At 38.9% G+C, this 1,064,169-nt stretch overlaps 4 protein-coding genes and 4 long non-coding RNA genes across 21 annotated transcripts; 4 read left to right on the top strand and 4 right to left on the bottom strand.

Moving 5' to 3' along the window:
• On the bottom strand, window positions 17,281–104,524 carry TYR (tyrosinase). Its single transcript, NM_001025212.1, has 5 exons — window positions 103,656–104,524; window positions 95,093–95,309; window positions 66,950–67,097; window positions 26,339–26,520; window positions 17,281–17,810 (listed from the first exon to the last, which is right to left on the bottom strand). The coding sequence occupies exons 1-5, from the start codon at window positions 104,472–104,474 to the stop codon at window positions 17,581–17,583; spliced, it is 1,596 nt and encodes a 531-aa protein (NP_001020383.1). The 5' UTR covers window positions 104,475–104,524; the 3' UTR covers window positions 17,281–17,580.
• LOC110255412 lies at window positions 36,836–40,275 on the top strand. Its single transcript, XR_002335570.1, has 2 exons — window positions 36,836–39,454; window positions 39,921–40,275. It is a non-coding gene; the product is annotated as an uncharacterized LOC110255412 (long non-coding RNA).
• On the top strand, window positions 183,371–707,149 carry GRM5 (glutamate metabotropic receptor 5). Of its 6 annotated transcripts, none has more exons than XM_021102328.1 (10): window positions 183,371–183,544; window positions 200,555–201,422; window positions 388,913–389,162; window positions 566,854–567,089; window positions 616,632–616,878; window positions 622,457–622,625; window positions 626,621–626,747; window positions 649,224–650,163; window positions 687,180–687,275; window positions 701,923–707,149. In XM_021102328.1, exons 2-10 carry the CDS (start codon window positions 200,762–200,764, stop codon window positions 702,833–702,835), a joined length of 3,639 nt encoding a protein of 1,212 aa, XP_020957987.1. In that variant the 5' UTR covers window positions 183,371–183,544; window positions 200,555–200,761; the 3' UTR covers window positions 702,836–707,149. The 6 variants fall into 6 exon arrangements, with proteins under 6 accessions (XP_020957987.1, XP_020957986.1, XP_020957991.1 ...); XM_021102327.1 differs by lacking the exon at window positions 183,371–183,544 and adding an exon at window positions 185,314–185,702; XM_021102329.1 differs by lacking the exon at window positions 183,371–183,544 and adding an exon at window positions 185,753–186,098.
• LOC110262218 lies at window positions 489,268–496,593 on the bottom strand. The gene is made up of 2 exons (XR_002346981.1): window positions 493,008–496,593; window positions 489,268–491,559 (listed from the first exon to the last, which is right to left on the bottom strand). It is a non-coding gene; the product is annotated as an uncharacterized LOC110262218 (long non-coding RNA).
• Window positions 500,275–700,987, bottom strand: LOC106504843. The gene is made up of 6 exons (XR_002346980.1): window positions 700,011–700,987; window positions 695,436–695,486; window positions 678,862–678,961; window positions 657,220–657,344; window positions 500,687–501,009; window positions 500,275–500,487 (listed from the first exon to the last, which is right to left on the bottom strand). It is a non-coding gene; the product is annotated as an uncharacterized LOC106504843 (long non-coding RNA).
• Window positions 702,830–859,719, bottom strand: LOC102160855. Of its 8 annotated transcripts, XR_002346978.1 has the most exons (10): window positions 859,037–859,683; window positions 848,487–848,598; window positions 816,998–817,288; window positions 805,499–805,725; window positions 794,136–794,252; window positions 788,606–788,815; window positions 783,828–783,954; window positions 760,318–760,411; window positions 741,058–741,166; window positions 702,830–702,933 (listed from the first exon to the last, which is right to left on the bottom strand). It is a non-coding gene; the product is annotated as an uncharacterized LOC102160855 (long non-coding RNA). The 8 variants fall into 8 exon arrangements; XR_002346979.1 differs by lacking the exons at window positions 702,830–702,933; window positions 741,058–741,166; window positions 760,318–760,411 and adding an exon at window positions 775,440–776,689; XR_002346974.1 differs by lacking the exons at window positions 702,830–702,933; window positions 741,058–741,166; window positions 760,318–760,411 and adding an exon at window positions 777,806–778,071 and having other exon boundaries at window positions 794,136–794,269.
• Window positions 859,775–894,943, top strand: CTSC (cathepsin C). Of its 2 annotated transcripts, XM_003129741.3 has the most exons (7): window positions 859,775–860,340; window positions 861,993–862,138; window positions 879,329–879,495; window positions 882,835–882,990; window positions 886,269–886,384; window positions 891,938–892,069; window positions 894,072–894,943. In XM_003129741.3, exons 1-7 carry the CDS (start codon window positions 860,169–860,171, stop codon window positions 894,572–894,574), a joined length of 1,392 nt encoding a protein of 463 aa, XP_003129789.1. In that variant the 5' UTR covers window positions 859,775–860,168; the 3' UTR covers window positions 894,575–894,943. The 2 variants fall into 2 exon arrangements, with proteins under 2 accessions (XP_003129789.1, XP_013834695.1); XM_013979241.2 differs by lacking the exons at window positions 879,329–879,495; window positions 882,835–882,990; window positions 886,269–886,384; window positions 891,938–892,069; window positions 894,072–894,943 and adding exons at window positions 867,898–867,982; window positions 869,871–872,298.
• Window positions 980,934–1,044,488, top strand: RAB38 (RAB38, member RAS oncogene family). Its single transcript, XM_003482585.3, has 3 exons — window positions 980,934–981,692; window positions 1,009,448–1,009,728; window positions 1,043,613–1,044,488. Exons 1-3 carry the CDS (start codon window positions 981,491–981,493, stop codon window positions 1,043,763–1,043,765), a joined length of 636 nt encoding a protein of 211 aa, XP_003482633.1. The 5' UTR covers window positions 980,934–981,490; the 3' UTR covers window positions 1,043,766–1,044,488.

Genomic DNA, 1,064,169 nt, shown 5'->3' with positions numbered 1-1,064,169 from the left:
TAAATATATGCTCTTTACATTGAATTATTATTCATTGTTTTCTTTCAACTAAAAGCCATTCATAGGTCAAATCAGATGCCACAATGCTCTCATGTATGGAGCTATTAGGAGTGGTAATTTGTATATAGGGTTTATGCAGGTTATTTCCCTATGTGGTACTGCACTTTTTTCAATCAATTCCTACCACATTATAATCCTTCAAGTGATTTGTTTTCAGTGAATCTGCTTTCCTGAGATGGTGTCTTGCCTCCTGTATTTTGCCAAGCTGTCATGCGTTCTGTAATGGGCATTCCAATAGGTCAAGTTCAAATGCATTTAAAAAGCAAGATTAGCAGTTATGTGCTTACATTCCCCATGTGCATTATTTGCTTTGTGTCTCATTGGGGTCATGAGTGCATGTTTAATAGCATTAGTGTTGTAAAATTACTAGGCAGCAGCAGCCAGTGTGGGAAAAATACAAAGGGTAATTGGGAAAAAATGTTTTTTGGGTGTGTGTGTGTGTGTGTGTGGCAAATCAAGGAGACTTTGATGCAAACCTCAATTCTGAAGATTAAAAGTTCCTCTCAAATGCCTTCCCTTATTCATATTGATTACCTTGCTGTCAGGAATGTGTTTGCTAGAGCTTAAAAATATGAAAATGTGGGACAATAAAAGTTTCTCATCAGACTTTTTATTAGGCAGTAAAATATATAAGACATCTTAAGTGACTTGTGTTGCAGAGGTCCTCTTTGCAGCCCCGATAAATATGTCATCATCTGGGAGAAATAACCAGGCATCCAAACATGTTTTGCATTTCAAATGCAGACCTTAAGATATTGTGTAAAAATTCTTTTTGACTTAGAGTGACGGTTAATTGTGAGATTTCCAAGTCACCTTATAGGCACATTGACAAGGTGATTGAATTTCAGTTTTGTTCTGACAAAAGACTTTGGTGGGAGGTTTTGATTAGTCAACAAATTGAGACTTCAAGTTTTGAGAAGAGCTGTCTGTCTACTAGTCTTTTCTTTCATGTGGTGGTGAGGAGTTAATTATTTAAATCTCTAACTGGATACTTGGGGAAACAAGTACATTCTGGTCTCCCAAAGCGGACAGAAATAATATGTCTAGGAATATGTTACAACTCTGTAGGCTTTGTTAAGCTTTGCCTTTGGAGTTGTTACCTGTACCCTTTAGACACTGATCTGTTAGTAAGAAGAAGGGTGTCCTAAATTAGATCAGCTGGCAGACGAGCCCTGGGAATCACAGCCGTACTCTGCAGTTGTCCTGTGACTATAATTTCTTTTTCAGTGATCAGGATAGACTCCTTTCCTCATCTGTTTCCTCGAGCCCAGCTTATTTTTTTCCCCAGAATTCATTCTTTTTTTTTCCAGGATTACATGAAGCTTTATTAAAATGCTTTAAAAAAAAAAAAAAACTATTACAGTATAGTGGATTTACAATGTTCCTTCAGTTTCCAATGTATAGCAAAGTGACCCAGCCACCTATACACACTGGTTTTTTGTTTTTTGTTTTTTCCATCAGGTTCTTACCCAAGAGACTGGATATAGTTCCTTGTGCTGTACCGCAGGACCCCATCGCCCATCTGTTCCAGATGTAACGGTCTGCATCCGCCCATCCCAAACTCCCCGTCAGTCCCCATGTCTCCCCACTGCCGCCCTGGCAAACACAAGTCTGTCTTCTGTGTCCACAAATCCAGCTTTAACCTGAAACTTTATCAGGAATCCTATGTATATATTTTCCCTATTGGTTCCTTGGCTCAGTTATAGACCTTAGAACCTTGAGGTCCTAGTCTATACTTGGTACAGCCTATTTGTGTGAGTCTTTAGAGGAACCCAGGTTTTGCTTCTGTTTCCCGTTCAGCCTCTGAATTAACCTGTTGTTCTTGGTTCTGGGTTTTCCTTTGCCTCAAGGCTTAGGGGAATCATTCATGTGCTGGCCTTCCCCAGCCACAGTCCCTCTGTGCCCATGGTTGCTATCACTGCCCATCACATACCAGCGTACTACAGAAAGGTGTCTTTATGGCAGGCTTCGTGGTAGAGTTTATTTACATAGGAAGTGATGCTGCAGGTACAATTGAGTCTTGTTTCTTCTGGTACTTTTGTTCTATAAAGATCACACGCACACACAGAATTAATGAATATTGAATAGTTGCTCCCAATTAAGGTCTTGGGGGCCTCTGATTACAATATATTTATCAACCAATCAATACAAGACCTTGTCTATGTGTGACTCTATTTAAAGACACCTTATTTAATATATAGGGTCAACTCATTAATGTGAATTCATGGCCAACAGCCCTATAACTCATGCTGAATGAAGCTTGTGATGTATTCTCCAAAAGGCACATCACAGCCATCTCGCACTTAGGGACACTAGATGGGACTTCATGTCACTTGGGGGCATTTAAACAGTGAAATCACCAACAGAAAGCACAAGCATGCAAAAAGCGTGGCCCTACCTAGACCATGAAAAGGATAATTGATTATGGTGGTGAAATCAGGATTAGCAGACACAAACTACTATATATAAAATAGATAAACAACAATGTCCCATTGTATAACAAAGGAAACTATATTCAAATCCTGTAATAAACTATAATGGAAAAGAATATGAAAAATAATATGTGACTTTATGTATATAACACTGAAAGTAACACAACACTGTAAATCCACTATACTTCATTTTACAAAAAAGAAGGCAGAGTGATGTCTGGTTTGACATTAGTTGGGTTCATAAGCCTCAAGTAACCCCAATTTTTTGTCACTCTGTGTCTGCAAATGACTGTGAAAGTACAGTGAGTATGAATTGGAGGTTATCAAAAATTCAGCTTGTAGATGATTCGGGGGAATCTATGAGTAGAGAGGCTCTCTGTATCCATTTTTTCCTGGTTCTGATGACTGGGAAGGAAGATCTGTGCTTTTCAATAGTTTTAGTCTTTATTCTTCCATTACTGGTTTTGAACTCACTTGAAGGAGCATTTCTGTAGGGAGAGAGATGCTTCTCCTCTTGGTCTGCTTCTCTTCTCATCCTTTTCCTTCCACTTCGAGAATAGATAATATTTGATTGGGTAGACTGTGAAATTCTTATTGGCTCACATTTATTATTAGTAGATATGGTTATTTGGTGTAAAATATTTGTGCTCACTTACGGTCAGAAAAAAGTTAACCTACCAGGTCTGAGATTGCTGCTTTTCTTAGGAAGGCCTTCTTGTAGGATTGATCGTTAGTTGGCATCTGGGAACTCAGATGCCCATGAGCATTTCACCACCCTACCTGCTAGGAATGACTCAGGGTAACTAAATGTGCAAACAATAAGTTTTATACTGAGCACCTGCTTTCCTTCTGAGAGTCTGGAATTTTGATGAGTGCTAGGCAGAGGCAGCCTATGTGATCAACCTCCACGAAAACCATGGACACTGGGTCTCTAATGAGCTTCCCTGGTTCATAACATTTCACAAAGTTTGTCACAACTTACTGCTAGAATAAGTCTCTGTGTCTTATATGGCTTTTCTGGAAGAAGACACTTGGAAGCTTGTGCCTGGTCTCTGGATTTCACCCCACACACCTTTTCCCTTTGTGGATTTTGCTTTGTATCCTCTCGCTGTAATAAATCTTAGCTGTGAATACAATTATATGCTGAGTCCTCTGGGTCCTCCAGAAGAACCAGCAAACCTACGTCATACTGAGCACCCCTGACACAACTTGCATGACTTCTAGTACCTCTGTATCCACAGATTTTGCCTCTGAGGATCCAGCTAACCAGATCACTTCAATTCAAGGTTGGCTGAAACTGTGGATGTGAATTCTGCAGACTTGGAGGGCCCACTGCATTTGTTGTGCCGTCCTTGTACATAAGGGACTTGAGCATCTGCAGATTTTGGTATGGATGAGGTTGCTTGAAACCAATCCTCAGTGAATACTGAGGGACCACTGTACCTTTTTCTCTCGCTGTTCATCCAGATGCCCGGGAGGGAAATGGGTGCAGGACTTTATGCCATACTCTCCGATCTCCCTTCCACTTCTTCTACTCCATGCATGCGGCTGATTCCTTCAAGTACCTTGCTGTCTTCTTTGTTGTGTCATTTTTCTCTCTTTGCTTTCTTTTTCCATCTGACAGGCCAAGGTCAGTAAGTGCCCCAGATTTACTAACCGTTGAAGGCTCCATTTGAGACTATTTTTTAAGCCTCATGCACCAACCTAGCTTTACCAGAGAACCCCAGATTGGGGTTAGACACTGGTCTAGTTACTAATACAACTTTCTTTTCTCTTTGAGAATTGCGTATTGTATATACCTCTTATACAATACCTGACACCCCAAAATAAGGAGTACCTGACACAAAACAGGCAGGGCAGGATTCAAACCTTCTTTGATGCCCCTTTTAAAGGATCATTAAAACACTACCCCAAACCCTAATGCTCCTCATTTGTTTTTCTCTTTTTGCTACCCTTGTTCAGCGTACGTATTCCAGTCTTTTCCTTGAGTGGATTGTGGTGAATCTGGTTTACTTTGGTAGATGGAGCTGTTCTCTAAGACATTCCTTTTTCTCTTTCCTGCATTTGCCAGCCCATCACTTTTCATCAAATCGCATAATTACAACCATAACCTACAGAACAGGTTATATTCCCCAGAAAAACAAACTTTACTTCATCAGTCATTCTTTAGAACACTTCTGAAAACCACCACTTACCAGTTTTCCGACGAGTATTTGCTTTATTTCAATACAGAAAGTCACTCTACCTGAGATGCAGTTTTAGATTCAGTATGTGACATAGTGATGCTGATGTGACTGCTTATCAGTTTTTAGTGTTACACTTTATCAAGGAGCCTTTAGATTTCTGTAAAGATGAAGACTGATAATTTGTTTCAGCAGACTTCATAAACTGGCATCTTTCTCAACCTGCAGAATTCCAGCATTGGCCATATAATGCAATAGTTTGAATTTCTTTTGAGACAAAACCCCTGAATTTTAGAGAGGCACTGGTTAAAAGTTAAAATCTTGTCATCACTAACGTGAAGTTATGTTGGGCATTTTTTTTTTTTAAATTTATCAGCTTTACTCTTCTGGTAAAATGAGGGTTAATATATGTGAAGTACTTAGGGGCATAGTGTAAGTACTCATTGCTATTAATGATAATGATAATTTTATTATTTTTTTAAATTTTTTAATTTTTTTGGACTTTTTGCCTTTTCTAGGGCCGCTCCCGTGGCATATGAAGGTTCCCAGGCTAGGGGTCCAGTCAGAGCAATTGCTGCCGGCCTACACCACAGCCACAGCAACATGGGATCCAAGCCACGTCTGCAACCTACACCATAGCTCACAGCAACGCTGGATCCTTATCCCACTGAGCAAGGCCAGGGACCGAACCCGCAACCTCATGGTTCCTAGTCACGACGGGAACTCCAACAATGATAATTTTAATAAATAAAGATAAGTATGAAAGTCAGAAGCAGTATGGTCTAGCAGGTAAGTATGAATTCAAAGTCCCAGTCCTACGCTTTTACTTATTTTGTAATCTTTTTTATTATTTACCTGCGGCATCTGGAAGTTCCCAGGCTAGGGGTCGAATCAGAGCTACAACTGCCGGTCTACATTCACAGCCACAGCAACGGCAGGGTCCAAACCACATCTGCGACCTACACCATAGTTCAGGGCAATGCCAGATCCCTGACCCACTGAGCAAGGCCAGGGACTGAACCCTCATCCTCACGGATTCTAGTCAGATTAGTTTCTGCTGCGCTACAAAGGGAACTCCTTGTTTTGTAATCTTTAGGCAAGTCTCTGTGCTTCAAGTGTTGTCCTCATTAAAATGAAGATAATATATCCACTTTCAGGGTATATGAGAATGAGCAATTATATAAAAATGGTGTTTAGAGTCTTATTTAGCATATATTAGAGAAAGATGTAACTATTATAAGTATTATGGAGAAATTAGGCCAGCCTAAAGGTATCATGTAGTAGATCATGGATAACTCATTACTTTTTCTGTGTTATGAACGTATGAAAATATGTTTTAAAATGTTCTGAGGTGATTGTATTTCCATTACAATTTCATAGTTACTTGTCTGCTGGCCTGTCACTCCACTAATTGTTCATTTCTTCAATGTAATACACAGTTTTAGGTCTTAATCATCTTTATATTCTGGTTCTTAGCAAAACAGCTTATTCTCAATAGGTTCTAGTAACTGTTTGCTAAATTAAGTCTAATTCTAATTGTGCTATTACAGCTAAGGAGCATAACTAATAGAAATATTGGATATTGTTAGAGGTGCTTACAAGCATAGAAAGACTCTTAAAATGATTGCCCTAAAGAAAGATATATAAAGAAAAACTAGAAGGAATAGGGTGAACATTTATACAATCAAAAGATTATTTTTGGTACTTGTATAGTAATGTTTGACTAGCTAGGGAAAAGGTATATATTCAAAACTTGAATATTCATTTTGATTATTTCTCTCTGTTAGTTATACCACCAAGTCCTCTTATTGTTTCCTTTTTAGAATCTCTTGCATCAGTCCTTTCTTCGTCCCAGATCCACCATTCCTAGTTGTAGATACAACCTCCACACAAGCTCATTGATTCACTGGCCAAAGTACAGAATAGCATTAAATTTGAGACTGCTTACATTACATAATAGAAATGACTTTTTCATGTGTATTTGAAAACATGCTATTAAATAAAATCAAAATCTCTATCTCCTGGCCTTCTTTTTTACTTAATACCAGTGACTATACTCAAAATTCTTTTAGGCAGCAACTGAGGATGCATCACAGTGAAAAATTTCACAGAAGGTTCACTCCCTGCCCCCTGATCTCTAGTCACTTGAGGGGCAGGAGAATATTGTTTCTTTTGCCTTGTAGAAAACATCTCTTCTATCAAAGAAAACCAATTCAGTATTTTCAAAGACATGCTTTTCTATCTTGCTTTCAAGCCTTGATCCAAGACATATAGTCATATGAATAACCAGAAAGATTAGCTTAAATGTATTTCCTTCCTTGAACTTTTCTTGATACTACCAAATGCAAACACATACACAGTGTACAATATCACACATGTGGCAATAAGCTATACCAACATGATATGTTAGAAAGTGCATGAACCTGGAGTCAGATGTAGGTTTGGATCCCAACTTTGCATTGGAATTACAATTTGAGCATGCTACTTAGCGTCTTGGCATTCTAGTTTCTTTTTTTAAATTTTTATTTATTTATTTATTTATTTATTTATTTGTTTATTTTAGGGCAGCACATGTGACATATGGAAGTTCCCAGGTTAGGGGTCAAATTGGAGCTGTAGCTGCTGGCCTATGCCACAGCCACAGCAACGCCAGATCCAAGCCATGTCTGCAACCTACACCACAGCTCATGGCAGTGCCAGTTCCTTAACCCACCAGTGAGGCCAGGGATCAAACCCACATCCTCATTGATACTAGTCGGGTTCATTACCGCTGAGCCACAATAGGAACTCCAAGTTTCCTTATCTTTCAAGGAAAGTGAGAATAACACTAAACTCACAGAATTTCAGTGACAGTAGAATGAGATCAAATGCACTAAACACTCAGATTCTGACATGGCACATGACAAAAATTCTCCCTAAATATAAGCCTATAACATCTTTCAACTTTATAATTCTTCTCCATTGACCATAAGCCAAAGCTGCTATATTTTTAGTTTGTGCGTGTAGGTACTTCTTACTTTTCTTCCTGGACTCTAAGCATCTCACGGGCAAAACTTCTGTCTATTCACTTCTGTATCCTCACAAATCCAAGCCTGGATATGCCTAATTCAGCTCATGCTTTCACCATTGCTTTCTACCAGGAGTTGTTCTGAGCTAGACTGTTTTTACAAATCATTCCACTGTTGTTTATCACGAATGGTCTTTTCATCATGATTTATCAAGCTATGGAATATCTAGTGGGAATGTTCACCAGAACACTGTCTTCTAGAGCTGCTAGCAGATTTATCATGTCGTTATGCTTTCAACTTCTGCTGAGGGTTTTTTCTACAAGTATTTCTCTCTTCTCAGGGTCACTATCTTCACCAGCTTTAGCTCTCCATCTTCCCTTATTAGGTTTCCCGAGTTTAACACAAGCTTGACTTTTTCCAGAACTATCAGCAGCCCTTATTTTTTAGAAGTCCTTAATATGCTGAGGTGGAGCTGATCTTACTATTTTCTAAGAGTAAAGTGCATTTATTCTATTTTTATTTTTCTTTATTTGTGAGTTTCACTTTCATTCTACCATTTACTATTCATCACATGCCTACAAGGGTCAGAAATATAATGTCTGAAAACCAATACAGGCCTTGTCTTCATGGAGCGTATAGTTACAGAAAATACTTGAAACTATATGTACACAAATAGTATATAATGAAAGGTATAGTAAATTGTATGAAAAAATATGTAATGAGAGGTTATGAAAGAAAAATATGAGTTGTATTAGGAAGGCTGTTTTGAGAAAGTGCATTTAAGAGGGAGTGGGATGGACTGGGAGTTTGGGGCTAGTTGATACAAACTATTGCACTTAGAGTGGACAAGCAATGAGGTCCTACTGTACAGCACAGGGAACCATATCCAGACTCTCGGGTTAGACCATAATGGAAGATAATATAAGAAAGGGAAGGTATCTATATGTATGACTGGATCACTTTGCTGTACAGCAGAAATTGGCACAACCATTGTAAATCAACTATAACAAAAAAAAAATAGATGAGATCTAAAATATGAGTAGGAATTTGGGGCAAGAGTGAGGTGAAGACAGCGGAGGTCCAAAAATTGTAAGAAGAATCACACTTTTAATGAGCTAAAAAAATATTAAGTGGCTGGAGCACTGCAAGTAAGACGCAGAGAGGTACTTGCTTTGCAAGACTACACACACCTCTTTCAACATTCTGAAATTCTCATCATGGACATCAGACCCATAACTAGGGTCAAGTGGCAATATGATCTGCTTGCGGAACTCCCTAGAGGTCAGTTAAAAGATGGAAGGGTTTAGCTAATACCTACCAGGAAGGTCTGAGGGAATATGGATGGTCTAGATCCTGAGGGAGTTGGTCAAGTGGGAAGAACCACAAAGGTGGATAAAGAAGAACTCATTGAAATGAGAGCATCTCCTATTATAAAGAATTTAACGTCTTTGAAAGAATCCCAGAAGATGGTGGGATCACTTTTGGATGTTTGAGAAATGTGTGGCCCAAACTAAGTAAAAGAGCGATGTCAGATCTTCCATGGTCGATGGAGAAGAAAGGATCAAAGAGCAATTCAGAATGGAAATCATAGACCTGGCTGGGAAAACCACCAGGGAATTTCACTGCTTGGTATGGCTTCAGTAAACCTCTGTTTAGCAAAGTGATAACGAATTGCTGATGAGAAGGCCATCAGTACTTTTGAGAAGCTCAGTGGTGTCTGTGCTCTGTTAGTCCTGGCTAATGGTAGGAGATGTAGTTTTAGAACTGGGACCCCTGATTCTAGTGGGCATCATAGGAGACTAGCATATATGGGAAAGAGGATGGAACAGTGGGCGCATGATCATGGGATCCAACAGTTCACCACCAAGAAGCTACTTATTTGTCCATTTGATGGTAAATGAACAGGTAGAGCATCGGTGGCCTGTGAGTGGCTCAGTGTGTGGAGCGTCTAGTCTTACCACGTGTGATGGCTTTTGCTGCGTCACCTTGGCTAGGATGAACTATAGGTCCCTGAGTTGCCTCTCTGGGTATGCTTCTAGTATGGACCACAAAGAATTTTCTCTCACAAGAATAGGAAGAAGAATTTTATAACACACATACCTTTTCTCCAGTTATTACATCAAAGTGCTGCTGTGATGGGATTTTGCAGATATGAGGAAAGTTTCTAAATCAGTTGATTTTAAGTTAATCAAAAGGGGCATTCTTCTTGGTGGGCCTGACAATAGGTACAAAGATTTTTAGGCAGAATTTTGGCCTTTCCTGAGTAAGGACACTCCCCCTGGGGAACAAGTTTCACCTCATGCTCCTGGGGTTCTAGTTTGCTTATCTTCTCTTCCTAACAGCTTGTCCCAAGACTTCAGATTTATTTCATCAGCCTCCCATAATTGTGTATGACAACTCCTTATAATAAACATACATATATTTATAAATATATCAATTTAATTAATTAACTAATTTTACTTTTTTGCTTTTTAGGACCACAGGTGCAGCATATGGAAGTTCCAAGGATAGGGGTTGAATCGGAGCTATAGCCACCGGCCTATGCTACAGCCATAGTGATGCTGGATCCGAACTGCATCTGTGACCTACCTACACCACAGCTCACAGAAACGCCAGATCCTTAACCCACTGAGGGAGTCCAGGGATCAAACTTGCATCCTCATGGAAACTAGTTGGGTTTGTTTCCGCTGAGCCACTATGGGAACTCCTATTTATGTATTTATGGATGTATGGATGGATGTATTTTCATCTTGGATGCACAGCTCCGTGTAGGGCTGGCTGAGGGCTGGCTCTATGGTATTATGTTTTCTCTTACTTCACACCCTGCTTCTCTCACTCCCTTAGAGGTGTTAATCCTGCAAGTACTCCCGAACATATCTCCTCTCTTTTTTCAAGACAGTTGTGCTAAGTTAATGTGCTCCATGAGAATTTGTTAAATAACATTTACTGGGTACTTATATATACTATTGGAAATGCTTTGTGTTTATTCTTCGGATGATGCTGAGGAAAATGCTATTATTAACTACATTTCAAAGATGTGAAGGAGCTCCCATTGTGGCTCAGAAGGTTAAGAACCCAACATAACCTTGTCCATGAGGATGTGGGTTCAATCTTTAGCCTCGCTTAGTGGGTTAAGGATCTGGCATTGTTGCAAGCTGTGGCATAGGTCACAAATGTGGCTCGGATCCCGTGTTGCTGTGGTTGTGGCATAGGCGTCAGTGCAGCTCCGATTTGACCCTTAGCTTGGAACTTCAATATGGGGCAGGTGCGGCCATAACGAAGAAAAATAAAATAAAATTAAAGATGTGGGAGTTACTGTTGTGGCTCAGCTGGTTAAGATTCCAACTAGTATCCATGAGGATACGGGCTCAATCCCTGGCCTTGCTCAGTGGGTTAAGGATCCAGCTTTGCTGCAAGCTGCAGTGTGGGTCGAGGATGCGGCCGGGATCTGGTATTGCTGTGGCTGTGGCTTAGGCCAGTGGCTATGGCTCCTACTCCACCCCTAGCCTGGGAACCTCCATATGCCTCGGGTATGGCCCTAAAATGACACAAAACAAACAAATAAATGGTTGTTTTTTTTTTTTTTTTTTTTTAAAAAGATGTGAAAACTAAAGAACAGAGAGGCAAAGCGAGGTAAAGTAATTCAGACAAGATCACACAGCTAGTGAGAGATGGAGCCAGGAATCAAATTCATAAAGTCTGACCTTAGATGCCACTCGTGTAAAAGGTTTTTTGGTGTCTTAAACATGCTGAATATCAGTCTGTGCCATGTTAACCCCGAAGGAAGAACAAGCCATCATTTGGCCAATTCTTGTTCATTTGGGGGTCAATACTGTAGGCAGAATAGTGCTTTTGCCGACCCTCCCTCCAATGTCTCCACCCCAACCCCGAGAACCTGTGACTGTTACTTATGTGACAAAAGGGGCTTTTCAGATGTGATTGAAGTGAAAGATTTGAGACGGCTTCCACAAGAGTACCAGGTATGCACAAACAGTTTACACGAACGCCTAAAAGCAGGAAAATTTCCCAGCGGCAGTCAGTCAGAGACTGCGGAATAATGATCAGAGTGATACAACATATCTGGCTTTGAAGACAGAGGAAAGAGGCCTCGAGAAAAGGAATGCAAATAGCTTCTAGAAGCTGAAAAAGGCAAAGAAAGGCTTTCCTGGAGTTTCCACAAAGAACATAGCCTGACTGCTCTCTGGATTTCAGCCTTTTGGGACCCATACCAGATTTCTGTTCTACTGAATTACAGGATAACAAATTTGTGCTGTTTTAAGTTGCTGTGTTTATGGTAATTTACTGCAATAGCAATAGAAAACCTATATAGTCAGCAACAAAATTCTCTGGTATCAAGAGAGGAGAAAAATTTTCATTTTTGTATTTTCTGTTTCCCCCTTTCTCTCTATCCACATACACTTACACACTCAAACAGACACATCTCCTCTTTACAGTTCTTCTGGCAAGAGTGTTTAAAAATGATAGAGTTCCAGGAGTTCCTTCAGGCTCAACGGGTTAAGGATTCTGAGTTGTCACTGCTGTGGCTCTGGTTACAGCTGTGTTGCGATTCTGATCCCCGGCCCAGGGAACTTCCACACGCCATGGGTGCAGACAAAAAAAAAATGACATGATTCCATAAGGAAGACTGACCAAATTCCAGGTAGTGGGTGCAGCCAAAAAAACCCCCAAAAACAAAAACACAATTCCACAAAGAAGGCTGACCAAATTCCAGGCAGGACTGCAGTACTTGCTCAAAAGGTAGTAAAAATAAATTGTTTAAACTCGACATGGACATGGGCTTGGTTTTCAGAGCCTTCCCAGCCTTCTCTGACTCTGACTCTGCTTTGATTCAGACTATTTTGATGCCTATACTTATTCTTCCAAGTGTGGATTTCTGGTTTTGCTGTTTCTAGTCCTGTGTGTTTCTGAAAGGCACTCACATGTTTCTACCTAGCCAAGAAAGACACGTTTCTGAAACTACCTTATTTGGGGACCAATTTACATGCATACTCTTCCCTGTCTTTCTAAGATGGATCCACTCTGTATTTTCTTCTAATTTTAATAAGAGAAGATGCTCATTAAGTAGATATAGTTTGAAAAAGATTTACGAAAGCAATACTTGAAGGGGCATTAAGGGTTCTCGAAGAGAATTATACCTCTTCTCCCTTCTACGTTCTTTACCTTTTCATTTTCTTCATTTCTTTTCATCTGTTTTGTTTAGATTCCACCTCTTTGCATTTTTAAACCTATGCAACCCTTTTCAAAAGCAGTGTGGCAATTCATTACAAAAGCCATGAAAGTATATGCTTTAACCCAGAGATTCTACCCTAGAAAATAATTTAAGTGAAATCAGATGCCAAATGCACCAGGGTATTCATGACTGAACTAAACAGAATTTCAAAACTAGACTAACCTAAATATTCGTAACATGGAAATGGTAAGTTATGATACGTCAACACAATTGAGTAACAATGAAATTTATAACCGTGAGTCATCTAGAAAGAATTGGATTCAAATCCTGGCCAAATTAAGATTATCTAAACTACTAAACAAACATGAAAACAGGCAAGGCACATCACCTATTTAAGCCAGAATCTCCTTATTTAAAATCATTAATAATAGTTATTCTCATATTGATAACATGAAGATTAAATGAATTAACATATAGGATGTGTATAGCACAGTTCTTGGAACATTATAACCTCTCAGTACATTTAATACCTTGGTTATTTATTTTTAAATAAGAAATTAGAAATTGCCATAATAATGATTATGAATATACAAAATTGGCAGATTAACATGAAGTTATAAGAATTTCTTACCCTGCTATTAAGAAAATTCATAAAGTAATTAGATAAACAGGGACTATAGAGAGTTTTTATAAGGCTTTCATTTAAAAGAAAATACTTAAAATATTTCTGTATTGTCATGGTCTGTGCATGTGGGTCAGAAGAAGAATTTCTGGACTTACAGTGAGGTGAAAAGAAAGAAGAGTTTATTGAGAATAGCAACACTGCTAGCCCAGCAGGAAGACTTCCTGGTGAGTAGGGAGAGCCAACTCTGGCTGCCTGGTCGTGTCTAATTTTGTAGCCCAGGGAGAGAGGAGAGGGCTTGCAATACACCTGCTTACCTCCTTATTGGTTGGGGAAAGATGGGGTCTTCTGATACACCTGTTGGTTGCTTGGGGGCATATATTGCCCCTATAGGGGTGGGGTGAGGAGCGGGCCACATGCCTTTCCCGGTAGGGGGCAGGAACGAGTAGGCCAGGTTGCTTAAGGTGGAGGAGTGGGCATTACAACGTTTGGCCAGAGGCTTTGAGTTCTATATCCTTGAGGAGGCCTTGAAATCCCACATACATTGTTTTCAACAGTTGACGGATTCGAAAGCCCTTAAGGCCTCCAGTGGTTATTGAAAGCAATTTTATATTCATTATATTGTACAAGCTGGCAAATGCTTTTGAAAATAAGCAACACGAAGTTAAAAAAAGAAAAAACTCTTTTGACTTGGCATTTTAGCAGCTTTCAGAAGACGTCTAATCAGAAGGCACGTGGACCTTTGTTCTATTGGCATGCCCTCCAAAAGAGCACAAGCTCACAATAGGTGGCCCCAATGAGGCCTTTTTTATGATGACAAAAGAAAACTGTTCCTACAAATCAAAGCCCATATAAACAAGGAAAAGGCTATTTAAAAACATTCACAATCAATGTCAGTTGTCAGCCTGCTAGAGACACTGGCTGAAATGACTTGTACCCACCACATATTTATGTCTACAGATGGAGAGTTATATATTTGACTTGTTGGAAAGGTTGGGTGCTAAAAATACTCTTTTTAAAAAAATAAAACACAGAAAGAGGAACAAAAAAACGGCAGCTGCTTATTTCTTTCTCTGTAACAAAATGTGACTTGTAATGTAGCAATGAAAAACAGCAGAGCAGAAAACAAAGCAGTTTATAAAATCCACACTATAAAACAATGCCTCAGAATATAATGTTGATTAGAATTTAATGAAACCGCCAAGTTTCTTGAAATATCAGTCATGTAATTTTGGTACCTTATTGAGAAAAATTATGGAATCAATGTGGTGGTGGTTTTATCACAGATGTTGCTGCTACGCACACAGATAACTTGGGCCTCTCGAGAAACAAAGTGGTTTCTATATAGAAGTTCAGTGATAAAGGAGGGAATTGCCTTGTGATAAGGAAGAGAACAACTTTGTACAGATCCTTGTCAGTAACAACGAAAATTCCCTGGGTCGACTATTATTCAAGATGCTTTGTAAACGATTTAAAAAATCACCGGGATTGAAATTTTGCCTTCACAGCAAAACTAGCTCAGTAATTGTTTTGCATTCTGAGGTCAGACTAAAGGCAACTACCATCACCGTTACTGCTTTTCCAGAATCTTCCTCAGGCTTTATCCAAATTTATTTCCCACTCCTTGCTCTCTCAGTTTCACTAGTTCCAATTCCAAACTAAATTGAATCCAGTCATCAAATGCCATTGCTAATTTATTTTAAATCTTGTATTTCTGGTTATGTACCAAGTGGAGGATATAATCATTAATATTTGCCCTCTAATCCCATAAATCTTCTCTGTGTTGATAAATATACTATTCCCATCCTTTGTCTGACTTTTCTCCTCTAGACATCAGAAATTTGACAAACCAGCAAATGATGTCTGACAGCTGAAGTGAGTTAGAAGATGAATCTTGTTCTATTATTGAGTTTATTAACTATTAGTAATCTCTGAGACTTGATGACATTACTTCAGCAGGAACTGTAAGTTCTTAGTTGCTCTAGATGAAAATTAGCCAAAATCTACAGCAGAAATTGGCAGAACATTGTAAATCAACTATACTGTAATAAAGAAAAAAATAAAATTAGCCCAAATCATTTGTCCCATATGGGTCAATAGAGTGATTTTGCTTTTCTCTGAAATCCAAATTGGGACTAAACAAAGTATAATCATTTAAAATTATGCGATCTTGGAGTTTCTGTTGTGGTGCAGCAGAAATGAATCTGACTAGTATCCATGAGGACGTGGGTTTGATTCCTGATCTCGCTCAGTGGGTTAAGTATCCGGCATTGCCATGAACTATGGTGTAGGCTGCAGACATGGCTTGGATCTGGCATTGCTATGGCTATGGTGTAGGCTGGCAGCTATAGCTCTGATTAGACCCCTAGCCTGTGAACTTCCATATACCGTGGGTGTGGCCAAAAAAGCAAAAAATGAATAAATAAAATTATGTGATCTTGATTTTAGGCTTTTCTAGATAAAGGCATTTTCAAGAGCTCAAACTTCTTCATGAAAATCATTTCTAAATGCCTTCATCAATAATCTGAACACTACACTGCAGGCCTTATGGGATTGTAGGATATTTTAGTTGAAAGGTTCCATAGAGGTCAGTGGGTCTCCTTGAAGATATCAACTGAGAGATGTAGAGATTTAGGTGCCAGTCTCAGGCAGGTTTCTGGAAGCTTGGATTGGACAAGTCTGTCTTAAAAGTTTGGCCATTTTGAAAGAGTGAAAATACAGTATTTACAGATAAGGCTGGAAATATAAGGTAAGTAGTCAAACTGAGGTACATACTTGAAAATGCTGAACAGAGGAATACAAACTAGACACAGAGACCTAAAGAGACTTGGGGATACCAGGACAGAGTGCTTTGAGTTTGGATGAGAAGGTAGAAGGGAATCTGGTGAAATGCCCTGAAAAACAGTGGCAGGATCACAGGAATTGTTAATAGAGCATATCTGGCCTTGCTTCTGAATGGGGAGTTGTTATAAGCCTGAGTCAATTTAAATAAGTATGACTGTAAACTCAATACTTAAATTTTCTATATAGAATTCCATGTCAAGTTAGCCATCCAACCTATATGTGAAGAATTCTAGTGGTAACCACGTAGTATTCTCCAAGTTTGTCCATTTTGGTTTTGAAACCTCTGAATATTGGTCAGTTTTTCCTTTTATTGTACTTCTTTTTGGATCCTCTATAACTTCGACCCACCGGTGCTCATTGTTTATGCTCTACATAGTTATAATACAAATGGAGTATCAATTGGACTATTCAATAAGCAAAATTGTCTGGACATCCTAATTTGGTCCTTTAGCCAGGAAAAACAGCAATAAGTTATTTTATTAGAACTTCAGACTGGCTGATGGTCACAAAATTGTTCTCTACTGTCAAATGCTTTGCAGCATTTTAAACACTCCTAATAAAATTAAGTTATTCTTAGACGATAAAAAAGCTCTTAATAAAATTATTATCATCATGATCAACATAGTTAATGAGCACGTCTTGAGAAAGGCACTTGGCCAGTTTCGTTGCAGGGGAAGTGCCCTTGTGTTCAGTGACCTTCAAATATGCAGTGGGACCTATGGCAACAAAGAGCTGAAGACTGTATTCTCCTTGAATCCCATAACACACCTTGGAGCAAGAACGTAAAATGTGGAGGAAGTATTATGCTTTCTTAGGAAAATAAAAATGTATTTCTCAAGCTCACAGGCATCATTTCATATAAATTCATCACTAAAATTTTATTAAAATTAAAGAAAGTAGATAATAAATGAAACATGCCATCAAACAATCAGGAGGAAAATAATCAAAATTGTTTCCATATTTTATGAGAGCACTTTCATTCAGAATACAACTAAGAGTTATTCATTACCAAATGGCATCCTTTCTTTGGAAACAGGGGCTTTGAGGAAAACTGCAAAAGGGATGATCAGAATACAAACAAAGCAAGCACAGGTGGGGTCTACCTGAGTTGAAGGAGGAGTCCGCTTTGCCTTTCATTACAGTGCTGATCATCTGCTGTGTTTCTGCTGGGACACCTTCTGGGGACTTGAACACCATTAAGCTAGAGTGAGGTCAGGTCCTCCTCTATGGCCAAAGCCTGTTACAAATGGCTCTGATACAACAAGCTGTCGTAATCCTCCTTTTCCATAAGGAGTGGCTGCTTTTCTTCAGGAAGCCGCTTTCTCTTTCGACGACAACATAACCGCCTTGTGATTCCTCCCAACACCGCAGTGAGGACAGACCCTACCACGGCTGCCCCAAGGAGCCATGGCCAGATCCTACTTGCTTGTTCTAAGTAGGGCTTAATGTAATCTTGAAAAAAGTCCGGTTCTGAAATAGAAAGACATTCCATCGTTTTTACCATCATCATCACCAGCAGCAGCAGCAGCAGCATCCTTGTCTAGTACTTTGGATTCAGATGCTTGGGTATGAATGCCAGCTCTGCCACTTACTAGCTATGAGAGTATGGGAAAGGTACACCTAATACTCCTAAGCTCCCGTTTCTTCATCAGGAAAATAGGAAAACAATACCACCTTGTTGGGATGTTTTCAAGTTTACAGTTAATATGTGATCTGTAAATTGTACAGTGCCTGCCCCCCAAGTCAGCTACTGTAATTCTTTGAGCTATTTATTCTGGTATTTGGCTCCATATTTCTAAATAATAGGCAAATAATACTATCTCTAAATTCATCAAATTTATCTCTGGAATTCCTCATATATAAGCAATGATTTTAGCCCTCTTATAACTTCCCTTTCAATTCCTCAATCTTTTTACTACAATAATAACATGACTTGGGGGCAAAGCCACATCTAGGATATTCATTATTTTTAGGATTTAAATATGATTCACAATTGAACCAAATATTATTCTATGATTACATTTCATTGTTTTCCTCTTGGAGTTAATAATTGATTACATCCATTTGCTTGATTTTAAAGTATTCATCACTATAAGATACTCTAAGACACTCTATATCCATTTTGCAATATAAAAAAAGAAGAGAGTGCATCTTTGGGCTTACCTTGCAGCAAATTATAGCTATGTGATTTCAGTCTTGGGCAAAAGTAATACATGCAGCTTTGGGGCCTTTTCTTAAAAAGAAAAGGTATGCCTTCTTTCCCCTTTTTCCTGCTTAGCTAGAATGTAGATAGTATGTTGGCGAGCCATCTTGGGTCATGCGATCAAGGGAAAACCTAGGTCTTGTAGAACTACAAGGAAGAAGCAGCTCTGGTCTCTGAAATTATGGAGCTTTGCATTTGACAACATACCAGGACTGCTATTCGAGCGATACATAAACTAACTTATTTAAGCCATGGATATTTGAGCCTGTGTCTGCTCCCCATTCACACCTACCCCATCCTTACCTTCCCACTCTTGCTGATGTGGGAACTCTAACATTTTTCATGACCATTTCCTTGGCTACAGTTGATTAGTTCACAGTGAACTGCTGGCTCAAGATGAGCCAATCAGAATCACTACTCAGAATTCACTGTGCTGGAATTGGGAATCAGGTACCTAGGAGCTGATGGCAGCCTTAGCGTAAAGAGAGGGAGGAAGAGAGGAACAGAGGAAGAGAGAGAGGGAGGGAAGGTAGGGGAGAGGGGAGCAGAGCATGAATCTTTAGGCCCATTAGTCCTGGTTCCTGCTGTTCCTCAGTCTCAGGTGCATTTCTCTTTCTCACATTTTGAATGTTAAATCCTTCCTTGGATTTTGTAAACCAAGGCATTTGGAAGTTCCCTGGCCAGGGATCGAATCCAAGCTGGAGCTGGGACCCGCACCACAGCTGCAGCAACTCAATAACTCAAAACGATTAAAGCAGGAGAGTTTGTTAAAAGTTTACTCTATATTAAGCCCAATATTGATTCAAAGAGATAAAAGTGGAGCTTCCCTGGCTTTAGTGGGGCTACAGGGCTAAAACCCTGTTCATTTCTCCTGTGTTTTTCTCCTTTTCTGTCCTTGGCACTGTCCTTTTGCCAGCTGTCACTAAGATACCTCTAAAATTCTTAGGATGCATTAAGCATAATGTGAACAATTTGGCAAATTAATGTTTCTTTTCATTAGGAAGGGACAATGAGCTGCAAAGAATGACATTACAATATAAATTATAAGAAAAAGATTTATAACACAGATTGACATTAATTTAAAATTAATAAATCCAAACAACAAAAGCTAACAAAGCTAAAATAAATTTTTAAATGTGAGTTATTTTCATCAAACATAAAAGTTACTGCTTTTAATACATTTTTAAATTATATTGAAAATGAGACTACAAATGCCTAGTTTACATTGCTATTTGTCACTTCAATATATAGTACATTTTAAATGTCTGACAAAACGCAGAGTACACAGAGGTTACATAATAAATAAGGCTTAATTGCTAAGGCTCAGACGAAGTGCTTTCACAGTTTCAAAATATTATTTCTATGTTTATCCTTCGTTCTCCAACTTCTCTTATTATTTCTTTACTTCAATTGATTTTAAGTGGTCTCAAATTTTACTGTCATGCATGGACTCTTTGAAATGTTCTGTATTTCTCAATGGCTTCAACAAAAAAATTAGATTTTCCTTTCTCAGTTATTTGCTTTTGAACCTCAATAGTGCACCTTTATATTCTTTCTTTCTTTTTTTTTTTGGACTGTGTCCACAGCATGCAGAAGTCCCCAGACCAGGGATCAAACCTGTGCCACAGCAGCGACAAAGCTGGATCCTTAACCCACTGAGCCACAAGAGAATTATTTCTTAATGTCAAAAGTTATCTATCCTCTCTATCTGTGACTCTGCTTCTGTTTTGTAGAGAGGGTCATTTGTGCCATATTTTAAATAGCACAGGGTACTATCTCCAGTCTCTTAGGATAGACCATGATGGAAGATAATACAAGAATAGGAATGCATATATATGTATGACTGGGTCAGTTTGCTGTACAGCAGAAATTGACACAACATTGTAAATCAACATTGTAAATCATTGTATCCTTTAATTTAAAAAAATGTAAAACACGGGAAGTTCCCATCGTGATGCAGTGGAAATGAATCTGACTAGTATCCATGAGGATACGGGTTCGATCCCTGGACTCGCTCAGTGGGTTAAGGATCTGGTACTGCCGTGAGCTGTGGTGTAGGTCACAGATGCGGCTCAGATTTGGCGTTGTTATGGCTATGGTGTAGGCCGGCAGCTATAGCTCTGTTTCGACCCTGGCCTGCGACCTTCCGTATGTCACAGATGTGGCCCTAAATAAATAAATAAATAAATAAATAAAAAGTAAAAAACAAACAATGCTGCAAACACGAAAAAAAAATGTTCCATTATTTTTACCTGCTTAAAATTCCATTTTTCTTGTTGCCCATTCTTTTCAGAATAATTACATAGTTATTTTTTGTGCTCTGTCATTTCCAAAGCTTATTCACATGCCCCCACAATAGACACATGAGGTAGTTAGGAATCACTATCCTAATTTAATGAATTAGCGATCTGTTAACCTAGAAAATTTGCCTGTAATATTTAAACTCTACAATGTACGTATAACCTTTGGTATGATGTGCTTCACATAAAAAGTAACTTATAGCTTTGAATGACTCTTCTTAGTCCACAGTAATTCCATCAATATTTCAAATGAACCAGCTTCCTATAAGAGTTTGTCTCTCTCAAAGCTGCTTTGATCATTGATTCATCTCAGCTTCCTTTACTGGATCCCAGACTCCTTCTTTGCTCCTCCGTGACCTTTGGCACGACGGTCTGTGTGTTGTAATTGCTTATCTGTTGCCTTACTTTTCAGGCTTGATCACAAACCCTTGAGAGTAAGTAGTGTGCCTTATGTATCTCTCATTCTTCTATTCATTCATTTAGTCAGTCAGCAATGTTTGCTGAGATACATTACATGCCAGGCAGCAGCTCAGGTACCACATGTGAAAGGAGGAGTGAGCAGAGCCCCTGGCCTGAGAGAAACAACAACTGGAAGAGGAGGCTGACAGATCAATGAATTATTGTTGCAGTGAAAGCATGTGGTAGAAGAAACAGTGGGATCATGGGGAAAAGATCTCTAGATCTGTCTAGGGAGTTGGGGAAGGCATCCTGGGAGATTATCCTACTGAGTAGAAGAGGGAGTTGGACCTTGAGTGTGGGATGCTGATGGCAACAGTACACACCCATGTATGCACGTAGGCAAGCACAACTGAACAAATCTGTGACTTATAGTCCTCATCGGATCCCATGTGCAGAATGAGACACTCCAGTTCCTGTGAACATGTCTCCTCCTCTTGTTTTTAAAATCAAAAGTCCAGGTCTTTTGAACTATATTGGAAGAAGGACACCCTTAAGAAAGTAGTACCATGTAGAAAGCAGGATTGTATGTACCATCAAAGATGCAACACTTCATGAACAAGGGCTTTTTGGTCTCACCTTTTAATCAGTTATGCAGGCATCAAAATCACCTCCCACTCAATTTTTAAAAGCATCACTAAATTCAATTATAAAAGAAAATGTTTGACTAAGGCAAGAAGAGACATCAGCTGCCCTTTAAAGAAAACACTAAGTAATTATAAACCCGACTACCTAAAGGATGAATAATTAACTGCCTGAACAAAATTACATCAGGAAATTAAAGAATTTTTTAGTAAGCTTAAAGTTTAGCAGTGAACACAGATAACCTGTAAATTCCTTGAGTGTACAACAGAACAAGCAATAATACATCACATAGAAAATAGGCATTGCTATTGCTTGTTTTAAAGTAAAACTTTAAAAGTAGTGGTGTCAATTCACAGCTGTATGAAAAGTACTCTAGAAAGAGAAACCATTGAAAGTAATTTAAAAACTCTGATTTTTTTTTTTGCCTTTTTTTTTTTTGTGCCTTTTGAGGGTCGCTCCCGCACCATATGGAGGTTCCCAGACTAGGGGGCTAATCAGAGCTGTAGCCATCGGCCTACACCAGAGCCACAGCAACACCAGATCCTTAACCCACTGAGCAAGGCCAGGGATCGAACCCGTAACCTCATGGTTCCTAGTCGGATTCGTTAACCACTGTGCCACGACGGCAACTCCTAAAAACTCTGATTTTAAAAAATTTAACTATAGACTTGTTGTCAAGGGGGAGGGGGGAAGAAGTAGGATGGATGGGGAGTTTGGGGTTGATATATGCAAACTCTTATATTTAGAATGGATAAGCAATGAGGTCCTGCTGTACAGGAGACTATATCCAGTCTCTTGGGATAGAACATGATGCAAGATAACATCAGAAAAAGAATCTATATAGATGTATGATTGGGTCACTATGCTGTACAGCAGAAACTGGCACAACACTGTAAATCAACTATACCCTATTAAAATGTTTAAAGGTTAAAAAACTTATCCATAAGGAATAAATACCTTCAAAGGCTAATGTGATTCTTTGAGCCTCCTTTCCCTTTTCTCCTCAGTAAAAAGGACCCATTTGGACATGAGGGAAGGAGCAGTGAGGTGGAACATACATGTACAAGATAGACAGCTATAAAGAGAATCCTCTCTTTTGTGGAGTATTGGAGAAAGAATTCATTTGGGCTTCAGTATTTGCCAGTTACGAGCTCTGTGACTAATTCTAGGTCACTTTATCTTCCTGTTCTCAATCTAATTACCTATAAAATAGAATAAAAGCACTACTATATAAGATCATAAAGATTGGCAAAGATGCTAATTTATATGCTGATGTCTCTCATGTTACTATCTGCACGGCAGAATCTCCTCTGAGATTCTGGCTACCAGCTGCCTCAGAGACTAGACACCCCGATGTCTCATATCACCCCATTCCACTGGGGAACAGATACCGTGGGTAACAGTATACTGGGGAACAGTAACCGTGAGATTCCTCCTTGCCTGGCCCTGCTCCTATTGTTACTATCTCAGTGAATCCCATCACCATTCATCATGTGCACAGTAGAGACAGGTGCATCTCTAAATAAATGTCATTGGGTTAATAGTGGCTTAAGGCCTTTCTCTTTCACTAGGATGCAAGCTCTGTGAAGACAGAGGCTGCATGTTTACCGCTGTATCCACAGTATCTAAGAGAGTGCTTTGTACAAGGTACTTAACATATGTCTATAGAAAGAGTAAATAAACCAGTAAAATCACTAGAAAATACCTAGTGTGATAGAAGACTTGAAATGCGTTAAAATATTTTTAAAATGCCCTGGGCATTAAGAGAAGTGACTTTTTTCTAACAAGCTTTCCTTCTATGTATTGGTAAAGAGACATGATCCTTCATGATGAATTTCACTTGTATACAAGTTAGTTCATTGATTTCACCCCATACCAGATACCCTTTGGTACTCAGACTGGAGTATGGTATCGATTCTGATTTTGCAAGGTATCAGTTCTGATTTTGTAGGGTTCACAGCTTAGGTAAAGAAGGGAGAGGTTCACAAGTAGAAAGATGACTATGTGACTCTAATAAAGAAGTGACTAAACATGACAATGTATATATGTAAAATAAGTTTGTATCTCAAAGTGTGACAGATGGACAGATAGGATCAGAAATTAGCCAGAAAAAATAGTATGATCAAAAGCATGAACCCATGAAAGAGTCTGTTATGTTCTGGAAGTAGAAATTATGAATCCGCAGTGGCGAACCTTTGAAAAACTGTTACCAATATTCTCTTTTCTTTATGTACTGTGGCTCTTTTGGAAGGAAGGGAAAACCTGTTACTTGAGTCTGCCCTTTTGTGGACACACAGGAAGCCCCCCTTGCCACACCCCCGCCCTCTGCAAAACCCTCTGTTCTCAGTGATCTCAGGATTCTCAAAGAACTGATCTCTTCTACCAGACATTTTAGTATTCCTTCCATTGGTTATGATCTTCAGATAAAGCCAAACAGGTCAATCAAACCTGTATCTGTCCAACTAACGATTCCCCAAAGGGCAGGAAAACGTTGATGAAATACAGATTCTCCCTTTGCCCTTAAACTGTGGTTCTGCTTTGCCTCATAGTAGCTGGGTGGCCTGGGACAACTACGTATATTCTTTAAGCCTCTGTTTTCTCATCAGTGATCAGGGAAAAAATAATAGCACCTACTTCATAGGGTCGTTATGAAGGTTAAAGGAAACAATGCATATAGCAAACCTAGAACTCCTGGCGCCTAAAAAGATTCACTATGTGGTAGCTATTATGAAATGACTCAATTTATCTCCTCAGTATACTTTTCCCATTGCTCTTAGTACTCAAACAGGAGATTTTAGCATTCTCCAAATACACAGCATATTTTACACCTCTATTTTTGGTTATTCTATTACTTTAGAATATTCCCTGCCCTTTTCTACCCGCTACCCTTCTGCTCATCCTTCAAAGCCTTGTCTTTCTAGGTTCAACTATTCCAAAATCATTGCTTTCTCCTCTGTGCTCCTGTAGGCTTCTGTTTATGACTCCTTTACTGCACTTAGCACAACCTGATGTCTCACACTTTCTTGCACAATTGTCTGACTTCCACACTGAATTTAGAGGTCCTCAAGGTCGGGAACTATGGTCAGTCAATTATGTGTCACTAAAGTCTAGCACAACAGTAGGAAGCTGGTAACTGACATTCATTAATTTATCTTATTTTACTAATGTGTTTATGTTTCCATGAATTATCAATGCATATAATGAAATGTCAACACTTGTCGAATCCCTCTTATCCACAAGCCACGTGTGGTTTTAACTGTTGTTTAATTGTTGACCATCTTGTGTTACAATGGAGAGGACCCTGTGGTGTTGAAATCTGGCTCTTCCACAATCTGGTGTTTGAGATTGGGAATGTCATTTAAAGTATTTTAGCATCAGCATCCTCACCTCACTCTAGGTATAATAATACATGCCTAACATCTGGTTGATTAATAGTGCATATATGGTACGTAGCAAATTCTCAGAGATGGGGACACATTACTCTCTGTTCCTCATTCATCAAGAAGAAACTGACATAGTTCTACTCAGGTAGATTATATAAAGCCCAGATTGAATTACAGTCCTAGGCTTTTATATTACTACCTTAATCATAGTCATAACAATTATTATTATTATAATAGCTGTTATCATTATTATTAATTGGGTTCAACATCACAATGTTCATGAGTTCTCTTGGTAACCCCAGCAGGAAGTTTCAAAGATGATTCCAAAACTGCTAGATGTTTATCTTGTGCTGACTGCACTAGACTCTTTAACATATCACATTCATTGAATTATTACAACATCTCCTGGGGGTATTCTGATCCTAATATTTTAGGTTAAGAAACTGAGAGTCAGGGAATGGAAGTCAAATTTCCAAAGGTCACACCAAAGTCAGTTTATAGTGTCAGATCTCACACCCGTTTTTTTTTCTGATTTTAATTTTAGTGCTCTTCCCATGGTTGCCATGCACAAAATGCCCTGTATTAAGCAGAATGGACAGGAATTTAAAGACGCTTGCAACCTGGTCCATGTAATAATATTTTTTTATTTTTTATTTTGTCTTTTTGCTATTTCTTTGGGCCACTCCTGTGGCCTATGGAGGTTCCCAGGCTAGGGGTCGAATCGGAGCTGTAGCCACTGGCCTACACCAGAGCCACAGCAACGCAGGATCCGAGCCGCGTCTGCAACCTACACCACAGCTCACGGCAACGCCGGATCGTTAACCCACTGAGCAAGGGCAGGGACCGAACCCGCAACCTCATGGTTCCTAGTCGGATTCGTTAACCACTGCGCCACGACGGGAACTCCTGGTCCATGTAATAATAAATCAGTGATGAGCTAATGGTTGCAATGCACTTCCCCAATTTAGGGAATTTGGGGATAACACTGTAAAAACCTAGGGTTTTGTGCTCTCTCAAAAGAATCTGGTCACATGAGACTCAGCAATTGTGATGAAAGAAACTGAACTTTACCTGAATCTTGTAGGTAGCTGTAGTCATAGCCTAGATCTCTGGATGAAATAAAGAAGTCACCATTTCTGTAGAGAGGTATAAATGGAACCATGTAAGATTCCCGGTTGTGTCCAATGGGTGCATTGGCTTCCGGATACACTTCAAGAAGAGGGTGGTGCTTTCGAAGCCACTGTTCAAAAATACTGCAGAGGAAAGGAATATTCAGAGTCAGAAACGTATTGTTTGTAAAGAAAAAATGTGGACCTCTCAACTTAAAATAACAAGGCATATCTTAATATCTCAAGCCATGTAAAGATGCCAAATATAGTTTTCATGCTTTGAAAATATTTCATAAAGTACCAGTTCATGCTGTCAGGCCCTGACAAAGCTCACTTACTTGAGATACATATTAGAGGATAACTCTGAAAAAAAGAATTTCTTAAAAGATAAATGAAACTTACATGACAAGTTTAGATGCTTCAGAATGCCACAGCACAAGTGTAATAATTATTGGTTGAGTGACAACTGAGACACAGCTGTAAATTAAATATGTTTCTCATCTCAAAGAAAGTTCACCCAAAGAAAGAACATGTAAAACTAAATTGGAATCAGTACTGGAATTTGGCCATTTGGGGGGTTGTGGTAGCTAGCACTCTTTCAATTATTTCAGCCTCCTTGTTATATTTGGTGAAATGTATGCTTAATGAATCTTGTTGGGATAAAGAATTCATCTTCTATGATAGAAGCTAAAAATATTTACACTTGTGGTTTCTCAACTTTCCTGGAAGCTATAGCATGACCACAGGATCAATACCAAGCCAGTCAGGCAAACCTATCTAAGGCTTGGAAACTGGAGAAGCTGACACAAAGGCAACAAAAACCGTTCTAAGAGTGGGCAATGGCAGTTGTGCCACCAACATCCTGTTTTTAAGGGCAGAGAACCAGAGGTATCAGTAAAGGTATTCACTGTCCAAGGGCACCCTGTGTTCGGCAGAGCAGTTTTAGCAAATGATCTGGTTGCTGCCCTCCTTCCTTGTTCCCACCTATTTCTCAACCTACTTCTCCATGATTTCCTGACCTAGCCAATATCATCTCAGCATATTTATTTCCTGTTTAAATCTGCTAGAGTTAGTTTCTGTTGCATGCAATTAAAAACTCTGACTGAACCAAAGCTAAAAAACTAAGGGATCAAAAAGGTCCCATAAGAATGGAAGTGAAACTAGGCTATGGAAGAATCGATAGTGGATAATTAAAAGTGTGACAAAGAGAATGACTTTGTATTATCAGACCTTGTAACAGAGGAAGGAACACTATGTCTGAAATCAGAGAAATCCCCTTGAGTCCTGGCTCTGTGATTTATGAGCTAGATGACTTTCAACAAATCACTGAACCTCTTGAAGGCTTCGCCTTTTCATCCTTAAAATGAAATTAATAATATCTGTCCTATCTGTTTCCAATGAGATAATCTTTATGCAACTGCTAAAAAGATAAGCTATTGTTACTTAGCTCTAGAATTTAAGCTCAGAGGTAAAAAATTAGTGAATGATGTGAGGGGTGGTGTCTAAAAAAGAAAGTGATAATGCTTCAAGCAAACAAAAAAAACCCTTGAAGCACAATAAAAAAGAGAACAAGGAGAGCTCCCTGGTGGCTCAGTGGGTTAAAGATCTAGCATTATCACTGCTGTCGCTGTGGTTACTGCTTAGGCACGGGCTCGATCCCTGACTTGGTAATTTCTGCATGCTATGGGTGTGACCAAAAAAAAAAAAAAGAGGGAGAGAGAGAACAAGGAAGACAGATGGTAGCACTGGTGCTCATTTTTTCCATGATGAAAAACAATTCTATTTGCTTAGAGAATCTGGACTTCAAATACTAGCTGTGGTCAAAGTTGTTTTTAATTGTGAATTAACTGAGGGACTAGCAGGCTGCTGTAGACACTGAAAATCTGGTCCATGAATGCCAAATGCTCCTTAAATAGCTCAAGTATTAAATAAGTTTACTGAGTACTTACATATGTTAAGTTTGGAAGAAACATGAACCTGTGTGAAAAGCTGAGTTCTGTGGGTTGTGACAAGGGTAATTATTAAAATGTATTAACCTGTTTAATATCTTTTATTCATCTGCAGAGTGGATGAATAAAAGATATTGTAAGGACTAATTAAGTAACCTAAATGTCCATCACCTGATGGACAGATAAAGAAGATGTCATATATGTTACTTAGTCATAAAAGAAAATGAAACAATGCCATTTGCAGCAATATGGAAGGACCTAGAGATTATCACGCTAAGTGAAGTAAATCATTCAAAGACAGATACCATATGCTATCACTTATATGTGGAATCTAAAAAATGGTACAAATAAATTTATTAACAGAACAGAAACAGACTCACAGACTTTGTAAACAAACTTATTGGTTACCAAAGGGGAAGAGAGGGGAGGGATAAAATAGGAATTTGGGATTAACAAATACTATATATAAAATATATATTAACAGATACTATATATAAGATAAACAACAAGGACATACTGTATAGCACAGAGAACTGTGTTAAATATCTTGTAATAACCAATAATGGAAAAGAAAGTGAAAAAGAATACAGATAGCCAGCTAACTAGCTAGTCAGCTAGATAGTTAATGTATAAATGAATCACTCTGCTATACACCTGAAATATTGTAAGTTGACTGCACTTCAATTAAAAATTAATTAGGAATTCCCATTGTGGCTCAGCGGGAACAAAGCCGACTAGTACCCATGAGGATGCAGTTTCAATCCCTGACCTCACTCAGTGGGTCAAGGGTCAGGTGTTGTTGCCAGCTCTGGCGTAGATTGCAGACATCCTGCATTGCTGTGTCTGTGGTGTGGGCCAGCAGCGGTAGCTCCGATTCTACACCTAGTCTGGGAACTTCTATATGCTGTACCTGCTGCTCTAAAAAGATAATAATAATAATAAAAACATTTTTAAAAGGATTGATTAAAATAAGTAAGATATATGTCCAAGTGTTGGACAAATGGTAAGCAGAAGTCACCATTATTCCCATAGCACGTCTTTCTTTTTTCTTCTCCTCTTGATTCATGTTCTACTGGAAGAACTTTATAACTGGTGAGAGACATGAGACATGCTGTAATAGAAATGCTGAAGCCATGTGCATTCGAGCTGGGTCTTTAAAAAACGGTATTATTCTTTAAGCAGAAATGTGAAAACTGAGGCTTCAAGAAGCTTGGTTTTTCTATGTGTACCTCTATTTCCTCAACTGAAGAAATTAGGGACTGGCTTACCAAATAAATCCCAAATTCTATTCAAGTCTTGTAATTTTATGATTTAGTCTTTTTATTTTAACGTTTACAGTTTTCTTCTTTTCATGAAAGCATTGCTTGTTTAGGATATACAATTCAGAAAATGTAAATAAGAAAAAGAAGAAAAGAAAAAATTCACACTTAACTGCTCCCTATTTTTGTTAGTTTTTAAAATATGCAAATATAATAATACATGCTATTTTATAAGACATTATATTTGTATTAAATACTTATATGATATTAAATATGTTTAAACAATGTTAATCAGTTTTAAAGTGGTAAGTCTATTTTTTAAGGAGAAGGAGTTCCTATAATAATTGCTCTCCCCCCATTCCTATTAAACTTTGGCTGATTTAGAAACAGCCCAGTAAACAATATGCTACTAGATAAGAGCTTGAGGCAAAACTTGTGCCTTTTATCAACTGAGAAAAATTACTCCGATCGTGCAATTTATAAATAATCTTGTTTCTGCCAAGAAATGAAAAGTCTTTACCTAGGTAGGACAAGGACATCGATACTTAGCACCAAAAGATATAATGGATGAAACTATCCATGTGCTCGCCCACCTTACCAACCTTTTAAAATGAAGGTATTAATCTTGTTTAAATACTTCTTCAGTGGTTCTCATTTTCAGTTAATTTCATCAAACTATGTCTAGAATGGCTCACCTCGGGATACTAAGGTTTAACTTGGATAATCATACTGACATTTGGGGAAGAAAATTATCTTCTCACCAAAGGTTCATTTAAACTGTATCTAGATGGTTTTCTGGAAGTCTAAGCAACAATTAAATGCACACTAGAGCGTTTAGGGAAAGGTTAAGATGATCACAGATGGAAACAAGGAGCGATGTGTTTTATGCATAAAAGTAAACTGGATGTCGGTCAGTCCCATCCTTACAACAAAACAAAGGCAGATAAGTGGAAAGTCAACAACTTTTCTTGGACTCATAAGATAACTGAGGTCACAGGACAAACCCTTCCCCCAAACTGCAGAGGTAATGCATCCAGAGGAATTCTACTTGCTTTGCTATCAGGAGGAGAAGCAGCTGAATCCATAAACTTAAACACTTTGATGAATGGCTGGAGGTGTGTATGGACAATCCTGATGGTAAGTCTTGGGAGCCATCGTCTTGGAGGATTCCCTCACATGTGGGGGTTTTACCTCTAGGAACTCTGCCAGATTTTTCACAATGAAGATCTGAGAAATACCCTTCCTGGCTCTGTTGGGGGAGGGAGAGCATGACCACTGCGAAATACTTCCAGAGTCTTCTCTGTAACAAAGCCTTTAATCCAGGGGAAGTAACTGCTAGAGCCTCATCCCAGTTGGAGGAAGGAATTTCTCTGAGTCCAGCCTCCGTCAGCCTTCCTGTCTCACCTAAGGGAATTAAAGCATAGGCTACATGGGTCAGAGCCCCAAGGAAATACATAGGGAACTGCAACTAAAAAAAGAGTAGAAGACAAAGGGGGAAAGAAACCAAGATCTATCCCATTGGGGGAATGCTCACGAAGGTCACAGCCCCCAAACACTGGCCAACTAAGAGACAAATGTAACCAGAATATTGTGGAACACGTTCCCTCCCCTATACTTTACCATAATACCAACAGAGTCTGGTATAAAAACAGTGGCTTAGAGCTAAATGATCTGAAAGGCACATAGTCTCTGAGAATAGTTTCAACTTGGGTCACAGAATAAATATTGATTATAACCAAAATTATAAAATTAGTATAGGTGAGCCCATACTGATATATTATACATACATAATACATACATACATACATTCAGATATACATGCATACATCTACCATGTGGAAGAATTCAAAATAAGTATGTAGGCATTTTGAGTACGTAAAGCAGCAATATTCAACTCTTTACTCCTTACGTGTGGGCCGTGCACAGAAACTTTCTTCCATGGAGTATAGGATGGAGGGAGGATATAGTCATTTAGGAGTTTGAGAAACCTGACAAATATGACATCTGTCAGGTGGTCAAGGTTAACATCAACCCTGGTAAGTGATGTTGAGAGCATGTACCCTTGATATGACATGAAGAGAATGGTGCTTTGCCTCTGTTGTTTTCCTCCCCCAAACATGCAGCTCCAGTCTACATGAGGAAAACATCAGATAAATTCCAATAGAGGGGCATTCTATAAAATATCTCAGCAGTATTCCTCAAAACTGTCAAGGTTTCCTTTCAAGGAAAGTTTGAAAAACTGTCATGAGGAGCAATTTTTTGAAATTGAAATATAGCCAAGAGGATATATTTCAATATTTTGAAATATTGAAAAACAGGCAAGAGGCGGCTCAGGAGACATGATCACTTAATGTAATACAACATCCTAGATGGAATCTCGAAAAACAAAAAAGACATTAGATCACAACTAAGAAATCTTAATAAAGTATAAATTTTGCTTAATAAAAATATATCCATATTGTTTCATTAATTGTGACAAAACTTCTATACTGATGTAGGTTGCTAAGAACAGGGGAAACTGGATGTGGGGGTATATGTGAACTCTGCAACGTTTGTGTAAACAGAAAATTATTCTTAAAATTTATTTGGAGGAGTTCCCATCATGATGCAGTGGAAACAAATCTGACCAGGAACCATGAGGTTGTGGGTTCGATCCCTGGCCTCACTCTGTGGGTTAAGGATCTGGTGTTGCCGTGAGCTGTGGTGTAATCAAGTAGGTAGGCCTTAATGTAGTCAGATATTAGGGAACTGATTTGCTTTAGTACATCACTGCTACAATTTAGAATGCATAAATATAACAGAATTCGTTTTCATTCATTTATTTAGCCATTTCATAAACAGTTGAACATATATTCAACTAGATAGTATAGATAGATAGATAGATACATAGATAGATACATAGATACATAGATACATAGATAGAGATATATATTATGAGCACCTATAATAAACTGATTCTGTGCCAGATATTGAAGTCCTCTGTCCTCGTCCTCCTTGGAGCTAATGGTGGAAATAAACACCGATAATTTCAGAAATGAATCTATAATTACAGATTAGCAAATACTATAGAAGAAAGCAACATGGCAATACAATTTAATGGGGAGTCCCATTGATTCCACAGGCTTTAGGAAAGTCTGATGATGTTGAAGACTGACTATAAGTATACCGAGTATAAGAGTATGGAAGTGTATAAGAATGTTTCTACAAAGGAGAACAGAATTTGCAAGGGCCTTAAATGAGAGGCCCATAGCAAGTTCAAGGACCTAACAAATGACTGATGAATCTATGGAAAGCACAGTTTAAGGTAAGACTAGAGAAGAATGGGGGCCAAATCCTGAAGGGCAGTTGAGGACATGTGAGAAATATTTGTAATTTTTCCTAAAAGCAATAGGAAGTCACTGTTTCTATCTGTGAAGGTGGAGGTAACAGGATCAGATGACTCTTTAATAAAGAGTGCACAGGTTGCATGCAGGGAAGGGACTGAAGGATAGTCAGAGTTGAGGTGCTAGGAACAAGGGATGAAGAAATCAGTAAAAAATTATACCCAGGTAAAAAAGATGATGTGTATCTAAACAAGAAGTACAACTCAGGGGTGAGGCAGCATAGAAGACTCCACATTTTTCTGGCTGGATAGATATTTTATTCCCAAAGACACAGATGCGTGGAAAAGCATAGCATAAGGAAGGGATGTCGATATCATGATTTTTGAAGATGCTATGTGCTGATCTCGAAGAGGCTTTTGGGACATTCCGATGGGGATGCCAGTTGGGCAGCTGGATATTTGGACCTAGGAGGTCTCAGCAGAGCAAGATTTGCTCTGTAAATATAAATTGAGAACCTCTCAGCCTGTAGATGATAAGAGAAGCTATGGGAGCAGTGAGACAGATAAGAGAATCTGGGATCATTTTTCTCAGATGTCATCTTGCCTGAAGGCCAGAAGAGATAATCACATTGTCTTTGAGAACCATTGTTTGAGATGCCTCTAGCCAACCAGTCAAAAGTCTAGTCAGTCAAAACGCACTGAAGTGCAGCTATGTAACGTCAAGACCAGTGGTTTTCTATCTTTTCACCCTTTTGGATTTTTTTGTTTCCCAGTTTTGAAATAGTTATCAATTGGAAAAAAACCTCATTATTAAATGATAATAAATGTCTTTGTTTAAACATAATTGTGGGGCTTCAAGGCCTCTCCAAGAAGATAAAATTCAAAAAGCTCTGGCCCACCTCAAACAAGAAAAAGCTCAAATAAACAAGCTAACTTTACATCTAAAGCAGCTAGAGAGAGAAGAACAGACAAGACCTAAAGTTGTAGAAGGAAAGAAATCATAAAGATCAGAGCAGAAATCAATGAAATGGAAATGAAGAAAACCATAGAAAAGATCAATGAAAGGAAAAGCCGGTTCTTTGAAAAGATCGACAAAATTGATAAACCCTTAGCTAGACTTATCAAGAAAAAAAGAGAGAAGACTCAATAAAATTAGAAATGAAAAAGGAGACGTAACAACGGACATCACAGAAATACAAAGGATCATAAGAGACTACTATATGCAACTATATGCCAATAAAACAGAAAACCTAGAAGAAATGGACAAATTCTTAGAAAGGTACAATCTTCTAAGACTAAACCAAGATGAAATAGAAAAGATGAATGGACCAATCACAAGACCTGAAATTGAAACTGTGATTAAAAAACTTCCAACAAACAAAACTCCAGGACCAGATGGCTTCACAGGCGAATTCTATCAAACATTTCGAGAAGAGCTAACACCTCTCCTTCTGAAACTATTTCAAAAAATTGCAGAGGAAGGGATGCTCCCAAACTCATTCTGTGAGGCCACCATCGCCCTGATACCAAAACCAGACAAAGATACCACAAAAAAAGAAAACTATAGGCCAATTTCACTGATGAACATTGATGCAACATCCTTAACAAAATACTAGCAAACCGCATCCAATAATACATTAAAAGGATTGTACATCATGATCAAGTAGGATTTATCCCAGGGATGCAAGGGTTCTTCAAAATCTGCAAATCAATTAGTGTGATACACCACATGAACAAACTGAAGAATAAAAACCATATGATCCTCTCAATAGATGCGGAAAAAGCCTTTGACAAAATCCAACACCATTTCTGATAAAAACCCTTCAGAAAGTGGGCATAACGGGAACCTACCTCAACACGATAAAGGCCATATATGACAAACCCACAGCAAACATCCTTCTCAATGGTGAAAGGCTGAAAGAATTCCCGCTGAGATCAGGAACAAGACAAGGATGTCCACTCTCGCCACTACTCTTCAACATAGTTTTGGAAGTCCTAGCCACAGCAATCAGAAAAGTAAAAGAGATAAAAGGAATCCAAATTGGAAAGGAAGAAGTAAAACTATCACTCTTTGAGATGACATGATACTATACCTAGAGAATCCTAAAGACTCTATCAGAAAACTGTTAGAGCTTAATCACAAATTTGGCAAAGTCACAGGATACAAAATTAATACACAGAAATCAATGACATTGCTATACACCAACAATGAAAGATCAGAAAGAGAAATTAGGGAAGCAATCCTGTTTACCATCACATCCAAAGAATAAAATACCTGGGAGTAAACCTACCTAAAGAGACAAAAGACCTCTACTCTGAAAACTATAAGCCATGATGAAAGAAATCAAAGATGACACAAATAGATGGAAAGACATACCATGCTCTTGGATTGGAAGAGTCAATATTATCAAAATGACTATACTACCCAAGGCAATCTACAGATTCAATGCAATCCCTATCAAATTACAAAGGACATTCTTCACACAACTCGAACAAAATATTTTAAAGTTTGTTTGGAAGCACAAAAGACTCAGAATAACCAAAGACATCCTGAAAAAAGAAAAATGGAGCTGGAGGAATCAGGATCCCAGACTTCAGACTATACTACAAAGCAACAGTCATCAAAACCATATGGTACTGGCACAAAGACAGACAGACATAGAGATCAGTGGAACAGGATAGAAAGCCCAGAATTAATCCCACACACCTACAGCCAACTCACCTGTGACAAAGGAGGCAAGAATATACAATGGAGAAAAGACAGCCTGTTCAATAAGTGGTGCTGGGAAAACTGGACAGCCACATAGAAAAGAATGAAATGAGAACACTCCCTAACACCATACACAAAAAATAAACTTAAAATGGATTAAAGACCTAGATATAAGCCCAGACACTATAAAACTCTTAGAGGCCATACACTCTCTGACACAAACAACAGCAACATCTTCTCAGATCCACCTCTAGAGTAATGACAGTAAAAACAAAAATAAACAAATGGGACCTAATTAAACTTAAAAGTTTCTGCACAGCAAAGGGAAGCCTAAACAAAATGAAAAGACAACCCACAGAATGGGAGAAAATCTTTGCAAATGAATCGACTGACAAGGGATTAATCTCCAAAATTTATAAACACCTTCTGTGCTCCATACCAAAAAACCAAACAACCCCATCAAAAAATGGGCAGAAGATCTAAACAGACAGTTCTCCAAAGAAGACATACAGATGGCCAAAAAACACATGGAAAGATGTTCAATATCACTCATGATTAGAGAAATGCAAATCAAAACCACTCTGAGGTACCACCTTTCACCAGCCAGAATGGCCATCATCAAAAAGTCTACAAAAAATAAGTGCTGGAGAGGGTGTGGAGAAAAAGGAACCCTAGTACACTGTTGGTTGGATTGTAAATTGGTGCAACCACTGTGAAAAACAGTATGGAGGTTCCTCAGAAAACTAACATAGAACTACCATTTGATCCAGCAATCCCACTTCTGGGGATCTATCCACAGAAAACCATGACTCAAAAGACACAGGTACTCCAATGCCCATTGCAGCACTATTTGCAATAGCCGAGACATGGAAACAACCTAAAAGTCCATTGACAGAGGAGTGGCTCAAGAAGATGTGGTACATACACACAATGGAATATTACTTAGCCATTAAAAGGAACAAAATACCGGCATTTTTAGCAACATGGATGGACCTAGAAATTATCATGCTAAGGGAAGTCAGTCAGACAATGAAACATCAACCTCAAATGCTATCACTGACATGTGGAATCTGAAAGAAGACAAAATGAACTTCTTTGCAGAACAGATACTTACTGACTCACAAACATTGAAAAACTTACGGTTTCCAAAGGAGACAGTTCGGGGGGTGGGATGTGCTTGGGTTGTGGGATGGAAATCCTATAAAATTGGATTGTGATGATCATTGTACAACTATAAATGTAGTAAATTCTTTGAGTAATTAAAAAAAAAAAAAGCCTCTGGCCAAGCGAAGAGCTACCAGACTCTTATCATTCCACTGCCTCGTTGTAATTGTTACAGACTTCCTGAGCCCCCCCGCCCCCAACCCCTAGAACCTGGCCTACTCCTTCCTGCTTCCTACTAGGAAAAATATGTGCCCCACTCCTCACCCTGCCCCTGGGGGCATTCTACTTCCCCAAGAAACCCACAAGTATGTCATAAGACCCCTCTTCCCCCAACCAATTATGAGGTCAGGTCAGTCAGTCTCTCTCCCCTTTGTCTCTGGGCTACAAAAGCAGACATGATCATGAGCTGGAGTTGGGTCTCCCTGATCATCAGGAAGCCATCCTGCTGCCCTAGCAGTCACTCATCTCAATAAAATTATTTTTCTTTTCACCCCACTATGAGTCTGGAAATTCCTTATTCAACCATCACCTACAGACGACACCAATAATTAGAGAAATCCCTCTAAGCTTCAGTATACTCATGTGTAGAATTGATATGTACTGTGGTACTATCTACTTTGTTGTTATGAGGACAAAAGTGAAATAAGGAGTAAAAAGCTGAATAACATAAAGGGTAAAATGAGACAATATTCATAAAGCACGTGGCCTAGTTCCTGAAAGCAGTATTAGTTCATGTTTTCTTTCCTTCCAAACCCTTTATTTTACAGAGGAAAACACAAATCTAAATGTCACAGCTATTTAATGGCACACTCAAGACTATAATGGAGTGGTCTTGACTGCACTTTGTTACTAATTACAGTAAATGCCCTTACCCTCTGTGGGTGATAGCAGTGCTTCTGCAGTTGTAGAGTCTCTTTAGGTACCTCCTTAGGTACTTTCCTTAGGTACCTCCCTAAGGAAGGGGGTCTTCTTGACCTTCCTCTTGAAATGTAAGCTGTCTATTCAGTAGACACCTGCATTAATTGCACCATAATTACCCTAAGTGTTCCTTTGTTTTCAGGATTCATACAGTTTATACTCAAGGAACAGAAACAAGTACAATACAAAAAGATCAGGAGAGGCTGTAGATTAGCATAGCAAATACAACAAAAGAGATAAAGTGGAATCGTAATCAAGAAGAGAGCAGAAAAAAAAAAAAAGGAAATAGCAAACAAAGTTGGTAAGGCGCTTGGGGTAGGTGTGAACCCAGGTCTTCTGGCTGATATACCTGGGCTTCTTCCTCTGACGCTCCACTCATCCCTGCCTGGAATTCTGTTTTCTCCTTCCTTTTTCTCCCTGAGTAAGTCTGAATTACTTCTGTTACTGTCTGAGGCCTTGCATCTGAGGTCAGGGTTTGTCAACAGGGCTAGAAAGGTACAGAAAAACAGATGCTAGAATATCAGTTAAACACTACACCTACTTCAAAGATTGACATCACCCTGTTTTCTTTCACTGTGGGAGGGACAAATCCAAACTGAGACAGAGACATTGTTTTCAGAGCAGGCACGAGTACATAGGAGAATATCAGTGCTACCTGCTAGCACAGGAACCACATCTTTTTAATCTTCCTTTACTCTGTGCCTAAAACATAGTAGGTGTTCAATATTTACATGAAAATTGGTGCTGATTATGGGACCTCAAGGCCTCTCCAATGAGATAAACTCAAAGAACTTGAGATAAAAAGTACCAGACCCTTATTGCCCTTCTGTCCCACTGCAATTGTTACAAAGTTCTTGAGCTCCTCCTTAGTAACCTGGTCTACTCCTTTCTGCCCCCTTCTAAGAAAGGTATTTGGCCCATTCCTCACCCCTACAGGGGACTTATATAGCCCCAACAAACCAGCAAGTTTATCCAAGACCTCTCCTCTCTCCTTTGTCCTTGGGCTATAAAACAGACAGGACTACAGGCTCAGAGTCTGCTCTCCCTGATTATCAGGAAGTCTCCCAGCTGTGCCAGCAAGCATTTCTTATCTCAATAAACTTATCTTTCTTTTTACCCTGCTCTGTGTCTGGAAATTCTTTTTCCAACCCATGCACGGCCACAACACTGCTCTCTTGAGTTTTAATCTAACCCAGGAGAATGAGTTCATAGTGAAGCAATTTCTGTAACATAACTTCTTGATATAGCTTGCTTATTTATTTAAGACTCAGCCTATCAAGGAGTAACTATTTTACTGATCCCACTTTATAGAAGAGAACATTGAGTCAGAGTTGAAGGTCTGCCAATGCTCACTCAACTAGAATGCAGTAAAAAATCTGGTGTTTCATATCAGATTTATGAGAGCTTTACAATTATAACCAGAGCTAGGGCCAGAGCCCAGGTGTTCCATTCCATTAACAAGCAAAAAACTAGTAATAGGTAATTAAAGCAGAAAGATGCACAAAGCTTTAATGCTTTGTTCCAAGCATTTTAGAGCAATACACTAAAGTGGGACCTAGACAGCCTTTGTCATTTTACTTTAGCTGAGAAATGAACATTTGATTACAAAGCCTCTCAGGAGTGCAGAGATAAATGCACGGTTGTTAAATATTAACATTAACATCTAAAGACTTGTGTTTTTTTTTTCTTTGTGGAACTAAAGCCCTTTTTACTTCCCTCCACAGGCCATGAGCACCAATAGACCAGCACTGGCTTAGTAAGTAACAAAGTGGCAACAGAGAAGGGAGCCAAAGAGAATGGCCTTGACATGAGATAATGGACCTAGGCCTTGACCTATCCATGAGGACTAGCTTAGAATACCTCCTGAGGGAGGCCAGTGAGCACCTTTGAAGTGACTCTGAAAGTGCCGAGTCTTAACTAGACAGCTGACATTCACAGCAAGGAGAGAGAGGCGCTGAGGGAAGAGGTACAGGACATGCTGTGGACACAGGAGAGCCCTGTAGAGTGGGTGAACAGACAAAAGGGCAAACCCCAACTTCATTCTGTTATAAGCAAAATTTATACAAGGAGTCCTAATTTTGATCCTGGTGAGGCAGAATAATAATTCAGGGAGTTAGTGTAGGAACATGGGCTTTGATATATTCTTTAATATGGTCATTAATTAATGTCTGTAACTTAAGGGTTCCATGGAATAACATCCCCACTGGTCTTGTTTACTACAGGGAGTATATCTGTTTTACATCCAGATGAACATTAATCTCTAACCCACCCCTCAACTGATAGAAAAGGAATGAGAGGAATGGTGACTCCCAGCGACTCCCAGTCTAGAGAAAAGAAGAACAAAGAAACCCTAAAGCTTAGGGGGCATGTGCACCTCTAAGACCCCTATTGGTGACAAGGACTGATATAGGTAAGGCCAATGGGAAAAAGAACTGATAGCAGGACCCCATGTTGGAACTCCTGTCTTTAAGAGATTAAAAACCTCCAAAGAATAGAAAGTGGGACTCTTCTTCCCCCTCCCAGTGTCTGTACTGGAAGCTATTTGCTTTCCTGTAATAAAGACTTTTGCTTGCTTGCTACCTGTGTGTTCTCAAAGTTCATTCTTCGGCTTCTGGTAACATCTTTCTAGTAACACTGGGATTTGGGGGTACAAAAAGAAGGCATAAACATAAAATTTCTTCTTGAGAAATCTTGATTCAAATTTCCAGTATTGGTTTTGTGAGAGGATAGGATAATCTCTATAAGCCTCAATTTACTCATCTGTATAATATGGATGATAACAAACTTCAAAGTCCTGTGAGAGAAAACTGCGATGAGGTTTGCAGCACACCTAGAACTGTGCCAACATGCAGTAAGCATCCAACAGTGGTTAACTGCTGCTCTTCTTACACACAGTGGAAAACATCATTTCTGCAATTTAATATGAGGAGCCAATTTTGATTACCTTAGAGGGTTTCAATTTCTGCTCCTTGGGAATTTTGGAGTACGACAAGCAGGGTTGAGTTGTCTTAACAAATAAATATGTCAGTGAATTTTATTTGTCATTTTAAAAAGAAATTATATGAACAGAGTGAATACATGTTAGAGGTTAGCTTCATAGACTCTGAAGCTAGATTGCTTGCATTCACATTGGGGTTGTGACCCTCAATATCTGGGAAAGCTACCTAACTTCTTGTGCGTCAGTCTCCTCCTCAGTATAATGATGACTATGGTATGCTATGGGTTGAATTGTATGCCCCCCTCCTGCTCCAATTCATATGTTGAAGTTCTCAGAAAGTGGTTGTATTTGGAGATAGGGTCTTTAAAGAGTTAAGTTAAAATGAGATCCTTAGAGTGGGTTCTAATCCACTATGACCATGTCCTTATAAAAAGAAGAAATTTGGACACAGGTACAGAGGAAAGACCATGTGAAGACACAGGGAAAAGAGAGTCGTGACGAAACCATGAAGAGAGGGCTCAGAAGAAACCAACTCTGCGAACACCTTGATCTTGAATTTCTATCCTCTGGGATTGCAAGAAAGTAAATTTCTGTTGTTTACGCCATGTAGTCTGTGGTACTATGTTATTGTAGCCCCAACAGACTAATACATAATAGTACTTATCTGAAGAGATTCTTGTAAGTGTTAGTGAATTAAGATATGTAAAATCATTTAGAATAATGTGTAGAATACAGTAAGAATTACTGTTATTAATATTGAGATTAAAATTATAATTACTGCATTTTTGAGTTTTTCTTCCTTAGAATTTCCCTAAACTTTTATTTTCTATTACCTCTTTTGCTTCTTTAAAGCTTAGGTCAAATGCTACCTTCATGAAAACATCAATGAGACTTACTGTCTCCCTCCTTTGATTGTTACATTTGTCCTGCTGTATTGTAATAATGTGATTATGTGTCCAACAGTGTATGGAGAACCCACTAGAGCAATGAAGTTGTCTTATTGATCACTGCACACCCAGTGTCCGTCCATCACAGTGTTTACTCGCTAATGAGAGGGCAGGATATGTACAGTTCAAAATATGTAAAATTTATGAGGACTGTGTAGTCTTCTTGGGAGAGAGGCCAAATTTTTATCCAATTCTCAAACCAAATGTGAATTAAATATTAAAGAACCATTTACTTAGTGGTTAGCTATTAGAACTGAAAGAAGGAAGAATCCAAGAGATGCTATGGTTTCAAGTGGGTGTTAATCTCTGTAGATGGTGTTATTCTCTGATCCACATCAGTTAGCACTGTATCTGCCATGTAATAAGCATTGTTACAGGTGCTGGAAATACAAAGTCAAATGAGGACTTGTCCCTATCTTCAAGAGAGTTGGGGTCTGGTCAGTCACACAGCACAGTATAGAATGAATGACATGGGAGGAGAAGGGCCATTAATAGCTTGCATCTTGGAAGAACAGGGAAAGGAGGGAGGAGTTAACATCTGATTAGGTGGGAGATGGGTAGTGTTTCCCTTAAGAGTTCTCCAGAAAAACAGAACCAGCAGGATGTGTGAGTGTGTGTGTGAGAGAGAGAGACTGTGTACAGTTAGAGTGAAAGAAAAACGAAACAGAGAAAGACAAGAGAAAGAGAGAGAAAAGAGACAGAAGAGACAGAAAGAGGCTCAAACAATTGTGGGTACCTGGCAATTCAAAAATCTGCAGGTTAGGTAAACAGGATGGAGACCCAGGTGAGAGATGCAGTTAAAGTCCAAAGGCCATCTCCTGGCAAAAATCCCTTCTTTCTTAGGGAAATTGGTTTTTTCCTATGAAGGCCTTCAACTGACTGTATGAGGCCTACCCACATGATAGGGGTAATTTACTTTACTCAAAGTCTACTGATTTTAATGTCATATCATCTAAATAATACCTTCATGGAAACATCTAGAATTATAGTTGACCAAATGGTTGGGTGCCATGACCTAGCCAAGTCGACACATAAAATTAACCATACAGGTGGTATCAGGTAAGGTGCCCCACCTCAGGTGACACTTGAACATAAGTTTTGAAACATGAATAGCAGAAGTGGTCAAAATGATAGGTAGGCAATAATAGGAACGTTCTAGGAAGAATAAAGCATAAGCATGAAAAACCAGAGGTATGCTTTGGAGGACTTACAAGCAGTTCAGAAGGGCTGGAAAGAAGAAAGTACGTGGGTACCTACAGCTAAAACAAGATAATGTAAGGCCTTTCTACACATTATGAAAGGTAAAAACTCTGACTATTACTCTGAGTATCTATGGAGGCAGTGAAGGATTTTAAGCGAGGATGTGACATAATCATGTTTAATGAATACATAATTAAATGAACAGCCAATTTGGGGGCCCAAAGGAAGTAGCCAGATTATAGACATACAACCTACTTGTGCTAGAGCCTTTCTCTGAATTTGAAATAAGTGTCCAGGAGTTCTTTACTTCATGTTCCTAGTTAATGATAGAACTCATTTAAGGAGAATTTGGAAATTTTTATTGAAAAGCAATATTGTTAAAAGAAAAGGACACTTTAAGAATATTCGGGAATGAGTAACTACAAATGAGAAGCATGTTAAACAGCTAAGAAATTCAACTGAGAACAACCTTGATTGGCTACAATTTCAAATATATACTATATTCTAACTTCTTAGCTTAGTTGAAGAAAGAGCAAACATGTCCTTGGGGAATGTGTAAGGGAGTGGAAACCAGGTTAAAATCACCTAAGCTCATGATGAAACTTGAAAGAACCTAGTGTGCTAACCAAAATATCAATGATAAGGAACCAAAAAAACCCCAAAGAACCGGAACTCTAAGAATGAGCAAAAGAAGGTATATATGTATGTGTAACTAGGTCACTTTGCTGTACAGTAGAAAATTGACAGAACACTGTAAACCAACTATAATGGAAAAAATAAAAATCATTTATTAAAAAAAAAAAAAGGCAGTTTCAGAGCTTTTTTTTCTTTTCCCATAAACACTTAGGGGTACATTAAGTGGTAAGGCAGCCTGCTATGAACTGCTTCGAGAGGATTCAAAGCCATAGTGCTCCCATGTGATGATAAGGTACACCCAAGATTGAGAGCCATGGCATTAGGCAGAAATTGACTCAAATCAAATGAGCCAGGCTGCACTCACAGGCCACTGCTAGCTACAGTGAATCTGTGGAACAGTATCCTAAAGGGCCAGCCCCTACATGATGTTCAGTGGGAGGTGGGCTATTTATTTGACTCTCAACAGATGTTCCTGACTGACCTTCAAATTCTCGGTACTCTTACCTGGGGAGTGATGATAACAAAGGATAATCAAGCTGACTTTATTCCCTTCACTGAGCTCCCCATTTACTTATTCACGAAATAATCTATCTTGAGCCCTGTACACACCAAATGCTAAGCAGGGATAAGAATGGTCCCTACCCTCATAGATATAACTCCAAATATTGATAAAAAATACAAAAAACTTCAAAGCCATGTAAATGATGCTCTTGGGAGGATGTGTATAAAACCTATGGGATTACAGCAGAAGCAGCTAGCTAACTACTGGAGTCCAGAAAAGCATCACAGAAGGGATGGTGTTTAAGCTGGATGAGTAGATTATGGGGAAACCACTGCACTCAAAGCATAGACTCATAGGGAGCCTGGGCACAGATGCAATTGAAAATGAAAGTGGTTTTTGTATTAAAATGGAATGTAGAGTAGTGCAGGATCAATAGGAAGTGAGACCAGAAAGGTGAGAAGGGTCAGACAGTGAAAGACCACCTGTCCACCAAGGGGACTCTGGTTATGAGGATGGGGAGGGAGTTTGAATTGATCCTCAGAATTAATTCACTATCTAAGTGCATTAGATAAGGAGTGACCATGATTGAATTTCAATTTTAGAAATAAAATTATAGCAGATGTTATATATTAAATTAAATAATAATGTCAACATGTATTACTTCCATCTTTTGGGGATTACAGTGTATCAGCGGACCAAGAGTGAAACATATGCAGATAATATTAGTTTTCTCAAGATGGCCCTGAAGCCTCTCTTCTTTACAAAATTTTTCTTCCCTTAGTTTGAACTTTTTCATCACTTCCTACTATTCATCATTAGAGTGACACTTCTGAGGCTCATAAAATAATGAAAAACAATGAATGAAATCAGTAATTACTAGGTAGTTATGTATCTGGTACTAGGCTGGGGATTTTGACATACATCTTCATATTATTTCTCCACCAACACTGCACAAGAAGGATTAGTACTAGTAGCAGTAGTGAGAGTTAGCTCACTTTATGTCAGGTACTGTTCTAAGTACTCCTCACATAGGAACACATCTCAAAATAATTCAGTGAGGAACGTTCTGTTGTTCTCCCTTATTTTACAGATGAGAAAACTCCAGGATAAAGATGGTTAAGATGCCCAAGTTTACACAGCTAATAAGTGACAAGTGGCAGGATTCAAAACCAGGAAGCCTAATTGCAACACCTTCTCTTAGCCCTAGTAAAAGTATTACCAATGATGGTATTCACATTAAAACATACAAAAAAACCAAGCAAATAGGAAGCGGGTATTTAAATAACTTCTCTCAGTTCATTTAGTTAATAAATGTACCAGCAGGAATCATGGCCAGTTTTGCTGCACTCAGTGCTTTCCATGACAAGTGCTTCCTTTTTTTTTTTTCTTTTTTTTTATTACTCAAATGAATGTATCACATCTGTAGGACAACAAGTGCTTCCAATGGTATGTGTTGTGTGCAAGCGTGCGTGCACGCGCGCGCGCGCACACACACACACACACACACACACACAGAGTAAACCTGCATGACTTGCACATTTTCCAGTTTAGTCAGGAGAGGAAAAGACTGTTTGGAAAAGAGCTTTTAGGTGGAAAAACCTGTGGCATTTTGCATTAGAAAAGAAAGCTCAATGTGTTCACTGCTACATTCATAAAACTTAGAATAGTGCCTCTACACAGCTGGTACTCAATAAATGTTTGATAAATAACTATCCCAGAGGGATTCCATAATATATCTCCTGGGAATAAGGAGAGTATGTTGTATACATTCACTGTCTAGTTATTGAGTATCTCCCTGGGCAGGCAAGTATAGGCAGTACATATGGTAACGTGGGACATAAAAGGTTGCAAAGGGCAGAGCCCTTCCCATAAGCAATATTTAGGGAGGAAAGCCATTTATACCACTTCTATATGTATCTTTGCATCTTTGGTCAAGGTGCTGGGACGAGTATCTGATGTGGAAAAGTATTTTTAGGTGCTTTATTATTTTCTTTTTGTCTTTTTGGTGCTACTCCCACGGCATATGAAGGTTCCCAAGCTAGGGGTCTAATCGGAGCTGTAGCCATTGGCCTACACCACAGCCACAGAAACACCAGATCCGAGCCGTGTCTGCCACCTACACCATAGCTCATGGTAATGCTGGATCCTTAACCCACTGAGCAAGGCCAGCGATCGAACCCACATCCTCATGGACAGTAGTTGGGTTCGTTACTGCTGCACCACCATGGGAACTCCTTTAGGTACTTTATTTATTTATTTAAGGAATGTGGTTTTTTTTTTTTTTTTTTGGTCTTTTTGCTATTTCTTTGGGCCGCTCCTGCGGCATATGGAGGTTCCCAGGCTAGGGGTTGAATCGGAGCCGTAGCCACCGGCCTATGCCAGAGCCACAGCAACACGGGATCCGAGCTGCATCTGCAACCTACACCACAGCTCACAGCAACGCCAGATCCTTAACCCACTGAGCAAGGGCAGGGACCGAACCCGCAACCTCATGGTTCCTAGTCGGATTTGTTAACCACTGCGCCACGATAGGAACTCCCTTTAGGTACTTTAAAGTCATCATTCATGGTAATACAATAAAATAAGTTCAAGGTGAGGATAATCAGTATCAATACCATTTCACGGATCCAACATTCCTGTGATGAGCACCAGACAATACCCTCTGGTTTCCAGTATTCTCTGTACACTATGCTTTTAATACCATATCTCTAAGCCATAAGCATCAACTTTCAATATGATGTTAACAGCTTTACTGCTTTCCCACAGTCATGCTAGAATTCACCTGATTCTGATGGCTACAGTGGAAAGTCCATCATATTTCTATTACCTGTAGATGGAGACCTCTTTTATTTTGGAAGAAAACTCTTGCCTCCAGACAAAAGGATATTACTACCATTTTGGCATACGGCCCTTCAGACAGAGCTCTAACTCTTTCAACCTTGCAAGGAACTGGGAGTTGTTTAATGAGAACTCAGAGAAGTTATGGAATTATTCCTTCACCTAATAACCTACATCACAACTACAGACACCTGCATTCACAGTTCCATCAAGGCTATAATGCCATTAATCATTTTATTTCCCTTGCCAGTAAGAGTCCCTGCTAATAGAAATCACTAAGAACCTCATTTTTCGTCTTGGATTACTAATAGGACATTGGTAAATTTATCAATATCCGTACCTGGCCTGCATATTTTCTGGTTTCCCTCTCTCCTCCAGAACATATAATGAGAAAGATGAAGAGGTTAATTTGGTACATATGGATAAAAAAGGGGGAAGTAGTAAGAAAAGTGAGCATAAAGGAACAAAATAGCAAAAAAACCTGTGGTGTCAGCCTTAGGTGTTTGAATTGATTCCATATGTAATGAGAGTTACTACTGATATTTGAGAAGGTGAATGACATGAAAAAAAAACAAAAACCCCTGTGCATAGATGGTCTTTTTTGAAAGTGTTGCACTTTTTCTACTTAGAGAAATTAGAAGGTTTTTTTTGTTGGAGAGGTTAGAGATAAGGGGCCAAAATTCATTAATGTAATACACCCACAATCTCCTAACAAAAGAGAATAACGGAATTAAGAAATGAGAGTAATTTTTAATTAACATTAGAAGAGATTCAGTATTACCATAGAGGACTATTTCACAACACTTCAATAAAGCTTAAAAAAAAAAAATAGCGGAGTGTATTTTAAGAAGTTCCAAATGTTTCTCTCATCACTCTTTGAAGTTGGATCAGCAGATACTTTGGGAAAGTGATAGAATTACAGTTTGGAAGAAAATATGTAGAATCACAAGTAAAGCAAGTTTGGACACTGCCTTGGTTTTAGGCAGGTAAAACCCTGAGCAGGGAATCCAGGGATTAAAACATGAGCATTCAAAGGGACGTGATGGACTCTGGTTTGACTTTGACCCAAACTGACCCATCTTGAAAATTCATTCCTTGGACTTATTTCTCCAAATCTTTATATGAATGACATTTCCCCCTAAACCTAGCTACATTAGATACTTCAATACAGTACTATTTGGTACTACTTATATGTTTAAAAAAAATGTGTGGAAGGATCTAATTGGGTGTGAGCTCTGAGGGTCAGGGGCACACAGATGCTAAGGTTACAGTTTCAGGTAGTCTGTCTGCTTGACATTTCTTTAGCTGTGACAGAGGTTTAAATAGTGTCAACCTTCTTGGAAAAAGAGGATAAGAAGAGTTAGGCAAGATAAGAGGGTCCGGCCCAAATATCCTTCACAAGGAATTTGATTCTTAGTATGAAAAATGCTAAGCCAGAAAGAAAAGACCAGCTATGCAGAGAAGAGGTTAATAGAATGCTCTATGTCGGTGGATTTCTGTGTTCTTAAAATTCACTTTTGGACACGTCTGTGGTTATGTAAATGTTGCTAATTCTAACCCAGTCATTAGGAGCAAGAACACAGCAGTTCTCAGCCATTAAAATGCTTATGCCCAGGACTCCATATTCATTAAGTAAGAAGCTCTGTGTCTGGAGGCCCGCATCTGGGTATTTTTAAAAAAGGTCTTGTGGATTTGAGCAGCAAGGATTGAGAACAACTTTCATAGTAGATTACCTATTCTGTCAGGTCTGATTTAGAAAATAAATGAGACAGACATTGAGCAGAACATATTAAGTATCTCAAGCTGAGTGCGGCGGCCAAAGCTACTGCCTAATTGGTTTTTTAAAAAGAATCCATTCACATTTCTCATAAAATTAATAATGTGTAATTGCGTTTAGGTGAAAACAAAATCTCAAGAGATCACTCTAATTATTTCCATGGTATTTATTTTTATGTCTTTTAATTATTTTGAGGGTTTTGCATTGTGACAATGGAATGCATATTGATTGCTATGGTGAAAAGTGAAAAATCTTCTCAGATGGAGACACCACCCGAGCATAGACAAGAAAAGTTTTTTTTTTTGTCTTTATTTTACTATTTATAACTTTAGGAATTATGACATCTGATATCTAGAAGGCAATGAAGAGGAAAAATTGTGTTTTCATATTAGCTGTCTGCATCAAATCAAGCACGAATAAAAAGAAAATTGATTTCTTGGCTTGAAGTCTGATGGATACAGTAACCTGTCTCAAAAAGGAAACTAAGGAAAAATTTCCATCACCTATATGCCAACATCCAGCCCAAGGAAAATGTGCAAAATGAAAAAAAAAAAAAACCCACAATAAAATAAGTTGGGGGTTGCTGCTTAGTTGGTGTGAAAAATGAAAAGACTGTAAATACTTTTAAAAAGATTTTAGATACTAAGCTAGAAAAAAATGAGGATTTATGCATCACCTCCTTTGGCACCTTTGATGATGTGCATCACAGACTCTACTGGGGGAAACATTCTCATGAAATTATGTTTGGGATAGCAAATAAATGAATAAATAACTAAACAAAAGCAAAACGTAAGATATTGGAGGGATTTAAGAAATGTTTTTATGGCATACAAAATAATTGTTACAAAGTTAATTGTAAACAGAGTAAATAAGCACTGACCTATTTTTCCAGGCCCCATAAACCCTTTTCACCCACATCTTGCTTTATTTCTCTCCTGGGCTCCGGGTTGTCCCAGTTTTGAGGACTGACCTTGATCTCTATGGGAAGGACTGGCAGATCTCCCCAACATACTTAAGGCTTCCTTGATCATGGACTGACCCTAACCATTTATATCCATTCCAATAACTGTGCTGCTTCTTTTCGGCCAGGTTTCCATGACCTGGCTACTATCTTATTAACTTATTGGTGAAGTTCTTTTAGAATCAAGTCTCTACCTTTAAAAATAAAAGTTCTCTTGACAGTTGGGTGTCTTTCCTCAAGTTAAACCTATTTGAGTAAGCAATTTTTATTTCTAAACAGATTGGAAATCTTTCAGCTGCAGCTAATTGTATGATATCTGGCCATCTTCTGCATAGGATAGAAGCTTAAATCAAGGGTCAGTGTTTGTTAACCCAAAAACTCAAAGTCTCCACTTAAAATTCAGCAAATGTTTCTGCATGGCTACTATAACTCTTGCACATAAAGACCTCAGAAATATTATCTCTGCAAGTAAAAGCACCACAGTCTAGAGGAAGATAGACATGTGACTATGAAGTTCTAATGTATATTAGGACAGAACTAAGCAAAATGAAGTGATCAGCTTTGACTGAAGGGAAGGAAAAAGAGAAGAACAAGGTGTGAGCTGGAGCTCAAAAGGTTGCTAGACGCCTAGGGGGTGAATGAAGACGGAGAAACTGGTTGAGAATTTCAAGGAAGAGATGGCAGTTTGCACTGCACGAAGGCTCCTTGGAGTGGGGAACATGTGCAATGATTCCACTCAGGCATATCTCGATTCTCCAGAGTTGAGGGGTAGATGAGTATACTTTGCCTTCAACTCTCTATGCTTTGAGTTAAGGTATCTACTTTTCATTCTCTTTTCAAAGGATGTATATATACTGCTCTTCTCGGCATTTAGAGGCCTGTAGGCAATAGGAAGAGCTTCTTGATTCAGTGTAACATACCAAAATCTTTTAGGTCTGTCAGTCTAAGAGGGAGTGAAAGACACTTTGGAAAATATCTTACTTGTCTTTCTCCATAGAAAGAATTCTCAGGGGAGGAGTCTCCGAGGGAATTTACACTGGGCGGCGGGGATAGATGCTATAGAGTAAAAGAATTGTATATTAGGAAACTGTGACAGTTGTTAAGCTATTATTTTATAGACCCAAATACACCCTGCCATTTTCAATAATAAGATGGATAAAGTGATACCTTCTGTTGATGTCATTCAGCCTCTTCCCTAAGTTCCAACAATGTTTGCTCAAAAAATCCATGTACGAAGTAGCCGTATTGACAGCAATGGAGGTCAGGCATGTGTTCAATGATATAGTTTTCCTTCTCACAAAGACTGACCTAGTTACCACCGCCATGGAGTGCCAATTCTGCTAATACCGGAGATCGACTATGAGTTTCTGATAAAATAACATCCCTTTCAAGCAGGGGATAATTTACTCACCTAGTACACTGATTATATTGGAGTCCTATCATCATAAAGCATACCTCAATTGCTCTCCCCAGAACAGATGAAAATCTGCATATGGATTTGATTTCTCTGTAATTCTTCTGCCAGTACCATCACCCATGGACCCATGAAATGTTTCTTTATTGTCACATTCTCCTACTTAACATTGCTTCTGACTACTAAACTCACTTTACAGCAAAAGCAATGCAAAAGAACTATTCCTATGGAATTCACTAGTTTTACCACACACTCCACTACCTAAAAGCAACTAGCCTAATAAAACAATGGCCTGGACACTGAAAATTCAGTTAGGGTACCAGTTGGGAGAAAACATCCTAAAGCATTGAGATCTTATAAAAATTGTATATGCTTTGAATTACTGACAAGTATTTCTTCAGCATTCATTCTCTACAGGTGCTAGAAATAAGAGCAGAAATGAGAAAGATTCCTTTCATAATGACATTTTATAACCCATTTACATATTTTTTTCCTGTCACCATAATTTTGAAATTGTCTTGGGTTTGGGTATTATTTTCTAAAATAGAACGACAAGTTTCCCCATGGGTACATAGAAAAACTGAATTGAATTGGAAGTTTAATTGAAGGATATTTTCAATGCTTCATGTCACTGAGCCTATGTATATGAAAGAAGGATATTATGTTGGTTAATTAATATTAGTAATTAATATTGTGCTGAATAATCCTGATTATCAAGATGTATTTGGCTTTCTGCCACACAGTAGTACAGGAAATACTATGTAAGAAATTCAGGGAATTCTCTGGGGAGTTTTTCGTGTTTCCATATTGAATAGCAAAATTTAATGGAAGCCTGTAGCAACCGAAGAATGGCAAAATAACTTAGCATTCAGATCCTCTAGCAATAAAAGTTTGATGCTAGATAGCCAATGGGTGAACTCTGCTAGTTATTAGCTGGTATGGCTCAGTCCTAAAGATTCCTACTCTACTCCACCTTGTGCTACTGGGGCTGAGACTGTGAGCTGCACGTCTCTTGCCAGCTCGATCCCTGACAGACTGGAAGAACAGGGGTTGCTCCCTCTTGCTTATTTCAACAACTGCTCATTACCCTCAGAAAAGCAGTAGAGCTCAGCCTCCAGCATTGCTTTTTTGTTTTGTTTGTTTTGTTTTTTTGGAAGAGCAGCACTGTTTTTAATGAGTTTTAGTCCAGAACACAAATCGAGGTGCCAGTTTTTGCCTCAGCAGTAGAACAATGGTAAACAATGGCTTTTTCTTCCCCATTAAGGTAGTTACAAAAGTGTATCAGATGGACAGGATGAGACATTTGAATCTGTCTTTTGAAAAGCACCCAGAAAGCTAGTCATAGTGTTGCAGTTTAAAAGGCTTTCCATGTACCCTTTGCCCCACACCCACCCTATTTATTGATGCAAACTCTGGAACTTTCTTGATTTTTCTGGCAAAATTTCTCCTTTAAGAGCTTTGGCGTGCAAGGGTCATTTTGGGTTTTTTTTTTTTTTTTTTTTTTTTTTTTTTTTGGTTTTGTTGCTGATGTCCTTGAACTTTCCATCACTGGATGAGTAAGAAAGCCAGCATGATTCTTTATGGCTTCTTCTGAGGAACTTGACGGGTTGCACTTCAGTGTACGCCTGCAGCCCATACTCTCCTAGCTCCCGGCTGCTCCCAGACAGCTTGTAGCCTCCAGCATTTTTATCACACTCCCAGAATCATCACTGTCTTTCCCTCTAAGAAGTTTCAACAAAAGTGGGCTACATTCCCCCCACGGAAGCCTGTATCTAGTTCTGTAAAATCCTGCTGAACATCTGAAATATCAGGACCAGTTGATGAGAGCCCCCTATGTAGAGGTTTGAGTTCCTGCTCCATGAGCCCCCTTTTCTAATATCAAAGTACCAGAAGTACCTATACTAGTTAAACAATATCCGCCCCCACCCCTACCAAAAGTCGGAGTCCACTTCTGTGAATACCCTCCAAATGCAACTGGGTTATGATATCACTAGCAATTTCTTATTCTTCCCCGCCCTAGAGGGGGTACTGCTTCCTCCAGTTCTTATCCCTGCATCTTTCAGTTTCTTTTTTCACTTTTAAACTCTTTTATCTGTTTAACCTATTATTCGCATTACATTATTTATATTAAGATAACTGATACGGTTTCTGTTTTCTCTCACGGAATCCTTATGGCTGATATGAAACACAGACACATACACACACCTCTATAATTTTCAATAGTAAACTACAGAAAATAAAGTTCTTCTAGGATTTTCCTGGTGCCCTGTTAGGGATCCGGTGTTGTCACTGCTGTGGCTCAGGTTTGCTCTCTGGCCCAGCAACCTCTGTGTGTAGTGAGTGCAGCCAAAATAAATAAATAAATAAATAAATAAGAAAAGAAAAGAAAAATCATGGGTTGTTTTTCTGACATAAAATTAAAAAAAAAAAAACTAGTAAATAATTTTAGAGTATACCTTGAAGATGTAAGACAGAGGAAAGTACCAGAAATACTTGAGATGTATTTAGATTTCACACTCTTTACAGTGAAAACATATACATGCACATACTCAAATTGTTCCAAATATGTTTTTCTACAATAGAAGCACACATTCATTTTTTTCTTTGTTTCTTTTTCTTTTCTTTTCTTTCTTTCTTTTTTTCTTTCGCTACGCATGTAGTACATGGAATTTCCCAGGCCAGGGGTCAGAGCTACAGCTGTGACCTACAGCATAGCCACAGCAACACTGGATCTGAGCCACATCTGCAACCTACACTGCAGCTTGTGACAACAAGGGATCCTTAACCACTGAGTGAGGCCAGGGATCAAACCCAAATCCTCATGAATACTATGTCGGTTCTTAACCCACTGAGCTGCAATGGGAACTCTGCACACATCCATTTTCAAATTCACATTAAAAATGACATTCCTGAGTTGCACTAGTAAAATGCTGTGTGCTCAATAGCCAAATTTGCAGACCTAGATCACTAGCTTTCTTACTCTACTGGCCTCTGATGATAGAACAGCCTCTGAATAGAAAGTTTGAGCCATATGTGGCAGTTGCATGATGCCTACGATTAGAATACAAATGACTGCCACTACTTAATGGTATTTCCATTTTTCACCTTTGTTCTGACTTTACATGTGCCCACAACACTGACGGAGGAGGGAAGCTCAGCTCTCCCACTTCGATCCCACAGTGATAACAGTGTACTCAAAGAATTATTCTGGATGGAAGATGGGAGCACAGCAGCGCTGGAGCTTTTTTAAAAATTTCTTTATTTCTGAACTCTGATACTTTCCCAGGAACTTTGATTTTTAGCCTTATACCACTCCAATTCAGCAGTTCCTCTGACATCATGTCTGTCTCAACATCTGAACACATTTGTATGTCTTAGCCATGATTTGCTGCTCTCTTAGGATCCATGCCTCACTCCCTAGTCTTTGCCCCAAGGTTTTTGGTGGATTATGTCTGTCTTGACACTTAGCACTGACACTATTGCCTTCACTTGGTGACTGAAAGGAGAAAATGAATACTTGTCAGCCATCAGTTCTGTTTCTGCATAAGAGGTAAAAGTGTTGCAAAAGAATGTCATCCCCAACTTAACAATAAGAAAAAGGCGTAATTAAAGAAAAACATATTTTTGCCTCATCAAAGAGCTAGAGTCACCCTGAAACCACGCAAACTGATTTCAACTGGTGACGAAACATGTTGAGAAGAGACAAGATATGCGAACTGTCTCAGCTTTGGCAGATTATGAGAGGGAAGGGGAAAAGCTGTAAAACTCAGTAAGAGGGAAACAGCTGGAATTTTGAAGAATTGATAAAATTATAACAAACTGATTAAACTACATGTGGGCTCTGAACAGCTTAGGATTCCTGAGAATCTAAGACACAGACGAACACATGACCACTTCTCAGCTCCTTTCCCCAGGCCTCCACTGGACACCCACGCAAAGACTGGGAGACCTGGCTCAGCCTGAGGGTGAAGGAGGGTGTCCCTGGAGAGGCCCCATTTGTGCTGCTAAGCACAGGATGTTAACTGGCCACTGGTGAAGGAAGGGCAGAAAACCTGCTCAGACCACAGATCTTTCTTGCCCATTTTTTGTTTTTTGTTTTGTCTTTTTAGGGCTGCAGCTGCGGCATGCATAGGTTCCCAGGCTAGGGGCCAAATCCAAGCTGCAGCTGCCAGCCTATGCCACAGCGACAGGGATCTGAGCCATGTCTGTGACCTACACCACAGCTCATGACAACACTGGATCCTTAACCCACTGAGTGAAGCCAGGGAGTGAACCTGCATCCTCGATGGATACTAGCTGGGTCCGTTACTGCTGAACTAAGACAGGAATTTCGACAGATCTTTCTTTTATATGAAGAAAAGATATCAACCACTGGGAAATGGGAGGTGTCGGTCGGTCTGCAAACCACCTCTGGAAATTCCCAGCTCCCTTAACAGAGGGCAGTGAGAGACAGAAGAGAAAGGCAGACCACCTCTGACTGGTAGGTGGGGTTTTAATAAGCTCGGGAATTTATAAGGGAGCGTGTCTTAGGAGGCTGCAAGATGCACAGATCTCTATACCTGGCTCACCAGAATCCTGAAAGTTTATGCAGATGCTTTAGCTGGGTTCAGTCACATAAGCCCTCCTGCTGATCTCAAGAGCATCTCACGCTCTAGCTCTCCAGGTTAGATCCTTGGGGCAACTCCCACTGTGGGAACGAATGGTGGGCAGACTGCACATGCCAAGGACGAGGAAGGGGTGAGGAGCCTGAGTGCCTGGGTCCAGCTCAAAGGTCAAATCAGTGGTCACATCTTCTTGATGACGTCCTCGAACAAGGGGAAGCATTTGCTCCTCCACTCCCATCCCTGCCTTGAGGCCAGACAAAAATGAGGTGCCCCTGGGAGAGGGAAAAGAACTCTGCCATCAAACTCCAGCTGTACTGATAGAAGGCAAAACCCCGCATTATGAATCTGGAAGCTTATTCTGCTTCCCCCCCACCCCGAAATTAAAAGGGCCCTGCTGTTTCTTTGTTCAAGGAAAAGGACTTTTCTTGAAAACCGCTTTTCTTTGGGGAAATATTTATCTTTCTCCCTATGGATTGCTTTGTATAAGGACACAGCTACAGAAAACCCTTTCTCATCACTGCCATTTCGGCTTCGTGAATCTGGTAATTTGTCTTTCCTGAGACTCCAACAGATCCGCATCCTCATTGTTATTTCTAGATTATTGTGACATTTTGTTCTTGACAGTAGTTATCTTGGGCCTTGTTGATTCCAGGGTGGAAATAACACTTGTATTGTACTTTCTCGGTCTACTCTGTTCTCTGCTTTGCCAATCCTACACGCAGAAATTTTGTTTTGATGTTTCCAGAAACCCTCATATCATCTAAATTACTTTAATAAAACAAAGTCATGAGAACAAGACATTTTATGAATAATTTGATAAATGAGGTTCTGGATATAGCATTTCCAATGGATATTTCATACATCAGTTGTCCTTCTTTGATTAGTTATTCCTTTGGGGGACATATGGGCTACTTTCCTCCAGATAATGATCTTCTAGAATTGAAACCATGTATTTTTGTTCTTAGTTTACTTTTCAAAGAATTTCAATGTGCTTCGCTTTTAGTGTTTTTTTCTGTTTCTTAGCAGTTTTCCCTTAAATTATAAATTTAGTCATGCATCTCTGATTGTTAAAAAAAATTTCCAGAAAACCTTTTTTCTTCTTCCCCTCCAACAATTTTCTCTCCTATCTATTTGTTTGTCACACTTTTATTTTTATTTTTTATTTTTAAATTTCTTTTTATTAGAACAGGCACAGCTTCCTTTCCTTCTACTCTTTTCTTTCCTCCCTATAAGGACAAAGAGCTACTTGTTTTTGTTTTATTTTTGTTTGTTTTGTCTGTTTTGTCTGTCTTTTCTAGGGCCGCACCCACGGCAGATGAAGGTTCCCAGGCTAGGGGTCCAATCAGAGCTGTAGCCGTCAGCCCACACCAGAGCCACAGCAACGCCAGATCCGAGCCGCGTCTGTGACCTACACCACAGCTCACATCAATGCCGGATCCTTAACCCACTAAGCAAGGCCATAGATCGAACCTGCAACCTCATGGTTCCTAGTCAGATTCATTAACCACTGAGCCATGACGGGAACTCCTGTTGCCACATTTTTAAAACTCTGGTCTAATTTGACATTTTCAGTTCCTAGACTGTCTTCATTCTACTACTGTTTGATGTCCATCCTCATCACCTGCTACAAGCTGAAACATGCTGTCCCCACCCCAAATTCACATGCCGAGCTTCTAATCCACAGGCCTTAGAATGTAACTATTTGAAGATAGAGTCTTTGAAGAAGTTAATTCAGTTAAAAAGAGGTCATTAGAGTGGTCTTTTATCCAATCTGACTGGTGTCCTTAGAGGAAATTAGGACACAACCATGTACTGAGGGAAGACCACGTGAAAATAGTGGGAGAAGACAGCCATATACAAGCTAAAGAGAGAGAGAAACATATTCTGTAGATATCATAATCTCAAACTTCTAGCCTCCAGAATCATGGTAAAATAAATTTCTGTTGTATCATGTATGGTCCTGGGTATTATGCTACAGCAGCCTTAGCAAAGTAATATACCACCCCACACCCCAGGAAGTGACTACCAGTGATCTCATAATCGGTATAATGATAGAATTGGAAGACAGGGACTTCAAGTAAGACTAGTGAGTTAAAGTCCTATTTCAGTCACTTAATGAGCTCTGAAACTCTGGGTACACATTTCATCTTTCTGAGCTACCATCTTCAAACTTCTAAAAAAGGGGGTAATAAATACTTATTTTAAAGATTAAAAAAGGTAATATATTGAAAATGCCTTGCATAGTACTAAATAGTAATGAAATTCATGATATATTTATTTACTATAGTCTAACCAGAAGGTTTCTTTAACTCAGCAGACTAGTGCTATATTTCATGACATAAATAAAAGGTGATTTATTAGCTAATGTTTTTTCTCAAAACTTCCATAGACTGTTTTCTATTATCCTTCCAGTCGGGCCCTACCCCCCTTAGAGCCAGTGTCCTCTGCTCATATTTCAGCAAGAAAAATAGAAATAATCAGATCAGAATACCTTAATTTTGTCAAAACTACATTTGCAAACACAAACGCATCTACACTCTATCTTTTTTCTCCATCCAGGTATAAAGGAAGGCCCATCTCTCCGAAGGGCTTTGGACCTCAAATCTCAAGAACCTCTGGCAAAATTTCCGTCACTACCATGTCTCTTCCTCTGTCCACTGTCATTCTCAATAGTGTACAAAAGTTCTTTAATATCCTCTAGCTTTTTTTAAAAAAAATTAAAGAGTTCCTATTGCGGCTCAGTGGTAACGAACCTGGCTCGTATCCATGATGATGTGGGTTTGATTCCTGGCTTTGCTCAGTGGGTTAAGGATCTGACGTTGCCGTGAGCTGTGGTGTAGGTTGCAGACGCAGCTTGGATCCAGTGTTGCTGTGGCTGTGGTGTAGGTCGGCAGCTGTAGCTCCGATTCGACCCCTTGCCTGGGAACCTCCATATGCCGCAAGTGAGGCCCTAAAATGCAAAAAAAAAAAAAAAATTTACCTTAAACCATTTAACTTCCCTAGTACTAAGACATATTAATCCAGTAGAAAGTTGGGAGATTCCCCACATTGTAGGAGGACCATTCTTTAGATTATTAGTTATAATACATGACCTCTTTGCCATCTAATCAAGTGCATCACACTTTAGTAAGTATTTAATGCATGTCTCTTTTATGTGCTAAGGTCTTTGTCAGGTGCTTTCATTCTTGTTTAGATGCTACAGATGATCAATTGATCAATGCATAGACCAGGACTTAAAGGAGCTCAAGACTGAGTCAGAGAGACAGACAAACCTACAGATATATTTAGCCAAAGCAGACTGGTATCAAGAGCTAAATCCAGTGATAACAACAACAACAAAATGAGCTGTGAAAGTGTGAATATGTATGATTATAATGGTGTAACTGCTACTTGTTCTAGGGAATTAAATCTAGGGAGTATTTTTAAAGCTGGTCAGAATCCAGCTTTAAATATGAAAAACAAACAAGAGAAGTATAATAGAGAGGCTGGCCTCCTCTAGATACCAGACCGGTTCCCAGATCCAAAGTTCCCTGAGAGAGGCAGGGGGCAATTTCTTCGTGCCTATGGGTTTTCTGAGCTGTACCAGCCTACGCCAGAACCATCGAGGCTCTGCCTACACCAGCTACGGGCATTTACCTGCCTCATTTCTATCGACAACCCTGCGCCACAGGCTCCTCTCTCCCTGTCTTTCTGAGCAAGCTTCAGCCTTGCAATCACCAGCAGGCAGGCAATCTGCTGTTCATTCCTGAAGCTCCAGAGACCTGCCTTCTGCCTGGACTATTTCTGGGCTGCCAAGTTGGCAAGGCATTTGGTCTGCAGGCATGTGGGTCGGGGCAGCCTTCTTAGCAGGATGGCCCAGGGGAGGCTTGGGGAATAGAAGGGAAAGGAAGCCTCAGCAGCAATTACAGCCAAGAAGTCACTCCAAAGAGTGTAATTAATCCATAGCTGCAGAGCGAGGCAGGCCTGCCATCCCTGGAATGTTTTGCCTTAGGTTTGTACCTAACCAGGATTCCCCTGCACCCAAGACACAGGCTATAGGAGAACCAAGGAAATGCTGTTGATCCTGTAGAGTGCTTGCAAAAGAGTGAGTACAGAACAAAAGGATTATGAGGCTTTCTAAAAGTCCCTGATACTCTGCTCTCCTTAAAAGAACTAGTCGTCTGATAACATGTTATAAACCATAAACTCCCATTCCTATGAGAAAAGTAGTGATATTACCACCATTTTGCCAGTGAGGAGGCTGAGGCTGGGAGAGGGTCAGGAACTTTCCTGGAGTCACACAAGTTATCACAAAGCAGAGCCAGGACGTGCTCACAGGCCTTCTGACCCCAGATCTCATGGTTCTTCCACGAGAGGACTTCTCATCCACACTTAAGAGTCTAGGAACTAGATGTGGGCTGCTAGAAGCTGGGTGTTCCTTCTGCCTTCTCCACCTCTGCCTTGCTTAGTTCCTGAGTCAGTACCTGCTCCCCACAGTGAGCCCTGCCCACATCAGAGAAGGGTTTAAGAGGAATAAAGTTGTGCTGTATGTACAATGGGATACCACTCAGCCATACAAGAGAATGAAATAACGAACACTGTTTGCAGCAACATGGATGGACCTAGAGATGATGATACCAAGGGAAGTAAGTTGGACAGAGAAAGACAAATGTGATATCACTTACATGGAGAATCTAAAAAAATGATAAAAAAAAATGATAAAATGAACTTATTTACAAAACAGAAATAGACTCACAGACATATAAAACAAACTTATGGTCACCAAAGGGGAAAGGGGGGTGTAAATTAGGAGTTTGGGATTAAAATATACACACTATTATATATAAAATAGATAGTGAGGAGTTCCTGTCGTGGCTCAGTAGTTAACAAGCCCGACTAGTATCCATGAGGATGCAGGTTCGATTCCTGGCCTTGCTCAGTGGGTTAAGGATCTGGCATTGCTGTGAGCTGTGGTGTAGGTCACAGATTTGTTTCAGATCCCATGTTGCTGTGGCTGTGGTGTAGGCCGGTAGCTACAACTCTGATTTGACCCCTAGCCTGGTAACCTCCATATAGAGTAGGTATGGCCCTAAAAAGATAAAAGAAAAAAAAAAAAAGCAAAAAAACCAAAAAGGGCCTGCTGTATAGCACAGTAACTACACCCAATATCTTGTAATAACCTGTAGTGGAAAATAATCTAAAAAATATATACATATAGATTTAGATAGACAAATTAAGTGAATCACTTTGTCGCACACCTAGAACTAACAAAACATTGTAAATTAACTATATTTCAATAAAAAATTTAAAAATCAGTTAAAACATCTTGTTTAAACTTCTAGGCACTCTAAACGGCAAATCTTACTCCATACTTTTGCCCCGTCTTTGTTCCCCTTCATATCCCCACCCCAGACTGCCTGGCCCCCACTTGCCCCCTGTACGCCCCTTGCCCCCTGCTTAGTTTGAACTTGTTAAATTTTTCACCAGCTTGTTCTCCTTGATCAACTGGCCTTCTGCGGCAGGAACCACGCTGCTTGTCTAGTGTTCAAAATAACTACCCATAGGAGTTCTCTTCTGGCACAGTGGGTTACGGATCCAGCATTGTCACTGCAGCAGCTTGGATCCCTGTCCAGGTAATTTCCACATGCTTCAGGTATGGCCAAAACAAACAAACAAACAAATTAGAGAACCACCTAACCTGTCAGCTCTTGCTCTTGGGTTGGGGTAATGGTATAGTCTCCCTCACACACTCACACACACACACACTCACACTCACACACACATTCATGTCTTCTGTTAATTCTCTCTCTAAATCCTTTATGAAGCAGCGTAAGTACAGGTTAAGAACACTGGTTCTATCCTGTCAGGTTACTATCTCCCCATTTGTCCCTACGATGGGGATGATAGTGGCATTGAATTTAATTGCTGTAACTATCAAACGAGTCAACCCATTGATGCTCTTGGCATTTGGTGCACAGTTAACACTCATACATATGCTGTGGTTTTGATATTTTAGTAGCATTTTAACTATTACCTATTTCCCGGAGTATCTCTTAACCTCACATTTCTGTGCCTTCCTTATTTTGTTCCTCATGAATCGAATGTTTTTACTACCAAACTGCATGAGTCCAAATCCTACTCATTCTTCATAAAGCCACCAGTCATAAAAGAATTCCAAACACTGGAATCTAACAACTATTCATTGACATCCAGTCTGTGCCAGGCCGGATGGTCGGTGGTAGAGATCCAGGGGTCAAAGAGAATCCCCCCCCACCACCGCTGCCCATGGTCCCTGTTTCTTTGATGCTCTTTTCTTCACTGTCACATTCTCTGGCCTATGAAAGCATGGCAGAAGTTACATTTTGTTTTATGTTACTTAGTCTTTTACATATTTGGACCAGGAGGCATTAGGTGAAAAGGAGTAGCACTAGTGACTGCTGCATCCCCATGGCCTTACACAGCACACAGTGCAAAGAGGGGACTTAGCGTTTGTTGGATCAACAGCTGAATGAATGTATGCATGCAGAAGGGTGCTTGCTGTTGTCCACATAAGTCCTCCTTGAGCAATGAGTATCAAGGAAAAGGAAATACTTCTAAAGTCCTCTTTCTGTTGCTCTGACATTTATCCAGAGTGCACTATGCCAACACTCATCTTCCTTCCTAAGGAATCTAAAAGCAAAAAGCTCCTAATTCCACTGCCAAAGCATTAGCTTTGCTTGATGGATGCTGTAGTGTTAGGTTGGTTTAAAAATTTCAAGTGTCTGTCTTTAGCATGCCCCAAATCTGATCTTCTTAGAGAAAAAGAATAAACAGCATTCCAGTCTATCCTTTCTTTTAGGATGATTATTCTTCAATCCTCTCTCCTTGTCAGAAAGTTTTTTACAAATCTGAGAATAGCTTAAAGCCCCTGTCAGACCTTAATCTGAATAGCAGAGGAAAATAATTTATACCATGAATTGGACTTATCTATTTGTCAGTTACCTATTAATCATAACTAAAAGCATGATTAAGCTGTCACTAAGAAGCCCGCTAAAACCCTGTAATTGTACTAATGCATTCTACTGTCATTTCTTCAAAAACACATATCCAAAGGACTGTAAAGTCCAGAAAGAACTATGGAACTTTAGATCAATTCACTCTTTTTGCAGAAAAGAATACTGAGGAACAAAGAGTTAAAGACTCTGAAGCTGTGAACAGAAGATTGAATATAAACGATTATATACAAAGATCATATATTAACATCTGAATACCAAGAAACATACCATTAATATTTAAATGATGATTAACAACTGCAGAAATATGTGTAATGTTTATGGCAAAAGAGCTAACTAAAAAATTATGAAGAGCCTGTACAATTCAATAATAAAAAAGACAAATCTAATAAAAATAGCAAGATTGTAGACAGATATTTTAGAAAAAAATACAATTAATTTATAACATTCACGGGAAACAGAAAAAGACAAATGAATATTTTCCTACTTTTCAGAGTAAAACAAGATGAATAAGTTGGATGATATCTCATGCAAACAAAGGTGTAGGGTGGCTGACACATGCTCATTCTCATCCTCTAGGTGCGGAAATGTAGCTACTAGCACCGTCATGTCTGAAAGGCAGTTTGGAAATTTTAAATGTATTTAACCTCTCATCTTTCAATTCCAATGTGAAAAACTTGTCCTTTAACTGTACTCACCAATGTTCACAGTTTTATACACACACACACACACACACACACACACACACGCACATAAACATTGTTTAACCAAAAACAGAGTAAAAAGAAACAATCAAAATGCCTGTCAGTAAGTGATTAAGTGATTAGAACTATTGGTGAATCCATACAATGCAATTCTTTTAAAAAAAGTATTGATTCACTTAAAGATAAACAAAGCCTATTTTTATTAATATCGATGTTAATAACATTGCATGCTAACAACATCTTAATATTATAATGAAAACAGTGCTGACTTTGTGGAGCCTTTCCAATCTGACTTTTCTTTTTTGACTGCACCTAAGGAATGCAGATGTTCCCAGGCCAGTGAGTGAACCTGTCCCACAGCAGTGACCTTAACCACTAGGCCACCGGGAGTTCCATGAGCTTAGCTTTCTCTAGAAAGCATGTAATTTTCAGGACAGAGGTTAAGTTCTTCCTTCTCTGAATTCATATACTTCTTATACAGACTGTAACACATTGCTATGTTTTCTTGTTCGTTTTGTTTTGTTCCTTTTCTGTCTTTTTTGAAGGACTGTAAGCCTCTGGAGGTCAGGCCTCTTTATTCATATCAATAAATAAAAAGGCATGGTACCTGACATGGTATCTAGAATGTAGTAAGAAAATATGTTTGATGAATGAAATAAGAGCAGTCAGAAGGAAAACTCAAATTTGGACTTTCTAAGAAATTCTCCGTAGCAGTTAAGAACATGGCTCTATATTAAGACTGCAATGTTTTACTCTCAATTCTGCCTTTTACTAGCTCTATAATCTGGAGACAATTACTGAACTTTGCCACGTCTCTTTTTTAATCTAAAATAGGAATATGTTTTGTTGCTCCAAATTAAATGAAATATAACTTGTAAAGAGCTTATAACAGCGCCTAGCACATAGCAAAACTAAATACATATTATCATTCAAAATTTTTGTACTAGATCCATTCTGTCATTTTTCTCTTTTTTAACTTAAAAGCGGTAGAGAACTAAATTGGGTTATGTCTTTATTTACCCAACAATGGTATATTTTGTTGGCTTACTAACTGGCCACTGTAATCTTATCACTTTCTCTGCAAAGAGCCTTGAGGCTTATTTTCCTGTTTTGGAAGCTAAACTTCTTCCATTTTCTTCTTCAGTTCATATTTTCGGTTTGTGCTTGGTTTCAATGAGGTAAGAGTTATGCTCCTGATCCTTGAATATCCATTCTTGTCTTGTAGGCCTGCTGCTCTTCAGGGCTCCGTTCATATATCATCCTTTTTATGTAGCTTTCCAAGAATGTCTTCTATGATTGTGCCTGAATTATAATGTACTATTGTTGTTTAGTTGTTCGTATTTCTCACTAGACTAAGTTTTTCAAGCCAGTGATCTTATCTCATTATTCTGTTTAATCAGTGCCTAGAACAAGGTCTAATATAAAGATGCTATCTCTTAAAACATGTTTATAACATTGAATGATTTGTATTTTATGACTTGCAAAAATGTTTTAGTTAAATGGCTTCTCAGTAGTTTCCTTTGTAGCTGTGATAAATGTAACTTGTTAAGGTTTTTTTCAATCATTTATTTATTTGATAGAAGTTTATTATACATCTACTAATTACATGCTAGACAAATCACTGTGAGAAAAACAAATATAATTCAAGGCATGGGCCCTGCCAGGAAGCAGCTCACGGATTAGTGGTGGAGACAAAGCAGAAGTGAGTAACATAATCAATAAGAACTATATAAATAATGTGTCCAAAATAAGAAGTAGAGAATGTGCTTTGAGTTAATAGATGGGAGCAGCAGTGTGCTGGCCATTATTTTAACAGCCAGCTCTCTGAGAGTAAAGGCCTCACTTTGTAGCATTTGCCAGTTTCCTGGTGTAAACACTCCCACCGATGCTGGTTTCAAGCTACAACTTGAGGTCATTGAATGTAAAGCTGGGAAAATAGGTATGTAATTTGATCTTGCTAGCCACTCTGGGCGGGCCCCAGCACACCCTGGGAGGGGAGAGAGAGTTTTGGATTGGGGCAGGGTCTAGCCATTCTTTATGGAGGAGCTAAAAATGAAAATGAGTCTTGAAGAGTCTAATACAAATTAGATAATTTAAGGAAAATATGTTCCAGATTTGGAAAGCATAGCTGCAGTAATGAATATTCACGGTAATGTACTCAGCACACAGGAAGTGCTCAATAAGTACATTTGCATACTTATTGAGTGAGTATAAGGATAATTGAACATCAGTAAATTGGAGAAATGAGTCTGTGTAAGAAGAGACCTGAAAGAAAGGCTCAGATGCCTCTGTATTTTGTGGCAATCCACAGATCTCTCCTTCTTTATAATGATGCTTTTTCCTCCCTCTCCATCCCCAGAATCTTCGTTAGCTTGGCTATGTGGGCTGAATGAGAAACTATTGGACATTTGCTTATTATTTTTGATTTACTCTGGTCATTATACAGATATCTAATAGTAAGACAGGATTAACAGAGACTTCTGAGAAAAGAGAAATTTTTAATTTTCAAAGGTGGGAAGAGTGGATTCTAATAGCTTTATCTCTGTTAAGAAAAAATGCCTCCAGATCCTGGATTAAATTATAGCATTTTTCTACAGGAGGACTAGCTAAAGATCAACCTTTTTTTCTTACCTGGCATATAAATATGAAATTCTGTGGTTTGGTATGGGTTAGGAAGCTTTTTCAGTAAAGGGCCAGAAACAAAATATTTTCTATTTTGTGGGCCATATGGTCTTGGTTCAGCATTGCCACTGTAGCGTGAAAGCAGCCATAGACTTTATGTAAATGAATGACTGTGGCTCTGTTCCAATAGAACCTTAAGTTCCAAGTAAGGTAGGAGATTTGGCCTATAAGCCACAGTTTGCATATTCCTTGCCTGGAACATCAAAGTATCTAGGAAATCTAGGTTTCTTTAAAGTTCATGGGATGGCACTAAAGATTTTTAAAAAATGCCAAAAATTCACAAGGACCATGTGCTATAAAAACGGCTTAGTAAAAACAGTATAATCTATCTTCTCTAAGATGTTTTTTCCAAACACTCTTCTTCCCTCCTTTATGTATAGGTTTTATGGTTTTGATGTTATATGCTATCATAATTTTGATGCTTATATACTTAAAAACTGATTTGACATGGATATTCCTTAACTCTTACATTAGAATTGCTAGGAAGGCAATAAAAGTCTGCCTAATAAGCTTTCAAGCTAATGCTCACTTACTTATTTGATATTATATTCATGTTCCTGGGAACATGAGTGAGGTGGAGATGGTGACAACTTCATCCATTCACCCACTGACAGACACTTACGTTGTTCCCCGGTCTTGCTCATTAAAATAATGCTGCTATGAACTTGTGTGTGTGGGGGGCGGGGGGGGGCGTCCATTTCAAGTTAGTGTTTTGTTTTCTTTGAATATATTCCCAGAATTGGAATTCCTGGATCATATGGCAGTTTTCCTTTTCATTTTTTGAGAATCCTCCAAATTGTTTTCCTCAGTGGTCACACCAGTTTCCAATCTCCCTGGTGGTGTACAAGGACTCCCTTCTCTCCACGTCCAGGCCAGCATTTATCTCCGGTCTTTTTGATGATGGCCTTTCTAACAGACATGAGGTAGTATCTCATTTTTGGTTTGAATTTGCATTTTCATTATGACTAGTGATGTTGACCCCTTTTTTATGTCCCTGTTGGCTTTTCATATATCTTCTTGACAGTCACTACATGTAAAACCAATAACCACATAATTTATGAAGAAGTGTCAACCAACCTGTCAACAAATGCATGATGAAGAAGGAAAATGGGATCGTTGGCAGAGCCCTGTACCTGGGACATGGTTCCATTCATGTAGATGTGCAGGGCATTGTGCATACTGCTTTGAGAGGCATCTGCTATCCCAGTCAGTGGGCTAGCAAATCCTGTTGGCAAAAAGAAAATTGAAAAAAAAATTAGTTTGTCTTAATGATTGAAAATCTAAGTGATTTTCTCATTTGGTTTACAACTACAATTGAAAGCCTTACTCAAAATAATGAAATCAATGACAACATTCACTCTGTATCGGGATTCTTTACATTCTAGATGCCCAGTAGGTAGTTAATAAATCTTTGTAGAGTTGAACGGTGTTAATCTGATCAAAATAGATTGATTAACAAGATGGAATAGGCTGAGCTAATCTGTGTTCCATTCTGTTGCTTCTGCCTATTATTCCTCCTTTAGATCCTTAAAAGTAATAAGACCTTTTTACAATAATCAGCACAGTCACTCTGGCTTCACTCTGTAACATCACTTGGAAACAAAGATTTCCAGTCTTTATGTGTCCCTTTGCGTTCCATTTCTGGTGGTTACTTTTAATATTTTTCTGGCTCCAGAGAAAGCATAAAATTTGTGACCTTCAACACTACAACTCATTTGCAACAGTCTGGAGGTCATCAGGTAATATGTTTGATTTTGCAAAATACGTATTTCATAAGTTAAGCAGGACTCCATTAAATGACTCCATTCATTGCATTAGGAATAATAATTATAATGAGTTACTACTCTGAATGTTAATCGAGCTATTGCTTTTTACAACATAAGTCCTACAGCCTTTGTTAGTAAGTTTCTTGATTAGAAATTATCCCCTTTGGAAAGAAGAAAATACTGAGGCTCAGAGAAGTTCTGAGTTTCCCAAGCCTACACAGGTAGTGGTAGAGTTGGGATTTTAGCCCATATCAATTAGATTTCAACACCTGAGCTCTTAATGTTTTGTGTTCTTTCCCACTTACTCCCAGGGAAGAGGTAGCATATGATATCATGCTAGAATCCATTCAGGGAAAACATAAAACAGAAGTAGAACTCAGATTTAGAACCAAAGAAGCAGGAGTAACAGAGTTAAAGAGTAAGTAGAAGCCAACTAAAGGGAATACAGCCAAGGCATATTGAATTTCAAAATTCTGAAATATCAAGAAAACAGAAACTGTAAGACTATGATTTTTTTTTTTTTTTTTTTTTTTTAGAAAAAGTAGGATAGAAACAGGGAAGGCATTAGGTCTTGGGCAGTGGAACTCTAGCTTCATTTCACACAATTAGGATTATTTTGTTGTCACCCTCTTCATTTTCAAAGTGCAACCCTTGATTTTCACATTTGATGCTTTAAGCCCTCCCACCACTGCGGCTCACAGTATTTCTGCCCCCTCAGCTGATGATTTTTTCCCTTTTTGAGCTTTTTGCACTCATTCTCAGAGACCAAGCCTGACTCCCTCCAGCATCTTAGCCCAAGGACATACACTTCTCTTGCCTCTGAAACCTCTTGTCTAAGACAACTTTTATGACTGAATATACAAGGCACTTACTATGTGCAGGAATTTTTCTAAAAGTTTAATATGATTAATTTCATATAACCATCAGAATGATTCTACAAATTAGGGAGCCTCATAATCTCCATTATGTAGATTTGGATAAAGGAGTTTAGAGAGCTTAGGTAACCTGTCTAAGATTAAAAAGCAAATAAGAGAAGTTAAGGTTGGAACACAAGTTTTATTCCAGAACTTAAGCTCTTGAATGCACTGGTTTACTGTCTTTCCTATTAGCAATTAATCACATATCATGGAAGGAAAAGTTCGGCAGAGCAATGGTCTGTAAGCTTTTATCCTTGAGCAACACCAAATAAAAGTTTTAAAACCATGCTCTATGTATGCTCTCACATAATTTTAAGTAGATTCTGAATTGCTTTAACCATAATTGTAAACAGTTTCAGAAGATAGAAGTTCAGGGATAGATGCTGCAAATAGCATACATTTTAAAATAAAAATTTAATATCACTTTATAAAAATGCATCCACCATAATGATTTGATAGTCACCATCATCCATATCAAAAGTACCTAAACAAACTTATCTATTATAGTCTGAAGTTTTATAGGCTTTCCTTTTTTCACTTCATCTTATGTTTTTATACTATTTTCCCATAGCATTATATGTAAATGTTATAAAGTTATGCTTGAAATATTTCTTAAAAACGCATCAGTCTTTCAAACCTTTCTGCAACAAAAAAGGTATAAAAATTAAAATTACTTTAAAAAATTTACTGTGGCCATTAATGTTCTGGATTATTATCATTAAAGTTTTTGGTAATATACAACTTATTAAAATGACAAACATTATTTTACAAAATAAGCCATTAAGTATATAAGTAAAATTTTATTGAAAGTTTACTTCTGAACATTTATGAAAGATTATGAATTAAAAAATATTGCATGTATCGATGGATATTATTCATTGATAGAAAGGATAAGGCTTAGCACATTTTCTATTTTAAATTTTAAAAAATAAATTAAGTCCTTAAAGACTTCATTCTCATAAAAAAACTAGATAATGAAAGGATTTAATAGGAATTTCACCTAATTACTTGAACTTTTTTTAGTTATATATGCCAAAAATGACATAACTGATTCAGCATCAAAATAGTCTGATCCATCAATGACAACTCAATCAAGAATTCTTCAATGAAAGCAATCTTATAAATTATGAATCTATTTAAAGCACCTGACTTTCAAGACCTTTTTATCTATTCATTAAATTCATTCACTTCAGTGACACTGGCACTAATATTTTGAGTTCTCCACTTGTTTGGTACTTTGTGAGTTTTTGTTCCTTCTGGGAATGTTCTGTGATAAGAATGGATTCAGTATTGGTCAGAGGTACGCTTTCTTCTGAAAAGTCAAAGGGAGGTTGTGCAAGGGTAGGTGGTAAAGGCAAACCTTCAGGAATCTTCTCATTCAGATTCATTTTAGAAAAGTAGAGTTGGGAGGAAGATCTGGAAATAAGCTTCCTTAAAACTCTGTGCCCTGTACCCTTTAGAAAGTCAGTGAAATTATACTAGTGTGTCTATCCCAATTTGAAGATACGGCTGTAGAGAAGAGATCTTCAGAGCTAAGGAACCTGGGTTTAAATTCTGTGTTATTACAAAAGTAGTACATTTGTCAAGTTATATTTTATGAGCCTCAGTTTCTTCATTGTAAGAGAAAGAATAATTAATGCCCATTATCTACTGTTTTGGTGAGGATTAATTTTGATAGCAGGTATGATGCACCTAGTATAGAATCTGGCACAAAATGAATGCTTCCTGAATGGTAGCTAGCATTTATATAAACTTGTTGCATTTGATAAACATGTGCCTATCACGAGAACTGCCAACCAAGAATATGGGGCATTCCCGTTGCAGAAAAGCCTCTTTTGCCACAAATTTCCACCACCAGGGTCCATCCCAGCCCCATACACCTCTCTCCTCTTGAACTCCACTTCTCTGCAGAAACCTGCCTCAGTCAACATTAGATGCTTATGGTTTATCCTAGAAACTAGGATCGCCGTTCTAAGAGTGTTTTCAGCAAGGCTAGTGTTCCTTTGCTCAACTTCTTTTGCTAACTTGCCAGATGCTGAACTTAGGGAAGTCTCCAATGTTCTTATGAAGGACATCTGAATAAGAAGCACATGGGGTTTGTCAGAATATATTGTGTTCTGTGCTCAGAAACAGTTCAAAGGTTCAGGTTGAACAAATACCCAACCTCTTTGTAATAAGTACAGATTGCTAATACAGACAATCTGAATACATTAACAATTTTAAATGAACTATGTATATCATCTCTTAAAATAGACTGCAAATGTCTCAAAAGTAGAAGTATTTCCTAGTCAAAAACAAAGCATTGCACATCTCTGCATTTAAAAGAAAAGTACACATAAAATACTTCTTGATGTGGTGTGTATACACAAACACACACACATAATGGAATACTACCCAGCTATATACAAGAATGAAATTTAGCCATTTGAAGCAACATGGATGGACTTGGAGGCCATTATGCTAAGTGAAATAAGTCAGACAGAGAAAAACAAATACTGTACAATATCACATATGTGGAATCTAAAAACTCCAACAAACTACTGAATATAGCAAAAAAGAAGCAGACTCACAAATATAGAGAAAAAACTAGTGGTTACCAGTGGGGAGAGGGAAGGAGGGAGGGGAAATATTGAGGGAGGGGAAAAAGCGATACAAACTATTAGGTATAAAATAAGCTACAAGGAGATATTAGGGGAATGTAGTCAATATTTAATGATAACTATAAATGGAATATAACCTTTAAAAATTAGGAATCACTGTGTTGAATACCTGTAAACACATAATATGGTACAGCAACTATACTTCAATAAAAAGAAATATCAGGCTTGAAAAAAAATACTTAATCCTTCACTAATATCCTCCTATGAAGACTGGGAGTAGGAAAGATAACATTTCTCTCCATAAAATCTACAAAGGACCTTTGAAGAGCTCTACTCTGCCACTTGTTAAGTGGCAAAATTGAGAAAATGTCATGGATGTGACAAATATAAAAATGTGAATAAATTATTTGCTATTTTACTTCTTTACACAATTCATTTTTTGGAGGCGGGGCTGGTAAATCACCAAAAAAATAGAAATTACATCAGTAGTTTCTCTTGCTGAGAATTATTTTTCTTTTTTTTTCTTCTTCTTCTTCTTTTTTTTTTTTTTTTATGGCCACCTCTGGAGCATATGGAAGTTCTCATGGATACTATGCTGGGTTCTTAAGCCACTGAGCTACAACGGAAACTCCTACTTCCTGAGATTTATTTCCTTTTGGAAGAGAAAGTCAATGAGGAAATTCTAGGCACAAATAATAATTATTTATACATCGAACTTTTCAAATATCATTCACGTACATAATCTTATTGAATCCCGGGGCTACTTGTGATATGAATATTATCATTGTCCTAATTTTACAGATGAGAAGACTTAAGTTTATACAAGTTAAATAAAAGCACACCTAAATCCACGCTAGAAACAGGCCATCAAGGAATTGAATATAGCTCTGATTTCAAATCCCACACTCTTTTCTGTACCAGAGTAGGGTAGTATTTATACTGACTCGCTGACACACCTTGAAACCCTCTTTTTATCCTGCACTATGAAATGAATTTACTGACTTGCTATTTTCATCCCTTGAATATCAGCAAGGCACAGAATGTGTTATTGCCTCTCTTGTCCAAGGATTCCCCATGGATGGAAAGTCTAATAAGCCAGCAGGGACCTTGTTAGCAGTCACAGATGCCAAAATGGCTCCAAGTTCTTTGTGAAGGGCAATGACAGTTGCCCAAATTACTCTGTGTTATGCCTTCAAGTCTGCGTGCTACATTCCTGTGGGAAATTAATAAACACAGTTTCAGGCTGATGATAACAACAGGAAACTTCAACTTGTCAATCCAGATCTTTTTCTCTTTTGTTTTTCCCCCAATAGCACTCTGGAGAGTTTTTGTGTTTGGTTGGTTGTTGGTTTTTTGGGTTTTTTTTATTATTTTATTTTATTACTATTGATGCCTATCTCTGACCCCTGGAGATTCAGATTTAATTGGTACAGAGTGGGGCTCAGGCATTTGGAATTGTAAAAACACCCCAGGTGATTCTAATATGCAACCAGGGTTGAAATTCACTGATTTAGGCAAAATCTCTCTCTATCCTCTAAACTTGAACTCACACTTTAAAAACTTTACCTCTGAGTAAATTATTTCCTTCACTGAAATATTCTCCTTCTACATTCTGACAGCCTAAAGTGCTTCTTCTTTAAAGTTCCACATCATGAATGTCTGCCATGAAATATTTTTCATACCGATAACTGTTCCAACTATACCCTTAAAAATGATGTTGAACAAAATTGAGCAACTACTACATAGCAGGCACTGGGTAGGCATTTTCACATATGCCATCTTATTTAATTCAGTATGTTCCTTTCTAGGAAGCTGGGCTGCAGATGTTGCACTCTATCACGCTTGTTGGAATTTGAAATGTGAAAAAGTACATAGTTAAATCTTCAGAACAGAGTACATTTATTTTATTCAATTTTAAGTGCATCTCTAACCTCTTATAACATTTCATAGAGCTTCAGAGATATAACTGGAGACCAGAAACCTAAAAAAAGATAGAAAAAGGCACACTCGTGCATCCAAAGATTGAAGTAAAGGGTAAAGGGACACTTAGACCCCCCTGGCTATATTCCCTCTAATTCATTCTCCTAATGTGCAATTTTATTCTAGAACTATGAAATGCATAGCCTCAGAAGGTTACACACAATGATTTTATGAGTTTGTATTTAATGGATGAGTACTTTTAAAAAGCTTTTAATTTAAACTACTTGCAGCAGAAATATGATACTGCAGATCAAAAAAGATCCTTGGGTCTAAGCAAGTCCCTAGCTAGGTATAATGGTAACATTAACTTTCACTCCAATTTCAAGTTTTCTCAAAGTGCTAGCTCCACAGCTATAGATATAATTAATTAGCATTTACATTTATTAGAAAATACTTTTAATTTGACTCAGGACATTTTTGGAGTAACAGTTTCCTTCACATATTTCCTTCTGTATGGAGCACAGAGCAATGAAGCAAAGAGAGTGGTGGATGATTGTTTCGGACCATATAATTTTAGGTGACAGTTAAGGTCGCAAATGCTCCACAAATTCTGTGGTTTTCAAAATATTGTTCCCAGAGCCAGTAGCGGCTTCTATAAATTCGTTAGAAATACAAATACACTAGCCCTACCGAAGAACTACTGAATCAGAAAGTCACTGGGATTCACAGCTTGTCTTAACAAGTCTTCCAGGTAATGGACACTGCAGTTTCCATTAGAGAAACTCTGATGGAATTATACTCATTGTTTTATAAAGACAATGGTGAATCAGTCATAATTACAGTCATCGCCATAAACTCAATAAAAAAGAGCAACAGAATTATTTCATGTTATCACTTTAAATTGTTTATTATTTTAAACATCAGACTAATTTCTCCTCTTGGTAACATCAATGTGTGAGTATATGTGTGTATTATGTATGTTTGTAAAGAAAATGATTACATGTGTGTAATCCAAAGTATATACATGACTTATATCACCCAGTGATTTTTTTCAACATTTCTTAGCTCTTATCTCCAATTTATAAAGATAGCTATAAAGTGATCTTACACATTAAGAATAATGGTCCATTCTTCCTTTAAAATTTATCTGGAAGTTGTTTCAAGGTAAAATTTCACAAAATCTTTCTATATTGTAAGATTAGAGTTGTGTGTTGGGAAGACTCAGGAGTCAGAGCAGAGTCACTGAGCTCACTAAACTGCAGAGACTGAAACAAGCAAAGATCTTTATATACAAAATGTTATTCAAGCTCTCTCTCTTCCCTGTTCTTACTTATGACTGAATTGATAGTCCCTGATGCAAGTGGTATATTTCATTGGTGCAAAAACTTTGATAATATATTAATATTAACGCTAACTATTTTTGAAGGAAAGTAGTCCCTGTTTGCCCCAGACTGTTCTGATTTTAGCACTGAAAGTCCTAGATACAGCCAGCTTCATAAGCATGCAACTGAGTGTTCCCCACCCAGACCTATCCATACTTGGTTTAATGCTTGCTCTTACTATCTTGAAATTTTTAAGTTTTTTTTTTTTTTGGCTGTGCCTGCCAAGGCCAGGAGTCGACATGGCACCACAGCAGTGACATTGCCAGATCCTTAACCCACGGAGCCACCAGGGAAGTCCATTAATTTTTGAACAAGGTGTTTTCATTTTGTGCTGGAAACTGAAAATGATATAGTTCATTCTAATCCTGTGACACCCCATGGTCCTGGGCAAATAAGGATGGTTAGTCAACCTGCAAAAGTTCTAACATCCCTTTATTGGTTTGATTAGACAGGGCATTTCTAGAATACACAAGTCAATTAAATAATTTAAATGTGTCCTACAAGCTCATTTATGCCTTTGCTTTTTAATTAGACAAGATCATTTAATGACATTTTCATATGCAAGTCACAGATGCTCCATCTATAATTTTCCATAGTGAATATTATAACATATTTGCATTACATGCTATAGTTCACAAAACACTTTCCGGCACATTTTCTCATTTGACTTTCTCAGAAGTACACTAGCAACAGATTAATAAGCAGATTTCAGAGGGAAAATATGAATGGTGGTGGAGAATATGTTGATTTGTAGCATCCGTCAGTTTCCACGGTGTAACTATTCCCATGATTGTTAATTTCAGGGTATCTACCTGATGTAATTGAATAAAGAGTTGAGAAAAGATACTGTCAACTCTCACAACAAATATGTCATCACACCTTTGGATGTTATGTAAGGAAGATGAGAGTAAATATCAACATGCTTATATTACAAATGAAGATATGGGGATTGGGAAATCTAGGTGACATATTAAATGTCACGTGTCTTCTTAATGGCTACTGCCAAAACCGTATCAATCATCTCATTCTAAATCCTGTGCTTTTCCCTCTATGTCATTCTGTTTTTCTTATCTCTCATATCTATAAATTTGTGTATCAGGGTTATTGATGTGAATGTATAATGAGGGCATACATATTCATGGATGAAGAAATTAACATAAAGTTAGTTCAGAGAAGTATAATTAATAAAGATTCTACTTATATTAAAATAAGGATAATTATTTTTAAGATGCTTTGATTGAAATCACTTGAAAACATGTTCGAATTTTTCAGAGGTGTGTTTGCATTTATAAACCCTCAATTTCAAATAGGGTCTTTCCTCTGCTAACAAATCACAAAGCCTTATTGTCACAGTTTAATTATAAATGGAAATATGATTCATAAGTTTTCTTATTTCTCTTTATTACTACTTAATCTCCACTTAGCAACAAAAATCACTGCTATTACTATACTTTCAATACCTATGTGGTCAGCATTAGGCTGTTTCATTATATTCATATGGAACATAATTTTCATAGGAACTCTGTAAATAAGATACCATTAAAGCAACTTTCAGGTTGTGAAACTAATGCTCAACAAGGCTAGGTGGTTTATCCAAGGTCGCTCAACAGCTAAGTGGCACAGCCGGGACTTGGACTAATTACCTGACAAATTTCTGCTCTTAATCATTCTGTTACACTCTCTTAGTTGGTGGAGCACTATTAGTTGTACTAAAATATAAAATCATTCAGGTGACAACAGCTCTTTTTTTTCTAGTTTCAAGAGTATCCTTGTTTTAATTCTTTTCATGAAAAAAAAATCGAAAAGAAAAAAAAAAACCTGAGGCATCTTATTCAGCCCAGTTTTCTATAATATGCTCTTTCAGGATAGAGGTGGCCCTATTATGGAGGTTCTCACTCTCCCTCCTCTTTTGCATGAGTGCCTTACAAGCTTCCTATCACAGGACTTCACATGCATGCAGTCAGCAGGATCAATCAGATTGCTGTCATAAAACACAAAGAAGGTTGGAATTCCTTGGTAGTGCCACCAATACTTAAGGCCAGATATTTACATTCTGTTAAATTTAATTCCTTACTGAATTTGAAACATCTGTAGACTATAGATATAATTGCATCTCAAAGGTTGCTTTTAAGAGGCATTCTAAGTAGAAAGTACTATTATTTTGTTATACTTTGGATATTGGCTCCATTTAGAACTAATGCTGTTCTGAAACATCTTGTCCACCAGAGGTCTCAAATACTCATCTACTCCATTATTTAGAATTTGGTTTCTATATGGAGCTTGAAAATTAGACTGCGCATTAGCATGCAAGACAGTGACTTTATTATTTAATGAAACTTTTCCATTACAGAGGCTGTTCTAAGTTAATTACAGATATCTATAAAGATCACGTAATCTTTATAACAATAGGTAGGTATTGTGATTATCCTCACTTTGTAAATGAAGAACCTCAAGTAAAGGTAGGTTAAAGTCACCAAAAGTCAGCTGGTGAGTAGTAACAGAATTTTAACCCAGGTAATCTGATTGTTAACCACCACTCTGTTTCCTCTGAAACTGTCTATTTGGAAGACTTGTTGTGTAACCTCCTCTGTTGATGATGTAATTTTGCTACCTTCTGAGAGGAGTAACTAAGATAGGGTGCAGGAGGTTTTTAGGAACTAAAAAAGTAGGGATATATATATATATATATATATATATATATATGTATGTGTATACACACACACACACATATATATATATATATATTTTTTTTTTGTCTTTTTGGGGCTGCACCCATGGCATATGGAGGTTCCCAGACTAGGGGTCAAACTGGAGCTATAGCCTCTGGCCTACACCATAGCAACAGCAATGGCAGGTCTGAGCCGCATCTGTGACCCTACACCACAGCTCACAGCAACGCTGAATCCTTAACTCACTGAGCAAGACCAAGGATCAAACCTGCGTCCTCTTGGATGCTAGCCAGATTTGTTTATGCTGAGCCATGATGGGAACTCCAGCAGTTGTTTTTAACTACAGAGAGATGTTGAGTTCCTCTGACAATAAACACTTGGCTAGGCCCCTGTATAATTCCCTCTTTTTAATCATTTATTTCCTTTGGATTATAATTACTTACTCATGGTCCAGTGCTTAGTTAGACTGTAAATTCCAAGAGAGAAGGATCTGTATCATATTCATTGGTTATTCCTAGTGTAGCACAAAGTCTGCACACAGTAGGTGCTTTATAAACATATGTTAAATAAACCTATGTGGGATATTTTCTTTTCTTTCTAAAACATGTAACTCCAGTTTGCAATTTTAAAATCAGTTAAACTAAAAAAATTTGGAACATGCCCATAATGTTTCACAGCTTATGACTGAGTGAAATGGATCATGACCCTGAATTTGGCTCTTACGCTTTCATTTAATATGTGATTCTCTCAATATTTTCCTGATGTAATAATTATTTAGAGAGTCCTGGGTGGTTTGTATTAAAAAAAAAAAATAGTTCTGGTATTGCTCAGTATGAAGGGCATGATAACTGACGTTAGGAGAGAAGAGACAGGCAATTCTTCATTCAAACAAAGCATTTTTATAGAAATAATTACCCACAAATTGCAGAATATATTTTCGTAGGTGCCACTGGGAAAGAAGAAGATGGAATGGCTAGGTGAAACAGAATTTCATGGCCTTTTAATATTTGGTGCAAAATGAGATAGAATGGGAAAATTATAGAAAAGGGAGAAAAGAAAATAATGGCAAATGGGAGAAAATCAATTATTTTTCTCTTCAAGAATTGAAGATTCAAAGTGAGGCATCCTAGCCAAAAACTAAGACTCCCAGCAAAGACTGGATCCTAGAGGGGAAAAAACTGAAAAGGCTCAAACAGAAATCCCTAACACACATCCATTTAATATGTTCACAAAACCCGTTCCTCAAATTCCTAATGCACAACCAAACTCATATTTAGATGGGGCCTGGGAATGAACTGTGGAAAATGGAATGTGAGCAGAAGGTAGATAGACGACTTCCAGGCTTGACGCCTATATTACTCCTCTAGAACCCTCCAAACACTCTGCTTATCTCCCAGAAGATGGAGAAGATCCATCAGAAAGCTGGGGGATAGCAGAGTCACTAAAAGGGCCATGTAAAAGGCCACTCACCAACCATGAACATCCAACTGGACATGGTATGAGCCTCACAGTTTTGGAGGCTGCAAGTCAGAAATTAGGGTGTCGGCATGGTCAAATTCTGGGGAGAGCCCTCTTTCAGGTTGCAAACTGCTGACTTCTGGTGGTATCCTCCCATGGTAGAGAGCAGAGAGGGGAGGGAACCTCTGTTGCGACTCTTATAATGGCACTAATCCTATTCATGAGAGCTCCACCCTCATGACCTCATCTAATCATAATTAAATCCCAAAGGCCTAGGTTCTAATATCATCATGTTGGAAAAGAAAAAGGCTTTTAATATATGAGTTTGAAGGGAACACAGTCAGTCTAACTAACATCCTAGCATGACACTCTGATACATCCCAGTTTCCTAAGTTATAAAATAAATGTTCACAAGTTGAATAAGGTGAAAAGTTGGGAATAAAAGAGTATTTCGACACTTCATTTCCCATTACAGAATAAATGTTGTTTTATATGAAACGTATCAGGCAGAATACTAGGGTAAAGGGGTATGACTTTAATTTGCACATTTCAACAAACACTAGGAAAAGGGATGGTGACAAAAACTGCTACTTTCCTCACAAATACCAATTCTCCTCTTTTTCCTGAATACACTAAATGTCAAGCACATGGTTACAACCTAGCGAGAACATTTTCCAAATTCCCTTTAGAGCTAAGTGTGACTGTTAGCTAAGTGTGACACGGCTGTTTGACCATGGGGATAAAATAGAATTGCAGAGAGACGCTTCCAACCTTGGTCTTTAAAGAGGAATAGGCAAGTACTCCCTTCCCCACTTTGTATTCTTCCTATTGATTAAGATGAGGACATGCGAATGAAGAACTGGAGATGGAGGCTGGGCGTTGAGGACCATAGAACTGCACTACCAGTTTACTTCTGCAATGTTTCATGACAGCAAAATAAATATCTATCTTTTAAAAGCCACCTTATTCAGATTTTCATTCTTACAATATCTTAACAGAAGGAGGGAACAGTCTAATTCAGCAATATCCCATGAAACTAATGGCATGTGGAATCTTAGAAGGAATCCTCAGAAACACAGTTGCTTTGGGCGATACTTTGGGTGACGGTTCTTTTCCTGATTCATTACCATATTTCAAGTATTTATGAAAACATCCTTTTTAGCAATACAGTCTCTTCTACTTATCTAAGTACTAAAGTTATCATTCCAAGTTCACAAGTTTTCAAAGCTTCTACCGTTTAAGTCACCGACTGTGAGGTCACTGCCACAAGATTCTAAATTTACTAAAAGGATGACAAAGAAAAAGAAACAGAGTTTGGGTTAAAATTATTGACCAAGGGAGTTCCCGTCGTGGCGCAGTGGTTAACAAATCCGACTAGGAACCATGAGGTTGTGGGTTCGATCCCAGGCGTTGCTCAATGGGTTGAGGATTTGGTGTTGCCTGAGCTGTGGTGTAGGTCGCAGATGCCGCTTGGATCCCGTGTTGCTGTGGATCTGGCGGATGCCAGTGGCTACAGCTCCGATTAGACCCCTAGCCTGGGAACCTCTATATGCCGCGGGAAGTGGCCCTGGAAAGGCAAGAAGACGGAAAAAAAATTATAAATAAGTAAAATTATTGACCAAAGATAACAAAATTCTAATATTTTGAATAAATCCTCAAAAATATTTTCATCTTAATTTAACAGAGGCTGACCACATTGAACAAACATTATCTTATTTGAAATTCACATGAACACTCAGATGTAGACACAACAGAAACGTTATTTCTATGTTACAGAGGAAAAAGACGTGCAGTGTGAGGTTAAATAACTTACGCAGGTCTCAGGTCTCACGTTCAAGGGATCCTGTAATAAGGGCGGGGCGGGGCGGGCGCGCAGCGGTGAGTGCGCAGCGGTGAGTGCGCAGCGGTGAGTGCGCAGCGGTGAGTGCGCAGCGGTGAGTGCGCAGCGGTGAGTGCGCAGCGGTGAGTGCGCAGCGGTGAGTGCGCAGCCGTCAGTGCGCAGCCGTCAGTGCGCAGCCGTCAGTGCGCAGCCGTCAGTGCGCAGCCGTCAGTGCGCAGCCGTCAGTGCGCAGCCGTCCTGCTCGGCCTGCCATGACGGGGCTTAAATTGGTGCCGGAGGTAACCTCCCGTCACAGTCCAGGGACCAGACCTTGGCCCTCTTTTGTGCGCTCGCTCCCTTCACCAGTGCAGTCACCTCAGAGCGTGGCCACCCACAAGGTGGGCACCATGGCTTTTAAGAGCTCTGGGACAGCGGGAGCGCCCCGGTGCTACAGAGAGGAGCCACCACCACCGAGGTGACCTGTGGTAGTGCCGGGCACTAACCGCCCAGCAGGTGAGCCAGAGCCTGGTCTGACACTCCAAGGATACACCCCTTCTCCAGCTGTTACCTTTAAGAGCATTACATTTTTAGATAAAAAATAACAATAATATTTGTCTTGTTGGAGGTTTAGAGGAACATTATGACCTGACTGTGACCTGACCTAGGTGGACAGCTGCAAGAACAAAGGCTCCAACATTAAGAAGTTTGCAACAGGAGTTCCTGTCAAGGCTCAGTGGAAACAAATCTGACTAGCATCCATGAGGACCCAGGTTCGATCCCTGGCCTTGCTCAGTGGGTTAAGGATCCGGTCTTGCCATGAGCTGTGGTGTAAGTCGCAGACCTGGTTCAGATCCTGCGTTGCTCTGGCTACGGTATAGGCCGGTGGCTACAGCTCCGATTCGACCCCTAGCCTGGGAACCTCCATATGCCATGGGTGCAGCCCAAATAAGACAAAAACTTAAGAAGAAAAAGAAGTTCGCAACAACTAACCATGTCCTTTTCTCACCTTGCCTTTACTTTTTAAAATATTTTATTGGAGTGTAGTTGATTTACAATGTGTTAGTTTCAGGTAAGCAGCAATGTGAATCGGTTTTATAGATATCCATTCTTTCGCAAATTCTTTTCCCATATTATGTTATTACAAAATATTGAGTAGATTATCCTATGTAGGTCCTTGTTAGTTATCTCTTTTATATAAGGTACTGTGTATATGTTAAACTTTGACTTTGAAAGGGCTTTGCTGCTGAGTTTTCACCTTGTTACAGTGAGTTAGGAATCAACTGCAGAAGCTCAGGTTGCTGTGGCGGCAGGGGTTCAATCCCTGGCCCAGTAAATGGGTTAAAGGATCCAGTGTTACTGCAGCCCTGGTGTAGGTCGCAGCCCTGGATTGGATGCTGCCTGGCCCCAGAACTTCCATATGGCGCTGGCGGGGCAGGGGCTGGTTTCAAGTCTTGAGCCATCACTCTCCTTGCATGGTCCTGCAATAAAAGCTTCCATACGTATTTACATTGGTAACAATTGCTCTTCAAGGATCATGGTATCCTAACGGTGTTTCTAAACACTTCCTAATGAGATTATGTGCAGTATTTGGTATTGATTTTGGATCCCAGCTTTTATAATATGTGTTGCTGTAAGCAGATGATTTCACCTTTTGACTTTTTTGTTTTAAATCTGTAAGGATAATAAATAGAACTTACTACTTAGGATACCATTGATACAAGTTAGGTAAATTGTGTCCTGAAATACCTAACATTTAGTATCCTCTCAGTAAATGTTAGCTATTAGTTTTTTGTTTTACTTTTTAATAGATTTTATACAGTAAAGATACATCACCGTAGGAAGTACCGTTTACATTACATTTTATGATAATTTTATTCCCTAGAGCACATACAACAAAATTGGATGGTGTTCCCTACAGTTATACCCTGCTGTAAACTTAGCTTTTTTTTTAAAGCACATGAATGGCTTTTATCTTGAGAAAAGTGGTATCTCATCACATACTCAGCATTGGAGATAAGCATCTATTTCACATGTATTCTCTTGGATCTAGCTAAAGCTATAATATAAATTTTTGCTGAAATTGATACCTACATAAATAAATAAATAACCTTGGTCCTCCTAAATTTAACTGTAGAGAAAGAATGAAATATTTATAGTCTCTGGCATGAAATTATTCGCTCAAAAAGATGGAGGTGAGTTAACCCGTAGTGTTTGTAGCTGTGTTTGAAAACCAGATTTTTCGTAAGTAAATTCCTTGAGATTTACAAATCAAGAATTTATTTTTTAAAATTCAGTGAGGTAACATTGGTTTATAACATTATATAAGTGGCATGTGTACATCATTATATTTCAACTTCTGTATACATTATAGCAAAAGTTTTGTCCCATCCTTCACCACACAGCTGAAACCCTTTATCCGTTCTGCCCTCCTTCAACCACTTTCCTTCTCGTAAGCACTAGTCTATGCTCTGTATCTACCTGTTTGTTTTCCTTTGGTTTTGCTTGTTCATTTATTTTATTTTTTATTTGTTTTTAGGAAAATCATTGGGTCTTTGTCTTTCTCTACCTGACATGTCATTTAGTATAATACTCGCAAGGTCCATCCATGTTTTTGCAGATGGCAAAATTTCCTATTTTTTTATGGCTAAGTAGTATTCCTGTGTGTACACGTGTGTGTGTTTATCTCATCTTTATTTCTCATCCACTGATGGACACTTTAGTTGTTTGCTTATCTTGTAAATAATGCGGCAGTGAACATATAGGGGTGCATATATCTTTTCAAATTAATGTTTCATATTCTTTACATAAATACTCAGAAGTGGAATAGCTGAATCATATGATAGCTCTAATTTTTTGAGAAATCTCCTGCTTTCCATAGTGTCTGAACCAATTTACATTCCCACTTGCAGTGTAAAGTGTTCTCTTTTCTCCCCATCTTCTCCAACACTTTTGATTTCTTGCCTTTTTTGATAAGAGATATTCTAAAGGTATGAGATGATAGCTCATTGTGGTTTTGGTCGCCTTTCCCTAATTATTACTGATGTTGAACATCTTTTCATGTGCCTGTTGGCCATCTTTGGAAAAATGTCTATTCAGTTCCTCTGTCCATTTTTAAATTGGGTTCTTTTTCTTATTGTTGTTGAGCTGTATGATTTTTATATACTTTGGATATTAATCCCTTATCAGGCATATAATTTGCAAATATCTTCTCCCATTCAATAGGTTGTCTTTTCATTTTATTGATAGTTTCTTTTACTGTGCAGAAGTTTTTTGGTTTGAGATTTTTTTTTCATTTTTAAAAAATTTTTATTAAAGTATTGTTGATTTACAGTGTTGTGACAATTTCTGCTGTTCAGCAAATCAACTCCATTACATATGTATATTCTTTTTAAAAAATGTATTGGAGTATGGTTGACTTAAAAGTTTGTGTTAGTTTCAGATGTACAGCAAAATATATCAGTTATATATAAATATATCAGATTCTTTCTTCATATAGGTTATGAAGTAGAATTAAGTACATTTCTCTGTGCTATCAGTAGGTTCCTCATTACCTATCTATTTTATATATGGTAATGTGTGTCAGTCCCAACCTCCTAATTAATCCCCCCCCCAACACATTTCCCCTTGGTAACCATAAGTTTTGTTTCAAAATCTTTGAGTCTGTTTCTGTTTGTATACATTCTTTTTTATATTCTTTTCCGTCATGGTCTATCCCAGAGATTGGATATAGTTCCCTGTGCTGTACAGTAGGACCTTGTTATTTACTCATTTTAAATGTAGTAATTTGCATCTACTAATCCCAACGTCCTGAGTCCATTCCCCTCCCCTCCCCCCTTTCCCTTGGCAACCATAAATCTGTTCTCTATATCCATGGGTCCGTTTCTGTTTTGCAGATAGGTTCATTTGTGCCATATGTTAGATTCCACATGAGTGATATATGGTATTTGTCTTTCTCTTTCTGACTTACTTCACTTAGTATGATAGTCTCTAGTGTCACCCATGTTGTGTAAATGGCATTATTTCATTCTTTTTTGTGGGTGATTAGTATTCCATTAATCCATTTCATCTTAATCCATTCATCTGTCAGTGGACAGTTAGGTTGTTTCCGTGTCTTGACTATTGTGAATAGTGCTGCTGTTAACATTGCAGTGCATGTATCTTTTTGAACTATAGTTTTGTCCAGATATATTCCTAGGAGTGGTATTTCTGGATCATATTTTAATTCTACTTTTAGTTTTCTGATATCCTTCATATTGTTTTCCACAGTGATTGCACCAACTTACATTCCCTCCAGCAGTGTAGGAGGGTCCTCTTTTCTCCACACCCTCTCCAGCATTTGTTATTTGCAGATTTTTTAGTGATGGCCATTCCAACCAGTACAAGGTGGTGCCTCATCATAGTTTTGATTTACATTTCTCTAGTAATTAGTGATGTTGAGCATCTTTTCATGTACCTACTGACCATCTGCATGTCTTTGGAGAAATGGCTATTTAATCTTCTGCCTATTTTTCAGTTAGGTTTTTTGTTTTTTTGTTGTTGAGTCACATGAATTGTTGTATATTTTGGAGATTACGCCCTTGTCAGTTGCATCATTTACTTTTTAGTTTGAGATAGTCTCATTTTTAAAAAATTTTTGCTTTTGTTTCATTTAACTGGGGATGTCAAAGAGCAGAAAAGAATAGGGAAAAAATATATCTAATCCACTTTCCCAGAAGTAGAAATCTGTGTACTTTTATTAGTGTATTGACTAAAATTCTTCTGTATTTTTGGCCATCTAAAATATCCATTGTTTTCATGCAAGAATTTCTTCTAAAATTCCTGTATAGAGAGATTATTTCTGGGCCATATAACTGATGCAGGATTGGAAATATATCAGAGATCTAAGTTCTGCTCTGGCAACCTAGCGAAGCTAGAATGGGACACACATATGTAATATTTCTGCTGCATTTTGAAGTGTGATGCTTACCTAGATAAAAAAACATTTGTGCCATTGTTTGTGTTGAGAGCTGAAATAACCATATTCTTCATGGAATGCCATTTTTACCCCTATGCATAAATGAGAAATAAACTATGGTTATTCAGATTTAAGTATTTGGGAGACACTTTTTTGAATGTAAATATGTCACTTTAAAGAACTAATGACACTTTTTGCCAATGAGAAAATTTGAACTTTCAAGCAAAAAATTAAAATTTTGGAACATTTTATTCCATCATAAGTTTGGCAGGCTCTCAGTTTTTAAAGACATTTCTGATGAGATTGTTGATGATATTAATAAATGTGATTTTTAAAAATATTATATAATGATATATTTCAATATCTCTAAGATTTACATATCTCAGTGAACCAGTATTTTTCAAATGACTCATGCTTGATATTATAAATAAATATAGGAACAGTTTATTCCCAGTATAAGATTGATCAATGAATTTTAATATAACAAATACAAAAAGTTTATGAATATGCTTTCAGCTTTGACAGTGCAACTAAACATTTAAGAAATTACCACTAGTCAAGTTTTAATGTTGAAAGAGAAAGAAGATCCAGATTACCAAAAAATATTTTTAAAATACTGATCCTTAGTCTAATTTTATATATGTGTGAAGATGAATTTTCCTCAAGTTCTTCAACCAAACACCAAATCATAATGTATTGAGTATAGAAGCTGACATAGAATCCAGTTTTTTTTGCAAGTATATAAATCAATGCCAAATCATTTATGATTTTCTGGAAATATATTATGATTATGTTATTTATACCGTATGTAATGATTAATTTTCTTATTTTAATGAATCAATAAATATCTTAAAATCTTCTGTTATATCAGTATAACCCACATAAACAAAAGCTCATTGGAGTTCTCCATATATTGTAGGAGTTGTAAACAGATAATATAACAAAAATGTTTTAGATGAACCACTGTAGAGGATTATAAAGCAGTCCTAATCAGTAGTCCTAAATATGAGGTATAACCAAATTGTCTTTGGTTCCTGAAGTCTCTTTACTCATACTTGTTAAATGAATAAATGTGTAAAATAGAATTCTTCTTTTTCTTTGCAGTGTTTATTGCTAATGAGTAGAGGCATTTTCTCCAGGATTTGTCCCAAGGACGTGAAATCTCCATAGACCTAATGCCTGACTCTACATTTACAAAATGTATGTAATTAATTTATTTCTTAAAGATTTTCTAAGACTTTAAGTCAAATTATTCAAAAATGAGATTATCCTTTCACAAACAGCCATTTTCCACAGGAGTGAATTCAAATGATGAAAAACTAAGTGAAAGCTGCCTATTATGAACAAATATATACCATGAAGGCTGATAACCTATGCTAAATTATAGGGAAAGTTGGGATGACTACTGAAGATTGCAGAGAAGAAAGGAGAAAGGGAAAACGGAGACATATCTTGTGTATCTAGTAGGAGCTAGGTATGCATACATCCTCACAATAACCTAAATGTGTAATTATTAAATACATTTTAGTGAGGGAGAAGATGCAAAGTTATAATCGATGCTCAAATATAGCGCTATATGCCTTCAGAATTAATATTTCAATCCACTTTAAAGGGTCCAGTCCCAATATGGGATGTTTTTCTCTCTCTGTCTCCAATGTAGGTTTCTAAAATGGTATTTTCCAATACATAATACCAGCACCTTTTAATTCATAGCACAGAGGACATATGCCTTAAGTAAATTACTTTACTTTCTCAACATTCACGTATGGCAAGAACAGTTTGCATGCCAGTGCAGCTGGTAGAAGAAGGAAGAAGGCAAAAAATCATTTTAAAATGTATAACTATATGGGGACTGACACTCTTTTTTTTTAACAAAAAAACACAAAGGGGTCTAGGCTATATCCTGATCACATTGTTGTTAAAAATTTACTGAATATCAAGCAATAACAGCTCCAAACTTTAAACTCATGCCTGCTTTTAAGGGTTTTTTTTGTTTGTTTTTTTGTTTTTTGTTTTTTTTTTTCTGATAGAAATATAAAACTGTGAGTTTCTATCACCTGGATAGATGAACAATGTTATTGAGTCTTAAAAACTTGTCTGCAAAATTTAAAATGCTACCTAATTCTCAAATGTTCATAGTTTCCAGCAGGATCCCCCTGCACTCTGACCATAGAGTTTCTAAGGGCCAGATAAAATGAATATATTCTGGTCTTACCACCCTTCAGCTTTGGAATGCAAAGCACTGATTAAGAATTTAAAAGGCACTTGTATATCTAGGAATTATGCTTGGCTCATTTCTTGTGAACCTAGTACATTAAGTATTAACTCTTCCTTGAGAGCAGCTTCTGCTGTAGAAATCCTAAAAACATGCTTACATATTCATAAAACCTTCTCCATAATATAGCACTCTGCATTATTTCAGGCTTTTTTTTTTTTTAAGTAACATTATATCCCAGTAAAAGAATCACAATTCAAAGCAAACCCACTTAGAACGTAATATGCAGGATACTTGTTTGAATTTCTTACATGTAAAAAGACGGGTCCTATTTTCCCTGAGAACTTTGGAGTAAAAGAAAAAAGGTTATTCTTCAAGTCAAAGGAGTTGAATCAGCTCATTCAACTGGAAGGAGACAGACTGTCTCCTAAACTCCTTGGAATAACAACTTCACTGAAGATGGTGCTTGAGCTTAATCAGTGAGTATTAAAACATCACAGGACTGTTGTGAGGATTAAGTAACAGAATGTGGAAAATGAGAGTGCCTGGCACATCGGAATTTTTATTATTATTATTATCGGGATTATTACCTGTTCAGAATACTAACAAGGTTGGCAAGGTGGTAATTCTGAGTCAACCCAGGCTCAGAAAGTGTTTCCTGGTATGTATGAACTCTTTCCTCAAAACGTTCACTACAGTCTGAGTCAGTGTACACCATCTATACCAAGCTACTCAGCTTTGTGATTCCCTCAGAATTGCTAAAGAAGATGTGCAGGGGAGGGCTTGAGCCTTCCCATTGCTAGACTCTTTCACCCCCCCCCCCCCCTTAAACAACCTCCTTGGCATTCTGGTCTACACAACGTCTCATTTAATTTATTTATTTATTTTTTTTTGAGTTTATGTGACCATTTTGGGGTATGCCAAGAAAGTCTATTTCTTAGGCAGGGAGACTGGAAACTAGGTCATCCTTTGAGACTTTATCGTGACTGGGCTTTCTCTTCAAGTATACACACGATTGTCTTAAGACTTCCTTCAGATTTTCCAAACCTTCACTGACTTTCTTTAAAGCCCAGAGCTCAGTTGCTATTTCCTAGCCTGTTCCTCAAGAGATTCTAGCAAATGAAGAGGTAAAATACTTCCCAGGGAAATGTTAGGTAGTCGCAATAAAACAGAAAGGGTGGAAGAGCTTCAGGGGGAAAAAAAAAGGTTCTAGAGAATCATAACAGAAGGATCTTTTTAGAAGAGCTGCTACATAAAGATAAACTCAATTTTTCACTGGCATATAGCTTAAGAGGACAAAACAAGGACCAATTATTAAAAGTCAGTGTTAAACATTCCATAATCACTCTCAACAGGATGCTTACCTTTCTGCCTCGTATTTAGTCACCAAGAGTTTCTGATACTCTATGCTCTAGAATACACAACAATTTCCACACTCATCTTCATCTCATGCCCCCTACCTTGAAGAGACCACACCATTTACCATCTTCCCAAAAGTTCATTGATAAGCCTTTCTGCATTCTGCTAAGAGCACTAGCTTCATACCTTTCTGAAATGTAGATAGAATTACATCAATTTCCTGCTTCAAACCCTCCCTTGACCTCCACTATCTATAGTGGTATTTCGCAAAAGTTACTTAGACATGTTGTTGAAGATATGAACATTATATCATGATTTTTAAACATTGTGTTTTCAAACATACCTCTTTTACAGGGACACTATGAATAACTTTTACAAAGAATAAACTTTGATCTCTTAATCCCCTAGGGATCTGTGGACATATTCTTCAGGTCCTTATTTATTTATTTATTTTTTTAACTCCAGAGAAGACTTAGAAACATGGGTATTCAGAGTATTTTCTAAACTCTCTATACCTCTGTTATTTCCCACTACAAACTTAATATTTTATAGAACTTTTCATTTTGTTGTGTCCAATCTTGTACTTTCATGCGTCTATCCCACTGCATATGTTGTTCCCTCTGCTAGAAATGACTTTCCTCCTCTGCTCTTCTTGGTGAGAAAATTATTGATATTTTAAGATATATTTTCTCACCAGCTTGGGAGATATTTCTTGTTTAGCTTTGGGTTCTGACCTCATTTTATAGCGACCCTTGTACTGTGTTTTCCTAATGGGTTCGTGTGAGGTCTTCTCACTATATGGTGAGCTCCTCAAGGTCAGAAAATGTGTAATAGTCATTTTTGCATATCTTTGTACATCCACAATTTCCCGGAGTGTCAGGCTCCTGGAGAGCTCTTTAAACTGAATACAATTAGATTTTTGTCTTACCCTAAAGAATTTCCTGTTCACCCTTGTGAGTGGGTTGATCTCTGTCTTTGAATGGCCACATAGAGATATTATCACAATGGGCATCTCAGCAAAGTGAGGGATGTTGAACTGAATACACTGAGAATTGTCTTCCAACTATCAGATCCATGGGTCTAGGTTGCACTGTGCTTGGGGGTGAGAACATACCATTAAATTAGATTTCTTTCTTATTGTTATTTTCCATTTGGGTAACAGGAGCTGCCTTTGCTCTTGTCTCTTTGCTTCTGGGAATTCTCCCTGGAAAGCAACAGCAGTTATCTCCAGAAATGCTCTCTTTCTGAGGCAATCTCAGAAAATTTTCTTTTCTATCCTTCCTTCTTTTCTCTACACCTAGCACATCATGGTCTGTTTTCTCAGGACTCAAGTCTATATGAAGTTTCTAAGTTAGTCGTCAGAAAAATTAATGACTGATAATTGAGTTGTCAAACACTAATTCCAGTTTAACATAATAATAGCTGTCATTTATTGAGGAAACGTCACATGTTCCTTAAATGTATTGTATTATTTAATCCTTACATGAACCCTATATATTATTATTCTTATCTACACTTTACAGAAGATGAAATTAAGGCCCAGAGAAGGTAAATAGCTTACTCAGGGTAAAAGATCTAAGAAGTGGTAGAGTTTAGATGAAATCCCAGTCAGTTTGATTACCTCGAAGCACATCGCTAAACTGCCAGTCCACTCTTAACACCCCATACACACAGCAGTACTAATTTTGCATTAGCACTATTATAAACTGTGACATACAGGGCACCGTGGGTAGTTAGAGATTTGCATGAGAAGATCCTTCTTTAAATATAATAGCCCATAATACAGGGACCACCTATCTAGCCTAATAAGAAGACTACCTTTTATTTATTTTTTATTTTATTATTATTTTTTGTCTTCTTTGTCTTTTAAGGGCTGCACCCATGGCACACAGAGGTTCCCAGGCTCGGGGTCGAATCAGAGCTGTAGCCGCCGGCCTACACCAGAGCCACAGCAACCCAGGATCCAAGCTGCGTCTGCGACCTACACTACAGCTCATGGCCACACCAGATCCTTAACCCATTGAGCAAGGCCGGGGATCAAACCCACAACCTCAAGTTTCCTAGTCGGATTTGTTTCCGCTGAGCCACGAAGGGAACTCTAAGACTACCTTTTATAATGCATACTGCTTTGCTTTATCTAAGAACATGCATCTCTTTTACTCAGTTCATAAAATTGCACATCTTCGATCTTTACTTCAGTATTTAAATCTAAAAGAAAAGCTGAGGTTATATACATAGCTTCAGCAGACCAAACAGTAACAGTCCCTCTACCCCAGGACTGGTTGTGGGAATTTGTTCTAGATAAAATAGAAAAAGATAAAATAGAAACGGTAAGTGAATCTGGGTAAAAGGAATACATTATATCCTTCTCACAAGACCCAAAAGAAGAAGGGCAGCAGTAGCTGTGAGGTTCGATCAAAGCTGACAATTTAGTTCCACCTGAGCTTGTTGAGAGCAGAGGGCAGTGTTTGCCTGGTGCTCCTGCTTCTCCTGTCCTGCTCTCTTAGCTGCTGTCCTCACTTGAGCACTTCCTGTAGGCCAAGACCTCCCACATCCCCACGCAACCTTCTAGTTTTGAGATAAAACGTGTCTCGAGAGCAAATGTTCTCTCCGTCTTTGTCTCTGTCCCTCCCCACTGAAAGGAACCAATGTTTCTTGGAGATGTGGCTGATTTTAGGCCTTGATCAGTGTAGGTATGAGGTGACTCTAGAATATTTTGTCGTACCAGAAAAAAAGAAAGCTGAAAAATAGGTTAGGGTCATGAAATAGAGACATGAGAACCACCTTGCAGTTTTGCCTAATGATGAATCTGAGACTGTGCTTGTACAGTGGGGAATCTGGACCACACCTGGAAGAGGTGATCAAATTAACATCACCAAAGTGAGACAGATGGTCATCATGTACTTTCAGATGTTATACTCTCTTAGAAGGATGCAAAATGGAGTTCCCATCGTGGCTCAGCAGTAATGAACCCAACTATAACCACGAAGATGTGGATTCGATCCCTGGCCTTGGTCAGTGGGTTAAGTATCTGGTGATGCTGTGAGCTGTGGTGTAGGTTGCAGACATGGCTCCGGCTTGGATCTTACATTGCTGTGGCTGTGGTTTAGGATGGCAGCTGCAGCTCTGACTCGACCCCTAGCCTGAAAACCTCTATATGCCACAGATGCGGCCCCCAAAAAGTGAAAAAAAAATGCAAAATCCCTTCTGTAAAATTTGGCCTAGGAATACATGACCTTATTTGGATCCATTCTATTAAAAATAGGAACATTCTATTAAAGAATGGGGGGACTCTATTTTCCAAAAACGTGAATTTTGTTAAAAATGAAAGGCTGCGGAAATATTTCAGATTAAAGAAGGCTAAAGAAATATGACAGCTAAATGTTCCCTGACCCTAAATTGGATCCTGTTACAGAGGAGAAAACATTGTAAAGGATATTATTAGTCTATTGAAAAAAATTGCAGTAGATATGAACAGTAGATTAGATTAAAGCATTATACCTATATAGAATTCACTGAAGTTGATGACTGTTCTGAGGTTACATAAGAGAATATTCTTGTTCTTAGGAAAAACACACTGAAATATCCTGGGCGAAAGGGTTCTGATCTGTGCAACTTACCTTCAGATGGTTCAGAATGGGAGAATGAGAAGGAAAACAAGATAAAATAGAAACAGTAAGTGAATCTGGGTAAAAGGAATACATACGGTTTTTGTGCAGTTTTTATTGTAATTTTTTTGTAAGCTTAAAATTATTCATAAATAAAAGCTTAAATAAAAGAGTCAATAAATGTCTCTCTAGTTAGGAAAAGCTCTCGTTGATGGTTTAGATCAATGTTTTCTAACATTTTCCTACTGGTAAATAGGTTTCATACAACAGGCAACAGGTATAGACAAACTAAATGTTGGGTTGGGTACAATTGAAAGAGCCCTAGATATTATTTATATGTTTTCAGTTATCAAACATATTGAACATCTATTATGTGCCAGACAATGTGCTATAATGTTTTTTCTCTCCTTCTCAAGAAAGCATACTAGACTATGTGCAAATATGAATACATTACCGGAATAAAGAAGAAAATGATTCACAAACATAACTTATTAGTATTAGTAAATTACTCACAATAAACCTGATGCTCTCTACTGACTTCTGTGCATTAGAAACTCATTTGAGGAGTTCCCGTCGTGGCGCAGTGGTTAACGAATCCGACTAGGAACCATGAGGTTGCGGGTTCGGTCCCTGCCCTTGCTCAGTGGGTTAAGGATCCGGCGTTGCCGTGAGCTGTGGTGTAGGTTGCAGACGCGGTTCGGATCCCGCGTTGCTGTGGCTCTGACGTAGGCCGGGGGCTACAGCTCCGATTGGACCCCTAGCCTGGGAACCTCCATATGCCGCAGGAGCGGCCCAAAGAAATAGCAAAAAAAGAAACTCATTTGAAAGCCACTGGCTGCGATGTCATGGCTCAAGCCACTTTTCTCTTTTGACTTAAGGCTCCGCTACCTTATTTCCATGACCAGCCTGTGACCCTCATGGTCTCTCACTGTTAGAAAATCTGCCTGAGTCACCTGTGATGTACTATAATCCCCTTAAGGATGGAGTCCCACTTTACAGTGTCATTAGGTCAGCAGCTGGAGTCCTGCTGTTAACGCCTGCATAGTCTGACAGGACATCCAATCCTCCCACATGGTGACGGCAACTTGACTGTACACCTTTGTCACAGCCTGTAGGTTCTGAGACTCCTGGGCACTATGCATTGCCTTGTTATATATTGACAGACCAGCCTGATATTGTCCAACTTCAAGAAACTCTTAACCCACTCAAGGTCATCACAGTCTAGAGGAAAAGACTCTTGGATTTTGGCACGCGACAAATCTAGGGGTAGATTTGGCTGAGCCACTTACTGAATGAGTGGTAGCCAAATTATCTAATATCTCAATCCTTATTCCTTTCTTTAAATTAGAAATAATGACACTGTCTTCCTCAGAGGATGGTTGTGAGAATTAAGTGAGATGATACTCTATAGAATCTTTGGTGCATGGTGCCTTGCACATAGTGAATACTTGAAAATGTTAGTTATTTAAGGAAAATGAACATATTTTTAATTTTAACAGCTGCACCAAGGAGCCTCTTTAGGGTGATACTCTCCTTGTTTAAATTGCTTCTGGGGTAGAGCAAGTCCCCAAGGCCTTCTGGATTGGAAAGTCACAGGAAAATTAAAGAAACAGTGAAACTGCTCTGCACAGCTGAGCAACAGCAGTCAGAGGATAAAGCAGGAATCACAATTAACAGGAAAATGGGAAAATAAAGTTAAGGGGGAAGAAATAAGCAAAGAGAAAGTTTCATCTCTGTGGTAGGATGCCAAAGAGTTTTAGGAGGTAGATTGTTGAGTGTTATATTTTGGGTTATCTCCCTTGCCATGAGTTGGCCCCCCTGTGACTTCGCGGAACTCAAATCTGTAACTTGAGGGAATGTTTTTGTTTTTTGTTTGTTTGTAGGTTTGTTTCTATAATGACAATTGAGGTGGAGAAGATGGGTTTCATGACTGGGACAGTGTTGAGCAGAGAACAAGTGCAAGCAAGGTTGAGAAATTTGCAGGCATAAGTAGGACTTGGAGTAAGACCGTGAGAAGGAATTGCTGATGAGGCACGGAGATACCAAGGGATAATGGGATGGGGCCTTAACCTGACATGGGGATTGTATCCTTCTTATAGTTGAGGGGATGGACTTGCCTCAAAGATCCTAGCATCCAGAATATTTTAAACTAGATAAATACTAAAAGTTGGAAAAGTCTGATAGGTCTGCAGTCCAATATTTCCAAAATACAAAAAGGTCTAAAAATTGTTTTGGCAGCAATATTTTTAGTGGCAAACCTGACTTTATTCTCCATTAGGCTGCCTCTTGTCTCTATTTATTGTCATGGTGGGTACATTCTTACATTTGCTCAAGAGTTATTCATGTTTGGGATTCTCTGTGTTGTGCCACCACACTCTTGCTAGGGTTATTGGCTATATATGTATGTATTCCACATGCCCTTACTTAAATCAGAAAAGTCTGAATTCTCAAACACTTCTGGGCACAGGGTTTTGGATAAGCAATTGTAAACACGAATTCAGGAAAAAAAAGTAAAAGAAAAGAAAATTTAAATGATTGAGAAAAAGGGATTACCTTCCAGTGTATTTCTAAAGCTGAAATTGGCAGATTTATCCATGGAACCTGATTCATACTGGGTCAGACTCAGGCAAAATTCCACATCGGCTGAGGAGGGGAGCCTTGGAGTCCTGGATTTGTCGTGGTTTCCAGGATTGCGCAGTAGAGGTCCCTCGGGAGTCCCATTGCATAAAGCCTGACGGCTGTTGTACTCCTCCAGTCGGCTGCAGATGATCTGCACAAAACACCTCTAGGTTAAAGGAATCTTGTCTCCATCACTAAATCAAAGATGAAAGGTAGGGAGGTTTGGGTTCTTGATTTCAGTATATGGATTTCTAACCATCAGTGTTTTATTAAAGTAAATGGTTAAAGGAAGCAGCTTTCTGAGGGTTGCAGAATCAGCCATGAAAGTTAAAATCCAGAACGGAGTTCTAGTCTAGCATCTACCACTTAAGAAAATGAATCCCATAGCCCTCATTGAGCAAAGGAGAATAATGACTTCAAGTAATTGTTGTCAGATATTTATTTGGTGGGGAAATTAATTTGACAAACATCCATTAAATATCCGTTGTGTGACTTCATGAGTTCTGTGCCCATGAAGCTAGCTCTAACTCAAATTTTAGGTCTGTACCCTCTTATTTCTCTATATATCTTCTTCTTTGCCTAGAATAACCAGTTTCATGGCTTTTATTGCAACTACATGATAAGAACTTCCTATCTCTAGTCCAAAAGCACTCTTCTGAACTTTATATGCATCTCCAACTTCATATTTCAATGTTATCTCACAGGCATCTTAAAATTCAAAAATTGGGTCCTCTCCCTATACTTCCTATCAAACCAACTTTCCTGCAACTCAAATCAGAAGCCCATGAATCTTCATTTTTAAGGCAGAGACTGTTGTCCTTTGTATTTTGTTCTCTTTTATCTTTCACACTGAAACCATCAGCTCATCTTGTCAGGTCTACCTCCAAAAGACATCTTAAATCTTTATTTGCTTACAAATTCTGTGATCCAACTGCTAAGGTCAGACTGGCTACTCTTCCTTGGCCATCACCTTTGCTTCTCCATCCTATGCCTTTGTTCATGCCTAAGCACGCCCTCTCCTTGCCATAAATCTGATATTTCATCTACAAGGCCAAGGCAAAATTTTGAAAAATGGAAATGTATCAACTTTGACTTAAAAAGTAATTCCAAAGGGTCCGACTCTAAATATGAAAGAATTTTAGAAATCATTTACCAAATTATTTTGTTGATAGTTGCACATACATGTGGATAGAAGAATAAACTGTGATAAAATATTTGACTAAAAGAATCAATAGGAGCTATTCCAATAAATATAAAATAAAAATGCCAAGTGATTAAAAATATCGCATTTAATGGGCACATTTATTTTTAATTATCAGTGGTATATAAGTTAATTCTTCATCTCAAAATCATTAATGCCCTAGGTTCAATGAGGGTAATTAACCAGGTAGCAAGGTATTCACCCCAAACCAAAACACAACATGCTGGAGAGCCCACCTGCCATCAGTGCCTGTTTGCAACAGGCATTTGGTCCATATGAGGCCTGAGCCCACTGAACAGATAACATTGCTGTTTATCAAACTTGATTCATATAAATTTCCCTTGATAAAAGAGTATCACCTCCTTTTCAAACATGTAATCTCTATGAGAATAACTTTCTTTTTTACGTTATTATTCTTTCTCAGAATCTAGAAGAGTACTCAGTAAATATTTAGTGGGGAAGTCCCCTTGTGGTGCAACAGAGCAAGGACCCAGTATTGCCACAGCTGTGGCACAGGCCACAACTGCTGTGTGGGTTCCATCCCTGGCCCGGGAACTTCCACATGGTTGGAGTGTGGCCAAAAATATAAATAAATAAATATTTAGAGGAAGAATTAAAAAAAATCAAAGGAAAGGAATTCCCTTTGTAGCTACAACTAATACGAACTAATTACAAACCCAACTAATATCCGTGAGGATGTGAGTTCAATCCCTGGCCTCACTCAGTGGGTTAAGAATCCCATGATTGGGATTGACATGTGTTGTGGTGTAGGTTGCAGACACAGCTTGGATCTCTTGTTGCTGTGGCTGAGGTGTAGACCAGCAGCTGCAACTCCAATTCGACCCCTAGCTTGGGAACTTCCATATGCTGCAAGCGTGGCCCTAAAAAGAAAAAAAAAATCAAAGTAAGAACCAGTGAATCTTCAACTACTAACATGTGTCGAATGCTTTTTTTTCCTAGTCCTATTGTCGGAACCATCTTCTGCCCTAGAAGATGGTTCCAAAAATGTATCATTTGTATTAAACATACACTAAGTCCTCACTCTCAATAAGGAAGGTATCTGTATACATTTTTTTAAATTCACATTACTGCCTTGTAGGTTTATGTGATTTTATCCCTATTTTAGTGATGAGGAAACTGAGTCTGCATGTAGAAGAGTATAAAAGGCTAGTAGGATCTAAATCCCTGTATTCTGATTAATGATTTTATGGGCAACAGACAATACATGGAACAATATTTTAAAGGTAAAAAATCTCTTGGTCAACTCGTTGCACCACAATTAAAAACAATCCTGTCAGTCTTCTGCTCCAGTGAGTTGGTGGAGCTATAGGATGTAAAAGCAAATTAACTCAACATCAAATAGAACTGAACGAGCCTTGTCCCTCAGAAATGGCTGCTTCTATATTAAACAATAGGTACTTAGAGAAGGTTTTACGTTTTGGTCACTAAGATATCACTTATGAATTGAAGCATTGAGTGGTGGAAAGGAATTAGGTTCCAAACTCAGGTATGAGCTTCAATTCTGGCTCAGCTCCGTATTAGCAATGTGTGAATGAGTAGGTTGTTTAGGCTTGCTGAGTCTCACTTTCTTCACTGTAATATGAAAAAATAAACACAATATTATGTCAATATATAATTTATATCTATTATTATATTAATAATATAATACAACACAGTTTCTGGCTCAACAAATGTCAATTTCTAGTTTTCTTCATACTTCATGAGATTCCTCAATCCTTCGATCCATGCATAACTGAGAACTTGAATTGTTGGGGACCTGTCGCAGGTCACATGACATTCAGAGCCATGGATAGAACATTAATTCACAGTCCTCCTGATTCCACAGCTATATCCAATACCTTTATTATGCCTGTAAATGGCTTCTGAATGGTTGAGTAAAGCTAAGATAACTTTAGCATTGAATGTAATATATTGGATTCTTTCATAATGTCGGTTAACTAGACATCACAGACAGTATATAGATGAAATCATTTTCATTCCTGTTTGAATAATATACCTTTTCAGGATATTTTCAAAAGATCCGACTGCCTAAAAGACTCCTACAGCAGACTCAGTTAAATTATAGAAGTTTGAATGGAACTATTTTTGCTGAAATGCCAACTGTCAAGTGACTAAATGTTCAGATGACTGAATATATTAGTAAAAAGGAGGAAATCTACCCCAGTTCCAGAAATAATTTGAAAAACTTAATCTCAAATCATTGTTTACATTTGACACAGGAGGGGAGGCCGTCTGTGATAAATTGTTAATGCTGCGGTTATGATCATGGAGATGGCAGTCAGACATGGTTTCCAGTACTGACTCTATTAGCTACCTGACCTTGAGTAAATTACTTAAGCTGTCTGAGTATCAGCGTTTTTCATCTGTAAATGGGAACCATAACAACTTTTTCCGAAGGATCAAATACTTTACCTAAAAAAGGACCTCATATATAATATCAAGTACAGAGTGCTTAATAATGATAGCTATTATATTAATACTGAATACAAGATTATTGGGCAAGCCACCAAGTTGTTAACTCTGGCTCTATAACGCTGGATGAATAGTCATTATCGTAATAACTAGCATGGATATATCATATAAAGATATAATATGATAATATCTTCTATACATGGAATTCAAAGAATATGTCAGAGACTAGTCATTTTACATGAACAGATTTCATTTAATCTTTTCACAATAATGCTTGAAGACGTATTATTCTAATTTTAAAGAAAAAGTTTCAGAATAAGAAGTAACTTATCCAGGATCTTATAGCTTAGGAAGTTACAAAAGCCCACTGAAATCATTTTTTTTTTATGATTCAAAAGACTATATACCCTTTCCACTGCATTGTTCCTCTTTCCATTCCATTTAGCATTTTCAATAACAAAGAAAACACTCATGATAGTAATTGCACCCCGTTTTTTTTCCATTGAGAAAGAACAAATGTGAAACATTCCAAATGATTTGTCCAATATTATCTAGTAAGTAGCAAAAGTCTTGTGATGAGGAATTTGTTCCTTTTCTGTTTCAATGTAGACGACTTGTCATATATTATGGGAGGGTGTGTGGAATCAAGTGTCCCAAGTCAGGTGAAAAAAAAAGAAGATAGAAAGAAGAAACAGTGGTATTAATGGAGAAGGTGAACTTAGACAGTGTCCTCTTAAATTGAAAGAAATAGCAACGAATGACCAGTTATTAAAAGCTTTAGGAGCAAGGATTCTATTATGGTATTAGAGCTTTATCTTAAAAAAATGTAAACCATACGACATTCCACAGAATCTTTTTCATAAAGAAAAAAGAGAAGCTGTTATTTCACTGAGCTGTTGCCATGGTTACCTAAAACCCATGACTCTCTGCTGAAATGTAACTTTTTTTCCTTCCCACCATTTGCTTCCATGTGATGTGCTTTTCACCTGGTGAGTGAATTCTCTGGCCACACTTCATTCATGTCCATCATCTAGGAAATGTCTTTTCTTTTTTTTTTTTTTTGATCTATCATGACAGCTACCCTTGATGTAATTTTTCTTCTGATGGCAAGCTTATCGGATGCTTGCACAACCTTAGATCTAATTGTGTTGAGCGTAGGCATTTGTACTTTAATGTTAGTAAAGAACCCCCACCTCCAAAAATAGTGGAATGCTTTAATTGGTGCAAACATGTTTCTAGTTTAAAATCCCTTGGCATTAAACAAACCAAAAAATAAATTAACAAATATACAAAAAAGTATATGATTTCTGAATATAAGTTCTAATAAAATTATATAAAGTATATAATTTTTAATATTTTTTAATAAAAGGCCTTACCAGTAAATATTATTAATCTCACTTAAATAACACTCAAGTTGGTACTTACTTGATTGTCTCTATTTGTGCTTTTTTTTTTTGCATGCATACAGACACACACAAGCCTAGAGAGAGCTAAACAAAATGTTTTATTCCAGACTATAAGTTACTGCTTATTTTGGCATTCATTATTTTGGCTGAAGCTCAGGGATCCAGGGCTATAAAGTATGGTTTAAGGTTCTAGAAAAAAAAAATCTAGCTATGTCTATGCAGCATTTTATTTTATATGTATGTTAGTGTTGGAGCTAACATTTCTATGATTTTCAATTTTGTTCAACAAACATTGATAAAGCCCACTTCATGTATGTATTATGTTCCTGGGCTCTGTGGATATAAAGATAAATTAGAAATGGCTTCTACACTGGAGCATCTGGCAGTCTGCAAGACAAAGATAGGTTTGAAAACAATTACATGTACTGAAGAGTCATAGGTACAATGATATAAATCTATACAAAGTGCAGTGATGGTGAAAAGGGGTGAAAGTTCTACCTAAATAAGGGATATGGATAAATAAACATCTAATGGAATATGTTTATTTTAACATGAATGAAAAAGACTACATCAGAATATCTGCCCCCATTGTCTGTGCAATTGAATTTTAAGAGCATTAAAATGACTCCAATCAGAATGCATGTCCATAAATCAGTGGCTTATTTGATCCTTTATGAGCCTAAATGGCTCTTTATAAGTAGGAAATAACATGGTTTACTTGAAATAGCATTGGAGTCAGAGGCACTGGGATTTAGTCCTCTGCTGTGTGAGCTTAGACAAATCACCCTACCTTTGGGTGCCTCGCTATCATCTTTTACAAAACGTAGGCGCTGCACCACACACCAGTGAAGGTCTTTCAGCTCAGAGTTAATAAAGCCCATGAATTTCTTAAAAAGGCTGTTATTTATGTCAAGTAAAAGATATCTGAAATCAAGGGTGGGAGGGAGGAGGCTTTGTATCAAAGGGGGTAATAAGTCTTACTAATTTGGAAGGTATTAATAAACTCACCAAGTCTGGAACCTATTTGATCTCATCATTTCACACAAAATAGTGTAGTTCTTGATTAGAGTATTCAATTCAGGCAAAAGCATTTAAACTAGTGGTGTGTTTATTATAGAACCTGAGTTTGTAAAGTGAAAGAGATACCAGGATAATTTCCATATTAATTAAATCAGTGATTCTTAGCGCAGGCTGTACATTACAATTACACTGGCAGGTTTTAAAAATAAAGACCCTCATAGTGGACCCGCAGCATATGATTTTCTGCCAGAAGGTAGGAGCGTGGAGTGCATGTAACTTTTTAAGCTCCCTAAGTGATTTAGATAATTAGAACTGCTGAATTAAATCAATATAAATAACTGATATTAAATTTTAAAGGACTGTGACCAGAGGGGCTGTGCAAAGGAATGAAAACAGCCAACTAGAACTTCACAAATGACACCACTCACAGTAGGTGAACAGAGATGCTCATTCATTTCACCTGCTTATTTAAAGAGTCTTCTACTCATTTTTCTTCATTGATCTTTGTCCACTTTTATGTCCTAATTTTATTTTAAACACCAGTTACTGCACAATAGTTCAATCATAGAACAACTGTTACAAATCTAATGTAACAATTTCAACCTGTGTTTACTTAACTAGACCCAAAAAGTTTTCTTTATAAATAAATTTGGACACCATCATACAGAAAAAAAAAGAGAGAAAAAGTTTTCCACTCAATGATCAATAAATGAATAGAAAAAAAATTACAAACATAATTTGGGTATCACCAAGAAGCCTACATCTCATGTATTAAATATCAATTAGTATTTATCTATTAAGCTTCAGTGTGGCTATTGTAACTTTTTTGATAATTTAGATAATCCTCCAGTTTTTCTGGGTCAAGCAAAGCTGTACAACTAAGGAAAGCATTATAACTGACTGAAAACTCCACATCCAAGCTTGACAGTATTTTCAACATTAACAGAGGATATAAGAGTTAGAGTTTTGCACTTTATAGATTAAGATAGGAGGTCTGAAGCCTTATTGAAATAGATTTTTTTCAAGCACATTTTTTCCAGCTTTTAATGTCCAAATACACTCCTTACTCTTGGTAAATAGCTGACATTAGTGACACCAGATATTATAGTGGCCATTTTTCAGTGAGCTTCAATAGGCTCCATTTGGAAGGTGTATGCACCTAGTGGAGGGGCCAGGTGTGTGGGAAGTCATCCACATTTCAAAATTGCAGAGCGCCAGGTGAGAATGCAAGATTCTTCCCACCTCACTTAAATATAGGGCTTAGTGCCATAAAGCACTGCTGGTCAAAAGATCTGTATTAGAAATGTTTAGAATGTAAGCAGAAACGCGTTCCTTCCACCTTACAGTTTTAAAATGATGAATAATTAAAAGCATGTTTGTTTAGCTACCTATTATCCCTAATCAAGAGTGAAAAAAATCAGAATAGGAGAAATAGAAATTAAATTTCAAAATAGAAATCCCTTATCCTGTACCTGAAGTTTTCACGTATTTAGGGAAAATGCTAAATTCTCCTGTGGTCTAATAAAAAAAAGTGAGACAGGGATGGGTGAGATCCTCCGGCCAAAGACATCGTAGCAGTCGTGTCCTTGGAAATAGTCTAGAGTGGTCATGTGGCCAGGCTATCTGAGAACAAATCTCTGCTACTTCCTTGCTCTGGATCTTGTACAAGTTACCTATTATCTTTATACCTCAGATTTTTTTTTTTTTTAATCTTTAGGATGAGGAAAATTTAATGAGAGTATTGAAAACACAATAGGGCCTCACACATGTTAATTTCTCAATGAATATTAACTATTTTCATTATTTACCTGTTTGAATTCAGGGTCTTCATATAATTTTTTAAAAGAAGATTAAATCTAAGTGATGTGCACTTAGATTACTTTCCTCATATAATAACCATCACAGGCATTTAGCAAATGATGTCTTCCCAGGACCCTGCTGTGAAGGGAGGAATAGATCTGGGATAGATCTGAATGGGTCTGGGATAGGGCCAGAAATTTTGTATTTTTACTTTGTGCCTGCAAGAATTTTATTGTAAGAAAATTTAAGAAACATTGACCTACATTATTTATTTCTTTAATCATCTAAATATGCCTTCAGCCATTTGTTCCACAAACACCTAATGAGCTCTTAGCATTTTTCAGGCACCATCCTAGGTGCTGGGAGATACAGGGATGAACCCAGTACTTTTTATTCATTAGCTTTAGGAATATATAGAGGATATTAGACAAACAACGCCACAAATATTTATGTAACTACAATCGTGAAGTTTACGATAAAGGAGAAGTATAAGGTATATTGAGAGCCCTTAACAGGAGACCTTTCCTGGGCTTGGCAAGGGACAGAGATGAGAAAGGAGGTTGATAAAGACCTGCCAAAAGATGTGATTGTTAAGGGTTCTTTTTTGCCCTGGTATTGTATTTCCAGCGCACCTTACCTGCCAAGAGGAGAAGAAGGATGCTGGGCTGAGTAGATTAGGGTTTGCAGGGTTGCGTCCTCCCATGTACTCATCTGTGCAAATGTCACAATTTTCTGCATCTCGCCAATCCCAGTATGGAATAGTGAAGTTCTCATCCCCTGTCAGCTTCTGGATTTCTTGTTCCCATACCAGCAAGAAGAGTCGATGCCAAGGCAGGAAACCTGGTGCTTCATGAGCAAAATCAATGTCTCTCCAGATTTCAGAGCCCCCAAGTAGTGTGTCCCTAGACACGTAATAATGCATCCAGACAAAGAGGTCATAAATGTTGATGTCACTAAACATGGGTGTTGATCCATTATTCATTTGGCCATAGGTGCCTGTGGGGATGACGAAGTCTGGGCTGGTAGTATGTTTCGCTAAAGTGAGGTAGGCAAGAAATTTGTTCTTCTCTGGCACACTCAAATCAAAGATGTTTCTTCTGACCAAAAGTCGCCTCTCTGTGCAGTTGGGTCCCTGAAAGCCAAACTTACAACTTCCACAGTTAAATCCCATGAAGTTGCCAAAGCACTGGCAGGTCCTGTTGTAAAAGACGGAGGGCCAAGACTCCCGTTCATCCACCCCGGTGAAGGGGAACTGAGGTCCCAGGGGTGCCTTGGACAGAATGATGTCCTGACAGGAACCCCTGCCTGAGAGCTGGCCACAGGGACTCCCATCACCTCCCCAGGGTGGGCAGCATTCCTTCTCCATCAGGTTCTTGGAGGAGGCACAGGCTCGAGGGAAGTGTCCGGCGGAAGTCTGGAAAGTCCAGAGCAGGCAGTACAAAGCAGCCAGGAGCATTCTTCCTCTAGTTCTCACAAGGTCTGTTTGAGCTTGTTAATTGAGCCACACACTTCTCTTTCCAGCTACCCCTTCAGTCACTATCACATGTTTTGGCTAAGACCTATGTAATACCACTCCCACCTCCATCATCAAACACTCTCAGTCTTTATCTTAAGCTTTCATCTTCTGAAATCCACATGACTGACTTTTCTTGGAAGTTGGCATGTATCCCACCAGTGGGATAGGCCTATGTTAAAGTGAGAAACACTATCCACCATTAATAGTTTAATTCTTGTGGTTATAATTAAACCATCATCTGATCTAAATAAACCTTGTTAATTGACTATAAATTAGTGATGATTTGAATTTGAGAATGAAAAGTCGTGTCAGGAATAGAGGTTCTTTTATTAAAGAAGTTCAGGAAATATTAAGAGATTTTGGGTGCAAGATGGTTGTTTCTCAAAGACCATAAATAAGCCACACCATTTATAGAATTCAGTTTTGCAGAAAGAGATACTTTTCAGAGCCTGGAGATTATTTTTTATATATGCAACTTGTTTATTTTATACAAAGTATCAGAAAAAAGATCTTTCTAATACAATTCCTGATTATCTTGATGTTATTTGCTTGTTAGCTGTCTGATCATTCATTTTCTGATTATTACTAAGGATAGGTCATTTTGATAGCTGGGCGGTCTGCTTTATTTGGGGGAACTTTTACTATTTACTATTCCAAAGGAAACTTAAAAAAAAAAATTGAAGGAGTTGCCATGGTGGCTCAGGAGAAACAAACCCGACCTGTATCCATGAGGACATGTGTTTGATACCTGGCCTTGCTCAGTGGGTTAAGGATCCAACATTGCTGTGAGCTGTCGTATAGGTTGCAAACATGGCTCAGATCTGATGTTGCATAGGCCCACAGCTGCAGTTCAGATTTCACCCCTAGTCTGGGAACCTCCATATACCACAGATTTGGCCCTAAAAAGACAAAAAAAAAAAAAAATGAAGTATACTTGATTTTCAATATTATATTAGTTTCTGGTGTACAACATGGTGATTCAGTAATTTTATAGGTTATAGACCACTTAAAATTATTATAAAATATTGACTATATTCCTTGTGCTGCATAACACATCTTTATTTATTTTATATAGAGTGGTTCATACTTTCTTTTATTTTAATGCTGTAGCCATCTTGTTTCACCCATAAATTCTGGAAATCAGGAATTCATCTGAAATTTTGTTGGTGATATGGTCTTGCAGAGGAGTTCTCAGGGTTGTGAGTGAGTGAACAAGGATGAATATATTTCTTCAAAAATATTGATCATACAAATTTTTTCATTTTTTTTCTGTGTGTATAGTAAGCTAGATAAATTGAAATACATGAGTAAAAACATTATTTTACACTATGCTAGTTTTCAAACGAGTAGTACAGAAAATAAGAACACCAGACTTTTCGTGGAAGGACATCTTTGTGAACTGATGTTACTGGAAAGGATATCTTAGTTTTGGATAATAGTATGCAAATTTTATTATGGGGTGCCCCTTGAGTCAAACCAAAGGGTAGATATAAGTTGGAAAGACAAATGAGAATGGAGACAGTACTTCAGGCAGGTCAAACTGTCAAGGGGTGAGAGCTGTGTTTTATCTGCTGATTTAGAGCACTGACTTCAGATAGCCACCCCCCCTTCCCCGCACTATAGGGAATTAAACCTGGGCCCCACCCTTGCAGAGACTTAAAAACTAAGTGGTTTGAGTTAAAGTGTCTTGAAGCACTAGAGGTTGAGCATGATCAAGTCCAAGTTACCTCTGAGAGACTTCCTCCCTTATTCTGCTCCATACTTAAAGCTGGTGGTCCCCTGAACTTGGGGAGCAAGTGAGAGAACGTGTGAGCTCCAAGGAAAGCAGCAGTGTCTGGACTCTCAGTGCAGGGATCCAGGGAAGGTCATTGCTATAGGTGATGCTGGAACGTGAACCTTTCTGCTCTCTTTCCGTTCTGCTGGATTTAGTCTCGTTATTCAGAAAGATCCTTCTGCATAGCACTGGGAACTATATCTAGTCACTTATGATGGAGCATGATGGAGGATAATGTGAGAAAAAGAATGTACATATGTATGTGTGACTGGGTCTCTTTGCTGTGCTGTGGAAAATTGACAGAACACTATAAACCAGCTATAATGGAAAAAATAAAAATCATTAAAAAAAAAAAGAAAAAGAAAAACATCAAGGCTCCTCTCTACAACTCTCTTGACACTCAAAGCAGCCCTTTTAGGTGGAAGGAGCATTGTGTAGGTGAAGAGGAAGAGAAGTTTCCATGGAAATGTGACCTCTGGCTGGGATCAGGAAGTCACCACATGATCTCCACAAGGGGGCTTAATCTTTTTTCTTCCTTCTTTCAGAGGCACAGAGAGATTAACAGAGGGCTTCTTGTCCCTGGGGAGTCTCGGTTCTCTAATACTTACAACCACATGTGGCCTTTTATAATTCTGTACCATCTACTTGCAGGCAGAATTTAACTTCTCATGTTCAATTTAATTAAGAATTTTACTTTATATTTGCCCCCCCCCCCCAAATTCAGGCTTCCCAGTGAATAACTTAGAAAGCCTCCATCACACCATTAGGCTTCTGCGTCTGTTCTGCCAAGTCTATTTTTCATAATATTCAGAGCATGCTTAAGAGGATGCCTAAAATGTACCTTGTCCTATTAATTTCCTTCACCAAGTTTATTTCTTTAAATTGACAGACCTCTTTATTGCTCTCAAATATTGGACACTATCTTCACTGGCCCATTTGTAAGACAGTCTCATGGTTAGTACAGACTTCTTGCATGTCAAACCCCGTTTGGATTCTTCCTCCCTGATGTACATTCTCTAGGTGTCTCTAGTTTACAGAATTTGAAGTTGTTCTTTCCTATCTTGGGAGATTATTGCCTGAGTTAACACCTGAGCTGATGCAAGACTCTATTAGTCAGAATTAGGGCCTCTGTAAATATTCTGCAGGTATTTATGGAGCATCAATTATCAGGCATATGGTAAGAGATAAGAGTGCTCTGGTAGGCACAACAGAGATTTCTACCCTCATGAAGCATATTGCCTATTAAAATGATATTTTAAATTTAGTAATTTAAATAATATTTATAACTATGTGTATTTTAAATCATCTTACATGATTAAATTTACTGTATTTTTTAACCATTTTAAAAATTGAAGTAGTGTTAGTTTACAATGTTGTATTCGTTTCAGGTGTACAGTAAATTGATTCAGTTTTACATATATATGTATACATGTAAAATTTTATATATAAAATTTTTCAGATTCTTTTCCCTCACAGGTTATTATAAGATATTGAATATAGTTTCCTGTGCAATCTATTTTATGTATGATAGTGTTAATCCCAAACTCCTAATTTATCACCCTCCCTTTCCCCTTTGGTAATTATACCTTTGTTTTCTATGTCTATGGGTCTGTTTCTGTTTTGTAAATAAGCTTATTTATAATCACTTTTAGATTCCAGATATTAGTGATATCATACGATATTTGTCTTTGATTTAACTTAATATGATCATCTCTAGGTCCATTTATGTTACTGTAAATGGCATTATTTTGTTCTTTTTTTGTGGCTGAGTAATATTTCATTGTGTATATATCTACTACCTCTTCTTAGTTCATTCATCTGTCAACAGACACTTAGGTTGCTTCCATGTCTTAACTATTATAAATAGTGCTGCTGTGACCATTGGGATGCCTGTATCTCTCAAATTTTACTACACATTTTTAATTTATTAACATCAAACTCCTCGCCAGCAGCATCCTGATTCATGCCTGAATGATGCTTACCTAACATATAATTTCTTTAAGGTGTGTTCCTTGTGGTTAGAAATGCTAGAAACACATAAGCGCCATGCTTGTGGGCAGTTTTGGACCACAAAACCACCAAGAAAAAAGCACAAATGTGGCACTAAATAGATCGTGGAAAGAATATTTGTTTACAGTGTGAGAGGTGAAACAAGAAGGCAATGTGATATCATGCACACTGAGTGACTCTCAATTCTTTGTGGCTCCGGCCATCTATGAATGAGTATAAGAATGTTGTATTGATTTGAGTGTTTCCAATCTTAACAAGTAGGCAAATTTGCTTCTTCAATTGATAGTTTAAAAAATTTTAAACCTATTAAGGAAGATGACAGAGGGACTTATTTCGTTTCATTGAGGCGTAGTTGAGAAATGTTTTCTGGCAGATGTTACATTTCAAGTGACATCTGAAAGATTATTTGAAGTCTGTTTGGTGAAGAAAATAGTGGGAGCATGAGCATTCCAGGCAGAGAGAACACAATATGTAAAGCTTCCAACGTGGAAGCAGCATGGCTTGTTCAAGGGTCCTAGGTAGCTATAGCCTCTGAAGCTATGGAGATTGTGATATAAGTATAGAGGTGTATAGATGCATGAGGTCATAGTCCTTGAAGGGTTGGAAACTGTGTTTTGATATAATCATATGCACATTTAAAATATTTCACTCAAACCACTGAGATGAGAACAGATGTAGGAGTAGGAGCAAGAGTAAATGTAGAAATAATTTTTAGGCGATTATTGCAGTAACCCAGGAAATAATTATGTGGCTTGGACCAGAGTGATGATCCCTGTGATGAATAGAAGTGAATGGATTAAGAGATAGGTAGAGTGAGAGGTGAAGAGAGATATTTGGGGTTGAATTTCTGCCTTGTGCTGATAACTCAAATAAGAAAAAAGAGAGGGTAAAATGTAAGTGGGAATTGAATATAGGCTCAGTTTTAGAATATCGAATTTGAGTTTAAGTTGCAGTCTTCCCACAAACAATTGTCCTTTTTTTCCTGCTGTTTGCACTGATCATTCACCTACCCACGGGTTTTGACCTAGCCAAACTTGCTCTTTTCTCCTACTCTGGTCATTTGTTTTACCCCTTTATTTGATGGGAGTTTGAATCTTCTTCGCCAGCTTTTTTAGCCCCCTTCTCTCGATTTTAACAGTAGCCACCATTTCTTGAGTATCAGCAATGTAATTAGCTCAATTTGAGTAGCTACCATTTTAAAATAAATATAGCTACGGAAATAGTTAAATATACTCAAACTAGGAAAAATAGCATACGGAATTTGCAGTGCCCATCATCAAGCTTCTTCAACCTTTTTCTTTCTCACAGTATTGTTTCTTGAGTTCCACCTACATAAAAAGCAAAAAGTTCTTTAGTATTTTAAAACAAATCTCAGATCTCAATCTTGTCCATAATGTCTCAGTGAAGATAATTAACAATTAAGACCTTAAAAATATAACCATAGTACCAGTACAACATCTCAGACAAAAGTAGGGAATAATAATTCCTTAATATCATCTTATTTCAAGTCTGTGCTCAATTTACTTTAATTATCTTAAAAGTGTTTTTTTCCAAGATCCAAACATGGCTTATATATTGCTTTTGGTTGATATATTTCTTAAGAGGTTTTGTTTTTTTTTAATTCAATGTTTCTTTTCTTTTTTTAAACGTTAATTTACTTAAGGAAGAAAGCAGATTTTGTCCTATAGAATTCCCCGCTTTTCAGAGTTAACTAATTTTATCCTGAGGCATCATTAATGTTTCTTTATCCTATATTTTCTATTATTTCATAATCTCATATTTTTATAATTGGGGAATTATGTACAGAGGTTTGATTAGATTTAGGTTCAGTTTTGCTTTTGTTTTTGTTAAGAATTATTTCATAGGTGTTTCTGTGCCCTACCTATTCAGAGACATCAGAGGAACCTATTGTCTGGCTTTTGCAATATTAGTTTTTAAAATTGATTGATGGTTTGAGGTGACATCAGATCATCTTTTTTATTGTTAAATAGCTCTCTAACAAACTTTTACCTCATGGTTTTATCATTCACTACTAGTTGTTTCCTACATCAATCATTTCAACCTAAGAGTATAAAAATAGTGAATTTTGTGATTCTACCATTCAATTTGCATTTATTAATTGTGATTCTTTTGTAAAGAATAACATTTCTTCATCAACTATTTGGTTATTTTGAAATACTTCCTGTATGAGAAAGGTGGGATAAATTTTAATTCTTATTCTTTATTTTTCAATTTTTAGAATAATGATTTGGCGTCCTAACAACCTCTACACAGAACCTATATGTATTTTTTAAATATCATGAAGACTCAAAGAGTTTTATGTATTTGGTGTGTTTCTTTTGGGGGTAAAAATTAATAAATCTTTGTCCAATTTTCAGCTGATTAGTGGATATTAGCCAAGCTACATTATGGTATTTTAGGCAGGATTATTAAAATTGTGTTTCGGTGTATGCTTGTGTGGAGTTGACGGGGTGGGGGGAATGTAGCCACCAACTTTCTTCAGTTTAAGTTTAAACTCATTAATGTATTCAGTAAATATTGAGCATCTATGTATCTAAGGCCCTGTGCGAAACACCTGAGGGATGCAAAGTTGTATAAGTCACAGGTTTCAGCTGCTCCTGGATTTTATGCCCTGGAATCACACTCCGAATTTTCATCTAAAGTCTATGAATTGTGTGTTCTTAGGCTCCACAGGAAGAGAAAAGGAGGAAAAGAATAAGCACATCCTTAGGACTTGTTCAATAATTTCACTTGCCACAGCCTCAGTGTACTCAGCCATACCACATAGGGCTCTTTTGAGTTTTAAATGATGTAATACATGTTAAACACTCAATACAAGGTCTGACACCTATTAAGTACTCAGTAAATGTCGAAACTGTTATTATTAAAGACCATAGATTGGGTACATGTTGTGTTCATCGTTACAGGTTTCTCATTACTTCAAGGTCTTTTCAGTGTAAAGAACTGGGAAATAGCTATTTTATTAGATATAATTAAACATCTTTGTTATAAATTGGCCCCGTCTTCTCTACCCAGCACCCTCCCTTGCCCTTTTACTCCAATTAAAACCTTATTTTCTAAAATACTGAGATGTCGTGTTTCCTTAGGATTCTGAGCTTAGCATATACTCTTTCCCCTACTAAGAATATTCCCTTTTTTTATTCACTTTCGTAATCTGGGTACACTGTTAGATTCAGCTCAGATATCAAGGAAGCCTTTGCTGATTGACAGGCCTCCTCCAAGGATGAGTTGGAGGACTTTATTTTCTTCATTCTCTCATTGTACCCCAGGTTCGCTTTTGTCATTGCATGCATCACAATGCATTGGAGTGATCTATAAGTTTGCCTTATGCTTCTTTCACATCATGAATCCTTTGTGGGCAAAAACGTGGTTTTACATTAAGTACCTGGCACAGTGCCTGGCACATTAAGTATATTTATATTAGATGGAGATTGGAGGGTATCTTTGGATACTTAGCCATATCCTTGATGGGCTTCTAGAGTATAGATGAGTTTTAGCCAGCCCCTGCTCCAGTTTTAAGGTGGTCTTTTGTGAGAGATTCTCTCCATTAGGTACTAAAGCTCCTCTCAAACTGGTCCTCATAGACTGTTGAGTGTTAAGTAAATTGCGGTCCCCAGGAAGCTGAATGATTCATATTTTCTTTGCTTCAGTTGTACTGTCTATAAATTATCCAAAAGGCAGAGGGTATTAATCTTCTGGGTCCCTATTTCCTAACTGTGCATATGTCCACTATATGCAGAACTAGTTCTTCTATTATTTAATTCCAACCCCACTGGTAATTAAATCTTTCTTAGAAATTACCTAAAAACATTAATGAAGAGCAAAATCTGCATTATAAAAATAAAGGGTATAATTTAAGCCACATTATAAAGAAAATGGGTTAGTAGGAAGACACAACTGTAGGGTGGCTTCTGAGAGACAACACAGTCTCTGGTGACATTAAAGCAGACCCAGCCAATGAACAAAATGCAGAGCTAAAATGCATAGCCTTTGCAAATGGAAAGAAACTTGTTCTAATGTCAGTAAATGGTGTAGATCCTCTAGGAGAAAGTATGTCTCTCATTTTTTATTGAATATAAATAACAAAAACTATTGGTTTCATAATTCTCTTACATAAATGTATATTTCCCTTTTCATAGCAGTGTGTATGTACATTTATAAAATACTAAGCATATATGTTCAAGTGACAGAAACTGCTCATTCCACACATAATGTGGGTTATTTTTGAACATTCAGGATGCTAGTTTCTCACCTGGTTTCTTCAAAGGGCTCTGTAGCTAATGATCTGGGAATCGCAGATATAGAAATATCATCCAACATTGTGGGTAGGCTTTCAAGATTAATGTCCAGGAGGACATTGAAACTTAAAACAAAATGAAGGTTCACTTAAGCAATCCTCAAGTGTTATATCAATAAATGTAATCACCTGTTTTCAAAAAACCTCTCATATATGTGTCAAAAACTATCACAGTAGCCAAGACATGGAAACAACCTAAATGTCCATCAACAGATGATTGGATTAAGAAGATGGGTTATATATATACAATGGAATACTACTCAGCCATAAAAAAGAGCAAAATAATGCCATTTGCAGCAACATGGGTGGAACTAGAGACTCTCATACTGAGTGAAGTAAGTCAGGAAGAGAAAGACAAATGCCATATGATATCGCTTACATCTAGAATCTAATATAAGGCACAAATGAACCTTTCTGCAGAAAAGAAAATCATGGACTTGGAGAACAGACTTGTAGTTGCCAAGGGAGAGGGGGAGGGAATGGGATGGTCTGGGAGTCTGGGGTTAATAGATGCAAACTACTGTGTCTGGAATGGATAAGCAATGAGATCCTGCTGTAAAGCATTAGGAACTATATCTAAGCACTTGTGATGAATCTATACATGTATGTGTAACCGGGTCACCATGCTGTACAGTAGAAAATTGACAGAACACTGTAAACCATATATAATGGAAAAAATAAAAATAATTATTTTAAAAAGTGTCAAAAACTAAATAAAGTCATTATAATGGAAAATTAACATACAGAACTCTAAAAAACAAGAAAGGCTTTGGGAAAAGGGCCTATGGTAAAGTCAAATAAACAACTGGGAAACACTGGCATAGTCATCCTGGTAGGGTGGAGAGTACAGAGCCACACATTAGTTCAAATTAGTTTTGATGTTGCCTGGTTCTGTGTGACTTTGGGCAGAGCACATAACCTTTCTGATTTTAACCTTTCATGCTTATAAAATGAAAGTGATATTTCTTGCCTTATCTACTTCCAAAGGTTGTTAATAATATACTGCTGCTTTATTATAGCTTTAGATAACAAAACCTTGATCTCCTTGTGTCTTAATTTTTAAACTATTTCATCCAAATATGAACCCTCATCACAACCCACAATTTTTGATTGGCTATTTTAAACCAGTTGTCTTCCTGAGCAGCTCCTATTGCTCCTGGGTATCCTATGATCCCAGTGATAAATAGAAAATGTAATTCCCAACATCAGTCTTACCCCCACCAAATTAACATTATTAGCATATCTCTTATAGTGAAGAGAAAAAAAAAACAAAAAAAAAACCTAGTGTTGATGCTTCAGGTGATATCTTTCCAAATGGAGGCACCAGAATAATATTTGGTGCAAGAGGATGCTTGAAAAAATGTTTACCTAAGTGATCTATAGAATGCTTTCCTTCTCAATTCACTTTTCTCCAAATAGTTGCATAGATTACTAAGCTAAGTATGGGTTTATGAACATATTCTAATCTCAACTTTTGTGTCCTCTCTGAAGTTCAATGAGTCCTGACTATCATTTTAAATTAATTTTATATGTTTAAACTGATAGCCTGATTTGACTGTTCCCAAGATTAATGTGCCTAGAAACATCCCTTTTAATCATCTTATGCTCTTATTTCTGGACAAATTCACATTCGTTGAAGCAAATATTTATTAATGTTATCCTGTGTGAAGCCATGTACTCAGAAGAATAAAGGGCAGTGCTTATTTTTAAGGGATGAGAATAATATGCACTCCTTACTTTTTTCATTTAATCAAACAACAAACATTTATTGAGTGTTTGTTTTGCCAAGTAACATATGTGACAATAGACGATAACAGTGATAATCCCATGATCCCTGCTCCAAAGTAGTTCACAGTCTGGCAAGGGATTCAGAGAAATCAAGAGAAAATTATAGAACAATTTGTTAAGTGCATATTGTTAATAATATTGAATGCGGTATCTGTCAGGGCCCTGGCAGGAAACAGCTGACACACTCAAGTTGACTCGAGTTGACTTTTTGAGAAGGGTTTAATAAAGGAACCATTTATAATGTAGCAGCAGGGTTAAAGGAAACGAACATAGGATAATGCAGTACCCTGGGCATTGAGGGCAAGGAAAGGGAACAATTATAGGAACACAGAGAAGGTCACTGTATTGACTGAGCCAGCTGGCAGGTGCCCTGGCCTTGTAGAACGATGCAGGACACCCCTGGCTACATGGCAAAGAAGGACTGGGGAACTAAATCCCCTGACCCTTAACGCCACTTTCCTTCTGTCTTCTGATCTTTCTGGCTGTGAACCCTGTGGATGAAGCCAAACTCAAGCCAGAGAAGCAAGAGACTCATTAATGCAGAGCTTATAAATCAGCTACTAGGGGCCTAGAACAGGGTACAGAAGGCAAAGAATGGCCTGGGAGGCCAAAGGAGTGAAAGCACAAAAGCCTATTCTGTGCTTTCCACATAATGCCATTTATCTTTACATCAAACCTGCATGGAATGGTTGTTCTAATCTTGCAGGTTAAAAAACAAACAAACAAACAAACGAGATTCAGAAGTTATAAATAACTTACGAAAGGGCATGCAACTCATCACTGGTAGATCCAAAGTTTGAACACACCTAGTGTATTTACACTGTTTCTGTTCTTTCAGCAGCAGGTCTACATGTTGGGATTTATGTGCAGGGAAGGAGGGGAACACAGTGGAGACACATAACCCATGCCATCTTGTGAAAAGGCCTGTGGAGTTAAGATTGTCAGAAAGGCTTCCTGGGGAAAGATGATGCCTGACTTGGGCTTTGAAGGAAGATTGGTGTAAGTAAATTGATGAAGGGAAGCAAGTCTAGTGTGGGGAGAGGGAGCAGCAAAATGTGGATGTGCCAAGATATGATTAACCGATTGTGGTTGAAACAGACAAGGCAGAACCATGATAAAATGTGGCTTATATATAAGCAGTGAAAAATTGATTTGATTTAAGATTTAAGGACTTTTAGGTGAGTTAAAGACTGGATGCTCTCACCTCACCGTGTATAGATATTGGGGGCTCATCTGGACAAATGAATAGGGTGAAAATAAGAGAAAATGAGATCTATAGAGAGGTCATTACAAACAATGGTACAACATGTTTCCTCATTATTGAAACCTAACCTTTCACCATTCTTCAATTCATCACCCTCAGGCACCAGGCCATTGTTTTGTAGAAGTTCCACCATAATAAAATTTATAATTCTTATTACTGCACAATGTAATAATTGTGTGCCAGCAATGTGGCTGACATACCTAACTAAACCCATTAAAATGTACGTGTGTTAAAAAAAAAAAAAAACAATCAATAATGTAAGTCTGCAAGGAGATAGTAAGACTTCTGGCCCCAAAATTCTATAGTAGCACATTTGTTATAGCTTGATTCTAACATAATAATGAACTCTATTATTTTTTCAATTATCTGCCTCTTATCCAGTGGCCAATGATAGAGCCTTCCATATAGAATCAACCATGATACATGGCAAAATCCAACAAATAAACAAAATTGACTTTAAAACAAGTGAGTCTATCATCCAAGACCACAGTTTTGTCTTATATAAGCCATTGACCTCATTTTGAGCCTTGGTTTGTTTGCTTGTTTGTTTATGGTAAATAAAGGTTATAAAATCAATTCACAGGATTACTGTGAGAACTTAGTGTCTTTAAGATAGAAGACTTCCACCTCGCAGATCCTAAAATTCTCCAGACCTTTCCCCTTTGTATTTTACACATTTCTTTTCTGGAAGATATGCCATTATTGACTTCAAAAAGACAGATGCATTTTTTAAAATGTAGAATTCATATATATTCATTTTGTTCCTCTTATTAATTCTAAAAGATTGTCAGACAATGAATATGAAAGAATTATACAGAATTTTGAATTATCCACTTCTCTTTCATCTTACATTATCTGGATTTATTAACAACTGAGCTTAGTAATAAATATATCTTTGTGCTACTAAGATTATACATCACATTTTTTATATTTTATATGCTAGAGAATCAGAGCGTTTGAGGGATTAAGAAATGCTTTCTTGATCCTCTGAGTATTTCACAGTTATGACTGAGTTCCCAGGCATAGAATTCCCCATTCTCTCTGAGTGCTTTGCTCCTCAAGTATCTACTATTTGTAAAACCCTTTGATAGCATCACATGCAAACTGCTACTGTTCACAAAGGCGTATTTATATCATATGATCACAAGCAGTGAAACATGGAGAAAACATGCTTTAAGCCACAGGCAAACAATTCTGATGCGGCCTAAACTTTTTGGCCCTCTCTTGGTCTGGAAGAAGCTGGAGATGAGACAAATGCCTCACATCTCATTTATTTTATGAATTACGTCTGAGGAAAGAGGAACTCTGGAGAATCTGCTGGTTTTCCATAGAAGCAGGAACTTCCACTTACAGCATGTTATCCACACTTCATTTCAGGCGTGTCCTCCCAGTGGCTTGACTGTAAAACCAACCTGCCTCCTTTCTTTCACCCTGCGGAGGGATGACAGCTGATTGTAAACTAGGAATGTACAGAGCATTAACAGCTTTTAGGCACACTTTCACACCAACTAAGTCTCAGTTCCACTTTTTTGAGGACTACTAATTAAATGCAAAGCCAAGGGAAGGCCATGCTCTACCAAGGGCGAGCTAAGGACACGAGGGATATTTCAGGATGTCTGAGGAATGGGCAGTTTTCCTTTGATTTGACCGCTTAGGCCCTACCTCAGAGTCAGGCTTCCTTGTCTACTCAGCTATTTAGTGGTTTAGCATCTTTCCAGCCAAAAGCTGGCCTAAAAGGCTTATCTTCGTAGAGAAAGTCATATTATTTTCTTTTAGTATCTAAATTAAATAAGAAAAGACATCAGACATAAACTTTTTGTTGTTAGACTCCTAGGATATGTGTGATTACTTTCCTTTTTCTTTCCAGATTATAAATGTAATATATATTTATAGAAACATGAAGTAAAAAATTGAAGCAGACTCTCAGCTTGCTTTAAAATAAATTTAATTTTTTTTTTTTTTTTTGTCTTTTGTCTTTTTGTCTTTTGTTGTTGTTGTTGTTGTTGCTATTTCTTGGGCCGCTCCTGCGGCATATGGAGGTTCCCAGGCTAGGGGTTGAATCGGAGCTGTAACCACCGGCCTACGCCAGAGGCACAGCAACGCAGGATCCGAGCCGCGTCTGCAACCTACACCACAGCTCACGGCAACGCCGGATCGTTAACCCATTGAGCAAGGGCAGGGACCGAACCCGCAACCTCATGGTTCCTAGTCGGATTCATTAACCACTGTGCCACGACGGGAACTCCTAAATTTAATTTTGAAAAAATATTTAAAAATACATTAATTGGTGGAAGTTAAAGACAGACAGACAGAAAGAAAGAAAGGAGAGTGAGGGAGGAAGGGAGGACGGAATGCAGGGAGGGAAGGAAAGAAGGGAGAGGGAGGAAGGAAAGAGAAAGAAAGAATTGAACGTAGTGTAGGAAACTTCTCCCCTCTTCCTTTTCAGCTTTTTAGGCTGGTCTAATAATTAAATTGATGTGAGACAGATTAACAGGAGAAAAATCTAATTTTGTGCGTATAGAAGCTTATAAAAATCTCAAACTCAAAGAAGGGATGAAAGCAGGCAGCTTTTATACATTTTAGACAAAGAATCATTTGTGAATATTTGACATAAAAAGCTTTGGGCTTGGCGTAGCAAATTAATATAGAAGTAACAGAGTTTGATTACACAGCCTTCTTGGCCTTGAATTTCCTGTCTCTGGTGGTAAGAATGCCTTCTGCCCCTTGGGTGTGGGGAGAGTACCCTCACCTGGGAGACTTATTTCCTGCTTTTAGGGGACAAAGGAAGGTCAGAGTCTCCTTGCATTGGGTATTCCTTAAGTAACTTTAATTCGAAATAATCAACTTGCCCAATTGGCATGTTTTGGGTGGTGCATTTTCTCCCCCTCAGAATGAAAGAAAGAAAAAGAGGAAGGAAGAAAGGATGGATGAAGAGAAGACAGAAAGGGAAACAACTTCTTATATATAAATTCAATGTTATTAATTTCCATTTAATAGCATCTTATTTGTATAATAAAAATTTTAATTGTGTTTTGTGGTGTAATTTTAAATATTTTACAAGTATACACCAACAAGTGTAAATTCTCTATACTTTTATACTCCCCCCATTTATAGAGTGAGCATTGACCAAACTGAACATTGATGTTGAAATATCCAAAATCATAGCCGGGATCTCTCAGAAACTATTATACCAAAGTTCATCATTTTAGTAAAATATGAAACATAGTAATAACTCACCATCGACTAGGCCAAAAACTAAATCTCAACAAACACTGAATAAACAAAATTATATAGCTGTCCTTTGTGATGATACTGTAATAAAAGTGACTAGATACAAAAAGCCAAAAACACATACCAAACATTTATAAATGTTCCAATTATAGAAGAAATCAAAATAGACATTACCACTTATTTGGAATTGAATACACAAGCTTACTATAACAAAATCTGGAGGATGCCAGAAAAAAAATGCTCCTTAGAAGGAAATTTATGGCTCAAAAATGCATATAATTACAATATAGGTAACACTGAGAATTGGTGACTTAAGTGCTCAGTTGAAGTTCTAGAAAGAAAAGGAAGCCAAAGAAACTATAACAAAATAAGATTTCATTAGTGATTTTTAAGACAATGAAATAAGAAAGAGTATCTTTTTTGAGAACTACTAAATTAGTTAAATTTCTCAGAAGATTGATAAGAAACTCAAATGAAAGCACAAGTTAACTCCACCAAATTATAAAGGAAGCGCAACTATAAATGTAGAGACATTAAACAAAATCATAAAAAGAATTCTATATAAATTATGATTAAAAACTTTGTTATAGATGAAATGTATACATTTGGGGAAATATAATAAACAAAATTCATTTTATAAGAAATAGAGAATCTGAATAAACTCTAAAACCATTCAATAAATTTACTCAGTAATAAAATATATATTTCAATAGTGCTTGAAAAAAGCACTATTCCCTAATAGTTTTATAATTGTTTTGTCGAAACATCTAGGAACACATATCTTCCATATTATATTATAGAAATACAAATGGGAAACAATGTTATAATTTATTTTATGAATCCAGTTCTGTTTATTTTAAAACCAATCCAAGACAATATGAGTAAGAAAGACCATAGGGGAATATCACTTATGCAAAATTTTCAATTTTAGCAAGGAAAAATAGCAAGGTAACTAAAAATAACACATTATAACAGACTAAGACTCATCTTCATAATTAGAAGAAAATTTCAAATTATAAATTCATTACTAGGTTTGGTCAATCATATTTAATTTTACTTATTGCTAAAATCATACACAAATAACTGACCAAAGGATTCTTAAATGAATAAATTCACAAGGATATGACTAAAAGAAGATGAGACAGTGACACATCCAGGAAGCGGGGATGTAAAGGATGAATGGTCAAGGCAGCAGACCAACCAACTTGACTCAAGGCAGAAGAAAGGAAATCAACAAAGCTATGGAATGTGGACTAGAAATTCTGAGGGGTTCAGGAATTGACAGCACAGTGCCCCTGGAAGTGGGTGTGGAGGGAAAACTGAAAACAGCATGATTGTTTGGAAGTCACTTGAAGATGCAAATTAATTCCAAGATCTTTAACACTAGTTCTGAGAGACCGTCTCCTCTGCACTGCACTGTCCCTCCTGTAGAAGCCAGATGATGCTTCTCTGAGAAAGGCCTCTGAAGCTCCACAATGAGACATGAAATGCACAGCTGAGGATGGAGTATTGTATTGAAAACAGAGGAAGTGGGAAAAGCCCATCTACATATTGAAAGATGAGCCGCAATTGTCAAGCCTTATCCTCTCCTTGACTCATAGATTTCCAGCAGCTTTTTTTTTTTTTTTTCTTCTAGAGAAGAGATTGGAGAAATTATCTGAAAAATCTGAGCAGCCCTAGAAAACAACCCAGTCTTTCCAAATGAAAAGCTCTTTCATTTACTACCTGTGATTAAGTTTACAGACTACAAGTCCCTCCCATGGACTCATGTTTTCCAATTCATTTTTTTTTTTAATTCAAATTGAGTGCGAGCAAAAATTACACAATACCAAAGAAGTCTTTAGTATTAAAGAGACAAAAGAAAAGAGGTACCAGTAACTATGAACCTGATACAAGATTTTGTCTTCCGGAAACCTTAATGTCGGAAGATTTCTCCATCAGAATATAAAGATGCATAACCACAGACTTCACATATTCGCTTTTACAGAGAAGTGTGAGGGCCACCTCATTTTTATTTCTTTACAGATAACTTATTTCATCTGTTTGGATTCTTACAAGATTTTTTTTTTTTTTTTTTTTGTCTTCACAGCAAGGATCAGAATTTTGTGAAGATTTTGTAAAAGAGGAAAAAAAGAAATATCATTGAGCATTTGCTAGGGGCTCTTTCAGGAAATTCTTATACAGAAGATCATAATGAAATCTTGCAGTGTAATCTCCCTTTTGCTCCCTCTCTAACATAAATAAAGATAGATAATTTTTAAAGATTTTGACATCGGTTTTTATATTTATTTATTTATTTATTTATTTATTTTTCACAGTCACACCTGTGGCATATGGAAGATCCTGGGCTAGGGATCAAATCAGAGTTGCAGCTGCCAGCCTTCACCACAGGCACAGAAACACCACATTCAAGGCACATCTGTGAGCTACGCCACAGCTTGGGGCAACACCGAATCCTTAACCCACTGATCGAGGCCAGGGATCCAACTCGTATTCTCACATATACTATGCTGGGTTTTTAACCCGCTAAGCCACAGTAAGAACTCCAATTTTTAACTATTTTTGATGGAATACCATGTCTCTAAGACTGTTCAAAAACAGTCCCAGTTATATTTGGGTAACAGGGGTAAATAAGTGCCAACAATTTTTAAAAAAAATGTTTCCTTGGAACTGCCATATCTTTATGGGTATTTTCATATTTGGGGGTTATGGGGAGTAGAACGGTAATCTTGCATATCAGACATAGCCTCCAAGAAGAGGTGCCTTCTCATTTTTCCCTGTGGAAAAAAACCTGTGGCTGTAAATGGGAGAATTCTAAATTGACAGGAAAGAGAGAAAAAATAATTACCTCCCTAGCTTCTTTCAAATGAATAGGAGATGATTACGAAGAAGACACTTGATGATATTTGTTTGTGTATTGGTTTATCTTAACTAACTCTATCAGTCTTATAATTAGCAGAAATTCTTAGCTTTTATACTGTTACTGTCCATTTAAATGATCAAATGAATTTTCTTTATCCAGGACCCTACAAGTACTTTGGTGGTAAGTTTAAGAGGCTGTGTCTGGAATTTGCTAGTCAAGTGTCACTTTAAATGAGAAGTCTAAGTCATTGTTTAATAGTATTGGCAATTCCAAATTAAACATTCTAAATTAAACATTTAGCTTCTTACTAAAACTCTCTAACTCTCCAGTGGGAGAAAATGATTTGAAGTATTCATCCATATAACATATTTTTTTTTTATCACGTGTACCAGACTCTGTGTTTGGCCCTAGGGAAATAATTATTAATATGGTATTACTTCACCTCCCAAAGGGACACCAATCTAATTGAAGACAGCCGTATAGCAGATTAAATCCAACACAAGTGGAAGGAGCTATAATAGAGGTCAGCATGGAGCAGCTTCACACACTCCAACTTAGGGAATCAGAAAAGATTTCTTGGAAGCAATAACCAGGGTCAAGCATGGATAGAGCATTCTGAATTCCCATCATGGCTCAGTGTTGCGGTGAGCTGTGGTATGGGTCACAGACACGGCTCAGATCTGGCATTGCTGTGGCTGCGGCATAGGCAAACAGCCACAGCTCTGATTCAGTCCCTAGCTGGGAACCTCCATATGCGGGCATGGCCCTAAAAAGACTATATATATGTGTGTGTGTGTGTGTGTGTGTGTGTGTGTTTTCCTATTAATTTAAAAAAAATTTTATTGGAGCATAATTGATTTACAATGTTGTGTTAGTTTCAGGCATACAGCAAAATGATTCAGTTATACATATACATATATCCATTCTTTTTCCATAAAGGTTATTGCAGAGTATTGAGTAGTATTCCCTGTGCTATACATTTATGCCTTATCAGTTATCTATCTAATATATAGTAGGTGTATTTATGTTGATTCCAAACTCCTGATTTATCCCTCCCCCCACCCCACATTCCCCCTTTGGTAACCACAAATTCATTTTAAAATCTGTGAGTCTATTTCTGTTTTAACTTAACTCATTTAATTTGTAACACCTTTACTGAAATATAATTCATATACCATACAATTTACCTAAAGGGTAGAATGTGTCTGTTTTTAAGATATTCAAAGACATGTGCAACCATCTCTTTAGCCGTGCCCTTTAGCCATTACTCCCCTGTATTCTCCCCTCCACTCTCAGCTGAACACAATCATTAATGTACTTTCTGTCTATAGATTTCCTTATTTTGTACTTTCAAATGAGTGAAATCATACAGTATGTAGTCTTTGTGACTGGTTCCTTTCTTTCACTTAGCATAATGTTTTCATTAAACTGGAGTTACCATGTGACCCAGCAATTTTAATCCTAGGTGTACATCTAAGAGAAATGAAAACATATGTTAACACAGAAATGTGTACAAGAATGTTTATAGCAGCATTATTCATAACAGCCAAAAACTAGAAACAATCCAAGTATGTATTTGTGGACAAATGGATAAACAAAATTTGGTGCAAGCTTACACTGGAATACTATTCAGCCATTAAAAGGAACGATATTCCACCTGCATTCTGAGATAGAGAGGATAAGGATAAGGGATCTAAAACAGGTTAGGACTGCAATCATCACCAACTCCTGTTGACCTAAATTGCATTGTCCACTGGCATACTGTCCCTCCAAAATCTTCGCCCATGTCTCTCAGATCATAGGCGGCCTTCTGAGAAAATATAACGTTATGCAACTGCCTTTGACTCAGAACACTTTGTCATTTAGATGTGTACCAGGTTGAAGAGAAATGTAAAAAAAAAAAAAAAAAAGTGATAATAGGGTAAAAGAAAAGAAATAAGCAACTCCAGGAGATGACATTCAGTTAAATAGAGGAAAGGAACTATTTTTGCTTAAACTTGCTGATCACCAATCCTTCCCACCCCTGGACCATGAAAAGGCCCTGTGGGGATTGTTGGAGGAGGTCATGGAGAGGATGTGACCAGGGTTGACCCTTGAGCTAGACCCGGGCAATCCAAGTGTCCTCATCCCCCTCCCTGGTCCTTGGAATGTGCATTCTGTCTGCCATTCCACAATGAAAGACATTGTCAGGGACAATTTTGAGAGTGCAGCGTGCTGTTGAGATCACGTGGACAGCATGTGACTGATAGTTCATATTAAGGCTTCTGTATCGACATATATATAAACCTGGCAGGTCTATGCAGAAATCTCCTTGTCTTGCATCCACGCAAAACAAGCCTTGTATTTAAGTTCCCTTGCCTATTAAACCTGCCACATACCAGTCTGGAGTGATCAGTCTCTTTCTTCAGCCTTTCATTGACCTCTGTGTACAGGGGCAAACCTTCAAACCAAAAGAGATAGAGAAAAGAAATAAAAACATCAGTCAGTGCAGTTTGAACAACAAATTCCTTCTTGTTGAATTGTCTGCTTCCAGTGTTTCAAGGTTTTCAAGATTTACGTTATGCTCTATCTTGCTTAGTGCCACAGTACAGATTATCCACTACTATGATACTGTCCTACCATACCATTACCATTACAGTATATTATTTTTGTCACAAGATCCAGAGTTGAATTTGATCTCTTTCTCTCTTTGTCTCTGTTCTGGCTCTGTCTCTCTCTCTTCCTCCCCTAGCCCCTCAGTGCCCCTCTTTGTCTCTATGTGTTCTCTCTCTCTCTGAGAAATGTTTATGCCTATTGGGGTTAAAAGAATTGCTTAAGATTTTGGTGTCCATTTTCAAAAGCTTAGTGACGCATTTCTTATTTACCCAAATCTTAGTTTCATGTACTGCATTCAATATAAGTACCAAAAAATTTTGAAGCATAGATTTTTTTTTTGGAATAGTAATGAAACGTAAAGATGTTTTAGTTCCTTTCACTCTTTTGGAACACGAAAATAAGGGCAAAAGAGGTATAATAAAATAGTCAAAAAATTACAGTCAGATAGGAGAGAGCAAGCAACAGAATCCAGGCTTCTTAACCCTTCCTTACTGCTCCTTATACTCTTCATCTCCACCTGTTGTGAGAAACTAGAAAGACTTCAAGACATGAAGCTTCAAAACTGCCTGTCTCCCATATCTGTAAACTGAGAGCTAATTCCCCATGTGCATTTGCTTCTGAGTCACTTCCAGACCCCATGCTATTGTGAGATTTTTCTCCTACCCCCATTGAGTCCTCCTGGTAACCCATAATGATGGTGAACTCAGTACGCCTGCTATGCAGGCAGGCTTTTACCTCTTCCCAGAGACCTCTCTGCTCACAGTCAGATGTTGGTCTGGCAACAATCTGATTCTACGTGCAGTGGCTATGGCATTGCCACTCCCAACAAGTTTGTGAGACCTTAGATTCAATTCAATTCAATATGATTTTAGAGTGATAAAAAATACGGTGTCATTGAATATCAAAGCCTTCCAAATACCCTCTTCCTTCTTAGTTCCTAGCCTCTCACTGGGACTTGCTGGGAAAACATTCTGTTCAAGTTAACATATATTTATTGGATAAAGATATCTGCTAAAAGCTTTGGGAAATAAGAAACATACTGAAGAGGCACTTGATGGGAAGAGAGAGGGAGTAAAAGCCTTTTTTCAAACTAATAGAAAAAAATAACCTTACTTTAGTTCAGTGATGTACGCCTCTTATATCTGAATGCAGACATGACTGCAAGCATGCAGGAGAGTCACCTGCACAGTATGGCAAAATTCAGATTCCCAGGCTCCGATGTTAAAGGCTCCAGGCTCCAGGAAGAAGTCAGAGACTTTATTTTTTAAATCCCAGATGATGCTGATAGGAAGCCAGAGTTGATTTCTCTCAACAATGCTTTGTGGTTTTGAGCATACAAACTTTGCGCATCCTTTTTAACACATGTTCTGTTAGATTTGTTCATAAGAATTTAATGCATTTGGATGTAGCCATAAGTGGTGCCATTTATTTAATTTTAGTTTTTCAAATGCTCATTGCTATTGTATAAATATTCAACAAATTTTCTTTGTGCAGGTTTGAGCTTTTTTGTACATTCAATCTTGTCACTTGTGGAAAAAACAACAGCTTTTATGCCTTTCTTTTCAATTTGTATGTTTTCATCTCTTTTACTTGCAGTGCTGTACTGGCTCTGATTTGTAGTGCAAGCTTGAGTATGAGTGATGAACGTAGATGTCATTGCCTTGTCTCTGATCTTATAGGAAAAGAATGTCTTTAAGAATTGGGAATGGGAGTTCCCGTCGTGGCGCAGTGGTTAACGAATCCGACTAGGAACCATGAGGTTGCGGGTTCGGTCCCTGCCCTTGCTCAGTGGGTTAACGATCCGGCGTTGCCGTGAGCTGTGGTGTAGGTTGCAGACGGATCCCACGTTGCTGTGGCTCTGGTGTAGGCCGGTGGCTGCAGCTCCGATTCAACCCCTAGCCTGGGACCTCCATATGCCGCGGGAGCGGCCCAAGAAATAGCAACAACAACAACAGACAAAAGACAAAAAAAAAAAAAAAAAAAAAAAAGAATTAGGAATGGTTTTACCCATAGGATTTTTGTGGATAATGATTTATCAGTTTGATCAGGTTGTGAAGTTTCCTTCTATTTCTAATTATTTGACAGTTTGGGGAGATTTTAATTTTGTTTTGTTTTGGTCATGAAATGGATGTTGAATTTTGTCACGTATTTACCTTTCTATCTCTTGAGATGGTTACATTTTTTTACATAATTTACCAGTGTGTATGGTGAATTATAATATTTGATTTTGAAAATTTGATTAAACCTTATAGTCCTGGGATAATAAACTCCATTGATCATGGGTATTTTACTATTTATAAATTACTGTGTTTGATATGCTTACATTTTCCTAGGGATTTTTGCATCCCTGTTATATAAATATGATTGTAGAGTTCATAAGTTAAGTCCTGAGCTAAATTCTGACCCAGAATACGAAATATGATTTATTCTAAGCCATTGCTGTTCATCTTAACAATATTAATAAATATCCTTTGCTTTTATCATCCATGTATGCTTTAATATTTCTTTCTTTCACAAGCATTGTTTCATAAGATTGTCATGGTAACTCTGGAAGAATGTGCTTTTTTTCATTTTTCAGATAAAGCAATTGAAATTTGAAAACATAAAGTGATTTGCTCAAGTTCTCGCAGTTTACTAATTCCATTAGTAATTAGGGGACTGTACTTCAATATAGCTAATAGTTTGGAATATGACATTTGTAACTTTGAATCAGTGTTTTTACATTCTCCCACCCTCTTACAAACACTTTGGCTTATACATTTAGCCAGATATGTTGGTTTATTTCCACGCTCCTGGCCACCATGCTCTGTGCCATTCTCTTTTCGTCGCCCACATTTGGTCCTGAAATCCTGGGTATTGAGGGTATACATAATCTATTTACCAAATCCTCCTGACACACCCCAACACATCTTAACCCTCACAACTCTTCGACCTTTCTTTCATAGCATCTTCAAAAACTGTCTTTCACCAAATCTAAGACACTCCTGGTTATTAGATGCTTTATCAGTAGCAGCATTAGTTTGTGTACTACTAGCAGAGAAAATTATTGTTGCAAATTACACTATGAAATAATGCCTTTTTATTATATTCATTATGATCCCAATAGTGGAAATGTTAAAATGGGTAAAAGGCTGCTTCAGTTATCTATTGCTGTGTAATGATCCACTCCCAAATTTAGTGACTTCATATAAAAATTAATTAGTAACTTTTACAGTTCTGTGGGTTGACTGAGTTCAGCTGATATATGCTCTCTTCAGTTCTTCAAGTAACTGCATTTAAATGAGAGCTGTGACTACAGTAATTCAGGGGCATTGCCAGGATAGGTGTCCCAGGTGGCTCACTCACATGGATGGCAGATGAGCCTGACTGTTGGACACGATCTTACCTGGAGTTATTGAGTAGACTACCTAGTCATAAACTCTCCTCATGGCATGTGCTTCTCACAGCCTAGAAACTGGTTTCAAAGAGAATTTCCAGGGAGTTCCATTGTGGCTCAATAGGTTAAGAACCCAACTAGTGTACATGATAATGCGAGTTCAATCCCTCGTCTCTCTCAGTGGGTTAAGGATCCGGTATTGCCACAAGCTGCAGTGTAGGTTGCGGATGCAGCTCGGATCTGGTATTACTGTGGCTGTAGCATATACTGACTGCAGCAGCTCTGATTTGACCCCTAGATTGGGAACTTCCATGTGCCACAGGTTTGGCCCTAAAAAGGAAAAGAAGAACAGGGAGTTCCCATTGTGGCCAACGGTAATGAACCTGACTAGTATCCATGAGGACGCTGGTTAAATCCCTGGCCTCGCTCAGTGGCTTAAGCATCCACTTTGTTTGCTGTGAGCTGTGGTACATACAGGTTGCAAGACTTCCCCACTTCAAGTGAATAGAAAAATAGACTGTCTCGAAGGAGGACTGGCAAGTGCGAATACATGTTAAATATGAATATACCTCTATGATTCAATAAAAATTTGAGAATATACACTGAGCTTGTTAGTTGTGATTGCTGCTAGGTAGAGTATCAGAAGGGTCACTGCCATCTTTATAGAACTAAAATTTAAATGTTGGAATTCTAAAAGATTTTCACTTTTTGTGTTTCCCAAATACATTTAAAAGAGTATTAAACACATTTTGAATTAGTGTTGACTAACTGCCCACCCTCAATTTTGCCATGTCTCTTCAAGGAGTAGAAGTGGATATCACTATGGGAATTATAGTTTGTCTGGATATTCCTCAGTTCTTTGTGTTTTTAAAAAAATTGCTTTAGAACACTGTTGTTGCATTTTTGGCCCCTGCCCTTCCACAGGAATCTACCCCTCAAAGAAGTAAAATGTAGTTCTTTATTTTTCAAAGCCCATTGCCTGTATTTTTGGTAATGGAGTCTTGGAAATATAGGGGGAACCGTTGGAAAAATTAGGGTTAGAAATCTTCACTCTTCATCCTTTGCATTATATGGATTTCCATAATAATGAGAAGATGAAAGAATTGAGGGGGACTTTGGTGGTATTATTTAGCTATTTCAACACATTAACTCTTTGTGAAATCTACTCTTTCTCAATTAGCCTTGGTCTAGGTAAGGCCAGGTATCAAGAAAATACCTAAAATCTTCCACATAAATGGCTTCTACTTTCTCTATATTTTTTTTTCATCTAAGAACGTCCCCTTCCCATTCAAAAGGCAGAATCTAATAGAGAACAAACTAGTGGTTACTGGTGGGGAGAAGGAAGTTGGAGGAGAAGCTTTAGGGAATTAAGAGGTGCAAACTACTGTGTGTGCAGTAAATGAGCTATAAGGATATTTGTACAACACAGAGAATATTGCCAATATTTTATAATACCTTTAAATGGAGTATATAATCTGTTAAAATACTGAATCACTATGTTGTGTAATTGAAACTAATATAATATTTTAAGTCAAGCATACCTCAATTTAAAAAAATAATCAATATTGAGGCATATTTTGGGGCAGCCTGCCCTGGGTCCCAAGAGCACATTTAATTTGAAAACAAGAACTAGGATGAGCTATTAAAAATTGCAGAAAATTGGGGAAATCTGAAAATAGACTGAGTATTAAGGAATTACTGTTCATTTTTCTAGATATGAGAATGATACTAAGAATATTCTCTCTTGGAAAGGATACACTGAAATTGTATTAGAATGCCATAATGTGTTCAACATGTGTTGATTATGCCTTTCTTTCTCAAAGTCATGTTTAAAAAATTTAACAATAAATAGTTGAATTAAAAAAAGATTAATTCTGTAAGCACTATTGGGTCACTATAGGCATCAATATTATTATTAAAACAACTTTAATTCTTCATCTTATTTTTAGTAAAATTTCATCAGGTGAAAGAACTGAGCATTAGAAATGGAGGCTTCTGAAGATTTCAAAATGAAATCTCTGAGAGTTTCAAGATTGACATGCCCTAAATCCATCATAGAGGACCCTGTATATATTTTTTTTCCATTTGCTGTGATGTTTTCCCCTTGGGCCACACTACTTTCTGAACTTCTACTCAAGCATGCTATAGCAGTAGACACTGGAAGCAATGGGAAAAAATTTTTGCAGTATTTACAGTTAATTCACCCTTTCCTGGTTTTCTCCCTCCCTGATCATGAAACCTTAAGAAGTCTACTGATCAGAGTGACATTGAGTAAGGTATAACCAGAGTTTGAGCCTGAATTTGTTTAGACAGGTAATAGATCACTTGAAATTCTTACTGTATTTGAGAAGGTGTCAAAATCACTTTTATGACAAGATGATGACAGGTATTACTTTTCCCTTCAGATGACAGGAACTTTCACACTCACCCCAACTTTAGAATGGTTGCTGAACTAAGGACCCAATTCCAATAAAATTTTTATGATATTTCTTGTCATCTGATTTGTGGTCATGAAGAAGCTGGAGTGCTGAAGGTACTGATATTGGGAATTTTTTCATATCTTTTAATCCATAGAGAAAGCATTGTTATTAATCTCATAACTATTCCCTATCCTTTTTTTATACAAAATCCCTTGATATTATTTAATATTTCTCTCCTAGATTCCCAGAGTGACATCACTAGGAGAAAAAAAAAAATCACAGGCCTGTGACCCTCTAGTCAAATACAAGTTAAATTTGTTCAACATTAGCTGGAACTTCAGCGTGCTTATTCAGCTTTCCTCTAAGTACTCCAAACTTTTTTTTTTTTTTGCACTTTTATTTATTTATTTTTTTGATAGTTATTTCCCATACAATTTTTTTTCTACTTTACAGCATGGTGACCCAGTTACACATACATGTACATGTTCTATTTTCACACATTATCATGCTCCATCACAAGTGATTAGACATAGTTCCCAGTGCTACACAGCAGGATCTCATTGCTTATCCATTCCAAAGGCAATAGTCTGCATCTATTAACCCCAAAGCTCCCCATCCACCCCACTCCCTCCCACTCCCTGTTGGCAACCACAAGTCTATTCTCCAAGTCCATGATTTTCTTTTCTGTGGAAAGGTTCATTTGTGCCTTATATTAGATTCTAGATGTAAGCGATATCATATGGCATTTGTCTTTCTCTTCCTGACTTACTTCACTCAGTATGAGAGTCTCTAGTTCCATCCATGTTGCTGCAAATGGCATTATTTCGTTCTTTTTTATGGCTGAGTAGTATTCCATTATGTATACATACCACATCTTCCTAATCTGGTCATCTGTTGATGTCCAACAACATCCGAATTCTCAACAACAAATTCTCCAAACTTTTTAAAAACACACTTGCATCTTCTTGGAGAGGACCTGATCTTTTACTTTAGCTAGAAAATCCTTCCATTTTGAGAGAAAGAGAACTCTGTGCTTTTCTTCCCATTCTTTGATTTCTCTTATGACCTACACTTTTGTTCTTTTGTACCTCCTCCTTAGCCCTGCTACCCTCACCACATCATAGCCTACCCTAGTCTCTGCATTCTGCTCTGAATCTCATCAACTCTTTCTTCCTTCAGTTATAGAAGAAAACACTTGATGAGGTTCAAAGACAAACTTTAGCTTGCCTCTCTTAGATTGCTTTTCCTGGCCTTCATTTCACAACCTGAGTCTCACTTTCCCGCATCCTCTAATCTGACCGTAGTCCCTTCATGGTGGTAAGAAACATCTCTCACAGGTCACTGGTAGAGCTCTACAGTTGCAACAGTGACTTTTTCTTAGGTCTCATTCTTTGGCATCACTCTGTACATTGACTCTCTTATCTTCCTCCTCTCTATAGAGAATCTCTCTGTTAACAGAGAGGGAGCCCTTCCAGGGCCCAAGAGTGGGCTCTTGTCTGACACTCAGAAATGAATTGTCTGAGGAGACACACAAAATAAAAGTCTTTATTAGAAAGGGGTGCTGGAGTGGAGAGCAATAGGGTAAGGGAACCCATGCCGTCTCATGTTTTATGATAATGGGATTAGCTTTCTGGATTGCTTCTGGCAAATCGTCTTACTTGTGCCCATATTTGGCTTGACACAAGGTATTTCTTGGTGGCACATGCATCTCTCAGACAAGATGGATTCCAGTGGGAAGGTTTCTGGGATATTGGCAGGACCTATTATGGGCTGGCATTTCCTCCTGCCTTTCATCCCTTCCTGAATTCTAGTTAGTTTTCAGAGGCAGCACTGTGTTCCTTTTGGAGAACTCCTGTTGTGAGACACCTCATGTAAACAATTACTATTGTGCCTAACCAAGGGAGGAGGTTTCAGTCAACGGTTCCCTAACATGCCCACTTTGGTTTTCTGTAGTTTCCTCCTCCTCTGATCATTCCACCTACTCCTTTACTTTCTTTTCATCCTCTTATCATCACTTATGTAGAGGTTTCTCAAGGTTCTTTTCTCAACCTTTTCCTTTAATCCATTTATTTTCTCTCCCTGGGGGATACCTCAATTTTTATAGTTTTAAGTACCTGTTCTTTAAAAGATATTTCCAAATCTTTATCTCTTAAATTGTTTCTCTTGTATTTTAGCTTCCTAAGCAAAATATCTTAGAGCTATTTGTAAAACTTTCCACTCTCTCATTCTCTCCATTTAGACCAATAAGCACTGATGAGGAGTAGAAACTGCCACCCCAAAATATGTCTCTGTGCATAAGGATTATCTCAAGCTGGCAATTTTTTTTTGGAAACAGCAGACACAGAAAAGCTCTGAAAACCAAGTAGAAGTTATCCTTTTGTATAGGACACTTACGTTATAAGAGAAATCTCCATTTGTAAGGAGATTCTCTCTCTGTAAAGAAAAGAGAAGGATGATAAATTCTCTAGAAAAATCGTATCAATGATGAAGAAAAATCATATCAATCCTTAAACTATGTAACAACCATACTCATGTTAACTGGATTTTCCTGATAGCTTTCCTTAACTGGCTCTCCTCACCTCCTCAACAGCTTCTTTTTTTGTTTTTGTTTCATTTTGTTTCGGATTTTTTTGGTCACATCTAAGGTATGCAGAAGTTCCTGGGCAGGGATTGAACCCATACCACAGCTGCAACTATAGCCACAGCCGTGATAATGCCAGATCCTTAACCCACTGACCCACAAGGGAACTCCTCAACAGCTTCTTTTATTTTTAGCTAGAGATTTTTTTTTTTTTTTTGGTGTGTGTGTGTTTTTGCCATTTCTAGAGCCACACTTGTGGCATATGGAGGTTCCCAGGCTAGGGGTCTAACTGGAACTGTAGCTGCCAGCCTACACCAGAGCCACAGCAATGCAGGATCCGAGCTGCATCTGCGACCTATACCACAGCTCACGGCAACGCTGGATTGTTAACCCACTGAGCAAGGGCAGGGATCGAACCTGCAACCTCATGGTTCCTAGTCGGATTCGTTAACCACTGCGCCACGACGGGAACTCCTGGAAATTGTTTTTAAGGTGGTAGTTTAGGCCATTTCATTTACTCAGTTTTCATGGGTAGCTCTCAGTATACAGAAAGTATATATGTTCATAAACCACTGCTCATTTTTCTCCTGTTAATCTGTCTTTTTATTATGGGAGGAAGGAGGATCTTAGCCAAGAACCTAGAAGGGTAAAGGGAGAATTGTTTTTCCTCCTCTACAACATCTAATCAAGACTCTAGCTCAAAAATACTCTTCCTTGACTCATTTCTTTCATCCTGAGTACACAGCTCCTGTTTAAAAAGTCATAATCTCTTGTCTGGACATGTGAAACAGTCACCTAACTATTCTCCAACCCGTGCTTTATCATCCCTGCGTATTTCTCTAACAGATACTTTGCTAGAATATTCCATCTAAAAAATGAGTCTAAACATGTCTTTCTTTTGCTCGTAGAATTTTTTGCGATGGCTCTTCGAAGTGTGCCAAAATGTAAACAAATGTAAGATCTATTTATCTTTCAAATTATTATTAGCATGAGATAAATCAATGTCTGCTTATTTTCTCATTTCTCCATGGGAAAAATGAAACTCGAGAGATATAAGCCTGAGGTTCTTCTGAGATTGTAAAATAGGTCAGAAAAATATGATTATAATCCAGATTTCAATTTTTTGTTTATCATGCTGATTGTTTGTACTTATTCAAACTCATAATTTTCTAAATAAGTAAACAAATTAAAAAATAATTAAATGTCCATAGCATCTGTCATGATAAATGGATACTCATTAAATAAGAGGCAGTAATAATTCAAAACAGTTGTTGTCCATCTGGTTGGATGTTAAAAATCACCTAGGGAGTTTTCTTTTAATTGATGTAGAAGCTTCACCAGAATCTCTGAAGGTGGGGTTTCGAGATAAACATACATATATGTGTGTGTGTATATATGTATATATACATTTTTTAAGATCCCCAGTTGATTCTTTTTTTTTTTTTTTTGTCTTTTCTAGGGCCACTCTTATGGCATATGGAGGTTCCCAAACTGGGGGTCCAGTCAGAGTAGTAGCCACCAGCCTACGCCAGAGCCACAGCAACGAGGGATCCGAGCCTCGTCTGTGACCTACACCACAGCTCATGGCAATGCCGGATCCTTAACCCACTGAGCAAGGCCAGGGACCGAACCCGCAACCTCATGGTTCCTAGTCGGATTCATTAACCACTGCGCCACGATGGGAACTCCTGATTCTAATCACAGGCAGGGTTGAACCAACAGTATCCCATGCTCCTTAAAGTGTGATTACATCACCATTTGGTAGTAATGTTATCAAACACAAATTTGTATGCCTGATGCACAGTGAAGCCCAAAGAAACCAAAACATCAGAGTTTGGAGCAGGGGAAAATTTGTTGCTGGACCAAGCAGGGAGAATGGATGGCTTATACACAAAGAAACCTGAATTCCCTGAGAGTTTCCAGGGAGAAGTTTTTAGAGGCAAAATTGGAGTGAGGACTTTCCTGGGATTGGTTGATGGTGAGGTAACAGGATGATGTCCCAGAATCTTATCCCTCAGCCTGAAATTACCATCTTCCAGCCTGGTTGGGGGCCTTAGGTCCTACAGAAGAACTCAAAGATACTGTTATGTCTATTCCTTCAGGAGGAACCAGGATGCTGCCTCATTGCTCTCCTGTTGTTTCTTATCTGCTCCTCTTTTTGTCTGTTTTCCCTCATTTCCCTGATTAGCAACTGCCTGAGTCTGCCCTTTGGAAATCAGGGAAGGTCTAGGAGACTGAATGAGGCCCATTTCCTACAAGCAAGAAATGAGGGTCACTGAAAGGATTTGTACCTGGGAGTCCCCACAGGATCCAGCTTGGTTTAAGTAATAGTATTACTTTTCTTTTGTTTATCATTCATTTACATATATATATTTTTCTACTGTACAGCATGGTGACCCAATTACACTTACGTGTGTACATTATTTTCTCTCACATTACATGTTCCCTCATAAGTGACTAGACAGAGTTCCCAGTGCTACACAGCAGGATCCCATTGCTAATCCATCCCAAAGGCAACATTCTGCATCTCTTTACCCCAAGCTTACTCTCAGAGCTCATTTGAAACGCAAAATCTGGGATATGGTCTCTGATTTCTGAAGCAATTTCTGAAAACGGTCCAGGTGATGTTACAGAGAAACATATTTAAGGAGTATTGAATTTTATAAAGTTAAACAGAACTGTTTAGTGTTTTTAATACGCAAATGTATGAAATGCCTCTCCAAGAAGTGGTATGGTATTCAGAATTGAACAAACTCCCTCATCACAGAACACTGTTATTTTGGGGTTTTGTGTCGTCGTTTTGTTTTTCGTCAAATTTCTTTAGACTAAAATGTTCCACAGAAACACCTTAGCAAATATTGGTATAGCCATATTTCTCATGGAGAACTCCTGGTATTTTGGGCGGCAGAGTTATATTGGCAGTTATTATGAAAGGCCTGTCCTATACATTTCAGGAAGTTTTGCCTCCCAGAGCCCTGTTCACTAAAAGTCTCTGCACTCCCTAATGATTTTGGTAATTTAAAATATCCTGATAAATTACCAGATATTCTCAGAGAGGTGGTATTACCAGGCTGGGAGCTATCTTATTGCTAGTTGGTCATTAGGCACAAAGAACACAGGAAATCACATTTATTAGTTGGGAATGGTTTTCACTGCAAATCTGAGTCTTGTTAACATTGTTCAATATCTTTTTTGTCTTTGTTTGTCCCATTATGTAAAGCATTTGATCCCTGCTAGTGACGTATTTAGATTGGTCAAGCTCTCCTTCAGAGCATTTCTAAGGCTACAGAGGCTTAAAGCTCTCAGAAGGTTTTGTCCTTTGAAAAGATCACAGAACTTCAGAGTTGATGGGGAGAACTGCACCAACAATTCAGATGGGATTACCTGGCCCACGTCACAGTTGTGTTGCAATCACACCTATTTTTGCCTTCCACCCTCAACTTCCACATGTCTACCAGCGGTGTTTTTCCTAAATCATTAGTCAGATTATGTTATTCCTCTACTAAAAATATGTTTTTGGTTTCCCTTTGCTAAGATTAAAATCTGTATTCTTAGTGTGGCACTTTAAAAAAAAAGCATAATGTGTTAATAAATTTCCTTTTGCACATACATTCACACACACACACACACACACACACACTTTCCATTTCTCTCTCTGTCAATTCTAGTAAAATGTGCCTTTTCTGACTGAACTCTTACTATTTGAAAAATGGCCGTACTCTGTATCTCTATGTTTTTGTTCTTGTGACCTGGAATGCACTTTCCAACTTGACTGCCTAATAAAAACCCCACTTAACTTTCAGAACATCTGTGTTAAATGTCACCTCCTCTGCAAAAAATTCTCCAACATTGCTACCTATCAGTCACTTCTTTCTGCTCATGGCTTCGGACTCATACCACTCATGGCAGCAATCCACTTAGAATTATAATGAATGGTGGATATGGTGGTGTTGCCAGAAGGGAGTCCCTTTCTGGAGCCCAAGAGTGGGCTCTTGTCTAACACTCAGAAATGAATTGTCCAAGGAGATACATGTGCTGACAAAGCAAAAGACTTCATTGGAAAGGGGCCCTCTAGTGTAGAGCAGCAGAGTAAGGGAACCCAGGAGAACTGCTCTGCCGTATGGCTTGCAGTCTCAGATTGTGTGGTAATGAGATTAGCTTTCTGGGTTGTCTTTGGCTAATTGCCTTTGTTGTGCCTATATTTGGTCTGACTCAGGGTCTTTCCTGGTGCATCTTTTTGCCAAGATGGATCCCAGTGGGAAGATTCCTGGGAGGTTGGCAAGACCTATTATGGCTTGTGTTTCCTTCCTCCTTTGGCCCTTCAAATTTTGCTGGTTAGTTTTTGGCAGTGGTAGCACCATGTTCCTTATCTGGACCTCCTATTGTGAGACAACTCATGAAAACGCATTATCATGTCTGGCTAAGGCTCTCGGTCTCAGTCACTGATTTGCTAACAGTAGGCAAAAATCTTTTTCCCTTTCCCACATTCCCACTTGGGCTCTTAGAGGAGAGCGCTTCGGTAGATGGTGTGTCCTCTGGCATCATGCTGAGAAGGCAGCTTTCATGTCTGTGAATGGCTTTACTTCTCCCAGCTCAGAAGAGAAGCGGTAGTTTAACTTATGAGACGCTGGCATGAACTGAGCAACACTGTTCTACTAGCTCATAGAAGTACTTTGCATACATATGAGAAAAGACATGTCTTTTTCCTTGCATTGTGTGTCTCAGATGAGAAGGAAGGTCAGTGGAACAACTCTTCCCTTGTTTCCCTCAGGTGGTCAGAACCCTTGTGTCAAGGTCGTAAAACTGCCTTCTAAAGGTAATAACCTCAATCTCTTCCTGTCTTTCTCTCTGCATACCTTTCTCTGTGTGTGTGTATGCCTGTGTGTGTTGTTCCTCTTTGCCTCCTCTTTCTTCTCGCCTGATTGAGTGTGTTCTCCATTTCTATGTCTTCTTCCCTCCTTTCCCCGTAAAGTAACTGGTTAGTGTGGAAGGCCTGAATTATTTGTAGGTGGTAAAGTCAACGCCTCCCATTGTTGGGTGTTCCAGGGTGTAAATATGGGTGGGTTATAAAAGGATGCTATTTGACTTAAACCTAAGCCACCTTTTTCAGTCTACTTTTACCTTGAGAGACTTGTTCTTTGGGGCCATCGGGGACTTGCTTGGCTGATTAAAAGGTTTTCACTTTCTTGAATCTTGTTTCAATTTTCCTGATGGTACTTGTAGAGAAGCCTCCCACTTTTTCTCCAATAGGTTGGAATATTGATAGTTACAGGGAGTGCTAGGAAGGAGGACGACAGTAGCCCTATTGTGGTTATATTGATTCGGATTCTTTGGAAATGCAGAATAAATGAGAAAGCTTGGGTATTCAGAAAGCAACTATTATAAAGGAAACCATGTTCCTTTCATTTCTTTATTTTTGTCTTTTGAGGGCTGCACCCAAGGCATATGGAAGTTCACAGGCTGGGGCTCAAGTCGGGGCTACAGCTGCTGGCCTACACTACAGCTCACAGCAACACCAGATCCTTAACCCACTGAGCGGGGCCAGGGATCAAACCTGTGACCTCAGGATCTTAGTTGGGTTCATTACTGCTGAGCCACAAAGGGAATTCTGCATGTTCTGTTTAAATAAAACATGCCTTGGATGAGACCAAGAAAAATAAAATATTGGTACTAGAAGACATTTGGGCTTGATGTAGGAAGACACTATCGGGCAAAACGAGTAAGAGCTGGTGTCTAAATGTGACACTATTGCAACTTTTTAGGTTTTGAAGGAATATGAGAGCATTTTGGATTCTTCATATGGTTTTCCTTTCCAATTCTCATCTCCCCAAATATCATCTAAATATCTTTGTTATGATTTTTTTCGTAATGATAGACTGACGTCCTAGTTGCTAGGAGCAAAATTTTGCTAAGTATAATTTTTTTAAGTACTATATTGCTTTTTGTAATTTTTAGAGAGGAAAAGCATGTCTAGTTGTAGAGCTGATTATGCGATATTCTTGTGAGTCTTTTTGACTTTTTTTATTCTTTATAGAAATGAAATTTAACAAGGGTCTTAGAGTAGGATTAATATAACTCAAGATGCTGAAGGAGTTATCTCTATGCTGAGGAATCCAGATATTATTTGAGAGAAATCCTTTGAGTTGAGACTGAGCATATTAAGATATTAAGTAGTTGAAAAGTTCTGATTTGAATTTCTTTAAACCAGAAAGAGTGGGTGATTTCATTTTCTGGACTTCAATTTTCTTACCAAGAAGAGACAATTAATAATATTTAAACATCAATTTTTATATTGCAAAAACTGTGTTATTTTGATAATCTTATGCCACCTCATAGCACTCACTGTTCTACATGCCCTGTGAGACCCACTTGACTACATGACAAAGAAAATTTAAGATTGAAAACTAAATTAGAATAAGATGTAATTAATATTCCTTTTTCACCCATTTTAGATTCATCTGAATATAAACACTGAGCTACATGAGACGTATCCTAGGAGAGTAGAGAGGATTCGTGGTAGATGTGATTAGGGAACAACATGATGAATATGAGTGCAGATCAAGCGTGATTTGTTGTCGGTCTTTTTCCCTGATGGACTTAGAAATATCCCTCGTTGACCATAGATATCGATATTGACGATGAGATGAAAGAAGAAAATCTGAATGTCAAAGGAAACCTCCTTTTTTTCTGATATTCTCACTTTACCCCCTCTACAGAAGTGCTCTATGGGAATTTCTGTCTTACTACCCCACCTTTCCTTCTTGCTCATTCTTGCATATATCAAAAAGAACAAGTAATTGGACCAGTGAGAATCTGTCATTCAATAAGCTGTATTTTCCCTTACAAGTTGATGTTCTATTTCCAGAATCACTGCTCTGGTAAGACAGGGTGTCTTGCTTGGATTATACTGGTTCTCAATCATAGTGGGTACTCACGTGCTCTTGTCTTCTCAAATATGTATTGTTTCCATGAAATAAACATGACATCGGATAAGAATAGATCTTTCTCTTGACTTTACAACCCCCCACCCCCGCCTTAGAATCTGGCCAGGCTTTCTGGAACTCCCCACTTTGCAGGAGCAGATAGATACCTGACAAAGTGGATAAAGCTTGTGCTACAGGTCGCCGGTCCCCATCATTGTGCCCCAAGGTTTAGAGTCAAGGAAAGGGTAAGATGGCCCATTATAATACCAATTTAAATCCATGCAGTCTAATCTGGTATTCCAGAAATCCTGCCTTCAAGGACAATTGAGTACCAACTCGACTGTTACTAAATTTATTCTTTGATCTCCATTCAGACTGCCTCTGTGTTTACAGTTTCTATTATGGGGAACATGGATGAACGGAGGGCTGAAGATGGGCTCTTGATGGTCCCTCTGTCTGAAGTGCTTGTGTCCTAGATATTTACATGGCTTACTCCTTTCTTCATTCTGTTCCCTGTTCAAATGTCCCTTTTTCAGAATGTCTTCATTTGACAATCCTCACTAAATTCATGTTTATCTCTCTTTGGCTTCTTTTCTAATTTTCTAACCTTGATTAATTGGTTGATTTTGTATAGCCATGCTGTGGCATTTTTCTTAATTTTTGTTGCATGTTTAATTCTATAAACACATTATATATATATGTATGTATATATAATTATATTAAAATATATAGTTATGTAATACAGAATATCTAAAAAGAAATCATGATTCATATACTTAAACATATATAAATAAACACATACATCCATGTTTAATCAGTTAAGTTTGAATTGAGAACTATGTACAAAGACCTTAAATAGATTATGCATAGGGTTTGAATTGTTAGTAATTACTGACAGCAGTATCTCTAACTTGCAGGAGGTTATATATAATATATATTACACACTTATATATCAGATTCGAATTTATAGTTTGGGAAGTGGTTTGCAATGTAAGTTATGCCCTATTTAAAGTCTTTGTGCATGGTTCTCAATTCAAACCTATTTGTTTGATTGTGTGTGTGTGTGCATGCATGCATATGTAAGCATGTATATATATGTATATATTACATTTTTCTTTTGACATATATAGATAATGTAGTATATTTCTTATTACGCAATGATTTATTATGAATCATATATAATCTATAATTCACCTTACATAAGTCAACCTTCACCATAGGAGTACAATTTTTTTTTTTGGAAACATTGCTAAATATTTTTAAAGTCTATGTCGTTCTCACTCAATTTTCACTTTTTATTTGTCATCTCACTATGAGTCTCAGGCTGGAGTCTTTTTGATTGGGTTGACTTTAACTTTTGGTTTTATGAAAGAATTATAGAATTTCAGAGCTGGAAGGCCTTGCTGAAGATTGAAGGACTAGAGCTGCCTATCTTTGAAGCAGTCAGATATTCTTAGACTTGGCCACAGGCTCTGTCCATCCAGCCTGGCTTGTCTGACCTCGTCATCGGGAAGGTTTTAATTCACTTTTGTGTCCTGCTGGCCTCAGACAACTGTTACTTTGTGTTCTTCAGTAGGAAAACAGAAAGAAAAGTAGAAGAAATAGAATGTGGACTCCCATGTGTTTTGCTGCAATGCAAACTCTCATTATCTCTACTAGCTTGTCTTTGCTTTGATAAATTTGAGCAGGTAATTCCAAGCAGCACCTCACAATTCCTGTATTGCTTGGTCTTAGGAGCAGCAACATGACGGTAGGATGGACCAAGGTGGCCTTAAATCTTCACGTGCATAGAATGCACACAGTTTTTATTTAGATTCTGTAATGCAAATAAACGAAAAGGGTACATACACTTTACAAAAATAACTTTTTTCAGTTTTATTTAAAGTTGAGAAAATGTCCATTGTATTTCTAAATTAGTATTTGGTGTTGTGATTTGTGTGTTTTTGGAGACTACTGTGGGTGCTAAAGCCCTCCTCCACAAACTATTTTTTTGGCACCATCACTAACCAAGCAATTTGACTTCAAATAAATATTTGAAAAAGACCTATTTTTAATGACATTTATTGCAATATCAACTAGCAAAACTTGAAATCCAAGGATAATGAGGAATAATTTTTTAGGAAATTTTTTTTTTTTTGCCTTTTAGGACTGAATGTGTGGCATATGGAAGTACCCAGGTTAGGGGTTGAGTGGCAGCTGCAGCTGCCAGCCTACACCACAGCCATAGCAACAGGATCCAAGCCACATCTGAGACCTACACCACAGCTCACAGCAATGCCAGATCCTTAACCCACTGAGCAAGGCCAGGGGTCAAACCCGCATCTTCGTGGATACCAGTTGGATTCAATCTCACTGCACCACAATGTGAACTCTGTAAGGAAATATTTCGTTCATGGGAAAGTCATCCATTATACCAACAACTCTTCACCCGAAATCCAAGTGTAAATGAATGGACTTCAGCTTATCCAGGAATACCTAAAATTTAAGCAAAATTCCCTTGGACATTCACTTTTCTGTAGAGAAGATCTATAATTCCATAGAACCACACTGGATTCTACTGGTTCATAGGATATTTGTAAAGCTAAATATGAGAGAAATCTAACATTTTAAAACCTTAACATGATGAGAACTTATTTCTCCCTCACCTAAAATTCTGAGCTAATACACTGACTTTACATTCTGAAATGGTCACAGACTCAAGATCTTTCTCATCTTTTGTTCCACCATTCAATCATATTTATTTCCAGATGGTTCATAAGTAGATCAGCATTTCAGCCAATCAAGAGACCCCTTCCCTTTAAAGGCCAACATGAATGTCATACCATGCTTTCAGTGAATACCCTATTAATTAAAAATTAAAATATTCATTCTGGGTTGCTATGCATCTAGCCAAATATCAAGCATTCTATTACCTTACAGGAGGAAGAGAATGGATAGCAGGGAGAATCAAAAGTCTTTGTCACAGGAGTTCCTGTCGTGGCTCAGTGGTTAACTAACCTGATTAGTATCCATGACGACGTGATGCGGGTTCAATCCCTGGCTTTGCTCAGTGGGTTAAGGATCCCATGTTGCCATGAGCTGTGGTGTAGGTCGCAGACACAGCTCAGATTCCATGTTGCCGTGGCTGTGGTCAGCAGCTACAGCTCCAATTTGACCCCTAGCCAGGGAACCATCATATGCCATGGGTGCGGCCCTAAAAAGACAAAAATAAATAAAGTCTGTGTCACAAATGTACATTGTAAAGTACATAGAACAATTTGGTGCATAATAAATGTATAATAAATAAATATTTGCCCTTTTATCCATGGGTTCTTTCAAAGAGCTCTATCTTATAAAGGCTGGAAAGAAAGCATTAGTAGCAGAGGAATCAAGAGAATGTGGTTTGGAAATTAATTACTCCACATAGTATTACCTTCTTCATTTTAAACATAATTTGTTTGCTTTCTGCCTTGATAAGAATTACGTAGTAGAGTAGGATCCATAGCTGTTTCACCCACAGTGTTAAGTATGCAATAAAGGACTTACTGGCTGATAAAATTCCAGAATGCTAACTTTAGCTTGTGATCATTGATAAGAATTCTGTCTAGTGGGAGACTTTTTTTTTGGCGGGAGGCTAGGGGGCGAATCAGAGCTGTAGCTGTAGGCTTACACCACAGCCACAGCCACACCAGATCCGAGCCTCACCCACAAACTACACCACAGCTCACGCCAACAGCAACACTGGATCCTTAACCCACTAAGTGAGGCCAGGGATCGAACTCGAAACCTCATGATTCCTAGTCGGATTCGTTTTTGCTGCGCCATTACGGGAACTCCTGGTGTGAGACTTGAGTCTTACTCATATTTTTCCTCTACTACATGGGAACAGATATTCTATATTTGTACTAAAAAAAAATTGTTATACACTGATTATTTTATGCCACCCACATTGTTCTATTTAATGCAAGAGGCAGGGTTCCTGATATGTTTTTTAAAATTTCTCAGACCAAAGAAATACAGCTTTGTGTATTTCAAAGCAGAGGTCCAAGGTATTATACGTTAATATTTCTAAACTGTTACAGGAAATTATTATCATGTAAGTATTATTATTACCATATTATTATTGATGTTAATTTTTTCTACATGAGGAATTTATAATTAGCGTCTAATCAAGAATAAATTAGCATCTTTGAAGATTCTGAACATCATAAAATCTATTTATGAGCCCCATAAGAAACCAGATCCATTTCTTTCTAAGCATACCACACATTTGGAATCAAATAGCATTACTATTTCCCTTATTTAGTATACTTAGAATTAAACAAAATTTATTATTCCCATCACTATGAAAAACAATGTTATAGTAAACATCGATATTCATTTGATATTTGTTAGAGATATTATCAAAAGCATTCAAGTTTCATATGGGGAATTAGAAGAGGTTTCATTGCTCCTTTTGGCTCCAGAAGCTCATTAACTTGTTATTTTATCAGTTATAAGGCCTTGATTCTAATTCCAGTTCCCCTCCTAACTGTGTGATCCTGGATGAATGACCCGAATTTCCAATTCCCTAAAACCAAATAATCCACTTCTAAAAATCCAAGATTTATAATCTACATTGCATCATTAGGAGTATTAATTTGAAGGAAATAAATTTTAAAGAATGCATTAATGAAAACTTTGTAATTTTATTTGCAAGTAACAGAAACACAATTTTAAATAAATTAATAAAATAGGTAGAAGAGGGATTTATTGGAAGGCAATGGAGGCATTTATCTTTGAACACATTTTATGACCAGATGACCATAATGTCTAGGTTCAGGGGATAAAATGATTGGCAAGTCTTGGGCATATGTCCACCTTTGTGCTTGCAGTCATGTCTTGGTCTCTAACCTGAGAAGAAGAAAGGAAAGAAGAATGTTAGATGCACTGACTTGTGGGTGACCGTCTTCATGGTCACATGGAATTCTCCCTACATACATGTCCCTGTCCCATTTTTTCCTTTTTATAACACCAGTTATATTGGATAAAGTTTCAACCAAGTGACCTCATTCTCACTTGATTACCTCTGTAACTACCCCATCTCCATGTAAGGCACATTCTGAGGTACTGGGAATTAGGGGTTCCAACACATGAATTTTGAGGGACAAGGACACCCATAATAACTAGAATAGGTCTACATTTAAACTTTAGTTACAGATACATCTCTTTTTAGTAGTTCACTTTTTCCTTTACATTTCCTATGTTAGAAGAAAGTGTACTATCCCTTTTAGTGTAGCTTCCTCCCTTGAGTTGCATAGTTTAAGAATTCCATGATTTATTCAGTCCAGGGGGCCAGTCTGCCTGAGGATATTCAGAGCAAGAAACCTAATGATTTTGGTCGGTCTAGTAGTGGCCTTTTTTCCTGCTGCCATTTGTTCTTTCACTGACACACAATGTCACGGCTGTAAGGAGACCCCGGAAAATAAAGATGTTCTCGTTGCCGCAACTCCAGTTTTCTCTACTGGTCAGGCAGGAGTTTCTAAAGTTATGGGACGGGAAAGAAAAGGTTTGTACAAAGTATTATGCTTGGCAGTTGTGGCCATATGGACAGTTTGGGCTGTCAGGTTGACTGTCCTTGAACAGCTCATGTGGATATAGATCCCTTCACAGTCTGAAGTGACTCTTAGCTGGAGAATAGCCAGAATCTCTCTGCCGTTGGGTCTCCAGAATTACTATTTTTTATTTGGCCTTGTATGTTGAGTGACACTTCCCAGAGCACTCCCTCTAGACCAAAGTAACTGGGGTGTCAAGTGTGGGAGCAGAAGGTTTTTTGTCTTATCTACACAGTTTTTGTCTCTGTGATACTCTTTTTCTCCATAAACTTCCGGTCTTGGAAGTGAGCCTGATTCATGTGCCAGCACAATTCCAGGGGCCCTTGGATGACCTTGATGTGCTTTCTGCCAGCCTTCCTTACCTGACTGATTTCAAACCATGGGACCAGAGAGGTTTTAATATAACTGAGCCTTGAAAAGAGGGGGGTTGAATATAAGCTTGAGCCTATGTTTTTCTCTCTTAGGTTCCTTACCTCTATGTAGCTATTTTGACCCACTTGCCAGTGATATGAAATGGATAAATGTTATCAAATAATCACCACAACTTACCAATAATGGTTTAGCCTACTTTTTTTTTTTTGCTGGAGTGATTTTTGCAAGGGCCCCCTTTTCTTTCTGACGTTAGCTGGAGGGGAGCATGCCAGAGATTCTTTCTGGAATAACAGTGACATCAAAAAGGTCCATTCTGTCAAAATGAAAAATTTTAGGTGTTAAAAAATGGTGATTCTTATACAAATATGTATCAAAAAAATGGTGATTCTTATACAAATATGTATCAAACACCTTTCAAACATTTATTTCTTTGAGGGAGCCAGCAGGGTGGTAAAGTTGGTTCCAAGAACATTTGGTTATCTCATAGATACAGAAAACAAATTCGCTGTTGCCAGAGACAGGGGATGCAGGGTGGGCGAAATAAGTGAAAGGGATCAAAAGATACAAACTTCCAGTTATAAAATAACTAAGTCATCGGGCTATAACCTATAGCATAGTGATTGGCTACAGTCAGTAATACTCTATTGCATATTTGAACATTGCTAAGAGAATAGTTCTTAAAAGTTCTAATCCTAAGAAAAAAATGAGCAACCATCTATGGTGACGGATACATTATTGTGATTTGATAAATTATTGTGGTAAATCATTGTGTTGTGCACACGAAACTAATGTAATGTTATATTTCAATTATACCTCACCGAAAAAGGATTTTTACAATGGATTCCTACTCGGCAGTAAGAATAAGCAAACTATGATTATACACACAACTTGGATGAAACTCACGTATTTAATGTTGAATTAAAGCAGGTAGGAAAGAGCACATACTCTATGACTATATATATTAATGATATATATGCTCTAGATAATTTGTCATTACATATAATTTGCACTATATGTATGTATGTATATTAATTATATACATGTATAATGCAAAACTAATCTATGTGAGTAGAAGTCAGGTGGTGTTTATCCTTTTGCGTCTAAGCTGTGATTGGAGGAGCTTCTTGGATGGTAACCACCGTCTGCACCCTCATCTGAGTGCTAGTTACATTTGTTGAGTTTGATTTTTGAAAATTCATTGAACTGACTCTTTTTTTTTTTTTTTGCTGTGCCTGTGGCCTGTGGAAGTTCCTGGTCCAGGGATCGAACCCGTGCCACAGCAGCAACCTGAACCACTGCAGTGACAACACTGGGTCTTTAACCTGCTGTACCACAAGAGAACTCTGTGACTCTTATTCTTAACAACTGCCCCAAAAGAAAACCCCAAAGGACATTTGTAGAACATTTGTTGAACATACTTATTTTCTCTTCAGCCAGAAAAGTGTAAGTACATGTGCTAAGTTAGATACAAATCTGGCTGACTGATACCCTGCATATCAGTAATACTATAATCTTTGGGTTTTTTTTCCTACCAAACAATTATTTTTTTTTAATGGACAAAAAGTATTTTCAGTCTAGGAAATTTCTAATAGTTCAGAAAGTTTACAACTTTATTTTACAGAATCTATGAATAGGGCCCTAATTAAAGTAACTAGTAAGTCAAATACACATTCGCTTAGGAAATAAGATAATCCTGGGGTTTGTGTCTAATTTAGCAGTTACCTCTGCATTATTTTCCTTACTATTTGAGTCTATTTCTCAGACACTCTTTGAATTCTTGGATGAGTCTGTTAGACAGTGCCTGAGTATGACATTAAAAAACGTGAAATCATCTTTTTGTGTATTTCCATTTTTGAATGCTTTTATCTTAGTTACTCTAAAGTTATATGCTGCAAAAATAATAGCCTTAGGAAGGAAATCGATCTTCAAAATGTAAAATTCTTTCACTTAAAGATAATTAAAAAAATTTTTACATCACTAGTTGCTCAGCTATCTGTCAGTTATTATAAACAATCAAGGCCTTAAACTTTCTCAGTATCTCCTTATGTTACTACCTTTTCAGCAGGGTAATGAATTACAAAAAATTAAAAAGTTAGTTTCCTCTAAAACATCTACTGACCATCAAAAATATGCCTATTTATTGTGGTAGAAGATTATTAATCCTTGCAACAATTTGTCAAGGTTGGTATTCGGGTGTCACCAATTCACCCAAATATTTAAGTAATTAGCCCAAGATCACTTGACCTATAAGTAGTGGAACTGAATCATAAGTCCTCAGTCTTTTCCCAATATTATCTCAGAGACAACTTCTCAACAGCTTGCAAGGGGGCTTGTTGGAAGAGGGAAATTTAATGAGGTGATTATCAAGAGTTTAGTTTAAAAGCTCTAATAGGATGAAAGCAATTTTGTTTGAAATGGCTAAGTGAGTGTTAAAGAATGTCAACTATTCTAATTCCACATAATGGAAAACCAATGTCTGCTTCTTTTCTGTCTTGCAGAAAAGATATGTCACATGTCAGATATGATAAATGTGGAAAAAGAAGGACAGAAGGTGATGTTATTAGGATTAGGGTTACAGTCATTGCTATTGGCTTGAACTGATTGATGATCTTTTAAAATCTAGGAAGAGACCTAATGAAACGAGTACAGCCTGAAGATACAGAATAAAGCTGGAGTCCTAGGTTCCAGTCATATCCTACCATCAAATCTGCGTGGCTTGACCAGGTTAATGATCCTCTCTGGGCTTCAGTTCTTTAGTGTATAAATTAAAATAGTAGAGCTAGGTGGTCTCTAAGGTCGATTTAATTTTTTTTTTTTTTTTTTTTTTGGCAAAGCCCATGGCATACAGGAAGTTCTAGGACCAGGGATCAAACCTGAGCCACAGCAATGGCCCGAGCCACAAAACTGACAATGTTGGATCCTTAACCCATTGAGCCACCCGCGAACTCTCCACTTTAGCTTTAATATTCCTTGAACCCATTAAGGAGTCAATACTAGAAGACAAACAATATATACACATTAACATCATTTTCTTGCTTAAAACCTTTCAATGACTTCCCCACTGCAGTATAGCATCGTAGTTAAGAAATTGTTTAATTTCTTTGTGTTCCAGTTTTCTTACTTGGGCTGTTGTGAGGATTTAAGTAAGATTAAGTATGGAAAAAAATACCATCATGCTTAGAAAATGGTAAACTTTCAGTAAGTACTGGCTATTACTATTGATTTCATGATTAAGTTAATTTTTCACCTAACTTACCTAACAAATTTTAATCTGGATTTTGCCACCTCACCAGCATTGTCTCTCACCATTGTCTGCCTTAACCACCCTGTGAGAAACACGAGTCTCTACTTTTCAGTCATTTCCGAAGGATCATTTTGCGGAGTAAAGAATTCTACCTTAGTAGTTTTTAATCTCTCAATACTTTAAATATTTCACTCTACTCTCTTCTTGCTTGCCTTGTTTCTGAGAAGTTAGATGTAACTGTCTTTTTCCTCTGGCTTCTTTTAGGATTTTTTTCTTTATCTTCGATTTCCTGCCATTGAAATGTAATATGCCTAGGTGAAAGTTTTGGGCATTTATTGGGCTTGATGTTCTCTGAGTTCCTGGGTCTGTGATTTGATGTCAGACATTAAATTGAGGGATATTCTCGTTGTGGCTCAGTGGTTAACGAACCCGACTAGCATCCATGAGGACTCGGGTTCGATCCCCGACCTCACTCAGTGGGTTAAGGATCCGGCATTGCCATGAGCTGTGGTGTAGGTTGCAGATGTGGCTCGGATCTAGTGTTACTGTGGCTGTGGCGTAGTCCGGCAGCTACAGCTCTGATTCGACCCCTAGACTGGCAACCTCCATATGCCATGGCTGGGGCCTAAAAAGACCAAGAAAATAAAAAAATAAATTAGGGGAAAATCTCAGTCATTATTGCTTCAAATATTTTTTATGTTCCTTTCTAGTTTCCTTCTCTTTCTGGTATTCCCATTACCAATATCTTGTGCTTTTTTATTTGTCCCACAGTTCTTGGATATTCCAGGGTTTTCTCCCCCAGTCTTTTTTCCTCTTTGCTTTTCAGTTTTGGCAATTTCTACCTAGATGTCCTCTAGGTCAGAGATTCATTCCTCAGGGTCCACTCTCCTAAGAAGCCCATTACAGACATTCTTTAGTTGTTGTTTTCTTTTTTTTAAATCTCCGGTATGTCTTTTTTTATTCTTTCTTAGGCTTTCCATCTCTTTGCTGACAATGCCCCATCTATTTTTGCACACTGTTGTCTTTATCCAACTAGAGTTCTTAACATATTAATCATAGTTGTTTTTAATTCACAGTCTGATCATTCTAACATGACTGCTCTATTGGAGTCTGGTTGTGTTGCTTGCTCTATCTGTTAAACATGATGTATTGAAATGATGCGTTAGGTTAGAGAACTCCTGTAAATAGGACTTTAGTAATGTGGTGGTGAGGCTTCAGGGTATGAGCCTTCTATCACCCTGTGATGGGGTTTTGAACTTTTAGTGAGCCTACGCCTCTGAACTGTACACTTCACGAGTGTTTCTCAGGTCCCCCTGCCCTCAGGTGGGAAAGGATGTCCAGTGTGGGTTGTAGTTGGGTATTTCCTTTCTTCCACAAGGCCAGATAGAAGAATCTGGAGGTAGACATTTCTCTTCTTGTCTGTGGACATCTAGAGCTGGCTGGAGTTGTGAATTTCCCTTTCCCCAGGTCAGTTGAAAACCCCACCACGTTAGTCTCTGGTTAAATAGTTTCTCTGAGGACAGATCATGTTAAGAAAAACAGAGTGCTTTATCATATTTCAAAATGGTAACTTTTCCCCTTCCTCTGCAGAAAGCAGGAGATTTTTCTCTGGCATTTACTCTGAGAACCTGGACCAACTCCTGAGTTAAAACTTATAAAGGTGTAGGGACCTCCCTTCTTCATGACTGGAGCCCCCTGAATTATGGCCTCTCAAACTTGACCACACTGAAACTAATAATTCATCAATTACAGTTTAGGTTTTCCTATCTCAGCGCTTGTTTCCTCAGAGCCTTCTGCTCATAGGTTTCTGCTCTGCTAAGTTGTGATTCTGGGTATGTCCCTGTTTTTCTCTCCAGTTTTGGGGACAATGGTTTTCCCTGTGACTTCACTTTTCTTATGGATATAAAAGGAGTTACTGATTTGTCAGTTCATTCAGCTTTTTACTTATTAGGATGAAGAGAGAATTTCCAGGCTGCGTGCATGCCAGACCAGAAATTGGAAGTTGCCTTAGTGAAATTTGAGAGCATTGCTTTGTACATAAGTCAAGATGTCCATCAGACAACTAAAACTTGACACTGAGAGTTCACAGAAATCTGAATGCTAAAGACATCAATGTGGAGAACGGGATGGGAGTAATATGAAGGGGATGAGTTTTCCCAAGTAAAGGGCATAGAAAAGAGATATGGGATGCTAAAGTCTTGGTAAAATTTTTGACAAGGTAACATAACATTCCTTACAGTGTGTACCCTTTCTGTTTTAAAGCTTTGATCCTGAGGTAGTTTGGAACCTGGTATTAAATAAGATATATAAGGCAAATGCACATGTCATTTTAAGACACCATTTACATGGAAAATCCACAACTCTCAGGTAATAGTTTCATCACACGAGACTTAGAAATCTTCTTGATTTCACTGACACTTTAATTATCAAGTGACATGTCTAGCCCTAAAGTAGGAAGTCTGCATAATCAGTTATTTGACTTCACGCACTCTTACTAATCTTCATACTCTATGTGCCAGTTTAAAAATCTGTCCTCTGCCACGTGAAGAGCTCAGACAAGAAGTTTAATATACTTATCACTTAACATTTTGACTAATTCTTTCCCAGTGAATTTAAAACCTGAGAAATTTTGTCTTATGAGAAAATTTTGTTTGTTTGTTTTACAGTGATGTTGGCCTCTAGGTGTGTTTGACTTTGTCATGTCAGAATAATCAACTGTTTGATTTTATCTCTCATGGTCCTTTAATTTTCTCTTGGAATATTTCTTTCCTTACTGCTATCATTCCATTCCTCTCAGTGATCACTGTTAAATGAGGAAATATTTACCTATTTCCAGTAATGTACGAATACACATTTGCTTTTATTGTTGGTCATTTTGTACCCTATTCTCCTTTCTCTCCCCCCCCCCAAATTTGTGATGTCACTTGTGAGATAATCTATTTAAATATGATTCCTCTGGTCTTGGAAAGAATAAGTACTTCCCCCGACATTGAATAGTAAAAAGAATTTAATGCATGGTTCTTAGACATTGAACAACGAAATAGAAAATATTCAACATCCTATCTAAACAACCTATATCTCTTGCATGACACTTGAGCGGCCAACCAATACTACAGAAGGGAACTCCACATTCTATATTTTCTCTGATCCCTAATGTCTTTCTAAATCGGTCACTCCCTTTTTTAAACATTTTTTTAAAATTTCTGTTTTTGTCTTTTTAGGGCCATACCCATGGCATATGGAGGTTCCCAGGCTAGAGGTCTAATCGCAGCTACAGCTGCCAGCCTACGCCACAGCCACAGCAACGTGGGATCCGAGCTGTGTCTGTGACCTACACCATAGCTCACGGCAACGCCAGATCCTTAACCCACTGAGCAAGGCCAGGGATCGAACCCGCAACCTCATGATTACTAGTCGGGTTTGTCAACCACTGAGCCATGAGGGGAATCTCTGTTAACTCCCCTTTTGCTTGCTAACAACTGAAGAAGCAATTGCATCATCTATCAAAGAATAAGTAAACAGAAGTCATTGTGAGTCATGTGTCCAGACCCTTTACATCTGCACAATCCCCAAAAGAAAATCAATGGGGTCACCACTCCAAATTTCATTTCCACCAAAAAAGCATCAGCCCTGAATTCTCTATGCTAGAAACCCTTGTTGGATAAAAGCTGAACCACTGAAAGCTCTGCAGTGGTGTCAAGAAGGGAACAGAATCCAGGAGAAATTTAAGTACTGACAAGGCCACCTCACCTGAGAAAAGGATTCCTTCTGTGTTAAATGGTTTTACTCTAAAGTAATGACATTACTATGGAGCTATGGAGAATTAACTCCTGAACAGGAATAGGACTGATTTATAATCAAAAAGCTTTCAACATTTTCCCAGAAGGATCCCGCACTTCCAAGAAATAGGACTCCCATGTGCCACTCATGTCACCCTTTTTTGAAAAGAAATGTAAATGTATGTAGAAGTTGTTCTATGCTTATGTTGGATGTATGAGGGCAGATAACTAGTCTCATTAGTTTATAAGACCTCCAATGGAAAGGACCTAAACTTCAGGATTTTAACATATGAACTTATGTCCCAAGATCCTTATTGGCGGAGCCTCCACTGATCCCCACTTCCTTGTACTCAGGTCCTTGTATAGTCCCTACTTACATGATATCACAGATGCTCTGCGTGAGCAATAGAATAAAACAGAAGAGACATTGTGAAACTTCGGAAACTATAGGTCATAAAAGACATTGAATATTCATACCTCTCTCCCTCTCTCTCCCCCCGCCCCTCTTTCTCTTTTTCCCTCTAGGGGAAACCATCTACTATGCTATGAGCTTCGCTATGGAACTGATACTTGAATGAGATTCTCCAGCCCAGGTCAAACCTCCAGATGGTTACAGTTCTACCTGACAGCTTGACTGAAACCTCATGACAGATCCTGAATATAAAATATCCACTTGAGCTGCTCCAGGATCTCTGATCCTCAGAAACTGTGGGGAAACATGTTGATTGAAGTTACTGAGTTTGAGAGTACTTTATTAGCCAAAAGGAGATAATTAATATACCATGTAAGCAAAGCAATGGCCTGAGCATCACCTTGTCTTATCTTTTGTCTCACAAGATAAAAGATACAGCAGGAGATGGTAGAATCCATTATAAGCACAGAACAACAGTGGCATCTAAACATGGCTTTGGTGTATAATTTGCACTCAGTTATTCCTTACAGGACCACAGGAGCCTTACCTGGGTAAGATATACTGTGAATTATTGCCCACCTGCTAAGTCAACTCTGCTTCCATAACTTTCATGTTGCAATCTATACTTTACCTACATAGAATTACTCATTTCCACCCAATGTGTCATATATTTTTGATATCGTTGTGTCGGATTTCCTTTATCCTGTTGTCTTCTTGTGCAACTAACAAACCCCTATCCTTATTCAAATATTTCCTCTTTTATCCTTCTGCAATGCTTTCAAGAAAATTGGCTCATTCCTTTGCCTACTCATGTACCTTGAGTATAATTTTTCCTGATATCTATCACACGACAATATCTCTATATTCCCAGTGCTTCCTGTAGTGCATGCATGGAATAGGTGTTACTATTAAATATTTTCTGCATTAAGGAAAGAATGAACAGATAACTCTCAGGATACCTAATGGATATTAAATTTACAATAAAAACTTAATAAGCTTAAGTTCTAGAATAAAGAGATGTAGTCTGAATCTAGGAAGTGACAATTCTTATTATTCTCTTTCTAAATGTGTTGTTGCCTTAAAAATATAAATATTTAACATATTACAAAGACAGGCTACTTGATTAAATAGAGAATTGGATTTTTATTTTTGCAGGAAAAAGGCTGCATTTTCCTGTATTTGCTGGAAAAAGGCTGTATGGACTAGCTGAACATAGTAGTTATAAACTCTTGTATCCCATTTATATTCCCCGAGGTCATAAATTATGTTTCATGACCAGCATATCTAGCAATGGCGAAAGAGAGGCCAAGCAATTGGACTCAGCCAAATTGAATCCCAGATTCCAACGCACTTTATAAAATAGCAAGCAGCAGGGCCAGGGAGAGGGCTTCCGTTAACTTCTCAGTACACATTTACTAAATATCTTCCATGGGCTTGAGTTTAGTAATGGGTATGGACTCTGCCCATTAGGTTCTTACAACTGAATATGAGAAATTAGGAAATCTGGCAAAGGACTCTAAGAAAATGATAGATAAGATGCCGTAAGAGATGTAACAAATAAACAGAAATTGAAAAGAATAGTAGGCCATGGGATAGATGTATACGTATAACTGATTCACTTTGCTGCACACCTGAAACTAACACAACATTGTCAGTCAACTGTACTCCAATAAAATAAAAAGAATAGTGGACCATGAAGAGCATAATGGAGAACATGGGATCTCAAATAGGTTTTGAAGTATAGACACATCCATATAGTCAGTCATTCATTCAGTGATCACAAGAATCAGTATAGCATGGGATTAGGAGTATTACATCGAGAGCCAGAAAGAACAGATCTAGAATTGTGCTTTTCTTTCTTACTAATTATATGACCTTGGATATATGTTGTTACCTCAATTTTATCTTATGTAAAAAGCAGATAACAACAATTGTCCTTAGAATGTCAGAAGGATTATGTAAGAATGGTCAAAGATGTTCACCCTGTTTTCACTGAACGTTTGAACCATGCCATCAGCATCTTACTACAAGATGGCTTGTTATACGAGAGTCACAGTTCATGACTATTTAGCAAATTTGGTTTTCTTGCATCCCAAACACTCCTGGCTGACCTATTAACCATCCAACAAAGCCCTTCTAGATGATTAAGATGCAGGAGACACTACAAGGCATGATGAATTTGGTAGGTGAACATAGCCCCATTCATTCCAGAAGATAATACTCCAAAGGCTCACCTGATACCAGATTGGGAGTAAAGAGGAAGACTGCCTCCTGGATTCAGACTGCAAGCCGCTCCCTCCCTTTCCATTGTCTCCATGCCTATGACAGAATCTGAGTTTCCTCATTGGTAAAATGGAAATAAATAATAAAGACTCTGAAATCTATTGTGAAGAATAGATACAATAATGTATAGAAATTTTCTTCCATAGTGCCTAGCAATAGCAATCACTCATTAATTGGTAGATAGTTATGTCATTATAGCATTATGTTATCATTTTCAATTCCCCAGTTATTTACTATGTAATGAACTAGTCTTCTTCTTCTTCTTCTTTTTTTTTTTTTTTTGTTTGTTTGTTTGTTTTGCTTTTTAAGGCAGCGCATGTGGCATATGGAAGTTCCCAGGCTAGGGCTTGAATCGGAGCTGCAGCTGCTGGCCTATGCCACAGCCCACGGCAACATGGGATCTGAGCCATGTCTGTGACCTACAACACAGCTCACAACAACAACAGCAGATCCTTAATCCACTGAGGGAAGCCAGGGATCAAACCCACATTCTCATGGATACTAGTTGGGTTCATAACCTGTCGAGCCACAATGGGAACTCCTTGAACTAGTTTTCATATTTGAGGTATTAATGCCCCCTAGAGAGGACTCAAATATTTTATTTATTTTTATGTATGTATGTATGTACATATGTATGTGTGTATGTATGTATATTCTATTTATTTTTGACCCCTCTCTCTTATCCCTAATCCTATCTGCCAACCAGTTAGAGCCCAGCTCAAAGGAAAGTTTATTGAATTGCATATTTCTGGAGTTCCCGTCATGGCGCAGTGGTTAACGAATCCAGCTAGGAACCATGAGATTGGGGGATCAATCTCTGGCCTTACTCAGTGGGTTAACGATCTGGCGTTGCCATTAGCTGTGGTGTAGGTCGCAGATGCAGCTCAGATCCCACGTTGCTGTGGCTCTGGCGTAGGCTGGTGGCTACAGTTCCGGTTAGACCCCTAGCCTGGGAACCTCCATATGCCTCTGGAGTGGCCCTAGAAAAAAAAGTAAAAAGACAAAAAAAAAAAAAATTTCCAAATCACCTTTAGGTATAAAAGCATCATTTTTACATATTTGAGGCTGCTTCCAGGATATAAATGTAAAAAACCCAAGAGTTTTTTGTTAAATAATTCTATCATACTAATTTATCCTTGGAAGTTAAAGTTTCTAAAAGTTAAATAGGAACCTAAGCTTTTCCTTGACATATACATTTAATTCCTAGGTAGAATGAAGAGAAGTTTGTAAACTGTGAGAGAGTTTCATCAGAATAGCTTATTCTTATTATATTTTAAATGGTGTTAATAAGGAAGCATCCCAACTAATGGCTCTATTAGCATATTTCTTGGAAGTCATGTTAGCTCCGTGTGACAGAGTTGAATCTACATTAATGAATAACTTAGAGATAAAAAGTTTTTGCCTTAACTATAATCATATTTGCAAATTCTTGAAATTATGGAGCAGAACAGTTTTTAAGGTCGTAATCACCAGGATCAAAGAGACCTATCTGATCCTATTTGGATTCTGACTATTTCACATGGGATTTTGAGAAAAAAACCATAATATCTCTATGACTCATTATTCATTTTTAAAATGCTAATAATCATTATATTCACTTACTTGAGTTGTAAGAATTGGATAAACTCATGTATAGAAAATGCATTATATAAGACTGACATATAGTAATTGCTCAGTAAATACTGGCAAGTCATACTGTGGATTGCAGGTATAATCTAGACATCAGTTAGACTCTCCTTTTTTCTTAATATTTGGATTGGATTAGCTTCATCAACCCCTCTCCACCTCCCCAGCTGCTGCATACCAAGTTTTTTCTCTGCTATTTCTGAAGTTCCGAGGGAGGTTGATTTTCATCACATTTCACCGTGGACTTCATGTTCGTTGAATATTTCTCTCTGTTATGAATTTCAGGATTTTTCCCTTTACTGATGTTTAGTGTTAACTCAAGCAAAACAAAATACATCCCCCTGATTTTCTTATGCGACAAATTTAGTTCTTACTTAGCCCTACTGCTAACGTCAGCCCTAAATTCTACTTTCGTATAACCATATCATTAAAAACTCATTGATGTGCTGTGCCAAACAACTGGACTGACCAACCACTTGGTTTCCGTGTCTCACCTCCTTATCTAATAATAATTACGTCACTGCCACTTACTTCCCCATCCCCCCTGTACATGTTAGAAAGCAGCAACAACTGTGATTATTTTGTGTTTATTTTTTATATCTTTTCAGCATTTTAAGTAAAGGAAGTACAATTTTATATGTTTCTAATCACCTTATGTATGGGCAGGTTGAGTTGCTGTATGCCCCCATCTAAGACTAGAAGAATTGATCTTATCTTGCAAAGAAAACATATTGGCCTGTTATTAGTTATAATTTGAGCAGCCTGACCTACTTTACGAGGGCCAGGCCATTTGTTTAAGGAAGATAGGACTCACCGTCAAGATTGATATGCTCCTATTCTGGCCTAAGTTTCCTCATCTGCCCGAAGAGAGAATGAGTATTTTTTTTTATCTGTCCAATATGGTGCTTATCATGACTACATCGGAAAATTAGTATTAATGTATTTTATAAATTACAAAACATAATACGTGGGTTACATTGAATTGAAGCATGGCAGAACAGAAAAAACATGGATTCTGCCATCAGTACACCTGGTAAGTGACCTTGAATCAGTCTTTTTGTCTCCCTTGACTTCCCTGTCTTCTAAAAATTAGGCAAATAATAATATCTTTCTACAGATCTGTTATAAAAACTAAGAAAAATAGGAGCTCCCTGGTGGTGCAGCAAGTTTAGGATCTGGCATTGGCACTGCTGTAGCTCAGGTCACAGTTGTGGCACAGGTTTGATTCCTGGCCTGGGAGGAGCTTCTATATGCCATGGACACAACCAAAAAAAAAAAAAAAAAAAAAAAAAAAAAAAAAAAAAAAAACCTAAGAAATTTTATAATGTTTTGACTATTTTTTTTTAATACAGCATGGAAGGAAAAAGCCCAGTGAATTATATTCCTTTTCCTTTTTCATATATTTGGCTCCTGGAATCAAGAGTGTTCTGTTGCTTCTTGCTCAGTATTCCGTTACATCTGGTGCTGAGAGGGATGTTACTAAATCTGCTGCACTGACAGGCGGCAGTGTCCTGGCCATCAGGAGCACAGAGGACAGTATTGACCTTTGGCCGTGTCTGCACAGAGGGTCAAGGGAAGATCATCTGAAGAACATTCTGCTTTCCTCCAATGTGTTTTTAGCTTCATTTGTTCAATGTCCCTGTCAGGTTGCTGCACAGAGAGATCAGCAGATGAGAGGCTTCCTACTTGGTGCTGCTGACAAAGGGGGCATCACATCTGGTCTGCCGAACTTAAGGTAGAAATGACATTTGTCATACCACTGTCCCTTCGGAGAAAGAAGAACTTTAAAAACTGCCACCTGGGTTAATTGCCTTCAATAATGATTTGAAGCCTTGCAGTAAATAACAGTGAGCATCCATAAGGTACCCGGCATTGCGCTAGCTGCTGAGGTTGCAGAGAACTCCATGTGGTGTTCTTGTTCCTGCTGTATGTCGTTCTCAAACAAAGGGAGGATCTGAGACTCCAGTCTTAATTCTGTATATGCTCACCTTAAGCTGGAGACTCAACATGAATAAATGTTTACCACAGAAGGAAAAGGTTTGACTCTTGAGCTCTCTCAGCACACTTAGAAGCCATGTTGTTTTTAATGGGGTGGAATTTAACAAGGGTAGAGCAAATTGGCGCACAGTAGGGGCAGACATGTGTGTCATGGGATCCATGTTATCTAGCAAGAAACTCAATGTTTGTGAGTGGGTTAAGAGAGCTTATGAGAAAAGTGCTTGTGAATTGTCTGATACACTCGGCTCCCCCTTTCTTCCAGGGCATGTGTGATTCCATCCTAGTCCCAGCTCTTACAAATGGTGTCACCGAGGCCAATGCTTTCCCCAGTGGACTCACCTTTTGACTTCAGGCTCCCTTCGAACAGAGCTCCATGGGGGTAAGACATATGCCAGCAGCAGCTTTTACTCTGCAACCCTCTGCTACCCTCTTCTGGTGGGAGTCTATCACTGCAATTAGCCCTTCAAATCCAGGTGAATCTATCCTCTCTAGGTACTTTTGGTAATGGTCAAACTGGGGAAATTGACATGAAGCAGGCCTCACAGCCAGACCCAGCTCCAGGCTTTAGGAGACCAAGTCCCATCCCAGAATTTGACATGTGAAGGCTATGGTAAGAGACTTCAGGCAGTGGGCCCAGGCAAACTGTCCGTATCAGGTGGTGCCCCATTAAATTAGTGGCATGCTCTCCAAAAGAGGGTAGACAGGACACTCACAACAAAAAAATTAAATTTCATTAGGCCACATTAGGAAGCTAAGGTAGCAGGTAGACCAACACCTTCTCATGAAACCTTTCCTGATCATTCTATTTAGAATTATAATTTTCCTACTTCTATCTTCTTTTGCATTCCATTTTTTCTCCATAACCCTTAGTCATCCAACAGCCTACGCTTAATTGTCTAATTTTGTTAATTGTCTGTTTGTACTATTAAAAAAGCAGGAAAGCATGACCTTTTCTTTTTCTGTTGTCACTGCTGTATCCCTAACACTAAAATTAGGACCTGACACCTATTCGTTGCTCTATAAACACTTTCAGAATAAAGAAATATCGGGAGGAATCAGAATCTGGTCACTGAACTGAAGGTTGGCACCAGAATCCTCCATTACAAATACAATGAAGTCCCCCATTTCTGCTGCTAAGAAATGAGAGCCAGGCACAGGGCCATAGATATGAATTGAATAATCAAAATTGGGTTTATTATTAGTCTCACTTTGCTAAGTGGGATAGGTGGATTTGGCAATTGTTCTCAAAGGTTATAAGAATTACCTAGAAAGCTTATTTAAATACAGATTCCTGAATTCCTAGCCCAATCCAGTATGTATGGATTGTGGATCTGGATTTTTTAACAAGCATATCCAAGGTATTCTCATACAGGAAGTCCACTGATGACTCTTTAAGAAAAAAGCAAAACATAAAAATGAGTCCTTCATGATTAAAGATTAAAATTATTCTTAGAGATTGAGGAAGATCCTTCAGGTAGGGATTTTTCTTGTGGAAAACAAGGGTTGCAGAGGTTGCAAACAAATGGAGCCTGAGGGTATCAGAGCATTGATATTAAACCCCATTTCAGCACTTGTTAACATATACTTTCTGCAGTCTTATTTTCAGGGGTTACATTTTAATATACAACAGGTGATTCTGATGTTAGAAACACAAAAGTCATACTTTGAGAAATACTGTCATAAAGGGAAGGGAAGGGGAAATTTAAAAAAAATCTATTATGTGCAGGTGACAGGCTTTACACAGAGGTAAATACTATGACCATTATTTTATACATGAGAAAGATGAAAACCACACACTATGTAAGACCCTGAGGTCACACTGAGCTCTGACTCAGATGAAAGAATTCCTGAATTCACGGCCTATGGTCCTTCTACTGCCCTTAGGTTTATCAAGTATTAACAGTGATCATCTTGTAGTACTTATATAATTTGGCCAGTGGTAGTCATGCTTTTATATAGTCTTTTGTGTCTTGATTACTGTAGCATTACCGTAAACATTTAAATCAGTGAGTCTGAATCCTCTAACTTTGCTCTTTTAAGTATCTGCCCTATTCCAGTTCTTTCACTTGTCCAAATACCTTTCAGATTAAGTTTGTAAGTTTCTTCCCCCCACCCCCAAAAAATGAAGTGGAAAACTAACTGAAAGGTTGATGTAGCTTGAATTTAATCTATGGATCAATTGCAGGAGAATTTGGTTCTTCTAATCATTGAATTCAATTTAAATCTTCATCCATCAACTTAAATCTTCATTAATTTCTCTTAGCAATATTTTACATTTTTAGCATGTAAATTTTGCACATGTTAATTACATTGCTAAGTATTTCAGACTTTTGGTGCTATTATAAACATTATTTTTCTTATTTGAATTTCAGATTGTTTTTTGCTAGTCCCATAACCCTGAAAAATGAGTGCTTTCTTAAATTTTGTACTCTTTTGTCTCACCTTAATATCCCCTGGCTAGTATATAGAAAGATAACTAGATTTCATATATTGAACTATATCATGGTTTTGTTAAACTCGCTTATTGGTTCTAATAATTTTTGGTATATTTGGAGGGGTTTTCTATGTAGACTATAATGTCATATACAAATAGTCATTTCTTCCTTTGCAAGTCATATGCATTGTTTGTCTTAATCTTTTCATATTGCTTTAGTTAGTATCAACCTCCAGTACAATAGTCAATAGATTTAGTAAATGAAGAGAGTTTTTACTTGTTCTTGATTTTTAAGGGAGAATGTATTTAATACTTCACTCTTAGGATTTTTCGCAGATGATTTTTATCAGACTAAGGATATTCCTTTTTGTTTTTATTTTACTGAGTGTTTATTATGAATAAATGCTGAGTTTTTGACAAATATTTGTATATATTCATTGAGATAGTTATAAAGTTTCCTTTTGGGGGGTATTTTGTTCATATGCTGAGTTAAATTATTTTACAGTGCTGACATAATGCTGCATTTATGAGGTAAAACCTATTTATCATGATATGTTATGCTTTTTACTCTATCACCAGATTCAGTTTACTGATACACCAGGAAAATATTAGCCAAATTATAACCTAATTGACTTAAGAATAAGTGACAAAGATGGGCATTATATAATTATAAAGGGTCAATTCAAGAAAAATATCTATTAATCCACAATGGGTATGCGCATAAACACAAAAAGCAAAAACTAATAGAACCAAAAGGAAAAGTAAACAAATCCGCAACTGCAGTTGTAGAGTTCTGTACTCCTCTCATAATAACTGATAAAATAAGTTGACAAATTCTTTTAAGAATTTAGGAGACTAAACTATCGACTAACGTGGCCTAATTTTTTTGAATCGAACACAATAAGCAACAAAACATAAAACACATGTTTTCAAGTGTGCACAGAATTCATCAAGATCGATCATATTCTGGACCCCCCCAAAAAAAAGCCTCAATAAATTTAAAAGGATTGAAATCACATAAAGTATGTCTGTAAACCTCAATGGGATAAAACTGAAAAAAATAGAGTACATTACTGAATATTTGAAAATTAAAAGAACACACTTGTAAATGAAACATGGATAAAGAAGAAATCACTGTGACATTAGAAGACATTTTGAAATAAGTCAAAATAAAACAATATATCAAAATTTATTAGACAGTTTAGAGAGAAATCTATAGCACTAAAAGCAGTAGAAAATAAAAAGCCTCAAATCAATGTTCTGTGACATTGACTTAAGAAACTATTAAAAGAAGATCAAATTAAATTCCAAACAGAGAAAAGGAAATAAGAACTGTAAGGCAAGAAATCAAGGAAGTAGAAATCAATGAAATAGAAATAGAAACCTGAAAAATAATAGAGAAAATTCGATGGAACCAAAAGCTTGTTCTTTGAAAAGATCATTAAAATTGCTTAATCTAGCCAGACTGCAAAAATATAAGCTTGCAATATTAGGAATGAAAAAGACATCGTATTTGTTAAAGAAACAGTAATTTATATGAAAAGGCAAAGGATCTGAACAGCTAATTCTTTTTTTTTTTTTGTCTTTTCGCTATTTCTTTGGGGCCGCTCCCACAGCATATGGAGGTTCCCAGGCTAGGGGTCGAATCGGAGCTGTAGCCACCGGCCTACGCCAGAGCCACAGCAACGCGGGATCCGAGCTGCGTCTGCAACCTACACCACAGCTGACGGCAACACCAGATCCTTAACCCACTGAGCAAGGGCAGGGACCAAACCCGCAACCTCATGGTTCCTAGTCGGATTCGTTAACCACTGCGCCACAACGGGAACTCCTGAACAGCTAATTCTTATTTTATAAATTTTTTACTTTGATAAGAAACAACACAAAATTTACCCTCTTAACCATTTTTTTTGTATTCAGTATAGTAGTGTTAATTATATGCACATTGCTATACAACAGATCTCTAGAACTTTTTCATCTTGCAAAACTGAAAATCTATACCCACTGAAAAATAACTCCCCTTTCTCCTTTTTCCAAGCTTCTGGCAACCACCACTCTACTTTCTGTTCCTATGAGTGTGACGACTTTAGATACCTCATCTAAACAGAACCAAGCTATATTTTTTTTGCAACAGGCTTATTTCACTCACTATAATGTCCTTAAAGTTCATCCATGTTGTAGTATGAGACAGGTTTCCTTTTTGAAATCTGAATATATTCCATTGTATGTGTATATACATATATATATCTCGCATTCTTTATCCATTCATCCTTTGATGGACACTTTGTTTCCATGTCTAGGCTATTTTAAATAATGCTGCAATGTACATAGATACACAAATATCTCTTTAAAAATTTTTTTTTAATTCTTATGGATGGATATCTAAAAGTGGGACTGCTGGATTTTGTGGTTGTTGGTTTTAATTTTTAAATAAATCTCCATAATTTCCAAAGTAGCTGCAACATTACATTCCCATCAACAGTTGCACAAGGGTTCTGATTTCTCCACATCGTCACCAACACTTGTTATTTTACGTTTTTTGTTGTTTTTTTTTTTTTTATAGTGGTCATCCCATTTGGCATGATATATCATTATGGTTTTGATTTGCATTTCTCTGATGATTAGTGATGTTGAGCATTAAAAAAAAAAAATTGATATCTTTCAGCCCAAGGGGGATCTAGTACTCCTTCGGCACTGCAGATTGAATCCCTGACTCTGGTGCCACCTCTGTGGCTCTCCTTACCCCCAGCTCTTCCCCGAGAAATATCTACTTAAATCCTTCTTACCTTCTTCTAGTAACTTGAAGGGATGTTCTTGTCCAACTGATCTATCAAAAAAAAATTCTTAGACAAAATTTCCTCTCTGGAGACCACAAATTAGAAGCACCCATACTGTCTTGCTGGCTTCATAAATATCAGCACTCATCTTGTGTGCAGACTGATTCAGAGCTTTTATACACCTACAGTTCTATGCCAAAAATAAGATGAAATCATTGTTTCCTAGGCAACGATTTCATGGAAAATACACAGTTTTCCTCTGAAGGTGTTTTAAATGGCAAAATTTACTATTTACTATTTCAATGTGTTCACCTTTTAAAGAGACAATCTATAAACCAAATGCTTCAGCATGCATGGATTCTTAAATTAGGCGACTAAACTCAGACCAGGTTCTAACTTGTGCACAAAGAGGGCCAGGTGTTATTTTCTGTGTGAATGCTACACCACAGAAAAAATGGGGCAGGGTGTAAGGATGGAAGAAAGGGTGGAATAAATGAAGGAAATAGGGACTGAGGGAGGAATAATTACTAATGAATACCTATGGGATTGTTTTAAAGATCAAAGCAAAATTCTCTTAATGGTGCTAGGCACCTGTTATAGGCTTAGCAAATGATAACATTATTGTTTTTTATGTTGTTAAACTAAAACCAATTATTTCTGTGTCAAAAACTTAGGCAAGCTCTCAAGGGTAAACGTATCAGGACACATGTTCTGCAGCGTGTCTGAGACATTTTCTTTCTTTCTTTCTTTCTTTCTTTCTTTCTTTCTTTCTTTCTTTCTTTCTTTCTTTCTTCTTCTCCTTCCTTCCTTCCTTCCTTCTTCTCTTTCTTTCTCTTGTCTTTTTAGGGCCACACCCACAGCATATGGAGGTTCCTAGGATAGGGGTCGAATCAGAGCTGTAAGTTGCTAGCCTCTACACCACAGCTATGCCAGATCCAAGCTATATCTGCGACCCACACCACAGCTCATGTCAACGCCAGATCCTTAATCCAGTGAGCGAGGCCAGAGATTGAACCTGCGTCCTCATGGATGCTAATCAGATTTGTTTCTGCTGAGCCAAGACAGGAACTCCTGAGAGAGTATATTTTCATTTATGACATCGATGGAGTTAAGGCATTGATATATTGGGGCAAACAAATCTGTACTTTGTTGACCTAAACAGATGTTAAGATGTAGAGATACGAAGTCAGGGTGAATTTCACCCAATTCTTCCATCTGTTTAGCACCTCATGTCTAGGAGGTTTTATATGAAGAATTTTATATGCAATAAATCTTTAAATTCTAATACCTAGAGAAGAAAGATATCATTGTTAATACTTTAAAGGTATAAAACAGATGCTCAGAGATTTTAGGTGATCAGATCAAGCTTGCATATGCTAGTTAGGTGGTAGGGTCTAGACTCAAGCTCAAGTCAGATCCTTGATGTCCAACTACACACTAATCTAGAGGTCCTCTACTTTGTCCTTTTCCCCAGGGAATGAAGTGTGGCACTTGAATAAAAAAAAAAAGCAGCTAAATAATATTTGACGAAATGTACTAGACAAATCAGGTATGGCTTATCTAGGAGAGTAAGGAGTTAATACTCCTTAATACTCAAGGCTATGAGCAGGACACACTTCAAAATTATAAATTACTTTGGTAGTACTTTCCCACTAGAGATCTTTAAAGCTATGCTAATTATAGAATGATAAATACATTTCATGTAATTCATGGTGTCATTATTTCAAACCTGAAACCTTCCTAGGTTCATACAGATGCCTCAGAAATACAATTACTACAGAATAGATTCATGGCAAACTCTAGGACAGAACTACATCCTGTCCGCTTTTTTCTTCCTTCATCTTAAGTCACTTCAAAAAAGAAACCTCAGAGGAGTTCCCTGGTGGCTCAGCAGGTTAAGGTTCTGGCATTGTCACCACTGTGGTGTGGGTTCAATCCCTGGCCCTGGAACTTCCACGTGCCATAGGTAAGGCCAATGCACTGAAACAAAACATTGATGAAACCGTTAAATGAACTGGCACCCAACCCTCAGCTAGTTTTATAAACTGCAAAATTATTACTTCATTTAGTTTACATTCGATTTTCTTTGATATATTTATATTCGCATACTTTAGAGGAAATAACTTATAGCAATACCAGGTAAGTTGTCTTGATGTATTTTTCAAACTATCAAAACGTAAGTGTTTTTGTCAGGTAAAAACATATTTTCCTCTATCTTTTTTCCAGAGTTGAGTGCAGTCCTCCTGTAGGCTGATGACATTTGGTGTGTTTTCATTTAAGAGCTGCCATGGACAGAGATATTCAGCTGGTTCACCTTTCCCAGCTCTCTCCCTGGGATAATAGCTGAAAATGTCTCCATTTCCTTTGTCAGTTTGGATGCAGACCATTAGTGCCGTGTTGACAAATAAGATGCTCTGGGAAGTTTCAGTTGATTAGGCTCTGAAGCTGAATATGCTTTTGCTGAAAATGAATCAAGCATTTATACACTCTCTTAACCATGTTTTAACCATACTGCCCTGGGTAAGGTATGGGGAGGCCAGCCACAGATCACCAGAGAGAGACTGGAAAGTGTTTTACAATTTTGTCACAGTTCTCTGGGAAGAACCCAGCATGCCACACAGCTCCATTCAGGGGAAGCACCAGAGTCGGTCGTGAGGCAAAAGGAAAGAAGGGAACTGCGGAACAGAGTCTTTATTGTGGTTTCTGTAGGAAAGCAGGTGTAGGATTAGCTACTTCGAATAATTTCAGTGTGCTTTAAGGCATAGGAGCTGCCCCTGGTTGTCTGGTACCTGGTTTGGGGAATATTCGGGTTGGGGTCTAGCGGCCCAAAGAGTGAGAACCTGAAGAGGAAGCTGGTTGGGAGTATGGTCTGAATTGTTTACTTAAGAGGAACTGACTGCCCTCCAGTCAGGACCTCAAAATTGGGTCTAAACAGCATTTTTCAAATTATACCACCAACGGACATAGGAAAGAAGTTAAGGTATGTATCTTATTTGGTGTTGCTTGTTATTGCCTCTCAGATCCTTCACTTTTCTTGTGGGTTAGATGATAAAGTTTCCCTGCCAGGTGTTCGACAACTCATTGCATCTTCCTTCTGGGTGTAAAGGAAGATTATGGCTCACCAACATCCCTTATAATTAAGTTGGTCCATTGGACTTAATTCTGGTGAACAGAGTATGAATAGAATTGGTACCACATTCCAGTTGTATCATACACCCCTCACCTTGGCTTTTCCATTCATAGATATTCGGGTACTGAAAATAAGTGCCACGAGGTGGAAGTTGCTTAGGTCCTACATTAATATGCAGCAGCAGAGACACCATTTCCTGAATCGCAATCCCCGACTGCTCTGCTGTCTCTGGAAACAGGAACAACCCACATGTCTTTTTGAGGGTTAAGGATTTCTCTGTTGCAGGAGAGCTGGGCTTAGTCGTGCTAACAATAATTAACTTGTCTGCGGGTTCTTGGTCTTTTTCAGAGCAATGACACTGTTAGATGGGAAAATTTATAGTTCAAATCTCATAGAGTAGAAATTATGATGCTGGTAACATATGGCACTAACGTTGTAACATTCCGACATAGTACAATGAAAACAATACTTTTCTCAGTAAATTTAGGAAGCTTGTTTTTTTCTCTCTTTACTATTATCCATTAAAATTCCTTGGTTTTGCAGAAATCATGTTGAGATAGGAATTCTTGAGGCACAGGAAAGCTTTTTCCTGGGCTTTAGATTAGGAGCTTCTGGAAGGCAGGGATTTCTTTTTCTTTTTTTTCCTTTTATCCACACTCTATGCCAACTCAATCTCTCTCTAACACACAAACACACTGGTGCATATAGTAGTTTTGTAGTGTATATTTGTGTGTTTAATTTTATGGACACTTTTTTATTGTTGCTCGAGTCATTTAAAGGTCTTTTTTCCATAACTAGCCTGACAAGCATACTTGTGGAAAACACTGCAATGCGTCACCTGTTAGATTTTAAAGTATGAGGCCAGGATGCCCCCATTACATATTTTTGCCATCCAGGGTGCCTATCACTGCTCTTCATGGTTACTTTTAGATTATTAAAAACCTGGAGTTGCCTTGTGACTCAGCGAGTTAAGCTCCAGTATTGCCACTGCAGCAGCTTGGGTCACTGCTGTGGCACGGGTTGAATCCCTGGCCTGGGAACTTCTGCATGCCAAAAAAAAAAAAAGTAGATTATTAAAAAGCTGCTTCCAGGGACTATGCTTATAGTTATAATTGATTGAGCCTGGTAAAGCTAGACAAAAGCCTGAAAAGTATGATAATCGCTTCTCAAGTCTTTGGGTTTTCCTATTACGCAAAGGTTCTGAGAAGCAAAGGAATCCCTGAGAGATTGTAAAACATACTCATTCCCCAGATTTTAAGACAGTTTATGTGTGTTTGTTTTACATGTGGTATATATACTTATGCACACACAATAAAATTAGTTTTCTATGTTTTTTTTATTTATGCTCTCTAGAGTTCCATCTCCATTCTTGTTAGAAATAACACATACTGTGTATTACTGAAGGAACAAAACTGACTAACCCCTAAACATTCCTCACATTTCCTACTATGGCGACTAAGCCAGCCAAACTAATGTCATTTTCATCTGCCTCCAAGAATTCGCTATTTCCTCCCTTGTGCACATGCAATTATTGCTCTGTCCTTTCCAATTCACATGTTGCCACTCCTTCAGCAGGTAAGAGTGTTTTCTGAAAAATGCATCACTCTGGAATATTAATTGGATCTGTAATTTATAAAGCTGTGCTGTTTGGATGCCTCTGCATGTTTCACTGTCCTGAGATGGGAGTCTTGTTCAGAGCAAAATTGTAATGAATGTGCCTTGAATGACTTCAAATCTGCTTCTTAGAAATGTCCTCTGCATGCCTGGTCATGGACATTACAAGGTAAAAACTAACCTGTGTAACTTGCCCCTGACCAGTACCTCAGTCCAGGAGCTTATGGATCATAGACACTTCATTTATTTAGCCTCTGTACTAGATTCTGGAATAGCAACAACAACGTGTTTAAGATATATAAAGCTATATAATAATATATAATATGTACCATAATGTATTAGCTGGAGTCACACTATTTATCCTCATGGCATTTACTCTAGCAGGAGAAGTGAATAAATAACACTACAAAAGCTTATTTAGTTTCTATTGTAAAAAACTAATGACTGGAGTGCACAAGAGTGCATAGTAGGGAGGCTGCCCCTGGCCTGAAGAGTTGTAAATGGTTTCCCCGATGAAGTAACAGTTTAAACTGAGAACTGAAGTGTGAATAGGAGCAAGTCCGTAATTAGTTTTACCTGACTTCAATATTATTCACTGAATTCCTAAATGTGACTTGAATTATTTACTGTCACTTAAATTATTTTTTGTTAGGTAAACCTTTTGGGGCATCAGATAGTTTTTAAATTAAAAATGTGACTCAAGAGTTCCCTTGTGGCACAGTGGGTTAAGGAACTGGCATTATCACTGCAGTGGTTCAGATGATTGCTTTGATGTAGGTACAACCCCTGGCCCAGGAATTTCATGCTATGGGTACGGCCTAAATAAATAAAAATGTGACTCAAGGCTGAAGACTGGACTGCTGCGCAGGAACACAATGTAAGCATTCTAAATTCCTGATTCTTTTCAAAGAACCTCCAACCTAAAGACTACATGTAATTATCCATTTGGTCTGTTTTCTAGTGAATGCAAAAGAATTTGGGGAATGTAGCAAGGTCCCTGTTGGTGCTGCCCTTATGGCTGTGCTATGCTCGCTTGTCTTCATATTAAGTAGATAAATTCCGTTGTTTTTTTGAAAACAAATAGTTAAGAAACAGTTTATTTTTATTGCAGATTATTCAAGTGTGACCATATGCATTGTAATTAGTTACATCATATGTACAAAAATGTACCGCTGTTTACAACAGGCACCCTATATGTCCGACAGGGACTGTTTTGAGATTCAAATAAGAAAATAAATATGAAAGAATCATGAAAAGGATAAACCAAGTAAAGGACACATATTATATTTGTGATTTTTTTCCCCCACTCTTCTGGTTATTTCAATGTACAAACATGAGAATTTAGAATTTATTTTCATGATATTATTTTAATGAAGGATCAATGTTAATAAGAAAAGAGAAAAAAGAAACAACCTCCACAGAAAATAATTTAAAAAAAAATCAGCTATAGATAACTTCAAAGATTACATTAAATTATGAATACAATGATCAAAGTGATTACAAAGCACAAAAATGAAAATATACTTAATGCCAATTAACTTTAAAATGGTTAAAATAATACGTTTTATGTTATATATATTTATTGCAATATAAAAAGTGATTGTATGGTTGATAATATAAAATTTTAAAGTGTTTCACCAAATACAAAATGGTATTGAAGCAAAAATTTTAAATAAAATATTAATAAATAGAATATGACAGAGTAATAAAAGTATAATAAATCCTTATGAGATGAAACTTATTCCAGAATGAATGTTACCTATTTTACCAAGAGTGACAAATCACAAGTAATCTCCAAAAAATGTTATAGAAATTATCTGAATAAGCATCAGTTTTTGATAAAGTAGCAATAGATAAGAGATATATCATGTTTATTAGAAAACATTATTCTCATTAAAACCAGAAACAAAACAAGGCTGCCCTTTATTACCACTCTTATGTAGCTTTATTCGTGAGTTATTGGACAGTGCAATTGGACAAAAGAAGGAAAGAAAGTTATACAAATTAGAAAGGATACAAAATTCTTGTTCTCTGGCGATCATATAATTATTTACTGTGAAAACAATTTTTTTTCTAGAATTTTTAAAAATCACCTTTATTAGGTCTTTACAAAGGATAAGAGAATGTATTAAGCTGAAAGTAAATTTATAAAAACCAAGCCGTTTAAAAGTACATTAAGAAAATATAATGAAAGTAAGAGTCCTATTTCCATAAAAATTTTAAAAAGTAAATTTTATATTTACTTAATTTGTTGAAATATAGTTGATGTACAATATTGTATTAGCTTCAGATATATATCAAAGTGATTTGGATGTGTGTCTGTGTGTGTGTGAATACATGTGTGTGTCTGTGTGTGTGTGAATACATGTATATGTATGTGTGTATCTTCCCTTTTAAAAGTTCTTCTCTATTACAGGTTATTATAAGATATTGAATATCACTATAATATAATGTGCTATACAGTATATCCTTGTTGTTTATATATTTTCTATTTGGTAGTATGTATCTGTTAATCTCATATTCCTAATTTATCCCTGCCCACATTCCCCTTTGGTGACCATAAGTTTGTACTCTATGTCTGTGAGTCTGTTTCTGTTTTGTAAATAAATCATTCATACTACTTTTTAGATTCCAAAATAAATGATATCATATAATATTTGTCTTTCTCTGTCTGACTTATCTCAGTATGGTATTCTCTGGGTCCGTCCATGTTGCTGTGAATGGCAATATTTCCTTATTTCTTATAGCTGAGTACTATTCCACTGTGTGTGTCTCTGTGTGCGTGTGTGCGTGCGTGCGTGCGTGTGTGTGTGTGTGTTCCACATTTTCTTAAACCAGTTATCTGTTAATGGGTGATGGTCATTTGGATTGTTGCCATGTCCTGGTTAGTGCTTCTATGAACACTGGGGTGCATGTATCTTTTGAAATTAAAGTTTTCATCTTTCCTGGATACATGCCCAGGAGTGGGATAGCTGGATCATATGGTAGCTCTACTTTCAGTTTTTTAAAGTAACTTCTGTCCTATTTTCCATAGTGGCTGTATCAATTTACATTCCCACCAACAGTTTAGTAGGGTTCCATTTTCTCCACACCATCTCCAACATTTGTTATTTGTAGACTTTTTGATTATGGCCATTCTGATTGGCTGGAGGTGACACCTCATAGCAGTTTTGATTTGAATTTCCTTAGTAATTAGTGATGTGGAGCATCTTTTCATGAGCCTGTTTTTTATCTGTATGTCTTCTTTGGAGAACTATTTAGGTCTTCTGCCAATTTTTGACTGGTTTTTTTTGTTTGTTTGTTTTGATAAGCTGAGGGTTTTTTTGTTTTTGTTTTTGTTTTTAGCTCGAGTTTATTTGAATTTGGTTTCAGAGTTGTGTAGGGGGTGAGAAGAAAAGTGATTATATATTATCTCTTGTTGGTTACATTGTTTGCAAATATTTTCTCCCAGTCCATAGGTTGTCTTTTTATTTTGCTTATGGTTTCCTCTGTTGTGCAAAAGCTTGATTAGGTTTGATTAGGTTCTATTTGTTTATTTTTGCTTTTATTTCTTTTGCCTTGGGAGACAGACCTAAGAAAATATTGCTACAATTTATGTGAGAGGATGTCTTGCCTGTGTTCTGTTCTAGGAGTTTTATGGTATCATATCTTATATTTAATTCTTTAAGCCATTTTGAGTATTTTTTGTATATGGTGTGAAGGAGTGTTCTAACTTCATTGATGCACATGCCTCTGTCTAGCTTTCCCAACACCTCTTGTTGAGGAGTCTGTCTTCTCTCCAATGTCCACTGGTGCCTCCTTTTTTGAAGATCAACCGACCCTAAGTGTGTGTGTTTATTTTTGGGTTCTCTATTCGGTCCCATGATCTATATGTCTGTTTTTGTGCCAATACCATGCTGTTTTGATTACTGTAGCCTTGCAATATAAAAAGATTTTGTATTTTATAGTTGCTATTTGAAAATAAGTAGGCAGACATCATAGAAATAAATAAGAATCATGTAGGATTTTTTGCCCTGTTTTTATAGACAGTTATTTGTTTGAGTTTTATATGAGTATGTACCTTAATTATTTGATTCTTTGGGGGCCTCTTAATTCATCTTGGAATAAATCTGACCCAGTGTCCAGTATCCCTAGATGACATCCTTTCCCTCTTCCTTTATGTCGTATTAGTCATATAGTATCCACAATGAAGTTTCTTCTGAGGGTTGACTTTTATGAACCTCCAGCACACCTGCCTTTTAATGAAAACTGCATAACCTGGTCCTGACCTTCTGTTGGAGGCATACAAGATGTTTGCTTCTCTTAGAGTTTCAGGAGATCAACAGGAAATAGAATGTGTCCATTTACCTGACTGCAAGTATCATCAGCCACTTGAGTGCTCTGTGTGTGCCTCCGACTGCTTCCTGTCCATCATGATGTACACCCAAACCCACTTCAACTTTGCTGCTCTTCTTTGGTCACTGCAGACAGAGATTCTGGTTGCATTTACTCTTTGAGGCAAGATCTACGATGTGGTCCTATTCCATAGCCTCTGTGAGTTTGCATCTTGGCTGTGAGAATCCCAGTTGGCATAAGAAAGAAACCTAAAAAATACTTGCAGTAGAAGAGGATAAGAAGAACAACCAGGGGAGTGAGGAGGGATTCATTCGTTTATTCTAAAAATATTTTTTGCTTGCCAGCTCAGTGAAAGCCACTGTTTCTATGTTAGAATCATTGAGATGAGCAAGGCCTGGTTGCTATTCTCAAGCACTCAGATATTATTAAAGTACCTTTCATCAATATTATTGCAAATTTTCATAGAAACTGCCAGAGGCTTCATAACAGATGCTTTCATGCATTTTTAAAAACTCATCAATGGCTATGTTGTATTAGTCTAGGTGTCACTTTTTGATGATGCCTCTTTGATATCTCCTGTAAGTAATTTCTGCAGGATCACTTTGATATCATGAACCACAGGTCCACAAGGCACCTTAAAGAAGAGCAAGGGCTGTTTCAAAATACCTGATAGGATATTTGTCATGGCCCTCTTCTGTGATACTGCTTTTGCATCCCAGTTTTATGTATTTGACTTTTAGTATAAGTAATTATGCGTAACTGTAACTTTCTGACATTTGATCACAAGATCTTAAATTTGTTTCTCCCGGATACTTTCAAAGTGCTTGTAATCTGCCTTCAGGTACCAGCTTTACATTGCTCTATCCTGACACTTATCTGACTATATTGTCACTGTTTTCTCCCTCATGTTGCTTATTGGAGCAACACAAGGGTAGTTTGAATATATGGCTTAAAAATAAAATGACCAGAGTCAGTAAAAAATACAAGACACTCATTTAAATTTTAAGTTCAGGAAAATAAAATGTAGTGTAAGTGTGCCCCCATGAAATATTTGAGACATAGTTATATTACAAAAATGAGCCATTAATCTGAAATTAAAATTTAACTTAGCTTCCTGTATTTTGTCTGGCAACTCTACTGCAAAAATATCTTAAAACCTGAAGATCTTGTAATTCTGTTTTAAAATATTATTTAAAAATAAAGGATATGATTTAATCAGAAGCAAGGGGAATTTTAAAAATTACATCAAATATCATATTCTAATATATGTATAATATACACATTGTTTTCAGAAATATTTATACACATATAAATATATATATATATAAAAAATACATATATATGACATGACAACATGGGATCAAGTCTTTACATACAGATGGAAGGATAGCCTTTCGCAGACATAGGCTTTTAGAACGCTGGGCTTAGTGCAACATAAAGTAGCCTGCAGAAACACTAATGTTGCAGGTCTGTTAAACAGTTCAAGACACATCACACACACTGGGTATAAGTCCATTCACTAAAAGAACACTGGGCCAAAATTTTCTTTGATATAGCTATAGGCTTAATATTATAAGATCAGTTTTTTGACCATAGTCTTAATGTGTATTAATTTCAGTTTCTTCATGCATTCACAGCTTACCAAAGTAAATGAAAATCAATTCATGTACTCTTCAGTAAAGATTTGTTAAGCTGCTGAAATGGGACAGTCCTCACCCAAGCAGGGTCCTAACCATTGAGAAGAAAATGAACATTCATAGAAATGAAAATGACCATGTGTTTAGGGAGATAACATTGGATGATCCAAACAATAGCTAATAACTATATTTTGGAATTCTGTGATTATAAAAAAAATTGTGGCACTTTGGGAACAAAATAGGAGGTAAGCTACATACTTCTGAGTGGGGAAGTGGTCAAGCGATAAGAATGAGGTGGAGATACCAAGGTTACATGGGAAAATCTTTAGTTTTTTAAAAATTTCCTATTATTCATATCAAATTCACTGTATTATTTACCTATTTTCAGTTGGTAATTGATTTTTTTTACAACAAAATATATGGGATTGTCAAGTAAAAAAAGAATCAGATTAAGCATTATAACTAACAAGTATGGATACAAAAAAATTGAGAGCTTAAATTTAGATAGAGCATGTTTATCATAGAACATGTCAAGGTTTCTAGGGAAATTTCTTAATTGTATTTGGCATATTATTTGATGCAGGAGAGGCATGTTCAGAATGTTTTAAATTAAAAAACCAGTTATAGGCTATTAACTTTATCCCCCCAAGTTATAGGCTATTAACATTATTCCCCTGAAGCACAGCTTATGCCCTCAATATAGTTCTGTTTCCTCACTTGTCCTTTACTGGTGTTACAGTTTCTATGTTTCCATGGAAGAAGGAAATCTAAATTGATATCCATTTCATTGGAGAAATAAACACGATTGTTGCACTCTATCGTCTCTCTATTTATCTAAAAATTTAGCTTGTAGTGAGTGCTCCACACCTCTTGCTTACTTCTCTTTCTCATACTTTAAAAAAAAATTAAGGTGATAATTTATTACCTAAGTTAAGGGTGTTTAAGTTAAAGACAATCTTCCTTGGGATGCCAGGAGGGAGAAAAGATTCTAAGATTCTGAAAGTAAGTGAAGAGAGAAGATAAATTTTTCTTATTATTTAAAAGACTCATGAAAATGGTCACCATGGAAACCAGACATGAGTCCATGGAACATCAAGAGATCAGAAGAGAGGTCTTGAGCTGAGATTCTAAGTCTTAAATTTGGAATGCTGACATAGATTTTAACCCTAATTTGAGGATAACTTCATAAATTGTGTGATTTATTTTAGCTTACACAGTCTTGGGATTTTTTTTTTTTTTTTTTTGGTAAAGTTCCAATCTGTGCTATTTTCTCTTTTCATTTATCTTTCCCTCATTCTCTTTCTCCCATCCCCTTTTCTCTCCCTATTTATTTTTCTTTCTTCCTCTCTTCATTCATTCTTTTTTCTGTTCTTTCCCCCTCCTTTTCCTTTCTTCTTTTCTTCTTCATCTTCTTCATTTTTGATTAACAAGCTACTGGTGAGATATATGAAAAGAAATAAGATGGGAGAAAATGCCCTTGGATTTTCTACACTTAGAATATTACTAAGAGCTGTGGAAAATAGTACAACATATTAAAATGTGAAATGAGAGTGATACTTGGAAAATATATCGTCTAAATTTTATAACCAAGTGAATATTCTAGCTAGTTCAGAATGAACTCATAATTTTTTAAATGTTGATCTTTTTTTGGAGAGTCTCCTTATATAATAACATATGAATAAAATAGAATGATGTATAGTAAAAAAATCATAAATCAGTATACTTATAGGAAATTGTTTAGAAAACAATCTCAAGTAGAACAACCAAAATACATTTATATTTATGTACAATATAAATGTAACTAGACTTTCAGAATGTTGAGGTTATTGCACTTTGTAACCCCTGTATTTAGTGCAAGGACTGACATGTACAGCTGTTCAATCAATATTTGCTTAAGAAATCTATAGATACATCGAAACACACAATACAGACACACATGCACATAAACACACAAATAATTTTAAGGAGTTGAAAATAAAATGCTGAAAAATTAAAAGCTACTGTATCTCAAAGTTATTGGTCCATAAAAATTTTTTCTTCATCTCTTTTTCATTTATAATATTGAATCAATAATATTGCCATATTTTGAGCACTTATTCCTGAATATTATTTTCATAAAATTAACTGCTAATATGACTTTATTTTTGCTTTCTTTCACTTTCCTAGAAACGAAGTAACAACCTATTTAGTTAAGAGTTTATAATAAAAATATTTTATTCTAGAATATATGAATGAAGTATGCCAATATTTAAAATTTATACAATGTATGTGTCAAAGGGTAGGGGTGTTTATAAGTCAGCATAATATACTGAAAATAACATGTGAGGGGTTTCAGGATGTTATTTTACTTTTCAGACTTGCTATTTTAAATTTGTGTGATAAGGGCAAACTATTTACCTCTGAGTTATACCATCTACTTCCTACAACTGATAAAAAGAATATTTGGAGATGATAGATGTGTTTCTGATTTAAAGTATGCCTTTAAAGTGTTTATAAATGTGAAATGTAAGAGTTCATTTAAAAATAAAAATAAAAGATTCCCATACTCAGAAGAAGCTGAAAGGACCTTAATCTCATAAAAGTTATTTTACTTTCTTGTGGTCAAGTTATGCTTTACTTAATAACATGGGCACCTACATTCTTCCTACATTCTTATTTGAGATCATTTATGCCATGTGAGCTTAAACACAAAAGGTTTGAAATGGACTGGCAGTTGTTCTGAATATTGGCTGCGCACTAGAATCATCCGTGAAGCTCTCTAACAGCGAATGCTTAGGTCCTTGCCTGATACCGATTAAATCAGTGATTTAAAAAGCTGTAGATGATTCTGCTGTGTATCCAAAGTTCAGACTCCGTAAACTAGAAAGTCTACAGATCTGGACTCATTTTAGCTTGCTTTAGAATCTCACTTATGAGAATCTGGATTGATTGATAGAGTGTATTCATTAACTTATGCATTAAATGTATGTCTCTAACCCTGCCTGGCAGGCACAATTCTAGGTATTGGGAATGCTTAAATATATGATGCCTACCCCAAGAATGTGTGCATTAAATCAGAGAAGGTGGGGACCTAAATGAGTAATTATGATGTAATATTGTATATCTTATGCTAGGGATTTTAAGCCAAGTTTAGTGGTGGCACAAAGAAATGATGGGTAGCCCTTCAGGAGGGTCAGGTGTTGTTTCAATGGAGCTAATTTTTTTTTTTTTTTTTTTTTTTTGGTCTTTTTGTTGCTATTTCTTGGGCCGCTCCCACGGCATATGGAGGTTCCCAGGCTAGGGGTTGAATCGGAGCTGTAGCCACCGGCCTACGCGGAGCCACAGCAACGCGGGATCCGAGCCGCGTCTGGAACCTACACCACAGCTCACGGCAACGCCGGATCGTTAACCCACTGAGCAAGGGCAGGGACCGAACCCGCGACCTCATGGTTCCTAGTCGGATTCGTTAACCACTGCGCCACGACGGGAACTCCTAATGGAGCTAATTTTGAAGCATTAGTATGCACTTATTAGGAAACAAGGAGAATTAAAAAAGGAGCCTTTCAAAAAGATTTTTTTTACAAAGTCATGATAAAAACACATACAGTCCTAGGGAATGGCAAGCCAGTTGAGAAGAGATTTAAAAAGAAGATAGAGCCAAACAAGGAGGAGACCCAGGTACTGTGCTTCAGAATTTGAACTCTATCCTATGTGTATTTTAGAAATGAGAGTATAAAGCATTTTTAAAAAAATGAGATTAGTAAGACCTTCTTTCTGAAGGTCCTAACGCTATCGGTTCCGAAATAAAATTTAGAAAGCCCAATGGTTCATGGTTCCTTGGATTACAGGTTTCAATATAATTATAGAAAGCTTTTTAAGCTGAATGATGACTGTATCTAAAATACACACCAACTTATTATATGCTAATAATAGCTAATATTGCTTGATAACTATGAGCAAAGCACTGCTCTAAAGACTTAGCAGTAGTCATCTCCTTCAACATGAGCAATGACCTTGTGAAGTAGTTACCACTGCCCTCCGACTATTTACAAATAAGGAGACTAAGGCAGGGAAAGGGGGCATAATTGGTCCACACACACCTGGTAAGCCACAATCAAGAGTCAAATTCATGAAGACTGGCTTCAGCTGTTGTGCTCTTACTCATGTGGTATACAATGTCTCATCTGTAATAACTACGACTAATGGTATTTCAAATGCTTACCATGTACCAAGCTCTGTGCTTTACAAGTATGACTTACTTAGCCTTCACTGTTAACTTATCGAACCAGTGTTTCCCCCATTGTATAGATAAGGAGGTTAAGCAACAGAATTGAATGCTTTTTTACTTCAACTGTAACACATGGGCTTTTGGTCCACCAGTCAGTGTTCTTGAGAGTTCCACGTGGTTAGCACAATTTAACTTTTCTGCTAAATCTTGAACACATGTAAAAACCAAGTACTTACTGAAAAAAGAAGGTATAGGTTAATCCATTTTCAAGTTTTGGGCATGGCACTGATTCCTACATATCTTCAAATTACCTACTTTAGCTCACTTAGTTACTTCTAAGAAAATGAAACATTGAAAAACAACAGAAATTTCCTAAATCACTACAGTGAATGCAAGAGAGAGCATTAGAGTTCAGGTGATTGAGATAAGATTCCTTATAATTAGATGTGTTAGGAATAGTTGAAACAGCTGTAGGTATACCAGTGAGACTGTAATTGTCTCTTATGTATAAGTGCAAAGTTTCCAGGGATTCCGTTAAGCACTGATTCCAAGGCTCTGTTTTGAAGCATAAAATTCTCTGTATAACCTTATTTGGTCATTTAAATGCAAATCAGGATGCTGCTGCCATTATATTTCATCTATCTTTGATTGTAGATGGAAAAAAAAATCACTGCCTTTGCCAAAAGTATCAATGGAGAATACCACAAGATTTTGCCCTGTAATTTAAACGCACTAACAAAGAGACGAACTCGACTAGACCAGAAGGTGTTTTCAAATTTCCGAGTATCTAACACTAAGAGTAGACCTCAAGTCTTGAGCTTTATGTCTAGTGCCTTGTCTATGCTAATGTATAGGATGTAAATAAGTGGAAATGAAAATAAACTAATCCTCATTCCCATCTTGTCATCACCAAATGTCATGCACTTACCACATTTCAGGGACTCTGCAAGTGCTACACATCCATTATTGGTTATCTTGGCAGCAGGCCCACATATAGATACTATTATTTATGCTTTAGAGACAGAAAATAAGCAAATTCTAGCCAATATGAAAACAAAATTGAGAGGAATTTTCCATTGCTATTTATGATCCTAATAATCCAACACTATTATCAGAATTCTTGCTTCCACATAGTATTGTCCTGGAACAATTCTTTCGATTGTGAGGGAATGTGAGAAAACAAGAACTGTGATTCGCCTAAGATCTAGATAACAAACTGACTGTAGTATATATAACCAAGAGAATTAGGCAATTTTTAAATAATACTTTCCATTTCTTTCCATTTCCAAACATGGAAATGAGGTTTTGCGATTCAATAGCTCGTTCAAGTCCCCTAGTCAAGTAAGAGCCAGAACTAGTTTTCAAATGCCAATCTGTTAGGCTTGAAATCCATTAGGTGAGTCTAGGAACCACACATGGAAATAAAAAATAAATGCAAGAGACAGGTGAATGTGCCGAAGTTGGCAAAAGTGCTGTCACTTAGTAGTCTCACAGACCTCATACATTCATGCGATTATGCTAGCAGGAAAATGAAGGGCAGCATGTAACACGTATATATCTCTATTTTCATAAACACTTTTGTAAACATTCAAATGTATGTATTTAGTGGCTTCTAGGTGCTAGAATTATCTTCTGAGTGTGTGGAATATGTCAGGCAAACAAAGATTCCTTCCTTGGGGAGTTTACATTCTAATGGAAGGGAGGGGAAGAGACAAACAATAACCATAACAAATAAATACATTATATAGCACATGGATATCAAGCACACTGTGATTGTGAGCAAGAACAGTCTACAGTATTAATATTTAATACTGAAGTCTTCATTAGGGAGGTAAGATTTTAGCAAAGATTTGAAGGAGAGGAATTGGCCCAATGATTACTTGAGAAGCAGCGTTCCACGCAGTAGGAAGAGCTAATGCAAAGACCATTACATTGGAGCATGTGAGGTGTGTTTTAAGAAATAACGGTGGAGTCCTGGTGGCTGGAATAGAATGAAAAAGGGGAAAAGTACTAGGAAATGGGGTTAGAAAGGTGATGAAGTGGGGACAGATACTGTAGAGTAATGGTAAAGACTTGGGCTTTGAGTGAAATGGAAAGTTACTGAAGGATTTTGAATTGAACGAACTTCTTAAATTAAACGGACTCTGGCTGCTGCCTTGAATATTAGGCTGTGGTGGAAGAGTGAAGCCGAAGGACCAGTTTGAAAGCTACTGCTGTAACCAGCTAAAAGATGATGGCGGCTTGATTCCACCCCGTTATCTGTGAAGGTGGTTAGAAGTGGTTAAGATTCTGGATATATTTTGAAGGTACAGCCAAAAGGATTTCATGACATATTGTGAGAGAAAGGACTCAAGTTTTAAACTTAAGTATAAATAACTTTTTCATTCTTTTTTTTTTTTTTTTACTATTCTACATAAGAATTACAATATTTTGATTACTAATAGCTCATCCTAAGGCAAAAGTCACATCCTTAAGCAATTCACCATCAGAATTTACTTTGGGGACTTAAAACATTGTTTTGATGCTCCTTTTAATTTTAATTCTTACCTAATTCAGCACTTTACAGTTATGAGGTAAAGTTATATTGTTAAATGCCACCGAGTAATTTAAGATTATATAATACTGTTTTCCTTCTCATCTGAAAATATCACCTTTGTTCAACAGGGGGAATGTCCTTTGGATTTTTAGCTTTTAGAGCATAGGAACTGGATATGTCTTGATAAACTATATAATACATTTATGGAGTGCTTTATCATTTCTGGCATGCTTTGAAATATCTTATCGCGTCTCATCCTCTCCACAACCCTCAGAGAAAGAAGGGCAGGAAATATGTGTAGGAAATGGAAAGAGTTTAAGCGGCTGAGTAACACCGTGAGAACCCCTTCTTACATAGGCCCTGCCTACTCACTTGAGTGCTCTGAGCTGGTTCTTAATGATGAAAACGGATGGGAAACACTGTGGTCCACGTTCATTCAAAGCTAAGTGCCCGCCCCCCTCCCCAAGGATCCAGTCTATGACTTTGCATGGCCTATGCCCCAGCCAATGGACTAACATTTTATACATCAGACTTAATCACATGGCCAGAATCATCTAGTCATTAATGCACCTTAATTTTCCTCACTATTTTTGTATTTTCTCATCTATACCACCTTTCTCATCTTTCTTATGCAAGAGGATCAACCAGAGCTTTGCTGGCCTCTCTACAAAGTCATAAAGCTTGCTTTGTGGATTGCAATGGAAGAATCTCAAAAATGAACAATGCCACCGTCAGAGTACACATGAAAACGGGGAAAAGAAAGATGCCACTGTCAAGATCAACAAGGTGTGATAGATCCGTATCTCTTTCTTGTTGAATATTGAAGCTATCAAAGAACAACTTGCCTTGCTTTCAAGGGTCTTGTGGGAAATCTACATTAGCAATGTATACATTATAAACGACCTCCTGACTTCAGTGTCTTCATCTTTTAACCTTTCACCCAATTGCTGCAAGCACGTGGCTCGGGAAACTCTGGTGGTAATAAACATCATATTGCTGCAAGGCCTTTCCTTTCTTTGCATTAAGCCATACGATTAATTTATACCTTTTTTTTTTTTTTTGAGGAAGTAGAATGGAAGACTGCTTTTGGAATTCAAAGATAATCTCAGCATTTTTTTTTTTTTAAACAATCTCGGTCAGTTTCAGGGGTAGTAGTGAGAAGGGGAGCAAATCCATTTAAGGAAGTAAAAGATTTAATTGCTGCGGGGGGGAAGAAATTTTAATGGATGTAGAAAGACTCATTTGTAAGAGGTGCAGACAAATGCAAAATGGCATTATTAATAAGTAATGCCATTAGAGAGACCGTTCTTTCTAACCACTCACACCTCTGAATCATCTTGGGGTTCCCTGACTTCCCGGTACCTTCTCCCCTCCAGCAGAGACGCCCCTTCTCCCAATCATTGTCAGGGGTTTAAGTGCCACCGTCAGAAAGAAGCTGATTATCTACCTGCTCCCCCAGCTTCTCTCAGAGTGACACGCCACCCACGCCTCCCTGCATAGCTCTTCTCCTTCCGCGGCTCCCAGAGGCTTCCCAAGGAGCTGCAGAGGGAGCCCGAGGCTACCCTCGCCCGAACCCCATGACTACTAGGCTTCAAGACCCTTGTCAACCACTGAGTGCGCGCCCCGATCGTTCTCCCGCCCCCGCCGCGCGCTGCAGGAGCAGGAGCCCGCCCGGCGCTGCGCTGCCAGCTGCGTCTGCCCGAGCGCGGCACGTGCTCCCGGCGCTGGCGCAAGAGCGCGGGCGCCGCCGCCGCCGCCGCCGCCGCGGGCCCGGGAGCCGCTCTGCCTGCTGCCTCCGTTGCCTCCGTCGCCACCACTAGCGCTCTAGCTGCAACCCAGGCCGCTCCGAGAGCGCGGGGAGCCCGCGAGGAGCGAGTGGCTGGGGGCGCCAGGTTCCGGGCGCGCACCTGGTAAGCACCGCGCGTTTTTCTTTCTTTTGGCTCTAGGGTCGCCGCGGAGGTAGGAGACCTCCGGGGCCCCTCCCCCAGCGCAGGGATGGAGAGCAGTCCGGCAAGGGGCGGGAGCTTGGGCTCAGGGACCTAGGAGGGCAGGTGGTGGGCAGGTGGAGAACTGGTGGAGCCAGGGACGCTGTGAGGTCCTGCAAGTTTAGAAAAGTCACCCTACAAGGACGTGTGGTGTGTGAATCAGACATGACTCTTTCGTCGGGAGCCCAGGCTACCGGGGCGTCGCTCCAAGGCGAGGTTTATGAAAATCTTTTTGCTTGTATTTACATAAGTGAGGAATTTAAGTGGGCTCGTTTCCATAGAAAACGAACTAAAAAAATCAGAGGAGAAAAAAAAATCAACATCTGAGCCAAAGGGAACGTTTGGACATCTCTCTCTTTCTCGCATACCGATACATATGCACGAAAGGGTGCATTTACCAAAGGAGGGGAGGGGGCTTCTCCATCTTTGAAGCCATTAGGTGTCGGTTCGGGGCTAATAAGAGCATTTGCTGGTGCTTCGCCCTGAAAAGAGACAGCAAAAGAAGGACCTGGTTGGGTGTAAATGCCAGTGTTCCATTTCCAAAATGACACTTCCATGACTACACTACTGGGAAGGAGAGGTTTTCTAGAACAGGGGCCATTTTAAGGGGGAACACCTGCAACTCTGGCCCTATTAAGCTCAAGTTTATGTACTCCCAGCGGGGTTAGGAAGACATCCTTACTCTAGGTTCCTTTATGGGACTTTGGCAAAAGGTGGGGTCAGAAAGAGGGATACAGAGGGAGCCGGGGTGGAGAAAGGAGCGGAATGTGACCGAATGGGCTGTGTGGGATGGTAGAAGGAGCAGGAGCTTGAAAGTCGGGTTTGGCATCACTGTTTTCATTTAGTATCACCCTGGGTAGTCCCTGGGCTAGCCTCTAGGAAAATATGTGACCTTGAACAAGTCTCTTAACCTCTGTGTACTGGGTTTCTCAGTCTGCAAAATGTAGAGGCTTTTCTGTGTTTTGGGACATTAAGGTCCCACTCAATGTCTGTCTATGATTGTATGGGTTTGAGGATCTGCATACAAGGGAGGAAGAGCACCTCGAAAATCCAGATAAAGGAAGCTTTGGAGCATTCTCCCTCAAAGTAGCAAAGGCATTTGCAAGCTCCTAGCTGTGCTGTTGGTGTAATGCATGCCAAGAGGTCTGTAGAAATGGGTGAGAAGGACACTCAAACACCTAGCCTGTAGCCAAGAGAACCTGGAGTTCTGAGTGCTGTTTGGAGAGGTTCCGATCCACAGAGCCTGAAGTCACATGCTTTTTAAAAGGTAGCAATTAAAGAAGGGGGTTTGGTGGCAAGCCGTGATGCTCTTTGAATGAGGGTTTGGGAAGTCATCTGGAATTGATTCTAGCAGAAGGAAAATGAATGGCATCCCTTAGAGGTTGGGTTCTCAGGATAACTATTGTTGAAGAGTGAGATTTGAGAATACCGTAATCTGAACAGAAGGGTTGGGAGAGGGCAAGAAACATTCTAACCAACACAAGGGTCCCTAGACTCCTAGAAGGCTACCGGCATCTGCTCAGTGTCCTTGACACCTCTGCCACTTGTCTGAAGAGGGAACAGGTGCACATTCCCCCCTCCCACCCCCCAACAAGCTCCTCCTTAGAATTTAAGGATCTGAGTCCTAGGCATGGAGATGAGAAAGCATCCGTGGGAAAACCCAAGCCTTGGGGATGTTTCCCAGTCCCCCCACATGTGAACATCTGGCTGTGGAGCTGCTTTACCCATCCGGATTCCACCCGAAGTCTGTGTTCCTAAAGGAACTCACTGTGCCACTTGGTGGCACCAAAAAGTTGCGCTGAGAACTCTGTTCTCTATAAATACAAACTACCACCCCTCCCTCCTCCGCGCTCTCCCCTTCTCCCCTTCCCCCCTTTCTCAGTAACAGGGAGATTGCTGCACGCGCCGCCGCCCTCAGCTCTGCTGTTCTGCGCAGACTGAGCGCAGAAGATGAGCTTAAGATCATCTTGTGGGGGAGCCCGGGACTGGAGAGGCCAGCTCTGCCCCGCTGATCCGAGGGGCCCAACTTTATGGGGGGCTAGCTAGACCGCACTTCACCGCCCGCTGTGCGGCCAACAGGGGGGTAAGCTTGCTAAGTGTCTGTGTGCCCAAGTGTTCCCGGGAGGGGAAGGATGTGGCAGCTATCAGCTTGTTGGGTAGCTCACTGTCTGGTTTGGAGGAGGGGGACGAGGGTGGAGCGGGGGTGGCCAGAGCCTCGAGGCTGAAGTCTGCTCCATTTGTGGATGGCTTCAGTTAAACCTGTTGGGGAGAAGGATAAGAGCAATGGGATAAAGAAGGGAATGGCCGCAAGGACTGAGAAGGGGATTCTGCATGCCTTCGGATACGAGTTCCCGCTCATTAAGGCCAGGTGCGGGCGTTTAGATTGCAGACTGGCCTCCCGCGAACCACCCGAGGGCTCCGAATTCAGAGGAGCGAAGGTGGAGAGGAAGAGGAAGGAGAACCGCTTCCCGGGAGATCGGTTAGTTGCGGCGACCGGGGCGCCAGCTGCTGGAAGAGGGGGGACAGCGGGTGGTGCTGAAAGCACAGTGCTTTCACTCAGGCTAGCGTACCTCTTTCTGAACCCCAGTCTGCGCCCTCCCGCTCTTTCCTCTCCTGTGTAAGTAGCTTTCCCTTCGGGCACAAAGCCTGCTCATTACCCCGGAGCAGCAGCATGAGCAGCATGTTGGGGAGGGAGCCCAGGGTACAACGACTTGGGGAAAGAACGGGGGGGCAGGTCCACCAGCTAGCCCGTGACCAGAGCCTACGCTGCACTTGGGACCTCGCAGAGAAAATGAAGCGTCTGCCTGGAACTCGGGAACTGGTGCTGGATTTCCAGGTGCCCCCATGTCCCTCCAGAGCAGGTGCTGTGGGGAAGGGAGATTGAGGAGAGGTTAACAGGTGCTGGTGCTTAGTTAGACATTATTTTCGTGCTGTCTCAGCTCAATCGAAAGCTGGAGTAGCCAGCAGATAGATTCTCCCACACTTTACTTTCTGCTAAGAACATGACACAGGCCAGTGGGAAGGCAGTGCCTTTCTTCCACCTTCTCCTTCCCTACATAGTGTTTCATTGTTCTAAGCCCCTTGAGACTGAGTTAGAGCTAATCTGTATCCTTAATGCTAACCACTGGCCTTTTGAGGCAGCCAGGGGAGCATTGCCTTGTGCTATGCAGTCCCTTTCCCTCCCACTCCTCATGCCCCATGGGGCTGGGCTGAGTTTCCCGTAGAATCCTCTTGGTTATACAGTATTCTAGACATTCTCTTGAGTTTTGGAGATTCAGGTATGCAACCTCTTATTAGGTGTATTTTGTGCCCCTCATTTCCCTCATGGAGCCCAGAACATTTTCTCCTATAATTTCTATCTTATATCCATGCAGTGACACATTTAAGAATCTGTTGTAACTATTTTTGTCCTTTACCGATGTCTATTTCTGTTTGAAAGGATCTTTGGTTGGGACTTAAAAATACTGCTTCCTGAACTCATCAGGTTAATGCACATCTCACAAAGTCTCAAGCCTCCTGCAGAAACCTTTTCAGCACTCTGGACAGATCCTACAAGGTTTTTGGAGGTTTTTTTGTTTGGTTTTGAAGAATGTGGATAGAATATAGTCCTTCCTGCATGTAGTACTTTCTCCATAACTGCGTAACTAATTCTTCAAGGGAAAAGCTTTCCCTGGTAATTTAGACTCTGCTTGACAAAAATATATCATTTAGGTATTTTCATTGCACCCCCTAGATCTCTGCTATCCCATGGTCATATTTTGGCTATTGGCTATGCTAAAAAGGAAACCAAATTCTTTAATGTTTATTTGTTAAAGGGCATAATGGAGTTATTTGAGGGAGAGGGGAGGTATTTGAATATCCAAATACCTGCCTAAATCTTTACTTTCTTAGGTATACACAAGGCTCCACCATTACATCATAGTACCCATGATGAATATGATGACAAATGCCAAGGCGAAAACTGAAAAATTCACTCATAAGTAGTATGTTCAGCCAGTACAAAATATACAGACTTTGGGAGTATTTGAGCAACTACATAATATTCTCAGTTTTTATTATGTTGACATTGGTATTTTCCCTACTTCAATAATTTATCTCACTAAACATGTTTACTTTGATGACTAAAGGATTTTACTCATTCTAATTTTTGTACATTCCTAGAAAACACGTTGGGGATGTTCAGTGAAGTCATATTACATTATCTTTTATGGACTTGCCAGAGCATTTTATATAGAAAAGCTAAATTACATGTCAGTGGAAGGTAGGTGAAATTATAGGTAGAAAAAATGAGATAAAGTTAATCATGAAAGATACTGGAGTACCATTCTCTCCCAGGCTTTCTGTCCTCATGAGATGAAGAGACACACCCAACTATTCCTCCTTATCCTTTTTGCTGTTATCTTAGTAGGTACGGTTTAAACTAACTTGATAAATTAATGAAGACCACCTTTTGAAATATATTGATATATGCTAAAGCTGATCCGTTTGGAATATGGATAAATGGAAGGTGTATTACTACAAAGCAGGAACATTGCACAGTTGAGAAATGTGCTATTTTAATATTCAGAGCAATGTTAATCCTCATCCTGAGGCATTATTTAGTCATCATTTTTGTCACTTGGAGTTTGGAGACTAGGAGAGTATAGGAGCATAGAGAAATATATTTTAGTTTATGATGTGCTTATATAACCCAAGAAAAGTGAATTTAAATTTTGATTTTGTATTTTCAACTAGTTGTAACTGAGAACACATTTTCTTGACATTCCTTCATCTCAGTCGGTTAAATGTAGAACTAAAAAACATTATGCCATAGGCTTTCTTTCATTTCCTTTAAATTCTCAAATAGGAGGAAAAATATCTAGATTTTGCCAGTTCTAATCCCATTTGAATTGTATGTGCCTTTAGTCAGAAGGGGAACCCAAGCCAAAGTCTTGGTGCAGGCTCATCTCTGCTTTAATAACTGTCATTTATTGAACATATCAGGCACCACGCCAAGCACTAGATGTGTTATTTAATCCTCATAACAATCATACAAGGCAATGATTTTTCTGTTGTTAAAATTGAGGGTTTTTTCCTTCCACTGTCATGTAACAGGGAAATGGAAAAAATTATATGCATATATAATTTTATACTCTTATACACATACATCTGATTTGTTTGGGACTCAGATTTATCCTGCTTCCATTTTATTAGCTAACTTTGATCTATGGTGTGTCTACACACCGAGGACTTGTTGCATTGTGGTTTCCAGTGAGTTGTGCTACGGTTGGGAATATAGAGCCTTGCACAGGATTGCCGGAGTTTGAATCCCAGCTCTGTGGCTTATTAGCTATGTGACCTTGGGAAAGTTACTTAACATTGCTCTGCCTCTCTTCCTCATTTTAAAAATGAGGAACAGGTTGTAACACAATTAGCCTCATTGAGGGATTATGGTGAATTAATTACACAAATATAAGTAAAGTGCCAGACCCAGAGTGAACTGTACAGAATTGGTCGTTATGGCTATTAATCACATCCAGGCCTTTGAACATCAGACGTTTCCTAGGTTTCCTGTGTTACTGAATTTAATCTTCTCAACAACCCTATGGGTGATGCATAGTTGCTGTTTCAAATAAATTCTCTTGTTTTAGTCAAACTACTCAAGAAATTTAAAGGAAAGAGTTAGATGCAAGAAAATGCTTTTTATCTAGATGTGATTCTGTTGGTTTTGTAAAGCTATGAGGCCTGAGAATAATTCCCTAATCATTAGTTGTCACAATAACTCTAGGTATAGGCCACTGACTTTAAACTTTTGAGCATAAATGTTCTGAGGAATATTAAAAGTTCATGATGACACTAATTGGCACTGTAATAATAATGCTTCCCATTTACATTCATAATATTTTGCAGAAGAATAATTGAAAAATATTTAAAAAATCCATTTGTTTTAATACAAAGTATTATGTAATACAAGTGATGTAGTAAGTAAAATAAGATTTTGAAAAACCATTGGATAAATTACTATATAAAATCATTGTTCTTTATCTTTAAAAAATTTTGATGAACTTTGTATTTCATGTAGCGTTTGAAATGGCAAAGTGTATTATAGGATACTCTTCTCACATTCATTTTTTGTAATTTGTGAATACTCAGAACTATGCTTATTTAATGCAAACAATAGCATTTTTGACTCTCACAGTTTAAGCTGTATTTCTCAAGTTGAAATTGCAAGCTTCAAGACAAGATAACGAAGATAATGCAGCCAGAGACAAGTTTCAATGTAAAGAAAAGGAATAAGGCAGGTCCATTCCAAACTACTCTCCTCAGAATTATTAGGACATTTCAGAAAAAGGCTTTGTGGGACTGACATATCCAGATGGCTCTTAGTTGTCCTCTTTTTTGATGATTTAGACCTTGCCAGGATGAGTTGCATGTAAATCAGCAGTTTTCAGTTGGGAATGACTTTGACCTGCAGGGAACATTTGACTGTGTCTGGAGACATTTTTATTCATCTCAACTGGGGGAGGTGTGTGCTCTTGGCATCTGCAGACCAGGGATGTTGCTAAATATCCTCCAATGCACAGGACCAGAACCCCCCAAAACAAAAAGTTGTATAGCCACAATGTCAACAGGTCTAAAGTTGGAAACTCTGATCTATATGATTCCAGGAAACAGTTATCTATATTTATTTGATTGGTTTGAATGGCTTCTGGATGTAGCTGATTGACGTTACACAAGAATTTAGTGGAAAGGAGAGTCTCCAGAATGTTTTGCAATCAGTGCATAAGGTTTAACTAACCAAGCCATTTGATTTGGTCAGATGGGAAAACAATATCATCTGATTATGTTGAGTGTGGGCTTTGATGCCAGAGAGAATTGGATTTGTGTCATGACTCTGCCATTTATTATATGTATGAGACTTCTGGCAAGATTCTTCACCTCTAAACCTCAATTTCTAGAGATATTTATGTAGGTAGTAATCATATCCACCCCACAGAGTCATTGCGAGACGTACATTAAATTATGCTTATATATTATTTAGCACAAAGTAGGCACTCAATAAATATTAGCTATTAATAAGTAACTAGAGATCGAGTTAGAAATGCAAAACCACATTTTCAAGCACCTGATGATAGGTGATATAATATGCACGATAATGCCTTACAGTCTTTAGAGGTGTGCCATAAATAACAAGAAAGCAGCTGAAGGCTGCAGAATGGGAAGAAGTTTAGAATCCCTATTTGATAATTAAATTGAGACTAGTTAACAGTGGCTTACATCATTTTTATTGCTTTGCTATTGAAGGCTGTTTTGGGTCTTCATGGACTACTAAACCAGTTGTTTAATGGTTTACAATGATTTAGTGAGCTTTATTCTACTGCCAGCGCCTTTTAATTAATGCCTAAAATTACAGATTTCACTTGTGTACAGTGTTATTTTATGGCCCCTTTTTTGCTTTAAGGGGATTTCAATTAAAATACGGCATTTTTGCTCTTGTTGTTCTGGGCTAAAGAGAGGGGCTGTTGGACTTTCTTGTTTACAAGGTCACAGATGTGTGCTTGAGATAGCTACGACAATGGAGCTTTCCTCCGACTATAAAGCTTTCAGTATCACTATACCTTGGAGTGTCTCTTATCTATGGGATGCACTTGTTTTCAGGAAAATATATCAAAGTATCCATAGCATTTGCAATAAATATTGACACCCCTGTTTGTGATGAGGCTATTGCTCACGCAGAAGGAATCATTTTAGTGTCGATGTCCTGAGCTGTGTGATTTGCTTGTGTGGGGATTAAGTTATATAAGAGACATCTGTGCCAGAAAGATGGTCAGCATTTGAGAAGATTGTTGAAAATAAAAGACTATGTGAGCTGTGAATCTGATTACCATGTAAGTTCCCATTTATGGCACATTCAACCCACCATATTTCCTCTTCATATTCATTTAGGGTACATTGTGAGACCATATGATTACCTGAGGCAAAGTACTTTTGTGCATATTAAATATATGTATGTTGTCTTGTATAATGGGGCAGTAATTAATTTTATTATTTTATGAACCCAGGATATAGAATATAAAATATTGAATAAAGCAGCCTAGTGCTTCTGACAACAAGACCCTGGATCAAAATATCATAAAAGTACTATTTATGTAAACTTGTTATCATTTACTACTTTTAACTGAATTAAAGTACCCCATATTTTTAGACCATTGATCTGTAGCATTTTGAAAGCTTTTTAAAATTGTTGTATTAGTTAATTCCTTCTAATTATAGCAAGAATATATATATATGATATATATATTAACATATATATGAATTCATATATATATACGAATATATATATATATATATATATATATATATATATATATCTACCAACCTATAACCCATACCACATCAGAGTTATAACCTAAAGCACATAATTTATTTTCTTGGAGACTTTATTTATTGATATATGAAAAGAGGATAATCAGACTTATTAGCAGTAATTGTGTTTGAGGTTGAAATGGGATTAATAAAGGGAAAGGCTCTGTACACTGAAAATAAAATAATACGGTTTTACTATTCCCCCTACTTTTTTTTTTTTCCTGCCAGGCCCTCGTAAATGAATAAATGACCTCCTGGTGAGATACAGGAGAAATAACTATCTGAACTTGCTATTATGAACTGTGTAGAAGCAGGAGGGAGCAGGTCCTCATGGAAAAAAGCATTGTGTAGTACCTGGAATCCATAAGCTTAAGGAGAAAGGACTGAAAGTGAAGTTAACGCAAATTTTTACAATCTAAATTGATAGATTGTGAAATGTGGAAACATTTATGCCAGCAATGATACTGTCCTATAGAAATACTTTTGAAATAAGTCAAGCACAACATTGTTTATGATAATAGGGGAACACTATTAATAATCTAAATATCCAAACATGGGAGTAATTAAATAAATTTTGGTGCATTCATATAATTGAATATTCTGCAACTATTCAAAAGAAATAATTGTGGCCCTGCTACTCACTTGCTTTGGAATCTTAGCCAAACCATTGTACCTCTCAGAGTCCCAGATCCTTCACATGTAAAATAGTCATAAAATGATCTTATAGTTTTAAAAATAGTTAAGTGATATTTCAAGTGAAATGTTATCATAGTGCCTAGAACATAATAGCTCTGTGTATATTTTAATCATTATCTCCCTCATCAAAATGAACTAATATCAAAAGGTATTTATGATACATTATATAGAAAAGAATAAAAATATATTGCAATATAGATTTCATACTAACATTCCATTTAAATTTTTTTAAAATCTATGTATAAAAGATTATATGCTTAGAAAATTATAGAAGAGAAGACAATAATTTGCAAAATATGATTAAATCTGGATTTTGAGTTGATATTTTGCAGAATTTTGGCCCTAGGCTTGCTAAAGACCATTTATTCTTCATGCATCTCAGTTAAACTGAATCATCTACAGGATTTTTTCTAGTTCTATGATGCTCTTTTCCTTAATATATTGAAGAACCATTGGGAACACTAAAGGTTTCTTCTTCCTACTTTGTCAGTCCCTGCTTCTCTTTTTGATGTCCTCTGTTGCCTGGATCCACTGGACAAAGGGAGTTTCATTATCCATTTTTCAATTTTCCACAGTGGGGCAGGGGGCACTGTTTCTAAAACTCAATTGAGTAGCTGATCAGAAAGCCAAGTGGAGGCAATTCCTTTTATTGACCTGTTCATTCAGCAGGATTTATTGAATATCTGTTTTTGTGCAGGGATTATACCAGGTGTTGTGAATGGCAAACATTTAATCTTTAAAGGGTTTGAAGTCTGTTGGAAGACAAAATGTATCCATAAATAGCTGTAACACTAGCTGAATAATAAGGATATTAAAAAGTATGGACAGAAATGTTACTTGAATTCAGAAAATAGAGCAAATTCTGCAAAATGAGATACCTGGGAAGATTTTATAAAGGGACTATTTAAAATATGAGTTCATTCAATTTTCATTAAAACTCTTTGAGGTAGGTACGATTTTCATTCCAGTTAGGCTCAGAGAAGCTCACAGCCAACAAATAGCAGTGCCAGGATTCAAACCCAGGTCTACTTGACTCCAAGCTCATGCTCTTAAAAATTCTGCCTTCAGGCCATGAAAGAAGAACACATCAGGGGATAGAAGCAGTGTGAATAGAACTGTTGGGGCAAAGGGGAACATGCCCAGAGGAGGCACACATTTGACTTGACTAGCAGACTCCCAGGACGGGCAGGTTGAGGAGACATAAGACCGCAAGAGAGACTGGGGCAGACCTTTAGAAAGTAGGTCCTTCAGTACCACACTTAAAAATTTTTTTTCACAAATAATACAAAGTTTTGATAGTAGAAATTTAGAAAATAATGCAAATAAAGGCACAGAAGAGATTAAAAAGTATACATATTCCTACCACCCCAAGAACATACCAGTAATGTCATGTGCATGTTTCCAGTTTTTGTGTGTGCAAACATACACACTCATCGTCTTTCGTGTGAAAACACAACCCTGTTTATTTATTTATTTTTGCTTACTATAACGTGAGGACTTCACATTTCAACACCCCCTCTCCACCCTGCCACATTCACACTTTACAAGATTAAGTTTCTGTTCAAGAATTTTTTCAGGAATTCCATTGTGGCTTAGTGGTAATGAACCCAACTAGTACCCATGAGGATACGGGTTCGATCCCTGGCCTTGATCGGTGGGTTAAGGATCTCATGTTGCCGTGAGCTGTGGTGAAGGTCACAGATGCAGCTGGGATCTGGCATTGCTGTGGCTGTGGTGTAGGCCAGCAACTGCAGCTCCGAATCAACCCCTAGCCTGGGAACCTCCATGTGGGTGTGGCCCTAAAAATAAAAAAAACAAACAATTTTTCAGTCTTTTTACTGGTTTCCCCTTGTCTCAGGGAGTCAGCATTTAAACACTGGAATTTCCTGGGGCTCAATCCCAGAGCTAGTTTCCTTTCTGTTTCCACTTCCTAGATGATTTCATCCAGTTTCCTGGTTTACGAAAAAGAAATACTGATGCCTCCTCCATTTATATCTCTTATGTAAGACCTCACTCCAGAAATTCAGCCTCTTGCATCCAGGTGCTTATTAAATATTTCTTCTTGAATTTCCAACAAGTTTTAAAAAATTGATATATCAAAATTGGACTTCGGTTATCCCCCTTCAGATCGGTTCCTGCACAGTTTTCTCCACCTCGCTCAACATGATACCATCTTGTATTTGCTCAGACTGAAAATCTTAGCATCCTCATTGATTCTTTTCTTTCCTTCACATCCCAAGTCAGATCTGACAGTAAGCCCTTTCACTCTGTCTTCAAGATTTAGTCAAAATCCTACCAGTTTTCGCCACCTCTGCTACCATCTCCCTAGTCCACTCCTCTGTCATCTCTCCCATCTGAATTATTGCAGGGAGTTTCCTCATTGCCTTTGTCTTTATTCTTGTTGAAAAGTTGGTCCTTCCCTATTGAAAACTTCCAGAAAATCACTCTCACATAATGTTAAAGCCAAAGTCTTTTCAAGTCCAAAAAGATTTAGATCATCTGACTAGCTCTCAAACCTCACTTCTTCCTCTCACCCCATTTTTACTTCACTGCAGTCACACTGGACTCTTTGCTGTTTCTCAACACACTAAGCATAAATATGCCTCAGGGACTTAGCATTTACTTTTTTTTTTTTTTTTTTTTTGGCTTTTTGCCATTTCTTGGGCCACTCCCATGGCATATGGAGGTTCCCAGGCTAGGGGGTCTAGTTGGAGCTGTAGCCGCCAGCCTACGCCAGAGCCACTGCCACATGGGATCCAAGCTGTGTCTGCAACCTACACCCCAGCTCACGGCAACGCCAGATCCTTAACCCACTGAGCAAGGCCACGGACCGAACCTGCAACCTCATGAATTCGTTAACCACTGCGCCACGATGGGAACTCCTTTTTTTTAAAAAAAAAAAAAAAAAAAAAAAAAAAAAAAAACCTGGAGCATTCATGACTCAGTCTTTTACTTATTCTAGGTATTTACCCAAATTTTACTTTTACAGTTTTTACTTCTTTGGCTATCTTATTAACCATTTTTCTACATCTCTGACTTTCTATCTCCCTTCCCTGCTTTATTGTTTCTCTTTAATGTTTTTATGACTGTGTAGCACATAGTATTTTGCTTCCTTATGTTGTTGATGGTCTGACAAACCAGGTTGGATCACAGGCTCCACGAGGGCATGAATGTGTCTGCTGTGTCTGTAATTGAACCCTTAGGGACCAGAAGAGTGCTTAGTACAGAACTGTCACGTAATAAACACTTATTGGACAAATGAGTGATGCTGCTAGAGCTAGGATATACCCTGCCGGTCTGTTTGGCATTTATGCTCTATTAACTTCTTATATTGGGGGAGTACAGGGGATGACTTGTTGTTTAACCTTATAATAAGCTGAGTTGCAGCATGATTCTGTCAAATTTCTAAGTCATACATTATTTCAAAATATTCTTTCCAGGTATCTGAGCTTCTTAGCTAGTGTCAATAAAACATAGCCATTGTGTGCGTTCAAGTCAGATTATGAAGAAGTCATCATTTTTAATCCGGCAGGTCATAATCTAGCAGGGGATGACAAGGCAGTAAAAAAATGCATTTGTGCTAGATAATCATGCATATTTATACCTTCTTTGTGCTGGGCAGCCCCTCCCACTTTCCAGGGACTTTGGAAATACCTCTCTTGAAGGAAGGGGCAGTAAGCTGACAAGGGATGAGGAAGAGCATGTTAGGGAGTCAGTAGGCATAGGCCTGGGTTCTAGTTCTATCACTCTCTAAGTTTTTAACTTATCAAAACACATTATGTCACTAGGAGGAATAGAGTAATAAAATAATACCTACATCTTAAGGTCGTTAGAGATTATTGGCGCACATAATACCGCATGTAGAGAGACGTGCACGCAGACGCCCAATGCACATTGAATATAATATCTTCTGGGGGAATGAAGGGCATGAAAGCCTTGCATATGTATGTAAATAGAAAGTACCCAGGACATTCTGTTTGCTTTCTCTGTTATCACATGTTCTTACTTCCTCTCCTTTTTGAGCTGCCTCTGTTTCCTTAGCTGGCTTTTCCACACTCACCTCTCTGTGGAGCTTACTTTTCAGCTCTGCCTTTTCTGTATATTTGCTCTCTAGATGATGGCATTCATTCCAAAAAGTTTATCTCTTGGTGACCCTCACTTTTCATCTCTAACCCAAAATACTATCCTCAGTCCAGCCGTGCATGTCTGCCTTCCTCTTTGACAGCTATACCTGGATGCTTCCAGAGCATCTCAAATTTAACATGTTCAAAAGAGAATCAGTTAAGTTTTCCTCTGCCTCCATTTCTTTTCCAGTCAATCCTCTCTCTTTTAATGGTACCAAAATACAGCTGTAGTTTATTTATTTATTTATTTATTTATTTATTTGTCTTTTTTGCTATTTCTTGGGCCGCTCCCGCGGCATATGGAGGTTCCCAGGCTAGGGGTCTAATTGGAGCTGTGGCCGCCAGCCTACGCCAGAGCCACAGCAACGCAGGATCCGAGCCGCGTCTGCAACCTACACCACAGCTCACGGCAACGCCGGATCGTTAACCCACTGAGCAAGGGCAGGGACGGAACCTGCAACCTCATGGTTCCTAGTCGGATTCGTTAACCACTGCGCCACGACGGGAACTCCTTATTTTTTTTTTTTTGAACTCGAAACCCATGAGTAGACCCTGATTGATCCCTGCCTTACCCATCTGTAGTCCATCAGCAATCCTGTTGATTATACGTGCAAAATATATTTGATTGTCTCCACTTTTTGTCTTATCCACTGTCACCAATAATAGCCAAGCCACTATCATCTCTTACCTAGAGTCTTATAAGAGTCTTCTTATCAGATTTCCCAAGTCCATTATCCAGTCCAATGAGCAGCTAGGACAATCTTTTCTCCGGTCGAATTGTGCCAGTCATTTGTTTATACCTCCTCAATGGTTTAAGCTACAAATTCTTTTTAAGAGCCTTCGAGATCCTATGTGGTTTGGCCCTTTCTTATCTTTCCAGCCTCATCTTAAACCACAATCACACCCATTCTTTATGCTCTAGCCACACTTTTCACATGAGTAACTTCATTCTTCATTTTATTGTTCTTTGCATTCATCAGGTTCCAGCTCAAGTCACCTTTTCGAGTACTGGTCTTTAAGCCCCGTGAGTATAGGGAGCATGTGTACCCCATTCTCTCTTGAATGTTTGATTCACAGAAGAGAGTCATGGCATAAGCAGGCCATAAATATATGTTCAATGAGATAATGAATAAATGTCTGGTGAACAGTGGGTGCTCAGTGAAAGATGCTGGTAATTATTAACGGACTTCTGTACTGCTTTGTTATATTAATCGCTCTCCTACTCTGTAGTTAATATATAGTTGTTAAATTAGGTAAATACTGTCTTCAGTCTATTATAGGAAGAATATATATATATTCTTCATATATATAATATATATTCTCAATACATGTTGCAAGAAACAAATAAATTGCATGAGATTGATATTTTAGTTTCATAAGTTTGATGAGCCACTTCTAGTCTCCCACATCACTTTGATGGTCTTATGTAATAAAAATGAGTCCTGTTTTGTTACTGATTTACTCACCAATGGTGTGGATTTAGTGAAAATTTGTGGCACCTTTTAGTTCATATTTTTCTTTTTGTTTGCAGTAGAATTCACATGATCATGAGACTAAGCATTGGTCCCCAGGTCTTTGGTCTAAGCAAAGTGAAGGGAAAGCTTGAGAATATTCAGATAATTTCCCAATGAGAAAATAAATATCAATTTTTATTCCCTTCCTCCATCTATGATGCCAACTTCCATACCAAAACTGTTTTTCCCCTAAACATTGCTAAACATCTAGTTATTCTGAAACATCTAGCTATTTGATGAGGTTTTTAAAATTTTTGCTGTTTGGCTCTATACAGAGGGCGACTTTCTCTGTTTCCAAAGGAAACAGTGGAAGGAAACAGTGAAAATGAGGGTGAAAGTGATTAGAAGTGGGATTTAGATAATATGCATTTTGTGTCTGAACTAGCGTTTTTGCAGATCTGATGAGATTTGAAAACCATTAGTATTCTTGAAGAAGCATCATAATTGCATAAATTCCTGAAGAAACATCATCTGTCTTTGAAAGGTGGTGCTTAGGGAGTTAGTCACTTTAAAACAATTTGAGATCCTTGGCTGGCAGAGCTGATAACTTACAAAATAAGTCTCTTAAACAATCCTTTAAATAACCCAAATCACCTGTTTGTCAGTTCTCTTTTATAAATCATGCTGGACTTTACCGTAGGTAACTTGGGACAGAATTTTCTTCTTTCCAGGAGTTTAAACTGAAATAGATGACTGTGTTCATAGCTCTTCTAAGTTTCTGCTTGGAAGTATAGTTCCAAATATGCACCCTTCCAGCCTTTTAAGTCTTCATGATGTAGAAATTTTTCCTGGGTCAGGGATAGAGAACTGATTGCTGTGAATTTTTTTTTTTTTAAATAACTTTTTTTTAATTTTCCCTCTGTACAGCAAGGGGCTCAAGTTATCCTTACATGTATACATTACAATTACGTTTTTTTTCCCCACCCTTTGTTCTGTTGCAACATGAGTATCTAGACAAAGTTCTCAATGCTACTCTGATTGCTGTGAATTATATTACAAGACTCTGTAATTACTTTGAAGACTCCAGAGAACCCATTGGGTTGCCAGGGAGTTTTCTGTCTTCCCCACCTAGCCACAGAATGTCCTTAGAAATTGAATAACAGAAAAAAATCATGCCTTGAATATACAAAACCCTTTTCAGTATACAAAACATTTGCATAATGGATATCTCATATTGATTTCCATAAGGGAAGCCTAGCACATATTATCCCCATTTTTCAGATGACAAAATTCTGGTACTGAGAGGTCACACAATTTACTAATAGTTCTCAAGAGCAGAGCTGGGAATTTGAATCTGAATATCCTTTTCTGCAAAAACTGATACCCTTTCTTACTATGCCTATGTACTGGGGGGCATTTTACTTCCAACCTCTTTCTTCTATCCTACAGCTCGTTTATAGAAATACTCATTTGTCTTTATGAAAACTAGGCACATTATGTATTTATTGGGAAGATTATTCAATTTGCTTTACTGTGCACTTAAGGAGAGGATATGAAGGCTTTTTAAAAAAGTAACTCAATTTTTTAAATTGCATGATCGATACATTCCCAATTCTGGACGTTTGGAAAGAAACAAAAAGCATTTCTAAAACAAACAAACAAAAACAACCATCATTATTGGAGGTCACCAATGTTTAGTATTTTGGGGGTTTTTTGAAGATTTTTGTTCATGGCATACTTCTTTTAGGATGCTTTTCCTCATCTTCATGTTATAGTTCAGCCTGACACACATAAGATTTGACTTTATGTACTCCAGATAAACAAATGAAAAAAAAATTTACCTAAGCAAAGCAGGATCAAGAAGCTGTATCAGGAGTTCCTGTTGTGGCTCAGCAGGTTATGAAACCTGACTAGTATCCATGAGCATGTGGGTTCAATCCCTAGCCTGGCTCAGTGGGCTAAGGATCCATTGTTGCTGTGAGTTGTGGTGTAGGTCACAGATGCAGCCTGGATCTGGCATTACTGCAGCTGTGGTGTAGGCTGGCAGCTGCAGCTCTGATTCGACCCCTAGCCTGGGAACTTGCATATGCTGTGGGTGTGGCCCTGAAAAAGAAAAAATAAAAAAAAAAGAAGCTATATCAGCTGCGTTTATTAGGCCACAAAGGAGACAAAGAAGAGTCTGGAAGATTTTGGATTTTTTTTTCAAATTATCCACATTATAAAGACCTCTCTTTCTCCACTACCATAGATTGTCAGAGGTTCCCAAACTAGTTGCAGTTACATTATTAAACACCTATTCTGCTTTCTTCCCCCAGGTTTTGAAGTTCATGACCACATGGATGTATCTAAGAACTGAAGGATACCTGGGGACATGGTGGTCCTTTAGAGAGCACATCTAAATTGCTGGCTGAGTGTCCAGTTTGCCACTCAACATAGGACATTGTGCGGTTCTGTCTGTCGGGAGGCTCCTGCTAAATTTCCCCCACCATGCTGTCTTTATTAGCTTGAACTCCTTTCCTAAAATGGTCCTTCTGTTGATCCTGTCAGTCCTGCTTTTGAAAGAAGATGTCCGTGGGAGTGCACAGTCCAGCGAGAGGAGGGTGGTGGCCCACATGCCGGGTGACATCATCATTGGGGCTCTCTTTTCCGTCCACCACCAGCCCACGGTGGATAAAGTCCACGAGCGGAAGTGCGGGGCGGTTCGCGAGCAGTATGGCATTCAGAGGGTGGAGGCCATGCTGCACACCCTGGAAAGGATCAACTCAGACCCCACGCTCCTGCCCAACATCACGCTGGGCTGTGAGATAAGGGATTCCTGCTGGCATTCGGCCGTGGCCCTGGAGCAGAGCATTGAATTTATAAGGGACTCGCTCATTTCTTCAGAAGAGGAGGAAGGTTTGGTGCGCTGTGTGGACGGCTCTTCCTCTTCCTTCCGCTCCAAGAAGCCCATAGTTGGGGTCATTGGGCCCGGCTCCAGTTCCGTGGCCATTCAGGTCCAGAACTTGCTCCAGCTTTTCAACATACCTCAAATTGCATACTCGGCAACAAGCATGGATCTGAGCGACAAAACTCTGTTCAAGTACTTCATGAGGGTTGTGCCCTCAGATGCACAGCAAGCCCGGGCCATGGTGGACATCGTGAAGAGGTACAACTGGACCTACGTGTCAGCTGTGCACACGGAAGGTGAGGTTTCTTTAATTTTGTCCTATGCACCTGTTAGCGTCCAGTTAAACTTTCAGGTTTTGGTGGGCTAAAATAGGCCTCCTTATTAGGGATCTTGTGAGCTGCTCAGTTACACCAGTATGTAAGAAAGTACTGGATGACAGCTGTCTAGAGCAACATAGATCTAAGCTAACATGAGTGATGATGTGGCCATCATTTGGCAAAAGTGGAAATGTTTGGGATATGTATTGCATTATTTGTATATCTGCTATAATGATGCTAGAGAGCTTTGAGTTTTGTAGATTTTCATTGAACTCACATTTTTAACATTTTAAGGTTGCTCTGCGTGCCCGTTTTTTTGTTTTTTTTTGTTTGTTTGTTTTTTGTTTTTTTTTTAGTTAAAGGGAGATATGCATAAATACACACCAGGACTGAGGGCAGCCAGTTCTGGCCTGGATATGCTGTAGTAGAAAATTCCCAAACAGTTTAGTCTTACAACTATTTTTCAATAGCATGTATAGTTAAATCTGAAATGCAGATCTGTGTGAATTAGTTCTATCCTTGTATAGGACATACTCAGGAAGCATAAGTTTTAATAATTCAACATTGGTTTGCTTTGAAATGTATGCTTCCTTATGCGCAAAACATAGGAAGGAAAATATGGCTTGAGGTTTTACAGCAGATAGTAATAATATTAGCCCTTATTATTACTGATGGTGCTTTTAAAATACTTTTGTGTACATTATTTGTTAGTTTTCAACCAAGACTGTTGAGCGTAGGTTTGGTTTGACCTACAGAGGTCAAGGTCCCCACACTGTGAGGCTTACTTATTATGCAACACTCTTTCTAGGATAACATATTGCATATACTAAACTCTATAGCATACCAAAGAAAGTACACAATACTTTGTGTAGCTCATTAATCATTGTTAGGACTAGTTGAGATTTTAAAATTCTACAACAACACTGTTCGAAACCATCAAATCTTGGGGGTTGAATTATTAGGAAATTAATGAAGTGACCAGAATCAGACTGCTTCAGAAATTGGGTGCCAATCACCAATTAGACACAGCATACTTTTCATTATCCAGGGGCATAATATGAATTTCACTGCATAGTCACTCTTAATAATTTTCACAGCTGCACAAACATAAAATTTGCTTCTAAACTGGACTGAGACTCCTTTGTCTCTGGAAATTTTCATGCATAAGTTTATAGTTTACTTGGGTGTTGATACAGAAAGATTTGAGCAATGGCTGGGTGAACTGGGAGACCTTTGATATTTTTTTTTCTAATGCTGAGCTCTTTCTTAGAAAACCACTGTTTCACGTGATTCTCACAACAAGCAGTGATATAGCTAATCCAAATATTTTATGCCCATTTTAAAAGACAAATGTTGTAAGAGTTTAAATAGTTCATCCGATAAATACCTGAGGGCAATTTCAGAGGCAGGAGCAGGGCTCCTAACTTCCTAACTTCTGCTAACTTCTAGTTGACTGACTTATTATAATTTAGTGGAACCCAATAGAATCACACCCAGAGGATACATTGTTGTAATACATATTATTAAGCCCAAATATAGAAGAGGCCCTCTGATGTCCTTATGTTTTACACAGCACTACCCTCAGTGGGCATGCAGTCTGGCACAGGAGGTGAATAGATGCACTGATGCTTACATAATGCAAAATTCAAGATGACACAGAGTTACAAATATGTTTCTAAAGTATGGCAGTTCACCAAAAAATTAAAAATAGAATTATCATTTAAAAAAAGTAAATCGAAGCAGAAAAAAAGTCACATCCTGCTCTGTGGTGACAGAGGCCACGGTGGAAATCTTAAAGAAGGAAATGAACGTGACAGTGGAATTTTAACAGGAATAATACTGATAACGGGTGAAAATTAAGGAGGCATGGATTTCTGGTAAAGGGCATGAGGAAATTTGAGAAGGTGAGAAAGTAAAAAAATATGTTAGCAAAAGGCCAAGGATGAAGCTGTGTTTTGGTTTGCCTCAAATCAATCATAAATTTCATTAAGGACTTCCCTCTAGCTTCCGAAGAGTAGGTCCCAGTCCCATTGTAGGAGATGCTAATCCAAGATTGTGTTCAAAGAGAAACTCATCATCATGAATTTTGAGTCTTGCTAATTTCAGCCGTTTTTTTTTCCTTACCTAAATGTACACCAGTAGTGAGTGATATAATAAGATAAATTATAATGCATCTGTACAATGTATTTTCACACAGCTATTAAAAGGAATGGAGCACTCGATATATAGTGAGATCATAATGCTCTCCAAGATCATTTTAAGTGAAAAAAAGGCAAAGCACAGTTCTGTGTATATGGTACGTTATTTGCATATAATGGAGTTGGTGAAAACCATTTGATTGGATATTCATGGAATTGTTCTCGGAGAGAAGCAAAACTGATAATAGTTGCTCCTTCTGGGAAGCAATTCTAAGGAGTTAGGGAATAGGGTGGTATGGAAGAGACTTTTGTGTAATTTTTACATGCAGACGTTGGAAGTTGTGTATTATAAGCATAGGCTACCTATTGCAGCATAACAATTAAAATAGTCTATTTGTGGACCAAAAAATAAGTCGAAAATTTGATTGCTAAATTCAGGCAAATTTAATTATTCTTCCAAAAAAATAGACCAATAGAAATTTTGTTGCCATATTTTGTCAAAATATTTGGAATATACCACCAGGATTCAGGGAGAACAAACTGAATATGGACATTAAGGACTAGAATAAATACTCTTATTGTTTTATGTGGTTTGGTCAAGAGATATTTATATTGCTTGGATCCTAAGCAAGTATGTGGCTAATGAAGTTATGTGGTATTATGTCTTATAGGAGCAGTGTGGTAGGAGTTTTACAAGGTAAAATTTACCTCTAGGATGACAAAAATGCTTGAGTGTAGCAAGATACAGCTCTGTTGGGTACTGTGGAAGTCTCCATGGTAATTGATATGTGGCTTTCTGTCGCCTAGCCCTTCAGGAAGCCCCTGCAGAATTTTCCGTGAAATGACAAAGCCAGTTCTTACGCGAGCTTCCTTCTCTTGGCTGGATTGGGGCAATTCGCTCTAGTCCTCCATCACCCAATCCCGGTATCTCAAACTTACTCCTTTATCTGTTTACTTACCTTCTTTTGCTCAGTTGAGATTCCTCTTTCTTGAAATGTATGGGAATTTCCAGATGCTTTCACCCAAAGCATTGAGGTCTATGAAAAGATGTTTCCTTATTTTCAAAAAATGCCTTTCTCCTCCCCTGTTGCCCATTTATGTTATACTTAAACGTGGAAGTATTTTGTCACTCAGGCCTCTGGGCAGCTGTCACAAGGGGTTCCTTCACGAAGGTGTATAGTATCACAGAATTTCAGAGGAGAACACAGGGGGACCTGGGTTTCAGCTTCAAGGTTAATCTCCTATATTTGTTTTCTTCATTTATGTTTTTGGTAGGCTACGGGACTATGTATTTACAGTGGCTTGTTCTACAGAAATATTGCCCAAGATTTCAACACAAAGAGATTAAATGTATGAAAACAAAGAAAAAAATATATTTTAAAGGCAGACCATACTAGCTCTTCAACTGTATGGAGGAAAGGAACATGCAATGACTGAGGAGAAAAAATTGTACTCCTTTTAAAGGAGTCAGACCAGTTGCCACACAATCTGCTCTAAGAAAACGTTGAGGTCCTTTGCTCTTAATCTTTGGAAACCTTGGTGCTGGTGCCTATGATGGTACAGTCAGTGGTGCTTGCCTGTTTAGGGATGTGGCAGATCAATACCTTTGGCTCTGATGACTTCTATTTTTGACCCGTTTGGTTTGTAACTTGATAATTCCCTTCCACTCTCAGGGAGTACCAGCTTTGTGACTGCTGTGGTCAATAGAATTTGGTGGAAATGAGGACTTTCTTCCTAGTCTGTCTGTCTTGGAACCCTGAAATCGCCATGTGAATGATGAGCATTGCAGGTCTTCCAGATAAGGCTGTCTACAATCACTTGACCTCAGCTGTGTGAGAGCACCCAATGAAGGGCCACCATTGCCTTCTTAACCCTCGGTCAATTTCATTCACATAATAGAGTCCAACTGAAATAGAAACATTACCCACCTAACTGTAAATTCATGTGCAATAATAAACACCTTCAAGATAGAGTCCAGTACAAGCATTTTCATACCAATGACTTTAAACTTGACCCCCCTCCCAAATAGGATACTACTACAGTGTTTAAACTTCAAAATCAAAACAAAACACATGCATTAATATTCTTGGAATAAATGCCATGGGCAAGAAAGAACATTTTAAATGCTTCCCCTATACTTCTTGTTCAAAGCTAGAAATTCAATTATGCCTTTAAAGTTGCAATGCTTTAAATAGTCGGGCACTTGCATGTATTCCATTATTACATGCTTCTACTGATATAGCTCAGTTTCCTTGAGAAAAGTAATTAACAATTGGCTTTTATGCACGAACCATATATATTGTACTTTATGGATGACTTACAGGATGTTCATACTTCACAATTTTTGCTGACTTTAGTTGAAACTTCACTGTACATCCCCAGGGCTTGTCAGAGTGCCTAGCACATAATAGGTACCCAAAGATGGTTTGGTGAGTAGATGTATTTGTGCTAAAATAGTACCTGGTGGAGTTCCCACTGTTGAGCAGTGGAAACAAATCCGCTGGTACCCATGAGGATGCGGGTTCTATCCCTGGCCTCGCTAAGTGGATCGGGGATTCCTTGTGCGGTGAGCTGTGGTGTAGGTCACAGACGCAGCTGCAGCTTGGATCTGGTGTTGCTGTGGCTGTGCCAGCAGCTGTAGCTCTGATTTGACCCCTAGGCTGGGAACCTCCATATGCTATAGGTGTGGCCCTAAAAAGCAGAAAAAAAAATAGTACCCATCTTGCTATTAATAAATATATAGCATGTGGATAAATAGCAGGCACTTGTAATTTTTCACAGTTTTGCTTCTTGATAAAAATGAAGTGCCAGAATGCCTCCCTTGATTAATTGTAAAATGCTATTCACACCCCACTCCTTTTTTTGTTTGCACTCATTCTTGAATTTGTTATTTCCACCTAATGATAAAGGAATGCTAATTTGTTCTAGCCGCAAAAACATCTCCGTGATGCTCTGAGGGAAAGAAATGTACCAGTAAGTTGTATTGGAAATGTGACATCACCAAAACATTATCTTCAGGCTAACTTTCAAATTATGCTATGGTTTTTCCATCAACTATTTAAAAATGTGATAGCAATCAAGCTTTGATTGAAAGACCTTCAGTGTGATTCATAGTCTGTGTGTTTAGTATGCCTTGTAAAAAGTGGGAACACACTCTTCCTATCCTACCTTTTCTACTAATTGTGATTGCATCAAGACCGTAATTTAGTTTGGGAAGACAAGACGTGTCATACATTACTGAGTACTTTTTAAAGGGGGTTTTCATTTTGTTTCTCTAGGGATTGAATAGTGTTGAGAGTTGAGATGAGTGTCGAGATGGTCATGATGATAAATGTGATATAAAAACTGCTCTTAGCTTTATAGAATATTAGCACTGGAAGGGTCATAGGCGAGCATTTAATAACCTCTTTGTCTTATATTAAAAAAAAAAGAGAGAGAAACAATGAGGACAAGTAATTTGACCTTACTTGTACATAAGCGTTAACAGAGTTTTGTCTTGGGTCCAGAATTTTGTTTCCATGTCATTGTTGAGGATCGTTACTCTCCATTGTGCCCTGGTATTAACTCTCCGTTCATTGCTTTATTTCTTTTCCCTTCATCTCCCTGATGCCAATCTGCTGAAAGTTTTAATGCCTATTTTTAAATGGTAGCAGGGACACAAATGAATTAGTTTATATAAAAATTAGCTTGGAGACATAGCCTGGTCTCTTTGCTCTGTTTTTTTTTTTTTAACTTCTTAAATATTTTTATTTTATTTAACAGCATCAACTTTAAGATTATTATTATTTTTTAATAGTTATTTTCCCAATACAATTTTTTTTCTACTGTATAACATGGTGACCCAGTTACACATACATGTATACATTCTTTTTTCTCACATTATCATGCTCCATCATAAGTTACTAGACATAGTTCCCAGTGCTACACAGTAGCATCTCATTGCTAATCCATCCAAAGGCAATAGTTTGCATTTATTAACCCCAAGCTCCCCAACCACCCCACTCCTCCCCCTCCCCCTTGGCAACCACAAGTCATTCTGCAAGTCTGTGATTTTCTTTACTGTGGAAAGGTTCATTTGTGCCAGATATTAGATTCCAGATATAAGTGATATCATATGATATTTGTCTTTCTCTTTCTGACTTACTTCACGCAGTATGACCTGTACGTCAAATGAAGTGCTTCTTTGCCTAGGTCATTGCAGGTTTGCAGAAACCTTGAGTATCTTTCCTTTGCTTCACAAAAATTCTGAAAACAGTCCCCCCAAATCTTATAAATATGAATTGATTGGATAATTATGTTGGTTACTGTGGATCACAATACATAAAAATCAGATGCAGAGACTTCTGGGTAGCATTCTTCATTAAATTATATCATGGATCCATAATCTGGGAGACACAGTGGTAACGCTCATAGTAAAAAGCAGTTTTTCATAGTCATTCATCATTGTAGGAAATTCATTGTTGGTAGTGAAAGAAATACAAGTAGCACCAGGAAGTTGTGTTCAGTGGGGGTGCTACTTCTTATCTTTCCTTCCAGATAGAGGAGCCTGTGGACTCTTAGCTGGCACCCTCTAACCTCGCTCATCTTAGCTGGCACCCTCTAACCTCGCTCATCTTAGCTGGTACCCTCTAACCTCTCTCAGAGATAAAAATGAGATCCATTGACATATCTAGCTGTGGCCAGGGCAGGATCTTCCCTATCTTCAGGATGGTGGTGTTGTTATTAAAGTTCCTACTTAATCTCTGACTTACCTATAAAAGAGCCATGCCTGAGATTACATGCCCGTTTCCACTTTCTCAGGCATTACTGCTGTCTCTTCACTACTGAAAATCCCAGAATTTCCCCATGAATACTCCACACCCAGGACACCTATGGTGAGGGAACTTTGTTTTCAGAGGATGTCACCATACTGCTCCCCCAACACACACAAATAATTGGCTGGGGTGATGTGCAAATGTGGGCACTGCAGTTCCGACTAATCAGGTGCTTCTTTCCATGTGCAGATAATCTCAGAGCAAGTATCCCTGTTGGGTATTTGGGTTGTACCCATTTTAAGGATGGGAACGGCATGAATTGTGTGTTTTTCCTTGGTCTTCCTTATTCCAGGAATCACAGAATGACGTTATTGTCCGAGGTTTAGAATTTCAGTATTCAGAGGTCTGTTCATTCTGTTTATTGAGCTGGTCTGGTGACTCAGTTCTTTGGTCATCATAACCTTATTATTATTTTCTAGGTTTATAATGTTTCATAATGAGTAACAGACATTGCTTTTGACTGAGGAAAGCTGTGGGGTAGGGGGACATGGTGTGAGGTCTTTATGGTGCTAAACAATTTCTGCACAGCAAACTCTACCCTATGTACCTGAAGCAAGCACATTAAAAAAAAAAAGGATAGAGAGCCAAAAAATTCTAGAGAGAGAATCTTTACCCTTCTTTTTCTCTCTTTCTCTCTCTTATTTACCATATTTTCTTCATCTCTTCTTTAGGTACTAGAAGTTTTTATATTTTATGGCAGTTTGGTTATTCTGGTCAAGAATAATAACCTCGTTGCCCCACTAAATTGAAAGTGGATGTATGAAAGATGAGGATAATATTAATAATATCTCAGAAGTGGAAAAATTAAATGACAAGGACAAGTTTTACTAAAAGAAGTACCACTGATATCAGAGCTAGGAGTATTGCATAACTCTGATAAAGTCACTTCAACTCCTTCATTCATTTGTCGCATTAAAAGAATCTAGAAAGGATGATCCTGAATATTCCTTCCAAGTTTTGCCTTCTGTGACTTGCTCTTCTCATGCTTCCGCCAACCACATCTGGGCTAGACTAAATGTTGGGCATCGCATTTAAAATAAACTCAAAGGAGAGTGTCCAGAAGGCTCATGGGATTTGAAATCCTGTCTTCAGAAGATAAATTGAGCAGAGAGATTGTCAGGGACCTGACTCCTACTTTTAGGTATTTGGAAAATTCAGGTGGAAAGAAGCTGGACTCACTCACTATATGACTGGGAGCATTACAACGAGAGCTAATTTCTGAAATGCTGGTTCAATTTTAAAAAGGATATTTTTTGTTCATTAACGGAACCATTCAGTGAAAGAATTGCCTCTCTTAGGAGGTAGTGAGTCAGTTCTTAGGAACTCCTTTGCACAAGCCTGCAGTACATAACCACAGGGAGGGGCTTCAGAAGGATGAGCTTAAACCTCAGTTGCAAGAGGAGGGAGTTGGACTGTATGTCCTTTATGATAACGCCCATTCTGCGCAAATGTCAGTTAATTGAGATTCTATTATTCTGTGAGTTAAAACATGATCACATGTACTGTAACATTGTCATTACTTTCCTAGTTGATGCCTTTCTCCCATAACACAGTCTGATATAAGCTACCGTTTTTTAGGTTAGAGAACAGATATGGAAAGAGGACGTGATTTTTCACATAATATTGCAGCTCCTCAGTGGCAGACCAAGAATTTGGACCCAAGGCCAGCTCTCTTTAATTACACCCCTCCTTTTATACTGGGAGTAATTGAGGCCTCAAGGAAAAGTAGAATGCACATTTACTGATTTTCTCCCCTCCATAGGAAACCAGAAGACACTGTTCATTTCCCTACTTAGAAAATCTTTTGAGCATATTTCGTCTGTCTTTTTATCTGGCTTTGAAAGCAGTGCCTTTCCTTATTCCCATGGAAGGATTTAATGACAGTAAAAAGTAAATAAATTAAGGAGGAGGCATGTGGCAACAAGTTGACCTGATAGAAGACCTTTTAGTGAGTCTGATGATAAGTACAGACTGTACCTGGTTGTTTCTATTTGCATCTCCATTGCAGACGGCACAGCCACAATCCATCCTTCGGATGCCAATTATGAGAGGAAGCCGTATGGTGCGAATTTTTTAAGAGCAGGAAGACATATTGTGAAATGCTCTAGCCTTATGTATGAAAAACTTCTTTGGAATTCATCAGGACTAGGAGTTATGAAATCTCATTTTGGAACATTTGCAAATACTCCAGAAAGACTTCTCAATTTAACCAAATGTTGAATTGAGAAGACTTTTTTGGCAACAGATGTGATATGCTCATCTTAAGGGACTTTGAAACCAGAGATTGTGCCCCAGTGATGCATTTTAGGCATCAGTTTTCACACATACACAAAGGATTTTTACAAGGAGAGAATGGCTAGTTGGTGTTTTGCTTTGTTTTGTTTTTTTTTTCAAAAACTGCATCACGACCCATGAATTAATTGTAAAAACTGATTTAGCGGGCTGAGACCAGCAGTTAAGATAGAGTAGAATAAAATAGGATAGAGTAGAATAAAAATATCAGCATATTATATGACAGTAAGAGTAGGTATTTCTTGTAAATTTTTATTTTAGTTGCACAGGGCTGTATGTGTACTGTGGTTACCATTTACATTGTTTTTCTTACTATGTCTTATAGCTTAAAAGAAAAGCTTAAATAATAGTTCCCATTGTGCCTTAGCGGTAATGAACCTGACTAGTATCCATGAGGATGTGCTAGTTTGATTCCTGTTCTCGCTCAGTGGGTTACAGATCTGGTGTTGCCATGAACTGAGGTGTGGGTTGCAGATGCAGCTCAGATCCTGCATGGCTGTGGCTGTAGCTGGCAGCTGCAGCTCTGATTCAACCCCTACCCTGGGAACTTCTATCTCCTCTAGGTGTGGCCCTAAAAAGCAACAAACAAACAAGCAAACAAAAAACAGAGAAGAAAAAAGAAAAGCTTTCAAGCAACTTTACTTTTCTCCTTAGCATCATTAATAATTTCTTTTGCTAGAGAAATGCAATTCACATACACAGGTTTATTTCTTTGGTTATATAACTTCTTCTGTGACAGTGTCATTTGGTCTGTCTCTCCTGGATGGATGGGGTTTAAGTTTATCATCAGAAACAAGCAAGGATTCCAAGGCACCCATGGTGGGAAATGGTAGAGACTTAGAGCAAAATATAAGTAATTTACATATGGTTAATGATAAAGAGCATAAACAGCAATATGGGACAAGGTCCAAGACATGAGTCCAGGAATTAGAGGCAACGTCCCAGTCCTAGTTTTAATCAGAGAATAAAACAGGCTTGGGGATGTTTTATTCTTTGAACATCCCCAATACAGTATGGGAAGAAATAAGTGCCAGAATATATTAGTAATTTTGGTATTAAAAATTTGCATATAGCACATTAACACATCTGACCCCCTCTAACACAAATGTACACATAAACACATAAAATACAATATGATTCATTTGTGCTATTTATAAGGTGATTCCTTGGGTATATAAAACAAATCATGACACATACATCATGTGATGTATGTAAGGAGGCACAAGTTTAAACCTATAAAGTGACGGTCGTCTTTCAGTTTTCTCCGTGTTTCCAGTGTTTATATGTCTAATCTCATCTGATATATATCAAATCTAATTTTAAGGTCTCTTTAGAATGTGAAGATCAGGCCAAATACCATTAGTAAAATAAAGTGAGGTAAGATGTGAGGGGGCACCTTTAGCAGTAAAAGTTGTACCATGAGATGGGCAAGCTCCAGTGGAGTCATGACCTTAAATTAAATTCAGTGTGTTGCAAAGACATCTCAGGAATCTGTGGTTCTTGACCCTTTGGAAATATTCCAGTAGGAACGTCAGCAGGTTTGAATGAAAATCCTGGTTAATGTTCTTGCTAGCTGGAGGGACTTTGGACAAGTCACTTAATTTAGTTCCCTCCTCATCAAATTGAAATAAAATAATACTTGCCCCATAAGAGTGTTGTGAAAAGTAAATATAAAGCAGTTAATGTTAAGTTTGGCACCAAAACAACGTACTCACTGAGGACTTTCTGAATTAGGCTGCCAAGGACTTGCCTTGCCTTATCTTGGACGTGAATAAAAACCCATCAATAATGTTTTGGTTTGGCTTTGCTGAGATGGAAAATTAGCCAGGAAAGGGACCAGTAAATATAGGGAGTTTTATATTCTTCCTGATTTTCCTTTTGGAAGGTGTGTCTGGAGTTGCATAACATAGGGTACTTAGTGTGTTGGAACAATTATAACTAGATCCCACAACCTCTCCTCCAGTTGCTGAGGCACATTATGGTGTCGTAAAATGAGCAGGGTCTGGAAAGCCCCAGAGCTTTTAGACTGTTTAACACAGTTATCTTTGTGTGTGTGTGTGTGTGTGTGTGTGTGTAGGGGGTGTGGAAACAGGAGATGGAAGGAGGAAAGCTTATGCTGTACTTTAAGTGCTTCTGAATTGTTTTCACTTTTATAAAAAGCATGAATATATTTTGTAGCACAATGCTTATATAACGTCTTTGTAAATTTCAAATTGGACATGCTCAACACCTCTACTAGACAATACCTGCAATGTTGTTCAGGAAAGCTAAGTTATGGCATATCGAGGCATGTCATAGGCTTGAGCATAGAGATAAAAGGCTATCATTTGGACCTTAGGAAATAAAACAGACTGTATTTAACAGCCATGCTAGTTTGGAAAAGAACCTGATGCTCTCTTACACATCATTGTAGCTCAAATATAACAATGACAATGATAATAACTACTGTTTATCAAATATTTAATGTTATAAGAACTCACATTTTTATAATCTATGAAGTGATATCAGGGTATAAATTGTGGTGCTATTATTAGTATGTGATTAATACTGTCTGAAAGTTAGTCCTTCCTCAAAGCCGCAATGAAAAATAGAACATAGAGGAAAAAGAGTGTGTCCTTGTTCCTTTTCTCAAGGACTCTAAAAACAAGTATTTGTAGCCTTTGACAGTTTCTTCATAAACTTCCATTTCTTTGGTTATATAACTTCTTCTCAAATGTTACGTATCTTTTTTTTCCACTAGATTTGGGTTAGAATTTCAAGCCTCAGCTCTCCCTAATGAGTGTAGAGAGCCGTGTATTATTAAGGAAAGCTGCATTATTGCATTGCCATATGATGGCTTTTTATCCTTAAGAGAAGCTGAAGAAATATAAAAGACATCTTGAAGTGTTATGTCAGTTTAATTTCAATTTCATGGAATTTGAAAAAAAGTAAAGTAAAAATGAAGCCGATCATATGTTTTATTGAAGTTAATTGAGAAAAGAGAAAAACTATATCAAGACACTGAGAAAAATTAAAGATGACTATATTATTTGTAATCAAACTTAATTTGATTATTTTCACTACTCGAGTTAGTACACTCATCTCTTTTACATAACCATAATTCTCATTTTTTGTTCAGAGGAAATAAAAATGTATAAACAATCATTAATTTTCCTCACATGTAATGTTAAAACTCTTAGTTTTATTAGAGAATACATGCTGAAGCATCAAAGTAACGAAATTAATTATATAAATTATATTAATATGCACTTGAGAACAGTAAACTGTCATATAATAAAATGAAAAAAATCCCCAAATATTGAGAGTTTGGAGGTAATTTGCTTTCTAAATTTCAAGAAGTTATAAAAATAATTAAAAACTGATAGCACCATTTTTTGATGAATTAAGAAAATATTACACAAAATATATTATAACTTTTGGACACAATGCAGTGTATTTCAGTGCAGCTATACAGTACATAAAAATGTACCTAGTAGCGTTTGAGGTCCATGTGATGCTACAACAAATGAATTAATTTATTTATTACTTTAAAATTATTGGGAATATGTTATGCGCTAGACACTATTGTACACACAATTAAAAAATAAAGTAAAATGGAAGCACTTGTCAGCACGTGACTTTTCTCAGATGCGTTCTAAGCCGTGGTCTCATCCTAATATAAAATTTACTTTCATAGAAAGGGTATAGTTATGTGTAAGCACGACTCATAATGTGACACCTGTGTGGCAAGGGATGTGTGTAATAAGCAGCTAGATTGGAAGAAAGACATCTTTATTAAGTTTAATTTAGAAAATGATGGAGCGCTTAAAGATTTTTTTTTTCCCTAAGAAAACAGTCCTCCCTTGTCAGTCCTTAGCAAATAATACCCCTGAAATATGTGAGCCTAGAAACAGGATATTTACATGACTAAGGTTGAATAGGGATGGATATCTCTGTGGAAGTAAAGAAAATAAGAAAGAAACAATGTACCATCATTTTAACACAATGTGATTTTATATCTGCCTTGTGTTCATTATTCTGGGACTGAAGGGAACCATGCGGAGCACCATGGGTGACCTAGTTACCCAGTACCCCCGATCTAGTATGAAGTTAATAACTATTGTTCCATTCAACATAGGAGGTCAGACTTAGGTGCCATTAATGTATTTTTATATAAAAAGGTAAGATTTTTAATCTTTCTCAATAGTGGATATAGCGGACAACTTCAAACATTAAATTACCAAATACATTATCACTAGTAATTAAGACACTATCTGGCTTAAGAAAATTGAGATGATTTCTTTTTATGAATTTTAGACTTCTGTTAATTATCTATGTATGTGGGACCCTACGAAAACTTAAACATTTTTTCTCCCTTTTAATCATATTGCATTTTTCCTGCTACAAATTTAACATTTTTCACATGTGAAATTATTCACAGTCTCAAGCCTGTCTCTGATTTTGATGTTTCTTGACGTCTGCTTCTTGACATTCTCAAGCCTCTCTCTCTTCTCTGAGTCTCTTCTGAGTCTTAAACTCTCAAATATGTCTCAAGTTCTTTTGAGTAATCAGTAGAATTAATTAATGGTTGTACCGAATTGATTTCACCTACTTGAAAAATGCCTTCGTGGAATGAGGCTATGCTGTTTTGTGACTATAGCGAAGAGTGTTGTCAGGAATGTTCTCTCCCAGCTTCAAGGCCTGTTACATGCTTTTGTTTTATACCTTCATTCTGTCAGAAGATGGCAAATGATTGCGTTGGGTTAGAAGGTTTGGAGAGGCTGAGAAGAGTATTACACTTGTGCCATCAACAGAAAGAAAGAATATCATTTACAAACATGACAAAGAAAAATAAGCTCTCAAGCTTTTCATACACAATACACTAAAGGAGCCACGAGTGGACTTTTCAGAGAGTGTCCACAGTTTCTGATGAAAGGCAGCTGAAATCACAGTCTAAACCATTCCTGAAGAAGAGCAGACACTCACACTGAAGTGACTGAACTTGAATATGGAAAACTTGACCTCTGATCCACGTGGCGCAGTAAAGAATTTGGTTTTGAGGTCAGTAGAGAGAGCATTAATCTTGGAATTATTCTGGAGACCGTTTTTGATTTCCCACTTTGGGATGACCTTGGGCAGTTCATTGAACCTTTCTGAATACGCGGCGCCTCATTCGCAAGATGACAGATGGCTATATCTGTACTCTCTGTGCTCATGTTTTGTTATGATGGTCAATTGAATAATCAGTTAATGCGCTTTGTAAATCTAAAGCTGCCTGATGTATTAATTAAATATTAAATGAGCAGTCGCTGTGTGCCAAGATCTGTCTGCTTGGACTACACTTTTCCAAATATTGAAAATCAGTTGCTTATCAACGACGTCATTAATGATCCCTTCACCGCAACAGTAACAATAACCATACCAATAAGTGTTTAAAAAAAATCTTGGTTGTTGGTATTTTGTGTTCTTTTTTTTCGATCTCTTCATTGTTAGAAGAGAGAAACTCAGGTTTTAGAAAGTTAAACCACAGATCTCCTGGTGCCAGGACACCGACTGGAAAGTAAGCAAAAAATTCAGAGAATTTTAATTTCAGGACACTCAGTTTTACAAGCAATTATCTTTATATTATAATTGAAATATTTATTTATGTACAGCTTTTATTGTCGAGGGAAAGGGCTTCGACTCTTCAGTTAAATAGACCAGAATTTGAACAAGTTACTAAGCCTCTGTAAATCTCAGCTTCATCAGTTGTTCAGTGATGGTTGATGGTGATGGGGATGATGCTGAGCAGTTGCAAGGCCTTCACCATGTGTCCTCGTGCTTATCTGAGTACTTGCACACACATGGATTCATTTAATATATACATTTTATGAGGCAGTACTATTATTATCATCTCGGTTTTTTAGACGAGCACACTGAGTCACAGAAAATGAGAATAATGGTAGATCGACACCAACTATTTGTACAAATTAGATGAGCATTTAAAAATACATAAAACAATTTACGGTGAGCAGTTCACAGTATGTAGTAAATAAGTAAAATTATATATATTATTAATATATATTTAATATTAATATTAATATTAACATATCTTATATATAATTATATATTTTATAATAATAAATATAATCTTTGGATACTAATTTGGTTATTATAATGAATTTTTGGCCTCGTCATGGGTTCAAATGTAACTTCTTGGGTTACATTTGCACTTCAGATTATTCCCCTTCTATCATTGTGGTGTCTAAAAACAACTTAAGTGATATTAAGTAAGAATAAGGATGGCACAAATGATATATTTTGAAACATATGTATTATTCACAAATTTGAAAGTCATATATAGATGTTATGTTTTACTTTGGAAAAGAAAAAAATTAAAAATAATATTGCGACAGAAATAAAACATGTGATATATTATGTACCATTTAATAACTAGTTATAACTAAATTTTAATTTTTGTAACTGTGTTCACATGTTAAAACTTAGCATTGTAAAGAGAATATTTTCCTGTATTTTCCATACCCATTATGAACATTATTAATCATATCCTATCTTTTTTCTACAACATTACAGACTTAGGAGCCTGTAGGCTGTTTTCATTTTTTTACAGTTCTAAAAAGCATGTAAATGAACATATTTTATAGGTTGTTTACCTCTGTATTTAAAAAAATTTCTTTGCTAAATTAACAACAACTATAAAAACCATAAATGAAAAAGAAGGTTAAATTCCTATATTAATTTGAAAGGTAGGAACAATTTTAAGACTTAACATTTATAAGACTTTTAATATTTATATTTAAAACAAATTATGGTTTTCCAATAAATAATTTCTGGCATAGGGAAGTTCAGTGAATAGAAAATGTATATATCTAACTAATAGCTTACTTAGGAAGGAAAACATTCCATTTCTCCCTGCCCATGCATAACCCTATCAGAGCTGTTTTAAAATAAAATCTTTGGTACTGTGAAATCAATTTCAAAGATTTAAATATATAGAGTAAACATGTGCCAAGTATGAGGTAGTTATTGAACTTATGTTAGACCTCATCTCTAGGGTAAGTCATCCTTTAATATTCCTTCCTAAATCCCACTTTTAACCATACATATACATTTTATTGCAACTCTTGTGATACTCATTTTTTTGGTAAAGAACAGTTATATTGAGGTATAACTGGTATATAAAACCCTGCAAATATTCATATTTACTCTGATGCTCTCACACACATACATCTGTGAGACCATCTTTTAAATACGTCTACATTGAATGACCTTCTTCCTCCTGACTACGTTTTCTCCATCTTTGAAGCCATGTTTGCGCCAACTCCTCCATGGGCTACTTAATCAAACCCACATAGAGCATTCTTCTCTATTTTCTCCCCAAACTTTGCAGTGTTTGTCCACATTATTACAATATTTTACTTGTAGTTTGTGTTACTGTCATTATGAAATACAGTAAGGCAAAAAGGCACAGAATTTGGAGTCAGATCTTCCCAATCTAAGAGTCTCAATTTTATACTAACTGTGGACTATCACATAACCCATACTAAGGACTTTGTATATATGTTTTAAAAGAGTTATTCTTTAAATATAAGATTACTTGGTTGGTGGTTGTTGTTGTAGCTAAAACTGAGTACTTTGTTCCAGGAGCTGTAGTTCTCTTTTGCTTATCCTTAATGATGTTGTGAGTTAGGTATAATTATTATTACCATTTAACAGATGAAGAAATGGAAGCATAAAAAGGTGAAATAAAAGAACAGTTTGTCAAAATGCTCCCTGAAATAGTCACTTAGTAGTTATTCATGGTCTTGTGATTATTGGTGCCTCACTTTTTTTTTTTCATTTTGCTTGAGATCTTCCCTAGTATGGATGCATGCTGAGACTTTGGTATTGTAGCAAAGCTTTATGGCCGCCGATGGAGACAGAGACAATGAATTGTATAAAAAAATTTATTCGGGCACTCTTACAAAGTGCAGCTATTCTGAAGACACTTCTGTTGAAAAAGTAACAGAATAGAATAATTAGAAATAAGCCCAAATATCCAAACTTTGCCATTTAGAAAATATATCAGGGTTAGCTGATTAAAATGAGTGAGAAGTCTCATACTTGCACCCATTGTGGTAGTATTATTGGAAAAAGGTGACTTCTGCTTGCTGTATTTTGTGGTATATGTTATGCTCCCTGTGTAATTATTGGTGTCTCTTTTAGACTTTTTTTTTTTTTTCCTTTTTAGGGCTGCACCTACAGCATATGAAAGCTCCTAGGATAGGGGTTGAATGGAAGTTGTAGCTGCCAGCCTTCCCCACAGCCACAGCAATGCAGGATCCAAGCTGCATCTGCAACCTACACCACAGCTCAGGGCAATGCTAGGTCGTTTAACCCACTGAGCGAGGACAGGGATTGAACCCACGTCCTCATGGATCCTAGTCGGGTTCATTACCTCTGAGCCATGAGGGGGAACTCCCTGTTTAGAATTTTTAAAAAAGCCAGTTAAGAGTAATAAGCTATAGATGGCAACTTAATGGGAGTAAAAATTGTCCTATTACATGATAAGATATATACACGGCTTCTGTTGTTCCTTTTCTGTCGACTCTTTACCCCCCTTTTGCCTTCCCTGGAATGCTATCCAGCTTACCACCTTACTGTTATTATTCAATATGGAAATTTTATAGCAAATTCTGTAGGGAATTTTAACTAAACAATGCAGAGGCTCCTTAAAACAAGGCATTTAAGGAAAAAGAAAATGTTTCTGCCTGCACCATCATTACCGTGTACCACCGCGGTGATGTCTACAAAATCTGATTAGGGATGCATCTGGAATAATAAAGTACACATTATTTTGATGATAAGAAAATTAAAAAAAACCCTCAAAGGACTAAATATTTAAATGTTAATTGGTGTACTTTTAACATCAGGGTGTTTGTGCTGGAAGACCAGAAAATTATAAATTTATTGAAATACTTACTTAATATGTATGTCTAGGGAAAAGCAGTTACCACTCAAATACCTCTGGCACAAAAACAGACACATAGGCAGTAGAACAGAATAGGAGCCTAGAAATAAACCCACATATCTATGGTCAGCTACCTATAACAAAGGGGGCAAGAATATACAGTGGAGAAAAGATAGTCTCTTCAGTAAATGGTGCTGGGAAAACTGGACAGCTATATGTAAAACAATTTTGTCATGCCATATACAAAAATAAATTCAGAATTAATTAAAGACCTAAATGTAAGATCTAAAACCGTAAAACTCCTAGAAGCAAACATAGGCAAAACACTCTTTAACATAAATCGTAGCAATATTTTTTTAGCTCTGTCTCCTACAACAGAAGAAATAAAAGCAAAAATAAATAATTAGGACCTAATTAAACTTAAAAGCTTTTGCACAGCAAAGGAAAACACTGAGAACAAAAAGACAATCTACTATATGAGAGAGAATATTTACAAATGATCTGACCAATAAGGGATTGATATTCAAAATATATCAACTGCTCATACAACTCAGTATTAAACAGACAGTCTGATTTTTAAAAAGGACAGAAGACCTCAGTAGACATTTTTCCAAAGAAGACATAACAGATGGCTAACAGGCACATGAAAAGACGCTCATTTAAGTGGAGTTTTGTCCAGATAGATGCCCAAGAGTGGGATTGTGGGTCATATGGAAGTTCTATGTATAGATTTCTAAGGTATCTCCAAACTGTTCTCCATAGTGGCTGTACCAGTTTCCATTCACACCAACAGTGCAGGAGGGTTCCCTTTTCTCCACAGCCCCTCCAGCACTTGCTATTTGTGGATTTATTAATGATGGCCACTCTGACTGGTGTGAGGTGGTATCTCATGGTAGTTTTTTTTTTTTGTCTTTTGTCTTTTTTGTTGTTGTTGTTGTTGTTATTGTTGCTATTTCTTGGGCCGCTCCCACGGCATATGAGGTTCCCAGGCTAGGGGTTGAATCGGAGCTGTAGCCACCGGCCTACGCCAGAGCCACAGCAACGCGGGATCCGAGCCGCGTCTGCAACCTACACCACAGCTCACGGCAACGCCGGATCCTTAACCACTGAGCAAGGGCAGGGACCGAACCCGCAACCTCATGGTTCCTAGTCGGATTCGTTAACCACTGCGCCACGACGGGAACTCCTCATGGTAGTTTTGATTTGCATTTCTCTTATAATCAGCGATGTTGAGCATTTTTTCATGTGTTTGCTGGCCATCTGTATATCTTCCTTGGAGAAATGTCTATTCAGGTCTTTGCCCATTTTTCCATTGATTGATTGGCTTTTTTGCTGTTGGGTTGTATCAGTTGTTTATATATTCTAGAGATTAAGCCCTTGTCGGTTGCATCATTTGAAAGTATTTTCTCCCATTCTGAAAGTTGTCTTTTTGTTTTCTTTTTGGTTTCCTTTGCTGTGCAAAAGCTTTTCAGTTTGATGAGGTTCCATGGGTTTATTTTTGCTCTAATTTCGATTGCTTTGGGAGACTGACCTGAGAAAATATTCATGATGTTGATGTCAGAGAGTGTTTTGCCTATGTTTTCTTCTAGGAGTTTGATGGTGTCCTGTCGTATATTTAAGTCTTTCAGCCATTTTGAGTTTATTTTTGTGCATGGTGTGAGGGTGTGTTCCAGTTTCATTGCTTTGCATGCACCCGCATGTTCATTGCAGCACTATTCACAATAGCCAGGACGTAGAAACAACCCAAATGTCCATCGACAGATGATTGGATTCGGAAGGTGTGGTATATATACACAATGGAATACTACTCAGCCATAAAAAGAATGACATAATGCCATTTGCAGCAATATGGATGGAACTAGAAAATCTCATACTGAGTAAAATGAGCCAGAAAGACAAAGGCAAATACCATATGATATCACTTATAACTGGAATCTAATATCCAGCACAAATGAACATCTCCTCAGAAAAGAAAATCATGGACTTGGAGAAAGACTTGTGGCTGCCTGATGGGAGAGGGAGGGAGTGGGAGGGATCAGGAGCTTGGGTTTATCAGACACAACTTAGAATAGATTTACAAGGAGATCCTGCTAAATAGCATTGAGAACTATGTCTAGATACTCATGTTGCAACAGAAGAAAGGGTGGGGAAAAACTGTAATTGTAATGTATACATGTAAGGATAACTTGATCCCCTTGCTGTACAGTGGGAAAATAAAAATTAAAAAAAAAAGGATGCTCAACACTGCTAGTCATCAGAGAAATGCAAATTGAAACCATACCTAGGTATCACCTCACACCTGTCAGAATGACTATCATCAAAAAGAACACAAATAACAAATGTTGGCAAGGGAACCCTTGGACACTGTTGGTGAAGATGTGAATGGGTGCAACCACCGTGGAAAACAGTATTGGGGTTACTTGAAAAACCAGAACTAGGACTGTCATAAGATTCAGCAAGTCCGCTCCTGAGTATATATCCAAAGAAAATGAAAATACTAATTGGGAAAGATGCATGCACCCCAGTGTTCATAGCAGCATTATTTACAATACCAAGCTATGGAAGCAGCCTAAGTGTCCATCAAAAAGTAATGGATAAAGAAATGTGGTTTATGTACACACACAAACACACCCCCTCAAAGAATATTACTCAGCCATAAAAAAAATGTTCCATTTGCAACAACATGATAGAACTAGAGATGTTATACTCAGTGAAGTAAGTTAGGTAAAGACAAATATGTGTATTATCACTTACATGTGGAATCCAAAAAATAAAACAATTGTAAATAACAATAGAGGAACACACAGATACAGAGAACAAACTAGTGGTTACCAGTAGAAGAGGAAAAGGGATGGAGCAGAACAAGGGTGTGGGATTAAAAGCTATAAACTAATATATATATATGTGTGTGTGTTGTGTGTGTATGTATACACACATATGTAATATATAAATATATATATATTGGGAAAATAAAAAAAATAAAAATAAAAATTATTAAAGGAATTAAGATACCAAGAAAAAATAAATAAGTAAATGGCCTTATGCATTAAAAAAATATATAAATATATAAATTAGGTAAGTAACATGGAATTTTTTATATTTATATACAATTTATATATATATATATACACACACACACATAAAGTTGCACAGCACAGAGAAAAATATAACCATTGTTTTGTAATAACTTTAAGTGGTATATAATATATAAAAATATTGAATTCCTATGTTATACACTCAAAAAAAAAACTATAAAATTAGAACTTGGATTTAGCTTGAGAAAAGTGAATCAAGGAGTTTCCTGGTGGCTAGCAGTTAAGGATTTGGTGTTGTCCCTGCTGTGGTCTGGGTTCAATCCCTGGCCCAGCAACTTCTGCATGCCATGGGCACGGCCGGAAAAAAAAAAAAAAAAAAAAAAAAAAGAGAAAGAATCCAAAACTTCACTGATTTTTCAGGCATATTTATTATTGAAAAGCAATCTGTGTATTTGCATATAATATTCTAAATAAGAACCATCTGCTCATAAGAAAGCTAAGACAAGGCACAGCTCACATAAAACAAAATATCTATTTATTAAAAAATGTTTGCATAAAAATAAATGGTACCTGCCATCAAATGGCACAGAATCTTTGGAAAAAAGTACAATTATTAAGGTAGCCTAAGTTTTCCTTTAATTTTCCCACTTATTATGGATAGGTTTTTTACATGTCACTAATTCTTTCCACATTGTTTGCTTTTTCTTGAATTATTCCTCAGGAAATACAGCATACTGACAGAATAATCTAAAAATATTTTAGTAGTGCTTCTACCAAATAATTTTTAGCTTTCCTTTCCTTGTCAACTCTTTAGGTTTATTTGTGTTATAATTTCTATAATGCTTTGATTAGAAAAAACACCATGAGAGATGTACCAGGGTGCTTTTTAACACATAACATTATGTTATGTGTTTATTTAATGCCACTAAATACTTTCATCATTGCTTATAGACTAAAAAGTGTAGAAGTTCAATTCTGGCATTTGAATTGTTAAAAAATTAAGTAATAATTCTATTGGAGTAAAGTGTTACATAAATATTAATTATAGTTAGTGAGAATAGAAGCTTCTTGCAGTAAAGGATGAAAAATTTCTTTGATGTCTTTCATAGCATTTGTCGTAGTTCTGAGTGTATGCTATCAGGTGAATACATATTGAGTTATATTTCCTCAAAGTTGAATTTAAATATCACCATCTATTCTAATAAGGGCATAAAAATGCTAAATAATGTAGAAAATTTCCCTCTTAGGACCAAGACGTCACAGTATAATTTCATTGCCTAGATTTGACAATTAATTTATGAGAGCTTGACTTGTACCACAACTTTGGGGTTTTTGGTTTCATACCAACATGAAAATCTGAAACTTTGTCAAAGTAATTTTATCTAATACACCAACTGTTCTTGGCTTTCCTTGTTTCAGTAGCCTGTTGGGCACTACAACTTAGTTACTAACTGCTAGACTTTTGGTTAGTTGAATGAGTATCCTGATGTGGTGTGGAACAATTAAGGTTTGCAGGCGCGGCTAGTGAGCAGTCATCCATTATGAAAGAGGAAGTGGAAGGCAAGAGTGAGAGTAAGCTTGTCCCCACCCCTTGAAAGAGGATGACGAAGCCCGTTTCCTTTTGTCCCGTATACAATCACCTAACCATTCTTCATCACTTCTTCTGTATCACATGGGTTACTTACAACATATGGCTTTAATAGTATATAGAATATTGGAAGAATATTTATGGCACTTAAATAGTTGTGAATACTAATTTGCCCACATGACTTGCTGTGCTACTTTGTGGATTTCTTTTTTCTTAAATTATGTTTGATTCACAGGGAGTAAAAATCTACTTCATTTCTTCCAACAGGGACTGAGAATAAGATAAACGATAACGTTTCACACAATGAATGACAGTCATGTGTATATTGTTTCACATGTGTCATCTCGTTTGATCTTCCCCTTGATTTGTGATGCGGGTACAATGATTGTCATTTTATAGGAAACAAGGAAACTAGAGGGAGAACAAATAATATTATATGGTTCCAGTATGGCTGCAACAAAATTTTATTTTAGGCATTTCTGATTCCAGTCTCTTTGCATTATTGTCATGCTATATTTAATGTTCCAAATTCAAATGCTGCAGAAGTGTAAAGTGTACCTATGAAACCCTGACCCGCCAGTTCCACTCATGGAGGTAACTACTGTTGAATGTTTTGTTTGTAATTTTCCACTTCTTCCTTATGGCTTTCCAAAATCAGTTTCTTTTTCTTATTCCCTCTTTTTCTCCATACTTGGTTAAATATATCTTTCACAAAAATTCAGTTCGGTTTACTTTCTTTTGTAGCTTAATCTTGAAAGCAGCAATATGTTGTAGATACCTTTTCAATTTGGTATGATCCATCATTAAGCTGTAAATCACTCCCAGGTCATTGTCCAGGTGCTATTGCGTTGCTCGCTTGTAATTTTATTGACTACATTCTTTATGTCTGTATTACCTGTCTCATATTTTCACAGGTGATAAAGTCCTCAGCATTTGACCTCTGCTTTCCTTTCCGCTGTGTTTCTTGTTGCCATCCTCAGCAACTTCTAGACATAAGTTTGTGTCCATCTGAGTTCACAATTCATCTTCACAGTAGGTCCAAAGTATTATCACTTGAATGACTACATTTTTTCCCCCAGAAGTCAGGGACACAACAGAGATTCACCCTTTAGAACAAGGAAGTATTGCTCATGTTCTTTTTTTCCCATAGCATACTACTCTACATATCTTCACATCATAAGAGGTAGAAGGGAAAATGCAAGCCTGTATAACATAAGCACAACTTTGTGGATACAGTCTCACTATACTTGGATTTCAGGTTTCAGTGTCTCCTTGCCAATGTCTTATAGATTTCTGGCTGAAGAAGGACATCACGAGGAGAGAAATGCATGTTTCTTGGTATAAGACTTGCCTAATCATGGTGTAGAATTGATTTGATTACTTGTCATTTGAGATCATCACCCATGGAACAGCCAGTTCAGATTATTTAGGGTTCTACTATAAAGCAGGACTGGGCCAAGTTGTAGACGATAATTTATAAGTGAGCATTAGAGCCCAATATTAAGTTACAAGGCTTGATTCATGAATTTCAAGCTTATAGGCCAGGATATTAGATTTTTTCATTTCAGTTACACAAATAAAAATTGAAAATAGTCACTAAAGAGATGAACAAAGTAGAACGCATTGTTTTCCAATATTGTCGGCCATGATATGCTGGAATGGAATACAAATATTTTCTGTTATTTTGATTTTGAGATCTTTGAGGCTAAAAAGTGATATGGAAATATGAGTGAACATGTCTGCTGGTATTTTGTGTTTAGTAAGGGCTATATCAATTGAAAAGCAAAATTCTATTATTTGGAACAATTAAAGAAAAATTACTTTAATGCTGAAACAGGCTGCTTTTTATTTATTTATTTCTTTTTATAATGATTTTTATTTTTTTCCATTATAGCTGGTTTAAAGTGTTCTGTCAATTTTCTGCTGTACAGCATGGTGATCCAGTTACACATACCTGTATACATTCTTTTTTCTCACATGATCATGCTCCATCATAAGTGACTAGACATAGTTCACAGTGCTGTATGGCAGGATCTCATTGCTTATCCATTCCAAAAGGCAAAAGTCTGCATCTATTAACCTCAAGCTTCCAATCCATCCCACTCCCTCCTTGGCAAACACAAGTCTATTCTCCAAGTCCATGATTTTCTTTTCTGTAGAAAGGTTCACTTGTGCCGTATATTAGATTCCAGACATGACTGATACCATGTGGCATTGTCTTTCTCTTTTTGACTTACTTCACTCAGTATGAGAGTCTCTAGTTCCATCCATGGTGCTGCAAATGGCATTATTTTGTTCTTTTTTATGGCCAAGTAGTATCCCATTGTGTGTATGTATGTGTATAAATTATATATATACACACACACCACATCTTCCTAATCCAGTCATCTGTTGATGGACATTTGGGTTGTTTCCATGTCTTGGCTATTGTGAATAGAGTGGCAATGAACATGCAGGTGCATATGTCTTTTTTTAAGGAAAGTTTTGTCTGGATAGATATCCAAGAGTGGGATTGCTGGGTCATATGGTATTTCTATGTATAGTTTTCTATGGTACCTCATACTGTTCTCCATAGTGGTTGTACCAGCTTACATTCCCACCAACAGTGCAGGAGGGTTCCCTTTTCTCCATACCCCCTCCAGCATGTTATTTGTGGACTTCTTACTGATGGCCACTCTGACTGGTGTGAGGTGGTATCTCGTTGTAGTTTTGATTTGCATTTCTCTACTAATCAGTGATGTTGAGCATTTTTTCATGTGCTTGTTGGCCATCTGTATATCTTCCTTGGAGAAGTGTCTATTCAGGTCTTTTGTCCATTTTTCAGGTTGGCTTTTTTGCTGTTGATTTGTATAAGTTGTTTGTATATTCTAGAGATTAAGCCCTTGTTGGTTGCATCATTTGAAACTATTTTCTCCCATTCTGTAAGTTGTCTTTTTGTTTTCTTTTTGGTTTCCCTTGCTGTGCAAAATGTCGGCAGTTTGATTAGTTCCCATTGGTTTATTTTTGCTTTTATTTCTGTTGCTTTGGGAGACTAACCTGAGAACACATTTGTAGAGTTGATGTCACAGAATGTTCTGCCTGTGTTCTCTTCCAGGAGTTGGATGGTGTCTTGTCTTATATTTAAGTCTTTAAGCCATTTTGGGTTTATTTTTTGTACATAGTGTGAGGGTGTGTTCTAGTTTCATTGATTTGCATGCAGCTGTCAGGTTTCCCACCAATACTTGCTGAAAAGACTGTCTTTTTCCCATTTTATGTTCTTGCCTCCTTTGTCAAAGATTAATTGACCATAGGTGTCTGGGTTTATTTCTGGGTTCTCTATTCTGTTTCATTGGTCTGTATGTCTCTTTTGGTACCAGTACCACACTGTCTTGATGACTGTGGCTTTGTAATATTGCTTGAAGTCTGGGAGAGTTATGCCTCCTGCTTGGTTTTGTGGTTCCATATAAATTTTTGGATTGTTTGTTCTAGTTTTGTGAAAAATGTAATGGGTAATTTGATAGGGATTGCATTGAATCTGTAGATTGCTTTGGGTAGCATGGCCATTTTTGCAATATTAATTTTTCTAACCCAGGAGCATGGAATATTTTCCATTTCTTTACATCTTTTTAAATTTTCTCAATGTTTTTTAAATTGGTAGAGTATCATAATTATTTGTGATATAAGAATTTTAAAATCAGAGACAGCTGGGGGCCCAATCAGCACACTCCCTCAGCATCTCTAGCATGGCAGGGCTAGCTGCCTGAGTCTTTATTTGTATAATGTTTCAATAAGTATCACTGGTGTAAGAGGAAAGACGTTTTTTATGAGGGGCAACCTTAAGAGTAAGGTAAAGATATATAGATACAGATATAGATATAGATAGATATTTTTTATATTTATATATATTGTTTTTTTAGGGCTGCACCCATGATATATGGAGGTTCCCAGGCTAGGCATCGAATCAGACGTGCAACTGCCAGCCTATGCCACAGCCACAGCAGTGCCAGATTCAAGCCATGTCTGTGACTTCCACCACAGCTCACACAATGCCAGATCCTTAACCCACTGAGTGGGGCAGGGATCAAACCTGCATCCTCATGGATACCAGTCTAGTTCATTACCACTGAGCCATGATGGCAACACCAAGTAAATATTTTAAAATTTATTTAGGAAGCCACCCTAAGGAAAAGAGTACCAAGGAACTGATGGAACATGTGTGACTGGTCAAGGAAAAACCCTGATATGTCTGGGACTGGAGTTCTAAAATAGGCTGTATGACCTTGAGACTGAAGAGTTTCTAATGACCTCAGTGGCTCTTGATCCCAATTTGATAGCAGTATTCTATTAACATTATGATGGGAAGGATGGGTCTGGGAAATAGAAGAAAGCAGAAGGTCCATGTTATATAAAATGGAAAATAGGAACGGGGTAACATTTTTTCCCTAGTAGTATAGTATGGACCATTCTCCAACTTTATTCCAATATTCTGCATCCACCCATGTAATGAAAACACACATACATACCACATATCCCTTACATCTATTTTGTTTATGCCTCTTGGAAGAGCAGGGAGGATGCAGTGACATCACCATGGGATACCATATATCACTCTTTGGGAGAAATAATGGAAGACTTTCATGAGAATCACTTGGTGACTTGTCAGAAATACTCATTCTTGGGCCTCACCCCAGACTTAATGAATCAGAAACTTTGGGGGCGGGAGTCAGTGACCTATGTTTTAAGCATTTTGATGCAGACTGCTTGAGAAATTCTGAATTAAGTTTCTGGGAATTTCATTTTAAATGTCATTGTTGAAAAGCATTTGCTCCTACATTTACATTTTTAAATCTTTCCAGATCCAGTTCAAGACCCACCTCCTCCTTCAAACTTCCTTGAACCCTGTTACAAATGAGCTCGTCTTCCTCTTGACCTACTGAGAGCATTTCATATAAGGATTAAGGAGCCTTCTTAGGCACTGTTTTGTATTACAATTCCGTTTGTTCATCGCTTGCATCTTTAGCTAGACTAATAAGGAGAGCAACTTTGTTTTCCTTACTCTTTTTTTTTTTTTTAATCTGCATCACTCTAGCTTGTGGTGAATCATATTAAATAGTTGCTGAATACTGATTATAGAGTCAAGGTTCTGTAATAATGCTTGCAATTTCAGTTAGCCTGAATAGTGTACACTGAATTCTTGAGGGCAAGGAAACCAGCTTTCACAGGTATAGAAAGAAAATTCATGAAGTGAACTCCTATTGGGAGCCAGGCACGCATTCATTTAAAATTTATGTTGAATAACTGCTACAAGCCAGGCCGCATGTGACATACTGGGGAAAAAATAGATGGCATCTGCCCTTAAGAAATGTACAGCCTATCTTTACTTAACATCTCTCATGTAGCCTTCTCAGTACCACTCCATCCATGCCCGGCCACACCTAATCTAAGTCAACCCTGAAGACACTATCTGTCACCTAACCTTATTTTATTTTCTTAAGAACATTTATCATTATCACAAAATTTAATTGTGGTTTTGTTGTTGTTGTCCTTTTGTCTACCCCTCTCCCAACTCCATTAGAGTAGAGACTTTGCCCAGTATATTCACAGCTGTATCCCCAGTGCCTGAAAAAGGACCTACTACATAATATCCACTCATTAAATATTTTTGAATAGATGAATGACTTCAATGGAGAAAAATGTTGTGAGGAAGATAGTATAACTCCCATTATAGGTAAGGAAACTGAGGCTTCAAGAATTTAGGAGTTCCTGTCATGGTGCAGCGGAAATGAATCCCACTAGGAACCATGAGGCTGCAGATTCGATCCCTGGCCTCACTCAGTGGGTTAAGGATCCGGTGTTGCTGTGAGCTGTGGTGTAGGTCGCAGATGCAGCTCGGATCTGGTGTGGCTATGGCATAGGCCAGCGGCTACAGCTCTGATTGGACCCCTAGCCTGGGAACCTCCATATGCCACAGGTGCGGCTCCAAAAAAGACAAAAGACAAAAAAAAAAAAAAAAAGAATTTAAATGATGTAGAGTTTGGAATTCAAGTGAAATCCTTTCCAATTCAAAAGCATGAATTCCTTGTTTGTACCATTAGTCTCCATGTGATTTTTTCCCCTGGTAGTGTCTCTGTCTTGTTTTTTTCCAAGGGTGCCCAGGAATTTGAGCTCAGTTCGCAATACAGCTTGCCTGTGCTTGAAAACCGTCTGCTCAAAATGTTAGAAAGCTTTAAATTAAGCATTTCTATGAATTAAAATACCTAGGAATGCCACAGTCTTGCAGAGAACTAGTTCTTCCAGTAGTTTTGGTATTTGCAGTCCCAGCTGGTGGAATCTTCCTTGAACTGAATCAAGGAAGAAGAAAGATGGGAATAAGGAAGCAGTTAGCCAGTGTATTTCCAGTCCAGTGAACTGACAGCAGGAACCATGTCCTAGGCTGCTTTTAAAGAGGCCTGTGCAGGTGATGGGGTGACCTTGGTGGTGATGATTTTTTCCCTTTTCCTAAATAGTTTGCTTTCAGTTTATGATATTGAGGGAAGCAGAAGGCTCATGAAGATAGGAAGCTTTTTCTTTTTAATAGAACTTCAAATGTCCATCGACTCTCATTCATTTTAGTTCTTTTATGGTATAGGCATTTATTTTTTTTCTTTTTATGGCCATACCTGCAGCATATGAAAACTCCCAGGCTAGGGTTGAATCAGAGCTACAGCTGCATGCAGTCCATGCCACTGCCACGACATCACCAGATCCAAGTCCCTTCTGTGACTTATGCCACTGCTTGTGGTAATGCCAGGTCCTTAACCTACTGAGTGAGACCAGGGATCAAACATGCATCCTCATGGAGACTACGTGGGGCCTTAACCTGCTGAGCCACAATAGGAACTACAGTATAGGCATATGACCTTTTTCACATTCACTTCAAAATATTGAAATATTGAGTATCAGATTGTTATAAAAAGAAATTCACTTTCTCAATATTACCTTGGTTATTCAGGGTCTTTTTTGTTTCCATACAAATTTTAAAATATTTTATTCTGGTTCTGTGAAGAATATCAGTAACTTAGTAGGGATTGCATTGAATCTGTAGATTGCCTTGGGTAGTATAGTTATTTTGACAGTATTTATTCTTCCAGTCTAAGAGCATAGCATATCTTTCCATCTGTTTTTGTCATCTTTGGTTTCTTTCATCAGTGTCTTAGAGTTTTCAGAGTACAGGTCTTTTGTCTCTTTAGGTAGGTATATTATTCTTTTTGATATAATGGTAAATGAGATTGTTTCCCTATTTTCTCTTTCTGTTCTTTCATTGTTAGTGTGTAGAAATGCCATAGATTTCGGTGTATTAATTTTGTATCCTGCAACTTTACCAAATTCATTAATAAGCTCTAACAGTTTTCTGGTAGTGTCTTTATGATTTTCTATGTATAGTGTCATGTCATCTGCAAATGGTGATAGTTTTACTTCTTCTTTTCCAATTTGGATTCCTTTTATTTATTTTTCCTCTCTATTGCCATGGCTAGGACTTCCAAAACTACATTGAATAACAGCGGTGAAGTGAAAGTGGATATCCTTGTCTTGTTCCTGATCTTAGCAGAAATGCTTTTGGTTTTTCACTGCTGAGAATGATGTTAGCTGTGGGTTTGTCATACATGGCTTTTATTATGTTGAGGTAGGTTCTCTTTATGCCAACTTTCTGGAGAGTTTTTATCAGAAATGGGTGTTGAATTTTGTCAAAAGCTGTTTCTGTATTTATTGAGATCATAATATGGTTTTATTCTTCAGTTGATTGATTTGTGGATACTGAAGAATCCTTGCATCCCTGGGATAAATCCTACTTGATCATGTCATATGATCCTTTTAATCTATTGTTGGGATTTGGTTCACTAACACTTCGTTGAGGATTTTTGCATCTATGTTCATCAGTGATATTGGCCTATAATTTTCTTTTTCTGTGGTGGTATCTTTGTCTGGTTTTGGTATCAGGGTGATGGTGGCCTCATAGAATGAGCTTGGGAGTGTTCTTCTTCTGCAATTTTTTGGGAGAGTTTCAGCAGAATAGGTATTAACTCTCTCTGAAATCAGGTTCCCTGACTGCAGACTATACTGCAGAGCTACAGTAGTCAAAATAGTATGGTACTGGCACAAAAACAGCAATATGGATCAGTGGAACAGGATAGCCCAGAAATAAACGCAAGCACCTATGGTCAACTAATCTATGACAAAGGAGGCAAGAACATACAGTGGAGGAAAGATAGTCTGTTTAATAAGTAGTGCTGGGGAAAACTGACAGCTACATGTCAAAGAATGAAATTAGAACATTCTTAACACTGTACACAAAAAAAATAAACTCAAAATAGATTAAAGATCTAAACATAAGGCTAGATACTATAAAACTCCTAGAGGAAGACATAGGCAGAATATTCTGACATAAATCACAGCACTCTTATTAGATCCACCTCCTAGAGTAATGAAAATAAAAACAAAAATAAACCAGTTGGACCTAATTAAACTTAAAGGCTTTTTCACAGTAAAGGAAACCACAAGATTGGTTTTAAAATCTGTGAGTTCATTTTTGTTTTTAAAATAAGTCCTTTTGTATCATTTTTATTAGATGCCACATATAAGTGATATCATATGATGTTTGTCTTTCTCTGACTTAACTTCACTCAGTATGATAATCTTTAGGTCCATCCATTTTTCTGAAAATGCCATTATTTCATTCTTGATGGCTGAATAATATTCCGTTGTATATTTGTACCACATCTTTATACATTCCTTTGTTGAGGGACATTTAGGTTGCCTCCATGTCTTGGCTGTTGTAAATATTGCTGCAATGAACATTAGGGTACATGTATCTTTTTTAACTAGAGTTTTCTCGGTATAAATGCACAGAAGTGAGATTGATGGGTTGTATGCTAGTTCAATATTTAGTTTTTTAAGGAACTTTCTTACTGTCCTTCATAATGATTGCCCCAATTGAAATTACTACTAACAGTGTTGAAGGGTTCCCTTTTCTCCACACCCTCTCCAGCGTTTACTGTTCATAGACTTTTTGATGATAGGCCTTTTTTTTTTTCCCACTGTACAGCAAGGGGATCAAGTTATCCTTACATGTATACATTACAATTACATTTTTTCCCCCACCCTTTGTTCTGTTGCAACATGAGTGTCTAGACAAAGTTCTCAATGCTATTCAGCAGGATCTCCTTGTAAATCTATTCTAAGTTGTGTCTGATAAACCCAAGCTCCTGATCCCTCCCACTCCCTCCCCCTCTCATCAGGCAGCCACAAGTCTTTTCTCCAAGTCCATGAGCCAGAAAGACAAAGACAAATACCATATGATATCACTTATAACTGGAATCTAATATCCAGCACAAATGAACATCTCCTCAGAAAAGAAATCATGATAGGCCTTCTGACTGGTGTGGTATGATACCTCCTGTCATTTTGACTTACTTTTTGTTTTTTTTTTTTTTAAATAATCAGTGATGTTGAGCATCTTTTCTTTTTTGGCCATCTGTATGTATTTTTTAGAGAAATGTCTATTTAGATATGCTTATTTTTTGATTGGGTTTTTGGTTTTTTTTAATATTAAGATTCATGAGATGTTTGTATATTTTGGAGATTAATCTCTTGTCACTTGCTTTGTTTCTAAGTATTTTCTCCCTTATAGTTACCGTAGGTGAAACCATTGGGGGGAGGGAAGAATTGGGAGGGCGGGAATAACGTATACACAATACTGTATAAAAGAATGATTAACCTGAACATATTGTAAAACATAGGAAAATCTACTCAACAGTTTGTAATAACCTATATGGGAAAAAAGTGATATATTTGTATGTATGACTGATTTACTTTGCTCTACACTCGAAACTAATACATTATGAGTCAACAATTTTTTTTAAAAAATATAAGCCTACTAAAAGTATAAACATTAGTTTCTGATGCATTCCCACATTCACTCATTTTTGACAAATGAGGTTGTACACCGATAACTATGACAGGAAACGTAGATTGTCAAATGAGAATTTCCTCTTCATGGGACTCTCACAGTGTTTTGAGAGGGCATTAGGCTTAATAGGAAGGATGTCCTGGATTTGAGTCCTAGTTCTGCCACCATCAGAAAGCACTCATCCTCACTAAGCCTTAGTTTCTTTTTCAGTCAAATGGGATTCATCAGGTTTACATGGCAGGGATATTTGAGAATCAAGTGAGATAATGATTGTGAAGGTCCTTAGGACTATGGTCAACACATGGTAGGCACTACATAAAGGTACATTCGACTTACTGTTTTAACACAGGGTAATATGTATTGTTATATGTACACTGAGGTGTCTGAAATGACTGGCCAACTGGGACCTGCTGTAGAGTACTAGGAACCCTACCCACTCTCCTGTGATAATCTATGTGGAAAAAGAATCTGAAAAAGAATGAATATGAATATGTGTATAACAATCACTTTGCTGTACAGCAGAAATTATCACAGCATTGTAAGTCAACCATACTTCAATAAAACTTAAAAATGAAAAAAATATGTAGTGAATCATCTCCAGGTACAATGGATCAATAACCCTTCAAAAATCAGGCTAGGGCCTAAAAGCTGGATCTGATGCTCTCTGAAGTTCTATGTCTAGGTCAGGTAGGCTAAATTATCTTGAAATCGTTACAAAGGCTCCCTACTGGTCTAATTGAATGAGGATCATCAGAGCCATGCTTTGGTTTGGTTTCACTCCTCTAGATAGTAGCACTATAGTTGGATTTTTGTAACTCTTAAACCCACTAATCTTTCATAACTCCAAGAGTCTGTCACTAAATTTTGCTCTAGTTCACATTCTTAATACAAACTTTTTTTTTTTTTTTTTGCTTTTTTAGGCCAAACATGTGGCTTATAGAGGTTTCCAGGCTACGGGTCGAAATGGAACTGCAGCTGAGGGCCTATGCCACAGCTGGATCTGAGCAGGATCTGAGCCAGGTCTGTGACCTACACCACAGCTCACTGCAATCCTGGATACTTAACCCACTTAGCAAGGCCAGGGATTGAACCCGCATCCTCATGAATACTGGTCAGATTCGTTACCCCTGAGCCGCAACAGGAACTCTTGAACCTCTTTTATTTTTTTCCACTCACTTTTTTCCTGTGAAAGATGGAGGCTTAGCTTAAGAATGATGGAAATGATATAAAATTGGGTTGTGATGATCATTGTACAACTATAAATGCAATAAATTCATTGAGTAATTTTTTAAAAAAGAATATTTCATTTGGTGAGCATTTTGTACTATTTCTGTGGTGGTAAAAAGAAGGGCGTATATTATTAAAGTTGGGTAAAAAGAAGGGCGTATATTATTAAAGTTGGGTCTTTGCTTTAAATATGTTTTGGCACTCTAAACACGGGATTGGGACTCCCAACACCTGGGTTCTGCCACTTGCTATCTGGTATGATCTGAGACACTACTTTGCTGTAAAATAAGGCCAGTAATGCCTGCCTCTCAAAATTATGTTGGATCAAATTAAATAAGATAATGTATGTTTAACACCTTAAAGTGAAAAATTAACAGTTGTTTATGCTTTTGCTTACCTCCTTCCACAAACCGTGCAAGGCTGAGTGCCACCCCTCTCTCTGCCCAGATTTTGCACTGATGAGATTATGAGGCATGTCCTAAGGATGCTGCAGCCCATAAAACAGAGCCGTGTGTGTGTGTGTGTGTGTGTGTGTGTGTATAAAAATTGTAGTAAGAGGGCCTTCCATAGTCTCATCACTTCTTTGTTAGCAATGCAACATCTTCTGTTAAATCATATGAATACTTAAAGCAAAGGTCACCAATTCATCACTCTATTGAAACTATCTGCAGATTCCAGCACCAGATGTAATGTTCCCACGCTGAAATTTGGGAAATATTTGGGAATTTTTTTAATGTGGCATTTTTCTCTGTACTAAGACCTTATAGTATGAAAATTTGGAAAGAGAGGAACTTTACAGTGAGAAAACATAACAGACACTGCTTCAGCCAGGTGATCAAGTTTAACATAAAAAGTCATAAATCATATTGAGAATATGTTCCCTTCGTATGACATGATGAGAATGGCTCTTTCTCTAATGTGTCTACTAATCTTTTATTCACTGTGCATTGTTTACAGACTAGAGCCCTGGTCATGACCGGGAGTCCAGTAGTTCAACCCTGATGGTCTTGGGAGTCCTTTTAGAACCTGGATGCACTGATGAATTCTTACCTGTCAATAGAGTCAAACACAGGCTTACTCTTAGGCAAAGTCTGTGCTATCGTGATAGAATGTTAAAAGTTGGAAGGGGCTGGAGACCCCTCAGGTTCATTCTCCTTATATCCACCTCTGTGTAGTCATCCACAAGAGAACATGAGTAACTTCTTGGTGTTTATGAATAGTGCTAGTCTTACGATTTATTCCTGGTGGTAAAAACATGTAGCTTCACTTTCTACTAGCAGTTTTAAATACCCTCATTTTATCTCATCAGAAAGCTGATCTGCAGAAGGCTATTATCCAGTTCCATTTCCCTGTGAAAAACTGAGTGGAAGCAATATTTGCTTTAGGATGGTATGTTCAAGACTGTTTTATCCTTTTCCCCGTCTAGAGGTAGAACTTGGTATCCATGTACCAAATCTCCTGAGCTTATATATTCCTCGTTGGCTTGGCCTTTCAAGAGGAATGTGTCTACTGAATTATGTCCAGGTGTATCATGATAATGCCTTTATATCCTATCAGCTGATTGACTATACGAAAATCACTTAGCATCAATAAACGCTGGTTTCTTCCTCTCTAGAAATGGAGATAATAGCATTTACTTTTCAGAGCTATTTAAATGACTATAGAGTATATGTGAAGGACTACACATTGGTCAGCAAATATCATGCCCTCAAAATATTGAAAATTTTTTTCTAATTTCTTTCTATAAGACAGTTATTAGAGATAATATAAATCTTATTCAAAGTTTCATATAAAGGAACATCAGCATGAAAAAATTTTAACCGGAACAAATTTTATAAAATTATGTCTACATGGAAAACCAGTGTTTTTCCAAGCGCATATAAATATATTTATAACAAATATATAAAATAATTGGAACATGGGTGTTATATATTTATTATGTTATATATAAGTACATATGTAAGTATTTAACTATAACATATAAATAATAATGATAGGGAGATGGAAGTTTTTTTCTTTGTACCTAAACTTCCAGGGAGCTCAGTGCTAAAATAAATCTTTAAACATATTATTTTTTTCTTAGGTGACTGATCCCTTTAATTCTCTTTCCTTCCAACTGAATTTTGATTGATCAGTTTTAGACATCTGCCCCTTTTATTGTAAACCACATTAGATCACTTTTAGAAGCAAGGACGACCTGAGTTGTAAACAGGTCATGCCTTTTCTTTCAAGAGAAAAAAATGAAAGCAGTGAGATTAAATGACATTTTCCTTAAATCAAAATCTTAGCTAAAGGCAGACTCAGGGTGAGTATAGTTAGGTGCTGCCTGAGGTTCTTCCAAACTATTCTGTGTAGTCACACTCAAAAGTTTTAGTGAGAGCTCATGAAGCTGTTTTCAATCACATACTTTTATCCAGTCAGGGAAGCTGTTCTTATGGAAAGTTCAGTAAATAGCATCCAAGGTCAATAACACATATACTGGGAAATGGCAGTTAGTGCTAACTGGGCACTTAAAAAATACACAGAAGAAAGTATTGCCCATGTGGTATTTAATAGCTTCAGAGAGAGAGAGAAAAAAAAAAAAAATGAACTGACAATTGCCAGATGCAGAATTAGGCTCTGAGACATCCACATGAGGGCAGACTCATATCCAGAAAACTTTCTGTTTGCTTATGAGCAACTTCCTCTGAATGTGACCCACAGCACACACCTTCTGAATACTGCTGGCTGACCCCCATTGATTTCTTTTCAGTCGTAAGTGGCAGGAAGAAACACAATAAACACATTCCCCCAGGGCTGGCACCAAAATGGTATCATGAGTTTCTCACAGTGAAGGAAAATGAAAGTAGTGAGATATTGGCCTACAAGTTTTAAATTTTATGATCTGATATTACTGACTTCAGTATAATTAAGTTTATGAAATTACATAATACAGCGATTTCATGAAGTGGATTTATGGACTTTTAGAATTGTGCTCATTTAACCAATAAGGAACTTGAGGTTTAGACAAACTAAGTGGCCAATCCAAGTGCAAATAAATATTAAGCTATGGAATGATAGAATGTTATTAAAACCCATGTCTTTTGACATCTAGTCCTCTTCTCTTTCTTTCCTTTTTTGCTATTCATTTGATTTTTAAAAACTTTTTTTGTTTTTTTTTATTATAGTTGATTTACAGTGTTGTGTAAACATTTTTATAATAATCTTTATTTTTTTATTTTTAGACAGTTTTAAAGGTTATACTCCATTTACAGTTATTACAAAATACGGGCTATATTCCCCATGTTTTATGGGACATCCTTGTAGCGTGTCTTACACCCAATAGTTTCTCCCAGTCCCCTACCCCTGTCTTGATCCTTTCCCCTTCACTGGTAACCACTAGTTCATTCTCTATATCTGTGTGTCTGTTTCTTTTTTGTTATATTCACTAGCTGTATTTTTTTTTATTCTAAGTGATACTATACAGTGTTTGTTTTTCTCTGACTTGTTTCACTTAGCATATGCCCTCCAAGTCCATCCATGTTGCCACAAATGGCAAAATTTCATTATTTTTTATGGCTGAGGAGCATTCCATTGTGTATGTTTGTATATGTATGTATATGTATATCACATCTGCTTCATCCATTCACCTGCTGATGGACACTTAGGTTGCTTCCATATCTTGGCAATTGTAAATAATACTGCTATGAACATGGGGGTGTATGCATTTTTTTGAATTAGTGTTTTTGTTTTTAGAGGGTATAGACCCAGGAGTGAAATTGCAGAGTCATATGGTAGTTCTATTCTTAGTTTTTTGAGAAACCGCCATACTGTGTTCTGCAGTGGCTGAACCAATTTACAGGCCCACCAACGGTGTATGAGGGTTTGTTCCCTTTTCTCCACATCCTCACTGAACCATGTTATATTGTGTTTTGTGTGATTCCATTGACTGACATGAGCAGCAAGCTGTGATTGTTACAAGGGACTGGCCACGCCATGAGCCAGCCTTGGTGAAAGATGAAGCTTACGTGAGTGAGCACCTGCAGTGGGCACTCTGCTGGAAAAAAAAAAAAGTTAGCAGAGCCAGAACCAGATGTTCAAGTATAAGTGAAGCAAAGAGGAAGAAGCAGCCCCATCTGCAGGGAAAATGAATTTAGGCAATCACTTCTAAGTCGAGTTAAGATCAGCTTAGCAAACTTCCTTCGTGCTTTTATTATGTGCCAGCATTATTGAGCAGGAACACAAATTACTTTCTATACATGTGTTGTGATACTGTCTCACAGAAACGGTCCATGATCTTTGCCATTTTCTTTCCTTAAGCATGTTAAATTTTTTTATTAAGACATAGCTGTTGAGTTGCTGGCAAAGCAGTTGTGAAATGGTAAGGAAAGATGTCTGTAGTGCTGTGTGTGAGTATATACATGTATTGCTTGTGTGATGCACACAACGCATATGCAGTCCCAGCACGTGTGTGCATGTGGTCAGGGCTGCTATGGGTGACACTGCTGGCAAAAGTCTTCATTAGAAGACCTGATTTGCTAACATTGGCCACTGTGTCTTTTCTGAACTAGAATAAAAATATGTGTAGAGCGTTATAAACTCAAATCTGTCCACACCTTTCACATATAATGTACTTTGTAAGGATGAGAGATCCCACAAATATGTATCATATAACCTCTGCTCACTAGACTTACTCATTCTAGTCATTGAGCAAAAGCACATGCTTGGATAATTTCAATAATCATCCGTTTATGCTAAGTGCTACAAAAGAGTTACAATTGCTGAAGGATCATAGAAGAAGGATATTAGATTTGCACTTGTGGTATAAAACCCATTTCTTAGTAGAAACAACATTTGGCTAAACCCTTAATTTTGAGTAAGTTGTTGCCATGCAATGAGGAGCAGCCTTCACAGCTTACAGCTATTGCTGCCACCAGAAGCCAAAGGAATCCTGCCTAAAAGTAGTGTGGGGGTAATTCTGCCCTTGTAGAGCAAAGATTTGTAAACACTTGAGAATATTTTGAGTTCTTGGGGGGCTGGAGGGGGTTTTTGGTGTCTGATTTTTATTATTCACTCTCTATAAGTATCCCAACCAAAATATGATACCTATAAAGTGCAATTCAGGGAGTTCCTGTTGTGGCTCAGCAGGTTGTGAACCTGGCATAGTGTCTGCGAGAACACAGGTTTGATCCCTGGCCTCACTCAGTGGGTTGAGAATCAGCCATTGCCCCAAGTTGTGGTGTAGGTCTCAGATGCTGCTTGGGTCCAGCGTTGCTGTGACTGTAGTGTAGTCTGGCAGCTGGCAGCTCTGATTTGACCCCTAGCCTAAGAACTTCCACATGCCCTAAAAATAAAAATAAAAAATAAAATAAGGTTAAGATGGTAAATTAAAAAAAAAAAGTAAAGTCAATTCAGAGACCCATAAATCAACTTTATTCAAGCATCACACGGCAGGTTCTACCCTTTCCCCTCTGGTGCTGTTTTTTGGTTTTTTTCTTTTTTTTAAAAGAGGAGTTAGAGACAAATATAGATGTCTCTGTCTTTAAAAATTTTTTTTCTATTTATATATTTATTTGGGTACATCCATGGCATGCAGAAGCTCCTGGGCCAGGAATTGACCCCACGCCATGTCAGTGACAATACCTTAACCCTCTGAGCCACCAGAAAAATCCCTGGAAGCTTCCTTCTTGTATCTCCCAGAATATAGCTGTAACTATGGGTGTTTTATCCCCCATGGGCCAAAGCAGTTACATGGCTGAGGAGAGCCTAAATATTTTCCCCTAAAATAGTTGTTGACAAATATAGAAGAATAAAATGGTTGTTTTACTTTTTATTTTTTTCATTCATCTTCCCACATTTACAAAACTCACATGAGGCAAGCTAACATCATCCCAAAGACTGATCTAATCCAAAGTGGAAAGGGAAATAAAACTGCATGTATCAGTTTGGTCCACGGGGACTTTGATTCAGTGAAATATGGAGAATGGATCATATTACACTTGTAATGATGCAGCTAATGAATAATGAATGTTCTGATGCTATCTTTGGGTAATCATCTGCAAACATATGTTTTTTTTTCAGGACTTCATGGGATGTTGATTTTATGCAAAGTAGAAATTCTCCACCATCTGTAATGGAAAACAAGTTTTCAGTGCTTTGGCTAATAATAGATAGAGCACCAAGTGAATTTATGAAATTATTCACAGTATGGGGTGATTTCTTCAAGTTGTTCTTGAGCATTGCTTTCTAGCTCTTTGACCATTTGGGCTGGCTAGAATACTGATGTGCTGGAGTCTTTTGAATTTTTAATGTTTGGTCTATATAGGGTCTTCCGATTTTTTTCAATTTTGAGTATGCTTTGAGTGCATGTCTCCTACGCATTTCTTTCTTTTTCATCTTAGGGTTTGGGTTGTCAAAAACTTCTCTGCAGTAGTAGCTCTTGCTTCTTTTAATAGACTTGGCCCAAGAGACAGAATTCCATATGTACTCAAGGTAGAATGATAAGGCACTTAGACCTTTCTACGTACCATGGATTGTTCCACATAGGCCTCAATTTGCAAAGAGTAGGAGATAACCAGTTAATTCTTTTAGCATGCTAGGTTATATGATTTACACTTTGCTCGTGGTAATTTGATGCCAGAGCTCATTGGATTGGACCCAAATGCTCTGACCTAAGGAATGTGAACTAGTTTGTTAAATTCCTTCTACCTCACTAGATATTCACTTGCAAGTATATTTGCAGGCATATTGACCTTCTTTTACCCAAAGCTTCATCATAGCAAAAGCCCGCCTTACTACACTCTTTACTTTGCGTCAATTTTTTCTCCTTTGATCATAGATTCCCCACTTTTACAATGAGTACATTGTAAATTTATTATAATCTTCCTTTTTCTTTCTTCCTTCCTTCCTTCCATCTATCTGTCTTTTTAATCAATATGGAAAGTATATTCACTAACTTATGCATTATGCTGTCACACAGGTAACACGGAAGACAAAATGAAATAACTTGGTGATTAATAGAACTAACTTTGAAATCAAAGTAATTTGGGATCACATCCAGATTCTGTTCCTTCCTAGTTATGTGAGAAGGGACAAATCATTTAACCTCCTTAACTGTAACTTTCCTCATCTATAAAAATACCTATGTGGTAGTGCTGTTATGTACGTGTTGACAGGAATAAGAGCATCTATGTAATGGCAATGTCATAAATATTACATAGAATAATGTGTGTGATACATTTAGTATACTGGCTCACAGTAAAATCTCAATTAGTGGTTACGATGCTGTGACTGTCATTGCCAGTCTGGTGGTAGCATTGGTGGTGGTTGTGGGGGTAGTGATGGCAAAGATGGATCTTTGTGCTTTGTCAAGGGAATCGTATCCAATATCCTTTGAAAGTACATTGCAAAGTTGAAGTCATCAGCATTGGGGTGCCATCATGACTAAAAGGACAGGTGTAAAGTTCTGGTTTTCAGCAATGATTTAGGATTAATTTTCACATGTAGGCAAGCTGAAGTATTCTCCAGCAGCTCCCGCCAATATCTTTGTGATTCAGAAATACTCAACTAGGCACCACTGAGCTGATAATGGAGATATCATCTCTCCTATAAGTTATCCCTATAAAAGCTCTAATTGCCTTAGCCTAAAAACCTTGATGGATATAACCATTTTTTAAAAGTGCTTTTTCTTATCCCTCTAGCCTCACAAACCAACATCCTAATTAACACTAAAACATTGAAATAAGGCAAGAAACCTAACTGTAAATTACTGAAAGTTAATGAAGGCTAACAGGAGCTGTAAAATGGGGTTGGGGGAGGACTAATGCATTAGGGAAGCTGAGCAGAGGCAATGCGAACATTAATTACAGCTCACTGAGGTTTTGTTTACTGAGGTTAGCAGGTTCTAAGTCATTGAGTTTTCTTAGAAAATGGCCAGAGGTAGCTTTGCACTGTCATTTCTAAAGCAGAGGATATTGTTTCTTTCTACAGATTGGACCGTGTGAAATTGAACACAGATTTTCTTTTCAGTCTCTTGAAAAACAAAAGAAGGACCAAGAGTCCCTTCAGGATACTTAACACTTTCTCATTTCTATGTGCCATCTTCAGCAGGTACCAGATGAATTTCGCAAACTCATGATGTGGGGTATTCCTTGTGGCCTGTGGTGGGGAGAGAGTTCTTGAATAGGAAGGAGGAGACCTGTGTTCTAATACTGTTCTCCCACTTTCCAGCCGTATGGATCCCTTAGTCCAGCTCTCTGTGCTTCCACTTTCTCATCTATGAAAAAAATTGTTTTATATCACTAGTTCTTAAACATTTTCAAACACACCCCCTCTTGAGAATACCATGGGATCTTAATTTTCATGCCAGAAATACAGAATTTTACAAAAAGATATCTACATGCAGTTTCAATAGTTCTACGCCACCCTCAAGCTCCTCCCATTGCATCGACCTACGCTAATAAGAAGCCTTCCTCTGGATCATTGCTGTTGTCCATCCTAACTCTATAATTCTGCAATCCTTGGGCATTTAAGAATGTTCCCTCAAATAACTTATACCTTTTAGGGTATAGTGTGAAAATGCATGTAAAAAAGCTCTAGTGAAGAGTTCTGAGACTTGGGTATGTCCATTTTGTACTTCCTCTAGCCTTGGATTTACTGTGAGATTTAGGCAAGTTATACATTTCTTTGGGTTGTCTTTATGGGGTAAGATAGTTGTGCAAAAATCTTGGACTTCAGCATCAGATGTCGGTCCACATTGTGGTTACTTCGCATATTCACTCTGCAACCATAAGGGAAAGTACTCCGCGGGCGTATTTTCACTGCATGTTAATCGACCTAATAATTTGTGGTCTTGGGGATTAAAAATATTCTCATTAAAAGACTGTGAGGTGGGGAAGATAAATTAGGAGTTTGGGATTCACAAATACACACCATTTTATATAAAATAGATAAACAACAAGAACCTACTATAGAGCACAGGAAACGTATCAATACCTTGTAATAACCTATAATGGAAAAGAATCTGAAAAAAATATATACACACACACATACAACTGAATCACTTTGCTGTACACGTAAAACTAACACAATGTTGTAAGTTAACTATACTTCAATTAAAAAAATAAAAAATATTTGCCTAGTGTTTACCTCAATCCCTTTCAACCGATTCCATCTTAAATCTGAGAATGTACGACTTCGGATCCTTCACATATCTAATCCCAGTCCTCTCTCAACGTGTTCCACATTATCCTCAGGGCATCACTTTCTATTTTGGAGCCAGGTGTGGACATAGACTGTGAAGTTTCAGATATGAGTAACAACACAGGTCAATGCCATCTTAAGACATTCGTAAGCCCTGGGTATCCTTACATGAAAATTGTTTTCCCAAAGTAACATTCATAGCATACTTTTACATTCCACATTTTAAAAAGTTATACATTACTACAAATGTGTAAGTATTTTTATATTTTATAATTCTGAGGTTTGAGCTTTAAAGTTTTATTTTTTCTGTGGCTTTTTGTGTGTGTGTGTGTGTGTGTGTGTCTTTTTGCCATTTCTTGGGCCGTTCCCGCGGCATATGGAGGTTCCCAGGCTAGGGGCCAAATCGGAGATAAAGCTGCCGGCCTATGCCACAGCCACAGCAATGCCAGATTGTTAACCCACTGAGCAAGGGCAGGGATCGAACCCGCAACCTCATGGTTCCTAGTTGGATTCGTTTACCGCTGTGCCACGACGGGAACTCTACTTTTTCTGTTGCTTTAATACGCACATATGCATAAGTATATATAGGTATGTGTGTGTGTGTGTGTGTGTGTGTGTGTGTGTGTGTGTGTATAGAGAGTGAGTTGTAGCTAATTGCTTGGTGTATGTCGAATTTGCAGATGTTACATTAAAATTGTAAACTTTTTGATTTTACCTTTTATTTTATGGACTAGAAGCAATCACTGTTTTTGTTTAGGTCTTAACCTCTTTCTTTTAATGGCCACACCCATGGCATATGGAAGTTCCTGGTCTAAGGGTCAAATTGGAGTTACAGCTGCAGGCCTGCACCGCAGCCACAGCAACACAGGATCAAATCTGGGACCCGTGTCACTGCTTGCAGCAACACTGGATCCTTAACCCAGTGTGAGAGCCAGGGATCAAACCTGGATTCTCACGGTCACTATGTGGCGTTCTTAACCAGGTGAGTCATGAGAGGAAGTTCAAAACTTAAGCATTTTTGACTGTCTTTACAATTTTATGTGTGTTTTATTGTTTTACCTAATGGATACAATGGCTCTGTTTTTTTTACAGCTTTATTGGAGTAGAATTGACAGTTAAATTATAAGAGATTTGAGGTTTATATCATAATGATTTGATATATATGTATACATTATGAAAGGATTCCTTTGTTCTAGTTGATTAAAACATCTATCACCTCAATATGATGGCTATGGTTTGAGTCCTAGTTTTGCTATTAAGTCAGATAATTTGGGTACATTCTTGCATTTCTCTAAGCTTCAATTTTCTCAACAAGAGTGCTCTTTGTCATTCAAGGAAACTTAGGTTAATTAGTGATTAAAATATAGCTGAATATGATGATCTAATTTTTGCCTGTTCGATTTTTTTTTTCAAAATTAAAATTAGTTCATTCAATTTGAAAAGTCCTAAATATCAAAGAAGGGAAAGAGCTAAGAATCTAATTTACAATTTAGTGTCGTCCATCTGCATATGCTAACATATCAGTTTACCTTTGTGTTGATGAATTAATTCATTTCATAAGCTTGAAGTCATTTTTTTAAACACTGAGATTATCCTCTAAATTTTGGTTTTGTTTGTATTTTGTTTTTGGTTGGAAGATTCAAAGGAAGAAGAGATACGTAAGGGGGATTAGGCATTGACAGTGTCTTTTATATGGTGCTTAAAATAAATGTTAGGGCCAAAGGCAATTTAGACTCTTAGTTACTGATAAGTAGAGAGATTTCCTTCATCAAATGATCATTATACAACTACAGATGTGATAAATTCATTTGAGTAATAAAAATAAATAAAATTTATGTTTAATGTCCTTAATTGGGAAACTAAAGAAGCAATGAAGACAAATGAAAGTACAGGCATTTTAAAGGAAACTGCGCGTTCATCCCTTCTCTTCTCTAAATGTACTTTCTCTTAATTGCTTTTACTGAAACCCTTATTTGTGCATGACCGGCTGGAAATCATAACTCACTGTATCATGTGAAGAAACAAGAGTTGTCTTGAGTTTGAATCAGAAATACTACAAGACATCTTTGAACTTAAACCAGGGAATACAAAAGAGTGGAGTAGACCAAGCTATTTTCTCCAACATCAGAAACTATAATAAAATTTTATACTGTGTGAAGCTAGAGAAGTTAAATTTAGAATGAAAGCAATAACAGCCATAAAACTATGGTGCTTATTGAATTTAATTACCATTGAAAGGACTAGCAATTGCTGAATTATCATGCCTGTTCCAGCCGTATGCGCTATTATCAAAAGCAAATATTTTACAGTCTTGATGACTCTGCAATCATTTAGATGGGGGAATACAGACTGTGTAGTGAAACAGTTTTACAGGAAAATAGTCTTTGTTTATTCACATATAATGGAGAGAAATAACAAGGGAGAAAGAAAAATGTGTAACTTATGATAGAGATCTGAGCATAGTCAAATTTGATTTGACTTGGAACATTTGCATAATTATCCAGCTAACCATAACTCTTAGTAAAATCGATGGTTTACATAGTAAATATTTGTGATTTGTTTGCTTATCAGCACTGAATGAGGCTTTTTTTGTAGCATAGACTTTCAAAGAATAAATTTTGATCCAAAGAGATTTCATCTCTGTGCAGTACAGTTTTTCTACAGATTCCTTTAAATCAGGACTCAACCAAAAGAAAAATGTGATTTATTCCATATCTAACAGCAAAAATAGATATTTTCTGAGTATATAGTTATCATACTAAGTTTTGGAATTCTATTTTCTGGAGAGTCCCAGGACTGCTCTTCTTTTTTTTATTTTTTTCTTTTTTGTTTTTTCGTTTCACACCTGCAGCATGTGGAAGTTCCCAGGCTAGGGGTCGAATTGGAGCTACAGCTGCCGGCCTGAGCCACACCATAGCAACACGGGATCCGAGCCACATCTGCAATATACGCTGCAGCTTATAGCAATGCCGGATCCTTAACCCACTGAGCCAAGCCAGGGATCAAACCCCCCATTCTCATGGATACTAGTCGGGTTTGTAACCCACTGAGCCACAACGAGAACTCCCAGAATTACTTTTCTTTATTTGAAATTAGGGATGCTTTAATATTATGAGTGATGACACAATTAATGAATGAAAGATTGCCACTTTAACCACCCAAGTGCAGGTATTAATGACATAGCAGTGAATTCAAGGAGACTAGAGAATCAGTAGCCCTAGTTCAGTGACTATTTTTATTTCTCACTTTGATTACATAAGAGACTTCTATCTATTGTATATAGGGTAGTGTGTATATGTGTGTGTGTGTGTGTGTACTATACAGCATAATGACTCAGTCTTACATATACACATATGTATATATACATATATACACATAAACACGCACACACATCCTTTTCTCATACTATCTTTCATTGTGTTCTACCCCAAGAGACTGGCTATAGTTCCCTGTGCTATACAGTAGGACCTCATTGCTTATCCATTCTAAGTGCAATAGTTTGCATCTACTAAACCCAAACTCATTGTCCGTACCACTTCCTCCTCTCTTCTCTGTTTGTGTGAATTTGTTTTTGTTCTGTAGATGGGTTCATTTGTGCCATATTTTAGATTCCACCTATAATGGATATTGTATGGTATTTTCTTTCCTTTTCTGACATACTTCCCTTAGTATGAGAACAATGCTTTTCTGCTTTAACCTCTTAACAGCTTCCTCTTATGCGCGTGGATAAATCCCATGTTATGTTGCAAAGCATACAAAATGCTCCATTAGCTGTTCCCTTTCCACTTCCCCAAGCATTATTTTTCCTTTCTCATTGATTCACGTCTGTACTTAATTTATAAAAAATTTTAAACTGTTTAATGTTTAAACATTAAATAACAGCAGAATAGCAGTAACAGTCACAAAAACCACTCCCATTGATCATTACCACCAATGTGATCAATCACTGGATTTGGAGTTTTCGTGTATTCATTCATCCAATCAATACATGCTTCCTGAATGCCTACCATATACTTGCATTATACTTAGCAGAGAGATCCACTGTCAAGCAAAGAACCCTAGTTATACATGTCCAGCAACAGCAAGTACATTCGATGCCCTCCTGGAGTAGCAGTCTGGCAAGGGGCCATGGGTGAGAGGACATTATCCCCCAGGCAAATGCAAAATCTCATTTCAGTTGGGTGTTAAGTCCTGGGAGATTCTATGATGAGGCACATGCCTAATCAGAAAGGATAGGGAAGGTACATTTGATAAAAGAGTTGAAGAGTGACTAGAAATTACACAGGCAAAGTGGGAGATGCAGGAGTGCTCTGTAGAGGTAATACGCAAATACATAGTAGGAGGGGACATAGATGCATGAGAACTGAATGAAGGCCAGAGTGGCTAGACCACGGATTGGAGGAAGGTAAGTCATGAAAGTGACTTTGACAAGGTAGTCAGAGGGCAGATCATGCACAACCAGTAAGCCCATCATTAATAATTGGTGTGTGGGGCAATGGCAAGTCTTTGGGGCTTTTGGATGGAAGTGTAACTTTCTCTGGTGTTTATTTTGAAAGGCCCCTCTGCCTGGTGGAGGATAAGTTAGAAGCACCAATTGGGTGTAGGTGAGGGTTCGAAAAAATGGCCAGAGTCCAACAGAGAGGATGTCAACTTATGCTAGTTTGAAATGGTGAGTTTGAAAAAGAAACATAGGAGTCCCCATTGTGGCTCAGGAGAAACAAATCTGACTAGTATCCATGAGGACGCAGGTTCGATCCCTGGCCTCGCTCAGTGAGTTAAGGATCTGGCGTTGCCATGAGCTGTGGTGTAAGTCACAGACTTGACTCAAATCTGTTGCTGTGGCTGTAGTGTAGGCTGCCAGCTACAGCTCTGATTCTGCCCCTACCCTTGGAACTCCCATGTGCTGTGGGTGTGGCCTTAAAAAGACAAAAATAAATAAATCAATAAATAAGAAACATATATTTCTGGAGTCAAATACCCCATCTCATTTATGCCTCACAACAGTGCTGTGAAGTAGATCTTCTAAAGTCGATTCTATTGATCAATTGAGGCTTAAAGGTGTTACATACATTTACTTAGTCCCATAGAAATATGTGGCATAGGTCCCAGAAACCAGGTCTCTTGATTCTAAATCATGTTCTGTTTCAACTGTGCTGCTCTTTTCCCACTTTCCTCTGTGCGTGGCTTCTCAAAGTGCTATACCTTTTCATTTACTCTTTCTTCAAACTGCAGCCCCTTCCACTTCATGAATTCCTGGAAGTCTTCTCCATCCTTGCCCCTTCATGCTCCCAGTCTCTGTTAATATCTGTCCCTCATGATTTCATAGCACATGTTGCTTCCCTACTGTTGCTCATTTCTTTCTCTAATAGCTTAAAAGCTCTTAGAGAGTAGGACTTTTATTTTTATAGCCCCAATGTCTATCAAGAGGGCAAGTGTCTGGAGGTGAGCAAAAAAGTTTAAAGGAGTGCTCATGATAATCATCTAGATCAAGTGCTCAAATACCCTGTGGCTCCTCTGTTCAACACTCCTGCCAACGAAGGCATGAAAGACACCTGCTGTTACCCTTGCTGATACATTATTGACCACTTCCTAGGTCCCAAGCACAAAACTAGATACTTAGGACATTATCATAGTGAATATTCACAAAGTCTTTAGGAAACACTAGGTATGATTACATTCATAATACAGATAAGGTAACTGAGTAACTTATCTAAGGTCACCAGCTTCAGAATTCAATTCGAATTGCTCTGAATTCAGAGATCTTTGAACTTGCTTATAATGCATCCATTCTCATTATACTTGTTTGGTCTTTTTCAGCTATTCAGTCCAGACGGGCGGGCTATCACACCTTGACTTTCCTGACCCTAGACCCTCGTCTCACAAATTACATATCTTCTCCATGCCAAACAAACCTGATAGAAACAAATGATTCTGACCCCTGTTGTTTCTGCTCTTTCCTTTTTTTTTTCCTACTTCATAGGTTTTTTAATTTTAAATGATTTTTTTTCCCCATTATAGTCGATACTAAAATTGGAGCAATACAGAGAAGATTAGCAGGACCCCTGCACCTTTTTTTTTTTTTTTTTTTTTTTGGCCTCCCCATGGTATATGGAGTTCCTAGGCCAGGGATCAGATATGAGCCCCAGTGGCAACCTGTGTCAGCTGCAGCAACACATTTCTGCTCTTTCCAACTCATTGTACTTATGAAATGTGTAGCCTGCTCTTGGTATAAGTGACATGCCTTCAGCTTCTGTTGAAACAATGAGATATCTTTCAACAAGCTCTGAGAACAACTGTTAGAAAGCCACTCCTTTTAAAAATACATTTTATTTTATTTTTTAATCATTTATTTATATATACATATTTTTTTCCTCCTGTACAGCATGGTGATCCAGTTACACATACATGTATACATTCTTTTTTCTCACATTACATGTTCCATCATAAGTGACAGAGTTTGCAGTACTACACAGCATTGCTGATCTATCCTGAAGGCAACATTCTGCATCTGTTTACCCCAAGCTCCCAGTCCCTCCCTCTCCCTCCCCTTCCCCCTTGGCAACCACAAGTCTGTTCTCCAAGACTCTCATCCTGAGTGAAGTAAGTCAGAAAGAACAAAAGAACAATATAAATGCATTTTAAAAATATGAGACAGGGTAAAATATTTTAAAAACCCATTGCAGAATATCACTCATCAGCATAAGTCTAAAGATAGATTTTACCTGGGTAAAAGTTTTGCTTAATACTGGCCCTGCTCCCAGAGTGTGAAATCCTGCAGTCTGGAAGGAGTAGTGTCCTAAACCCAGAGTAGTCTGGCCTGCCAGAATGTTCCAGTTTGGGACATAGAATTGTTGTGTTCTCAACTGCGTGTAACCCATATAGTCTCTCTCTCCAGGATTAACAGCTCTCTGATTGGACCGAGAAACTGGGCAGAGCTCTGTTTGAAAGACAGATCTCTCTACGATAGGCAACAACAGGCTTCTAGGCTCACAACATGAATTTTGCACCCAAAGTATCGACAAATTGCAGATTTGGAATGGATCTTAAGGTTCATGTAATCAAATTCCTTTTCTCACCAACCTCTTAAGTGATTACCTTGGCAATGCTTTATAGAGGAGGAAAATGATTCCTAGCAAGATAAGTAACTTCCCCAAGTTGCAAATGATTCCAGAGCCTAAGCTTTTAAACATTAAGACTTTGTCCTTAAATGTGCTTTCCTTCAGTATCTTAGAACTGCTCTATTTTTCCTTTGGTTTCAGGTTAAATATCCCCAGACCCTATCAGCTTTCCTTACATGATATATCTTTATTCTGTCCTCACCAGTGGTCCCTAATCCTAGTTAATAACTAAGGGGGGAAAATGATCACCCTCCAACCCAAGTGCAAGAGGTTTTTAAGGATATCAAAAGGATAACTATTACAAACCATGTATTCTTCCTCAGTGAAATGAGAAACCTACCTTGGAAATCTCTCTCGTGATTTAGCATAAAGGGCAGTAGATCATTTGATCCAACCTGCGGCATTTAGGGGAAAACTGCAGTATATTCATTCATAAATATAGCATTTAGAACCTACTCATTTGCCAGGACCTCTGCTATTTTATCTAGCTGTATTCCTCTAGCACCCCAACTCCAGTAAGATTTGGTTCCATCAGGACCTATAACTCATTGACCTCAGTTACCTTTTGATATCCATTATCCTTCTCAGATCCTCACTTGCATCTTATTTAGCCTATATTTCAAGTTCAACTTTAAAAATTAGTTATGGCCAATCTTTATTTTCCCCTATATATCATCCTTGCCACCATACTTGACTGATACAACTCCAGCCTTGGCTAAGCCTGATTTCTCCTTTTTAACACTTGCCCCTGAACTGCTGAACAGGGCTTGAGAAAACACACAATGATACTGATTGGTTTCACTTTAATTTATGATCATAAACCTTATGAGGCCTCAGTTTACTGCCTGTCAGTCATACAACCACATTTTATTAGGCAATTCACTTTCTCACTGTCCTGTGTTACTATTTCACACCTGTTCCTCAATTCTGAAATCTGTAATATTTCTCTTACTCTTTATACTCGAGAATGACCTTGGTTCTTATTTCACTGAGAAAGTGGAGAAAATCAGGGGAAATCTTAATTCATTCACCAACACAACCATCAAGCTCTCTGGAATTCTACCTGTACATTTTTCCTTCTTTCCTATTATAATAGATGAGCAGTTTACATGGCACTAAGGATTATGGTTCTGGGGGTATGGCTTGTCTCCTCATGGAATGTACCAGCTAATGGGGGTGTTAGGTATTAAACACCTGACTGTGCGTGACAGTGTCCAAAGAGTTGGGCAGAAGTTGTTCATATTTCATTAACTAGCTATGTAACTTTGGAAGTAGATAAAAGTAAATCCTTTAAACCACAGTTCCTTGTCTTGTAAAAAAAGAGGCAGCAGTGTCTGTTACCAGTATTATAAGATTTAATGAGATAACAAACATGAATGTGTTTTGTAAATGATGAAATGTATTAGCGTTGTCAGAACCAGTGCTACATGGTCAGTTGCGTAGGCTGTGGCCCACACTAATTGGGTGGAGAGTGAGCAAAGAGGCTTTCACATAGGTTTGAATGTGGCAGCACCAGTTAGACTGGTGCTACATGGCTGCCCTGACGGATCCTTACAAATAACAAGTTGTTTAAATGTTCAAGGAGAGCGTCTCAGCAGCCATCCTTTGCAGCTCTCTCTGGCTTTACAATTTGCAAAGTACTGGCAAAAATGTGTCATTAATTGTTTAAGGCTCAGTTCAAGTATTACTGTTGGAGCCACCCATTCCATCTAGGCAGTCCTTCCTCCATGCTTCAAGAATCCCCATTTTTTGCATTTGTCTCAATGCACACAACATTGTATTGTTTTTCCTTTTATTTTTTCCCTCTCTCTCTTTTTGTACCATTACACAGTAGAGTATTTGATCCCATAACCCTTAAGGATTTTAAGGGCTATGTTGTATTCTGTTGTCTTTATATCCCAGGATTTAGCGAGAAGAAGCCTGGTGCTATAGTGCATGTTGGACTGAAGTACTACAGTGGTCTGTCTGTTTTTAGTACCCTCCAGTCCCTCACTTTTTTTTTCTGTACTAAGAACCATGAGGGCAAATGCTGTGTCAAGCACGTAGCTGCTTCCACTGCTAGTATGATCCTGGGAACATAATGCATATTAAGCAAATGTTGGTGGAAATATGGCACAGCAAAAACAACATAAGTTCTTCCATTTATGTAATGCATTTTTTCAAGCACATTATCTGTGCTTAGGAGAAAAGTATTGAAGGTAGAGCAGTGGGAAAAAAAGCAAATAAAAAGGCCTGTTTTTTAGAGTTTGCATTCCAGTGGTGAAGATGGACAATGAAGAAAACAAATGAACACTGAACTATGTTAACATGGGATAGGCCAGATCAAATGTTAGACACAATTCCTAGGGCAAGCCTCACTGGGAAGAGGTCTTTGGAGCCTTGAGTTCAAGGTGGTGAGGGAGTGAGGATGTGGCTATCCAGGGGAAGAGCATTCTGAGAAGTGGGGATAAGTGCAGAATCCTTGATAGAGATGGGAAACCTTTGGAGGGTTTTAAACAGAAGAGTGAAATTATCTGATTTATGCTAAAAGCCCTATTTATACACATATGCATATGTACAGTTGTATACACATTTATTTAAATGAAACTATAGGAAAGTACATTGATTGTAAAATATACAACTGTTGATTTTATTAAGTACTAATTACTGTTGCTTCTGTGTATTTTACTGATGCAGCGCACCTGCAAAACAAGGTTGCTCTTGTTACGAATAATCTATTTGGTGCATATAGTCACCAAAGAGATTCATCATAGAATTGATGAATTTTAGCTAATGAACTTGAATGAGAAGTTGCAAGCGGATGGTCTACCAGGATTCATTGCATAAGAGGCCTGTCTTTATGTAAGAATCAGAGACAACAAAACCAGTTGTTAGCATCAGCACCTTCTCATTTTTGCAGGAAATAAGGATTCCAGAACAGGATTTTCTGCGTCCTTTACCTAATGTTCTTAAATGGCAAGATCAATGCACATCCGGTTGGCTAAATATATCCACCAGCTCTTTCCCTGATGCAAACAGCTTACACATTTTCATAAAATCCTTCAGTTCCTTCAGTTATGACTTTATGTAAAGTATAATCTTTTGGAATGCTTAATTGTACCTACTTTGGCATCTTACGTTTTTCTTAACCTAAATCCAGTTTTTTTAAAAAAAACCCACAATCCAAAAATAGATAAATTTGACATAGAAGTCAATGCTTTTAAGCCAAGAGGTTTAGCAGACAACGTGCACTCCAGGCACTTGCTTTATGTCCACATGCCCCTTAAAGTGTTATCACCGTATTTCCAGAACTCTCCTAGGGAGGAAGACAGCTCCAGTTCCAAGAAATATAGGTGCTTCCTGTTTTAACATAAGGAAAAATCACACTGAAGTGAGAACATGAAGAGCAAATAGATGTGGCATTTTTGTTTTAATAACGACCGTCTTCCTAAAATACATATTTTGGTTTCATTGGCAGTGTTATGATTCATGTGAGGTTATTTAAAGTTTCGAATGCTTTATTTTGAATAAAGCCAGATGCTGATGGTAGGAGCTTTGTAATATCAACCTTTAATTTTGGAATCATTGCAGACTCACATGCAGTTTGAGAGAAATGTACAGAGAGATCTCAGGTACACTTTACACAGTTTCCTCCAACCGTGACATCTTACAAAACTGCAGTACAAGTCATTAACCAGAATAGTGATATTAAGGCAGTCAAGATACAGTGCCGCTCCGTCAGCACAAAATTTCTCATGTTTCCTTTTTCTAGTGCATCCACTTCCCTTCCCACTTTCACCTCCTGGTCCCTGTAAACCATTAATCTGTAATTGTGTCATTTTGAGAGTGTTATATACATGGAAGCATACATTATATGATCGTTTGGTACTGGCTTTTTCCCCATACTTAATGTAATTCTCTGGAGATTTATATAGGCTGTTGCATGTGTCTGCAGAGTGGTCCTTTTTACTAGTGACAGTATTCCATGGTATAGATATAGGTATATCAAGTTCATTTAACCATTCACCATTGAGGGACGTGATCTGATTCCAGTTTTTGGCTATGATGAGTAAAACTGCTGTAAATATTCCAGAACAGGTTTTTGTATCAACATATGTTTTCATTTCTCTAGCATAAATACCCAGAGGTGCCATTGCTGGGTTGTATGATAATGAAAAGTTTATTTATTTTTTTCTCCCAAGAAACCTCCAAACTGTTTTCCAGAGTGGCTGTACTATTGTACATTCCCTCCAGTAACATATAAATAATTGGTTGTGTCATTACTCATTTTTTTAAAATTTTAGCCACCCTGTGAAGTGTTTAGTGAAGTCTTAAAGTTTAAGAAGTATTTCCCTTGATGGCTGTTGATGTTGCACGTCTTTTCATATACTTGTTTGTCATCAGTATATCCTCTTCCGTGAAATGTCTCAGCAGGACTTTTACCCATTTTCTTTCTTTCTTTCTTCTTCTTCTTTTTTTTTTTTTAATGGCTGCACCCCTGGCATATGGACGTTCCCAGGTCAGGGATCAAAACTGAGCCCAAGCCACAGCTGCCACTTATGCCACAGCTGCAGAAACACCAGCTCCTTAACCCACTGTGCTGAGCCTGGGTTTAAACTGACCTCTCCGCAGCAACCTGAGCCACTGCAGTCAGCTCCTTAACCCGTTGGGCCACAACGTTACCCATATTCTAATTGGAATATCTGTTTATTTATCTTGACTGTTGAGTTTTGAGAGTTTTTAGAATATGTATTCTAGGTCGTATTCCCTTGTCGGCTTTGAGGTTTACAAATATTTTCTCCAGTCTGTAGCTGTCCTTCTAAAAAACCGTTTTAATAGGATTTTGTGCAGAGTTTTTAATTTGATGAAGTCCCACTCAATGTTTCCTTTAATGTGTCTTACTTTCCCTCTCAGGTTTTTCCCTACCACTAAGACCTGTTTCTTTCTTTCTTTTTTTTTTATAGTTTCAGGTTTTAGTTTAACTTAATGATCCATCTTGAATCATTTTTTGGATAAACTGTGAGGTTTAGGTGGAAGTTCTTCTTCCTTCCTCCTTTTTTTGTCTATGGGTGACGGCTTGCTCCAGCATCATTTGTAGGAAAAGCTCTGTTTCCTCTTCCTGAGCTGCTTTACCCCTTTCTCACAAGTCAGTTGGTGTATTTGCATGGGTTTATTTCTGAGTTCTCTGCTCTTTCCCATTGATCTATGTGTCTCTCCCTCTGCTGTACCAAGCATGGTTGATTACTGTAACTATATAATAGATCTTGAAACCAAGTAGACTGACTTCATTCTGCCTCTCCAAAATTGTTTTAGCTCTTCTAGTTCCTTTACTTTTCATTATGAATTTTAGAATTAAGTTGCCTGTATCTATGGAAATTTGTACGTATTTTGTTAGATCTGTACCTAAGTACTTCATTTTTTGAATGATTATAAAGAATATAGCATTTTTACCTTTTGTATGTATAGGATCATTGCTATTTTTTTATATGTATATCTTATATCATGCAGGCTTGCTGAACACTTTTAATAGTTTAAGAGTATGTTTGTAGAGTCTTCGTGATGTTTTATTTAGACAATAATGTCATCTCCAAATAGGCATAATTTTATTTTATTTATCTTCTCAATCTTCATACTTTTTATTTACTTTTATTGCCTATTGCGTTGGTCAGAGCATCCAGATCTATGTTGAATAAGAATGGAGAGATTAGGAGTTCCCTGGTGGCTTAGTGGTTAAGGCTCTGGCATTGTTACTGCTGTGGTGTGGGTTTAGTCCCTGACCTGGGAACTTCTACATGACCTGGGAACAGCCAAAAAAAAAAAAAAAAAAAAAAAAATGGAAAGGTTGGAATCTTGCTTTGTGCCCAGTCTTAAGGGAAAGCTTTCAGTCTTTGACCATTAAATATAACATTAGCTAATTTTTTTGTAGATACCTTTTATCAAGATGAGGGAATTTTCCTAAATTCTTATATTCTGGAGAGTTTCTTCTTTTTAATGAATTGAAGTTTTGCCAAATGATTTTTCTCATTGAGTGATATGATCATGTCATATGGTGTATTACATTTATGATTTTCAAATATTATACCAGCCCTGCATCCCTACAATAAATACCATTTGATCATGGTGTTTACTTCCTTTTATGTATTGCTGCTGAATTCTATATGCTAACATTTTGTTTAAATATTTTGTGTATATATTCATGAAGGATAGCAATCTTTAGTGAGTCTTTTTCCTTTTCTTTTTTAAAGAAATTTGGTACTAGTTTGGGTATCAGAGGAATACTTTTTCTAGTTTGGGTATCATAGATTATTAGATTCATTAAGCAAATAAGGAAGGGTTTCCTCCTCTTTTCTGGAAGAGATTGTGTAGCCTGTGCTTTAATTGTTTGACAGAATCCTTTAATCAAACTATCTGAACCTGGAGATTTTTTTTTGAAAATTTATGACTTCAGTGTCTCTAATAGTTATAAAATATTCAAATTTTCTATTTGCAGTTGGATGAGTTGTGTTTTTGTGTGTGTGTGTCTGTTGAGGAATTGATTCATCTGAGTTGTTATATTGATAAAGTTGTTCATAGTATTCCTTTATGACCCTTTTGATGTGTTCAGGTTTTATGTCATTATCCCATATTTCACTTACTGCATTGATAATTTGTGTAATCACTTTTTATCAGCCTTCTTAGAGGTTTGTCGACTTTTATTTTTTTTTAAAGAACTAGTTCTTTGTTGCATTGATTTTCTTGATTTTTCTGTTTTCAGTTTCATTGGTTTCTGCTGTTGTTTTATTATTTTCTTTCTGTTTGCTTGCTTCGGATTTACTTTACATATTTTCTATCTTTTTGCTTGCTTTGGATTTACTTTACACTTCTTTTTCTTCTTAAGGTGGGTATTTAAATTACTGATTTGAGACTTTTCTGCTTTTCTAATGTAAGTGTTTAAGTAATGTACATTTCTCAGCCCTTTATTAGCTGTGTCCCACAAGTTTTGCTTTGTTATATTTTCAATTTGATTTTCAATGTTTTTTTAAATTTTCTCTTGAGATTTCTGTTTGGCCCGTAGGTTACTTAGAAGTGTGTTATTTAGTGTCTAAGTGTTTGGAGATTTTCCTGTTATCTTTCTGTTGTTGATTCTAGCTTGATTTATTTATGATCAGACAATAAACTGTGCAGGATTTCAAGTCCTTTATGTTTGTTGAGGCTTGTTTTATGGACCAGAATAAGGTATATCTTGGTATATGTTCCAAGGCACTTGAAAAAGGAAGTTTATTCTGCCGCTGTTGAGTGGCATGTTCTATAATCGTTCATTAGATTATTGATATGTTCATTGGTGTTGTTCCTTCCTGCTGTGCCCTTACTGCTTTCTGTCTGGTTGTTCTATCAAATATTGAGATAAGAATGTTGAAGTCTCCTACTAAAATGATGGATTCATCAAACTCTCCTTTCAATTCTGTCAGTTCTTTCTTCACATATTAGTAGCTTTATTGTTTGCTGCACACATATTGAGGATTGGATTTCCCTCTTTGTTATTATGTAATGTCCTAACTATCTCTGATGATTTTTTGTTTGTTTGCTTTGGTTCAGGTTTCTTTTATTCAGCTCCTGAAAAACATTTGATACTTCTTTCTGGCCTCCTTGGTTTCTGGTAAGGAATCTACTTTGAGTCACATTGCCCTTTTTTTGGCTTAAGTAAGGTGCTCTTTCAGCCTTATTTCCTTTGAGGATTTTTGTCTTTATTTTCCTGGTTTCATGGATATGCATTTCACTGGGTTTATAATATTTGGAGTTCTTTCCACTGAGGCATCCTGTTAGTGGAGACTGTGACTCTGTTCTTGGTCTGCAGGCTTCTTGAATCTGTAGGCTTATGTTTCTTGCCAAATTTGGGAAGTTTTAAATCATTATTTTAATACTACTTTTTCTGTTCCATGCTCTTTCTCATCTCTCTCCAGGACTCAAATGACATGAATGACAGGAGGATTAGGTCCCTTCTTACAGCTTGGTAAGAGTGGAAGTGTAACCTCTCCCATAGCCTTTGCTAATGTAGATGGGGTATGGGGAGAAGTTTTTGCTTTATATTTTTGGATGGAGTAGAGTGATTCTCAACTAAAAGTTTTATGTTTTGTTGGGCTACCCCTTTTCTAGTCCAGTGGCTGGAGAGTGCAGGCTTTTGTTAAGGCTTTTTTGACAATGCCTACTGGCATTTCCAGGATGTCACTCTCTTCACATCCAAATCTGGGATACATGAAGCAAAAAGAAAGTCCGAGGAACCCACCACCATGTTTTTCTTTAAGTCTTGATGTCCAACAGCCAATCTTCCTTCCTCTCTCTACTTTAAATATTTTTTAAAAAATATTTATTTTGTATGTAATTCCTGAGGTTTTAGTTTTTTCTAGTGAGATGAGTGAGAAAAATAGCATTATTCCATCTTTCCAGAAGCAAAAATTGGTACTTGGTTTTGAAAATCTTGACAGTTTGAATCATTGAGGCAAATATAAATCTTTTAAATCCTGTACAGTAAGTTCATGTGTAAAACGAAGAATCTTATTTGACTGGGAAGATGAAAAGGGAGAATTAAGCATTGAGAGTTATGTTCTCATAACTGGTGAGACAGTAGATCATAGGATCTATGCGAAGGCACCACTTGGAAACTTTAATTTGTGTACCAATTCTCTTCTTAAAACTCTTCCTTTTTGTGGCGGCTATGAAACATCATCCTCTTATTTCTGATACTCTACTTCATCTTTCACTATTTTTTTGACCCTAGTATCTAGTATAATCTCTAGAATATATTCACTGCTCAAAAAAAGGTAATTAAATAATCTAAACTTCTCTGATTATATAGACCCTGCATTTGACCTCTAATTACAGGTATTTGCCCTGGTTCAGTTGGTTGCTCAGTTTCTTTCGAAGCATTTGTTCTCAAAGCCATCTCCATTTTGATGCTTCTCAAGTGTTCAAACCCATGCCAGCTTCTCTTCTATTTCTAGACTTCTAGGGTCTGTATAATCAGCCTTTACGTTATGAAAACATGGATGAACCTGTAGGACATTATTTAAGTAACAGAAAGAAAAACACTATGTATTTCTACTTATATGATGTATCCAAAATATCTAAACTCATGAATATTTTCTCAGGTCAGTCTCCCAAAGCAATAGAAATTAGAGCAAAAATAAACCCATGGGACCTCATCAAACTGAAAAGCTTTTGCACAGCAAAGGAAACCAAAAAGGAAACAAAAAGACAACTTTCAGAATGGGAGAAAATACTTTCAAATGATGCAACCGACAAGGGCTTAATCTCTAGAATATATAAACAACTGATACAACCCAACAGCAAAAAAGCCAATCAATCAATGGAAAAATGGGCAAAAGACCTGAATAGACATTTCTCCAAAGAAGATATGAAGATGGCCAACAAACACATGAAAAAATGCTCAACATCACTGATTATAAGAGAAATGCAAATCAAAACTACCATGAGATACCACCTCACACCAGTCAGAATGGCCATCATTCATAAATCCACAAATAACAAGTGCTGGAGGGGCTGTGGAGAAAAGGGAACCCTCCTGCACTGTTGGTGGGAATGTAAACTGGTACAGCCACTATGGAGAACAGTTTGGAGATACCTTAGAAATCTATACATAGAACTTCCATATGACCCCGCAATCCCACTCTTGGGCATCTATCCAGACAAAACTCTACTTAAAAGAGACACATGCACCCGCATGTTCATTGCAGCACTATTCACAATAGCCAGGACGTAGAAACAACCCAAATGTCCATTAACAGATGATTGGATTCGGAAGGTGTGGTATATATACACAATGGAATACTACTCAGCCATAAAAAGAATGACATAATGCCATTTGCAGCAACATGGATGGAACTAGAGAATCTCATCCTGAGTGAAATGAGCCAGCAAGACAAAGACAAATACCATATGATATCACTTATAACTGGAATCTAATATCCAGCACAAATGAACATCTCAGAAAAGAAAATCATGGACTTGGAGAAGAGACTTGTGGCTGCCTGATGGGAGGGGGAGGGAGTGGGAGGGATCAGGAGCTTGGGTTTATCAGACACAACTTAGAATAGATTTATAAGGAGATCCTGCTGAATAGCATTGAGAACTATGTCTAGATACTCATGTTGCAACAGAACAAAGGGTGGGGAAAAATGTAATTGTATTGTATACATGTAAGGATAACTTGATCCCCTTGCTGTACAGTGGGAAAATTAAAAAATAAAATAAAATATCTAAACTCACAAAATCAGGGGCTGGATTTTTGGAGAAGTGAGGAGTTATTGTTCAGTGGGTATAAAGTTTCAGCTATGCAACATGAATAAATTCTAGAGATTTGCTAGACAACATGGTACCTATTGTTAACAGTACTATATTATATACTTCCAATTCTGTTAAAAGTGCAAGTCTCATGTTACATGTTCTTATTGCAATGAACAAACAAATGAAAACAAAAGTGACAAAAGAGAGCTCTGAGAGGTGTTAGGTCTATAACTTTGACAGTGTCAATGGTATCACAGGTTTTGCATTTGTCCAGATTTATCATATTATACACTCTAAAGAGGTGTGGTTATTTTTATATCAATCATACCTCAAGAAAGCTGTTAAAGGGATATATACATTGGATTTCTATCATCATCCCTAAATCTGCATATCGTAACACTTAAGCAATCGTCTCTTTATTAAAAATAACATGTTTGCTTTTGTGATTCCAACTTTAATGTCAAAGATACTACTTTATCTGTGTAATTAGGACTTGAAATATCAGTCAGACTTAATTCGCCTCTCTCCCTTACCCTTTGTGCCTCATTACCAACCAAGTTTTGTCAGTTTTTTTTCATCACAGTGCTCTGACATCTTTGTTCCTTATTTCCATTCTATTTCCGTCAATCATTGGAACCCAGGTCCCTAATCTTTTGTTCCTGGAATACTGTAACTGCCTAATTGGTCTTTCTGTCTCATTGCTGGGTCAGTCCAACCACATGAAATTGCCATATGCATCTTATAAACATAAAATTTCTCCAATAATAACTGCTTGATGGCTTGCTATTACCCACAAGATTGAGTTCAACATGCTTTATCTTGAAATTCTGTGGCATTTAAAATTTAATTCCTGTGCATCCTTCCTTCCTTCTCTTCAAAACTTACAGACAACCACGCATATACACCTAAAGTGGAAAGAGTCCCAGAAGACAGTCAAATTGAGTTTTAAATACAGCTCTGTGATTAACTGAGAACTTGGACAAGTGACTTCATTTGGTGATTTTTTTTTTAATCAGTCAGTCAAGGCTATAATTAGATAATCCCAGGGAGTTCTTTTGTGGCTCAGTGGGTTAAGGACTCAATGTTGTCTCTATGAGGATGCGGGTTCAATCCCTGGCCTTGACACTAAGGATCTGGTATTGCCATAAGCTGTTTACAGATGTAGCTTGGCTCTGGTGTTGCTATGACTGTGTCATAGGCCTGCGGGTACAGCTCCTATCCCAGGAACTTCCATGTGTCACAGGCATAGCCAATCAAAGAGAAAAAAAAGAAAGAAAATCCCAAAGGCCAATTTATTTCCTACATTTGAATATCCAATTTTCTCTTCTTTTAGCCAGTGGGATGCTGAGTAAGTCCCATTGGTGGGTTTAGAGACAATTTTTTTTTTCTTTTTATGGCCACACCTGCAGCATATGGAAGTTCCTGGGCTAAGAGTTGAATCAGAGCTGCAGCTGAGGCCTATGCTACAGCCACAGCAACACCAGATCCAAGCCACTTCTGTGACCTGCACCACAGCTTGCGGCAATGCTAGATCCTTATCCCACTGAGTGAGGCAAGGAATGGAACCTGCATCCTCACAGAGACAACACCAAGTCCTTAACCTGCTGAGCCACTACAGGAATGCCTAGAAACAATTTTATGTACAAAAACAGAATTTTTTAATGAGCCAAAAAAGTATAGGACCAAAGAGCATAGAAATATCAGAATGCATTAAATGTAGTGAAAATAAATAATTTTGTTATTCTTTTTGTTCCAAATACACGGACACACACACACACAATGGGCATGATGTAAAACATGATTCTTACTATAAGTCAGTGAAGTTGAAAGTCATAGCTTTGATCCATACACCACACATTCATAGATGCAATGTTTAGGTGATAGCAACTCCACTGGACAGCTTACTAAATGGTAACACTAACCCTTCCTCCTATTATCCAATGCTTTCAGCCCAAGTAGTATTATCTCTTTCAACCTGTTCCTGACTCAGCTTCAGACCTCAGATGTAATAATGGTCTCTGGCACCCTTTATTTGGTACAATGTAGAGTCATTCTTGGCTTCTAGCATCATTACTTCTTGTGTGACCTGTGATCATTCTCTTAGATCTTGACATTCCATGTGTCTCAGTATAGCTGCTGTCCTGATACAGCTCCTGTTACATCTCAGACACTCCCCAGATGACTGGAAATAGACAAAGTAAAACAACTAAGATAAGGGAAGGGGGGAGATGTAACTTTTTTTTAAAACATGGAAGTTTTATTATCTTTCTTCTGAAGCACAAAGGGAAATAGCACCTCTTTATGGCATTCAGAATCCATCATCATTCAAATTTGTTCAGTTATTTGTTCTAGTCATGCACGGTGTTTGTGTGTATGTGTCTGTGTGTGTTAAGTATATGTTGTTTCAACCTGAACTATTCTGCATGGGTTATAAAGCTCAGGTGCACCACCAAATGCTATCATTTCTTCTCTTCAGGGGCCCTTGAAGTGGTTTTTTGGAAGCTCATCAGCATTTTCCCTTCTGTTTTTGAATATGAAGTATTTTTTTCCCAAATGTAGACAGCATTTCTCATGGACTTCAGAGACAGACATAGTTGTAATCAAATTTTGTGCATAGAAAATAGGCCATTTTGTAGTAAGACTCTCCCACAGGATTTTTCAAGCTAAATTGAACTGTGAAGCTAATAAATTGAGTGATAATTAAAATTTCCCTGAAAAATGTGAGGCTGTAAGTGCTCACAAAATGTATGTTTACATTAACAACTACATATGATTGTCCCTCTGACTGTCAACTTATTTTTGTTTTTGTTTTTCTGTCTTCGGTTTTAAAGACATGTCTAGGGTAGATGTTAATTTCTGGGACCTCTCCGGATGAAGAATTAGGTGAAGAAAGCAATTGTATGGTTCCTCCCATTTCCATGCCCAGGCTCCAATTTATGATCACTCATGCCTTTGTACATGTTTTATTATTTGGAGTTTCAAGGCTTGCTGGGCACTCTTCTCATATTTGATATAACTTATATACTATTCTTCCTATTGTTAGAAATCAGAAAATGTATTTAGAAAATGAACACTCTCTTGCCAGTGCTTGGGTCTTGATCCTATGGAATCTAATGTACACTTGAGACACGGGTTTAATAAACAAAGCCTTATGACATAAAGTAAATTCAAATCCTAGTCAAATCCTAATCATACCAAGACACCAATAGAGTATCTTCATGTTTTATATAATTTTATGTTGAATGGCCAAGGATACCTTGAGGGGGCCCAAAGATACCTGCAGAGGATTACAATGTCAAAATTATTTTCATAGCAGTACTTAGACATTGTAAAAATATAATAGTGACAATAATTTAAAAGTCATAACAAAATAATAATAATGTAATTGAGTTTTTGTGTTAGACATTTTGCCAGATACTTTAAGCATTTTCTCTCATTTAACTTCACAACAAATCTATAAAGTAAGAATAATAGTCACTTTTCCTAATAGAAGAAGAAATTGAGGTCCAGAGTTAAGTGTCATACTCAGATTACAGAGTTAAAATATGTATGAAGAAGAAATTCAAATCCAAGTGTATTTAACTCAAAGCCTATGCTTTCTCCCTATACTATTTTACTGTTTATCAGAGTTTCATGGAGAGAAAAGCATGGTAACAAATCATCAGTCATGTAAAAGTATGGTATTATTTCTGTGTATGGTAATGAAGCTAAAGATCATCAATACTGTCGTGAAGATAATTAAGGAATGATTTATTTAAAAAAAAGATATTCTCTGAGCTGGGTGTTTAAAAGATACCTAGGTTTTACCAAGTGGAAAGAACGGAAGAGCAGAAGGTTATTCTTGACAGAGTGACTAGTCTGTATAAAGGAATAAAAGTGTTGACCTAGCAAAACATATTTGAAGAACTGCAAAGCACTCTGTATTGATAAAAATTCAAGGGCAGTAGATCAACTGCTAGAGATGAGTTTGGAGAGGAGACAGGAGCTAAATTACAGAGAACCTTGTTTGTGTAGATAAAATGTTGAGTATTTGATTAGAAACAATGGATAGGGGACAAGTCTTACCCATAGATTTTTGTTCAACTCTTTTTTGGGGAATGATTTTAAGCTTGCAGAACCAGGTACAGAGAGAATAGACGGTTTCCCCATACCCTTCATCCAGCCTCCCCTAATGTTAACACTTTACATACTCCTGGTGCATTTGGCACAAGTAAGAAATCAACTTTGGTTTAATACCATTAACGGAATGACAGTCTTTGTTTGGATCTCAACAGTTTTTCCACAAATGTGCCCCCTGCCCCTTTTACCCATTCAAGTATCCAATTCAGGATATTGTATTCCCTTTAGTAGATTTTACTAATGTTGATACCTCCAGTATTTGGCAGTTTCTCAGTATTTCTTTGGTTTCTGTGGCCTTTCCATCCTTTTGAGGAATATTACTTCCCCACAGGTTTTTTTTAAATTAAACCGTTTATTTTGTGATAAATCTGAATTAACAGTCAGTTGTAAAAAATAATACAAACAAAACCTCTGTATCCTTTACCCAGTTTCCACCAATGGTGATATCTTATAAAACTATAGTTTTAAAATTGCCTCCAGGAGTTCCTGTCGTGGCGCAGTGGTTAACGAATCCGACTAGGAACCATGAGGTTGCGGGTTCGGTCCCTGCCCTTGCTCAGTGGGTTAAGATCCGGCGTTGCCGTGAGCTGTGGTGTAGGTTGCAGACGCGGCTCGGATCCCGCGTTGCTGTGGCTCTGGCGTAGGCCGGTGGCTACAGCTCCGATTCAACCCCTAGCCTGGGAACCTCCATATGCCGCGGGAGCGGCCCAAGAAATAGCAACAACAACAACAACAAAAAGACAAAAGACAAAAAAAAAAAAAAAAAAAAAAAAAAATTAAAAAAAAAATTGCCTCCAGCAATATATGAATGACTGGTATTATCATTTTTTAAATTTTAGATATCCTGATAGTTATGTAGTGATAACTATTATGGTTTGAATTTACGTTTCTCTGTTAACTAATGGTATTGAACACTTTTGATCTGCATATGCTCTTCATATCCTTTGCCCATCTGATAATTGCATTATATGTGTGTGTGTGTATGTATATATGGTGTTCAATTTCAGTTTTGAAATTTCTTTGTATGTTGTGGATACCACTCCATCATCATGTATGGTTTGCACATACTTCCTCCCAGTCTGTAGATTGTCTTTTCATTTCCTTCACATGGGCTTTCACAAACAAAAGCTTTTCATTTTGATGCAGTTCTATTTATCAGTTTTTATTTTATGGGTCATGCTTTTGGTGTCAAGTCTAAGAACTTTTTGCCTAGCTCTAGATACTGCAGATTTTCTCTTATGTTTTTGGTTTCTTGCCTGAGAGTTTTGTGGTTTCATGTTTGACATGTAAGCCTCTTATCTACCAAATTCGTTTCCATATAAGTCATGAGGTTTAGGTTGAAGTTCATTTTTATGCCTGTGGATGTCTCCAGCATCATTTGTCAAAAAGAATCCTTCCTTTCTTTGAATTGACTTTGCGTTTCTGCAAAAAACTTATTGGGAATGTTTGTGTGGCTCTGTTTCTGGATTTTCTGTTTCATGACCCACGTGTCTATCCTTCCGCCAGTGCCACTCTGTCTTGATTACTGTAGCTAAATAGTAGACCTTAATATCATTAGTCATAGATTTCTGAAGAGATAAAGCAAAAATATCTTTATTTTCTTCTTAATTGTATATTGAATCCTCACCAAAGGCAGTGATTTTTACTAACTCTATAAATCTAGAATTGAGACAACAGGGTATTACAGAAAGCATTCTAGACACAAATCTAGGTTGAATTTTGGCTTCTTTATTCTCTGGATCTGTGATTTTCATTATTTCACTTAAACTAGGTCTTTTCCTAAAAATCTGCATCAAGGGGTTGTTGTAAGGCTGAAATACAGTAAACTAAGAAAGCAGTTTTCACATTTTTTGATCTCCACACTTCTTTACATTCTTAAAAAATAACAGGCCTCTAAAGAGCTTTTATGTAGTTTGTATTTATTGATATTCACCATATTAAAAACACTGAGAAATGTTTTTAAATATTTATAGATTAATTTTAAAACAATAATGTAATAATTATATATTAAGTCAGCAACAATTTTTGCTAAAATTTTATGTTCCCAAACAAAAATAATTATTGAAAAGAGTGGGCTTTTTAAATATATATGTAAATCTTTGAAATATCTGGCTTAATAGAAGACATCTCAGCTCTCATAGCTTCTTCAGCATTAAGTCTTTTCAATATGTTGTTTTGTTCTAAATATTTAAAGGACTTCTAGAATCATGCGGTTACATAAATGGAAAAGAGAGAAGTATTTTAATATTTTAAAATAATTATGAATTTTTCTCGTTGGTTCTATAAAGAAAGGATACAAGTGGCAGCTTCTAAAAGGTTAGTTGGAGAGTTTCCATCGTGGCTCAGCAGTAACGAACCTGACTAGTATCTTTGAGGAGCGGGTTCAATCCCTGGCCTTACTCACTGGGGTAAGATTCTGGTGGTGTGTGGCCATGGTGTAGGCTGCCGGCTGCAGCTCCAATTCAACCTCTAACCTGGGAACTTACATATGCCAGGGGTGCAGCCCTAAAAAAAGAAAAAAAAAAAGTTGGTTGTACTATAGCATCTGATAGGCATAAAAGTGAAAATTTTGTAATCTTTGATATTAAATCCATTGGCTAATTTTGTCCTTTGAGTGAACCTTTGCCTTTCTGTTTTTGTAACTCTATCCATTGTTCATTTGGAATATATTTGTGAAGATTTTTCAAATGTTGTTATATTTTATTGCATACTTTCAAATACCTCACTTGTTAATATCACCATTCATCTCATTAGCGTAGTCTTTAAGTGTTGAGAAATTTTTAAGTTCATAGTAGTGTATAAAATTTTCCCCAAATTATTTTTTTTCCCTCATCTCAAATTTTATTATTGGCCTGAAATGTGGTCGGTTGTTCCTTTGAAACTCTAGAGTCACTTTGTTGAACTTGAAGAAAATATTGGTTAAATACCCACATCTAAATTACTATCATTTGTATATCAGTCATTCTTTCGAATAAAGTTGCACTTGCATGAAAAAGTGACTAGTTGATCTCACAATTCAGCCTCACAAGTGCTGTTCCTGGAGATAACTATCCTACTTTGTTATGTGGCAAAAGTGCCTTATGAGTACCTACCATTTCATCAGACAGAATTTTTAAATGAGGTGCATTGGAAAGAAGGATTGTTATGAGCAAAACCGGAATTTCTTTTTAATTTTTACTACAGATATGTAGTGGTGAAAAAAAAGTTTCCAGTTTGATACTACTGTCTTGATTCATATTCATGCACCAGCAGTTTTACCAACCACTGCTTTTGTGCTGTCAGCGCAAGTGTCCGTATGGCGGAAAACCACAAATAGTGCCTTGTAATATTATGAAAATAATCTCAATATTGTGGATCCTCTGAAAGAGGATTCAGGATCCCCAGGGATCCATGGCCATCCTTGCAGATTTAAGCATTAAATAAATCAATTAAACTGGAGAACACTCTGTGGTGCTCTTAGTTTGATTAGGATTTGATTAAGATTAGGGATTGAATTTACATTATATCAGAAGGCTTTGTTTATTAGAACATTTGTCCCAAATGGGCATCAGTTTCCATGGGATCAATATCCAAGGACTGGTGAAGTGAGGTCTGAGAGCCACAAAGCTCTCCTGTTAAAATGAGTTACAGCTTTAATTATTCATAATCATCCTAGAGAACTACCTTAGTTAATGCTCTGAACATTCACCTATTATTTTATCCACTCCCACAATCATTATTAAAATGAAATAATGTAAAGGGTGTTTATTATGTATCCACAATTTGTGAGAATCTGGGGATACATAAATAAAAAGACTGAGTCCTGTCTTGCTATAATGGCAGAAGGTGGGGCACTTAACATTTAGAAGCTGTGGGCACGTGGACAGTCAGAAAAAAATTTCCAGAAAAATGATGACACTACAACCAGGTCTTAAAAACATGATGAGACTAAGAGAATTGAGAGTGAGAGTGGGCTAGCAGGCTGTCTTCCTGGAGGGTAGCATTTATGACTCTGTGTACTTAATCCTTAGGGCCTAGTGTCAAAAGCACTCAATAATTTTTTATGGCTGAGTAATATTCCATTGTATATATGTACCACATCTTCTGTATGCAATTCTCTGTTGATGGACATTTAGTTTGCTTCCAAGTCTTGGCTGTTGTAAATAGTGCTACGGTAAACATTGGGGTGCATATATCTTTTCAAATTATGGTTTTCTCTGGATAGATGCCCAGGAGTGGAAATGCTGGATCATATGGCAGTTCTGTATTTACTTTTTAAGGAACCTCCAAGCTGTTCTCCATAGTGGTTACACCTACAAAAATAGATAAGTAACAAGGATCTACTGTGTAGCACAGGGAAATCTACTCAATATTCTGTAATAACCTGTATGGGAAAAGAATCTGAAAAAGAATGGATATATGTATATATATAACTGATTAACTTTGTTGTATCTCTGAAACTAACACATTGTAAATCAACTATGCTCCAATGATTTTTTTTTATTACTCAAATGAATTTATCACATCTGTAGTTGTATAATGATCGTAACAATCTGATTTCACAGGATTTCCATCCCACAGCCCAAGCACATCCCCCACCCCCCAAACTGTCTTCTCCAGAGACCATAAGTTTTTCAATGTCTGTGAGTCAGCATCTGTTCTGCAAAGAAGTTCAGTCTGTCCTTTTTTCAGATTCCACATGTCAGTGAAAGCATTGATGTTGGTGTCTCATTGTATGGCTGACTTCACTTAGCATGATAATTTCTAGGTCCATCTATGTTGCAAAAAATGCTGGTATTTCGTTCTTTTTAATGGCTGAGTAATATTCCATTGTGTATGTGTACCACATCTTCTTGAGCCACTCCTCTGTCAATGGACATTTAGGTTTTTTCCATGTTTTGGCTATTGTAAATAGTGCTGCAGTGAACATTGGAGTACATGTGTCTTTGCAGTCGTGGTTTTCTCTGGATAGATGCCCAGGAGTGGGATTGCTGGATCAAATGGTAGTTCTATGTTGAGTTTTCTGAGGAATCTCCATACTGTTTTCCACAGTGGTTGTACCAATTTACAATCCCACCCTCAGTGTACTAGGGTTCCTTTTTCTCCACACCCTCTCTAGCACTTATTGTTTGTAGACTTTTGGATGATGGCCATTCTGGCTGGTGAAAGGTGGTACCTCAGAGTGGTTTTGATGTGCATCTCTCTAATAATGAGTGATGTTGAACATCTTTTCATGTGTTTCTTGGCCATCTATATGTCTTCTTTGGGAACTGTCTGTTTAGATCTTCTGCTCATTTTTTGATAGGCTTGTTTGTTTTTTTGATATGGAGTTGCAGAAGGTGTTTATAAATGTTGGAGATTAATCCCTTGTCAGTCGATTCACTTGCAAAGATTTTCTCCCATTCTGTGGATTGTCTTTTTGTGTTGTTTAGGCTTTCCTTTGCTGTGCAGAAACTTTGAGGTTTGATTAGGTCCCATTTGTTTATTTTTGTTTTTGTTGTCAATACTCTGAGAGGTGGATCTGAGAAGATGTTGCTGTCGTTCCAATGATTTTTTTTTAAAAAGTGCCGAGACCAGCTCAGCAGGTGAGGGCTGAAGAACAGGTTCTGTGAAACTTAAGAAGTTAACATAAAGCAGAACACAGAGACATTTATCTTAATCAAAGTTGGGGACCGGGGGACTCAAGGTCTCAGGCACCAAGAGCACTGCCTCAAGAAACCACACTGCTTTTATTGTGCTCTTCAGGATTACATCAAGTGGGGAGGGGTTGTAGGTGCAGGATATAGTTCTTTTATTATTTTAAAAGTTCTTTTATTATTTTAAAAGTCACATAGCTAGTAGATGATTAAGCTTTTATTCTGACCTTTAGGCATGAACAATCATTAGCATTGAGGAAGCTTGGCGTTAGCTGACTATGCATAGCATCTAGAGAATCATCATTGTGCTTCCTATCTGTGGCAACCTTAGGTTTGCACCTTGTTCTCCTTGCTGATGCATATTCTGCTAATGACCACTCATAAACCCCCTGGGGCCATGAGGTTCCTCTATCTCTTATTTTAACAGGACATATCATGCTGTGCAAACAGCATGCCAATCTGCACAGGTCCGGCATGCCTAGACCAACGCATTATGTCCTCATTCAGCTGACCACATGAATAACTTATGCCTTTTGGCCTTTGTTCTCAAGCTTAAGTTATTTACCAGCACTGTGAGTGTTTTTCAAGCAGGAATATGGGGTAAAGTAATGCAGGACAAGATGGAGTTTTCAGTATAGAAAATAGAAACAGGGAGGCTAAGAAAAGATTGTAGGAGTTCCCATCGTGGCTCAGTGGTTAACGAATCTGACTAGGAACTATGAGGTTGCGGGTTCAATCCCTGGCCTTGCTCAGTGGGTTAGTGATCCGGCGTTGCCATGAGCTGTGGTGTAGGTTGCAGACGTGGCTCGGATCCCGGTTGCTGTGGCTCTGGCGTAGGCCTGCAGCTACAGCTCCAATTGGACCCCTAGCCTGGGAACCTCCATATGCCGCAGGAGCGGCCCAAGAAATGTCAAAAAGACCAAAAAAAAAAAAGATTGTAGAAATATGTCTCCTGACAGAAAAAGCACTCAATAATTGATGAGGTTGAATTGAGTCAAACTGAACACCAGATTTTTCGTTCCAAATAATCATGCAATCATAAAGAAAATGAGTCAAATTGTTAAAATGGCAATTTAACAGAAAATCTCAGACATAAGTTTAAAATTCCCTTTTCATGATACCTTCAGGCAGGTGTTCTTAGATTTAAAGCAATGAAATGCGCTCTTGCTGTGGTGCAGTGGGTTAAGAGTCTAACTGCAGAAGCTCAGATCACTGCAATGGTGTAGGTTCAGTCTTTGGCCTGGGACAGTGGGTTAAAGAATCTGATGTTGTGGCAGCTACAACCCAGATTCAACCCCTCACCCAGGGAAATTCCATATGTCCCAGGTGTGGCCACTGAAAAAGAAGAAAAGAAGAAATGAAATGGAAAGTTTCTTTGAGATGCTATGCCCTAGCAAGTAAAAGTGCCTAGAGGCTAACTTTAGGTTTTCTCGCCTGCCTATACTGCAATTCAAATCTTAGCCTTCCTTTCTGTTGGTGCCTTTAATAAATCATCTGGATATTATGTGGATTTTAAACCCTTTGGATTAAATATATAGATGTAGATAATACAGATATAGCTATTTCCTACAAATGTTAAGTGAACTTCATTTAGCCTGGTTTTATGATCTTTATTTGTTTTTGTTATTTTTTTTAATTAAGGGAAGTAACTCTTTTAGAGTTAGAGAATAAAGATACTGCTAATTAGTTGCATCATATGTGTATATATATGTATGTATATATAGTTTCTACACACATGGATGCTTTAGCTGTTAATTAAGATAAATTGGGAAAACAACCAAGGACCAAATTGAGTTTTATTTGTGTGTAAGTCTAGTGGCCAGAGAATTGCTATGAGGCAGACAATTTTATAATGAATTAATCCAAAAGTTATGATGTTCACGTTGCAAAGACTTGTCTGTTATTACTGTAGCATACATTTAAAAATGTAAATATGAACTTTTACAAAAGAAGAATTGGAGTTACCGCTCTCTCACAGTGGGTTAAAAATCCAGCTGCAGTGACTTTGTCACTGTGGAGGTGCAAATTCAGTCCCTGGCCTTGCTCGGTGGATTAAAGTATCTTGCATTGCCACAGCTATGGTGTAGGTCACAGCTGTGGCTTGGATTCAATCCCTAGCCCAGGGAATTTCCATATGCCATAGATGTGGCCATAAAAAAAAAAAAAAAAAGAATTGAAAAAGCAGCAGACTATACCATGGTTATAAAGGTTAGCTAAAATTATAAGTTCTTTGGAAGAAGAAAATCAGCAGAGAAAGATAAAGGAAAACGAAATCCTTTGACTCAAACTAAAACAATGTGTACGAACATGACCTCTATTATAAATTATTCTTGTATTCAATATGTTTATTGAGTAACTACTCTGTGTCAGGCATTAGTCAAGGGACAGTGCAGCAAGTAAGGTGGATTCAAGTTTCCAGCCTCAGGGTCCCGCCCCCCCACCACCAATTGGCTCTTGAATCTTTACTCTTCCAAATTGCCCCCAAATTACTTAAAACCAACATACTACAACAACCTAGCTCTATCTCATTTGTTTTCAAATTCTTGTTCACATATGCACTAAAATAATTAACACACAATACATACATGCACATTTTTGTATATTTTTATGTTCTCTGAAATGTTATGTTTGAATAGTTACAAGGGATATAATTTATGTTATATTGCATTTACATTTAAAAACAAACCATAACATCATTGATTGAAATGTAACAATTAAGGTCTAAAAACTGTAGTGGTTTCATATATAGCATTGAGTCATTTAAAAATACAAGTACAAATATTTAACATTATTAACATTTAACAATTAACATTATTCCCGGTTCCTCTTGAATTTGTATTTCCATTCTACTTCCTTCACAAAATGTTATCTTAATGTACTATAATTTTAATTTTATCTTAATATATTTTAGTATGTCTCTAAAACAACAAAAAATGCAAATTTTGTGTGTGTGTATATTTTTCCTGTGTGTAAAATTTATCCTGGATTGAGTTATTCTCATAAATATTTTAGTTTTAAATTTATCATAACATCATAAATGTATTATAAATAATGAACTAAAATTATTACATTTATGAAAGAATAATTTATTGGAAATGTTAATTTTTTAAGTCAGATGAAGCTCTTTGCCCCTATTATTTATGAACTAGTGACTAAATATTACTTAGAATTGAGACTTAGATTAGCAAAAGATTTACATATCACTTTTTTCTTATTTTAATTTTATAAATATCAGGACTATGGAATACTATTTATGTAAAAAGGAAGGCTAGAACTTCTTTTATTCTAATGACACTAAATTACTGAACTACGTATTTGCCAAAAAAAAATCACATGATGATCATAAGAAAGCAGTTTTAATGACCAAGTGATCTGATAAATCCACCTTCAGTTTTGATAAAAGCCAAGATTATAATCCATTTGGGTTGCAAAAATATTGTTTACCGAACACTATGATTTTTTTTTTTTAAGTAGCTTCTTTTTTTTTTTTTTTTTTTTTTTTCTATTTCTTTGGGCCGCTCTTGCGGCATATGGAGGTTCCCAGGCTAGGGGTCGAATTGGAGGCTAGGGGTCGAATCGGAGCTGTAGCCACCGGCCTACACCAGAGCAACAGCACGCGGGATCCGAGCCACGTCTGCAACCTACACCACAGCTCACGGCAATGCCGGATCGTTAACCCGCTGAGCAAGGGCAGGGACCGAACCCGCAACCTCATGGTTCCTAGTCGGATTCGTTAACCACTGAGCCACGACGGGAACTCCAACACTATGATTTTGAAATGCCTTTTGTTTGCATTCCCCAAGGTCTTCATACCTTGGAGCAGTACATCACGGTGAATTTAGGAAAGAAAGTGCTCTGTGTCTTGCATTTACAGGAGTTTTAAGGGGAAGAAGAAACCAGCTTGGCTGATCAGTATCAGAATCCAGCTCAGGTTCAAACTTGAATCAGCCTTGACGATGCCCGTTTCTCCCTTCACCTTCCTGATCTCATTTAACCCTCATATTTATGATATAAGAATTTATCCTAATTCTATAGATGAAGAGAGTAAAGCCTACAGAAGGTAACTGCCCAGCAGAAACTAAGGCAAGAGCTAGTTTTGAACCGGCTCTTTTTACTTAAACATGTTGCCACTTACCACTTTCAATTCTTTTTTTTTTTTTTTAAAGCCATTTTCAATTCTGTCATCTTAAAATAAGAACCTGATGTGTGTATGATGGTACAGTGACTTGAGAAGTTTTTAGTTCTGCATAGTATTTGAGGATGATAAATGTCTAAGCCAAATGACTATCTTGATACATTGTTTGGGTAGTAATCCTTTGATAATTCATTTCAGTGTTATGTCTTTAAATGGGAAAAGATCATTGTTAATAGGAATATCTTACATTTGAAATCCATGACATAGAGCACAAGAGAACTCCACGCAATATTCTGTGATAGTCTATGTGGGAAAAGTATCTGGAAGAGAGTGGATGTGTGGACATGTATAACTGAATCACTTGCTTGTACAGCAGAAATGATCCCAACATTGGAAATCAACTATACTTCCAGAAAAGTGTTTTTTTGTTTAAAAAGGTATCCTGGTTCATAACTATTTCAAGATGGGCAGTTTTAGGTCTGAGATTTGAATTCACAAAGCTTGCATATATTGATGCTTTATTGAATATATGAGGCGCTGGGGGAGTTATCTAATCTTTCTGAGCCTTAGTTTCCTCATCTGTCAAATGCAGCTAATAATGGGGCTCACATAAATTTGTAATGAGATGAGACATCGACAGTGCTATCAAAGTGAACGGAGAGGAGTATTGAAGAGAAGGCCAGGGCAGGTAGGCACTGACAGGAGATGGGGCTAAAAATGCAACAGAAGCCAGATCCCAGAGTACCTTGTATTCCTAAATGCAAAACTTAATCTTTGAGTAGAAATAATGGATAAGGCATAGTTCCTACTCATAGATTAAAATAAAAGAAGACTCATTTATTTGGGAATAATTTTAGATTTATAGAAAAGTTGCAAAGATAGTCCCTGCAGTTCCACTATACCTTTTACCCAGTTTCCTCTAGTATTAAAATCTTAACGTTGTCAAAATAATGAAAGAACATTGTACAGTACATTAACTAAACTATTATTGGTCGTATCATTTTTTATAATGTAGACACTACTAAGAAAGTCAAGAATCCCTTTCTTCTATCAACATAACTCTTCGGGGATGTATTTCTTAGACCTTCATTTTTCACCAACATTGGGTTGCCATTTCAGATGAGTAGTCAGGACTTTTCTGCCCTGGCTTAATGCTCAGAAGGCAAATTTGGTAAGTATGCTCCTAATTAGATTAAAAATTGCAGGAGTTCCCACTGTGGCTCAGCAGGTTAAGGATCCAGCGTTGTTCCTGTGGTGGCTTAGGTTTCTGCTGAGATGCAGATTTGATTCCCCACTGGGTGCAGTGACCGAAAGGACCCGCATTGCCACAGCTACGCTGTAGGTCACAGCTGTGCCTCAAATTTAACCCCTGGCCTGGGAACTTCCATATACTGTGAGTGTGGCCAAAAAAGAAAAAAAAAATTGTCTAATATAGTTTACGTCTTGTTAATTAATCAGACAATATGTAAATTCTTTTCTATTTTTTTAGGGCCACACCCATGGCATATGGAAATTCCCAGAGCTAGGGGTTCAATCAGAGCTGCAGCTGCCAGCGTATGCCACAGCCACAGCAACGCCAGATCCAAGCTGTGTCTGTGACTTACACCACAGCTCACGGCAACACTGGATCCTTAACCACTGAGCGAGGCCAAGGATCGAACCCATATCCCCGTGGATACTATTCGGGTTTGTAACCCACTGAGCCACAATGAGAACTCCCAAGTTTTTGTTTGTTTCTTTTTAATGTAAAACTAGGAGGTAGTTATCAAAAGGTGCACAGAAGTTTACTCAGTGGATAGAATAATAGATGTGCAGGATTCATACTTCTGCAAGGGAAAGCCTCTCTATTTGCCTTCCAACATTCTTATCTACCGAATCTCCAAATCTTTTACCCAGCATTTAAAATTTCATAGTCCTTTATCAACCAAATAACTCAGACAAAAGAATGCCTTTGATTTCCCAGCTTTTTGCTGTGGTTAGGCCCATGTGGGCTCCACAGTAAGAGGCTGGATTGGAAAATATGTTCATGTTTGTTATAGGCCACCACGTGTCTGCTTAGTTACCCATTATTTTCAGACCAAATCGCTACCAGGAACTGAGTTTTCCCACAAAAGGACTTTAGAATGGCTCCTCTGTACTGCAGAGCAGAGGAGGACAGACAGGACTATGCAGAAGCATCCAAGTTGAACACAAAAAACCCAGCAGAACTAGAGTATCAAGCAGATGGACTAAAAGACAGCTTTGAGCAAAGCCGAAGCCCTTTCTGTAAATCGTAGGAAAGTCCCTGAGACAATGCAGAGGGGCTGGGACCTTTAAAGATGAGTGGCAGTGATGAGACACATATGAAAAAGAAAGCCAGCCCAAATAACAATAGTTCTCCCAGAAAGGCTCCTTTTTTCAAAAGTCTGTAAAGAAATGATGTGGAAATTTCTATCAGACTTACAGAACATGTATGTTTGATATGCATATTTATATTTAAGTTAAAAAATAAATGTTTAGCTCCTTATTTCAGGCAATGGTTGGTCCTGGTGTCTCAAAAAACCATTTGGTGTACTCTTTGGAATCATGAGTCAGATCCTCCAGGTCTGTGAAAGCATGATGATGAGACTAGTTTGACCCTCTGTGACTTCAGAGGCTTCTGTTGCTTTAACAGACTGTTTGCTGTCAGGGTGAACTAAGCATTCATCGCAGACTCCAGGGCCCTATTCTCTCGTCACCTGCCTGTGACTCCTGCCACTGCTGAGAGTCATTCATTAGGTTTAGATTATTTAAGAGTGACCAGCAGCATCAGGGGTGAAATTTCATTGCTGATCAGGAAAATGAATTCCAGATCCTTGTGAAATGGATTTTCATTAGAACTGGGACTGTTTTAGAGAACGTGGAGGCCCGTGGAGGATCTTGAGACACCTTATTCTGGTTATGCCTTCTCGACCACAGGAAAGAGCTTGAGATTTTAAAGGCCTTGAAGTTAGGAATCGCACATTGCATCTCAGCTCTTCCACTCACTGGGTTGGCATCCTGTGATAAGTTACCTCCCCTCTCTGAGCCTCAGTCTCCTCATCAGTAAAATGGGGATAATAGACTCCTAAGAGAGAATGTGAGGGTTCTATAACATAACAGATCTGTAGCTTCCTGTATGGCAATGACACACAGGAGGCACTCAAAGCACCAGCTGATCGCTTCCTTCTCTCCACCATCAAGCTTTCAGAGCAGGCTAATTGTGAGCAAGATCTCTCTGCTACTAGTGAAGAAACTTAACCACGACAAATGAAAATGTGCAGAATTTTCTTAATGATACCAAAGCAGATGATCTAAATTATTATAAATTTAAGGATTTATAAACAGAAATGATAAGTGTGAGGGGAAATTAAAAAATTCTGCCTAAGATTTCTATGAGGTTGAATGCCTTGGTGGCGGAGTTACGTTGATGGACAAGAGAAAGTAAACCTTCTCTCTATCTTTACCAGGGCATTTTGAAGTTAAATCAAGTGCCATCATAGAGCCTAAGAGTTTGAAGAGAATTCTATGCCTATTAAATGTCTTCCTATGCAAGATTTCCCGCCATGGCAAATGCTCCCTCCTTCAACTCTGAAGGTGACACAATGTGATAGCTTAAATTAAAATCTCCATCTTGTAACTGCAGAAAGTGTTCTTACCTGCTGTGGTCACTTGTTAGGGCTAGTCTCAACCTCTAACACATGGCACTACTTTCCATACTCAAGACCTTCATAGCTGATAGCAAGTAGATAATACCTTTGAAATATAAACTTGTGCCTTCTGAGTGAAATTTATTTTTTTTTAATTGAGCCCAATCTTTTAAAAGATTTAGCTACCAATAATTATCAGATATTTAAAGATGTCTTGTATTGAAAGCATCTGGATGCATTTCTCCAATTTATTTAAAATGTTCCTTCAGTGACAGAATGCTCCTTCAGAGAATCGTCACATTCTCTCTTAGGAGTCGGTTAAGGATCCAGCGTGGTCTCTGTGGCCTTACAGGCTTGATCCCTGGCTTGGTGCTGTGAGTTAAGGATCTGGTGTTGCCACAGCCATGGCGTAGGTCACAGCTGTGGCTTGGATTTGATCCCTGGTCCAGGAATTTCCATATGCTGCAGGGGCGGACACACACACACACACACACACCACACACACACACACACACGTTTCTTCATTAAGCCAAGGGACTTTTTCACATTTTCAAATGGATCTATTGCTTGAAAATACAGTTGTGCTGACATCTCATTCTGGGCATTCCAGAAATAATATTTCATTTAATCTATAAGAAAATTAAAACGAAGTATGCTCCAATATTGACCAGCTTACTGGAGATGAAATTCTTCATTTACTCATTCCCAGCAGATTATTTAGGGCAAATACGCTAAGCCTAGAGGGAAAATCAGCATACCTTGGTATTTTTGGTGTATTTATAGGAAGACTTTAGTGGGAATAAGCCTTCACTAGCGGTTCACTGAAAGAACTTCCATTTTTATATCTGAAAAAAAAAGAGAAATTTGTGTTTGGATTTACTGCTAAATTGCACTGCTGCAATATAAAAACTTACTCTGAATTAAGATTCAGCAAATAATTATTGTGTTGCTTTTATGTATAATGGAGTGCTACTAATCATAAGAAATATGGTGTTGAAACATTCGGCATCATCAACTTCCTCACGGAGCCATTGTGGGTAAAATTTACATAATAACAGCTATTATTGATTCCTTTTGTGCCAAGCCCTGTGTTCACAGCACTTGGATTTTAAGTGTATTTCTTATAACAATTCAATTTATTAGGTGTTATTATATCCGTTTATTAAAGAAACCACGTCTCTGAAAAATGAGATTCAGGCTACCCAAGACCTATTAAAAAAAATTAGAATTTAAAGAAGTAGAGGTAATATGAGACTCACAAGACTCATAAGATTAAATTACATTTTAACAAGAATTTAGAGCTTGTTATCCTAGACATTTTGAGAACTCTGAAAGGGAGACAGTAAATAATAAAGTTTAAATAAGACTCATATCCTTTTTAAATACTTGAGAAATGCAGAATTATGAGAATCGGTAGGTATAATACATCTGAATTTTGGCAAGGCAGGTGACTAAGGTAAAATATTCTCCCATCTAAGATGTCAAACTGTGGGATGGAAGATTCAGGGAGATGCGCAACTGACTTGCTAATGTAATAAACATGGAACGTTTGTAGTGGGTAGGAATTTGGATTCCATATCCAGAATCACAATTGCCTTCCTTGCGGTACCTCAGTTTCTTTGTAAAATTTTGGTACCTCTCTTATTGAATAGCTGTAACACCTTTGTCCTTTTGTCCTGGATTTTACTAAGAATGAATACGTGCGAAATATTATTTATTTAGTTCATTAATTATTTGCGTTTTAGGGCCATGCCTGTGGCATATGGAAGAAAACAAGCTAAGTGTAGAATAAGAGCCACAGCTGCTGGCCTATGCCACAGTGACCGCAAGGCTGGATCTGAGCTGCATCTGTGACCTACACTACAGCTCACACCAGTGCCGGATCCTTAACTCACTGAGTGAAGTCAGTGATGGAACCCATATCCTCCTGGATACTAGTTGGGTTCGTAACCCACTCAGCCACAACAGGAACTCCCTGACATATTATTTTAAATTAAATAATCTAGGACAACCTGGAAGTTACCTAGTTGTATACCATAAACTTTAATCTCAGCCATGGACATATTAGATTTGGTTATGGTAGAGAGAGAATGCTGATGAACTGAAAAGATTCAAATCTTTGAGATCCTGTCACAAAAATATTGGCCATAATAGTAACAATAACAATGGAAGTATAATATTATTTGTTGTGCCCCAATTATATGTCAGATACTTTTTTTTTTTCTTTTTAAAGCTGTACCTGCAGCATAAGGAAGTTTCTGGGCTAGGGGTCATATTGGAGCTGCAGCTGCAGGCCCATGCCACAGCCACAGCAATACTAGATCCAAGCCACATCTATGACATACACTGCAGCTTGTGGCAGTGCAGGGTCCTTAACCCACTGAGCTAGGCCAGGGATCACACCCGCATCCTCACTTACACTGTCAGGTTCTTTCACCCACTGAGCCACAGTGGAAACTCCCAGGATACTTCTTATACATTATCCCGTAATCATCACAGTAACACAGAAAGGTAAGCATTATTGTCCTCCTTTTACATGTGAAGGACTTGGGGCACAGAGAGGTCAAGGAACTGACCTTCAGTCACACAGCAACAAAGCCCCAGGTCTATTTCACACCAAAGCTTGGATCTTTCTGTTACATTCTGCTGTCCCTAATGAGATGACATTTTATGGATATAAATACACTTTTAAAATTTTAGCTAAAACATACTATGCTTGAATCTGAATGGAATAAGATATCTGTGGCTTCCTAAAGCTCTCATTTAAAAAATATTGAAGACTTTAATTTACTGTAAATTAAACCTGAACCTATAAAATGGTGGTAATTTCATGATAACCATGGAAAACTCTAGGAATTAGAATAGATGTACTCTGTAAAGGATCTATCTACCTTAGGCGTGGATTCATGGGAGACAACAAATAGTAGTAATGATGATAACGATGGTTCTTTACACTAAGCAACCTACCCCAGTAGAAGTGTATTACATTCTGGTTCAGGGGCACTTATTTAAGAAGGACCCAAACTGGACTTCCTGTGTGATCACAAGAAGGACCCAAGCACACTGGTAATGGCTCAGAGAGGAGAAACTGGACAGGTTTCAGTACTATGCCCCTTAAGGGTGAAGAAACTAGAAATATCTGGCTTCAGGAAGAATTGATTAATGGATGTTATGATAGTATCTACAGAGCTAAGAAAGAGACGGAATCACAAATAATAGTGGGATAATTAAGTTTAAGATTAGAAAGAAAACCTGGGGAATTGAACTGAATTGTCTCATGAAGTAATGAACTGCTCATTACTAGAAACATTCAAACAGAAATCACATGAGTATCAAAAATATAAAAGAAGGTTGAGAGTAAATAAACATTGGCAAGATGGCCCTACTTCATGTTACCTCCTCTCTGAAAATTTGTACATGTGCATGTACCGTTTGTACGTTATACATACACAACATACTCATACAGACACACACATGCATACCAGAAGTATGTATAGAATTAAATTATAATGTTTGACCAGCTTAAGACTGTGGGGGAAAGCAGTGAATTATCAGAATGTAAATTTTATATAGCCGTTCCTTCTATATCTTTAAAACTACAGTAGCAAAAAATAATGTATTGAGGAAATAAAATAAATTAAAAATTAAAATAAAAATGAAATAAAACCCATAAGTACCACTGAAAAAAATAAAACATAAACCTTAAAAAAAAAACAAACCTAAAAGATGTTCTCCATGAGTTCTGAGTAAAACTCATATCATATCATATTCAAGACCTCAGCTGGCATAATGATAATCTAATACCATGAAATTTACATGCAAGTTATTCAAGAACATGAATAGCTTTATCATGGTTCCAATGCATAATATAGATGGTGGCTGTGACTGAATCTTTCAAAACACAGAAATAATTTTGGGAAACCCTCCTAGATTTCATTCAATGAGTATAACATCGTTGAGTCCAATAGCATAGGCTCAATAAATTTGTTCTTCAGAGACGTCATCAGTAATCTCATAATCTTGCCCTGCCTTAGGCAATGGTAGGCTTCACTGATCAGGCCTTTGAGCATTTTCCTAATATTAGCTATGTCTATGGTTCCTTTAAGCCAAATAGAGGTTGAGGGAGCAAGTGAAGGCAAACAGCTGCTGAGTCAGTGTCAGCTTTGTTTAACTTTCCCACTAGCACTTTTACTAACTCCCTTCTTAGCTCAGGAGACTTTAAAGCTTATCAACTCATTAGATCTAGAAGGAGCCAGAACTCCTAGATCTTGGGGGTAAATGACCCCTTTCAGGTTTACAATTGGGATCTTTGCCAGAACTGTATTTCTTCGCTGCCCTTCCATCTCTGCTCCTGCTGGTATCTCTCAGACTACCAGAGTAAAGCCTGTCCTAGACTAAGCTATCTTTGTTTTAAATTCAAAGTGAATTTTGTTATATTTATAGCTGTACAATCATCATCACAACCTAATTTTAGAACATTTCCATCCCAAACCCCCAACTCATCCCTCCCCCACAATCTGTCTCCTTTAGTAACCATAAGTTTTTCAAAGTCCGTGAGTCAGTTTCTGTTCTGCAAATTAGTTCATTGTATCCTTTTTTTAGATTCCACATATAAGTGATAGCATTTGTTTGTGTCTCCCTAACTTCACTTAGCATGATGTCTGGGTCCATCCACATTGCTTCAAATGGCATTATTTTCATTCCTTTTTATGGCTGAGTAATATTCCCTTGGGTATATGTACACATCCTCTTTATCCACTCCTCTGTCAATGGACATTTAGGTTGCTTCCATGTCTTGGCTATTGTATATAGTGCTGCCGTGAATATTGGGGTACATGTATCTTTTCAAGACATGGTTTTCACTGGACAGATGCCCAGGAGTGGGATTGCTGGATCGTCTGGTAATTCTATTTTTAGTTTTTTAAGGAATCTCCATACAGTTTTCCATAGTGGTTGCACCAGTGTGCAGCCCTAGAAAAGGCAAAAAGACAAAAAAAAAAAAAAAAAAAAAAGAGGAAATTCTCTCATCATTGCCCTGGTAATGCACTCATCTATCCCGGTAATATTTTCAGTGCCCAACAACAGTGTAAGAGGGCTCCCTTTCCTCCACACTCTCTTCAACATTTATTGTTTGTAGACTTGCTGATGATGGCTATTCTGGCTACTGTAAGGTAGTACCTCATAGTAGTTTTGATTTGCATTTCTCTGATAATTGGTGATGTTAAACATCTTTTCATGTGTTTTTTGGCCATCTGTAGACTAAGCTGTCTTTAACTCAACCTGTGGTCATCTTTTGTGATTTTACCCAATTATGGGAACCTTCAGTGAAGCAGTATTTAGATATAAACTATTGGGATCTTTGAGCAGGTAAAAATGACAAGACATGGAATGAGATGAGTTTAGGGTAATAACACTTGCAGTATTTAAGCAGAATCTGAATGATCATCTGACAAGAGTAAAGTAGAAAATGAGACAACCTAAAAATTCCCTTTCAACTTTATAAGACCAGAAGAGCATTAGGTTTCGAGCAGTACCAGTCCTTCTTAGCCAGTCCAACTGTGTTCCTTTCTGACTGTTCCCTGTTAGACAACAGGAAGTCAAGGCAGGTGACTCAAGAGGAAATTCTGGAGTTCCCGTCATGGCTCAGTTGTTAACGAGTCCGACTAGGAACTATGAGGTTGCGGGTTCGATCCCTGGCCTTGCTCAGTGGGTTCAGGATCCGGCATTGCCATGAGCTGTGATGTAGGTCGAAGATGTGGCTCGGATCCTGCGTTGCTGTGGCTCTGGTGTAGGCCAGAGGCTGCATCTCTGATTGGACCCCTAGCCTGGGAAACTCCATATGCCACGGGTGCGGCCCTAGAAAAGGCAAAAAGACAAAAAAAAAAAAGAGGCAATTCTCTCATCATTGCCCTGGTAATGCACTCATCTATCCCGGTAATGTTTTCAGTGCCATAAATGTGTTAATTAATGTAGCAGTGTGTTCTTTAACTTTTGCAGGGATTTTTGCATAAGAAGAAGCTTTTCTTTGATGGGAGTACTAGACAAAAGGCTTGGAACATTATTTGGCTAACTCTTCTGGGATAAGTGTTTCAAAATACACTTGAGGGGACTAACTAGTGCTTACATTGAGATGTCATGGCAGTTATTTTTCACTGTATAAATTAAAAGTCCACATCTCTAGGAATGGATAGTATGTTAGGGACTAAAGTAGAAACTTGACAGAACACTAACCCAGCTATAATGGAAAAACTAAAAATCATTATAAAATTAAAATAAAATAAAAATATAAGTGACTGCAGAGTTCATCACAGCCCAGTGCTTTTATTTAGGGTTATGAAATGGAACACAGAGAAGCTCAGAATCAGGCTGCAGAAGTAGAATTGGAGAGTGATTTTTAATTTAAATATTAAAGTTTTTAAGTTCTGGAATTAATTGAATACTTTTATTTCCTATTTCTTAAAATCTGTTTTAACGGGTAAAGTCCCATCTCTTAAGTCTTGGAAGGACTTGGACATTTACTGAGGAGTGAATGTGCTATTTGGGACTGGAATAACCTAGCATTTAAAAAAAAATATGATTGATTAATTGGCTGTGTGATTTTATATGTAAACAGGAATTTCCTCAACTACTTTATGTCAACTTTAGTAGAGCCGTTTCCAGACATTAAATCACTCTTAAAATATGGTCAGTTTTTGAGGCAATTAATGTAAAAAGCAAAGATTAAAGGCAGCAGGAGGGGGGAAATCCTATGCATTGCTTCATCAAGAAACAATCAAAATATAGAAAGTTATAAGAGCCTATTATCATGATCACTTCAAAGAAAAAGAACTGCTGAGGGGGTGTATTAGTTTTCTATTGCTGTGTAACAAATTGCCCCAAGATTATGGAGCTTAAAAAACATTTATTTTCTCACAGTTTCTCTAGGTCAGGAACCTGGGAGCAGCTTATCTTGGTGACATGGGCCCAAGGGTCTCTCATGAGTCTCCTATCAAGGGTTTGTGGGAAGAGCAGACTTTCCCAAGCTCACCTGTGCATTTCTTGGCAGGCCTTAGTTCCTCAGTGACTGATGCCCAGAGACCTCAGTTCCCCACCGCAAGGGCCTGGCACAGGCTACCTGAATGTCCTCATAACATGTCAGCCAGTTTCTGGGAGACACAATGTGCCTAATTTGAAAGCCTCAGTCTTAATCACGGAAGTAACAGATCCATCACTTCTGCTGCATCCTGTTCATCAGATGTAAGTCAGTCACCCCGGGCAACATTCAAGCAGAGGGTAACTATGCTCCATTTATTGAAGGAAGGAGTGTCAAGGAATTTGTTGACATAATTTTAAACCTGCCACATGGACATCTTCAGGGAGAAACACTTGCAGACCAGTATGTCTTCATGCAGCAAATTCCAGCATTGGGAGAAACAGTCCAGTATAGAGGAAAAAGCACTGCTCAGGAGAGTGAGGAGACATAATTTCTTTTTCTTTTTCATTCATTCATTCATTCTTTCATTCATTTATCTTTTTTTTAGGGCTGCATCCACGGCATATGGAGGTTCCCAGACTAGGGGTCAAAACAGAGCTGTAGTCGCTGGCCTACACCACAGCCACAGCAACACCAGATCCAAGCCGTGTCTGCAACCTACAGCACAGCTCACAGCAACACCAGATCCTTAACCCACTGAGTGAGGCCAGGGATTGAACCTGCATCATCATGGATCCTAGTCAGATGCATTTCCACTGAGCCAGGATGGAAACTCCTTTTTTTTCATTTATTAAAGTTTCATTGAAATATAGTTGATTAATAATGTTGTGATAATTTCTCCTGTGTAGCAAAGTGATTCAGTTATACACATGCACATAGCCATTCTTTTTCAGATTCTTTTCTCATGTAGGTTATCACAGAATATTGGGTAGAGTTTCCCGTACTATATGTTGACCATTCATTCCATATACAGTAATGTGCACACACCAATCCCAAACTCCCAATCCACCCCTCCTGCCCTCCTACCTGCTCCCTTCAGTAATCTTAAATTTGTTTTTTAAAGTCTGTGAGTCTGTTTCTGTTTTGCAAGTAAGTTCATGTGTATCTTTTTTTTTTTTAGATTCCACATATAAATGAGCTCATATGATATTTGTCTTTCGCTGTATAACTTCACTGAATATGATAATCTCTAGGTCCATCCATGTTGCTGCTAATGGAATTACTTTATTCTTCTTTATGGCTGAGTAATATTCCATTGTATAAATGTAGCACATCTTCTTTATCCACTGCTCTGTCAATGGACATTTAGGTTGCTTCCATGTCTTGGCTATTCTAAATAGTGCTGCAGTGAACACTGAAATGCATGTATCTTTTTGAATTATGGTTTTCTCTGAATAGATGCCCAGGAGTGGGATTATTGGATCACATGATAGTTCTATATTTTGCTTGTTAGGGAACTCCATGCTGTTTTCCATAGTGGTTGTACCAATTTACATTCTCACCAACAGTGCAGGAGGGTTTCCTTTTCTCCACATCCTCTCCAGCATTTATTATTTGTAGACTTTTTGATGATGGTCATTCTGACTGGTGTGAGGTGATACCTCATCATAATTTCTTGTTCTAATACTAATTCAATGAGCAATTGAAGTTAATGCTTCTCAAACTTTAGTGGGAACACAGATGACCTTGAAGCATTCGTAAACATGGATTTCCGTGTCCTCTGCCCACTATAGTTTAATTCAGTAGGTCTCAAGTAAGGCGAGAAAGATTGGACTTCTAAGAAGGTCTCAGATCACAATGATGCTGCTAGTCTGGAACCAACTTTAAATCTCAAGACTCTAATTGAGCCAGCTTCCTCAAATTGTGACCCTTGGGCCAGCAACATCAGCGTCACTAGGTAGAACTCAAATCTTGAGCCCTAGCCCAGATCTAAGGCATTAGAGGCAGCAGTTTAACAGTATCTCCAGGTGATTCATAGGGACATTAAAGTTTGACAAGCACTGCAATCTAGAAGGTATTGCTCAGCATATCCGGACCTCAGTTTTAGCATCTGTTGAAATGGTGTTATTGATCTCATTTTGAATCCAACTGACTGTGGGGTGAAAAATTAGGATTTGAATCCAGACAGGTGGGAGTGAATTGAGCTTCCACTAGCCTTAGTTTCTGACTGGGTCAAATGGGGTCCATAATAGCCTCTTCCCTTGGTTGTGGTAAAAATGAAGAAATGCTGTGAATATAATGTGCCTGGCTTCCGTTGGAACAGTCTGACATTAATTTTTACATGCATATTCAGGATGCAGTTCTCACAGAACTGTTTGTGAAATTGCTTATTTGTTATGTTGGTTCCACCTATTTGATTAGTTAATTTGGTAAATTTAATGATGCTTTAAGTGAAATTATTCCAGTTAATGATTATTGATTTGAACCTCAAGAAGAGGGAAATAAATTGATTCCTAGGTAATTACAACTTAAAATACATACGTTGAGTGTGTGCAGATGCTGACTGATTAAAGAAATGAATATTTAAAAATGAATATAAAATTGGGACCAAGTTGCAGGGAGGCAGATTGTAGCTCAGAGAGTAATTAAAACAAAAATGAGAGGTGACTGACCAAAAATTAAATGGGTTCGCCTGTCAGGTGGGGTGCTCTTCAAGCTTAGATTAGATGCCCTGCCAATGTAAATGGTAGAGAGGTTTTTGCTTTGAGAGACACTTTTAAAATAAATGATTTCCAAGGCCCCTGAAATTCTAAATTCTAATTTGTAGCATCTGCACTTATTTCTCCTCCTCCTGCTCTTTTCCTTCATGTTCAGGGAAGTATGCGTTTCGATCTATAATTATTGTCTTCTGAGAGTTATTGATGAGGTCCCCATACAAACAGCAGGTTGTATTGTTGCGTAATGAAAAGTACATTATCAGGAATCAGTCAGAACAGACTTAGAATCAAAACCCTGCCACTTACAAGCTATGTAACATGGGCAAGTTATTATATACCTGTCAGCATCAATTTCCTCATCTGTTCATAGGTGTGAGAGTAGTGCTTGAGTCCAAGGGTGCTGTGAAGGTCATAGCAAATAAGCCATAGAAGGGATTTAACAGAATGTGACACATGGTAAGCTTTTAATAAACGCTAGCTATTCTTATCTGAAATATTTATTTAGGACATATATCTCTTATCACCTTTCAGATCCCTCACTTCCCTTACTGGTCAGGGTAAGGACAACATCATTATAAATGAAGTCTTTCCTGCATTAAACTCTGATGCTAAATTTCACCATGACCTTTTTTTTTCCCCCCTGTATCCTCATTTAATATACCAGGTGCCCAGAAATAAAAATATTCACCCACATTTACTAGGACCTACGTATTTGTTTCCAGTGATGGGTTTTATTTGATTTGGAGATTTTTTTTTTTTTTTGTCTTTTGTCCTTTTAGGGCCGCACACTCGGCATATGGAGGTTCCCATGCTAGGGGTCTAATTGGAGCTGCAGCTGCCGGCCTACACCGGAGTCATAGCAACGCCAGATCCGAGCAGTGTCTGTGGCCTACACCACAGCTATGGCAATGCTGGATCCTTAACCCACTGAGTGAGGCCAGGGATTGAACCCACACCCTCATGGTTCCTAGTAGGATTTGTTTCCGCTGAGCCACAACGGGAACCCCTGATTTGGAGATTTTTAAAGTTGGTTTGCAATAGGATTTAGTTGAACAAACATGCTTAACTGAATTTGGGAGCATGCCTTCACTCTTCCCCAGGCCTCTCCTCCTTTCCACTCCCACAAAATATCTCCCTTTCTCTATTTTTCTCATGTATCGTGTACCATTGTTCCAACTAAGGTATTTTACAATCAAATCTATGACCATATGTCACATCTTATCCAATTCAAACCTAAATTCACTTAAATTCCTTTTTGGAGTTTATATAACCCCTTCTTCACATATTTCCAACTGATACTTCATTGGTAAATATCACCAAGGGATTCTGAATTGCAGATCCAAGGCCTTTTTTTGATCATGAATCTTCTGCGCATTCTTGTCCCATTTAATTGGTTAAGAATCCCTAAGCGCTTTCTTCCTGTGGCATTCATGGCCTCCTGTTTCAGTGCCCCTGCTTTTCGTTCAAGTAACAATGGTTAGTGGAGTTTCAACTTCTTTTCTAACCAGGGATAAATGGATTACACTTTCTTGCGTCTCTCTCCTCACTTGTAAACTAAGATGGCAATAGGAATTTTGTACAGTATATAAAGGAGCCACAGCTAAATCTAGCTTCATGGCGCTTTGCTTGTGCTGGGAAATGGCATCTCTTTTTACTTCCTTACAATTTCTCTTTCAATTCCCTACCTGCCATTAGGGCTTGTGAATCTTCAAGGGTTTACTCACAGGTTGTTTTTTTGTCCCCCCCCTTCACACTTTCTATATTTTTGTTTACCTTCTCTGTTCACAAGCTTCAACCACCACATGCAGAAGGATGCCAAATTTATATCCCGTTCTAACTTCTCTTCGTTTAAGGCCCAAATGTCTAATTCTTAACCATTCGTTTGCCAAAGGATGTCCCACAGGCACATCACGTTTCTTATGCCTGAACATCACTCATCCGTTTTCGTAATCTGCTTCTCATCGATTAATCTCTTCTCCTGTGTGATTATTCCCGTCCACTTCGTTATTGAAGACAGAGCCTTCAGAATGGTTATTGATTCCCTTCTCAGTCACTCCTTATGCTTCATTATATACCAAGATTTGCCTTTCCTATTCTCCCTCTCCAGTAAGTGCTTACGTGGTTGCCTCATCTAATGGGGTAAGAGACAAGATAGGGAAGAAGTGAGAGCTAAGAGATTATTTCAACAATTCAGGCAAGAGCTTGATAGAGTTTTAATCTAATTCCATAACAGCGGGCATAAAAAGTGAGTCCAGAGACAAGTCGTCATGACACAAAATGTACATAACAAAATGCAAATGATGGCATAGGCGTAAAAGTATTTGAAATAACGAAGCTTTCAAAATGATTCTGCCTTGGGGACTATGTTCTAATCAAGCTGATATTTATTCACATGGTTAACATGATTTTGAAGTATTAGGTTCCCACATTCATTCATATGTGTACAAATTAATTCTGTAAGCATTTACTGAACACACTTAAAGCATTGTGCTAGTATCTTTAAGTAAATATGTTTAAGGTGCAAACAGTCTTGCGATATCCACACAAGAGCTGGGAAAGCAAATGCTCACCACACTCTCTTGAAGGTACATAGGTATAGTTCTAGCTGTTGAGACTGAAACAGAAATTTTCTGGGCATAGCTAGAAAACTTCTGCTTTTTTGATAAAAAAGAATAGACTCAACTGCAGTGACTCCCTTTTCCTCTTTCACCACACTTCCTTTTTTTTTTTTTTTTTTGTCTTTTTAAGGCGGCACCTATGGCATATGGAGGTTCCCAGGCTAGGAGTCCAATTGGAGCTGTAGCTGCCGGCCTACACCACAGCTGCAGCAACGTGGGATCTGAGCTGTGTCTGTGACCTATACCACAGCTCATGGCAACACCGGATCCTTAACCCACGGAGCGAGGCCAGGGATCGAACCCACAACCTCATGGCTCCTAGTTGGATTTGTTTCTGCTGCACCACAGCAGGAACTCCCTCACCACACTCCTTGTCCTGAAGACAAATGTGGTATCTGTAGATATTATAGACACCTTTCAAGGGGGAAGTAAAGAGCTTTAGGATAAATTCTAACGATAAAGTAGTAGAAATTTAGGAGTCTGAATCTCTCTAGAATTTTTTTTAATCTTCATTTTCATGTTACTTGAGAAATAGCTCTTAACCTCTATCAATTTAATCTTCTATTTTGAAAAGTTTTTTATTTTAAAATAATTTGAAGTTTATCAAAAAGTTGAAAAGATACACAGAGCTCTTGTATATCTTTTCCTAGATGTTTTCTTAACATTGCTCTCACTCTGAAAAAGTTAAGAACAAGTTTCAGATATGATGCCCTGTTTTCCCTTGTGGGGCAGCTGCCAGTGGGCGCCGCAACAAATAGCTACAAACTTGGTGGCTTCAAACAACGGAAATTTATTCGTTCACCATTCTGGAGGCCAGAAGTTCAAAATTAGCATTATCGTGCTGACCCCAAGATGTCAGCAGAATAGCGCTCCCTCCAGAGGCTCCAGGGGAGATCTGTTCCTTGATTCTTCCAGCTCTTCTGGCTGCCAGCTTCCCTTGGCTTGTGTCCACATTGCTCCAATAAATACCTCTGTTTTCACAGTGTCTTTCCCTTTTCTGACTTTGTCAAACTTATCCTTTCCTCTTTCTTACAAGACTGCTTGTAATGTCATTTTAGGGCTCACCTGGATAATCCAAAATAATCTTCCCACCTCAAGAAAATTAATTTAGTTGCATCTGCAAAGACCCTTTTTTTGATTGTAAGGTGGTATTTACAGGTCGTAGGTATCGGGCTTGACTCCTTTAGAAGATCATTATTCTGTCTACCCTACTCCTTGATTCTCTAATGTATACTTTCCAGGTACAAGAACATTTTCTCACATAGGCATAATATATTCATCAAAATGGGGAAGTAAACATTCATTCAGTGTTGTTATTTATCCCAAAGATGCTGTTCAGATTTTTATTAGCCTAATTATATCCTTTTTAAAATCTAAAAGCCCATCCAAGATCAGGTATTCCATTCATTGTCATATCTCTTTAATGTTCTTCAAATTTGGACCAAGTTCCTTGGTCTTTTGTTTTTCATGGTCACAACATCTTGGAAGCATGTAGTCTAGTTACGGTGTACTGTGTCGAGACCACCACAGAAGTGATCCTGGGCTCTTCTCAGTGCATTGATTGTATCAGGAGGAACATGATATTCATATGTGCTTTTTCTGTCCCGTTGCTGTGCCATCAACAGGTGGATCCTCATCGCAGCCAAATTCCAACTCAAAGAAAGGGCAAGTCTCAACTATCCCTTTCACGTATATGTTGATCACCCTTTTATTGATTTAAGATGCATTTTTTACTTTTCCCATTCTGCTGTGTAATCCGGTAGATGACCTTGGCAGGCAGGGTTTTTCTTCTCTCCCTGTCTGCCTTAAGTGGCATCCACAGGGCTGCCCTTCCTTTGCCCCTGGTCTCAGACCCCATAACACACTTGGTTCTCTCAGTTCCCAAGCAGCCACTGAGAGGGAACTTTGGTTTCCTGACTCTTCCTGTTGTCCCTCTACGCCTATGAATTGCAGTGATGTCCTTCTTATTGTTAATCTTTAATAGCAGTAGAACTGTTCAGCTTATCTGTGTCTCCTTTAGGAAGTTCGGATAGTTTGTGATTTTTAAGGAATCAATTGTGTTTGGCTTCACAGATCTTCCGTCACTGTGTAAAACATTCATTCTATGAAATACTTTTTGATTGAAACATATGGACTGGTCTCTGTTTGAATTGCTGACTTATGCCTGAGAGAGAGCATGATATTGGGTTCCACACATCGGTTTTGCACTTCTGTTGGCCTAGCTGCATGGCCATAGCTAGTTTTAAAAGATGATGTGGAATTCCTTGCACACAACTAAAAATCATGGATCTTATTCTGTGAGAGAAGAAGACACTGAAAATGAAAGACACCCAGCATTACCTGTCATGCTGTGCTCCTTGGTCACCCAAATGTATTTGTTCCCCCTTCCTCCCACATAAAGAACACATCCATCTGACAACCAAGAGGGACAACCTCCAAGTCTTATCCATTTATTGTATCTGGCTTGAAGTTCATGATCCCTAGGTTGTGAGTACTCACCTGTAACAGGTCTGGCTGTGGTTCTTCATGATCCTGTGGCTCATAACATACCCAGAATGTAGCACTTCAGTAGGAATGGGATGACGACAGAAAAACTCTATCTAGCTAGTCAAATTCATGGACACTGAATTGCTCAGTTTTTATTTATGAGACTTTTATTGTCTAAAGATATATAACGACATCCCTTATTTTATTCTTGATATGTATCTTTTGTTGTTTTTTGTTTTGTCAGCGTGACTAGGGCTTCATCAATTTAAAATTTTTCTTCAAATATCCTGCTTTTAATTAAATTTACTTTTTCTGTTGCTTTTCTATTTTCAATTTCAGTGGTCTCTGCTCATAACTTTATTATTTCCTTCTTTCTGCTTAGCTTGGGTTTAATTGTCTCTTCTTACTCTGATTTCTCGAGCTGCAACTTAGATTACCGATTTACGATCTTCATTCTTTTCTAAGGTTAAGTGCTTAATGCTATAACAATCTCTCTAAAACTTTGGCCTCATCTTACAGATTATAATAGTCTTGTTTACATATTCATTCAGTTTTTCCCTTGAGACTTACTCATTGGCCTTTGTCAAACTGTGTTATTTAGAAATGTGTTGTTTAATTTTCAAATATTTAGGGATTGCCCAAAAATCTCCCTGATATTTACTTCTAATTAAATTAGGTCCTAGAATATACTTCATAGGAGTTTTAGTGTTGTAAATGTAAAACTTATTGAATTCCTCGATGTATAGTCTATGTGGTGAAGTCTCCATGTGTTTCTGAGAACAATGCATACTCTGGGTAGAGTATTCTAGGATATATACATTAGGTCAAGTAGGTTACAGATGTTTTTGAGGCATTCTACTAGTTTTCTGATTTTTTACCTACTTGTCCTGTAAGTTATTGAGAAGAGTCTTAAAGTATCCAACTACAATTGTGGATTTGTCTATTTTCCCTTTCTGTAAGAATAGTTTTTTATTTTTGTGTTTTGAAGCTATGTTGTTCCCTGCTACTCAGTTAAGATTATTTTTATGTCTTCTTAGAGAAATGACGCCATTGTATAATTTTTTAGTCCTGATGGTATTCCTTGTTCTGAATTCTACTTCGGTATTAATATTGCTGCACCAACTTTCCTCTGACTACTGTTTCTTCGTTACATCGTTTTGCATCCTTTTACTTTTACTAATGTTTTTGAGGTCTTCTGTAAGTGTCCTGATTTTTTTGGCTACTTGTTTTGTAAATTATTGAGAAGAGCCTTGGAGTTTCCAGCTGCAGTTGTGGATTTGTCTATTTCTCCTTTTCTGCAACAGTTTTGTGTGTGTATGTGTGTGTGTATGTACTTATATATAAGGCTTTATATTTGAAGCAAGTTTCTTGTAGGTAGTGTATAGCCATATGCCTTTGATTTTTTAAATCTAATTTGACAATTTTTAACAAATTTTTAGAATATTTCCACTTAATGTTATTACTGATATGGTTGAATTAAAATCTACAAATATGCTAGGTATTTTGTATTTGTTCCATCTGTTCTCTGCTTTATTTTTCTTCTTCTTCTGCCTCCTCCAAGTTAACTGTGCATTTTTAAAGGGAATTTTCATTTTTTTAGCAATTTAAGATGTCACTCTATCATCTTCCAGTTTGCATGATTTCTGAAGAGACTTATCTATAATTCTTATTCATATTCCTCTGTATATAATTTGACTTCACTCTTTGGCTACCCTGGAGAACTTATTTTTGTCTCTGGTTCTCAGAAGTTTGAATATGATGTGCCTAAAGTCGTATTCTGTGTATTTATACTGCTTGTTGTTCTGAGCTTCTCAGGTCTGTGATTTGTTTTCTGTCAATAATTTTGGAAAATCATGTATGGTTTTTTGTTTTTGTTTTTGCCATTTCTTGGGCCACTCCATGGAGCGCATGGAGCGCTCTCAGGCTAGCACATGGAGGTTCCCAGGCTAGGGGGTCGAATCGGAGCCATAGCCACCAGCCTACGCCACAGCCACAGCAACGCGGGATCCGAGCCACGTCTGCAACCTATACCATAGCTCACAGCAATGCCAGATCCTTAACCTACTGAGCAAGGCCAGGGATTGAACCTGCAACCTCATGGTTCCTAGTCGGATTCATTAACCACTGAGCCATGGCAGGAACTCTGGACAGTCGTGTTCTCCTTCTCTCTGCAGGCATGTCTCTATTTGTAGATTTTGGGACAGTTGGTTTCCCTTAACCACAGCACTTCAATGAGTTCAACAAAATTTGTAAACTTGCTATTTTCTTGGCTTGTTGTTGTTAGATTGGAAGTAGTGTACATTCTAACTCCCTACATCTTTGAGCAAAATGTAGAATTTAGTGTAGTTGTAAGTCTGGGAAATTTCGGCTTTAAAAAAAAAAAATCCTCTGTTAAGTCCTGTCCATCCTACCCCCTCTTCAGATAGTGTGGCCATCTCAGATTCATCTGAGACAACAGATTTGGATGGAAAGATAATACCTTTAATTTGATTTTTACTACTATATGGCTCCAGCATCTGGCTCACTTTATTTTTTCTTTTTTTGAGGTTTTTTTTTTTTTTCTTTAATTGGAGTATAGTTGATTTACAGTGTCATCTTAGTTTCATGTGTACAGCGCAGTGATTCAGTCATACATACACATATACATCTATTCTTTTTCAGATTCTTTTTTATATATGTTATTACAAGATACTGAATAGTTCCCTGTGTTGTAAAGTAGGTCCTTGTTGATTATTTATACAAAATAGATAACTGGCATGGCTCACATTTTTAAAGTAAAAAAGGCTTGGAATTCTCTGGTGGCACAGTGGGTTAAGGATCAAATGGTGAGCTGTGGTGTAGGTCACAGACACAGCTCAGATCTGGTGTTGCTGTGGCTGTGGTGTGGGCCAGCGGCTACAACCCCGATGCAATCCCTAGCCTGGGAACTTCCATATGCTGTGGGTGCAGCCCTAACAAGCCAAAAAAAAAAAAAGGATCCAGAGTTGTCACTGCCATGGTGCAGGTTCAGTCCCTGGCCCAGGAATTTCTACATGCCACGGTACAGCCCTAAAATAATAACAAAAACAAAATGTATTAGATGTTGCACACATCACTCCTGCCATATACATAAATGGCAGTGTTTAACTGCAAGGGAGGCTGAAAAATGTAAATTTAATTTTATGTAACTATTTGCCTGGCTTGACATTTCCCATGGCCTGCAATGATTGTTTCCCTTGCTTTCTGACTTGTCAACTCATATTTCTTTTGAAACTGCATTCATATATCACCTACTTGGAGAATTCTTTTATTGAATTACCTCTTCTCTCCATACCACATAGTTGTTTTCTCCTCTGCCGCTGAGCACGTTTTCTAATTCTTTAAACTAGACTATAAAATAGTCTAGAACAGAGACCATGTCTTATTCATTTTGGTATTATGTGTGCAAGGCTATGCTCCATAAGGAGCTGAATAATAGTAATAAATGAATATATTTTTAATTAATAGATAAATGTGTGAGTGAATGAATGGATAGATTGTAAGTAAATTAATAAGTGAATGGGTGACTAAATAAATGGACAGGTTTGCAAGGGGTCCAATATACAGATGAGTGGTGGAATTAATGAGTTAGGCAATAATTGGATAGGTGAGTAGTTTGATGAATTAGTGGATTGTTTAGTGAGATGAATGGATGGGTTACATGTATGGATAGGTAATGAGTGAATGAATGGATGACAGGGTGAGTGCATATGTGAACAGATGAATACATGGATACATGAGTATATTGGTGAGTGAATGGTGAATATATATATTGAATTGACTCTTCTGCCTTGTGGTATGAGTTTCAAAGAGAAAAATCTGACTGGATTTTGATCACACCTCTGTTACTTAATCTCTGTGCATCTCAATTGCCTCATCTCTAAAATCAAATTATAATAAATACCTTGAAAGTTTTTGTGAAGGAAAAATAGCATTATGTAATGGTTGGTGCAAAGCATATGCGTATAAATAGTAGTTGCTATTCCAGTCGTCATTATCATCATCAAATACTTAGCCAATTCTTGTTTCCTGCACAGACTTGGACTGATTCCTGGGCATACATGGAAATATATATGTAATATTGGTTCTGCCTTCTAGATCTCCCAGTTACTCTGGGTAGACAAGACATATGCATTAAAGAATAACCATCATTAAAATGAAGGGAATGCTCAGTGCCAGATGATGAATTTATGAGGAACTGGGAGAAAAAAGAGAGAAAGATCATGAAAAGTCAAGCAAGTCTTGGAATGTTATGTTGAGGTTTAGGAGGTAGAGAGAAGGAAGATTAAATTAGCAGAGGTGAGATGATAACATCTTACCCATACTTCTTATTATATTGCAACTTTTCTCAAGTATCTAAAAGGAAAAATGAATAAGTAGCAAGAGTTCCATTTAACTGTGAAAAAAAAAAAATTGAGGTCTCACAATGGTTGAATGAATAGCCCAAGGACAGACAGTGACTTTGACCCTGGCACAGTTGCAAATGGCAGCCGCAATTCTTGGCTGCTGTGTTTCTTTGTATTTGCCAGTATTCTTAAAATGAGCAAAATATTTTTTTAATGCTGTAACATTTTTCTGAGGACAACTTGGCTGAATTGTTTTGACTTTACATCTGAGGGAACAGCTGAGGTGCTTGTACATTGCACGCATTTGTTTACCTACCTGTCTAGATGCTAAGAACAATATTCTAAAACAGCAAATTCATATATGCTTCCCAGTCTCAGAGTTCTCCTTTTATCCCACCTGGCTCTGGTCAAGCCTCCTAGATTAACTTGATTTATTTAGTTAGGTTATTCCTAAAGAATTTCTCACCCAGAGATCCAAAGACTCCTGAAAAACTATAAATCAAAGAGTTACTGATATAACTTAGCAGTTATTTTAGGCCCTGAAGTCAAACCCAGTTGGGTTCAAATCTGAACTCAACAAGATGTAGCTATGTGTACTTTAGCATATCTTCCTAATCTCTCTGAGCCTTATCAGTATCCTGTCAATATCACAGAAAAGCTGTTATCTGTTGACTCACTCTGGTAAGTCTAGAATTTTTTTTCATACAGTAATAAAGAAATAAAAGGTGATTTTACATGAATGCATACTAACTGCTGTTCATAGGCTCACTTGATTTTAGATCTGGGCTCTCATTCTCCCGGATACTTTTACTGCTGTTTTTATCCCATGCTATCAATTGTAACTAACTCTATTAGGTCACTAGCAGTGAAGAAGAATTAAGGAGAAATCAACCCAAACACCTCTCAGTTTCCCAATTATCCCTAAATTCTTGGATATTGTTTACCAAATTGTCTTCCTGTTCCCACATTTGTTCTGCTATTGTCTAATCTCAACATACAGAGTGGTCCCTTTATGTCAGAAATTAGTTCCATTGCATTGAAACATTAGCCAGGAATACCCTTCAGTTAACAGTGGATATTCCTTCCCAGAACACTTTTTCTGTCTAAAGGTGGTTTAGAAAACCAATCTTAAGAACCCTATAAAGCTCTTTTAATGTTTGGCCATATTCTTTTTTAAACTAAAAATTGTATATATTTGAGATACATGATTTTACATATATATATATACACACACACATATATATATTCATATATATAAATGATTACTAAAGTCCAGGTAATTAACATATCTCCTCATTTTTTTATTGTGATAAGAGCACCTGATCTCTACTCTCTTAGCAAACAAAGTTGCAGTTATTTGTCAATATCGTTATAATGCCTGCTTCTTAGTATTGTTGTGAGAATTAGATAAGATTATGGAAAGTACTTAGACAGTGCCTAACACATAGTGATTGTCATATTTGATAATTATTGGATACTGTCTCTGCTCTGTTTACAATCTTTCAGAAAGTTCCGGAACTCATTCATAATAAATGTAAATCAGCCTACACATTCTGATCCCTCCTACTTCTCTGACTTCATGCCCTCACTTCACTCATTCACCCATTTAGGCAAATAGTCTACTTGGTCTTCCTCAAAAACTGTAAGCACAAGTCTGTCTCAGACCCTTTGCAAGTGCAGCTCTGTCTTCAGCATGCTTTCTCCTGGTAGTCTGCTTGGCTTCCTCCCTCCTTTCCTCTGGATGTTTACTCAAATGCCATCTTATCAGTGAAAGCCTTTGTTGAACACCATATTTTGAGTTGAAGATGTTCTATGGAAAATAAGAAAAGAAAGTCTTTCCAAATTCCAACTGTAATTTTTTTTTCCCGTTAGGAAAACTGTTTGCTTTAATGATTTATTATAACACATCTCATCTAAGCATAGACGTCTGTAGTATGATAATGACACGCTGGCTACTGTGCTAAGGAGGCAACTAGCATAGGCGTCTGTAGCATGATTAATAGCAATACATTGACCTCTTGCCACTTTTCCTCTGTCTTGTCTGGGCAGTGGTTCTATCCCAGGGCTCTATGTTTCCGGTTGACTCAACCAAAGTCAATACCTAACACTTTCCCAGATAAGAGGTAACATCTTGTGTGCTAGGTGTTTCCGTGTGTGTGTGTATGTATGGAGGGAGTAGCGCCTCTTGATTCATTCCCCAAATAAGAGTATCACAAAACTACTTTAAAAGAACGACAGTTTTGATGGGTAGTACCTATTTTTCAGTTCATACCTGTAGGACTGTGTTTTCTCTGGGAAACACCTTCTATCTTAAAATTTACATTTCACATGGATGTCAAATGTAAAATTATTCTAAAAAATCATATTTATGTACAGTAAGGCTAAGTATAAAAGCTCTTTTATATTGAGTACATGAACATTAACAATTGTATAAGCTAAATAATTATTATTGGTATAATTTTATCAGTCTAGGCACATCTGTCTCGAATAGGATCATTCATATTTTCTGAGTATATTTATTTCAATATAAATCACTATTTTAAATTTTTCTGTAAATTGTTACAGTCATCTCAAAATTGCATTTTGGGTAACTAAAGTTTAAATTGATGGCACCTTCAATTGACTTTTCCATAAAGAGCAGCAGTTACCAACATGTGGCCTCAAAACTTCTGGGGTGTCTCAAAATCCTTTCACTGGGTTAATGAGATCAAAACCATATACATATGTAAATGCATATATAAATAATACTAAACTGCATTTATCTTTTTTATTCTCATTCCCTCATGAATACAGAGTAGAGTTTTCTGTAGGCTTCTTGACATGATATTATAATAAATTATAATTCAATTATAATAAATCAAATGCAGAAGCAAATAGGAGAATCTGTCTTCTCTAAATCAGATACCACATAAAATTTGAAAAATGTACAAAAAGCCTACTCTTCCTCACTAAAAAGTTTTCCTATTGAAATATGCCCATTTTTTAATCAAAATATTTATGTTAACATGTAATGGTTTTATTATTATTTTAAGTAAGTTAATTGTTTCAATTTCTAATTTGGTAAATATCAATATATATCACCCACATAAACAAGTCATTCTTGCTACCCAATAGTATAACCATCAGAACAAATTCTACAAGTGAAGGATGTGTTCAGTTATGTTTGTATATTGAAATGTGTATATATTTATATATATATATTGAAATGTGTATATATTTAAGCCCAAATAGTCTTATAGGTATGGCCTTTTCCCTTTCTCAAGAATATTTTTTAGCAAATATTTTTTCAGGACAAAAATCACCAAATAGGTTTTTTCTATGATTCTTTTAATTATCTTAGCAATTTTAGACACTGAAAAATTCTGTAACTATTTTCTCAGTTTTTGTCCTTTGTGTTATGAAATATAAATTTCCCAAATTAAAATAGGAGCCCTGGAGTTCCCGTCGTGGCGCAGTGGTTAACAAATCCGACTAGGAACCATGAGGTTGCGGGTTCGGTCCCTGCCCTTGCTCAGTGGGTTAACGATCCGGCGTTGCCGTGAGCTGTGGTGTAGGTTGCAGACGCGGCTCGGATCCCGCGTTGCTGTGGCTCTGGCGTAGGCCGGTGGCTACAGCTCCGATTCAACCCCTAGCCTGGGAACCTCCATATGCCGCGGGAGCGGCCCAAGAAATAGCAACAACAACAACAACAACAAAAGACAAAAAGACAAAAAGACAAAAAAAAAAAAAAAAAAAAAATAGGAGCCCTTAAAAATATTCTCCCCATAATTTGAGATAGGATAAAACACAATTATAGAATTTAAAAATTAGGACATTATGCACAGTTTAAGCATTCTTTCTCATCTTTTTTGCTTAGGTAGGGTAAACTTAAATATTTGGGGAGTAAGCTTTATTGTCATTTGCAGTTCTACTAAAAATTTTAAAAGTCATTATTTTTGTACTCCAGTAATTGAATAGTTTGATTACTAATTCTGACTTAACTTTGAACAAGATACAACCAAAATTTATACAACTCATTTATGAAATTCATTCAATATCACAAAAGGAAATAGAGATTTACGTAAAATTAGTTCTTTGAAAGCTGAAATGTTTCTAAATCTGATTGATGATGGGCAGCAAAAAGACAAAGGACATATGGCAACATGCTGAAATTTTAAAAATTCAATATCAGCTACATAACAAATATTTTGAAGTTCAGTTACCCTTTGCATATATAGTTGTGCTAGTGACAACTATAGATTTACTGAAATTAGTAGTCTATAGTAGCTTGTTTGTACTCTTACATTTTATGTGTATATCACAACAACTTGCAAGTGTATTTCTTTTTCTTTCTTTTCTTTTTTTTTTTTTTTTTTAAGGGCCACAGCTGTGGCATATGGAAATTCCCAGGCTAGGGCTCAAATCAGAGCTGCAGCCTCTGGCTTACGCCACAGCCATAGTAACGCCAGATCTGAGTCATGTCTGCGACCTATACCACAGCTCACGGCTACGCCAGATCTTTAACCCACTGAGTGAGGCCAGGGATTGAACCTGCATCCTCATAGATACGAGTTGGGTTCTTAACCTGCTGAGCCACAATGGGAACTCCCTAAAAGTGTATTTCTGATGCTTACTTTTCTTTATATAATGAGAATATTGCTTTTCCATGGTACTGTGCTCTATCAAAACTTGTACTTTCATTAGCATTCCAGAAACAAGCCATTTTATCTTCACTGCTTATCTTTTTAACTGAATTTATGATACCATCCACAGTATTGCCAGATATTTTACCTTCAGTGAAAAGAAAGAACTTCCAAAAGTATATTCCATGGAATGGAATAAAAAATTAGAAACCATTAGTAATGGGATCCAGCTGTGTAGCACTGAGAACTCTGTCTCGTCACTTATGATGGAACATGTAATGTGAGAAAAAAGAATGTATACATGTAAGTGTAACTGGGTCACCATGCTGTGCAGTAGAAAAAAATATATATATAAATAAAAGATTAAAAAAAAATAAGAAACCACTGAGTCTGCTATGAACTTCCTCATTTAACCATTGCAGTTTACCACTATAATTTTATTTTTCTTATCTATACAAGACAATTTGAAATGCAAATGGGCAAAATTAATATAGAACACAGGTATTTGATCTAAATGAAAAGTCATGGACCTTCTGCATCTGTATGTGAACTGCATTTTTATCTCAGGCATAGTGTTCTTAGTTTGACTAGCCTGGAGAGCAGGTGCTGGCTTCTTCAGAGGATTTGTGTCATCAAGTTTTCATCTGGTCCAGCTATGACTAACATGTTAGATGGCAAACGTCCAAAAAAAAAGTTTTTTTTTTAAATTTTTGTTACATATCGATTTCTATAGAAGTGGGAACACAGTAACTTTTCATTAAATGTGCACCTCTATGTTTTAGGTCATTGCTGCTGAAACAGGCTCTTTACAGAATGGAAAAGCATTATAGCAAAATTAAATGCATGCATACTTACAGATTGATCCCATGCACAAATGACTAAACTACGGCATTAAAAGAGTTCAGATTACTTTCTTACACTCATTGACAGGTCTGCTTGATCTCTGCTGAATATATTCCATATTCACTTGTTCATTTTCACTTTTCCTCTAATATAGCTGGCTGACTGGCACACCAGATACCAGACAGCATCCAACATAACCCCTACAGCCACCCCAGACCAGGAAAAATTACCTATCCCAGCCGCTTGTCAAAATATGCCCTGTTTGTCAGCAAGGATCCTGCATGCTACCTTTGAGAGGAAAAGTTAACAAGTTATATTGTATCTGAAAAGTCAGCAGAGGAGAGAGGAACTGTTTTCTTTCATATTTAACCACCTTTTAAAGTGAAAACTGTTAATTGTAGGTTCCTTTAACACATTACTAGATGAGGTCATGGACAAAGGTGGAAGTACACAATGGAGACCTGTCAGAACATCCTACCTCCTTTAATACAGGTGTTTTTTTTTTGTTTGTTTTTTGTTTTTTTCCCAAATGAGAAAGATGTTTTGTTCTCTTGCATGCAGTTGAGAAAGACGTTACAAGGAGGGTAGGCTGTCCAGAGCAAGTAGGGGCTCTGCCCTGTGAGATGACCGGTGGACAGAGGTTGCATCTGTCTGGCTGCCCTCCAGTCTCATGCAGTGTTGCCTTCACCTCATGGTAGATGATAGCTGGTGATTCCCATTCACATAGGAACCTGCAGGAAGAGAAGAGAAAGGGCAAGACAAGCAATTTCCTGTTCAGATACCAAAGCTCTGTGCACTTCCTTTCTGCTGATATCCCATTTGAAAGAATATAGTCATGGACACCATTAGCTGCAAGTAGATGAAGAAATATCTGAGAAATGTTATGGGGAAAATACCACAAACCCATCACTTGAAACCAGGATGGTGCTAATTAAATGAGCTATATTATCAACAGGAAGGAAGGAGAATTCTTACCAGCCAGACCTCAAACCACACAGTATTTTCCTTGAGGTTTAAGGCAATCATTAAAATAATACTTCATTAAAAATGAAAAATCCAGGAGTTCCCTGTTGTGGCGCAGTATGTCAAGAATCTGACTGCAGAGGCGCAGGTTTGATCCCCAGCCCAGCGCAGTGGGTTAAAGGATCTGACACTGCCGCAGCTGTGGCGTAGGTCACGGCTGTGACTCTGATTCAATCCCTTGCCCAGAAACTTCTGTATTATTATTCTCAGTTTCTATGTGAATGAACAGGAAGGGTGGGCGACCTCCACAAAGGCTACACAATTGCTAACAGATTCAGGTCACCAAATTATGCTCTTTCCACTAGATCAAATCCTCTCAGTTAATAAGTTCTAAATGAATGCTTATCAGAAAATTGAAGAGTATTACAGGATTAGATAATGCTTCAAAAGATTTTTGCCCTTGGGGATAATATTGCTTTTTATTTTTATTTTGAGTTGTCTTAATATTTTATTACTTTTAATATTTAAGTCCTGGTAACCCAGAAATATGTCATTTTTTGTGTTTACTACTTGAGAAAATTCTCATGCAATAGTGTACATAGTAACCAAATCAGAATAGCACTCATCTTATGGGACTAAATTCTCCCTGCTGTCTCTAATATGATCTAGTTAGGTCTCAAACAGTGATTGAAATATAATATTTATTATTAGCACTTGCCATTCATACCTTTGTATATCCATTTTCATTACAGTACGTGGGTGAATATGGCTTATTGAGAAATATACTTTCTTCCAGTGTGTTGCTATGGTGATAGCTCAAGCCCTGTTACCATCATTCCATCATTTGATCCTTTCCTATTTCTCTCTCATGTCCAACTATGTTGTCTATAGCCAAATTTGGAGTTTTGTTGTAGATGGCCAGGGATCACTGAAATCACCTCCCAACTTATTTTTCATTTAAAATGTAAGCTCTCTGAAGTGTCTTTTGTAGGAGTTTCTGCCATGGCTCAGCAGTAACAAACCTGGTGAGTATCTATGAAGGTGCGAGGTTGATCCCTGGCTTCACTCAGTGGGTTAAGGATCCCTTGTTGCCCTGAGCTGTGGCGTAGGTCATAGATGCAGCTCGGATCTGGCGTTGCTGTGGCTCTGGTGTAGGCCGGCAGCTGTAGCTCCAATTCAACCCCTAGCCTGGGAACCTACCTATGCCGTGGGTGCTGCCCTAAGAAGACAAAAAAAAATAAATGAATATTGTCTTTTGTAAACTGTAGCCAAACTGATCTTTGTAAAATGGAAATCCGTTTACAGCCCTCCTCTTCTGCATGTTTCTTGGATCCCTTTGCCGTGTTCCACAGCTCCTTCTCCTGTGCTGCTTACAGATCTCTGAACATATCCTTCTACACTTGCTTCCTTCATGGAAAACAGCCATCCCTTTCCCAGTGATGTCACCTGGAACATTCCCACCCATCTTAAAACCTTCCTTTCAACAGTGTTTCTCTGAGAAGCCTTCTTCCACTCACTCTGACAGAATGAGGGCCTCGTCCTTTCATATTTGCAGAGCAGACTCTTTTTTCTGGGTGGGAGGACTTTTCACCTTGAATTGCAGTTATTACTACTAATATTTACAGACACTTACTCAATTCCAAACATTGGGCTATTTTAGGTATCTATATACCTTGGTTTATTTAAGTGAGGGTTGTTCTCTTAGTATCCCCCATTCTAATAGAAGAAGTAGGTGCAAGAGAAGCAAAAGAAATTGCCCAAAGTTAATGATTAGTCAATTATGCCAGGGAAAGAAAGCGTGTACTTGGAGTTGTGTTTTAACTGTGTGTGATTCTGCCTCTCCTATCAGACTTTGAGTTCTTGAGAACAGGTGCGATGTAATATTGATAAACAGTCTCTAGCCTAGCAGAATGCCTACCACATATAATGCGTGCTTAATGAGGTATTTGTGGAATAAATGAAAATGTTTATCAAGTCACGGTAAGTATGTTTTATACAATAATAACTGGGCAACAGAGTGACTCAATTAGAATAAGTTTTACTGTGATAAATGTCACCTATCACTAAGATTTATTCTTTGACTGCTTTACTTAAGAAGTCTGTTAAGAGAGTTGCATTCTGAACACTCTAGTTTTTACGTGCAAAGACTCTTAAGGCAAAGTGTTAGGTGATTATTTATTCTGACAAAATTATCACGCTGAGGGGATCCTTTGCTAACCTGCTACTCTAAGTTTTACACTTTCTCGTTCTCACTTATGAGTAGTATCAAGATTGCTGGAGTCGAGGTTTGAATTGCTTCTGATGCTGCTTTGGGAAACTAGTGGCCTAGAGTCAGTAAGACAAAAACCAGTGAAACACAAATGCCATTTTTACATCTTGATTTTTAAAAAATTCCTTACAACCGCTGTTATGTAAGAATCAATTTTATAGGCAGGCATCTTGGAGGGATTCAAACGGTCCTCACCTCAAGGTGCATTTTGACTACTAACCAGAAACACGTGCATTCCAGCCTATATTTATTGTCCAAAACATGATGTCAAGGTCAGAACTGCAAAGGAAACTTCGAGGAGGGAGTGATGAATTCTGATGAAGGAAAAGACTTGCTTTTAATGGGAGGCATCTGATCTAGGTGCTAAAAAATGTAAGATTTAGTAGGTGGAGGACTGGTGGGAAGAGAAACCCCATATATAATGTCAGAAAAGCAAGAAAGTTCAGGGTAAATTTGGAACATGGAGAGGAACAAGGTGTGATTCGCGTGTAGGTGAGAAGTGAAGACATTTGATAAAAAGAATATAGGTTTTTAAACTCATAAAGAAGTTGAGTGTAGAGGAAGAAGTATGACAAATCATTGTTTATCTGCTGGGAAAATACAGATATTTTTAAACTTTGTAATCACATATTATATATGTGTGTGTGTATATAGTTAGCAAGAGGTTATGTATTATGTATGTGTATATATGTACAGTTTTAGTTAGCGAGAGATAATGTACGTGGCATAAAATATTTGCTGATTTTCAAAGTAGGGTAATCGACCATGCATCCTATTCCACTTGCTTGTCAGCTTTTTAGTTGCTATTGTTATTAATATACAATTTAAATGTGGGGAAGGCTCTAAGTCATTCCAAAAGTTGTCCACATCACTTATCTGAAACTTGGTAAATGTGAAAAGGCTTACTGTTTTAGAAGGAATACTAGATTAAAGGGTCCTTTTCTCTGTAGCCTGTTAAATTTTCATCCGTCAGCCTTTGCTGTTACAGCCTTCCTTATCCCCAGAGCCTTCTCCCCAGAACACACTATTCGATGGTGAGGCTGGAGAACCATTATTGCAAGCAGATTGAGCTCCTGACAGCGGTAACAAAACCAGCTGGCAGCTAACAGGACAGATCAAAGAGGAAGTGACCAGTGCCGCTCAGCCCAATACAATAGCGACAAGCCACATGTAGCTATTCAAATTTAAATGAATTAAAACTAAATGAATGAAACATTCCGTTCCTTAGTTGGTCCTAAGCACATTCCAAGTGCACAGTAGCCACAGATATCGGACAGCTCAGATTTATAGAACATTTTCCTCATTGCAGAAAATTCTACTGGCCAGTATTAGACTCTAGTGTTAGGCTTGCCTGCAGTACTAAGTTGTTAAATAATCATTCATCAGTTATTGTATTCCTTATGAGCATCGTTTTTCTTTATATAACATGATAAAAATAATAACATTGGTTTTACTTACCTGAGGGAGCATATGAATAATAACATTGCTTTTACTTACCTGAGGGAACATAAAACCCTTTTCAACATTGTATTAATGATCATTATAGTGTCAGGTGTCACTCTGTCATTTAGGAGGACGCATGAGTTTAATGGCAGGTTTTTGAGTCTTGCACCGATCTCATTTTGGCTCTGCATCATTGCATCTTAAATGGGACATTTTTGGTACAGTTAATATGGAGGGTACCCATGCAGTTTGCTACTGTGCTTTCTTCGCTCTTCAACGGAGAAGGGAAAGCGTTTTAGCTAAGCTGTGGATCCATACCTAACATTGAATGAAACTGCTGAAAACTGCCCAAAATGTGAATCTAACCCTAACAGAAGTTGAATAGCATGTTGATAACCATTCTTTAAATAGTAACTTGGTCTACACCAATTATGACCCCCAAAGCTAAAGTAGCATAAAACAGAATGTGTTTCTTTCAGCAGTGTTTAGAGAAGCCTTTGCTCTATGACATGCACATTTAGGTGAAATACTCTTGAAACGTTGTAAGGCAGGATGCCACATTACAAAGGTCATATGCAAATGGATGCCGAAATATCTTGAGTAGCATAAAACATTCGGTTATATAATTTTCTGCCTCACTGTGAATTCATTACCTTTTTCTTTCTGCGTAAGATGACATTTTGTATTTTTTCCCCATAAGTTATGTGATTAAGCAGCATTGATTTGGGATCAGATTGCCAAGTTAGGCAATGTTGATACCCTGGAAACTGAGGATTCTGGGGATATTGTGCTTGCCTGATGGAGGCTGGCTGACAGTATTTGTTCAGGGGGCCAGAACATCCCACAGAGCCACAACAAGCAAATGAGGGTGCAGGTCCTATGGTCTTAGGGCTTAAAAGAGATCAGGATGTGTGATTTTAAGGAGCCATCAGAATATATATATATATTCAGGTTATATTTCTGCTTAACACACTTTCTTGTACTCCTTTAAAAATACTCCATTAATGAAGAGGAATATGATACGAAAGGCTTTTGCAATTTAAAGAAACAAGTTAGTTCTTCTTATGTTCTTGTTCTGAGGGCTTATTCTGAGAAACACTTACAAGCTAGGAGCTTTTGATCTACTTCCAGAGGGCTGTGTGTGTGTGTGAGCATGCATGCACACTGTGTGTGTATATATCACAGTGAATGAATAAAATTAGTTTAGAAACTGGAGTGTTGATATTCATGTCTCGATCCTCCCTCTTTTCTCTTAACCATCAATCACTATACATGGGACTCTTGCAAACTGCAAGGTGCTATTATGGGCTGCAGTGCCTTTTATCTGTAACATCCAGGGATTTTATTTTATTTGTAGCAGGGGAAATAGTAATTCCAAAACCTGGGTGCTTTCTTCACTTTCTATTCACTTTATCTAGTACTATAAAGACAATTTAAGATTATAAGAAATTTTAAAAACAAGGAAAAAAATAACCCATAATCCTAACACTCAAATACATGCGACCATTACAATTTTATTTCTCTATCTTCTCTCTCTTCATGTTTAGATATTTTACATATAAAAATAATCCTGGGATAACAGATGGAAATAGATATCTCTTCCTCTGTTTTGTTTTTATTCTCACGTAAGAAATGGAAGCAGGTGCCCAAGCCTGAAGATTAATTGTTGTGATTTATTTTTTTGAAAAAATACCCATTGTTCTGATTTTCCTTTAGACATGTACATTGATAGGATAGTAGAAATTTTGACACCACCTGATCCCCTTTGACTTTCCAGGTTCAAATTGCTACTGAAAAAGCTCTTTTTCCACACTGGTCCTTTTCCCACTACTATGGAATTTACAGGAGGTAGTTGACTGAGAAGTTGATGACAGAAAGTTTTTTACACATTTTGGAATACTAATGTATTTAGTATACATGTATTTGTGTGTATATTAATGTATTTGTTCAGCCATTCAACCAGTATTAATTGAGTGCGTGCTACATGCCATATACTGTACTGGCAATTAAATGGTGAGAGAGTGAGAAAGTCTCTGATTTTTTTTTTTTTTTGTCTTTTTGCCTTTTTTAGGTCCACTTCCCATGGCATATGGAGGTTCCCAGGTTAGGGGTCTAATCGGAGCTGTAGCTGCCGTCCTACACCAGAGCCTTAGCAATGCCAGATCTGAGCCACATCTGCGACCTACACCACAGCTCACGGCAATGCTGGATCCTTAACCCACTGAGCAAGGCCAGGGATTGAACCCACAACCTCGTGGTTCCTAGTTGGATTCGTTAACCACTGCACCATGACGGGAACTCCAAAGAAAGTCTCTGCTCTTGAATGGCCTCCAGGCTTGTGGATGAGACATACATTTAAATGGGCAGTTACAATCCAGTCCAACCAGTGCTACTCCAGAGACAGTAGAAGTCCAGGAGCTGTATGGGCCCTTTAAAGACTCTAGGAGGTCAGAAAAGCCTTCAGTGAAGGAATGTGAAAGATGAGTAAGAGATTTTCAGAGAAGGGACAGAGACTGGTATTCCAGGAAGAGAAGATAGTATGAGTGAGGTCTCAGGAAAAGCAGAGCATGGCCCATTATAGTGTGTGTGCGTGTGTGTGTGTGTGTGTGTGTGTGTGTGTGTGTGTGTGTTGGGGGGGGGTGGAGGAGGAGACATAAGCTTTGCTGAGAGGTAACACTGGAGATGTTGGCAAGGGCATGACTACAAAGGCCCTCCCATGAAACTAATCACCTTATTAAAAATTCATGCAAAAAAAAAAAGGCTGCAAATTTCAGCAAGGTCTAAGGAGGGGAGTGGCAGGCAGGGACCTGCATTTTCAAAATCTCACTCTGCCAGAGGTGTGTGCTCTCACCCCTAGACTAGACAGTGACAGGAATTGTCAATACTGAGCAGTCAAATCTGAATGGACTGAATGAATCCCCGTGCTTGAGAGATGAGGTGATGCATAGTTTATTTAATGATGAATAAATACATACACACAGACATAGATCAAAACCCAAATCAGTAATCATAATAGCACTTAGTTATCGAGCCTCAGTAATCATAATGTCACTTAGAGAGTTATGGCATTTAGTTACGTGCACCAGCAATTACAAGTAGTATATCTTTAGCTTCTCTAGATCCTTGCGGTATAGGTATCACTGTGTATAATTCAGAGAAAACTGAAGCTCAGAGGGCTTCTTGCCTAGGCCTTTCCTCTATTAAATAAATGACGCATGCCCCTCTACCAAAAACCTCTATTGTGTCTGCCAAACTACAGTCCTTCTCTATTTAAGGGTTGGCCCAAGAGAACAGATATGAACCATTGTTGCAAATGCAATACGAGTCAGTTCTTACCTCCCAACATAAAGAGTAAAGAGGAATCGACCAGCTAAAGGGCAGAGACATGCTTTCCAATCCAGGGAGGCCTAAGCATCCACAGCAGGCAAAGGCTCTTTCCTGTTAGCTTCTCATACCTCTCCAAATCTAATTTTTCAATACTCCAATGAGTCCAAAGATAGTTTCCTTATATTCCAACCTTAGCCCTTACCTCATAGTTTTTCAATAAAGTGTTTGAAAGCCCAGGATGTTCTGGAAGTGGAATGAGCCTGGAAATATTAATCACACTCTTTCTGGTTTGGATTCAAAACAGTTTTGCCTCCAAAGGCTAAAAGAAATAGATGTGAGTCTCTATTTACTGGTTAAAAGAAAAAGGAGGCAAACTCTTTCTCTGTCTGTCTATCTCTCTCATTCACATACACACCCATACCCCTGCCTTTTGAGGAAGAGAAATTGTGGAGCAAAAATTCCTAGACCTACTCTTTTCTGTAGTAAATAAAATTCGTTTTCTGGTTTCAGTCCTGGTTCTTTACCAACACGGATGGTATCAAATAGCTGGACTATCATTCATGGGTGCATTCTTACATTCAGACATTTCCCAGTTCTTTCACAAATAGCGTCTCCTTTGATCTTAACAATAAACCTGTGAATTAAATGTGGAGTTAGACTTGTGAGGTGGAAATTCTCTTCAGTGATCGCAATAGCACTGGCTTTGCCCAAAAATAGCTTTTTAGCTAGGTACAGGCAAAGAAAATAATGCCAAGGGAAGAGTTTTCTTATATTAGGCCAGGATGGTATTTTGGACTATCTGGTGGAAGCCCTGGTCATTTATTCTTAATATTTTTCTAATTTTTAGTCATGAGCGTCTATCTGCCATTCTAACAAGACTGTCCCATGTCACATGCTATCACTTTATAAATACTTGTATTGTTTTCAAGTTTTGTGACTCATTTTATGGGTCTTTCTTTTTTCCTTACTGTTAATATATTTATTGCAGAAAATTTAGAAGGTATTTCTGGGTAAAAAAAATAAAATTTCCTTAGGGATAATTTTGCTATTGTCTCTGTCTTTTTGACCCCTCCCCTCATGCACATTATACACAAACATATGTACATACAATATATGCATATTGTTACATACATATTTCTCTTAATAGGCTCTTTTATAAATATTTTATCTATATTTTTTCCATTGACACTACTACATAGATTTGAGAGAGTTACTATATGTGCCAGGAATTTTCCTAGACAGTTATAGAACTATAAATGAGAAAGAGCCTTTGTTCCAATGGGCTCCAATAGATAACAGAAGAAATACTGAATCGCAAGTGATATATACATCATTTTAGACTTCTAAAATATTTCTTCTGATGATTATGTACTACTGTTGTATATGTATTGGTTATGTATGTATATACATAGCTATTTTTTAAAATGTTGTAGGAGTTCCTGTTGTGGCTCAGTGCATTAAGAACCTGATATAGTGTCTGTGAGGATGCCGGATTGATCTCTTGCCTTAGTGGGTTAAGGATCTGGCATTGATGTGACTCAGATTCTGTGTTGCTGTGGCTGTGGTGTAGGCCTGCAGCTGCAGCTTGGATTCAACTCCTAGACTGGAAATATGCCTCGGGTGTAGCCTTAAAACAGATTTGCAATGAATATCCTTCTAGATAACTCTTTCACACATCCAAAATTATTTTAAAAATATTTCCAGCACCACTTGCTGAAGAGACTTTTCCTCTTTTTATATTCTTGCCTCCCTTGTCAAATATTAATTGACCATAGCTGTCTGGGTTTATTTTTGAGTTCTGTATTCTGTTCCATTGGTCAGTGTGTCTGTTTGGGTACCAGTACCACACTGTCTTGATTACTATAGCTTTATAATATTGTCTAAAGTCTTAGAGAGTTACGTCCCCTGCTTGGTTTTTGTTCCTCAGGATTACTTTGGCAATTCTGGGTCTTTTGTGGTTCCATATAAATTTTTGGGTTGTTTGTTCTAGTTCTATGAAAAATGTCATGGGTAACTTACTAGGAATTGCATTGAATCTGTAGATTGCTTTGGGTAGTATGGCCATTTTTAGCAATATTGATTCTTCCAATCCAGGAGTATGGAATATCTTTCCATTTCTTTGAATCGTCTTCAATTTTCTTGATTAATGTTTTATATTTCTCAGCATATAAGTCCTTCACATCCTTAGTCAGGTTTATTCCTAGGTGTTTAATATTGGGGGGGGCTACAATTTTAATAGGCATTGTATTTTTATATTCTTTTTCTAATATTTCACTGTTAGTATACAGAAATGCATCTGATTTCTGAATGCTGATCTTGTATCCTGCTACTTTGCTGAATTTGTTGATCAGTTCAAGTAGTTTTTGTGTGGGCTCCTTAGGGTTTTCTATATATAGTATCATGTTGTCTGTATAGAGTGACAATTTTACCTCTCTCTTCCAATTTTGATGCCTTTTATGTCTTTCTTTATTTTTTTTTTTTTTTTGGTCTGATTGCTGTGGCTAGGACTTCCAATACTATGTTGAATTACAGTGGTGATAGTGAGCATCCTTGTCTTGTTCCAGATTTTAGTGGGAAGGCTTTCAGCTTTTCTCCACTGAGTATTATATTTGCTGTGGGTTTGTCGTAAATGGCTTTTATATGTTATGTTCCCTCCATACTCACTTTGGTAAGAGTTTTTTTTATCATGAATGGATCTTGGATTTTGTCAATTGCCTTTTTCTGCATCTATTGAGATGATCATGTGGTTTTTGACTTTTTTTTTTGTTAATGTGGTGTATGACTTTGATTGATTTGTGTATGTTGAACCATGCTTGTGAACTTGGGATGAATGCCACTTGGTCGTAGTATATGATCTTTTTTATGTGGTATTGGATATATTTTTAAAACCTCACTTAGATCAGTTGGATAAAATTTTGTTGAGAATTTTTGTATGTATAGTCTTCCAAGATATTGGCCTATAATTTTCTTTTTTGGTAGTATCTTTGTGTGGGTTTGGTATTAGGGTGATGGTGGCTTCATAGAATGTCTTTGGGAGTGTTCCTTCCTTTTCAATCTTCTGGAAAAGTTTAAGAAGGATGGGTATAAGTTCTTCTTTGTATGTTTGGTAGAATCCACCTGTGAAGATATCTGGTCCTGGACTTTTGTTTGTAGGGAGTGTTTTTATTACATACTCAATTTCATTTCTAGTGATCGGTCTGTGCAATTGATTTATTTCTTCTTGACTAAGTTTTGGTGGGCTATATGTCTCTAGAAAGTTGTCCATTTCTTCTAGGTTGTCAAATTTGTTGGCATATAATTTTTCATAGTATTCTTTTATTATTTTTTATTTGTGCAGTAGCCATTGAGATTTCTACTTTTTCATTTCTTATTTTGTTTGTCGTTGTTTGCTTCTTGGTGGGTCTGGCCAGAGGTTTGTCAATTTGCTTACCCTTTCAAAGAGCCAGCTCCTGGTTTTATTGATTTTTTTCTATTGTTTTTTGAACCTCTATTTTATTGATTTCCTCTCTGATCTTTATGATTTCCTTCCTTCAGCTGAATTTAGGTTTTGTTTGTTCTTCTTTTTCTAATTATTTTAGGTGGTAGCTTAAGTTGTTGATTTGAGATTTTTCTTCTTTTTTGAGGAAGGCCTGTCTCTCTATGAACTTCCCTCTAAGAACTGATTTTGTGGCATCCCATACATTTTGAATGGTGTGTTTTCATTATCATTTGTCTCAAGGTATTTTTAATTTCCCCTTTGATTTCCTCGTTGACCCATTGGTTTTTTTAGTAGCATGTTGTTTAGTTTTCATTTAGTCAGTTTTTTCCTCATTTCTTTTCTCATGGTTGATTTTTGGTTTCATGCCATTAGTTTGGGGTTAGTAGATACAAACTATTGCATTTGGAGTGGATAAGCAATGAGATCCTGCTGCATAGCACAGGGAACGATATCTAGGCACTTGTGGTGGAACATGATGGAGAATAATGTAAGAAAAAGAATGTATATAAATATGTATGGCTATAACTGGGTCACTTTGCTGTACAGCAGAAATTGACAGAACATTGTAAATCAACTATAATCAAAAAAATAAAAATCTTAAAAAATAGCATATTTCAAAGGTTTCTTTAAGGTTAGACCTAAGTTTCTTTAAACTAAAAGTCTTTGTGCCCTGTTATTTTTATATCTGGTAAATCATAAAAACTAACTGGTACTTCATAAATTGTCCATGTTACAGTGCCTCACTCTCAACCATTGATCTGAACAATTGCTTGAAATATTTCTTCAAATAGAATAATATTTCATGATTATACCTTCTGTGGTAAAATTTGTTCATTTAACAAATATTTATTTAGTAAATCTACTAGAGTTGCAGGATACATGCTGGGGATGTAATGAAAATCAAGTAGAAGAGAATATTTCCCTCACTGAGTTGATAGTAGTGGAAGAGACATAGCAAACCAGTTTCAATACAGTGTGATGATGGTATTGATAGAAGAAATTCAGAGCTGAAGGAGCACAAAGGTAGAAAAGTTCAACAGCGAAGGGAAAACAGTTGGGAGAGTCTGAGCTCATGTAGGAAAGAAGGTGAGTTCACTCCAGATAGCACTCAGATTTAAGTTGAGATATGATGCCTTCCCCACTGTATTTTTTTTTTTTTTTTTGTCTTTTTGCTATTTCTTGGGCCGCTCCTGCAGCATATGGAGGTTCCCAGGCTAGGGTTGGAATCGGAGCCGTAGCCACCGGCCTATGCCAGAGCCACAGCAACGCAGGATCCGAGCCACAGCTCACGGCAACACCGGAACATTAACCCACTGAGCAAGGGCAGGGATCAAACCTGCAACCTCATGGTTCCTAGTCGGATTCGTTAACCACTTCGCCATGACGGGAACTCCCCCCACTGTATTTTTGTTATAAACTCTAACTAGAGTGCTCAGAGATTGCTCATACATCTTAGGAGAGTAGCTTCAGGGGACAGCCAAGAAATCAAGTATCTGCACATTAGTCATCATCCAGACAGTAATAAAGGAGCAAGGAAAGCTGATTCTGGGTTTGATGTTTAGTTGGGCACAAAATAATGTCATTCCAGATAGAAAATGGGAAGGCAGCCATATTTCATTTCCCATCACTTGCCCCAACTGAAAGCAATCATTCTTTTTTTACTCCCCTTTCACTTTATTTGCATGTTGCCTTTATTGCTCTTCTTTTTTCTATCGTATTACTTAGGTCTAAATCTCCTTTTCCCTTTTATTCTATTCTTTGAATGATTTACTTCTATCTCTTTGAGATCTGTTCTTTTACACATTGTAGGAGACCAATAAGTATTTCTTAAATTCATGTGTTCTTTTCATAACAGTGATAATCAAAAAGAGGTGTGTGAATATAGGGGTGAATAATGGTATTGAAAAAAAGATTGCTCTGTGTAATAGAGACTCAGTGCTTCTAAGAACATTATGAGATATTCAAGACTTGGATTCTGTATCCAGCCAGGTTATACCTAGGTTAACCAAGAAGCATAATGCTTTCCCCTCTGTCTGGTGCATTTCATTTATATATATAAGAAGGAAAGAATTAATAAGGTTTCGTTTTTCACTGTCATGAGTGAAGTTTTATTTCTAGTCATTGGAAAATTGAGTAAACTTGAAGCAGTGTGTTATCCTTAACCAAAGCACTGACACTGCAGCCATCTGTCTTTTGTGAACCACACTGGGAGCTTAATTAAAGAAACCTGCACCTGACTCAAACTGCTTTGAATACCAATTCATTAATTGGGAATAAAACTCCTAATTCTTTGAGCCACTAATAAGGGAAGTCAGAATATTATTAATACTAGTAATTTTGACATTAAAAATAATTAAATCAGCAGTTATCGTCTTTTCTTTTTAGAAAGGGCATCTTATACAGAAGCTTAATATAGAACAGATAAAGGTGGGACTGCTGCGGCTTAGATGGAATTGGTTGTCCAAAGCCCCTCTCCCTTCTCCTTTCCCATCCTGTTTGTCCTTCCTCTTCCTGCCAGTCTCCCCGTTACCTCGGAGGCATTTCCATGGTATTGGGGGTTTCTGCTAATCACATTTGAAAGCCGGGGCTGTACAATCTCATTTTCTGGTTCTGGCTCTAGAGCTTAGCCCTTAAAAACAGTTGTTTCCAAGGGATATCTTCATACACATGCAAATTATTGACATGGCTATTGGTAGTTTGAGGGAAAAAGTAGGAGGTTTGAGGTGATTTGTAGGTAGTAGACTGTTTATGTACCACACTTTCCTTGGTTCCAAACAAGGTTGTTCGGTAAAAGATGAGCCCTGGTATTCTGTCTCCTCCATCCAGTAACAGCAGGTCTTTTCCTGTGTTATTGACGTATGATATTAATCTATCAATCAACCGAAACTACACCAACAGCAGAATTGGCAGTCAACTTCAAAACAGGAGATGATGTTTGAAAGTTAGAGTAGAGCCTTGAATGACGAGTTCACTCAGCAAAAAGTATAGAAGAGATACTAGGAAAAGAGAATAACAGTTGACCGGACACATAGATAAAAACAACACACTGTATGTGGCTAAACTTCCCTGGTGTGCATGTGCCTTGGTAAGTACAGGAGTTCAGTCAGGAGGTAAGGCCTGTGAGTGACTTTATTGTCCTCAGAAGTTTGCACTTTTCTCTGGGAGGTGCTGGCATGGGAGTAAATATGATTTTTTTGAGGAAGTTGACCAGAGTTAACTCAGCAAACATTTTCAGCTGAACAGACATGCTCAAAATAGAGACTTCTATCAACTTTAACATGCAAGAACATCAAAGTATTAATGCAAGAGGTAGGATAAAATGGAAAAATTGTGTATTTAAGTCATACATAAACCTTCACAAGTGACATGATCACTTTTCATAATTCTAGTTATAATCTCATTTAGTCATCCTATTAAATGTTTTCTAAAGTATGTGCTTCCTATTTCCTTGTTTAAAAAATTAAATATGTTCAATCCATTTTTAAAGCCAAAGAGTGCTTTACTGATGGAGTTGTAAGATTTTTCAGTGCATCTACCCATGCAAAGACTTTCCCCGTAGGTAAACATTCTCCCTCCTAGAGGTAATAGAACAGTTAGATTAAGAATGTTCCAGGTGATATCTCATTAATTGGCATTCCATCACGGTAATGTCAGTGCCATCCTGCTCATTTTGCTCCCAGAACCCTGTAGAAGAACCGGATTGAATAACTAACCTAAAATCACAATGATGATATTTTTTGAAAAAGGTCATAACAGTTTGGACCCTAAAATAATTGATTACTTTGTTTTCATGGACAGATCCAGAATAGATGACATAGAAAATTTAAGGAAGCCATTGTACATAAATTTGGTGTTTGTATTTATTTAACTGATAATTTACAAATTCTAAGCATCCTCATAGATTGCAGTCTTTGTTTTGGGCTCTTTATAATTCAGTGCATTTCCTATCTGGAATTTGAGTCAAAATGGCTAAAAATAGAATTATAAAATTGTTAGAGTAGATGAAGCTGCAAGCCACACACAGTTGTCTTTTTTTTTTTTGGCTGCACCTGTGTTGTGTGAAAGTTCTTGGGCCAGGAATCGAACCTGCACCATAGCTGTAATCAGAGCCACAGTGACAAAGCTGGATCCTTAACCCACTGAGCCACCAGGGAACTCCAATAGCTGTTTTCTTTTAAAAGATAAAAGGATAACTAAACAATTTATTTCCCCACTCTGACCCAACACACACACACACACACACACACACACACACACACACACACACACACACACATACACACAACTTGATTATGCTTCTTTCCTACTTAAAAACCTTCATTGGTTCTCTATCATCCCAGGTCCTGAGTTTGTCACAGAAGATTGTTTATAATCTGGCATCTCCCTGTCTTTCCAGCTGTAAGTTTAGCCTGCATGCCTGTGCATCCTTTGCATCTATTGAAGTAAACTTCCTCACCCTGTCACAAGACAAGCCTGTAAGGATGGGACAGTTCCCTCCTAAAAAGCCTTTTCATGAGTTCACAGCAGTGACCAGTTTAACCTTCAACTATATTTTGTTTTCGGTCACACAGCTTTAGGAACATCTGTTCTCTGCCCAACATCTCAAAGTGCCAAGCATTTGACATTAATTATTCGTAGTTCTTATTCACAACTTCTCGAGGTAAGGTTTGCGATGTCCATTTTAGAAAAAAGAAGGCTGAGGCCCCAAACAAGTGAGGGTATGGGCTCAGTTCAAGATGCAGACAGAATTTGGATCCATATCTATTGACATGATGCCAGATTTGTCAATGTCTATTACGTTGCTGTTTGCACGACCTTAAGCTATTGACATGATATCTATTGACATGATGCCAGATTTGTCAATGTCTATTACGTTGCTGTTTGCACGACCTTAAGCTACTTCCCATGGTGGGTGAGAGAGAGAGGAAGAGAGAGAGAAGAGATGAAGCGTTCTTACTTGGAAGCCTGGTAAAACATTATTTATTGATGAAGAAATCACAGAAGGGAGAACATTTTCATGGGAGATAATCTCGTTTTTATTTTGAGAGGTTATCAGTGAGTAATAGCAACATTATGTGATATTATAATGCACCAGCAGACCTCGACGTGCACATTTCAGGATTAGTAGCATGTGTGCACTTAGGTGGTGAAAGAAGTGGCTGAGAATATCTGATTGCTGCGAAATCTGAAGGTACTTACAGAAGAGAGACTTAGATCCACTTTGTGATGGTGTCCACTTGTCCAGAGACATTTTCGGCATATCTAATTTTCACAAGTGAAAGTTGGCTGATTAAATGACTGCTGTACATTGTAAAACTGTGCAGAATCAAAGTTATTACCTAACATAGGAGAGGTAACCCTGGTCTTTGAGTTCTTGACTCACACCCCCTGTGAGAAGCTGTGTCAGCACGCTGAATCTCTAAACCTCGGAGTAATAACAGTTACTAATATCAACAGCTTTTACATGCCCACGGGAGACCGCTTGCCCCTTGCTTCCTAGGGAGTTGTAAGGATTCAAGAAATGGTGCCATATCAGTAGGGAAATTGAGTTGCTTACTTGATACACGGAGTAGCCTAAAATTTTTGGCTGAGGCCTCTCCTTGCATTCTGCAGCTTATGAGAACAAAAAAATAAGAGCCCTGGATGCCAAGGGTGTGGGAACCTATTTATTGAGATACTGAAAGAACAGATGACGTTAAAAAATCAATTAAGCTCTAAACATCAACGGTATTTCAAAGCAGTGTCACATGATGTTTTTGAATTCCTGTAATGTCATTTTAAAGGAAACGTGAGATATCTAGGTCATCAGATCTTCAAATGGAAGATCTTTGTATGCTGTGTTAAGCTTAAAAGTTGTCCTGCAGGACAGCAGAAGTCCTGAAAGTATTTTGAATAGTTCGTTGACATGCTCAGATTTAATTTATAAATACGTGATTCTGGAAGAACCTTTGAAGGACATAAATAAGGGCAGAGGATTAGTCAGCCCCTACTACCGTGTTCATTCGAGAAGGAAATAGGCAATGAATGTTACTCTGGGTTTTAGGATGGACTCTCGCTGTCACATAGGATCTCTAACGTTACTTGTTTTTCACTTAGAAAAATATCACACTTACAAGTTGGAAGAATGGTACAATGTATACTCATATATCTCTCACCCAGTTCCCCATCTGTGAACACCTTATCACACGCTTCCCTTGTGCCATCCATCTGAAAATACAGATGTCATTACATTTCACCTGTAAGTACTTCAGTATGCATATTTCAAGGATGAACAACTTCAGGAATTCCCATGGTGGCTCAGCGGTAATGACCTGACTCATGTCCTTGAGGACATGGGTTCAACCCTTGGCCACTGGCCCCACTCAGTGGATTAAGAATCTGGCACTGCCATGAGCTGCAGTGTAGGTCACAGATGCGGCTCAAATCTTGCGTGGCTGTGGCGGTGGCATAGGCCAGCAGCTACAGCTCTGATTCGACCCCTAACTTGGGAACTTCCATATGCTGCAGGCATGGCCGTAAAGAAAAGAAAAAAAAAAAGAATAAACAACTTCAGTCCAGCCAACCTCACCACCCTTACCACACCTAAGAAAATCAACATTAATTTAATAAAAGCACCACTACACAGCACATACAGATTTTCCCAATTGTCTAAAAAATGTTCTCCGTGGCTATATTTTGCTTTTCATATTCTTGTGTTTTTTTTCTTTTTATATATATTATCCCCTCACATTTCATATGCTCACATTATTTCTCTCAGCCTCGCTCTTGATCAAGCAACAGTCTCCTTCACTTGCATTGTTTCTCCTGTCGTTGAATGACTGAAAAAGTCCAGGCCAGTTGTCCTGCCAAATAGCTCAGAGGATAGGTGTGCCTTCCTGTCTCTTCATGAGTACATGAAAGGCAAAGATTTCAGGCAGGGACACTCTGTTGGTGATGCTGCCTGTCTCTCCCGACATAACATCACACGCACAGGATGCAGTGCACTCTGCTTAACATTAAGACCATTAGATATCTCCATTGTATAGGCATTTTTTTCCACTTTGTAAAGTGAGAATTAATACTGTGTTCCCCAGCAACATTTTGGGCTACGGTTTAATGATTTTGTCTGAAGTAATTATGACTCCCGTAGTTCCGCATTTATAGTTGGCATTGTTCTGGAAAGGAACTTCATTCTTCATTCCCTTCTTTTCTCTTCTCTTCCCTCTGTTTGTCTCTCACTCATTGTTAGGTATACGTGGTTTCTTTGGTTTTTTTTTTTTTTTTTTTTTATTCAAATGCATCATATTCCATTATCATCACCATTCTTTCTGATGCTCCGCCGTTCCAGTTGGGTTAGTGGGATCTCTTTTAAACTGGCTGCTATGTTCTTTTATAATGTCCCCATTAGACTTTGGGCATCTCCTGATTTTCTGGTATAACAAGATGTCCAAGGCTCCTCTTGCACTTTTTTCTGCCCCAAACTGGAATCAGCCACTTCTCCAAGAAACTCTGGTGTCATTATTAAAAAATGCTGATCAGAAGCAAAGATCCAAGTTCTGGATATTTATTTCCTCTGGTATGTCTTTGTTTTTCGGCCCTTTCAGGGGTTTAGTTAGGGAAGAAATGTGTATTCATATATGTGTGCGTGTGAGCGCGTGCACGAGTGTGCTTATACCACTGGTTCATGCTGAAATCCAGCACTGCAGGGTTCTTTCTCACCTTTCTCCGTTTGACATTTATGGTGTTTCTCTTCTGCAGTTAATACTCACGTTCCCTCAAATATCCATGTTTACCTGTTTTTTCAATCCACAAGTAGTTTTCAAATTACACCACCAAAACCACTACAAGGAGGTCATCTAAATAACGTTTAGGATTGTTTTTCAATTCTTTTTGTTCCTATGTTCTATTTCTCATAGATTTTACATTCAAAATACTGTGTTTGTAAATTACTGTTTTTCCCTGTGTGAATGTTTTATCAATTTTGCATGGAATTCTCTGTTTCTATTCCCTTTTGGAGTTTGGGATTTTTTTTTTCTTTCATTTTTGTATTTACTGTATTTTTGAACAACGAAGTTCTCTCCATTGTTGAGAAGTTATAATATATATAACATGATAAACTCGGGGAACTCTCTTTCCCATCCTCATTCCCATCAAAAGATTTCCTTTTTCCCAAGAAAATGAAGTAAAAAATGATTCCTGACTGTCCCGGGAGGCTGAAATGCTTTTAAAAGTTCTCCCAAAAAGACAGAAACCTGGGATGAAGTCACAGTATGTGGGGTGATTTCAGATCAGGAAGAGAAGGGCCACTCAAATAATGTTGCAAATTGAGGCTAAAGCACCGAGAAGAAAGAAAATCACAGTCAGTTCATTGTGGAGAATTTTGGAGTGTGTCAGCTGAGGCCTGAGCCACTATCTGGGCCTTTTCTGGTGTACCCAGACTGGCTTATTTAATTGTGTGTTAAGAAGCTCCAAGTTTGAAACTAGGCCACCCAGGTCTGAGAAATGATAAAACCTCCATGAATAGTAGTTGACCAAGTCAACATAAAATATAGCAGACGTTCTGCAGCCTGCCTCCTTCTATTTCTGCATTTCAGCTCGTCACGTTATCTTTACTCTTTCCACTAAGGCATTTTTGGCCCTTTTACACACTCTTTTACTTCTCCTATCTGCTTTCATCCATTGCTTGGAGTGCCCCTACTCTGACTTCTATTTTCAACTGAGAAGCTGCTGCTTCTACATACAAGTATTAATTTAGACCTCAGATGTTTTGTTTCCTTCATGTCTCTCAATGTGTGTTTAACCCACCACCTGCTGAATGTCAGCTGTGCTCTTTTTAATTCACCAAATACACACATACTCGCAATTAGTTTGGTTTTGTGTTTGCTTATCTGTTCTAAATGGTATACTCCTTAGAGGCAGGCCTTAAGGGCCTGGCATAATGCCAACCGCACGAGGGTGTCCAATAAATATTTGTTACCAAGTAAAAATTACTAAAACAGGATGATCATGATTTCTTCCTCTGGAGCCTGCATGTGGAGGTGAAATACACAAACTACAATTTTTAATATTATTTTACTTTTAACTTTACTGGAATATAGTTGAGTTACAGCGTGATGTTTGCTCTAGGTATGCAGCAAAATGAATCAATTATGTATATTCATATATCCATTCTTTTTCAGATTCTTTAACCATAGAGGTTATTACACAGTACTGAGTAGAGTTCCCTGTGCTATACAGTAGGTCGTTGTTACCTATTTTATATCTAGTAATGTGTATATGTTAATCCCAACCCCCTAATTTATCCCTCCTCCCAGTGTTTCCCCTTTGGTAACTGTAAATTTGGTTTCAAAATCTTTGAATCTGTTTCTATTTTGTGAATATGTTCTTTTGTATTATTTTGTGTTAGAGTCTATCTATTAGCAATCTCATTTGATATTTGTCTTTCTCTGTCTTAGTTCACTTAGTATGATAATATCTAGGTCCATCCATGTTGCTGAAAATGGTATGTTCTTCATTCTTTATTATGGCTGAGTAGTATTCCATTGTATGTATGCACCACATCTTAATCCATTCATCTGTTGATGGACACTTCTCTCTCTTGGCTGTTGCAAATAGTGCTTCTATAAACATTGGGGTGCATGTATCTTTTTGAATTATGTTTTTCTCTGGATATATGCCCAGGAGTGGACTTGCTGGATCATATGATAGTTCTCTGTTTTTTAAGGAGCCTCCATACTGTTCTCTATAGCGTTTACATCAATTTACAATCCAGCAATGTAGAAAGGTATCCTTTTCTCCACATCCTTTCCAGAATATACTGTTTATAGACTTTTTGATGATGTCCATTCTGACTGGTGTGAGGTGATACCTCATTGCAGTTTTGATTTGCGTTTCTCCAGTAAATAGTGATGCTGAGCATCCTTTTCATGTGTTTTTTTGTTTGTTTGTTTTGCCATCTGTTTTCTTTGGAGAAATGTCTGTTTGGAACTTCTGCCCATTTTTTGTTGTTGTTTTGTTTGTTTGTTCTTTGCTTTTTAGGGCTGCACTGTGGCATATGGAAGTTCCATGGTTAGGGGTCGAATCGGAGCTATAGCTGACTGCCTACACCACAGCCACAGCAACACGGGATTCAAGCCACATCTGCAGCCTACACCACAGCTCGCAGTAATTCCGGATTCTTAACCCACTGAATGAGGCCAGGGATCATAGCCGTATCCTCATGGATACTAGTTGGGCTCATTACCACTGAGCCACAACAGGACCTTCCTGACCATTTTTTGATTGAGTTGTTTTGTTGATATAAAGCCAAATGAGATGTTTTTATATTTTGGAGATTAATCTCTTGTCAGTTGCTTTGTTTGCAAAAATTTTCTCCCATTCTGTGGGTTGTCTTTTTAACAAACTACAATTTTTAAAAGTTCTTTGCTTCAAATGTCCTTTTATCATATTTGGCCTATTTTTCTCTAGTGCTATCCCTAGGAGCCATGGTAGGATAAGATTTGGACATCTTGTTTGTTTGAGCTTCATGAAAGTACAATTAATGTGGGCGACCTTGGCTATTTGATGTGAAGATTGTTTTGTATTCTAAAGATACTGTTTTAAAGTAGGTACACCTGGCACCAAAGTTTTGGTGATTAAAATATAATACAAAACAAAATTGAGTAAACAGTTCAGATTTTAGCAGTGACATTTGGGGAATGAAATTGGAATATATGTTGTGGTGATCTCAAGAGAAGAGAAATTATTTCAGATGTTCCAGAGTTAAAAGGAATTCTTGAGTCATCCACAGATGAATTAGTCATCAACTAAAAATATAGAATATGCAAAGAAAATTATTGCAGAAGATGAAAAATAGAGCAATTGTGAATTTAAAATATAGTGCAATCAAGCACTTTTTAGGCAAATATCAGTAGGGTAGCAAACACAGCACAAATTCACAGTTATGTGGATAAAAGGAAATATGGACTAGAATCCATGCTGGGATTGGTTTATTTTCAAGATGCAAAGCTACTATAACTTAGGAAATCTAAAATAAATTTAAAGTATATATTTGATGCCAACATACAGATGTAACAAATAATCAAATTTTAATGTTGGTCAAAAAATCACATTCAGATGACCAGACTGTTTTGTTGTAGGTGGGATAAGAAATAGTAACTAAATACAGAATGTTTGGTACAGAGATATGTGAGAGTTAGAAAAACTCGATTTGATCCTACCACTTACTGAACGTGTAACTTTAAGCAAGTTACTTGACTTCTCTGAAGGATAGTTTCTCCTTTAAAAAAGAGAAATCATAAAAATTCTCTTATGAGATTATTGTGTGTATTAAATTAGAAAATTTGTGAAAAGCATTAGCACAGGACTTGAAATGTAATACATGTTCAATAATGACCATTTTATTTTCTTGTTGAAGATCAGGCTTTTCCTTTATCATTTTCTAAATAATGGATATTCAGTCCTTCAGAGATCAAAAATATAAAAAAAAAGGTTTTATATTTAAGTAACAATCTATTTTTTTAAAAAACAAAACAGCATATTGCACACTTGCCTGTCTTCCTAAAGTGAGTAAAAATAGCAAATGCTAATATCTGATTCATAAGGCTCATTTTTATGATTATTTGTAATCATTTTCTTTTATTCCAACCATGCTGGGTAAATTTTTTGAATCATTGCAACTGTTTGTCCTTTTTGGAAATGACATTGATTGTGTGTCATATAGTTTAATTCTTTACTTCCCTTTTTGCCCAGATAGTCATTGCCTTTTCTTGTCCGTATCAGTGTGTGACTCTTCTAATTTTCTGCTTCTGTTCCATGGTATGCTTGGCATGGATTAGTCTTCAAAATCAGTCTGTAAAATTAAGAGGACATGTATTGAATGCAAGTACCTGGAGAGTTCTCTTGAAAGAGATGTGCAGAGTCCAAGGATTTTGTGACAGACTTGGTTCAGAAACACTTTTTCTTCTGTTTACGGAAGTGTATTTCATTTCATTTAGAATTGGGAGCATTTAAATGTTAGATAAAAGAAGCATTCCTATAATTGTTTTCATTTGGTTCGTTTATTATACTACTATTCTGTTAGTATATACTGATACATACAAATTCGTATCAGAAAGAAGGCTCTGGTGTCATGTTTTGAACGTGATAAATCTGTCAATTAGATTTCCAAGCCATTATAAACAATCAAAGGAGAGAATTGTTAAGAACACTAAGTGTAAATATTGTTTTATGAGATCCTCAAATTACTTTCATGGTTTCTTTGTTCTACTCAGAGAATATTATGATAATGTCATTTACTGTTTGATATGAAGCACCTTAAAGACATATATCATAGGTACAATATTTGGTACAATAAATCATAAGAACACCCCATATGTGAAGGTCAAGGCAACCTGGTCCTTCTGTGCTCAAATTCAACTCAGTACTTACCTTCTTTGAGATTGGAAATTCCAGGAGTTCCTGTTGTGGCACTGCGGAAACGAATCCAACTGGGAACCATGAGGTTGCGAGTCTGATCCCTGGCCTTGCTCTGTGGGTTAAGGATCTGGCATTGCCGTGAGCTGTGGTGTGGGTTGCAGATGCGAGTCGGATCTGGCATTGCTGGGGCTGTGGTGTAGGCCAGCGGCTACAGCTCCCATTAGACCCCTAGCCTGGGAATTTCCATATGTCATGGGTGCGGCCCTAAAAAGAAAAAAAAAAAAAAATTGAGATGACAAATTCCAGGTCCAAATAAACATTCTTTTCTTTAGTTGACTTTGAGTATCAGTGTGTTTGTGTGTGTGTGTTTAACCACTCATCCCAATTTCATTTATTTATTATCTTCCATAATAAATTAATAGTAAGCCAAGATTGAAACTATTCTTCAGTAATCCTGATTCTAACTTCTCCAACTCCCCCTACTTATACCTTAAATTCTAGAAGAATTAACCATTAATGCTCAAATTGATTATTTAATAAATTATGTCTGAGCTACCTCCTGCTCTCAGAGGTAGGTTGAAATTTAATAGTCCAGTTTGTTTGAATAAAACTGACAGAGATTCTCAAACTAAGTGAGGTCAAGTCAGAAAGAAAAAGACAAACACCACATGATATCACTTACATGTTGAATCTAAAATATGGCACAAATGAACCTATCTACCAAACAGAAACAGACACACAGACTTAGAGAACAAACAGACTTGTGGTTGCCAAGGGGGAGGAGGAAGAAGTAGGATGGATGGGGAGTTTGGGGTTGATAGATAACAAATTATTAAATTTAGAATGGATAAGTAATGAGGTCCTGCTGTATAGCACAGGGAACTATATCCAGTCTCTTGGGATAGACCATCATGGCAGAGTCTATATATGGCAGATATATATGACTGAGTTACTATGTTATACAGCAGAAATTGACACAATACTGTAAAATCAACTATAATTTTTGAAAAACTGACAAAATGAAGTGATTGAGCTTGTCAGGTACTTTATGTCTTGCTAATGGCTTGGGAACAAATGGATTAATGGTATTTCTATTACTATTCGTAAATATGACTTAAAATTAACAGGGTAAATACTACAGGTGGGGATCTTTAATTCTGGCTTTAATATCCATAAAAGCTAAAAATCCATATTTTCAGTCTTTGCATAAAGTATTTGTTCTTACCATGTGTATGATCTAGTTATACCAGTTTTCCTTGGTTGTATGTTAAATGTAATTTTATTTCACATTGTTTTTCATGTTTTCACAACGTTCGTTTCTTTCTTTGACACAGTAGTAAACAGAAGAAAGTGTGAGAAATGATGAGAGCGTGCGAGATGACTAAAATGTATCCTACTGCTACTGGCCTTGATAGGCAAGCCTATGTTTCCTTCCACCAGTGCATGTATTCATTAAATTTTGACTTAACGCTTAAAATAATGGTCTCCTGACTGATAATAATAATCTCTATATTTTGACTTCTTGCCAATTCCAGGCATTTGGCTAAGTACTTTCCATATGGCATTTTTCATCTCTGTGATCACCTTGCAAGGAAGGTGTTATTCAGATGAAGAACTTATATCGTAGGGAGTTTAAATAACCTAATCAAGTCACATAGCTACTAGGTAGCTGAGATGAGATTTGAACATTGGTCTTTCTGAAACTGTTTCCACAACTGCCTACAGCCTTGATGCGTGTATCCATGAATAATCAGCAGTTCCTCCTAACTGTAGGAACCAGAAAAATGAAATGTGGAATTGACTTTGAGGAGGAAGATGTAACAACACAATTAATCTTTATGTCAACTAAATACTGCCCAAGGAAATCAGGATTTGTTGGAGTTTATTTAGTTTTATTTTTAATTATCCTTACCCCAAACATATACTCTAATAATCAGCCAGCCCTCTCTTTCCAGAAATCCTAGAATTTATGTTTTTAAAATACTTTTTAGAAGTATAATTAATAGAAAATAGCATATGGAAAACATGAAATATATAGTTTGCATGTAAAGCGTTATTCATCCTCTAAAATTTGTATTTTCTTGAATGATTTTGACAAGAACATCACCCTTCCTGTTAATTCAGGGAAGAAATGAGCCTTGTAATGAGATCCATCTACTCTTTGCTCTTGGGGAGGAGCATCTGCCCATCATACCTTAGTATTGGGAGAATTTAACACCCACACCTCATTGATAGCTTGCAGGAATCCCTTCTTATTTATTTGGAAGCATATTTGCTCATAACAACTAGATTGCCACTTTAGAGCCAGGTAAGCGTGATTGGTAATTCCTGCCATACCTCTTAGAACCATGCAGTTTTTGCAGCCTTGTTCTTTGCTTGCAAAATGAGGAGTCTTTATAAGAATTGGATGAGTGATAATGTAAATATCTATGTATATATTTATTTATTATCATCATCAATGTCATCTTCTCTCTTTACTCTTCTATTCACCCTTGTCATCTAATCCATTTCTTTTATTTTTGGCACACTCTAACCTGAAAATTGACAGCCAGCACAGTTCCTTTGGAAAAAAACATGGGGTTGTAGAAAAATAAAATCAGAATCTGAATCTCTGTCATTTCCTAGATCGGGACCTTGGAGAAGTCACCTAATCTTTCCATATTCCAGTTTCCGCTTTTGTCACATGAAGATGTTAATAGTTGCAGATTTACGGGGTTGATGTGCCAGTTAAGTGAAGTTGTTATTTACAAGAAAAATTAGCGCAGTTTTTAGCACATGATAGACTTACAATAGGTAACTGGCTCATGTTAATTTGCCCAATTCAGATCCTTGGGAGAACTTTAAATTGTAGAATTTGGCAAAGCGTCATGCATATTGCTGATCTGTTTCTATGGCCCAGTTTTTCATACTTAACTTTCAACTCCTTTGAAAGGAAAAGCATTCATCTGGAATCTTACCACTGACTTACATTTTTTTAAAGTTACATAATATTTACATATAAAAGCATTGCATTATGAATTAAATACTAATGTTTAAAATTACTATTCAATTATAAGTAGAGCAGATTTCCAAATGAGGTTTAAATGAAAGTAAACCTTATCATCTGATAAAATTCAAATAAAATCATTATGACTGATGATGATGTTTTTCTGAAATTAAATCATGGTGTGTTACTTGATTATGATATTGAATGTGCCTTTGCATTTGGCATGATTCTATCTCATTGTTTTAAGGGTAATTTGAGTCTTTTGTTACTTTTTTTTTTCTTTTTTCTTTTCTTTTCTTTTTTTTTTTGGCTATACCGTACAAGGCAAGCAGAAGTTCCTAGGTCAGGGATTGAACCTAGGACACAGCAGTGACAACACAACACCACCAGATTTTTAACTACTAGGCCACCAGGGAACCCTACCTGTTACTTTTCTTTAATTATCCAAATTCTTTATTTGTGTACTAGGTCCTAGTATGGTTTAATCTTCACTTGGTGCAAATGGATTATCTACGTACAATGTGCCAATATTTTTTTACCTCAAAACACAGCAAATAAGTCATCTGTGGCTTGGGCACTGAACTGCACAATAATATTTGACTGTTAGATTATTATCCAGAAGATAAAGGCCTTTCGCTTTTTTGGGTTATCTTTGAAATCAGTTGACAACGTTTGACAAATTTGTGGACTTCATTGTGAATCCTATTATCAAAAAATAGCTGATCACTGCTTGAAAATCCTTCCTTATTCAAAGGTCAATACAAAAACAAAAAGCCTCTAGCAATTGTTTGGATGACATTATTAAGAAAGGGAAAACTAGACAAGTAGCAAGGGGCAGTATAAAAGGAACAGGCTTTTTGTTTATTTCCTTTGGTTAATTTTTTTAGTCATGCTAAAGCAAGCATGACTTTTATTGTGTTGAGCCCCTTTTTAAAAGAAGAAAAAGAAGATTATCAGTAAGATAAAAGCCAATCTTATTACCCTTGACCTGAAATGCCCTTTCCTTTTTTACTAGTTATCTCAGGGTACATTTTTTATTTTAATAGGTCCAGGTCTCTTTCACTTCTATATTTCCTTTAATGCCTAGTGTATGTAATAGATGTTCCAAGCCATTTACTGAAGGAAGGAGTGATTTTAATCTCTGAAGAATATTTTAAGAGAGGCTTTATTCTTATCTCCCTAGAGAAGTTTAGGCAGCCTATGTATATTATGTAGAAGGAAATGAATGAAATTAAATAATACTTTCAAACATGTATGATTTCTAGGTTTTGGGTACTTGAATCTAATGCAAGAGTAAGTAATGCATAAGATTAGGGAAAATGTCAGATTTGACCCAGGTGGTTGTGTGATGTTAGATTGATTTTAAGACTCAAACTAAATAGATCCAACAAGTGAGACTGAATGGAATCTATGACATGGGATGATAAATGAGAACATTAATGAAACTATTTAAAGTTTTAAAAGTGAGGGAAAATGTCCAAAGAATAGCATGTTCATAGATTTTGAGAAATGAGAAAGTATGAATAGTTGAAAAAGAAGTTTGGCGGAGTTCCCCTCATGGCTCAGTGGTTAACGAATCTGACTAGGAACCATGAGATTGCGGGTTTGATCCCCGGCCTCGCTCAGTGGGTTAAGGATCACAGTGTTGCCGTGAGCTGTGGTGTAGGTTGCAGACATGACTCGGTTCTGGCCTGGCCTGTGGCTCTGGCGGAGGCCGGTGGCTACAGCTCCGATTAGACCCGTAGCCTGCGAACCTCCACGTGCCATGGGTGCAGCTCTAGAAAAGACAGAAAGACAAAAAAATAAATAAGTTTGGCAATGAACAGTGAGATGGGAGAGTCACACCACTAAGGCATCAAAGACGTTGCACAAAGAGAAAAACTCCAGCTCTTGGACTTTCATCTCAATCTTCATTGCTGTCATTTAACTCTTCGTTCTTGGGCGCTGTATGTAGTTAGATGTTAGCCAAGGGGAAGGAAGACACAGCTCCTTTCCGCTGGCAAAGCAAAGCATGTGCTTCGCCAAAAGAATGGCCCCACACATTTGAATTTCAGAGGTGAGGTATTTTCTGAAAACCTCCCAATTTTCCTGGTTTATTAAAACCTGGGAAGTAATGTAAAGTTTAAATGTTAATTACCCATGAATGACCTTTCTGCCTCGCCCATTTGAAAGCTTGTCTCCGTGACAACTTAAAGGAATCTCAAAGAGTATGTTTTTCCAGATAAAATTGATTTGTAAAAAGGTCATCTACATGATTTAGAGACACATGGGCCAAGGCCATTAGATAAGTAATTGCACATTAAATGTTAACAGTTTAGGTGGACTCTAACGTAAGCCTACCTGGCATTTTGGCAACATCAGGTTTTAAAGACTATTTAACTAAGGAATTAACGGGGCACGGAAACATGTAACAACTGTTTTGTTTTGTTTTGTTTCTAGAGTGGCCTTCAATTTGAAGTGAGCCAATGTGATTTAAAAATATCAGTAACCTTAGAAAATATCTAAAGAATAACAGTTATTTATGAAACAAAGAATGATTTTTAAATCACTGTAATATTATGATCTAAGTATAACACTTAACATGTTGTTTTATATATATATATATATTTATCTTTGATCATCTTATATCTACAGATATAAAACTTGCTTCTTATTTATATATTACATTTCTTTACTAATAGAACAATAATAATAGCTAAGAAGGATCAAGTGCTCACTATATGCAAGGAACTATGCTAAGCGTCTCATACACATATCATGAACATATCATTACTTTGGGATAAGTTAGAAGCATAACTGAATCAAAACACATATTCCATTGAAACATCCATATTTTACCATTGTATCAGAAAGATATAAAAATAGCGAGGTTTTGATATGGTTGATGACACTGGTGTTATCATGTGTTTCTATCTTTGAGAAGGTTGGTCAGCCTTGAAGTCCATCCAGATGGATTTATTTGTGGAGACACTGAATTACTACTCTCTCTCCTAATAGATGGGTTTATCTATTAGGACATCTTAATAGATGGACCAAGTAGTGGCTCTCACTACGCGCACAGTGGTGTGATTCTGGAAACAGTGGGAAGATTTAAACAGCGTTATCAATTGAGTTCAAATGTGAATTGTAAAAAAAAAAAAAAGGCTCAAAAATATTTCAGCATACATATACAAATAACGAATGACAGTAGAAATAAGCTATAAGGAGGATGTGGACATGGGTAGGATGTTATCCACAATGCAGTTCTCAAGACAGGGCCAGAACAACACAGAGCCAGGACAGGGGAAGAAAACCACAGCAATAACAATGGTAACTTCTGTCTTCTAGAGCCCAGGTTGGGGCTGATGCCTTTCTGTCTTTGCTGGTACTGTTTCCTCACCATGATTTTCCAGGCCTGATCCAGGTTCCTTTCCTGCCTGTTTACATTCTCCTTATCAGAGGGACCTAGCTCACATCCTAGTGTCTGCTTTGGTGCTTTCTTGATTAATTTCATATGGTTCATTGTTAATCAGGTCACTTCTCCTCCTTTGAGGCATCTTCCTTGAGCTAGGAGCTATCTTATTATTCACCTTTGCAGCGTAGCCAGAACTTTGCCTGGCAAAGCACATACTTAAAAATATGTGTTGAATGAATAAAAGTACTTATTTATAATGCTTATTTTTGTATCCTATAATATTCTAAAGATTTTGAATTTTTTTAACTGAATTATTGTCAGGAACAGTTTTTCATTTCTTTTTTGAAAGTAGTCACATCTATAGCATATATAATAGCATTTTTCCCATTCTGTCTTTAGAACAATGTCTCCTGTTTTGATTTAGTGGGCCTAAATTTCCACAGCTGGAAGTGCTTTTGGTATACATGGGGAAATTTGAGTCTGAATAAATGAATTTCCTAATTAAACTTCTATAATACCAGTAATTAGTTTATGTTTAACAGTGGTTAAACATTAGTGATGAAGGAAATTGTACATGGTTGTTTGTTTTCTTTAAATCCTGCTTTACAAAGCATCTTTTTTTTCAATACTGGGTTTTATCAGTATGAGTAACTAGTTACAATTTCGCTTTAAAAGGATAATTGCGTATAAGACCTTACTTGAGTCTTACTTGGGTACGTATATCCAGGGAAGTGAAGATTTAACCAATAATCCAGAACAAAGGACCTACTGGAGGTAGGCCGTCGAGTCTAAGATTTGAGCAACTATTCTGCCATGACTTAGTTACTATTCTCTCAATTTCACATGACAAAACTGCAATAAAACTGTTTATTTAGTCACTTTTTTTTGGCTAGGGAAAAAGCTAGGGGTTAAACTTAAGTTAATCTGACACTAAATCTTTCATTCAGCAGCCAAAGTAACTAAGAGGTAAACTATTGAATGTATATTACATAGGTACACACCTCTAGATTACAAGAAGGGAAAAGAATATTTCCATCTACAACTCTTAATATCCTCCTCCTGCAATCTCAGCACCTACAAAGGCTCATGCTAGCAAATGGTCTAAAATTTGTAGTGATGTCAACCTACGTTAAATAGAAATTTTAAAATTAAAACACAAAATTATAGGCCCACATTTGGGATATTTAATTATATGTTTAGACTTATACATAGCTTAGGGGTTATCTGAGCTAGTCCAGAAGTCCTAGAATGAATCAAGGGATGCTTTTTTTTTTTTTTTTTTGCCTTTTAGGTCCACGTCTGCAGTATATGGATATTCCCAGGCTACGGGTCGAATCAGAGCTGCAGCAGCCAGCCTGCACCACAGCCACAGCAATGCCAGATCCGAGCTGCAGCTGCGACCTGTACCACAGCTCATGGAAGATTGAACTGGCATTCTTATGGATACTAGTCGGATTTGTTTCAGCTGAGCCAAGACAAGAACTCCAGAAAACGTGTAGTGATCAAAAACTGGAATGAATCGTTGGATGCTATTAATTGCTTTTGTATATATTATTTGCAGTGCACCCACCATGTCTTAGAAACATACGTGTGAGATCACTTGTCAGTCCACAGCTGGAGCTTGGTGCATGTATGGATTCACAGATTCACAACTACTCTTTCTGGTGCTGCAGCTGATTGCAGCCCGCCCTATGGAGTCACTGGTACAGGCTATTACTCCCATTTCATAAGAAGTAACTATGCCCCAAAGGGGACGTGATTTGTTCACCTTAATATAACTTGTGAACATCCTGCTACAGTTAGAATCCAGAATTGCTAAATTTGAGTCTTACATACTTTTCCCCCACACTAAAATTTCTCATCGATTTTGGTCATGACCTATTTAAGATTCTGATGGACTGCTAGCCCAGGAAAATGTCCCTATGCCCATCTACATGAAGTGTTATACATAATCCTAAGAGAAGTCACAAACCTGATAGAGGGCACTTGCAAGCCCAGGTAATATTCCTCATCAAAAACCGTCTTCATTTCTGTGTCAAAAACCAAGTAGTATGGGAGGCGGAGTGAGAGTGGACTTCCAGAACCTGGGTCTGAAATGAAATTGCAGTGATTGAGCCAAAATTTTTAGATCATATTTTCAAAGTATGTTCTCCCCTGAATTTTAACAGGAAGCATTTATGTAGTGTGCATTTATTAGAGGCATCATTTGGACTATAAATAGGATCTTTAGAGAAGTTTTTTTAATTGAAGTGTAGTTGATTTACAATGCTGTGTTAATTTCAGGTATACAGCAAAGTGATTCAGTTGTACATATACATACACATTTACTTTTTCAAATGCTTTTTCCTTATAGGTTATTGTAAAGCGTTGAGTAGTAGTTCCTTATAGGTTACTGTAAAACACTGAGTAAAAATTCCCTGGAGAATCTTTTTAGGAAATCTAAATCTCATTCTCATTTCATTAAAATTGAATTATATAATACATTTATATTGAATCTACATATTTATATTGAATTTATATACAATATATTATACAAATATATTTAGATTTACATATAATCTATTTATATTAAACAGATTATATATTTAATAAATTTATAATGAATTTATTTAAATTTTATAAAATTTATATCTTAATAGAAATATATTTAATATAATGATCATACTGTTATATATTATTGTTTAAATATAATTTATAATTTAATTTTAATATTTAAACATTTAATATTTAAACAAATATATAACATAGTATGATCATTATATTAAATATATAATGATAAATATTATATATTTAATATAAATTATTTAATTATATATTTATATATTTAATATAAATTATATATTTAATATATAAATTATTTATTTAATTATATAATTCCATGTATAAAATTCTATATATTCAATATAAATATATTAAATATATGTTTATATTATTTGTATATAATATATATTTATATATTATATTTGTATATTATTTGTATATAATAGATTTATTGAATTTATATACTGTATACTTATAGTGAATTAAAATTGAATATACACATACAAACAAAACAAGAGAAAATAGTGAAGATCCTGCCTGCCTAGATTGGTGGCTTAACTCTGAGGTGCTTTCAATAGTAATGCCAGCCTTTAGCTAGAGAAAAGATGGGGAAGTTAATACTGTAGCTCATAAATATTAAGGAGCATGATCTTCCTCCAGGGACCGTGCTTACCAATTCGAGTACATTCTGGTTGCCAAGAGACAAAGTTTGGCCCATTTAAATAAAGTTCAGTGGTCTGACAAATGCCAACTTTATGATAAAATGCTAAGTCTTTTGTGGCAGAAAATATTCTATTTAAAACATTTAGGCCTTTAAAAATAATAATCTTTTTAAATAATGACAAATAGGGGCAGCTTTCAAATTGAGGGTTTTTTTTTTTTTTTCCTCTTTTCTCTTTCTTTTTTTGGGTTAGCATTCACACTGCAAATTCTAAATAATGCTCCCTTCTCCCAGATAGTCAAAACAACCTAACACTGAGGTCTTACTTCCAGAAAACATTCTTGCTGCCAAAAATTCTGAAGGCTTGAATTTTCAGTCCTGGGGTATTTGGCTTTGTGCAAAGAACTAGTAGAACTGGGGGAGGGCCAAGAGGAGGACAGAGCTTCCTGGACCATGACACCGACTTCCTTCCTTTTGGTACATCCTCTGTCCTGGTGCACTCAGCTAAGCTCTTCCAAAGCACTGAGGGATAAAGAAGGCTTTCTTTATTCAAGACGCCATGAGCCTGAAAACGAATTAATATGGTATGCCTTAAGGTTCTAGCCTCCTGTTAAAGCGAACACAGAGGCGTCAAGAAATGGGAAAGCAATAGATCATACCGTTTTAGTGTAAATGGTTTAAATATGTAAATAGTTACATCACTATATTTAACTATTAGTTAAATATTAAGTAGTTGAACTGTAAGTGCTGAATTTTTAATTATTTACTTCCAACAAAGAGGCTAGATTCACTTCTTCATTGTGCAATATTTGTAAGTAGCTACCAAGTATAAAGAGCCATTGCAGGCATGGGCTCAACAGCGAACAGAGCATGTAGCTGCCCTCAGAACTTGGGTTTTTTATGGTCTAGATGGAGGTCCTTTAAGGAGGGGACCGTTCCTGTGATTTATGTGTAAACCCAAAACCTTAGGCTACTTGAGAAAAGCTTTACAGGGCAGCTTGGAGAACTGCATCAGCAAATAGCTGCTGCTATTTCTTCTCCTCTTCCACCTCCTTCCCCTCCCCCCTTTCCCTCTCCTCTTCCTGTCTCTTCCACTCACATTTCTTTTGCTCTCAACATAATTAGAGAGTCAGATTTTTTTTATTCTATCAAGAGTAGGTAGTGCCAGCTGTACCCAGGGTTATAAATATTATAATTGGCAATTATTCTATCCTCTGAAAAATATGGACATTCTCTTTTTTTTTTCTTTTTAATTTTTTTGACCAAGTCTGAGACATATGGAAGTTCCCAGGCTAGGGATTGAATCCGAGTCACAGCTGTGACCTATGCTGCGACTGTAGCAACGCCAGATCCTTAACCCATTGCACCGAGCCAGGGATTGAACCCATGCTGCCACAAAGACAGTGGTGGAATCCTTAACCCACTGCTCCACAGCAAGAATTCCCCTCTTTTTCTTAAAAGTTGGTTTTTGAAAAGCGATGATAAACCTTATTGAGGAAACTCAATTATCTGGATATTTTCTTACCCTTACTGAACACTAAGACCAATTATAGGTGATGATATCCTTTTTATTTCATTTTAGACAGTTTTCAGTGACTAATTCATAAGAGGTTTTCCATTTGCCTTTTTATTTTAAATTGTCACGACCCTTAGGCAGCTTGTTATAATTTCATTTTTTATGTTCTCAAAGAGAAAAAAATAATAAATATTGCTAAGAAAAAGGAAAATGATTTTCCTTGTCCTTCTGAGATGGTCATTATTGACCTTTATTCCACTCTGCAGTTATTCATACTTTGTTTGAAGTAAACAGGTGAAGTGTGGGTGGAGTATGGATCCTGCCTTCGGGTGCAGTGGAACCAGGCAACAGAGGCCATAGGATGTGTGTGTGGCCCAGAAGTAGCCTTAGCAACCCTGATGCCATTACCTTGGTCTGAGCTGCCATGACCTTTCACCTGATTTTTCTGTTTTTCTTGGATTCTGGTGCTCTGTTCTCAATACAACAGAGTGATTTTTCTAAATAATGTCAGTCATGTCACTTATGTGCTCAGAGTCCTCTGGTTTATTAAAATCTGTCACTCCTAACAAGAATATAAACTCCATTAGGGCAGCAAATTTTGTGTGCTTGTTCATAACTATATGCCGAGCTTTTGGAAGAATGCTTGACATATAATAACTGTTTGTTCATATTTGTTTGAATCAATGGATTGCGGAAACAATTTGTTCTAAAGATAGGGATTTGAGTGTCATTAGACTGCAGATGGTGATTGAAAACATGGAAGGAGACAGATCAGCTACGGAGTGAATCAGAGAAAGTCAGCTTTAGCATTCCAGAGAAATTTCCAAAAACACATGCACGCTGGTCGTGTCAGTTGATGCATGGTATCCACATGCTGTGTGGCTTATCATTTAGGGTCTTGGCAGAATTTGCCTCATGAGGCTCAAAAGTATATACTTTAAGGAAGGGGCTAATTACAGATATCTGATCAGGGTTAAGGGATTGGCAACAATAGGAAACAAATACTACCCACTCGAGCTGATGGAACAAGGAAAGAAGTGTGAGCCAAGTGAGAAATCAAACTGTGGGAAAGGGGGCCAACTAGTGGGACGTCTACTCAGGAAGGGACACAAATTCTATCAGAAGCGCAGCTCTGACATGGGAAAGGAGGAGAAGGAAATATCTTAAACTCTCTCTTGTACACCCACCTCCACTATTGCCTCCCATTAGCCAAAGCCAACTAGAAGCCAGGCAAGAAGAGATCCCAATTGCTGCCCGCTTCGGGGATCAGCCTTCGTGGGCACAGAACAGGGCAGAGAAGTGTAGAGACTGGATCTGGGGTAGGGAGACAGGGAGACACAGCAGATAATCACCAAGGGACATAGTTATGTCTCTGATTTTTCTCACTGATCAAACACACCTGGGACACTGTGCTTGATTCTGGCCACCACCTTCTTACATGAGCATTGACAAACACAAGCTATTTAATGCAAGGATTATGGATGTGGGAACTGAGATTATTGAGTTCGAGAAGGAAAACTGGCTACATAATTTGCAAGGCCCACTGCAGAATGAAATTGTGGGATTGTTGTTCAAAAATCATTAAGACTATCAGGATGGTGACAGAGGTCATCATTCTAAGTCACATTCCCAGGTTGTCTGCCCTTGTAGGCAGCCCTGGGAACATGTTAGCTGCTATCAAACATTTAAAGGAGTGGCATGTGGATGATGGGGTCAGTGGGGAAAGCTTAGGGCGGGTCTTAAAATGGTACAGCCCACATCCAAGGAAGGGCATGTCATCAAATATTCTTTGCTTGTTGTTTTATCGTATTAGACAAGTTTATTTGTTTGATAGCAAACTTCCCTTCCCATAAGCTAAAATTGTCTATGTGGAATTTAGCTACAATCTGTCAGAGATGCTATGGAAAGGATTTCACATTAAGTAAGACGTTGGACAAAATGATCAATGTGGATGCTTCCAACTCTCAGGATTATAAATCTAACATATTCTTTGACAGAAATATTATCAGGAGATATATTATCCTAATTAGAGACAGACTAACTTGAAACTGATATTAAATAGATAGATATCAGCAATGAAATATGCTTTTATGGTCTTTTTCTTATGGGGAGGTCTTGTAGGCCTTTTTCTTCTATAGTCATGATGTCAGAATTTTAGACATTTGCTTTCACATTATTGTTTTTAAAATTTATTATATCCATATAATTATACTATAGCAAAAAGTGGCAATGTACAGAAATACAAGATCAGTGCTTAGAGGATATATGCCAACCTTTGACTGTAGAATTAGTTTAGGGACCCAACACCAGAATCAAAGCATCTAGATTTCCAGCCTAAAGTTATTTTCATGAATGTGGAGAGCAAAGAAGATCCCAAGTCAGACCCTTTTTGAAAGTAATAAAAATAGATTTGTTTGATGATGAAAATTGTCAATATGCCATTATCCTTATTTTAGTTATACTAAAATAAATTTCATAATTTAATGTGTTACCTTGAGGCAAAAACAAACAAACAAACTCAAAACTATTAAAGAATAGAATTAGGACTTGTACTCCACAATCTCAAGTTTTGAGCACTCTGCAGTCTTTGTTTTGGTCCTTTTAGAGAGTTATATAGACACGTGTTCCCCTGAACCCCACTTTGCACACTTAGAGCATGGCACAGCACTTACTTATAACTGTTCATCAGCACCCCCAGCTGGTAATGCCATCTGAACTGCCATTTGACCTGGTTTATATTAAGAAAAGAAGTTCATACTTAGATAACAAATAATTTATTTTTACTGAGTAGTTCATATTTACAAGTTCTCCGCCATGACCTCCAATAAAAGAACTTTTCCTTTGGCTCAAACAAAATTGTGCACAAACTGCAAAAGCATGAAACAAGTAAAAGTAAAACCGATGTGTTTGAAGTGAAGACAAGGAGCCCAGAGCTCCACCAGTTTACCAACCCCTCACGTGTAATTTTAGCTTCTGAACAACCCAACATGTGCCCCCAACAACCTAGTTCAACCTCCTCACTTGGCAAATAAGGAAACCCAGCCCAGAGAGATTTTGTGGCTCATTCAACATCACACAGCCTATTAGAAGCAGAGCTAGGAGAAAAACCCAGGCTCTGAACCTCAGTGCTTTGTAGAGTAGCATGCTCCCTGGGCCAAAGTCCTGGAGGTACATGAATGAACTGCTCACATTGCCAGTCATACAGAGAGTTGAGATTGTTCCTACAGTGAGGGAAGCTTCACCTTTAAGTTCAAACAATCCACATGCTTTCTAATTTGTGTTAATTTCCCATGGCTTATTTCATTATTACGTCTCTTTTTTCAGTAGGAAATGAGCAGGAAACAGGAAAGAAAAATAAAGATACAGACACCCACGCAAGCTATGCAGTTACAGTACTGAGTAGGCGAAGGACTTGTTAAAAATGAATCTTTTGTGTGTGTGAGTCCCCAGAGAGTCCAGCCAGTTTTCCCTGTACTTGGAATTGAGCTGTACAAGAATGGGGACCAGTCCCTTTTTATTGTTATTAGACTCTATATTCTGGATTTTAATTTTTTTTTTCATCTCTTCACGAGCAGGTGAGTCACATGGAAAAATCAAGAAGTGGCTGGGAAAAATATTTTCCTATTTGTAAAGAAATGGTTTTGTTCCAAATATGATGTGAGGTGTTTACCCACTAGTTTATAGTATGTGCTCATTCTGGCAGAGGTTTAATCCTTAAGAGTCAGGAGGACTTTGAATTTTTTTTTCCTTGTCTATTTCCTACCTATCAAAAAGGACAGAAATCAGGAATTCTAAAGTATTTCTTAGATTTCAGTTTGCATGGGATTTTAGGACTTATTTGAAACAAATGAAATATGTTCTGAAATATATACATGTGTATACACACACACATATATGGCTGTGTACTTCTGTGCATGGATATTTCAGCTACTGAGTTCCTGCTTAAAATAGATCTTAAATACTTTTGCTTATTGGTCATGTCTTTGCTTATAACTACGACTGATTTAAATGGCATAGGTGGCAATATTTCTGTTTGTGTGACAATTTTAAATATATATTTGAAGAATTGCTTCAAGCTTTTGTTTAATTCATCCCTTCCTCACAATCTCAGGTAAAGAAAAAGCTAATCTAAAGTACACCCACAAGAATGTAAAATGGTTTAGCTGTTGTGTAAAAAAGTTTGGTGGTACCTTCAAAAGTTAAATGTAGTTTCCACGTGACCCAAATATTCTACTGTTAGGTATGTACCCCAAAGTAATGAAAACAGGGACTCAAAAAGATACTTGTACATCAACATTTGTAAAAGCATGATTTTATAATAGCAAAACCTGTACACAGTTCAAGTGTTCATCAACAAATGAGTGGATAGGAGTTTCTGCTGTGGCACAGTGAGTTAAGAACCTGCAGTGGCTCAGGCTGCTGGGGAGATGCAGGTTAGATCCCTGGCCCAGTACAGTGGATTAAAGGATCCAGCACTGCTGAAGCTGCGACCTACATCACAGATTCAATTTCTGGCCCAAAATGAGTGGATAAACAAATGTGATATAACAAGCCAGTGGAATATTACTTGGCCATAAAAAATGAAGATCTGATACATGCTGCAACATGGATGAACCTTGGAAACATTATATTAAGAGAAATAAGCTAGAGAGTGAATCAAATGTTGGGTAATTCTATGTATGTGAAATATCCTAGAATAAGTATATTGATAAAGACAGAAAGTAGATTAGAGTTTACCAGGGACAGGGAAAGGGGGAATGTAAAATTATTGCTTAATGAGTAAAGAGATCTGTTAGGAGTAAAAAGATTTTGAAGGTGGTGGTGATGGCTATACAACATCGTAAGTGTAATTAATGCTGCTGAATTTTGCACATAAAAATACCAGAATTTTTAAGAAAGAATGACATACATGCATAATCTCTAGAGGAAAAAGAAGCACCAGAGAAAACCTTATTTGTCCTCAAAATGACTATGATTGAAATATCTGGGGCTGCCCACTGCAGGGCTCTGGGACCTTGATATCAGGTGAAAATGTGATTTATTATTATTGTGTCCCCTATCTATGTGAGGCATTGTTGGGGCATGGGGGGACCCGTGGATACAGAGGTAGGTAAGATAGACACGCCCTCTGCTCTTTGGAGCTTATATACCAGCTGGGAAGGTGGAGAAACATCCAGCAAAGAGACAAATGAAAGGGGGAAAAAATGTAAGTTGAAGTAACTGCCGTGAAGAAAAGAAGCTGAGGATTGAAATAGAACGTGGGTGTGTGTACATGTGTGTGCCAGTGGGGACGGGGGTGGAGGAGGACCCTCTTTCTACAGAAATGTGATTCAGAGAGAAAAAAAATCAAAGAAAACACAAAGTTGGAGGAAATAGGAATGGCAAGTTAGGCCACCCATTCAGCCACATGGTAGTAGCAGGTAAGAAAGAAGGAATAATAGAAACAGACCTTGGGGCTCCGTGTACCGCGCACACCAGCCGCATTGAGGGAGGAGGTAGATGAGCAGGAATAAGACGCCAGCTTTGCTAATATGTTAAGTGTAAGATGAGTTTTAGATTTCTATTAAATAGTATTTGGCCAGAGGAACCCAGGATTGCTAGAATCATGTCTTATAAATCATCCCTTTCTCTTGAGGCTTCCAAGACAATTATATACTCAACGACCAATGATGAATGAGAAATCAAAAGTTCCACTTCAATTTGACTTAAGCTGGTGCCTATAACTGCCAAGGAACCTTGGAAAAGCTGGAGTAAGTGAATTGGACCCAATATTCCCAAGCTCAGCTTGCTACCACAAAGTCCAAGTCTTACCAAGCCAGATCTGGCTGCCAAGTTCAAAGTGATGAGAGTCCTTGAGCACCAAAGTAGTCAGAAAATGCCAAGAAAGCTAAGGTGATGGGCTCCCTTAGGGAGAGGGGAGAAGAGAGAAGCACATGCTCTGGGGTGAACTTACTCTGTTAATGCGACCCATTCACAGGGCATCCTGAGATTTGACCAGTTGGTTTAGAGTCTACTCTTTGGTAACATGTTGGATTAGTCTGAGATATGAAAAGGATATTCACAGACGAATCATAGGGGAAGAATAATGCATACTAGTCAGGAGAAAATGACCAAAGGTTTAGAGATTGTACTTCCATATACCTAGAAAATAAAATACGGTAGTAAAAGAAAGTATAAGAAGCAGCTAAAAATGGAATTTAAAGCCCTATTACTTTTGAAAACTGGGCCAAAAAATGAGCTTGTCTATCGTTATGCTTTGGGCAATCATTGCCAAGTTCAGAGGAAAACAGTTAACCTGATCCGGGCTGGAGGCTGGATGTAAACGATGGGTTGCCGGGGAGCGGGACTGCAGCAGGAAGCTTACAATCGCTACTGACCAGACCCCAAATGAGGATGGTTATTCGTATTACTAGGAAAGAGCCTAATAGTGTGGTTGCTCCTTCATCACATAAGAGGAGATGACAAATCATCATTCAAAACCTGTCATTGCAACCCTAGGCTTTTCTGAAGCAGTCCCTCTTCTTGCAGCTGCTGGATGGAAGGCAAGGAGCAGCAGGTTTGCTTGACTCTGCATAGTACTTCAAGATGAGCAGCGTTCACGTGGGACTCTATTCCCAATTATTTTTTTTGAACATCCCATTTGCTCAGATACCAAAAATACGGTATTTGTAGAAAAATGACAAAATGTGAAAAAGCATAAATAAGAAACCTCGCCTCAAGTGTGATCTCATTTTGACAACCACAGTTAGGATTTTAGGATATATTCTACTTTTATGTGTGTGTGGTATGGTTTTATATAATACACTTCCTGGGAGTTCATGTTATGGCTCAGAGGGCTTCAAACCCAGCTAGTATCCACGAGGATGCAGGTTTGATCCCTGGCCTTGCTCAATGTGTTAAGGATCCAGCATTGCCTTGAGCTGCGGTGTAGGTCGCAGACGCGGCTTGGATCCTGCATTGCTGTGGGTGCGTTGCAGGCTGACAGCTACAGCTCCAATTTGACCCCTAGCCTGGGAAATTCCATATACTGCAGGTGCAGCCCTAAAAAAAAGCAAAAAAATACATAAATATATGTATATATACACATACATACAGGTACATATACACACACACACACACTTTCACTCACTAGTATTGTCTTATTTTGCTTTTACCTCCGATAATATTGTTTCTAGTAGTAGTGGGATTGTGTGTCCGTGGTGCAAGTCACACACAGGAGACAGAATGTGTGAAATGCTTTTGAAGCTGTGAGGACTACCACTGCCAAACTTCCTGCTGTTAGATTCTGTAACTATGTCTCTGTGCTTAAACGATTTTCTTTTTATCTTTTGTCATTCTCTGAGAAACACTTGGTCGCTACTACTCTGCTAATGAAGATCTTAAAGCATAGAGAAGTTAAGTGAATTGCCCAGATTACACAAGTAGTAAATGGCAGAATTGGGATTGAATCCACATCTGCTTGATTCCTAAACTCCAGTAAAACCTGACACAAAAGCTCCCTGTGATGATAATAATGTCACAGAGGTGGATGAAGAAGAACTGTTGCAGAAAAGCTGTGAAGTTTTCAAGTCAGGCAAATATTCAGCGATAAGACGGAGCACTGGAGGCCAGGCCTCAGCTGTGGCTCAGCACTCTACCTTCTCAAGTCTACTCAGTTGTGATGAAATAGCATTTAATTCTTTCTTTCTTTCCTCTTTTTTTTTGTCTTTTTGCCATTTCTTGGGCCGCACCCATGGCATATGGAGGTTCCCAGGCTAGGAGTCGAATTGGAGCTGTAGCCGCCGGCCTACACCACAGCCACAGCAACTCGGGGATCCGAGCTGCATCTGCAACCTACACCACAGCTCACGGCAACGCCGGATCCCTAACCCACTGAGCAAGGGCAGGGATCGAACCCGCAACCTCATGGTTCCTAGTCGGATTCGTTAACCACTGAGCCACGACGGGAACTCCGAGATAGCATTTAATTCTATTTCCACCTTTTTCTCTTCCTTAGTCTTCTCTCTCCCAGTCTCTCTCTAGGTCCATGCCTGGCATGAGCAGCAAGTCTGAGCAGAACTGAAACTCAAAAGGTCAGAGGAGGTTCCTACAGGGCTTTGGTGGAAGGCTGTGCTGTGACCAGCTGTTACCTCCCAGCTGTGAGCAGGGTCTCAGCCTCTTTCTATGATGACTTTTACTAGCTAACGTTACTGGGGCCGGCGGTATAGGCCACACAAGGCTCTAGACACTTTAAATGTAGTTACTTAATTCTCATCAACATCCCCATTAGATGGATGAGCATTCTGTGGTACAGAGAAGCCGAACAAGCTATATGAGGTCTCCCATCTGGAAAATGGAATAGCCAGCACTTAAAGCCTGGCATCTTCTTCCAAGCCAGCATTCTTCAAACACCTCAACTCCTCCAAGTAACGCTTAAATCGCTAGAACAGCTGGACAGAATGAAGGCTGTTATCTGTAACTATGAGTATTCGAAATAGTAGTGAACACCTGGAAATACTTACCTACTTCATTTTATTTTATTTTATTTTATTTCTTTTCTTCTCCTTTTATGGCCACATTCACAGCATGTGGAGGTTCCCAGGCTAAGGGTCAAATCAGAGCTGCGGTTGCCGGCCTACACCACAGCCACAGCAACACCAGATCTGAGCCACATCTATGACCTATGCTGCAGCTGTGGCAACGGTGGATCCTTAACCCACTGAACAAGGCCAGGAACCAAACCCGCATCCTCTTGGACACTAGCCAGGTTCCTAACCTGCTGGGCCACAATGGGACTCCGTATTACTTCATTTTATGAATAATAGCAACTGATTATCTTCTGCCTTAACCCGATCTGGTGCGGATTCCTCTCCACTTTCCAGCGTGGCTCTGGGTTTCAATCCATCTAATTCATCCAGTTTTGAGCAGAGGAAGATGATGCTTAAGCAGGATTAAGTGATTTGCCCAAGGTCACATAGCTAATATGTGACAAAGCTCAAAATTTATGCCATATTTCCCAACTCCAAGCCAGGTGTTGTATTTATCATACCCTCTTTGTGGTCATTTTTAATAAGGATAACTTCCAATATGTTGCCGTGTGTTTATTTTTCAAAGACTTACTAGCATCTATTTCTCACAGGAATGTAGGTTTGCCTCTGCCTAAAAAGGAAAATGAAGACAGTCAAAAAATTTTTAAAAACGTTTTTCCTCCCAAATGGGAAGTATTACTTCTCCAGTGCTGTTTGTACCCCAGCAAGATATCTAGTGAGATAATCTCTTGAAAATAACTCTTGGTTTTATGTATAAATACCCTTAATGTTTTGAGGTTGCAAATAAAGTAATAAAGTATATATCTCACCTGCTAAAAAAAGTCATTTGAGAGACACTCTTGTTTCAGCTTCCCTATTTGTTGTGTCTTTCATCAAAATGGCCCAACACAAATGCTGGAAACTCCAATGTCAGAGGCAAGAGTAGCTGAAATTAACAAGCCAGTAACCTTAAATGCCTTTGAATTAATTATCAGTAAATATCCATCATTTTATCTGCTTTACAGAGATGCTTTAAAATTAATTCATGTTTACCAAACTCAGAGGGCCAATATAATTCAATTTCTACTCTGTTATGTATTACTTAGATTTAAGGGTACTTCAGAATTTTGAATATATTTTTAAAGTTCTCAGCAACCTTTAGATAATGCTCTTTTTTTCTACATTCCCTGCCTTTTATTTTTGGTTTTCTGAAAAAATTAAAATGTGATAAGATTGTGTGCTAAGAATGTATGTTTCTCCCCAAGGTTCCACCACCTCCACTCCTTCCAACCCTGCCCACTCCAGGCTTTATGTTCCCTTAGAGACAGGGACTCTGTTGTGTTCATTTGCTCATCTTGGTATCTGGCATTTAATAAGTATCTAAAAATACCTTTTGGAGTGAGTTTTTGAGAGATAGTAAAAGAGCCCTGCACTTAAATATACCATTCAGACAATCCTTCAGGAGAACAAATCCAAAAGATATGTCCACTGCTCTCTGGCAAGTCTGCTTTCAGACCCTTTATAAATAAATACCGCCCTGTTGTTGGGACTATGTACCCAGATGTACTTTTCCCATTTTTCCCTACCTTCTAATCTTGCCCTCACTGGGAATGGCTTATCTGCAGGAGTATCATTTCCTTGCCCCACTAAATTGTTGTAAGATCAATAGATAAGGCATAGGAACATAACGGGCCAGCATCTTCTGATTGGATGTAGATGTACGATACATTCCCAGTCCCAGGGGAACCCCTGATTCAGTCACAAAATCGTATACCAATAAAAAATGACAACATTATTAACATAACCACCCTAGATGCTGAACAGGCGATGCAGCCTGGCAGCACTTCTTTTCAGTCCGCTTATGTCGGAGCCAAGTGGTGATCCCCAAAGGTACATCCACACCCTAACCCCCAGAACCTGTGAATGGGACCTTATTTAGAAGCATTACGTACATGCTGTGTACATATATTCTACAGATACAGTGTATCATATACATACTACATACATCTGATTTAATGATATAATTCATGACACAAGACAACTCATGCAGGTTTATGTGACTATTTAGCCTCAAACCTATAGTTCATAGATTCCTAGGATTCTACCAAAGAAGTAAAGAGAGTATAAAGTTATTTTTAATTTAAAAAAAAACCCAAGAGGAGTTCCCGTCGTGGCACAGTGGTTAACGAATCCAACTGGGAACCATGAGGTTGCGGGTTCGATCCCTGCCCTTTTTCAGTGGGTTAACGATCCAGCGTTGCCGTGAGCTGTGGTGTAGGTCACAGACGTGGCTTGGATCCCGCGTTGCTGTGGCTCTGGCGTAGGCTGGCAGCTACAGCTCCGATTCGACCCCTAGCCTGGGAACCTCCATATGCCATGGGAGCAGCCCAAGAAATGGCAAAAAGACAAAAAAAAATAATAATAAAAATAAAAAATTAAAAACCCAAGAAATGGCGTATGCTACTTGTGGTCAGATTACACAGGTTAATGAAAATTGGAGGTTCATTTGCTTGTACTTGGATTGCTCTTGGCTAGAATGGTGACCCTGGGAGGGGATGACGTCTGTTTGTTCCCAAGCATCAGAAGTTCAGATTGATGGTCACTTATGGCTTTGGTGCATAAAATATGACAACACGAATTCATTATAACTATTTCTGGTGAATAAAATGTTTTAAAGGATGGGCTTCAAAGGGACACCAAAATAAATAGTCAAAGGTTCTTTAGGTGATGAAGGCCTGATAGTTAAGCCCAGCCCTGCATGCATTCACTCACAATCTTGCATTGATCACAGTGTCTTTGTCTTGATTTTCCTTTACACGAATTCAGTCTTGCTTTCCTTTTAACATCTCCCTTGTCAATTCATCACCCGTCCCTGCACTTCATCTCTTTGAATGCAACTTTTTTATTAGCTGGCTACTCGACCCTTGATGGTCTATCTGCAGCTGCTCTTGCTTATTTATTTGGTTCTCGATTGATGCACCATCAGTTCATGTCATAATCTTGTTCCAGACCCTGAAATGGCTTTCCATCTCACTCAGAATGAAATCTATAGCTCTTCCCTGGCCAACGAGCCTGAAAAGTCTGTCACACTCTGGAGATTCCCTCTTTCCTCCTAACATTCCCCACCTAAAGTCCTCCTCCACCCCACGTTATTCTTTTCCTACCAAACCAGCCACTCACTTGATTTGTTTTAATACGTCAGAAGTCCTCTAGCCTCAGGGCCTTTGCATTTGTTCTTCCCCCAGATGGAAATGCAAACTATGATATTTACAGTGGATAAGCAATGAGGTCCTACTGTGTGGCACAGGGAACTATATCCAATCTCTTGGGGATAGAACATGATGAAAAAGAGTGTGAGAAAAAGAGTGTGTTATCTAAGTATGGCTGGATCACTATGCTGTACAGCAGAAAGTTGATAAAACACTGTAAATCAACTATAAAAAAAGAAATACCTATGTAGCCCTCTTTCCACTCAAGTGTGTGAATAAATCATATCATTATCAGAAGGCCATCCCTGGCTACCTTATCTAAATTAACATTGCCTTTGGTATTTCCTATTCTCTTGTCCTGCTTTATTTCCATCCATATTATATTAATTTTTGTGTTTTATATCTATCTCTAAGAGAATATAGGCATTGATGTGCTCACTGCTGCTTTCCCAGGTCTTAGAAGTATACCTAGCATAAAATAAACCTCAATAAATATTTCCTGAAGAAATAAACGGATTCATTTCTTTATTCTTAATTCAAACTTTGAGTACATAGTAATAATAGTAATAACAACATTTGTTGAATTCTCAGAACGTGCCCAGAAATTTACATGGGCCATTTATTACCTTCTAATAGTCACAAACAACTTTTGGAGCGAGTTGTGTTATTATCTACTCTTTCCAGGTGAATAAGTGAAGCTGAGAAATTAAGCAACTCTCCCAAGGTCACACAGCTATTAAATGGCAGAGGCAAGATTTTATTCTAGATCTCCTAGGATGTCCCGTTGCGGTTCAGTGATAATGAACCCGAGTAGTATCCATAAGGACTCGATCGCTGGCCTTGCTCAGTGATTAAAGATCCAGCGTTGCCATGAGCTGTGGTGTAGGTTGCAGATGCACTTAGACCCTGCGTTGCTATGGCTCTGGTGTAGGCTGGCATTTCCACCCCGAGCTTGGGAACTTCTATATGCTGCAGGTGCAGCCCTAAAAAGACACACATACAAAAAAAAAAACACACACACACACCAAAAAACTCTAGATACCCTAACTACAGACCCCCAAGCTCATCCCCATTAGGTCATACCAGAATTGTACCAGGTGCAGAGCTAAAACTGGTTAATAAAAACTCTTCTCTGCTTTTAGGCAGCCTTTAACTTCAGAGAAAAAGGGAAAGCAGCTTGTAATGCAATAGGATGAGGGCTATAACAGAGTTAAAATTGGGACCCTTTGGGAGCTTCTCAGAGGATCATCTAAATAAGAGAATTTAGCTATGTTAAAAAAAATTGAGCAGGGGTTCCTACTGTGGCACAATGGGACCAGTGGTGGCTCTGGAGCACCAGGTCACAGGTTCAGTCCCTGGCCTGGCACAGTGGCTGGTGTTGCCACTACAGTTTAGCTCACATCTGAGCCCTGGCCCAGGAACCCCATGTGCTACAGATTGGCCAAAAAGAGGAAAAAAAAGAGCAAAATGGGACCACTCCCAAAAGTGAGCGCAGCCTGTGTACTTTCCGAGTTGTAGAAAAACATGGCTCATTTATGGAATTCATTTTGCATAGAAGGTGGGAAAACAAATTGGAGCATTTGGCTTTTTTAGCCCTAGGTTTGAGATGCATTCAAAAGAGGAGGTTTCAAAAAATGTTAAGTAATTAAAAATAAACAGCCCAGAAGAGATGAAAAGAAAATATCAGAGGCTTCGGGAAGATCTCTGATGAGAGCAGTCAAGCAAATGATCACTTTTCAAAGGCCAAGGAGAAGACGGACCTCCCTCCTAATTAGTAAACTGGGGAATATTGCTGAAAAGTTAATGTGAAGACTTGAGGGCAGAGTTCCCTGCCATTTCCGGAGCTTATTCACAAGGATGCATGTACCTGACGGGCACAGCCAAGACAACATTCCAAGATGGCACAGAGAGCTAACACTTTAAAGCCAGGAACTCCCTTGCGAGATGCCTAAGAGATTTGATTCAGGAAGAACCAGCTTGGAATTCTACTTCTGTCCATTCTTTTTTTTTTTTTTTTCTTTTTATAGGTGCACCTGCAGCATATGGAAGTTTCTAGGCTAGGGGTAGAATCAGAACAGCAGCTGCCAGGATACCCCACAGCCACAGCAACACTAAATTTGAGCTGTATCCACAGCCTATATACCACAGCTTGCAGCAATGCTGGATCCTTAATCCACTGAGTGAGGCCAGGGATCAAACCCACATCCTCATGGATAGTAGTTGGGTTCTTAACACACTGAGCCACAGCGGGAACTCTAACTTCTGTCCATTCTTAATTTTGTGGTTTTATGTAGCTTGTAGTCATATCAAATTTCTTGACTATAAAAAGGGAAAGAAAGATACTCTATAGGTATATTGAGAGGACTAAGTGAATTAATGTCTGTGAAAGTCTTAACAACATTGATGTCACATAATAAAAATAGCTGTTATTTTGTTATTATCCAGCCCAAACCTTTTGTCTCCCTGGTAAGGAAGCAGGTAAGGGAAAAATGACTGCGTTTACAAGTGGAACTCTTTAGTTACCTGGTCCACCAACCTACTGCCAGGGCTCTTCATCTCACCATCACCATTAAATGGCTTTAGGTTCATTAAGAATTTTACATATGACCTACAATTCTGATTTTCAGCCTCTATTTATCATCCTTTTAAATCATGGGTCTGCTTCATCTTTAAGTGAAGTCATCAGATACCACTTCGAATATGGGTGCCAGATATGGTTGGCGATACTAGAATGACTCTAAATTAATAGAACCTGTTTCATAAAGTGGCTCTGGCAGCACTATTTTCCCCAGAAAGCCGTTCAGAACCAGACTAGGCTCATATCCCTTTTCTGTACTGCTGGCCAGGTGCTTACCTCCATGTTACTATGAGTCCCCTTTACCCACTGGAACTACCTGTTTCGTGGCCCTCTCTAGAATGTCAGGGCTGGTGCAGTGCCTGAGACTCATCTCTGAATCACCCGTTCATAGCACAGTGTCAGATACATAGCATGTATTCTGTGTAATTTAATAGAGCCCAATATGTGTTTGGTTGCTGTTATTGTGAGCTCCACAGAGAAAAGTCATGACTGTGTTTTAATAACGTCAGGATCATAAGAATGACTATGCAAATGTGGATGTTTAAAATTATAATTTTGACCAGCATTCTTTTGGATGTATAGGATTGTGTCTCTTGGTTAAAACTCCATAGAGATTATTTAACGTTATGTCTGGCAAAAGGATCATTCACTCTGCACATTTATATTAAACAGTGGTGCATTGCAGCTGGTTCACCCCAGCTCGTAAGAGCCAATTGTTGTGCTTCTCTTCCCAACTCTGTGTTCAACACGTTCACATTGGCAGTTTGAAAATGGCAATGGTGGGAGTGTTTATGCCATGAAAATTAGCAAATGCTTCATATCAGGGCTTTTTATTTTCCCAAGAGGAGGTGGGTGGTACATTTACCAGAATATCACTGTATATAAAATTCTTAATCCACTATGATTTGTATGGTTTTTCACACAGGGTTTTATCTGTCTAAGGTAAGAGCTATGTCTAATTTTCTGGCTCCATCCTATTCTTTATATTACCTGGCTAAATAAATCCTAGAAGAGATGTTTGCATATATAGAAGACACCTTAAAATAAATTGTGAATTAATATAGAAACAGCCCCTAGAGCTAACTTGCGCTTTTCCTAATATACCTTTTAAAGTCTTGTTGGGTGTATTAAACATCAGTTGGGTGGATCAACTCAAAGTTTAGTGAACTAGACAAAAAAATCTTTGTGGAACTAGTAAACAGTGACATCGCTGAAAGTGTAGATAAATTTAGTCAGATGACCAGACTTTTCTTGGCCTTGTTTATTTGAACCAAAAAAAAAAAAAATGTGGAATTAAGGATTTGGTGGGGGGAAGTGTAAGGCTGAGATTATTTCATACCCCTTTTTATAGGGAAGGGTAGGCTTTTGCCCCTTTAACTTCAGATTTATATGCAAGATCATACAAGATTATTTCAGGCTATTCCAGTATTATAAAAAAAATTGGTTCATGTCCCTAAATGAAGCCTTGATTTTAAACTGTAGGTCATTATTATAAAGCAATCTGTAGTGAAAAATCAGTCCATTTCCTCTGTCGTTACTTCAAGAATATGGGTGTATTTTAAAATTCTATTATAATACTGTTCTCAGTCCTTTTTCTCATAAATAATCAGTGAAATGACTAGGTTTTTTTCTTCCAAATATAGTGAAGGAGAAAGAAATAATTTTTATTGCAAAATGTAAATTGTTTCCATATCTCCTCCATCTCAGAGAATGTGAGATAACATTTAACTGTGATTGATAAATGTCTGAATTATAACCACACGTCACAGATGAGATTTCTCCTCAAACACTTTCCAGCACAGAGTGTTGATATCTTTGCAGATGAAATAACCTGAGAGAACAAATAATTATTTTGGCGGATATTCTAAAAGGAAACTCCTGGGAAACTGCAGAGGATACCATTAGGATTTTAAAAGCCCAAGTTTGTAGAGTAGTGAAAAGATCTAAAGATCACTGTCAGTTAACTAGGAAACTAACAAATGATGAGGAAAGAACATAAACAAAACAAAATAAATATATTCCTAGGATAACATTGATACTACCTAAACTCTGACACACTAAGAGAAATTGAGGTTGAAAAGAAATCATTTGGGGAAAGTCTAGGCATTTTTCATCTATCCAACCATTTGTTCATTCCTCCTTCTCTTCAGTCAGTAACTCCTTAACGAGAAAACTAAGTTATGTATTGGGTATCTAAAATTACTATGACAATTGCTGATCTTAAAAATAGTACCAAGCCAAACAGACAAATAGATGTGCTATATGAATATAATGTAATAAATGGAAATAAAGTTGTACCATGTTTCATGTGAACACCAAGGAAATATAAATATCTGGGAGAAATGTAAATGAAAAGGAAAAATTATATATATTTGAGTGCCTGTGATACACCAGCTGCTATGCTAGTTGGTTTCCCATAGCCTATTTCTTTGCAGTATTATTTGCATTTTTCAGATGAAGAAACTGAGGCTTAAGGAAACTGAATTGGTATTTGGGTTGAGTTGTGTCAATTCCAAAAGCTGTGTTGACGTTCTAACCCTGAATACCTCAAAACTATGACCTTATGGAAAGAGGGTCTTTTCAGAGGTAATCAAGTTAAACATAGGCTATTAGGATGGGCCCTAATTCAATATGACTGATACTGTCATAAATGGGAGAAATTTGGACACAGAGACAGACATGCAGAGAAGGGAGATGATATGAAGACACACATGTAAGGATGTGTGGAGGATCAGAGTGATGCGTTTATAAGAAAAGGAACACCAAAGGTTGCTGTCAAATCACCAGAGGCTAGAAATAGACAAGGAAGGATTTCCCTGCAGTTTTCAGCAGATCATGGCTCTTAATATTTTGCACTTCCAGCCTCTAGAACTGAGAGACAATAACTTTCTGTTGTACCAAGCCACCCAGTTTGTGGTACTTGGTTTCTGGCACCCTAGGAAACTAATGACGTTGGCCAAAAACTCGTAAGTTGTGACTCACACTCATCCTTTTCTGGCTCTAAAGCCCACGTATTTCCTCCTACACAGAGGAAATGATTTTTACTTAAATCTTTAAGGCTGAGTTTAAGGTAGGAAAGTAGGGAAGGTGCTTTCCTTTATTAGAAAACTGAGTTCAGGCTAAATCTAAAAGCCTGGAAGAATGACCCAACTATGAAATCAGCTCATTTTAAGGGGTCTTTGAAATCTCAGTTTAATAGAAATAAGTTGTTAACATGGCTGTTAGTCCCTAGAGGTTTGTTTGTTTGTTTATAATTCATGAAGATAGAGTCTCAGTTGACTGGTATGCAGGTTGGTAAAGCTTAAAAACAAGATGAGCCGTGGGTCTTGCTGTATAGAACAGGGAACTATGTCTAGTCTCTTGGGTTAGAACATGATGGAAGACAGTATGAAAAAAAAAAAAAGAATGTGTATGTGTGTGTGGCTGGGTCTCTTTGCTGTACAGCCAAAATTGAAGGAACACTGTAAATCAACTATAATAAAAATTTTTTTTAAAAAACAAGGGGTATTTTCTGACCATTCCAGGCTATCATAGCTACCAGAGAGTCAGCACTCAAGTACTTACAGACTAAATGCCACAATTTTGACAACTGCATCCTGCCTTGTAACTGTTCTGAAAATGGATGTCTGGCTTCCTTCCACTTCCCTCATCTCAAGTGTTTTACCGAGCACTCCTCCAGTATTTCCAGACTGTACCTATATTATCCATTTTCCTATTCAGAATCCAACATAGTGAAATCTAAAACCCATGTTGATAGTGTGACAACTAGTTGAGAAAATTTTTATCATCAGTGCACTTCTGTTCAGTGTCCTGAAATGCTTATATGATTGAGTGTTCTGAGGTAGGGTTGAATTTTTTCTCCTTTAATCCTATTGAAACGTAGATAAAGCCAAATGCTTCTACTCAGTTTTGCGTTCAAAAATAGAAGAAATTTTAAAATCATATATGAATGAAGTCTTAAAAAATCTTCTATGAGACCACATGAAGGAAATATATATAATTACGTATAAAAAATACACAAGCACAATTTTAGGATCCCAAACATTGGACTAGTACCATGCCTTATATAAAAACCAAAATACTATAGCACAATGCTCTTGGTATTTTGATTTTTTTTAAAATCTTTAAAGCGCAAATATTTAGTAATATTCATGCTTAATTAACATATAAATAATTTGTAAGTGATGAGATTATCACAAGCTCTGCTCTTACTACCCTAATGGATATTGTTCTTTGAAGATAGTGAAACATGTCTTAATATATTGTGGCAGGAAAAAAAAAGACAATTATAGTGAGTTTTCATCAATATTTGAAAATACACTAAAGTTTTCCTTATATTTATTCTTCTATAGAAAAAATGACAACATTTTAAAATAATTTGTTACGTTATCGATTGTTCGTGAGATGTATCTTAACTTGCCCTGGTTAATGTACAGCAATATGACCAGTTAAAACATACATTTTGTTCGTTCTTTTCTTTCTTTTCTGCCATCTTTTTGGTTCTCTGCAACCCTTGCAAAGGTTCTCCACTTATAAGGACTCATATGATTAGATTGGGGTGATCTGAATAGTCCAAGACCAGTCCCTCATCTCAAGGTCGATGAAATGACCTTTAACCACATCACCTGAGATATTGTGGACCAGTGATTTTTCCTCATCTCCAGTACCCCACAAAGAAGTTGCTTGAGGAGTTCCTGTCGCGGCACAGCAGGAACCATGAGGTTGTGGGTTCTAGCCCTGGCCTCGCTCAGTGGGTTGAGGATCCAGCATTGCTGTGAGCTGTGGCGTAGGTTGCAGATGCAGCTCGGATCCCACGTTGCTGTGGCTGTGGTGTAGGCTGGCAGCCACAGCTCCAATTCGACCCCTAGCCTGGGACCTCCGTATGCTGCTGGTGCAGCCCTAAAAAAAAAGAAAAGAAAAGAAAAGAAATTGCTTAAATAGGTAGTTGCCATTCGTTTCTTCACATGGAAGCTGACATGTAACAAGAGGCTTTTTGTACCCAGGTCACAAATTAAATGAGTTTCTGTGTGTTCTACATCACACATTACATTAGGATTTACATGTATCATAAAAAAGGTACATAATCTTTATTTATTTATTTATTTATTTATTTATTTGTCTTTTTGCCATTTCTAGGGCCGCTCCCACGGCACATGGAGGTTCTCAGGCTATGGGTCTAATCGGAGCTGTAGCCGCCAGCCTGCGCCAGAGCCACAGCAATGCGGGATCTGAGCCGCATCTGCAACCTACACCACAGCTCACAGCAATGCCGGATCCTTAACCCACTGAGCAAGGCCAGGGATCGAACCCGCAACCTCATGGTTCCTAGTCGAATTCGTTAACCACTGCGCCACGACGGGAACTCCTATATTCATTTTTAAATTTTAATTTTATTGGAGTATAGTTGACTTGCAATGTATTAGTTTCAGGTGTAAAGCAAAGTGAATCAGTCATGCATATAAATATATTCGTTCTTTTTTCCCATGTTGGTTATTACGAACTCTTAAGTAGATTTTCCTATGCTATAGAGTGGGTTCTCCTTAATCATCTATTTTATAGAATAGTGTGTATATGTCATGCAGTTCTTCCCTGCCCACCCCCCAATGGTTTCAACCTATGATAACCTTAAGATTGGTTTTGAAATCTGAGTTTGTTTCTGCTTTACAAAAAATTTTTGTGTCATTTTTATTAGAGTCCACATGTAAGTGATATCATATGACATTTGTCTTTGTCTGTCTGACTTCATTTAGTATGATAGTCTCTAGGTCCATCTATGTTGCTGCAAAGGGCATTATTTCATTCTTTTGATGGCCACGTAATATACCATTTTATCTACGTACCACATTTTTTTTCATCCATTCCTCTGTTGATGGACATTGAGGGTTGCTTCCCTGTCTTGGCTATTGTAAGTAGTGCTGTAGTGAACATTGGGGTGCATGTATCTTTTTTGAAGTATGGTAATGTACATATTCTAATTCATTGAATTATACACAGTTTTCTGAGTTGTTCTGGGTACACAAAAGTTTACTACAACCTGTTCAAATGCACTCTTTAATTTCTAAGCAGGTAAAAGAGAACATGTAGCTTAGCTCACCAACTAAATTAAGTTGATCAATAAGTAATTTGATAAATAGTCCTTTGGGGAATTCTGTTGGGCCCTGGAAGCTCACATTTTCAAAAACATACAAATCTCAACAGTAGGTGAGCCTGCTTCTGCTTTACGAGAACCAAGGCAATGAAAGAGTAGTGCATTTTTCAGTCAATCTACATTCAGTGAAGATCTACTAAGTATCACAAATTATTTTTAAATAAATTTGTAATCAAAATACTGACCCTTTATTTTTTTTATTTTTTTATTTCCCCAATTCCTTTTTTTTTTTCCTACTGTACAGCATGGGGACCCAGTCACACATACATGTATAGATTCTTTTTTCTCACACTATCATGCTTCATCATAAGTGACTAGACATAGTTCCCAGTGCTACACAGCAGGATCTCATTGCTAACACATTCCAAAGCAATAGTCTCATCTATTCACCCCATGCTCCCAATCCATTCCACTCCCTCCCCCTTGGCAACCACAAGTCTATTCTCCAAGTCCATGATTTCTTTTCTGTGGAAAGGTTCATTTGTGCCATATATTAGATTCCAGATATAAGTGATATCATATGGTATTTGTCTTTCTCTTTCTGACTTACTTCACTCAGGATGAGAGTCTCTAGTTCCATCCATGGTGCTGCAAATGGCATTCCTTTGTTCTTTTGATGGCTGAGTAGTATTCCATTGTGTATATATACCACATCTTCCTAATCCAATCATTTGTCAATCAACATTTGGGTTGTTTCCATGTCTTGGCTATTGTGAATAGTGCTGCAGTGAACATGGGGGTGCATGCGTCTTTTTCAAGGAAAGTTTTGTGTGGATATATGCCCAGGAATGGGATTGCTGGGTCATACAGTAGTTCAAAATTCTGACCTTTACATACTTAATACCAAGGAAATAACTACATTTTTATTAGGTCGAATTTCTTCAGTCTTGATTCGTCATCATTACTGACATCCACAAATTCTGAGATTATGGTGCATCCATATACATACTGAATGTTTAAGGGTCCCATTTTTACCTATACATTAAAATATTATGACATAGAGGTAATACCGTAATTTCAAAATATAAAGAATTTACTTTTTATCCATCTCAACCTTTTAAAATGCAGCTCTTGTTTTAGTTACATTGTAATATTTTACTTTTAAGTGTCCAAAACCAGTTTAATTTTATACTTAATAAAGTTTGATGATTTCTTTTCAGTTAAATGTAATTCTTTAATAATGAGTTTTCCAGTATGACGAATTTAATCTGACCTAAAAAAATATATGTAACTCTTCTTGGGGTTATCTTCCAGGTATATATACATGGATATGTGTATGTAAATATACATACATGTGCCTCTGCATGTTGGCATTCACATCTTTTATATTCCTGAAAATGCTCTTCATTGCTGTTATAGACCCCAAATCTTATTCAAAGGTGAATAATAAAGCCTAACATTTGTTCTCAAAGAACTTACAATTCTCTGACAACACAGAAATCTTTCATGATTATGTCTTCTTTTTTAAAAAAATACCAAAGTTGTACTTTTTAAAAAAATACTTAAGCCCCTGTTTAATTATACTTTTTTTTTACTAAATGGCATTATAAGCAAGGCACTCTGCCAAGTCCTGTGCATACATATGGGGGAATAAAAATACCAGATTAGATCCTTTCCTGAAGAAAGTGTGTTATATTTGAGATAACCAGAGATAGCAAATGTTGGTAAGGATGTGGAGAAAGGGAATGTACACTGTAGATGGGAATATATGTTGGTGTAGACACTATGAGAAACAGTATGGAGGTTTCTCAAAAGTTGAAATAGAACTATCATCTCGCAGTTTCACTTCTGGGTATATACCCAAAGGAAAGAAAACAGGATATCAAAGAAATATATGCATTTCCATGTTTATTGCAGTATTGTTCACAATGGTCAAGACACAGAAAAAATTTATGTGCCCATCAGTGAATGAATGGTTAAAGATGTGACTTATACACACACACACACACAAATATTATTCAGCCATGGGGAAGAAATCCATGACATGCCTATAAATATAAGTAGAACTAACAGCAATTTTTGAAGTGGAATTACTAATACAAAGGTCTGAAGAATATTAAGAATCTTGAAAAAATTTTCCAAATTTTTAAGGAAAAGTCTTGACAATTTAAAAAGGAAAAAGTGTGTTTGCTTTAATTTTATATTTCTTAGATATTCAATAAAACTGCATTCTTCTTACATTTATTTATTCTCAATCTATCTTTCATAATTTTATTTTCCATTTCTACTTTTCTACTGCTATGAGTATGGTTTTTTCTTATAAATTAATGTATCCATTTCTAAATTAAAGACAATCTTTTTGGTATATCTATTCAAAAATTTTCTAATTAAAAATTTTATTTGTTTGCTTTTTGTTGGTTTTGAGAGTACTTTCTATAATCTGGATACAAGTCTTATCATATTTATAATTACTTAGATACTTTCTCCTAGTCTGTGTTATTTTTAACATAGGAATTTTTTACATTTGGATCCATTTAAAAACTGATTCTATTCCTTTTTATTGTGCTTATATATAGAGAGTCCTTCTCAGTTAAGCATTTAGGGAAAAATTTCCTTCCTTTTCATATTTTTGTCTGTATTAATACAGAAAAGTTTTTTCAGCCCCTAAAAATGGCCTCATGTGACTTGTGGCCAACCTCTCTCTCTCTGTCTCTTTGTCCCTCACAAGCACTTTTCTGATTTCTGTCGTAGTTTTTACCTTTTCCCAGAGTCTCCAATTTCTTTCATTTAGCATGTAACATTTGAGATTCATTCAAATGCATTCATAGTTTGACCCATTTCATCAATGATTTGTCTTTCACTGTATAGATGCCCTGCAGTTTGTGAAATAATTCACACATTGAAGAGTATTTGTGCCATTTTCAAATGTGGCAATTATATATACTTAGTGTAAACAAACATTGCACAAATTTTCTATGAACATAGATTATCAATTATCTTGGATAAATAGAGTGGGTTTACTGGGTCATTTGGTATGTTTCTTAATGATAAACTGACAAACTTCTTTCTAGAGTGGCTGTACCATTGTGTATTCCCATTAGCAATGTATGAGAGTTCTTGTTGCTTCACATTTTGTCAGCACTTATTATTGTTATTCTATTTGAATTTAGCCTTTCTAATATTTTGCCTGCAATTACCTCTTTGTAAAAACATTGAGTTCCTCTAATTACTAATTATGTTGAGCATCTTTTCATGGTGCTAGTTTACCATTCATAGGTCTTCTTTGATAAATTATAAATTATTTTCCCTGTTTTTAAACTTTGAATTGTTTTCTTACTATTGAGTTTTTATTTTCCATATTTCAATACAAGTCAGAAAGGACTTTTCTGATTTTTTTCTGATTAGCAAATACTTTTACTTTTGTCAGTGGCTTGTCTTCAGATTCTGAGAATATCCTTCATAGATCAAAGGTATTTCATTGTGATGAAGTCCACTATAGCAATGTTGCTTTAATTTTATGAATTACATCCTGATATAATATGTAAGCATTATTCATCTGCTCGTGGTCACAAGGTGTTCTCCTATTTTCTTTAAGAATATTTATAGTTTTAGGTTTTATATTTTTATCTGTGACCCATTTAAGTTAATTTTAATAAGGTATAAATTTTGGATAGAGGTCCATTTCTTTATGTATGGATGCCCAGTTTTTCCAGCACCATTTGTTAAAAAGATTATCCTTTCTCCTTTAAAGTAGCTTTGCAACTAAGTCAAATACCAATTTATCAAACGTCTTTGGGTCTGTTTTTAGACTCCCTTTTCTATTCCATTGATATGTGTGTCTATACTTTAACCAATACTGGTTTTCAGTGTAACTTTACAATAAGCCTTGATATCAAGCTTTGTGAGTACTCCTTTAAAAAAAAACGGACACCCATTATGACTCAGTGGTTTAGGAACCCAACTAGTACCCTTGAGGATGTGGGTTCAAACCCTGGCCTTGCTCAGAGAGTTAAGGATCCTGCATTGCTGCAATCTGCTGTGTAGGTTGCAGATGTGGCTCGGATCTGGAGTAGCTGTGGCTGTGGTGTAGGCCCATAGCTAAGGCTCTGATTCAGCTCCTTGCCTGGGAACCTACATATGCTATGGGTACAACCCTAAAAAAGATAAAGTTAAAAAAATTTTTTAAATGATTTGGATATTCCAAGGCCTTTGCTTTCCATATAAAATTTAAAATGAATTTGTCACCATCTTAAAAAAATTAAAAAAATAAACTATTGCTGGAATTTTGACAGGAATTGTGTTCAATCTATGGGTAGTGTTGGGGGAAAATAATATCTAAATGTTGTGTTTTCCAGTTCATAAGCAGATATCTCTGCATCTCTCCATGTGTTTAAATCTTAAAAATCCCTTTAGTCCATGTGTTGTAGTTTTCAGTGTATAAATCCTACACTGTTTTGTTCAGATATAATTTATATCTTAATATAAATTATGTAGGGTACTATTATAAATGTCATTGTTTCTAAGCTGTGAATTTTAGTTATTCATTGCTAATACTTAAAAATATGATTTCTTTTGTATAATGATCCTGTATTCTGTTATCTTGCTAAGGTCAGTTATTTATCTAGGAACCTCTTTGTAGACTCCTAAGGATATTTTACTTAGACAATTGTGTGAAACAATGTCTGTGAAAGGATATATTTGTGTTTTTTAATTTCCAATTTAAATTTACCTTATTTATTTTCCTACCTTATTGCACTGGTTAGGACTTGCCAGTATAATTTGAATCATAATCTAAGAACTGACACACTTCATTGTTCTTGATCTAGAGGTAATGTATTTGCTCTTTTACATGAAGCATGGTGTTATCTGTATGTTTTTGTAAATATCCTTTTTCATATTGATGAAGTTCCATTCTATTCCAAATATGCTGAGAAATTTTATTATGAGTGGATATTGAATCTTATCTAAATTTTTTCTTCAAATACTGAGAGAATCATATTATTTTTCATCTTTATTTCATTAAAATGGTAAATTATATTATTTTTTAAGGTAAAAGTTTTAATTTATTTTTTTAATATGTATTTTTTATTTCTCCAGTACATTATTTTGTTCTACTGCACAGCATGGTGACCCAGTTACACATACATGTATACATCTTTTTTCTCACATTATCATGCTCCATCATAAGTGACTAGACATAGTTCCCTGTGCTTCACAGCAAGATCTCATTGCTAACCCATTCCAAAGGCAATAGTCTGCATCTATTAACCTCAAGCTTCCAATCCACCCCACTCCCTTCCCTCTCCCCCTTGGCAACCACAAGTCTATTCTCCAAGTCCATGATTTCCTTTTCTGTGGAAAGGTTCATTTGTGCCATATATTAGATTCCAGATATAAGTGATATCATATGGTATTTGTCTTTCTGACTTACTTCACTCAGGATGACAGTCTCTAGTTCCATCCATGGTGTTAAAAATGGCATTATTTTGTTCTTTTTGATGGCTGAGTAGTATTCCTTTGTGTATGTATACCACATCTTCCTAATCCAATCATTTGTCAGTCAACATTTGGGTTGTTTCCATGTCTTGGCTATTGTGAATAGTGCTGCAATGAACATGGGGGAGCATGTGTCTTTTTCAAGGGAAGTTTTGTCCGGATATATGCCCAAGAGTGGGACTGCTGGGTCATATGGTAGTTCTATGTATAGTTTTCTATACCTCCATACTGTTCTCTATACTGGTTGTACCGGCTTGCATTCCCACCAACAGGGCAGGAGGGTTCCCTTTTCTCCACACCCTCTTCAGCATTTGTTATTTGTGGACTTATTAATGATGGCCACTCTGACTGGTGTGAGGTGGTATCTTGTGGTAGTTTTGATTTACATTTCTCTAATAATCAGTGATGTTGAGCATTGTTTCAAGTGCTTGTTGGCCATCTGTATATCTTCCTTGGAGAAATATCTATTCCAGTCCTTTGCCCATTTTTCCATTGGGTTGTTGGCTTTTTTGCTGTTGAGTTGTATAAGGTTTTTTTTTTTTTTTTGTATATTCTAGAGATTAAGCCCTTGTCTGTTGCATCATTTGAAACTATTTTCTCCCATTCTGTAAGTTGTCTTTTTGTTTTCGTTTTGGTTTCCTTTGCTGTGCAAAAGCTTGTCAGTTTGATTAGGTCCCGTTGGTTTATTTTTGCTTTTATTTCTATTGCTTTGGGAGACTGACCTGAGAGAACATTTGTAAGGTTGATGTCAGATAATGTTTTGCTATGATTTTTTAACATTGAGATCATCTTGCATTCCAAGAATAAGCCACACTATTGTGATGTATTATCTCTTTTATATATTGCTGAACTTCATTTTTTAACATTTTATTGAGGATTTTTCTTGTCCATGTTCATTAGGAGTATAAATCTATAGTTTTCTTGTAATATCTCTTTCTGACTTTAGGATAATTTTGCTTTATAAAATGATTGAGAATTGCTTTCTCTTGTGCTATTTTCTGGAATAGATTGTGTAGAAATGGCATTTTATCATCCTTAAATGTTTGAGTATTTCAGTAGTGAAATTATCTGAGCCTGGAGCTTTCTTTTTGGAGAATTTTAAATATTAACATAGTAATTTTTTTTTACCAGATATAGAACTATTCTGATTATCCATTTTTTCTTGACTGAGTATTGGTAGGTGTGTCTTTGAAAGAACTGTTCCATTCCATCGAAGTTGTCACATTTTTTTTCAGAGTTGTTAGTAGTATTCCTTAAATATACAGATATACCTAAGAATCCCTATAGGATATGTAGACTGTCCTTGTTTCATTCCTGATTATTTGTGATTGTGTCATCTCCATGTTAATTGTTGTCATTATGGCTAGTAGTTCAGCTTTTCGTTTCATTAATTTTCTCAATTGTTTTTGTTTTAGATTTTATCACTATCTGTCCTTGTATATATTATTTCCTTCTATCTATTTCCTTTGTTTTAATTTGCTCTTTCTTTTTATAGTTTATTAGGGTTGAAGCTTAGATTATTGATTTAAGGCTTCTTTCCATTTCAAATTTAAGCATTTAGTGCTATTAATTTCTTTCTAAGCACTGACATACTGCATTTCACAATTTTGGTATTTTCCATATCTTTTTTGTCTAACCAGATTTATGAATGCAAGGAATTCTACTTGTAGACCTTTTGAGTCCATGGAGACAGGTCAGAAACCCTGTAAACATGGAGCAGACCAAATTAAACATCTCTTCTCTGAATGATGCATATAGAAATAAATGACAGTTGGCTATCAAGGCAAAAGATTGTCAGACCAGTTAGTGTGGGACTAATTCACTCAACATACACTCAACATCCTCTATAATTTGCCTTTACCTTGTGTTTTCAGCCCAGTGGGCTTCTCTTATACTGTGGGATTATTGCATTTCAAACCAAACCAAATTATGCATTGCTCAAAAATAATCTTACACTGTTTCATACTTGTGTCTCTCTCCCTTAATTTGAAATGCCTTGCTTCTTGAATGTCAAGTTTTAGGAAATAACATCCAAAGTCCAGTCTGCTACTTTTACTCTCTATTATATTGAATTGCTATCTCCATTTTTAAATGAACATTTCTTTCTTTCCTTTTTTAACTATAATGTAGACTTCTCAAAATCATGGACTGTCTCCACCTTGTATATGCACCGATGCGTCTCAGTTCCCAGAGCCTGCCATTGTAAATGCTCAATAAATATTTTCTATTTAATTTTAATCTATCTTTCAGTTTAGTATCATTTAATGGAAGTCTTTAGGAATAAAGCACTGTAATAGCATGCGTTGCCCTATAAATATAGATTCAATTACCTTAAGATATTTTATATGATCTATTTTGCTTTCATTAGTATTTAAAGTATAATTAACATATGCAATTATTTTGACCCATTCTAAAAGATCCTATATTTAAAATTCAGAGATGTTCTTTTTCTTTTATTTATTATTTCAATTTATTATTTTAATTTTTTATTTTTTAAAAATTTATTAGAGTATAGTTGACTTATAAAGTTATTTTAGTTTCAGGTATACAGCAAAATAAATCAGTTATACATATACATATATCCATTTCTTTTCAGATTCTTTTCCCACATAGGTTATTACATAGTATTGAGTAGATTTCCCTGTACTATACAGTAGGTTCTTGTTAGCTATCTATTTTATATACCGTAGTGTGTATGTCAATCCCAACCTCCTAATTCATCCCTATCCCCCACCACCACGTTTCCCCTCTAGTAAACGTAAGTTCGGTTTCAAAATATTTGAATCTGTTTCTGTTTTGCAACTTCTTTTGTATTGTTTTTATTAGATCACATATTTATGATATCGTATGATCTTTGTCTTTCTTTGACCTCATTCTGTATGATAATTTCTAGGTCCATTCATTTTCTGCAAATGGCATTATTTTACTCATTTTTATGGCTGAGTAGTATTCCATTGTATCTATGTACCACATCTTCATTTAAATTGAAGTATTGTTATAAAATATTAGTGTCGGGTGTATAGCATAATGACTTAACATTACAAATTAATCACCGCAATCATTCTAGTAACCATCTGTCACCATAAAAAGTTACTAAAATATACTGATTGTATTCCTTATACTATATTTTGCATCCATGACTTACTTATGTTATAACTAGAAGTTTTTACTTCTTAATCTCCTTCACCTATTTTGCTAACACTCTATTTCATCCCCTCTGGCAACTACTAGTTTTCCTCAATATTTATGAGTCTGTTTCTCCATTGTTTTATTTGTTCATGTTTTGCTATTTAGATTCTACATGTAAGTGAAATCATATGATATTTGTATTTCTCTCTCTGATTTATTTCACTTAGTGTAATACCTTCTAGATCCATTCATGTTGTCACAAATGACAGGTTTTGTTCTTGTTATGGCTGAGTAGTATTTCAGTGTGTGTGTGTGGTGTGACTTATTTTTTATTCATTCATCTATAGATGGACACTTAGATTGTTTTCATGTCTTGACTACTGTAAATTATGCTGCAAAACCCATAGGGGTACACATATCTTTTTTTTTTTTTTTTGTTGTATTTATATAAATACCCAGAAGTGGAATTGCTGGATCATATGGTAGTTCTGTTTTTAACTTTTTGAGGAACCCGCATACTCTTTTCCTTAGTTGCTGCACCAATTTGCAATCCCACCAACTGTTCCCTTTTTGCCCCACTCTTGCCAACACTTTTTATTTGTGTCTTTTTGATAAGAGTCATTCTGACAGGTGTGTGGCAATATCTCATGGTTGTAATTTGCATTTCCCTGATAATGAATGATGTTGAACATCTTCTCATGTGTCTGTTGGCCATCTATATATCTTCCTTGGAAAAATTCTGATCCTTTGCTCATTTCTGAATCAGATTTTTTTTTTGATGTTGAGTTGTATGCATTCTTTATATAATTTATATATTAACCTCTTAGGCATATCATTTGCAAATAAATTCTCCCATTCATAGGGAGCCTTTTCCTTTTGTTGATAATTTCCCTCACTGTGCACAGTCTCTTTAGTTTGTTGTTGTCTCATTTGTTTATTTTTACTTTTGTTTCTCTTGTGTGAGAGACAGATCTGAAAAATATTGCTAAGACTAATGTCCAAGAGCACACTGCCTATGTTTTGTTTTAGAGGTTTTATGATTTCTTGTCTTATAAAACATAGGAGTTTTGAAGAAGAAAAAATTACAGCTTCACCTTAAATTATTATTAATTTACTACTTAGCAGACTCACTTCAGTAAAATAGAAATTTTAAACTATTCCTAATTTCTGTCATTTCTTTGTCTTATAATCCTTGGATAACTGAATTTATCTCATCACATTGTGTTTGTGCGTTGTCTACTGTATCTTAACATGCCTTTCTACCTTGGCTATTTATTTCTCATTATTGTTTGCATATATGATGATATATTATCTCTGGAATATGGAGCTCTCATTAGCCTCACAAAGGTTTCCAGGAATACTCTTGACAGTTCTAAATAAAGTTAATTTCTTTCTTTCTATCATTCTCATTTTTCTTCTAAGTGATAATTTAGATTTTCCTAATAGCAAGATGATAATTGGATTTATAAATTTCTGTGTGATAAAATGGAAATATCACTTGATAGATTCCAGAGTCATAATTTTGATTCCTAATATTTACTAGTTTTGTGGTCTTCAGCAAGATATTGATGTCTTCTGAGCTTCATTTTATCTTTATATTGGGTATAATCATCTCTAACTCGTTTCCCCATGGTTATTATGGAGTTATAACATGTTTAACTGCCAGTAAAATGCAGATGAAGTCATTTAGTTTAAAATTATACCCATTGGTTTAATCTCTCTAATTTCTTTTTTCAGTAAATAGCATTTTATATTACTCTGAAGAATGAAAGTATCACATGGATGAAAGCTTTCCAAAGGTGCTAGGACCTTCCTTTCATTAATTTACCTGATTTAGATTGGTTACCTCTTTCCTTTCACTCCCATGTTCTAGAATATTCAATCTATAAAGATTCTGTACCTCCTGTTCCTCATTTTACCTTTGCACCCTGAAGTCTGACCTGTGCTCCCCTGTTCCTTAAATACCAACCCTGTTTTCTTCTTAGAAGTACCTTATTCATCTCCATTTCTGCTACCCATGTCCTATTTCAAGCTCTTGTCATCTCTCAGTTGATTCTTTCAGTAACTTCTCATGAGATCTCTTACTATTCTTGCCCCTAATCATTGCTACAAACCTCTTTGAGAAAAAAAAATTCAATTTGGTTTTTATTCTGGAATTCTCCTGGTGATATATAAATTGGTTTTATCTCTCCACCTGGCTTTGAAACCTTTTTGTATATTAGGGCTTTCTCCCATTATTAACCCACACAAACCCTGGGATTCAGAAAAACCTGATGACAACTGCAAACGTAATTCATATCCATCATCCCTTCCTTCAGTCCCACGTGTTTCTGTCTCATATCTGGAATTTTCTATAATCTACTAAACCATTTCCTTTTTCTAACCTTCCTCTGTGGTTTAACTAACATTCTAACACTTCTATGATATCATTTATTCCTTTATGTTATACTTGTTTCTTACTTCAATTAGAATAACAGTCAGGACCCTATCGTTGTGAATGGAGAGAAATAGAAGTCAAAATAGCTTAACCAATAAAGGGAATTTGTTTATTTAAGGAATTGCGAAGGCCTGTTATGTAGTAGGAGAAACTGACAGTACAAGCAAGAGCCCAATATTGGCAGATTCACTCTCTTCACCTCTTAATCCCTATCTTTTTCATACGGCATTGTTCTCTCTTTTCATTTCCTCATGAGTCTAGAACCATGGCTGCTGACTATGGCTCACATTGTTGCAGAGAATAAAGAGATTCCCTCTATTAGCTTGAGTTAAAAAAAAATCTAGTTTAGGTAACATTTCCCCCTTTTGTGTAATCACTAGGACCGAGGGGCTGAAGAACTCTAAGTTTAAAGAAGATTGTATACTTATCTCAAGTAAACAGAGAGGCAGGGTAATCTATTGCCAGGAAAAGAGGCTATGTACAGACTTGGCACTAAGGCGCTTCTTGGAAGCTGGACAGATACTATATTTGTATCAACAAGAATGGTTTCTTATTAAACTTAAAACAAGACCATGGTCATGTCCTTTTTTTCATAGCTGACCTATATTTCCATGAGTTCACAACCCAACCTAGTCATGAATCGCAGGATTACTTCAAAAACTGATTCCCTTTTTCAAGACAGGAGGAGAAAGGACTCCCATATCAAGGACTTTTCTCAGCCAGAAGTGCCCCCTGGAGGCCTGGGAAGGATCAAAGATATCTTGAGGGACAAGGAGGAAATAAGCCACAGTGGCAGCCTCCATATGCTTCAGAGAATAACTTGCTATTGCTGTGTGTTAGGTAATCCCAAGTGGCTTACTACACTCTAGTATCCCAAAGGTATGATTAAAGGATTACAGTGTGGGGAAAAGAGCAGACATTAGTGCAACAGAGTGAAGAAAGCCAACACTTTGGTACTATCCTGGGATTTCATTAGCAGCAAAATGAGGACAAGAGAATTGGACCATGAGTGATTTTATTAAAACACTGGGTGAATCCAATCAAAATGCTTACACTATTAAGCTCCCTGTTGACAGAGGTTATGCCTGTTTTAATTTGTTTTCTGAGATGCCTACATAGGCAATAGGGATAAGGATCATGTTTTTAAGAAACATTCAACTGTTATTACTTTGTGCAATACTACTGAACACTCCATGAACCACCCTATCTAATGAACAGCTTCAGTTTTTAATTTCTTGGAAGAATGTGTAGCAATAGCTGAATGAACATTTTCCAGGTACCTAACTGGATATATAAATTGGGAGCTGTAGGTGTTAACTGAGAATTGAGAATAGAAGCAACGACACAGGGAGAGTGTCTATTAAGAGAAGCTGGTCATAGCATGTAAGGAAAAAAAAAAGAACTTATAGAAAAAGAACTTATGAAACTATGATTAATAATAGCAATGCTTTTTGAGTCTTTTCATGTGTCAGACTTTGTTCTAAGCATTTCACATGCAAAGGCATATTTATTTCTCTTGTAGTGTCTGTTCTTTTCCCCACACTGTAATTCACTTTATGAGAATTTTATAGATAAGGAAACAAAGGCTTAGAAAAACTAAGTGACTTGCCCAAACACTGAAATAAGTGAGTGACAGAGCCAGGAGTTGAACCCAGGTTTGATTAATTCAAATGAGATTTAAATTTAACTTTAGAGCCATTTTCTTAAGGTCTATTTTGTGACTGTCTGTTAGGAACAAGAAAATAAGGAAGAGCTAGGATGGAACTAACTTTTGTTGAATATCTGTTTTGTGCCAGGCATCAGTCTGGTGGTTGTCCCACCATATCTGATGTGATTTAAAAAACTAAGACTCGGAGACATTTAAATAAGTTGTCTAGGCTTACATGTCTAGGAATTTGTATATGCAAGATTCAGAATCCATCTGTATATTGCAAAGGCCAATGTCTTTTCCAAATATGATGATGCCTCTGACAACAACATTGTATTAATTTTTATGTGGTCTAAGAATTTGGGTACCTTTTATAACGGGGGTTTGGCAAACTGCTGAGGGCTATGTTCATTTGCTAGGAACAGTTATAACAAAGAACCATAAACCGGGTGACTTAAGCAACAGAAATTTATTTCCTCGCAGTTCTGGAGATAAGAAGTCCAAGATCAATGTGTTGGCAGGTTTGTTCCTCCTTAGGGCCTTATTCCTTGGTTTGTGGAGGGTCATCTTCTCCCTGTGTCCTCCCGTGGTGTTCCCTCTTTCCATGTCTATGTCCTGATCTCCTCTTCTTATAAGGATGCCAGCCATAGTGGATTGACACCACCCATATAACCTCATTTTACCTTAATTACCTCTTCAAAGGTCATATCTCCCAATACAGTAACATTCTAAGGTACTGGGGGCTGGGATTTCAACATATGAACTTTGGGGACCCACAGTTCAGTCTGTAACAAGGGCAGGCAGTGCTCTGGGATCATGATGAAGACTAAACAGCCCATGTACGATGTAACATCCATTGCCAACACTCTCAAGTTACCATCATGTCTCGTGTGGACTACTGCATTAACCTCCTGATAACGAAGCTTTCTGTCTTCTCTCTTATCCAATCTCACATGAAGCAATAATTTGTCAGTTTTGTGTTGTAAAAGACCACATAGCCTAATTCCAAAGGCCATCGTCATTCACTTCATAATCCACATGAATGTCAGCATCCTCGGAGTTGTATTACCAAGTGGCCCTGAATACCATCATGTCTTTGCTTCCAGTGTCACCATCCTAATTCAGTCCCTTGTTATTTCTAAAATTTGTAATGATAAAACTATTCCTTCTCTCTAGACCATCACTCTACTTTCTTGTCTCATTATTGCTGGTGTAAGTGCAGCTCACCTAATGTCACCTGCTCTCTCAAACCCCTTCTATTGGACCTCTTTATCTAATAAGTTAGGGCCTCCCATTGTGATCCTAGCTGACTTCTGGGCCTCCCTCCTTATAGTCTCTGCCATGGGGAGCCTGGATCTCCACCACATACTTACCCACCTCAGCCTGTCCGTGTCATTCTGTTTGTTCCATCTGGAATGCTGTCCCCTGATTGCCAAAAGCCACACTTTCTGCAGGACCCAACTTCAATTCTACTTTATGAGCAGTCTTTCTCCTAACACACTCAGAAGCAATATAATCTTCCTCTCTCCAGCATTAAACTTTCATCTTTATTGTATTGGATCTTCTTACAAAGAAAGCCTCTATTCTAACCACTGCAAGCACAGGGACCCTTTAAAAGTCCCAGAGTAACGAAAAATGTGACGGAGATCACTGGCCAGCAAAATCGTAAGGGATTCTATTGGCTTAGTCCAGTGTTGGTGCTGGCAGTAGCTTGTGAAAATATGTACAAGAGAACTGTTAAATTTTCAGTAGATTTTGTTAAGCGCAGACATTATTTTTTTACAATATAAATTTGTAAATAAATTATTTTAAAGAAGTACAGGATCAGGAAATTAAAAACAAGTTATTACTAATTATTTGACCACATTTTGCTATTTTCTATACTCTTAAAGCTATTTGCAGCTATAGTATTTATATGGTCAATATACTATGTATTGGAGTTCCCATCGTGGCTCAGCAGTTAAGGAACCTGAATAGTATCCATGAGACTGTGGGTTTGATCCCTGGCTTTGCTAAGTGGGTTACGGATCCAGCGTTGCCATGAGCTGTGGTGTAGGTCACAGACTCAGCTTGGATCCTGTGTTGCTGTGGCTGTGGTGTAGGCTGGTGGTTTCAGATCTGATTGGACCCCTAGCTTGGGAACCTCCATATGCCACGGGTGTGGCCCTAAAAAGACAATACACACACACACCTATACGTATGTACATATAAATATATACACATATATACATGTATATAGACACATTATATATTAGTATGCTGTAGTGCATCGTTTTCCAACTCCATGTTCAGTCCCTTCCTGTTGGCAGCTTGAAATTAGTCATGGTGGGAATATTTACTCCATGGAAATTGGCATGCTAAAAATCAAGGCTTGATTTTTATTGTCTAGACTTAAAGTGATAAAAAATATTAACAATTCATATTAAACTTAGGAGTATGTCATGCCTATAACCATCACATTGGGAATAGCACAATGTAAGAATATAAAGAAATATTCTAGTATTTGCAACAATGTTCTGATTCAGCAAAGAAGGTACATGTATCATTGGTGAGCAAAGTTCTGACATAAAACTTATTTGGTTTCACTTTCATCAAACATCTTAACATTCGTAAAAATTTCAGTCTCCATTCATGTCAGAAATACACTGATTAGTCCATTTTAACCATGCATTGGCTATTGATACAAGATTTTGGCAAAATTCAATGAAGGCATTTCATAATAAAGTGGACTATGTATTTTATAATTTCTGAATTGTGCTACATTTATTTCTTTTATAATCAGTAAATTCATAACACACACACATGGCCCTCCAGAGAGGTAGTTGTTAAACATTTACTATGAGATGTCCCTCAGATCATGAGAGTCAAGTAAACTCTTTGTCAAAAGCTTTGTTTTACTCCTGGCCAGTGATGCAGTGACCAACTTTGCATGGACTTGAAATCATTGAAGATGGGTGCCACTCAGCAGTGCCTTGCCTCCTGTCTGCTCTACACACCTCCACCGTAGGAGATACCTTGCTGTGCTAGGGCAGACTGCTTGGAGCCGGTTCACCCTAAGAAAGAAAAATAGGGGAAATAATGCCCTGTGGAGGCAGTCTTTAACAACTGGCGAATAAGAGACTCGGGCATAGTCTCCCTTCCTCCTCAACACAGCCTTGAGAAGCAATCTTTGTGGCCTCTTAAAGATGGTCCCGTGAAATGAGCAATCAGATAGCCCTAGTTTTGATACTCTTGTATTGACTTCCTCTCCTTCCCTGTCTCACTCTTGGTTTCCCTCAGCAAAAGAAAAACAAAACAAAACAGCTGGTAAATCTGATATACAAGGAAATGTACATTTCTTCCCACACAGGATTCCAATGACTATCTGCAAAAAGTTAAATTCCTTTAGAAATACATTTAGGAAGTTTTGTTCTCTCTTGGCTTGCTACATTGGGAAAAAATGTATGTCGTGTGTCTGGTGGAAAGTTACTGCCATTGCTGGAATCTTTTAACAAATTGATATGACTTCATGGAGGAGAAAAATAAAATCTTTATCAGACTAAGTAGATCTTATAAAGGGTAGGATATCTCTACAGACCAACTAATACTTGATAGAATGTCTGAGAAATATAGATAGAACAGATAATTGAATGAAACATAGTCATGTAAGTTGCAAAAATTCCCACTTCAACGAAGACTAGTTTTCATAATGTTATCAGACAACTTGCCAGTAACTGGCATTAAGTAGAATTTTTGACTCTTGAAAATTATTTAATTTTACAAAGCAAACTTAGCTTAGGGGTTATCCTCAAGAGTCAAGATACTTATTAAGAAATGGAAACTGGAATTTGAAATGGCGTATATATTGAGAAATGGAAAACTGAGATTGGAGCAAGCACCTGTAAGAAAAGTGAAGAAAATGGCCAAAATCTCTTTATGATTATTACAATTTAATAAAAGTGGAAGGCAGATCTAAAATCCCACTCTGTGGATCCTTAGAGTGTATATGATATTATAGATAAAGAGACAAATTCACAGAGACCATGCATTTGAAACACTATCTCCTCACTCTGTGCCAGGCACAGGTTACAAAACTGTGCTGCCCTTCCTCATGGGTCTAAGTCCAGCTTTAGTCCTTTGGGATTACAGTGTAATGCAGAGTAGCTTCAATACCAGAGCTGCTTTGCTCAGCTGTTCATAGTAGATGCTCCATCATAATTTATGAATCAAGAGTCGATGAACCCTGAGGGCGTTATGCTAAGTGAAATAAGTCAAGCCAAGGAGCACAACAAATTCGTTGACCCTGGGCTGGGGGAGTGGGGGAAATGGGGAGATATTGGTCAAAAGGTACACATTTCATCTTATAAGTTCTGGGAATGTCATGTACACCGTAATGACTGTAGTTAGCAATACTATCGTATATAAATGAAAGTTGCTAAGGGAGTAGATCACAAATAGTCTCACCCCCAAAATGGTAACTCTGTGAGATGACGGATATGTTAACCAACCTTGTTGTAGTAATCATTTCACAGTAAATATGTATATCCACTCATTACATTGACACTTTAATTTTACAGTGTTATATGTCAGTTACATCTCTATAACACTGGTAAAAAAAAAGTCAATACTCATTGTCTAAAATGCATTTATTCAACAAATACTCAGGCTGCCAAGGCTCTGGGGAATAAAAGGGTAATTAAGATGTAACCCCTTGGAGTTCCCATTGTGGCACAGTGGAAACAAATCCAACTAGTAACCTTAAGGTTGCAGGTCTGATCCCTGGCTTTACTCATTGGGTTAAGGATCTGGCATTGCCATGAGCTGTGGTGTAGTTTGTAGATGCGGCTCTGGTCTTGCAATTTCTGTGGCTATGGTGTAGGCCAGCAGCTGTAGCTCTGATTCAACCCCTAGCTTGGGAACCTCCATCTGCTGTGGGTGCGGCCCTAAAAAAGAAAAAAAAAAAAAGATGTAATCGCTTTGTTCATTAGCTCAAATCTCTCAGAAAGTCAAGCCAGTAAATAATTACAGTAAGACGGGACAAATCTTGTGACACTGAAGTGGGGTGGGAAGTGAGAATAGAGGGTATCTATTTAGAATAGGAGTGTTAGATTTCTGTCACTTTCACCTGAGTCTTGAGGTGTGGACAAGAACTAGCTAAACAGAAGAATATCTCAAAAACAAGCAGTTTTGTGAAATTTAGAGATGTGAAAAAGCCTAGTGTATTTGGTGGCTTGTATATTCTTTGGTTTGGCTGAAGCATGTGATATATACATAAAAGGTAGGCAATTGAGGCTGGAGAAAAAGGACAGTTGCTTGATAATAAAAAGTCCAGGATGTCGTAGAGTGTCCTAAGAAGTTTAGATTATATCCTGCAATGTATAGGCTATAAATCTTCTCTTCATGTGCATAGTTCATTACTCTAAAAAAGATATACCACCCCATATGTGTGATTTTAAGGAAGGGAGAAAAAGTGAAATTAATTTTTAAAACACATTTTATTTAACCCAGTACATCTAGAACTTTATCATTTCAACATGTAATCAATATTATAAAATATTAACGGGCTATTTTACATTGTTTTCCTCATACTGTCTTTGAAATGTGTTTTGTCTTATGCCAACAGAGTATCTCATTTTGAATTAGCTGCATGTTAAATGCTTATTTGCCACCTGTAGCCAATGGCTACCATATTGGACAGCAGAGGTTTAGATGACAGATGACAGTCCCTAGGGCTGTAATCCCAGGACACAGCATGGCTGAGCCCCTCCTGAATGGAGCTCAGAATTTGGCAACAGCGGCAACAGCACAGCCACTGCATAACATTTCAGTACTTTCTTCTTATTTCTGAATCCTGCAGGAAGTGATGGTCCAGACAGATATTTCCAAATTGAGCTCCTCCTTCAGTACTGTGGGAGTCACTGAGCCCATCCAGAGGGAATCTAGCAGGCACAGAACCCAGACAGTGCAGATCTCAACTGGAGAGGTGGCGGCAGGCAGGGGAGCTGCTGTCAAAGAAGTTACTTCTTTTTAGCAAGGGCTGTCAAGCTTGAACAGCTTTGGCTGTGCTGCAGAGGATGTTCTGCCTTCGGCCAGTGATGGGAGAATTTCTGGGCTGTCATTAGATCCAGTTAGAACCGAGGATCAGAGGTGACTGGTGAGCTAAAACAGAGGCACAGTGAATAACTCACCAAGCCACCCGACCCAGTGACACACAGTTCCACATAGAGATTTGTCCTTTCTGTGGAAATGGATTCACTCTTAATGAGATATGCACTGCAGGCTTCAGCTGTGAAGCTGACAGCTTACAAAGCAAGCAGAAGGAAGTTGAATTCTGGAGAGGGAATTTGGGTCATAGCTTCTGTCTCAACTTTTTATTTTCCTCTAGGAAGGATAGCCAGAAAAAGAAATGCAGCAAAAACCCCATTATTTTTGAGACGATTACTAAAGTGATTTGTTTTCATTTTGCAAATCTCAATTTATATTAATAAGGTAATAATTAAAATACTGCAGTTTTTTGTTTTGTTTTGTTTTGTTTTGTTTTTGGGCTGAGCTCCTGGCATGCGGAAGTTCCAAGGCCAGGGATCAAACCTGAGCCACAGCAGTGACAATGCTAAATCCTTACCTTCTAGGTCACCAGAGAACTCCTGAAATACTGCAGAATTTTTAAAGTGAAAATCAAGTTTTCCCCTTCCTTCTGTCCTTCTGAAGTCCTTCCTGTCTTCCCAGCAAAGATTTAGTTAAGCAGTTAATTACAGATGCTATAGCATGTCTATGTCCAAAAGCCTCCTCTTATTTTAACGGGCTTTTGTCTATGGAGAAGCTATATTTAAACACTGTATATTTTGTAGGAGGACTCTGATATTTAAACACCAATTCTCAGCAATGATGTGGATTGGATCATTTAGCACTAAATCATACATGTCTATGATATTTCTAATAACTGGGCAAAAAGCTCACTTGTTAAATAATATGTTTGCTGAGAAGAATTCAGTTTGGTAGTATCTGGAATTGGGTTCAAATGAAAACATTGCATGGTGGGTGAGTGCCTTTGGAAGAACCATAGAGCTAAACTGAGCAATTCTCTGTCAGTGTTTCAAGGGTAATAATATTGTGTTGTAAAAAAGCATGTGCTTTGAAAGTTGACAGATGAAAGATGAAATTCCAGCTCTTCTACTCACTAGCTATCAATTATTTGGCAAATTCTCTCAGCATCAACTCTCTTTATATAAACATGGGAAATAATAGCTACCTCCTAGAATTAGTTGGCTTAAATAATGATAATAATAATAATAGTTATTATTATTATTAATTGAATGACTAGTACAGTCCTTGGTACATATTATTATTATACTTTTACCAGTTAACTCCTCAGGATCTGGATAAATGTTGTTAATGATGATGATGATTAGAAATAGCATGTTTCGGAGTTCCCTTCATGGTGCCGTGGGTTAGGGATCCAGCATTGCCACAACTGTGGTATAGTTCCTACATGTGGCTCAGATTCAGTCCCTGGCTCTGGAACTTCCATATGTTCTGAGTGTCGCCAAAAAAGAAATGAAAAAAAGACCAGCATGTATTGAGGGCTAACTCTGCCCCATATTCTGGGCTAAGTGCTTTCCCTAAGGTACCCCTATGTAGAAATAAACAAAATCTCTCTTGATTTTCACCGTCTCTTCTAATTGCCATCATACCTCTTCGTTCTTCTTCCCTGCCAAGCATCTCTCAAAAAATTGTGCAAATATATTGTCTTCACTCTCTGACTCCCATTCACACACAGCCTACTCCTTCTTGGCTTCTCCTACGAATGCCAAAATCTGTGAATTTTTTGTCCATTATGCAACTCACTTTAGTACTCACACTGTTAATGTCCAGAAGAAAATAAAAGCATTGTTATCTTGGTTTCCACAATGGTACATTCCTTTGGTTTCTTCTTCTCCATTATTTTTGGTAGATTTTCCTTTGCAATTAATGCGGAAGTATTTGAATTCTTTGGGGTATAATCACAGCTTGCATCCTTTCACGTCCTGCACTTTCACATATTACTGTTGCTATCCATAGTCTGATGATCCCAAATAGTTCCAAGTTAGGCTTCTGTTTTCTTGAGCCAGAATGTCCTTATTCAGCTTCCTGTATGGCCTTTCTATTTGGCTGTTAAACAGAAATTTAAAAATAAATTCTAAAACTTGATTTTTTTTTCTAAATATGATTCTCTTTCAGTTTTGTCTGTCTCAGGTAGTTCAACCCAACTCTATGAACTAGAGTTGCTGAAGGAAGTAGATATCACAATTTTAGATTCCAAGGCTCAGCCACAAGATTACAGAACCAGAGATGGCACGCATACTTGTAATTGACACATGTGACGGTTAAAACTCTCCAGTATCTTATTTCATTGGTTTGATTTCATGTCATTTGCCATGTATGAATTTGTATGGTCAATTTTAATCTTTGTTCCCAAGATCAGACTTCTTTTTCTAGTCCCATTCCTGGTAGCCAGAAGGAAAATTCACCCACATAAATGTCATAATATACCACTCAGCAAAGCACTGGGCACATACTTTCCTGACAATATCTAATACCCTTCTTAGTATTCCCATAAATAACATTTATATATATATATATAGTTCAAAATCAAAGTTACTGAGTTATACTGTACTAGCCTTTTTTATTTTTTATTTTGTCTGAATTAACTATTGAAGTATTGCTCAAATGATGCTTATATAATCCATGCCTAGTGTCGTGTGTAAAGTGAATTTGCTAAATGACGTCCTTCTACTTCCAATAATAAAACACCCTGGATAAGATTCAGTAATGTCCTGCCTCACACTGACTGCTGTGCTATATGGGTCATATCATAGAAAGACTCCAGGGTAAGATTTGAAACAATTGACCAAACTTGGAAATGTATTTGTTAGCAAAGGCTTTCATAGCAAAGGCAGTTGCAACAATTTGTGAAGTCTTGTTTAGAGTATATGACACATGATTATAACTTTTTACTCCAACCCTTGAGCTTTAAATTTTTTCCATTAATCCTGTCTCTAGCATCCAACACCCTTAGTGTGTTATGGCCCTGTTTGAGAGTATTACTTAGGCCTCTTAACTTCTTTCTTTCCATTCAAATATATGTATATATAGTTTGTTTTAAGGACAGAAACATCTGCCTTGAAGAGTTTCGTTAGCTAGTACCAGGAGATAAACATGAACAAATGAGTGCAATATAGAGTTTGAAATTGCTATTGTACATGTGGCTATAATTTGGAAAAGACTTACTTTTAAAAAAAGATGAACATCTTTATAAAGATAGAGTAATAAAATAAGAAAAGATGTTTATCTCTCTGGATTTTCTCCTTCCTGGTTGTTTAACCACTAGTTTCACTAAGGTACAGTCCACTCAATATGGGCAGTTTTGGCTAAGATTCCTTGATGGATATTTATGGCCCCATGAAAGGACGGCAAGTGGTGGTTAGGCAATGACTGATTAATCCTGCCCATGTATATTTGGGGGGATGGTATCATGACAGGCGGTAACTCCCATAAAAAATGGCAGCATTTTTCTTCATTAGTAGTTGTCAACAAAATACATTGTTTATAGTAGCAACAGGATATTAGGAGTAAAAGCCATTTGGAATGTATTTATAAATCATTGTTTATATTGAAAATTTTCATCTCGTTTTTGACAAAAGATAATGTGGGTCAAATACAAAGAGAAAAAGTTCTAATGTGGAAAGCCATGCTCAATGCTTTTTAAAAAGTGAAACATTACCTAAAGTGAATACTTTCTGAAGAGTTGTTTTTACTGGTTTTTTGGCATCCATTCGATGATTATATTTGAACAAATAAATTTACTCCTCCAAATTTTTACTCCTATCTCTCTGTACCATCTTTTCTGTTCAAGAAATCCAAGTACCTGTTATGTGATAAGTGCATTTGGTACCTTCCAGGCTTACAGATTTGGAAAATAGAATATATAAATACACCCAAAATATATTATACATATAGCAAGTAATATAAATATGTGTGTATAATATAGGATAGAGAATTTATATTTTAAATTAAATCCAGTACAGTATAATACTTAGCACCATAATTCATCATCTGACTCTGGAAAATCTCCTTAGAAATCCCCTAATGAAAAACATTCTATGAAGTAGATTATATTTCTCTAAGGAAAAAAAAAAGTTAAAATCATGGGTTATAATTTTAATCAAGTTCTCAATATCAGAATAATCATTAGTATGTTCATCCTTGTCCTGAAGGTGAAGAGCCACAACTATAAACCTTTCTAGCAATAACAGGTAACAAAAATCATGCTATTCCGTATTATAAAAGAGATCAATAGGCTGAAGTGGGTAACTCTCTGGGGTCTACCATGTACCTAGTATGATACTTGTATGTAATTAATGAATTGGCATTTATCAAATGGAGAATGAGGTTATGCTATCCCTGTGAGGAGATCCTTGGAAAGCATGGTGGTGTATGTCAGTTTCATTCCACCAGCCGTCGCTGGCTGGCACTCTGGAAAAGATGTGGTCTCCATCCTAAATGAGTTACAGTCTGGGTAACTGAACTGGACCAGAAAGAAGGGGTAAGATTTCAACACAGAGAAATGGGAAACAGGTATTCCAAGGGGGAAGAATATCATGAATAAATGCAAATACATGGGAACATGTGGCACACCTGGGGTCCATATGAAAGAACGTAATAAGAGGTAAGACTTCTCGAGAGTTTCCTGGTGGTTCAGCAGGCTAAGGATCCAGTGTTATTACTGCTGCGGCACAGGTTTGATCCCTGGCCCAGGAACTTCCACATGCTGTGTTTGCTGCCCCCCCACCAAAAAAAGAAAGAAAAGAAAGAAAACTCAAAATAACCATTGATAAGGTTTGGAGCAATGAAAAATAGGAGATGGCAGGAGGTTATGTTACCAAGTTTCTTTTGTGAGGAATAATGAGGTTCTGATTCTGGGGTGAGAAGTAAGAATACAATGGAAAAAGGGAAACAAATGTCAGAGAAAAGAAAATTATTAGTACCTTTTTAATATGATTCTGTTAATTTCAATTTTATGCTTATGATCTGTTTTCCCAACATATGCAGATTTATGAATTTCAACCATATCGCCAATGGACATTTTGCCAGAAAAATATCTCACTTACTTGATATAGCCTACCTATGTTGTCATGATTTATTATCTTTATCCAAAAAGTATGTTGAAGCCCTAGTAGCACAGTATTTCCTGATAGTGAATTGGTGCCACCTGCAATAGTAGTTGTCTGGTTATTATTGTTCCATATGTTCTTTAAACATAAAGTTCAAATAAGTAATCTCTCTTAGGTTAGAAGAAAGCTTTAAAGTTATTTAGCAAGTCTTGTTCACACTGTGTACTTTGTAGGCAAATAGAGGCAGATGCTTCTGGGCCCCAGCTGACACAATATAGGTCCACTAGTAACAGTGAAAGCAAGTAGCTTTAAATAGCAGTTGAGGTTGAAATATTAGAATCTGTTATTATCCAGGGGAACATTGAAGCCAGGGGAAAAAATCTAGATGCTTTGAGTATTGCACAATTCTGTTCTTCAGGTTTTAAGTAGAATAATATTATATAACCACTCAATAGAGTGATATATTCTAGACACACATGTTACAATTTTGATGGCGGGTAAATGATAATCAATTGGACAGTTATTTTCATCTGGCTAATTCCCGGTAGGTGTTAATTACTTTTTCTGTTCATTTATTCCTTTATTCTTTATTCAATTTATGTCAGTTATCTTCCAGGCGCCTTTGAGGAAATAAGAATACAAAAGTGAATAATGTTCATGTCCTGAAGACATAGACAATCTCAGAGACAAGCAAAGCGATGCATAGGTTAGGGAAGAATTTCAGGGGAGTTCCTTGAGCTTGATAGTAAAGGAGCAGCAAGTAGAAGGTCATTCAACGGGAGGAAGGAGCATTAACTGGACTCTGCTATTTTAATTCAGATGTGTGACATCCTGTGGAAACCATATCAGTTCTAAAGTCTTCTGGCATACTGGAAATGACTCACATTATTTTAAGTAGAGCATCTGCTCTTGGAATAAATGTGAATTAAGCATTCTGCCATGGCTTCAAGATTGCTGTCTCTCATGAAATAAAGGAATAACCCTGATCCTATTTTACATTTTTGTGCATTAGGCTTTCATCCTGCAGATGAAATGAGAAAAAAAAAAGTGTACAAATTAAGCAACTTTGAAAAACAATTGTAGCCAAATCCAGCTGATGTGATAGAAACATTTACCAAAACAAAGCAATATCTAAACAATGTTTGAAATAGAATTTGATCCTGATTAATTTTGTTCTATAACAATGCTGTTTATAAAATTAGCTACTCTCAAATTCTCAAGTTCTTTTCATTATAGAGATTGTATTGGAACAATTGCATGGAGTATATCTCAGCAGAAATATACGAGGATATCTAAAAGCTATAAATTAATATCTATCTTTTGCATTTGACTCAAGGAAATTATAGGAGAATTTTATCCCCCGTATCAGCACGCTGAATTTCTTTATTCAGTGATCTTTACTTGGCATTCCATTTAAAAATTTACGCATCTTCCTTCCAATTTCAATAACTTTTAAGTAAGTTATTTAATTTGTTTTATTAAGCTTTTGCACTTTCATAGTTTTCAAAATCATATAGTGCAGAATGGTTAAAGTAAAAAACATTTTAGGTTTTTTGTCTTATTTTCACCTTCATATTTCCAAGTAGTATGTATATATACTTGCTTTTTAATTTTTTAAATTGTTTTGCTTTTTAGGGCTGCACCCATGGCATATGGAGATTTCCAGGCTAGAGGTCTAATTGGAGCTACACCTGCCAACCTAAGCCACAGCCACAGCAGTGCAGGATCTGAGCCACTTCTGTGACCTACGCCACAGCTCACAGTTTTGCCAGATCCCTGACCCACAGAGTGAAGCCAGGGATTGAACCCTCATGGATACTAGTTGGATTTGTTTCCGCTGCACCGCAATGGGAATGCCTACACTTACTTTTTTTTAATGCCTTCTTTTAAAAAAATAAAAAAAATTGTTATTGCCATACAGTTGACCTACAATGTTGTATTAATTTCAGGTGTACAGCAAAGTGATTCAGATATATGTATTCTTTTTCCCATACAGGTTATTACAAACTATTGAGTAGATTTCCCTGTGCTATACAGTAGGTTCTTGTTAATTATGTGTTTTGTACAGTAGTGTGCCTATGTTATTTCCATCCTCCAAATTTCTCCCTCCTCTCCCATGGTTTCCTCATGGTAGTCATTAATACCCAGTTTTTAATTTATGGAAAATAGAATAGACATTTCTTAAATCACATATCTTCTTATTTCTCCTCAACATCATTGTATTATTAGATCAATCTCATTTTTGCTTCAGATAGTTCTGTTAATAATCTCTTTTGTTTTCTGTATATCTTGACTTTCAGATTGTGAGTAGAGCATTTTAATACCCTTCTCCTTCCCATCAGCTCTGCCTGCTTCCATATTTCAACCTGGAATGCTTTTCTTTAATTTTCATTGTAAAGGTTGATAACATAATTTTTCTATTGCATAATGAGTTTTTCACTTTATATGTGGACTCACATAGTTGAAACTCAGTAATTGACATTTGCATCATTATGACATTAAATAATGAGAGCTAAGAGTCAAGTAGGGCTATGATCACATTTTATTCTCATAATTCCAAGGCCAAAGATCCTCTGCTACTTAAAGAATGACTCACAATTCCTTCTTACTTTTCCCAGTTGCTTAAAATGAAGCCAAAGACTAATTTCATATTTTATACCATTTCTTCCTTTTTCAATCACCCATGTTTCTTTCTTTTCTTTTTTTTCTTTTTTCTTTTCTTTTTTTTTTTTTTTTTGTCTTTTTGTCTTTTCGTCTTTTCGTCCTTTTAGGGCTGCACCTGAAGCACACGGAGGTTTCCAGGCTAGGGGTCTAATCGGAGCTGTAGCCGCTGGCCTACGCCAGAGCCACAGCAACGCTGGGTCTGAGCTGCATCTGTGACCTACACCACAGCTCACAGCAATGCCAGACCCTTAACCCACTGAGTGAGGCCAGGGATCGAAACTGCCTCCTCATGGATACTAGTCAGATTTGTTTCCACTGCGCCATGGTGGGAACTCCCATCCTTGTTTCTTTGTTGGAAAAGTAGATCTTTGCTTCCTTAGGTTATTTTCTCTTAGCTTTCTACATATTGCCTGAAATCGATTTTATTTTCTTCAAGAAGCCTATGAAATTTACAGTTTCTCCTTTATTTTTAAATGTGCAATTCTAAAATATAATCATTGTATCGATTACTGAAAATCTAAATACTTCAAGCTTCCCATTTTATTGGAATACATATTCCCATTTTTAATTCCCAGCTTACAATGGGTTTCTTTTATTGAATCAGAATTACTATGTTACATGTATATTACAACTGTTTCCTGTTTTAATTTTAGAGAATACTGCTTGGGCTTTTCTCTGAGAAATCATATTTCCCTCACCAGTTTAAGCTTATTTTTCATTCCGATGTTCAGTATTAATGCTATTTCCTCCATTATTTGTATTAGATGCTCTGAGAGAGTGGCTTAACTATGTCTAGAATATTTTTTTTAATCCCAATAGGGCACATAATTCTATTCAAGCTACCTGTCATATATTTTACATATGTTCAACATAATGTACAAAAATACCTGTATTTTAGGCAGGGTTATCTCTGATTTTCAGGTGATAAAGCTGAGATTTAGAGACAATCTAAGCTGAATAAGAACTCAGATCTCTCTAATACAAGCTGTTTCTATATAATTTAGAGTATAAACAAAAAATGTCAAAACAAGGTTGAATTAAAGCAACAAGAAGTGCTAAAGAGTATAAATTTGTCATATATTTTTTCTTGTTCAACTATGAATGTCTTGAGATAGTCCATTATTGCCATCACAATCATTATGCACCTAGTATCAAATTATTTATGCAGATGCTCCAGCATTAATCAAAGCATTAAGTGCAAGACAGTCAGTTGAAAATAGAGTTAGCTAAAAATAATCAGAGAATAATAGATTACTCAGATTAGCGTGAGACTAGTAATTTAAGACCCTTGGCACATTTTTCAGGGAGAGCCCTTTAAACTCTGTTAATTGCAAAATTGCTACATTGCTTACCTGCCATCATCACAGAGGCTTCTCATTGCTTTAATTCCAGAGAGGAGGGAAAAATGCAGCTGGCCTACCACTGTTTTTGGCTTGAACTCAAGCTGGCCTGCTCTGCTTTGCCCTTTACAGTTTGTTCAGGAAGATAAAACTACACAAAAACCCACCCTCAAAGTCTGAGGATCTCATTTGCAGCAGAGCACCTGTGCTATGATGGAGCACACACAGGGCCAGCAGGGAGAAGAAGATGTTCAAAGACCCTGCCATCAACTTCATAAACACACACTTCATTTTTATCAGTTGCAAAGCGAAGATAATAGCACCTTTGTCGTAGAGTTGATGCAAGGAGCATTAGCTCATATATATGTACTGACTTTTCAAAAACCACAATGTTACACAGATATAGTTATTTACAAGTTGTCTCTACTGTGATCATATAGTGAATTGTGTGCAATTGAACAACTTGTACTCCCTTATATATTTGTGGTCACCTCTTCCTGAAGAAATTCCAATTCCTAGATCTAGGTGATTGCTAGGCCCATTACATCATTATATGCCCCACAACTTGGTTGTCGTGTAGTCGTCTCTTGTATTCTTCAAATCAATCCCCTTCATGCACCTAGTCTTTTGCAAACTCAGAAAATAAACTTGTCATGATATATAGGGCCTTAAAAAGGCTCCAAAAATATCTAAAATTGAGGTATCATGACCTTTAAATGGGAAAGAGAAATGCAGATATAATTGGACTTGCAAGTCTCCTCAAAGTCAACCATAGCCGAATGGAGGGCACAGAATCTGCTCTTTGTCAGATCTGTGAATGGAATGCAACTTTCCACCTACTGGCTGTGTTAACTCTAGGAAGCTTTAAACCTTACTACCTCATCTTTTTTCCTGTCTGTAGAGGGAGATCATAATACACAGCATATTATTTTGAGAGTTAAACGAGGTCATGTATATAAAGATCTTGATACACTTCTTGGCCTATCAGTGACGTCAGTATAGATCCACACTTTGCATAATTTTAAAAGATCACCATTGGCTCTTAACCCCAAAATTTTGCAAAAGACTTCGGAATCATTCTCCCATCCCACTAACTTATGATGGATATAATAAAACTTTAAATGTTTCAAAGAAGATTATACATTTATCTATGACAAGACTAACATCTCAATCAAGGATCTGGAACTAGTAAACCATATGCATAATATTCTATAAATATGCTTTCTAAGATATTTGTACAACATCTACCCTGCATAAGTATTTGTACTGCATATATGTACCGTGTTTTTAAATACAAAAATGTAAACCTATGGGATGAGAAGATTGTATAATGAGAAACAAAAGGAAATTAGATAGAATGAAAAAACAGCAGATAAATGTTTTGCATCATCTTACACTAGAATATGAGCTTTTTTTTTAGTCAAAGTGGCAGTTGGATGCTCATACTTTGTGTATTATTCTCTCTTAGTGAAAAAATGTTTTTAAGTTCAATGCATGTATGTATAGTGTAGTTCCATTGTAAATGGCCCAAATAAGCAAGTCAGTGAAAGAGCTAAAACTCCCTCAGGTCTTCAGGTTCCAAGTCCAACACTGACAAGTGACCTTCATGCTCCCAGCACTTTTGCCTTCTAGCTCTACCCAGTGAATCCAACACTCTCCCCTCTGCTTCTCTGTTTTCACACAGGCAACTATGGAGAAAGTGGGATGGAAGCTTTCAAAGACATGTCAGCGAAGGAAGGGATTTGCATCGCTCACTCTTACAAAATCTACAGCAACGCAGGAGAGCAAAGCTTCGATAAACTGCTGAAGAAGCTCAGGAGTCACCTGCCCAAGGCCCGGGTGGTGGCCTGCTTCTGTGAGGGCATGACGGTGAGAGGTCTGCTGATGGCCATGAGGCGCCTGGGTCTGGCGGGAGAATTCCTGCTTCTGGGCAGGTAAGTGACAATGAGGAAATTCACATGGAGGTAACGTTAGGAATTTGGTGGCATCCAAGGGTATCTGTTGGTGCCTAAGGACATGCTTTGGAAGCTTAATCTGTGTAGTGGAAGAAGAGTTGAAAAATCATAAAACACCAGGGTCTGGAAATAGTCATGGAAAATAAGTAGACAATTTAAAAATCATAAAACATCAAAGTCTGGAAATAATCCTGGAAAATAAGTAAGCCATGTGCTGATTAGTGTTGATGACAGGAGTCAACATTCGAAAATGATAAGTCCTTAAGTCCTCAAAAAATAATTGTAAGGAAATGAGAACGGTTCTTAAATAGTTGCATAATCCTCTTGAGAAATAAACACATGTCAAACACTAGGCTGTTTCTTCTGAAACTGATTTTGAGAGTGGCTACCTAAGCTTGTTTTATAGGGTAGAATCATAGAATTTGTTGCTTGAAAGTGAGGAATTTCTTTGAGAAAAAGCATTGGCAATTTGGCTCATTATTTTATAGTGCAAAAGTGTTATTACATTGCCTGATCACTCACATTGTTAGCAGACAAGTTTCTAAAAGATTAACTTCGACAGGGTCTGACTTTAATGACCTGGACAATCCACTTGATTGACACAACTCAGCTCATTTCCTCCTGATCCTGTTGCATCAGTGTATGAGTTAGGGTTCTGCAGAGAAACGGAAACAATGGCGTGTATCTATAGAAAGAGATACCAGGAAAGCCAGTATTATAGCTCTGGTCTGAAAGCTGGCAGGTTTGAGACCCAAGAAAAGACAATGTTGCATTTCAAGACCCAGAAAGACCCAAGCAATCATGAAGGAGGAGTTCCCTCTTACTCAGCCTTTTTTTTTCAGGTCTTCAAGTGATTGGACAAGGCCCACCCAAGGAGGGAGACTAATCTTCATTACATAGGCTACCCATAAAAACGTTAATCTCATCCAGAAACACTCTCATAGATAGAATGTTTGGCCAAATGTTTAGACACCCTATGGCCCAGTCAAGATGCCACAGAAAATTAATCATAATCAGTGAGTCAACACGATAGTTTGGACATGTGAATGTAGTTCACCATTTCATACCTTTAAAAAGTTACCTTGTTGTCTCCTATCTTTTCTCAATGGGTAGCCAATTGAAAGAATAGAGAAACCTTCAGATACCATCGTATCTTTCTTAGTAGTATTGTTCAAAATAGGACGCCAACTCACTTGTTATTCCCTTTGGATGGCTCATTAAAGAAAACATGCTTCTTTTATTTTCTAAATGCTTAGCTGACCTTCTGTGCTCAGACTTAGCTCCTGCATGGCTACATTTTATGACAGGCACTTTATGTACCTAATTCTTTTCTGTCTGAGATGATGGCAGTAGATTGATGGGACTGTTTTATATGAGGCCAACTCTCCTTCATAAAAATGATATTGAGTGAGATTCCTTTCTCGTCGATGTCATACATTTTGTCTAAAATCACCCATAGTTGGCAAGAATGATGCATTAGTTAGTTTCATACAACCCAGGAACATGCCCACTGTCAGTGTTCTTAAATTCCAAAGTACAGGGTTACCAGTGGGGTGAAAAGAAAAAGAAAGAAAAAAGCTGGCTTTAAACAGTCCTGTGTTTCTTTAAGGGGATAAGGGATTCTGTTGCTCTAGCTCCTATCTGCTGCTTTGCCAGCATTAATAAGACAATCAGCAGCACTTGTTTTTCAGCCATATCTTATATCAACAAATGGTTTTTAATCATACATACCTAAGAAAAATAGATTGGCATTTATTGTATTTGCCATTTTTCATCTGATTTTATTCCCAGCAGTATCCTAAGGCCAAAATTCAGTGTTTTGTGTATTTTAAAATTTATTCTGTATATGCTGTTTATAAGTAGTTGTTTCCAAATCATTGTATTCATGAAAGTATATATTTATCACCTTTAATTGGATTCCTTAATCTCTTCATTGATTGGCTAATAGTAATTCAACATTTTCTTGAGCACCAGTTCATTTCATCTTTGAGCAACTTTGTTAGCAAAATCTTCCTCTCTCTGAATTTTAAAAATATCTCTCTGTAGTTTCCACATCCTGGATGATGTTCTTTTCTTTGAAAGTGACATGACACTCTTTCAAATATTTAGAAACAACAGTATGGTCCTTTGTCCCCTTTTATCTTCTCTTTGAAATCCCTACTTCTTCCATTCCTACTTCATCATAGGTAAACACCACTGTAAATATTAATAAAAGCATTTATCAGGACAATTTATAGGATTGTTTATCAAATGCTGTGTGCCAGTTACTGCCCTAATTGCTTTACATGCATTGTTTTGTCAACTGGAAAAAAAAAAAGCAAAAACGTAAAAGTTGAGAATTATGTTTTATATGTTGAACAAAACTGAGGACTTAAGCCCAGGACATGGCATCTCAGATAACTCTGAGAAACTGCTCCCAAGAGGTAAGGGAGGGAGCCAGAATATATAGGAGTTTTTGCAACAAAGACCAGGTAGATGAAACATGAAAAGATTATTGTTAAAGAAAATCAGATATCTGAAGTTAAGGAATTTAGCTCTTTTCTGTGTATGGAAAGATGCAAGGGTCTGGGTTCACTGAAATCTGGGCTTTGATATGCACCTCAGCTGTCTGGGGTCGGAATCCTGCGCTTTCTCATCCTGAGTCTCCTCTGGTGCACCATTAGGGGTGGCTGCAGCAGTTGACTCCTAGATGGCGGGCATCCTGTTCCATCCTGAGTCCCCTCAGGGTCCACTGTTGAGGACGCTATAATGCGATAAGTTGATGGCTGCAACATCCTTTGTTTAATGACATGGCAGGCAATATTTTTTTATTCACGGTTTCATTTAATTATTCATCTGACAAATATTGAGTGGCTAGTATCTGTTAAGATGCTTGGAATACATCAGTGAACAAAATAGACAATAATCATTACTTTGTGGACCTTACAGATGATGAATTAGATAAAAGATCATAAGTGCTGTGAAAAAATCTAAGAACAACTTTTATCATCTCAATTTTATAGACAGACTCTAAGACTCAATCAATACTGAGTAATAATGATAGGGACAGGGAAATATAGATATATGCAATGAAGGCAAAATTTAAAATGTCTATGTAACTCTAAAGCCTGAGCATTCAGCATTGTGTTCTACTGCTTCTTCGTAAGTTTAAAATATTCCTGTTCATAAAAGTGAAGGTCTAGCATACAAAGCAGAAAAGAAAATTTAATAGTTGTAAGAGTATTTAGAACATCTGTTCACTCTGATTTTACAAATGAGGAAACTGATACCCCAAAAGTTTGAATGACATGGTCAAGGTCACACAAGAGCCTGATGACCATGACTCACAATCTTGTGCTTTTTTCTACTAGCCTGTATCCTATAGCATAGAAATGGGAGACGTTAGAATCTGATAGCTAATCTCTGGTTCTTCATAGATCCTTGGTGCATTTAAAAAAAAAAAAACTATCCTAGATAATTCTAATTGAAGTTAGCATTTTTATATTAATGTTCCCTTCTAAAAACTCCTATTCAACTCACCCTTTAACTCCTTCTAGTGTTTTAACATTATTTTGTTTGGAAGTATACTCCCCCAGTCTCTATGCTCCTTCCTTCCCCTATCCCCAGTTCAAACTTAAATGGGTAGTTCTCAGAAGTTAGAAGTCCAAGTTAAGAGAAAAGACCCAACATTCAGAACTTCCTAAAGGTTTCCACGTTTAACAGCTACAGTTACTTAAAAATCTATCCAGCTGCCTTGGGACAGACATGTGTAATAGGTCATTCAACTGAAATGTTCAACAGGACTAAGATAACTCTGCTGCCAAGACAAGCTCATCTATCAGCATATCTCACCATCTGTACTGCACATCTGTAGAATGTTAAGAGTGATATAGACCTGGCCACTGCGTCTTCTCAGTTGAGCTCTGGATATCCTGCTGTCTCACTGCCAATAAAAATGTCCTGTCCAGGTCCCGGAAATAGTCTTGCTAAACACTTTAGCCCTGACAGCAGGATGAGATCAATAATCTGAACAGTAAGGACATTGCTACAGATGATTATTTTTCTAGAACGGATACAGTGTTTTAGTTCTTGACTTGAGAAAATATTATTTGAGATATATTATTTACAAGCTGTAAACGTAAATATTAACTTGGAAGCAGGGACTGATTTTTTTTTAGAAAATTAGCAATTTAAACAAGTTTTGTCTTGTCTATGATTAACTAAAACCATTTAGCTATTTGAGTGAAGAATTTCTGTCCTTCATTGTGAGGGTTGTTCCCAGGACAGAAGAGGAAATGTACTTAGATTTCAAGACTATTTGGGAATTATCACCAATGTTTCTTTTTTCCCCCCAGAGGTTATTGATTTCAAGCTATTTGTTTTAGCTTTTAAAATGTTTTTTTAATTGAAGTATCATTGATTTACAATGTTGTGTTAATTTCTGCTGTATAGCAAAGTGATTCATATATATATGTGTGTGTGTGTGTGTATATATATATATGTATATGTATATTCTTTTCTACTGTGGCTTATCACAGGATATTGAACATGTTCCCTGTGCTATAAAGTAGGACCTTGCTGTTTATCCATTATATACATAATAGTTTGCATTTGCTAACCCCAAACTCTCACTCTATTCCTCCTCCACACCTCTTCTCCCTAGGGAGCCACGTATCTGATCTCTATGTCTGTGAGTCTGTGTCTATTTTGTAGATAAGTTCACTTTTATCATACTTTAGATCACACGTATAAGTAATATTATATAGCATTTGTCTTTTTCTTTCTGACTGACTTCACTTAGTATGATAATCTCTAGGTCCATCCATTTGCTGCAAATGGCATTATCGCATTCTTTTTTATAGCTGAGTAATATTCCATTGTATATATGTACCATATTATCTTTATCCATTCATCTGTCAGTGAACATTTAGGTTGTTTCCATGTCTTGGCTATTGTGAATAGTGCTACTGTGAACATAGGGGTACATATATTTTTTGAATTATAATTTTGTCCAGATATATGCCCAGGAGTGGAATTGCCAGATCATATGGTACTTCTATTTTTAGTTTTTGAGGAAACTCTATATTATTTTTCATAGTGCCTACACCACTCCCACTCCCACTGACAGTGCAGGAAGTTTCCTTTTTCTCTAAAACCTCTCCAGCATTTGTTATTTGTAGACTTTTTAATGATAGCCATTGTGACCACTGTGAGAGAGTACCTCACGGAAGTTTTGACTTTCATTTTTCTAATAATTAGTGATGTTGAGCACCTTTTCATGTGGCTGTTGGCCATCTGTATGTCTTCTTTGGAGAAATGTCTATTTAGGTCTTCTGCTTATTTTTTGATTGAGTTGTTGAGATGTATGGGCTGTTTACCAGTGTTTCATAATAGGAGGTCATGCTACATCAATAGTTTTCAGGATGGAAAAGATAAGTCCTTACTCTAATAAATATATTTGTGGATAGAATTACAAACTATTGTTCTAATAAAACTATGATAGTAGCTGTTACACAGAAGTAAACATTAGTCGTTATCCTTGTATATCACCAGAGTATTTATTCCAAATTTATGCTCTTTGTAAATAAGTATATTTATCTTCCACTGGGCCATTCAGTGTCATTTAATTTTAATATGAAAAAAGAAGCTACTTTCTTTGTATTTATATTTATAAATATAAAGATATGTATAATTTATTTGCAGCCCCCCCCCCCAATTCTAGGTACAATGTACCAGTCAGAGGTCATTTTTATTAGAGGCAATAATGCTGGAGTATAGATGAGATTCTACTTTTACCAAGTTGCCAGGAATACAATGCCAGACAGTTGGACAGAGGTTAAATACTCATGCAGAAGGGCTTGGCTAATACTTTACCACAGAATATATCACAATTTGTTCAGTGAGTTCCTATCACCATAGACATTTTGGTTGTTTCCAGTCTTTTATTACTATAAATTATATTGTACTATATAACCACAGGCAGGTGCTCTTTTATAGGTATCTCTTTTATAGAGATAAATCTTCATGGTAGATTCTTGGAAGTGGGATCAGCTAGATCAAAAGATAAATGCATAGGTAGTTTTATTAGATATTGTCAAATTCCCCACCATAAGCATTGAACCAATGTTGTTTTCCCTTCGGTAATACATGGAATGTAGCTCTTTCTGCACACCTTTTCTGAGAAGATGTGTGTCAAGCTTTCCAATGTGATATTTGACAAATGGTATATCAGTGTAATTCAATTTGTATTTATTTTGTTATGCATAAGGTTAAGCTTTATTTTCTTATGCTGAAGTGCAATTATATATTTCTTTTTAGTGATCCATCACAATATATCTTTTGCTCATCTTTTATTAGGTTAAAAAAAGTTATTTTCATTGAGTTCCTGTTATGTGTTAGGAGAAAAGGAGAGAGGGCAGCATGGGAGGGTGCAGAAGAGGAGATGATGAGAGGAGCTGAGAGGAAAGGAAGAAGGAAGGAGGAGAGGAAAGGGGGGGGATTTAATGTTCTAGGCAATATCATATGTGTCAAGTTTTAAATGCCTTAAATTTTGTAATAATATCTCCATTTTATATTGGAGAATAATGAACTTCAAAGAGGTTGAATGACTGGACAAGATCACACTAGTTTCTTATCCTAGTGGCCATTCAAAGTATCATAAAGAGAGAAGTCTTTTAGCAACATAAACATTTGTGCGTTTATGATAAGTTCAATTTTATTTTGTTTTACTTTTGTTTTTGTTGTTTTAGGTTATCCTTTGAAAATTAAATAAATTTAGTATAATGCCTTAAAAATTGTTGGAATTTTTATGATGAATTTGTAATTCAAATAAAGCCAGCCAAAGTGTGTCCCACTTTGCCTGGAATTATTTAATTGCTTATCTTCTTTTGAGTTGGGAAGACCAGATTAATTGCATAACGTTCAGTCTATAAACAGCCCATTGTTTAGATGCATCAGCCTCAGACCATATGAAAAATTCTGAACCATATGCGTTGAGCTTAGAGAATAAGGAAAGCCTGTGTGAAGAAATTTGGAGAGGAAGCTAAGAGACAGTATTTTCAGCCTTGTAGTATTTCGGTGTTTATTCCATCATTGGAGAAGACTTTCTTTGTAAGTATGAGGATATAATAGGTGTGATTTTCTAAAAGATAACCCCTAGGGCTGTGGCTCATGGATTAGAAGAGGTAAGATGGATATAGGGGAACCAGTACTCTAACAAAAATTGTACTGCCGTAAACTAAGGCAGTGAGGCTGATGAAAAGGTAACAGACCAAGACGTACTAATTACAATATGCTTATTACATTGTTTGCAGCAATGATATCAGGGGTATATGTGTATGTCCAAATTCATCCAAAATGTATACATTAAATATGTACAACTTTTTGTATGTCACCTCAATAAGTTGAAAAAATCTGTAAGAGCTGGTGATGTGTTGGAAATTAAGGAGTATAGGAAAGATGTCAAGGGTGACTCCTAGATTCATATATTGAATAACAAGATAGATGATGGTACCTTTACCAAAATGAAGACAATTGGAAAAGAATCAGTTCTGAGGTAGAGAGCAGATCATGAGTTCAGTTTTGGGGAAGTTGACCTAATGTGCATTTCAAACATAGAAATAGCCAAGAAAGCAGAAAAATATGTAAGTCTAGAGCTCAAAAAAGATATATAGGCTGTAAATAAAAATGAGCCAATCATCCAAACAGTTTAGCTTTATGAATGGAAGATATGGGTGTACAGAATTAAAAGAGAAAGTCTAAGAATGAAGCGTTGAGGGACCTCAAAATCTAATGATTGGGGAAAAAAGGTGAACTCTTTAAAGGAAAAGACAGAGAAAAAGCAAATGCAGAGATGGGGGAGGAAAACTCAGGGAGTATTGTGACCAGTGGAAGAGTATGTTTAAACAAGAGACCACCAGTGTCAAGTGATTCTAGGAAATCAAGTGCAGATGATTTTAAGAGGGCCTTTTAGATTTATTGAAGTGAAAGTAATTGATGATTTTGCTGAATGGAGAATGAAAACAGTCAGAATGAAGTGGCTAAGAAGTGAATAGGTGAGAAAATGAACTCAGGGCATATATGCCACTGCTTTGGGAAGTTAAACTAATAATGATGAGACTGTATATTAAGAGAAAATGAGATCAAGAGAGGGGTTATTTTAACATAATATTTTATTTTTTCCAAAAATATAGTTTATGATCATGACAAATAATTTAAACATTGAACAAAGCTATACAATGAAAAGCACATACTTCCACATCCATAGCAACACGTGGTACTATCAGATTTTTGGTGTTGCATCATAATATTTTAATTTGTAGTTCTTTAATTATGAGTGAGATTGTACCTCTTTTATTTTTCAATCAGTAAGTGATATATATTTATATTTTCTGCTAGCTACCTAATCATGCACGTAGTCCATTTTTTTGTCTTTATTTTTCCTTATTGGTTTATATAAAAGTGCTTTATAAATTCAGGAAAGTGGCTCACTGACATGTGTAGCAAATATTTTTCTTCTTGTTTAATTTTACTTTACTTATGGCATTTTATAAAAATGCCAAACTTTTTTTTTTTTTTAGCTATTTTCTTCACATTTTTTTAATGACTCTTGGGCCAGTCACGGAGGGGTTTCTTATTTGTTTAATTGGTGGTTTAATGCAGGATCCAAGTAGACTAGGAGGATTTAACAAATGGGAGAGGGGCAATTAGAGTATAAAATCCTTAAAAATGTGGGAACGAGTGACATTTGAAGTGAAGATATAGGGGACAAGCTGAGAAGGTCAACTCCAGAACTGGAAGAGAAATAAAAAATTATGTCGGGGCAAAGGTAGGTATGTTTAAAAGTTTGAAAACAGGAACCTCGCTTAGTAACCCCCCTCTTTCCTTTGTAAATTTGAAGGCAAGAAGGGAGTGTGTGTGTGTGTGTGTGTGTGCGTGTGTGTGTGTGTACATGCGTGCACACATGTGTTGTTGTGGGGGGAGCCGGTTGCTAGTGCTCTAAGAAGTTGTCACTAGAGATTAGAGAACCAAGAAAACTAATGTTAGTAAGTGGTTTCACATCTTATCCTTATTTTATATTATGCTATCCATTATAAACAATGGGGAGAGGAAGAAGATTTGGCTATACTGTCATGAAGAAGTGCTCTTAACAGCAAATTCAACATTTGTACATGTACTGTCACATCAACTATTGTAATGAATTCCTTCCATTAGGGTTTTAAAGGTTGTTTAAACAACAGCCTTGATTTCAAATTAAAAGCCAATGAAAGCGAGGCATTGAGATTAGTGTATCTTAGCTAATTGGAGACCAAATCTTTGGTCTGTGATCAAATAGACCTCCTCACGCTGGCTTGAAGCCTCAGAGTCACAGGTAGGGCTGGACAATGCAGAAATTTCCTGCTTTCAAAGATGGCCTTAAGAGTGACAGTAGGAAAATGCTTAGTTTCAGAGTGACAGATTGCTTCAAAGAAGAAGCTGAGTCACACCTGCTCAACTCTTTCTGCAGTCTTACCTGACTGATAAGTCACTCATTCCCCTGAGCAGAAAGAGGGTGGTGGAGTAGAAAAGCTGTGTGTTTTCCTCCCATGCTTTTTTTTTTTTCTCTCTCCCGGAGAGATACTCCTTTTTAAAATGTGAAGAGTGGTGGAGTTCCCGTCGTGGCTCAGTAGTTAACGAATCCGACTAGGAACCATGAGGTTGCGGGTTCGATCCCTGGCCTTGCTCAGTGGGTTAAGGATCCGGCATTGCCGTGAGCTGTGGTGTGGGTCACAGATGCGGCTTGGATCCCGCATTGCTGTGGCTCTGGTTCAGGCCGGCGGCCACAGCTCTGATTAGACCCCTAGCCTGGGAACCTGCATATGCCGAGGGAGCGGCCCTAGAAAAGGCAAAAAGACAAAAATAAATAAATAAATAAATAAAATGTGAAGAGTGAGATAAATTCTCTCTTTCACAAGTCCCTTCTGAAGCAGATAGGATAATATTAACTTCACCTTATGGAGGATGACTTGGAAGCCCAGAGACATCATTTGTCTCATTAATGTCACCATCTGAAATTTAAATGAAACCAGTTGCTTTGCAGATGCTATGGATCTGACAACCAGAAATACCCAGAAGGAAAACAGAAGGTCTTGATATTATTGGTCAAGGAAGGATTCCTGTGTGAGAGATGAAACCAAATGATGTCTTCAAAAGCTCTTCCAGTGTGTGAGCTGGAGCTTTAGAGGCATCTACATCTTAAGGGGTCTGGTAGCTTTAAGGCTGATTGCACCTCTAAAATATGTTGAGATGAAATTGTAAAATAATTGATAATTATAGCTCTTTCTGGAGCTCTTTGTGGAGCAAGCATTGTCCTAAGTGATCGGTTTTCATGTATTATTGTATTGACTTTTTCTAACAATCTGATTTGAAAGCTATTGTCATTAACCTCATTTTATTGCTGAGGAAACTGAGGCACAGAGAGACAATGGATTTGCTCAAGATCACACAGGCAGAAAGTGGCAGAGAGGGCAGTAGAAGGTAGTCTGTATTCTTAACCACTGTGATAAACTATCCAGATATTTGATAATCCTGAATTCCAGTATAAATTTTATCCTTATGGCATAAAGTATTTTTTCTTTATTACTAAAATAGTCTATCTTTAATAAAAAATATTGGAGTTCCCATTGTGGCTTAGTAGTAACAAACCCAACTAATATCCATGAGGATGCAGGTTCAATCCCTGGCCTCTTTCAGTGGGTTAAGGATCTGGCATTGCCATGAGCTGTGGCGTAGCTCACACACATGGCTCAGATCCCGCATTGCGTAGGCCGGCAGCTGCAGCCCGGATTTGACCCCTAGCCTGGGAACTTCCTTATGTATAGCTGCGGCTCAAACAAGACGAAAAAAAAAAAAAAAAAAAAAAAAAAAGAAAGAAAGAAAAAGAAAGAAAGAAAGAAAAAAATAACAATTAAAGTTTATTTTGAGAGGTTTTGTTTTTTATTTTTGTTTGTTTGTTGTTTGTTTTTTTTAGTAAGATACATAAAACCTAGAGCAATCCAACATTCTCAAAGGTTAGGTGGATTATTCAATCTGGCATTACTATTCAATCTACATTACTATTTTTCTGTGCACAATTTATTATGAAAACACTCTGCTAAAGTTTAGCTTTCAGGAAAGTGAAAAGTTTCAAGTTGTTTATAAGAATGATCAAACATCTGTGAAGAAACAAAGGCAAACAAAATGTTGTTCTGTGGTAAAACCAGATGAAATTCATTTGTTCTTCATATGTTTTCTGGAAGACTAATATGCTTTGGTAGAGTGACTGTTTTATGTACATGTTTCTTTTCGTTGGAGGACACTGGGATAAATCATTCTACAGCAGTAGCTGGCGAACTGAGGCCCAGGAGTCAAATCCAGCTTGCCTCCTATTTTTGTAAATAAAGTTTTATTGAAAAATAGCCACATTCCTTTACACAATGTCTATGGCTGCTTTGAGGCTACAATAGTACAGTTGAGTGATTGTAACAGAGACTATATTTCACATAAAAGCAAAAATATTTACTATCTGGCCTTTGCAAAACACATTTGTTGACCCTTGATCTAGAAGTTGTTTTGGTTTTTTGTTTGTTTTTTTTTTTTTTCCATCTATGAATTTGGCTCTCCTTACTTACATAACTTAATAGGACTTATGCTTTGAATATTTATTCAGCAGTGGTCATGGTTTCACATGAATTCCACTTTCTGTTCAATTCTCCTTGAGGTTTTGAGGTGCCAGCTGGGTCGTGGGATCAGAAAGTTCTAGAGGTGTTGGGACAGGTTTAAGAGCTGTGTTTTTCAGTGGAGAGAAGACCAAGAACAAAGGAGCTATTTTTGATTTCAGCATCCTGAAACATAATGTCCAAAGAAATCAGAACATACAATGCATTAGAAATATCTCCTTATTCAATCCTGAGTGATTTAATTTTTATCTAAAATAAAAGAATGTGCTAAATTTAATAAGGAACATACTGTTTGTGTGTAACTGTTAGTCTTTCTAATAAAGTTCCTTTTTTTTCTTCCCACTTGCTACACTGGACTGGATGATGACACAGATTAAAAATTCATCCTTTCTCCCTCTATCCATCCCCCCTCATTTTCTTGAGAGTTATTTTTCTAAAAAACAAATTTAATTCTATAATCCTTCTGAATAGTAATCTTAGTTGACTCCTCTTTTCTTTTATATTCAAACCCTAATTTGCTATCCATGCCTGTTTAAAATATGACCCAATAGGCCAATCATTACCCTTTCTACTCAGAGTTGATATTAAAATATTTAACAGTTAGTAAGTCATGGATCCATTTAGAACACCATGGGTAAATCCGTGCCAATGCATGTCACCTAAGTATTTGAACTGATGCACTTCAATGCCTTTCCCAAATTTTTATAATTTTCCCAAACGTACCAGGTAGACAGTTATCACCTCCACTGTCTTCTCCTTGGAATGACCTCCTTGTCTTTTACCGATGAAACTCCGTTCATAATGTAAGCCATTCCTCAATAGTTTCGAAGACTCTCTGAACACTACTGAGACTTCCGGAGACCCCCTTTAGACCCCTATGACTTTTCAATTCTGGTTTTCTGTTTTCCTCCTCCTCTTCTCTGCTGGAATGTGAGATCCTTGAAGCATGGGCAAAGGTTTATTAATTTTTGTTTTTCTAGTACCTAACATAAATACTTAAGAATGGCTCTGGCTGAGGACAGTCAAGTGTGGCACTTTTGCAGAAGTAGAAAAAAGATTCCTGCCAACTCCAGTCAAGCCTAAGTAAAATGCAGGTGTCTTAAGCTCTTACAGAGCAGAAAAGGAGAATGAACGCATGCCACTTGGCAAGGAAGCCAACCTAAAGTCCATGGTCGAGGGCAGAGGTAAGTACCTAGGACACACTCTCCAGGATGTTATGGAAGAAGTCTATTCCACAGGTTTTAGTACAGAGTGGTGAGCCTCTGGCCTTCGCAAAACACGTCATTGAAAATGAAGCACTTTCTATGAGGCTAAAACACACGATCAACCAGTCAATCACTTGCAATGGGAAAAGTCAAATTAATAGTACAGTGGTGAGACAAAGAATACCATGAACATGTTTGAACACATGCCTATGCTGTTTCAAAGGAAGGCTTCAAAGGTTTTAGCTCCGTTCTAAGGGAAACGAAACAGATTTCGTTCCTTCAGCACTCTGACCTTGCATTTGACTTGCCAACTAAGAAGATGAATGTTGACTAGAAATTCAGAGCATTTGAAAGCTTTATTGCCTTCTATCTTTAAGACCTAAATGCAAATCTCTCTCAAGGTGATTTATTGAGACTCTCTTAGTTTAATATTTTTGGACTCCTGAATCTGTTTTCTTATTTGCTTTTAAATGTATTTTAATAAACTGCTTTTAGAACAGTTTTAGATTCATAGCAAATTTGAGAGGAAAGTACCGCAGTTTTCCATATTCTTCCTGCCCACACACTTGGGGGACACCACCGTCAAGTACATTCACTACAGCTGATGAGCCTACTTGGCTACATCATTATCAGCCAGAGTTCACACTTTACCTTAGGGCTCACCCTTGGCATTGTACATGCTATGGGTGTGAACAAGTGTACAATGACATGTATCAACCATTATAGTATCACGCACAGTATCTCCATCAACCTAAACATCCTCTATGCTCTGCCTTTTCATCACCCTCTCCCCACTAACCCTTGGCAACCAATAATCTTTTTGCTGTCTCCATAGTTTTGCCTTTCCCAGAATGTCCTATGATTGGAATCATACAGTGGGCAACATTTTCAGATTGCCTTTTTTGTCTTAGTAGCATGCAATAAAGTTTCCTCATGTAAGAGTTCCTATTGTGGCTCGGTGGGTTAAGGACCCAGCATTGTCTCTGTGAGGATGCAGGTTCAATCCCTGGTTAAGGATCCAGCTGTGCACAAGGTCACAGATGCAGCTCTGATTCAACCCCTAGCCTGGGAACTTCCATATGCTACAGGCACAGCCATAAAAAGGAAAAAAAAGAAAAGTTGTCTTATGTCTTTTCATGGCTTGATAGCTCATTTCTTTTTAGTGCTGAATAATATTCCAGGATGGTCTGGATGTACCACCACTTATTAATCCATTCACCTACTGAAGGACATTTTGCTTGCCTCTGAGTTTCAACAATTATGAATAAAGCTGCTATAAACATCCATGTGCAGGTTTTTGTCTAGACATAAGTTTTCAGTTCTTTTGAGTAAATACCAAGAAGTATGATGGCTGGATTGTATGGTGAGAGTATGTTTGGTTTGGGAAGAAACTGCCAAACTGTCTTCCAAAGTGACCTTACATTTGAATTCCTATCGGGAATGAGTGAGAGTTTCTATTGCTCCACAGTCTTGCACTGGGTCTTATAGTTTCTGGATTTTGTATTGATTTATTTTAATATGTTTTCACAGACATTGTATTGATGTAACAAAGAGTGTTTTCTGACATCCAATCTTAAAATCACATATTTGTTTTCATTTCATTTGCCTTTTTAAATTTGTCTTTGAAAGGTGCCCAGGCATCATTTTAATGTGTAGTAGTAATAAGTAGACATTAGACAAATGCATATTTCCCCATTTTTCTAGAATTTCTTTTTTTCTCCTTAGGTCTTCCTTCACACCCTGCCTCACTCCCTTCCATTCCTTCTCCCAGGTAACAAATATGAGTAACTTGGCTGTTTTCATCCTCACATTTCTTCTTGGTCTTAGAATCATTGACACACACATTTCCTCCCAGGTGGTTTTTTTTTTTTTGACATTAAATTATGTTGAATTTTGTCATTTTTTATGTACATAATCAAATACGGTTCTTTATAGCTTATAGATTTCTTCTTTGACCAAAATTTTTCTCTGAAACCGGGAGAATGTTTTTTTTAATCTTTATTCATTTAATCCAATTATAATTTTTTAAATTAAATCTATGCAGTAAGAGATCCAACATTTTCTTTAAGATAATGGGCCTGCATAATTTATTAAATAAATAGCCCTTTCACACTGAAATAACAGTGTTTCATATATTAAATTTTACATTTTAAAAACTATATATTTTCTGTATACCAATGTATAATTTTAGATTTTCTCTTTGGTATCATTGTTTTGTCTATTCTAATCCTAGTAGCATAATGTTTTTATTACACTGTCTTTCTAATACACTTTAATAACTAGTAAGTTTTGCCACACTAATTATTCTTATAATAATTTTATTATTTTGGTAAATTTTTTGGTCCATAAAAACTTTAAGATTATTTTCCTGATTATAAAATTAGGCTCCTAAATATTAATTTTGAAGAATTAAAATTTTAATGATATTAAATGTTCTAATCCAAATATAGAGACCGAATTTTATTAATATTTTTCATCTTTCCATAAAGATAGATTTCTTTATAAAGATTTTGTATTTTTTGCATTATTAATGGACTTCATAGTTTTTCTTAGCATATTTTAAAATGTCTAGGTAGTTATTGCTAGTATTGAGAACAGCAACTTGATGTTTATATATTTGAATTCCTTTTTTTATTATTTGTAGCTTTTTCCAGAGGGTTTGAATTTTCCTGATATGTGATCATTTTATCAAGGCAAACTACTTGAGTCTCTTCCTCTCCATTGCTTATACTAATTATGCCACTTCCTGAACTTACTGCATTCACTAAAATCTCTAAAATGTTGATTATAATTATAATGATAACAAGTGATACCCTTTTCTGTACTTGATGTTAGTGAGATTAATTTGTTATTTTACTATTTGAAATGAAATGTTATATTTTTGTCCTTAGCATATTTATTTCCTTCTTCCTACATTGTTATTTTAGTAACCCTTCAGATACAAATACACAAATTAAAGGAAACACACACACGCAAACTCAAACAGAACAAATAAAATTAGATGTGAAGTTAGATGCCTAAGTGGTGAATTTATAATTTGCTCTATCACAAAGCATCCTTTTAAAAATTACACTTGGTTCAAGACGGCCATCTAAACACACGCATTTTACCCTTGCTCCTGCTTCAGAATCCATTGAACTGACTTGCCATTTCCCTTAAAGTAAAAGCCACAGTCTTTCCAATCCTTACGCACTTTCAAATGCCATCTAAACACACGCATTTTACCCTTGCTCCTGCTTCAGAATCCATTGAACTGACTTGCCATTTCCCTTAAAGTAAAAGCCACAGTCTTTCCGATCCTTATGCACTCTCCAATGCACCCCTTTCTCCTCCCCACTCGTGTCCTATGACCCCTCTCCTCTTTTACTCCACTCCAGCCACAATCATCCTCTCACTGTTCCTCAAGAAAAAAAAAATCCTAGTCACATTTCCACCTCAGGGCCTTTGCATTCACTCTTAACTTTGCCTGAAACATCTTCCCTCAGGTGCTTCATCAATGGATCCTTTTTTTTTTTTTTTTTTTTTGATTTAAGGATATCAGTTTTATTTTCATTTCTTTCAGCTTTTCTTTTTAAAAAGCTTTCATTTCATTTTTGTAATTACTCAGTGAGTTTTATTACATTTATAGTTGTATAACAATCATCACAACCAAATTTTATAGCATTTCCATCCCAAACCCTCAGGGCATCCCCCCCCCCCAACCTGTCTCATTTGGAAACCATTAGTTTTTCAAAGTCTCATCACTGGATTCTTTATCTGAAGTCTTCATTTGCATGTTACCTTCTCAGTGAAACTTCCCTAAACACTATATTTAAACTTGAAACCTACACTCCCACTCATACTTCCCACTCCCTACCCACTTTGTATTTGTCAAGTGCACTTATTACCTTGTAATACACTGTGTAATTTTCTCATTCGCTCAGTTTATTGTCACTGTAGTCTGTGTTGGAAGTTAGCTCCAGGAGGGCAGAGATTTTAATGTTTCATTCATTGCTCTGTTCTCTGTTCCTGCAAAAATACCTGGTGTGTAATCAGCACCTATTAAAACCATCTTAAGCTGGAGTCCCTTAACCCATATGTTGGCAGGTAGAATTTTTTTTTTTTTAATTTCCTGGTTAGGACCCCTAGGAGAGAGGACAGAATTAATGTGGAGGTGAATGACACTGCTGTTAGGTCACTGATTAAGTTATTTGCACAAAATGCTGAATTTGCTAGGGGTTTCTGTGTTTTTAGTGTTCATATGTCTTCATATATCAAACAACAAAAAGACACTTGTTATTTGTACAAATCTCTCAACCTTAAAAGAGAGCATTATTTTTTTTTAATAGCCATTGCAAATAAACCTTTGATCCCCATGATAGAATCTTGCTCCAAGAGTTCCTTTGTGGCTCAGTAGGTTAGGGATGTGGTGTTGCCACTGCTGCTGCTTGGGTAGCTGCTGTGGTGTGGCTTTGATCCCTGGCCCAGGAACTTCCACGTGCCATAGGTGTGGTTGAAAAGGGAAAAAAACAAAAAAAAAACCTTAATCCAGATGATATGCCGCAAAACTTTAAAAACGGTATCTACATTTACTCTAGTAGTTTTAAGAGGTGGTTATAAGCTTGACACTTCCATTTGTACACTTTTGCAGTTTCTATAGCAGGCTAGATTATGTGGCAAAACAATTGAAAGAGGCAGTGGTGAAAACTCCTGTGGGAAAATTTCATTTCTAAAAATGCTGCATAATCTTGATTTCTAAGTAGACAAGGAGGATGTTTTTTAAGCTTAGAATTTACTACTGTGCCTTTTGAGGTAATATCACAACCATAACAGTGTTAATACCTTATATTTCTGTAGCGCTTTACAGATTACAAATGCTTTTATATGCATTATGCCACTTAATCCTCCTGGCCCAGTAGATGCATGCTAGTCATCAGTAAAAATATGTCCAGATGGCTGAAAATGGACGTCGGCCACCCAAATAAACACTAGACGAGTAGTTACTGAATACAGACCCCCCCTCCCCAGGCCCTTAGAAAGCTTTATTGAATGTTTCAAAGATCCAAAGTGAAATTAAAGAAAGAAAGAAACAAACACTTACATGTACATGCATCCATGTCTCTGTGTGTTTAGTTACTCTGCCCTTATTTTATTTATTTATTTATTTATTTTTGTCTTTTTGCCATTTCTTAAGCTGCTTCTGCAGCATATGGAGGTTCCCAGGCTAGGGGTCTAATCGGAGCTGTAGCCGCCAGCCTACTCCAGAGACACAGCAACGCGGGATTCGAGCCTCGTCTGCGACCTACACCACAGCTCACAGCAACGCCGGATCATTAACCCACTGAGCAAGGCCAGGGATCGAACCCGCAACCTCATGGTTCCTAGTCAGATGCGTTAACCACTGAGCCACGACGGGAACTCCACTCTGCCCTTATTTTTAAGAGGATATTTTTCAGTCATTTATTTCTTCAACAAGTATTTATTTGGTGCCATTGATTACAGGCAGTAGACACCAAGTATAATGTAGCACAAATAACCAGTGTACCCCTGTCCTTCTGGAGCTTAAGGTCTAAGTAAACAACAAGTAAGAACCAAATATTTAATTCTCATTCTGTGGTTTTTTAGCTTTATCGAGGTATCATTGACATAGGAAAGATGGCACACATTTGCTAAAAATCTGTGGACCTATTTATTTATTTCACCATTCAGCAAATGCCGAGTGAGCCCCTCGTGTATGTCCAGGGTGATGGTTCCCTGTGAACGAGACCACCTCCGTGAGCTGCTTGAGCTGCAGTAGTTTCCTTGTTTTGCATAACTGAAACTTTATACCCATTGAAAAATAATTTACTCTTTCTCCATCCCCTAGGCTCTGGCAACCACCGTCTTATTCTCCCTTTCTACAAAGCTGTTTTAGACGCCTCACATGAATGTAATGATGCAGTATGTGTCCCTCTGTGTCTCGCTTGTTTTGCTTAGCGTCAAGTTCTCTGGGCTCATCCATGTTGTCATAAATGGCAGCATTTCCTTCTTTAAGGCTGAATAATACTGCAGTGAATGTGTATGCCACATTTTATCTGTTCAGCTGGCAACGGACATGTGAGTTTTTCCATATCTTGATTATTATGAATAATGCTTCCGTGAACGCGGGGCTGCAGAGAGCTCTTCAAGATCTTGATTTCAGTTAGTTTGGATATACACGTAGAAGCGAGACGGGGAGGTCATGTGATAGTTCTGTTTTTAACTTTTTGAGAAACCTCCATGCTGTTTTCCAGTGTGGCTGCTCCGTTCTACATTCTTACCAGCAATGTATGGGGTTCCAGTTACTACACAGCCTCACTAATATTTTGGGGTTATCTTTTGGGTTTTTGATAATAGCCATCCTAACAGGTGTGAAGTAGTATCTCATTATGATTTTGATTAGCAATTCCCTAACGATTAGTGTTACTGGACACCTTTTCATATACCCGTTTTCCCTTTGCATGTTTTCTTTGGAAAAATGTCTATTCAAGTCCTCTGCTCATTTTTAAACTAGTTTTTTGGACTTACTGTCAAATTGTATGAGTTCTTCATATGCTTTGTATATTAATCCTTTATCAGACAGATGGTTTACAAATATTTCCTCCCATTCCATTTTATGCCTTCAGTTTTTGTTTTTTGTTTTTCTGTGTGGAAACAGTGTTTAATAGGTGCAGTGAAGAAATCATCTTTTTTATTTTTGAAAGAAAAAATATTCTTTCTTGTATTAAGTAGTGACAATGGTAATTTATTTTGCTAAAAATTTTTCAGAAAAAAAAATTGAGTTCCCAATGCTCTGTTGGCTCTAAATTAATTTGTAACCATAATGGTATTTGTAAACCATCATTCAAAGCTGCCAGTGATACACATATACCTTTAAAGATATTATTCGAAAGGGAGTAGTTCATGAGTTAAGAACGAGCTTGACACCTGCAGTGAGACTTGTCCCTTTTCTTTTACAGAAACATACTTATTTCTTACATAATCCAGTAATTATCTGAAAAAATAGAGTAGGGTTCCCTGGTAGTTTAGTGGTTAAGGCCTCAGTGTTGTCACTGCTATGGCTCAGGTTTCATCCCTGGCCCAGGATTGTCCATATGCATTGGGCACAGTCCAAAAAAAAAAAAAAAAAAAAAAAAAAAAAAGTGTTTGTGTTCTAAATTAGAACAGAGTATGGTTAACTTTTATAATAGTGCTTCAGCCATACAGTGTTAACAGTGCAATAAAGTTAGAATGACTGAAAGTATCAAAGAAAGCATGTAGTGTCATTTGTGCTAAAACCCAAGCTGCCTTAATTTCTTTCGGTGTTCCTTTAGAAATGTAAAAATGGTGACGATCTCTCTTACAGCTAGAGCTAGTATTTGCTCTAATTAATCTTAATTTCGAAAGCTGTAATCATTCCCGTCCAGATTATCTTTTTTTTTCTTTCATATTTTGAGTGATTTATTCATAACTGAAACACAAAGCAGCTTTTTCAAATATCTGGCATTCACCCACTTGTGATTTCTGTTGTCAGTCTCATTTTACAGGGATAGTTGAGGTATCATGAGAGAGATCCACAGCTGTATGTCAAATGGTATCTAGCCCCTCATCTTGAAAAGAAGTCAAAGAAAAGGTTGATGTGCTGATTTAAAACATAACTCATTTCTGAATTAATATAATTATGATCATAGAATGGTAAATAAAGCAAATAAACTGCTTCTAGTATTCCGGAACTGACTGAGCTAGTGCTAATGTAATGGTTCTAGAGGGAAAAACTGAAGGTAACTGATAACATAGGTGAAATGGTGAAAGACTTTCAACCTCATTTGGGTGGCACTGACCTTGTTATCACTGGCGGTGTAAGTCAAGGAAGAAGAAACTTAGCAATGCTTAAGGAAAGAACACACCTTAACTCAAGAAAGGAGTAGAGATCCACCTTAGTGGATCTTTATCTTGTTAATTGAAATTATGGATAATGCCAAAAGCAGATTGAACCCACAGAGCAGTAATGAAAACTAAAAGCTGTAGATGAAAATGCAAGGAAAAAACAAATACATCAGACTAAGGCACTAAGAATTGTGTGGGGTACAAAGTTTCAGACTGCACTCATGGTCAGAAGTGGTAGTTTTCGTATGAACTCTTTAAGTAGTAACTCATGTGTGTATATACTTAAGATTAAAACACGTATTACTTGGGTGTACAGATATGACTCTGCACGCAAGATCCGGAACTGAAAATGAGGATACGATACAGATATGCCACTCCCGAAGGATGATGGTGGGACGGATGTTCAGTCTAACATGTGCACGTACATACCCACCCACACATATAGGCAGAAGCTGTGCGCGGGCTGGTGGGGGAGAGGGCAGTGCTCAAAGAAATAAAAGGATCCCTCCATATAATCCAGCCCTGTCATCCCTGATGCTTTTATCCAATATTAAATCCCTGTGTTGTACACCTGAAACTAAAATAACATTGTATGTCAATTGTAATTCAATTTTGTAAAAACCTCTATTATCTGAAGTCCTCCTTCACTCCTACAAAACATTCTTTAATGTTCTTTATAGAAAGAATGAAGCTTTAAAAGCCCATTCAAATGGCTCCCAGTACCATAATGAAAGAAGGTTGGACACTGGCATCTAATTCCTAATTTCATTTTCCTCTAAATTGAATGAAGGCATTTTTTTTTTCCTTAAACCATACATAGATTTGCAGAATGGAAGAAGAAATGAGAGCCACACACATTTTAAAATGGGCAAGTGGCAGAAAGAAAGAATTAGAAAGAAAGCCACATTCTTAGCCAACAAGCAAACCAATATGCCCTCAGAACCCTCCCAAAGCTCAGAACGTTCTGATGATAGTTACCTCTGGAAGCTGAACTAAAAAAAAAAAAAAAAAAAAAAAAAAGGCAGAAGTACTTGAAATTCTGCCTAAGCATCAAACACCCCCAGAGTGCTCCCTGGAGGTCTGACAGAAAAGTTGAAAGTTATTCAGAGCATCGGCAAAGGGAGAATCTCTGGATTGAAGGGGCTTGAGGCCAGTTAAGAGGCAAGGCACTATGCTTAAATGAGGAAAGAAGTGTCCACCAAATGCTGACAGCTCCAGTCTTCTTCACTCCGGATTCTAAAATACAGGCACCCAGAGATCTCCCTTTAAGCAGGAGAATGGAAGTACCTTCTTCCCTGAGATGTGTGACCCAGTGAACAGTGCTGTCAGGACTCCTTGAAATGAAGTCTAACTTAGGCAGCCTCCACACACAGACATAGGGTCTCCAGTCTTCTTAATGTCCCACCATTAAATATGAAGGGACCACTGTATACCCCTGGACATCTGAGAAAAGCCTCTAATGTGGAAGTCAGGGCACAGAACCCATCAACGTAAAAGTTTGTTTGGAGGAAATAGGCACTCTTCAGGGACACAAGTTCAAAAAAGGAACAGACCGTAGTGTTTTCAAAGACATGGTAAGGTATTGCATCCTTGAAAACAGAAGAAAATACTGTGCAAAGGAATAGAATAAGAAAAAGTCCTAGAAATAAAAAGCACAGGTAATAATAGAAATAAAACATTGAAGAGTATGAATAAACAACTTAAGGAAACATATAAAAGTGTAAAACAAAAGGGAAGATACATAGGAGAGAAAAATACAAGAAAACTAGATAACTGATCAAGGATATCCCAACATTTAAATAAAAAGAGCGTGGAGTTCCCATTGTGGCTCAGCAGTAATAAACCCAACTGATATCTATGAAGATGCGGGTTTGATCCCTGGCCTCACTCAGTGTGTTAGGGATCCAGCGTTGCCGTGAGCTGTGGTGAAGATCACAGATGTGGCTTGGATCCCACGTTGCTGTGGCTGTGGCAGCTGAAGCTCCAATTGGCTGCTTAGCCTGGGAACTTCTGTATGCCACAGATGCAGTCCTAAAAAGCAAAATCAATAATAAACAATCAAATAGAGTTTGAGAAAGAATAGACAAAGGGAAAATATCATTAAAACCATATTACACAAAAATCTCCCAGAACTAAAGCACACAAATTTCAAGATTAAAATGGCCCTCCGAATAGCTCAATGGGTGGGAATTCCCTGCCCCAAACCCCCAATATTGAAGTATATTTTTTCAAATTTCAGATAACTGGGGGAAAAAAAGAGATGATATATCAAGTTTCCAGTGAGGGAAAATGAGAGAATGAAGTGGGATAAAGAGAAAAGGAGAGGAATAATTGAAAGGATTAGGAATTAGGAATCACTGAGAAACACTAAAAAATACTTAAATAAGTGAGAAGATAGACCACATTCAGGAAGTGAAGAGGCAGTCTTATTAAGATGGCAGTTCTACTCCAGCCCTGACTGCTGCCATACTTCCTCACCACGTACTGGCTAAGCCATAACCATTAGAGTTCCTAAAATGTGTCATGCCTTTCTCTTGCCCCAAGAGTGTTTGCTTGTGCTGTTCTTTCAGTTTGAATGCTCTTCTTACAGTTTTTAGCTGAGCTAGTCCCTACTTATCCATCAAATATTAGTGCAGATTTTATTTCCTCAATGAATTCTTACCTTGTTACCTAAAGGAATATCATTCCTGTTGCATGATCTCATATGATCTTGTAGTTTTTAATCACTGCACTTATATAATTTGTAATTATATATGAATTGATCTATTTATCTTCAGTTTTATTCACAGGATCATAAGCCTCACTAAGCTGAGTGCCGTGGCTTGGACCACCTGTCAAATTATAGTCCCCTATCAAATTATGAGTCATCTGTGCTGAAATTATCTATTTTGTAATCCTGTCTCCAAATAAGACATACATTCCACGGGGGCATAGATTGTGTCTGTTTTGTTTACCACTGCATCCTCAGTGCCTGGCATTTAGTAGTTGCTCACAGAATATATGTTATACAAAGTCACTTAAGTGTTTGATCCAAACAGTGGTCTGAGTGAGGAACTATCAAAAGACGCCTGAGTAACAACTTCCGCTGAAATGATTTCCCATGAAAAAGACATCAAAAAGGGAAAAGCTTCTCTGTAAAGCAATGGGCACAAACTGCTTCATATTAAATTTGTGTATCAAATAAGGAGAATCTATTATTCACTAATTCATTCATCATCAAGTATTTCTTTTTTAAATTGAAGTATAATTGAATTACAATGTCATGTTTCAGATAGGCAGCACAGTGATTTAGTTGTATATACATACACATTTCTTTTTCAGATTTTTTTCCTTTATAGGTTATTACAAAATATTAGGTCTAGTTCTCTCTGCTATACAGTAGGTCTTTGTTGGTTATCTGTTTTATGTATAGTAGTGTGTACATGTTAATCCTATCTTCCCAACTTTCCCTTCCAAATTTATCCTCATTCCCCTTCAGTAACCATGAGTTTGCTTCCTATATCCGGGAGTCTATTTCTGTTTTGTTCATCTCTATCTTTTTATCAGATTCCGCATATAAGTGCTATCATATGCTATTTGTCTTTCTCTTTCTGGCTTACTTCAGTTAATATGAGAATCTCTAGATCCATCCGTGTTGCTGCAAATGGTGTCATTTCATTCATTTTATGTCTCAGTAATAGTCCACTGTGTATATGTACTTCATCTGCTTTATCCATTCAACTGTCAATGGCCAGGTATTTCTTACAGACCTACCACGTGTCAGATCCAAGAGGGAAAAATGAGTTCATGGTTGGGAAGAAGTGAGGTGGGTGGGTAAACACTATGTCATCTCATGCAGATCATGCCTCTCTGTCTGTTGCCTTCAGAGTCAGGTCTGAACTTCCTTCAAGCCCTGGAATTTTCTCACCAGTCATCTTGGTTAATCCAGTCCCTCTATCCTTCAAAGTCTTCCTCATGCCAAAACCCTCTTGAGACGGGGTTTTGTTGCTCATTAACGTTCTGTTGTCTTGCTGCTCTATTACTGAGTTCACCGGCAACACTATCACCTTTGCTCCTCTGCATAATATCTACCTGTCTTTAAAGGGCTTGCTTTTTCAAGTCCAAATTCCCTGTGGCTGGAGAAGATTATAGAAACATATACTAAGTTCAAAATTAGATTTGATTTTTTTTTCCCCAGGCTAATCTTCATCCTGAAGGCAATGGACTTATGGAACATTTTAAGCAAGTGAAATACAGGAGATTTGGTATCTTAAGGATCAGCCCAGGAGTGAAATGCAAGTGGCTCAAAGGAGAACCAGACTATGAGGAGGGATGATAAGCTGGAGTATCATTGCAGTAAGTCAGGAGCTGCTAAGGGTCTGAGATAATAGCAGTAATAGGGAAAGCAGAGAAACTAATGGTCGTAGTTGTACAGCATGGATGAAGGTGGCAGTGAAAAGCAAGTTTCCTCTCGTCTGGGGCTGGTCCTGGGCAAAGGCTACCTGCTCAGGTGGTAAACATTTTAGCCCTATGCCCATTCTTCCCTTACCTTATTCTTCCCTCCTTGGGAAAATTTCCAAAGATGCAAACAATGCTAAAGATTTATGAGCATCTTTTAAAATAGGAAACAGAAAGCCAGTGAATTTAAGGAGCCCAAATTCTGTGCTTTCTCTTCTCTCTTTTTGATGACTTACTTTCAGAAACTTAAAACATCCCTTTTTGAATGGATTCTCAGGACAGATGCTTAATTATCTTGTTATTTATGGCCATTTTAGCACTGATGTAGAGACCTTTCAGGAACTCAGCTGAGGCCATCGGGTCATTACCTTTGCTGACAAACTTCTTGACTTCAGCGATGCATATCTGCAAGCAGTGCCTTCTATTTGTATATATTTCTAAAATGAGATCCTACGTGTCTGAATAATGAGAATTTTGCTTTTCCTGTATGAAGCTAAATTGTCTAGTGCCCCATGGAAAAGGGCTATTGACAGAACCAATTTTGGTGGTTTTGGTGACTTATGCAAATTTTAGTAAAACCATTCTCTTAGTGTTCACTGTATTTCATACTTAGAATATATATTTAGGAAACAATGCCTCCAAAAAGTATACCTGGAAATATTCCATTCTCTTTCAGAGAAGAAAAGGGGAGGAGGGGAAAGAACATAATAGGTATAATATTTGGTGTGAGTTACACATTAACTAAATACTGTGTGCATTATTTCATTTTCATACAAAAAAGACAAATGAAATATTATTTTACGCATTACTATGGATGAACAAGCTAAATCTCAGAGAAGCCAGGTTACTTGCAGGGTTAATAAAATGTCCAAAATGGGTTTAGATCATAGCTTTTAAACTCCAAAGTTCTTTTCCTATTATATAAATGCAAATGAGTCTAACTGACCAGTGAGTGTCTCATTTGTAAAAGGTATACAGTTGAGAAGAAAAGGACAGGAATAATAGCATTAATTTGCTAATTATATAGACTTGTTTTCAAAAATTTGATTTTGATCCCTTAAAAAAGTATTATGTGACACCCAGGAATCATGTGGATTCACCAGGAATGACTTAAGCAAAAATAATGTCTTTTTTTAAACATTTTAATGGTATTGCCATTAACAATGTATATTCTTTCAATCATTCATTCTTGAAAAAAATGACAGTTGAGATACTGAATTTAACAAGATATCTAGTAAATGTACAGATATTATTGAGGATAATATAAGATAGGAGTTTTTATGAATAGATAAATGTGAATTTAGATGATTGCATTTCTTAAATAATGGTTATAGATTAATATCAACTTAAAAGATGTCTTCAGTGATGTATCTACTGCGTGATATGAACACCGTCTGTACATTTATATAGTCATTTACAGTTGACGGGGTGTTTTCATATCTTTGCACATTATCTCTGCTTCAGAGGGAAAAGGTATGACTCATAGGGTTGTACATTTTGCCCAAGGTCACAAGCTCAGAAATTATGGCATCAAGCCTCAAAACTAGTTATTTTGATTCCAAGATCTATGTTCTTTCCACTCTACCTAGACTGTCTTTCTTTCCTTTGAAACATTTGTGTGAGTGATTTGTATGAAGTCATGGAAGTATCGCTTATCAAATTTGTCCTCCACACAGGGCTGGAAGTTTCAACTAATGTAACTAATGACAGACTCAAAATCTGAAGGAAAAAAACCTTCCTGACTGAAAAGTTGAACACAAATTAGAAAGCTGAAATTTAGTAGAGATAAGCATAAACTCTAGCAATTAGGTTCAATTAATTGATTCAGTGACCTTGGAGGTACTCTCCAACTATAAGAATTTTTTGAGTCTACAAAATAATTCTTTTAAAATTTCCTTTCCTACTGTATAGAATTGAAATCTACATTTACCTCTGATGTCTAATGTGATGATTTTATTGAATATATAGGAAACTATAATTTAGAGAGATGTAATATGATTATCAGTCAGCTTTGTTCTGCTAATGAACTGATTGGTTTTAGCTACTTGGAGATGAGCAATTTGAGAACTTGATGTAGAATGACTTAGGGTTGAATAATGCCTACATACAAATTGAATATGTCATTCTGTTACAACTCGTGAAACAATAATTCCTATGTAATGAATGTTTAACATCAATGAGAAAATTGTATGAATATCAAAGCAGCCATACTTTTATAAGTCTAATCTTGTTACCAAAAAGGGCAGGACTTAATCACATTTGAAAGATATATTCATCATTCATGAACATGCTTTCAAAATGTAGGTTGACTTGGGAGTTCTCATCGTGGCTCTGGCTCGGGCAATAACGAATCCGACTAGTATCCATGAGGATGTGGGTTCGATCCCTGGCCTCACTCAGTAGGTTAAAGATCTGGTGTTGCCATGAGCTGTGGTGTAGGTGGCAGATGCGGCTAGGATCTACCATTGCTGTGACTGTGGCTGGCAACTAGAGCTCTGATATGACCCCTCATCTGGGAACTTCCATATGGCATGGATGCAGCTCTTAAAAAAAAAAAAAAAAAAAAAAAAAAAGTAGGTTGACAATACTTCTGCACAGAAGAAGCATTTATAGAATGTCAAAAGCTGATTTTTTTTTGTCAGTATCTTGAATACAACCTGCTCTGAATAAAGCAGAGATAATGGTGCTGGTTTATGCTATTCTGTGTTTATGTCTTATAAGCTATCTTACTTTTCAAAGCAAAAAGGAATTGAGGTTTTGGTCTATTTAAATAGAAATGTCAGTGAACCACTTGATCATTATTAAAATAAGCATTGTTAATGCTTAATACTTCTAAGTTACCATGGCAGGTGAGACTTTAGAAATCAAAGAAATGGACTTAGGGAAGTGCTATAGCATCGTGGCTGAAAATACAGACTTCAAGGTAGAATAAAACTGATTTAAGTTCTTAACTCTGTGGATTACCAGTGAGATCTCTGGCAAGTTATTTAATTTATCTGAACCTCATTTTTCTCATGTATAAAGATGGCAATCAATTAATCTATTATTTTTTGTAGTAAATAGACACAAAAACATAAAGAACTTAACACAAGGCCTGGCACAAAGTAGGCACTCAATAATTTAATAAATAACTCAGTATTACTATTTTTCCCTCAAGGAGCTTCCAATTTGTTTCCTCGTACATTCATAGTTTTTTTTGTTTTTGTTTTTTTTGTTGTTTTTTTTTTTTTTTTTTGCTTTTGTTGGTTGGTTGGTTGGTAAGTGGATGATAAAAATATCCTTAATTAATTGACATTATTTTAAAAATCATTAGTCAGAGAAATTAGAACCCAATGTAAAAAAATTAATATATGGTAAAACATTTTAACACATTTTGAGTTGATATAATGACACCAAACTAGAAATTTATTCTTCAGGGTTTGGGGATTGTTTTAAGTACCACTGAAAATTGGTTAGATCATAAGTTTAAGGCCGTTAGGAAGAAATCTAACAGAAAAATTATGGATAGAAAGGAATAAAAAGTTGCTTAATATTGTCCAATATTAAATATTCTTAAATTAAAAGGACATTTTGTGAACTGGTTACATTTCAGTGGCAGAACTGGCAAATGTATCCAAAATTATTTGCAGAAAATTCCCATCTGTATTCCTACTACAAACTTCCAGGCCAATTTGAAGACATTTTAGGACCATTCAGCTGAGTGAACCACAACCACAGAGCATTACAGAGCTAATTTTTGTCTTGATAATTTGATTGTTTAGTTTGTAGTTATTTTTCGTAGGCATTAATTTATTTTGTGTATGTATATATTTCCTGGTAATGTTTTATTAATGGGCCTTATTAAGGTGTAATTGACATGCAATTAACTGCACATTAAAAATGTACAAATGAACATATCTGTAATCCAATCTACATGCCCTTAATTACTTTTTATTGTCTTATTTTATTGGCTAGAATCTCCACTTATTGGCTAGAATCTCCACTATAATGTTTAATAGATATGTGGATGCTTTTCTTCTTTCTGATATTAGGAGGAAAGGATTTGGTCTTTCACCAATGAGTATGATATCAGCTTTAACTTTGCTGTGGATGCCCTTTATCAGGTGACTAAGATCCCTTCTATTCCTAGTTTATCGAGAGCATTTTTCAGGAATGGATGCTGGATTCTGTCAAATGCCTTTATTGTGTCTATTTAAATAATCATGTTTTTATTGTTCAGTGTGTTACTATGTGCTGTTGTTACTGATTCTAATTGTATACAATCTCAAGTTACTATAATAAACTCCAGCAGGGAAGCAATGAACTGTTTTTTGTTTGTTTACTCAAAGCAATGAACTATTTTTTGTTTGTTTATTCAAAAAGTTTTAGATTATGAATTTATTTTTTAAATCATTATATCTACTTGAGTTAATCTGTATCTTCTTGAATAATTTGTGGAGGAGTTTTTCCATTTTGTCTATTTGTCAACATTATTAGAAAAGTTATTAGTAACTTTCCTTTTTTATCTTTTAATATCTATAAAGTCCATAATGATGTCACCTCTCTTGTAACTCATATTGGTTTCTTTTCTCTCTCTTGCTTTTCCTTGATCAATCCAGCTAGAGCTTTTTCAGTTTTATTCTCTAATAAGCACCTTTTGTTTCAATGATTTCCTCAAGTTTGTTCTATGTGCTCTTTTATGGATTTCTGCTTTGGTTTTTATTATTTCTGTGTTTTTCTGTTTACTTTTACTTACATTTGTTCTAATTTCTTAAGGTAGAAGACAAAGCTTTTGATTTGTGACCTTGCCCCTTTACTGATATAGGCATATAATATCCTAAATTTCCCTTAAGTAGTAGTTCTCTATTAATATCCCATGAATTTGATGCTCTGCGCTCTTATTTTCATTTATTTAAAAATATCTTCTAATTTCTATTATTTCTTCTTTGATGCATTATTTTAAGTGTGTTATTTAGTTTTCAAATAATGAGGGATTTTCTCAATTGATCTCTAATTTAATTCCATTCTGGTCAAAAGTATACTCTGCATGACTTAAACTGTTTAAAGATAATTTATTGCATTTTCTAAAAAAAATATTTTGCACCATTTTTAAAGGTTACACTCCATTTACAGCTATTACAAAATATTGGCTATATTCCTTGTGTTGTATAAATGTATCCTTGTAGCCTATCTTGAAACTTAATTTGTACCTCCCATTTCCCCACCCCTATGTTACCCCTCCCCTCCAGGTTTGTTTTATGGCCTAGAATATGGTCCATTTTGGTAAATGTTCTGTGTGTACTTTAATGCTTATTTTTCTGTTGTGATGGAATGTTCTTTTAAATTTCAACTAGTTCATATTGGTTGACTCAGTTAAAGTCATATTGGTTGACCCTTATTATTTTTAGTCAACTTGTTCTATCAATTATTGAGAGAGGTGTTTTGAAATTTTGACTATGGATAGAAATTCATCTATGTCTTTTTTTTAGTTTCATCTATTTTCATTTCATATATTTTGAAGTCATGTTATTAGGTGCTTAAATGTTTAGGATTATTATGTCCAGTCAATGAATTGACGCTTTGATCCATGGTAATACTTTTTTTTTTCCACTGTACAGCATGGGGACCAAGTTACGCATACATGTATACATTCTTTTTCCTCCCATTGTTCTGTTGCGATGTAAGTGTCTAGACATAGTTCTCAATGCCACACAGCAGGATCTCATTGTAAATACATTCCAAGAGCAATAGTTTGCATCCAATAACTCCAGGCTCCCGATCCCTCCCACTCCCTTCCTCTCCCCCCAGGGCAGCCACAAGTCTATTCTCCAAGTCCATGATTTTCTTTTCTGTGGAAAGGTTCATTTGTGCTATATATTAGATTCTAGTTGCAAGTGATATCATATGGTATTTGTCTTTCTCTTTCTGACTTATTTCACTCAGTATGAGAGTCTCTAGTTCCATCCATGTTGTTGCAAATGGCATTATGTTATTCTTTTTTATGGCTGAGTACATGGTAATACTTTTAAAATTCTGGCTCTGATTGACTAAATCTTTTTTTCATTATGGGTTGTGTTTTCCATTATTATGCATGCCCAGTAACTTTTTTATTTGGATCTAGATAATGTAAAATTTACCTTTGTGCTGGGTATCTATCTATCTCTCTATCTATCTATAATATAAATATATATATATATATCTGTATTATAAATATGTGTGTCTGTGCACATGTGTGTTTATTGTTGTTGTTTTGGGGATAAAGTTCAGTTAGTTAGAAGCAGCTTTGATCCTTCCTGGTCTTGTTTTATAAATTTCTTAGGCAGAGCTGTAGCTATGTTTAGTTTGTAGGTAAATATTCACCACTATAGAGGCAAGAACTTTCTGAGTACTCTACTCATTGCCTATAAATTATGAGTTTTTCCACTTCGACTTATGGGAACAAGCACTATTCCAGGCCCTGTATATTCATTGGGTACTGTTCAGTATAATACTTTTGGATGGTACATTCCACAGTCTCTAGTAGATAGCTAATTTGCATGTACTGATCAATACCTTACTAAATACTTGAACCAGACCCTCTGTAGATCTCCATCCAGGGTCCCCTTTTCTAGTCCTCTGCCTTATAAATTTGAGCTGCCTCTCTCTCTCCAGATTCCTTTTGCAGTGGCCTGGAAATTCCCTCAAGGCAGTAGACTGGGGAAATTATAGGGCCCATAATGCTTGTTTCCCTTCTCCCCTTCTCTCATGGATCACTGTCATTTATTGTTTGATACATAATTTACGGAAAACTATTTTTGTTTATATTGTCCTTTTTTTTAAATTTCAAGTGGGATGGCATATCTGATCTCTGTTAGATTAGACCTTGGTCAGAACCAGAGTCCAATGGCACTAATTTTTGAACCATTTACTGGTTGAAAAGTACTTCATCCTTGAAGCAACTTGAATTTAGAGAACCAAATCTTACCTTTCTTTATCTTTTGGATTGATGGTGAAATGAGAAAAGAGATATTATTTAGATTCTATGTGAGATATAGAGGCAGAGTCAATTGACATGGAATACAGCATATTTCTTTACTAAATATTTTTCTGTTACTTTATTGAGCATTATATGTTCTTTGTCAAACATGGAACTATCTGAATAATCCAACATATTATAAGAATTATGTATCATGTATGGAAATGTGTATGCACCCATTTGTATTCTGTGTTGCTTAAGTTCTAAGAAAACGATGAATTAATTCAAAAAGTTCACAGTATATTTCACTTTATTATGAAGTAAATGTGTTATAAAATCATGACTTGTCAAGATATATTCAGAAAAGTTGCACTGGAAGGAGCGGAGAACACTAGAAGACGTTCTACCAATATGAGCCTCAAAATGTTTTTAGCATAAGGCAGACTTTTATTTGACATTTTAAAAATTAGTTGTAGAAAATTAAAGTGAAGTAGATGATGGTGAAAATAGTTGGAATGGAGCAGGTCGTAAAGTGGTGCCTGAAGTGTGCTGATTAAAAGATCTCAACAAACCTATAGGGAGAACTTAAAAGTCCAGTCTGGGGTGCTGTCCTTGGTGCTGTTCCATTAATCATTTATACATTAGCCAGTTGTGTGTAGTACCCCCTATTGGCAAGTCACAGGGGACACAAACATGAATGTCAGTGACTTATTAGAGAAATGAAAGACAGTGTTTAACACATTTATGAGTGATGTAAATATGGCAAAAATCACCAATCTATTGAGCAAAAAATTCAGGACTTTATAAGATACTAGAATGCTAAAGCAGTGTACTGAAATAAGAAAAAAAAAGATAATATTAAAATGAGAATAAAGTCTCAAACTGGGATTAAAACAAAAATCAAATATAAATATATGAAGTTAGAGATGAGGATAAGGAGATAGAACAGGAAAGCCAGGCTTTACCAGCATTTAGGTAAGTAAGAATGTAAATGATGACTTTAAAATGCATAGACTGGAGTTCCCGTTGTGGCACAGTAGTTAACAAATCCAACTAGGAACCATGAGGTTGTGGGTTCGATGCCTGGCCTTGCTTAGTGGGTTAAGGATCTGGCATTGCCGTGAGCTGTGGTGTAGGTTGCAGACACTGCTCGGATCTGGCATTGCTGTGGCTGTGGCATAGGCTGGAGGCTACAGCTCCTATTTGACCCCTAGCCTGGGAACCTCCATATGCTGCGGGTGCAGCCCTAGAAAAGACAAAAAAAACAAAAACCAAAAAACTAAGATTAAGATTCTATGTATTAAAAAAAAACCATAGACTAAGATTCAGAAACCCTGGAGTCATTTATAGCTATGAAACCATGTCTAAAACATCTAAACTATTAGTGTTTCAATTCTCCCGTACATAAAACTGGGTGTATATAGTTGTAGCTTCAAAGGAGGTATTTTAATTCATAGAGCTCAAAGCTGTCTGTGTTAAAACCTAGGTCTGAGGGGCAAATGCAGTTTGACTTTATTAGTGCAAGTTTTCATAGGTTTTTCTTGCATCTTCTTTAAATACTTTCAAAGTAGAGAAGAGTGTCGTCTGTATTTGTATTAATAATAATAGCTTATTGCTGGAAGTCAAAAGAGCTGGTTGAAGATGGTCTTTTATACTTGTTGGACAACACTAAACAAATAATCTCTAGGTACCGGTTGTCTTATCTCTCCAATGGATGCCTTGGAAATGATCCTCTTCAACTAGCGCATTCTAACATTCTAAGATTCTTCTTCATACATAATTGAACAGCTCTCGCCAATGTGCTTTTGGTAGTTGATGTATCACATGTAATTATCTCAAGTTTGTGGGGACTCTTCAAGGCCTCATCACTGAAATGGCTTTTCCTGCTGAGCTAACTACAATATATATGGATATTGGGACAATTTCTCTTGGATATTTATGGAATTACTATTGAAATATAGTGTTTCTTGTGGTAGAAAATGGTTACTATTGTATGTAGATTATCATAAAACTGCACCCTTCAGACTTAGAAAACCTAGCTTCTGAAGCAAGGGAAATTAACTTAACCTTCTCTTACAACCACTTGAAGGCAATATCATTAGCAGTAGCACCTAGATATTGCCTAGAAGTGGCTTAGATTGTGCTCACTTAATGTTGAGTCTTATGTAACTGACCTAATTCTCCCTCTACACTCCATAAAAAAAAAAAAAATGACTCTTTAGAGAAGGAATCATGTCATTCCTGGCCAGAATCTCTGAAATGTGTTTTAAATTTGGACCACTGGGCTTTGGGTTTTTTGTTTTGTTTTGTTTTGTTTTTTGTTTTTTGGCATATTGTACCCCCGGAAGGTGATAGGCATTGGGCCTGGAAGGGTAGATTTGATTGGAGAAGAAAGGAAATCACCATTTATTGTGTGCCTTTGGTATGCATTGTATAAGATAATACACACAGCAGTGTATACATATATATGTAACATATATACGCACATATATTTTTTACATTATTACATCCCCAACTTGTCAAATCTATATTTTGTTCTATATACACTTAATTACAGACAAAAATATCTCTAGTTCCTGAAAACTCCATTCTACTTGCACTAATCAAGACAGAGAAGACAGGCCCATTCAGTCTGCAGAAGTGCCCAGGGCTGAGGTCGGACAAAAACATTTTCTTCTCTGCTTCTCAGAGAGGCCTCCAGGAATCCTTTCTTCCCATTGTGTCTAGAAGGACCAAGGGTCTGAATTTCTCTTCATGTAAGAGGGAATGTACAGAATGCTAGTAAATACTATGGTCCCCATACAAGGTCTTTTTTAAAGACCTTTGAATATTTTTAAGGCTATAAAATACCCAAAATGGAGTTTGTGGTTCCTTATTCAGTTTATCAGAATCCTTGCCTTTTTATATTTATATTTCATTTTAAGCCTTTTATTTTATTCTATTCTCTCCATTCCCTTTCTCCAGCCTGCCATATAGTCTACTAAAACTTAAAACATTTTTCAGAAAAAAAATATTTTATTATTTGTCCTAAAGACAGCAGCTTAATTCATGTCAGGCTGGAGACATGTTTGAATAATTGAATTGTTGTCCTTCTTGACCTTCTAAATTATCTTTCTCATCTCCTAGAGAATCAGAGTATGGAAAGGGCAATAGAGGTACTTTATCAATGGCTTTTTCAAAGCAGGGAGTTTGGAATGTTAGAGCTAAGGTAATTTTTGCAAATCATATCTAATTTAGTCTTCATGATCTTTCCCTGTGTAATCTTGTTCCTATTTTATAGGTGAATAAAGTCTGTTAATGTGTTAGTTGCAGAGTCATAGTTCCTGACTCAAGTTCTGTTTCTCTCAAATACTGAGATAATTTTGAAAACCCTCTGAGGGCGAGTAGACCATCTGCCAATATTGACTTCCTTCTTGGACATGATTGGCCACATAAAGATAAGGAAAAACTCATCTGTGATGATCCTGGATGGCAATAACCACCTCTATATTTATATTTTACCATGAATTCCATCATGGGTATTCTAGATAATAATACATGAAGTTATTGGCACACATATAATCTCTCAATAGCAGTGGTTTCTTTTCTTCCCCTTCAGTCTCTCTTGGAGAAAGGGGAAGATTGATTTTGCCAGTTGCTGCCTTCTGCACCATGCTTACACTCCGAGCCCCTGAACTGATCTTCAGAATCTTCTCCTTTCTGGATTCCCTTGTTTCCAAAAGCCCCACTCTAACTTGTTAAGTATTTATGAACATTTGCTCTCATCTTAGCTGTTTCTTCTTATGCTCTGGAGCTGTAGAGGAATATTGGGACAGGACTGATGTCTAATACTCAGCCCCGTATCTTTATGTTTGCTAACGCTGTCAGAAAGAGACGGATCCTGCTTATTTCTCTTCATACTCCCCAATCCTACTTATCTTGCAAGGTTCTGCCCAAGTTCACATGAAAGGCTTTCTCAATGACCTTATCCTCATAATTACTGGCTTTCTTGGATCCCAGTGAAACTACCACACACAGAAGTCTTCCATTAACTCAAACTTACTGATCTAGACTTCCGGTTTGCTTTGCTCAGAAACCTTTTGCATACTGGGGGCCTCATCCCTGAGATTGAGAGTCATCATATCAGAGGCCTAACCCAAATGCATAAATTGCATTAGATAAGCTCCTCCAGTGGTTTCTGTCCTCACTGGCAAAGGTCTCACTAACCTTTATTTCTTATAAGTGACGTTCCCTGAGTAGGACTGTCAGATCAAATATAAGATACTCACTTAAATGTGAATGTCAGACTTTTTAAAAAAAAATAAATATTTGTTTGGCATCAACGATGCCAAATAGTGCATGGTAAATACTGATGCTATAAATTATTCATTATTTTAATGCCATCCAAATTTAACTAACAAGCCTATATTTTTATTTGCTAAATCTGGCAACTGTATCCCTGAAGAAGCCCCACAACTCTTTTTGATGATGGCATGATACCTGGTCTCAATCAGTCTTGATTTGGTGACCTTACCTGATGCAGTATCTTACATGTCAGTAATGCTGCACTGTTTTCAAAGCACATTTATTACCTATTTGTTCCTCCAAGTTTCCCAAGTATATGGTTACTGTTTTTACTGCTTATTAACTTGGTTGTTTAATACCTCATGGTTTCAATTTTCTGGGATATAACATAGAGTTGATTATATGCACTTTGATGAATGGTTACAAAGATTAAATGGGATGTACTACATAAAGCAAATTCCGTGGCAGATAAAAGAAAACAAATGATGACATGAACGTGTATAACCTCAGTATTCCTCTGCCATCACCCTCACTAACTTTCTTGAGATCACAGAGCCAGTGCATGGGAAAGCTGGTGGCTTAAACTTGAATCAGCTGGTTACAGGTAAAGACATTTTGTAATACGCTTCACAGTGAGTCAGGAAGTCCAGTGTGAAGGTTAAGAAAATTCACACACTCATTACCTTCTTTCCCCTCCTTTAGATATTCCTCTACTTCATGATGAGAGCATTTTCCACGTAATTCTTCAATTATAAGAAATATTTGATGTCCTTAATTTGCAACAATTATTCTGAGTTTCTTTTCAGTGACTTGAGAATTTTTTTAAAAAAAGTTTTTAGGAGTCTTGGGTTAAACTAATTAACAGTCTCGACACAGGAACAAACAGGCGATTCAGAGATAAAGGAAGTAGATTGTAAGTGAGTGTCCTTTCTTCTCCACGGATATACAGAATGTTAATTAGTCAAACGCTGATGCCAACAAACGCCAAAGAACTGTCTCTGATAAGCCTCTGTGAAATGTGAAAAATAAAATAGGTCCTGGGGAGCTGAATGAATTCACGTTCAGGGATCATATTTCAAGGTACTTGATTAGTATTCATGAACAGGGAATGAACAGAATTCAGAGATTTCTGCCAAGCCAGCAGTTCATCTAGGAAGACTGAGATTAAGAAGAGGAGCTGTTAAAATATCTAATTTTGATGCCCTTACTATTGCTATTATTCCTGTGGTGATATCTTAGATGCCAGTATATCATGCTGACACTTAGGAGTGTCATTTTCCACAGTCACTGTGTTGAAATGTGTTTTGAGAAATTGGTCACTTCATAACAAAATCTAAGGAAACTTACTTTTTTACTTCACAAAAACCATTTTTCACAGTTCCAGCAACTTGGCTCTAAAGATCCATGCCATTCTCTGCTTTTCTTTCCCTTTTAATATGGAGAAGTTAAAATAATGCAAATACAGTGGATAGTTTTAGTATGGTTTCTGTTTAGTTCTTTGTATGTCTGCATATTCTTTCAAAAACAGTTTGCATAGTAAATACACATTCTGTATATTGCTTCTAAAATTCTATGACTATAAAGTATACATATAGAATGTCAAAGGGCAGATTCTTATATGTTGAAAGTTTCTAGAGTGTTGTAATTAGAAATTAGAAAATAATGTTACTCTAAAATTTATTTTCCAGTAGAAAGTTCAAGTATATTAGGTAACAAGGCATTAATACACGTGTCCAAGTGCACCCCATATTTATGTATGTACTATGTAATATATCTACACCTTAAATAGTTGCAGTATAGATTGTATATACATAACAACCAATATGATTAAATAGTAGATATGATACAGTGTTATTTTTACACATGGATATTATAGAATAAATAACCCAAACCTAGAAATTCATAAATGAATATTTTACCAAAATATATAAGATGTCCAGTATGCCTTTTCTGGATTATAATTGACACCCTGCAGGAGTTCCTGTTGTGGCTCAGCAGGTCACAAACCCAACTAGCATCCATGAGGATGTGGATTCAATTCCCAGCCTCTCTCAGTGGGTTAAGAATCTGGCATTGCTGAGAGCTGTGGTATAGGTTGCAGACCCGGCTCGGATCCCAAGTTGCTGTGGCTGTGGTATAGGCCCTCAGCTGTAGCTCTGATTCAACCCCTAGCCTGGGAACTTCCATATGCCACAGGTGCAGTCCTAAAAAGCAAACAAACAAACCAAAAACACTCTACAAACCATCACAAATATTGAGGAAAAAAAAGTTCTAAAGTGTTATAAAAACTGCATGGCAAGTGAGATATGGCTTGTAAATTGGATCATGTATATGATTCAAGTTCTTAGCACAGTATATTCAAAGGGTCTTACATGAAAGATGCATTTCCTAACTTTCACATTCTTAAAATTTAAGAGAAACTTCCTGCTTACTCTCTAATTACTTTGGGAAACACTAAATAGAATTCGCCTATCAGATCCCTCTTTCGGCAAGAGACTTGCTTAGCAGCCTGATGGCCAATAATTACTTGCAGTTTGTCGGTTTCTCAAAATGATGACAGACATCAATCACTCCTGACACCAGGGCCCAGCCATGAGCGCTTCCCAGAGTGGCGGTATTCTCTGGTGGGAGGTATGATTGATGGTCAATGTCACATTAGCCTTGGCAGAGCAGGGAGATGTTTCCCATAATGATAACAGAGAGCTGGTGTCAGGATTATCTCCCCAGGTACCAGGAAGGTCCGTAGTACCTGGGAAACGTAGGTCTTCGTCTTCATCTCCTAGACCACTTGTCCAGGCTAATTGCCTCCCATGTGAGCAGAAGTCCCCTAAACAGTCTCCTTTTCCTGTTTGTTCAGACTTCGAAGGGGCATCCTCATGGTAAACAGGACAATCTTTCTAAAATAAAATACGGCGACAAGATATTATTGAGTGACTGTTTGGAGCGAAGCACAGTGGTCCGTGCCTTAAAGGGATCACTTCTTTCATCATTGCAGTAACTAACAAAGCCGGTTATGAGCTGGGCCTTCAAGTGTGCATGTAACTTGCTTGAGGTGACTCTAAGAAACGGCAGGGCGGATATTTGAATTTAGGTTTGTCTTAGGTGAGAGGCTCTTCTCTTTCTGGTCATGTCATTTCCTCTGATGAGCAATCTAGTGGTTTCTCATTGATGCCTGAGGATAGAGTGCAAATCAGTTGCAGACCCTCAGAGCTGTACATGACCTACCCCCATCCTACACCGTTCCAAACTTTTCTCCCACCCATGGAAATAGGTATGAACCCCATGCATGCTTTCCTCACCCCCTTGCTTTTGTATGTGTGTTCTCTCTGCTTGGAATAGCCTTCCCAAATTCAAATACTATATTATTTCAACATTCAATTCCAAGTGCGCTTTTTCTTTGATTCCTTCCTCAATCGCTTTCTCCAAATCATTGTAGAACTTACTTTGCACCTGACTTACAGCATTGTATTGCTATTATTCATTTATGTGTTTTATCCTTCCCACTAAACCATCAGCTACTTGAAGGGAGAATCTATTTCAGATTCATCTCTTCATTTAACAGTGCCTATCTTGGATGGGATGAGAGACCCAGTTGGCTTGAATGAAAAAAGGAATGAGCGTATGGATGCTATGTCTTTACCTAAACAATCTGATCATTTGATGATACATTTTTTTCTTCGGGAGACATTGCATACAAATTCACCAAGATATTCAATTGTCAGGGGATTTTTAAAGTTCCCTTTTAAAGGGTACCTGAAGTTTTATGAAACTTTTTAAAAGCTGTCTGAAATTTTCACATTATTCATGCATTCATTTGTTCAACCAGCAATTTTTGAATGCTGACTCTGTTCGGGAATTATGATTAGCAGTGCAGATACAGAGATAAAAAGGCAATGTCTCTAGCATCGAGAGACTTATAGTCTAGTGAGAAATCCATGGCAATGGATAATTAGCGCACATATAAAATGCAGAGTCAGCTCATGGGAAGGAGAACTCTGATTTGCTTGGCCAAGTCACAGAAGATTTCACTGAAGTAACATTTGAATCAAGTCTTGAAGGAAGAGTATTGATGAATTGAAGTTCTTTTTAAAATTTATAGTTCAGGTACAGTTTAGGGTAGGGAAATGAAGAGGTGGCAAGGTAAGAGTATTAGCTATCAGTGACCTTGAAGAACAGTTGATTTATTAGAATCAGATCATATTAAGCCAATATAGGTATAAGAAATGGAGGGTAAGTTTCATAGGACACCAAAAGGCAGTCTGAGACACTGCATTTCCTTCTAGAAACTCAGAACAAGGGTTTAAAGGTAATAACACCAGTGTTGATGGATTTGAGCTATACCCTGAGTAGGCATTAAAGCCAGCTCCATCCAAAGTGACCTGAGTAGCACTAGCCACAGAGCTCTGTCCTGTGCACCATCAGTCAATTCTGGGAGCTAGTAAGTGTTCACAGTGGAAGCCAGCTGAAATGGAGAGTCTGTTTTGCATTTTGCTGCCTTAGCTCCACAACTCGATTAGCTAGAGGCAGAGACCAAAGGAATTAGAATTCATCTGTTAATAGTTAAATTGACCATTAAAATTAATGATTAAGGGAATAATTAAGATTAATGGTTAGATTAATGTTGAAACAACCAATGCATTTCCTCCAGAGCATTAAGAATGTTGTCGAGGAGTTCCCGTCGTGGCTCAGTGGTTAACGAATCCGACTAGGAACCATGAGGTTGCGGGTTCGATCTCTGGCCTTCCTCAGTGGGTTAAGGATCTGGTGTTGCCATGAGCTGTGGTGTAGGTTGCAGACGCGGCTCGAATCCCGCGTTGCTGTGGCTGTGGCGTAGGCCAGCGGCTACAGCTCTGATTCGACCCCTAGCCTGGGAACCTCTGCATGCCATGGGAGCGGCCCAAGAAATGGCAAAAAGACAAAAAAAAAAAAAAAAAAAAAAAGAATGTTGTTGAATACACGACTGAGAATTCTGGAAGTTCTAGGACTTCAACCTTAGATTTGAAAGAAATTTATGGATCATCTTAGAAATACAGGTGTTTATCCTGCCTCCCTCTCCTCAGACCTACTGAGTCAGCATCTCTGTGGAAGGACCTGGGCTTGCATTTGTTAATGGAGTCCCACAGGAGATTTCAGTGCGCCTTCCTGGTTAAGAACCACAGTTAGAGTTTATTCTCTCCATTGCACAGGGGAGGAAACTGAGGTCCAGAGGGATGCAGTGCATTTTTCAAGGCCATACAGCTGGTCATTGGCAGAGCTGGAGTTGGAATTGTTATTTTCCTTTTCAGTGCTCTTGGCAGTACTTGTCAGCTGCCTCAGAAGGTCTTGATCTCTAAAGACATGGAGGAAGAAGTGGCAACTCAAAGCTAATTACAAAATAGAAGCCCTGATCAGAAATGTAAAGTGACAGTGTCAACAAAGCAGGAAAGCAAAGAGACTACTCCCAAAAGATCACAGAACCCCTAACTAGAACAAAAGTAGATATGAAGATAGATTCCTTCACTGAACAAATATTATTGAGCATTTATTATATGTTAATTCCTAAGAACAGGAGAAAGAAGAAGAAAAATGGTGAAGCCTAGTCTTTCCTCTCTGTGGTTTTAGAATTTTTAAACAGTATTTTTGACTGGAAGGGTGAGGATTCATAGATCAGTAATGTTGAAATTGCTCTGAAGTCTTTCTTTTGCATGAGATGCATCTGGTTAACCTGCCCTATCTTTCCAGAAGCCAACACTGAGTCTATTAAGAAGCAGTATTTTCTGTTTTCTATATTTCTATGAACTGAGCTGGACCTCAGAGAGCCTTAAAGCCTAGACTAAATGCAGAAGAAATGTTCTTCTTGGTCCTTTTTCTTCTCTGTCCTTACTCTTAAATCTTGATCCATGATCTCTTACCACTCTCATTGAGAGATTTGGGGGAAAAAAAAAAAAAAAAAGATGTAAATTCACGGAAACCAAGCAAAGAGGAGAGAATTTGTCTCCCTAAAACTTAGAAGAATATCCTAAAGCATCCTTCCACTTCTTTCCCCACCCTTGTCCCTGCTCAGCAAAGGAAACTTTTTTTTTTTTTCTGCTTTTCAGGTCATATGGAGATTCCCAGGCTACAGGTCAAATTGGAGCCACAGCTGCCAGCCTACACCACAGCCACAGGTACGCCAGATCTGAGCCACATCTGCAGCCTACACCACACCTCACGGCAACGCCAGATCCTTAACCCACTGAGCGAGGCCAGGGATCAAACCCAAAACCTTATGGTACCTAGTCAGATGCGTTTCTACTGTGCCACGACAGGAACTCCTCCGGCAAGGGAAACATTTTTCTGCAGCCTGAGAATAGCCCTGGACCTTACTGCATCAACCATATGGAAGCAACCAGGAAAGGGTTTAACCTCTGCTCAGAATAAAAAGAACTCTGGCTCCTGTGAGCATAGCCTTTAAGAACTTTTCTCCTTATACAGGTTATAAAATTTGACCAAGACTGTATGTCTAGTAAATGGCAGGACCAGAATTTAACTCCAAATTTAGGAATGTCTGTCTCCGTAGCCAACGTGCCTTCTATTTCACTATCCTCATTGTTGGTGTGAAAGAAATATAATTTTTCCTATTACATGGGTTGCTTGTCTATGCCTTGCTTTCCCTCATTTTCCTCTTGCTACATGCCTTTGGTGTTTAAGAAAGAACTAATGAGCTTTAGACGTCAATTCACAGAATTTAGATTCATTGGTATACTTCGTGGATCCTAATTTTTCTTCCAATAGGACTTGGATGGATGGGTGATTATCTACAACAGATTTATTTACTCCAAAGAACTACATTGCCCGCTGTTATTACAGCAAAATGTTGATGTTCTTGAATATAAAATGTGTAGTGTCTCCCGTGTAAAAGGGAACCCAGCAGTCTGTGATGTGAAGTAGCTTATTGCTGCATTGAGCCGTAAATAGGAATCTCCAATCCAGAGATACAAGGGAACAAGTCCTTTGGCCAGTTACCAAGTACCTTCATGGCAACATCCTTTCTCATCCTTCGTTTGCAATTATTTATGCATTTTAGTTGAAAAGCTTTTGGAATTTAAAGTCTTTCCAGTTTATGAGAATCCCCACATCTGTGGATGTGTCACTCTCCATGTCCCAAGTCGACTGATATGCCTCTGAACTATCATTCTCTCAGGACTATATAAGCAATGAGACTTTGGATTTTTCAGCAATTTTTCAGCAGGGCATACCTGAGACATGCGTCATATACCAATAGAAACAGTTTTAAATAATGAATTTTATCTAACAGGCATTCTATTTGAATGGCGTGCCTTGTAAAAGCCAGACCATGGTTAAAAGCCCTCTGCCTATATCCACATCCTTTCCGAACACTCATGTAACAATTTTCTTTTAATAAAAGAATTTTCATTTCAGATGTGTCACATTTGATCTTCATGGCCACGGGGCATGTAGAATAGCAGGCATCATTTTGTCAAGTTTATGGATGAGAAATATGTTGCTTGGGACACCTGAGAGTCTTGCCTAAAATCTTGCATTTAGGGACTGATAGGGGTGGGAGTTAAATCCAGGGCTTTAAACTCTCAGAGCCAACTCTTTCCATTATATCATGATGTCCCTTGGTCAAGCCATCAGGAGTTCCTCTTCTCACCAGCTATAATAGAAAAAAAATCATTTTCATTTATGAAATATTTACTGAGTGCCTGCTGTACTCTGGACAGTGTAATTGGCACTGAGGATTTGAGGGGAATAAAATATGATTCTTATCCTCAAGGAACACATAAATTGCTATGGGAGATAAATAAATAATGTAATAGTGTATTACAAGTATTCTAACAAAGGTTTAAAAAAGAGTACTGTATAACCATGAAATATTATATAACTCTGCCTGGGATGATCAGAAAGGATTTGATGTGACATAATCTCCTTTTGTCCAGCGCATGACGTGACCCGCAGAAATGGTAGTGTTTTAGCTTAGGTGTCATGGATGAGAACTATACTAGTTTGGGGGTTGGGAGATTTCATTTTAAAGAAGTAATTTACAGTGGCTGCAAACTTTTTCCCCTTTTGGGCCTCAATTTCTTCATCTGTGAAATGAAAGAATTAAGCTAAATAATAGGAGTATTCCTTTCCTGCCCCAAGGTTTTATTTTTATTTATTTATTTATTTAATTTATTTATTTAACTTTTCTCACAGATGTGCATAAACTCCCTGTAGGGCTGTTTTCAGAAATTGCTTCTTAGATTTTTTTTTTTTTCAAGTAGAAACTCATTCATGATGTCTGTGTCTCTTTTCACTGGGAGGCTGGTTCTAATTTCCATTGTCTATCGGCCCACAGAGTCTGTTGTTTGCCAGGAAGTCTGGGACCAAAGCCCAGACTGTTTCAGTTGGGATTACTGATATGTGCTTCACTGCATTATCCAGTATTTTGTTTGAGCTGAGCACTTTCTAAACTATTCATGTCAGTCTCATTTATTTAGGTAAAGGATAAGAAAATGTGGATTGAGAGATTTGTTGACTTCTTTTATCCTAGAACTGCTATGACCATAGGTAAACAAGTAAGCCAGCATGACTCTTGAGAAACCCAAGGCAGACGGCCATATATGTCCATGAGCAAACTTAGACCGAAATTGTATCTGCTTTCCATTGAGGTGCTAAATGTCATATATTATGTTTGGATTTTTTTTTTTGTATACACCTCTAATTATTTGTGTTACTCATTTCATTTTCTATTTATCCATATTGTCCATAACCTCATTCCCTCAAAGTCAATGAGAACTAATACTTTGGAGCATAGCCTTCAAAACTTTCCATGTACATACATATGGAGATCATAGTTTATCAAATATATGATAATATATATAATTCTCTTGAAATATACATTCACATGGACATTTATGAAAAGGAGATAACACTCCCTATGCTGATCTGCAGTCTCTAATTATTACTGATGAATTTCCATGTAAAATGGTGAGTTTTAAATATTCACTTTTAATCTTCACAGGCAATTTAGAAAATCAATAATGAAGATCTAGGGTGAATCAGATGTTTACTATTATAAACAAAATGCAATGAAAATTCACATATGAAATGACACAGACAGTTTTCTTTAAGACCAACTGGTAACAGTATATTTCCTGAATTAAAGGCCACTTAATTTTTAGAACTCTTATGCACATACTACCTTGCCCTCAACAAAGGACATGAGAGTCTCTGTTTTCACATCTTTGGCAACACTGAATACTAAACAGCAAGTAATTTTATGAAATAAAAAGCCTACTTTTTAAAAAAATGTATACCTTTCTCATTTAATATACATGTAGAGCTATCTTAGAGCAAGTGCCAAGGTTGCACCTTTGACTTCTCCTGAGTCTTCTCTAGCTTTCCATATAGAATAAGTTCCACACTGTACTTTTTTCATGCTGTTATAAGATTAATAAAAAGCATAGAAACACAACTTTGAAAAGCCAGGATTTTAAATCCCAGCTCTCTCGCAGACATCCCTATCTATGAAATAATTATGACTGCAACAATAATTTTTAGAACACCATATGCTTTTCAAAAACTTCTGTATTTATTTTCTCATTTATTTTCTATACCCATGTTATTAAAACTGTAGAAAAGATGAGATATTTAAAAATAAAATGGGAGTTTCTGTCGTGGCTCCGTGGTCAACAAACCTGACTAGTATCCATGAGGACGCAGGTTCGATCACTGGCCCTGCTCAGTGGGTTAAGGATCTGGCGTTGCCATGAGCTGTGGTGTAGGTCACAGACTCGCCTTGGATCCCATGTTGCTATGGCTGTGGCGTAGGCCAGCAGCTGTAGCTCTGATTTGACCCCTAGCCTGGGAACCTCTACATGCCATGGGTGAGGTCCTAAAAAGACAAAAAAAGTGTTCACTTTTGTTGAACAGAGAATTATGAATTTAGTGATGTGAGATAAACCCTATTCTCTGCCCAATTACTACACACTGACCAACTTGCCAGTTAAGATTTTTTCTTTACTATGGACCTGCACCTTTTAAAGTATCCTTGACTTACTGCAAGTTCCTATTCATTCATTCTATAGATCTATTTTCTATGCAGTGTACTGAACTTAGGGTCAAGAATTCCTCATCTCAAATACAGAGCCTTATACATAACAAATGTTCAATAAATGTCTTTTTTTTTTTTGTCTTTTCTAGGGCCACTCCCATGGCATATGGAGGTTCCCAGGCTAGGGGTCTCATCAGAGCTGTAGCTGCCGGCTTAAGCCAGGGCCACAGCAACGCGGGATCTGCGCCGCCTCTGCAACCTACACCACAGCTCACAGCAATGCCGGATTCTTAACCCACTGAACAAGGCCAGGGATCGAACCCGCAACCTCATGGTTCCTAGTTGGATTTGTCAACCACTGCACCATGACGGGAACTTCAATAAATGTCTTTGGAATGAGTGGCAGAAGGAAAATAGTTATTAAAATGATGTTATATTTAACAGTAAGATTGAGAGCAGAGTCAAATGCCATCTAACATTGATTTAGGTGGAAGGAAAGTGTTTAGTGTCAGGAAAAATTTCTGTTAGAAATTGATATTGGGCCCTCAAAAGCAAAAAAAAAAAAGACAAGAAAAAGCAAAAAAAGAAAAGAAAAGGAATGTATATATGTGTATGACTGGGTCGCTTTGCTGTATAGCAGAAATTGGCACAACATTGTAAATCAACTAAACTTTAATAAAAAATAAACATTCTTTCAAAAGAAATTGGTATTGACTTGGGACTTAAGGCCTGAATAGCAGTTTGTAATTTGCTCAGTGAGAGAGGAAAGAGCAAGCAAGAAAGGAGATTGGATTCCAGTGAGGGAGAAAAGCACAGGATTAAAACAGTGTTATAAAATGCATAGAAGGAAAAAACAGCATGGTAGTTTTTATCATATACCACAATATTTTAGGTTTATTATTTTCTTTGCTTATATCATATCTCCAGTTAAATTTAAAGCTAAGTGGGGCCATGTCAGGGGAGGGGGAAGCGAGAGAGAGCACGGGAGATCCTGTACGTGAATGTTAACCGTTCATGAAACTCTTCACTGAAGTATATGCTATAAATTATGCTTTCAAAATCAAGGTAGGTATATAGGCATCCTGACACCCAGCTCAAACATCTTAGACCCCACTAGGCTCCTACATTGCGATAGGCGGGAGAATCCAGGAGGTTTAGAACCTGCTTTAGAGAGCACAAGGGTGGTTCAGAGTTCTCTTGTGGCACAACGGGTTAAGGATACTGCGTCGTCACTGCTGTGGTGGGAGTTTGATCCCTGACCCATGCCATGGCTATGGCCACAAACAAACAAACAAGAAAAAAAAAAAAACATGAAAAGAAGAGACTCTTAGCAGTGTTGTGAAATTAGATTTAGATTTGGTGGCTCCCAGTGGTTCTGGTATGGTCTTAAGTAAATCTTTAGAAGAATTTAATGATAGGATCCTTAGATCATTTAACACATGCTTATTATATTTGGCATTTCTCACGAATTAGGTCTTTGATTTGCATTTGTTTAAAAAAAACTGACTTGATGAAAACCTCCATCTTCTCTTATTGAACACCTACATTTGTAGAGATAGGTGTCCATGCCACTGGAATGAATGTGGCTTTCACTGGTTCAATAGCAAACATTTCTTGGTTGCTTACTGTGTACCAAAAAATAATCCAGATTCTGAGACTGTAATGAAATTATGCTCCTTTTCTAATTACATCTTAGTCACCTAAGTCATCAGGAAAAGAGATGCAAGCATTTGTTTATTCCACATCTTCCCTAGAAAACCACATGGCCCTTAGAGAAGGTAACTTGTGACAAAGGATAAACACATTTGACCCTAACTCGAATCTCAAGGATATTGTTTTCAATCTACCAATATTGTTTTCAATCTATTAAGTTCACATTTTTTTAGGCTATGAATCATGCATATATAAGGTGGGATCAATAAAAGGCATATTCTTGATCTCTCTTTTGTGACCTCTCCCGCAAGATGGAAATCAGTCATGAAAAAAATTCTGGCACTGGAGTTCCCACCGTGGCTCCGTAGTTAACGAACCCACCTAGCATCCTTGAGGACACGAGTTCGATCCCTGGCCTCGCTCAGTGGGTTAAGAATTGGGCGTTGCCGTGAGCTGTGTGTGTAGGACGCAGATGCGGATCCCACGTTGCTGTGGCTGTGGTGTAGGCCGGCAGCTACAACTCCAATTCAATCCCTAGCCTGGGAACCTCCATATGCCACGGGTGTGGCCCTAAAAAAGACAAAAGACAGAAAAAAAAATCTGGCACTTAAAAAATAGATTCCTTACTGTTTGTGACTTGACTTTTTTCTCATCATGAATTTCTGCAGAAGTGACAATATTGAATTGAAGCCATATGGGATGGGATCCATTTCTCTGTCATAAGCATGAAACGGCTTAAATTCACAAAATAATGTGGGGAGTGGCATGTCTTTTAAATTGTGTCTTCCATAAAATTTGGAAGAAAATGTAATTTTTTTATAAAAGCCAAATTTGTTTATTCAACATATATTTATGTTGAATTTATATATTTATTAAACATATATAAAACATATTAAACATATATAAAAATATATTTATTAAACATCTTTTGTTCTAACAATATACTAAGACTCAGAAGTGTGGTCTTTAAAAAGATAGTAACAGCCCTAAAGAAACCTTAGAGATTGGTGAGTATTTTAAATGGATGATTCCTAAGAATTAAAAGATATAGCAGGAAACCCAAATGCTGGAAACAGTAGAGATACTGACCTTGTTTTGTTTTCATTAACTAACCACATGACTGATTCCTTGAACCACATTTTGCTCATGAATCTTGTCTTTCCTACCACTTCTTTTTAATTATGCTGGAAATGCAGACAGTCCTGAAGATCAGTAATAGTGTTTATGCTAGCAGTAATAGTACACTAGGCAATTTAATTATATCCTTGAGATGATTTTCTGGACCAATTAGTTGAACCCATTTTCTCTGAGTAATTCATTGTAGTCCATTTCAAATTACTAATACATTTCATTAAATAAGTAACAATCCAGAAGATTGGCTAATTGTTTTGTTTTGTTTTGTTTTACCAAGAAAGCTTCTGAAATGTCTCTCTAGGGCCCTTCTATGAAGTAGGGACATGTGTAACTAACTATGAAGTATTTTGTTTTCTCAGGCTAAGAGATCCACCATGGTAAATACTTTGGCAATGAAGCAAAATGGCTAAAAACATGGACTCAGTTCTGAGCCTCGGTTCATACACTTCCTAGAGAAATTATTTTGGGCAATTACATAATCTCTAAGCTTTTGTTTACTCATTTGTAAAATGAGGAGTAATAATAGTATCTAACTGATCAGGTTACTGTAAAGATAAGAGTAATATCCAGGCTAAGAACCTATCACAGAGCTTTGCACAAAATAAGTGTACCATACTATAGATACTATTATTATTATTTTTACCAGTAATTGCCAGTAATTATTTCTAATGACTTTACATATGTCTTCAAGTAGTAATGTCATGAAAAATTATTCATTATATGCATTTCTTATTATATAATCCATCTTAATAGACTGTCTACATTTCTGGTCAACTTACTTTCCTTTTTTTTTCCAGGCATATTGTCCAAGCCTTCCCTCTGTGGTGTCCCTGTAGGAATCACACCATTGCTGTTTGAACTTGTGTAGCCACTGTTATGTAGTATGGAGGACACTGGGCTGTGAATTAACTTGGATAAGATAGAGTCATCAGCTGTATAACCTTGGCCAAGTCACTTCCTCCTCTCTAGGATGCTGCTTTCTCTTGGGAAATAAGGGCTCCTTCAGTTCTAACTTGCCATCATCTGTCTTATGAAATTCTACAGATGGGGGTCCCCAGCCCTTTCACCTCATTCTCATCTTCCTCTAATGGGAGTCCTACCATCTTTCCACGCGTTCCAGCCCTGAGTATTAAAATACTCTTGCTTATTCTAATCTGAAATTTTCATAAAATCTACTCATTGCAGTTTGGGGTTTGGTCATTGGAGCCACAGAGCCAAAATTATTTCTCATAGAATGTGCCTTGGAGGATGGTCATCACGCCCCATCCGAGTCCTCTGGGCTTTGTCTTAGCTGTTGTCCTAACTGTTTCTCATACCACCTGGGCTCCAGACTCATGGAGAATATGGACCCTTCATGTAAGCCATCAAGGAGGCAGATCCATGATGATGTGAATGCACTTTTATTGATGCAAGTTGATAAGGCACAACAACCATACAGTGACAGGGTGTGACTTCTCACCTCAATACCCTCCCTTAATGGCACCATTATCTTCTTCATTGTTCAGCCTTGACTCTTAGAATATGCAAATATTTTGTTTTCAAGCTGAGTTGAGTTTACCTGCATCATGCTTCTCACATCCATCCTCACAGACTCACTTTACTTCAGGTGCTTATCACTGCAACTGTAATGAGGTTTTCACTGGTCACTTTGCTCATAGTATCTTGTGGCTTAACGTCTAAGGCTTTAGCAGTATATTCCTCTCAAAATAGCATTCATCCAAAAGTCTGTGCTCTGACCCCAACTGATTTTCCAGACTCACTGCACTATACCAGATCTACCCAAGAATTTTAAGCCATGGTAAATAATTTTGACTTAATAAAAGCAATAAGTACCACAGAAGAGCTTTACAGACGGGAATAAAGTAAAACTATTAGAAAGAAAGGTTGTTTTAATTTCAGTGCAAAGAATTGATGGAATATGGGTAGAACTGGGTGGTATGAGAGGCAGATAAACCATCTGAGAGGTGTTGCATTAATTCAAATAGAGATGCTTGTGCCCTAAAGGAGGGTAGTATAGATAGGAATATATAAAAATGGGCATGCACCAGACAGGGTGGGACTTCCAAGACCAGTGTTAATTATTCCTCCTTCTCTGTCCTTTCCCAACCTGTTCCTGGTTTCTTCAGTTCCTTCCTTCAAGCCTTACTCCCTGAATGTGTCTCTGTTCCAATGTGAGCAGATGTGGTTGGCCCTCCTTGTAGGTTTGTCCTGGCTCTAGTTCTGAGAAATTGGACAATAACTATAAAATAAAATAGAGGGAGATTCCAGGCCTTACTTAGAAATAACATTCTGATTTTTATTTTTGTATCATGATTGGCACTTTATAATTTTTGAGAATTTTTAAATGCATGCACGTATCCTTAAGTCTGTGAGAAGTTTTAATTCTATGAGAATAGGAAGTGGTACAGTTTCCTAGAAGACCACTGAGGAACTTTTTTTTCAAGAAAATACTATTATATGACAGTACTTTATGATCAAAACCGGGTCTTATACATTTCTCACCTTTTCTAAAGAATCAAAGTGTATCAGGTGGAACAGGCTAAACACTGGGTAGCAACTAAATAGCGATCGAGTTGTTGACAGAAATTCCTGACTTTAAAATTTCCTTCTTTCAACAGAGATGTAAGTTGGAGCTTTTTGAATCTGATATCTGAAAATCCCCCTTATTTTCAATGTCACTGTCATGTGCTCAATACCCAGAAATCAGAGAAGTCCTGTTGTAAACACATTTTGCTTTTTTGAATGCAGTGTGTTAATGGAAACTCACAAAAAGAGTGGTTTCCCTGGCTACCATATCTTAGTTGTTTAGTTATTTTCTTTTTTGAGATTGGCACCAACTGTGCCAATTCCGGTCCCCAAGTAGCCCATGTTAGAATAATGGAACAAATATTCAAGTTCCCATGACTGATTTTGCCCAGGTAAGAGTCATACATGCAGACTCAACTAAGCATGAGATGAACTATTTCTGGAGCAAAACAATCTGAGAGATTTGTCAGGCCTCCTGTAAATAAAGTGCTATTGGTTCAATGGTAGGACTCAACCCTCTAATGCCACCATGAAAATAAGAAAACAAATCAAATTATTGGTAATAAATTGGGTGCTGAGATGAAGCAGCCTGAATATCATCTTGTTCCTGGGGTTCTCCATCCTATCCCACTTGCTCTCCCAGCGTTTTTTGATTTCATAGATACCATATTGCCTAGTTTTCACGTGATCGGCTGGTGTACCCATCAAAGCCTTTGAATCCATTTTACTCTTCTTTCAGCTAAGCTAAAGTGGGATGCTACAAATAACTGAATAGGAAATACATGACATAAAACCCCAGAGAAAAACAAATGAGTTTACAGAGCACAGGGTAGACACTAATTAAATAAAGGAATACAAACTTCTGTCCACAGATGAAACATGAATTAGCATCAGTGTCATTTCTGACTATGCTACACAATTGTAAACTTTTAAAAGTGTGAGATAAGGCCTTAAAATAGCTTAAATCTCCTTTATTTAGTGGTACTGTGTGTCCCCATATACTACATACATTGATATTTTGTAACTCTGGGATTATAGTGAAAAAAAGCAAGTTATCTCTAGTATGTCCATTTATTGAACCCTTACTATGTGACAAGAGATTTGCATCTGTTGCTCATCTTAATCAAGGGAGGCTGGAGGTAGAGGGTGGTCTCAGCTCAACATTAATGGAAACAGCTTAGCATTTGTTGAATGTCGAAGACTTTAGGTTTTAAATTAAGAATTCGGAGAAAATAAGACAAAGTTGCTCTTATTAAGCATCTTAGGTTTCCCCCACCTATGTTTTCAACCCATAATTCTATCCTAGGATCTTCACCCACATGTGCAGTTTTCAGTTAATTTCTCATAAGCACCCCAAACTCAGTTAGAAAGAAGCATTATCTTACCATGTAAAGCTCTACCTGACTTCTTCTTCAGAAGTTTCACTCTTTTTTTTTTTTTCCCCCCTGCTTTTTAGGGCCTCACCGGTGGCATATGGAGGTTTCCAGGCCAGGGGTCCAATCGGAGCTATAGCCGTCCGTCCACACCAGAGCCACAGCAACACCAGTTCCGAACCTTGTCTGCGACCTACACCACAGCTCACGGCAACGCCAGATCCTTAACCCACTGAGCGAGGCCAGGGATCAAACCCACAACCTCATGGTTCCTAGTCGGATTCATTTCCACTGAGCCACGATGGGAACTCCGTAAAGTTTCACTCTTGAAAAATGAAAGACATTGCGGAAACTTAAAAAAAAAAAAAAAAAAAGAAAAGAAAAGAAAGAAAGAAACCTTAGCTGGAAAGTCTAATTCATTCTCGTATGTTCATCCTCGGCGTTTACCCCACTACTGCTTTCAGACCTTCCCCACCTCTGGCCATTGGCTACTGTTCCTTGTTTGGTCTTCCCACATTCATTCTACCATCCTTGCAATTCATTTTCTTTATTGCTGCCAGGATGGTCTTTCCAAAATTTAGTTCTAATGTTCCAGTTTCCGGAGGCGCCCCCATTGCCAGCAAGGTAAAGTTCACATTATCTATCACAGCATTGAAAGCTCTTCACAGTCTCGCCCTTGCCAACCTTGCTAAACCCTTTTTTTTTTTTTTTTTTTTTTTTGCTGTGTTCGTTCTTGCTGTTAAATGCTCCAGCTTCACCTTTTCAAAGTATATCACATCGTTTCCTATATCTAGATCATTACCTCTGTTGCTTAAAATGCCCTACCCCCATCTTATTTTATTTTATTTTATTTTATTTTATTTTATTTTATTTTATTTTGTCTTTTGTCTTTTTAGATCCGCACCTGTGGCATATGGACGTTCCCAGGCTAGGGATCCAAATCGGAGCTATAGCTGCCAACCTACGCCACAGTCACAGCAAAGCGAGGTCCGAGCCGCATCTGCGACCTACACCACAGCTCACCACAATGCCAGATCCTTAACCCACTGAGTGAGGCCAAGGATAGAACCCATGTCCTCATGGATGCTAGCTGGGTTCATTAACCACTGAACCGAGACAGGAACTCTGCCATACACCCTATCTTTATTCTTCATTTTCACTTCAGGATTTTTTGCTCTCTTCCATCGTAGGCTTCCTGCCCTCTCATGCTATTCCAAAAGTGCATCTCCATGTGTTAGACCTTTAACTCCATATATTTGTTCTGAAAAATGACTTATTACATCTTTTCTCTCATTGATTTTTTTTTTATATTTTAAAAGAGAAAGTTTCATGCTTTAAAGTTATAAATCTCTTAGGATGAGATTTTTCATGGAGTGAATATCTCTGGTCAAGGTGGCTGTTTCAGAATAGTAATATATAAAATTATTTCATGTGTAGGTTTTGTGTTTGTTTATTCAATAAAGATGAGTAAGCCAGAAGCTAGGTACGCAATAAATTTAGAATTTGATGGGAAAAGCAGTCACATAAATTGGTAAATACAGTACAGTGTGGTGGTGTATATATGTGTGCAAATAATATGAGTCATATATTATGGGTGAGTTAATGGGTAGATTGATGGGGAAATAAAATATAGAGCCAAAACAAGACAGAAGCACTGGAAGAACACCCAGAAGTTGCCTGGCACATAATAAATAGTCAATAAATGATTGTGAGATGAAATGGTTTTAGACATTCGTCAGTGATTTTAATAGAGTCAAGGAAGACTTATTTGGTATGTGGTAAGAACCAAACCTCGAAGAGTATGTAAGGTTTGAGCAAAAATACAAGGAAAGAGGTAGGTCTTAGGAATGGTATATGCAAAAATACAAGGGAATAAAAATGAGCAGTGTGTATTTGGGAAGGACCCCGGACTCTGACACCACCTACAGCAGAGAACCTACTATAGGGAGAAGTGGAATAAAGACCTCTGTAACTGGTGAACTGTTAACTTTAATAGCCATTCTATAGCTTGTGGAATGCCACTGGTATACGGTTTAAAGGGTTAGAAATGTCCCTTGAGTTTTTAATACGGTACCAGAAGGAGGTAGTTAAAGATTTCTATCACTCCAAAAGACAGGACCCATGATGAGACTTTAGAAATGATTACAAATTCTCTTGTGTATTAAGAAAAAGATATTTTAAAACAGCTAAACATAGTAGACTTGAACAATAAACAGTGTTTCAATTTATGACACTAAATTAAAAGTGTTAAATATGGCAAATAGCTTAACTGACAGATAAGCTTTACTTCAATAACTCATTCTTAAATTTTCACTTGGAGAAGAATTTTTTTTTTCTTTTGTGCTACTTAAATGGAACTTTGCCTCTAAACCCAAACAGCTTATCTCACTACCCACAGGTTCCTCCTTATTAAGGATAGTATCCTTCTTTACTTCCTGCATTGTCATTCATCTGTCAATCATCCATTAGAATATAATAGCTATAAGGAATTTTGGTGATTATTTATGCTATATTCCTCCTTATCCAGTTGTTGTAACTGAAAACCTGAGAGGAGAACTAACTTTACTAATTTCACATCTGATCCTGGTTCAGAGTGTGATTCTGTTTCTTGGTCCAGTGATCTTTCCTCTAATGATGTTATTAACCCAAGATGATCCTGGTTTTTCTTCCCAGTTCAATCTTTATCAATATACTCCTCCAAGAGGCCAATAAGAAGATGGATGCCCACACACACACACACAAAAAAAAAGCCCTGATAATTTATGGTAAAGGTGCCATAGAATCTCCATCAAAATATCAGTTTATCTATACCTCAAACTAAAAACCTCCTGCACAGCAAAGGAAACTATGAACAAAATGAAAAGACAACCTACTGAATGGGAAAATATGGATATATTTACAAACCATATATCCAATAAGGGGTTAATATCCAAAACATATATTAAAAAACTCATACAGCTCAACAATAGCAGTAAAACAACCCAATCAAAAAAATTGACAAAGTGTCTGAACAGACATTTTTCTGGGGAAGACAAACAGGTGGCCAACAGGCACATGAAAAAATGTTCAACGTCACTATTAGGAAGATGCAAATCAAAACGACAATGAAATATCCCCTTATACCCATTAGAATGGATATTATCAAAAAGTGAGGCATAAGTGTTGAAGAGGATGTGGAAAAAGAGACCCTTCTACACTGTTGGTGGGAATGTAAACTGGCACAGCCACGATGGAAGACATATGGAGACTCCTCAAAAAATTACGAATAGAATTACCAGATGAGGGAGTTCCCATCGTGGCAGAATAGAAACGAATCCAACTAGGAACCATGAGGTTGTGGGTTCAATCCCTGGCCTCACTCAGTGAGTTAAGGATCTGGTTTTGCCATGAGCTGTGGTGTGGATCTCAGACATGGCTTAGATCTGGTGTTGCTGTGGCTGTGGCGTAGGCCAGCAGCTGTAGCTCCAATTAGAACCCTAGCCTGGGAACCTCCATATGCCACAGGTGCGGCCCTAAAAAGACAAAAAAAAGAATTACCAGATGATCGAGCTACTCCACTTCTGGGTATTTATCTGAAGACGACAGAACCACTAATGCAAAAAGATACATATGCCTCCACATTTATGGTGGCATTATTTACAATAACTAAGATAAGGAAACCACCTAAGTGCCCATCAAAAGATGAATAGATTGAATAGGTAAGTATAGACAAACATACACACACACATGCACAATGGAATATACGCAGCCAGAAATAAAGAAGGAAATATTGCCATTTGTGACAGTATACCAAAATTGATTTTTGATGGAGATTCTATGGCACCTTTACCATAAATTATCAGGGCTTTTTTTTTTGTGGGCATTCATCTTCTTATCGGCCTCTTGGAGGAGTACATTGATAAAGATTAAACTGGGAAGACAAGCCAGGATCTTCTTGGATTAATAACATCATTAGAGGAAAGATCACTGATATAAAGGTATCATGCTAAGTGAAATAAGTCATATGGAGAAAGGCAAATACCATATGATTTCACTCATGTGGATTATAAAACAAGACCAAAAAACCCCACAAATAAACAAAAAGACCCACATAGATACAGAGAACACAGTAGGGATTACCAGAGGGTGGGGGATGTGGGAGAACGAGGTGGATAAAGGGGTCTGACAAATGGAAACTAAACTTTTAGTGGTGAGCAATGCTGTAGTGTACATGGAAGTCAAAATGCAGTGTGTACATAAAACTTACATAATGATATAAACCAGTGTTACTTCAACCATATACACACACCCAAACATACACACACACACACACACACATATATAAATTTTGGAGGCTTTTGTTCTTAGGCTATTATGCATTTTATATATTTTTAATTTTTTCAATTTAATTTTTTATGTTGGAGAATACTTGATTTACAATGTTGTGTTTCAGGTGTACAGTAAAGTAATTCAGTTATACATATACATATTTCCATTCTTTCTCAGATTATTTTCCCATAGAAGTTATTACAGAATATTGAGTAGAGTTCCCTGTGCTATACAGAAGGTCCTTGTTGATTATCTATTTTATATATAGTTGTGTGTATATATTAATCCCAAACTCCTAATTTATCCTCCCTCCACCCGCCTTTCCTCTTTGGGAACCTTAAGTTTGTTTTCTAAGTCTGTGAGTCTATTTCTATTGTGTAAATAAGTTCATTTGTATCACTTTTTAAGATTTCACATATAAGTGATATTGTGTATTATTTGTCTTTCTCTGTTTGACTTACTTTGCTTAGTATGATAATCTCTAGGTCCATCCATGTTGCTGTAAATGCCATTAATTCATTCTTTTTTATAGCTGAGTAATATTCCATTGCATACATGTACCACATCTTCTTTATCCATTCTTCTGTCGATGAACATTTAAGGTTGCTCTAGTCTTGGCTCTTGTAAATACTGATACAGCGAACATTGAGGTATCTTTACAAGGGTTGTGGTTTTCTTCATGTGGATGCCCAGAAGTAGATTGCTGGTAGTTTTCAGTTTTTAATTTTTTAAGAAACTTCCATACTGTTCATAGTGGATGTACCAGTTTACATTCCCACCAACAGTGTAGGAGGGTTCCCTTTTCTCCACATCCTCTCCAGTATTTCTTGTTTGTAGACTTTTCGATGATGGCCATTCTGACTGGTGTGAGGTGATACCTTATTATAGTTTTAATTTGCATTTCCCTAATAATTAACACATACATACATGTGCGTGTGTGTGTGTATAAACATCTGGAGGCCTTTATTTTTATTGTCTCTGAAAAATTATATCTAACTACTTATATCTCCATTTGTTTTATTTTGTAATATGTTTCCATATACAATTTGAGAGCTTCTTTTCCAGTTCCCCTAGCAACTGAATGATTTTTGAAAACACCATGGATGCTTTACACAGAACTGGAAATTAAGAAGAAAAATTTTTAACCTGCTCCTACCATAGTTACTTTTTTTTTTGAGCTCTCATGTAATTAAAAATATTTTTAGGTATTTACTCTCACTTTTACAGCAAAGTCCAGTCATGCCTCTTTCTGTTCACATTTAGAAGAGATGTCATGTAAAACACAGATCCTTTGTAACACAATGTAAGACCATAATTTCAATATTTTTGGTAAATGGAATTATTAGGTAAGTGTGTTTTTTATATATTCATAAAAATCCTCTCCGCCACCCCAACGTTTTCATGTACTTTACCAGCTCGCATTGTCTCTGGCTTCTCCCCACTGTATCCTTACTGTTTTCTGTTTCCTCTTAGGATCCTCCAGTCTAAAATCCTTCACATTTTTTTATGCAGATAATTTCGATTATATGTATGACCTGCTTTGTTCCTTATAAATACTTGACATCAAGTTTACTGCATGAGGGCCCAAAGGGCCCATCAGGTTTATTTTATAAAACAAAGGAAAATCTTTTTAAAAAGCTATTCTTAGCTGAAGTGTAAAGAAGAGGTTAAGAAGATGCTTCTTCCAAACCTAACATTCGTCACACCATAGCTACTAAGCTAGCAGGATGTAAAGAGAATAGTGATTTCAGCAACATTTATGAAACACCTACTTTGCCAGAGAAATGAATAAACTGTCTCCCCTTGCGAAATTTGTAGCTTAATGGTGAAGATAGGCATAGATGGAACCTATGCATCTACCTACCTACTTGAAATCTCCGCTTGGCTATTACACAGGCCCTTCAAATTTAAAACACTGAAAAAGAAACTAGATTTCCATCCCTTTCCCCCAGAAAATGGCCAAAAAATGGAAAGTTACCTCTTTTTTTCAATTCTCCAATTCCATTCGCCAGCAACATCTGTTAATTTATCTTTTTTTTTAAGTTAGTGAATTAATTTTACAGATGTTATAGAGTGCACAGATTTTTGGGCATGAGAGTGTGATCATAATGGATGTTTAATTTTTATTTTTTATTTGTTTTATTGAAGTATAGTAAACTTACAAGGTTGTGAGAATTTCTGCTGTACAACAAAGTTTCCCAGTCATACCTATACACATATCCATTCTCTCTCAGATTCTTTTCCCACATAGATGATCACAGAATACTGGGTAGAGTTCTCTGTGCCACACAGCAGGTCCCTGTTGGCCAATCATTCCATATACCTCAATGTGTGAAGTAGATCTTAAATGTACTAACTTCTCACCATTGCTTCTCTTATCTCTCTAACCCAAACCATTGGATTGTACCTGGACCGCTCTAAGAAGCCTTCCAAGGATGGAGTGGCAAGGATGGAGTTAGCCTAGCTCCATCCTTGCAACAGTCCCATTCACTCACCACACAGAATTCAGAAGACTTATTTCACAATTAATAAGAGATCATACCATGTCCCTAATCAAACCCACCTGACACCTTCTGAAAAGTCTTCAAATAAATCCCAATGCCTTATCATGTTTCCTAAAGCCCTGCCTGATGTAGCCTCCTCTACCAACAGCCTTACTCATCCCCCTGTTATCCACATTCTCTCCTTTTCTGTTGCCCTGGCATTTAAAAAAATTTTCCAACCCTTTCCTCCATGGACACACATATTTGCCTCATACCTTGTTTTGAATGCTACCAATCCCTGCTCGCCAGCTCTGTAAATCAGAGTTCCATCTTAGACATCAGATCTCAGCTAAAATATCATCTCCTCCAAGACACCTTTCCTGACTGCCCTAATTAAAACACACACACACACTATATTTGAGTAAAGAACTCTATTTCCTTTATTAACTATTATGTGTATATTAATAACAATGTGCAATTAATATGTTTTTATTTACTCTCTTGTATACTATTAGTCTCTTTCATCTAAAGGTCCTCTCCCATGGGTATCAGAAACACCGAAAGGGCTGAATATGTATTTGAAATAAATAAATAAATGGTTTTAGTTTTAATTTATTCTACAAACATTTGTAGAGCATTTCCCATATGCCAGGAACTCTTCTTGGCCCATGGAACTCTTCTTCCAGCAAGGAACAAAATAAACAAAAGTTTCTGACTTTGGGGAACTTACATTCTAATTTACGGTAAATGGAATTATTGGATAAAAATACAACTTAAAAGTCCTTTCTGCAACCCTAACTAATGGTAAGGAGGGGAGACAGATAGTAAACACAAAAAGTAAAGTATATAATATTATTAAAATAAAGCAGGAAAGGGACATGTGGAGAGCGCATGTGAAGGTGGCATCTTTAATAAGGTGGCTGGGAATCAGTTTACTGAGAAAGTGATATTTGAGAAGACTTAAAGGACAGGCAGAGGAGGAGCCTTGCTAGCATCAGTAAAAGAGCTGTCCAGGATCAGGGCATAAGAACAGAAGCCCAAAGGTAGAGATGCCCCATAGGGTTCAGGAGCAGCAAGAAGCCCAGATTGGCTGACAAGGCATGAATGATCATAGGAGACGAAAGAGTACAAAAACTCAAGGGGAGGGGACTGAATAATGAAAGGATTAGGGCCCTTAGAAGATTTTGTGGTGGTACCTAATTATATCAAACCATGGCAGTGCAAAGCATTAAGCACTCTGTCAGCTTAAAGCCATCACCTCAGATTCAGTTTAGATGGTGCGGGGAGGCCAAAGTCAGCAAAGATCTCTTAGAGGAAGTGATGGCTGAGACGGCTTTGTTTACTCATCAAACTCCTACCCATCATTCAGAATACATCCCAAGTGTCATCTCCTCAGGCTGCCCCTGCATCTTATGCATACCTGCATTTCACTATGCTACTATGCCATGTCAAAAAAGATAAAATATACTATTTTCTTATTAATTCATTTAATGCTAAAATTGTCAATAAAAGTTTGAGACATCACTTCATTAGTTATAGCAAGCCTTTCCTAGACACTTACTATTTGCAAGAATTTTAGTAAAAGTGACTAATTGGATCAAGCAACGGAAGGCTTTGACAGTATAACATTGTGTATTTGAGGATTATACATCGTTTATCAGAATGTACTTTTAACAACAAGTTTACTCACACAACATTCTTAGACATGATTATTCAGCTGCCTTAAGTGCTTAATTCTTTTTCTCAAACTGTTGATGTTTTGGAGTCACAAGGAATATGACAGTACAAATCTTCATTCCATCCAATCAATTCATTCTATATTTTTACTTTTTTGTTTTTAAATTTTTATTGACGTACGGTTGATTTACAATGTTGTGTTAATTTCTGCTGTACAACAAAGTGATTCAGTTACACACATACACAGATCCATTCTTTTTTCAGACTCCTTTCCCTATGGGCTATCGCAGAGTACTGCGTAGAGTTCGGTTCATTTTTTAAAAAATTTTAGTCCGTTTCCACTTGCTCTATTCACCGCCACCCTGAGCTTTAGCATAAACAAACCTTTCCTCTTCAGAATGTAGGAAAGCATTCTGAGTGTAGGAAGATCATGCTCTCTACATTTGGAAATTGAGTGAAATAACTACCAAGATAGAATAAAATTCTGGGGAAGTATGTAATTTGTTCACAAAACTATTTACTTGAAGGTCGTTAATTATAAGGGAACATAATTGCAATTTTAATGTTACTAAGTAACCAAATGCTTACCGTGGAATCATTTCAGTTGAGATAGAAAGATAATCCCATACACTCCACCTCCACTGACAATCCTCTGCAGAATAGATTTGGAATCTTTTAAGAGCTAGTAATCAAAATGTCCTGCTTTTTTAAAGTGTTAGTTTCCACAGTGTGATGCATTGGATATAGGATTTTACATCTGAAGATCTCCTGAGAATGGTTTCACCATGTCAGCTTCAGTCAGATCTTCTCTTGTGAATTATATGTCAGAGCGAGCTGTAAAAAAATATTTCAAGATAAATTTGCCAGAAGGGATTATGTGAGGGAGATAACAGTTAAATATTTCTAACATGTGACCAGAGATTAACATTCCCAAAGATGGACAGCCCTTTATCTGCTAATCGGGTTTATGGACTCGCCTTGTTGAATAATTCTATAAGCAGAAATGACATTCTGTATTTATGGAATCATTTTTTAAAAAACTTTCATTTCCTAATGCCTTTGTTATCTTCACTCATAAGACAAATAACATCCACCCATGCCAACACAGTTTTGATTCAACAGAATGGGAAAGGGTGTAATACAGGGATAAAAAGCACAAACCCTGGAGTCTAAATACCTGTGTTCTAGCCAGTCACAATCTGTGACATTGGGCTATTCACTTAGTCTCTGACCTTCATTTTCCTTTTGTGTGGAAGGTAATATCTACCACACAGAATTACTGTCCTAATTAAAGGTGATTCAAAGCACTCAGCACCAAATCTGGCACCTAAGTAAGAGCAGGCTCAGTGGAAAGAGAGCAGGAATCAAGGAGTCCTCCAGTGGCCCCGAAAGTGAACAGTAGAAGTGCGCTCCTGTAGATGGTTCCACCAAGTGGCTGGGCACCCTCTCTGATGGATGGGTATGTGCTCAGCTGACATTACTTTGACACCTAAGCAGAGCATGAGACTGCTGTGAACACAAACAAGACATCTTGCTTTCTTTCTGGTAGTTGCTCTAAGATACTCTAGATGGAAGACTAGGGAAGGGAAATTACGTGTTGTACTGGTGAATGTGTCACAAATGGCTCTCTTGTGGAAAAACAGGGAATGGGGAGGTGACATGATGAGAGCTTGATTTGTAACATTATGAGAACTTGGAAGAAATGGGCATCGCAGTGGTCTCCTGTAAGCTGGCATGAGGCCAGCACAGCACTCCACAGAAGATGGGGAATTATGTTTTCCTTTGTGTGTAGACAGATTCACTGCTGGCAGATTTATGAGATCAAAAGATGGAATGTAAAAGGAATCAATAATGTTTCCTATGGGCCAGTGTGTAAGGTGCTTTGCAAGCACTAACCCTATGTAGTCCTCCTAAACCTGTGAAGTGACTGTTGTTACACATTTTCAATATAAGAGACTAAAGTTAAGATATTTCCTAAGTGCAAATGAAAAAATAAGAAATAGGAGTGCTCCTTTGATTGTCATAACATGTCAGCTACTGCCTCTAGTTACAAAGATGTTCTAGCATTTAAGATGAAAATGGGTAGAATTGTCCCTCTTATCCAGAGAGAGGAAAAGGAAAAAAAAAAATAGAAGTCAGGCTTCTGCAAAGTCATGGTTATTGCGTAGTAGACCTAACTCTGGGATCCATGCACTGCTTGAAATACTGCCTCTGTTCATTGCTTCCTTTGTCTTTGTTTTTACTCTAATATCCACTCAGACACACCTGCATATCTATATTCTTTTTTTTCTCCTTCTTCTTTTTGAAGTACTCTTCTAGAGCCTGCAAAATTTTAAATAGTTAAGTTATATTGACAGACAAAATCTTGGGTGACGAACTATTATTATATAATGGAAGCTCAGTCATAATGTATATGGGCAATGAGGAAGGGACTCATTATTTAATGTTAGATTGTTTATTGGACCCTAAAGCCTCAAGGATGACTCTAATGAGCAAATCGTTTGAACTAAGTCCATCACATTGAGTTTAATCTGAAGAGAGCTCCACATTACCATAAAAGGAAGGTTAGACTTCACTAAGTCTAGCAGACAGCATCCATATCTCTATTGTAAATATGCTTGTCATCTATTTTGAAAGTGTGGAAAGAACACAGCATTTATAAAGCAATTAGTGTAGGTACGAGTCAGCAGAGTGATTTAGTGTCCAGCCTTTGGAGTCAGGCAGACTTTAGTTTCAGTCCTGGCTCTGCCACAGACTAGCTTGGTGACCCCAGACAAATGGCTTAATCTCTAAACCTCAGTTTCCATCTGTAAAAGGGACACAATGTTAATTTTTGACTAATACATTTATTGACAATAAAAACCACTAATGTCAGCAAAGGGCTCTCTCACTCTGCCTGGCTGCCAGAGTGAGTGGTCCGTGAGTGTCCACAGCCGTTAACAGTACTGATGTTTCCTCGGAAAGCTGTTGGAACCACAGTGGGTGAGTCTTGACCATTTGAAATGGCATTTTAATTATTTGGGCATTATGGTAATAAAGACAGTTTTTTCCCATAACATGGTGAAACCTGTACCCAGAGAGGTATAGCCTCATTTATAATAAGGACAATCTGAAATGAGGCAATACATGTAAAATCACACAGAGGCCTCTGGCAAAAAAATACACATTTGGTAAAAGACAGCCATCACTGTTACGGCTACTCCTAATGCTGCTGCTTCTACTACTACCAGAGTAATTGATGTTTTCTTATTAAAAATTCAATTTTTTCTTAGTTTTTGAAAAAAAATTGACCTAATAATATATATTTTCATAAATATCGTGTGATGTAAGAAAAATCTAAATAAATAAAAATTATAATTTTGTGAAGCACAGTATTTTTTCAATGCATAATTGCAAATTTTTTATCCAAGAGGGACAACATATGAGGAAAGCTTGGAAATGACATGTGTAAATCCAGTACCGTGTTAATGTGATTTTCAGGCTCCTGCTGTCTTACAGCCACGTTGTTGGCAGCTAGGAGTGTCCCTAATTCCTCTGCACAGTGTGGGATCTCAGCTCTGTTGGCCTGTCAGTTTCAACAGGTGCCACTGAGTTAAGAGGCGATTAGACCCAGGGCGCCAGTCCCCCTGTGGGTCCAGAATGCCATGGCTGGGTTCTTGTGTGGTCAGCACCTTGAAGGTTCCCCTCTAAGTTTATACTTTGCAGGAACCTGGGGACCCTTCTGAAAGTCATTGGGCAGCAGAACAATCTCACTATTTGCCTGACAAATGGGCCTGGTTGGAAGCAACCGGGGGACCATCTGTGAGACTCCAATGTAGTTACGATGGCGAGAATCACAGCCAGGAAAATCTAACCTGCGTGGAAATTCCAAGCAAAGGCTGTACCACACCTTTGCTTCACTTCACTGTACATGCAGTAACATCTGCGCAGAAGCAAGGACAGAGGGGTTTGAATTCTGTGTGTATCTCTGAACAAATGAAAAATGCATGCCTACACTACAAGGGCTCATGTGTGTCTTATGCGGTCCATTTCCATCTATGTAATGTTTTTAGTTCTCTGCTGCTGATGTTCAGAGCATGTTCTGGGACTCTTTGGAGTCAGATATAAAGAGTGCTGATAATCTGAGGGACATATCTTCAAGATGTTGAATCTTCTCTTCCCCTCCACGTTTCCTTTCTTAGCCAAACCTACCCCCGCAAACTCTTCAAAATAAGCCTTGTACAAAAGGTTACATCAAAAGAAAATATAGAACACAGTAGCTTGGTTGCTTCTCTCTTGTCCCATGTATTTGTTTTCCCAGCTTTAAATGTCATATATACAGCTGCTCAGAAAGAGTAGGTTGAGCTTGAAGTGATTTTCAAGAGGTTTTAAGATTTCCTAGTGGGAAAGAAAAAAAAAAAAAAAAGAACTCCATGCTTTGAGGACTATAGAAATGAGATGTGTGAATAGATCAAAGAATGATGTAAATGTGTCTCACTCTTGAGATTTGCTCCCATTGATAATGGGAATTTATTTCTGAGAAGTTGTCTTAATCACTTTCTTTGTATTCTAAGAACACCTATGAGATATATTTATATATCTCTTAAATATAGAGATATCCCTAAAATTCAAACTAATTTTTGATAACATTCGTGGTCATTATGTTTGGACCTCAAATATATTACCTAAATTCACTCTCTTCAATCTAAAAGAAATTCGTGGTGTTATTATCCCCATTTTCCAGATGAACAGACTGATCTACAGAGAAGACACTTTCCCTGTCTCATACACCTGGAAAGTGGCTTGGTCAACCCTATGTAGATAGGCTAAGAAAAGGAGTCTAAAACCTAAACCATACTCAGAACCATCTGTAGTGGGAGTTAAAAAACAAACAAACAACAAAAACTAAACAAAACAAAAAAAAAATAGCACTTTTACTGGTATTTTGGAAATTTTCAAAGATGATCCAATGAAAGTAACAGAGGAAATCCTTGATTAGAAAAAGCAGCATAGTATAGTAGAGAAGCAGCCTAGCATGATGCTTAAGAGCATTCCAGCAGGGAAGACAAGTACTAAAATACAACTGCACAATTAATTGTTATCATTGTAAGTGCTATGAGGAAAACACACAAGATGCCACAAGAGGAACTTACTCATCTCGCTCATTTCCACAGGAAAAGATTCTGCGGAAGAATTGAGGCTTGGAGAATGGGTTAGACTTTGCTAGGGAAGGGAGGTATGGAGAGACCATTCCCGGCCTGGGGAGTAGCATCTCATTTTCTAGGAAATGAAAAACCCAGAGTGGCTAGCACGCGGAGTGTAAGGGGAAGAGGTAGAGCTGGTCCACGAGAAGGTGGGGAAGGACATGACTAGTGTGATCTTCCTGTTCAAGAGGAGGAAGCAGAAGCAAGAGATTATGGAGTTGACATTTTTGGAGTGTTGACCTGTGTGGAGAAGAAGATTGATTTGAAGCTGTGGCTTTTGATCAGCTGTGGCAGATGAGCTGCAGCTTTTGCTGCTGGGTGACTAAGAACCCGAATAAGGAAAGTTTTTAGCTGCCGCGTAGAAGTTAGGGGGAGGAGCAGTTCCAAGGGTAAAGAACCTCTTCCAGAGCTGTATGTGTGGGTGGGCATTAATGCGGGTGTGTGCGGATATTAATTTCTTTAATTCTGAAATTGGAAAGCTCTGATGTCATTTCCGCTTTCTTCTGAGAGAGCCTGGAACAAAATGCTATTATTGAAATCTTCAGATAATTGGGGGTTTTCTAAAGAGCAGGAAAGTTGAACACCAATCCAAACTCAAAACAGCATTCTGCTTCCTTAGCCTCTGTGGTAGTGTGATCCTTTATTTCCAGCACAACCTGATAAAACTTAAGACACCAGAGAAGGAAAGACAGTACACTTTAGAGCAAATGCCACCATGGCTAGATTCAGCCAGATGAAGAACTGATGGGATCTCAATTGTCGGCTGTTTCCAAATAGCTGCGAAAAGCTAAATTAAGCTTTTGGGGTTCCTATTTACAGCTCCAGCAGCTCAGCTAGACACTTTTCTGTGTAGCCAGGAGGCAGCTAAGAACAGTGGATAGAACACAACTTGAGATGGAACATCCCGGTTTGAGTACCCTGTCCACCACTTTCTGGCTAGTGTGGTTACTTCATTTGCTCTCTGAGCATCAGATTCTTCACCTTTCAAGGATTTTGGTGAGAATTAAACTCCACAAACTCTGCAAGTTATTTATGATACATAGCGAAGCGTTGGTCTAGATAGAGTAAGCACTCAGCAGATGGTGGCTCATTTTATTTAACCCAGAAGAGCTATAGGCCAAGATTTTTTTTTTTTATTTCCCCAATACATTATTTTTTTTCCTACTGTAAAGCATGGGACCCAGTTGCACATACATGTATACATTCTTTTTTCTCCCATTATCATCTCTACCATAAATGACTAGACAGCTCCCAGCGCTACCCAGCAGGATCTCATTGCTAATCCGTTCCAAAGGCAATAGTCTGCATCTATTAACCTCAAGCTCCCAATCCTCCCACTCCCTCCCCCTCCCCCTTGGCAACCACAAGTCTCTTCTCCAAGTCCATGATTTTCCTTCCTGTGGAAAGGTTCATTTGTGCCATTAGATTCCAGATACAAGTGAAATCATATAGTATTTGTCTTTCTCTTTCTGACTTACTTCACTCAAGATGACAGTCTCTAGTTCCACCCATGGTGCTGCAAATGGCATTATTTTGTTCTTTTTGATGGCTGAGTAGTACTCCATTGTGTATATATACCACATCTTCCTAATCCAATCAGCTGTCAATCAACATTTGGGTTGTTTCCATGTCTTGGCTATTGTGAATAGTGCTGCAGTGAACATGTAGGTGCATGTGTATTTTTCAAGGAAATTTTTGTCTGGATATATGCCCAAGAGTGAGACTGCTGGGTCATATGTTCTATGTATAGTTTTCTAAGGTACCTCCATACTGTTCTCTATACTGGTTGTACCAGGTTACATTCCCACCAGTAGTACAGGAGGGTTCCCTTTTCTCCACACCCTCTCCAGCATTTGTTATTTGTGGACTTTCTAATGATGGCCATTCTGACTGGTGTGAGGTGGAATCTCATGGTAGTTTTGATTCGCATTTCTCTAATAATCAGTGATGTTCAGCATTGTTTCAAGTGCTTGTTGGCCATCTGTATATCTTCCTTGGGAAAATGTCTATTAAGGTCTTTTGCACATTTTTTCAGTAGGGTTTTTGGCTTTTTTGCTGTTGAGTTGTATAAGTTGTTTGTATATATTAGAGATTAAGCCCTTGTCGGTTGCATCATTTGAAACTATTTTCTCCCATTCTGTAAGCTGTCTTTTTGTTTTCATTTTGGTTTCCTTTGCTGTGCAAAAGCTTGTCAGTTTGATTAGGTCCCATTGGTTTATTTTTGCTTTTATTTCTATTGCTTTAGGAGACTGATCTGAGAAAACATTCGTAAGGTTGATGTCAGAGAATGTTTTACCTATGTTCTCTTCCAGGAGCTGGGATGGTGTCTTATCTTACATTTAAGTCTTTAAGCTGTTTAGAGTTTATTTTCGTGCCTGGTGTGAGGGCAGGCCAAGATCTTGCCTCAGTAGAGAGCAGAGAATGTGTTATATAAAATACATTTAAACTTTATGAAACCTAAGTGAAGGGCTAAATGATACTTAATTTGAAACCGCTCCTCTCCCCATTTTTACAGAGAAACGTCTTCGTTTAAAAGTACCCAGATTGGAGTTCCTGCTCTGGTGCAGTGGGTTAAGAATCTGACTATAGTGGTCCAGGTAGCTGAGGAGGTGCAGGTTTGATCCCTGGCCTGGCGCAGGAGGTTAAAAGGATCCAGCATTGCCACGGTTGTGGCTCGACTTAAGTCTCTGGACCAGAAACTTCTCTATGCCATGGGTGTGGCCATAAAATTACGAAGTAAATAAATAAACACATTAACTAAGAACAGGACTTTGAATTTATCATATAAATTCTGTGGGCCATAGTTTCTTCCCTTATATAAAAAGCAAGCTATTCCATAGAAATATAAGGTGGGGGAAAGACAGTGTGAGCTATATGTATAATTTTAAACTTTTGAATGGCAGCATTATAAAAGTGAAAATAAGCAGGTGAGATGTTTTAATCTTATGTATAATTTAATATATCTAAAATACCACTTCAACATGTAACCAATGTAAAAATTATTAAACTAGTTTGCTTTATCTTTTTTTGGTACTAGGTCTTCAAAAATCAGGAGTGTATTTTACACTTTCAGCACAGCTTAATTCAGACCACTGGTCACATGTCAAATGGCCATTGGCTCCCAAGTTGAACAGCTCACGGCTAGATGATCTCAAAAAAAATCTCTCATTCTATGGTATTAACTACATATGTAGCCATTTGTTTTTCTCTTCTTATTGAATGTTAATTTTCATGAGCACATGGGTTTACCATGTTTCAAGGGATGAAAATCTGATTTAACTGAGTTAAAAATGAGAAAAGGACATTTAAATTGCTTAGCAACTGCTGAGTGGCAATATGGCCATATCTGTCCAGGAATCCATTCTGAGGCTAAGTGACAAATGTCCCTCTGTTATTCTTTTTAGAACTGAATACATTATAAAATGATTATACTTAAATTAACACTCTGCCAAATTCTACTAGTACATGTGTTGTAAATGATTTAAATCATTAGATGCCCCAGAATTGTAACCCTTATCAATTTCTGTCAAGAATACATTTTTTGCTGGAAGCGTATTCTTGTTACTGCTTTCAAGTGATAAAATTCTGTTCAGTTTTAGTGACACATACCATCAATCACAAAGTAATAAAACAAATATATAACCAAGGCAACACACTTTCTGATTTCCATGTTAAAACAGCAACTATTTGGAATTTTCATCAATTAAGTCAAAGCAAGGAATTTTTTCAATAGATTTCTTTATGAATGGACTATTCTTTAGAAGTTTTAGATTTATAGAAAAATTGAGGAAATGGTAGACTTCCCTGTTTCCTCCTAAATACACACATAAACAATTTCACCTATTAACATCTTTAAATAACACATTAATTCTACATTAATATGGTACATTTGTTTAAATTAATTGACACAGCATTATTATTAAGTCAAGTCCACATATTAAGATACACTTAGCTTTTTTAATTTTATTTTTTTAATTATTTCTCCAATACAGTTTTTTTTCCTACTGTACCTAATGTCCTTTTTCTGTTCTCAGATCCTGTTCAGGACACTGCATTACATTTAGTCATCCTGTCTTCTTAGGCTCCTCAAGGCTGTGGTAGTTTTTCATACTTTCCTGTTTTTGATGAATTTGAGAATTTTAATGAGCACGGATCGGGTCTTTTGTAAAATATCCCCAAATTGAGATTTGATTGATGTTTTTCTCATGGTTAACTAGGGTTACAGAGTTTTGGCAGGTAGATCACAGAGGGAACGTGCCAGTTTAACCACATTATATCAAGAGTACAAACTATCAACACGATTCGATTTATGTCTGTTGATGTTGACCTTGGTCTCCCAGATGAAGGAGTGATCATCAGGTTTTCCCACTGCAAAGTTATGCTTCCTTCCCACTTCCACACTTCACTCTTTGGAAAAAAGATACTGTACATACTCTCACTTTAAGAGGGCAGAGCTTTGTTCCTCCTCTTTTATGGTGGCATGCTTACATAATTCATTTGGAATTCTTCTGCAGAGGAGATTTGTTGATTCTCTGTCACTTATTAATTTATTCAATTATTTACTTACACTGCATCAGTTGTTATGGTTATTTATTTTATACCTTAGATTATAATCTAAAAATATTTTGTTGCTCAAATTGTCCAATTTTGTCCATCGAGGGTTCTTTCCATTGGCTCTTCTGCCCCTTTGACAAACCCCCATCAGTGTGTGTGTGTGTGTGTGTGTGTGTGTGTGAGAGAGAGAGAGAGAAGGAGAGAGAGAGAGTGTGTGCACACTTCCTTACTTTATGACAGTACTACAGGATGCTCCAGGCTCTTTGTGTAAATATTTTCTGCATCTAGAATCAGCCATGTCTCCAAGCAGCCCTTGTTGCTTTGATTAGAGAATGGTAATAGAAATCAACATCTGGATGCTAGGTGTGCTCATTACCACTGGGCCTTTTCAGCTGCAAAAGCAAAGAAATATATGTGTGTATACTAAGCTGTGTATACACATATCTATAAATATTTCTATGTGTAATGATCTGCATGTCCATGAAGTTAAACTTGAGCGCTTATCCTCACCTTGCTAATTTGTAAAAATCCTACCCCAACAGGGAGAAACCTGGCTTCTCTCAGCTATTACTTAATTCTTCAACTGCGGAATACTTTTATATCGGTATCATCATACTTAAGCCACATCACCACAGTAAACGACTTCACTGACCACAGCACAGTATTTCTGTGCCGTTCCTTTTGCCTTACAGACTCCATGTATTTCCAAGGGTACTTAGGTCGGTACCTCCATCAGTGAGGTTTCCTACTTTTTTTTTTTTTTTTTTTTTTTTGTCTTTTTGCTATTTCTTGGGCTGCTCCTGCGGCCTATGGAGGTTCCCAGGCTAGGGGTTGAATCAGAGCTACAGCTGCCGGCCTACACCACAGCCACAGCAACGCAGGATCCAAGCCGCATCTGTGACCTACACCACAGCTCACGGCAACGCCGGATCGTTAACCCACTGAGCAAGGCCATGGATCGAACCCGCAACCTCATGGTTCCTAGTCAGATTCGTTAACCACTGCGCCACGACGGGAACTCCTGTTTCCTACATTTTTAATAAAATTAGATACTCTTGTTATAGTCTGCATTCTGTCCTGGTAGTCCCAAAATCCTAAATGATTTTTTTTTACTGTACACATTGATTCACTTTTTGTGTTATAAATTTCTATAGATTTTTGACAAATGTGTAAAGGCCCATATCTACCAATATAGAATCATATAAAATGATAAGAAAATATAGAAAATAGCCTCACTGCCCTAATAATCCCTGTGTTTCATACATTCATTCCTTCTCCCTTTCCAAACCTTTAGCAAACACTATACTTTTGGGTGTCGCCATGGTTTTGCCTTTTCCATAATGTAATGTAGTTGCAATAATACAGTATTTAGTAATTCAGATTGGCTCTGTTCATTGGCAATATCCATTTAATGTTCTTCCATGTCTTTTTGTGGCTTGATAGCCCACTTATATTTATCATTGAATAATATTCCATTGCATGAATGTACCACAGTTTATTCATTCTCTTATTGCAGAATATCACAATCACTTCCAGTTTGGTGCAATTATAAATAAAGTTGCTGTAAACATTTCACTGCTGGTTTTTATGTGAATGAAGTTCTCAACTCAATTGGAAATATACCTAGGAGTACAACTGGCAGATCATATAGTAGCTTTGTAGGAAACTGCCGAACAGTCTTCCAAAGGGTACTATCGTATAGAGATGAATAAGACTTCCTATTGTTCTGTATCCTCACCAGCAGTAGATATTGTCAGGTTGTTGTTTTTTTTTTTTTTAATTTTTCAGTCTAACAAGTATGTAGTGGTATCTCATTGTCGTAATGTACAATTCCCTGATGAGAAATAATGTTGAATATCTTTACATATATTTGTCATTTTATACCTTCTTTAGTGAAGTGTCTCTTCAGATATCTTGCCCAGTTTTTAACTGGACTGTTTTCTTACCGTTGAGTTTTAAGAGTTCTTGTCATATCTTGGATACAAATTCTTGATCAGATATGCGTTTTTCAAGTATTTTCTCCAAGTACATGGTATGTTTCCTCATGCTCCTAATAGTGGTGCTCACATAGCAGAATTTTTAATTTTTTCTTGGCTTCAGCTGCAGCATACACAAGTTTCCAGGCTAGGGATAGAACCCATGCCACAGCAGTGACCCCAGCCACTGCAGTGACAATGCCTTAACCACTAGGCTCCCAGGGAACTCCAAGAGTTTTTAATTTTAATCAAGTTGAATTTACCATTTTTTTGGTCCGTGGATTGTATTTTTGGTGTTGTAACTAGAAACTCAGTGCCAAACACAAGATCATCTAGATTTTCTCTTATGCTATCTTCTAAAAGTTTTATAATTTGCATTTTCCATTTATCTTTATGATCCATTGTGAGTTAATTTTTGCAAAGGGTGTTAAGGTCTGTGTCTACATTCAATTTTTAAAGAATGACCAATTGTTCCAGGACCGTTTGTTGAAAGACTATCTTCTCTCCACTGAATTTCCTTTGCTCTTCATCCAAATATGTTATCTCTATTTGTGTGAGTCTGTTTCTGGATCTGTTTTATGTCACTGATCTGTGTCTATCCTTTTACCAATACTATGCTGTTTTGCGGGGTTTTATTTATTTATTTATTTATGCTTTTTAGGGCTTTACCTATGGCATATGGAAGTTCCCAGGCTGGGGGTCAAATCAGAGCTGCAGCTGCCAGCCACAGCAACGCCAGATCCGAGCCATATCTGCAATATACACCATAGCTCATGGCAACGCCAGATCCTTAACCCACTGAGCCAGGCCAGGGACCAAACCCATATTCTCAAGGATACCAGTCAGGTTCATTACCACTGAGCCACAATGGGAACTCCCAATACCATGATGCTCTTGTTACTGTAGCTTTATAGGAAGTCGTGAAGATGGGTAATGACGGTCTTCCAACTTTGTTTTTCTTCTTCACTGTTGTCTGGGTATTCTGGGTCTTTTGCCTTTCCATACACAATTTAGCATCAATTTTTGGATATCCATAAACATCTTGCACACAAAGGCTAAAATCAAAGGAACAGAAAAAACATTCCATGTAAATGGTAACCGAAAGTGATCAGAACCAGCTGCACTTACATCAGATAAAATACACTAAATCAAAAACTGTCACAAGAGACAGTGAAGGTTATTTTATAATAAAGGGTAAATTAATTAGGAAGATACAACACTTATACTTTATAACAATTATATATATATATACTTTTTCTGCATCATTTGCTATGATATGATTTTTTTTCCCTTAGTCTGTTGATGTGATGAATTACAGTACTTGTTTTTTGAATATTGAATCAGCTTTGCATATGTGAAAATCATCTAGCTGGATAACTTCTTTTCTAGGGGGAAGGTTATTGATTCAGTTTCCTTAGAAATAAACCTACTTATTTAAATAGGTCATCCTATTCAGATTATTTACTTCTCCTTGTATGAATTTTGATAGATTGTATCTTTCAAGGAATTGGTACAATTCACCTGTTATCAAATTTGTAGACTTTGAGCTGTTCATAATTTTCCTTTGTTATCAGTAGTTATTATCTCTCTTTCATTTCTAACATAAGTTGCCTTCTCTATTTTTCATCGGTTAGCTTGAATAGATGTTTGTACTTTTAATAGTCTTTTCCCAGAACCAGCTTTTAGCTTATTTTCTCTATCAAATCCTGTTTTCTGTTTCATTAACGTATGTTAAAATTGTATTACTTCTTTCCTTCTGCTTTTTAGATTTAAATAATTCTTCCTCTGGTTTTCCAAGGTGAAAGCTTAGATTATCGATTTTAGGTATTTCTTCCTTTCTAGTATGTGCATTCGATACTATAAATTTCTAAGTTCTGCTTTTGCTACCTCCTACAAATTTTGATGCTTCATTTTCAATTTCAATTTTTTTTTTCATTTCCCTAACACTTCTTCTCGGACACATGTGTGGGAAACGTTTGACATTGTATCTACTTACACTCTTATAAAGAGTTTTGAGATCTTTATTTTTTACTATCCAGGCAGTAAAAATTTTTTTACTATCAAGGCAGATTAGCAGCCCATGGTTTCAAAGAGAAACAAAGTGAATACAGATGGAATTTTCTCATTAAAATATTAAATATGGTTAAAGAAGGCATCTCGGTGGAATCACAGTGTTGTATTGATGGTACATTTACTATATAAAACACTTTAATCTTTAAATTTCAAAAAAACATAACATTTAAAAAATTCTGCTTAAATTGGATAATTTCTTTGCATTTTTGTGGCTAGATTTCTTGATTTCATTATCATTTTAAAATTTTTATATTGGCAACAGCAACCATAATTCTCATTTCTCAAATGCTTACATATTTCTTTCTGCTTGCAATTAGCTCTGATGTGTGAATATATAGAAAATGGTTATTCTTGTGGCCATTTTTACAAAGACTCCCTTTGGCTATACCAAGAGATCAGGAATTCTGAAAACTTGCACTAAAATGCATATGATAAGACTGCCTATCTCAAAAAGTTCTTTTGAGAATTAGAGGAAATGACATCTGAGTCGAAGTGCTTTGGAGGGCATGCTAAAGAGGCCAAAGAGTAGAGGGAATCTGAGGATTATCAAACTCATAGCAAAGGCTGGAAGAAAGGGGGACCATAATAGTCAATATTTATTGAGTGCTTACTATATAGCAGGCTCTTGGCAAAGGGTTATTTCTATGTGTCTGGCTAAATCTGACCACATTAGTGGTAATTCTTCATCTTACCATACCAGAGACATCCTACCTATATTTCACAATGAAAACTGGTTTTACCAACTTCTGAACAATACCAACTAAGTATTAAATAACATGATTCTAAAAAATTTGTTAGGTATGATTACATTATGAAATCTATATTTTAAAAATAAGTTAGAAATACTAATATGAATGCAGGTGAAATGCCTTGATATCCAATATTTGCTTTAAAATACTAAGCAAGAAAGAGAGAGAGTTTAGCTGGGACAAGATGATTAGCAAAATTTTGAAGAGTAATGAAGCCAGTTGACAGATAAATGAGAGTTCATTATATGACCCTGTCTCTCATTGTGTAAGTTTAAAACTTTCTATAAATAAAAAATTACAAAGAAAAGTAGTTTCCTTTCAAGATTTTATGCTTATTAGTGACAGCATTAGGTAATTTTATCTCAAACAGTAGGTGTCTGTTCTGCAGATTTCAATTCAGGAAGGTAACTTGAAATGAAGTCTCATTTAACATATATTAAAGCTCATTAAGCACATCAAATATTGAAACTAAGAATACCCATTTTCCATCAAAGCTAGAAAAGTGCAGTTTGCATTATGGTATCTGATCATTTTCAAGGTCAAATTATATAGGATCTTTGTATGTAAGATTAAAGAGGAAAGGAAAATTTTTGAAAAACATGATTTCCTTCAAATATTCTTCTAGTCCCAATGAGAAACCAAAATAAGAACATAATCTTTCAAATCACTTAATTCAAGGAAGTTTCTCTTCAAGCTTGTTTCCCAAAATGAATTTGAATTTATTCTGAATTTAACTCTATTCCTAAATTAGTCTTTGCCCTTGGACCACTGATCGGTGTAATTAAGTACTTGTCTACTTACAGTTTCCATTTTGGTCTCTTTAGCAGAGGAAGATCTATCTGCTGCCTCTACATTTTGAAGTGTTTTCTTCAGTCCTGTTGCCTTCCCCAGGGACCAGGGCTCACTGTCACTGGCTTTTCCTCCAGACCAGGTCCTGGTTGTGGAGTACCTGCACAGGAGAAAAGCAGTTGAGAGAAATGTGATGTGATTATGAGAAAGATAAGGAAATGAGATAAATAAGTGTTACAAGTCTTTAAAAAAAGCAGAATTATTTGAGAGAGTCAGTCAATTGAAGCCACTTGGCTCCTGACTCCTATCCTATAAAGGTTTATAGACATTGGTGGGTTCCAGATCAACTGGATATTATCCTTATGGTTTATCCATGGACCATTTCCTCTAGACCTTGGAAGAGGGCCTCCCTCTTGAATACCTGAGGCAGTTCTCAACATGGGCAGAAACTAACTAATTGAAAAAGCCAGGTAGATGCTGGGAACTCTTTGCCCAGAGCTTGCCTATAGTGATGCTTTGCCACCAGTATCACTAGTGATATGGGCTGTGTCAGCCCACAGCATCCTTGGTATTGGGGAGAATTTAACAAGGTATCCAAGCGTGCCATCTTCTCAGGGACCCAGGGCTAGTACAGAAAAAAAAATCCCCTGGAAATCAGTAATACAAGGTATATAACAAGGTCAAGGTACAAATGAGTTGTTCAGACCGAGAATGCTATGGGGACTTAGTGGAGATTTAGGAAATGTCTGAATGGTAGAGAAGCAGAATAAGGGTTTGAAGGCCTGTAGACATGGGTATAAAATATGGCTTTCCACGTATTGACCATATAGCCTTGTGGAAGTCACTTAACTAACTCTGCAATACATTGATATTTTTTATCTGCAAGGCCTGCTAATAATTATACTATCAAGTATTAATGAAAGTAAATTGCTAGTATAGAACCAAGCATAGTTGGTATTCAATCAATGGAAGACAGCATCATTAATCAATGTCCTCTAGTGGACTTGCTTATTTCTATATTGGCATATAGATTTATGAATATTCTGGGATAGTTAGAACTTCTGTCCTAAAACCCAACAGGTGTCAAATGTTTGCACTTCTAAAGTGTTTCTCAGATATTATTTTTGAGATTCTATAAAGTGTCTCTCTTATAATTGTTGTGGGTTTATCCCTGGACCAAGAAGATAAACAAAACTCCTGAGACCGGAATCCAGCCCCAGCACTGCCACTGGTTCACCAAGTGGGCCAGCCATGATTCCATTCCTCAAGGGCAGCACGGAAGGCTAAGACAAGCTCTACCATTTCTCTGAAGACTCAGTTTTCTCTTAGATGCTCTGAGACAATGACACCTGCCTTTCAAGGTTTATATGGGGATTGAATGAGTGGGGTCTGCAAAAAAGCATAGAAATGTACACTTTTCCTTGATAGATACTTAATCATTGTTAGTTACTTCCCTCCTCTTCCATTATCTCCTCCTGGGCTTCAGCTGCAGAAGCTGTTATATGAAGGGGATAGATTTTGTAACTTTTTAGGTTTCCACCAGCCTATAACTCAATGGTTGCTGAATATCTACTTATAGAAAAGGTGACCTTGCCAAAAATAATGGTTTGCTGCACAAAGTGGCTGGCTGTTAATGTCTCTCTGTCTGTTTGTAATGCATTGCTATTGTCTCAGTATCTTTTTTTCTTGTCCTGCCTTTTTTCTCCCCCCTCTGGCCTTTCATTAATATTATTCAGTTGGGGATATTTAATGTAAATCACATTGCTCTCATTTGGCTTTCTGCTAGGCTGAGGTGAAAATTTATTTATCTAACTATGGTTCTAGATTTATAAGTTCACATCTTAGTAAATGGGGGCTGCATGATTATTCCCCTTTCGTAAATTATGATGTAGAAGAGAATTTTACCGGCATGTTTCTCACTCATATCCATTTCACAGCCTGCAGACAGCTGCCTTGTTCGCCACCCTTTCGTGTCCTTTCAATCTTTTGTTGCAACAGCTTTGAATTTTGCTTTTCATACTACTCTACCCAGTCAATATAACCTTCATGACCATTGGCAATTAACTGTAGTTCCTTCCAGCCTGTGTAGTCAAATCAGTGTGTGTGGTCAATCATCCAGAACTAATTAGAAGTCTCTGCTGCTTCTGGGGCTGCAATCTGCCATTTTTGGTTAGTGATTAATTGTGGGAAATTGTTGTTAGGTTTCTGATATGATGCAATCTGATTTTACTTGCCTCGCATCTCCTCCAGACAGGCTGTTGGGTTCACTGATAATTTGCATCCTGGCAAAATGGCCCAAAGCCTATAGACTAAGGCTTTGTAATCATATCCCATTCACTGCCACTGAATCAGACTGGGGAAGCCCAAAAAAGGAAAGGGGCAATGTCCTCAAAGAGGCCACCACTGGGGTCATTTGGGAAAGGCCCAGGCTTTGTCATTTCCGGTCATCCTGAGCATATCCAGCGGTGGAGAGGCAAACTGTTTGGCATGGGAGGTAAAGTATGCATGTCCCAGATGTTTGGAAACTGAGGTGGGGTAAAGATCTAACATTCTCAGGTCATAGAAAGAAATATTATCTGCCCACTACTCTCAATTCTCCCCTAGACTTCCGTGCTGCTAAAAAAAAAAAAAAAATTGTTTTTTCAATTGTGAGACCTGTTGTGTACCCAGAGTCTATGCGAAACAGTGGCATCTTGGGGGATTATTTTCTGTTGGGATTTCCATCTGAGCTTTGCACATTTACTTACCTATCAGAATCCTAAGAGGAAGGTGAGATGGTTCTTCACCCTTTTCCATGAAAACCCTGGATCTGGTCTCATAGCCAAGGCAGTGGCAGATGGGGTGTTATGGGCGGCAATCCCATTGGAAGGAAAGCCTAGGAGACTTTTCTTGAAGCAATATTTGCATAGCAGGCTTCCTTTTATCTGTCTTTTTAAAAGTTGAAAATAGGACATCAAAAAAAAATCTGCATTCCTACATTTATTGCAGCATTATTGATGATAGCCAAGCTATGGAAACAACCAAAGTGTCTATTAACAGATGAATGGACAAAGAAGATGTGATGTGTGTTATACACACACACGTAAATACACACACACAATAGGTGTATATATTATATATCATTATATATAGATAATACTAAGTGAGAAAATTTTATGTAATATATAACCAGTATATATTAATATTATATATAAGTTGTATATAATACTAAGTGTGTATACATTACATATATAATACTAAGTGAGAAAAGTGAGAGAAAGACAAATGCTGTATGACATCATTTGTATGTAGAATCAAAAAAAAGTTGATCCCTTAGAAACATAGAATGGTGGTTACTAGGGACTAGGGGATGAGGGAAGTGGGGAGATGTTAGTCAAAGAGTACAGACTTGAATTTGGAAGATAAGTTCCAGAAATTTAATGCAGAACGTTTTGATTAGAGTCAACAATGAGTTATATATTCAAAACTGCTAAGAAACTTGATCTTAAATGTTCTCACCACAAAAAATTATAATTATGTGACTTGACAGAGAAGTTAACTAATGAAAATAACGATAATTATACTGCAGCATATAAATGCATCAAATAAACATGTCGTGCATCTTAAAATTACACAATGTCATATGTCAGTTACATCTCGATTCTTTTAAAAAGAAGCAAAACAGGGGGTTCCCGTCGTGGCTCAGTGAAAACGAATCTGACTAGCGTCCATGCGGACACAGGTTCGACCCATTGTCTTGCTTACTGGGTTAAGGATCTGGCATTGCCATGAGCTGTGGTGTTAAGTTGCAGATGCAGCTTGGCCCCTGCATTGCTGTGGCTGTAGCATCGACCAGCGGCTACAGCTCTGATTCTACCCCTAGCCTGGGACCCTCCATATGCTGTGGGTGCGGCCCTAGAAAGACATAAATAAATACATACATAAATAAATAACTAGCTAGCTAGCTAGCTAGCAAAACAAAAGGTTTGATAGAATCTGTGGAAGGGTAAGGCCTGCCAAATACTAGTCCTCGATATTGCTTCTGCATGAAGGGAGGCTGAGTGCTACCTCCTCACCTTTCTTATGCTTCATCTGTTCTGATTGGGGGGAGGGTTTTTTCCAATTGAAAGATCTTCCAAATATCTGTGGAAGCAGTTATCAAATTCTAGTGTGTGTTAAAATTCCCTGATGGGCTTGTTAAAAATGCATTCCTCTCACCTCTAGATTCTCAATTAGAAAGGCCTTGAAGGCTAAGAATATGCCTTTTGTGCAAACTCTCGAAGAGATGCTCAGATAGTGTTCCATCAGGGTCACCCTTTGAAAGATGTCCTCTGATGCTCCCGTTCTCCCTCCTCATAACTTCTCCAGACAGAGGAGGCGGTGAGACACATCGGGAGTCACTATGAGAAAATATCAGAGCTGCCATCGCAAAGTATAAGCTGCTCCTAGATTAAATGGCAAATTGGGGAAGCTGGTATTATAGAAAGAATGCTGGGTGAGAAGTTAGAAACCTTGATGCCAGATTTGGCTCAACTTCATAACTTTATCTTCTCCAGCCAAGACATCTTCTAGCCCCTTCAGTTTCCTCTTCTGGGAAGGAAGGCTTTTAATAATAGCATTTCGGCTTATCTCACAGAAATGTTGTGAAGATCAAATGAGATAATGGTTATGAAAGTGCTTTATCAAGTATTATGCAAATGTAAACAATTACTGTTGTACCTTGTCTTGAATTAGAAATGATCAGAGATTGAACTCCATGACTGCCCAGGTCTGTTGCAGCTCTAATCCCTGTTATTAGGGAAGGGGTTACACAAGTGTCATTCCGTGTCATGCTTTACAGCTATTTAAGGGTCTATAAATACCTCTGGCACAGCCTAACCTTCCTTCCACTTCACCCTGGCTGAACATGCTCCTCAGAGATGGTAGTGGGTGGTGTGATGATGTTCTTTTACTGGGGCCGTTGTCTTGGTGGCTGAGCCACTTCCTTTTTGTAATGGGTTTGCATTTACAAGTGTGAGCTTCTGTGGGCACTTGTCTCCATTTCGCTGCCTCACTTATCCACACAGTCGCACCTGTTTCCTCAGTGAGATCTTCTCTTAACCCTCCTACCCAGACACACCACCGCACGTTTGAGACTCTGTTCCTCCCTTGTGTGCTCTCTGCTTATTCCTGGAGTCCTGTAATGAACATGAATTCTTCGAGGATGTAGATCATGGCCGGATCATGTCTGCTCCCTGCGTTTATGCGTGGCTCGTTGTACACACCTGATCTAGAGTGGATGCATGAGTGCAAGAATAAATGAATGAAAGAGCCCCATCTACAGGCTCCCTGTGTCGAGTTCTTGAGACATTTCCTGGCAGAGGCAATGTCAGCAGTCTCAGCCCCACAAAAGAAGTTTAGTGAGAAGTCTAATCATCCCAAGTCTAACCCTAGCTGTGAAATGACTGCACTATGATACCTACTAGAAGCAAGTGCCTTGAAAGGTTGTGTGGTTTCAAAGCTGCAACATTTCCTTTTCCTGTGCTGACCCAGGTGTGGAACTGAAATTTTGCTTTCATTCTCTATTTGGTAGTGAGCTGCCTGCCTGCCTTACGTCCCCAACCATTGATCTCACTTAGTTTAGACTAGTCCTCTTTCTAGACTCAGATATTAATTCCTTTCATCATGAATATCATTTAGTTACTTACCACTGACCTCTTCTTAAACATAAGTGATTGCTGCTTATTTCCCAACTCTTAATCTGCCTTCTAGATTTGATTAATTAATTGCCAGGGGGGCAGCCATCCTTCCACCCTGGACCCACAGTATATACAGTTCCAGCAACAGTATATCAGTTCCAGCAACAAGCACAGGTGAAGCGAGCACAGCAAGGAGATACTACCAATAGACCATATTCTGGGACATGATGAAATCATCTTTTGTTGTATCTCTGACTGCCTTACCATCCTTGCTAGGATCTGCCTGTGCAGATAGATTTTCATCCTCTAATTTGCCAATTCCCTCATCCTTGTAAGCATATTCTGCCTCCTGTGTCCCATGATGCTGAGATCCTAGCAGGCCTTTTGCACTTACTAATCTTGGCTACATACATGTGAATGCCAAAAGGGAGGAAAAGAAAACTCTTCCTGACTGTCACCAAGTGTTACTAGAGGAAATGTATTGTTTTGGTTAAAAGCATGGGCTCTGGAGCCAGACTGCTGAGGTTCTAATCCTAACTGTGAATGACTTGGGCAAGTTATATTCCTGTGTCTCAATTTCCTCATCTTTAAGGTAAATATGGTAATACTACCTACTTCATAGGGTTACTCTGAAGATTAGTGAGTTGAAAAGTGTGGAACAGGAGTTCCTGTCATGGCGCAGTGGAAACGAATCTGACTAGGAACCATGAGGTTGCAGGTTCGATCCCTGCTCACTCAGTGGGTTAAGGATCCGGTGTTGCTGTGAGCTGTGGTGTAGGTTGCAGACAAGGCTCAGATGTGGCATTGCTGTGGCTGTGGTGTAGGCCGGCAGCTGTAGCTCTGATTCAACCCCTAGCATGGGAACCTCCATATGCCATGGGTGTGGCCCTCAAAAAAAAAAAAGACCAAAAAAAGAAAAGTGTGGAACATTGAATCCATTGAGTACCCATATGAATCCTAACCATATATTCTCTAAAAATATATGTGCTAACATTATCTAAAAATATTTAATTCTATGAAAATGTTAAGTGAACAGTATTCATGAGTCAATAATAATTGACCATAATTGAATATAAATAAATGAGAGCTGGGGTGGAAAGATATTCTTCATGGTAGAATTCAAATTAGTGAGTGTAGAAAGAGTAATGAAAATAGAAAAAAAAAATCACCTGGTTAAATAACACAGTAATTACAGTAGTAATTTTTTCAGGCAAATATCATCAGTGAATGCTAAAATTTGTGTATTAAAGTAATGAGAAATACTCTGGAAGTATCTGTCTATAATGTACTTAGCTATTTCAAAGGAGAAAATTGTAACTTGATATTGGAGAGACTGGACAAAAATCATCTTAACTGAGTGATCAAAATGAACATCATTAATGAGACATATCAAATCAATATTATGTGCTTCTTGATACAGTTCCCTAAGAGGACTCAAAATAACTTCTGTAGTATTCTTACCAAAAATGCATAATCTAAATTTAATCAGGAAGAAACCTAGACAAATGTAAATTGAGCAGTATTCTACAAAATATGTGGCCAGTATTCATCAAAAGTGACAGTCATCAAAAACAAAAGACTGAAGATCTGTCTTCAAGGACAACTAAATGCTGTATATGCTCCTAGATTGGATCCTTGTCTAGAGAAACGTCTTTAGTGGAGAAATTGAAAACACTGGAAAAAAAAAAAAAACCTCAGTAGACTAGTTAACACTTTAGAATTGAAGTCAATTCTCTGGTCTTGAAAATTATACTCACTTATGTAACCTAGTAGCCCTTGGGGAATCTGGATGAAGGCTACATGAGAATTATTTGTACTGCTAGTGAGATTTTTTTTTTTACAAGTCTGAATTTATTTACCATATGCTAAGAAGGGTAGTAGTTCTACTTCTGTGATGGTTACATAGAGCAAACACAGGGATTTATACTCTAGGAACTAGCAGTCTAGTAAAATATATAACATGACACCGTAAAAAGTTCTAACTTCAATTCTTTGCAAATGTTAGAAATCGATAAATCTCTTCCAATAGGAATAAAAATACATCATGAACAAGGAAGTATTTTAGCTGCATTTTGAAATACGTCTGGAATTGAAACATGTAAATTTAGGGAGAGGAGGGCCGTCTGGGCACAGCAAGGGCATTACCAAGGAGCCCAAAAGCTGGTGATTTCAGTGAGAGGTTTATTATGAAGCGTGGGGTATTTGTAGGTTTATTATGGAGCGTGGACATGGCTACTGAAATTTCATTGAAGAGGGTCTTGAATAAAATGACAAAATGTCATAATCTCATCCAGTGGCCAATAAGGAGCCATGGAAGGATTTTGGACAAGATGATGTCAAGATCAGAAAAGAGAGAGGTACAAGGGTGACTGTGTTATGAGGTGGAAGTAAGGGCCATAGCATAAACCACTGGCTACTCTATGTTATTTAAACACACAACATTCAGGGAAGGAAAGGAAGATGAGTCTGCGATAGAAATCAATGAGCATTGCTTTCTTTCTTTTTGGGGGGAGGGGTGGTGGTGGCTGCCATGGCATGTGGAATTCCTGGGCCAGGGATCAGATCTGAGCCACAGCTGTGGCTGTGGCCACACCGGATCTGGACCAGGGATTGAACCTGCATCCCAGTACTCCCAAGAGGCCACCAATCTCCTGCACCATAGTAGGAAATCTGAGCGTTGCTTTCTTTTTTTCTTTGCTTTTTAGGGCCACACCCATGGAATATGGAAGTTCCCAGGCTAGGGGGTGATCAGAGCTACAGCTGCTGGCCTGCATCACAGCCACAGCAAGAGGGATCCCGAGCCACGTCTGCAACCTACACCACAGCTCGTGGCAGTGCCAGATCCTTAATCCACTGAGGGAGGCCAGGGATCAAACCCATATCCTCTTGACTCCTAGTCAGGTTTGTTAACCGCTGAGCCATGATGGGAACTCCTGCGCATTGCTTTCTTAACTGAGAAATAGTTGTTCACATTTAAATTGACCAATCAAGAATTGTCAACTTGGAGATCTTCATATTCACAGAGGCAGATGGTGAAATTGAAAACAGATCTCTTATGCACAGCTATATCACTAACACATTTGCTGCTCCACTATCCCAAACAGTAGATGAGGCAGTTTTAAACAAAGGCTTGGAAGTAGATGAATATTTTATTATAATGCAAATTTAGGGAAGGCAGCATGACAAATGCAATTCAGGAACACAAGGACACCATTTTACTGAGGGTTCTGACCATTGATTTCTCTGTAACACTTCCTAACTCCCCGTTTACTGCCAAATGTAGAAACATAATACTTTGGTTACCAGCTTTACACTATAAAATTATTTAGGTTCTATTCTTATATTTCATATTCAGGAGAGATTTTTTTTAATTATATGAGACTACAGTTGACTTAAAATGTTATATTTGTTTCAAGTGTACAGCAAAGTGAATCAGTTTATGTGTGTGTGTGTGTGTGTGTGTGTATCCATTTTCTTTTCCCATATAGGTATAGACTATTGAGTATATTTCTCTGTGCTATACAGTAGGTCCTTGTTAATTATCTGTTTTGTATACAGTAGTGTGTATATGTTATTCCAGTGCTCCTAATTCCCCCATCAACTGTTTACCCTATGGTAGCCCTAAGTTTGATTTTGAAATCTGAGTTTGTTCCTGTTTTAGAAATAAGTTCTTTTGTATCATTTTTATTAGGTTCCACATATAAGTGACATCATATGATACTGGTTCTTATCTGTCTGACTTTCTTCACTTAGTATGATAATCTCTAGGTCTTTCCATATTGCTGCCAGTGGCATTATTTGATTCTTTTTTATTGCTGAGTAATACTCCATTGTATACATGTGCCATATCTTCTTGATCTGTTCCTCTGTCAGTGGACATTTACGCTGATTCCATGTCTCGGCTATTTTAAATAGTGTTGCAGTGAACATTAGGGTGCATGTACTTTTTCAAATTATGGTTTCCTCTGGATACATGACCAGGAGTGGGATTGCTGAGTCATATGGTAGTTCTATATTGAGTTTCTTGGGGGTTTGGGAGTTTTTGTTTTTCGCTCTTTAGTGCCGCACTCATGTCATATGGAAGTTCCTAGGCTTGGGGTTGAACTGGAGCTGCAGCTGCCAGCCTATGCCATAGCCACAGCAACATGGGATCCTAGCTGCGTATGCAACCTAGACTATAGCTCATGGCAATGCTGGATCCTTAACCCACTGAGCAAGGACGGGGATCGAACCCACATCTTCATGGATTACTAGTCAGGTTTGTAACCTGCTGGGCCATAATGGGAACTTCCTATACTGAGTTTTTTAAGGAACCTCATTGATGTTCTCCATAGTGGTTATACCAGTTTACATTCCCACCAACAGCATATGAGGGATCTATTTTCTATGCACCCTCTCCAGCATTTATTTATTTATTTACTTTTGTTTTTGCTTTTTAGGGCCACATCCATGGCATATGGAAGTTTCCAGATTTGGGGTCAAATCAGAGCTTCAGCTGCCAGCCTATACCATATCCACAGCAATGTGGGATCTAAGTCATGTCTGTGACCTATACCACAGCTCACAGCATGCTGGATCCCCAACCCACTGAGCAAAGCCAGGGATCGAACCTGCATCCTCATGGATACTAGTCGGGTTCGTTTCCACTGTGCTATAACAGGAACTCCTCCAGCATTTAATTTTGTAGATTTTTTGATGATGGCCATTCTGACTTGTATAAGGTAATAACCTCATTACAGTTTTGATTTGCATTTCACTAATAATTAGTGATGTTGAGCATCTTTTCATGTACTTTTTGGTTATTTGCCTTCTTTGGAGAAAAGTCTGTTTATATCCTTTGACCATTTTTTGATTGGGTTGTTTGTTTTTGATAGGTTGCAGGAGATGTTTGTATATTTTGAACATTAATGACTTATCAGTTGCTTAGTTTGCAAAGATTTTGTCCCATTGTGTGGGTTTTTTATGGTTTCCTTTGCTGTGCAAAAGCTTTTAAGTTTAATTAGGCCCCATTTGTTAATTTTTGTTTTTCTTTTCATCATGCTAGGAAATGGATGAAAAAAAGACATTATTACAATTTATGTCAAAGAGTGTTCTGCCTTTGCTTTCCTCTGGGAGTTTTATAGTATCTGGCCTTAAGTTTAGGTCTTTAATCCATTTTATTTTTGTACATGGTGTTAGAGAATGTTCTAATTCTTTCACATGAAGATGTCCAGTTTTCCAACACCACATACTGAAGAGACTGTTTTTCTTCCATTTGATATTCTTGCCTCCTTGGTCGTAGATTCATTTACCATGGGTGGATGTGTTTATCTTTGGCCTTCCTGTCCTGTTCCACTGATCTATATTTCTGTTTTTGTGCCAGTACCAGACTGTTTTTTTTTTTTTTAATTTTTTTAATTTTTTGCTTTTCCTGAAAAGCCACACCTGCAGCATGTGGAAGTTCCCATACTAGGGGTGGAATTGGAACTATAGCTGCTGGCCTACACCACAGCCATGGCAATGTGGGATCTGAGCTGTGTCTGCAACCTAGACCACAGTTCATGGCAACACCAGATCCTTAACCCACTGAGAATGGCCAGGGATCAAACCTGTATCGTCATGGATACTAGCCAGGTTTGTTACCACTGAGCCACAATGGGAACTCAAGTACCATTCTGTTTTGATTACTGAAGCTTTGTAGTGTAATCTGAAGTCAGGAGGCCCATTTTTCTTTCTCAAGATTGCTTTGGCGGAATTCTCTTGTGGAGCAGTGAGTTAAGGGTCCAGTGTTGCTGCTACAGAAGCTTGGGTTACTGCTGCGATGTGGATTCGATCACTGGCCCAGGAACTTCCACATGCTGTGGGAATGGTCAAAAAGAAAAAGATTTCTTTGACTATTGGGGTCTTTAATGTTCACATACAAGTTTTAAAATTTTTTTGTTCTAGTTCTATGAAAAATGCCTTTGTTAATATGATAGGGATTGCATTGAATCTGTAGATTGCCGTGGGTAGTACAATATTGATTCTTCCAATTCAAGAGCATGGTATATCTTTCTATCTGTTTGTGTCATCTTTGATTTCTTTCATCAGCATCTTGTAGTTTTCAGAGTATAGGTCTTTTGCCTCCTTAGGTAGGTTTATTCCCAATATTTTATTATTTTTGATGCATTGGTAAATGAGATTGTTTCCTTAATTTCTTTTTATGATCTTTCACTGTTAGTGTATCAGAATGAATGAGATTTCTGTGTATTAATTTTGTATCCTGCAAGTTTACCAAATTCACTGATGAGCTCTAATAGTGTTCTGGTTGCATTTTTTGGGATTTTCTATGTATAGCATCTTGCCATCTGCAAACAGTGACAGTTTTACTTCTTCTTTTCCAATTTGGATTGCTTTATTTATTTTCCTTCTCTGACTGCAGTGGCTAGGACTTTCAAAACTATGTTGAATAACAGGGGTGAGAGTGGTCATTTCTTGTCTTTTCCTGTTATTGGTGGAAGTGCTTTCAGCTTTTCACCGTTGAGAATGATGTTAGCTGTGGGTTTGTCATCTGTGGTCTTTATTATGTTGAGGTATGTTACCTCTATGCTAACTTTCTGGGTGGCTTTTTCTGAATCATAAATGTATATTGAATTTTGTCAACAGCTTTTTCTGCATCCACTGAGATAATCATATGGTCTTTATTCTCTACTTTGTTAATGTGGTGTATCACACTGATTGATTTGGGAATATTGAAGAACCCTTGCATCCCTGGGATAAATCCCACTTTTAGTGTATGGTCCTTTTAATGCATTGTTGGATTTTTTTTTGTTAATACTTTGTTGAGCCTTTTTGCATCTTTATTCATCAGTGATATCGACCTGTAATTTTCTCTTTTGAGGTATCTTTGTCTGATTTTAGTATCAGGGTGATGGCAGCTTTACAGAATAATCTTGGGAGTATTCTATCCTCTGTAATTTTTGGAAGAGTTTCAGGAGAATGGTATTATTTCTCTAAATGTTTGATAGAATTTGTCCATTAAGTCATCTGGTTCTGGCCTTTTTTTTTTTTTTTCTTTTTAGGGCCACACCTGCAGCATATGGAATTTCTGAGGCTAGGGGTCGAATCAGAGCTGCAGCTGCTGGCCTACCCCACAGCCACAGAAACGCCAGATCCAAGCTGCATCTGCAAACTTTGCCACTGCACCTTGTGGCAATGCCAGCTCGCTAACCCACTGAGCAAGGCCATGGATTGAACCTACATATTCATGGATAATATTCAGGTTAACCTGCTGAGCCACAGTAGGAACTCCTGTTTCTTTGGAAGTTTTTAAATCACAGTTTCAATTTCAGTACTTGTGACTGGTCTCTCATGTTTTCTATTTCTTCCTGGTTGAATCTTGGAAGGCTGTGACTTAGTAAGAATTTGTGCATTTCTTCTAGGTTGTCCATTTTATTAGCACAAAGTTGCTTGTAGTAGTCTCTCATTATCCTTTTGTATTTCTGCAATATGTAACTTCTCTTTTTTCATTTATATTTTTATTGATTTGAACCCTCTCCCTTTTTTTCTGGATGAGTCTGGCTAAAGGTTTATCAGTTTTGTTGTTCTTTTCAAAGAAGCAGCTTTTTGTTTCATTGATCTTCTCTATTGTTTTCTTTGTCACTACTTCATTTATTTCTTCTCTAATCTTTATGATTTATTTCCTCTACTAACTTTGGGTTTTGTTTGTTCTTCTTTCTCTAGTTGCTTTAGGTGTAATGTAAGGGTGTTTGAGATTCTTCTTTTTTACTGAGGTAAGATTGTATTGCTGTATACTCCCCTCTTAGAATTGCTTCCTGAACTTGAGTGTTTCTTTATCTGTATAAGGAAAGTTTCCAGCTACAATCTCTTCAAATATTTTCTCTGGCACTTTCTTTCTTCTCTTTCTGAGACCCCTATTATGCTGATGTTGGTATGTTAAATATTGTCTCAGATGTCTCTCAAACTCTCCTCATTTCATTCTTTTTTAATTTTCTTCCATGGAAGTGATTTCCACCAATATGTCTTCAAGCTTACTTATTTGTTCTTCTGCCTCAGTTACTGTACCACTGATTCTTTCTGGAGTGTGTTTCATTTCAGTTACTGTATTGTACATCTTTGTTCTTTAAATCTTCTAACTCTTTGTTAAATATTTCTTGTAACTTCTCAGTCTGTGTCTCCATTCTTTTCCTGAGATTTTGGGTTATCCTTTACTAGTATTATTTTAAATTCTATTTCAGGTCATTGAATATCTCCTCTTCATTTAATTGTATTTGTGGGCTTTTATCTTGTTTCTTCATCTGAAATGTATTTTTCTTCATCTAATTTTGTCTAACTTTCTGTGTTTGTGATCTCCTTTCCACAGTCTGCAAGACTGTAATACCTCTTGTTCTTGTGTCTTTCCCCCTGGTGGGTAATGTTCATCCAGGGACTTGAATAGGTTTCCTGGTGGGAGAGACTGGGGCTTGCCCACTTATGGTCAGGGCCATGTCACGGAGTGAGTTTTAGAGGTGACTGTGAGCTCAGAATTATTTTTAGGCAACCTGTCTGGGTTTTAATTTTTTTTTGATGTGAGGTCCATTTTTACTATGGATGCCTTCCACTTCTTTCCTCAACGTATGCTGGCTGTTATCCTCTTGATAGGAAATGTGACTGATGTGGTGGGCCTGCACTGGGTATTGAGTGAGGCTCCTCTTTGCTTTGTGGTTGTCATTGCCCTCGCAGAGGCAGGGTCTGCTCCCTAGTTATTAGGTTAGGAGTACCCAGATCTGTTTCTGAGCTGCATTTCAGCTCTGTGGTGTGAGTTAGGCAGGATTGGAACACTCCCACTAGGAGAAGACCTCTGAGTTTTACTCCCCTAGTACTGTTCATCTGTGAGTGTTCTCTGTTGTGTTGCCTTTCAACCATTATAAGGTTCAAAATGTACACTGTTGTTGGCACTGCTGTGGTGGCAATTGGCCCTGGTATCTCTCAGGCATTGTTTTCACCAGCACAGATCCACTAAGGTCAGGTCCTGGGACTGCAGTAGTCATGCCCCTGGGCCCACTGTGGAAGCTGTAGAAAGCACAGACTCTGGCCTGGACCAACCCCCACATGTACCTGTACACAAAGCCCACAGATGCTAATGCCAGACCAGTTTCAGCTGAAGGAGCACTTGTCTGTTGTGACATTCCATAGGTGCTGTATTTACAAAGCCAACAGTGGAGGTGTCTCTGTGGTTCCCACAGCCAGAAGGAGAGGTTTCAGCTCTTCTTCCTTAGTCACAAGGCCTCTGGGGCCAAGCTTTGCAGCCCCACCTCTGCACATTGGCATCCCACCAGAGACTATTCCCAAGGTAGAAGGAGCACAAGAGCCTATCCAGAAAGGAGGTGGGTGGGGTGATAATCAAGCATGTGGGTTCATTCCAGTGGAAAGGAAGAGAACAGAGTTTTGGTCTAACAAGCCCGCCCAGATGAAGGTGGTCTCCATGGCCATCAGGCATGGGGAGAGGGGCTCATTTTGTCAGGAAGGGATGGAACAGAGGTCAGGACAAGCAGGCCTCCCCAGGTATGCAGAGGTAGAGGCCTACATGGAAAAAAAGCCGAATTGTGGCTCTACCCCTCACGTGCCACTTAATAATGGCACTTACCCTCTGTGGCTGCCTGGGTCTCCTCCCCAAACATCTTGAGTTGGGGTGCTCTATCCTCCAGGCTTCCTCTGCACAGCCAACTTCAGTTATCTTCCTGGGTCTGTTCTCTAAGTCCCATGTTCTAGCACCCAGCCCCCACACAGCTTGGGCTGGGGCACGCAGGGCACACAGACCATACAGACCATCGGTGTCGGTCTCACTCTGTCCTGTCTTCCACAGACCAGCTGTTGTGTTCCCCTCCAAGCTTCCAAAGCTCCTTTCTTGTCCCAGCTGATCTCCCTGCTGGTGAGGGGGCTCCAGTACCCTGGGGAGGGTACTTCTCCCCTTCAGGACCCTCCCCAAGGTGAGGTCTTCACGGGCTTCTCCTTCTTTCTTCCTTTTTTTCCCTTCTTTTTTCCCTTCATCCTACCTCATCCTTCATCCTACATGGAGATCCCTCTTGTCCTTCAGGTTTTGAGTTCTAGTGTTCTGTGGTGTCTTATGAGGATTGCTCCATTTGTAGATGTATTCCTGATGTATTTGTGGGGAGAGGTGAACTCCACTTCTTCTTCCTAATCCTCCATTTTGCGTTTCTTCAGGAGAGATATTATAACTGTGCTAAAGTAGAAATAATAAAATAACACTATAAAAAATCCAGAAACATGAGTTTAAACATTTCAAAAATGCCCTGCGATGTCAAATGTTAATAATAATTCACAATGTTTTGCTTCAAAGTTACTCTCTGAATAACTGAATTTTTAAAAATCTGTTTTCACTAGACAAAACTTTCTGGCTTTCTTCATTCTAGTTTATTCATTTTCATATGCATATTTCAAAATACTATAATTATGAATTTTGCATCATACTTTATCACGTTAATATTTTTCTGTGTGTATGTAATTTTCTTACATACTGGTTTCTGTGACAGCAAAATGTTACAGTATGTGGCTAAACCTTAATATTTAATTATTCTACTATCACTGAAAATATAGGTTATTTTTTACTGATTGTTATAAACAATGCTAGAACAAGTTCCCTTGTGCATATTTTTTTCTAATTAAAAATTAACATTTAGAAGTATATACTTCTACAATGAGCTATGTTCTAGTTCATAAAGTTGCTTTATTTAACTGATCAAAATATATATGGAACTTTTGTCATTGGATTTTAGTTATTGGTAATTAATATTCACTTTGATAGAAATTATTAAAATAATGAATACATTTGTCTGAAGTCCAGAGAAGGAAATCTTCCAAAGATATGAAGCAAATTCATACAAAAGATAGGAAAGTAAACTAAGGTTCCTTCTTTCTGTTTAACCTTTCTTTCAAAACATTTATTTAACTGCATACCATGAATCAAATCATCATTGCTGTCTCTTGGGTACCACATTGAGTAAGACCATCTTTCCTTCAAGAAGGTTACAGACTATAGTAGAAAATGGGCAAGAACATACCTTTTTAGTGTAGTAAGTTCTATCAGAAGAACATAGCCAGGTATCATTTTACTGTTATTTTAGTATCAGTTTGAGTGTTCAGTATTTGATTTTTGATGTATGATTTTAATCACCATAAAAATCCTATGAGGCATAAGTAAAATTAAGCCTATCTAACAAGTAAAGAAGCCAAGAATTAGAAAGGGCAGGTAAACTGCCAATGGGAACATTAATTGTCAAGATTCAAACCTAAGTTCATGACTCCAAATTCCCTTTTCTTATTGAAAAACCATCACTGTTTTGGCTTGTTTCTTTAAACTTTTTATAAAACTGAGGTATAATTGACACGTAACGTTATCTTAGTTTCACATGTATAACATAATGATTCAATATATGTATACAATGAGAACTATTCACAATAATTCTAGTTAACGTCTGTCATCTTGCCTGATTACACATTTTCTTATGATGAGAAATTTTAAAATCTACTCCCTTAGTCACTTTCAAATGTGCAATACAGTATTACTAACTAAAGCCAAGGTACTATATGTTATGTGCCCATGACTTTGTTTATTTAATAACTGGAAGTTTCTACCTTTTGACCTCCTTTACCCACTTCTTCCACCCTGACCCTCTGCCTCCGGCAAACACCAATCTGTTCTCTGCATATATGAGCTTGGTTTGAAAGACTAGCATTTGATTATAACATTATAATTCCCCTAACATATGTTGACACATGGGTCTCTAATTACCTAGAGTATCTCAGGGAAAGTAATAAATCCATTATACTTCTCCTGTGCACTTTTTTTTTTTTTCTTATTTGGGCCGTGGTTTTCTTCGCCCAGCCCTGCACTGTCCAGTTGGTGTGTCAACCATATTAGTGTGATGCCACATAGAGAAAAATGGTAATGTTTTCACGGCAGAATGGCTTTAAGTCTCTGGCCCAGGATTTACCCAAGACTGAGAGGATCCATATTTCAAGATGAGCCAACCAGCATAGCCTAGGGTGACTGCTTTCACTTCTGAAAGTGCTATTAATAATGATACCAAGAAAACAGGCTTACATCCAGCCATCTGGGTAAACCAAGACTGTGGAAACACTAAGTAAGCAACAGCAGTTTAAAATTCTGGTCTGTATGGTTATTGGTGGAAGGAAAAAAAGTTCCCAATGGAAATACTGTTCGGTAAAAAGCAAACACTAGAAATTCTCCGTGAATTAAAACCAGTATCTCAGAGTTTCCATTGCGGCTGGAAACCTGACATTGTATCCATGGGGATGTGGGTTCAATCCCAGGCCTCATTCATTGTGTTAAAGATCCGACATTGCTGCAAGCTGCAGCATAGGTCGCAAATGTAGCTCAGATCCTACATTGCTTGGCTGTGATGTAGGCCAGGAAATGTAGCTCCAATTCAACTCTTAGCCCAGGAACTTCTAGATGCTATAGGTGTGGCCCTAAAAAGAAAAAAAAAAAAAAATGTCTCTGGGAGTAGCTTGTTTGTATAGTTACTTTTGTTTGAAGGGTTCATGGATATGGTAACTAATGCATGGTAACTAATAATGGTAACATGTGCAGTTTGGGAATTACATAACTACTGCTCCCATTTATATCTGTCAAATATAACTTGATACTATTAAAAAATACTTCGAAGCTGAATTTCATTCAGTCTTAAAATCTGTTAAAAAGGAATGCATATCGTGTAGTATAGCTTGATGGTCTCTGAGACTAAAATCATGACAAGATGCCCCCACTTTTTATTTTCCATAGAGCTTAAATAAAATACCATAAGATGTTCTGTACGCATCTCCCATGTGGCTATCTTCTTGTTCACATGCCTCGTATGATATACTTCAATGCTGGCATATCCGTTGGGAGGACAGATCATTACATGTGGAATTAAAAAAAATAGTAATTCTTGCTTTACCACATATAAGCATTATGAAATACCTGAGGTGCATTGTGTGTGTGCAAAAAGATAATATGTGAAAGAACTTAACACATAAAAAAGGCTTAATCTATGTTACACGCCCCTAAGCTTAGTTTTCATCTAACTTTACATGTTTGTTGAATAACTCCTGGATAGAAAGGCACTGGGCCTCCCAGAGAAAGACATCATTCCCAACTTAAACTTAGATGTGACGGCTAGACACGTGGGGGCTACTCAACTCTTATTAATCTCAGTGAAAAGAATGTGACCTAGATGTGCCCTCTTAAGGTACTGTACTGCTTGAAAGAGCCACCAACAATGAAATTTGTATCTAAACAAGAAACAACACTTTATGAGAACTGACTCTTCTCTTAGCAGACATGAAATCTTTTCACAATTTGAACTTAAAGTCGCAGGCTCATATCCCAGCATAATATCTGGGATTCAAATTCTCTCTTTCTCTAGTGGCCTTTAAAATCCTCTTTTTTAAAATCCTGGACTCCACAATCCACTTATTTAGGTATCTTAATGGCCTAGAATTTAATCTGATCTATCCAGTACATTTATTTCCTAGATGAACAGATTTGGTGGCTACCTGACAACGGCTGCACAGCCTCACCATGAAGTCTTAGGACAGGGGCCAGTAGTCTGGCTAAACAATTAGTGTAGAATGATAAATAATTTTGCATCCCTGATGGAATGGCTACCAGTACCATGAAAGATCGCTCTGATTTCGCCATGATGTATTGTACTGTTGTCATGCAAAGGGATTTAATGACAGAGGATCAGGAAATCATAGTTTGCCCATCCATTTATCCTGCAGAGAAATATGCCTGAGTGGGCCAGCCAAGGCCACCGCGGAAAAGGCTAGCAAAGCAGGACCCTGCGCTCTTCACACTCAGGTGTTTGTAAGAAAGTTGGAAAGGAAGGCAGTGATAACGGAGGTTTCGTGGTGGAGGAAATGGCCTGTTAGAAAGGGGGCCTCCAGAGTGTGGTTGCTGGAAGCAGCCTGTCCGTCTTTGAGCTGACTCAGACCTAAACACCTAGCTTGTGCAAAGCGATGCAGAGGAAGAGATACAGAGGAAATAAGCCTCCAGGGCCATCAGAACTTGTCTTTCTCCTCCTGTGTAGTTGGGGAGACATAAAATCAATCTGCACATGAAAACACAAAATCCCTGGAAAGGTAGTCTATGAGTCCAAAGTAAATTTCGTATTATTACTCAGTATGGGTAGATTTCAGGAAAGTTTTGTTTTGGTTTGTGTTTTTTTTTTTTTAGGTTCCTTGGAGTTTTTTTTTCTGAATATTGGATATGGGCCTTATTTTCTGTAGACTGTTAGAAGTGGAAGGATCTTTAGAAATCATAGCATTCAGTCCCTTTGATTGTGGCTGAGAGAGGCAAACAGGTTTTTTCTAAGGATAGAAAGAGAATGACCATGATTGACCATCTAAATCAGTACAGCTTTGAGAGGGTACAAATGCATTATTACTCTGGGAGAACAGGCTGTCTGGTTACTCCAGGCATATAAATAATTAATAACTGTCTTTTGAATTTGGTTATCAAACAGTTTTACAAGTTCACCCCCTTCTGGACCGTGGGGAGGACTGGTGGCTGGATGTGCATACTGAGTGTCAGGAGGAAGAATAGCATTACCCCAGACTCTGTCATCTGCACAGTCTGACCTTCTGGCAGTGTGACTTTGCAGTTTTGAGAATAGGGTGAAAAGGTGATGAACTGATTCCTGGTTATAAACTGGGAGAAAGACAGAAGCATGCACACAGTGTGTCTATGCAAGTGTGAAGCTGCAGCTCGGTGCATACCCAGGGGCCGCCTCCATTGCCAGGATAGGGGGTGTGGAGACGGCAGACACATTTCAGACCCTGTTTATCTGTCAAAAGGAAGGAGGTCCCAGCCTGCTTCCAAATTCTTCTTGGCTCAGGGTCTGGGGAACCAAGCTTGCCTCTGGGCAGGCTATTATTACAGACTGCTTTGTGGAAATAAAGCTGGCAGGGATGAATAGAGACAGGTAAGAAGGGACATGGAACAAAATACAAGTTTTACCGGCATGAAATCAAACAAATTAATGGGCATAGAAAATGTTCATCCTGAGTACTTGTTTTATTTCATTTTCTGGCAAGATGGAATGCTGGCAACACTACATTTTCAGGCTAAGTTTATTGACCACAGAGTGCCAAGAAAGCTGAGAGATTTCATTTCACTGTTAAAGTAACAGTTATCTTTGGGCGAATAAAGGAAAAGCCCATGGGACAAGGGTGAGAATGTGGTGAAGATCAACAACTAAAAAAATACAACTCAAGTTAATATATTTCTTAGAGTTATATAATGAGATGATTTCATAAGAGTGATTAACGCAAGGGTTACAAAAGCAGTGATAGCTTCAAATAGGTTTATTTTGAACGTACACACCAAATGTAGAATCTCCATATTATGAGACCAGCTTCTGAGTCAATTATAAAGTTCTTTTGTTTTCATATATTCATATCTAATTAAATATTAATTTAGTGAACCTAGAATCCATTCCGATGCCTCTCTGTGGTCACTTGGCACAAACACTGTCCCAAATTACAACTCTGGAATCCGTTTCCAAGTTTCTGTACATATCGTCAGTAACAAGCTCTTCAAAAATGCCTTTATTTAGCACCAACTGTACCAGGTCTTGAGTGTTTTAGAAAAATAATACAGAAAACGTTTGTTTGGGGTTTCTAGCACCTGTGACACTAAAAGAAACGATCCAAATAGTCTCAGATTTAAAGCAGGTTCACATGCTGAGGACGTGTAACTCCTGGAGCCTTTTAGTTCACAAAGGAGGTTGGAAGATAAAAAGATGGCTTTGATCAACTCTCGCTATAACTTAGTATTTCTTAAATGTCAGTCACGATTATTTCATTTACCAGAAATATTTTTTTTTGTTTTTATATAGTGATTTTTATTTTTTTCCATTATAGCTGGTTTACAGTGTTCTGTCAATCTTCCACTGTGCAGCATGGTGACCCAGTTACACATATATGTGTACATTCTTTTTTCTTACATTATCATGCTCCATCATAAGTGACTAGATATAGTTTCCAGTGCTACACAGCAAGATCTCATTGCTAATCCATTCCAAAGGCAATAGACTGCATCTATTAACCCCAACCACCCACTCCCTCCCCCTCGGCAACCACAAGTCTATTCTCCAAGTCCATCATTTTCTTTTCTGTGGAAAGGTTCATTTGTGCTGTATATTAGATTCCAGATATAAGTGATATCATATGGTATTTGTCTTTCTCTGACTTTCTTCACTCAGTATGAGAGTCTCTAGTTCCATCCATGGTGCTGCAAATGGCATTATTTTGTTCTTTTTGATGGCTGAGTAGTATTCCATTGTGTATATATACCACATCTTCCTAATCCAATCATCTGTCGATGGACTTTTGGGTTATTTCCATGTCTTGGCTATTGTGAATAGCGGTGCAAAAAAATTTTTCATATGCATATGCTACCTATACTATTAGTTTTTTTGTTGTTTCTGCATCAAATCACTTCTATATTGAAATGAGTTTTTTAGGAGAATTTGCTTTACCTCTATAAATGGAAGAACACTTATTTTAATAAGTAAAGTTAATCATAAAAAATGCATGATTGTTGAAATGAAAATACTCATCGGAGAGTACCTAAATCATCTTATTTATTCCCAGTGGTCCCCACACCACACTTCGGTAAACACTGTTCACCCAGTCTTAGAAATGCAGAGCACAGGCATTGGCTGATTTAGAATGTACAGGAAACCTCTAAGCTAGGGATAGGATTGGTTATAGGCAGTCCTTTCTTTTGCACTTTTCTTTCACTAGTGCATTTTGTTCTTACAGAAAGCCCATTGCCTTCTCTAAAGCTTAATTCCCTTGAGCTTCACCAGAACCATAAACATTTGCAATAATAAAATCTCCTCAGGTTCCTGAGAAGTTTCGCTGCTATTATGTAACAGACCAGCAGAGAAAATATCTGCAGTCCTGTGGGGTCAACTCCCAGAAAGCTTAATATCTAGCCACAAAAGCTTTGCTATTTCCGGCTTTTTAATTTTCACTTGTTAATGTGTCTGCAACTGCCATAGTATAAATGGCAGCTCAGTTTCTCTGAAAAGAGAAAATTTTCATAGTTAGAAATCTGCTGGGCTCTCAAGGTATGTCATGTATGACAAACTCCGAGCCTCCAAGATGCTTAGATTGCAAACAGAGGATTCAGAGTCAGATAATGTCACTTCCTCACAATGCATGGTCAAAGGCAAATATTTCATTTCACTGAATCTCCATTTCCACATATGCATGTGTGTGTGTCTGTGTGTGTGTGTGTGTGTATGTGCGTATATCTATGTATATGTGTGTGTATTATATATATACATATAATACATACACACAAATGATGGCCAATTTCCCCATTGTCTATACAAATATACATGTAAATACACAAATGTATACATATTTGTATAGATAATGGGGAAATTAGTCCTCATCTCAAAGTGTCTACTGGTGAGGCAGCTTTCCAAAACCTTCAGAAACAGATGGGAGACTAATATGTATGTTTTAATTATTCAATGACAGACTTTTATTTACATATATTATATTTAGGATACTGTTCTAGATGCTGGGGATACTTAGCTAAGCAGAATGTAGTTTCTGCTCTCAAAGAGCTTACAATACCCAGAGAAATGACACACTATAATACAAAGTATTGCCAGAGCCTATAAAACTAAAAATGTGTCATCTGCCCTTATATTTATTATTGCTAAATAGTTTTATAAGGCCATCTCTATGAAATCTAGTTGGCAGGATCAATTAATTGTGCTAAAATTAAAATGTTCAGGAAATTCGGGGAAAAGAAAAGAGAGAATGCACGTGAGTAATCATGGCTTTAAAAGGATTCTTTGACAAGGATCCTAATTTTAGGCATCTGGGATGTCACTCAATCCTAGAAAACTATAGCCAGGACAGGCCTTCCAGGGTCTGGTAGTGAGTGCTATCCACTTAGATACATAGAGATGGTCAGGTACAGTCTAGGGGATGGAATGAGACTTTGTGTTCTGAGGGCAGCCAGGTCTTATTGCATGGGGAGGATTACTTTGGACCCTTAATCAGAGGTCCCTCAGTCTTCTTTCTCTGTGACTTCTCTCCCATTCTGAATTTGTCTCTCTTTAAATAGCTATCTCTCAAGAGCAGGAGAAGGAAATTTGGCACCAGGGATTTCTCAAATATATAATCCTGTTCTCCAAACTCATATTCCCTTATCTGAAAAACAGGTGATTGTATCAACTTTGACCAACTATTATACAGATGACACAGGTAATATTGACAGGGTGCATAGAACCCAGCACAGTGCTCCCTACAGAGTAGACATTCAATACATGTGAGTTCTTCCCCAGACCTGCTGTCAGAGATTATGTTGTATTTTGCAAATATTGTGGATTTCTTGGCTTTTATATATTTATAACACCTATTCATAACACTATATTTATTGTACATATGGCCCCTGGTTCATTCATTCAAAAAACACTGGTTGATGTGTCCATGGAATAGATTCTTGGAATTTAAAGATTAATGGAACAGAGTCCTGCCCTCAGCGAGCTTGCAATCAAACATTTCAACAGGTAGTTTTAATACAACTTGCTGAGTCCTATGATGGAGGCATGTACAGTGTGGCAGGGCTTCAAGAGAGGAATGCTCAAATTTGTTGGTGGGCAGGGATGTTTCAGAGAGGAAAAGGGTGAGTACTGTTGTGTTAGTTAAGGAAGAACTAGGATGCAGTCCAAGAGAACCTGGACAAATCATACTTGTGGTCTCATTTTTGTGAGGTGTCTCTAACAACAGGGGCCTTGATTCAGTGGTCCTAGGTCAGCTTACACTGTAGCTGGGACATAATCACTTTGTTTATCTAGAAGATACCCATGCTGGTAGCTGTTGGGGAAGCCAGCAAATTCATATAATATACATATTCATATAAATACTTATTTTTATAGTATATCATTGTATTATTTACAATGTTGTATTAGTTACGAGTGTATATAAAACTGAATAACTGTATCTATTATTAAAGGCATCTTTTTTCAGATTCTTTTCCCTTATAGATTATTACAGGATATTGAGTATCATTCCCTGTGCTATAAATAGGTCCTTGATTATCTATTTTATATATGGTGTGTATACGTTAATCCTAAACTCCTAACATAAGCCCTTAAATTATCGAGGATGAACAAAAGGGATCCTATGATTATTTCGGTAGACTACTCTGAGCAAATATGACCTTGCTTAGTACCATTTGGAATAGTTAATGTCAGTAAACTCAGGTCACATGGCTGTCCCATGCCAGACACTGAAGAAAGAGCAGGGAACAAGGCAGTCTCATCACTGACGTCACTCCCAGTCTCAAGGGAAGATAGACACGCAGAAATATTCCAGTGATGTTGGTGTACTTTGGTAAAAGATATTCTGTCTCATTCATTAAATATTTGTTGAACACTTGCACAATATAGAACCACACAGAGTAATGTGGAAGCACCCTTGGCTTGGGCTGGGAGGTCACAGAAGGCTTCCTGGGGAAGATCACACCCAAGTTGCATCAAGAAGAATCCCAGATGGATTTGCCAGACAATAGGGATCTTTCAAGCAGTAAAAGGAGACTGGGCAATGTCACAGGGCTATAAAACAACATAGTGCCTGTGGGGAATAGCAAACAGTTGAGTCCAGCATTACCAGATCGTCACATATAAAGGTGATGAGGCTGGAGATGTAGCAGGTGAGAGATCATGAAGAACCTTGTACGTGTGGCTACGTGTATCTGATAAAGGACTTTATCAACTCTCTGAAGCCATTAAAGATGGTGATTTTTCTGGAAAATAGAAATTTCTGTTTTCAGTCATGCACTGATAAAGGTTTTCTTTTTAAGTTATAGTTACTAAAAGTATAACATTTATATGAGAGCATAACATTTATATGTTATTATCCATTCATTTACTTAATAAATATTTATTGGTTTCCCACAGTGCCCAATCACTGTGATGGGTTCTGAGAATAAAGCAGTGAGTAAAATATATGCAGTCCTACCCTCATGAGACATGCTGTCTAGAGAGAGAGAGAAATTCAAAGGGGTTATTATGAAATAATTACAAGACATACTGTGAAGAGGCAGTATGGGATATTAGGAAGCCAGTAATTGTAGAGCCCAGTGTGAAGGTCTCCTGGGTAAAGGTCAGTTTGGTGGGAGCCCTGACGAATGAGTGTGATTTCAGTAGGTGAAGATGGAGTGAAGGGGCAGAGAGGTGAATGGGTAGATAGAGCAAGGTGGACGTCGAGCACAGTGAAACTATAAGACATTCTAATGGTGGATACATGTCATTATACATTTGTGAAAACCCATAGAATGTACAATACAAAGAATGAAGTCTAATGCAAACTGTAGTGGACTTTAGTCAATAACAATGTATCAATATTGGTTCATAATTGTAACAAGGTTACCACACCGATGCATTATATTAATAATAAGGGTAACCGGGGAGCAGAAAGGGGATAATGGGAACTCTACTTTCTGATAAAAAGTTTCCATAACTCTGAAACTGTCCTAAAAAAAAAAGGTCTACTCATTTAAAACATAATTAAATCATGGCATAGCCATGAATTGCTAGAAAGCTCAGACTAAACAGACAATGTTGTCATACAAGAAACAATGGAAAATTCCTGGCTTTTTGCCCAGGGATCTCCCTTGTCTCCATGCAGAGAGATTTCTTACTGGTACTTAATGCCAGTACCTCCTGGATAAATATGAGAAATTTAGGAAGTAGAAGCAGCTGCACCCGGAGTTCTGTGTGTTATGGTCTCTGAAAAATACAAAAGCTACCAAGAAGTGATCTCTTGCACTTCTGGGTTTTCCTTCTGCTCAACACTTAGAGCTGTGTCCAAAAGATGGTCACAGCAAGGGCCCTGGAGCAGGATGGAGCAGTGTCAAAAAGCCGAACACATTCCCCAGGAAGCTATTAATGTTGGAGGCAGATGTTCTATCAGGTCATCAGAGCTCTCTGTGGTGATACCAACTCAAATTACCACAGATTTACAGTAGCAGTTTATTAATATAGCTCTGCTATTCCACACCCTTGCACCCCCAAGAGGCCAAGTCCATAGAAAGGTCCCAACACAATGCCAAATATGGTTATAAGGTGTTAATTGCTAGTGATTCTCAACCACACCATATTATCTTGGCTAAATGTGGACCAAGAGAATATTCAGGTATTTGAGGTTTTTCTTCTCATTGCTTCGCTAATTGATTTCGAAATGTGAACTGACCCAGTACTCAGTGACAGGCCATGTGTTCAGCTTGGGGTAATTAGGTATCACTAGTCATTCAGTCGCATCTTACATCCCTCGTCTGTTTCTCTGGAAAGAAATTAGGAAAGCAGTGAGTTATGTCTTCCTCAAGGTGAACCGTCTTTCCAAATTTGCATCTAGTGTTGTGAAGAACAAAAGCTACCTTTTCTTTTGTCAATTTCTTTTCACATACTTGCATACTTTATCCTCCTGGTACAATAGGACGCTCTTGTCTGCATTAAACGTGGAAGCATAAAATTTTCATTACAGAGAGAGACTTCATGGATGCTGTGCACTCATTTCCAACAAACTCTCAGTGGCTGGAAGTCAGTTACAAACTTTCAGTCCCTCAGATGCCCCACGATCAAGCAGTGGATGTGCATTGGTAATAGTATGATTCTGGAGAGGTTTCTTCTTGTTTGGAGTATTTGCTGATATTTCTCTGAAAAGTCTAAGTATGCGCAATCAATGCCGCTTAACAGGAAAGATCATGCTACAGCTATGTTAAACTATGTTTTTTTAGTTGCCAGTTTGCACTAACCATGTCTGTCGGAATGAGGAAGAGAGGTCCCATGTTGGACAGTTTGTAGTTCTACATTCCTTAGTTAATAAAATCAAGAAAATATGATCTCTTATGTTCAGATTCCCAAACGTCACTCAGGTGGCTGTAATGATCAGATTCTGTAATGATCCGAAAAGTCCGTGGACCTTTCTCAACCCCACATTCCCACCAAAAAAAAGTTTAACTCCTAGAAAAAAGGAAAGTTAGTTGCCCTCTCCATGACAGAAACACTATTAAAGCTAACTGTTACTGGGTACCCATCTGTGTTGCAGACATGATGGTAAATGTCTTACATATATTCTCTCATTTAACCTTCTGACAGGTCACAGACATGTTTAGTGCAAACTGGCAACTAAAAAAACATAGTTTAACATACCTGTAGCTATATTAAAGTTTTATTATTACCAAATGTATATATAGCTAAGGAGAAAAAGTTTCAAAAAGGTTAAATAATGTGCTCAAGTTCACTTAGGTAGTAAAGTGGCAATGCCAGGACTTGAACCCACATATTAAAATGCGACATCGTGGCTATCCTGTATTAACCACCATGTATTTGTTTCTACCTTATGGAGAAACACAGCTGAGGTTTTGTAGACGTTACTGAACACCTGTTGCTCTCCATAGTGACCGGTTTTGAGGCAAGTCCGGTTTTAAGCTCCACATGGATCCCCACCACCACCACACACAAATACACTGGGTAATAACTGTTCTATAGAAACGGAGTGAATCTAGGTCCCCAGAAGAGTCTCTGGATGGGGCACCAAACATTCTTCTGAGAGGTTAAACAGAGAGATGCTCTCCAACATTCATTTTAACTTTGTCTACAATGTGATGACTGCATTTTGGAGAAACTGGGTAAGCCTCCTCATCCCAAAGACAAGAATGCCCAGTGGTCTTTTCAGGCAGACAACCTGGCTTTATTAACTACAAATGGGTATGATCTGGGCAAGCGATAGGTCATGTTAGCTTCATAGTGTCAAAGGGAAACAGGGGTTCAGTGAATGGTCTAAAAGAAAATTGTCCTGTGGTATCGCTCCCAGTCTACTGCCCAGGCTGTCAATCAGGCACCCAGCTAGTTATCTCATGTCTGTTTCTCATCCCGTTTATCCTGGTGACTGCATGGAGGAAGCCTCGTGCTCTACAAGGGCTTTGTTGAGATTGTACCCTGTCTAGGATGGTTATCCGGTTTTAACAGCATTAACTCTACTTAGAGCTAAAACCATTTTGGCCATGATTTGTGGGGTACGGCTTTACAGGCTTCTTGAGGGAGGCTGGGTCTAAGCAGTTTTTAAGGTGAATGTCAGGCTGTAGGGCAGATACTCCCTCAAGTGCCAAGTAGGAGAGGCTGAGAGTGGCCTCTTGGTGGGTTATTTACATATAATGAGAGGATGTTCGCCCTTCCCTTCACTTAATTGTCTACTGGGTTCACCGAAGATCCTGATGAGAGCTGCACTCATCAGTCAATATCAGAGACTGCCCCTCAAAGCTCTTTTTTGGGGTGTTATCTTGAATTCACTGGCACTCATTGGATATCAAAACAATATTCAAGAAAAAGGCTTAGATTTTGGATAGCAGAGCCGTGCCATGCTTCCCGCCTCTTGTGCATCTCTCCACAATTTTGTACATGACATTAATTTGTTCCACAAATGTCAACTGGATACCTTCTGTATGCTAGGGCCTGTTTTAGGCTCTAGGGATAGAGCAATGAACAAAACAGACACCTATCTCTGCTTTATGATACTGATATCCTAGGAAGGAGAGAGAAATAATTACAAATTACTTATAATTATTTATAATTACAAATAAATTGTAAATTCATAAAGAGATAAGTGTGTACCAAGTTAGATGGTAATAAGCATTACTGAGAAAAATATTAACAGGGAAGGGATAGACAGTGATGGACAGGGGCTGAGATGAGGCCATTTTAAACAGCTTGGCCAGGGCTGCTTCACTGTGTAGGGGACTGGAATAACAACTGGAAGCAGATGAGGAATTTAATCAAGGGTCACCTTCTGGTTGAGGTCTTTTCCAGAGTGGTGAGTTATCTGAGAAAGGAGTTCTGTGCCTGTTCAGTCATTATCAAATGTATGGTGTGAGTTAAGCTTTCAAGTAAAAAGCGAAGTAGACCTTGCGCTCTTCCTCATGTTAAACAGTCATAAGTAAATAATTGCAATGCAGTGAAGTACGTAGATAGAGCGACCAAGAAAAAGCTACATGTAAAACTGTAGGAGAAGGAAGCAAACTGTGTCCAAGGGGAACACAAGGAGGCTTTAGGAGAAAGGTGGTGTTTGAACGGAGGATTAAAAGATGATAATGTCCAATAGTAACAGCTAATCTTTTCCTTTCTGTCAAACAAAATTTCAACAAAACATGTCTTTTTCATCTTTGTATTTCAATTTGCCTAAGTAGACTATGAATACATTTCCACTGTAAAACTTCCAAACAGAAATGCAGAGACCAAATGTGAAAGCTACATACCACTCTTCCAGTTGCCCTGGCTCTACAGCCTGGCTCTGATCCCTTTATTATGCATCAGTGGCGGGAGGAGCAGGTCAAAGAAGACCACTTCTTTACTCCATAAATATGTACTGAAAGCTTACTGTGCAGTAAGCACTGTGCTGGGAAACTGAACACTAGCCTTAAGACAACATGACACTTGCCTTCAGAAAGGTTACGATTCAGTGATTCCAGGCAAATGGAACCACAGGTACAGGCACTGACTCATGAAGAGATATGGTTTTGATAAGACCAGAATGTAGAATACATCTCACAGAGAGTTTTAGGGATTAAGTCTTGAAAGATACCCATGGGCTAGGTTATAACTCTATAAAGACAGCCAGTGTCTAGCTTAGAGGATCTTATATGGTTAAACTAACGCATTTGGAGTTTAAAAATATTTTCTGTGAAGAGGAGTTCCCGCCATGGTTCAGTGGTTAATGAACCCGACTAGGAACCATGAGGTTGCAGGTTCAATCCCTGGCCTCGCTCAGTGGGTTAAGGATCCAGCGTTGCCATGAGCTGTGGTGTAGTTCACAGACGCGGCTTGGATCTGGCATTGCTGTGGCTGCGGCATAGGCCGGCAGCTACAGCTCTGATTAGACCCCATATGCCACAGGTACAGCCTTAAAAAAAGCAAAAAAAATAATTTCTGTGAAAAATTTTAGAAATTATAAGTAAAAGGTTGGTACTGTTACGTTTGTAGTTCTTTTGCCTAAATAAAAGCCTTCTCATTATTTTGGTAAATTTCTTTATAATATTTCTAATACATTGATATAGTTTAATGAGCAACATATAATTATCCTTCTGACTATAAATAATTATACAAATTATTTAAAAACACAGAGAAGTATTGGAAGAACACAAAAATGCCTGTGTAATTCAACCACACAGACAAAAAATGCTAACACTATAATGTATTTCCTCCAACATACATCCTCCTAAATGTGTATATACTTTTTTTGGTGTGTATGGTATGTAGACATTTTCTTTCCCATGTCTTTAAATAGTCTTCAAAAATACAATTTAATGGCTAGAAAATAATATTCTCATTCACAGCCACCTTTAGGCAGCATTGAATTAGATGTCATATGGAAAGATCTGTTTCATTTACTTGGAAATACTTTAGGATAGAGTTTAAAACCACAGGCTGAGGAGTGAAAGAGAAGTAGGCTTGAGTCCTTGCCCTGAACTTGCCTGCTGGGTAGCTCAAGGAGCTCAGTCTCTATACACCTCAATTTCTTCATCAGTAAAATGGGCTCGCAAGGGGTCTAGTTTATAGCGCTCTTGTGAAGAGTGTATAAATTGTCTAAAATGTTTCAAAGCACAGTGCCTGGAGAGAGTAAATATTCAGTAAATATATGTTAACTAATATAATTGTTAACAATGTTAACAAATGTTCATTACAACTATTTGCCTGATGTTTTCCCCTGCTTATAAAGCAATCGCCTGCATACAGAAAGACTAACAGATGTTTTTATTAGTATATAACACCTAATAGTCATTAATATGGGCTTTCTGTGATAAAGAGACCCGATTCCTATTTAAATGGCTTGGTCTACAGTACAGAGTATTTTTCCTGTGAAAAAAGGAAGCAGTTGTGCTGTGTAGTTTTACTAGTAAGGTACACACATCCGTGAAGGTTTACTGCTCTTCTAAATTAGCAATACAAGCAACTGGACTGGCTTGGTGTTCATCCTTAGGCTGGGTCACTCCAAATGAGCCAAACCTGAGCAAACTGTCTCAGGAATCTACCTCTGGCCTAAGCCACTCAGGATTTGGGCTGGTGCCGACCGAGCTGCCCATGACTTTCCAGACCAAACTCTCCTCCTCACCAATAATTCTCATCCTTTCTTGCCCTGCTGTTCCTTCTTAGAGCAGTGCTGAAACAGACATCATTTTTATTACGCTATTTTTGTGAGAAACTTCTAGAATAACAGGAAATCATAGACCTCTAAAGCTGGGAAGGGATTTTAATAGGCATGTAATTCAGGGCCTCCTAAATGTGGCTGTGAATGAGAATGATCGAAGGCTATGATCAAAACACCATTTCTCTGATCCAACCCCAGGGAGCCTAATTCTGTATTTTTAATACATTCCATGGGTTATTCTTTTATATATAGCCAGATTTAGAAAACACTCATTTGAACCATCTCCCCACCTAAAAGAGAGCCGTGATTCTTTCAGGCAGGACTTATATCTTTCCTCTATTACATCCTGATCTCTAAAACTGCATACCTAATACAAAAAGCCAGACTTGGCACTGATAAATACCTGTTGAAATGAATATTAAACTGCAGTATCTGCTCAGAATTACTTAGTTGTGCATTGGGTTTACTCATCCTTGTTTCAAAAAGGATTTAAGGCAGCTTACAAATATGCAGGTACCATCCCTCTCCATTCTGAATCAGGAAAGGATTTGGTTGTAGAATAATCCAGGAGGGATCAGAAGCTCTTTCTGCTTCCTAGATAAATTCTAATTCTCAATTAGTAACATCTACCTTACTGAGAACTGTATATATTTTTTTTCTTTCTCACCATCATGGAGAGGTATTATGACATAGTTGAAAAATCATGTGTCCTTCAGTCAGATAAATCTACATTCCATGCAGAATGAGTGGCATTTATGGTCATGTTTGGAAGTTTACAACTTGACTGGTCCCAGGGAGGAGCAAGTAGGCAGAGTTCTAAATGCAGCTGCACTGTAGATGCACTCAATATACATCAGCAGGAAACACAAATCAAGACTCATTCTCGGTTCCCATCGTGGCTCAGCGGAAATGAACCTATCAGCCATGAGGACACAGGTTCAATCCCTGGCCTTTCTCAGTGGGTTAAGGAGTTGGCGTTGCCGTGAGCTGTGGTGTAGTTTGCAGACGTGGCTCAGATCTGGTATTGCTGTGGCTGTGGTGTAGGCCAGTGGCTACAGCTCTAATTTGATCCCTAGCCTGGGAACCTCCATATGCTGCAACTAAAAAGACAGAAAAACAAAACAAAACAAAACAAACTCATTTTCATGCTCACGAAGCCCCATTTCACGAAGTTATTAAGTGACTGCAGATGTACTTGCAAGCAGCAGAGGCAAACTGATGACCATCTAGGTAAGGATTCAGCTGCAACTGCATCTCAGAGAAAGGACCACAGTGGTTTGTAAAACTCCTGGCTCTTAATGCTCTGTGGCTGTACTTGTGAGCCGTAACACGTGCTCTAGAGTTCCATCACTGTTTGCTTCCCAGGATGCTTCCATCAAAATAATTTTCCTCCATGTTTATCCTGAATGAATACAGTGCTTCTAAAGTTGGCAGTGTCAATGTCACATTTTGAAGCTGACCTGCTAGCTGACACCCCGACCCTGGCACCTCCATGTGAGCCTAACACACGGCATGCCTTTCCTACTCTCTGAGACATCCTCCTGCCCCTCCTCTCCTACCCATCACCCCTCAAAACCCAGTTCATGACCTTCATCCTTTAGAAAGCCTCCACAGCACCCCTGCAATCCATGATGGTTCCTCCACCCTCTAAATTTCTCCAAAACTTACTGTCTATGCTATCCTTCCCGAGTGAACTGAAACAGTAAAATAAAACCCTTAAATCTACATCAAATTGGGAACAATGACTGAAAGAGGTAAAAACTAAAACTCATGTTCTCTGCACCAAAAAATCCACCTATTTGAAATCTAAAAAGAAATCATTGATAAGTTAATTATAGCCCTTAAGATTCATAAATCTCCAAATTTCAGTGTCACTCTCATTTCTGAATTGTCTTTGAAAAGTGCACCATTTTCGACTGAAAGAAAAAAAGACTTGTTTTCTTAAGTTTTATGGAGAACCATCAACAACTTGAGGGATTTTCAGAAATAATTGGAGGTGTTTTTCTCCTGTAGCATTTTAACCATTTAGGCCCTCAAATGAAACTAAGTCCCCAAGGATGGCCCTGAGTGCCTGAGCCAAGTTGCACAGCCTGCAGAGAGACAAAGTTGCACACTTCTGGGGTCATCAGATACAACTTAGAATAGATTTACAAGGAGATCCTGCTGCGTAGCATTGAGAACTATGTCTAGATACTCATGTTGCAACAGAACAAAGGGTGGGGGAAAAATGTATACATGTAAGAGTAACTTGATCACCATGCTGTACAGCGGGAAAAATAAAATAATAAAAAATTTTTAAAAATTGGACACTTCTTACTGCAGAGAAAGATGACTCCTCTTCCTTCCATAGAACATTTGCAACCTCATGTTCATGGCTCTGAGATTCCTATCTGTGGCCTACAGCAACAAGTGACTGTATCCCAGGACAGAAAATGAAGACAGGTAAAGATTCTTTAGATAACCATACCCCCTCTGTTCTGTCACTTTGCAGCACACGCCATGGTAAGATCTGTTTCTGTACGTGCCTTTCCTAATGAAAAAAAAAAAAAAAAAAAAAAAACCAGCCATCATTAGTTGAGTGCTTATTATGTGACAGACACTCAAGCTTTATCACTATCAACCTCTTTCATCTTCACAGCAACCTTAAGGGATAGACAGAATTATTATCCCACAACATGGGATATAACAGGACAAAAATGAAAGCTTAGGGAGAGGATGAGTTTACTTACCCAAAGCTCTGTAGCCGAAATGCAGCCTCTGTACACCGGTACAAATTAACTCTGAGAGGCAGAGTTTGGGGTGAAGCAGAAAGAACAACTTTATTGCTTTGCGAGGCACAGGAGGTCACAGCAGGCTAATCCCTCGAAACTGTGTCCCACCTTGAGAGGAGATAGAAAGGGGTTTTATAGGTTTAGCTCAGAAGACAGGGTTATTGCTGAAGGTGTCTATATTATTCTCCATCCACAGATCATTTCAGAGTCATCAAGTCCATTGTCAGGTGGTGGACTGATGGTTTCTGTTGTCTTCAGGGTCATCATTCTTTGACTTTTCTCTGGAAAGAAGATTGGGAGGGGTGTTGGAAGTGTTTTAATTACAAAAGAAAACACTAGGCGTAATAGAACTCTAACTATAAAGTGACAATTAGTAAAAGAAAGCAATTAAGTAAGGAAGAGATCATTTGTGAAAAGCTGGATACTAGGTGCAATATAACTCTAACTAGAAAGTAAATTTTAGTAATAAGTTAGTGGGCCAAGGCAGGGCATAACATAATGGAGACTAAAACTAATGGTTTTAAGTCGTTTTTAGCTGTAACAATATTTCCTAATCATTAACTCTTGAGTCAGCCTTTTAAGACTTAAGAGGAGGCCTGGGAGGCTGAAGGAAAAGCCTTTTACTTCAAAACGCAAAGATTTAGGGGCTTGTACACTGTTTCAGCTCTTATTCTCAATTGCTGCACTAGACTTAACAAACCATGAATTCCCTTGGGAAAGATGATGGTTTTTTATTAACATTTATTTAGAGGCCACTTGGCTAACATCACCCGGCTCTTTATACAGGCTTGGTAAATATTTTGGTATTTTGAGTAAATGTTCAAAGCGAATTAGAGGTACATGGTGGCACTGTGCTTTCTGGAATGCAGGTGCAAACTGAGTGTTTCCAAATGCTGCTACTCTCTGCTGAGATCTGCCCAAATCAAGAAGGCAATGGAAGGTAGGCATTTCTTTTTTATTCCAGGGTCCTTTCTGTACCTAGGCAGAGTGGCAAACATTGACCAAATGTAAAAAACAAACCTCGATAAATACCAAGCATCAAATAGGAAAAACTCTATATAACTGTCACGTTTTTACCAACAGAAAGATAACTTTTGGTTTTTGCATTGGTCTTTATATTATTCACAGCATGTCCACAGATAAAACTGCATCTGATTCTAATGCTGTTACTGAGATGGTGACAAGGCAATTTATTATTTTCATTTTACAGTTTAGTGCAACTGCCCTGTCTGATCGTCAATGATCTGACCAAATTCTTCTGACTCCTAGTCTATTTTTCCTTGGGGATTTACTGGCCTTAAAACTATGATTAGGATTAATTCTAAGGCCATTCTAACCCTCAGATCACTAAGTTACCTCTGTTATCTTTTAAGACTCCTACCTCACTCCCAGGCAAGTTAAGACGTTAAATCACAACTCTGGTGCGGCTCTCACAGCCTTCATTTTCTCAGAGAAGCCCCAGGCTGTCCCCATACTCAACACCAGATGAAATGAATAAAACTCCAACGAGACCACTAAAAGTGTCTCAGTGAATGATACACTGAGTCACATGTCATTCCTCTGCCAAACAGTAAAAACCCTGGACTACAGAGAATGTTGGCTCCAGTGAGTTCCTACAAGCTATAGAGCATCTCTGCTTCCTGTATCTACATGGCACGGGGGAGGGAAGAGCTTCAGAAATGGTGACTCAAGTATTTCACCTAAAGTAATGGACCTCAGAACAATCATACAATATGTCGGTTATTTATAATTTATTACCAAATCTCAGTACCTTCTTGAAGAAGCCAAGTTACATTCCGTCATTTATAGAGTTATTTATACAGGACAAGAGAGAAGGATTTTAGGCTTACAAGGGAGGCTCTCCTCTTTCCTCCAGTAATTACTTCTGTACCTTCTGTCACAGTGCTTTATATACTCATTCATCAAATATTTATTGAGCAAAAATCCTGGTGATGAGTTCCTGAATGCAAAGTAATCCTTGCCCGGAGGACTTTCTACCTTAGGGGAGGAAGGTGAAGGGGAAAGTGAACGTTACCATGAGTAGAGAGCTGGTGTGTTGTGGTGGAATCCCTCTCCTCGGTTCTGACATCGACTAGTTGTGCAATTTTTGGAAAAAAAAAATATCTAAACTTCAATTCTTTATTCTTTGAAATGTCAATGATATGAATCAGGAGAGTACTTTTTTTTAATGCCTACTATTTGCCAGACACTGCTCTAAATGCTTTAAATGCAGAATGCATTTAATCCTTTCAAGAGTCCTACTCAAAAGTTACTGTTATTATTTCCATATTACAGATGAGGAAACTGAGAGATTGCATAACTTGCCCATGATCGTACAGCGGACAAGTGGTAGGTCCAGGTTGGGGAGCCAAGCAGTGAGAATGCAGAGTCTCTGAACTGTGGGAGTGAATGCCAATATGAGCACCCTGGGTGCTTTAAGGCAGAGGATTCTAGGCCCAGAGCTTCCATTGCTGTTAAAGACGCATTTCTTTACAGGCAACACCCCTTCCATTTGTCACTCCAGATCCACAGTTGCCTCTTCTCGGCCCCTCCCATGCCCTGAGATCTGAAAAGCACAGACTGCATCAGGGGCTCTTTGGCTGCAGAAGGATTCAGCAAGGGGAGGCACCAGCAAGAAGCTGGAGGGAAGAAGGAGAAAGAGAACAGGTTGGTTAGGTCTCTGGTGGACTCTCTTTCTGTGAAGGTGTTTTGAACTGATTGCATCCTTTCCCAACATCTCTTGCCAGGGGCCCTCTTTACTCCAGCCTCTTTCTCTCTCTGAGTTTCTTTGAGGTCACTGGTTCCTCCCCTCATTCCTTTGCTTTAGGGCTGGTAACTGGGCCCCACTATTACAATGATCTGGATACAGCACTATCCCTAATGATTTCACCACACCCTGCCTTTACCTTTATAAACAGCCCCTTTGTTAATCTTCCTGGAATTTTCCTAATTATCCTAATCTGGGTGTCCCATCTGTTCCCTCTTGAGATGCAGATAAATATACTGGGTTTATAAGGCACTTAATGATCAGCATCCCTGGCCCCAACTCACTCTTAATAGTACAGTTTTTCTACCTCAATTTTCAGTATTCCTGTAACATGGGCCTTTTCACATCCTCATTGTCTCCATGGACCTTCTTTTTGTGTACCGTTTCCTCTTCCTAGAATGCCCCTTTTAATATCACCTCCTCTCCTCTTCCTGGAATGCCCCTTTTAATATCACCTCCTCTCCCCCCCACCCCAGCCCTCCTCACACACACTCATACCTACTTATATAAACCTACCTGCCACATAAATAGATTTAAATGGTATTTTGGGTTAATTAATGGAATTAGGGCCCCCAAAAGAGATTGCTTTCTTTAAGACTTTATCAAGTAATTTTGATCCTTTAGAGTTGAATAGCTCAATATACTTTGCAAAGCAGTTTATAATAACATGCTGTATTTTCACCCCCACTTATTCTGTGAGGATGGAGCAAATGAGTTCAGAGGAATTAAAATGACTAGTCCAGGATGGTACCAATAGTAAGTGACAGAGCCATGATTTGATCTCAGGCTGGTGGGACCCCATGTCCTACTGTTACTGCTTTCTTGGGCTCCTGAGCAAGCCAGTCCCAAGCAGCATGGTTATCTGCTTAGCAAAAGGCCCTAAATGTAATAGGGGCTTTGATAAAATTTTTTGGGGGATATGCAAGAAACTATTCTTTTCCAGACCTTTTTCTTCTATTCTGCTGCCAATACGTTCTTTCCATCCACCATTTTTATGAAACCAACAACACTTTCTGTGGTGAGCACAACCACAACTCTGCAAGTGCTTTATTTCTGAACAGATGAAGGAACGATGCCTGTCTTTAGGGAATCTTATTCGAAACCTCTTAATGGCAGAGTACCACAAGGCTGAGAAACATTAGCTGAGGTGGTTCAACTCCTGGGGAAGTTTATTTTGAAATGATAGGAATTGTGAATGCAAGTGTGCAGCATTTCCCCCTCTGGTTTACAGAGGGGAGGAAACCGAGGGGTCTTTAGCAAGAAGCTGGAAGAGGCAGCTGGGTACGCAGCAGAGCTGTTCCTTGCTTTCTTTCCAATTTCATCTGCCAGTTCCAGTGGCACAGTTGTTTTCTGCTGAGAGCAGATGCCATTTGTACAGTGCATGTTTGTGAAGAGAGAGATTTTTAGACACTCAGATACAATGGGGCATTCACACATTCGAAACCTATTTAAATGTGCCCCCAGGGCACATGACAATAATGCCAGGAGCACACGCTTCCCTGGAAATGGGCATGGAAATATAGTCTCTCTCTGTTGACCTAGGGTTGGTTAAGCAAATAACCCACCCAGTTTCTGCCCCAAACAGTCAGGATGACACGTGGGTAGCTTGATTACCTCGCTCCATACAACTGGATTTGGATTCCATTTCCAAGAACACCCTTTCTCATTCTCGTCCTTAGTGTCATTGCCTTTCTTTCATGCCAGTGGTCTGGGGAAATCCATCGATAGTGCAAACCAAGCTTGTCAGACCCTGCTTAAATTCCTGATCACTCATCAGATAAAGTCCAGATCAGTGAACCTAGCTCTACATGATGTGGCCTCTAACTAACCATTAGCCTGCTTCATTCTTCCCCCTGCTACTGCTGCCCAGAACGCCTCAGGGGGCCATGAACATGATTACCAGTCTGTGTCTTTGCACATGCCAGTTCCAGCTCTTGTCCTTTCCACTTTTTCCTTCCTTGTTCCATGCGCTGCTCCTCCCACATAACTAAGCATCTTCTCCTTTGGGAAGCTTTCTCTGAGGTCTAATTTCTCCTACCCTTCCTAGAGCATCCTAGATTTCTTTCCAGGACAGGGATGTCGAGACAAGATAACCTGGACTAGTAGAGGGGAAGTACTAAATGTGGAGTGAACTGCGACGGCTAAGAGACAGTTTCTAAAAGAAATAACACTCTACCCGAATCTTAGAGGTTCAGAGATAATCAATAAATATTTGAGGATCGGGTGAAAGATGAATATTCAAAACACAAGAACAACAAGTGAAATTTGATAAAATATGTAAGGGAGGTAATAATACGTAGTGGCCAAGAAGCACAGGATTTGGGATCAAAGTGTCAGATTCTGAATCCCAGCTCTGTGAAATTCAAACTGTGTGTCTTTGGGAGGTTACTGAACCTCTTTGAGTCTTGGTGTTTCATAGATAAAGTGGCGAATAATGGTATCTAACTTTTAGGCTTGTCAAGAGTTATCAATAAGTTGATATATATAAAAACCTTTAAAAAGTGGATGATACACAGTAAGTGCTATAAAAGATTGGTTATTGCTGCTTTAATAAGACTGAAGAGTGTATGTAGAGTGTATGCATGTGGATACAAGTCGGAAGAGGATGGTAGTATGACGTACCCAAGGACTTTGTTCTTGATCCTGAGGGAAATAGCAAGGAAGGGGAGTGACATAGAGAAGGGTGATATAATCAGCTTAATTTTTGAAAATTAATCTTTCTTGGCAAGTGTTCAGGGTATGGACTGGAGATGAGATTAGCAGGAAGCAGAGAGAAAAGCCACTGCAGTAGATGATGAATAGCAGCAAGGAAGGAGAAAAACACCCCTGTTCTATTTAGGAAACATTTAGGCAGCATCACCTGACTGTACATCAAAACCTTCACTACATTGGGGGAAATCCTCACCACAAATGCTAATTAACCAAATTAGGGGTGTGGGGATCAGATCTGGGACTGCCACGCAGTGATGCTTTTAGCACCTGTTTTTATAATGGTTATATTTAGAGGTGACTGAATGTTAAAACAGTAAGAGACCAAAAGAAATCCTCAAGAGGAGGGTGAAAAAGATGGTAGCATAGAAGGCCCTTGTACTCACCTCCTGTGAGGAGCACATCAAAAACACAAATAACAGCTGAACAACCATTGATAAAAAAGATTGGAACCTCCCCCAAAAGATATTCTACATCCAAGAATACAAAGAGGAAACCACAAGAAGACAGTAAGAGGGGGCAAACTCACAATATAATCAAATCCCATACCCCTGGGTGGGCAAGCCACAAACTAGAGATTAATTATATCAAAGAAATTCTGTCATAGGAGTGAGAGTTCAGAGCCCCACATCAGGCTCCCGAGCCTGATGGTCTGGCATTGGGGGAAGAGCTCCCGAAGCATGTGGCTTTGAAGGCCAACAGGGCTTGACTGCAAGAGGTCCACAGGACTTTGGGCAGTAGAGACTCCACTATTGGAGGGTACACACAAGTCCTTGTGTGCACTCAAAACAAGGGCATAACAGGAGCCTGGGATGGACATACCTGCTGGTCTTGGAATGTCTGTGGGGGAGGAGAGGGATGGCTGTGGCTCTCCCTGGGGACACGAAACTGCTAGTGGGACTTCCCAGAGTGTTCAATTCATGAACTCTCAAGGAGGCAAACACCTTGCTTGGATCATCAGCACTAAGACCTATTTCTACCCAACAGTCTATAGGCTCCACTAGTAGGTTGCCTCAGGCCAAACAATGAAAGAGATGGGAACACAGCCCCATCCACCAGCAGACAAGCAGCCTAAAGACTTCCTGCCTCTAGCTGCCTCTAGATCCCCATGACACAGCTCTGCCCCAAAGAAGGCAAAGACCCAGCTCAACACATCAGTAGGCAGGCACCAGCATTTCCCACCAGGAAGCCTGCACAAACCTCTAGCCTCATCCACTGGGGAGGTACCAGAAGCAAGAATACCACAAACAGGCACATGCAGACTTGATTCCACAAACACAGAAATTTAGGCAAAATGAGATAGCAGAAATGAAGGAGCAAGAAAAAAACAAAACAAAACAGAAGAATAACTAACTGTAGTAGAGACAGGTAATCAACCAGAGAAAGACTTCAGAGTAATGACTGTGAAATGTTCCAAGATATTGCAAAAGGAATGGATGCACAGTGTGAGAAATTATAAGAAGTTTTTAAAAATTAAAAAGTATAAATAGCAATTAAATAGAGTTGAAGAATACAATAACTGAAATGAAAATTACACTAGAAGGAAGCAATAGTAAAAAACAAAAAGGGGCAGACAAACAGTTAGTTATTGGAACAGAATAGGGGAGATGAGTGCCATGGAATGGAATGAAGAAAAAAGAATGAAATCATATCAGGACAGTTTAAGAGACATCTGGGACAACCTTAAACATACCAACATTCCCATTTTAGGAATCCCAGAGAGAGAAGAGAGAAAAAAAAAATGCCAGAGAAAAATATCTGAAGAGATAATAGCCAAAAACTTCCCTAACATGGGGGAGGAAACAGTCACCCATGTTCAAGAAGCACAGAAAGTCAAAGGCAGGATTAACCCAAGGAAGAACACACTGAGACACAATAATATTGATGACAATTAAAGAGAAATAGAAAATATTAAAATCAACAAAGGAAAAGCAACAAATAACACACAAGGGAATTCCCATAAGATTATCAGCTGATTTTTTTTTTTTTTGGTGGAAACTCTATAGGCCAGAAGGGAATGGCATAATATACTTAAAATGAGAAAAGAAAAAAAAACTACAATGAAGAATATTCTACCCAGCAAGGTTCTCATTCAGATTGGATGGTGAAATCAAAAGTTTTACAGAGAGACAAAAGCTAAAATAATTCAAAACCACCAAACCAGCTTTACAACAGGTGCTAAAGGAACTTCTCTAGGCAGAAGAGAAAAGCCCGGAACTAGGAATAAGAAAATTAAGAGAGATCTAACCAGTAAGGGCAAACATATAATAAAAAGTAGGAAATCATCTACACACAAATATATCAAAATGAGGAACTGCGAGAGGAAGAGTACAGATGTAGGATATTTGAAATGCCTTTGAACAATCATGTATGTATATAGACTGCTTTATCAAAAGCTGATGGTAATTACAAACAGTATCTATAATATACACACAAAAAAGGAAAAGGAATCCAAACACAACACTTAAAAGTTATCAATAACAAAAGAACAAAGAAAAAAAGACCTATAAAAATAAATCCAAAACAATTAACAAAATGTCAGTAAGAACACACATCAATAATTACCTTAAATGTAAGCAGATTAAATGCTCCAACCAAAAGACATAGACTGGCTGAATGGATACAAAAATAATACCCACTTATATGCTGTTTGCACGAGACCTACTTTAGATCTATAGATACAGACAGACTGAACATGAGAGGAGGGAAAAAGCTATTCCATAAATATAGAAGTCAAAAGAAAGCTGGAGTAGCAATACTCATATCAGACAAAACAGAGTTTAAAATAAAGATAGTTACAGTAGATAAAAAAGGACCCTACATAATGATCAAGAGGTCAAGCCAAGATGAAGATATAACAATTGTAAATATATATGCACCCAATACAGGAGAACCTCAATATTTAAGGCAAATGTTAACAGGTGTAAAAGGAGAAATTTTCAGTAACACAATAATAGCAGGGGATTTTAACACCCCACATACATCAATGGACAGACCATCCAGGCACAAAATCAATAAGGAAACACAGGCCCTAAATGACACATCATACCAGAGGTACTTAACTGATATCTATAGAGCTTTCCCATTGAAGCAGCAAGACACACAGTCTTTTCAAGTGCATGTGGAACATTCTCCAGGATAAAGCAAGCCTTGGTAAATACAGGAAATTAAAATCATATCGAGCATCTTTTCTGACCACAACCTTATGAGATTAGAAATCAACTATCAGTAAAATACCACAAGAAAAACAAACACGTGGAGGCTCAACAATATTCTATTAAACAACCAATGGTTTACTAAAGAAATCAAAGAGGAAATAAAAAAAATACCTAGAGTCAAATGACAATGAAAATGCAACAATCCAAAACCTATGGGACACAGCAAAAGCAGTTCAAAGAGGAAAATTTCTATTGATACAAGCTTACCACAGAAAATAAGAAAAATCTCAAACAAACAACCTAAACTTACAACTAAAGCAACTAGACAAAGAAGAACAAACAAAACCCAAAGTAGAAGGAAAGAAATCATTAAGATCAGAGGAGAAATAAATGAAATAGAGACTAAAAAATAGAAAAGATCACACAATCAAAAGCTGGTTCTTTGAAAAGAAAAAAAGGAACTGATACACACTTAGCCAGGCTCATCAAGAAACAAAAGGAGAGGCTTCAAATGAATAAACTTGGAAATGAAAAAGGAAAAAAGTTACAATGAACACCACAGAAATACAAAGGACAATAAGAGAATACGGCAAGCAACTATATGCCTATAAAATGAACAGCCTAAAAGAAATGAACAGATTCTTAGAAAGGATCCATCTCCCAAGAATGAACCAGGAAAAAATAGAGAATATGAACAAACCAATTACAAGTACTAAAATTGAAACTGTGATTTAAAAACTCCCAACAAACAAAAGTCCAGGACCAGATGGCTTCACAGGAGAATTCTATCAGTCATTTAGAGAACAGTTATTACCTACCCTCTACATACACTGCAAAAAACTGCAAAGTAAGGAATACTTCTCAACTCATTCTGTGAGGGTACCATCACTCTAACACCAAAAACACACAAAAATACTGCAAAAAAAGAAAATTACAGGCCAATATCACCGATGAACATAAAACAAAAATATCCTCAACAAAATACTAGCAAACTGAACCCAACTATACATTAATAGGATCATACACCATGATCAAGTGGGATTTATCCCAGGGATGCAAGGATTTTTCGACATCTGCGAATCAGTGTGATACACCATATCATCAAATTGAAGAATAAAAACCATATGATCTGGGGAGTTCCTGTCATGGCTCAGTGGTTAACGAATCCAACTAGGAACTATGAGGTTGCAGGTTCAATCCCTGGCCTAGCTCAGTGGGGTAAGGATCTGGCATTGCCATGAGCTGTGCTGTAGGTTGCAGATGTGGCTCGGATCCAGCATTGCTGTGGCTGTAGCATAGGCCAGCAGCAACAGCTCCAACTAGACCCCTAGCCCAGGAACCTCCATATGCCATGGGAGCAGCCCTAGAAAAGACAAAACAAACAAACAAACAAAATACCATATGATCCTCTCAATTGATGCAGAGAAAGCCTTTGACAAAACCTATCATCGCTTTACAATGATAAAAACCCTCCCCAAGTGGGCATAGAGGGAATCTGTCTCAACATAATAAAGGCCATATGTGATAAACTCACAGCTAACATCATACAAATGGTGAAAAGCTGAAAGCATTTCCTCTAAGATCAGGAACAAAACAAGGATGTCCACTCTTACCACTTTCATTCAACACAGTTTTGGAAGTTCTAGCAATGGCCATTAGAGAAGAAAAAAGAAATAAAAGGAATCCAAATTGGAAAAGAAGAAGTAAAACTGTTGCTGTTTGCAGTTGAGATAATGTTACACATAGAATATCCTAAAGATGCTACCAGAAAACTATTAGAGCTCATCATCATATTGGTAAAGTTTAGGAATACAAACTTAACACGCAAAAATATGTTGCATTTCTATACACTAACAATGAAAGATCAGAAAGAGATAAAGAAAATAATCCCAATTACCATCACATCAAAAAGAATAAAATTCCTAGAAATAAACCTACCTAAGGAGACAAAAAGACCTGCACTCTGAAAACTATAAGATGCTGATGAAAGAAATCAAAGATGAGGAGTTCCCATTGTAGCACAGCAGAAAAAAATCTGACTAGTATCCAAGAGGATGTAGGTTTGATCTCTGGCCTCACTTAGTGGGTCAGGATTCTGACATTGGTGGTGTGGGTCGTAGACATGGCTTGGATTCACGAAGCTGTGTCTGTGGTGTAGGCCAGCATCTACAGCTCTGATTCCATCCCTAGCCTGGGAACTTCCATATGCCAAGAGTATGGTCCTAAAAAGCAAAAAAAGACAAAGAAAAAGAAAGAAAAAAAAAGAAATCAAAGATGACATAAGCAGATGGAAATATATATGATGGTCTTGGATTGGAAGAATCAGAATCATTGTCAAAATGACTCTACAGCCCAAGGCCATCTACAGATTCAATGCAATATCTATTCAAATTACCAATGGAATTTTTCACAGAAGTAAAACAAAAAAACTTTTAAAATTGTATGGAAATATAACAGACCCCAAACAGCCAGAGCAGTTGTGAGAAAGAAAAATGGACCCAGAGGAATTGGGCTCCCTGACTTCAGACTATACTACAAAGTTACAGCAATGAAAACAGCATAGTACTGGCATAAAAACAGAAATATAGATCAATGGAACAGGATGGAAAGCCCAGAAATAAACTCATGCACCTATGGTCAATGAATCTATAACAAATGATGCAAGAATATACAATGAAGAAAAAACAGTCTCTTCAATAAGTGGTGCTAGGAAAACTGGACAGCTGCATGTCAAAGAATGGATTACAACACTGTCTAATACCATACACAAAAACAAACTCAAAATGGATTAAAGGCCTAAATATAAGACTGGTTACCAACTCAGAGGAAAACATAGGACTCTCTTTGATGTAAATTGTAGCAATGTCTTTTTGGATCCATCTCCTAGAGTAATAAATAAAAATTTAAAGAAGAGTAACTAATTAAACTTAAAACCTTTTGAAGAGCAAAGAAAACAATAAATGAAACAAAAAGGCTGGATGGGATTAAGACAGCAGAATAGAAGGACTGGAGCTCAACTTCTCTCCTAAAAACAACAAAATTCACAACTAAAGACTGAGCAATCTTCACTGGAATGGACCAGAAACCTTAAAAAAGATATCCTACTCCAGAAGACAAAAAGGAGGACACATCAAGAGGTAGGAAGGGCAATTTTGCAATATAAACAACCGCATACCTCCTGGGTTGGAAGCCTCACAGACTGGAAACTAACTGGTTCACAAATACTCACCTACAGGAGTGAGAGTTCTGAGCCCCACATCAAACTCTCACGTGCGGGGATCTGGCTCCAGGGAAAAAGAGCCCCTGGAGCATCTGGCATTTAAGGCCAGTGGGGCTTGTACGCAGGACCTTCATGGGACTGGGGGAAACAGAGACCCCATTCTTAAAAGGTGCACACAGACTTTCATGTGCACTGGGTCCCAGGGCAAAGCAAAGTCTCCATAGGAATCTGGGTCAAACCTGACTGCAGGTCTTGGAGGATATCCTGGGAAAACAGGGGTGAATGTGGCTTGTTGTGAGGAAAGAACATTGAAAGCAAAGTTCTTGGGAATATTCAGCAGCTGTGCCTTTCTCTGGAGGTGGCCATTTTCGGAAAATCCGGCCCCACCATCAGTCAGCCAGTGCTGAGAAGCCCCAGGGCAAACAACAATCCAGGTAGGATCACAGCCCCACCCCTCAGTAAACAGGCTACCTAAAGACCCCTCAGGCACACAGCTGCCTCTAATCCCATCCAGAGACTAAGCCCCACCCACCAGAGGGATTAGAATCAGCTCCACCTACCAGTGGGCAGGCATCAGCCCCTCCCATCAGGAAGCCTACAGCAAGCCCCTGTACCAACTTCAGCCACAAGGGGGGCAGACACTAGAAGTAAGAGAAGCTACAAAAAGGTCAACACATCAAAAACCTATAAAAATGAAAAGACAGAGAACTTTAAGTCAGATAATGGAGAAAGAAAAAAACCCAGAAAGTCAGCTACATGATCAGGCGATTCACAGCCTCCAGGAAAAAGACTTTAGACAGTTGATGCTGAAGATGATGTAAGGCATTGGAAATAAACTGGAGGCAAAGATGGATAACTTACAGGAAACACGGAGCAAAGAGATACAAGATATAAAACTTAAACAAGAAGAAATGTAAACTACAATAACTGAAATAAAAAATTCACTAGAAGTACCTAATAGCAGAATACAGGAGGCAGAAGAACGAATAAGCAAGGTGGAGGATAGATTAGTAGAAATTATGGATGCAGAACAGAAAAGAGAAAAAGATTGAAAACAAATGAAGAGAACTCTGGGACAAGGTTAAACTCACCAACATCTGAATTATAGGGGTGCCAGAAGGAGAAGAGAGAGAGAAGGGGACAGAAAAAATATTCCAAGCGATAATAGCCAAAAACTTCCCTAACATGGGAAAGGAAGCACTCACTCAAATCCAGGGAGCACAATGAATACCATATAAAATAAACCCAAGGAGGAACACCCCAAGATATATATTAATCAAACTGACCAAAATTAAAGACAAAGAGAAAATCTTGAAAGCAGCTAGGGAAAAGAAACAATTAACATACAAGGGAACCCCAATAAGGTTATGGGCAGATTTTTCAGCAGAAACTTTGCAGGCCAGAAGGGAGTGGCATGATATACTTAACGTGATGAAAGGAAAAAACCTCCAACCAAGATTACTTTACCCAGCAAGGATCTCATTCAGATTTGAAAGAGAAATCAAAACCTTCACAGATAAGCAAAAGTTGAGAGAATTCAGCAATACTAAACCAGCCTTACAACAAATACTAAAGGAACTTCTCTAGGCAGAAAAGACAAGACAGCAACAGGAAACAAAAATTCCACAAATGACAAGCCTCACAAGTAAAGGTATATATACAGTAAACATACAAAATCGTCCATGCACAATTATACCACCAAAATCAGAAACCATGAGAAGAGGTGGATACAAATGCAGGACACTGGAGATGAACCTGCAATTAAGCAAACAACAACTTAAAACAATCTCATATACATATAGACTCTTATATCAAAACTTCAGAATAACTGCAAACTAAAAATCTACAATTGATACACAAAGAAAAATCAACTCAAATACAACACTAAAGATAGTCATCAGACCAGAAGAGGAGAGAACAAGAGAAGATGGAAAGAAAAAAGAGCAACAAAAACAAATCCAAAGCAATTAATAAAATGCCAATAAGAACATACATATCAATAATTACCTTAAATGTTAATGGACTAAACACCCCAACCAAAAGACATAGACTGGCTGAATGGATACGAAAACAAGACCCATATATATGCTGTCTACAAGAGACCCACTTCACTTCTAGGGACACATACAAATTGAAAGTGAGAGGATGGAAGAAAATATTTCATGCAAACGGGGATCAAAATAAAGCTGGAGTAGCAATACTCGTATCAGACAAAATAGACTTTAAAATGAAGAATATTTTAACGGACAAAGAAGGACATTACATAATGATCAAAGGATCAATCCAAGATGATATAACAATTTTAAATATCTATGCACCCAACACAGGTTCACCACAATATATAAGGCAACTGCTAACAACCTTAAAAGGACAAACTGACAATAACACAATAATAGTGGGGGACTTTAACACCACTATTGCAACACTTGCAGCAATGGACAGATCAACCAGACAGAAAATCAAAAAGGAAACACAGGCTCTGAGTGATACATTAAACCAGATGGACTTAATAGATATTTATAGGACATTCCATCCAAAAGCAGCATAATACACATTCTTCTCAAGTGCACATGGAACATTCTCTAAGACTGATCACATCCTGGGCTACAAATCCAACCTTGGTAACTTTAAGAAAATTGAAATCATATCAAGCATCTTTTCCGACCACAATGCTATATGACTGGAAATCAACAACAAGAAAAAAACTGCAAAACACACAAACACGTGGAGACTCAACAACATGCCACTAAAGAACCAATGTATCACTGAAGAAATCAAGGAGGAAATTAAAAAATACCTGGCAGCAAATGACAACGAAGATACGACACTCCAAAACCTATGGGATGCAGCAAAAGCAGTTCTAAGAGGAAAGTTTATAGCAATACAAGCCCACCTCAGGAAACAGAAAAAGCTCAAATAAACAAGCTAGGTTTACAGCTAAAGCAGCTCAAGAGAGAAGAACAGACAAGACCTAAACTTAGTAGAAGGAAAGAAATCATAAAGATCAGAGCAGAAATCAATGAAATAGAAACAAAGAAAACCATAGAAAAGATCAATGAAACGAAAAGCTAGTTCTTTGAAAAGATCAACAAATTGATAAACCCTTAGCCAGACTTACCAAGAAAAAAAGAGAGAGGATGAGTCTCTCTCTTAGAAAGGATTGTACATTCTAATCAATAAAATTAGAAATGAAAAAGAAGTAACAACAGACATCACAGAAATACAAAGGATCATAAGAGACTACTATATGCAACTATATGCCAATAAAACATAAAACCTAGAAGAAATGGGCAAATTCTTAGAAAAGTACAATCTTCTAAGACTAAACCAAGATGAAATAGAAAAGATGAATGGACCAATCACAAGAACTGAAATTGAAACTGTGATTAAAAAACTTCCAACAAACAAAAGTCCAGGACCAGATGGCCTCACAGGCGAATTCTATCAAACATTTCAAGAAGAGCTAACACCTATCCTTCTGAAACTATTTCAAAAAATTGCAGAGGAAGGGATACTCCCAAACTCATATTATGAGGCCACCATCGCCCTGATACCAAAACCAGGCAAAGATACCACAAAAAAAGAAAACCACAGGCCAATTTCACTGATGAACATCAATGCAAAAATCCTCAACAAAATACTAGCAAACCACATCCAACAATACATTAAAAGGATTGTACATCATGATCAAGTGGGATTTATCCCAGGGATTAAAGCATTCTTCAATATCCACAAACCCATCAGTGTGATAACCACATTAACAAACTGAAGAATAAAAACCATATGATCCTCTCAGTAGATGTGGAAAAAGCCTTTGATAAAATCCAAAACCCATTTCTGATAAAAACCCTTCAGAAAGTGGGCATAGAGGGAACCTACCTCAACATCATAAAGGCCATGTAAGACAAACCCACAGCAAACATCATTCTCAATGGCGAAAAGCTGAAAGAATTCCCGCTGAGATCAGGAACAAGACAAGGATGTCCACTCTCGCCACTGCTCTTCAACATAGTTTTGGAAGTCCTAGCCATGGCAATCAGAGAAGAAAAAGAAATAAAAGGAATCCAAATTGTAAAGGAAGAAGTAAAAATATCACTATTTTCAGATGACATGATACCATACCTAGAGAATCCTAAAGACTCCAGCAGAAAACTGTTAGCGCTCATTCATGAACTTGGCAAAGTCACAGGATACAAAATCAATACACAGAAATCAATGGCATTTCTATACACTAACAATGAAAGAGCAGAAAGAGAAATTGGGGAAGCAATCCTATTTACCATCGCATCCAAAAGAATAAAATACCTAGGAGTAAACCAACCTAAAGAGACAAAAACCTGTACTCTGAAAGCTATAAGACACTGATGAAAGAAATCAAAGATGACACAAATAGATGGAAAGATATACCATGCTTATGGATTGGAAGAATTAATATTATCAAAATGAATATACTACCTAAGGCAATATACAGATTCAATGCAATCCCTATCAAATTACCAAGGACATTCTTCACAGAACTTGAACGAAATATTTTAAAGTTTGTTTGGAAGCACAAAAGACCCAGAATAGCCAAAGACATCCTGAAAAAGAAAAATGGAGCTGGAGGAAGCAGGCTGCCGGACTTCAGACTATACTACAAAGCAACAATCATCAAAACCGTATGGTACTGGCACAAAGACAGAAATATAGATCAGTGGAACAGGATAGAAAGCCCAGAATTCAACCCACACACCTACAGCCAACTCATCTATGACAAAGGAGGCAAGAATATACAATGGAGAAAGGATAGCTTGTTCAATAAGTGGTGCTGGGAAAACTGGACAGCCACATGGAAAATAATGAAATTAGAACACTCCCTAACACCATACACAAAAATAAAGTCAACATGAATTAAAGACCTAGACATAAGCCCAGACACTATAAAACTCTTAAAGGAATATATAGGCCAAACACTCTCTGACATAAACAACAGCAACATCTCAGATCCACCTCTTAGAGTAATGACAATAAAAACAAACAAATGGGACCTAATCAAACTTAAAGTTTCTGCACAGCAAAGGAAACCCTAAACAAAAAGACAACCCACAGAATGGGAGAAAATCTTTGCGAATGAATCAACTAACAAGGGATTAATCTCCAAAATTTATAAACACCTTCTGCAGCTCCATACCAAACAAACAACCCCATCAAAAAATGGGCAGAAGATCTAAATAGACAATTCTCCAAAAAAGACATACAGATGGCCAAAAAACACATGAAAAGATGTTCAACATCACTCTTTATTAGAGAGATGCAAATCAAAACCACTCTGAGGTACCACCTTACACCAGCCAGAATGGCCATCATCCAAAAGTCTACAAACAAGAAGTGCTGGAGAGGGTGTGGAGAAAAAGGAACCCTAGTACACTGTTGGTGGGATTGTAAATTGGTACAACCACTGTGGAAAACAGTATGGAGATTCCTCAGAAAACTCAACATAGAACTACCATTTGATCCAGCAATCCCACTGCTGGGCATCTATCCAGAGAAAACCACAACTCGCAAAGACACATGTACTCCAATGTTCACTGCAGCACTATTTGCAATAACCAAGACATGGAAACAACCCAAATGTCCACTGACAGAGGAGTGGCTCAAGAAGATGTGGTACATATACACAATGGAATATTACTCAGTCATTAAATAACGAAATACCAGCATTTTTAGCAACATGGATGGACCTAGAAATTATCATGCTAAGTGAAGTCAGCCATACAATGAGACACCAATATCAAATGATTTCACTGACATGTGGAATCTGAAAAAAGGACAGACTGAACTTCTTTGCAGAACAGATGCTTACTCACAGACATTGAAAAACTTACGGTCTTGGAGGAGACAATTTGGGGGATAGGGGCATATGCTTGGGTTATGGGATGGAAATCCTGTGAATGATCATTATGCAACTACAGATGTGATAAATTCATTTGAGTAATAAATAAAAAAAGAAAAATAAAAAAAATTTAAAAAAAAGAAAAAGGCCATCGACAGAATGGAAAATATTTGCAAATGATGCAATCAACAAGGGATTAATCTCTAAAATATAAAAAACATCTTATACATTTCAATATTTAAAAAAAAAAACAACAGGAGTTTCTCCTGTGCCTCAGTGAGTTAAGAACCTGACATAGTATCCAAGAGGAAGCAGGTTCAATCCCTTGCCTCACTCAGTGGGTTAAGGATCCAGCGTTTCCATGAGCTGTGGTGGTGTAGGTTGCCGACATGGCTCGGATCTAGCATTGCTGGGGTGTAGGCCAGAAGCTACAGCTCCAATTCAACCCCTAGCCCAGGAACCTCCATATGCCATTGGTACGGCCCTAAAAAGACAAAAAAGGGAAAAGAACCCAACATAGCATCCATGAGGATATGGGTTTGATTCCTCACCTCACTCAGTGGATTAATGATCTGCAGTTGCTGCAAGCTGCGGAGTAGATCACATATGTGGCTTGGCTCTGGTGTTGCTGTGGCTATGGTGTAGGGTGGCAGCTACCGCTCCAATTCAACCCCTAGCCCAGGAACCTCCATATGCTGCAGGTGTGGCCATAAAAAGAAAAAAATAAATAAGTCAACTATATTTTTTCAAAAAAAAGTTAAAAAATTGTTAGAAGATCTAAATAGGCATCTCTCCAAAGACATAGATAGCCAACAGGCACATGAAAATATGCTCAACATTCTAATTCCTAGAGAAATGCAAATCAAAACTACCATGAGGTGTCACTTCACACCAGTAAGAATGGCCATCATCAGAAATCTACATATAATAAATGCTGGAGAGAATGTGGAGAATGTTGGTAGGAATCCTGAAATCCCACTTCTGGGAATGCATCCAAAGAAGAATCATAATTTGAAAAGATACATGAACCCTAAATGTTCACTACAGCAAGACATGGAAGCAACCTAAATACACAATGACAGCGGAATAATAAAGAAGATATGGTACATATATACAATGGATATGGTATAATATATACAATGGAATATTACTCAGCCATAAGAAGAATGAAATAATGCCATTTGCAGCAATATGGATGGACCCAGAGATGATCATAACAAGTGGTAAGTCAGAGAAAGACAAATATTATGGTATCACTTATATGTGGAATCTATAAAATGATACAAAATAAATTATTTACAAATTATTTACAAATAAATTACAAATAATTTATTTAGAAACAGATTCATGGACACCAAAAATAAACTTACAGTTACCAAAGGGGAAAAGGTATAGGATTATATTGGGAATTTTGATAACATATATACACTACTATTTATGAAGTACATAAACAACAAGGACCTACTGAATAGCGGGAGGAACTACACTCAATATTTTATAATAACCTATATGGGAAAAGAATCTGAAAAAGCATACACACACACACACACATATAGTATACTATATGTACATGTACGTGTAAGTGAAACACTTTGTTGTACCCTTGAAACTAACACATTATAATCAACTATACTTCAATTAAAAATAATATTTTAAAGAAAAAAGAAATCCTCCAGTCCATTGGAGGATTACCATTAAAATCGCCTGGAAAGATTTAACAAAATAAGAATCCCCAGGTCCCAACTTCATCAGTTCAGGAAGGGTCTCTGGGAGTGGAGCTGAAGCACCTGTGTGTCTTCAAGCTCACCAGGTGACTCTGAAGGGCAGCCAGGACAGAGAACAACTATTGATCTCATCCAAACCCTACTCTGGCACACGTGGAAAGTGAGCCCCCCAAACTTCTTTTAGGATATGAGCAGTAATCGTGTTATCTATTGGTAAGTTGGTATCATCTTACATAACATATATATATATATAGCTTCTTATATATTTATAACAAAACTGGAATCTCTTGAACATTTGACACAAAATTATTTTGTAATATATGCCGATGCTAGAAACTGGGAGAATAAATAAAAGAAAATTTTAAAATAAGAACACAAAAAGAGGAAGAGCTTTATGCAAACAAAAAGAAGTGAGACCACATATGCATTCAGCTGACCTAGGGTGACAAAGCTTACTAAGTTATGCATAATTGGTTTCCTCCTGTGGTAGGTTGAGAAAAAGTAGTTAAGAGAGAACAGAAAAAGAAGAAAAGAAGAAAAATGTCCTATGAAAGCAAGGGGCTGAGTCTCTCTTATTCCCTTCTGCATCCTCAGCACCAAGAGCCAGGACTTTCCACACAAACCAGTCCTTTGCCCTAGCCAAGAACTAAATAAGTGGAAGAAAGGGGAGTTCCCATCGTGGCTCAGCAGAAATGAATCTGCTTAGCAACCCTGAGGACACAGGTTCAGTCCCTGGCCTCGCTCAGAGGGTTAAAGGATCCAGCATTGCCATGAGCTGTGGTTTAGGCCACAGATGAGGCTCGGATCTGGCATTGCTGTGGTTGTGGCACAGGCCAGCGGTTACAGCTCTGATTTGAACTCTAGGCTGGGAACCTCCATATGCTGTGGGTGCAGCCCTAAAAAAATAAAAAAAAGGAAAGAATGTAAGCAAAGGGTCAGGCAGAGTCATGCATCCACTTTTACTCTTAGGCCCATTGAATCTTTCCAAACTGTCTCAGGGATAAGAAAATAATTTTCAAAATGTTCAGTTCCTTTTTATATTCTGGGCTTCTTTTTCTGCCAGAAGCGGCTGTGAATGCAATGGTTCCTGTCCTGGGGCTGACACTTTATGTAAAGAAGACATTCACTAATGCTCTGTGTGTAAAAGTGTGGATTCGATAGAGAATAAGTTCTGGATTTATAATCAAGCCCCAGTGCTTATCATGTGATCTCAGGCCAAGTCCTCAACCTCATTTACCATCAGTTTCTTTAAAACAGATACATCTATGGACCGAATGCTTGTGTGCCCTGTCCTTCACACCCCCAACCCAAATTCATATGTTAAGGCCCTAATTCCTAATAGCATTTGGAGATGGGGCCTTTGGAAAGTAATTAAAATTAGATTAGGTCATAAAGGTGGATTCCTCATCATGGGATTAGTACCCTTATGAAAAGAGAAAGAGACATGATCGATCTCCCTTCCTCTCTCTCTCTCTCTCTCTCACACACACACACACACACTCACACGCACACACACACACACACACACACACAATGTATGCCTATGTACGCTACATAAAAGCGATATGAGGGCATGAGAAGAAGACAGATGTCTATAAACCAGGAAACAGCCCCTCACCAGACACAGAATCTGAAGGCACCTTGATCTTGGACTTCCCAGACTCCAGACCATGAGAAATAAATGTTTGTTGGGCATTCCCATTGTGGCTCAGTGGTAATAAATCCAACTCGTATCCAGGAGGATGCAGGTTCAATCCCTGGCCTTGCTCAGTGGGTAAAGGATCCAGCATTGCTGTGAGCTGTGCCGTAGGTCACAGACGTGGCTTGGATCCTGCATTGCTGTGGCTGTGGCATAGGCTGGCAGCTGCAGCTCCAATTCAACCCCTAGCCTGGGAACTTCCATATGTTGCAGGTGTGGCCCTAAAAAGAAAAGCAAAAAAGAATCCCACTGCAGCGGTTCAGGTCAGTGCATAGGCATGTGTTTGATCCCCAGCCTGGCACAGTGGGTTAAAGGATCTGACATTCACACAGCTGCAGCTCAGATTCAGTCCCTGGCCTGGGAACTTCCATATGTCACAGGTGAGACCATAAAATAAAAATAATAAATAGGAGATATTGTGACTAAAAAGAAGTTTGTCTCTTTAAATATTTGCTTTAGGAATCTTGATTATTCCATGAAAAGTGTCAACACATGGCATAGAGTGGTTATCTGGTGGGACCCAGCCCTTTCTCCTGGTTACAGAGATCTACCAATGATTTGGAGTTATCCGCAGCAAGATTTTAGACTGAATTCTCCATTTTGAATTGACCATCTTGAGAAAATTTTTGTTGATGCAATCAAATAAGATAGGTGATCCTCTCACTTAAAACATCCTTCTATGTATTAGTTTGCTAGGGCTGCTGTAACAAAATACTACAAACTGGATCATTTAATCAATAGAAAAGCAGGTTCTGGAGACCAGAATTCCATGATCAAGGTGCTAGCAGCGTCAGTTTCCTCTGCGGTCTCTCTCCTTGGCTGGCAGATGGCCACCCTCTTGGCTGCCTCTTCACATGGTTGTCCCTCTGCATACACACCCCAGTCCAATTGTATTAATTGTATTAAGCATCCCCCAAGACCTCATTTAATCTTAATTATCTCTTTAATTATCTCTTTAATTATCTCTTTAAAAACCGTATCTCCAAATACGTTGGCATTCTTAGATACTGGGGGTTGAGACGTCAACATACAAATGTGGAAGGGACATAATTCAGCCAATAACACTATTTTTCAGGGCCACCCTGAGGAAGACCTGAGCCAGAGCCCAGTTTTGCCTTGTACCCATACACTAGCTGATCCATTAATCAAACTTAGCTTTTTTTTTTTTACTGGGTCAAGAGACTGCACACAGTTGTTGGTTTTAGTGGGAGAATTACTGATTTAATAATAGTGGATGACATGGAATCTACTTATGTGACACATCAGTGCTTGCTGGCTTTGCTCATGTCTGATCCAAAATGTACCACTTTTTTAATCTTCCAATGGAATGCTACTTCATCCTCCAGAGTTGCCCCCATTTGGAGTAACAGAATCTGCCTTTGTACCTGCACATCTACCAGTTGCTGGAAACAAACTGCTCCCATGGATATTGAGCGCCTGGGTGAGGCAGATTCCTAGCTCCTTTAGCTGAGGTAACTGCCTGGAGCAGGGCACAGTTGTGCATTGTCAGCAGGCAACACTCTTGGCAGCTGAGGGAATGAATGCCTTGGTCTTAGAGGGTGAGCCTCATGATAACTTACCACAATCACTGCACATATTTTAATGGATAATACTGACAGAGATAAGACCTAAGAAATGAGGGAAGCCTGGTACCTCAAAACCTTGGTTGGGGTCTGATTCCACAATGAGTTTTTTTATTTATATACTCAAAAAAAAAAAAAAAAAAAGATGCTTCAGTGAAAAGTCAGATCTAGAACTTCTGTTTCTATCTACATGTTTAGGTCTCTCTTTCCAAAACTGAAACTATCTCAATTTGCACAAACATTCCTCCTAAAAGCTTTTAGATAACATAATTAAGAATGACCCTGAAAAAATAATAATCTAACTTCTTTATTTGTAAGAATAGGATATTAATACCTAAGAGGAATGGTTTATTTATTCACTGTTACTAAGCCTCAGTTTTCTGCATCTGTAAACCTGAAATAACAATAGTTCGTACACATAGGTTGTAACTACTTCTAGAACACAAAGGCTCAGACACAAAACCACATAGCTAGAAAAGGAATGGAGAGGTCATTAGATCTTAGAGCAAAGAGAAGTTCTGCAATTTATTCAATACATTCTATAGCTATCATTTCTATTTCTAAAAAACTTATAGTTCAGTAGAAGACACAATCCACTCATTCTTTCAGAAAATTCTTACTGATGTCTCCTTTGTACCTGGCACAATGCCAAGTCATGGAAAATTCAACAGTAAGGAATACTTGCTTTCATGAAGCCTACAATCTAAGCAGAATAATTCACACTTGTCAAATAATCACAAAGGAAATAAAACCTTACAATTGTGATAAGAGCTCTAAAGTAGAGAAATGTGGTTTCCATGACTGTGCATATAATGAAACTGACCTAATTATGGGTGTCACAGAAGATTTTCCTAAGGTAATGTCTACTGGATGGAGAAATAAAGCAGTAATAGAGTTAACTAGATGAAGAAAATAAAAAGGAGTATTCTAGGCAGAAGGAAAAATATGTGCATGGCAGAAGAGGATATGGCACATATGAAGGAATAAAACAAGGTTATCCCAGCTGGAGTATGCAGCATAGTGGGAGTGTAGACGTAAACAAGGGCCAGACCATCAAGGGTCATGTTCAGGACTTTTGTCTTTACCCTGAGCGCACTCACTAAATCATTTAATCAGAGAAGGATGTAAATGGATTTGCATCTTTAACAGGTCCCCTAACTTCCCTGAGTATAAAGGACTGGCAGAAAACAATACTGGTTGATAACAAAGGGTTGGGGGGCTACTGCAGTTGTTCAGATGAAAGAAGATGATAGCATAGACTAGACTCGGCTGGTAGAGTTGGAGGAAAGTGGATGGATTTGAAAAGTATTTAATAAGTAAACTAAGATTACATATGGGAGAGATGATGTCTAGAATGACTTTCTAGGTTTTTGGGTTATCATAACTGAAAGGAAATAGTGCCAAGATATACACATATAAACATTTCCAGGCAAAATATATGATTAGATATTTAGTGAGTTGACTTTCATGCAAAGAGGGTTCTACGAATATAGAGACTTGTACTTCGATATAGTCCTTTTGAAATTGTGGATCTTATAAGAAACTGATGAAAGTTATGAAAACTCTGTCCAGACAAAAGCAATTCCCCATTGACTCACAATTTTTCACATATTTTTATGGGTCAGTTTCATCCATGTAGATTTCAATTCACATGGAATTTATGCAGCCCATGGATCTGAGGCCAAAAATACTGAACTAAATCTTTATACCACGTGCCCTGTTGTGTCACTTGCACTTTGCACCACCCAAAGTTGGAAGATAGGGAGCCTGATTTTGCACAGCTGCTACAGTTATCCATTGATTGTATTTCACTAGTGGTTAACAAATGAGTAGCGAGTGGCCACTTGTAAAATGCTATTCTAATCCTTGTGGAGAATCACAAAATGTAAATGCTCCTCTGGGAACAAATACAAAAGTGCATCAACCCTTAATGACACAACCAAACACAAGGGACACCCCGGCACTAGTGTCAGGAAGAAAAACAGCTCTCCCAAGAGAAAAACTATCTTCCATCAGCTCCTCTTCATGTCCCTGGCTTTGTGTGGCCTTGGGGCGGGGGGTACAATATTTCTTTCCCAAGGGAAAGAGTCATCCGGATGCAGCTGCGTGTGAAAGAGAACTGCTGACTTAGGATTGGATTCCATGATGAGCATTTTATAAACATACTATATATAGCAATAATATACACTACATACCATATACACATGAGACACAAATTATATGCTAAATCAGCTCCTTTGCCAGTCTAGAATAATGGGGAAAAAAATGAGTACTTAAATTGCAGCTGGCAGGCTTAGGAGGAAAAATATTTTAAAGGAAAATCACATACAAAGAGATAAAGTATCACCTTCTCCAGAGAGCCTTTTAAAATTACACAATCATTTGACATGAAATTTAACCATAATCTTCTCCGGAGTTTAGGGGTAACTGTGATGCAGCTCAAAGATTTCTTCTACTCTCTCCTTCAAAGGTAGTAATTCCAAATATAAACCAAGAGCTACTGCATGCCAAATACTGGGCCTACTGAGGAATACACTGAAGTCATGAATGTTATATAATTTCCCCAGTGGAATTCCATTATCAAATACTAAATGCCATAATCAAACCCTGTGTGTCTGACTTGGACTGCCTAAGTGTGGGTCTTCTAAAGGACCATTTCACCTAAACCACACATCCCACACCTCAGAGGAAATAGCTATGAGTTATTTAATATCCAAATTACCCGTCATTCTTAACCATTATGCTAACACAACTACCAAAGAAATGTGTTGACTCCTTTCAGGACCATTATAGTTGAAGCACACAGAAAAACCATACAAAGAAACTAACAAATATTAAAAGGAAGTGTAGTCTCATTCACGATGGTAGAATCTTATCAATGCTTCTTTACTAATGGGAAAGGTAGAATTACTTGGGATCTAGAATTTCTGGGGGGAAAAAAGTCACTGTAATTTCCTAAAAATACTGACAGGGGCCACTCAAAGTAGTAATATGATCACACAAAGTCAAAATAACCTCTATGTGAAAAGTTGCTTCTTAGTGAATCTCAATACTTTGTCATAGAAAGCAAGTAGGACAACTTCACTGTAGAAATAATGGAAGTACATATTTTGAACTAAGAAATGTACATTTTTTAAGATAAATTCATTCCACAAACAAAAACTACAATAGATACACACAGAAATAAGAAAAAGCAATCCAAACACAACACTAAAGATAGTTATCAAACCATAAGAGAACAGAACAAAAGAAGGGAAGAAAAAAGACCAACAAAACAAATCCAAAACAATTAACAAAATGGCAATAAAAACATACATATCAATAATTACATTAAATATAAATTAATTAAATGCTCCACCCAAAAGACATAAATTAGGAGTTCCCATCATAGCTCAGTGGTAACAAACCCAACTAGGATCCATGAGGATGTGGGTTCAATCCCTGGCCTCACTCAGTGGGTTGAGGATCCAGCGTTGCCATGAGCTGTGGTGTAGGTCACAGATGCAGCTTGGATTTTGCATTCCTGTGGCTGTGGTGTAGGCTGGCAGCTGTAGCTCTGATTCAACCCCTGACCTGGGAACCTCCATATGCCATGGATGTGGTGCTAAAAAGCAAAAAAAAAAAAACAAAAAAACAAAAAAACATAAATTAGCTGAGTGGATACAAAAACAAGACCCGTATATATGCTGTCTACAAGAGAACCACTTCACTTTAGAGACACATATAGACTGGAAGTGAGAGGATGGAAAAAGATAGTTAATGCAAACTGAAATGAAAAGAAAGCTGGAATAGCAATACCCATATCAGATAAAAGACTTTCAAATAAAGGTGGTTACAAGAGATAAAGAAGGACACTACATAATGATTAAAGGATCAGTTCCAAGAAGAAGATGTAACAATTGTAAATATAAATGCACAGAACATAGAAGCACCTCAATATATAAGGCTACTGCTAACAGCCATAAAAGGAGAAAATGACAATTAAAAAATCATAATTGGGGGCTTTAAAACCCCACTTACAGCAATGGACATATCATCTAGACATAAAATCAACATAGGCCTTAAATGACACATTAGACCAGATGGACTTAATTGACATTTTCAGAACATTCTACCTGAAACCAGCAGAACAAACATTCTTTTCCAGTGCACACAGAACAGTCTCCAGGAGAGATCACATTCTGCGCCACAAATTAAGCCTTGGTAAATTTAGGAAAACTGAAATCACATCGAGCATCGTTTCCAAACACAACACTGTAAGACTGGAAATCAACTGAGGGGAAAAGTGCAAAAAACACAGACACGTGGAGACTAAACAATAAACTTATCCAGGGTTACTGGAGAAGTCAAAGAGGAAAACAAACATATCTAGAGACAAAGGAAAATGAAAACACATCAATCCAAAACTTATGAGATGCAGCAAAAATGGTTCTAAGAGCAAAGTTTACAGCAATACAATCTCACCTCATGGAACAAGAAATATCTCGGAGTTCCCGTCGTGGCTCAGTGGTTAACGAATCCGACTGGGAACCATGAGGTTGTGGGTTTGGTCCCTGGCCTTGCTCAGTGGGTTAGGAATCCGGCGTTGCCGTGAGCTGTGGTGTAGGTTGCAGACGCGGCTCGGATCCCGCGTTGCTGTGGCTCTGGCATAGGCTGGCGGCTACAGCTCCGATTCGACCCCTAGCCTGGGAACGTCCATATGCCCAAGAAATGGCAAAAAGACAAAAAGAAAAAGAAAAATCTCAAATAAACAACCTAACCTTACACATACAGCAACCACAGAAAGAACAAACAAAACTCAAAGTTAGTACGATGGAAATCATAAAGATCAGACCAGAAATAAATGAAACAGAGATGATGAAAACAGTAGAGAATACCTATGAAACTAAAAGCTGACACTTTGAACAGATCAACAAAATGGATAAACCCTTAGTCAGACTCCTCAAAAAAAAAAGGGCTCAAATCAATAAAATTAGAAATGGAAAAAGATAAGTTACAACAGACATCACAGAAATACAACAGATGATAAGAGACTATCTCAAGTGACACTATGCCAATAAAATGGACAACCTAGAAGAAATAAATTCTTAGAAAGGTACAACCTTCCAAGAGTGAACCAGGAAGAAACAGAAAATATGAGTAGATCAATCACAAGTACTGAAAGTGAAACTGTGATTTAAAAACTTCCAACAACAAAAGTCCAGGATTGGATGGCTTCATAGGTGAGTTCTATTAAACATTTAGAGAAGAGTTAACACCTCTACTTTTGAAAGTATTCCCAAAAAGAATACAGAGGAAGGAACACTCCCAAACTCATTCTGAGACCGCCATCACTCTGATACCGAAACCAGACCAAGATACCAAAAAAAAAAAAAAAAAAAAGTAAAGAAAGAAAATTACAGGCCAATATCAATGATGAACATAGATGCAAAGATCCTCAGCAAAATACCAGCAAACCAAATCCAACAATACATTAAAAGGATCATACACCATGAACAAGTGGGATTTATCCCAGAGATGCAAGGATTCTTCAGTATTTGCAAATCAAAACCACAAAATCACTCTGTGGAGTAAGCTGTCCAATCATTTAACATCCCCCCTGATCAATCACTCTGGCAATTGACATAATCACAGCTACTCCTTACTGAGTTCAGTGAAAGGAAGGGTCAGGGAATTTACATGTCTTGTTTAGATGAAGAAAAAATTAGGACTAGACCTCTGTCTCTTGTACTCCACAGAGTGTTCTTAGTCGTTATGCAGGGCCTGCTTACGAAGTTCACATTCAGCTGTTCCCACGCCTGAGATGTCCCTTCCTGATCTTTCACCACTCAGATCCTATCATCATATGTTAGAAAATCCTTTCCTATTCCTAAGATTTCCTTTCTCAGAGGGAGCTTACTTAGTGTGGTTGTAGGCTTCTCTCCGAGGAAGAAGAGTAACTTTTCTGGTAAGTTTTGGAGGGATAATGATCAGCTCACCTTTACCTTTCTTCTGTAGGGAGTGATCTTTTTCTTAGAGCCAAGAGCTGCCCTGGGTTCCTAAATCTTACCTGGGCAGCAAGTCCATGCGGAGAGGTGTGCTCAGTCCAGCACTACCACGTTAGGCAGGTAGGTCCGGGGAACAGTTTCAGCAATCCTATTTGACTCCACATTAGACTTGTCTTCCAGCTTAGTGTCCTCAGTAAGTATGGTGATACTTTGCCCTATGCTCTTTATGTCTCAATTTTTTCAGACTTAAGAAGGGATGAGGGGTTCAGTGTGTGATCCTGCCCACACCACTAGATTCTACACTCCATGTAAAGCTTTTCCTAAATCCCAGTAAGAAATCACCTTTTCCTCTGCTCTTCCCACAATACTTTGTATTTCCATTTAGCCATTAAAACAGGTTCATTTATGTCAGTGACCCCTTCTACTACTCCTAATGTGAAACTGCAGAGGCTTGGAACTATTTCTCATCCATTTATCAGTGGATGAGAAACAGAACCTAGTGTAGTGTTTTATAGATAGTAGGGCCTTAAAAAAAGGTTTGCTGAATTGGTTTGAATTGAATTGTTTCTATACCATATCATCTTTGTATGTAGCTTTAAAGTCTTTTTAAAAAGGTGTACTTTCCTTAATTCCCTAGTTGGTTAAAAGCTGTAGGAAATACAAACTCCATTTCCTCTCCTCTGCAGTAATTCAGATACAGTAAAGAAACTGTAATTTGCCAGCCTTTGGACCGACAGTGAGCCACTCAATTGTTTCCATCAAGAGAACTGCGTGTTTGCCTCCCTTCCTGTTCACTCTGATTACTTAGCCTGCACCAGCCTCCAGGTGCAACCATCATGGAAGGTTGCCCTGGAATTAAGATAAGTGACTTTGTGTCTCAGAAGTGGTGACATTCCCAAGTTTGAGCTGAGGCATCTTCAGGAACAGCTGGGAGCCAGCTGCCTTAAGTCTGTTTCAGGCAAGAGGGAATCTAACATTTTAAACTGAAAATGGAGTATTATTGCCGATCTTACAGTTTTATTTCAAATGAATATGCGTGTGACAGTGTTTCTGAAGCAATGGATTTAATACCTAGCATTTTAAGAGCTTACACTTATTGCGGAAGCACTAATTAAGCTTTCAGATGAGAGACTAAGTGACTCATTAGAGGTCACAGAGAACATCAGTAACAGGGCTTTTAGAATGTCATATGGGCCTTAGGTGAAGGTTGGATTTTGTTCATTCAGCATTTTTATTTGAAGTTCATTCTGCAGCTAAATCATAACCTAGTTCATTCATTTATTCACCTATTCATCTCTTCATGCATCCATGCCTTAATACAAAGAGCCCTGACCCCCTACTGAACACTTGTACTATGCAAAACCCAACAGGAGATGCTAAAGACAGAGAAAAATAAATCATCACTCCTGCTCTTAAGGACCCCATATGGAAGGACAGATGAGTAAAGGGTGCTAGAAGATAAAAGAGGGTCTCTAATCAGCCTGGCGCCTAGGAAAATTTCCTAAAGGAGATCTGGTTTAATCTAACATTTAGGGCTTTCACAGGAGTTATCAAGTAACAAAAGAAAATGATACAGTGCTCCAGTGTCTCCAGAGCAAAGTATCCCTCCAGGAAGAACTGTATCAGGAAAGGATTGAGTAAGAGCTGAGGCCAGATTGGGAAGAGCCGTGTAGGACATATTAAGTAAATAATTTGGGCTTTATCTTGCCGCTCATAAGGGACTGCATCAAACAGGAGGAGGATGTCATCAATTACATCACAAAAATTTCATTGTGGAACCATGGGAATAGATTGTAGGCTGTAGAGTATTCCTGTCTAATCAGAATCAACAGGAAAGGGTATTTATGACGGACTGACAGGACTTGGTTCTAATTAAATGCCTATTTTATTGGAAGTTCATAGGACAGGTTATAGGCAACATAGTATAAGAGAATACAAGAACTATGAATAACCCCTAAAATTCCAGCTCTAATACCCTGGTGGGTGGTAGTATCTATTAGGATTGTTATAAAACACAAGGTGACAAGTTAGTTTAGGGAAATAAATGATAAGTCAAGATGTGGAGTTTATAGTGTCTGTGGAATATCCAGATTGCAGCAGGCAGACAGAGTAGAGAGCAGCTGAGGAGTATGGTCAGGAAGTATAAAACAGTCATCTGTATTGAAATAGTGGCGACTAGCAGATGGATGTAGATAGGATTTATTTTTACATGCAACCATATTGCTAATTCCTTTGACTGTGTAGATAACGATTTTCTTATAATTAGAAGTATAATAAGAAGGTCATTCTTGGGTCTTCCTACATGACCAAGCAAAGTAACTATTATTCTTCTGAAATACCAAACACCAGAATTATGACACGTCTACACATTATTCTCAGGAATGTAGAAAAATGACTACATGGATAAGGAGAGTAATTAAAACTATTAAATGGGAGCCTTCCTCCAGTAATAGAAAAAGAAATAAAATGCTAGACACGGCAGAAGAGGTATTTGAGTCAAGATCCTATTTAACTTTATTAGAGATATAATATCCTCTCCCACACTCCACACCAGCTTTACTGCTCTCCTCATCCTTCTCCTTTTCCATCCTATCACAATATGCAATTTGCAGAACTGCATGCAGTTGTAGCCCTCTCTTTAAGTGTTAGTGGCAATTTATTTAAAGAAGAGCCAAAGGGCAGGGTCCTCTTTACTTTCCTCAACCTTAACATCAGGATAAGTAAACTTGTCCATATGCTGGTTTTAACTTGGTAGTCCTCCAAATTCCACATATGCAAGTTCCATCTAAAAAGTTAAGCCAGGATTCCGGACAAGATGACAGCATAGAAGGGCTTGAGCTCACCTCCCCTCAAAAACAAACAAAAAACACAAAATCACAACGAACTGCTGAACAACCATCAACAACAACAACAACAAAATGGAACCTACCAAAAAAGATATTTTACATCCAAAGACAAGATGAAGCTACCATGAGATGGTGGGGGTGCTTTCACAATATAATCAAACCCCATACACACTGGATGGGCAACCCACAAACTAGAAAATAATTATATGCAGAAGTTCTAGCACAAGTGTGAGAGTTCTGAGCCTATATCAGGCTTCCCAACCTGAGGAACTGGAATCAGGAGGAGTCCCCAGAACATTTAGCTTTGAAGGCCAGGGGGGCTTGAGTGCAGGAGCTGCACAGGACTTGGGAAAACAAAGACTCCACTCTTAGATGGCACATGCAAGGTTTTATGTGCACTGGGTCTCAGGATAAAGCAGTGATTCCACAGGAGCCAGGGCCAGACCTACCTGTGGGTCTTGGTAGGTCTTCTGGGGAGGCACAGTCAGCTCTGGCTCACTGCAGGGCAAGGACATCAGAGGCAGAGGCCCTGGAGAATATATATTGTCATGATCTATCCCAGAAGTCACCATTATGATACCAAGAACTGGCCTTACTCAACAGCCTGCAGGCTCCTATGCTGGGATGCCTCGGGCCAGACAACCAACAGGGTGGAAACATGGTCCCACCCATCAGCACACAGGCTGCCTCAGTCTTATTTAGCCAAGAGCCAACCCTAAATGCACAACTTGACACAACCCTGCTCACCAGAGGAACAAGACCCAGGTCCACCCACCAGTGGGCAGGCATCAGTTCCTCCCAACCAGGAAGCCTGCACAAGCCCCTGGACCAAACTAACCAACTAGAGGGCAGACACCAGAGGCAAAAGGAACTACATTCCTGCAGCCTGTGGAACAGAGACCATAAACACAGAAGGTTATGCAAAATGAGACAGCATAGGAATATGTTTCAGATGAAAGAACAAGATAAAATCCCAAAAAGTAACTAAGTGAAGTGTAGATAGGCAATCCATCTGAAAAAGAATAATGATAGTAAATATGATCTAGGATCTCACAGAAAGAATGGAGGCACAGACTGAGAAAATACAAGAAATATTTAACAAAGAGCAAGAATATTTAAGAACAAACAGAGATGAACAATACAATAACTGAAATGAAAAATGCAACAGAAAGAATCTATAGCAGAATAAATGAGGCAGAAGAAAGAACAAATGAGCTGAAAGATTGGTGGAAATCAGTGCAATGGAACATAATAAGGAAAAAAAAGGATAAAAAGAAATGAGGAAGGTTTCAGAGGTCTCTGGGACAACATTAAATGAATCATTTGAATAATGGGGTCTTAAGGAGAAGGGAGAGAAAACGGTCCTGAGAAAATATTTGAAGTGATAATAGCCAAAAACTCCCCTAACGTGGGAAAAGAAACACTCACATCCAAGAAGTGCAGAGTGTCCCATATAGGATAAACCCAAGGAGGAATACACCAAGACAAATATTAATCAAAACTGATGATTTGTTTTTGTCTTAAGACAACCTCTCTGTTGTCTTATAGGTGTTTTTACCCCTTAAAATGGGGGCAGGTACCAACAAGGGCCCAGAAAGATATGGTTTTCTCCCATTGGCCTTGCCCAATTACCTTTATCAGTCCTTGTCCAATAGAGGTCTTAGGGGTGGAAATGTCCCATAAGTCTCATGGTTTCTTTGCCATTTTCTCCCCAGGGGGTTAGGGAGTTAGAGATTAATGTGCATCTGGGTATAGGTACACTCCCCACAAGGCCTCACAGGAAAATTCTATCAAATGTCTAGAGAAGAATTAACACCAATCCTTCTGAAACTCCCCACCCCCCCAAAAAAATGCAGAGGAGGGAACACTCATGAACTCATTCTGTGAGGCCACCATCACCCTGATACTAAAACCTGACAAAGATATCACAAAAAAATAAATTCAATAAAATTCAATAAAATCACTGCTAAATGTAAATTCAATAAAATTCAATAAAATCACTGCTAAATGTAGAGGCAACAATGCTCAGCAAAACATTAGCAAACCAAATTCAACAATACGTTAAAAGGATCCTAAGCCATGATCAAATAGGATTTCTTTCAGGGGTGTGAGGATTCTCCAATATCTGCAAATCAATCAGTATAATCAATTACACTAACAAATTGAAGAATAAAAACCATACAGTCATATCAATAGATGCAGAAAAACTTTTAACAAAATTCAACATACATTTATGATAAAAACTCCCCATAAAGTGGGCAGAGAGGGAACCTACCTTAACATAACAAAGGTAATATATGACAAATTCACAGCTAACATCCTTCTCAATGGTTAAAAGCTGAAAGCATTTCCTCTAATATGAGGAACAAGACAAGGATGTCCATTCTCTCCATTTTTATTCAACATAGTTTTGGAAGTCCTAGCCATGGCAATGAGAGAAGAAAAATAAATAAAAGGAATCCAAATGGAAAAAAAGAAATAAAACTGTTGCTGTCTGCAAATGACATGATACCATGCAAAGAAAATCCTAAAGATGCTACCAGAAAACGTTTAGAGCTCATCAATGAATTTGGTAAAGTTGCAGGATACAAAATTAATACAGAAATCTGTCACATTTCTATACAGTAACAACAAAAGATCAGAAAGAGAAATTAACAATTCAATTTAACACTGCATCAAAAAAAAAAAAAAAGAAAATACCTCAGAATAAACCTACCTAAGGAGATTTCAGAGTACTACAAGATGCTGATGAAAGATATCAAAGATTGGAGTTCCCGTCGTGGCGCAGTGGTTAACGAATCCGACTAGGAACCATGAGGTTGCGGGTTCGGTCCCTGGCCTTGCTCAGTGGGTTAACGATCCGGCGTTGCCGTGAGCTGTGGTGTAGGTTGCAGATGCGGCTCGGATCCTGCGTTGCTGTGGCTCTGGCGTAGGCCGGTGGCTACAGCTCCGATTCAACCCCTAGCCTGGGAACCTCCATATGCCGCGGGAGCGGCCCAAGAAATAGCAACAACAACAACAAAAGACAAAAAGACAAAAAGACAAAAAAAAAAAAAAAAAGATATCAAAGATAACACAAATAGATGGAAAGATATGCCATGCTCTTGGATTGGAAGAAAGACTATACTACCCAAGGCAATCTACAGATTCAATGCAATCCCTATCAAATTACCAATGGCACTTTTCACAATACTACAACAAAAAATTTTTAAATTTGCATGGAAAAACAAAAGACTCCAAGTATCCAAAGAAATCCCAAAAAAGAAAAACAGACCTAGAGGAATTAGGCTGCCTGTCTTCAGACTATGCTACAATTCTACAGTCATAAAAACAGTACTATACTGGCACAAAAACAGAACCATAGATCAATGGAACAGCCCCCAAATTAACCCAATCATCTATGGTCAACTAATCTAGGACAAAGAATATACAAATGAGAAAATATGGTCTTCCATAATTAGTGCTGGGAAAACTGAACAGCTATATGTCAAAGAGTGAAATTATAACATTCTCTTACACCATTAACAAAAATAAACTCAAACTGGAGTAAACACCTAAATGTAAGGCCAGACACTATAAAACTCTTAGAGGAATACACAGAACACTCTTTAATCTAAATTTCAGCAATATCTTTTTGCATATACCTCCTTGAGTAATGAAAATAAAAACAAAAATTTTTAAATGGGACCTAGTTAAACTTAAAAACTTTTGCACAACAAAAGAAACCATTAAAAAAAAAAGACAACACAGAGAATGGGGGAAAATATTTGCAAAAGAAGTGACTGACAAGGGAAATATACAAACATCTCATGAAGCTCAATTTTAAAAAAACAAACAAAAATGGGCAGAAGTACTAAATGGACATTTCTCCAAAGAAGACATAGATGGCAAAAGACACATGAAAAGATGCTTGACATCATTATTAAATAAATGCAAATCCAAACTTCAATCTGGTATTACCTTACACCAATCAGAATGGCCGTAATCAAAAAGTCTACAAACAGTAGATGCTATTGAGGGTGTGAAGAAAAGGGAACCCTCCTGCAATGATGATGGAAATATAAATTCGTATAACCACTATGGAGAACAGTATGGAAGTTCCTTAAAAAATGAAATATAGAACTACCATATGGTCCAGCAGTCCCACTCTTGGGTATATATCTAGAGAAAACCACAAGTCTAAAAGATACATGCACCCCAGTTTTCATTGCAGCACTATTTACAGTAGCCACAACATGGAATCAACCTAAATGTCTATCATCAGAGGGACGGATAAAGAAGATGTGGTGCATATATATAATGGAATATTAGACATAAAAAGAATGAAATAATGCCATTTGCAGCAACATGGATGGACCTACAGAATATCATGCTAAGTGAAGTTAGGCAAACAGAGAAACACAAATGTCATATGCTATCACATCTATGGAATCTAAAAAGAAGACACAAAATTACTTATTTACAAAAGAGAAACAGATTCACAGACACAGAAAACAAACTTACAGTTACCAAAAGGAAAGGGGGCATGGGAGGGATAAATTAAGATTTGGGGATTCAGATATAAAACAGATAATCAACAAGGACCACTGTATAGCACGAAGAATTCTATATTCTATAATACACCACATGGAAAAGAATTGAAAAAAGAATGGAGATAAATAAAATGGAGCCACTTTGCTGTACACGTGAAACTAACACACCATTGATACTCCAATATAAAATAAAAATTTAAAGCTAATCCAAATCTGTGAACAAAGAGATAGAGATGAGAGGTCAAAATCGAATGTGGGTTCAGTGATTGTGGGATTTGCTTTCAAGGCTCAATTCAGCTTATTCTTCTGTCCCAGAAAACCTTCCAAGGTGCCTCTCACTCCAAGTCCCAGCCTGATTTAGAAAAGCCTGTCATCATAACCACACCAGAACAACTAGTTTCTATTGGACTGCAGTGACAGCTCTCTGAGTACAGATAGGTACCATCTGAGTTCCCCTGGCACCTTGTGTGGCATCAAATATAAAATAGGAACTTAATTATTCATCTACCAATGCCAAATGATGACGAGCCATATGAATTAGGCACTATTCCTTTTAAATAAATTGTAATTCATTTCAGAAATCATCTTTTATTTTGTTTGTTTGTCTTTTTGCCTTTTCTAGGGCCGCTCCCGCGGCATATGGAGATTCCTAGGCTAGGGGTCTAATTGGAGCTGTTAGCTGCCAGCCTACGCCAGAGCCACAGCAACGCGGGATCCGAGCTGTGTCTGCAACCTACACCACAGCTCACAGCAACGCCAGATTCTCAACCCACTGAGCGAGGCCAGGGATCGAACCCGCAACCTCATGGTTCCCAGTCGGATTCGTTAACCACTGAGCCACAATGGGAACTCCCAGAAATCATCTTTTTTAAAAGATAAATCAATGTGAATAAAAATATCATCAGTGAATTGCATACAATATCCTATTTTTAATGAATGAATCTAGTTTATGTCACTTTCTTTGTTCAAGTTTTATCATATGCCTTTCCACAACAATGGAGTTTCTCTTTTTTGCAAAAAAAAAAAAAACAGACCGAGTTCCATTCAAAAAAACAAAATGTGAGATATTAAGTTAGAATCAAATATTCTCAATCATATATCTGAAAATCAGGGTCAGGAAAACTCATATTCTAAAACTATTTCTGTACTATAAAAGGACTGATTTAACCATAAATAAAATAGAAAATAATGACACTGTGATGACTGATACATGCATTTGTTTTATATATGCTCACTGACTGCTAGATAAGAATCATCTCTGAGTTACTAGACCTTTGCACAGATTTTCATCAGTGCCTCTCTTGCTGTGCTATCCATTTGTTTTCATGTCATTTACCCAGCTGGATAACCAGCTCCTGAAGGATGGGTTGTTTTGATTCTCCAGTATCTATGATGGTGTCTGGCATAAAAAAGGAACTTCAAACATATTTCCTCAATGAAGAAGAAAACAAAAAGGTTTAAGGTGAAGAGCGGCAGGACCATTCATACCTCTCCAGCTTAGTCTTGGATGGTGTCTGGTCGTCCACTGTATCACCAGGCTCTATAGCTGAGCCTTTGTCTTCGTGCCAAGAGCAGGGCACAGGAAGCCAGCCAGAGAAGGGTCATGAACTGATGTCAGCCACCAGCAGAAATGGGCAGGACCTCAAAACTGACCAGGCGGAAGGAAAACAGAGCTGGGGATCAGAAAGTGACCTGCTAAAGCTAAGTCCAGGAGCAAGAGAGAACAATAGCGCATTTGTAGCGCATACTTTCCTCACTTTTGCTATACAGACCCGTGATGAGCAGGCCTTCTCTAGGGGGTGACATTGTTTACAGTGATGATACGTTTTCATCACCTCCTTTTTTCTGCTATTTTGGTCCAGGCTCATCCATCACAGTCATTCTTTGAGACGTCTTAACAAATTCGTCAAAAAGTAGGTTGGGTACTTCCTATAACCTCATATTATTCTTTGTGCTACTGAACACATCACAGTGTACAGAAGTTGCCTATTCAGGGATCTGTTTTACCAACATTTCTGAAAATTACAAAATAAAATAAATTATAGAGATTGTATCCCTCTTTGATGTCTTCGGGACAAGTGAATAACATAGTTTTGAAATTTTCTGTCCTTTGGAATTTTTCTATATAACAAAATGATAATCTCAGGATAAGTGAAAAGTTTTCTAGCTGCATATTTCTATGTGCCTTAAAAGTTTATTTTCACTAGGTAATGTTTAATTATTAAATCAAATAGATGTTATTAAAATATAAGATGTCTCACTTTTGGCTAATATTTTATGAATGCTACTGAGTTTGGCACTGAAATTTAGAGACTGTAATTCTGAGTTAGTTCTTCTCTGGGCCTCCTATAGCCTGAGCATCAGAAAATAACTTGTTCATGGTTCAGCTGCACCCTAATTACAATTACTGGGAATAAAATGATTTCAAATTAAACACAGTTAAAGAAACTTGAAAGAGATCATATAACAATGAGGAATTAAGATGTAAACTTCATTTTATCCACTCTTTAGTGTCTTTAGGACATTTATTTAATTACCCAGGGATTTGATGCTCAGAATTTAAGTTTTTAGTATTTAAGTCCAGTCCTGAAGGTAGATCTTTATAAAAAGCTTCACTTTATAGGTCTATTCCCATAGTCATTCTGTCCTCACACTTCTCATTCATGATTCCTCCAGATGGTCCAACCTATTTGACCACTTAATGTAAATGAGTATGTATATACAAATGCCTGGGACTGTGTGTATGTCAACACATGTAGTGAAGGGAAGGAAAAGATTAAAAATCGAGTCAAGGCTAAGATGAAATATTTGGGGCTTCTAAAGAAGCTGTTAGCATAGAAGGAAGACTCCAATAGCAGGCAGAATTCTGGATTTGACTCGGTATTGTCAAGATCTTATAACTAAGAAAAAATTTTAGAGGCTCCTAAAGGTTATTTTCTCATGTATAGTATGGTAATAATACTAATAGGTAATTATTATAGGAGCTTTGATGATTTAATTAATATTGGTGAAGAGATCTTTCTAAATACAAGGCACCATACAGACATACATATTGAATTGAAACTTACAATGTTTCCCAGGGAAACCATACAGAATTACATTTAGATGTTAAGCATGTGTAATTCATTTTCTGCCATCATGTGTAGATAGGTGTGAGTACATCCTTTTTAGTGACAAACATCTGATCTGGGTCTCCTTCTCTAGAAGAACTTAAATGTGGAGTTTTACCAGAGCCTCATTTAAACTGAGAGGCTAGGGAAGGTTTGGGGAGGAAAGGCCCTGTCCACTGAATAAGTATAGGCTGGATAAAATGCTGAGGGAGGAGCAGGGCTTGGGAAGGGAAATAACATTTCCAGGCAAACTGAATAGAAAGTCCAGAAGCTTCCAGGGGGAACTCTTGTCTGAGGGTTTGGTAAAACAAAGATAAAACATAACCAATAAAAAGGAAAATGAAGTCAGTACCATGAGAGTGTATGAGACAGGAAAGGGACAATTTGAAGGAAGTTTGAAGAAGGACCACTTCCAGGTGAACCATCAGGGAAGCGAGTATGGGGTTACGTGGAGGGTGGGGAGAAGGAAGAGGGAGGCTTTGTGAAAAGCCAAGTACAGATGTCCTATGCTCTTTGCTTCATATTATCATTTTTTCTGTGGTTTTGAAGGCCATCTCTATTGCTGCTGATTCTGAAATGTACTGTCTCCAGGTTGGACCTCTCCCTTTGAGCTCCAGACTCCTCTCTTCAGCTGCTTTCTCCACATCTCAACTTGAATGTCTAATGGACATTTTATATTTAGCATCTTAATATAAATACCTTGATTTGTGCCTCTAAGCCTTGTTCCACCCCTAGACGTCTCCACTTTAATTCCACTTCTTCCATGCATTCTTCAAGCCAAAAACTTTGGGCTAATCCTTTTCTCTGTATAAACACATCATATCCAATCCAACAACAAACTGTACTGTGATTACGCTTCAAAATATATATCTAGTGTAATAATTGGTAAACCAACCTTTGTACTCTCAGTTCCAAGCCATCATTACCCCTTACCTGGACCACTATATCAGGTTACCAAATGAACTCTCAAATTCCACTCTGATTCACCATAGTACCTGCTCCACAGAGCAGCTGGAATAATCTAAACATAAATCAGTCATGGAACTCCTCTGCTTAAAACATCCAAAGGGTTTCACATCACATTTAGAATAAATGGTCTACAAATCCAATGTGACTGGACCCCTCTCTGCATCATCAAAGGAACCTCTGACCCATTCCCTCCTGTGTTCATTATGCTTCCGCTACATTGTTCTTCATTCTGTTCATTATGCTCCTGCTACATTGTTCTTCATTCTGTTCTTAGAACATACAAAAGTTTATTTCCTTATCAGAGCCCTTGCATATTCTCTGCCCAGAATGTTCTTTTCCCAGACTTCCATGTGACTGCTTCCTTCTCATTATTCAGGTCTGAGTTCAAATACCACTGACTCAGAATGCACTTTCCTGATAACTCTAGCGGAAGTACCACAATCCCCTCCACCATTACTGTTGAATCCATTGCACTTTACCCTCTCTTATTACAGCAAATATAGCTATTTAAAGTTATTATATAAGTGTATGTATTTGTTTCTTCTACCACTCCCTCTGAAAAGCACTCCTAAAAGTAGCCATCCTTCTCATCTATCTTCCCTGATTTGCCAGTGCCTAGGCCAGTGCTTGGTGTATAATAGGGCTCACTAAATATTTTTTAGCTGCTGAATGAATCTGCCTTATATAATCAATTTTCATTTAGCCAATGTAGTTTTTGCATCTTGCACAAAAACACAAAGGCTCCTTTTGAAACCATCAACTATAAATTAATTTCTACAGTTAACTCATTTCCAGATGACATAACTTATTAAGATATTCTGAGTGGGTATTGATGAGTTTGAGGACAGTGCCAACTGACAGACTTCATTCTCATAATTCTATGCATAGTTTATCACATTATAACTAGGAAATCATTAATATCTTTTAGTCTGGCAGGAGAAAATGAAGTAAATAAAATTAACGGGTGCAATATAAAATGCTAAGGTAATAGAAGATGACTGTGTGCATAGTACATGATATGCCATTAGGCACTATTTTTCCTGTTGACAATTTAGTGGGAAGGACGTCATACTAAAGGGATAGAGTGCACGTCAAGTAATTTGGAAACATCAGGGATTCACAAACACCCATACCTCATGGAGGCATTGACAATAGCATTAATAAACCACAGTGTGAAATTAATGCATGCCTTGTGACTACAGTGATCCTCCGAGACCCACCTGTGGTGGCATTGTCACTATGACTCATTGTCAGAAATTGTTAGGAGGAAAAGAACCTCGAAGACATGATTAAAACATCATGAATAACATAACGTTTACCTGAGTTGGAATGGAAGTATTTTGCTTTAGTTTCAGAGTTGTGAAATTAACTATTTAAGGTAGTGATGAAGTTAACATCCTTGAAAATGTCTGATACAAAATGGTTTGCTAATATGTCAGTTGATTAGTAAGACTACTCAGTTTAAATGTCAGTAAGCTACTGAGCAGCTATAATGAACCAGATATGTGGAAAATATGAAGAAATAAAGAAGACTGAAAGGAGGGAGAGAAGGAGGACAGAAGGAAAGAAGAAAAGGAAAAGAAGGAAGGAGACGGAGGAAAGGAAGGGAGGGAGGGAACAAGGCAGGCTCCTTTAATCCATGGCCAATCACAAATCAGTGGTAGTACACACAAGCAAACACCTGACCACACCTTGTCCAACTGTAATTAGAAATACCTGCATTACAGGCACACCAACAAAGCATCACAAGCAGGTGTATCAAAAATTGATTCACTACTTCAGGAGAGGAAGAGGACTGAGTAAAGTGTCAGGAAGTAATTAATACCAGGATGTATCCTTGAAGGATAAGTAGGATTTAAAGAGAAAAAAAAAAAAGGTACAAAAACATTTTTTAGTTGTGGAATAACTGATAGATATTCTGGGGATACTTTCCATATATCTAAATAGATAGGTAGTTCAGAGTTCTATATTTTATTGCAACACATGTTTAGATCTAATGCCATACATTATAATCAATGTTTACTTTTTACTGATTTGAAATGTAAGCTCAATATTTTTATTAAAATAATTATTTTCCAAGGCTAGTTTTTTTTTTTTTTTTTTTTTTTTGGTCTTTTCATCTTTTTCGGGCCGCACCCACGGCATATGGAGGTTGCCAGGCTAGGGGTCTAATCGGAGCTGTAGCCGCCGGCCTATGCCAGAGCCACAGCAAAGCCAGAGCCACAGCAACGCCAGATCCAAGCAGCGTCTGCAACCTACACCACAGCTCACGGCAACACTGGATCCTTAACCCACTGAGTTAGGCCAGGGATCAAACCCGCAACCTCACGATTCCTAGTCAGATTCATTTCTACTGCGCCACAATGGGAACTCCTCCAAAACTGGATTAATGCTAGGTTTTTATATTATATTCCCAAGAAAGTTGCATGATGCTGCTTGCATCTTTCAGATTCTGTCTTTTTACTTCAGCCAGCTTTCCAGTAGCCCTGTGGATGTATACTGATACATTAGGAAGTATTATCTATTCTGGGCTATGACTCCTAGTTTACTTAAAGTCAGAATACTGGCTTTAAGTCATACAGTAACTATACATTTTAAACTACACTAACAACATTGGTCATCTTGGTGTTCTATGTGAAAAATAGATTTTTCATAGATAAATAGGTGAGAGTACAGTTGGTGGTTACGATTTGCATCAGTGAGTAGGACAAACAATGATCATGAGAATGGTAAGATTTCTTAAGAAAAAGAACAGGTTATATGAATAACACAAAGAGAGGTACTCAACCTCTAGAGTCTGTGGACAAGAGGGGAAATATAACCCAGAAATAAAAAGGAAGAAGAGGAGTCAGAGTAGTGTTCCAAGTCCAGCGGATCCTGAAAACAAAGAGAAGGGGTTTCAGAAGATCACGCTGTGGCTCAGCAATAACAAGCATGACTAGTATCCATGAGGACGTGGGTTCAAACCCTGGCCTCGCTCAGTGGGTTAAGGATCTGGCATTGCTGTGAGCTGTGATGTAGGTCACAGATGCAGCTCGGAACCAGCACTGCTGCAGCTATGGGTGTAGACCAAAAGCTGTAGCTCTGATTCAACCCCTAGCCTGGGAACTTCCATATGCCACAGGTGTGGCCCTAAAAAAGAGAGAGAGAGAGAAGGAGTTTCAAGATCGGGCTCCAGAGAATTCAAAGGGAAAAGGACAAAAAAATTCCAAAGGAAAAAAAAAGTCAATAATTATTTACTTTAACAAAGCAATTTCTGGAGGAAGAATAGAAAGGAAGAAGACTTTTAAAAAGTAAGGAAGCAGTGAAGAAGTGGAAATATAATCTATGTTTGAAACTGAAAAGAAAAAAATGTGACAGAACTCAGGTGGGGATAGGAGGAAGGGAGAGCTGTTACAGTTTCTTAAGATGTTGAGACCTCTACACATTGGAAGATCTAGGAAAGGAGAGACTACAAAGAGAAATATAAAATGCTGACAAGGATTCTGAGAGCAAGTCCACTAAAGCATACTGAAGAGGAGGGTCCATGACGTAGAGATGACAAAGGGCACTGAATATGAGACTTAGTCATGAGGACATCGTACAAAAGCCACGGGATCTTGCAGAAGCCTTATAATCTCATCTATGATTCTCAGCTATCTTTTTCACATTGTGTTTGACCTCATGATGAATTTCTGATTCCCAAATTTGTTGCAACATACCCTCTGCCTTTCGTTAGGTGAAGCAGACCTCATTCAAGGGATCCAGGATTAGAAAAAAAAAAGTCGTATTCATAAAGCAATAGACTCTTCAAGGGGTCAAATGAGAAATTTGTATCATGAGGGACTGAGGCAGAGTGGAACCCATATCATCATTCCTCCTTCACCATCTTCCTTGCATACTTCTTTCCAAGTGCTTTTCAGAGTATCAGAAGGCTCAAAAGGAAAACAGTGAGGGTTACATGATGAAAGTGAGATGTAAACATGATGAAAGATCAAGAAGGTGTGAAATTTGGGTGGAATACTGGGAGTATCAGTGAAGTGACTATTCATAGAATACCAGCACCACATCTGCATCTGGAAAAGCCGGGAGAAAGGTAATAGGTTAGGTTCTTGTAAGCAAATGAGTGGTTTGATCTTTGAAACTGTAGAAATTCCCAGGCCTCTGGAGATTTGTTTCTTATTAAATAGATGGAAAAAAGTGAAGAGTAAGGAAGATGCCGTGAAACACAGGGCTAAGGGAGAGAATTCCAAGTTCAAGAATTCAAAGGCAGAAAAGTGTGTTAAAACGGATTTGTCCAGTATGCAGTCAGCCTTGTGTTTTACTGCATTTAATTAATATGAATCAAGTATGGCAAAGCTAAGTGGCATTAATAGAAATGGTCCTCAGAATAACGTCACTTGTTGTTCAACTTATTCACTTTCTACATTCATTCAAACCAATTTAATCCAACTTCCCTCCCAACTGCTAAATTAAAGGAGATTAAAAAATAATTGATACTTAGGTTATAGCGATAATGTGAAGCCAACTCTATGAATGTACTTCCCAGTAACCATAAACATTAAGCACCTTGCCTAGAACACAGTAGGTTCTAAATAAATAGGTGTTTATTAAATGAATGAATTAACTTCAAGTTTTAAAGATTTATTAGTTTAGGAAGTCTATAATTACCACTTTAAAATAAATCATTTTCATTATCTAGCAGCTTGGTAGCAATAGAATACTTAAGTTGATGGTTTCGGTGTGTCTCATTCATTTACTCATTCGAAAATATATCAACTAAATTGAAAATCTACTCTCTGAAATACGCTATTCTAGGTAATAAGTAATAAAGTAATACGTGAGTAATAAAAAGTCATTACTTTTATACTTCCTACAGTATCCTGTGCATATATAAATCATAACACTTATAATGTTTAACTTGTCACCCATTAATTCAATAAATATTTGTTCATGGTTTACTATCTGCCAAGCAGTGGGATATAACAAAGATAAAATACTGTCCCCAAGGAACTTAAGTGCAGGTGGGTTGGGGATGAGGGTGAATAAAGACTGTCTTGTCATTGTAACTCAAAGGATAGCAGAGATATATAGTAGGTGCCTAATAAATACTTGTTGAGTTTACATATAATCATTGAAGACTGAATTAATAATGTCCTTTGGAGAATTTTACAGCTCACTCAATTCTTCTGGAAGGGATTAGAGTGGAACTCCAGTCAATCATGGTTATAAAACCAATCAATTAGGGGACCCAAACACTGAATTAGATAGACTGAATTTTATGAGAGTGTTATAATAAAATTCAAGACATTAAATTAAATTTTATGGAATACTGGTAAATTCTCTAAAAGATAAAATACTCTGACTTTCCTAATGATCCTGCTGCCAAGTTCTTTGTTATAATTAACCTCAGGGCATCTATCCAAGGGTTCAGGAAACCAGAGCTGCAGTTCCCAGAACCTGATGTTTCTAAGTCTCCAAACACTGCTTGGTTCTCTTGCAGGTGAGGATGTCCAGACCCTCAATTATGGCCAGCTAGTCTCTCTGCCTTTCCAGACTCAATCCATTCATCCCTGTGTTTAACCTTCACATGATCACACTGGCCTCCCAATTCTTTCCTTTGTTGGTTCAACGAACATTTATAGAATGCTTATTATGTGCCAAAAACATTACTTGACAACGTGAGAGAATGAATCTAAGCTCTGAAGTCTGGATGACTTGAAAGAACTCTAGATAGGGCAACTAACTAGGGAAGAAAGAAGATGAGTTTAAGTACAGCTCTTCAGATGGGGATGAGCAACCTAGGTAGAACCATCACACCAAAAAAAAGTTATAATAATGGGATAGAATCTTTGAAGAGAATTTGGATCTTCATGAATGTAATAGTTAAGATGGAATTCTTAGCAACACTAGTGAATGCCATAAAAATCTCCATGCTTGTACCTAATGGTCTCTTTGAAAAATCCCATTTTTCCCAGCCTGTACAAAACCTATGGATATATCAAAAGTCATATCAAGTCCTTTCTTTTCTCTATAGCCTGCTCTGCCTATTCTTATTCCTATAAATATCCCCTACTGCTAAACTTCTAGCGTGTGCCATAGACTCATCATTTGCTTACACATGCCCTTAGGTTGTTCTAAATTAGTTCGTGTACCAAAAGTTTATCAACCAAGAAGACTTTAATTTTCTTGAAGACAGAAAAATATTACTTCCGCTTTCAAATCCCCCATAGGCCTGAAACCTCCGCCTATCTTCCAAAGTCCCTATCCATTTAAATTGCTAGTATATCTCTCTTTTCTGTCTCACAACAAAATCCTTCTTCTTTAACAACTGCCACACTCATTCCTTTTATCCAACACCATGGAGTCCCTGTTTTACTGACAAAGAATGAGTTATGTGCTGGAGCTATTGAACTAAGACACCGTCCTTTTAGAAGGGTTATCATTTCTTGAAGAAAAGTAGCCTATGAGCAAGTGCTATGTGATGCAAGCTGAAGTGGAACTGACCTCTGGAAGTTTAAGGATTTAAAACGCATGTCTCTTTCAGACTGGTTGGATCACAAAGGCCTAGAAGAGAAAACTCTAAAACAAGGTTAGAAAAATGGATAGAAGTTAATAAAATGAAGAAAAGGAGAGAGTGGCTAAGCCATCATGAATAACTATGAAAGCTATAAGTGAATTAAGTCAGAGAGACAAGGACAAGTACACTTTGATTTCACTTATATGTAGAATCTAAAATATGGCACAAATGAACCTGTCTACAAAACAGAAACAGACCCATGGATGTAGAGAACAGACTTATGGTTGGTAAAGGGGAGGGGGGAAGAAGTGGGATGGATGGGGAGTTTAGGGTTGGTAGATGCAAACTATTACATTTAGAATGATAAGCAATGATGTCCTGCTGTATAGTGCAGGAAACTATATAAAGGCTCCTGGGATTGACCATGATGGAAAATAATATGAGAAAAAGAATGTGTATGTGTATGACTGGGTCACTATGCTGTACAGCAGAAATTAATAGAACACTGTAAATCAAGTGTATGTGAATAAAAAATTAAATATAAAAATTAAATTTTTAAAAAACTAGGGAGGATTAGTAAGAAACCATGATGTCTTCTAGGGATTTAATTAATGCATACAAAAAGAACAGGAGAATGGTCAGAGATGATACTGAATGAGGACAATATCATGAAAGATCTTATGTGATTGTTAAGGAGTGTGGACTTTATATAAAGGCAAAGAGAACCAAAGAAAATGTTTGCATGGAGCTGCACTATCATTAAGTTTGTGTTTTATAAATCCCACTGATAATTGCAAATGAAGACCCACAGCACCTATTCTAAGTGAGAGAGGATGAGTTGCTATATAAAGCCACCGCTGGGATGGTCATGGGAAAATGAATAGGTTTCCAGGATAGTAAGGACATGGAATCACCATGACTTTGTCTGTGGAAGATGATGGCTGGTGAAGAAGAGTGACACTGCCCCTTCCCCAAGCCTCTTGTTTAACAACTAGAGGAACTATGGTAGAATCCATCTAGAAGCATACAGTGGGAAAAAAAAAAAAAAAAAAAGGCAACCATTTCCTTTAGGGGGAAGTGCTGAGGATTGTAGTTTGGGACAAGCTGGATTGGAGGTAACCTTGGGTTGAGCCGTCTCACTAATGGCGAATCCTCTCATCTAGACCTTTTTATTCTAACGAGGCTGGATGTAGAGTTTTAGAAGCAATTAGGGAAAAAATAGTAACATGAGAGGTAAACAAGAGACTATATAAAAGTACAGGTAAAAAACTACCAAAGACAGGAGTTCCTGTCATGGCTCAGTGGTTAACAAACTCAACTAGCATCCATGAAGATGCAAGTCTGATCCCGGGCCTCGCTCAGTGAGTTAAGGATCTGGTGTTGCCGTGAGCTGTGGTGTAGGTTGCAGACGTGGCTCAGATCCGAGCTGCCATGGCCCTGGCATAGGCCAGCGGCTACAGCTCCGATTAGACCCCTAGCCTAGGAACCCCCATATGCCGCTGATGAGGCCCTAAAAGACAAAAAGACAAAAAAAAAAATACCAAAGACAAAAGAAAATGTGGTGTATGTACATACAATGGAATATTGTTCAGCTATTAAAAAAATGAAATGTTCCCACTTGCAACAACATGGATGAACTTTAAGGACATTGTGCCAAGTGAAATAAGTCAGACGAGAAAGACAAATACTATATAATCTCACTTAAATGTGGAATCTAAAAAAAAAAATTGTCTTTACAAAGAACAGATTGGTAGTTACCAGAGGTGGGGTGGAAGTCCACAAAATGGGCAAAGGGAGTCAAAAGGTACAAACTTCCAGTTATAAAATAAGTAAGTTGTGGAGATATAATGGATAGTGTGTTGACTATAGTTACAATACTGTATTGCTTACGTTAAAGTTGCTATATATAATGATGGACATAACTAGAGTTATTGTGATTATTTCACAGCATATGCAAATATTGAATCATTATGTTGTACACCTGAAACTAAGTCAATTATACCTCAATTAAAAAAAAAAAGATAAAACCCCAGGGAACACTAATACCTAAGGTGCAGGTGTAAGAAGAGAGGCTCTGCCAGAGGATGGAGAAGGCAGGGGGCAGTGAGAAGAGTACCAGGAAGAGTATGGTACCACAGAAGCCACAGGATAAGAGATGTTCAAGTGGTCAACTGTCTAACATGCAGCAGAGGTCAGTGATCTTCCCCTTTCCCACCTAAATGTAACACAGGATGTCTCCACCTCACTCTAATATTTCTTAGATCCACTATATAAATGACATGCTGCTGCTTCCCCCATATTTCTCTGAATAGTCTCAATACTCAGAGAATATTCTCTCTAAAAGGTCCTCATACCTGCTTGTTTCCAGTGCTGCAACACAGTCCCACGTAGATGCTTGGTAATTACACGCTTTATTTAGATAGTGTGGTATTTCTCAGTCTGAAATCACAGCTATTAAACTTTTGGTCCTGTCCACCTCTTCTCTATTCCTCCCTTTTTGTCTGGGTTCACATTTTCCACTAAAGATAAAATATACTTCCCTTAACACCTTTTTCACCCTTTCTACTTCTGAGAAAGATGACTTTCACTCTAACTGGATGTTCAGGCATGCACAGCCAGTGCATTTAAACCATTTGGGGCAATAGCAACCTAGAAAAATGATTTCATTAGCCTGAAAATATCTATAATAAATGAATTTGATAAGATGAGGAAGAAATGAGTCTATTTCTCAGAAATAAATTACTTTTAAGTTGCCAGACTCCTCTGGGGTGGCTTTAATAACTAGACATGGGTTCAGAGCAGAATGATTGAACTGCCTCAATTCACAGTGTTGATTATTTTTTTTGTTGATCCTTCTATATTGAATTGTGACTAAAATCCTGTACTCCTCATTGCCAATAATTTCACAGCTGCAGATCATCATACTGTCCCAGCTATGGGATAAATGAATTTCTGTTTGCCCATTTCCAAAATATCCTATTGGGAATAAGGTCTCAGATGAGGTGAAAATAACAGGTTCTGTTTTTCCTGTGCAAACCTGTATGCATGTAAGTGTGTCTGCATACTTTATGTATTGATGTATGTGCACTTGTGTGACTGTGTAAAGCCCTAGCTGTTCTACAGGACAGATGTCATCAGTGCTTTTCTGTTTTGCAGAAAAGACAAGAGGGTCAAGTATCCAGTTGGATAAAAATATTCTGTCCATCAGATGAACCTTACACTGGCTTAAAGCCACACAATAAATGAACCGCAAATAATAACAAACACAATGACCTCCCTGTTATTAAAATGTTGTTCACTGGTGCCTGTTCAAGTAAAATCTATTTTAATCTAACTTGAGAATCTATGGGTGCTTAAACATAAGTTGTTGAAGTGAGATTTAATTGGAAAGAATAGTGTTGCATGATGCGTAAAGAAGATAAAAATCTAATCTCTGGAAGCATATGCATGATGGCACATCCTCAGTTCTCCCATTACCTAGAAATCATAAGTCCAGTATCCTACTCTCTGAATAAGCACCCTTTTATCAGCACTTAATTTGGCTTTTACCATCTAGTTTTTGCTTTTGCCATCTCTTCTTTTCACTGCCCCTTCCTATGCCCTTGCTTTCATAGAATGCCCCTGTTTTATAATTTCTCCATGTCCTCCTGATAGCTCAGCTCCTTCCAGGCCAGCCAGACTTTCTTAATGATCCTATGCTGCAGTTAATTATTCAAACCACTTTCTCAGTCAGATCTCTTGCAAACCTGATTATTTAGCAAAATCCATTCCATAATCCACCTTTTACACCCCTATTTCTAACCTGTTTAGAACTATGAGAGAAAAACACAGCTCTGTTCTGTATTGATCCACATCAGCTCTGTCTCCTTCCTCATTTCTTCAATTCTTACTCCACTCAAATCCGGCTTCTGTCCTTACCTCTCCACCAGAATGCCCCAATCATGTCACCAGGTCCTAAAAACAATTTGAAGTCCTGGGCTTTCTGCTGGATTTGACATGTTGGCTATATTGTTTTGAAGCTCCTGTCGTTTTGACTATTACATTTAGACTGGATGAGCAATGAGATCCTACCGTACAGCACTTGGAACTATATCTACTCTCTTGGGATAGAACATGTGGAAACCTCTTAATAAGTACACCTGCCTTTCTTCCTTCAAATGTACTTGCATAGAAGAACCATCTATCAAAACTATAATTGAATTGTGTCATGTTGATGTTTCAAATCTCTGTAGAAACTAAACTGCTGACCTGAGGGTCACCATCAGGATGGAGACATAGGCAGTTTCTTATTTCAGCTGTGCTCCAAGACCAGCTAGCAACTATCCACAGACAGGACACAAGTGTGAAAATCTCAGAACCCAGCAGTGAAGTTAAAGCTGCCCCCAGCCCCAGAACACAGAGACTGAGAGAATCCCAACAGAAGGTTGAGAGGAGCAGCAACACTCTGACTGCACCACCCCTTCCCCAAGCTGGCACAGACAGAAACAGAGAGGGTGGGGAAGGAACTAATGCTCAGATCCTGGCAGACCACATTCCTCCTTGCACCTGTGCCCGGGCAGAGATCCCAGCCAGTGACTCTGTCCATCTACAGAGCTAAGCTGGTTGCCCAGTCAAGTCAGGGAGCCCAGTGGGCCATTCTGCGTGGTTCAGGTCACAATGAGCTGTGCTGGCCTTGGAGCTTGTTCTACAGCCCTACTCAGGCAAGGGAGCAAAGTCAAAGGCCTGCCTTCTGCTTAATGTAGTCTCCAGACCCAGCCAACCACAGAACCTAACCAGAGAGCCTGGGCAACTCCCTCCCTACAGCTATGCTTACAGTGGCACCAGAGCAGAAAGCCCAGCCAGTGGCTCTCCCAGGCTGCAGAGCTTTGACAGTGGCTCTGTCTGGCCAGAGACCTTGGTGGGCAGTTCTGTCTGATTCAAGTCACCACCCAATGTGCCATAACCAATCTTGGGGCCTCTTGTATAGCCCTGCCCAGGGAGGCAAACTTGAAGCTTTGCCTACTGCTAAATATAGTTTCAGGTTATGGTTGATGGAAAAGGTTAACCAGAGAATCCAGGCAGCTGTGGAGGCCATCCTGTAGCTACACACGTTGCAGGGAACCAAGCAAGCAGTCCTTCCCTACTGTGAAGTATAGACTATGGTCCCATAGAACCAGGGAGCCTTAAAACCCAGTCTTCAGAACCACTCAGGCTGTAAAACCCACTGTATAGCCATACCCCACATCAGAGGCCAGCCTGCTTTGCTTCATTGCTAAACACAACCTGTAGCCTTGCCCAGGCAAGAAGTCCAGCCAGTGACCCCGTCCAATCATGAAGCATAGTCAGAGACTCTACCCAAGAAGGGAGCCTGGAAACCAACCCCCAAATTCAAACTCCAAGGCAAACCTGCATCCCCGCTTACTGTCAAGGCACAGTCTGCATTTCCACCTGATGGTAGAGCATAACCTAAGGTCCTTTCTGACCATGAAGCCCTGCCTGCAGCCCCACTTGAACCCAGAGTCCAGTCAGTGGCACCGTCTGGCTGAGGATCACATCCCGAGATTCTACTTGGCCAGGAGCAATTGCCGAGCCAGATCCACAGCCCTGCCCAATCTAGAAATCCAACCAGTGGCACTGTCCTGCCAGGTAACACAGTCAGCAACCCGCTTGACCAGAAGTGAAAACTGTCAACCAAAAATACTAATACTAAGCCAATCTGTCATTCAGAAATGAAGGAGAGATAAAGACTTTCCAAAATAAAAACTAAAGAAGTGCATCGCCCCTAGATTCGCCTTACAAGAAATGCTAAAGGGTGTTCTTCAAGTGGAAGTAAAAGGATGCTAATTAACACTGCAAAACATATGAATGTGTAAAATTCACTATAATGATAAATACACAGTCAAACTCAGATTCTCTAATACTGTAATGGTGCATAGTTCACTTACAATTCTTGGTTAAAAGTTTAAAAACAAACGTATTAAAAATGACCATAACTAGAATGATTTGATATTGGATACATAATGTAAAAACATAAAAATCAATAACCTAAAATGTGAGGGGAAAGGTAAAAGTCTAAAATTTCTGTATGCTATTGAAGGTAAGTTGTTTATCAGCTTAAAAGAGGATGTTATCAATATAAGATATTTTATGTAGGTCTTACAGTAACCACAAAGGGAAAACCACAAACAAAAGGTCACCATAAAGGAGTCCAAGTATACCACTGCGAAAAGGTGATCAAATCACAAGAGAAGATAGCAAGAGAGGAAACACGGACAAAGAATTTACAAAATAGTCAGAAAACAACAAAATGGCAAAAGTCGTTACAGGTCAATAATTACTTGAAACACAAATGGCTTAAATTATCCAATCAAAAAAAACAGAATGGCTGGATGGGTAAAAAAAAATATGAGACCCAATGATATGCTGCCTAAAAAAGACTCACTTTTGCTTTAGGGACACACACAAACTGAGAGTAAAGGGATTAAAAAAAATGATATTTTAAGCAAATGGTAACCAAAAGAAAGCAGGAGTAGCTGTACTTATATCAGACAAAATAGACTCTACGTTAAAAATTATCAAAAAGGACAAAGAAGGTCATTATATAATAATAAAGGAATCAATCAGGAAGATATAACAATTTTAAATATTTGTGCATGCAAAATGTATCATGCACCTGAAAGCATAAAGTAAATACTAACAGAACTCAAAGGAAAAATAAACATCAAAACGTTAATAGTTGGGGACTTTAATACCCACTCTCAACAATGGATAGATGATTCAGATAGAAAATCAATAACGAAACAGAGTATTTGAACAACACCATAGATCAAATGGTCCTAACAGACACATATAGAACATTCCTTCCAACAGCAGCAATTTACACACACTTTTCTCAAGTCTACACAGAACACTTTCTAGGATAGGTCATAAGTTAGGCCACAAAAAAAGTCTCAACAAATTCAAGAACAGAAATTACATCAAGTATCCTTATGTATCGTAATGGAAAGAAACAAGAAATCCATAACAGTAGGAAAGCTGGAACACCCGCATCAAAAGGAACCACTGTCTTATTTTCTAACACTTTAGGTTAGTATTGTCTTTTTTAAACTTTATATAAATGGAACAAGTTTTTCTCCTTTATGTTTTTCACTCTATCTTATGTTTATGTTATTTATTTTACTTCATGCAGTAGTTTTTTTCATTTTCATTGCTATCTAGCATTACATTACATGAAGAAGTCACAATCTGTTATCCTTTTTACTGGTGACGAGCATTTCTGGTGTTTCAGTAGAGGGCTACTGCAGATAGCACTACTGTAACATCCTTCTGCGTGCCTCTTGGTGTGTTGATGACATCATTCCTGCTGGGGACATACCTAAGGGTAGAACTGCTCCACCAGAGTGTATGCTTATATTCACTTGTCACAGACACTGCCAAACTGTATACCACAGCGTTTTACACCAGACTGTACTTTCCTATCATTGCTTGAGAACTGCATAAATCCCCAGCAGTGGGATTTCTCGATCACATGGTAATCTATTTCAAGTATTTTAGAAAACTCCAAACTGTTTTCACTGGTAGTTACACCATTTTGCCATATGCTACAACACGGATGAACCTTGAAAACGTTATGCTATGTGAAATAAATCAATCACAGGAGAGTGTGAGACTATGTGAATGGTACACCCTTCCAGAGAAGATTTGCTTTTCTACTTTCCAGCAGTTACAACAGAGAGAAACCATTAAGCAAGTTTCATACCGAGATGATTTAAAGTCAGGTCCCACTTTTGTTGAGGCTTGTCTTTTACTGGTTTGGCCTTACAATTAGGGTGTAGCCTTTAAGGATCCTGAATGAAAGCCTGGAGTGTTTACAGGAATTTTCTTTTTTTTTTTTTTTTTTTTGTGGAGGTTCACAATTCTAACTATTTTTGCTTCAATCCAGTGTGACTGGCTAAAGTTCTGCTAATCTTATCAACCTCTTAGCCATTGTCTTACGTGCAATTTCTAAGCTTTTCAGCAACTGCTTACAAAATAGCAAATGGCTCAAGGGATAAAATAGCACCAAATGTCTGTTTCAAATTTCTGTGTATCTCTCCTAAATATTTGCCAGTCATGCTTTGGATGTAGTATTAGTCCAGAACTTCTTAGCCTCCCATCCTGACCTTTTAGTGAATTTGTCACATACCTCAAAGAGAAGTCTTACCCCAGTACTTTTTTTTTTTTCCCCCTCCAGGATCTTGGTCTCTTGAGTCCTGGCTGCCTAAGTTTTCTGATAGCTTAAATAGATTTTTAAAACTTTCTCCAGACTTTATAGCTGTCTTTGGAGGAAAGTTTGCCTCACCTATCACAGCTAGAAATGGAAGTAGTTGTTTAGTTTCTAATATACGACTTAGAGTTTCAGTCTGTTTGGATTCATTATTGGGCTTGTGGCATCTAAATTTTTCAGAACTTCAGGTTTGACTTTTGTCTAGCTTCTTAAATGTCTATTTCTAAAACTTAATTTCATGCCCAGAACAATTTTCGATTATTTACTAGTCTTCTACAGCTTATAAGTGTTCATTTGTAAACCCTATCTGGTAGATGTGAGAAGTTAACAATAGACTTGGTTTCAGCAGGTTTCATGGGGATAATTTGTCAAGGAAAAACACGTTGCCTCAAAGTGAAATGGGAATTGAAGAGAGTTCGTTCGTGTTTATGTGCAGATATCAAGGTCTCTTGAGCATCTTCTAATAGCTCTTTACCTTGTCAGTAGAGAGACTCTTAATAACTTTGCCAGTATACTCTAACACTACAAAGATGAACATTTTATCAGAAGATGAATGCAGTGGCTTAAGATAATTCTTTGTTTATAGTCTGAGAGAGGAAAAGAAAAGAATAAAGAATTCTAGGTGTGTGGGGGCAGGTGGAATGTGGGTATGTCTGTAATAGAAATTAAAATAACTCTTCTCTCTACATTTTCATGGACACAATCAGATAACTCCATATACAGATTTGGATCAAAGACCACACTGATAGGCTGTACTGGTTCAGTTTTGGTTTCTACGTTTAGGTAAACTGAGTTTGAATCCTATTTAACTCTGGGTTATTTACTACTTTTCAAACTGAAGTTTCCTCAAGTGACATGTGAAGATGTAAAAATATCTATCTCACAGGATCACGTGCCCACACACACACTATATGTTAGAATATTGTCAAAGAGTAAGCATATATATACATGCGTATATACAAAAACATAGTGCCTAGGACAATGCCTGCAGACAGCACACCCTAAATATGTGATCGCTGTTATCCCTATAAGTTTTCATTTGCCTGGCTCTGATGTAGAAGAGTAGGCAGGGAATTGCCAATTTTTCTTTTTCTCATTCCTCATATGTAGTACTCTGCAGGGAAATTGGTGTGTGCAATGTTGGTCATGAGATTTTGCTAAATAAAAGAACAGTAGCAAATACTAGAGAAAGTAGAGAAAAGTATGAAAAAAACATTAGAGTTGAAACTATGAAATCCCTGATGACCTGTTATAAGTGAAGAAAAACTGAACACTGGAAGTTACATTCACCAACGTCATCATAAAGTCTGCCTTACTGCTTAGAATTTACTAGACATCCAATAAATAATTGACTATTCAGCTAAACATCATGTGTAGTTTAACAGCATAAACAGAAGAAATTAGGGCAGTTCACTGGAAAGGGGTCTGTGGACTGAAAACTGGAAGGGTATCCTAAGTAAGGAAGCTTCAGGAGAAAACATAAAAAAAGTTAAGTGCTGGCTACAATAAACTACTCATAATATGCTTTCTCTATTTAACTGAATCATTTAGCTCACTATATTGCACATTTTACATAACTGCTGTAATTTTTGCTTTTCTCCAGATGGCTATGATATGACAAGAGAAACAATAGATTGTGTAATTCTCTAAATAATCTATTTACAATGATGTTTCTCAGCTGCTTTGCTGTGAAGGATGTGTATGGTGCAGAAGCATTCCTGGAGGAGGGGGAAACCAGAAGGAGAAATCCCCACCTAATCCTAACGCCTAACTTGAGGCAGGGTGGATGTTCCAATTACTCTAATATGTTCAATATTCTCCACCATTTTCTGTGATCCCAAAGTCTTTTGAAGTCAGTCTACTTTAACCAAACCCAGCATTAGGTCAGATCTCCTCAGATTATATAAACTCCCAATATTAATGCTGTGGCCTTCCAAGAGTGAGGAAACGGACAAAAGAGGTGGGGAGTAATTCCCTTCTATTGCTGTGTGCAAATGATCACAAATTTAGCAACTTAAAACAATATTCATTTATTATCTCATACTTTTCTGAGGTCAGGAGTCCATGTATATAGCTCCTGAGGTTCTCTATTCAAAGTTAAACAGGCTGCAATCAGGGTGTTAGCTGGGCTGCATTTCTTTCTGGAGACTTTGTAGAAGAATCTGCTTCCAAGCTCAAGTTTTAGTAGAATTCAGTTCCTTTTGGAACTGTGCTACTGTCACTGTGTGTCATTACTTTGGAGGATCTATGAAGTATGGAAAGTACTGTAGTGTTGGAGCTAGTAATATCTGAGTTTAAATCCCCTCTATATTTGCTGTGGGATTTTTGAGTAGGTTACTTAATGCCTCAGAACCTCACTTTCCTCAATGGCAAAAACTAGAGCTAATAATAATTACCTCTAAGGCCTACAGAGAATTAGGAAAGTGATATGGAAATCACCTGACTTACACCAGACACATAGCAAACTTCAGGTTCCTGAATTTCCTTCCTTCTTTTGAGTGTTCTGATATAGCCCCTCCAATTCACATCTACTTATCCTTGGAAATGGGGAAAACTAAGATTTACAAAACCCTAGAGATAAGGTGATTTTCAGTAAATAACCTAACCATGTCCTCAAAAATTCTACATTATACTTCATTTTGGAATTAATTCATTAGTGTTGAGTGACGAATAGTCTTAAGAACTTTTATTTAAAAGCTCAATATCCTTTGTTTTCACTTACTTTCTAGAGATTCTAAGACTTCCTATTCCCTCAAGGAGAAAGAAAACAGGAATAATATATGAAGACAGCCAAGCAGTTAATAGAGACTCCCCTTAATAGAAAAAAAAAAAAATCCCCAAATATCTGTTAAAATGCTACTGGGAAGAGATTTAGCAGGATGATGATTACATGTGAGTAGAACAGCAGTTTCCATAATAATTATGTGGGTTGTGAACAGATTTTGAAAAAAAAAAAAAAAGCTGGAATGCAGCCTAATGAATGTACTCGTTAACCTTAATGGCATCAGGTAGAGAAGGAAGAGGACCATTTTGGAGGGGGAATGAACTCAGCCTTTCAGAGACATTGTATAAAAGCACATCAAACAGAGCTGTTTTTTTCTATTGAAAATGAATATGTGCAGTTTTCTGAAAAGAATTCTCTATAATTTGAAGTTTGATTTTAAAGCCTAATTTTCCATTAAGTTACATTTAACATTTCCTAGGTCCTTAGGATGCTCAAGGCATTAAAATAAACATAAGGATGAGAAGATGTCCAAAACATAACATTTAGAGTCAGTCGGGGAAGACAGAAATAAATTCACCTAACTTTAATACAATGACAGAAAACATCAAAATATTACCTGTGTGAGAGCAGAAATCTTGTCTCTTGTTGACCACTCTATTCCCATGTATCTAACAAGAATTAGATACCCATTTGTTCAGTGAATAAGAAATAAATGTCACAGTATTTTGGAAGCAAAAAAGGAACTATTAAGCCCAGAGGAGCTTGAGAAAAATTTTAATAAGTTGCATTCAAGTTTGGTCTGCTTGATAGATGAAATGGATTTTACCAAATCAGGAAAAAGTGTGAGGAATTGAAGGGATGAGTCTCTTTGCAGAGGGAATAGCCGACGGAAATGCTTAGAGCTGTGAAAGTATGACATATCTGAGGAGTAAGTATGTGTGTGGTTAGTCTCAACACTCTCAATATCATCATGCTAAGCAGGACTAAAGATTTCAGTGATCAAGAACTGTGTGTGCCTGGTATGCCCACACCCACCCCTACCCACCCCGCCACACCTCCCCACTACACACACTCACACCTCCTGACACGAATTTAATGACTGCCAACTGGAGGAGCAGTCCTCTGATGCCTGCGTGTTTGGTCTAGTATTGCTCCTTTTGTCAAAGTGGACTTTGAGATGATTCATTTACGTTATTTGCCCCTGGCAGATGCCTCTCCAGGAACTCTGCAGAGTTATACTAAATAACCGTGTTGCCATTTGAGAGTTCAGCTAATGAAATCCAGACCCATTGTATGTGATTAGCCTTCCATGTAAATGAATCAAGAGATTGTAAATGTAAGAGCTAAGAGTTTGGAAACACCCAGAATACTAATTGAGGCTGTGGGGGAATAATCTCAGGAAAGCATGACAGGAATGTGATTTTCAGTAAGTGATGATTCAGTGACTAGAAACCTAATGAATTGTACTGTTAGTGGAAAGACTGAGTAAAAAGAGAAGAGGATATTCAATGTGAAGGATAAATGAGGAAACGACCAAGGGGTAGAAGTCAGCAGTGCCCATTCAGGCAGCTTATGCCTAATGGACTGTTGGCTCCTTGAGGGCATGTTCTGGAACCTACCACCAGTGTCTGAATGCACTCAACATGCTCACTGAATTAATGAGTTGCAATGAAAAGAACATGGAGACTGTGACTAGAGGATCACCCAACGCAACTTTCTGTGCCACATAAATTTCTTTCTGTTTTCCACAGTAACAACTTAAAACATATATTGATGGGAAATAAGGAGAGGAAGGAAAGAGGATATTATCTGCATTGTACAGATTCAGATTTTGATAAGAGAGTCAGAATTTTAAATTATTGAGCTTCTCTGTTCTAACATTTGATGATTAGTAAACCTTTTAATCTTACAAGAATTTTTATGCCCATTAGCATGTATCCTTAGGGGCTTCCACATTCTAGAAATATATTTCAATATTAAATCTACTGATTGGAAGCCTTGCAGTAATTACATTATAACCACAACCACTGGTCTGCTTTAAATGTCTATAATACAAAAATTATAAAAAATAATAATTCTAAAGTTTACATGTTTATAAGGATATAATTGTTTAGAGCATCAAATGTTTCAGAGTTTCATAATTCTCATTATTTCTCTCTTTTTTGTGTCTCAACAGCTATTGCTCAGCATATAAAGCCCCACACATGATAGAAAAGGGTGGGTTAATACGGTACTGGACCACAGACTGTTCACCTGTATTTTTTTTAACAATCAAATTAATTTTATATGTAGAGAAAAGATAGAAATCCAGGAGAAAAGAAGTACTAGAGAGCATATAAAGGGAAATCTGATCATTGCAGACCCCTGTTTGTATTCATTTTCTTCCTTTTTCACCCCAATCCTATTTCCCTATATTTTATGACCTAGCACACATGGAGCTACAATGTCAGTTACAATTTCACTAATGTCTCCCATAAACCATAAACATCCTCCTTTACCCCCTATTCTCCACACATCTACTCCTAGAGACTCTTAGAATTCCTTACAAACAGGCTTTTCATTCCAACTGCTGCTCCTTTCATGCAACTGTCCATCAGTTGGCTTGACCACTGTGACACATCTTCTAACTTGATTCGCTAACGCTCAGCTACCGCTCTTATCTGTCACTCACACTGCTACCAGGGTTCATCCAATTCTCATCGTCTCTTCATGTCACTTCCCACTTTAAAAGCCACCAGTGGCTCCCAATCTCCTCAAAGATAAGTCCAAAACTTTGGGATGGTGCAAATGGCCATTCATAATTGGTCCTCCCCACCTTACTTTTTCCGTAGTTCAGTCACTATTCCCTGATCCACAAATACCGTCTCATCATCTAGAAAATAACATTTCAAAATACAGTTATCACCCCCTTATCCATATTTTTCAAACTCAATTCAAGGAGAGTTAGTTATTTACAGATCTTCTCTCTCATTGTGTTCATTTACTTATATGTCTGTCCTTTCTTATTCCGCCACTAGACTGAGAGTCCCTGGAGTTCAGCGTCTAAAACCTATTTAACAAATGTTTTTGTCAGTTTAAGGACAATATCAACAAATATACAGTAAATGTGACAGATTACACTTTCTTTTACAATAGTCACTGAACCTCTCTGTGGGGAAGTTGTACATACCTGTCCACTCAGGTCAGGTTTGTCCATATGACTCACTTTGGTGCATGAAATGTGAGCAAAAGTGATATATGCCACTTCTGAGCAGAACACTTAAGGACTATAGCATGGGTCCAGTACACTCTAGAACTACTGCATAGGCCCAGTACACTCTGTTTTTCCCTTATACAAGATCAGCCTGTCCCTGAGAGAAACTTCTCTTTCGGACTGTGTTTCAGAATGAAGATGACATGGAGCGAAGTTATGTAGGCAATCTGCAGCGAACCTAAAGGCTGAGCAAAAAAAATAAACTGTTCTTCTAAACCACCGAGATATAGAAACTGTTTCTTGCCACAAAACAAGTTAGTCTAAAATAAGTAGATATTTAACAAATCTTGAGGAAAAGAAGGAAAGCTCTAGAGACAAAGAAGATGAATATTGGCTGGAGAAGTCCAGAGTCATTTTTGTTTGAAATAAGAACCTTCTGTAGAAAAAACTAAAAAACTAAACTTTAATGAAGTGCTAATTATGAAAAACAATGGAAATTAGGAGTTGAGAAGAGAAAAAGGAAAGAGTAGATCGTAGAGTCAGAGTACTTATTTTAGTAATGCAATATTGGGAAGAAAAGGAAAGGAAATTCTTGCTAGATGAGCATGTCCGGAAGATGTCTACAGGCAAGATGTAAAGGAATCTAAGGTATCTACTGAGAAGGTGCTTTGACACTGGGTACCTATAGAAGACGTCTCTTTTAATTATGTTGACCTTAGTAAGTTTAAAAATTGTTTCCTCTTTCAAATACTCAAATTACTCTGTTTCTATAGCAAAATAAATAAAATTTAAAAAACTAGAAGCCTGACTATAACGACATCCAAATTAATATATACGCACATACATATACGCATACACCAACACTGAATTAGTAAGTACTGACCATCACCCCATGAGAAATTTAGGTTTAAACGGCCATGAGCCCCTAGTCACAACATTTTCACCAACTAGTCAATATATAACTTTGCTTTATGGGTGTTCCTATCTAAAGACACTTTAATATACATTGTTTATGAGTTAATATTGAATTCACATCAAACAGCACTTTGCTCATGCCTGAATGCAGCTGACTTTCTATGTAAGATATAGCACAGCCTTCTTGCACTTGGGAACTCTAGATAACACATCAGCAATATACTTGGGGTTATTATAAACAGCAAAATCAATTTAAAAACATGCAAAAATGCAAAACCTTGGCATGAAACAGACACAAAAAAGACACTTGTTCACGGAGTATCAAAGATAAAACAAGAAAGCAGAGGGTCACCTTGTTCAACCACAGCTGGGAACATGGACATCGGGACATTCAAATTTTTTGCCATGCTGTGCACATCTGAGAATGACCATAAAAGTGCCAAAAGTATTGATACAGGGATTGCAAATAAATTTTAGCAAGTGGGTGAATGTGAAAAGACAGAATCTGCAAATAATGAGAAATGACTGGATATCAAAGAAAATAACAAAATAGATTATAAAGAGATGAGTAAAATACCCGCCAATAAGAAGAGAAATTAGATGAATGGATTGGTGGATGTATGGACAGATGGGTGGGTAGACAGAGACTAGATCTATAAAACTGTCTTAAGGGTGGTACATTTTCAGTTTCTTTCCTTATCTTCCTCCCTCTTTTTCTCCTGATCTGTTAAAATATATGTCATGCAAAGGCATTAAAGCAGTGCCAGAATCTTGACAGTCCACTGTAATAATGCAATGGAAAGCATTAGATAATAAAAGGTGAGCTCAAGTTTTTCTTGGCTATTCATTTTACTTGTGGATTTATTTCCTTACTTAGAGATACCCTACCATCTTAATGCAAATCGTAAAAGCACATTTTTATGAAAATGTTAATATTTAATAAGCTAAAGTCAATATAGCACCATCTAACTTCGCCAGTATGGATTGAACTTTCCTGAGACATACATAGCAAATATTCCCCCCAATCTTAAATAGAACAACCCCTTTTTGTCACAGAGATTGGAAATTTCTGCTTATACTCAAACTCTTTTATGTTTTTTATTTTGCTGTTGAATGAAAATATGTGGAACAAAACTGTTTTCTTCAAAATTGCCACTCTGAATGTATAGACTACTAAAAAAAGTCATCTTTTGCCAAATTAAATGTAGAGATGTAGATCTGGGGGAAAAAAAGCTAAAGAACATGATGAGGAAATTAATGCACACTGGTCCTGACACCTTTTTCTTTTTAATGGAAATATTACCTCCAAAAAGTTTATCAAGACAGGCTTTTTACAATCCCCATTAAATTCAGTGAATGAATTGTGAAGGGTAAATTGGACCCATTATAATCTTACATTTCTTATGTAATATTCATAATCATAGTGTTACATAAGAGCAAGCCAGCATTAACAAAAGGAGCAATTTAAATTCCCACTTCCTTGGAGCACAGGGCTGTGCTTGACAAACAGGCCTTCCTGTCCCATTTGCAGCACGCCCATGCACCTCCTCGAGTGCCAGTGAGACCCACAGTCTCCTATCAGTGATATAATAAACCCTCCAAAACAGAGCGAGAAAATGAAGCAAATAAGCCCACTTCATTTCAACTTGTCAGCTTTAAATAAAATCTTCTGCAGCTGAAAATGAGAAACCTGGGGGAAGATCATGTGTGAAATAACGACATTCAACATCAGGACAAAACATATTGCATTACTTGTTTTTTCCTGATTTGCCACAAAAGTTTTAAAATTTTCAACATAATTTCTAATGAAATATCTATGTTCTTGTCAAGGAGGAAGTTGAAGAAGAAATGGGGGTTTTTTTGGTTTGTTTACTTTTTTCCTTCTCCTCCCCCTATGATATCTTAATGAGTAATCTATGACCTTTGGAACAATTCTCATTACCAGTTTTTAAGTCAGAGTTGGTATAGCAGAACATACTGAAAAACCACATGCTTTTTTTGTATTTATTCTAATTAATTACTTACAGCTTCCCCCAGCACTGGTTTTACTTGCAAAATACTGGTGCATGCTTTCTGCCTACAAAAACAAAAAAGTATAAAGGACAAAATGCATCGGAAGGAAGGTAAAAAGAAATTAACATTCCTAGGGAGTTCCCGTTGTGGCTCAGCAATAACAAACACAACTAGTATCGTGAGGATGCGGATTTGATCCCTGGCCTCGCTCAGTGGGTTAAGGATCCAGCGTTGCCGTGGGCTATGATATAGCTCGCAGATGCAGCTTGGATCCCGCATTGCTATGGCTGTGGCAATTTGACCCCTGGCCTGGGAACTTCCATATGCTGCAGGTGTGGCCCTAAAAAGCGAAAAAAAGAAAAGAAATTAACATTCCTAGAGATTAGCATACTAAGTCAAGTAAGTCAGACAGAAAAAGACAAATACCATATAGTCCACTTATATGTGGAATTTTAAAAAGAGTACAAATGAACTTACCACTTATTTACAAAACAGAAACAGACTCAGACTTTGAAAACAAATGTATGGTTACCAAAGAAGAAGAGCAGAGGGGGAGGGATGGACTGGGGTTTGGGGAGTGGCAAAGGCACATCTTTGTATATGGAATAGATGATCAACGGGGACCTGGTGTATAGTGTGGGGAAATCTACTCCATGTTCTGTGATAACCTGTATGGGAATGGACATGTGCACATGTACGGCTGAATCACTTTACTGGAAGCAGAAATTAACACAACACTGTAAATCAACTCTACTTCAATAAAAGTAGTTTTTTTTTTTAAAAAAAAAAAAAAAAGACAGAAAAGAGAGAAAAAGAATAAAGTTCAAAAACAACACCCTGGTAAGATGCGGTTTTAAGTATTAAAAGTATATTTATGCACAGAAAAAAAAAAAAAAAAGCCCAAAAGAATAAACACCAAAATGTATACAATAAGGATGGGAATGGGAGGAGATGATGGGCCAGCATTTTTTAAATCTTTATTTTCTAAACTTTCTACAATAAAAATGTCTTACTTTTGGAATACAAAAAGAAATTAACATTCCAATAAGTAGAAATATCTGAGTATCGATGAAACAATGATGACTACTGTAAACGCTTTTGCCCCCCTTTCTCCAGCACCCACTCCCCCTACACAGCTGTCTCTGAACCCTCTCCTGCCTTGCATTCAAAAGGCTCCATTCTGTTCTTCCCCTCAACTCTCTCCATATTTCCTCTTCCCTCTTTGTTGTTACTTTTTTTTTTTCATTGTTACATTTTCCCTGACCTTTGCTCTCCTGAAAGAGTGTGTGCATCTCTTCAAAGGAAGGACAGTAACACTGGGTCCCAGCAGATAAATAGCTCAAATTGTGTATATTCCAAATGACAGAGGGGTAGGAAAGGTCAGAGTTGCTTTCTTTCTGAATGCCCTGAGTGTGTCCAAATTTGATAGAAACATTTTCTCATGTCTTTTATTTTCAATGTTGCATCTTTTGTCTTTTCCAAGTAAGTTTAAAATACTTTTCCTTATTCTATTATACTTGTATCCCATTTTAACAGGAACTCTGATGTCAAACTCTTATTTAAAAATTCCTAGATTACTTGGAGTGATCAGTGCATAGAAGGATATTAATGTTGAGGAGTATAATCCCTGCCACCATCTTTGACAGCCTATTGTTAGAAGCTCGTTCAATCTAATGTAAAACACATAAAACATGATTCCAAATGCGAATTTCAAATGTATTAGAGAACCATGTGATAGGAAAGAGGATAGGAACTGTAAGGACTTCAGTTTGCGGCTCTGATGAATCAATATTTAATAGAAGGGCCATAATCAGAAAGTTTTCCTTTTTAAATTTTCTATCACCATGAGTACAATGTGGGGAAAAAAAAAAAAACAAAAAAACACATGAATATCATGTCATAGGCTAGGTAAATCCATGTTAGGTATATTTTAGAAATATTTTTCACATTTTTTGTATGATCACTATAATGATTATTATTAAGGAAGATGATGTATTTAAAGTTAGTTATCTAGCCATTAAATGTGCAGTAAATACTGTGAATGGTGACATTATGCAGTTTCCCTGCATATACTGTATTTTACAACCAGTAAAATTCTGCCAAAAGCACTCGGTTCTTCTCTGCAGTTCAAGGTAAGTGAGATTGGTGCCTGCTAGCATTCTGAGACGCAAAGTTTCCATTATGTTTTGCACTTTTTATCCTAACAAGCTGCTATCTCAATAATCACATAGTGTAATGGAGGCCCATAGTGTGGCCTGAGTGCCATTTGATAACTAATGTTTTTCAGAAGAAAAGCAAATGGAATCCTTTGCTTAGAAAATATCTGTTCTAAGCTGAGGGGTTTTTTGTTTCCCCACAGTGATGGCTGGGCTGACAGGTATGATGTGACAGATGGATATCAGCGAGAAGCTGTTGGTGGAATCACAATCAAGCTCCAATCTCCCGATGTCAAGTGGTTTGATGATTATTATCTGAAGCTCCGGCCAGAAACAAACCTCCGAAACCCTTGGTTTCAAGAATTCTGGCAGCATCGTTTTCAGTGCCGGCTGGAAGGGTTTGCACAGGAAAACAGCAAATACAACAAGACTTGCAATAGTAAGCAGATTTACTGTTTCATTTAAAGTGGATAGGATGAGGCTGCAATTTAAGGAAACGATCATGGGGATGGTGGCTGTAACCCATTAGAGAAGACGCTTGCATAAAGAGTTTGTATTGCTTCTTAGAATAATAAGAAAAACAGGAGTAAATGTTCACTCTGTTAAGATCTCAAACGATTTGATTATTAATATTTAAATCTTCCAAGAAACTGGCATTGTGTTAAAAAGATGATGTGAGCTCCAGAAATGAACTATTCTTCACATCTTTGAAGGCAAGAACTGCATTCTGGTCATTCTGATCATCTTTAGCATTTCACACAGCATAAGGCACAGAGCGAGAGGTTCATGGATGTCTGAAGAATGAATGAGTGAATGATGAAAGCGAGCGCCAATCCCTACTTCCATCAATAAACTATAAAATAGTAGCAAGGATTTGCTATGTGCAATTACGATGTTTATGAAGACACAGAACCTAAGCAGAGTCATTCATTCAGTTGTTCATCAAATAAGGGTTCACAACATGCCAAACACTGCTTTAGTTATAAGGGTACCACAGATAAGAAAACTAGTTCCTCCCTTCAAGGAGTCTGGTGTCTAGTTAGGGAAATAGTCATGCCCACAAAAACTGCAATTCAGTGCTGAAAGTGACATAATAAGAGTTTTAAACAAAAGGTTTAGTTAGTTTTATTTGTAGCACATCCAAGGGGACTCTTAACTCCAATAACCAAGCAGAGCCAGTACTGATCTGTAAGTCAATGTCTGACTTATCCCACATTGTGTAACACGTACTTCTTAGGAATTTACAAAGGAGTGAAATGCTATGTTTGGTGGTATAGTGTCTTTATCATCATGATGCTGGAACACAAGAATGTACTGGGGCAGTGAGGCTGAAACCCTGGCCCATGCACTAATTCCATTCCACAGAGAAAATGTCACCAAGACCGAAATAAGGAAAGCAGGAACAACGTAGTGAGGTTTTTATAATGCATTTTCTCCCTGAGTTCCCATCCATACTATGTTTTGGCTATCAGTTCATTCTTCTGTGAAATGAATGAGGCAGCAAGTGGTCATTTGTGATTGTGTTTAAATGTCAGTACTTGGTAAAATGAGAACTTGGCAACCTTCTGTCAATTCCTAATTTGGCAGCCGTGGAGGAGGGGGTGTTGGAGTGTGGGATGGTTCTGGCCAGTGAAATCCAGAAATCACAGAAGCCTGGTGTGAGACTACGTTTGCTTCTCTTTTGCTTTAGATATTGCTAATGTTTGTCCAAAATCTTGGAATGCTCATTCATTTCCTTTGTTTTTGTTTTTGACTTTCATGAAAAGGTCTGTGTAAATACACAGGGTTGTGACATGTGTTTCACCATTTCCATTTGCATAGCTGATTTCGTATTTTTGCAGTTCTTTCCCATTTCCAAAGGGCACAGTCTCCTTCTCTTGAGATTTGAGGCAGATACGTGCGTCTCTGTGTGGTGATTCTGTGATAACTATACGCAGATACACTGGAAGAGTGAGAGAGGGTAAGAGGTAGATGCAGGCTCCTCTCCAGCTCCCTTTTGCTAAGGAGTTAGTGACAACCCCTAACCAGTGTGGCAAAGTGAATTTCTCCAATTGGTCTTTACCCTTGTTTGTACTTATGTTCTTCCTTCCCTCCTCCTTTTTATCTGAAATGTCTTCTCCTTGAAATAATTCTTTGTTTCTCTTTCTGCTTTTTTTTTTTTTCTATTGGAGGTCTTAGTGAGATACAGTTCTTAAAAAACGCTTTGATTTCCATGGAAACATTATTTCTATGGAAATTGTTGTGTAATATCCCCTGTTTGAACTTGTTGCCTTAGTCTTTCACAAGCATCCTAATGTGATTTCTCCATTCAGAATCTGTTCCTTACTCCAGGACTGGAAAGAATTCTTTAGCCCCACCTCCTTGGAATCTTATCTGTCCACAGATATAATATTTTACATAAAATTTTTTGGACACATATGTAATACTTGTGTTATTTTTCTCAATGAGTATAGCACTATTATTATCCTTATTTTAGAGATAAGAAAATGAAGATTTAGAGAGATAAGATAACTTTCTCAAGAAAACACTAGAACTTAGAATTGAACTCAGATCTATCTAGGGTTTAGCCAATATGCTCTCTTAAAGACAGATTGTTATAGTTTTAAAAATCACTATCCAATTTGCGTTTTAGGAGTTCTCTGTGGCACAGAGGGTTAAGGATCTGTTATTGTCACTGTGGCAGCTTGGGTTGCTGCTGCGGCACAGGTTTGATCCCTGGCCGGGGAACTTCCACATGGCATGGGTACGGCCAAAAAAAAAAAAAAAAAAAATGCATTCTATAATAATTAACATATAGGTTAACAATACAAAAAAGAAAAATAAATCTTAAAATTACTTGTGTGTAACTATGGAATGCAATAATAGATACCCCAGTATTCACTACTCTTTACTTTTGATATATTTCCTTATGTACCTCAAATATCCTTTGAGTATCTCAATCCCCATCTTCAAAAAGACCCCAAGTAATTTATTTTTATCTGTAACACTACTGAAAATGACTAGCATTTTCCTAAATGTAATTTACTTTCATCGGCAGTGCATAAGACCACCATTTTTAAGTTGGAGTAGTAAGAAATATTAGGAGTTTATAATTCATGGCAGGCAAGAAATCTTTACCTTATTCACTGTCCACAGCACCTAATAGATAGTTCGGTAAACAAAATGACTTGACACAAAGAATGGAAATACCCAGAGCTGAATTACTGCTTATTTTTCCTAGACACTTCTTAAAAGGCAAAATATAAAATCTAGGAGAGGTATATGAATCTGGTCATCTAGAATTAGCAGTAGCCTTATAAAGAATGAAGTATAAAAGACAAATACCATATGATATCACTTATAACTGGAATCTAATATCCAGCACAAATGAACATCTCCTCAGAAAAGAAAATCATGGACTTGGAGAAGAGACTTGTGGCTGCCTGATGGGAGGGGGAGGGAGTGGGAGGGATCGGGAGCTTGGGCTTATCAGACACAACTTAGAATAGATTTACAAGGAGATCCTGCTGAGTAGCATTGAGAACTTTGTCTAGATACTCATGTTGCAACAGAACAAAGGGTGGGGGAAAAAATGTAATTGTAATGTATACATGTAAGGATAACTTGATCCCCTTGCTGTACAGTGGGAAAATAAATAAATAAATAAATAAATTAAATTAAAAAAAAAAAAAGAAAGAAGGGCCAAAGTAACCCCTACACCCCTTCCCAAAATAAAAGCGAGTAGTTGTTAAAAAAAAAAAAAAAAAAAAAAAAAAAAGAATGAAGTATAGAAAAGCTCTAAGTAACCAGAAAGTTTAAGGGGAACACTTAACTTTGAAAGTAACAGAGCCTCCTTGGAAACAGACCAGCTTCTAGAAGTTTATCCTGAATAGATTACAGCTAAGTGACTTTTTAAAAATCTGGATGGAAAACAAATGTGGCTAGTAACAGCACAATGTTAATGGCAAAACCACGAATGCTACCTTAGTACCATTTTGCAGGTACAGTTTATTTTTCTTTAGACTAATGGAATGACTAATAACATCTGGATAGCAGTCTTTCATATAGCCTCTTCCAGTTTCCCACTGAAGTACTGATGAATACATCAATAACAAAAGCGAAACAAAAGAAAACTCTTAGAAGAATAATCTTAACCAAAACTAACAGACATCAGAATGCCATTGCCTAGAGGACTTCTACTAAATAGCCATAAAGCCGTAAGAAATTAGATGTTGGGGCAACTAGCTAACTATTTAGAAAAAAAGTTGGGGGACCCTCATGATGTCACAACCTGCACATATGTGAACCCACACGTACTCATATATACACACCCACCTCAATGAGTAAAAGAGTTAAGTGTGAAAAACTACAAAGACAAAAAAACTACTGTAGGGGGCTGAGGAAAGTTCTACTCAGAAAAAGAACGATAAAGTATATGAGATCAGGAATATTTGGTGAATTTTAATTAAATAAAACATTTTAAAGTCCTTGTGTTAAGAAACATAATAAACAAAGTTAAAAGGGAAAAAAAAAGGCCAATATGACAGTCTAAATATTGATGTACTTACAAGAAAAACTCATCCAACTTTATAATATAAATATTAAAAATAGATAACTGTACAATGGATATGTTGGCAAATGCTTCACAGAACAATTAGAAATGAGTAATAAACATAAAAAAATTCACTCTCATTGTTACTCATAAAAATGCAAATGTTCTTTTTATCTTTCTATATTCTCCAAGCATTCTAAAATGAGGATAAGTTATTTCCCTTGCAAAAAAAAAAAAAAAAAAGATTTTCAAATTACTATTTCAGAATGTTTCCCACCCACACACACATTTTAGGAAGGCATTTTCATTTATATGTGTATGGTATATGTGTGTGTATGTTGTAGAATGATGTATATATAATCCACAAAATACAAAAATCTTAAGTGAATTTAAGCTTTATGAATATTTTACATAAATATACATCTCTGAACTACCACCCAAAACAATATCAGAAAGTTCTCCCATACCCAATACCAATCAATAATATGCTCCATTAACATAACCTTTTTCAATGCCCATTAGTTTTGCCTAACCTTGTGCATCACATAAATGGAATCTTACGTTATTTACTTTTGTGTGTCTGACCTTTTCCCCTCAAAATAATGTTGTGGAGTTCATCCCCTATTGATACATATATTGTTAGTCTACTCTTTTTTATTGCTGTGTAGTGTTCCTTTATGTGGATATACCAGAATTATCATTTCTCCTATAGATGGAAATTTGGATTATTGTTTTAAATATTAAAGCTTTTATGAACATTCTCATATAGCTCTTCTGACAAATATATATACTAATTCCTGTTAGATATATACATAGATATGGAATTGCTAGGTCATAAGCTAAGCATATGTTTAGCTTTAGTAGATACTGCTAAGCAATTTTCCAAACCAATTTAACTAATTTAAACTTCCACTGAAGTGCATAAGATGTCAAGTTGCTTTGCATCCTTCACAACACTGGTATTATCTTTTACACTTTAAGCATTCTGTCAGTATTGAGTTATCATATGGTGATTTTTATTGGCTTTTCCATTGCGTGCTATAAAGCTAAGCTCCTTTTCATATGCTTATTGGAAATCTGGGCATGCTCTTTTGTAAAGTATCTATTCCACTCTTTTGCACATTTCTGAGTTGATTACTTTTTATGTCTATTTGAAGAGTTCCTCATATTCTGTGGATAGGAGTCTTTTGTTATATATAAGCACCATGAAAATCACCCAATTGGAGTATCGCTTATTACTATTTCCTATCTCTCTCTGGCTTGCTATTTGTTTTCTATTTGTCTAATTTGTTCTTTAATTTTTATTATTCCTTTCTTACTGTCTTCTTTTGGATTAATCAGTATTTTTATTATTCTGTCACCTCTCTGAGCATTTTTGTTTCATCTTGGTACAACTCATTTAGAGTTTTCAAAAGAAATTACTAAATCCTTAATTTAATACAAACTATACTAAATTGCTTCTTGTTTCCATTCAAAATCTTGCAAATATTTAAGTCTATTTATCCGTTCACTGTTTTAGATATTGCCATATAATCTACTTTTTATATATACTATATATACTTTTGTTATGATTTATTTGATTTGTGATTGTTGTTCTAAATGGTCAACAGTGGGTGACAATGGTCACTAACCAGTTTTCTTCACTCTTTCTAGTACTTCCTTGCATTCATCTCTGATTCTTCCAGAGAGTTCTTCCTGAAGAATTTCCTTTGTGGTTTCTTATAATGTAGGTCTACTGCTAATAAATTATATCACCTCTTTCTCAAAGAATACCTTATTTTTCTCTTTATTTTTTCCAGTTTTATTGAGATACAGCTGGCACAAGCACTGCATAAGTTTAAGGTGGACAACATAATGATTTGATTTACCTACCTCATGAAATGAGTACCACAATAGTTTAGTGAACATCCATCATCTCATATAGATACAACATCAAAGAAATAGAAAAAATTATTTTCTCTGTGATAAGAACATTTAGGATTTACTTCTTAACAACTTTCATTTATAATGTACAGTAGTGTTATCTTTATCATGTTATACAGTATTCCTAGTACTTATTTATCTTACATCTGGAAGTTTGTACCTTTTGACTACCTTGATTTTAACCTCCCACCTCTGGTAGCCACAAATATGATCTCTTTTTCTATGAGTTTGTTTTGAAGAATAATTTACCTATAATACTATGTTAGTTCCTGGTATATAACATAGTGATATGATATTTCTATACGTTTCAAAATGTATTATTTTTGAAGATACATTTCCTGAGGAGAGCCTTCAATATTGGAAAGTTTTCTTTTGTTTAGTTGTTCTTTCTCAGTTCTTTTTTGCCTTTAGAAACAGCATTCCGGGAGGTGCTGTCACAGTGCGGTGGAAACAAATCTGACTAGGAACCATGAGGTTGTAGGTTTGATCCCTGCTCTTGCTCAGTTGGTTAAGGATCCAGCATTGCTGTGAACTGTGGTGTAGGTCACAGACACAGCTTAGATCTGGCGTTGCTGTGACTCTGGTGTAGGCCACAGCTACAGCTCCGATTAGACCCCTAGCCTGGGAACCTCCATATGCCATGGGTGCAGCCCTAAAAAAACAAAATCAAACAAACAAAAAAAAACAGCATTCTATTTTTTCCCTTAGGTCCATGATTTCATTGAGAAGTCAGCCATCATTGTTAATGTTGTACCACTGATGGTAATATGTCTTTTTTTTTCTAGGCTTTTAAGATGGGTTTTTTTTTTTAAGTTTTTGTTTACTATGATAAAGTGGATCTGATTTCCATTGCATACTTCTTTTTTAGGGCTTCCAGAGCTTTTTAAACCTGTGTATTACAGACTTTCATCTGTTTTAAAAAACTCCCAGACATTATTTCCTGAAACATTCCTTCTGCCACATTTTTCTCTCTGCTCCTTCTAGTACCCAGATACACCTGTTAGATCATTTGACTATGTCTCACACTTGATGTTTTCTCTGGGCTCTCTTTTATATTATTTTCTCTCTGTATGTCAATAATTACCTTAAATATAAATGGACTAACTGCCCCAACCAAAGGATATAGACTGGCTGAATGGATACAAAAATAAGACCCATGTATATACTGTCTTCGATAGACCCACTTCACTTCTAGGGACACATACAAATTCAAAGTGAGAGGATGGAAGAAAATATTCCATGCAAACAGGAATCGAAATAAAGCTGGAGTAGCAATACTCATATCAGACAAAATAGACCTTAAAATAAATAATATATAAGAGACGAAGAAGGACATTACATAATGATCAAAGGCTCAATCCAAGAAGAAGATACAACAATTTTAAATATATATGCACCCAACATAGGATCACCTCAATATATAAGGCAATTGCTAATAACCTTAAAAGGAGAAATTGACACTAACACAATAATAGCCAGGGACTTTAACACCCCACTTACAGCAATGGACAGATCATTCAGACAGAAAATCAACAAGGAAGCACAAGCCCTAAATGAAGCATTAGACCAGATGGACTTAATAGATATTTATAGGACATTACATCCATAGGCAGCATAATACACATTCTTCTCAAGTGGACATGGAACATTCTCTAAGATAGATCACATTCTGGGCCACAAATCAAACCTCAGTAACTTTAAGAAAATTGAAATTATATCAAGGATCTTTTCTGACCACAATGCTATATGACTGGAAATCAACGAGGAAAAAACTGCAAAAAACACAAACACATGGAGACTCAACAACATGCTACTAAACAACCAATGGATCACTGAAGAAATGAAAGAGGAAATTAAAAAATACCTAGAAGCAAATGACAACAAAAATACAACACTCAAAACCTATGGGATGCAGCAAAAGCCCTTCTAAGAGGGAAGTTTATAGCAAGCAATACAAGCCTACCTCAGGAAACAAAAAAAACCTCAAATAAACAACCTAACTTTACATCTAAAGCAGCTAGAGAAAGAAGAGCAGACAAAACCTAAAGTAAGCAGAAGGAAAGAAATCATAAAGATCAGAGCAGAAATCAATGAAATAGAAACGAGGAAAACCATAGAAAAGATCAATGAAACTAAAAGCTGGTTCTTTGAAAAGATCTCTCTGCGCTTCAGTTTAACCTTTTTCTATTATCCTTTCTCTGATTTCACTAATTTTTTTCCTATGTCCAGGCTTCTGTTAACCATAATAAAAATTCCTCAATTTCAGGTATGGTGTTTTACAATCCCAGAATGCCCATTTAATTCTTTTTATAGTTTCCAATTTTCTGTTGACGTTCTTCCCATCCATTTTTTCAACCCTTTACTGTATCTGCTTGAATTCATTGATTATAGTTATTTTAAGGTCCTTTTTTCCAAATTTTAACATCCAAGATCTTCTGTCAGCCTACTTATATTAACTTATTTTTCTTAGTTCTTGATCATGTTAGGTTTCTTGAAACATCTGAAATTATTTTTTTATGCCAGACACTGAGGATAAAAACCATAAAGACTGAATTTTACTTTTTCCCCAGTGATAGTTTGCCTTTTCCAGATTCCAAGAAACTGGTTTGAGTTAAGTTGTAGCAGAAGATAGAAATTGCCAGCCTCTGGTTAGGAATATCTTTACAGGGCAATTGTCATGGAATTTTAATTGAGAGTTTAGCTGGTATACTCCCTGCTCTGAATACCTGACTCAGATTTTTACTATTTTTGAGCTTTGCTCTCTAGCCTCCTGCACCATGCTGTTTCTGAATCAGGCGTGAGAAAAAAACTAATTGAAGTTTGAGCACGTTTCATCCTCAAGTGGTGCTTTGCTTCCAAATATTACAAAAAAATGGGAGATTTCAGTCTTCTCCTTCAAAAACATGAGCTTCTCATGCAGTTTCCAGAATCAGGAAGTGAATCACAAGGTCAAATGGCTATAATGAATTTAGGGCTCCTGTTATAAACTGACATACCAGATTATTTCAATATCCAAAAGTTTTTTAGGTTTCTCTTTTCCCAGCAATGTCATAAACTAGGTGGGATTACACCACCCCCACTTCCAGCCACAATTCATATCTTTTCCCACAACTTCAGAATGTGATGTAATTAGTTAAGATGAGGACATACTGAAGAAGGATAGGACTGTAATCCAATACAACAGGTGTCTTTATAAAAAGAAGAGAAAGGTCACAGAAAGAGAGACATGCTGGGAAAATGGCATGGGAAGACAGCAATAACTTGAGTGATGCAGCAAGAAGCCAATAAATGCCAAGGATTGACAGCCACCACAAGAAACTAGAAGGCAAGGGATATTCTACCCAGCATCACAGAGGGCTTATAGCCCTGCTGACACCTTGATTTCAAATTTTAGCTTCCAGAACTGGGAGAGAATAAATTTATGCTGTTTTAGGCCACATAATTCATGGTACTTTGCTATGGCAGCACTAGGAAACATGTTCCTTCATTTAGACCAAGCTGGATCATCAGTCTGGGTCCAGAAAATATGGATTCCCTGAGACAATAAAGCAACTGGTAAAATCTGTCCACTTTTGCAAGCTTCCTCTCTGTTAGTTGATTTTTCTCTTTGTTCCCTCCATATACTTTCATGGCCTTTTGCTTTGGTTTTTGCATTTCTTTGACCTTTTTATTTTTTATTTATTTTTTTATTTTTTATTTTTTTTGCTATTTCTTGGGCCGCTCCCGCGGCATATGGAGATTCCCAGGCTAGGGGTCGAATCTGAGCTGTAGCCACTGGCCAACACCAGAGCCACAGCAACGCAGGATCCAAGCAGTGTCTGCAACCTACACCACAGCTCACGGCAACGCCGGATCGTTGACCCACTGAGCAAGGGCAGGGACCGAACCCACAACCTCATGGTTCCTAGTCGGATTCGTTAACCACTGCGCCACGACGGGAACTCCCTCTTTGACCTTTTAAACTTATGCAATAAAAGAATTTTCATTTGCCTTCTCTATCCTACTTAACACCTGAAGTTCCTCATTTACTCTATTCTTTTTGTTTTTTCAATGAATTGTATTATATTTATAGTTATACAACCATCATAACAACCTAATGTTACAACATTTCCATCCCAAGCCCCCAGCTCATTCTTCCCCCTCATACTGTCTTCTTTGGTAACCATGTAAGTTTTTCAAAGTCTATGAGTCAGCTTCTGTTCTGCACAGTTCATTGTATCCTTTTTATAGATTCCACATATAAGTGATAGCATATGATGTTTTGTGTCTCACTAACTTCACTTAGCATGAATATTTCTAGGTCCATCCATGTTACTGCAAATGCCATTATTTCATTCCTTTTATGGCTGAGTAATATTCCATTGCATATATGTACCACATCTTCTTTATCCACTCCTCTGTCAATGGACATTTTAGGTGTTTCCATTTGGCTATTGTATAGAGTGCTGCAATGAAGACTGGGGCACAAGTGTCTTTTCAAGACATGGTTTTCTCTGGATAGATGCCCAGGAGTGGGATTGCTGTATCAAGTGGAAAATCTATTTTTTAGTTTTTTGTGCATCCTCCATAGAGATTTCCACAGTGGTTATGCCAATTTACATTCCCACCAACGGTGTAAGAGGGTTCCCTTTTCTCCACACCCTCTCCAGCATGTATTGTTTGCAGACTTTTTGATGATGGCCATTCTAGTTGGTGTAAGGTGGAACCTCACAGTAGTTTTGATTCACATCTTTCTGATAGTGATGTTGAACATTTTTTGATGTGTTTTTGGCAGTCTCTATGTCTTCTTTGGAGAATTGTCTGTTTAGAGCTTCTGCCTATTTTTTTATGGTTTTTGTTTTGTTTTGTTTTGTTTTTTGGTTTTGAGCTGCAGAAGGTGTTTATATATTTTGGAGATTAATCCCTGGCAGTCACTTCATTTGCAAATATTTTCTACCATTCTGTGCATTATCTTTTTTGTTTTGTTTGTTGTTTTGTTTAGGGTTTCCTTTGCTCTGAAAAGCTTAAATTTAATTAGATACCATTTGTTTATTTATTTTTTTTTATTGTCATTACTCTAAGAGGTTTATCTGAGACGATACTGCTGTGGGTTATGTCAAAGAGTGTTTGGCCTATGTTTTCCCCTAAGAATTTTATAGTATCTGGTCTGATATTTAGATCTTTAATCCATTTTGAGTTTATTTTTGTGTATGATGTTAGGGAGTATTCTAATTTCATTCTTTTACATGTAGCTGTCCAGTTTTTTTCACCACCACTTATTGAAGGGACCATCTTTTCTCCATTGTGTATTCTTGCCTCCTTTGTCATAGATTAGTTGACTGTAGGTGTGTGGGTTTAAATATGGGCTTTCTATCCATGATCTATATTTCTGTTTCTGTGCCAGTACTATACGGTTTTGATAACTGTAGCTTTGTAGTATAGTCTGAAGACAGGGAGCCTGATTCCTCCAGCTCCATTTTTCTTAGGACGACTCTGGCTATTCCATGTCTACTGGACTTCCAAAAAAATTTTAAAATATTTTGTTCTAGTTCTGTGAAAAATGCAATTGGTAATTTGATAGGGATTGCAATGAAACTATAGATTGCCTTGGGTAGTATAGTCATTTTGACAATATTGATTCTTCCAATCCAAAAGCATAGTATATCAATCCATCTGTTTGTGTCATCTTTAATTTCTTTCATCAGCATCTCATAGTTTTCAGAGTACAGGTCTCTATCTCTTTAGGTAGGTTTATTCCTAGGTATTTTAATCTTTTTGATGTGATGGTGAAAGGGATTATTTCCCTAATCTCTCTTTCTGGTCTTTCATTGTTAGTATATAGAAATGCGGTCAATTTTTGTTTATTAATTTTGTATCCTGCAACTTTGTCAAATTCATTGATGAGGTCTAACAGTTTTCTGGTAGCATCCTTAGGATTTTCTAGGTATAGTATCATGTCATCTGCAAACTGATAGTTTTACTTCTTCCTTTCCAGTTTGGATTCCTTTTATTTCTTTTTCTTCTCTGATTGCTGTGGCTAGGGATTTCCAAAACTGTGTTAAATAGTAGCAGTGAAAGTGGAAATCCCTGTCTTGTTCCTGATCTCAGTGGGAATTCTTTCAGCTTTTCACCATTGAGAATGATGTTAGCTGTGGGTTTGTCATATATGGCCTTTATTATGTTGAGGTAGGTTCCTCTCTGTCCACCTTCTGGAGGGTTTTTACCAGAAATGGGTTTTGGATTTTGTCAAAAGCTTTTTCTGCATCTCTTGAGAGGATCATAAGGTATTTATTCTTCAGTTTGTTAATGTGGTGTATCACACTGATTGATTTGCAGATATTGAAAAATCTTTGCATCCCTGGGAAAAATCCCACTTGATCATGGTGTACAGTCCTTTTAAAGTATTGCTGGATTTGGTTTGCTAGTATTTTGTTGAGTATTTTTGCATCCATGTTCATCAGTGATACTGGCCTGTGATTTTCTTTTTCTGTGGTATCTGTCTGCTTTTGATATCAGGTGATGGTGGCCTCATAGAATGAGTTTGGGAGTGTTCCTTTCGCTGCAAATTTTTGGAATAGTTCCAAAAGCACAGATGTTAACTCTTCTCTAAATTTTTTGATAGAATTCACCTGTGAAGCCATCTGGTCCTGGACTTTTGTTTGTTGAAAATTTTTTAATCACAGTTTCAATTTCAGAACTTGCAACTGGTACATTCATGTTTTCTATTTTGTCTTGTTTTAGTTTTGGAAGATTGTACTTTTCTGATAATTTGTCCATGTTTTTTTAGTTTGCCTGCTTTATTGGTATATAGTTGCTTGTAGTAGACTCCTGTGATCCTTTGTATTTCTGTGATATCTGTTGTAATTTCTCATTTTTTTTTTCTTTTTAGGGCTGCACTTGTGGCATATGAAGTTCCCAGGCTAGGGGCTGAATCAGAGCTACAGTTCTGGCCTATGCCATGGCCACAGCAACACCAGATCTGAGCTGCAGCTACAACCTACACCACAGCTCATGGCAATGCCGGATCCCCAACCCACTCAGCAAGGCCAGGGATCGACCTGCAACCTCATGGATACTAGTCAGATTCATTTCTGCAGAACCACAATGGGAACTCCTTTTCATTTCTAATTTTATTAATTTGAGTCCTCTCTCTTTTTTTCCTTTATGAGTCAGGCTAAAGGTTTATCAATTTTGTTGGTCTTTTCAAAGGACTAGCCTTTACTTTCATTGAACTTTTTTACAGTTTTCTTTATTTCTATTTCATTTATTTCTGCTCTGATCTTTATGATTTCTTTCCTTCTGCTAACTTTGGGTTTTGTCTGTTCTTCTTTTTCTAGTTGTTTATGTCTTGGACTGTTCTGTTTTTGTGTCATTTGCTTCTAGGTAGTTTTTAATTTCCTCTTTGATTTCTACAGTGATCCACTGGTTATTTAGTAGCATGTTGTTCAGTATTCAAGTGTTGTGTTTTTGGCAGTTTTTTCTCTGTTGCTGATTTCAAGTCAAACAGCGTTGTAGTCAGAAAAGATGCTTGATATGATTTTAATTTTCTTAAATTTACCAAGGCTTCATTTGTGGCCCAGAATGTGATCTATTCTTGAGAATGTTCCATGTGCACTTGAGAAAAATGTGTATTTTTTGTTTCTCTTCCCAGGCTGCTTTCAATATTTTCTCTTTGCCTTTAATTTTGGTCAGTTTGATTAATATGTGCACTGGGGTGTTCCTCATTGGGTCTATTTTCTATGGTACCCGGGCTTCCTGGATTTGAGTGAGTGATTCTTATCCCATATTAGGGAAGCTTTTGGCTATTATCTTTTAAAATCGTGCTAAAATATTTTTCCTTCCTGGGCCCCTTTCTCTCTCTCTTCTCCTTCTGGAACCACTATGATACAGATGCTGGTGCATTTTAACATTGTCCCAGAGTTCTCATAGACTGTCTTCATTTCTCTTCAACCTTTTTTCACCTTCTGTTCCATGTCAGCAATTTCCACCAATCCATCTTCCATCTTGCTTATTAATTCTTCTGCCTCCTGTATTCTGCTGTTGGTTCCTTCCAGTGAATTTATTTCAGTTATTGTATTTTGCATCTCTGCTTGTTTAATCTTTAATAAATCTTCTATTTCTTTTCTCTATGTTTCCTGTAATTTATCCATCTTTTCTTCCAGTTTATTTCTAAGATCTTGAGTCATCTTTACTACCATTAGTCTAAATTCTTTTTCATGGAGGTTGGTAATCTCTAGATCACTTAGCTGTTTTTCTGTTGTTTTTTGTTGTTGTTGTTCTCTTATTCCCTTATCTGAGTCATAATTCTCTGCCTTTTTGTATAGATTTTTGCTGTGGTTCCTTTTTGCAGACAATAGGGTTGTAGCCTCTCTTACTTCTGATGTCTGCCCCTTTGTGGCTAAAATTGGTGTGGGGGGCTTGCTGCAAGCTTCCTGATGGGAGGAACTGGTGCTGCCCACTATTAGGTGAAGCTGATTCTTATCCCTTTGGTGGGTGGGGTTTTGTATCTGGGTGTGATTAGAGGTGGCTGTGTGCCTGGGGGGATCTTTAGGCAGCATATTTGCTGATGGGTAGCGTTTGTTCCCACCTGGTTTGTTGTTTGGCTTGGGGCTTCTCAGCCCTGATGGGTGGGGCCAGATTTTTCCAAAATGGCCACCCCTAGAGGAGTTCATGCTGATGATTATTCCCAAGATCTCTGTCTCCAATGTCCTTTCCCCACAATGAGCCACAGTCACCACCTCTTTTCCCAGGAGATCCTCTAAGAACTGCAGGCAGGTCTGACCCAGATTCCTATGGAATCTCTGCTGTGGCCTGGGACCCAGTGCACATGAAAGCCTGCATGTACCTTTCAAGAGTGGAGCTCCTGCACACAAGCCCTGCTGACCCTCAATGCCAGATGCTCTGGGGGCTCCTATTCCCAATGTCAGATCCCCAGGCATGGGAATCTGACATGGGGCTCAAACTCTCACTCACATGGGTGAGCCTCTGCAATATAATACTTTCCAGTTTGTTGGCCACCCACTCGGTGGGTATAGCTTTGTTTATATCATATAATCACCCCTGCTACAATCACAATGTGGCCTCCTCTTTGTCTTCTGGAGTAGGATATCTTTCTTGATAGTTTCCAGTCTATTTTGCTGAAGCTTGTTCAGCAGTTTGTTATAATTTTTTTGCTTTTATAAGTGAAGATGAGCTCCAGTCCTTCTACTCCACCATCTTAATCCCGTCTCCTCATGGTTTTTATCTCTAGAGATACAGGTGCAGAAACTAAACCATAAAGGCAACTAGAGATGTACTCAAGGTAACCCACCTGTTCAGTGGGAGTGATGGGAACCAACACCCTTCTCCTGCCCCTGGGGTCAGCAAGGATCCTTCTACCTGACTCTCCTGTCTGCTTATGCCACAGGATTCTGGTCCAGCCAAATCTGTTCCAAGACACCCCACTACTCTTTATTCTTAATTGCCACTACCTTACCATCCCAATTTTAATGTGTAAAATTTGTAATTTACAATGTCTAAAATGTTTAAACTTTTTTGCTAAGTTTTTGTTTTCAAGCATTTAAAAACTTAAATCAAAATATTACTATAGCCCTTAAATGTTTTAATTATGTGGTACTGTTAGAACACAGATTTATCTACTGTTAACAGTGAGCCTTAGAGTTTCTGCTGTGGCTCAGCAGTAATGAACCTGATTAATATCCATGAGGATGCAAGTTCGATCCCTGGCCTTGCTTAGTGGATTAAGGATCCGGCATTGTCATGACCTGCGATATAGATTGCAGACATGGCTCAGACCTAGGGTTCTTGTGGCTGTGGTGTAGGCCACCAGCTGCAGCTCCGATTTGAACCCTAGCCTGGGAACTTCCATACGCTGTGGGTACAGCCCCCCCCCAAAAAAAGTTAGCCTGATTTACTTGAATTGCACAATTATGTTAGACTTAAATTATAAATTAAATGAATAATAATAAAAGTATTAAGAATATAATTTAATTCTTCTAATTGTTCATTTAAATAACCCAGTAATAAAAGCTATAGAGAATTAAAATAAAACTGTTTTCTAGTAACCATTATTTGGAACTAATTTAAGGACCTATTTCCTTTATAGTTATGCTGCCACCCACTAACATTCACTTAACATCTCCTTTCTATGATTTTCCCCTGTCACCTCCAGTAACTTCCAGTGGTGTCATTTAGGACATTAACACACAAACATTCTCACTTCAATGTCCTGAGGGCACCTCAAATTTATATATATAACATTTGCCTCATTATAACTTCTCCATCCACAGCCCCAAACTTTGAGTTCCCTCTTCTTGCTTCTCCAATGTAAGTAAATGATACTCATGCACCCTGTCTCCCAAGATGTGGGACTAAGGGATCCTCCTGTATTCCCCTCCTCTCATCCTCAAGGCCAAATGGTGACCAAATATGGTGAATTTTGTTGTTTGAATATCTTCCACATCTGTCCCTCCTTCTCATTTTTGCCTGAATTCAAATCTTCATATTCCTGCTGTCGTTTCATTCTTTATTATCTCTCATCTCCCTGTTTAATCTTTTTGATACCAGCTTCCTCTTCCTCCATTTTTATGCTGAAAACTAGTCCCCAACGTGTCCATCTGAAGACTAAGTCTCATCACATTACCACTATTTTTAAAGATCATCTTTGATTCCACAGTGTCTACAAAAAGGAATCCCAACTCTTTTGCTCCAGTCAAAATGTTTCAAATTCATCATTTACATTTTTCAAATCTCATCTTTTAGTGCATAAACCCATGAAGTCAATGCTCCAGCCACTCCACAGATTGTGCCCATCCGTTTTCAAGTGGCATGCCCACTCCAGTCCCAGGGCCTTGCCCATGCTGAGTCTTACTCAGTGAAAAGCCTGCCTCAAGATGTTTGTCACCTCCACTGAGCTCACATTCTCCTTGTTTCTTTTTCTTTTTTTTTTTTTTTTTTTTGTCTTTTGTCTTTTTTTGTTGTTGTTGTTATTGTTGCTATTTCTTGGGCCGCTCCCGTGGCATATGGAGGTTCCCAGGCTAGGGGTTGAATCGGAGCTGTAGCCACCGGCCTACGCCAGAGCCACAGCAAGTGGGTTAACCCTGGCCTTGCTCAGTGGGTTAGGGTTAGGGTTAGGGTTAGGGTTAGGGTTAGGGTTAACCCACTGAGATCCTTAACCCACTGAGCAAGGCAGGGATCGAACCCGCAACCTCATGGTTCCTAGTCGGATTCGTTAACCACTGTGCCACGACGGGAACTCCTCTCCTCGTTTCTAAATCCAGTCAGCTGCCCTTCACATTTCATTTCCTGTGCATTTTTGTTTTCTTTTTGTCAATACAATCCAGATATTGAACACAGATCCTCCACTTCCTTTACTTTCATTTTTTATTTTATTTTACCAAGTAACCACTCACACAGGCAGCTATGTGTATGCCAAATTACTATCGACAAAATGAGAACCAGACAAATGGGTTCAGTGACATAAAAGTATTTCGGCCCTGAGGGCATTTCTAGGGTTCTAATAATGTTCTATTTCTTGAGCCAGGATCTCTTTATTTTGAGAAAAATTAATGTATAGTTATGGTTTTTTTTTTCATTTTTCTGTGTTAATGTTTAATTTAATAAGAGTTTACCTTAAGCTTCCCCATCCAAATAAAAGTCCTATGGTCACTATATCTAGTCTAATATTTCTTCCAGTCCACATTTTTCCACAGTAATCTGCCACACACACTCCCACTTCCCCTCCAGCTTTCTGCCACCAAGTTGATTGATTCATCTATTTTTCTTTCTCTGTAATCCTTACTTCTCAAGAGTTCTACAAACCAAAATAAATAAGTTACTTTGCCACACAGAAGGCCAATTACTCCAAAGAAAAACAATGATGCCATTCCCCACAGGGGATAAAGCTGCTACAGCAATGTGATTTTTTCCACTGTATTACACTCACTTATAAATAGAAATTTCACATTGTTACGCCAGCATGTAAACATGCTATGTGCCTCTCTCTCCATTAAACTACACATTTCTGGAGAAGAGAAAAATGTCTTACTCATCTCTGCTTTCCAAATTCCTAGCACAATGCCTTGCATATAGCAAGTACTTAACACATATTGTTAAATAAATGTTCCTTTATTTCTCGTAGACCTATGAGGGTTAAATGGCTAGAGGACCTAGAACAGTGGTTCCCAATCTGTGGGCTGCAGGTGCCAGGGGTGACTGTTGATATGGGTCTAGAATTCTTACGTGGTTAAGCACTGTCATTAGACTGAACTATGCCTTGTATATCCTTGTGAGATACATGTTTATACACACATGTACCTTATTTTTATCCATAAGTTGTTGCAGTTAAGAAATTATAAATTAATTTTTAAATTACTGAAATCATAATAGTTTCTTGTTACCATGTGTTTTCCACAACAAAAGATACTAAAAGTACAAATAACATTTATAAAGGGTATGGTATTTTCTTGATTTAAAAAGGTTAGTTCTACTAGTGTGGAGGTGCTTCTTTTCCCTTTCTGTTACAGTAAGGTTCCATCTGGAAGTGTCCACGTTTTCTCTGATAAAGATGCATCATAAGGATTTAAGGTGGGTTAGTTACAGGACAGTTCCCTATGCATCCCAATTTTTTTATGCCATCTTGTTTGCTTTTAGAACATTTATTAGTGGTTTAGCCATTGCTAAAAATACTTCAGCATCTCTCAGTCTAAAATACAAATGAAAAAGCCAAAATGGTACATGTAGAGGAAATAATTGTCTGATAAGAGTAGCTAACCTATAGGAAAACTATTACAAGGATCAAACAAAATAAACAGACACAGCAACACCCCCAGACTAGAGATGCCTCATCCTTGGAGTATAGTAACATCTTCAAGATTGCACTTGGAAATTAAACCGGATGAAAACAGGATTCTTTAATTAATGTATTAAAATTATTACATTCTTTATCCATTTTTCTAGAGATTTACCATGTGCATCAACATGCTGGAAAAGGACAAATCCCACTGCTATAAAAAATTTAATAGTTCCTTAATTATTTAAATAATTCCTTTTTTTGACTTAGAAAACTCTTTTAGGAGTTCCCGTCGTGTGTGGCACAGTGGTTAACGAATCCGACTAGGAACCATGAGGTTTCGGGTTCGATCACTGCCCTTGCTCAGTGGGTTGACGATCTGGCGTTGCCGTGAGCTGTGGTGTAGGTTGTAGACGCGGCTCGGATCCTGCGTTGCTGTGGCTCTGGTGTAGGCCAGTGGCTATGGCCCCGATTAGACCCCTAGCCTGGGAATCTCCATATGCCGCGGAAGCGGCCCTAGAAAAGGCAAAAAAAAAGACCAAAAAAAAAAAGAAAACTCTTTTATGTGAATAAAATACTGTTATCTCTTGCATACTGGAGTTCTACCTAAGATTCTATTTATTAAAATAGGTAAATAACTCCTTTTTTGTTGTTGTTGTTTTACTATTAACTCACCTTCTTATGTAATGCTGATTAGCACACACATCAGGAAAGACTATGCTGGAACAATATTAATAAGCATACATTGAAGAAGGATTTCACATTACACTAGTGTATGTGGTAAAATTTGCTGGGAAGAAGACTATGTCTGTCAATCAACCAAAAAATTAAGTTAATTAGAATTTGACATGACAGTTTGGCTTAATATAATTCCTGGGTTTTTTACATTTTGATACTTTTCACTGCTAGGGGACATAAAAACTTCTTTATCTTGAAGTCTGCTTTAAGGAAATGGAACACAGAGCCAGATAGTAATATATCAAAGTTTTGAGAAACACAAACTGTCACATTTCTTATTTCAGTTCCAGCGTTTACAAAATCAGAGTAATTATCCATCCAAGTAAGTGTTAGTGCATGTAGTTTTCCATGATGAATATTCACCATCAAAAAAGTACTCAAAGAGATTCCCAGAAGACAGGCTTCCAAACTCTTAATACACTGAAACTGGAACCCAAGACATATGAAAGATATTTTAAAATAAACCAAAGAGAGAACTGATAAGCTTGCTGAATCGGTAACTTGAGGCACTGGACTTAAGATCCAAAAGATCTATATTAAAAAAAACAAAAAACAAAACCCTTAACCTATAGCCACTGCTAGGTCTCCCTGAGTCTCAGTCTTTTCATATGTGAGATGAGGATAATTATTATGAACAATACCTAACTCAAAACTCTAGAGAGGCTTAAATATGATGATATATGGGAGAAAAAATGCCTGCTTCCAACAATGATGACATAATAAAGACTTGGGAGTTCCCGTTGTGGTTAGCAGTAACGAACCCAACAAGTATCCATGAGGAAGCAGGTTTGATCTCTGGCCTTGCTCAGTAGCTTAAGGATCTGGTGTTGCCCTGAGCTGTGGCATAGGTCACAGACATGGCTCAGAGCTGGTGTTGTGGTGGTGGTGGTACAGGCTGACAGCTATAGCTCCAATTCGACCCTTAGCCTGGGAACTTCTATAGGCCGTGAAGGCACCCTAAAAAGACCAAAAAAAACCTAAATGAAATTTAAAAATAGAGGCTGGATTTACTCCCCTGCTTGAAATAACAATACCACCAAAATAAGAGAAAGTCTATAAACAGTTTTCAAGACACTGGACATTAAGCAGTGGAGCACAGTTAATTCTTAAGAGACAAGAAATAAATGAAATGAGCCCTCTGAGTGAAGAAGATGGAACTGTGAGTTCACAGAGACCAAAAAAGCCAGAGTTCACAGAGCAGGGCATGAAGAGAGAACTCTGGGGACCTGCAGAGGCTCCCTCTTGAGTATTTGATTGAGTACTGATCACTACCTGCACATGAAGATAATACCTGAAACCTTGGAAAGAACCACCCCTGAAGGATTAGAGAGAATAATGCTTCTGGCACCCATATTAAACAACAAACAGTATCTGTCCCCAGCAATCAGACCAGAAAAATTTACAGTTCACTGGGCTAATACAACACTTAGGAGAATTTTATACCATTAACTTGCTATATTAAAAAAAAAAAAAAAAACGTCAACTCAATGAACACAGACCCATCTCAAGAAATTTGGAAAAAGAACAAAGTCAACCCAAAGTAAGTAGAAGAAAGAAAGTAATAGGTCAGAGTGAAAAATCAATGAAATACAAAACAGAAACACAACAGGGCAAATCAGTGAAACTAACACTTGGTTCTTTGGGAAAAAAAAATCAGTAAACTTAAAAAAACAATAATAAAGAGAGAGAAAACACAAATTACCATAATGTCAGGAATGAGAGAAGTAACATCACTACAATGTCTACAGATACGAAAAGGAAAACAAGGAGGTATTTTTAAAACAATTTATCCAATAAATTAGTTCACTTAGATAAAACAGAAATTCCTTGAAATGTACAAACCATGAGAGTTCACTGAAGAACAAAAAACCTGAATAGTCCTATATCTATCAAATAAATTAAATTTGTGGTTAAAAATTTTACTGCAAAACAACAGCAGAAAACCTCTAGGCCGGATGGTTTCACCGGTGAACTGCTACCAGATATTTAAGGCAGAACTGATATAAATTCTACATAAACTCTACCAGAAAATTAAAGAGACAAAAATATTTCCTCACTCAATGAGGCCAACATTACCATGATACCAAAACCTGAACAAGATATCACAGGAAAAGAAAACCACAGATCAATTTACTTCATGGACATTGGTGTAAATATTCCAAACAAAATTTTAGCAAAACATATCCAAAGAAAGTAAAAAAGTAGTGGATAGAACTTTGAAGCAAGGATCTGCATGAAAATCATCTCCAGCACTCACCTGCTATGGAACCTTGGGCCAGTTACTTAGCTGTGGCTTTTATTTACACAAGTTAGGTAATACTTATATTTTAGAATCATTATGAAGATAAAGCAAGATGACACATTAAAGACTGTCTAAAAGGATCTTTAGAAATATATTAAACTTTATGCTTACAAAGTTATCACAATAGATTGTGCTTTAGAAAATATCTGCATTGGCATTCCTGTGAAACAGAAATGCACTATGTGGCATTAGTAGATCTATTTTCCAATAATGCCCTGGCTAGAAAGGATGATTAGCAGCATGTGATCAGACGACAACATGAAAAAAACAAACGGATGTTTCCTCTTCCTCTTGATGGCCCTGGCCTTCATATCAATGTAGATATTTTAGTCTAGTATACCTTCCTTATAACAAGTGCCAGTCCCTGAGGCAATATATAGAGCTAATCTTAATTGTAATCTTATGGCTCAGTGTCAGATGCTATATATGAGTTTACCCACATCACCATGGCAACTGTGTGGGATGGCTGTTGCCACAACCCACATGGTTGGCCTAGTGTTTTGACATTTCAGTAACTGCCAATGTCACAACCTTTAAAAATTGTACAGAACTGGCACCCGGGCCAGATGGCTACTAAATAAAGAAGCTACTGTCCCCTACAGCTGTGATGGGCACTGAGGTGACAGGAGAGTTTCTGTCAAAGACATGCTCACCAAGAAAATGATGTGAAAGGGCTTGATTATTAAAAGATAATGTGCATTAGTAAATTACTGTTTCACCCTCAGAACTTGCCGGGGGAGAATCCAGGGGAAGCATATCATCTGGTATTTGACTTCAGAATATCAATATGAAAGAATAAAAGATCGCCTTCTAAAACTAGATAACTTACTTCTCTCTTCATCAAATACCTACTGAAGGCCTACTATGTGCTCATTATTTTTAGGTGCTGGAACTATAGCAGTCAACAAAACAGACAGAAATACCTGCTTTCATAGAGTTTACATTCTTGTTAGAGGAAGACAGATTAAAACAAAATAGATATGTAAGTTATAATCTCTATTAGATGGTGATAATTGCTGAGAGAAAGATAAACCAGGGAACAGGATTTTAGAGAAAGCACAATTTAACTAAGGTGGTCAGGGAGCATCTTCCTGAGAAAGTGACTTGGATAAAGCCCCGGAGGGGATGAGAAAGTAACAGGGGGCAGCAGGTGGGCATGGGGGAAGACGATGCTGGGAGCAGAAACCAGGCATACAAGGTCCAGAGAGGGGCATGAGCTGTTAGGTTTGAGAGAACAGTTGGAAGACCTGTGTGGCTGGGGCAGAGTAAGTTGGGGGAAACCAGTAGACGATGGCAGAGAAATTACAGAAGGTGAGATCTTGTAGAGTCTTATTGGTACTGCATTGACCTGGCTTTTATTCCAATGAAAAACGAAGCCATTAGAGGATTTGGGCAAAGGAAGGACGTGTACTCGGGGATTTTTTAAAGATCGCTTTGGCTGTCATGTTAAGAACGGATGGTAGATGTGGGCAAAAAAGAAATCAGGGAGATAATTAGAAGAGTCTTGCAGTGATAAGATGAGATGATGTCTTGGATCCACACAATAGAGGTGGCAGCAGCAGGGAGTTCACTAATTAAATTAGTGAAAGTCAAGCAGAGGGAACCTCCATTTATTGAGTTCCTTTTGTAAGCCAGGCACTATGGAGGGAGATCCAAGTACAACTGTATCATTTATTCTCTGTATAATTCTATTGGGTAATAGGAGTATAACTATTTTGTTGAACAGGAAACTAAGGCTTGAGGAAGGTCACTAGTTTTTCCAAGACAAGTTGCACCACAAGTGCTGAATTCAGTCTGACTCTAGAATCCACGCTTTGCTCACTCTGCCCCCAAGATCTCTCAGGTTTAAAGCATCACCAGAATGTATGACTTGATTAGTAAGAGTCATGACAACGATGGATAGGAGAAATCAACACAGGCCAGGGTATCCAAGGATAATTGGAAGGGACGGCTTGGATGTGATATGGATAAGTGGAGAAGAGAGGCCAAGCCAAAAGAATAACCTGAGCAAACGAGGAAGCAGTTCTGGGGTATAAGAGTCCATCTTGAAGAGGGATTCCACTTGTTTATGGACAAAAATGAGAATATTCCAATTCACAAGTCATGTGACAGAAAGCTTCACAATATGCATCAGATTGTGATATGGGCCAGAAATAAATTTATACTGTATTGAGCTTCTAGAAATCTGAGGGTTGTCCCAGAAGGTATTATTAATTACTCTGATTTCATATACCTTCCTACTGCTGTTGAGGAGCCTTTGTCATGATGTGTAAATGCTACTCTACTCCAGTGTGACTACAAAAATTAGAGGATGCCTCTGTTTCCATGGTGACCCCCAGTGAGCTGTTGCTTCCAAAACATTCTACTGATTAATTCAAGGCTTCATGGCTATCAGAGCGACATTAAACATGACCTAAGTGGCACATGATTTCTTTTTAGGATGTAAAGTATTGATACAAATTCAGGGCATTTATTAAATTTCTATTATGGCTTCTTTAGCAAACTGTCATTTTTGAACATCCATCCAGCAAGATCATGAGCTAGTTTAAGAGTTGTAAGAGACAATGCAAAGATTAGCTAGTGGTTGATCACTTCCTTCAAGTATATTATAATTTACCTGAGGATACCTTTAATATAAGGTTACACATGTTAAGAGGAAATGAGTGAAATGAATCTTAAGAGCTCCAGGCATTAGAGAAGGCAGAGAATGCTCGTGTCTGGGGAGAGAAGGGCTTCATGATACAGACAGCACTTGGTTGGGCTGTAACAGGGAAAGTCCGAGGCAAAGTATTCCAAGCTTAGAAGAGTAGAAAAACGGAAGGGCTGAGAGAATACAAGCCCTGTTCAGGGGATGGAGGGTAAACTTGTTCAACCAGAACGTCATATGTAATAATGGAGAAGGCTGGCAACAAAAGTAAAGCAAGATTTCTTAAGAATCGTGTATACTTACATGCCATGCAGGGAATTTTCTTTTACACACTAAGTCATTTTTCTTGAGCAAGAAAATTACATAATCAAAATCACATTTAAAATTTTTGTTAATCTGCCAGTATTATTCAGAGGTTTTTTTTTTTAATTTTATTTTTTCCGCTGTATAGCATGGGGACCAAGTTACACTTACATGTATACATTTTTTTCTCCCTTTGTTCTGTTGTGATATGAGTATCTAGACATAGTTCTCAATGCTACACAGCAGGATCTCATTGTAAATCCATTCCAAGAGCAACAGTTTGCATCCATTAACCCCAAGCTCCCAATCCCCCCCGCTCCAGGATCACCAGGTTTACGCCACTCCTCTATCATCCAACAGTAGATGCTTATTACACTCCCACATTCCCAAACTCAATGCAATAAAGTTTATTTCTTGCTCACTTCTAATACTGACCTCTCTTTTAAAGGAGCGGCATAAACCTGGTGACCCTCTGCAGGGCTGAGGAAAGGAGAGGAGTCAAGGATGACGTCAAGACTCAATTATAGGTTATTCAGCAAATGTTGTTAATAGGGAAAATAGAAAAGGGGATAGTACATAGGGTAGAGAAGATGAGATTTGCTTAAAATTATTTCAGGTTTGAAGCTGCACAGGTAGAAATATGTGAAGGAAAAGGGGGAGGGACATCCAGTGCTAATGAAGAGGCCCTGGAGCAAAATCACGAACAGTCAGTAGAAGATTGGAAGCCTGGATGGGTTCTAAGCTAGAAGCCAATGAAAACGGAACTGCTTTCTCGTTTGCTCAGGCTGTTCTTTTGGCTTGGCCGCTCCCCTCCACTCACCCACATCATATCTAATCCTTATTGCCTGTCTCTCAGGTAACTACCAGAAGAAGCAGGCACTATTAGACCTAAAAAGGTTTCACAAAGAAATACGAGGGAAGGACTTACCGTCATAGCTCAGTGGTTAACGAATCCGACTAGCATCCATAGGATGCAGGTTCGATCCCTGGCCTTGCTCAGTGGGTTAAGGATCCGGCATTGCTGTGAGCTGTGGTGTAGGTGGCAGATGTGGCTCAGATCCCCCGTGGCTGTGGCTGTAGCTGTGGTGTAGGCCAGCAGCTACAGCTCCGATTTGACCCCTAGCCTGGGAACTTCCATATGCCGTGGGTATGGCCCTAAATAGACAAAAGATCAAAAAAGAAAAAAAAAGAAATGAAGTAAATGATAAGTTAATAAATGTAACAAATGTGATTAAACTGATGCATGAGCGGTAGGTTGACATAAATGGAAAGCTATCATACTGGACACATCATCATGGAGTAGAGTGGCAAGCCTTGGCATTTAACAGGCTAGATTTACATCCTGGCTTTGCCGCTTAACAGCTTTGTGACACCTGATATGTTGCTGAAACTCTCTTTCCTCACTTTTTGCTGATGTAAGTTTGAGATGATATTAAATGCTTACTTGATAGAGACATTAGGAGAAGACCACAGACCCGAACCTAGGAAGCACTTAACAGCATCTTCATCAGCTCAGGCTCCCGTAACAAAATACCATACTCTGGGATGTTTATATCCAACCAACATCAGGGTGTCAGGGTGGTGGGTTCTGGTGAAGACCTCTTCCCGGCTTGCACAGCCACCCCCTCACATGGCAGAGAGAAAGAGAGCCGGCATCTCTTCTCTAGTATCTCTTCTTATAAGGACTCTGATTTCATGAAGGGGGCCCCACCCTCATGATCACGTAGGACACATCCCAAATAACCCCAAAGGCCCTACCCTAAACACTGACACATTGGCAGTTAGGACCTCAATATGTGAATTTTGAGGGGACACAATTCAGTCCATAGTACCCAGTCTCTGGCATTTAGTTAAATTCAATAAATCATATGATTAGCATTTTTCTTCTGCACAATTTTTTTCTCTAGCAAGTGCACAGAGCTAAGAGTCCCAACACTTCAGAATAAATAAAGGAACGTGATTCTAAGACGTAATTCAGCCAAAATTTACTTTGTATGAAAAATACAATTCGAACAATTATAACCTCTACAGGACACAGTAGAGAGAAACACAAGAGGTTTGTGCATTTATAAACCATGTGCAACTCTTGCTTCCACAAATGTTCACCAGGTTAAAATGGTTTCCATACTCTGCTTGAATTGGCATACGTTGCATCTGAGAAATTCTAGCAAAATGTAAAAATAATATTCAAGGGTGTTTTACGGTTCTAGAACACTTTATCTGGCATAAAGTAAATTACTCAAAGGGGGGATTTAAAAAAAAATACCCTTGATAATTAGTTGTAATCAGACATCCTGTAGCAGATTTGGACAACAAAACTGATATTTAAACTGACATCTCAGAAACACACAGCAAATTTTCTTTAGTAGGAATTCCCTTGATGCCTGAAAGTTTCAGTTTCTTATTCCACTTTGTTGTTCTTCCTTCCTCCTGTCTCTTGGTTTCTTTGGAGGAAATAAAGAAGTAGGCATGGACCAGGGTTTCCTTTTATGCTCTCAGGCAATATTTAATTAAACCTCAATTAGTGATGAGAGAGAAGAAAATTCATCTGGTGATTCTTTCTCTAAACTGAATTAGCTGGTTCAAATAGTCACAGGTAACGGGGGAACAGTCTCCATTGTGAAATCAGCATCTAGGGTGCAATGCATTTGCTCTCCTGGATGATGGGAAACAGGAGCAGGAGAGTTAAATTTGATGTCTGCATTCTCTTTGTCAAATAATTCAGCTCCAGAACCCATGGTTCTACTTTAATATGAAATTAAATTATTTGCCTCTGTTGGACTGCAGGCACCCATACAAACCCATGGAATACTGGATACAGTTAAACCAGTAATTATTATAAAAATTAATGGTAGAATTGGAATTCAAATAATTAGTAACGAGCTGTGCAGCTGATAACGCATTGCTTTTCCAAACAAGAATTTGATTCATGTCAGGATTTGAGCTACAATCACTAGAAACCAATTTTAGCTTGATTCTCTTAAGTAAAATAACTATAAATAAATACTATTATTTGGAAGAATATTGTGCCTCCCAGGATCCACTGGTAGCTGGAGGACTAAGCTTGGAAGCCTGGACCAGCTCTCAAGGGCCTTGAAGCAAGAAGCTCAGCTTTTGGCAGTTTGGCCAGAGTATAACTGCACTTGGACCCAGTCCACTCACTTCACTGTAAATAAATTCCAGCCATCCTTTGATTTACTTCACTTTCTCCAGATTCCTAGGAAGGAGCTTCCCCTTTGCTCAGCCCAGGTTACATTCCTATTACCTGACAACCAGGACATGGAGAACGCAGGAGAATATGTCTACTTCTACTTCCCTAATGAAGGGAATATACAGCCTTCTAGAATCCAAGGGCAATTATTAGGAAGGAATTTGGATTCTCTGCAGCCAAATAATGAAGATTACTATAGCTTCGTTCCATAACTGGGAATGATAAAAGTGGTCTCACTACCATCATCACTATCATAATAAACATCTAATCAGCAGTTATTTCCTCGATACGCTCTATTCTTATCCACATGTCCCCAACCCTATCTCATTTTCGCTCCCAACAATCTTATGGGATAGTGTCCTCCTAGTGTCCTTTTATTAAAAATGGAAGAAGAAATACTTAGTGAGGTTAAATGACTTTCCCAAGATTACACAGCAAGTAAGTGGTAGTCTCAGAAACTTCTGGCTGTGTGACTCCAAATATGCTAATCCATGTGCACACACACACAGAACTGACTTCTCTGCCGCTACTAGACAATTTTATAGATTATTAAATACACTAGATGTTTAACAAATACTTGCAGAAAACTCTTGCTAGGACAGCTCTGGTCTATAGTTGGTGCTCAATAAATACTTGTTGAATGACTAAAGGAATATATATTACACGGTTGTTAAAAAACCAGGTACCAAGAGACAGGTGTCCCCTCCCCTCCGCAGCTCACCCAAGCCCACAACTCTGAGCCTTGCACTGAGTTGGTGACCCCACGTACCAAAGGGATTGAAGTCCAGGTTATAATGAAATCAATGCATATTCATAATGGTAAGGCCAACTGTGTACTTAAGAGGTTGCTTAACTCTTTATTACTTTTTATACATGATATTTTAGAAAATGGCTTTTGTATTTTTTTTAATTTTCTTTTTCTTTTTAGGGCTGTACCTGTGGCATATGGAAGTTCCCAGGCTAGGGACTAAATTGAAGGTGTGGCTGAGGCCTACGCCACAGCCACATCTGCCACCTCCGCCACAGCTAGTGGCAACACAGGATCCTTAGCCCACTGAGCAAGGCGAGGGATCAAACCTGCATCCTCACAGAGGCTATGTCAGGTTCTTAACCTGCCAAGCTGCAATGGGAACTCCAGAAAATGTCTTTTTTAGATAAGAGACTGTATACAGTTTAAATGTCTTGGTGAATCATTCAATGTTTTAACTCCATGGATTTCCACTCTGCTGGGAAAAAAAAAAAAAAAAAAAAGGAGTTTCCATCCATCATGCTCAGCAGTTAACAAACCTGACTGGCATCTACGAGGACGCAGGCTCAATCCCTGGACTTGCTCAGTGGGTTAAGGATCCTCTGGCTGTGGCATAGGCCGGCGGCCACAGCTCCGACTGGATCCCTAGCCTGGGAACCTCCATATACTGCAGGTACGGCTCTAAAAGACAAAAAAAAAAAAAAAAAAAAAGTAAAAAAAAGGGATCAATCCTGGAGACAAAGCAGGGAAGAATATTTCTGACACTAGGCAGAGACATCTACAGATGGGCCACAATTAATACAGCCAAGGAGGTCCCACCTTGACCTCCAGCAACAATTAGACTAATGAAGCAGGACTTCTATTCAAAGGACAATAAAGTCTCAGTTCTGAGTTGCTTCACTGTAAATAATTATTAGGCCAGAATTAGCCAGCTCACAGACTTCTTTGGAAAACTGGTATAACTCAGACTTAGGGATTTTAAAATAATAATATTAATTTACTATAATTTTTAAATGGTTCATAGTTTTCTCTTGGTCTTTCAGTCACTTGCTGTCTCTTGATCCTCAGATATTATTATTGTTGTTGTTATTTTACAGATGAGCAAACTAGGGCTCAAATAAGTTTCCTGGCTTACCCACACAAAGACATATAACTGACAAAGAGCTAAAATTTGAACCTATGGTCTTTTAATTATATTGTGCTATCTCCTGTAAATGTAAAACAACCCCCTGGAATACTAGATAGAACCAAACTAGTAATTATTATAAACATGAACAGTTGAATTGGAACTCAGATACCATAATTAGTAAATGGTTGTCCAGTTGCTAACACTGAGCCACCACTGAATCCAACATGGAACTTTGCAGAATGATGGAAAACAAGAAAAATCAGTCTCTCTCTGAGGAGTCTCAAGGAGATTTAGTCTAGGGCTTCTCATGTGATTGGGATTTGACTTCAACACACTGTCCAAGATGCCAATCCACTGGAAAGGACCTGGGGTGTGTTATATCTACTGGGCACTCGGATGGCATGTCTAGTAACACAGCGGCATGGAGTTACATTGGGCCTGAGCCTAGGCAATGAGAAGATTAATGTCTCAAAGAGTGGTTTCTTATGTTATCCCCTTCCGTGATGTTCTATGTCAACACAGCCCTAGAGTGTCTGAAAATGCTCAGTTGTAAGTCAACTATACTTGAATAAAATAAAATTTTTAAAAAAGCTCACTCCAGATGCCAGTAATGCTTTACAATCTGATGTGTTTTCAATCTGTTAATCCTCAGAAAAGTTCAATGTTTACACGTCTCAGTTTCCTTGTGTAAAAAAGAGATTAATGACAGTAGCTACTTACAGGGCTTTGGGAATGTCTAAATTTAGAGACTAACAATAATTTCTCAATAAATATTACCTATTACTGTTAATCAGATTATTTGGCATATAATCTCTCCTTCACTCAAGTGCCATCCTCAGAAATTGGGAGGGATGATTAGCCTCACTTTCAGGTAACGGAAAATAACATGCATAAAAGTGACCTTGTTATGTTTATAAAAGCGGAGGGCAGATACTGCTGCAGAAAGGTTAGTCTTGTAGAGCCAGATCAAACTGAGTTTCAAATTCTACTTTACTAAGTTTTAGCTTTATATTATTGGGCATTTTATTTTACCTCTCTGAGCCCAAATTTTCCCATCTAAATTAAGGCAGAATATAATGCTTAGTTTATATATTTGCTGTGAGGCTTAAATAAGGTAATGAATATAAGGAAGTAGCATCTATCATGTGTGGGATACTTTCTTCTCCCTTCTTTTCTCTTCTAATGACTGCTTTTGAATATTTCAAAATAAAACAGCTCATAGAAAATAATCATCATCACGGCTGAAAGTAACATCATTGTGATTTCAAAGTGACATCTATAATAAAGCTAGTAGAAGTGGTACAGTAACTAACACACTCAGAAGAGGGAGCTTCGTAAGTACTTTGATCCAGTGGCTATCATTTTACACAAATCCTTCTATCCTAATCAAATCCCTTGTATTAGATATGATAATTAATCTCCCATGTGTACAATTCGTGAACTCTGCATTTTGCGGTTGAATGTGCAGGTTTACATACTGCAATGTAATTTTTTCCAATTTTCTACTTCAATTATAGTGCTTATTACATGAGATGGGGTTTTCATTTGACATGCTTATTATTTTTAATTAGAAGTAAAAGTCTTAATGGAACTTAGATTTTTAACATCACTTATTTTCAGAAGCATAAACTCTGGAACATTTTGTGAATAAAAACCATAGTAATTCTCAAATTTTCAAAGGTAGGGAGTGCTAATTTTAAAGATAAAGACTAATCTATGACCTCTTGTATAGAAATTTTACTAGATGTACAACAGCAGCAAGATATGTATATGTATTGTCTCTAGTTGTCACAACTCTGCAAGAAGGTATCATTTTCCTTATTTTCCAAGTGAGGAAGCCCAGAGAAAAGAATTATCCAGTTCTACCTGGGCAACTCTAGTAAAGCTTCACAGGAAGTGATCATTAAACCATACGACAGGAAGCTCGTTACATAGAGAAGGGAAAGTGCAGTCTTTGGGAAACATTATGAAACACAGTTAAAATGGAAAAGAATAGAGGTGATGAAAATGGACAGGTGGATGGTGCCATCGATGCCAACAAGGAAAGGACTGGCCGAGGAGTTTAGTCTTTGTATAGTAAGGGGAATGCGATGCTATGGCTTTTTTACCACATACTCTTTTAAATAATGTCATAACCACCAGCCTTCATAGCCCTGTGGAATTCTTCCCTCATTTATACACCAGATGGAAGTTCCTCAAAATACTGTAATGTGAATGAAAGAGATATGCTATCTGAAATATCATATCCGTCAGAGGGCTGCCAGGCGGCTGTTCATGGTGAATCATTTAAATTTAAAATTTGGTGCTTTGCACATAGAAGTGTACAATCCCTGTTGAGTCGGTAGCTCCCTGAAGACATGTCTTCTTTCTGCAGATGCTGCCTTCATTTGCATTTCAATATGAGCATTTAGGGGTCAACTGCCTGTATTTCAGGCACAGTTATAAGTTGGAGGGGCTACAGATATTGGAAACTGGTGTCTCTCTAGGCTTATGGCTACAGCTCTGGGTTCCCAGTGTTGCCACGCTCCCTGACACAGAAGAAGCACATGCAGTGTTAGGAAAAAGGGTGAAGGCTTTATAAGATGTCATCAGTTTCTTCAGCCCTTTCATAGGTTGTTCTTTCCTTCTTGACATTACTAGGCTCTGCCCAGGCCCTACATCACATAGCCAGTTCTTTATTCATCGTAACCTGCACTCCAAAGCAGCTACCTGCATCTTCATTAAAATATTCATATTCATTTCTCTGTCTGGATCACTGCATATTAAGTTCCCTGAAGTAAGTCTGTTCATATTCATCCATCATTCGTATGACCCACCAATATACTGGTGACAATGTCAACCACTGTTCTGGGTTCGGGAAATACAATTAAGCAAGATCAGTGTGGGCCCAATCTGCATGAAGCTGGCAGTCTATTCTGAACAAATCCCTGAGTTGCATGGTGTGTTTAGAGGCTTTTGCATAAAAGAGGTGCTCAGTACATGTTGAATGAAGAAATGGATTGCTCACTCTATGCCACTGTGTCAGGCACTACGGAGGATACAGTATGAACGAGATGTTTTAGTCTTCAGAGTGCTCATGCTCTGTGGTGGGCACAGACAAAAACATAAATAATTCCAATGCATGACAGAGAGCATTATGTGTCGTAATAGAGGCATAAACACATTTCTGTGGGAGCATGTAATGGCAAAAGATTAATTCTGGCTTGGGGGATGCTCTGCCCTTCTGTCACAGCAGGAAACAAATGATTGCCTCATCCACCGAGCATAGATGGAATCTACTTGGCAAATGCATAAGGAATGAGTAGATTCAGAAAACAACGGAGACCAGTGAGGAGAATTGGTTTCACTGCAGTTTTTTTCATTGCAACATTACAGTATGTCATCAGTGGACCCTTGCCAATTTATAATCTCTTTCCTAAAAAAATACTTGAATCCCTTCCTTTACCTCCTCTTTCCTTTTACTGGTGGGTAGAAAGGAAATCACATAGACGATCCGAAAGTATTTCAGTATCTAGTATAGGACTTAAAACAAAGAACTAACTTGGGAATTTTTTTTTTTTTTAGGGCTGCTCCTGCAGCATACGGAGGTTCCCAGGCTAGGGGTCGAATTGGAGCTGCAGCTGCCGGCCTACACCAGAGCCACAGCAACGTCAGATCTGAGCCACCTCTGTGACCTACACCACAGCTCACGGCAATGCCGGAGTCTTAACCAATTGAGCAAGGCCAAGGATCGAACCCAAGTTCTCATGGGTACTAGTCAGGTTCATTACCACTGAGCCACAACAGGAACTCCCTAACTTGGGATTTAAAAAAAAAAAAAAAATACATTTGCTGCTTTCATTACTCTCTGGTCAAGAGTTCATTTGCCAAAAATAATTTTAAATCATGGTTTCCTTTGCCTCCCATATGAAAAGAGAACTAGGCCAAGAGTTTGGGCACAGCGGGTCTGGGGCCAACTGCCACGAACCAAAGGTATGACTGGAGGAAAATACTTTTCCCTCTCTTGGCCTTATTTTCTTCATCTAGAAAATGAGCATATAGAACCAGATTACAAGGTGCTCAGCTCTGATAAGTACACAGCCAAAGAGGTGACATAAAAGGCAGAAGCAGGTCAGCATGTGCCATGGGAGAACCTGAAGCCAGTATTGTGATGTCTTCTGATTTTTTCAAGAGGGTCTACAAAGCTGGATTTTTATGTGAGATTTCCACAGAATAGCACTAGGCCAAACAAAACATAACTAAAGGCCAAATTCAGCCCAAGGGCTTGCTTTCCGCAGTTTCTAGGACTAGGCGCTTTTTAAAGTCCCTTGTATCTCAGACATTTTCTGATTCTGCATTAAGACGGTTGATTTCTCCTTGTTGAACAGCTACTTCAAAGTTCTGGTTCCCTAGATGAATTAAAGAACATGCTTTTGAGTGCTGTAAAATTCAATTGTAATCACAAATGGAAGGATTTCCGTTTCTGCTAATCCTTTTGGAGCCTTCTGATTTGATTACACAATAGTTAAATTAGGACTGAATGTTCAGGGTTCTAAATCAACTATCCAGTTTTGAAGACAGAAACAAAGAGGGAACAGCCATCCTTTTCTGCTTCCCCTTCCTCTCTCCCAGCTGCTATGAGGCAGACTCGGCCTGAGAGCAGCTGGCACGTTTGGGCTGGCACAGATCCTCCAGCCTACACTGGGCCTGGCCTTTCGTAGACCCTAAAAAATAATCCTGGAACCAAGTAAACAGTGTTGAATGAAGTCTAGTTCTTTTGTGCGTTAACATGCCAACTAACGAACACGCCTTCTCTTTCCTACCCCTTCGTGGATAAGAAAAGAAGGCTGGATCAAATGAGCCATTTCATGTCATGCACTCCGCACTTTAACAGCTTGCCTGATAAGGTGAAAGTCCTTGAACCCGCTGACCTCTCACACTGAGCCAGTACCCCACAGGCCAAGTGGTTGTGAAGAGAGAGATACTATGTTACTCCTGGTGTCACCAACATCCAGCACAGTACCTGACGTACAGTAAGGACTCAATCAATGTTTGTTTCATCAATAACTTAATTAATCTCTAAAATAAATAAATTATCGAATGAGCCAGAATTTCTTCTAGGGCCTAAGCAGCAAGAACTAAGGAAGTGAATCCAATTCTGAGCTCTATTAAGACAGCTAACAAAGGCTGTGTCAACCAAAGGAGAGTAGAGAGTTTGGAAACAGAAGACTAGTAAAAAGTGATGGGATGTTCACAGCATCCCCAAGTGATCACAGATGGTCCCTTTACTCCAGGGGTCATCTCATGATTCTGGATATTTCAAATATAATGTCGTCCTACAGAGAATACTGATATTAAAAAAAAAAAACAGGAAATCAACCCTGTTTGCTTTAGGCTACAAGTTTGTACCTGCGTCCTGAAGGCTGTGGTTCCACTGTCAGGGGAGCTTTCAGAGCCTCTGAGGGGCTGTCAGAGGTCCATGCACATGTGCCTCATTGAATGGGCAAGTCTTGGACTAAGACAGTGTTCTATTCCACAGTTCACTTCTCAAAACTCTGATACGCTGACCAGGGTCAAATCCATGCCCATATAACTCAGGGGGAATCCCCAGAGTTCACATTCAATCCTATGTGATCACTTTCTTCAGCTCCTCCTTCTCCGTGGTTTCCCTGAAACTTTCTAACTCGCAGCCTCTCTCATCCCCTTTCTGTTCATTCATGCAAAAAGCTGAGGCTTTAGTTTCTACTCTGTCTCACACATTCTCTTCCCCAATTGGACTGCCATGAGAACCAAGAGGGGAGAAGCTAGAGAAAGGAAAAAAGCAACAGGGAGTTTCCCTATACTTTAGCAACACAGTTCCTTTGCTCACAGAAAAGGGTTCCCACCCTAAATTACAGGTGCTTGCACAGCCACCATGGCCTTCACCACCACCATCTCTGCAGGGCTGCCCCAGGGTTTGTATAGCAAAACAAACAAATAAAAAACAAAAAGGGAATTTTCCCCATTCTCCTTGACTTGCAGGCTGTCCCTTTCCACTCTTCAGACCAAAAAGGAGGGCTTTTCTTAAAGGTCTTTCTGTCCTCTGCTGAGCTCCATGATTTGAGCTGCCTTTAGTTCTAGGCCTGGATTCTGGAAGAAAAGATCTAAGAATTTCACACATGGCTAAGGAATGTTTTCAATCCTGGTTTCTTTACCCAATCCATCTGCTACCCTTCACTTTTCAGAATCCTCAGAAAGCTGCTCCAATCATTGCACCCAGGTTTGTAGCTGCATCCAGTGGAAGAAACATGGTAGAGAGTCCTTACTCTGCCTTGACTAGATCAGAATTTTTCCCATGAAGTGTTGTTGTTTGTTTAGTTTTTTCTTTTTTGGCTACCCTAAAGCATAAGGAATTCTCAGGCCAGGGATCATATCTGAGCTACAGTTGCAACCTATGCTGCAAATGCTGCAATGCCAGATCCTCTAAGCTTCCAGGCCAGGGATTAAACCTGTGTCCTGGTGCTGCAGAGACGCCACCAATCCTGTTACCTTACAGTGGGAACTCCCCATGAAGTTTTATTAGATGGTGAAAGCACAAAAGATTGCCTGATGTGATTGTATGGTCCACCTGGCAGATTCTGTTGTAAATGGGCATTGATATTTAGTTTTATTTAGTGCCATTCTACAAAGCAATGATTGCTCTAATAAACTGATTTGACATCTGAAGACCAGACCTGGTATTTGGTAACACCCTTTGAGACATCCTGCCACCCATCAGGCCTCATTCATATTCTTAGTATATAATAGTAGTGACAATTATATGTCAGATGCTGTGGTGGACACCAAGGTTACCTCTGTGAGTACACAGAATTTTTGTGCTTGGGGAGACCACAGTGTACTAGAAATCAGCCACAGGTCACCACCAGTGCTATAAGAGACCAAAGCAGAGCCTTAAGTCTAGACTAGAGACAGATGTATAAACAGGTGATTTCATTATAGGGTGTTAATGTATGATAAACGTAAGTACCAGTGCTATAGGAGAACAGAACAAAACCTTAATTCTGAATTGGAGGAGGGTCATTAAACTTCTGAACAGAGGTGAGGCTGAGACACATACCAATTAATAAGTAGAACATCTAAAAGAAATTATGTTCCAGCAGAAACAGAGACAAGATGCTGAGTAGAAGGACATGAGCATACCTCCTCTCATGAAAACACCAAAATCAAACAATCATCAACAAAATAGACTGAAAACTACCCAAAAAAGATATTCTATACCCGAAGAAGCAACAGTGAGATGGTAGGCAGGGTGCTTTAGCAATATAAACAAATCCTTTACCAGCCAGGTTGGTGATCCCACAAACTAGAAAACTGTATCACAGTGGCTCTCCCACAGGAGTGAAGCTTCCAAATCCCATGTCAGGTTTTCCAGCATGGGGGTCTCACATCAAGAAAAGGAATCCCCAAACCGTTTGCCACAGAAATCAACAGGGCTTGATCACAGGAGTTCTACAGGACTGGGAAAAATATGAGACTCCACTCTTGGAGGGGGCACACAAAGATTTCACACGCACAGGGACCCAGGACAAAGCAGGGACTTCATAAAAATCTAGGCCAGACATACCTGCAGGTCTTGGAGGATCTCCTAGGGAGGCAGTGGTCAGCTGTGGCTGTGGGGGCAGCACACTGGAGACAGAGGCCTTAGGGAATAATTATCAGCATGAGCTCCCCAGAGGCAGCCATTTTGGGAAGATCTGGCCCCACCCAACAGCCTGCAGGCATGAGTACGAAGAAACCCCAGGTCAGACAACAAACAAGGTGGAGACAGGCTGCCCAAAGTTGTCCTAAGAACACAAGCATCTCTAATCACATCCATCAATATCACCCTGCTCATCAGAGGGTCAAGACCCAGCTGTACCCACTAGTAGCAGGCAATAGTCCTTCCTACCAGGAAGCCAGAACAAGCCCCTGGCCAACTTTACCCATCAGGGGGTAGACAACAGAAGCAGCAGAGGGCTACAACCCTGCATCCTGCAAGAGGAGACCACAAACAGAAGAAGCTAGAAAAAATAAAATGGCAGAGAAATATGTTCCAGAAAAAGGAAAAAGACAAAACCCCAGAAGAACAACTAAATGAAGTGGAAATAGGCAACCTACATGAAAAAAAAATATCAGAGTAGTGATAGTAAAGATGATCCAAGATCTTAGAGGGGAAAATGGAGGTACAGATAGAGAAATTACAAGAACAAAAGAAATAGGATATGGAAAACACAAATACACAAAGATAAATAATAAAAACTACTGAAAAGAAAAATACAGTAGAAGGAATCAATAGCAGAATACATGAGGCAGAAGAATGAAAAAATGAGATGGAAGACAGATTGGTAGAAATCATTGATATAGAACAGAGTAAATAAAAAGGAATGAAAAGAAATGAAGACAGACTGAGAGACCTCTGGGACAACATTACAAGGTTTGAGAAAGAGAAGACAGAGAAAAAGGGCTAGAGAAAATATTTAAAGAGGTAATAGCCAAAAACTTTGCTAAATGAGAAAGGAAAAACTCAAGTCCAGGAAGCACAGTTAGCCCCATTCAGGATAAACTGAAGGAGGAATACACCAAGATACATATTAATCAAACTGATTAAAATTAAAGACAGAGAAAATATTAAAAGCAACAACAGAAAGGCAACAAATGACATAAAAGGGACCCCCCATAAGGTTATGAGCTGATTTTTTGGCAGAGATTCTACAGGTTAGAAGGGAGTGGCATGATATATTTAAAGTGATAAAAGGTAAAAACCTACAGCCAAGAATACTCATCAATGCTCTTGTTCAGTTTTGACAGAGAAGTCAAACTATTGCAAACAAGCAAAAGCTAAGAGAATTCAGCACCACCAAACCTACTTTACTATAAATGCTAAAATGGCTTCTCTAGGCAGAAAAGAAAAGGCTACAAGTACAAACAAGAAAATTACAAATGAGGAAGTTCAAGGGAAAGGAAAACATACAGTTAAGGTACGAAGTCATCCACATGCAAGTATGATATCTAAACCAGCAATCATGAAGATAAGAGAGTATGATCACAGGATATTAGAAAGGCATTTGAAATTAAGAGAAAAGCAACTTAAAACAATCTTGTATATATATAGATTGCTATGTCAAAAACCTCATGAAAACCACAAATCAAAAATCTACAATAGATTCACACACAAAGAAGAAAAAGCAATCCTCAACCCCTAGCCTGGGAACTTCCATAGGCTGCAGGTGTGGCCCTAAAAAAGCAAAAAAAAAAAAAAAAAAAAAAAAGAAGAAAGAAAGAAAGAACGATACGAATCAAACACACACAAACACAACACTAAAGATTGTTACCAAATCACAAAGTACAAAAGAGAAAGATAAAAAGACCTACAAAAACAAATACAAAAAAATTAACAAAATGACAATAAAAATATCCATTTATATAAATGGATTAAATGCTCCAACTAAAAGAAAAAGTCTGTCTGAATGAATATAAAAGCAAGACTCATATATATGCTATCTACAAGAGACGCACTTCAGACTTAGGGACACATACAGACTGAAAGTGAAAGGATAGGAAAAGATATTCCATGCAAATGGAAATGAAAGAAAGCTGGAGTAGCAATACTCATATCAGACAAAATATCTATCCTTCTGAAATTCTTCCAAAAAATTCAGAGGAAGAAACACTCCCAAGCTCATTCTATGAGGCCACCATCACCCTGATACCACAATAAAAGAAAATTATAGGCCAATATCACTGATGAACATAGATGCAAAAATCCTCAACAAAATACTAGCAAACCAAATCCAACAATACATTAAAAAGGATCATGCATCATGATTTTTTTTTTTTTTGTCTTTTTGCCTTTTCTAGGGCCATTCCTGCGGCACATGGAGATTCCCAGGATAGGGGTCAAATCAGAGCCATAGCCACCAGCCTACACCACAGCCACAGCAATGCGGGATTCAAGCCACATCTGCAACCTATACCACAGCTTGCGGCAATGCCGGATCCCCAACACACTGAGCAAGGCCAGTGACCGAACCCACAACCTCATGGTTACTAGTCAGATTCATTAACCACTGAGCCACGACGGGAACTCCCACACATCATGGGTTTTCTCCCAGGGATGAAAGGATTTTTCAAATCTGCAAATCAAGCAGTGTGATATATACCACAATAACAAATTGAACAATAAAAAAACATATGATCATCTCAATCAGAAAAAGCTTTTGATTCAATACCCATTTGTGAGAAAGACAGTCTCTTTGATAAAACTGGAAAACTGGATAGCTACATGTCAAAGAAATTAGAACATTCTCCAACACAATACACAAAAATAAACTCAAAATGGATTAAATACCTAAATGTAAGACCATACACTATAAAACTCTTTAACAGGAAACATGGGCAGAAAACTCCTTGACATAAATCTCAGCAATATCTTTTTGGACCCACTCCTAAAGTAATGACAATAAAAACAAAAATAAACAAATTGGACCTAATTAAAATTAAAGGCTTTGGCACAGCAAAGGAAACCATAAACAAAATGAAAAAGACAACTCCAAATGGGGAGACCTCTTTGCAAATGAAGTGACCAACAAGGGATTAATCTCCAAAATATACAAACAACTCATGCAGCTCAACATAAAAAAAAAAAAAAAAAAAAAACAACTCAATCAAAAAAAAAAAAAAACCCCCAAAAAACAAAAAAACACCACAGGCTGAACATTTAAATAGACACAACTCCAAAGACGATATACAGATGGCCAAAAAAAGCACATGAAAAGATGCTCAACATTGCTAATTATTAGAGAAATGCAAATCAAAACTAAAATGAGGTATCTCCTCACCTCAGTAACAATGGTCGTCATAAAAATGTCTGCAGACAATAAATGCTGGAGCTGGTGTAGAGAAATGGGAACTCTCCTCCACTGTTGGTGGGAATATAAATTAGTATGACTGCTATGCAAAACAGTATGGAGGTTTCTCAAAAACTAAAAACAGAACTAGCATATTATCCAGCAATCCCACTCCTGGGCATCTATCCAGAGAAACCCATAATTCGAGAAGATACATGCACCCCCAATGTTCATTGCAGCACTATTTACAACAGCCATTACATGGAAGCAACCTAAGTGTCCACTGACAGAGGAATGGATAAAGAAGATGTGGTACATATATACAATGGAATATTACTCAGACATAAAAAGGAATGAAATAATGCCATTTGCAGCAAAATGGATGGACCTAGAAATTAACTTACTAAGTGAAGTAAGTTAGACTGAGAAAGATGAACATGATATAACAGTTATATGTGGAATCTTAAAAATGATACAAACAAACTTATTTACAAAACAGAAACAGCTTCACAGACTTCAAAAACAAACTTATGGTTACCAAAGGGGAAAGTGGGGGGTGGAGTGGAGGTTTAGGATTGGCATATACACACTATTATATATGGAATGGATGGTCTATGGACCTGCTATATAGCACAGGGAACTCTACTCAGTATTCTCTGATAACCCACGTGGGACAAGAATCTGAAAAAGAATGGATATGTGTATATGTAAAACTGAATCACTCTGTTGTACAGCAGAAATTATCACAACATTGTAAATCAATTATATTTCAATAAAGCTTTAAAAATGAAGAAAAACACACAAAAAGAAAGAAAGTATGTTCCAGATGTATGGAGTGAAGTGTACAGAAGCCCAGAAACAAGAGAGAAGAGTTTATTATGTGGCTACAAAAAGTTCCAAACAGCTGGGGCACAGAGTATAATGGATCAGAATAGACAGGCAAGTAGAGGGCAGGATGGGTATCGTCTTGAAGGTCAGGACAAGGTACTTAGGGTATAATCTGGTTACCACCTGAATAGTTTTAATAGAAGACCATCAAAATCAGTTTTGTGCTTTAGAAAGACCACTCACTATATATCTACACTGGAAATAAACAGATTTGAGCAGGGCAAGACTGGAGGCAGTCCAATCTGTTAGGAGGCTGTTGCAGTAACTCTAAAACCAGTAAAAAAATACATAAATAAATCACCCTATATCCATATAAGGGAACAGTATATAGCCAGCAAAATTGGTTCAGCATCTCTGTGTATTTTAAAGGACTGATCAGGAATTCAAAAAGAAATCTAACATCTGAGGCAGATCCAGTCAGTCTACTGGTCACGTCAGTTCTATTTTCCAAATGTGTCCTGAATGCGAACACTTCTCACCATCTCAGCTGCTATCACCGTAATCTAAGCCACCAGTATCTCTTGCCTGGTCAGCTGCATTGGCCACTGATTGATCTCCCTGCTTAACATGTCAGACAGCACTTTTGATTCCATACCCCCACCAACCTATTTCTCACACTCTATGTAATTCTTAAAACTGAAATTGCTTAAAAATGAAAACCTGGACTAAATAATCCTTGATTCTTCTCTTTCCTTAACATCTCATATCAATCCACCAATGTATTCTCTTCTGATATATAATTAGAATCCTGCCCCGTACTAAGCCACCATCATCTCTTAGCATCTTATTTCATCACTCCCTAGGTTTTCCCACTCTCATTCTAGTTTCCATCCTCAATGTACAACTTTTGAAGTGAAAATGAGATCCTTCTTTGATTAAAAACATTCCACAGCCCTCTATCATATGGCCCTGTCTAGCTCTATTACCTCGTACATTCCCTGCTTCTCTTCCCCTTACTGTTTCAGCCTTTTATTCCTCAAAGAACACAGTAGGCAATTTTTACTAGCTAATGCCTTGACGCGGCACTAACTCACTTCTTCCAGTTCTCTGTATTTTGAATGTAAAGAAACAAACATGGTCATTAGTAACAAAATCTGGGTCAGGGACCAAGTAACGTAAATCAATTTATTTCATCAAACACTTTATAACTTCGTTTAATCTTGTATAAATCTACCAGTTGGAGCGGGTGGAGATAGATATCTAAGCCTAAAGAGATAGGAGGCAAAAGAATTCCCTCATTAGCCAACCTCTCCCCCACAGCTACTAATATTGAGTCTATTGCATTAACTACTTTAAATACGGCTACCAGAAGTTCCCGTTGTGGTGCAGTGGAAACGAATCTGACTAGCATCCATGAGAATGTGGGTTTGAACCCTGGCCCTGCTCAGAGGGTCAGGGATCTGGCATGGCCATGAGTTGTGGTATAGGTTGCAGACGTGGTTCTGATCCTGGTGTTGCAATGACTGTGGCGTAGGCCAGCAGCTATAGCTCTGATTCAAGCCCTAGCCTGGGAACATCCAGGCTAAAAACCAAAAACAAAGAAACAAACAAAAAGTGGGTACCAGTCCCCTCATCCACAAAAAGAAGCTCACCAGCTACTGACAGTCCAAATCTTTATCTTTAGTTTCTTCATCTATAGTTGAAATAGCTCCTAGCACATTGAGTTTTATGATATTAAAGTCTGGTAAAGTATAACATTAGCACATTTCAATAGAGCTCTCTTAGCTACCTGGAGGTCAGAGCTCAATCACGAGGTGCTTCTTCTAATGGAGGAAAAAGACTGAAAAGTAGATGCAATGGTATGAGCAGAATTTAAACTTGCTTTTCTCTGAATTGACCCCCTGTTGCATCCTGAATGCTAAAACAGACTGATACCCTCTTTAAAAACACATGCAGAACTCTGAATCACTACGCTGTGCACTGGAAACTAACATAATGTTATAAATCAACTATACTTCGAGAGAGAGAGAAAGAGATGAAATCAGTGGGGAAAGGCACATGCATCAAAATGACTAAGAAGAAATTACAAAGGTTAACTGTCCATTAGTTTTATTCTGGCAGACACTTTTCTTTTTTTGAATTTCAATCATTTGGACTCTTTGGGTGACAAGAGAAAACAGTCATCAGGAGCAAGACCCTAACGTTACCCCGAAAGGCCAATTGTTTCCCAGATGCCCACCACCAAAGGACTTGGCCAACTGTGCAATAACACGTGTCACCTGGCTTTCAAGCTCTCTCACTCACTCTGGGTCAGCTCCTTCTGTTTATTCTGGACCCAGGTCTTGGGCAGCACTAGCAGGCATTATTTGAGGGAACAGAAATGCAGCACTTTCTAGGAAATATCCAATCTTATTACTGGTTTGTTTGCCCTAACTTTATGTCTTAACCAGAATGTTTTTAAAAGATGATCCAGCAATGCCGTTCAGGAAATGCATATTTCCAGTGAAAAGCAATAGAGCAGAGCAAAAAGATCTCAGCGTTAGAAATTCTTGTCTACTTCTAATTTCTGTTATCTGAATGACCCTGGAAAATCTACTTGACCTGTCTATACACCTCCGCTTCTTTTTTCATTTGTTTGTGTTTTTGTTTTTCAGGGCTGCACTTTCTGCATATGGAAGTTCCCAGGCTAGAGGTCTACACCTCCACTCCTTTATCTCCACAGTTGTGGATACAGTATTGATGCACATGACTGATGTATGCAAAAATTATTTTTGAAAGTGCCATACAAATGCAAATTTTCATACTTGACCCATTCAACTCAACAAACACTACAGTAACCAGGCCCTGAGCACTGTGATTTACAAATGAATAGGGCTCCAAATGGCCTTTGTGCCAACTGCTGTCTGAGGTCCACAAGGCATAAAGAAAAATCAAGGAAGGAGCCTGAAAGATGACTGCCAGGAACTCTCCTGGCCAGTACATCAGGGGAGATCTTTGGCTTGCTTCAATTTTCCAAAGTCTTCACCACAAAACCCACTGGCTGAAGATTACTATGATTTACATTTTGGTATAGTAACTATTCATGAAGCTTCTACCTTGGACCAGACTCTGTGCACAGCATGTATGTATGGCTTTTCTATAACATTTCATTTTCACATCACATTTGCAAGTTAAAGGTCACCACTTAACAGATTGTTCAACTGAATTTTAGAGAATTTAAGTGACTTGTTCATGGTACAGAGCTAGGAAGGCATAAAGCAGGAATTTAAACCTAGATCTCTCTTTTCTACTCATCAGAGGAAAAACAGAAAAACGAGACTCAAACTACCACATTTTCATAGCCACAAAAGCTGCTAGTGCTGAACCCTGATAGTGGTTTGGGGGGCTGAGTTGCAATACCTGGCTTAGGCTCAAGGTCAAGTACGGCCTCAAAAGCAACCACTGCCCAGTGAATTTTCTGGAAATTGAATCAGTGAGGTAACTCTGCCTCTATTTAGGGAGTAAAAAGGAGGAACGTAGAGATGGACTGACCTGGGAACTGGAAATTTCAAATTCTTCTTCCCCTAAATATTCCATTTCTATAATACAGCATGCAGGGTGCCTGACAGAGATACAGGCATACCTCAGAGATACTGCAAATTCTGCTCCAGAACTACCACAATAAAACAAATACTGCAATAAAGCAAGTCACACAAATTTTTAGGTTTCCCAGTGCACTATTCCAGTAAAATTATGTTCACACTGTACTGTAGTCTCTAAGTGTAAAATAACATTTTGTCTAAACAAAAAAGATGTATAGACCTTAATTTAAAAATTCAGTATTGCTAAAACATGGTAAACATCATCTGATCCTTCAGTGAGTCATAGGAATAGCAGCTGATGTCACTGATGACCCTCACCATAACAAATACAAAAATTATGAAAAAGTGAAATGTTCTGAGGATTACCAGATGTGACACAGAGACACAAAGTGAGCAAATGCTGTTGGGAAAATGGCGCCTATAGACTTGCTCAACACAGGGTTTACAACAGACTTTCATTTTTGTGAAAAACATAATATCTGCAAAGAGCAATAAAACAAGGTGTGCTTGTATAGAGAAAGTGATAGGGAGTTTGGAAGAGCAAGATTAATTTTAGGATCTGAAACCACAGAGGGCTTCATGAATGGATAGGATTAGGAGCTTTTAAAAATGGACAGGATCAGGAGTTCCCATCATGGCTCAGTGGGTTAAGAACCTGACTAGTATCCATGAGGATGTGGGTTTGATCCCTGTCCACACTCACTGGGTTAAGGATCCAGCATTACTGTGAGCTGTGGTGTAGGCTGCAGACAGGGCTCGGATCCCACCTTGCTATGACTGTGGCATAGGTCATCAGCTGCAGCTCCAATTCCACCCCTAGCCTGGGAATTTCCATGTGCTGCAGGTGTGGCCCTAAAAAGAAAAGGAAAAAAATTTAAAAAATAAAAACAGGTAAGATTAGTGTTAGGAGGAAAAGAAAACAGAAGGAATAGTCTTAAGTTGGAGGGGATAGTTCTTTAATTCACTCAACAAATATTTATTGAGGACCTACTATGTGCCAGATATTGTGCTAGGAACTGTTCTAGATTATGGTAAGGAAAATAACAGTGTGGGAAAGGATATGGGGAGTAGCTGGGGAGGAGCGAGCAGGGAGAGTGGAATAGAGATGAGAGTTAGACAGGATGTCAGAGAAGATCTCCCAGAGTGGATGACACTTGAGCGAAGACCTGAATTGGGAAGGGAACGGCTCTGCATATCTCTGAGGCCAATATTCCAGGTAGAAGGGGCAGCAAGTACAAGGGTCCAGGGGCAGCAAGTACAAGGGTCCACATGCACACCTGGAATGCTTGAGAATCTGGGAGGAGGTCAATGGAGCTAGAAAGGATTTAGTTAGTTATCTATTTCTATTAAAATATAGTTGCTGTACAACATTATCTTAGTTTCAGGGGTACCACATAGTTTACATACATCAGGAAATGGTCTCCATCATCCAGCCCCATGCAGAGTTATTACAATATTACTGGCCATATCCCTTATGCTGTGCATTGTATCCTCAAGGCTTATTCATTTTATAACTGGAGGTTTGTACCTCTGAATCCTCTGCACCTATGTTGCCCAACCCCCCCACCAAAGCCCTCCCCTCTGGTAACCATCCATTTGTTCCCTGTATGTATGAGTCTGTTTTTGTTTTCTTTTGCGTGTTTGTTTTTATTTTTTTATTTTTGGTATTTTTTTCAGGACCGCACTCATGGCATATGGAGGTTCCCAGGCTAGGGTTGAATCAGAGCTGTAGCTGCTGGTCTACACCACAGCCACAGCAACGTGGGATCCGAGCCACGTCTGTGACCTACACCACAGCTCACAGCAAAGCCAGATCCTTAACCCACTGAGCGAGGCCAGGGATCAGACCTGCATCCTTCTGGATAATAGATCCATTTCCACTAAGCCACAATGGGAACTCTAGCTTACTTGTTTTTAGATTCCACATGTAAGTAGCTTTGTATGGCACTTGTCTTTCTAACTTATTTCACTTAGCATGATACCCTTTAGATCCATCCATGCTGTTGCAAATGATTTCTTTGATTATTCCCATGGCTGAGGAATATTCTACTGTGTGTATGTGTATATATATATATATACACACAAGGTATATACCACACCTTCTTTATCCATTTATCTTCTGATGGACATTTAGGTTGCTTCAATATCTTAACTATTATAAATAATGCTGTAATGAACATTGGGGTGCAGTATATCTTGTCAAGTTACTATTTTTGTTTTCTTTGGGCAAATACTGAGAAGTAAAACTGCTGAATGAATAGTAGTTTTATTTTTACTTTTTTGAGGAACTTTGATACAATCTTCCATTACTGACTTAGCACCAAGAAGAATGGAGTTTCCAGTAGTATGAGGTGAAACGTGCAAGTATGAATAGAGTCTGGGTAAAGTAAATCGTTAGATTTGGTTGGAAAGTAGCCTAGGGCCAGTACCAAGCCCTGCGATGGAAATAAGATTCTTCATCTTATATTTATGTCAGGATGAACCATGCCGGTTTCTCTAGGAGTCTCTATGCCTCTACAGTTTGAAAGTCATAAAGAATCACGCCATCTTTAGGGAGTTCCTATTTATCTCTCTTAAAAAACACTTCTCCCTCAATGGCATACCCTGCTTTTACTTCAGCTGTTACTCTCACCTTATACCCATGCTCTTCCTATATGTTTCTGTTCTCTCCATTCCTTAACCACCAGGACTGGTAGGACATTCTACCTCCTAAACAATTCTGTCCAAAACCATGGCCTCTACCCTCAGCAAGGCCATTTTCACCTGTCATTGGGCTGGTGGCATTACCTCTTAATAAGTCTTCATGACTCCACTCCTATGGCCCTTTAAATCTTTCTCTAGTAGAGCCAGACTGATATTTCCCAAATAGAAATCTGATCATGTTCCCTCCAATTTTACACACTACAAAGGATCCCAGTGCCTCTGTGATAAAGGACAGTGATCTCCCACTGGTTTACATTTAAGTAATCTTGCCTTCTTTTCTTCTACTACTTCACTTCTTCCCATTCTCCTACCTCCTACACCATGTTTCCAACATTCCAACCTGCTCAAAACTCCCCAAACACAGCAGCTCTATCTCATCTGTGAACCTTCAAACAAGCTTCCATGCACTCTTCATCCAGCCATACCCAGCCAAAATGCTCAGCTTCAGTGAGTTTCTGGGCCTACTGTCCCTCCCTGTTCAGTCCTGCCCTAGCACTTAGCCTGCTCATCTGCCCTCTAGACTCTAAGTAAACAAGAGCAATTATCATGTTTATCTTATTCCACATGATGCCCCTCAACATTCATCAAGTTCTGAGCAGCCAGAAGCAACAGGCACTCATTCCACATTTGTTTAACCAATAACTCATACCAAATGTTAGTTCTTTAATGAAATGTTACTAAGAGCCCTTCATTGGAAGGGATCTCTCCCTCTTGGGGCCTCCAAAGATTTTTAACTCCACATCTCTTACAAATTTGTCTACTTCTATCTTTCACTGAAGTTACACAATTTATCTCTAGTACTGAGAAAATTTCTTCCTTTTTTTTTTTTTTTTTTTAAGGCCACACTTGTGGCATATGGAAGTTTCCAGGTGAGGGCTTGAATCAGAGTTGCAGCTGCCAGCCTACACCACAACCACAGCAACACCAGATCCAAGCCACATCTGAGACCTACACCACAGCTCATGGCAATGCCAGATCCTTAACCCACTGAGCAAGGCCCGGGATCAAACCCACATCATCATGAATACTAGTTGGTTTCTTAACTCACTGAGCCACAAGGGGAACTCTGAGCAAGCTTCTTCTTGAGTGCAGAATCCATGTTCAGTTCATCTTTGTATTTTTCCCTTGATCACTATACACAAGAGCTTATGTATACTCAGACACAAATAAATCTTTCTTTAATGAATGAATAAGTGAATGAATGGGGCTTAAATATTATATTTCAGCATTTCCAAATTGGTCACTTTATAGAATGCATATGCTTTGTTGGAAGTGGTGGGTGATAAATCGAAATAGGTAAGTTGAGGCAAGGTGGTAGGGAATCTAGTTTGCTCAGCTAAGAAGACAGTAATTTGGAAACTGAAGATCTGTTGAAGATTTCCAAACCAAGGTGGTATATTATCACAGCTACGTACTTGGGAGATTAATTTGTTAAGATAAATTTTGTGGTAAAGAAATAGAGTGCTATCCTGCATCCATCCCCCGAGTTTGGTAATAAAGGGAGTGAATCTTGGTACTGGAGGGGATTCGGGTCTTTCTTCGGGGCTTTGGGGGCAAAAGCCTGGAAATAGAAGGCAACTGTTAGGCATTCTACATTGGCCCCTGTATCTCTGGTTCTAACTCTGATAAAGTGCTCCAGGGCATTCCCTAATGAGTCACAATTCATGGATTTAGTTATGGCAGAATTAAATCTCAAGGCTGATCCCTGATTTGTTTTCCAATAGGTTCTCTGACTCTGAGAACACATCATGTTCAAGACTCCAAAATGGGATTTGTGATCAACGCAATCTATTCCATGGCCTATGGGCTCCACAACATGCAGATGTCCCTCTGTCCAGGCTATGCGGGCCTCTGTGATGCAATGAAGCCAATTGACGGACGGAAGCTTTTGGACTCCCTGATGAAAACCAATTTTACTGGGGTTTCTGGAGACATGATCCTATTTGATGAGAATGGAGATTCTCCGGGAAGGTATTATTACAGTTCTCCTCTAGCCAGTAGAGCCTAGTCAAGCCATCTCTTGATCCTGAGGAGCCTATTTCTCTCTTATCTAGGCTTCCTGGCCATGTACGGCTAGCTCTGACATCATAAAGTGAGTAAACACAGAGAGAAAAGCCCCATTCCCTGTGGCCAGGGAAAAGTATTAATGCTGATGTCCAAAAGGTACTCTTGGAATCATCACATCTCCAAAGCATAAACTTAGAAACAGGAGCCTCACATTATCACAGGTCATTAACATTACCAGTCCAGTGGTTTCTCTGTACACATCTGCCACGTTACTCTGTGTATTCTGATCTCTTCTGGGGTATTAGAACTATTCTGAATCAAGAACCATTCCTGGTAATCCAGAAACAGGGCTGAGGTGCTGTTATATTGTTTGTTGTACCTATAGTTAAGTTATAAGCCATATTTTATTTTAGTATCCTTTAGCTAGAACATTTTCTCCTTTCTTAAGGACTAAGTTGCTTTCTTCTCTGACATTTTACCTTTCATTATTTATAAGGAGGAGCCTGAGAAATATGAACTTACTCACTCAATAATTATAGGTCAGCCTCCAGGGAGGTCATCAAGTACCTAGAACTTACCAGCATTCACATCTATCTCAGACTCTAAATTCTTAAGTGACTCTTCACATGAGACTTTTAATCCATGAGGGATAATGTCATTGAAATGCTATTCTGAGTTGTAACAGTGCTGGGTCTTCAGCCTGCCTGGCATTAGAACAGGGTCCTTTGGTGCCCACTGTAAAACCTCAGGTATTTTTCCAGCAGCTCCTATGCTCCTTGTGCTTGGAGAGGGTATGTTTATACTCTGTTTGCAGCCAATCCTGCCAAGAGAAGGTCCCATGAGTCCCTCCACAACTCACATGCTATGTGCCCACTCATTGCACCAGCCACCTTGGTCTAGCTCATCTCCATACTCCTGATGTGAGCTGGAGCTTGTCCCTGAAGCAGCTGTTACTGTCTCACAAGCCCAACGTTTGAGTGACAGCTAGTTCCAAGTTATGCAGCCAAGAAGAAAGCTGAATATTTTCTCTATCCTAGAGAGCTGAAGAGCATTGCTCCAAGCCGGCTGTTTGCCAAAATAAGACTCTTCTATACAGTTTTCTACTTTCTGGCTATTCAGCATATTCATGGCGGTGGGGGCAGGAATACAAGCATTGCCTCAGAGCCAAAGAGAACTTTACATTTGTTGTAAGCCTTCCTAGGGCGGGCCAATGAATGAGCTGGGTCTTAGGGTCAGGCCAAGACCCAGGGATGCATTAGTCCTGTGTGCACCCCTACAGCACCGACATCACCTTGGGATTTGCTCACAGACTCTGCTGACTGCAGTTCCATCAGTTCAAAAGGTTTTCTTGTCATGTAACCAAGTCAGGTCCACAAACCAGCTAGAGAAGAAACGGCTCAGACAGCTCAGCGCTCTGTTCTAGTGGGAAACCCTACTAGATCAGATCATCACTATCTCATTCACGATCCTCCAAATATGCTGGAATGGGGTACATTTAGGACACTGGTTCCTAACCATTTTTAAAACACAAATCTCTTTAAGACCTTAATAAAACTGGTATTATCTCAAGGACAGTATACATAAAATTTTACAAATCATTTCTAGGAATTTACAGTTGTTTAGAGACTTTTCATGCTTTACTAAGACTGGATCCTCCCCCATTAATAAATGCTAAGAACTGGCCTCTGAGGGCATGAGTCAAACTCAGGAAAAGGTGGCTTGCAACTCTTTTGTTTTTTTCAATTAATCCAGTTAGAGTTACAAATAATTATAACTAATATTGATTGAGTGTTGTGTTCTAGGCCAAACACTTAGCTAAATCCTCTACATTTTAATCCTATGAAGTAAGTAATATTATCTCTCTTTTCTAGCTGAAGGCTCACAAACTGAGGCATACAAAGGTTAAATGACTTGCCCAAAGGTAGTCTAATACATGATAGTCAAGATTCTAATTCAATGTCCTCAGCTTCAACTCCTACCCATGTACAACAGCCTGCCAATTACAGCATCAAAATCAAGAAGCCACTATTCCCCAAGAAACATATGTGTAGATACTGTGTTTTTACTTCTCTGGAGTAAACTTGCAGCTTACCTAGAGCAGGACACTCCTAATTGGGCAGTGAACCAGAGAAAATGGGGTGGTTTGGAGCGCCCCCCAAATGCCAGAGTTACAAGAGGAAGATTTGAAACAGAGGAAGTAGGGGGGGGCAACTTACTCTTGCACACATATCTGTGGATTGTTAGAGCGTCAATACGTCACTGTTTTTGAACCTCAAATCTAACTGACTACTATCAGTCCACAATTCTTTAATGAAATCCTTGGTGCCAAGATGTTATAGAACTCTAAAATTTTGACTTTACAAAAGGCTATACAGTCATATAATGCCTTCAGCCTACTGCAGAGCAGCTCCCTAATCCACACGTTAATATTTCTGCAGCAAAACATATGAATATTCACACAAAGTACAATAGACTGTAAATCGTCCTCATGACCACGCAGATCAAGTTCTGTCACGGACACGTTCACAGGAGTCATGTTTTGCTGCCAAGTGAGTTATGACAAAACTTACAGTTTTCAGTGCTTTAAGGATTTCAGAATTATAGACAAGAAATCTATAGACGAGAAATGGTCCTTTACTGTTTACCACATTGGGGATAGATCACAAGTTGGCAGACTATGGTCTACAGGCCAAATCAGGTATGCTTTCTGTTTTTGTAAATAAGGTTTTATTGGAACACAGTCACATTCATTTATCTAGATACTGTCTATGACTATTTCACACTACACTGACAGTGCTGAGTAGTTTCAACACAGACCATTTCCCAAAGCCAAAAATATTTACTGGCTATCCCTTTATAGCAAGAATTTTCTGATTCCCAATACATAGAGAGTCCATTGAGAACTAAGGTTTAAAGAGGCCTTGGTGCTACCAGGGACTGACCATAATTGGGCTAAAGAAACATAATCATGTCAGAAAACATTACCATTAGAAGTCAAGAAAATTTAGTTAGAAAAATAAATGACAGTTACAAACTCTTAAAATAAAATCAGGAGTTCCTGTTGTGGCTCAGTGGGTTATGAACCCGACTAGCATCTATGCGGATGTGGTTCAATCCCTGGCCTCGCTCAGTGGGTTAAGGATCCAGCATTTCCATGAGCTGTGCTGTAGGTTGCAGACGTGGTTCAGATCTGGCGTTGCTATGGCCATGGCATAGGCTCTGAATGGACCCCTAGCCTGGGAACTTCCATATGCTGCAGGTTCAGCCCTAAAAAGAAAAATAAACAAATAAAATATAAGTAAGAGTATTTTTCAAACACTCACTTACTCTCCCTTTTGATGAGAATAATATCTATATTCTATCTCTGAAAACTAAAAGAATTCATATAAACTGGCAAGAGAAGGGAGGATGGGTCTTCTTTCATCGAGAATTACTCTTAGCTATTTCTTTTTTTGTTTGTTTGTTTGTTTAATGTACTGCTACCAAAGATTTTTACAAAAATGTTATCATTTCACAGCTACAACCATGAGTGATACTATCTCTGTGGTTGTCTGCTAGGCAAGAAATAATTACCAGAAATTTAAAGGCTAATTCCAGAGGGAGGATTTAGTGTCTCTAATAAATTTAAAGTAGTTGATGACTTTGAACCAAAATGAAGGTTTAACTTTTCTTGAAATCACTTCCCTGTCAAATACGACATTTCTATTCTACAGAGTTATCATATTTATTTTTCACAAACCAGATCCCTTGACTTTTTACTTTTTTCCAATATAAAACAGATTTCTGCAATGGTTAGGCAGTGGAAGTTCATCTCTTAGCTCTAGCAAGTATATCTGAAGCAGTCTAATAGAAAAGAATGAACAGAAGACCTCAAGTCTAAAGGTTGAGTTTAGATTTGCACACTCTCCAATCTGGTATCGTGCACTACCTCACCATGCTTCAGTTCACTTGCTGTAAAATTAACAGACTAGACCTCATCACAGTTAACAATTGGTAGAAATGGGTTGGTGGCTCATTTGGGGGTGAGCAATGAAACCCTCTTGATGTCTCTTCAAATCAGTAGCAGCAAAGAAAAAAAATTCCTAACACTGACATTTCGTTTTTTCTCCCAGACTGGAACATCCAAAGGTTATCTGCTCACAGGCAGTCTCACCTTTTAAAGCCTTAGAAGGCCATGTAGCCAATGTGAAGTAGCCAAAGCCAAAATACATGAGTTATTTTCACCTCGGTGCTCTATGTTCTAATAGCTCAACTCAATGCTTGCTTAGTAGCCACTGGATAACTGTGACAGAGCAGAAAGATGTAGGACTCAGTTCCATATCCTATAGATTGGTACTTTTGATTTAGAAGTGGAATTAGACAGTTACTTAAAATTGTTACTGAGTGCAAATAAAACACTACATGATAGTCCTTAAACCACTGAAGAGTTAACCAAACTTAATAATTAATATTTTGACAAAGACACGTGATTGGGAGTGAAAACAGGATGGTATCAATTTACAATTTAGGTCCAAACAGATAGATTTAAGATTTTTCTTAGCATTTCTGTATTGAGCATTGGTCTGCGTGTGGTAATCTGGTCACTTGAACCCAAAAGCTAGAAAGTTTTCCATACACATCAATTTTCAGTTAGCTAAATACAGTGAACATGGAGGTGGAAGGAGGCAGTTATAAGAGACCATCTACCAATCGATAAGCCCTAGGAAGCAAAAGCATAGTGTACAATGTGCAGACCTAAGACACACCTACGAGTATGTCTGCAGGAACTGACAGTAATGGTATTGCTCATCCAATATCCTCAGATTTGAAAATTATTGCAGAAATGCTTTTCTGGAAATACAAATAAAATCTTGTAAATAATTACATTAACTTTCCCTCTTATATCTCTCACCATACTCAAAATAATCATAATAGATATAAAGGTTGAAAACTCACCAGGTCCTCGTAACTTCCAGCATTTTGACATTCCGTGAGGTTCTTTGGAAGTTATCTATTTTCAGAATTATTTTAAACATCATGCTTGAAGTATTTTTATACAGTGAGTTCAGCCATTGATAAAGGGTAAAATAAGAAAGATAAACTCAGGTCCTACCCAAATTGCCTCTACATTCCCTAAAGCTGAAGACAAAATTAAGATTAACCAAATTTCTCACTTGGTTAGCAAAGGAAAATTTATAATTTTATTTGAGTGGAGATGAAAATCTTGCTCTCTTTTCAAACAGCCTAACAGTAGAACCTGTTTAAGCTTCTAGAAGTTATTTCAAAACTGTCTTTCATCATGCTGAGGTCAAATCACCTTCTCACATGGGATTATTTTCTACTTCAGGCGTAAGCTTGAAAGTAAAAAAAAAAAAAAAGTCTCTGAAGAGAAAGTGAAAGAGACAGTGTTTTCGTTATTCTAAGTGGACTATCATGGAAAATTCCAGTGTCACTAATATGACAATAAGTAAATTCTGGAGGACTGGAATCTATTGCTTTTTTGTAGCTTAATATATATATATATATATGTTTAAATGAATAATTATTATATTTTGTTCCTAAGGTATGAAATAATGAATTTCAAGGAAATGGGAAAAGATTATTTTGATTATATCAATGTTGGAAGCTGGGACAATGGAGAATTAAAAATGGATGATGATGAAGTATGGTCCAAGAAAAGCCACATTATCAGATCCGTGTGCAGTGAACCATGTGAGAAAGGCCAGATAAAGGTAAAATGGAGTCTGTGTTTCTTTAATTTTTGTTGTAAATTCAAAAGTATTATCATTTACCATTTTTGAAAAGTTTAGATACCTGTTTTGCCTTTTCCATTGAAAGCTTCTAATGTCAGAAAATTTTTTTTAGGGCTGCACCTGTAGCATATGGAAGTTCCCAGGCTAGGGATTGAATCGGAGCTACAGCTGCTGGCCTACTCCACAGCCACAGCAACACGGGATCTGAGCCACATCTGCACCTGTACCACTCACAGCAATGCCGGATCCCCAGCCCACTGAGCAAGGCCAGGGATAGAACCTGCATCCTAATGGATACTGGTCAGATTCATTTCCACTGCACCACAACGGGAACACCCAGAAAATTTTTTAAAAATATTTTCTCATTAATATCTTATGATATGTAGTAAACCCCACAAAAGTATTAGTAGTTGGAGTAGCTGAACCAACTAATGAGTCATGCTTACACCCTTTCTACTCATTTAAGCCTTTAAAGACATGCTTCCTGGGAATAGACAGTTCACAATTGGAAATCACATCAATTTCTAATTAACTTAAATATCTATCAAAATCCTACTAATGTAATAGTTTACATCAATGTGGGCAAAAATAAGTAAGACACATTTACTGTCAGAAGATTTATAGTTTAGATGAGGAAAAATACCATGGCCACAGATAAGCAATACCATGTAAAATGTGATGACTTCATTAAGAAAAAAAAAAAAAAGAGCTAAATAAATTCATACAAAAAAAAAAGGGAGAGAATGCTTCTGAATAAAATGTCAGATTTTTGACCATTAAAAAATGGATATGATTTCAGAGAGAGATGTAGGGAAATGCTCATTTATGTAGAGAGAATAATAACAGGAAAGGTACAGAAGTGGTTGGTTGAAGACTATCCTGGAATAACAGTGAAAAATCTAGGAGACATTGCTCTAAATGGTTACTGTGAAAGAGAAAGTTGAAATGATAGATTGACGCCATATTTTTGGAGAGTTCTGTATGTCATTCTATAGAGACTGACATCATTAACCAGGAGTCTCAGAATAATTCTGACCAAGATGTTGCCATAAGCTGAAATGTAGTAGGTGAAGATTCATGAGTAGAGTTATGAAATTTGAATAAAGAAAGAAGAGACGGGTTAGACGGACACTGTGACCGTGCTGATGAGGGCTCTGAATTACGGAAGAAACAGTGATGATGGAAAGTGGGCAGGACAGGTATTTGAGAGAAACATTACAGAGGTAGCCTCCATCAGCCCTGGCTACAAAGTCTAAAATTTTTACTGCCTGGTCCTTTGCAGAAAAAGGCTGCTGATTCAATATTCAGTGACAGTCTGCATCTTGGCCAATCATTCTGCAATTCAGCTCACGGGAAATTCTTTTTAGATTCACTTATTTAGAATACCAATTGTTTATAATTTTCATTTCTTCACGCAGAAAGATTAGCCTGTATTAATTACCACATGGGAGGCTGTCTTCACAGCAATACATTTTCAACCTATAACTTCAAAATGATGAATGTATGTTTCAAGAGAGTTCTTCATATATACTTTTCTGCCCCCCTTCTACTGGGAATAAATTACCCAATAGAAGAATTTGACTCCCTATTATATTTTTAATACTAATTAATTTGTAATAATGTTTATATAGTCTTTTTTAGTCCCAAATTCTATTTCCCTAACCAGATCTTATTTTTGCTCCATTAAACATACAGTTGACTACATTTTCTTAATACGGTTTAAGATGGTCACTGCACAACTTCATTAATGATATCAACACCTCATGGCATCGTTCAGATTTGTCAACTTAGTGTCCATGAAAAGACAGTCTGGCAAAGGTTCAAATATGTTACTTACTGTTCTTCATAAAGAAAGCACCACTGCTTCCAAGGTGTTCAAAAAGAATGGAAATTAGTCTGAAAGAGAACTGTCACCACCTCTTGTATTCAAAATGAGTGTGAAACAGAACATATATAACAAATGGAAAAAAAAGAAAACTAGTTCTGAATGATCAGAAAAAGTAAGTTGTCACTATTGATTCAAAAAAGAAGACTGTAATATTGGAATTAATCTTCAAAAAGGGCATGAGGTTATTTTGGTTAAAAAACAAAAAAACTGAAATTTACAAAGCGATTGTGAATTGAATCATAGAAAGCACATTTCTAAGAGAAAAAAAAAATGCAACTGCTTTCATTTGCCAGACTGCTAAGAAAGAATCCTTGAGCATTTGAAATGTGCCTCCTTGTGTTACACAATCTAGTAATTGTCCAATGATAGTTTTACCAAGTATGATTGAAATAACCCTGAAAATGAAATTCATGTCTCTATCTGGATAGTTATATGTATATTACTAAGAAAACAGTTAATATTTTTAAAGTGTTCTACAGTTTACAAATTGTTGTTATATTTTATTTAATCTTCAGGAAACTATAAAGGCAGGTATTATTTAAAAAGCATTACTCTGGGTTTGAAGAAACAGGATCAGCTAAGAGACTGCTCGAGGCTATACAATTATTTAGTGGCTATAAGGAAGACTAGAACCCCAGTGCCTCTTGATTCTCAATCCAGTATTATTTCTTCTACATCTTTCAAAATATCATGAACTCTACACAGACCAATAAGGCTCAATATTTAGGAGCATGGCCTCAAAGTCTAAAAGGCATTTTTTGATCCCTCATTTACCCACGTGTTATGTGAACTCTCTAAGCCCTAGTTTTCTTCCCTTAAAAAATGAATAAAGTAAAACCAGCTACTTTATGCAGAGCTGTTCCAATGACTCCATATGGCATGTACTCTATCACCAGTAAAGAGTCAATATTACTATGAAGAATACTTTAGATAGATGAAGCACGTCTAATTAGCAATCCTGCCTCATTTATCTGCTTATTTTAAGGAAAAGATTTTCAGGCCCTTTTGTCATCATTCTCTACTTGTGTTGTTGCAGTGTCAAGAGATAAGCACAAGGGACAGGACAAAACATAAGAAAGGGGTACCAGCTTACAACTGTATTTGGCTATAGATATCTAGACATTATTATCAAAGGTCATTAACAGAGTCAGCATAGAAGACAAAGAATATAAAGTGTAATCACTGCTGCATCTGGTTATTGCTGGTTATTAATCAGTTTTAATTATTTATAGGCATGTTTAATGAATGCTGTCTCTATTCCACAGAGACTATTCATGCACCAGTGGTGGGGAAAAAAATGAGATGTTCATTTCTAAAGAATAACATCTGGGACTCTTTCAACTGTTAGATTATTTCAATCATAGTCCATTGCCTTAAAAAAAAATCAAAAAGATGAAAAGGTATAAAATAGTCTCAGTGACCTCATTCCCCTTCATCGCAAGCAAATAAAAACTATTAGAATAGGAAGGAGTGGGCTAAATTATTGAACCAGATTTTTAACAGAAACAGTCCAAGAGGTGATCTCCAGAAAAAAACTTCATCTTCTGCCCTTCAATTCAAAACAAAATTCCTAATTACTTTTTAACAGTATGAATGGATTTTTGAACCTTAGTACATATACAAGTATTTTTTTTTTTTTTGCTAGCAATTATTTAACTAGTGGAAGAAAGCCAAGGTAAATCTAGAGAACAGAAGTTCTTCATCTGAGGCAAAGAGAGGCACAAACTCTAGGGAAAATACAGTTTTTTACACAGACATGGAAATATATGTGTATTTACATAGGAGCATGAACACAGGCACTTAACTAAACACAGGTATCTAAAGCTAATTATCCAGAGACCTGCAGTTAATTTCATTTTTGACCTTGCCACCAGCCAATTTTTGGATACTGGACTGGTTGCTTAAACTCAGCCTGTTTCTTTAATTACAAAATAAGAATATGCATATTTATACTACCTATCCAAAACCATTTGAGATAATTTATGTGAATGCCCTTTCCGCTTTGTAAAGCAGTACATCTGAATAAAGGATTGCTGGATTTTTCTCTATGCGAAAAAATAACCAAACCTTTAAATATTTGTCTCAGGTGATCCGGAAGGGAGAAGTCAGCTGTTGTTGGACCTGCACTCCGTGTAAAGAGAATGAGTATGTCTTTGATGAGTACACCTGCAAGGCATGCCAGCTGGGGTCCTGGCCCACGGATGACCTTACAGGTACATGACATCACGATGGCAGCAAAGGTGCATCCCCCCAAAATCAACTCAAAAAAGGCACAGATATGGGAGAAGGGGTCAGATCTCCAAGCATTTCCCATCCTGGTAGAACTGTTTATGCAACAAAGAATTCCCTTAGCAGCAGAAGTCTCCCCAGCAACTATCTGGGCTATTCATGAAAATCTTTAGATCTCAGCCTATATTCCCACGCTTAACCCCAGACTAGATCAGAATCCCTAGGCTTTCCACTGGGCATTTTTAACCCATCTTTAGGATATTCCCCGAAGTTCCTGAGCAGGGCCTCAGTTAACTGTGACTTGAGGTGGAGAGAAAGAAGGACTAGCCAGGAAGACCCTAAAATATGTCATGACATGCCCAAGAACAAAAAGGTAGCACAGAATTAGGTAGAAGTTGCTCTAAAACTCTATTTCTCTTAGTGCTTTGTCTTAACATAAACCAGAAACCTTCAAATAATGAGTTTTTAAATGATGTCAATAGGAGGCAAGGCTCATCTCTGCTTGGTTTTGGGGGTTTTGTCTTTTTTTTTTGTTTCTGTGACTTTTTGGTTTAGGAGTTTTTCCCTCCAAAAATGTTGAGTAATTAATTATGTCATTGTATTCGCAAGATGCTATTTCATAGCTACTTTGAATCTTTACAATATGACACAGAATATCTTCTACCTTTCCTTCCAATTTTCCAGTAAACATTAAATGCATATCATATGCCTATTTGCCTACCACTAAAATAAAGATATAGAAATAAAGATATGCCCTCTATCTTCAAGAAGTTAATGAAGGAGGCAAAAAGTAAAAATGTGATTATACTATAATAAAAGGACAGGCAGGAAAATAGAACAGGACATTCCAGGCAGAGGGCCACCGTGCAGTACGTCAGGTCATCCAGTATCTTACAATCAACATGGATTTAGCACAAACTCCTAGAGGCTAGATAGAAGATTCTATCATTGGTGTTCGTCTCCATCCCTCACAGGACTAGAGATTATTCATGGTAGCCGTATTAGCTTATTCCAAAAGACTGGGTCTAAAAATCCTGTGATTCTGGGTTGAGACTAGCTCATATTAAGGCGTTGTTTTCAGTGACTGGTATTTATGCCGAAGACTTTTTTTTCATAAAACTACTTAAAAATCTGATTTAATAAAACATCCAGGTGCCCTGTGATAGCATTTGAGTCCTATTTTCACCATTAGGTGATAAGCCTTCTGACACTCTTATTCATCCTGGTGTCCCCCGTCAGCTCAGTGCTGAACACAGAGTCTTCAACAAATATAATCAAACAGAGAAACCACAGCACGTGTGACTGTGTGTACATGTGTGTGTGTGTGTGTGCGCACGCGCACACACACACACGGTGAAAATGTTAGAAAGAAAGGAATCTGATTGGCTCTCTTGTGAGGGAAATGAAGAGCAGTATTGATGAGCTTCACCTTTACACTATTTCTTGTTTTCTAATTTCTGATTTCAACATGGATTATCATTAAGTTGGAAAGCTCTCGCAGATTCAACTATCTCCATCACCTTGAACGCAGATATACAGATGTAATTTTCTGTCCTGTGTTTTGTAAAACTATCGCAATGAACATGGTCTGCTTTTTCATTTATTCAATGGAAAAGTATTGTTACTATTTACTCTGTAACAATAGGCACTGGGAAAACCGGGGCTAAAAAACAGACATGATTCTTGGAGTTCCCATCGTGGCGCAGTGGTTAACGAATCCGACTGGGAACCATGAGGTTGCGGGTTCGATCCCTGGCCTTGCTCAGTGGGTTAAGGATCCAGCGTTGCCGTAAGCAGTGGTGTGGGTCACAGATGCGGCTACAGCCCGATTGGACCCCTAGCCTGGAAACGTCCATATGCTGTGGGAGCGGCTCAAGTAAAGGCAAAAAGACAAAAAAAAAAAAAAAAAAAAAAAAAAAAAAAAAAAAAAAAAACAGACATGATTCTTATATAACAGGCCATCTTTTGGAGAAGGGAAATTACACACACAAATACACACACACATACACATGCATGGACAATCTTTTAAGTAGTATGAAGTTAAAAGGACAAGAGTAAAAAAATATGAAAATACTAGGGAAGACATAATTTAAATTTGTGGTCATGAAAGACCTCTCTGAAGAAATGAAAATTGGCTGGGACTTAAAAGATAAATACAGAAATAGCTATCCCCAAAAAGGGATGAGAAGGGCACCTCTGGCTGAGGTAAAAGTTCATATGAAGGTCTGTTTATGGATAAGAAAATGGAAAAATAGTGTCAGAAGAGATCAGAAAGGTAGCACGGGCTAGATCATAGATAGTCTTAGAGAACATGTTTCAGACTTGAGTGTTTAATACTAAGTGTGATAAGAAACCACTGCAGAGGGTGTAGTAGAACGAAGAAAATATTAATGGATAAGTATTTTTAATATATCATTCTGCTTGCTGTGAGGGAGAAAAATTTGGATAGGGATGGAAAGTGGAAGCAGGGAGACAGGTGTGGTGGTTACTGCAGGTGGCCACCACAGGCACCAAGAGTTCTTGGTGTCTTGAAGTAACGAGTGCATTGGAAGAGTGGAGCCATACTTTGCAGTAGAATCTGCAGGACACACATTTGTATTGGCTGCAGCAAATATTAAGCAAGGCTGCCAAATTTTTTGCCTTGAGGACTGTAGAAATACATGCATTCTTTGATAAAGATCAACGCTGGATCCTTAACCCACTGAGCAAGGCCAGGCATCGAACCCACAACCTCATGGTTCCCAGTCGGATTCTTTAACCACTGCGCCACGATGGGAACTCCAAGAATCATGTCTGTTTTTTAGCCCCGGTTTTTAGTCAAGATCAGCTTGAGATGTCTTTGAGATTTTCAAGTATGCAGTAATTAACAAATTAAGGCCTTAGTGTGTGGCAGAAAAATGTAATAGAAACTGGAAATACAAAACGCAGTCTAAGTTTAAAAAAAAAACTTACAGACTAGTGGGAGAAAAGCATGTCAACAGGCAACTATGCAGTGGACCACGTGCTGCAGGTGAGGAAGGAGCAAAGTGTTATGGAAAAATGGAGAAGGCCACACCTAACCCTGGAGAAATTTGAGAAGGTTTAGTCCTGAGGCATAATCTTTAAGCTCATCTTTTTTTTAAGGGAAGAAGGTCATATTAGGAAGAGTGTGCAGCACCGAGGCTAGGAACGGTACCACCATCCTCTTAGTTTCTCCAGATGAAAAGAAGTGCGTCATCTCCAGGCTTCTCTACCTGGCCGCCCATATCCAGCCACCTATCAAGCCTGGCTCTGTGCACTGCTAATACTCTTATCCCTCCTCTCCTCTCCATTTAGTTGCACTCTTTTCCCTTCAGCAAGTTATCATCTCACATTTGACTACTGCAGTCATTTCCCAGTTTATTTCCCCTCTCCCAAATTTATGCCACATGCCTCGAAGTCTGTTTTGCATCTCGTTACTAGACAATGTATCCAAAACACAGATTTCCTCCTTTTATTACACTACTCAGCACTTACCAGTGTTTTCATATTTCCATGGGATATGTCCAAGTTTTCTGACATGGCATACAAAATTCCCTCTCTCCCTCCTGCTTCTATGATCTTTCTAATTTCAATCACCACCACTTTATCATTCTCATTTTACATTCCAGTAGCGAGGGCTGCCAATAATTCTCATCTACACACGACGCTGCTTTATTCCTCCATGTCCATACCTGTGCTGCCTTCCCTGCCCTGGAGTGCACTTACTCTTCTTTGTCTCCCTGAATAATTCCTACCCACTTCCCTTACTCTGCCTAGATACCACCTATCCATGAGACATTCTTTGTTGTACTTAAGCTAATAAGTCCCCTATTTTGTATTTCTAAGGTTAATTCTGCTTCCCTCTTTACATCATTTTAATGGCCTATATCCTTATCTGTCTCCTCTCCTGAATCATTAGTTTCTCAAGGACCTAACCATATCTCAATCATATCTGCAGTCCTGGAATCTAACACAATGCTGAACATGGAGTAGGCACTCAGTACATATGTGTCAATTTGCAGTAAATGATGGGGAATGTTGCAAATGAAGATGAAAATAACTCTTTAGGGCCATCCTCTGAAGAGAGCTTTTCACCAAGGAGTTGAGACTTTATAGACAGTGGGGGGACAGTGAAGTTTTTCAAGCACAAGGATGAAATAATTTTCCTCTGGCTACATGCATACATGTGAGTGGGTTTATGTGAGGGTAGGGAGAAGAGAGTGGGAGGGGAGAAGAGGCAAAAAATGCCAACCCTAGAAAGGTAGCCACACTGATATTATATGAAGTCTAACCTTTAGTTAAGATCTACAGCACTTTTCCAAAGGGCCTATAGCTGTTTGCAACTCTATCTTATTGACTCTCATTCAAAGTAACTTGGCACTTGGCACTGCCAGCTAAGCCAGAAGACTACTCTGATGGCTCCAGTTCCTCCAAAGCCTGCCATAGAGATGTTTGGGGCTGGCTTCAGAGGATACTCTAAATCTTCCACCCACTTGGCTTACAGTTCCCCACTTCAGTCTATAACATGACAGCCTAGGTCACTCTGGGTCAGTGCCCTCACTGTGATAATGGCAACTAACACACACACACATAGTGTTTCCTGCGTGCCAGGAGCTATATGAAGCATCTTACAAATGTTAATTCATTTGATCCCAACAAAACTCTTTAAGATTATTAGCAAAGTTAAGAGCTCTTAGAATTGAATTAATTGTTTAGAAAAACAACTGGGAGGGGCAATCAACTGACATTAATGTCTATATTGTCTATATATATATATATATATATATATTCACCATACACTTGGGTATATATACATAGAAAGATGTCTGACATGAAAGTTACCTACTGTTAAGAAAAGATGTTTATGAATGGTGAGATTGTGGGTGGCTTTTGCACACACACACATATATGTATATAATATATGTATATAATATTAAATTATATCAATAAAGCCATTCAAATTTTAAGCTAGCCATATTTTTAATAACCATCATAAATTGGCAGGATCCAGGGACCCAGAATTAGGAAGAGCAAGAAATAAAGAGAACCTGGTTCAAAAACCAGGAAGAAAAGGAAAAAAAAAAAACTATAAATGGAAGAGAGGGCAGAACATAAACAATAATCCTAATTCAAATTACTTTCACTGGGGACCACAGGTAGTTATTCTTTGTCTAACAATCTTCAGGCATCCGTGTTAGCACTGAATAGTACAAACAGGACCCCGGCCTCAAAGTGATTATCATCCTAAATATCGACAACTATTAATAAGATGTTGAGTGCTAACGGAGAAGACCAGGATGGTGGAGGAGCCTGTATCAGTGGAAGCTACTCAGATGAGGTTGAAAGTTGTCTCGAACTGCGCACATGCAAGAATTAAAGTAAAGATGGAAGATGGCCAAATTCAAATGAAAGAGAAGAGTGTTTTGGACACAGAAGGCAGAAACTGAGGAGGAAATGGGAGTATAGGGACAGGCGAGCCAAGCAAAGGCCAACTCTTGCGGGGCTTTGTAAGGCATGGTAAATATTTTAAAATTTATTCTAAGGGAACTTAAAATCCATCATTTATTCAGTCAGTCATCTAGTCATTCATTCAACTAATACACAACTAGCACTTCCCCTGTCCCAGCCAATGTGCTAAGTGCTGAAAATATTCCTCTGACCAAAACAAAATTCTCTGCCTTTATGGTATTTACATTCTAGTGGAGAGAATAGTTTTAAACAATTATCATCGCCATGAATATCCAAAATTGAATAAGAAAGGAAATGCAATCATAATGGGCTGCTTTATAAGTATTATCCACATAGTCGCAATGAAAAGTGTGACTACTGTGTAACAACAGGAGTAGAAAGGATACTGATTGACAACAGTGCTTTCATCTGGAGAGAGGGACAGGAGGGAGTCAGGTAAGATTTACAAGAAAGGTTTCCAATATACCTGTAAATCGTGTGAGGACTTTGAAACAAATATGACAAAATATCAATAGTCGTTAAATCTGGATTTTTACGCCTGTTCTACTCGTCCCTGAATGATTAACATGTTTACAATTTAAACCACTTCATACAATTTGAGCTATTTAAATACTGAACACTAAAAGATACAATGTAAAAATAAAGGCTGAACTGAGGATTTTAAAAGACAGATGAAAGAACACCAGAGTAAGAAAGTTCTGCAAGTCACAATGTCAATCTGTTGGTGGCCTGGACTACGATGATGTAGGGGGAATAAAGGGAAATGAAGAGATCAGGAATTAGAATCAGGAGGAGGAGGTAACTGTGTCCCCGAGAGAAGAATGCCACTGAAATGTGATCTGTTTTGAAAGAGGAAGGAGGAAAAAAATAGTGGGAGGCAACAATTTGGCGGGGCACTCAAAGAATTCCCTACAGGCTTCTGCCAAGACAACTCTTTCACTACACACCATTCACCACCAGATACATGCAAAAATTGTCCTAGAAAGAATCTTGAATGTGTTTTCTCTCAAAGAATTCAGGATGGGTTACAAACAGCAGATCTTTAGCTGCCCAGTCCAAAGCGAAAGCCATGGAAACCCTTTCAGGTGGGTTTGCCAGCTCTGGTAACCTTCCAACAAATCTAAGTAAAAGGAGAAACCAAAAACAATGTGGCTGTCAAAAAGTAACTCTGTGGGAAGCTTTATGACGGAAAGTCAGAACAGTTTCCTGCTTTGCACTCATAAAGAAATGTATTTTATTTATTTTAAGTGCAAAGCGGTAAATAAATGGAAGAAGGGTAGGGCCAATCCACATTTTAATGTCAGCAGGAACATTCCCTAGGAAGTTCCTTTGGTTCCCTAAGTTACCTAATTGCTTTGGAGGTTGGAACCTTTGTATCTTCTCTTCAGGGAAAAAAAAGGGAACAGAACCAAACAAAAGGCAGTTGGTGGGAACCTGGGAGAGAGTGAAGGATGAGCTCCGAGGAGGCAGTACCTCCGACAAGCTTTACACCTCCTGGCATTTGAGTTCCTCTCTTTTTACAAATACTTACTTCATTTGTGTTCCTCAGTTTGTCCAACTTTTCTTGAGACCGTTTCTGCCTTTAAACCATTTAATAAATAAGTAAAAACATGGGGAGGCTTGCTTTTCATCACCAATATTTTTAAATCATCTTAAGCATTACCCTTTGAATCCTATAAGCAGACATTATTAGTTCACAGCAGAATTGATTAAGACCCATGAAAACTCTATAAATTGCTCAAGATCACAAGACCGATAGAAAATCAAGCCCAGGTATAAAATTCTACCATTTTATACTAAATCACTTGCCTTTCTCTACAAACACATTTTGGGGCCCCATAGTTTCAGGAAATTATAGGAAGAGACAAATTTTAGCTTTCAAGCTGGTCACATGTTAATTACCTCCAGGCTGCTCTGACATTTTTCATTTCAGATGTGTGTAAAATGTACTGCCTGTTTGCTTATTACAGTTCAGTTTGGATGAGGAAAGGGTAAAAATCTTTGCCATTTATTAAATGTGTTTCCGATTCTTTAGAGGAGTATGTGTTTTAATGGGAAATATGTTTATTTTTATTATTACAATCGTAATAAATAATTCCTGTTAATATTAAAAAAGGAACAGGTTTTCATAACGGTGACCTCTAATTTTTTGGTTTCTAGGTTAGGCAATAATCTGAGTAAGAACACATGCTAGACACGCTGGTTATCCTATCATTCATTCATTCAGCAAAGCTGTTTTTTTTTTTCATTGAGTTTTTACACTGTTTTCAACACTGTGCTAGGTTCTAGTGATAAGCTATAAATGGAAGGTGTCTGACCTTTCATTTCTATGAAACTGAATGTCCACAGTAAAAGAAGGCTGACTTAAGTAATTGCATTAAGGGTGTAACGTACGGTGCATACAATAATTGAACCATACACCAGGTACAGTGGTGGCACAAAGGACGGAAGTACTCATGAGCCAGTGGTTCCAACCAGGTACAAACATAAGCACTGGGCACACACTGGTCATGGAGCCACAGTTCTTACCCTCAAGTATCCCATAGCCTGGGGAGACACACACACAGAGAAAGAGGCAATTTCAATATATTAAGTATGCCAGGTATGTAGTAGAAACTGACTTAATGTTTATCTAATCCAAGAATAAAAGAGAGAGGAGGAATAAGAGAAGGAATGAATGAATGAATGAATGAATGACAAACAAAGGGAAGGAGTGAAAGAGGAAGAAAAGAAAGTACTAGCATGAGGGTAAGCACGGATAACACTGAGGAGAGACAATTGACCAAGTCTTGGAAGTGAAGTGGTACCTTCTGGGAGGAAATGGAATCAATGCATGTGAAAATGAGAAGTTAACCAGAAAAAAGGGAGAAGACATTTCAAGGAGAAAGAAAAAAAAAAAAACCCTAAGGAATGTGTATTCAAAAATATTTTTTCCAGTATGACAAGGCTATTTCCAGGCAAGTGGATCACTATTTCACATTCGCTTTTCTATCAAGGCCACTTTATAGAAATCATTCTTTTCTAAAGACCAAACATCATAATGGTCACTGGCTATAAGAGAAAATGACGACTTTGTTTAACAATAAAATTCCCGGTTCCTAAGCACTTTCTAGATTTTCTTTACCTTTGTTACCTAAAGGCTCACTTTCTAAGGAAGGTGAAGTTTATGGCAAATGCAGTGTAAAAAATATAGCTGAGATTTTTGGCTGTGTGCTAGACATGTCTGCAACAATTCATCTTTATTATCTTCCAATAGCATAGTGGTTTAAATCAATAGGGTTGAAGTCAGACATATCCGTGTTGAAATCCATACTCCAGCAATGACTCACTGTGTGACGTTATATAAAAATAAATTTCCTTCTCTAAACTTCAACTTATTCTTACATAAAATGGAGGTAATAGTAGTAACTAGTTCAGAGAACTGTTGGAGAAATTAAATAGCACACAAATAGTTTAGTACCTGTTAATAGTTCAATTATATTAATGATCATCACTCTAGTAGTAAGCTTAAAAAAATATAATGATGAGAAATAGAGAGATTGATTTTAAAACGTATGAGAAATTTTTGAAAAAGTTCCAACTTCGGTTGAATGTGTTCACATTTGAAAGGCAGATATTTTAAGTCAATGAGTGTCCAGCCCAGTGAAGGGCACAGAATCGGCAATGAATTTGCATTTGATGAACTAACTTACTATAAACATCTCTTTTAATATCACATAGATTATCTCAGCTTTCTGATTCTAAATGAATGAATTACACAGGTTAATGTGATTTGGAAACTCCAAAAAGATAGTTAGGAGCTATAACAATACTAAAAGCCATCTATCATCTTTTTTTCAGGCTCTGGAGTGCTAGGTCCAACTAGGGTGCCCACTATTCACTATTTTTTCAGATTATTTTGCTATTTTATTATAAATGGATGCATGACTAGTGAAATAACCTAACTAGTCTTCCTATGTTTAGCCTTGCCCCTACCTACAGCCATTTCTCAATAGCCCAGGCAGAGACACCTTTTATTTATTTATTTATTTTCTTTTTTTAGGGCCACACCTGCAGCATATGGAAGTTCCCAGGCTAGGGACTGAATCAGAGCTGCAGCTGCTGCCCTCCGCCACAGCCACAGCCATGCCAGATCTGAGCCGCATCTGCGACCTACACCACAGCTCATGGTGAAGCCAGATCCTTAACCCACTGAGCAAGGTCAGGGCTCAAACTCACAACCTCATGAATACTAGTGAGGTTCATTACTGCCGAGCCACAACAGCAACTCCCAGAGATGTCTTAAAAAGTTACACCAGGAGTTCCTGCCGTGGTGCAGTGAGTTAGGAATCTGACCACAGCAGCTCAGGTTGCTATGGAAGTGAGGGTTTGATCCCAGCCTGGCACAGTGGGTTAAAGGATCTGGTGTTGCTGTAGCTGTGGAGTAGGTCACAGCGGCAACTAGACTAGGATTCAGTCCCATATGCCACAAGTAGGGCCATAAAAATTTTTTTTAAATTTAAAATTAAAAAAAAAAGTTAAGCCAGACCATGTTATACCATGAGCAGGGCCATAAAAAATTTAAAAAACTTTAAAATTAAAAAAAAAAAAGCTAAGCCAGACCATGTTATGCCATTGTTTTAAGAACCTACAATAGTTTCTTCTCAAAGTCAAATTCATATTCTACACGGCCCTTTGTTATGTACTGGACTGCTTTCCCCTTTACTTCGCCTCCCTCTATCCCTCAACACATTGGTCCTTCTATTCTTCTGTTAGAACATCTGGAAGGCTCTTACATAGGGGCACTGCCTAGCTGTTCTCTCTGCCTGGAATGCTCCATCCCAGATACCCATGCTACTATTATCCTCGCCTCCTTCACATCCTTGCTCCAATGTCTACCTTGACCCACTTGTTTAGTACTTCACGCTGTCCCCCTTTACCTTCTTCGATCTCTCATTTCTCCCACTTCAGACATAAACTTTTACTCTCTTATACTGTCAATGTATTCATTTATTTTTGCTGATCATCTACTGTCAGTCTCCCCCGTGGGAATATCTGCTAAAGGGTGGAGGGGTTTTGCATGTTTTGTTCCCTTGGGAATATAAACTCGATAAATATGTGGTAAGAAATAAATCACAGAAGAGAAGAAAGGAAACAAATCCCCATGTAGTGAATCCCTGTAACTCACTACACTAGAGACTTCAGGTTCTGTCAGCGAATCCTTCTGACATCCCATAAAGGCTGGAATCATTATCTCCACTTTACAGAAAACTGACATTGAAAATAAAATATCCATCCTTATCGTTACATAATAAGTAACAGAAGTAAGACTCAAGCCTTAGTGTAAAAGTCCTTCTCTAAAACTCATGCTTTCTCCTTGACATGAGGCTACAGGCAGTCTGGAAAGGGCCATGAGTCGCTGGATTCCTTCTAAAAGGATTTCTAAAATGCAGTGAAAAAGGTTGTACAGTGGTCATTTTCAAACAAATGAGCTTGATGAAGTGGTTTCAGTTAATGCTGAAAAGAACAATGATTTTTTTTTTTTAATGACGTGCCAGGGCTCCTATACTGGTAATTGTAAAATGCCTTTTTACTCGTCCAACTTCTCATTTCTCATTAAGTGGCAAACTTGCTTATTCCACCAGATGAGTTGAAGAGATGGTATGTTTATAAATGTAAACACCACTTGCTACAGGGGAAAAAAAATTGCTAAAAAGCCCTCTCTCAATGGAACTTTGCAAAACAGGTCCTCGAGGAGAACATAAATGAGCTTTCATCTTGCCAGAAACCAAGCAGTGAAAAATGTGCATTCTGTTCCTCTTCACAATGATAAATCTGGGGTCTGGCTAAATACGACGTCATCATGGTCAAAAACCACGCTGGTATAACCAGACTGAAGAAAATAATGTGGTCTCATTGATTTCAGCTTTTGATAAATATAGCTTACCCAAACTATATTATCACATTGACCCCTAAGAACGTAAAATACTGTAACATGGTGCCTACCACCGCATCATTGAACCCATTTGGAAAAAGCTTCATAATGCAGTGTTATATTATGTGAGTGATATGAAGCAGATAAATGTCTCCTACGTCTCCACCTCTTAAAAAATCACATTAAGTCGAGTGAAAAATTCAGAGAACATATGCACTGCCTTGTACTTACAAGCAACTTAAGACAATATAATCCCATTTACTTGGCAGGGTGTGTATACAAACAGGCTAGAAAGATAAAATAGGTCTGGCTTTTCCCCAGAAAAACATAGGACGATCTAATGAAACACACAGGCAATTTAGCAGATGTTGAGTCACTGCTGTTTTATGCATATACATCTCTTTTCCCTCTTTTCCTCACTTCATAATTATGAGGCCACTGTTCGAGCCACATGTTATTTTATATGGCTCCTCGCTCTAAACCTTGAGATGTAGGCAAGAAGGTATTATTCCTTCCTAAAGCTTTTACTGATTTCCCGCCGGAACGCTCAGTCGTAATTCCCCAAAATGTAGTAATTCTCTTACAGCGCTCTCTTCCAGTGCCTCAGAGCATTCCTCTGCACATCTGACTGCTGCATTTCAGCCGTTTCCTTTACATCTCTTCTCTTTTGTTCCCCCCAAGTCGCTTCTCCTTCTCCTGTGGTTCCTCTCATTGCAAATCCTCCTCAGTTCCAATCCTACCTCGGTTTCCTTAACTGAAAAGGCATGAAATAAAGGTGCCCACCTCATAGGAGGCTGAGGGTCTTAAAGAAGCAGTGCATGTGCAGCGCTCAGCCCGGCGTCCAGCAGAGCAGCCATAGCACTGAGCGTCAAACCCAAACACTGTTCCAAAGGAATAACCAAGTGCCTTTGAAAAGCCATGGCGAGGGCCCGGGGCCTTGGACAGAGTACGTGCTCAATAATGTGCACTCAACTAAGAAGGGAGCGTAATAACACTCGAGTTGTGCCAAAGGAACAATTTTCAGGCACTGACAGGTAGGACAAGGCGTTCGTCTTTCCCCTTGTGCACCTTCCTCCTATGCGAGGGGTCTGTTGCCACATTTTCTTTTCAGAATAAACAGGTGTAGATTTCATTACTTAAATATACACCAGTGGCTTGATTAAGGAATACTTATTACAATCAGGGAAAATTCAGGAACTAGTAGTCTAGGGAAGAGAAACAGGAGGTAAAATCCATGGCAGAGGACACACTGAATTTTTCAACCAAACCTTAGGAAAGGCAACGTAAGCCCAAGCCCTAGAACCATGTGGTGTGTCTCAAAGAGAGAAAAAAAAAAAAAAATCAAGACTGTGTAAGAGGGTCTATGGGGACACAGGAGCACTGTGGGGCCTAGAGAGAGGCTGCCAAGAACTCTGATTCACAAAATCCAAAAGCTTGTGAACATCTGAATGTTCATTTGAATATTAACAGAAATAAAGAGAAATTAATTATAAAACACTCATTACACCTCAAATTATGTCTACAATTCCATTGATCATCTATTGGTTTTCTTTAAAGTGGTGACTTGAATGTTTCATTCTAGTAAAAATACAAAAAATTTTAAAGCATTTTATTTTCTCAGTCTTAAGAAATGGCTTCACTGCTGCTTTTCAAGTAATCAGTTTTTAATTTCTCGTATGTGAATTTTTCTACAAAGGTTTCTCCAGAGTAAAACCCTCATTATACAGAAGGGAGTTCTGTGCTATTTCTATTTTCTGTACAAAAAAATGGAGACACAAATCGAGGAAGAGTCTCACATTCAGAGGAAATCTTTGTGGGCCTGCTGAAAATGAAGGGCACATCTCCTGATTCCTCAATTACTTCTCCAATGGCACAGTCATTCATTCATGCAACCTGTTTAAGGGCCTATTGTGTGCCTGCTACCATGCTTGGCACAGCAGAGCAAAAGGCAAACAGTCTCCAGCTCTCAATTTGCTCTCTGTCTACTGCCTGAAACAGACAAGTGTCGGGGGTCGGGTGGCACACAGGGATAAGAAAACCATCTTCAGAGAGGAGCTGGAAAAGGCAAGAGTAAGGAGTAAGCTTAGTGAAGAGGGACAAAGGAAAGGTAAAAATGGAGCAAAGTATTCCAGTCAGCACACTTTAGTATTTAAATTCATATGCTATGTTTTCCTCTCTTATGCATCTGCAGTATGACTGGAAGTCATATTTTTCAAAGCTCTTTCTTACGCACGGGCATCTGTGATAATCCTTCCCCTTAGCTCTCTGCAGGGCTATTGAATCACTCTTTACGCCTTAATTATGAAATAAATCTTTGCATCCAATTTCAAATTCCCCTACAAAATGTAAAACATAAAAATGAAAATGGTAGCCCTGAATTGTCAGCTCCCTGAGGAACAGTATTCAAGAAATCTAAAACAAAAAATACGTAATAAACCTTGAAGGGCATGAAACAGGCTGGGCCCAAAGACAAATAGTCCTCTATGAGGCCATGTTAGGAAAGTCCGATCATCGACCCCTGTTCTCATATGCTGTGGTATTTGGTGACCACTCAGAAAAAAAATTTTTGTGTACTAGAAAACTCCAGGGACAGAAAAGTAACAACTTACCAATTACTGTCTAGGTAGCAACCCTCAGGACATATAAGACAGGATGAGAACCTTGCTGAAGAATTCGAACTAATGAGATTTCTCAAAAGGGAGCGTGGACTGATGGCAGGAGAACAAGTATGGAATACTTACGTCACCATTAGCCCTTCCTTGTCCTCTGCAGACTTTGCTATTTACTCATGACCCTCCTTTCTACCAAGTCGCCTCAGGGCCCCTTTGAAAGGAGTACTTGATCCGTTTGTTTCCCCTGATGTAGCATCAATCAATCAGTTAATCAATCAATCAAAAATTCCACAGGGCTTTAATCTCAGTGCCAACAAGGGTGCACATTAAACCTCATACTGTCCCTCTGCAAAACAGAGTTAATGATACCTACACCTCACTTGTTAATTATGAAGATTACCTAAAACATCTAGGATAGCGCCTGACCTTTAGTAGGCACTCAACAAATGTTAGTTTCTGCCTTGTTTTTTTTTAATGCTGGCATAAACAGGAATAAAATGGCTTCCCATTGAGGAAGTTTCCAGAAAACCTACCTAACATTCTGAATAGAGACTAAGTTTTAATTTGCAGGAGCAACCATGGTATGTTTTGTTTCATGCTAAGGTAATGTTAAAAATCAATCAACTCTAGAATATTGCTTCCCTGCAGAGGACTTGGGGGCTTTTCATTCTGGCCTTAAGTTTAAAAAAAAAAAAAAAAAAAAAAAAAAAAAGTTGCAATTAATACTCTTCTTGGGGAGTTCCCGTCGTGGCGCAGTGGTTGACGAATCCGACTAGGAACCATGAGGTTGCGGGTTCGGTCCCTGCCCTTGCTCAGTGGGTTAACGATCCGGCGTTGCCGTGAGCTGTGGTGTAGGTGGCAGACTTGGCTCGGATCCCGCGTTGCTGTGGCTCTGGCGTAGGCCGGTGGCTACAGCTCTGATTCAACCCCTAGCCTGGGAACCTCCATATGCCGCTGGAGCGGCCCAAGAAATAGCAAAAAGACCAAAAAAAAAAAAAAAAAAAAAGTCTTCTTGGAAACAGTGTATCTGAACTTTATAGTCAATGATCCTTGTTAAAGAATGATTTCTGTTTACTGCCTCCCTCTTTCTTCCACTCAAATTCCCAAATCCAATGAATTACTCAGAATTAGATTTACCAGTCAATCACAAACATTAATCATCACCAAGTTAGTACCTGAAACATTTCTAATGTGAAACATGTCACACCTCTAGGCAGAAGGAAGCCTCAGAGGTGCTTACTTAGTGTCGTCCTCTCTGGTTTAAAAACCTGACTCCAAAATTCAGGTGAATTTAGATTTCTATTTCTAATAATTAGTACATCACAGTTCTGTAACTTGGGCACCAAAAGGTTTGCTGAGAATGACTTGAATGAGAGTTATATACTTTGATTATATGGTAGATACATCAATTTGTAACTTGCTATGCTAACCGTATGAGATAGGCACTGTGCTCAGTACTGGGGATCCATTTGTGAGCAAAAGAGGCAAAGTCTGTGACCTCAGGGTGCTTACAGTCAAGTAGGGAAGAGACCTGAACAGTATGACCTCTCCCTCAACTTCTTTCTCTTACACATACACATATACACACACAAAACAGATAATTATAGTAAAAGCCACAAGGAAAAATGAGGTACCTAAATATCGCACACACACCCCTTCCAATTCTTCTGAAATATGGAAGCAATTTAAAAAACAACGTAGTTTAGGCTAACTGAAGAGAAAATATTTAAATGATCAGGGTTATGACCAATGCAGAAAGAATTCTCAGTCTGCATCACTCTCCTATCTCAAACCAACAGCCTAGAGATCCAAATCCAGACATGCAAAGAAATTGATGGACCAGATTGAAAGCAGGCATGTGATGTTAGTCCCCAGTCAACACCCATGCTTTGCGCAGATCTGCTGCTCAGGGAGGAGAAAACAGTCCTACAACAGCCACACGTGAGTTCTGTATCCCTGAAATGACCTGACGGCAGCAGGGAACATCTGATTCTCCAAGATTGTCAGCAGCAGCTTCCTTTCCTCCAAAAATATACAGGAATTATGGAGCTCGTTAAAGAGTTCCTGCCTAGTTGACTTCCAGAACATTGGGCAACTATCCCAGGATCTTCAACCGCTCATTCCTTCTGCCTGAACAGACTCTTGGAAGAGGGCTGGAAAATGCGACACTATAGGAACTACAGAAATTTTAATCCTATAAGACCCAAAGAATAAGCAAGAATACCAGTGGTTGCTACTCTTATTTCCAGGTGTCCAAGACATCAGTGAACCACCCATCTCCCATTAGATGTATGGGAAGCAGGGTGGTGGAATCACAGGATAATGTGGATGAGACAGTTTTGGTAGTTCACTTTCCCTCAAAAAAAAAAAAAAAAAAAAAAAAAACCGCTGTATTTTCTGCTGGAGAGATGCTGTGTGTATGTATATATAATGGAGTATTACCCAGACATAAAAAAGAATAAAATAACACCATTTGAAGCAACATGGAAGGACCTAGAACCTTCATACTGTTCTCTTACTTTATCATACTAAGTAAAGTAAGTCAGAAAGAGAAAGACAAATACCATATGATATCACCCATGTTTGGAATCTAAAAAATGATACAAATGAACTTATTTATGAAACAGACACAAACTCAGGGACACAGAAAACAAACTTACAAAAGGGGAAAGAGGGTGGGAGAGAGATAAATTAGGAGTTTAGGATTAGTAGATAGAAACTACTACATATGAAATAGATAAACAACAAGGTCCTACTGTACAGCACAAGGAACCATATCAATATCTTGTAATAAACAATAATGGAAAAGAAAAAAATTGTTGTATTTCCAATACATATCACCTCAAGCTATGAAAGGATGAATTATATTGGAGAATCACAGAATACAGATCAAGCATGAAAGGGGAGGAAAATGAGAAGTGGAAAGCCACCTAAATAGATGTCATCAAAAACAGGTCTTGATTTTATAATTTGTGGCTCAAGTGCATTTCTAGAAAGGAATGTAAATATTATGGATCCTCCTAGAAAATTTAATATGCTTGTTAGGAGGGAACTTGACTGATGGGATCAAGATTCTTTAATCTAAAACATAACATATGCTAGATTAAATTTATAATAAAACTGTAAAACACACATTCTTTAGAGTCTTAGTTAACCTCTACATACGCTTGCAGTATGTCATAACTTAGCAGTGCACTAAGCGTACGTCCAATAATTTACTACTGGACTAAGAAGGAAACAGGGATAAAAAAAAGAAAACCGTTCATAAAGAAAATGCCAGAGTTCCCGTCGTGGCTCAGTGGTTAACAAATCCGAATAGGAACCATGAGGTTTCGGGTTCAATTCCTGGCCTCGCTCAGTGGGTTAAGGATCTGGCGTTGCCGTGAGCAGTGGTGTAGGTCGCAGACTCGACTCAGATCTAGCATTGCTGTGGCTCTGGAGCAGGCTGGCAGCTGTAGCTCTGATTAGACCCCTAGCCTGGGAACCTCCATATGCTGTGGGTGTGGCCCTAGAAAATAAATTAAAAAGGGGGGGGACATAGAGAAAATGACAGTGATTCACAGAATAAAATAAAGGACATATTTGGGAAGAACAAGAGGGCATTCAGGTGCCTGTAAAATAATGCGTGTGATAGGGGGAGTAAACAATGAGAATCTGAACTGATTTCCTAATAAGGTGAGCTGTATCTCAAGATTCTGAGATTTGGTAGAACTTCCATGATAGGAATACAGCAACGGAAGGACACCACCTCTGTTCAAAGGAAACAGATCTAATAGCAGTAAAGGGGGTGGCAGGGGACTATAAGAGATGGATAAGCCACCAGGAGAGCTATCCGGCAACCTGGAGCTCAAAGCTTTGTGCAAGCTCTTTGGGTAAGGATTTTTTTGAAAAAGAGAAACTGAAGTGATATTGTCAGAAGAGGGGATGGTGGGTCATCCAATTAACCACTTTCCTTTGGCTTCTAACACCCTTCCTTCCAGCTGATCCATCGTATGTCTTCCCTGACACAGCCTCTACCTCTGCCATTTCTTAGTTATCAGTGTCACACCAGACTTTGAGGCTCTGCTCCTATTCACAGCCATACATTTCCTCATTGATTACATGTAGTCCCATGTCTCCTTCTTCCACCTATATACAGATGATTCTTAAAGCTCTAATTTCCACCCTGATGTCTCTTCTAAGCTTCTGCTTCCATCTGCCCAGTACATCATAAACACTGCAAACACAACATGTCCAAATTGGAACTAGATATCGTTCCTATAAAATGTGACCATTTTCTTCCAACAGCCCTCATCTTAGTTAATAGCATTGCCATAAGCTTGGCTAGAAGCCTCTCTCTTGACTCTGCTGTCTAGCTCATAATTTCTTTCAGTCCTAGCTCGGAAATGTCTTTACTGGCTGAATGTTTTCTTGGTACAGTGGCATTTAGTTTTCGCCATATCCACTTGGCTGTCCTCTTGCGATATCCTCTAACTTCTGATTCATCTCCAGTCTCTACCTGCCAGGCAGAACTCCTGTCTTTCCAGGGTATCTTCCCCCACCACCAGTCCTGATCATGAGACAGCATAATTCATGGAAAGCCTTAGGCAGGGTTAGGGTGATTACATCTGGGAGTTGTGGGATAAGACATTCACACACTGGATGAGAAGTGAGCCTGATAATCTCTAAGGTTGGGCTGCCAGCTGAGAACCAGTTGTATAGTCATTGAACTTACTTATTCAAAATAAAATTCTCTTGTCTCACCCCAAATGGACGGATTCAAAAATCTCCTGAGTGTAGATTCTTGAATTGTATTTTTGTAGACTCTCCAAGTGATTGCGATGCACATCCATTTTTGGAAACTCTAAGGTCTTAACCAATTATAAGATGCAATGATTATAACACTCTCATCAGAATCCAATTTGCTATTCCAAGAGAATGGTTACAAAAGTATTTTGTGCAATGGCAGCATCATTAAACTAAACATAAAATCTTCTGTGTGGTTCACATTAAATGAAAAAACATTCATTTGAATATCTCAATTCTAGCAAATTTGTGAAAACACATTAGAAGCATGCCTTAGACACATTTCTTCCAACACATAAATCTATTGGGATTTGCTTTCATTTCACACATGATGTTAACAGGTTACACAGGAAGCGTTCAAGAATATATCTGACATAAAAATAGTGGTGAATGTTATATAGAAAACATTTAGTAATTAGAGTACTAATTACATTTAGATAAGAGCAGTTAGGATTTAGCAGAAGAGTGGTGGAGGGGAAGGGAGTAAAGTGAAAACTCTTAAATATTTATACATTTTTTTCAAGGGATTCCCCTTAGCTAATCAAAGAATTCCTGCTTCATGTACCACAGAACATCTTTCCTATATCAGTAAGTTACTGTGGATATTTAGTAGCTCATGGTCTAGCAGGGGAAACAGACCCCTGCAGAATTAACTACAGTAGATAATAAATTTCACTGTCATATCAGTGTTATAAATAAACTGTTGTGGAAGAAGAAAGGTAGGAATAATTGCCCCCTATATTCCTGCTGTAAAGTAGTCTCCACTATTTGCAAATACGTCAATTTAAAAATATGAACCTAAGCCCTCTGGTATACTAAAATCTCAGAAGGTGAATTCCTATATGTATGCAACATGTGTGAACACAGGGGCCTAAACATAGGGATCTAGGTATATTCATTAGCAATGAGATATGTTTATTTATAATCATTTACGGTGTATACATAATGTAATGTCCTATTTTGTCTAGGCTACCTACAGATACTTTTTTTTTTTTGAGTTAAAAGCACAGGTTTTCAAAATAAGCATCCATTTTTCCATAGAAACAATTCTGTAAAGCGTGCTGAGGACCTTAGACTCACTCATAAATCTATCGAACCCATAATGACTCTAACTATAACACTCAGAGTACTCTTTGAAAGCTGAGATCTTGAAGAAAGACTGGCAAGACAGAAACAGGGAAATAAGGAAAAACGTTTCCATTCCTCTTCACCACAGAGCTGCCCTCAGGCATATGCTGAAAGAACCACAGGGCCTGTGGTCATTGTCTGGGAGGATGAAAGTTTCTCTCTCTGTCTGCGTTCTCCTGGCTGGCCGGAGCATTCAACTGCCATGAGTCCTTAGGAGGAGACATCAAAGCAAAGTTTACTAACCTGTAGACAGGGGAGAGACTCTGCAAAAAGGAGTGACGCATCAGAATGGCCAAAGGCCTCACCTTAAAGACCACCTGCAGCTTTAGACCCAAGAGGATGTTAAGGGCGGGGACAGGCAGCTGGTGGGGGACAGCACCCTCCAGGGGAAAGGTTGTGATGCAGATTTAAGTTGCTGCCTTCGCTACTGCTAAGAGTTTCTAGAGCTTTCCGTCATCCTCCTCTTTGGAACAAGAGGGAGATGGCCTTACAAAAGGAGACTTCCCACGTGAAGGCAAATGTTTCTTACAAAAGGGTATCTCTCTCCATTTGGTTTTTAGAGGTTTTCCCCTGCTACTGTTTCTTAGAAAATAACCAGCCTAAAATAATTAATATGTCAAAGAGATATATTTGGGGTGGCAAATTCTGCTCTCCTACACCATCACTATATGTGTTCTTGTTGCTTCCCTTATCTCCTAGAAAGCACTGATATTCAAAGCCACTACACCGACCCTTGATCATGAGATATAGGAAGTTACAACTTGTATTGATAAGGATTTGGTTTGGCTGCATAGATCAGAGAAATAAAAGCAGTTTAAGCAAGGTACATATTATGATCTACATAATCCAAAGCTAGTCAGTGGTTCCATGGTTAACAAGGACTCAGGATCCCTGTATTTTTCTCTTCCCAAACCTGGACTATGTTTTCTGACCTTATTGTTACCGTACAGTCCAAAATAACTGCTGGAGATCTAGCCATCATGTTTATAGTCCAATCAACAGAAGGAGAAAGCAAGGAAGAGCAAAAAAAAGCTTTCCAAGGTGCATCATTTTCCTTTAAGGAGGTCTCTGCTTACATCTTCCTGGCTAAAACCAGGTCACATGGCACATCTGACAGCAAATGTTGGCTGGCAAATGCAACATTTTAGCTGCAACCTTTACCTCCCCAAATGAAAACAAAGATCTGTTGCTGGAGATAAAGGGTGAAGAATGGCTATTTTCAGGCAGTTAGTAATCTCTGCCACATTGGTCAAATGTCCGGCGCTCCAGATGACTCAATTCCTCTCCCATTCTCTCAATGAATTTGTCTCAGTTCTACTTTAAAATATCTAATGGACAGGAACAATCCTTCTAGAGAAGTGGTTCTCAATTTTGGCTTTACAAGCACTTAGAGTGCCTTGTAAAAATCCCAATGCCCAGGCCAATAAAATCAGGAACTCTGGCAGTGGAACCCAGGCCACAGTATTTTAACAAAACATGTAAGTAGGGGTTCCCTAGTGGCCAGGCGGTTAAGGATTCAGTGTTATCACTGCTGTGGTTGGAGTTTAGTCCCTGGCCTGGGAATTTCCCCATGCTGTGGGCGTGACCAAAAGAAAAAGAAAAGAAAAAAAAATCTAAGCTGTTCCAGTGTGGATCCAAGTTTGAGAACCTTACCATTCTAAAGAAATTTTAAAAGGCAGCACACGGCCCAAAGGATGACAAATTGCCACGCTTTTTTTGCAGTGGATGCAAGGATAGCATAGATGATCCAACACTGGTCATCCTTGATACCTTTACCTTTCACGTACCCCCACATCCATTTAAACAGCCTATATTACTTCAAATAAGTCTCAAATCTGTCTACACCTTTATCTCATCCAAAATCCATAGAGCAACCAAAGGAGTGTTTCAAACACACACACACACACACACACACACACGTAGATCTGACCATGTCATTCCTCTACAAAGATCCCTCCAATGACTTCTCATTGATCTAAGACTCTGCAGGATCTCTTCCTGCTACTTCCCAGCCTTATCTTGGGCCACTCATCTCACTACTGGATGTGACCTCCTTTCATGCCTCCAATGTTCCCTAGCTCTTTCCTTCCAATTATTTGTTGGCCAAACCAACCAACTCTCCAAACTCAGCCAAATCAACACTTGCATTTGTTATTCCTGTTGAAGGAGGCTTTACTGCTCCTACAGACTGAGTCAGGGTCCATGTTCTACCTTTTTCATGGCCCTGATCACACCTGTCAGTAATGCTCTGAAAGCCCTCCCTTCCCAACCCCAGTCCTGATTTTTTTTTTTCTTTTTTTTTTCCAGCGAGGGCAGGGAGCATGTTCTTCATCATTTTGTTTTCAGAACCTAGAATAGCTCCTCTCATAGAGTCAGTATTTGATAATCTAAAGACTAACATATGAAAAAACAAGTAGTATGGGATGCTGAGATTAGAACAGCGGACTGGAGACAAAATGATAGGGGTATAAGCACCTGCTTATAACTTAGGCGCAAGTGACCCAAGGCAACATTTCTTGCTTCTTTTTCAATATGTGTCTTTGTCTCTGCAGGTTGTGATTTGATCCCCGTGCAGTACCTTCGATGGGGTGACCCGGAGCCCATTGCAGCTGTGGTGTTTGCCTGCCTCGGCCTGCTGGCCACTCTGTTTGTCACCGCAGTCTTCATCATTTACCGTGACACACCAGTAGTCAAGTCCTCCAGCAGGGAACTCTGCTACATCATCCTTGCTGGCATCTGCCTGGGCTACTTATGTACCTTCTGCCTCATTGCAAAACCTAAACAGATTTACTGCTACCTTCAGAGAATAGGCATTGGTCTCTCCCCAGCCATGAGCTACTCAGCCCTGGTGACCAAGACCAATCGCATTGCGAGGATCCTGGCGGGCAGCAAGAAGAAGATCTGTACCAAAAAGCCCAGGTTCATGAGTGCCTGTGCCCAGCTAGTGATTGCTTTCATTCTCATATGCATCCAGCTGGGCATCATCGTCGCCCTCTTCATAATGGAGCCTCCTGATATAATGCACGACTACCCAAGCATTCGAGAAGTCTACCTGATCTGCAACACCACCAACCTAGGAGTGGTCACTCCCCTTGGATACAATGGATTGCTGATTTTGAGCTGTACCTTCTACGCTTTCAAGACCAGAAACGTTCCCGCTAACTTCAACGAGGCCAAGTACATCGCCTTCACAATGTACACCACCTGCATTATCTGGCTGGCCTTTGTGCCCATCTACTTCGGCAGCAACTACAAAATCATCACCATGTGCTTCTCAGTCAGCCTCAGCGCCACGGTGGCGCTCGGCTGCATGTTTGTGCCCAAGGTGTACATCATCCTGGCCAAGCCGGAGAGGAACGTGCGCAGCGCCTTCACCACGTCGACCGTGGTGCGCATGCACGTGGGGGACGGCAAGTCCTCCTCCGCAGCCAGCAGGTCCAGCAGCCTCGTCAACCTGTGGAAGAGGAGGGGCTCCTCTGGGGAAACCCTAAGGTAAAAGTCGTGGGGGTGCGGTGGGGCCCCGGCCCCTGCGGCTGCAGCGGTGGCATTTGCCTCCCGGGTCTTTTTAGCAGGAAACCCCTGAGGGAATGAAACTCTGGGAGGCAGGGTGCTGGGAAAGGGCTCGGAACAGTCTCGCGGCATCGTTTTTGTGGTGTTAACGGCACAAGGGCCTAAGTACTTCGTCTATGGCTAGGGACACAAAAGGTGAGATAAGGAAAAATAGAAAAGACCGACAGCAAAAGGGAAGTGAGGTCAGACGGGCAGGCAGAGAGTGCAGCTAAGTCACTCAGGCGAGGCAAGGACCCTCGGGTCCTGGGGGGACAGAGACCCTGGGGATTGAATTCTAGTTCACCGCAACAGAGCAGATTAGTGTAAACAAAGAAGACTGTGCTGAGAGCAGAATGCCAAGAGCCTTAGACATCTGACCGCACTGGCATTTGCCTGAACCCTTCTCAATCTCAAGCCCAGCCCACAGCGGCACAAGAATGTGCAATATAAATTTCAGGGGTTTTTTTGGGGTTTTTTTTTTTTGGTCTTTTTGCCATTTTCTTGGGCCACTCCCGCAGCATACGGAGGTTCTCAGGCTAGGGATCGAATCGGAGCTGTAGCCACCGGCCTACGCCAGAGCCACAGCAACGTGGGATCCGAGACACGTCTGCAACCTACACCACAGCTCACGGCAATGCTGGATTCTTAACCCAACTGAGCGAGGCCAGGGATCGAACCCACAACCTCATAGTTCCTAGTCGGATTCATTAACCACTGAGCCATGACGGGAACTCCTTAAATTTCAGTTCTTAATGGGCAATGACATCTCTCTGGGAGATGTCTAAGGAGCTGAAAGGGGCAAAATAACAAAGTGGATTTTGCACATCATCTTCCTCAACAACCTCCCGTTTCCCACTTTCCTGTGGCCCACAGCCCCTTCCCATCCGCAAGGGTCAGTCTCCCAGGTTGCAGTTATTGGCCAACTGCCATCGGAGAAAAATCTGAAGCCAATGGCCAACGATTCCCCCCCCCCACACACACACACACACGTGGGGGACTTTCTTATGTGATAAATGCCCCAGAGGCACTTCAGAAGGCAACAAGACCATCTCATCAGTGGCTTGAGGATGAATCTGGAGGTATTGAAAAGGCTACATAGATGGCTACGGGGAATAATGTTTAAGAGGCACATATTAAAAGAACTAGTCAGAACAAGATCCGCTCACTCTACAGAGGTTTGAGAATTTCCCTAAAATCTAGATAAATACGTGGAGGATAAACAGCTAAACAGTGATGCCTGAACCCTTCTCTTATACTATCATTTAGCCTCCTTGAAAAGCCCTCCTTCCCTATCAGCCCTAATTCTTCGAAGCTTGAATTAGGGGTGGTGGTAAAGATACTGTGTCTGCGGAGGACTAAAAAGGACTCAAAAGACACTTGAAAGTTACCTACTTGGCCCAATTCATTTGCGCTAGTAACTTGTATCCTTGCCTCTTTCCATTCTTCTCTGATTCTTGCCTACCTCTCATCTCTTTCCATGTACACTATTCAAGGTGGTCAACTAAACTGTAAACCTCGGGAAAAATAACCTCCTCTTCTTCTTCAGTAAATCTTGGCAACGTCATGGTCTATACACACAAGACCTTCCACATATCTAACTGCCGGCACATTTTCCATCTGCCTTCCTGACGTCTCTCTAAAACATTGTTTTTCTGAAACTTCTATAAGATCAGCTTAGAAAAATTTATTTTTCCAAACTTTTATTTTATCTGTCTTTCTTTAAACTCTTTCTTCAAATAAAATCTTCCAGGGCATCCTGATAAAATAAACAGGTTGCTGGAGGGATGGAATTGTGAATCTGTCCCTAAGCACCCCCAAAACTCACCAGGGCAGGCTCCTTAGAGAGACAGACAGCATGGAGTGAGGAAGAGCCCCGGCCTTGGGGCCAGGCTGTTCTGAGTCTGGACACAGGCACTGCCATTCCTCTCTGAGCTTTAGCTTCTTCCTCAGCCAAACTGAGATCATATCACCTATGTCGGAGGATTGGAAAGAGGGAATGAAATAGTGTGTGTAAAGAATAAGCGCACAGCAGATACTGTACTGGAGGTGGCAGAGTGCGGGGCTGGGCGGCACTGGGACTGAACAGTGGCAGCACCCCTTGTTAGCTGTGTGGCCAGAGGCAAATCACTTAACCTCTCTATGCCTTCGTTTCCTCCTCTGTGGCCAGAGGCAAATCACTTAACCTCTCTATGCCTTCGTTTCCTCCTCTGATGAATGGAGATAATGAAACCATACTACACGCGGTGGTCGTGAGACTGAGGAAATACATGCCAGTGTATGCCACACAAGTACTTCTTAAGTGTTTGCTATTGTTATTAACTAAGTTAACACCTATCAGTCTTTTTCCACACTTGAAAGTCTCTGTGTCAGGTGTGCAACAAGAAGGATCTCAGTAACAAAGAAAGCTTCGTAAAAGACAGAACAGACCTATAGACACATTGATCAGCTAGCCCAGGCTTTCCAGAGCATCTTCATTCTTATGCTGTCTAGCTCCTTGTTGGGGTGTACGGTGCACCCTTTGTCCCCATTTAGCAGAGTAAGCTTGGGAGGGGAGGCCTTGTCCAGCTTGTTCATCACTGTCCTTTCAGGGCCCAGAAGTACTGAGAAGGGTTCCTTCCGGACACATAGAAAACACTCAATAATCATTCGCTGGTATGTCTGTTGAACAAATGGATTGGAGGAGGAGTAAGGTGATGGCTATTTTTTGTCTGTCTTCAAGAGGGCACGCCACTGCCCCTAGTGGTTCTACTAACTTTCATAAGATTAAGCCCACAGAGATCTGCATTACAAATTTGCCTGGCACTCCTCCGGTCATCAGTTGCTGCTCAAAAATCGGATCATTAATCCCATCCACTGATCTCACACTTTGTTATAATTCTAACACTTCTCTGGGTAACATAAGACTACTATTTTCAACTATTTCATTATCACTTTAGTAAATAAAAGGGCAGCATAAGCAACAAAATTCACCGATAATGCTAACAGGAAACAGGAATTCTAAGGATTGGGGGCAATATTTTAACTTGTTTTCCCTACAGGGTCGTGTAGTTCTTATTGATTGGATTTGGCAGTCAGTACCTTTGGGTATTAGAATATCAAAGAGGGTACAGAGAGAACTTTGGCAATTGTTGGCTTTTCTATATGTGGTCTTGGCAAATGCTGGTCGATTGACGTGAGTCAGCTAAGACGGGCTTATTGTCGGATTATATACAGACCTCCTTTGGCCATTAACCAGGATATTCGGGCTGGAACCTCCTTTTGATATAGAGAAAAAGAAAGGCCAGAGAAAGCTACAGTGCCCTTGCATCACACACAACCCACAGTTACTCCCTGCTTTGAAGCCATAATTCTAAGAAATAAATCAGATCCAAACTAAAATTCCTTTCCTCTATACCTCCCACGAGCTCTCACACTAAGTATTCCTTCTCTGTGATCCAAAATCAAGACGGTGAGAATAAGAACATAGTATTTATCACGTCATGAGACATAACTCTTTCCTATGGGTTTCTCTCTCCTTTCAGTTCCTAGTTTTCCAAAGGCCAGTGTATATGCCATTGCCTGTCACGCTCAGGCTTAATGAATGGGGAACAAGTGAACTTGGGTGGTTCTGATAGTTTCACGTTTTAGTCTAAATTACCTTCACTGGTTGTGTTTCTCAGGCTTGAATTCTATTGTGTGCGTGAGTCCATCTGTTGGTAACTTAACCAGGTACCTCAATCTCTGGATGGAGGCCTTCGGAGAGAAGCAGCTGCTGTGCTGGGCCTCGCCTGGCTCCGCTCCCTTCCATCTGGTGGGTGGAGCAGCAGACTGCTGGGAATCTCGCTCGGGTCTGGGCCCTGTTTCTGAAAAGGCCTATGCATGTCCCTTCCACGTCTCATGGCAGACAGCGAGGGCTCCGTTTTAAAGAGGATGCTAACTGCCTGCTTTAGAGTGAAAAACATAATAACAACTTCTGAGGTTAGGGTGACTGTGTTTCCAAAAGTTAGTACACACCCTGTGAATTTGAACAAGGCGCGTCAGTGGGTTTCCTCACCTGTGAAATGGTACGTGACAATTCATGTTATGAGGAGTAAATGGACTGATATGCGTCAAATGCTTTCTACTGGCGCACAGAACGCACTCCATAAATGATAGAGAAATCTTTCAGAAATGTATTCTGCTGCAAGTAACCCTGATTTTCAGAGACTTACATGATTTGCTGGCCTTTGGTTTTCCTTATGTTACAAGAAATATGGAGATAAACTCCTCCAGGGCTCAGGGATGCCAGAACCAAAGTCTCTGCCACTCTCCAGGCTTTTTACTGATGGACGCCCAGGAGTTCCACGCATCACACCCCTTTAGGAGGGAAAACAAGAGTCTTCTCGGAGTCCCCTAAGAATTGCCTTCATGTCTTATTGCCAAACTGTCTCATACAGCGACCACTCGCTGTAAGAGAGTGTAAGAGAGTATGCATTTAGCTTTTATACTTTCTGTACTGGAACCTGAGAGGGAGAAGGGGGTGTCGAGTGCTGGTTGGGTACATAAACGAAGAGTGTCTACCACGAAAAGCGGCAGTCCCGAAGGCAATAACAGCAACACTAACAGAATTGTCTGGTGGTCACAAAATATTGAAAGGAGAAGCAATAATCATTCCCATTTGTCAGATGAGGGGTCTGAGGTTCAGCATGGTTAGAACACCTGTCTATAGTCTCATGACGACAATTACCGAGCAGTTTTTAAACTCAGGCCTTAGCTCTTTGGCATCAGAAAGAACTAAGCATGTCCCAGAACGTATTCTTTGGAAAGGTAGGCTCACAAATTGCTCCTTGAAGCAACACAGTTACTTGGTCAAACAAGCTTGAAAACCCTCTGCATACTCTATTCTTTTATTGGCAATAAACACCGAGAAGTCTTACGGTGTATAAACCCAATCATTCATTTGTTAATTCTCTCCCATCTTCCTCAAGCTTATTGAACCCAACACTGCATTGTCAAGTAACTCAGCAATCCGGAGAATTGAGACAACAAAGGGGATGTGCTTTGGAAAACATCATCATGGCCAAAAGAGAAGACATGTTTCTGGGATCCTAAAGAAAAGTTCACCTCTTCCATGAGAAGGGGGCTAGAAAGAGCCAATTCCACCTCCGATCCTGGAGAGAGAAGTGCTTTTGTTCTCCAAGCACCTAAGGGAAGAACAGAGCTAATTCTACCAGATCTCGCAGTTTTCTGAGAAGTTAAACAGGCTCACCCTAGAGCACAAAAAAGAAAAGTGCTAGGAGTCAGTCATTCAACCCACTGAAATAGCAAAGGGAGATTTTTACTTAAAAGGGAGTGAGTCACTATAGATTTTTTTTATGTAGAAACGTACTATTTATGCCATCAATGTATAGAGGTCCCTGTGATTAACATTTTGGTTCTAGGCACTAATTTTCCAGCACGACATGGTGCAGCATCAAATCATTGTCAAGCAGATAATGCCAGGCTTCCGTTTAAGGCCTTCACTTCAAGCTGCAAATTGACAAATGAACACAAAACCAGTTCTGACCTAAATAAAGCATGGAATGTGATAAGTCTAAAGTTCTGGCATTACAGCCTTCAGAATTTCCAGGACTGTGAGTCTGAGGTTCTGAGAAGCAATGGGTCTTCCATGGCTGAATTAATGACAGAGGCCTATGGCTCTATAAATTTTCCCAGAAGGTAAGCCCTCCCCAGGGATTCTAGGCAGGTGGCAGAATCATTAGCATTGCCTCCACCTCAATTTTAGAAACTATCATTTGCCGCTTCTGTTTTAATTAACTAATTAACTTTCGCTCTAATTACCATTGTCGTGAAGGCCCACTTAGGCTATCTGCTAAAGCGACTGCTAGCCCTTTCACGTCCACTGCCCCAACTGCAATCTGCCTGGAAAACTGGCTCTCTTGTGTGAATTCCAATATGCTCCAACTATCATCAGAGCTTGATGATTTCCAATTACCGAGATGTCATTAAGCGGTGATTGGTCTTCATGAAGTGAGGTTCCTGCCATTTCTCCCTCTTGAAGAATCCTCTGCCTCTTCCTTCTCTCTTGCCAGATCTTTATCATCTTCCAAAGCCCACGTTCCTCAAAGACATCGTATCAGACGAAACTATCTCAGACTTGCCTTCATCTGGACGCAGAACCCTCAGCACCCACCCCTCACACCTTCTTCACTGATTATTTATTCACGAACATTTACTGGGAACTGAGCATTGCCAGGCACCGTGCTAGGCCCTGGGGCGGGTGGGGGTTGTTTTGTCTGTGTATGCAATAGGTTCACCACTATCCACTAGGGTCTTAAAAGGCTTTCTGTCTCAGTGCCGACACACAGCATGACACCCGGTGGTGCTCAGTGATGGATGGATTATGAATCTGGGGGGCGGCAGCTCTCAGGGCTCACGCTGCCATCACCGTGAGAACCACCACTCACTCCGCTGACATGACTGCCCAGATTTTATCTGCTTTGCTCTAAAAAAAATTTAAGAAGAGATACATTTTTTCTAAAACAAAACTTTTTTTTTTAATCAAGCCTCCATTAAGTGCCTACTCTGTGCTAATATGTACTGTTAGAGATTCTGGGGATAGAGATTTAAAAAAAAAAAAAAAAAAAAAAAAAAAAGACTTCAAGGTGCTTTTGGTTTCCTGCGACAGAATTAAAAACAGTAAGTATAATAAAGGGATACAGGACTGTGATAGGCGTCTACAGGGGAACAGAGGGGCCCAAAGGTAGAAGCAGTAAATTCTACATGTTGGAAATTAGCAAAACCTTCCAAAGGCACCAATTCGAACAAGAGAAACTATTTAAACACTTTAATCTCTGCTTGGACATCTTCAGAGCTTCTCCACTGGCTAGGACAGGATAGAGCCAAACATTCTTCCCCAGGCAGCATTGTATCTAGTCAGTCCGTTGCTTTTCCATACCAACCCACTCACAATTCTCTGGCTGAACTTCAGGCCTCTATCAAGATGGTTACTTTGGTATAAAATATACCTGCCCCACTTACCTTTACTCTCGCTTGGCCAACGCATACCCATCTTCCATCTCACTTCTGCTGGAAAGTCTGTCCTGACCACCTGGGGCTGCATTGGGTCCCCCTCTTTATGGACCAAATGAGCCAGGGGCTTCTCCCTGTGGAGCAATTATCATCTTTGTTATAATTACCTGTAAGACTCCCTTACACATGCACATGTGTGCCCACATGGTACACACATACATACCACAAACACACACTCACTACACCAAGAATTTACTAAGCCTATCTTAATTTTCTGTGCCACTCACACCCAACACAGGGCCAGATACATAGACAGCACTCAAAAATGTTTGTTAAATGAATGGACAGATGGACAGATAGACAAATAATGATGTTTAAGCTACACCAGCACTTGACAATGAACAAAGAAGGGCTGAAGACGTTGAATAATTACACTCGTGGAGCACTTGCTATGGGCCAGGCACTGCTCTAAACCCCTTAGATGTGTTCACTCACTCTTTTAATCCCCAAAACAATCCTCATTTTACAGGTGAGAAAACTGAGGCGAGCAGAGGTGCATTTACTTGCTCAAGTGAATACAGAGTATGTAGAAGAGACTGAGGATTAGAAAAAGCAGGCTGGTTTCAGAGCCAGTGCAAGCAACCATTAAGCCGATGTTGCCCATTCCAGCTCTGAAGACACTGTGGCCTGAACTGGGAAATCCCGAGACTAAATGGCTGTGGGGTCCAGTTCTCCCCCAAGGAGTTGCCCCAGAAACCGCTCTCTGTGCTTTACTGCACTGTAACCTCTCGAGCCGGTCAGACCTTCGACTGACCCAAATTTCATTTGCCTCTTTTTTTTTTTTTTTCCTGTATGAATAATGTACACAGAAGCCTCTGAAATAAAATGTGAACATTAAGGGCCACCTGAAGTCTCTTCTATTAGTGAAGACTTTAAAATATTTATATAGGGAAGTTCCCGTCGTGGCTCAGTGGAAACAAATCTGACTGGTATCCATGAGGACACAGGTTCGATCCCTGGCCTCGCTCAGTGGGTTGGGGATCTGGTGTTGCCATGAGCTGTGATGTAGGTGGCAGACGTGGCTCGGATCCTGCTTTGCTGTGGCTGTGGCATAGGCCTGCAGCTACAGCTCCGATTTGACCCCTAGCCTGGGAACCTCCATATGCCGCGAGTGTGGCCCTAAAAAGACCAAAATAAATAAATAAATAAATAAATAAAATATTTATATAGATTTTGTTTATGAGGAAGACAATCTGACCCATTCTTACCACTCCTGCTTGTTATAGTTATTAATAATATCAGTTTCTTATAACTAGGAATTAAAAATGTTTATACTACTTTCCTACATAATAATAATTCTTTTGTGTTTTTGGTATATCTGATCTCATATAAAATCTCATGAAATAGGCAAGGAATCCTGATGTAGGTCCAGGCCCAGGGTAATGCCAACCACTCTTCATCAGTTGTTTGGAGTTTTTTGCTTGTTTGGCTGTGCCTGCAGTATGTGGAAGTTCCCAGGCCAGAGATCACACTCACACATCACAGCAGCCACCTGAGCCACAGAAGTGACAGTGCCACCAGGAAATGCCAACCCGTGTTTTTAAAGTAACTCCTACAAGGTCCATTGCTGAATTGTAGAAGTACAAAGATAAATAAGACACAAACCCTGCCCTTAGGAGCAGCTCACGGAAAAAGTGTGGAACTCCAACCCATGGGCAAATCATTCATTTTTAGGGTGTACAAAATAAAAAAGAAAAGAAGACACAGGGGAAGCAGCGCTCACTAAAGAGAGCACTTTATCCACTCAGGGGTTTCGGGAAGGCTTCCTGGAAGGGTGACACCTGGGTTGAATCCCAAAGGCTGGACGATGACGCGAACCAGGTGAAAATCATGCGACACACTGTTCTGGGGAAGAATATGAGTAACAGCCAGAGGTAGGATCCAACTGGTGTGCACAGGGAATCAGCACATAAAATGTGTGTCATCAGGTAAAAGGCTTAGTCTGGGGGGCTGTCCACTGCCACTGTCCCCCGCCCCCGCTTCCTTCCCATCGCCTCTTTAACACCCACTTAGACAACTGACTTCCTCCCACGCACAGCCACCTCCAACACCACCCTGACGCCCCGCCAGCCTTCCCCAGGCAAAACTTTTATGTCCCCCCACCCTCTTCTCGCTGCTGGAAAACACAGACTGGCATGTGCTTTTATAATCATGATCTTTAGTGACTCGCTTCATTCTTTATGTAGTAAACACTTATCACCAACTACTTGATTACAGAGACTCTTGGAGGTACTTTGATACATATTATCTCCTTGGATCCTCACACAACATCTTCTACGAGAAAGTACTACCTTCATCCATGGAGGAGAAAAAATAATTGAGACATGGAGGTTAAGCTACTTTAGCGCACATTTAATAATTAGTAAACTGAAGGATTCAAACACAGGTCCATATGCCTTCATGGCTTGTCTTCATTCCAATACTGTCTTTCTGACAGATTCGTTTTCTCAACCACGTACCCCATTTTCCTGTTGTTTGTAAATAAGGTCATCCTGAGAGTATTTCTGCCATGAATAAAAAATTCATGTTGCGATTCTGAGTTGTATGCCCAGGGAAATGACCCCAAAGGTGATCTTTTTTGGGAACACAGGCGGACCAGACGAGGTGACATCATGGAGCGAGGTAGCCTATCAGTGCCCCCTTATGTTCCAACCTGGCAGTAGTGGAGGGTGGGCAAGGGAGCCTGGTCGGCAAGGACATGGATTCCAGCCCAGGCTCTGCCACGGACAAGCTGGGAGCTGAGACGAAGTGCTGAGCCCTCAGAGCCCCTGGTGGGGGAGGACAAGAATGCACATTACAGTTACGCTGGGAGCACAACACAGAGTGTACCCCACAGCCCGCGTTCAAGAGACGTGACCCCTAATCACGGGGCCATCTCTGCTCCTGTCCACCCCGAGTACAGCTCTGATGACATAATACGAGGCGGTTCCGTAACATCATTCTTCAGCAAAGTTACTGAAATAGAAATATCTGACCTTGGAAATCTGGCCTGAATTACTATCCATCTCTGCTATATCCTGGGGCCACCAACCCTCCAAATTTCCATCATATTCCTAGGGGACAGGTTAAGACGTTTCTGTTTAAGTACTTTTTGAGAAGTCAGACTTCCCTCGGAGTTTAAAGGCAATCTGCAGGCATTAGCCACTTTTCACATTCTCCTGTGGTTTGGGTGGTGCATTTAGACTTCTTCGTGGGAAAAAAAAAAAAAATGGTTTTTAACAGCCCAGAACATATGGACCCATTTCACCTAATGAGACATGAGAGGGCGAATCGCCGTGGTGAACTGCATACATGACATAAGAAGCTCTCTTTGGTGAGGCAAGGGTGTACCCACATTGTCTGATTCTGTTTAGGCCAAAAGGGGGACAAAAGCAATGGAAGGAAACAGTCGCCACAGCCCCCATGCACAAGCCCGCTGCCCAGCCTGGCTCTGAGGCTTCTCAGCCCCACGGCCCCGAGGGCAGGAGCTGCCAGGGAACTGACTCTCTCAGCTCGGCTCAGTTAAAACGGCTCGGCCAAAAATGCAAACTAAGAACGCTCTCTTCTCTAATTTGTTATTCATGTGGCTTTTTCAGTTGGAGAGAAAAAGAGAGACCATGACTTTGGTAAACAAACAGATCTGTCACTGACCTTGCGCTTCCCAAACAAACAATAACTGGAAAACAAAGCTTCGTAAACCTAACGAAGCTCCCGGGAAGATACGGAAAATTGCAGTCCGCCTTTGCTAAGTTTGCTAAGCGAGTCCCAACCACCCCGGAGAGGTAATATTGATTCATGCTGATTAAGGTGCTGCTGACACAGGCCTCACACATTGAGAACCACACTCTTCCACGTTCTAAGCTCACAACCACCATGTGAATTAGATCTTCTGCTGCTGCTTCTCTGTTTTAACTGTGAGCAAACTGAAGTGCTGAAGAGGTTAGCTGATTTGTCCAAAACTGCACAGCTATCAGGGGAAGCAGGTAGAATTCAACCCACGGCCCTCTGCCTCTAAACACCACGCTTTTTCCACAACAGCATGACTGCAAAGCTCTGAACAGAATATACCAAGCCACTAACTGTTCCTCCTGCCTGCCTGCCCCATATTAGGACTTTTGCTCCATGGACTCAAACTCTAGGGCATTGCCTGCTCTCACAGGAGGCTTGCTAATGGCTGGCTTATTAAGCACACTTTTTTTTTCTTTTTTCTTTTTTTTTGGGGGGGGGGGTCTTTTTAGGGCCGCATCTGTAGCATATGGAGGTTCCCAGGCCAAGGGTCGAATTGGAGGGGTAGCTGCTGGCCTACACCAGAGCCACAGCAAGGCAAAATCCAAGCCGCATCTACGACCTACACCACAGCTCATGGCAACACCAGATCCTTAACCCACTGAGCAAGGCCAGGGATTGAACCTGCATCCTCATGGATGCTAGTCAGATTCATTTCCACTGAGACACGAAGGGAACTCCAGTTAAGCACACTTTCTCCTCCCTGCTTATCTGAGACACTCCACAGCAGTCTCAGAGATGATTCAAACGTTCTCCCACCTTCTCCCCTTCCACCTGCAGGGCACACACACGTCTGCCCCCTGGAGCCAGTGTCTCCAACCAGGAGATCAGGTCCCATGTTCCTCTGTACCCTGGTCTAAATATACAGTTGCATCAGTGCCAACAGGGGGTTGTGTATTTAACTAACGGGTGATATGTAAAGGCCCTGGGATACAAACTGGCTAGAATTTCAGTAGGTGGTCACCACATAATATTGGCATAACAACAAAAGGAAAGCAAACAAGCAAAGGCGCTTTCTTCAGTCTCAGATGGCATGTCCCCCGTGGGAGGCAGAATGGTGACGTCCCAAATATGGTGACATTCCATTCCCTGTAACCAGTGAGTATGTTACTGTCCACAGCAAAGGGACTCTGTAGGGTGCTTACGTTAAGGAAGAGAGCATCCTGGGTTATCCAGGTGGACCCAGTATTATCACAAGGGTCATTACAAGAGGAAGGCATGGGGATCAGAGGCAGAGAGGGATCTGAAGATGCGGCTCTGCTGACTTTGAAGATGGAAGAAGGATCAGGAGGTCAAGGGACACAGGCAGCCTCTAAAAGCTCAAAAGGGCAAGGAAACGGAGCATCCCTTATTAGAGCTTCCAGGAGGAACAAGGCCCTGCTAATTCCATTCTTTTAGTCAGGGTAATCCATTGTGGACAGCTGATCTCCAAAACTGTAAAATAATAACTCTGTGTTAAGTCACCAAGTCTGTCATCATTCGTTACAGCAGCAAGAGAAAACACACACCCTCTGTTAACATGTGGAGCTCAAACACTGACCACAACACTCCTGAAAAGAGATCTTGGCTCCGGCAGAGAGATTTTGGTCTTTTCCACACAAAACTCCTGTGAAGTTCCATGATATTCTACAAGGTTTTACTCTGGCCACCTCTCTCTCTATTTCTCTTCCTCCCTCCCCTCCCCCACCTCTCTCTCACACACACACATAACATACACACACTCTCTCTTTCTCACACACACACACACATCACTGAGGCAAGAACATTTTCTTATGCATCCCTAGGCTGGCTCTGACCAGGAGCTCAGTAAACTGTCACTATGGTCGCACAGGAGATAAAAAGGAGATCAGGCCCTCCCGAGGCCCTGCTTTTCACTCCTCACAAGGACAAAAGGCCCCCACTGTGTTACAGCATCCATCACAACTTCTCCCTCTGTTACGTCCTGTCCACTTCATTCTTGATCCCACCGGAGTCCCCGTCAGAAGTTGAAGGGAGCAGGGCCCACCTGACCTACTGGTGAGAGGCAGGCAGGCCAGACAGAGTGTTCTGACTCAGACAGACACACTGTGACATTGGGGGTGGGGGAGGGTGCCTGAGGGAACTGAGAGGGCACTTGAGTTCAGCGTGCACTGCGGACACCTCTCTCAGAGACCATCCAGCCACTCGGGACAGCCAAGTGCACAGTCCATCGCTGGAGACTAGACCAGAGCACAAGGAGGCTTTTCTCCTCCAGGCACAGAGCGAGTGGCTGCCAGGTCAGCGAAAAGAGGACCAAATGTTCCGGCCCAAACAGACTGGCAAGCACCTTTCCCTTTCGGTGGTAAACTAATGAGAATATAAGAAAAAATCAATTTCAACCTCCACTCACAACAGGACTCTAACTTTAGGACTTGTTTTAACCCAAAGGAGGTCTGAAATATCTAATGATACTTGAGAAAAACTGAGCAAATCGACCTGAGTGAAGAACTTGCAAAGACACATGGGCAGAATGCTAATGTGCCGCACGGGAGCTGAGCAGACGCGGACCTCTGATGCCTGGCCTGTCTTTTTCACCTTCAAATTCCAGATCCCTGCATCAAAGCCCATGTTATCTAATTTCCCGTTGGACATTTCCAGAGGCTTCCGTTTAATTCTATTCACTGTGCAGACACTGCTTTGTGACTGCTTCTCCAGGGAGAATAGTGCCAGACAGAGAGCGAACCGTGGGCTGAAAGGAGCAGACAGTCTTTAAACTCCAGGGCATTTCTAACCATCCTTAGTGAGGCCAGTGAAGAACCAGCCTCCACGTGTCAACTGGTCACAGACTCTCCTCTTTTTTTCCTCCTTTCCTTGTCCCAGAACCCTCCTCCCCACCCAGCGGTCAGTGGACTAAGTCCCTCTCCTGCCACTAGGTGGCACGCAAGGGTCCCTGGGCAGCTCCAGAGGGAGAGCATTTCTGCTCCGGAGCTCTCAGCTTGGGGAGCAGGGATAGGGAACTGCCACTGCGGGCATGTATAGAGAGCGTGAAGCACACAGCCAGAGGCAAACTTTTGCAGAGGCAGCACTAACCACAGGTGTGCTGATTCCCAGAGGAAGAAGATTCCTAATTCAAACTTGGTTTTCTCATCATGACATTTCCATGCTGATAAAAATGGTTTGGCACATAAAAGCTGGGAGAAATCATCATTATTTCCTAGAATACTGATGCTAGATTTTTTTTAAACCCTACATATTATTCTCACATCATAGAGGAGCCTTGCCTAAATATTCTCCTGCCACGCACACCAACTACTATCCATCTCCAGGTACTGAGGACGAGTGCTATTTATTTAACCCCATTCATTTCTTCCAGCAAGCTGGTTCGGAAGGTTCATTATGCCCATGACACAGATGAGGATTAGAGAGATGAAGACACTCGCCCAAAGTGATGAGTGGCTAAGCCACAGTTTGAACTCAGTTGTGGCAGTTTAGAACGTCAGCCCTAAAACACACTAAAATTCAAGGCTTTCTTTAAAGTTTGACCTTCTGAATGAGAAGCCAGTCTGTCCTGTCACAGGCTTAGTCACACCATTTCTGGAGAGGAACAAAGCATGGTGAATAGACAGGTAGCCTTTTACTCAAGTGAAAATTAATGAGTCAGATTCTGTAGCATTTTACATCTGGGGCTCAGTGCAAGTCAGATGGGTGGGGGTCTGCTGGTGGGAGAGGGAATGAGAAAAGACAAGGAGGATGAGGTCAGGCAGTCACTGCTGCTGGATTTAACATCAAGCTTGCAGGCACCCCAGCCAAAAGTTTAAACAAGCAGAATCTGGAGATGGTGCAGTGTAAGATGTGGGAAAAGGGTAACCACGGTGCTGACGGTGATGATGCCGACTTACCTCTACTGAACAGTCACAATGGGGCCAGCGCGATCATCAGTGCCTTGTAAACATTCACTGAATCCCTAAGACAACCCCATGAAGCAGGTAACATTAGCAGCCTCATTTGTGAGTGAGTGAACTGAGAGACAGAGTGGTAAAGCCAATTGCCCAAGGACAGATATCTGGAAAAGGCTTGGCTCTTGCTTTTTTTTTTTTTTTTTTTTTTGGCCTTTTGTCTTTTGAGGGCTGCACCGGGGCATATGGAGATTCCCATGCTAAGGTTCTAATTGGAGCTGTAGCCACCGACCTACGCCAGAGCCACAGCAACGCCAGATCGGAGCCGCATCTGTGACCTACACCACAGCTCATGGCAACGCCAGATCTTTAACCCACTGAGGCCAGGGATCGAACCCGCAACCTCATGGTTCCTAGTCAGATTCGTTTCTGATGAGCCACGATGGGAACTCCATGGCTCTTGAATTCTAATGCAAGCAGTCCATGGCCTTCCTCATTGGAAACTGTAAACAGTATGACTACATTTGAAAGGGTGGTAAAGAGTTTGCAGAAATCAACAACAGGTCAGGATTCAGAGAGACATCTGAGAAAGTGCCATTATCGCTGCAATCTGATTTAGGTTGGACATCCTCCTGTTTAACATATTTAACAAACAAAATGATTATTTGTTGCCCCATTTTCTTCTGTTAACCACTTCCCTTACCTCTTTCTCTTTCTGTGGGTCTTAGACTCACTGTCCAGAGCACTCCACTGAGTTACAATCCAGTTAAGGACCAAAGCCACTCTGGCTTGGTCATCAAAGCAAGAACACAGAAGGAAGACATTCTAATGTCTAGGCTAAAATGCCTGCCTAAGGCAGATAAGACGGACTTGAACTTGCTGCAAAGGAAGAGGATATGTTTCCTAAAGGCAGTTTCAGATTCAGTTTGCGTCTTCGTTTTTCTTGGTTGTGATTTTTTTTTTATGATTTCTTTTTATTGTCTTTCTTCAAATGAAGACTCTAAAGTTGTCAATTTCAAAATGTGTGAGATGGTGAAAGTTTCTTTTAAAAGTGATTAGATACAGTTGAAATTCACCGGACATTTCTTAAGCACCTACTTTATGCAAATAGTTAAGTCAAATTTTTAGAATTAAGTGTATTTGGCATCCTAGATAATTGTAACTTGTAAGACAGGTCATCAGAGAAAAGTATTATTTTGACTGAGAAATGAATAATTTCATCATTGCTTCACTAGCAGTTTGCATGGAAGGTTCTTCTTCCTTTTACATTTCCTTTCTGGGTAAAAGCTGTACCTTCAACCTGACTGCCCAACCCTGTGTCGTTCCTGACTCTTCACTTTCCTAAACCATTTTCTCTACTTATTTTACCTTCTGTTTTGCATTCTCAGTGATCTTACCATGGGTCAGGACCTTATCACTTACTGTCTGAACTTCTGACAAAAAATGTCCTGAATCGCTATTACTTTTTTTTTTTTATAATTTTTTTTATTTTCCCACTGTACAGCAAGGGGGTCAGGTTATCCTTACCTGTATACATTACAATTACATTTTTCCCCCACCCTTTCTTCTGTTGCAACATGAGTATCTAGACAAAGTTCTCAATGCTACTCAGCAGGATCTCCTTGTAAATCTATTCTAAGTTGTGTCTGATAAGCCCAAGCTCCAGATCCCTCCCACTCCCTCCCCCTCCCATCAGGCAGCCACAAGTCTTTTCTCCAAGTCCATGATTTTCTCTTCTGAGGAGATGTTCATTTGTGCTGGATATTAGATTCCAGTTATAAGTGATATCATATGGTATTTGTCTTTCTGGCTCATTTCACTCAGGATGAGATTCTCTAGTTCCATCCATGTTGCTGCAAATGGCATGATGTCGATGGACATTTGGGTTGTTTCCACGTCCTGGCTATTGTGAATAGTGCTGCAATGAACAAGCGGGTGCACGTGTCTCTTTTAAGTAGAGTTTTGTCCGGATAGATGCCCAAGAGTGGCATTGTAGGGTCATATGGAAGTTCTATGTATAGATTTCTAAGGTATCTCCAAACTGTTCTCCATAGTGGCTGTACCAGTTTACATTCCCACCAACAGTGCAGGAGGGTTCCCTTTTCTCCACAGCCCCTCCAGCACTTGTTATTTGTGGATTTATGAATGATGGCCATTCTGACTGGTGTGAGGTGATATCTCATGGTAGTTTTGATTTGCATTTCTCTTATAATCAGCGTGAATCGCTATTACTAATGTACACTCTGCCCCAACAGCTACCAGAATGATCATCTGAAAGTACAAATTTGATCACATTACTTACCTTCAAATTAGTAGGTATACATGCCTGAAAACATAAAAGTCAAAAACTCATTCACTTGGCTCACAAAGTCCTTTAAGACCTGGCCCCTGAAGACTTGGTTTTCTCAACCTGAGGTCCAGCCCCAATCTGCCCCAACAATTCCCCCAGTATCCCCCTATCAGTGCTCCTCCAAACACATACGACACATCCTCCCTATGCCAGATGGCGCATGGTTCCCCCAATTCTCCACGCCTCAGCCATTTTTGTTTGGCACACTCCTGCTGTATAATTCTCTCCTTTCTTCTTCTACTAATATGTGCACTCATTTCTCTTCCTTTTACCAAGAAAACATCTTCTTACTCTCCAATTCTTAATCCAAATACAGTGTCTCTTTTATAAATTGTATTTCCCCAGGACTTTCTGGATCTCTTCACGTGGAACTCCCCAAGTTGTACTCTCGTGTTGTTCTGTGTGTCTTTCTCCCTGCTAGACTGGAAGTTTCTTGTAGGCACTGCCTTCTATGTGTTCCTCACCAGCAACTAATACAGTGCCTGTTTTAACAGATTCTCTAATAAATATGTGTTGAGTGGCCAGCAAAAATTCCCTTCTCTAGTCTCCGGTAAAGACCTACTTCCTCCCCTAATGGTGAATCAGCACTAAGTGGTAGTTCATTTTCCAAAAGAGTAAGTCAACTTTTCAAGTCTTGCTCGACCACTGCCTAACAATATAACATTAAATGTATCTCCGTCTCCTTCTGGGCATGTAGGAAGTAAATGATAAGAAGATTTAGATTTAGTGGGTGATAGTGTTATGAGTGAGATGTTTCAGGTGTTTAAGTTTGAGGAAGAGAAATGCTTTAAATGATTAATTAAATGGTTTGGCTCTGCAATAATTGAAGTATGTTTGTGGAGCTATAAAAGACTATGTCTGGATGATTGTGATGAATTGCATCTAAAACACTCCCTTTGTATAATGAATTGATATTCTTGAATGCTGTGATTACAGTGAATTTCATTTACATGTGACGTTAGTGGTCTCATGTTTTGCTACTTGAATTTGACTAAAATGTCTTTGATTAATTGATATAAACTGTTGGATGGTGGGGTAAACTAAGCATTTTTTTTTTTTTCAAAAATCTGTTTCCAGAAATGTTCCTTCGATTTGCATTAGCCCTGCTTGGAAGTGGCCTAGCTACATGCCATCTGGGGCATGCAAGTCGCATCTCTTACAGACCATACCGGAAAAGAGCATGCCTCAGGCATAATCCTGTGTGTTAGCAATTCCTTCTCTTCCCTCCAACTCTGTTCTCTTGGTAAAGACAGAATTGTTGAGGAAGGAATAAACAATGGGAAGATAAGACTATCCTTTTCTTCAACTTCTTGGCTTAGATGAGTTCTCCCCTTTTCTGAGTCATTTAGCCTCCATTTGCCTGGCATCCCTCCCAACCTCCTCCTCCTCATATGCACAAACAAGAAGAAGAGAACAAACATTGGTCAAGCTCCTTGAGTGTGCTCTGTGCTCTGACATAGGCTATTTAATCCATACAGTTTCCAAAAGATGGAATTATTTTTCTAAGATTATACACTTAGCTTGTGACTGAATCCATGACTGCCAGGTTTCTCCTGATCTCCTGGCACTGGGCCTTGTATCCTTCAGCATCTTTAGCTGGAAAAAGAGCTCCTATTGGTCTGTGAAGGGAGAATCAGATATAGAACTTCAACTCCCAGTGATATGCTAAAGAAACTCCCAGAGGAGGTAACACTGAATAGAAAGCTAAGGAGGAGTGTTTGAGTTGCTTAGGTGGGGGAAGAAGTTCCAGCAGGAGATAATAACAGACACAAAGATTCAGAGCTCTTTCAGGGCCCTTCGGGGCCCCTTCCTGTCTCCTAGCTGTCTGTGCTCACCAAGATCAATCCATGGCCTCGGCCTCCTTTCTCCCTGGGGTCTCTTCTTTGGACAACTCAGCCATCATTGTACTTCCAAGTCTCAAGTATTCTTCCCTGAGCTCTAGTTGTGAGAATCCAAATGACAAATGGATAGTTTCATCTTTAAACCTGGCATCATCTCAGCCTTGACACATCCCAAACTCACTCTTTTATGTATATATATAATTATTTGGCAATGGTTTCTTTTTCACGTTTCTGTTAAATGTAACAAGTGCCACTTCCTGCCATCAAAAGTTAGCCATGCTTAATTTGTCCTTGTCCTCAAACACACTTAGCCAGATAGTAGATGCTACTGAGACACCACATGCTATTTGAAATGTTTTTCAAACAGTTTTATCCTCATTTTTTTTTTTTGTCTTTTTTTTTTTTTTTTTTTTTTTGCTATTTCTTGGGCCGCTCCCGTGGCATATGGAGGTTCCCAGGCTAGGAGTCCAATTGGAGCTGTAGCCACCAGCCTACGCCAGAGCCACAGCAACGCGGGATCCGAGCCACATCTGCAACCTACACCACAGCTCACGGCAACGCCGGATCGTTAACCCACTGAGCAAGGGCAGGGACCGAACCCGCAACCTCATGGTTCCTAGTTGGATTCGTTAACCACTGCGCCACGACAGGAACTCCTATCCTCATTTTTATTTTTACAACTGCTATACAAATCAATTATTTTATCTCTGTACATCTGAATTACTATAATAGTGATAAACTCAGTCCATTTAACCACCTCAAAAACAGTCAGTGCCTCCTCACTTCCCACATCAAAACTATGCTACTAACAATTCAAGGCTCTTCAGAATGTCTTCAGGTTACCTTTCTTACCTTTTCAACCTTATTTCATGCTCCTCCTGAGCTTTAATCTTCTGCATAAATCAAGCTACCTCACACATGGTCCCCAACATGGCTGCTTCTACAGAATTACTTACTGACCATGAAATTAATTCATCCTCACTCATCTTACCTGGTCCAGCTCATGCCATTTATAAAGTCATTACTCACCATCTACCCCACAGAAGTTCTAAATATACACAGCCTATTATTATTGACTTCACCATTCATCTAGACAATTATTCACTGAGAATGTGCTATGTACCATGAATTGTTCTCTCTCTGATGATAAAGTGGTGACGAAAACAAAATCTCAACCCTCCCTAGAACTTCAATTGCAGTTGGAGAGAATAACAATAAAAAGTAAAAAAAAAAAAAAATACATCATATAATACCATTAATTATATGGAATAATGATTATTAAAAGCAAGAAAAAAGGGAAAGAACTAGAGTGAGCTGGATAGGGAATGATTTTGGACATTTTTAGATATGGTGCCATGAACAGCCTCGCTGAATAAGCTGAACAGAGAGCAAAATGAAGTGAGAAAATAAAATACACAAAGACCAGGGAAGTGGAGGGTAAGTGTTCCAGGCAGAGGGAATAGCAAGTGAAAAAAATGTGAGACAGGAGCTAGATGGTTATTTTAGGGGACAAGCAAGGTCCACTGTGGTTGAGAGAATGGTAAGAGAAGAATGTAGCCTGGCACTTGGAGATCAGATTAGGTGAGGTACAGATTTTGTATTTTCTCCTGAATGTGATGGGAAGCTTTGGCAGGTTTGAGCAGTTACACGATGAGGTTAATATGTTAAAGAAATCCCTCTGGTTTCCATAGATACAATAGAAAGTAGAGTGGAAAGAAGGAAGAAATCAGCTAGAAATCCATTCTGACAGACTAGGTGAGAGACTATGATGGTTTCAAGTACAAAGTATAATGATAGGATTTTCATCATTGTTATGTTGTATGTGAAGGAAAGAAAAAAAAAAACTTAAAAGATGAGTCTTAGATTTTCAACCTGCATAAATGGGAGGATTGGGACCTGTGTGATTCAGACTTGGGGAGGAGAGGTTCGAAGTTCTGGAGATGTTAATATGATGCCTGTCAATTGAGCTCAGAGAAGAAATCCAGGATGGACATTAAAACAGAAGGGTTGGGAGAGCCATTCACATTTTGATAATAACACGGCTAAATGAGCAAAAATTGGGGACCAAGGATGGGGAGGTAAAGGGGAGAGAGCCTGATGAAAAAATAAGCTTGGTTTAGGAATTGTTAAATTTGAATTCTAGGAGACACCTAAGGGAACATATCTAAGAAACTGATGGAGAAAAACTGGTCTGAAGATCAAAAGGGTTTAGAGTTTGAGGTACACTTTGGGAGAAGAAAGGGAAGCTCTCTTGGACTAGATAAGGGAAAGTCTGATGAACAGACAAAGAATTCCTGAATATTAGTATTAAGTACATCCCCAGACACAAGGGATAACACAACAGCAAGAAGAATGATCCACATGTGAATGAGTGAGCAATAGAGAAGTCAAACTGGATAGAGTTAAGAGTCATCACCATTGGATGTGGTAACTAGAGGTGGGTTTGGGCTTGAACAAAAACCCACTGAGGTCCCAGCTTTTTGAGGAAGTTCTTTGTATCCCAGAGGCCCAAGCAAAGATGGAAATCATTGTTCATTCATCAGGTAGAACACTCTCACTAACTGGATCCTGATCCACAGAACAAACTTTGACACAGTATACAAATTGCCAAAGTGCAGGCGGGATACCCACAACTGAGAATCCTGTTGGTACTGAGAGTACTGAGACCCATGGCAGCCTCCTCCAAACCTCCGTTTGTGATGGGTCTCAGTTCCTGGCAGCCTCCTAAACCCATTATGCTGTCTAGCCACATGTTCATAAACCGCGAACTGCAGGAGCAGCCAAAGGAGCTTCGGAGCTTGTCAGTCCTGCCTTGAGCACAGCCATCCCAACCAAGGACTGTGCTGACAAGTGCAGATTCCTGAGACGTGTGTGATGAACAAGGCCCCCTAGAGGGCAGCAGAGCCCCGCAGGAGGGGGCAGAAATGCCAAAAGGGGTGAGTGGGCAGCTTCACTAACGGAGACACAAGGGGGCAATACACACCTTTATGGAGAATGGAATCAAAATAAAACCTAGTGAATTAAAGAAAGTAGGTAATACAAGAGGTAGAAAGATCTAAGCTGTACGCCAGACAACAAAGACAAGTTAGCCAGAAAGAGAAGAGTTGAGAAGACATTAGTTACAGGAAAGCAAGGTTCTCTCTTTGGTGATGTTTATGAACCAAACAATAATAATTAATAGGTACTATTTGCTCAGAACCTACTATACATCATGTTGTCTGCTATGCACCAGATGATATTTTAGGCACTGGAGATATTAAGATGAACACAATACCGTCCTTCCCCTAAATAACTCCTTTCTTCTTAGTAGAGTCAGAGATGTAAGCAAATAATGTCAGCAGAGCGTCGTAGGAGGCTTAAGTCTTTGTAGGGGGAACTGCAGGGGCACAGCAAGGGAAATAATTACATGCGAGGAGAAGGGAAAGGCCTCGAAGAAGGATGACGTGTTTGTATGGATCCTGGTTGTGGTGTTTTTTTCTCTGCCCTCAGATTTCTGTAAGTCTTCCCTGAAATAATCCGTCTTTTTTTTTTTTTTTTTTTCCTCTCATTCATTTATTCTTTTATGTAGCACATTTCTTCACTGGGCCCTACCAGGCTCCAGTCACCTTTGTGGGCACGGAGATACAGAAGGTGTCTCTGACCTGGTATTGATCTGAGAGGCACTAAGCTTGGTTCTCCCCCTTCTCTCATCTTTGCACCCTGGCCCTTCTCTAGGGGTGATGGGGAAAGTCAAGCCCTTCTGTTCTAATAGGTCCTGGCTGAGGAGGAAAGGTAACAGAAAAGGAACATGATGTCTTTCTGCTTAACTATTATCGCTTGGGCATTCAACAAACATCGACTGTCTACAACGGGCCAGGCTTCTGCCCCTCGGGCCAGATGAAGTTCACGTTCTATGACAGCATTTTCCATTTCCGTTCTAGGCCCTTTCCATCCTAGCCACCCAAATGATGCTGTGGTTATCTTCACCAGGAATGTAGGCCTCTCTTCTTTATGGCATCTACCTCTATCATCCCCATTAGAGTTGAAGATCCTTGAGCTCACAGGCTGCGAAATGTATTTTCCTAATGCACCTATAGAACCAAGCACTACGCTGCATCTCTAGAAGACGTATAATATGTGTCTGAGTATATTATCCTTGTATTATTTATAATTAGATTGAATTCCAACATGAACATGCATCAGCTATGTGAACTACAGTTCTCTTTTTTAAAAGGTCATCACTACTTTTCCAGGGTTGTAAGGATGTTTGAACAACCTATTAAAAACCCCAACAGTGCCTGGCACGTATGTTTTCTCCTTATGCTTCGTTTCCTATTCTTTGGCATCCCCTTGATTTTTGTAAATTGAGTTTTCTCTTCCCTTTCAGTCATCCCTTTGGCAATTTTGGTTATTTTCTTTAATCTGGTGTTCTGGAGTACAAGCTTTACAGTCCAACCATCCAGATATATGTCTGGCTTTGCCCCCTCCAATCATGTGACTTTGAGCAAGTCACTTAACTGCTCTGTGACCCAGTTTCTTTCTCTATAAAATGAGGATGATAACAGTACCTACCTCCTAGTGTCTTTGTGAAAATAAATAATAAAATTGTGTTGTGAGTTAAGTAGCATTGCTCTCATTAGTCAAAGATAAAATTTTAGAGAAGTTATATAAAAGGCCCCAAATCATACAGCTAGTAAGTGGTATTTGCTAGGAATCAAACGCATGCTGATTCGCTCCAAAGCCAGTGCACTGAATGACCAGGATGTACTGTCTGCCTCAAGCAAACCAAAGCCCAAGGCATTTAGAAAAATTAGTAAATACATCTGCTGTGATAATACATGATTTTAACAGACCACAAGACATTATCCTAAAACCAGGAGAAACAGAATTCCCTTTATTAAAATGATATTATTAAATCAGTGGGATGAAGAAGGAAGCAAAGTGAAAGGTGGCCCCTGGCCATAGACACGTGATTGATTCCTTCAGTCCAGTACAATGGAATAGAGAGAATTCTCCCGAAGCTCATGTAAGAGCACAACTCGGCAGACCCAAGACTTGCAGAGACCACTTCCCTCTCTTTGAATATTCCCTCCACGTCATTTTCAAATCCAGCCTAAATCACCGCAGCCTAAGTCAGGGCACGTGGGAGCAGACAGATCATGTGAACTGGGTCCGAATGGTGGTAAAAATCAAAGATTCATGAACCCACCAGTTTTAATGGAGTTGATACAGGTCATGTCCCAGAGCCGGACCCATGGTTTCATAAGCACCTGGGGTCGTGTGGAGAAACAAGACAGAATGTTTTGTATCAGAACTGTCTGGGAAACACCTGCCTACACACAGAAGCTATCAGAATGACAATTAGGGGAATAACAATCGCGTGCACCTGCTAAGAGCCGGAATTTTATATAAACGATCTTGCTGATCCCCAACACTTCCACTGTGCAGCTAGGGAGTCTGGAACTCAGAAAGCATCAGCAAGTCTCCTAGCATAACACAGCTGGTTTATGGTATCCTTAGGAGAGAGGAGGTAAACTCTGGGAAGCAGGGGTAAATACAACTATGTGAGACTTAAAGTCCATGCAGTTGGGGGGAGGGTGCACTATTTAAGAAAAAGATCCGAAGGGGGAAAAAATGTGAATACAAAAGTAGGAACATAGACTGCCGTGAGTGAGGGGCCCTGATTCTCTGTGAGCTTCAGAGCAAAGCAGCTTCCATAGAGAAACACGGAGGTATGGGCTCCAACCGACCCCAGACGGAGAAAATCAAGCAGCTAAGTGCAAACTGTCATTGGCGTCAGTACTAAAAAAGGGATCAGGCTGCCAATCTTCCAGGGTCCTAAGGTCAGAGAGCAGGGGCAGGGGCTCAAGCCCAGAGATGAGGAAAAAGACGAAAGGGTTTGGAAAATAGCACAGTTGCCTGTGTGCCTTCAGCCATGTAAAGACAGAACTCAGCCCAACAAACGGCCCAGCTGGTGTCTGTAACCAGCACTTTAGTGAGAAACAATGTGCATCGTAGTTAACCCACCCAGTAATCTTGGGCGAGTTACTTAATCCCCTATCTGTGTCCTAGTTCATCCTCCTTTGTAAAACAGGGATAAGAGTGGTACCTAGTTCAAAGGGCTGCTGCAATGATTAAATCAGTACATCTGGGTATACCATGTGTCTGGTTTATTCCAAGTGCTTAGCAAGTACTGGCTCTTACTGTCATTATTATCCAGCTTGGTCTGACTCCAAAGCTTTTCCAGTTTGCAGGCACAAAAATGTTAGGAAAAATTCCTGTTGGGAAACTACTCATCTGTCTTTAGGAAGAATAAATTACTTTGTCTGAAAATTCCTCAACCCTAAGATAGAAACCAGCAATTTTAAATGAATGTCTGCAACGTTTCTTGCAGCTGATCCCATGCTCTGGTCAACACCTTGCTCCTCTCTGAAAAGCTTTCCCTACTGAGGACGTTGTGTAAGCTCGTACAGCATCTCAGAATTAGTTTTAAAACCTGAATCTTCCCGGGTTGCTACTGATTGTGAAACAAACAGCTTTGTCGAAGGAAAGTACACCATGAAAAGGCACAATGACTTAAGATGATTCATATCTGAAAACAAGTTTTCATCATAAGTGGGATTAAAATATATCCTTTGGGAATTCTCTGGAAGCTAAATGAAAGGCTTTACTCAATACAAATTTTAACACATTTCCATAATATTGCTATGCTGTAATTTATGAAACTGTTCTCCAGTGGTTGGTTGGTTCTTGTTTTGTACGTTTTTGCTATTGTCTATATCACTGAAGGGGGAACAACCTCTACACAGAAGCCTTTGAGCTTCTGTTGAATTATTTCTTTAGAATCAGTTCTCCTGAATAGAATTACTGGGTCCATACAGCTGATTCTTTATGCTGTAATTGCTCATGTGCACTGCTTCCCCACCGGCCAACGTCTACCTTCCTTTTATGTTCGAGGGGAGAGCACACTGTGTTCCCTGGCAGCTTCTCAAATACTTTCACAACTTACATTCATTTCTGACATTACTTCCTGAGCCTATTAATCATGCTCAATTTTTGTTTTTAACCTGAAGACTCTGAATGAATCAACTTGACATTTCAAGTCTGGGCAAGCGCTGTTTTTCTGTACGTGGAGACCACGAGATCTGCCGGAACAGGCAGTAAACCACGCTCATCTATTTATTTCTACATAGGCACGCAGAGGGCAGGAGGATGAGACTGAAGTAGAGAATTACTTTGCAATATTGCTTTGTGCTAATGAACTAGATTTGGCCTTACTCTTCCCCTCTGAACCGAAGCTTCACTCATAAGAACTTCGCTTCTGCTTACATCTAGAATTCTCCTTTGATCACTCTGACTTGAGAGGATGTCGTGTGGGCTTTCCTTCAGCTCTCTTTGCAACAGCTCAGAGTTGGTGAAATATTCTCCCGTTTCATCCTGCCTGTCTTCTGCGATCACACAGCATCCCACCTATCAATGCTGATCTTCTTAGCCGTGCCTCTTTCCCAGCCCTCAGATTTGTGGGTATTCCCGTGTGTGCAAACTGCAGCCAAAAGAATGGCAGGGGGCCTGGGGGGTGATTTATTCCGCTTGGCCACTGTGGAGTCAAATTTGACCTTTGAACAAATAAGTTTATAATGTGCTTAAAGCCCAACTCTACTAAGGACACACTGTTGCTCTCACATATGACCTTTTCATTCTCTCAAATGGGTTCTCAGATTATTTAGATAAGGGGTTTTTGCCAACATAAAATGAAGAAAAAAGTGAGGCATTAATAAGGAGCATGGAATTTGGAGCTAAGACATGTGGTTTCGGCCCCATGTCTGTGATTTACCACGGATGAGGCCTGGATGAGACTGTCAAGCTTTCTGAGCCATTGGTTCCTTATCAGAAGGATGAGAATAATAATTACATTAGTTTGGCGAGAGAATTGAATGGTGTAGGAAAAGCTTTCTGCAATATGTTAAATGCTATTCAAATATATCACAGTTCCTCTCCTTACTTTATCACTGTCAGGATCCAAAATTAGGATGGCCCTAAGTGTAATGTGGCCATAAATCTGAAAAATAAAATGCAGTGTGTGCCCTCTGCCTCATACATTTTAAAATAAGAAACCCCGTTTCAGGGGGATAGTTAATGATATCACCTATGGGTAGGTGTCTGAGCCACACTTTGCCTGGAATCCAAAAGCTGAGGTCTAGCTGGTGTTTGAGGAAACAGCATTGGAACAGGGTTGAATGTGCCCAGAGCTGTTAAACAGGTTGTACTGGTACAAAGAAGAGGTAGGGACGATGACTGGAGCAAAGTCAAGATGGAAAACTAAAGGCAGAAACACCCCGTCCATCACCAGGGAGCCCAAGAGAAAGGGAGAACTAAGAATCAATGCCGATTCAAGTATGATGGCACCTGGAAGAGAATTCCAAAACCATCAGTGAGTAGAGCCAGGACCACTTTTACAGGGATCTGTAACTGCCTAGGTAAGAGAGAAGAACCTAGGGACACTAAGCTTTGTCTTCTTGATTTTGTTTTTCTTGACACGTTCTTAGCCTAGTGACATAAAAGGTAACTGAGGAAACTATTTGGCAAATACATGCTGGCCACTGCCAATTCTGCAAACATATGTGACCATAAACTTTATCTAAGTACTTACAAGTGCTAGGACATATAATGGTTTCCACTAGTTAACCAGCTCTGAGTTAAAAGAGGCTAAATCAGTGGCTCAGAGACACTGCCTAGGACCTACATTCTTTTAATCTTCTGTGCCCCCATGTTTTGTTTGTTTGTTTGTTTTTTGAACACTGGTTTAGCTTCTCTAATGCCTGCAGCTTGATTGTAACCCTGTCAGATATCACATCCAGACAACTATCCATAGCAACAAGGAACCATGTTTTCCAGTATTTTCTCTCTCTTTTTTTTTTTTTCGGTCTTTTTGTCTTTTTAGGGTTGCACCCACAGCATATGGAGGTTCCCAGGCTAAGAGTCCAGTTGGAGCTATAAGCCACTGGCCTACACCACAGCCACAGCAACTCAGGATCCAAGCCACTTCTACAGCCTACACCACAGCTCACAGAAACACTGGATCCTTAACCCACTGAGCGAGGCCAGGGATTGAACCTGAGTCCTCATGGATGCTAGTTGGGATCATTAACCATTGAACCATGATGGGAACCCCCCAGTATTTTCTTGATAAAACTAAAAAACTGTTAGAAAACTCCAGAAGACCATCTCTCGTGATCATTGGCTGAAAATAAGTAAAGTGGGTAACCACTATCATCTTAGTCTAATCAAGAGCTACCTCCTGAACATGAGAGGGGGACAGCTTGATATGAAGAATGGGGCTATATGAAAGAGAGGCAAATACTTTTTGGCCATGCCCACCACATGCAGAAATTCCAGTTCCAGGGATCAAACCCATGACACAGTAATGACCTGAGCCAGAGCAGTGACAAATGCCAAATCCTTAACCCACTGAGCCACCAGGGAACTCCAGCAAGCACTTTTTCAAAAACGAGTTATCCTTTATACAACCTCTCATGTTTCACTGCCTGCCAATCATTTTCCCTATTTTTTTTTATTATTTCATAAGCTTCCTGCCCCGAGTGTTATTTCACTCTTCTGCTTGTGCTTTCATCTCAGAGTCTACCCACTCTACTCTCATTGATGATCACTCCAACTTTGAGATCTAATGTCATTTATTATGAGCTTGCTAATCTTTCCCCCTCCCTACTGAACATTTTCCCATAACCTGGCTCTCTTTTGACACATGCATTCATGCAAGCATTTCTTCAACAAATACAATTACCTGGAATAAGCTCAGCAATGTCCCAGGCACTGGAGAGACTGCAGTGAAGAAAACAGTCTAAAAGCCATGCCTTCACAGAGCTCACATCCTTGTGAAGATTCTACTGGGAAAAACAGAAAGTAAACGAATAGGTAAAATGTAAATTACACTTGATGGGACAAAAGCAGGAAATAGTAGGAAGTTCAGGAAGGTCACAGTTGCATTTTTAAATAAGGTGGTCCTGGCAGACTAGATAGTTGAGACAAGATTTAAAAGAGGTCGTCTCCCAGGATACCTGGGGGAAAAGCATTGAAGGCAGAGGAAATGGCCAAAGCAAAGGCATTTTGGAGGGAGGATGCCTGGTGTCTTCAAGCAGAACAAAGCAGGCAAGGGGGAAAGGGGAAGTCAGTTATGGGATCAGAGGAGTAACAGAGGGAGAAGACTGTACAGGACTTTGTAAACCATTCGAAGAAATATAGACTTTACTCAGGGAGATCGTAACTAGCTAAGAGTTCTGAGCAGAGAAGTGATATGAAAAGATTTTTGTTTTGACGCGATTATTCTGGTTGCGGTATGGAGACTGGACTGGGTTGGATTTGGGGGAGGGGGACGTTGGTGAGGACAGAGGCAGGACCAGTTCGGGAAGATATTCTACCGTTGGCAGTGAAAGACGATGGTGGCTGGGACCAGGGTAGTAAACCAGGGAGATGGGAAGGAATGGTCAGCTTCTGGGTATGTTTTGAAGATGAAGCCTGCCGTATATGGCGACTGGTTAATTACGAAGTGCAAGTACAAAAAAAGTGAGTTTTTTCTTCCTTCCCAAAATCATTTTATCTCAAAACTTTAGTTATTCCCTTTCCCCAAATACCTTTAATTTTTTCTCTCTTCCTTCACCTCTTGACCAAAGTCTACAAAGTTGCTTCAGTTTCCATTTATTAAAAACAAAACAAAAACCAAGCAAAGCAGGAGTTCCTGTCATGGCGTGGCGGTAATGAACCCACTAGGATCCATGAGGATGCGGGTTTGATCCCCAGCCTCACTCAGTGGGTTAAGGATCCGTGTTGCTGTGAGCTGGGTGGGGTGCAGACACAGCTGGGATCCCCCATTGCTGTGGCTGTGGTGGGGGCCAGCAGCTGTAGCTCCTGTTCAACCCTAGCCTGAGAACTTCCATATGCCACAGATGCAGCCCTAAAAAAGAAAAAAAAAAAGAAAAAAAAAAAAAAAAAAAACAAGCAAAGCAAGCAACAACAAAAACCAACAAAGCCCTTTGGAGATTGATAACCATTCAAGTTACCTTTCCTTCTTATTCATCCACATATGTATTCACAAGTTTTATTCACTCTGATAATTTTAATTCTCTAGTTTTCCAGGTTTATGCTTAATCTCAGACTCAAAACCCTGCCTTCCTGACAGCAATTTTGGTGTGAAAAGCCCTTATTGAGTTTTCTGTAACATTCAAACTGATTTATTCTATAACTACTTCAATAATTTTTTCTTTTTCTGAATTAATTGGCAAAAAAAAATTCTTCCCTTCCATACCATTTCTCTCTGCTCATACCACACCTCTATTTTGAACAACAGCAAAGAGGAAAAAGAGGATTTAAATGTACTTTGTAAATGGGATGCATTTATAATGGTTTCCTTAAAGAATACTTATTAACTCCCCAACCCTTCTTTCCTGCCCCATTAGTGTCTTCTCCATATTGAATGTACACAGAAAATGTATACATGAAATTGCCAATATTTTCCATCTTCCTTTCATTGACTTCTAAGAGACACTATGTTGGGGTTTTCTCTAAATATTTTAAAGGATGATTAAGTGAAATACGTGTACAATGGTTTCTACACATGAGAACACATCTCCCTGTGGTGTTCACGAAGCTGAGTGAATGATACCTAGCGTGGGAGAAGAAAATGAGCTGAGTGCTGCTAAGAGTTCGGAAGAATTAGCTCAATGCTCCTTCAACCATACACTCAGAGAATTTGCAATATCTATCAGAAAATACCGCTCCAAATGTGCCATGGGCTCTCTCCTCAGAACAGCACCAGCATCATGAGCCTCTTCTCTCATGGAAGGGAGAAAATTGGGGGGCTTGGCATAAGGGAAGGTGAGAGAATTCACCAATGCAGTCTTCCTAGCATCTCAGAAAGAGCATCCGGCTGGGAAATTCCACTTACAGATAGTGGACCTTTGTTTCACCTACCGAACTCTTCCCTTCCAAAGAACCACTTGAAGGCCCTGTCTATAATCCCAATCCGAGGATAAGGACCCTCCTTCATTGTCAGCCTCTTCAGTGAAGACTCCCTTTGCTGTACTTTCTCTCACTTAAAGCCTGGTTCTCTGCTAAGGCCATCCCTTCCCTGCAGCCTCTCATAAAGTTACTCTTCCTTCCATATCACACATGCCTCAGGACACAGAGTTGAAAGTCAGCAACTCCATGCTGCTTCCAGACACATTCCACCTCTCGTGTGGAAATGAAAAAGCAAAAACAAACAAACAAAAAAAAAAAAGCCTTCTTTGAGGCTCTTCACATCTAGTTATCTCTGCACCTTTTACCTTTGTTTAAAGTTACTATTTACTGCCACCTTCTAAGTAAAGAATTTCTGTGTGCCCCAAGGTCTGCTACAGTCCTGGGGTTACTTTTAGTGCCTAGATCAAGGAAGGCAAACCACCGCCAGGGCTCATTTTCCAACTGTAATGATTAAACACTCATGCATCTAGAATTATCTTTTTCGCCGTCCCATCTCTGGTAAGCATTACCTGAATCTCCCTCACTGAAGGAGTTCTTCTTTCTTTGGGGGGGGGGGGGCAGGGAGGGCACTCTCAAGGCATACAGAAGTTCCGGGGCCAGACATTGAACTCAAGCCACTGCAGTGACAACGCTGGATCCTTAATCACTAGGCCACCAGGGAACTCCATGGAGTCCTTATTTTTAATATCAAACTCCTTTCCTCCCAGCTTCAGGCCTCATCCCCACAATACCACTATTTCACTTAATATACACATTTTTCTTTGAATTTTCTCATTCTACTCTAACTCCTCATCTCATTCTGGACTCATTTATCCATTCTGGACCACACAGCCTGCATAGAAATTTCACTAATCCACTGTCTAGTAGGTATTGGTAGAGATGGGGGAAAGGGAGTGAGGAAATGGAATTTTTCATTCAAATCCTTGTGAAGAAATTACATTTACTCTCCGATCCTGAGTGATTACCCTCATATCTGTTAAATTCACCAGATGAACATGGGCTCTCATAGAAGTGAGGAAAGCAGTGGACAAAAGAGGTACAAAAGGAATTTGTTTTAAAAATCTTCACACAAGGCAACTGAAGCTAATTTCAGGAAGAAAAAAAATCATTCTTAAATCTATTAAAAGGATTGTGACAGGTTTTCATGCCAAGGTTATGGCCCAGAAACAAAGTGTCAAAGTTATATTTAGCAAAGATGTAGAAGTGTAAAGACCATAAAAAAAAAAACACACACACACACACACACATATATATATATAAAAAATAAAAAAAAAAATATATATATATAAAGACCCCTGAATTCAGTATCTGGAATATAGTAGGTACTCAGAAAGTGTTCTGAGGGAATGACTTAAATGAACAGTGTTACAGAATTTTTTGAACAGAAGAATGAGCAAGTCTGTAATTACAGTAATTCCCTTTCCTCCATCAATCCATAATGGACCCGCTTTCTGTGGGCACTTTCAACCATGCTTGTGGCATCTGCAATTGTCTATACACTGACAACTCCCTAGAACATGGCATTTCCCGAACTTCCAGCCTCTTAAACCCATGTGTCTACTGAATTTGTCCACTTGTATGTACCACCAGCATCTCAAGCCTCCTATTCCAAAATGAAGATTTTACTTCTTTCTCCAAATATACTCCTTTTTTTTTTTTTTTTTTTTTTTGGTCTTTTTGCCTTTCCTAGCATGGAGTTTCCCAGGCTGGGGGTCTAATCAGAGCTGTAGCCACCAGTCTACGCCAGAGCCACAGCAACGACGGATCCAAGCCGCATCTGCAACCTACACCACAGCCCACAGCAATGCCGGATCCTCAACTCACTAAGCAAGGCCAGGGATCGAACCCACAACCTCATGGTTCCCAGTCGGATTCGTTAACCACTGCCCCATGACGCGAACTCCAACTTATGTTTTATTAACTTAGGTTTTTTTAGGTTATATCAATTTACCTCACATAAGAACAGCATATTTCAGGCCTACAATTTCCATTTAATATCAACAAACATAATCTGAACAGAAAACTCAAAGCAAACCATATAGCATTATATGTAAAATGTGCAAATAGACTTTAAAGTGCAAGTTATTCTACAGCATTTGCAAGGCAGAACTTAACGTAAATTAAGGAATCTATCTCAGCTAACTAACTTAATAATCCTTTGCATGCAGAACAAACGCAAAGGGACAAGGCACAATTTAGTGTTGGTGCTCGAGTGTGTAACACACACCCTCAGATTATTTGAAGATATTAATAACATGATGTTTGTAATGAAACATTACACCAATACCATATGTGTGGCCAAAACTTGGTTAAATGAACTACCCAAGGTAGTAACTAAGGTTGCCTTCCTCTCTTCTCTTTTAAACTCTTCAATAAATCCTACTCATTTTACCTCCAATATATTTTTGAAACTCTTCTCTAGTTTTCATCCATAGCATCACGACCCCATCATGTCATCATCTTTCACACGAACTATGGCAACAGAAGGCACTAGTTTTGTTCCCTCAAGTCCACAGTATTTTATCTAAATGTCAACTCTGACCAGATTTTTTTTTTTATCCTGAAGATCTTATAGTGGAATCTCACAACCTACAGTCTAAAGTCATCCATGAGTTATCTTTTATATCCCTCTCCATCTGCATCAGGCATTTTACCTGGTCTTATTTTACACTTGATTTCAGCAAAAAAAAAAATAATACCAAGCACTGTTTCACCATGCTGCTAAGCCTTGCCCCATGTTTGCTCTTGATTTTTCTTGATTTTGCTTCTGCCTGCCTGTCTTTTCACACTGCATTCCTACTTATCTTTCAAGATTTCCTCTAGGATCATATCCCACTGATGTTTTTCCTGCCATTCTAGCATGGGTTAGGAGTCTTTCTTGCGTGCGTTTCTATAATAAAACTTCTCACATTGTTTAAAAATGATGCGCTTATATTTCATCCTCCCCCTCCAGACTGTGAACTTATCCATGGCACAGAGTCCCCCACAGGCTCCTTATCACAGTGCCCTGCACCTGGAATATTTAAATGGTTGGAATGCTGTAAATTGAACGTATGTAGTCCATACATAGGAACTCAAATGAGGGAACACAATTTAAAGTCCTACACTAGACCCTCCACTGGCTATTTTAGAAACTTATTTGCAAAATGGGGCCAAGGAGAGAAAAGGTAAATAGTAAGCCTTATACTTTTGTTTCTAAAATTACTGATGCTGTTACTCATAGGGAAGCTGAATGGAAATAAGATGAGCTATGGAATCAGAGAGGTATATTTTCTAATCCTGGATTCGCCACTCGTGACCGGTGTGAACTTGGGCTTACTGATGCCGACCCTTGAGGCCTGCCTCTTTGGAATGAGGACAACAGCCCCCACTTTGCAGGGCACGTTAAAGAACTGAGACTAGTACACCAAAAAGAACGTGGCACATTCAATATCCTATTATGTTTATTAGTTCTATTCTGACTTTGAACAAAATAATAAATAAAAATTCCAACTTCAAATAAAATTTTATTTGAAAATATGAAAATGTGGTCTATTTACAAATCTGATAAACAGAGTTAAACTATAAGTACAGGAAGAAGGGTCCCATCCAAAAACAACTGGTAGATGACTTTTTCACCTTCCTCTGAATCCAAGAACTACGTGAAAGCTCCAAAAAGCCTCATGTATCTCTGTTTTAACTGGAATAAGCTGGGATTTTTATTTTTTTATTTTTTGTAAAATCCTTTCCCTGAAAGGATAAGGTTATGACAGACCAGGGTGTTTAGGATCAAGTTCATAAGCAGGGGCACCTGGCAGAGAGAGAAGGGGGGGGGGAGAGAGGGAGAGAGAGAGAGAGAAAGAGAGAGTGTGTGTACATGAGAGACAGTAGAGTTTTTGAGCACAAAGCATGGACATGCCCTAAATTATCTATGAAAAGATGTAAATGAACTGAAGATTATCCTAACAGAAGACACTCAAAAATACTTTAAGGACCCCTTCATAAGGAACCATGAATAATTCCATCATTCTATTCATATTTTAATAATGTAATAGTTAATCATCAATAAGTATTAATATTTAACAATTAGTAATTTAATTAATGTCATTTTAATTTAAGCTATAGAGCAGCATTCTGGTTGTGCAACCCGGTTCACAAATACGCACAAAATACGGTCTGTTGAAATGTGGAATGGCATTCAGCGATTGGTCCTTCACAAGGGATCCTCTTTTAAGGTTTTCTTCGGCAACATAAAGGCTGCTCCATCTGGTTTGCTGTGATGCTTTACCTTCTCTAAGGAAGTCTTTCAGTCCTTTTCCTCTCTTCTTTATGGCCCAGACTTAAGGCTGTTGTGTGTACCCTGTCTTCTCCCCTTCCTTCTCCCATGAGCTGTGAGCTCTGTGGGGCAGGACCTGTGGGTTGTTTGTCTCTACTTCCCTAGCACACAGCCCATGGCCTAGAAATTAATAGATGTTCAACTAATATCTACTGAAGAAGGTCATCCATTCCATCCATTTTGCTAGACTTCACGAGCTATTTCTAATTCACTCACATACTAACTACTCTTAATATCTTGGAAGAGAAAAAAGTGAAGAGGAAGGCTTTTATCCTGGGACAAATGATGATTTTAATTTTGTTGCATTTTGTTTGATCTAATGTTAATCTTGAGATAGTAGAGAAAGAAACGTGTCTAAAAAGTGACTATAACAAGAGGAAGCAAGTCTTCTGAGAGTCACTTTATCACTGCCTGCTGACTACCAGAACACGGATGAAGTGGCACAGATCAGGCTCCAGCTTTAGAAGGGAAAAAGGTGATAAAGGTAATAAACCTTAAGTTGTGGGTCTCTGCAAGCTATACTATTATTCTCTACTGACCAGGCTTGTGATTTGGGTCAAGTCCGTGAAGTCTCAGTTTCCTCATTTGGCAAATGGGTATAACAGTGCCTTTTTACCCCCTACACTTCACTTGATGAATTAAAAAAGATACTATTTCTGTGACAGTATGTTGCTTCTGAAAACTGTCACACAATTATAAGGGCTCATATTGATGCACCATGTAGCAGACAAATGTTGGGAATCTCCTAACTTATTTTAAATGAAACATCTAGTACCCTTCAGGTGCAGTGAACTGCCAACTCTGATATAGACGCTGCTTGGGCCACCCTCTACAATGCAGGTGGCCCAATACTGACTGCCACACCTCAACCTCATGGTTATATAAACTTCTTACATCCAAGGAACATCTCTTTTCCCTTTTGGCATCACCAATCTCTAATATGCTCAGACATAGTACCACTCAATGAAGTTCATTAATGATAAGAAAGAGTTTTTTTTTTTTTGTCTTTTCTAGGGCCAAACCCACTGCATATGGAGGTTCCCAGGCTAGGGGTCTAATCAGAGCTACAGCTGCCATCCTGCACCAGAGCCACAACAACACGGGATCCGAGCCGTGCCTGCAACCTACACCACAGCTCACAGCAATGCCAGATCCTTAACCCACTGAGCGAGGCCACGGATCAAACCCAAAACCTCATGGTTCCTAGTCGGATTCGTTAACCACTGAGCCATGACAAGAACTCCAAGAAAGATGTGTTAAACTAGCAGGTGACACTATAATGGCTAACACTGGGGGTTCTAAACTTAGATTGCTATGTTCAAAATATTTGATCCTTACAATCTTAGGTTTCTGCTTCAGTAAAATGGGTATAACACAACAGAGGCTCTCCCATGAGTTGTTGCCAAGATTAAATTTAGGTAAAATTCTAGCACCATGTCTGGTACACGGTAAACACTAAATAAAGTCTAAATTACTGATATTCATCTTTTTCTTGGATGCTATGAATTACATCCTTTTACCATTGTGCTCAATAGACAACATAAAGAGGTGGGTCATCTGTGGCTCAAACGAGAAGTAACAAAACTGCCCCCAGCGTTATCCATATAGCATCACGACCACCTGCAGCATCACAGGTCAGCCACTGCAGTGACAGCGGGAGCCCTGTCTGGGCACAGGGCCACCCTCCGCCGTCCCCACGCTTCCTCAGCCTGGCCAGTTAAGCACCCAATCACATCTTTCTGTTTGCTCCTGTCCTTGTTCATGCTTACCAGGTACAAAGACAGGAGACTGGCCCAGCACAAGTCGGAAATAGAGTGTTTCACACCCAAAGGGAGTATGGGGAATGGTGGGCGAGCAACAATGAGCAGGTAAGCAAACCGTGAGTGGCCTGAGGTGGTGTGAACTAAATGTACGCAAGCTACAGGAACAGGTGGCTCCCTGGTCTGGGCCCTCACTCAACTGTGCCTCCCATGGGGTGTGCCCAACCCGGGCCACGGCTGGGTTTCTACGTGTGTTTGATTTGCAAAACCCATGCCATCCTCATGGGAAGTGAAGGGAGCCTCCTGTCCCAGATGCTGCTGTTCCCCAGGGTTGTGCGCTTTGCATGTCTGAAGCCTTAGCTCACAGTCAGTGCCCCTGTGGATTTTAACTTACTGGTCAAACGTTTCTGTGGAGTTTGCAAAGTGGAAGAGATTGGAGGAAAATCACATTTCAGGACTATCCAATCGCTTGACAAAAATAAATGCCAAAAGCCTAGGACTGGTTTAGAGGGAAGGACTGCAATTGAGGGAAGACTCCAGCCTTGATCCCAGACAAGCCTGGGAATTAATCTGACTTACTTTGAATGTAATGTCATGTCTCAGCCAAGCGCAAATGCCAGGCCGAACGAGTGAACTGTAGAGGCCAGAGGCTTTTCATAAACGGAAATCAGGGAAGCTAGTCCTCCTCTAGCTACCGTAGCTTTGCAGCTCCCTTCCTTCTCTGTGTTTGGTGGTGAACACCCCCTGTCGCTGCGCTGTGCATGTTTCTTCATACCAGGCACCCCCAACCGAGCTGTGCCCAGGAAACTGGGTTAGTTGTTGGAACTGTAAGCATCGACTGAGCTGTGTTGCATGAATAAACGTGCTTTATTGCATGGGATTGGGTTTCAAGAAGACAGCACTGGAGAAAAAAGACTGCCAAGATTGGCATTAGGTGGTTCCAGAAGGCTAGAGGAGCCCAGAGTTGGGAAATCAACCCCCACGAACTAACTCCCCACCCCCAATTTGCTGGGGCGTTTCCCCTTCCACCTGTGGTTCAGAGATGTGGAAGCGGAGACCTTACGAACAAGCCTGGATTAAAGGAAAGGGGAAATGCATAAAGTACAGTGTGCACGCAGTGTGTGCCTGTGCTGAGAGCAGAGCCTGAGACCCGGCTGCAGAGCGAGAAGAGAATCGAATCCTGTTGAACTTTCACCCGGCAGGAGTGGGTTCCTGCCGGTTTTCAAAACAATGTGTAGCTTTCTCCAAGGATAGTTTATAACTTCTAGGGGGCAGGAGTAGGAAAGACATTCACATTGTAGTCTGTGGTGATGCCCTGAACTGTTCAGCGTGTAGCCTGAGCCATCATTCACAGTGGCCTTGGTCTAGAGCTTGGCCGACTTGGTCCATGGCTCCCAGAGACAAGGCAGTGAGAGCAGGTATACATGTGTAGGCACATACATGTGCACACTGGTGTATCTGATGGCCTTATGCCTACAGTCCCTTCATGCAGCTATCTTGGGATCTCAGTGTACCTGGAAAAGCCTTAATAGATCATTGAGGAGCCCCCATAGACTGCTCCTGGGGCTCCTGATTTCCTTCCATTCAGGTACAACAAAGTGGCACAATTCTTTTACTTGAAAGTCAATCAAACAGCATCAGAGATGGCAGGACAAGGTGAAAATGACTGCATCGAATGAGCACAGGGACTATGTCCAAAATGACTTCAGATTTGAGGCAAACCTAGGACTAGGTTTAGGACTGGAGTTCCCAAACCTAGCAAACCCAGCTTCCTGTCAAACATCCTGAGACAAAATCTTGGGCAATACAACCTAGGCATCTGTAGTATAATAGGTCTCCAGGGTCATTCAGACTTAGTCCATAAACCAGAATTTCAGAATGATCCATCTGCCTAAGAGATGACATGGAGCTCTTTGTGGCAAACATTAGGTCTCAATTCTGTCACACAGTGTTCTTGACAGTGTTTCGTCAATGCTTGGAACTCTCAGATCTGAACAGCCCAGCAATTAGATTTGCTTAAGGCAGTCTGGATTGGAAATAGGGCAAGAGGAGACAGGAGACAGTGAGTAAGAGGACCCCAGAGCAAACAGCCCAAGCCTCCCTGGCACAGGTCCAGTCCTCAAAGGTAGCCACTCAATGTGTCTACACTGGGAATGGTCTGTTTCCCTACAACAGTAAGATACCATTTAGCCTTTGTTTCCCCACTTGTCTGGATATCGCCAAGGTAATGGCAAGGCTAATTACACTCCTATGTCCTGGTATGGCCAAGGGGAACAGTGTACCCCGCAATAAAGACAGTTCCGTGGAACAAACACCTGTCCCAAGGACAAGCGAAGGGAAGTAAGAACAAATGATCTTCCCTTCCTACATTTTCTCCCTTCCCATTTCTTTAGCATCAAGTGAAAAACTGAGAGAGAGAGAAAGAACATATGGGGGAAGGAGTCCTTAACATTTGTTCCTACAAATACACACACACACACAACGACACTTCTCCAGCAGAAATAAGCTTAAAATGAATATTAAGAGAAAGATATTAAGATACCAGAGCAGTGACAAGTGCAGTGTAAACTATGTCTCAATAAGGGGTTTGAGTAGTTAATCCCAATTAGCTTCCCCCAGAACTGGATGGAAGGGCTGGGGAAAGAACACCTGTATGAGACTTCATGGATAATTTTAGTATCAGCTGCGAAGGTCCTCTTTCTTATCCACTCCTACTCCTCCCTACAGTTGCTCCCAGGGTCCTAGTTAAGCATCCCCTTGACTCTGCAAACCTCTGGGCTGGTTCTGCAGCCACGGAAGAGCTAAGGGAAGCTCAAATGGTTACAGAAAACCAGGCATGTGGCGCTGCATCTCACTTGCCCGTGTTTTCGACAATAAAACTACAGAACGGACAGGACCGTATGAGCTCACACCAGGGGAGATTCTTCCCGAGCCACACTGCCCAGCAGGAGAGAAGGGGTTAGACCATGCACGCAGTCACAGCACATCAGAACACCAGGACCTTATCTGCCTTAGAGACACTGGCACACCTCCCCCCTCTGATCACCCACCCTCAGATCTAGAAAGGACAGGAACACTGTGTGTACCCATAACACTCTGGCTCCCTCAAATAGTATGTTGCTATTTTCCCTTTATGTGAACCTTATTTTTCTTTCTGTCTGATGATAGCATAACTTATCATATTTTCACAGTGGACAGTCTAAGTGTGTTTCAGAGCAGAGCCCTCCTGATTGCAGAAGTGAAATAGAGTCCTACACAGGGAGGGACCGGAAATTCTCTAAATGCTGTTACCCTGGGAGTTTAGAGCCACACTGTGCAACCTCAGGAATGGCTAAAAACCTCACCAATGAATGCTACCGTCACCTGTCTCAGCAGGGGGATCCCAGCCCAGTGCTCCTTGGAGACTGCATTCTGATGTGCTCAAGGAGAGGCACAGACATTCCGAGCCTCCCAGTGTCTCTTTGAGAAAGGGCCCCCTTAATTAAATGAAAAAGATAGATCCATTGTCCCCATGAGCACTTAAAAGGAGGGTGGCATGGGGTAATTTTTACTGTTGCTACATCACTATATCAATTACGTGAAAGATCAAGCCCCAATCAGTTGAGAAACTGATTTTCACCTAGTAGACACAGCATTTAATTTCAGCGGATGTAAATGTTTAACACCTTAGAGAATCTAGAAACAGTGTCACAATAGTCATTATTAAATTAGTGAGAAATCCAAATGTGACAGTAACCCCAAAATGTGATGTCTGTGTTAAGATTCTTTTGCCTTTCATTTATGCAATCATTTCTTCCTTTCTGCAATGCTCATTTATTAAGCAACCTCTATGAGCCAAGCACTTACAAGAGTCTAGAAATAAATAGACAACAAGTCATGACTAATGTCCTTGAAAATCAATTGTCTACTGAGGAAGAGAGTCAGAAAAACAGATCAATCACTGCAATGTAATATGGAACCCCTCTCCCACTGAACAATTATGTAGCAGATTAACTCATTTAATATCATAAACAATAACCTACGCCAGTGCAAAGAGAATTAAAGGAAATAGAAGCTAAATAATAATAAACCCGAATTGAGTGTTCAGAACAGGCTAAGCACGCAGTTATACAGTTATATAAAATTCAGAGTCCTCAAAAGAGTAAAGGCCAGCTGGTTGATGAGCCACAGATTAGGACAGCTATGACAGTCTTCTCTTCACTGCTCCCCAAGGTCAACTTCAAATTAATGTTCTAATGTACACATGTTCTAAAACAGGTAAGACTAATAACGACAACTGCTGCCATTACTGTAATTACTATGCAACAGACACTGCAACAGGCCCTTCACAAATGTTATACATTAAGTTCTCCAAAGAACATTATAAGCAAGGTATTTTTCCTTTCCATAGTACGTAAGAGATCAGACAGTATGTCTTTCTCTGGCTTATTTCACTTAGTACAATGCCCTCAGGTTTCGTCCATGCTGTCACAAACAGCAGGATTTCCTTCTTTGTCAAAGCTGAATATTTTCTTCACTCACATTGTCTTTATTCATTTGTCCATCAGTGGACTCTTAGCTTGCTTCCATATCTTGGCCATTGTAAATAATGCTGCAGTGAACGTGGGAGTGCAGATGGCCTTTCAAGATCTTGATTTCATTTCTTCTGGATAAACAGCCAGCAGTGGAATTGCTGGATCCAAATGGCAACGTGATTTTTCATTTTTTCCACTTTTCATTTTTTAAGGAAACTCCAAACTGTTTTCTCCATGGCTGCAAGCATCTATATCCTCACCAAAATGTGCCATGGTTCCCTTTCTTCACATCCTTGTCAACACTTTTGATTTCTCCCCTTTTTGACAGTAGCCATTCTAACAGGTGTGAGGTAGTCACTCACTGTGGTTTTGATTTGCATTTCCCTGATGATTAGTTGTGCTAAGCACATTTTCGTATACCTATTGGCCATTTGTATGTCTTCTTTGGAAAAATGTCTACTCATAAGGGATACATTTTCTTTCATCCATTTATCCATCAATGGACATTTAGGTTGTCAGGCTACTGTAAGTGATGCTGCAATGAACAAGGAAGTGCTCATACTTCTTTGAGATCCTGATTGCAATTTTTTTGGATATATACCCAGACGTGGCATTGCTGGATCAGGCAGAAGTCTGTTGTCAATTTTTTAGCAACTTCCATATTGTTTTCCAGAGATGTTGCAACATTTTGCATTCTCACCAAGAGTTTTCAAAGACACCAATTTCTCCATATCCACATACTCACCAACACTGCTGATATTTTGATTTTTTTGATTAACAGTCATCCTAGCAAGTGTGAAGTGATAACACTGTAATGTACAAAAAAAAATTTTAAAGGTTAGGTCTCATTTTAGGTGCCCTTAGCACAATATAAGGAAGGAAGGAAGGAAGGAAGAGAAAGGAAGAACAGTAGGAAGGAAAGAAGGGAAGCAAGGATACATTATGAAGCTTGTGAAGCATCTCAAAGGGAATGGAACTAGAACTGACTCAGTGCCTCAGAGCTGTGGCAGGTACCCATTTTACACAATAAGGAAAAATAATCCAAAAACCCCTTTCTTAAATGAGGAGTTCTGCATAGTTAGCAACATGTTAGTGGTAGATGTCCAACCAGGATTCCAGATTCAAAGCTAAAGTCGTCTTCATACAGCAGATTTAAGATACATGCATTAGCTAAGGTGCTTCATAAGGTCAACAGGCATCCTTCATCTAAACGGCGATCATTTTTTCAGCAATCGCTATAAAATTCCAGGGACATTCTCTAATCCTACAGTCCCTCAGGAATCATCTCTGCAGTGTTCAGATGAAAAGTGGATACAGAACTTTGGAGTTTATTATCGGGTCATTTTACAGACACCAACTTGAGGGTTGCATTTCCCTTGCTGCTCCACAAAGGCATGTCTGGTCAGCCCCTTGGTTCAGTGCACCTTTGCACTTAGCACTGAGATAATACTATGTTGTGGCAGCAATCTGGATTTAGGGTCATATTTGAGGCACTGTTCTGCCTTTTGAGTTGGACTATTTAGTTAAGTTTCATAATCCTCAGTTTCTGCATCCATAATATAGGTTAGTATTACCTGTCTATACCAAGCCTTCAAGGTGACAGAATTTATTACTTCTTTGCCTAACTCTCCCAGGCCACCGTCTCTGCACCAGACTCCACTAAGCACAGGAGATGCGTGCAGTTGCTGCTCTTGCAGTGTTCCAAGTTTAGTGCAGGAAGAGACATGTACCTAAGTTATTAAAAATGCCATTCCACAAGTGCTGTGTCAAACCGCTGTCGTGAAAGTCAAATATAACACTATAGGTGAAAACCCCTTGTTCTATTCAAATGGGAGCTATTATCATACCAGAAACTCTCCCCTCCTTTGCCATCAATCCCAATCCCATGTTTTATTCAAGGTTTAAATCAAGCTGGATTCTTCCACAAAGTCTTCTGGGCAGCTGCTGCAGCCCAGAGGCACACAACAGCTATGTCTTCTTTCGTTCTCTCTTGACTCAACTGCAACCTGGGCAGCAGTATAGTGACTGCTAGGTTGAAAACATCATTTCCTGTTTGGGGTGGGGGGGGTGGAATCTTCTACTCTTAGTTGAAATGCCTCAGCTAAGCCTAGAAATTCTCAGTATGAGGAGGGATCTGGTTTTGAGTCCAGGTTCCTGAATTATGGATCAAAAGAAATAGCTGAATTTGAGAAGAAAACTCCGTTCGGATCCAACACACTGCCTCTGCTGGCACATGCTCCCTCGTGTCCTTCTTAGATGCTGTCTCTTTAGGAGGACTTGGGGGAAGTGGCAGCTGTACCCGATCAGCAGGCACTTTAACAACCCACCCTGCATGGACGGGGAACATTCTGAAAAAGGGCTCCTGCTGCTGTTAGACCAGAGGCCAGAGAAAATAGGGCTGAATGGATTTCATTACAGGCCAGAGACCTACTAAGAGATATCTCCTCTGGGGGAATTTCTCAGGAGCATGCAGCCCTGCTCCCAATCCGGCTACTTGCAAGAGAGGCGGAGGTCCACCACTGGGTTGTTGGAAGGGTTTCATAGGATTAAGCACGTGGAATTAGCCTCTTTGCCATATATGCAAGATGCATATTAACTGAATTTTGTTTAATCCATGTTATTTTAACATTCCCCAGGCATTAAGGCCTTGGTAAGCTCCACTTTACTTGCAAATCCTTCCCTGAAATGTCTTTCTCCCATGAGCAACCTTTCTCCAAATTCCTCTAATACCAACAAGAAAAACACAGCGCATAAGAACAAATGTCTTTTTTTTTCCCCCCACAATGGTTTTCATATCAGTATGTGCCTTTCCAGTCTCTTTTTGGCCACACTTGTTAGTGTTCTAATACTGCATCCCTGCACTGTTACAACAAACTCTTAAATCTACCCTGGGTACCACTACTGCTTGTGTCGATCTTCTTGGTTCCCCGTTGCCGGAAAGACTATCAACTTAAATATGAATTAGGTTTGAACGTTTGCCTGAAGTAGGACTGGGACTGGGGCTGGGGCCAGACGAGGAAGAAACTCAAAAGATGAGAACTGGTGAGGGTTAAAGAAGATACGGGCATGCAGGGTTCCTGCACTCAGTTATTTTTGCTGAGCCTGAGAAAGATCAAATACCTACACTGTTAAATAACAACAGAGAATTCTTACAGTTGAAGAGTAACACAGAAAAGTCAGAGATATTTCTTTATACATTCATTTATTGATTGATCAAGCATATAGACATCTAATAAACAGACCATCTCTCTGGTCTAATATATTAGACCACTCATCTATTCCAGACACCAACAGGAAGTCCAGGGTTAATTACTAATGAGTTATTAAAACAGCAAAAGAAAGTAGAAGAAAGACAATCCTTGTAGGTCAGGCGCAGCCAGGAAGAACTTTTACAGCAGACAGAAAAGTCCAAATCCTACCTCTGATGCCCTAACTTCTTACTCCATCGGCACACAGCCAAACTAAACTACTGGTTATCTCTTGGAAAATTTTGTGGACGCCTGGACTTCTGTCCCTGCTCTCCTTCCTGGAGAGCAATTCTCAGCACTCTCTTTTTGGATTTTGCCATAACCTATGAATTATTCAAGACCCAGATACGCTCTGTCTCCTGTAAGCAGGCAGCATTCCCTGGCCAAGACCCACCTGCTGGAAACAGTGACTTCCCCCTGTGAAGTGTTGAATTCTTTGTGATCTGTACCCTCTAAGAACTCAATGAACCGACTGCTGGTTCCCCTGCACCACGTCCCTCACTCACCTCGTGTTTAGCATCCTTCCACCTGTCCATCCACTTCCTCATTTCAAGGTCCTAGGGAAAAGAAAACCACCTCTGTCAAGATGCTGTGAGTGACTCCTGTTAGCCGTCTTCTACTTGTTGTCTTCTCTCTTGAATTCAATTAAACCCTCTCTGAGAGAAGTCTCCACCATGAATAAGTCTCAACCCACAATTTCAAAAAGCACTGAAGAATCAAAAATCATTTGCAAAGGTAGCACGAACCACTTATTACCAATATTAGATGAAATGCCAACATTTTCAAAATAGGGCAGACTTAATGTTATCCCTGAAATGACACCAATCTCATTTACTGGTATTCCAAAATAAGTCAGAAAAGAAGCGTGCTTTACATAGGACGATTGTCTTTTGTTGAATCACAGCATTAAGGAAAAAAAAAAAAGGCTGAAATTGCTTTACAATATTAATTTATACAGTCGTTAGCTTCAAGTGCCTTCACCATCAAGGCATCCAATCATTAACCTTGACAAATGTAAGTGCTCAATCAACCTGTGCTATTTGATTAGCACCCAGAGAGCGAGGTAGGGTCTTTTCTTGAGACTGCGAAGACATATGATTGAGAAGTAAAGAGATATAGGGTAAGAGGGAATACAAATCAAATTACTACTAACTTAACTATGTGAAAACACACGTCATCACCAGATAACATCTGAGGCTTCTCTTCCTGGAATGAGGAGAGCTCGCTTCAAAAAGCAAATATGGACAGTGGACTCTCATGGAAAATGGAGCTGAAAATCATGGCGTGGTATTAGGGCCCACTTTGCCATTTTCTGTGTAACCTTGGGTAAATCTCCTCCTCTCACTGAGCCCCGGTTTTCTCATTTCTGTAAGGGAGATAAAGACGTTGATCCTGTCTACCTCTGACAATCAGTGTTCCCAAAAGTGCGTTCCAAAGCACTATGCAAACAGGTGGTACTGCTTTATTATGTCTGTATCAGGTAATTTAGTCCTTGACTTCATTTCCATTTAATCAAGTGGTTTTTTTCCCATACATACATCTCTAATGCACACACCATCCTGGCCATTTAAATTGTTTGTGTCAGCAAGATAGCTATGTACATCCATTTATGCTGTGAGCGGGTAAATTTATACTGATGATCCTGCCATTTTCTTCTACATTATGGTGTGTTTCTCAGTGTCGTTGTCAAAATCAAGATGTCGGGTTTCAGGCAAGGCTCAGAAAGAAATTCTTCCACCTAATTTAGAATGTCTGAATATAAACAATACCAGATTCCTCAGCATCTTTTTAAAAACTGTATTTCCATACTTTGTAGTTCAAAGCAAATTATTTTTATTTATTTGTATTTTTTCTACTGTACAGCATACATGTACAGTTACACATACATGTATACATTCTTTTTCTCACATTACGTGTTCCATCATACGTGACTAGACAGAGTTCCCAGTGCTACACAGCAGGATCCCACTGCTGATCCATCCTGAAGGCAACATGCTGCATCTATTTACCCCAAGCTCCCAGTCCCTCCCACTCCCTCCGAAGCAAATTATTGAAAGCAAAATAGACTGATTTAAAAAAAGTTTCATAAAACATGCAGAAAATGGAACTGAAACTGCAAATTTTCTGCTTGTAATATCCTTAATTCTTAAAACGATTTTACTGACCTAATAATGTCTGATATCTTTCCAAAGACGTATTTGCTATTGATGTTACAAGGTTTTTCTATTCTTAAATACTTCTCTATATTAGGAAGCTGCTCATAATCTTACCACAGCTCTTGCGTGGCTACCCCTCAACTCAAAATCACAAACAAAAGAGGTTTAGTAAGGAAGATAATTTTTCATAAAAAGAGTTTGCTGATTTTCAAAGGATATATTTGATTTTTCTCATGCCCTGAAACTATGCAACTTAGGAAGGTATTAATAAACCGTGTAACAAAAGAGAGGATAAGGGCTTAGTTTTTTTTTAATTCAGTGAAATATTCTGAGCATTTTAATTGCTTACATGCCATTAATAAAACCTTAAATGAGTTCTGAGGGGAAAAAAAACACAAAGACCATTCAACAGCCATTAGCAATGAACATAAAACTTCTAAATCCATAGACTTTTTGGACAGTCATACGCACTCTTGATATTAACATTTGCTTTCTAATGATGGTGTGCCATGGCAGTATGCTCTAATTCCTGCAGGTTTTGGCCGATGAATAGAGAAACTGGGAGAGGTCACTGAGCTGACATTCAGAGTCTGCTTGAAATGAATAAATTAAGTGTCTCACATGGAAGAGAAGAAGAGAGAATAAACTTCTGAGAATAAAGGTAGAAAGTGTCATTGTGGCAGACCCAAAATGGAAGCAGAAAGCAAACAAACAAAAAAATCTACTCTCCAATAACATTCCTGAAATGCTCTATTTTGTTGTTTTTGGTTTTTTCAGAAATAAAGAGCAAATCAGCATGAATAAGAGAACAGTAGACTACACAATATTACATTTGGCAAAAAGGTTAATTGGTGCTTAACAAAGAGCAAGAAGCTTTTCTAGTTTTGTTTTGTTTTCTTTTTTTTGGCCAGTCTGTCCTCCTTTCCAGATGGAGCAAACCATTGGTTCCGTCTCTCCCTCCAAATCTCTTTCTTCTTCCTCCTTCTCTAAGGCCCCAATTATTAGCTTGGGAAGGTGAAATACTATAGACAGGTAAGGAGAAGTTCTTTCCTTTTCTTACCTCAGGCCCTAGGACAAATGTGTAATACTGATGCTTGAAAAAAAGAAGCCCTCAGCCTAAATACTAATAAACATTTTACTTCCACTGAATGGAAGGCTGGATGGTGATAACCCCCTGCAGGGGTGTGTGCTTTATAAAGTACCCTAATGGGCAGCACTGTTTTGGTTCCTCCCAGAAATCATGCGAAGTGGGGGAGGGCAGTTCGTTTCTTTCTTTTTTTTTTTCTTTTTTTTTTTTTTTTTTTAATCCAATAAGAAAGAGGCTCAAAAGTATCAAGTGATTTGCCCAACTTCAATCAGGGCCAGATCTTGGATCCACATTCTGGGTCACCTACTCACAGTGCATCAATAAGCTTTCATCTTTGAGAAGCTTCGCCAAAACAGATATATACAAATTATGAAAAAGGAATCAACATTTCCTTTGTGCTTTTCATGATAGATATCAAAATCTGTGTTTTTATACTTAGCTTACGAAATATCTTTTACCTGTACTCACTGAGTACTAATGATTACAGTGAGTTATGTAAAAAATAGGTGGATCCACAAGAGAAATAGAATTTCATTAACGGTCCTCAGTATCCTTGGGTTTTGCATCTGCAGATTCAACCAAAAGTAGACTGGATATCTTTGGGTTGAATCTGTGGATGCGAAATCTCAGATACAGAGAACCAGCTGTAGAATTTTGTTGTTGTTTTCTGAAACAGTCTTCACATAGAATGCAAAAAATAACATCCTTAGATACCTTCTCTTTACCAGAACCTTTCACCTTCATTGAGTCATTTAATCCTCACAACCATGTTCACCAAATGAGACACTACCTACTTTTTCACACAGGCTTAAGAAAAGTATTTCCCAAGCATCCAGAATGACAGATTCAGGGAGTTCCCATTGTGGTGCAGCGGAAACGAATCTGACTAGGAACCATGAGGCTGCAGGTTCAATCCCTGTCCTTGCTCAGTGGGTTAAGGATCCGGTGTTGCCATGAGCTATGGTGTAGGTCGCAAACGCCACTCAGATCTGGCGTTGCTGTAGCTCTGGCATAGGCCGACGGTTATAGCTCTGATTAGACCCCTAGCCTGGGAACCTCCATGTGCCACAGGTGAGGCCCTAAAAAGACAAAAGAAAAAAAAAAAAAAGAGGAAGAAAAGAAAAAAGAAAAAAAAAAGAATGACATTGAAAATTAGAACCGAGATTTTAGGATACTTTGTCCGTTGCACCTTCCAAGACACCATATGATGGCCCTGGTAATTTAAGAATCCTTTTCATCCATCAAATTCTTATTAAGATCTTGCTGTGTGCTAATGAGCAAAATAGATAAGGTCCCTGTCTTTATGGAAACTACATTCAACGAATAAACAGACTAATGTCATAGGTCCTTTTTTGTTTTTTCTTAAGAATTCCTATTTACTTTCGAGGAAAAAAAAAGACTCCATGACCCAAGAGATGAAATGAAGTGCTCAGATTCAGACGCCTGGGTCCATTTCCATTGTTACTCAGAGTGCCTTGTGCTCTCTCTCTCTCTCAAGTGACCACAGACACTGTGACACTCTGAGCAAAGACCTGACCAGGAAAGATGGCAGTACTTTGTGCAGATTGCTTGGCTAGGATAGTTTCCTCCTCCCACATTCATCCAAAGGTTTTTCAATCAGCTCTCACACGTTAGGGCCCAGCTACATGTAATTCCAATGACTGCCACTGTTAAAGTTATGTTCCATCAAAACCTCTCTGTACTGGGAGCAAGAACTTCCCTGGAGTAAAGCTTGGTAGAATAAATCCAGTTATACTTCTACTGTCTAGCCTATGCTTTGTATCAAAAGTGACCTCAGCTACCTGAAAGACTTATTTCCCTCCTGAAATGTTTCTTACCTTGCTAGTCAGAGAGAAATTGGGTTGTTGGCAACCATTCTCCCAATCAGATCCCACAAATTATCTGGCCCACTTTTTCTGTCGCCATGTTCCAGAAGTTAGTGGACACCTGGGAAAAAGAAAAGTAATGCACTGAAAACATATAAAGGGTGGCAGATCAGGTTCATGCAAAAAAAAAAAAAAAAAAAAAAAAAAACATAAAAACAAACCCTGAAACTCCCTGGAAAGGAAAGTTAATAGGTTGCTACTGGGGATGCAGCGCAATCCTCAAACCTGGAAATAATTTGTTCAGTATTTGCAGGAAAGGGGGTAGGCATGGAGGACATCTCACATTCCAGAATTCTGAAGGACACCAGCTTGCAATATATGGGATAGATGAAATGGAATGAGATTCAGTGGAAGGAGCAGAGAAAGGAGGACAACAGAGTGGAGAGGGACAGATGAAGAAATGCGAAGCAGGTGGAAAGAGCCAGAAAGCATGTGGCTATAGGGACCACGGAAACAGTGGTCTGTTATCAAGGGAGTGGACGTCCTAGGCAGAAAGTAGCTAGTAGTTACAGTTGGCAGCCCTAAGGCAAGTGGGCTCCAAATCCATTCCCTGGCCTGCCAAAGGCTGGCCAGCCTTCCAGCAAGGAGGCCAATGGAGTAATGGGAACCCAGAGAGAAAGGATACCTTTCTGTTCAAAGAGTTTCTCAGTTTGTGAAACACCTGTTGCAGAATCACTTTAGGGAGCAAGAGCTCCTTAAAACGCATCGATCGGGGGAACCCAATCTGACAATCAGATTCTCCTGGGGCCCTGCCCAGGTCTTGGACAAATGCCCCAGGTGAGTCCTATGCACAATTAAATTTATAAAAACCACCACCTGAGAGGATACAATTGGGTGGTCAAAGCCTTTGGTCACAGGCTTCCCGAAGCTATCTCGTGGGCACAGCACCTAGAACGGAACAGTCTGAACTAGCTACAGAGCTCTCACATGCTCACATTCCTTGGTGATGGGATTCCCATCTGGATCTCTCCACATAACATCCCTGAAGGTCAGGCCTCGTCCTCCAACCACAGGTGGGGTTCTAGATAGAAAATCTGTGGTTTCAGAGGTTAGGAGGGTACAGTCCCGCTCTGAGGCTGAGGCACCAGCCTCATTAGAGGCTTTCTTTACCAAAGCCGATTTCAGCTCCCAAGATGGAAACCAAAAAGGACGACTTGAGAAAGAGAAGAGGGAGAAAAGCCCTAGAAAACCATGTCAGTCAGACAACACTTGTCAAGAGCCTAATTTGAAAACACTGTGCCAGGTGCCAAAGGCAATCAATATACCACAGGCTCCCCCAGAGAATCCTTACTCAAGACTTAGGCCGAAAAATAACAGTGCCAGGAAAGTTTCTAGGAAGTAGAAAAGTTCTGATTAATGACACCTTAGTGTCTTTGTGCACGGAATCTGTATTTTCCATAGAGAAGCCAGACTAAGTCAAACCACGTTCGAAGTCACAGGTTCTAACAAAAATCCCTAGTTAAATGCACCAACCATTGACCTGCAGAATAAAAACTCAAGTGGAACCACTCCCTACTGGCTGGTAACCCCTGACTCCTACCCCATCTCCCCACTCTGGCGCTTGGGTTGATTTGAGGTCCCTGTTCTAATGTTTTTTTATCTTTATTAATATCCCCTTGGACACATTTCCGTGGTCCTAAGAAACGGAAGGCCAGATACAAGAAAGCAGCCTTTAACTCAAAAGAAAACAAGCAAGCAAAAGTCACTTCCAAGATCTCTTTTCCCTGGTGTCGTTTGATGCCTTCTTTCCCGAGAAAGCAAGAAAAGCCCTCCCCGGTCCGGCCCGTGTCCCACATCCATCCACCCTTGGGAAGCCCTCCCCGGGACCTCGCGGAGTCACCTCTCGTCTCCCTTCTCTCCGCAGCTCCAATGGAAAATCCGTCACGTGGGCGCAGAACGAGAAGAGCAGCCGAGGGCAGCACCTGTGGCAGCGGCTGTCCATCCACATCAACAAGAAGGAGAACCCCAACCAAACGGCGGTCATCAAGCCCTTCCCCAAGAGCACCGAGAGCCGCGGCCTGGGCGCGGGCGGCGGCGCCGGGGCGGGGGGCGCGGGCGGCGGCGCAGGCGCGGGGGCCGCGGGCGCGGGCGGCGGCGGCGGGCCCGAGCCCCCGGACGCCGGCCCCAAGGCGCTGTACGACGTGGCGGAGGCCGAGGAGCACTTCCCCGCGCCGGCGCGGCCGCGCTCGCCGTCGCCCATCAGCACGCTGAGCCAGCGCGCGGGCTCGGGCGGCCGCACGGACGACGACGTGCCGTCGCTGCACTCGGAGCCCGCGGCGCGCAGCAGCTCGTCGCAGGGCTCGCTCATGGAGCAGATCAGCAGCGTGGTGACCCGCTTCACGGCCAACATCAGCGAGCTCAACTCCATGATGCTGTCCACCGCCGCTCCCGGCCCCGGCGCGGGCGCCCCGCTCTGCTCGTCCTACCTGATCCCCAAAGAGATGCAGCTGCCCACCACCATGACCACGTTCGCCGAGATCCAGCCGCTGCCCGCCATCGAGGTCACGGGCGGCGCGCAGCCCGCGGCCGCGGCCCCGCCGGCTGAGGGCGCGGCCCGGGAGCCCCCGGCGGCCGGGCCCGAGGCGGCGGCGGCCGGCAAGCCGGACCTGGAGGAGCTGGTGGCTCTCACCCCGCCGTCCCCCTTCAGAGACTCGGTGGACTCGGGGAGCACCACCCCCAACTCGCCGGTGTCCGAGTCGGCCCTCTGTATCCCATCGTCTCCCAAATATGACACACTGATCATAAGAGATTACACTCAGAGCTCCTCGTCCTTGTGAATGTCTTAGGAAACCAAGCTGGGTTCCCCGTCGGAGCCGCGACCTCCGGTTCCCACAGTCGCCTGGTTGAGACCCGAGGTGGAAGACGCCAAGGACACCTGTAACGGAAACAAGAGATTAATAGTGCTATTTAACATCAACCGACGAAGACACCAACCACGAATCTTCTGGCAGATTTTCTTCTAGTGGCCTTAGAAAACATGGGCTCTTAGGAAACGCGGCTTCTATTTCTGAGGGCTGACAAGGAGTCTGTTGAAACAGTTACATACCAAGTGCTTTTTGCTCTAGGGAAACAACGAGTGTGAATGAAACAGCCTAATGGAGGGGAAACGGCATAATTAATAAGCAACTGTAAAAAAAAAAAAAAAAAAAAAAAGTTTTGTTTGTTTACTTTAATTCTTTTCCCAGAAGATTCTTTGATTCACCAAACATGAATGTACATTTTCTAACAAACTCAAAAAATCTGGGACCAAAACGTCAACTTTTCTCTGACTTTTTTCTTTCTTTCTTTCTTCTTTCCTTTAAAGACCTTGGAAAGCAGTAAGTCGGGCCCGGTACCTACTGAGGCTTTGATGTGAGGCTTTGCCGTGCATAACACACAGCTGGATGATGATTGTTGCACTGGTGTATGTAGGGCTTTTACCAGAGAGTTTCCTTCCAATTTGATGGTGACATCCTCTTCCAAAAGCCTGCGTCCTGGATTCCACCTAGTTATTTCAGTTCACCTCCATGAACCAAGAAAACCAGTGGAAGATTTCTTGACTATTTCACCATGTTGCCAATCAATACTGGAGTAGCAAAAAAAATATTTTCTGGAATACTGTTTTGTAATTCCCTCACTGGGGTGCGTTGTGTAGCTGGAAATTCTCTTTATAATAATAATCATTCTTGAGCTCCAGCTTGGCTATCTCTTTCATGAAATGTGGCCACTCCTCCTTCAGCATTCATAAATGCTGTTGCGTTGCCAGCTAAAATACTAAAAATATGCGTTTGGGCTTCTTCATTCCTTTCTTTTGAAAATCTGTACACAAAGAGCTCCTCTGTTCAAGTCCCACCACTGGAAGAACGGTCCACAGACCCAATGAAGACACTGTCATGATTGGAGGGACTGTTGTTCAAAAAATTAACACAATCTTAATACACTGGAAATTTTAAACTGTGTCAGTCGGCTTAGCAGAGATTTCGCTATGCCAGTGAGCAGTGATTTTAACTTTTCTTGGCTGCTTAAACAGGGCAGCTATGAACTATGACAAATGTAGATTTTTCAAAGCAATACAGAATACTAAAACAGAGGAACCTTAACGAATATAAACCACACAGTCTTTCTTAGCCATTCCAAAACAAGGCAAAGCAATTATTTTCCTTTTTAAAATAATTATTAATATAATTTTGTGCACTTCATACTGTCACTTTTTAAATACTGCAGAAAAGAGATTTAAAGTTATAATAGAAACACTTGTGTTTGATAGGCTCATATAGGTAGGATTCATAGCTCAAGACTTGCATCCACTGTCATCTCTTTCTTCCTCCCATTACAGCTATCCTCAGGTGCCAAATGTTTCTGATTTTTAAATAAGGATAGTGATAAAAGGAGGAGGTGTCCTATAAATTTAAAGTTCAGTTGACCCAGCCTTATACTAAAGATAGCCTTATGAAAAAGACTTGCTGTGAGGCAGAATTATATTTTTAGCAGAGAGAAAAATAAAAACCTTTTTCCTTTAGCTCGATATCCTTATTTTGCTAAGTATTTTTTATTTCAGATCTACTTAAAAAAAGGAACTGAGAAGTGAGAATATACCTATTAGCGTAATTTATCATTCTCCACTTTTAAAAGTTATAATAAATATACTGCTTCACTTTACTTTCCTGATAACTATTCTTATCTAAGTCAAATCTCCCAATATAAAATATTAAAAGCTAACATTAATTTACTAAAATATAAAATTCTAAAAGTCACACCTCCCATGCAGTTTTGAAAACAGCATCATCAGAGCTCCTTGATCCCAAATATTATAATGAGACTCTTGAAACAGTGAATCTAGCGAAGTTTTATGGTTTCATTGAAAGCAAATGTCTGCCTCTACTTGAAAAACAAATGTAACTCTTTTGAAGTATTAATATCCCTAGATCCTCATCAAAAGGGTGGCATTCACCTGGGGATTACTGTCTTGATTTCTTAGGCATTGAAACTTTTCTCAATATGCTCTGTTATCTGAGTTTCATAAAACCCTTCCATCGGTTTCCATTTATTTTCAAGTATAAGTTTTCTCTGTGTTGACTGGTAGAAAACCATTCTTCAAACTTTCTCCATGATCAAACTCCTTTTCTGATTTTTGGTAACGTATTTCTTTAAAAAGTACATGATCTTATGAGAAAATTCATGAGATTAAAATTGAATGCAAATAAATTGCCATCTGATAATTCCATATGAAATAATAGTCGACTGTAATAAGTAAAATAATTCATCCAATTAGAGGAGAACAAGATGTATTTTACTGTGTATTTATATACCCTTTGCCACTTCATTCAGTACATTGTATAATGCATAATATTATTAGTAATGCATTCTTGGGATCTTTTATTTTGGAATGATGCTAACTCTGTCTCTTTGCCAATTCTAATACCAGGTTCCAAGTAATAAATCTACAATACAAAGAGAACTGAATATTCATTCTAGGGCTAAGATATGAACTTCACAATTCATTTAAGTACCTATTTTCATTGAATTTCCTTGAAAACAGTCTGTTCCTGGTGCCCAGTGCTAACTCAGTCGGGACCAGCATGATTAAAAGGAAGGGGAAAGCACAGTGAAATGCTAAGTTTCAGAAAAGTGACCTAAAGGACAGTTTGGTCCCAGGATGAAAAAAAGAAGATGTGGTTTGATCAAGTTGTATGGATGATCTAAGCGGTCCACCCATTCTTCTCTTGTGGGAAGGAGTGGGGGCAGCCTGAGAAGACCCTGTTTGGAAGAACACACCCATCTCTCTGGGACAGGGGTGGGGAACAGAAAGGGAGGATGGAAAAGAAAACCATAAGAGATTTGACTGAAGCACAGAAAAAAAAAAAAAAAAAAAAAAAAAAAAAGCAGATCCCTGAATGTACTAATCCTTGTTAGTAACAGTCTTTCCCAAGTTTCTGCTGTAACCAGCACGTGAGCAGGAAGACCAGGAGCTATTTCCGACTGTCAATGAATTGTATAATGGCTCTGCTGCAGTGACTTCCAAACCAGGAATTAAACACTTTTTAAGAAAAAATTTAAAAAAAATTCCTGTGCTAGTCTCCCAGAAAAATGTACATGTTTTGGAGACTTCAAAGGTATTATCAGAGTTCACGTTTAGCCACAGCTTATTAATAACCCTCAAGCTGTCAGAATCTCTATAGTTACCATTTACAATTTTATACTGTGAAAAAAATACAGATCAGTGAAAACCATAAAGATAAGTTGGAATTCACGTTGAAGAGGGTCTGAGACCTGGGAGATGCTCTACTCTCTGTTCAAGGATGAGGCATGTAGGAGTTCCCGTCGTGGCGCAGCGGAAACGAGTCCGACTAGGACCCATGAGGCTGCAGATTTGATCCCTGACCTCGCTCAGTGAGTTAAGGATCCAGCGTTGCCCTGAGCTGTGGTGTCGCAGACGTGGCTCGGATCTGGCATTTGCTGTGGCTCTGGTGTAGGCTGGCAGCAACAGCTCGGATTCGACCCCCTAGCCCGGGAACCTCCATATGCCGCGAGTGCAGCCCTAAAAAGATAAAAGACAAAAACAAAAAAACAAACAAACAAACAAAAAAAGAATGAGGCATGTATAAAATAGTTGGCTGAATTTCACTGATCTTCCCAATGTGAACAAATATACTATGTATATTGTGTGTATTTCTAGAATTCAATGGCAGCTGCTGGTGGTGTTGTAATTAGAAATCTATATAGAATATAGATGTTTTAGAGAGATGGTGCCAATCCTAAAAGATTTGTGTGGGCTACAAGTGCTTGTATTTACTTTTTTCTGCACTTTAACTGATTTGGTTTTAAAATGGTGTGCGCGTATCCGTTTTCTTTTTTTTTTCTGTTGTTGCAGCTTGTGCTATTAAAACAATAGAGAATGTTAAATTATTTTGATGTGAATTGCAAATGATTTTTTCATAAAGTTTAACATTTTTATCAGCATTGTTTTGCTTTGTACTTGTATAAATGTGTTTTATTTTAGTATTTTAAAATATACTTGCCTGTTTCTCAGTTGTCTAAATCATGTTATATAGCTGGTGTTTGTGAAGTCAAGTTACTTTTGGAAAAACATTAAAAAAGAAACTATGATATGACTTTAAGATTCTTCCCCTTAAGTGTTTAGAATGTTTCATAATGTTTTCTATGACCCAAAGAGCAATACTATTTATTAATCTTAAATTCCAAATGATCTACACATTTGAGTTAGGGGGGTTGCAAAGCAGCCTGTGGACAAGGATTAACATGAGAACATAAGCCAACCACAAAGCAACCAGAGATCCCCAAAGGCACCTACAAACACCTTTTAAGACACATAAATACTTTTATTAAAACAAGAAAGCATGTGGGTAATATCACTTATTTTCTTTGTGCCTGGAAATACAAATACAAATTACATACATAGTTCCATGATTATCCCTTTTGATAGAAGTAACATCACAAAAAGAATATAGATTTTGTGTGTGTGTGTGTGTGTGTGTGTATGTATATGTATATCTGTCCATGTTATACAAACCTACACACATCTATATAGATATTTCACTTTTGAGTCCATCTATACCTGTGTTTGTATGTGTGTGTGGGCATATGTATATAATTTTGCCAAAAAAAAAAAAATTACTTGTCAAATCACATTTTACTTTGATGGATTCTTAAGCAAGTTAACACTCCCTGAAGACAAATTAACTGAAACATAAAATAACAGTGTAGGAGTTCCCGTCCTGGCTCAGCAGAAACGAATTTGACTAGTATCCATGAGGACACGGGTTCGATCCCTGGCCTCGATCAGTGGGTTAAGGATCCGGTGTTGCTATGCGCTGTGGTGCTGGTTGCAGATGCAGCTCGGATTGCTGTGGCTTTAGTGTAGGCTAGCGACTACAGCTCTGATTTGACCCGAGCCTGGGAACCTCCATATGCCATGGGTGCAGCTTAAAAAGACAAACAACAACAACAACAACACAATGTAGATGAGATACATGATGTGTGGAACAGAAAGACAATGTAAATTTTAAAATACAGCTTCTCCCTGCTTCCTTACTTGCATTATTTATACACATTATATATATTTTTATCTTATTGTACATAGGTAAATTGATACAAGATATGTTTAATCCTAAAAAAGAAAACCAGTTTTTGTCAGACTCTAATTCAACATCTTCTATTCTGAACTAATTCAAATGGGCATATGTTTCTATAAACTTGAGATTGAGGGGAGATAGCTGGACCATATACAGAAAATTATCTTTTAAAGATCAGAAGAGATTTGTAAGACTCCGTAGAACCATGGGAGACCAGAAAAAAAGTAGCTGATGCAATAGAAATAACATTAAGTAGAATTAAAAGTCAGAATATATGGCCCTGTCCCATACAACCTTGGATAAATTATCAGTTCCTCTTTATCTAAATGCAGATATGAGTTATAATAACCCATGAGATTCATTTCTTTTCCAGCATTCCTGGTATATGGTAAATGCTCAACAGATCATAACTATTATTAATGGCAATATAGTATTTGTTATTCAGTTAATATCCAGCCGGCAGCTTAGCTGTGTTATGTCCGATATTACTGGGGGAGCTGTAACAAATTACTGTTCAATCTCAAGCATGTATCATTCTGGGGAAAATCCATTCAGGTTTGAACTCACATGCAACTTTGGAATTGTTCATCTAGGATAACGTATCTAGGTTATCTAGTCATATGTTATTATCTTAAAACACCACAGAAAGAATACTTATCTTCTGTTATAGTCTATGCTGAATGCTAGCTAATTTTTTGGTTATACCATTCATAATCATTTTTAAAAATAAACCATTTTCCTATAAATGTGATAAAATTCATTGAGTATTAAAAATAAAAAATAAAATAAAATAAACCATTCTCAAACATTTACTTTTTTATGATAGCTAGCTATACAGGTATGTAAATAGAAATGTATTAATGAAATTATCTCAAACAATTGCATGGTAATTACACTTTTTCTCAAAATATTTTGAAATTCAGAATCAGTTACTACATTATTTTTGAACAATAATTTCAGTAGATAAATTCTAAGGAAAAAACCTTTAGACTCACCTCTCTGGCCATATTTAGACACCTAAACAAAAATTATAGGAAAACTTCATTTATAATGTCCACAAGAATAAGTATTTTAAATTAGCTTTTACTCCAGACAAAACACTTTTTTTGGCCATGCCTATGGCATGTATAAGTTTCCAGGCCAGGGATCAAACCCAAACCACAGCAGTGATCCAAACTGTTGCGGTGACAATGCTGGATCCTCAACCTGCTGCAGCGCAAGGGAACTCCAAACATTTATTTTTGCCATAACACATAAGTCTTTTTGAGGTTATGACCTAGGTGAGCATCTATACAAGCAAGCTAGTTATATGGTATATATATATATCAGATGCATTTGGTTTATTTATATATAACTTGTATTTTTACTCATTGACATAAAACAAAGCCTTATGTAACTATGACGTTTCTATAAAGGGATAAATGTTTATATAATATTATGACTACTATGTCAATGAAAATTACAATTTAATTAGTAAATTAGCTTTTCTGAACTGCTAAATAGTAAGAAGATGTTCCATAAAGTAAAAAGTTGGGTTTTTTTTTTTTTTTTTGGCCGCACCCACAGCAAAATTTCCCAGGCAAGGGATGTAACCCACACCACCCAAGTGTCCTGAGCCACACCAGGAACAACATCAAATCCTTAACCTGCTGAGCTACCAGGGAACTCCAAGGTAAAAGGTCTTAGAGTTTTAAAAGTTTGGAAATTATAATAATTCCGTATTTCATGGTTGGCTGCCTTCATCTCAGAATCTTAGAACTTGCCACTCCACTTTAAATAGGCTAATAGACAATAGCTCTGAAAGACTTTTTTTGTGTGTGATCAGTCTCCTTGGAGTAGGGCTTCACAGAATGAACTTTGGAAATGGTATGACATAAAATTTATAACTCGTAGACACTTTTTCTTTTAGTCTTGAAAACTAATTGCTATATCCATGATGATCTCACAAGGATTTTAGAGAAGAAAATATGGATTGATATCATCATTTTCAGAGCCATTTATTATTGAATCATAGAAAGCCTTCCTTCATCTTATCATCCATTTTACTCATATTTTCTGATTTCTCAGTGCTCTACAGCACGTTAAATTTATTCCCAGAGGTCAATCTGAGGGTTTTCTTTTATTTTTTCTAATCAACATGTTGGATGATTTCCTTAACTCCAACAGACTCGGATGAAGCAATACGTGGGAGAGTGGCATTAGTAGATGTTAAGTAGCCAGTGAACTGTATTCCAAGAGCAATAGAAGCCTATTGGCGTATTTTCTGGAAGTTATTTTAGAAATGTTTTTCACATTTTTTCTAATTTATCTAAATAATCAAAATTACATAAGCACATCTAATACATGTACTATCCCAATGCATTTCTAGCGTGTTCAAAATAATGCTTTTCACCTTTTACCTCCCTGTGGGTTGTGGTACTCTCTGTCACATGGTTTCTCTCTCTAAAGAGCTCAGATCTCATCACTAGTCCTAGTACATTCATCCTACTTTTCAAGGAGGCATGAAATGTATGCAGAGAGAAAAGGTGTTTTTCTGGGGATGTAAACATACACTCGAACAATCCAGGACAAAGCGGCAACAAAATTAAGAGAGCCTCCTAGCTTATTACTATTCAGCAGTTCAGAAAAGCTAATTTATTATATTAAATTATAATTTTCATGGATATAGCATTCATATAATTTATTATGTGTCATTCATCCTGTTATAGAAACATGACAGTTATGTATGGCTACATGGAAATGAACTTAATGAAAACCCTGCATATTAAAATTTGCGTAACAACCAGAATGCTCCAAAGAAAATGTTTTACTCAAAATGTATACGTTTAAAAGCAGACTGAAAATAAACTAATTAAACATTCAACTGAAGATTTGAAAAATAAACAATAGGAGTGCCTGTCATGGCTCAGCAATTAAGGAGCCCTACTAGCATCCATGAGGATGCAGGTTCGATCCCTGGCCTCACTCAGTGTGTTAAGGATCTGGTGTTGCTGTGAGCTGTGCTGTAGGTTGCAGGCATAGCTCAGATCCCATGTTGCTGTGGCTCTGGCATATGCCAGCAGCTACAGCTCTGATTGGACCCCTAGCCTGGGAACCTCCATATGCTGTGGGTGCAGCCCTAAAAGCCAAAAAAAGAAAAAAAAAAAGAAAGAAAGAAAAATAAACAATAAAAATGTAGAAAATACAATCAATATTAATTAAAACAAATATAAGAAAATAAAAATTTAACAAAAAATTAAAAGTGAAAATCAAAATCTTTCAGTTTGAAAAGACCAACACATTGGTCAAGATTAATCCTGTGAAAGGAAAACCACAATTAATATCAGCAGTGAGAAAAGAGTCATGGCTATGTACATAGAGGACATACAAGAGAAAACACTAGGGGAGGTCCTGCTGTGGCACAATAGGATCCACAGAGTCTTGGGAGCCCTGGGACACAGGTTCAATACCCAGCGGTGCAGTGGGTTAGAGATCTGGTGTTGCCACAGCTGCAGCTTAGGTCGCAACTATGGCTGGGATCTGATCCCTGGCCTGGGAACCCCATGTGCCAAAAAAGAAACAAAAAAGAAAGAAAAAAACACCAGGTAAAACTTTGTACTAATAAATTTGAAAATGTAGATGAAATAATATTATTCTAGGAAAAATATAAATTATCAAATTAAAACAAAAGCAAGTAGAAAATGCAGATAAACCAATAATGAGAATATCATGAAGAAGAATTTAAAAATATATAACTCTAAATAGCATCAGTCTACTAAGCACTATTAAGCATCAGTTGCTTTTGACTGTTTTTCAAACTTAATATTGGTTCAAACATAAACATATCTGATTTAATTTAGAAGCAATTCTTAAACATTATAAGCAATTTGTTTCCCTGTTTTTTGGCTATACCTGCCGCATGTAGAAGTTACCAGGCCAGGGATCAAACCCATGCGACAGCTATAACCAGAGCCACAGCAGTGACAACGCCAGAACCTTAACCCAATGAGCCACAAGGAAACCCAAGCAATTTGATTTTTTTAAACTCCAAATACACTTCCTCATATCAGATCAAGAAAGCAAGCTGTTTTTTCCATAACATATGATATCATTTTAACCTATCTTTAAATTACATTTAATATCTAACCTCTACATGAAATAATCCCAAGTCTTATTTTGCATAAAAACATGATTTTTCTTCCAAAGATAATTTAGAGTAAATGTTAAGAGTCTTTTGATAAATGGAAAAGAAATGAAGTTTGTCTCTATGTATAATTTATTCAAATAACAAATATGGTGCATGAATATGTGTGTTGGTGGAAGAGACAAAAAACGCAAAAATTAAAAAGCAAAGTCTGGTATATATTAGAAAATGGTAAGTGCTGTGGAGAAAAATAAAGTGGGTAAAGGAGATCGAAATTAGGAACGGGAAGTAATTTTAAATTCTTTTATCAGAAAAGATTTCACTTCCACGTAGTATCTGAGCAAAGACTTGAAGGAGGTCCAGAAGCAAGTCATGAACATATCTGGGGAAAGAATATGGCAGGCAGAGGAAACAGTAAATGCAAAGACCTGAGGAAGCAGTCATTCTGGAAACATGAGGAACTGCAACAAGTCTAGTGTAGCTGAAGGAGCCTGGGCCTGGAGTAGGGTAGCAGGAGCTGATTCCTGTAAGCCCAGAGTCAACTCATATAGAGGCTTGGAAGCCAGTATAAGGAAGTTGGTGTTTACAAATTTATGAGTTTATATCTGACAAACATGAAGGGATACGGTAGGACTCAGTATACAGTCCTTATGGGAAAGTATCAGGAAAATGGCTAAGAAGGTAAAAAAAGAGAGAGAAAGAAAGAGAAAAGAAGAAGAAAAAGAAAGAGAAAAGGAAAGAAGAAGAACAGAAGGAAGAGAGACTTAGATAATAAGGTGTTAAGACTTTAAGATAATAAGCCATTGAAGGTTTGTTTTTTGGGTTTTCGGTGGGTTTTTTTGTTTTTGTTTGTTTGTTTATTTGTTTTGGCTTTTTTAGGGCCACACCCTTGGCATATGTAGGTTCCCAGGCTAGAGGTTGAATCAGAGCTACAGCTGCCGGCCTACACCACAGCCAAAGCAATGCAGGATCTGAGCTGCATCTGTGACCTGCACCACAGCTCATGGCAATGCCAGATCCTTAACCCACTGAGCAAGGCCAGGGATCAAACCTGCAACCTCATGGTTCCTAGTTGGATTTGTTTCTGCTGTACCACGGTAGGAACTCCCACTGAAGGTTTTATAGAGTAGATTGGCATGAACAGATTTTGTTGTTGTTGTTGTTATAATGTATGATTGTGAGAAGAGAAAACAATGGAAAAGAATGGAGAAGGCAAGGTAGGGCCAGATGGATCCATTAGGAGGCAATCTACTTGACAAATAACGACAGCCAGAACTGTGCAGATGGTGGAGAAGTGGTAAATTTAGGGAACCTTGCAAAGGAGAATTGATATAAATTAGTGAGTGGCTGGCTGAAGTGAGACGGAGAGGGCTAGGATGACATCCGGGTGTTTGAGGCAGTGGTTAATAGAGAACGGCATCTCTTACTGATTCAGGCAACACATCGGGAGAAGCAGCTTTGTGATGAGTCCTGTTTTGGAGTTGAGATGACTGTGAAACCATAGCTAACATGTCCACTGAATAGTGGACAATAAGGGTAGAGCTCAGGAAAGAGGAAAAGCTAGGATCTCAGCCAACAGCAGGTAGTCAACACAAAAAGATAATTGAAAAGGTGTTAATAAAGGAAGTATTTACAAAGGTACGAGCAGGGTTAGGCAACTGACTAGGGATTGGGAGGGACCAGTAACACTAGGAAATGACCATGACACCTAGGATTGAAGAGGTAAGAGGGACAGGGTTTACTGTATGGGTAAGCCTTAAGCTGTAGGAGTCACCTGAATGGTACTGTGGTCTTTGGGAGCTAAGCAATGCCACATCCCCCCTGTTCAAAGCTGCCCACACATCTCCAATGGGGCACCTAGAACTATGGCAGTTGATGGAGATACACTTAGGAGAGGAATGGTCAGCAGCTGCTGGCCTATACCACAGCCATAGCAACTCAGGACCCGAGCCACATCTGCAACCTATACCACAGCTCACGGCAACACCGGATCCTTAACCCACTGAGCGAGGCCAGGGATCAAACCCTCATCCTCATGGAATTAGTTGGATTCATTCATTTCCGCTGTGCCACAGTAGGAACTCCCTTGAAGTTGATTATTCCCACTTCTCTGGATGTGCAAATATCTAGGAACTAACACATAAAAGAGAGGTACAGGAACTAGAAAATAAACAAAACTACAAGGCATTCATTTTATAATAAAACAATCACACATACATTGTGAGACAGAATGCAAGTAAATCTATGTGAATTTTAAAGAGAAAACAGAAGATGTGAAGTAACTTCATGTGTTCACATTCCTCTTCCATGAGGAAAAATTTAAGAGGCATTATTTCCACTTCTTTCATTGACCTTGATATTGGAGTCCACAAACCCAACTTGGTCGGTTTAAAGTTTGCATGACCTTGGGCAAATTATTAAGATTCTGAGAGCCTTGGAAGTCTCCTTTGTCTCATGATGATAACACCTAAACACAAGTGTTGTTACAAGGATGAAATGAAATCATTTATGTTAAACAGTCTAGCATAGGGCTTGGCAACATAGTGTCTAAATGTGCACTCTTTTCATCATCAGCCTTTTCAGTAGAGAGGTGGTTGCAGAATGTTGCTGGTTTGTCCAATGCCACAGTTATTTCATGAACAAAGACAAGGAAAGACAAGAGAAAGATGGAACACCTGCTATGTGACTGAAACATATGTAATGCCATTTAATCCACACAAAAGCCCCTGTGATTTAGACTGGAACCCACTTCCTAGCTCTCTTTCCAGAGGCATTCTGCTCCAAGCACGCTGATTCGCTTTAGTTTGGTTCCTCTTCTTGCTCAACATGTAATTGCATTAGCTTCCAATGACAGAGAAGCCCAGAAAGACATTCATATCTAATTTGCCCTCTCGCTACAGCCTCTCTCCTGCTTTCCATGCTGACAGGTGGCTTGCAAATCATACATGGTTTGGGATTCTGGAGAAGCAGAACAGAGCAGCTGGCAGGCCAAGGTCACAAAGACACTCAGATTCAAATGATTTATTTATTTAGTTACTTTGCTTTTTAGGGCCACAGGTGCAATATATGGAAGTTCCCAGGTTAGGGGTCGAATCAGAGGAACAGCTGCCAGCCTACATCACAGCCATGGGAACGTAGGATACAAGCCTACACCATGGCTCATGGCAACACCAGATCCTTAACCCACTGAGGAAGCCAGGGATTGAATCTGCATCCTCATGGATACCAGTCGAGCTCATTACAGCTGAGCCACGATCAGAACTCTGGGTTCAAATGATTTTAGAATATTAGAATCAGACTTGAAAATCTGACTTCCTTCCAGCCTCTTTCCTAGAGAGAATAACTTAGGATGGTCCCATATGACTTCTCACTTTTCGTAACTAGAGAATATCATATGCTCATGCAATTGCTGTCTTGGAAAACACTGGCAGTGAAGGAGTGAGACATGATACATGGCAGTATTTCCTTTAGCATTTTCCAGACATGAGTCTGACACACTTGCGGTTCAGAAGCCCCAGCCAAGGGATTATAGCCACAGCTAACATCATCCATCTGTGGACAACATGCTATAAATCCATTCTGCCAACAGATAGGCAAGGCTCAATGGGGTAGCATCTTTGGCATCTCTCTTTTGCAGTGTAGTGGGAGGGGGGAGAAACGGTCCTCTTTCAAGATTATTCCATTACACCCCTTCTTGCCCTCCCAGGACCACTGTGATTAGTTTAAGTCAGTTTGGGCAACACTGCTGCTCGGGAAGGACGTGCAGAGCTTCCAGAGACATTCAGAGTATGCAGAAGCCTGCAACCATCTGAACCAGGAAAACAACCCAATATAAACTCAACTTGCCAGATATCTGGCCTTGACAGAAGTGACAAATTGTGTCTGGACAAAGACTGTGCAGAGAAGAAGTGGGAAAGGATAAAGCTTAGCAAGTTTTTAGCTAATTTTTTTAGTTTAGAGTTTTCAATAGATCAAGGGTTCATGAGTTGTAGCCAAAATTCTTGCCAATGAAAGAAATATAGATTTGACCCAAGTTTCTCAGAGGACTAAGTATGGAAAGTTTTCTACAGAGAGTAATGGACTCAACACGTCCTCAGCTCTGTATACTAACACCATTTACTGATAGTCCCAGAATTCCTGTCAGTAAGAGATCTTCCTTGGTGGGATTTAATGGTGGCTGAAGCAAAATAATGTTTGTAATCAATGTCATCTATGAGTTGTTAGTTACTATTGCTTATTTATTTATTTGGGCCACACCCATGGCATATGAAAGGTCCCAGGCTAGGGGTCGAATCAGAGTTGCAGCTGCCAGCCTATGCCACAGCCACAGCCATGTTAGATCTGAGCCAGGTCGGAGACCTACACCACAGCTCACAGCAACGTGGATCCTTAACCCGCAGACTGAGGCCAGGGATCAAATCCCAATCCTCATGGATACCCACTGGATTCGTTTCTGCTGAGCCACGACAGGAACTCCTATTATTGCTAATTTTCATAGTAATAAATTCCATCCTAAACAAAGATTTGCAACAGTATTTGACAGGAAGACAATCAGACAGCTAATATGCTAAGAGGGTAAAACTCAAACTAGGTCTTCTAACTTTTGGTCTTGAGGTAAGGGCTACCTCCATGATACCCCATGGCTTCATCCTGTTCACTGAACTCTTGCTATCTCAGCAGTTTGCAAAAGAAGTTGCACTTTCAGGTCACAAGTGTGAATAAGTGTGTCAGTTTCTTAGAGAATAAGCACAGTCACACAGTTAAGCATTTTCCTCTCTCTCTCTCTATTTCTCCCTTGGGTCTGCATCGCCTCAGAATGGCATTAGCTGTCAGCTGCTATGGCTCCATAGGTTGGAGCATGAGAAAGCAGTGTGCAAGCAGAATTACTTTCAGTCTGAATAAGCCCTAGATAAACAGCAAATTAAAAGGCAAAGAGGCAGACTGTGACCTGGATTTGGGTCCAACAGACCTGGGTGAAAATTTGAGTCTCATCACCAACTAGCTGTGAGATCTTAGGCCAAGTGCTTTAATTTCCCTGAGCCGTGGTTTTATTTTCTGTAAAATAGGGATAATAGTACCAAGCCTATCTCAAGGTCACTTTGATGATAAAATAATGTAATAATATATTCCAATGACTTTACCATAAAGAATTATAAAATGGGGAGTTCCCATTGTGGCTCAGTGGTTAATGAACCTAACTAGCATCCATGAGGATACAGGTTCCATCCATGACCTCACTCAGTAGGTCAAGGATCCAGCATTGCTGTGAGCTGTGGTGTAGGTCACAGACACAGCATGGATCCCGCATTGCTCTGGCTGTGGTGTAGGACAGCAGCTACATCTCCAATTGGACTCCTAGCCTGGGAATTTCCTTATGTTGTGGGTGCAGCCCTAAAAGACAAAAAAAGACCCCCCCAAAAAAAAAAACTATACAATAATTAGTAGTTAGTTGTTACAAGAGGCATTCAAATGCTAAAATATTTCTGCTCCATCTGCTGTTGACTCCATTCTTCTACTTGCTCAAAAACTGCACCCTTGACTCCTCTCTTTCCTCCCTTCCTTCCTCTTTCATACTTTCATAACTGTCATTTGATCTACATTCAAAGTATATACAGAATCAGAACACTTCACACCAATCTACTTCCACCTGGTTCAAAATATCATCCCATCTGGTCTGGATTTCAGCAATGGCCTTGGAGCAGGTCTCTGCTTTCACCCTTGCCTCTCACAGTCCCCTTGCAATTTTTTCAGCACAACAGCCAGAGTCATTCCTTTCAATACAAGTCATGACACTCTTTTCTTCAAAACCTTCTGGGATCTTCCTGTATTACTGAGAATTGAAACCAAAACACTTAGAATAGCCTTCAAGGTCTTTTTATTCCTTTAAGGCTGTCTTGTTAATGAATCAGAACATATTATGTCAACACAGTGCATGGTCTCTGAAGACTAAGAGGCAATGAAACCACTCACCTGCAGCCTTAACCTCCCATGGGGCTTGAACAGAACTCAAGCCAGTTTCCTATCTGTTTTTATTTCTTTGCTGGTTTACAAGATGTGGTTTCAGACCAGGCTCTCAAAGTTCAGGAAACCAACCTTTTAACATAGGTGGTCTCTGGCACCCACATGGAATTCTCCAAAGCTCAAGAGCATCACCTTCCAGTCAAATCAAGGGAAGGAATAGAGTTGACCTCTGGTCTAGGCCCAAAGAGACCATGCTACAGTTTTAGGCTTCTGTGTCTAGATGCATGGTGTTCCCTTGGCCTGGACTGCTTTTCCCATTTGTCACTTGTCAAAATCCCACCCACCAATCAAGACTGACCTTATATAACACTGCCATCCTGGGTTCTTACGTAATTTATCCAGTCAAGAGTGGTCGTTCCTTCCTCTGCCCCACCAAAATTTCCCCTGCCCCCACCAACTTCTCAGTTTGTCTGTAAATCATTCTCCCACCCTAAACTACTGGGTGAACCAGCTAAGTACTGATACATGGTCAATTCCCTGAAGACAAAATTAGGAACAATGGCTCGTTATAATATTAATTTTCAAGGCAAGTAGGAGAAAGATCCTTCAGAATTTCATAGTGGGGATTAAAGTGTGATGGGAGAAGACAGCACATCCCTACAAGGTAAAATATCCTCTCGGAGAGAGAGCTCTTCACTCCCCTTTCCCACCCCCGTCCTCCCAGTCTCACGTCAGTGCATCGACTACAGTAAGATGCTGAAAGTTGTAGACTACACCAGCAATTCTCACAAGCAGGTCAGCAAGAGTGTCCAGAAGAACTGGGGTAAATTTTAAATACCTGGATTCCTGAGCTACTTCTCTGGAAGTCCCTAGAAATTCAGATTAAGTATAAATTAAGACTAAGGTTAATTAAGATTAACATCCTGAGCCAGGACCTAGGTATATAAGATTCAGCACCAAGTGATCATTCATTTAGGAGTGAATTTTAATACATTTAAGGGAAAATAGGGACTAAATTGATAGAAGAAAAGTAAATAAGGGAAAAAGTAGTAGAAAGTCATCAGTATGACCAGCATGGCACAAGAGAGAAGGTGACCTAGCTAGAGGATGCAATTTACCAATTGAAGCTCATTTTATTTTGTCTTGGAAGTGGAGAAATTTTTGGTTTAGGCTTAGGTTATCACAGGGAATGAATTATGTGGGCCATAGATTATAGTGTCCTTTCCTTTGGAGGTTATATTTCTCAGTGTACAGTGATAAATCGACAGCCTAGTAATGATGCATTAGTCTGCATGGGTTTGTTTACTGTGAGTCTGCTCTAAGAGATACATCTGTTATCATTATGTTAATAAAATTAGGTTCCTGAACACGCAAGCCTCCAGTCTCGAAAGAGAAGACCAGGCAGAGGTGCACCTCATTAAAAACCCACACATTCCAGTAGCTGCTGTAAACCCCTAAGTATTCTCACACATTTCACTCATTAATATATAATTAATGCATGAGAAATTAACAACAGGGAAGATCTGGAAACCAAGATACAAGCCTTGACTTTGTGGCCAACTTGCTTTGTAATATTGGTCACTAGTAAGTATCACTTTCATGCTATGAACTTCTATGTCCCAGGCTTTGTCCTTGACATCTTATATACCTTGTCCTGTTTAATTATCCCACCAGCCCTGCAAAACAGTTATTAGGTGGCAGATACCACTAATTCCTACAAACTAAGCAATTTTCTCCTTTGTACTTAGAGTTTCCATTTTTATAGTTTTTATTTTATTTCCATTTTATTTTTTTATGATTTTAATTTTTTCCATTATAGTTGACTTACAGTTGATTTTCCATTATAGTAGACTCAATTTCTACTCTACAGCAAAGCGACTCAGTCATACATATGTGTATATATATTCCATTTGATTTCAGTTTCTTGATGTACACAAAAACGACTGGAGCTCTAGCACCTGTCTTGGACTCTAAGATGACTTTTTAAGGATGGAAGTCACTTGCTAAGGATGCAGAGTAGAAATAACTTGGGTTCCTGTTACTAGAAGACATTATACAGTCCTGGGATGGTCTCCATCTGTAATTCTTGTACAAAAGAAATAAATAAACCACTACAATTTTGGATTTTCTCTTTTTTTTTTTTTTAATTATTATATTATTATTCCAAGGTCAAGTCAACCTTTTTTTTTTTTTTTTTTTTTTGTCTTTTTGCTATTTCTTTGGACCGCTCCTGAGGCATATGGAGGTTCCCAGGCTAGGGGTCTAATTGGAGCTGTAGCCACCAGTCTACACCAGAGCCACAGGAACGCGGGATCCGAGCCATGTCTGCGACCTACACCACAGCTCATAGCAACGCCAGATCGTTAACCCACTGAGCAAGGGCAGGGACCGAACCTGCAACCTCATGGTTCCTAGTCAGATTCATTAACCACTGCGCCATGACAGGAACTCCTGGATTTTCTCTTTATTGCCAAATATAATCCAAAGTGCTGCAAAACTGGATTCTCTTTTTAGATTTAGGAAACCAGGTACAGAGAAGTTAGGTAATTTGCCTGACATCACACAGTTAGTGAATATTGAGCAGAAATTATTCACCCGGCAATATGATTCTAAGGCTAACGTTTTTGAATCTATGCTATAGGACTTAAAAAAAAACAAAAACAAACAAAACGACAACAACAACAAATAAAACCTTGCTTTTATGTCTGGTATAGACGAGGCATAGTATTTACTGACATTTTACATGCTGGCATTGTGCTAGGTATTGTCAGATATATTAAGCTTGAGTTTTGCTAGATCTCAAAATTAGGTGATTTAATTAAATTATCTCTTCTTTTCATCTCTATAAAGCAAAACCAAAAATCTTTTCCTCCAGTCTAGCCAAAGGTTGACTGAGGTCTTTTCTCCAAGTCAGGCAGCTCAACAGCAGAAAATGATCTCTTCTTTGAGAGACACTCATACAGGAGATTCAAACAAGCTAAACTTGTTCTTATCCTCGGCTTCCCTTTCCAAGTCACTCACCTACTGTGGAAGCAGTATTAGAACTTAAGACCCATTGGAAACAGGATAAAAGGAAATAGAAATAAATAGCTCTCCTGCCAAAGGAAAGAGATGAGAATGAAAGAGAAAGGCCTTTTCTCCAAAGCAGCAACTTCACAAGGTTAAATAAAGAAGAAATGTGTGTGCACGCGCACATACACACATGCCACAGAAAAATAGAGCAAGCAAAAACTGAAATTAGAGAACTATGACAACACCAAACACCACTACACTCTATATGAAGTACAATTAAAGTGTCGAATGTAAAATCAATTAAGTAATTGAAATCTTAAAAAAGAAAAAAAAGGATTATTTAAGCTTGGGATAAAAAAGGATTTTCTCGGAGTTCCCATCATGGCGCAGCAGAAACGAATCCGACTAGGAACCATGAGGTTGTGGGTTTGATCCCAGGCCTCGCTCAGTGGGTTAAGGATCCACCATTGCCGTGAGTTGTGGTGTAGGCTGCAGACGTGCCTCGGATCCTGTGTTGTTTTGGCTGTGGCTTGGGCTGGCATCTGCAGCTCTGATTCCACCCCTAGCCTGGAAATCTCCATATACCATGGGTTTGGCCCTAATAAGGCAAAAAAAAAAAAAAAAAAGGATTTTATATGCATTGAAGCAAGGGAGAAATCCCCAAGGGTAAAATATAATGTGTGATTATTCTTTTTTTTTTTTTTTTTTTGTCTTTTTGCCTTTTCTAGGGCCACTTCCCATGGCATATGGAGGTTCCCAGGCTAGAGGTCCAATCAGAACTGTTGCTGCCGGCCTATGCCAGAACCACAGCAACACAGGATCCAAGCCGAGTCAGCCACCTACACCACAGCTCACAGCAATGCCAGATCCTTAATCCACTGAGCAAGGCCAGGGATCGAACCCGCAACCTCATGGTTCCTAGTCAGATTCATTAACCACTGCGCCACTATGGGAACTCCTCCAATGTGTGATTATTCTTAAAAATTAAAAGAAATATAAATGACAAGTAGGAAAAGTTGAGTTTTACGAGAAATAAAAGAATTGCATATTAAAATGATAAATAATCATTTCAAACACATTAAGCAAACATATTTAAATGATAATACCCAATGTCAGGCAAAAGACAATTAAGCAGGCCCCACTGAGCATAGGGAAATAAAATACACAGCTTCTCTAAAAAGAATTTTGGCAATGACTAGCTATTTACCCAAGAATTCAGGCCAAAATTTATATGCAAATATTTTCATTTTGTCAAACATTTTATCAAACATGAACTTTGATTCTTAAAGGAAAAAACACTCTTAAATTATAAATATTTACTTACACTGAAGATACTTATTTAACAAAATGCACAACAGGCTCTGTAGACTTCCAGAAATAATTTGGTAATGCTAGATTTATCACAAGAAACATAAAGTTTCCCAAGAGGAGTACCTGGAATTGTTCTAAAATCCTTTAGAATGTGAATATTTTCATATTTTGGGGGAGCCCATGGCATGCAAAAGTGCCTGGGCCAGGGATCAAACCGTCACCACAGCAGTAACCTGAGCCTCAGCAATGTCAATATCAGATCCTTATCCACGAAGCCGCCAGGGAACTCCTGTTTTTGTATTTTGTATTTAGGACAAGAGTCTCCCTCATTCATTCCCTCCTCCAGTCAAAAAACGGTTTTTGATTGTCTACTACATGTGAAGTATGGTGCTAGGCATTAAGGATGCAACGGTGAACAGAAAATATGTGCAGTTGCCACCCTAGGGGATTAGCCACTGCAGTGATACAGAGAAATTAACCAAACAATTACACAAACTAATGGGAAACTTGCAATTGTAGAAGTGTCTGGGTCTTGAAGGAGATCACACGATACTCAGAGAACAGATAATAGAGAAATGAAGCAATCACAAACTCTTACTTATTTTGTTGTGACTGTAATAGCAACTTTCCATTCACAAATTTAACCCTCTTGATTTCAACTATTCCCTGACATACTTGAAGGTCTTTTATATTTAGCTAATAAATGAGCCTTCCCTATTGTGGTTTGTTGTTCTCTCTTCAAGGCTTTGGGAATTTGTGAAAATCTCTGAACTCAACCCTTATGAATCACCAGGGTCTATCCTACAGTTAGTATTTTTCCCAGGACTGGAAAAGTCTTAAAATTAAGGCTTTAAAGAACCCACTGTCTTTCATTGCCAAGAAATCAGGATCTATCTAATTCATAGCTGTATCCTCCCTCTACACCCAGTGCCTACCATGTAACAGGTGCATAATACATGATCCTTTATTTATGAGCTATTGGAATGGCTGATTTGGAAGAGCTAGAAGAGGGTTCTAAAGAAGGGACTTGCAACCCTGCCTGTTAGTCAGAATTAGCTGGTAGGCTTTAAAAAGAGAGAGAGAGAGACCATTCCCATTACAGCTCAGCAGGTTAAGAACCCAACTAGAATCCATGAGGATACAGGTTCAATCCCTTGGTTCCTCTCCAAGACATAACAAGAACAGAGTCCCAACTGTCAGTTGACCATAAATAATAGGATGAGATCCATCCTCTTGAAAAGGACACAGATAATTGTTCAAACATGACACGCTTAATGCCTTGGGGGCAAGTGTTTTCACTCCAAATCATTATTTTGTTCAACAAACATCTGGGTTCTGGTTTCTTTCAGAGAACGAACATTTGACCTGAAGAGGACACATACACAAAATCTTGTCTTTTTATCTAGTAGAAAATAACTCAGTTTAAACTGTCCAGTGTTCACTTCTTTGCAGCTTGCTTTTGTGATTCATTTTGAGATTTTAAAAACATATGTCAAATCCCTCAGTGGTAGCCTTTTAGCAACATATCAGTTCACCTGACCTGAGAGATGAAGTCTACCCATATAATGTCTGCAAGATTTGCAGCCTACCAGTGAGCATATAAAAGCCAGCACAGGAACGGCAAGTGATACGGATGGCTTTTTCCTCTCTGGATGACTGTCCCTTTAGATAGTACTGAATCCAGCATAGGAGAAATGTCAGCATAGGTCTCAGCTTTCCACACTTTGTCCCTCTCCCAGCTGGCCCTTTTGCTGATCTAAGATCAACTTCATTCTACTCTAAATGCTTAGTTTTGAGGCAATACTTGAAACAGCTGTAATCCCATTCCCAGACCAGTCAAGGCTTGAGGAGTGGGTGTGGGACAAATCAAGCCAATGAGATCCTTGCACATCTCTCCATATAATATCCTCACCACGCCGCTATAGCCCTCTGTCCCTTTATTAGGATGCTGTCAGATGTAAATACCGCAAAGTGTCAACTCCATGTGGCTTACACTAGAAGGATATGCATGATTTTAATGAACAAATGTGCTGAGTGATGGTCAGTACCAGGACTGCTACTCTGCTGCTCTGAGGTTTCTTCTTCTCCAAGAATTTTCTCCTTGGATAAGTATAAGGTGGCTTCAGCAGGGCCCCTTTGACATCCAAAGATGCCAAGCGCCCAGAGAAAGAAAGGAAGTGTGTCTTCCTGGATGGCCCTCTTACTGGCAGATAAGCCTTTCCCGGAGCCCATGGCTGATTTCCCCTGAATCTCATGGGTTTGAATTGTTCTCTTATCAGTTCCTCAAATATTGGTTTGCATAGGAATGGGATTATACTTAGTCCCATTACTTCCTCAAGACAAAGCATTTAAGGGTAAAATGGAGTTAAAAACCAACCACATGACCACTGCTGTCTTCTTACTTTGACTCTTTCACACTATGCCAAAATTTATGTTGTTTGTGTTGATTTGTCTATCAGCTCGTCACTGTAATTTTAGACTCTACCACATAGTTTGCACACAATCGGTATTTGTTGAATGATTATTTAATACTCTCTGTAATGAAGGCCTCTTCCTAATTGAAAGAATTTTCATGACATTTGGCATTCACATGGGTACCGCCACTCTTAGCTTTTGGCAAGTCAAGAAAATGAGGCCACAAATGCATACAAAAGAGGAAACAGTAGAATGGCATATCACCAACCCCGTGCTGAGGGATATAGTGCAGACTTCCCACCGGGTAGCCTTCCGAGAAAGTGGTTCCCTCTAAGGACAGGGACGTGCTTTTTTCTGGAGGCGATTCAATTTGAGTCCATATTTATTCACTGGCAAACAAGAGGCAGTGAGACAGAGAGGAAAGAGCCTGGGTCCTAGGTCTGCCTAGCACTCTCAAGGGGATTTTGGCACTCACTGTAGCATTCATTCTGAACCTCAGTTTCCTCATCTATAAAGTGGGAAAATTGTCATAACTGAAGTGTGCATGCCTTATGGACCTATCCAGAGCCAATTGTGATCAACCAGGGTCATGATGAAAATGTTTCATGGGAGTTCCCTTATAGCTCAGTGGGTTAAGGATCTGGCATAATCACTGCTATGGCTCAGGGCACTGCTGTGGCATGGGTGTGATCCCTGGCCCGGGAACTTGTGCATGCTAAGAGCATGGCCAAAAAATCAAATAAAAATAAAACTTTAATTAAAAATTTTTCTCCTATGAATTATATAGATTCTAGATAATTGAATTTACTTACGCCTCCTTTTCCTGTTTTCCCCCTATATTTGCTTCTGAGTCTTCTGATTTTACATTCATCTAATTCTTCTTTTTCTGTTTTTTAAATTACAGTATCGTTGATCTACAATATTGTGCAAATTTCTGCCATACAGCAGAGTGACCCATACATGTGTATACATTCCCTTTCTCATATTATCTTCTTCCATCATGGTCTATCCCAAGAGACTGGAGGTAGTTCCCTGTGCTATAAAGTAGGACCTCATTGCTTATCCATTCTAAATGCAGCAGTTTGTACCTACCAAGCCCAAACTTCCTGTCCATCCCACTCCCTCCCCCTCCCCCTCCCCCTTGGCAACCACAAGGCTGTTCTCTATGTCTGCATCCATCTAGTTCTTTGTAATTCAATGATTAATTTAATTTTTCCTTGTTTTTGACCTATGGTGCCCTTGTGGATTCTACTTTGACTCTCCCCTCCTTGGCTTGTGGTAACATAAATTGCCTTCTGAGAAACACTACCTGGATCAAAATAACCCCTGACACTCTCTGTACCCTGTCCTCCCAGCTAAGGTAACTTAACTTGATATTGGGGCTGGACCCAGGCAAGTCATATGTGGAAATAGTATCTGTGGCAACTGTTATAAACACTATAGCAGTAAATCTCAAACTTTAGTGGGCACAGAATCACCTGGAGGACTTGTCAAAATACTAATTGCTGTGCCTCGTCCCCAGAGTTTGTTTCGGGAGGTCTGGCCTGAGGCTTGAGAATTTACATCTCTAACCAGTAATGTATCAAGGGACACTATCCTGCTTACTGGGCGACTTTGGGAACCAATGCTCTAATGCCCTTACAAATATTCACTGTAGCTGGGTAAGGAGCAGCAGAGTTGACCTAGAAAGGCTCTCTCCTCTCAGGTTCAGTTAAATCAGCAAACTGAGAGAGGCAACCATGTGCCAGGCATTGAGCTAAGGATAGGATGACAAAGGTGAAAATATAGTTCCTGCCCTCAGGGAACTTGTCATTAAAGACATGAACATGGTAGCAGATGTTGTCCGGAGCACACAAAACAAAAAAGTCTGTGCTATAACTACGTACAGGGTACTATGGGAGAGTGGACGAGGGGAGAGAAGATAGAAGGGGCCTGGAGGAAGAAGATGGCCTAGCGGTCTCATGATGCTTACACTAGCTCTTTAACGGTGGCGAGAGGTGTGTGGACGTGACCACCACACTAACAGGACTAAGAAAGCACATGATGGGGGTTTCTGAGAATTAGGTTCACAGAGGAAGGATCATCCGTCAGTCTGGGCCATTCTGAAAGGCTTCTTAGAAGACTAAGTTCAGAAAGAGCAAGGTTATTACGAGCAGAAACTATCCCAGGGGAAATAGGTTATCAAGGTACAGAGGAACTACATAGATGTAAGTGAATAATCCGTCTAGTGAAGGTGGAGTATAAGTGACGTCAGGCGCGCATTGGGAATGAGAACTGGATACTGCGTAGGGGCCAGACCATGAAGGGCTTCACGCGCTAGATTAATGATCAGTCTCTGTTCTCTAAGCGGAGATCGCAGGAAATAGGAGAACACTTTCCTTTGACTTTATTTTATTTTATTTTTTTAGGCAAGAAACAGATTTATTAGGATAGGACGCGTGTAAGAGATGCAAGCGGGCAGGCAAGGAAGCAGGAGAGCACTTTCCTACCTACGATGGTCACTCGTTACTCAGAGATGGCAGATCAGCCCCATTCCACAACACCATTCTGTGCCTACAATCACCTGCTCTGGAGCTGGTGTGAAAGACATACATCAGCAAGAAGAAGCCTCCTCTTGATGAAATGAGGAGGTATGGCTGAGGACAGCAGCAAAGCAGAATCAGTAGGACTTCGTAACCGATTAGATTTGGGGAAATTAAGGAAAAAGAGAAGCCAGATGATGCTGATTTTTAAGTTGGATTGCTTGGGAGATGATGATATCCTAAACCACTTTAGTTGCTGACCGTTTTGACCTGGCATCAACTCCAAAGGGAAATTGATTATAAGCAGAGTAATAGCTAATAGTGATGGAGCATTTACAGGGCCAGGCATTACTCTAAAAGCATTATAGTTATCTCATTTTCTCACATAATAGTATTGATGAGTTGGGTACTATTTTCATCCCCATTTTACAGGTGGGGAAAGTGACACCAGTGCTTTTAACCAAGGTCCCATAGGTGGCAGAGGTAAGATTTGAATCCAAACAGCCCAGACCAGAGTCTGTGCTGCTAATCACTAGTCAACATGTCCTTGCCATGGCTAAGTTTGTCTTACAAAATACTCCCCATCCCCAAAGGAATATAGCCAGCCAGCTCTCTGGAAGGTCTGAAAACGGAGATGGGAAATCTGGTGGCAAATGAAGTGGTGTTCACATTTCACAGCCACCTAGTGGAGGACCGTGGTACTGCAGGAACATGGCTACGCTGTAGGCGGCTGAGTTCTAGCCACAGTGAGTCTCTGACTCTTTCTCTCAATTTTATTCTTATTTTCACTCTGACTCTCTTTATAGACTCCAAATTCCTAGCAAAAGAATTCTGACTGAACCATGAATACATGCTCAGCTGTGGTTTAGTCCCAGCCCCCGGTGATGGTCCCTCAAGCAGCTGCGTATGCAAGGGCATTTATTCCTTGACAATCACTATAAACTCTACAGAGAATTCCAAAATTTGCCATCATCGAACATCCTTGACTTGACATTTTAAAGCTCTGAATTTAGATGTGCATTATACAATACCATTAACAAGGCATTTTTTCTTTCCGGGTCTTGATTTCCTCAAAAACAAAGGGTCCATAGTTATCCTCGCCCAGCCCACCTCACGAGGCGACTGTGAGAACCAACTAGAATAACTCCTCCTCCCCCTAGTATAGCTAAGACAGGGAAGGCACTTGTCCTATGTAAGAAATGCTATAAGTCCTTGAGGTATTACTGGCTTAATTCTCCCACTAATACTACAAGTTAGGGGCTGCTTTATTCCCATTTCAGAAACAGAGAAACTGAGGAACAGGGAGCGGATAAGAAAAACTTGCTCAAGTACACAGCTATAAGCAATGGAATATAGTTTTTGAGTCCATGATCTCAGTAACCCCTACCATGGATGTGAAAACACTTAGTAGTCTATAAAGCACCCTTCAACATAAGAGATGGCTGTTACTGTCAAGCACTGCACTTTTTTTTTTTTCTTTTTACAGCCTCACCTGCAGCATATGGAAGTTCCCAGGCTAGGAGTCGAATCAGAGATAGAGCTGCCAGCCTACACTGCAGCCAAAGCAATGCCAGATTCGAGCCACCTCTGTGACCTATGCAGCAGCTTGAAGCAACACGGGATCTTTAACCCACTGAGCAAGGCCAAGAATTGAACCTGCATCCTCACGGACACTGTGTTGGGTTCTTAACCCACTGAGCCACAGTGGGAACTTCAGCACTGCATTTTAACACCAGAAAACAGTGTTATGGCCACAGACTCAAACGAATGAAATGTGAGCATTTGGAGCTTTGTTTATACAAGTTTTTCATACTCTGGTATTGCCCTGTTTTTGTAGTTGAAGGAAAGAAATGTTTTCATTTTTGTCTCAAATTATTCCATGGGAGTCTTTTGGAAAACACCGTTTCGGCTTTGTAATAAATATTTTGATGCCTCCATCAGAAAATTTGGGTTCACTCAGTTTCATGCCTTATTAAATTTGTATGATTTATTGCTGCTTTGGGACCCCAGTTTCACTCAGTTCTGGCTCCAGGGCAAGGTCCCATGGCGAAAGAAAAGGAGGGCATGAGAAAAACGGTGAGCGCGACTAAGTCGAGGAGCAAAGAGCCAGAGGACCAGGGCGGTGAGCCAGGGAGGGGAGGAGAATCCCTCCACTTCCTGAAGGCGCATGCTCTCTCGGAAAAGACCAATCCAGGCGTTTTTACTTATAGGAAGGTTACCACACTAAGAGAAAAGGGAGGGGGTGTTGTCAGGATAGGGCGGGGCTCAGCGAGCCAACGAAGCCTAGGCCCCATGGTACTGCTGGGCACCTGGAGACTGGGCCGGGAATCCTAGAAGAGGGCAAGAGTGTTGACCCAAAGGCCCACCACTCCTGTGCCCCAGGGACTGTGTGTGCATCACATGTGCCCCTCTCTCTTCTGCTTCCAACGAATTCAGTTCATCAGTGAGAACGAAGCAGATTTAAACTAGAGCTTATTTTTTGCAGCCGTTTGGATGATCAAACCTTCATTCCGGTGTTCATGCCGGGCCCATCAGCTTCCCAAGTGGATATTCAAGGTGTGCCCACTGTTCACTCAGCTAAAACTGTAGCCAAAGAATATTCTGGTAGAAGAGGTTGTGGCCAGATAGACACACTGAACTATTCAATACCACTCACTCGCCCTGACTAATTCCACATTTATGCAGTTTGAAAGACAGCACAATGCACATCATTTTTCTTCACAAAACTTGAGCTTTCTTTGGAAAGATCAAAATATCCAAGTAAACAATAAGACTGAATTAAAAAAGACATCAGTGACTAATGAAATATGTGATGGTGCCCTAAGGACAGTAGATGCCATAAAAGCCTGGAGAAAATGAAGGCAAATGAACAGAGTGGTAGGAGACGGTTTCCTAGGGTAGCTTGGACAGGACCTAGATCTAGCTTGCTGGGTTTGGAAGGGGATGGATGAAGGCCATGTCATGTAGGAGAGAGCGGGAAAGAGGAGGTTTCTTTGACTCATAGATTCAATTATGCAACAGGTATTAACTGAACTTCTCTTATGTGGCAGATCAGTGCTGGGACATGCAGGTGTAAACGGGGGTTCCACACATTCTCTATGAATGGATGGATGGAGAATCTCTACAGACAGGAGAGATGTGTTAGATAAAGTAGAAGATGCAAAACTGAGATGAGGCCAATTAATATGGAAAGGCTTGAAAGCCAAGGAATGGCCTTTCAGGAAACAGAGAACTATTAAAGACGCGTAAATTAAGAAGAGTCGTGATGAAATTGGCATTTAAAGATGAACTGAGCTGAGATGTACAGCCAGGAGGTAGAAATGCCAGCCAGAAGAACGTGGCCGCAGACTAGGTATGAATTATTGAGGACCTGGTCCAGGGTGCTGGCAGAGCACAGAGAGGAAAAGACTGACATGAATGATATTCTAAAGGAAGAAGACAAGAGGGGATAAATCGAGGATATTTCTGAGGTCTTCCTGCTATAACTGGACATGGTAGACAGGTCAGAACCTGAGGAATTGGAAGGAAGAGTGTGTTTGGGCAGCTTCCTAAACTGATGTGGTGCCAACAGAAAGCAGCAAACACTTAAAGCCCCGATTATGACTCGGTCAAGGACATGGTCGGGGCATTTCTTGTTCTTGCTCTTTTCTATTTTTTTCCTAACTCATTTCTAGCACCTGGTTTCCTGTGGATGCAGAGAAAAGAAACAGATCTAACATCAGGCTTCTATACATCTTTAGTGAATGACAAGACTGCACTTAGAAGTCCTTGTTCAGAGGATGGCCGTCCCCAAATGGAAAAGAGTTCCTGCGGGCTGTGGAACAGCTGGCTGTTTCCTCTAGTTCTTTCATGGGCACCTTGATTTACTAACCTGGGCTCCTTTCAGCAGAGGCCAGCACCCTGAGTTAATGGCTTTGGCTGAGCAGGTGAGAGGGACAGGGAACAATGCCCAGTTACCTAGGATGAATGCCAGCCTCATTTCACCCCACCCCAAAGGAAACATTTGTCTGTTGCTCACACACAAGGTAAGATGCACTCCAAGAAGAGAGCCCCAAGGGCAGAGATCCAGATTGGAGCAGAAAAGTTCAGTCGCGCCAACCTACCAGAAGAAGTAAAATAGAAAAGTGTATTACTCACTGTCCAAACACTACCTTTCTTTCCCCAAAATGTTTCCAATGCTTCAGCCCCTTTCTTTGGCCTAAGGAGAAGACGGCAGCGTCAATGTGTTCCTTCTGACTTTGTAACCCAGCAGGACCCGAGGGGCTTTCCCAGAACAGGCCCCCACCGGCCTTTTGTCTATAGAAAAACTTTAGCCAAAGAATAAATATAATCAGAGAAGTGAGAAAATGCAGAAGGAAAGGAAAAGAGTCAAGCAAGATCAAATAATAATAGTTTAGCCAAGCCAGTTAACAAAGTCCAGGACTTTAGTTCTTCCTCAAGGACTACAGATCATATTCTGAGCCATGTCCTATGAGCTATTTTGCAGCTACTGAAACCCCCACCAGGTGGAAGAAGTTAACTGTATGCTGCCCACAAGCTTGTGGACCCCAGACCAGTGGGAACCCTGAAATCTGATGATGTTGATTCCCAATTACTTCACCAGCAACCTATCAGAAGAATGTCCATGAGCTGATCGCACCCTGCTTCTTTGACACTATAAGGGTCCTCACTACCCCTCCAGGGCAGGACACCCTTTGGAGGGCACTAGCCCGTGGTGGCCTCCTTTGCCTGGCAAAGCCATAAAGCTATTCTTTTCTGCTTCACCCAAAACTCTGTCTCCATGTTTCTATTCAGCACCAGTGAACAGAGGCCGCGTTTCAGCAACAATCTCTATTGCAACACTCTTGTTTTCCACCAGAATGTAAGCTGTCTTCACAGAGAGCCTAACCCAGAAAATCTATCCCAGAGGCAGTGTCTGGGGACAACAAGGGTTGTATACCAGGATCCCCTCCCCAACCACTGCCAGCTCACTGTCAATAGAATATTACATTTTGAACAGAATAATTTTAACCGAAACAGAACTAGGCAACCGTAACTGCTGGGCTATGGCTGGCACTAAATGAATCTGGTGGAAAGAGGGAAAATTCCATCCTGCTGATGTCAAAATTTGGATGATGTCTCTCAGGTAGGGTTTGGAGTCCATAAAGTCAAGGCAGACTGGGGAATGATTGCATGTTTCACTGGATAGGAGATTCTCAAATTTGACCTCATTTGTAGAGTGAATTAAGTACTTCTATCCATGGTGGGTTCTCCTTCTTCAAGTGTTTCCCAATCTTCATCTATCTTGAGTGCAGCTATTAACCCCGGCGCTGCTAACAGCCCACCAAGGCCTAAACACAAAGTCTGGACGTTACCACTTGACACCCTCCACTGCCCAACCCCAACCAAAATTTTGCTTCTTCCCTGGCTTCCATGCTCAGACTGTCTCATCACCTCTCCGTACTTCATGTTCTGTAGGCTGCCTGAAAAACCTTTGCCTCTTGATTCTGAATATTTACATGCAAACTTTATTTCAAAAATCCAAAGTATGGAGATGGGGGAAAGGAGAAGAATCAGCATTTACTACCTACCAGACACTACGCTGTGTACTCTGTATCACCATCCCACGCAATCCCCCCCGCCCCAGCTCTGCCATGCTAGTGTTCCCGTTTTAGAAAAGAAGTGAGGCGTTCCTGTCCTGGCTCAGTGGAAACGAATCTGACTAGTATCCATGAGGACACAGGTTTGATCCCTGGCCTTGCTCAGTGGGTTAAGGATCCAGCGTTGCGGTGAGCTGCGGTGTAGGTCACAGAGGCAGCTCGGATCTGGCATTGCTGTGGCTGCAGTATAGGCTGGCAGCTACAGCTCCGATTGGAACCCTAGCCTGAGAACCTCCATATGCCGTGGGTGCAGCGCTAAAAAGATGAAAGAAAAGAAAAGAAAGAAAAGAGGTGAATGGGGGTCCCCAAGCTAGAGTAATTTTTCTGAAGTCGCACCTAAGATTCAAAACCAGATTGTCCAAAGCTTGACCCATCATTCTCTTTAATGCTGTTTCTCTTTTACTAGCCTGTGCCTGGAATCAGCTGAATCTTCTCTAATCTGGCCCCGCTGGTAGCTGCCGATCGCATACTCAGTTTCCTCCTCACCCTTGAATTCCCTTCCCCACCAACAGCTCCTTGAACACGGAGCCTCTGCAGAAGGAACTTTTATGCTCATAGTCCTTGAAGGTGTTTAAGAGTCTTCTCTTTCTTACCAGTACCCCCAGGCGCCCAAGGAAGTCCATTCTTACTTGATTCCTAGAGTTGTGCTGTTTCAAAGGGCAACCCCAGGAGGGTCTCTAACTAAGACACATCTGACCATATTTGAAAAAATTAACAGAGTGTCAGCCTTGTGTGGTATCAAGAACACGAGTTTCTAGAAATTGATTAAATATAGTAAAACAGGAGAGTACATATCAGAAGTGCAGGCTGAACACACAGATGTGCACCCCAAAAGCCCCCCTCATGCTTCCTTTCAGCCTCTGCCTCCCCCTGAAATGAACACTCTCCTGACTTCTCACGGGCTGGTTTGTTTTTTGCCTCTTTCTGCAACTTACATACATTGAATAATACAATTTCTACTGCTTGTGTCTGGCTTCTATCAATTACCACTATGTCTGCGATACTCATTCACGGTGTTGGAGCATCTGCAGGTCATTGTCAATGCCGTTCAGCCTGACACTCTCTTGATTTGCTTAGTTTTCTATTCTCAGAAATAATGAAAATGCTTCCAAAAGTTAGAAGAATCCCACATATCAAATATGCAATATTTAATACGTAATCTAATTTTTCTAATGTTTAAATTACACTTTTTGTCCAGCTTTATCGAGGTATATGTGACACATAAGAATTGCATATGTTTAAGGTATATAATGTGGTGTTTTGATATATATAAACATTGTGAAATAATCACCACGATCAGGCTCGTTAACATATCCACCACCTCAATAGTTACAAGTGTGTGTGTGTGTGTGTGTGTGTGTGTGTGTGTGGTGAGAACACTTCAGATCAAATCTCTCAGCAAGTTTCAAGTATATAACACGAGAGTCTTCATGCTGTACACCAGGTTTCCAGAACTTACACATCCCTTATTCCAACTGAGTCTTTGTGCCCTTTGACCAACATCTCCTGAGGTCTCCAGCCCTTAACCCCTGGCAACCACCATTCTATTTTCTGCTTTTAGAAACTCAATTCTGGAGTTCCCGTCGTGGCGCAGTGGTTAACGAATCCGACTAGGAACCATGAGGTTGCGGGTTCCATCCCTGCCCTTGCTCAGTGGGTTAACGATCCAGCGTTGCCGGGAGCTGTGGTGTAGGTTGCAGACGCGGCTCGGATCCTGCGTTGCTGTGGCTCTGGCGTAGGCTGGCAGCTACAGCTCCGATTAGACCCCTAGCCTGGGAACCTCCACATGCCGCGGGAGTGGCCCCAAAAAATAGCAAAAAGACAAAAAAAAAAAAAGAGAGAAACTCAATTCTTTTAGGTTTCACCTATAAGTGAGATCATGCAATATTTACTTTTCTGGGTCTGACTTATTTCACTTAGTTTAATGTCCTCCAAGTTTATCCATGTTGTTGTAAATGTTATTACAGGATTTCCTTCTTTTTTAAGGCTGAATAATAGTTCATTGTGTACACACACACACACACACACATAGAACACATTTTCAATCAGAGGATTATATAGTTAGAGAATGACTAATAAAGTCACACTGTTTAAGTATTCATTCACTTGTTCAAAGATTATTAATTAAAAGCATCCTCTACGCTAGAGAAATAGTAGATATTTTGGTCCCACTATTACGATTGTATTATTTTGCCCTCACTATTATGACACTCCAAACACTTTTGATTCTGTGTTAATGTGTACAAACATTTAAAAGATAATTGTGGAGTTCCCGTCGTGGCGCAGCGGTTAACGAATCCGACTAGGAACCATGAGGTTGCGGGTTCCATCCCTGCCCTTGCTCAGTGGGTTAACGATCCAGCGTTGCCGTGAGCTGTGGTGTAGGTTGCAGACGCGGCTCGGATCCCGTGTTGCTGTGGCTCTGGCGTAGGTTGGTGGCTATAGCTCTGATTAGACCCCTAGCCTGGGAACCTCCATATGCCGCAGGGGCGGCCCAAGAAATAGCAAAAAAAGACAAAAATAAAATAAAAGATAATTGTACAGGCGCAGTGGTTAATGAATCCGACTAGGAACCATGAGGTTGTGGGTTCAATCCCTGGCCTTGCTCAGTGGGTTAAGGATCCAGCATTGCCGTGAGCTGTGGTGTAGGCCAGTGGCTACAGCTCCAATTCGACCCATAGCCTGGGAACCTCCATATGCCGTGGGAGCGGCCCTAGAAAAGGCAAAAAGACAAAAAAAAAAAAAAAAGATAATTGTACAAACACCAATAAATTCTTGACAAAAATCACTTTTAATAATCAAGTCCATTAACCAAAGTTAATTTCTTGATCAGTTTTCTATATTAATACACTTAACAATATTTCCAATCTTGTCCTGTGAATTACAATATTGAAATCAAAAGAAAAAATGTTAGAAGACTATCACATGAACATTGTCTTTAGGGAGAAGAGGCCTAAAATTTAGAGCTGATTAAAACTTATGGACCATCTGGAGTTCCCGTCGTGGCGCAGTGGTTAACGAATCCAACTAGGAACCATGAGGTTGCAGGTTCGATCCCTGCCCTTGCTCAGTGGGTTAACGATCTGGTGTTGCCGTGAGGTATATAATGTGGTGTTTTGCCTTGTGTGGTATCAAGAACACGAGTTTCTAGAAATTGATTAAATATAGCAAAGAAAAGAAGAGAAGTGAGGCGTTCCTGTCCTGGCTCAGTGGAAACGAATCTGACTAGTATCCATGAGGACACAGGTTTGATCCCTGGCCTTGCTCAGTGGGTTAAGGATCCAGCGTTGCAGAAAAAGAAAACTTATCTTTATTTCTGAAACCCAAGTTCTTACTAACCTCCACTTTTCCTACCTAAGTCTTAATATTTTGAGCCTAAGTATTCTTAGCTGTTAAATGGGGATATTTTGCAAATATACATCATAGACTTATTGTAGTAACATTCTGCATGCAGAGGTCCTTTGTAAAATCAAGTGCTTTCAAAATATAAATGATTACTTTTACTAGAGAAAAGAGTACAGAGAATCACTGTGGCTTAGGGGAGAAGCCAGAGTAGTTTTAATTCAATTCCTTTCTTTTTAGGGCTGCACCTGCGGCATATGGAAGTTCCCAGGCTAGGAGTCAAATTGGAGCTTCAGCTGCCAGCCACTGCCACAACAACACAGAATCCGAGGCACATCTGCAATGGGTCAGTTTTCAATATTAGTACACTTAACAATATTTCCAATCTACACCACAGCTCACAGCAATGTGGGATCCTTAACCCACTGTACAAGGCCAGGGATCAAACTCCCATCCTTAGGGATACTAGTTGGGTTCATTACCACTGAGCCACAATAGGAACTCCCAGTTTTAGTTTAATTCTTAACAGCTACCCATTACAGAGAATCTACAACATGCCAGTCACTGCTAAGAACTTTATAAACACAGTCACTGATTCACTAAATCCTCACAACTAGGATTTAGCATTTCTCCTCCTTTCACATGAAGAAATCAAAGTTCGAAGTGAAGCAGCTTATCCAAGTCCCCTTGGCAGTGAATAGGACCAAGGCACAAGCCCAGGTCTGTCTGGTTCCAAGGCCCATGCTCTCTGCACCATGTGGCACTGCAACAGCGACGTGAAATACCAGATGCTGCCCAGAGGAAAATTACATGGAGTTGGGGTAAGCAGATTGGCAGGGGCTGTGCAAAGTGGGTGGGACAGATGCTGGGACTGGGCAAAAGTATGTGTACTGTCTGGGGGAACCAGGACAAACCATCCAAGAACGTGCTTATGAAAAAAAAAAAAAAAAAAAACACACTGTTGCACTCAAAATGTTAAAACATTTTAAAGTAGAATCCTCATTTTCCCATAATAAGGCGTAGTCAGAGATTCAGTGAAATATGATTAGTGCCTGGTCTCAGGAAGACCCCCTAAGTAGAGAGTGACCTTTAAGTGGGCTTCACTTAAAGTGTGACTCTTCACTCCATTAACGTCCTTTCATGTCCCTTTGGCCAGTATTTTTAAATTACGTATCAAAATGTCACACAACTACTTAAAAGAGACACGGAGGAGACTTTCCACCTCTTGGTTAACACAGTCATAGAATCTCTCAGGAATACAAGAGTGGAAACTATTGAGAAACAGAGTTCTTTCTCTTTAAATCGTGGGTAAAGGTCCTAAAGCAACTTCATTAATCTAGCTAAAGTTGAATTTTAAAGGAGTAGAGAAACTACTCAGTTCCGTCTATACTACCCGGCTGTACAGTTCTTCCTGAACATATCATAAAACGGAAACTTTAAAAAGGAAATAAAACTATAGGGATTCTCTAGGAAAATCTGCTGTATCTCTCAAGCAAACATTTACAGAAAGTCATTTCCTTTTCTAAATTCAGCCCTTTTGTGTTTTTACCGATCATAAACAAGAATGCATTCTTGTTGTAACTACTTTAAGTGATACCAAGATTATACAGAAAAATGTCATCCATCATCTAAATACAAATATTGTGGAGTTCCCGTCGTGGCGCAGTGGTTAACGAATCCGACTAGGAACCATGAGGTTGCGGGTTCGGTCCCTGCCCTTGCTCAGTGGGTTGACGATCCGGCGTTGCCGTGAGCTGTGGTGTAGGTTGCAGACGCGGCTCGGATCCTGCGTTGCTGTGGCTCTGGCGTAGGCCAGTGGCTACAGCTCCGATTAGACCCCTAGCCTGGGAACCTCCACATGCCGCGGAAGCGGCCCAAAGAAATAGCAAAAAAAAAAAAAAAAAATATATATATATATATATATATATATTTAAAAAATAAAAATAAAAAAATAAATACAAATATTGTTAGCTTTTGTTTTTAGGGCCACCCCCATGGCACATGGAGGTCCCCAGGCTAGGGGTCAAATCAGAGCTACAATTGCCAACCTACGCCACAGCCATAGCAACACAGGATCTGAGCAGTATCTGCGACCTTCACCACAGCTCATGGCAACACCAGATCCTTAGCCCACTGAGCAAGGCCAGGGATTGAACCTGCAACCTCATGGTACTAGTTGGATTCATTTCCGTTGCGCCACAGTGGGAACTCCGAACATTGTTAGCATCTTCATGAACATTCGTCTGCACGTATGTATCTTCTGTGTTCCCCTCATGCACGCGCTCATACACACGCACGTATAACCACATAATCCTATATAAACGGAATCAACTGCATTTGTAACATAATTTTATTTATCTTTTTTACATGCTTCCATGGATATCTTTCCAAGTTTTCTATTATCATGTTCAGTGTCTGCTTAGCATTTCATTGCATATGAAGATGAGGCTTCTTAATAGTCCTGATTAACTGCCCTGGAATCAGAGTCAGCTGTTTCTATTAATTCATAACAAATCTCTTTCTCTCAGACATTTTTAAAGTCCTTGCCTATGAAATGAGGACTGTGAAGTAGGTGCCATACCTAAAGCTGATGTTCCAAACTTCTTGAGCTTCGTGAACTGGTCTGTCTAGTTTTATAAGCTCCATCTTCCCTAACCTACCAGAATGAGAGACAGAGAGACAGACAGGGAGAGATAGAGACAGAGACAGAGAAAGACGGTGTGGTGATAACTTCCCTTGGGAATTGAGAGATTCCCACGGAGAGCTTTAAAGGATACTGTGTCTTTGGAGAACTGGTAGGACTGTGCCTGTGGCATGATGTGGATAAAGTCATTGGAAAAGGAGGAAGCAGAAGGAGGGTAGGAACTGAGGCAGGACAGAGTACACTGGTAAGACTGACACAAAAGCTACTTAAAAGGAAACTGACAAGAGGAGGCCAGGATCATTTTACGGAGGAAATTTGCAAACTCGGGGAATTGTGAGAGTGGGAGGGAGGCGGGTAGGTGATGAGAGCTTTTGAAGATTTTAAGTGGAAGAAGATAAAATAATAAGGTCAAAAGAATTTCTCTTGCCCCTGTCTCATCACCTTGTGGTTTGGACGAGCAGTCTTACCAGAGGCAGAAAGACCAGCTGGGAGATTGCAGGACCCTATGGTATGAGCAGCCCTGGGATGGGAAAGCAGCAGAGGTGCCCCAATGTGCAGTCAGTCCTTAGGAGCATGGCTTCTAGGACCAGACTGCCTGGATTTGAATCTTTTTTTCCAGGGTTCAATAGCTGTGTGACCTTGGTGAGTTACTTAAACTCGGCTTCAGCTTCTTCCTTTGAAAAACAAGGATAATACTATCACCTACCATCTCAGGAGCTTTATGAGGATTCAATGTGCTAATGTTTGCGTATAACAGGCACTATCTGTGTTTGGCAGAAGCAGTGCAAAGATGTGACGAATGAAAGAGACATTTCAGACACAGAGTAGGTGGGGCACTTAGGAGGAAAGTTTAATGCCATGAGATAAGGAAAGTAATTATGACTCCAACATGTCTCTATCAGGTTACTGAGAAGATAGCAGAAAGAAAGCTAGGAACAAGGGGAAGCAGTTTTTTAGAGGGAGGTGATGCATGATGTCTGATTGCTCCGAGGTGGATTTTAAGGTAGAGAAAGGATATTTACATGAAATTTACAGCTGGAGACTTGAAACAGAATATGGGACTCAGAGACCCAAGATTTTAAAGTCATGAGCTTCATATTATCATTAGGAGTGATTTTTGGCTTGGGATGTGATCATTAGAAAATTCTATGTGGAAAGAGATACAGTGCATACATCTAACCAATAAATATATATTAGAGGTATCTATATGTACATGGCAGGAATATAGCTTGAACACTGGTCCTGGATTACAAGGCTCCATTAGACATACAACTTATAATGGCCTGTTATTCCCTCCTAGATGACATTAGTGATCCTGTGTTTATGACACTTGAGTGGCCTGTAGTGTAATTTCCAAATAATGATTTTCCAGTTGGGCTGCATAAAACAATGACAAATGCTCTCTTTAATGAACCTTGACGCAATTAAACCATAGACCCATCAGAGAATTCTAATGCATTTAGTCATCAGAGAAATAACAAACAAAACGGCACTGTGATGATTAAATGAAGTTGATAAATCAATTAAAAATTCATTTCCAAAACAGATTTTAGAGGCTACAGAACTCTGAGAAGACATGGTTGTGGGTCGTGTTCCATTCTGACAGGATGAGAAGGAACGAGTGGAAAAAGTACATAGCTAGGATTTAGAAAAACTGGGTGTTTGCTTCCGCTTTCCAACTAATTTCATGACTTCAGTCAAATCGTTAAACTTCCCTGAACCTCACATTTCCTTATATGTGATATCCCCACAGAATCACACTAAAATATCTTTGTGATTCTGTAGTGAAAATAAGTGAGACACTGCAGGTAGAAACTATTTTGTAGTCTGATGGTCAGTTTTGCCAACTTACGCAGGGACCAGATGGGTGGGTTATTAGTGTCTATGCCAAAGAGGGAGCCCTAGGTGCCAAGAAACCTCATCACAGTTTCACTTTCTCTTTGGTGTGTTCAACTTACATGCCTTGAGGTCTGGACCTCAGCGTTGTAGGCTCAGCATGGTGGGGGGGGATGGGGGGAGGGAGGTTGCAGTTCCATTTTTCAGTGGCAGACTCATGTAGCCAAGTGACTAAAACAAGAAAAAGAACAGAAGTCCAGTGTTCTAGTTTATAACGACATAACGATCAATGAGAATTAAATACTTGAAATAAAAATTCCATCATATTCTCTCTCTCCTCTGACCAATTTTCACAAGAGGACAGATATTAATAATGCCGGATATTGATAATTTTAATACATGGAATTTAAAACATGAGGAATTACATAGAAAGCAAAGTATAACTGTAGAAGCACCATGCACGAACCTGCTGCAGGAGCCATAAGAAAGAAAGTCTTGGTGAAGCACCTTGGGTGGTACTTAGACGGTCATGGTCCAAAGCTTAGCCCTGTGATTCTCCTTTTCTAATCGTCAGTGACGGATCAAACACACTCTAGAATCCATCGTTAATTTGTTATTATAATCAAGCAAGTGATGGTGAAGTGCACTGGCCAGGGACCACCACGACTAGGTCTTCCATTTCTGTGATAGGCTCAAGCTGGCATGGATTCTACAGGTTTCTTCTTAGGGAAGCATTGCCAAGTTCTTGAGGAGTAACTCATTAGGCTCCCCCCTGCATAAGTATATGGAGCAAAACTTCTTCCTTTATACCCAGTTAGGTTGATTATGAGATCCTAAGGGGCAGAATGAGATGGACCAGTGTCCAACAGAACTGGCTGTGAGGATGGTAATAATCCATGATCTGTGTGGTACAATACAGTAACCACCAGTCAGTGTAGCTACTGAGTACTTCTGATGTAGCCAGTGTGACTGAGGAACTGAATTTAAATTTTATTTGATTGAGGCAAAGAGCCACATGCGACCAGTTGGCCATGTTATTGGACGGTAAAGGTATTGTGGGGGTTCCCAAAGTCACTGAATCAGAAAACTTTGTGAGTGGGCCTCAGCCATCTCCACTTAAAAGGAAAAAAAAATTGTAAAACAAGACTTCCCAGGAAATTCTGATGCACAACCACCTTTGAAAATTTCTCAAGAAGTAGTGAACTTAGAGCGATCAGAGAAGCCTTATCCTACCTTTGATCTTTTAGTTTTGGACAAGTAACTTAGCTGATCTGATTTTCAGGTTCTTTTTGTCTAGAGAGAAAATTACCTTGGGGGTCACATTAGGTATTATTTAAATTAGTACTTGTGATAAATTGTTAGGTCCACATTCTCGGTAAGTCTCAAAGTTTCTAGCAGAGTAGAAGAAGCTGAATAAATGACTAAGTGAATGATTAAACTGTACGGAGAGAGGGATTCCTACTGTGGCACAGTGGATTAATTAAGAATCTGACTGCTTGGGAGTTCCCGTCGTGGCGCAGTGGTTAACGAATCCGACTAGGAACCATGAGGTTGCGGGTTCAGTCTCTGCCCTTGCTCAGTGGGTTAAGGATCCGGCGTTGCCGTGAGCTGTGGTGTAGGTCGCAGACGCGGCTCAGATCCCGCGTTGCTGTGGCTCTGGCGTAGGCCGGTGGCTACAGCTCCGATTAGCCTGGGAACCTCCATATGCCACGGGAGCGGCCCAAGAAATAGCAAAAAGACAAAAAAAAAAAAAAAAAAAAAAGAATCCGACTGCAGTGGCTTGAGTCACTGTGACAGATTTTGATGAACGGATTACAGTCAGGTACCAAATTCTCTCAATCTTGACATTAGATATTTTACCTAATTTGATTTTGTCCCTTTTCAAAACATCCACTTTCCTCCACCTGAATTTCTCTTCTGTCAAATACTGCTTTGCCAGACATTATGAAATCTTGAGCAGGTTTCTCTATTTATACTTATGCAGCAGTTACAAGAGACTGATTCATCAAATCCTAATTTCTTGCCTGTTTCTGTGGTGGAGGCCATGAAAACTAACTACTCCATGTCCCACTCCGTCCATTGAGGAGCAGCCATACCTCCCCGGCCCAGAGATATAAGCAGAGGTCTAGCTTCTAGGTACCCTGGCTCCTTTCATCCTTCACCACACTCCCACCCTTAGTGGCTGGAAATACAGGAACCATCTTGAGGGAAAAACCATGGAATAGGAAACTTGTTGGTCTGAACTTTCAAACCCATAAAGCTAAAGCCAGCAACCTCCTGCTTGGACATGCTTGTTTGGAGTGTAAGACAGCACTTTCTTTTTCCCACTGTAGTGAGATTTCCAATATGTACAGTTAAAAGGATCCCTAACTGATATAATTGGCTTATAAAATGAAGTGGGGTATTATCCTTCTTTTTCAATGATCTGTAACTATTAACCGTTGGAATTGTGTATATTTTAAAGTTAGATATTCTCTACAAAACCGTCTAATCCTACTATTGTTTAAAATGATACATCTTAGTTATTTTTCTTTGTTTGTTGGTTTAGGGCCACACCCACCGCATATGGGAGTTCCCAGGCTACAGGTTGAATCAGAGCTACAGCTGCTGGCCTACGCCACAGCCATAGCAATGCCAGATACAGATCTGAGCTGCATCTTCGACCCATACCACAGCTCAAGGCAATGCCTGATCTTTAACCCACTGAGCGAGGCCAGGGATCAAACCCTCGTCCTCATACATACTAGACAGGTTCGTTATTGCTGAGCCACAGTGGGAAATCCCAGTTGTTTTTCTTCTCTCTTCTTGATAACTGGTTGGTTCAGATGACATATGGGGGGGGTCATTTTTGTAACATACTTTGAAAATTATCCTTGTCTTCTAGATTTGAAAGTTTGGGGGGGTCCACATAATATTCTTATATATGTTTTCCTCATTTTCAAAATTTTTTTCTGATTACCTTTAATACTGCCTCAGATTTTATTATGTGCTACCTCTCTACTTTTGACTAAGTGAAGAAAATCATTTATTGGATTATGTTAAGTGATGAAGATTATTTATTAAAATATAGTTAACGAGTTGCCTCAATTTTATTAAATTACATTTTACTACTAACCCACAGAGCTTTGTAGATGTCACTGGTCCAACTTTCGGAACTCGATACATTAAAAGAAACACAAAATTTTGCTATGCCTTTCATTTTGTCATCTTACATGCATTTTCATATAATTAAGCAATCTAAGCCTCTAGGAATTATTATTTTGTTTTGTTTCAAATGGCATGTCATAATTCTTCATTTCTAGAGGTTTACTTCTTCATGGATTCTTTGTTTTGATTTATGTGTTCAATTACTTTAACTGTTAATTTAATTTATCTATGAGCTTTATTACTAATACATCCCTTTTTAGTGAAAAGAAAAAAAAATGCTAGCATATTTGTTCAAATAGCATTAAAAAGCCAAATTTAGCTCAAAATTTATTTTTCAAATTTTTAATGACTTCCATTTCATTATTTTCATCATATTGAATATCCAAGGCCTGATACCATTTCCAAATGATTTCTCCAGCTAGAGTATGAGAAGCTGCCAATTTTGCTTACATATATATTCTTCCATTTTCCAATTTTCAGATCCTCGGACATATTATTTATTCCGCTTTGCTGTTTATGTGTTGACTAGAAGTAAATATAAAGTTTATTGAAAAAGATGATTAAAGTGATTTACCTAATTATTGCAGGATCTAGAGATACTTTTATTTGGAGACAGTGCCAATCAAAACATCTGGAAAATTTCAGAATCTTGGCTGAAACTCCCATCTTCTCTCTTTAGCATTATACAGTACCATCTGCACAAAGATTTAATACAGTTTTCAAAGTTCTCAAGAATCCCATTTTTCTCGGTCATAAATAATAAAACTAGATATATTATTTCAGATACTGTCCTTTCCAGTCCACAGGATCAATACAGACCATGCAAATAACTTCAAAGGTATGAATTTTATGTTTTAAGTTAAATTTTTAAAACAAGTGAAACAGTCGAAACCTTGTTGATGATGACTGAATTTTTGACTGAATTTTTAAAAGCATTTTTGAAGTATAACAATACATACAGGGAAACGCACACATTATGAGTTCATAGATCTGTAAATTTTCACAAAAGAACGACTATCACTGACTCTTTTTCGAACACCTTCCCTGACCATCCACATAAAACAGAAACTCCAAAGTCAATGTCCTCCAGAACCCCGGGCCCTTTTTTCTCTATAATACTTAACCACCATCCTCACCTAGAATATCATTCCTGTCTTATTTGCCTGGTCTTTTAAAATAGCCACCTAAGTCCACCCGCTTCCACCCTTATTCTACCTTGGTATTTAAGTTCTCAAAAATTATTTTTACCATTTCGGTGCTGAAATGGCCACACCATTTTGTTTTGCTTTGTTTTTAAGATTTGTTCATACCACTTAGTAAGTAAGGTTCTAGTACTTGCGGTACGCAACAAGGTTAATTAATAATAAAAGTTAGGATTTCAGGAATTCCTGTCGTGGCTCAGAGGAAACACATTTGTGAAAATTTGAGAATTTGTGAAAACCAAATAAGAGAACAGATGTTGGGAGTTCCCTTCATGACTCAGTGGTAATGAACCCAATTAGGATCCATGAGGATGCAGTTCGATCCCTGGCTTTGCTCAGTGGGTTAAAGATGCGACGTTGCCATGAGCTGTGGTGTAGATTCCAGATGTGGCTTGGCTCCCGAGCTGCTGTGGCTGTGGCATAGGCCTTCAGCTGCAGCTCCGGCTGGACGCCTAGGCTTGGGACCCTCCATATGCCATGGGTGCAGCCCTAAAAAAAAAAAAAAAAAAGTTAGGATTTATCGATTTATGCTGATTGTCTTAGGAAGCCACAGAGACGGCTAGGGAATTGGATTCCCATATGGCGGCATCTGTGAAATACTCAACACTGCCTTCCAGTTGGCCTAAATTGTGTTTACTTGCAAGGCTGCTCCAAAGAGTGTTTATGAAACACTCTGTACTTTAGGTAAAGCACCAATCCATCATTATCCTTGAACTATGCTATGACTTAATACTTCTGAGTTTAGATGAACCCTCTGAATCTACAGGAGAGAAAAAAATAACAGTAAAAATGAACTACAGTGTAGTGGGTTTTTTTTGATATTGGGATATTGTGACACTTTTTTTGATATTGTGAAACATTTACAAAAGCCTGGAATGTCTTTTGATGTTGTAGAAGTTAGTGAAAAATGGAAACAAACTAATTTGCATTGGGGGGAAAAATCATTATTTGAACCAAAAATATGAGTGATGTATTATCACTAGAAACATAAAGATTGGATACAAATGACACTCGAAGGTTTTATTAATAATCCCTATTTCTCTCAGGATGACACTCCTGTTCTATTTAAAACTTACGGTTCAGGAGTTCCCGTCGTGGCGCAGTGGTTAACGAATCCGACTAGGAACCATGAGGTTGCGGGTTCGGTCCCTGCCCTTGCTCAGTGGGTTGAGGACCCGGCATTGCCGTGAGCTGTGGTGTAGGTTGCAGACGCGGCTCGGATCCCGCGTTGCTGTGGCTCTGGCGTAGGCCGGTGGCTACAGCTCCGATTCAACCCCTGGCCTGGGAACCTCCATATGCCGCGGGAGCGGCCCAAGAAATAGCAACAACAACAACAACAACAAAAGACAAAAAACAAAAAAAAACAAAAAAAACAACAAACTTGCGGTTCAGATAAAGAATTTGTAATTATCAATGAGGAAAATTTCTTTAAAAGAACATGAATCAATTTCATATAGTAAAGCAACCAAAAAATGAAAAATTGGGAAAAATTCTTAACCACATTGAAGAGGATTTTGAAGGCACCTTCTTCCAGATGAATTTTAGTCTGTCTGAAAGATTCTAGAAAACATTGCCTTACATATTTTTGATGTCTTAATAAAAGATCTCACAGCCATATCCTGATTTTGGTCTTTGACTGGAACATATTTCTTAAATTCAGAACTGTTTGACATCTGGAGGAAGATGGGAATGACACGCAATTCTATTTTTGAAACTAGAAAGTCCTGTTCCTTTAGGTTTAACTTTCTTTTCTTTAGCTCATCTATCTCCTCTCACATTTATTATGGCAGTGAGAGAAAACCAGATGTGACACTTTTAATAGTCTTCCTAGAAATCTCTTAGGCTACAATGTGGAATTCACTAGGTATGTATCTTTTTTTCCAAGTTGTTGCAGGTGACAGTGTTGCCAAACTCTCCACCACTAAGTAAGGAGGGTCCCTTTTCCTCCAACTACCAATAAATATTCCTCACTTTTCCTCAAGCCTTCACTGGTGGCCTCCTCAAAACTCTATGTACATAGAAGCACCATTTACAACAGCCAAGACATGGAAACACAACTTAAATGTCCATCACCAGAGGAATGGATAAAGAAGATATGGTATATACACACACTTACTGGTACACACACACACACACACACACACACACACAATGGAATATTACTCAGCCATTACAAAGAATGATATAATGCATTTGTAGCAACATGGATGGACCTAGAAATAACACACTAAGTGAAGTCAGAAAGAGAAAGACAGGAGTTCCCGTCGTGGCTCAGTGGTTAACGAATCCGACTAGGAACCATGAGGTTGCGGGTTCGGTCCCTGCCCTTGCTCAGCAGGTTAAGGATCCGGCGTTGCTGTGAGCTGTGGTGTAGGTCGCAGACGCGGCTCGGATCCCGCATTGCTGTGGCTCTGGCGTAGGCCGGTGGCTACAGCTCCGATTCAACTCCTAGCATGGGAACCTCCATATGCCGCGGGAGCAGCCCAAGAAATAGCAACAACAACAACAACAAAAAGACAAAAGACAAAAAAAAAAAAAAGAAAGAAAGAGAAAGACAAATACCATATGATATCACTTATATGTAGAATCTAAAATACAATACGAATCAACATATCCACCAAACAAAAACAGATTCACATATATAGAGAACAGACTTGTGGTTGCCAAGGGGGGTAAGGGTGTGGTGGAGGGAAGAACAGGGAGTTTGGGATTAGCAGAGGCAAACTATTATACATAGGATGAATATACAACAAGGTCCTACCATATAGCACAGAGATCTATATTCAATATCCTGTGACAAACTATAATGGAAAAGAATATGAAAAAAATATATATGAGTCACTTTGCTGTATAGCAGATATTAACACAACATCATAAATGAACTATACTGCAATAAAAATTTTTTTAAAAAACTCTATTGGCTTCACTCACACTCTTTTTGAGACCCTCTGACTTTCACTCACTGCATAAAAAGTGATCAGTCAATGATCACGCGTTTAGGTTTTTGTTTACAGTAGCACCACAACTTCTGGTACCGAAATCTCTTCTAGTCACTCTTCTGCTGTAAACAACCCCAAATCTAGTGACATAAAGCCACCGCCATCTTATCATAGTTATCAACGCTGTGAGTCAGGAATTCAGAAATGTTACTGCAAGAAAACAGTAGAGTTGCTTCTACTCTAAATGTCTGGGGTCTCAGATGGGAAGACTCAATGGCTAGGGATGGCTCAGTAAGCGAGATCTAGTCATGTGAATGATTGCTCATTCACATGGGTGGTGGATTTTGCTGGCTATCAGCTGGGACCTCATAGCTACAAATGAACACCTAAAAATAACCACTCTCTATGAGGATAAGGCTTTCTCATGCACAGTGACTAAGTTCCAGGAGGGAAGAGTCCCAAGAGAATAAGGAGGAAGCTGTATCACCTTTTCTGACCTTGCTTCAGAGGCCATACAGCAGCACTTAGTTGTCACAAGCCTAGCTAGTTTCAATAGGACAGGACATAAATCTTACTTATCTATGGTAGGAATGCCATGTCAAAGGAAGGGCATGTGTGATGGAAAATACTTTTGTGGCCGAATTTGGAAAATATAGTCAGCAGCGATAGTATCTCCAAACTAAATATACCGTTTCAGCAGTTGAATCAGAGATAGCATACATAAATTACAAATTTTGAAAAGAGTTTACAAGAGACTATTTGCAAACGTGCAAACAGAGTGTACTAAAATTGTGATGAAGAGTGTACTATCCAAGGCAAGGCACTGTTACTACCCTTAAGGTGGAAACAGCCTACCTAGTTTTGAATTACGCTATACACATTATTTCATGTCTTGCTCCTTTTTTCAGCAGTATATTTGTAAGATTCATTCATGTTCTTGCATGTAGCTCATTCATTTTCATTAACTGTATGAATTCTCTTTTCTGGATATACTACAATTTACCCATTCTCCTATTGATGGCCTTTTCTTCCTAGTTTTGGCCATTGCGAACAAGGCTGCTCTAAATACTCTTAAGCATGTTTGCTGGTGCACACACACATGGATTTTCTAGGATAAACATATACCACGAGTGGAATGACTGTGTCCTAGATCCTGTGCATACTCGGCTTTGCTAGATAACGCGAAACAATTTGCCTATGTAATTGAGTCAATTTACAATACCACCAACAGTGAATAAAAGTATCTTTTTTGGTTGACATCCTTGATAACACTTAGTATTTCTAGACTTTACTATTTTTGTTTACCTCTTCGGTTTTTTTTTTTAATATTTAAAAAAATATTTGTTGATGTTGGTGGCACCCACACAGAAGTTCTCCCGACCAGGGATCAAACCCGTGCCACAGCAGCAACCGGAGCCACAACAACACTGGATCCTTAACCCACTTAGCCAGCAGGGAACTCCTAAAATCTTTATCTTTAGAGTTCAGGTGTTTTACCAGAATATTTGTATGTGCATTTCTTTGCTGTAGCAATCTTTCCCGGAGCATGATGAGAATTGTAAATTTGAAGATTTAAATGTTTTTAAATTCAGTTGAGTTTTTTTTCCCCTACCATTTAACCATCTCCTTTCTAATATCAGCTCCTTTTTCTGCTTTAGTAAGTCCCATTGTTAGCAAAGTAAATCCCACGGGTTTTTCTCCCATGTCCTTTATCTTTTCTTCCTTTGCCAACATTTTCTTATATTTCATTATGTGTTTGGGTCATATATTTCTTTGTTCTTCCAAAACATTAATAATTGTATCATAAAGGCTCACCTTCTCTTTTTCTTCCTCTGACACATTTTCAAATTTGAAAATTATGTATATTTTTTCAACTCACACATTTAGCTTCTTTTTCTATCTATTTTTATTTTTTGATGTGAATCTTTTTTTGTCGTTGTTGTTGTCCATACCCACAGCATGTGGAAGTTCCCAGGCCAGGGATCAAACCTGTGTCACAGCATTGACCTGAATGATAACAGCCGACAATGCCAGATCCTCAACCTGCTAGATCACCAGGGAACTCCCTGGTGTGAACTTTTAAATTCTATTCTCTTAGTAAATTTCAATTTGCTTGTTTCCTATATAGAATTTTTAAAGCTTTCCTTTATTTCGTCTTGTTCAGTCCAAGCTGTCAGTGTTTCTGATGGTATAACATATTCAAGAACTTTGGGGGAGGGGTCTCTCATATATGTCTGAAGGATTCACTCCATTAAACAGAAAATTCTTCCACAGGTCTTTCTTAGGCAATTTCCAGTTTCCAGTTAGATGGCTGAAGGGAATCCATGAGTCACATGCCTAATTTCTATAAAAAACCTTCTGTGTGATTCAATACTCTGATTTTTTTTTTATCTCGATAAGCCACTAGCAAAAAGTTGTTGAACTATGTCCTTGGCTTCCTGTCCAGGGCACTGATATCTGACAGTGAATCTTAAAATTATTGCATTGTTTGCAATCCGGGATGGTTGAGAATGTTCCAAGTCATGAATTCCCGGTTCCTTTTTGCTTAACAATCTATCTCTTTCGTCTCTTATTTTACTAAGCAACAAGAAGGAATCAGGTAACACCATCAATCTTTCGCTGGGAAAGGTACCTGAGTAAATATCCACTTTCATTGTTTGTAGGCTCTGCTTTCCACACAGCTGTAGGATACAATTTAGCTACGCTTTCTGTCACGACACAACAAGGCTCTTCTTTCCTCCGCTTTCCAATAACATGTTCCTCATTTTCTCCTGATCCCTCAACAAAACTCTGTTTATCATGATTTATGTGCTAAGATTAATATAGGCTTTTCTCTACCATGATTTTCACTTCATTCTGTGTCCTCACTAGAACAGTCGTTAATGCCGCATTTATACTGGCATTCTGTTCAAGAGAGTCTAGACGTGCCTCAAAACTCTTTCATCTTCTGCCCACTGCCAAATTCCAGAATTGCTCTCACATGTTAGGCATTTACCTAGTAGCACCCCACTTCTAGGTACCAAAGTCTGTATTAGCTTCCTATTGCTGCTGTATGATAAAATGCCACAGTGACTTAAAACAACACAAATTTATTGTCTATAAGTTCCGGATGTCAAAAATCTGAAAGAGATTTGATTTGACTAAAATCATCGTGTTGGCAGGGCTGTATCCCTCTAAAAACTCTAGAGGAGAATCTGTCTCTTTGCCATTCACAGCTTCTAGGGGCCTCTTGAATTCTTTGCATTGTTACTCCTTCCTCCATCTTCAAAGCCAGCCAGGTAGCATCTTCCAGTCCTTCTCTCTAACTCTTCCACTCCTGCCCCCTTGTGATTATACTGAACATACCTGGATGATCCAGGATAATCTTTCCATCACAAGGTCCTTAACTTATTAATCACACATCCCAAGTTCCTCTTGCTTTGTTAGCTCAGGTAACATAGTGTATTACTCAGGATTCTCCAGAGAGAGAGAATCAATAATATATACATATTTTTTTTTTCTCTCTCTCTCTCTTCACTGGTGGAGGTCAGTTTTTTGTTTTTATTTTTGTTTTTTCTACTAAGTCCTACTCACATTTTAGAGGGTAATCAGTCTACTGATTTAAATATCAATCTCAGGGTAACATGCTTGTGACTCAGGGTAATATGATTTAGCTTTCCAAGTTTCAATTAATTCATCTTTAATATGGTAATACTCACAGTACACATACACCATACCGTGTATACATAAATATTAAATAAGTGCATGCAAACTCTTTTGCTGAAGCCTGACACCGTGCTCAATAAAAGTTGAGTCATTATTATTAAGATTTAAAATTTTCTGTTATTTGCCTATGACAGTGCATAGCAAATAGGTACTAAATAACTACAAGTCTTTTCCTCATTCTATCTCTCTTATAAGCTAGAACACTTTCAATGCTTCCTACTTCATTCTCAGGCTCTTCAAAAAACCCTCCTTTTCTACTCTCACCACGGAATTACCAAAAAAAAAAAAAAAAAAGCAATCTTAAGCTGCAGATTCTTTGAAATTCCCTTGAGAGTCTTTAGTAATGAGAAGCCCCCATCATTTCCTACCAATCAACCATGACATTTTCCCAGAATGTAATCAAATACCATCACTCTAAAAAACATTGCCAGATGCCTACATTATCTTCTAATAACATAATCAATTGTCTTTATAATCACATTTCTATCTTAGATATGAACATACTATTTAAAATGTTTGATAGGCATATTTTTACTGATTTATCATCTTTGACTCATCCATCACCAAGTCTTATTGATCATGTCTCGAGCTTCTTCCCTTTAGTGCCATTGTGACAGTGCTTTTTCAGTCACTCTTCATTTTTCCTTTACCCCCAGTGTTTCACCCTTGAAGTCAAGCTTTCACTCTGGTACCAGAGTGGTCTTCCTTAAACACAGTGATGATCTCATTATTCCCTACTTCAAACTCATCAATGACTCAGAAATGGGCAGTCTCACTGTCCATATCCAATGATCCACTTTAGGTTAAAAATCAAAACCCTTTATGAAGACTAACCTCTTATGTATATAAGCCGGCCCCTGGCTACCTCTACAGACAGCTTTGTTTCTTTCTTATCACCTTTTCTGGCATCTGCGTTCCCATCTATCCCCCCACACCTCCACACTGATAAGGAGTCAAACCAGATCTCTCAGACGCTAATAGCTGCCCACCCCCCTTTTTATAAAGAAAGGCAGGTTCCATCTCTCTTTACTGACGAAGTCTCACTTGATCTAAATAAAGGGCCAAAGAGCAGCTATGGTATAATGTTCAAAGAGCACAATCAATAGATTCAGAGTTGCATCTTCAATCAGGCGATGGCTAGCTGTGACCTTGAGCAAGTCTTTACTCTCTCTGTGACCCATTTTCCTCATCTGCAAATTAGGTCTGTTTTCCATCCCACTGATCCACTGGCCAGTACAGCAAATTGTCTACCCTTTGGTGACTGTTTCTTTCACCATTGATCTCTGTGGGAGTGTGAGGTTCAGACTGCCCTTCTTCCTGACACACAGTCTCTATTCCACCTGGTGGACAGTGATCACCAAGTCCACAGTTTGATTTGGTTTGCAAAATATCAGACAATGGAACCTTGAAAGTCCCTTCCAGATCATAAAGCCTAGTAATGTGCTATAGCTGACAAAGCTTGCTTTTTTTCAACTGTAAATGTATTTAGTCATGAAAAGGAAATACCATTTACAGAGATAATTTTGAGGGTGCATTTCATTTTGTACAAAGGAGAAAGCCTACAGGAAGAAAAAAAAAATAAGGCTAGGGGAAATATTTCTCTAGGGGAGAGATTAAAGAAATGCTAAAGTACATTAAGGACAACAGAGTATAGACAATATAGATTTGTTCCAGAACTTTGCGATGTCTTCATACTCTGGAATTAGCTATAGAGCATAGATAAAAAGAAGTGAAGGCTTCCTGGAGGGAACTCAGAAAAAGTAATTTGCCATTCGCAAAACTTTTTAGGCCTGGATTCCCCAAAGACGAACTGTTTATTTTACTTAGAAATTTAATTTAATTTAGCAATAGCTGCCAGTGACATGGAAGTAGCAGGTGGGCATTTAAAAGTAAACACTGAAGTACAGAAAGCTATTACACCAAGGGAATCACACTCTGTGACAAGCCGAAAAGCAATATCTTCCTTCAGTAGAAGTGTATGACAGGGTTTGGGGCTGTTAAACCATTGAAGTTCTTATAATTGGGAAATTGCCTCTTTCACACAGTCCATCAGACACCCACTTGGCTGTACTTAATGGAAGATGCTGATAGAAAGCCACAAAGGTGGCGCTGGGGTGACATTCCATTTAATGTCATCCCCCAAAAAGACAGTGTGCACTTTCCAAGGGGAGGCATAACCATTGGGCTGGAAGCAGGCAGGATTATAGTGCAGAACCTAACAATGCAGGAGAGAGTTCTACAGCCCAGTGACTTAGGGATGGGACTCAGTGGGTAAGTAGTATGATGGCTGCTTGCAAATGGATTTTATGTCCCTCTTCCCACAGCTCTCCAACCCTACCTACTCCCTAGGGAAAGAATGTCAAATATGGAAGCAATGTGTACTTCTGTTGGAGAATTTATGTAAGAAAATAAGGAGTGGAGAGAAAAACAAAAGTCCTGTGTGATGGCAGGGAAATTGGATTAGAGAGCAGGGGGACCACTATGTGTGTGGCCTCTCATAATGTGACCTCCACTGTGTCATTAATGAGAGTTCCGCTTTAGATAGAGTCAAAGTCAGCCCTAAAAGTTTATTTCTGTGGATTAATCATTGCTTGTTTATTTAGTTGAGGAAAGGAATCTAAAGGAGAAAATAAGAATAAACATACAGGAATTGGGAAGTCCTTGCAAGAAATAAAAAAGAAAATTGGCCTAAATTGATTATGATGATTGGTATTGACATTGAACCTACTACTCCTTTTTTTTTTTCTTGATTTTTTTTTTTTTTTTTTGCTTTTTAGGGCTGCACCCGTGGCATATGGAAGTTTCCAGGCCAGGGTCCAATGAAAGCTACAGCTGCCAGCCTGGGCCGCAGTCACAGCAACGTGGAATCCAAAACATTCCTGAGATCTATACCATAGCTCAAGGCAATGCTGGATCCTTAACCTATTGAGCAAGGCCAGGGATTGAACCCACATCCTCATGGATACTAGTTGGATTTGTTTCTGATGTGCCACAAGGGGAACTCCCCTACTGATTCTTAAATCTGCTCCCCTGTCTCCTTTGATCAGCTACCCATAGATATTCATTGTCTCACCATTGCAAACTTCCCCTGATTTCCCTGACTATTCTTAGCATCTTCCAATTCATTTCTACACTGCAACTGTTACCAAGTCCAGGCTTATACTTATCCCCGCAGGACAGGCCAATAAATGGAAGATACATTGTTGGGGCAAGAAACGGTAACTTTATTGGGAAAGCCAGCAGATCAAGAAGATGGACTAGTGTTTCAAAGAAGCATTTTACAGTGAGTTAGAAGTCAGGCTTCTTTTAAACTAAAAGGGGAGGGGCCAGTGGCTGGTTGTTGTAAACTTCTTGGTGTAGGAATCCTTTGTTCTTAACAGCTATCCATGTAGGTCTAGACACAATGTGATTGTTAACCTCCAACAAGACAGATGTAACTCTCTGGTCTACAACTTTTTATCCCTGTATGAATGGGAGTGCTATACCTTTAAAGGTCAGATCCTTAAGAATAGACTACGGTGTATATTTCAGGCTCTGGGCAACATTCTCTTACAAAGGTTCACAGCCAGCATAACACAGCACAAGAGTTAGAGCTAAAGGAATAAATCCAGTATGGAGTCAGGTTTGTTCTCTGTCACACAACTGGAGATGTTTCCCCCAAATGCAAATCTGCTCACGTCACTCTTTTGCTTACAAATCATAAAATGTTCACCACTGACCTCAAAATAAAATCCAGACTCCTTAGCATGTTGCATAAAACCTTTTGCAATATGGCCTCGAAGGCGTTCCACCAGTGGTAGGCTAAAGAGGAAGGCTGCAAGGACTAGGAATTGTGCTTATCTGAAATACTCATAGCAGGATCCTAAAGGCAGCAAGAGAAAAGCAAAGCATTAATTATAAGGGAACCCCCATAAGGCTATCAGCTGATTTCTCTACAGAAACACTACAGGCCAGAAGGGAGTGGCAAGATACATTTAAAGCGCTGAAAGGAAAAAATCTGCAACCTAGAATAGTCTATCTAGCAAGAATATCATTTAAAATAGAAGGGGAAATAAAGAATTTCCTCAACAAATAAAAGCTAAAAGAGTACAGCAACACTAAACCCATTCTAAAAGAAATACTGAAAGGGCTTCTCTAAATTAAAAAAAAAAAAAGAAAAAAGAAAAAAAATGAAATACTCTCAGCAATGTTCTTGGCAAATCCTAGGGAGGGTGTGAAGAAAAGTACCCTCCTACATGGTTGGTGGGAATGAAAATTGGTAAAACCACCATAGAAAAACAGTATGGAGGTTCCTCAGAAAACTAAATGTAGACTACCAGCAACCACTTCTGGGCATATATCTGGACAAAACTATAATTCAAAAAGATACATGCATCCCTATGTTGACAGCAGCACTATTCACAACAACCAAGACATGGAAGCAACTCACATATCCATAAACAGATGAATGGATTAAGAAGATGTGGTACATACATAGAATGGAATACTACTCAAGACGTACAAAAGAATGAAATAATGCCATTTGCAGCAATGTGGATGTAACTGGAGAATCTCATACTAAGTGATTAAGTCAGAAAGAAGAAGACAAATACCATATGATATCACTTATATGTGGAATCTAAAATATGGCACAATTGCTGTGGCTGTGGCATAGGGCGACAGCTATACCTCCGATGGGACCCCTGGCCTGGGAATCTCCATATGCCATGGGTGTGGCCCTAAAAAGACAAAAAAGACTAAAATAAAATAAGGCACAAATGAACTTTTCTACAAAACAGACACAGACCTACAGACATAGAGAACAGATTTGTGATTGCCCAGGGGAAGGTGGTAGGGAGTGAGAACAACTTGGAGTTCAGGTTAGTAGATCCAAACTATTACATTTAGAATGGACAAGCAATAAGGTCCTACTATACAACACAGGGAACTCTGTCCACTCTCTTGGGATAGACCATGATAGAAGATAATATAAGAAAGGGGATATAGGAGTTCCCGTCGTGGCGCAGTGGTTAGCGAATCCGACTAGGAACCATGAGGTTGCAGGTTCAGTCCCTGCCCTTGCTCAGTGGGTTAAGGATCCGGCGTTGCCGTGAGCTGTGGTGTAGGTCGCAGACGCGGCTCGGATCCCACGTTGCTGTGGCTCTGGTGTAGGCTGGCGGCTACAGCTCCGATTCAACCCCTAGCCTGGGAACCTCCATATGCCGTGGGAGCGGCCCAAAGAAATAGCAAAAAGACAAAAAAAAAAAAAAAAAAAAAAAAAAGGGGATATATATATTTGTATGACTGGATCACTTTGCTGTGCAGCACAAATTGGCACAACACTGTAAATCAAGTAACTATATAAAAAAAAAAAGAAAAGAAAAGAAAAAGGAGTTCCCACTGTGGTGTAATGGGATTGGTGGCATCTTGGGTGCGCTAGGAGGCATGTTCAACCCCTGGCCTGGCACAGTGGGTTAAGGATCCAGCATTGCTACCGTTGTGGCTTAGGCTGCAACTAAGACTTGGATCTGATCCCTAGCCTGGGAACTCCATATGCCATGGGGTGGCCAAAAATAATAAAGAAATGAAGAAAGGAAAGAAGGGGGGAAATGAAATGTTCTTGGGAGAGAGAACAGGAGGGTTGTATAGGAGGTGCATTGATGCTAGCAAGAATGTCTAGCATCAAATTTGAAGAGCTGAGGGGAAAAGGCATGAGCCCAGAAACAACTTGGAATGATCTAAAGCATTACAGATAGAACTGATGCCAAGAATGGACAGCAAGGAAGCTGCAGGACAGCTGTGGAAGATGAGGGTGGAGCTCTCCATTCACATGCTACCACTTGTCTGCTGTGGGAGGGAGAATGTAAGGCAAGCGGGGAGAGCTCCACGCTGCACCCCTTCCCAGCCTCAACTCCTGCTACGAGCCCTCAGGTGTGCCATCCTCTTGAAAGAGGAGATTGAAAAAGATTCTGCTCTTTGGTACAACATTGCTCAAGTTGTCCCTACTCTGGAGTAGGCCTTGGGTGTTTGTTTTTTCTTCTGCCTAACTCTTTTTTGGCCTTCAAGACATAGTATAGATTTAAAAAACTGAATGGACCCTTCTACAGGCCCTGACATAGTTAATTGTTCCTTCTCTGTGTCTCCACAGGACTTGCACACCCCTAAGAGAGATCACATATCACATATTATTATTATTTGTTATTGTGTGTCCACCCTAGAATATGAGTTTCTAGTAAGGATATGACCTATTCAATACACTAAATATAGGAGAGAGAGACCAGGACCATTAAAAAAAAAAAGAAAAAAAAGAGTTCCCACAGTGGCACAGTGGGTTACGAATCCAACTGCAGCAGCTTGCTTTGCCTTGGAAGCATGTGTTAGATCCCTGGGCTGGGAATTTCCATATGCTGTGGGTGCAGCCACTAAAAACAAGACAGAAAGAGATCAGGACCCATTCAAGACACTCTTCTTTCTCACTAATTGAACCCAAAGGACTATAATTGAGTTCTATATTAATTTTTTTTTCTCTTTAGGGCTGCACCTAAAAAGAAAAAAAAAAAAATGTGGAAGTTCCCAGGTTAGGGGTTGAACTGGAGCTGCAGCTGCTGGCCTACACCACAGCCACAGCAACGCCAGATCCTTACGCCACTGAGTGAAGCAAGGGATCGAACCCACATCCTCATGGATACTAGCAGGGTTCTTAACCCACTGAGCCATCACAAGAATTCCTATAATAAATTTTTTTAATTAATTTTTTACTTAGTCTTTTTTTTTTTTTTTTTTTTTTGTCTTTTTGCCATTTCTTGGGCCGCTCCCCCGGCATATGGAGGTTCCCAGGCTAGGGGTCTAATCGGAGCTGTAGCTGCCAGCCTACGCCAGAGCCACAGCAACGCAGGATCCAAGCCGCGTCTGCGACCTACACCACAGCTCACGGCAACGCCGGATCCTTAACCCACCGAGCAAGGCCAGGGATCAAACCTGCAACCTCATGGTTCCTAGTCAGATTCATTAACCACTGCACCACGACGGGAACTCCTAATTTTTTACTTAAAGTATAGTTTATTTACAGTGTTGTGCCAATTTCTGCTGTACAGCAGTGACTCAGTTATTATACCTGCACTCAGAATATATACACATTCTTGTTTATTACATTAAATATTTTTAATTTTTATGAGTTCAAATAACCTCAGGGATTGTTTTCTTCTGATTTAAAATAGCTATACCAAAAATGTGCTTTCTCCTTACCCATAAGAAGGAGATCTACATAGAAGAAAAAGATGAAGAAGATAAAGGCTTTAGATCAAAATTCTAAAGATATGGAGAAGATTGCAACTTGCATCTGGCATCACACTGACCTAAAGAAATGCTTTTAAGCTGCCTTCCCGAGAAAGATGATTTCGCCTGTGATGGGTGGGGGTGAGTAAATAGCAAAGGGAGATAGAGTTGGATTTCGTACTACTTCTATCATAGAAGTATTATGTCTAGATGTCTACATGTCTAGAAAGCTGGATTTGGGGAGAGAAAGTATCTTGAAAGACATGAATATCAAAAATCTTAGGTTAATTTTTTTTTCATTGCTCTCTTATCTTTCTGGGAGGAGGAGAACATTTCCCAGTCTGGAAGGATTCATTTTAAGTAAATTCAATTCTGCATATAATTATTAGGTTCCTACCAGGATAAAAGTTACTGTACTAAGTTGGAATTATAAAGTACAGATGGAGTCATGTTTGAATGAATGAATGAGGCCATATAGAAGAATGATTAAATGCTTTAGCTTTGAAGCCAGATAGATCTGGGTTCACAGCTCAAGTCTTTTGTTATTCTGTATAATATATTTTGGTGTTATAATAAAAATTGAAAAGCTAAGATGAGTGGATCCATTAGAGTGATTCCGGCTGAAAGCAATAGGCTACCCATCTAAAATTGGCTTAAATCATATGGTAACAAAATGTTTCAGGGAACAGGAAGGTCAAGAGAAAAGGTAGTACTAGGATTAGTCCTACGACCCATTGCTCTCAACAAAAACCATGTCTTTCCACTGTTGTCAGTTGAATTGTGTCCCCTCCCCTGCAAAAAGAGAAATTCTGAAGACCTCCCCCCCCGCAAGCCTTGGAATGAGAGGTTATTTGGAAACAGAGTCTTAACAGAGGTCATCAAGTCAAAGTAAGGGAGGTCCCAATACGGTCTGACTAGTGTCCTTAAGAGAAGGGGAAATGTGGACACAGAGATGGACAGGCTCAGAGAACACTGTAAGCAAACACAGGGAAAATACCATGTCAAGATAAAGGACCAGAGAGGTGTCTCGACAAGGCAGGGAAAGCCAAAGGTTGCCAACAAGCCATCGGAAGCTAGGAAAAGGCAAGGAAGGACCCCTGAGCAGATTTCAGAGGCAGCGTGGCCCTGCCGATACCTTGATTTCAGTCTTCCAGCCTTTAGAATTGTGCAGCAATCAGCTTCCGTTTTCAGCCCCAGGGTTTGTGGTACGTGGCTGTGTTGGTCTATAACTGGGAAATTAAAACACATGTTTCAGCTCTGCCATCCGTAACATTATTTCTTTTCCCAATCCCTTCACATAATCACAAAATGACTGCTACAGTCCCAGGCACCATACCCTGTCACATCCAAAAGAGTTTCTCTTGGAGTTCCTGTCATGGCTCAGTGGTTAACAAATCTGACTAGGAACCATGAGGTTATGGGTTCCATCCCTGGCCTTGCTCAGTGGGTTAAGGATCCGGCATTGCCGTGAGCTGTGGTGTGGTGTAGACCGGTGGCTACCGCTCCAATTCAACCCCTAGCCTGGGAACCTCCATATGCCAAAAGTGCAGCCCTAGAAAAGGCGAAAAGACCAAAAAAAAAAAGAGTTTCTTCTAGCGTACCCATTTTTTAGGGGGCAGGGGAGAAAGAGTTTTCTAGGAGTTCCCTTGTAGCTCAGCAGATTAAGGATCCAGCGTTGTCACTGCTGTGGCGCGAGTTTGATCCTTGGCCTGGGAACTTTCGCATGCCAGGGGTATGGCCAAAAATAAAAACAAAACAAAACAAAACCAAACCAAGAGTTTTCTTTCCCAGCAGGAAAACTTTGTTTTAGATTCCCAAGACTTATCCTCAGGTCCCATTCATTAAGAATGGGTCACATGCCCATGCTCTATGTGCAAGGGTGGCTACTGCTGCCAATGTGAATGTCCAGAATAGCAAACCTCAGTCATGAGAGGCAGACACTGCTTTCAAAAAAGAAGAGAGGAAAAGGGCTGCTAGACAGGCAGCCAATCCATCTGCCCTAGTACATTAAAGACTTAGATGGGTGATGACAGCCATTAAAAGTCTCAATTTTATTCCGTTTTGAAATTTCATGTAGACTCTATTTAGGTAGACTCCATTGTGAAATTTTATATTAAAACAACAGCTAGCTAATATCTATTTGGCCATCTACTATGTGTCAGGCCCTGAGATAGATTTTGCATCTATTTCCTAACTTTATTTTAACAAACACCCTACAAAGTCAGAACAGTCTATGTTCCCATTTATCCGATGAGAAACCTGAGACAGAGCGATTAAGGAAATGGTTCAATGTCACACAGCTGGTAAATGGTGGGGCCAAGAAGTGACCTTAGGCAATCTGATTCGAAAAATCCACAGATACAACATCTATCTCCCTGAGAGAAAAAATGACGTGCCCCTCAGTAATCAGTTTCTCTTAGGAAGTTTTATGATGAAGTAGAAATTTTCATGAAACTAAACAAACGCCCTTGGAGATTCTCACCCACTGCCTCTAATACTGTTCTATAAATCCACTTCTTATATCTATAAAAGCCCATATTCCTCAGAGGAAAACACTTTCATCAAAATTCAAAAAAAAAAAAAAAGGGAATAGTTAGAAACCAAATGCAAATTGTTTTCTTATCAGAGAGGTCTGATATAGTGGGCAGCTAACTAATTTTAGAGTCTGAATCCCAGCTTTATCGCTTAGAAAATACATAAGTTTGGGCCAGTTACCAAACTTCTACAAACCTCATTTTTCTTTATAAAACAAGTAGAATAGTGATCAATTGGTATGGCTGTTTTAAGGAAGAAATGAGACAAAGTATATAAGATACCTAGCATGTTATGTGTTGCAGAGTATCCACTCAATAATTAGTAGCTCTTATTGGAGTTCCCATCATGGCTCAGTGGTTAACGAACCTGACTAATATCCACGAGGACGTTGGTTCAATTCTGGCCTTGCTCAGTAGGTTAAGGATCCAGTGTTGCTGTGAGCTATGGCACAGGCTGACAGCTACAGCTCTGATTCAACCCCTAGCCTGGGGACCTCCATATGCCATGGGTGCTGCCCTAAAAGACAAAGAAAAAAAAAATTAGTAGCTCTTATTATTAGACATTAGAATTTATTGTCCCGGAGTTCCCATTGTGGTACAGCGGAAACAAATCTGACTAGCATCCATAAGGACACAGGTTCCATCCCTGGCCTCGCTCAGTGAGTTAAGGATCTGGAATTTGACATGAGCTGTGATGTAGGTCACAGACATGGCTCAGATCTGGTGTTGCCAGGGCTGTGGCATAGGCCAGCAGCTCCAGCTTCAATTCAGTCCCTAGCCTGGGACTCTCCATGTGCTGTGGGTACAGCCCTAAAAAAAAAAAAAATAAAAAAAATAAAAAAAGAATTTCTGTCTCAGTTCTCATGTCTTTGTACTGTCGCTGAAATTGGCATCATCTCAATATATATATATATATATACATATTTTGGTCTTTTTGTCTTTTCCATGGCCACACCCTTGGCATATGGAGGTTCCCAGGGTAGGGGTCTAATCAGAGCTATAGCTGCCGGCCTATGCCAAAGCCACAGCAACTCGGGATCCAAGCTTCATCTGCGACCCACACCACAGCTCATGGCAACGCCAGATCCTTAACCTACTGCGTGAGGCCAGGGATGGAACCCGAAACCTCATGGTTCCTAGTTAGATTCGTTTCCGCTATGCCACAATGGGAACTCCTCTTAATAATTTTTTAAAAAGGTATCTACATTAGCTAATTTATTTAAGCATTAAGGAATCAAACTGGAAAAAAAAATCCAAAAATTTTATTTGCTTTTGCAATGGAACAGCCCTAAGGAAATATAATGGTTAAGTGACCATATTTCAAGGTAACCACAGTTGATCCTTTTTAAAATTAGCATTACAGTAACTAATGCTGTCATCTGGCAATAGCCTATGAAAAGTGCAAAAAGTGACCAATTTAGTTTTGTATTTAGCAACATAAAAACATTGGGATGTATGTTCCTGTCAAAACCCCCTCTATGGGAGTTCCTGCTGTGGCACAAAGGGATCAGATGCATCTTGGGTTGCAGGTTTGATCCCCAGCCAGGCACAGTGGGTTAAGGATCCAGCCTTGCCACAGCTGCAGCTTAGATCCGATCCCTGGCCCAGGAACTCCATATGCCTTGGGGCAGCCAAAATAACAAACCAAAACAAAAACAAACTCCCTCTGTGGATTTGGTCATTTGGTTATTTGAATTTCTGAATGTGTCTTAGATGTATGTTTCCTTTTTTATTTCAAATGTATTCCTTCTAAATGCTTTTAGCATTTACCGCTGCATAAGATTAAACTTTGACCCGGCAACCACAATTCACTCATTTGGGGGTGTAGCGGTGCCTTACAGAGGATTTTTGAGAGGATTAAATGAAATTAAAACAGTCTGACATAGAGTGAGTATTCCACAAAAACTAGTTATTATCAATATTATTTTCTTTACCATCATATTAATATTCCACTGAGAAGTGAAATTTATGATATATCATTTTCTAAAGAAAATAAGAAGCACATACTATTTTTATTTAGAAAGGTCTCTGTGAATTATTTCATGATTATAATTTCTAAACTTAAATGAGAAATTGTTATCATCATGTATAAGAAAAGCCTTAAAAAGTCTGGATTATTTTGCCCAAGATGGATGGGCATGATAAAAGAAAAGGCACATTGATTTTCTTCTTTTATTCCATTTTTTAAAATTTATGACTATATCCCAGAACTTCCTGATGCAAAAAAATATATATATTTATTTGTAGAAACAATTTTTTGTTTTCTTTCCTTTTTTTTTTTTTTTTTTTTTTTTTGCTTTTTAGGGCTGTACCCACAGCATATGGAAGTTCCTAGGTTAGGGGTCCAATGAGAGCTACAGCTGCCAGCCTATGCCATAGCCACAGCAACTAGGGATCCAAGCCACGGCTGTGATTTACACCACAGCACACAGCAATGCCAGACTCTTAACCCACTGAGTGAGGCCAGGGATCGAACCCACAACCTCATGGTTCCTAGTGGGATGGTTTCCACTGTGCCGTGATGGGAACTCCTGAAACAATTTTTCTTATATGATAAAATGTTAGAGATTCTTTTGATAATTTGGAGATATGAGACATATCTAATATTTAGATTGGTATTGTTTTCTATTATATAGATAGTAAATTTATTCCCACTTAAATAATTTAATACTTGTTTTAAAAGTTTATACAGTGGGATTATAAATCCCATGTTTTATAATGTCTTAGAGATATTTAGTTACTCAATAGTCTTTTCTTTTTCTTTTTTTTTTTTTTTTTTTTTGCTTTTTAGGGTTACACCTGCAGCATATGGAAGTTCCCTGTCTAAGAGTCAAATCAGTGCTACAGCGGCCAGCCTACACCACAGCGACAGCAACGCTTGATCCAAGCCACATCTGTGACCTATACTGCAGCTCACAGCAATGTCAGATCCTTTAACCCACTGAGTGAGGCCAGGGATAGAACCCACATTCTCGTGGATACTAGTCAGGCTCGTTACCACTGAAGTTACTAGTCAGAAGTTCTCACAATGGAACTTCTCAGTTACTCAATAGTCTTTTGATATTGACTCTCAGTTTTATATCAAAATAAATTATCTTAACAAATTTTGATAAATAATTTTAAATATAAACCCTATGCATAGCATTAGGAAAAGAAAGATAGCAAAGTTTCTGCCTTCAAGGAACTCATAATCTAGGATGGGATACATACATAAATAAAACTAAGCATAATATAGTGGGTTAAGTACAGTAATAGGACTGCACAGGTATAATTATTTTGTTGATATGTTTCTTTTTTTAATGAATTTTTATCCTAATGTCATAGTTTTCTTTCCTGCCATAAAAAAAATGTAACAAACTTAATGACTTAACATAACACCCATTTATCATTTTAGAGTTCTGTAGATCAAAGGTCAGGGTGAATTTGAATGGCTTCTCCGCTTAGGGTCACGTAAGATTGAATCAAGTTGTCTGTGAGTCAGGCTATTATCCAGAGGCCCTGGCGAAGAACCCAATTCTGAGTTCACTCCAATTGTTGGCAGAATGCAATTCCTTGAAGCATAGGACTAAGATCCCTGTTTCTTACCCAACTATCAGCTAGATCTCACTCTTGAATGCTAAAAGCTGGTCTCTAGACTGGCAGTTTACAACCTGGATGTTTGCTTTCCTCCAAACCAGCAGAACATGTCTGACTTTGTCTTCTGATTTTCTCTTCTGTCCCTGCTCTGTTTTTAAGGGTTTATGTGGTTATGTCGGATCATCTGGATAATCCACTATAAACTCTCCATTTTAAGTTCAATTGATAAGTAACTTCAATTACATCTACAAAGTCTCTTTAGCCATGTAAGCTGATGTATTCACAGAGGTGATATTTCATCATATTCACAGCTTCCAGGATAAGGGACAAGACATCTTTGGATGACATTATCCTACCCCTCATACCTAATAATGGTTAAAGACAGAAGGGAAAAAAGAAATCCTATACCTCCCCTCATTCTCATTCTGCTCCTCCAAATCAACTGCTTTCAATTATCTTGCTATTTCTTCTAACATTTTTCTCTATGTTTAAAAAATAATAATCTTTTAAATTTAAGATTTACAGTTTCAGATATGAGGGAATAGACTCATCTCTCCCTGCTCCTCCCCACTAAGTACAACTAAAAAACCTGGAAATATTACAGCAGACAATCATAGCAGGACCCTGAAATGTGGCAAGAAATCAGACTAGCTAGAGGAAAAGATAATGGCCAGGCATCAACCACTTGCCCCATGAACAGAACCAGGGAAGGAGGCCAGAGTAGCACATTCTGACTACTCAAGCATCACCAGCAGGGACTGAGAAAAAGCCTCGCTGGTATCTGGTGGCCCAGATAAGAAGTTTCTCCATCAGGCCCAGGAAGCACATTGCTCTCACTCCAGGTGGCAGAAGCAGAAATCAAATGAGAGACCCAATTAGCACCATGTAAAGAAAGCAGGCCAGAATCACACGAAAGGGCTTGGAAAACTAAGATGTCATTGAAAACAGCTTATAAAACCAGACGAGGACCTATATGCTAAGCCTAAAGAGGGTGACTATGTGGTAAAATAAAAGATTTAAATAGAATTCTGAATAGATACTGAATCGCCTAATATCCCAAATTTTGATGACCCAACCAAAAATCACTCAACATATCAAAAAATAGGAAAAAAATCTCAACTTAAAAGAGAAAAAACAATCAAAAGACACAGAGATAGAATCAGGTGTTAAATTACTTGACGCATTTTAAAGCAGCCATAATGAAATATAAGAACATTATATTGCTGAAACAAGTTAAAAAATAGAAATATCACAAAAGAAATACAAGAAACAAAAATTACAGAACTTAAAGTCACAATAACTAAAATAAACTTTCACTACTCTTATTTACTAGAAATTTTAGCCTGCACAATAAGGCAAGAAAAAGAAAGAAGCACACAGATTGGAAAAAGAGAAATAATACTGCCTCTATTTGCAGATTATATGACATGATTGTCCACATGGAAAATACCAAGGCATGTACAAAAAAAAACTCCTAGAACTAATGAACGAGTTCAACAAAGTTGTAGGATACAAGATTAACACATAAAAAATCAATTACATTTCTACATACTATCGGTGAACATGCTGTGAACATCAAAACTTAAAAAAGCACAATACATCTGTTTCAAAGAAAATAAAATATTTAGGTATAAATCCAGCAGAGGATGTATAAGAACTCTATGCTGAAAATTATAAAATGCTAATGAAATAAATCGATGATGACCTAAATAAATGTTCCTGGATTAGGAACCTCAAGATAGTGACGATGTCAATTCTCCCCAAACTGACCTATAGGCTTAACAAAATTCCTGTTAGAATCCCACCAGTTTTTTGGCATGCATGGACAATACTATTCCAAAATGTATGTAAAAATTAAAGGACCTAGAATAGCTAAAACTATTTTGGAAAAGAATAAAGTGGGAGAAATAACTCTGTTTGAGGTTAAAACATTATATAGCTACAGTAATGAAGACAAAGTGGTAAAGGCAAAGGGACAGATGTTTAATTCAAAGGAACCCAACAGAAATAGAAGTAGCCCCACATGGAGATGCCCTGGTGGCTCAGCAGAAACAAATCTGACAAGCATTCATGAGGACACGGGTTTGATCCCTGGCCTTGCTCAGTGAGTTAAGGATTCAGCATTGCTGTGGCTGTGGTGTAGGTCACAGACATGGCTCAGATCCCGCCATTGCTGTGGCTGTGGTGTAGCCTGGCAGCTAACAGCTCCGACTGGACCCCTAGCCTGGAAACCTCCATGTGCTGTGGGTATGGCCCTAAAAAGACAAAAAAAAAAAAAAAAAAAAAAAAAAAAAAAAAGGAAAGAAAGAAATAGCTCTACATGAGTAGGACCCACTGACTTTTGACAAAGATTCAAAAGCTAATTCAATGGAGATAGAATGATAGCTTTTGGGGGAAAAAAAAAAAAAAGCACCAGATAAATTAGACAGCTGTAGGCAGATAAACAGAAAGTACAAACCTTTCAATTCAAAGAAGAAAGAAAGAAAAATCTTCAGGACCTAAGGATATGTGAAGTCTTATTCTTTACATGAAATGCATGCTCTGTAGAATAGGAAATTAATCAATTAAATTTCCTTAAAAATGAAAACCTCTTCTCTGCAAAAGCTTCTTTTAAGAGGATAAAAAGACAATAATATACAGGCTGAAAGAAAATATTTATAAACCACAAAGGACTGATAGCTGGGATACATAAAGAACTCTCAAAACTCACCAGGAAAAAATATATATGCAATCCGATTAGAAAATGGGCAATAGACATGAATAGACATTTCCCTGAAGAGCATATAGAGATGGCAAAAAAACATATGCAAGGAAGTTCCACATCTTTAGCCATTAAAAGAAGGCAAATTGAAGCCACAACAAAACACCGCCACAGAATGACTGAAAAAAGAGTGGTAACAACAAATGCTGACTAGGATGCAAAAAACCTGGATCATACATGCAATGATGTAAACTGGCAAACATGTAATGATGTAAACATGTAAACTGGTACAGCTGCTCTGGAGAGACTAAGGCAATTACTTACAAAACTGGATGAAGGGTACATGAGGCTTCTCTGGATATTTTGGGACAACTTTTTGTGAATTTATCATTCCAAAGCAAAAAAAAAGTTGTAAGATACACATTTACTATTATCTTTTATGTCATCGTATTTAAACATTTTCAACCTACTTCCTTTTATGGAAAATGAAAATTTCAGCTTTCTTTCATTCTCCCTTCCCCTTCATTCCACATTGTCCCAATTATAGTGATTATCACTATTATTGGGTAAACTTGCATAAAGTGTTTTCATTGTTATGATAATATAAAAATTATTCACTCTTCCACCAAGCGGTCTATTATCATTACATTTCTTTTCTTATACAAATTCTTAGTTTTACAGAAGTAAAAACTTGCCTCTTTTTTTTTTTCACGTGCTGATGTGAATCTATGGCCAAGCCTTCTTTTGACCCTTTTGACAATATTACACATGGAAAACCTATCAGATAATCAATTCCAATTTTTTTCCATTTCCTCTTTGGAGTCTTTTCTAAGATTTTCTGTCTTACATTCCACTCTGGAGACTGTTCTGAATAGGTCCTGCTGCACAGTTGAGGTCTTGGAAATCCTTGTTTTGGTGTGCACTTCTTGCAGAAGTTTCCTGTACGGATTATATTTTTACTGTCTGGATCTATTTTAAATTAACATTTTATCACTTGTGGTTGCAAATTCACAATTTGTTTAGTGAATTCTGCAAATTCACAATTCACTTTAGTGAATTCTCAGTGAGCCGTTGCAATTAGAAATTTCCTGTCCTTAGAAATTTCCTTATATTCTTTGATAATTTCCTTTTTTTTATTCCCTGTTCTTTTCCACAGAATTTCCATTGTTTAGAGAACACCTTCTGGGTTGACAAATTTTATTTCTTCTATTTTTATCTCTGCCTTTCTTGTGAGTGATTTTATTGACTTTATGCCAAACATTTTTCATTTTTGGATTTTATATCTTAATTTCGGGAACTCTTTCTTACTTTCCAATTGTTCCTTTTTAAAGCTGCCTGATCACTTCTCATGGATAAAGTATCTTTCCTTATTTCTATATTAATTTTAATCACTTATAAGTTTTCTTCTACTCTTAATGTTGTCTCTGCTTCTTCTAAGGATCTCTTTTCTTTTTGATTTTTTTGTTGTTGTTTTGATTTGTCTTTTATTTTGGAAGTACTATGTATATATTCAGGGCTTCTTGACTAAAATCTATCACTCTAAACTAACTGGAAAGTATTTCAGTCTTTATATTTGACTTCTTCAAATTTCAATATATGTAGTTCTTTTTTCTGTGTCAGTTATGCTTTTTCCTCTGGAGAAGAATCCTTCAGGCTTCTATCAGGGATATATAAGCCAGCTACAGACATTTTGAAGCTAGATGGACATGGAAGATTAGGATGGGAAATCTCACCTTTTTTATAGACTTTATCTTCATCATTCTATTTTAAGTAAGGAGATTCACCTCTTTGCTAAGTGTCCCCAAATCCACAGGTTCTCTGTTAATTTTTTAAGAAAATGTATCTCCAGGAGTTCCCGTAGTGGCACAGTGGTTAACGAATCTGACTAGGAACAGTGAGGTTGCAGGTTCGATCCCTGTCCTTGCTCAGTGGGTTAACGATCCGGCGTTGCCGTGAGCTGTGGTGTAGGTTGCAGACGTGGCTTGGATCCCGCGTTGCTGTGGCTCAGCGACAGCTCTGGTTGGACCCCTAGCCTGGGAACCTCCATATGCCGCAGGAGCGGCCCTAGAAAAAAGACAAAAATAAATAAATAAATAAAATGTATCTCCAGCGTCCTTCACTGGTGGAGAAAGGGACCTCCATGGACTAAGCTGTTTTTTGTTGGCTTCCAAACAGTCCTCTTGTTATCAGCCCAGCCATAAATCTCAAGAATTTTTTAACTTGGAAAAAAGGAGAATGCATTATTAACCCAGTTCCAATTACATCTCTGACACTGTGTTGCCTCTATATTTACGTTGTCTGGTTTAATTCTTTCTGCTACCTTATGAGACGCATGATCTTGATTTTACAGAAGAATCAGCTGAAGCACAAAGAGGTTTCCCAGTGTCACAGGGTTGGTACATGTTGGGAAAATCAATATAATCTCTTACCGGAGTTCTTTATTCTACCAAAATCTATGCAAAGGTTCCAATGCAGGGCACCAGAGTAATAGCAATGTCCCTCTGGGTTTTGTTTATCAGCCCATGCTGATGACTTATTAGATGCTCCTTGACCTGAAACATGTGATCCCATCCTGTTGATTCCCTGAGATATAGGCATCTTTTCCAACTTGGTTAATGACAGTGGTTGCTACCCATGCTCTTTAGCTGCACTACACAGGCATTCTTTCTGTGGTCTAGAAAGCTTCCTGGAGGGTGGTCATTAGTTGGACAGGAGACCACAGACCACGAGACCAAAGAAGAAACCATAGTTTCTGTCTCCCAATTTTGAAAAATTTAAGGAAGGAGGAAGTGAATTAACTTCACCATTTTTTTTTTAATGGAAAAAGGAAAAATAGTGAACAAATTAATAGTTTGATAAATTATTCTGCCACACACATACTACTTAGAAAAAATCCAGTCATTTCAGCACTCTATACAGTATCATTAATTTTTAAAATTATGTTCTTTTGTTCTTCATTGAGGCTACTTGCAAGTGTACCGTGTGAATTGTTTTGAAGAGTTTTGCAGTATCTCTAGCAGACTTCCCTTCCAAATGTTTCATCATGCTGTGTCATGAATATTTTTTTCTCTGAACTTCTTGAAACCTACTTCCTAAAGCAAACTTTAGGCTATACTGGATCTTCCTCTGGCTATAAGATCAACTAACAGACATGGCAGCTTCTACTCAAAGGTCAACGTCTTTCCTTCCTTATCTGTTGAGGCCCCCCAAATCAGTGCCCCTAGATACTTTATCTTCTTTTCAGGAATGAAATTATTTAAAAGACAGTAAAGAATTTATCAGGAACTCTTCTTTAAGCCAAAGGAGTGTTGTGACAGATGTTACCAGTTGGCTTTATGTCCTTTCTTGTTCGGGAGGTGCTGTTATTCATTTCTATAGCAAGTTCCTGATGTTTATAGTGGACACCCACTGCCATACCACCTCTATTTCTCTCCCACTATCCTCATGAAAATGACCCTTAAAATCTAATATGCTAATTTCCACAGTGTATACACTCTTAATTCTTTTTTTTTTTTTTTTTTGTCTTTTTAGGGCCACACCTGTGGCATATGGAGGTTCCCAGGCTAGGGGTCGAATCAGAGCTGCAGCTGCCAGTCTACGCCACGGCCACAGCAATGCCAGATCCAAGTCACATCTGTGACCTATGCCACAGCTCAGGGCAATGCCTGATCCTTAACCCACTGAGTAAGGCCAGGGATCAAACCCAAGTTCCCACGGGTACCAGTCGGGTTCATTCCTGCTGAGTCACAATGGGATGCCACAGTGTATACACTCTTGACATACAGAACCCAAAATCCCATCTTAAAAGATGCATTTAAAAAGAAAAAAAAAAAAAACAGGAGTTTCCTAACGGCCTTGTAGGTTAGCAATCCGCCATTATTGCTGCTGTGGCTTGGGTTTGATCCCTGGCCCATGAGTTTCTACATGCCACAGTGTGGCCAAAAAATAAATAAATAAGGCTCACACTTAAATCACCATATTCTTTTTTTTTTTTTTTTTTTTTTTTTGTCTTTTGTCTTTTTGTTGTTGTTGTTGTTGTTGCTATTTCTTGGGCCGCTCCCATGGCATATGGAGATTCCCAGGCTAGGGGTTGAATCGGAGCTGTAGCCACCGGCCTACACCAGAGCCACAGCAACGCGGGATCCGAGCCGCGTCTGCAACCTACACCACAGCTCACGGCAACGCCGGATCCTTAACCCACGGAGCAAGGGCAGGGACCGAACCCGCAACCTCATGGTTCCTAGTCGGATTCGTTAACCACTGCGCTACGACGGGAACTCCTAAATCACCATATTCTAATCTCCAATTTCAATCCAGAAAGTCTCATAATCCTTTTAAGATTATAAATACCTGAGGTAATAATCCCAATTTTATGACTTAATACGTAGGTATACATTACTATCCTCTTTATTACTTTTACTTTTTAAAGAATTAGAAGCTATTTGATATATTTTCCTTTCTTCTCTTTACCTCAGTGTATTTTCACTCATTCTCTCCCTGATCTGGTGTCGTTTAATTGACAGATAAACTACTGAGTCGACCATAAATTCTCCAAGTTCACAGTACATTAAGAAGCACCTGTAGAATGAATTTAGTGTTGCAAATTCAATGACTTCCATCCCCCTTTTCCTAATGGGCTCAGTGGGGTTATGGTAGGGCCTGGGAGTCGATATTCTAGGCAATAATTCTGATGCAGACTACCCTTTGAGAAGTACTATTCCAGACAAATGTTCCTCCTTTGGTGAAACAGACTACATTATCCAAGAGCCCATTATTCTAGTATCTCAAGCTATTGTCCAGAAATCCAAATGATTGCCAATACCATCTGTGTAGCCAAATGTTCCACTCCAAGACAAGTTCTCTCCTCTAAAATCTTATGGGTAGAAAAATATGTTGAAAATACCACCTAGGATCTGTCAGTCCCTTTACTTCCTTTAATTTCCTACCCAACACTTCAGAAAGAATTCTATTTTCAAATGTCTTTAATCTTGATATAAGTCAGTACGAGTGAGAAGTGGTCAGCCATCTTGCTAAAGCTATCCTCCTCTTATTAAATACATGTTTTGGAAAAACACGACACTTCCTAAATGGTAAAGATATTTACAGGATGAATGCAAATCATCTGCATTTAATGAGTCCCTAGAAAGTTACCAATAGCCATGCCAACTTACCCCTGCCTCCTGTGATCACTGTCAAGTTTTCTTTTTACCAATAATGCTTGAAAAATCAGCCTTACTGGATCATGTCTTTTCCAAAAGATCTGAAATCTCTAAATAAGTGATGCTAAACCAAGTGCAGTTTTGACCCAGGGGACATCTGGCAATGTCTGGAAGAGATATGTGTGGCTGTCATGACCCAAGAGAGAGAAGCTACTAGTGTCTAGTGAGTAGAAGTCAAGGCTGTTGCTAAACACTTTGCACTGCACAGAGAATAAATATAAATTGTATGGATATTGTGAAACTCTGGTCTATGTAAAACAAGCCTCACACCTGCCATGAGTACACAGTAACTATCACATGGTCTTTACGAATTTTTGTTGCTTATTCAATATATGCATCCTATTAGATGAGTGTCATAATTCCTCAAACTTCATTCTCATGTCAACTGTAGCAAAATGCAAAACCTAACTATGCTTTATTCAGTGGCCTTGCTGAGGACTTAAGTTTAGAAGACAGCCTCTCAGTTCTGAGGGGACTGCTCCGAAGAGGTAAGAGAGGAGCCAAGATATATAGGCATTCAAATAAACCAAAAAACCCCGAGTCATTGAATGCCAAAAGGTTATTGCTAATTAAAGAAAATGAGACATCTCAAGTTAATGAATTTAGCCCTTTTCCATGTATGGGAAGATACAAGAATCTGGACTCACTGAAGGCATTCCTTTGATGTGCATCCTAACTCTCTAGAGCCAGTATCCTGTTTCACTCCATCCTAATCCCCTCAGGGTGCACACTTGGGGCAGCTGCAGTGGCTGATGGTTTGAGAGCCACAACATCCTTTGTTTACTAATGCAGCAGGCAGCATTGTTGGTGTACACTCATAACTCGGCTTTTGACTTCCTGATATAATGTTTAATTCCATACATTCCTCTTTTTCCTCACTTAGTAGAAGCATTATTGCAGACATCTGTGTTCTTGTGTGCCCAGCAACACTTTCTTTGGAAGAATATCTCACCTGTGCCATCCAGGTGATTCTTAGGAGTTTGCCATTCATGAATTCCCTGCTCTCCTCAACATATGGGTGATCATGGTCTTTTTCTACTGGGAATGACACACTTATGCACACATATGAGCACAAGAAAGTTATAACTGATTCATCCACTGGCAGCACTCAAGAGAGTAAGTTCACAAATTGCTATGGCTACAAGCTGCACTGATTCTTCCACCTGTAAACTCCGAGGAATCTCATCCACTAAGTATCCTTCCCTTACTTAAAATCATTAGAGACCTACAGGGTTGCTCATAGCCAAAGAGCCTATAGGATACACTTTTATCACTGAGCTGCTGCTACAGAAAAGAAATAGTCTCCCAGCTGCTTTACCTCTTCTTTGGGAAAGAAATGAACTTGAATTAATTCACAGTTGGTTAGGGCTTACCTCTCATGAGGAGAAAAACTTAGCATGCATCCCTCATAGCTCTGAGACGTTCACCTCAACGTCCAGTCAGGAAAGAGACTGTTTTACAGAAGTGCTATTTAAAAGCTGGTCTGCCTTCCAACCTCATCAGCAATACCTGTGGCTTGTTAGAAATGCAGATAAGAAGTCTCTTGGGACTGCAGCGGAGTTCCAATTTCAATATGTGGAAAAGTCACCTGAAACGCTTGTTAAAGATCCTTGGGTTGTGCCCTCGAGATTCAGTAGGTCTGGGTTGGGGCCCAAGAATTTTTGCTTTTCGAACAAATTCCTAGGTGGTGCTTCTATGGCTGCTATTCGTTAGACCACATTAGAGCAGAGCTCAGAGAACCTGTCACTTTTTCTGCTTTACGTTATCCGACATAAAGCTCAGCTGCTTTCAGTTGCAAATAACAGAAACTGGCTTAAATAACAAAGGGAATGTATTTCCTCATACAAATTGTAGTTTAGAGATTTGAGGGCTTCAGCTGTAGCCCAATTATGTTGCCAACTACCTGGCTCTTTCCAAGTAAATGACCTCTTTTTGAATATAATTGAGAACTGAAGCTGCTGGGTGTGGATGTACTTCCCAACTAATTACTGCTACTCAAATTTATCTTCAGTCACACCCATATAGCATTTCTAGCACATTTTAAGGGCCTCAGTAAAAAGTACATGTTAATCTCTGCCTTCCTCCTCCTTTGAAGATGTTTATTTCTACCTGAAACAATTTCCTGTCCCCCCTGCCCCACACATCTGTTAACCACACCAGAGCAATTCCTGTGTGCTGGGTAGAGGGAGAACAAAACACATATGGTCCTTTTTAGAAAAGCTTTAAGGTCTGTCTCAGGTGATTTTTCTACGTTTTTTTTTTTTTTTTTCACCCTCTCCCAAACCAGCCTAGGTATCCTTGCTACTCCAATCTTTTCTCTTATACAACATATCACATTATACTGTGTATATATAATAAATACTGTGTATACAGAAGACTATAAGTAAGTATAAAGTAGGCTTATTCATGTAGAAATGTTACCCAAAAACCAGGTTGGCCTCTTGGTAGGCGTTGAGCCCAAAATTGCAACCAAGTCAAAGTGTGGGAGAAGAAAGGATTTATCACGTGCAGCCAGCAAGAACATTGGGGATCCTCCCCAAAGCAGTGCCTCCTTGAACAGCAAAATTTGGGAAATTTTAAGCTATGGGTACATGCATATTCATGAAGGAGCTTGGGTGTAGGCAGAGTCCAAGCTTTAAGATTTGAGTCATGATTTAAGTCACAAGCAGCATCAGAAAAGGTCAGGGTCATCATCCATTAGATTCTGGATGATCTAGTGGATGAGAGGGGATTTAAAGTCTGCAAAATGGCCCAAGACAATGCTTTAGCCTAGTCTTCACCTTTGAAAGAGAACCGGGAGTCTTTTTAGCTGATAACAATATCTTTGTTCTTGTTACTTCTCTTGCCTGATAAGTCCTTTGTTTCTGTATTCTTTTGTCCCCATAAGATCATTAATTACCGTTCCAGGGCAAGCATTGTGGCCCGACTGAGATCACAAGATGGCTTAGGCCAAAAATGGCTTCTCTTACGTCAGGAAAGCCATGCCTGGTTCTCTTTCTCTAGAGACCTCCTACCCTATCTGCTTACAGAAAGAGGTAACTGGGGGAAAGTGACAATGTGGCTATAAAGACTATGGCTTTTTGTAACTTAGATCAGGATCCAATCAGTTGATATTAGTAGGATAGTCTCATTTTGAAATATGAAACACACAGGGTAATAAAGACTGGGAAAACAACACAACTCCCATAAAAGAAATCATATTATGTTTTATCAAATCCAAATCTTAAAATATCTGATGGTGTCTTGAGAAATCAATAACATTGTCTTCTTTTTTAATAATACTCTTCTGCCTTGGGAAAGTTAACTATATTAACTGTTATTTCTCGATGCAAGCAAAAAGAAAAAGCCATCAGGGCCTGGAATTGGACGTATCTTGAGCTGAATAAATCCTGAAGAGTACAGAGTTGATTTATAACTCCATTTGAGCCATTTGCTTTACTGATGGTCTTTTCTCCTTCCATTCAGCCTGGCACAGTCCTGTCAAAGAAAACAAATGACTTGGACCCTGTGTGTTGTGTCAGTGTCAAGTTTATCTGGAGGCTTTCATGTTCTTCTCTTGCGCATGTCTAACAGTCACCTCTCAAGGTCAAGGAGAGACAGCACACTTGGCTGAGCAAATGGGAAATAAAACCAGTAAAGTTTTTGGAGAAAGGGTAGAAAAGGAGACGCTGTCTCCAGCGCCTGCTTTAGAGTTCTCCTCTTCGAACTTCTCCTCTCTCAACTCATTAACTCAGGCAGAAGCAGAGCCAAGATGGCTTTTAATGGTCACATTTTAATCTGTTGCTATTAACAGTAATGACGAAGAGTGTGATCTGGTGACTTGGACAAGGGCCACGAAAAGTGCCAAGACTGTATAGTGAGAAACACGGCCCATCCTTCTAACGTTTGGGTCATTCATGCTGGATAGATGGGCATACCACAAGTAAAGCAAAGCAGTGAGACACTCGTTGGGCTATTATATAGGAGAGGATCAATATTTTGTGGGATCAAAGTGCTTATAATTTGGGGCACCTAAGAAAAATAACTCAAAACAGCAAATAAAAAATGTAACCAAGTGTTTAGAAAATGGCAAAAGAAATGAGGAAAAGCATAAATGTAAAAGTGCTGGCAGAGGGAGTTCCCGTTGTGGCTCAGCAGTAATGAACCCGACTAGGATCCATGAGGATGTGGGTTCAATCCCTGGCCTTGCTTAGTGGGTTAACGATCCAGCATTGCTGTGAGTTGTGGTGTGGGTCGCAGACACGGCTTGGATCTGGAGTTGCTGTGGCTGTGGTGTAGGCTGGCAGCTGTAGCTCTGATTCAACCCCTAGCCAGGAACCTCCATATGCCATACCTGCAGGCCCTAAAAAGCCAAATAAAATAAAATAAAATAAAAATATGGAGTTCCTGTCGTGGTGCAGTGCTTAACGAATCCGACTAGGAACCATGAGGTTGCGGGTTCGGTCCCTGCCCTTGCTCAGTGGGTTAACAATCCGGCGTTGCCATGAGCTGTGGTGTAGGTTGCAGACGCGGCTCGGATCCTGCGTTTCTGTGGCTCTGGCGTAGGCCGGTGGCTACAGCTCCAATTCGACCCCTAGCCTGGGAACCTCCATATGCCGCAGGAGCGGCCCAAGAAATAGAAAAAAAGACCAAAAATAAATAAAATAAAATAAAATAAAAATAAAGGGAGCTGGCAGAGACCACAAACATCACAAAATCCCAAAAAATAACATAATATCTTAGTAATAAACTATCTCTCCTTGCTATAATACACCCCCCTGTGCCACCACTGCCGCTACTGCCGCCGCCGCCGCCGCTGCCACCACCGCTGCTGCTGCCATATGGATGTCCAATTCCTGGTGCTATATATAGAGCAGGTTCTGGAGTGAAAAGAGGCAATAGATTAATTGATGTGGTCAAAATGTATCATGACTGAGAATTTTACAAGGCATATCAATGTATTGATAATGCTCCTGGAAGATGACCCAGAAGGGGCCTGATATAGACTGATGGTTATGTCTCCTCAAAACTTACGTTAAATCCTAACTTAGAGTAGTATTAGTGTGTGTGTGGGGGGGCCTTTGGGGTGTGATTAGATCATTAGGGTGGAGCCCACATGAATGGGGTTAGATTACCTTTATAAAAAAGACCCATCATGGTTCAGTGGTTAACGAACCCGACTAGCATCCATGAGGACTCAGGTTCGATCCCTGGCCTCACTCAGTGGGTAAAGGATCTGGTGTTGCCGTGAGCTGTGGTGTAGTTGCAGATGCAGCTTGGATGCCGTGTTGCTGTGGCTGTGGTGAATGCCGGCAGCTGTAGCTCCGATTCCACCTCTAGCCTGGGAACATCCATATGCCGTGGGTGTGACCCTAAAAAGACAAAAAAAAAAAAAAAAAAAAAAGACCCCAGAGTGCTCCCTCACTCCTGCTACCAGGTGAGAAGAGTAAAAAGACAGCTATGAAATAGAAAGCAGACTCTTAACAGACATCAAACCTACTGGCACCCTGATCTCAGACTTTTTTGGCATTCAGAACTAAGAGAAGTAAATTTCTGTTGTTTATTACCTACCCATCTGTGGTAGTTTGTCACAGCAGCTTGAAAAGGATAAGACAGGGTCCAGCAAGGGAAAGGCCCTGACATTTAAAGTTCGTTATCTTCAAAGTAAATCCATCTCATGTGCTAAGTGTACTTGGCTGAGAACTTGACAGTTGGGATTTCCCGTTGTGGCTCAGCAGTAATGAACCCAACTATCCATGAGGACTTGGGCTCGATCCCTGGCCTTGCTCAGTGGGTTAAGGATCCGGTGTTGCCGTGAGCTGTGGTGCAGGTCGAAGACCTGGTTCAGATCCTCTGTTGCTGTGGCTGTGGCATAGGCTGGCAGCTGCAGCTCTGATTGGACCCCTACCCTGGGAACTTCTAAATGCCACAAGTGCGGCCTAACAAAAAAAAAAAAAAAAAAAAAAAAAAAAAAAGAACTTGGCAGTTAAAAATTCAGTGACTCTTTTGAGATCCTATACTAGAAAAACTGGAGAGATTTATGAGGCACATAAATGTGGAAAGGGTCCTATTTGTATACTTTCATCTTGGAATTTTGACCTATGTGAACGCATTGCACATTCAAAAGAATAAATAAATCATTTTAAAGCAAAATTTATTTTATTTTATTTTTTGGTTGTGCCTGCGGCATGTGGAAGTACCAGGGCTAGGGACTGAACCATCTCTACATCAGTGAACCGAGCTATAGCAGTGACAATGCTAGATCTTTAACCCACTGCATCACAAGAGAATTCCTTAAGTAAAATTAAAAAAAAAAAAAAAAAAAATCCAAGCCATGTTTCTACTCCCTTTATAGGCTTCTTCAAATTATGTTGCGGTGAAGGAAGAGGAAACAAACAAACAAACAAAAAACTGAGAAGTTTGAGAACTCTCAGGAATCTATCAGGGGTACAGACTCTAGTTCCAGTGAATAAGTCAGGGCCTTTCAACTCAGGCTTAGTTTTGAGCTGAAGGAAGGAGGCTAAAGCTAAGCAGGAGAGAAAAGAAGTCAAGAGGGGCCGCTGTGGCCTCAGGAGATCAGTCCATTCACAAAAGTCCACTCATAAAATCTTGTTTAGAGTAAGAGTAAAGGCCCAGACAAGCCACTTGGTACTAAGCAGGAGTCCTGTAACTGGAAAACCCTTCAAGGCCCAGTTGAATGGGCTGGAGCAAGGCAACCAGAGGATAAAGTCTGCCTCCAAGAAGACCCGTACTGCCCCCTGGCTCGCTCCACACACACTGCACAGACCAACTGATCCACCGCCAGGCAGATGCTACCCTCAACAGGAGACAGCCTTAGGCCGCAGATGTGTGACAGGCTTCCTCGCTCCCGTATGAGCTCCTGACCTACACAATCTATCAACAAGATAATGGTCATTTTAAGCCATAACCTTTGGGGCAGTTTCTTACACTGCATAGTAACCAGAATACTCTTCTCTATTTGTTATAATAAATACTCTTTATCCATTTATTTCTGAAGCAAGGTAACAGGAACTTTGAGCACAAATTATTTTTAACAGAGTTGGATTTTTTTTTGTCCGAAGACCTGGAGGAATCCCTTTAGCGTGTGATGCCATGTCGTCAGGTGAGTACCCTGAAGAGCAGTATAGCCCTCAGAGGCCAGCAGCTGCTCTGACCTCCAGGAGGAGGGATGCCTGCCAGTCCTACTGAACCAGAGCCTCCTGGGAGTACCCAGATGCCCATCACAGCCTCTCCAAGCTGCTATGCTCAGTTCCTCTCTACCCTCCGTGCACGCTCTTCCTTTCACTGGGCGTCCTGTCCCTCATATCTCATTCCTTCCATCGCTTGCCTCTTCTCCATCACCATTGCCATCTTCATCCATCTCTCTCCCTACAGTAGAAATGATCCTTGGTTGCACAGCCTTGGTCATTGTGAGGGACCATCGCATTGCACAACAACTTCCTTTCTGGTCTCCCTCTCACATGATTATGAAACTGTGAAAGATTTCAACCAGAAATGGAACCAGATGATATGAAATAGTGAATCTCATGCGTGTGTCCTCAGAAGAACCAAACTTAAGAACTGAGACTAATTTCTGTATATGCCCTCAAAGGACTCACCTGTAACTGGCTACGGCATGGGTGTCCCAAATTGCAATTCCTGTGCTATTGCTTAATAAACTCAATTTCTGGTAATTTGAGCTTGGTCCACTTTACCTCTTTATTCAGGTTGACAAAATCCTTAAAAGTGTGGAAAAATCCTTGTTTGTTGTCCTACCGCTAGGCTCTAGCTTGCACATAGAATTTGGTAGAGAGTAAGTGCCCATTATTTACTCACTAAAAGGATAAATTAACTATAACATGTCCTTTAACTATTGCGGGGGTTCAGTTAAGTGACTCATTACCCCAATTTAGGTTCTTTTAGTATGTGCTGGACCAATGGAACTGGACCTTCATTCCCATTTTCTGAGAAGAGCAAGAACCATTCTGTGAACCAATACCAAGACTTGGGCTGGTGAAAGCCATTGGATATATTGATCTGGTCATGTAAAGTCACTGGTCATACTGACCTGGCTCCTCATATCCTATGACCCCACCCCCCAACAATGGCCCAATATAAAGGGCAACCCAGCAGTTCTGTTAGGAGTAAAGAGGACATCCCTCAGTATCCTGGGGTGGGGGGATTAGTTGTAGGACCCCACTGACACAAAAACCCATGGATGCTCAAGTCCCTTATATAAAATAGCATAGTACAGGAAGTTCCCATTGTGACTCAGCAGTTAATGAACCTGACTAGTACCCACGAAGACGTGGATTCGATCCCTAGCCTTGCTCAGTGGGTTGGGGATCTGGCATTGCCGTGAGCTGTGATGTAGGTCACAGATGCGGCCCAGATCCAGCATTGCTGTGGCTGTGGTGTGGGCCAGAGGCTTCAGCTCTGATTCAGCCCCTAGCCTGGGAACCTCCATATGCCACAGGTATGGCCCTAAAAAGACAAAAATAAGATAAAAATAGCATGGTACAATGAATACAGTCAGCTCTCCTTATCTAGAGGTGCAAAACTCATGGATACAGATGCCTGCCTCTATGACTTGAGAAAGATCTGAATATTGCTTCCTTAAGGCAGCTCTTAGATTAAGCCTGGGCCATGATGGGCCCTGCCCTTGCCCTGTTACCATAACTTAGACCTTTGGGTAGCATAGTTAAGGGAAAGTTCTGGCCCTACAAAGGCACTGAAAACACCAAGCTGACCTTGAATGAGGCCAGGCAAGGGAGTTCAGTGGCCTGACATAGGGCAAAACCTATAATCAAATAACCTGGCCTAATACTGGCTCTGCCATATACCTCCTATGTGGGGAGTCAAACTCACTGATAAAATAGGGAAATAATAACAACATCACAGACATTAATGAGCTGATGAATGGGTAAAATGTTAATCTTTTTACAAATACTAATTATTGTTGCAAGCAAAAAGGTAAATAAAACATAGTAAAAAATCAGCAAAAATTAGAGTACTATCTTTATCAAATAAGTGGCTATACCATTTACCAGTGCCTTGAGCAGGTCATCTAACCTCTTTGCTCAAATGCAGAATGTAGATAAAAGGTGCATTTACCTACAATGTTAATCCATGTAAGGTGTTGAACCCAGCACCTGACAGTCACTAAATTCCCATCACAGATGAACAGAGCATGACTATCTATTCTTACATACTCTTTAGAAGTTTAGGAGAGAGTGTATGTATCTACATATTTCAATGCAGGTTTGATCCCTGGCCTGGGAATTTCATCAGGGCTCCGGCATGGCCAAAACCACTTTTTTAATTAAAAAAATTTTTTTTTTTGATTTGGAAGAATTAGAGGATCCTTCATGATGAGGGAAGTATGTTATCTGGGTTCTGAAATATAGGTATCATTTTGACATAGAGAAAGATCTCAGAATTTTCTTTTAATCCAGAGAAGTAAAGAGGTATATTTTGCCGGCTAGTGTCTTCTAGAAGTTAGGATGATTTTCTAAGCTTTCACCCTAGAATATGTTAGAAAAAAGGCAATGGGAGGAGGAGAGCAAGGGGAAGGAATCAGGATTTCTAGTCTGTCCAGCCCTTAGCATTTCACAACAAGGACCCTTTGAGGCAATGCAGGAACTGGACCCAAAGCCCTTGTTCCAGCGAAATTTCAAATAGAGGGTAAAAAGTAAATTTTAAAATTGTTCAAGGAATCATCAGCTCTGCTTTGAACAACTGGAAATATAATAATATTTCCTAAGTCAGTGTTTCTCTCTCTCTCTCTCTCTCTCTCTCACACACACACACACACACACACACGTTTTACTTGTTCATCAGTGCAGGACTCCTCCGCTGACTCTCATACGCCACCCACACCTCCTCCCTCAGGCAATTTCAGCCACACCCAGAAAAAGACCTAGCTAATAGCAGTGCACCCAAAACAAATACTTTTTTAAAAAAAGAAAGAAAGAGACAAAAGGCAAGAGAAATGGTATTTTATATTCCTGTGGACTTAACCAATGTTCAAACTATGAAGTAAGCTTCATTCTATTTCATTGGCGATGTTTTTTTTTAAAGGAAAATCTGTTAAGGGTGAAGGAAAAAACAAAAAGCCCCCCTGCCCCCAAAAGGAGTATTTATCAAAGGAGACAGCTGCCAGCTGAGCACTGAAAGAAACTGCTGGCTTCTCTGAATCACTTTGGAGCGTGGGGCCAGGGGATCAAGGCAGATGCTCCGGCTCTGCTGACAGGGAGCTCCTTTAGGACTAGCTGGCAAGAGGAGGCTGTGGGCGAGGTGTTTTGCTGGGCAAGTCTTCTCAGAAAAGCGATCCTCCAAGTCTTCAGGTTCCTGGAGGTCATGTGACAGGTTACTTCCTGGTGTCTAATCTGAAGACTTTGGGGCCAGAAATATCTCTCTGTCACCCTATCTTCACCACCTACTGCCACCTCATTATATTTCCTGTGCTTTGGGGCTTTTTGCCTAAAAAAGAATTCTCCCTTGGGTTAAAGGAAATCAAGACACCAAGACACCACCACCCTCCCAAATCCCATACGTGAATGTAGTGCATAGCACATCCCTTTGAAACTCAGAACAATCCTTACTGAAAAAAAAAAAGAATTCCTGTGATTTTTACCTCTGCCTTTCTTTGCTGGTTCCATTGAAATCCTTTGTTATCCTATTGTGGAAAGCTTACTTTTGTAGGTGCCTCTAAATTGTCTAGGAAAGCTCCAAACCTTTTCAGTCCTCCTGGTCCATGGAATCTAAATGTGCAAATGGAAAGAAACATAGGAATTATATGAGGTTGTTCAACCCCCTCAGATCTGACCAGAGGTTTGACTTTCCCAGGCAGCAGAGTTCAGAGAGCCCTTCAGAGAAAAGATGCTGTGACCCTCTTTGGGCGTGACGTCAGCGGCCAGATGTCTTAGTACTTCAGACCTCTGAACCCAGGCTTCTGGCATCCTACTGCAAAGCCCCCTTAGGTTCCTGATTTCTTCTTGTATTAGGGCTTCTCTTGCCTCTGCCTACATCCAGCCTGCTAGCAGGAGGGCTGAGATCAGTCACTTACCCCTGGGTTTGGATTTGAATACCATTATTCACTATGTGGATGGAAGAAGGAGATCGGTCTTTACTTGGAAGATTTTAGACATTTCCCACGCACACAGTCAGAAAGAGGAATTTAAGAGAAAGCCTCAAAATCACACCACGAAAGCATTTGTTCATTTGGCGCAAACATGAAACAGAACTTGGATGAGGTACACCATGGGCCATGGGAATTTATTCTTTCCTGTACCCCATGTCCCTCCTTAGTGTGGCCAGCCAAGCTGTTTCTAACTGCCAGCAAACTTGTCTCGACATCCTGTTCTCATGACACACTTAGGCTGTGTGTTCTCTCTCTTAATTCCCGACTGTCTTTATGCCAGTTGGAAATCCTGCTGTTACAAAACGAAACATGACTCAGGAAAAAAAACAACAACTCCCTCTCTCCCTTCTCAAGTTGCATCTCTTCGCAGCCTGCTGTTGGACTACCCCTGTGGTCACAGTTGCTCATCTGGTCTCATCTGCAGTTTAGGCCAGTAGGGTCCTCCTCCGGAGTCTGACTCAGGCGCATTGCTGTCTCTCATCTCTCCACAGCCTTGTTGTGGGCCAGAGAGCAGCGTTTTCTAATCCTGACCGCCTCCTCTGGGCTTGCAGAAGTTAGACCCAAGCAAAATTATGAAATCTTCCAAGGTCTTTGGGTTTGGCCTTCCCATCCCCTTTGACCCTCTTCTTCCAGTTGTAAACCATGCAGACATATTATGTAGGCACCTAAGTATACTCTCTTACATGAGCTGTAGTGTTGCTAATTTAGCAATAGAGTATGACATAGGCAGAAAAGAAACACACCTTAAACCCTTCTTAATTACCTCTGAAATATTTCTCTCCACTCTCACTACGTTGTCCTGGTCCAGACCTGTATCATCTTTTACTTGCACACCAGCATTCTGACAAATCCTCATGCTTCCTATCTTCCTCTGACCTCTTTATTCCATGCAGTCCATTGCCACCACTGTACTCTATAGAAAATGAAGATCTGACTATAATGAGTCCTCTGCTTAAACCTCCGTATTTAAATGCTTCCACACTTAAAGGATAAAAGCTAAGATCCATAGCATGGCATTCAATCTCCATCTCCTAGTCCACCCCAAGGCACATTTCAGGTGACAGGAAGTGCCCTACATAATATTGCTTCTTGACCCCTCCATCCATGCTCTACACACCCTGGGTCCTCCTCCTGGAATGTCATTCCCTAGGTTCCTTCCTAAAGCATTTTTTATCCCTCAAAGTTGAGCACAGAGATTCTACCCAGGAATCACTGAATTCAGAAACATCCATTCCCATAACATCCAGTGTATAACTTATTCACGGCACTTGGCACTTTATATTTTTATTAAAATGTGTTGGGTTACTTTTCTATTTATAAAATGTATTTACTGCATAAAAATTGGAAAACATGAAAAGAAAGCCAAATGAAATAGTCTAGAGATAGCCTACTAATATTTTGAGCCATATTCTACAATCTTTAGTTCCATGCATAGTTTCATATTTTTTCTCTCTTGCCCCCTCTCACACAGCACACACATATATACAAAAAGACATCCTAGCCCAATATAACATATTTTGCAATCAATTTTTTTTTGTCTTTTTGTCTTATTAGGGTCTCACCTGCAGCACATGGAGGTTCCCATGCTAGGGGCCCAATTGGAGCTGTAGCTGCCAGCCTACGCCACAGCCACAGCAATGCCAGATTGGAGCTGTGTCTGAGACCTACACCACAGCTCATGGCAACACCGGATCCTTAACCCACTGAGCGAGGTCAGGGATCGAACCTGCAACCTCATGGTTCCTAGTCAGGTTCGTTTCTCCTGTGCCATGATGGGAACTCCATGTAATCATTTTATTTTCCACTTAAAAATACATTATGAGCTTGGTTATATAGTCATAAGTGTTCACAAAATAAGCCCCACAAGGGCAGGAATGCATGTGTAGTAGAAAACAAGTATGGAGAGGCAGTTCTATAAGTGAAGAGTATAAGCTCTCACGAATTATTCATTGAACTAATTTAATAAGGAAAATGATGAAAGGAGAGAGAAAAAAAGAATATGAGAAGAACTCGAAACACAGAAGGTAAAGAGATAAAGGGAAGAAAACAAATCAAATGAACAGGGCATTTATGACTTTTAAAGGTTTAATATACTTTATATTTGATTACCACAATAACCTTCTGAAGGAGCTACAGAAGTATTTACGAATCAGGAAAGAGAAACTCAGAAAGGTTAAGTGACTTGCCCTAGCTTGTGCACTGAATAAAGTGGCAGAACTAGTCGTGGGAATCCATCGACTGTCTTTATCTTACTCCACATGACGCTGAAAGAGAGCAGCAGCGAGATCCCTGCTGAGGCCGGGAGCTTGGAGCGGTATCCGTGCTGCCTGGCATGGTGCCTGGCCCAGGGCTGGTGCTAAATGCCTGACTGTTGAACTGACTGACGAGTAGACGAAAGAAAGAACAAACAAGCAGGCGATGGGCAGCAGTCAGGGTTAGGCATCCCCAGTCAGCTCTTCGCCCTCCTCCCCGGGGGGTGGGGGGGGGTGGACCACCTGACAAAGCAGGAGATGCTAGCCCATCTGCCTCTTTCCAGTCTATCCCCCTCTCATCCATTCTCGGTAAATGCAAAGTCATCATGTTAAACAATGTGCTGGATCCTTTTGCGCTTGGAAACATGTTCCAAATAGTCTCCTGGCTTAAAAGGCTCTTCATGATCAGACCCACTCTATCTCCATCTTTATTTCTCATTTCTCTTCTTCTTGTGTATTCCAAACACATCTAAATCCCTGAAAGTGCTGGAGCAATCCTCCTCTGCTCTTCATAGTAATGGTTACATAGTAATGGTTACTTTGATCCTTACTTTACTGAGTATTAGTATTCGTTTTCTATTGACATGTAACAAGTGACCACACATGTAGAAGATTTATACAAATCTAGTTGTTTCTCTAGGTCAGATGTCTGGCATGGTGTGGCCGAGTTCCCTTTTTAAGGTCTCACTGGGCAAGATCCAGGTATTCACCAGGGCTGGGGCTCCCATGTGCAGCTGAGGTTCCTCTTCCAAACTGACTAATTATTGGCAGAATCCAGTTCCTGGTGGTTATAGGACAGTGGTTCCTGTTTCCTTGTTACAAGGTTCCTTTCTTCTTCAAACCAACAACAGTGCTTCAACTCTTTCTGGTGCTCTGTGGTTTCTGCTTCTGCCTCCTTCTTCTAGTTTAAAGGCTCATGTGATTATATTACACACACTTGGATAATCAAGGCTAACTTCTCTATCTTAAGATCAATTACTTGGAGTTCCCGTCGTGGCTCAGCAGTAAGGAACCCAACTAGTATCCGTGAGGATTCAGGTTCAATCTTTGGCCTTGCTCAGTGGGTTAAAGATCTGGTGTTGCTGTGACCTGTGGTGTAGGTAACAGACATGGCTTGGATTTGGCATTGCTGTGGCTGTGGCGTAGGCCGGCAGCTGTAGCTCCGATTCAACCTCTAGCCTGAGAACTTCCATGTGCCACAGGTGTGGCCCTAAAAATACACACACACACACAAAAGATCAACTACTTTATAAACCCAATTAGATCTGCAGAGTCCCCTACCATGTGACATAACATATCCACAGGCACAGCACCGAGGGTGATAGTCATATGGGGGTCAAATTTCCACCTACTCCAATGATCACTCCAGATTAGGCTTAGTGTCCTTATAGCACCCATGCCCATTCATTTCCGAGCTCTCAGCTTCATGAGGGTAGTGACTGAATCTATTTCACATGTCAGTCGCATGTTGGAGCCAGTTTATAGGAACTAACATGTGCTACCATTAAACCTTTTGCAATCTGGCTGCTAAACAGAGATAATATTTTTATTAAAGTATCGTTAATTACAATGTTGTGTTAATTTCTGCTGTACAGCAAAGTGATTCATTCTTGTTTTTTTTAATATTCTTTTCCGGGATGGTTTATCACAGGACATTGAATGTAGTTCTCTGTGCTCTGCAGCAGGATCTTGTTGTTTCTCCTCCCATGTATAACAGCTTACATCTGCTAACCTCAACCTCCCACCCCCCCAAGCCCTGCCCCCGACAACCACAAGTTTGTTTGATCTCTGTGTCTGTGAGTCTGTTTCTGTTTTGCAGATAGATTCATTTGCGTCATATTGTAGATGCCACATACAAGGGATGTCACCGGGGATTTGTCTTTCTCTTTCTGACTGACTGCATTTAGGATGATAATCTCTAGTTGCATCCATAAACATAGATATTATTAAGAAATAAAAGTTTGCAATCAAATACATTTTATTTGCAAAAGGTAATAAGTAACCAGACACATCACTTACTATTTCTTGTCCTCCTATTTACTCTTTTCCTTTGGGGTTATTGTCATTGATTGCCTCTCCATGGTGGAAACACTACTGATGTGCACATTTCTTCCCAACTCCCTGTTCGGTGATGTCATATCAGTAGCTTGAAATCAGCTACAGCGGGAGAATTTATACCACAGAAGTCAGCAAATGCCAGCTGATGGCTTGATTTAGCATTTATTTCACCTGTCGTAGGCGAAGACAGTGGCTTAGCACGGTGAACAAAGTTGTCCAGACTCAATCAGCTAGCAGAAGATAGACGGCAGTGTAGTTTGAACCCACAGCCTGGACTCTGAACAGCAACACCAAAACTGAAGTGACAACAAGGCTCTGAGGAGGCAGAGTTTGAGGCCTTGCTCCTCACAGCGCATTCAAAGGGCCGGAAGCCGCAGCCCTGGGGAACGTGACAGAATGTTGACATGCGAGCCTCAGCCCAAATTTACCAAAAATTCGTCTTTTAAAAATTCGTTTATAAGATACTCTGGAAATTCCCAAGTACCTTAAACTACAAAACCACTGTTTTAGGGGGCAGATGTACAAGCTGGTGACTAGGCTACAGACAGTTATTAAAGTTAAAGAAGGAGAAAAATACTATCAGGGGTTTTACAACATTGAATTGGGTGCTTCCTCTAGCATGTGGCCTATTAAAATTACCTACAGAGCTTTCTTTTTTGTTTGTTTGTTTGTTTTTATTTATTTTTATTTATTTATTTATTTTTTTTTTGTCTTTTGTCTTTTGTTGTTGTTGTTGTTGTTGCTATTTCTTGGGCCGCTCCCGCGGCATATGGAGGTTCCCAGGCTAGGGGTCAAATCGGAGCTGTAGCCACCGGCCTACGCCAGAGCCACAGCAATGCGGGATCCGAGCCGCGTCTGCAACCTACACCACAGCTCACGGCTACGCCGGATCGTTAACCCACTGAGCAAGGGCAGGGACCGAACCCGCAACCTTATGGTTCCTAGTTGGATTCGTTAACCACTGCGCCACGACGGAAACTCCCCCCTACAGAGCTTTCTATAATCTTAGTGCCTTTGCCATTTAAAAAGAATTCCTATATACGCCCAGGGTAGAGAACATGTCAGAAGCACCGTGTCAGTGACACCATCCTTAGATGTGCACAGTCCCCTTAGTTATCAAAACAGTGAAACAGGAGTTCCTGTCGTGGCACAGCGGAAACGAATCCGACTAGGAACCATGAGGTGTCGGGTTTGATCCCTGGCCTTGCTCGTCGTGGCACAGCGGAAACGAATCCGACTAGGAACCATGAGGTGTCGGGTTCGATCCCTGGCCTTGCTCAGTGGGTTAAGGAAGCCGTGAGCTGTGGTGTGGGTCGCAGACACGGCTCGGATCGCACGTTGCTGTGGCTCTGGCGTAGGCTGGTGGCTGCAGCTCCAATTAGACCCCTAGCCTGGGAACCTCCATGTGCCACGGGTGCAGCCCTCGAAAAGACAAAAAAAAAACACACAAAAAAACAAACAGTGAAACAAATGTCTGTGGATCTGACCTTGGATTTTAGAGGTCTCCCCACATCCTCTCTAGTGGTTCCCAGGCCTTGCTCTCTACACAAACAGCTTTGCCTTCCCACCCCAAAGAGACCCTCTGACTCCTAGGATTTCTCTCTCATCACATGCCCCTCACCTAATACATCCTCTTCTCACCACTAAGCCACATCCTTTCCTTCTTCCAGCGCACATTTGTTTTCAGTCTTAAAATGACTTCTTAATATAAATCTTGTTTGCTTTTTTCCAGCTTGCATGACATCATCTCCCTTGCCTGGATCAAATTTTACCACAGATCCTTGGAAACAAACTGTACCAAATAAGCAAAAGGATTTAAGGGAGGCTACAGTGTTGTTTGCTCACATCCAGCATTCTCCTTTTTCTAAAAAGCAGCCGAAGCGAGCTAGTTTCCTTTTGTCTGGGACCTCCGTTGTGCGGTAACAATCCAAGGCCCACAATGGAGGGCCAAGCTCCCTCCCACACGTACTGCTTTTTTCTTCAGTAACAGAGGCTGCTCTGGTCTACCGCAAAGCAACAATAGTCGACTCCTGCTGGCCAGCTTTCACAACAGGGCTCAGAAGAAGCCAGGAACAGGGCAAATTGATGCTTCCAGTTTTCTCCCAACAATCCCTCCCAGGGCTCAGGTTTACACATGGACCCCTGTGATCAACTTTGATCTCTTTAAAGAGGTCCCTTGTTTCCATTTGAGTGATACAGAGCCTCTGGGAGAACAGCAGTAAGAAAGCCTATGATCTTCCCCCTCACATGATCAACGGGCTGACTGCATCTTCTGGTTTAGCAACTTCCTCTTTATTCTCACCAGCTGCCCAACAAGTTGCCAGTAACCCTGATTGAGGATGTAACTGTTTCTTTGGATTTTGTTCCATTCCTAACCATAATTCAAGCTAGTAATTAGGTAGTGGGTTATGGAGACTGAAAAAATGGTTCAGCTGATGGTAACAGAAAATGTTTACAGGTTATTCTTTCATCCTAAGAACGCTTTAAGGCATGAAAACCCATGTCACTTCCTCTTTTCTTACTGAGAGAAAGAGGTTTTTGTTTTGCTTTGTTTGGGGTGGGGGTAAGTGATGATGGTGGTGCCTCACAGATATTCTAGGAAAATACATGGAAGTGGATTATGTTTCAAAAAAGCAAACTGAAGTAGTCTCTAAGAGGCAAGTCCAGCAAAATTCCTTTCGACATTTGAAAAGTTTTAGTTTGATTTGGGCCCTCACATGAACTTTGTTATTTAAATTTTCCTATATTTTAGATTAGAAATGCTAGGAACATAGATCCTCAGTATCGTTTATTTATTTATGCATACAAACATTTAACCATTGATTCATTTACCCAATAGATATTTACTGAATGTTTGATATAAACAATATGTTCAGAGTAAACAGAAATAAGAAGACATGATCCCTGCCTTTAAATATCTCATAACCTAAAGGGGTATAAAAGTTTAAGTAAAGATATAAATTCTCTAAAGTTTTACAAATGCTAAAATGGAAATTTCTAGAGCATACAGTGGGATCCCAGTAATAGGCAAACATTGTCAACTCTATAATGGTGGCAATGCTGGGTGGGAAAAAAATTTTTTTTTCTTTTTCTATTGACTGCCAAACATGTAGCACATGGAAGTTCCCAGGCTAGGGGTCCAATTGGAGCTGCAGTCGCAGTCTTCACCACAGCCACAGCAACTCGGGATCCAATCCAGCCCACATCTGTGATCTATGCCACAGCTTGTGGCAAATACTTAACCCAATGAGCAAGGCTAGGATCGAACCCCCATCCTCACAGATCCTCCGTCGGGTTCTTAACCTGCTGAGTCACAATGGGAACCCTGGACAATTTCTTAGTAAAGCAAAAGAAGAAAGAAGAGAAAGGAATTTCTGGAAAAAAAACTTTCAGACCACTTGTCTGCAATCAAAACTGAGGTGGGAGTTCCCGTTATGGCTCAGTGGGTTAAGAACCCAACAAGGTATCCATGAGGATCTGGGTTCAATCCCTGGACTTGCTCAGTGGGTTAGGATCTGGCATTGCTGTGAGCTGTGGTGTAGGCTGGCAGCTGCAGCGCTGATTCAATCCCCAGCCTGGGAACTTCCATATACTACAGGTGTGGCCCTAAAAAGAAAAAAAACAAAAAACAAAACCAAAAAACTGAGGTGCTCAGATTCAGCGTACCCATTTTTTTCTGCAGATGACATCACATCCCCTACCAGGATCAAATTGTACCACAGATCCCTGGAAACAAATTGTACAAAATAAACAAAAGAATTAAAGGGAGGCATATAGTTCTGCTTGTTCACATCAAGTATTCTCCTTAGAAAAAAAGAAGAAGCCAGTCTAGTGCTGTCATTTACACGATACCCATATGTCAACTGGAGTAACCCTACTTTTTGAGCTAAGACTTCTCAGAACTCCCTGCCACAATCAAAGCCATTTCTAAGAGTTCTGTGAATCCCTGGAGGACCCAGGTTTCCATGTCACTTCTACCTCTGAGCCCCTGCTCCTCTAGATTAGTTCTGTTTAAGAATTATTGCATCTTCCTTGCTCAATGCTTCCAATTTATACCGCTTTGACTTAGGTACAGAATTTCAGATCTTTTCCTGGGTCTTAAAAAACACCACCAACAACATCATGTAGGTATAGTGCTCATACTTGTAACAACGCTGCAGGGAAAGAACCCAAATCCCTGTGTGAACCCATGACCCATTTGAACCGGTCCACCTTTGTTCTTGGGCCACCAAGACACAGTGGTGTCCCTTGCTCTTTCTTCATCTTGGTGGCCTGTCCATCTCCCTTTTCCCACTCCTTTTCTCCTTCCACGTGGGCCCCTGGCTCACTTCTAGGAACTCCAAATTCCTTTTATACTGTGCAGAGTAATATGGCAGTCACCAGCTCCAATCCCAAAATTCAGCTGTAGCACACTATGGCTTATTCAAAATCCTAAAGGGTATGAGTAACCCGGGGATGGTGCCTGTGTTCTCAGGAGAAATTATACCTCTAATACAATCTGTTTTTCTTAGAAAGTACTTATGTTTTTATAAGCAATCTCCTCCTACATTACACCCAGAACTCTTCACATTTGAGGATGACATTACTATTCATCAAAGCCTGCTTTGCTTTTGTTCTGTTTTTCTTAAGAGCTGTTTTGCAAGAAATAAGTTCCATTACTGTACAGCTATGCCTCACTATAAACTCTGAATGTAGATCATGATTTTGTTGAATCTGGATGTCTTAACTCTCTAGACACCCAAAACACCAAGGAACAAATATTATCCACCAATCATGACATTAAAATTATGCTACTGTTTCTGGATTCATTTACTTGTTTTATAAACCTTAATTTAATCTTGTATCATACATTACATTAATCTTTGTTCTGCTCTAGAAGAGTTCAGAGTCTGACCAAATAAAAATTCCAAAATGCTTTAATGAAAGGCAGCATATTTGCAATCAGTGCAAAGCCTCTCAAGGGGGAGACTTTAAGGAGACAATCTTCTTTTGCAGCCTATTACCCAGATCATCAGTTAGAACATCAGCTGTGCCTAGTACGTCATGCTTTATCTCCTGCAATATAATGGTGGAATACCCTTTGAAAAGAAAAAAACTGTTGGCAGTTGTGCCTAGTACGTCATGCTTTATCTCCTGCAATATAATGGTGGAACACCCTTTGAAAAGAAAAAAAGCTGTTGTAGAAATGTAAGGTTTAAGATTCTTTCTCTACTCGCAATTGTCACTTCGAAAATCTTCTCCCATGCTTTCATAGAGTCTAGAGCATTATACCTATCTTACTATATTACAACTGTGCTATGATTTGTCTGTCTCCTCTCCTAAATGTGAACCCCTGCAAGGCAGGGTTATGGTTTACCAAAACTCGGTGCCTAGCATAGGAAACAACCTGGCAGTGTACTCACAGGAGCTTTATAGAAGAAAAGGAAAGGAAGGAGGGGGCAGAAGAGAAAGAAAAGAAGGTATTATGTATGACTGAGACTATTCTACCCACCTGCTTCAATGTGGCATCTGGGAGAATCCTCCTTCAGAAATGTGATCAATCTTACAGCTTCTATATGGCTCAGCACAAGGATCTCAGCTGTCAGATACACCAAGTCTAGGTCAAGACCTACACCAGTCGAGGCACTGGGATTAGATGTTTTTGTAAGATGAGCAAATAATATGAACGTCTTGTAGGATATTTTATGTCAAACTCTACTATCTCATACTCCAAGAATATCATTGCTGCTGAAGACCACAAGGGGATTCCAACAATAAATTTTGTTTTCTTTTATTAAAATGCTTTCAATTCATCATATCTTAGTGTTATCAGATGAATTGTGTCCCCACTCCTCAAATGATATGTTGAAACTGTTGCCCTCAGTACCTCAAAATGTGACTGTATTTGGAGATAGGTTTAAAAAGCTGATTAAGATAAAAAAGAAGCTGCAGGATGGGTCATAATCCAATCTGACTGGTGTCCTTATAAGAAAAGAAAATTTGGACACACAAAGAGACACTAGCTGTGCACAGGCACAGAGGAAAGAACATATGAGGACACACACAAAACTCACCATCTGCACACCAAGGGGAGGGGCTTCAGAAGAGACCAACCCTGCCAGCAGCATGAGGACTTTCAGCCTCCAGAACAATGGGAGAATAAATTTCTTTTTAAATCACCCAGCCTGTGGTATTTTGTTATGGCAGCCCTAGCAAACTAACACACTTAGAACTAGCACGGATTTCCAGCAAAAATCATTAAGACTCATCTTAGTTCTTCCACTAAGCAGCAAATATTCACTTTTTAAAATTTAACATGAAGATTAAATGAATAAGTGAATGGAATAAAGTACAAAGCACAAAGATCTTAGAAAAATACTACAAGTTAAAATTTATCTGGATTTATCTCAGATAAATCTTTTATCTTTGGAAAATCTGAGTGTTCTCATTTCTGAAATAAGACTGTTGGAAAGATAACTTATTTTATCCCTTAACTTTAAGAGTCTATAATTTAGTCTTAAGTACATTATTGATAATGGTGGTTCTGATGGTGGCAATGAAAAGTAAAAGGATTCAAGGCAGGATTTCACCAACACTGAGGATACAAAGATTTTATAATCCACATACAGCATGCATTTGCAATGACTGGAAGACTATTGTTAGAAACCATTTCCATCTGACAAGATAAAGACTTAAGGATCTATAATGTGATCTGCTAGATTATGCTTCAGTAACAACCAACCTCTCAATCTCAATGACTTATTTCTCTTTTCATTGTACATTTCTACTGTGGGTCAGCACTGCTCATACTAGTCCCTCAGGAACTTACACTGATAAGGGTTTAATCTTCAACCATTACTTTGGCAGGGAAACGGATGGGGCAAAGTAAGCATGGCTCTTAAAATTTCTACTCAGATGTAGTCATATACCACTTTCATTCAGATATTGTCGGGAAAAGTACATCACTTGAGTATGCCTAATATTAAATTAGGTGGGGAGAGTTCCCTGGTGGCCTAGAGTTTAAGGATCCTACATTGTCACTCCTGTGGCTCAGGTCACTGCTGTGGCACAGGTTTGATCCCTGGCCAGAGAACTTCTGCATAACAACCAAAATGCTTAAAGATACTCCACAAATCTGATCGTATTCATGAGTGAACATGATTTGGAAATTTCAACCTATGATCTCTAGGAAACTCTACTTTAAGCTTGAGACTTCATTTTACCACAAGAAAAAGAAAAAGGAGGTGGGAGGGAAGAGAAAGAAGAGGAAGAGGAAAAAGAAGACCTAGCCCATATACTAGGAGCAAGCTTCTGAACTAATTATTTCAAGAGGTGGGATAGATTGAAAATGGCTTCAGAAAAAATCTAAATTAGTATATGGAATTGGCTCCATGCTAACCAGTAATGAAAAAAATGTATGATATCCCAATGTCCCTAGTCATTGAGTCACTCAGTTTTGCTTTGTTTTGTTCTAAACAGATGAACTGGGCATTCAAATATTAATATCCAATGTACTAATAATTCAGTGGCAACACAGAAACAAATACAATACATCTTGAAATTTGATTTTTCTGTCAGCTCATGTTTTATTTATTCATTCAGTGAAGGAAGACAGTCAATTTTATAGCATAAAGTACAGTGGTGCCAAAAAATCCAGGAGAGCAACTCAAAATTGTTTAGCATATAAATTGTTATGAATACATATCAGATGGAGTCTCCTCACTGGGCACTTTACATACAATATAATGTTTACTCTTCTCCTCAATGTAGAGATGTAATATGCTTCACCCTGATCCGTTCCTAGAGGCTTGCAGGGCAAGACTGATGGGCATTTGGCATGAAACCATTCTCTCTTTTGGGGAAAAATTTGGGTTTGATCAACTGTCATTAGTAGGAGTAACCTAGAGTACAGTATCCAAAAACACTTGCCCCCAAAATTAAATAACAAAGAAAGAGAATAAAAGCATGAAATTATCTTGTCTTACCAAATTATGGTTTAAATCATGTCCATCAACTATGACTTGGGCAGATCTAGTCACCAGTCCCTAACCCAAAAAGAGTGCCCTTCCAATACTCCTTGAAAAAAGAAAAAATAAAGTCTCACTAGGGGACAGCCAAGAAACAGATACAGGAGATATATGGAAAGATTCTTTGATGAGATATACCTCTTAAAATCCCAAATTTTACATTATTTTGTAAAAGAACAAATTAGTTAATTAGTCTGGCAAAGGAAAGAGAGTCTCTTCTGACCATTGATCAAGAATCTCTGAAAAATACTATTGGTTCCATTTTACAGATGAAGAAACTGAGGCTCAAAAAGGTCAAACATCAGTTCAAAATCCAACACTGGCCTTCTCTATTCATGTCCTTCACTTTCCGAGCCCTTGCCTCCCTTTTTACTTCTTCCTGTCTACCTCAAATGCCTGCCTTTTTCTTCTTGCTACTAGAATTTCAAAATCTGGGACCAGGGAAGACCCTGGTGGTCTGCATTCTCAAGAAACAATAACACACATCACTTTGGCTTTTTCCTAGACACATTTTTTTGCTTCCTAAGAGATTAAGACTTTTTAATCCTTGTACCAGGATGTGCTTTCTGTTTGCTTTCTGCTTTCAAGTTTGCGATATTGATTGATTTTGATGAAAGAAGGAATACTTCATTATGAACTTCAGGGACAGAGAAATATCAATGGAGTCTTTTCCAGTGTCCCTGAAATCATATCACCACAGCATCAGGCTACAGAAAGGGATGGCCTTGCTCTGATTCTTCTAATCTAGGCACCAGAAATCTGCTAGACAAAGATAGTCATCCTTGAGTAGGTCCCATGAATCAAGAAATTTAAAAAAATAAAAAAGATTTCAAAAAGTATAGGGCATGGGGGAGCTGATTTCAGACACCTAATCCAACCATGGTGTTTTTAAAAAAGGGAAAACCCATGGGTATTTGTGTTCTCATTTGCTCTGAGATAAGTCATCCATTCTTTCATTTTTCTGTCATTCACTCAGCCTGCCATTCTCCTCCAATTAAAACCTCTGGTTACTCCTACAGATGTTTCCAGATTGTCTAGGGCACCCTTCCAGCTTCCTGAATCCCTGTCTTGGAAAAGAGTCTGATCTCTTTCAGTTGGTCCTCAGGAGTACTTCAACACAGGAGTAGCATAAGGATAATTTGAACTGATCAGGAGTATATCTAAGCTAAAGACAATGGTCTGCAAGGGAAATAACTATGTACCAAAATTTGTGTTCTAATCCAGTCAAAGAAAGATAGGGAAATGAAAAAAGGGCTATTTGCCAGAAAGTTCTGATCCTGTCCTGATTTTCCCATTGCTATTTGGCAAACCAGCAAGCACTGTCATTTAGTTTCCTCGTTGATACTTGTCTCCTATTTTTCCCCAGTGTTGCAACTTGCTTACCTAAGCCTTGTCAACCCACTTAAGCAAGCATAAATGGGAATTTCCACGGAACATATTTCTAGAGAACCTCGGCTGTTGGTCATTGAATTGGAAGCAACCGTGTTATCTAGTGGACACAAAATGCTAATTAACCCCTTTGCTACCATCACTCTTGCACTCCAATATTATAATGTTCAACCAGAGACACTAAATGTAGAATATGCCTCTTTTCTGAGAGCTCTAAGTACATCTAAAGAGCTAAGTCTGAGAGATAAAAAGCAGAAACTGAGATGTGACCTGGAAACAGGATTTTTCTGGGGCTCTTCATTAGACAGCTACCTGGGCTCTGGATACCTTAAGTTGATCCACAGCTCAACAAACTCCTCTAGGAACCTATTATGAGCCATTGAAATAGTAACATGGATATAAGGAGAAAAAGTCCCAGTCCCTGACTAATGCTTTTCACAATCTGATGGAGAAGGTAAGTAAAACAATATGCACTAGATGACTCTAGGAGGCAGACACTGCCAACTGGTATTAAAAACTATCCTTAAAGAGAAGCTCTAAGCTCTTTATTCCATGATGTTGATGACGTTGTGTTTCTTAATGTCAACATGGTCAGTTTGTGCATCTATGTGCATTTTTCTATATGAATTATTTCTATACTCTGTATGTACTATTTTAATTTTAAAATGTTAAAAAAAACCCTCCCTTTGCCTAATTACATATACCTGTTTTTATTTATACTTTTTTTTTTTGGCTGTGCCCATGGCATACAGAAGTTCCCAGCCCAATGCCACAGCAGTAAACAGACAGCATTGATAGTGGATCCTTAACCCACTGAGCCACAAGAGAACTCCTAGTTACATATATTTAGCTCTAAATCCCCAGCATTGTTTCTTTTTTTTTTTTTGTCTTTTTGCTATTTCTTGGGCCGCTGCCGCGGCATATGGAGGTTCCCAGGCTAGGGATCGAATCAGAGCTGTAGTCTCCGGCCTATGCCAGAGCCACAGCAACGTGGGATCTGAGCCGCGTCTGCAATCTAGACCACAGCTCACGGCAACGCCGGATCCTTAACCCACTGAGCAAGGGCAGGGACTGAACCCGCAACCTCATGGTTCCTAGTCGGATTTGTTAACCACTGCGCCACGACGGGAATACCCCCAGCATTGTTTCTAATAAACATCCTAATAAAATTTAACATTTGACCAACTTAAATAGCTTTGTCCAAAAAGGGAGAATAAAAACAAGCAAGGAACAATGACAACAAAAATGGTTTCCTTAGTTAAATACTACCAGGCACTGGGCCAGGCATTGGAGATCAAAAGTCACAATGCAAGGGAGAAGTCTTTAAGCTATTAGAGGTTGGTTTCTTCCTTCCTTCCTACCTTTCTTTCTTTCTTTCTTTCACTTTTTAGGGCTGCACATATGGCATATGTAAATTCCCAGGCTAGGGGTTGAATCAGACCTGCAGCTACTGGCCTCTGCTACAACCACAGCAACATGGGATCTAAGCTAAATCTGCAACATACACCACAGCTCACAGCAACAGAGGATCCTTAACCCACTGAGGGAGGCCAGGGATCAAACCCACATCCTTGTGGGTACTAGTCGGGTTTGTAACCTGCTGAGCCACAATGGGAACTCCTAGAGATTTCAAACTGAGACTTAGACTGTGCTGTTTTCAGGCATACAATGCAAACGGGGCAGATGGACAGAGAAAGAAAAATTTGAACATTTGGGGGTGGGGTATCTCTTTCTGGCTAAATGCTAACCAAACCACTAGCTGGTGTGATGTGTCCACTGCTTCACACATTTATGCCCACTTGCAGGCCCCCAGCCATTTCTAGGCTCTTTTATTCTCTGGATTGCCATCTGTAATTTGAATTTTCATGTCAGCATCAAGCTTTATGAGGAATCACTGAGCAACCGCTAAGATCTACAAGCAGCTATTGCACAGTTAACACAAATCTATAGACCAGGCTAGGTAGTGACACACCAATAAAACTAAAAATCAACCACCCTCTTTATAGGTGGTGTGGAAAGTCCAGTGAATCCCGCATTAAACCTCTGAGTAGCCACAATCACACGGTCAGCACTAAGCATCCTCAGAAAACAAAGGATTAAATGTAAAAATCATAACCAATTTTACTGTTTGTTTTTTTTAAGTGGCAGCCTTATCTGTATTTTAGGAAATTATAAAATGTGTTCTCTTGCCCTTGTCCTTTTCATGTCACCTCCATTCCTCCCTCCCCGCCTCCCTCAGCCATTGCTTCTGCTCCAATTGCCTTTTTGCTGTTTGTAAAGCTACGGCCACCCAAACCTATAAGGTGGTAGACGGCAGTGATTTTTATCTCACCCAGCTTGCTGCCTAAAATGCTGTTCAAATAGTAGGCAGCCACTCAATAACTGTGGATTAAATAATGAAGAAATTATAAAAAGGAATCAAATTATATGAGACTAAATATAAATATGAGACTTAAAACATAAGAATCCATTTAATCTGTTAGAAAAGTCTAGTCCTCCATAAAATGTTAGAATTGGAAAAGATCTTATACATCATTTGGTCCAATATCCTTATTTAGAAAATGAGGGTCATTTGCACAGAAAAGTCACATAGCCAGCCAGGGCAAAGCCAGGCACAGACCTCCCTCTGGGAGCCATGAAAATTTCTCCACCTCCTAAGTAGTCTTTTCTGATTAACTTCCCATTCTCAACACTTAGAGCTTTGGTATTGCCTTAGCCAGCCACTCAAAACCTTCTCATGATTTTCTGTCTGATAGGTTTTTTGTCAGTTACTGTGGTTTGTTTTTTTTTAATGAGTCAGACTCTTCTCACTAACTAACCGTACTGACCTTTTCTCAACCTTCCACTACTTCTCTTTTGTTTGAAATATTGTCTAAGTTGCCTAACTTTTCTCCTCTTTTTCAAGTTTAAAGGGGGAAAAACATGCCTAGGAGAAGGTGGTTTGGAAATTCTGTCCTCAAATATGATGTGACTTAAGGAGGGGAGGGGGGCAGTGAGGGTGTAGCCCAGACTGGTGAGGAAATCCAGAGCCAAAAAAATTCCAAGCCAGGCAGGAAAGGACATGACTGAGAGAGATCCAGTGAAGAGGTCCCTAGAGAACCTTTTTTGCAAAGGAATAAAATAAAAAGATGAAAAATCTCGCTGGGGGTATCTTTCCAAAGAAGTAAACAAGGTGAAAGTGAAACAAAGTCCATAGTTGGTAAATTCTTTCAAATATTCATTTATTCAACTGACATCTAGAAAGCCCTTCATTTGTACCCAATCTCATACTAGATGACTGGGCTACAGTGAAAAGAAACAAACCTCTCCTCGAGGAGCCCAGATTTAAGAGACAAAGGAATGTTAAAGGAAAGTTTCAGATGCATTGATTTTTTTGAGCAAAGGTCTAAGTTTATTTCAAACTTGCCACAAGGGTACTAACTTCAAAGAAAGCCTGGTCAAATCTTGCTTCCACAAACAGAATCTTTATAAAAACAAAACAAACAAAGCAAAACCACTGTCTTGATAAGACAGTTGGCCTAGGTGCAGAGAGGAACATCTGTTAAAGTTTATTGATCCAGCTCCAAGATTGTTACAAGTTTAAATTTGCAAAACTATGATGTATAGATCCATTTTGCAGGCTAAATTCTAATTTCACTGACCTGGAAGTTAATCAGATACACAACCAACTAGTAAAGAAAGATTGCTCAAGTATCTTATCTAAAAATAATTATATTTTTTTCTCAGATCTGTGACACTTCATGTCCTTTTTTATTCCTAAAATTAATCCTCAGAAAAAGGTGAGACAACATAAACTGAACGTTCTAATGTATACTATCTATCATGAATAAAGACAGCGACACAAATTTTTTGTGACTAATAAGAATTATTAGTAAAAATAAAAATAATAGTAGTAAATATTCAATGTCATCGCATTGAACTATGAAGAGACATGATCAGACCCTACTGAGAAAACTTCAGTGGTTTTCTATCCTTTACCACACTCTAAATGGAATATTCTGTCAACTAACAAATTCTCTCCATTTTGACTTCCATTCATTAAGTATTCTTATCATTATTTGACTAGCTGTAAAAAGCGCTTTGTGGTCAGAGAAACCTGGTTTGAATTATCTGCCCCACCAATTAACCAGCTTTGCAGGCTGGAAAAATTATTTAAACTTTCTGAACATCAGTTTCCTCATTGCTAAAATAGAAATCTTTTCTCAATTAGAAAATAGAATTCTCAAATAGAATTGTTACAGTTACATATGATAACACATGTGAGGTCCTGCTGTGGCACAGTGGGTTAGGAATCTGACTGCAGAGGCTCAGGTCACCAGGAGGTGCAGCTTCAATCCCTGGCCCAGCCCAGTGGGTTAAAAGATCCAGCACTGTCACAGAGGTTGCAGCTGAGGCTCAGGTGCAGCCATAAACTTTTTTTTTTTTAATTTTTAAAAAAGACTAACTTGGAAGATAATGCATGTGAAAGTATTTGGTACAAAGTAAGCATCTAATAAACTATAATTATTTTAATTAAATCACCATCACCATAATTTTTTCCCAGCTAGCATGGGTATACTCTGCCCATTGCATGGCAAAGAAATCAAAGCACTAGATTTGAGTCTTAGCTCCAAATCTTATTACCTATGAGATCAAAATAGATCATTTAAGGTTTCTCATTTGAATTCCTTATCTATAAAATTGGGGTAAAGTAAGAACTACATTACAGAGTTGTGGTGACAACTAATTGAAATAATACAAGGAAGTATCCACTGCCAATATGGGGTAGTTCTTTTTTTGTTTTTTTGTCTTTTTGCCCTTTCTAGGGCTGCTCCCGCGGCATATGGAGGTTCCCAGGCTAGGGGTCTAATGGGAGCTGTAGCCACCGGCCTATGCCAGAGCCACAGCAACGCCAGATCTGAGCCGCGTCTGTGACCTACACCACAGCTCACGGCAAAGCCGGATCCTTAACCCACTGAGCAAGGGCAGGGATCGAACCCCCAACTGGTTCCTAGTCAGATTTGTTAACCACTGAGCCACGATGGGAACTCCTGGAGTAGTTCTTCACTAAATGATATTGCTCTTACTCAGCATGTCCAGATTTTGTATTCTGGCCAATGGAGAGGCATTCCTGTGTTATAAGTGAATAAACTGTCATTTAATTTGTTTGTTCAATAGTTAAATATTTTTAGTGTGAGGTGGTCCTCTAGGCCCTCAAGGGCTACTCATCCCTGGAGAAAGTGATCAAATCACCTTAAAAAACATGTAAAATTGTGGATGAAATCAGATTAGCTCACCAATCCTTTTCCACCTAAGAAGTCCTGCCCCATGAAATCATTTGTTCTTCAGTAAAAATGACTGTAAGCATATTAAAAAGAAATGAAAACCAGAGTACTGAGTTCCATATCACATCTAAGTAGGGAAAAATGGTTGCAAATTTCCTGTGGGTAAAGTCCAATTTGAGGTCCATTAGTTGCTAGACATGAGAGTAGTTTCTCAGGAGCTTGCACCCTCTTGTTGTCTGTCACACCCGACCTCAGCTCTGGGCCACACGCACTGATGTCTGCTCTGTGCTTCTGCCGTGCTGAACTACCTGCACTTCCTTATGTCAACACCACTGTACCATCTAGTCCCTCCCTACCTTTCTTCTACACGTGCATAAATCTGAAGACTCAGCTCAAGCATCATTTCCTCTGGACAGACTCTTCTCTCACATCATCAATACACTTCTTCAGTATTTCTTTGGACTCTGTCTTAAAGTTCACTATAGACATCCCAGGGAGTATGTTTTTTATGCTCCATCTTCTCTAAAGCATGAAGTGTAGACACTGTATCTTAGTTCCCTTCTCCCCTGACTTTTCTTATTTTTTACCTCAGGCCTAGCCAATAGTAAATTCCCTCTCTCTCTTCCTCCCTCCCTCTCTTCTTTTTGGCCATGCACATGGCATGTGGAAGTTCTGGATCAGGAATCAAACCCATGCCACAGCAGTGACCCAAGCCACTGCAGTGACAACACCAGATCTTTAGGCCACTACACCAAGAGAACTCTAGTAAGTTCTCACTAATACTTAACTTGAGACTGAAGATCAAAAATTGAGATAAAAATAAGCAGTCATAACTTTAATTGGAGGGTAGATGGCAAGTGTTGCGATCTTCCGGTGTGTTATTCTTAGCAAGTTTTCTGTTGTTATTTGTTTTATTTTGGTTTTAGTGTAAGTACATTTTTAATCTCTAAAAGGGGAATAATAATTATTATTCAAGATGATTGCAAGATTTGGACATGATAACTCGTAGATGCACATAAGGTAGTACTTGGACCAAGGTGAGGGATAAGTAGGTATTGCTAACCTAACCCAATGATCAGTAGTCTTGGAGTTCCTATCTTGGCACAGTGGAAACAAATCCAACTAGGAGCCATGAGGTTGTGGGTTCAATCTCTGACCTCACTCAGTGGGTTAAGGATCTGGTATTGCCGTGAGCTGTGGTGTAGTTCACAGATATGGCTTGGATCCTGTGTTACTGTAGCTGTGGTAGAGGCCAGCAGCTGTAGCTCCAATTGGATCCTACCCTGGGAACCTCCACATGCTGTGGGTGCAGCCCTAAAAAGCAAAAAAAAAAAAAAAAAAAAATCAGTAGTTTTTCATAAAAAACAACTTAAGCACAATAATCAGTAACTGACATAGACCTTACTAAAGATTTCAAGGGAAAAACAGAGAAAAGTGTTTATGTCTCACTCCCCACCACAAGCCACAGAAAATCCTCAGTGGAAGGCCTCTTCTCGGCAATAACAGTACTGGGGATTTCCTCTTTGACCCTTGGGTAACTACCTAGGGTAGAATAGTTGGCTTATATAACAGATGAATGCTAAACTTAAGAAAAAAAGAAAGAAAGAAAGAAAAACACCAAACAGTTTTTATAAGGTTTTGTACCAGTCTACATTCCCACTGAGAGTATCTGAGGGGTCTAGTTTTTCCACATCTTCATCAACTTTTGGTATAGTTGGTATTTTAAAATTTTAGTCATTTTATATCATATCCATAATGCTCTTAACATCTCTAATACATAAAGAACTACTTAAACTAGTAAGAAAAGAACAATCAAAAAACAGACATAATTCTTGAAAAAGTACTTAACTAAAGACAAGACGGTTAATTCATCTGCTGAGAGTAGGAAGAGCCTAAGGAGAAAGATGAATCTTTAAAATGGGCCAAGAAAGGAATGAGAATTACTCATGACTCAGACCACATGACTCAGAAGGATTCCGTGGTAACAGTGGGAGCCCAATTGAGGCATTATTCAATAGGGTTAAATAATTTCTTCAACACTGTTCAGTCTCTTGGGAACAGCAGCAGATAAGCAGGGTCCAAATCAGAGATAATAATTATCACAACGAATTATTCCATGAGAAATAACAGGGTGTGAAAACTGCTAAAACCAACAACTCCCAAATTCGAATGATTTACCTCACAGAGTTTCTCACCTGACATTGAAGTGCAGGTCAGTGGATGGTCTCTACTCCACACAGTCACTCAGGGACCCAAGATCCTTTTATCCTGTCTCTTCTGTAAGTCTTTGAAGATCTCTTCATTCATCTAGCGGATGTAGTAATAATGCTAGGATTAGACATGGGAGGCTTTGATGAGCTAGGTCTGGAAGTGCCACACATCCATTCAAACTTCACGGCCATAACTTTGTCACTGGTTTGATCTAATTGCCAGGAGAAAGGGATAAAGAAATTACATATCCTGCACATGAAGATAATAAACACAGTGATAGCCATGTTCAGTCTCTGACACACAAGGCAAAAGTCAGGTATCAGAATATTTTTCAGTATAAGATAAAATAGAGATATGGGAATTTTTCAAGCTCAGTTTACATAGTGACATGATGTATTAGACACCTTCATCTCCCACTTCTCTTCTGTAACACTAGTTCATGCCCCAGCTCCTTAACTTTTTTAGCACTTAGGCCAGTCTTCCTTTCTGCCTTATTCCTGGCATCATTCCCAGTTTGTACATGAGCATTCATATTCCTCCAACTCTGTGCCAAGAATTCACATTTGTGTTTGAGTTCACTCCCTCTACAGAGATCCATTCTAGCTGCCTGTGGTCTGGTTTACCTTTGTGCTCAGTAGTTGGTTTCCTCTGTTGTTTTCTTCACTGACTCAAAATCCTATTCATTCTTCAAGGCTCAGCATAGTTCAAAGAACATTTCTCTGGGGAGCTCTTGCATAAAAACCGAACACCTGGAGTCCCCATCATGGCTCAGTTGTTAACGAATCCGACTAGGAACCATGAGGTTGCCAGTTTGATCCCCAGTCTCACTCAGTGGGTTAAGGATCCAGCGTTGCCATGAGCAGTGGTGTAGGTCACAGATGGGGCTCGGATCCCACCATGCTATCTATGGCTGTGGCACAGGCCAGTGGCTACAGCTCCGATTCGACCCCTAGCCTGGGAACGTCCATATGCTGCAGGTGCGGCCGTAAAAAAGGACAAAAAAGACAAAACAAAAACAAAAAATGAATACCTAGTCTGTAGATATGCTTTTATTTTTTATTTTTATTTATTTATTTATTTTTTGTCTTTTTGCCATTTCTTGGGCCGCTCCCACGGCATATGGAGGTTCCCAGGCTAGGGGTCTAATCAGAGCTATAGCCACCAGCCTACGCCAGAGCCACAGCAACGCGGGATCCCAGCCATGTCTACGACCTACACCACAGCTCACAGCAACGCCGGATCGTTAACCCACTGAGCAAGGGCAGGGACCGAACCCGCAACCTCATGGTTCCTAGTTGGATTCGTTAACCAATGCTCCATGATGGGAACTCCTAGATATGCTTTTAGATTCTAAATCTTCCATTGATTTATTTTACTCTTGGATTGTAAACTTTGAGGATCTTTTTCATTCACTGGCAAAATGGAAAAAATTGTCTTACAGAATAATGGTAACTATTCAAAGTGCAAAGCATCTAGAGTATAATAGATACTCAGGAATTCTAAATGATAATTTTTATTCTGCTCAGAACTTCTTTGGCAATTTATTTTTATTTTTTTGTCTTTTTGCCTTTTCTAGGACCACTTCCAGTGGCATATGGAGGTTCCCAAGCCAGGGGTCCAATCTGAGCTGCAGCCGCCGGCCCACACCACAGCCACAGCAATGCGGGATGCGAGCCGCGTCTGTGACCTACACCACAGCTCATGGCAACGCAGGATCCTTAACCCAGTGCAAGGCCAGGGATCAAACCCGCAACCTCATGCTTCCTACTGGGATTCGCCAACAACTGAGCCACGAAGGGAACTCCTGGCAATTTTATTTTATCAATCATTTTATATATTACCACATTCCTCTTGTGTTGTTGGTGTCTATGTGCTTATCCTCTTTTTGTATTGGATTCTGGATCATGAGCAGATGTTTTTTCTTAAGTGTGTGTGTGTGTGTGTGTGTGTGTGTGTTCATAATCCTGAGCACATGTATTCATGGCACAGATCCAATAAATATGATCTCATCAGAAAAGTTCTAAGATTCTCATTTCTGCAGTAGATGGTGAAAAGATTTAAACTCATGTGTTAAGTATAAGAAATACACAGATACTCTTTTTTAACAAGAAGGAATCCTGAATAAGCAAGCACAAAATGTATCTCAGTAAATAGGGAAGACTATATAAACTGTATCATGTTATGCAAATACAAAGCATTATTATTACAAAGTAGAATAAAATTAAAGTTACAATTTTGTATGTTCTCCAGTTACCATTAAGAATCCAGTTCATAACTCCGTTTTTTATTGCTTTTCTTAAATTCTCTGTTGGGAGAAATTAAACTCATTGGCTATTTTCCACCAAAAAATTGCTTAATAGAGCCAAACACACTTCTGTAACTGCTCCTTTTTCCTAAATACTGCAGGAAAGCCCCATGGACATCTGGTTTAAGCAAATAGAGGCATATGACCAATTATGCATGCAAAGTGGAGAGAAATGACAAAAGATTCAGAAATTGAGGGTTCACAGCAAAATAAGTGTCCTTTAATATATAAAATATATTTCAGAGATATAAATGTTTTTCTACCGCACATGAAACTGACAAAAAATAAATATACCAAACCCTTTCATTGTCTGTAAGGTTCATCTTTGTAGGAATCTTGTTTACAAATTCGCTTTTCAGGAAGTTGATTTATAGCTTTGAGGTTGCTATTCCTTAAATGTTTCTAAGAAAGTAAAAGTTACCAAGTTAGTACACAGAATTAAAAACTGAGGCTGAAATAAAGAATAAAGACAACTAAAAATATTTCATGCCCTCATTTTTTTTTGAAGCCTTGAAGTGATTTTTTTTTTTAAGAGTTCATGTTATGACCCTAGTTGAAAATACTTCTCTCTCATTGTCATTTTATTCTGTACAGCATTAAACAACATGGAATCTAGGTTACTTCTGATTAACTAAAGATTGAAGGAGACAGAGTATTTTCAGGTTTAACCATCTCCTGACTATTCTATGGACTTCTATAGTAAAATAAAATGCAAGCAAAATAAAATGAAAATAAAATATAAAAATATTTATATGATTTAACTAAATTAAAATAGATTCTGATAATTAGCACTACCACACAAAGGGCAAAAATGTGTCTGCAGAGAATACACTGGCATTCCTTCAGTAACAACAATGATATATTAAGCATCTACCTCATGTGAGGTGCAGTAAGAGTTGATTTATAGGTTACACCTATTAGCCAGAGTGGAGTCCCCCACCACCTCACCACTCACCAGACAACACATCTGTAAAAGAAATTCTGGAACCAGTCATGTTGGGAAAAGATATGGCCCGCTAAATCTACCACCCTGTTTTTCTTGGTCATGTCCTAAGACTTAAGGTCATCTGCCCTTTTAGGTCCTCAGTCACTCTCATCTATCCATCCATTTATTCAAAAGCATGCAATGACTTACTGTGAGTTAGGCACTTCTTTATGGGATGCAAACCAGATACATTTCCTATTCCCACATTACTTTAGTAGAAGAGACAGTTATCAAATAGTTACCTAAATGCCTAAATAGTTATGCATTAAAATAAGAGCTGTGGTAGAAAGGTATCATATGCTACGAGAAAGAATATTAGTGAGGTCTAATTTAATTTGGGGACTTAGAAAAAAAAAAGAACTTTAAGAAAATAACTTTTTTTTTTTTTCTTTTCTAGGGCTGCTCCAGTGGCATATGGAGGTTCCCAGGCCAGGGGTCTAATCGGAGCTGTAGCTGCCGACCTATACCACAGCCACAGCAACACAGGATCCGAGCCGAGTATGCAACCTACACCACAGCTCACGGCAACGCCGCCGGATCCTCAACCCACTCACTGAGCAAGGCCAGGGACCGAACCCACAGCCTCATGGTTCCTAGTCGGATTCGTTAACCACTGTGCCATGACGGGAACTCCAAGAAATAACATTTGAATTGGGTATCTAAGAATGATTAGGAGTTAGTCAAATAAGAAATGGGAAGAGATGGTAGAGTCTTCTGGGAAGAAGTGCTAATATTGAATGTGTCTAAGCATGAGCCTAACTGAAAGAGGACTAGTGAGGCAATAGTACAGTAAGTAGAGAAGAGTCAAATCATGGAGGATCCAATGTGTCTTTCAGTGCTTTTAAACTCTTTCTTAAAACTATTGGTCAGTACTTATGCTATTGATTATATTATATAATATAATATTTGTAATACTTATAACTCATCAGTATTTATAATACTGATGATTTAAAGCAGAGGACTAATACGATCAGATTTATTTTTTGAAAAAGAAAATCACTGGCTGCTGGTAAGGAGAAAATATATGAGTGGGTCCAGAGAGGATATGGATTATTAGATGAGAGATAAATGATGGCCCCTTGGACCACATTGTGGCACAGTTGAGAGATATATTTCATCGAGAATAGAGACACAATGATTATTGTAGCTGCCTCCAAGATGGTTTCCAATGAAGCTTACTCCTGGTATTCATCCTCTTGTATAAGCCACTTCCATACTGAATCATAGTGACTGCTTTGACTAATAGAATTTTATAAAAGTAACAGTGTATGACTACTGAGGTTAGATCATTGAATTGCAACTTCCACCTTAGGGTCTTTATCACTCATTAAAGCCAACAGCCATGTCATGAATACACTCAAGCAGCCCTTTGAAGAGGTCCATGTGGAGGAAAATTAGGGTTTTGCATCAACAATAAGGACCAACTTGCAAACCATGTGAATTGGCCTTCTTCAAAGTAGATCTTTCTGCCACAGTCAAGCCTTCAGATCAGTGCAGACTCAGCTGACATCTGAATATATCCTTAGGAGAGACCCCAAGCCAGAACTGTCCAGCCAAGTGATATCTGAATTGTCACAAAAATTGTGAAAGATAATACAAATGGTTATTGTTTCAAGCCACAATTTTGTTACACAGCAATAGATAATATGATAACAGATTGAATTTTGTACCTGAGAAAGAAAGAGATATCAAGGATAGTTCCTAGATTTCTGGCTTGCAGAGCTGATTTGACATGCTTTTAGAGATAATGTAGGCAATGACCCACTTTTTGAGGGTAGAACAAAATCTGTTTTATTTTTGATGAATTTGGAGTGCCTCTGAGACAACTATGATTATAAATATCAGGATTCGGGAGTTCCCGTCGTGGCGCAGTGGTTAACGAATCTGATTAGGAACCATGAGGTTGTGGGTTTGATCCCTGGCCTTGATCAATGGGTTAAGGATCCGGCATTGCCATGAGCTGTGGTGTAGGTTGCAAACGCGGCTCGGATCCCACATTGCTGTGGCTGTGGTGTAGATCAGCAGCTGTAGCTCCAGTTGGACCCCTAGCCTGAGAACCTCCATATACCATGGGTGCGCCCCTAAAAAGACAAAATAAGTAAGTAAATAAATAAATAAATAAATAAATAAATATCAGGATTCTTAGTTGCAAGCAAAGTAAACAAGCTTTGTCTGGTTTACACTGAAAATAGCTCGCTGGGAAAAAAATCTACATGACCTTGTGGTAGGCAATTATTTCTCAAACAAAAAGCACTGAACATACAGAATAATCTGGTAAATTGGAAGTTCTCCTCTTTAAAAGATTTCTTTATCAAAAGACATCATTAGGAGAATGAAAAGCTAAAAGTAACCCACAGATTGAGACAAGGTATTACATATAGCTCAAAGGAATCATATCCAGAAAACATTAAAAAAAAAAACCTACAAATATCTGCAAGACATAGACATATGTTGACAAAGCAGTACATCCAGAATGTATAACATCTACAAATTAATGAAAAAGGCAGAGATCTCAAAAGAGAAGTTCTCATAGGCTTGATAAGCAGTTCAGAGATGAAGCTATCCAAATCAAAAATATACACATGAAAAGGTGATGAATTTCACTGCAGCTGAACGTTTATGTGGCCCCACCTCCCCCACCTCCTTGCCGCATTCCTTTGTTGACACTCTAATCCTTCATTAACCACTGAGCCAGGATGGGAACTCCTTAATAAGTTCTTTCGACTTCAGCTAACTTTGGGCTGCTTCAGAGGGCCCTGAGCATCTCAGAGAAAAAAAATGGTAAATTAACTAGGATTATTTGGCATGTTAAAGCACATAGAAAACATTATCGAATGAGTGAGAAGCCTCATTAGAATATACAGTATGATGTCAGTACAATAACCAAGTTTCTTTGTCAATTTGTATTGTAAATGAGACTTAAGTCTTCTGTCATTACAAACAGTCAATGGTTTTATTCTGATGCCTTTGCAAAAACGCTTCCTCTTCAAGAAGATCTATAGAAAGGAGTTTTTAAAGAAATACAGGTTTCTGACTTCCAGACTGTAATGCTGAGCTGGGAAAGAAAGACTTCTAAAGGGAAAGCTGATAGCTTCATAAACTGTTAACAAAAAGGATTAATTATATTGGGCTGAGTGAAATGGTGAATGTGGTTGTAAAATTTTTATGGTTTCTATCTGAAATGGTACTGACTTTTAATCTGCTAATTATGACTTAAAGCAATTTGGTAAAATTATACCTCTGGAAGGAGGATTGAAACATTTCTCTCCTATCTGGTCCCTCCAGGGACTGGAAACTCTTAACTTCCCAGCAGCTTTATCAGATAAATTAGGAAGGCCACCTCCTAGGTAGCCTGCAGAAATCTCAAGGTATTTTGGGACTTTGAAAAGGGAGGGAATTTACCTAAAGCTTTAAGACAAAATTTCAGGGAAGCCCTTGGCATGACTTTCCTAGCCCTGAGATGCCTTTAAAAGCTTAGTCTGAGATTCCTTATAAAAGTTCTAGCAAAGCAAATTTTTTAGAAAATCCTATATGTTGATTATATTTATATAAATCATCAGGCCAAGTTTGTTGAGACCAGACTTAATTGGTAAATAAATTAGTTTTGTTTGGTTATATTTGATAAAAATGAGAGTAATTTTAGAAAGAAAGAGATGTTTCAATGCCCACCTGTTAATCTGTTAAGCTAATTCTGTCAAAATCTGTATTCACTAAGATTTACCAGATCTTTGCTTTATGTTATATTGTTACAAAGTTTAACTGAACTTTTAAAAGGACATTCTAGGCTGGTTTCTAAAGTTTGTCTCAGTAATCTATTTTGGGATGAAGATCAGATGCCCAGAACCTGTGACCAGGGATTATGCGTAATGGAAAAGGCATAATTTAAAGGATTATTTCCACACCAGATGGAAAGACCCTTACCAGGAACTCTTAACTAGCTCATGTGCAGCAAAACTTAAAGGAATTGACTCTTCAGTTCAAATTTTCCTACTTAAAAAGAGGCCCCTGCACTGGACTGGTCTATAGAGAGGACTGATGACCTCAAAATCATCTTAAAACAATACTCACACGGAGAAGAAACTATACCAGGATGAAAAGATGACATCAGAAGTAGACAGCTGGCCCAAGATGCTGGACCTGACTCATGATGACTTATGTTTTCTTGACTTCAGGAACTTTTGAAAATGAATCACATGTTTTTCCATCAGGAACATGACTGTATGCTAATTTTAAAATCAATCCAATTGTTGGGTTTGTGGCCAATTAGCTGTGTTTAGTACTTCTGGGTTACCGTGGTGGATTTCTCCCCTCCAAGGTTCTGTTTGGATAGCCCTTAGGAAATTTATTTTATAAGAAAGAAAATTTAGTCCTGTACAGGCTACTACTGATAGTACTAGACAGATTTTTCTCACTTGGCCAATTAATGATACCTGCTCTGACTCTGATCATCAATATAAATTTCCTTTTAGGGTCACTCAAACTCAGTCAGAACAATGAGCTAAGTCTCAATCAAAATGGTAAGCTCAGAGTTGCCGTCATGGCTCAGCGGTAACGAACCCAACTAGTGTCCACGAGGATGCGGGTCCGATCCCCGGCCTCACTCAGTGGGTTAAAGATCCAGCATTGCTGTGAGCTGTGATGTAGACCGCAAACACAGCTTGGATCCCAACTTGCTGTGGCTGTGGCGTAGGCTGGCAACTGCAGCTCCGATTTGACCCCTAGCCTGGGAACTTCCATATACCACAGATCCAGCCCTAAAAAGCGAAAAAGAAAAAAACTGAAAAACACAAAAATCCCCAAACTGTAACCTCCTATTTATTAGAAGGGAATCTTCCACAATTGTGCAATGGATTCATATGGTTAACACGAAGCTATGGCCATTTAAGTAAAGACTCCTCCATGTTGGGAACAACTAAATCATACTAGGAATGATAGCTTAGCCTAGTAACATTAGGAAATTAGGCTGGGTACCTTATGAACAACGCCTACATATTATTACCTTTAGAGATAGTGGCTAGTGTGGAACAAACTGGGTCAGACAACCAGAGATTGACTGGGTCAGACCAAAGGGAACTCAGTAAAATCTGTAGTACTAATTTATGGCCTTGGTTTCCACCAAGATGGATAGGAAGATGTACTCTAGGATTCTCTTAGACTCAAGCCTATATACCTAACAATCTAAAGATGATCCCAACCAATCTACCATTGGTACAAGCCTAATGGGTCAAAAGATCTGTATTAGGATAGTATGATAATTTAGCAGCTATTTTTGTACCTTCAATAGGATTGGAATTTGTAATCAGCCATATCAAAGCCTTAACAAAATTCACTCAACAGACTTTAAATGACAGTAACCAGACTGTTAGCCTACTGAATTCTGAGGTCTCTGTGTGCTCTAAGTGACACACTCCCTAGTTTTGACAAACAAACAACTTCCTTTTTCTTTTTTTTTTTTTTTCTTTTTAGGGCTGCACCTGCAGCATATGGAAGTTCCCAGGCTAGGGGTCAAATTGGAGCTACAGGGGCTGGCCTACACCACAGTCACAGCAACGTGGGATCTGAACCACAACTGCAAACTACACCACAGCTCATGGCAACACTGGATCCTTAACCCATGATTGGGGCCAGGGATTGAACCTGTGTCCTCATGGATACTAGTCAGGTTCATTACCACTGAGCCATGACAGGAACTCCAACAAACATATTCTACAATTGGTTTGGTATAAGAAGCTCTTGTCTTAACTATTTACTCATAACTCTATTGATGTCATTAGTTATATTGTTTGTACTTTGCCTCTTTTGCAAGATTATTGTTACTTGTATAACCAAATGTGTAGCTAAGCCAGCAACAAAATAATGATGACTGGGTGACTTGAAACAGTTGACCAAATATAGTTCTTTACCAGAGCAATGACTGTAATAGTGTAACTCTAGATATGGGAAGATGTCATAAGTGAGAATATTTCCCTGGAGCATCACAGACTCGTAAGACAGGTGGTCCAGAGACTTTCAGCTACTGTTAATAAGGCTTAGTCCAGGAGTTCCTTTCATGGCTCAGTGGTTAACGAATCCGACTAGGAACCATGAAGTTTCGGGTTCGATCCCTGGCCTCACTCAGTGGGTTAAGGATCCGGTGTTGCCGTGAGCTGTGGCGTAGGTTGCAGACGTGGCTCAGATCCTGTGTTGCTGCAGCTCTGGCGTAGGCCGGTGGCTACAGCTCTGATTAGACCCCGAGCCTGGGAACCTCCATATGCCACAGGAGCAGCCCTAGAAAAGGCAAAAAGAGAAGAAAAAAAAAAAAAAAAAAAGGCTTAGTCCACTGAAAGCACACTGAGTGGTCTACCAACAAAATCTTTGCCAGACCTCAGAATGAGAATTCCTAGCATGGGATGAAATGGTCATGAAATGGAGTTTGGCACTTGCCATCTGCCTCTGCATGGATTAAGGCATGAGCCACAGAAGCTGCAGACTCACAGCACCCCCTGAGTGGAGCTCAGGGTGGATATCAGGAGGGAGGCACTCTGTGCTTTGGGAAAACTGGAACAACAGGTCTTCAGATAGATATTTTTAGAAGTTTTTACGAGCCCAATTCTTGCATCTTCTCATATCTAGAAAAACACTAAAATCCTTCGTGGCAACTAATGTCTGTGACGAGTAGGAACCTTCACAAGACCAGCAGCAAGCTTCTGCAAAACGTGGGCATGGCTGCATGCCCCTCCCCTCCCCTTTATCACTTACATCCTGACATTTCCCCTTTCCTCTTTGAGGCGGTATTTCGGAGCTGTCTGAAATACTGCCTCCCAGACTGTAGTTAAGTGAACAAAACAAAAGATGTCATCTGTGAGGTCATTTGTGAGCGCAGCCACTCCCTAGGGTGAGCCAGTGAGCTCTGAGGGAACTTGGGAAAGAAACAAAGAATGCCGCCCTTAACTGAGGTGTATATCAAAGGATTCCAATAAGCCCAGACCGTTACATCTTACCTTAAAAAACTGGTCTTCTGTATATCTTTTGTTCCTACTTCCTTCCCTTTGTTGCAAAAACTCCTACATATCCTAGCTTCCCCTTACCTCCTAGGAGAGATTTTCTCAGGGCGACCTGAGAAAGACCAGGTGCCAAAAAATGTACATTCTTTATAGAGACATGGAGATCACTGGTGATATAATACATGCTGTTTCCATTGCAGTGACAAGGTAGAGATGGGAGAAGACAGATTAGAACAGATTGGAAAGTGAGAGGGAGGACAAAGAATGGAGACGAGTATAAATAACTATTTTGAAAAGTTTAATGATGAAGGAAAGAAGCAAAATTTTCTTGACGGTCTCTTTTGTCTCCATTAATGATGCTTGTCTTCCTACATTGTCACTCACCCCTGCACTTCATAATAATTTGTAACCCAGGATATTGTTCTTTTTTTTGTAAGGTACTGGCTTCCCTCACTAGAAACTCTTTAGGAGTCATGTCCCATATTCTTTTTTCCATGCTTTTATGTTCTAAGGGCTTGAAACAATAATTTTAAAACAATAAATGAATCAATGTTTTAAGATACAACCTTCATAGGGTTGAACGTAAGGGGTGAGAAAACTGAAACTCATAAGTTTACATAATGTTTTCATGTTTATTCAGCCAAGTCTATGAGTGGAGAAGATGTATGGCAGATGAGTCTGTTACATTATAAATTCTTTTTTTTTTTTTTGTCTTATTGCCATTTTCTTGGGCCGCTCTCGAGGCATATGGAGGTTCCCAGGCTAGGGGTCTAATCGGAGCTGTAGCCACCAGCCTATGCCAGAGCCACAACAACGCTGGATCCGAGCCGTGTCTGCAACCTACACCACAGCTCACGGCAACGCCGGATCGTTAACCCACTGAGCAAAGGCAGGGATTGAACCTGCAACCTCATGGTTCCTAGTCGGATTCGTTAACCACTGCGCCATGACGGGAACTCCAAGAGTCAATTACATTGTATCATGGAAACAATGCCTTTCTGAAAGACCCACCCAGTAGCCTTCTGGTAATATCTTCTTGGTCAAACTACCAGAAACAAAAGGCAGGCTGTGACATCAAATTTTCTGAGTACACTCTCCTGAATAAAACTGAGGTTATGTTAGTAATGAAGAAAGAAAGAACCAATAGGGTAAGCAACCAGCAATACCTATCTCAGCACATAATCGGAAAATCCCAGATAGTGAAAATTACCATTGGGAAGGCTTATGGGAGCCCATCGCAGCTGGTCTCTGTATCTTTTTGACATGTTTCCATCACTTCCTTGGGCACATCTTTCCTTCTGTCAGAACAGGATACTTATTCCAGCATCATTTTGAACTTTCCCTTCTCCAGACCTAGAACCAGCTTTTTCTCCATGAGGTCCTTGGTATTATTTTGGTTTTGGTTTTGATTTTTTTATTTATTTATTTTTTTTTTGCTATGTGTCTTGATAGGTGTGTTCAGTGTGTTCACTTATATTGAGTTTGTTGCTGCCTTTGGTCCCTTGATGAATAGAACAAGAGAATAAATAGGTACAAAGATAAAGATTAAGATAGAGACACACCACATACAAACTCACGATGACACCTACATTTATATCTACGCATTCACTGGACATCATAAGATCATGCTGCTATCTTCAGTTCAGTTCTGTGCCACAGGTTCATTTCAGTTTTCTCTCTTTCCATACTTGTAACTTCCTTTTCAAAAAGCAACAAGCATGGCTCACATTATCTTCAATCTGTCCACTTATTTGTTTAAGCCCCAGGAATGTCAACAGTCTTCCATCACTATTGCCCACTCTGTCCCCTTGCACATGGCCTCTTTTCCCTGCCTGGGCTCTGACACACCTCCCTGAGCTGCCCCTGAGGACACCATCCCCACTCCAGTTAGACTACATACCTTGTGCTGTATTGCACAGGGCTAGGAATTAGGCGACCTACCTGGTAAGGAAGGGCCTACAGGGGGCCTAGTGCTCCCTGGTTTGACCTAAGAACTGTTGATTCCAGCATGTGGATGTCCTCTTCACTCTGCTCCGGCTCCAGCACCCTGTGCATGGCCATGTCCCCCCACAATGGTTTCTGATACCATCATTGAACACCTTCCGGGAGTTCCCTTTGTGGCTCAGTGGTTAACAAATCCGACTAGGAACCATGAGCTTGTGGGTTCGGTCCCTGGCCTTGCTCAGTGGGTTAAGGATCTGGCACTGCTGTGAGCTGTGGTGTAGGTCACAGACGCGGCTCGGATCCTGCGTTGCTGTGGCTCTGGCATAGGCCGGTGGCTACAGCTCCGATTAGACCCCTGGCCTGGGAACCTCCATATGCTGCAGTTGTGGCCCTAGAAAAGGCAAAAAGACAAAAACCAAAAACCAAAAAAAAAACCCCACCTTCCTATAAAGATGGCCTCCTTACCTGTGCCCCTTCCTGAGCTCTGACTCCCACTTTGTACCACAGTGGCCTTCTTCTCACCACAGATATCTACTACTGGTCGCACCTAAGGGCTTTCAGACGGAATTATTCAGGAAGGAAAAGGAAGAAAAAGAAAAGAAAGGGAAGAAAAAGGAGTTTCTGTTGTGGCTTAGCGGATTATGAACCTGACCAGTTTCCTTGAGGGATTAATATCGATGAGGCTGCAAGTTCCATTCCTGGCCTCACTCAGTGGGTTGAGGATTCAGCATTGCTGTGAGCTGGGGCAGGTCACAGACTTGGCTTGGATCCCACATCGTTGTGGCTGTGGCAAAGGCTGGCAGCTGCACCTCCAATTCAACCCCTAGCCTGGGAACCTCCATATGCCATGGGTATAGCCCTAAAAAGCAAAAAAAAAAAAAAAAAAAAAAAAGCGTTGGGGGGAAAAAAAAGAAGTGAGGAGAAGAGTAAGAAAGAAGCTAATGAGGAAGAAAAAAATATATAATTTTCGTTACAAAAAAACATAAAATAACTATAAAAAATAATTAAATCATATGGAACCCCTCCTTTGGCACAATAGGATCAGCAGCGTCTCTATAGCTCCAGGATGCAAGTTCAATCTCCGGCCCCGCAGAGTGGATGAAACAATTTGGTATTGCCACAGCTGCAGTGTAGGTCACAATTGTGGCTCAGATCTGATCCCTGTCCCAGGAACTCCACAGCCCATGGGGAGGGAAAAAAAAAAAAAAATTAAGTCATATAAATTCAAGGAGCCCTTAAGAGTGAGTATCAGGTGATACCTAAGTCTGGTGAAATACTGAAATCACTTGAAGAACTTTTAAAATTAAGGTCATAAATGTCCTGGTGAAAAGGCTGTTATTTAACTAGGCTTCCTGATGCCCTGTTAATGGACCATTCTAGTGCACGGGAGTTTTTCATCTGCCCTATGCAAGCCGCTACAGTTTCCTCAAGCTTCAGGGGACTGTGTGTGTGTGTGTGTGTGTGTGTGTGTGTGTGTTTGAGTGAGAAATAGAGAGAGAGAGAGAGAGAGTCTGTGTGTAAATGGAAAGGAGGTGGAAGGGAATCTTCCTAATGAAGCTCTCCCCACGTCCACTTCCTCATGGGCAGAATGGAGGACCAAATATATTTTCCTATTTGGCCTCTATGCAGTATTCCATTCAACGGCTTTGCTGGGTTTAAAATGATGGGAAAGCTCTGCATTACAATATTTTGCTTCTCTTAATCACTGCATTTGATCTTTACTATAATAAAGACAAATTCTGGAAGTACTCAAGGATTCTTGTAGAAATATAAGCATTCTTCAGGGCAACAATTACTTGAACTTGCCAATCTCATTTCCTATTGTATTTAGCAAAACATACAGTTTCATAATACTACTTATATAGTCTAATAGGCTTCATTCCTTCATATGAAGGGTAAATTTTAAAAACTCATTCTTTTTATTCATTTTTAAAAATTTATTTATTTATTTATCTTTTTGCCTTTTTCTAGGGCCGCTCCTGGAGGTTCCCAGGCTAGGGCCACCGGCCTACGCCACAGCCACAGAAACGCAGGATCCAAGCCACATCCACAACCTACACCACAGCTCACGGCAACGCCGGATCCTTAACCCACTGAGCAAGACCAGGGATCGAACCTGCAACCTCATGGTTCCCTGTCGGATTCGTTAACCACTGCGCCACGAGGACAACTCCAAAAACTCATTCTTTTTAAACAAATGTAATATTTTAGAAACACTGATGTTTAGAAAACAATGTGCTTTCTAAATCACGGCAATCATCATAGCCATAGCTATTTTTTACACCACTAAGCAGGTGGAGCACAGTGGTATCTTTTCACATCACAAGAACATTAGCAAGTATTTATCCTGTACCTTCTATATGTTCAGCACCATGAAAAATAAGAATAGTCTGTCTCTAAGGAAGGAGCTCATACACTCCCTGGAAAGGCATAGAAAAGTAAACATAAGGCAACACGATCAGTACAAGCCTAAAAACAAAAGAGTGTGCTATGGAGTCCAGAGAAAGGGCATATAGGCCAGTCTAGGGCTTTTAGAAAAGGCTTTCTATAAGAGGTGAGGTTTGAGCTGCAAAGTTTTTTTCCACTGGTTGTTTATGCCCTTAGATGTGGCCAGGATGAACTCCTGCACATGAAATTCTAAATAAAGCCCATATGCAGCATCTACTCTACTGCAAGATCATCTAACAGTTCTCTATGCTTTCCTTAGATAGATGTGAGTGGGCAGGTTCCAGAGCACAGCATCATTCACTCTTTCCACAGCCCAGTTAATGGGCATTAATGGTTTTGTTTTCGGTTTTGTATTTTTTTTTTTTTTTTTTTTGGCCATGCCCATGGCATGTAGAAATTCCTGGGCCAGGGATTGAACCCACACCACAGCTGTAACCAGAGCCACAGCAGTGACAACACTGGATCCTTAACCTGATGAGCCACAAGGGAGCTCCACTGTTTCATATTTTTTAAATTTCTGCTTGTCATAAATATTTGGGAAGTAGTTGTAACAGGGCTGGATATTTAAGAGTCGAAGCTACATCGTCTAGATGGTGAAAACTGGGTTCACCATTTGTTGGTAATGTGATGGGAAATTCATATTAGTTTTCACAGTTGCTTCATTTGCCCTGGTGCAAACACATCTTTCCAGATACCTATGTAGCACAATTTAAACAATATAGGATCATGTCTTTGTTACATTTACTATAGTTCATAGATCCTAAAATATTCTGATGCTAAAATGTATATTTTCATCATCTTCAAATAATGGATTTCTCCCCCAAAAGAGGAGAAGCTGAGACTAAGTGACAGTAGAGTGTGTACTTCCTAGAAAATGGAAGTGGTCCAATTAGTGGTCAGTCTGTGTGAACATTATCCGCAAGAGTAGTGCACACCTACTACTATGCTTCTCATAGGAAATGAGTGAGCGATGAACCAATAGAGATAATTTGAATTTGAAGACAGTGTAAATCACTTCAAGCAAGGGAGAAATGCTTCCTTCCTGAGTAACATATTTTGTAGGGTGGGTAAGTTTTCAAGCATTGGAACAGGATAAGAAATAACTAGAGACAGAGAAACATATCTTTGGCTGCTGGAAATTTTTCATTGGAACATGATTAAGAGATGAAGTAGATGCACAGATGCTTTTATGTGAACTAGACTCTTGGGACTTAAGGTCAGATCAAGAGGTTTAGATTAAATACAGGAGATAGTAAGATAGCATATTTGAATAGCAGAGTGATAGATCTAGATATAAAATTCAGGAGAATTAAAATTATCCTGTCAACAGATGCAAAATGATTTAGGGACAGCAGAAATAATGGAGTTTGGGATAAAACTGTCACATTCAGACTACCTATTAAAATATACTTTAAAATTGTTCTTTTATTCATTTGATAAATTTTTATTGAGGACCTCTGATCTTGCAGGCAAAACAGAATATCAAATTTGTTTTCATGTCATTTGCTAGTGTATGGGCATTATCTTGAAAATAAAAATAATAGTCCATATCTTGACCCCTAAATATCATACTTCACTGGCGTTCCCGTTGTGGCGCAGCAGAAATGAATCTGACTAGGAACCATGAGGATGTAGGTTCCATCCCTTGCCTTGCTCAGTGGGTTGAGGATCTGGCGTTGCTGTGAGCTGTGGTGTAGGTCGCAGACACAGCTTGGATCTGGCATTGCTGTGGCTCTGGCGTAGGTCAGCAGCTGCAGCTCAGATTAGACCCCTAGCTTGGGAACCTCCATATGCCATGGGTGCGGCCTAAAAAGATGAAAAATAAATAAATAAATAAATAAATAAATAATCATACTTCACTGGCTAGGACAAGGGCTCATGGGAGAAATGGTTGGCTCTAGAACCAGAGAAGAGAAAAAACAAGACGTTCCTAGAACATCTATTAGTGACAGAAAGTAAGGAGGTTCCTAAGGAATGATGGGACATATCAAAAGGACACAGGGATCAACTTTAAATGGCTCCTCTTGAACAAATCTAGAAAAATTGAAACATCAAAATAATGATAGCAAAGGATTATATCCCTTGAATAAAGAATCAAGGGGGGAGTTCTCAAGTGGCTCAGTGGTTAGCAAACCTGACCAGCATCCATGAGGATATGGGTTCAATCCCTGGCCTTGCTCAGTGGATTAAGGATCCAGCGTTGCCGTGAACTGTGGTGTAGGTTGCAGATGCAGCTCAGATCCTGCATTGGTATGGCTGTGGTGTAGGCCAGCGGCTATAGGTCCAATTGGACCCCTAGCCTGGGAACCTCCATATGCCACGGGTGCAGCCCTAAAAAGACAAAAAGACCAAAAAAAGAAAAAAAGAATCAATGGGACTCTCTTGATATAAATAAAATACATATACATATAGAGGAACAATGGAAGTTCTTCCTTATAGTAGAAAGCCACCAAATGAATGTCTAAGGAAAGATGGAATTAAAAATTATGTCAACCATCATAATAATAATTGCTTCAGGCAAAGCATATCAAAAATGCTAAGGCGTTTCCTTGTGGCACAACAGGTTAAGGATCCAGCATTGTCACTGCAGCAGTTTGGGTCATTGCTGTGGGGTGGGTTTGAGTCCTGGCCCAGGAAAAAAAGATGCCAAAGTTAGCAGGTACATTTTGAAGGAAAATATGGTATCTGTATAGATACACAGTATTTCCACATGGTAACTTTATGTACAAAGGGCAAAGGTATAAATTTCAGTAGGGAAAGGTGATAGACAACCAAGGGACTAGGCACTAGTAATAACAGTAGTTCCTTCCTTTATAAAATTAAAGTTTAAAAAAATATATAATTTCATCCCATGGCATCACCAGAAACCTCAGACCTCGCAACATAATACATTCTGGGAAGAAACTGCAGTGGTGGTAGGATACTGTGGACTGACTCTAAAACATCTATCAGTCTCCTATTACTGCAGAGGCTAGAAAACTGAAAATCACTTTATCCAGATGCCCTTGAAGCTAAGATTCTGCATACGTTTATGTACATGTGCACAAGCTTGAAACCTGAATTTAAATTGGCTTAAGTGGGGAGAAAGGTCAGGGGTGAGGCATTTATTCTGCTGGAGCGGATCACCGCAGAGCAGAGAGGCTATGGAATTGGCTGTTGCATCAGCTTCTTGATTTAATGGGAAGATTCCTGATCAGGATGGAAGAACCAGCACCCACAGAGAAACAGTTCTATGCTGTAGCTTTGGGAGTCACTGTTGGAAATTCAGCCTAAAGTCTGTTACATAATTTATTCCCAGGTTTCTGTTAAGGCATTTAACACATATTAATAAAATCTTTTCTCTTTGTGGTAGCTACAGTAGATTAAGTACGATGAAACCAGACACGGTATTGATTGACAAAAGGAAAAAAAAACAAAAACCTGTTAAGAGCTGTGAAAGTAGTTAAGTCAAAATCCCCCAAACTGATCTGCAAATGTTAGTGATCTGGGAGGTATTTAAATAAGGGGTTAAGTATAATAGATTTCTTTTCAGTAGGACTTCTCAAAAACTTTAAATAGTTAATTTGCGCTGTAAATCACACTGTGCACATTCCCCCAATGCATCTGACCAGGAAATTATTCATTTCGAGGGAAACCTATGATGAGCTTGAGAAACACAGCGTCTGCGAAATAGTGGTCTAAATAAAATACCCACCAGTCTGAGCCAACAACCTCTGCTTTTGTTCCAAGTGTGTTTGTTCCAAGCAGTCTAGACTTTAGACTTTTTGTTTCTATATATCTTTTTGTCATGCCATCATGGGCAGTTTTCTGGATAGGGATATCACTATCCAACCAGTATAAAAAGTATATCTCTTATTTTTTATGTTGGCAGCATTATTTATTTGGACAAAGTAATTTCATTTCAGTTTGTCTAGACTAGTGAAAACCAGATACAAAAGGAAGCCCAGTTTATTTTATGATCCCAAAGAAACCAAAGTGAAAACACTAAGAAGATAAATATATTTTGTCTTTATTTTTCAGTATATGTGTGGTTCCAAATGAGTTCAATGGGGATAAGAATTTTTACAAGAGTTTGAAGGAACTAACTTCTAACTGCTTTTGTGGTGAGATGACATTTGGATACTATATTTGCATACTAGAGCGTGTAAATGTATAGGCTTGGGATTAGCCTTAACTTTGCAAAATTAAAGACATTACAGTACAATGTGATAAACAGCATAATTTTCTAGAATGAAAGGAAAAATTAATTCAGCCTAGACTGATGAGGAAAGACCTCACAGAAGATGCGATGTTAGATATCCAGAAGGCTTGTTAGAACTGATGCTGTCTAAGGTAGAGGGGAATGTAAATAAGATGACTGAGGGTGGGTCAGTGAGATTATAGACCCTGGATATAACTTCTGCGCACCCAATGGATTCTGAAAATCATAATCAAGGCTTACAACTCGCCCATGTATCATCATGTGAATTAAACGATTAGAAAAGAGTCATAACATAGTGTCATTACTATGATTAATTATCATGAATAAACTTCATGCCTCTTTCTTAGGCAATTCCTATATGCCTGGCCTTGGAGCCACGGTTTTTTAGCGGTTTTTCAGCTTTCCTGACCCTCCATTGGTTTTGCTGTTGTTCTTTTCTATCAATGTCAGGTCTTGGGAAAGAGTTTCCTAACTGTCTCCCAGTAGTAGCCAAACTCTGCTTTGCATCAGTCCAGGAGCTTTTCTTTCACTTTTTCCAGAAGCAGAGGTCTTTTAATTCTACCCTTCTCCCAAAAGGACAGGATTTTTTTTTTTCCCTGGGTCCTGGGAAAGGGAGAATTTCCTATTCTTTCTCCCTTACTTTTACTTAAGAGGACATTTCCTGGGCTCTAGACATCAGAGGGGGTGCTGCCCCTCCATCAGCGGCTTAAGATTTCTGTTTTATGTGAGACATGTTTCCAGGGAAGTGATTTGCAGCTTTGCCCCAGGGGAACCAACCACCATCTGAACATATGTACACTAGCTGCACCAAGAGGTCTCTGTATGGTCTTCAGCCCCGTACCCAGCCTGACATAAGAACACCTCTGGGGACCTGTGGAACAGAACTTGTGAGTACGGGTAAACTTCCCTCGTGTCTAGGTTCTCGCAGTCATTCTAAACGAAGCTTTCCTACACATGGATTTTAAGCATTTGGTAGCTGATTTTCCCTTTACCTGCTCTGATGACAGCAATACTTTCTCCTCTAATGCCTGTCATAGATGAAATAGTTCTTTAGTCTCATCTCCTCTCAGAGGGGTATGCCATTCATTGGAATTCACCTGGTTTACCTTGCAATCTCAGCTCTCCTACGGTTTCAAGAAAATTCATGATTTTGTAGGTAACCTAATTTTTTCTCATTGTTAAGACAGTATTGACATTTGCTTGCCACTTTCTATATCCTAAATTTTCACCAAGTAGTTTTAACATCAACTGATAGTTCTTGTCTGAAACCACTGTTTCACAAATTTTTTTTCTTTTTTTTTTTTTTGCCTTTCCTAGGGCCGCTCCCGCGGCATATGGAGGCTCCCAGGCTAGGGGTCGAATTGGAGCTGTAGCTGCTGGCCTACGCCGAAGCCACAGCATCTCAGAATCCGAGCCGCGTCTGCAACCTACACCACAGCTCACGGCAACGCCGGATCGTTACCCCACTGAGCAGGGGCAGGGATCGAACCTGCAACCTCATAGTTCCTAGTCAGATTCGCTGACCACTGCACCATGATGGGAACTCCAAATTTTTCTTATTTTATCCCTGTCGCACTTATTAACTGACATTTGAAAGCTTTTGCTTGGGCAAAAACAAGGAGGAAAGGGTTATGAGAGTGTCAATGAGTAATAAAGAGGGCACCCTACATTGTGTATTTTAAGCTATATGAATTATGAAGAAAAAGTAATGACTGCTGTAAGTAAGACCTAGGAATTTGGAAACACCACTGACTACTGGTCAGGTTCTGTTAATTTCTCTTTAGCTTTTCATCTAAAAAAAAAGGGGGGAATTAGTACCTACATAATTAAGTAGTTATTAAAACAAAGTACAGAATATTTTAAAAATCTGGTATTATGTCTGACCAAATAACTTAACCCTTAGTTTCCTTTCCATTACATCTTCCGTCAGAGATCTTGATTTACTGCACGTGAAGTGTTGCAGTGTCATGAAAAGAGGTGTAAAAAGTGCTATCCTAACACGGAGGAATTATTTCTTCCCAACAGCACAGACAGGAGGTTAGAGAAAGCTACACCGGGCAAATAAGCCAATGGCGCTAGAAAATGCCTACTTGAAAGGAATGACAATGATCATATCCTAATGCTGACTTTCTCTCCATCTTTTCAAAACACTTCACTCACGTTAGCAGACAGAGCTGATAGTTAAGCCTTGATGACAGTTTTAAAAAGCATTAGGGCCTTGAAACAAGTCTTTTTCCATGAACAAACTTTGTTGGTCCTGTCTTTGTACCCTGCTATCTCTGGTTAATAGAGAAGACCACTCCTAAGGCCACTCTACTTGTCCACTCTTAAGAAACTAATCGATGGGATTTGTGTCCCCTTTAGGTTTTCTTCTATGTCCTGCAAAATATCTCAAAGACCATCACCTATTCTTCCTATTCTGTACAGTTTATTCCAGAAAGATTCCTTGCAGTACAAGGGGTTGAAAAAAGCATAACTATGACTAATTATTGGGAATACGGGAGCAACTGTGACTATACATCCTGCTTTGGAGAAGTGTACAGATTAGGGAGAAATCAGACAAATGAGCAGATGTTTCTTCAGAGGATTATGGATTCCAGGGCCTTCTTCCTCCATGTTTCCATGTCTAAACAAAGACCAGAAAAACAGGAGCAAATCTCACATTTCGGTCACATTTGATAATGTGTATTAAATTCTCAGAAATTTTTTAAAAAATAGGATATCATTACAGTGAAATTATTATCTCTCAGATCTGACACTAAGATAGCCCTGGTTCTGGTTCAAGAAAAAGCCACAGAACTGGAAAAGCAAATGTGACTAATCCTGCAGAGAAAGAGACAGAACTTGGAGGCAGCAGAGAGCAAAACTGACTGGTTCAGAATGTTTAGATGACAATATAGATCATTTGATATAATCTTAATGCAAAGCCAACATATTTCCTGTTCTCATGATTATGTGAAATATCTTCCATAGGGGAGATGAGATAATTGTTTCTTTGTGTTGTTGTTGTTGTTTTTTTTTTCTTTTTAAGTCACTCCTAGGACTCCATTTACTGAATCTCTAAGGACTCAACATTAATCAGTTGGACTCCTTACCAAGTGGCTGTCAGCGTAATTTCAATGAGTTCAGTGGAATTACTTCAATCATCCCTGATCCAGCCACGCTCTTTTCCTTCCCAATCTGTTGACTGCACTGTATTCAAAGAGAGATGGAAATATCCTGGCACATAGTTTCCCACCAGGGAGATAGACAGTTGAGGAGAAATGCTCTTCCTCACTTTGAATATTCTACATCCCTCCCTCATGAAGATGAGACCACGATCCTCTCTCAACGCTTTTCCTGCTTTGCACTCTAGTGACCAAAGGCCACATTTATAAGGTGGCCAGCCAAGGTCAGCAGTTCACTCTGTAACCACAGATTAGCTTTTCTCTCTGTGCATAGCAAAGGAACTTCTGCAGACACCAAACCTTGAAAACATCATGTCTTTGCTCAACAAGATCGTAACTAACTAGCCTGGATTTAACCCCTGGACTACATAGTTATTTTACCTCCACAGCTTTGAAATCAGGAATGATGTTAAGTCCCCCAGTTTGCCCAAAGAAAACTATTTTTAAGTTTTGTGTCAGAGGGAAGGTACTGATGCTGTAAGGGGAAGCATGATTAAATCAACAATTTCAACACTTGGTTTTTTGGTTTTGTTTTTTGTTGGGTTTTTTTTTTTTTTTTGGTCTTTTTAGGGCCGCACTGGCAGCATATGGAGGTTCTCAGGCTAGGGGCCAAATTGGAGCTGTAGCCGCTGACCTACACCACAGCTCACAGTAACGCTGGATCCTTAACCATGGAACGAGGCTAGGGATCAAACATGCATCCTCATGGATGTTAGTTGGGTTCATTAACTGCTAAGCCACGACGGGAACTCCTCCACACTCCTTTTCAAGTAGACCCATGCCTCCCTGGACCTCAGAGCCAAAAGGAAAAGATCATACTTATTCCTCAGAATTTTGTGACACTTGCACAAGGAGAGAACTGAGGGACAGTGTCAACAAAACAGACTTCTGAGAGACACCAAGTAGGGAAGAATTTAAAAGTTAATTTTAGAAATTTAATTTAAAAACTAATGAAAATAAATGTATTTGTCATAATGTATGCATGTATAGTGTTAGGGAAACCCTGAAGTACTAGGCTATAAGGTCTATTTTCATCATCTTCAAGCACGGTTATAGGAAATGTATTGGTTTCCTCACAATTCCTTGTTTGGGGAGATTGCAACCACACATGAAAAATGTGACAAAGGTACATTCAACTGCAGACTAAACTAAAGTTTTACTGAATAGTTTTGCTCTTGAACTCTGTGGACCTTTGATGCCCCATCCTAATTATTTCATCAATGTCATGGATGGCTCATTAAAAGTCATCTTATTCAAGAAAAATATGTGAAACATGTATCTTGTACAAGGCATTATACTAGAATTCACTTAGGAGGAAGATATAGAGATAAATACATATTTACACCCAGATTTATATTATACACACACACACACACGTGTGTGTGTGTGTATATATATATGACAGGTAAAGGGCCATAGAAATGATGGAGGGGAAGAAGTTATTACTGCCAGCCTAGCTGGATAAGGAAGAACCTCAGGATTTAAACTGACTCTTGGAGCTCAGCGGTTAACGAATCTGATTAGCATTCATGAGGATGCAAGTTAGATCCCTGGCCTCGCTCAGTGGGTTAAGGATCTGGCATTGCCATGAGTTGTGGTGTAGGCTGCAGACACATCTCAGATCCTGCGTTGCTGTGGCTATGGTGTAGGCTAGTGGCTACAGCTCTGATTCGGTCCTTAGCCTGGGAACCACCACATGCCGCGGGTGCAGCCCTGAAAAGCAAAATAAAATAAAATAAAATAAAATAAATTGACTCTTGAAGGATTTGAACATGGAGAGAATGGGACATTCTGAACAGAGAGAAGACTATGGATAATGACATGGCCCATGGGGCTGAGGCATATATTTGAAAGAAAATACCGAGTGACATGTTTGGAAAGGAAGATTGGGGTCCAAAAATACTGAGCAAAGGCCAGAAATTTCAGCCCTGATAGGAAGTGGAGTTACGCTCATTATAGAACAACTTGACCCTATACAAACACACTGTCTTCTTTTCACCCAGGATCTACTTCTTTGAGTTTATTCTCTTTGTCGGAAATTCTCCCCCATCTTCCTGATGAAATAAAAATTCACATTTTAAGGTAAGACAAGAAAAATTTAAACATGAAATTTTTTCTCTGCCTACAGAGACCTCCTCCCTCCTCTAGTATGCTTCGTACATCTGCGTTATGCACTAGCCAGATCTCCTCAAATACTTTCTCAGCCACAAGGATCACTTTTTCTTCCTTTGGTGTCAGCCATGTAACGCCTTAGAAGATAACGTTTCTTTCTCAACTTTGTAAGAGGTCACGATGATCCATCACTCACCTTTACGGACAGACATCCTTGGTGAACTTTACGTACAATGCCAATAGAGCATTTCCCATAATGACAGCAACCAGTGCAGAACGGACTGGTCAGATGACCTGGGGAGGTACTGGGCTGCACCTCATGGAAGTTCTTAGCTTAAATACTTGCTTATGACCTTATTGATGTCGCCAGCTACCTTACTTGTATTCTGCTGATTTTATAGAATGATTCTTGCATTACCAAGTGTGTGACTGAGCCTCAGGAAAAAATTAATGATGATTAGATACTTTAAATGACTGGTGAAATACATAGTTCTATAAGATCAATAACTGTAATAGTACAACTCTTGATATGTGAAAAAGCAACAGAAGGGAACCATTTCTTAAAGCATAACAGATGAGTCAGACAGAGGGCTCAGAGGTTTTTTTTTTCTTTCTTTCTTTTTTGGCCACACTCACAGCCTATGGAAGTTCCCAGGACAGGGATCAAATCAGAGTCGCAGCTGCAATCTACGCCACAGCTGCAGAAAATGCTGGATCCTTAACCCGCTGTGCCAGGCCAGGGTTCAAACCCATACCTCAGCAGCGACCCAAGCTGCTGCAGAGACAGTGCCAGATCTTTAACCCGCTGCACCACAGCAGGAGCTCCCAGAGGCTTTTGACTCCTGCTAACAGGGCCCAGTCCAGTAATAGCATGTTGAGTGGTGGCCTATCAGTGAAATCCTCTCCTAACCTAGGATTGAGCGTTCCTAGCACTGTGAGACAAATGGGTCATGAAATGCCTCTGAAACCTTGGCCAAAATTAAGACTGAAAGGGATGAGATTGTAAAACAAAGAACATTTTCCCCCAAGCAGTTCTATAAGAATCAAGTCATCAGCCTTTGCAGTCCCTGACCTACAGTACACCCTGCAAGGAGATCAGGGTAAAAACAGGGTGAGGAACTTTGTGCTCTGGGAAACTGAAAGAGTTGGGCCTCAGATACTTAGAGGTTTTCAAGAGAAAATAGTATGAACCTAGTGTCTTGCATCTTCCCATATTTATAACAAGCACTAAAACCATTAACTGAGATATTTGTTCCTTGTGAATAGCACGAACCTTCTACCAAGATGTGTTGATTGCATAAACACACATATATTGGCTTCTCCCAATATCTCACATATATTGCCAAAATCACACATATATTGGCCTCCTCCTTTACCTGTTGGGAACAGTGCTCAGAGCTTTCTAAAAGACTGTCTTCCAGGCTGTAATCCTCAGGTTGGTTCAAACAAAATTTTCCATTTCTTTCTTAGATTCTGCTGATTAAAATTTTCCCCAACATTCTCATCCTCCCACTTCTCCTACTATCCCTGACCATTTTTTTTCCTACCTAAATCATATCCATTCTTTGGCGGTCAGTCTAAATATCATTTCCTCAAGGAAATATTCCTTAACTCATCTGATAAAGTCAGAGTCCCTTTTTATAAGCATTTATAACATCCTGTTTCCTGCATAGCAGATCTCAAATTTTAATTATATGATCTTTTGTTTAATGGTCATGTTTTCTGCTATATTCTAAAGCTTCATCTTCATGAATGGAATACTTCGTTTTACTTCTATATCTCCAGTGCTTAGAACACTGTCTTGTTCATAATGGTCACTCAATAGTTACTTCTGCAACAAATGAACAAAGTAAATGAAGATACAAAGACAATAAGCGGAGTTCCCGTCGTGGCGCAGTGGTTGACGAATCCGACTAGGAACCATGAGGTTGCGGGTTCGGTCCCTGCCCTTGCTCAGTGGGTTAATGATCCGGCGTTGCCTTGAGCTGTGGTGTAGGTTGCAGACGCGGCTCGGATCCCGCGTGGCTGTGGCTCTGGTGTAGGCCGGTGGCTACAGTTCCGATTCGACCCCCAGCCTGGGAACCTCCATATGCCATGGGAGCGGCCCAAGAAATAGCAAAAAGACAAAAAAAAAAATTAATAATAATAATAATAAGCAATATGATAAGCTAAAAGCAGAGAAGATAAAAGCTTTAAGGATTCACAAAAGCATAGGTGAACAATTTGATCATATTGTTTTCAGCCAGGGTTTAGCTGATAGATAAGTCTTTAAAGTATGTGATATGAGGAATTCACTCATTTGAGCATAAGTAATTAAGCATGAAACCTGTAATATACATTTGAGGAGGTACTAAGAATATAAGCAACACAACGATAGTTCCATGTAGTAAGAGCTTACTGCTTGCCAGGTAATCCATGCATTACCTCATACAGAGGTGAATTAAGACATGATACCAGCCTGAGGAACTCATCACTGAGAGAGGAAATGGTAATGAGTAATGCAAATCATTATCCCTAATTTAATGTGTAAACATTATCTCTAATTTAGGGTAGAAGTAATTATAGAGAGTTTTGGAAAACAGAGAGCCTGGGAGAGATTAGTTCTGCCTAGGGGCATCAAGGAGAGAGTCAAAGTGTTATTAAACTATGCCTTAAATTCAATAGGTAGATATGGACAGAAGGGTTTAATAAAGGATATTTTGAGAAAAATTGCCTGAGAAAAGGCATAAACATTTGGGAGTGGATGGCATATTTCAAGAATGAATGAATAGTCTTTTGCAAAAGGGAAGAGAATTGGGGAAGTATTATAAAAAAAAAAAGAAGAAAAATAAAACCAGGGCCAATGTGTGAAAGACTTGGCATATGCTGCTAAAGAGTTTGCACTTGACAACATTCCACAAACTGTGGAGACTGCTAAAGTTTCTTTAAGTGAAAGACGGAGTCAAATCAAATCTATATTTTAGGAAGCACTTCCCCTGTGATAATCAAAAGCTTAAAAGAGGAGATCCCAATCAGAAAAAGGATGGGATTGGTTAGCAACCCCCATGGTCATAGAGAATATATACCACATGATTCTGGCATTCAAAGACAGCTGATTTCACATTGATCTTTTATCCATTTCTGCACAAAGATCACAACTACCCTCGTCAATACTACCTCACAAATCAAGAGTAAATATATAGTCACATATCCTCTCCCCTTCTTTTTTTTTTGTCTTTTGTCTTTTGTTGTTGTTATCTCTCTTGGGCCGCTCCCGCGGCATATGGAGGTTCCCAGGCTAGGGATCGAATCGGAGCTGTAGCCACCGGCCTACGCCAGAGCCACAGCAACTCGGGATCCGAGCCGCGTCTGCAACCTACACCACAGCCTCACGGCAATGCCGGATCGTTAACCCACTGAGCAAGGGCAGGGACCGAACCCGCAACCTCATGGTTCCTAGCCGGATTCGTTAACCACTGCGCCACGACGGGAACTCCCCTCTCCCTTCTTATGTTGGTGAAGTTAACATCTCAAGTTAACAACTGTTAATAAGTTAAGTATTATTTTTCATGTCTATATTCTTTATAGAATTGTAAGATCTTTAAAGACAGAATACAATTTTTGCAAAATTTGACACATAAAATGGAATTAATATTTTTCTCCTATAGATTCGTTTCAAAAAGAAAACATGTTTTTAGAATGTTCAGGCAACACATTAGTTGCTTAACTCACCCTCCAATAAAAAGTACAATGACACTTGCTTTAATATATTATCATAGATGATCCTCTGCATAGACAAACACACACACATACATTGTTTCTTTGAGAAATAAGTTTGCCATACCAAACATATTTTACCTATCTAGTTATTTTTTAATTCAACAGATTCATGAAGAGTCAATATTTGCAAATTTGACATACACTTTTATAAATAACTATAAAATTATGCGATATGAACATATTACAATATCAATATAACATAAATATAAACAAATTATTTTTAAATTAATAGATATTTAATTGGGCTTCTAATTATTAACTCTTAAAAGTACATTGCAATAGGAGTTCCCGTCGTGGCGCAGTGGTTAACGAATCCGACTAGGAACCATGAGGTTGCGGGTTCGGTCCCTGCCCTTGCTCAGTGGGTTAACGATCCGGCGTTGCCGTGAGCTGTGGTGTAGGTTGCAGACGCAGCTCGGATCCCGCGTTGCTGTGGCTCTGGTGTAGGCCGGTGGCTACGGCTCCGATTCAGCCCCTAGCCTGGGAACCTCCATATGCCGCGGGAGCGGCCCAAGAAATAGCAACAACAGCAACAACAACAACAACAACAACAAAGAGAGACAAAAAGACAAAAAAAAAAAAAAAAAAAGTACATTGCAATAAATATTATTTGACTATATTTGCATACTTATAAGTATTCATTCAAGTGTTCTCAGCATCGCTAAGTCAAAATGCATCTAAGTCAAAATGCGTCTGCCTTTAATATTCTGATTTTTCCAATTCACTCTCCAAAACAGGTATATGAATTTATATAACCACAAAAGGTTTAATGGACTGCCCATGTTGCTACCTGTTCTGTCACACATGGGACATGTATTTGCTTCAGTTTAAATTAAGAAGAATTAAAAATTCAATTCTCAGTCACACTAGTTGTATTTCAAATGATCAATAACCACCTGTGACTAGTGGCTGCCCTATCAAACATCACAGATACAGACCATTTCAATCTTCACAGAAAGTTCTATTAGAGAGGTGCCACCTCAAAACAACTAGTATTAGATATTTTGGATCTTTTATGCTTTGGGCAATTTGATAAATTTCATAAGGTTTCATTTTAAACTATGTTTTTATTCAAATTTTAAAAGTGTTATTGATTATGTTTCTTTTAATAAGTGGCTGTTCATAGTTTTTCTCAATTTTTGTGTAGAATTGTTTGACATTATTAATATGCAAGATAGTTATTGAATGGCAATATATCAGAACAAAATAATTTCAATAATATTACACTGACATTATTTGACTCATAAAAGAGGTCTGCTTCCTAAATTATAAATTATATATCTATTTATCAAAATAATTTTCTAAAGATCCTAGATTGTCAAGACATGATCAATAAACTTGTGATTATGAATGGAAACTAATTAGACTGTTTTGGAGTTCCCGTAGTGGCGAAGTGGTTAACGAATCCGACTAGGAACCATGAGGTTGTGGGTTCGATCCCTGGCCTTGCTCAGTGGGTTAAGGATCTGGCATTGCCGTGAGCTGTGGTGTAGGTCGCAGACGCAGCTCAGATCCTGCGTTGCTGTGGCTCTGGCGTAGGCCGGTGGCTACAGCTCCGATTCAACCCCTAGCCTGGGAACCTCCATATGCCGCGGGAGCGGCCCAAGAAATAGCAACAATAACAACAACAACAACAACAACAACAACACAAGACAATAGACAAAAGACAAAAAAAAAAAAAAAAAAAATAAGCTGAACTTTATTCCCGGTTTTCCATAACTAGGGAGGCTTTGCTGAATTGAAAGACAAGAAGCTGTATAAATCATTAAATATCTGGAAAAAGACCCTACAATAAAGATGACGTAAAACCCTCTGCCTCAAAATATTAGTAAAAGTGTAACTGCCTGGTGTAGATGTAGAAATGTAAAAGAATCTACTTTTTTTTTTTTCTTTTAGGGCTGCACCCATGGCATGTGGAAATTCTCAGGCTAGGGGTCAAATCCGAGCGACAGCTGCTGACCTACACCACAGCCACAGCAACCCAAGATCCGAGCCATGTCTGTGACCTACCACAGCTCACGGCAACGCCGGATCCTTAACCCACTGAGCAACGCCAGGGATCGAACCCTCAATCCCATGGTTCCCAGTCAGGTTTGTTAGCCACTGAGCCACGAAGGGAACTCCAAAGAATTTAAAATGTTAATGAGGTTTTTAAGACTCTAGTTTGAAAGATCAGAATCGTGTCCCTAAGAATTACTAACAGCTGGGCAGAAGACAGAAACAATACCCATTTCAACATTTCTAATGCACTTTGTAATGTTCAAAGAATTTCAGATAAATCGCTCTTGAGCCAGAATAAACAAAAAAACAACAAAGTTGTGGGAAAGCTTGAAAATTTAGAGTTACAAGGTTGAAAGTTTAGGTTGCAGAAAATAGAAAGGTCTTTCTCAGACTCTTATCTTGGCCAATATGTAAGTTTAGGTTACAGAAAATAGGTCTTTCTCAGACTCTTATCAGGCTTGCTCTGATTGGTCCTGATGGCCCTCAAGGGAGGCATGGTCGCCCAGGATGCCAAGGGGCAACTGAGAAGGCAGTGTGGTTAAAAGGCCGGAAAAAAGGCCAGGAATACTAGAGGCATTTCAGAGGAAGTCAGGGGAGATGAGAAATGAGTGAAAAGTTTGAGCAAAAGTCCGACCCTGAGAGTCAGGAAGAACAGACAGTATAACCTAACAGGGGAATTACGGAGGTTTTTAAAGCTGTACGTTAATGACAGTGATGATTATGACGACGAGGGCCACCTGTGCTGGGCAGTCACCCTTCACATTCACAGCGATTTTATGAAAGGTATAATAACAGCTGTGTCATTTTACCAAAACTAGTTCGGAAGTGCAATAAATTGCCAAAATTTAATCAGGAACAGACCAGGGATGGTAATTAAAATCTTGTAACTTGAATTTCTATGCCCATAACCACTACTCTTCTGCTTCTGGAGAAGCAAAGTAGGTTGGCATAACTTAATATGAACTTAATATCCTTAGGCACAACTGAAACGAGTGGCAAGTCTGTCCTTTAACAAGTGAATGTGCCCATGGAGTTCCCTTGTGGTGCAGTAGGTTAAGGATCCAATGTTGTCACTGCAGTAGCTCAGGTTGCTGCTGCAATGCAGGTTCAAGCCCTGGCCTGGGAACTTCCACATGGCACGATTGTGGCCACAAAAAAAAAAAAAAAAAAAAAAAAAAAAAAAAGAATATGCAGTCTGAACTCCAAGCTTCCAGACCCTGTGGGGAAGCAGTTTTGAATCCTCTTCAGTGAACTTATAAAATATAGGGGAGCTCTGCAGAAGAGGAGAAAGACTGCACATTCCAGACTATTGCCTTTTGGGGGAGAAATCTGTTCTTCATTTAGGAGTTTTTCAGAGGCAGAACGTGTAGCACTTTGTGTAAGGAATGGGACCTTCTATTCAGTGACAATCGTACCAGTATGCAGCCTTAAAGCGAAGTTTATTCTCAGCCTCTCCATTAAACTCACGCCTCCTCTTTGCCTTTGCTCCCCTCACGTCAAGTACTTCAGCAGTGCTTGGTCCTGTATACTTTTCATCCTTCTAGTTTCCACCAAAATGTAAAGGGAAATTTGGGGCCATATGAAGGAGGAAGAATAACTTGGTCCTCCCTAAACAGAACTAAGGATGTCCATGTTGTAACAGCAACAAGGAAAACTTGCAACAGAGAACTTCCCATCATACACTCATAGCAAGACAGCATCACTCACCAATGCTAACAGCCTGTCAATTGAGTCCCTTTGTGAACCTAAGACTTTGTTTTCGCTGAGTTTCCTCAGCTATAACTTTGAGATTCATATTTAGCTGGGGCTTTTGGAGGATTAAACATAATGATTATGTAATCATTAATCAAGATCCTGAATTGAAAGGGGCAATTTGAAAGGAATTTTTTTTTTTAAGTAGAAGTGAGTCATATCTCCTTACAAAATCTTTCTAAACTTACTTTTCTCATTGGTAAAACAAGGATACTAATACTGTAGTAGTACCGTGAGAATGAAAGTAGGTGGATATGCAAAGTGCTTGACTAGTAGGAGATACACAGGAAGTGAAAGGTATCAATGCAACTCTTTCCCTTCTAGGGTCCGCCTATGTTAACCCATTAACTGAGAAAGGGGATTTATATATCCTAAATGCTCAATTTATATATCCTAAATGCTCATAGGGCAATAACTATGTACATTTGGGGACTTCTATTTGATGGAATATTCAAAATAATAGTTGCTTCTATTTTTATTTTTTTTTTATGGCCATGCCTGAAGCACATGAAACTTCCTGGGCCAGGGATTGAATCCAAGCTATAGCAGTGATCTACACTGCAGCTGTGGCAATGCCAGATCCTTTAACCCACTGTGCCAGATGGGGATTGAGCCTGTGCCTCTGCAGTGAATGTAGCCACTACAGTCAGATGTTTTTTTTTTTTTTTTTTTGGTTGCAGCCAAGGCATGTGGAAGCTCCCAGGCCAGGGATCGAACCTGCACCATAGCAGTGACAATGTCAGATTCCTAACTGCTAGGCCACCAGGGAATTCCCTGGAGTTGGATTTTTAACCCACTGTGCCACAGTGGGAATGCTTTGAAAATAATTATTATATTACTAATAAAACAAGTTAAGAAAAATAATGACAGGTATGAGTTCTATGCAACAGTGAAGAAAAACATGTATCAGTCTGTTAGCTCTATGAGAGCAGGTGTCGTGTGTGTGTGTGTGCGTGTGCGCAAGTGTGTGTTTACATAGTCACTGAAATTGTTGGGCTAAGCGAATGGCATAGATAAAGTATTCAAATATTTTATGTGGGGGAAATAAAGGAATATAGACACAAAATTTTAATTATCGTAAATGCATTATGGATGAATTAACCTACTGAGCGAGGCCAGGGATTGAATCCACAACCTCATGGTTCCGAGTCAGATTCGTTTCTGCTGTGCCATGATGGGAACTCCTTTTTTTTGGTCATATATTCTTTTACCAAGTAGTTTGTTTTCACATCCTGCATTATTCTACCTTTTCATGTCTATATTTAAAGCTCTACCTTATTCTTTTTTGATCAGCTCCAAAAATAGTCCCTAGTATGGATTTTCCTTAAGTTACTTTTCAATTACTCACCATTTCACTATCATAAGCAGTGTCATCATGAACCCATAGCTCATAGAACATAGAGTCAAAGCTCTACATACACTTAACATTTTTATCAACACTGTCAACTGCTCTTTTTTTTTTTTTTTGTCTTTTTGCTATTTCTTGGGCCGCTCCAGCGGCATATGGAGGTTCCCAGGCTAGGGGTCGAATCAGAGCTGTAGCCACCAGCCTACGCCAGAGCCACAGCAATGAGGGATCCAAGCCACGTCTGCAACCTACACCACAGCTCACGGCAACGCCGGATCGGTAACCCACTAAGCAAGGGCAGGGACCGAACCCGCAACCTCATGGTTCCTAGTCGGATTCGTTAACCACTGCACCACGACGGGAACTCCTCCTCAACTGCTCTTAAAGAAGACTAATTCCATTGCTGTGCCTATCAACAATGCAGCAACGTGCCTATCTTCCCACATCATCATTCAATGTGGACATGATCAGTCTATTTATTCATACTCCATCTCTTTTATAGGTAAAATTTGATATCTCATTTTAATATGCATTTGAATTAATTGGTAAGAAGTAAAATATTTTTATTTCACTTAAACTGCTAATTGACTTTCCTGGTTCATTTTTCTATTTGATTTTCTTGCATTATTAATGAAGACTACATATATCTGTTCGAAAGGAGGATTGATGTGAAATCACTAAAAAGTCCTGTTAAATGTTAAGTCTTTTCTCAGGAGAAATAAATCATTTATAGCTGAGGAGTAAAAGAAAGTTCCAAGGGGAGAAGAAAGGCTTCAGCTTGACAATTACAGCAAGAGAGCGAGCTTTGTCCTTATTCCTTTCCTATAAGCAGAGAAAACTCCCTGTGCATGAAAGCAAGTATCTTAGCGCAAAAGCAGAAAGCTGAGGATTAGACTGGGCTCTCAGTTTTCCACTGGGGAAGAAAGCTTGTACCAGATATTTCAGGTTGAAGAGATGTCAGCTCATTTATTCAACAGGTAATTGCTAGTTAACAGGGATGCTGCTGGATAAAAGTTAGGACTTAGTCCCCAAAAGCTGAGAAAGACAATTCGAATTCTTTCTCTTTTCCCTTTCCTTTAGTAGAAGTTGGGGGATAGGGGTAGGTGGACTGTGCTAAATATGCAGACTTAGAAATTTGGGGAAACTTGTCAGAGTGGGGAGAGATAGGATGCAGAGCTGGTGGACATGTTTAGGTTATTAGCAAAGCTAACAATGGTAAAATAGTTCCTAAACTATGATTGTTTTATCTAGTTTTTTAAAGTATTAATTTTTTAAGCAAATGTAATTGAGAAGAGTTCCCGCATTGTTTTTCTCTTGATCTGGTTACATTTTCTTTGAGCTAAACCTCCTTTGTTTTCCTCGCCCCATTCCAGAGATGTTGATGTTTCCATTCTAGAAGTAGGCAATTCTAATAACACTATTAAATTACATAACTATATTCATTTGTCAGGAAAACCAAGAGGTGCTTGCTGCTTTCCATGCTTGGAAGAAAAAGGCCTATTTTTGTCTATTCCTAAAAATGTAAAATGTTTGAAAATGTTTTATAAATTGCCAGCTAAAATAAATTTCTAAATCTAAAACTGTGATTTCAGCATACCAAACCAAAAGAATAAACTTAGTCTAATTCTCCACTTTTAGAGAGAAGGAAGCAAGACACCAAAGATTTAAAGCTCTTTCCCATATAAAAACATCCTCTCCTTTCTTTCAAACCCTTCATTTATATAAGAAAAGATTGAAGTAAAGAGAAAAATAAGTTATGGGAAATTAGTACTGAGTTTGTGTGGCATATGTATTTTGACTGGGCATGTGAAAGTTTTATCAGCAGCTACAGAAACTGTTTCCTCTTTTCTTAAAGCCACTCCTGTGTCAGTTTCTCTTCCCTTGAATCATTCCCCCACTTTCCAGGACTGTTCAGCCCCTCTCACATCCCACAGTACACCCTTGTGAGCTAGGGACCTATTTGGGTGGTAGTTGCTCTCATTTCAAACAAAGGAAGTTAAAAAGGACTCGACTCGCAGAAAGAGGAGAGATCTTGCCTTGTGGTTTGGGAGCTCTGCCAGACTGTTTAGCTTCTTGACTTTGAAGTTTTCACTAATGAAAGAAATACTTGTTAAATAATAGAAATGTTTCTTGGCCTGCTACAGTTTCTCAAGGGATAATCTGCAGAGAGAAGTAAAAGTTCACGATAATGTCAGATTGAACAAGTTTTGGAGAATAGGAAACGTTCCTTTTATTTTTATACAATAAAAAATTGGGTGCCTAATGTGGTATAATGCAAGAGCATGGGGATTGGACACTGACCTAGGTTGACCACTTACTGCTACTTACAAGTTGCGGGCTGTCTGCAAGGTGGTGTATGCACATCGTGATACCTACCTCAGGTTTTTATGAGGACTGCATATTTTATTCATTTATTTTTCTTTTTAGGGCTGCATCTGTGGCATATGGAAGTTCCCAGACTAGGGGTCAAATTGGAGCTGCAGATGCCGGCCTACACCACAGCCACAGCAACACCAAATCCGAGCTGCCTCTGAGACCTACCCCACAGCTTTCAGCAATGCTGGATCCTTAACTTGCAGCTAGGGATGGAACCCACATCCTCATGGATACTATGTTGGGTTCTTAACCCGCTGAGCCGCAACGGCAACCCCGAGGAGTGCATCTTTTAAAAATTAGTGCAAAATATCTGAATTAGCAGGTACTCCCCTGTTTGTGCCGAAACTCAAATAACCAAATTTCAAATGACTGGAATTTTGGCAAGTCTTTATGCAAGTAATTATCACTCCTAAACAAAATTCAGAGACTTTCACAATTACAAAATACTCTTTCCTGATTATTCAAAGCCATATTTGACTAACACAGAACAACTGAGTCAAGGCAGACCCAGTGAGGCAGAGTGACTTGCCTACGATCATCAGCTAGATAGTAAAGTTTGTCTTGAAATTGAGTTTTCTTGGTATTCAGAATACCAAAAGCTGTTTTTCAAGGACAGTATGCAGTAGTCCTTTCCACTTTTTCAAATTTAAAATAACCATTGTATATAATTTTTATTTATCTATTTATTTTTGTGACATGGCCACACCCATATAATGTGGAAGTTCCCAGGCCAGGGATCGAACCTGTGCCACGGCAGTGATTCAAGCCACAGCCCTGACAACACTGGATCTTAACCTGCTGAGTCACCAGGGAACTCCTGCTTTTAAATAATTTTTAATGCCACTGACAACCTCCATTTTACCTCTTTCTTCTTAGAACTATCTTTAGAGTTCGTTGCTAAACATACATTTTGACTAAACATTTCTATAAATTGCCTTACATAAATTTGTATCGTATTAATCAAAACAGGACCTGTCAACTAAAAAAAAAAAGCACAACATAAAAGCTAAGAGTTAAGTTTTCTTGGGGGCAAAATGAGGACTATAGCCTAGGAGGCAGCATTTCAAATAGCTCTGAAATATCGCTCCAAAGATGTAGGTGGAAATATTGGTATATATGTGGTTTTGGTGAAGGGGGGAGGTACATGACACCAAGCACTCATTTTACAGGTCACTGCTGGTCTCCGAGTGAATGTTACTGCTAATCACGAGGAGCAGACGTCACCATGAAGGATGTCAGTACTTTGCTAGATATGAGGAGATGCAAGAATTGGGTTTATAAAATCTCATCCTGAAAATATCTATCTGGAGACCTGTTCTGCCGGTTTTCCCAGAGCACAGAGTGACTCACCCCTGATCTCCGCCCTGAGCTCCTTTCAGGGGTGTAGAGGGACAGCAGCTGCAGCAGCTCATGAGTCAATCTGTGCAGAGGCAGATGGCAAGTGCCAATCTCCAGTTCACAGACCTGTTAATATGTGCATATGAAAAAGAGCTGTGTGCGGATGTGAGACATATTACCTACTTACATATATTTGGATGCATTATGTTCAAATGCAGACACCCCTTGAAATAAAATCATATGATCTGTATTTGGAAATCCTGGACATACAGATATTCATTTTTTTGGTTGTTTGTTTTGTTTTGTTTTTTTAAAAGAATTTCGTTAAAGGCCAGGAGGGCAGATTCTTGGAAGATATATGAGGAAGGCAGCTGGTGTTTATTTTGCTCCATTTCCCCTTTCCTCCTGTCTTGCTCTGGGGAAACCTCCCACATTTGAAGGCTCTCTTGCTAGGCTGTTTTCTCTGAGCTTTACCCAAATCTGAATCCTTTTTCCCCCTTTTTCTAGTATCACTAAGAGGCTATGTAGGAAAAATAATTTTAGCCTGTGGTGAAATTAGAAGTGATTTTCATACTTTGTTAATGGAGTGATCATGATTTAGGCAGGTTTTGTTGTAGTTCTCAGAAGTGTTTTCATATCAACCAGGGGTGATTCAACTCAGTAACTCTGTATAGCAAGGTTATAGCCCCTCCTCCACCCCAGGCCCACCTCTAGGGGTATGCTTGGGGGGACACAGACAAATAAATGAGTTAAATGATCCCTCGGTGGAAGCAGCTACATTATAAAGCCGTTGTATAGAGGAAGGAACGATTAGAGTTGGTATTATTAGGAAGGGCTTGGAATGAATCATGCAGGTGAAATAAAAGCGAAATTTCAGATACCACTGATGAGCTAGTAGGGAAATTGCTAGCAAGAAGCCAAACTTTGTTCTCTTGGCACATGGAAACTTCTTACAAACAAAATACCTCTTTGCCTGATGTTTTCCATCTGCTCAAAGATATACTCCTTAAGTCACTCAGCCTCTCTCTCTCGCCTCATACTTCCTTAATAGGTAATTCTGTATATTAGTTCTACTACCACCCAATTTAATAGTAACAAACCTCTACATTTCTACTGTAGATCTTACAGCTTAAAAACATTTTCCCATGTGATCCTACTAGCAGCTCTTTATGCTAAAAACTATCTTTGTTTTACAATAGGAATATCTAAACCTCAGAGAAATTCCCGAAAATAATAGTAAATGGATGCCGAAGTTCAGTCTTCTAATGCTAGTGTTCTTTCCACAACAAAACAATGAAACCATATTCTTATGACATCTCACAAATTAAGAAAATCATACGTGGGTCTGAATGGAATAATAAATTGCATATTTTTCAACTTTCTAGTTTTCTTGCCTGTTATGTTTCAGTTTACAGTAATTTTTGTCACATCTTGTTAACATCGTCTCTAAAATCACAGCCTTTTTTTTTCTTTTTTCTTTTTCTTTGTCTTTTTTGCCATTTCTTGGGCCATTCCCACAGCATATGGAGGTTCCCAGGCTAGGGGTTGAATTGGAGCTGTAGCCACCGGCCTATGCCAGAGCCACAGCAACTCCGGATACTTAACCCACTGAGCAAGGGCAGGGATCGAACCCTGAACCTCATGGTTCCTAGTCGGATTCGTTAACCACTGAGCCGCGACGGGAACTCCACAGCCTTTTTTTTGTTTCAGAAATAGTCTGTGGAATTAATATGTAAATAGGAAAAAAATACTTGAATTTTATTTTAAAATCTATTTATAGAGGTCTTTCTGCACACAGATTATGTGTTAGATCACTTGAATTGATTAATTTAAATATATACAATCGAGATTATAACTAGAAAAACTGCTTCAAATAAAGTGATTTGAGTTTGATTTTGTTCACTAAGTTATGGGTGCTTCCTCCCATACACACTTACAGAATAATAACATGACAGAATTTAAAGCAGACTAGGGATTAGACAGCAGCTAGTCTTGAACTGTCATTTAATAGAAACTGGAGCCCAGAGACGTTATTACAGCTATTCAGTGGTCAAAACTTCCTCAGACTGGCTAACAAACACATACAGGGAGGAAAAATCTGGGTCATCACGCAGCCAACCTTCCATTTTGCACACAACTATATGAAATATATTATGTGCTTATCATAATCCTTTCTAAAATATTAAGAAGTATTACAGTTAAAATCATAAAAATAATAAAAATAAGGGCTTTGGGGAGACAATTCTTCATGGCATTTTTACAGAGCTTGTAATAGATTATCTTTTCAAGATTGTTCCCATGGCAAAAAGCCTTGGAAGCTAGAAACAGTGTCTCCCTAAATGTCAAAGAACAGATTTGTTTGCTGACCAGCATAGTAAAAATGAGATGATTTCCTCTTCTTCCTGGAAACATTCCAGATGATAAAGATAATATCTTTCTTTGGAGGGGAGGCGAGGCTGATCTACTAGTAACCATTATATGAGACCAGGATATCCTCATCTGAGGGGTCCTAGGTTGTGATCTAGATCCATGGTGTCAGCAGTATTTACCTGGGCCCACCCTGCATCATCCCTGCTTTTTTCTTTTTAGCATTATAAAATATATCATAACATAATTTTTCATATGATTATTATTATATACTCTTCATAGATTTTTATTAGCTGTATGTATGTCCTAATTTGCACACACTATTTTTGCGTATCTTTTTTCCTGATTTTGCTGTTACATATGTACTTTAATATCATTGTTTTTCAATATTTTTCTACATGTCATATAATTTTTAGTAAGGCAGATATCCAGATAGGAAATCATTGAATCAAAGTCTAGAAATATTTTTTGAGATTTTAATTTCATGTTATACCAAAAGACTTTCCAAAGAGTCTGAACCAACTTATGTTCTCACCAGCTATGTCACAATCTGTTCTCATAAGTTTTCATATCTTTCACTTCTTCCCCATCACTCATCGTGATAGCTATTCTGAACTTTTCACACTTCCTCAAATTCTTCCCGCCTTTCTATGTTTCCCTTCTACATAGAATACTGTTGACATATCTAACGCTTATGCTGCAGATCTTAGCTTCCATGTCATTTTTCTCAGAGAATTCTTTCCTGTCTCCCAAACTACCATATATTACCACTGCCTCTGATACTTCCCTTTGTGATACTTAGCTGGGTGTAACTGTTTAATATTTTTGTTCCTGGCTTGAATTTAAGCTCTAGGAAAGTGATAGTCTTATTTGGCATGTTCTTCACCGAATCCCTGGTGCTAGAACAGAGCTTGATACAAAGTCAGCGCCTAATAAATATCTCTTAAATCAATTTATATTTTTCAATGTTTATAAAAAATCCAGCAAGGGAGTTCCCGCTGTGGCGCAACAGGATCAGCAGTGTCTCTGCAATGGCAGGACACAGGTTCAAACCCCAGCCATCGCAGTGGGTTAAAGGATCTCATGTGGCCGCAGCTGTGGGGTAGGTGGTAACTGCGGTTAGGATCTGAGCCATGGTCTGGGAACTCCATATCCTATGGAGTGGCTAAAAAAGAAAAAAAAAAAAAAAAAATCCAGTAAGGTATCAAGGGAAGAATCCCAGGGATAGTTTGAATTGACTTCCTCAGGATGACTATGTGAGTTATGGCACAGATCTAATTATTATTATTTTTTTGTCTTTTTGCTATTTCTTGGGCTGCCCCTGTGGCATAGGGAGGTTCCCAGGCTAGGGGTCAAATCGGAGCTGTAGCCACCGGCCTACGCCAGAGCCACAGCAACACGGGATCCGAGCCGTGTCTGTGACCTACACCACAGCTCACAGCAACGCCGGATCGTTAACCCACTGAGCAAGGGCAGGGACCGAACCCGCAACCTCATGGTTCCTAGTCGGATTCGTTAACCACTGCGCCACGCCGGGAACTCCCACAGATCTAATTATAACCCCGCTTTCCTGGCTTCTGTCAGATACTTTTTCTAATACCATCAATGCTTCAGGAAATTTCTGAATATTCTTATCATTAAAAATAGCATATCTCCTGCAAATTGAGATTTCAATTAGAGGTAATCATAGAGATTCTAAATATATTATTGTCTCTTCAGAGATGTATAATACCTTTGAATCAGTTATTTCTCTATGAATAGATTCAGTTGAAGCAAATTATGAATTATAACCATAAAGGGAACAATGATTTTCCTGGCCTTCTAGAGAGCTAGAATGTTGAACTTAAACATCGTACAGGAAATGAGATTTTCTTTTCTTTTTGACTTTGAGACATGTTGTGAATCAAGTGCAGATGAGTTTAATTCATTAGCTCTTGCAATTACGCGACAGGTCTTTTGCCTACAACTTAAGATTTTCAAAGAAAAATCAATAAAGAAATTTAAGCTTGGCACAGTAATTCCTATTTATTTCTATTTATTCAGGTTCTAAGCAACTGGAAAGTTCAAATCAAGGTAATGCGTCTGGATCCTTTTATAAAGATATGCAAATGATGAGTTGATACGAGAGAGTGATTTTTTTAAAGCAATTCTCAGCATGTGGCACATGCAGTATAATGGAACAGGGCAGGTTCAAGATGCTACTCAATCTACATAATAGAACCACGAAATATGAGCCAATGCTTGTAGTAATGTCCATCAGGAATAGCCATGCTGCTTAGTTCTCTAGAGGGTTTCAGGGATGTCAAGTCCAAGTTTCTGATCAGTGTTCGAAAGAGCTGTGGTCTTTGCCCTGAACCCAAGAAATAGGACACCAATTCAGCATGTGGTTCTGGAAGGCGAAGCTAAAATAGTCCTGACTTAGGGACAGTTAAACTAATAATTCCATCATTAAATTTTAGACTCACAACTTCCTCTTCCTTGCCATTAGCATAGCACTAACTTTCTTGGTCCTCCTTCTGATTCTCCTAATTTTTCCTTCATGAAATCCTGATCTTTAGCTTAGCCCTTACATGTTGGTAATTGTTTTTTTTTTTTTTTTTTGTCTTTTTGCTATTTCTTGGGCTGCCCCTGTGGCATATGGAGGTTCCCAGGCTAGGGGTCGAATCGGAGCTGTAGCCACTGGCCTACGCCAGAGCCACAGCAACGCGGGATCCAAGCCGCGTCTGCAACCTACACCACAGCTCACGGCAACGCCGGATCGCCGGATCGTTAACCCACTGAGCAAGGGCAGGGACCGAACCTGCAACCTCATGGTTCCTAGTCGGATTCGTTAACCGCTGCGCCATGGCGGGAACTCCACATGTTGGTAATTGTTAAGCTGTCTTCAGCTTCTTCCCTCCACTTTTTTCTGTGTTCTATGGGCTTCCTTTGGGTGATCTCTACTCCTATTATGTCAACTCTCATCTATCGGGGGAGGACTAATAAAAACTGTATTCAGCCAATACCTGAGGTAGTCTAAACACCTTGCAGCTCTTCTCATTGCCTGCCTATGCCTTGAATAGAGCAGATGACCAATTAATGTTTTATGTATCTAAATGACTGAATGATCCCTCCCCTGAGTCCTACAGCAATATTTCCAGCTTATTATTAGATACTTCCCTTCTAATATCTTAGAGGTACTTCAAATACATGTCTCCGTTTGTCTTTACTTTCTTCCAAGGATACCTACTCATTTCCTCTTACTTAGTGGCTGCCAACACTAGTACCATGTTGAATAGGTATTCATTAAATAAATACAGGAGTTCCCGACATGGCTCATTGGAAAAGAATCCGACTAGGAACCACGAGGTTGCGGGTTCAATCCCTGGCCTCGCTCAGTGGGTTAAGGATCCAGCATTGCCGTGAGCTGTGGTGTAGGTCACAGACATGGCTTGGATCTGGCGTTGCTGTGACTCTGGCATAGGCTGGTGGCTACGGCTCCGATTCGACCCCTAGCTTGGGAACCTCCATATGCCCCAGGTGCAGCCCTAAAAAGCAAAAATAAATAAATACAGTTTTGTGGATAAAGAAGTATTATATTTTTTATTTATGGATGACTATTTTTTCAGAATATCTCCTTAAGTCTGCATACAGGTAAGGTAGTATAGCACCATGGAAAGAAATGGGTGCTAGGACTCAGACAGTTTGGAAATCAGTCAAACTTTCTGGCTCAGCCACTTAACTTGTATGACATTTAGCAAGATACTTAATCCCTCTGTTCTAAACACTTTTCCATAACACTACTTCATAATGCAGCTATAGGGAATAGACCGTGTGGCTGTGTTATGTTAGTGTCTATACCTAGTAGACATTCAACAAATGATAACTGTTATCATAAAACTTATACCTGCACATTTTGCCTCTCTCCATGTTCTCACTTTTCATTCAATTTCTCTGTTCTTCTTAGTTTACTACTAATACTCTTGTTAGCAGTGTCTATTCCAAACCATTGAGAAGGCCTGTTAAAATCATAAAAATCAGGAAAGAAAAGACATATTAGAAATTAAAAGCCTAAAGCATTTAATAGCAGTGTGAATTTGCATTTCAAGCATTTTCTCCCTCTAACCTCAATCTTAACTAGGTCTCGGAACAAGCCCATATCCAGGACAAACAATTCTTAGAAGGTACGTTTGAAGTTGCATGCTTAGTTGGAATTTCTGGAGGAGAAGGCTATTGTGGGACATCTATGAACAGGCAAAAAGCACATGTTTCAAACAAGATACGATACGTTAAATGGAAATGAACCAAATAACAAAGTAATTAAAATATTAAAAACAAATGATGAGAGAGCTGAGAAGTTCATTAGAGTGAAGTTACTTTGAAATAATCAAACTTCGAGAATTGAAGGATGTAATGGACAAAAAATTAAGCATGGTCATAGAAAGATTTAATCACTTTGAGGGTATATCAAAGTTCTTTTGAGTAGAGAAAAATAATTTTTAATGTTTATTTTATAAAATTCAGCCATAAATTGAGCCAGAAAGAAACTATTAATAAAATTTTAAATGCTTACAACTCTACCTTGTTAGCACATAATCTAATAAAAAAAAGAAAACAATTTAAATACAATCAGTTAAAATGAGAAATGGGGGAGTTCCCGTCGTGGCGCAGTGGTTAACAAATCCGACTAGGAACCATGAGGTTGCGGGTTCGGTCCCTGCCGTTGCTCGGTGGGTTAACGATCCGGCGTTGCCGTGAGCTGTGGTGTAGGTTGCAGACGCGGCTCGGATCCTGCGTTGCTGTGGCTCTGGTGTAGGCTGGTGGCTACAGCTCCAATTCGACCCCTAGCCTGGGAACTTCCATATGCCACGGGAGCGGCCCAAGAAATAGCAAAAAGACAAAAAAAAAAAAAAAATGAGAAATGGGAGGTCCCATCATGGCTCAGTGGAAATAAATCTGACCAGCATCCAAGAAGACACAGGTTCGATCCCTGACCTTGCTCAGTGGGTTAAGAATCCGGTGTTGCCGTGAGCTGTGGTGTAGGCCAAAGACGTGGCTCAGATCCTTTGTTGTTGTGGCTGTGGCGTAGACCAGCAGTTGAAGCTCCATTTGGACCCCTAGCCTGGGAACCTCCATATGTCACTGGTGCAGCACTAAAAAGACAAAAAGAAAAGAGAAAGAAATGGATTCCTAAACAACCCATGGACTCAACTGGAAATCAAACCTAAATTAGGAACTTTTTATTTTTTTATTTATTTATTAAAAAAAAATTTTTTTTTTGGTCTTTTTTTTTGCTATTTCTTGGGCCGCTCCCGCGGCATATGGAGCATAAAAAACATAAAACATAAAAAACATAAAAAAATAATATTTAAAACAACTCAGGAAAGAAAGGAAGTATGAGGGGGCCAGGGGACATGGTTGGGGGTGATACAAAGTGGACTCTCTTTGACCTGGCTGATGGAAATGCTATTTGCTAGGGCTGTTCTGGACACTTAATCTTCCAATAGCTATCTGACCCAGCAGCTACTTCCTGTCATTTTCCTATGGAAATAAAAGCAGCTGTAGAAAAGATATATATTCAAAAATTCTTATTGCAATATTTTTTCCAGTGGCCCAAATACCCATTTAATAACAGTTAAATAGATGTGTTACATGCCTTAAGTATTGTTTAAAAACAAAATCCAACTGAGTAAATGTGAGGACCTGATGGCTTTATTCAGGGATGCATGAATCCGGCAGCATTCCACTTAATGAAGAGAAAAGAGCGCTGAGAAGTGGCACAAAATGGAAGGAGAAAGGAGGGTGGGGCAAGAAAGTCATTAGCCAAAAAAAAAAAAAAGGAAGGGAAGGGTTACCTTGGGCCAGGATATCTTTGGTCTGGGGCAGCAACTGCCACGGGTTTTATCTTGCAGATTGCCTCTTCCTCTGAGGAGTAGACTGGGAATGACCCAGATTACTTCATAGGTGCTAACCAGAAAAATCTAAATTGGTTGATTAAGACTATACTTGGGGGTAAGGTCAAAACAGCAATTAAGTTAGGTATTAAGTCTAGGTTTGGCGTCACAAGCTTTTAGTTCACGTGATGCCCTTTTGGACCTGTGGGCATCAGGTGATTTCGCTTTAGCAGTACTATGCAGCTATTTTTCTTAAAGGAATTCAATTTCTTGATGTGAAGAGGTCTGTCTCCGTAACGTATTTTTACGAATGACAGAATTTCATTAAAAATGAAATGAGGCTGAGGGAGAGTGAAAGAAAGAATTAAAATTAGGTGAATGCATTGTGCTAAGCACTTCACACACTAACTCAGTCGAAACTACCTATGAGGTAGGTCCTATTATTCCCATTTTGCTGATGAGGAAACAGAGGCAGAGACGGTGAATAGCCTGTTAAAGTCCCACAGGTGGTAAGGAGTGGCTTCGGGATTCGAAGTCTGGCTTTCTGGATCTAGAATTTGTGCCCTTGAACATTATAGGCCCTCCTTCTGATGCATATCTGTAAATGATTAGGTAACTTTAGTAAACAATTTGTAAGTAGCACACCAGGGAGGGAACATGGGTTCCTTGCTTGGCAGGGTGTAGATGGAAAGGAAAAGGGGAGATGGGGGGAAATCTGTAGAACACCGACAGCAGGTGTTTGGTGTAATTTATTGAGTTTTATTATCTCATCATACAGTAAAAATATAAATATGGTTAAATAGAATGGACCAAAGAAAGAAGGAATAGGAACGAAAATGACAAATTTGATTTCAATTTTTTACTCAAAAGTTGTTACTTTAATTGTGTCTGAACTAAAGTTATTTATTTGTATATTTAACTATTTTTTAAAGTCTAAGGATACCCCGTGTTGTTTAAAAAACATGAGAAATATATGTATGGGCTTGATCTTAGCAACTTAAATAAGCAAAAAGTCATAATAAATATCAACTTATTTTCAGCTTACTAAAATGAACTGTTTTAATGGTTCCCATATCATTATCTGGGTAAGTAATCTGATTCTTAGAAAAGGAACACACCTTCTCAATAGGAGAAACTGATAGTCTTGACTTTTTAATCAGTCCCTCTGTTGTGGTTTTGCTCTCTTCATGCCAAGACTCTCTACAGTTTGCTATTTCATTTTATTTATTTATTTTCTGGCTGTGCCCACAGCCTACATAAGTTCCCAGGCCAGGGATCAAACCACAGCAGTGACAACGCTGGATCCTTAACCACTAGGCCACCAGGGGACACCTACAGTTTGCTATTTTAGAATTTACCTTGTTTGACTTGATGTTTCCCTTTCAGCAATAACCCATAGAAAGAAGGGAAGTCAAACTGAACTGCAAAACTTTGCAAAGAAAATGCTAAGACATTAGGTTTAGCCTTTCTATTGTCCAACATTGTTTATAACTTGACTTCCTGATAGCAAACCAAACATTTATGAAGGAGTTCTAGGTCAACTTCTACAACTTTCAAACTAATCCACATAGACACATTAACTTAAAATTACAGATGTTCTTGGGGCTGGTAAGTTGGCCCCTTATATTAATTGAATATTTCTGCAAGCATATTCAGAATTTTTTATCCATTTTATACTGATGAGAAATATAAAATGTATCATCTAGTGGCACAATGTTTGCCTCATGAAAATTCACTTCTAATAATCTTAATTCTTAAAGTTAGTATGAAGTTTCAATCAACATTTAGATAATATTTATTGAGCACCTATTACGTCTAGGCTACAGTGGTAAGCAAGATAGACAAGGCCCAAACCTTATGATGCTTATGTTCCAGTGAGGCAGATACATGATAAACATGAAAGTACAAAAATTACAGGCATTTATAATGGTTATGAAGAAATAAACAGAGTTTTTAAAAAAATGAATAGCTAGAGAAGCCCACTTCGGATACTATAGCTAGAGGAAGCTTTCCTGAGGAGATAAAATATTTATCAGTGAGAATTTCATACAGTGAGAATCAACAGTCATGGGAAAAGTTGGGCAAATTATTTCAGGCAGAGAGGATAGCCAAGTCCAGAGGTCATGGAGACAAAGGCTTGAGGATCAACAGAAGGCAAGGGTTTCTGGGACAACAGGGGTGGGGGATGAAGGGATAGACTGGACAGATCATGCAGGGTCTTGTAGAATTTTACTCCAAGATGATACAAAATGTAACCTATTGGGAAGTATTCCACTTGTCAGTATTGAGAGTCCCTTGATATGGTTCACATTTAAATAAAAAACCCACAGGAGTGAGGGTAGACTCAGTATGATACACTGGCTGATCAGCTTGGAGAGATGATCAGCTTGGAGAAGAAGAGTCAAGGATGATACTTCAAGGCTCATGGGTTTTACATTAAATTCAAGAAAAAGTGGATGAAATTATAAGGTAATTTTGGTTGACAAGCAAGAAATGAGAGCATATTGGACCAGAGTGGTTTTGGTGGACAGGGAGCAAAGTGGAGACATTCATTAAGTTTATTAGTTCTTTAGGGTTGCTCTTAATCTGTATGACCTTTAGGATGATCCTGGTATATCAGTAAAACAAAACAAAACAAACAAAAACAAATCCAGCCAGAATGTCCATCATCAAAAAGTCTACAAATAATAAATGCTGGAGAGGGTGTGCAGAAGAGGGAACCCTCCTACTCTGTTGATGGGAATGTACATTGGTGCAACCACTATGGAAAACAGTATGGAGGGTCTTCAAAAAACTAAAAACAGAACTACCATATGATCCAGCAATCCCACCCATGGGCATCTATCCAGAGAAAACCATAATTTGAAAAGATACATGTACTCAGTGTTCATTGCAGCATTATTTACAATAGCCAAGACATGGAAGCAATCTAAATGTCCATCAGCAGAGGAATGTATAAACAAGATGTGGTACATATATACAACGGAATATCACTCGGTCATAAAAAGAATGAAATAATGCCATTTGCAACAACATGGATGGACCCAGAAACTATCTTACTAAGTGGTTAGTCACACAAAGACAAACATCATGATATCATCTATATGTGGAATCTAAAGAAAAAAAAAAGGATATAAATGAACTTTTTTGCAGAACAGAAATAAACTAACAGACTTTGAAAAACTTAGGATTACCAAAGCGGACAGGTGGAGGGGTGGGAGGGATGGACTGGGAATTTGGGACTGGCATGTGCACACTGAGGTATATGGAATGATTGGCCAACAGAGACCTGCTGTATAGCAGAGAACTCTCCCTAGTATTCTGTGATAATCTATGTGAGAAAAGATTCTGAGAGAGAATGCATATGTGTGTATGTATAACTGGGCCACCTTATTGTACAGCAGAAATTATCACAACCCTTTGAATTAACTACACTTCAACAAAACTTTTTAAAAAAGTAATGCTTCTCAAAATTTTCATTTCAAAAACGTGGTTTATGGAGTTCCTGTCATGGCGCAGTGGAAATGAATCTGACTAGGAACCGTGAGGTTGTGGGTTCGATCCCTGGCCTCGCTCAGTGGGTTAAGGATACGGCATTGCTGTGAGCTGTGGTGTAGGTCACAGATGCGGCTCGGATCTGGCATTGCTGTGTCTGTGGCTGTGGCTGTGGCTGGCAGCTACAGCTCCGATTGGACCCCTAGCCTGGGAACCTCCATATGCCGTGGGTGCGGTCCTAAGAAAAGACCAAAAAACCCCCAAAACAAACAAAACCCCCCCCACGTGTTTTATTTAACAAAAGGCAATAGTGAAGTGAAAATGGGATCAAATGGAAGACTCAGCAATTCCTAGTTCCACAGCTGCTTCAACATGTGTCTTCTATAGAACATTTCTTTCTCTTAATTTTATATGTGACTATCATGAAGCAAAGCTTTGCTTTCTCAATTCCATTCTAACAATCCAACTTAAAACCACAAGTCTTTTGCTGGTTATCAGATCTACACTCACTAGCAGTTTGACCATGGAAACTTATCCTTTCTGAGCCCTGGTTTTCTTACCCATCAAATGGGAGTAATATTATCTGGGAGATGACTATCAAATTGACATAATATGTCAATGTACAGTGCAAATGATGATAAGCTACTCAAATAGAAAGCATTAGTATTTTTCTATCTTCATCAGCTCCTGTTTCATCAAATTCAAAGATGTCATTTACTTATTCATTTATATATCTCAGTGAAGTAAGCCTAGAATACTCCCACCCCGATATTAAAAAATGATGCTAGTAACCCACAATCAGCGGAGAATGAGCTTGAGTGGTTTTTCCATTCTTGGAATTGTGTCTGTGGTCATACAACCACAATCTCTGTTTGTCCCTATTCACCTTGTGACCAAGGACACACATTTTTCAAATAGTTGGCAGTGAGAAATCTGAGTCTAAAATTATTCTAATGAAGAAGTTCTCAGAATGTGATCCGAGGAACCAGGGGGTCTGTTGAGACTCCTTCAAGGAGTTCATAGGATCTTCCTTTTTCAAGTACATATCTGCATAATGCTGGATATTCTTCATATTCTCCAACTGACACAACATATTGTTGACAGATGGAACACAGAAGCAGATAATATAGCACTCATCCATTAAGTCAGGCATTAGACAGTTTGCAAAACTATAAAGCAATGTTACTCTTCTCATTAATTTTTCTTATTTTTGAAAATATAGCTAGTTTTTTTTAAAGTATTACTCTCATTTGATTTTCGTTAAATGAATAAGTCAATACTGAATTTTTAAACTTTTAATTTCTAACAGAGTAAGTATTGCCAGATACAATCTATATAAAGTTCTTTGGAGTCCTCATAACCTTTAGGAATGCAAAGGGGTCCTCAGAACAAAAAGTCTGAGAAACACTGGTAGCATGCAATCAGCCAACCTTAGCAGCATTACTAAGCAACCCTGTGATCTTTCCAGGGTAAGCTCTCATTAGCCGAGTTTTCATGCACAGAAAGCTAATTATTTACCCCTTCTGCTTTCCTTCCTGCTTATCTCACTGCCTTCCTTCCTTTCCTTCGTACCTTTTGAGAGAATGCAGGAGTAAATATTGACCAGCTCTGACAAAAACCTCGAGGTATGTCCTGATGTCAAGAATGGACGTTAGTGGAAAAGGCAGTCAATCAAATAATTACAATGAATTGTGAGCACAGGAACATGAGGTCACAGAAGAGAGAATTTAGACGTGTGATTCTGAGATCAGAAGGACAAAAAGGGTACAGGACTTGGGACGGCACAAGACCTGAACAAATAGTTCAACCTTCTTTTTACTCTTGTGAATCAACCTCTTATTTCAATCAGAAGTGTTGCACTGTAGCTGCCATGGAGTGCACTGCTCCCACTCTCTTCAATAGAGAACCTGTAGGAGCAGTGCAGTTTGCTGACATACTCTCACTGTCATGAATTTAGGAACCACCTTCACTTTCCAGTCCAGGCCAATGACTAAGCACAGCATAGATCGCTCTCAGGGCCTGGCCATCTTTGCCCAAGCCAAGTTCCCGTATGGGTTATTGTGCCAGAGTTCCCTGCCGGGCAGGCTAAGACTCAGAGTTGTATTCCTGAGTCTCTTTTTCTCTGATTCCCCCTTCCTTTACTACACTGCAGTCTGGGGCTTTCCCTTCCTATTCCTCTTCTCTCTCCACTTTTTCTTTCACAGGTATTACTCCCTAATAAATTGTCTGAACCTCAGTTTTGTCTCGATAAAATGGAAATTAGGTAATATCTTTCTCAATCAATTGTGTAATAATTAACGAGATAATATATGTGACTAACTTTGGTAAAATGTAAAGTCCTAAACAAATGAAATTACTATGGTTGTTACCATGACTACCAACGACAGAGGTGACATCAATATCAAATGGTATTCGACACCGATAGGTTATTTTTTCTCTGTGTCTGTGATCCTTCTTTGTTTTGTAATGCATTGAAGAACAGTGGCTTTCAAGCTTATTCACAAGGGAGGGAATATGGCAATCATGACGCTCATTGCCAAATACCATGGACCACAGATATATTTATGTCCATGATACTATTCATTCATTCAACAAATATGTGAGAATTTACTGTGTGTCAGAGATCATTCAGGGTGCTAGGATTACAATGGAGAACAGGATTTTGAATCTACTGCCTAATTAATAAAGACAGTTTTCTAATGGAAATAAACACATTAATAAATACAGTCAGTTCTCCGCAGAATCTGTATGAACTTGCTCAGTCTTCTCAAAACTGGATGAGATGGTCATAGGGCGTAAAATTATGCACATGTTATAGATGAGAAAACCAAGCCACGAAAAGAAGTAAAATAACTTCCTCAAGATCAAACAGCTGGTGAGTGGCAGAGCCATGCTTCAAACTTAGGCCATGTGACTTAAGTCCTTGTGGTTCATCTCTAAGCCAGTGATTCTCAAATGGTAGCTGTGTCAGGACCCTTAGAAAGGGATGTTACAACTCAGATTGCTGGGACCTACCTAGACATTTTCTGATTCAGTAGGTATGAGTGGGGTCAGGAATTTGCATTTCTAGCAAATTTCAAGGACATGCATATGCTGCCAGTCCTGTGGGTCCTGGGACCACAGTGTGAGAATTTCTGCTAAGCAATATTGCTTCTCTATAAGCCTACTTGTAACAGTCTGAGCCTAGCACCAAACTGTGATTTGCATATAAACTCACTTGCATTTTATATCATTTTAATATAAACCAAATTTTCAGGAATGCAACTTCTGGGTAAATCAACAGAAATGTTCTTTGTTTTGCTGGGAACTTGACCAAGAATTGCCTAGCATTAATAATGGAGGTATGATATTTGAATGGCCACCTGACAAGACTATTAGGACATTCATCAAGTTATTATTATCTCTGGATACTCACTTTCCAACAGGAAAATGAATGCATTAGACTAAGAGGTATTTGAGTTATAACTCACTGAAATAATTTCTGTTCTCAAGAAAAAAAAGGTCCCTATCAATTGTATTATGACTTTATCATTCTTTTTATTTTATAATGATTTTTGTTTTTTCCATTATAGCTGGTTTACAGTGTTCTGTCAATTTTCTACTGTACAGCAAGGTAACTCAGTCACGCATGACACTACAATTCTATTTAGAAACATAAAGAGCAAGTACCTGAATCTCATTCAGTTTTCCAGTACATTTATACATGAGCATTTTAATTTTTTTGCTTTTTAGGGCCACACTTGCAGCATATGTTGGTTCCCAGGCTAGGGGTCCAATCAGAGCTGTAGCCACCGGCCTATATCCCAGCCACAACAATGTCAGATCTGAGCCATGTCTTCAACCTACACAGCAGCTCATGGCTATGCCGGATCCATGACTCACTGATCGAGGTCAGGGATCAAACCCGAAACCTCATGGTTCCTAGTTCAAACTGCTTCCCCTGCACCATGACGGGAACTCCTACATGAGCATTTTAGAAAATGAAATGTACTTGTATTCAAATTTTATTTAAAATACCCTTTTCCCCTGATGATCAACTATAATAAATTGAGAAATAAATTACTTTTTCTCAATACTTATATACATTTTAAGAAATTTTTAAAACATTTAAACATTTTTTTTTCTTTCTTCGGCATCTGGAGGTTCCAGGGCTAGGGGCTGAATTTGGAGCTGCAGCTGTCTGCCTAAGCCACAGCCACAGCAACACAGATCTGAGCCGAATCTATTACTTACACCACAGCTCAAAGCAATGCTGGATCCTTATCCCACTGAGCAAGGCCAAGGATGGAACCTGCATCGTCACAGACACTGTGTCGAGTTCTTAACCACAACCTCATGGTTCCTACTTGGATTCGTTTCTGCTGTGCCACGATGGGAGCTCCCTCTGGTAAAAAATTTTACTGTTTTTTGGAGTTCCCTTTGTGGCGCAGCACAAATGAATCCGACTAGGAACCATGAGGTTGTGGGCTCGATCCTGAGTTGCTGTGGCTGTGGTGTGGGCCGGCAGCTTTAGCTCTGATTCAACCTCTAGCCTGCGAACCTCCGTATGCTGAGGGTGCAGCCCTAAAAAACAAAATTTTACTGTTTTTTAACAACAAATGACACACTTTCTCAGAGATTAGGAAAGCAATGTAACGCTGTCAGTGTATCTCTAAACAGTAAGTGTCTTAGCTTAATTATATGCTGTCAGCTTATCATTTTAAGTAAACAGAAATAAAACCTAGAGATAGAGAGTTGGCCCCACCCTTGCCTTTGCAGTTTGTGAGGACATTAGAGAGCATTTCCACTGCTAAGCTTTCAAGGGCAACTTCTTTTGCCAAATCAAAATTAGCTTTCAGGCCTAGGGACCAAGATAAGGTTATGAAGTGCATTTATTTTTAACACCCCAGCACGCTTGGTGTTTTCAAGCCAGGATCAAGGGAGATCAAGGTGCATGAGGTGGACTTGCTCCCTTTGAATGCTTACAAAATACTGGCCATACAAGGATTTATTTCTAACCAGTGTGATGAGGGCAAAAGGCACGTGCCCTAAAGGGCAGGGACACAGGAAAGTCTGTTTTGTTCCTCACCTGTCCTTGATGCTGCACAGGGCCTGACGCCTAAAAGATTCTGAAAGGAGCCCAACTTCCAACAAGAGCCAGGAAAGTCAGAGAAGCTCTTACAGAAAGGGTGATACTTACACTGAACAAGGAGGCACCTGGAAATAGGGGTACCTATTAATTACTGGCGATCAGACTGGTCACCCTAGAATCTGCTCCTAAGACCAGCTTTCTCCCACCCGCTGGTTCCCTTCCTCCCCCCAAGTTACTTCCCCCCGCTGGGCCTCCAGCTTTTCAGCTGTAAAACAAGAGCTTTAAGTGCACTTGTGGGTTTGTGCGTGCGCGTGCGCACAACTAAGTTCTAGAACTTTAGCAGGGGAAAAAAACACAAAACACTTAATCGCACAAACTGCAAATGAGCACTACGTGTCGAATCTTCCCGTGGCTAACTGGCAAATAACATTAACAGGAAACCGACAAAACCCAGGAAAAAAAAAAAGGTAGTGAAAGTTTTGGGAAACGGAAGGAAGAGCAGTTCTAAAACAACTGGGGTGGCTGGGGGTCGCGCGGAAAATTGTTCCGAGGGAAGAAAAGTTAACCGAGTTGGTGAGGACTAAGTAACGAAGACAAAGAAGTAAAAGCAAACTTAACCAGCTCGCTCACCCTCTGGGCTTTTTGCTCACTTTCGGTCCCCTACCCCCACCCCCTCCCCCTCCCAGCTCTCGGTGTCCGTCTCTCTCTGACCTTTAGTCCCCGCCACCCCACCTCTGTCTCTTTCTCCCTCCCTCTCTCTCTCCTCTCTCGGGTCTCCCTCTCCGTTACTTTGCAAGGAGCGCAGTCCGGGGCGCGCGCGGACCAGCAGTGGCTCCTCAGTCCTCTCTGGAGACATCCCTTGCCAAGAGAACCTGACCCTGGGGTCCCAGGCCGTCTGTCGGGCCGCGGCCAGGTGAGGGGCTCGCGCCACCAAGCCCTTACCTGAGGGGCGGGGCCACGCCTGGGTGCCCAGCCCCCGCCACCCCGAGACTCCGCCCACGCTGGGTCACTGGTTTCCGGCCCCTCGGACTATTTTAAGGAGCGCGCGCGACCGTAGTGGCCTCAGCCCCCAGCCTGCCACGCTCCGGCTCCCGCTCCCTCCCCCACCTCTCCTGTGCTCCCGGCCGGCATGGGTCCCCGGCTGGGCTCGCTGCTCTCTGCCCTCCTGCTGCTTCTTTACGTCGCGGGCACCGCGCACTGTGACACTCCTGCCAACTGCACCTATCCTGACCTGCTGGGCACCTGGATCTTCCACGTGGGCCCTGGTGGTTCCCAGCGCGACGTCAACTGCTCGGTTATGGGTAAGCCGCCGGCGCCCTCGGACCCGCTCTCTTCTCGCGCCTGCCCGGGGCTCCTTCCGTTCGGTCCTTGAGCCCTTCTCCGCGCAGCGCCCCCTCCGAGCTCCCAACTAGCTGGAGGCCAGGGACGTCCTGGCTGGACTTGGGACCCCCCTCCGGGTGCCCTTTCCTGCTCCAGGGCAACGATGTCAAAGTGGAACTGCTGAGAATTTCTAACTTCACTTAGTCCTAGTTATCCCCGGCGCCTCAGCACTTTTTACAAGTACTTTTTCCCACTTAATTTGTGTTTTGGTTTGGTGAGGAGGAGAGTTAAGACCGTGCCATTTTATGTTTCCGTCCAATCTGCAGTTTTTTATTGTGCCAGTGAGAAATGAGCTCAAAGACTCCAGAGAATATAGCAATTAAAGTTTTCTTCTTTTAAGTTGTGGGAAAGTGCCCTTATGCCTGGCGATTTTGATTTGAACACGTGTTGTTGCTTCTAGTCTGAGAAAACTTCTGGTACCACTCCACAGTTGCATAGATTGCAGGGAGGTAGTGTATTAGTATATAAAAGTTTTTTTTTTAATAACTCTTTAGCCAGTAATTGTATTTTGAAATGCTCAGAGCCAAGTACAATGCCTAGCTCATGGAAGGCTCTCAAGAAATATCGAGTGTTTGAACACCCTGGGACATTCCAAATGCCTTCAGATGACACGACTATCCCAAAGACAAAGAATTTAGTGAAGGGAAAAGAAAAAAACACACAACCTTGGTTCAGGAGAGGCACTCTAGTTGCACACAAACCCTCTGCCAACCTGTGACTTGTGCAGAATGGGTGAAGCTCTCGGCTGCAATTTCCTTGTTAACAGAACACAGACTGCCAGGTCATTTGTTACTAAAACAGACTTATAGGACTGTCCAACTCCAGATAACTGTAGCATTTCATAATCCTGGGCATCATAACCATTTTTTCTTTTGAAAATTGAAGCTGGAGGTCCAAAGCAGAAGACAAGGGATTTGCACATTTCTGTCACAGAATCTCCTCTTTCAGAGTATTAATTCCGAAATGTGGAAAATATGAGTCCCCACTTTCTGAAGGCTAAAAGTTTAGTTCCTGTCAGTAGAAGTTAGTTCTACAGGCTAGAAACCACAAGTTTGCTGAGTTCTTTAGAAGCATTCACATTCTGAGGTTCTAAACTGTAGAGCCATTTAAAAGAAAGATACCCCATTTCTTCTCTAAAGAGATCATTCCCTTTATTCTTCTGATCTGATAGGTCTTTTTATATTTTTACAGTTCCCCTTTTTGACTACCATTTTGTCTTCTCCCCATTTCTGCCTGTCATTTTCAACATCCCCCCTTTCTCCTTTTCGTCAGTGGAAAAATTTCTAAAGTGTTTGTTTGCTCTGGTAATGACTGTACTGTTCTCTCTGCTGCTGGGCTCCTTCATATATCTTTCGAGCCTTCATTTCAGTCTTGCCTTAGATTCCTCTGGGATTATCCAGAGGAAGGCCATAAAATGGGGAATCATAGCTTCACAAGCCAGATCTACCCAAATCAGAGGTAGCAGGAAAGGAAAGCAGCTTAAAAAGATTAGAAATTAGAGAGGGGATTTTTTTTTTCCCCTCCTGTTGAAGTTCAAATAATTTTCCTTTGTTGTGCATTTTCTTTTCTTTAGGACCACCAGAAAAAAAAGTAGTGGTGCACCTTAAGAAGTTGGATACAGCATATGATGACTTTGGCAATTCTGGACGTTTCACCATCATTTACAATCAAGGTTTTGAGATTGTGCTGAATGACTACAAGTGGTTTGCCTTTTTTAAGGTTAGTTCTGTTGGGATATGCATTCATATTTTTAATGATCTGATACCTGAAAACTTTTCTAATAAAGAGACACTTGGTATTTTAGCTTTAGATTAAGATGATAGCCAGAATTGATACATACCACTTTTTCCAAGAGAAATTAGATGGTGTAATTTTGCCACTTTATTTGAAATTATGACTTTGATAGCTTTAAAAAAACACATCTGATCTGTGTTGGTTATTTTGATAAGTATGAGTAGATTCTTAATTTATTTTCTTTATTACTACACATTGATTTCTAAACATTGATTTAGTCACTTGGTTTGTACTGAATCTGTAGGAAAGATAGAGATTTTATAAATTTCTTTATCTTAGGGTTATTGTACTGTCCTCTTGTTAGCTCTGAGAAATTGATGTAAATGACTCATTGAAGTAATATACTAAATATATAACACACTAAAATACTTATAAAATATATGATAAATATAAAATATATATAATTATACTACACTAAATATATTAATGTGAATAACTTAGTTGACTAAACTAAGGCATTGAGATAGCACTGGAGTTACTCCTTGGGTTAAAGTAAAAGGTAGCCCAGCCAGGCCAGCTTGTTTGCTCTTTCACTAGGGAAAAACTATTGTCCATTCTTAGAGCCTTACTCATTGCTTCTAATTATAGTCACACTCTAGGTTAACATAGTTGAGCACAGATTGCAATCCATCCCTGAAAGCCTTCTGAAGTTGGAATGTTTCCTGTTAGAGTAAATTGTTAAACTAAATTGGATCCATAAGCCTGAGAATAGCTGTTTCTTATTACAGAGTATGAATAAATAAAGACAGGCTTTTTCAAAGGATAGGGTCTATAGCCTAAAACATCTGGTAAGAGTTAGCCAATTACAGGGATTCGTGGGAAAGTGAGAGAATGAGTCCATTAAAGATGGTGGAAGACAAAGCACCAGCAAAACACTAACTTCTAAATTTATCCTGATTCCTCACAGGGGTTGGGACTTAATCACTAACTATGATATGTTATTAACATCTGAACCAACTAAATTTCTTAGAATAAAAACAGCAAATACTTTTTCCTATGAGGACCCATTTTTTAACAGGAAAAAAGAAAAAAGAGATAGAAAAAGTTATCTCCTCTCACCTGGACTGGCTGTTTGATATTCAGCTTGTAGGAACCAGTCTTTCTATGCTGGCTGTTGAGGGCCAGCTGTCTGTTTTATTGGTTGAAGCCTACGCTTGACCAATTATTAAATATTTTTTAATGTTACTCATAGATACTATGGGTTTTTTGTTTGTTTTTATGGCCGCACCTGTGGCACATGGAAGTTTCCAGGCCAGGCGAGGGATTAAATGTGAGCTGCAGCTGAGAACTCTGCTGCAACAAGGGATCCCTTTAACCCACTGTGCTGGGTCAGGAATTGAATTGCACCTCCAAAGCAATCCAAGCTGCTGCAGCTGGATTCTTAACCCACCGTGCCATAGGGAGAACTCCAATATTATGTGTTTTTAAAATCATAGCAGTATCTGTATGAATTTTCAAAACTGTAGTATCTATGCTGTAGATGAGAGTCCATCTGAGTATAATTCTTGGTCTGCATATTGACGAGCCTAGGCCTTTGCAGACCTCTTGTAGATACTCTCCTACGCCCTTCAAAGGTTCTTTGCCTTCAGGTTGGGAGCAATTGCCCATGGAACTGATGTACAAGGAAAGAGATATTCAAGACAGTCCTTACTGTGTACCCTCCCTCCTCCCCCTCTTCCTCTTGCCCCTCCTTTTCCCTCCTTCTCCTTTTGTTGATACAAGATAGGTACTTAAGCAATATTTGTTTAAAAATGAAAATGAAGTAGAATTAAGTTGAAGAATAGATGGAATACATTATTTAAGTACAAGATAGGGTGCCGTATATAAATAGATGAGTAAATAGTTTTATCCATTTGGCTTAGAAAACTTTTCATTCCTCACTTTTGTAGAAATTGGAAAAATAGTGGGGAAAACTTCTAACGTCATGGTTAACTACCTGAGAAATAATGAGAAATAAGGAAGAGCAGTTACCCCTCTGTTAGTATTTTCCCTGTCAGTTTGTCTGTTTGCAGCTTGAATAGGAGCCTGGAGATGGTGAAGACCGAGGAAATGGCTGGTGGATAAAGAAGGAATTGGAACACTTCTTTGTACAGTTGACCCTTGAACAACACAGGTTTGAATTGCATGGATCCACTTTTACAGAGATATTTTTCAATAGTAAATATCTCATTACCACAAGATCTGAGGTTGGTTGATTCCTCAGATGTGGAACCCTGTCTGTGGAGGGCCAGCTATAAGTTGGTTTTCAACTACTTGGAGGGTCAGTGCCCCAAACCCTGTGTTGTTCAAGGGTCAACCCCTATTTCTCTTTAATTCACAGAGTAAGCAATTTTTTTTTCCCCCATTACTTCAGAACATTAGTTGCAGGTCAATAGAAAACCACTTTTTCAAGCCAAATAAAGTTATCAGTGTACTCAGCCATAAATGGGAAGAGTCCATATATATACTGTTGTAGGGGAGTACCCTACCTGATCCTATGTTTCTGGATGGCGTTCCCTCATTAGGAATAAAAATAGGAAGAGTGTACTTCTGCTACTGATAGCAGTATATATTTTAAAGTGTCAATCCGGTAAGTTCCCTTTGTGGCTCTGCTGGTTAAGAACCTGACTGGTATCCACAAGGATGCAGGTTTGATCCCTGGCCTTGCTCAGTGGGTTAAGGATCCAGCATTGCTGCAAGCTACAATGTAGGTCGCAGATGTGATTTAGATCTGGGGTTTCTGTGGCTGTGGTGTAGGCCAATGGCTGCAGCTCCAATTCGACTCCTAGCCTGAGAACTTATATATGCCTTGGGTGCAGCCCTAAAAAGAGAAAAAAAAGGGTTGATTTGACCAGAACCATTATCAGGACCATGTTTTTTCCTGCTGAAAAATCAGCCACTCTTGTCAGTAGGTAGGCCTTGTGATAAGGATCATTATTTCAATAAGCAGAGTAGAACAGACACAAGATACTAGATTTCATTTGTTTCCCTTAACATAAGTAATTCAAGATAAACATGTTTTGCAGAGTAATAAAATGCCATCTTCTCTTAGCAAATCCAACTGAATATGTAATGAGGAGCAGCAGCATTTAACAAATTTAAGAAAAATGATAAAGTGGAGCTGATTTTACATAATAGGATAGACACTGTGTGACACTTAACTTAAAAAGCTTGCTGGGTTTTACTGTTAGGCACCTGAGTATTTCCTATAGTGGTGCTGGGCAAATCATGCAAATCATGCTGGCTGTGTAACTCAAGAAACCGCATCTAGATAGCGCATCTATTTCATAAACAAAGCATACGGGATTTTTTCCTGTAAGTTTTAGAAAGTATCTTTTACTTTAAAATTTATTTTTAAAATGAAAGAAAATTATCAGAACTTACCCAGTATTTACTACTCGAGTGTCTTATGTAAACTACAACATAACCCACTCAACCTATTTATTGCTGTTGCAGAAGTATCTGACAAATTTTTGCCATTTATACCCTCCACGATTATCCTACAAATCAGTTGGATTTCCAGATCTCTCCATTGACCCATACCACCTCTGAGTCCTTGTTTCCTTTTGCCCTCTTCTGATATGCTTTCAGGAGATTTTTTTTTCTTAGAGTGTTCCTGCTAGAGTTTGCTGAGTAGGTAATACATGCAGGGTATTCCATTCGGCTCGCTCCACCTTGTTCCCCAGGTTAGCCTGTAGCTCTACAGAGCAAACAGCTTCCACATCATTCTCCCTGCATTCCAGTTGTGAAGCTATAGTGATCCTATTCTCTTGCTAGGAATTTGCTTTATTATGTTATCCTTATTCAGGCCTCACTTGGAACATAAGCAGAAGTTTTCATGATTTGAGGTTCCTAAACCTTTTTTTCCTTGGTTTTAACTGCCTAAGAAATCGGGAGTGGGGGATCTTTTTTTTTTTTTTTCTTTTTTACATGTGACTTCAAGCTAAATAAAAGCTTGGAAGGAAATCTTGACAGTGAAAATTTTTGTATAGTTTTGAGTTAGGCAGGAAGCACTAGGTTTATATTTTTAAAAGACACTTTTTTTCTACTCAACTTCCTGCAGACATTGTGATAAGAACACTTCATGGGGTTTAGAAACGCAAATGAATTTAAGGTTCATGCAGGCAGATAACCTGAGCATTTGAAACAACTTTATGTAAAACAATGAAGCGTAATTCGACCTGTGGCAAAATGGAAATTTTCCTAGAGACATTCAAATTCAATTTTCCTCTAAAATAATGTGCTGGCCAAAATAAAAAGACAGTACTATCTGCAGGTCATTTTTAAGACGATCAAATTTTAATAGCATTACCATTTGGTTATAATTAGCATGCTCCAACAAATGTGTACCCTTTAAAAGTACCCGTAGATGAAAAACAGCCCATCTCTTATATAAAACACACAATGTAGCAAAACAATATAAAGGACGTTTAACTATGGCTGACTTTTTGATAGGTAGCTAAGTGATAATGTTTTCTTCCTTATGCTTTTATGCACTTTGTTCATTTTTTATCACAAGCATGTATAAAGCTCTTCTACACTATCCTCTATCAGACTGCCGAGGTAAGGAGTGGAATGAAAACAAACATGGCTCCGAAGAATGCCCTTGAGTTGAAGAGGCTTTCTAACTTTTACTATTTTCTCATTTTACTTTCTCTGAGGCTGTAAAAGGGAGAATGAACTCAGATTTTATTTTGAAGACTAAGCTACTCAAGGGCTGAAGATGCATAGAAGGGAAACTAGAATCATTATGGATGGAAATTTTATTTGGTGATACTCAAGCAAACAGTAAAGTTTTTGATTTCTTTCCTTTTTCTTTTTATGGCCGCACCTGTAGCATATGGAAGTTCCCAGGCTCGGGGCTGAATCAGAGCAACAACCACAGCCACGGCAACATTGGATCCTTAACTCACCGAGTGAGGCTAGGGATAGAACCCACATCCTCACAGAGACCGCACTGGGTCTTCAGCCTGCTGAGTCACAACGGGAACTCGGAACTTCACTGATTTCTAATTAAGTTTTTGTTTGGGACCCACCAACTTTACTACAACTATAAGCTTAAAAGCACTACCATGAATATTTCTAAAGCAAGTTGGTACTCAAAAAAAAAAAAAAAACAAAAACCAAAAAACAGAATGTTGGAAAATCCGTAACAGGGGATTTATTTGCCCATTTTGTGTGCTAGTAAATTTCAAGCTTGTTGGAACAGCCAGAAATGTCAATCATGGAGTTCCCTGGTGGCTCAGCAGGTAAAGGATCTGGCATTGTCACTGCTGTGGCATGGGTTCCATCCCCGGCCCAGGTACTTCCACATGCCACAATTGTGGCCAAAAAAAAAGAGGGAAAAAGAAAAAAAAGAAATGTCAATATGTGTTTCTACAGTGGCACAAGACTCCCAAAAGCACTTCCCAAATCCTTCTTTGGAGTCTTGTGACATTTTTCCACTGTGCCTTCTGGATTCATTTTTAAGTTATAATAATTCAACTTTTGGAATATTTGCTATTGGGATAGATTTACTTGTTTTACTATAGAGTCAACACAGAAAGATGAGTTTGTCTTTTTAAAAAATAACTTGATGTCTACTTTTAAATGTATTTAAAAAAAACCCCAGAAGTTTAGCACTTATTTCATGCCTAGCTATTTGTTTTCTTTTGATGCTTTATCTCAACATAATGACTCAGTTTTCCATTGTAAACCCTTCATAGGATGTCACTGATTTTATCAGTCAGTTTTTCATGCAACTGGGAACTGTTGGGATATATGATATGCCACATCTGAGGAACAAACTGGGTGAGCTCCATTGAAATATTTTAAACGTTCTTATTAAAAGCAAGCTTCCTTCCTCCCTGGTTGTTTATGCAAGTCAACTTGTTTATTCATCAGGGAGAGGAAGATGGATTCAGGGAGATTATGGTTTTCATAGAGATTTCTTGCTTGAACCTGCTTATTCGCTCCTTCTTACCTGCCTGCACTATTTCACTTTAGTATGTTCTGTTGGCACACATCTAATTAGTTTTCTCAAGCACAATGCTCTTAACATAAGTGCACATTAAACCAAAAGCTGGCTCCAAGTTAAGTTCACATCCTTGAAATAGCAATACTGCCCAAGGTTGCTGGTAAAGACCCAAGAGGCACCAATGTGAGGCCACAGTGTTTTAGTTCTGTCTTCATTAGGGAAGGTGGCTCTTCCAGAGAAACTGACATACCTGTCACTAATCCCTATGAGACAACACCCATCTTTTTTTCTTATTTTTTATTTTATTTTATTTCATTTTTAGGGCCACACCTGTGGCTTATGGAGGTTCTGAGGATAGGGGTCGACTCAGAGCTGTAAGCTGCTAGCCTCTGCCACAACCACGCCAGATTGAGCCGCATCTGCGACCTACACCACAGCTCATAGCAACGCTGAATCCCTAACCCACTGAGCCAGGCCAGGGATCGAACCTGCGTCCCCATGGATACTAGTCAGATTCGTTTCCACTGAGCTATGACAGGAATTCCTCATCTATCTTTTTTTAAACTGGTCCCTTCTCAGAACAGATAATGACTAGGGAGAAAAGGATCTTTTTCATTCATTATATTCTCCTCACATTTTCAGAACAGATGTTTAAATCACTGTTCTCACTGGATCCATAAATTTAGGTGTCTAAAATTTTGATGGAAAAATGGGTGATTAGAGAGTGAAGTTGATAGGGACTTATCCTCCCTTGCATTTTACATAACAATTTTTCTCCTTTCCCTTCTTCTTTTACTTAGCTCTTAAGTAAGGAAGTGAGATATGAAAAAGGGAACTGGGGACGAGTGTTGAAAGACCACAGCCTTATCCTGTATCAGCTTTTTCAAAGTGTTTAGTGGACCAGCAGTGGCCACACATCTGCCAGGAAGGAATTGCTCATAAGTTCTGTCACTTCATCTTGTTAAGCTTAAAAGGTTGTTCTAGGCAGCCACTAATAACAGATCAAAGTGAAAATTAAAGTTGAAACTAATAAGCTGTTTTTCTGTATTTATTTCTTACAGTTGAATAAGTTAAATAGATTGCATTAAAATAACATCCTTTAAGAATTTTCTCAGAATCTTTAGTATCCTGTATGGTGGTAGCTGAGGAGGAAGATTCAATAGGAAAGATTTCCAAAATAAGTTTACCATTTTTCCCCTCACAAAAAATAATCTCAGAATGCAGTTTACAAGATTTTTGCCTTAAAACTCATTCTTCCTCCTAATTAAGAAGACACCTGTACCAGTAGAAAAGCTAGGCTTTAGTATTTGCTTTGAAAATGGGATAAATAGCCTTGTACCTGGAAATACATGTTAAAGTAGCATTAAGCTTACATTTAGAATTGGAAAGGTATACATGTTGCTATGTCTGGGTTGCCAGATTAGCAACCTAGACATTTAAGTACATTTAGAAAACTTTACTAGGTTTATTAGGTAGCATTTAATTTAAAATGCATCTGCATGTGCTTCTCGAGCATGTTGGCTGCATGCATGTGTTGCTTAAGCATTCAGCTTTTGAGATTGGCAGCTTTCTGTGAATGTCTTAAACAGCATTAAAAAAAAAATACCAGCATCTTAAATACTAATTACTGGTATTTTTTTATTTAAATTAATATGAGTAAACATTTTTAAGAAACAGTGTGATCCTTGTTGGCTTGTAACTCTAGTTTTTATTGTCTTTTAGTTATTAAATAGAGCATCTGTTGAGGGGCTCTTTAAAACCACAGCCAAAAACAGACCTTGGGGCTCAGAGGGAGAGCAGCATGCAGCCGTGGACCTGCCTACCTCTAACAGCTAGCAGAGGCCTCTAGCAGCTACAGTCCCTTCTGGAGCCTTTATGTGCATGTAACATGCAGAGGAGTCCTGGTAACCTACCTCCAAGGCAGCTGCCCTCCTGAACATTCCTTGGAAAGCAGCAACCACCATTTTGGAATGTGAACAACCAAAGACTACACAGGAAAGAGGAAAAAAAAATCTGGAAGTCTTAGGTGGCTTCACCATACAGCCTTTGAATAAACGCAATCATACCCAACGTATTTTTCTCTCCCCCCCCCCCTCGCTTTTGATTACTCTTCTGTTGAAATGATTTTTTTCCAAATCTTTACTGCTTAAGACGTAAATTATTTGTTTTGTTCTGTTCACAGTGCAAATTTTACTCACAGCTAAATGATCTTCCCGAGTCCTTCTGTAATTACCTTGAAGAACTCCAACATCTATTGTAAGAAAATCAGGCTTCAGAATATTTTGAGATGTAGATACATTATGGGTGGGAAGGTGGCCCCAGAGAGGACACATTTAGGGGAGAGGGCTTTCTCAACTGAGCCAAACTGCTGAAAGTTGTTTTTTTGCAGACAATAGGCCTGCAGTATCCCTATCTAGAAAGATGGTATGATTATTATACTTTTTTTTTTTGCTTGTTTTTTGATTAGGTGGCAGCCTTGTGCCAAGAACTTGACATACTCTCATCTTTCAAAAATCCTATAAAGTAGATACTACTAGCTTCATTTTACAGATAGGGAAAATTATTCTCATTCAGTGCTTACACTCACACAGCTTCTAGCTGTAAAATGATGTGGGCTATTTATCAAGCCTGTTTCACGAAGTATTGATACCTGAAGTCAAATTTGGGTAGAATTTCTGGTGCCTCCCAGTCTGTAGGCATCACAAATGTTCCTTCAATGCACTGCATTGGCTTCTATTGAAATTTTAGGAGAATTGACTTGAAGCTTATGTTTCCTTACCAAATGAGGCCACTTACTTTCTTTCCTAAGCCAGAGTCCCTTTATTCAAGACAAAAATTTACTTTCTCCTTCCCTTCGTAGGTTGCCAAATTGGAAGGAGAGTTTTGGAAACTTCAAATGAAGTACCCTTGCCAAATGGACTTCTCTTAATTACACTATTGTTCAAACTGATTGCTATCTTTTAGCTTTTTCCTGCTAAACAATGGACTAGTTTCCACCTTAGTTGTTTAGAATTGTTTAATACCAGCCTTCATAAACCAAAAATGTGGGGCTACGCCTAATCCATATCACCTGGTAGGACTTTTCCCCTGCATCCCTTGAATTCCTCTGTGAATGGAGGAATCTTCCTCTGCATAGTAGGCTCTCATCATTAATTGGTTTGTATAGTTTTCTATGTCATTTGAGAGGCACTGATCTGTTCTGGGAAGGTTATATCTTATAAAAGATTAAGTAACAGTACATCTGACTACTACTTGGGTATTTTCTTCCATCCTGATAATTCTTTTTTCCTTTTAATGATTTTTATTTTTTCCATTATAGTTGGTTTACATCCTGATAATTATCACTCAGGACCTCAAGGCCACCTCTGTGAAACTCCCTGGCTCTCCATTGGTGGGAGGAATGCCATTATTTTGGTTCCAATTGTACTTTGCAGGTATCTCTGCCCTGGTAGTACTAACTCTGCTGTAAATTGAACTATTTGATAGCATATTTTCTTCTTCCAAACTGAAAATCTGTGTTTCTCCCTACATATCTTCACCTATTGCATGCAGATCTTTATCTTGGGACTTTAGTTTGGAAAATTATCCATATTTCTTCTGTCTTTTGAAAGACATTACTTTCAGAAGTAATACCAACTTACAAAGAATTGATTCTGTAGGGCTCTAGAGGCACAAATCAGAAATGGTGCTATGTTTATATTTTAGGTTGTCTGTCCTAAAAAAAAAAAATACCAGGTTACATGCCTCCAGAGTTCTTTCAGAGTTGTGTGTTTTCAAAATGACTGTCTGGATGTAAATACTGAAAAAACAACCAATGTGTATGAAAATATATTTAACATGGCATTTAAAAACCATACCTACTAAACTGTTGGTGGTGGTGGTTTTTTCTCTTGTTTCTTTGAGTAAATTTGCATGTAAATGTTTGTACTGATTATGGAAGAGAAGACTTGGGTACAAAATTGTAGGTATATGTGTCAGAAGGCCCCATAGCAGATGACTGTTGAGCATTCTCTGTTGTAATTGTCTGTCTTTTAAACTCCATGAGGGCATTGATCAATTACTGACCATTTTATTCTCTATGTATAGCACAATATGTGATAAATAACAGGCCTTCAATAAATATTTGTACGAAAGTGAAAACTGGATAATACATCATTGTTGTGTTATTTTATTGTTGTATTTCTGAAAGAATTGTTGCCTTTGTGTTCTTAGGGGCTATGGTGGACCCTTAGGGCACATTTGTTGAGTGACTTTGTAGAAAACTGATGAGACTTTTAAAGTTTTATTCTGCTTATTTTTAATTTTTGTGTGAGACTACAGAAGCAATAGAAGGCACGGAATTAAAAATAGTAAAGTGCTAACGTTCAGAATTACTGAAAACTAAATTAACTGTCAGGGAAAATAGTGATGATTGCAGTGGTTCCCCAAAGCCTGGATAACCAAGGACTCCAGCTAGCCTAGAATACTGTAAGTTATACCCCAACCCTATAAAGCATCAGCTAAAGATTAGAGTAGATGAACTCTAAAAATTCTTCAGACCTCACACTTCAAGAGTTTATGAGCAAGTAAGTGAGGGATGAGTCAAGGGATTTTGGCCACCCCCATGGGTGTCACATTGCTATTTTCTTAGCTAGTATTGGAACATAGATTTTGGTTTAAACTGAATATCTTTTGGGCACCAGAATAAATGGGCACCCTCCATTTTCACATGTAAATCCAACTGCCAATTCCTTTTATAAAATGCTGGAAGATACTCTGTTGCAACCATTGCAACAATTTCCCTGGCAATTTCACAATTCACTGAAATTCAACTTTTTAAATAAATGGTTAAATCTAGTTAGTAGGAAGAAAACTAGAGCTAACCCTTGAAACTGACAGAGGGAAGTTTGTTTCTGAGGAAAGACGTGACACTCTTAGGTGGACTGGCAAAATATCACTTGAGTAAAATGTGCCTTGTTCTTTGTTGTCATCTAGTGGCCGTCTTCACACTCCAGACCTAACAGCAGGTGGAAATAGTTAATCTGCACTTACATACACTAAACAAAGGGCAAAAAGTTGAATAAACATTCTGTTCTTCAGTATTACTCAAATGTAATCTCTGTTCATGTGTTATGTGTCTTTAAACCACTGAACTTTATGAACCATGTTCTTTTCTGACATGGTGAATGATCTTGATGGCTTAGACCTAGCGGTCCGAATTTTTTGTTATGTATTCCACAGTGTGTGTACATATGTTTTAAAACATATGAAATATTAAATGATTAATATTTGATTTATTTATTGTCACAAAAAATGTGTCCTGCCAAAATCTATTTCATGATGATTTCTTTGAAAGTAATATAAAAGTATGTTTCATTATCATGATTTTGTTGCCAGGAGAAATGTAAAGATTTCTGTTACGGATAAGTATCATTACCACCAAGTTTCAACATTTGGAAACAATTTTCTGATTAAAATCTTTTAAGTAAAGAAGTTTAGTTTTGACATGTTAGTAGAGTTCAGAAGAATTACTGTTTGGTGTTTAATGTTAAATGATGACAATTTAAATGGACAAATTTTAAAACAGACATTTGCTCTATTAAAAAAGATTAAATAGTGAATACTGCAGTGCTGGAACTATTTCAAAATATCTCTTTTCAAAAACTTTTTTTTTTTTTTTTTGCTTTTTAGGGCTGCACTTGTGGTATATGGAAGTTCCCAGGCTAGGGGTCGAATCAGAGCTACAGCTGCCGGCCACAGCCACAGCAATGCAGGATCTAAGCCACGTCTTCAACCTATACCACAGCTCACAGCAATGCCAGATCCTTAACCCACTGAGATCAAACCTGAATCCTCATGGATGCTAGTCTAGTTCGTTAACCACTGAACCATGAAGGGAACTCCTTTTTTTTTTGGAGTATAAAATTTTTTTGATGGCATAAATAAAGTCTTAAACAACTCTGTATCTCCCACTGTAACAGATGGTAGTGTTTATACTGTTATTTGTTTAGTGTTTTAAAACTTTTCAAACTCTTCAAACTTCAGTGTTGTCTTTTATCCTTGATAAGAATCCAGTGAAGTGGATATTATTCCTATTCTCAGGAGGCTCCTTAGTTGTGACTAGCTTATGGTTACATAAATGTTAAGTGGCAGAACAGGGATTTAGAGGGTAAAGTCCTTTTTACTAAACTGCATTTTTTTCATAGCCAGTTCATTACTAAAGGAAGTATTCAAATATTTCCTAAATATAATCAAGAAAACAGTGGAACAAATGATATGATTCCCACCCCTACCCCCAGTATCAAAAAGCAGTTGAGTAAGAGATCTAGGATAAATAAAGTTATGAACTATCCAACCTTTTTTTTTTTTTCAATTGGTTATTATTACTAGGTAATTGGATAGAATTGGGATAACTGATAAAGTGAATGAGAAATTGAAGAGGGCGGTTTTGAGAATGTTTGGCAATGGTAGTTTTGAAGAAGCAACTAGATAGTTACTGAATCCTAGCAGTTTTCTAAACTTAAGTGCTAGGGTGTGGAGTTTTTCAGATGTTATGCAATTATCTACTTGTTGCAATAAAGGTTGTCATAAAGTAACAGAAACTTAAATTATCCCATCTGTGCAAGGCAGTATTCAGAGACTGATGTTTATATAAATAAATGAAAACCCTTAGGAAAAAGTGGCTACATTTCAAGCTGGATAGTGTGGCCAAAATTTCAACTTAATTGGTAATAATGTTAGAGATCAAATAAGATTTATCTTACAATACAGGGGAAATGACAGATACTTTAAGAACATTCAAATCAAGGAAGTAACAGGGGCACAGTGTGTGGTCCTCTCGGAATTATGGTCCTGAGCTTCTGGGTGGGAGGCGGGAATGTAAATACCTCTTTTCTACTAAGTTGTAGGAATCCTGCACAGTGTATCAAAGCCCTCTCCTACCTTTCAAAAGGTAATTTCAGGCTCTAAAAAACCAAATTGTTTTAGATTGGGAAAACTACAGAATAATATAAAAAAATTTAAGGAGTTCCTGTCGTGGCTCAGTGGTTAACGAATCAGACTAGGAACCATGAGGTTGTGGGTTTGATCTCTGGCCTTGCTCAGTGGGTTAAGGATCCAGCATTGCTGTGAGCTGGGGTGTAGGTTGCAGACGCGGCTCGGATCCTGGTGTTGCTGTGGCTCTGGCGTAGGCCGGTGGCTACAGCTCTGATTCAACCCCTAGCCTGGGAACCTCCATATGCCAGGGAGCGGCCCTAGAAAAGAAAGACCAAAAAAAAAAAAAAAAAAAAAGATACAGAAAATACAGAGACAATAGGTTACTTGTTCAGGATCACACAGCCAGTAAGAGAGAGACTGAATCCAATCTAGGTTGTCAGGCCTGTAGAGCATGTCCTTTACCTCTGCCCTATATCAAAAACCCAAAGCAAAAAGGTAAAAAGACCGAACTAGCCAAGATAACATAGGTACCTGAACAGTGGGAAATGACCATGAGGGCTGCTGGAGAATTCACGTGGCCCTTAAAAGGGTCTTGGGCAACAATTTGGATCTGACTCATGAGAGTTTCCAGTTTTTGTTCTGTTTTTCAGAAAATGAGTAAAGCAATGATTTTTATAAACTTTGAACTCATATTTTAATTCTCTCTTCTCCATTTAACTTTGCAAAGTCACTTTCCATGAGGAAAAAAATGCCTCTTATCCCAAGGAATCATTGTGAGGCTCACACATAGATGAAAACCTTTGTAGACTGCTCAAGCCTTCCCTGCATGGTTTCTAGGCATCTCCACCTAGCCAGTGCTTTCGGTAACTGACCTATATGTGTACTTCTCTAGCACTTTGAGAGAAATCAAAGGCTATGAGGAAATGGTGCATGGTATTGAGAAGAACGCTTAGTTCTGGAATCTTTATAAATTCTGGTCCCACCAGTTCCTTTAGATCTTTTTTTTTTTGCCCCTGAGACTGTATTATCTTTATGTTATCTTGCACCTCTAAGATTCATAAGTAATCTGTAAAATGTTTATAAAGTATGATGTGACAGGTAAATGTTACTATGGTCCTATAGTTCTATAATATTGAAGATGAAGGGTACAGAGTCGTTGAACAAATATGAATGGTAAGGGTCTGCAGCACAATTGCTCATCTCTGGTGATTTTTTTTCCCCCTCCAATCAAAATAACAAGTCATCCTTTCCCTCACAGGGGAAGTTATTTGGTGTTAGTGATCATGCCTATAACTGACTAGTTGTGCCAGCTAGGCGAACGAAACCACACATGGGGCCTGTTTCTTCTAACCTGAATGCCCCTAACTCTTTTGCTATGTTGGGACAGTCATTTCATCTGTGATCTAAATTTCTGCTTCGATGGGGAAATTTCTCAGGCTTTTCCAAGCATGGTTAACTGCTAAACCACAGGATTTTGGTTCAGATAAATAACCACATTATTTACATGTTCATTTATTTCGTTGCAGTCCCAATGTCTTAAGGTCTGGGGCTACATCAATACGTATGTGTGTGTATGCCAGCATCTAGTGTGTGATGCCTGGGAAATGTTACAGTACCAGTAGTATTTGATAAATAAATGAAAGGGCTTAGCAAAAAACAAAATAGGTTATATAAGTAATGATTTTTTTTCAGGAAGTGTAGTCATAACCCCTGACAGATCAAAGTTAGCAGCCTCTAGTAACATCTGGCCATTCCTCATAAATGTCCTCCTCTAGGACTTTGTAGGCTTTGAGTTTCATTCTTAGGAAATAATATTTTTTTAAGTCATGAATTTCACAAAACTTATATAACTACCTCCATTTTGTAAATAAGCAAGAAAATCCTACCCGAAGACCCACTTCACTTTTCATTTTCATAAAAACCGTATTTCACAAAAATTTTACTACTTGCATTCCACTTAACTACTTACTGTCTTCTAATTGTTTCCTCTTAATAGATCATGGGTTTTCTTTTCTTATTGTTCTCTTGAGAGGGATCCGTAAACTTTCTTACAGGGCCAGATAGTAAATGTTTTAGGCTCTGTGGCAGCTCCTCAGTCTTGCTGCCATAGCACCAAAGCAGCCAGAGATAAGATGCTGTAAACACGGAGGCCTGGCTGTGTTCCAGGGAAACTGTATTTATACGTATAAAAGCAAGCAGTCTTCCCTAGACTTAGTTTGCTCACCTCTTTGCTATATCTCATATTTATATAACATTTTAAATGATAAATATGAGGAGGGGTGAGCCAGACTGGTGCTAGTGAAGGTATTCTTACCCTGAGTAGGGAGACAGGCTTCACAGTATCACAAGCCACCAAGATGGAAGCAAAAGTACATATGCATGGTCCACAGTAACTTATGTGGAGCTTAGTGGGCAGTGAATCCCAGGAGGCAGACCTAGGTCTTTTAAGGCCACACGTTTTTAACTCTTTGCCTAAATATGATTTGAATTTAGAGAGATGCAGTAAGGTAGTTTTGCCTTTAAGTTCAGTTTAGCCCACCCATTCCTTTAAATTTAGGGCTTGCAAACTACAGGCCTGTTTTTGTAAATAAAGTTTTATTGGAACACAATGTGGTTTGTTCATTATGTATATATACCCAGTGCACCTTTCACACTGCAATGGCAGAACTGAGGGGTTATGGCAGAGGCCTTATAGCCTGCAAGCTTTAAAATATTTACTACTTTGCTCTTAAAGAGACGTCTGCCACCCCCCTGTGCACAGGTAAAGTAGTATCCACCACAGTAGATTAAGAATCCACAAACAACATCCTGTGGGCCAAAACCAACCTACTGTGTGCTATTGTAAAGAAAAGCACTGAAACACAGCTGCCTGCTGTGCTGATTTATTCCTGTTGCCTTTGACTGTTTTTGTACTTCTGTTCCATTAAATTAAGTCAAAGCCTGAAATTGTCTGTGCCCTAGTTCCTTCCTAGAGAACTTAGCATCCATTTTTTTCCCTTTCTTTCCTCCCATGCTCTCCTCTGTCATTCTAGATTATGCATCTTTCCTCCATGAGAACATGTTATTACATGAGGGGGTTTAGGCTTTGGAACCAAAGCATCTGAATTCAGATCCTGGATCTATCACTTTATACAGTCGACCCTTGAACAACACAGGTTTGAACTGTGCTGGTCCACTTATATGCAGGTTTTTTTCAATAAATATGTACTACAGTACTACATGAGCTGAAGTTGGTTGATTCCTTGGATGCAGAACTTGGGATAAGGAGGGCTGACTGTAAACTTATACATGGATTTTTGACTGCAGGCTGTCAGTGCCCCTGTGTTTAAGGGTCAATATATAGCTATTTTTCAGTATTAAATGAAATAAGGCAATAGGTCATACTAGTGAAATAGTGGAGAGAATATTTAATAATCAGGTTACTTTAGCTCCTTTTTTGATTTAGAATATCCTAATAAATGGGGAGGCTGACAGAAGAAAATGTAATTCTGTGGAAAATTTTCATCCTTGGTTCTTGTATTTTGCTGGAATGAATCTTCTCAGGGGAAAAGTGTATGTAGTCTGACAAACTGAGTGGAATTTTGTTTCTGTCACTTAACAGCTCTGTTAGGTAGGAGATGCTTTTCCTCTCTGATCTGAACCTCCACTGACTCGCTGGCAAAATGGAGTTTATTGGTGCCTGTTTCCTCATAGGCTTACTGTAAGGATTAAAAGACGTAGCTTTTGTAAAATGCCTGGAATGGGGCAGATGCTCTAAAAATGTTAGTTTTTTTTTTCTTCCTTTTTTCTTAACCCACGGCATATGGAGGTTCCCAGGCTAGGGGTGGAATCAGAGCTACAGTTGCCAGCCTACGCCACAGCAACGCCAGATCCGAGCCATGTCTCACCACAGCTCATGGCAATGCCGGATCCTTAACCCACTGAGCAAGGCCAGGGATCGAACCCACACCCTCATGGTTCCCAGTCATTTCCACTGCACGACGGGAACTCCTAAAAATGTTAGTTTCTTTCCCTGCTTAGAAGTGTTTTGTTGTGTAAATTTTGCTTGGTGCTCAATGATGCTCATCTTAGAGAAGTTTATTTCTCTTTTTCTAGAATAATTCTCAAACTGTAACCTCTCAGGGCAAAGTTTTTGTTTTGGTTGGCAGAGACTGGTCCCTAAAATGAAATGAAAAAGAGCACTTTTACTGTGAATGGGAGACAAAGAATCATACCTGAGAGAGGGGCAGATTCATTAGGCTTTTCCTTTGCTTATTTGATTGCAGTATAAAGAAGAGGGCAGAAAGGTAACCAGCTACTGCAATGAGACCATGACTGGCTGGGTGCATGACGTGCTGGGCCGGAACTGGGCTTGCTTCACTGGAGAGAAGGCGGGAAATACCTTTGAAAAAGTGAACGTGAACACAGCACACCTTAAGAGTCGCCAGAAAAAGTGAGTTGTCATAAATAAAAGATCCACTTAGTTCTTTCTTTTTCGTCTTTTTAGTGCTGCACCCGCAGCATATGTCAGTACCCGGGCTAGGGGTTGAATTGGAGCTGCAGCTGCCGGCCTACGCCACAGCCACAACAATGCCAGGTCCAAGCCACATTTTGTGACCTACACCACAGCTCATGGCAATGCCAGATCCTTAACCCACTGAGCAAGGCCAGGGATCGAACCCAAGTCCTCATGGATACTAGTGGGTTTGTTACCACTGAGCCACGGTGGGAACTCCACTTAGTTCTTTATACTATGTATAAGTATGTGTCTACATTAATTCTTGGAAAATTTAATTATGTAAAATTTATTTGACTTAGAAACATAAGCCATGTTATATATCACATTACTGGAAAAATACACTGAGTGATGTAACTGTGAGAAAAAAGTATTCTTTCAAAGCACTTCAAAAGTAATGGACCTATGATGGCTTTAAAGAATATTTAAAAGGACCACAGCACAGAAGTGGTTTACACAGAAAAATTATTCTATTTTATTTTTTTGGCCGTACCAGGGGCAGGTGGAAGTTCCAGGCCAGGGATTGAACCTGTGCTGCACTTGCGGCTTGTGCTGCACCTGTGGCAACGCTGGATTCTTAACCTGCTGCACAAGGGAACTTCTGAAAAATCATTTTATTGTTGCTATGTAATATGTTGCATAATACTTTTAGATATATATGTCTATGTTGCAACAAATATAGGCGATGCCAATTGAACATAAATTTTAAACAAGGTAATAAATAACTGAAGTTATTTGTATTTATGTAGTGTATTACTTTGCCAGGGCTGCCATAATAATGTACTACAGATTGAGTGGTTTAAGCAAAAAAATGTTCTAGAGGCTAGAAATCCAAAGATGAGGGGGTTAACAAGTTTGGTTTCTTTTGAGGCCTCTGTCCTTGAGACCTTGCAGTGGCTGTCTTCTCACTGTTGACCCTACATGGTCATCCCTTTGTCTGTGTCCTAATCTCCATTTCTTATCAGCACTGCAGTCACATTGGATTAGGGCCCACCCATATGACCTTCTTTAACCTTAATGTCCTCTTTAAAGGCTCTACCTCTGAATAGTCACATTCTGATGTCCCAGAGTTTAAGACTTGAACGTATGAATTTCAGAAGGACACCATTCCACTTAGAACGTGCAGTTAATGTTTTTTGTTGAGTTATATCCATTTTAAGTAACTGTGAACCACACAAGAGATTTCAGATTTGATTAGTTTGGAAGGAAAAGATAAATAGCATATTTTGTTTTGTTTGGTTGTGAAATCCACTGAAAGAGCACATGAACGAATCATCCAAAGCTAGGCCACACTGGCAGTGAATCACTGCATCAGAGAAATGGAGAGAACATGAGTTCAAAGAGGACCAATTCATCTGCTCCATTTTGAATTTAGCTTTTAAATTGCCTTTGCTTGAGTTGATGCTAGAGTAACACATTTCCTGTGAAGCTGTTCATGTTTCACCCTACTATTTAGGATATATCGTGTGTGCTTTACTTTTCCGCTATTTCAGACATTGCCTCATTTAGTGAAGAAGCTAATAAACTAGAGTGCTCAGAATCTTTGTTGTCTCACTTGTAAAATAAGTATTTAGGACTGTATTACGTCAGGGTCTCTTTTAGCTCTTACTGATCTGGTTTCAATATATATATTTACAACTTAAAATTTACTCCTGTGTCTTTAAGAAACGACAACTATAATTTGTTTTTGTTGTGTGTTAGTTCTGTCACAAGTAGAATAGAGGCAGCTTTATAATCTATTTAATAAAGGCACCTCACTGATTTCAGACTTTGCAACAAGTAGGAAAGACCTTTGATAAAAACATTAAAACATTTTCAATGTGGTTGCACATTTTTGTTATTATTTTCAGGGCTTCTACATTTTTTGACAAATATTAAAATGCTCTGTTAACCTCTAAATTAAAAGAGGAAGAAAATTCACAGTATGCCCTTAATATTACTCAGGTTAGGTAGATCTTGCTTTGCACAACTGAATGTTAATATAAGTCCCGGATATTGAGTGACACGTAAGTCACAGAATCCTTTTTAGTAGCATGATGAATTCTATAATTCCTAGCACCTGGCATATAGGTACGATACATAGTTAAGGTAGATGAGTAATCATCTTCCTCAGTTTACTTGCTTTGTAAACATGCTGTGTATGTGTTAGATTTGTTTCATCTATACCCAAGCATTTGGCATCAGGTAAGCCAGTACTTCGCAGATTTTAATGTTATTGTGAATCATCTGGGGATCTTGTTAAAAACGTAGATTCTGATTCAGGTGTCCTGGCTTGAAAACGAATCTGCATTTCTAGCAAGCTTCCAGGTGGTGCTGTAGATAATAGCTGAAGAACCAAATTTGAGTAACAAGGATATATAGCAAATATCCATATGGAACAATTTTTTTTTTTTTTGCATCATGTGGTTAGGATGCTTGCCATGCTATATATACACTGTATGCAGTTCTGCTGTCTTCCCTTTAAAAAAATTTTTTTTAAAGTTTACAAGGTTTATTGCAGAAATTATAGGAGGTAGAGGAAAGGTGATGACCCTCTGTCACCACCCAAGGATCACCTCGGTTGTATGTACTTGTGGTATAAGTATATATGTACACTTTCACACAAATTGGTTAATTCTGTATAAACTCCTTTGATATTCTGCTTTGTTGTTTAATACAGTGTGAATATTCTTCCATATCACTAAATAATTGTACAGACCCTTTTTTTTTTTTTTTTTTGCTTTTTATGGCCACACCTGTGACATTTGGAAGTTCCCAGGCTAGGGCTCAAATTGGAGCTACAGCTGTTGGCCGACACCACAGCCATAGCAATGAGGGATCTGCGCCTGTCTGTGACCTCCATCACAGCTCCTGGCAACACGGGGTCTTAACCCACTCAGTGAGGCCAGAGATCAAACTTTCATCCTCATGGATACTAGCTGGGTTTTGTAACCTGCTGAGCCACAATAGGAACTCCTCTTCCAGACCTTTTTACTGAATACACAGTAAATGAAGTGCCATTATTTATTCAATCAATCCCTTATCATAGAACATTTATTTATGTTCATAATCTATCACTAGATTGTGCTTCACTGAACATCCCTACACACACATCTTAGTTCACTTGGACTTTTACTTCCATAGGATACATTCCAATTCCAGGCTATTGATAGAGAGAGAGATATATCCAGTTACCTTCCTGAAAGATTTTACCACTTCTCACTCAGGCCCAGAGTATAAGTGCCTATTTTAAATCAGTAAAGAGTATATCTTAAGTTATCTTACTTTTGTTGGCAGGTATTCTAATAGGCTCTACAAATACAACCATGACTTTGTGAAAGCTATCAATGGCATTCAGAAGTCTTGGACTGCCACTGCGTACATGGAATATGAGACTCTTACCCTGAAAGAGATGACTCAGAGAGGTGGTGGCTACAACCAGAGACTCCCACGGTAAGAAAGCGCATCTCTTATCACTAATAAAGACATCTGCGTTGATAGTATCTTCCCTTCCAGCCAGCTTTCCCTGGGTTGCTTATCATTTTATTGGTCATCCCAACTTAAACTTTTTAGGTTATCTTTTCTCTGTCTCCCTCTTCTCCTTATAACATACTCTGATGTTTTCCAAGTCCTACTTATGGGTTTTGCTTTCATAGCATCTGCCACTTCCTTTACTCTCTTTCCATTTCCTACACTTTGGCTTAGGGCTTTGTCATCTCTAGCCTGTATCACAGATCAGCTTCTTGCCTTTTGTTTCTTTGGTCTCTTCCCCTCCCAGACCCCATTTTTAGCCATTATATGAAATGCTGCCAGTTTCATCTTCCTATACCCAGCTGTGGTTTGGTATCTACCTATTATCAAATAAATAAATTTAGCCTGGTAATCAAAGCCATCTAAATTTGACCTCAACTATATTTACTACCTTGACCTGCTTTTAAACAATGTGACCAAAAAATTACTGAAAACTTTCATTTACCTCAATTCATGACACTCCCTTTGCCTCAAATACCCCTGAACTTGGCCATAAAAACTGTTAAATTTGCCACCTGTAAAAATCACAAAATCATTTCATTTTAAGGTCCAGCCAAAAATGCTCCATATTTATCAATATACTTCTATTACCCTCAGCCAGAGGAGCATTTCCTATGTTTAGTTTACATACCCTATGTTGTATTTCTTTTGAAAAATTATATTGTTCTTTGAATTTATATAGTCAGAAATTTGATAGATTTCTTTTGTTCCCTCAAAACTATAAGCTGGATTTAGCAGAGTATGTTGTACCTTAACATTTGTTCAATGGCCAAGCATATTCCTGTGATACTGTATCTTGCTGCAGGAGAATCTGATGGAACTGAAGGGTAGGAAAGCCAATCAGAAGCTAATGGGACTCCATAAATTGAATATAGATAGGTTATTTTCTCTTAGTACATTGATGCATTTTCTAATATTCAGAGAATACATGATTATTTCCTTAGTATCAGTAGAGTCCTTAGCCCCAATTTTATTGTTTAAACAGACCATCGATGAATTAATGATTAACTAAAATGCATTGCTAACTTTTTATCTGCAGACTAGTAATCCCAATGGTATGGCATTTTTCAGCTGTGAGACTGTATGGAGTTTTTTCCTGTCCAACTGATAGCATTCTCTCATAATTCTACCCCTGTCTCAAAAGAATCTTGTACAGTGTTTCTCAAAGTGTATTCTAAGGAATGACTAATCCATGAGATGCTCTGGTTAGTCAGAATTGGGAAAGGGAGCATATGGTATCCCTTCTCAGATTCAGTAAAGCAAAAGAGCCATCCTGTGTCTGTGTGAGGCAGGAAGTTGACACCTGTTCAGTAATAATCCAAAGGAGCACTCAGAGGAGGTGATGTCAGCATTTGAACTTAGAGAGACGGGCGCTCCTATCTGAAAGATTTGAGCCCCCAGACGCTATTACTTTGCCATGGTCATGTGCCACGTTTCTGAAGAACTCTTTTGTGCTTTTCTCCCTCCACCCGACTACCTTGGTTTTAGAGAGGGGATAGTTTTATTAAGGCCTGCTTTTAAGGCTATAAGTCTCCATAGAAGGTTTAAGATAAGGAGACAGATTTAGGTGAAGTGGGAAATGCCGAGTCAGACATTGGGTCTAGCTGCCTGGTTTTCAGTAGCATTTAGTATATAAATTAGTTCTGTTGAACGAATCCAGTGGCATAACAGACTCTCAACTTGAAGTTTATAAACTGTGAAACTACTTAAATTATAGAAAAATGAATTGTTTATGCACATCTCTTGAGTCCAGAGCTTCCTCCAGATTCTTAAAAGAAACTGGACCTAAATGATTAGAAACCAATAATGTATAGTGGGCCTAAGATGTTTGTAATTCTCACTTCTCCATCTCCCCAATTCCTCTTTCACTCTCTTCATTTTCACACCACTGAGCTTCAGTTGTCACATTGCTTTTATTTCATCTGTGTATGCAATGATGGGCAAACAATCTGCCTTATGAGATGTTAGGAAGAAGGAAATTAACATTTAAGTCATCCAGTGGGAGTTCCCTGGTGGCTTAGCAGTTAAAGTATCTGGCATTGTCACTGTTGTGGTCAGGTTTGATCACTGGCCTGGGAACTTCCACATGCTGTGAGTGCAGCCAAAAAAACAACAATAAAAAAAAACATCTAAATCATCTGTTTTGTGCCAGCTAGTCATTTAAATGTATATTTAGTTTTAATGACATGGGTGATGATGCTGATGGTAATCATCCTAATAGCCTAATAATTTATTAAGGACTTATCCGAGACAAGGCACTGTTTTTAAGCACTTGTTATTCACTATTACATCGAAGTGTCATAACAGTCTTTTGAGGCAGTTATTATTATACCCTTTCTTTTTACTGCCTCACCTGCAGCATATGGAAGTTCTCAGGCTAGGGGTGGAATCAGAGATACAGCTGCCTGCCTACACCACAGCCACAGCAACACCAGATCCAATCCGCGTCTGGGACTTACATCACAGCTCGTGGCAGTGCTAGAACCTTTAATCCACTGAATGAGGCCAAGGATTGAACCTGCATCCTCATGGATACAGACAGGTTTTTAACCTGCTGAGCCAAGCCAGGAACTCCCGGATTATACCCATCTTAATAGGAGGTGATCATAGTTTTGTGATACTAAGTTCTTTGACAAATGTCACACAAGTAGTACGCGGTAAAGCCATTGGTGGCCATCTTTGTGTCTTTTGTTTGTTGTTTATAGAGCTAGTCTGCCTGTTTCTACTTAGATCTTTTATTTCTCTGCCTTCTTCATGTCTTTTACAACCACCATCGTCACCATTTCCTGGGTCAAACATCAGTAATTCTTCTCTTTTCTTTAAATCCTCTGTAGGCCATCTTCAATTTACTGCATCTACTTTTTTGTTCGAAATCTGCCAAGAGTAAGAGGATGTAGCTATTTAAACCTACTAAAATTAGCAAGAGCAATATACAAAACCAGTATGGTTTCACAGGGCAAAATTACTACATCCTGAAAAAGAAATGGATAATTTATACAACTTAGTTTTATAATCAACACATTGTATAACAGACACGTTACTGTGTAGCAGATACATGGAAACACTGATGGACAAGTGCTCTTTGGATCTGAGTCAATATCCTAGCCAGCCAGCTGGTTGAAATCATGGAATTAGAAGTTAGGAAGTCATCCTCAAAGGAAGGAATATATTTTGATGTCAGATGTCTGTTTCCACCCTAGGCCCAAACCTGCACCAATAACTGCTGAAATACAGGAAAAGAGTTTGCATTTGCCAGCATCCTGGGACTGGAGGAATGTTCGTGGTACCAATTTTGTTACTCCTGTTCGAAACCAAGGTAAAAAAAAAAAAAAAAAAGTGTTAATTTTTACTTAATTCATTCTGAAATATTTATTGAACATATACTATATGTCAGTCTCTCAGAAAGATTCTGAGGATAGAGATGAAATAGATATGATCCACTTTGGCAAAGAAATGGAAAATGTATAGCCAATGAATACCTACTTCTTCCTTTTGTACCCATGATAGATTTTGGTAACTGATTATCTCTCTGGCTGAGCTCAACATTTCTTCAGTGACTTTCTCAGTATATGTTCCAGGTAGCTAATGAAATTATTAGAGTGATATGTGAGCCAAATTCATTTGCTGTCCTAGTCACAGAGATTTGTGTAGAATCAAAGAATTGCATGTGACTAAAATTAGTCTTTGCAAGTGGTTTATTTAGAATTGAATCTTTTTTTTTTTTTTTTAGGTTGAAGTATAGTTGATTTGCAGTGTATTAGTTTCAGGTACACAGAGCATATACATATACAGCATATAAAAATATATATTCTTTTTCAGATTCTTTTCTACTATAGTTTATTATAAGATATTGAATATAATTCCTTGTGCTATACAGTAGTTCCTTGTTTATCTTTTTGTATATAACAATGGGCATCTGTTAATCCTAAAGTCCTAATTTAGCCCTCTCCCTTCCCCTTTCCCCTTTGGTAACCACAAGTTTGTTTTTTATATCTGTGTGTATTTCTGTTTTGCAAATAAGTTCATTTGTATTATTATTTTTTAGATTCCACATATAAGTGATATCATATATTTGTCTGTCTCTGCCCAACTTAGAGGAATAATCTGTAGGTCAATCCATGTTGCTATAAATGCCATTATTTCACTTTTCATGGCCAAGTAATATTCCATTACACACAGACACATGCACACCCCATTTCTACTTTATGCTGGAATGCTTTACTACCAATCCTCCCACTCCATCTCCTGGCTATCCCCCATCATTTAGTCTTCAATTACTATAGGGACCCAGAAAATCTGTCCTTATATTTTTTTCCTGGTAGATTTTTTTGAGCTGTGTAAGGACTTTTCAATTGACTTTACATCAGGATATGACATATAATGGTAAGTATTAACTCAGCTTCCTGAATAGTAGCCTCCAGGCAGAGCCCAGATTTACCAAAATTATCACTATACTTGCATTTTACCAGTTTTTTCCAGACATTAGATATAGTATGAATAGGTTTAATGACTCTTCTTCTAATAGCACTTGATACCACATTATCTTATCCTAAATTTTAGCCAACAATAGTTGGAGAATCATTTATATAATACTCTGGTTTATTATTTTTTTTTTTTTTTTTTTTTTTTTTTTTTTTTTTTTTTTTTTTTTTTTTTTTTTATTTTTATTCTGGTTTATTATTTCTTAGCTCATTTTGAAGATAATTGTGGTACGCATGACTGATTTGTATAAAGTGGGTGTAGTATTTGCTGTCTGGAAACATTCTGATTAGTGTCTTCTGAGAGGATTATAAATTAATAACACCCAAAGATAAATTGTTCTTCCCTTTTCCTAAAAATTCAGTGATAATCAGCCTCTTCCACTTCTCAGTATTCACCATCAACTCTTCAATTCATCCTCACTGAATTCTTGCAAATTGTTCTGAATGTATAGAGCTTTGAGCAGGTCTTTTTTTTTTTTTTTTTTTTTTTTTAATTATATTTGAGTTTAGTTGACTTACAATGTTGTTTTAGTTTCAGGTGTACAACAAATTGGTGTGTGTGTGGTGTGTGGTATCTGGACAGGAAAGAATGAAAAAAAAGAAATTTGAAGATAATTGAGAAATGAATGGAAAGTCAGTTAAAGTTCTAATGTTAAGAGAAGATTTAAATTTGTTCTGTCTTCAAACAGGTTTCCTATCCTTATTGGAGAGGATTAAGTAAATACTGCATGTCAAGTGTTGATTATTGAGGGTCTGGCACAGGTTACTTCCACTGTGTTGCAGTATCTATAAAGTATCTAACATTTTAGGATTTTTTGTGTAATGGCTGAGGATAGAAAGACTGATAAGGCTTAGTTCTCCTCCTAGAGACTGCGTTTTAGCCAGATGTGCAAGCAAAATATTAAAATACAATATGATAACTGCTTTAATAGAATGTTTTAAAGATTCATTAGGAGGAGGTTCAAAGAAAAGTTTAGTTCCATTCACTTCCCAAAAGATAAGATTGATTAGTGATAAGATAATAATTTAGGGAAAGGAAATTAGACTTTCTCAAGCCAGATTGTTTAACAACAGTTTTCTTGTAGCTGGTAAAAGCTATTATTGTCTCTAATATTCCATATTCTTTGAGTGTTATAAATATGATTTGAACAGACATGGGCAACTTAAAAACAGAGGGCTTTGAGAGGTTAATTGCTTTTAAATTGAGCCCTCATCTGTAGCATCTTGTCAGATGCTTGAGAAAATAATGTACTTTAGAGGTTCCTCTTTTAACTTCTTTTTGGTTTTCTGTACTTTAAGTTGGGGAAAAGATTATTTTCTCTTCCTACTAACTGGGCTACTTGGAAATTTCCACTAACTTAAGTACACCAGTGTTCTATATAACTGAGAATTCAAAATTACCCGAGGTTAAGGTAATTCACAACTTTTCTCTATTCAGAGAGAAAATGAGATTAATGAAAAAAATATATATATATCGGAGCACAAATGAATTCTTACCTTTAAATAGGTTAACATCTCTAAGCACCAGCCTCATAGCTAAGATTTATTTTGATGTGTGAGAGGGAAGAGAGCTAGGAAATGCAAAGAGATGGACTTTCTTTGTTCTTCCAGCTGTGTTGTCTTTATTTATTATAGTATCTTCCAGAGAGAAGGGGAGTGTCTTTCAGGTCACATTAATTAGGAAATGCGGAGTTTTTTCCTAATGTTTAAAATATAGTTCAATTTTGTCTTGTCCTAACTGCTGTTTACACTGTTAGAACTGGAAGACAGAGGCCTTAAACTGTTCCCTCTGTTCCTTTTACACAAAAGATAAAAAGAAATGCCAAAAGGTCAAGTGAATGGCTTCCCCCGAGTCACACAGCTGAGTGGGAAGGGAAAAAACTCCTAGTTCAGTGTGTTCTCCACTGTTAGAAAGTGGAGCTGAATATAGTTAAACTATGCGAAGATCACGTTATCTGTCTGAGGTTGTGGAAATTGAATTACGACAGAGCTCTGTCTGGGCCGGCTCCCCTTCTTTATTGCCCTGTAGTCTTAAGAGATAACAGTTCCTTCAGAATCTAGACTCTGGCCTTGACTTTTGAAAAGAGGCATTAATTACCCAGGCAGCTGACCTTCTGAGAACTGCAGGGGCTTGAGGAAGGTTATCTCCTTTCTTCATTCCTGTGATTTCTCCATTAACAGAGCACATTCTGAGCCCTTGAATGTACATGTGGCCTGTCCCTCTCATAATGCTCGATGGTCACTGATGAGGGTTTAATGGTTAATAACAAGAGAGATTATTTCTGTGGCTGCCGTGGACTGAGATGGTTTAATGGCCAAATGGGGGCCTTTTCTAGACTCATTTACTGTCACTCATCTAATTCTTTGGCATTCTGTCATTTGAAAGAGAGGTCCTAAGGACAGTATTATTGGATTCTGAAACAAACTGTACAAGTTATTTTGGTCCACCTAGTAACTGAATGACAGGGAAGGGAAATTTGAAAATTCTTTAAAGCAGATACTGATCTACAAATGGAAAAACAAACCAACCAACCAACCACTACTTCTGCATTAGGAGATATTTAGATGTTTGCATCAGCTATCCGTTAGTTTTGTGACTTTGGACAGGTCATTGCTTCTTTCTGAACCTCAGTATACACATTATCAAGTGAGTAGGTTGTACACTAGGTGAATGCCAAAATCCAAGTCTTCATCCCATAAATTTAGGTGATCTCTCAGTAGCAAAAGCAGTATAGATAAATCTGAGATGTTTATGGAGAGAATTTGGGGGAACACCAGAAATGGCAGAAGTTGAGGGCGATAGAGCTCTAACCACTCCAGGTCTGGGCCCTGTGGTATCACTGAACTTAGAGAAGGCTCACTTTAGGATCCAGGGTTCTACCTCCCTTACAGCTTAAAAACAAGTAAATGTTGACTAGTTCTATTGAAATAACTTTTTTTCCTGGATATAAATATGAATCTCTCTGTTCATAACTTGATTCTTCTTTCTACAAAGATGCATTGAGTTCCTTCATTACATCAGGCACCAAGGTAAAGGAAACAGATTTCCTATAAACGCTTAAGGAAATTCACGATATAGTTTGAGGAAAATGTTATTAAGTCATTCAAGTAGAGTTTGGAATATTGGATGCTGAGCACTCAGGGAGGGACATGAATGAACAGTTACCTGGAGAAGGAAAAACACTGCCCCTCATATTTTTAGAATACTTTTCTGAGGAAATTACTAAATTCAGATTTCTTAAAGAGAACAAAGATGGTATTCTCTTTATGTAGAATGAGTTTTTTGAAGTGTAATATTGTCTATTCATTTATCTTGCTTTACGTGCATAAGGAGAGTGATCACCATTCAAATAATTTGGTAACTAATATCTTAGTAAATTGAGTAACAAATCAACTTCATTTAAGATATGCTTTGTACAAGCATATCTCCATGTTGAATTTGTATTAGTGGCAGAGGTGAAAGAAGCTGTATAATAATACAGATATTAAAATTATGTTCATTTCTTTCTAGAATTGTAACAAGTGAAGTTCCAGTTTTGTTATACACATGCCATATTTTATTGTTTGTATTTCTTTTACTCTACATATTGAAGAAACATTTAAAAATAACATTTTTCATATAAATTACCTCATAGTATAATATTTTTTCTTCTCCTAAAATAGCAATTGTATTCCTAGCAAATGCTTAAGTGTATTTATTTTGTTTTTGCCAGACCATCCAGGTATTAAATAAAGCTGTTTTCTTTTCCCTTCTCCCCTACCTCCATCCACCTTATTTTCAATTTACTTTCACTGCCTCCATCTACTTTGTATCCCTACCTCCTTATTGGCCACCTTAAATACCATATCCATAACTACAATGATCTCTTTCCTTCTCTTACCCTGGTTGAATCCAACTCTCTACAATAATACAGCCATACCTGAGCCATTCTTAGGGTTAACTCCACCCAACAAGTTGCTTTGGAAAATGCTGCTCTGGAGATATTTAAAAGCTCAGCTTATATATACCCTTCCATAGTTTTTTTATGGCTCAGAATGTTGCAGATGTAAATTATTAGTTTACTATTAAGAATACTGTCAAATGCTTTTTTCCCCCCCCTCTCAAAATATTCTTAAGGAAAGCCCCATATAATAATGTTTGCCTTTTGATGAAAAAGCTGAAATTTTATTGTTTGCCTTATTGCTTGTAAGGTCAGTGTCAACAGTATTTGCTGACTGAATCTTCTTTTATTGTGCTTATCCTTATGGATAAAAATAGCAACACTCAATATAAATATATTGATGTATTTCATTCACTCAGGTTTTCTATGATTCTTTTTGAGTGCTTCAAAGGTTCTCTTGGGTTATATATACTTATTTACATATACATATTTCTTTTCCATCACCAGCATCTTGTGGGAGCTGCTACTCATTTGCTTCTATGGGGATGATGGAAGCAAGAATCCGTATACTAACCAACAATACTCAGACCCCAATCTTGAGTCCTCAGGAGGTTGTGTCATGCAGCCAGTATGCTCAAGGTTAGTGTTGTGTCTCAGCTCCTGCTTACCTCTGTGTAGTTGGCCATTGTTGGCAAAGGCAAAAGGATGGGATAGTAGAGAGAGTGCACTGTCTGCAGTCAGAAAACCTGGGTGCAAGTTCTGCCCTATTACTTTTTTTTTTTTTTTGGTTTTTTAGGACCACAGCTGTGGCATATGGAAGTTCCTAGGCTAGGGGTCGAATTGGAGCTGCAGCTGATGGCCTAGACCACACCCACAGCAATGCTAGGTCCAAGCTGCATCTTCACCTTACGTTGGAGCTTGTGGCAGTGCCAGATCCTTAACCCACTGAGAGAGGACAGGGATTGAACCTGCATCCTCCTGGATACTAGTGGGTTCTTAACCAGCTGAACCATAACAGGAACTCCCTTGGCTCTCTTACTTATTTTTGACTGGTTTCTCATGGAATTCACTGCACCATCCACAAAATGTCAAGAATCTGTATATTCTGAGAAAAGCACAAGCTCTTAGGAGGAGCCTCTTACATACATTATTCAAAAGGCTCAAAACCCGCAAAGAATAGCTATTGTCTTATTTATAGACAAGGAACAGACATGAAGTTGTTTTACAGTATTTTGAAGGCCATTCAGCTTCTAAGCATGAATTTCAGTTCCAAATAAGGTCTCATTCCAAAACCTAGTTCTTATTAAAATCATACTAACATTGGTTTCTTTCCAGAAAGATTTAAACATTTTGTACCGAGGCTTTTAGAACAGGGCATATGTAAGGTATGTAGAAAGCCCAGCTGCTGTTGATTCAGGAAGAAACAGTCTCATGATTTCAGCCACTAGAAAGTTTCTCGTTGACCAGTGAAACTGCTGATAAATGATTATTTGTTGTGAGCCTTTCATTCTTTCTGAAATACTAATTAAACACCCACACTGTGACTTCTAGGCCCTAGGGACTGTGAATTATCAAGACAGATCCTTGTGAAGCTTACAGTTAAGTGAGGAAAACAGAAATTAAATAATTATAAAAACAATGAAGAAAAAGTACAGGCTTATGGATATATACATATTTAGATAGATAGATAGGCATAGCTCACTTTACTGTACTTTGCAGATATTGCAGTTTTTGGTTTTTTGTTTTAACAAATTGAAGGTTTATGGCAACCCTGATTTGAACAAGTCTATCTGACATTTTTTTCAACCGCCTTTGCTCACTTTTTATCTCTTTGTCACATTTTGGTAATTCTTGCAATATTTCCAACCCTCCCCCAGCAAAAAGATTATGACTCACTGAGTGCTCAGGTAATGGTTAGCATTTTTTAGCAGTAAAGCATTTTTAAATTCAGGTATGTATATTGTTTTCTAGACATTGTGCAAACTTAATAGACTACAGTACACTGTAAACATAACTTTGAGATACACTGGGAAACCCAAAAATTTGTGTGACTTGCTTTATTGTGTATATTTATTATGGTGGTCTGGAACCAAACCTCAGTGTCTCTGAGATAGGCCCGTAATAGGGCCAGGGCTGGAGGAGGGATAGGGGGACCTGATTTAGAATTTTCTGCAGGAAGTGGTCAGAGGAGACTGCCTTGAGGAAGTGTCTGGCTATTTAATAATAACAATTACAGCAAACTTTTATTGCTTTTACACAAAGTAACTAATTTAATCCTATCAGGAAAGTACTACTGTTACCTATTTAACAGATAAGTAAACAGATGTGCAGAGAAATTAAATTCTTCACACAGTTTTGGATATGAACCTGCACAGTCAGACTTCAGAGCCTCCCTCTTAACCACAAAGCTACCTTTCACACCAGATGATGAATAAAGACCTGTCTAATAAATGGGACAGGATAGTTAGCTAGACAGCTGATAGAGAGATGAATGAAGTAGTATTTAAGCTAAGAACAACTTCTAGGGGTGACGTAAAGGATAATTAATTCATGGAGTAGAAAAGAAAAATATGAAAGGGGACCACTTTCTCCTGTACTTCTTTCTCATAGAGGGTAATTACTGTGTGTTATTCATTCTCAGGCTGTGCAGGAGGCTTCCCATACCTCATCGCAGGAAAGTACGCCCAAGATTTTGGGCTGGTGGAAGAGGCCTGCTTCCCCTACACAGGCACGGATTCACCATGCACAGTCAAAGAAGGCTGCTTTCGTTACTACTCCTCTGAGTACCACTATGTGGGTGGTTTCTATGGGGGCTGCAATGAAGCCCTGATGAAGCTTGAGCTGGTCCATCATGGGCCCATGGCAGTTGCCTTTGAGGTCTATGATGACTTCCTCCACTACCGCAAGGGGATCTACCACCACACTGGTCTGAGAGACCCTTTCAACCCCTTTGAGTTGACCAATCACGCTGTCCTGCTGGTGGGCTATGGCACTGACTTGGCCTCTGGAATGGATTACTGGATTGTTAAAAACAGCTGGGGCACTAGCTGGGGTGAGGATGGTTACTTCCGGATCCGCAGAGGAACTGATGAGTGTGCAATTGAAAGCATAGCGGTGGCGGCCACACCAATTCCTAAATTGTAGAGTGTACCTCCCAGCATTTCATACTGACCACATCAGTCATCAAACGAGACTGAGTTATTCACAGACTGTAGACTTTTACACTTAACATTTTCAGATTTCAGATAGATTCCTATGAAGATTTGTGCTTTAAAATTAAAACTGCCCTTATTTTAATATACCTTCCCATCAAACACCAGCACGTGATTAAGTGAGATTTTTGTGGATGATGGTGAATTGTAAGGTAATGAATTTTGAGAATCATTTGTAATTCAGATGCTATATTTTAAAAAATCTATGTGAAAGTACAGCCTTATTTTTAAATTGTATAAACCATGAGAAAATATGGCAATGATTATTAAAATAAAAAACCTTTTGTAAATATTCAAGTGATATGTATGTATTATAGAATGTATGAAGTGCTTAAGAGAAATTTTTACTTTTGATCCTTCAGTTATATTCACTTGTCTCACTTATGTAGATACTTTAAAAAGGAAAAATCACTTCAGGGTATTTCAATTAAAAATAACAAAATTATGAATCTTTACAATAGGAGGTAAACTCAAATGTCTAGTGAATGCTAAGATCACCTCCTGGATATCTGATGAGCCAGAGATCATAGAGAAACAGGAGTTTTGATAAGAGTCCGGATATTGGTTACATCTTCCTATGGTGTGTCTTGCATTTGGAAGTATTGGTTAGCCTTTGTTGGGTGAACAGTAATAGCTTAATTAGCAGAACACTAGCAGTTTAGATTTGGTCAGATCTTTGGGATCTCCAAGCAATATTTTGTAGTGATAAGAGGCTGAGTAAATACATAGGATCCATTAGAAATGGTAGATTAGGCAAAATTAGGCAGTCACAGCTCTAAACCATAAAGAACCATAAGCCTTTTGGAGCTGAAAGAGACCTTAGAAATCATGTAATCTAAGTTCTTCTTAACCAGAAAAAAGAAACTAAGGCTTGTAAAGAGAGCAAGTCATGCATCCAAGGTCACACAGCTGGTAAATGGTGAGTTGTGATTAGAACCTAGCTTTTCTAGGTCTGGCTCTCCTTGAGTGCCTCAGACACTGAATCGCTGCACTTTCTCCCAGAGTGTCCAAAATCACTTGGGGATTCTAAGTGCATACTTGGAAATTTCACATTGACATGTTAAATCCTAAAGTTTTATCTTAAACCTCATGTACTTTTACACTGTAATTCACTACGATGACATTTTTACTCTTCTTAAACTGAAATGTTATTCCAGGAATTTGTCTTGTGTTTAAAGTGTGGCTTCTTGGGCCTCCTGGCACCCTGCCACATACATTTGAGTTTTTCACCATATGATGACAAAGAAGCAGACACTGAATGGCAGGCATAGCCAGAGTCCTTATTACTTGGAAGGCCCCAAGGAGGTATATTTTCTTTGCTACAGACTGAATGTAATTAGCATCCTACTTTGTGCCTAGCCTTCTTGGTACATGAAAGTGTAAACAAACTTTGAAATCAAGCAGGAATTTATTTTTCACTAAAATTTATAAGCTATTACCTGTCAGCTTAATAGCTAAGATTTTATTTAACAGATGGACATGAGCTCATCCTCTGGTTTCTACTTGGACAGCAGTCAGCTGATACATGTGAGAGCAAGTCCTGAAGGAGAAGGGCACCCATGCTTTTGCACAATTTCATGAGGGCTCTGCCTGGGCTCTAAAGGGAAATTATTACTTATATCCCTCATTAAATACTTTAGGAAAGATTGAGGACTAAATAGAGATATAAACTTAACTGGCAATAGGAAGCAGGTCTCATAAGAATGATCAGTTGAGGACAAGCAATGGTTTGAAGAGGCCCTGTTTTCAGAGGGTGCAAGCAGGACTGCCCAGACAGCTTGTTACACTGCCCTTCAACCTGCATTTTTCTGCTGTGGGAGGTCTGTTTTTCCAGTTGCTCTGCAAAAGAAAGATCATCATCTCATCCATGGTGGCGGGATTTATCCAAGACATTGAATGGAACATCATGGTTCCTTCAAGCCATGTGATTGAACCGTTAAGCTGTACAAAAAGTAGCAAGTTTCATTTTCTAAAACTTGTTTATGTTGGTGTTAACAGAGCATATAATCAAAACCTGTTGAGAAATTGAGCTCTGGGAAAAAAAAAAAAAAAATTGGGTTGGGAACTCTGGCTAACCTCCCAAGGACACTCCTAGAAAAGCTACAGTGGTAATGTGCATGGATGACACCACTGGCCACAAAGAAAAACTACGTTTAGCTGGGCAGTCTAGCACCTTAGTGCCTGAGTAAGATTTCTGGCTCTGCCACATGAGCTCTGAAACCTTAGGCAGTTACTTAACCTACCTTCAGTTTCTTCATTCCTCAAAACAGAGATAATAGTATAGATAGCTCTTACTGTCTGAACTCTCCCTAAACACTTGTCATTGCAATAAAGGAACCAAGTGGGGTTGCACTTTTTTTTTTTTTTTTTGTCTTTTTTAGGGCCGCACCCTCAACACATGGAGGTTCCCAGGCTAGAGGTCAAATCAGAGCTGCAGCCACTGGCCTACACCACATCCACAGCAACGCCAGATCCGAGCCGTGTCTGCGACCTACACCACAACTCATGGCAACGCCAGATCCTTAACCCACTTGTTGTGAGACATGTTTTTATAATATTTTCTTAGCCTCTTCGCTGAAAACTCCATCTTGTCCTTCCTTACTTTGTCCCGTCTTCCTGCTTGAGAAACAGTCAGTGATGGTAAATGACTTAAGCTCAAGAACAAAGACCTAAGGGCATGGGTTATTCGCAGGGTCAGCTGAATGAGGACATAATACATTGGTGTAGGTGCGATGGACCTGTGCAGATTGGCACACCATTTGCACAAGCATGATAAGTCCTCTAAAGAATAAGAGAAAGAGGAACCTCATGGCCAAGTGGTTTATGAGTGGTCCTTAACAGAATATGATTAGAAAGGAGAACCAAGGTGCAAACCTAGGCACACAGGGTTGCCGCAAATAGGCATGCCTTTTGTGGAAGCACAGTGAGGGTTCTCTGAAATGCTGTGCATAGATAGCTAACTCAAATGCTAATGATTCTTAAATGCCCAAAGTTTACAGTAAAAGTTTAACCATCTACCAGCTAAGTGACTTTTAAAATAGTAAAAGAACTTATAAAAAAAAAAAAAAAAAAAAAAAACTATACCCTGCACCTACAACCCCCTTTTCACTTGACATAATCCTCAAGAGCACAATAAAAGCAGTGTGGTTTCTTGAGGCAGGGCTCTTGGTCCCTGAGACCTTGAGTCCCCCGGTTCCCACCTTTACTTAAGATAAATGTCTCTGTGTCTTGTTTTATGTTAACTTTTTATCCTTAAGTTCCATAGCACCCGTTCTTCAGCCCCATACTGCTGAGTGGTCTCAGCACCTACTGAGTGAGGCCAGGGACGGAACCTGCGTCCTCATGAATGCCAGTCAATTTCTCTTCCGCTGAGTCACAACTCAAACTTCTGCTGAGCACTTTTGAGTGACATTATTTGCTTTATTTAAAGTCATGCTTTACCCCACCCCAAGTGGGTAAACTAATGTAAACTCAGATAATGGTTTCCCTGGTCATTCAAGCTTGCTCACTGAATTCTGACTTCTAACCACTGACCTCAGGAACTAACACATTTGGAAAGTAAAGGATATATGTATCCACTTCAGTGAGTTCAGAGGGTTAAATGCCTTCATATAAGAGAAGTATGTACAATAGTCCTTGGAACTTAGTAAGGAGTATATAAGTATTAGTTATTCTAGTCACCTTTTTCTAAATTTAGATTGTAAAATAATCTTTTGATAAGGGGAAGCAGCTAAGTTTTAGTCTATTAATCAGTAAGCTCTACTCTGAGAAGGTAGAAGGGCTTTGGAGATTTTTTTTTAAGGGAGAAAAGAACCAACAGAGGAACATGGCACACACACACACACACACACACACACACAAAACCCAGAGAAAAATCTTTAAAAACTTGACAAATTACGGAGGTGATTTTGATTTTCTGTTACAGAGGTTTTTACATTCCCTATCACATCATTGCTTCTGCTGCTGCCTGTGTGGAAAGAGTAACTGTGAGAGGCCATAAAGTTTAGATGGCTACAGCAGAGATGAAAATCAGGGCCCAGCTAAGAGCAAGTAACTTTGAAGAAAAACAAACAAACAAACAAAAAAACTAAAGGTTAAACTAAGGTTGTAGCAATTTGATTTTCCTAATCAGAATTTCAGGATTTTCCTATTAGGATAAGCATAACATATTCACATAACAATAGTGCTAGAAGGGCATCTAGTCCACTTGTGTCATTAAAATAAAAATGGAATTAGCAAGGTGAAATCACATGCCTGGGGTTCCAGCTAATAAAGATAATCTAGACCCCAGAATGTCAAGAACTTTCTAGTATACCTGCTGCCTCCCAATTAAGAAAAATGGAGAAAGAAATATAAATGCTATGACACAACCTGACCTTGTTTTGTAAAATCATTTCTAAGATCCTTTCCAGCTCTTAGAAATCCTATTCTCATCTCCTGGGGGCAAGCGATAAATACTATAAGATTTAACAATGTGTGGTGGTTTGCAAGGTTTAACCTAACAGTATTCCTCAAAATAGACTGATGTTTATATTTAACTGTAATAAAGATTTATGTTTGGCCCAAACTAAGTAGAAACTTCCTGACCAAGACTGGAGAACTTCAGACATAACAAATTCTTTAGCTCTGATCGGAAGTGTATAGACCTCTAATTGCATATTTGGTTATGGGTTAGTTAGCTTTTGGACCTTAGTTTCATTAGCTGTAAAATACTGACCTCACTGAACAGTAGTTCTGATTGAAAGTGGATTTGCCTAAAACTGCCTGGACTGTGAAATAACTGAATCCTCAGCAGACCTTATGGCTGTACTGCACAATGTCTTCTTGATGATAACAAAGTGAAATTGCTGGAGGTAAACCAGCCCTTGTACAGTAAATGGAACATATGCCTTTGTTGGTGTCTTCCTTTTTCTTTTCAAGTTCATCAAGTCCCTCTACCTCACATGCTTTTTAAGAGCTAGCAGAAGAAATTTAACTTCTCCTTTTCTGATTTTGAGGATGTGATGCTGATACACTTTGATTTTGAACTTTCTGTCCCAAATGGCAGTTTGTTTTTTGAAATTCAATTCTATAGATAGTTAAATAAGGTAAGACTGATAAACTCCAAACTCCCCAGGTTGAGGGGGAAAAAAAAAAAAAAGGCAAACTCGTTTCTTCCTGTAATGCAAAATGTCTAAAGAGATTGAAATCCTAGCAATCAATTGAAAAGAAATAGGTTGGAGAAACAACCTTCCCCTGAGGAAAGAAGGAAAATGCCAGGAAGCTAAGGTTGTACATTAAAGTAATCATTGAGATGATTGTTTTTTTCTCATAATGTATTTTCTGCAGCTTCAAAAATATTGAATAGTTTCAGTGAAGCGTAAGATAAATGATAGAAAATGAATGCTTTTAGTATCAGGTTTTTATACCCATAGTCTTTTGTGGGGTTTGCAGAGAGCTACAAGAAAGCCTATGTTTCTTTTAGGTAACTATTCCTGTGCCATCATAAGAAATGTGCAGTATTCCCAAGAGATAGCAGACACAATTCCAGCTCTTCAGACTAAAATTCAACAGAGTAATACAGGTGTGTTTATGGAGAGAAAGTAAACAAAATAGCATTGTGCCCTTAAAATATCATGGGTCCTGGAATCAGACCTTTGCTTCTCCAATATTTGTAAGTCAGACCTTAGTCCAGTTACTGAACAGAATTTAATAACTCAGTATTCATGTGTGAAAAGTGATGCCAATATCTAGGAGATATATATATATTCATTCAAGGGTTGTGGGAAGGTTTAAAAGAAGCCATGGCTCTTTACATGTCACCTGCCTTGTTAAAAAAAAAAAAAAAAAAAGGATTTAAAGTGCTTTAAAAAGGTAAAGATGCAATACAAAATAAGTTAAAAATAAGTGGGCAAACTGAAGTAAGAAGATAAAGGTAGAAAGGTAGGATGTGGCTGTGAATAAAGTCAGTACAGAGTCTAGTGCATTACCTGACATAAGGACAATCATGCTTCAACAGTAGTTCTCAACCAGAAGTGATTTTGGTCCCTCAGGGGACATTTGGCAATGTTTGTAGTCATCTAGGTTGTCACACTGGGAAAGAAGATATACCCCATAATGAAGAATTATCCAGGCCCAAATGTCAACAGTGCCAGGGTTGAGAAAGTCTGCACTACGACGTGCTAACTCCTCAGTTTACGCTTTCTTCCCTACCGCCAAATGAACGTTACAGACTTTGGAGGAGGGAGAGAACTCTGAGGGCTAAGGTTATTCTAGAGGTTTCCAGAACTTGAGATAAACTTTGAAGAAATACTATTCAGAGGTGCAGTAAAAGACATGCAAGATCCAGGGAATGGGGGCAAACTGAAGTCATGAGAGAAGGGCACTGCCCCTCAGTTTCAAGATGACAGGCCACTTTGCAGTAGCCCTTACCCAAGAGGAACCCACTGATATAATTTTTTTTAAGTACAAAACTTATTAAATACATAGTCATGACATATAATTAGAATGGGGCTCCTTGATGAATCAGAAATTGGATAAATCCTTATTTTATAAAAGGAGGAGGGGAGCAAATGGGAACATAGATTGGAGGCCCATGTTTGTGAGAAAATTCTGCTATTGAAAAAGAACACACCATTTCAACCCATCAAACATTTGATCAAGATAAGGATAAGAAAAGAGGCTACAGTATCTTTGCTTACAAAAAGCATTTACTTGGGATTTGAACCCAGGTCTCTACCTTGTAGAACCACAGCTCTTAACGACTCTCTCTACTTACTCTCTCAAGACGTCCTTCCTATGTCTTGTGGTGTGTTGAGGTCCTGGTCCCTTTTACTCTTCCTTGTCTTCTTGTAGGTAACTATTATACTTGCTCAAGCCCTGAGAGATAAGAAGATGCCTTCAGCATCTTAAGTCAGGGTGAATAAAAGGGTGGTCTCAGAGATAGAGGTCAAGTCCAGAGAGGAACAGTGAGAAAGGGATGACCTATCCTCTTAAACATGTTGCATTTCAGCTGACCACTGCAAAAGCAGGAAAAGCTTTTCCTTTCAACAAGTGTTCTCACCAGAAATGTGAGACCTATTCTTAGAAAGGATTTGGCAAACCTGATAGTTAGCAGGTTTACAACAATAGCTCTAAGCTCAAAGGGAAGATATTTTCTGGCAGTGCATCCGGCCCTTCGGGGAAGAGTATTTTACTTAGAGTGCAATGATAAGGAATGTATTAAGGGCAGCAATGTCCTTCTGATATAAAATAAAGAAGAAAGATGACTGAGGCTTTTTCTACTGGATTCCGTGTGCCTTGGGACGTCAGAAGAAAAGATATCAATGCAGGATGGGTTCACAGAACACATCTGAGTTCCCAGAAAGTTTAAATTCGATTTAGGCACTCAAAGATCTCTTTCTATACATTTGAACTGCCCAACTGTTGGGCTTTTGAAGTTTGGGATAATAAAAAAAAATTCAAAAAGGAAGAGCTCCTGCAGTTTTCGCATACATTTTATTGAATTCAGTTCAGAGCCCTTTAACATGAAGAGTTCAGGCTTTGGCAAGCATCCAGAGAGGCTCTCTTAGGGGCAGCCAATCTGTTTTTGTTTTGAAACAATTTTGCACAATTAATCATAGCATTATTTATAGTTACAAAAAGTTGGAAACAACCTAGAGCCCCAAGAAATAGGAGATATATCATTTATAGTACACAAGTTGACAGTATATTATACAATATAAAAAATAGCTATGCCACCAATATAACAATATTAAGAAATGTTTATGGTATATGTAGAAAAATAATACTATGTTTTGTTACATAAAATGCGAATCGACATGTGAGCACCTTCAAAAGGTCAGGAGGGTTATGAATAGCTAAATTTATCTCCTTTATTGGTTTGTTACAACAGCTATGTTACAAATAACAGAAAATCTAATCAAAATTTTCATCACCAAGAAGCTCTCACATAAATATGCTCAATTCTTCTTCCCCTCATAAAAAAGCCATCAACTTTTAATCCTACAGCAAATATTACATTATTCTTTCCTTCTTTCAAGAGATAAGCTTCTTGTAGGCAGCTTTTTTTGCCTTCTTTGTGTTTTCTCCTTAATCTAATGAAATCTGCCTTACTTTCTTGAAACTGTCCACATCAAGGTTAAGCAGAAACACTGTGTTACCAAAAGCTGTTTTTCTTTAGCTCAGCATTTGATATTTGATCATGCCTCCCTTAACCTTGCAATGCTCAGAGTTCAGAACTGTTTCTTTGTAGTGCCCTTTTCAGCCTTCTGGTCCTCCACCCACTCCTTGATTTTCTAATTTCTCTAGCTTCTGTACAATCCCTGTTTCTCATCACTACACATATCTCAAGTTGAGCTTTGTCACAGTCAACATATATTTTTTATATGCTGGTGGATCCCAAATCTAGCCTCCATTTCCAGAGCTCATGTATTAGCTACTTATTGTGGCATATCACACTGTACAAAGACTTGATACTTTAAACCAACACGCATTTATATCTTATCATTGTTGTGGTGGAATCCAGGTGCAGTTTCACTGAATTCTGTGCTTCACGGCTTCTCACAAGGCTGCAATTAGGTGTCAGCCTGTGGGTTGAAGCCTTATGTGACTGGGGAAGTCTCACTTAAAGATTGTAGGCAGTATTCAGTTCCTTGCAGGTTCTTGGATTAAGGCCTCAATTCCTTGCTGGCTGAGAGGACACCCTCAGTGCCCTACTTACTATACCGGCCTCTCCAATATGATGGCTTGATCATCAAGTGTGCAAGCTGTGATAGCAAGAGGGAATTCACAATCTTTTAATCTAATCATGGGAGAGATATCTCCTCAATGTTCCTATATTCTATTGGTCAGAAGCAAATTACTCAAGGAGAGTCTTACAGAAAGCCTGATATCAGGAGATGAAGATCACTGGGGCCATCATAAAGGTGCCTACCATAACTTTATTTATTTATTTATTTATTTGTCTTTTGTTGTTGTTGTTGTTGTTGCTATTTCTTGGGCCGCTCCCTCGGCATATGGAGGTTCCCAGGCTAGGGGTCGAATCGGAGCTGTAGCCACCGGCCTACGCCAGAGCCACAGCAACGCGCGGGATCCGGCAACGCCGGATCGTTAACCCACTGAGCAAGGGCAGGGACCGAACCCGCAACCTCATGGTTCCTAGTCGGATTCGTTAACCACTGCGCACGACGGGAACTCCTACCATAACTTTAAATCTCCCTTCCCACTTACACTGAAATGTACAAGTTCCATAACCAGCACAAAATGCACAAATCTGTATACATCATCGTTTTTCCTTTTCCAAAATAAGCACATTTCCATCCTTTCAGTTACTGGTACCTTCATTCATCAAGTTTCCAAAATCAGAAACCTAGGTATTATTATTGATTTATTCTTCTTCCTCACCTGACCATTCTAGTTGTAACCTCCTACCCATTCTAATTCCTAAATACCTATTAATACATCTGTCTCTTCACATATCTGCCTTAAACTATCATGATCTGTAATTTGCACCACTGCTATATCCTAACATACCTTCTACTTCCAGCTTTGTTCTCTTCCAATCCTCACCACAGCAATGCTGACAATGTCACATCTCTGCTTAAAATTTTTAATGGCATCCCATAGCTCAGGACTATTTCAAGGTGGACAGGCAGGTAGTATACACATTTTAATTCAATAAATCTGTGGTTTTCATAATGCAAACTACAGAAATTTAAACCTAGCAAAACCTTCTTGGCTGGCATGGATACACAGAAATTGAGTGACAAATATCATGAGGGAAATAGTTTTCTATCTGCATAATACCCCAAACTCCTTAGTCAGAAGAAAGTGATGTAGTATAGTGTCTCAAACATGGGAGATATGAACTCAAAACAGTTATAACTGTTTGCAGTTAAGTGCCATCAATTTTCCTTTAAACATTATCATTTTGCAAGCCTGAATCCCTTGAGGATATTTCCTATCAAATTACAAAGTCCAATTATATAACTTCCAGGAATTTTCATTTATTAAAAGTTTCATAATATTTCTCAGAAACTCAGGCCTATTCCAACATTTCAATCTCTCAGAGTCTCTGCTAGCCCACAGGATGACAATGTAAGAACAGGAAAATGTTTCTGTCAGTCTTAGCAAAAACAGGGAGTCGTACCTATCAGATCAGAACTCTAATTCCTCCCCAGACCATATTCAATTCTAATTGTTTGGAATTCCACGATATTATAGTTAACAAACCTCCCGCTCTTTTTTTATTCCTGCTTTGACCCTGGGGTAGGGATGACTAAGAGTGAAAATGGCATTTCCAAATCAGTTTTAACATGACTGGTTGTTAAATATTTTCCCAATTATTTTTCCTAGAAGGTGCTGATGCCATTTCAAAAATGTTCATCTGGGACCTGTCTATGCAGAAGCAGACCTGGAGTGCCTACTATAGACTGGAGGCTGAACACCTGCACTTATATTAATCCGCGCTGTTCATATCCTCAAGATATAACTCATAGGATTCCCTCAAGATATTCCTCATTCTTAAATTGTTTAACTGGATCAATTTTCCAGACCTGGAAAGCAGTTGATACTTGTTATCCTGACAGCCCCATTCAGAAGTGAGATATGAAAAATAACATTTTCATAGAGACATATGGGAAAGAACTATAAAAACCCCAAAGATTTCATTTGGCAAAAATATTTTCCCATACAAAAAAATAAGTAGTGTTTCTGGCACTTGCTGTAGTACTTTGTAGCTGGCAGCTTAATTATCCTGGCCTCTGCCCAAAACTCTAGCCTCAAAAGCTGATCTTCAAATCTCCTGTGTTCGAAATGAATTTAAAACACTTAATGACCATCTACATGTCAAAAACATTATGTTAACCTGATTATGAGACACTGTGCCTGTCCAAAGGACTATAATAACAGACAAAATAACTACCTTCTGAATGGAAGTTTAAGGTTTATCGTGTTCTTCAAAATAATCTCTGAGATAGATAGGACAGGCTTTAACAGTCCATTTTACAGATATAAAAACTGAAGTTCTTTGAGAACAAAAGCCTGGTTCATGGTATTTCTAAGAACCAGCACTTGAACCCAGTTTTACACTTAAGACCAAACTTCTATTTTGCTACTTTCCTTCCAATGTTTATTTTCTGAAATGTAATGTATCAGGCATTAAATTAGTAATTCTTCCTTTAACTGTACCTGATAGAAAATTATACACCACTCTTAAACAATAATGACTTGGAGAATTACTCATGCTTTCCTTAGCATTAGTACTTTTAGACTACTTTTGAAGGTAATTATCCTGCCCATGACTGATCTATTATTATAAAATGGGTGTGGGCTCGGTTGTCTACCAACATACCCGTAAATAAATATATTCTGGTTCCATAAATTAGGATCGCTTATATTCTTTTTTCCTAGAAAAACAATTTTTAACCAGGATTCCTTGCCTCTATAAATTTACCATGTTTAATCCATACTCATATCATTTAATGCTTTGGGATCTCCATATGGGGGTCTGTGTTATGAGACAAGTACATAGCCTCTCTCCTCTTCATTAAAAGCCAATGGCACTTTCACTGTCTTTCAATTTGATAGTTGAAATTCTGGCTTATTTCAGTCCTGTGCACACTGCTTCCTATCACCCTCTGTTCTTCTTCTCGGAGGAGGAAGATTAGGAGGTGATGAAGGAAGAGTAAAAGGGAAGTGTTACTAACCTATGCTTGTAAAGCAATCTAGGATATCAGAGGTGGGTTGGTGTGTAATAAAGGAAAGCAACAGTACAATAAATAAATGCCAATGAAACATGGTGGTGCACTCTAGGAAGCATTAATATTTAGGGCCAATGAAATATGGTGATGTGATCTAGGCATTGATATTTAAGGGGACATGTTATACAGTTGATGCAACATGGTAGCAAGAGCCCTCCTGGGTACAAATGAAAGCAGTGACATGGTCTAAATTTTGGCAAAAGATTCCTAGTTAGTGCCTGGATGAAGTAGATAGGCACAGTGTCAGGACCCAATAAAATAATAGGTAAGGAGGAGTTATCATTGTAGCTCAGCAATAACGAACCCGATTGGTAACTACGAGGATTTGGGTTCAATGCTTGGCCTTGCTCAGTGTGTTAAGGATCCTGTGTTGCTGTGAGCTGCGGCACAGGTTGCAGATGGGGCTCAGATCTGGCGTTGCTGTGGCTCTGGTGCAGGCTGGCAGTTGCAGCTCCAATTTGACCCCTTGCTTGGGAACTTACATATGCTGCAGATGCGGCCCTAAAAAAAAAAAAAAAGTAAGGAGGATATCTGGACCCAAGACAAGGAATGGGACAGGGCTCTGAGGTAGGGGGAGAAGGGGACTGGAGTACAGTCTAGGTAAGTGTTCAAGGTTCTAGGAAGGAAAAAAGGCTGTAGTTTGGGGTCTGGGTTTCATTCCACATCTTAACAATACTAAATAGACCTACTTTCTGGTGAGGTGAGTGGGAAAAAAGATTTTGTAGGGAAAGGATATAATCAGATCTATATTTTGATAATACTTTTACCTGTTTTTAAGGGACGTTTGAAAGGAAAGGAAGACTGAAAACACGGAGACTAATTAGGGGGCTGTAGATATCTTCAAATAATTGTCTAACCTTCATCTTTGTCAGACTTCTATTTCCAAATATCTGTACCTTACCAAATCTTCCAACACTTATTTTCTGTTTCATTATCATGTTTCCCTAATGAGATTGTAAACTTTGATGCACTGATGAATATTATAAAACTAATGCTATGAATGTCTCATAGCATTAGTTTTATAATAAACAATCAGGAAAATACATGAGTGTTGTTCAGTGGAAAATACAAGGTGTAGCAAAGCAAACATGACATGAACAGAAAATAGAGGTTTAAGATGTTTTATTCTGGGAAATAAATATATCAAAATGGAAAGGCTGATTGGTTCCTATAACAAGGTGTTACCAGGTGAGCAACTTTCTGCATCACAAATCAATCCGACCTTCTTATATTTAGTATTTAAAGAACATATTAGTTTATGTATTTTTCATTTAACTTGTTCATGTTTTTATGTGTTAAACAGTATATAGTTGGGTCATTTTACTACTTATTTATTTATTTGGCCATACCCGTGGCATGAGGAAGTTCCTAGGCCAGAGATCAAACCTGTGCCCCAGTGACCCAAGCCACAGCAGTGAAAACATCAGATCCTTAACCTGCTTAGCTACCAGGGAACTCCTAGTTGGGTCATTTTAGATCCAGCCTGACAACCCTTGACTTTTGTTAGTGTGCTGAATCCATTTACACTTCATATAGTTATTGGCATGATTGTATTTAAGTCAACTATCTTGTTTAATTTCTATTTGTCCCTTCTGCTGGGTATCTCACTGTTCCTGCCTGCCCGCCTGCTTTGGGTGATCTGGGTCTTATTACTGCTTTAGTAATATCCTAAGCACTACAGTCTTCAAATTTCCCAGGAGTAGAGGGATGTTCTCTCATAATTAGTATGAGGCCTGGACTGCTGGACGGTTTCTGCCATTCATGCCACCTCCTGAATCTCAGGGCCTGTGATGCAGAAGCCTTCTCTCAGTCACCTTTCTTCGCCATCATTCCTACATAGGCATACACCCTTGTGCCACAGAGATAGTCTATTTTATATGCCCTTTTCTGTCTCCAGTGTTTCTTGTCAGTGTTCAGTGAAGACCCAAGAGAAAAAGCTGGTGGGTGTATGTGGAGATCTTTATGTCTCAGCACTTAAAAATTAATTAAAATCCATCTACTTTCTTCCTACTCTATCTAGAGCAGCTTTCTCTTCTTCTCAGTGCTCTGCCAAAGGTGACTCTTTCCTCTCATGAGAGACACTTGTCACCTTTTACATTTCAGTTCAAGGTTAACTTGTGCCCTCAGTCCTCTACTAGATTAGACTTTTACAGTTTTGTATGTTATCCAGTTAGTTTCATTATTAGAGTGGAAGCAACATTCTCAACCTTCTACATCCTAAGAAAAGGCATAACTCAGATGATAACATTTTCCACACCTAACACAATTGCTGGCACACAACTGGTGCTCAAAATTTTTTGTTGGTTGAATAATATGAACAGTCCCATTTACTAATCAAAAATCTTAAAATTATTGTTTAACTTCATCTATGCTTAAATACAAACACTGTTTGGGGGAGAAACAGTGAAATAAACTCTAAAAAAATCACTGTCATATCATGTACTTGGATATAAGGGGAAACAAAGTTCTTTTGTTGTGCTAGATGTTAGTAAATAAGGTCAAAGAAGGAGACTTTCTACAACGCAGGTCTTGTGGTAATCAAGACTCTGGGATGACTTATTCCAAATATGACTACAAAATCTAATAAAGAGCAAAAATGCTAATATTGCCATAGTTCCTCTGTCATGGATGATACACCTCTCTACCCTGCCTCACGCACACACATGAAGTCCCTTACTCAGTCACGTTTTATTTCTGGGTCTTAGTAGTGAATCTGTGGGGAATAACTGCTATGTAGCCTCATACTGATCTCTGATAACTACACAAACATTCCAAAGTGTGAAGGTTTGGGAAATATTTAGAGGTCATCTAGAGGTTATGTAAGATTCCATATAATAACATTGGAAGTGTAATAAGGGGAAGTGATCAGATCACAGGCATCTCTGAAAAATAGGCTGAGTGCCAAAGAAGGAGAAGATGGACTTCTATTTTCTTGTGACCAGAACAACGCCTTCATGTCCTATAAAAGCAAAGACAGTCTAAAATATTATGAAACAAACCTGGTTTACTAGAAATTAAAAGGCTAGTTTTACCTTTTGTTCTGAATCTATTACTTAGTTATAGAGGTAGACCTTAAGCAGAGAGAACATAAAAAGAAATTATTACATAATACAAGGAACCAAAGAGAATTCTGAGTTCCATGAAAAGGTACAAAAGAATATCCATGTTGACGGGAAATAAATCTGTTTAAACACAGTATATCAAAGGAAAATTAACCACTAAAGTATGCATGTATGTGCATTTAGATATATACACACATGTGTGTGCAAGAGAGAAGAGAAATTGAGAAGTAAAGGCCAAATGCCAAGAGAAATTTGAAGTTTTTATCATCAACTTACAAATGGAAACTGGGGCTGGCCTGATAGGAAAATGAAACACTTTGTGTTGATGAGGCTTTCATCCAGTTACAATTGTTAGGGTGTAGAATTTGCAGCACAGGAATACTTCCTTTGCATGCCTGTGCTTTGGAGATATTTAGACTCAGGCCTAATGCATCCTGCTGGAGCTCCCTCACAATCTGATCCTGGAAATGCTGGATACCTGACTGATCTCTTCATGAGTCAGAAGCTGTTTTATCTCAAGGCTTGACATGCCATCAGTAATTCAAAAGTCCTTAGTCCTGCCATTAAGCTAGATTTTGCCTCACAAGAGAAAAAAAGAGAGAGAACTACGCTTTTTGAAAATCAGTATGTAGGTTAACCTTGGTTGGAACTCTTTAAAATCATCAAATGGTTTCAGGGCTGTTATATATTCATCTGGGTTATTTTGAGCCACATATATTTCTTTCTTTCTTTTTTCTTTTTTTTTTTTTTTGCACAGTCAGGTTTATTCTTAACTTTACTAGCAATATTAAGAAGTAACCTTTGTCTAGATACTCATGTCGCAACAGAAGAAAGGGTGGGGGAAAAAACTGTAACTGCAATGTATACATCTAAGGATAACCTGACCCCCTTGCTGTACAGTGGGAAAATTAAAAAAAAAAATAAAAAAAAATAAAAAAATTAAAAAAAATAAAAGAAGTAACCTTTGTATCACTAAGTATTTCTCTATTTTATCATCTGAGCAATTTTTACAAAACCCAAATCTGTCTCAAATTGTTTTCAAAACTGAACTGGTTAAAACTTTCATAAGATTACCACCCTCTTTGGGTTAAAATTCAACCTGAGAGTCAGTGTAACAGAGATCAAGAGCACAAACCCTTAAATCAGACTGGCTAGCTTCAATTTCAGGTTCTACATGCCTACTTGCTTGTATTTCAGTTATCTCATCTGGAAAACGAGAAGAGTAATAGCACCCATCTCATACATTTGTCAAGAGTATTAAAGACATTAATTGACCTAAATCCATTCAAAAAGTACCTGGCACACAATACGTGTTTGATGAATGGTAACAAACTAATGCAAGGTCCTTGGTGGTTGGACCCTTACTTTCCTTTTAATTTAGTATGTGTGAGGAACTTTTCTGGATTTCTCCTTACATAATGTTGCCCAATATGCCTAACAATCCAATAGCGAGGTGTTTTCCCAATTTTCAGATATAAAAAGTACATACTTCATCATTGATACGATCATTGATATCAACTGAAATCATTATCAAAAACATATTTTATCATCTATTATGCTTATTTTATTGAGAAAGTAATCCCTGATATGAACCCAATAATGTAAACAAAGGACATCAAGCTAGAGAGAGAGAGAGAATGAGATGAAAATATCTGTTAACATGAGCTAAGAGGCCATTCAGTTTCCTAGTCCTGGTTCCAGTATCTTCTAGAGACCCTGCAACACTAAAAATTCTAATATACCCTGCATTCTTATAATGCTTTCCCTCTTTGTTTAAAGTGATTTTTTCCTGTGTAAATTACAAAGTCCTAGCTGCTACTGTATGGGAGAATTCAGAGGATTAAAGTCTCAGGGTTGGTATGATGGATAGTCTTTGAACAAGGAATTAGGTTTGCTGTGGGAAGGAAAAGAGACAAATGCCAGCTCTGTATACCAAGGTACTTAAAGGGACAGCCTATTCTGAACCTCATGAGATCCTATTCATCTGTCACCTAATTCCATAGATAACACAGCTCTGATCACTTAGCATGTACACATCTAGCAGTTGCTACTGAAAAAAACTCTACCCGTAATATTGAAAACTTATTCCAAGTGGACTTGCAACTTCTAGACATGAATTTTTATTTCTATCTCCATGGACATTTTGCTACATGATGAATTCACATGCCTAGTAAGTGGGCCAGATGCTGTTGATGAGATAAATGCTGACATGAATACAGAGAATTGATAAGGTCCCAGAGGGAATCATGATAATGCCAGAACAAGCCCAGGGTACCCAGGGCACTGAGGTTGTTCTCCAAGTTGACAGGGATAATGAACACTGTAACTGTAAATGAGTCCTATCAGTTTTACTAAACTCACATTCCTCATCCACAGATTCCCATAATAAACCTCTTGTTCTACTTGGTCCCATACAAAGTGTTCTCAAGTTTTATGTCAGGAAAAGGGTTAAGTCTAGACTTCCGTATGGAAAATCATACTCTAAACTAGACATCAGTTTTTTTTTTTAATTGAGATATAGGTGATTCACAATGTTGTTAGATTTAGGTGTACTACAAAGAGATTCATTTATACAGATACATGTATCCTTTTCTTTCAGATTTTTTCATATAGGTTATTACAGAATATTGAATAGAATTCCCTGTGCTATATGGTAGAGGTCCTTGTTGGTTATCTACTTAATATATGGTCATGTGTGTGTATTAATCCCAAATTCCAAGTTAATCCCTCCCCATCACCTTTCCCCTTTGGTAACCATAGTTTATTTTTGAAACCTGTGAGTCTGTTTCTGTTTTGTAAATAAGTTCATTTGTATTTTTTTTAAGATTCCACATATGTGATATCATATGATATTTGTCTTACTTCACCATATGCTAATCTCTAGGTCCATCCATGTTGCTGCAAATGGCATTATTTCATTCTTTTTTATGGTTGAGTAATATTCCATCGCATGTATATACCACATCTTCATTATCCATTCCTCTAACAATGGACATTTAGGTTATTTCCATGTTTTGGCTATTGTGCATAGTGCTGCTATGAACACTGGGGTGCATGTTACCTTTTTGAATTATAGTTTTCCAAGGATGTACAGGAATGGAATTGCTGGATCATGTTTAATTTTTTGTCTTTTTTTTTTTTTTTTTTAATAAGGGCTGCATATGGAGGTTCCCAGGCTAGGGGTAGATTTGGAGCTAAAGCTGCTGGCCTACACCACAGCCATGGCAACATGGGATCTGAGCCACATCTGTGACCTACACCACAGCTCATAGTAATGCTGGGTCCTTAACCCATTGAACAAGGCCAGGGATCAAACTTGCAACCTCATGGTTACTAGTCGGATTCATTTCTGCTGCCCCACAATGGGAACTCCTTTTTTTTTTTTTTGTCTTTTTAGGGTTGCACCCACAACATATGGAGGTTCCTAAGCCAGGGGTTGAATCGGAGATGTAGCCACTGGCCTATGCCACAGCCACAGCAATGCCAGATCTGAGCTGTGCCTGAGACCTACACCATAGCTCACAGCAACACCGAATCCTTAACCCACTGAGCAAGGCCAGGGATTGAACCTGCATCCTCATGGATACTAGTAAGATTCACTTCCACTGAGCCACAATGGGAACTCCTATTTTTAATTTCTTAAGGAAACGCTGTACTGCTCTCCATAGTGGTTATACAAATTTACATTCCCACCAACAGTGCAGGAGGATTCCCTTTCCTCTACACCCTCTCCAGTCTTTATTGCTTATAGATTTTTTGATGATGGCCATTCTGACCTGTGGAAGGTATTACCTCATTGTAGTTTTGTTTTGCAATTCTCTAACAATTAGTGATGTTGAGCATCTTTTCATGAGTTTTTGGGCCATTTATATGTCTTCTTTGGGGAAATGTCTACTGAGATCTTCTGCCCATTTTTTTTTTGATACTGAGCTATGTGAGCTGTTTGTATATTTCTGAGATTAATCCCTTGTTGGTCACTTAATTAGCAAATAGTTGCTTAAATAATTGCTGGTGGCTCAAAATTAAGCCATGCTCTTAGACCTTTTCCTTTGTTCTCATTTTATTTGATCTTTTCCTTTATCCTACCTTTACTTTCTTTGCATATATATATAGATAGATAGATAGCTCGCTCCAAATGAACAAAATTTATGCAAAATAATTTTTGAATTTTGAATGTAAAAAATCTTACTCAAACTCTTTGATACTGAAGTTGAGGGTATTTAATTATATAGATACAAACAGGCTAACAGAGTCAGTGAAGAAAATATTTAATGTAAGCTTTTTTTAATGCAACACACACACGATCTAAAAATACACAGCTTAGAAAGTGCCACACGACTTCATCACCAGCTGTATTTCTTTCATGCACAAAACTACTCGTAGATTTTTCAAACATCCCAGATCTCAGAAAATATAAAATCTATGAATTATTACTGTAAAACAAAAAAATCTACTTGTTGATGAGATCTAGAGTATCAACAAATGTATTTTAAATAAAAGACTCAAAAATGAAAAAATTAGGTAAAAATAATAGCACTGAATTTAACTATAGAACTAAAGTTAAACATCTGTAGGAGCTATTGTTACAGAATAGAATTCATATATTATATACAAAATATTTTAAATATGATATAAATATCAAAATGCTATAAAGCTACTGTTACAGAATTCATATATTATATATAAAATACTTTAAATATGACATAAATATCAGAAGAAAGGGGAGTTCCCGTCCGTGGCGCAGTGGTTAACGAATCCGACTAGGAACCATGAGGTTGCAGGTTTGGTCCCTGCCCTTGCTCAGTGGGTTAACGATCCGGCGTTGCCGTGAGCTGTGGTGTAGGTTGCAGACGCAGCTCGGATCCCGCGTTCGCGTAGCGTAGGCCAGATGCTACAGTTCCGATTGGACCCCTAGCCTGGGAACTCCATATGCCACAGAAGCGGCCCTAGAAATGGCAAAAAGACAAAAAAAAAAAAGAAGAAAGGAAGAACAAATAACATAATTGTGCTAATTTCTCACCTATGATAGACAGCAATTAATAGAAATTCTCAAGTTGAAAAAATACTTTAAAAAACATGACTCTAACGTCTCAACTTTAAGTGTACACATAAGAAATAGAAATGTATTTTAGGAAATATATCTTGTGATTAAAAAGACTTAAATATGGAGTTCCTGTCGTGGCTCAGTGGAAATGAATCTGACTAGCATCCATGAAGATGCAGGTTTGATCCCTGGCCCTGCTCAGTGGGTTAAGGATCCAGCATTACCATGAGCTGTAGTGTAGGTCAAAGACACGACTTGGATCTGGCGTTACTATGGATGTGGTGTAGGCTAGCAGTTGTAGCTCCAATTTGACCCCTAGCCTGGGAAACACTATAAGTGCGGCCCTAAGAAGACAAAAAAAAAAAAAAAAAAAAAAAGACTTAAAATACAATAATTTGGAGTTTCCACTGTGGCTGAGTGGTTAAGAACCCAACTAATATCCATGAGGATGAAGGTTTGATCCCTGGCCTCACTCACTGGGTTAAGCATCCAGTGTTGTGGGAGATGCAGCTTGGATCTGGTATTGCTGTGGCTGTGATGTAGACCAGCAGCTGCAGCTCCTATTCAATCCCTAGCCCAGGAACTCCCACACGCCACGGGTGTGGCCCTAAAAAGGAGAAAAAAACCCACACATACACAATAATTTCTTTGCTGTATTCATTTTAAAAAAAATTGTATATTTTAAAAATTATTTATTTATTAATTTGTTGCATTTTAGGGCTGCACCTGTGGCATAAGGAAGTTCCCAGGCTAGGGGTCAAATTGGAGCTGCAGCTCTCGGCTTATACCACAGCCACATCAACTCCAGATCCGAGCTGTGTCTGCGACCTATACTACAGTTCATGGCAACGCTGGATGGTTAACCCACTGAGCAAAACCAGGGATCAAAGTCGCATCCTCCTGGATACCAGTTGGGCTCATTATCTCTGAGCCACAATGGGAACTTCCTTCATTTTTAAAAATAGCTCTTTTTCCTGTTAAAACAGTTACACATTCACAGGAAAATAGTGAAGACAGCACAGAGAATTCTCACCCTCTCCCACAGCCAGTTTCCCCTATCATCGTCTTATATTAGTATGGTACTTTATCAATACTGATGCATTCTTATTAACTAAAGTTCATACTTTAATCCCTTACTCTTTGCCCAATGTTTTTTCTACTCCAGGATACCATCCAGATGTCATGTCACATTTAGTGATCACATCTCCTTAGGTCTCGCTTGGCTCTTAAGTTTCTCAGACGTCCCTTGTTTTTGATGACCTTGACAGTTTTGATGAGTACAGGTCAGCTATATCATTGAATGTCTCTCAACTGGGATTTATTTGATATATTTTCGTGGTTACACTGGGGTTTTGGGGAGGAAGATCACAGGGGTAAAGTGCCATTTTCATCACCTTATATCAAGGGTCCATACTGTCAACATGATTTATCACTGTTAACTTTAATTACTTGGCTGAGGTTGTAGCTGTCAGGTTTCTCTACTATAAATTTATTCTTTTTACCACTTTTCATACTTTACTCTTCAGAGGGAAGTTAGTATACACAACCTACACTTAAGTTGGGAGTTTTGTTTCACCTTTTTGAGGGTGAAATATCTACGTAAATTATTTAGAATTATTCCACAGAGGAGATTTACTTCTCCTATATCTATCTATCTATCTATCTATCATCTATTAATCTATGTATAACCACCATGGTGAATGGATATTTATTTTATAATTTGGGCTATAAATCCAATACTACTCTCTTTTGTTGCTTAAATGGCTTTGGCCATTGGAACTCTTTCAATTGGTTCCTATATTCCTTTGATAGACCCACATTATTGTGGGGGTTTTTTGAATGCTTACTTTCTGGCACTACAAGATACTCTAGAATCATCCTGCATATTTCCTGCCCCAGGTCTAGGATCAGTCAGTTTTCTAAGGAGCCCTGGTTCCTTTTATTAGAGAGTGGTTTCAGAAAACCACTTTCTTGGTGTGAGGTGTGCTTTTGCAACTGTAAAGTCCTTGCTTCTAAGCCTTCACAGCTGACAGAGCAAGGAAATATTTGTGTCTACTAAGCAGTTTGTCTTGTTTCAATTTTTTTCTGTTAAATTAAAAATAACTTGGAGTTCCCATCGTAGCGCAGTGGAAATGAACACAAGTAGGAACCACGAGGTTGCGAGTTCGATCGCTGGCCTCGCTCAGTGAGTTAAGGATCCGGTGTTGCCATGAGCTGTAGTGTAGGTCGGAAACGTGGCTCGGATCCGCATTGCTGTGGCTGTGGCGTAGGCTGGCGCTACAGCTCGGATTCGACCCCTAGCCTGGGAACCTCCATATGCCGCGGGTGTGGCCCTAAAAAGAGGGAAAGACAAAAATAATAATAATAATTTAACACATTAAACTAAGGAAAATATGCATAACTCAAGACCCACTTATTTTAGCATTTTAAATCTATCTTTATTGATCCTTTATCTGTACATATACATATAGATAATTCTAGGATGATATACTCCTAATATTACTAATCATTATTTTTGAGTGATGAGATATGTGTTTTACTTTCTTCTTTGTAGTTTTATATATGCATTGAACTTTTAATAATGTGAAAATATTAAAAATAAAGTCACTTATTTTAAAAAGGAAGAAAGAAGGAAGGCAGAGGGAGGTAAGGAAGGAGGCAAAGAAAAGAAAGGAAGGAAAGGAAAGGGAAAAAAGTTTAGGAAGATAGATTTCTAGGACTGAACTCACAGTCCCTCAAACATGTGACCTGATCAGATTATTTCATTACCTACCCTCAGAGTTGAAAAATCTACTGCTTTTATTATTAATTTATATATACAGGAAAGTGTTAACATTCATATAACTTTTTTTTTCAATACTGCTTCCTAGTGTAATATTTTTGAAGACATATTTAGTAACAATAGAGTTCCAAAAGCTAAAATTTAACTCATGGTATAGTGCAAGTAACTAAACTTAAATGGATGTCAGATAAAAGGGTATCTCCTGTCCTTCCCCACCCTCTTTCACAACACACACACACACACACACACACACACACACACACACACGCACGCCTAAATCCGTGCACCTCTAGACAATAATGTTACAACTTAGGCTGAGCCCTTTTGGCTTTGATTTTGAAAGGTATTTTGATTTCAGAAACACTGAAATGTGGAAAAGGAACACAATCTTAGAATCAAGACACTGGTATTTATTATTTCCATCCAAACATAAAAATAAATCATGAACTAGGGAAAGCCATATAGATTGGAGAAGTCTACCTATGCAAAAAAAAAAAAAAAAAAAAAAACCCTTCCCCCCACCCCAGTAAGGGTTCTAATAGCCAATACTTTCTATTTATTCATTTCCTGTGTCTATAATTCATTGATAATCTAAATTCCTCATAGTGAATTAAAAGCAACCTACTGAAAACTCTATAGAATATATCATGAAAGAACAGTTAATCAATTTACTGTTAATATAAGCTTCTGCATTTTAATAACTTAAAAATTGGCAATTCATATGAACCCCATTTGAAAAAATCCACTCAAAGAAAGCGTAATCAAAGAAACTGAAGCAAGAGTTCCCTTGTGGTGCAACCGGTTAAGGATCCAGCGTTGTCACTGTAGCAGATCTGGTAGCTGCTGTGGTATGGATTTGATCCCTGGCCGGGGAACTTTTGCATGCCACAGGCACAGCACCTCCCACTGCCCCCACCCAAAAAAAAGAAATTTAAACAAGAAAGTCTTAAAATCAAGTTAAAGTCCTCCTTAAATATACATAAAGAGTAATTTTCTATGAGTTCCCATTGTGGTGCAGCAGGTTAAGGATTTGGTGTTGTCTCTGCGGCAGCACAGGTTCGATCTCCAACCTGACACAGTGAGTCCCTGGCTATGGCTTGGATTCAGTCCCTGGCCTGGGAAAAGTATTTGGATTCAGTCCCTGGCCTGGGAACTTCCATGTGCTGCAGGTGCAACCAAAATAATAATAATAATAATAAAAATAATAATAATAATTTCCACATTCAGGGCAAAGTCAGGTCTCAAATCCACATTTCCTCTTTTCTCCTAATCTGCTAATTTCACACTTCCTACGTCACCCTAACAAAATGCATCTTATTCCTTGACCTGTAACAGATGACTAAAAATCTACAGTAAATAACTCAGCCTGTTATTGAGAACAAACATTTTTTTTGGTCTTTTTTTTGGTGGGTGGGGGCCACACACCGACGGTATATGGAAGTTTCCAGGCTAGGGATCGAATTGGAGCTGCAGCTGCCGGCCTACAAGACAGCCACAGAAATGCCAGAGCTGAGCAGCATCCGCAACCTACACCAAAGTTCATGCCAATGCCAGATCCTCAACCCACTGAATGAGGCCAGGGATCAAACTCGAGTCCTCATGGATCCTAGTTGGGTTCCTTACTGCAAAGCCACAATGGGAACTCTGAGTACAAACATTTACATAGTTGATCAAAGCCAGCTTATCATGTATTGAATGATATATGAGACATTCAATTTGCCCAAAGACCCCATGATTCCTACCCCACTCCTTTCCAGCTTGACTCTGAATTTATTCCCCCCTTAGAGCTTCTTGGCCAGACCTACTTCTATGTATACATGTGGACTGGGAAACAGAATAAATTATCTGGTTTAATTAAAATCAGTATGTATTATCAAGAAAAAATATTATTTTGACCTAAAAGTTTCTTTCTGGGAGCCCAGGAGAGACTAGTATGGAATGTTCTGCATTCTAAAGGCTATGTTTGTTTTCAGTACATTTTAAGTGGAATATTTTTCACCCTTCTGAGTAGGGCCGACAAAGGCTTTAATTAAACAAATGTCACATGGGAACTCTTGCCCCCAAAGCCTTTATTGGCCCTAATTAGCAGATGCAGCTGTAGACTCTATCAATATTAGATGGTCTGTTTATTGTGTCCATTTATATCACGCTCATCAGGGAGCATGTGGAAGGCACCCCAGAATTATCAGCTTTAATTAAAACTAGCTCAATTGGTAGAGAAAATAGCCCATGAAAAATGGGTCAGGTAAAAGAGGAAGATTTTAAAAAAACAAGAGGAGGAAGAAACAGTAACAGCATACTGGGACTATTAGTACCAAGGCTTCTTCAGGAAAACTGAAGGATAACGGGTGAATTTATTCTCAGCACCTGCCTTAGAGAAGCACAGGCATTTCAGGCCAGGCTGACTTATAGAGACAGGGGTGGGGATGGGGATGAAGCTGATCGGAATATTTCCCTCCCTGGCCCAATGTCCCTGAGTGACTGCCAAGACTCCATTACGTTTCTTTCTAAGGAGACTGGGAAGAGAAGTGGCGTATTCATTTAGACATATTCACTGAATTCATATTCAAGGAATTATAAAAAGCTAGAGAGGGATCGAAGCCACATCGCTGAACTGACAATGCCAATCCTTAGGTCCTTAACCCGCTGCACCACAAGGGAACTCCTTCAGGTTTACTTTTAAAGGTGGATCCTATGATAAATTACTCAGATCCCTCAATTTAGAGCTGAAGCCCTCCGTACCAGCTTCCCCCCTTTCCTCAGCTGCAGTGAGGGTTGTCTGGTTAAGCATCTCACTTAAATCTCTCTCCAGAAATTGCCCTATAAGGGCACTATCAGGCTAAAGTCAGGCCTGCCTCCCTTGCCACAATTCAGAACATCCCTAAGAGCCAGCTCAACTCCCTAGCTCCTAGGCAGACATTTGATTATTACTGCATCACAAGTCAACGTTTCTTCTTATCCAGTCCAACCTCCCTCAGCCCTTGTTGGGTGCCATTCCTACAACTCCTTACTAGGAGTCCGTGTTCTGAGGAAGCCAGCCTACGACAATTTCTCACACTAGCAACTACGAGGCTGCCTTCAATTCTCCCTACATGTTGAATTCCCAAGTTTCATTAGACACCACTCTGAATTTAAATGTGCAAATAGCTGTGAACTTGAAACATCATTGGTATGTGGATATGTAGTCTGCAAAGTGATTATTTCTAATTCAACCAGTTTTAGTGAGAGCATCATTATGCTTCAGGCACTGAACTGTTTGAATGTACATATTTAATCTTACTTGATTTTCATAACAACCACATGATATAAGTATTATCCTACCTGTTTAGGAAATGAAGAACTGAAATCACTTGTTAAAGTCATAGTGTTAGTATGTCGTGAAGTTACAATTTGAACTCAGATCCTCTTTCTCCAAGTCTGGTAGTTTCCAGTCTACTTGTGACCCTTTGTGCTGCTCACAAATACATCCTTGTTCCAGCCTAGAATTCCACCAGAAAATTTCAGGAGTTAGAGTTGTTTACTCATATGAGTTTCGGAAGATAAAGTGTCCTTGCCTTGATTTAACTGGCTGTCACCATACTCATTCCAGAGGCATCTGATTTCAGCTAGTCTTTAATCCCAGACTGTCCCTCCAACCTGATTCTCATCAGCGAAGACTTTTCTAATCTTTGATTTTGTTTGTTTTTACAGATAAGTGCTGCATTTATATCTACTGGTTTAAATTGCCATATTTCACTTTTAGCCTTTTAGTGTGGAAAATCATATTTTACTTTCAATTAGGCATTTGTAAGGGAGTATCTGGTAATAGCTAGGAAATAATTCCATAATTGTTTCATACTCACTGCATACGGATCATTCCTCATCTGTAATGTGCCTCAAATGCAGCTTCATTTTCCAGATACCTTGATGCAGAATAAAGTTTTTCATCATTAGGTGCAAAAAAAAGTCTCAGAGAATACAGAGAAGTGGAAATCAGTTGCAGATGTGCTTTCACTTCCTTCCTTCTGGTGCTTTTTTTGGGAGCCAAATCCACCACCACGGAGTAGAATCTTCCATGGCTTTTACTACTCTGAGTGAACTGGATTATCATTTAGAATGATATCTGGTCATTATAAGCATTTGAGAGTATCGACTGTGCTTTATTCTTTCATGACCTACCTCCTATTGCAGATTCCACTGGCTGCCCCATTCATCACCCTCACCCTCCCTGGCACTCCCCTTTCCAGTACATGGCTACCTATACAGTTATACTGAAAACCCCTGAGATTCTCACCTGCAAGCATTCGCTAGGTTCCAGACACTAACAGCCATGGTGGACGTGCCATGAGCAGATGCACCAGGGAACAGCCCTTCGCCAAAGAGAGATGGGAATAGGAGGATAAATGTACCTCTTCTTGGCTCATGGAGATGGCAAGAGAATAACTGCGCTATGCTCTCCATTGTCTCCCTCAGTCCCATTGGGATTGAGCCCCAACTGTCCCCAACATTAACTTGCTTGATATTATAAACTCACTGGCTTTCTTCCATTTTCTGTCTCCTGCCTCTACTTTTCTATTAGTGCTTCCTGGGATCACCTCCCAAATACACTGTCTGCACACATACATTTGTCTCGGAGACTACTGTAGGAGTATTCAACCAAAGGCAATTCCTTGGGATAGAAGATAGGGAACAAATCTTTCAAGGGGGACTAATATAGAAACTAAAAGTAAAAAATATTTAATGAAGCCATAAAGTGATGGCGGGTTGTCCTACCAAAGAAGGCTGTTGGTTAGCCTCCAACAGCCCTCCTCACTACGAGTCATTGCCTTGGTGAATTTTTCCCTATTTGAGGCCTTGCTGATCTTGTCAGCACAAAGAGCAGATTTATCTCCTGAGTGGGGTCATATCGAGTAAGCTCACAGAACAGAGGGATAAAACTTAAATACCAACTTATGAATTTGCCATAAGAAATAATGGCCACGGGGACTGGAATACTCAACCTCCAAGTGACCACTGCATTCTCTTGCCAGAGGCTGACCTAGATGAGATTCCAAATAAGCACAGAGGTTGCATGAATGGCATGGAATCAGGACAAAGGGAGCCAGAGGCACCCTAGGTCTAAAGGCATTAGTCTCAGACACCCTGATATCCACATCTGCAAGGAAGGGGGAGAGTACCTATGAAAACAGGAATCTCAAACTCCTTGGCAGAAAAATCCCTCCAACCTTTCCACCTGGGGATCCCCTCCTGAACTGGACTTGGAAATTACTGGCTAAATGTGAAAATCCTCTGGAAAATGTTTACAAGCGGAATGCCTCTAAGCTTCTCAACTTTTTCTTCTGAGCATCAAATTCTTTCTTTAAATGTTAATAAATTCAATCAGACATGACTAGTTCTGCTGGACTGTAAATTATTCAGACTTGTTCAGTGATTTTGCATATGTCAGCTCCAATTTTAATTTCCAAGGGGCAAACTCATTTCCATAGTATTTAGTTTTGAGAGGACTAACAAACTACAGCCCCCATTTACTAATAACACCTGCCATATCCAGGCTACATTTTCATTTGTTTTCACAAGCAATCTTTTTTTTTTTTTTGTCTTTTTGTCTTTTTCTAGGGCCGCACCCGTGGCATATGGAGGTTCCCAGGCTTGGGGTCTAATTGGAGCTGTAGCCTCCAGCCTATGCCAGAACCACAGCAATGTGGGATCTGAGCTGCATCTGCGACCTACACCAGAGCTCATGGCAACACGGGATCTTTAACCCATTGAGTGAGGCCAGGGATGGAACCCGCAACCTCATGGTTCCTAGTCGGATTTGTCAACCACTGAGCCATGACGGGAACTCCTTTTTAAAAAAATTTTTATGGAAGTATAGCTGACTTTTAATTTTTATTGAAGTATATTGAAACTATACTTCAATTTTTATTGATTTTAATTTTTATTGAGGTATAGATAATCCTGTGTTAATTTCTGCTGTACATATATATACATGTATTATTTTTCACATTCCTTTCATTATGGTTTATCATAGGATATCGAATAGAGTCCCCTGTGCTACAGTAGGACCTACAGTTGTTTCTCCATCCTATATATGATAGTTTGCATCTGCTAATCCCAAACTCCCAATTCTTTCCTCCCCCAGAGCAACTACAAATCTCTTCTCCTTGTCCATGAGTCTGTTTCTGTTTTGTAGATTTGTTCATTTGTGTCCTATTTTAGATTCTCCATATAAGTATCATACAAGATTTGTTTTTCTCTAACTTCACTTTGTATGATAATCTCTAGGTCCATCCATGTTGCTGCAGATGGCATTGTTTTGTTCTTTTTAATCTATGATTAATATTCCATGTGTATTTGTACGACATCTTCTTTACCCATTCATCTGTCTATGGACGTTTAGGCTGTATCCATGTCTTTGTCAACAGTGCTCCTATGAACATGCAGGCCCATGTACCTTTTTGAATTATAGTTCTGTCTGGATATATGCCCAGGAATGAGACTGCTGGATCATATGGTGGTTCTGCTTTTAGTTTTTTAAGGAATCTCTATACTGTTCTCCATAGTGGCGGCACCAATGTACATTCCCACAACTGTACAGAAGGTTCCCTTTTCTCCACCTCCTCCAGCATTTGTTACTTATAGACTTTTTAATGATGGCCATTCTGATTGGTGTGAGGTGGTACCTGATTGTAGTTTTCCCATGGGATGTGGAAGTTCCCAGGCCAGGGATTGAACCCGTGTCACAGCAGTGACCAGAGCCACAGCAGTGACAATACCAGATCCTTAACCTGCTGAGCCATCAGGGAACTCTACCTCACTGTAGTTTTGATTTGCATTTCTCTCTAGTAAGTAGTGATGATGACCATCTTTTCATGTGCCTACTGGCCACCTGTATCTCACAATCGGTCTTTGAAGTCAACATTAATTATCCTTATTTTATTCACAAGCAAGCAGAAGTTCAGGTAGGCCAAGTTCCTGGCTGGAATTCCAGCCCAGGTTAGTTTAAGTTTACAACTCCTGCTCTTTCTGCATATTACTCAAAGATTACAATATCAAGCTTCTATTTAAGAGTTGCTTTAAAATGTACACATGTATGTGTAACTGGGTCACCATGCTGTACAGTAGAAAAGTGACAGAACACTGTAAATCCGCTATAATGGAAAAAAATAAAAATCATTATACCAAAAAAAAAAAAAAAAAAGAGTTGTTTTAAGGAAAGGCTTTTAAAGTTTGACAACTCCTAACAGTCCATCTACCTGTAAGAGTGTATGATTCTTTACTGTACCTGGCTTTGTTAAAACTCAGAATTGAGACTTTTTTCTAAGCAATCCTGACAAAAATTACTGTCCTTTGTTACTCAGGGACAAGAAAACTGTGTCTGAGTTATGAGTCAGTTTTACACTCTACTGACCTTAGCATCGTGTTATTCATCCACATTACTCACCACAGCTCCTTCCTAATGCACACCACATCTAATATTGATGTTTCACAAGGAATGAGAGTAACTTTCTAAAGATTTTAAAAGATCTAATTATCTGTATTGACCCTGCCCAGAAGGAACCACAAACAAAGCTGTAATCAACTGAGTTTGGCTATAAATGGGAGACATATGGGTGAGTTTTATTACACAAGAAAAAAGACAAGCTCAGTAAGCCAATGGATAACATATTTAGCATTCTGAAATGTGTTCAATGCTTCTGTAACTGCCTTTTTTTTTTTTTTTTTTTTTTTTTTTTTACTTTTTTAGGGCTCCACCCGCGGCATGTGGCGGTTCCCTGGCTAGCAGCTAAATCAGAGTTATAGCCACTGGCCTACACACACCAACACCAGATCCTTAACCCACTGAGCAAGGCCAAGGATTGAACCTGAGTCCTATGGATACTAGTCAGATCCGTTTTCACTGAGCCACGATGGGAATCCTATATCTGCCTTTTTATCCTTCTTCCTTCCTTGCTTCTTCTCTCTCTTCCACTTTTCCTTATTTTAAAAGTGTTTGTTTTCCCCATTATGAAATTAAATAATCATTAAAGAATATTTATGAAATTAAAGGAATATGGAAAGATAAAAATATCTTTTTACTGTTTAGTATTTAGACTTTATTATTTGGAAATGACTACAGTTAACCTTGTAATATGTCTTTCCTTTTCAGTGTGTGTGCACGCGTGCATGTGTGTACATGTACACATGTAACTTGCTTTTTTTTTTTGCTTTTTAGGGCCCTACCCACAGCATATGGAAGTTCCCAGGCTAGGGGTCGAGCTGGAGCTACAACTGCCACCCTATGCCACAGTCACAGCAATGCAGGGTCCAAGCTGCATCTGCAACCTACATCATAGCTCATGACAACGCTAGGTCCCTGATGCAATAAGTGAGGCCAGGGAATTGAACCTGTGTCCTCATGGATATTAGTCAGATTCGTTTCTGATGTGCCACAATGGGAACTCCACAAATTTTTTTTTTTTTCTTGGCCACACCCATGCCATGTAGAAGTTCCTGGACCAGGGAACAAACCTGTGCCACAGTAGAGACCTGAGCCACACGGCATATGGAGGTTCCCAGGCTAGGGGTCTAATCAGAGCTATTGCTGCTGGCCTACGCCTAGTCTGTGACCTACACCACAGCTCAGGGCAACACCGGATCCTTAACCCACTGAGTGAGGCCAAAGATCGAACCTGCAAACTCATGGTTTCTAGCTATGCCATGACAGGAGCTCCTTTTTTTTAGAAGTAAAAAAACCCCTCTGTTTTAAAGAAAATCAGTATAGATGCTGTCACTCATACAAGCCTCTGAGAGCTCAAGGACCCTTGCCTCAGTTGATCTCTGTTTCAAAACCACTTGCTACTTGAAGTTTTGCAGCTGAGCTTTCAGATATCCAGGGGTCAATCATTCTGACCCGGCTTGGATTGGACCAAAATAACACACCTGCCAAATGAGGCCCAGAGGTGTTGGCAAGTTATCTTTGCCTGATTACCATGCTCATATCCTCACTCAAGGTGGGTTTTTGTATTCAGCTAGGTACAATCTGTGCTCTGTGCAAAGGAAGACTGCACACATCCCCTATAGCCCCGGACTGCCCCTGGAAATTTCTGCCCCTTTCCTAGAATCCTGATGACAGAGCTGCCTCCTACTGCTTTAAAATTCCCTTTCTTCCCTCTCTTCAGAACAAGGTGCTTTTGGAGAGAACTCTTCCTTCTCCATTCCTTGATCAACGAATAGTTTCTGCTTTGCTATATAAAACCCAGTTTCGTTTGATGGGCATTTGAGACTCCAGGCAAAGGACCCACTGAGGGGTCACCTATTTACTGGGAATCACTAACAATGCCCTTTGCAGATTCCACCTATTCTAGTCTCCTTTTCCCAGAAGAGATGAGTTTACACCAGGAGGAGACGGCCTGGAGAAAAAAGATAAGCATTCAGTCAAAGCCTGTGAGGAGTGTAAACACAGAGTCTCCAGGAAGCAGCACACAGTGCACCAGGGCTGGAGTATAAGACGCTGGAAAAGGACTGGTCAGAAGGTGAGGAAGGCCAGATAAACATGAGCCCTGAGTGCCAAACTAAGGGATATAAACTCCAACAGGAAGACTATGGGGCGAGGTTAAGAGCGGGTACTGACAAAATCAGAGCTCTAGAACAGCGGCTGGCACATAGTAGGAGCTCTGTACATATTTATCAAATGAACAAATGGAAGACTAAATGGCAGCTGTGTAGAGATTAGGGGGCAATAAAATGAGCTACAGGCTGGGAAGCCAGTTAGGAAACCTATTGTCTTTAATTAACAAGGGTCTGGACATAGGTTCTAGAAATGGAGATAATTAGGGAAATTAAATAAGGTGACTCCCTCCTTCGCCAGGTAGGTAGGATACCTCTGCTTTGTGTTCCATGCTGCTCTGCAAAAGCCTCTAAAACCCCACTTCTCACAGTGAATTGAAACTTTTGGTTTACTTAGTAGATGAATTAGTAACTAAATTAACATGCAGAGAGTGTTGGTGGCTTTAAATGCACATACACAGGAGACAAATTTCTACCATCTAGGAATCTAGTCTATTAAATTCCTATAGATCTAAGTTATCTGTCAGGTCCTTGCTTGGATTAGAAATACTCCTATACTGAAGAATTCTGAAATTCTAAGCAAGCAAAAATTTATTCTTTGTGTAATAGAGATTTTTAAAACTGGTTTTATACACTTCAAGCCATAAGGTTATGTTACTCCCTGTGGTTATTTTAAATGCAGTTAATGAGAGAACTGAGAGCAAGGCCTAAGGGTACAAGCATTTTCAGGAAGAAGCTTGCAATGCAAAATTCTCTAAACCATTTAAACAGCCCACACCTTCTTATTTTTTGTCCATTCTATTCTCCATTATGTGTTTTAGATAAAATATTTATGCTCACGTTGGAGTTTCCGTCTTGGCTCAGTGGTTAACGAATCCGACCAGGAACCATGAAGTTTCGGGTTTGATCCCTGGCCTTGCTCAGTGGGTTAAAGGTCCGGCATTGCCGTGAGCTGTGGTGTAGGTCACAGATGCGGCTCGGATCCCGCGTTGCTGTGGCTCTGGTGTGGCTCTGGCGTAGGATTGGCAGCTACAGCTCTGATTGGACCCCTAGCCTGCGAACCTCCACATGCCGCGGGTGGGGCCCTAGAAAAGGCAAAAAGACAAAAAAAAAAAAAAAAAAAAAATTTATACTCATGTTATTAGAATAAATTTAAGCATCATAATAAACTTGTGATTTCATGGATGACACTGCTAAGTAACAACCAACTTAATCAATTAAGAAAATAATAATACAGGTAATACTCAGATATGGCAAAGATTATCAATGTGATTCATGAATATTAGGAAACAATCAGGTCTCCAATGCAAGGAGTAGGACTGACTGACCCTCCCTGTATTTCTTAGTAAATCCCAGTTTGACAGCAAGACGAAATTAATTTATTATTTTTATTACTATGTTTTCCCTCAGGCAATTGGAGCTTGACAGAAGGATTTGAGTGTGTGAAACCTTTAAAGTCTCCTTCCTATTCAGAGCTCCACTTTACCAATTTCTTCCTAGGTACAGACAAGGAGCCACTATGCTCTATTATTAGATTATCATATTTAATTTTTAAATGTACAAGAAAAACACTGGCATTTCCATTTTGGAGATAAGAAAATTGAGGAGCAAAAATATTGGGTAAATTTCCCAAGATCATATAGTTAGTAAATGATGAAACTGAGATTTCTACGCCAATCTTCTGAATCAAATATCCATGTGCTTTCCACAACACATTCTTCCTCCTCCTCAGCTCATCCTGCAGAAATCCCAGGATCCTGAGATGGACATGCTATAACTGATTTATTTTTAAAAAACTGACTGAGGGAGTTCCCGTCGTGGCGCAGTGGTTAACGAATCGACTAGGAACCATGAGGTTGCAGGTTCGATCCCTGCCCTTGCTCAGTGGGTTAATGATCCTGCGTTGCTGTGGCTGTGGTGTAAGCCAGCAGCTACAGATCCGATTAGACCCCTAGCCTGGGAAACTCCATATGCCATGGGAGCGGCCCAAGAAATGGCAAAAAGACAAAAAAAAAAAAAAAAAAAAAACCACACACACACAAAACTGACTGAGGAAACACCCAGGACTGGACCCATGAGAAGAGAAATAATATTAAATAATACTCCTTTAAATCTGCATTATACTTCATTGATCACAAGCCCTATCAAACATATAAATACAGCACCTTTTTTTAGGTTTTTTTTTTTTTTTTTTTGTCTTTTGACTTTTTAGGGCCACATTCATGGCATATGGAGGTTTCCAGGCTAGGAGTCTAATCGGAGCTGTTGCCGCCAGCCTATGCCAGAGTCCCTGCAACGCCAGATCTGAGCCGTGTCTGACCTACACCACAGCTCACGGCAACGCCAGATCCTTAACCCACAGAGCAAGGCCAGGGATCAAACCCACAACCTCATGGTTCCTAGTCGGATTCATTTCTGCTGCACCACAAAGGGAACTCTTTTTTTAGTTTTAATTATTCTTTTATTCATTCAACTTTTACTGAATAGCTAGTTATGTTTCCAGCACAAATAAATACAGTATGTCACACCTGGAGGTCTCTTGTGGCACAACAGGTTAAGGATCCAGTATTGTCACTGCAGCAGCTCAGATCGCTGCTGTGTTTGGGGTTCAATCCCTGGCACAGGAACTTCCATGCATCAAAGGCAAAGGAAGGAAGGAAGGAAAAGAAAATGTCACGTCTGGTGGGTAGGTACTGTGAAGAAAATTAAAGCAGGGTAAGGGTAAGGGAGACATGAAGGGATGAGGCAGGACACTTAGAGTGTGGCATTTGAGCAGACGCCTCATGAAATTAAGATAAGAACTATAATGATATCCAGGGGCAGAGCATTCTAAGCAAAGGTAGCAGCAAATGCCAAGTTCCCCAGGTAGAAAGTGTGATTGGGATATTTAAGGAACAGCAAGGAGACCACTGTGGCTACAGCGACACAACTCATGGTAGAAAATGATTCTGCAGAGGAGGCCAGATCATGCAGGACTTTTAGGATGTGACACAGACTTCAGAGTTTACAACAAATGGGACTAAAAGCTAAAAAGAGTTCTAAGCAGAGAAATTCCGTAATAAAATTTCCATTTAAAAGATCACACTAAGGAGTTCTCATTGTGGCTCAGCAGGTTAAGAACCTGACTAGTATCCATAAGGATGTGAGTTCAATCCCTGGCCTCGCTCAGTAGGTTAAGGACCCAGAGTTGCCATGAGCTATGGTGTAAGTCACAGACGTGGCTCAGATCCCTCGGTGCTGTGGCTGTGGCATAGGCCAGCAGCTGCAGCTCCAATTCGAACCCTGCCTGGGAACTTCCATATGCTGCAGGTGCAGCCCTAAAAGTTCTCCCCCCCCAAAAAAAATCACACCAATGTGAGTCAATGATGTTAAACATATGTGCCAAGACCCGAGGTATGCAAATACCCGTAGAAAGAAAAAGACAGTTAAAACTATCCTGAATGCCATTTCTTACCAATTAGATTTTAAACCTGGTCTAATAAACTCATTTCTCAAAATTACAAGTGCAAATTCCGAGTGACCAGTCAAATCTACATGTAAGAGTTTATCTTGCAGATCTACCTGCACACGTGTCAAATGAAATAAGCACAAGGCACTTCACTGTGGAATCGTTTGGAAACAACCTGACCTCTGTCACCGTTAACAAAGAACTGCTAAACAAACTTGGAGGTGTGCATGCGCAGCTATTTATAGGTGAAAAAAGCATGGTTCAGAACAGTTTGTGCACAAAACCACGTCTTGTATAAAAAGAAAAAACAAGGGGGATAAAGCTCAAAAGTACTGAATGAGCTCGTCCATGTGTGAAGAAGTTCTTACAAAAGAACAGCAGTGAAATCGGGGGTGAAGGCATAGGAGGCAGAAATGAGAGCGAAGCTTTCACTAGACACTCCTTATACTGTTTGATTTTTGAACTAGGTGATTCTATATCATCTCTTCCGGTTATTAAGTGAATCTCTGGATCACCTGCCTCAAAAATCAATGAAGATGCTCATTAAAAATGCAGGTCCTTGGAAACAACCTAAATGTCCATTAACAGATGAATGGCTTAAGAAGATGTGGTTACAGGAGTTCCCGTCGTGGAGCAGTGGTTAACGAATCCGACTAGGAACCATGAGGTTGCGGGTTCGATCCCTGCCCTTGCTCAGTGGGTTAAGGATCCGGCGTTGCCGTGAGCTGTGGTGTAGGTTGCAGACGCGGCTCGGATCCCGCGTTGCTGTGGCTCTGGCGTAGGCCGGTGGCTACAGCTCCGATTCAACCCCTAGCCTGGGAACCTCCATATGCCGCGGGAGCGGCCCAAGAAATAGCAACAACAACAACAACAAAAGACAAAAAAAAAAAAAAAGAAGATGTGGTTACATATACACAACAGAATACTACTCGGCCACAAAAAAGAACAAAATAATGCCATTTGCAGCAACATGGGTGGAACTAGAAACTCATACTAAATAAGCCAAAAAGAGAAAGACAAATACCATGTGATATCACTGATATCTGGAACCTAACATACGACACATACGAACCTTTCCACAGAAAAAAAATGCATGGATCTGAAGAACAGACTTGCGGTTGCCAATGGGGAGGGGGAGGGAGTGGGATGGACTGAGAGTTTGGTGTTAACAGACGCAAACTGCATTTGGAATGGATAAGCAATGAGATTCTGCTGTACAGCACAGGAAACTATATCTAGTCACTTGTGAAGTGAGAAAAAGAGTATGTACATATGTGTGACTGGGTCACTTTGCTGTACAGTAGAAACTGACAACACTGCAAATCAACTATAATGGAAAAAATAAAAATCATTTAAAAATTAAAAAAAATAAAATAAAAATGCAGGTCCCTGACCCTCCAGACAGGCAGAGGCTCCGCCCAGGATTCCCAGGGACCCTCCAGTCTGAGGCCCCTGAGCCGGGTCTGTGGACTGAGATGGGAAACTCCTAAGCAGTGGTCCAGGAACTCTGCCCGCGCCCTTCGCACACTAGGCTTGGCCGGTTCTCAAAGGGTGGCCTTAAGGAAGCCGGGACTCACCTCCCCGTGGAGAGGCCAAGTAGAAGGTCCTCTCGACAACTGTGTCCACTGCAGGCAGCGTAGGACAAAGGTGTTGGGGCCCATCTCCTGGTCTTCATTAAGGGATATTCTGTGACAGAGAAATCTTTGAGAGATGACTGGGGCCGGTTGGGCCCTCAGGCGCTCCTTCCATCCAGTGAGGAACCAACAACGCTCTTCAGCTGGAGGCCCGGGGTCTCCGGGGCTGCTGATGGATTCACCACGCTCGTGAGACCAACTTTCTTTCACGACAGACACCTCGTTCCTGGTGGCAGCGAGGCCTGCTCCTCCCTAACCCCAGGCAGTTCAGGGCCGCAGGACCTGCAGGAGGCCCAGTGGAGAGGGCACAGATGGCCCCCTGACACCGCCCAGCCTCTCGGACAGCGTCTGCTCCCGCCTGCAACGTGGCCTCGCTTCCGCTTCCGCTCCTTGTATTTCCGGCGGGGGGGGGGGGGGCGGGGCTCCAGCGGCTTCTTAATCAAGTAACGTAGAAATAAATACAGACTTAGCTTTACCTTCTCGTCGCAGAATGAAGAAACAGAATTTTATCGGGAAAGTTACAGAGACTTGCCCAAGATCATAGGCTAATCCAAAGCACAATTCTACTGGAGTTCCTTCGTGACGCAGCGGATTAAGGATCTGGAGTTGTCACAGCTGTGTTGGTTCCATCCCTGGCGCCCCCGAACTTCCGCATGCTGACGGCTTGGCCAAAAAAAGGCAGAATTTTGTTTAAGAATTTAAGGCAGGATTCTTCTGAGAAGCAGAACCAAGATTGCTGGTTTCTGACACTGTGTGGCTTTCCTGTGTGCCGAGCAACCGCCATTCTTCCCATATTTCAGTAAGGCGGGGCTGTAGATCCAGTCGGAGCAGTCACTGCAGATAGATCTACAGCCAAGGAGAGCCAGACAGATGGTTTACACATTGGCTACACCAGGCTCCATATTAGATTTCTGGTTGGTGGAATTTCAAACATCTTACCTATTCATGGTGTATACCCATTCATTTATTCATCCATTCATCATCATCATTACTATTGAACGTCTACGTTTTGGATATATACTGTGCTAAGAGAAGAAGTTATAAAATCAAATGAGTCTTTGCTTTTAAGGATCTTGCTGTCCAAGAGAAGAGATGCATAAACAAATAATTGTATTATAAAATGGGTAACCTACTGGGATTCTGAGAGTTCTGGGCCTTAAGGATGGAACAAGCGACTAGTGTTATAAACTGAGCAGTGTTTTACCCAGGGCCAACGCCAGCTACCGAGACCTTCGTCTTCTGCTGGAAGATAAAGGCTCTATTGCAGCGCAGCTGACCAAAGAGACAGGAGGTAAAACTCTCAAATCTGTGTCCCTGGTTAAAATGTGAGATGGATGTTTAAGGACTAGGATCTTGGGCAGTGAAGAAAAAGAGAAGGAATTGTAGGAGAAAATGTCCCAATAAAAGTGTAGAAAGGAGAGACCCCGGCCATGATGACTAAGCAAAGTCTAGCCAACTGCTCCAACCACCCCTCCCCCACGCATCTGCTTCTGTAAATTTGTTTCTGCATCTACTACCTTGCCTGACGTCACTCCGGTCCAACTAGCCAAGCTTGGACCCGGAAGACGTAGCTCATAAAAGCCTTGTGGAATCCTTCTTCCGAGCTCAGACTCCAGGGAGCTATCTCCTCTGACCCCGCCAGCGTAATAAATCTGAGTTCTCCACCTCTCTGAGTGCTCTCTTGGTTTCTCACCTAATAAATCTGAGTTCTCCACCTCTCTGAGTGCTCTCTTGGTTTCTCACTGGGTAAAAGAGCTGATCCACTGCAGCCACAGAGCTGCTGGAGCTAGTACGCTACAGCCACAGGGCTGTCGCCAGAGCTGATACGCTGCAGCTCAGGGCTGCTGGGTAGCTGCCATAACAGAATGATCAGTTACAAAGTTTAAGGAAGTGTTAAGTTCTTATGTGCAGGCTGGAGCAGGCTTCTTGTCTCTTCATGTGTCCCCAGTGTAAAAATGGGGAGATTTGGTATGCCAAGAGGCAGAAATTTGGACTGTGATGTCAAAGGGACACCTATCAGACAAGTTTATTCTGCACAAATTGTGATCAGCCATATTGTCTTTTTAGGGCCACACCCACAGCATATGGAGGTTCCCAGGCTAGGGGTCTAATTGGAGCTGTAGCTGCCAGCCCACACCAGAGCCACAGCAATGCAGGATCCGAGCCGCGTCTGCGACCTACACCACAGCTCAAGGCAACACCGGATACTTAACCCACTGAGCGAGGCCAGGGATAGAACCCACAACCGCATGGTTCCTAGTTGGATTCATTTCCTCTGGGCCACGACAATAACTCCTATATTATATTTTTAAAAAGTTATTATTTTTTTTTTGTCTTTTTGCTATTTCTTTGGGCCGCTCCCGCGGCATATGGAGGTTCCCAGGCTAGGGGTCGAACCAAAACTACAGCTGCCGGCCTACGCCAGAGCCACAGCAACGCTGGATCCGAGCCGCATCTGTGACCTACACCACAGCTCACGGCAACGCCGGATTGTTAACCCACTGAGCAAGGGCAGGGATCGAACCCGCAACCTCATGGTTCCTAGTCAGATTCGTTAACCACTGCGCCACGACGGGAACTCCTTAAAAGTTATTATACCATAAGCATGTTTCACGTTTTTACCTATAAGGATGTAAGGTGGATATATAAGATGGATATAAATATATATAGAGAGATGGATATAGGATATAAATTATGAAGGGATATACAGATACATGTGTATATATATTATGAAGGGATATGTATAATCTATATATATATCCCTTCATAATTTACTCTATATATTGTTCTCCATTATATAAACTTTATTTGGCTTTTAACTTTCACTATTATAAATAAAGCTTTTGCGCAAGTCGCTTTTTCCATTGTTAATTTTCTTAGCCTAGGGTCCAAGGAAGCAAATAATGAACCTAAGTATGTAGTAGTTTGGAGCACAGGTTTTGGAGCCAAACAGACCAAATACCAAAATCCAACTGTGACATTTACCTGTGACACCATTTATTTTTGTTATTATCTTGACATTTTCTTCTGAGTGAGTTAGGGGTAATTCTCCCTAACTCACAAATTTGGTTGTAATAAATGAGCAAAATAATCCTTGTATATATAGCAACTGAAACAACACCTGGAATAAGTAAGTGCTTTATTATTGTCTCCATTTTAATTTAACTAGATTACAAAAATGTTTCTCAAATGCTTTCAGCAACATGGAATGACTCTATCAAAGTATGAGAGCACCAACCTGCTTTGCACATTATCCTCTCTGTAAATGTTAAGGAAGTTTCTTTTTTTTTAAGCCACTTTACTTTGTACTTTCAATTTACAAATTTAAAAAATGAAGATACCAGAAGCCTAATTAATCCTTATGAATGGAACACCTCTAATTAGAGTAGCTATTACACATTATGTGTAAATATTTAACTGACCCAAAAACTCTCTTGTCAGAGGACCAGATCTCTCCCTTTATGGAGATAAAGAAATATTCTCACTTTAGTTTTTCTTTAAATATAAACATATCTGAGAAGAATGAAATGACACAAAAATAGCAGCTTTTTTTTTTCTTTTCTTTTCTTTCTTTCTTTTTTTTTTTTTTTTTTTTTTTTTAAAGCTGCACCCGCGGCTTATGAAGTTTCCAGGGATTGAATCCAAGCCACAGAACGCAGCTGCAGCAGTGCTGGGTCCTTTAAGTTACTGTGCCAGGCCAGGGATCTAACCTGTGCCTCCGCAGTAACCTGAGCCGCTGCATTTGGATTCTTAACCCAATATGCCACAGTGAGAACTCTGAAGGCATTTTTTTAAAAAACACTGCTGTGTATATGCCAGAGATTTTGCTAGACATTTGAATCATATTTTCCCTAATACCACAATCATCTGTATCCGTTGTGTTTCTGGTTCTTAGAGCACTCTGAGATCTAACTGGTTTATTTGTCACATTCCCTTCTGAGACAGAGATGTGGTAGAATGAGGACAACTGTGGGAAAGGGGACCTGATAGGACCGAAGGCGCATGGAAGTTACCAATGATAACCTGTCATGATCAGTTTTGTCCTATAATTACCTTATTCCAAATCCCCATAACTCCTTGTTCTGCCTCTGCTCATTAGGCAAAGCAGACTCCACCATTTCTCCCATGGAAACAATGGGCAGGAAACTTTCTTTTGATACCACAGAGTTTGTCAGTGGAAAAACTAGTCCTTTCCACTCCTTCTGCCCAAACTCCTTTCTATAAATGAAGCAGAACAGTGATATAAGGCTTCTTTGATTATCCAGTAGAAAGAAGCTGAGATACCTTCATTCAAATGCACACTGTTGCAGGCACTGGCCATGAAGCTCACTTTCTTTGGCTAACAGTATGTGACTCCAGAACACAAGTTAATTAATGTTATGCCAATACTGTTTTGCTTCACCATGAGGAGATTGATTAGTCATGTATCCTGTTTTTATTTAAGCTGTACACCTTTTCCATTCACAACTCTAGTGGCAAAATAATTACTGCAGAAAATGCAAAGGTGCAGCCATGCAGACTCTGGGCGCTGATTTTGTGTTTACTACTAATGTTACCAGCTGGAGCCAGAACCGAGCTCAAGTTCAGCTACTCATGGCTCAGAAGTCAATATTTGAGAAACAAGGGTTGGTGGGAAAAGAAAGATGCTTTAATTGGGAAGCTGGCAACCTGGGGAGATAGTGGACTATCATTCCCCAAACCATTTTCCCCTTGCCAGTTAGAGGGAAAAGGGAGTTACAGGGGAAAAGTGGAAGGTTTCAGGGGTGCGCAGACAGACGCGATGTTCAGAATAGAACAGTCAGAAATCTGACAGTCATCTTGGAACTAGTCATGTCGTGCTCTGGTCAGTGTTATCTTAAGATTGTTTTAAACATAGCTAATCTGCAACTTCAGGGTCTGTTTATTCCCATTTCCTTGAGGCCGGTTCCTGGAATTGTGCAAGCCATAGAGTCAGCACTGCTCAAGATTCAGCAGCTTATGTCCTGGCTACCGTCTGGTTATCATATAGTTAGCTTTTTCCCTCTGATGGTGGTTATTATAGTATCTGCAAAACAACTCAGGAAAGTGCACTGGACACTGTTATCTATGTCTTTCAGGGAGGAACTAAAGATTCTGTGACTCAGCAGCTGTACTTCTGCTGTACTAATCTTTAACTGCTTGAGCCTGATCTTTGGTGACTCAGAGGAGGCCTAGGAGACTACAGCTTTTCTACAAACAGGAGACAGGGAGCACAGAAAATCTTTTGTACCTGGAATAGCTCCACAGGGTCCTGCTTGGCTTTACTAATTCAGTGTGTGACCTGGGTTAGTTCTTTCCCTGATGGGCCCCCAGATTTCCCCTCTGTGAAACTGAAGGGATTAGTTCCTTGCTTTCCAGGTCCTTTCCAGCATCAGCATCCCATGGTCTAAAGTGATTCATGGGCAGGAGATGACCATAGATTTTATGGAGCTCCACCTAGTGGCTCTGTCCCATACTGCAGCTCTAAATTCTCCCTGGGTTTCTTAGGCCTTGAGTGAGGCGCCTCAGATAGTTTTGGTTTGCTCATGACCTAGTACGTTCATAAACTGTAGAACAAGGGAGAATAGAGAGGAGTGGCAAAAAGAAGGGGACCAGGAAAAATACTTGTTTTGAGTGTCATATTTAGTAAAACCTTAAATTTAGATCAAATTCAGACTTGGGTACTATCTCTGAAATAATACAGATAGCTATTGAGTCTGTGAATGTGTATGTTTTAAGCATGAATTAATTAAATGTAAACATTTAAAATGTACTTCAGGTTTTGTAGCCATGTATAGATATTGTCACTTAAAATAATTAGAGCTGGAGCCTCAAATAAGCTAAGTAGTTTAAACTATTCTGACTTTTGAGAAATTCCATATGTAGAGAACACGGTTAGTACATGCCAAGCAAAATTCTACTGTGGTAGATTCCTTGAGGGATAAGTTCTTAGGGGAGATGGGGAAAAGCATGTAAAAATAATTAGTCCTATAAAATAATGAAGATGTTTCACTGTGTACCTGCTTCGTGATTAAGCTGAACACAGGACACAGAGTGGATGCAGGAGACGTAGTTCCCATTATCCTCAAGAGACTGATAATTTAGTAGGTGAGGCAGATGTTTATAGGCATGTTGAGAATATTATCTGTAAATATATGAGCTATGATAGAACTTTCTTCAATAACTTCAGTGGTAATACAACAGAGATATCTATTTTGTTGGGAGAGTCAAGGAATCCGTGGAATCGAAGACACAGAATACTGTAGAAGAACAGAATAGCAGGAATTCTTCACAGAATAGAAGCTGGTACTTAAAAGATAATTCAGCATTTTCTAATAGGATGGGGAGGAGCTCTTCAGAGAAACTGAAGAGCATATAACGCCACTCGTTAAGTGGAAAATGATTCACAGTACCAATGTCAAATGTGTCTGAGTGTTTAGAGAGTGAGGAAAGTCCATTTATCTTTTTCCTGTTCCTGTTATTTTCTCAGACAAAAGCTTAGCCCCAGTATTCATTTTTCTTCCCTGAAAGCACTAAAAAGTCAGCACAGCCATGACTACAATGTACCATGAAGCAAGTATGACTTGTTTGTAAAGAATATGGGCTTTTGAGGCTACAGAACTTGCTTTGAGTCCTAGCTCTGTGCTTTCTAGCTAAGTAAACTTGAGCAACATTTTAGCTCTTGGAGTTTTGTTACTCCTTTGCAAGATGTGAGAAAATAATAATACTCACTACATCAATTGTTAGGAAGATTAAACATGAGCACAAGTAATATCAGGAATGAAAGTGAGGACATTATTATTAGATATGAGAGAAATTAAAATGATAGAAATAATGAAAGACATTTGCTAATAAATAGTGAAATTTTGATAAAATTAATGTTACTTTAAAACACAATTTATTGTAACATACTCATGATGCACTATAAAAATTGAATAGTCCCATATCCAGTAAAAAAAAAAAAAAAAAGTATCTGAAAATAAAAAGCTTCCCACAAAGGAAACTCTAGGCACAGATAAATTTAGTGGTAACTTATTACAAACATTTAAGGAAAAAATAACACTAACTCTGCTAAACTTTTAGAGGACAGAAAAAGAGGGAACACTTCCAATTTTACTAGCCAGTGTAATCTTGATAACAAAACCTGATACAGACATTATAAGAAAGAAATATTACAAGTTAATATCTCTCATAAACGTAGTTGCAAAAATCCTCATTATATTAGCTGATAACGGCATCAAGTAAGATGGTTGTTTCAATATTTGAAAATCATATAATTCACCATATTTAGAAAATAAAGGAGAAAATCATATGATTATCTCAATAGTTGCAGAGAAAGCATTGATACCTCTCAATATCTATTCATCTTATAAACTCTTAGCATACTAGAAGTAGAATCTTCTTTAATATATTAAAGAACAGCCGTCAAACCCTCATGGAATGCTTCACGATTAATGGTAAAATCTTTGAAGTTTGCAGCATGAGATCAGGAATAAGATTAAGATGCCCACAATTACCTCTTCTGTTTAACACTATACTGGAGATCCCGTTAGGACAAATGTATTAGAAAGGAAGAAATAACTGTCATTATTTGTGGATAACATGATTATAGATGCGGAAAATCCAAAAGAATCTCCATTTAGTCTATATGAATTAGCAAGTAAATTCAGTAAATCGAGCCTACAAATATCCATTTGCATTTTATATACCAGCAAAAAGTGACTAGGAAAAAAACTTTAAAACTATGTAATGAATGATATCCAAGGCCTCCAATGACACAACACATTTTTGAGAGATTTTAAACATACTCCAATGGATCTAGATCAAAAGCAAACACGTTCACAAATACCCATAAAAGATTAGCACTAATTGCATGCAAGCCCCAATAAGGAGACAACTTACTAATTGCTCATCATAGGATGGTTTTCAAAAAAGTTCTGTGAAAACTGTCATTGACTTCAGAGCTTTGTTCATATCTGGCAGGAAAGATTGCGGTATGTCTTATGAGTGTCTGGAACATCAGAGGAGCCAAAGAAGAGAATGCTAATAGTGATCTTCAAACTGCAGATGAGGGAGGGCAAGGAAAATGGGTGGGGGCTGGTGGAAAAAAATAACTTATATGTAGAAAGCTGCCACGAGGATCCAAAGGGAAGCAGCAAGTCACCAGACTTGGCTTTTCAGTTGTTAACAAGGCATTGTATTGACAGTAATTTCTGTCTTTTGACTCAACATAAATATGCACTCAAATCTAGCTTTTTGTATACTAAAAATATGTATTTACACTCTGTCCTCTAACTGGTGAAGCTAAGGTCACATGGTGAGAAATATTAAGACAATGTTATTCAAAGCATGGATAAATTTTGTGAGCCTACCTTTAGGCTTATAAATTTATTGATCACATACTATGCGTCAAGTGCTATGGAAGAGGTTTTACACATATAATATCTATTAGATAATTTGGTACCTTTCTAAAACATAAGGGAATGAGACTCAGAGAGGATATGCAGCTTATTCAAGGCACCCAGATAGAGTGTCAAAAGTCAGTTTTGAACTCAAACTTACCTCTCCCTAAAACATGAGCTCTTTTCATTATACCATGATGCCTACAACTTGAGGTGTGTGATAAACTCAGTATCTGAATACATACTGATACATACTAATGATGTATCAGATAAGCTCAGCATCTGATACATCACTAGTGTTTAATAAGTTCTATTATTATTATGGTGATTAAAATACGACTGAATATCACAGAGTCCCTCTTTTTTACAAAAAAAAAAAAAAAATGAAGTAGAGTCTGAATCTCTTATCCAATAAATGGTTGCTGCTTCTTGGCAGCACACATTATGAAAAACTATATGAATGATAATGCAAAATATGGTAGAGATAGATTTCTCTAAGCTTTTCTCTGGAGAAGTAACAGTTATGATAGTAAGTTGATACTCTGTGAAGGAAGCTAGGATTTAACAAAATCTGTACAAAGGCCCATTATTTTCCCTCTACTATATTCCCTTGGTAACAAACCTTTAAGATTCTGTGACACCCTTCAGAGAGAAAAAAGGTTTGCTCCAAAACTCTGAGGACTGTTTTATCCCTGCAGTGTATTAGTCATCTGATAAAAACCTTAATTTATTTCATAGGAAGCACTCCTGAAAGCACCAAAAATAAACTGTTAATGGAGTTCCTGCCATGGTGCGGTGAGTTAAGAATCCAACTGCAGAGGTTTGGGTCACTGAGGAGCACTGGGCAGGGGATTAAAGGATCTGGCTTTGCCACTGGTAGGGCTTGGATTCAACCCCTGGCTTGGGAGCTTCCATATACTGTGGGTGTGGCCATAAAAAGAAATAAATAAAATAAACTGCTAGCAACTAAATTAGTTCTCCCATCTTGAATGGGTTAGATTCTTTTGGCCAATGCATTTGCAAAAAAGGAATCTTTTCCCACCCACCTTTTCAGTACATGGCAGACCCAAGATAAAATTTCCTTTATATACTAATGTGAACTTTAGGATTACACCTGAGAAGGCATTTTGCAAATAATTGGACGATTTTGGAAAGTTACAACTACTTGTCTTAAAATTTTTATGTAAGCTCGACTGCTTGATAGGGCTAAATAAAAAATCAAAGGAAGAGGGCTGATGTAGGTTCTTTGATAATTAGTTCGTGCAACACATCAAAATTATGCATTAGCTTACTACAAGCAGAAAAATAAAATCTTAAAATTTAACTCTTCATAATTACTCCAATTTTGAGGCAATGCTTCCTTTCCTCACTTCTTATTTCTACCTGTCCCGATCCTATATATCTTCACTGCTGAGTGTGGAATCCTTAGCCCCTTTGAAAACTTTTTTCATGTAGTATGAATATTAAGGCTTGTTTGGTAGTGATTTGTACTCATAGTTTCTGTGTAAATACCTTTCTTCTTCACTGAGATATACTGGCTTTAAAGACAGTGATTGTTTTTAAACTTATTTTTGTAATCCCCAGAGATCCTACAACAGTGCCTTCCATCTAGTAGGTGCTTGACAAATATTTGGTTGTTAAATAAATAGCAGAAATGATTACTTTGAAAAAAAATGCAATAGAAATTAGAAATTGAAAGGAGAAGGTAGTATTAAACTCCCCATGGAAAGGACTATTTTTCTTTTGCTATTCTGAAAAAAAGTCCAATAGAAACCCAAGGAGCCATTTAAGTGTATACATGATAACAAGTAGGAATGAATAACAACATTGCTAATTCACCAGTTATTTTCAAGGAAGGAGAAAAGCAACTTTTATTTAAAAATACAATTTAAAAAATATCTGCCTGTGACACATTGTGGATTGTCTATGATAAATATTTCATTTTCAGCAATCTTTTTTTTTTTTTTTATTTTCCCACTGTACAGCAAGGGGGTCAGGTTATCCTTACATGTATACATTGCAATTACAGTTTTTCCCCCAGCCTTTCTTCTGTTGCAACATGAGTATCTAGACATAGTTCTCAATGCTATTCAGCGGGATCTCCTTGTAAATCTATTCTAGGTTGTGTCTGATAAGCCCAAGCTCCCGATCCCTTCCACTCCCTCCCCCTCCCATCAGGCAACCACAAGTCTCTTCTCCAAGTCCATGATTTTCTTTTCTGAGGAGATGTTCATTTGTGCTGGATATTAGATTCCAGTTATAAGTGATATCATATGGTATTTGTCTTTGTCTTTCTGGCTCATTTCACTCAGTATGAGATTCTCTAGCTCCATCCATGTTGCTACAAATGGCATTATGTCATCATTCTTTTTTATGGCTGAGTAGTATTCCATTGTGTATATATACCACTTCTTCCGAATCCAATCATCTGTCGATGGACATTTGGATTGTTTCCATGTCCTGGCTATTGTGAATAGTGCTGCAATGAACATGCGGGTGCATGTGTCTCTTTTAAGTAGAGCTTTGTCCGGATAGATGCCCAAGAGTGGGATTGCAGGGTCATATGGAAGTTCTATGTATAGATTTCTAAGGTATCTCCAAACTGTTCTCCATAGTGGCTGTACCAGTTTACATTCCCACCAGCAGTGCAGGAGGGTTCCCTTTTCTCCACAGCCCCTCCAGAACTTGTTATTTGTGGATTTATTAATGATGGCCATTCTGACTGGTGTGAGGTGGTATCTCATGGTAGTTTTGATTTGCATTTCTCTTATAATCAGTGATATTGAGCATTTTTTCATGTGTTTGCTGGCCATCTGTATATCTTCTTTGGAGAAATGTCTCTTCAGGTCTTTTGCCCATTTTTCCATTGATTGATTGGTTTTTTTGCTGTTGAGTTATATAAGTTGCTTATATATTCTAGAGATTAAGCCCTTGTCAGTTGCATCATTTGAAACTATTTTCTCCCATTCTGTAAGTTGTCTTTTTGTTTTCTTTTTGGGTTTCCTTTGCTGTGCAAAAGCTTTTCAGTTTGATGAGGTCCCATGGGTTTATTTTTGCTCTAATTTCTATTGCTTTGGGAGACTGACCAGAGAAAATATTCATGATGTTGATGTCAGAGAGTGTTTTGCCTATGTTTTCTTCTAGGAGTTTGATGGTGTCCTGTCGTATATTTAAGTCTTTCAGCCATTTGGAGTTTATTTTTGTGCATGGTGTGAGGGTGTGTTCTAGTTTCATTGCTTTGCATGCAGCTGTCCAGGTTTCCCAGCAATGCTTGCTGAATAGACTTTCTTTTTCCCATTTTATGTTCTTGCCTCCCTTGTCAAAGATTAATTGACCATAGGTGTCAGGGTTTATTTCCAGGTTCTCTATTCTGTTCCATTGGTCTGTCTGTCTGTTTTGATACCAGTACCACACTGTTTTGATGACTGTGGCTTTGTAGTATTTCTTGAAGTCTGGGAGAGTGATGCCTCCTGCTTGGTTTTTGTTTCTCAGGATTGCTTTGGCGATTCTGGGTCTTTTGTGGTTCCATATAAATGTTTGGATTGTTTGTTCTAGTTCTGTGAACAATGTCATGGGTAATTTGATAGGGATTGCATTGAATCTGTAGATTGCTTTGGGTAGTATGGCCATTTTCACAATATTGATTTTTCCAATCCAGGAACATGGAATATCTTTCCATTTCTTTACATCTTTTTTGATTTCTTTGATTAAAGTTTTATAGTTCTCGGCATATAGATCCTTTACCTCCTTGGTCAGGTGTATTCCGAGGTATTTGATTTTGTGAGGTACAATTTTAAAAGGTATCGTATTTTTGTATTCCTTTTCTAATGTTTCATTGCTGGTATACAGAAATGCGACTGACTTCTGAATGTTAATCTTATATCCTGCCACTTTGCTGAATTTATTAATCAGTTCAAGGAGTTTTGGGGTTGAGTCCTTAGGGTTTTCTAGGTATAGTATCATGTCATCTGCATACAGTGACAGTTTGATCTCTTCTCTTCCTATATGGATGCCTTTTATTTCTTTTGTTTGTCTAATTGCTGTGGCCAGGACTTCCAAAACTATGTTGAAGAGCAGTGGTGAGAGTGGGCATCCCTGTCTTGTTCCAGATTTGAGTGAGAAGGCTTTCAGTTTTTCCCCATTGAGGATTATATTTGCTGTGGGTTTATCATAAATGGCTTTGATTATATTTAGGAATGTTCCCTCTATACCCACTTTGGCGAGGGTCTTGATCATGAATGGATGTTGAACTTTGTCAAATGCTTTTTCTGCGTCTATTGAGATGATCATATGATTTTTGACTTTTTTTTTGTTAATGTGGTGTATGATGCTGATTGATTTGCGTATGTTGAACCATCCTTGTGAACCTGGGATGAACCCAACCTGGTCATGGTGTATAATTTTTTTGATATGTTGTTGGATTCGGTTGGCTAAGATTTTGTTGAGAATTTTTGCATCTATATTCATCAATGATATTGGGCGATAATTTTCTTTTTTGGTGGTATCTCTGTCTGGTTTTGGAATGAGGGTGATGGTGGCCTCATAGAATGTCTTTGGGAGTATTCCTTCTTCTTCAACCTTTTGAAAGAGTTTAAGGAGGATGGGCACCAATTCCTCTTTATATGTTTGATAAAATTCACCTGTGAAGCCATCTGGTCCTGGACTTTTATTTGTAGGGAGTGATTTTATGACCTCTTCAATTTCATTTCTAGTGATCGGTCTGTTCAGTTGGTCTGTTTCTGCTTGATTCAGTTTTGGCAGGCTGTAAGATTCTAGAAAATTGTCCATTTCCTCCAGATTGTCAAACTTGTTGCCATACAGTTGTTCATAGTATTCTCTTATGGTTTTTTGTATTTCTGCTGTATCCGTTGTGATTTCTCCTTTTTCATTTATAATTTTGGTTATTTGGGTTCTTTCTCTCCTCTTTTTAGTGAGTCTGGTCAGGGGTTTGTCAATTTTGTTCACCTTTTCAAAGAACCAGCTCTTGGTTTTATTAATTTTCTCTATTGTTTTTTTGAGTCTCTATTTTATTGATTTCTTCTTTGATCTTTATAATTTCCTTCCTTCTGCTGACTTTAGGACTTCTTTGTTCTTCTTTTTCTAATTCGTTTAGGTGGAGGGTTAAGTTGTCAATTTGGGATCTTTCTTCTTTTTTGAGGAAGGCCTGTATTGCTATAAATTTCCCTCTGAGCACTGCTTTCGCAGCATCCCATAGATTTTGAGAGGTTGTGTCTTCATTATCATTTGTTTCAAGGTAGTTGAATGTTCTTGAGAATGTTCCATGAGCATTTGAGAAGAATGTGTATTCTGATTTTTTTGGATGTAGTGTCCTGAAGATATCAATGAAGTCTAACTTTTCTATTGTTTCCTTTAGGATCTCTGTTGCTTTATTGGTTTTCTGTCTAGAGGATCTGTCCATTGATGTGAGGGGGGTATTTAGGTCTCCTACTATGATTGTATTCTCATCAATATCTCCCTTTATGTCTGTTAATATTTGTTGTATGTATCTGGGTGCTCCTATATTTGGGGCATATATGTTAACGATAGTAACATCCTCTCCTTGGATGGATCCCTTAATCATTAAATAGTGTCCTTCTTTGTCTTTCTTTATGTCTTTTGTTTTAAAGTCTATTTTGTCTGATATGAGCATTACGACTCCTGCTTTTCTGTCATGTCTATTGGCATGAAATATTTTTCCCCACCCTTTCACTTTCAATCTATATGTATCTTTTGTCCTAAGGTGAGTTTCTTGTAGGCAGCATATTGAAGGTTTTTGCCTTTGTATCCACTCAGCCACTCTGTGTCTTTTGATTGGGGCATTCAGTCCATTGACATTTAAAGTGATAATTGATAGATGATTATTTATTGCCATTTGAACCTCGTGTTCCAGTTGATTCTATGGTTCTCCATTCTTCCTTTCTTTTTTTTTTTTTTTTGGTTGGATGGTCTCCTGTTATTATCTGCTTGAGTGTATTTTTTTTTTTCATTTTTTGCAAATGCAATATTTGGTTTTGGCTTGTGGTTGCCCTGTTTTTAAAGTATGCTAACCTCTTCCCATAATTGTGTGTTTTAGCCTGATGGTGGTGTAAGTTCAAACACTTCATTACTATATTCAAATTAAGAAGAGAGACATACATACAAACAAAAAGGGTTATTTATCTCCTAACATCCCTTGCCCACATTTTATGGTTTTGATGACTCTTTTTTATTTTTTTCTTTTTAATTTTATTTTGTTTGAAGCATGTTCATGATTAAATCTGTATGCTGGCTTATTTGAGTGACTGCTCTCTGATTGCAGTTTCCTCAGTCCTAGTTCTTCCTCTTCTTCTTCTTCTTTTTTTTTTTTTTTCCTTTTCTTTTTTCTTCCCTTTCCTTCCTTTCGTTTTGGTTTAGAGAAGCCCTTTCAATATTTCCTTTAACCTCGGTTTTGTGTTGCTGTATTCTTTAAGTTTTTGTTTGTTGGGAAAAATTTTTATTTCCCCTTCTATTTTAAATGATATTCTTGCTGGATAGAGTATTCTAGGTTGCATATTTTTTCCTTTTAGCACTTTAAATATCTCTTGCCATTCCCTCCTGGCCTGTAGTGTTTCTGTAGAGAAATCAGCTGATATTCTTATGGGGGTTCCCTTGTAGGTAACATTCTGTTTTTCTCTTGCTGCCTTGAGGATCCTCTCTTTATCACTAACTTTTGCCATTTTTATTATGATGTGTCTTGGTGTGGGTCTGTTTGGGTTCAGTTTGTTTGGGGCCCTCTGTGCTTCTTGTATCTTGAATCCAGTATCCTTTAGACTTGGGAAGTTTCCAGCGATAATTTCTTCAAATATATTTTCCATTCCCTTATCTTTTTCTACTCCTTCTGGAATTCCTATTATGCGTAGATTGGCCCGCTTTATATTATCCCATAGGTCTCTTATATTGCTTTCCAGTTTTTTGATTCGGTTTTCTGTCTGTTGACCGGATTGAGTGATTTCCATTATTCTATCTTCCATACCACTGATTCGTTCTTCTGCATTATTCATTCTGGTTTTTACTGCCCTTAGTTCAGTTTGCATCTCTGCAAATGAATGTTCTAGTTTTTCTTGGCTCCTCCCTATATTTTCTAGTTCCTTTCTGAGGGTATCTGCATTACTGTTCATATCTTCTCTTAATTCCTTCAGTATTTTCACTATTTCTCTTTTGAACTCCAGGTCTGTCTGACTACAGAGAGATCTGTTTCATTGTTGACAGTTTTAGGTGAGTTCTCCTGTTGGTTTGACTGGGGGTGGTTTCTCAGCTTCTTCATCTTGCTTGTTGTTTTCTTTCTCCTGAGGGAGTTGTACTCTCCGTTATCGGGCAGTGTTTGCCTTGTCACTGCTATGGAATATCTCCTGAGGGCTGGCGTTGTTGGTCAATCTTTTTTGAGGCAGTGCATTTTCAGCAATCTTTTTATTCATGATACTAGGTATTCAGGTAAGAGGTAATTCCCATTAGAGCACGCATTTCTCTTTAGGAAGTGCAAATTCTTTTTGAGTTCAGCTTAAAACACAGCTACAGTTTCTCTGATCATTCATTCATGGGTCCATTTCATGTCTCCCAACCTAATGGCCACTAGTCTTTCCACTCTACACCTCTTTCTCACAAATCTCATTCACTGTTAAGGACTCAATTAACACATTAGGGAGTGTCCCGTTTGGTAAGGAACTCCACTAGCATCCATAAGGACTCAGGTTCAATCCCTGGCCCCTCTCAGTGAGTTAAGGATCCACCATTGCCATGAGCTGTGGTATAGGTCGCAGACAAGGCTTGGATCCTGTGGTTGCTGTGGCTGAGGTGTAGGCTGGCAGCTGCAGCTCCAATTTGACCTGTAGCCTGGGAACCTCCATATGCTGTGGGTACGGCCCAAAAAGCAAAAAAAAAAAAACCCAAAAAACAACTCCAAAACCAGATTCAGATCAAACTGACTTTAAATACCAAGCATCTGCTAGGCGCTTTGCAGACATAGTTATCTCTGTCATCTAATTGCAAAATAAAAAATAAATTTAAATACATAGTCTTCTTTCTGCTCAATAAAATATTCCCCTAGTATGAGAGTTACTGTGTATTGAGCCACCTACTGTGCTTTATATGCTTTACACATTATCCTTTGTACGGGAGAGCTCTTTAATTAAAAAATTAATAAAGGAAGATGATATTGTCATCATCAAAAAATATTCATACTCAGAAAATTTCATGTGCCCAAGATTTCATACAACAGAGAAGGGATTCAAGCCAAAATTATTATGATTTCAAAAACTCTTTCCATTACTCATCAGTGCCTCTGACCTCACTCTCTTATTCTTAAAATATCGTATAGTGGTTAAGAGCATTTACTGGAGTCAGGCTACTTGAGTCTGAATTCTGGATGTTATACTTACTAGCTTATGACCTGAGGCCAAGTTCCTTTATTTTCCTCTGCCTTAGTTTTCTCATCTCTAAAATGGAACTAATAAAAGTACATACCTCACTGTATTAAAAGAATTAAATGAAATATAAACAACCATATAGTAACTGGCGCATCGTAAGCTCTTAATTTTCAAGGTTAGAGACATCAGATTTCCATACCCTTGATGTCAGCAATGTCTTCATCTTGGTCATCCACTAATGATCCCTACCCTTTTCTTTATGAATCTAATGAACACATTTATAATGAGGCTCACCCTTGGGCAGTTCATTTTTATTTTGTATTATTTTATTTAGTCTCTTTAAGGCTGTACCTGCAGCACATGGAAGTTCCCAGGCTAGGGATCAAATGGGAGCTGTTGCTGCCAGTCTACACCACAGCCACAGCAACTCAGGATCCAACCTGCGTCTGTGACCTATACCACAGCTCACGGCAATGCTGGTCCTTAACATACTGAGCGACACCAGGGATCGAACCCACGTCCCCATGGATACTCGTCAGGTTCGTTACCACTGAGCAAGGGAGGAACTCCTGGACAGTTTTTTTTTTTGTTTTGTTTTGTTTTGTTTGTTTTTTTTTTTTCTGTCTTTTTGTCTTTTTTGTTGTTGTTGTTGTTGTTGTTGCTATTTCTTGGGCCGCTCCCGCGGCATATGGAGGTTCCCAGGCTAGGGGTTGAATCGGAGCTGGAGCCACCGGCCTACGCCAGAGCCACAGCAACTCGGGATCCGAGCCGCGTCTGCAACCTACACCACAGCTCACGGCAACGCCGGATCGTTAACCCACTGAGCAAGGGCAGGGACCGAACCCGCAACCTCATGGTTCCTAGTCGGATTCGTTAACCACTGCGCCACGACGGGAACTCCCTGGACAGTTTATTTTTTAAGAAATCTTCACTGTGGCTCCCTACTATACAATCTTCCTCGGGTCCTTGACAAATATACACCTCCCCCTGTCATCAGGGGAAACTAAATTCTTTCCCAATGTAGATACCACTTTTCATTCTGGCGCTAGGACAATAGACACAACTAGTCATTTTAGATCTCAAATTATGGTTTCTTGAAACCTTTCTCAATATGCCTGAAGTAAGGAGGACACCTTTTCCATTATCTAAGAGCAAGTGGTAAGGAAAAAACATTACAGTGTTCTCAACTGCTTTCCTTTAATATTTCTCTCATCCTTCATCCTCAACTAAGGAGGTGGTTTTTTAGTCATGTTTGAAAAATCTGCACAGGTAGTATGAATCCCTTTGAAATTTTCAGGGAGTAGGTAGGTATTGACATATATTGTTTAGTTACTCTGTCCTCAGACAATACTGGGAAAATTACCTATTTAACATATTATTAGCTTAATAATAAGTAAAATTTCCAAAGAATGATTAACTTAAAAAAAAAGTCAGAATGGATTGTAAATGTTCTTCTCACTCATTTGCATTCTGTGTTTCTTTTTTGTTTTGTTTTGCCTTTGTTTTGTGGATTTGGTGGTGGCAGGGGTCTTGGTGGTTTTTTGTTTTTTGTTTTTCCTGCAACTCCAGGGCCAGGGATTGAACCTGTGCCACAGCTGCAACCCCAGCCACAGCAGTGACAATGCAGTAACCCACTGAGCCACCAAGGAACTCCTTCTCATTGTTTTTTTTTAATTGAGTTATAATTAACATACAATATCATATTAGGTTCCAGTATACCTAGCATAGTGATTCAGTATTTTTATACATTATGGAATGATCACTTTAATAAGACCAGTTACCATCTATCACCATACATAATTCTTAAAATATGGTTGACTATATTCCCTATGTGTACATGACAGCCCCTGTCTTATTTTATACATGTAAGCTTTTACCTCTTAATCGCCTTCACCTATTTCTAACATACCACCAACCCCCTCCAATCTGGCAACGACCATTTTGTTCACTAGGATTCTATTGTTTTGTTTGTATTGTTTATTAGTTGCACATGTAAGTTAGATCATACACTATCAGTTTTTCTCTGTCTGATTCATTTCACTTAGCACAGTACCCTCCATTTCCTTCCACGTTGCCAGAAATGGCGAGATTTCATTCTTTATTATGAAATCTTTTTATAATATTTTATTGTATATATCACATCTTCTTTATCCATTCATCTATGGAGAGATACTTATGTTGCTTCCGTATCTTGGCTATTGTAAATGGTGCTGCAACGAGTAGGGGTATATACATCTTTTAAAATTAGTGTTTCATTTTCTTTGGATAAATACCCAGAAGTGGAATTGCTAGCTCATATGGTAATTCTATTTTTAGGGTTTTTTTGAGGAAACTCCATACTGTTTTCCATAGTGGCTGCACCAGTTTACATTCCTTCCAATAGTGTATGAGGGTTCTCTTTCTACACCTCCTGTCCAACACTTAGTACTACTTCTTTTTGTCTTGAAAATAGCCATTCTGATACATGTATGATGATATCACATTGTGATTTTGATTTGCATGTCCCTAATGATTAGCGATGCTAGACACTTTTTCATATGCTTTTAGCTATCTCTATGTATTCTTTGGAAAATGTCTATTCAGGTTCTCTCTTTTTTTTTTTTTTAGTAGGTTGCTTTTTTTCTTTGATATTAAGTTATGAGTTCCTTAAATATTTTGGATATCAACCCCTTATTGGATATATCATTTTCTAATATCTTCTCTTTGCCTTTTTGTTTTGTTGGTGGTTTCCTTCACTGTTCAAAAGCTTTTTAGTTAGACGTAGTCTCATTTGTTTTTTTTGTTTTTTATTTTTATTTTTTGTTTTGCTTTTGTTGCCCTTGCCTGAGGAGAGAGACTTCTCAAAATATTGATAAGATTGATGCTAAAAGAGCAAATTACCAATGTTTTCTTCTAGAAGTTTATGGTTTTAGGTCTTTAATTCATTTTCAGTTTATTTTTATATATGGTATAAGAAAATGGTCCAGTTTAATTCTTGTATGTGTAGCTATCTAGTTTTCCCAACATCATTTTTTGAAAAGATTCTTCTTTCCTCATTGTATATTCTTGACTTCTTTATCATACATTAATTGGCCATATGAACATAGGTTTATTTCTGGACTCTCTATTCTGTTTCTTTGATCCATATGTCTGTTTTTGTAGACACATAATTTTTTATTACTACAGCTTTGTAGTACAGTTTCACATCTGGGAGCATGATACTCCCAGCTTTTTTCTTCTTTCCCAAGATTGCGTTGGCTCTTCAGGGCCTTTGGTGGTTCCATACAACTTTCAGAATTATTTGTTTAGTTCTGTGAAAAATGTCATTAATAGATAGACATTGCACTAAATCTGAAGCCTGCCTTTGTAGTACGGTCCCCTACTATTATTGATTGCTCTTCCTCCTTTTATTTCTGTTATTGTTTGCTCTATTTTTTATTTTTTATTTTTGTCTTTTTAGGGCCGCACCCATGGCATATGGAGGTCCCCAGGCTAGGGATCAAAAAGGAGCTGTAGCCACTGGCCTACACCACAGCCACAGCAACAGAGGATCCAAGCTGTGTCTATGACCTACACCACAGCTCATAGCAACACTGAATCCTTAGCCCACTGAGCAAGGCCAGGGATCGAACCCATGTCCTCATAGATGCTTGTCAGATTCGTTAACCACTGAGCCACGAATGTGTTTGCTTTATATACTTAGGTGCTCTTATGTTCAGAATATAAAATGTTATAATTTCTTTATCATTATGTATTGCTCTTGTCTGTCTTTTGTTGTTGTTTTTGTTTTAAAGTCTATTTTATCTAAGTATTGCTACCCTAGCTTTCTTTCCTTTTCTATTTATATGGAAATTATCTTTTTCCCAATTCTTCACTTTCAGTTCATGTCTTTTTAAATCTGAGGAGAGTTTCTTGTAGGCGGCATTTCGATAGGTCTTGCTTTTTTTTTTTTTTTTTGTCCATTCAGCTACCCTGTGTCTTTTTGTTGGAGCATTTAGTTCATTTATATTCAATTATCAATAAGTATATACTTATTGCCATTTCATTTGTTTTCTGCCTGTTTTTGTAGTTTTTCTCTCTTCCTGTCTTCTTTTCTTAGTGTCGTCCCTTGTGGTTTGATGTATTCCTTTGGTGTTATGTTTGGAGTCCTTTCTTTTTATTTCTTATTTTTATTTCTTATGTAGGTTTTTGGTTTGGTTTGTGGTTATCATGAGATTCATATATACATCAACCTGTATATATAGTTGTCTATTTTAAGCAGATAGTTGGTCGTTCCCAATGTGATTCACGAGTAATGAACCTGACTGGTATCCATGAGAATGAGGGTTTGATTCCTGGCCTCACTCAATGGGTTAAGGACCTGGCGTTGCCATGAGCTGTAAGTTGTAGATACAGCTTGGATCTGGCGTTGCTGCCATGATTGGCAGCTGCAGGGCCAATCTGACCCCTAGCCTGGGAGCCTCCATATGCCACAGGTGCAGCCAAAAAAAAGCAGATAGTCATTTAAATTCAAAGACATTCTAAAAGGTAACATTTCTACTCCCCCACCACTTTATGTTTTTGACATTATATTCTATATCTTTTTTATTTTGTGTATCTCTTAACTATTTACTGTGGTTATAGCTGATTGTAACCTTTTGCCTTTTAACCTTCATACTAGCATTTTTAATTGGCTGATTCACTGCCTTCACTATATATTTGCCTTAACCAGTGAGATTTTTTCCTTTCATATATCTTATTTCCAGTTTTTCTGCTGAAAAACATAATTTAGTGTTTCTTGTAAGGCCAGTTTAGTGGTGGTGAATTCCATTAGTTTTTGCTTGTCTGGGAATCTCTCCTTTAATCCCAAATGATAGAGTATTCTAGATTTAAAAATCTTTTCCTTTCAGCATGTGAAATATATTCTGCCACTCTCTTTTGGCCTGTAAAGTTTCTGCTGGAAATTTAGCTGGCAGTCTTATGGGGATTCTCTTGTGAGTAGTTGTTTTTCTCTTGCTACCTTTGAAATTTTCTCTTTCTCTTTAACTTTTGCCATTATAATTATAATATGTCTGGGTGTGGACCTCTTTGAATTTATCTTGTTTGGAACTTGTAGTAATTCCCATACTTGGTTCTTTGTTTCCTTCCTCACAGGGAAGTTTTCAGTCATTCTTTCCTCAAATAAGTTCTCCATCCCTTTCTCTATCTCTTCTTTCTGGGACCCCTAAAAGGCAAATGTTAGTATGTTTAATGCTATCATGTTGTCCCAGAGGTCTCTTAAGCCCTTTTATTTTATTTTATTTTATTTATTTATTTTGTCTTTTTGCTATTTCTTGGGCCGCTCCCGTGGCATATGGAGGTTCCCAGGCTAGGGGTTGAATCGGAGCTGTAGCCACTGGCCTATGCCAGAGCCACAGCAACGCGGGATCCGAGCCGCGTCTGCAACCTACACCACAGCTCACAGCAACGCCGGATCGTTAACCCACTGAGCAAGGGCAGGGACTGAACCTGCAACCTCATGGTTCCTAGTCGGATTCGTTAACCACTGCGCCATGACGGGAACTCCAGCCCTTTTATTTTATTCTATTTTTTCTTTTTAGGGCTGCACCTGTGGCAAATGGAGGGTCCAAGGCTAGGGGTCAAATGGGAGCTGTAGCTGCCAGCCTACATCACAGTTCACAGCAATGCCGGATTCTTAACCCACTGAGCAAGGCCAGGGATCCAACCTGTATCCTCATGTATACTAGTCGGGTTTGTTACCACTGAGCCAAAATGAGAACTCCTAAACTCTTTTTTTAAAATTTCTTTTTGCTGCTCTGATTTCTATTATTCTATCTTTTAGATTTTGTCTGTTCTTCTATATCATCTAATCTTCTGTTGATTCCCTCCAGTGTATTTTTTATTTCAGTTATTGGGTTCTATAGTTCTGCTTAGTTCTTATATTTTCTACATCTTTGTTGAAGTTCTCACCAAATTTGTCCATTCTTCTTCTGAGTTTGGTGAGCATGCTTACAACCATCTCTTTGAACTTTTTATCAGGTAAATAAAAACTCTTGTTTCATTAAGGATTTTTCCTGGGATTTAACTGTATTATTTTGTTTGGAAGATTGTTCTCTGTCTCATTTTGTTTGACCTTCAACTTTTATTCCTATGAATTAGGCAAAACAGCTCCCTCTTCTGGTTGAAGAAGTGGCCTTGTGTGAGAGTGTCCCTTTTATAGACTGCTTGAGCCTGGTGGCTTTGGCATGCTGGTTGGAGTTGAAGTGGGCACAGTCCTGGGAGAATTCTGGGGGCACTCAAATAATGGTGCTTACCATTGCCTTTGACCCCTCAGCAATATCCCTTCCAACTGCAAGTTGCTAGGTAAGGGGTAGGATTCCCATGGATACTGCGTCTCTGGCTTTCCTACGGTTTATTTTATGTGCAATAGCTGTTCAGTCAGCCTTTAGCTCTTCTTCATGAGGAACTGCTTTATATGTAGGTACAGATTTGGTGTGTCTGTGGGAAGGGGTGACCTTGGGCTTTTCCTATGTTGTCATTTGTACCGCTCTCTTTTGAGAGATGGTTTTGAATGTGGGAATCTCATTGGTCATGTGGGTCTCTGCAAAATGGTTGTGGAGAGTGTGTGTGGAAGGACATGGAAGACACACCCTTCATGGCAAAACCATCACACATACCTATGCTGGATGTTCATCATGTAATATGAGACAGTTTTGGTCATTTAAAAAAAAAATGAAAGCACCCTACCATACTATTAAAATAGGTGAGAAACTGCTATCAAAACCAAGCAGGGCGCTGTGGGGCTCCTGGGCACAAGCCTTTCTGTGTCCACCATTTCTGTTTTAGGAAATAAGCTTTAGTCTTCATGACCTTCCCTGTGTTGCAAAGGGCAGGTTTGAACAGTTGCTAATTAGGGAAGGGAGGGGATGCAGAGACAAGGGAAGAACAGTCAAGAAATAATAGTGGAGCCTCAGGGTGGAGCCCTGGTTCCTCTTCAAGGAATATGCATAACAGTATCTTTGAGTTCTTCTGCAGAATTAAAACCCCCAACAAATGAAAATAAGAGAGGAGGACCACCAGAACCAGTTCTGGGGCCACTAAGCACCAGGTTTGAAGAAGAATGAAAGCTTGCATCTACCCTGATCCTTATCTGCAGCCCTATTTTCTACTCCCAAACTATAAAACCACTTCCTAATCTCTCCCAAGGGAGGGCTCAGTCTTAAGGACATTAGCCTACTATAGCCTCCTTTGCTTAGCAAAGCAGGAAAGCTTTTTTTTTCCCTCCTTCACCCAAAACTCCATCTCTGTATTTCAGCAACACTGTGAGAGTGGGAGATGTTTACCTTTGTACCTACTTACCCAAAACTAATCAAAATAGCTGATATGACTATGGTAATGGCAGTTAAGTAGACTTTAGAATATGGAATATTACCACTGATAAAGACGGTTATCACACAATAATAAAGAGGATGATAAACAGAGAACACGTGCTAATCCTTTAGGATTTATCCCGAGGTTTAGACTGAGAGATTGGCAGGTCTTTGTCTATTCAGTACTGAAGACCTGTGAGAGGTCCACCTATAACCCTTGAGAGGCTTCCATATAACTCTTCAGCTTCCTACTTTATACAACTTCAAGATCTGGTAAATGTCCTTGAGGGAGATTTATAGTTAAAGGGGACCTCCTCCCGCGGCTCTTCCTTTGTATTCTGATTACACCGAGACTAAGGAGGTTTTAACTTTCCCATACAGAATCTTTTGCAAAGCACCCAGCCTCTGTGCAGCTCCAGAATTCAGGAACTGGGTTTTTTTGGTTCGGTTGTTTTGTTTTGTTTAGCCCTGTCCATGGCATGCAGAAGTTCCCAGCCAGGGATTCAACACAAGCCACGGCAGTTATAATGCCAGATCCTTAACCACTAGGCCACCAGGGAACTCCTTTAGGAACTGTTTTATAAGAGTTTCGACATTGTGATTTGCAACAAGAAATTTATATTTGGTCCTCATCCCTGGTTCTGACACAGAGCCCCCAAGACCCTTGGAATTTCCTAAACGCAGAGAGAGAGATAAAGGTATCTTTTGTTATGTTAATGAGGTAGAGTTGGAAAGCACCTAAAGATGGGGATGCTGGTTCCCTGTTAAGCCAACCTTGTGATTAGAGGGTTGGGACCTTCACTCCGACCCCTGACCTCCCTGGGAGGGGAAATGGACTGGAGATTGAGTTTAATCACCAAAGACCAGCGATTTAATGAACCATGCCCATGTACTAAACCCTCCATAACCCCAGAGGAATGGGGTTCAGAGAACTTCCCGGTTGATGCACACACAGAGATTCAGGGAGAAGGGTGCACTTGGTGAGGGCATGGATGCCTTGTGCGCTTTTCCCATCCCTTGCCCTGTGCATCTCTTCCATCTGGCTATTCCTAGGTTATAGCCTTTTGTAATAAACTGGTGCTCCAAAAGTAAAATGTTTCTCTGAATTCTGTGAGCTGCTCTAGCAAATTAACCCAACCCAAGGAGATAATGAATAGGATATGAAAACTTCCGTAAGGCACATAAAGTGTAGGGTAAAACAAAGGCATAATGATGCCTCAGAAGTGTCTCCATTCACAGAGGGGTTTTTAATTAATTGTCTGAGGGGTGAGGAATTTCTAGGTAGTTCATTTCCATTTCATAACTCTCTTCCTTCTCTTTCTCCTGGATTCCATTTCTTCTGGTACTTTTCCCGTCAAGCTTGAGAATTTCAGAAATGTAGAGCAAGCCCTCTAGGTACACATTTGCTTAAGAAAAAGTCCTATATGAGATTATTTCTCAAACTTGAGTAAAATATAAACCTCCCTTAAAAGGAAAATATTTTCATGGATAATGTTGGCTTAATTTATTTTTATTATAATGTTAATAAAATATATTTAAGAATAAGAGCAGGTATAAACTCTCTAGCTCTTCTAGAACTAAAACATAAACATTTATAGAGGAAATACATAAATATAGGACTTACATAATTAGAATGAAAATTTCAGTTAAATATGATGGATGTTGTCATTTTTGAAATTTAAATGTCAGTATTGAATCTAACAGTACAAACAGGCATTTGCTTGTTTTACGTTTTACTTTCTGTGTACTTTTTTTTTTTTTTTTTGCTTTTTAGGGCCCCACTTGCGACATATAGAAGTTCCCAGGCTAGGGGTTGAACCGGAGCTGCACCTGCCAACCTACACCTACTGCCAGCAATACCAGATCCGAGCTGCGTCTGCAACCTACATCATAGCTCACAGCAACGCCAGATCCTCAACCCACTGAGTGAGGCCAGGGATTGAACCCACGTCCTCACAGATACTAGTTGGATTTGTTACTGCTGAGCCGCAATGGGAACTCCCTTTCTGTGTACTTGATTTTGTTCTTTTGAACTGCTCAGACTATTGTTTGGATATTTTTCATTGTCATTATCATTTTAATTTAATTTAATTTTATTATTATTATTATTTTTTTTTTTTTGTCTTTTTGCTATTTCTTTGGGCCGCTCCAGCGGCATATGGAGGTTCCCAGGCTAGGGGTCGAATCGGAGCTGTAGCCACTAGCCTACGCCAGAGCCACAGCAACGCGGGATCCGAGCCGCGTCTGCAACCTACACCACAGCTCACGGCAACGCCAGATCATTAACCCACTGAGCAAGGGCAGGGACCGAACCCGCAACCTCATGGTACCTAGTCGGATTCGTTGACCACTGAGCCATGACGGGAACTCCTTAATTTTATTTTTAATAGAAGCATTTTTGTAACTACCAAAACATCATTTTAGTGCGCCAATTAAATTACAGTTGCAGTATAAAATACAATCCTGGGAAATTTAAAGGCCCATTAAAAAAATTCCTTCATTTCATATTTTCTGGTATACACACTGCCAATGAACCCATATAAGCTGGTATGTAGAACAAATGACCTGCCCAATATATTTGCTTGCAACTTGAACGGACTGTTCTGGCACAGATCAGTGTGAGTTCAACATGACCTATTAACATGATGCTATGACAACTTTCAGCTGTCATAGCACCAAACTGACGATAAATCCAAAAGCAAACTAGGGCACAGAATTTTTAATTTGGTTCGTTAGATGATCTCTTTTCTCCTGTGTTTGGGCTCCCAGATTTAATGAGACTTCACTGCTGCATCTCGGAAGTGTCTAGGAAAACTGCAAGGGTACTATATCCATTGAGACCTTTTTTTTTCTCTTGGTCATTGCTGGATATAACACACTGCATGATGAAGAAATCACTTCATTTCTTGTCTTGAGAAAAGGAAAGATGGCATAGTTGCATATGCCACCTACATACTTTCTACTCAAAATATAGAGATTGCTGGAGGTTTTTCTCCTTATACCAGCTTTTCCCATGTGGGCCAAAAGAATTCCCTGTCTCCATTTGGTCCTGCAAGAGTGTTGACACACAGTCATCTAATCTTTGACTCTCTTTGTGCTGCATCCCAACTTATTGCATGCATGCAATTAATTATAATTAAAGAAAGTCATAATTACTCCAAGAGAGTTTTATAAGATAAAATTGTATAAGATTTCAGGTAAGTGATATTCCTTTCATTTAGGATATCTGAAAAGGTTTATTGAAATATAACAAATGATGATAGCCATACCAGCCATCATTCACCAAGGTTGTTGTTGTAGTCATTTTCTGTTTTTCCTTGTCAACAGCCAGCATTCAGTTCTCTTCCTTTTTCCAACTAGAGTCTCTCCACTGCACCACCAGGATCAGGCTTTACACAAGGATGCATCGAAGCTTTGTGCAAATGAGAGAAAAGCAGCTCTTTCTTTAGGTGAATGCAGCCCGGCACCAGACTGCACAGGTTGGTTAACAGGCACATGCCTGTTTTGAGCCCCCATTTTCCCCTTGGTTCAGTGCCCATGCTCAGCACAACATACACAATTGTCTGTGATGTCATTGGCTGTCATATTGTAACATGACACTTAGATATTGTAACATGAATTAATTTAGACTAATAAAAATAAGGATTAATGGAGGCTTTGGGAAATAAAATTCTCTTTCTTTTAAGGAAGCTACCAAAAAAAGATACTCTGTCCCATTGGACATGAATAGAAAGAAAGCAATGTAACCTTAGTGAATGAAGGAAGGTTGCCATCATAGGACCATGAGATTTTGGGACCAGCCCCAATAGGAAGCTGTATTAGTTAGGATATAACACACACAGAGAAATGGCTCAAATAGAATACAAGTTTGTTCCTAACTCACGTCAAGTCTAAATTTGTTACTGCTTTCCTTACTTTCAGGGATATAGTCTTCTTACATTTTTAAAAACAGCTTTGTGGAGGTATATGACTGCATGTATTTAGTTTTGAATATGTGTACACGTGTGAAGCTATCATCACAATCAAGAAAATTAACATATCCATTACCCCTAAAAGATTCCTTGAGCGCCTTTGTAATTCTTCCCTCTAAGCCCTTCTCATTCTCCCATCCTCTCTTCAGACAACCACTATTACATTTTGGTTGCTATGCATTTTTTGGTATTTTCTATAATTTTATAGGGATATGTACCACAGTTGTATCTACTTGATGGTTGATGGGCTTTGGGATTGTTATAAGCATATGTGTACATTCACTACAAATCTTTGATGGACATATGCTTTCATTCCTCATTAAATAGAGTAGCTGAATCATATGCTTGGTGTTTTAAGAAAAACTGTCAAAACTGTTTTCCAAAGCTATTTTCTGTCTTACATTCCAATTAATTATTATTATTATTTTTTTTGGGGGGGCTGCATGTGTGGCATATGGAAGTTCCCACACTAGGGGTCGAATCGGAGCTATAACAATATCCATATCCCTGAGCAGAGTCTGCAACCCACACCACAGCTCCCGGCAACACAGAATCCTCAACCCACCAGGGAGCGAGGCCAGGGATGGATTCCAGGTCCTCATGGATCCAGTTGGTTTTGTTACCACTGAGCCATGGCAGGAACTCCCCATTAATTTTTTTTGAAATTCTTTTTTGTTTATGTGTTTTATTTAAGTTAGTTTCTATTGCTATGGCCTCAAATTCACCAATCTATTCTCCTGAAGTTGGTTGTTAATATCATGTAGTGTTTTTTGTTTTTTGTTTTCATTTAAGTAATTGTACTTTTCATCTCTAGAAGCTCAGATCTTTTTATCCTTCCTCCCAGTTTTATTGAGATATAATTAACATACACATTAAGGGAGTTCCCCATTGTGGTGCAGCAGAAATCAATTCGACTAGTGTCTATGGGGATGTGAGTTCAATCTCTGGCCTTCCTCAGTGGGTTAACGATCCAGCATTGTGGTGATCTGGTATTGCTGTGGCTGTGGAAGGTCGGCAATTGTAGCTCTGACTCAGCCCCTAGCCTGGAACTTCCATATGCCGTGGTGCAGCCCTAAAAAGCAAAAAAAACAAAAACAAAAAACAAAACAAAACAAAACAAAACAAAACCCCAAAACACCCATACACATTAAATCAGATCAAGATGTACAACATAATGATTTGATATTGTGAAATGCTTACCACAGGAAGTTTAGTTAACATCTATCACTTCACATAGTTACACATCGTTTTTCCTTGTGATAGTAGCTTTTAAGATCTACTCTCGGCAATTTTCAAATATATGATATAATATTGTTAACTACAGTCATCATGCTATATGCAATATCCCCAGACCTTATTTATCTTATAACTGGTTTTATTGTCTTTTTAATAACTTCCTGAATATAATCAGTACAATCATCATTTTAATGCCTTTATCTGTTAATTCTATTATCTGCATTCTGGGGTTGATCTTCAATTTATTGATTGTTCTCTTCATGCGAATAGTGTTTTTCTGCTTCTTTGCATGCCTGGCAGTTTTTCATTGGATGTCAGACATTGTAGATTTTACTTTGTCAAGTGCTGGGTTTGTGTTCTTGTAAACACTGTTGAGTTTTATTCTGGGATACTCTTATGTTAGTTAGAAACAGTTTATCCTTTCAGGATTTACTTTTAATATTTGTTAGGAAGAACATTTAGTTTAGGGCTAGTTTAGGTCCACTGCTTAGACAAGACCCTTCTGAAACGTGTACCTAATACCCCATGAATTATGAGGTTTTCCAGCCTAGGTGGTGAGAGGAGACACTAATTTCAGCCTTGTGTGAGCCTCAGGTGCCGCTTCTTCTAGAACATTCTTTTTTCCAGGCCCAGATAGTTTCCTCCTACTTGCTGATCAGTACTTGGCTGAACATTCAAGGGGTGCCCTCTGCATATCTCCCAAGTTCTCCCTCTTTGTGCAGTTCTGTCCTTCACAGTACTTTATCTTGTGAACTTTAGCTGCCTTGGCGCCCCCAGACTCCCATCTCTGACTCTTTAATTTAGATAGTGTGTTGGGCCCTGCCTGAAGTCTCAGTCCCTGACTCATATCTCAGAAGCCCTCTCTCGATGGTTGTAGGAGCCTGTCTTGTTCACAGTTTCTCAATGATCCCTGTTCTTCATTGCCTGATGTCTATGACCGATGCCTTGAAAACCACTGTTTCAGTTTTTTTTCCCCTTCAATTTATTGTTTCAGGAAGGAGGGTAAATCTAGTCTCTTAACATCATCCCAGTTAGAAGTGGAAGTGCCCATCTCCTTACAACTCATGGGTCTTCCATTCTCAGCCCTTCAATTTATTGTTTCAGGAAGGAGGGTAAATCTAGTCTCTTAACATCATCCCAGTTAGAAGTGGAAGTGCCCATCTCCTTACAACTCATGGGTCTTCCATTCTCAGCACAAAGCTTGCAAGGTCTTTGTTTTCTTTTCCATCAAGCCATGGAAAGAGAAAGAGCATGAATGACCACATATAAGTAATTTTTATGAGTCATGTCTGAGAGTGGGTTGCTCATGTCTGTAACATCTCTCTGGCCAGACATTGATCATATGGCCACATCTGACTGACAGGTCTAGTGGGAAATAATAGTCAACACTTACTCTGTATCAAGGAAGACAGCATCTAGGTCTTTTTTTTTTTTTTTTTTTTTGTCTTTTTTGTCTTTTCTAGGGCCACACCCATGGCATATGGAGGTTCTCAGGCTAGGGGTCAAATCGGAGCTGTTGTTGTCAGCCTACGCCAGAGCCACAGCAACACTAGATCTGAGCCATGTCTGCGACCCAAACCACAGCTCATGGCAACGCCGGATCCTTAACCCACTGAGCGAGGCCAGGGATCAAACCCATAACCTCATGGTTCCTAGTTGGATTCGTTAACCACTGCGCCACGATGGGAACTCCGCATCTAGGTCTTTATGATCTTCGGATGATACTCTCTCTTTTCCATCGAGTCTGAATATCACCTCTAATTATCTTGCAGCATATGAAACAAACAAACAAAAAATAAGTTATTTGCTCCCATGCATACTCAGTCAAAAGTTTGGAGCACCGGATGGCGCAGCTACAACTCAAACTTCCATTCAGACAAAGAAAAGAGTGGCCACTGCACTGCAGTCAGTGGCCCAGAGCAATAATGTTCTGTCAGGCAGGCACGAGGGGGCCCCACTTCCCTAACAAATGGAGGCCCCTCTCCCCAATCCCCTGATATAATCAGACTTATATTCTGCAAAGAAATTTTTCTGAAAAGAATTTTTTTGTATTTTGTTTTCTATAGACCCAAACTTCTCCCTCTGGGAGGTACTTCCCTATTAATTATCCTCCATGACCTTTTATGGTGACAGCTGAAGTTAGTCTGGGAACGGTCCTTTCTTAGGGATTGTACAGATTTCATACTGTTCATGAAATTTTGGAACCTGTATGTGTTTGAGGCAAGTGAGGTCAAGACATCTGTAGTACTGGTTCATGACTTCTTGCATGTGTAGCCTATGCTTTTTCCTCTACAAGCTATTATATTTTTCCCACTTTTTCTTGAGCAGAACTCAGGCACATGACCAAACCTAACTGTAAGGAAGGCTAGGAAGTCATACAGTGCAGTTGCATTATCAGGAGAAAGAGCTAAAAACTTTGGTAATTAGCTAACCAGTTTCTTCGCAGAAACCAACGCTGTGTAAGACAAAGAAGACTGAAAAAGTGGAATCCCTTCTGATATCCTTGAGCTCCTCAATCAAGTTTCACTATATCACTAGATTTTTCAGTGATGTTAGCTAACATTTCTTTTATTGCTGAAGAGTTTTAGTTGGATATTCTACTGCTAACTATGCCAGCTATTGTAATTGATACAGTTGCCACATGAATTTTCCATTAACATCAACTAACAAACCAAACAACCCCCGATGCCTTCCTGTTATCTGTTTGTTAAAGCTCAGTCTGAGTGTTGAATGCTTGTGTTCCCAATAAAGCATCTGATATATCAGGACTGCATCCTGGGAGATTCAGCTTGGTCCAAGGGATGAGGCTTCAAAATACTTAAGACAGGAAGGCTAATTCCAGGTCTGAAAGGAGCCCTTGGAATTAATGTTTATTTGAGAGTTAATCTTGTCATAGGAAGGTGGTGTGTGATGTTCCTCTAAGGCCTCAAAATCTATGACCACGACTTTGAACTAGAGGAGAAGAAAATCCACAGATTAGTCTCTGGTTCAAACTTGACTGCTGTTTTTTTGTTTGTTTGCTTTTTCCAGCTGAGAGATCAGCTCAGCCCAAACCACACTTCTTGGTTATACCGCATCTGAACACGTCTTCAACTAAATTCAAACCACCTTACTTTCAAGGCCAAAACAGAGCTGAGCATAGTTCTCACATTCTAGTGTCTGTTTCCCTATTTCCTTTAGAAGAAGAGAAGCTTATTTTCTCATTTCTTTTTTCTGCTCTTAGGAATCATTCATTCATTCATTGACTTAATCAACAAATGTTTACTGATGTCTACTGTATATCAGACTCTGCAATGTGCGAGGAAAAAAAAAAAAAACCAGATTGAGGAGTTCCCGTCGTGGTGCAGTGGTTAACGAATCCGACTAGGAACCATGAGGTTGCGGGTTCAGTCCCTGCCCTTGCTCAGTGGGTTAACGATCCGGCATTGCCGTGAGCTGTGGCGTAGGTTGCAGACACGGATCGGATCCCGAGTTGCTGTGGCTCTGGTGTAGGCCAGGTAGCTACAGCTCCAATTAGACCCCTAGCCTGGGAATCTCCATATGCCCTGGCAGCGGCTCTAGAAAAGGCAAAAAGACAAAAACAAAAAACAAACCAGATTGAGCCACTTCCAAACTAGGCAGGAGAAAAGCTCGTAGAGTGTTTAGGCAATTTCTAGAATGATACTGTGATATTATGGGGAAAAAATATAGGCTTTAAAATCAGAATCTACTGAGTTTAATCTCCAACTTAATTACTTACAAATTGTGTTGCTTATGAAATTAAGCTATCCTTTTCTGTGCTTCAATTTCTTCCTTGTAAAAATGTAGAAAATACTATTGTTTAAGGTTATATTAAGAGCTAAATGATACAAATTTAGTGAAAATACTTGGCACAGAGTAGGGATATAATGAATGCTCCCTCTTTTCCTCTTTTTTTTTTTTTCCCTTTCTTCTCTCTCACCTTCCCAGTACTCTTTTTTTTTTTTTTTTTTTTTTTTTTTTTTTTTTTTTTGTCTTTTTGCTATTTCTTTGGGCCCCTCCCGCAGCATATGGAGGTTCCCAGGCCAGGGGTCTAATTGGAGCTGTAGCCACCGGCCTACGCCAGAGCCACATCAAAGCTGGATCCGAGCCGCGTCTGCAACCTACACCACAGCTCACGGCAATGCTGGATCCTCAACCCACTGAGCGAGGCCAGGGATTGAACCCGCAACCTCATGGTTCCTAGTCGGATTCGTTAACCACTTGGCCACGACGGGAACTCCCCCACTACTCTTTTTCACCTTCTCTTCTTCTCTTCCTCATTTTCTATTTTTCCTGCCTTCTTTTACAACTTCCTAATTTCCCAACTACTTTTTTCGGTAAACATGCTAGTGGCTAAATTTCCATCCTGCAAAATAAAATCGAAATCCCAACAGATACTCCTCGGCACAAACATTTTAGATTATATGGTCTTTGAATAGCTAATCAAGACTATAAATAAAAATATCCCTTGTGAGATCTGTATTTCTTTGCTTCCTAGACTGCTGCATGGATAGTTTTTTTCTTCTGACTCTAAAAAGGTAACACATCACTGTCCACTTGGGATGATGTCTATTGCCCCTTCCCAGACATATCACAGAGCTGCTCCTGGTAGAGAGCAATTCAACATCCAAAATAATAGTTGCAAAGGGCCAAAAACTAAAATAATGACGGGGGGAATATTTTAATGAAAGACAGAAAACCATGAGGATTTAGTAAAATTTTTAAAGCTATTTATTTATCTAATTGACCATACTTGATAAAAAAAAATTACTATTTGAATCTATTTCACTTTAGCAAATAATTATAATAGGTAAATAATGAAAATAACTATGTTCCATTTGCTGTATCTTCATCTTGAAATATTCATTTTAGTGCCTTAGAAAATGAATATAGAATATATTATCATATATTATATGTAGCATCTTATAAAGGATATTTTTGTAGAATTTATTTATTTATTTATTTTTGTCTTTTTGCTATTTCTTGGGCCGCTCCCACGGCATATGGAGGTTCCCAGGCTAGGGGTCGAATCGGAGCTGCAGCCTCCAGCCTACACCAGAGCCACAGCAACACGGGATCCGAGCTGAGTCTGCAACCTACACCACAGCTCACGGCAACGCCGGATCGTTAACCCACTGAGCAAGGGCAGGGACCGAACCCGCAACCTCATGGTTCCTAGTCGGATTCGTTGACCACTGCGCCACGACGGGAACTCCAGAATTTATTTGTTGAATATCACCCCAAATTAAATATTTAATTTAAAAAAAAAAACTTTGAGGAGTTCCCTCTGTGGCACAACAGGATCAGCAGCGTCTCTGCAGCATCCGGACACAGGTTTAATCTCCAGCTCGGGGAGGAGTTCCCATCGTGGCACAGTGGTTAACGAATTCGACTGGGAACCATGAGGTTTCGGGTTCGATCCCTGGCCTTGCTCAGTGGGTTAACGATCCGGCGTTGCCGTGAGCTGTGGTGTACCTTGCTCAGTGGGTTAAGGATCCGGCGTTGCCGTGAGGCTGTGGTGTAGGTTGCAGACTCGGCTCGGATCCTGCGTTGCTGTGGCTCTGGCGAAGGCTGGCAGCTACAGCTCCGATTATACCCCTAGCCTGGGAACCTCCATATGCCGTGGGAGCGGCCCAAGAAATGGTAAAAAAAGAAAAAAAAAAAAAAAAAAAAATCTCCAGCTCGGCACAGTAGGTTAAAGGATTCTACATTGCCGAAGTTTCAGCATAGGCTGCAACTGCAGCTTGGATCTATTCCTTGGCCCAGGAACTCCATATGCCATTGGACAGCCAAAAAGGAAAAAAATAGTAAAAATAAAAATAAAAAAAAACTTTGAATCCTTGGTAAAACATGTGAAAAGCTTTGATGCACTCAAGATAAAGAGTGCTAAGTACTAAGTAGAATTAAATGTAGAAAATTTGCATGTGCTAAAAATTATGTTTAGATACCACACTGATTTTTTGTAAAATTCACATCTTGGATGAACTCCCAAAATATATGGATGATAATTTATAAAGCTCAAGAGGACCATATTTATTACTCCCTATTTAATTTGAAAAAAACCACAGATGTTTTATTATTTTTTGCAAAGGAAATGATATTTTCTCAACATGCCATTTCCTGTGACATATCACTTCCTACATATGTTAAAAATAAGGAGAAAACTCATTAAGACTTTAGTGATGTTATACTTAAAAAGCTCTATTTGGGTTCAAAAGTGATAATTTTCTGAGCTTCGTCTTAGATACACTTTTAAACAACAATGCCCTACAATTGTTTGGAAAAAATATATTTCATAATGTTTGAAAAGAGGGACATCCCCATTATGTAAACAAGTAGAATTAAGAAATCAAGGTAAATATATAGCATTGTTGTAACTATATTTATATATCTGTATATTACATATACATTTAAAAAATAGAAATAAATAATAAAATAACATGCGATATAATGTTGGCAGTGATTGTGTTAGGTGCTGAAGTTACGGCTGATCTATTTTTCACACTTTAAATTTGCCAAATTTCCTGGAAATGCACCTATGTGAATGCATAATAAAAAAAGAAAAATTGCTACTATTTGTCTCAAAGTGGTGAATGAAAATTCAGCACTTATTATATATATTAACAGAAGCACTTATGACGTACTAGTAACTCTCCAAAAATAAATTTTCTTTTTTTCTTATTTTTTTAAAAAAATTATTGAAGTTTAGTTGACATACAATGTTGTATTAATTTCTGCGGTAGAGCAAGGTGATTCAGTTATATATATATATATACACACACACATATATATATACATATATATATATTCTTTTTAAAATTCTTTCCATAATGGTTTACCACATAAATTCTCTTTTTAGTAATTATATTTTGTTCCTTCATAAAATGAACAATAGTATATAACAGATTGGTGAAGAGAATTTCAGGAAATTATTGCTACTTAGCCATAATAGCTCATATTTTTTGAGCACCTATTTTACGTACTTTACATGCCTTAACTTAGTACTCGGAACAACCCTTCAAGGTAGCACCATTTTAATCTCCATTTTATAGGGGAAGAAACCAGGGCACAGAAAGGTTAAGTATCTTGCCCATGGTCACACAGCTAATATATGGCAGAAGAAGAATGAACCCAGGCAGTTTGGTTCCAGGGCCCACACTCTGAACGGGCATTAGGCTGCCTGAACTTAGCGGATGACTGCTCTGTCCTCTGAACATCTGATTACGCCTCGTTGCTTAATGGGAAGGATGAATACTTCAGATGTAGACAGTTCTGGGTTTAAATCAATTAATGTATTTACATGTACTGTAAATTCAAATATTTACATGTACTGTACCTAGCCTCTCAGCCTGAGCTTCTTCATAAATAATTGAGAATAATGGTACTAGTCATCTATAAAAAAAAAAAATGGGCTTGAATTACGTATTGGCTATAGAGATGAAAAAAATCTCCAAGACACATGGATAAGTAACTTCCCCACAATTATATAAGTAGAGTGGTAGAGCTACAATTCAAACTCAAGTCTGCTTGATGCAAAACCAGCATATGTTTTAAACTTACAGAGGGACTAGGGAACCACTTCTAGGTGGCAGAGTACTATGATGCTTTCTTGGAGGAGGGCGAATTCTTTGTCTTTTAGGTTTTCAGTATGAGCTATGGAGTTCTTTTAGCCCTGTGGTATAAGCCTTACATTTAGTCTTACGGGAGAATGTTAATATTCAGTCTTACTGCAGAATTCTTTTTCTCTTATAGTATAAGCAATAGGGGTAGTGAGAAATCATATCTTGCTTTTGTATAGTTATCTCCTCTTCAATTTCCTAAACAATTGCTGAATCATTATCTGATTTGATTTTTACAACTAAGGAGGCTGGATAATATTTGTCACATTTTACGGCTAAAGAATCTATCGCTCAGACAAGAGCAATGATGGCCCAAGGTCACACTCCAAGTGAGTTGAAGGACTGAGACTAGACCCAGTAATACGTCTTTTTCAGTGAGATCTGAAGAATCATGACTGCCGAAGTTGAGAGTTACCACTGGCTTCCCAACTTAGTATGTCCCAGGGATCTGCTATCTATGGTTCCTTCTCTTAGCCAAGATGGCCATTCCTTTTCTTGCTGGGACACATAATTACAACCTTTTCAATAATGCTTGTCAGCCCAGTGTTCCAAATCTTGTTTTTCTTACTTCTGCTAACCTCTCTGTATAAAAATGCCAGGCAGCACTAGCTAATTAGCAAACAGCAGACAATGCACCTTGATACATAACTCTTACTCTTCCAGGGCCGCTATTTACTGCCAGTGACTTGTGACCTCACTGTGAACCCAGATGCAATAAAGCTACCACTGTGATTAGGGTTAGAATACATGTAATCTTCTTAGCCTTAGTTGAAACTGTGAAAATCCCTTTCATCTTCAATTATTATTTATTTGGCCCATTTCTCTGGAGGGCAAGGGGCTGTCTAATCCCCCAGGCTGAGCCTCAGGAGTCTGTTGTAGCAAGAAAGAATGCCAGCCTTGCATACCAGGAGCTCGAAGACTGGGCTATGGATCGGGGAGGCCATGACCCCAGTGGGGGTGGAGATGGGGAAGCTTCAGGAACCTGATTGTCTGATGGATACTTTCCCAGGAAGCTGCTTTAAAAATGACTCAAGAAAAGTTCCTAGTAATATAAAATTTTCCTAAGTGGAAGAGAATTAACAAGCTGTAAAACAATTATTAAAACAACAACAACAATACTTAAACTGAGGTACTAGAGTGACTCAGGAGTCACTGGCTCACAGGATTCTGCTGATTGAATTACTGCATTCCCAAAGAATCTCGTCAGCCAAGCCAAGGTGTGTTCACTGAAGATGCACAAACTTTATCCCAGAAGAGCAGAGAATGTTGGAAGATGTATTTATTAAGACCATATGCCCAGGGAGTTCCTAGGTGGCCTAGTGGTTAAAGATCTGGTGTTGTCATTGCTGTGGCTCAGGTTCAGTCCCTGGCCTGGGAACTTTTATATGCCACTGGCGCAGCCAAAAAAAAAAAAAGAAAAGAAAGAAAAAAAGAAAAAGACCGTATGTCCAAATTGAATTGCCTTGGAGGAATTCATCTTTAATGAGTCAGTGGTAAAGAAAGGCCTAGCTGATAAATTGTTTCATCAAATGGAGGAAGTAGCAGCAAAAACCCCTCAGCAATAGCTGTTACCAGAACCACTAAACAAGGCTGTTTCGCTGATCTACCCCTGCTGTAAACACTTGTCCTTTGGGGCATGGAATTTTAGATGCCTATATAGCCTTGATATTCCTGAGACTTCTGGAGGTGGTGGTACCATTTTTTTTTTTTTTAAACTATCATGAGATTATCAGCTTTAAGAAGTCTAACCTAGATCTGGGAGGCCTCTGGTCCTCTTGTATCTCTGTTCCCTGTAGGATAGGCCGATTTGTGTGATATGCCTTACCTGGGAAAGATGATCCCAGCCACCTAGATTAGCATCTCTTCCTTGAGGTAAACTAGTTGAAGGAGGTGGGCACCAATCAGTATGGCTTCTGACTCAGGAACACTGCTGCTGACAAAGACCTGGGATCCCAACCCTGATCAACAGAAAGATATTTCCAAACACCTTTAATGGGTAGACTTGGGTCTAAAGAGACCAGGGCTAAGAGGGTTTTGTTTGCTTTTTTTCTTTGTAAGAACAACAGTGAAAACAATCTCCCATCTTTTCTCACTGCCACATAGAAATTTGAGTTCTTTCTAACCCAAATTTCTGAAAAGAAAGTTTGTCATTAGATGATGGGTGGAGGGGTGGAGGTGAGGGGTGGTGAGAGTGTTTTATGGGCAGTGGAAACAAGCCACTTTTCCTTGTCTCCCAGCTTCCCCCAAGTTGAATTTAGCTCAATAAAAGGATCTTTCAACAGTAATACAATCTAAGAATTCCTGCTCCCCACAGACCATCTATTATCCCTTTCACAAAACACCTAGATTATTGTAGGGGCCAGGGCAAGTTAGGGGTTGCAAATCTATAGGCAACCTATAATTCCAGAGCTATTTAACAACTTATGATGTGGTACATTGGGGTGTTAGAAGTGCTGGGTAGTAAATTTTCCAATAATTTTTAGGAAGCTACTATGAGATTGTCATCAAAAATCAACAAAGAGAACTTAATTGATCAAGTAGTATATTTATGGTTTAGGACGCTGTCTGTCACTTTAAAAAAAAATAGGTCACTAGATCTAAACATATCTTGAAAATTGAGTAGCTAATAAAATGCTCAGTAGAAGACTTGGAAAATCAAAGTGAGGAAATCCTCCAGAAAGTAGAATAAGAACAAAACAGTAATTTTTAAAAGTCTTAATAATGATGGTCTAGAGGTAGATTACTTAGAAAAAGGCAGAGAAAATTGTCCTAGAAATAATGTAAGAATGCGTCTGGAAAATGAAGTTCATGAGCATCTAGACGGCAGAGACTACTTAGTGACTTAAAGGCATCTTACTGTGAAATTTCAAAATGCCAAAAAGTCAATAAAAATAAATAGTAAATCCTAAAAGATATCCAAAATGATCATACATTAATTTTCACCAATTTTAAAGTCAATATATGTATACGGTAGAGAATTTTGCAAAGCATAAAGAAGAGAAATCACCATTAAGCCTGTCATTCATATTTTGTTAAGTTTGCTTCCAGCTATATGTATATTCATGCACATATGTTTGCAAGTTTGGAATGAATATATATATATGTATATGCATATATACATATTTATATTTATGGTTCATATGTAATTTTATATCTTGCTTTTTCCAAAATAATATCATATCCTAAACACTACACGGCTCTAAATATTCTTCATAAACATGAAGGTTAGTGGCCGTAAATATTAAATTTTATGGATATGATGTCTTCTTAACCAATTTTCTATTGATTGATACTCAGATTGCTGCTAAAAAAGTGCTGCATTAAATAGCTTGTGCATACATCTTTGAAAGACTGATGATTTCTTTAGGATGGATTCTTGCAAGTGGAATAATTGGTTAAACAGCATTTATTATTTGTTGGATAAGTAGGCCTATATTTAAGACTTTCAGGGAGTTCCCATTGTGGTGCAACAGAAACGAATCTGACTAGAAACCATGAGGATGTGGGTTCGATCCCTGGCCTCCCTCAGCGGGTTAAGGATCTGGTGTTGCTGTGAGCTGTGGTGTAGGTGGCAGATGCAGCTTGGATCTGATGTTGCTGTGGCTGTGGTGTAGGCTGGCAGCTGTAGCTCCAATTAGACCACTAGCCTGGGAACCTCCATATGCCACAGGTACAGCCCTAAAAAAGACCAAAAAAAAAAAAAAAAAAAAAAGAGAGAGAGAGACTTTCAATGCCCATGGCCAGGTTGTCTTTGAGAAGGTCTAAGCAAGTTAGAGAAGCTATTCAAGGGGAGTTGCAGGGGTGTAAAGTGAAGCGACCAGGCTGACTTAGTAGTTACCAGTAGAGTCACAAATGGACCATAGTCTTTAAAATTTCTGGTCTACAGTCTTTGGATAGTCCCCTCCGCCACCCACTTCCCACTGCTTTCTGAAGAAGGTGGCAGCAATGCTCAAGTTCCTTGTAGAAGAAAAATAGTCAGCTATTAGTACTGAGGACTCAAAGTGATTGACAGCATAAGACATAGTCTCACATCATTCATAGCTTCCATTGTTATTAAAACATGTACTGAGTGTCTGTGCAAATCAGGACATTTAATGCAGTCTGGCCTGAATGAGGATAGAACATGTCTTGAGCCCACAAGGTGGAACATAGCAGAGGCTGTGCTAGGTGCTGGCAGAGTGTCGAATTGTGACTATCTTTCCAGGTCATTCAATATTTTTCTTACACATCATTTATAAAAGTTGTATAATATGCCATCACATATTTCTAACACTGTAATATTTAACCAAATGTATATTTAGAAAGTTCCTATTTTTTTCTATGATAAGCAACACTGTAATATGCATTCACAAAGTTACATTTTTACAAACCTCTCTCTAATGATAGATTATCATAAATTCCTACAAATATAATTTTTAGGTCAACAGGTACATACATTTTTAAGGTTTTTGATACATATAACCAAATTTTTTCTAACAGCTGTTTCTTTTCTTTTCTTTTTTTTTTTTTTGTCTTTTTGCTATTTCTTTGGGCCCCTCCCGCGGCATATGGAGGTTCCCAGGCTAGGGGTCCAATCGGAGCTGTAGCCACTGGCCTAAGCCAGAGCCACAGCAACGCGGGATCCGAGCCGCGTCTGCAACCTACACCACAGCTCACGGCAACGCCGGATCATTAACCCACTGAGCAAGGGCAGGGACCGAACCCGAAACCTCATGGTTCCTAGTCGGATTCGTTAACTACTGCGCCACGACGGGAACTCCACAACTGTTTCTTAATTATAATGCCACCAGGATCATATGATAGTGTTTATTTCTTTGCTGGATTTTATTTTTTTTCTTTTTTGGCCATACCTGCAGTATATGGATGTTCCCAGGCCAGGGACTGAATCGGAGCCACAGCTCCGGCAACACTCGATCCTTAATCCACTGTGCCAGGCTGGGGACCAAACCTGTGCTGCCACAGAGACAATGTGGGATCCTTAACCTGCTGTGTCACAACAGGAACTCAAATATTGGATATTTTTAGTATTAAAACATATACTTGTCAATTTTAAAAGTGAAAAATGGTATCTTGTCATTGTTTAAATTTTCTACTGTATTACCAGTGAAAAAATATTTTTCACATTATTATTGGCTTTCTGTTTTCCTTGTGTGGTCCCCTTTTTTTTTTTTTTTTTCTTTTGGTTGCACCTGAGGCCTACAAAAGTTTCCAGACCAGGGATCAAACATGTGCCACAGCGGTAACCAGAGCCATAGCAGTGACAATGCTGGATCCTTAACCTGCTGAGTCACCAGGGAACTCTTGTGGTCCATTGCTTATTCATTTCCCTGTTTGTTCATTTATCTATTTGGATGTTTCATATAAATTTATAAAAGCTTTTTATGTATGTGGTATATCCTGTTTTGCCTGTCTTAAATATCACAAGATACTCCCTATTTTGCATTTGCCATTTGTCTTGCTTCTGGTGATTTACACACACACACACACACACACACAAAAAAAAATGTTCTTTCCCTTTTATGATTTCTGCCTTTTGTTTAATACTTAAAAATCTTTTGCCCACAATTATACTGACCAGATATTCACCTCTATGTTCTAATAGTACTTTATGGAGTAGAGAAATTGCACTAAGGGATCTGAGAGAGAATGAGGGGACTCAGGCTGCTGGGATGTGTGGCAATAAAGAGGGAGGAATCGAGTGTGACTGAGTTTCCAGGCTTGTAGACTTGGGGAGGGTGGAGCCAATGACTAAAACCAGGAATACAGGAAAAGGAACAAGTCTGTTAGGGTAGATAATGACTTCAGTTTTGGACATGCTGGGTTTGAAATGTCCTCCAGAAAGCCTGGTAGAAACGCTCAAAAGGCAGTGGGAACAAGGGAGCAGAATGCAGAAGGGAGGGGATTTTAGGTGCAGGCAGAGAAATCATCAGCAGACATCAGGTAGTTGAACAGCATTTTCTTTTCAGCACATATCCTGAGCCAGACACTATGCTGAGCACTTCACGGCAGTACTTCCTTAACCATCTGACAACTTTAGGAGGGAGAAATTATCATCCTCATTTTATACATGAAGGGACAGGCCTATAGAGGTTAAGTTACTTTACTAAGGTCTTACACCCAGTTAGTGGTGAACCTCAAATATGAAATCAAATAAGATAGACTGATGGCTGGGTTTAATGTCTGGCCTGGTTTGCTGTCTTGTCATAGGATTAGAAGACCTCAAGCAAGTAAAGTCGGAGTCCCAGGGATGGAGAATAGCAGTCTGGAGTGGTGAGCAACTAGGAAGGGGAGAAGCCAGCAAAAGGGTCTGAGGAGAGAGAGGGCCATGTATATGCATGCTGACTTGCACTCTAACCAGAAAACCCCCAGCTTCATGGCAGGGGCTTATGCCTTACATGCTCTTATGGATAAATGAGACCCCACTCCTTATCCTGTCCCTCAAAAAATTCTGTCATGGTGTTTTATGCATAAATATTTCTCTCTCTTTCTCTCTCTTTTTTTTTAATGGCCACAACTGCAGCATATGTAAGCTCCCAGACTAGTGGTTGAATAGCAGCTGCAGCTGCCAGCCTACACCACAGCCACAGCAACGTGGGATCCTTAACCCACTGAGTAAGGCCAGGGATTGAACCCACATTCTCACAGAGACAACAGTGGGCCCTTAAGCCACTGAGACACAGTGGGAACCTCTTTTACACAGAAATATTTGATTGACACCCTTATGGTGTATCAGTAACTTCCTTGAGTTATCCTCTGAGTCAGACTATACCAATCCCCTTGGTCCCACGTGTTATGATGAGGGGCACATTCACAAGAGAATCTCAGTATCATTAAGCTGTGAGCCACAGAAGTAGACTCCTGGGTTTACACTCTCTGCACAAGCTGGTAAGATCACTCCCACGAACAGATAGCATGCCATTTTTACTTTGTGTTGCCTTTTTGCCTCAGTTGTTGAATGAGTGTGAGATATATCCTTTTATCTTTGAATCACACATTTTTCTTTTCCTCCTTTTTTTTGGGGGGGGGGGCGGCAGTACCAGCAGCATATGGAGGTTCCCAGGCCAGGGGTCGAATCGGAGCTGTAGCCACTGGCCTACACCATAGCCACAGCAACACCAGATCTGAGCCTATACCACAGCTGATGACCTACACCACAGCTGATGGCAATGCTGGATCCTTGACCCACTGAAGCGAGGCCAGGGATCAAACCTGCGTCCTCTTGGATGCTAGTCAGATTTGTTTCCACTGAGCCACGAGGGGAACTCTTCTTTTCCTCCTTTATATTTCTCTACATACTTAGGACTTTGTAAGATACACAACCAACCCCTTTTCCCTACAGCCTGAATATCTAGTCGTTTAGTAGAAACAAAGCTAGAGTAGGAGTCTGGACCTGCATTTTAGCACATGCTAAAGGAGTGTGGTAGAATAGGAAAAGCCTGTATTTAGGAATTAGGAGTTATAATTTTTATTCCGTCACTTTTGGGCAAATTACTTAAATTCTTTGAGCCCCACTTGCCTCATTTTCAAGTGGGGGTATGTACTAACCAGTGATTGTGAGGGTCAAATTAATTAACCATGTGGGGCCTGGTCCATCATAGTCACTAAGCCAAAGAAGTTGAAAGTCTGAGTTCATATGGAATCATTTTGTTCCACGTTCTTCTCAAATGCTTGCCTTTTGCCCATTCTGTAGTTCACTTCCACTCATTCATGTAGGGTGGGTTAGGAGGAAAATGGGTCCTAACTCAGGCAAGATTCTCCAGTGCAAATCTAATGTGTGTAGCTATGGCACATGATTTTATTTATTCATTTGCCTCTAGCATATGGAAGTTCTTGGGCTAGGTGTTGAATCAGAGCTGGAACTGCTGGCCTTCGCCACAGCCACATGGGATCTGAGCTGCATCTGAAACCTATACCACAGCTTATGGGAACGGCAGATACTTAACTCACTGAGTGAGGCTAGGGATTGAACCCATATCCTTATGGATACTAGTTGGGTTCTTAACCTGTTGAATCACAACAGGAATTCCTGGTATATGATTTTAATTGTTAATAAATCTACTGCTGGAAATGATTTAGGGCATAATCTGGTTTTCTTGGTCCAGACTAATGGCGGGTTCAGAAACTTACTTATAATCATTTTTGGATGATAATCAATATATATCTATTATAATTTTTTTTTTTTCTGGTGAAAAAGTCCAACACCATTAATCTCATAGACCTCATTTCAAGCACTTCCCATATGGAATCCACCTTGGCCTCTTTCCAAATAATCTAAAAATTGCTGCCTAATTCCAGACAAGTGCTGCACCCCAGAATCAATACTGGATATAAATCCCGTTTCAAGTTAGCACAAGTTTTAGACAAAACTCGTATATAAAAGGGGAACTTTTTGAAGGTAACAGAGAAATGAGCAGTAGCTTTAACTTGGCAGAACTATTTATTAGAAGAGCGATTTAGGAGATTTCTCAAATGCCACCCTTAGTGGTAGATCTCATTTGAGAACTCTAACCCTCTGCTTCAGGAATGAACACTGTAGGATGGTCCTGCCTTGTTCCTGTAGTTTGGTGTAATTATTAATAGTGCCCCCTTACACTCTTAGGAGTCCCAGCTTGAATAATAAAAATTTATCGTCGCCTCTTACAGGGCTTTTCAGAGTAAAGTCCATCTCTTTGAAGACTGCATTAATCTAAGAAAAATTACCTTACCTATCCTACAACAGAGTATTTGGCACACTCTCTTGCAGTCATTTAAGTATTTCTTCAGAGCAATAATTAAGAACCACATAAGCTAATGAATAACTCCCTACGGCTCTCTTATTGCTGGAAACAAATGAGGTAACTTCATAGGAGCTCACCTAATACAGCAGGCCTGGGAGGGAAACATGAGAGCTTCAAATTTATGTTTGCAAAGCAATTTCCAATTATTTAGTTTTTCTATTTACTATGTGCAAGAATATGTCCCCACACTGGACAACAAGCAAATGGAGTCTTAGAGAAATCTGACTCTGTGCCTTCTGGAATACCATGCATACTTGAATTCTGAGCCCCTTGTGGCCTTGTATACATTTTACAGACTTAAGTCCCCTACTTTCTTGTTCTTCAGGAGAGGGTGTGCTGTGGTTTAGCAATTTGAGGACAGTAAGATTGTCAGCAGATCCCCAGCGATGCTTTGAGAGTTACCATGGAAAGCTGATTTCCATGGTGCAGGGTGGCTGCTGGGAGGAGGTGCCACATGGCACAACCCCCAGCCCTTCTCTCTGGAGGGAAGGAGAGCTGGCTTGTCAAGGTAAAGCCAGGCTTCCTTCTGGACAGTGTGCGGCAGATAGATTCTCAAGTTGAGACAGAAGGGTTCTTAAAGAAGCCTCCTATTCTGGTGGCGGAGCAAGGACAGCAACAGTGATGGTCTGCCTGTTTGCTGATGCCCTTTTCATCTCAAGATGCTCTAACCTGGATCTAGTTTATATTCTATCTCCACCTACCTGGCTTCCTGATTGCAGTCTAGTTCTCAGCAAAAGAAATAATTTCAAAGCAAAACAAGGGACAACAGAAAGGTCTGCCCTCCCCCTCAAAAAAAAAAAAAAAAAAAAAGTGCTTGGAGAGCCCTTATCTTAGGGGAAAAATACACAGCAGCTGAGAGAACAGAGCCACGAAATCAGACGCGAACTGTGGCATGTTTGTTTTGAAATGGCCCATTCATGCCTTTCTCCCAAATCTCCTTAAGTGGGGGGTGGGGTGAGGGGATGAAGTGCAAGATCAAAAACTCCACCTGTAATGGTGCCATGGTGGGGTGGTTAGAATTGGCTGGGGTGTCCCTCTCCCCTGAAGAGGTCTACAAGACCCAGAATTCTGGTATTTTAGCATCGGGAGTATTCTGCAGAGATCTTGCAACCCAACTCCCTCATTTTACTTAGGCTCTTTCAGGATTTTACTGAACTGCTAGCCTAGGAATCTTAGTCTAAAAGATTTAAAAATTACAAGCCAAGAGTCATTTCTTTCCACTGTGAAGAACTGTCATGGGACCTAAATGAATGACTCTGGAAATGAACCACGATTCTTCCTGCCTCACTGTGACTGGTCACTGTCCCCAGAGAGGCAGCAAAGCAAAGCAGAAGCTTTAGGAGCTGGTCCTTAATTTTGCATTCTTCCCCTTCCCCCCCATAAGCTTAGGTCCCAGAAAATCTGAATCATGGCCTGCCTGCCCCACACAATAAATCTAAATGTCTGAGGCTCCAACAGGCTCCTGATCGAGAAGAGACCAGGTGAGGGTGAGGATGACTCAGCCCGACTTGGCTGGGAAAACAGGCTGGGGCCTGTGAAGCTGGATCAGGCATAGCCTTGAGGGCTGGCTCACGTGACGTCTCAAACCTCCACCCCCTCCTTTGGTCTACTACCATTAGCTGCTGCTGCTGCTGCTTCTAGACTCGGTCTCCAATCAGTGTAGAATGATTTAGTTTTTCCATTTCTTTTTTTGGGGGGCGGGGTGGGGGCCACATCTGCGGCATATGGAGGTTCCCAGGCTAGAGGGTGAATCGGAGCATTTGCTCCTGGCCTACACCACAGCCACTGCAACTCAGGATCCTAGCTGTGTCTGTGACATACAGCTCACTACAATGCCAGATCCTTAACCCACTGAGTGAGGCCAGGGATCAAACGCACATCCTCATGGATACTAGTTGGGTTTATTTCCACTGAGTCACAAGGGCAACTCCCAGTTTTTCCATTTCTTTTGTCAGTTTTGTTACTTGTATTTTTCAAGGAAGTTGCCCATGTTCAACTTTCAAGCATATTGACATAAAACTGTTCATAATATATGTTCATTAATTGTTCATGTCTATATGAACTGATATTGACAATTTGTGTTTTTTCAAATTAGATTTTATTTTATTTTTTTGGTCTTTTTAGGGCAGCTCTGGAGGCATATACAGGTTCCTAGGCTAGGGTTCAAATTGGAGCTGTAGCTGCTGGCCTATGCCAGAGCACAGCAACTCGGGATCCAAGCTGCATCTGCGATCTACACTACAGCTCATGGCAACACCAGATCCCAAATCCATCATTGAGCAAGGCCAGGGATCCAACCAGAGTCCTCATGGATGCTAGTTGGGTTCGCTAACTACTAAGCAAACAAAGGGTTACTCCTCAAATTAGTTCTTGATCAGTATTATTGGGTGTTTGTCAGTTTATTATTCTTCACAGGGAACTACCTTTTGGCTTTGATGATTTTTTAAAATATTTGTTTTTTATGTAATTGTTTTGTATTTTCATCTTTATTTTTTATTCTACTGTTAACACCATTAGCTTTTTGCTTATTAGACCAAGCTTATCTTTCAGATCGACAGAGCCAGGATTTTAGATCTGGTGGGATCTTATTTTGCCATCATCATTAATTTTGCAGGTTCTCAGAATGAGACTTGGGCACCTTAGGGTCATGATCTACTCCCCCACCCCCCCACCCCAATCTGTGAAGCCACGGTGTTGGTCAGTGCTCTAGACAGGTAGAATACTTGGCCCACTTATTATATATAATCTGCTAATATATTACAAGCTGTATTTATTTATTTTTGTCTGTCTTGTTTGTCTCTCTTGTGCTCACAAGGAGGTAAATTCCTTATTCTGAGCACAAATATACATTGGTTAAAAGAATGAATCAAAAACAAAACAAAACACCTCTTTGGTACTGAAAGACTTAGGTTTGAATCTAATCTGGCTTTTTCATCACTAGCTGTTATCTATTTTTAAGACTGCTAGGATGATTAAGTGACATGTATAAAACCTGGCAAATAGCAAATGCTGGATAGATGCTTGCTCTTATTATTATCACTTAAAATAATCTGACTAGTTGTTTAAATTGTCTTTCAGGGCTGCTCAGAGCTTTTAGGAAAGCAGAGGAGGAGGCTACAGGCCATGGATGGATGCTCTTAGCATTTTCAGCCCACTTATCCTCCTGGTTAGATCATTAATAGTTGAATAGGTGTGAAGGTACTCAAGTGTTCCCCGCTCCAAGGCGGCTGATAGGTCAGGACTGCCATTACCAGGTCACTGAGAAAGAAAGGAGTCTGGGGCAGCTCTAATGACTTGCCCAAGGCCACTCACCTCGAAGACCAGGGCATGCTGGACCCAAATCCAGATGTAGCTCCTGAAATTGTATTATCTGCTGCCTCTCCAGCAAGCTCTGTCTACCGTCAGGGATGGTGGCGAGGCTCTTGACTTCTAAGAGCCCTTTGTTCAGCCAGGTTTGTTAATATCTTCTCCTGCAATTCACTTAACTTTTTGACACTCTCGCTCGCAAAACTTGGAAAATAAGACGCACATCTCCAGCTTCGTTGAGAAAAGCTCTTCGGAAACTGTAAATTGTGAACGAATAACCTCTACAAAAGGCATCTGCACGTGAGCCGACCGCCCACCCCCTCTTTCCAGGCCCGGGAATCGCTCGGGTCTCCTCCCTCCTCCAATGCCTAGAGGCGCGGGGTAGGAAGGAGGATTAACCCCTAGGCTCCTGTCTGGGCGTTTCTCCAGGCAGCTGGGGAGGAGTTCCGCCCCTCGCCCCCGTCCCGTCCCGCCCCGACGCCTCCACTCCCTTGCGCAGGCACGCGCGCTCCCCGAGTCTCTCCCGCCCAGGCCCCGGCTGCGCTTCCCCGGCCCGCACTGCACCGCACCGCGAGGCGGGCGGGCCGCCAGGATGCAGGTCCCGCACAAGGAGCACCTGTACAAGCTGCTAGTGATTGGTGACCTGGGCGTGGGCAAGACCAGCATCATCAAACGCTATGTGCACCAGAACTTCTCCTCGCACTACCGGGCCACCATCGGCGTGGACTTCGCGCTCAAAGTGCTCCACTGGGACCCGGAGACCGTGGTTCGCCTGCAGCTCTGGGACATTGCAGGTGAGCAGCCGGGGAGAGGATGGGGATGGGAGCGCCTCGCAGCGGTTCTCCAGTCCCAGGGCAGCGGCTTGGGGCCAAGTGGGAGACCCAGATCTCCTGGGCGCTGCGCCGCAAGAAACTTTCACTGGTGGGCAGGAAATTGGGTTTCAAAGAAAACTAAAGTTTTCTCGCGGGCGCGCGCGGAAACTTCAAGTGCGTTCCCTGGCACTTTGGGGCTGTTGATTTATCTTCCTCTCACAGCCTCTCCTGGGATCTCTCAGCCGCCACCCCAGGAACCCTTAGGGAAACTATCGGACTTGCATTCAGTTCTCGGTCTCCAGCTCCTTTTCCGGCCGCGGGCAGTGGTGCCGGTGACGCGGCCCCTCCCTGAGTGTCCTGCCCGCCCTTCCTTGCCCAGGCCACCGAGGGGAAGCCCCTAGACCGATTCACAGCGGGAAAGGGGAGAATTCCAGGCTAGAAGACTTTCCCAATTCTTGTTTCAAGGCTCTCTCTTTATTCCAGCTTTGGCCATTCCCTTTTCTGCCTTCGGTAAGGCCAGGTTGAGGTTCTCTGCTTTGATAAAGCCAAGGACCTTTCTGTATATGTACTGAGGGCAAAGTATTATTTATTGAGGGTAAAGTATTATCCCCCTCACCCCAGTCATCTGTGAAAAGCAGCTTGTGTATATATTTTAGGGCCACTTTTGTCTAAAGGTCTAAATGACATTAGCTACAGATTTCTTTTTTTTTAGGACACACTTCTTGCAGCCACTTAGACTGGCCAATGTGCCCCTGAAAAAGACTGAAAAATACCTTTCATGACTTGTTTATCCCCATCCTCAGGGATACTAGTCAAGTTCATTACTGCCAAACTACAACAGGGACTCCTGGCCACAGATTTCTAGATTTGGCTCTAAAGTTCACACTGAGAGGTTTGGAAAATGAGAAGTATCTTTACAATGTTTGAAATCAGATTTTGATTCCTAGGGTTGGTACAAGAAGTTAGGCCTTCAGCCCAATGTGCAGGTGCAGAGTTAGTCCTTGGACCAAGGCTGTGTGCAACCTGGGCATGTCCAGTCCTTCCTTGTAGACCCTCCTCTGCAGCTCACTAATCTGCTCAGTGGCTTCAGACAAGTCCCTTCGGCTCAGCTGCATCTCTGTTCAGTGGAGGGCAGTTGGGCAATGACAGGGCAGGAAGCTTCCTGCTCAGAAGTTTGAAGATCTTCAGGGATTCCCTGTGGACCCTTCAAACGGTCTGCCTCACTTCTGCGTACCTCATGGTCTGTGGCACTAGGAACCTTTGTAAGTGCTGGACCCAAACTGGCCACTTTTTCAGAAGGTTCATTTTAGCTGATGCATTTGACTGGAAACTCTTTATCATGCCTTGAAACGAGAACAAATGTGGAACATTTTTGAAAGGGCATTTCTGGTTCTGGGGAGTCCAGTGCCTCTTTAATCATGAGCTGCCAGGTCTTATGATAAAACTCTTGGCATGTGAACAGATTCATGCCTTTGGTGTCATCTTTAGCAGCTCTGGTAGCACAGAGGTTATCAGAGACCGGAAGATGCCATAGGCCACTATCTGATAGGGCTTTATATCTGGAAAATCCACTGCGAGTCTGTGTACTTTGCTACTGCTTGTCTTAGTGTTTGACAAGCCATCTAGCTGCATCTAAGTCTCTAGGACCCAGATTAGAATTAGCTTACTCTTTGAAAGGGGATGTAGCTATAATTTAGACTTTTGTGTGAAATGCAAGTAAGGATGTAACCTCAGACGTGTTACATAATGTCTGTGGATCTAGTGTCCTCCCCTAATGGAAAATAGTAGGGTGTAGAGATTAAGAGCCTAAATTCCAGAGTTGAACCACTTCTGTCCAAATCCCAATGTCCTGGGTGATTTTAGGCTATTTCTCCAACTTTCTGGTCTCGGTTCCCTTATCTATAAATAGTCAGGATGCTTCCTCCCAACAAATGAGAGATGAACAACCAGCAAACGCTAGATAAACCCATTAGTACTTACTACCTTGGAGAAACACAAGGATGGTTGTTACACTAGCTACTTTTTTTTTTTTTTTTTTTTTTTTTTTTTTTTTTTTTGGAGCATGCATAAATACTAGGCAGGAAGAACATGATAGAAATGTACTGATTAAGTCTTATTAAAGGATGATTCCTAATAAGTGATGATTACAGATAATCTGGTCCAAAACAACCAGCACAATTTTCCAGCTTTATTCACATTACAATTTAGTGATTTCATTTCCAAGCTGAGAAATATCTCCTGAGCTGTGGTTCTGGACCAAAGCTGCCATGGAGGCTATAGTCTCAGAAGTCTGTGTAAATAAGAAATCTGGAAACTCAGTTCTACAGGTACGTTGGTGAGCACCTTCTCTGCAGGGAAGCTTCCTTTTCCTGGAGTTCTGATATTCAGTGCTAACCTGTTAAATCCCTGTGGGCTGAGTTAGAAGTTGGGCAGCAGGCAGAGCTGGTTGGGGGGAAGCTGAGCCATTGTGGGAAAAGACGATGGGAGCATAGTGACTGAGCAAACTGACTTCTTTCAAGCTGCATAGCTAGTCCTGTGAGGAGTGAGTTCATATGAAATCCAGTCTCGACTGCCCAGCCAGGCTACTATCAGTGACGTGTATCTTATAGCACTTTCAGATCAGTTTGTCTGTCCAACCTTGGGGAATGCTTCTGTCTGCTTTGTGGTCACTTTTGGTATGTGTCTGAAAAGAACAGGTAGCGAAAACTGGGAGAGACTGACTTTGAGGTCACCGGAGGGGTGAGGAGGTAGAGGGGACATGCCCTATCCTGATAGGATTTAGATTGGTCTATTGTAGAGGGAATCTTTGCTCAGTTAGACTTTTCATATCCATTTGGTTCAATGCCAAGTAGGGTCTTATTTGTTTAACACATTTTCATGATGTGTGTCTTGAGCCACTTAGACTGGCCAGTGTGCCCCTGACAAAGACTGAAAAGTACTTCAGGGCTTGTGAAGTAGTCCTTGAAACCAATGTGATGAATCCTACAAAGTCCAGTTGCCCTGAATCCCAGTGATCCCACTGCAGAGGAACAGCTGGGTCCACTCCGGCTTCAGAAACTCCTGATAGAGTCAGAGAACTTAAGTCACTTTGCCCAAGGCCACCCCGCTAAGAAGTAGAAGAGCTGGATTTGACCCAGTTCAGTATGATTTGGAATCTGGCCATACTCTTGAGGACCACAGGCCTGTGAGAACCTGGTGCACTGCTGGCCCATGTCGTCATGCCCTCTTCCTCTTTAAAGGCACTGCTTCTTTAGGGCATGGATTATCCATGCCTTCTCTTTTCTATTTCTAATGTGTTTTTGGACATTAATCATTACCACTGTGCAGAGAGTGGACAGAAATGAAAATCTATTTCTGAAAATTTGATTCTTGGTTACAGGGTATTTTCTTTTTACGAATTTATCCCCCCCAAAATAAGTTCCCATTTGAGACTCACCTTTCCTACTCCTCTCCAAACCCTGATACCATAATTCCTCCACTGGTAATTAGTAGTCCACACAACTCTTGATGTGCTTTGGGAACCAGCTGCAGAATTAGGACACTGATAAAAGAGCAGTAGCTAACATCATTTAGGCATTTATTCTTACAATTGTCCAAGCAGATTTAATTTTTAATTTCCCAGTAAAATAGCTGGTTAGGCGGTAGGGCTGGAATTTAAAACTTGGCCATTGAATCCCACACTCAGCTTACTAACAGCTTTGCTCTACTTCCCAAATTTAAAAATGGAATACTTTAGACCATATTCCAAATATATTCTAATTATAGGTATTCTAAAAATGTAATACTTGACATCCGGCAAATCATGAAGCCTTGCTGGATCTTAGTTGCTCCATCTTTAAAATAGTGATTGTTGGGAGTTCCCTGGTGGCCTAGCGGTTAAGGATTTGGCATCATCACTGCTGTGGTTTGTAGTCCACTGCTGTGACGGGTTTGACTGGTGACCTGGGAATTTCCCCATGTGGCTGTTATGGCCAAAATAATAAAACATAAAATAAAATGGTGATTATTTCCCTGTGACACCACACATTTGTATCATGTTATCTCTTGCCATCACAATCAGCAATAATATAGTCTCACTGTGCCCAGTTAGTATTTGGCAGCTTATTCCAACTTCTTTATTACTTACTAGCTTTGTCTCTTATGCAAGTTACTTAACTTCTATGCCTTACTTTCCTGTCTATAAACTGGGGGCAACAGCAGAAATTGCATATTAGAGTTAAAGGACTGCAATGAGTTAATTCATGTAAAGCTATGCCTGACTCATGTTAAATGTTAGCTATTACTCTTGTTGTTTTAATTGTTATTACAAACTACTTTCCCATACATACATGTTCCTGCTTGATCTTCCCAGTGTTGCTGAGGGTATAGACAGAGTAGATTTCATTAAACCTCTTTTATATTAGAGAAGATCAAGAATTCAAGAGGTAAGGGACTTACCCAAGGTCATGGGAGCTCTCATGTGGCTGAGGAGAATAGGAACAGTAGGTCTGTTTAACCCCATCTTTTATGCATATATATGAGAGAAATGACCACGTCTGTTGGTCATCAGAAAACCCAATTCTAGATTTAACAAATACAGTAGAAAATAAATTCAGTTGCAGATAATTTATAGAATGCTTCCTCCCCAAGTGAAAATTTCACTGTAAGATTTTCCTAAGTAATAAATTCCCGTAAATAGTTAAAATAAGATCCGACTTATAAGAAAACTATTTCCCTGAAGGGCACATTTATACTAACTTTACCCACCTGAGCTTTGTGACAAAGCAGCGTGGGAGGACATTCGCTATTCAGCAGGCATAGCTACAGTGGGAAGTAGCCTGGGAAAAGAGTCAGGAACCAGGAGACACTGACTCCCCACATCAGTGGTCCTGAGAGTCATCTGGTCACAGTGCTGTGTGGCTTTAGAGTTTATAAAATGCTTCCACATTGTGAGATTCAACTGAGGGAAGAGTTTGGACTTGACCATCTCTTCAGTATCTATTTCTAAAAGGTAATTCTCCAAAAGGTTTTAGAAGAAGTTTCTTATATATCAGTGTTGTAGATCTAAAAATGTAGAAAGAACTAAGTTTGGCAGCCACTGCGTTGTGCAAAAAATAAAAACAAAAATGTATGTCAACTCCGGGCTACTTTCTGTTGGGCAGTTTATTGCTTTGTTTCTAGCCTGGCTAATTATAGATTTTCTAAATACCATGTGGATTAGCACACTCTATGCTTACAAGTAAATAAGATGTACACTGAGCAAAACAGTGGACTTTCAAAGTGGGAGGGGAATGCACCTCAGGGCTTCTGGCAGGACCATAATTAGAACCTCCATCTGTCACAGACACTGGGGCATTAGGCATGTGGGACAAGTCCCCTCATCTAGGTTTTAGAGGGCTAGTTTTGACACGAGGGCATGTAGCAGCCTGACAAGGTCTCATCCACACCTTTGTTTGAGAGAAGGAGGGATTAGGGGGGATGGAAGGGTAGGAGCAGCTCCTATGTGTGTGGTTGGTTTCCTCAGCAAATGTAAATATTAAATGCTTGCTACGTGTTAGGCACTGTGCTGGGTTAAGGGGAAAACAAAGAAGGATACAGAATTGAACGAGATTCTTGACCTAAAAAGTTCACAGTTTTGTGGGCATGATAGCAGGAAAGTAAATCACTGTAACAGTAAGTAATGTGTAGTGATGTAGGTAAGTCTAAAATAGTCTAATGATGAGAGAGGATTAAGATGGTGGAATAGCTTCTCAGACACAACTTAGAATAGATTTACAAGGAGATCCTGCTGAATAGCATTGAGAACTTTGTCTAGATACTCATGTTGCAACAGAAGAAAGGGTGGGGGAAAAAATGTAATTGTAATGTATACATATAAGGATAACCTGACCCCCTTGCTGTACAGTGGGAAAAAAAAAAAAAAAAACTAGAAAAAAAAATAATAAAAATAAAATAAAATAAAATAAAATCTCAAAAAAAAAAAAAAAAAGATGGTGGAATAGAAGTACTGGAGCTTAACTTCTCTCCTAAAAACAACAAAATTCACAACTAAAAGCGGAGCAATCTCCACCTGAATGGACCGGAAACCTTAAAAAAGAAACCCTACGCCAGAAGAAAAAGAGAAGGCCACATCAAGAGGTAGGAGGGGTGATTTCTCGATATAAACAACCCCATACCTCCCAGGTGGGCAGCTCCACAGACTGAAAACTAACTGGTTCACAGAGACTCACCTACAGGAGTGAGAGTTCTGAGCTCCACATCCTCACGTGCTGGGATCTTACATTGGGAGAAAGAGCCCCTGGAGCATCTGGCATTGAAGGCCATTGGGGCTTGTGCACAGGAGATCCACAGGACTGGGGGAAATGGAAACCCCGTTCTTAAAAGGCACAAACGAACTTTCACGTGCATTGGATCCCAGGGCAGAGCAAGGTCTCCACAGGAATCGGGGTCAAACCTGACTGCAGTTCTTGGAGGTCATCCTGGGAAAATAGGGGTGAATGTGGCTTGTTGTGAGGGAGGGACATTGAAGGCAAAGCTCTTGGGAATATTCAGCAGCTGCCTTTCTCTGGAGGTGGCCATTTTGGGAAAATCTGGCCCCACCTGTCAGTCAGCACTGAGAAGCCCCAGGGCAAACAACAATCCAGGTGAGATCACAGCCCCACCCCTCAGTAAACAGGCTGCCTAAAGACCCCTCAGGCACACAGATGCCTCTAAGCCCCACCCACCAGAGGGATTAGAATCAGCTCCACCTACCAGGGGGTAGGCATCAGCCCCTCCCATCAGGAAGCCTACAGCAAGCCCCCATACCCACTTCAGCCACAAGGGGGGCAGACACCAGAGATAAGAGAGGCTACAACTCTTGTATCTGTAAAAAGGTCACCACACCAAAAACCTATAAAAATGAAAAGACAGAGAACTATAACTCAGATGAGGGAGAAAGGAAAACCCCCAGAAAATCAGCTAAGTGATGAGGAGATTCTCAGTCTCCAGGAAAAAAACTTTAGACTGTTGATGCTGAAGATGACGCAAGACATTGGAAATAAACTGGAGGCAAAGATGGATAACTTACAGGAAACACTGAGCAAAGAGATGCAAGATATAAAACTTAAACAAGAAGAGATGCAAAATACAATAACTGAAATAAAAAATTCACTAGAAGCAGCTAACAGCAGGATACAGGAGGCAGAAGAATGAATAAGCAAACTGGAGGACAGATTAGTGGAAATTACGGATGCAGAACAGAAACGAGAAAAAAGATTGAAAACAAATGAAGAGAGTCTTCGAGAACTCTGGGACAACGTTAAATGCACCAACATCCGTATTATAGAGGTGCCAGAAGAAGAGAGAGAGAAGGGGACAGAGAAAATATTCCAAGAGATAATAGCTGAAAACTTCCCTAACATGGGAAAGGAACCACTCACTCAAATCCAGGAAGCATGAGTACTATATAAAATAAACCCAAGGAGGAATACCCCAAGACACATATTAATCAAACTGACCAAAATTAAAGACAAAGAGAAAATCTTGAAAGCAGCTAGGGAAAAGAAACAAATAACATACAAGGGAACCCCAATGAGGTTATTGGCAGATTTTTCAGCAGAAACTCTGCAGGCCAGAAGGGAGTGCCATGATATACTTAACGTAATGAAAGGAAAAAAACCTCCAACCAAGAATACTCTACCCAGCAAGGCTCTCATTCAGATTTGAAGGAGAAATAAAAACCTTCTCAGATAAGCAAAAGTTGAGAGAATCCAGCAATACTAAACCAGCCTTACAACAACTACTAAAGAAACTTCTCTAGGCAGAAGAGAAAAGACAGCAACAGGAAACAAAAATTCCACAAATGACAAGGCTCACCAGTAGAGGTATATATACAGTAAAGATAGGAAATCATCCATGCACAATTATACCACCAAAATCAAAATCAGGAGAAGAGGTGGGTACAAATGCAGAATACTGGAGATGCACTTGCAATTAAGAGACCAACAACTTAAAACAATCTCACATACATATAGACTCATATCAAACCAAAAATCTACAATTGATACACAAACAAGGAATCTCTGGAGAAGAAATATATCTCATAGTAAATAAGTGGATAATCCACCATGAAGGGGGTCATTTGACATCATTCTTGGAATGCTGAAGTCTTCTTAGATCCGATTCTGATTTCTTCTCCATCAAAGAATTTATAATTATAATTAAATAATGCCACTGTACTATTAAATAATACAGTTCTACAATTGTATTATTAATAACCATTTCTCTCCATGGTACAATGTAAGGTCTTAATGTCTTGTTTATCACATCACCTAGAATGGTGTAATGCCTTTATTGAAGAATCAATAAGATGTAACAAATTGTGAGGACATATTTATATAGTTACACTGTTTTTTAACCAATTTATGCATTTTATATTTTACTTACTTTCAGAGGGTGTATTATTTTTGTTATTCTTACCAGTTAAGTTATTCTTTTTATTATGCTATATAAAATATTTAATGGTATATAAGGCTTTCTTTTTTATAAATTTTAGTTGCGTACTATACACAATTTTAATATAATGCTAATTTTTAAAGAAAAATTAAAATGTAATAGGTAATACTAAATAGTAAAGATGAAAGCCATACAAAATGGGATAAAGCATAGAATAAATTTCCTATTTGTCTCAGCATATTTTCCTTTCCACTTCTCCAGAGCAAGACACTTAATCTATTTCTTAAGATCCATGATATAATAATCTGTCTGAATGTAATTGTGTTTAAATATATGTATTCTATTCTGTAAAAAAAAATTCTGTGATAATCTGTGTGGGAAAAGAATGTGAAAGGGAATGGATGTATGTACATGTATAACTGAATCTCTTTGTTGTACAGCAGAAATTATCACAATCTTGTAAATCAACTATACTTCAATAAATTTCTTTAAAAAATGAAAAAATAAAATAAAATAGTCTAATGATGCAGAGAGGCTCCTGTCCACACCACAGCCATCCATTCCTTGAGATTAAACCTGAGCAGATGGAACAAAGCCCTTCTAGCTAGTGTGACATTTCCTGTGCTCTGACCTAGCACCAGTTACTCCTTGTGAGTGACTTTAGGGCCACACAACTTGAGACAGAATTTCATCCTGTGGCCCCTTTTAATTCTGTCTCTTTCTCCTGAAGAACTCATGCATTCCCCTAGCTTTAAGTTCATGCCAATGACTCCAAAACCATGCACATAACCTTGCCAGACCTGCAATTTTGTCTTCCTGCTGGACGTTGCCTTTTAAATATCTCACATATATTGCAAAATCAATGTCACAGCCAAGTTGCATAAAAACCAAAATAGTTGTTTCTTTTCTATTAATAAAATAATATATGCTCAATGTAGCAAAAATGGAAATTACAAAAGAAAAAAGAAAACAAGAAGAACAACAAAAGCAAGATAAATAGAGAATGTCTACCATTACCTTTTTTTTTTTTTTTTTCCATTTTTGGCCACCCCACAGCATATGAAACTCTCTGGCCAGGAATGGGATCTGAGCTGCAGTTGAGACCTACACCACTGTGGCAGTGCCAGATCTTTAACCCACTGTGCTGGGTTGAGGATTGAGCCCCACGTCCCAGCACTCCCAAGATGCCGCCGATCCTGTTGCACTGCAGTGGGAACTCCTACCATCACCTCTCCTAATGAAAGTAGTAAATGATGCTGTTATTTAGTAAATAAATATTTATTAGTAAATATCAACTAATGCTATTTATTAGTAAATCTCAACTAGACATAGCTCTCCTATACTGATCACCCTAGTTTATGTTAATTATATTACCTTTTACCCAGACAATGAGACTCGAAACTTCTGCTATCTTTTCTTCATTCTCATTTGAGCCTGACATGCTATCAATCTCCAGGTCAGACAGTGATTATGCCTCGCTTGTCACGGCCCCAAATCCAGGACAGCACTATTATCATTACCTCTTTGCTGTCATGGCCATCTGGCTAGTTCTAGTCTCTTTCTCTTCCAATTCTTGGACCTTAGTCAAGTTCATCTTCCCGGAACATCACTTTGGTAGCTTCCCATTGCTATAGATTATAGGTGTCATCATGAAAAGAAAGTAGTGAGGGTGAGGTAATTGGAGGGATGGTGACTAGAAGGAGGACAGACCCTAGGATATAGAGCTATTGAGGGAGGAGTTCATGGGGTCCTAGAAAGTAACAAGTAAGTGGAGTCCTTGAAGCCTGACTAGGTCAAATGGCAACCCAGGATCTCTCTCATTGTGGCCTTGTCAGAACGCAGTTGTTCTCTTTGAAGGTTGAAAAGGATACTTAAATATTTATTTGTTTTACTGCATTTTATTTAAGAAGTCATTTTAAAACTTCAGAATTTTAGAGGTGTAAGATTTTGCCTGGGAAAATTTATTCATTCACTTGATTAGCGTAGGGCTTTAGGGCTGAATAAGATGGATGTTGGTATGGAATCTGATATTCTGGAGGGACATAAAGATATTTAAGATAATCATAGAGATAATTATTGACTGTTTTGATAAGTGCTCTGAAGGAGAAATGTCAGGTGCTAAGAAAGTCAAAACGTGGCACCTACCATAGCCAAGGTGTGGAGGTGAGCAGAGTTGGTGAGAAGGGAGGTAGTGAGAGGGAACAACAGACACATTAGGAAAGGAGGTATACACCAACCAATGGTTAAGAAGGATAACTCCTCATATTTATCACTTTATCAGAGTAATCTTTGCAGTTTAAGCAGCATAATTATTCTGGCAATTAGGTCATATTATTTCCACTTTTACAGGTGAGAAAAACGGACCAAGTGTAAGTAGAACATGGTGCCTGGTACATAGTGGCTGCTCAAGAAAAGCGGTTTGGTGTTAAATAGTCACTAGGGTTGACACTAGAGCTATTGCTCACCTGAAAACATTTTGAGGAGAGTTGTCTTGTGGTAGGTTTAGAGCCCAATTACTCCCTCTTCTGAAGATTAGCCTTGGGAAATCCTGCATCTCTCAAACCATGGAGAACACTTTTTATTTTTTGACTCTCTTTGATTCTGGGATGGACATTCCCAGATCGATATGGTGGCCCTACTGCTCGTGGGATGGAAATCAGGTTGATTCTATCAAGGGAAGATCCTCATCTTCTAGGAGGAATGCTAGAGTAGTCTCCATCAACTTGGCAAGGTCAAGTCTGAGACTCTAGCCTGGGGTTCCAAATTATTGAGTTCCATAAATTTTCTTCCAGCTCTTTGAGAGCTTGGTTAAAAAGTTATATGATCTTAAATTACTCTTTGAAAATAACTCAGATTTTAAATTTCACCATTTCCTACTCCATTTTGTTTCCTATTCCATGGCATTAATCAGCTCCTGTCTTTTCTACCTTGACAAATAACTCTATTTTATCCCTCCTTTCAGTAGCCATGTCTTCCTCACCGCTCATGTGAATGACTTCAGAAGCTTCCCAATGTCTATCTCTTCCCAAGCTTTCCCATCCATCACTTAATCCACAGAGGTGAGACTGCTCAGCACAGCATTGCCATTCTCCAGTTAGGTGTTCTCTAACCTGGCACCCTTCGGTAGATCCTCATCACTTTTAGAATGAAAGCTTAAACTTTTTAGCATGAACATCAAGGTCTCTCATGATCTGGCCTCTGTCACCCCCTCCTGTCTTCTCTCTCATACTTAGGATCCTTGACCATTCTGGCTTCAGTTCAGCTACCTTTCCTTTTATACTGTGGCTCACACAGTTGCCTCTGGCTAACTACACTTCCTTTTCTTTACTTAAATAGCTCCTGTGGGTCCTTTGTCACTCACCCATCTCACCTCATTCAGGAAGTCTCTTTTGAGTCCAGATAACAAAATCCCATGCTTCCTCCAGATGAGAAGTCTTCTGCTACTGCATGGGAATGCTTTCAAACCTCCCAACTGTTACCCTAGTACTAGGTACTAGTGGGTGCTTAATGAGTATTTGTTCAATAAAAAGTTTCAGTGAACTGCTTCATCATTACTTTAATTCTAAGACATGTCATCCATCTAAACACTTCTTTCTTTCTGGCCATACTGGCAACATGCAAAAGTTCCTAGACCAGGGATGAAACCTGAGCCACAGCAGTGACAACACCAAATCCTAAACTGCTAGGCCACCAGGGAACTCTAAACATTTGATAAACAAAAAAATTTTTGTGTCTGAACAAAATGAAAGTTCTGTTCATACCTGAAAGACTTTGTAATTTTACAAATATTAATGTATAAAAAATGCATACATTTTAAGATCAATGAATGTGGCAATCACTTTTCTTAAGAAGCATTCTATTTTATTTTTCACTATAAAAACTAGAGTGACCTTAAAAACCATTCTTAAAAACTATGCTTCTTTGTTTAATAGAATCTTCATAATTCAAAGTGAAATGTTATTCATTTGGAGGTCAAATGGCAAAACTGTATTTTCTTTATGATATTTAGATATATTAGATGGAGTAATAAAGGTAATTTTCAGAGTTAAAACCTTGAGGGCTCACCTTGTTAAATCCTTCATTTTACAGATAAGGAAGCTCTGCTCTGAAAGGAGGGGTATTATTAGTTTCAAGCCCATAGAACTAGTTAATGGTAGAACTGGAACCGGAATGCAGGCTTCTCTGTTCATTAATGATGAGATTTCAATTAAAAACATTTTTTAACACCAGATGTTTTAGTAGCGTCTTAAATACTGGGGCAGGAAAATGAATTTGATAGGCACCCAGCTATGGGAGTTTATGCAATAAATCAGAGAGGAAGATGGTACGGCATTGGGGTGAACCAAAGTCACCCGCAGTTTGGCTTCAAGTAACATGCCTAATATACTTTCCCTCCATGCTCCATTATGAGGCTTAAAATGTGGCCATTTGGGGTCCTTGCTCTTCCTTATTCACACTCCATGTTTATTGTCTCTGTGCCTTTGCTCCTGCTATTCTTTTTTTTTTTTTTTAATTTCCTTTTCTTTTAATAGCTAGGCCTGTGGCATATGTAATTTCCCAGACTAAGACTTGAATGAGCTGCGGCTGAGGCTTGTGCCACAGCCATGGCAGCACCAGATCCGACCCGCATCTGTGACATCTGCCACAGCTTACAGCAACACCGGATCCTCAACCCACTGAGTGAGGCCAGGAATTAGGCTCTCATCCTCATAGAGACTACATCAGGTCCTTAACCTGCTGAGCCACAACAGGAACTCCCGCTCCTGCTCTTCTTGCTGGTTCACATGCCCTTCCCTTTATTTCCACATATCCAAATCCTACGTGATGTTTAAGACCCACCTGGAAGGGCAACTCCTCTGCAAAGAAAGACTCCCCTAATTCTCTCCCCTTCCAGTATAACTCTTTCCTCCTTTGAATCCCATATCACCTTGCTCCCTTCTAGCACTTTCCCTTTAGCAATTTGCTAGAGTTCTGTTGAACTTCTGATATCTTTCCTGATTTTTAGCAGAGCTTGCCACAAGTTATTTGTTATGTAGTGTAATGAAATAACTGTGGAGTTATAGCAATAGACGTAGAGAAAGAGAAAGTACTAAGCAAGAGGAGAATCAAGCAAGGGCAGGTTTGGGAAGCAAAGGGAAGAGAATCGAAGAGAGGAGAGTTAATCGTTTCAAATGTCTGGGAGAAATCAGAATTATTACTCCGTACCCCGAATCTCTATTTTATTGTAGTCTGTATTATTCTGATACAATAACTGCTCTTCCTCATTGGGCTTGCATAAATCTGCTCTCTCGGGAAGAACAATGGAAAACTTAGCTTCTTGTGTACCCCCTCAGCCTACTGGAGACAAATTATCTATAGTGTGAGAGATTCAAACACATTTCAATCTAATTTATAGGGTGAAGTTGAAAACAAATTGACTTAAATTACTTGTCGGAGGACTGTTTTTCCCCTACAATATAATTTGTTATTAATAGCCACCATTATTGGGTGTCAGGAATGGTGCTGTGCATTTTTACGTATCACTTTATTCATTGCTTTCAGTGAACTGATCTGGCAGGTACTGTCATTAACCCCATCATAGAGAGGAGAGAATTATGCTTAGAGGGGCTAGAAGAAGATAAATAAGCAAACAAACATACAAACCTTTACAAAAATTACACAGACAGTAAGGGATGATGCTGGGATATGAACTGAGATTTGTCTGGTTATACATTCTATTTTCTAACCACTCTCTTCTCTTGTTTCCTACTGTGTAATATAATAATGCAGTAGTTTTCACGTCTTAGATTAAACTGCCTCTTGTTGCTTCTGTTGTTGTTGTTCCTGCACCTCAGGCCTATGGGAGTTCCCAGGCCAGGGACTGAATCCGAGCTGCAGTTGCAACCTGTGCCACAGCTACAGCAATGCCAATCCTTAACCCACTGCACTGGGCAGGGATCGAGCCCATGTCTCAGCAGTGACCACAGCAGTTGCAGAGACAATGCTGGATCCTCCACCTGCTGCACCACAGCAGAAACTCCAGATTAAGTTGAATTTTGACGATGCACATACTTTATTTCATTTTATTTTATTTTATTTTATTTTTTTGTCTTTTTGCTATTTCTTGGGCCGCTCCTGCAGCATATGGAGGTTCCCAGGCTAGAGGTCCAATTGGAGCTGTAGCCACCGCCTACGCCAGGGCCACAGCAACGCAGGATCCGAGCCGCGTCTGCAACCTACACCACAGCTCACGGCAACGCCGGATCGTTAACCCACTGAGCAAGGGCAGGGACCGAACCTGCAACCTCATGGTTCCTAGTCGGATTCGTTAACCACTGCGCCACTACGGGAACTCCAACACATACTTTATTTTAAAGGACTATTTATTATTTTTAACCTTTCTATTTTAAACAGAGTTAAAAATTGAATGAGCTAAATTCTTTGCACACATCATTGCATGGACCATGTAGTTGGTTTAGCCTAATAAGACCCATTTTAATATGCTACTTTTAGAGAGGAAAACCACAGTGCCTAAGGGACACAGTCTCTAGTTTGAGAATTAAAGATAAGAATAGCAATGATGCTCAATGGTATTAGAATAAAAATTGAGTCTTATAAAGCGGTAGAGGGGTGTGTGTGTGTGTGTATATCTGTGTGTGTCTGTGTGTGTTTAACTTAAAGAAAAATGTCCCCTAGACTCGAGAGGCTACAGCAGAGGTTCTCAAACTTCCTCAGTTCACAGAACCTTTAGTGTCAAAGTCATTTTTTCATGGTGCCTCTAGGCCAATACAAATACCTAAAAGTTCTGTTTCTTAGGTAGTGAGCACTAAACAGTTTAATAATTAAAATAGTCTAATAACTTAATAGCCATTTGGAAAACATAAATTTTAAGAAAATTAATTTCATTTTTAATAACTCTAATTGTTTGCTATTGGCATATGCATTCCTTTGGACCCTGCAATAGCATCTCAAACTTTGTTTTTGTTTTTGTTTTTTGTCTTTTTGCCATTTCTTTGGGCCGCTTCTGCAGCATATGGAGGCTCCCAGGCTAGGGGTTGAATCGAGCTGTAGCCTTCGGCTTATGCCGGAGCCACAGCAATGCAGGATCCGAGCCGCGTCTGCGACCTACACCACAGCTCACGGCAATGCCGGATCATTAACCCACTGAGCAAGGGCAGGGACCGAACCCACAACCTCATGGTTCCTAGTCGGATTCGTTAACCACTGAGCCACAACGGGAACTCCAGCATCTCAAGTCAGAGTGGACACCACCACCCGCATGTTCATTTCCCATTGATTTTCACATGACTCTTGCTTTTTATTACCCAAACTGTGAAAACCCCAGCTTCAAAAAGATATGACCACATCAAAAGGAATGTAGCACTACCTAACGTTAAAACTGTAAGCTACCTCTAGCTACTAGTTCCTTGAGCACCATTGTGCTTGCCTTGAAATTTACAATTATCACGGTGTGCCACTGTGAGTGCAGTGAGTCACCCCAGAGCACCTTCACACACATTTTAGGGATTTTACAGCTAGAGGAATCTGGAAATGCTTTAAGAGTGAAACCCTTAGAGCCCAGGGTCCCTTGTGAGTTATCTATTAAAGTGTCTTTAAAGGTAACTTAGAGGTGATGTCTCAAATGCTAAGTAATTCAGAGATTACTTTTATAATTCAGAATGTATTTTTAGGTTGTTTGCTAGTTATTTGTTTAGGTTGCAGTTGGTTTAATTATAAACATGGGATACAGATCCTTTTATTTTGATTCATGCTAACCTCCCTTCTGTGGCTTGGTTTCATTCCCTCCCTCCACCCAATAATAGACATTGCATTACTCTATGATCTTGTTTCTTCTCTACCCAAGTAAGTTATTTCATTTCAACTGAGTGGTGTTAGACCCCAGTCAAAATTAATTCTGACAAAAAAAAAAAAAAATCTCCTGAGACACTGGGATACTCATTTTCTTCCCCCTCTCTCTCTCCCTGACACACACACACTGCCTTAAATTTAAATTCAGAATTTAATGAGAATATTTTTGAAATTTAATTTAAAAATAGATCACTATAATCCAGCTACCCTTGATTTCTATAATATTATTGCTTATGGACACCCAAGACACCAATTGTTACTTTTTATGTCATCCTATTCTCTTGCACAATTTAGTTTAATTCAATACACTGTATCCAGTTTTACCTTCTTGTTGAATAGAGATAAGACTTGCCTATTAGACAGGACAACCAGTAACAAGATGAAATGAGAGCCACTATTTATGGGGGAACTAGAAGAAATTGTGGAAAGTGACTTTGTTCTGAATTGGTGATAGATTTTTTTCAGAGTGTATTTTAAGGATGAGCAGGAGTTTAGTAGGCATAAAAAGTAAAAGTAAATGAGTTGGACTAGAGGTCTTGCTTTATTCAGTCCACTCCTCTCCCTGCTGGGGCTCCCTCTTGCAAATAAGAAATCGATATTGTTACTTCATTATGTAAAGAGCACTCGTATTACCAGTTCCATTCTATTTCGCAAGTCCATTGTGAGCACTGACTAAGAGCCTCTCAGAGAGGTGTTCTGTGGACAGACAGGGGACAGTATTAGAGGAACTCAACCGTGGGCTCAGGGAGTCTCCAGTGTAACTGGGGACACAGGCTGCAGAGGTTTGTGGTGCGGGAAAAGCAGTACAAGGCTGGGCCTGATTGAGTGGGTGAGCAAGTGATAGATTCACTCAGCGCTGGGTGAGTATAGGGAAGGAAAGAATTGAGCTCAGAAGTCAGAAAAAGCTCCAAGAAGGTGGAGTTTGGTACAAGCTTGAAGAACAGATAGGATTTAGTTAGAGAATCAGAGAGAAGGGAAGTGCTAGTGGAGGAAGGAGTGTCCTGGAGTGAGTGTGAGTGAAAACAAAAGGTAGAGCCGGAGTTCCCGTCGTGGCTCAGTGGTTAATGAATCCAACTAGGAACCATGAGGTTGCGGGTTCGATCCCTGGCCTCGCTCAGTGGGTTGAGGATCCAGCATTGCCGTGAGCTGTGGTGTAGGTTGCAGACTCACTCGGATCCCACGTTGCCGTGACTGTGGCTGTGGCCGGTGGCTACAGCTCCAATTCGATGCCTAGCCTAGCCTGGGAACCTCCATATGCCGTGGGAGCGGCCCTAAAAATGGCAAAAAGACAAAAAAAAGATGGAGCCTAGCAAGGCCTAATTTTGGGCAAAACCCTGGAGCTCAGTCTGGGGATTAACCTTTAATTTGTAGGTTGAAGTGTGTAACCTTAAAAATCCCATAGGAGCCCTGAGAGTAAAATAAATGTATTCTGTTTTCTGATGGGCAAATACTTGTTCATCTTTCAAAGGCCTTTCTGAACAATCTGTTCTCACTTCTGGTCCCCAAGCTACTGCCCCATTTCCCTAGGAAACAGGAGCAAAGCCTCCCTATAATCCTGGCTCCTATTTTGTTTCGCCGCAGACCTTCACATCAGCTAGATGCATGTTCAGGAACAAGGCCAAGTGTGTTGAAGAGTATTTTGATGCAAAGAAACAAACATGGGATCCTTTGTAACCCACCTATAAGAGGCTTACAATAAGAAAAATGGATCAATGGTGATGATTTATTTTAAAATATAAATTTCATTGAATTCTTAATATTTCGTTAGAATTATTTTAATAAAATAGATATAGACATACAAATTTAGGGAAGTGTTTTTGTGGTATCTAACAGTGTCAAAGAAATAGTATCAAGGCCATTTTTTTTTTCTTTAAGATTGAGTGTTTGGTACTGATAAGCTCAAACTTGACAACATATAGTCATATAATATAGACCCTGTATTTTTTTTTTTTTGAGTGTACACGCAACTTTATTTATTTTTTTTCTTTTTTTTTTAATTTTCCCACTGTACAGCAAGGGGTCAGGTTATCCTTACATGTATACATTACAATTACAGCTTTTCCCCCACCCTAGACCCTGTATTTTTGAAAGTTCTGAGTTTTCAAGACATTCCAGGATTTATACTTCTCTTCCAATTTATAACTGTTGGGAACTAGTTCAAATTGTTTTAAATCTTGTGTGGGTCACATAATATGTTAGCACCCTACTTTCCAGTTTTGGGCAGTAGTAGGTTTAATTAAGCAAATGATAGTGTGAAAGCAGGGCTTGGATGTTGAATCTGGCAGATGTGTTCAGATCTTAAAATCCCAGTTAAATCTCCAGGCCTAACCTCCCCCCCTGAACTTCAGACTTGTGTGTACAACTGCCTTCTCAACATATCTGTGTAACAAGACATCTGAAACCTAACATGTCAAAATCCCAATCTACTTCCACAAAACCTTGGCCTCCAAAAGTCTACTCCATTTCAGTTAACGACAACGCCATACTTCCCCTAATTTAGGTCAAAAGCTTGGGAATCAGACTTGAATCATCTCATAATCCATATCCTACCTATCTTCTCTATCTCCACATTTGTCTAGACAACATCCAGCCTGAACCATGTTCACCACTGCCACTTTGGTCCACATAATTATCTCTTGCCTGGATTACTCTCTCCTCACTTCTGACCTTGACTCCTGTAAGTCACTCCTCAATGCAGCAGCCACATTATCCATTTACTCCTGTAGGTTCATGTTTCTCATCTGCTCACTCCCCTTCAGTGCTTTCCTCTCTCATCCAGAGTAAAAGGCACCATCAGTATAATGGCCCCAAACTGTCTACAGTCTGGATCCTGTAATCTGCCGGCCGCACTGCATGCCACTCTTTCCCTTGGGTGGCCCACTCCAGCCAGCACGGTCCCCTTGCTGTTCTCCACACACTTTCTAGACACATGTGTGCCTTGGCATCTTTGCACTTGCCATTCCCTCTCTCCAAACCCCTCTTCTCCTAAACATCCACATGGTTTCTTTTACCTTTTTTTGATCTTTACTCCAATGATTGCTTTTCAGGGAGCCTTCCCCATCCATCCTGCTTAACTTTGCCCTCATCTCCATTGTATCTCCTTTCCTGCTGTTATTCTTCTCCATAGCACTTTTCACCAGATAATGTATTATTCTGTGTATCTTGCTTTGTGTTTACTGTTTATCTCTTTTTACTAGAATGTAAACTTCACAAGGGCCATGATTCTTAATTGCTTTTTTCCTAGTTACTGGTTTTTCTAGTTGCATGTTTCTAGTGCCTGGTAATTAATAGACATTCAGAAATGTTTGTTAGATGAAAGAGGTGAGATGAGACAAAGTGATTTCATTGGGAGTGGAGAGAAAGTGATAAATGGCAGAGACACGGCAGAGGATGACTCTTAAAGACTTGTTAAGCCTTCACGTGATTATTGGGAGGGGGTAAAGAATTACGGGTTACTTATTCATTCAGCAAGGAAACCCTGTTGAACACATGCTGGGTACACAGGGCAGTGTTTGCCATGGGGCTGCTGAAACCAGGCTCTGGCCAGGGAGAGAGGTTAGAAGTTTTGTAGGGGACGATCAAACAAGGTTAATTCTAGATTAGAAGCCTAGGTGACCTAGAAAAATGGTGATTAGGGCGTTCCCTTGTGGCCCATCCAGTTAAGGATCCAGCATTGCCACAGCTGTGGCATAAGTTGCACCTGGGCCGTGGGTTTGATCCCTGGCCCAGGAATTGCCACATGCACAGGTGCGGCCAAAAAACAAAAAACAACAACAAAAAAAGAAAAATGGTGATTTATTGACAATTTCCTGTTATTGTCTAGTGGAGCAAAGAAGTGAGGAGAGAAGACGAAAAAGTTTCAGAACCACTGTTAGAGGGTCAGATGGGCTCTTAAAAGATGGAGAAAACCTTGCTCACCAGGATGCCAGCCTGACTCTGATCCTGGTTTGTGGGTTTCCCTGGGCCTTTAAAACCAACTGCCACTGTAAGTTCAGGAGCTGTTTGATCATCACAGCAATTGGATTTTTTTCTCCAGATCCTTGTTCAAAGTTTCTATTTACTTTTGGTTTTATCTTCCTGCTTTTTATATTATTACTCTCTAGAAATCAGGAGCATACTTGGTGATACTTTCAGCTCTACCGATTGTGCTGTGACCCCCAAAATATATATTTGGAATAGAGTAAATCGATTGCAAGGAATTCTTTTTTTTTTTTCTTCTTCAGGGGATTATTTCTTAAATTGAGAATGACTATGAAAACATAACATACCAGTCTGAAACTCACTGCAACATATATGCACATAACCCTGTTAGAATAATGTTAATTTTCTCCATCAGTGAACATCTATTGATTATTTACTCAAAACAAGCATAGGATATAGAGTACGTGCATTAGTATGTGACACTGGCTCGTGTTATGTTTTAGAGGAAGGAGGAATCTTTTTAAAAATTAAAAAAAAAATTTTAAATTAAAGTATAGTTGATTTACAGTGTTGTGCCAATTTCTTCTTTACAGCAAAGTGACACAGTCATACATGTCTATACATTCTTTTTTTCATATCATCCCCCATCATGTTCTGACCCAAGAGATTGGACAGAGTTTCTCTCTGTTACACAGTAAGACCTCATTGCCCTTCCATTCTAAGTGTGATATTCTGCATCTACTAATCCCAAACTCCCAGTCCATCCCACTCCCTCAGCAACCACAAGTCTGTTCCGTATGTCTGTGAGTCTGTTTCTGTTCTGTAAATAGGTTCATTTGTGCCATATTTTAGATTCCACATACAACTGATATCATATGGTATTTGTCTTTCTCTTTCTGATTTACTTAGTATGAAACTCTCTAGTTGCATTTATGTTGCTGCAAATGGTATTATTTTACTATGTTTTTTTATGAGGAAGGAGGAATCTTAATTTCAGTTTATTTCTACCATAATATCTTGAGCTCCTACCATATTCAAAAAAGTGGAGAAATAGGCATCCAATTTACAACATTAAAACATGACCAACCTGCTCTCCAGGTTTTGCAATGCCAAGTTGAAGACAGAAGCATGAATAGATAGCGTGCTAAGTGCAAATGGAATAGGATAAAGAAAATGCTGTGAGGTCATGAAAAAGGGACCATGGTTCCAGCTGGCAGGATGAGAAGGTCGCACAGATGAGTGAGATTTCAGGGTACAATTATATATATTGTACCACGCCAGCGATCTGAGTCACAGCAGTGACAACGTCACATCCTTAACCCACTGTGCCACCGGGGAACTTCTCAGGGCCCAATTATAGGATGCGTAGGATTTCACTGAAGGTGAGAGGAGAGATGGGGAGAAAATTCAGACTTTGGGAACAGAGCTGCAAGGCGGCCAGAAAATCCAGGGAGTCACATAGGATGGACAAGTAGTCCATTGTGGCTTGGCCATGGAGCACTTTGTAGGAAGTGATAGGAGAAGAGTTTGGAAAGAAAGGTGGTTTGCACCCAAGGCTCCAAAAATGTAATGTTTATAAAGGTGTCTGTCTTTCTTTTTAAGGGCATGAGTCACTGAGGGGCTACAATAGCAGAGAATAATGGTAATCTTTACATTTTGAAGGTGGATTCTGATAGAAAAGTTTTACGACTTTACCTAGGGAAGGCTTTAAAATACAAGTTCCTGGGCCCCATACAAAACCAATCCAGTAAGAATTTCTAAGGAGGATGCCCCAGAAAGTTCTATAAATATCTCAGATGATTTCTCACCCCCCCACTTTATTGAGATGTAATTGATATATAACTTTGTGTGAGTTTCATGTGTACAATGTGATGATTTGATGTATGTATATTTTGTGAAATAATTACTACAATGAGGTCAGTCAACATCTCCATCACTTCACCTGTTTACCCTTTTAGTGTGTTTGTTTGGTGAGAACAGTTAAGATTTAGTCTTTTACTGATGTTCTATTATGTAATACAGTACTGTTGACTGTAGTCACCCCATTGTAATCAGATCCCCAGAATTTATTCATCTTTACAACTGGAGGTTCATACCCTTTGACCAGCATCTCCCTATTTCTCCCATCCCTTAGCCTCTGGCAACCACTATTCTACTCTCCGTTTTTGTGAATTTTGGACTGTTTATGCCTTTTTTAGATTCCTCATGTGAGATTACGCAGTATTTTTCTTCCTCTGTCTGACTTATTTCTCTAGCATAATGCTTTCATAGCATTTGCCCATATTGTTGCAAAAGGCAGGATTTCCTTTTTATGGTTGAATAATACTCCGTCGTACATGTATACAGTTGGTCCTCTGTATTTGCAGATTCTGCATCCACAGATACAGAGGGTGGGGAGTACTAGGTCATTATTTAAGGGACTTGAGCACCTGCCGATATTTGTATCTGCAGGGAGTCCTGAAACCAATCATATTGAGAGATGACTGTACCACAGTTTCTTGATTTATTCATCTGTCCATGGACATTCACGTTGTTTCCATGTCTTGGCTTTTGTCAATAATGCTGCAGTGAACATGAAGTATGCAGAGAGCTCTTCAAGGTAGTGATTTCATTTCCTTCAGATATATACCCATCAGGTGATTTCTTGTGCTGTCAAAATAGCAACTATCTGAAAACCTGTGTTATATTTATATTTATTTTAAGGGCAAGTGGGAGTGACCAAGACTGAGATGCTGAGAGCCCCAGTTAGGAGCTTTCAGAGGTCCAGATGAAGATCAATGAGGGCCTGAGCTGGAGCAGTGGCAGTGCTAATGGACAGCAGGGGGCAGAGTCAAGAGCTGCCTTTTTTCTTTTCTTTTTTTTTTTTTTTTTGGTCTTTTTGTCTTTATAGGGCTGCAACCAAAGCATATGGAGGTCCCCAGGCTAGGGGTCCAATTGGAGCTGCAGCTGCCGGCTAATGCCAGAGCCACAGCAACACGGGATCCGAGCTGCGTCTGCAACCTACACCACAGCTCACGGCAACGCCAGATCCTTAACCCACTGAGCAAGGCCAGGGATCAACCCAAAACCTCATGGCTCTCAGTCAGAGTCATTTCTGCTGCACCATGATGGGAACTCCTGAGAGCCGCTTTTGAATAGAAGCGTTGGTAGGATGTTGGAGACCTTTGGATATGGGGATGAGGAGGGAGTTGGAAGATGTCTTGAAGGTACCACTCTGATGGCGGTGTGGATGGAGATGCTGTGAACCAGCATGGGGAACACAGGAGGAGTGGATGGTAGAGAACTGGATGCCTGCATGTTGGGAGGTTGATCAAAGGAGGCTGCCAGAGGCAGTAATGGATTTAGTTCCGTATTTTACCAGTGAGGAAACTGAAGCTCAGACTGGTGAAGTGACTAATCTTTGGTCACCAGAGCCAGGTGGTGAACAGAACATCCTCTTGTTTTTATGCCTGTCTAGAAGGATTCACTGCTTGGTCCTGCCCTCTGAGAGCATATATAGTAGTAATTACCAAGTGGCACTAAATACGCATATGAATGTGTTGCCTGTGTATGTTTTTAGCTGAGTCCATGACCCCGGTGGGCCATTTTGGGCAGCTGGAGCAGAGGACCAGGTGTGGATTTAATGGTGATATCCTGGGGCTAGAAGGTGTGAAAACAGAAGGGAACTTTAGAGATGGGCCAGAACAACTCATTTTACCGATAAGAAAACTGAGTCTCGGGGGGGAGATGTATTTGTCTAAGGCTGTACTGGTAACAAGGGATTCAAATGAAGACACTGTCTTCTTGACCCTTCAACTTAGTGCCTTCTGTGGGAGGTTCCCCACGTGATTACCGCAGCCGTCGTACTAACTTTTGTGATTCAGTTAATTGCTTTGTCCTTGAACATCCCCTGAGGCTGAAAACTGAATCAAAAGCCATATCTACACGGCTGTGGAGTGTGTGTTTAGACACTATGAGAAATGGGGACTTACATTATGAATGGGATCATTTTCCATACATGTATCCAGGATAACACCTCTTAGTTTAGAAGTTCCTCGAGGACAAAAAATTATGTATTTGCAGCACAAAGCCCAGAACCTGGACCATATTACCTAGTCGATAAATGTGTGTTGAATGAGTGACTTAACCCCAATGGCATTTTTGAACTGTAGTCTTTTTCTTTTCTGGGCTTTTCAGGGCTGCACCTGTGGCATATGGAGGGTCCCAGGTTAGGGGTTGAATTGGAGCTACAACTGCTGGCCTATGCCACAGCCACAGCAATGCCAGATCCAAGCCCTGTGTGCAACCTACACCACAGTCACAGCAATGCTGGATACCTAACCCACTGAGTGAGGGATCGAATCTGCATCCTCTTGGATCCTAGTCAGATTTTGTTTCCGCTGAGACATGACGGGAACTCCAGTAGTCTTTTTTAAAAAATCAATCACTTATGATAGACTCATCAGGTCTCTACTTTGTCCATATGTAGGCACACACTAAACATCACATGGTTCTCAGAGTGGGCTATCAGCTGACAAAGGCCGGATAAAATGTGAGTGCTGGAAGCGCCCTGATCTGAATGTGACCTCTTGCTGGAACGCCAAAAATACAGTCTTTCCAAGTTCTCCTGGCCTAGTGACCTCAATACAAAGGTCTTTTCTTTCTAGAAACTAACCTTTTTGTTTATGATCTGATACATATATCCTCACAAACTCAAATATACACACACACACACAATCCCAATGAAGTATAAGCTTATAGTGTGCTTTTCGTGTGTGTGTGTGTGTGTGTGTGTGTGTGTGTGTGTAGTCTTAAAAATGACCCTCTGCCACGTATTTGAAATATAAAATCTTTCTTCTTGAGGGCTGCTTTACTCTACTATGAAAACCCCTGGACAAGCAGATTATTGAAGAACCCATGACTTTGCCTTCATCTGATTAGTTCCTTGAAAGGGATCATAAGACATCCTTAAAAAGCCTAGAGGCCTTCAGAGTCCTGAATGATCACAGAAGGCTTTTTTCCCTTGTCTTCCTGAAATGTCATGGCCACCCTGATTGGTATCAAAGGAAATCACTGTATGCAGCAGGAACTTAAAAGAAAAAGAAAGAAAAGAAAGAAAGAAAAAAGAAATTTAGGACTCAATTGGGATAATGAAAGTTCATCTGTGGGTTTTGTGTCATATGAAGGGTTTTATGCCACTTTCCTTCATTGACTAGATGACTGTGGGAAAATTTTTAAAATGCTGATATAACCCATGTAAGAAATATTTTAGGATCGTCAGGTGCTGGCCCTGACAAAGTGCTCTTCTTTCCAGTGATACATGCTTGAGTACATAGACTCACACACTAGGATAGGAAGCCTTGACTTTCACGCATTTTCATTAAATGTTTATGGATCAGTTCCTCTTACAAACCGCAGTGCTAATGCCAGTGTGAACAGGACCTACAAAAGAATTTGGTACCCTAAATTAAAACTCACTCTCACAAAACCTAGATCTCCAAGTTGTGTTAAGTGTTCTTAGAAGTAGGTTGACTTATATGTTCTTAGATACTTGCTAGTTTCAGTCTTTTATTTTTTATTTTTTGTCTTTTTAGGGCTGCACCCACGGCCTATGGTGGTTCCCAGGATAGGGGTCGAATCGGAGCTGTAGCTGCTATCCTATGCTACAGCAATGCGGGATCCGAGCCACGTCTATGACCCACACCACAGCTCACGGCAATGCCGGATCCTTGACACACTGAGCAAGGCCAGGATCAAATCTGCAAGCTCATTGTTCCCAGTCAGAGTCGTTTTCGATGCACCATGACGGGAACTCCCAGCCTTTTATATTTTTAAGATAAGTTGGTTTATCCAATACACATCTAACTTTGTTTTAATTTCTAAAACTTTACAAGGCTCTGAACACAAAAAAATTCCCAAATCAGAATAAAAGAACTTTGTCTGGTCATATACTTCTGGAATTTGGGGTTTGGAACTCATTAATTCCTGTCTGCAGCAACTGCTAGTGGACAGAGTTACACGCAATAGGACTTTGTTCATTTTTGTTGTTCAGCTCAAATACTATAATTTTATTTCATAAACTCTGGTCTAGAACTCTGATTTCACTACCTTCTTGATACTTCTTTTCATAATTTTTAACATGCTGGAGAAAGAGAGGGAAAACTCAAGTTTCAACTAGTTGTAAGGGACTGCGCTGCATGCTTCACATGTGTTAATTCCTCTTATCCACCTATCAGCCCTGTGAGGTACATATTATTACTGCCATTTTGCAGATGAGGAAGACTGAGCTTAGTGTGTTTAAGATACTTACTAATATTCCTTTAGAAAATTAAGAATCAGAGCAAAACTGATTCCAGCTGATTAGTCTAAATAAGACCATTTATTTGTTTGTTGTGTGTTTGTTTCTAGGTCATGGGGCTTTCCTTATCCAATAGATGGTAGGCTAGTTAAGGGTGTAGGCCATCTAGTTCACTGTCCTACTCCTATCCTATAGCTCAGACCCTGACATCAGTGCATACATATCTGTTATCTGTTCAGTTGATTTGAATGGGACACTCCCGATATATAATCCCCAGGGAGAGAGAGTACAAGCCTATGGTTTAGTAGTTGGGAGTATTCATTGTTGGTAAATGACTGTGGGCTCTGGATTCAAAAATCTGAGATTTGAATTGTAAGTTCTTAAGCCTACCATGTGCATAATTTGAACACATTACTTAGCGTCTCTTGGTCTCAATTTTTACACTTCGAAACAGGGGTAATAATTGTACCTTCATGATTATTTAGGGACATCACATCTCTCATGGTTAGCAAACATAAATAAATGTTAGCTATTACTATTACCCTTAATTGGAGTTGACTGAGGATGTCTTTTTTAACATACTAATCTATCATCCCCCTAAAATGTAAGCCCCATGGTGGTAGGGGTATTCATGTCTTAGTTATCATATCCCAAGTATTCAGGAGTGTTGTCCATAGAACATTTGAGATAACGGAAATGTTTGCTATTGCAGTTGTCTTATACTGTAGCCAAGGCCCACATGTAGTTGTTGAACACTTGATATGTAGGTAGCTAGCTAGTATGACTGAGGAACTGAATTTAAAATTTTTGTTTTAATTATGGGAGTCTCTGATGACCTAGTGGGTTGAGGCTCCTGAGTTCTCACTGCTATGGCTCTGGTTGCTGCTGTGCAGCGTAGGTTTGATCCCAGGCCCAGGAATTCCCACATACTGCCTATGTGGCAAAAAAGAAAAAAAAATACAAAAAAGTTTAGTTTTAATTAAACCAAAGTAACCATATGTGGGTAGTGGGATACCATATTAGCACAGTTCTAGAATGTTACATGGTACACAGACATTTCAATGAATGAATCATTCACTTATTGAATGAATGAATCCCCCCAGACTCAAAGATCAAAAGCAGAGCTGCCTGATTGTGTATTTAGTGCATTCTTTAAAGATAAGCAATGAAACACTTTACTGAGTGATCTGTTCATATGAGGTCTTATTAGGTTCCAGTATATGATTGCATTTAAAACTGTAATGAGTTTTTGCTTTCCTTCTCTTTTTGGTAATAGGTCAAGAAAGATTTGGAAACATGACAAGGGTCTATTACCGAGAAGCCATGGGTGCATTTATTGTCTTCGATGTCACCAGGCCAGCTACATTTGAAGCAGTGACAAAGTGGAAGAATGATTTGGACTCAAAGTTAAGTCTCCCTAATGGCAAACCAGTATCAGTGGTTTTGTTGGCCAACAAATGTGACCAGGGGAAGGATGTGCTCATGAACAATGGCCTCAAGATGGACCAGTTCTGCAAGGAGCATGGGTTTGTAGGATGGTTTGAAACATCAGCAAAGGTAACGTGCCCTTAAAGGATAAACTTAGGACTGGCAAGATTCACAAAGAAAATGGCATTTAATCATTGTCATTGTCATCATGCTAATATGTGTTTGTTTAATGATTTATGATTCCAAAACTGCTTTAAGCTCTTTCTCATTTCAAGGGGATGAGTGGACAAGGCAGGAATCATTATCCATAATTTAAGGTGATTATGGCTAAGGCGGCAAAGCAACTTGTACATGATCCCATTGATAATATTTCATATCTGTGTTCTTATATTAAGTGCTTATTATGTACCAGGCATGTTTTATGTGCATTTTCTCGTTTAGTCCTCAAAACAACCCTATTAGGTAAGTATAATTTTAGACTAAATGAAAGAAAGGGGCTCACATGCAGTGTCACTGCTTTATGCAAGTATTAATTAGTTTATTCCATCAACACTTCGTATGTTCTTCTATATATCAGGAACTCTGCTTTGCCCTGGAAATGAAAAGATGGCAAGAACAGTACTAGCACATTGGGAACACTGGAACAGTAGGGTGAGAGAGTAGAGAGCAAATAGAAATGTGAAGAACCTAGCGTGGGGTGGCACTGCGCACTCCCTTGGAATAGCAGGGAGTGGGGGCCGAGTCAGGGCTGGAAGGTGCAGAGTCCACAGTCTCATGGGGAGGGGTTTACCCTCCTCATTGTGCCCCACACTGTCACCTGACATGTCATGTGCATGATTTTTGCTCTATTCCTTTTTGTCTTTGTTTATATTTTTGTATCTCAGTATCAGAGAGAGAATTAGTTTCATCCTAAGTTTTGAAAAAATTTTAGAAAGCATAAATTAGAAATAATCACCTTGCTGTATTTTTCTGATACTTTTGTGCGCCTACATGTATGTTTCACATTATTAGGATTGCATTCTGCATAATTTTATGTCACAATTTTTCCATTTTTATTTATTTGTGGAACTTGTATTAAATACTTACAGAGCACAGGCACTGCACTGGTTGTTTGGGATTTAGCTGTGAATAAGATGTCTTGGCTCTTACGGAATTCACATTTAGGCCTTATTGTGAACATTCGTGTGCCTCGTTAGAGAATAGTCTGAAAATATGACTTGAATGGACGTCATTCAAATAGGCTGGGAAGAGCCTCTGTCAGTTTTACACCAGAGAGCAGAATGGTCAGATTTGCCCTGGGAACTATGGAACGATAGATTGGAGGCAGGTAAGCCTGGCGACAGTGACATGGTATTGTTGCATTCCTGCGGAAAAGTGACAGAGCCTTAGGATAATGGCTTTCGAGATTGGGAAGAAAACCCTTATATAAGAATATCACTGAAGCGTACACACCAGCAGGAATAAGCAACTTCTTGGTGTGGGAAATGACGGAGAGGGAGGAGAGGGTGGTGGGGTCCCTTACTCTGTCCGAGTGGGATGTCCCTTTGTTTCAGCTGTTCCCTGAAGAATCTCAGTGCCGCCTTCTCTCAGCGCTGTCTCTAAGTTGGCCTTAGGTTTAGAAATGTTTACTTCTCAGTTCCTTGTTTTCCTTCTTGGGGACCCAGTGTGCTTGTATGTTTTTTCCCTTCCTTTAAAATCCTTTGTTTCCTCTATTTTTTAGGATCTTTTCCTTTGATTCAGGACACAGTATCTGTTATTTTCTACTTCCTGGCTGTCGCTGAACCTTTTTGGTTTGTTTCTTTAAAGAATTTATTATTGTCAAGGGAGATACGTCAAGCAACACTTACAGATTTAAGTTATGGAAATGTAAGAAACGTTACATTTTTAATAGTCTGGAGCTTGGATGTTAGTCTAGGCTTTTTAAAAAATTTCAGACTGGGGATGAATTCTTCCATTCTCCTGTTCCTTAGCCTCACATTCAATTTCATTCCCAGATCCGGTGTTTTCCTTCAGATTCCTTTCTTTCAAAAGAGTCACGCTGCTCTAGCCCCAAAGCCTCCAGGCACAGAGATAAAAGAGTAGAACTTTGGAGACTCCTTTTCTCAGCTTATATGTGGAGGACAATCTATATTGAATGAATCCTATTTATTCACCAATTGTTCATTCATTCATTCATTCATTCAACATTTTTTTTTCTTTTTAGGGCTGTACCCGTGGCATATGGAGGTTCCCAGGCTAGGTGTTGAATTGGAGCTGTAGCTTCTGGCAATAGAGAAATTGACAAAACAGAATCCTGACTTCATGTATAACAATAACAATGATAAAACATACATGAAATATCTAGAATGTAGGATAGCTAATAAGTGCCAGCAAGAAAAGAAAAGAAAAGAAAAGAAGGAAGATGCTTATGAATTTGTGGGGAGGGTTGAAATTGCTTGTGGGACAAAGGACCTCCTGGACATTTTCTGTCACCTCACTCTGACATTTCTTGCACAACCACTGCAATGTCAAACTCTGCTTAAGGGCATGATGTTCATTAACTTAAGGCCTGGCTGACCCACCATGTACTTAGATACTGGGTTTCTAATCCTCTAAATCCCCGAGTGTAGACTTTGAAGGAAAGCTTTGTACAGAGAGAGGGTGGAGGGAATTTCACAAAGCTTAATTGCACTTAACTGCTAGTATGACCAAGAGGGTACAAGGCCTCATTGTAAAAGGCAGAACCCACATTCTCTTTCCCCCAAACGCACCTCATTGAAATTGTCCCTCTGAATGTCTTAATAATGACAGTCACTTCCCAGTGCCAGGCTAGTATTCAAAATCAACACCTAGATGCAGGAACAAAACTGTAGCACTGACAAGCTGGAGTGTCAAACTGTTCAAAAGGTCTTTTTTAAAAACGATCTCTGATAAAGCTCTGCTTACTTTCTAAGGATAGTATTTCAGCATTTACAAAACAGAGCCCCAGATCCAACTATCTGCCTGAAGCCAAGATGGCAGCATTCGGAGACAGCTCCCAATTCAGTCTCTGATTACATTTGGGATCAGCGACCACTTCCCATAAAGATCTTTCTCTTAGAAAGTGAATCACCTAACAGTGGGAGTCCTCTTGGGTGACATCATAATCAGTCTGGTGATAAGCATCTGATTTCCTTTTTTTACGTCTCCAAAATGTCGAATGAGCCAAAGCCCACAACCCTTGGCTTTGTCCTCATGGCCACATCCTGCAGAAATCCTGTGGGTACACCATCAGCTTGGCCATGCTCGAAGCTGAAACTGGCAGGGTGTTAGAGGAATTTGTCCTCCTCCTTGCTGCTGACCCCACTACCCAGGGAAATGTACCCTCTTACTCTTCAATCTTCTAAAGAAACATTTTGCAAGAATTTTCATGCCTTGTACTATTACTGGAATAAGCATGGTAGCCTTTAGCCCTGAATTAAGAAAGAAAACATTAAAAAATAAATGCATGCTAGCTTCTCTGATTTTTCATATCATCTCTTCAAATATGAAAAGCAAAGGAGGAGTTCCCATCATGGCTCAGTGGTTAATGAGTCCGACCAGTATCCATGAGGACATGGGTTCAATCCCTGGCCTCTATCAGTGGGTTAAGGGTCTGGCATTGCCATGAGCTGTGGTGTGTAGGTCGCAGAGATGGCTCAGATCTTGTGTTGCTGTGGCTGCGGTGTAGGCCGGCAGCTTTAGCTCCGATTCCACCCCTAGCTTGGGAACCTTCATGTGCTGCGAGTGCGGCCCTAAAAAGACAAAAAAAAAAAAAAAAAGGAAGGAAAAACAGTCAAAACAGTCTCTCCTAAGTCAGGTTTTCTTTAATTTTCAACCTTTGCATTCTTTCCTTTTTTTCAGCTATGTTAGTGACTTTTACTTCACTCAGGGTAAGTAATATGTAACTGGGGTGATCATATGTCCCATTTCCTGGAACATTACTGGATTACACCTGTGGTCCTAACATAATTACTGATAACAGACCCATTTCTGGTCTGTAATTTAATTCACATGGTCGGCCCATAGATCAGGAGCTCCCATACATCTCACTGGCCACATCATAGCTGAACTCTAAAAATGGCTCTTTTATGCATTCCTGTGCGCAAGCTCAGTCTTTATAATATGCTTTGGTAGATTTGTCTCTTTAGAATGAAGGCCGTGAATTGACAAAACACTGTAAACCAACTATAATAGAAAAAGTAAAAATCATTAAAAAAAAAAAAAAAAGAATGAAGACCCTGGCTTGCTATTGTTAATGCCTCCCCAAAGTTGGGAATCTTGTCCAGCTTTGGAATCTCCATGGCTGATGGGGCCCTGCTACCTTCTGTCCCATTTACCTGGTGCTGTCTTGGTGCCCACTGTCTGCATCTCTACCAACTACTTCCTTTGGATTCACTCTGTAGCCACACTAGACTACCTTTTAGGGTTATTGTGAGAGTAAGTGCCATAATGTCTGTAGGGTCCCTGAATGTGTCATGTCTGATCCCACTGTACACACACACCACATTATCCCTGTCATCTGTTCCCACAGACCATCTGCTGGTCTGGGTGTCAACACCTGTACCTGGCTCTGATGCACACAATAGTAGGGTCTGCTTCTGTATCTCAGCCCTTGCCACACTGCTCCATCCATTCTGTTCTTATGGTGCAGTGATGTACATGTAGCTGTGTTCAGAAGCAGGGTACCAGGAAAATGCCGGTGTGGATGGGACATAATGAGGCAAGTGGTACCTACCTCAGTAGTGACAAGAATAGCAATCACATGGAGTTCTTCTTGTGGGTTAGGAACCTGACATAGTGTCTGTAAGGATGCAGGTTTGATCCCTGGCCTTGCTCAGTGGGTTGAGGATCTGATGTTGCTGTGAGCTATGGTGTAGGTCACAGATGCAGCTTGGATCCTGCCTTGCTGTGGCTCTGGTGTAGGCTGGCAGCTACAGGTCCCATTAGACCCCTAGCCTGGAGACTTCCATGTGCTGCAGGTGCGGCCCTAAAAATAAAAAGAATAAAAATAATTTTTTAAAAAAGAACAACAATCACAGAAAAAAGTATAGTGGCCCTTGCTCATGCAGCCTTGACCTCATGCTCCACTCCTGGCAGATTTCCTTGTCTATTTCTATCCTATTTATAGTGACTTTTAGGTCCACCCTCTATCTCAGAAAGTTCTAAGATCAGTGGGTGCCCTAGGAAGCAACTTTCTAACATTAAAGTCTATTGAATTTTCGTGTCTTCCCTGAAGCTAAAAAGAAGAATGTGGATGTGTGTCCTGCTAAAGGAAGGAATATACCCAACCGTGTTCTCTATAAGAAGTTATTAGTTGTTAGGGGAAGACTCACAGTGTGGTGGACATTTTTCATGTGTTTTGGCTTTCCAGTAACTCTTGAACACATTTGCCCTCTTCAGAGAACTTCTGGCCATGGGAGGCTCACCTCCACAGGAAGATCCCATAAAATGTTCTTCTTTTGCTCTCTTTGCAGTTAGGGCACCAGTGTATGACCTACATTCCACAAATCATTCTGATTCAGAAGTGAGCAACTAGAGGAAGAAGGTGCAATGCAGAACCCATTTTTTCCTGGGGAGGGAGGTGGCAGATCAGGCCTCCAGCCTTGGGAGACAGCAGACTCCGGTGCTCGACATAGAAACAGGAGCACTGCTGGCCTGGGGAACAGTTACCTTCCCGTTAAGTTCCTCAGAGCTTTGCAGGTTACAGGACCTTGTGCTCGGTGGTGGCTGGCAGCAGTGCCCTCGTCATGCCTGTTCTATGTGGGATTTGAGTTTCTGGAAGCTTAGTCTCAGTCTCGTTTCTCTAGACTGTTTCCGTAGCTTACTGTGTAATTCTGCAAGCTACCCACATCCCTTGAATAAACAATTTCATATTTAGCCAGCATCAGTTTCTGAATCTTGCAACTGAGAACCTGGATTAATATACATGGTCAAATGCATTTGAGAAAACCAACTGAACTGTCTCCTTTGCTACAGATCTTCTCAGGTCTTGAATATCTTGTGTTCTTCCTGAATCTCCAGTAATAGCAATGGCGATGTTTCTTGGTGTTTGCTGTATGTTAACTCTGTGCAGAAATTTTTATGTTTATGAACGCATTCAATCTTTAGCATGATCCTATAGAGTATTATTATTATTATTATTATTACCATTTTAAAGAAAAAAAGGTTGAGACCTGGGTGATTTCCCTAAAACTATATAGTTGCTACCTTATTTCTTTGATTCCAACATACACTTTTTGTTCCTGCCTATGTTAGCATTTCAAAATCAAAATATGTCCTCTAGTCAATGCAGATTTTTCTAAAATGGTGTGTCATACATACAACACCTTTTTTTTTACTGTCTCCTTCACATGGCGGTTGTAAATGTTTTTGGTCTCATGGAACACTTAACAAACTAATGGAACACATTTAGAAAGTGCTGGCCTAGAATTCTCATGTTAAGGGGAAGTGTTGTGTATTTCATGGAGTTTAGTGAGCTTTATTTCATTATTTTTTAATGGCTTTGCAAGCTAAAATATGCAGCAAAGTGCCTAGTTTTCTAGAAGCTGCTTGAAGAGTAGGATCACACATCATTTCTTGTGTACGCATCTAGAAAATATGCATTTAGAAATCTAATGCATTTATACAAACTGGAAATGCATAGATAATTGCACTTGAGTATGGATGGATAGTTATTTAGTGGACTGAGTATAGGACATCATTTTTTTTTTTTTTTGTCTTTTTAGAGCTGCATATGGAGGTTCCCAGGTTAGGGGTCCAATTGGAACTGTAGCCGCCGGCCTATGCCAGAGCCACAGCAACTTGGGATCTGAGCTGCATCTGCAATCTACACAATAGCTCACGGCAACACCGGATCCTTCACCCACTGAGCAAGGCCAGGGATCAAACCCACATCCTCATGGATCCTAGTCAGGTTTGTTAACCACTGAGCTATGAAGGGAACTCCATAAAATAAAATCTTTTTATTTTTAAACTGGGTAATAGGCCACCTCTGATTATCCCCAATTTGCAGATGTCAAATCATGAAAAAATTCGTGGTAGCTACTGCTGCATTCATTGATTCCACACAATTTGTACTGAATGACTGTTCAGGTCTGTGCTGTCAGCAATGTGCATGAAGGCTTTTCTGGCTTCAGAGCCTGCTATTAGGTGCCTGTTCTCTTAAACTGTTAGAATTTGCTATTCGGAAATAGATACGCCTGATTTTAGGCAACCATCTCTGAAGACTTTAGATGGAGTTGTAGGATGTGCCTCCACTGACTTGATCAGGACACAGCACATTTAACTCTGTATTTGTAGCTGATCTGCTTAGAGCTGGTTACACTTAAGGACATAAAAGGCTCAATCTAAAAATCTAAAATCAGAGCAAAGATAGAAGGTATCATTTAAAGGAAATGATCATTTCATATAATGATTAACAGTCTGTAGTCTAACTATTTGAATCATCACTTTTGACAGATTCTTAATGCTCCACATGAAAAATGGAATCATTTCTTAAAATTGAGATTTGCTTAAGTGTAAAAGCCTCAAACTCAGGCTACTCACCTGCTTAGGAATCAGTATAAATTAAGAATAACATTGTAATTTTTATCTTTTGATAATTAGTTCTCCAGAGGTTTTCTAGATCTATGCCAGTAATATGGAAGATAATCTGTGCTCCAGCCCTAAGACATTGCAGAAAAATAGAAACAAACCCACAGTCTATATCCACAGCTTGGTATGCAGGACTTTATCACAGTCTAGTTCAAGAATCTTCTCTAGGCTGTACATCTGATTCAAATTTAGAAACCAAAGAACATGGATCAGCAAACTATGACCTGTGGGCCAAATGTGGCCTGCCCCTGTTACATAAATAAAGTGTTAGCAGAACACAGCCATGCTCATTAGTTCAGATATTGTCTATGGCTACTTTTCCATTATTGCTGTCAAGTTGAGTAGTTGCAGCAGAACCCTTATGGCTTTCAGAGTTCCCATTGCGACGCAGTAGGGTTAAGAATCTGACTAGTATACATGAGGATGTGGCTTCAATACCTGGCCTCGCTCAGTGGGTTAAGGATCTGGTGTTGCCGTGAGCTGTGGTGTTGGTCGCAGACGTGGCTCAGATCTGGCATTGCCGTGGCTGAGGCGTAGGCAGGCAGCTGTAGCTCCGATTCAACCCCTAGCCTGAGAACTTCCATATGCCGTGGGTACGGCCCTAAAAAAACAACAACAACAAAAAGAAGAAGCGTCAACTATACACCTGATCTGGCCCTCTACTCCATTTGTCATCGATGTCTTACGAAAGCAGTAATTTTTCTTTTGTGCTTGTGGCTTTGTATGCAATAGCTCATTCTTGAAAGAGTCTTCTAAGATGTTTATTATTCCCATTTTACACATGAGGGGATTAAAGTTTAAATTGGAGACTTAAGATCTCATAGTTGGTAGGTAGTAAAGTTGGGATTTCAAGCCAAACGTTCTGCCCAACCGCCGCAATGCACTATCTTATGATCTTTCCCCATCGAGAGCTGCCCACCATTCTAGAGCAAGCCCATGGTGGGCAGCATCCTTCATCATCATGGATCCTAGTCGGGCTCATTAACCACTGAGCCACGAAGGAAACACCCCCTCTAATGGCATCTTTAGGAAAAATGTGTTAGAGTTAAGGAATTTCTGGAGAAGTAGTTCTATTTAGTTAGAGCAGGAATTCTTTGTTGAGGTAGAGCAGCAGAGGGGAGCAAGAAGCTTTTTCAAACAAAACCGTCTCTTCAGACTTTTGCAAAATGCCTCTGCTGAGGGAGGCTTGCTCTCCACCCGTGCCCTTTGAGAAGCACCCTGTGTATTGAGAGATGTTGCCCCTGGGAGTGTGTCTGCTTCTGCATGGGCTGGAAACAGGAACGGAAAGCTAAAAAATGATGGGCTTAGGTGGAGGAAGACTGGAGACCGAAGGGAGGGAGGTCTAAGCTCTATTCAAAAGGACAGAAGAAGAATTCAGAGGGATTTGATGAGTTTCCTGGTGCTGTCTATGAAAGGAAGCCAAAATCAGAGGCAGGGAGAGTCTGAAATCTATAATATTTCCATGTTTGCACTTTCTAAAATCCTGTCCTAACTCCCCATAATAATTACTTCTGTAAAAATCTTTTAAGGAAAAAAGGCCTCTGCGCCCATCTTTCAGAATTTCAAGGAAGGAGGATGCTCCTGAGGTTCTGTCCTACCTTGAACTTACTCTGCGTTAGAGGCGACTGTGTGGAAAAGAGCAGGTGAAAGGATGGGAAAGGCAGGTGGAATCCTTTGGCCTTTGGGAATGAAAACATTGTCTGGGTGCAGCAGGATGCAAACCATGATGGAATATGGTCTCTTGTCTTCACTGGTAGACCAGGGCTCCCATTCCCAGACCCTAGGGAACAATTAAATACAGCAGACTCTGCTTCTGGAGTCAGCTTTCTTCCTGGATCTCTGCCTCCAGCTGTGGCTTCTTTCCCAAATTCAGACTTTCATGCCTCTCTGGATCTCTGCCTGGATCTCACCCAGACAGCTCTTCAAATCCATTATGTCAGAAACTGCATTGATGAGCTTTTCTGCAAATCAGATCATCTGGTTGGGAGACCTCACAGCTGCCCAAACATCCAATCCATACACCCAGGTTCCACATCCTTCAGAAACTCAAGTTCCTGAGGATAGAAAACCCTTATAGTGAGGTCCTTCTCTGCTCTCCAGGTCTGTCCCTGGCTACTTTGTTCTCCTGTTTATCATAACCCCTGGTGATACTAAACTGCATCAAGTGCACTGCACACATCTTGGAATTCCCTCCTCCCGGAACACACTTTCCATAGTTGCTCACCTGCCTTTCACTCTTCCTTCAGGAGTCAGCTCAAACATCACCCGTTACTGACTCTCAGGTAGGCTCTCCTATCTGATACCGCATTACGTTAAACTTTTTTCCCTATGGGCCTGGCCCTTGCCCTGAACTGTGAAATCCTCCTGGTTACCCACGGGCATGTTGACTGGTACGTGGCAGGTGATCTGTTGGTCAGTGTTTATTGGCTGGAACAGGTTAGTTTGTGGCACTGCTTTTCAAGCACTTATTCAGAAGATCCTTTTACTGTATTATCCTTTTCGATGCCCTATGTAGGGTGTTTCTGTCCTTAGGAACTGTGCACAAGCAGAAAAATTAATTTACTGCTGTATTTCCCAGGAGGATTCCACGTTATGTAGCTCCTTTCATCCAGAAAGCTCTCTAGACACTTTGCACAGCAGGCACATTCTAGTGCCCCACAGTGTGAAGGGGGAAGTAGAGAAGAAAAATGAAGATGACAGAAGCCGCCTTCCTTAGTGTCTGGGGTCCAAGCTGCCGAAGTTTTTGCTGGATTCTACAAGCATCCCACCAGAATCTCCCGTTAGCCTGAGGATTTCATCAGCCAGTGTATTCCTCCTTCACACCTCAGAACCAGAGTTTGGCAGCTTCCTCTTCATTGAAATTCTCATAATCTTGTTTTATGTGTACCTCTCATTTGTTTCAGCTACTGTCATTCAGGCTGCACACAGTAAATATTGTATTTGTCTTTTTTAAAAAAGAACTCATCAACAGAGTTCCAGAGAGGCTTTTCAATGATTTTCATTGGAGAAACCAGGCCTAGACTTGAGATCTAATCTAGAACTCTGTCCAGTGATGTGTTTCTTGAACAAAACTGTCTATCAAGAACACCCGAGGAGCTTGTTAAACTCGTAGATGCCTTGACCCTATCTCAGAGGTGTCTGGAGGGGCAGAGAATGTGTGTTTTTGGAAAACAGTCCATTGTGATTTTGATTTGCACCTGTGTTAGACTTTGTTCACTCACTCATTCACTCACTCAGCAATTCATTCATTCCTGATGTATCCCTGGAATGCCTACCACTTTGCTAAGCATGGAGGCACTGGTGAGGGCATAGTTAACTTCCATTAAGAAGTTTTCAGTCTCCTGGAAGAAAACCCATATAAACAAATAATTATAGTAGTATGAGGTTCCATAAAATCAAGTGGATTCCGCAGAGCTGTGAGAGCACTGGAAGGAGGTTTTACCTCTACCTGAGAATGAGGCAGCTTCCTTGGTATTTGATATGAGTCACCAAGGATAAGAGAGCTCCCAAAGGAAGATCCAAGGGGACCAGTGAGAGGCGCTTGTTTTTAATGGGTCTGTGCAGAGGGACATAAGAAAGCCACTGTTAGGGGTCCCTGGGTGTTTCAGAAATCAAGACAAGCTTCTCATCTTTATTCTAAGGTATCTACCCTCATTTTCAGCACTTGTGATTTTTATTTTGTTCTTCATATTTTTTACTTAATTTGTACTTTTATTCTAATTTTTAATTTTAGCAGTCATAATTTTAATTCTGAAGAGATTCCCTATTCTCTGATTATTCTTTTTCATAGCATCCTGTTCTTAGTTAAGAATGTAATAACTTCCTGTATTTGTGAAGATACCAATTTGTTTGTTTTTTACATTACCTATTTCATTAGTTATTTTTCAGCCACTTTGTTCTTCTCTTTTATGCTGATTTTGCCCTGAAACATCTGATGATCCTTGGCAGAACATTCACGTTTAGAAACAAGACCATTAAAAGCAGATACAAAGCTCTGTGCGCTCAGGTAGGCTTGTTGATCAGTGGCTGTTGACAACTGACTAGTGGGTTTCACTTCAGCTTAATTGTCAGTGGGGACTCCCAGATATCAACTCTCAGAGGTCTTTTCTCAACAGAACTCTTCTCTCCTGCTAGGGGTGAAGATGCCAGAGTTCTCAGAGGGGAAAAGTCACAGCCCAGCTGCCATATAGACTTATAATTGATTCCATTTTTTAGTCCCATACCATCTATATAAGGAAGTTAGTTGGTAGTCTCAAGTCTCTTCTTTGGAGTATTCAGAGGCTAAACCATTATTTGACTGAGGGTGTAGATGCCTGGCTGCTAGTGGTTTCCATGGAAGAATGGAGAAGGGGTGCGGTTGACATCTCCCTTTCTCACCTTCAGCTAGTCCTCTTGATTTCAGCCACTCTCCATATTTGAGTCCTGGGACTCTTGTAGGTTTGGTGGGAATTACTGAGTTCTCTGATAATTCCTGTTTCCCTCTCCATACCCTTTAGACCATGCTATATGTACATCCTAGTAAATCCACTACTATGCTCCATGACTTTCAGATTTCTACAACTGTAGTGAAATCCCCCTGAATGCTCGTCCATGTTTGCTTATTCTTTTAATTTCTGAGATTCTATTTGAAATATTTTGTTTCTTTGAAATCTTTTTTTTTTCTTCAGAATTTTGGTAAAGAATAGAAATAAATATATTTCCTCGGTTTGCCATCTTTAACTAGAAGGTGTCCATGGTCTTTGACTTTTTGTTAATTGTCCACTTTGTTTCTGACTCAGTCTTAGTCATTATATAATTTAATTCATTCCAGTTTCTTTTAAAATTGATGTTATTTTATCTTCATTGTATAATGTAGAAACTAAAGTACAGCAGGATTTAAGTAACTTACGCAAAAGGGTACCAGAGCTAGGACTTAAACTCAGGCCTGATTGATTTTGGATCTACCCAACTATTTACTTTTAAAAACAGTGGGCAAAGGCTCTGTCTCCTCTTAAAGCCATTGTCAGAACCTTTTGGAAAGGATTGCTTCCTTATTTCAGAAGGAGTTTTATTACTAAGACATGCTTGCCTTCTCCCTCCCTGCAATACTTCATTTTTTTTTTTTTTTTCCGGTGTGGATTTTGTTTGTCCCTGTTTTGTGGTCCTTTACCTTCTTTGATGTGTCTCATGTGCCATCTTTGAAGCACCCTTAGATTTGTGGGTGACAGCCCTGCTCTCCCAAGGCCTTCTGTTTCATCTCCTCTGCTTCACTGACTAGTGAGGTATTGATTTTGGGAGAACCTGCTGGGATTGGGGGAAAAATCAATAGCCCATTAGACATAAGTGGGAAGCAGCAGCAGCAGCTCCCCAGCAGCCTGTCCACTGACCTAGCAAGCTGGGGTGCTGTGCAAAGACGAAGCTAGCCCTGCGTGTCCAGGTGCATTCTAAAGTCATTAGATGGTTCCAGGAATAATGTAGCAAAGCTGCCAACAGAAAAATCAAGAGCCATAAATCCATGTCCTTGAACGAATGAAGTAGAGTCGTCTTCTGAGAATAAATTTGCCTGTCACAGATTGCTTTGGGGGAAGGAAGTTCTCGGTTGAGAACTTTTCTAATTCTTGGTTACCTGGAATTTTCTAGAGTAGGCACAATCGTTGTGAACCATACGGCGTGTCCGTTCAGATTTCATGTCCTCCAGGGTTCCCAAAAGGAAAGGGAGGGTGACAGCAGTGGGTGCCTGGCATTACCCAGGCAGTGTGCTTCTGAAATATTGTGTGTAAACCCCATTTTTAAGTGCTACTTCAGGGGGCTCCCTGTGGCAGCTCTCCCTGGGTGAGTCCCTTTGAAAAGGAAGAGCTCCTTTGCGAAGAGAGTTATAACCATCTGTTTCATTTGATTATAAGTGCAGGTCTTATGCTTCAGATTTTTATAGAGAAGAACAGACAGGAGCAATAAATTCAAATGATCAAAGTCCAAAGAGGTCTCTGTTAACACTGTTACAGAAACCCATACTCGGTCCTCCAATTTTCATGTTACTATGCCTTCTACCATTGCATGGAAACACAGGAAAATTAGATTTGGAGGGTACTTCAAAATCATCTTGTTGTCTAACTCCTTATTTTACGGTTTCATTTATTCATTCTTTTAAATAATCATTGAGAATCTCTCCTCGGTGTGACAGACACTGTGTTAGGCAGTGGGGCTGTACCTGGACAAAACAGATAAAATCCTTGCCTTCTTGGAGCCTGCGTTGTAGGCGGAGACAGGTAATAAAAAGATAGATAAGTGCAATATGTAGTTTGTCAGGTGCTGGTAAGTGCCAGGGAGATAATTAACACGAGGAAGGAATCAAGAGCATATATCCATTGGATATATACAATCCAATATGTACAATGTATATATACATAGAATACAGGGAGGAATTTAAAGAGAGGAGAGCAATTTTAGACAGATGACCAGGGAGGTTTTCACTCAGGTATTTTCAAAGTTAAAGATTTTTTTTTAAACTATAGGTATTGAAAAGTCTGTTTTATTTTATTTTTTTCTTTTTCTTTTTTGGCCGCCCTGCAGCACATGGAGTTCCCTGGACAGGGATCAGATCCGAGCCACAGTTGCAATCTAAGCTGCAGCTGTGACAATGCAAGATTCTTAACCCACTGTGCTGGGCCAGGGATCGAACCTGCGGCCGAGTGCTCCCAAGATGCTGCTGACATTGTACCACAGCGGGAACTCCTAAAGTTAAAGATTTGCAAGAGGGACAATATTGAGTCATATAGATTCCTGAGTGGGGTTTGGGGTGGGCAGTGGTCCAGGAAGAAGGATAACACATGCGAAGGCACCGTGGCAGGAACTGTACTTTCCTGGGATGACAGAGGTGAGGTAAGAGGTGATGGAGTCATGTTCAGTCTTCAGAGCACTGTAATAACTTTGGATTCTGGTCTGAGTGAGAAAGGAAGATATCAGGTTTGATCAGTGAGGAGTTATAATTTGATTTCAGCAGTCATTATATACTGAGCTTGGATTATATTGGAAAAGATTAGAAGCAAGAGTTTAGCTAAGAACCTACTGCATTATCTGAGGAAGAAAAATTGAAGTAATCAAACTATACATGTGTTTCTTTTTTTCTTTTTATGGCTGTACCCATAGCATATGGAAGTTTCCAGGCTAGCGGTGGAATCAGAGCTGCAGCCATCAGCCTACACCACAGTCACAGAAACACCAGATCCAAACTGCATCTTCAAATCCTTAACCCATTAAGCCAGTCCAGGGATTGAACCCATATCCTTATGGACACTATGTCAGGTTTTTAACTCACTGAGCCACAATGGGGACTCTACATGTATTTCTTTTTTAACATACAGCAGAGAGGATTTCCTGATGAAATGGATGAGGGCTATGAGACAAAGAGAAAATTGGGGAATGGCTCCAGAGTTTTTGTCTTGAGCGACTAGAAAATTACAGTTGCCACTTTCTGAGCCAGGGGTCCTGATAAGTGGATGAGTCAGTGTGGATAGATATCAAGACTCAGTTTTGTGTATGTTAAAATCTAGAAGATGTCTAAACACAGATGTCAAGTTGGGAGTTGTATATGATTCTGGAATTCAAAAGAAAAGTCCAGGCTGCAGGGAAGAGGACCAAGGACTGCTCCCTAGGATTCCCAGCATTTAGACAAGAAAATGAGGCCCTAGAGAAAGGAAGAAGTAGAGGGAGTAGGTATTTCGCAGAAGAGCTGAGACTAGAACACAGGGGACTCTTCTCAGTGCACAGTGTACATTTAATTAGCCTTGAGTTTTCATCTTCTTTTCCTGTGCTACTCTTCTCAGTAGGACAGTAGGAAGATGTTGGACAAGAAAAAAAACCAAACAAACATTGTACAGCATTTATGCACAATCACTAAATCATCAAAAATTAGATTTAGTCACTATGTTTCTGCTAGTTACTGGGTCTGAAAATCAAAGTAGGCAAGTAAGATGATGGATTGATTCTCCTTCTGCTGTTGTCAACAGGACACTTCCCTTTAAGTCCCTGGTAGTTCTGACCTAGATCAGAGGTGTGTAGGGACTGACTGGAGCATGGCTTTCACAAGATTTGGGGGTGGATGGAGATATTTAAAATCTAACTCTAGGAGCAATTATGCAAATTTAAGTTTCAGGTCTATGAACGAGCCAAAATATTTAGAAACTTGTAAATTAAGCTTGCCGTGTAGATTAAAAGTCAGCTTTTGCTATTTGCCAAGAATGTTCCAAAGGATAATGTTGAACATTTGTATACTATTTTCAAATTTAGAATGTTTCCAACATCTACTTTTTTTTTTTGCTTTTTTTCAGGCCACACATGTGGCATATGCAAGTTCCCAGGCTAGGGATCTAATCAGAGCTACAGCTGCAGGCCTACGCCACAGCCACTGCAACGCGGGATCCAAGTCACGTCTGTGACCTACACCACAGCTCAGAGCAACACTCATCCTTAACCCTCTGAGCAAGACCAGGGATCAAACCCACATCCTCATGGATCCTAGTCAGGTTCGTTACTGCTGTGCCATGAAGGGAACTCCCAACATCTACTTTCTTACTTGTTTTTCACAAATCCTCAGCACAGAATGACTTTGCACTCTTTTGTAAGACTTCTCTTTGTTAAGAAAACCTGCCCGTTGTTCCTGTGAAATGGCTTTGAGAACCCTTGCCATTCTGGTTCCCCTCTTGGTTGGGTGCTCTGTGATTGATTCTTATGCTTTTTTTTTTCTCTCAGTATAGTGACCACATCTGTTGACAACACACCAGACATAGACTGAACAGAGCATGGTATAACGAGGCTTTCACTTAGCTGGACCAGGTGGCATTTCTATCTTAGATAGTATTGTACTGTCTAAAATAGAATCTGGTCTGAGTTCGTTTCTTTTAACAGCTGGATCCAAACTGTTGACCTCTTGCTGCACTCATGGTCATCTAAAAACCCCCTTGTTTTTGAAATAATAGACTGTCAAATAAGGTCATATTTGACAGCTGTTGATAATTGAACTGTTGATAATTTGAATGTAAATGTAGGATTTTATATTAATGTCTGTTAAATTTTACTCTGAGTCATCAATCTATAACTCCAGTTTCATTTTTAATTTATTACTTTGCTTATATAAGTAAAATATCCATTTCAGTTAGGGTTATATCCATCTACATTTGAATGAGACTAAAAGCAATGAAAACTGGCTGTTGGCTGGGAGTTGCTCTTAGGTTCTAGAGGCTGGCCGGTTCCTAGCCACAACATGGCAGGAGGAGAATCTCTTTCCAATGGGCTACAGTGGAGTCTTCTATAAGGTGACCTAATTAAAGGAGTGACTATTCCATCATGTTTACAGGTCTCACCTACACTCCGTGGTCACGTACTCCAGGAGGTGGAAATCTCAGAGACAGCGTAGCCTCTGCCTGCCATAATGCAGAGTGGTTTCTAGGCAGGAACAACTCTTCTGGAAAGGTTAAGGGCAAAAGGTATCTAACAACTGAGTCTGCCCTCCCCCTCTTTTTAAAGTTCAGAAAATAAGTTTTACTAGAAGCTCTACCCCAGTAGACTTCTGCTTATGTTTCATTAGTCACAACTATCCTTAGCACAAGGAACCCAGCGAATCGAGTTTGGCTACCTATACTTAATCAGGAAAAGGAGATACTGTATGTTGCATAAACAGAGCAGCCAGGATATGAATGGAAATGCCAAATGGGAAAAAATAAATCTTGTCTGATTTAGGAAAAATGGAAATTAATAATAAAAAATCACAAAAAAGCTCCCACACAGGATTAATCACTGTTAACATTATCATATTTCTTAATTACATCACATTTCATGCAACCTTTAAATTTATCATGAGCATTTTCTCAGGATAAATTCTTTGTAAATATAATTTTAATACTCGAACTACATTCCATGATAAAGATACACAATATTATCTCCTATAAGTAATCCCCTATAATTAACCCTACATTTGGGTAGCTTTCAGTTTTTGCTATTATAAATAATGTACGACACATGCTTTTTACATAAAATATTTTATACATTTAAGATTATTTTATTAGGCTTTATTTTTAGTAGAATCACTAGATCAAAGGGAATGGATTTTTTATAGTTCTTTTTTATAATTTCATATCTACTTTCCAAAATGATAAACTAGTTTATACTTGCCAACAATGGATAAAAGTGGTCTTCTCTGTTTGAGAACACTCTAAAACCCAATTTCATCTTTGTTCAGTTCTGCTTCTTACCTTTATATCTAACAAAAATTTGCTGAGTATGCCTTTTATGACTTCTCTGAACTTCTGGTGAAAAGTGAGGTTAATTCCTCATGAGGTCAGAGGTTTGAGCTTTGTGACATTCATTACCTTAGAAACTATTCTTATTGAACGTAACTAAGTAATCAGTAGTCCTCAGGCACCTTGTGAGCCAGGTGAATTTACCCATTTTACTTTGGAGCTAACCTACAGCCTCAAGACATGGTGGGGACATTACACTAAATGTAAGATGTGAAAGGCAGTCTCCTGATCATTTGATCTGAAGTCTTTCTTACAGAAGAAAGCAAAGTTAGTTAGTTGTGTTAGGTCTGCCTTCTCTGTGTCATCAGTTAGCCTCACCATATTCTTCAAGCTTTAATGTGTCCCTTTGTGATAATACTTTGAATAAACCCCAATACTGTCTTTCTGCCTTTAATACTTTCTCCAGCCTTGTTCTTAGACTTGTTTGAGTTTCCTGACCTGATTTGGATGCGTTCAGACCACCCTTGAATCTGTTCTGAGGTCACTTCGCTTCTCCTATATCCTTTATATTTGTTATTTTTAAACCTGATCTTACCTGAGATATTCCTGTAGTCAAGCTGTTTTTTAAAGATCTCCTTCCTCTTTCTTCTTTATTGGATTACTTGTGATTGTATAGTTAGAATGTCTGTTTCTGAGCTTCCTGTCCTTATTTTTTTCTAGTCTCACTCTTATGGAGAGTTTTTCATCTTTGAGGAAAACCAACATAATTTTCCATTCATTCTTGTATATTTCTATTTTATAGTTCATGAACTATTTATAAATGTTCTCTTTCCTTCCTGTTGTATGGGCTTCAGGGGTAAAATAAAGATATTAGGACTTCCTACACTCTTCATGGTTCAAAACTAATCACTCTTTATTTTCTTTGCTCCACATCTTTGAATGTGAATATTAAAAAACACAAACTCCTTAGGAAGAACTTAGAAAATAACCAGAATTATAAAATAGAGAAGGTTAAAATGATCTGTAATCACTGTTTTCACTGTTAACATTTGGTCTGTTTCCTTTCTAACCAGAAATGTGTATATATGAAAAAGAATTCCATCCTATCCCTTTTAAGCCATATTTACCCTAAGGGGTCAAGCCGTAGAATTGGCTTATCAGCTGTAGGCCCATAGTCACATATGCACAGTACCAGCCTGAGGAGGAAGAGAAAAAAAGGAAAAGTATCCAGGGTCAGCAAAAAGAGCTAAATTGTCTCCTGAATGATATTTATGATGCAAGAAAGCATGTAATCCATCTTAAGCGTTCTTAGGAGCAAAGTCAATATTTTTAAAGTTTTCATTTGAAGCAGAACCATCATTTACTGGCAAAAGTGACTGTCCTTTTGAATCTATTTAAAAAAACACAAAACAGAAAATCAGAACTGAGGTTCTGTTTTAAGCCCCAGGAAGCTTCTTTTGTTCCTTTTTTCCCCCCCAGAAAAAATTATTAAGCAACTACTTTATACCTTTCTGAAGAGGTACTTCTTTTCAGGTCATTTATGTTTCAACTTTGCTTTTCTTCTTTGGTATGTCTGATACAAGAGCCTCAATTGTCCACTTATTCTGCATATGTTGACATTATCTGATGCCACTAAGTATGTATCTGTTTGATAGTGTACAACATCATGGAAACATATTTTTCTATTTCTTTTTAAAAATCGCACCTTGCTTATATCTGTCTAAAATGTAATGCGTATATCTACACTGGTGGAGATGACTGCAAATGTCCACAGAACATTAGACTGGGTACAACGGAGGTCTTCCTGATATTGCAAGTCCGTCAGGGTCAGTTTTTGCTCCTACCACAAGCCATTCCCCTTCAGCTCTCCCTACAGGTTGTCTAAATGAAAATTCCCATGTCCTCCGTATTCTGTCTCTGAAGTCACAGTAATTGGCCAATAGTGCTACCTGGCCTACGTGGGGCCCTTCCTGGTAGCATTTCTCTACTGGGCTTAGAGTTGCTTTAGTCTGAAGTATGAACACGTGACTAAAGCCACACTCATTCAGAGTCCTTCCCCAGGATTTCTTCAGCTGAGTTGGGGGGCCTTTGGGGTGGCAAAGCTATGAGACTATGAGGTTATCTCTCTCTTTATATGCAAAAAGTTGCTGGGCAGATAGAGAAAATGAAGCTGACCTGATGGTGTCTGAGAGTCTAATTTGATTTCCTAAGGTTCTTGATATGGCCTGAATCTTGCAGCAATTTGGTCATTCCCCAGAGCAACCCTCCAAATGACCTAGGCTGTTCAATTGGTTTCCAATTTTTGCAACCAAAAACTTACAGCTAATCATTTAGAATGGAGCACACTTGCTCTAGTCTCATACTTAAACTCTCAATTTGAGAAATCATTCCCATTAAGGGAGCATTATTTTTAGGACTCTCTCAAGTTTAACTACATTAGGAGCTGGAGATAGTCTCAAGAGTCACCTTCAGGAGTTCCCGTCGTGGCGCAGTGGTTAACGACTCGACTAGGAACCATGAGGTTGCGGGTTTAATCCCTGGACTTGCTCAGTGGGTTAAGGATCTGGCGTTGCCGTGAGATGTGGTGAAGGTTGCAGATGTGGCTCAGATCTGGCATTGCTGTGGCTCTGGTGTAGGCCAGCAGCTACAGCTCCCCTAGCCTGGGAACCTCCATATGCAGTGGGAGCGGCCCAAGAAAATGGCAAAAAGACAAAAAAAAAAAAAGTCACCTTCAGTCATGTTTGGCAAAAGGCAGGGTATAAATTCTCTCCTGTACTTGATGAAACGGACACCAGAGAGAAGACTCGATCTGTTTACAATGACTGAGCTACAAGTCTAGGACTAGGACCCAGGTCCCTTAATTCCTTGTCAAAAGCTGTCCTGAGTTTAAAGGAACTTCACCATAACAGATATCAACATAGAACAGCTCACAATAATTTTTTTGTGATGTTTAATTGGTCTTAGTCCTTTCTTTCCCTTTCACAGGCCAGTTTATTCGTAAGTTACTTGTTGGGCATGCACATGCCAACCGGCCTCTGGTAAGCTGCAAACAACACTCCCAGTGCATAAAAGAGCCAGTCCTGCTCTTAAGACGTTTCTTATCTAGTGAGAAGGCAAGTTTCTAAAAGTCATGTAATCATGCAAGATTTAAGTTACTACAGGGAACTGCTCTGAGGCACCTAGCAGAGCTTCCTGGCCCAGCCTAACTCAGGTGGGTGGGGCGTGGGTCAGAGAAGACTCACCAGAGGGCATCCTCTCAGGACCTTGTCATTACCAGCCAGGCCCACTGTTCGCAATTTTGTTTGGAGCATGGTCTCACCCTGCACTGTTCAAGTCATGTGAAAAAACCCCCACGTACTTCCTTTCAGGTGAGGCTCAGAAATATGGAGAAAGGTAAACATGGAGGTAGCACTAGCTAGGGAAGGATAAACGAAGTCACAAGTATAATACAAAATCGGTTAGCAGTGTCTCTGTCCACCCACCCACAGCCGCCATCCACAGCTACTCCCATTTATCCTACTATTGCTCCTGTTCAAAAGTTGCTGAATTGTGCAAAGAGGAATACCAGCCCTGTGAGACAGAGCCTGAGTTAAGTGTTCTGTGATCAGGTCAGTTTATGAGATACCACACACCCCTTCTCTGCCTGAGGATGGGATGGGGGAAGGGGAACAACTGGCTTCTCTCCAAGCCTCCCTCCCAACCTGAATCTGCCTTTTCTTGACTCATCCATTCTCGTTGAGGGTCTTCCTTTTCTGCTCCCAGTTCTGCCATGTTGCTCTGGGTCCCCTCCCCTCCTGTCCTCCCCTCATGATGCGAAACCTCTTCTCCATGTAATGCTAGAAGTTCAATCACATGCAACATTCTGTGAGCTTCTAGGTCTCTGAGGAATCCTGTGATAAAGAAACATTTTGCAAAAGATGGAAAAAAAAAAAAAAAAGGAGTTCCTGTTGTGGCGCAGTGGAAATGAATTTGACTAGGAACTATGAGGTTGTGGGCTCAATCCCTGGCCTTGCTCAGTGGGTTAAGGATCTGGTATTGCCATGAACTGTGGTGTAGGTTGCAGACACGGCTTCGATCTGGCATTGCTATGGCTCTGGCGTAGGCCAGTGGCTACAGCTCCAATTCAACCCCTAGCCTGGGAACCTCCATATGCCGCGGGTTTGGCTCTAAAAAGACAAAAAAGAAAGAAAGAAACATTTTGAATTATTTTTAACTTATTCAAAAATTAATCAAAGATAGCTTTTTTTCCTGTACCATCTCATAAAACCTCAGAACCCACTTATTCTAACAAAGAAGTATGCTTGTGCTTCCAAACAGTCTCATATAAAACTTAACATTTATGCAATGTTGTATTGTTTCCTAAGCATTTTCTTTTCTTTTCAGGGCCTATTGTATGCATACGCTATTGCCGAGTTCTTTCAAGTATCTCATCTTGTTCTATACACATTCTCAACAACCTTGTGAAGCTGGCATTTTTTTAAATTGAGTATTATAACTATAGAAATTAAGGATCAGAGAGAGGTTGGGGTGACTTGCCCGAGATTACCTAGCTACTAGCATTGTTTAGGCTAGTTCTGAGTCTTTCTACTGCACCATTCCCCTTAAATAAACAAATAGCTAAACAATAAAAATTCAAAAATGATTGGAAGATTCTGAACTGGGGAATATATCTGAATTTCATCCAGAAGTTCGTGCAGAATAAAGTGAAATCATCATGAATCAGTTAGATGTCGGAGGCTAAATACTTCAAGTGAGATGTGTTTGCTCGGGATGAGCAGGAGACCTGCGGATAGACATGGAGTATGAACTCAAGCAAAGCACATGAGGGACGGGCCTGGGGCTTTGTTCAGTTGGAACCTCGCCAAGTAAGGACAGCCAGTGGAAGTGAGACAGGAGAGTTCAGTTGTGGCCATACCGGCTGGCCCTCTGTGTAGCCGTCTGCACTGATTCTGAGTAGGCAGCATGAGCCAATAGAGGTGTTTTTTATGCGTTTTTTTGTTTGTTTGTCTTTTTAGGGCTGCACCTGTGGCATATGGAGTTCCCAGGCTAGGGGTCGAACCAAAACTACAGCTGCCGGCCTACGCCACAGCCACAGCAGTGCAGGATCTGAGCCACATCTGTGACCTACATCACAGCTCATGGCAACACGGGATCCTTAACCCATTGAGTGAGGCCAGGGATCAAACTCACATCCTCATGAATACTGATCCTGGTTCGTTTACCGCTGAGCCACGACGGGGACTCCCAACAGAGTTTTTCTGAGCGGACACAGGGTTGAGGTGTGACCATCACTATGCTTTAATCAGAGTAGTCAGGAGTCTGTCTGGCGGGAATGTGGAGGACAGACTGCCACGGGAAGAAAAGAGAGGCATGTGACCAGAGAAGAGATTCCACAGGGCCGGACCTAAAGTGAAATATCAGAGTGATGGTGAAAAAGAGGGTGTCACCACCATGACCTCTAAGCAGAGATGGAACAGGCCTGGGCGAATAAGATAATCACACGACGGCTGACCCCACAGTCAGTGTGAAAGCGCTGAATGGCACGATTCTGGTGAATAGTGTCCAGTCCATGGAAAGTGCTCAGTGATTATTTGCTGAATAATGAATTATTTCATTTAGTTACATGATTTTTCAGTCTCATGAGAGGAACTTCAAATTGACGTAGCTCCTCTTTTTTTCCTATTACGAGTTTGTAGAATGAAGAAAAGAATAGTGTTATTCAACAGAAGGAAGAAGAAAATGGTACACAGCACATGCAAAGCGCTGCCGCAAGGGAGGTCGCCCAGGCTAAGAATGGCTCGTTATCTGACTGTGGAATTTAGGCGTTAGACGTCAGGGTTAGTTAGTAGGGAGGAGTAGACATAGGTTCTGAAGTTAGTAGGGAGGACTTAGAGTGCTGGTAGCTAACTAGCATCATGACATGCCAAAGACGAAACGATGATTAAAAGATGGATTTGTTCAGTTGTATCAACACATCTCTTTACTTATAGTTCTTGTTCCTATGTTTTTACCCAAGATAACATTATTCTAACAGTGGAATTATTTTTACCAAACAATTTCATTTGTACTATCTGGAAAAGAAAGCAAGGACTTCACATTCTCTACTAAAGAGTTAACTGAGGTCTGGGCAGAAGGATCATATACAAAGAAAAGATAAACTGAAGGCCTGAAAAATTGTTATTAAACTAGAATTGACCTTTCATTCAGTATCTTAAAAGTTCTTAAGAGGAGAGGATGATATTAAAATAATTATGTATAATATAGGGTCGTAAAATAGGTAATGTTACCCAGCTTCTACTTTTGCCCTAAATAAGATATTTCTAACCCTGATAATTCCTTCAAGTGGGTGTTATTCTCTATAAATTGTAGAGGAGGCCCAGAAAAATTAAGTATTTGTCTAAGTTCTTCTAGTTATTAAATAGCATAAGTTACCAGAAATAATTTTTGTTGCAACAAGACATGAAGAATTATTATTGTTCTTTTTTGCCACACCCATAGCATGCAGAAATTCCCATGCCACGGCAGTGACTCGAGCCACAGCAGTGACCACTCCAGATCCTTAACCCACTGAGCCATCAGGGAACTCCAGGAAGAATTTTTTTTTATTTTTGTCTTTTTGCCATTTCTTGGGCTGCTCCCGCAGCATATGGAGGTTCCCAGGCTAGGGGTTGAATCAGAGCTGTAGCCACCGGCATACACCAGAGCCACAGCAACGCGGGATCCAAGCCATGTCTGCGACCTACACCATAGCTCATGGCAACGCCAGATCCTTAACCCACTGAGCAAGGCCAGGGATTGAACCCGAAACCTCATGGTTCCTAGTCGGATTCGTTAACCACTGAGCCATGACGGGAACTCCCAAGAATTATTTTTAAAAGAGGAAACTCAATATTCCAACATAGATCTGCCTAACTACAAAGCCTTTAACAGAACAGTTCAATTTTTATAAACTGATTCAGTCAGTCTTCTTTCATTTTACCAAAAAGTAATGGTGCCAAACTGTAACTGGAAAACAAGACAAAAACAGGGAGTTTGACTTGTGAAGTAAATTCTGTCGTGAATATGTTTTCCTTTTAACTCCCTACAGACATCACCCACATTGGAAATTATTTTCAGTTTGAAACCCGAACCTGTTACTCTTCTGAGGGCCTCACTGATTGGTTCATTCATTCATTCATTTGTTCATTCATTTACCCAATATCTTCCAAGTGCCCACGGCCTGCAGGCACTGTGTTAGGTGCTAGGCTACAGCAATGAAGCTCCAGGAGCCCCCAGTGCTGTGAGGATGCAGACAAATAAGCCATTACATACTGACCAGTGATAGGTGTCTGAATTGAGGGGCTCTAATTTCAGCCTAGGGAAGTCTGTAATGTCTAAGTGCTTCATCTGTGTGTATCATTTAATCCTAACACATACCCTATTAGGTACAGTTGTCATTAGCTTCATTTTGCATATCAAGTGGGGAGGCTCAGGATTTGGACTTGTTCTGGGTCCCACAGTAAGTGGCAAGACCAGTTTCAAAGGTTGACTCCAAAGCTCATTCTTTTTCCATTATCCTTTGCTGCTTCCTGGGACAAGAGTGTTCCAGTCTCAATTCTCAGACTTGGCACACAGAGGTGTCAAAATGAAAACATTTAATCACAGTGGAAATGGATTATAAAACAGATAATTTCTGCTCATATTTAGCACCCCATAAATATGTCTTCGGATTAAGTCCAACAAATACTGTGGCTACATAGCTTATCCTCTGTGAGTCTCAGTCTCCTAATCTGTGCAATAGGTTAATAGTATACCCTCCTCCCAGAATGTACTAATGTTAAATGAGATTATATATAAGCATGCATAGGACCTGAGTGAGTGTTCCATAGTGAGTGTTCAATAAATGTCAGCAATTATTACTATTAATATTTTGTGTCTAGTGGGCCATTTATCTTCTTAAACTAGGTGAATGAGAAGGTCTTTTGACTGAGACTTCTATGTTTTCATTAATGGGGTTTATTAAGCCTGGCTAAATGATAGTTTTTATGTTTATGTTTATTCTGTCTTCTCTTTTTGAGACTGATTAATAGGTGCCATTAAATTAGGAGACTTGAGTCAGTTTCAGCACACGTTTTATTTTTGTTCCTACTCATACTTTAATTGTGAAAGTAATCATGTATTAGGTATAAATGGAAACATGTCTTCATTATAGATATCATTAACTATAAATCATTTGACTAATGCGGGCCTATTTTTTTATTTTTTATACAATCATTATTATTATTTTATTTTATTTTGCTTTTTAGGGTCAACCCGTGGCATATGGAGGTTCCCAGGCTAGGGGTCAAATCGGAGTTACAGCAATTCGGGATCTGAGCTGTGTCTGTACCTACACCACAGCTCATGGCAATGCCGGATCCTTACTACTAAGCAAGGCCAGGGATCGAACCCACATCCTCATGGATCCATTTACTTCATGGCTGAAGTGGGATTCCAGATGCTGCTGGAATAGTAAGAAGGAGATAAAGAAAGAGAACTGTGAGGTAGGAGGCCCTGGGACTACAGAGAAGAGGGGAGACAGAGTGTATGAAGTAGACTTTGACATCTGGCGCACAAAGGACAGGGGCTGAGCTAGGACTGTGGTGGGAATGGGGGAAGCACTGTCAGATGGACACAGTCTTTGGAGCTGATTTTATCTGTGACCGTTCCTCTTCTTCCCCTGTATCTCCATGCTGGCAATGGGACTCTATCCTGTGTAGAAATCAGTGACAGTATGCCTCCATCTGGCCTTCCTAGTACCTGTTACATGAACTAAAGTCTGGTAACTTTCAGATGATAGGACATCCTAGGACCTGGTTTGTCTGAATCACACTTTTCACTTCTGTCTTCCTTTCATGGGGAAAGTGGCAAAGTGCAAAACCGTGGGCTCTGGATTTAGCAGACCTGCATGTGGACATGTGGACAGTGGTGTCCATAGACTCTAAGAAATCAGCAAGGAGAAGAAAAGCAAAAATACAGAATCTTTGAGGATTGGCTTGGAAGCCAGATCTTGCCCCTAACTGTCCCTGAGACTTTGAGTACCTCATTTAGCCTCTCTGAACTTCACTTTCCTGTTCTGTCAAATAAAGGCAATACCTCCCACCTCGGCTTTATTGTGAAGATTAAATGAAATGCCAACTTCTAAGAACAGTGTCTGAGATATGAGGCTCACTTTGGAGGATCCCCAGTAGAAGCTCATGCCTGCCAATGGGAGGAAGCAGTCACCCCAAGGAAAGGAGGAGTGGTATGGGGAAGGGGATTAGGGAGGAAAAATGTGCTACGCAGACAAAAATACAGGCATCCACTATGCTTGCTCTGTATTAGACACAGACTACAGTAAATAAGAACTAGCAAATGGGTTGGCACTTGTGTGCTCAATAAACAAGTGCTGAGTCTTCTTACAGAAAGTATTCTTAAGACACCTGTTCTCTGTAAGACTTCTTACACTGGTGTTATTATCTAGTGGGCCATCTGCTCTAATTAAACTTTCACAGAGCTGAGGAATTTAATGCCCTAACCTCAGAGCTTCTGGTACACTGGTGTTATGTTTGAGGTTGATGTATTTGGAAAGATTAGGGGAGGATGAATTCTTTGCCAGCTTCTAACTAGGCAGATGTGAAAGTTTTCTGCTAGGGTATTTTTGCTCTCTGGCAGCAGGGGTCAGAGATTAAATAATTTGCCACCAGACAGATGTTCTGAAGAGCTAATTAAAAAACTGACAATACCCAAGACCTCAGATAGTTAGATTTATATGCCTTCCTCTCTGGCAAGATCAGAAACACTACAGCTTAAAAATCACTATATTAAATGTTATTTCCAGAGAGTTCACAATTGAAATAGAAAAGAACATCTTTAAAGGCATTCTTAATTACATGAGTGTGTCTCAAACCTTGACGCACATTTTAATGTCTGGGAAGAGAGCCCTGCCCATAGATGTTTTTGAACTCTCCAAATGACTGGAATATGCGGCCAGGGTCAAGAATTAATGATTTAGAAATAAAACTTTTTTTTTTCTTTTTTGTGTTTTAGGGCCATACCTGAGGCATATGGAAGTTCCCAGGCTAGGGGTTGAATTGGAGCTGCAGCTGCTGGCCTATGCCACAGCCCCAGCAACATGGGATCTGAGCCATGTCTGCGAACTACACCACAGCTCATGGCAAAGCCAGATCCTTTTACCCACTGAGCAAGGCCAGGGACCAAACTCTCATTCTCATGGATACTAGCTGGGTTTATAACCCACTGAGCCACAAGAGGAACTCTTTTAATCCTTTTTTATCCTTGGAGATGCTGTCATGTAATGTATGGGAGCAGGATAGACAATGGAGCTAGGCTAGTCTTAGTCGGAATGACAGATTGAGCAAGAGATTGCTCTGCTCTGGTTCAGTTACCTAACTTTGTCAAAGGTTCAAGTTTCCTTACCTTTAAAACAAGGCTATTAGTTTTTTAACAGGTTTTTGTGAGGATTGGATGTGAACATTATTTCATAAGTAAAGCATCTGCTATATGCCCATCATGGAATAGACACTCAATAATACTCTGGTAGTTACTACCATTTGTTTTCACTAAAATGCTTGTTAGCCATTTGAAGCCTGCTTCTCAGACATGCTTATTGATAAAAATGAAAAGATTCCGAGCAGAGGCATAAAGAGGACTACACATCAACCTGAAGTAGTCAGTACAATAGACCATCTTTTCATACTGCAAATATGTAAATAAATCACGGTGGATTCAGTCTAAATGTGCATAACGTGGAAGTCATGAGATGCTCCTGGAGGGGTTGTTACAACTCTAGAACAAATGTCAATAAAAATTCCTAGGTAGTATTTTGCATTTAAGCCATAGGCTCTGCTTCTTCACAACAACCTAGAAAACGTGGGCTTGGCTGTGTCTACTTGGATGCCAAGTAGCACAATCAATTATATCGCAATATAACTGCCCGAAAGGTCCAAACCTATAGTTGTAGCAGACAATGCATTCTTGCCTGAGGCACTGACTGCAACCTTCCAACCCTTTTAATACCAGAAACACAGGCTGTGCCCACTGTTTATTTATTTAGGGGAATATTTAGGGGGCCTTGAGATAAGGATCTGACTCCACGCTTGTACTCTAAACACTATGTATCTTGCCTTTTGGTAGTAGGTATATGGTAAATATCATGGCAAGTATTAGCCTTCTCCCTGGGCTCACCCCTGGCCTTAAAGCTTACCAGTGTGTGTCTTGGGGACAGTCACTTACCCCTTCTCAACCTCAGCTTCCTTAGCTACAAAATGAAGGAATAGAATATAGACATTATCATATTCTGATGATGAAATGAGAAGAATATACTGATGGCATTTATTAAATGATTGCCCTATGCCCTTCACTGTTCTAAGTGTTCCACATGTTACAGGTGTTAACATGGATTAACTGAGAATCATCTATGAAGTAGGTCTCTTGATCCCTGTTTTTAATTTTTTTTTTCTTTTTAGGGCCGCACCTGCAGAATATGGAAGTTCCCGGGTGCCAGATCCAAGCTGGATCCGAGACCTTCGCCGCAGCTTGCAGCAACCCTGGGTCCCCAACCCAATGAGCAAGGCCAGGAATGGAATCTAAAACCTCATGGATACCAGTCAGGCTCTTAACCTGCTGAGCTACAATGGGAACTCCTTGAGTCCCTTTTTATAGATGAGGAAACTAAGGTGCAGAGTGGCTGAAACAGTTTTCCAAGGTCACACAGCCAGAAAGTGGGGAGTTGAGATAATGTGGCTGCAGGCCCATGCTCTAAACACTGTACACCACGCCCTTTTATAGAACGCAGGTGGCAAATATAATGCTTGCTCCTCTTCCTGGCTTCCTCTAAAGGTTCCTATCTGGAATAGGCGTGCCCAGGCAGCCAGCACCACGGTACACATGACAGCTATTTCCTATATGCTCACTGATAGATTAAGTATTTAAAGAGATTGCTAAGGCTCTGTATAGTTTTGTCTAGTAATAGATTGTATCAGATTGTGTTTATTGACACGTCACTTGCAAAAAAAACCCTCAGTGACTCTGCCTGGCCAACTTAGCATTCAAGTCTCTACAGGATTCCGGCTCTAGATGCCCTTTCCAACCGTATTGTACCTCTGCTGTTTACCTTGCTAGTACAAGCTTCGCCAAGGACAGTTTTTTTTATCCTCTTTGTCTTTGTATGCCTCGTACTTAGTGAAAATCAAAATACCATTGATTGAATGACTGTGGCTCAGTCATCAGGAGCTGCTACTCTCTTCCTACATGTGATCCAAAAGCCACTCCTTGGCTCTGATGGTTTTGTCGGTCTAGAGCCCCATCCTGCACAGTCTCATGCCCGAGTCCTAACACCAGTAGCCTTTGCCTGCATCACCTTATTTTTTTACTAAAATGATCCTGCTAGGCTGCCACTAATTGGACTTAGGTTTTAGTTGTCTTCCTCTAAAGAATGATTGATTTTCACTCATTTGGCCACACTTAACTCTCCTCCTTAGCAGATTTGGCCAATTTGCATATTAACGAAAGAAAACCCTCTTTAACTGGCATGTAGATGTATGAGTGGAGGTCTGAAAAAGACTGTTAAATCTAACTTATACTATATGTGAAAGAGGGCCCCTTTTAAAGTTTAAAACTTGCTTAATGAAAGAGAGAGCAACTAAGATTTCTTTCTTTCTTCGTATTTTTTAGGGCCGCACCCGAAGCATATGGAAGTTCCCAGGCTAGAGGTCGAACTGGAGCTGCAGCTGCCGGCCTACACCACAGCCACAGCAACCTGGGATCCGAGCCAAGCTCCCAGCAACACTGGATCCTTAACCAGCTGAGAGAGGCCAGGGATTGAACCTGCATCCTCATGGATCCTAGCTGGGCTTATTAACCACTGAGCCACGAAGGCAACTCCCAAGAATTTTTTTTTAAACTCAGGACCGCACCTGGGGCATATGGAAGTTCCCAGGCTAGGGGTCGAATCAGAGCTGCAGCTGCTGGCCTACACCACAGCCACAGCAATGCCAGATCTGAATTGGGTCTACAGCCTACACCACAGCTCTCGGCAATGCCAGATTCTTAACCCACTGAGTGTGGCCAGGGATCAAACCTGCATCCTCATAGATACTAGTTGGGTTCATTCCCACCAAGCCACAACGAGAACTCCAGAGGAAGGTTATTTAGCACCCATTGGGCCTAACACTATAGTAAACACTTTTGTTATTGCACTTGATCTTAGAAACCATCTTGAAAAGGACTTAGCTTAGTAAAAGCCAGGCTTTGATGTCTGAACCACCTGGTTGTGAGTTCTGGCCCTCAAACCCATCTGCTACATGAGGTTCAGGGGGAGTCTCTTAACTTTTCTAAACTTAAGTTTTCTTTTCTTTTTTTTTTTTTTTTTTTTTTTTGTCTTTTTGCCTTTTCTTGGGCCGCTCCCGCGGCATATGGAGGTTCCCAGGCTAGGGGTCTAATCGGAGCTGTAGCCGCTGGCCTACGCCAGAGCCACAGCAAGGCTGGATCCGAGCCACGTCTGCAACCTACACCACAGCTCACGGCAACGCCGGATCGTTAACCCACTGAGCAAGGCCAGGGATCGAACCCGCAACCTCATGGTTCCTAGTCGGATTCGTTAACCACTGCGCCACGACAGGAACTCCTAAACTTAAGTTTTCTTACCTTAAATAAATATGATGATATCCTATGCTTGGTATGTGGGATGGGATGTTATTACCTCCTTCCCCAATGCACAACTGATAACCAAATGAGATCCAGAGCATTTATTAATGGCTGAGAAAGCACCTTCAAACCACCCAAATATAGAGCTTCTTTAGCAAGATGTGCTGGCCCAAGAGCCCAAGGCCTGGGAGGTGAAGTGAGACTATACTTCCCCCCTTTCCTTGAAGAGGAGGCAGTTGAGGACCATGGACCAGGCTTTAATGGACCAAGTGGCTGGACTCAAGAACAAAGCATTGATCTGGGTCTGTCCCACAGAGCCAGACTCTTGTCTGTGTCAGATTACTGCCTGGGAGCAAGTAGTTTAAATGTGACCCCTGGGCATGATGCTAAGAGACGAAGAGTAACAGAACATATGACAAGCATGGGTAATGACTTAAAGGCACAGTAACTCACCCAGCAGGGAAGACGGCAGAAGCACGGTTCCTCTCTATGGACTGGCGTCCAAGGCATGAGGCGCATGCTGAGCTGAAGTGGGGAAGGTCATTCCATCTCTGTGCCAGCAATAACAACAAAACGATTAACAGCAAAAAATGAATCCTTGCCTCTAGGGCCTCAAACGGGTTTAAATAAGATTATGTATATAAAGTCCCCAACCCTGTGAAAGCACCAATGATCCCACACCTATAAAGAGAAGCCATTTTTTATTTGATAAAACTATCATTAAGACCATCATATAGATGAGCAAAGGAAAGCTCAGAGACATGAATTCTGATCTAGCGTAAAAACAACAGCAAAAACAAAAAAGCAACCAGGACTTCACTTGGCTTTAGATTTAGAAATCCTCAGAGGCATTTTTATTAAGGCTTTGTAAGTAGGAGAAAATAATCAGGCTGTTTTTGGGAACTCAGAAAGTTACCGTAAGTTTTCATAGCAAGTTAATTCAGGGTTGGGCTTGAATGATGGGAACCATGCTAATCAGCGTTTACATCTAATGGCATTAGTCATACAGATGCCGTTCGGAAACCATCCCTACCTCTTACATTTTCTATGTAATATGATTTCATGCAATGATCTCAAAATACATAAACAACTTTGATATCCATACAAAAAGGAGGGATAAGTAGTTACACTTCAGATTGGACCACAAGATCTTGTAGCAAAACAATTTGACAAAAAATGTCCTATCTCTTTTCACTGAATATAAGGAAACACTTCAGAGATATTCTACAAATTGTGACGACAGTAAAATTTGACTTTACTAAAGATCAAGGTTTCTTGTTTAGTAGACCAGCAGTAAATAGTCCGCATTGCTGTTTTCTGACTAGCAAAGAAAAGGCAACTTAACCTATAGTTACTGAATTAACAGTGTATTTTAGATTCCAATACTTGCTCCATATTCTCCCCAAGTTGACACCTATTTCATTCTTGAAACTAGACTCACATTTCGGATTTCATATTTTCCTTTGGCGAGTTATGCCCATCTCGATTGTCTAAGGAATGTCACAGTAATAAACAACCCCAAAGCTCAGTGGCTTCACACAACAAGGTCATCATTCTCACTTAGACTAATGCGTCATCATAGGATTGTGGGCTTTTCTTGAACCTCATTCAAAGACCGAGAGAATGTCCATCTCTGTGCCTTCCATAATTGCAAAAGCAGGGAGAAAAGAATACAGTCAATAGAGTATTGGCTCTTATTGCTTCTCTACAAAAGCAAAAGTGAGACATAACCATTTATCCTTCCATTTCCTTGTCCAGTGAAAGTCATATATCCATGCCTAACTTCACAGAGGTCAGAGCAGTGCACTCCTACCATTTGACTGGAAGGCAGAGCACCAGAAATACTGGTGAAACCACTGATGGTGTCTTATTGTTCCTATTTCATATCAAGGTCACAAAGGTAGTACGTGACAGAGAACAATTATGAACCTAATTTAGGTCGAAGACATAGAGTGTAGCTTCTACAGTAGCATACTATGAAAGAAGTTCCTGTCGTGGCTCAGTGTCAATGAACCTGATTAGTATCTATGAGCATGTGGGTTCGATCCCTGGCCTCGCTTAGTGGATTAAGGATCTGGCATTCCTGTGAGCTGTGGTGTAGGTTGCAGACACGGCATGGATCCCGCATTGCCGTGGCTGTGGTGTAGGAGGGCAGCTATAGCTCTGATTTAACCTCTAGCGTAGAAACCTCCATCTGCCACAGGCTCAGCCCTAAAGAAGCAAAAAAAAAAAAAAAAAGTATATAAAAATAAGAACATTACCCTCTAACATAAATTCAACCTACTAAATGAGTCCACCAACCACTATTTTTCTAAGTAACAAAACAAGTAAGTATTTTTACTTTTGTGAAGGACTAAAAAAAAGGAAAAGTTCTTTGAAAGAATAGATGAGAGTGAGGGGAATAGAAAGAAGATGCATGGATAGAGTTTAAAAAGAGATATTTAAATATTGCCCTTTTGTTTCATATAAGTCTCTGCTATAGCATTATTTTAGAATACTGAATAATAAAAGCTGGGTTTTTTTTTTTTTTTCTCACCTCAGGAAAATATAAACATTGATGAAGCCTCCAGATGCCTGGTGAAACATATACTTGCAAACGAATGTGACCTGATGGAGTCCATTGAGCCTGACATTGTGAAGCCCCATCTCACATCGCCCAGGGCTGTCAGCTGCTCCAGCTGTGCCAAATCCTAGTAGCTCCTGGACTGGCATCTGATGGAAGTCATCTAATCATCTCATGAATTGTGTCTCAATTCCTACCATTTTGGGTCAGTGTCAGGATAGAGATACACCTGGGGCCAGCTAAAGCTCTATGCCTGTATCTTTCCTATAAGAGAAACAGCAAATGTTCTTTTTATGTTTTTCTCAGCATCAGCCCAGTGTTTACAAGCTTTTAAAATATTTAGTCTGTTACAAAATTTCTGTCTTGTAGCTGGCCATAATTCTGCAGGGCCAGAGTCAGCCCTGTTATTTGCTTCTCTGAATCAGCTAAGGCCTCAGGTCTGAAAGAGAAAGAGAAGAACAGACTAGCTGTCAAGTTAAGCGCCTTGGCTTTCACTTTGCCCCTGGTGTCTTTGTCCAGATTTCAATACATCCTCTGCTGGTCTGACAGGCCTATTAAGTAGAAATGGTATTTTCTCCAGAGATGACCTCCATTCTCAACAGACCTAGAGTTGTGTCTGATTTAGCTCTTCAGAGTCATGTACACAGGCTGCCTATGCCTTTGTTGCTTTTATTGTCACTTGCCTTGCCCTGAATGTTGGTTCAACTGAAAACTTTATGAAAAGACTGCCCCTGGTATGTGCCTTTCTGTTCGCTTTCTCTGACTCAAGCTGTGGGACTCTTCTGTACATGTAATATATATTATATATATTTTCACAAGTGAAAAATAAACCATTAAAAGATGCCGTTTCCTTACTTGTGAATGTGCTTTCAGTTTCTCGGTATTGTAAACTTTTTTTTTTTTTTTTTTGACTGTGTGTCCATAGGTCTCAAGACCCATTTTTGAAATTTAGTTTCAAAAAAGAGATGGGAAATGTGCACCTAAAGGAACTGAGGGGCATTAGTAAAACTAAGATGAGTCCAGTGCATCTGTACCTACAGGTCGTATTGGCCTTTAGGCCAAGAAAGTAAGCAGTGCACATGCACGTTTTTGGTTAAGCAGAGGAATATATCTTTATGTATTCTGGTCAAGAATGGTGCCAGGCCAGTTAACATATAAAGAGACAACTAAAATATGCACAGTGATATCTTTCTTTACACAAAGGCTATAGTGCAGATATGCTTCAGGTAGCTACTATTTTTTAATGCCATTATTATTATTATTATTATTATTATTTTGGCTGCACCCATGGCATACATGGCATATGGAAGTTCCCAGGCCAGGGACTGATCTGAGCCCCAAGTGCAACTTATGCTGCAGCTGCGGCAACATGAGATTTAATGGCGTTATTTTACACTGATATCCATCATACACTCACAGGAGCTTTGTAACAGATGTTTTTGGGTGTCCTACCTATATTATCTTGGCACTCACTATTTCTGTAAGTACCAGCCACACAGTTTCCTATTATAAGTGTCTGTGACCCTTTCACCAAGAGCATTCTCTGGAGCACTGGACTCATGAGGCAGGCACCCAAGGAGTTAGCCCTCAACCAATGACAGCAAGATTGGGGGGTAGTAAATACATTTGTTCTTCATCTCTCAGGAAGGCCAATGCTGAGTCCTGCTCTAGGCAGTCTTTCAGACATCCCTACTGGGATGAATAGCCCCTTGGCGCTGCCAGAGGAGACCTTACCACCTAACTCATCCTTCAGTGGTTTCCTTTCCTTCTTTCCTCATTCCCCCACTCCTCTTCTGATGCTTCCCGATCACTTCCCAAATAAACAATTTTTACTCAGCTTCTTCTTTCAGGGTCTTATGAAGGAACCAAAATCCAGCGCAAGTTAGTTGAGACAGAGGTGGTTTAGGAAGTAGATCCTCAATTCTAGCTTTTGAATTGAATCATTCATCAGCCAGATGGTAGCAGGGGACCCCTTGCTGGTGAATAATGTGGTGGAGCTAATCCCTGGCAAGCCATAGCACCATAATTACTAAGACTCTCCTCAGGTGGATTGGGATAGAATACAGAGACAGAAGAAAACTCTATTGCTCTTGTGCTTGAAAGACATGAGGCTGTATAGTTAATTTCCATAAATTCCATAGGAAAACAATTTTAGATTTGGGTCGGCCAACATTCAACTCAGGATTTGGTGTGAAAGCTTGAAGACCTCTAAGTAGCAATCAAAATGACCCTCATTTCCATCAGCTGGAGGATAGACCATGCAGAAAATCAGGCCTAAGATTTGGTTTTAAGAAAAACAGAGTTGTAAAGGAGGCCAGATTCTCAGAGCTAGCCAGTATTCATCACCAAAATCAGGACGCCTGTAGGGAAAGAATTGGACACTGAAATATAGGAGGAAATATTTAGGTAGACGCTCTTAAAAGTCTTGGACCTGGGGAATCTTCTGAAACAGAGGTCCTTACCCTTTCCAGTGGGAGAACAGCCAATCACCATGGTAAAGAAGGTCATGTGTAAGTTCTGCTCCCATCTCTCCTCATGGCTTCTGGACAAACAATTAGAATCAACTCTCAGTATGACTTGAGTGGAAAAGTATGATCTATAAAATGGATTAGTAATCAAATGAGCTACAGAACCTGGCTAATAATTGTTAGTAGGAATTTGGAGAACTTTTGGAGGAACTGGTCTTGAGATGCTGGATCATGGAGGACAGAATATAAGACCAGATAACAGATAATCTATTTCTGCGAGAGCATCCTCATGACTTAATTTTTAACATGCTGGCAAGTATACCTGGAGTTGATCCCATGTGCTACTGGAAAAGCTCTTTGAAGCCTGGAAACAATGTTGGCCTAAAATAAATGATGTGGAGATGCCAGAACTACCTTGGCAAAGTACTGGAGAAGGGTTCCAAGGTCTCAGAGAGGTGGGCACATTTTAATGTATTTATTTTGTAATGTCAGAGAAACTACCAGCTGATTATGATTTCCAGGAGATCCAGAAGACAATCCTTTCACTAAACAATAAGGGGTGACCCCAAAAGAGGGATGCAAGCTTCACTGAGATGCTCAGTGGTAGCTGTTCTCTGTAGACCAGGTTTGAGGTTGTAAAGACATTGTACTTTGCCAGGAGTGAAACCCTATGTGGTTAAAATTCAAGACTGGTTGTACCATTTTCTTCTTTTAAAAATTCATCTTATTGAAGTGGAGTTGATTTACAGTGTTCTGTTAATTTCTGCTGTATAGCAAAGTGATTCGGTTGTCTATATACATTTTTTCTTTTCCATTATGGTTTATCATAAGATATTGCATATATCTGTGCTATACAATAGGGAGATTGGTTGTACTATTAAATTATATGTAATGCTGAGTCATGAATAGCCAGGACCAGGTGGAAGTAGGAGCGAAACCTCCCACTTGTACTTTAAATAATCTGCTTAAGAAGGTGGCTGTCCCCTTTGTACAGCTTCGGGTTCTGCAGCATTAGAAGTCTTGATATTTCCATGAGGTGACATAGTAAATCTGCAGTTTCAGCTGCTGCATGATTCTTTTTGGCTCTTCATGCCCACAGGCCAGCGGTCAGAGAAGGCAGTTACTATACAGACAGGGGTGATTCATCCTGATTATGAGGAGGACACAGGGTTGCTGCTAAATAATGGAGCAGTGAGGAGTGTGTCTGGACACCATGGGACTCACTGGCCTGCCTCTTGATGTGTCCCTGGTGAGAACTGAAAGGGCAATTACAGCAACAATGTCTTGATGAGGACAAGTGACCAGGACTTGTACTCTTAGGGATAAAAGTCTGAGTTATTGCACCACACAATGAACCTAGACGAGAAGCAGCTTGGTCAAGGGAATAGAAGCGATAAAGGAGGGAAATGATGAATATCAATTATGGTTTCAAGATTAACCACATCAGTCGAGACGACAGCATCGGTTCTAAGTTCTCTCTCTCTCTTTTGGAATTATGACAACTGACCTCCTAAAATAATCAGTGAAAAAACGGAACGAGTTTCACCTGCAGCGTGGTGAACCTGGGTAGTATAAGCTGTGACCTATGGTAGACAAGAGCAGAGGGAATGCCTATTCCCTCAGTGTATCGCTTTCCCCCAAATCCTCTGCAACTCTGCCTAAAAATGTTCTCTGGATGCATGGGGCATATTTTGTCTTGCATGCTGGACAGGTCGGGGTCATACAGAGTTAACACTTCCCGGAGCAGCCTCATCTGAGACTCACATGAACTGGTAGGTGTATATTCCAGCTTCCTCACCCCTCAGGTGGGATAAATCTGAGCCTTGCACTATTCATTCTCTCAGAGGTCCCCCGGGAGGATTGATGCAAAGTTTCACACAGTGATAACCTGCTCATTACAACAAGCTTTTTGGTTTTCTTCCCTTCCCTGTCTCACCTCTCCACGCCTCTACCAGTGCTTCCAAAGATCACCTCCCAATGAAGAGATTTTCATGTTTGATTGAGTTCCAATCACCCTGACAGCATCCGAGCATCCAATGGCTCTCATTACCATGGAGTCTCCAATCCACTGGTTTTCTTTCTCAACATCCACTGAAATGTGATGTCTAAGATATGCATGCTAAGATCAGAACTCAATGTCTTCTAACCCTTGCCTGCCACAGGAAATTTTTATGCATAACAGTCTTCATAACGAATACTCATTGATTCACTGTTTCACTCCTTCAACAGTGTTCAATATTTAGTCATCGTTCAGTATTTTTTGAACAATGACTGTATTCCCAGCCTGTGTCTAGGCACTGCTGCAGAGATGTAAATAACTAAGTCATGATCTCAGATCTTACGACCAGATAGGAGACCCAAACTTATAAACGATTCACCATGTGTCAAAAGAGAAGTTGAATATTCAAACTAAGGCATCTCTTCTGAAAACATGATTTGTTTCTAAATGCAGGGATCACAGCTCCAGTTATGTTTAAGGAAACAGAATACATATTCCTACCAATTTTTCCTACAACGCTGGGATCTAACCACTTTATTTTGTTCAGCTAGCTCTTCCTGCCCTTTGTGGTTTTTTTCCTTTTTTGCCTGGAAATCCTACCCATTCTTTAAGGATCAGCTCTTGGCACAGCCATATAGCTTTGTTGATCTCTGTAGGTAGAACAATTTTTTTTCCCAATTTGCACAGCTCTTGATTGATTCTATCATAAAACACATGCTGCATTATAGTGATAGAGCAACTGTTATTTACAGAACACATATAATGGGGCAATCACCGATGTGTAACTTTATTATATCATTCAATTCTTACCACCACCCTACATGAAAGTACTCATCTTCTCATTTTATATACGAAGAAATGGAAGTATAGCAATGCTGAGCAACTTGGCAAAGCTCACAGAGAAAAAACTGGCAAAGCAAGGTTTCCAACTCGGGAGCCTAATTTTCATATACTTGATATGGCTGAAATGTGTCATATGCAAATGCATAGGAATAAAACCGTGACAAGAGAAAACTGGGGCCACAGGAGAAAGCAGGACGGGTTACTGGTTCTCCAAGGGGATACGTTAGCCCCCTGTGGAGTACAGCCCTGGTGTTACTCCACAGGAAGGAATCTATGGAGGTGCCTTTGACCACTGCTGTCATCTGTGCAGTTAGTCATCACTTCTCCATTCATGACTCACACTCAGATGCTGGAGTAGCTGTGTTCGAATTCAGCTGCATCTCAGCCTTTTCTGCCTGAAACTGTCCTTGTCTTTCTGGGATCACCAGGGACAAGAAAATGCCCCAATATTGGAAGAGAAGAGGGTGAGCAGTCCCAATAAACAGGTCAGAACTGCCAATGGACTAAGCCAACGTAACTCTCCAAGATGAGGGCAAATGCCTCTGGGAAGCATATGCACATTATTTCACTGCTTCGATGAATCTGCAATTTTGCATTTCAACAAACCAACTTTTTCTGCTCAATCTGATCGCTTTTCAGAATATAAATCCCCAGGCACAGGCCTTAGTATATTCCTGAGGGCAAGTACTCACTGAAACTCTAACGGCAGACCTAAGACTCTGGAATTAAAAATTCCAGCTGGTCCAGATTATGCTTTCTATGAAGACAAAACTTTCTTTCAAAAGAGCGTAGAGAAACATGATGAAAGTTTTTTTTTTTTTTTCAAATGTGAAATATCGAAAAGTCACTATTACTTGTAATATAATACAGTGTACTGTTTTGCCTTGAACTTTTATGTTATGCCAGACGTGTAACATCAATCAATCTGCACTCCTAGAATTCCTTAATTAAACAGCTATCAAATGAATGCTCTGAGCAAGTTGCTGTGTTTGGTGCATTTAAGATCACATGCCAAAGTCTCTACTAAAATGCATAGTGCTTAATGTAAGTTTGTTTCTTTCCATTCTTTGTGACAGCTGTTGTCATGGAAACATGAAGACTAAAAGTCATGGGTCCTTGCTCTTTAAATGTGCTCTTTCCTTGGGGAGCCGGAGGTGGGTTAACAAGACAGGCAAAACATACCATTATAGATCAAGAAAAGAAGGTTGTTTCTGTTTCTACTACACAACAGTCTTCATTTTTTACTACTAAAATAAATGTTAATAGTTATCATTTATTGCTCAGTTCTATACCATACCTTTTCAAAACATAATGTCACTTCCCCATCACTACCACCTGATTGTGGTGAGAGGGATTTCACCTTTTATGGATAAGAAAACAGCATGACAAAAAACAGTATCTGCACGTATTATGAGATTCAGGCAGGATTTCTAGTCAATGTATCTGCCATTTTGGCATCCTAACCCAAGGACCTCATTCCTCCTGAGTTAAACTGACAGATCTAGGGATGTGCTCGTGATCCAAACAAACCATTCAGAGTCCTCTCCAATGCTTCTCCCTCGTCCCCACCAAAGCTTTAGGAAAAGGGGCCATGGGAAATGGCCGTCATTGTCTCACCCCACATGACATGTGACAGTTAGATGAGCACATACCAATGCACAGTGCGATAAAGAGGCAAACAGGGAGAGACAAGGGCAGGGAGCAGTGAAAAAGCCCCATTCTACTCAGATCAGCTTTGGTCCAGCTGTGTGTGATTCCTGATTGAACCTGTAACTTGCCAGCTTACATGAAGCAATAAATTCCTCTTTGGTTTCTTCGTTCATCTGTTCAGGACATACTGAACTGATTTTTCTGCCACTTGAAGCTCAGACTCTACACTTTAATGTAGCTACATAGTCATTAAAAGTGGAGTTAGATTTGTACCCATGTATCTGTGTACATGGTCCTCGAGGTCCATTTTTTTTAACCATTTTATTGGTTTATAACATTATATAAGTTGTATGTATATAATATTAAGTTTTACTTCTGTATACACTACAGCATGCTCACTACCAAAGGTAAAGTTTCCATTCATTGTCATACAGTTGACCTCCTTAACCATGCCCTCCCCTCCCCCCTTCTCCTCTGATACCACCATTCTGTTCTCCATATCTATGTGGTTTTTGTTTGTCTTATTCATTTATTTTTAAATGTTTTCAGATTACACAGGAGTAAAATCATACTGTGTTTTTCTCCATTCAATTTATTTCACTTAGCACAATACCCTCAAGGTCCATCCATGTTGCTGCAAACGGCAAGATTTCATCTTTTTTTTTTTTACAGCTGATTATTATTCCACACACACAATGGAATTCTAATGTATACATTATATGTGTGTGTGTGTATCACATTTTCTTCACTCAACCACTGATAATCACTTAGGTTGTTTCTATATCTTGGCTAAAGTAAATAATGCTATTATAAACATAGTGGTGCAGATATCTTTTCAAATTAGTGCTCTAATATTCTTTGGATAAATACCCAGAAGTGGAATTGCTGGATCATATAGTACCATTATTCTTAATTGTTGGAGAACTCTCCATACTATTTTCAATAGTAGCTGCACCATTTTACATTCCCACCAGCAGTATATGAGGGTTCTTCAAGGTCTGTAAAGTTTACTTACAATAATAGCTCCTACTTAAATAGAAGATTTTTATAGGCGTTGGAGGCTCTACTTCAAATATTCTACTAGTAGGGAAATATGTAAAGATATGACTGATGGAAGAACAACATTTTATGCTGGTATCAGTATCCGCAAAATAAACAGATAATGACAAGGGGCTTATAGAGTAAAAATAAAGCATACAAATGCTTTTTGGGAGTGGATGACACTGCGAAATTACTACAGAGGATGTTCTAACAGGCTTATCATACCAAATGTAATATTTAAATTAATATTTTAAAATTAATATTAAAGTGCTGTTTTAAAAAAATTTCTAATTTAAATTAAGAATTGGGGTTAACAGATACACACTACTATATATAAAATAAACCACAAAGACTTACTGTATAGCACAGGGAACTATATTCAGTATCTTATATTAACCTGTAATAGAAAAGAATCTGCAAAAGAATATGTGTGTGTGTGTATATATATATACACACATATATGCATACACACATATGTATATGACTCAATCACTTTGTTGTACACCTGTAACATTGTGAATCAACTCTACTTCAATAAAAAATAAATTTTAAAAAGTGCTTTAGGAGTTCCCGTTGTGGCACAGTGGTTAACGAATCCGACTAGGAACCATGAGGTTGCGGCTTCGGTCCCTGCCCTTGCTCAGTGGGTTAACGATCTGGCGTTGCCGTGAGCTGTGGTGTAGGTTGCAGATGTGGCTTGGATCCCGCGTTGCTGTGGCTCTGGCGTAGGCTGGCGGCTACAGCTCCGATTGGACCCCTAGCCTGGGAACCTCCATATGCCTCGGGAGCGGGCCAAAGAAATAGCAAAAAGCCAAAAAAAAAAAAAATTAAAAAAAAAAAATAAAAAGTGCTTTAACCAGATGGTGTTTGCAATCAAGAATCAGGAGATAGTTACTCTTAAAATTCCATAAAGTGATTTTTGGGAATTTCCATTTTAAAGAAAGGTAGAGAATACTGAGAGGGATCCAAAAAAGATGGGAAATTAAAATTTTATGTGAAAGTGCAAAATAGTGTGGGATCACTGAATTTCTCAAAGGAAGTATGAGAAGGAATTTGATGGGTGACTTAAATACCAGTTAAAGAAAAGTGATATTCAACTATCCCCTTTGGCAAAGGAAACAAAGTGAGAGGACAAAGGTTCAGCTACATTCAGAAATGCTTTGTTTAGACATAAGCGCACAAAGAAGTACAATGAATACGTGGGGAAACACAATCACACGAATATGACAAGTAAAATAATGCTAAATCCCAGGGACTTAAAAACTATTGTACTAAGTTATTATTTAAAATATTATTTATTTAGTACTTACTCTGTGCCAACTACTGTACATATGCTACTTAATCCCTATGGTGACATGATAAGATCATCATTATTAACCCAGTTTTACAGATGAGAGTCAACCAATTTTAGAGATCAGAGCTATTTAGAGACTCTCCCCAGGTCACATAGCTAGCAAGTGACAAAGCCAGCACTTAATCTCAAAACAGGCTGACTCAAAAGACCATGACTACATGACTCTATTTTCATATGACCACAGTTTAGATGGCACCAATTTTTAAGATTGTACGTTTATTTTGTATATGTATCAGTGAAGTTTCAGTAAAGAGACAGACATTATAGACTAAAGAGAGCAGGGAACAATTAATATAAGGAATTGTTATTATTTTTTGTCCTTTTGCCTTTTCTGGGGCTACTCCCGCGGCATATGGAGGTTCCCAGGCTAGGAGTCTAATCAGAGCTGTAGCTGCCAGCCTACGCCAGAGTCACAGCAATGCCAGATCCAAGCCGCATCTGCAACCTCCACCACAGCTCATGGCAATGCTGGATCTTTAACCCATTGAGCAAGGCCAGGGACTGAACCCGCAACCTCATGGTTCCTAGTTGATTCGTTAATCATTGAGCCATTACGAGAACTCACAATGTAAGGAATTATTAAAAGGGATTCGTTTAAAAGAAAGTTTAAAGCAATGCTAAAGAATGCAGGAAGAGGAGTTCCCATTGTGACTCCGTGGCAATGAACCTGACTAGTATCCATGAGGTTCAATCCCAGCCTCGTTCAGTGGGTTAAGGATCTGGTATTGCTGTGAGCTGTGGTGTGTAAGTTGCCGATGCGGCTCGGATCTGGCATTGCTGTGGCTGTGGTGTAGACTGGCAGCTATAGTTCTGATTCGACCCCTAGCCAAAAGACTAAAGAATGCAGGAATAGCAGGTGTAGGGTAGAGCCACCACTTCTGTGGCTGAGGAAGAGCATCCAAAGAAGGAAAACACTTGGCAGAGTCCCCCCATTTTCCACCTCTTGTCTTGAGCTGTGATCCAGACCTTGTTGGAGAAGGTATTGCTGAGGCCCTTTGGATGGATGGTGAAGTGCCTCAGGCCAGGGCTGAAGAACAATAATCTAGTCACCAGGAAGTTGCTTGCTGGGGTACCACTGAAACTCACTGGAGGGTGTGCACCACCTGGTCGCCATCACTGCCAGCGCTTTCTGGCAAACAATCTGTCTGTGGTAAGGAAGGTGCCCTGTGGCAGCACAGCTTAGAAGCAAGAATAAAAGCACTGGTTCCAGGCACAGGACCGCCTTCCTCGTGCACTGTTTCTCCAGCACCCTCCACTGACAAATCCTTACACTGTGCCGGCGGGTGAAGGAGAAATGTTTACAACATCCAACTCTAGAATCAAAAGGCAAAGGAGAGTTCCCTTGTGGCAGAGTGGGTTAAGAATCAGACAGTGTAGGAATTCCCATTGTGGCTCAGTGGTTAACGAATCTGACTGGGAACCATGAGGTTGTAGCTTTGATCCCTGGCTTTGCTCAGTGGGTTAAGGATCCGGTGTTGCCGTGAGCTGTGCTGTGAGTCGCAGATGCAGCTCGGATCCTGAGTTGCTGTGGCTTTGGCATAGGCCTGCACTACAGCTCCAATTAGACCCCTAGCCTGGAAACCTCCATATGCCGTGGGTGCAGCCCTAAAAAGGACAAAAAGACAAAAAAAAAGAAAAAAAAAAAGAAAAAAGAAAAAGAATCAGACATTGTCCCTGCAGTGGTTCAAAAAAAGCAAGGAAAAGAGAAGAGTACATTTGGAGAAATAAAGCAATACATTGATAACTGACACTGTGTGTTAGGGTAAGGTATGACAACCATGAGAATAAAGAACTCTAAAACGTCAATGACTTTAATAGACTCGTTAAAATTACATCTCATTGAAATCCTGATCAAGTGACTCTACAAGGCGACTTCTACAAGCAGAAATTCAACGATCTGGGCTTCTTCCCTCATGCAGCTTCATGTTGGAGTCCTCTGTTTCTAGACGTGCAAATGGGAATGGGAGAAGATAAAAGATCAAGGCACATGCTCTAAAGCCAATCCTGTACATTGCAGATGTCACGTTTTGCCCACTGTGGACTGACCACAGCTTAGTCAGAAGACGTCATCTTTCTGTAAGAGCAGCTGGGAATGAGCTAGAGAGAAAGGCACTGGAGAGCAACATGTCACCTGGTCTCTGCCATAGGAGATTTCAAATGCCTATTCTGCCTGTTATTAATGGTAAGTTTGTGCAAGTTATTGTGCCTCTCAGAATCTTAATTAACATAACATAATATTTTCTCAAAATAATGACAAGAGATTATAAAAAATATTACATAAGGCACTAAAAAAATCAATACAACTTCCTATTCAGTAAATATTAGATTCCCTAAATCAGTCATCATCAAGTGTAGAAGAGAAGGGAGTTCCCATGGTGGTGCAGCGGAAATGAATCCCACTAGTACCCACGAGGATGCAGGTTCAATCCCTGGCCTCGCTCAGTGGGTCTGGGATCCGGCGTTGCTGTGACCTGTGGTGTAGGTTGCAGAAGTGGCTTGGATCCCATGTTGGCATGGCTGTGATGCAGGCTGGCAGCTGTAGCTCTGATTCGACCCCTAGCCTGGGAACTTCCATATGCTACTGGTGTGGCCCTAAAAAAAAAAGCAAGAGTGGAAGAGGGAATGGGATATATATTAAAATCTGAAAAAGATGGTGATAATAGGGAAAGCATTTAATCTTATGGTTTTATGTTTTGGGAAACTAAACCACTGAATATTTTTGTAATAGGAATCTCAGAAGACTTAAAAATCCTTGTGGAGTCACAGCATGGATTTGCAATGGCAAGGGCCTAGCAGGCGGGAATAATACATGGAAGGTGGGAAAGACTCAACAGAATCTGGTGTGTGTTTGTGAGAGTAAAAGAGAAAAGGGAAGAGAAGAGAGGGATAATGATATGTTAATTGAAAAGGCACTGTTAAGGAAGGTTACGCAAGATTGCTCTAAATGTTTGTTAGGTGTCTACCTGAGGAATTTGCCTCAGTCTCTTATATTATGAGACTCATTTGACTGATATACTTGAAGTTCAAGAACATGTTTGAGTGCTTTGGTTCTGAAATAATATTGCCTAGATTTAAATTTCAGCCTGATGATTCAATATTTTGGTGCCCTTGAACAATCTACTTAACATCTTGGTGGCAGAGACTGCTGGTTGCCACTTGCCTGAATGTTTGTGTCCATCCAAAATTCATATGTTAAAATCCTTACCCCTCAAGGTGATGGTCTTAGGAGGTGGGGGGCATTGGGAGGTGTTTAAATGGTGTATTGCTCTTATAAAAGAAGCCGGAGAGAGCACACTTGCCCTTTCCGTCTTCTGAGGTTACAGTGAGAAGCTGGCCGTCAGTGAAGAAATGGCCTCTCACCAGATATCATACTTGATGGTGCCATGATCTTGGACTTCCCAATCTCCAGAACTGTGGGAAAGAAATGTTTATTGCTTATATCCCACCCATTTTATGGTATTTTTGTTACAGCAGTACAAATGGACTGACACCACCTAATAACCTTCTCTCTGTCTTCTGTGGACACTCAGATAAAAACTACATTTTCCAGCCATCTTGCAGGGGGGTATGGCCATGTGATAAAAATTTGGCCCATAGGAAATCAATAGAAATTGTATATGTAAATTATGAGTGTTATTTTTCAAAGGAAAAAATTGTGTTTTTCCCTTCACTTAGTCATGAAGTGGGGAGATGAAGCAATCACCTGGAACTTCAAAATGGAAGTCTGGCAAGAAGAATTGAAGAGTGAAAAGAAGAAGGATTCTGGTCCCAGATAATGCTGACTTGCTGTATGAACCGTGAACCACATACCTGAATATTTTTAGAGCAAAAGCAGAAAAATTCTACCCTATTGAATCTATGATGTTTGATGTGTCTGATAAAGTCTACTGTTCTTAAGAAAGCTCTAATGCTCTGCTTTGTTTTTAATCTTTAAAATCGAGACAATGATAATAGGACTATACTTCACTGTTCTTTCCTGCATATTCAACAACAAAAACAACAGCAGCAGCAACAGCTGTATGAGATGTTTACATGGCATTTACTCTGTGCCAAGCACAGTTCTGAGTGCTCTCCTTATAGAAAAACGTCTGGCACAGAGTAAGTCCACATGTTTGCTCTTGTTATTTCTTACCTTCCCCATGACTCCCAGTTTAACCATTCCAATTCGTATCTCATTCTATTTTATCTGAATCTCATGGGAATTAAATTAATAGTCAGTATCAAATTATTTCTATGTGGGCAGAAACAGAAATAGTCCTATTAGAATATAATTAAAAATATAAACATAATTAAAGAACACAATTATATATTATTAAATTTCTTTATTGGTCACCTGATAACCAGCTGTTGAAAACATTAGCAAGCTTGTGTCCATGGGCATCAAAACATTTCCTGCAGCATTAAAGAGTAGTAATCTCTTTATAACACACTGTCTCTTAAAATGAATATTCAACATGTGTATTATAGAAAGCAAGTAAAATTAATATAAAAATCATGCATGATTCCATTACCCAAAGTAACCAAAATTTTTCTCTGCCTAAATGAAATGGTTTTGAGTATGAGAGTTTGTGTTCTAAATTTTCTTCCTAATAATTGGTAATAAATAACTTTTAAGTTCATTAAATATTAATTTTAAGGGTGAATAAAAATTCTGTTGCATTGCTATACATCGTGTGTTTTTTTAACCAAACCATTAATGCTAGATATTTAAGTTATTGTCAGTAGTTTTCCTTTAAGTATAAATTTTTATGCACACCCATGATCAATTCCTTAGAATAAATTCCTAGAAGTGAAATTGCTGAATCAAAAGTTATGCAAAATGTTAAAGCCATCTTAAAATTACTTTCGGAAAGCATGTACCAATTTCTTCTCCCATCAGTGCCCTTTGAAAGAGCACAACGAGATATGATCATAACTCCTGCTTATACTCACTAACGCTGCAGATTCCCTGTGGAAGGTCTTCCAGTGTGTGTTTGGGGGAAGGGTAGTAAATATATGAAAAGAAGAGAAAGCCTTGCAGACACCAAAAACATGATGTCAGATTAAAGCAATGTCACTTTCAATTGGAGATCAGATTAAATTCAAATGTGAGTCTCCTTTCTCCCCCTCTTCTGCAATACCCTTGAGAAAGATCAGTTTGCTCTCTCATGGTTGAAGAAAAGTGTTATGGCAGTAAATAAAAATAAATTTAAGGGAAAATAGGGTTTCCTAAGAACGGTTTTGTCTCCTTGAGAGATGAAAACTGCAGGCTCTTGCAAAACCTGCTTGCCTGTAACATTACTAAAGTTAATGTCAGGTCTCTGTTTTATAGCTAGTGCTACAGTACATCTATGCTACCAAAAGTGTTATTACAATTTTGACTACTGAATTATCTTAGCTTGTTTTAAATGCATGGCAATAAAATTACTTCCCCCAATACTATGGAGGTTGTTTATACCCTAACTTGGAATAAACTAGAGTTCTAATAACAGAATAAATATAGACACGACATTTCCCCCTAGAAATAGTCAATCTTCTACTTTAATTAAAAAGGGGACCAGGTTCTTTGATATTGCATTAGTGGAATATAAAATATGAACTATCAAGGATTATTGGGTTATGGATTATAACTTTAACTTGCCATTATAAAGTACTTTCTTACACTATTTCCTTGCTGTTTGAAGGTTACACACCACATCTTCTCCCCCTTTCATTTCTTTTGTTTCCTCAGAAGAATGCTAGCCTCCTATAAGAGTCATTCCATAAATGCTTTTCAATTTACCTTGACTGACCTTAAATCAGAGTTTAGGACATCTGTCAATACTGTGCTATCTAGCCTCATTTTTGGGGATTTGGGTTAGAGGATAGGGTGGGTTTTTTACTGTTTATGCGTGTGTCGGGGTGTGTGTGGTGTGTGCATGTGTGTGATTTATTATTAAGGGAAGCCATCAGAAGTTGCCCATGATTAAATACTTTCTGATAAAACAGTAAGAATGAAATTCCTAATCATGGAGTTGCTGAATAGATTGAATGAGAGAATCATTTAAATAAAGTAGAGTCCCTAAAATCTTGAGCCAAGAAAATGATTATTATTATTCTGAACTGCATTAAAATTCAAATTATCAGAAGGAAAAAGTCATACCCTGACCTTATGTGTCAAAGGTCTGCTCTGTGGCAACCATATATTTTTGGAGAGTTTAGACCCCAACGCACTTGTTTTAAGAGAATGTCAAGCACGACAAGTGTTGGAGGAGGCTCATCCTGCGAATTTCATCACGTGCTCCCATTCATTAGGCTCCTTAGATGGAAGCTCTGTGTTTGTGAGGGGTGTGTGTGCACGCATTGTATTGCATTTTAATTCCACTATGCTTATCATTTGGATTAGTTTACTCTCTGTAGGAGAGTCTAACAGATGGCAACGGAATGTTAATGTGATTTAAACAGAATTTCCACCTGTGACCATCTCAAGTTCTCCTTCTCCCTCCCTCTGTGTGAATTTTGGAATGTCACACAAAGAAAAACTGGAGAGGCTCAAGAGGAGGTAATGAATCCTGTGAAAATTGAAAAACAAAATAATACAACAAGGAATGGGATTTCCCTGAACTTTAGAGCATAAAAGTCACTGAATATTTAATAACAAACCTGGCTGCAGGTTAATCCCAGAGTCTACGTTCATCATTGTATTGCATTCTTATATACCGCGCATAATCAATTTGCATAAGAGAAAACTGCATAGACAAATTTCGTATTCTATTGAGATTGTGTTTGAGTTTTTTAGATCAGCTATAATTCTATTTGGTTTTTAATAATCATTAAAACAAATAGAAATGACTAAAGGGCTTTATTTAAAACAAACAAATGAATAGGGAAGCATTTTCATTTCTATTGTTCCACTCTATGATCAATTAAAAACAAATACACAGAAAAGATTTAGGACAGAATTAGCTTCTTGACAAATTATTTTCTTACAAAAAATATTTTTAGTATCATGCCTGTCAAGAAGACACAAATGGAAGATGGACTTTTTTTTTTTTTTTTTGTCTTTTGTCTTTTTGTCTGTTGTTGTTGTTGTTGCTGTTGTTGCTATTTCTTGGGCCGCTCCCGCGGCATATGGAGGTTCCCAGGCTAGGGGTCTAATCGGAGCTGTAGCCGCCAGCCTACGCCAGAGCCACAGCAACGCGGGATCCGAGCCGCGTCTGCACCTACACCACAGCTCACGGCAACGCCGGATCGTTAACCCACTGAGCAAGGGCAGGGACCGAACCCGCGACCTCATGGTTCCTAGTCGGATTTGTTAACCACTGCGCCACGACGGGAACTCCTAGATGGACTATTTTTAAAACAACGTAGGGGTCTGTTTTATTCTCTGGGGCATGATGGAGATGCCAGGAATAAATATGATATGTAGGATGCCCTTAGCAATTAACTGCTAAGTCAGAATTCTAATAGGAACAGCCTACCTAGGTCAGCTAAAAAGTACATTAACAGCCCTGGCCTTGGGTTTGATTCTCTTTTGAGTCCCAGAGGGACTTTTATAAGACATTAGTAAAAAGAGAAAATTCAACCTTCTTTACCTCCTCCAAAGCTAGGCTACTTTAAAAACATAGTCAATATGTCTAGGTTTTTATCCAAGTCACTCGTTTTACAGATGAAATTAAAGTTCAAAGAGGTTCGGTGACATATATGAGGTAATGCAACTAGCTAAGATAGAGAAGAATGGCTAAAAGTTATATCTTCATTATTCCGCTAATAACATCTCTTACCACTGAGAATCTATTGGGTACCAGCCATTCTACTTACATTAGTCTATTTAATCGGCATTGCAAACTAAGGTCACATTTGATAAATATAGGAACAAAGGCTCAGAGAGGTTAATAACTTGCCCGAGGTCACACAAAAGTAAAAATAGGTTCAAATCTAGTTCTTAACCTCAGAGTTTTGCTGGTACACTGCTCTGTCTCCTTCATAACAGCATCTCTATTCCATCCTGCTCTCTCTAGTGTTGAAATAACTTCTTCATCGTGCACCTGTCTGGTTTTCTGTGCACCAAATTTCTGAGAAGAAGTCAGGCAGGCATTATCAAATATGAATGTATACATAACTATACATAAAAAATACATACGCATATGATGTATAGAATAGTATATATTGTATATAATATTTGCATATCTAACAGAGCTGATCTATACTGGCTCAGAAGGAGTTCTGGGAAAATTCCAAAGGTGCTTAACCATTCTCTTTGACACACACACATACAAATTTTTTTCCTGCACCCATGGCGTGCAACAGTTGCTGGGCCTGGGACTGAACTCAAGCCACAGCAGTGACAATGCCTAATCCCTAACCATTAGGCCACCAGGGAACTCCTGCTTACCCATGTTCCTTGATAAATCAAATAAGAGAGAAAGTTGATGACCATGTAGAGGCACAGACTTCACAAAAGGGAGGTCTGAGGAGTAGAGTATTGATAGAGTGATGCTACTTTGTTAAATGTTTTTTGTATCTTTACTACATTCAATCCTCACAACCAATTATTTCTTTCTTTTTACTTAAATAACTCATTCATCTATAATAAGAAAAGAACTAAATTTCACATAACAGTATTCCAAATACCTACATCTTAACATCTTAGAAGTTAACAATCGTAAGCATCATCAAGAAGGCTTAATGTGCCTTAAGATTTTTTTTTTTTTTTTTTGTCTTTTGTCTTTTTGCCTTTCCTAGGGCCGCTCCCGCAGCGTATGGAGATTCCCAGGCAAGGGGTCTAATCAGAGCCGTAGCCAATGGCCTATACCACAGCCATAGCAATGAGGGATCCGAGCCGAGTTTGCAACCTTCACCACAGCTCACGGCAACGCCGGATCCTTAACCCACTGAGCAAGGCCAGGAATTGAATCCGAAACCTCATCGTTCCTAGTCAGATTCATTAACCACTGAGCCACGACGGGAACTCCTGCCCTAAGATATTTAAAACATTTTTGCTTGTTTCTCCCCCCACCCCAGTTTTATTTAGGAATAATTGATAATCACTAAGTTTAAGAGGTACGCACGATGGTTTGATCTTATGTTGTGAAATGATTTCCACAAGAGTTTCAGATACACCCATCATCTCATATAGCTACAATAAAGAGAAAAAAAATTCTCCTTGTGATGAGAACTGGTGGGATCTACTCTCTTCACAACTTTCCTGTGTATCAGTCACATAGCAGTGTTAACTACGGTCATCTGTGTTGTCTTGACACCCCGAGTACTTACTTATCTTATAACCAGACTTTTGTAATTTGACCACCTTCCTCCAGTTTCCCCTTCTCCTCCTCTGCCTCTGGTTACCAGAGATTTAATCTCTTTTTCTGTGAGTTTGGTGGGAATTTTTTGTTTGTTTTTTAATATTCCACCTATAAGTGAATTATTCAGTATTTGTCTTTCTCTGACTGATGTATTTCACCTAGCAAAATGCCTTCAAGGACCATTCATGTTGTTGCAAATGGTAGGATTTCCTCTTTTTTTTTTTTTTTTTTTTCCAGGCCTCATCCTCAGCATATGGAAGTTGCCTGGATAGGGTCAAATTGGAGCTACAGCTGCTGGCCTGCACCACAGCCACAGCAATGTGGGATCCAAGCCACATCTGTGACCTACACCACAGCTCACGGCAACACAGGATCCTTAACCCACTGAGGGAGGCTAGGGATTAAACCCACGTCCTCATGGATCCTAGTTGGGTTGGTTAACTGCTGAGCCACAAGAGGAGCTCTTATTTATTTATTTATTCATTTTGTCTTTTTAGGGCAGTACCTATGGCATATGGAGGTTCCTGGGCCAGGGGGTCAAACTGGAGCTATAGCTGGCGACCTACACCACAGTCACAGTTGTAGCAATGACAGATCCTTAACCACTGATCAAGGCCAGGGATTGAACCTGTGTCTTCATGAATACTAGTCAGATTCATTTCTGTTGAGCCAGGACTGGAACTCCATGGAGGTGGTTTAAATCACTTGTATGGGGGCAGTCCTTCTGGGTTTCCTCTGACCAGTCCTCTTGCTTTGCTGGCCTTGAGTCCATATTTGGCCTGACCCAGGGCCCTCCATGTGTGTGCATCTTTTAGCCAAGGTGGATTCTACTGCCAGGGTCTCTGAGAAGTTGAGAGGATGCATTATGGTCTGGCACCCCTCCCTTCTCTGACCCTTAAGGAATCTCTCTGCACATGTGTAGTTCAGGGGGGCTCCTTGACCTGAAGAATGAGAAATATATGGTGTCTTTATCTTTTATCCAAGAAGGACACAGCTCCTCCTTGCTTCTGCCATCATCTTTATCGTGAAGTATCTGTCCACGGGGGACAGATTCTGGTTGCTCAGCCTGGGACCCATCCATCCTCGGCGTCGTATGTACTTGTGAACGGCTCCTGAGTCTTTTGGGCTCCTGCTATTTTAAACTTTCATGCTAGCCCACATTCAGCCTTTAAATATTCATTTAAATTTTAGCTGAAGTTTTCTTACCAATTTCATGGCAGCTACTTCTTCCTCTCATATTCTATAAACAGTAACATCGTTCATGTGTCCTGTCTCTCCTTGAAGAAGCTTATCACTCTTTGAAATTCAATCCAGGACTTACTGTCTTGAAACCTCAGCTATCTGATGGGCTCAAGAAAAGTTATCATTTTGCAGCCTTTTTTTTTTTTTTTTTCTTGCTGCTTGGGTGGGAGGAATATTCTTTTTCAGCTTTGCCCATCCAGAGTGAAAGTGGAATTTTTGTCCATCATACTCATCTTTTTCTTTTTTCTTTTTTCCTTTTTCGGTCTTCTTAGGGCCGTGCCCATGGCATATGGAACTTCCCAGGCGAGGGGTCTAATCCGAGCTACAGCTGCTGGCTTACACCACAGCCACAAATCTGAGCCGCAACTGCAACCTACACCGCAGCTCACAGCACCACCAGCTCCTTAACCCACTGACCGAGGCCAGGGATTGAACCTGTATCCTCATAGATACTAGCCGGGTTTGTTACTGCTGAACCACAGTGAGAACTCCTCATTGTACTCATCTTGGTATCCTGAGATGATTAGTGTGTCCATTTTTGATCTTAGTCTTCAGTGTTTTTAAAAAATTCTCTCCCTCTTTTTCCCAGACAATATTAAAACTTAGGGAAATAGTGCCTGTCACGTGGAGGACATTCATATTTTTAATTTCTGGGAAAGGTTTTCAAATGGG

Source organism: Sus scrofa, chromosome 9 (genome assembly GCF_000003025.6).
Source record: "Sus scrofa isolate TJ Tabasco breed Duroc chromosome 9, Sscrofa11.1, whole genome shotgun sequence".
Lineage (NCBI taxonomy): Eukaryota > Metazoa > Chordata > Mammalia > Artiodactyla > Suidae > Sus > Sus scrofa.
The sequence above is the reverse complement of the archived record's forward strand: the minus strand, read 5'-3'. Positions and strand labels throughout refer to the sequence as shown.

Excerpts from the sequence above, each read along its gene's own strand:
- TYR (NM_001025212.1), bottom strand. The coding sequence starts at position 104,474 with ATGCTCCTGGCTGCTTTGTACTGCCTGCTCTGGACTTTCCAGACTTCC. Across the intron at positions 67,098-95,092 it reads CTTTAGAAATACACTGGAAG|GATTTGCTAGCCCACTGACT; the intron begins GTAATCCCTTTT and ends TTTTGCCAACAG. Across the intron at positions 26,521-66,949 it reads CATCATGCATTTGTTGACAG|TATTTTTGAACAGTGGCTTC; the intron begins GTTGGTTGACAC and ends TTTCCTCTGCAG.
- CTSC (XM_003129741.3), top strand. The coding sequence starts at position 860,169 with ATGGGTCCCCGGCTGGGCTCGCTGCTCTCTGCCCTCCTGCTGCTTCTT. Across the intron at positions 862,139-879,328 it reads AGTGGTTTGCCTTTTTTAAG|TATAAAGAAGAGGGCAGAAA; the intron begins GTTAGTTCTGTT and ends ATTTGATTGCAG. Across the intron at positions 879,496-882,834 it reads CTTAAGAGTCGCCAGAAAAA|GTATTCTAATAGGCTCTACA; the intron begins GTGAGTTGTCAT and ends TTTTGTTGGCAG.
- RAB38 (XM_003482585.3), top strand. The coding sequence starts at position 981,491 with ATGCAGGTCCCGCACAAGGAGCACCTGTACAAGCTGCTAGTGATTGGT. Across the intron at positions 981,693-1,009,447 it reads GCAGCTCTGGGACATTGCAG|GTCAAGAAAGATTTGGAAAC; the intron begins GTGAGCAGCCGG and ends TTTTGGTAATAG. Across the intron at positions 1,009,729-1,043,612 it reads GGTTTGAAACATCAGCAAAG|GAAAATATAAACATTGATGA; the intron begins GTAACGTGCCCT and ends TTCTCACCTCAG.
- GRM5 (XM_021102328.1), top strand. The coding sequence starts at position 200,762 with ATGGTCCTTCTGTTGATCCTGTCAGTCCTGCTTTTGAAAGAAGATGTC. Across the intron at positions 626,748-649,223 it reads GCCCACGGATGACCTTACAG|GTTGTGATTTGATCCCCGTG; the intron begins GTACATGACATC and ends TTGTCTCTGCAG. Across the intron at positions 650,164-687,179 it reads TCCTCTGGGGAAACCCTAAG|GTACAAAGACAGGAGACTGG; the intron begins GTAAAAGTCGTG and ends CATGCTTACCAG.